At 45.7% G+C, this 1081720-nt stretch overlaps 4 protein-coding genes, 5 long non-coding RNA genes and 1 other non-coding gene across 19 annotated transcripts; 6 read left to right on the top strand and 4 right to left on the bottom strand.

Annotated features, from left to right (window-relative positions):
• Positions 1 to 161503: 161503 nt before the first annotated feature.
• LOC109270823 (uncharacterized) lies at positions 161504 to 840208 on the bottom strand. 4 transcript variants are annotated; one of them, XR_008423524.1, is made up of 7 exons: positions 840081 to 840208; positions 751890 to 752044; positions 562209 to 562290; positions 448680 to 448723; positions 433902 to 434002; positions 167654 to 167737; positions 161504 to 162065 (listed from the first exon to the last, which is right to left on the bottom strand). It is a non-coding gene; the product is annotated as an uncharacterized LOC109270823 (long non-coding RNA). The 4 variants fall into 4 exon arrangements; XR_008423526.1 differs by lacking the exons at positions 751890 to 752044; positions 840081 to 840208 and adding an exon at positions 711475 to 711570; XR_008423525.1 differs by lacking the exons at positions 751890 to 752044; positions 840081 to 840208 and adding an exon at positions 598775 to 598912.
• LOC109270827 (uncharacterized) lies at positions 247971 to 255232 on the top strand. Its single transcript, XR_002081700.2, has 2 exons — positions 247971 to 248037; positions 253524 to 255232. It is a non-coding gene; the product is annotated as an uncharacterized LOC109270827 (long non-coding RNA).
• Positions 324545 to 344549, top strand: LOC109270824 (uncharacterized). 2 transcript variants are annotated; one of them, XR_002081697.2, is made up of 5 exons: positions 324545 to 324715; positions 337375 to 337576; positions 338774 to 338835; positions 339313 to 339503; positions 343970 to 344549. It is a non-coding gene; the product is annotated as an uncharacterized LOC109270824 (long non-coding RNA). The 2 variants fall into 2 exon arrangements; XR_008423528.1 differs by lacking the exon at positions 339313 to 339503.
• Positions 351531 to 351636, bottom strand: LOC128778220 (U6 spliceosomal RNA). Its single transcript, XR_008423635.1, has one exon. It is a non-coding gene; the product is annotated as a U6 spliceosomal RNA (small nuclear RNA).
• LOC109270822 (uncharacterized) lies at positions 730251 to 751946 on the top strand. 4 transcript variants are annotated; one of them, XR_002081694.2, is made up of 4 exons: positions 730251 to 730705; positions 734963 to 735459; positions 742086 to 742299; positions 751253 to 751946. It is a non-coding gene; the product is annotated as an uncharacterized LOC109270822 (long non-coding RNA). The 4 variants fall into 4 exon arrangements; XR_002081692.2 differs by lacking the exon at positions 730251 to 730705 and having other exon boundaries at positions 734575 to 735459; positions 751253 to 751553; positions 751844 to 751946; XR_002081693.2 differs by lacking the exon at positions 730251 to 730705 and adding an exon at positions 734581 to 734870.
• A 101107-nt stretch (positions 840209 to 941315) lies between the features above and the next one.
• Positions 941316 to 975334, top strand: CDH5 (cadherin 5). The gene is made up of 12 exons (XM_019455730.2): positions 941316 to 941445; positions 951059 to 951272; positions 956216 to 956504; positions 957549 to 957665; positions 958626 to 958790; positions 959690 to 959877; positions 961487 to 961737; positions 965797 to 965939; positions 967958 to 968082; positions 968438 to 968546; positions 970874 to 971119; positions 973176 to 975334. Exons 2-12 carry the CDS (start codon positions 951078 to 951080, stop codon positions 973688 to 973690), a joined length of 2343 nt encoding a protein of 780 aa, XP_019311275.1. The 5' UTR covers positions 941316 to 941445; positions 951059 to 951077; the 3' UTR covers positions 973691 to 975334.
• A 23028-nt stretch (positions 975335 to 998362) lies between these two features.
• On the top strand, positions 998363 to 1035143 carry BEAN1 (brain expressed associated with NEDD4 1). Of its 2 annotated transcripts, none has more exons than XM_019455725.2 (5): positions 998363 to 998564; positions 1008244 to 1008350; positions 1025211 to 1025474; positions 1031869 to 1032016; positions 1032971 to 1035143. In XM_019455725.2, the coding sequence occupies exons 2-5, from the start codon at positions 1008326 to 1008328 to the stop codon at positions 1033296 to 1033298; spliced, it is 765 nt and encodes a 254-aa protein (XP_019311270.1). In that variant the 5' UTR covers positions 998363 to 998564; positions 1008244 to 1008325; the 3' UTR covers positions 1033299 to 1035143. The 2 variants fall into 2 exon arrangements, with proteins under 2 accessions (XP_019311270.1, XP_053762496.1); XM_053906521.1 differs by having other exon boundaries at positions 998364 to 998564; positions 1025214 to 1025474.
• Positions 1015082 to 1022660, bottom strand: LOC109270819 (uncharacterized). Its single transcript, XR_002081689.2, has 3 exons — positions 1022478 to 1022660; positions 1017011 to 1017205; positions 1015082 to 1015208 (listed from the first exon to the last, which is right to left on the bottom strand). It is a non-coding gene; the product is annotated as an uncharacterized LOC109270819 (long non-coding RNA).
• A 6209-nt stretch (positions 1035144 to 1041352) lies between the features above and the next one.
• On the top strand, positions 1041353 to 1048304 carry LOC109270809 (spermatogenesis-associated protein 2-like protein). The gene is made up of 2 exons (XM_019455706.2): positions 1041353 to 1041764; positions 1042378 to 1048304. Exons 1-2 carry the CDS (start codon positions 1041423 to 1041425, stop codon positions 1043476 to 1043478), a joined length of 1443 nt encoding a protein of 480 aa, XP_019311251.2. The 5' UTR covers positions 1041353 to 1041422; the 3' UTR covers positions 1043479 to 1048304.
• Positions 1048305 to 1049153: 849 nt separating this feature from the next.
• TK2 (thymidine kinase 2) lies at positions 1049154 to 1081147 on the bottom strand. 2 transcript variants are annotated; one of them, XM_053906522.1, is made up of 10 exons: positions 1080749 to 1081147; positions 1079983 to 1080014; positions 1076555 to 1076629; positions 1073567 to 1073620; positions 1071085 to 1071174; positions 1068424 to 1068497; positions 1058286 to 1058374; positions 1057840 to 1057919; positions 1055328 to 1055408; positions 1049154 to 1054124 (listed from the first exon to the last, which is right to left on the bottom strand). In XM_053906522.1, the coding sequence occupies exons 1-10, from the start codon at positions 1081059 to 1081061 to the stop codon at positions 1054026 to 1054028; spliced, it is 987 nt and encodes a 328-aa protein (XP_053762497.1). In that variant the 5' UTR covers positions 1081062 to 1081147; the 3' UTR covers positions 1049154 to 1054025. The 2 variants fall into 2 exon arrangements, with proteins under 2 accessions (XP_053762497.1, XP_053762498.1); XM_053906523.1 differs by lacking the exon at positions 1076555 to 1076629 and having other exon boundaries at positions 1080947 to 1081139.
• Between the last annotated feature and the right edge of the window lie 573 nt (positions 1081148 to 1081720).

Here is a 1081720-nt window from a genome sequence, read left to right on the forward strand (position 1 = left end):
ATACAACCAAGTTTTATCAGTTATAAACCTTATTATCTTTCAAAATGGTCTACTTGGCTCCATGCATCACCCTGCCCAAGTCTGTACATTTCTTCCTTCTGATTTGAAGCCAGTCAGATTTGGGGGATCAAAGCATCAAAACATCAAATGTTCTGGCTGAACATTTGTTACTTAACCAGTTTAATCCTGTATTTCTACACTGTAAAATGGAAATGGAGTGCCGAGTCACGGGGTTTGTAAAGAGAATTAAATGAGATATGTAAATAGAGTGGTTAGTCCAGGACATGGCACATAGCAAACCCTCAGCAAATGCTTGTTCACTAACAGTAACAGCTCCAATTACCACCACAGTCTTGTTGAACTTATTTAGTGCTTCTTAGCCTTCTGTGGGATAAAAGCACCAAATTAGAAGTACAGTAGAAAGAGCTTATCCATTGGAGTCTGGTTGCATCAGAAAGCATGTCTTTTTTTAATTTTTTTTAATGTTTTTTTTTTTTTGAGAGAGAGAGAGAGACAGAGTATGATTGGGGAAGGGGCAGAGAGAGAGAGGGAGACACAGAATCCAAAGCAGGCTCTAGGCTCTAGGCTCTAAGCTCTCAGCACAGAGCCTGACACGGGGCTTGAACTTACAAACTGGGAGATCATGACCTGAGCCAAAGTCAGCCACCTAACCAACTGAGCCACCCAGGCGCCCCCAAAAAGTATCTCTTAACCTTTGAACAAATTAATTAGTCTGCCTTAGTCTTGGCAGGGTTTTTTTGGTTGTTTTTTTGTTTGTTTGTTTTGTTTTGTTTTGTTTTGTTTTGCTTTGTTTTTGTTTTTGTGTTTGCAGTTGGGAACAGTATAATGCCTATATCATAGAGTTTTTGGGGTTAAGTGGGGAAATACATCTGAAGCATTTTATTTAGCTACTGAGACCCAATAAGCACACATGAAATGTTAGCTTTGTGTGTGACGTGACACACAGTAAATACTGCAGAGTTGCTCGGAGAGCACGGGGGATGCTGGCACAGAGTGGGTCCTCCACACACACGGAAGCCTTTCTGTTACAGATACCATTCTACGCCAGGGGAGACTGGCCACTCCCAGCCCCACATCCTGCACAGTGCCCAGGAGAATGTTAAATGGTGGGGAAACGTGACAAAGTCTGTTCTAATGAGATGTCCCGTTGGCTCTGGCTGCTCCTAGGTCAAGCTGCCTGTGTCAGAGCAAGAACACTAATAGACTAGGTGGTCGTGTCTCTCCACCTGACTGAGCTCTGGGTTTTTAATGAAGCAAGTGGCCCACATGCCCAGACGGTTTTGGTATGTGTGTGTGTGCCTGTGTCTCCAATGACAAATGATTTTTGTCCTAAAAAGAGAATGGAGAAAAACGACAGGACATGAAGGCTCAGAATGTCCTCTTATTTGCATCCATCAGAGAAAAGCTGACCAAGACCTTCCCACACATGCAGATGACCCTTGCACCAGGCAGAAAGAAATAAAAAACACTGCTTTTCCAGAGGGGCCATAATACCTTCAATAGCTTTAACAAAGGCTAGTGTCAGCCGCTTGACTTCTTAATGATGAATAATTCATATACATCAAAGCAGCCCTCACAAAGTTTTTTTTTCTACAGGCTCAAAGACAATGAAACAACAGCAAAAAGGCCAGAAGGGGAAAGGTTTTTTTTTTTGAAATCACAGCATCTCTACTATCTGTCCTCCCTACTTTATACTATCCATGCTCTGGTCTTGATTGAAATCAACTGCAATATAATTTTACAAAAACATTTTTTTAATACTCTGATGTGCTTCTTAGCTCACATAATGGCAAACTCCTCTGCAGCCTTCAAAGCCCAGCTTAAAAGTCACCATGTTTTGAGGTCAACTCTGCTACCCACCTTCCCAACAGGGTCCGTCTAACCTTTCCCAATTATATGAAACACAGTCCTACTGCAAGCATTATTAAGCTCTTATTCCTTTAAATCTCTGACTCAGACTTCGAAATTCTTAAGCTTAGACACCCAGTCTTAGGCATTTCAGAATCACAGCACCCAACACGGAGCTTAAGACACAACAGGAACTGAATGAATGTTCATGGATTTGAAATGATTGAATTCTTGAAATAAACAAAGAACATACTTCAAGTGTAGAATTGGAATGCTAATATATATTAAGTCTATAAAAACCAAAAGTAGATGAAAAAGTATTTTCAGAACCTCAAAAACATCATCGAGCATTATTTTTATCATTTAGAATTTACTAAGAACCCAGATCAAATGCTTAGAAAGGCAAGGAGTTGGGGGATCCATTTGGAAGGCTTATCAGCACTCTTTAAGGGGGCAAGCATTTTAAAGTGAAATATTTGTCAGAGCTAAGATAAAATTAAAATGGCAGGCTCGCAATCTAGGTTATTTTTATAGTCTGTCTTAAAACATAAACTCCTTAAACTCCCTTCCTTTTTGATCATCGTAAATGAAAATTTACTACAGACGTACACACATCAAAATGCAGACGTTACCCACTTTTCATATTTCTCAAGTGGCTGCTGCTTCAACGAAATACCACTTCAATGTCAAGGGAGAACACGTTTCTTTTGTGGGGTAAATGCTTGTTATCAAAGGGAAAAGATATATTTTTAAACTGAACTATTTATTCACTGAATATATGATAATGCTTACTGTGTGCCAGATATTGGGCTAATCACCAAGGGGACATTTGGATGAGAAAACGTCATCTTCGCCTCATGGACATCATAATGTAGCAAAGGACAAAGATGCAATGAGATGATTGTTTTAAAATATGTTTTCCTACTTAATGTATGAACAGAGTTATGGTTTTTGCAGAAGGTGCAGTGACTGATTCTTTCTGGAGAGTTAGAAATGGTTTCAGAAAGATGATTTTTTAATCTGATTCTTCAGGGGTGAGTGAAGGGATATTTTCCAGTGGAAGAAAGGCAGCTGGAGCTTGTCAGAAGAAGCGAGCAGTGCTTTCAAAGATCTGGGGTTATGGAAGGTATTGATGGAAAGTTCCATATGGCTGGGTGCCTAATTTATGGTAAGAGATGAAGCAGACAAAGCTGGAGAAGCCAGAAGACACCTCTTGCTAAGAGCCTTAATTCTAGGTTCCTAAGCACAGTGTTTATGATTAAAGACGACCCTATCTGCCTCTTGGGTGGTAGAATGGGGAGAAAAGAGGATGGGAGCACCAATTAGCCACTTCTTGGCAATGAGTAAAGTTTGACCTGAGACTCTCAGTTTGACCTGAGACTATGGAAGAGGATACAGAAAGAAAGCCTAGGCTATTAAAGGTTACTGAGATCTTTCTGAAGATGGCAAATACATAAGAAGATCAGACATGCAAGTGAAGGTGAGGAGAAGCAGAGAAGGACTGAGTGGGGGGAGGTTTACAGTTTTTCATGAAATTAGTTGAATGAAAGAAAGAAAGAGAAAATGAGAAAGAAAGAAAGAGAAAGAAAGAAAAAGAAAAAGAAAGAAAAAAGAAAGAAAGAAAGGGGGGAGGAAGGAAGGAAGAAAGGAAAGAAAGAGGCAGGGGGTAGGAGGAAAGAAAGAAAAAAAAGAAAAGAAAAAGGAAGAAAGAAAGAAAGAAAAGTAAAGTAAAAGAAGGAGGAAGGGAGGAAGGAGGAAAGAAAAAAGGAAGGAAGGAAGTTGTGTAACTTCCAGAAAGCTGGGAACGTAGCCCAGTTCATTTTAAATCATTGGAACCAAAGATAAAATGACAATTGCAAATTGAGGCACAGTGAGTTTTGGGTGAGGGGGTGATGGCTGGAGCTGCAGGGCCTGGACCAAGAATTGAGGTGGTATTAGGAAAGGTTGCACTATGGCAGGACTGTCACCTGTTACGAGCTTCAGGATCATGCGTCTGGGTTTTCAGGGATGGTCCTTACAGGATCGTGGGTGCAGGTGTGAAGCAACCATCTCAGGTCTACTGGTGAAGACAGTAGGAGAGCACATCCTACTTCTCTTCTCCCGCCCTCCCCTGAAAACCTTGCTTCCTTACTCAGTACTGAAGATTTTGCCACTCATGATTCTCTCTTTTGTGACTGTCGAAGGTGTCCAAAGGATGACTCCAGGACCTGGGTCTCACCAGTCTGGATATCCCTTAAAATCAGGAAACATATGCCATTGTAAGCAGACAGCAGAGTGGGTATGGAAGGACAGATAGATTAGTATCATGCGTGGAGGTACCAGGGCTATGACCAAAAAGAAGACACAGACATAGTCAAACTATGATGCCTTACACCAAGGCATATCAGGAGAACCAACAAGCAATAAGTGGCCAAAAAGTTGTTGTTGTTGTTGTTTTTAAAGAAAAAACAATAGATAAAATGCAAGGTGAAGTGGGCAGCTCAGAAACCAGTTCTCCATTAATCTGGATTTCTCTTAGGTAAAGGTTGGTCTATCTCTGTTGCTAATTTAAGTCTTTCCCAGCGTTTGCAGGAAAGGTACAATACAGCTTCTTAATCCTTGAATGATGAGGAAGATAAAGCCCTGCCTTTTAATAGACATATATAAAAGGCAGCCATTTGGTTCAACCTAACTAATAAATAATTCTAGTTCCTTATCAGGCAACTAAAATTGTTTTGCATGTCCTTCTGAAAGGCAGGTTGCCAGATCTTCACTCATTGTTAGCCGATCTTTACTGAGTACCTCCTGTGAGGCCCTGTCTGTGAATGAGACAGTGCATGAATACGTGACAGAGAGCAAAATCGGGCATGATCCCTGTTCCCATGGAATTTTCAGTCTACTGAGGAGTGACAGACATTAATTACATAGTCACAAAACTAAATAATTGTAATTGAGATTAAATCTCAAAAGGGATGGAATAAATTTTTATAAGTGCAGGCATGACCTTGATTCAGGGGTAGGTTAAGAGTTCTCCAAAAGATGAGACTTGAGCAGTGATCTTAAGGATGAGTACGGTTTAAACAGAGGGAGCAAGCAGCCTGTGCAAAGGTCCTGTGTCTAGGTTCTGAAAGATTTCTATTGTGGCTTGGGGTACAGAGAACCGGTAGAAGGGAAGAGGGTAAAGCATTCTGGAAAAAAGTTAAAAGTCAAGGGAGGGCCACACAGATGCTTCACTAAGGTTTTGGATTCTTTTCTTACTGTTCTAAGAGCAGTGAGTTTCTGGGCACCAGTAAGTTCCATAATTTTGTTGCTTCAATATGCATGTGGCTTTCATTTCCTTAACTCTTTGCAACAGTATAATCAGAGCTATGTACCTTGATGTAAGAAATAAACCAGAGATGAACCAAATTAGACAGGTTTGCAACTCTCAAGAAACCCACAGTTTACAAGAGAGAAAAGTAAACATAATTATGAACAGTGTAAACAGTGGTAGGAAAAGGATGAGCTGGGTGGGGGGGCGGCTAATAGGGGTGGGCTCCTCACTAAACTTCCAGAGTAAGGACAGATTTCAGGTGGGTAACATTTGAGCCCAAAGAACAAGTAGAATTTTCCTCAAATATTTAGAGCAACAGCTAATATACATTAAATGCTTACTATGTGCCAGGCACTAAGTGGTTTTCACCTGTATTTAAGGTAGGAAAGACCATATGACATGTTCTATTATTATCCTCCTTTTAAAGACGCAGAAACCGAGGATCAGAAACGCTAAGCAATTTGTTCAAGATCACACAGCTAGGACATGGGAGAGCCATGCTTTGAACAAATATTATGTGTGCTTAACATAAGGGCCAGAGTGCAGGGAGATTAAATTGAAGATCTCACATCAAAATATTAAAAATTGAGATGTGTTGATTTAGAATGATTACAGCTTCTTTGAGATTGTAAGTGCAGCATCTTTGCCCAAATTTGTGAATAACAGCTTGAGCCAAAATAACACTAATCTCCACCCTTAAAATAGTGCAATCTTTTGTGCGATGGGCATATTAAAAACGAATAATGCATATGCATCAGAGAACACATCAGTACTTAGACAATCCAAAAGGACCTGTTTTTATTTCATTTGACTTTTCTTCTCTCCCCCTATAATTACTTCATTTCAGCTAAATCACACTGTATTATGATTTAACAACTGGAACAGTCACTTTAGCATTAATGTTTTGCAAGCACCTTTCCAGCATTCCCAGCAGCTATCCGGGCTTAAAAGCGACAACAACGAGGGATCAATCTCTTAGTGGCCCAGATAAACCATGTAGATGTGCCCAGTGTTCAGTTTTGCTGCTTGAATGCTGCCCTGCCTGGCCAACAGCTGCCAGAATTCTTATTATTAAACTCTCAGGTAGAATAATCATGGAGTGAAGCAGGAAAAAGATTGCAGCTCTTAGAGCAAAGTGAAGTTGGCAATGGGCGGGGAAAGGCAGGGATATTCTGACTACAGGTTGCAACTTTACCTACCCTTTCAAAATTCACCCCTCCCCTCCGTAGCCCACTCTAAAACACTGTAAATTTCTTTCTTTACCCAGTCACCTCCAAATGAAGAGGCAATATGCATCCTGAAGCTCTAAGATGAAATGCAGAACCCTAATTGTTCCCATGCTTCCTGCAGACTTGAAATTCCAGCCTGTTTCATTCCCATGCATTTCTTGGTAACTCCACACATATGTGAATAATCAGACACATCTAGTGGTCAGGGGTTGTTTTCTCTGTAAAATGCGTATGGAGTAGGAGTAGGCAGAGCCCTCAGTACAAATAGTGACTTGTACTTGCAGATTTACGGACTTTTAGTCCTGAAAAGAATCTTGAAGACTGCCTTCCAGGCCTTGTGTGACAAATAAATAAGGGGCCTCGGGCACAGATGGGGAATGTGAACTGCCCAAGTTTGCAGATGAAAACATTGGCTTCCTGATCTTAAGCGGCTGTTTTTCCAACTACCCTGCATGGACCTAAAATAGCTTTGCATTTCGTGCTAAGCTCTATGTCCCCTTACTTCCTAATCAAAGGCATAATCAATCATCATTTGTAAGGCACTCGTTTTAAAAAGTAGGAAATGAAATTTCCCGATGTAGTTACCTTTTAATTTGCAGAGAACCACCAACTCCGGAAGCAGAAGCTCTTAAGGGGAAGGTCACCAAAATGCATGCTGGTATCAGCCTTGCTACTCGGACTCACTGTGAGTCACAAGCAGTGGTCGGCAAACTTTTTCTTGTACAGGTCCAGCTAGTCAATGTCTTTAGGCTTTGTGGGCCAGTATAGCAACTACTCAACTCTGCTCTTGTATCAAGAAAGAGGCCACAGATGATACATAAACGAATAGGTTTGATTTAATTCCAATAAAACCTGAGTTATGGATGCTGAAATTGGAATTTGATATACATTTCACACAAACCAAAATCTTATTCTTATTTTTTTTTATTTTTTCAAAATGATTTTAAAATGTAAGAACTATCCTTAGCTCACAGTTCTACAAAACCAGATGGCAGGCTGGATGTGTCCCTCATGCCATAGCTTGCTGTTCCCTGGTGCAGAGTACAATACATGTAGCTGCTTCTCAGTGTGGTTTGTACTATTAGCAAATATTCATTTGGCCGCAGAATTATTTTTCAGCACAGGTCCTATTTTCCATTGTATTCCAAAACACAGCTAGATATTTCCCTATAGAGAAGTCTGCAAAATACTTAAAGGTATAAAGTAAATCTTCTTTCTCCCCTAGATTATAATCCTCTCCAAAAGAGACACACTATATTTTATTTGCCTTAAAATTATGGATATGTAGCAAACCACTAAGCCCATATAATCAGCACTTAATAAAGAATTATTTGGGTAGAATTAACCATATTAATGCCCTCATTAGAACGCTTCAAGGTTTCACTCTCACTGTAAACATTATGATTCCTAGTTTCAAGTTGTTTTTTTTTTAACTTTATTTCATTCATTCATTTTTGAGTATCTCATGAGCACCTACACGGTGGCATTCAAGTCTCCCTATGATGTGACACGGATGGAATTCTGACATCATCTCATGATATGCCTCCATGCACATTCATTCATTTATTCAACCCACAGATGCTGACTATCGGTGTCCCAGCTACTGTTCTAGCTCTTGAGAGTAAGCAGTGACCAAGCCAGTCATAATTCCTGTTCTCACAGAGCTTTCAGTCTGGTAAGGGTCTTCAGCAGATAAGGGATACTGAACTGTATGAATAAATTATTAGAAACACGGATACATCATGGCGGCAGGCCAGGTTTGTGATGCATGGAGAGTTACTCGTGGGGACGGTTATCTGGCACCGAAAACAAGTCAGCCCTTTTCAGATACTTTCCGGTCCTCTGCCTCACCTCCACCCCCAACACACACACCTGAATTTCAAAGCAACATCATTTGCAATTGCTCTTTTATTCCCCCCCCTCCAAAATCACCACTGGGGAGGAAGGTCATGTTGCTTTGCTGTTGTTTTTTTAAGGAATCTGTCACCCCACCCCCTTTCTTCAGTCTGACTCTGCATTCAGCAGTTCCAGAAGATAAGTCCCTTCTTGTTTGAATGGGGCTTGGAAAGCAGCCACATTTTACAGAGTCCAGTAGAAACAGCCAAAAACATTACTCTTCATCAAGAGGTGACACCATTTAATCCCAATTAACTCTCACATCTTACGTTCAAGGCTTCTGGTTTACTAACATGAATCAATACCTTACTTTATCAGTTATGTAAATGCAAACCAGTAACATTCCTTGGCAGTTTTTTGGAATTAGTATCAAAGTCCTGCCAAATGGGGCATCGCTGCAAGCCAGATTATGCTCCTGTCTGGAAGTGTTGCAAGTCAATCTTATTTTGCATTTTTGTTGTTGAACAAAATAAGAAGTATATGGGGGTAAACTTGGTGCCAGGAGCATAGTAAGTACTCAATAAATATTAGTTAACATTAGTGTCACATCCCCAACTAGATATTCCAATGTTTCATAATTCTCAGTCCAATTTCAATGTTCTTTTGAATTTTCTTTTGTTCATTCATTCTTTTGTTCAGTAAATGTCTATGAGGCATCTATGAGGTGTTTGTAGCTGTGTTATGTCTCTGGGGAGGAAGTAATGAATGGGCAAGACACAGACCCCTTCTCATGAAGCACATGGTGTTCCCTAACCTACCACAAATATGTCGCTTTTCTGTCCCGACAGTGAATCAATGTCAAGCTTTCTCTTGCAGAAAGAGTTAGTCTGCCAAGAACTATCCTTCTGTGCTTGGCACATAGTAGTTGCTCAGTAAATCCCAGTGGAATGAATAAATGTGAGCTGAATGAATAGATGGTTAATGGCAATGAATGTCTCATATTCTTGAATACTGAGGCATGAGTGAGAGGATGTAGACTCTTTTTCAGTGTTTTCAGTCAGAGAGACTATGTTGTGTGTGCATGCATGTGGTTTGCTTAATTTACTCTCAGTCAAAGAGAGTATCCTGTGGAGGTTTTAGCATGTTTACATTAAAATTCTGGTATTAACTTTATATCCAGTTGTCATGACAACCATGTTATTGAGATAATTAGATACTAACCTGAGTGTCTGGAAGGGCCAGTCATTTTTGGCATGGAATTTGATTGGAGAATGACAGCCCTGTTGAACTTCGGGTCCTGCCCCTCACAGTCACTTCCCTCAGAAGACCTAGGATCCATCAGGCCTACTGTGTCAGTGTGTTAGCTCTGCCTTAACAAATTACCACAAATTGGGTTTATTAAGCAACAGAAATTCATCGTCTCCTTATTCTGGAGGCTCCATGTCTAAAATCAAGATGTTGACAGGATTCCTTCCCTTCAAGAGCTGTGAGGGAAGTTCTGTTCCAGGCCTCTTTCCTTGGTTTGTGGATGCTGTCTTCATATTCACAAGGTGCTCTCCCTGTATCTTGACGTCTTCCCTCTATATGTCTCTGTCCAAATCTCCCCTTTTTATAAGGACACCCTAAGGACCTCCTCATAACTTGATGGCATCTGTAAAGATCCTACCTCCAAATAAGATCACATTTCGAGGTACTGGCAGTTAAGACGTCAACATATGAATTTTAGGGGGACACAATCCAATCCATAACACCTTCTCACTGGCATTGACATTGGATCATGCTCTCTGTGACCTCCCAAGGTATTACAAAGATGCAGTCAACAGTCCCGTTTCATTTAGAGGAAAAGGGAGACCCAGGAGGGTGCAGCTACATGCATCAGATTATAGAGCTAAGAGAACTGGGACAGTTGCCTCATATATGATACTCCCAAATGCTAATACCCATTTTTTATCTGGTCATGTCCAGAAATTTTATGTTTCCTTTATTAAACAGAAGCAGAAGGAGAGCTATTGTGATTTTTAGTGCTCAGCTCCATCAGAGGAAGGGCAGAGTCTTCTGGATCCTCCAATATTAACTCCTAATCAGTTTTGTGTGGCTCTGGCAGGCCTGGCAATTAAAGAGATCCAAGGTGCATTTACCTTCCAGGCAGTGAACCTAGATGGCCTCCGAAGCTGTCATATTTTTGCCTTCCCCAAAATGAAATGTTAATTTACCCACTAGACCCTCCACAGATTTAGTTTGTAGGCTAGTAACACTTCACATAAAAACAAGGGAAATGCCACCCTTGCTTTGATGTATAGTCAGAAAAAGGAATGATCTTTAAAATTCCCTTCAAAGGGGGCAATGTTTATGCATCCACTTTCAGTGGAGGATATAAAGGGATCTGTCTAGCCCTGGTGTGATTTTACTCATGCAGAACAGCAGCCCCCTTCACTGAGCCCGCCCAAGTAGGAGCTCGCAAATGGGGCCGACTTTCTTCCACAACACCAGCCCCGGGGCTTGAAGCTGCCTCAGCCTCCTGGGCCACTCAGGGCCTCTGGGGCATTATTTCTTTTTCTTCTTGCTTATTAATTAATGTGTTTCCTTTTCTTCCTGCTTATTAATTAATTTGTTTCTTTTTCTTCTTGCTTATTATTTATATTAATTTGTTTGTCCCTTGTGCTCTTGATGTGAGAAGTGAAGAATATAATGGAAGACTTTTTTTTCTCTTAATGTTTATTTATTTTTTTATTTTGAGAGAGAGAGAGGCAGAGAAAGAGGGGGAGAGAGAGAATCCTAAGCGGTCTCCACGCCCCATGGACAGTCTCAGTGTGGGATTCGATCCCACGACCATGAAGTCATGACCTAAGCCAAAATCAACAGTTGGACGCTTAACCAACTGAGCCACCCAGGTGCCCCTATCTTAGGAGACTTTTTACCCACACTGCCAAACACAGCCCTGGCTGGGCCTTGATAACAAAAATGCCAAAGATGTTGAGTCTCTTTGGTTGCTTTCCTTTCCAAGTTTATGCACCAAAGGTTGTGAGCAATGGATTTCCTAGTGAGATCATTCAAAGGCAGGAAGGTAACAAAATGTCTTTATTTTTATGTGCTGGTAACTGGTTACCTGATATGTAATTCCCATTGTTTCATATTGCATCCAAATTTTAAACTAAGTTTTATATACCCATTTTGCTGATGAGGAAAGTGAGGCCGAGGCAACTCAACTAATTTTGCCAAATTTATGCAGCTCATTTAGATTCCATAGGGGGTTGACCTGACTCTTCCTACTACACTATGATCCCATAAGCTTTAAAATTTCCATATTAACCATACATCTGCTCATTCATAGGCATGCTGGCTTGTTGCTGCCTTTATGGCTCTAAAATAATTAATTTCATAAATGATGAAATAGATCAGTTCTCTCAAGAACACCATAAGAGATGTAGTCCTAGAAGTTTGTTAAATTGACCCTTGTTTAAGATGACTGTTATTCACTTTAGACTCTTCAGGAAGTTCTTGAAGACTCTTCAAGAAGGTAATTCTCTCATTGAAGAAAACTAGAAGAGCCAACATCCAGATTGCCATGGCCTTGGCTGCCATTTAGTTTCTGGAGGAGGGGACTAGGGTGGAAAAGCATAGTCCTGTCAGTCATGAACCTTAGCTCTTTGTTCTTATTCTGTCTCTGGCTGCTTGCATGACCTTTGTTAAGTCACCCAAACCATAAGATGTCTTTTTTTTTTTTTTTTTTTTAACGTTTATTTATTTTGGAGACAGAGAGTGAATGGGGGAGGGTCAGAGAGAGAGGGAGACACAGAATCGGAAGCAGGCTCCAGGCTCTGAGCTGTCAGCACAGAGCCCGACGCGGGGCTCGAACTCACGGACCGAGAGATCATGACCTGAGCTGAAGTCGGACGCTTAACCGACCAAGCCACCCAGGCGCCCCAGATGTCATGTGTGAAATGACTAAAAACGGGTATGTTGTTTAAATACACATGCGTCTGTGCACACGTAAACACACACACATGCACACTGTATACATATGTTAATTATAAATGCTCAATGATTACTGGAACCCTACCAAAAATCAGCTTTTGTACTAGAGCTCTTATATGCTTTTTAAGTATTAAAGGTATTCCTGTTTATCGGAGGAGGTGATTGAGGGTCACAGAGATTGAAAGAATTTCCGTGGTCACACGGTGATGGAGTTGCAAGTCTAACTCAGGACTGTCTGTCTTCAAACCCATGTCTTTCTACAATATATATTTCCCTATCTAGGATTATCTGAAAGAGTTTACTATAGTTTGTACAGATGCAACTTTGAACATGATGTTGAATCTAAAGAAAGCTCAGTATATGATCTGACATTCTAATGGGGTGTCCGACAAGGACAACTAAATTTCAGAGGTGTTTCTCTGGGCTGCAGGAAACCATCGGTGTGCACAGCCAGGCAAATAACAGAGGGCTTAATCTACCAGAGATTCCCTGACCTTGAAGGTGCCCAAAGACAGGGGTGCAGGCAAATGCCAGATTCATGTATAGTATTTGTGTCTATTCTCATGAGTACAAGATATTTCATCCCTAACCACCCCACCTGCTTTGAAAATTTGGCGTGTTAGCCATACACCTGCTACACAAATTTTCCAGTGCTCGTTTGACTACAGTTCCATTTTTCTGGCTATGATTTCCTGCCAAGGGAAATTTATGACCTGACCTAAACAAACAACTGCGACCACAGCCTACCTCTCCTCTGCAGCTGGGGAGAACCCATCTTTAAAGTGAGGAGGGGGCTATTTTTGGCATCGTCACTCATTATCATTTTCTATTTCTGCTCCATTTTAGGCATGTCCTTTGTTGTAAAACAAAACCAAAACACCTCACATCCTTTCTGGCAAGAGGGGGGTTCAAATTGTTTAGGCCCACAAAAAATGTGGGTTAAAGATGGAGGGAGGTCCCATCCCTAGACTGGAATTGCCAACACAAACCTCTTCAAATGGTATATTTCCACAGTTCCAAGATTATTTCTCTATGAAATATTTCCAATGAAAATTTGTTCTAGACTTTGCCAGATGTATAGGCTCTCCTCACTTCACATGGCAACTGGAGTATTTATTCAATAGTCATAAATTCAGCACCTATAAAGGGCTGGATAGAGTCATAAGTAGAATAGGGACCCTGCTAACCTCAGCTCATGGTGTGAGAGACAGACAGGAAAAAAGGGCGAATGCAATATATTATGAGTCCTGACCCCTTCTCTTGGTGGGATGGAGATATGAATCTTAGAAGTGCTTCATTTCACTTAATTTACCATTTTCTCATTTTTTATGTCACACTTAACATTTCAATTCATTCTGCAACTTAGACCATCACTCTTAAATACTATACCAAATATTTATTTTCTCCAACCTCTCCCAATCTACTAATTTGCAGTTGTCAAGGGCTTTCTTTTATTACCTATAGAATCAAGAGTAAATTCTAAACATGCCATTGATGCTGCAGGCCCATGTTACACATCAAGACTTATCCTCTAGAGTCCCCTCCATGAACTTCACACTCCACACAAGCTGCTTTCATCCCCCTCCTTATGCTCATATGAAAACCCATTTGTAATGATAACCTTTTCTTTTCCTGCTCCTCTCACCTCTCATGTCCTCTACCTGTAAATCTCAAATCATCACGGAAGCCTCAGATCTGAACTCCACTCTCTCTCCAGATCTTCCCCAGCTAGGGCCATGGAATCTTGGAATTGACTGAATCATCTGTGGTCACACTTAAACCAAGTCAGTAATTCCTACTCAGTAGGAGTAGGTAACTCCTACCTCCAAAATGATGGCTAACACCATCCCTGCTCGACATTCAGTAAATAGAGTGATCCCAAGATTTTAAGGAAGATGTACACATCATCGAATTGTTCTTATCTCTAGGAATTTCTTTTGATGCAGCCAGAATTTACTTCTCTGGAACAATCTTGACCTGGTTTCTGCTCTGCCTTTTGATTTTTTTTAACGTTTTTATTTTTTATTTTTTTATTTTTGAGACAGAGGGAGTCAGAGCATGAATGGGGGAGGGTCAGAGAGAGGGAGACACAGAATCTGAAACAGGCTCCAGGCTCTGAGCTGTCAGCACAGAGCCCGACGCGGGGCTCGAACTCACGGACCGTAAGATCGTGACCTGAGCCGAAGTCGGCCGCTTAACCGACTGAGCCACCCAGGTGCCCCTCTGCTCTGCCTTTTGAAAGAAAATAACAAGTCTGTCATCTTTTTCACATGCCTACCTTTCACATGAGTGAAGGCAGTCATGTTTCTGACTTCATCATCCTGCTTAGATCTCTTCTCCTGCAGTCCAAATATCCTAATGGCCTCACCTCTCCTGGGGGAATGCTGTGTTCTCTCAATGCCCCATTCAAATGCAATACCCCAATGCAGCATATACCTCAGCTGCAGTCTTTTATAGAAGAAGATGGTTCACCTATTTCTTCTCTTCTTCATTGATTTTATTACTCAAACTAAGTTCATAATTGTTTTTTTTTCCAGCACCTATTTCATGCTGGTAGTCATCGTGAGAACAAGGTCAACTGAAACAACCCACTTTGTCTGCAGACACTGCTATTTAGACAGGCCCTCTCCATCTGGTGCTTGGAGAGTGCAATTTAAAACTTGGTCTAGACAAGCCCATGCAGTTTCCACCCACCATGCTCTGCATCCACAGAACAGTTTGCCTGCCTCACCAGGGTTCTAAAGCTTGAAACCTTCAAAAGCATGAGCACAGTATCACGGGTATTGAGAGCTGGACTGAAATATTTCAACGTCCTCTCATTCCAGCAGACCAAACTGTCAGGAGTAATAGTTATGTTTTACATGTCAACGTAATAATAGTTAATAATGATGCTTTGTATTTATCCACTGCCTTTCCTCTGGAGACATTGGCAGAGTAAAGCAAATCTAACATCGATATTAAAAAATAAACCCCTGAATTAACACCAGCATGACACCCCCCCCCCCATTAAAAAACCAGAATGCATAATATATGGTTCTCTGACAGACTGGAAATGAATGGTTTTTCAAAGCCTGAAAACCTGGCCTGTAGGGTGACAAGAAAGTAACGTGTCACCTGTGACTAGTCCTAACTCCTACCTTCGGAGTGGGTGTTGATTTAATTTCCACTCTGGAGAATAGCAGAGAGGTGAAAGGCAAAGAAAATGCAGCGAGGTTGGGGCAAGGCCACCATCTTGGAGAGGAGAAGCTGAACATAACAGCTTGGCTGCCTGGACGGTGGAGAAGCGACCCATTGAGAGGGAAGTTTTGAAAGCTGCTCTGTGAGGGGCATGAAGCAGTTTCACACCCCTCCCTTCTAAGGGATGCTAAGTAAAACAGACATTAGTCTCCAAGGCTTTGAACATAAAGTAATGACTTCTGGGAAATGTAAACAGATGCCAAGTCCTCTAGGTATCAGTGGACTCACAGCAAAGACTGAGAGAAGGAGCAGGATTAAGAGAAGAGCTGACATCTGCATAAGAGAGTTATTAGGCATAAATTAGTATATGTAAACACCTCCTCGGAAACACTGCATCAATTATCATGAAAGTAATTTATACATGAGCCATTTTAAGCAGTAATAATGCCTTAAGCATAAGGAAGAAAGTTCTAATGGTAAAAACCTAAACATAAACTGTAGACCAAAAGGAGGGAAAATAAAGTATAGGAGTTAATTATAAGTCTTTCTATATCTGCAAGTAAGCCATGGAGTTATCAGTGCAAAAAATATTTAAGAGATTAATAGATTAGCCAATACTCCTTAAACCAGGAAGTAAAATACAATTTAATTTTCTCTCTCACCCTCTCTTCCTGACCCCAGCTCCCAAATACCCATATTTATTGAGTATTTAGGTGTAGAGGGAAATAGAACATGATTCCTAAACAGCCCTTTCTCTCAAGGATCCAGTACAACCATCAGGGAGATGATGTATCAAAACAAATAGCCAAAATCTAAGGAAGAAGGTGCCAATTAACACACATGAAGATAAAGGGCTCTGTAGGGTCGTTGGGAAGGTGATCTCACTGGGGAGTGGGAACAATCTGGAACAACACCTTAAATTTGCAGAAAGGGCATCCTAAGCTATGTAAACACTCATAGCAAAGACATCTGAAAAGAACAAAAGATATAGTATTGATGGTCTAGAACACAGGGGCTATCAGCTGCCATTATTTAATAGGAACCTGTTCCATGGTAGATAATGTCAGTGTTCTCATGGTCATCTTTTGGGATTTTTAAATAGTGAAACTATTGGGCAATATCCAATCTGTCATGACAGCTAACTTTTATTAAGCAGTTACTATATGACCAACTTTATGGTCAGTGCTTTGCATTTGGTGCTTGATTGATTGTACTCTTGGCCCTAATTATTGGCCTCCATGTACTCATGTCCCTGTCCCTTTTTGAAACTTTGAAACTCTTTCTTTCTGGCTTTGAGTTTGCTTTGTGGCAGAACTGATGATATACTAGATCTGAGCCTAAGCCCCAATAGGTTTAGGATCTCTCTCTCTCTCTCTCTCTCTCTCTCTCTCTCATTCTCTGTGTGTGTGTGTGTCTTTGTCTCAGTCTCTCTCTTTCTCAACTCTGCCCAAACCACAAGAACAAGTCCAGGATAGCCTGCTAGAGAATAAAACACCATCTAGTAGAGAATCTAGTTATTGTGGCCAAGACCATTTTAGACTAATGCTGAGCTATCCAACTCCCAAACATTTCAGAGAACACAGCCAAGATCAGCAAAGCTTTCTACCCATCTTATAGTTAATCATACATGCGTGAGTCCAGCTAAGACAGAACTGTCCAGCTAATACATAGATTCATAAGCAATAATAAATGTGTTTTTTATTTTGAGACATTGACTTAAACAACTGAGTTTTGTTAGTTTGTCGTGCATGCTCGCTGATACATATATACTCCTCATAACAAACTGTGAAGTAGACGCTGCTATTCATCCCCATCTTACAGATAAGATAATTGAAGCTGAGAAAATTACATCACTTTTGCTGTGTCACACATAACAAGAAAGTATTAGAGCCAGTGTTTTAATTCAGACAGTCTTTTTCTAGAGCCAGAGCTCTTAGCCACTTTGCTGTACTGACTGCCCATTATGGTCCAAATATCTCGGTTAAATTTGAAATAGGCAGAGTCAGGCACGTACTAAGTAGCAGAATTGAGCTGCCAAACCAGGTCTATGCGACTTCAAACCCTCATGTGTTTTCTGCTGCGCTAGCCCCTCCCTCCACCCCCCCACCCCCCCCCCCCCCCACCCCCGCGGAAAGGAAGCACTAAGAACTGAATGCCATGGTAAAGCCACATTGAGGTCAGAGCATATGGGCTTCTGGACACCAGGCTGAAAGAGCTGTGCCCATGTTTGTAGATGTCAGGCAGCCCTAAAATTATCTGAACAGGGGCAGTGAAAGAACAGGGATCTTCTCAGGAAGTTTACGAAGCAGCAGGGCACTTTGAAACAAGCCTTAACCCAAGACTGAATTTGGTACTTGTGTTTCCTGCCAAGAAAAATATCTCTCTGTAGAAAGTGTTCCTCTCTTTAGCTTAAAAATAAATTCAGGATGGATAAACCTCCAAAACTTCAGGGGCTGGTCAGAAAGGTCTCTTCCACGCAGCACATAAACGCCAACTTTGTGGAAACTTGAAGTGTCCATATTTTCTTAAATCATAAAATATGTTGGCAAACTTTACTTCCACAAGAACCCCTACCATGAGGATAATCTTAATCCAGCACAAAAGAAAAATAGTTACAGGAACTGAAGCCCGCAAGTTTCTCTCCCCTGTGCTATATGATATACTGACTACCCTGATTATGTGACAGTTTGATGGGCATGGTAGGGAAAAAAATGCTCCAGAGTATAAATATTAATGCTTAGGCAGTGATTTGTGTAAACTGCGTAGCAAAAACAAAAGTACAGATATAAGTTTTTTCACATATTTTGCCTTGTCCACAGCATGTACTATTCACCCCACATGCTTTCCATCTTTACAGCTCGTCTGTGTGACCGGGGGCCACATTTCTCAAATACTGAATTCTCATATAAGTTTTATTTTAATCAGAACAGAATCGAAGCCGGTTTGCAAACTGGCATTTCAGACATTAAAATTGAGCTTTAAAAGTCTTCTGTGAGTATTATGTGGTATCAAAAGGAATTCGGTGTGGCAATATTACACAGCATCAGTGTATTTCTAAAAATATTTTTAAATACCATTCCAGATGATGCAGTCTTCAAAGAAGAAAAATGTCCAAATACCCTGCTGGGCATCATCTGTCAGGGGACCAGGGGCCTTATTCTACTCTTTGAATCCTACAAAATGGCCCTCAGTGGTGACAGGAGAAAAGAAATTCCTTGATTCTTTGCTAGAGGTAGAAAAGAAGCTGAATTCTTCTGTACCCTGCATGCCACACTCTTCACTAATACTACCACAGCTCATACTTTTTGTTCTTGAGCAACACTGATGTACACATTCTCTCTGTCTTTCTACCAACTATTTATTCCTAAGCTGCAACATGTAGCCAAACTGAGGACAAACTTACTGTGGCTCAATAGAGCCATCCCTTATCTGGATGCTTCTAGTTATCCCCTTAGGTCAGGTGGGAACACCTGACCAGGCTACAGCATTGACCTTGTAGGGTTAATGGCAAGTGAGGTCAGGGATGTCATGTTCTACCCTTAGAGTCTTCAGCCAACTAGTCAACAGATAATTCTGGAGTACCTACTTACTGCCAGACCTTGTGCTTGGTGCTAAGCACATAGCATTGTGGAGGGCAGCAAGATAGACATGCTCCTGGTGACCATGGGAAAGAGATCACAAACTGTAAAGAAATATGCAGACAAAGAGGTTTGGGGTTGTAATATGTGCTCTGAAGGGAATAAATGTGGTGATATAGTAGAGGGTAAGTCTATAGTGAAGGGCATCTGTAAGGCGAAGGTGGAGTTCAGATCTGAGGGAGAAAGCAAAGCCAGTCATATGGGGATGCACAGAGGTACCTTTCAGTGAAAAGAAAAAAGGAAGTGCAAAGGCACCAAGGTGAGAGAGAGCTGGCATGTTTGAGGAACTGGAGCAGGTGGGAGAAGATAGGGCTGGGAGTAGGCAGGATTCATATGATTTAGGCATTTACCAACTGTAGCAAGGAGTTGGGATTTCATATTACATGCAGTGGAATGTTTTTGGAGTGTTGCAATCAGAGGTGAAACATGCAAGCAGAGATTCATAAAGAATCTCATTCCGTACTCAAGATTGGGGTTTCCCTCCAACCTCTACTTTGTAGAGAAGTTCCCCATGGAGTAGACTTGTCTGCCTCCTTGCTGGAGCTGGAGTCTCATCCTGACCCCAGGGATTCTGCTTACTGCCTGGCTCCCTAATTGGCTGCCGTCCTTCCCCTGATGACCATCACTGTCTAGATATCCCTTCTCCATTACCCTCCCATCCGTTTAACAAGCTTACATAATTACCCTGGCTATGCCTGAATTTAGTGTTCTGTCTCTTTGTAACTAGTGGTTGAAGTACTGTGAGAGTCAGCCCCAGGATCTGTATGGGTCTCTATGCTCTTCTGACCTGTCCTACTAGCATGCCTTCTCAGAGGGAGACCTGTGAGAGATATTCTGAAGCTTAAAATCCCCGAATAGAAAGAGCCCAAAGAAGAAAACTACACAAGAGATAGCTTGTATGCTTTGCCTTGTCAGGTCATCCAAATCTTAATTGGTAAATATTGACAGGATTGAATCCCAATCCTAATTAGATCATTAGTTCATTAGTTCCTTTCTCTCATTTCCTTCCATCTTTCTTCCTTTCTTTCCTTCCTCTCTTCTTTCCTTCCTTCCTTCCTTCTTTCCAGTTTTCCTTCTGTCCTTCCTTCCTTCTCTCCTACCATCACTCTTTCCATCCTTTCTAACTCAACATCTAGAAGAATGATAGAGTCCTTTAAGGTATTTATGAATATGATAATCCTGGTAATAATACTAATAATGATTATGACGATAATAAAATAATCATGGCTAGCATTTACTGAACATTTAAATGCTACAGGAATGGAACCAATGCCCTTACATACATATAATCTCATAAATCTTCACAACTCTAATGGGTAGTGTTACTATCTCTATTTTAAATGTGAAGAACTCAAAACCTTTTAAAGTGACAAGTGAAGACACTTGTCAAAGTTACGCAGAGGGCACACGACAGAACTGGATGGTCCAAATGCAGAGGCCATATTCTTCACCACACTATTTTGGATGGCTTGTGTTAAGCATGACTCAATCTATATTCTTTACTGAGAACTCTGTAAAATATACACATGTAGAGACAAAGCAACTTTAACTCTCATCTGGAACAAGATAGCTATACTTAAATAAAGGGAAATTGGATCCAGCAGACAAATTGTTCTAATCTTGGCCCTCTCATAACTTTTCCCGGAAGTGCAGGTAGAAAATCTTGACCATTGTGTCTGGTGGGAAAGGTCTGGTCCATCTGGAAAGAGCCATAGTTGTGTGCGTGTGTGTGTGTGTGTGTGTGTGTGTGTGTGTGTGTGTGGAGAGAGAGACAAAGAGAGACAGAGAGAGACAGAGACAAAGAGAGACAGAGAGAGACAGAGACAAAGAGAGACAGAGACAGAGAGAGAGAGAGAGAGAGAGAGACATCTCTAGATGCCATAAGTACTGAACCAGCCCAGATTCTCAATCCCTCAGTCTGAAGTCAGTTTACATCAGTAAGGATGTATCTCCATCAATTTCTGCATCCCCTCAAGGTGTCTACCTACTGAGGGCTGTACTTGTTTGATAGTTCAGAGATTGCTGTCTTTTCTGCTAACCTGAACCCTCCATTGATGGTGGTGGTGGTGGTGGTGGTGTAGGTGTCGGGGGGCGGGGGCCCTTTCATTCTGACCACTGTGGCTTATGTAGGAGTATTTTAGATTCTCTTCTGAGGGAAGAGTTAATCCAGTGTGAGGCTTGTGCCAAAACCAGATTATCCATTGGACAAATACAGCCACCGTAACCCTTCTTTCCTCTTCAACCCCGTTAAATAACCCCTGTCATCAGGCTCAGCAGTACGTTGGGGGGTGTGACAGTATAATCACCGTATGCCCATTAGGGGGTTGGCTCAGCAGCAGCATTTACTTTCAGAGTAAGTACACCTTTGAGATGACTTCTTTATAAAAGAATGTAATTTAAAATAAAAAATCCAGCAGGTTTTGTATTTTAAGCTGTTGATCATTGAAGAAACCAGTCCTATTATCATTTACTTTGCTCTATCAAATAAGACATCATTGCACAGAGGTATTTATTTGACTAGGCAAAGTACACAGAAGCATACATACAAAATCATTATGCACAATGGTCTCTAGGAAATTAGAGTCTGGGATGAAATATTATTATGCTTTAGGAAGCCTCTGTAGCCTAGAGAATTATTTCTAAAGATACCACACTAAATAGCTACCAAGTCATTTTAGGTTGTCCTGTGAGTTGTTATTTTTTGAATATATTTTTAATATGGTGATATCAATATGTTTGGCCACATACTTTTCCACATAATTGAACTTTCCAGATAACTGAGACTCAGCATCCACCCTGTTGAAAATTGCTTATTTTAACTATTCTAAAAAGGAAACCATTTTTTAATGTATCACATACATCTTAGCTTTTGGAATCAGAAAATACAGAAACCAGGTTAACCTTTTCTCAATGTCACAGGCTACCATTACCAACAGTTGTGGCAGATGGAAAGTACTGTATTTGAAGTTATTTGATACTATGTACATGTTTATACTTTGCTTCTCTTCACCAAGAATTTGAAGCAGTTTACAAAATTATATGTAATGTAAAGGAAAAGGACAAATAATTGAAGGAATCAAGATAAGGGGAAAATACAAACTTGCAAATACGAAAGCCAGGGAAAATATCCATGAGCAGGGAGCCTGCCTTAGTGTTCTGGCTGCAAGTGAAGGAAATCCAGCTTGGAATTGTCCAAGGACAACATGAGGAATTCATTGCTGTATCTAAAATAATGCATTAGTGAGGGATGGTGAAAATGGCCTTGTGGTTGACCAGGATTAGCTCCTGAACACTGTCAGGACCCTCTCTATAGGTTTCTTTTCTTTAAACATTTTTTCAAAGTTTATTTATTTTTGAGAAAGAAAGCATGAGCAGGGGAGGGGCAGAGAGAGAGAGAGAGAGAGAGAGAGAGAGAATCCCAAGCAGGTTTTGCACTGACAGCATGGAGCCCCACATGGTGCTCAAACTCATGAACCACAAGATCATGAAACCAAGAGTCAGACACTTAACCCACTGAACCACCCAGGTGCCCTCTCTATAGGTTTCTAATCTCTGTTTCTTTGTGCCCTGGTTCCTTTTTCTTCTACTACATAAAGGGGGTGAGGTGGTTTGGCTCACAGGAAAGTGCATTTCTCTACCAGGTCTGGGGTAGGAATCTTGGAGTAGGATTCTAATTGGCCCAGCTTGGATCACATGAACATCCTTGGACAAATATTTCTTGGTAGAGAGGGATTTTTATTAGGATCAAACCAGTCTCATTCCCGTGCTATGTCCAGAGCTGGGTAAGTGATTCTCTTATCCGAACAGAAGGGATGATAGTCACTCAAAAGCCATAACCATTATAAAAACATTCCACATGACCTTATAAAATACTCAGTGTTGGCTAGATTTTCATTTAAGCTTCCCAGTGGGCAAAACAAAATAGGAAACATGATTGCTAAAATGATTTTCAATTTCTGTAATATGCCAGGAAAGAGGGTGGGGGGTGGGAGACAGTAGCAAAGAAGGACCAGTTTTTTCAAGGGAAGCTCAGTATCCCTTGCGTTGATTCCAGAAGTACCTCTCACATGGTGGTGTCTGAGCTAGGGAACCATGGAAACCCAGAATTCAGAATGTAGGATAAGGAGCTCCAATCCCAAACTCTGGGACTGGAATTGCATTCCTCTTGGCTGAGTGGTGACAAACAATTGTGTTCCCTCACCTCTTGGTCTTCAGGATCCTGCTAGGGTCTGGACAGCCTGCCTTTGCCAGCATTCCCAACGATCCCTGTTGCAAATGGCAACCAAAATAAACAAATGCAACATCCTGGATCCCTTACCCATAGCAGGAAATAGACATCCACATCCTGGACACAGAAATTTGCACAGAAGGAGCCACTCTGGAATGCTCAGATGTACAATAAAGGCCCAAGTACCCAGAGATGTGAGTAACCCCAAGGAAGCCCTGGTCCCTGCCTCAAGGTGCTATTTTTAGATGTAAAAAAACAGTTGCTATCAATCCAAGTGCAAGGATACTCTCCCACGGTCATGATCATGGAGATGTAGGTTAATTTGCATTCTTCTGCCAGGGAAAACTTTAAGTGGCCTTTTGTGAAGCCCACCTTCATTATGCATGGAGGGCAGTCTGCACTTCTGTTCTTTAGTGGCTCATCTTCTCTCCTGGTAGTTCCATGCCAAGCCACAGCCTCACAGGAAGTAGATCTGAGTTCCTGAGTTAGAAATAATGCCCCAAGGTCCTGAGGGTACTGACTCAGCCAGGCTTGCATCCACTTAGCCCTCAGCCTGCCAGTTCTCTCTGTTGCCAATACTAACACCAATTAGAGTTTTCCTACCCCAGACTGCCATTTGCTTGCTTCTTTATTGCTGGTCATTTCTGTGATTGTTTTGGAGGACAGGGGTTCCTAGTTCTTTGTATTTGGATTCTTCTTTCAACTGGCAGGTAATCTGTTTTATCACCTTCAGTGTGCCAAGCAGTAAATAGCAGTTTCTAATTGTTTTATAGGTTGGAAACCACATAAGAAGGTTTATTAGAATCACATATAAAGTTACAGCCCATGAGTACTGAGTGAGTTCTAAAGTGTGTGTGTGTGTGTGTGTGTGTGTGTGTGCATTTAAAGGCTTTTGGAAAGCCATTATTTCTGCCTATCTTAGTCCCTTCTCACTTATTTCTAATTTCAAGAATTAATTTGGTTAAGCTACTACAAGTCTGACATCTAAGTAAGTGACACATAACTGTTCTTACACAGATATCAAATAGCCTATGAACCATACGTTCCACACCTCTTAGAATGACTAGTCGATGTGTTTTTGTGAATAGATTGGGGACCCAAATAAACTGTTCCTGTGTCCACAGTGAAGAACATCATTGCTCTTGTACAATATATTATTTGCAAAAAGAAATATACCTGGAGCTTCTCTTTCAGAGGGCCAAGTGTGTTCTGCGTGGATTTAGATTTCCTTACATATTATTGCTTAGATGAGCCGCCAGAACGCTCACATTTTCTGAAGGAAGTAGAGAAGCAGGAGTGGTTGCAAAGGGAAATTCATGCCCCAACTGGGCTGGGACTCATCAAAGGGCAAAGCTTTCCTGGGGCTCCAGACAGCTTCTCATCAAGATGCCCTGGAACTCTCCCAGCTTTGCTTCAGATGTTCCAAGCTCATTTTGGTATGTGCATTTACATCTTCTCTGTCTTCCTCAGGGGACATGGTTTAAAGTAAGGAGATTGTGAATTTGAAGTTTTGGAGCTCAGCTTGCCGACATTCCTCTAGAGGAAATCGTGGGGCAGAATGACAGGATCACTCCCTAGGGTTTAAGTACAAGGAAACAAACCTTCCTTCCCGCCCCACTTCCACCTCCAGTATCCATGCACTACGCACGTGCACAAACACACACACACACACACACACACACACACACACACACACATAACTTCAGGCAAATCGCTGAAATTATCCCAGACTTATTTATTCACTGTCAAAGGCGAATAGCAATGCCCAGACTCTATTGGGATGGGGGGGGGGGGGTACGACAATTAAGCACAAAATACCAAACATGGTACCTGAGACATACTCAGCATTCAATCCTTTTTTAAAAAAAATAAGAAATATAATTGCATGACTGGATACTTTAGGAACCTGCTGAGATTGTCCTCTCTCCATGAAGGTCTCTGTAATTTCTCCAGCTGAAAGTTTGTGTCTTCTCCAAGGCTCACTTAGGACTCTGTTGGTTTCTGGGCAGACACAGTCACTATTTATTTCTTATTTGTGGTATTTGGTGTGTGTGTGTGTGTGTGTGTGTGTGTGTGTTTATGTCCCAGTGTCTGTGTGTGCATTGTGTTTATGTCTGTGTTTCTTGTTGGACATTTCAGTCCTTAAATTTGCTAGTCCCAGACAGGAAATGTGGCTTTGTCTCTTGATCTCTGTGCTTGTCCACAGGAAGGATTAAGGATTATTTATCACCATGTGAGAGCTATTATTGTGTTCCAGGCTACTTACTAAGTGAGTTACTTTATACATGGTATTTTATTTAGTCTCCATAACATCTCTAGGAGATAGGTTTCATTAACTGCATCCTTGTAACCACGATTTATATAGTCAATCAGACTGTAATGACTTCCACCCCCCTACTGAGCAGATGAGGAAACCAAGGTTCCGAGGGCTTAAGTGGCTTACTGGGTTTCACACACCTGTGGAAGTGATGGATCTGGGACTTAAACCCGCTGTCTTGTAACTAACTCAGGCTCTGAAATCTAATTAACCAATTGCTCCCATGGTGAGGCCTCCAAACCAGCAGTATCAGCAACACAAGGGAAGGTGTTAGAAATGCAAATTCTTGGGCCCCTAGCCCCAGATCTGTGGAATCAGAAATTCTGGGGGTAGGTTCCAATAGTCTTTATGTAACAAGCCTTTCAGCTTAGGTTTGGGAACTCCTGCCCTAAAGCATCAAACCAGGCCCAGGCCTAGAAGTCAGGGCCAGGAGGGTGCCATGGTGGGTCACAGCAGCTCTGGTTCTGGTTTGAATTCCAAGCCAAGAGCTTCTCTGCTTTCTAACCATGTGCCTCCAACTATGTTTTTCATCATTCCTGTGTTCCAATTCCCTCCTGTGTAAAGTGCCATAATGACAACAAACCCAGGTCACTGTGAAGATGAAAAATGTTGGTAAAACATTTAACCCAATATCTGACACATAGTAGGGACTTGGTAAGCGCTATTTGTCGTGATTATAATTTAAAGACCTAAGATTACTTTTCCAACATAGTTCTTCAGGATCCAACTCAGAGTCTGAATTGTTTTGTTTGCTTTTTATTTTTTATTTTTGATAGAAGACAAAATGACTTGGGGTTCGCCTTGCTTGAGCTCATAATTTTCCTACTTGTGCTGTGTCAGTCTTCTAAGGATTTCCAGTTGTTTACCCCTCTCCTGAATTGCCTACCCTTTCTTGAAGGGTGTGACTTAAGTGCTTTTCCTAGAGAAAGGTCTGCTGTAATATGATCTCAAAGTCAGCCTGGAATCTGTCTGCAAATTTGAGTCATGAACCTTAGGCATGTTTAACATGTGGAATCTTCTTTTACCTTATATGCAGAAAGAGGGGGAAATTATCATGGGAGGAGATGCTAACATTTATTGAGCATTTACTGTGTCCCAGACATTCTTCCAAATATTTTCTATGTTAGCTCATGCAAGCCTCAGTTTACCTGTGAGGTAGGTAGTAATACTGTCTCCTGTCACAGAGAAGTCATACAAATAAGAGTGGAATCCACAAAGTCTGACTACCAAGCAAGAATTCTTTTTTTTTAAAGAGATCCCAGTATAATTAACATACAGTGTTATGTTAGTTTTGGATGTACATTAATTAAACAATTCTATACATTACTCAGTGCTCAACATGAGAAGTGCACTCTTGATCTCCATCACCTATTTCACCCATTCCCCCACCCACCTCCTCTCTGGTCTGGTAACCATCAGTTTGTTCTCTCTACTTAAGAGTATGTTTTGAGGTTTATCTCTTTTCTTCTTTGTTTGTTTGTTTTGTTTCTTAAATTCCACATATGAGTGAAATCATATAGTATTTCTTTCTCTCACTGACTTGTTTTACTTAGCATAATACCCTCTAGATCTATTAGTGTTATTGAAAATGGCAGGATTTCATCCTTTTTTTAAAAGTTTATTTATTTATTTTGAGAGAGAGAGAGCATGCAAGCATGGGCAGGGGAGGGGCAGAGAGAGGGAGAAAGAGAGAATCCCAAGCAGGCTCTGCACCATCAGCACAGAGCCAAAAATGGGACTTGAATTCACAAACCATGAGATAATGACCTGAACAGAAACCAAGAGTCAGATATTTAACAAGCTGAGCCACCTTATCCTTTTTTATGACTGAGTAACATTCCATTGTGGGGTGTGTGTGTGTGTGTGTGTGTGTGTGTGTGACATCTTCTTTATCCATTCATCTATTAATGGACACTTGAGTTGCTTCCATTTCTTGGCTGTTGTCAACAGTGCTGCAATAAACAACTCAATGAGTTGCTGAGTGAAATAAGTAAAACACAAAATGGTGCCTGGCACATGAAAGTGCTTATTAAATATTAGTTGAAGCAATGAATAATGATAATAGTAATAATATTAAAGACAATCATCAACAATGCTAGAGATTTTGTCATTTGTTACAGGTGGGATTGAATCTCCTGAGAACCAGGTAAAGAGATCTCTGTCTTGCCCGTGAGTTCAGCCAGCACTTAGAGAAGACTTCTCTCTCTTCCCCCCTGGTGAACCACTGGTGTCATTAGGAAACAGTTAACACACATCATCTTTCTTAGCTATTTTTGCTGCCTGCCATCTGGAGTGCCTCAGCTCTCTTGGATGTGTTCACACTAAATCAGCAGATGAAAGCATTAACTAATTTCTCCATTTCAGATCTGCTCATTTGGGTTACGATGACCTTTAAAACTAGTGTCATCCACCTCATAACCATGTGCCATATGTTGGATGTCAGATAATAAAGCATATTTAAACTTAGCAGCCTCCATAACACCTTATGGCTGACTGGCAAGTAATTAATGACTTCCTTACCAGCATCTTCTGGGCTAAGGCTGACAAGGCGTTTTGTTTGCCACTTAGTGTCCGTTTGCATTGGAACCTTTTCAAACATACTCCAGGGAGATTTCATTGTATACTGAGCTTCCCCATTCACTCTTGGCATTTGAGGCCAGGACACTTCCTCCCAAGACACTTATTGCCATGCAGAAGAATATACTAGATGTAGATCCCTAAGTGCTACATGTTTTACATGGGTTCTCATTCATTGCTTATGGTCATCTCACAGGACAAGGGTTTCTGTACCCATTTACACCCACTTAGCAGACAAAAAGAGTGAGGATCAAAGAGGCTGAGCAATTTCCCCAGTTCATGGAAGGGCTTTGATTTGAACCTACATTGCTGACTCCTAATGCTATGACTTCATTTTCATTTATTTACCTTTTCACTGAAATGCAAGATATTATGTTGACTGTCTTCTTGTCATGCTCAGAGAGTCAAGCTCTGCTCACATTCATTTCTGAATCCCAGTATCTCCAGTCTCCTTCCAGTTCAACACTTCCATCACCCCGAGGGTCCACGTAGAGACAAATGAGCAGGGATTCTGACAGTTATCTTGTCCAGGATTCATGTTTCTTCCAACAGCCATTCATTCACAGCCTCAACCAGTAAGCCATGGCTAGACTCCTCTGCACACCAGGAGATTTATCAGAAATCTTAAATCACACTATTTTATTAACTACATACGAGGAACAAATATTAATCAATTTACCCTTTCTGAGCCTTAGATTTCTAGGGACTATCCTTGGTCCCAATGAAAGTAACTTCCAGTCTTTAGAAGACGTATTTTGAAGTGATTACCTGGGAATGAAGGGGAACCAAGGGAAACCATGCATATATCCAGCTGCCCAGATATTCAGATACTCCATAATGCAGGTGAGACCAATAGAATTTGAATGGGAGAAGAACTGAACAGCACCGTGTTCCCAGAACCTCCTACAAGTCCATGTCTTTAACTATAGAGTTAAGCAGGGTTAAAGGTAACAACCCAGGCCTCTAGGAGTCATAACTTATCTGAGTTCAGTTGTAACACATTGGAGACCTCTCAAGATAAGAGAGCCAGTGGGGGAGGCTAGGGATGGGCACACTAGCCAAGCAATAATGTGAGTAAGGTAGGTCAAGCAATCCAAGTCACCATATCCAAGGAGGTGGGAAAACCTGGGATGTGGTTCCATTATTGTTAATGCTCCATAGATTCCCTCACTGGGGAGGGTGACACAGTACTAGTCTCAAATTTGTTCTCAGGTTAGAGCACATTATATGCCCACAGACACAAAGTAGTAGGGAAAATATGGCACATAGCCCTCTGTTCTGAACTTTCCTTAACCACTTTTAAAATAAATTATATGTTGAAATTAACAGGAATATAGAAAAGGAACAGTAACTATATATGTGTGTGTGTGTGTGTGTCTGTGTCTCTGTGTCTGTGTGTGTGTGTGTGTGTGTGTGTGTGTGTGTGTATACACGTATATATATTTTAACCAAAAGGCTTCAAAATACTTTGGTCATTTCAGTGGACTTTCAGGCTATGCCTCCAGACCTCCCAGGGTATGATTTTTCATTTAATCTGTAAGAGTGATAGAGAACTTTGATGAACCATGATGTTGCTTACCTGCCCTTACAAACCCACTTGAAATTCTGTGGGTGAAAATCCCTGTAGGGTTTTTTTTTTTGTTTTAGAACTTCTCACAATTTTCATTCTTCTACCATACTGATCTCTTTAGTTGATGAGTTTTTTTCCATCTAAAGTGTAAGCTCCAGGTAAGCAGAGATCTTGTCTATCTTGTGCGTGGGAACACAAAGAGACCATTTTACCCAGAGTGTTGCCACATCTACCCATCCTGGAGTCCAGATAAAAAGGGTCTTCTGTAGGTAATCTTTTCACTCCAAAAGTGACATGGCCATGGCCATGGTCAGCAGCAAAGACATTTGGTGAGCATCAGCCAGTGGCTGGGAGTAAAAAATAAAGATGAACTACCTATGGCAAAATGAAGACTCCCAGACTGTGGTGTATCAAGTTCACTTGCTTATAGTTCTTGATTGACTTCTCTGAAGTTTGACCTAGAGACTCAGTGGAGCAAGACTTACTTTAGAGAAGCTCCCTAATACCTTTAGGGAGTACCTGGGGACAGAAACAGACTGACACTAAGCATTAACCTAAGAACCTGCTGAGATGTGATAGAGTGTAGGGGAAGGGAACCTTGGTCCACAGGATTTGCCTATTCCACCCTAGACCACTTCATAAAAGAAAATGCCTACCCCACTTCCAGTGAGATCTTGCTTCCTCCCCCTAGTTCATATGAAGTATTTAATTAAATCCAATCACATTGAAATGTTGCATTTCAGATTCCACTTTTCACTTCTTCATTTACTTTCTGGTATAAAGACGCTCTGGGTTTTATTTAGTCAGACGTCTAACTAGAAATTGCACTTTTCAGAAAAGATAAAAAATAATGATCATCTAATTCCCTATTTTCTACAGAGCCACTTAACTTTCAAGTACTCAGTACTAATCAATAAAAGCCTTTCATCACAAAACCCAATAAGCAAGATCAAATTCAAGGGAAATGCTCAAAAGAGAGCATGGTTGGCACCCAAACCATTTTGTGAGGTCAGAATCACTTTTCCACATGAAGCTATTTCCTACTTATGGCCCGAAGCCATGCCACCTCCTGCTCTCTGATCTCTCGCTTTCAGAAGCTGAGTCCACTGGGTGTCCTGCTGAGAACACAGGGTCTACTGTGATCAGCATCTGGTGAAAATCTAAAACTGGAACTGACACCAGATACATTGTGTTACCTGCTTGATGCCCAATTCAAGGGCTGCTTCTCATCCAGGAGAACTTGCACCCATTGGTTTAGAGAAGAAAGCAGATATGAAAAACGATGTTAAGATTCAGTCTCCGATGACGTTAAGGTGGCATTTGGACCAAGATTTTCTGAGCTCGTTCCCTATACCTCCTTCCTTTTCTCTACCCCCTCCAGGGAAGATGAAAATATGGGGAATAGGAGAAACAAAAGTGGAAGAGCCCTAATATTCAGCTGGGCTTGAACCCCAGATCTCAGTACAGAAAACTCTGGTAAGCTAGATTGCAGTTCAGGGTCAATATTAGCCTTTCCTCCCACCTTAAAATCTAGCCTTTGAATATTACCATCCACGATTCAGTCACATGGAAAGAAAGGACAGAAGAGTGAGAGAAAAATCTTCCAACAAATGTAGACCAATTAGTTAATTAAAATTTGCTCATTGATAGTAGGATTCAACTATTACCTCTATGAAAATAGTAAACTGATGTTTGGATTCAACTCTTCTATGAAGAAAACTTTCCTGTAGTATAGGTGAAACTTAATGAATACTTGTTAATTTATGTGTGAATGTGTGAGAAAAAGAAATTATAGATATACAGATATATTCCTCTCATAAACTATTTTAACCCAAATTGGAAACACATTACCACAACTAAAACATTAATAATTCCTTGAAACATATCCAAAGCACAATTTATTGTTAAATAGATGTTTTTCTTTATTTACTTTCTGTGTTATATTTAAAAAATACTAGCAAAGGTTGTAGAATTTTGCTCTAAGTAAAAATCCATGGGTATCAGCAAAAATATACATAGGTAGAAAACTGTTAAAATATAAGTAGTATCACCAAATGAACAACAGTCCACAGTTAAAGGTCAGATGTCAGTGTAATATTAATAGCAATATAAATGCTTGCAGAATTGTTTTAATGTTTATTCCAAGAGAACTCAGAAATGGGTTATTGTAAATTGCAATACAAAATTCCTAAAAATTATTAGCTCCCAGGCTACTTGGAACATTTTTTTTTTCTTCAGATCAAGTCTAGAAGTCAAAGTAAAGGAAATCACTCATTTCCAAAGACCTCAATCCCAAAGTCACTGCTTGTTTAAGAGAACAGGAACAACCAATGGCTTTGGATTGGACTTATCCATGTGAATCCATCCACCACTGAGTATCACAGCCCATGCCAAGTAGGTTGTGGGCAGTATTTCAGTGCACTTTTAAGATGACCAAAATACTCCTGATTGAAATCTAATACAATAACTTCACTCTTTCCTTCTAGAACCTGGACTTATGAAGCAAATAACCAACTTTTCCCCCCAAAATTGATACTTCATGAAGGAGAACTCTAGGAATCCCACCCACAAGAAGTCAAAATACTGATCCTTCTTACCTTATTAGCCTATTTACAATAGCGAAGTTATAAATTCTTTAATTATAAAACTTCACCTTGCCAGCCATCCTGCATCAACCCCAGAGGTCAACCAGAGGTTGCTCTTCCAAAAAATGGCCATTAAATTTGATCCACTTATTTGGAAAGAGCATCACTGTTGTCTAGATTTGGGGACGTTGCCTTGTTTGTTGAGTAGCCTCCAGGTCTTCCATGCGTCAAATGTTTATTAGTGAAAAATAAGTGAATGAACAAGTAAATTACCTTAAGTTTGGTGGGAAGGGTAGAAATCATGGAAACAAACAAAAAAGAACCTGTCCCTTTCTAAGAAAGATTTTGACATTTTATTTTGAACAAGTTTAGAGCTGGATGCTTGGTTTTGTAACTGTGGGCTACAGTTTCCATCATCCACTGTAGAGAACTCTCGTTTTACCAGATCTTATTTTGACTTGAAACGTTTCATGATAGGTTTATGGCATTCATTTCCTCCTCTTGGGTGCCTGGTCCTTATATGTGTTTTCTTCAGAGGGTAAATCAACTTGCTAGGGCCAGATAGAGTATCGGATACTTGACCATAAGAAATGGTCTTAAGCAAACAGACTAAGAGGGATTGTGGCCCACCATGGAATACCCCCTCTGCCAGGTTTTAATGCTAAAAGCCACCAGAACACATAAGTAGTCAGCTTTTAAAAATAAAGGAGTTTTAATTAAATGATTTCTCAGAGCCTTATTGCTGACACCATCACTTCTATTTCTAATGGATTTTGAGACTTGTTGTTCAGAAGTTAATCCTGTTAATAAGATTCGATTTTCTTTTTGCCTTAATAGTGTACTTTGAAATACTTATGAGGAAGCCAGGGCATATGTGGTGTGCTGGACTGGCGGGGCTCTGTGTATAATCTTAGCAAATGAGACTAAGAGGAGAATGGAGATAAAAAGGGGAAAGATTGACTTCTTTGCAATTTAGAAAAGAAAGTAGGCTGTTGTTTCCTTCTATGGGTCCAGTGAAATTCTGTTCAATCTGGGATGCAAGTGTTACAGTCAATGGCCTTTAACCTGAAAGGGACCAGCCAACTCCCTTCTAACAATCTAACTGCTTAATAACTGCATAAATGATTGTACATTTGATTAAAAAGAAAAAATTTCCTGGTGCAAAGCAGACCTGCCCATTCTCCAGATTTTCTTCTGATGAGATTTCCCTAATGAGCTTTAATAGTCCTTTATGTTTAAAACCTTTTTTGACTACCTTAGAGATATAAAATCTATGATTGTAACATAGAATCCAGAAACACTTCTGTTTTATGTACCTCTTATTCATCATAGATATAGTATTATGAACCTGCTATGTGCAGGGTGCCTGGATGGCTCAGTTGGTTAAGCAACTGACTTTGACTCAGGTCATGTTCTCATGGCTCATGAGTTCAAGCCCCATGTCAGGCTCAGTGCTGATAGCTCAGAGCCTGGAACCTGCTTCAGATTTTGTGTCTCCCCTCTTTCTGTCCCTCTCCCACTTGCTTGCTCTCTGTCTCAAAAAATAAACATTAATTTTTTTTTAAACAAAAGAAACTACTATATGCAAGATAGTGGATGAAGAGTTAAAAAACCAACCAGAATTTCATTTGGATATTTGAGGATAATAGTGGAAAGGGAGGGCATGTCAGGTGAGGGCCTGCTCTAAGTAAGGACATTGTACTGTCATAGGGGAGGCAGGCTTTGAGGATGAGTCTGCATCTGGACTCCGTGTTCATGAAGGAGAGTATCTGGAAAGCAATCTGAAAATTAATCTAGAGCAAGAAGGTAAAGGTCTTGAATGCCAGGCTAAGAAAACATGGGCTTTATTCTGTAGACAGTGAGAAATGCTGCATTTTGGTAGGGAGGGGAGCAGGGGAAATTTATTGTTCAGGCTAGTGCTTGAAAACACAGTGAAAGTTTTGAATTAGGGAATATTTTCTCACGCTTTAAAAACATTGTTTCCTAACTTTCCCAGAATTATAATATATCTGGTTATTGTTGATGCTCTACTGAACTGAAAACTTTTATTAGTATTTGTGTTTTCATTTTATAAAATTATCATAACTGATGGATTTACGGTTCTGAAACAGTAACCAAATTTTAATAATGAAGCCATTAATACATACCTTGGCTTGAGGGTATGATATTTGTGACAATGTAATATTTGCTCTGAAAGTAGGAATCCCCAAACTAATATATTTATATCTCCATGTAAGTTGCACAAATGTCTCCCCAGCTAGCAGCACATTGTGTTGTCTTGACAGAGTTCTTCCACTGATGTTGGTGCTTTCTCCCTCTTTGCAGGAAGAAAAAAGGAATGTTTAAAATATAAAAGAAATTAATTATCAAGGTAATCTTGAGAGACTTAAAAAATAATTTAAGAAGGAATTTCAATTTGAAAAGCTCACTGTTCCTGGTGCTTCTCTGCAAAGGCTTCAGCGTGTGTATGTGGGTTTCCTAAAACTCACTGCTGCATTTACATTTAAATGAAAATGCAGACATACATGTTTGACAAAGACCATGTACTTATGCACCTTAAAACCATTCTTTCATAAAAGGAACAGAAAACATCCTGCTATGCCAATACACCAAGATACCAATTTATTCTTTGTGGAAAAAAATAGCATATTATACATCAGTCTGGAATATTTATTGTTTACTTTCCATGTATTTGTCTATATATCTATTTATATTTAGTTTATTCATTATTTTGCTGGACAGACATATATGTTAAGAGTCAGCCTCCTGAAGAAACAAATGGCTGAGGTGTGTATTCTTTTAATTACTGACGGTGAAAACTGAGAAAACTTTGAGGTTTGTTTTGACTGCACTCTGCTCTCCTGACTGCCACCATTCTTGTTTTCATGAAACTGAGACCCACATGGTCACATGACTTACCCTGACTTGTGCCCCATGTGACAGTGCTGGGATTTGGAATTATGTCTCTTGACTCCTCACCAGTGCTCATTTTTGACATGTTTCTTGCATGCTCACTTAAGATACTTATTGGGAGAATGTCAATAGCATCTGAAAAGGATCTTCTTCAGAAAAGGATCTTACCCATCCAAGATCTTTCCGCTTGTCATAAGCCAACCAGTGTCCTAGGTTGGGGATGACATGGACTGGGGGATGTGAGCAATTAGTACTGAAAAGAGAGCTAATTCTGAAAAAGTCAGGGTGTGTAATTACTTCCCTAGCGTGTGTTCTTTTGTTCTAAGTCTAATTATTCAATACAGGCAATACCATAGTATCTGAGTTACTGCCTGTATTTATATCATGTGAGACTTGGAGACATGAATTGCTTGTCTAATAGCACACAGCTAGTAAGGTTCCGTGCCCAGCTTTGAACCCAAGTAATTCTGACATGGAAGTCCATCGTTATCTCTATGATGCTAGCTCTCACTGCCCAAAGGACTACAGCCAGAATCCATCTTAACAAATCTGCTAACTGCCTATCCCTTTGCACAGCTTGTCCCTTTGGCTTCTAAACTGCATATTGATAAAGTATAACAACTGATCAAAGTATAAGGACCCCCTGTGATAGTTGAGATACTTACTTCCACATAGAGCCTCTGGGGTCTTCAATTTTAAGTATCAAAACAAGACTTCCAGGCATGACACAATGATCTTCCTGAAATGACTAATGCTGCAATGTTGGTATAAACCACTTTGGGAAACTCCCAAAGCTAAATTACTCTCCTGAGTCAAAGGCCTAACTGCTCTTCTGGAGAGCCTTAATTATAGTTGAGCAACTACTTATTTTCAGTCCTTTGGGACCAAGTTCACCCAAACCCCTTATTTTTCTAAGATGCAGAAATGTTTCTATGAATGTGATTTTCTCAGTTTGGCTTGTTTATTAAATTTAGTATTGTTTATTATTTCTCTATTTATTAAAAGAAATATAGCTGTGTACAAACCTGGTGAGGTAGTCATGTGGATGGGAGAAAGCTGTTGTTTGTACAGTATCTAGAACTGAGGTCGATGGGTAACTGTAAATTTGCTTCCTGCTTGATGTCCTAGGGAAGGCACAGGACAGACACGGATTCTAAGGAACTGAGCTGGAATTCCAGTCCAGATGCTCATCAGCTGCTGAGTGTCCTCAAACCGAAACTAGAGACTTGGCAGAAGTTAGCTTCAAAGGAACAGAGATCAAATGTTGCACCCCATGCACACTTAGGGATAGATACCTGATTGGCCCTTGGAGGTCAAGTTTTCCGTAGAAGAGGGGAAGCATATAATATGAGTTCTGGGCAAATCCATGACGGGTTGAGGCCAAACAGGGAGAAGAGACGGTCCCTCTCACAAAGTGGGGCCCCTGGTCCCACTCACAAAGTTTTCGCAAGCAGGCTCATTGTCACTGGTTCTGTTTCCTTTTGATCTGTCTTAAAGGCACCATTAAGCATTTAAAATTTACTAACTGGCAGCCATTTTTCAGCACTATTTCCCCCAAGCCTGTAAGCTCCACAGGGACAGAGAGTAAATCTGCTTTGTTCCTTGCCATGCCCCAAACTTACTTCATGCGTGGCAGCTGGCAGGTATGTCCTAGAGGTAATGGTTATGGTTATTACTGAAGGCATATTCTATTTTCCATATTCATATTTCTATAATGGACTCAGATAATTTTCCAGAATCACTGCACTCTACCATCTTGGCTCCTTTGTTTGCATTTGTTTGCATCTTATTGCTGCTTTTCAGTTTTTACCCATTTTTGTCTCACGGTTCTTAATTTCTATGAGCACCTGATTCTCTTTTCCTATCCCATACTTCTCATCACCCTCCTTGACTACCTTTATGTCCTTGCACAAGAAACGCCATGTCTGAGCCTCATTTTCCGGATGCTGGGTTTCTGGGTGGCTATCTAAGAAAATGCGTGTAAATTATCCAGCACGCTATTCGAGATGTGTTTATTCACTGCCGCACTAAAAACCTTCTGACTAATTGTGTGTTCGGTAAACTCTTCTGATGGGATGTGAGCTGTAGTTACCCTTCCTTCAGCCTGGAGAAATGGAGCCGGGAGAAATAAACCTGTGGGTTACGACTCGCTGTAGAATTTTCCTGGGCTGTTTATAATGGTGATTTCTAGAAATGAGGAGTTGCTCTGAGCACAAAGCAAAGTAGCGATGTGTACGTCCTGAAGTCCACCTGTACTCATTTACAACTGAGCAGTAAATGTCATTTGCACTTAAGAACAGAAGAACAGTGCAAAGCTGAAATTTATTTCACTGAGAAAGAGTAAAAAAAAAAAAAAAAAAAAAGATATTTGGACAGACGCAGGCATAAGCAAAACCTCATGTTCCCAGTGGCCATGATGCGATGTGATTCATAAGGTCAAATTTTACAATTACAAATTTTGCATAGGTCACTCCTTTGGCTTGGAAGATAATTCTTTCTGAGATGTGTTCTCTCTTCTACCCTAGCTCTGGGTGGCCTGTCACACTCTTTAGGTGCAACATTGCAATTCAGCAGTGTAAGAGATTCTAAATTTGACCTAAGCTTTGGCAGAATTAAATGTGCCCTAGCTAACTCCAAATCAAAGTTGGTTTTCCATTGCCCCTTTCTGATATTTGCCACTTTATAGGGAAATGAATGTGTGAATGACTAAACTCATCTGTATACTGCAAAATGGGCTAACCTCACCTACCTACGTATCTGAACATAAAAATAGATACCCTTAAGAGTCCATAACAACAAAAAAAGTAAGTGATATAAAAAGAAATGTATGGAATCAAATTATATACGATATGCATGTATCAATTCAATCCATAGTTGAATAGCTGAATGTGCTTTCTGTAAAGTAGGATTTAGTCAAGCAATACAAACTTTCACTCTCGAAAGATTAGACTAGCCATATTGTTGAAACAGGGTCTGGCCCTGATGCTGAAAAGAAAGGAGAGAGATTAAGAAAAATAGGAGTAAGAGAAGATCCTAGTGGAGAGAAAAGGCAAGAGTATTCACAGGCAGTGGCTCATCAGTTTATTCTTAGTTCTATGCTCGGAGTGACCTTCCATAGTATCTGGTGTCATCTCTTAAGGCTCCTGTTTAGTAACCTTCATTATTTCCCTATAGCCCAGAGGGAAAGGGCAACCTAATGACTTGGCAGTCAAGATGCTCCCCAGCCTGTCCCAGGCTCCCTGTCCATGTTTTATTATTCCTCCTTTCCCTGTAAAATCCAGTACACACCCATTCTTTATCGTAGCTTGACTCCTGTGGAGTTGAGTTACGGGTGTCCATTCAGCTCCCCTTTCTCATCCTGGTGCCTATCTTAGCCCCTCCTTAACCATCTGAATCCCACTCAACCTTCCTTGAAGGTTCAGAATGGGTCCTCTCTTGAGACCTGTCTTGCCCTGGACCCTCCCATGTGAAAGCCTGGAACACCATAGGCTTTGCATGTTTAGGGAGGCAGAATGGCTAAAAGTTTGAGATGTGGAGTCAGCCACATCTTGATGAGTCTCCCTTTCTGAGTGTGACTTTAGAGTGCTGACTTATCCAGCTTAACTTCAGTTAGCACTGCTTGAATACAGAATGATAGTACTGTAAGTCTTACAACATATTTGTGAAAATTAAAAGATAGTGTAAACAAAAACTCGTGGCATATGATCAATAACAAGGTTCATAACTCCTTAACCCAGCCTTATATACTGGTTCTGAACTGAGCCTCCTTGAAATCCACTGATAATTCTGATGAGCCCATCAGTGTTAGCAGGAAATACATTAGCAGTTCATGGAGCACTCTTTTAAAATACACTTTAGCAAGGATTTCTTTTTGGAGATAGGATCACATGGGAGGTTTAGCAAAAAGACAGATTTCTCCATCCTCCGTTTCCACTAATTGTGTGTGTGTGTGTGTGAGGTCGACTAGGGGAAGTCCAGGAATCTGTACTTTTAACAAATAATCCTGCTGATTCTGATGCAGAAGTGTAGGGAACACATTCTAACAAACAGGACCTTGCAGAGGTAATCCTTATTCTAAGATTGGAAACTCAAGACACTATATTTAGGATTGCTTGACATTTATACTTTTTATTGTCATACCAAACCTTTGCACGTGTGTCATTGTATTGATGTGTAATTCATATAGAGAGACACAAATGTAATATTTTACTTATGTATTCAATTATGTGTGTGTACCTGTGTCTAACCACTATTCAGATCAAGACGTAGACCATTTCCATTCATCCAAAAACTTTCCGTATGTGTCTTGCCAGCAATACCCACCTTAGAGCTAACCACTATCTTTACATTTATCATCATAGCCTAGTTTTACCTGTTATTTAAGTTCATATAAGTGGAATAATACATTCTGTATCCTCAACATTTATCAGATTCACCCCTGATGTTGTGACATGATATACATTAAATCTCTCAAACATGCTCTCTCGCTTTACCCAAGGAAAGCTACCTTCCTCAGCAGTATTGCAGTTGCCTAGAGGGACCGACCTTTCTGAGACTTGAAAACCACAGCACACAGCCCGCAAGTTCCAAGCTGACTCACTGAACAAGTTTCAGATGTGACCTTTTGGAAATGATGCCTCTTCTGACACAAGCACATGTTTTCCAATCCAGGCCAATACTTTACATTCAATCCTGAGAGTAGGCACGAAGGGGGATACATGTCCTGGGCACCATCTATAATTAAAGATGACATTTTTCTGAACTTGGAAAATAAACAAAAACCTGCTGAATGAATCAGGGCAGAGAGCACCATGGAAGAAATCAGCAAAAAAAGGAGCAACTCCTTTTCAAATCATATACCCCTTGAATTACATTGGTAATTTAGTGTGTCATCTGTTATTCAGCCAATTTTATAGAAATTATAGAGAGGTTCGTTCCTAATTAAGAATAATCTGATGGCTGGGCTTGACCCAGTTAAATTCTTATCTTTATGACATCAATCTTTTATAATGCTTCCAGAAGCCTTGGCAAAGACTCCAATTTTATAAGTAAAAATTAATTAATTGGGACATTAAATTTGAAAGATGCTTTTATCTTTTCCCTGGTTCATGCCTTCACAACAGAATGCAATAATTAACAGTTTTATTTAAATATATAAAATGATTCCTTGAAGATTTCTAACTACTTCAAGTACTCCAAATATCAAGTGTTTTAATATCGAGATATCAAGAGACAAAGGAAAGTGAATCTTTTGGAGATATTTTATCAAGAGCATTCTCTGTAGTAATCACTTACACTGGGGAAAAGACTGGGTGACCTGATGTGAAGTTGACTTGGGACCAAATTATACTGCTGAAAGAAAAAAAAAATCCAACATGATTTTTGGTTTTAAAAAAGTGATTTTTGTTTTTTTTTTAATTTTCTTAAAAAAAAAGTTTTTACTTATTACTTATTGAGAGAGAGAGAGAGAGCTAGGAGCAGAGAGAGAGGGGAAGAGAGAGTCCCAAGCAGGCTCTGTACTTTAAGCACAGAGCCTGATGTGGGGCTTGAACTCAAGAATTCTGAGATCATGACCTAAGCTGAAATCAGGAGTCGGATGCTTAACTGACTGTGCCATCCAGGTGCCCCTATTGTTTTTGTTTAGGATTTCAAAGCTTTCTCTCTGGAAAGTCTTCCTAGCTAAACTCACCTAATATGAGTACCCATAAAATAAAGTCTCAGCTTGCATCTTGAAATTATGATTTGAATCCATTGTCACAAAACTAGTATTTGCTTATCCACATAGGGTCCATGTGTTTATTTGCCTGCCATTCATCACTACTTCCTCAAGCATGGCACATTCGGAAGAGAACAGTTAAGAAGACTATACAAACTCCAAGAGGCCAACAAGGACTCCTAGCAGGCCGAGTACTGCCTCTCAAGAGTTTGGTTGGCCAGCCTGAAAAGAAGCCTCGGGCGGTGTGCCCCAGCACTCTGACCTGGCTGAAAGTTTTATTACAAACTTGGGAGAAGCTGGAGAAAATGAACTGATCCTTTCAAATGAACTGACTTATTCTGATAACATGAAATGAATAAAAACAAGAAATTGAGTGGACCAGAGAGAACCAGCTTGCAAGTCTGAGAAGGGATGGTGGCAGGCACTGCAATACACTCGTTCACAGATTCTACTCCTTTTCTCACCCCAAAGAGGATTAAAAGTGGGGTGTGAGTAGGAAGATTACTTGCTCCAGATCACACAACAGCACATATTAGAGTTGATGGCTTTTTGAGGTAGGTCTGTGGGCCACAGATTCCTTGACGCACCTCTTATTGGGAAGTGGGATCTATGTCCTTGTCCCTTGAGTCTGAGTCAAGCTTTGTGACCTGTCATCGATGGAGGATCGTGGAAGTGGTGCAGACCATGCACCACTTCCTTGGCCATGCAGCTTCTGGCTGGTTCCTTTGGGTTACTCGTTCTTGGAAGCCAACCACCACGTTGTGATGAAGTTAAAGCCCATGGAGAGACACATGTTGAGAGAAACCAGAGCCCCTGGCCTGACCCACAGTCCTAGCTGGCTTCTCAGCTAACAACACCAACTTACAAGCCATGTGAGCAAGCTATTTTGAAAGCAGACCCTCCAATCCCTCGTTGAATGTACCCTGCTGAATAAACTTAGAAATCCTTAATGTTCACTATCAACTGCATGAGGCTAAACTCTAGGCAAACAGGGTTTGGGCCATTAGCTTGTATTTGTCAGTTGAATCCACATTGTGATGGGTTAACTTGGGGGACCCAGCTGCTGCAGAGCATTTGTGACTGACGTCAACTGAAGAACAAGCTCAGTAGAAAGTACATGTGGGTCTTTAAATGCAAAGAGGGCAAACCCCATTCCATCCTGACCACAGCCAGAAGGGTATGCTCAGTTTGGGGAGCCGTGGTCCAGAAAACCATTGAAGAAGCTGACCAGTATCCTGGAGAAGTCAGTTAAATGATGAATGGTGTGCCGAGTATGTCCTGTGTGGAAGAGATGGTGGTACCATTGCCATCTAGCCAGCCAGAACAAGTGAAGTATGGAGCAAGAACCAGGACAAGGATGCAGTGACCATGCAAGGAAAGAACATTCACTTTGAAGCCAGATGGCCTGGCTAATCATCCTAGCTGTGTGGTTTCTGGAGAGTCCTACATACCCAACCATGAACTCAGTTACAAAAGGAAAGGATGGGGTGCCTGAGTGGCTCAGTCGGTCGAGAATCTGACTTCAGCTCAGATCATGATCTCTTGGTTCATGAGTTCGAGCCCCACATTGGGCTCTGTGCTGAAAATTCGGAGCCTGGAGCCTGCTTCAAATTCTGTGTCTCCCTCTCTCTCTCTGCCCCTCCCCCACTCACACTCGGTCTCTCTCTCTCTCAAAAAAAATCTATTTATATATATATTATATGTAAATATAATACATATATAAATATATATATAAAGGAATGATCTCTACCTCTCTCATAGGCTTAGAGGTACAACATTAGGATTATTGAAGATAATGTGTAGAAAGGCACCATGCATGGAAGACCCTCAATACTATTGGTCGTTAAATTCGGGAGTTTGGACTTTGGCTTTATTTTAAAAGGAGATGTCCATCAGTTGAATGTCTTACTTTGGAAAACAGCAAGCCTCCTATGTTAATCTTCCTTTAAGGGCTGGATGCTTACTTATAAGGGGTATCAGAAAACATTTGGCTATATGTGGGAGGCTGGCCATAGTGTCCTCTAACTTCCCTTTGGCCCCTAAGGGATTGCACTCACAGCTGCCTTCAGAAGCTCCGACACTGTCTCCCTTACTTGCCCCTCCACCCATCCTAGAAGTCTGGAGTGGCCCAACTCTCAACAGGCATTAGCATTGCTTTAGCATGGGATGAGTCCTCCAGAGTTCCAAGTTCTGTGGCCAGCAGGCCACGCACATTCAGACTTTGAAGTCGTGCATTCAGCTCTCCTCTCCCCCTCCACCACCAGTACAGAGCATCTTGGTTGAGATTTAAAATATTTTCAGAATTCATGTATGCAGAAAATGTTGTCTATCAGACAAGTGTCTGTACTTGAAAGGAACTATGAACATTTAATATTCTACACCAAATGTTGCAACCAAAATTCAAGGGCATTTTGTTCTTTGAATCGGAGATGTTGTCATGCCTCTTCTTCCCTCTTCTACTTTTGTGTTGAGAGTTACTATTAAACAGGGAGCAGCAGCTATTTGTAAGGGGATTCAGTTTAAATTTCAGCTTCATGACTTACCAGCTCTGCAACCTACAGCAAGTTATTTAACCTCTCTGAACTTGAGCCTCCATATACAAAATGAAAGTAATAGTATTTACCTCTGGGGGATGTTGCGAGAATTTAAATAAATGAAATGTGTGCTGGTGCCTGCAGCAAGTAGGGAATTAATACATATTAATGTGTTAATTTTTTCTCACTCGTTGATTTCGTTGGGCTGTTTCCATGAAACTGAAAAGGAGGCATCATTTTTTCCCATCTTTGTCTCTCTCCCCAAGACAGACATCTGAATTGTGCTTTGTCAGGAGAAATAGCTTTTAGGGTTTGAGTCTTCATAGAGGAGGGAAATGTAACTCCCTTCACTTGCATTGTTTTGTTTGTGTGTTTGTTTTAAATGTTTATCCTGGATGCTGTGGGTGTTAGTTGCCCAGCTCAAGGCACATTCTCTCCAAACTACTTAATATCAGAACCCCAATTTTTGGCAGGGCACTTTGCCTTCTTAGGGAAAAAACAGGGCAGCCAAATGCTGCCATGCACTTAACGTTCTGGCCCAAGAGGTATATACAAGAATGGTGTAGACTGATTCATACTTAAAGAGAGCCAACTTAGCTGAGGCGTGCCTCCAGTTTGCTCTTCTCGACTGTCCTCCTTCTTCCAGCTTGAACCTTGTCCTTGCCACCTACAGCACCAGTACCAATCCTGGATCATAAAGTAACCTTGAAGACATGGTAGAGAATAAAGATAGGACCCTGAGTCTCTGTGGCCCCAAAGAAAGGAGCCACCATGACATTTTGACTTCTCAGTCTGACACTTCTTTCACTTGGGAGAGAAATAAAGCTGTATCTTGGGTTCAGCCACGGCTATTGATTTTCCCTCTTGTTTGTAGCCAACTCTAATGCTAACCAAGAAGCAGTGTGTGGGGGGGGGGAGGGGGGGGAGGTGGGTGTTCCAGGGAGAAGAGTGTTGGAAACAAAGTTTCCTGATCCACTTTCCCTAAAAGGAGTCAGTCAGCTTTTCTCTTAGGAGGTGGCACAGGTGGTGACAGTGTAGTTCTGTGTCATAGAGCAGAACAGTCTGGGAGAGGCATAAAACTCATACATTCATCAAGAATTGTCACAGGGTATGGAGATCACTGTGGATACCATCAGTATATAGATCTAGAGCAATTACTCTAGCTTGAGTTGAGGAAAGGAGGGTTCAGGAAGGCTTTGCCAGGAAGGTGTCTGTGCTCAGTAAGGCAGGATAATGGGCTTCAGCCACGTTGAAGAAAGGACCTGTATTCCAAGGTCTGCAGCCCTGACTGACACATCCCACACCCCGTGGCAGAGTACTGTGTCATCACTAATAACTTCTCCCTAGTCTTGATGTTTGTTCACATCTGCCACAATTTAAATCTGGCTCAAAGGCCACTCAAAATCCCAGTCACTCAGTCAGTGTTGGATACAGACAAGTGAACACTCGGGGAAATCTGCATGTGGTAATTACCAGTTTAATCTCAACAACCTTGTGATTTGGGAAACACTCTTCCATGTAACTGTCAAATTAGTTGGAGAATTGCTCCCATACCTCCCATGGTGGGTAGGGGCAAATGCTTGGGGCATAGTGACCCAGCAGAGGCTCCAAGAGCCCTCCCAAGATGGCAGCCCAGTGCTCAGCAGGCAAAGGACGTCTGAACCTCATTGCCAAGAGGGCCGGGGCCCTGAGAGGTGCAATAATGTAGGTAATCAGGCAAGATTGAGCAGCTCTTTAAGACATAATAGATATATTTTTTTACTGCTTGCCTTTAGGGACGAACAGGAACATCAGAGGAATAAAGAGTTGAGGTTGACATTTATCCAGTATCTACTATATGTCAGACCATTATTTTATGCATTTAACATATATTGTCTTATTGAATCATCACATTAACACTTTAAAGGATATATTGGAACCCACATTATGTAAATGAGAATTACAGTTACAAAAAGATTATGAGAATCCACGATTATGAAGGCTTGCCCGGGGTCACACAGGCAATCAAGGATTTGGGAATCCACTCCAGTCTACCTGCTTCCCCTACCCAAATCCCACACTGTCCCCTCACAACAAAGCACGTTCCATACCAGGCTCCAATTCGAACTGACTCCATGAGGCAGAGAGACCACACTTTTATGAGTGAAGACAGGATGGAGGGAAGGCTAATAATGATGATGGACTAGCTATGCTTCTTGGTGTTTCTGTACCAGGAGCTGTGGAGATTTTCCCTGGTGGAGAACAGCTACCTGACAAGATATATTTACTGGAGATGTTTTATATTCCTTTCCCAAGGGGATAAATGTAGCTTCTGGTCTCTAACTAGGAGAAATAATTATGTGTGTTTCCTGTTTGTCCTCTGCCCAATAACGTTTGCCAAGCTGTTTGCTAATTACCCCAGAAACAACAGGTCCCCAACAGAAACAAAAAAGTGATCTATTATCTAGGTACCTTTTCACTCTGGGTTAGAGAAGAAAAGAGAAACACACTGTATATCCTCAGTTAATGGGCAACCAAACAGATGACTTGGCAGAGAACAGGAGAAAGGACAAAAAATATCCTCTCTCTGCCACAGGAAATACATAAAGCAAAACAAAACTCAATATCACTGTCAAGTGCTCCTGGGTGCTCCCCTGAAGGGACAAACTCACAGTCCAGGTTTGGCTGTGTTATAAACTTGAAAGCTATCTTTCCTTTGCCCCTAAATTATCCAGAGCTATTTCATCTCTCTTCCTCAGAAGAATCTTGACAACCCCTTTGGCACCTGGGAGATGGCCAGGTACAGCAGGAAGAACACGGAATTTGAAATCATTAGACCGGAGATTAGATCTGGCCCCACCACTTACTACCTGTGTAACCTCAGGCGACTCATCCTTAGGAGTCTTACCAGACTGTTGAGAGGAGCAAACAAGAAATAGGTATGTGTAAGCATTTTGCAAACTGACAGGCACTCTATAATTTAAAAGGAAAAGAGTAAACATTGATGGGTCATACCATTAAGATACAGAAAGTACAAGTCACAGTCACAGGAGAATGGTAATGATAAATAGAATCACATTCCCCTTTCAGTGAGCACCTACTAATTGCCAGGTATTATTTCCTTCCAGGGAGGTACTATTTGCATGCCCATTTCACAGATGAAGAGGCTGCCACTCAGATGAGGTGATTTATTCATGGTTACAGAGCTGGTAAATGGCAGTTTGAATTCAGATACTAGTTGGTCTGACCCCAAGGCCCACGTATGTTTCCAGGGTACCACCTTAGCATTTTCATCAAAATTCAAATAAAAACTTTGTGTCACCTGACACCAGTGACGTATCATGAAATACATATAGCTGGATGCCACTGGCAATGCTCAACAGCTGGCTCATCTCCTGACTGGCACAACACCCAGATGGAGGTTGGGACTGATTGATTGATTGCTCTCAGTTTGTCTGCCTCCTATGTCAGTGCCACTCTTTGGAGTGAGGTCACCTCTGCTCAGTGGACACAGAAGGAAACTAATGAGCATATTGGAGAAAGAAGGCAACCTGTGATTGAATTCTGAACTTGTCTTCTTCCCACATGCTCTGCAAGTTGCTCCGTTAAAATTCTCAGGTTTAAAATCTATTCGTTTTAGGGCTGCCTGGGAGGCTCAGTTGGTTAGGTGTCCGACTTCGGCTCAGGTTATGATCTCGTGGTTTGTGAGTTCCAGCCCCGTGTCGGGATCTGTGCTGACAGCTCAGAGCCTGTAGCCTCTGCTTCGGATTCTGTGTCTCCCTGTCTCTCTGCCCCTTCCCTACTCGCACTCTGTCCCTCCCCTCTCAAAAAAATAAACATCAAAAAAATTTTTAAATCCACTCATTTTATACAAAGATAAAATGAGTGCATGTGAAAATTGGTGACTTTTGACTCACATCTGTGGACTTGTTATTGTAATGTGCCAATATCAATTTCCTGCTTTTGACAATGTAGAGTGGTTCTATAACATGCCACCATTGGAGGGGGTTTGAGGGATGTGTACATGGGATCTTCTGTACTATTGTTGGAACCTAATACGTACTCTTTCATTTCATGTTACTTTCCCCCCTTGTTCTTTTTTTTTTTTTTTTTAATGTCTGTTTTTGAGAGAGAGACATACAGACAGAGCTCCAGCAGGGGAGGGGCAGAGAGGGAGACACAATCTGAAGCAGGCTTTAGGCTCTGAGCTGTCAGCACAGAACCCAATGTGGGGCTCGAACTCACAAACCACGAGATCATGACTTGAGCTGAAGTCGAGGCTTAACTGACTTAGCCACCCAGGCGCCCCTCCCCACCTTGTTCTTATCGGAGTGACCCAGCCCGGAGTGACCCAGCCCCCTTCACTACTCTCATAATACCCAACACTTACCTCGATCTTGGCACTTAAAGCCTGTTCCGATTTCTTCCATTATCTTTTATATCTTATTGCTAGACTCTGAACTCCTAGAAGGCAGGGATATTTCCTGTATGCACTGTATCTCAGGTAACTGTATGGAGTCTGGTCCATAAATTTTTGCTGAATATATAGAAGAATACATGAGTAAGCTATAATAAATATAGTGAGCTTGCTAGTAAGAAACCTGTGGATAACTCACCAGGGAGACCCAGGGTAATGTTGCTATAGTTTCAGGGGCTGCCGCATGATGCCCAGTCTGTTCCCAGAGGCCCTCTTCCGCAGGTCATTTCACTTACCTGGTATGTCAGGTGCATAATGGGAAGTACAAATGGTAGGAACTGAAAGTAAGTAAAAAGCCTTTCTCACACACATAGTTCCACCAGAGATTTGTGCAGCAATTTTCGAAGTGAAATAGAAAGGGAAAATTGATGAGATAAAATATAAAATCAGAGGGAAAAAAAGAAACTTTTCTTTTGTATCATATGGACTCTTGCAGTTACTGTTATTGGGAAATGAATGTTCCTATTTTCTTGGAAGAGTCATATGGCACTGGGCATGTCACCAAGGTGCAATTTGATCAGCATTAAGTGATGCTGTAGACTTTGGGGTTCAGAATGGAATTTTAACAGAAACAATAAAACAGTTGTGATGGACCTTTTGTAACTTCATGAAGTGAAATATTGGTCCTGGAGTTGAAAATGGGACTCCCGGCTTATCAGTGCACATTATACAGATGCCTAGTGATCAAAACAAGCTCCAGACCAGTTGATGAGCCTCAGGTACATTCTACACCATACTTTTACTGTTTTTCAGGCATATTTGACTTACCTTTCTTTCTTTCACATATTAACTTTAAAATTAGAATGCTGTTGGTTTGGTAGGTAGAAAGCTTGATGTAGTTGTCATTGCCTATCCATAGGTATTAAAAGTTGCAGAGTGATGGGGGCGCTTGGGTGGCTTAGTCGGTTAAGCATCTGACTCTTGATTTCGGCTCAGGTCATGATCTCACGGTCCGTGAGTTCAAGCCCTGCATCAGGCTCTGCACTGAGAGCCTGCAGCCTGCTTGAGATTCTATCTCCCCATCTCTGCCCCTCCACTGCTGTCTCTTTCTATCTCTCTCTCTCAAAATAAATAAACATTAAAAAAATTTTGTTAAAAATTTGCAGAATTAGGATCAGTACCTCAGGAGATACCCATTGCAATAATGTTCCCCTCTTTCAAGAAACGCTGTATCACCAGTGGCCTTGGTATGGGAAAGACCAGATATCAATAGCTTTGAATTGAATAGTGAACCTGAAAAGTTTTACTTTGAATGTGAAGAAGTTTTATTAGTACCTTAATCAATTAATTTCACTTTTAAAAAATAAATGCACAAGAATTATATGTGACAAAAGCTTATGTCTAAATAAGTCTAAAGGAGCTCTTTTCGATGAGTTTTTTAAAGACTCAGAGTGATAAGAAATTACTGTGCCATAGTTTAATTGGAAGCAATTTTTGTTTTCTAGTTGTCTATATAATAATGATACACCTTAAAATTGACGGTTGCTGGATACAATGAAATAAATTGTGTTCTGGGTACAAGTGTCAAAATTCAAGTTTATAAAACATATTCCCAAATCAATTATGTAAAACCAATTAGAGGAGTGACCTAAAACCACTTTCTGCAAGCAATTACTGTCAATATCCAATAGTTGGAGAGAGAAAAGTTTTTAAAGTTTAATTTCATTGAAAATAGAAATTCAAATGATATATAGCAGAAATGGAAATTACCCATATTACATTGAAGAGCCCCCCCAAAAAGTTAATAATAACGTAGTAAATGTATCTCTTGAGTCCCCTGAGCATAGGGACACAACCCTCCCCTGGAAGGAGTAGCACATTGCTCCATTAACTAGGATTGTCTTTGTTTTTTAATTACTATTAGGTTTTTTATTTTAATTCCAGTATAGTTAACATACAGTGTTATATTAGTTTCAGGTGTAGAATATAGTGATTCAACAACTCCATACACTACTTGGTGCTTATAATTAGGATTGTCTTTGAATCAAAATCTTCAGGTTTCAAAAGTAGAAGGGTAGGGCACCTGGGTGGCTGAGTCAGTTAAACATCCAACTCTTGGTTTTGGCTCAGGTCATGATCATGTGGTTAGTGAGTTTGAGCCCCACGTCAGGCTCTGTGCTGACAGCATGGAGCCTGCTTGGGATTCCCTGCCTCCTTCTCTCTCTGCCCTCCCCAGCTTGCTCTCTCTCTCTCCCTCACTCCCTCAAAAACTAAATAAACATTTAACAAAATTCAAAAATAAAAGAGCACCTAAACAGAGCTCTTCACTGTACAGATGAAGGAATTGTCACAGGGTTGATTCTGATGCTTAAGTCACTCACAAGGTTGTTCTCAATCTAAGACTGTGCTTACACACCAGAAACATGAAAGAAAAATATACATTCAAAAATAACATAAATATCAGCTGAATCATGGATCATCAAAAGACTTCAGTCCACTTAGGGGAGCCTGGGTGGCTCAGTTGCTTAAGCGTCCGACTTCAGCTCAGGTCATGATCTCACGGTCCGTGAGTTCGAGCCCCACATTGGGTTCTGTGTTGTCAGTTCAGAGCCTGGAGCCTGCTTCGGATTCTGTGTTTCCCTCTCTCTGCCCCTCCCCCGCTTACGCGCTGGGTCTCTCTATCAAAAAATGAATAAATGTTTAAAAAAAATTAAAAGAAAAGACCTCAGTCCACTTCAACATTCATTGAATGTCTTGTTGTTGCTGCCTTACCTAGAGGATCTCATGTAAGAGAACACTCACAAACCCCATTGCCCAGCCTCAAATATGAGGAATCTGAAGCCTAAAGGTTACAGCGCTTTGTCCTAGGTCACATGGCTATTGGGAGCAGTGAGAAGCAAATCAAGTTCTGTGATATCCATGTCATCGCTCTCTTTCTGTCACGTGACACTGCCTCAAGGTACAACCATGGAAGAAATGTTGCACTCTTCTGAAACTGACACTCTCAAGGGAAAGAACAAATATGAAGATACATAGTTAAATGCATTTGATCTAGTGCCTCATAGAGGTCTGGACACCAGCGGTCTGTTCCTCTCTACCTTTGCTTATAGCTGGAGTGGTCCCCTCCCTATCTACCACAACATTTTCTGCGGTTAACTCCTACTCATGAATTAAGCTTCAACACAAACATCAGTTCTTAAAGAAGAACTCTTAATACCAATTACTGGCTTCTTACTCTCTGCTCCCCTAGACCCCGTGTTTCCCTTTATCGTTGCATTTATGCCATTACATATCAATATCACATAGGCCATTAGATAATGAGCTCCCCAAGGACAGGTAATAGCCTTTTCATCTTTAGATCCTCAAGGGTAGCACTGATAACAGGACTGTTGCATGAATCCCATGCCCCATGTGGATTGCTAAAATTTACTTGTCCCCTCTATAAGCAGAGACCCTTTGCTTCTCTACACTAGTAACTGCAATCAAAATATTTTAAGTGGTGGGGCATATGAGGAAGAAAGCAGTCTAGCTCGCTTTATTAAAAATTGGATGACTAATTCCCCCAAACACATAATAGAAACAAGGTTGGGGATAGTCTGTGGAAGGTGCTGAAAATCTGCATCCGTGTGTCATGCAGCTTAGAGAAAAAAAGAAACCAGGATTTGATAAATCGTTACACGTTCTTTTTCTAAGATGTCATATTCCTCTATTGTTTGGTCAGTGCCTGTACTTCTGTGCATCACACTTTCTTATAGAATGTTTTAGCATGGCAGCATCGAGGCAGCCTGAAGAGAAGTTAAGGCATGTCTAGGAATTGGTGAGTGAATGGATGAGAGTGGGTTCAGGAATCCAGGATCCTCTCACATTCCTCTCCTGCTTCTTTCTCGTTTTCCTCAGTAGCCCAAGATGTCTTTTCAAAACAAATCCCTCAGGAACCCTGGGTGGCTCAGTCAGTTAAGTGTCTGACAGTTGGATTTTGCTCAAGTTACAAGCTCACAGTTCATGGGCTCTGCGCTGTCAGCACAGAGCCTGCTTGGGATTCTCTCTCTCTCCTCTCTCTCTCTCTCTCTCTCTCTCTCTCTCTCTCTCTCTCTCTCTCTCTGTCTTTGCCCTTCCCCATTCACTCTCTCTCTCTCTCAAAAATAAATAAAATTAAAAAAAATAAAAATTAAGGGGTGCCTGGGTGACTCGGTCAGTTAAGCGTCTGACTTCAGCTCAGGTCATGACCTCACAGTTCGTGGGTTCAAGCCCCACTTCGAGCCCTGTGCTGACAGCTCAGATCCTGGATCCTGCTTCGGATTCTGTGTCTCCCTCTCTCTGCTCCTCCCCCACTCACACTCTGTCTCTGTCTCGTTCAAAAATTAATAAACATAAAAAAATTAAAAAATAAGTGAATAAATAAAAGTAAATACAAATCCCTCAACATGTTACTCCTAATTATTAGAACTTTCTAAATTAAATTATTAAACATCCCACTGGAAAATACCTACCAGGCCTTGCAAGATTGCCCCCAACCTATTGCTCTGACGTCTTCCCCCACAACTCACCTCTTCTCTCACTACACAACAGCTACATTGACTCTCTCCCCTCCGTGAACATGCCTAGAACCGTCGTGACCCACACTCCTCCTTCTGGAGCTTTACCCTTCTCTCTTCATCTGGCCAGCTCCTCCTCCTTCAAATCACTGCTAGATATCACTTCCTCCAGGAAGTCTCACCTGATCCCATAAGCCTAAGTGGGATCTGTTATCTGTTATCTGTTGCATTCCATAGTTCTCCACTGGAGCACCTATTACAGATGAAATTAAATCATTATGAGTACAATAATTAGTTGGCTAACTCTCTCCCCTATTTGGCCTCCTCCCAGGGGCAGAGACTGCCTGTCTTTTTCACTACTCCCTCCTCAGCACACAACACGGTGTCATTAATGTTCAATGCTATTTGTTGGAAAAAAATGTATATTTTTGGACAAAAGAAAAGGAATAAGTGAATGAATGAATAAATAACGATTCCTTTGGGGATGAAATGGGTACCATGTAATACAAGATAACATGTTCCTCCTTCTACCCTTCCCATCCTGCGAACCACTTTCCCACCCTGCAGCTGCCTTCTCAAAGAATCTCAGAATCTCTGCTCTTTAAATCGTGAAAGCTTGCTGCTGGGAACACCCACAGACGCTCTCTACAAACACACACAACTCACTCTGAGTAATCGTATTGATTCGGAATTAACGGCCATTCAGATACCTCATTGAAGATGCCATCTGGGATGTTATTGCTCTTCAGAGGTAGATCATATTCTGAGAAAATCTGTCAAAATGTAGAAATAACTCATCAAAATGGCCATTGCAGAACGTAGCCGCGCTTCAAAGAGAAGCAGAGTCTGATGATTCAGGTTTCATTCCCCCTAAGGAAGACGCAGGAGGAGGAGAGGCTGTTTCTTTCCTCTGTTTCCAAGAGTCAAGAGAAATGGAAAGTTGAGACGTGCAGAAAATGATCTTGGACTCCTTTGCTCATTCAGAGACATCTCCCTGAAAAGAAATGTTTCTCAAGAGTATCGCTGATCCTGAGGGTATGTGTTTAGGCAGAACTCAGTTTCAGTTCTTTCCTGGCCACTTTACTGTAGAGTTTGCCTATTTTCCTGCTATAAGTACCCCCACCATGTTCTGATTCAAGCAACGACAGTTCATCAGCTAGCTCCCCAAAGTATAACAATTAAACATTGCAAGCCAATACAAGCCAGCTTCGAAAAACCACAGGAGGAGCATGTTCGTGTCCTACCTGCCCTCCCTCTGGGTTGCTGCCAGGCCTTGATTGTGCCTGGAGAAACCCAAAATACAGGCGTCTCAGTAGATGCCTGCCTCCTCCACCACTCATGGGGAGCACCTGGTGGTAGCCCAGGCGCTCCTGGCTTCCGCATCATCATTTTCATCTCCACAGAAGACCCACCCTCCGTGGGCAGCACACCGTTGTCATACTTGGGAAATCCAGTATTATTCACCAGGCACCTTTGAATTGAAAATAACATTTGAAAAGGATTATCGGGGGCAAAGTCATCAACTGCTGTGTACTCACTGAACTCAAAACAATACAAGATTGATTACTTTTGTAGTCTATGCAAATTACAGATGGCATGGGTATTACTAAACCCTTAGTATTTGACTTCACCACCAAGTGCTTCACAATTACTGTTTTTAAATCAAGAAGCTGGATTTTTTTGTGTTTTGGGTTTTTTTTTGTTTTGTATTTTCTTTTTACAAAATCAGTTTATATATGTATGTATACCCTTCTTCAGAAAACAAAAGTGAGGAAACAAATCACATCTAAAGTATACTAATTAACCTTAACTGCTCATAGGAAAAAAGCACTGTATCAAAATGACCTCAGTCCTCTGAGGTTTCTGACCTCCCGCATGGCACCTATGATAAAATGTCATGCCTTTGCGGGGGTGGTTCCTTTGACTCTAATTGAAGGTTTTACCTTTTCCCTTTACCTTTTCACAGCTTGGCCTAGTAGATTATCATCTTCACTTCCAACATATCACGGGTATTAACATTAATTTACCTAAATGTCTTCCATATGCACAAACACTCTTTAAGGAGATTGAGCTGTAGGACCTTGGACACAGATAGGGGTATAAGAGGGAAGAATTCTTTAACATGGTCTGGGGGGGGTGGCAGGGAACAGGTGTGCTAATATTTGCATAGCACTTACTGAATACCCACACAAGATTCTGAGCATTACATAAATTATCACACTGTATTATCACAACATTTTAAGAAGACATATATTATTCCCCTCATTTGAAAAAAAATGCAAAAACAGATGCTGAGCACTTAAAGAAACTTTCCCAAAGTGGTACATCTGAAACTGGACAAGGCAGGATTGGAAACTAGGTCCTTCTAGTTGCAAAAACCATTGCTTTCTGTGTGGCATCACTCTGCCTTATAAATCCGTGCCCCAACAGCTGTCTGGAAGCTTGTCTCATTCCTTCCATCTATTTCAAGTCAAAAGCAAAGGCACCTTCTGTTTCCACCTTGTCTAAAACTTGAACTTGAGATGATGTCATGGGGTAGTCAAATTAAATCAGTACAGATTGATCAAGGTCTTACTTCATTGGAAATGCTATGCTGGGTGTAAAATAACTGCAGAGTCCTTCCCAGTGGGAAAGTTGGCTCTTCTGCAGAGAGAGATGTTGAGTATGATGAGACAGAACCTGATTACAGCCAGACCTGAGCTCTTCCCCTCATCCCTTGAGCCCTGCTTGCTCTGCTAACATCAGAACCTTCTGGTTCTCCTCCTCCTCAGTTTCCAAGCCACCTAGAGCCTACCTGTGCCTCAGCTCTAAATCCGTATGTAGCCCTGCCCCATGTAACCATAACCACTGCCATTACCCCAGCACTTGGTTGTATTATCTCTTTTCTGAACTATTTAAACAACTTTGAAGCTGACATCCTTCTTTGTTTCATACTACACGTACACCCAGATTAATCTTGTGTTTATAAATTCAGCCTTTATCATGACACTCTCTGTCTCCAAATGATTTACACACTTAAAAAGAATGTAAATAATATTTTCTCAAAACAAAGAATCTTGCTTAGAAGCTTAGAAACAAAACAGGTGAGAGCAGATCATCTTTAGTTTAGACCTGAGAATTGGGGGCCCTTGCCCTTTGGATTCCCCCTTCCTTAGGCCCCGAGCACATCCAAGGCACCTCCATGTAAACACTCAAACACGTTGCAGTTTGAGATCACTAGCCTGAGAAAAAATCCCAGGTCATTAGTACAATATTCACGGACCTTCAGCCCTTCTGTATAGTGGGCTTAAGAGCCACCCCATAGGGTTGCCGTAAGATTCGGAGTCAATACACTCAAGGACTTAGAGCACTTCCAGTACATGGTAAGTGCTCAGTTAATCGAGTTTGCTTGTTTCCAATCCTTCACCCATTTCTGAACCCTAAGCTTCAGTTTACATGAGCTTCTCTGCCCAGTGTTTTCCTTCCTCATTTATCTATCTCTAGTCATGCCCTTAAAACTATTTCCTCAGCCTAAAATCCCTTTGCCATCTCATTTCTGCATGTTCAACCAGGTCCCTCTTCCAGGACTCATGGCCTCCTGAATTATCATCTCAGCCAAGAGCCATCCCTCCTACCTCTGAGCATTTGTAGACTTGTACCTGGGCCTTTCCCAGAACCTGGTTGCAGCATTAATTGTGCTATTCTGTTCCATTTCTCCCACCCTAACGGGCATGCTGAATCTGAGCCATTTTTTTCCCTTGCCTCTATCCCTATGTACCATGGTAGGTTCCCAGTAAATGTTGAATAAGTTACAACTCACTTCATCCCTTGAAATGATGATGTGATGCCACCACTTTGGCATTGCCATTGCTGAGTTAATCAAGGATACCTGACTGTGAGATACCAACAAATGGTATTTGAAAGCTAAAATGTCATGAAAGGTGAACAGGCCTTTCTCAAAATATTTTTGATTGAATCATACAGTGCTTGCATGTCAACCTCATTTTATTCCAGGTTATATTTCATTCCTGTTGTTGACCTGGAGTTTTTCTCCAGCAGGTTGTTGGCCGTCATGCCGCTCTGGCCCCAGCCTGTGGGTCACGAGTCTACTGAATGAAGAATCCCAGACAAGGTAAGCTGCCCATAGCTCTGAGCTTGGCTCTGTGGTACTTCCCCCTCCTCAGCTCTGCCTAGGTTGGACCACTTGGCTCTCATACCTGGATTACTGGGGTCAGCCTTCTAAGCTAACCCTGCCTCATCTCTTCTCTACTTGGCCATCCTTCAAAGCCCACTGAGTGGGGTTTTATAAAACAGGGATGTGACCACATTATTTATTTTATCCTTTCTTAAAAGCCATCATTAGCCACATTTCCCAAAATTTGATCCACAGAATTATCAGAAGCACTTGGAGAGCTTGGTAAAACGCTGATTCCTGAGCTCTGTCCTGGACCCAATAAGTCCTGGCAGACAGCATTTTTCAATAGCTTCAAAGGTGATTTCTGTGCACACCAAAGGGTTTTTTTTTAACTTTATTTAATTTTGAGAGACAGAGAGACAGAGCATGAATGGGGGAGGGGCAGAGAGAGAGGGAGACACAGAATCTGAAGCAGGCTCCAGGCTCCTAGCTGTCAACACAGAGTGTGACGCTGGGCCTGGACCCACAAACCTTGAGATCATGACCTGAGCCTAATTCGGACGCCCAGCCAGCTGAGCCACCCAGGCACCCCTATGCACACAAAAGTTTAAGCAACCACAACTTAAATACGGGCCAGTTGTCCATGTCAGCATCCCCTGGAAGCAGCAGCGTCTTTCTCATCTTGTTCCCATGGAACCTCCTCATTTCCCCCATGGGCACACTCTTGCCCTATGAAATACTTTTGCTTCCCTCTTGCTGTCTAGGAGATGTCACTGCTTCTAGAAAACTTCGTTTCGTATAGGCATGTTCAGTTTCCCCCACTCAAGGTGCCTTACCTTACCTCCTAAAGCACTGTTCTGTGAATGTTGATTTACATGCTGTTCCTCCAACCCCCATAAGTCACCCCCATAAGTCCACCATAAGTCGGAACCATGTGTGGATTTAAAGTCAGTATAATACTGTGGTTTTTGAGCCATGGGCTCATGTAGTATGCTTCTTCTCTGTGGCTTTCTCACTGAGTGACAATGGATATATCCATGTATCTCCCTGGGCCTTGGTTTTGTTATCTAAAATGACTACATCACTAATCACTACCCAACTTTCCTTTTTTGGGACTAAATGTGATAATACATGTGAAGGGCTTAGAAGGGTTCTCAATAAATACTAGTCACACTTTTGTTGTTATCAATATTATCATTCCCTTATCTTGTTATCTCAAGGGTGAAACATAATGCCTGCCACAAAGGGACATTAGATCACTATAGACCTTACCTCCTTGTAAGGCTCTTCGGATAAGGTCTACATCCTTGGTAGAAAAAAAATAAAGTAGCATTACTTTTCTTTTCTCCCTCTTACTTTATATAAGATAAATGTCCAGACTTTGCTGGCCTGTAAACCAGAACTCAATTCCATGTGAGGTTCCTGTGACTGCTGATGGTTCTCTCATGGTACAGGCAGAAGAGAGCCACAGGAGAGGTATCAGCACATTGTGCCTCAACCATGAAAAAGATTGCTCTGTATTGACCACTGAATACCAGAGACCAGGCTCAAATGTAAAAGACTTTAATGGACATTCTGGGTGAGAAAGGAGAATAAAGAGCAATGATTATAACCATTTACATTGATTGAACAGCCTTCTACACTCTTTATCCAGTCAAGAAATATTTATTAAGCACCTACTGTGGGGAAGGCATCTACTATACATGATACAAAAAATGTTATACTAATGATTAGTCAAAAATCCCTGTACTTAGGTAGTTTACATTCCCATAGGGAGAAAGAGTAAATAAAAACAATAATAAGCAGGGCGCCTAGGTGGCTCAGTTGGTTGAGCTTCTGACTCTTGACTTAGGCTCAGGTCATGATCCCAGGGTTCTGGGATTGAGCCCTGCATTGTGCTCTGTGCTGAGCCTGGAGCCTGCTCAAGATTCTGTCTGTCTCTCCCTCTGCTCCTCTCCCGCCCATTCTCTCTCTAAAAAATAATTTAAAATAAAAACGATAAAAAGCATAAAAACCTACAGATTATGATATGTGCTAAAGAGCATAAAAGGAAATAGAGCACCATAAGGAGGGTGTTTTGTATTACCTCAGTAGCCATCACTGAGTAGACAGATTCTATAGTGTTCTTAACTGAAAAAACTGAAGCACAGAGAGGGGAAGTAATTTGCCCAACTAGCAAAGAATCAAGTTAGAATTTGAATTCAGGCCATCTGACTTCAGAGTCCATGCTGTCAACCACAGTGTACCCCCACAACCAATGTCAGTGGTCCGGGCAGGAGTGACAACTTGCCTTGTTTGTGGCTACCATGTGCAGTTGGACAGTGGGACAGCTGGCCTCCTACATAAACAGCATCCTGAGCATGTCTGCTCTTCAGGGATCCAGGCCCTAAATGCAGTGAGGACCAGAGAGATGAAAATGATTTTCCTTCACTCCAGCCTAATGCCCTTATTCATTGGCTATGGTCATACCTTCAGCCTCCTTCCAGAATGGCTGACAATGTCCATGTCCAGTTCTTTCAGGGAAACCCAGTCCCTCCCTACAACTAAAATACATTAGAAAAGAATTGTGCAACCTCAGTGTGATTTACTCTCTGCCTAAATCACCTGCACTCAAGTGGCTCAAGGTTTCCATTTTCTTTAGGGTCTTTGGGTGGGACGTTGTTTAATATTCTAGTGTAGTGTCTAAGAGACCCTTGAAGTGATTTCCATGGAAAAAGAGACAATCTGCTACAATGATAAATGCAAAGTTCAGTCTGAGAGACAGAAAACAATTTAAAGGTTTGAAATGGCAATTTTCACGTTTCAAAACTCTTAGACACTGTCATATCCAGAGCTGTCTGTGATAAGTACTACAACTAGGACATCCCAGAACTGCTGAGATTGAGAGAATCTAAATGGCTGACCCATCCATCAATCCATGCCAGAACAGAGCGAGCTCTTCAGCAGTGGTGAAGCCCCCTCTGAGCAATGCTGTGGAGTAGTCCTATTGTCGTACATCTCTTTCCATCCACACTCTGCTTGCACCCACTTCTCTGTGTCTGCTCCTGCTTATTCCTGCCGGACAAAGTTATCCTGATTCTTTTCTACTTCCTAAAAGCCCTCTCATTTTATCATGTATCTGATTCTCACCTCCTCTGTGAAGCCCTTCAATGAGAGCTTTGACCACCTCTGCATCTCCAAAATTGAGATGCCCCCAGATTGAGATGAGCGGTTCTCACAGTGTTTTTGTGAATCTACCTTCTCCCTACTATTGTCACATATCCTTCATGCTCATACACATTCACTCTCTGCCCATATTTATTGAGCAGAAACTGCTTTCCATACCTGAGAACTATAGACATAGAACCAGACTGGTAACTGTTCCCATAGAACTTTTAATAGAATAATAAAGCATCCATATATTTCCCTTCTGTTCCACACACATGTGCATTATATGCACGCAGTAAATACCTGATGATTGACTGAATTATTGATTGATTAATTAATGTTTTTCCTTACTCAAAAGCTATGATCCTGTGCTACACCAGGCAGTGTGCTAAGCACTGCGGTTTCTGGGTGGGCATAAAAGAAATGGTGTCCATGCTCATGAAGCTTTGAACCAAGGTACCTATGTAAAGCCTAGGATTAAGTCATTAATTTTTAAAGAAATATAGTTTGTAGAAAGACTTCTAGACAAATGCATCCTTTCACCAAGAGCATCCATACTAACTTAACATCCAGCTAACTGCTTTTACTTCAAAGATGTTACTTAATCCACACAATTGTATGTGGTTGGTACAGCTCTGAAGGTAAGAACACTGATGATCAGAGAGGTTAAGTGACTTCATCCTGTGCCTGAGTGGTAGAGCTGGGAACCCCATGCGGGTCCCCTGAGTCCAAACTCCAAACACTGTGCCCAAATATCTGGGAATTATTCTCTTACTTTTAAGGATCAGAACTGTGCCACTGTCTCTTACACAATCAAATAATAGAGAGATGGAGTTGAGATTCTCATGCAGACTGTTAAGTATTATGGAAAAATAAATGAGAAATAATGATAGTTATGTCAGGAAGCAGGATTTTCAGTATGAAAGAAAGAACATGAAGATGTAAGACTGAAGGGATCAAGTAAAAACCTTGCAGTCAAAATGAGATTTATTTTTATTTTTATCCCTGCAAAAATTGTACCTCAGATTTGATCTTGAAAATATCTAGAAACATGGAGGATTACTCAGTTTTAATGTTCAAAATATTTTATTAGTTTAATCTGTATCCAAAGATTTTTTTAAACATTGGATAAGATCATTTGTTAGAGAATAGATGGAGACGGGATTTCGTTCAATTCTTAAATAATTCAGTTACTGTTCACAAAATACTTTGAGTAATGTAGAAGGAGACTTTACAACATAATGGAGTATCCTCAACTTACATCTTCATTTTACAATAATATTAAGATCATATTTCCAAGATCCCTATAGAGTCATGATAAGGTAATCCAAGTAATTTTTCTTACAAACAAGAGATCTGTCTCTTACAGGCTAATTATGTACTATTCCAATAAAAGATCCAAGACTTCTCCAGGCTCTGCCTCCACACCATAAATAAGAGCATCAATAGTAAGTAATCCTTGTATTCTTGCTTCGGCCAAAAGAATATCTAGTTATTAGTTGTGGCTCCGTTAGGTTTTTCCTTGGATTTCTAACTCATTCCTGAGAAGAAGGGTGCATTGTGTTTTACGTTAGCAATATTTCTTGTTGATTCTCATAACTCCACTTAATGAAAAATAGAACTTGGTCTGGATTCTTAGTGTCTTGTGGCTCTTTGTTGAGAACTAATGGATTTGAGACACAAATCCATTGCAGTAGTGTGGGAAACCATCAATATATTTTCAAGTCAGCTGGTATAGTGGAAAAAAAAATAATGAAAGGCTGGAGACTCAGCTTTGGGTTCTAGCTTCCTGACCTCTTGTGAGTAAACTTTGGAAAGTTATTTAACTGCGTGGAGTCTTTGTTTCTTCAGCTATAAAATGGGCTAACCCTTATAGGATCTTTAGAAGGACGGAAATAAGATCAAGCATGTAAAATATTTTGCATAAGGTAGTATCCAATACATAGTATTTATTCCTTTATCTTCTGAGCTCGAATATTACAACTTTCTGCTAGATTTTTAAAGAGTAATTCACCACATCTATGTATTTATTCACATACTAAATGTGTATTCATATCTATCTATATGTCTTACAAATGAAGATTTCTACTTTATATGGAATTTATAAGTCTGTCTCTTTCATATTTAATGTTCTTTAAAATTCATCTCTTTCTGTCCACTTATAACAGTTCAACCTGTATAATATTCTTCTATAATATTCTTCTATAATATTCTTCTATAACTCTAATGAGCAAAGATTCGATGAATCATTGGTTGTCCTCCCTTTCACCTTCCCAGGCTCGGCAAGGTCCTTCTCATAATTAATCCACTGCCAGAATCCTTGACAGACAAAGGGAGACAAACTTTCTCAAGAACAGATGGCTGTGTCCAGTCTCAAATCCATATCCACTCCAATTTAAAAAGCAGTGATTCCTCCCTATGTTCTGTACTTCTGGACACCACCAGCATAAATATTTACCTTGATATAGTGTCTTATTAGGAATATCTTCACTGTGGACTTTCTTTGATGCTTTTTTCTTAGGGAAAAGATTCAGAGAGTTAGAAAATAAAATTCCTCTTTGCTACAGGCATCTTGGTGGAAAATGTCATGTTACATGAGAAAATGGGCCTGACTCTCTAGTTATTGTTCACTCCCCATTTATTTAGTCTTTCTCTTTTTCCTCTTTATTTTTCTCTTTTATGCTCTACCTTTAAACATTTTTGAAGTATTGTGATGTGCCAAGACCTTTGAAACACATGGGCAAATAGACTATTCATTTTTAAAAGGTTAATTACCAAAAGTCAGTTTCCAGGTGTTTTAAATGTTAATGATTAAAAGACCTGAAAATAATGTATGGATTGTAAATCACTATATTTTTGATGGTATCCAAGCAAAATAGTGGTTGGGGAATCATAAAATTCTGCTTTCTCTATGCTCTTTGTCTTAGAAATACCTTGCAAATGGTAGAAAACTTAAATAATGTTTGAAATAATTTATCTGGCTCCAGGTGATGCAATAACCTCTATAGGAACCTCTTATTTTTCAAGGATTTAAGACGACTATGTTGTAGGCTTTCAACACATCAGTATGAAATCTGTAACATAAACTTGGCTTAGAAATTGCAAATGCCTGTATAGATTTGTTTTAAAAGATAGTCACAAATCAAATGACCAATTAGAAAAAAATATTTGCACCTGAAATCACACAAGCAGGATTGATATCCCTTATAGAGAAACAATATTTTAAAAATAGAGAATAAAAATAACAATTCTTTAGAAATATGGGCAAGAAATATAATGAGGCAGTTCACAAAGAAAAAAAAAAGAAAAAGAAATGGAAAGTTCCATAAATATGTGAAAAGATGCTTGACCTTGATCACAGAAATGCAAAATAAAACTACAATGAGATACAATCTCTCACCTATCTGTTGTCAGAGTTCCGAATGATAACATTGTCTATTGGCACCTCTGTGGAGAAATAGGCATTCTTCTGCATTGTTGGAGGAAATGCAGCAGTGTGTAACTGGTATGGAGGAGAGCTTGGCAATGTCTGGCAGAATTACTAACCATTTAACATCAACCCAGCAACTCCACTCCTGAGTGTCTGTCTCCAAGATACACAGACAAAAACATAAGCCAAAAAATATGCAAAAGACCGATTTTTTTAAGTTTATTTATTTATTTGGAGAGAGAGTGCACAAACAGGGGAGGGGCTGGGGGAGAGGGAGAGAGAGAATCTCAAGCAGGCTCCACAATGTCAGCACAGAGCCCAATGTGGGGCTCAAACTCACAAACTGTGAGATCATGACCTGAGCTGAAATCAGGAGTTGGACACTTAACTGACTAAGCCACCCAGGTGCCCTAAAAAAATAACAATTTTTGCAGCATTATTTATAATAGAAAAGGATGGGGGTAAATCACAGTAAAGGTTGGACTTTGAACACTAATATGTATCCATATAATGCAGGTGTAATGCCAGTATGAGAAATATATGATATATAAAATGTACTTTAAAGTGAAAAAGCAAGGTAACCAAAAGGTGCATAGTATATAAGAAAAGGAAGAGATACAAATACAGATACATGCATAGTTTGATCAGATTTTTTGAAAAAGCTACACAAGGGGATAAAGAGGAGAGAAGACCCAGCAATAAATCTAAACTCTGTCTGGATTGAACATGTCTTGCTGTATAGCCTGACTCTTGAAGCATATCATTATCTTAATAATTATAAAACAAAATTAACTCTTAGAAAGGCCTTTCTAAAAGTGATATGAAAAGTGAAACAAATTAAAGTAAGACAACTTAATACTATTGGTGTATTAAGTTGTTAACATTAGCATAGAAAGGAGTAATTTCAGTAACTTTAAAACACAGTGATTTAACTGTACATCTCTAATAAGACATATGAGGTTAACTCCAAAACATCTTTGGTTCTTTTTGGTAATCTTATTTTGTGGTAATGTTGGTAACCATATTATGAGACTCTTGCATATGGTGGGGAAATTAAGGATATAATGATACTGGGAACCAGGAGTTTCAACATAAAAGTAAGAAGATAAAGATGTATTGTTGAAGAAATTAAGTAAAAACTTTGCAGTCCTAAATTAAAATTCATGGTGTATTTCACCCATAAAGCAACACATATCTTAGTTATGTTATTTTCAAAGAAATTGAAACAATGGTCAGCTACATACAATGATGTTGTTAGGTATACTGAGTGTGGTCTCTAAATACTATTTTCCATTAAAAAAAAAACAAGAAAGATTCTTGGTAAAAGATGAAGTCTGAATCACCTTATCATACCACAAAACAAGGGAGCTCTCAAAGACTTCTAGTCAGCCTGTCATGGCAAAACAACTCAGGAGTCAAATTGACTCCACTAGTCAAAGACAATAAGGATAATAACTGCAGTGGAATGAAATATACCAAATAAACTTAGGTTCGTCCTTGAGGTTGTAATTATATTTAAGATACACAACACCTTGATTACTTTTGGATGATGTTAGGGAACCTATCGATTTATTCTGCATATTGGTAAATAAAGGAAAGGAATAAAGCCTTTCCTGTATAAACTGTATCTCAGTAATCTATAAGGAACAATTTCTCTTTGTAGAATATTCCCTGTGAAGTTGTCTTGTAAAAAATATATATTTATATTATATATATCAAATAAGTAAAAACCAAATCTGAATCTCATCAAGCTTCTGGATCTAACTTCCAACTTAGAGAAATGTAGAAAATGTTCAACGACATCATAGTGATAAAATCAACAAAATCTAGAATGTGGCAAATTCTGTATGACAGAAGGATTTGGTTTCTTCATCAAATAAATTGAAGAATTAGAGAAAGAGACAGAAATAGAAGAAGAAAGAAGATAGTGAATGATGGAGGGAGAGAGAGAGAGAGAGGGAGGAGGGGAGAAGAGTTTGATAATGGTATTATGGTTGTGCTGAAGTCATAGTTCTTTACTTTTAGAGATACATAATAAGATATTTACACATGAAATAAATTGTCTGGAACCTGCTTCAAAGTTAATTAGGGTAGGGAAGGTGGGTAGGGATATAAATGAGGTAAAGATTGCTATGAGCTAATGTATTTTGAAACTAAGTGATGGATACGTGGGGGTTTATTATATTATTCCTCCTACTCTTATATATGCTTGATATTTTCTATATTTAAAAACTCTTTATAAAAAAATAATCAGAGACCACATGGTAGCATTTATGAATTTGAGAGTGACAGTTCTACGTTAAACCTCTCAGCGAGTTCCTCTGTGGTTTTCAGGTTGAATTCCAAACCATTTAACATGGGATGCAGACTTTCCACACTCAGGCCATTGCATGTACTCTCTGTTGCCTGGAACATTCTTCATATTTCGTTCTGCCTGAAGAAATTCTGCTCATATTTCAAGACACAACACAAATGTAACCTTTTTCTTGACTGCATTTTCTGCCCCTTATTTAGTAGAATTAATTACTCTCGCCTCTCTTCTTTTTACCATACCCTGTACATTCAACAGTTATGTCTTCACTTGATTATTCTAATTCTTTTTTTTAAGTTTATTTATTTATTTTGAGACAGAGAGAGAAGGAGGGGGACAGAGAGAGAGAGAGAGACAGAGACAGAGAGAGAAAGACACAAAGAGAGAGAATCCCAAGCAGGCTCCGCACTGCCAGCACAGAGCCCTTCGCGGGGCTTGATCCCACAGACCGTGAGATCATGACCTGAATGACCTGAGCTGAAATCAAGAGTCAGACATGCAACTGACTGAGCTACCCAGGTGCCCCATCACTTGATTATTCTAAAAAAATTTTTTTCAGTGCCTAATGTAAGCCAGACATAGTGCCAGATACTAGAGATGTTGCAACAAGAGTCCTTGCCCTTGAAACCTCGAGTCTTGATGGAAAGTCACTTAAACCATTATGAGTGTGATGCTGAGAGAGGTACTGGGAGCTAGCTAAGGAAACATCTGCTGGGAAAAGCTGACCTAATCTGAAGCAGGGAAATCCTCAGACCCTCTCACCCAGAATGGCCTTTATGTTTATATATCTCTGTGTCCTTCCCATTCCACCTTGTAAACTCATTGGGGTTACCCTAAAATTTCTTAAGGATTTTGCATACTTTGTTTTCTAATCCTATAATCCATCAAAGTTGCTATTTTCATTCTCATTTTGAGATGATAAAATTGAGGTTCAAAGAAGACTACTTCCACCTAGTAAATGCAAAAACATGGTTCACCTGATGCCAGGTTCCAAGTGCTGTGTAGTGTGCCATACTGTCTCTGAAGAATGAACCTAAAAGTGAGAAATTCCCATTAGGCTACTTGATCCATATGAATGTCAGGTGGTCAACTTTCATTAAGAAACAGAAATATCCTTGTTCTAAGGGTTATCTTTGTGTTAACTGATTGGATGTCCTCTTTTCAATAGGAAAACCACTCTAGTTAACTATACTAATATCAAAAGTCCATGTGGAGACCATAGAGGCTAAGTGAAAGGTAATGAATCCCTAGGGCAGTGCTTCTCAGTCAGGGACAGTTTTGCCCCCAAGGAGACATTTGGCAAAGTCTGGAGGTATTTTTGGTTGTTACAAATTGGAGGGAGTGTGCTACTGATATTTACTGATATTTAATGGATAGAGGCTTGTGTGCTACTAGACATCCTACAAGTCACAGGCTAGGACACCCCCACAAATTGGAATTTTCCAATTCAAAATTTCATAGTGTTGGGGTGCCTGGGTGGCTCAGTTTGTTAAGCATCCAACTTCAGTTCAATTAATGATCTTGCGATTCATGGGTTCAAGCCCCACATTGGGCTCTGTGCTGACAGCTCAGAGCCTGGAGCCTGCTTTGGATTCTGTGTCTCCCTCTCTCTCTGCCCTTCCCCCACTCCCTTTCTTTCTTTCTTTCTTTCTTTCTTTCTTTCTTTCTCTCTCTCTCTCTCTCTCTCTCTCTCTCTCTCTCTCTCTCTCAAAAATGAATAAACTGTTTTTAAAACAAGGTCATAGTGCTGAAATTGAGATCCCTGCAGTAGGGTAGCTAGCTGCACATCCCTCTGCACTGTAACATATGGTTGAAACTGACAGCTAGAGTTTCTTTTCCCCCAACACTTGGGGAAGAATGAATGAGACCAAGATGCCATTTCCCTTCCTAATGTCCATTTAGTGCAATCATTTGGTTCCATCTTCTTTTCATCAGAAATATGGATTTTAAAGAATGATGTGTATTGCTAGAATGAAGATCTAATACCTAGGAAATTTGGGTGACAGTTCCACCGGTTGAATATAGTTATTTTAATTTTTTCATGTTCTTGTACAGTTCTTTCTTCTTTTCTCACAGAAAGGTGATACGGAGTATTGGTTAAGAACTCCAGAGCTAAGACGAGAATACCTAAGTCTCCTTTCTCCCTCTGTCACCTTAGGCAAATTACTTAATCCCTCCAAGTCAAAGTTGGCTCCTCTGTAAATGGGATGCTAACAAACCTCATGGGGCTGTTATGAAGATTCAGTAGGATAGTCAATGCAAAGTGCTCAATAAATTGGCTGGCAATAAAGAATACTGTATAAATCTTAGCTATTATTTTTTAAGTCTGTAATCACAGTATAGTTCCCATTAAATATTTTTATTTATTTTCTACCTAATTAGATATTATGAATACTTTTCATGTTGCTACAAAGTTGTCAGCATTAGAATGTTCAGTAATTTGTCTAGGCAATGGATATGTCACCATTTACTTAACCTGTTCTGTGTTGGATATTAAGGCTGCCTCCAACTTTAAACTTTAAAAGCAATAAACACACACATAAATTAGCAATTTTCATTCATGCACCTCCTCCTGCATTTTGGATTATTAAATCCAGGAAGGACTCCCAGATGTTGATTACCACATAGGAATGTATTTATAGCTCTTGACAAATTCCTCCCAAAAAGAGATTTATAAAAATTAATTGCCATCAGCAATACAAAAGCATGGCCATTCCAACACACGTTTTGTGTTATCATTTTCTATCAAAATAACAGATGCAAAGTGATAACTCATGGTTGTTCTACTTAGCAGTCTTTGTTTATTACTCAGGCCAAACCTTTTAAATGTTTATTTAGTGGTGGATTTCCTCTTGTATAGTGTTCAGTATTTCTGTCAGTTCTTTATGTATCATTAGGATGTTTTCTTAATTATTTGTAAACACTCTTTACATGTAAATTATATTGATACTTTTTAATTAATTCCTCAGGTGTACTGTCTCCCTTTGAAACCATGGAACAGTTATTTCTCCTCTTACTATTAAAGGCAGATACATGTTGTCACATTCATGCCTGTGACCATGTGGAAAGTATCGTAGCTGACTTTTGTTTCTCATTTCTGAGGAATCTGTCACATCATTTCTGATCTTCTTTCAGAGTCAAAACCTTTTCATCTGAGTTCATTCTCTTCCACACTCCATTCCCCTGAAACTGCACCAGAAACCCATGATCACATCATACCACCACCGATAAACCCTGTGCTGAGCGTTATTGTTCCTCCAGGCATCTGAAATGGTTCTAATGTTCAAGTTCCGAATGTCAATGGGGACTGCGCACCCTTCACTCTCAGTAGATGCTGAGTTTTATGCCCACCCATTACTTTCCGTTCACTGCCACCAGTTCATATAGTGCATCAATTTTCTTTCATTTTTGTTTCTCAACTCCTACGGCAAAGTTTAGCACCGTAAAATATGTGACATGACTCGAAGCAGCAACTTCCTGCTAAAACTTCAGAGCAAGAGGCACTTTTTTCGTTTTAAAGAAAGAAAGCCATCGAGCTACCAGCTGTTCTCCTAAAAACAGATGTGGCAGCATTAGCCATGCAGATATTCTGCAGTTGTTCCCTGGCCACAATGAAAAGGGATCTTTTCTCTTTGTTTAAGGCTCAATTGCATGTGGCTTCCAGAAACTGGTCACAGTAAAGATCTGTTATCTTTGTGATGGCTAAACTGAGTCCAGGTGCCATACTCAGCCATCGTTAAGGTCAGTGTCTTCATTTCTTGATTCCATCTGCAATTACTGAAAGACGTATAAAAATATAGAAAATGGTGTTTTTAAAAGGTTACATGACATTAAAATGTGTCTCATTCTACTGTCAAATACCAGTAAATGCCACTTAAAAGAAGTGTTGCCCAGATTAAGGCAAGCAAGAATTCACTTGATCTTTCTCTCTCCCTGTGCCCTTCAACAATATTATCCAAGAGGAACTATCCACAACACGGATGGAGAAGTATACTGGGGGCAGGTTTGATGCTAGGGTGAGTTGTTATTCTCCAAATGACTTGAAGAGCAAAGACAAAGGGAATCATTGCTCCAGATAGCACATAGTAGGAATGGCTACTTTGCACAGATAAAGCCATAATTTTGCATTTATGTGTGCAGTAAAGCTCCTACCACCTGGTTTAAGAGCACTTCATCCAAAATGATAGTCTACTCTCTCTCTCCCTACTCTCTCCTTAAAACCCACCCCTGCTATGGAGCTTGGAGTAGAGGCAGGATGGGGAAATGATTGCAGAGGCAGGCTTTTTCTACTTCCTTTCCAAAGAGTTGAGCTACCAGGGCTTATCACAAAAATGTTGAGACAATTAAAATAATTAGGGGGAAGGAGAGAGAAAAAGGGAGAGACCATACAGAAGTCATCCAGTGCTCTGGGGATTGTCCTTGACTTACTCCTCTCTATTCCTCCTCTGCAACCAATCACTTACAAAGGCCTGTGATCTATGTCTCCCAAAAAATACCTCCCCAGTGCTTCCCTATCCAAAGGACCTCTTACCCAGTTTTCACGAGTTGGCTGTTTTCCCTTCCTTCTGGGTCCACCTCACCTTCCAACATTTCACCCCAGGCGCTGGGTGCTGGCTCTAAAAGGCAAACATACTCATTTACTTTGTAAGTTCTTATATTTTATAAGGTTCCTTATTTTACACAGAAGACCCTTTGCTTTGTATTCTATAGAGAATAAAACTCAAATCTTATGCTGTCATGTGGGAGAGAAAGTTGCCCAGCAGGGTGGGGGAAGCAATCTGGAAATCGAACTGTTTCTCAAGCACACGTTTAACAGTGGTCCTACTCCTTAAAAGCACTGTCTTCACCTTTACTTTCAAACATGTTGTCTAATCCTGATCCATTAGCTTGGTCTACTTGGTCGAACTTGGGTTACCTCTCAATTTTCCCTGTTACCAGCTTGATACTTTTCTCAGTACTACCAAGCCTATTAGTATTTATCCACCTGCTTTCCACCTTCCAAAATTTTGTGGAGGTTGTCACATATTTCTTTCTCTGTTTCTTATTTATGCCTTTTAAAGAAACCCTTTATTGTCATTTTAATTGGATTTGGAGAAGGAAAGAAAATATATGTAAATCTTCAATCTCCCATCTTTATTGGAATCCACCTGTAACTTCTTATGCTTTATGTAAATACAATAAACTAGTCGTAGTCACACAGATTCATAACCACATACATACAGTATTTATGTGAGGAGGTGAAAGGGATATTTTCAAAATTAAAAAACTGTGTTGAGTCACAGTACCATGCAAAAATGAAATTGTTAGAGATCATTTGTAGTTTAATATGGAACTTTAGAACATAGCCCTAAAAGAGATGATCAATTTTTATGCTCTTAAAGCAGTACAACACAATAATAAACATAAAACATATTAAAAATTCACCCATAGTGTGATATCCAAAATCAAACTGTTTCTGTCTTCTTTACAACTCTTGTGTATTATGAAATATACAGTTTCATAAACAGTTTCATGTGAGAATAGTCTTCATAACGATCATTTGTAATTGTTGTGGAGTTTTCTATTGAATTGATACACCACAATTCACTAATTCATTTCCAACTGCTTCCCTAGCATAAATAAAACTCTATACACATCATCATGCTACTGCAGTGGTGATCCACCCCAGTTTTACCACGAGTTCTACAGCATTTGGCATTTTCATTTTAGACCATGTTTATTTAGTAGTGATAAGTGTGTTTCCATTACAATTTTTATTAATAACTTTAAATATTGTATTTCCAATGTTTACCATGATATTGTGTTATATATTGTGGGGAGTATTGATATCTTCTCTTCTTTTACAACTTAGTTATTAGTTTTCTAACCAAGCGGCGTGAAATCTTTCTTCATTAGACACACACCTACAGCAAGCATGTTGTGGGACAGAGAGCAGGGAAGGACCTGACCATTGCCTGTTTTGAATTCACAAGATATTACAGTGCAGGCTATAATGAGCTTGAGAAGACTGGTGTGGACATGGTGGGGGATGAGCTGAGGATGCCATGTGCCTGCCTCAGAAACAGTGTGGAGAGAGCAGTCTCGGTAGATGAAACAGGAGAATCAAAGTTAGGGAGGCAAATATTTAGAAAATATAAGAAATAAATATACTGTCTCATCTCTCACATTTGCTGTAAATAGTTTTTCTCATTTTTGCCTTGCAAAAACTTATTTAATATTTTGAAGTGCATATATATGATCAAATTTGTCAATCATATTTTTGCATTCTTTCTCTAAATATGATTCCAGCAGGATCTGGGTCATCACGGTTGACTTGGACAAAAGCATAATCAAGCTGCCACGGCTAACACCTCTCCTTAGGGGCAGTTATACAAACATCATTTTTTTTTAACCATAAGTAATCGATAAAGAAGTATCTGATTAAGACAACACTGCATTAAGGCAATATTTTCAAAATGCCTCTCAGAATGGTTTTGGCTGTCGTGTTAGGATGGCAGTCAACATCGCTGCTCATTATTCTGAGTAAAGAGTGTAGTTATTTGGCTATTAATGACAGATATGGAATGGGCCTGCAGGGACTGAGTCTGGCTCCATTCTTGATGCAGAAATACTTCTAAAATGCAGGACCTTATAAAATGCTATGGTCTTTGCTACATCTTGTTGCATTTAGACACAGAGAGAGTCACATTTCTTACCACAAGCCCCTGAGGGTTTGATTATTATTTGGACAACACTTCTTCACTAAGGTATACATAAGTGAGAGAGATGTCAAAGATATGAGTGAGTTTTTTCTTCTAGGGTTTATAGAAAATTTGGGCTGATCGTAATACTTTGAAGACTATGTTCAGTTACTACTTGCCTATCTATTGCTTGCTAAAGTGTAGGCTCCTTGAGGGCAGGAATTATGTGCATCTTTCCTTATATCCATAGTGCCTGCTATATAATAGAAGCTCTAGAAGCTCGGTGAACATGTATTAACTGGCTGGAAGATCTGCATGAATGAGACGTGTGAATGTTACAGCTCTAATCCTGCTGCCCTGTGTGAGTGGTGGAGAGAGATGTGAGAATTTGTGGGCTGGAAAGAGGATGACCAACTGGGGAAGATGAAAACAGCCTACTAGCAGAGTCGGTTTGTGGGCTCAGCCTGTGGGTACGCCAGGGGCATGCAGAGCGGGAAAGAAAGGCAACTAAGGCAGCAAAGGGAAAGGTGAGATTGAGAGGTACAGCATCAAATCCCAGCAACAGTGACCAGCTCAGATTGGCCACAATTATGGGTATATGGAGGAGAAAGGAGGACAGTCAGGTAGGCAATGCTATCAATGAAGCCAAGGGATATTAGGATACTCTCGATAGGTGATGGGAAACCATACCCAATATATGCATAGTAGCATCATCAGATTTTTGCATTTGAGAGTGCATTCTAGTGGCACTGTGGGGAGAGAGAGAGAGAGAGAGAGAGAGAGAGAGAGAGAGAGAGAGAGAGAAGCCTGTGCAAAAGGAAGCAAATTACTAAGCTTCTGCAGTACTATATATATGCAATAATATATGTGAAGGTGAAATAGGGCAACTTTAGTTGAAACTATAGATTTCATGCATCTATTACGCAAACAATACATAGTAACACAGATGTGAGGGCCTCTGCCTGCCACACCTGTATTATGTACAGAAGATACAATCCTAAGCAGACAGATTGCCTCACCCGCATGGGAACACAATCACAGACTGCATGAAGGACAACAAAATCTGATCCTGCTTAGGGGTTTGAAGAAAGACTTCAATAAGGAGACTTTCCAGATATCAAAACCTGAAGACAAAGTTGTGCCCCTTAGATAAAGACGGTTGGCAGAGGATGAGGGTAGTGGAGGAGGACGTTAGACAGAGGTGCGCAAACAGCTTCTCTTAGCAGGGACACGGGGCATTCTGTGAGCTACACACCACATTCTGTATGGCTGAAGGCACTGAATGAAGGGATGCTCACTGAAGGTGACTCCAGGGCATGCCCAGATCAAGCATGGCCAGCCAACATGAAGAGGTATTGAATTTTGTTTTTAATCAGAGGAGATGACACAACTAGGTCGTTATTTTGAAAAAAAAAATCATTCTGGATTTTTTCTGGAAAATGGGTTGACAAGAGTGAGAGGTAGTGTGGAGACACCATTTAGGTGGCCACCAAAGGTAACAGGTGAGGATTGCTGCTCAGACCAGGAGGGTGCTGAATAAGTGGAAGAATTCCACAATTATGTAGGAGGCAGATGGCCTATGAGAGACAAACGTAACTGCCAGTGCCATTAACTGTGATAGGAGTCTTAGTAGGTCCCAGAAGGAGACCAGGTTGGGCAGGTAGTTTGGGAAGAATCATGAGTTTGATTTTGGACATGGCAATTTTGAGATTTTGGATAGGCAGAAACCTAAATAAACCTTGATTTCAGGGTATGTGCAGATTTGAGTCATTGGGTCAGGGTAATCTAAATCCTCAATGTTATCCCTTCTCCAGGAAATTAGGGAGGGCATAAGGGTATATGCAGAAATGTAGCGTCAGACTGGCCTATAGTCCAGGGAAGTTCAGAGGAGAATGGAAGTCTCTTGACTGAGTGAGGAACTGCTTCATATTTTCTAGACTCCTACTATACTAGGAGTTTTCCATAAGCAGGCTTATTACCCCACTCTAAGGAGGACTGGAGTGGTGCCATTCTTTGAGGTGTCACTCATGGAGTTGGGGCCATTCTTCTAAAGCCACACAGAAAGGAGTTTCAGATTTAAATCAAGTCCATGATTTTTCTTCTATATAATTTAGTACTCCAGTACATGAGATCTTAGGAGATCATAAGTCTTGCTCAGGTCCAAAACTTGATGACTTTACACCACGAATCTACCTTAAATATAGAATGCCTCTTTTTTCCTTCTTAATGGACTTCACCTCCTGTGGTAGTGTTACAGACTGAATGTTTGTGTCTCTCCAAAATTCACACATTGAAACCACACCCCACAATGTGATGGTATTGGGAGCTAGGGCTTTGGGGAGGTACTTAGGATTGGATGAAGTAATGGGGGTGGAACCCTCATGAATGGGATTAGTGCCCTCTAAAGGATCACTTGAGAGCTTGCTGCTCCTCTCTCTCTGCTCTCTGTCATGTGAGGGTCTAAGGAGAAGTCAGCAATCTGCAACCCAGAAGAGGACCCTCAACAAAACCTGACCATACTGGCACCCTGATCTCGGACTTTCAGCCTCCAGAACTGTGAGAAGTAAATTTCCATTGTTTATAAGCCACCCAGTCTGTGGCATTTTGCCTGAACTAAGACCAGTAGGCAGAACAAAACATTCCTGCCCCACAAGATGTCCACATCCCAATTCCAGGAAACCGTGAATATGTTACCTTACATAGCAAAAGGGACTCTGCAGATGTGGTTAAGGACTTCGAGAGAGCGAGATCATCCAACGTCATGCATGTGGGTCCAAACTATCACAGAGCTCTTATAAGTGGAAAGCCTTTGCTGGCTGTGCTCAGGGGGAGATGAGACTATGGAATTGTCAGAGGGATGTAACATAGCTGTCTTTGAAGATGCAGGAAGAGAGCCATGAGCCAAAGAATGTGAGAAGCTTCTAGAAGCTGGAAAAGTCAAAGGAAACAGATTCTTTCTTACAGCCTCCAGAAGGACACTGCCTTGCTGACACCTTACTTTTATACCAGCTAGATCTATGTCAGACATCTACCCTACAAAACTGTAGAATAATAAATTTGTGTTGTTTGAAGCCATCATGTTTGTCATAGTGTATTACAGCAATAATAGAAAACTGTTACACCTTACAGGAAGAACTCTACATTTAAGTTGTATGGTGGGCGTAGTAGGAATCATGTGACTCAGGGTAACATGAGTTTAGGTGGCTGTGTTCAGTGGCCCCAGCCTGCCACACTGCAATGGCCAATTACCCTCACAAGGGTCAGGATTCACTCCGTGGAAATATTGCAAAAATGGCATTTTGTTGCATCTAAATGATACCACACCTGGAGCATAAACACTCAAAGCACATACCTTCATAAATAGATCATCAACAAAACAGAATGACATGTTCATAGCAGTCTGGGTCTGAAGGCCTGAGATCTAGGAGACCTGATGGTGTAAATTATAACTGAAGGGTTGAAGAAGGCCAATGTCCCAGCTTGAAGATAGGCTGAGAGAGCAAGTTCTCCCTTACTCAGACTTTTTGTTCTATTTAGGCCTTCAAGGATTGGATGAGGCCCATCCATATTAGGGAGATCAACTTGGTTTACTCTGTCTACTTAATCAAATGGTAATCCCTTCTAGAAACCCCCTCAGAGACATATCCAGAACGGTGTTTAACCAGATATCTGGACCACATGGCCCAGTCAAGTTAGCACATAAAATTAGCTATCAAAGATAAACCAACAGATATATCGATAAGTTGACAGAAAGACAGACAGACAGACAGATAGGTATATAAAGGAAACCAGAGGAATCCTGACAACTGACTTTACCTGTTAGTTAGACTCAGCTAAAGGCAACATTTCTGGAGATAGAAAGAAAAAAAGCAATCTACACTCAATGTTGTTCGCTTGATTTTGGACAAAAAGGAACCTGTATGGGCACCAAGGTTGGAAGGATAGTCTAGCTTTGCCTATTCCTGGAAAAAACACTGACTGCTGGTGGCTAGTCATTAAATGACTTAGTCTTTAAAAGACATGTTAATAGCTCTTAGTTTATGTGTGTGTGTGCATTTTGTTGACTGTGTTTGCTTATTTGAATTCTTACTGCTTTTCATTGGTTTCGGAGAGGTACAGTTCCTGAGGCCATATTCTCTGGATCCTTGCAAGCCCTGGCCTCAACCCTAATAGTGCCCTCCTGATACCGGAGAGTGGGGGGAGTTCTTGGTGTTTGAGTCATTAACCACCAGCAGGTACCAGGTTCTTGACTTTGCCCAAGGAAGCATTCAAAGATGAGTCAGAGTAAAGTACAGCAGAGGGAGCTTTATTGCCAAGTGGAAAGCACACACTCCAGAAGAGGAAGTGCACTCAGAGGTTCTGAGTCACCCAGGGCAGATATGGGGGCTCCAGTTCTTAAGGGTGGTTATAATTTGGGCACAAAATATTCATGTGGGGTTCTGGGAATAAGTGGTGTTTCCTGTGAACTCTGCATGATATTATGCATGCTTGACGTTAGCTACTGTGCACAGGCGCAGTCTGATTTTCCTCTTGTGGATACTCCATATACAATCCAGATCTGCTAAGAGTCCTCTAGCATCCCCAGTGGAGGGGTCATTCTCGGTCATTTGCAAGCTAACTGGGTCATTGTGCACATACATGCCAAAATTAAGCAACAGCATCAGGATGCTTAGGAACCACAGGTATATCACAAGATCATTTAATCTCCAGAAACTCTGTGTCAGGTGTCAAACTCAGTTGCCTGGTTTTGTTCCTCCTGCAAATATCCAGTGCTTGTGTATTCCACCTGCCTCCCTCCATCGTCAGTGACAGAGAGGGTGTGCCCCAGAGCAGTGCAGTGTCGTCCTGAATCCCATCCTGGGATCCACGTCATATTACTGCATGTGCTTCCCTCCTGTTCTTGGCGGGATAGACTTTTAACTTTCAGAGTTTTTTAAAGAGTAGATTAATTTATTGAAAAAAAGAAAACTTTCTCTTGCTTACATTGATCATTGTTATAGATATCAATGTGCCAGGACATTTAAACATACTCCTCTTCACCAGGGGTGAGGCTAGGAAGGAAAAAGCCAGTAAATGAGAAAAGAACTCTGTGATGCCACATATATAAAGCTTTCATATAAATAAATAAGGAAAGAAAAACTAAAACTAAGCCCCTAATAGAACTAAAACTAAGCCCCTAATAGAGAAGTAAAGGACATAAAGAAAACAATCCACAAAAGAGGAATTTGAAATCATTAACAGGCAATTGCGGGGTGAGGGGAGGATTTTCAAACTCTCTAATAAAAATTAAAAAAGGAGGCAATTGCAAAAATGAGAGGCGGTTTTTCACCCATCTAATTAACACACATGAGAAATTTAAAAGACAGGACAGAAGAGAAAATGATGCTTGAAAGTGTTTGGCTTAACTTCCTTTCTCCGTTTCACTAGGGAGTGTTAATTAGCACAACCCTTTTAGGAACATTTTAGCAATATGTATCATGTGCCTTTAAAACACTCCTACCTTTTGACCCATTAATTCTACTTCCAGGATACACGTAAAAATGAACATAAGAAGTTCATGAATAAAGACCTTTATGGAAATTATACTTATGATAGTGATCCACTGAAAAGATCTTACACATCCAGAGAATTAAAGTTGTATCTATGAAAGATATCTTAAAAACAAATTTTGTTATTGTTAGATTCAAACTGATTTTTTTTAGAATCAAAACTTCCTTGAAATATGCATATAAAGAATGCATCAGAATTCTAAAACTATTTTACAAAACCTTGATTGGGATCATAAGTGATCACGCTTCTTTTCAGGTTTTTTTTTTTTTAATTTTCTAGATTTTATATAGGCAGTCCATATCACTGAATTAATTAGGAAGAAACTATTTAAAACAAAAATGTAGAATCCATTGTGAAGTCCTTATATGATAGATCATCAGTGAGGCCCCAAATGAAGAGTCTTATGTGTGGCTTTAGCAGTTTGGGGGGGGGGGAGTGGAAGTTATTTGATGGTACCACCCCAATCACACTCATAGAGGTGACCCTAACCTAGTAATCATTTGTAATATGACAGTGCCACATAAGCCTCTGAAATCCTCCCTCTACCTGCAGGAGAGAAGCAGTCATTTTGGAGGAAACTAAATTCATATTGGATGAGAGCAAGTCACAATCGTTGCCAAAGCCAATTGTGTCAGAATTGTAGCTGATGAAAGTTCTACACTCCAAAAACCAGTTCCTGAATGACTGGAAAGAGAAGGAATTCTTTGCAATTAGCCTATCAACTCCCCACTCAAGGGACGTTAGCTCTGCAAGAACATGACACATTTGCTGTCAGGTCCACCTTCCTAATAGCCAACATGTGGCTTATCCTAAGTGCTCAAGGAATACGTGTTAAGTGAACAAATCAAGTCAGTTGCTCAAGCCAGATCCTAGGAGCCTTCTTGAGTCTTCTCTAGCCTCAGCCCCATATCTAGTCCATCCTTTTATTTCCACCTTAATGTGTCTCCAGTTGTCCCCTCCCCCCCTCCCCCCACTTCCACCACCGATCCCTCACTCCAGGCCAGCATCTCTCTTGTCTGGAGAATTCAAACAACCTCCTGTCTGCTTCACCATCTCTGGCCCTCTTCCTGTGCATTCTCCACTGACATACCAAGTCATTCTGTTGCTTAACTTCGAATTTCTCCAGCGATCCACCTCCTTTCATGCTCCCCAGTCACCTGTGTTGTCTGCCACTTTCTGTTTCCTCCCAATTCTCGACTGGTCCACCTTGCCCTTTCTCACCATGCCACCATCACCTTGTTCTTCCAGTTAACTTAGGTTTCTTCAAAAACCAAGCTCCTTTCTACCCCGAGGCCTCTGAACCGTGTTCCTCCTGCCCCCGGCACACTTTCTTCAACTTAAATCACCTGTCTTCAAACACCCCTTTCTTATCCACCTAATTAAAGAAGACTTCCTTGTTATTTTTCATATAGCTCTCACTTCTGGCCTTGTGTAACACTTATGACAATTTATAATTACATATATTTATCCTTTCAGTCTGTTTCTCCCGCTCGGATGGCACCGCATGAGTACAGGAATGGTGATCAGCCTTATCTACTTCTGTATTCCAGTGTCTAGATGAACAGCTGAGCAGGGTAGTGACTTCATGTCTGTTTGCTAAATGAATGAATGAGCTCTGAAAGGGAGAAGTGATTGAAAACACAGATCCATTGAATGAGTGCAGGAGGGGGTAGACCAATATATAGTTGGGAAGCAGGTAAGAGCAAAGTACTAACAATAAAAGCAGCACTGATGTGTAATAGTCCATCCTGCCCAGGATTTCACCAGTGCCCCTGGAAGAAGTGAATGGCAGGGTGTCCTTATGAGGTCTGAGTACTAATGGACAATGACGTACTCCTCAGTACCTCTTTATAAACTGTATGCAACTCATTAGTGTGAATTCTCTTTCTTTTTAAAATATATATAAAATAAAATATATAGAGTTTATACTTTTTGTTTTCAGTAATTCTCACCAATCTTTGTTTATTTATTGATCTTCATGTTATTGTTATTAACATAATATCCTGAGTTTAAGAAAACTGTTGGACCAACAAAATCAAAGTGAACCCAGAGTGGGTACCCAGAGTGATCAGAGCAGCCGACGTTCCTTATTACAGATTGGATCTGAAGAGAGCCTACTTACATGTACGGGGCAGAACCATCCCTTAAAAGAACACAGATGGTGGAGGACACAGTTTGAAACTATGCGCCGAACATGTTGGGAAAGCAATTATGAAGGGATTTAAGTAGATGGCAAAAATTGAGAGGTTAAGTCTTGATCTCTTCTGTGGTATATTAAATGGTAAAATGAAAAAGCTTTGGAACATCAAACTAAACTCATCTGGCAAATTGTTTTGGGAAAGAGATGAGCTTGTGCATTTGGACTCCTGTCAGCTGTGTAAACACCCCATTATCTAGCTGGTTATCTCCGCGGTCCTGAAAGCCCCGTGCAGGCTCCCTGTACCTGCCCACGGATGCAGCCCCCCACCCTGAAAGCAAAACAAAACAAAAATGCCTGTTATGGTAAAGGTGCCTGTCCGTGTGGCCTTGGCGGTTGCTGTCTCTATGTTGGAACACTTTGACGCTGTTCACTTTAGGGTCACAATGACCCTTTTTTGGTGGGAAGCCAGCTCTGGGAAGCACAATTTTCCGAAAGAACGAGGGGTTGGTTGACATCCCTGACTGAATGGCAGGATGCAAAAAAGATGGTCTGCTGGCTGAATAGTCATTTTGTTTTCTTTTTAGGTCCCCCAATTATGTTAATTTGGAAACTGTATCTATTAATTGCCCAATTAGACATCTGGTAATCGCTCTCTACAGAAATATCCCAAATCATAGTGGCAAGGGCTGGGTGCACTATTTTATTGTATCGCAAATAAAAATCTAATTTAGATTTAATAAAAACTAATTCCAGCTAATTTAATACCAATTGATCATTAACAGCATGCATTTCGTGGTTTATCAAGAATATAAGAAGGGTATATAATTAACTGGAAATGGCGTCCGCAAGGTTATAATTAAATTCTTGGTAACTTTTAACTGTCAGCAAATGTTTTACCACTTAATTAACATTTCAGAAGATGATTTATAATATGACTTGTTAAACACCCATTGCACAGAGTGCTGGACAAGCTAATCAGTGCAGTGATGGAGCTTCCTATTTACAAAGTGTTTTCTCTTTTCAAACTGTGTAAATATCCTGTTGCAGAATAAATCAGATATCTACATACCCTTTTAATAAAAATTAATAATCACTCGTGGGCTAAAGTGATAGGATTTTGAAAACATGATCGTCATAGTGTTTAAGTCACACCTATTAAATTTCTATTCAGCGGAGACCCAGAGACTCAGATGGAATAACCAAGAGCAATGGTTTCTTTGCTTGATTTTTGTTCACCTCCTTCCCCAGACGCTAGACACTGTCTCTGTTAGCTTGTGAGGGCCAAAAGGGCGAGGACCAGTCAAGAAGTGGGAGGTTGCATCCCCAGCAACACATAGTCAGAATCAGCGAATCATGATTTGCACATAGTCCGATTTGCTGCTGAGATACAGAGCAACTGTGAGGAGCACAGGAATGAAAGGCAACAATGTCAATGATGTCTGCACTTTTCAACACCTAGGTTGAAAGGTTGGCTGCAATGAATTCTGCATTTTGTACGGACTTACAGACTTACGGTGTGTATGAACACATCAAGTGCAAGTGTCTGTGAGATTTAAGTAAGATGATGCCTATTAAGAGCGTGATGGAGTAAATACTAAACAAATGTTGACCGCAATCCTCCTTATCTCTTTATCACAGTTGTAATGTCGCACTGAGTTGGATGATCACCTGATCACTCACTTTCTTCCAAACCGGACCACAAGGCCTGTGAAGGCAGCACCAGAGCTGGGTTTGCTCACCATCGGGTCTCCAGCACATGGTAGTAAAAGCGACCACAATATTGGCTTTCGGTCAATATTTGTTTAAGCAATGAATGGATGAACGGAGTCGTTATTGTTCTTCCTTATTCAAAATGGCCAACATATTTGGCCCTCTAATTCTACGTTCTTCAAAAGAAGGAAAGAAAAGCAGAAACTCAGATGATGGTGTGTTACTCGTAAAGTGAACTGTGGTGTTGTAAAACCTGTGGCAGTTTGTTCTCTGTGGCAGGACAGGTCTTCACAGGACTCCAGCCACAGGATCTGTCTTTAACCTTCCAGCTGGCCTCCAGTGACTCTGACGTTATGAGCTGCCTGCATTCTGTGCCATCTTTCTTCTCCCAGGATGGCCATTGGAGCTTATTGGAGAATCATTTCCCCACAATATCTCAGTATGCTCTTACACCAAGCCTGGTCCTGCAGGGGCTGTCTCATTTGCATCTGAAGGTATCAAAATCTTGCTGAGCTAGTCCCTTCCATCCCAGGCATCTTTTGAGATGTGAGCTCAGCACCGTTTTAACGTGATGCTTCTCGCTTTCCCTGAGGCCTGTTCCAGGAAGGTAAGCTATATTAAACTTGCTGCTGTAATGTTTGGGCTTATTGATTTTTTTTTAACTTGGCACCAAACATCCAACAGGCAGTTTAAAAAAAAATCAAAAGGGGAGAGAAACAAGAAGGGAAAAAAATGTACCCAACTGAAGCATTTAGCATTGTCCATCGTGCAAGGCATTTAAGGGTTTATGCTCCAAAATGTATCAAAGCCAGGGCTCTTCCCTTGACGGCCTTCGTAAATGGAGGAGGCAGTTTAAGGCTAGAAGCAACACCAAAGGACAGGGATCTGAATCCATAGTTTTATACTGTCAGTGTTTGGCTGACTCCCAGAAGGTAGAAAACACTTAGGTGAGGCTCCTTGCAAGTGAGGATTCTCTTCTCCCATTAGTTCTGGCAACCTCTAAAATTTGACAGCCAGATTCATTATGGGAATCTTGAGGTCTGTAGTATTACCACAAATTCAAAGGCACTCTTCACACAGTTGCCTCTTGAGGGTTGTAGGATCAAGTTTGCTCATCGATTATATGTGGCCCTTTTGAGCAAAGTGCAGGAAGCCTTAGGAAGGGATGTTTAACCCAGTCTGAGGTACAAAAAAGTCATCTCAGATTTGCCTCCAGTAACCATCAATGAAAAGGAGGCTGAGGCCAGTGTAAAGTTCATCCGTCCATCCATCCATCCATCCCCCATTCATCTCTTCCTCCATCCCTCCACCTGCCCTTCCCTTCCCTCCATCTGTCCCTCCCTCCATCCATCCATTCATCCATCCAACAACTATATGTCAGACACTGGGCTACGCACCATGGATTAGTAAGATTATAAAATTATTTCAAATCATCAAGTGTCTCTCTATCTTCCAGATCTTTCATGATCTATCCTTCATTTTTTTGTTCTTGCTTATTACCAACCCCGAAATACCCTTTCCCATCAGGAAAATTGCTTCTCGTTGTTAAAATCCCAGTCCAAAGATACCATTACCTGAGAAATATTTCTCAAATGTTTGAGCCTGAATTAATTGTTTCTGCCTGTTAATTTGCTTGATTCTTTATGCATATGTATTCACTAGCTCTTGTCACATTTTGTTTTAGTCATTTAGGATAATGATAGCAAAGAATAATAGCACTAATAAATAGATTTGATGTAACAAATACTCACTATGACTGGGCACCTCTGCCAGGCACCTCACATGTATTACATATTTAGTCTTCACAATAATTTCAGAAAGAATCTACTATTATGACCCTTACTTTGGAAGAAACTGAGGCACAGACAAGTCATTTATGGGTCATTATAACTTGGCAGTGAGCTCTGCTTGGGAAATATGAGGGACACTGTACCAAAAAGATGAGTTAATGCCTATCACAGAGGAACAAAAGAGATACTCAAAAAATGATTGGATGAACCAGGGAATAAAAGAGTAAGTATAATTCAGAAATTCCAGGTCTAATCTCACCTTCCTAAAAGATTGGACCAATTATAATAATAACCACAAAAAAAAGCGCAAAATGTTATAGTGGTTCCTACTTGGCCACCTGCACTTGTCACGCATGTGTGGTTTTACTGTGAATTTTGGTGCAGTTCAAGGGACCGTCATTGGGTCCTGAATTTATGTCAGGCAAACCAATACACATTTTTTAATTTTTTTAATGTTTATGTATTTTTGAGAGAGAGAGAGAAAGAGCATGAGTGGGGCAGAGAGAGAGGGGGAGACACAGAATCTGAAGCAGGCTCCAAGCCGTCAGCACAGAGCCTGACACGGGGCTTGAACTCACGAATTGTGAGATTATTACTTGAGCCAAAATCAGACGCTCAACCAATGAGCCATCCAGGTGCCCCAAACTTTTATATACATTGTACATAGATTTAGTCATTTAGGAGCTTACAACACCCTATGAGGTAAGAACACTTGTTATTTTATTTCACAGGTGCAGAAAAACCAAGGCTTAGAGATATTAGAAGCTTACCCAATGTTACCTGGCTAGGAAGTAGTGAACTTGGTGTTCAGAGCCATGCAAGCTATCTCCAGGGCCTTCAGACTTCAACTGTGTGTCTTTGCTAAGAGGCACACAGAGAGATATAAAGTGATAAATGGGAAGAGAAAAAGACCAGTACAGAGAAAACAAGACAGGGACATCATTTCCTGAACAGTATACTTAAGCTGTTCTATCCATACTTTTCTTTCAAGCTCATTGTTTTCAATAATATCTATTCAAAGTGCCTTGAAATGCTAAGCACTTGATTAAAATTCCCCTGAGAAAAGGCTGAACTTCTCCTCAATGACAAATTATCTATAATTTGTGGGGTTTTGTGTGTGTGTGCTTTTAGGTTCAAATGATATTATTAATTGCATAGCCATGATGGCATGGCTGACCATTATGTCTCTTTCATCTCTATGGGATGTTTTCTGTTCAGGTTTATGAATAGATACATATATACCACAGGCCTTGGCATTCAAAGTAGCCCTACTAATGCAATTATTTCTTACCCTACCAGGAGTTCAGCAAAGCTATGAGTACAGATGGTATGCAATCTTTCTGCAATCACTTGCAATTGTTTATCTTTTCCTACCACAACCTTGAAATACCTTTCTCAAAGATCACAAATGACCCTTTGCTCACCAAAATCAATGGCCTCTTCTCAGCCATCATGTTCCTGGAACTTGCTGAACCATTTGATATCCGTCATCACTCTCTCTGTGAAGCTTGTTACTGCCTTGAACTTCTTTGTCTTTGAATACTGGGCACCTTTTAATTTCACCATTTATTTATACTTTCACTTTATAACTTGCAGAGATCACCACATTATCTAGCCTTCAGGGTCAGCTTTTCTATTGATATCTCAAATAAAAATTGGCTCGAAGCCTGTTCCTGTGATATAATGGGAAAACAACATTTTACCGTCATCCCATAGATTTTGGCCATCCATTTGAGAACTCCTATTTTAAGATTATCAACTGCCAGAGCCAGTGTCCAAAATTCATGTTGAAATAGCTCTACATAGAAAAGGAGCATAAACTGAGTTTTATGTAGGTGTAGGACAACTTCATTTCTAATCATCAGACTCTTGTACTTGTGATTTATTTGGCTTCTACCTGTTGAGTATGACAAACCACAATTCATCACAACCCCAGACTTTGGGGCCTGAGAAATATGACAGACAGTAAGTGAGAAATGGAAATAACATGTGAGCCCTCTTTAACTTATAAGAAGTAAGCATTCTTTCAGACCCTGTCTACTAAACAATAGAGAGGACTGGATGTTTACAACTGGAAACAAACAAACACCTATAATTAATATATAATTGTAGAAAAGAGTAAAGGAACAAAAATTATGTTTTTAGAAAGGTCCATTTAGTCTTTGGGTTTTCAAGGAGTAAAAATTGAAGCAGAGCACACACACGTACACACAATTAATATTTGTACTGCTTCAGCACAACAAACCACCTGCTGTGATTTTGGTTGAACTGACATGAAAACACTATTAGAAATATCTTCATTCACTTTTGAGCTATTCACAAATATTTTGTCAACTGAGACAGCTTTCTAATTCTCCCTTAGGCATTTAGGAGGTGAGGGCAGCATGGGGCACCAAGTCTAAGCTTAACCTGGGCATCTGTTATACAGCTACACGTGGTATTCTAAGGGAGGTGTTCAAGGGTCCAGCACTGGGCTAATTTTTTTTTGACCAGTCATGGCCAGAAAGGCCTAAGGTGTTTTCCCTGTCAAAAGGAACATCAGTTGTAAAATCAGATAATTCAAATGTAGACTTTGGTTGCAAGGAGAATCAGTGAGTAGTGAGTAATGAAAACAAGGCAAGGACTCAGGAGTTGCCTGGTTGTAGAAATCAGTAAGGGCTAGAGAAGTTGGGGACAGGGAATAAATAAAACACATGTGTCTTGGATGTGCACTTAGATGTCCTTAAGGGCCCATGTGCTATTGCACTGATGCTGACTGAGTGGGACGTGGGTGGGTTGGTCTTGTTTCAAAGCACAGTGTTGGCAAGGACAGGAGCCAGCAGGGCAATAACACATACATATTTCTCAAAAAATATTGAATGAAAGACTGAAATGTCATTGGAAGGTTGTTAGGACCATTTCTTTGCGTAGGAGAGGATAAGTTCTACACAAATATTTTTTTTCTTTTTATACTTTTTTAAGAGGAGACATTATTACAAATATTTTATGTAATGTCTTGATAAACTAAAAACTATTTCTCCTACCCCTGTTTTCTTTGTGGATTTTTTACGTCCATTTACTTTGAGAGGGAGAGAGAGAGAGAGGAAGAGAGAGAGTGAGAGCATGCACATTCATTCGTGTGCATGTGTGAGCATGGGAGGGACAGAGAGAGAGGGAGAGAGAGAGGAAGGGGGGGAGAGAGAGAGAGAGAGAGAGAGAGAATCCCAAGCAGAGACAGAATCCATACTATCAGTTTAGACCACGACACTGTTCTCCATCTCAGGAAGTGTGAGATCATGACCTGAGCTGAAATTAAAAGTCAGACGCTCAGACCAACTGAGCCACCCAGGTGCCCTCTTTGTGGATTTTTAAATACTGTTTACAGTGATATGACCACCTATTTTTCCTGTCAGTTGAACCAGTTGATATGGAAATATTTAATTTCTTGAAGAAGTACCTGTCAACCTTATGGTGACAAGAGTAATACTGGTACAACCAATATGAATCATCACCACCTTCAACAACAGCAATAATAATTATTACAATAATGATAATAATAGTACAAACCAACAACACTGACAGTACAATATTTGAAGTAGATAAAGCAGAGACTTGGCAGTCAAATATCTCAAGACTCCAGTTTCTAACTCAGTAACTTTGGGTAAGAAACCCTTTAAGTGACAATTTCTTATTCAGAAAAGGAAGCTAATTATACATAACCAGTAGGTTTATATACAACTCACAGGGTTGGGGGAAAGTGAGTATGTTATAAAATTAAAAAAAAAAACAACATATCTTCTAATGCATATTTGGCTTCTAATACATGATAGTTCTCACATATATTTTCATGATCCCAAAGCCAGTTGAGTAACTTTTGCAGAGTTTGGAGGAGAGAAAGGTGGCATTACAGACAGACGAGCAAAGGTCGTCCAAGTTGTTTTTTCCCCACCCAAAACAGCATTATCCCTGGAGTCATTTGGATATTATTACCCATAAATTATTGTTAACTCCACAGTGCCTACTTAAAAATCTCTCTCTCTCTCTCTCCAACCTTACACAAATTCTTTTATACCCATAAAGTGAGATACTTTGACAAGTCAAAGCTGAGAGTAAAAGACAATCTTTATCCAGAAAGATAATGGTCAAAACAATTATCAAAAAAGAGAGTAAGAGTGAGTCTGTAGACAGTAACATATACAAATTCCGTTCTTACATGAGAGGCAGTGCACTAAGAATTTCACATATGAATCTTATTTAATCCTCAAAACATTGGAGGCAAGGAATATCTGACCTCCACTTTACAAGTGAGAAAACAGAGATTTTTATCAGCCATTAAACCAACTGTTCAAGGTCAAACAGCACCAGGTAGCTAGCTAAAATTCAAATATAAACAGGCTTTCTCCAGCCTATATGTTCCATTTTAAATTTATCCTACCCAGAAGAAAGGAAAAATATACTATAAACAAAGACAGGGAGAAAGGCAGGAAGGGACAGACAGAGGCAGAGAGAGAAATAATTTTTAAAAAGTGGGGTTTTTTTTGGGGGGGGGGTTGTTTGTTTTTTTTAAGAACGGTACATAAAGTTTCCTATGGAACTCAAACAATTGAGTTGGTTCCAAAAAAAAAAATTCCCATGACCCTAACACTATGTTCTCCCTAATAACCCATTTTGAAGCACATTGTAATGTTAAGACCTTGAATTAAAGGCTCAGAGGAAAAGTTAAACCTCAGAGCAGAGGCAGTGCATTTGTACACGTGAAGAGCACAATTTGTTTACATGTCTTCTAGAACTTTATTCTCAAAAGAATGGTCTTATTTCTATTCTTCAGCCTATTATTCAGTCTGGTTTGGCTGGACCTTATTTTTCTCCTCTGAGTCCCAGTGGTACAATGTTGTTTTCAGTTTGCATCTATGAATAGACCTACGAACACCACTGACCTTGGTGGAGGAAGCCCATGCCACTAATGGAATTATTTTCAGACTAGAATTACCCCCAGGAATTCAGCAAAATGTGGGGTAGTGATAGCACGTTATCACTCAACAACCTTTTCAATCTAGTGTGTGCTCTCTCTGTAATCTTTAAATTCTTTATCTCAAGGATTGCAAGTCACCGTCTCTTCCAAACGTAATGGTTTCTTCTCAGCCTTCAGTTATTTCATGATTTTTTTAACCATTTGATCCCACCTATCTCCTTGCAATGGGTCTTCTAAACTTTTATAATTTGTTGACTCTATGGCATGTTTTTAGCAGTAAAACTCTTTATAACATCCAAAAGACTGAATTCCCAGCTTTAAAAAGTCGACAACTTTCCTTTGAAACCACGCTACATCCCCATTGTGTTAAACGCCGAAGTCTACATGCTTTGGTTGACATTATCTACATCTCATCTCCAGTGTCAGGTGTGAACCCAGGTCTCCAGGATCAACCCAGGTGGACTCCTAGGCCACAGTCATGGATTCAAAAGTCAGCATGTAACCTTCTTTTCAATCCCAGGATTTCTAGGGTGAGATGTCCTCTTTAAAAACTTGAAAAGCGCCAGTCAGAATGGCCAAAATGAACAAATCAGGAGACTATAGATGCTGGAGAGGATGCGGAGAAACGGGAACCCTCTTGCACTTTTGGTGGGAATGCAAATTGGTGCAGCCGCTCTGGAAAATAGTGTGGAGGGTCCTCAAAAAATTAAAAATAGACCTACCCTATGACCCAGCAGTAGCACTGCTAGGAATTTACCCAAGGGATACAGGAGTACTGATGCATAGGGGCACTTGTACGCCAATGTTTATAACAGCACTCTCAACAATAGCCAAATTATGGAAAGAGCCTAAATGTCCATCAACTGATGAATGGATAAAAAAAATTGTGGTTGATATACACAATGGAGTACTACGTGTCAATGAGAAAGAATGAAATATGGCCCTTTGTAGCAACATGGATGGAACTGGAGAGTGTTATGCTAAGTGAAATCAGCCATACAGAGAAAGACAGATACCATATGGTTTCACTCTTATGTGGATCCTGAGAAACTTAACAGAAACCCATGGGGGAGGGGAAGGAAAAAAAAAAGAGGTTAGAGTGTGAGAGAGCCAAAGCATAAGAAGAGACTGTTAAAAACTGAGAACAAACTGAGGGTTGATGGGAGGTGGGAGGGAGGGGAGGGTGGGTGATGGGTATTGAGGAGGGCACCTGTTGGGATGAGCACTGGGTGTTGTATGGAAACCAATCTGACAATCAATTTCAAAAAAAAAAAAAAAAGAACTTGAAAAGATGTGAGCCTTAAAGTGCTGGCAGCCATTCTGCCACCAGGTGTTGTATGAGAATAATCCATCATGGAGGAGAGCAGAATTAGATTTTCTATCAGAGACCTAATGGACACTCCAGTGTTTTCTGCTCAATCCTGCGTCAGCTGACACTTTTCAGTCTCTTGTTTTGCTGTTTGCCTCAGCACTCCTGGACATCTGTTCCTGTCCTGAGAGATCACCTGTCACCCACTTCTCATTGTTCCTTCATGGTGCTGCTCTGCCCATTCCTGTGAGCCTAAGGAGTAGATGTTGACTCTCTCTTAATCTGCTAAAGCACAGTTGAAACCAGACTGAAAATAAGCCTGTGACCTCAGGTCATAATGCAGACAATATCATAAAGGCATATAAAACTCAAAGCTAGATTGTGTACTCTGGACTCCTTTAATTGAATTACTGGTCCCATGCTTCTACAGGGGAATACCCCCTCCCCATCTTTCCACCCAGCCTCTGGCCTGATGCCATATTGCAGAGGCCAGATTAGGGAACCACCCCCCCACCCCGCCAACACCACTGGAAGAAACTATTTAATTATTTCCTTATCCCTCTCAGAATCTGTACCCACATTTTCCTGAAGCCCTTACAAAGGGAAATCTTGTCAGACTTACTTCTCCAGAGCAATAGAGAAAAAATTAAAAATTATGGTACTGATTTTTAACTTCAAGTCTGACCCCATTTTTAGCCATAAAAATTTTAGAAATACATCAGCAATTTAGTCACAGGGCACCTAGTTACATGATACACCTTTTATTTCATATTTGTAATAACATTAAAGATACATACATTTCTGTTTCCAGTAATTCAATTAAAGGAGAAATGATAGGCTGATCTTACTCAATAATATAGGTGTAAAGATACTACATAACACGTTAACAGAAGGAATACAAGATTGTTATGACCAAACAGGATGTATTGAAGGATGAAACAATGGTTAAATGTTAGACAAGTTAATGTAATTCTCCATATTACATGATTCATGGAGAAAAATTATATAATCTTTCCAAGAGATACAGAAAAAAATTAAATAAAATTTAACACCTATTCATGATTTAAACAATAAAAAATACTTTTAGGAAATTAGCAGTGGAAGGGGACTCCTTTAACCCAATAAAAAGTAAATGAAAATTTAGAAACTTTTCCATTACACTCAAGGCCAAGATGTGAATTCCCATTTTTACATCAACCTTGTTCTGCATATCTTAGCCAGCAAAAGAAGGAAGGAAGGAAGGAAAGAAAGGGAGGAATGGAAGTCACTGAAAGGGAAGAATCAAAAGTGTTCACAAATGATATTGCCTTTGTTGAAAATAAGAATATTTACAGGCAATTTACTGGAACTAATGAGAGTGTTTATCAGTACTGTTAAGTAATCAATGTAAAAATGCACATTAAAAAACTAGTTTCTTATAACTAATAGAAACAAATTAGAAGATTTAATTTTTAAAGATTCACAGTAGAAGCAAAAATATAAAACACTATGTGAAATTTGTAAAAACTTATAGAAGGAGGTGAAGTAAGACCTAAGTAAAAGGTGAAACATACCATGGTAATATATGAAAAGATTTGATATTTTAAATATACCAATTTTTCTTAAATTAACCTGATGTGAGTCTTATGCTAAAACATATTCTTTACCCCCATCAAATACTACCAAAGGGTTTCTCTTGAGAAACTGGATAAGCTTAACCCAAAATAACCTACATATATATATATATATATATATATATATATATATATATATATATATATACATGTACACATATACATACACAAACACACACACACACATATATGTATATATAGAGAGGACAGAGAAACAAAAAGAGGATTAAAAATTAACAACATTTAGTATGAATCTGTAATAATTATTTCATAGTGGCTGGTGCAGCAATGGACAAATAGATCAGTCTACCTATGTACGAATAATATACTGTTGTAATTACAGAGTCCCAAAGCATGGCCATGTATAAATGGGTATGTGCTATATTTCATATTTGGCTTTATAATGAGTGAGCATGGATATACAGTCTAATAAATGGCGTTGAGTTAGGGAGGGGAGTTCCAGATTGTCATCCATATACAAAATCAAATACATTTAGATACTTGACTCACACTGAACACGCAAAAATAACTTCCAGAGGTACACAACGTCAAAGACTGATGCCACTACTCTCCATGTTAAAACAATCCTAAATATAGTTGTAAGGACATATATATGAAGTTGAAGTGTGAGAGCATTCATGGGAGGATTTCTCATCAATTTTAGGGCTGTGGAAGGAGAATGAAATGAGAGTGGGTAGGTCTTTAGCTGTATCTCTAATATTTTATCTCTTTTTAGAAAAGGTAAGGTAAACATGGCAGAATATTAACAGTTTAAAATGTGGCCCAGCGCCTGGGTGGCTCAGTTGGTTAAGTGCCCGACTCTTGATTTGGCTCAGGTCATGATCTCATGGTTGTGAGATCAAACCCCGTGTCAGGCTCTGCACTGAGCATGGAGCCTGCTTAAGATTCTCTTCCTCTGTGTGCACTCACGCTCTCTCTCTCTCTCTCTCTCTCTCTCAAAAAATAAATAAAAATAAATACTGCAAAAAAATTTTTAAAAGTGTGGTCAATAGGCATAGTAATATCTGATTGCTTTTTTAAATATTTGTATCTATGTTCAAATACCCTATAATTTAGAAGGAAAAATAAGCCATTATAATAGGTCAGTCACCATGTATTCAGTCAATTAAATTCACCATTTTAACAGAATAAAAGAAGAAAAAATATACGAACATTTCAATAAATGCATAAAATACTTCTGTTAAAGTCAATACTCATTCATTATAAGGGAAAAAAATTTCTCAGAAGACTAGGAATGAGGTAAATCACTTAATCTGATAAAAGGCATTAGACAAACTACAGCTAACATAATACTTAATAGTAAATATTGAATGCTTTCTCCTCTACACAAGAAATAAGGCAAATATGTTCACTCTTAACTCAACATTGTACTGGAGGCTCCAGTCAGTGAAAATAAGGTAAGAAAAAGATATAAAACATACCATTATAAAAATAAGAGGTTGATCTTTTTATTTACAGATGACATGATTAGGTACATAGAAAAATCAAAAGGCAACAAATAAACTACTAGACTATAATAAGTGAAATTAGTAAGGTCACTGCATGGAAGGTCAAAATATAAAAACAAATTGTGTTCCTATGTAACAGGAACAAAAAATTGGGAAATTAAAATCTAAATTTATTGAGACACATTAAAGGAGACATAATTAAATGAACAGAGATATATCATGTTCAAGGATAGAATAACCTGATATTGAAAATATCATTTTCCCCAAATTGCTCTATAATTAATTGTTTCACTCAAAATCCAGTACATTTTTTATAGAAATTAACTATATACAAATGCAAAGAAATGCAAAGAACCTGGAATAGCCAATACAATATTTAAAGAGAAGACAATTAAGGATGCCTGGGTGGTTCAGTCAGTTGAACATCTGACTCTTGGTTTCAGCTCAGGTCCAGGTCATCATCCCAGGATCGTGAGATTGAGTCCCACATCAGGCTGAGTGTGGAGCCTGCCTAAGATTCTCTCTCTGTCTCCCTCTGCCCCTTTTCCCTGCTCTCTTTTTCTTTCTCTCTTAAAAAAGAAAAGGAACAAATTACTCTTTTAAATTTAAAATGTACTGTTGACACTACAATAATTAAGACAGTGCTCACTAAGTGTGAGAAAAGACAAATGAATTAAGCTGGGAAGGAACTTTAGAAATAAACCCACATGTATGTAGGTTTACATATACAAATATACCAACCTGATTCAATATAGAAAGGAGATCTTTTCAGTAAATGATGCTGGAGTAACTGGGTATTCACATAGGAAAAAAATGTCTTAACCCTTACTTAACACCATACATATTTTTTTTTTGAGATAGACAAGAGGCCTAAATGTAAAAGGAAAAAAAGAGAGAGAGAGATTGAGAGAGAAAAAGAATCAATAAGGATAGGAAAAGTGGTTCAATGCCATTAATCATCAGGGAAACATAAAATTAAACAATTAAATTAAGTTAAATTAATATTCAGAAATAAAACCAAAAGACAAAAGAAAATATTCAGCATTAAACCCACCATGGGGCATTAATACACGGTACCCCACAGCATGGCTAAAATTTTGAAGTCTGATAATACCAGGTGTTGATGAGGATGCAAACCAGCTAGAACTCTCATACATTGCTAATGGATGTACCACTTTGGAAACTGGCAGTTTCTGGCAAAATAACCTATGAGTCAGTCATTCCACTTCTAGGTAGTTAAGAGAAAAGAGTACATACGCCCTTAAAGAGACGTGTACAAGCATGCTCTATGGAATCTTTATTCATATTAGCCCAAAACTATAAACAACCAAGTGTTCCCATCAGTAGAAAGATGAATAAATGAATTTTGGTATATTCATACAGTGGAAATCCTGGAATACTAGTTAGTCATGACAAAGAACAAGCTCTCTAATATGCTTAACAAGATGGGCAAATCTTTAAAATGTTATGTTAAGTGAAATAAACCCAACAGGCCAGTAAATACTGTATGATTCTATTTGTGCCCAGATAAGGGAAGGGGAAGTCTAATAGGGTAGGAATGAGTCAGTCCATTAGGATAGGCTATGCTGTGTTGTGGTAATTAATAACCTCATAATCTCGGTGGCTTAGACAAGAATTTATTTCTTGCTCATATCGTGTGTCCATCATGAGTTAACAGGAGGGTTTTGCTTATAGTCAGGCTGTAGGAACAGCCACTATCAAGCAGGAGAATTAGGAGGATCTCATACTGGCATTTAAATGTTCAAGTCTGAGGGCACCTGGCTGGCTCAGTTGGAAGAGCATGCGACTCCTGATCCCAGGGTCATGAGTTCAAGCCCCACATTGGGCGTAGAACTTACTTAAAAAATACATGCATGCATACATACATACATACATACATACTCAGATCTGGAAATGTCACAAGATACCTGGCCATTAAAACTCATTGGTAGGAACTTGCTCAAAGGAAGCTAAGAAGCATAGTCCTTTTATTTGCTCAGAAAGCAGAGTTAGAAATACATGTCCGGCAGCATGAATGACTACTGCAGCAAGATGAGGATGAGGAGCTGGAAAAGAGACATTAATAATCTAGGGAAAGGTCTTAGAAATACCAAGATGCTGTAGCCCATGGGAATTCTCTTGTAATGGCTATCCAAAAGGCTTTTGTAACAGGAATCTCTAACATTCAATTATAACTTGTTGGCTTTGGTTGGTTTTATATATTCCTCATCAAAACCTGCTACAGAAACACACATGTACCATTTTCTTGAATTTAGGTTTTGTTTTGCGAAAATCAAAGTATGCAATGACACAGTGTGTAACAAAGAATAGACCCAATATCAGTGCTCTGAGTCAAAGTTGGCAATGAAAACATAGCTCTCAAGGAATCTAAGAAAATCGTGAAGAGGCAATTGGGCTGTCCTAGAATCATGGATTGGGGTCACACCCGAATTTATCTAACTCTTTTTAAATGATTTATTTACTTATTTATTTTGACAGCGACAGATAGAGTGTGAGTGGGGGAGGGGCAGAGAGAGAGAATCCCCATCAGGCTCCATGCTGTCAGCACAGAGCCCAATGCGGGGCTCAAACTCGGGAACCATGAGATCCTGACCTGAGCCAAAATCAGGAGTCAGACACTTAACCAACTGAGACACCCAGCCACCACTGAATTTATCTAACTCTTAAGAAGAAGACACGCCTCAGTTAATGATGTTATCAGAAAGAAAAGCAATCAGCATTTTGTGAAATGGTCTCAGAGAGTGCTTAGCGCTGGGGCATTGCTCTGTAAATATTAGTTTTAATGTAAGGCCTGAGAGAATTATATAACTTCTGATAAGAAATGGTGTGTTAAAGAGTTACAGTGTGACAAAAATATGACACAGCAGCCTCAGTACAGTCCAGGGGTCCATGGCTGGGTCTCTGGTCTTCATTGCAGAAGGACAGTGGCTTCTGTTACACTAATGGGAACTCTTCCTAGGTTGTATTTCCTGCCTATTTGCAAGGGAGACCAAAAACCTAGAAGAAAATTTTTTCACTGCCTAGTAGGGTTAGAGCCACACTTTTTTTTTTTCCTCACAAATGTGGAAGCTGGAACTCAAGGCTATAAGCCAGACAGGGGCCCAGGGTGGGGTCAGCAGTTAAGAAATGTTCCATCCATTGAGGAGATGTCTTACGCCTGATCCCCAACCCTAATGAAACTTCAATGGGACTTTCTAATTTGGAATTTCCACTTGTCTTTCGTTTATCAATTCCATTTTTGTGTCTTTCTACTTCTCAGAAACAAATGTTTTAATAAGAAAAAAAAATCAGGGAGCAAGGCACGATTCATCTCCTCATCCCCTCAGCTCTACTGACAAAGTGCTGCTAATTCTGGCTCAGAATGCACTCTTCTGCCAACACTCGCTGGCCTGCCTTAATTCTATCCCTAGACATCTCTACCCTGGATGTGCAAAGCAGCCTTCCTTGGGGTCACACTGCCTTCATTCTAATCCATTTCCGGGCTGTTCTTTGCACTGTTCACAATCAAAGCTCCAAAATGGAGTTGAGCTTGACATACCTATTTGTAAAATCTTTAGTAGTCTCCATTATCTGAAGCAGAGTTTACAAGCAGGGTGCCTACAGGGGAGCTGATGGTACTCTCCCCAGGTTTTTGCATGTCTTTTTGCATTTTCTGCTTGACCCTATCTTGTCTTCCCTGTGCTTTTGCCCCTACAGTTGGGACTGGAGCCCCTTCACCTAGTAGCACAGGGAGCACCTAGAGGTTTCCATCCTGTGGGACAGCTCTAAGCCAGTAACTAATGGGCATGGAGTATGAAAGCCTAAAAGCGAGCCCCCTTGCCTCAGGTCAGGACAACTCTGAAGTACCACTTCCACTCAGAGCTCCCCTGCAGGAACAGCCTGAAACTCCTGTTCACAGGCCTTCCCTGCAAACACACTCCTGCCTTTCCCACCCTGGCCTGTCCCACATCGTCCCCCATTCCCAGACTGGCTTCTCCTGGGAACACCTTCTTAATAACCCACTTGCATACGAATCCTCACCTCAGAATCCACCTCTAGAGACCGGCCTAAAGACACTCCACTCCTCATGGGCCAAATTTAGATTTTAAAACATTGTCATATTTAATTTTCAAGCTGAGTATTTTTAAACTTCATTTACTAACCGAGTTTCCTTCTTGCCTTCTATTTTATTTCAGTCCTATTGTTTACTGATCTTCTTTGCCCAGACTGTGAAGGCATTTGAGTTTTTAACCCCTGACCTATGGGTTTTGACCAAGGTAGAGTGGTTTAAAGTCCTTGACAGCCTGACTGTATTATACTGTCTGGCTTCATCTCCACCTCCCTGCCCCAGGCATCCTGATTTCCTGCCACCACTGAATGCCTTTGTATCCCCCAGCCATGCAGACACTTGCTCAACTGTGTTCCTTTACACATGATTCTTGATCTGAATGAAAGACTCTCCCCTGCTTTAGGTTCATCTCACAAAATTCTATTCATCAAGGTGCTCATCAAATGTCTCTTCCTCTGGGAAAGCTACTTCTGCAACTTCCCATAGGTTCCCCTGAGACATTTTACCCATGTCTGTGATCTGACATACCATACCAGAGTGAAATCTGAAGGACATCTGGGACTAACTTACTGGAAGGAGACGATGTGAATGTGTTTTAGGCAGAGAAACAGCAGAGGAAAGACCTCATGGTGGACTGGAAAAGGAAGGATGGGCTGGAGCATCATATGCTGGAAGAACTGAGTAAAGACCAGTGCTGGGGGCAGCTAGAAAGGCAGGGGCAAAGAGTGGACAGTAGTGGACAGGGGCAAAGAGTGACTGGGAGTCACAGCAGTTTCCAATCTGGAATTCATGGATGAATGCTACGGGATGGGAAAACACCCTCAACTTTATATAATATTGGCGTATTTCCATTTGTTTCTGGAGAGAGAGATTGTAGTTTTCATCTCATATCTCTACTAAGAGACAGGAAGGGAGGAGAAAGAGAGGGATGGAGAGAGAGAGAAAAGAGAAAGAGAGAAGGGAATAGGAATTTTTGAACATTCTACATATCAGAACTCCACTCAGGCTCCTACTCTCCATAACAACATAATGAGGTCTATAGCTACCTTTGTTCCCATTTTGCAGGTGGTAGAGCTGAGGTTCAGAAGGGCAAAAGATCTCCAAGGACACAGCCTGGCCATGTCAGAGCCAAGATGCCAACCCAATTTTAGGAAATGCAGGATTATGCTCTCTGTTCTACTGGCTTCTGGACAAGAGAGATCAAGTTGAGGTATCTCCAGAAGGAAGGCTTTTGTGTGACATCATGGGACTAGGACAGGGCAAGTTGCAGGCGGAGGCTGGCTGGTATTGTTCTATTATATGCTTCTCTGGCCTGTTAGCTTATAAAACTGAGATTGCTTGGGAACTGTGCTCACTGGGGCCAGAGCTTGCCTTGACAACTTCATTTGGAAAAAAAAAGTCCCTAATAATCAAAAGCCAGAAAATATGAGGAAAGAGAGATAGAAAATTAAAAAGCCATCTGTTCTCTCATGACCCTGTAGCCTCCTTTAATTTAACATGTGTTCTTTATAATTATCTACACTTTAAATCTGTGTTTCTCAAAGCATGGTCTCGGGACTGGCAACATCAGCATCATGTGAGAACTTGTTAAAAATACAAGTTCTTAGGCTCCACTTCAACCTACCTGATCAGAAGCACTGGGGGTGGGGCCCAGCAATCTGTTTTGAACAAGGCTGCCAGTTGATTCAAATGCACGTCTAAGTCTGGGGACCCCTGATGTAATGTGTGCAAAGCCCTCTCAGATTTGTGATCTCAGTGGTTCTTCCTGGAAATGTTGAATACATTTTTCTTAGTTGCACTGTACATTTGAAGACACTGAGGATAAAAAGGGATGTGGTTTCCTGATCATAAATCCAGTTTGTTGGCTTTGTAGGATAGCCCACTTCTTTGAGTATAGTGTATCTCCCACCACATTCCCAAGGTATCCCTGTGAGACTCACAGCTCACCAGAAGTTAAGAAGGCAGCTTTGCCACCTTTCTCCTGAGTATTCGTGTGCTTCATGACAAGCCGGTGGACAAATATCCAATTTGTATGCCTTGTAGGACCCTAACTGGTGTTGGAAGATATATTCAGACCAATCCACTTGACTTATTTTCTAGGAAAATAATTTGGATGTCCAAGACTTTTGATCCATGAGAGATATATGTTTCCCCATAAAAAAATTCTACAGACATCTGAAATAGCCAAGTTTTTAAAAACAAAATGCTATAAAAATTTTAAGAGTCACCACCCTTTTGATGAGCATCTACTAAGCGACGTTACTTTCCACATGTCATCTTTTTCAGTCCTTATAACAAGGGTGCAGAGTTGGTCTCTTCTTGCTCATTTTATTAAGAGAAAAATTAAGTTTCTAATGTAATTGTGATCACTATCACTCTTCCTGCTCCAAACCTTTCAGTTAATTTCCATCCACCTACGGCAGTGGCTCTCAACTGTGGTTGCAGACTAGAACACCTGGGGAATTTAAAGTCTTGATATCCAGCCTTTATTCCAGACCGATTAAATTAGAACCCCTGAGAGAAGGACCTGGTATTTTTCAAAGTCTTCCAGAGGGTTCCAGTGCATAGCACAGCTTGAGAATCACAGATCTAGAAACCTCAGTCTCTTCAGTGTGGTCTACAAATGCCAAGATGCTCAGGCTCCTAGCTACCTATTTAAATTGCATCTTATCTCTTCTCCCCAGAGCTCAGCATCCTGGCTTTTTCTGTGCCTCAGCTGTATTTCAGTGGCTTCTCAGGGTTTTGCATCTGTTCTTCCTTCTGCCAGGATGTTTGTTTTAGAAGCTCTTCATGTGTTTGACTCACTAGCATTCTTCAGGTCTCAGCACAAATGTCTCCTCTTCTTAGAGCACTACTTTGGCCACTTCATCTAAAGTCATGATCAGTGTTGCCTACCTCCTGGTTCATTTCTTTGGAAACATGTTTTACAAAGTCTTGGTTATATATTATCGACTTGTGTGTTGTTGGTCTTACCCACTTTAATAGAGGATCTAGAGAGCCCAGAGACCATTCTCTTCTTCTTCACTACCATATTCCCAGTGGCTGGAAGGGTGTCTGCTTCAATAAATATTGCTTGAATAAACAAATGAAGGAGAATGAATGAATTCAGAGCATTTAAGTGATTAATCTTCAGCCCTATAATTGTATTCAGTATTTGGACTCCAATGTTCTGAGTCCAGGTTCATTGATTTTTTTCCAACACAATCTAACCATTTCTGCTTTCACTCTATTCACACATATTTAAACCAACAAGGTTAGAAAGACATACTGTAGCTAATAAGGAACCTGGGACGTGGTGACTTGGAGTTCACCTTCTGTGACGCAGCAAGGAGTAGGCGACCGGGTATGGCACAAAACCAGCTGTGTAAATAGCGTCACCTCCAGTCCAATTTAAATGAAGTCAGTAAATTATGCTTCCAGACCTTAAACCATTTATTTCACCATGCTGGAGAAAGAAGAAGGAGTGTTCAGAGAAGTAATTTCTCTGCCCAGGTATTTCATTAAAAACGGAATGGAAGGGGCTCCTTTGGGAGAACATGGCACCTGATATGATGATGGGCGACACTTTCTTACAAAATGGAATAATCAAACGGCAGTTCGCCTACCCCAGTCAGTTCTCACCATTATCAATAATGGAGGGCCACAAGCTGGAATGAACTCCAGCCCACAGTGTGCCCTGGCAGAGACACAGAGGTCCAGATCAGCCCTCCACCAGCAGAAGCAATAACACCAGTGTTAATAACAAGTCTCACCTTTGTCAATTCTTCGGGGGATAGCTGTGTGTGTGTGTGTGTGTGTGTGTGTGTGTGTGTGTTGTGTAGGGAGGTGATCTTAATATTTTTCTCCCTCTCCATTGTTTCTGACAATGGAAATGCACCTGCGGATAATATTTTGTTGGCTTAACATGCACAATAGAGTCAGCTTTCGCTCCTTTGCCACCACAATAAAACAACCTCATTCACTATCAGAGAAGGCTAAGTCTGGGCAGCTATGGCTGAGAGTTGGCTATCAATATTTACCTAACTAGCATTTGTTCTTAAAGGATGATTGAGGGAAAGGGTACAGAGATTTCAATAATTCATTTTCAAGAACTGTCATTTTCTTTGAGCCTTGTTATTGTTCCAAGAACAAAGCAAGAGTTCTTGTTCCCATTTGGGAGAAGAGGAACCTGAAAGGAAGGCCATGCAACTTGCTTGCAATCCTTTAGTTACTGAGCCACAGAGCTGGGATTCAAACCCAGACAGAACACATTTTGTAACACACTACAGACTTGAGGGGCCTCTGTGGGTGCTAATAATAATAAATATACTAATATGATTAATATTAACACTAACATTTATTATTAATATTAGCACCTAATAAATGTTAAGTACATGCCAACACTGTGAGTGTATTAGGCATCTAATTTTATTTAAATTTCATACACAATGTTATTTAATTCTTATCACAACCTTATCAAGTGAGACCTATTACTTTCTCTTTATAGATAAAAATACCAAGGCTCAGAAAGTTTAATGGCTTGCCTAGAATAGTCTAAAGGTGGCAGAGATGTAATTCAAACACACATCTTTGAACCTCTTTTTGCTCTTCCCTGGTACCCCATGCGGACCACACCAGATATCACCAGGCTTCTCACAGCAACAATAATGAACCCAGAGGTATGAAACCTGCTTTGGCCTCTAAGTCATGGTGCGAACTTTGGATGAGTCCCCTCTCCTCTCCAGTGGACCGCAGGGCTGGCCAGCATCTGTTGCATTTGTTGCCTCTTCCCATGTTCATTCCCGTAATGTAAAGACGAGGATAGAACACACAAAGCCACCATCTGGTAAGCATTCCGGTTGGACACTTTCAGATGCAAAATCACCAGGTTTAAACATTAATGGTAAAAGAAACTTTCCTCTCTGGACACGAGTCTCAGGAAGACAGAGGAGCAGGGGCTGCTGGTAGAGGATGGGCAGGAGACACTCCCATGTCCTTTTGCTATCGCTCCAGGAAAAGGAGCAAGTGCCTCATGGCCTCACCTCATGCACTCTTCACAGGAGCTTTGGGAAAAAAAGAAAAAAACCATACACACACAATCTGGAGCTGAGAACATAATTACATGAACTTGAAAATGAGGTAAAAACCAAATTAAAGCAGTAAGCCTTAGGCATAAATACAAATGGATGAAAATTGGCAAATCCCTTGTGGCAGCAAGTTAAAAAAAAAATGAGAGAGATCCTCTTGCTATTAAAGTACAAGTTGAAAGAAAGAAAATGTGGGAGGTAGCACAGAGGTGGAATCCAGGGGTTTTGCCTTCCTCACAGGGCTCCAAAGAGATATCATTGTCATAGCAATAGAGGCATCAGGCCCTGTGTTCAGCTTCATCTCACTGAGTGTTCACACAGTCCCACGAGACAGGTGTCATCACTACTCCCAATCTCACAGACGGGCAAATGGACTCCAATGCTAAAATCTTGTCCAAAACATACAGCCAGTTAGTGATACCGCCAGGATTCAGAATCAAGATGTCCTCATCCTGAGATTTGCTCTTAACCAGTGTGATAGACTGGTTTGGGGCAGAGTTTAAGAGCAGCTCCCGTCACTGGCTCTATTGCTGACTAGGGAAACCCTCTTCATTCAAGGGATAAGACAATGTGTTCAATCCCAGCGGCCAAGTTTCCACCAGGGCTCTCGGCTTCTTTTCTCAGCCCCATGCAATGTGCTGCTGTTGTCAGTTGCTTAATCTCCACACTCCCCCCTCAGCCCGCTAAGTCATTGTTCTCTCTCCTCATTATGTATGACATTCATTTCTTCCGCTGTACTTAAAACTTCTTTATTTGGTTACTGATCACTTATTGATTGAATATTGGTTGATTCATGAGTCTTCAAATATCTCCAAGGTGTGTACTTCAGTGCCAAGCTCTGTCTGAGGTGCTGAGCACATAGAGAGATAAGGGTGTGAAGTGGGGTGCAGGAAAACTCCTCAGGGAGTGCACGGTGCAGTGAAGACAATGTTAGGCAAATGTACCCCCAGCTGACAGTGGAGGGGGTGCCACTGGGCTATGTGCAGGGTCTGAGAAAATGCACAGAAGGAGCCCCAAAGCCCACCCAGGTGAGGACAGTAGGTTCCCTAGAAGTGACGCTGGAGGGAGGAGCTGTTCGGCCTTGCCTAGGATGGTGTGCACAGGAGGCCCGTGACACTCCAACTCTAGTGTATGAAAATCGCCAGAGGACTGGTAGGGAAAACAGAACATGGGCCTCATAACCTCATGAGCCACAGAGTCTTATATAGCCATCTGGGTGGTGTCAGGAACCTAAGTTGTTAACAAGTGATTTCATTTCAGGTGGTCTGAGCTACAGCAGGCAGTCAATTAGTACTTGCTAATGAATACATACAAACACACATACATGTATGCCACTGAAATAGACAAATACATGTTTATTAGGTGCTCCTCGTGGACAACATTTCATAACACTTCCCCTCCTCCTCCACAATGTAGTTATTGCACAGAGTGTCATTGGATGAGTGAGTCCACTTTTCTGGAAGTCCTGGAATAGCTGAAATGAAGGATAAACACACTTAGGTCAGAATCATAGCACAAAGCTTAATGAACAACACCACCACAATAAATGTTCACTGTCAGGGAATGTGAAGTCATAGTCTTCACTCAGACTCAGTCGATAGAGCCAGTCCCTTCCTCTGCCCCACAGAGCTTCATTTCCCTCCCAGTGGCAAGGCCAGTGCCCACCTCTACCTTTATACCTCTGATGCTTCACTAGAATTCAGTCCACACTAAGTCTTAACGTGCCACAGTTTGAGCTTTCATTGCCCCTCAACACAGATGCTGGCTTTGCCTTCCCAGCTAACTAACCAGCCTCAAATCTCTTGATTTTTGATATCCTAGATGTCTACACATCACATAGTAGCTATTGCCTAACTACTCACTCATCATCCAACAAAAACTTACCTAAATTAATTATTCATGCATGCGGCGGGCATTTCTTGAGCACATACTAGGCACCTAGCTCTGTTCCAAGCACCATGTGCCCTGCAACGGAAAGGCAGACGTAAATCTCCTGCTCAGAGGATCTTGGGAAGTCCATCATTAAAAAAAAAATAAGCAAATGCTTAACCCTATTGAGTGTTTTAAGAAGAAACTTGCAGGTCATGAAAATAGGGAAACAACAGAGGTGATAGTGTACATGAGTCTGAAGAACTAGAAAATTCAGGACATAACAGCTTCAAAAGGCTGAGTCAAGAAAGGGCTTGGCATCTTCATCAAGGTGAGGTGGTGAGAAAGAAGAGAAATAATATAAGACTAAGTTGGAAAGGCAAGATGGGCTGGATGTCCAAGCACCTTGTAGCCACAGATGGCGCCTTCAGTAGAATATGAAATGAAATGGAAAGCCATTTAAGGGTTTAAGCAAGAAGTGACATGATTTGTTAATAAGGATGCCTATTGTGTAGCTATAACACATTTTTTTATGTATGTATTAGTATGTATTTTGTTGTATCTATCTGTTGGCCATTGTGAAATAGTGCTACTATGAACGTTTGTAGACAAGCTTTTGTTTGAATACCTATTTTCAGTTATTTTGGGTATACACCCAAGAGTGGCATTGCTGGGTTAACTAAATACTTAGCTTCTTGAAGAACTGACACAGCGCCTACAGCGTTTTACATTCCCACAACTATGTGAGTGGGTTCAAAATTTTCCACACCTTCTCCATGTTACAAAATGGACGAACCTTGAACACACTATGCAGAGTGAAAAAAAGTCGGACACAAAATGCCGTGTGTTGTACAGCTCAGTTGATGTGAAATGTCTGTGACAGGCAAATCCATGGAGTCAGAAGGCAAATTAATACTTGCCAGGGGTGGAGGAGAGAAGAAATGGGGAGTGACTGGTGGTCGGTGCAACGTTTCCTTTTGGAGTGATGAACTTCCAAGTTCTAGAATTAGACAGAGGTGATAGTGGTTGCACAATACTGTGGATGCATCTAATGCCATTAAATTGTGCACTTCAAAATGGTGAAAATGGTACATTTTATACTGTATGTATTTTACTGCAATTAAAAAAAATGGCTGCCTACCAATTGCATGGAGCATTAATTAGGAAGAGGACATGAGCAAGGCTGTGTCGAGATGGCTTCAGTAGTCTGCATAAGGGACAACAGAGGCTCTGAGTAGGAGGGAGGCCGTGGGACCTGCAAAGACAAACGGAATTCCTTTCACTTGATGCCTTGTTATTCCTTCTTAATGCAACCTCTTTTTCTGTTTCCCATCAATTTACTCCTTGTACCCACTGATTCATCCCTATGTCTCTCCTCCCATTGAATCCTCTGTTGTACCAGAGGCATCCGTGTCTTATTACATTTGTTAAATAAATAAAATAAATCAGTAGCATCAGATAGCTTGAGGTTGTGTGTGCAAACCTGCTGAGTGGCTCTCCTCATTACACCTTCCTCCCCATCTTCCTACCCCAGCCAACCTGGGGTCCTGGGTTGCATGGAAGGAAAAAGACCCTGAAATCAATACAGTATTTAACGGGAAGGCGCTGAAGCGTGGCCAGCCCAGAAGCAATCTGCTGAGTCGAAGCATCGGGAGGGCTTCTCAGGCCTGGCTGCCGCCTGCCCAAGCAGTGGTGGAAGCCCCAGAAAGACAAATTGCAGTCATCAATCCCAGGGAAGAAAGACTTGCATCCTACCTCCTGTATCAGCAGGAGGGAGAAAGAGTTGCAACCTGGTAGCTCTGTTTCTGAGATAGTAATGAGGATCCTTCCGACACTGGATGACAGTAGACTTGAAAGCAAGTAGGAAATCACCCGGTTTCCTGTTAGCAGTCTGACTTTATATGCTGCGGGGTCAGCATGGGCCAGGCCTGTTGGCGTGACTTTGCGGAGAAGGTGTTCTGATCCCATTAATATGGACTCTGCCTCCTTCGACCCTAACACGAATAAGCATGCTGCCATCCACTGTGCACAAAGATCAGGTACAAGGAAGAATGCTCAGAGCTTTGAAAAGTAAACACAACAGACTTATGCGAACATTGTTAACTATACTCTCTTCTCCTATAAAACAATCCTGTGTATCAATTATAATGGAGCCTAGTGCTGGGCATCATTACATTTCATTGTTGAAAAAAATAATAATTTTATAGCCATCCCTCGGTAGAAAGCAGAGTAACAAGGAGGTTAAGACAACGTCCCCTGAAGTCACACAAACCCAAGTTTAACTGTTGGCTGTACCACTTGCAAGCTGAATGACCTTGGTGGGAAGATTACTTAGAGTCTTAAAGCCTCAGGCTCCTTCTCTGCAAAATGGACATAAAATGGAGATAATAGTATTAACTTCACAAAGCTACTGGGGAGTATAGGACATGATAAATGCATGTTAAGATCTATGACGTGGCTTGGGTGCTGGTGAAGGACTCATGATGACACATAATCTACGTAAAGCAAATGTTCAGGACTTTTCAGTGTCACTATTACTGGAATCACCATTTTATGCAAAAGCAGAAAATTCCTTTGCTATCCTGACCTCACTTAGGATGAGGACAGCAAATGTCCACAACTATAAATGACTAACTTACTTTTTCTTAACCTTCTCCTCACCAGAAGCTGTTTTCAATACTCATCAGGAGTCCTGGTTTGAATCTACACTATATTTACCCCAAGCTAGGGGGAAAGTATCTCCCTGAGCCCTGGAGAAAAACACCACCCAGGGGAGAGAGAAGGGAGGTCCACCTATATGGAGCACTGTGGGAGCAGACAGGGGTGATAATTTGGAGGGAAGCTCACTGCCCATCAGTCTGGGTGCCCTCTAGTATGACTCCCTGGAGTTTTTGATCCATTACATATGTCTCCACCAAAGGCGGAAGGTGCTTTCCCAGAACTCTCCCCAAGGATGTGCCTAGTGAGATGTTCTCCCTCTCTTTGGAACTCTTTGCTCTAGAAACTCTGATGACTGCCAGTGGGGTGATAACCTGTGGGTGGGTGCAGGGCTAGCAAGAGTTTGAAGACCACTTTACTAAGGTGAGGGGCTTTAAGGAAAGTGTTCACAGTTAGTAAAACCTAAAGGCTGGAAGAAGTGAAAGAATGTTTATACCAACCTGATTCATAATGAAATATCTGAATGTCCATCAACAGTAGAATGATTAATGTGTTCTAGGTTTCATTTTTTCAAAGTTCAAAAATAAGCCAAATGAGTTGATGGGTTTCAATAGGAGAATAGTGGTTGCTTTGTGAGGGGAGTGACAATAAAAGGATGCTAGAACATTCTATGTCTTGATGCAAGGGTTGGTTACACAGGTGCTTTCATTTTGCAAACTTCTTTGAGCTCTAAATGTATGATTCATGCACTTTTCTGTATATATGTGATTCCACTAAGAAAATAAAGTTCACTTAAGTAGAAAGCACTGGCTTCCCGAAGTCTCCAGGAGGCATTGGGTCAGTTCAGAACCCATGGCTTCAGCATACATGAGCAAAGGTGCCTCAGGACCAGGATCAACACCCTCAGCACCACCCACCTTTGCAGAGCAGGGCAACAGCAGCAACCTAGGTCACAGAAACCAGGACACTGGAAGCTATTACATGCACTGAATACATCACTTGTTGGAGTCCACATATGTAGACATCCTTCTTTTAAAGATTCTCAGGAAATATCTAGGGAGGGCTTGGAACATCCTGACTTTCCTACACAGGGGGTTAGTACATATAGAAAAAAAAAATAGCATTTTAGAAAGTTGCTATGACCCTGCTTTCACCCTCAAGCAGGTGACAACTAAGAAACATATTTTGAAATGTTTTGTGAAGACTTCATCACCAAATGGATGGAAGGAACTCTTGGGGAAAAAAATGCAGTCAATGTTCCTTCCCCTTTCCAAATATTTTTTAAAGTTTATTTATTTATTTGGGGGGGGGGAGTAGCGGAGGGGCAGAGAGAGAGGGAGAGAGAGAATCTCAAGCAGACTGCACTGTCAGCACGGAGCCTGACGTGGGGCTCAAACCCACCAACCATGAGATCGTGACCTAAGCTGAAATCTGATGCTTAACCAACTGAGCCACCCAGGCACCCCATCCCCTTTCTATATTATGCAAATTGAAGTCATTGAAAAACAATAAAATAATTCCTCAAATTTAATATAATTAAATAAACATCTAAATTTCTGAACTATGGACACTTTTGCTTCTCTGAAAATTATGCAAGTTAAAATGTCCTCCCCTGCTCCAACAATATTAATATAATATTAATGACAATGAAAAATTATTCACTCATGCACCACTGTGCCAATGAATAAACTATTGTCTTTAAACATCAATCAATGGGCAGATGTTAAATTTTGTAACCACTCCTACTTCACTGAATATGGATATTTTCCCCAAACTTTGATGTTATAAATATCACTACAAAGAAATGTTTGTGCCTAGTTTGTTTTTCCCTCTCTGTTTGGAATATCTCCAATAAGTTATTGGAATTCATGCTATAAATAGCATTACTAGGTCTATAGACTTGGGCATGTTTAAGGCCTATGACAAATACTTCCCAAGCTTTTTCTTATAAAAATTGTAAATTTTACTTCCTCAGTTTATTGTTTTATTTGTTTGTTTATTTTGTATTTGTATTGCAAGATTATTTTGGAAGAGGTCAGACGACTCTGGCCCTCATGTCCAACTCTGGCGTAACTGAGCACTTAAGATTCACAGAGAGAAGCAGTTCTACGGAAGGAAAACTTTATGGTTTTGAGCTTAGCCAGGCTCTTGAAATGAGAACAGCCACATGCAGGATCCTCTCAATATTTCTAAACCAACTGAAATCAGACTTCATATTCAAATCCTATCTGGCTGAATTACTTCCAATCTAAAGTGGCTTTGAAATTTTTCATATTAATGGATTTAGATATAAAAAGTAATAAGAGAAATCTATAGACCTATATAATTTTAAAGTTTTATGTGTGTGAACCTGGAAAATATTAGAAACGTATCTCAGGCTGGTGAATAATATTCGCAATCTAAGAAGATCTATGATGTGGTCTGGGTGCTGGGGAAGGATTTGTCCAATAGCACAACCATTTTTTTTTTGAAGGGCACAAGGAGTTTAAGGCAGGGAACATACTGCAGCAGAAAAAAAGAGAGGAAGAAAGGATACAATCATCTAATTGTCCCTATTTACCTCTAGTACAGTGCTTCAGACCTGTACTCTTCTTCCCACAGACATCATACTGCGCCCTCTAACCCTCAGATTTTCATGTTTGGTTCCCCTAAAAGTTTTCAAATGGTTTCTTAAAATGACATTGAAAAATTGGAATTTAAAAGGAAAACAATTAAGAGTAAAAGGGGGGGGGGGAGAGCAGTTGTAAGGGTTCCAATGTTTCTATGATTAAGTATAAAGTAGGGCTCTGAGCTCCCTGGTGTCCAAGATAAAGAAGGAAACATGGTCTCTTTCTAATGGCATAAGACATCCTCCCAGTTCTCTAACTGAGTCAGAAAGAAACTTGGTTTCTGAGTGAAACTTCTTCTCTGGGCCATTTATGCAAGGGGCAGAGGGTAATGTGAAGGTCAATATTATCTGCCAAAATTTTACTGCAAATGCAGAAGTTGAATTCATTTTTTGAGCTTTTAGCACAACCTTCAATTAAAGTTAGAGGAGCTGGCTGCCGTCCAAGTCAGAGATGGCAATTGTGTGAGGACAAGGATGATATATTTCAGGTTTGTAATAGAAGTACCACAAAGACCTAGATCACATTTGGGTTTCCAAAGAATGACCCTGTAGCTCAGGGTCTATCCAGACAAAGGTCAGGTGTCAACAGACAAGGTCAGCTTGACATTTAAGAAATCAGGGTTTCACAAAACTGATTAAACATCAGAATCGCTTGTGGGTTTTTGGGGGTTTTTTTGCCTTTTCTGTACATTGAATCATAGGCAGTGGGGATAGCATTCAGGAATGTGCATGCGTTTTTATTTTTCTGTTTTTGTTTTTTCTTAATTCATTCTCCGGAGGAGTCAACATAAGACAGTTTGGGTCAAATTTGAAAACAAATGGTTTTGAAATGGCTCTTCCCGAAGGCTTCTTCTGCCTTCTGGCCTTTGGCAGGAGCCAAAGAGGAGCCAGGAGGCAAAGGACAGAAGACTGGGACCTCTGAAGAGCTTCTGCCGAGGGGGCCACATCATGTGGAAGATTAAAGGCGAAGCCTGCATCTTAAAACTGCTTAGAGACCGTGGTGGTTTGGGGAAGAAAGAACAGGAGCCCAGACCATGAGTCTACCGTGGCGTGTCCACTTCTTGCATTCAGGGGGCCCAGATATTCCCTTCAAGGCACAAGGGCCCATTACAATCATTCTTCTAGCATGGCAATGCCTGTCTGCTCTGGCAAATTTTGATAAATGCAATGCCAAGTTGAGCAGTGTGCAACCACCGCAAGCATTATTAATCAAAGAAGGGGCTGGTAGATCTCTCGGGTACTTCTGTAGCAAGGGAAAAATAATCATATGTCTGATTTCTTCAAATGACCACATTCTTTGGTTCATTTTTTTTTAACCTAACGATCAGGCTGTCTGCCGTTTAATAGTTAGAATGGTATCACCAGCTAGTGTGTAAAAAGCTATCCCCTGGAGGCCTATTCCTGATTTGTACTCTCTCCAGGTCCCTGAAACACTAAATAAATAAAAGCGAATGGCTTTTAATGAAAGCCTTAGCCTCCTTGGTTTAGCTTTTAATTGTGTGACAGTCAAAGACACACATACACATCACATCCTGAGCTGTTTATTGGAATTACAAACCCTCAGCCTAAATGTCAAGCTATGCCACAGAGAAATGTGAACAGCTCAGTTTATTAATGGCAAGTTCGGTGGTTGGTCCCATCATTCACTGCGATGGGGACTCCAGCTTGCTCAAGCTCTTAGCTTCCAATACAGATCAACAGGATCACAGTGTTGACTTAGAGCAGACTAGAAACCCAAGGCAAAAGAAGAGATTGATGAGACCCCTTTGCCGGCTCTGAGTCATCTGCATACAGAAACTTGAAACATAAAGATAAGAGGCACCGGTGTTGGCTTGGATTAAAAGGCTTTCCCGGTTTGCCCAGTGTGAATCTGTTCACTACAGATTGAATAGTTATTGAGCAATGTGTAAGTCTTCTTTTTCTCATTGGAAATTGGCCATCGTATCACCTGCCTCGGTAGGTTTGCTGTGAGGTTTCCAGGCCACATATTTTAATATCTACTAAACATATAGTTGGTTGTCAAAACAATAGCTGCTAGTTCAATTGATAGAAAAAAAATTTTTAATGTATAGGGTATGGTCTAATTTCAGGTGAATAGTTACTTCTTTCAATTTGGAAATTCAAGACAGACATTTATAATAAAGACACATGCAGATGAAGACATGTGGCGTACATAACAATACAGTTGAAAGTTCAATACCAAGTCAGATGGGACACCTTATAGTGCTGACTCATTCTCCAACTGGTACCCTCAAGTCAGAACAGGTCTGCCGGGATCAAAAGCAGGAGTCACTTTTCCAATTCTTGTTGTCATGTCATTAAGGTGACAAAATGCCAAAGGGACAGGAAGCCAGTGAAAGAACAGTGCCAGAAGCCAACAATGGGCCTTTCAATATCTTACCCTAATGCTACTACACTAGATATTATTAGCTTGTGACATGTTCTTCTCCAGATAAAGACAACAAAGAAAAAATCATCTAAGAAATCGTCTTAGGTCAATAAACAGCTAAACACTATAGGCATCCCAGTGCTTATAAATCCCTTAATATTTTCATCCCAAGGAATGGAATAATTAATACTGGAAAAACAAGCAGCTAGGTAAAGATGGGTAACTTCGTGTTTTCTTAAGAAACTCCTCAAGGACAATTCATTTTCATTGATCTGGTATTTACAGACCCCAAAGATTTGCTTTATATGGTTCTAGCACACATTGCCTATAGAGGTCATCTCCCCTTGAGTGCCACAGGGTGGGAACCCACTTATCATACTTGGCTGTTACTAGTAAATTAACAGCAGCTACTAAAAATGACTCAGTTAATGTCCTTGTCCAATAAATTTTATCAGTTTTGAAGCGGAAGCAGTGAAGGGTTATTTGGATGCCTTGGGATTCCAAATGTACCTTGGTGACCTAAAGTTGACTTTCCTCTTATTATGGCAGGTGGGGGATAGGAAGGTCTTAAATTAAAGCATCATGTGCTAATATACCACCAAGAATGGTCCATCAGCTCTCAACCACAAATGCTTGCCCCAGACCTGGGCGTCACACCCTTGGGGGCCCAAAGACACATCTGTGAGCTACCATGTACTGGAAGCATAGCATCAGCCAGCTCTGTGTGTACTGCACGCATAGTTCAGGCCTCACAACGTTCTTCTCACACCTTACAGATGAAAACACAGATTTAGACAGATTGAGTATTTTGCCTAAAGGCACACAGCCAGTGAGTGGCAAAACCAAGGCTCGAACCTAACTAAATCCCAACTTTGTTCTGCCTCCATATGCATGACAAAACTTACATAAATGCCATTCAGGGAATGAGAAGTCTTCTCTATTCATTCCTATAACCTCATCCAGCACTGGACCTGGTTCAAAGCCTGTGTTCAGTAAATAGTGTTCAATAAATATCCAATGAGGGGCTACTGTCAAGGACAGCTGATGTTGAGAAGATTGGCATCCTTCAACCCCACGTCTCCTTGCCTCCATTTATTTTTTTTTAAGTGTTTATTTATTTATTTTGGGAGAGAAAATGGAAGCTGGAAAGGGGCAGAGAGAGAAGGAGAAAGAGACAATCCCAAGCAGGTTCTGCACTGTCAGGGCAGAGCTCTATGAGCAGCCCCATCTCACCAACTATGAGATTATGACTTGAGCCAAAATCAAGACTCAGATAGGGGGCACCTGGGTGGCTCAGCTGATTAAGGTTTTGACTCTGAGTTCAGCTCAGGCCATGTTTTCATGGTTTCTGAGATCGAGCCCCATGTTGGGCTGACAATGTGGAGCCTGCTTGAGATTCTCTCTCTGCCCCTACCCTGCTCGTGCACTTGCACCCTCTCTCTCTAAATAAACACTTTAAAAAAGGGGGACAGTGGATGCTGGACTGACTGAGCCACCCAGGCACCTTGCCTTGCCTCTATTTATACCCAACACCGGACTGGGCGTTTTTCATACATTTTGTTTCCTTTGGTGCTTGTCACTATTTTACTCTCTGCCCCCAGGGTCTCTCATTTCTTGTAGGAACGTTCCTTGTTCTCATTCCCAGCATCATGCATTTTACAACCCTGCCTCCCACTTCTGTACCGCCAGCTCTGGCCCTTGACTGATGCTTGATCATGAACTCCATCTCCCCATGCATGAGAGGAAGGAGCTCATTTAGCCCAGAAGAAAGATTTGATGCGTCTAGGGTAGGAGAATATACCAAGCATTCAAGACAAGCCTCTAATTGGTAAAATCTTTTGCCTTGTGCTTTTATACCAGGCATTAGTGTTAATAAGGCATTTCCAAAACAAAACTTACTTATTTTCATAAACCTGCAAAGCTCCAATATCTTGTGAGAGGGTTCACGTTGTCCTTTCTCAGTTCGTCTTCAGTGACCTCAGAAAAGGAGACAGAAGAGTCATCTAAGGGACACACAGCAACATATTAAATGCCTCATGTAATACTGAGTTATGACTTAGGCGTTCTTCATATATAGGCAAATATTTTATTATAAGTATATATCACCATGAAATACAATTGAATTGAATTCTAAATAAAGCTAAGTAGAGTAGGTGAGTTTGTAATTATATCAAGGCTGTTTAGATGCTGAGGGTTTCTTTTAGAACAGGAAGGTGCTTTTCAAGATGTTCCCAATGCCTTGTCCATGAAGAATCTATTTGGGGGTTGTGTAATATGCAGTGACCCTGTCTTCTTAAATTCAGTCTGGAAAGGGCATAAGACAAGAGCAGTCAGTCTAAGTCAAACCATGGGCAAGGCTTCTTGTTTACTCTTAGCTGCTCTGGACCCCCTGCAGCCTTTCTGTGATTGCTCTGTGCCTATTGATTGCTTTTCCTGGGAACCTGACTAATGGTTGCAGTAAAATGTGACTTAGGAGAGCTTTCTGTTCCATCCGGATCTGGCTTGATGGTGATCAACCTTGACCTCACTACGACCCAGGCAGTATAGGTAGAGAAGAGGAGTGTATGTGTGTGTGTGTGCGTGGAGGGGGGGGGGGGGGAGGGGGTGGTGGTGGTGATGTAAGGTGAGACTCAAAAACACAATAACTGGGGCCATTTGGTCTTGGCTGGCGCATACTACCAAGGAAAGATGGGGCCAGAAAAGCAAACTGAATGGGTTTCCTATGGGGTAGCTCCAGAGGACAGCCTCTTCCTGAAGTTAGACCTAACCACTCACCTGCATCCTGGCCCCAACATCTTAGCTCCATACCTCAGCTTCAGTTCCTTCCTTTAGCCTCTTCGGATTTGGACACTTCTCTGTCCTCTTCTCCTGGTCATCTGGAATTTGGGCAGATATTCCAACTGAAAAATCGACTTCTGCCCCCAAAGTGTCCAAAGGCTCCAACTAATCTCTATTTGCTTTTAAGCCTACAACAGCTAAAATCAAGCTGAAGTGAGTCTGTACTAGTGAATTTGTAGGCAGCCCTAGGGACAGAGGTGACAGACACATCCCTCCAGCACCTGTGGCCCCTGCCGGCTCCATTCGCTTCTCTGTCTTATGTCTCAGCAGCAGCTCAGTTATGTTTTCTGTTCACTCAGCTCCGACACTATTTTTACATCTCCGTCAAAGCTCTCCCTGATCCCCCTCCTTTGAAAAGGACCCTTCTAAATCCCATCATAATGGCAGGAATGCAAGAAAGTGCAAGGGTGGGTAGGGAATGGGCAGTGCATGGTCCTACAGCTGTTACCATTTTGGGATCAGAAAGCTGGTGACATTTTTTTAAAAGGCAGCCACACTGCTATATATCATACCATGTCTGTCTTTCACACATTTTAACTGTCTGTCTTCACAAGGCCTTCCATGGCTTTTACCTTAATAAATGTATAAGTAAAATTTTTAAAATTCACTTCATTCTTTTTTAACCAAGCTCCATGACTTGAAATAAGCCAACTAGAATGCCTCATTTATTTACATGAGTCCTGTCCTCATGAGTTCACAGCTCATTTATGGGTATATGATGAGGGGAAGGGTGAGGTAGACTGCAGGTAAGTAACCCATCAGTGACTTACAGGGTGACACATATCCTCATTGATGAAGAACCAAAAGCTGGAGGAGTCCAGTGCCAGGGTCCTAACTCAAGTTTGCTGAATCTGATAGTACCTTCTGGAGGAAGTAGTGTCTAAGCTGAAACCTGAAAGATGAGTGAAGAGCCAGATATAGAGGGAACAGAGGGTATTACAACCACACGCTCCAGAATGTGCAAAGGCCCAGGGTCCAAAAATGGTGCAGTGAAAGAAATCTGGTATTGTTTTTGCTTGGACTCCAGAGAGACAATGGTGAGGAATAAAGCTATAGAGGTTACCAGGACCAAACCATGAAGACTATTGATATCAGCTTCTAAAGCCTTCCTAGTCCACTCCAGCCTTGAATCTGGAAGCCAGAGCCACAACATCTCCATCTCTTTCTGGGCAATGCAGTGCTTGGCTACTTCTGGATGTTCTGGGCTCCCCATTACCCAGACAATAAAGTCTACCTTCCTAAGACTTTTGTTAAATGTCTCTAACCCACTCATTCCAACTCTCCATTATCATTTTCCCATACAACTTGATACCGCCATCCCAAATTTCCCCTCATTTCATGACACTCCATACTCTTCCTAACACCGTTGTGTCTGCCCATGGCACCCCCTCTTCCCAGAATGGCCCCCTTGCACTTACTTTCTGCTTAGACATCTCTGCCCAATCTTTTAAGGTCCACCTCCAGGTGCCCAATCTTTCAATGCCACCTCCAGGAAATCCCCTCAGAGATGATTAGCCATGCCTTTATTAACACTTTGCAGCGCAATCAGCTTTCTTCTCTAGACCTTTGTTCCTAAGACTCTATCACAAGCTGTTGATTTCCTTACATAAGGTCTTCTCACACGTGCCTAGATAAATAGTGCAAAGTACTTTTTTAATATAAGAAATAGCACGAGTAGTCATTTGATAAACTGTAAAGGACAATTCATAGTTACAGTCTATAATTATTTTATGTATATTCATGTTGGCTTATTTGTATAGTTCTGCATCTCCAACTAGACTATAAGCTCTTTCAAAAAAGGAAACATATTTTTCTTGTTTCTATATTCCCAGTGTTTAATTCCAGCACATGGGACATATTAAGTGCACTCGTAAATATTTGTTGAGTAAAGAAATGGGAAAAATAATACAAGCAATGGACTCCCTCTATCCTCCCTGCTCCCCACTCCCCACCCCCAATACACACTCAAAAAAACCTTAATCCTCTTTAATTCTTTGCTAAGAATTTCTGGGTCAGTGACTGAGGACAGCAGTTAAGTGCCCAAAATGCCTTTTTTGGGATATCCAAGAAAAATTTAAACTTACTGTGGTGGATTATTCAGCCTACTGGAATTCAACAAGACAGAGAGTCACTGGGGTTTTACTCTTGACTTTATCACTGACCTTTGAAAGGCACTCAACATACCAATTAGAAACTGTACATTTGCACAACTCAGTAAATTAACAGATGACCAAAATCAAAAAAGAAAAAAGAAAGATTAAAGAAACTTTCCTTCAGTTCACTGTGAATTTTTCAATCTAGTACCCAAATTGCTACATACACCTTCCCTAGAAAAACAATGAAAGTCCATTTTTCATCATCAGCTACCGTCTGCTGTCTTCATTTTTTTTAACCCCAAGGTGTATGCAAAATTAACTGCCCTGAAGAAAGAAAATGGTTTCCACATAAGTCAACCAGCGAGCTCCTGCTTCAGCAACCCTGTGACATCTGAGACCGCATGCACTCCCTCCCATGTTTGCTGAATTTGGGGTGGGTTCCACAGACTCTGCATCTGTTTCTAATCTGGCCATGGGTCTTGGGAGTTCTAATCTGAAGCTTGTTTGAGAGTAATTCCTGAAATCATCACTGGAGTAGACGCCTAAGAATAGAGGCCTCTCTGAAGGTAAAAGCTTAAAAGCTCAATCTGGGAAACCCTGTTCCTCTACACAGTGGAGAAGGCCAGCAGGACAGCAGTAAGCTTTCTCCTAGTTACGGGAAATAGAAAATGAACTCACGATTTCATTCAGTTGAGTATCTGGTTATATTGACTTTAAAAAAAGTTACTTATACAAGGATATTAACATTACACCTGCTGGAAGCTTCCTTTTTCAGAGGCCTATTTGTAAACAGAAAACGTTGCAGATTGATGGTAATTGTCACATTAAAATTATCCTAGTGGTTTATACAAATCTTGTAGCCAGTGCAGCTTATTCAATTCCAATTGCATTGTGCAAATTGGCCTAATAATGAAAAGCCATACATTTTCATTAGTGCAGTTGTCCTGTCTGCTGATGGCTGACATTCTAACTTTTGATAAACAGCAAGAGTCTCTAAACTGCTGATGTCGCAACTCAGAACTCTCCGCTAAGACAAAATGAAATTTGACTTCTGAATCTCACTGGTAAAAACTCCTCCTCAAAGATGTTCTGAAATTATAGGCATGTTTTTTAAGACCACCTGAAATGGTGACTTCTTATTTATAAGCTGTCTTCTCTCGTTTGTAAAATGTACACAGTAAGGCATTTTGGAGGGTCATTCATTCATTTCTTCATTTTTTGACAGATATTTTGCTGATTGTCTACCAGATAACTGGTCCTACACTAGGGATTGTGTGCTTGAAATAATGTGAATATGCAGTGGCTGAGGGCAGGGCCTTCTCCCCTTTCTACAAGAGTCTAGGTAATAGGAATAATAATGAGAGATCTGTATCATAGTCATTTTGACCAAAGAATTGTCATCTGTCATGGGAAAGACTTAGATTTTGAGAATTAGAAACACTCTCTGATACCAAAAAGCTCTCTCCCTAACTCATGCTGGGATTCCCCCACCCCCACTGCACTGTTCATGTTTACATAATTTCAGCAAAAGTAACCTCGGAGCCACTAAGGCAGCCCATTCTATGAGTAGACAGTTTGAGCAACTAGATCTTAAAATATGCCTCAAATAGTGGCCCACCCATTCTTGGGCTTCTCTCAGAGGTAGAAAAAGTAAGTCATCTCAATTTTCTATATTTGAAGATAGTTGTTGTTTTTTTTTTAACTCCTAAGCCTTCTTTCAAAGCTGATCACCCATTTTTTTTCCTAACGTTTAAGTTGTTGATGTAGATTTTAGCCTCTTCTCCCTATTGTTCACTTACCTCTAGATGTCCATCAGTCAGTGACCCTCTTAAAATAAAATATTTATATAGTTTTAACTCAAAGTAAATGAGAAGTAACATCAGCAGAATTTCCTATGGGCACAGTGCTCACGGACCACTCTGTATTCAACTACTTGGGTCTTCACAAGCAGCCCTACAAGGTTTCAGTTTTAGGGTAATGATTGGCCTGTGGTCTTACAAGACACTAAAGGGCAAAGTCAATGCTCAAAGCCTGGGGGCTCACTCCCCAAGTCATGTGATCTTTTCCCCTTGTTCCACAGATCCATTATAACTGGAATCAGTTTATGAGTCATTCTCATCTACATTATTTACAGAAAATATTCTCTTGCTAACACGGACCTAAAGAGAGAATACAGAGGCAAGATTTGTTAGGAGCAGCCGTTCTATATAACCCTCTGAATGAAACTGTGAAGTGAGAGACAAGGAAGCAGACAAAAGAGAATTATGTAGAATCAAGAGGGCTTTAGATGATATATGAAGGCATTAATAGAAAAGTGGCTATTCACAGGGTTATGATTGATTATGTATTTAAAGTAAACACAGTTGCCTTTCTTTACTTTGGCTCTGAGAGGGGCTGAACTTTAGCACCATAATGGCCCACTGTTGTCTACATGGCAGGTGGCTGGTACATAAATCCCCACAAGTGGCAGACTGAGGGGCCAATGTATGGATTCGATCTATGAATATTGCATACCCTGCATTTTTGCAGAGAAAGAAACCAGCTGTGTCTGTGTTCCCCAGTCTCTGCCTCAGCTTCATGGGAGAAGCAATGACGACCTACCTCCCCTTTAGCTTAAAAATGGAAATTACTAAGTGCAATTAAAAGTTAATTGTTGCAATCCCTCATGTAAAATATCCTTCCAGAGTATGGAAGGAGCATTTTCATGCACTCTGAGGTTATAAAAAGTCCTCTAGGGTTATCAAGTCCAATCCCTGAAGGGATACTTTAGACATCTGTATAAGAACTCAAAGATATTATAATGCCTAGTGGAATATTTGGGGGGGGAACGCAAACTAATTATTTCCCAAAGTAACCTACTTTTTCATATATAAATACATGTTACTTCAATATGGCAACTCAGTGGAACATCAAATACAGGACAGTAGTCCCCTTTAATAACTTATATTCACTGGGGTATAGGAGACAGGAGGGACAATTTAAAAAAAACAAAAAACATCTTCATTGAAAATCCATACATGTGCCAAGGGAAGATTTGGGGAAAGAGAAGGAATTCTTAGGACTGGAATTATGTCTGCAGGTCACCTGGCCCACCATCCTGATGTACAGATGAGAAAAACAAAGCCCATATAGAACCATGACCCACCATTGGAGAGCCACTTCTGTTCTACCAAACCAACAATAGTCTCTGGCTTGATGTCACGACCATTCCATTGCCCTCATCATCAGACACCTATTTAGGCAGTGTCTTACAGTGGTTAAAAAATTGTGTGTGTTTCTCTCTGATTTCACACACACACACACTGTCCTCTAGTCGAATGACCAGACATTTGTTCAATTATTTTTAGAAACACGGGTCTTTTAACTGTGCCATCTTCTCCTTTTATCCTCCTGCAAACAAAAGGACAACTAAAAAAACACATTATGGAGGGGCTGACCTGATTTTACAGGGAATGAACATGAGATTTTGTTGTAAATTGCCATTTTCCTCTACTAGTAATAATGGCAATAATAAGATAGTTAACATTTACTGATACATTAGTATGTTCTGAGCATTACTCTTACAGTCTTCCACAATCATATTTTAAAAAATTGTAATAACACTAATATTTATCAAATACTAGTATCATACCCATTTTATAGAGGAAACTGAGGTTTCAGGAGGTTAAGTAACTTCGCTAATGCCACAGATCTGGAAAGTGATGGATCTGGGATTTTAACACAGATAGTTGAATACCAAAAACCTACATTTGGACATATGGCCCCATTCTTTGGGAAGGCAAGTGTGAAAAATATATAGCAACAAGACACTTACTCATACAGTGGAGAGGGTAACACAAGCATTTATCTTAAAACTTAAAAGAGCTAGGTGAAGTGAAAAATCAATAAATGATTTAAAAAGTGAGAAAAGCAAAATGTCTGATTGTGTGAGACTTGCCACCATAGTTATGAAAGAATGTACGTCTGTGCAGACAGGCACTGGAAAGATAAAATCATTACTTTTTGGGTAGTGAGACTTGGAGCAGTTTATTTTTCTATTTAAAATATCCGTCAGCTGATTACTATTTTTATAAATATCATTTTTTAAAAATCAAATGGTAATAATGTGGACTTCTCCATGTCGTCCTTTGGTACATTCTCTAAGGCACCCTAAAGGTTGGATGATAATATTGATGAAATGACCCACAGAATTCCCCATTCTGGCCCCAGCACATCCTCTCTGCAGCAGAGTGCAGCCATCTGCCTCGGTTTATATTGCATTCAGCAGATATTGTGGGGCAACCACTACATGCCAGCTGTCCAAGCCAAGACTTGCTCTGCTCTCAAAATATTCTAGGGAAGGTGAAATGACCCCCACACAGAGACCATAACAGAGCAGGAGAAGGGGACACATTACCTGAGTTCAAGGCTTCACAAAACAGGTTTTATCTGAGGGGAGCCTGTAAGGATGATTAAGAGTTTTCCAGAAGAGGAAGGCAATAACTGAGGGTAGGGGGGACTGTTTGTGCAAAGGCATGGAGTTGTAAAACCAACATAAGCAGATGGGTGTGGTTGGATGTGAATCGCAAGCAAGGTGGCCAGGAATGAAGGTAGGTAGGCACTGGGGACCATTTCTTAGAGGGTTTCCTGAGACGTGCTTAGAGTCTGGAGGATCCCTAGATTCATTTTGAGTAGACAAGTGCCAGAACAGAGTATAGACCTTCCTGTTCATAAAATTATAATGGCTCCCATCCCCTCGTGCTACCACCTATGGATGTGGAGGAAAACTCAAAATAAAGAGCCACAGTGGAAATAGGCTGGCTGGCTGGAGGCTTAGGTCTCCAGTTTAGAGCCCCTTGGGGGTACCTCCTCCTCAGGTGACATGCTGTGCTCACATCAATAAACCACCTCACAGACAGATCAACTAACACACAATGTCTAGAGCCCTTGTATTCCTCTGTGGACCGCAAAAGCCCCTTAGTGCACAATCTTGTGTAACTAGCCCTTGGGACAGATAAAAACACATACAAGCCCCTATGTACAGGAGTTTTTTCTCCAGTTTGTGTTTTTCATTTTGTTTGTAAGAATAAGGAGCAAGGACCGTTCACAAATAATCAATTGAATGGTGTCCCAGTCTCCTGCTATGTTCTGCTTTCGTGTTTTAATAAGCTTAACAGTGAACACAACTCAATGTTATTAAAAAAGAAACAGCGTATGGCTGTTTCTTCCCAGTCATCCTATAAATGTGCTTCCCTCTGTTACTTCAAAAGTATTAAAAGGTAATTGTTTTATTTTTCAATTAAGACCTGCATTTGCGAGAGTTTGTGTCCATATGCATTCCCAGCACAATTGTGTTTTCACGGTGCCATGGCTCTCCCTTGGGTGACTGTTTTTCCATTTGGTGGTGAATGATGGCAACTCCAGCCCAGCTCTGGTGAGCGGTTGGCAGAGTCTGAGCTAAAACTCACCCAAGGATCGCACTGCCTGGGTTTTTGTCAGCAAAGGAATATGAATAATTGAAAGCAAGAAGAAGCAAGGATGCTGTTTCTGGAGCCTGGTTCGACTAACAGAGATAAAATGGCTTTGATTTAAGGGGAGAGAAAACCACACCATAATGAACTCCAGGATTTCATAGGCGAATTTTGCCATTTTATCAAGGGAACAGGCAAAACCGATGTAACTCAAAGTGCTGATTACCTTGCTCCCTGGATTATGCAAGGTAGTAACTTCTGGGAGCAGGAGACAAATTGGAGCAAGTTTTAGGAGAAAATGATTGGGCTGTTCTCATTTAGAACCATCTCCCTTTCCCCAGTCCTACCCCGGCAAAAATGCAAATGGAAATTGCCTGGCAGTTCTTTCTAATCAATCTGCCTCCAGAGGTAGTAAATTCTCCCTGGCCTTCTCTTAACTGAGCTCTGCTCCAGCTAGAGCATGATAGATCCTCTGCCTTTTGCCGCCTCCATCTGTGACACTTCTGGGAATTAGAATTCACAAATTTGCCACTAGGAGAGTGTGGGGTGCCCAAATACAATCTCACCAATCTTCAACTGGATTATTTCTCAGTGAAAAAGCAGCTGATTAAGAGCTATAGTATTTCATTCAATTGCAGCTCATCAGAAATTATTCAATAAAGGTATCCTATTCACCAACAGCTGCAGAAAGTCTCTGGCATTTAAGGACAGCCAAAGATGACATAGATTGTGAGGTCTGGGTTTCTTTCCCGAAGACAACATTATTATACTTTATCATATTTACCTGTTTGATATCAGCCTCACCTGTAGGATTATAAATCACACACTGACAGAGTCCAAGTCAAACTTGTTCATCCCTCTCTTCCCCATGCCAGGTTAATGACAGGAATTGAGAGCTACCCAATCAGTGCTTCATTCATTCATTCATTCATTCATTCAACAAACCAAGTGGGGACCTTCTCTGAATGAGCAGGCACTGTGTTAAGCCCTTGGATTACAACAATAAACAAAACAGGCATGGCTTTTGGACTCACAGAGCTCACACTATATGGGGGAGGCTTGAATTAGCAGATAACTGTGGAGAGTGAGGAAGGAAATGGACAGACGCTGTGAGACACTAATGAGAGAAGGGAGCTTCATTCACTTTGGGGTCAGGGAAAGCGTTTGTAGAAAGGTGACATTTCTGTTGACACTGGAGGAGTGAGAAGGACCCAGGCATACAGGGAGAGAGAGGAGAGAAAACTCCTGACATCAGAGAGGCCCTGCTGTGTCAAAACTTGGCATGTTTGGGAAACCCATGTGTTAGTCCGTTAGGGCCACCATAACAAAGTACCACAAACTGGACAGCTCAAACAACAGAAATTTGTTTTCTCGCAGTTCTGGAGGCTGCAAGTCTGAGATCAGGGTGTCAGCATGGTTAGTTTCTTCCAACACCTCCGTCTTTGGCTTCCAGATGGCTATGTCTTTCCCCTGTGTCTTCACATGGTCTTTCCTCTAGACCCATCTGTGTCCAAATTTCCTCTTTTTAGAAAGACACCAGTCGTGTTGGATTAGGACCTACTCAAATGAATGACCTCGTTCTAGCTGAATCACCTCATTTCCAAATACAGACCACATTTCCAAATACAGTCACATTCTAAGATCCTGGGGTTAAGGACTTTAACATAGGAATTTTGGGGGACACTGTTCAGCCCACAACTTGATGAAGGCCAGTTGGGTTGGCTCTTTCCATCTAACTGTGAAAGATCTATGGAAGGGTGATAAACAAAGAGTCCCAGGGCTGATTTGCTTTTATAATCACTGCTTTGAGAGAAGTATGGAGAAATAATCATGGTGTGACAAAAGTAGATGTGGGTAAAACAGGAGCTATGACAGGTGCTCAGCAAGAGAGGATGGTGGAAGTGAGGTTATGGAGAGGAGAGGGCTTCAAGATGAAGCTGGGAAACAGAAAGTCATGTTTTGAATGAGTGAATGAATGAATGAATGAATGCATCATTTAATGAAATATACAGAATGAATAAATCCAGCCCCATAGACATTCTGAAAACCCTGTCTTTTCCTGCTGTCAATGAAATGAGACCTCTTGTCTTTCTGTGTCTGTCCCCCATATGGGGACTTCTCTGCATTGTGTGGTGCGTTTGTGTTGGGGAGCCTCTTATTCTGCATGCAAAAGGGTCAATTCTCTGTTCTTCCTCTCCCTGTCACACAGTAGGCATTGCACATGCATTGTTTGAGTGAGCAGAATGCAAAGAAAGGGCAACATCCACCTCACTGACACTTACTGGGGACACTGGTATTGGTAATTGTCATTCGTCAGCCTTTCTGCTTTTTAGACAAGCCCCTGTCTTTGAGAATGTCTTTCCAATGTCAATTGCAAAGCAGCTTTTTTTAAAGGAAAGTGGTTTTACTCAGTTGGGTTTGTGACATTAGCCAAGCACCATTTTCCACAGTATTTATAATGTGGGTTTTCTTCCTTCACCTCACACGTGCACACACAGAGCAAGGGAGCCATTCCTTGCAAGAGAGGTCCAAATGATTGATTAATTAGTGCAATCAGGGATTCACAGATCCGTTCAGTTGCAGCTCTGAACGGGGCCCTCATGGCATGTGAGTCTACGAGCCCCTCTCACCTCCATCCTGACCAGAATTTCCTCTAGAAAAGTTGTGACAGGTACCCCAGCCTCTTCTTGTACCACCCATGGAACAAGCAGCTCACCGTCTTACAACACTCTCTTCCATGCTACTGCCAACCTACTGTTCATTTTGACCTAAAGAAGAAAAATCAGGTAGTCTTTCCCATACTCACACAGCTCCACCCCTCCTTTCCTGTAGCAGCCGTTCATGGGTTTGCAGCTCCTTGTTTAATGGCTCCATTTCCCTTAGTAGATGCACAGGGCAGATAATTTCATCAGCCTGAAATCATCCTTCATCAGGCTGCCTTCATCAGCCTGATCGTTTGTCTAACTGAGGCCCAGTTGCGTCATTGTCTCTCTTAAAATGAGGTGCAGACATTGAATAGTGTTCCAGGCATCTATTGCCAAAGAGTCTCCATCTTGGTTGATGGAAACACCATCCTCCCAGACACCAATTTTCCTTACGTTTCTTTTGTTTAAAAAAAAATGTTTATTTTTTTATTTTGAGAGAGACCACATATGAGCAGGGGAAGGGCAGAGAGAGGAGACAAAGAATCCCAGGCAGGCCTCTGTGCTGTCAGCATAGAGCCCGATGTGGGGCTCAAACCCATGAATGTGAAATCATGCCCTGAGCAGGAACCGTAAGTCGGACACTTAACTGACTGAGCCACTCAGGCACTCTTCCTTTCCTTTCTTATTAAAGACTGAATGTTTTGTGTCTCCCCACCACACATAGCAAATTCCTGTGTTGAAATCCTAACCCCTGCTGTGATGGTATTAGAAGGTGGAACATTTAGTAGGTGATTATGTCAAAGGGACGGAGCTCTCATGAATAGAATTGGTACCCTTATTAAAAAAAAAAAGACCCTAGAGAGCTCTCTCACTCTCCCTCTGCCATATGAGGCTACAATGAGAAGTTGGCAATCTGCATTCCAGAAGAAGGGCCCCACCAGATCACACCCATACTGGTGCCCAGGTCCCAGACTGTCAGCCCCCAGAACTGAGAGAAATAATTGTCTGTTTTTTATAAGTCACCGGTCTATGGTATTCTGTGGTATTGTGTTACAGAGGCCTTAACTGACTTAAGACCATTCTTTTTCTACATGCAAATCACATAACCTTGTGATATTTGTCTCTTAATTTTTCCTTGTTTTTTTTCTTCTCTAATCTACAAACTGCTCTTCCTCTTGCCTAAAGAGTACAAAAATCTCCAATTAAACTATAATCCTGTCTCCAGTCTTTTTACTCTTGCCTCAATGTTATAACACTTCCCCAAGGACTACAAATTGTGCAATCTGAGCTTGCCCTCTCCTTCTTTAAAAGCTCTTTGATTTGTGTGTGTGTGTGTGTGTGTGTGTGTGTGTGTGTGCGTGTTTGCATGGTGAGGCAATAGGTTTCCGATGGCTTTAAAACACCTGAAAGTTCAAGTTCAAACTTCAAATTCATACACTGCCTTTCACAATCTACCCATCACCTGATTCCCTAGCTAGCCTCTTCCCCCTTCCCCATCTCCATACTGTGCTTTTTGAATGCCACTTTAATCCTTGTCCTCATATATTTGTCCACCTACTGCCAATAATGACCTTCCCCACTGCTTCGCTGGGCAACACCTACTTGCCTGTCAAGAATTAGAGTTCCACCCCTCAGGGGACCAGTCCCGGCTGCCCAGGTCAGGCTAGAGAACCACCCTTCTCTCACGAGGTTTTTTCCTGGCCCTGAAGGACAGACATATCACAGTGTGGTGACCTGTGTATCTCTCCCATTAAACCACAGACCCCAGTTCATCTGTATCCTTGGTGTCTGGGACCATACCTAGAATGGAGGAGACACTCAGTGCATGTTTACTGAGCTAAATTTTATCCCCAGTGAATGGAGGCCTGAAGATCAGGACTGCCTCAGTCCAACTGGGAGGCCATATCATGGTTCACATATTCATTTCCTGGTAGTATTGGGCACAGAGAATATACAATACCACCCCTACAGAGTCAGCCTGAAGCCCAAGAGTACGAGGGCTTGGCAGAAACCCTACATCTAAGCAGTTATATTTACACTGCAACTGGGAAACCAGATCAAAAACAGCTCAACAATGCCTCGCCTCAAGAGGTGGGAATGTTTCATGGACCAAACACAGCTCCAGCCATAGTCACTAGTAACCACTTATTACCTCAGCCCAACATGAAACATATATTAAATTGATTTGATAACTGCCCCACCCAAGTATTAAGGAAGAAAAATGCATTCACATTCTAATTAGTAATTTTAAAAAGTAATTTTATACATACTTTTATGATCAAACAATGCAATATAAAACAAATATTTAAAACTTATCTTAAAACATAGCTACCCCGATAAGCATAATTTAGAAAGCTTTAATGAATTCACCTCAATTAGCCTTTAATTAAATAGCTCATTAAAAGCTGATTTGAATACTGCTCATGGAGAAATCCTTGTTCAACTGTTGTGACAGAACAGGAAGTTAATGAAGTTAAAATTAAGCGCAATTTTGGGGGAACAGCCTGAAAGTCATAAAGCTCAAGAGGAAATAAAATCTCTGAACTTTGCCTGACACCTGAGACTTTTCATCATCACCAGAGGCTCAAGTAAAGGGTAGATTTGAGGCCCCAGGCAGGAAACGTGTCTTTCTACCCTTCGTTCTCCTCTTGGGGCTTAGGGCGTTGGAGGCAAAGGTAGTGTTTGATGAATGAACATATGAGTGAATGAATAGTCAAAACTGATCTGTACACATTCTAAATTCAAGCAAAAGAGAAAGTAATATAAAATAAAGTCATATTTTTGAAGCACCTACAGTGTGTCAAACATTTTGCAGGAATTTTTGAAAATGTATTTCTCCTTATAGCTCTTCATGCTGGGGGGGCTAAAATATTTTTTACTTTTAGGTGAAAATATAGAACAAATTGGTTAACTAACATAGGTAGCAAATATCTGAGCTGAAGAGAACCCCAGCATTTTAAACCTTTCAAGGCCTCTTTATAGACTTACCTGGAAAAATATGTCTGCCATCAGCCTTCAACTTCTCATGACCCTCCCCACTGCCAACTCCTTCCAAAGAATATATCCCCAAGTTGCTAACTTTTGTTGCCATAGCTCTGACATTCTTGGGATGTCATCTATCAATTGATTATTCCTGTAAATGCTGCTCGATTGCCTCCCTCTGGGAAACCTGAGGTTTTCTAGCAGCTCCAGGTGGGCTACAGTGAGAAGACCGAGAATTTACGTTGAGGGGTTTGGGATGCTGAGGTGCGGAGATCTGGTTCCCCACACCAGTATGGCCAGAACAGCTCTGTTGTTCTCTTTTATGTATCAGGTTGTTGCAAGGAAAGTCTTTAGGACACAAGTTTTCCTGGCTTAAGGATAAAGGACATTTAGAAGATGCTGATATGACCCAACTCCTTATGCCTACAAACCCCACTGATGCTTTTGCAATTTCTGTTCGATTACTTTCGGGCTGGGCTAGAAGTATCTCTGACCTCCAGGAGCTGCGTTTTCCATTCTCAGACAGGTATGACCTTGAGAACAACCTTCCTTGCCTCACACCAAGAGACCATTCTGAAGCTTATAGCCTCTAGCCCTGTTTATTTGTATTCTTTGTAGTCTCAAGGAAAATCCATTATCTACATAGACATTAATTAACATTTACTGAGCGCCAGCTATTGGGCCAGATAATCTCTTTCATACAACTCCCCCCGCCCACCGCCACCACACACAGTTTATGTCAGGTAGGGATTATCAATATTCCCATTTTGTAGAAATCAGTAAGGCTCCGTGAGTTAGGATAACTAGGTTACATTGATGGGGTATAGCAGGGATGAGATTCAAACTGTGTCTCTGAGTCAATATCCCATGTTGGCAAACATACAGAATAAAGAGGGTGGAGAAAACATGGCCTCTCTGATGGGCAAGTTCCCCTAAAAGCTCAGTCTGGGACACAAGAACCTCTGTGCTCTGTGGCCTCTGGACTCCGCATTCACCAGGCCATGCATCCTCTTCTTACCTCTGTCCCACCCAGGACCTAGTACATAAGGGGTACTCAGGAAATGTGTGCCACCGAAATAAATGAATGCAGAGGGCAGGGAACTCCTTGATGTACCTTCAAGTTCTTTAAAGCAAGTGTTTTCTGGACCTTGGTTGGTTAATCTAGAAAATCTTTTTAATTCCTGCCCATGAGTAAGTTTTGAAATATGTAAAACACTGTGTACAGGAAGCACTATGTATCCGTCCCCTGCCCACTTCTCCCGCCTTGCCTCCTGCCTAGTTCTCTCTGCCTTTCTGAATTCCTGTCTCCCCAGCATTTTTAATTGGCCATAATCCTTCACTTTGTGGTAGTGTTGGCATGGGCTCCTCCCCCTGGCTCCTGTTTTGTTCCACCTTTACATGCTACTCATCCTCCCTTTCTTCAAGGAGCCTGTCTTTTTCCTTCCGGTATCTATTAAGTGACCATATGTGTCATCCCATAGGACTTTCTATTATTTCCCTCTTTACAATATCATGATTCTATATACTGAACATCCCCAGTCCCCAGTAGGGACATCTCTGAGGAGGAGAGATGGTGCCTCCTGCTCACCATGAGATTGCCACCACCTGGTACCTAGTAGATGTTCATTAAGTATGTACTAAATGAATGAATAAGTGAATGCAGGGTTCTGTAGTATATGCATACAAACAATTGTAAGATGTCAAACAAATATTTAAATGCTCACATCTGTGTAAATATCTCACCCTTCTGCCCTATCCAGAAAGCCCTATCCAGAAAGACTCACTGCATTCCTCTCCCTACTTGCCAAGGTGCCTCTATCTATCTATAAGACTGGCCAGGCCATGTCAGCACTTTTGGGACTTCTAGGAAGGTTGAGTTAGAATCACAAATTCTGTCTCCAGACCATGAAGAGCATATGGGACACAGCATCATTAAACTGAAGGTAATTGGTTGTGAATAAGTTTGAAATTTTTTCAAAGGTCCACCTATGTGCATGAGAACACTCAGGCTGGGTTTGCATCTCCTTCCAGATGTTAGCACATGCATGAGCACATCCGTATACTCATGCCGCTTTCAGTGCAGTGATACAGTGCAGGTGACAATCAGGCATTCCCTTGCATAGACCACTGAATTTCATCATGCACCCACCATTCGTCCTTCCTCATTCAGTCCTTATTTGTTCATTGCCACCTTCGGTTCTTCAGTTAGACCCTAGCATGCAGAATCCATCCATCCATCCATCCATCCATCCATCCATCTCCATTTCTAAGCATCTGATCTTTGGCTAAGATTACTGTCTGGCCCACAGTGGGCAATTCTCAGGCATGTAGCATACAGTCTCTCAGAGGCCCCCAGCAGAGCTGAGATGCAGTTGCCCATGGCATTAATCTGCTCCTTGCAATCACCTGTATTTGCTTTCTTCAATTCCTTGTCTCATTTCTCCACTCTCTCACTGAACTCTCTAAAATCACTTCCCTAAATAAACATTTTGTGCCCAAATTGTTGTCTAAGGATCTGTTTGAGGGGAGACAAATTAACAGATCATCACAGAAACATGTTCCTTTCTTCCAGATTACCTAACTCATTGGTGATTATGCATGCATTAGAGCTAGCCTTTGCTAACTGTCAGTCTCCCTCTTCAGACTGTTAGCTCCTTGAGAAATGGCACCTTGCTAGCTCTTAGTTCTCCATTGACTACCTAGTGCCTGGCACAGAGCAGGTGCTCAATGAATCTTTCTTAAATGAATAAAAGGGCATGCCAGGCTGGAAATTAAACTATATTGACTCAATCCCTGATCACAGGCTGGGAGAAGCAAATTGGAATATTTATAATATACTCTCATTGAAATAATTGCCATTCATTAGCATCAGACGTTATGAGGTTTTAGGAAAGGATACTGAACCCAGCTAAAGAGTAATCCATGAAGCCTTTCCAGGGAAGTGATCCTGAAGCCTAATCATGCAGGACATATAACCCAAGGGAAGAAGGGCACATACACCAAGGATCTGTGGGATTATTGAGAAGAAGCAGAATACAACTTCATGGGCTTGATAGTTGGGAGAGTTATAATACCTGTAACTCAAAGGCTTAGAACCAGACTAATCATATTATAGTAAATATTAATAATGAAAATGAATACTGAAGACATCCATAACAACAGGCACACCCAGTGTGTGCACTCAGATGTGGCTTTTTCTAGAAATTAGGCTGATCTAAAAATACTCTCATGGAGGTGATCTCACTTTCTGGAAGTAGTGATTAGGGCAGCAGGGGGCTTGGCCCAGGGATGTTTCCTGTCTGTCAAAGCTTTTCATTCCCCAGGGACCAGGAGTCTTGTTCAGGGAGCAGATGCCTCCCCAGCAGAGCTTCTGAGTTCTTAACTCCAGTTCTGTCTTTAAAGAGCCATACCTGCAATTGTCAGCAACTCTGTTTTCATTTGCAAATGTACTTACTCTGGGAGGGATTTGCCAGATTGTCTATCAACTGTGATCATTGAGTAGGATCCAAATTTGTCTTCTGTATTATGGTGAGGCTGATTGCTGTAACGAACAATCCTAGAACCTCAGCTTAATATACTAAAAGTATATTTTTTGCTCACATGAAGTGGAATTGGGCATTAGGTGGGTGGTCTTCCAATACTGCTATGTAGAGACCTAAACCTCGTTAGCTGCTGGTTCTGCCATCTCCTCTGGTCTCAGTGTTCACTCTGGATGCTCTACACCCTACCAGCAGCCTGGACAAGTGCCTCTCGGGTTGCACAGGAGGTTGTATTTCCTGAGCCTGGCGAGGTTTGCCATTTCTACTCACGTGTCATTGGTCATAACTCAGCTCCAAACTCCACTGAAATGCAAGGGAGCGTGAGAGTCATGGTCCAGCTGTGTTCCCAGGCAGAAAAGATAACAGGATTTTGTGGACCTAGAGTTCTCTCCCATACTTTCCAAGGTATATTTTGAAAAGATGAGGCCATGAGAAAATAACCAAATATGGCATTCCCTATCTGGTTAATGGAATGCAGTCTGCCCCTCTTTCTTGATAAGATCATTTTTTCTTCTTTTTAACTGATAATGAGGATGAAGAGCTGAGTCAGTTGGACCCACTGATCTAAAATCTTACTGATGAATGTGTTGATATGAAGACTTACTGGAGAATGTGTCCAAATCACCTTTTTCACTTTAGGAAATGCAAGATTCAAAAATTAGTGATGTTCAAAGAATGGACTGCCTCTTGGCCAGATAAATGACTTTAGTTTTAGCTAAAAGTTTATAAGAACCATGTGTGCACGCATGTGTGTGTGTGTGTGTGTGCACGTGCGCACATGGATAGGTGCACATGTGCAGGTGTGCCCAAAAGGCCTTGGGAGAGGTGATGTAAAGATATACCAAGTGAGAATGTATCCCAAATATATGTGTCTTCGAAAAATCTCTCAATTAGAGCTGGAGGATCTGAAATTATTTTCTCCATATTAAGAATGGAGTTGAGGGGTGCCTGGGTGGCTCAGTTGGTTGAGTGACTGGGACTGAGCCCTGTGTCTGGCTCCATGCTGACAGTGTGGAGCCTACTTGGGATCCTCTTTCTCCCTTTCTCTCTGCCTCTCCCCTGCTCAAGCTCTCTCTCTCTCTCTCTCTCTCTCTCTCTCTCTCTCTCTCTCTCTCTCTCAAAATAAATCAATAAAATTTGATTTAAATTTTTTAATAAAAATTTAAAAAAGAATTGACTCTATAACGTCTGCAACCATATTAGATTGTTATAATCATCTCCATTTAAAAGGTGAGTAAACCAAGGCTGAGAGGCATTAACAATTTGGCCTCCAAGGCTATACAGCTAGTAGAAAGTGGAGGTAGGATTAAAACCTCAAAAATCCTTTGTGAAAGCCCATCGTTAACAGTATGTTTTCCTAAGCCTCTTGGAGGTATCTACCCTCCAAGAGGGCAATATCTGCCCAATATTTTTGCAGGAAAAATATTGCTTTCTAACATGCATGTAACTCATTTGTGACTATTGTGTACTACGGTCTAAAAATTTGGACTGAAGTGGAATAAACAAAATTCCATAGTTCCTCTACCCAAACTGCAACCATGGCTAAAATTTTAGCAAAAATGAGAGCAAATATTTATTAACTACCCCACTCACCACATCTCACCTTCAGAAATCTTCTTTACTAAGTTATTAATTCTGTCCAGTCCTTCTTTATGCTTTTCATCACCCTTAATATCTTCCCCTCTAACCATGGACTCGGAGAAGCCAAAAAACCTCAGGGTCTTTTACTGAGAAGTCTGTTTTCCAACTCAAAGTAGGAATTGTGGCAATTCCAAACTCAGAGATGATGCTGTTCATAACAGATCCATTTCGGAAAAAAAGTGGTGTGGCCCATGACTGTGTCCTAATGACATTGCAGTTCCCAGGAATGCAACAAGTCATGATGACTGGATGCTGACTTCACGGTTTCTCACATGTGTGCATTGTCCCCAAGTATCGTGACATCTCTCCTTTCCATCTTAGTATGGAATAATAGAAATAATTGAAGAACATTGAAGTAGAGTTCAATGCACATAGCCATTCATTCTTCCGCTATTAATTGGGGTGTTCTTTGCACAAAGTGCCATGTCAGGTATGAAGGATGCAACAAAGATAAAATTTTATATTATGGCACGTTTTCTACCTAGTCTGGGAAAAAAGCAATGAGAACTCAGCCCTGGGCCACCAGTGTGGTGTTTGTTCCTCTTAAGTATGGGAGGTAGAAGAGACACTTCAATATCACCATTTTGCTGAGGAGGAAACAGAGACCCATAAAGTGGGGGTCTTTATTTAGTGATTTACTGAGGGGGAAGCACAGGTAGATCATAGTCCATCCAGAGCTCATACCTGTGCTGGTGATTTGTAATGTAAATGAGGACATTGTTGTGTAAATGAGGGCATTGTTAGGAGTTACAGGTCACCACTTAGACACATTTTATGTAAAAATCCACAAGACCTGTCCTACCCAATATTGCTTTCCTAACCACTTATTTGGAGGATCATGATAGTAACCTGTCAGGATGTTCTAGTTACAAGTCCAAAAAAGAAAAGAAAAGAAAGGAAATGAAAGGAAAGGAAAGGAAAGGAAGGGAAGGGAAGGGAAGGGAAGGGAAGGGAAGGGAAGGGAAGGGAAGGGAAGAGAAGAGAAGAGAAGAGAAGAGAAGAGAAAAGAAAAGAAAAGAAAAGAAAAGAAAAGAAAAGAAAAGAAAAGAAAAGAAAAGAAAAAAGAAAAGAAAAAGCCTATGTTTCCTGACTCTGAAATTGTGCATGGAAGGCCCTAGCACAGTACTTGGCACTTGACAAGCGTTTGGCACGCATCATACATTCCTGCACTTGTCACATTTGAGATGATGAACACATTATTCCCAACTTACCTACTTTTCAAATGTGCACCTACTTCCCGGTCCCCCCCAAAATCAGGACTATGCTTTTTTTGGTCCCTGAGACATTTCCATAAATTACTGAGGAAAAAGTACCAATTTACTAGCAAAATAAAATTTAAATCTTAGCACAAATCTCCTATAACCTCAGCATGTTTAAAAAGGTGGCTTTGTCCATTGTTTCACGCCCTGAAGTCCTGGGCTGATGTTTTTTAACAAGGAATTGATTTGAACTGGGTAGGAGTAGGCAACATGGCAAACAAGGTAAGCATTCAAAGGAGCTTTTCATTTGGGCCATATCATATGTGTATAAATTACCTTCAGCAGGGAGGTTTTATTATTAATCATTTGTGCCAATAAATGTCTCATTAAATCTAACTTTCACTTACGGAGTATGCAATTGCCATTATATAAATATTATTTAATTACATAATGGCTCAACTATTAAGAAATCTGTATTTAACTAATATTCAAACCATGTTCTTAAAATGCTCTATCCTAGTGACTATTTGAGAATTCCATAATCTTTTGATTAAAGACTGTAGTACTTTACTGATTGTATTTGGATAAGCCATGTTGTCTTTATAATAAGGTATGTTGATATTAAAAATGATTAAACATTTTCCAGGGAAGAGCCACTTCATGTTCACCCAACTTTCATCTCCATATTATGAATTATATATTATTCTTTCACTTCTATATCCTAAATACTTTTTTTTTCTCTTTCTTTGTAGGCAGTTATACAGTGACCCATCCATATAGCTCATGAGATTTCTCAATTTTTTATGAATGTCTGTAAATATGGAGGAAATGAGTACAAAATTTATGACCAGTTGGACCATATTAATTTTTTTTGGAGGGATATAGTCATCACATTGTCCTGTTTGAATGTAAGAGGAAATTATTATAGAACAGTAGAGGAAAGATGGATATTTAAATCCAGAAATTTCTTTTAGCCTAGGATGTGACCAAGTTCCACGTAAGCTGAAGCTTTGGGAGAGCTAACTTGGATGCTACTTTGATGCATTTTCTGGGACATGGCAGGAGATTCAGAGCGCAAGGCATGATGAGTGAGTTTTACCTGCCTGCTACCTAGAAGAGGATGAATGGAGGTGGGACTGGATTGGGTCAAGTTTAGGGAACTAGTCTATGAAGAGTGTCCATGTCCAAGGAGGCATGATAGACTTAAATTTGATCTTGGCCCAATGCTAATATTCACAATAACATAACAGAATGCTTCAGATGCACTTGAAATGTGGTTAGTGCCAAAGTGGCTTAAAGCCTAACTCAGAGAGGACAGGAGGGAGAGCATGCATCCCTCCCAGGAATTATGGCAGAGAATAACCCATGATAGGGGGTAATCTCTATGAGGACAAGGCCCACAGCTTTTTCATTCATGGTTATATCCATAGCATCCGGTATATGGTCAGCACACTTGTTTTCTAGAAATATTTGCTGAATTATAGATAGAAGGAGAACGTGGCCATTGTCAAGGCTCAGACAGAATATGAGACTTGTGGGCTGGGATTTAGTACATTGTTGGACACCTAGGGCAGAGCTCTAAGAAAAAATCCAGGTGTGTGGACTAGTCCTAGAGTAAAAGGCCTCCTAGGATGGGGAAAGTACATGATGCTCAGATCTCACTCAAGGAGCAATGGGTACCCATCTGAAGTGGAATTTGTTTCTCTCCTTCTCACTTATTCATCCAACAGACATTTTTGGACACTGGCTTTAGTTCAAATATCATGTGAAACTTTGGGACACAGTAGTGAAATGTCATGATATCTGGCTTGGAAGAACTTGTGCCCTAGTGAGGGAAAGGCCTTCAAACATCGTTACACGGTGAGCCAACATAGGCTTTAAGAATGGTGTTTGCAGAGTTTCAGCTTGACTGCCTCTAGGGTAGTGCTCTGGATATCACATTTTGAGGAGGGGTTCAGAGAGCCCAAGTTCTCCTCCACAGCAGGACTTGAACATTTGAGACACCCCAAATTATGCTTAAGGTATCGGTTACTTCATTTCAGTAAGCACTTAGATAGGGTCAGGCACTATGCAAAGGGCTTCACAAAGGTTAATACACTTGATTGTCACAGTGATTCTGAGGAATAGATACTAGCATTACTATTGTAGAGGTATTCAGGGGTTAAGTCATTTGCCCAAGATCGCACAAATAGTATTTGGGGAATCCTGGATTTGAAAATCCATAATCCATAACGGTAAACTCTACCTAACTCAACTCCAAGTGATCTACTATTTCTAGATCCGTGTGGGGTGAGGCTGGTAGAGCTGGGTGTGTGGAGGTGTCTGGCGGTGTCTCATGGAAAGTAGGGACTTGAGTTAAGTCCGCACGTGGAGGAGAAAGGCCAGCCATTCTAGAATGAGTCTCCAATAAAAGTGAAGGTATGAGTGTATAAATTCATTCATTTATTTGAGAGATATTTGTTTAGGATCTGCAAAGCATTTGGGGCCTTATGCCAGGTGCTGGGCACACATTGGTAAGCAGGGTGGGCAAGCCTTCTTCCTCAAGGAGCTCCCAAGCTACTAAGGGAATCAGCAAGTCAACAGGTGATTCTAATAGCAGGGCAAGTTCAGCCTTGGGTGGGGACCCAGAGGAGGGGCTCCTGACTTATGAGAGGAGCCTAGTCAAGGGAAGATTTCTGGAAGAAGTGCAACATGGAGAAAATGGCATTGGAAGAGTCTAAATGAGATTTGAGGAGTATGCTGAGCAACTTAGCCAGGGGAGCTGAGGCAAGAGGCAGCAATGCCAGGTTCAGAGAGACCAGCTCTCTGCAGTCTCTGCTTCTGCTTCCCAGAATGGAGCCAATGAGGCCTCACCAAGGACAGTGTCTCAGTATCTCCGAGGAAAATATTATCGATCACCCTCGGTTCCTCAAACCCAAAGCAACTTTTCCCCTGCATCAGCAATCCGGTAGATTTAACTAAATTATAAGACATTCCTGTTCCAATCTGCTTTGTGAAGCACTTGTGAAAAGGCCCTTTATAAATCTTTATAATAATGAATTATGAACAACAAAAAACATGCTGCAACATCCCCCTCACCACCACCCTCCTTCTCCTCCGAAGGGGAAAGCTGAGTCTGATTCATATATCCTGCTTCGTCTGGCCTTGTTGTCTTTTGAAGACAAGAGAACATCATAACCTTGAGCTATCTGGTAGAAATAAAAGATTGATGCTAACTTTACTGTGTAAAATTTGGGGTCTTTTCATCCAGATGTGAAGACAGTTGAATATTACAAAAATGCACAACCCACTCGAGGAAAACTTATTTTATCCAAACACCGAGAACCTTCACCTTGAGAGAAACCTTTTTCTGTGAAAATAAATAAATACATGCCTCCATACATATATCTGGCAATTTCAAATCTTGAAGCTAGAAAGTCCAACCACCTCATTTTAACAGTGCAGAAACTGATGACCCGGAAGGAGACATGACTCACTCAAGGTCACCAAACACAAATGGGCAAATTAAAATCCAGAGAGTTTGACCCCAGAGTTTCCTTTCACATCCACAACATGGTGTTAACCATCACCTTCCAGGCCATGACGCAAAGTCAGCTCTTCATGCTCGAAGCACATTAGAAAAGAGGAACCACGAGAACCCTCACTGGCTGAGCCCACACCAAAGAGGGGGCCAGAAGGAGTTGGGAAGAACACCTGATATGAGGTTGTCCCGGGAACACCTTGTGAGAGTTGACACCTAATTGTCATGCTCATTATAAATGAGCATTGGTGTGTCTGACGAAGATGGCCTGGGCAGGTGACTAGGCAGCCAACCTCCTGGGGCAGCATTAGTTCCAGCACCCAGTGTGGTCCAGTCTAGCCCTGCACCCCTGGCATGTAGACCCCGGTCCTGGCGCTGTTCACACATTCACTGAGAAAGCAGGAAGCAGAGGAGAGCTGATCCAGCAAGAGTTCATATGATAAAGACCTGATTTGACTCTACCTGAAAACAAATCAATGGCATGATCCATGGGGGGAAACATGCATAATCATATTATAATTCAAATTGTTAAAATTTGAAAGGGCAAATCCACAAACAAGTAATACCCTAACATAATTTTAAAGACATTAAGAAAAGCGGAATATCCAAAGTGTGGATATGTGGATAAACTATCAGCAGCAGCATTATCATTAATATTAATAATAACATTATTATTATAATCATCTGCCATTTCTTTAGTGTCAAGCACTCTGCTAAGCATTTCAGATGGTTTAATTCATAATTCATCAATCTCCACAGCAACACTATGAGATGGGTGATTTTATCTTCACTTTATAAAGAAAGAAAAGGAGACTTAGTCGATATGCCCAAAGCCACTTGGCTACTGAGTGGAGAAGTAGGGGGGTTCAGAGTTGGTTAATAGGGGTTTACTGACATCCTCAGTGACCCAGGTTCTTTCCACCTTTTTTTTCCACCGTCTCCAGTAAGTCAGTTGGTCTGCAGTTGGCTACTGAAGTCCCAGCCATTCAAAGCTGACAGCGTCTCTTGAGGCAGAAAGGGGCTTTGTCTTCACTCCATGGGTCTCTTATTAAGAATGAGAAAGCCCTTCATACTCATGTACTCATGTACTCATCTGCCATCATAGCTTATTGACCAAAAGTGGAACTCAAACAAATAATCCCAGTGGGGACATATTATAAAAGCTCCTCAAATGATTTCCAAGAGTGGATGGTCAAGAGTATGGTAGAATCACTCGTTCAGTCTCAAAGGGGTACAGACTCCCCTGAGACACAAACTACCATACACTGACCAACTGGGATCATGTTGAAAAAAGAAGGGAGTGGGTATTAACAGTCCTCTCCCCCAGTCTCCCACAGCCAGCATGGGGAGAGGCAGTGATCTACATGCAGTGAGGTTGAACTTGAACTGAGGATTCCCAGTGGCTACCTGCTCTTGTCAAAAGTCCTCTTTCCATCACAAACCTCAGGATTCTGGGTTCCGTGCTAGCAAGGAGGTGCTTGTGAATGCTTTTATGAATCATAGGAAATCCTGTTGTAGAGAAATTTGCTGGGTGGCATGAGAATGATGGATTTTCCATCAAAGAAGAGTCACCAACTGGCTTTGCGTCTGAACCCTTTCTGAGGTGTTGATTTAAGGCAAATGTAAAAGATGTAGATAAATTCTTTTAGGAACCAAAGTTTAGCCGTTTAGCCAAGTGTTTTCCTTCCTTCCTTCCTCCCTTCTTTCCTCCCTCCCTTCCTCCCTCTTTCCTTCCTCTCTTCCTTCCTTTCCTCCATCCCCCCTTCCTCCTTTCCTTCTTCCCTCCCTCCCTCTTTCCCATTCTCTCCCTTTCCTCTATATAAGGTGAACTTCGTCACGGTGAGCTAAGTCAGGTCTGGTGTTGTTGCTGTGCAGTCGCCTTGCTCCCTCTCCTTCTCCATTAAGATGACAGCCTCACATAGCACAGGTTTACTATCTATCACTTTCAATAATATCTATTATTCCGGCCAGGCACTTAGTTCCACGAAGGTGGGCACTACTGTCTTTCCTCTACTTCTCTAGAGGTTTAACACAACGCCTGGCCCATACAAGGGACTCGGTGTCCAGTTAACGATGGATCCTTGGGTCTTCTATATCAGAGCCTTGACAGGAGGGGTAACCCCCGCAGGCTGAGGGAGCTGAGGCTCAGCACTTCAGTGATGAGGTGAGCCTTGTGCAAATAGGATTGTGTGAGGCTCAGGTGGCCCTGCCTGTCTGAGGGGACCGCAGTGCAGGCAGGGGGTGCAGCAGAGTGCCTCCCCCCTGTTCACACCTTTCTGTAGCAGCGGTTCTGAAACACCAGAATCGCCTGGAAGGCTTGTTAAGACAGACTGCCCCTCTCTCCTGATGAAGCAGGTCCAGGATGGGGGCCTGAGAACTTGCATCTCTAACAAGTTCCCAGGTGAGGCTGATGGCTGTTGATCAGACACTGTGACAAGCACTCCACAGCCTGTCCTGGAGGAGTTCGTTCCTTATCTCGGGAATTCACAGACACTTCATGGGGTTGTTGTGGAGGACGGAGTCGGCCCACATGTGTGTCTGAAAGGAGGCAGTGGCTTTGCCGAGTCCCCGGGGTAGACATCGGAGTCTAGGGACAGAGGGGAACTCTCGGGGCCAGTGCTCCCCCAGGAGTGGGGCTGGCGAGAAAACCCTGACCTACGAGGCAGTGAGCCCTCTGTGAGCCCAGGGCTGCAGTGCGCCCACATGGGGGCCAGGGGACACTCAGAACTGGCGCTGCTCACTTCCAACCCGGCGACTTCCGCAAAAGGTCCTTGTTGCCACAGTCACTCCACACGGAGTCTTTATCAGTAAGAGCTTTTCAACACAATTCAGCTTCTCTGGCGTAATCTAGGGACCTGCTCACCACAGGGCCCCTTTCTCTGTCCTGGGCTGTCCGTGTTTGTGTTTGAGCTCTCCTTGGCCAGGTCAGGGTTTTCCTCTGTGTGTGGCAAAGGGGCATGCATGTGAAAAAAAAATTTTCTTGGCAGGAATAATCACACCCTGCTTGATTTCCTAACTAAAAATAGTTTCTCTGTGTTGTGGAGAAACTTAGAGGCCAAAAAAGTACAAGGCGACATCAACCCTCCCTCCAGAAGCAGCAACACCTGGAATGGCTGCTTAATTATTTCCGAAGCAACGACAGGCAATTTAGAGGTTTCAGGAACCTCACATGTGGTCTTGGCAGCTGCCAATCACAGCGGGATCCAGCCCCAGAGCTGGGGGTGCTTTCGGTCCATCATTTAAGAGTGATGTGACCTTGGGCATGTCGTCTCCTCACTGGGCCCCAGCTTCCTCACCAGTAAGTTGGGGGAAATTGAGCTTTGTTCTCAGGACCAATGTGGCGACACCGCAAGAGCATTTCTGAGTCCTCCCTTCAGAGACAAGTACCACTGACGGCTGAGGAGGACATCCCAGGGGGGAGAGAGGAGCAATGCTGGCAAGCATGCGCAAGAGGCGGGCACCCAGAAAGGAGGGGTGAGTGGGTTTTGCCGACCTAAACAAAGCAAGAGGCTGGGGAAAATGAGGCATACCCAGAGCTGGTGCAGGGCGGAGGGAAACAGAGATAAAATGCAGCTTGGGATCCGATAGAAACAGTTTTCTGCGGCTGATGGGGTGTCACTGGAAGCTTTTAAACAAGGAGGGACATCAGAGTTGTATTTTAGAAAGTGTGGGGAAGATAGGAATAGCCTGGAAGTGGAGTCCAGGGAGGAAGCTCTGGCAAAAAAAAAAAAAAAAAAAAAAAAAAAAAAAATGTCAAAACAGTACAGAGGCAGCGGGGATAGAAAGTAGGGACACACAAGATTTTTTGGAAGGCTAAAAAAACAGGCCTATTGACTGATTAGAAATAGCTTGAATTAGCATATGCAAATGAAGACCTCCCTCCCAGGGCCTGCCTCCCATTCAAGCCACGCTGTGCCCCTGGCAAATCCCAGGGCTTTCACATCACACTGGCCTTCTCTCGCCACGTCCCCACTGTCCCCCGCTTGTCCTGCCCCAAGGTTTGGCCTATGGTCTCCTTCCAGGCCTCGAGCTCCAAGTTCACCCTGCCGACTGCAGCCAAGGAAAAAGGACATCCAAATGGGAGGAAACCGCAGAGTTTTCTGTTTTCTTCTGCAGGAGAAAGCAAGGTTATTTTTGGCCCCTTTCAGTACAAATCAGATTTTTTTTTTTCTTTCTCAAAGCCTTGTGTCTGGCAGGCTTCGGGCAGGGGGGTGGAAATTAACGCTTGCATTTTGAATACCTCTGCATTTTTTCTGGGTGTCGGTTTTGTTTGTCTTCCTCTGCCTGGCTGTCTCCCCTGTCTCCGGATTGTTGACTTCACTCAAACGCTGCTCTCAAGCCAAAGAAAGTAAAACCAAGTCCTCGTGCTCAAGGATGGGGCGCTTCGGTTGGAAAGAAAGGACAAGAGGGAAATGTCTACAGTCTGGATCTGGCTGTCACCCGCCACTTTCACACGCGAGGCCAAGACCTTTAGGGTCCTTGAGTTAACTTTCCTGCGGGGAACCTCTGACTTGCCCTGGTTGTTGCACAGCTGGCAAGAGGCTGGCGAGAGGCTCGGCCAGAATTGAAGCCGGGCTTTCAGACACGCGGGCCACCTTTGCTCCCACGTTTCACCTCTGCCTCCTTCGCAGATTGTAGTTGTTGCCATCCTCCCCCCCCCCCCCCCGCCGCCACACCTGATGGTGTCGGAACCAGGCGCCATGAGCCCCAGCTTGCCCCAAACTGCTGGAAGGGTTGGAGCCCTGACTGAGCAAACCTCAGTTTTCCTGGTTTGCGAAATGGGGATGTTAACAGTGCATGTTGAGTTGATGTGAGGGTTAAATGGGATGAACCATATGGAGAACTTTGGGAGCCACCCGGGACACGTTTAGTGCTGACCAAGAGATTGTGCGTGAGTGTGTGAGTACTGTGTGCACGTGCGAAAACCACATGGCCATTTTCACCCAGCGGCCGTGCGATTTTGTTAAAACCCTGCTCGTGGTGTTCCGCAGAAGTTGCCAATGAGTTTTTGATCCTTTTCTCAGAAGATTCTTTTAATTTTTTCCTTCTTTCCCAATGGAATCTTACACTCAAGGCAGTTCAGGTTAATGTAAACCTGTAAGGATGTGACAAACAAATTGGAAGGCATCACTTTGTGCATTTTTAGCCTGTGCATTTTTAGCTCTTTTTTCTCCCGTAAACAACACTGGCGTGTGCGCCATCACACACATCTACACCATCCTGATGGCACTTTGTAAGCATCCCCTTTTCTCATATCCAGTCCTTGCTCATCTTGAAAAGAGATTCCTCCACTTGCTAGACGTGAGGCCCTCCAAAAGTTCCTACTCTGGTTAATGCTAACTGACAGCCGAGACAATAATGCTGAATGCACCCCATTGAATGAGCACTTGTTATGTTTTGGGAACTTTGCTTATGTTAAGCCAATCTTTTGAACAACCCTGAAATTTGTTCCCATTTTTTAGTTGAGTCACAGGGAGGATGTTGGATCAGGGATCCAGAGTTGTTCAGGATCAGCGTTGTTCAGGAAGGTAATGAAACAAGGCTGATAATGGAAAGCAGGCCCATCTGATTTCAACTTTTTAATGTTTATTTATTTTCAGAGAGAGACAGACAGACACAGCCTGAGTGGGGGAGGGGCAGAGAGCGAGGAGAGAGGAAATCTCAGGCAGGCTCCACGCTGCCAGCACAGAGCCCGATGTGGGGCTCGAACCCACAAAACCATAAGACCATGACCCAAGCTGAGATCAAGAGTGGGACGCGTAAGCAAAGGAGCCATCCAGGCGCCCCATATCTGGTTTCAAACCCTGTGTTGTGGTTTATTAGCTTTGTACCAAGATGCCTCTCCTTAAGGACAAGAGGAGTGTCGGCCTTGCTCTCTCTTGTATTTCCAGTCTCTGGCACATATTTGTTCAGCATTTGCAAACATTTGTTGGATGCCTGCACAAACAAACAGGCACAAGCACGCACACACACACTCACAAACACACAGATTGTGTTGTTGTTTTATTGTAACAAGATACATATGGCTTCAAACCAGGCTTCAGTGGCCATGGAGAAGAGAAGTGGAGGGTCCCTGTGGTTTTGGCAACTGCCAATCACAATGGGATCTCGCCCCAAAGCGGGGGGTACATCAGTCCATCACTGAGGAGCGACGTGACCTTGGGCATGTTATCTGTCCTGTCTGGGTCCCCTGTTCCTCATCGGTAAGTTGAGGAGAGATCTCAAAGAGCATGAGAGGGGGCAGTTCTCTGAGGGACCTGGCAGCACAGAGACATTCCCATCCTGCCTGGTTTTCCAAATGTTGCAGAGACCACTGAGCATCCTGGAGCTGGTCTCCGTCTCTGAAAGGGAACCAGTTAATTCCTACTGATATGAACGTAGAGCTGGCACCTGGTCACCGGTGCCCCCAAGTCAAATATTCTCAATTTACCAGGTCTACAGAACAGCATGCCTCACGCCCCAGCTTTTCTCACCATCGCTGACACTCACCACGTTAATCCCATTAGCACTCAGAGTGCTGTGTGTCAGAAAAAGCACGGGAATCCAGCTCTTTGGGTTCAATTTAAGGGCTTCTCACCCTGACTAGTGGTGGTCATGTGAAGGCTTTTGACACCAACCCTGGGAAACCAGGTTAGGCTTCTCTGCAGAGGCAGCAAACACGGGGACATGCGAGGCTGTGTGTACATATCGAAGGGGCATTGCTATGAGCTGTTTGATTCATTCATTCATTGACTGACGGACTATTCCTCCCAGGACAGAGTTCGGCGTTTCTTCTGAGGAACATTGTTTCTGTGTTCTGCTATTAAGTTAGACTTAATAGAGACCCAAAGAGGGAGGGAGGGCAAAGAAAGAGATGGAACATTCCTTAGTCAAATAATTTTGGGAAATTTGGATTAAGCAAACTTAAGCATCCTTTTTTTTTTTTAATGCAGGATTTCTCAGCATCTTTAAGAGGTTAATATGCATTATGAATGCACAAGAGAAATATGGTATCTTATAATTAACATGCTCTTCTGACAACAGAATTATTTCCTCCCTAAAAACATCCCAGGAAACTAATGTTCTGGACCACACTTTGGGAAAAAGAACTTCCACAGAAAAAGAGGAATTGGAGCCTGGCCTTTTACGCAATTTTTACACAGATGGAAGCAATTCCAGGTGATTCAAGTCAGGTCAGCATAAAAGGCCTCAGGCTGGGGAGAGTCTCCTTTTCAATGGCAGCTCCGTTTTCGATTTCCTCCTCAGCAGGCTTGTGGCCTCATGTGCTCCGTGCAGGTAGGTCTGTGCTGAGCCTTGAGGGTGGGCCTTCCAGGCTTTGCAGAGCAGACGGTAGGGCATCCTGAGCAAGATGGAGAAGGGAGCGGTAACACCGAGGACACATTCTGGCTTCCTTTCCTGGTCTTTTCTTCCGCACCCACATCAACTACACACACCATTCTCTGGGAAAGCCTTAGAAAAGGGATTTTCAAGTGTGTGAGCGGAGGTGTTACCTAGTAGGGGGGGTAGCATGTGAAGCCCAGGTTCCTAGGCTGAACCTAAAGTGATTGTACCCCAAAAGGTCACCATTTGGGAAACCCTTGTGGAAGCTCTGTGGAAGCTGTGGTGGCACAGAGCTGTTGGCAGGGGATGGCTTGCTCTGGGTGGACAGTGGCCACTGACTTGGGTATGACTGGGATGGTCCTCAAGGATTTGGTGGTCTAGGTCATTTCCCTAAGAGGGGTGGTTGGTCACAGATCCGTACAAGTGTCCCTATATTCGTGATCATTCTCAGTATCTTAATGCACAGGCTCATTTTTAACTTCAAGCAACCATCTAAAGTTGAGGTAGGATCAAATATTGACTTTAGGGGCGTCTGGAGTAGCTGGGTTCTGTGTCTTGCGTGAGGTCTGCACACAGAGGTGCCCTGCCCCCACCCGAGAGGCTCTCTGTTGGAGGAGGTTCTCATTCAACACCCTCCCTGACACAGACTGGCTCTGGGCTAAGCTGATAAAGGGATTGTGATAAGAAGGAAGGGCAGGAATTTCAGAAATGCCATTGCCTCATTTCCAAAGATGAGCTTCCAAAGATCAAACCCTGAGCTCATACTACCCTTGCTTTTAGTGAGTGGAGAGTCAGGGAGCTTGCCTCGGATTGCAGCCTTGGTGCCTCCTTGACTGGCATTATGTGCCGGTGGTTTCTCAAAAAAGCGTTTGGAGACACACATTTTCTCTAGGATTTAGGGAAGAGGAAGCAGGTATTAGCATTCACTGAGTGATGACTATGCCTGGGGAAGACACTGGGTTAAATCTCCGGTTCACAGACTTGGCTACACATTGGGATCCTTGGGTGGTTGGCTGGTTTATAAATAGTGATTCCCGGGTCCCATTCCTGGATATTCGGATTTAATTGATCTGGAATGTAGCCTGGGCATCTGAGTTTGTGAAGCCCCTAGGTGAGTCAAATGTGCGATGAAGCTTGAGAACCACTGGTCTGGAAGCTTCTATCACTCCCATTTCCTCACCAATAATCCTCCGATGGGGACGCTCATGACAGCTTCTTTTGGCAGTTGAAGAAACAGAGGCTCAGGGAGTTAGGGGCGTTCCCAAGCCCACACAGCTGTAGAGACTAGAACATGCTTCCACTGCCAGTTGTATCACACTGACTCACATGAGGCCAGTACTGGGCTTGAATGAGTTGGCGTCTTACTGCAGCCGTAATGCTCACTCAGTGTGCTCTTCTGGGCTCCTTTCAAAGGGCAGGAAGTTGTAACCAGGCCCATGAGCTAAGTGACTTGAACCCCACAGCTATTAGGCCCACCCAGGAATCAAGACGGGCTAACACTAGGCAAAGTTTATTTTTCTTTTCCCTTCGAGAGTGATAGCCAGAGGAGAAGACTGCAGGGGAAGTAATGCAGACACATGTGGGCCCCTGGGGGTGTGGGGTTCACAGTCCATCAGGAGCCAGCCAGGCTTGACGCATCATCCCTCCCTCTGCACTTCCTCAGACACAAGGATGTCTGCACTCCCACTGGTATTCAGGAACAGAGACTTGACTTGGAAAAGAAAAATGTGGCCAGAAAGGATGCTAGGGCTGGAAACCAAAAGGGTGTGGTTTGTACCAAGTTGTTGAAAGAAGGTGTAAAAAAGAAAAAAGGGGGCGGGGGGCCTAAAGGATAAAGGACTTCGAGTATCACTTCCCTAGATTTTGCATAAATCTCATCACCTCCAGGAACTTTAATTTTCTTATCTTCCTATCAGAGATTAAAAATTCAGGTCCTTCTCTATAAGGTAAGGATTACAATCACTCAGAGTTGTGATAATGAAATGTGATTATATATTACATATATGTATTATATATACGTATTACATGTTATATAATGTGTTGTTAAATGTATAAATAGTATTATAGATAACTGTTATATTATTTATATGTGTATTTGCTCTAGGCACAGCCACAGGGAACAGCGTGTCGCGCTAAATCAGTGCTGATTCCGTCAGTAGCCAGTTGGCATGGTTATACAAATGATGGTACATCCATTGAATGGAGTTCTTTGTAGGTGTTGAAAATAAGATCTGTCCATATATCCCAGTAAGGAGAGCTGTGCAAGAAGGTCAGGAGGAGGAAAAAGCAGTGTGCAAGGCCTTTGGAAAGGATACTCATTTTCCTTGATGAAAGGCATTTACGTATACATGTGTGCTTGTATACAAATGTAAAACAAAACCACCAACAGATTCTTGTTGTGCTTATAAATGTGCATCTCCTCGAAAGGATGGGTGTGCTTTCTGGAGAAAGTACCTGTAAGAGTAGACTTTGGCAAAGGGAAAAGAGAAAGGGAATTCTCCATCTGATTTTATACTTTGCACCTTATTTCATGCTCACATGAGTGGTTTGTATGTTTATAGTGTGTGTGTCTGTGTCTGTTTCAGTAACAGAAACAAAAGGGATTTGCATTAAAACATGAAAGAAAACAAACACAGGTCTAACCTTGGGCCTTGAGCTCCTTCCCTGTGTTCTGGGCCAGCCCGGCAGACCTGGTTATTTTTCCAGCCGGGAATCATTTCGTTTTCTTGCCTCAAATCCTGGATGAGCCCGGGTCTAGCAGGAGGCTGACCGAGGCCTGGGCTGAGGGAGGCCAGCCACCCCCTCCCGCGGCAGGTGCTGTTGTTCGTATGTGTGAGCGTGCAGGGGGTGTAGGGGTGGGCATGTTTGGGGAGGGGTGGGGAGGAGCTGGACAAGCCTTCAGAGCAGAGGGAAGAACTGACAGTGCCGAATAAGGAAAGCCATGTGGTGTGGCACCAAAGTTTTAAATGCTTTAAAATAAAACTGGAAGTAAATTTAATTCAGAGGAAAATGCTGATAATCCATGCATGGATGCTGGAATCCTCTGGGTGAACAGATACCAGCTTTGGGGTTGGTCCTTCCCCTCACCAGCTCTATTTTTGACTGGGACCCCAAAAAGTCCTGTCCATACCCCACGTGTCTGGTTTACCCCAGAATCTGTGAACACAAACGTACTTGGGAAGAGGTCTTTGCAGAGGTAATAAATTAAGGATCCTGAGAGGAGATAATCCGGGAGTATTTAGATGGGCCTTAAATCCAATGACAAGTGTTCTTGTTAGGCACTTGGACGAGACAGAAGAAAAGACACGAGGACATGGGGAGAAAGCCATATGAAAGTGAAGGCAGAGATTGAAATGATGCAGACTAGCTAAGGCACACCCGGAGCCACGAGGAGCTGGGGAGGCTTGGAAGGTTTTTCCCTGGGGCCTTCAGAGGGAGCAGGACTCTGCCGACACCTTGATTTCAGACTTCTGGCCTCTCAAACTGTGAAAGAATAAATTTCCATTGCTGTAGCCACTGATATGGTAATAATTTAGTATAGCAGCCCTTAGGGGACTAATATACTTGCTGAAGAGACAAGGGTGGCCTTGGATCGACTTCCCAGTGCAAGGGGCAGACTCCGAGGTTTGGGAAGAGAACAGGCAGCCCTCTGTACCTCACCCAGGACACCATGTCAAGCCCCAAATACCCTCTGTGGCCCTGCCCCTTCTTCTGACTCTATTGGCTTCTTCTGCCAAATTTTTTCTGCTTAGGGCCTCTCATGACCTGTTACTCTTATCTATTTGTTTGATTTAATTTTGCATAGTAACTGTCTCCCCCGGGAATGTGTGCTTCCTGAGGGCGGGGCTGTCATTTGGCTTCCCTCGGAATCTACCCCTGGAAGAGTGCTGGGCACATAAGGGTGCCCAGGTGACAAGGTGATCTTTGAGGAAGGAGGAGAGGAGAAGGGAGGGCACTCTGACCAGGACCCTGGGATTAGCAGGGCATAGAGCTCAGAGGGAGGTGGAGAGCTCTGTCCCTGAGCTCACAGTTGAGGAAGGTTAGGGCCAGCAAATGGTGGGGGGGGGGGGGGGGGGGGAGGGTAGGGGGCACTATATCACAAGGACAGAGGGGAAAGAAGGAAACAGAAGTTGTAAGAGGGGGGCAGACAGTGCTCCAGGAGGAAGACAGGGATGGGGAGACTGAGCATCTGGGGAGTCTCACAGCTGTGACAGAATCCCCTGAACCCAAGAGACAAGGCCTTCTCCATGCCACCGCCTTTGCAACAGGCAGTGAGGGAAAACAGAGATGAGGGGGCAGTCGGGAGAGGCCCTGCAGAGAAGGCCCGGTGGGACCAGGAAGACATGGTGTTGTGTGTCCAGGGATGAAAGGCCTAGAGGGGCTTCAAACCAGGAGCCTGCCCTACTGCCCCTGTCCCTGGACACCAGCTCCCCCACCTCCAGGAGGTTAGTCTGTCTGTCTTCCGTCCTTCCCAAAGCTCACAGTTGTTACGTTAGGAACTGCAACTGCTCCTTGAGTCCAGAAGCTTCCATAGGTAGAGTTTTAATCCTTTCGAAACATTCATACGATAGCATGATTATGCCCTTTCTGCAGATGGGCAACATTGAGGCCTGGAGTGGTAAAATGGCCTTGGAGCTGGAAATTTTGGGGTTCAACATTCAACCCCGTGTCTCCTGCCTCCTGGTGACAGGCATGTGCGTTCACCGGGGCCTGTACTCCTCCCTTACTGCAAATGGTGCCAGGATTTCTGGAGGAGTTCACACACGGGACTCTCCTTTGACCTGAAAGCAGAAGTTTCGGACAGCCTAGGGCAGGGATTATTCACCCCATTTTACAGAAGAGAAAGCTGACAATTCAAGGAATGGAGGGGTCTTTGCCAGTGAGCTGCATCAGAGGAGCTGCAGACCCAGGATGAAGGACATCAGTGTCTCGTGCTTAAAGTCCATTTCTGGGGTGGATTGTGATCAGTTGTGTTGATACAAAAATGCGAGATGCGTGCAGTGGAGACAAGAGTAGGGCAGGAAGTGGGTGAGGTTTGCTCCAGACCTCATGCCTGCTGAGAAGGACTGTTGCCCACGAGCCCGGATCAGTGGGCAGTGAGGCTGCACATCCATCTCCGAAGGCCCTTCCAGGGAAAATCGTACTCCCTGGAAGGGGCTGGATGCATCCATCTTGTAGGACAATATGCTATTTTCATGAGAAAGCCACAAGGCATAAATATAGATTTCAGAACCTTTTTTATGAGCTGACATCATGGCCTCTGGTCATCTCTTCACTAAACCAGAGAAAGCCAGACAGCCCTTTCCAGAAACTGCACATCTACCTGTGTCCCAGGTAGAGCTGGGAGCCTACAGCCACATGGCAGAAAGGGACCCCCTTTGTGGGGAAAAAAAAATCAGTGGCTGTTTGTGTCAGTACAACCTTACAGATGAATGAAGTAGTCACCAGAGGGCCCCCTCTGTCTCTCCTGCTGTGACATCTCTTTCCTCCTGCCCTATAACAAGGTCAAATCCTGGGATGCAGAACCAATCCTGAGTCCTGTGCTCAACCTCCCTCAGCCTCTATCTGCCTTCCCATGTTCCCAGTGCTGGTCTCTCTCTCTCTCTCTCTCTCTTTTGCTACCACAGGGTCTTTGCAGGTGCTCTTATTCTACCTGGAATGCTCACCTGTGCCTACCATCTGTGCCTACTACCCTTTAGTTCTGACCTCCAGTCATACCTCCCCGAGCCTACCATCGGGGTTACACCCCTTTGTGATAACAATGCCTGGAACCATAGTCCTTTTATTCTGAGCACGTACCCCAGTTTGTAAGGCTGTGTATGAATATTTTATTAGAATCTGCGTTCCCCACTCCACTTCTGTTGGAGTGCTTCTGTTGCATTCCCAGAGCCTAAAAAGATACCTGGTCCATACTCAGTTCTAAGTAAAGAGGTCCTGAGTGTAAACAAATGGACCAGTGACTCAATACATAGATGAATAAATACATGAGTGAACAAGTGAGCAACCTGTTTGTCCCAACTGGGCACGGTGGTGGTTCTACGGGGACAGGATAGAAGCCAGGGGTGCTGTCAGCATCCAACAGTGCACAGAATAGTCCTTCCCACCTCCCAGCAAAGAACTGATCTTGCCCTACATGTCAACAGTCCTGAGGGTGAGGAACCCTGAGATTTTATTCCCTAGGGCTACGTAACAAAACCGCACACATTGGGTGGCTTCAAACAGCAGAAATGTATTTGATTTTAGTTCTAGAAGCCAGAAGTCCAAAATCAGGGTGTTGGTAAGGTTGGTTCTTCGTGGAAGCTCTGAGGAAAGACGCCCCACGCCTCTCTGCTAGCATGTGTTGGTTGTTGGCCGTCCTCCGTCTTCTGGCTCCCTCCCAGCCGCCTCCCTCCAGTCTCTGCCCCTGTCACCTTCCCTATGTATCTGTTTACATCTTCTCCACTTCTTATAAGGACATCAGTCATTGGATTTAGGTCCCACCCTAATGACCTCAACTAATTACACCACATGACCCTATTTCCAAATAAGGTTACATTCACAGGTACTGGAGTAGAATGTGAACATTTTTTTTTTATTTTTTTAATGCTTATTTTTGAGAGAGAGAGAGAGAGAGAAAATGAGCTGGGGAGGGGCAGAGAGAGAGGGAGACAGAGGATCTGAAGCGGGCTCTGCACTGACAGCAGCAAGCCCGATGCAGGGCTCGAACTCAGAGATCCTGAGCTGAAGTCAGACACTCAACTGACTGAGCCACCTAGGCGCCCCCATGAACATCTCTTTTTAGAAGATGCAATTCAACCCACGACACCTTGGTTTAACAGAAAGTTAATCTTTCTTACCCCTCTCCCCTCAAAAAAGAAACAGCAGGGAAAGGAAACCTGTCTTCTTCCTCCTCCTTTCCCCCACTCCCCTGAGGGTTTGCACTCACTCAGCCAGATGCCTGGTGGGCTTCTTGGCCTTCTCTCCGTAGCCCCCGCCCCCAACCACCACTCTGTCACTTGTACGTTGTCAGTTCTTTACCTGAGGAAACTGCCTCTGTGTTAGAAATGTCCTCTACACGAGGAGGAGCACCAATCCCATAAGCAAGGCATTCCTACTGCCCCTGTTTACAGAAAAGGCAACCAGGGTTCAGAAGGATAAACTAGGTTCCCAAGATGACAGAGCTGGTAAGTGACAGAGTTTGGTCATCTGATTCGACAGCCCACACGTAACCCCTGTTCTAGGGAGTTTTGGCCTCCCTTCCTTGGGTCCTGGTTCTCTTGGGCACTTTCCTGGCTGGAGCTCCTCCCTGTCCCCTCCTGATGTAAGAAATTTGCCTCTGCCACAGCCCTGTTCTCTTAGCTTCCTTCTTGTTTGTTTATATTCCTCTCTCCCTTCCAGACAATGAGGGCTTTCAGGGTGGATACAATGTTTATTTCATCTCAGTACCTACCCCAGGGCGGGGCACACACAACCAGGCCATGCTGGCTGAATCAATGAATGCATTCACGCTTCAACAGTCAAGTCTGAAGACATTCCCTTTGTTTCTAACAGAAATCCCCAAGTTACACTGCCATGAAGACACTACAACACTGCAGCTTTCTCAGAAGCCACCAGAAAGTGAATCAAATTATAACTAAAACAGAAAGGTTGTTCTGTAATCAAATTAGCCTGGGTAACTCTAGAGAAACCAACACTATACATGTTTCTTTACTGCTTGACATCACAATCCTCTCAGGTGCTTTTGGAATTTCAGATAGTCTTCTAGATATTGAGGATTCTTTTTTAACCAATAAAACTGGTTTTTATTTTTTGAAAAGTCTCACAGAATACTAACCATCCTACAAAACCCAGGAGGGCACGTTGGCCTTCCTGGAGAAAGACTCCTCTTCCTCAGCATCTGGGAGCAGAATACTTCCTTCCAGTACTGGAGATGCCATCACCTGAGGACTGGGATGATTCTTCTTTCCCTCTGGCCTCAGGTCTGCACCCACATTCTCTTGTGACCCTTTTCAGTCTTGTTTTGCGTTGATTTTGCTCCAACTCATCAGAGCCTGAGTTCCCAGAGCTGGAGATGAATGTGGGTGGCCCAAAGCTCCCTGTACCTCATTAACCTCTACATTATCTCAGGGAAATTACGGCCATTATCACACTGGGGCTCAGGATCGAAAAGCCACCAAGGCTGGGCAGACAGAGATGGATGCTACCAATTTAAGGAGAGGAGAGGCAGCTCCTTAGGTGGTGAGAGAATCCTTTGTTTTGCCAGAAGAAGCTTTGCCATGGCAGACCCCAAGTACGGCTCTCCCGGCACCTTTCTGTAGGCTGCACATTTCTGGAGGGGACTTTGTTTTAATAGCATGTACTGGTTAATCTTGTTTCCTCATTGACTTAATAGAAGTAAAGAGGAAAAAAAAAAAACCCAAACATATAAAAATCGTCCATAATCCACCTACCCAGTGATATCTGTTGACCTTTAAAACCAATCAAAATGAAAGTAATACAATATAGGTAGGTCTAGACAATTCAAGGACTTCAGTAAGTAACAAAGTTAAAGTGAAGGTCTTCGGCCACCTTTCCAAGTTCAGCCTCTCAATAGCTAATAGAGTTTTGTGGTTCCTTTAGAAATAACATTAACTGGTGGAGTATCCCGGCTTACAGAGCGGTGGCTCTCTGACCTGCGTGGACATTGAATCACCTGGAAAGCTCATTCTGTCATAGGTCGCTGGACCCCAACCTTAGAGAGATTCTAGGCCCAGCAGGTCTGGGGAGGGGCCCCCAGACTTCCTTATTTAAAAGTTGTTATAGGATCATGCTATGTCTTGGGCCATTTCCAGCTGTGATTTTAAAGATCGCCTCTTTTTGCCTCAGGTTCTTCTTCTGTAAAATGGGGCTCATAGAGCTGATATGAGGATTAAATGGATCAAACTATTAAAAAGCTCCTCTATATTAAGAATGATGTGATTTTGCTATTATTCTGCATATACCAGCCTGTAAATGTGTCCCACTATCATCTATGGCTTTGTAATGTTAACAAAAGGAATAATTCTATATACACCTCAGTGCTATGCTTTATTCATAATATTTTTCACATATTTATATACAGATATGTTTAGTTATTTTGAATTATCTTCACATAAAATCATAGATGTACATTCTAGAGGATCTACTGGTCCCCTGGAAGTGACCACACCAGTTGTTTCCGGGTACCAGCTAATATCAACCTTGCAGCAAGGGACATTCTTGTACATGTCATGGCACACATTTTGTGAGCATGTTCATGGAGTCGATTCCTAGAAGGGGTTTCCTAGGCCAAAGTGAATGTGCACTTCACCTTTTGGTAGTTGGAAATAAAAATACACATTCTTGGCAAGGCTACATTTGTTTCTAAGCATAGGTCTGCCAGAAGCCCTGATGGAACCGGATGGTAAGTGGTGTTAACACCTCTCTACGGACTGTGTGGTGTTCATCTTCAAAATGAGAATGGGAAACCAAGTGACGTTGCATATGGAGAGTCGGTTCACTCTGAGCTCTTTGTCTAGCACAGATCAAGAAGCTGAGGATCCAGAATTTGTTAAAGCATACCTCTATGTTCAAGGAGTCCTGCTCCGGGAGGGTGAACCCTTAAGAAAACAGTTGCATCATAGACTGGCATGAGAAATGCATTGAGAGCATAATGTGTACAGATCAAAGATTGCGTGACCAGTGAATCAGGTAGGCTAAAGGGATCAGGAAAAGGTTCAGGAGGATAAGGTAGAGTTTTTTCAAAATGAGAGAGAGTGGGCAGGAGGGAAAGGCAGTTCCAAGATTAAACTTGGTATGTGTGAGAGCCCAGAGGTTGGGTAGCACCTTACCTGAGGTACACTAGGTGCTCAAGGACTGTGAGTTGAACACAGTCTCAGCCCTCCTGGGGTATACAGTGTACAGGTCTGCTACATTCTAAATGTAATTTTAGCTTCATGACTAGCTTAGTGAATTCCTAATGAATTCTCACGATCAAGACAATATCTGCCCTTTTATACCTCTAATGACCAGGTTGGAATATAAGTATTTAAATAATCTTCAGATGAGTCCCGACCTTGCCGGCAATACCTACACTCTGGCTCAAAGTCCTAGGACTGAGTGTTGACTGGTCCGCGTCCCTTCCTTCCACAGAGATTCCATTCTCTGGTAGATGACCAGTGGACATTGCTCTGGATCTATTGCCAGCTGAGACAGTCTCCTGACACAATCGGCTGAAACAGTGGACATACATGCAACCTTGTAGTTACAACACTTTGGATTTTGCAAACTTTTAACCCAAATGGTAAAGGAAAAAAGGACATGAATCAGAACTGTAGGAGACATTTGCTATCGTTGCTTCAAGGGACAGTGTTCTGGTCCAGGCTGCTTTTCAAATATGTCCCAAGATGAATTGGAAAGCATACATCAGAAAGGTGCATTTCATTTTTACAGTCTGCAGGTGGTGCTGGACAAGGACACTGTGACTGCAGTGGGTAAGACAACATGGTCCACTGTCATGGAATAAAAGCAGCCGATGCAGTCTTCAAGTCGACCCCCAAATATTCTAAAGCCATCATCTCTTCCAAAAAGGTAGAAGAAGATCTTTGAGGTGCTCTGATTAACCTGCCCCATTATCAGACCCCTGATTGACAAATAAGGTCTTCACCCCTGGTCCCTGCTCACTTCACCAGCTTTATGTCTGCCATGCTTCCCTGCCAGCCAGCCCTGCATAGGCGTTAAGTCTGACAGACTGACTTGAATCAGGCAATGCTGCTTTGCAGCTACACAAGCCAAAGAAAGTCTGCTAACCACTCTGAACTCCACAGTGTCCCTATCTGTATCATGGCGATAATGTTGGGAGGATTAAACAGTAACCATTTTTGGAAGGGTCCAGCTCAAAGCTTCAATCACACGCATTCGTTTTTTGCAGTGCCCTCTATGGCGCTGAAAAAGAGGATTGCTATCACATATGGATATTCCTTATCCCCCTTTTAAGTTGGATGGCCTATTAGCGCATCCCTTAACTATAGGTTTCATTGGTGATCTCACATGTGTGCTAATAAGAGTTAGGGAAAATGAAATGAATTAGTTAGGACTTTTTGTGCTTGCCAAGACTAAACCCAACTTGAGCTGGCTTAAGAAAAACACAGATGGCATATTAGCAATAGCGACGTTTCATGAAATGGCGGGATGGAAATGGCAACGGAGACTGACTAGGGAAGGGTCTCAAAACCGGGACTGGAAGATGTAAGTAAATCTGATAATTAGCTCCCTCCATTTGCTATTCCCGCTTCCCTTCAGGTGCTCGATTCATTGTTTCTTCTGTTTACTTATAGCCTCTCTCTGCGCCCATTTCCATGGTAGAAATATATGGCCCCACAGATCCTCTGTTTACCTGAGGACTGATCAGGAACAGAGACCATCAATACTATTCCCGGTCTCAGTTTCAAATTGCTATAAGACAGAATCTGATTCTTCTGCCTGTAGCCTATACTTGCTCTAATTAGCTCTGGGTGGTGAGTCATGAAATAACTAACGGCTATGGGGAGCTCTTGGACATCATGGATAGAAGATGGGAGGCCGTCTATCATAGAGGGACACATCGATGGTTCTAGCAAGAGAGGAAAAGGAGAGAGGTTTAGAAAAAAGTAGTAGATTAAATGTTGCTCAGTCCTCACTTGAATACCCAGATGTGTATATCCGGCTTTGGAGAAGTATCTATTTTTCCATGAGAAAGTTGAAATAGATCGATGGGTTACCAGCCCTGGCTCATCATATGAATACCATGGGAGGTTTTAAAAATCTCAATATTTAGGCAGCATTCCCAGACCAAATAAATCAGAATCTCTATGGGATCTGAATATCAATTGTTTTAAATGTTCTTTAGATAATTCCAATTTCAGCTAAGGTTCATAACCATTGGACAAGAAAAGTAACTCTCAAATGAGAATCTAGTGAAAATGAATATTGTGATCTAATGGGCTCAAAGTGAGGCAGTGGGGTTTTGCAGGGCTAAAAAGCTCCCCGGTATTGTCAGTAAAGCTTGTCCATAGATTGTACTTAGAGCGGCAAAGCACTAAATTATCCCTGAGTTCTAGCGCAGCCCCAAGACTTTAAGAAAGAATATTTATTCCACAAATATTTATTTTCTGCTCTGTACTGGACCCTTGTGCTCAATGCTAGGGCACAGAAATCTAAGTTCTAGCCCAGAGGGGGTGGTTCACATGTAGCCCCATAGCTTGAGAGTGGCTAGAGAAAACATACTATGTATACCACTTTGTCTTTGTTGGAAGTCTGATTATCAGGGATTTTTGTTCGCTTTGTTTTTGTTTTCAAGAAAATGACCTCGTTGAAAAGTCAACTGGCTTCCCTGAAAGAGAAAAGCCAGTTCAAGTCTGGGGCTAAGATCGTTTGATACAGAAGGAAGAGAGGCGTTAACATCTAGTAGTTGAGGGTAATATGAGCAAACCATGGAGTCTGTGATGGAGAGAGAAGCTTGGCCCTGGGCAACAATGGAAAATATGGAAGCTAATGCTGGGGAATAAGAAAATGATCTGTGTGATGTTACATAGATGGGTACATACATAAATGCTCCATTAAAGAATCTTCTTGTTTTCCAGTGGATTCAATGATTAAGGAGCCAAGGCCACTCTAAGAGATCATTAAGATGTTGTGGGGCATAGTGAGAGTCCCTAGTAACAACAGAACTAAAGTCGTTCCAAGGCTTATGGTGTAAGTCTGCTCACTTCTCAGTAAGCTACTTTGTGCCAGAAAGCCCGGAATGCCACAAGTTGTGATGCCTCGTTTCCATATCATAGAGTGGGCATCTAAATAGTAGATGGAGAAAGGCCATAATAAATAGCCTGATTTTCATTCAGCAAATATTCCCAGAGTGCCTCCTGTGCGCCAGGCACTAAATTTGATCAAAGTTTCATGCATTTTGAAGGTTATTTCAATGCTATTAGCCTTTAATGGCAAGTGCAAGCTGTTTGTCTATACATGATTACATTTAATCCTTACTAAGACCGGGATGGAGGGGTCAGGCTGATGATGCTGTTGATATTGCTGCTGATGGTGATGGTAGTGATCAGGTGATAGTGGTGGTGTTGCGATGCATTTCCTAGTTAAAGAAAATTTTTAAATGAGCTCCAAAATGACAAAGGATTATAGAAAGCCCCACAGCTGGTGCATAGATAGCCAGGCTGGGGTAAGAATCCGGATGTCCAAACTCCAACTGCGGCTTGCTGTCCATTCAGCCATGCTGAGGAACTAGAACATGAGTCAGTTGCTGAAGTTTAGCTTTAGGGAGGGCCAGGCAAGAAGCACGAGGACAGATGAACTAAAACTCTAGGATCTTCACAATATTATGGCTTCATGTACAAGAGAAGGAGAGTTTCACAAAGGCAGCTCCGGAAGTCTCACTGATTTTTCATTTCCAGCTCACATTCTTCTCTCCTGGCAAGGAAGTCTGGAACAAACATCGGTCGTAAAGGAAACGTTTCTCTCTGCCTCACAGATGCATTTCTGTGCCAAAGTTAGCTTCCACCTTTACAGCTAATACACATAAAAAGAGAATATTTAGACAGGCACTTCACAAAAGTGCGGTTAGCTCAGGAAGTCAGAGGGCTATAACTGCCCCCCAAGAAAATGCCGTGCTTTTCAAACGGCTTCAATCTTGCTGGCCTTGCAGCACACACACCGTCTGGTTGTGTTCCAGTCCCACCCACCCCACAGCCAGAGCGAGTCTATCCAAAATGCAAATGTGATTGCCTCTCTGGGGGGCTAAACATTCTCAATGGCTCCCTCATCTGTGGAAGAAATTCAGGCTCCTTAGCTTAGCACGCAATGCCTTTTGTGACGTGGCCATTGCTGACCGCTCCAGCCTTTTTGTCCTTCCCACCTTCCAGCCTTCCATAATGTGCTTCAGCAAAAGCAAATCACATGTAGCTGCGGCCCTGCTTATTAAACTCACAGCGTGATGCTCCTATGCCTTTGATTATGCTGGTTCCGCGGCAGGAAGGCTGTCTCTGCTTTCCTCACCCGGCACACTGGCTCGCATCCTTAAGGACTCACCTTCTCCAAAAACCCATCTTGGACCAATCTCAGCAGAGGGGCCACCTCGGGCATAATTCTATCAGACTATGCTATATCTGTGAGTCGGGTTTTTGTTTGTTTGTTTGTTTCATTTTGTTTTTAAAGCAAACCCATTCACCATCGTGGTCGCCCCTCCTCCAAGCAATCATTGAGGCTCTACTAGGTTCTAGCCACTGTTCTAATCACTTTACATGTATTCTTATTTTAAATATTCATCCAGCTCTACGGGATTTGAAAGTAACCAAACACAAACACAAACAAAAACAAAACCTGGAGCTTCCCAAATGTAACAGTGCCTGGAATACAGTAAGCATAGTATTGCGCAGTATTTTGTACAGCTGAACGGATAACTACTTATTCATTTTTAAAAATAGTCTTTATTTTTAGAGCAGTCGTGGGTTTACAAAAACACTGAAAATACAGTGCAGAAAGCTACCATATACTCTGTATCCAGTTTTCCCTATTATTGACATCATGCATTACTACAATAAATGAACCAATATTTGTATATGAATATTAACTAAAGTTTATAGCCTATTCAGATTACCTTAGTTTTTACCTATTGTCCTTTCTTCTCCAGGATCCTGTGCAAGACACCACAGTACATTTTGTTCTCACGTCTCCTCGGGCTCCTCTTAGCTGTGACAGTTTGTCAGACTTGCCTTGTTTTTTGATGACCTGGGCAGCTTTGAGGAGTACTACTCAAGTATTTCATAGGATGCCCCTCTATAGGAATTTGATGTTTTACTCATGACTAGTCTAGAGTCGTGGGGTTTTTTTTTTACGTTTTTATTTTAATTCCACTTAGTTAACTTCCAGTGTAATATTAGTTTCAGGTTTCAACAATTCCATACAACACCCACTGCTCATCACGGTAAGCGCACTCCTTAATCCTCATCACTTGTTCAACCCATCCCCCTCTCCTCCGTTACCATCAGTTCTCTATAGTTAAGAGTCTCTTTCTTGCTTTGTCTCTTTTTCCCTTTTGTTTCTTAAATTCCACATATGAGTGAAATCATATAGTATTTCTCTTTCTCTGACTGACTTCACTTAGCAATGTACTCTCTAGCTCCATCCGTGTTGTTGCAAATGGCAAGATTTCATTTTTTATGGTTGAGTAATATTCCAATGCATATGTATATATGTACCACATCATTGTTACCCGTTCATCTATCAATAGACACATGTGCAGCTTCCATATCTTGACTGTTGTAAACAATGCTGTTATAAACATGTACGCTTTGAATTGTGTTTTTGCTTTCTTTTTTAATTTATTTATTTTGAGAGAGAGAGAGAGCGTGCACACACACCCACGTGCGGGAGAGGGGCAGAGAAAGGGGAGAGAGAGAGAATCCCAAGCAGGCTCCAGGCTGTCAGCACTGAGCCTGACATGGGGCTCAACCTCATGAACCGGGAGATCATGACCTGAGGTGAAACCAAGAGTCAGATGCTTAACTGACTGAGCCCCTTGTATTCTTTGGGTAAATACCTAGTAGTACAATTATTGGGTCATAAGGTAGTTCTATTTTTAACTTTTGGAGGAAGCTCCATACTGTTTTCCACAGTGGCTGCATCAATGTGCTTTCCCACCAACAGTGCAAGAGGGTTCCTTTTTCTCCATATCATCACCAACACGTGTTGCTTCTTGTGTTGTTGATTTTAGACATTCTGGTAAGTGTGATATCTCATTGTAGTTCTAATTTGCATTTCCCTGATGATGAGTGATGTTGAGCATCTTTTCATGTGTCTGTTGCCCATCTGTATATCTTCTTTGAAGAAATGTCTGTTCTGCCTTCTACCTTTTTTTAATTGGATTTTTTTTAATTTTATAAGTTCTTTATATATTTTGGATACTAATCCTTTACCAGAGTTATGTCATTTGCAAATATCCTCCCCCTTCTGTAGGTTGCCTTTTATTTTTGTTGACTGTTGGCTCCATTATTGTTTTGATGTAGTCCCAATAGTTTATTTCTGCTTTTGTCTCCCTTGTCTCAGGAGACCTATCTAGGAAAAAGTTGCTACTGCTGATGTCAGAGAAGTTACTGCCTGTGCTCTCTTCTAGGATTTTCATGGTTTCAGGTCTCATATTTAGGTTTTTAATCCATTTTGTATTTATTTTTGTATATAATATGAGAAAGTGGTCCAGTTTCATTCTTTTACATGTTGCTATTCAGTTTTCCCACACCATTTGTTGAAGAGACCATCTTTTTTCCATTGGACATTCTTTCCTGCTTTGTCAAAGATTAATTGACCATATAATTATGGATTCATTTCTGGGTTTTCTATTCTGTTCTATTGATCTATGTGTCTATTTTTGTGCCAGCACCATACTCTTGATCGCTACAGCTTTGTAATATAACTTGAAGCCTGGAATTGTGATGCTTCCAGCTTTGGTTTTCTTTTTCAAGGTTTCTCTGTTTATGTGGGGTCTTTTGTGGTTCTATATAAATTTTAGGATTTTTTGTTGTAGCTCTGTGAAGAATGCTGGTGGTACTTTGATAGGGATTGCATTACATATGTAGATTGCTTTGGGGAGTATAGACATTTTAACAATATTTGTCCTTATAATCCATGAGCATGGAATATCTTTCTATTTCTTTGTGTCATCTTTAATTTCTTTCATTGTTGTTGTATAGTTTTCAGAGTTAATGTTGGGGAGTTTTGAGAGTAAGACCACAGTGGTCAAGTTTCACTTCTCTCCTATCATATCAAGGATTCTTAGTATCCACATGACTTATGTCTATGGATGTTTGACTTTCATCCCCTGGCTGAGGTAGTGTTCGTCAAGTTTCTCTACTGTTAAATTACTCACGTTTCTCCCTTTTTCATATTTTTTTGGAACAAAGTCACTGTGCAGAGACCAAACTTGAGGAGTCTGGAGTTATGCCTCCCCCTTCTTAAGGCAAAGTGTCTACATAATTATTTGGAACTCCACACAGGATGTATGTCTCTTTTCTCAATTACATTTATTTAATCACTTATTTAGACAAGTATAGACTCATAAATATTTATTCTCTATTTTGGTTTTAATACAGTACTACTTAACTTTGTTGTTTAAATTATACCAGCTTTGGCCATTGACAAAGTTCTTTCAGCTGATTTCTGTGCCTCTTTGACTCCCCCCACCCCAATCAATGTAAACTCTTTAATTTTTTGAGTACTTTCTTCCTTTTCTTTTTAAAGTTTATTTATTTACTTTGAGAGAAAGAGTGGGATGAGAGCTGGGAAAGGGCAGAGAGAGAGAGAGGGAGAGAGAGAATCCCAAGCAGGCTCCACGCTATAACTGCAGTGCCTGACGTGGGGCTTGATCTCACAACCCGTGGGATCGTGACCTGAGCTGAAACCAAGAGTCTGATGAGTCTTTCTGATCCAGGCTCATCTTGCTTACTTCCTGCTGTGGCACTGAAGTCAGCAATTTCTTCTAGAAGCCCAGTTCACTAACCAAGATCTTGGTTCTAGCTGTGCACATTGCTATTGGGGTGTTGTTTCTTCTTGGTCTTCTCAGCTGAGAAAAAAAAAAATTATAAGTATTATGTATGTATCTGTATACCAACTCCTGTATATATGCATCTATCTATCTATCTATCTGTCTATATACACACACACTCATGTATATACACACATGAATATTTCTGCCGTAACCATCTGTATCTATATCCAGCTAAACATGAGTTCATACTCCTATCTCCAGCTTTAATCCATTACATTAATCACTCTAGCCTCCTTACCTTGCTTATCTGTAAATTCCTGCTTAAACAGTGAGAAACCCAGCTCCCATCACCTGCCATCCATTTACTGAATTGTTTAGTTCCAGTATGCATGTCTAACTACATGAGAATTATTAACCTGTAGCCCTTGGGGAAACAGCATTATCAACCTGAGTACAGTGCTTATGTGTGGTTCTTTTTGCCGTTAATCTTACAGACTCCACTTACTTCCAAAGTTACCGCTCTCAGCACCTTCTCCCACTGCCTGCTTCAGCGAGATTGTCTTACACATTTGTAATACAGTTGGAGTCTCTTGTCACAGTCTACATTTCTTTCTGGGGTTCCCCTGATTTCCTAAATGATTTTTTTATGTGCATGCATTAAGGTTTATCCTTTTGTGCTGTACAGTTCAATTATTCATTCACTCTTCATCATCTATTCATTCCCTAGTCATTCATTGTTTACAGCACTCCTATCACATGCTCAAAAATAAGTTGAATTAACTGACATTTAGAAAATGTCTCTACTGGCCTTTAAAGTAGAAGAGAAAGATTAGAATCTACAGAGAGGAATAGAATAAACTCTACCAGAGCGTAGCATGAAAAAATTCCTGCAGTAAAGAATTAAAGCTGGCTAGGAGTCTCCCGGCTGCCACGGTGATGAAAAGAAACATAGCAGGGTCCGAGGACAGACAGATCCTCTCCTGGTCCGGAACACTGAGTGGTAGCTGTAAGGGCTCACTTTACAGTGCTGTGATACAACATCTGGGCCTGGCATGCCTGTGGGGAGTTGTAAAGTCCATATATATGGACTAGTGGACTAGGGTTCACTTTCGATCTACATGCAGACTCCCAGGTGGCAAGAGTTCAAATTCACCCTAAGGCCAGAGAAGCTTGCGTTTCAAATTCCTTCTGGTTGCTCCAGGGATCTCTCCCCTAGAAGCTCAGGAGAGCACGTGAGATTTGCTGCCACCACTGGTTAAGAGCCTTCATCATCACCATCATCAGGAGGAACATTGGAAGAGACATGTTACCCCTGTCTTAACAAAATGCTTGTATTTGTTCTTCCTCTTCGTATGTTCATGCCCACCTCGGAAGTCTTACCTGGTACCTGGTTATCCCCATCTTACAGATAAGTGCAAGGTCAGAGAGGGCTTGATTTTCTGGTGGCCCACAGTGAGGACAAGGTACTCAACCCCAGGATCCAGCTTTCTCCTGACTCCCCAGAGTGTTTCTATTTCCATCACCCTTAATGACTTGGGGACAGAACCCCAAATAAAGGTCATCTGACCCTGAGACTGCATCCTCATTTGTGATTCCTGTGAGAATCTATATTAGAGGGACTGAGATTTCATATATATGGACTTTACAACTCCCCACAGGCATGCCAGGCCCAGATGTTGTATCACAGCACTGTAAAGTGGTCCATGGCCGCCTTTGACAAAGAAAGCAGATGTTCCCTTTTGTCTTTCCAGGTCCTTCTTAGGTACCAATATTTTCTCATATCTCACATCATTTTTTTAAATACTCAGAAACAAAGAAGAATGAAAACTTGTGAACAGTCAGAGAAGGTTGTGTTCATTCCATTCCCATTCTGTTTGCACACACATATTCAGAGATTTTTCACTCTGATTTTACACACAGAGTTCAAATGTCAGTAATTACTTGATACCTAGGCTTACAGAATATTCAAAACAGAAACTGGAAGAGAGGCAAGCAGGTATTAGAAGGATTAGGCATGAAGTATTTAAAATAGGAAACTGTCAGGGAATGCTTAGTTTGGGGGCACAGTGTCTCTGGGCACCTCCATTTCCCCTGAGAGCACTGGTTCATTGAAGCACAGTGCTATAATCTGTGCTCAGAAAAATGTTTCCAAAATCTTTTTTTAGGTACAAATATTTTAAATGGTGACAATTAAAAAAATGTTATTCAAAATGATTAAAATAAGTAAACATTTCTGTATTTAAACTAGGTAAGCCTTAAATCTGTGGAAATCAAGATTACCCAGTATTACGCGTAAACTCAATCAACATTTACTGTGTATAAACTGTGCAACAGGAATTGGGGATAGAGAAATAAATAATATTGATCCCTGTCTTCAGGAAGCTCAACATCTAATTTGAGAATCTGTCCCCAGGGGTCTGGATTGCTGATGTTTTGGGGCATAAAAGGCTGATGGTTAAACCTTTCCGCTCTATGAGTCTTGAGGACTCCTGGAGGTGAGAACCACTGAATCAAACACTTAAAGTTTGAGAAGAAGCAACAAGGAAGGATGGAAAGAGGGAAAGAACACTGTTACCTTACTGAATTTGGGCAGATGGAAAAAAAAGTCTTATCCAAAAATTTCCACTCTGTGGATCCATATCAATTTAGCCAAATGCCATAAGTAAAAGGGTAATTTTACAAACACCATCCCCTCCATGATTTGTAAGTTAGCAATGTAGGTGTCATTATCCCACTTTCAAGGGAGTATAAAACTGAGGCCTCAAGAGTCGGACCATCCTACCCAAGCTCAGGCTAGGGTAGCCAGGCATGGTTAGGGCTGGATGAGAATCCAGGCCTGTCCCATTTGGTGTGAAATCTCAGCCCTCTTCACTAGGCAACATCGCCTTCAGCCATAGGAGGTTGGACTGACGAGGGAAGTGTCTACAATGATGTGCTACGAAAAGAAAAAAAGAAAAGAAAATGCATCCTTAGGATTCCCTTCACAAGAGAGGCAAGTGCTAACTCTTCATTCATCCATGACTGAGTATCTAATCCATCCCCTTGTAACATGGCCACTCCATCAGTGAGGGTTATAGTGCATTCCAGTTGGGTGGCTTGAGAGTTTAATAAAAAGAATATTTACTAAAGACATAGTGCCATGTAGCAAACCCACAGGACATGTGTATAGTAGCCCAAGCTGAGTCAAGAAGCAAGGGGAGGGAAACAGTGACTGGGATCTGGAGAGGGAGACCTGAGAGCAGAAGGACTTCTAACAGGAGCTGTGCCCTTCCTTTTGAGGGGGGGTGAAGTCATCCATGGTACCCACAGTGAGGGAACCAGGGGAATAAGTGATAACATCTCAGTCTTTTTGTTCTCCCTCCTTTCAATCTCCTGATGGATTCCCCATTGGCCCAATCCATCTGGAAGCTGGGAGGTGAGGGACCCCATGAAGCCAAGCACAGAGCGGAATGAAAAGGGGAAAGTACATCTGGGGAAGGAAATAATATACCCCCCCCCCCCAACCCCACCGATGCTTTCCAACATGGAATAAACTTAGCATCAAAACATGTTTTTCCATCGGGATCAGAAGAAATCTCATGATCTGTGCTTGCTTTGGGAGCATATATACTTATGGTCTTTTTTAGTACAGCTTTCCAGGAGCTAAGAGTAATTGATTGGAAGTGGCATAGAGGTTGGGATACATTTGCCATCTTCACCCTAATCCCAGCCTTAACTTGTCCCTTTTTTTTCTTTGATTGGTTTGATCATTTTGATACCAGTAATGGCTTATAATTTTTTTGTGTGATTAGCTAGAAACCCAACATAGGTAACGCTTTATGGATTTAAAATATCCAGGGAGGAGTGCCTGAGTGGCTCAGTTGGTTAAGTGTCCAACTCCTGATTTTGGCTCAGATTATGATTTTGGCTCAGGTCATGAGATCAAGCCTGGTATTGGGTTCCATGCTGTGCATGGAGGCTGCTGAAGATTCTCCCTCTCCCTCTTCCTCTGCCCCTCCCTGCCCACCCCCCACTCTTACTCTCTCACTCTCTGACTCTTACTCTCAAAAAAAAAAAAAAATCCAGGAGACAGTAACGTTGTCATGAAAGTAGCAATGGACTTGGTTTTAGAAATTTTCATATCTTACAAACTGGGTGACCTTGGGCAAGCCATGTGCCTTATCAGAGTCTCAGATCTTCTCAGGGAATGTCACCAAAAAGATGTGACTGTCACTTGACCCGTGAGCTAGACCTGGGCACTCAGAGGTCCCTCACCCCTTTCCTTGTCCTTGGAATGTGCCTTTTCTGTTCCCAGAGGCTGCTCCGAGGACATAGCCTTGAGATTGTGACATGGTATTGAAAACACTTGCATGGTATACGTGACTGAGAACATTGAAGGCCTCTTTATAAACTTTTAAGATTTGGCAGGTAAGGTGCAGGGATCCATTCATCTTGCTGCTGCCTAAGACAAGCTTGCATGTAAGTTCCAATTGCCTATTAAGTCCACCATCTACCAACTTGAAGTGTCCTCTTTCTTTGGCCTCTCCCTGCACTCCAATAGTGGGGGCTGGTTTCAGATTACACCTGGGAAGTTCTGGGAGGCTTACAAACCAACAGATCTCACTGGTGTGAAATAGGAATATGAAGTTGTTTCTCAGGATGGTACAATTCTGAACAACAAAAATGTGGTTATATCACACACAAGAGGGATATGATTTTTCATATTACATTTTAGTGAGGCATTATAGTAGTTTAAAAAATCAACCTCTAGGTTGATAAAGACTTCAAACCTGGGCTCGGGAACTTCCTAGCTGGGTGACAATGAGCAAATTCCATAATCTTTCTAAACCTTAGTTTTCTAATTTATAAAACAGTACTAACTAGAGCACCCAGCTCACGGGCCATTCTTTACCTGTTCATAATAAATAGTAACAGTAACTATGGGTGTTAGTTATTACTGCCTCATCCTAGATGCAAAGGATGCCTTCAAAGCAATGGTCAAGTCCATAGTCCAGGTCATTCTTTAATGAAACAGCACTCACGGTGCCCTGGTATTCTTGAGGATGCCTTATCTCGCTGGAGACAAACATCAACAGTTAACATCTACCACTCTTGAGACCATAGGTCATAAACAGAATTAAACTCCTGAGTGCTGCCTGCTTCTAGTGTTCCTCCTGGATTTTGTTTATCAAAGATACTTTTGCTTTAGTCTCGTGATTTTCCATGTAAGCTGATTGAACTCACTCGCTTGGCAGTCAGATCGGCACATCTCCTGTTTCTGCTAATTTGCTAGTTGACCCTGTATAAACCACCTAATTTTCTAGGTCTCATCAAACTCGATAGATAGATAAGATATATAGATATGTAGATAGATATATAGATAGATCGAATTTACACTAGTAAACCCACTCAATTTCCATTTCAAAAATTCTGTGATTCCATCAACCATTCTCTGAAAGTAAATTCACTTATTCCTGGAGTTCCTTTATCACCCTTCACACGTAGAAAGTGTTCAACAGACCCAAAAGAACACACAAATATCAAGCACCTACTATGTGCCTGACACCAGATACGTACTTAATAAAGTCTGGATGTTTTCTGAAACAGTGTCTTCCATATCAATTCCCCAAACCAAGACTTTCATCTGTCTCCAACGCAGTAGAAGCAACTCACATGAATCTCACCTTTGTTAAATTCTGCGGTGGACCTAAAGGCTCCGAAATTCCATATGGATGCACGTTGCTGAGCTTTGATTCATACTTAATTTCCTAAAATGAGAAGGGAGGATTAGTTGAATGAAAGGCTGTGGTATAAAGAGCAATACATATGTCTTCTTGGCTAATGTCTGCTCTTTTTCCAGTTATTAGAGTTAATGCCATCACAGGAAGGGAGCAGAGTTGTTTTTCCCCAGGAGAACAACAGGGGGAATGTACTGCAGATAAGAAACATTTCTGGAAACAGAAACAGAATAGCTGTATACATGACAGCTTGATCTGGGAAGCCTGACAATCTTCCCCCTTTCTTCATCTTTTAATTCTGATTACTGCCAGACTGAGATCTATCTATCAGTTCTCAATGCTCTTTGCAAGAAAGGTTTCATTGTGAAGGAGGGGGGCTGGCCTTATTTTACCAGTAGAAGGCTATTATCTTGCAACAGCTGTTTATAGTTAACTGCAGCCCATACTTAAAGCCTGAACGCTGGAGCCTTATTTAGTGCCTGTGGATTTGCGGTGAACAGCGTCAGGCTTAACTCTTTGTTCTCCCTGGAGTTGATGGCTTCAGTGGGGATTCGAGATGGAGAGGGTCTTTAACAAAGAGGGTGGAAATAGATGGAGGGTTGCAGCTCACAAGTGGAGCAAACGGTTCCACCTAACGATGGTAAATATTGAGGTATTATGATCTCTTACGGGTGTGCTGAGCACTTTGTAGGTATTATTTCAGTGAATTTTGACCAAAAGTGCTCTGATGTTGATATAGTTGTGCCCATTGCACAGGTGAATAAATGGAGGCTCAGGCAATGAATGCTGGGATTCAAATCCACATGAATCCAGTTATAGAGCCAGAGTGCTTAATTCCTACGTTATATTGTATTAAGTCTCCCATTATTCCAGAGGTGTTAGCTGAAGATACTCAGTGCTTTGCACTGTGGTGCTGCACTATTAGAGAAAGAAAGTTTCCACCCAGAGGATTCTCAGGCTGGCCAGAAAGGTGAGTGAATACAGGTGATGCACTGCAAACAAAGAAAAACAGTAAAAAGTACAGAGACTTTTCAGGGTGGAGAGAGTAGATGAGGACCCAGAGGAATTTAGGGAAGGGGCAGAGTTTACTATATAACAAAACAAAACAAAACAACAAAAAACCCCACTAATTTCAAGAAGGAAACCCAGCTGCAAAAAAAATAAAAAATAAAAAAAATAAGGAACAGTGCAGACAGGCTGATTTAACCAGAGGATTATTGAGGGGGCTGAGGGATACAACCAGAACCCCGGAAGCATCTTGGCTGCCCAGCCAGGAACTTAGACTTGATTCTCCAGGATACGAGCAACAAGGTGGTCAGATGCGCATTTCACAAGGACCACTCCAGCTGCGGTAGGAAGATGTTTTGGAGGGAGTAAAACAGAGGAGGTGAGAAGAGTTAGGATGTACTGTGATGATCCAGGAAGAGGAGAATGGTGCCAGGACAGTGGAAATGGGCAGCGGGAACTGGATCAAACAGATGCATCGCAGGTAAGAACAAATAAAGTGGAGTTCAGCCTCCTTGCCTCACTCAAGACTAAAAAGAGGTTAAATTTTCCAGCAGGAAGTTGGAAGGAACATTGCTCCAACCACTAACTCAACCCCAAATGACATACATTCCTGAGGGTTACAATGCTAATCAGTGGCATTTGGCGGTGGTGGGTGAGACCATGCCAACAACACACACACACACACACACACACACACACACACACACACACAGTTTCATTTTCTCAGCACGTCTGGAATTTTTGTTCTTTGTTTGACTCCAACATCTTTCCAGATGACAAAGAAAACCAAAGATCTCTCAGTCCATTGTTAAGCACAAAGAGAGGCGAAGTCGGGGGTTGTGGGGGAAAAGTTGGCGGACTCCGAATTTTTATTCTCTGCGAGGAGGTTCGCAACAATTCACAGTGGGAGAGAGAGTGGCTTGCCAGAGGGCTCCATGTGACTGGGCTAAACTAGAAGAATATGTCAAGTTCAAGATGAAAAGACAGCCCTTGCAGTTGAAAAAGGAGCTGGGAGCTAATGGAGCTGGGGAAGGGGGCCTTTACAAAGGAAAGTGCTTATTTGCAAACTTGCTTCTCTGTAGCAAATGCTCCCAGGACCTCTGGCAAAAGGAATTCCTGGACACAGGCCTTCCCGTTGAGCCGTTAGTGATCTGCGGTTAATTACCTCTCGCCAGGCTCCCCTTCTGCAGCCAGTCCGTGGGGTGGCTGCAGAGGTTTGGGGTGGAGGTTTTGCCCTTTTAATTCCAACATTCAACAAAGTGAAACTCCTACAACTGCAGAGCTAGAAGAAACCTTACTTGTTCTGCTCTAAGTTCCTAATTTTTATAGTGGCAGGAGTCCTGGGTCAGACCAAGCAGGGAGAAAGGCAAAGCCAGCATGGGAGGCTTGGGGGTCTGTGGGTGGTCCATGAGCAAGGTGGGGCCCTCATGCCGGGAGGGTATTCTAGGAGATCCTGACTGTCACTCAGCAAGAAGATCTGCCTTCATTGTAGGAAGTGGAGCGTTCCCATCATTTAGGCCCAGATTTGCTTACACTGGCCAGATGGGCTAAGGCCACTTCTTCTACTGCCCTTTTATGCTCCCATTCTTTTACAGCAAAATAAAACCAGTCTTTCCTGAGAAGAAAGTGCATTAGATTAGTCAGGACCCTGCAAAGATAGGTAAATAGCTAAGTGGAGATTTATTTTGAGGAATTAGCTGATGGGATTGTAGGCGCTGACAAACCTGAAATAGAGCAGGCTCAAGGGCTGGAGGTTCAGGTCAGAGTTGATGTTGTGGTCTTGAGGAGAATTCTTTCATCATCGGGAAACCTCTCTTTGGTCTTCAGGTCTTCAACTGATTGGATGGGGCCCACTTACATTAGGGATGGTGATTTGCTTTATGCGAACCCCACTGATTTAAATGTTACTCTTTAAAAACATACCTGGGGCACCTGGGGGCTCAGGTGAAGCGTCAATCCAACTCTTGATCTCTGTCTCACAGTTTCGTGAATTCGAGCGCCACATTGGGCTCTGTGTGGACAGCTCAGAGCCCGCCTGGGATTCTCTCTCTCCTCTCTGTCTCTGTCCCTCCCCTGCTCACACGTACTCTCCCTCTCTCAAAGTAAAGAAATAAACATTAAAAAAAATAAAAAACAAAACAAAACAATATATTTGTGTTTGACAAAACAACTGAGGACCACAGCCTAGCTAAGTTGACCCATAAAATTAACCATCACAGAAGGAATTCCAACAGTGTCCAAAATGTGTCAGTAGTCTCTATTGGGAGATCCTGGGGATGAAGTCCCTGTCTAGGGATTTTCATCCTTCCTCCCCTGACAAGAGTTTAACACATGCCATTTTAGATCTTCCAGCACCCCCACCCATCTTTTCATCCCTAATCGTAGCATTTCCTCATTCCAAAAGTAAACGTAAATAATAAGATGAGCAAAGCCAGGACTCTGCTTCTAGATCATAGATCTCATAACTGGCATGAGCCCTTGGCAGGGGACTGTTGAGGAATCGAGAAACCCTAAGGTTATTTGGTGCCTTTTATCTCCATGACTTACTCATTCCATAACTGGAAGCCTTTTATCTCCCACTCCCGTTCACCCATGGTATGCAGCCTTCCCCACCCCTCCCCTGTAGCGGCCATCAGTTTCTTCTCTGTATTTATGGGTCTGTTTCTGCTTTTTGTTTGTTTATTCATTTGTTTTTTAGATTCCATGTATAAGTGAAATCATATGGCATTTGTCTTTGGCTTATTTCATGTAGCGTAATACCTTCTGGGTCCATCCATGTTGTTGCAAATGGCAAGATCTCATCCTTTTCATGGCTAACACTTCATTGTATATATACATCACATCTTCTTTATTCCTTTATCAGTGGACACTTGGGTTGCTTCCATATCTTGACTGGTATGGTCTTCCATATCTTGACTGGTAAATGCCCAGTACTGGAATTACTGGGTCATATGGTATTTCTATTTCTAATTTTTCGAGGAAACCAACATTCTGTTTTCCATAGTGGCTACACCAGTTTGCATTCCCATCAAAAGTGCATGAGTGTTCCTTTTTCTCCACATCTTCATTAACGCCTGTTATTTCACGCCTTTTTAATTTTAGCCACTTTGATGGGTGTAACCTGATAACTCATTGTGATTTAGATTTAGGATTCCCTGATGATTAGTAATGTTGAGCATCTTTTCATATGTGTTGCACATCTGCATGTCTTTTGTGGGGGGAAAAATGTCTGTTCAGGTCCTCTGCCCATTTTTAAATTAGATTGTTTAGAGTTTTTGGTGTTGAGTTGTATAAGTTCTTTACATATTTTGGATATTAACCCCTTGTTGAATATATCATTTATGACGATTTCTTCCATTCATCAGAATGCCTTTCATTTTGTTGATGGTTTCTTTTACTATGAAAAAGCTTTATATTTTCATGTAGTTCCATAGTTTATTTTTGCTTTCATTTCCCTTGCCTGGAGAGACGAATCTGGAAAAAATGTTGCTGAGGTCAGTGTCAAATAAGTTATTGCCTGTGTTTTCTTCTAGGAGTTTTATGATTTCATGTTTCACATTTAGGTCCTTAACCCATTTTGAATTTATTTTTGTGTATGCTGTAAGAAAGTGGTCTGGTTTTCCCAGCACCACTTATTGAAGAGACTGTCTTTTCCCCATTGTATATTCTTGCCTCTGTTGTCATAGATTAATTGACCATATAAACATGGTTTTATTTCTGCTGTCTACTCTATGTGTCTGCTTTTGTACCAGTACCATACTATTTTGATTGCCACAGCTTTGTAGTGTATCTTGAAATTTGGGGTTGTGAAACCTCCAGATTTGTTGTTCTTTCTCAAGATTACTTTTGCTTTCTGGGCTCTTTTGTAGTTCAGTACAAATTTTAGTATTATTTTGTTCTAGGTCTCTGAAAAATGCTGTTGGAATTTTCATCAGGATTGCATTGACTATGTAGAATGCTTTTGGGTAGTGTGGACATTTTAACAATATTTTTCCAATTCATGAGAATGGACTATCTTTCTATTTGTTTGTGTCATCTTCAATTTCTTTCAACAATGGTTTATAGTTTTCAGAGTACAGGTCTTTCACATCCTAGGTTAAGTGTATTCCTAGATATTTTATTCTTTTTGGTGCAATTGTAAGTGGGACTGTTTTCTTAATTTGTCTTTCTGCTAATTTTTATTAGTGTATGGAAATTCAACAAATTTCTGTGTATTAATTTTGTATCCTGAAACTTTACTGAATTCATTTATTACTTCTAATCATTTTGGGTGGAGTCGTTAGGGTTTTCTATATATAGTGTCATGTTATCTGCAAATAATAATAGTTTTAATTCTTCCTTACCAGTTTGGATGCCTTTTATTTCTTTTTCTTGTCTGATTGTTGTGGCTACAACTTCCAGTACCATGTTGAATAAAAGCAGTGAGAGTGGACATTCTTGTCTTATTCCAGATCGTAATGGAAAAGTTCTCACTTTTTCACCATTGAGTAAGATGCTAGCTGTGGGTTTTTCATATATAGTCTTTATTGTGTTGAGGTATGTTGTTTCTAAACCCACTTAGTAGAGAATTTTTATTATGAATGTATGTTGAATTTTGCATTTATTCTGCATCTATTTGAGATGTTCATAGAGTTTTTATTCTTTTTTGATGTGGTGTATCACATTGATTGATTTGTGAATATTGAACCACCCTTGTATCCCCAGGATAAATCCCACTTGATTGTGGTGAGTGATCCTTTTAATGTATCATTACATTTGGTTTGCTTGTATTTGCTGAGGTATTTTGCATCTGTGCTCAGCAGGGAAACTGGCCATAGTTTTCCTTTTTTTGTAGTGTCTTTGTTTGGTTTTGCTGTCAAAGTAATGCTGGTCTTGTAGAATGTATTTGGAAACTTTTCTTCCTCCTCTATTTTTTAGAATAGTATGAGGAGAATAGGTGTGAACTCTTCTTTAAATTTTTGGCAGAATTCACTTGTGAAGCCATCTGGTCCTGACTTTTGTTTGTTGGGAGTTTCTTTTTAATGAACTTAACATTTTTCTTGAGGTTTTTTGCTCTTTATATTCTTTATTCTTTAAAAAAACACAAGAGACAACACAAGGGTAGAAAAGGTGTGGGAGACACAAATTTAAAATAAAAATCAAAAAGTTAGAGCTAAAATATTACTCTCTTATTCTAAAAAAAAAAATGTATCACTGTCTCATATTGTTTCTTTATACTGCTTTTGGCCTGAAGGTCAGTTTATGTACAAGGAGGGGAAACCGACTCCTTAGATTGGGAATAAAGATTTATACTGGGGTTTTCCAGACTTTAAGTGAACATATTCTGAGAAGCCCCACTATTTTTCTCTCTGCATAATAAGGGGTCATATTTATAAATACAGGTGGAAAGTCGTGGTATAGGTCTTTGATTTAGGTAAGGGGTATATCCTAAGAAGCTCCTTTAAAAAGTCATTCATGAATGCCTCAGTAGCACCAATTAACCCCCACATAATCCAGTAAAGCACAGCTAAAAACTTGGAGTGATACAACTCAATCTTTAATAAGAATCACTAATTATTATATGATGATAAATAAAAATAAGACCACCTGAAGTTTTGGGGGTGCCTGGGCAGCTCAGTTGGTGAAGCGTCTGACTTTGGCTCAGGTCATGATCTCACAGTTCGTGTGTTCAAGCCCTGCATCAGGCTCTGTGTTGACAGCGTGGAGCCTGCTTCAGATTCTTTGTCTCCCTTTCTCTCTGCCCCTCTCCCACTCACACTCTGTCTTTTTCTCTCTCAAAAATAAATAAACATTAACAAAAAACAAAGACCACTTGAAGTTTTGGGTGCTCGTAGGCAGGTTAAGGACCTTTGCAGGTTGAAAGGGTCATATGATTATCCTGGTGTCACAGTAAATTTTTATGCACAGGCCTCACAGGAATGACATACTATAGACCTATGAGGCCTTCCTTAAAAGTATGACCAAATTCTAACTTTCCTTAGCCAATGCCAAAAACATGAGACTTTTCAGATGCCTTCTGATAGGCATGACTGGCCAAGGCCCTCAAGTCTGTGCTTCTCCCTTTGTAGCACTCCTTGCCATCATGGTGAATAAATTGCTGGGTCGGTTGTTTATTTGATGGTCTTTCTCCTCTGCTGGATGGTGAATTCTGTAAGGGCAAGGATCTGAGCCTAGTGTAATGATTGACATAACACTGGGTAAACTATAGCTTGAGGAACACTCATCAAATGAATAAATATATTGACCAACTAACCAGTAGCCAAAGTACTACATTCTTCAAGTGTGATTAAGCAGGTATTTTTATTCACATGGTCCTATCTACTTCCAGTTACCATAGACACAAAACTTCAGTTTTCCCTCTCTTTTTCCTTTCTTCTCTTGAGGTATAGACATGGATAACTGCATACTTTCAGGGATATTTAGAGGCCACCACATATTTGAGGCTGCCCCCGTTTTCTGCTACCACCACTCCCCATGGATTAATTCTTGGAAAACCAATATCAGTGTGTCAGTGTTTGCCAACTACCCATCTTTTATCTTCCTTTCCTACAAGTTACTTCAAAGCTTGAAGAAAATCTGGTGTGTTTGTTACTTCCACATGGGCTTTTGGTTTTTCAAAATGGAGATGTCTGGGAGCATATATAAATTAAAGACGTTACTCAAGGCGCTCTATAATTTTATCTACATCTTTTAATTTGTTCTCATTCCTAGCCACTTTCCACCATGCCCTGAGTGCCCCAGCCCACCACAGCATAGAGATGCATATAGAGAAATGGTAACTAGGTATCAGGTCGTGAGGAAGGTACTGAGAATACATGGAGAACCAGACAGACATGGTCTCAGCCCTCATGAATTTACACTTGTTAAAAGACAGACTGAGGCATATTAGAAATTTCAAGAGTTTATTTGAGCAAAAACCATTTCAAATCAGGCAGCCTCAAACTAGAAGAGTTTAGGAGCCCTGTGCTGACAGGAGTCAGGGCAAAGACTTATACAGAGAAAGTACAGAAGCAAAGAAAGGAAATTATGTCATTGGCCACACCGTAAAGCCTAGTTGGCTGTTTGTGATTGGTTGTCCTTAGCATTTCAATTTTGTAAGTTTGAGGCATTTACAGGCTTAAATTTTGGTTTGCTTACTTAGTCCTCCATGGATTAGTGACTCGTCAGTTTCATGGCCTCATCGTTTAATTAATTTAACACACTGGATTGGGGAACGTAGACATTAAGCAAGTATGCTGAGAATAATGCAAGTTAACAAAGAGGATTTAAGAAGTGTGATGAAAGCATAAATCTAAGAATTTAACAGAGTCTCGTGTGTCAGGACAGGCCAACTTGAGAACGTGACATTTAAGAGGAGAATTGAAGGAATGGGTAGGATTTAATCAGGGGCCAGAACTGGGCTGGGGACTCTGTTACAGGCAGAAGAAAGAGTGGTTAAGAAGACGCAGTTTTGAGAAAGAATATGCTGTGTTCAAGAAAATGAAAGAAGCCAGAACACTGGCAGGAGAGGGAGAGTTCTTCTACTACAACATACATATAATTTGGTGTCCCTCTATCTTCCTCACTCTTGCATTCCCTTCATCTTGAATGTTATCCCCCTTCTCAATCTTGTGCATACTTGGTTCACTATTAATGTTCTAAAAGTTTGCCGAATATCTCCCCTGATGGAATCACTTCTTCCCTGACAACTCTGTATTCAAACTTCTTCCATGGTGCTCATTTATTCACGATTCTGCCATGTCACTATGTCCTCCTCTACCTGGTGGTGGCCTCTATACACCTTATTCCCGGGACTTACACTGTGGCCAGTGCAGAGAGAAACTCAGTGCCTTTCCCAAAATGAATTATATTGTTTGATTCAGCCACATTCAGCAGAGAGAATACCCCCCCCTCCAGAAAGCATCTAGTTCATGGTTCCACCTAATACTGAAACACTTCCTTCAGCATTTCTAACTGACAACAGGCTTTCTAGCTAATTATTGCTTCAAGAAAGCCCACAGAGGGCAATGAATATAAGCTTCTGAGTTTGGAAATATCTATAAAAGAACAGATTGGGAGAAAGGTTTAATTTGGGTAAGAAGATTAATACTCTGAGCTTAAAAATCATTAAGGAGATGTGAGGGAGGAGTGAACTTTGAATAAACAAAGCCAAATCTAATGAAACATTTCTGTGATATTAAAGGCAACTTAGGAGCCAAGGGACTAACACTGGGTTTATAAACATCATAGAGTCATGGATATTGTGAGCAGGAAAACCTGTCACAGTAAGATGTGGCCACGAAAATCAGGTCAGCACCAGAAGGTCTGAGAATATTCTAAGTGTTTCTGAGTGGAGGACTCAGGATCATTGAACTCCCTGCTTGGTCCTCAGACCCAGCTTGTACCTCTTCAGCTGTCCTGGTCTCTGAGGCCCTGTATTCTTCTTTCAGGAGGTAGCCTACCCCCACAGTCCCTTCCACACTTGTTTTTCTTTGGGCTTATAGTCCCTAGCATGTGACAAGTGCACAGAGGCATGTGTGGCATCATTATGATAACAATAAAAACAACAACAGCAACAACAATAATGATGCTGTAATATACGAAAACTCTCTTCACCTCTGTGAGCTGCCCTTTTTCCCTTTCTGAAATGCGGATCATAACATTCATCCTTAAGTCTGAGGGCGTCATCAGGAAGGGGCTTAAACTGTAGTGAGGACACATAAAGTCACTGGAAGTAAAAGGAAGCATGTCATGATAGGAAAGCATCCGTCTTTACATAGATCAATTTGGCAGACTTCCCTTCATGTATATTCATTCATATATTCAATCATGTGTTCCTTCATCAGCAAATGTTTATTCCATGACTTAGAAAATCTGTCAATAATATGCCATATTTGCTACTTACCACTAAACATACTATCTAGAGTTGGCAAGATGAGAAACTTTGATTGCAAGTCAAAGCATATAGTCTTTTGATTTAGAGCTTGTATTTGAAATTGCAGTTTATTTGCTATTTCATATGACCTTGCATGAAGGAATTTTCTTTTTCTATTTGGCTGTCCTGGGGCATCTTGTCGTATCTCAGTGTCTTCAACTCAGAAATGCAACTGTCTATTTTTTTTTTTTTTTTACATTGCCTCCTGGAGCCACCCAGTGGGAATTTTAACTTTGACAAATAGTTTATATTTTATCTTAGACCATCCCAAATATACCTTCTAAATTGCTGGTATTACATCCACAAATATTTGTGGAATGTGGTAAGAAACAGTCAGAAATGTGGTTTTATTTATATGGACACCATACTGGACCTTAAGCGTGTAATCCTAAACAAGGAAGGCCCAGCACCTGCCCGCCTCGGGCTTAAACTCTGTAAGGGAAGACAAATGTTGTGCAAAAAAACACAGTAAAATCTGATGAGTGTTAAAGTAGGGAAAGAATAGAGGAACATGTAGACAAATGGCAGAGACCTAACTCAGTGTAGGGGTCAATGACATTTAATAAATATTTATGAGTGTGTAATCTTAAGTAATTCAAAGGCACTTGTAGGGTTAGGCTAGGAGGTAGTAGGGACAGAGAACCATGCTCTAGTTAGCACAACAAGTTGGTATTTTAAGTCTGGCAATGAAAGGATAGCGGTGAATACCGGATACTAGGGTTCAAATCCTACCTCTGTAACTTACTATGTGACTCTGGGTAGGTTACACAACCTTACTATGCCTCAATTTCCTTATTGTAAAGTGTAAAAATGCAATGCTCAATCTTGTGGCACTGTTTTGATACTCAAATTGATATACAAAAAGCTCTTAAAAGACTGCAAGGCTCATAGTGAGAGCTACATAAGTGTTAACGATTATGATCATGATTATTCTACTGTTACAAACTCTGCAATTTCAGAAGAGGCAAATAAGCACCCGGAACCTCATGCCCTGGATCCACAAAATGGGGATATTAATATCTTCACTGCAGGGGACATTATTAACTGAAATGTTAAATGCAGAGCATGTGTATCTGCTAGACATCCTGTAGATGTTTAGCAGATGCCCTTTGGTTTCATAGTAATAGCCCAAACTTCATGGAATGCCTTGGCCTTGACCTTGGCCCTGGCTGCTGTTGACAGGCTGTCTTCCTGTGTATATCCTTATAAGTCTTCCTCCTCCAGGTTTTCCTAAAGCAATGAAGCTCATGCAGAGGACAGGTCAGGTGTCCCTCACCCAGACATAAAGATGGGCCACCCATGCTTGGCAAGGACCATGTTAGTGAGCCCAACACTACCTGATGACCGCATGCTTCCTTTGTAAGTTGTTTAATGATGGTGCTTCAGACATCCCGGACCCTTGACAATTTTCCGTGTCTTGCTCTGAGTGTCACACTCAGTGGGGGAAAGGTCAGCAACAAAGAGGAGGTGGACACAATGAGGAAACTCTTGTGCCAACACCTGTCAAAGAGAGATGCAATGACCTTTCAATGGCTCCCCTTGGGCTCTCCTTGATGCAAATCTGGGAGGCATAAGACGGGGCTGCTCTCTGTAAAAAGAATCCATCACCCAGCCATTTCCCCAGGTCCCATTAAAATGCTGACACCATTAATCTGCACTACTTTACTCCTCATTATGCAGAAATGTGCTCCTGATCAAAAGTCCCCTTGTGTAGCAGCCTGATTCATCACCAATAGCTATGGGCCACACACCAGAAATTCATAATCGGTTGACATTATCCACCCAAATCATTCCCAGGATTTGAAAGCCTAAAATGATGTCTGTCATTGGGAAGAGGCAACCACACAGGATGCAATCTGTAAACATCTGCAGATAGCACTGGTGTCTAATACAACGGATTCCCTTTTGAACATGGTTAAATTAAGGAATGAGCGATCTCCCTTGTACATGTTTGGGTCATCTGTTTTCTGAGAACTCACCCACATTCCTATGTGGGAACTAAACAGTTTGGAGACTCAAGGGGTACCTAGGATAGGGAGATGCAGACTCCATGATACAAAAGTCCTAGCTTGGGGACACAAAGCCAGAGACATTTCTACTATGAGCTTACATACTTCTGAGTGCAGTGCCCTTTCCCCAACACCCACATTTGACGGTTGCCACTGAGTCCTATGTGAACTTGCATTCTGCCCTCACTTCTTCATTCTGTCTTTCAGTGCCTCACACAGGAGTGACTTGGGTTAAATAATGAACTGTGAGTTGTAAATGTGTTCTGACTCTGAGTCTGTTCTCTGGGTGATAACCTCTCAGTTGACTAGAACATTTTTTTGTAAGAAATGGAGCCCTAAATCAAGCTTGTTAACAAAACTAATAGCTACCTAATTCCCTGAGAGATGATCAGGTACCAGAGACTGTGGCATGTGCTTTGCAAGCATCATAGCAATTATTTTTACAAACTGCCACAACTTCATAGGATTGTTACGGGAACTTAAAAATTAATACACATAAAATACTTAAAGCATGGTAAGTACTCAGGAAATGATATTCATTAGCATTATGGATCCCTGCTAAACATTCCACAAACAGGGCAGCTTTATCTCCATTTGAACATCTTCTGACAAGAAAATTGCTTCTGAACACTCTATCTCAATTCTAGACCCTTCTGGCCATTGGGTTGAACTGTCGTGACCTGGGCTAGACAGAGTCTGCATCTTCCCAGGTCCCATCTACTGTTTGTATATTTGCCTCCTACCTAAATAGAAGAAGTCCAGTTCTTTCCATTAAGGAAATATCCCTAGAATAATTTAAAAAGTAATCCTAATCTTGTTAAGTCTTATATTAGCTAGGCCTAAAAAAAGTCATTTCTTTCCACTGGCCCTTCTATGACTGGAGCTTCACTTCTTAACTTAACATTTAAAACCAACCATCCTCCACCTCGCGGTGCTTCATGCTGAAGAACAGTGGTCAACGAGCCAAATGACTTCTCTACTTAAGCAAGAGAGGAAATAGGTACTAAACAGGCACCCAGGGACTTTCCTCAAGGATTAAACAGATGCTATCATTTTGCCATATTCGCTTCAACTTTCTTTTAAGGAAGAAATAATACAGTATGGCTAAAACCTCACTACACATTCCTCCACCTGTCTCTCCCTCCCTGGAGGTGACCAAGTTGGAAGTTGATTTGTAACTTTTTCTATGTGGATACAACTGGATGTTTCCACAAATAATATGTAGTGTTGTGAAAATTTAAAATTTAAATAAATGCTTCCATGCTGTGCCTATCATTTGATACCTTACTGTTTGTACTCCAGTTATACACGTTTTTTAAATATTTGTTTTTTTTTAAGTTTATGTATTTATTTTGAGGGAGAGAGAGAGGGAGAGAGCAGGGGAGGGGCAGGGAGACAGGGAGAGACAGAATCCCAGGCAGGCTCTGTGCTCATATAGTACCAAGCCCAACGTGGAGCTCAATCTCACAAACTGTGAGATCATGACCTGAGCCAAGATCAAGAGTCAGACACTTAACCAAGGCGGAGGCTCCTTACCAGTGGTATAGAATGTAGGCAACGCTTCCATATTACAATTTTTCATTTTAATTCTTTCTTGCTGTTGTATAGTGATCTACTGTGTGAGTTAGCCACAGTTTATTCAATCCCATTATATAGGACAATTACCTGTAGGTTAATTAGGTTGATTTCATTTTTTTAAAAAATACACACACACACACACACATATATGTATATATACATGTATCTAAATATATACATAGATATGCACATATATACATACACAATCTCCTCTTATATATATATACACCCATGTGTGTGTGTGTAAGCACAGAGACCCACACACATACTCTCCCCTTGTATATGTGCCTGGATGTGTGTGTATGAATTTCATATAAATTACCAGTGGCATAGAATAGGCTGTCATAGAACATGCACACCTAACAGCATTATTGGATATTGAAAAATTGTTCCCCCCAAATTGCTATGCCAATTTATTAACACCATTAATATATGGAATCATATACTTGATCTCAAAAACATAAAATTAGGAGAGATTATATAGGTCACATTTCCTACTCACCAATCTAATAAAATTAGAAATAATCACAGTAAAAGGCAAAAGCCAAAATCACTTGAAAATTGGAAAAAGTACAGGATAATTGAATTATGAACCTTGGAAGCAAGTGATGAGGTAAATTGTTGCATACGAAAACCTACAGAAGGTAACACAAAACTGTAATCAGTGGGAAATATAGAGCCACATATTAAATTCATAAATTTTGAAATGCATTCTTTTCAGAACCAAAGAATAAGAACAAATTAAGAAATGTGGTACTCAGTAAACCAGAAAGTAAGAAACAAAAGGAAGGAAGAATTAATAAAGTCTATAGTTAATAAAATTTTAGAAGTAGCAATGACAAGGAAACCCAAAATCTGTGTCCTTAAAAGACCAATGAAACATATCAGGAGTTTTGTTGAGGAGAGAGAGAGAGAGAGAGAGAGAGAAGAAATAGGCAAGATTATAAAAAAGAAGATATGACTGCAAACAGCAGATTAAAATAATGAAAAGGAATCATGCCTATAATTTTATGGAATCAGTTGGAAAACTTACTGGAAATTCATGATTTCTTAGAAAAATATACATTGACTCAGGAAGGGAAAAAATAGAATACTATATTACTCTAAATAATATTAAATAATTAAAATTTATCACTGAAAAAGGCAACAAGACAGACTAGTTCAATATTGACTTTCATCCATCATGTTTAAAGTCGCCAACTCAAATGTTACAGAAGCTAGTTCTGACCATAGAAAAAAATGAGAAATTGGCCAGTTTTACATGCAGCCAGAAAAACACTAAAATCTGATGAAGATAGTATAAAAAATACCAATCACTTTCACTTAGGAATATATAAACACAAATATATAAAATGTCAACAAATTGAAACAGTGATACACCAAAGAGTAACCCCTGTGAGAAGCAGCAAAGGTGCAAAGTCTCATTTCAACTCCTAGGGAAAGGATGGATTATTTCAAAATGGCACTGGCAAAACTGACTATCCATCTGGAAGAAAAACGTCCAAGACCATATACAAAAACATATACCTTAAAGTCTTAAAAGTAAAAATAAAATCCTCTATAAAAACCAATAAACGTACCAATAAATAAATATGCACTTCTTGACGAAATCTGGGAACCCAAATGTCTTTGCATTACATGACACAATTGCATACAACACATATAATATTAATTATTATAGTATTTAAAGTAACCATACATATTGACAAAGAAAAGAAACTCTAAAGGAAAAATCTGTGAGGATATGAATAATAACACACGAGAAAAATTAGAATGGCTCACAAACATTTAAACATGTCCAAAGTCAGAATCAGAGGCATACAAATTAAATAACAGTCAAATAATAATTTATACCCACGAAAGGTAACTTTTTAAATTTAAAAACAGCCATTGTTGTCAGGGATATAGGAAAATGGGTACTCCCATAGATTAATCATAGAAATCAGAATTTTTAACTTGTATTATGAACAACCTAACAACACTTGTTAAACCTAGAAATACACCTAACCCACAACCCAGCAATACCAATCTTGGGACTCTGTTCCATAGAAATAGAGCTCCAGTGTGGGAGGCTATTTGGGTACTGTTTTGAATATTATATCTGTATTTTTGGAATCAGAATGAATGTTAATATATTTGAAATAAAAGTGAATAGATGGACACACATATATAAATGCATACACACATATTAAAATTACATAATTATCTCCAGAAAGGCAATCATATAGTACATATTTTTCTGCAGTGAGCTTTTCTAGTTCAACAGTAGCTCATGGATATCCTGTCAAGTCAAAAGGTATGCCTCTAACTAATTCTTGTTAATTATGCAGATTATTTTTTGATGTGGTAAGATAATTTAGTCAAACATTCCTACAGACTTGGGTGGCTTCACTGGTAAACATTTAAAGAAGAATGAATGTTAATCTGCATCAACTCTTCAAAAAAATGGAAAAGGGGTGAATGCTTCCCAAAAAATTCTGAGTCCAGTATTACCCTGATACCAAAATCAGGCAAAGACTTCATAAAAAAAATTATAGACCAATATCTCTGGTGAACATAGGTGAAAAACTCCTCAACAAAACGCTACCAGACCAAACCTACCAACGTATATAAAGAATTATACACCATGACCAAGTGGAATTTATCCCCAAGTTTGATTTAACATTTGAACACAAATTAATGCAATACACTATATTAATGGAATAAAGGATAAAAAATATGATCATCACAATAGATGCAGAGAAAGCACTTAACAAAATCTTACATGCTTTAATGATGAAAACCCTGAACAAACTAGGAACAGGAGATAATTTCCTCAACCTTATCAGGCTAAATATTTACAAAAGAACACACAGCTAACATTATACTTCATGGTGAAAGACAGGATGCTTTGTCTCCTAAGACCAAAAAGAAGGCAAGGATGATTCCTCTCATCACTTCTGTTCAACATTTCTAGTTCTAGTCAGAGTTCTAGCTAGGGTATTTACATAAGAAAAAGAAATAAAAAGCATCAGGATTGGGTAGGAAGAAGTAAAAGTACTTATTTTTGAAGGTATCATGACCTTGTACATAGAAAATCCTGAGGAATTCACTTTAGGTAAAAACCTGTTAGAACTAATAAGAGTTTAGCAAGGTTACAGGACACAAGAGCAATATACAAAAGATCAATTTTATATAGATATAGATATATATAAATTATTTCCATATATATATAAATAAATGTTTATTTTTGAGAGACAGCATGAGTGGGGGAGGGGAAGAGTGAGGAAGACAGAGGATCTGAAGCAGGCTCTGCACTGATAGCAGCCTGATGTGGGGCTTGAACTCATGACCTATGAGATCATCACCTGAGCTGAAGTCAGACACTTAACCTACTGAGCCACCCAGGTGCCAAGATCAATTATATTTCTATACACTAGGAATGAAATATCTAAAAATGAAGTTAAGATAACAATTCCAATTATAGCATTATAAGGAATAAAATAGGAACAAATTTAACCAGAAAAAAGTACAAAGCTTATACTCTGAAAATTACAAACATTATGGATAGAAATAGAAAAACATACCAAAATAAATGAAGAGTTATCCCATGATTATGAATTGGAAACCCTTAGTATTGTTAAGATGGCAGTACTCTCCAAATTGATCTATAAATTCAACAAAGTCTCTATCCAAATTTTAGCTGGCTTTTGTTGTTGTTGCAGAAATTGTCAAGGTAATCTCAAAATGTATACAGAATGCAAGGGACACAAAGTGACCAAAACAATCTTGAGATGGGGGGAGAATCAAGTTGGAGGACTCAACACTTGTCCAATTTCAATACTTACTACAAAGGAACAGAAACCAAGACAGTATGGTATTGGTAGTAAAATAGCCATCTGTGGTATAGAATTGAGAATCCATACCTAAACCCTTACATTTACAATCAATTGATTTTTGGCAAGGTTGTCAAGACAATAAGGGGGGAAGGAAGAGTCTTTTCTATAAATAGTGCTGGGACAACTGGATAGCCACAGACCAGGGAATGAAGTTGGGCCACTTCCTTACACCATACAAGACAACCACAGTGGATCATGGACCTAGCCTTAGAAGCTAAGTTATAAAATTCTCACAAGAAAATGTAGGAGTAAAAATTCATGACCTCAGGCTAAGCTATGGTCTTCGTGATATAGGACCAAAAGCATAAGCAATAAAAGAACAACTACGTAGATTGGACTTCATCAAAATTTAAAAACTTTTGTGTATGAGGGCACCTGGGTAGCTCAGTTGGTTAAGCGTCTGACTACGGCTCAAGTCATGATCTCATGGTTTTTGAGTTCGAGCCCCACCTCAGGCTCTGTGCTGATAGCTCAGAGACTGGAGCCTTCTTCCGGATTTTGTGCCTCCCTCTGTCTGCCCCACCCTGCCCACACTCTGTGTGTCTCTCAAAAATAAATAAACATTAAAAGAAAAAAATTTAAAAAATAATAAAATTTAAAAAATTAAAAAAATCTTTTGTGTATCAAAAGATACTATCAAGAAAGTAAAATGACAAATGCAGAATGTGAGAAAATATTTGCAAATCATATATTTGATAAAGGACTTGTAGCCAGAATATTTAAATAACCCTTACAATTCAACAATAAAAAGATAACCCAAAGAAAAAATGTGCCAAGTGTCTGAAGATATAGGTCTCCAGAGGAGATGCAGAAATGATCAGTAATCACACGAAAAGGTATGCAATATTGTTAGTCACTAGGGAAATGCAAATCAAAACCACAATGAGATTCTGCTTCCTACCCAGTAGAATGATTATCATAGAAAAGCTCATAAGAAGTGTTGGCACAAAGGTGGAGAAATTGGAACTCTTACCCAATGCTGGTGGAGGGTGAAGTGATGTGGCTGCTTTAGAAAACAGTTTTGTCATACCCCTTACACCGGTAAACGTAGAGTTGTCCTACGACCCAACAAATTCATCCCTAGATGTACACGTAGGTGAATACATATACCCAGACAAAAATGTGCACACAAATGTTCATAACAACATATTCACAAAGCCAATAAGTGGAAACAATCAAAGTTTCAAACACGAATGAATAAATAAAATATGATCAACTCATTTGATAAAAAGCAGTAACAAGGAAGTTCTGATGCGTGCTACAGTCTGGATGAACATAAAAACATTATGCTAAGAGTAAACTCAGAATAGCCCACCCATTGTATGGTTTCGTTTATACAAAATGTCCACAATGGTGAACCCACGGAGACAGAAAATAGATGAATGGTTGTCGTAGGCTTGGAGAGATAATGGGGAGAGACTGCTAATGGGCATGGGGTTTCTTTAGGAAGGTGATAACTATGTTCTAAAATTAGACTGTACTAATGGTGTGCAGTTCTGTACTAAAACTTATTGAATTGTGCACTTTAAATGGGTGAACTATATAGTATGTAAATTATGTCTAAATAAAGCCTTAAAAAATGAAAGAATGGATCGAGAGTCCAGAGATGAATCAGACTGGCCTACATTTGGGGCCTTGTATTATGAAATGTCTCTTATCACCTGGGAGACTCCAGGTTCTTTACCTATTCCAATGTCTATTTTAAAATGAAATAAAGTATTAAGCCTTTTATTCTTCCGTGGAAATTTATATTACATGAAAATTGCCATTCTGTTCCAGAATGTAAAGAAATATCTCATTGTAAATGGTATGCCTATCCCAAATGGATAGCTAGAAGCAGCTGAAAAGCGTGTTGTGAAATTTTGGAAACAGTGAAGTTAATGAAAAGACATATTTATAACATCAACAACTTTAATGCCAAACTGGGCAAATTAATTATAAAGTGATTTGAAGGGGTTGGACCAATGAAAGAATCTTAAAACCATCAATATAATATATGCTATAAAACCATAAATATAATTTTCATCTCTTAGTTTCTTCACATATCAAAACTGCAAGTTTTTATTCTGGAATGTGCTAGTTGCAAAGGTGAATGTCAACTCATAGTATTTTTTTCATTAGCACTCATTTGGGAACAAATTATTGACTCAAACTTAACATATATAGACGTTTCTAGAAGTATTCTAGGAAAGTTAACTAATAATTAAGTATGACTAATACCGGGAAAAAAAGGCATGTATCAGGGCTGATTCACAAGTAAGATCTTTCTGGAGTTCATGATGGTCTGCATGTGTAGTCATCTAGAGTCTTCGCAGCCTCCACAAAACTTGTGGTTACCCTCCTTTAGCCTCTTTAAATGGGCACAATGGGCCACCCAAAATCTCGTAAAAGGCTGCTAGAATTTCTTGCTTTTGAAGAGTTTTCTCACCATCCTCTGTCAGTGTGTCCTGATCCTCGCTTTCAGCTTTACTAAGTTAGAAGCTCCATTCCAGTTCCATGTCTTGCTTTTTTAACATTTTGAGGGGAGACTCAGAACCCCATGCATTTCTGCTGTTACAGAGTATGAGAGTTTCCAAACGGTCAATGAGCACTATCTATACCCCAGAACCTCCACCCTTCTCACTGAAGTGGAGGTGATAAAAGTAATTATTATGAAGCACACAATATAAATCAATTTTGACACAGGCGCTTTGTACCTTTCAATCTTCATGGCCATTGTCTGCCATTGGATTTCAATGGGAAATGCGTTAAGTGTTTCAGGAACTTTAATACACTTAAGCAACTATTTAATAGGGTCAGAATCCGAGTATTTAGTCCAGCACCAGTGTTTCCCTCAGCGTGGCCTAAGAACAGGTGTTAAGGTCACCTGGTTGTTTGTTAAGCAGACAGATTCTCTGGGCCCAGCCCAACCCCCTGAATCAGGCTGGGTGGATAGGAGGGATGGGTGGACATGTTAATACTTCACAATTTCCATTGGAGACTGTGATACACGCAAATGTGAAAAGGGACTACATTCTTCCTTGAGCGTTTAGTGCAACATTTCAGCAATTTCCTATGAAGACTCAGTCCCCTCATGGCTGAAGTACACATGAGCACCATCATTTCTACAGTGTATAGAAAAGGATTTTCTTCTCTTTACAATCCCCATTTGTTATACTGTTCATGATTCAGTATGTACCAGAAAATCCAAAAGAAAAAAAAAACACACACACAACAAATTATTCATTGTGTCTGTGGCACCCCTTGACTAAAAAGATAAGCTCATGAACCTGGTTTTTACTGTCATTATTCAAACATATGTAGAGGACCCCCACCACACAACTCTCACGGCTCAGCTGCAGGCTTGTTCCAGAGCTACTAAACCCTCTTGCTTATGACTTAAAGTTGAGTTTCCAAACACAGTCAGTCTGCTCCTATTTCAGACACAAGATCACAGGCATGGAGAGATGTTAATAGACTTCATACTCTTGAGAACATGGCCCTCACAATGGCAGGGGGAAGGGTTTTTATTGGATGCTTGGTAGAAAAGTTTTGTTTAGGATTTAGACAACTGGTTCTATGCATTGTCCACAAATGTAAATAGAAATCCTCTCCAACACCCAACACAATGCCTCATTAATGGCAAATTGCATCACAAAGTTGGACCAGATGAATGTGTCAAGGTACTAACCGAGGGTGAATATCAGAACCTGAAGAGACCTTTCATGGGGCTGCTTTGGATGTGTGCATCTCTTTTCACAATTAAGAAAACATGATCACTGGGGCGCTTGGGTGGCTCAGTAGATTAGGTGTCTCACTTCAGCTCAGGTCATGATCTCGCCGTTCCCGAGTTTGAGCCTTGCATTGGGCTTTGTGCTGATAGCTTCCAGCCTGGAGTTTGTTTCATATTCTGTCTCTCTTTCTCTGCCCCTCCCCCACTCACACGAGCTCACTCTCTCTCAAAATTAACTTTAAAAAAATGAAAGAAAAAGAAAAGAAAAGAAAAAACCCATGATCCCTGGTCAAGACTCAGATCCTTTCCCCAGAGGATCAGGTCCCTCCATCTCCATCTGTTTCTCCAGAGTGTGGGGCACTTGGTTTAGAGTAGATTGTGCCATCTATGTGCCAGGCTCTGTGAGTCTCTGACTTTTATAGATTTCTCGGTTGTATTTTGTTTGCCCAAACCACTGTGACTTCAGACAGTGTTATTTTCCCACTCCTTCTTTATGTAATACCGATGCCTGCCCTCTGCCTGACAAAGACAAATAAAAGGCACACTTATTGAGAGAATAAAATGAACAAGAAAGAGAAGATGATACTCCGAAGATGCTACTCATTACCAGACACAAGAAAAGGAGAGGAAGGTGCAGAAGATAATTTCAAAAACACAATCCCACTGAGCTGGCAGTGCTGAGGCCTTAGAATACCCCCTTTTTGGGTAAAGTTTCATTCCTGCTGACATGACAGCCATTTTCCCAGCAAAGGAAGTTTAACACATTATATAAATACCCCAACACACATACGCAGTGGTAGTAATAATTAGTTTTCTCCCCTTTCATCTCCATTGTGCCTGCCCACACATATTTCCTATTTCGAGCTTTGGTGTAACAAATGCATCTTTCAAACTGGAAGCCCACGCCTTGTGTGCACAAACACAGGTCTCTTTATCGCCCGGCGCAGTCTCTCCAGCTCGCAGAACTGAACAATGAGGCATTTTCTTTCCTCCCCGGCCCCGGGGCACTGACAGAATTCGTTTAATTTCCTTGTAAAATGTAATCTGCAGATAATAATAGGTCACTCACAGCAATATCACTCCACTCGCCCCAATCGCCCATCACTGCGCTAATTGTGGGATAATGGAAGAGACAGCTAAGGCACGAGAATGGAATGGGACTTGGGCATTCTGTTTTTGTGATGCTGTGAAGGACGATGGAAGAGAAAGTGGGAGGGAATGCCATAGACACTGCCCCCCTCTCAACTGACTCATGAAAGAGACAAAGGTAAGGCTCCTCGTGTGCAGGACAGCCTTGATATGCTTGATGTCACCTGCAAAGCCCACAGGATTTTGGTGTTTTACTGGGCACAGGCTCTCCCATACCTGATGGAGAAGCTTCCTGGGAGGAAGCAGAGTAGCCACGTGATTGCTGGGCAGGTGACGATCACCCATTTAGTAGTTAATCTTGTTTTAACATATTTCTAATATGTTGGTCACAAACCTCTAAGCCCAAAAGAGAGGCACAGCTTGTTTCTGTATAGTGCGGCTTTCCTCAGGGTGACAGCCTTCATCTGCCCGCCGGGTGCTGTGTTCTCTTGTTTCTGAGTTGGCCAAATCAGGAACTAGCATGAAAGGTGGGTCCCGGGAGGACTATGCTCAACCCACTCACTTAACTGGTATCATAACACGGTTTCTTATTACACAGGCAACACACAGTCGTTGTCAATTATTCGGAAAGAGGGAAGACAGCAGAAACAGGGCCCCCTCCAGAGAAGCCCTGGGTGCAGGCCGTGAGGGTGAAGCAAGCCGTTCTGTGTCAGGAGAGACAGCAGCAAAGGTGGGGCTTGTGCTTACAGTGAGGTTCGGAAAGCCATACCTGAAAAGAGCCTGCGTCTGTCCCTCTCAGCTGTCGATGTCACCCATGGGCTCCGTCTCACCCTCGCTTTCCGCCTACTGGGTGAGGCAGAGGGGTGCTGCTCGGCAGGGCCTCGGGTGCCTCTCCTGCCAAAAAAGCAGAGGCTGCTGGGTCAGCTCGGCAGGCTGGCTCCAGGGCGTCGGGCCAGATGGTCAGGCTCTGAAAGAGGGAAGGAGCGGCCCGTTCCCCGCACTCACTCTCCAGCCTGGTTTGGGTACGGGCAGCTGGGAAATATGCCCACACCCTGGAGACAGAGGGGAAAGTCAGAACGAGACAGAGTGAACCTGAGGAAAAAAGTCTAGAAAGTGAAGGGAGTGAAGAGGAAGGCACAGAGGAGGGAACAGGGGATGGGAGAGACAGGCACAGGGGACAGGGGCGAGCTGGGACCCAGGGGAAGAACATGGGGACAGGGATGGAGAGAGAAAGAGAAACAGGCAAGAAGGACTGGATTGCAAGGAAGACGCCTGAATACAATAGAAACCAACAGGAGCTCTGTGGAGCTCCCCAGGGCCTGAGGGGGCTGTGAAGCCGACTGACCTGTGCCGGGCGCTGGGGGCCAAGCGTGTGCCCACGGTGGATGGATGCGTGTGAGGATGTGAGTGTGTGGTGGGGCAGTCAGAGCCGGAGGGGCCTTGACAGGCCTGGGTTTGAAAGCTTTCTCGGACTTTTCCAGTTCACTCTGCCACATCTACCCCTAGATCCTTCCAGCACCTCTGTGAGTTTCAGAACTCTTCTTTTTGTTCTTCCTCTCTTCCTTAGAGTCAGTTCTTCCCCCATTCCAGTCATTCTGTGGACAACCTGGTGACTCTGGTTTGTAACCGCACACACTGAGTTGTAGGAGGGGGTCACCTGGAGGGGGAGTCTTGGGGTCTGAAAGTGGTGTGGGGAAGGGAGCTGGGCCCCACAGGTGTGAGAGCGGTCCGATGGAGGGTGAGACCCGCTTCTTGCGGGGCACTGAGGGCTAAGCCACATGCTAGCTCAAAGGTCTGATGCAGGAAGGCAGGCACAAGGGTCATTCCTGAGCAGTCAGGCAGGTGACTACTCTCTGTCCAGGAGGCCGGCTGTGGGTGCATTAATGGAGTGTTGCAGGCACCCGGATGGATGGACACCCGCTCCAGGGCACAAAGACCACGATGGAATTCTGGAGGCCAATATGGGCTGGGGGAGGGGGGCGGGTGAAGAGAAAGCTCAGTCTGCAGGCAAGGAGAACGAATGGAAGTGGAGGAGATCCAAGGTAGAAAGTGGGGTTTCCCAGCAAATGCAGCTGGGCCTCTCTCTCCCGGGTCACAGCAGGTGACTTGATTCAAAGCCTCTCGAGGTGGAAGGAGGGAAGCAGCTAGAACCTTCTGCCTGTGAAAGTTGTTTCCAGTTCTGGACAAGGTGGATCCATTTGTGGGGAACAAGAAGAAGAGAGTCAGATGTGATGCCTGTCTTATAGGTATGCGCAGGTACACAGGACGGGCAAACACACACACATCCCCCACCCACCCCCCAGAAAGGAATGTTAACTTTATATCCTTGCTGCTCAAAGTGCAGGCTCTCGTGCCCCATCGAGGACATACTGAATCAGAATCTGTGCTTTAAGGAGAGCACACCAAAGTCTGGGAAGCAGTCCCGTACCAGGCAGGGGATCAGGGAAGGCTTCTCAAAGGGCTGGCAATTTCATGAGTTGGGCATTGCTCTCTTTGTCATGCAAGTGAGGAAATGAAGTTTGAAAGATTCTGTATTAGTAGCCCAAGGTAGCATAGCTATTAAATAAAGGTTGGTCCTCAAACTTGGGTGTAATGACTCAAAATTAAATTTGTTAAACTAAGAGTACCACTTATTCATGGCTACTCTGTGCCAAGCCCAGAGCTGAGTATGATGAGGGAGCGTGGGGCAAGCTGAGGACAGAGGGCAAGCTAGCACAACCCTCCCCTCCTCCAGGTTGGATATATGTGATATTCCTCAGGCTCTCCTGGCTGCCCAAGGACAAAGGAAAGGAAAGAAAACAGATGGCTGATAGAGATCACAGTCATACAGGACATAGGTCTCCATCAGTTTACAAATACCTTAGTAAATTACAAGAAAAAGCCAATCTTTTTTTTTAATATTTATTTTTGAGAGACAGAGAGAGACAGAGTGTGAGTGGGGGAGGGGCAGAATGAGAGGCAGACACAGAATCCAAAGCAGGCTCCAGGCTCTGAGCTGTCAGCACAGAGCCCGACGCGGGGCTCAAACTCAAGAACCACGAGATCATGACCTGAGCCGAAGTTGGATGCTTAACCAACTGAGCCACCCAGGCGCCCCAAGAAAAAGTCAATCTTATCAATAGCCGAATCTCCAGAAACCTATAGACTCAGTTTCCTGGAGCCCTAACATCACCCCTGCACAGTGATATGGGGAACAAAGGCAAGACGGAAATGGCAGGTAAAATTAAGTTTCCTCATAACCTGTAGCTCATTGGCAAATACTTGAGGCAAATACAGAGTATACCATTTCTCCAGGAACTCCCTACAGTCCTAATGTCTTACTAGAGGGAAACAACCTTAGCTTGACAATAGCAAGGCCTCAGGTGTCATAGGAGTCTTCTTTAGCATATCAAAGTCCCTCTGGAGGCCTCCCTTTGACTTTACCTCCCCCAAGTCCATACTATATAAGAACCACTCTTTACAACCCCAGTGCAGCTTTTTCTGCCCATAGGGCCTGTCCTGTGCTTTAATAAAATCATCTTTTTGCACTAATGATGACTTCAAGAACATTTTCTTGGTTGTCAGCTCCAGACCCCCCCACTATCACCCCAAAACCTCATCGAGTACTTTATTATATCCATTATCTACTTGGATTCTCACAACCACCAAGATATACTTTCTCCAATTCACAGGGCAAGAACTAGTTAACTCAGAGAGGTCAACAATGTTTCTCACAGCTAGCAAGAAGGAGAGCTGGGATTCAGATGCACACAGTCTAACCTCTACACCTGCACTTTACTTTTGATATTGTTCTGTATTGCCCAATGGCTGGCCACAATGACTTCATGCTGCAATTCTGTAGATGGAAAATCTGTTCCCCTATTCTTTTCCCCTCTCTGGTTACAACCGGCCACGGCAGTGAGGCCTGTGGCCAGCAGGCAAGAACCACCAAAGCCACATGTTGAGGACAGGTCTGTGCACATGCTGGTCAATAACACTGAGCACAAGAACTACAGACCAGCTGAGCATTTGGAACTTGACTGTGGGGGCAGAAATAGCAATTTGTGTTCTTTATGCCTGAGCTACACAGTTAATGTCTTCCCGTGGCCACAGGCTGGACCCCCTGGAGCTGCCAGCCTGGGAAAAGTTCAAGGAAATCAGGTTCCCAGAATGTCTCTGGGTTTCCTGGTAGCAGAATGTCTGGGGGACACGTCTGCTCCACTGTTTCTCTAATTATAACAAGACATCTTTCAACTCCCCCTGCTCACTGTTCTTCCCATGCAAACTCCAGGTGGCATTTCCTGTCCTCACAACTCTTGCTTCAAATGCAGGCAGCTGCGAATCCCTGCCCTCTACACTGTTCTGCAGAGCTGACAAAGGGGATGCCAGTGGACCTTCTCACAACTTTGTTTTCTGAGTTCCCTACTCCCCCAGCCTGTGTGTGAATGCATCTGCCTGTAGGAGGGAGCTCTCCAAAATGCAAACCACGTGTGCCTGAAGCAAGACAGCTCCTTGTATTCTATTATACAAAAACTAGCAAAATCCAAAAATACAATCAAATCAGGTGACTGAAAATGTATATGGATCATAACGTACCCCTCAGGGACACAACCATTCAGAAGTCCCAGAGTCTCAATTCTGATTTTCTGAACTGCCTCTCTGAATGATCACTCTCTTGGGTTCAGATCGCCCCCAGGCAGGCTGGAGGCCATGGGCCCTGCTCAGGTGAGGCTGCTTAGTGGAGCAGGTTCTTAATAAGGCAGGTGTCAGTGGAGAGAGAAAATATCATTAGTGATTGTTTGTGAAGGAGGAAACGCTCACGGAGTGGCTGGGAAGGCAAGTGACTGCCGTAGCGGTCTATGATCAAAATATAGAGTCCTCATATCCACAGCGGGGCGGATCCCATCTCTGTGTTGGAAAGCAACGACCTCAGGACGACAAAGCCATCCTGTTACTAAGATTCCAGACCACTTAACAGGTACAGAAATATTTAAGGAAAATGGTGCCTGTTTGACTGTACTCATTGTAAAAGGATGTTGAGGCAGGCTTAGTGATTGTGGGAAAGTTACCTGGGAATAAAAACACAGCTTTTAGCTCTACAAATGCTTTTGAGATTAGAGGAGCCCCTTGGTGGCTTTGACTTTAAGTGGAGATTGTTCCCCTGAGAGAAATCAGCCTCAAATTTTCCGAGCGCTCATGGGCATAAGGAAGGAAATTGTTCCAGCAGGGAGGCTTTTATCAAAGAACCGGGTGTAAAGTCAGAAGTAGAGAAAGGCACTCACTACATGTCAGTGGGATAGGCTGCTGGAGCCCTCCAGTTAGAGAGAGGGCGGAGAAGACACGGGTACAAAGCCAGAGGTGACCCTTCCCAAGGTGAGAGCTTCTCAGGAGACCACGGACAGGCGGCGGTTGAGGGGGGGATATGAGCTTGGGATTTCGAACCAAGACTCCTGGCTTGGAGAACCTGACCCATCTTATCTCTTAGCCAGTCTGACCCCAGAGGGATAAACATGGCTTTTGGTTTTTAGCGTTTCTAATTAAGTTATCATTTATATGCAACAGGATTCTCAGATTTTAAGTGTGCAGCTGAGTTTTGATAAACGTATTACCCGTGCTCCTACGAAGCCAGTTAAAATATAAAACATTTCCATCACCCCAAAATGTTTCTTCCTTCTCTTTTCAGCCAATACGCACCCCACCCCACCTCCTTTCCTTCCATGGGCAATCACTGTTCTGAACTCTGTCGTCACAGGTTTAGTTTTGCTTGTTTTAGAGCTTCATATAAATAAAAGTCACTAGTATGTATCCTTTTAGGTTTGGCTTATTTCACCCCAAAGAATGCTTTTAAGATTTGTTTGTCTCTGCTGTTGTGTGTAGAAGTTGGTTCTGGGGTGCCTGGGTGGCTCAGTCGGTGAAATGTCTTTTTGTTTTTTCATGTGGCAAATTTCAGTTTATTTTTATTTTTTTTAAATATAATTTATTGTCAAACTGGTTTCCATACAACACCCAGTGCTCATCCCAACAAGTGGAAGCGTCTGACTCTTAATTTCAGCTCAGGCCATGATCTTGGGGTCTGTGGCACAGGGCCTTGTGTCGGGCTCCACGCTGACAGCATGGAGCCTGCTTGGGATCCTCACTCTGTCCCTCTACTGCCCGTGCTCTCTCCTTCTCTCTTTCTCAAAATAAATAAATAAACTATTAAAAAAAAAAAAAGAAGTTGGTTCCATTTGATTGCCTAGCAGTATTCAATTATAAGATTATATCACTGTCTGTTTACCTGTTCACCTGTAGATGGACTCTGAGGGTGATAACAGTTTTGGCTATTAAGAATAAAGCTATGAAGAACATTCCTGCACAGGAGTTTTTCTGGACATAGGTACTCATTTACTTGGATAAATACCCAAGAGTGGGATTTCTGAGTTGCAGGGTAGATGTATTTTTAGCTTTATAAGACTCTATCAAATTGTTTCTCAACATAGTTGAACCGTTTTACATTTCCAAAAGCAATGTAAGAGCATTCCAGCATGTTCCACATCCTTACTAACCCTTAATATTGTCTGTCTTTTAAAATTTAGCTGTACTGATGTCTGTCTGTAAAGTGGTGTCTCCTGTGATTTGATTTCCCTTCTCTGAGGACTGTGTGATGTCACTTCTTACAAACTTGTTGGCTGAGTATATCTCTTCTTTTGCCAGTGATTTCTCCATTTTCTTCTTGGATTATTTGTTTTATTATTGAACTGTATGAGTTCTTTGTAGATTCTAGATAAAAGTCCTTTGCAAATATTTTTTTTCCAGTCTGCCGCTTTTCTGAAGGTGATTTTCTTCAAGAGCAGAAGATGTTAAAGTCTATTTTTTTGTATTTTATTATTAGTGCTATTGGAGTCTCATCTAAGAAATTTTCATCTATGTTATTGGCATGAAGATATTCTTTCATATTTTTATAGGAGTTGTCTAGTTGTAGCTTTTATGCTGAGCTATATGATCCATTTAAAATTAACTTTTGTGAATGATATGGGTAAGGATTGAGGTCTCTCCTGATTTTTTAATCTACCTGTCCAGTTGATCCAACACTATTTCTTAAGGACTTTCCTTTCCCCACTGAATTGCCTTGATACCTATAGATGTGAGTTTATTTATGGACTCTGATTTTTGTTCTAATTGAATTATTTGTCCTCACAATACAGCTGCACAAAATTTTCATTTGCTGAAGGTTTTCAAAATCAGGCACTATAAGTCTTCTATCGTTTTTATTAAGATAGGTTTTGACTATTCTAGGGCCTTTGAATTTGCACATACATTTTAGAATGCACGTATCTATTAGCACAAATGGACCTGCTGGGATTTTAATTAGAAACACAATGAATCTGTAGAACAATTTGGGGAGGAATTAGATCTTAACAGTATTGAATTTTCCAATCCCTGAACATGGTAAACCTTTTGTTTATGTCTTTTTAATTTTCATCAGGACAGTGTTTTATAGTTTGCTGTGTAGAAGCCTGGCTTATATTTAAAGAAAAAAAATCTGTATCCTCAAATATTTTGTTGATGTCTGTTAATGTTGTTGTAGATGATATTACTTTAAAGTTCATTTTCCAATCACTATATTAGTTATCAACTGCTGTATAATAAACCACTCAACAATTCAGTGGCTTAATATAACAGTATTTTATATTCCTTCTCTATTGTTCCTTCTCTGTTTGGAGCCAATTAGATGGCAAATTCCAGGTCTCCTAAGGCTGCAGTGAAATATCAAACAAAACTGCAACCATCTGAAGGTTTGACCTGTGACTAGATGATCCCATCACAAATTAGCTCTCATGGGGTTGACAATTTGGTGTTGATCATATTCACTCTATGAGCCTCCCCATGGGGTTGCTTGAATATCTTTATATCAGGGTCACTGGCTTCCTCCACACATCCAAAAGACCTAAGGAAAAGCTGAAATGCCTTTTATGTAATGCCTTGTTACTTTTGACTTATTCTATTCGTCATTTAATGCAGCCCTGATTCAGTGTCTGGGGGGGAATAAATAGTGGGAGGCAAGGATCACTGGGGACCATTTTGGAGACTGACTACTAATCTAATCTATAGAAATAGAATTGATTTCTGTAAGTTGATTTGTATGCCATGCTAAATTGACAATAATTTTAGTAGGTTTTATTAGGTGCATTAATCCTATGTAAACAATCATGTCATCTGTGAATACAGTTATCTCTTCCTAATCTCATGCCTTCTACTTGAGTGCATTGGCTAAAATGTGCAGTACAATGTTGAATAGAAATGGTAAGAGTAGACATCCTTGTCTTCTCCGTCTCAGGTAGAACACATTTAATACTTAACCTAAAGCGAAATGTTGTAATGTTTTTTTCATGGATGTCCTTTATTAGCTTGAAAAACTTTCCTTCTATTCCTAGATTCCTGAGAGCTTTTCCCCCCTCTATAATACCATGAGACTGAATTTTGTCAAATGCTTTTTTCCTGCATCTATTAAAGTAATTACATAATTTTTTTCTGTTTTATTTTGTTAATGTGGTAAATTACACTAGGTTAGCATGCCCAAATCAATCAATTTTGCATTTTGGAATAAATCCCAATGATGCATTACCCCTTTTTTGTATTTCTGGATTAATTTTCCTAACGCACTTTTAAGGACTTTTGCATTCGGGCTATGAATTTATTTACTAATAATATACTTGTTACGTTTTGATTATCAGAGTAATATTGACCTTAAACAGGTCAGAAGTGTTACCCAATTTTCTGTTTTCTAAAAGAAATTTTGTGAGATTAGTGTTATCTCTTTCTTAAATGTTTCTTATAAGATTTTTTCCCTAAGTCAATTTCTCTAAAGATATATTACTATTCCCTTTGTATATATCTTATTTATTCATCTGTTGATGGATACTTAGGTTGTTTCCATGTCTTAGATATTGTGAATAATGCTGAAACCAACATGGGAGTGTAGATATCTCTGGAAGATTCTGATTTCAATTTCTTTGGATATATACCCAGAAGTGGGATTGATGGGTCATATGGTAGTTCTGTTTTTATTTTTATTTTTTTATCAACAGTTGTGTGCATTACTCAGTGCTTTGATAAGTGTAGTCACCATCTGTCACCAAACATCATTATTAGAATATTACTATGTTCTCTATGCTGTATCTTCCAACTGCATAACCTATTTATTTTACAACTGTAAGTTTGTACCCCTTAATCCCCCTTATGTATTTCACCTATCCTTACACTCACTTCCCCTTTGGCAAACATCAGTTTGTTCTCTGTATTTAAAAGTCTATTATTTGTTCATTTGTTTTAGTGTATGTACTAAAACACACACACACACATATATATATATGCCTCATATATATATGTTTCACATATGTGTGTGTGTTTCACATATGTGTGTGTCTCATATATGTGTGTGGGTTTCATATGTATATATATATGAAATGATATAGTCTTTCTTTCTGATTTATTTCACTGAGCATAATATCCTCTAGGTCCATCTGTGTTGTTACAAAAAGCAAGGTGCCATTCTTTTTTTTTTTTTTTTTTTTTTTACAGATGAGCAATATTCCATTGTGTGTGTGTGTGTGTGTGTGTGTGTGTGTGTGTGTATCTTCTTTATCCCTTTATCTATCGCTGGACATTTGACTTGTTTCCATATCTTGGCCAATGTAAATAATGCTGCAATGAATATAGAGGTGTAAATATCTTTTTAAGTTAATATTTTCACTTTCTCTGGGTGACCCGGTAGTGGAACTACTGGCTTATATGGCACTTTATTTTTAATTTTTTGAGGAACCTCCATACTGTTTTCCACAGAAGCTACACCAATTTACATTCCCACCAACAGTGCAGGAGAGTTCCTTTTACTCTACATCTTGCCAATGTTTATTTCTTGTTTTGTTGTTGTTGTTGTTGTTGTTGTTGTTGTTTGAGTCTAGCAATTCTGAGAGGTGTAAGGTGATAAGTCATTGTGGTTTGGATTTGCATTTCCCTAATGATGAGTGATGTTGAGCATCTTTTCATGTGTCTGTTTGCCATCTGTATGTATTCTTTGGTAAAATGTCTATTTATGTATTCTGCTCATTCTGCTCCTTGTTTTGTTGATAGTTTCCTTCCTTGTGCAAAAGTTTTTTATTGCGGTATAGTCTCAATATTTTTGCTTTTGTTTCCCTTGCTTCAGGAGACATATCTAGAAAAATGTTGCTAAGGTCAATGTCAAAGATATTACTGCCTATGTTTTCTTCTGGTTTTATGTTTTAATGTCTCACATTTAGATCTTTAACCTATTTTGAGTTTATTTTTCTGGGCAATGTAAGAAAGTGGTCCAGATTCATTCTTTTGCACATGGCTGTCTAGTTTTGCCAGCATCATTTTTTAAAGAGTGTGTCTTTTCCCCATTGTATATTCTTGCCTCCTTTGTCATAGATTAATTGACCACATAAGCATGGGTTTATTTCCAGGTCATCTATTCTGTCCTATTGTTCTGTGTCCATTTTTGTACCAATACCGTACTGTTTGACTGATACAGCTTTGTAATATATCTTTTAATCTGGAATTGTGATACTTCTAGCTTTGTTCTTCTTTATCAAGATTCTTTTGGCATTTGGTGGTCTTTTGTAGTTCCATACAAATTTTAGGATCGCTTGTTCTAGTTTTGTGAAAAATGTTGGTATTTTGATAGGGATTGCATTGAGTCTCTAGAATGCTTTGGGTACTATGGACATTTTAACAATATTCTTCTGACCCATAAGCATGGATTATCTTTCCATTTCTGTCATCTTTAATGTCTTTCATCACTGTTTTATGGTTTCCAGAAGAAAGGTTTTTTACCTCCTTGGTTACATTTATTCTTAGGTATTTTATTATTTTGGGTATAATTATATAAAAGGGATTGCTTGTTTTTTAAAAGTGTTTATTTAAATTCCAGTTAGCATACAGTGTTATATTATTTTCAGGGGTACAATATAGTAATTCAAAACTTCCATATATAACCCAGTGCTAATCAAAAGTGTACTCCTTAATCTCTTCCACCAATTTACCCATCCCTGCCCACCCCTCCCGCTCTCTTCCCCTCTGGTAAATATCAGTTTGTTCTCTGTAGTTAAGACTCTGTTTCTTGGTTTGCCTCTCTCTTTTTTTGTCCCTTTATTCATTTGTTTCTTAAATTCCACGTATGAGTGAAATCATATGGTATTTCTCTTTTTCTTTCTTACTTTCCTTAGCATAATACTCTCTAATTTCATCCATGTCATTGCAGATGTCAAGATTTCATTCTTTATTTTATGGCTAAGTAACCTATTTTATGGCTAAGCTATGTGTATATGTACCACATCTTTATCCATCAATTAAGGGACACTTGGGCTGCTGCCATATCTTGGCTATTGTAAACAATGTTGCTATAAACATCAGGATGCATGTATCCCTTTGAATTAGCATTTTTGTATTCTTTGGGTAAATACCTGGTAGTACAATGGGTGGATCATAGTGAGTTCTATTTTTAACTTTTTGAGGAAACTCCATGCTGTTTTTTAGAGTAGCTGCACCAGTTGGGATTCCCATCAACAATGCACGAGGGTTCCCCTTCCTCTACTTCTTTGCCAACACCTGATGTTTCTTGTGTTATTTTTGTCATTCTGATAGGTGTTAAAATGATACCACATTATAGTTTTGATTTGGATTTCCGTGATAAGTGATGTTGAGAATCTTTTCATGTGTCAACCATCTGTGTGTCTTTTTTGGAAAACTGTCTATTGATGTGTTCAAATTTTTTAACTGGATTATTCATGTTTTGGGTGTTGAGTTTCATAAGTTCTTTATATACTGTGGATACTAACCCTTTATCAGATAAGTCACTTGCAAATACTTTGTCCCAATCAGTAGGTTGCCTTTTAGTTTTGTTGTTTCCTTTGCTGTACTTTGCCTCAGGAGACCTATCTACAAATAGGTCGCTTTGGTCTATGTCAAAGAAGTTACTGGCTGCATTCTCTTCTAGGATTTTTATGGTTTCAGGTCTCACATTTAGGTCTTTAATCCAGTTTTTAATTCATTTTTGTGTATGGTGTAAGAACGTGGTCCAGTTTCTTCTTATTTTCATGCTACTGTCCAGTGTTACCAACACTATTTGTTGGAGAGACCCTCTTTTCCACACTGGATATTCCTTTCTACATTGTCAAAGATTAATTGACCACATAATTGTGGGTTAATTTCTGGGTTTTCTTTTCTTTTTTTTTTTAATTTTTTTTTAAATTTACACTCAAATTAGCATATAATGGAACAATGATTTCAGGAGTAGATTCCTTAATTCCCCTTACCCATTTAGCCCATCCCCCCCCCCACAACCCCTCCAGTAACCCTCTGTTTGTTCTCCATATTTAAGAGTCTCTTACGTTTTGTCCCCCTCCCTGTTTTCATACTGTTTTTGTTTCTCTTCCTGTAGGTTCATGTGTTTTGTATCTTAAAGTCCTCATATGAGAGAAGTCATATGATATTTGTCTTTCTGTGACTGGCTAATTTCGCTTAGCATAATACCCTCTATATCGTTAAAGTGTCAGTACTACCCGAAACAATCTACATATTCAATGCAATCCCTATCAAAATAACACCAGCATTCTTCACAGAGCTAGAACAAATAATCCTAAAACTTGTATGGAACCAGAAAAGACCCTGAATAGCCAAAGCAATCTTGAAAAAGAAAACCAAAGCAGGAAGCATCACATTTCTGGGTTTTCTATTCTGTTCTATTCATCTATGTGTCTGTTTTTGTGCCAGTACCATACTCTTTTGATTACTACAGCTTTCTAATATGACTTGAAGTCTAGAACTGTGATGCTTCCAGCTTTGCTTTGCTTTTCCAAGATTGCTTTGGCTATTTGGGGTCTTTTGCGGTTCCATATAAATTTTAGGATTGTTTGTTCTAGCTCTATGAAAAATGCTGTGGGTATTTTGACAGCTTGCTTTGGATAGTATAGACATTTAGCAATATTTGTTCTTTTGATCCATGAACATGGAATGTTTCTTCTGTTTCTTTGTGTCACTTTTAATTTCTTTCATCAATGGTGTTATAGTTTTCACAGTACAGGTCTTTCACCTCTTTAGTTAGGTTTATCCTAAGGTATCTTATTGTTTTTGGTGCAATTATAAATGGGATTCATTCTCAAAGGAATTTTCTTCTTAATTTCTCTTACTTTGATATTAGTGTATAGAAATGCAGTGGATTTTTTGTATATTAATTTTGTATCGTGCAACCCCACTGAATTCATTTATCAGTTTTGATAGGTTTTGGTGGAGTCTTTAGGGTTTTCTATGTAGAATATCATGTCATCTGCAAATAATGATACTTTAACTTCTTCCTTACCAGTTTGGATGCTTTTTATTTCTTTTGTCTGATTGCTGTGGCTAGAACTTGCAGGACTATATTGAATAAAAATGGCCAGAGTGGAAATGCTTGGCTTGTTCTTGACCTTAGAGGAAAAGCTCTCAATTTTTCACCATTGAGTTTGTTGTTAGCTGTGGGTTTTTCATAGATGGCATTTATTTTGTTGAGATATATTCCTTCTAAGCCCACTTTGTTGAGAATTTTGATCATGAATGGATGTTGTATTTATCCAAATTATTTTTCTGCATCTACTGAGATGACCTTGTGCCTTTTATCCTTTCTCTTGTTAACATGATATATCATGTTGTTGATTTTGCAACTGTTGAATCACTTACACTCCTCTAATAAATCCTACTAGATTGAATTTTTTTTCTGTATTGTTGAATTTGTTTTGGTAATATTTCATCATGGATTTCTGCATCTATGTTCATCAGGGACATTGGCCTGTAGTTTTCATTTTGTTTGGTAGCATCTTTGTCTGGTTTTGGTACCAGGATAATGCTGGCCTCATAGAATGAATTTAGAAGCTTTTCTTCCTTTTCTATTTCCTTGGAATGGTTAAGTCATCTTTAACTGTTTTTGGTAGAATCCACCTGTGAATCCATGTGGTCCTAGACTTAGGGAGGTTGTTTTTGGTTGTTGTTGTTGTTGTGTTGCTTTGGGTTGGCTTTGGGTTTGTTGTTGTTGTTGTTGTTGTTTTTAATATTACTGATTCAACTTCATTACTAGTAACAGGTCTCTTCACATTTTGTATTTCCTCCTGATTCACTTTTGAAAGAATATATGTTTCTAGGAATTTATCCATTTCTTGTTCTCCAATTTTGTATGAAATTTTTCCATAATATTCTCTTAAAATCCATTGTATTTCTATGCTGTTATTTGTTAATCTCCTTTCAGACTTTGAGTCTTCTCTCCTTTTCTTGATGTCTGACTAAAGGTTTATCATTTTTTTATTTTATCTTTTCTAAAAACCATCTTTTGGCTTCATTAATCTTTTCTATTCGGTTTTTAAGTCTCTATTTCACTATTTCTGCGTTAATCTTTATTATTTCCTTCCTTCTACTAGCTTTTGGGCTTTGATTATTTTTCTTTTTGTAGCCTCTTTAGATGTAAAGTTAGGTCATTTCTGTGAGATTTTTCTTGCTTCTTGAAGTATGCCTGTATTGCTGTAAACTTCCAAAAGTATGTTTGCTGCATCCCAAAGATTTTGGGCCAGTGTGTTTTCATTTTCATTTGTCTCCATATATTTATTTCCTCTTTGATGTCTTGTTTGACCCATTCTTTAGTAGCATGCTATTTCACTTCCATGTATTTGTATTCTTTCCAGATTTTTTTCTCATAGATGATATCTAAGTTTACACCATTGTGGTTGGAAATGATGCTTGATAGAATTTCAGTCTTCTTGAATTCATCAAGATTTATTTATTTATTTTGTTGTTATTATTATTATTATTATTTTGCAGCTTAATGTGGGAGGGCAGATATCTCTAGAGGATCCTCACTTCAATTTGTTTTGATAAATACCCAGAAGTAGGATTGCTGGATCATACGGTAGTTTTTAAATTTTTTTAACTTCATATTGTTTTCTATACTGGCTGTATCAGTTTGTATTCCCACCAACAATGCATAACGATTCCCTTTTCTCCACAGCCTTGCCAATACTTACCTCTTGTCATTTTGATGACAGCCATTTTAACCTGTGTGGAGTGACGTTTTATTGTGGTTTTGATTTGCATTTTCCTGATGATGAGTGATGTTGAGCACTTTTTCATATACCTGTTGACCATGTATATGTGTTCTCTGGAAAACTGTCTATTTAGTTCCTCTGCCCATTTTTTAATTGAGTTTGTAGTTTTTTCTGCTATTGAATTGTAAGACTTCTTTATATATTTTGGATATTAACCTTTCATCAGATACAGAATTTACAAATACTTCTCCCATTCCTTATGTTGTCTTTTCATCTTGTTGATTCCTTTGCTGTGCACAACCTTTTGTTTGATAGGATTCTATTTTTGCTTTTGTTGCCTGTGCTTTTGCTCCCACATGCAAAAAATCATTGTCAAGCAGTTTGTTTCCTATGTTTTCTTCTAGGAGTTTTATGGTTTCAGGTCTTCCATTTCAAGTTTTTTTTTTTTTTTTTTTTTTTTTTTTTTAGTGTTTTATTCTTCTGCATGCGACTCTATAGTTTTCCCACCAACATTTATTGAAGAGATGATCGTTTGAGTATCCCCAATGAGTATTATTGGATTCTTTGTCAAATATTAACTGACCATATATGTGAGAGTTTATTTCTGGACTCTCAGTCCTGTTTCATAGGTCTGTATGTTTATTTGTAAGCCAGTACCACACTATTTACATTACTACAGCTTTGTATTACACTTTGACATCTGGAAATGTGGTGCCTCTGGCTTTGTTCTTCTTTTTCAGGATTGCTTTTGGCTGCTTGGGATCTTTAAAAGTAGGCCCCTTGGGGCGCCTGGGTGGCGCAGTCGGTTAAGCGTCCGACTTCAGCCAGGTCACGATCTCACGGTCCGTGAGTTCGAGCCCCGCGTCAGGCTCTGGGCTGATGGCTCAGAGCCTGGAGCCTGTTTCCGATTCTGTGTCTCCCTCTCTCTCTGTCCCTCCCGCGTTCATGCTCTGTCTCTCTCTGTCCCAAAAATAAATAAACATTGAAAAAAAAAAATAAATAAATAAAAGTAGGCCCCATAGGAATTCTAGCATGGCTTTTTCTATTTCTGTGAAAAATACAGTTGTGATTTTGATGGGGACTGCATTTAATCAATAGATGGATTTGGGTAATATGAGCATTCTTAACAGTATTAATTTTTCTAGTACATGAACACAGGCTATATTCCCATTTGTATCCTCATGTTTTTCATCCAAATCTTGTAGAGTTTTTTTTTTTTGAACTTTTAAAAGTATTTACTAGCAATTGTTTTATTGACTGAAAAATTGGTTTCCTGGTACTAGTGGGCCTGAGTTACAGCTGTATTGAAAATATATTTTTTACTTTTATTTTTTATGTTTTAAGATTTACATCCAAATTAGTTAGCATATGGTGAAACAATGATTTCAGGAGTAGATTCCTTAATGCCCCTTACCCATTTAGACCATCCCCCCTCCACAACCCCTCCAGCAACCCTCAGTTTATTCTCCATATTTATGAGTCTCTTCTGTTTTGTCCCCATCTCTGTTTTTATATTATTTTTGTTTCCCTTCCCTTATGTTCATCTGTTTTGTCTCTTAAAGTCCTCAGATGAGTGAAGTCATATGATTTTTGTCTTTCTCTGACTAATTTCACTTTCATTGCTGAATAATACTCCATTGTATACATATGCCACTTCTTCTTTATCCATTCATCCATCGATGGACATTTGGGCTTTTTCCATACTTTGGCTATTGTCGATAGTGCTGCTATAAACATGGGGTGCATGTGTCCCTTCGAAACAGCACACCTGTATCCCATGGATAAATACCTAGTAGTGCAATTGCTGGGTCGTAGGGTAGTTCTATTTTTAGTTTTTTGAGGAACCTCCATACTGTTTTCCAGAGTGACTGCACCAGCTTGCATTGCCACCAACAATGCAAAAGAGATCCTTTTCTCCACATCCTCACCAACATCTGTTGTTGCCTGAGTTGTTAATGTTAGTCATTCTGATAGGTGTGAGGTGGTATCTCATTGTGGTTTTGATCTGTATTTCCCTGATGATGAGTGATGTTGAGCATTTTTTCATGTGTCAGTCGGCCATCTGGATGTCTTCCTTGGCAAAGATTCTTTCATGTCTTTCACCCATTTATTCACTGGATTATTTGTTTTTTGGGTGTTGAGTTTGATAAGTTCTTTGTAGATTTTGGATACTAACCCTTTATCTGATATGTCATTTGCAAATATCTTCTCCCATTCTGTTGGTTGCCTTTATTTTTGCTAATTGTTTCCTTCGCTGTGCAGAAGCTTTTTATTTTGATGAGGTCCCAGTAGTTCATTTTTGCTTTCGTTGCCCTTGCCTCTGGAGATGTGTTGAGTAAGAAGTTGCTGTGGCCAAGATCAAAGAGGTTTTTGCCTGCTTTCTCCTCAAGGATTTTGATGGCTTCCTGACCTCAATGTAAGACCATGTAAAATCTTGTAGTTTTAAGTGTACAGAACTTTCACCTTCTTGGTTAACTTATTAAGTATTTTATTACTTTTGATGCTATTGTGAATGGGATTGTTTTATTTCTTTAAGATGTTTTGTTATACTATAGAAATGCAACTGTTTTCTGTATTTTGATTTTTGTATCCTGCAACTTTACTGAATTGGTTGGTTGGTTCTAGCAGTTTTTGTGGCGTTTGTAGGATTTTCTCTATACAATCATGTCATCTGCAAATAGACACGATTTTACTTCTTCCTTTTTTATTTGGATACCTTTTATTTTTTTGTCTTGTCTGATTGCTCTGCCTAGGATTTCATCTTGTCTGATTGCTCTGCCTAGGATTTCCATTACTATGTGGAGTAGAAGTGGTGAGAATGGGCATCTTTGCCTAGCTCCTGATATTAGAAAGCTTTTGATCTTTGAGCAAGTATGATATCTGTGAACTTGTATGGTCCTTATTGTGTTAGTTATGTTCCTCTTATACCCAATTCATTGTGCATTTGAGCATCATAAAAGAATGTTGTACTTTGTCACATGCTTTTTATGCATTTATTGGGATGAATATAGTATTTTTATTTTTCATTCTATTATGGTTATCACATTCCTTGATTTTTTTTTTCACACTTCTTGATTTGTATATGTTGAGCCTTCTTTGCATCCCAGGGATAAATCTCACTTGATCATAGTAAATGATCCTTGGAAATTGTTGTTGGATTCAGTTTGCTAATATTTTTTTGAGAATGTTTTAATGTATATACATCAGGAATATTGGGCTGTAGTTTTTCTTTTCTTGTAGTATCCTTATCTGGCTTTGCCATCAGGGTATTGCCTTATAAAATGAGTTGGGGAGTGTTCCCTAGCCCCTTCAGTTTTGGGGAGAGTTTGAAAAGGATTGGCATTAATTCTTCAAGTGTTTGACAGAATTCCCCAGTGAAATTAACTGGTTTTGATCTTTTCCATTTTGTGAGTTTTTTGATTACTACCTCCATCTCCTTACTCCAATATTTGTCTTTTCAGATGTTCTATGTCTTCATCATCCAATCTTGGCAGGTTGGATGTTCTTAAGAGTTTATTTATTTCTTCTATGGTTATCCAGTTTGTTGGCATATAATTGCTCATATTAGTCTCACACAAACCTTTTGTATTGCTTTGATATCAGTTGTAATGTCTTTATTTTCTGATTTATATTTTGAGTCCTCTGTTTTTCTCAGTCTAGCTAAAGGTTTCTCTTTTTTTCCCCCAAATAAACAGCTCTTAGTTTCATTGCTCTTTGCTATTATGTTTCTGGTCTCTGTCAGGTAGTTCTACTCTGGTGTTTATTCCCTTTATTCTGCTAACAGGGGTTAGGGGTTGTTGGTTTTTTTGGTGTTTTTTTTTTGTTTTGTTTTTTCTAGTTTCTTGAGATGCAATAAGAGGTTGAGATCTTATTTTTTAACATAGGATTTATTGCTATAAATATGCCTATTGGAACTGCTTTTGCAGCATCCCATAGGTTTTGATATGTTGTGCTTCCATTTTCATTTCAGAAGATTTCTTGCTTGCCCTTTTGATTTCTTCTTTGACTAATTGGTTATTCTTGAGAATGTTGTTTAATCCCCACACATTTTTAAATTTTATTGCTTTCTTCATGTTACTGATTTCTACTTTCATAACCTTGTGATTGGAAAAGATACTTGGTATGACTGCAACCTTCTTAAATTTACTGAGACTTGTTTTGTGACCTAGCATGTGCTCTATCCTGGAGAATAGTTTTTGTGCACATGAAGAGAATGCATTTTGCTGTTGTTGGAGGAAGTGTTCTTTATGTTCGTTAGGTCCTTTTGGTCTAAACTATGGTACAAGTCTAACATTGCAATGTTGAGTTTTTCTGTCTGAATAATCTGTCCATTGTTAAAAGTGGGGCATCAAAGTTCCCTATTCTTATTGGTGTCTGTTTCTCCTTTCAGATCTGTTAATATTTACTTAATATATTAAGATGCTGCATATATATTTATTTTCTATCTTCTTGCTGATTTGACCACCTTATTATATAACAACCATTTTTGTCTCCTGTTACCATTTTTGATTTAAGATTATTTTATCTGATATTAATGTAGCTACTCCTGCTTTTGTTTGTGTGTTTGTTTGGTGTCCACTTGTATGGAATATTTTTTGCCATCCGCTCATTTTAAATCTGTTTCCATCCTTAGAGCTGAACTAAGTCTCTCTGGTAAGTGGCATACAGTTGGGTTTTCCATTGTTGTTTTTGTTTTTTATATATATCCAGGCACTGTTTGTCTTTTGAGTGGAAAATTAAATCCAGTAACATTGAGAGTAATTATCCATAGCTAAGGACTTATCAGTGCCATCCTATTGTTTTCTGGCTATTTTGTAGTCGCATTTTTCTTCCTTTTCTATTAACTTCTTTTGTATATTGATAATTTCCCTTCCCTTTATTTTTGTGTACCTAAAGTTGATTTTTGCTTTGTGGCTCCCATGAAGTTTACATAAAACACTGTAAAGATATAAAAGTCTATTTTACACCAATCACAATTTAACTTTGATCATATACCTCTCTTTATCCCCCCATTATGTTTTTAATGTGCATTTACATTTTTGTGTGTATTATTAAAAATTTGTTGGGGTGCCTGGGTGGCTTATTGATTAAGTGTCTGACTTTGGCTCAGGTCATGATCTCACAACTTATGAGTTCCAGCCCCATGTCTGTGCTGATAGCTCAGAGCCAGGAGCCTACTTCAGATTCTGTGTCTCAGTCTCTCTCTGCCCCTTGCCATCTCAGGCACACATATGTACATGCGCTCTCTCTCTCTTTCAAAAATAAACATTGATTTTTTTTTTAAATTGTTGAAGTTATATGGGGCGCCTGGGTGGCTAGTCGGTTGAGTGTCTGACTTCAGCTCAGGTCATGATCTCCACAGTTTGTGGGTTTGAGTCCCACATCGGGCTCTGTGCTGACAGCTTGGAGCCTAGAGCCTGCTTTGGATTCTGGTCTGCCTCTCTCTCTGCCATTCTGTCGCTCACACACACTCTCTGTCTCTGTCTCTGTCTCTCTCTAAAATATAAATAAACATTAAAAAGTTTAAAAATAAATTGTTGAAATTATAACCTTTTTTATTAGTGCTTTCATCCTTTGACCTTTATTCTAGAGTTTACTTAACACATCTTAGAGCATTAGGGTACCCTAACTATATGTTTACCTATCTGACTTACATTTACTTTTACTGGTATGGTGTATATTTTCATATGTTTTCATGTTACTAATTAGCATCTTTTTGTTTCAGCTTGAAGGACTCCTTTCAGCTTTCCTTGTAAGGTGGGTTTAGTGGTGATGAATTTGCTCAGCTTTTGTTTATTAGGGAAAGTTGTTACTTTGCCTTCAGTCTGAGGAATACTTTTGCTAGGTAAGGTGTTCTGGCTGGCAGTTTCTTTCTTTTAGCACTTTCAATGTATTCTCCCATTTTCTCCTGGCCTGTAAGATCTCTGCTGAAAGGATCTGCTGATGGCCTTAGGGAGGTCCCCTTATAGAGGTTTTTTTTCTTTTTTGTTTTTCTTTTTGTTTTTCTCTTTTACTTTTACAATTCATCTTTGGTTTTATACAATTTTATTATTCTGTGTCATGTAGAATAAGATTTCAGATTGAAATTTTCAGGTGACCTATTAGCTTCATGAACTTGGATGCCCAAAGCTCTCCTCATCTTTAGGAAGTTTTCTGTGGTTATTTATTTTAATAAGGTTTCTGTTTTCTCCTTCTTTTCTCCTTCTGGGACACCAGTAATGCAGACATTATTTTTGCTGATGGTGTCCCATACCTCCTGTGGGCTCTCCTCATACCCTTTCATTCTTTTTTCTTTTTGTTCTTCTAATTTTCTAATTTCAATTGATCTGTCTTCCAGCTTATGGATTCTCTCTTCTCCTTCTTCAAGTCTACTGCTGAAATCATCTATTGAATTTTTCAGTTCAGTCATTGTATCTTCAGCTTCAAATTTTCTGTTTTGGTTTTTTTCAATGTTTTTTTAATCTTAGAACTTCTCATTTTGTTTTAGTATTGTTTTCCTTGTATTGTTAAATTGCTTTTCTGTGTTTTATTTTAGCTGAGATTCTGTAGAAAAATTATTTTGAAATCTTTATCAGGTAATTACCGGATATCCATTTCTGGCTAGGTCCTGGAGTTTAATTAATTTATATATATATTATTTATATTTATATTCATATTCATACTGTTTTTGCTGCAGACATATTTCCTTGATTCTTCATGATCCATACAGCCTCGAATAGTTATGCATTTGAAGAAATACAGATTTATGTACTAATTTTAGGGAAACCCTTCATCTCAGATGGGGCACACTGGATTGTGCTATGACCCTGGGTCTAGTGTTGTATGGTGGCAAGTGCTGGAGCACATGGTGGTACCATCTCCAACTGGGGTGTGATGTTTCGTTGGCTCAGGCCAGTGAGGTCTACAATATTGACAACTACATGGTCCTTGGCAAGCACTGCAAGGGTGTCTGCAGTGGCTGCATGGGCTATTGGGCTCCTAAGCAGCACCCTCCACGACTGGTAACTAAGGACCAGTGCAGGCAGTGGTGGTGGCTGGAGCCAGTGGTATGCACACATTCAGCTGCAGGTGCCTATATAGTGGTAGAGGTAACCACAGACATACTTGAAGTGAAGGAGACCAGGGCCAATAATAGGCTCATTGGTGTCTGCAGAGGGCCTAGGTATCAACGTGCCCTTTTATGATTTTACACTGTGCTCCCAGGTATGCATACTGTCTTGGAGGCCAGTGACAGGGATGGACCCGGGGGACATATAGCCCCAAACTGGAGGGACTTGCTCTAGGTGGGCATGATGGTGCTGGCCATTGACAAAAGGCAAGATCTGACATGGATTTTCAAGCAGCTGTGGGGAGCCTGGATATTCATGTGCTCACCTAATGGCTACAGTCTCTTTCCCTAGGTATGCACACTGTAGTAAGAGTCAGTGACAGGGGTAGGGCTAAGGGTGAGGGGCATGCCAGAACAAAGCTATCTTACAGCTAGAAATGGTGTTGCTGACTGGTGACAGAAGGCAAAACTTGATCCATACCCACAAGTATCTGTGGGAAACCCTGTATATTAGTGTGTTTATTGGTGGCTGCACACTCTCCCCCCCCCACCCATGCATAAGTGCTGCAGTAGGAGTCAATGATGGGCATCATGCCAGTAGCATGCAGATGCATTTCTGGAAGGGCTAACCACAAGTGCAAGCATGCTAGTGGGGGTCAGTCCAGGTTGCCTCCACTGGTATCCTGAACTCACATAGCTGTAGAATTCTGGGCTGGCTGTGAGCATAGATTCCAGGCCCTGGTGGAGTTGGGAAGGGACCAAGGTGCTGATTTATTATACTTGCACTGCCACAAAGATCTTGAATGGCTACCGGTGTGGATCCAGGCTTTTGCCGAAGGGGCTTTTAAGGGAGGTAACAAGAAGAGAGAAGGGAGGGACTGAAGAATAGCTAATATTAGCAATAGTAAATACCTGTGGCAAAGCTGCTGAGTTTTTCTGCGGAGCATGTTTCTGTGAACCACAATCACTCCTGCTATGTGTTTGCTAATAATAACCTCTGTTTTTCTTCCTGTTCCTACCTAGCTCTCTTTGCCAGTTTTGGTGGGGTAAAAACTGAAGCTTGACCTTCACATAGGGCCTGAAGAGGCTAGAGAAGCTCATCATTCACTCACACTGTTCTCTCTTTCCCAGTGAGAGGAACTCTCACTAGCCGTGAAGCTTCTTCTTGGACTGAACAATGCTGGCTTGGGGGATGGGATGATGTGATGAAAATAAAGTTGTCTTTCTTCTCTTCTTGTGTGATTATTCTCAGGTTTTTTGTTTCATGTTGTTACTAAAATTTCCAAAGTGGAATCTAGAGCTTTCCTGGAGCTGTGTTTGTTCATGGATAGCTAATGATTGGTTTTTGTGAGGGTATAGGGAAGCTGGAATCTTGTATATCACCATTTTTTCCTAAAATGCTTTGGTCATCTTAAAGTGATTGCCTGCTAATGCCAACTCATGGTCATTTGGGAGGGGGAGTTACTTTTACTGACTGGTTTCCCCAAGAACAAGAGTCACATTGTCTTGTTCTTGCATATACCTATTTTTTATTGTGTGTTGGGCATCTTTGGTAATGTGTTGTAGAGACTGAATCTTGCTAGCTCATTTGGAAATGGGATGATTTTTTTCTTCTATCAGTTGAGTATATTATTTACAGTTCACCTTGATCCTGTTGCTGCTTAGTTTTAGGCTTTGTTAGGCCGATTGCTATGTTAGCTTTGCCCTTAGTCCTAGGACAAATTGCTTAGTTTTTAGAGTCTTTACTTCCAAGATAGGGAAGTGAAAGCCCAGAGACTCACCAAGCACCTCTCCCATAGAGGGATTCTAACTCCAAACTCTTCCTCCTTTATGGTAGGTGGCAGATTAAATCTCTCTGCTTAGCTCTTTCATCTTTCAAGTTTCTAATATTGCCCCAGACTGTGTCATCTGAACATGCATAGTTAAGGATTCAGGATAAAACTTTTCAAAACTTTTCTTCTCAATGTTCAAGGATTTCTGGAAATCCAAAAATTGTATTCTGATTCCATGGGGCCAAAAGACTTATTGTCAGCTCTCCCTATCATATGCCATGACTATTAGAGTATCCTCAAGGGAAAAATAAATGTGGCTGTCCTGCAGTGTGGCTCCTTTTTGTTTTCCCAAGGATCAAGTCCTTACTGGTTTAAGCCTACATTTGGTCACTATTTGAGTACTCTAGTTTTGTTGTTGTTGTTTAATTGTATCCATAACTTTTCAGTCCTTTCCTCTGGAATAATTGGTTCGTTGCAAGCTGCCCTATTGCCTAAATTAAAACTCTGAGTAATCTTAACCTATTCATTAATTCAGTAAGTGTTTGCTGAACCCCTACCATGTGACTTACACTGGGGTTAGACATGGGAGATATAATGGTGAATAAAAACATAAAGGGAGTGAGTGAGATAATTAAAAAGGCTATAATTCCCATCTTTATGAAACTTACAGTTTGACAGCAACACACACAAAGAAATCACACAAATATATGTATAATGATAGTATGTGATTATGAGAGCCTATAATAGGGCAATTTGAATTCATCAAGGAGATTCAGGAAGATGTCTCTGGGGAAGTAATAATGGAGATACCATCTAAATTTGCTGTTGGCACCTGAGAAGTATTCATGTGATTATAGAAGCTGAATTCCCTTTGCTGAGATGGGTGGTCATAACCTTGATATCAGTTGTCCAGTCAACGATGCATTACCAGCAGAGGAGTCCATGATGTGCTGGATACTAGATGCATGGATTTATCCTGGATACCACTTGTCTGAGAAAGCATCTGTGATAGACCCATGGATCAGGAAATGTGTGATGGGAGTAGGAAGAGAAAAAGGAAGCCCCAGCAGACCTATCGCTCCAGTGGAGGGACATGTGTGAAAATAAATGGCCACTTCCAGCACTTCTGAATAACTGTGAATAGATTTCAATGACACAGATGGGGTAGGATCTGAGAATTGCTTTCTTTACTGAATTATAAAAGAACCAGAAAATAACATTTTCTTCATGGAATAAAAATTCTGTTGGTGGAAGGGAACTGGGAGACAGCCAGGATTTTGTCACTTCATTGGAAGCCTGGGAATCTACCCCTATGGATTCATGTTGTCACAACCTGAGGAATGGAAGGCAGGGGGCTACAGAATGAGCCTTGGGGAGCAGGGGGTGAGCACTTCCCCCATAAAACAAGAAAAGGGGAAGGCACTCCTTCACTCCTGTCATAGCAACTGCTTAATGTTCTTTTATTAAGATTTATTCTGAGTCCTGTCAGCCTTATGGTAATGTTTCCTCAACTTATTTTATAATTATGAAGTAATTATAAATGGGTGACACAAGATACTTAATTCTTCTCTTTCTTTCTGTGCAGTGGTGGACATTCTGCCTGAAATTCTATTCTGATTAGCTAACCCTTGTAAATCTTTGTAAATTTTCCTAGTTCTAGTTATTTTTAAACATTAAAAATAACTGTTACAAGGCATTCATTCTTTCAGTATCAATTGAATTTTCATTAATAGAGGTTCTGATGCTATGAAGAATATGTAAGAAAGCAAAACAGAATGGTAGGAAGAAAGACTTAAAAATATGCATATCCTATTACCTAGCCTTGGATGTTGGCAGCAATGAGCTTTAAGTGCTTTGTGCCTGTTAACAGAAACATCTGAACCAAAAGCAGGACTCTCTGTGGGTCCCAAAGTGGCTGCATAGATAAGGCAAAAATGATGAGGTAGGAAAGGTTTCCTTTGACCAAATCATATATATAGCCTTTTGAGATACATTAAACATTTTAGTACTTATTCTTGAATGAAAAGTCATTGAAGGGTTTTAAGAAAATTCTATATCAATATTCATATATCCCTCTGACTGCAGTGTAGAGAATGTATCTGAATGAAGCAAAGGTGCATGAGGAGAGGCTGCTAGGAGGTTGTTGATCTCATCCTGATGAGAGTCGCCAGTGGACAGGAGGAAGATGGTAGTGATGGAGAAGTAGCGGTGTTCATAGATTTAGATCTTTAGGAAGACCAAAGGAACAGGCTTGGTGATTGGACATGGAATTTGTTCCATGCTTTTCTTTCTCATATACATGTTTCCCCTTAATAGTGTTGTCTTCTGCACAGAAATATTATACTCTGATTCTCTCATTAATGTCGTTATTACATACTGTCATTAGTGATATATAATAACCCACTGATTTTACGCACCATAATTGAATCCCCTGGTCCCCACTGTGGGATGCACAAGCTGTCCTCCAAGCTTTGCTAATCTATATAATTCTGGTTGATATCTTCGGGCATAAATAACATTCTCTATTGCTGATTATTTATTTAGAATAAATTCCCACCAAAGAATTCATTGGGCTAAGATATATGATCATACTAAGATTCAGATGGCAACAAATGGATATGCCATAACATTATAATTATATCATTTCTTTAGGGAAACAGTCTTATGTCAGGTTGATTACATCAGGATTCTTTGATCATGTAAGAGATAGTGATTTGTCTTCACTGTAATAGATACATATTCTGGATGTAGATCTGGCTTTCCTACCCACATTATATGACATATCAGAACCACCATCCATAGAATAGCAGAACATTTTATTTTTCATCATGAAAGAACACACAAAATTGCTTCTGAATACAGAACTTATTTTACACTAAAATAACTGTGGTGATTGTTTTGTACTAATGGAATTAAATGTTCTTATAATATGCCGCATTTCCTTCAAAAGCATCTAGTATCCTGGAATAGTGGAATGACCTACTGAAAAGTTGGTTATAGTGCCTATTAGGAAACAGTACCCTAAGAGTTTGGAGTTAGAGCTTAAAATATGCAGTATCTGCTTTAAACAAGCAACTGATACATGGTTTATTTTGCCCACAGTCAGAAATATGGGTGTAAGAATCAAGAGGTAAAAGCAGGAACAACTCTCATTTCTATACCCATTCATAGGATATTTGTTCCTTGTCCCTACAACTCTGAGCTCTGGTGATCTGCATGTTTTAGTTCTTGATGGGGAAATGTTTTTTTTCCAGGAGACACAATGTTCCACTGAACTGGCAGTCTCAATGGCCATCTGCCCATTTCAGGCTTGTTACACCACTAAACGAGTAAGAGGAGAAGTTACTAACCTAGCTACATGTTTGTTCTTAATCACGAAGAAGAAATTTGAGCTGCTGATGCACAATGGGTCAGAAAGGACTATGTCTGGAACCTAGTGGATTCTCTTGGGCAGGTTTTAGAATCCCCATGTACAATACTAAAAGTACCCAGAAAGCTGAAATAATCTAAATAGAAGGCAAAAAAACAAACAAACAAAGGATTTAGACCATATAGGAATGAATCCATAAAGAAGTAGAGATAGTGGATAAGGGGTAAGTTAACAATAGCAGCCACTACCTTATGAGCAGCTACATGCACACATACACACCATGATTTTCTTTTCTTTTTTTTTTTTTTTTACTTTTTAATAAATCCTCTTCCTTTTCCTTTATTTTATATAAAACTTATTAGCAGTGGTTGAGAGCATAGGTGGCATTCAGTGCTGTCATTAGATTTAAAGAAAAATGTTCTTAACATGGTTTCACCACGGGTACCAGGGCAAAGTAAATGAAATGAAAATGGTCAGATAGTATACGGGTACACTGCCTTCTTGCAGGATTGGCATAGCCAGAAGGATAGCCCTGTCATTAATGACCAATGGAGGACTGAGTTCAGCTTAGCATAAGAAATGAGTTTCTAATAACACTATGCAAGAATGAAACAAGCCTCTTTGTCAATGTGGTAAGTTCCCTGTCACTGGGAGCCTAAATGATCCTCAATGGGATTTATGTACTAAGTACAAGATTGTGAAACCAAATCGAGCATTATCGTTTTTGTTTTGCATTTGAGGAAAATAATTGTCAGAGAGGTGATAAAACTTGCTTATCCTCACACAGCTAATAGTGGCGCTGTCTAATTGCATCTAATAACAAAAAGTTTCTCTGCAGTTTGCTGGTAACCCAACAGAACAACGAGTAAAACTATTAGATTTTTTTCTTTGTTTCTAAGAGTTTCAGCTCTTCTTGGGAGCCAAGTTCTTTCTGTATATCAGCTTATGTGAGCCTTACTTGTATATATTCGAACTGCATCATTACATGATATTCAGACCAATTATTTATCCCATTAACCTCTAAAAAATCTATAGAAAACTGGCATAACAATACATAACCCAAAGGCAGTAACTGTTGTCAGTATATTTCTTATGCTCCTCTTACCTTACCACCCCCAGCCACACACAACATACAGGTATACAATATGCTTATACACACACACACATACACATATAACACACTGCACATATTTTCGTAAGCATGTGTGTTTGATTTTAAACATTTCTCATCGTGTGTACTGATGCATTTTTAAAAACTTAAGTCCAAGTTACTTAACATATCATGTAATAATGGTTTCAGGAGTAGAATTTAGTGATTCATCACTTACATATAACACCCAATGCTCATCCCAACAAGCACCTTCCTTAATTCCCATCACCCATTTAGCACACCCACCCCCCTCATACCCCTCCAGCAACCCTCAGTTTGTTCTCTGTATTAAGTGTCTTTCATGGTTTGCCTCCTTCTTTTTTTATCTTCTTTTTCCTTCCTTTCTCCTATGTTCATCTATTGTGTTTCTTAAATTACATATATGAGTGAAATCATATGATATTTATCTTTCTCTGTCTGACTTATTCACTTAGCATAATACACTCTAGTTCCATCCACATTGTTGCAAATGGCAAGATTTCATTCTTTTTGGTCGCTGAATGATATTACATTATATAATATGTTCTTTATCCATTCAACTGATGCATTTTTTTAAAGTAGAAGGTAGCTACATTGTTTATATACTTCGCTATCTATGTACAAAACAAAATGTTTTTTTCCCAGTATTGAGATATACTTGACATACAGCACTGTATAATTTTAAGGTATACAACATAATGACTTACATATATTGTGAAACAGTAAGTTTAGTTAACATCCATCATCTGATATAGATACAAAAAAAATGGTTTTTCCTTGTAATGAGAACTTTGAGGATCTACTATCTTAGCAACCTTTAAACATACTGTACAGCAGTGTTAACCATAGTCATGTTTTACATTATATTCCCAGTCTTACTTACTCTTGTAACTGGAAGTTTGTACCTTTTTGAACAACTTCATCCAACTCCCCTAACTTCAGCCCTCACCTCTGGTAACAATTCCGACCCCTTTTTCTATGAATTTTTATTAGGATTCTACCTGTAAGTGAGATCATACAAAATTTGTCTTTCTCTATGAACTTAGTTCACTGGCCATAATGCCTTCAACAATTCATTCTTGTTACAAATGGCAGTGTTTCCATTTTTATGGCTGAATAGTATTCTTGGGTGTGTATGTATAATACATATATGACATTTTTTTTTTATTCTTTGTTCATCCATCAGTGGACACTTAAGTTTTTTCCATGCCTTGGCTATTATAAATAATGCTGTAGTAAACATGGATGGGGATGCAGACATCTTTTAGACACAGTAATAACATTTCCTACGAATATATACCGAGAATTCAAATTCCTGGATCATAAGGTAATTCTAGTTTTAATTTTTGAAGGAACTCCCATACTGTCTTCCATGTGACTGCCCCAATTTATAATTCCACAACACAAGGTTCCCTTTTCTCCACATCCTTATGGGCATTTGTAATCTCTTGCCTTTTTGATGATATCTATGCTAACAGGCATGAGGTCATGTCTCACTGAGATTTTGATTTGCATTTACCTAACAATGAGTGGTGATGAGTACCTTTTCAGGTAGCTGTTGGCTATTTGAAAATCTTCTTTGGGAAAATGTCTATTAGGCCCTTTGTCCATTTTAATTGTATAATTTGTTGTATTGCTATTGAATTACGACTTTATAAATTTTGCATATTAACTCTTTATCGGATATATGATTAGCAAATATTTTCTCCCATATTGTCGGTTGTCTTTTTAGTTTCTTGATTGCTTCTTTTGCTGTACAAAAGCTATTTAGTGTATATATACTCACTTTTTATTTTTATTTTGTTGCTTATGCAATGATCCAAAAGTCCATTGCAAAGATCCATCTCAAGGAGCTTATTTTCTGTTTCTTCCAAGAGTTTTGTGGTTTCAGGTCTTACATTTAAGTCTTTGCTCCATTTTGAGTTTAATTTGTGAGTGGTATTAGGTAAGGGTCTAGTTTTGTTCTTTTATGTGTCAAAATCCATTTTTCTAGCACTATTTATTGAAGAAACAGTCTTTTCTCCATTTGAGTAATCTTGGCTCCCTTGTCAAATATCTGTATACCATATAAGCATGGGTTTACTTCTGGGCTCTCCATTCTGTTCCATTTGTAAATGTTTCTGTCTTTTTAAAAATCTTTTTAAGTTTAATTATTTTGAGAGGGGGAGCAAAAGCATGAGGGGGTAGGGGCAGAGAGAGAAGGAGAGAGTATTGCAAGCAGACTCTGCTCTGTCAGTGCAGAGCCCTACGTGGGGCTTGAATTCATGAACCGTGAGATCATGATCTGAGTCAAGATCAGGAGTCAGTCACTTAACCCACCAGCCCACACAGGCACCCCAATGTGTCTGTTTTGATTGCCATAGCATTATAATATTGCTTGGAATCAGGAAGTGTGATGCCTCCAGCTTTTTCTTTCTCATAATTGTTTTGGTTATTTGGGGTCTTTTGTAGTTTCATGTAAATTTTAGGGTTGTTTTTTCTACTTCTGTAAAAAAAAAAAATGCTAGTGGAATCTTGATAGGGATTACACTGAATCCATAGATGGCTCTTGCTAAGGATATTTTAACAGTAAACTATTCCAGTCCAGAACATAGGATATCTTCGCATTTATTTGTGATCTCCTCAGTTTCTTTCATCAAAGTCTTACAGTTTTCTGTGTAGAGACTTCGACTCTCTTGGTTAAATTTATTCCTAAGCATTGTATTGGTTTTGATACTGTTGTAAATGGGATTGTTCTCTTTGTTTCTCTTATAATCTTTGTATGTAGAAAAGCTTCTGGTTTCTGAATGTTATTTTTGTATCCTGCAAATTTACTGAATTTGATCTAACAGATTAAACAGTATTTTGTTGAGTTCTTTGGATTTTCTATATATAAAATCATGTCATCTGCAAATAGGGACAATTTTATTTCTTCCTTTCTCATTCCATTGCCCTTTATTTCTTGCCTGATTGCTTTGGCTAGAAATTCTAGTATTACGTTGAACTGAGGGTTGATGGGGGGTGTGGGGGTGGTGATGGGTATAGAGGAGGGCACCTGTTGGGATGAGCCCTGGGTGTTGTGTTGTATGGAAACCGATTTGACAATAAATTTCATATTTAAAAAAAAAGGAGTAGTGAGAATGGGCACCCTTGACTTGTTCATGATCTTAGAAGAAAAGGTTTCAACCTTTCACCACTGAGTATGTTAGATGTGGGCTCATCATATATGGCCTTTGTTATGTTGAGGTACAGTCCTTCTATACCTAGCTTGTTAGCAGTTATTTTTTTCGTGAATGGATATTGAATTTTATCAAATCATTTTCTGTATCTGTTGAGATGATGATATGATTTTTATCTTTTATTCTGTTAATATGGTATATCACATTTATTTGCATATATTGAACCATCCTTGCATCCTAGGGATGAATCTTATTTGATCATGGTAAATGATCCTTTTAATGTGCTGGTGAATTTGGTTTATTAGTATTTTATTGATAATGTTTGCATGTATATATTTCAGAGATGTTGACCTATAGTTTTCTCTTCTTGCAGTGTCCTTTTCTGGCTTTGGTATGAGGGTATTGCTTAAGTGAATTTCAGAGAGTTCCCTCCTGTTCAAATTTTTGGGAAGAGTTTGAAAAGGCTTGGCATGAATTCTTCTTTAAATGTTTGGTAAAAGAAGTGAAGCCACTTGTAAGCCACTGAACTTTTCTTCCTTAGAAGATTTTTGATAACCAATTATATCTCCTTACTAATAATTGGTCTGTTCAGATTTTCTGCATCTTTCTGATTCAGTCTTGGTAAGTTGTATGTTTCTAAGACTTTATTCATGTCTTCTAGATGATCCATTTCTTTTAGTTCATCCAATATGATGGCATATAGTTATTCATTGTAGCCTCCTATGGTTCTTGGTATTACTGTGGTATCAGTTGTACTGTTTCTCTTTCATTTGCACTTTTGATATGGGTCCTATCTCATTTTTCCTTGACTAGGCTAGCCAAAGGTTTGTCAGCTTTGTTCTTTTCAATGAACCAATTTTTTTTAATCAATCTTTACTATTTTCTTGTTTTCTATTTCACTTATTTCTTTACTAATCTTTATTATTTCTTTCCATTTGGTAACATTTGGCTCAGTCTATTCCTCTTTTTCCAGTTTGTTGAGCTATAGAGTTAGGTTGCTTATCTGATCTTGTTTCTTAATGTAGGCATTTATTGCTATGAGCTTCCCTCTTAGAACTGCTGTTGCTGCAGCCCATGATTTCTGGTAAGTTGTGTCTCCCTTTTCATTCATTTTGACAAGCTGTTTAATTTTCCCTTTAATTTCTTCTTTGTTTGTTCAGAAGCATATGCCTTAATTTCCACTTATTCATGAGTTTTTCAGTTTTTCTCCTGTTAATGATTTCTCTTTTCATATCATTGTGGTCAGAGAAAACACCTGGTATGATTTTAATCTTCTTCAATTTGCTAACCCTTGTTTTATGGACTAACATAATGTCTATCCTAGAAAATGTTTTATGTGTGCTTGAAAAGACTGTATATTTTGCTGTTGTTTAGATACAGTACTCTATATATTTATGTCAGGTCCCTTTGGTGTATGGTATTGTTCAAATCCTGTTTCCTTACTGATTCTCTGTCTGGAATACATCCATTATTGAGACTACGGTAATTAAAGTCTTCAACCATAGTATTTGCTATTCATTTCACCTTTTTTAGTTCTGTTTTGTTGTTGTTGTTTATATATTTGGGTGCCTCAATGTTGGGTTTATAAGTATTTACAACTGTTATATCTTCTTGGTAGATTGGATTGACCCCTTCATTATCATATAATGACCTTCCTTCTCTCTTTTTACCATTTTTAACTTCTGTTTTATATGATATATGTATCTCCTAGTTTTGGGTGGGAGGAGTTACTCTTTGCATGAAATACGTTTTCCATATCTTCACTCAGTATATGTGTCTTTTAAAGTTAAAATAAGTCTCTGGTAGGCGGCATATCATTGTATCTTCTTATCCATCAGGCATTCTATATCTTTAATCAGACTAGAGAGTTTAATCCACCTACATTTAAAGTTACTATTGATAAAGACTATTGCCATTAAAAAATATTTTCTGTTTTATAGATCCATTGTACTTTCCTTATCCTTCTGTCTTATTTGTGTGATTTGATGATGGCTTTCAGTATCCGTATGCTTGGGCATCTTATTCTGTCTTTTTGTATATTTACCACTGGGTTTTCCCTTGTGGTTACCATTAGGCTTACATAAAATATCTTGAATTAAAACACCTCATTTCAAAAATTAGAACACTCTGTTTCAAACTGATAACAACTTCACTTCATAGCATTCCTAAACTTTATACTATTTTATTTCTCCTCTTCCTCCTCCTCACATATTAGGTTACTGACATTACAGTTTATGTATTTTTATATTGTGTATCCAATAGCAGATTATTGTAGTCATGGTTAATTTTACTTGATTTGTTTGGATTATAACTATAGTTTAAAAGTGAATCACACATCAGTATTACCATGCTGCAGAATCAAACTTTGATTATATGTTTACCATTACCAGTGAGTTTAATGAAACCATCCTGGTTTTTATGTCAATTAGCATCCTTTCCTTCACTGAAAGAACTCCCTTTAGTATTGCTTTTAAAGTAGGTTTAATAATAATGAACTGCCTCAGTTTGTTCAGGGAAGTTGTTATCTCTTCTTTTTTCATGAGCTTTGGCAGATATAGAATTCTTGGTTAACATTTTCTTGCTTTCAATATTTTGCATTTATCACCCCATTCTCTCCTGGACTATAAAGTTTCTGTTGAGAAATCTGCACATAGCCTTACTAGGTTTCCTTGTATGTAACCTGTTTTCTTTTCTCTTGCTGGTTTCAAAATTCTTTTGAGTTTTGATAATTTAATTATAATGTGTCTCAGTGTTTCCCTATTCAGATTCAGCCTATTTTGGGTCTTTTGGGCCTCATGCATCTGGATGTCCATTTCTCTCCCTAGGCTTGGGAAGTTTTTTGTCCATTACTGTTTTGAATATACTTACTGTCCCTTTCCCTTTCTCTTCCCCTTAGGCCATTCTCATCTGATGGTGTTCTATATTTCCTTTAGCTTTCTTTACTCTTGTTTTCTTCCTTTTGTCCCTCTGGATAATTTCAAATGGACTGTCTTCTTTTTGAGTGGTTCTTTGTTTTGCAGGATCAAAACTGATGTTGAAGCTCTCTTGAATTCAATTCAATTATTGTATTCTTCAGGTCTAGGAATTGTGTTTTGTGTTTTTGATGGTTTGTGTTTCTTTTAACTTTTTTTTTTGTTTGTTTATGCATTGTTGTCCTAATTTTATTGTCTGTCCGTATGTTCTTAAAGTTCACCAAACTTCTTTAAAAGAATTATTCTGAATTTTTGTCTGAAAGTTCATAAATCTACATGTCTTAGGGTCATTTATTGGGGCTTTATTATTAGTTCCTTTGGGTAATGTCATGTTAACCTCTTGTGTGTGTGTGTGTGTGTGTGTGTGAGAGAGAGAGAGAGAGAGAGAGAGAGAGAGAGAGATCCTTGATTCCTTACATTGGTATCTGTGCATTTCAGTGAGTGGTCTCCTCTCTTCCAGTTTCTTCAGGTTCACATTGGCAGAAATGCTTCTTCACTAGTCAGCTTAGTTTTGGTTTCTCGATGTGTCAGTGATAATGTCCATAGGATGGACTCCTAAGTTGCCTGGAATCTCTGGTTAGGTTTCTGAGACAGTTGGAATTAGATACCATACTCAGCAGGTGGTAGGGCTATGAATTAGTGTCCTTGCCCTAGAAGGGCAGCAGAACAGGCCCCAAGTCCTCAGCTCATTCCATGAGGACCCTCAAATCAGGCCAGACTGTACTGAATAACCTGGCCAGATGGAGCCACTGGTTTTCTTTGCAGATGGGGAAAGCCATGAGCTCTGCTCTCCATTCAATTGACACTCTAATTAGGGCTGGAGGATGGGCTATGCAGCTTCCCATCTACTCTGGTTAGATTTACCATTCAGGAGAGCTGAAAGCTGCATTCAACAGAGGGCGGGCTATTAATTAATGTTCCTATACAGACCAGCCCCTAAGGTTGGCAAGCCTCCTATTTGGGGATCAAATTAGACCAATGTATACAGTAAATTTCCTGTCTTAGCTCTGTAGGTGAATAGATCCACCTACCTAGCTCTACTCAAGTGTCTCTGTAATCTGAGTTTCAGGATGAGCTACACAGATCCCCGGGGATTTTTGTTAGATTTCTGCTTAGGCTGACTATATAGGCTGTATTCAGCAGCATGTGTGACTATAAATTAGCTTCCCTGCCTGGTTGGGTTGCAGAATGGGCCCCATTTCTGGAAAGTTTATTTTTTGTGTGTGGATCAAATTAGAAATGTGTGCTAAAGTCTCTGAACAGAAGGGGCCACTGTCTTGGCTCTCCAGATACTGAGTCACTGGCCAGGATCCCCATTCAAGTACTGCTGTAACCAGGACTAGAGGGTGGACTACCAAGATTCCCAGGAGCTTTGGTTCCTGGTTGGCAGTGTGGAAGGCTGGATTTAGCAGTGGATGGGACTACAGATTACCTTTCCTGCTGTGGGGAGGAGAGCCACAGAGAAGGCCCCAAGTTTGGCAAGAATCTTGTCTGGGAAGCAAGTCAGGCAGAGCTGTGTATCAGGCTCTCTGGCCAAACTGGGTCACTGGGTTGGTGTGCAGACAGGCAGACCTGCTGGCCAAGGTGATAGCTCGAGTGTTACTGGACCAAGCAGTTTCCCAGGTCTCAGGTCAGGCTTTCTGGCCAGGCAGGGTCAGGAGCTATACCCAGCAGGGAGTGGGACTATAAATTAGCTCCCCTGCCTAGGCACACTGGCAGAACCTCCTCCAAAGCTGGCAGTGCTCTTTGGGGACTTAAGCTGAGCCATGCCTCAAGTTCCCTGTCAAACAGGGTCACTGACTTTGCTCTACAGATGGTCAGTGCTTCTCACCAAGCTCTTAGCTCTAGTGTTGCTGGGCTAAGTAGCTTCCTAATTGCTCGAGCCAGACTTCCTGGTTGGGTGGGTCTAGGAGCTATGCTCAACAATAGATAGGGTTATGACTTAGCTCCCCTGCCTGGGCAGAGGGATAGACCAGGCTGCAGTGATGGCAAAGATCTTTGTTGGAGATCCCAAACCTGTGCCCTGCCAAGTTCCCTGGTCAGTCTATGCCACCAGCTTGGCTCTGTAGATAAGCAAAATGACTAATTAGAATTTCTACTTGGGTGCTGTGAGTAGGAACTCATTCTGCCAACATGTGAACACTGGTTGCTACAAGCCCCTCCCTCCTCTTCCTCACAATCCAATTCTCAGTGGTCAGACCCTTGATATTTCCTCCATAATACCCATGGAGACCCAAGTAGGCCTACCGAAAAGCAACTCACAATGTTGGGGGTGGGGCTGGATGTCTACCTGGGCTCTCTTTTTTCCTCCTGAAGAAAGTGTAGAGTCAGGGGGAGTCCTTTACCCTTCCAATGCAGTTCATCTCAGTTCATCCCAGTGTCAGTGGAACAGGAGATCTGCTTCTGCCTCACCCTGTGTTCTAGAGTTTTCACAGTGGTGCCTTGTCCATGAATAGTTGTTACTCTTCTTGTGAATGAGAAGGAAGCCAGTGATGGTGATGTCACTCCTCACACACCAGAGTTTCTAGTTCTCCTATCCATCCAAAGACATGTAAAGATTATACTTGCCCATACCTTTGAAGTTCAATATGGCCATGTGACTCGCTTTATCTAATGAAATGGGACTATGAATTAAGAGTCATCCTGAAGCCTGGTATTGAGATGTTAATATCCTAAGATGGTGGCGTCCCCACTGGATCAGATCCTTGCAGGACTACAGATAGCAGAGCCCCCTCTCACACTTAATTAGCCATGTAGCATGCACAAGAAATAGTTCTTTGTTGTTTTAAGCCACTGAGAAGCAGGATTTGATTATTACTACAGCAGATCCTAATCTTTTACATGTGACTGCCAGGCCCTATATTAGGGATTGAATCTGCAAACATGTCTGCAAGATAGACATTATTTCCATTTCCTAAATGAGGAAATTTTGGTTCAGTTATTAACATGCTCTAAATCACACAGTGAGAGTCCAAAGAGTTGGGAGAGACAGTGGCCCATATTTCTAAGGTAAGATAAGGCTTTGGGTTTGACGCTGGAAAGAATCATTTGGTTTCTCCAAAGGGAGACCTTTCCATAAGCTTTGATAGTCCCTTCTCTTAACAACATTAATTTTTGTAAAGATAAGACCAGAAGAATATGGAACTAACTCCACACCAAACATCCCCAAGATGGGTTCTTGGATGAGGTCAAATGAAAGTGACTATGGTAGAGGCAGGTGGCTGGGAAGGGATTATATAGAAAAATGACAATGAATTGTACATTCAAAAGAAAGGTCTTCTCTGGAATCAAGACCCACAGGAAGATGCAAATATACTCCAGTAAGCTACAGCTGTTTCTAATCTGTCTGAAACGATACCTGTTCAAAGTATAGGTGATAAAACATCACAGTAGTGGATGAAGTCATGCAGGTAAGTGTGCATGAGGTTGGGGGTAGGGGGGCAGGAAAAGAAAGGAAAAGGAAAGAATTCAAGGTATCAATTCTGGTAAGTTAGGTGTTGAAAAGCCACATCATAATATTGTGGGTTCCAACCAAGATATTATTGCACATTATGTGAATTGTCCAATGTGGAATCCAGTGAGGAATGACAAAATTTTTACTGTAGTAAGTGTACAAGCTTTCAGGCTGACTGGCCCATTAAAACCCTTTTTTATTTGACTGGCTGTGATCTACATAAGATGATGGAAATGCTTGCTTCTGTACATAGAAAGCAAGAAAAGGAAGATACCCAAGTTCATCTTCTTAAAATGTCTCATCTGTAAAAACAAACCAACAAACTAATTATCCCTTTACCTGGAATGTTCTCCCACAGATGGAGACATATGGTCCCTAAACAAAATTGCTGTCTAAAGTGAACTGCGTAAACATGTTGTTTTCTACTTTAGCAAAATAATGTTAAAAGAGGCAGAATGATTTGCTTGAGGTCAAAGCTTGATGTATAGCAGAACAAAGAAGCCCTCTGCTCTCCCTTGACCCTGTATATAGCCCTTCATTTGGTCTTGTCTAATGTGCCACCACTGAAGTACTCAGATGCCCTCTTTGTCTCTTTCCTCCCTTTCTTGGTCTGCATCTTGGCCAGTGACCTTCACTAAGGACATTGCAACAGCCCCCAAATTACTCTTCCTGCCTCTAGTCTCTCCCTTCCTATCCTATCTCCAGTAGATGACAGAATGATTTTTCAAATCAAAATAACAATTGAATCACATCACTCCCCTGATTTTAAGGTCTTGTGTGGTTCCTTAGAATGAAATCAAAACACCTCATGGCTGGGAAAACCCTTCCAAATGAGGCATCTCTCTCTGTATTTTTTGTCTTATTTCCTAGCAGATGCTTACAAACACTTTTCCCTTTAATTTTATGGAAACATGAGAGGTTTTGTTGGCCTGAATTCTCACCCTTTCTTTCCTCCAAAATTCCTACTTACCCTTTAAAATCAAAAGTAGGCATTTCTTTCTCCAAGAAGCCTCCCTAGACATCTCACTTCACCCCAGCATCTTGGGGATGTATTTGATACTCTGTTTGAATTCCATTTCATCTTGATGACTTTGACCACCAGTAAATTTTGAAGTCCTTGACATGAGGGAATCAGTCTCATTTACTTTGTATCATGAGACATATGGTGGTCATGTAAACACAGAAAGAAAGGAAGTGAGGGAGAGAGAAAAAAGTGAAGGGAAAAAAAAAGAAGAAAAAAAGAATATGTCAATTCTCATGTTCCCTCTCTCTTGGTCCATAGCCTTTTCACCCATTTCGTTGCTATTTTGACTATAGCTATAAATGAAACATTACCATACAGATATTTTGATAGTTAATGAAAATTTTATTACTATATAATTTTATTCAAATTCAAGAAGTTAATAGAAAAGTGACAGGATTTCTATAGTGAGGTGTTATAGCAGAGGTACTTTGCAAGCTGAAAAGCTGCTGGTTGTTGGATGTTGAAATAAGCATAAAAAGAACACAATAAAATAGTTTATAGAGTTATATAATCCTTAAATAGCATTCATGGGTAATCTCTTATGTGGTATTCAAAAATGTTATGTTAGGCAGATAGTACCATTTCCATTCTGCAGAAGAGGAAATGGAGGTTCAGAGAGGAAGTCATTCCTCAAGGCCACCTTCCAAGTCATTGGCAGAACAGGAGAACATATGCAAACCTCTGAACCTCACATCATTCAACTTCACTTTCCATACATCCTGCTGAGCCACTTTGCCTTAAATAAAAAGGGAAGGAAATTTCCTTGCCTTAAATGCTGCCCTGGGTTTGACTGCCCTTTGTTTAGGATTTTATATTCAGCTTTCTATGCAAGTTGTTACAACTCAGGACTTACCCAGTAATCTTCTCCAAGGGAAAGAATAGTTTTCTTGGGTTTGGGCTGTTTTTTCCTAAGATCTCAAAATTACTGTTTCCCAAATATCTTCCCTGAAGTTTAAAGTGTATAAAACAAGAGTATATAAAAGAGATGAAAGAAAGGCCATTGGTCCCGTGAAGCCAAGGATTCTTTTTATGACCAAAGACCAACTTAAAATGAAGATTTGATTCTTAACTTAAATTCATGGAAGAATCTTTGCATTAGTATAGGGAATTTATGCTTAACCATCAAGTATCCCTGGGCCGAGGGACTACAAAATTATTCTTTCATTGGTCCCTTTAATTAATTGATCATTTGGTAAACATTAAGCTCCTACACTCTACCAGGCATTGTTTATACATAGGATTTGTTTGTTTATAAGCTTAAAACCCCAATCTTGAAAGCACATTAAATCTAGTGGAATCCTCTTCTCTCTTTCTGAATTTCATTCTTGAATTCTGTATTTCCATGCCAACAGGCTTTCTGCCTGCCCAGGTTTGAATTGCTCTGCTGATGTGAGTCTCATTACCTCTAGAGGTTCCTACAGTTGAATAGGTTGCTTTGGTCAGTTTTGGGACAGATAATTCTCTCACCCTCGGGGAATGACAGAAACACAGGGAAGCCAACTCATTAGGAGACTTTGTAAAGCTTCCCCTTGGTATTGCATTGGACTAGCAGACTGTAGTCTGCTTTAAGACAAAAGAGACCCAACCATAATTAAATAGTCACAGAAATTCTTCGTGGGTTTCTGTCTTTACACATTTAGAAGGACACTAATTAGGTAGGGGATCCTTGTATGCCAAGCTCTCCTGAGGCATGGAGGGGGTCTATCTTGAGGGAATCCTCTTTGACCAGCAGCAGTGTTTGGCCTCCTCATTGATTCTCTAAATTCTGTTTGCCCCGCTAATAAAGCCCTAACAGTGGGAGCCAGAAGGCTGCCTGCCCTTCTCCATCCAGGGGACTCAGCTTTCCTCCAGTGTGGGCTGCTAGCCATGAATGACCCCTTTGTCTTTATCGCAAATGTTTTGGCAGTGCTTCTGAAAACAGTGGTGAATGAAAAACCACATGGTTCTAATTGTTTTCTCTGGGATCAGACTGATTTCCTTAGGATGTCTACCACACATACACACACACACACACACACACACACACACACACACACACTCACACACACACTCACACACAAACTCACACATGGTGCTTTGGGATCAACACTATCCTTACACTTCCCAACTAACACCCCAAACTGTAATGTATTTTAAAGTACCAACATACACATAATTATTTTCAGAGAGAACATCATCTCTTCCTGTTTGGTTATCAACCAGGTGAAAACAACGGGGTGTGATTTTTTTCTTTCCAATTAGAAGGTACACTAAGCCAAGAAGAGCCACCTGTTTGTATCAGGGAAGGTATTAAAACCTTGAGGAGAGGGTTGCAATTTCTTGAATGAGGAAACAAATGAATAAACACTGAATGAAGAGAGGAAGGTGTTGGAATAAGCTTTTTTCATTCCAAAACTGTTTATATATATTGTTGGGATATTTATCTTGCCCCAGTCACGGGATCAGGGTATCTCAACTAGTGAATTTTAGGCTGAATAATTCTTTCTTTTAGGGGCTGTTCTGTGCATTGTAAGGGGCTGAGTAGCATCACTGCCTCTACCTACTGGATAGCAGTAGCAACACCCTTCCCCTAGTTGTGGCAATCAAAAATGTCTCTGATCTTTCCAAATTTCCACTGTTGGGAAGGCGGGGGGGAGGGCAGCGTGAAAAATCGTCACTGGTTGAGAACCACTGAGTTAGATGAATCAAAAGAACAAGAGTTGTGGAAAAGTTCATGAGAGTGAGTGCTAGAACTGGCAGCTGGGTAAGAACCCTAGCTCTGTCTATCCCTGACCTATTCCCCACCCTCCCTGAACCCACCTTATGAAGTCGTGGCAACTTAATGAGAAATCACATATAAAGTGCTTAGCACAATGCCACGTACGTAGCAAAAGGGGAATATATATTAGCTGGTGTCAATATCATCCCTCGTGGTTACCTCTGCCATTTAACATGGATGACAGACCTCTTGTCTGAGAACATGATGCTCTCTCTGTTCATGCATCTGCTGCGCTCATTTCATGCTGTTTGTGTTCATCAGTTCTAGAGTTTCCCACCTCCATATTTCAGACTCAGGAACAACAAGGACTCTGGCATCACCATGACCCTTGGGCTCCCTCCTGGGGTACGCACATGCCAGGGGCTGAGAAAGAAAGATGTTTCCCACGGACGCAATGGCTGCTGACATTTTAACAAACACATTCTGCAGGCCTCTGACCAGCCAGGGCCATAGGTCAGATTCCTGGCTCTCCCATTTTCCTTCCTCCAAAAGAAAAGGTCCATGGTGCTAATAGATACCTTCAGCCTCTGGTTACAGCCTGGGAAGGAGAAGGAATCCCTGCAATGTGGCTGTTACAGAGGTTTCCATACCTCACATAAATGCTGATACCAACAGTCCCCTACCCAGCATGGCCCAAATCCTGCTCTGTGGACCTACCTCTTCTCTCGTCCTCAGGACTTCCCTTGATTTCCATCTCCCTGTCACTCCCTGAATTGGAGACGTACAGCAGCCTCTTCACCACCCCCTATCTCCAGTGCATCCTCCAAGCCACCAACCAGTATTATTTTTCTAAACTGCAACTATGTTTATCGTTCTCTGCTTCAAAAATCTTCCATGGCTGTCCTTTTCTTTTGGACCAAAGGTCTCAGTTTGACATACAATCCCCTGACTATCCTGATCCTTGCCTACCTCCCTTCATCTTTCAAGAAATCGCTCTTTTCCTTGCCCTCACTAGCTGTCTGTTCTTTGGGCAAAGAACTCCATGCAACTCCCTGAAAATGTCCTCTAGAGCAGATGTGTCCTCTCAGCACTATAGACAGGATGCTCAGGACCAATGATATTGTCAAGAGCCAGCAAAAGTGTTTGAGGTCTGGAAAACAGATGTATCAGATTATATTTTTGAAAAGAAAAGTGAGAATGCAAAATGAATAAACACTTAATTAAAATCCACAAACTCAATCCATAAAACAATCCATAACTCAATTCATACAATCTTATATAAATATGGATTAAATTACACAAATAAGTTATTGTGCCAAAACTGAAAAATTAGATGTATAATGTGAAGTGTGCATATGTATTTATGTCTGATACAAAAAAGGTTGGGGCTCCCGCCATCAGGAGAGGCTTGAATGTGAAAAGGTTTGAAAATGTTTCTTTCAACCAGGGATATTTGCATGTATCCCCCCCCCCACCGTTTTATATATAATTTACATTCAGTACCATGTAAGTTTAAGGTGTATAGCCTAATGACTTGACATACATACGTATTGTGAAGTGATTACCAGAATAAGTTAACATTTATTACCTCATATACTTACAAAATGATTTTTTTCATTGTGATGAGAACTTTAAGGATTATTCTTAGTAACTTTCAAATAGACCATACAGCTTTGTGAACTATAGTTACTATATGGTACATCACCAACACTTACTCATCTTGTAAGTAGAAATTTGTATGTTTTGAACATATGTACCCAATTCCTCCATCCTGACCCCCTGCCTCTAACCACAGATGTGATCTTTTTTTCTATGATTTTTTTTACATTCCACTTATAATGAGGCCATACAGTATGTTTTTCTCTGTGTGACTTATTTAACTTAACACAATGCCCTCAAAATCTATCCAGATTGGACTGGATTGAATTGGATTTGATTCAATTTGATTCGATCAGCAGGATTTCCTTTTTTATGGCTGAATGATATTCCATTGCATATATATGCCATATATATTTTATCCATTCACCTGTCAGTGGACACTTAGGTTATTTCCATGTCTTGACTATTGTAAATAATGTTGCAATAGATACAGCAGTGCAAATATCTCTTCAACATAGTGATTTTGTTCCCTTTGGCTATATACCCAGGAGTGGAATTGCTGACACTATTTTTATATTTTTAACTATTGGAGGAGCCTCCATACTATTTTCCATAGAGGCTATATCAATTTACATTCTCACCAACAGTGCACAATGGTTTCCTTTTCTCCAGAGCCTCACCAGCATTTGTTACCTGTTGTCTTTTTAATGATAGCCATTCTAACAGGCATGAGGTGATATCTCATTGAGATTTTGTTTTGCCTTTCCCTAATGATGACGGATAACTTTTCAGGTACCTTTTGGCTATTCAGATATCTTCATTGGAAAAAGATCTGTTCAGATCCCTTGCCTGGTTTTAAATTGGATTTTGTTGTTGTTGTTGCTGCTGTTGTTGTTTTTACTACTGAGCTGTAATTCTTTATATATTTTGGATACTAACCTCTTACCGTGACAGATGATTGCAAATATTTTCTCACATTTCCTTTTCATTTTGTTGACTCTTTCTTTTGCTGGGGAGAAGCTCTCAAGTTTGATGCAGTCCAAGTTATTTTCTGTTGTTTCTTGTGCTTTTAGTAATCTATCCAAAAATCGTTGCCAAGATCCATGTCAAGAATTTTCCCCTAGATTTTCTTTTAAGAGTTTTATGGTTTCACTTCTTACATTTAAGTCTTCACTCTATTTTGAGCTACCGTTTGTGAGTGGTGGAAGATGAGGATATAGTTTCATTATTCTACATGTGAATATCCAACTTTCCCAGCACCATTTAATGCAGAGATGGTCTTTTCTATTTAGAATACTTGTGACTCCCTTGTCAAATAGTAACTAACTGTATAGGCAAAGGTTTATATCTCGGCTCTTGATTCTGCTCCATTGGTCTATGTGTTGATTTTTATGCCAGCACCATGCTGTTTTGATTGCTTAGCTTTATAATATAGCTTTAAATCAAAAGTGTGATGCCTCCAGCATCCACAATTTTGACTTCTTTCTCAAGATGGATGTGGCTGTTAAAGGTCCTTTGTGTGGTGGTTCAAATTTTTATTTTTTCCATTTCTGTGGGAAAAATGACAAACAGTGGAATCTTGTTAAGGATTACACTGAATGTATAGATGGATTTGGGTAGTATGGACATTTTAACAATATAATTTTTCCAATCCATGAACACCATCTCTTTGCATGTATTCATGTCATTTTCAATTTCATTAATCACTGCTTCATAGTTTTCAGTGTAGAGATCTTTCACTTCAAGATAATTTCTAAGTATTTTACTGTTTTAGATACTATTGTAAAAGAGATGTATTTCTCCTTCAGGTAGTTCACTATAAATGTGTAAAAACACTGATTTCTGTGTGTTAACTTTGTATCCTGAAAATTTACTGAATTTGTTCATTACATTTAACAGTGGTATTTTCTATATATAAAACTATATAATGGAGACAATTTTACTTCTTTCTAATTCTGATGTCATTATTTCTTCAGTACTGTGTTGAACAGAAGTGGGCACCCTTGTTTTGTTTCTTTGGTTGTCATTGTTTTGTTTTTTAGTGTAGTCTTGTTCTTGATAATAGAGGAAAAACTGTAAAACTTCCACCACTGAGGTGTGCCTGAGTGGCTCATCAGTTGGTTGAGTGTCCGACTTGGGCTCAGATCATGATCTTGCTGTCCATGAGTTTGAGCCCCACATTGGGCTCTGTGTTGGCATCTTGTAGCCTGGAGCCTGCTTTGAATTCTGTGTCTCCCTCTCTCTCTGCCCCTCCCCCACTCGTGCACACACTCTATCTCTCCTCTTTATCTCTCTCAAAAATAAATACAGATTAAAACAAATGAAATAAAAAATTTTCAACACTGGGTAAATAAAGGAAAGGCTTTAAAACTTTGCCCACTGAGTAGATTTTAGTTGTGGGCTTGTCATGTATGGCCTTTATTATGTAGAAGTATGTTATTTCTATGCCTAATTTGTTTAGAGTTTATCACGAAAGAATGTTGTATTTTGTGAAATGCGTTTTCTTCACCTATTGACTTGATCCTATGATTTTTTTGTCTTCAATTCTATTAATGTTAGTTATTCCATTTATTCCCATATGTTGAAACATCCTTTATTCCCAGGGATGAATCCTACTTGATCATGGGGTATAATCCTTTTACTTATTTTTAAGTTTTATTTTACTTCCAGTATAGTTAGCATACAATGTTTTATTGGTTTTGGGTGGACAATATAATGATTCAACATTTCTATATATTACCCAGCGCTCATCATATTAATTGTATGCTTAATCCCCTTCACTTACTTTACCCATGCCCCCACCCACCTCCCTGCTGGTAACCATCAGTCTGTTTTTTGGTTTGTCTCTTTTTTTTATTCATTTGTTTTGTTCCTTACATTGCACCCATAAGTGAAATCATATGGTATTTGTCTTTCTCTAATTGACTTATTTCAGTTAGCATATTCTCTAAGTCCATCTATGTTGTTGTAAATGGCAAGATGTCATCCCTTATGGCTGAATAATCCATTGTGTGTGTGTGTGTGTGTGTGTGTGTGTGTGTACACACATACACACCATATCTTCTTTATCCATTCATCTATTGATGGACACTTGGGCTGCTTTCATAATTTGGCTATTGTAAATAATGCTGCAATCAACATAGGGATGTATATATCTTTTTGAACTGGTGTTTGTGTATTCTTTGGATAAATGCCCAGTAGTGAAATGACTGGATATGGTAATTCTATTTTTAACTTGTTGAGGAACTTCCATACTGCTTACCACAGTGACTGCACCAGTTTGCTTTCTCACCAACAGTGCATAAGGTTTCCTTTTTCTCCACATCCTCACCAACACTTGTTTATCATTTTTAATTTTAGCCATTCTGACAGATGCGAGGTGATACCTCCATTGTAGTTTTTATTTGCATTTCCCTGATGATGAATGATATTGAGCATCTTTTCAGGTATCTGTTGGCCATCTGAATGTCTTTTTTTTTTTTTTTTTTTTTGGAGAAATGTCTGTTCATATCTTCTGCCCATTTTTAATTGGATTATTTTGGGGGTTTTTGTGTTGAGTTTTATAAGTTCTTTATGTATTTCGGATACTAACGTTTACCAGATATGTCATTTACAAATATCTTCTCCTCTTCAATAGGTTGTCTTTTGGATCTGTTGATTTTTCCTTTGCTGTACAGAATTCTATTTTGATTCAGTGCCAATAGTTTCTTTTTGCTTTTGTTTCACTTGCTTCTGGAGACACATCTAGAAAAACATTCCTATGGCTGATGTCAGAGAAATTACTGCCTGTGCTTTTTTTCAGGATTTATATAGTCTCAGGTCTTACATTTAGGTCCTTCATACATTTTGAATTTATTATTGTGTATGGTATGAGAAAGTGGTCCAATTTCATTCTTTTGCATGTTGCTGTCTAGTCTTCCCAACACCATTTGTTGAACCAACTGTCTTTTTCCTATTGCATATTCTTGCTGCTTTTGTTGAAGATTAATTGACCATATAATGGTGGGTTTATTTGTGGGCTATTATGTTCCATTGATCTATGTGTCTATTTCTATACTAGGATCATACTGTTTTGATTAATACAGCTCTGTAGTATATCTTGTAATCTAAGATTATGATTACCTCCAGTTTTATTCTTTATCAATATTGCTTTGGCATTTGGGGGTCTTTTGTGGTTCCAAACAAAATTCACCTATGAAGCCATCTAGTCCTAAAATTTTGTTAAGCTTTTTTTTTTTTAATGTTTATTTTGAGAAGAAGAAGAAGAGCATGAACAGGGGAGGGGCAGAAATGGAGAGAAAGAATCCCAAGCAGGCTCCACATGTCAGCACAGAGCCTGATACGGGGCTTGATCTCATGAACTGTGAGACGGTTGGATGCTTAACTGACTGAGCAACCCAGGCACCCAAAGTATTTTTTTAAATATATGTATATAATCTCACTGATTCAATCTCCTTGCTACTAATGGGTCTCTTAAGCTTTGTTATTTCTTTCTGATTCAGTCTTCATTATTTTGTAATCTCTAGGAATTGATGCATTTTTTTCTAGGATGTCTAGTTTGTTGTATAGATGTTCATAGTAGCCTCTTAGGATGTTTTGTGTTTGTGAGGTATCATTTGTAATGGCTCCTCTTACCATTTACAATTTTTTTTGCTGTTAATTTTGTCCTCATTCTTTTTTCCTTGGTAAGTCTAGTTAAATATTTGTCAATTTTATTTATCTTCTCAAAGAACCAACTCTTAGTTTTGTTAGTCTTATCTATTATTTTCCTGTTCTCTCCATTTATTTCTGCTTTAATCTTTACGTATTTTTTTCCTTCTGCTTGGATTTACTTTGTTCTTTTCTAGTTCCTGGATACGTAAAGTTAGGTTATTTGAAATCTATTCATTTGACAGTAGTATTTAGAGCTAAAAATATCTTTCTTAGAATGTTTTGCTGCATCCCATAAGTTTTGGTATGTTGTGTTCCTGTTTTCATTTGTCTTAAAATACTTTTTAATTTCTTTTAATTCTTTGATGTGTTGGTTCAGAAACAATATAGTTTAACTGCCATGTATTTATAAATTTTCCAGTTTCCCTCCTGTTACTGATTTCTAGTTTCTTGCCATTGTGTTCAGAGAAGATGGTATGGTTAGTATGGTTTCTATTGTCTTTCATTTGCTATGACTTGTTTGTAGTCTAACATATGATCTACCCTAGAAAATGTTCTGTGTATGCTTAAGAATGTATATTCTGCACTTGTTAGATAAAAGGGACCTAACAATTACACAGAGAAAATTCTGTCCATAGTGTTGTCCAAATTTACTGTTTCTTTACTGATTTTTTTTCTAGATGATTTATCCATTTTTGAGAGTAGGATATTAGCATATCCAACTATTGCTGTATTGGTGTTTATTTCATCTAGTTTTATTAGTACTTCATATATTTTGGTGCTTGAATGTTGGATTCATGAAGATAAAACAATAGTACTTTTTTTAATGTTTATTATTTAGATAGAGCACAAGAGTGCGTAAGCAGGCGAGTGACAGAGAGAGAGGGAGACAGAGGATCCAAACAGACTCTGTGCTGACAGCAGAGAGCCCAATGCAGGGCTTGAACCCACAAATTAGGAGATCATGACCTTAGCCAAAGTCTGACCCTTCACCAACTGCGCCACACAGGTGCCCCAACAATAATAAATATTTTTGAAGGATTGACCATTTTATCATTAAATAGTGACCCACTTTGTCTCTTTTTTACCATTTTGGCTTAAAGTCTATTATGTCTGATACAAGGATAGCCATCGCTGCTTGTTTTTGGTTACCCTTTGCTTGAAATGTCTTTTTTGATTCCTTCACTGTTTATGTGTGTCTTTAAAGTAAGTCTCTTGTTGGCAGCATATAATCACATCTTGTTTTTTAATCCATTAACCCATTCTGTGTCTTTTGATGGAGAATTTAATCCATTTGTGTTTAAAGTAATTATTGATAGGCAAGGACTCACTATTACCATTTTGTTAAGTGTTTTCTGTTTCTACATCCTTTTCTTCCTTGCTTCTTATCCTGTTTTGTTTTGTGATTTGATCATTTTTGTAATTGGTGCGCTTTGCCTTCTTGATCACGATCTTTTATGTGACTACTACAGGTTTCTGCTTTGAGGTTATCACGAGGATATATACAATATCTTAAATTGTAACACCCCATTTTAAACTGATAACAACTTTAACAGTGTTGTGAAATTTATATTTCACTCCCTCCCACATATTTAAATTTACTGATACTGCAATTAACATATTTTTATATTGTGTATCCAATAACAGATTGTAGTTATGGTTATTTTTAGTGTTTTTTTTTAACTTTTAAAGTGAATTATGCACCAATATTACCATAACAAAGATTCTCAGTTTGACTATATATTTACCATTACCAGTGACTTTTACACTACCTTCATGTTTTTACTATGTTACTTAGCATCCTTTTGACTCAAAGTACTCCCTTCAGCATTTCTTCTAAAGCTGGTCTAGTGGTGATGAATTCCCTCTGCTTTTGTTTGTCCAGGATTTTCTGTCCTCCATTTTTGAAGGACAGCTTTGCCAGATATATAATTTCGGTTGACAACTTGTTTTCTTTCAATATATTCAATATGTCATCCCACTGGCTTCTGGCATGAAAAATTCTATTGAGAAATATGATGATCTAATGAGGTTACCTTCTATCTAACTTGTCTTTTTTTCTTGTGGCTTTCAAAATTCTTTCTTTGTCTTTGACTTTTGGCACTTTAATTATAGTGTGTCTCAGTGTTGCCCTATCCAGATTAAACCTATTTGGGATCTCTTGGGCCTCATGGATCTGAAGGTCTATTTCTCTCTCTGTGCTCTGAAAATTTTTAGTCATTATTGCTTTAAATATACATTCTGTTCATTTTTTCTTTAACTTCTGGAAGTCCCATTGTTTTGTTTTGTTTGTTTTGTTTTTTTTTTTTTTGTAAGTCTGTAGTTTTTCTTCTCTTGCATGTGCTTTTTTTTTTATACTATTTTCTTTTTGTGCCTCTGAAAAATTTCAAATGCCCTGTCTTCTAGATCTTTGATTTTCTTCTTCTATATAGTTAAGTCTGACGTTGAAGCTCTCCGATGAATTCTTCAGTTCAACCATTGCATTCTGCAGCTCTAGGGATTTGGTTTTTTTCTAATGGTTTCTATCTCTTTGTTGAGCTTCTTGTTCATTCATTGTTTTCCTCAATTCTTTTAGGAATTGTTTCTTAGACCTAAACTTCTTAAGGTCTGTGTTTTCTTAGACCTTAAACTTCTTAAAGAGGTTTTCAAAGAGATTTTCAAAATTCTTTGACAATTCACAGAGCTTCATTTTTTTTTTTTAGGGTCAGTTATTGCAGTTTTATTAATTTCCTTTGTTGGTATCATGCTAACCTGGTTTTTCACAATGCTTGATTCCCTACATTGGTATCTGTTCATTTGAGTAAGTTTTCTTTCCCTCCAAACTTTACAGGTTTGCTTTGACAGAGATAGCCCTTTGCTACTCAGCTCAGCTTGGGCTTCTGGACATGTAATCTGGTAGCATCCTTAAGCAGTGGAGTTGCTATCAGGTCTTTTTGGGCAAGGCACTGCTGAAGATCTAGGTTGAGATGGGGGTGCCACTGGCTAAGAACATTTGGATAGGGCTATTGGCATAGTTCCACGTCCTAGTGCAGCTACAGCATAGGTTCCACAGTTGCTTAGATTCTGCTGTCAGGCTTTCTAGATGGTCAGGATTGGGCATGATACCTGACAGGAAGAAGAGCTTTGAATCAGCTTTGATGCTTGGGTAGGGCAGCAGAAGGGGAACTAAGGTTAGAATAGCTTGTGTTAGGCAGGACTATGCACCTAATTCCCTGGTCCTAATGGGCCACTGGCTTTGATCTGCAGACAGGGGCAACTACTGGCTGTGTTCTTTGTTCAAGTGCTATTGGGTAGAGGGCTGAGGATTGGCTATACCACTTCCCACAGGTTCTCGTTAGGTTTACTGATTGGGAAGGCTGAATGTTTTACTCTGCAATGTTGGGGCTTCAGATTAGTCTGCCTGGATCATTCAAACACCAAAGCTCTTATCTGTGGACAAAACTGGGCAGAAATATGCACCACATTACCTGGGCAGACAGCTGGATTCTCTATTCAGGTGCCACTATAATCAGCATTGCAGGACAGACTACATGGATTCCCTGGAACTCTGAATAGACTTCCTGGTCAGGCAGGGTGGAGGCAGTACTCAAGAGTGGGAAAGGCTATAAATTAGATTTCCCACCCAAGTGGGGCCTCAGAATAGGCCCCTGCACTGGCAAGGCTCTTTGGAGACAAAATCAGGCCGAACTGTGTACCAAGCTCCCTGGGCAGATAGGGGCACTGGCAGAGCTCTACATATGGGCAGATGTTTCCTGGTAAGGCAGGGAAGGGATCTAAACTCAGAAGTAGCTGCCGCTATGAATTAGCCTCCCTGCCCAGGCAGAATCAACTGGCTTCAAGGCCAGCATTGCTTGTTAACTGGGGTCCTCAATCTGGCAGACCTGTGCCCTTCTGAGTTCTCTCATCTGACTGGGCCACTGTTGGCCCTGTAGATGAGCAATGCCTTAGGCTGGGATTTACAGTCAGGTGCCACTGCAGTTGGGGCTCAGTCGGCCAGGATCTGAGCATGGTTGCTGTAAGCCTTACCATCCTTTTCCAGTGCTCTCTGATACCCAGTGCTCAAGTCCTACAGATTACCCCACAGTTCATATAAAGTGAGACCACAGTGGGCTTCCTGAAAAGCAACCCACAATGCTCGGGGAGCTGGATGTCCAGCTTAGGCTGTCTTGTCACTGGAGGAGCTGTAGGCTCAGAGGGGCCCTCTCAGTGGGGAAGGGCAGTGCTGTCAGTGTAGCCTCTTCTCTTATTCTTTTAATGTTGTCTGTCTCAGTCTCTGTGTTGCTGGTGAGTGCTTCAGTCTTACCCTGTGTTCTAAGATCTTTGAGGTAGGGTCTTGGCCATGGATTGTTGTCTCAGGAGGGGGCCTAAAGTCAGGAACAACCTATGTCACCATCTTGATGCTATTACTCTCTACAGGTATTCTCTTTCTGCAGAACATGTCCTCTAGTCTAGTAAACGAGTCTAGTCTAGTAAAGCATTATTTCTCATTAAGACTTAGTTATCTCCTTCTTGGTGTGTGCCCTGTGTTCTGAGCACTTCTCACACTAACAGTCTATCTCTTGCCAATTTTGTTTTGGGAGGGGGGTGTATATGAGACACAGGGCTACATTTTGTTGATGTTTAAGCTGTTCTTTAGTGCCCGGAACTTGCTGTGTAATGGGTAAGTGTTAACAATGATAGGATCTATGGTGATAGTTATCTAGATGCACTTAACTGGTAGACCCAGAAACTTAACTCTCAGACTATATGCAAAGTGGTCTTTCTGCTGTTGCTGTCGACTGCATCGGAACACCCTGTGCTCTGAGCATGGGTTAGGTCATGTTACAACAAGTAGCTATTAGCTGGGCAGGTAAATCACTATTCATCAGCATGACCGGCTTTCTCCAGCCCACAACATGGTTATAAATGAGACTGGCACATCTCAAATCTGCTGCTCTCCATCATTAGTACCTCCAGGGCCTGGCATGGCCCTTCTCCCTGAGAAGTAAGATACCGAGAGAATTTCTCAGGCTTAGAACAAGGGACCAGCTATATTGGGCCCGTGGTGGCAATGAATGGCTTTTGTGGCTGAGGAAATGAAATTCTGAGTACTTGAGGCATTGTGCATCTAGCCATGAAGCATTCCTGGCTGCTGTCCCTAAGGGAACTGTGGAAATTTCACAAGTCCCTGTTTCTCCCCTTTTAAGGGTTGGGGGTAAGGGTAAGGAGGGAGGTCCATAGAGGCATGTTCTTGGTTCATGAACCAGATGCTTTGTTTCTTTATCGTTGCTCAGAAAAACTAGAAAAGCAAGCAGAAGTAGCCTTGGGCAGTATTAAAAAATGGCTTTTGGTGTAAGTCATGCTTGAGTTTGAATCCTAGCTCTGCTACTTACAAGCTGTGTGATTGGGGAAAAGATCACATAACTCCACCAACCTTCAATGTCCTCCTTTGTAACCAGGCATAACATACCTTGAGTTCATATATTAAATACCAAGCATGAGGGGCGCCTGGGTGGCTCAGTCTGTTAAGTGTCCGACTTCAGCTCAGGTCACGATCTCGCGGTCCGTGGGTTTGAGCCCCGCGTCGGGCTCTGGGCTGATGGCTCAGAGCCTGGAGCCTGCTTCCGATTCTGTGTCTCCCTCTCTCTCTGCCCCTCCCCCATTCATGCTCTCTCTGTCTCAAAAATAAATAAACGTTACAAAAACATTAAAAAAAAATACCAAGCATGAGAGTATCCATGGTTCATGAGTAGTGACTGGTGCTATTGTAGATCACATGCTGGGTGAGACTGATCCTGGCTCCAACACCACTATACCCTGCATTCCTTCTCCTAAAATGAATTTTACATCCTTAGAAACAAAATCCTAAAAGCTAAAAATGCTTTCCTGAAGAATCCTGCTCTTAAGGACTCTAAGCCATGGCAATGGACCACACTGCAAACTGTGGGTATAAATTTCATTTTGAATCTTCCTCCCATTAACTGGGGACAACTATTTATGTGAGAGAGCCTTCCAGAGAGAGAGTGGGACATCAGAGAAAACTCTGGAGTAGGAATTTGAACACTTGAGTTACGATCTCAAATTTGCCACCTATCCATTGTATGGCCCTGGAGAAAAAATAGTAAAAAGGAGTCTGTACAGTTTTAGGGAATAGCACTGTTTGTAAAGTGCTTTAACAGCGCAGAAAGTTACTTTAACAGATGTGGCACTTGTATTATGCTCTGGGAGGTGTACTAAGCATATTGGCCTATGTTATTTCACCCTACCTTTTTAGTGACTCTGAGTGTCTTCATCTGTAATTATCCTGGTTAACATAAGGACTTTTTACCTCAGAGGGAAAGGTTATACAACCAATAAGTGACCGAATGAGGATTTGAACCCCCCAGATCTGATTTTAAAACTGATATTCCACCCCTAAGGAGCTCCCTGAACCTTAAGAGTAGGGCTATCAGACATAGCAAATGAAAATATGATACCCAGTTATATTTGCATTACAGATAAACAACAAATTTTGGAAGTATATCCAAAATATGTTATTTATACTTAACATGCAAGATGCCCAGTTACATATGCATTTAATACATATGCATTTATCTAGCAACTCTACTGGGGTGCCTCGTGTCACATAAGCAGGTGAGAAGTGGTATCGTAGAGCCTTTCCAAAGGTACCTAAAGGCAGTTCTCATGAAAACGTGCCCTTCCAAAAAACTAAACACACTCTTCCATGATAGAAATTGTAAGAATTTTAGAAAAACAGAGATACAGGAAATCTCCAAAGGTAATGTAGGATGTGTCTTCTAGATGAACTTAACATGGGTCTAGATACTTAAAAGCTGTGCAGAGCAAGAATTGCAAATCATGATTGATAGGTCTCACTTGTAACCCAAGGCACAGACCTTTTCTGGCAGCCAACACTTACTGAAACCCTCCTATAGACAGTCACTATGTTGTCATGTTATTTATGGCGTCTCATTTAGAATCAAGGCAACATTGTGAGGTAGGATAACTGCATTTACTGACTGACTGCCTGTCAGAGAAGTGGAATCCACAGCTCATGAGCAGCAGAGCTGAACCTGAGGCAGATCCATCTGAACTCTACACCAGCATCATGCTGTGTAGTTGATGGGCAGTCAGGTTGGCCACAACCCAATGATTGAGAGGTTACTCAACAAATATCTGTAATAGAGTTTAAGTTATTCTTTTTATAGGCCTGTTACCTGAATGTTTTCCTGTCTTTTCCCCTGTACCCATCTTAAACCCTACATCTAAAAACTGTGCTTGATGCTTTCATTGGGATGCAGCCCCTCCTGTATGCCCCAAAGCATTCCCTGGCTTGGCTTCCAGTGGCTTCCAGATTTGGACTCTCACTGTGGAACTGGGCACTTCCTCTCCCACTGTGGTCTTCTGTAACTACTAGAGGGTCCATACAGCATAGTAGTTATGATTATGGGCTGTGGAGTCCTACCACTGGATCCACCACTTAATGGCTGTGAGACCATCTGCGTACCTCCATTACTTCACCCTCACGCAAGAGATGATAATACCTACACCTCAAGGGGTGATAGTGAGGACTGAATGAATTAATGTGCATAAGTCACTTAGGACAAATGCTGGAACATAAGTATTCAATCCATAACACAATATAGGGATTACTGTTACACCTATTGTGATTTGACCTCTGGTAGGCACCAAGCGCAGAGCTGAGCAGCTCACACACATAATGTCATTCTATTCTCACAGTCCTCTTACAAGTAGATGAAATTATCATTCAAACAGAAATCAAGGAGGAAAGAGGCAAACCCTGACTGACCATAGAGCCTATAATTTCAATCTCAACCCTTCTATTCTCATATTTCCCTCTGTATTTCTTATAGCTTCCTGAAGTTACTCCAAAATGGTGATTGACATGAAATGTTATTTTCTCTATTTACATAACACATGAAGAAATAGCATTGAATGCTACTGAGTCAAAACCTTCTTTGTAATATGTGCAACTAGAATAACTTATAACAGAAAGGGTTTAATGAGGCCATTTAAGTATAGATTTAACAGTTAGCCTGACCTAGTTTTCAATATGTGAGCTGCTTGTCATGGACCATGGCATGACCACTCCAGACCTCATATTCTCCCTTGGGCCATGAGGGTAATACAAGTTAGTTGTGAAAGTATCTTAAATATTCAGATGCCTCATCTTTCCTTCATTCCTTAAAATGATACTTTTTTTTTTAACTTAGTATACCATTTTACTAACCCCACGCTGGGGTGGACTCGGGGGCAAAATCAAAGAAAATCTTGATCACCTAAATCATTCAGCGTATTATCCATTAATGTCCACATTTCTGCCATAACAACATACTACACCAAGCAAATAATTTGTCTTGAGCAAACAACTCTTCTGTTGATTGTATAACCTCTAGAGAGATCTGCTTCCATCCCTAGCAAACAAAAGACTCTAGACAGATAACTTTGCTAATGAATAAGAAGGATTCTTTTCTAAAAGACCTGAGCAGGATTTTCACAGCCACAGTGACCAAGTGAAATATTCCAGTCTAAAAGCCACAGTGGCAACTTCAGAAAGACACTGAATCTTCACAGATGAGTGAAGTTTGTGAAAATTTTCACATGGCATCGGCAGACATGAGGCTTACAATCCATCTTGGGATCGATCCAGGGATACCCTGCCTCAACTGTGGGACCATGGGCAAATGTGTCAGCTCTTCTGAACCTCAGCGTTCACATCTAGGAATTTGTGGAAACCATCCTTCTCAGAATTGTGATAGGTACACAATGAAGTCACAGATGTCACAGCACTTGGTATGGTAGCTTCCTACCAATGACATTATTTTGTTAAAGAACTTGATTTCCCAAGTATCAATCTTAACTTTATTCATAGTATACATATTTCTGGTTTCAGGAAACTGATTATCAAACTCATAATGGGCATGGCCACTGAAATTCAAAGGCTCTCTTCTTTTGCTATTTAACGGCATTGATTTGCTGGGTTTTCCCTTCTCACCCACTCATAGTTCAGTTATCTGAGTGAAAAGACCACGCTAGAGCTATAAAAATATGATTACATTGCTGTTCCAAGTTTCCAAACTCAGATGGTTATAACCTGATGCAGGGCATTCCAATTTTAACTATCTACTGCTGTTTTTATTTCATAAAGCCACTAAAAACATCCTGCACTGCTTTTATATACATCACTACTTTTATGGCTTTTGTGTCATAATAAAAGGCAGTTCATTGGAAGCTGATGGGTTTTTTTTCCAGCAGAAAAATAGCGAACTTAGAATGAGACATCTCTGTCTAGTTTCTTTCTTCTAACTCTGTCCCATGCAATCAGTCCATGTTCCTCCAGGCTTTCAGGCTATTTTTTCCAAAAAGCTATTTGTAAAGCATTGCTCTGTTCAACCTTCAACCCCCCCCCCCCCCCCAGTATGTTGATTGGGAGGCCCTACATCCTGAACCTGGCACTTTAAAGATGTTTAGTATCTGTGAGGCTCCTGGGTGGTTTGGTCGGTTAAATGTACGACTTCAGCTGGGGTCATGATCTCGTGGTCTGTGCTGACAGCTCAGAGCCTGTTTGGGATTCTGTGTCTCCCTTTCTCTCTGCCCCTCCCCCACTTGTGCTCTGTCTCTGTCTCTCTCTCGAAGATGAAAAAAATCATTTTTAAAGGGTTTGAAAATGTCTAGTATCTTTATAACTTTTGTTTATATAAAATAAAACACCTATTTGCTCTTCACCTTCGTGCATACTCATGGCTTTATACACAGTATGCTGCCTCCACCATTTTGGGGAAACCCTCTGCCTTGATTCTTTCTGTCAATTTAACTCTTATCAATAGGAAGCCTGTTTTTTTACACAACTTTTCCAGGAACTCCTCCCTCTCATAACCCTTAGCAGAACTTACTGCCCCCTTTTCTTCCAACCCAATCATATTCTGCCTAGTCATGTGGCTTTGGTTGTTGCCTTATCACTTGTGTGACTCTCCAAATCCAGATCTAATGTTCCCTTGAATTAGAAAATAGGTTTTATATGTTCACTTTTCCTGTGCTGTGCCTATGATGCAAATGTTACATTTGGAATGGAAAGGACTCCAGGTGGAAACTCATCAGACCTTTGTTTTACAGAGGTCAAATGACTTGGCCACAGCCACATGGAATTTATGGGAGATTACCTGAAGCCCACTATAATGCACTTTTAAGGAACGAGGGAGAAAGGGATACATGGACAAGCAGGTAGGTGGATATATATGTGTGTGTAGTGTAAGTAGGTACCTATCAATTCTCGATTCAAGGAAGGAAAAAAGCCTGATGAGAGAAATGACAACTATCATGTCTAGTTGGTAGAGATGGGAGTCCTTCAGTCCTACCAGACTCAGTGAAAGATAACCCACCAAGACCTTGGCTGAGTAGCCAAACATGTCCTGCGGGGGGCTGGGGCGGGGGGAAGATATCAAGTCTCTGGGAAATATTAGAACCAACTTGTTATAAAGGTACATTTTTTCATCAGGGATCTAGACTTCCCTACTATGTCCTCCCCAGCCAATGTTTTCCTTCATTCTTCAGGGTCCTTGCTACTCAGATACTAAACTTACTTCAATAATATAATCAGCTTCAAGGATGATACTTAATGAGTGATTTATATTCTGATGTATCCGTTAGTTACTAACAATATCACTGTGGAAACTCAGAAAAGTACCTATCTAGGCATCTTTCATGTGGACAGATCACCTGACAGGTGGCTATCCAGACTCTGATAATAAATATCTAGTGACATAAGGACTTCTTCGGTTGGTTATCAGCTCTAATTTTCAGACAATTCTGATTCCTATTAAGTCTCTTACCTAATAGTCACTTTGTATAGTTCCTGTCAACAAACAGTTGTTGACATTGGATGAAGTAGTTGCCATAATGCTACACGTGGCAATTATGACAAAGACATGGCTCTTTGTCCTCAAATCACTTTCAATCTAGGTAAAATCTCCATTTAATCCGCTTCTCCCATTAATCTTGTGTCAAGCTGAACATTTTAATTAGTGAATAATCAGCTCTGTAGGAATATTAAATTGTTTGAATCTGAAAAATAATTATTTTCTTCCCCCTCAGTATCTCTCCTTCTAGCTAATCATCGCAGTGCCCTCTAATTCTTGCCAATATGTCATTATCTGAGTTCGTCCACATTCCTGGTCACCCCACCTGTGACCGCCTCTCCCTCTTGGTAATGAGTTACAAATGAAAAAAGCCATATGAACTCAGCTCTTAATATTGACGGAAACTCTTCAGTCCAATACTTCCTTATTATAGATCATATGGTAGGTTCGATGAATAGAACCAGAGCCAGATCAATAATCCCCAGCACTGGACTACCAATAAAGTCATCATTAACCTCTGAAATCCCACTTCCATAGTGGGTGGCTAACCATATTCAAGATAGCCTGTTGCTGAGAGCAACCTTCAGTCATTCTTGACCTGAAACCTAGGTCTCCCATATGCATCCTCAACATGAGTTTTACATATGCTCATCTGGCTTGGGCTGTTTAAAAAATGTTCACAGTGCCCCACAAGGCCTCTGATAAATCAGAACCTTCTGGAGGGGATCTCGTTTTGGTCCAAATACAGGCTCTTCCTCAGCCACACACCTTAAGTTACCGTCTTCTTGTAATAGGTTACTGTAACCTTTAATGAGAAAATGTAATACTTAACCTCTCATCCATCCTCTTGAATTCTGCACATGCAATACATCAACGATGCTTAGAGGAGATAAGCACATACAGACTGTTCTTCAGCCTTTATCTTATCTAATAGCAATATTAGGAGTCAGAATAATTCAGCATCCCACAAGTTCTATTCTTTCTGGTTGTGAGTTTGATTATGTATTACCACAAAGGATAAGGTACATTCTATCAGATGGGATCTAGTAAGACTGTAATGGCAGTTATCTGTCCCCTGTTTAAGAAAAGCCATAGCATTTCAATGTTAACATCAGAGAAGAAATATCTAGGAGAGGCTGGTATGGTTGAGGCTCACATCACCTTGAGCTATCTCATGCCAGTGTTTTTGTCACCATCACATTAATCCCCTAGGAGTCCTATGATATGCCCATCGTGGACACTGGCTCCTTTTATGTATGCAGTGCCAGTAAAACAAGGTGAACCATTATGGTGAAATTTTATTAAAGATTCATAATTCACATGGAAAAAATCATCGCTTAGAACTTGAGCTGTATAGTCAGGCAGATCTTGGCCAACTTCTGTGATTATGCACAAGTCAGTCAACCTTTATCAAAACTTCATATTGAAACTCAGAATTTTAGTATTAACCCCATTGGCCTGTGGTAAGGATTTAGTGAGAATAGAACATACTAGATGCCAAAAGAATTGGCTATAATTAAACATAGAACAGTAATCTGGCTTACCTTTAAGGCACATTCTCTAGATTTCCCCATAATTTTTAGTCCATTTTTATACTACAAGCTTCATTCCAAGCACAGAACTTTGAAGAACACACCTCAAAATCCAGACCCAAAAGAGTGACACCCTTGCTCTTCTTCTCTCTTAAAATGAGAACTTTATTTGCTTCACATTTTTTCCCCAAAGTATTAAAACATATGGTATTTCTTCTGTGTCCATAAAATTTTAAAACAGATACAGATGTTCTTCTCGACTAAGAGTCAAATTCGGAGTCAGAAGACCGGGTTGTGAATTCTGCCTCCTCTGCATATTAACAGTGGGATCTGAATCAACTGACTTCACCTCTGATTCTTGGTATCGCTAAACGCTAAGGAATAGCAGTGATGCCATGATGGTGATGATGACAGTAAGGGCATCTACCTCACAAGCTTGTTGAGAAGATTGGATGAGCTATTATGTGATAACAGTTACAATGTTGAAATTAAAAAGCTCCCCCCCCTTATGATTGGGGGGAACCAAAGCTCATGTTGTGGAAAAAAACGCTCAAGGTCACGCACCATGTGAGGCACTTCCACCTATGCAAGTAGCCCTGTGACATGTTAAGTAAAGAGTTATTCCACCTTTACTTCCTACTTTGGGGGAATACCCATGGAGAAGAATAGGTCCAGAATCTTCACATCTGTATGGTTTTAATGTGATGGACAGAACTCCCTCTACAAAAGAACGGTATTTAAGCTTTCCATTAATGTAATCTCTTAATTAGGGCTCCTTTGGCTAGTTGAAATAAATTGGGGATTTATCAAAAAGCTCCTGGGGTATCTCATAAAATTGATGCAACAGCTAAAGAACCAGAAGTTGACAAAGGAGATACCCAAAGAGGCTCTGGAGATTTCCTTGGAAGCCAAAGGCCATAAAATTGAACTCTAGCGCTATGCTGTCCAATACAATATATATATATGTTTTTTTTTAATTTTTGTAAATGTTTGTTTATATTTTGAGAGAGAGGTAGACACAGAATCTGAAGCAGGCTCCAGGCGCTGAGCTATCAGCACAGAGCCCCATACACTATATTTAATTTTAAATGTAATTTTAAATTTAAATTTAATTGCTAATTTAAATTAAAATTAAGTAAAATTAAAAATTCAGTTTCTCAGTCATTGTAGCTGCCTTTCATATACTCATTATCCACATGGCACTACTCCATTGGATAATACAAGGTATGGAACATTTCTATTACCTGAGAAGTTTCGATAGCAGAACGCTGCTCTTCACTGATGTCATTTAAGTACCTTTAAAACTCCCAGACTTTGTGTCCCCTTATTCCAATTTTCTAATTTTTTGGAGAGGGAATTAGCCAGGTTTATATGGTATCTACATTGTGGAACAACTATGACCAAGTTGGACAGTATCCTTTAATATAGTCCTCGCTTTGCTGGCCTCCTTGACTAGGGTGGGGGATCAGTCCCAGAAAAAGGGTATGGTTTTGCCTCCCAGAGCTTTTTTCCTGCTGAACCCTTGTAACGCTCACTGCAGCCTAGAAAGCAGAGAAAAGCTCCACCCAAGACCTCAGAACAAGTGATTCAGGGTTACAGCCCACTTCCTGGGTCTTGTTTGGAAGACTTCTTTAAAATCTTATTAGGAGAGGTATTTATATTTATTTTCTCATTGTTCATTTTGGATAGCATTCTTGCAACATCCTAATAAATATCAACCTCTTGAAGTCCCACTGGGCATGTTAATAGGAAAAAGAGACAAAACAAAACAGCACTTTTATGTCTCTTCATTCTCAAGGTATAACCCAACATATCTGGAGCTGTGTATGCTGAAAGGATGATTTATTTCAAATCTAGACAACCTTCTGAATGCATGATGCACTTTTTTAGAACACAAGTTCAGAGGAGGGACAGAGAAGCCAAAAGAGGTTTCATTTACGATCTTCTGTCCCTTCTATGAAAAGCGCCTGAGCTAATAACAAAGAAACTAAACACACGAAACTAATTATCGGAGTCATTTTTAATTAACCTGGCCGGCTAACGTAATCCCTGAAACATTTTATCTTCAGGACAAAACATCACTGGTTTTTGTATTCCTGGATCTGCATCGAGTGAGCATCATCAAATCCTGATACCAAGTGGATGGGTTTGTGCATCTAGGGTGAGTAAGTAAGCGGAGGGTTTTGACTTCCCCCACAGCTTCTAGCTTCTTGAGTTTGCTTTCCTGTAGCCTTCATTTTCTGGGTGTTCTCAAAAAACACCCAGGTCTTGTGTCTCACGGTACCTAAGCCATAGGAATACCCTGGCCCAAACTTGCCTTCAGACCAGGAATCAGAATGCCTCTCACCTGCCGCAGGCAGTGACACTCTGAAGAGGCACGTGCCGTTCCTTGAAGGCAGCAGTTCTCAGCCTCGCCTGCACATGAGCATCGCCAGAGGAGCTTTTCAAAGGACTCAGTCCAGCTGTACTCCAGACCAATTAAAGTAGAATGTGGAAGGGCAGCACCAGCATCAGTACATTTTATAGCTCCCCAGATGACAGCAAAGATTCTTGGCAAGCCAGTGGATAGCAGCACGAGCGCCACCTGGAGTTCGTGAGAAATGGAGGCTCCCTGACCCCCAGCCACCCCTCCTGAACAAGAATCTGCATTCTGAGAAGACACCCCAGGTGACTTAATTGTATACTGAAGATTGAGATACAGAGCCCAACAGTTTGAACAGGTATCAGAAGCACCTGGAGAATCTTAAAATGCAGACTGCTGGGCCTCACCCCCAGTGTTCCTGGTTCATAAGGTCTAGGGTAAGGCTTTGCCTTTCTAAGAATGATGAAATGCTCGTGATCCCCATTGATGCTGACACCATGCAGGAACCACAGTTTCAGACACACTCCTCCCTAATTCATTTATTAACTCTCTCCCCCAGTTCATTTATTCTGCCAATAATCTTGAGGCACAGGGGATTTTGCAGTGAACAAAGAGATAATCCGTGCCTCATGGAACTTTAATTCTAGAGGAGGTTCAGACAATAAATAAGCAAACAAAATATAGAAACAAGTGTTACAGATTATGTTAAGTTTTTTATGAAAAAAATATACTGAATAAGATCCGGGGTGACTAGAAGATGCCAGTTTAGAATTAAATGCTCAGGGAAGGACTTGCATTTGAGCAAAGACCTGATGGATGAAGGTTTTAAAAGCACGTTATCGAACAGAACAAACTGGCTTCTAGGCAGAAGGAAAAAGAACCCTAAGTGCCCTATGCCAAGGTGGGTTTAGTAAACTCCAAGACCAAAAAAGTGAGATTTTCCTCTTTATTTCTCAGATCTACAACCTTCCTGCTGAATGATGTTGGGAATGCTACCCTCCTTTCGTGGCCTGTTTACTCATCAAGCTTCCCTGGTAACATTCTTTGGAAGATTAAAACTTCAGTGTGAACAGAGCATTAACTAAGTTCTTAATGAAGTTACACTTGCTTACTGGCACCTGGTCTCTGAGGGAGAAAGAAAACAACTTTCTAACAACAGTGAGTGAGCCATCTATCTTTCCGGAACCTTGTAATAGGAGACATGAAGAATGAGAAGACTGGACTGCCATCAGGAAACTCCCAGCCACACAGGATGGCAAATGGCAGGAAGAAATAGTGAATATGTAAAAAGAGCAGAAATGGCTGCATAGGTATGAATTATGGGGTAGGAGTGATGTCACCAGGAAGGTGACATAGGTAGCTCCTGACTGTACAAGAACTGAAAACCATTCATGATGAGACATCAATGAAAACATTCTAGAATGTGAAGCACCTCTGCACCAAAGACCTGGAGACAGACCTCACTGGAAAGATAAGAGGAGCAGTTACACATTGGTGTTATGCCAGCCGAGGGAGGGACACACTGGGAGGTCTCCCCAAAGCCTACAGCCGTCCAGTAAGAAAAGACAGCCCATCATGGACAGTGGGTCCCTTTTGGGGAGTTTATACTTTGGTCTCACCTCAAGGAGATCATGGGAGAATCTGCAGGGCTTGCAACAACCAGCATTCAGACCTTGGCCAAATGGTTCCTACCAGCAATGCCCAGGTGGAAGTCCCAAGGAGCAGCCTCACTCATCTGTACGGCCAAGACAGTGGCGCAGTTTAACCAGGGAATGAGGCAGGATGCAGGTCTGCCTGATCTGGGAACTCAGATGAAGATCCTTGCTGTACTCTGAGTCTGGTCTCCTCACCCTGGCAAGGCAGCTAATTCTTAGCCCAGACCAATACTGAATGCAGTTCCTGGCCCTGCCCAACCAGCAAGCCTGTTCTGATAACTGGGAAATGTCTTGGCACAGCAGCACTCAAACAGCCCAGCCAGTGGCTCTGCCCATCTGTGGAGACAGACTAGTGAGCTTATCTGGCCAGAGAGTTTGAGGCACAGGTATGTCTGGTAAGACTCTCACTTGGGGAGCTAAGCAGACTTGGGACCTTTTCTTTGGCTGCCTACACCTCCTTGTGCAGGAAAGCTCAGCTGCAGCTCTGCCCACTGCTCAATACAGCCTCCAGTCCTGCTAGCTGAAACCCCTAATCTTGGTAGCGTGCCCTCCAGCCCTGATTATAATGGTACTTGAACAGAGAACATCACCAGCAGCTTTGTATCCGTGGAGCCATTTGTCCAGACAGCTGAGTGTGCAGGTCTGACTTGATTCCTCCCACCCTCAAAAGACTAGTCTGCAGCCTGACTGGGCAAAGGAATATAGAGCAGCCTCCAGACTGACACAACCCTAACCAGAGCTCTTTCCAACTTGTGACCTGTGGAGGGCCTCATCTAACCAGAAACACTAATTCGAAGCCTCACCTAAACAGACCCTGATAGCAAGTGCCACCTGCTCAAAGATGTTACAAACTGATAAATGCAGAAAATCAAGTCAAGTGGTCTGGCCCAGTCTAGAAGAGGAGACCACTTACTCAAATGTGCAGATACTGACATAAATCACTAAAAACTGTAAACACGATACCACTAGGGGCAACTAATGAAGTGCTAATAAATGACACTAAAAAAAGGAGATCTTGTAGTTCACTAAACTTAAGAGGATTATTCTGACATGTCTGACAGTTAACAGAACACAGAAGACGACAACAAAATTAGGAAAACAATGCATGAACAAGTTCAACAAATAAAAATCATAAAAAATTAAATCCTAGAAGTGAAAAATACACTGAATGAACTGAACAATTAAATAGCTTCACCAGCAGACTTGACCATGCAAAAAAAAAAAAAAAAAAAAAAAAAGTATACAGGGCCAATAGGGCACAATCAAAAGAAAAATACCCACATAGGAATCCCAGGAGCAAGAAAGGGATAAAGTATATTTAAGGCACTAATGGCTGAAAATTCCCAAATTTTGGGAGAGAAATGGACATCCAAATCCATGAGGCTGAAAGGATCCAAAATAGACTGAAGCCAACTAGGGCGCCAATAGGTCACATTCTAATTAAGTTGGCAAAAGTCAAAGACCAAGAAAGAATTTTGGAAGCAGCAAGAGAAAAGAGAATTTACCTAAAGGGAACCCCCGTAAGACTACTCAACAGAAAGTTTCAGGCTATATTCAAAATCTCGAAAGAAATTATAAACCAGGAATTCTATACCAGGCCAAGAAATTACTCAAAAATGAAGGAGAGAGAGCTTTCTTAAACAAAAGCTGAGAGAGTTCTAAGACTAGACAGGTCTTAAATGTTAAAGGGAATTTTTTCAGTGAAGAAAAAGGATGGTTTATATCATAAAAGCATAAGGTAGTATAAAACTCCCTGGTAATGGTAAATATATGATCAAATATATATTCTGTAATATGGTAACTGTACATAATTCACTTACAACACTAGTTTAAAACTTAAAAACAAAGGCAATGAAAATAAGTATGATAATATTTTGAATTATTTTGGATAGGAGATTAAAAATATATAAATTATAACATCAATAACCTACATGTGGTGAAAAGTATAAGTTGAAAACATAGGGAGTGCTCTCAAAATTAAAATGAGAATAAATTGAAAACAACTTAAGATATTTCATACAAGCCTCATAGTAACCCCAAGAAAAAGCCTGTAGTGATTACAAAAAAGATAATCAAGTCAAATTAAACTGATACCAAAAGTCATCAAACACACAAAAGTGGGTAGGATAAGAAGCAAGGAACAATGGATCTACAAAAAAGAAAACTATTACCAAAACAGCAATACTAAGTCCTTACCTATTAATAATTACTTTAAATGTAAATGGATTAAGTTCTCCAAAAGACATACAATGGCTGAATGGATAAAAAAAAAAAATCAAGATTTAACGGTACTCTGCCTACAAAGACCCACTGTAACTTTAAAGACATGCAGACTGAGTGAAAGGATGGAAAAAGATATTTCAAGCAAAAGATAATTTTTTTAAAAAGCAGGGGTAGCTATAAATCTATGAGATAAGAAAGCCTTCCTCTTTTGCCATTTTTAAAGAATGTCATTATATAAAGGCATCAGTCCTACAGGAGGATGTTACAATTGTAATATGTATTTACCCTGTATTAGAGCATCTCAATATATAAAGCAAAAGCAGAACTGAAAGAATCAAAAAATAATGTAAAAATGATTAATATCTTATTCTTAATAATTAGATAATCCAGAGAATCAATAAGGAAAGAGTCAATGTGGGCAACACTATAGACCAAATGGACCTAACAGACATATGCAGAACATTTTCTCTGACAATAGTAGAATACACATTCTTCTCAAGTATACATAGAGAACATCTTCTGAGACAGATTATATGTTAGGCAATAGAAACAAAGTCTTAGCAACTTCAGGAAGATAGAAATCACACTGAGTATCTCTCTGATCAAAATGGTATGCATGTTAAAAAAAATAAAAAATAAATTTGAAAAATGGTATACATGCTAGAAATTAACAATAGGAGAACAAGTGGAGTATTTCCATGTATTTGTAAGTTAAACAGCACTCTCCTGAACCACCAATCGATCAAAGAAGAAATTAAAAGGGAAACAGAAAAGTATACTGAGAAACACAAAACAGGAACCACAACATAGCAAAACTTAGGGGATGCAGCCAAACGAAGAACTTCTAAGAAGTTCCTAACAATAAATGCCCACATTAATAAACAAAGACATCAACTCCACAAGCTAACTCTATATATACCTCAACGAATTAGAAAATGTAAAATAAACTAAGCCCAAAGTTAGCAGAAGGAAAAAATGAAATAAATGAAATAGAAAACAGGAAAACAATAGAAAAGATTACCTTTTCAAAGAACCAACTCTTAGTTTTATTAAACAAAAAGGTAAACCTTTAGCTAGACTAAGGAAGGGAACAAAAGGAGTCAAGTCAAAATTGTGAATGGAAAAGGAGACAAACTATCTGCCAACAAACTGGACAAACCAAAATAAATTATTAGAATCATAACCTACCAAGACTGAATCAGGAAGAGATAGAAAATAAGAACAGACCCATTATTACTAAGGAGATTGAGTTAGTAATAAAAAATCTCCCAACAAAGAAAAGCTGGTAAATTTTGCCTCGCATTAAAGAAGGATTGTAAGAGTTACAATCAAGATAGTAGAGGAAGAATTATCCTGATCTCACTTTACCCATTGGACACACCAAAACTATACATAGAGCACAACTCTCTTTGAGAATTAACTGAAAGCTAGCAGAACAGCTCTTCCACAACTAAAGATATAAAGAAAAGCCACATCAAGGGAGGGGGAGGGTAGAGATGCGATCTAGGCAGGACCTTACACCCCTAGTGCAGCAGCCCATGAGTAGGACAGATGTAAAAAATGCAGTGATCCTCCCTGAGGAGCAGATCATTCAAGATTCACATGAGGAACCCCTTCCCTGGGAAGACAAACTCCCATAATGTCTGGCTTTGAAAATCTGTTAGACTTAAAACTCTAGGAGAGTCACAGGGCTATAGGATATCAAGATTTTGCTCTTTTTTTTTTTTTTTTTTTTTTTACATGTTTATATTTGAGAGAGAGACATAGTGCCAGTAGGAGAGGGGCAGAGAGAGAGAGAGGGAAACACAGAATCCAAAGCAGGGGTCAGGCTCTGAGCTGTCAGCACAGAGCCAACGTGAGGCTCAAACTCAGACTGTGAGATGGTGACCTGAGTCGAAGATGGAGGCTTAACCAACTGAGCCACCCAGGTGCCCACAAGATTTTTCTCTTAAAGAGCCCAAAGTCACTCTGAGACCCAGCACAGAGGCAGCAGTTTGGAAATCACCTGCGTAGTATGTGAAGGAAATGTCTCCAGGAAGGGAAGGCCTGCTGGGTGCCTTTTTTCCTACTTCCCTTCTTATCTAGCCCAGCACTAGGGGGTGCTATTTCTGACATTATCCATCTACTTTGCTAGCACCACTTGACCTACCCTCCCTGGTAGTTGTCTCTCCAAAGCAGGTCCTGTTGACCACTCCTACTGAGTGACCTCAGCCAGGACTGGTGCCCCCATAGCCATAGCAGAGGCCAGCTCTGTCCACCAGTGTGCCTGCAGTAGTCGTGGCTGAGCCACACAGGGACCAGCCCTGGAGTGCCTACTTCTGATGGCTGGGTGAGGAAGGGATCGTGCTTCTTTGCCCCACAGGACACTCTGTATATAAGGCCACTCTTCCAAGACCAAGAGATGTAGCTGATCTACCTAATACATAGAAACACACACAGAGAGTCAGGCAAACTGAGGAGAGAGAGGAAAGTGTCCCAAACAAAAGAACGAAGAAAAAGGACGAAATCAAAGAGACATATGCAATCTACCTGATAAAAATTTCAAAGTAATGATCGTAAAGATGCTCACCAAACCCAAAAGAAGAGTGGGTGAACAGTGACAACTTTGAAAAAGAGATAGAAAATATAAAGAACCAATCAGAACTAAAGATTAAATAAAACGAAAAATACACTAAAGGGAATCAGATTAGAGGATGCAGAACAACAGATTAGCTATCTGGAAGATGGTAGTGGAGATCACTCAAGCTGATCAACAAAAAGAAAAAAGAATTTAATATAGTAAGGATAGTTTAAGGGACTTCTGGGATAGCATCTAGCATACTAACATTCATATTACAGGAGTACTAGAAGCAGAAGAGACTGAAAAGGAGGCAGAAAATTTATTTGAAGAAATAGCTGAAAATTTCCCTAACCTGGGGAAGGAAACATTCAGGTCCAGAAAGCACGGAGAACCACAAAGAGGTCTGCACCAAGATATATAATTAAAACGTGAAAACTGAGAGATAAAGAGAGAATCTTAAAATCAGCAAGAAGATTGGGGCGCCTGGGTGGCTTGGTCGGTTAAGCGTCCGACTTCGGCTCAGGTCATGATCTCACAGTCCGTGAGTTCAAGCCCCGCGTCGGGCTCTGTGCTGACAGCTCAGAGCCTGGAGCCTGTTTCAGATTCTGTGTTTCCCTCTCTCTCTGCCCCTCCCCTGTTCATGCTCTGTCTCTCTCTGTCTCAAAGATAAATAAACGTTAAAAAAAAAAAAAATTAAAAAAAAAATAAAATCAGCAAGAAGAAAGCAACTAGTCACATTTCTCCTAGAACCAACCCGCACCCCAGGCACCATCCCATGCACTGAGACTATTAGCTAAGTTTTCAGCAGAAACCTATAGGCCAGAGGTAATGACACAATAGATTCAAAGTGCTGACAGGAGGGGTGCCTGGGTGGCTCTGTCAGGCGTCCGACTTTCTCTAAAGTCCTGATCTTGTGGTCTGTGGGTTTGAGCCCCACGTTGGACTCTGTGTTGACAGCATGGAGCCTGCAGCTCGCTTCTGTGTGTGTGTCTCTCTCTCTCTGCCCCTCCCCTGCTCACACTCTGCCTTTCTGTCTCAGAATATTAAAAAAAAAAATCAAAATGCTGATAAGGAAAATCCTACAATTAAAAACATTCTACCCAGCAAGGTTATCCTTCAAAATTGAAGGAAAGAGAAGTTGTTTTCCATATAAACAGGAGTTAAAGGAGCTCATCACCACTAACCCGGCCTTAAAAGAGGTCCCTTGAGCATTTCTTTTAAATGGAAAATAAAAAACCACAAGTAGAAGAAAATTATGAAAGAAAAAAAAAATCACTGGTAAAAACAAACCTATAATAAAGGCAGTGAATCAGCCACTTGCCAAGCTAGTATGAAGGTTAAAAGACAAAACTACTAAAATCAACTATATTTGCAGTAGTTAAGGGATACACAAAATAAAAATATAGAAAATAGGACATCAAAAACAAAACATGGAGCTAAGGAATAAAAAATATAATGCTTTTACAATGTATTTTAAGTCACCATTAACTTAAAATAGACTGTTCTATACATAGGATGATCTATATGAACCTGATGGTAACCACAAACCAAAAACCTATAATAGATTCACTTAAATCCAAACAAAACACTAAAAGTCTAACCCTAATCTAATCACAAGAGAAGAGAGGAACAGAGAATTACCAAAGCAAAAATTCCCAAAATGGCAATAATTTTATACCTGTCAATAATTACTTAAAATGTAATGGACTAAATGTTCCAATCAAAAGACAAAGGGTGGCTAAATCAATTAAGAAAGGAAAGAGACCCATTTAGAGGCTGCGACAAGAGACTGACTTCAGACATAAAGACACATACAGACTGAAAGTGAAGGGATAGAAGATACTCCATGCAAATGGAAACAGAAAGCTGAGGTAGCAATACTTAAGACAAAACAGAGGTATTATAAAAATTTGAACAGGAGACAAAGAAAGGCATTACATAATTATTAAGAAATCAAGAAGAAAATCTAACTGCAAATATCTATGTGCCAAACATAAAAGCACCTTAACATATAAAGTAAACATTAACTGACATAAAAGGAGGAATTGACAATAACACACTAATAGTAGGCAACTTTATTTTTTTTTTAATTTTTTTTTTCAACGTTTTTTATTTATTTTTGGGACAGAGAGAGACAGAGCATGAACGGGGGAGGGGCAGAGAGAGAGGGAGACACAAAATCTGAAACAGGCTCCAGGCTCCGAGCCATCAGCCCAGAGCCTGACGCGGGGCTCGAACTCACGGACCGCGAGATCGTGACCTGGCTGAAGTCGGACACTTAACCGACTGCGCCACCCAGGCGCCCCATAACACCGTACTTAAATCAATGAGTAGGTCATCCAGATAGAAAATCAGGAAGAAAATAGTGGCACTAAATGACACATTAGACCCACTGAAGTTAATAGATATTTATAAAACATCCCATCCCCAAACAGTAGAATAAACATTCTTGACAAGGGCACATTGAACATTCTCCAGGATAGGTCACATGTTAGGACACAAAACAAATCTCAATAATTTAAGAAGACTGACATTAAGCATTTTTTTTTGCCCACCATGGTATGAAACTAGAAATCAATAAGAAAAAATAAACTAGAGAAAAACTTGAACACATGGAAGCTAAGCAACATGCTAACTAAACAAGTTGCTGAATAAATCACAAAGCAAGTAAAAAAAATACCTGGAGACAAACGAAAGTGAAAACACAACAATCCAAAAATATATGGGAAGCAGCCAAGGCAGCTCTAAAAGAGAAGTCTATAGCAACACAGTTTTATCTCAAGAAACAAAAAAATAGGGGTGCCTGGGTGGCTCAGTCGGTTAAGCGGCCGACTTCGGCTCAGGTCATGATCTCACAGTCTGTGAGTTCGAGCCCTGCATCGGGCTGTGTGCTGACAGCTCAGAGCCTGGAGCCTGTTTCAGATTCTCTGTCTCCCTCTGTCTCTGACCCTCCCCGGTTCATGCTCTGTCTCTGTCTCAAAAATAAACAAACATTAAAAAAAAAAAAAAAGAAACAAAAAAATCAAACTATTTAACCTTGTACCTAAGTGGACTAGAAAAAGAAAAGGTCCAAACTTAGTAGAAGTAAAGAAATAATAAAGATGAGAGTGGAAATAAATGAAAGAGCCTTAAAAAAATAAGCAATAGAGAAGATCAATGAAACATGGAACTGTTTCTTTGAAAGGTAAAAACAAAATTGATAAACTTGATCCTGACTCACCAAGAAAAAAAAAAAAAAAAAAAGGCCCAAATAAAATCACAAAGGGAAGTTACAACCAATCACACACAAATACAAAGGCTTATGGGTATTATGAACAATTATGCACTAACAAATTGGCTAGAAGAAATAAATTCCTAGAAACCCATAATCTTCCAAGACTGAATCAGAAAAAAATACAAAATCCAAATAGACTGATCGCTAGTAACTAAACTGAATCATTAATAAAAACTACCAATAAACAAAGGTCCAGGACTAGGTGTTTCCTAGGTGAATCCCACCAAATATTTTAAGGGTTAATACCTATTCTCCTCAAGCCATTCCAAAAAACTGAAGAGGAATGAATACTTCCAAATCCATTCTCTGAGGTCAGCATTACCCTGATACCAAAATCACAGACCCTACCAACATCCCTCCGACGGGCAGCCTCCCTCCTGGTGCTGCAGGGCCCCTCCCGCAGGGGACCACCAACACAAAGCTAGCTAAGCCTGCCCCTCCCGCCCCTGTGCACCTTGTGGATCCACCCCGTTTAATACGCCCTTGGCCAGATCCCAGTGAAGCAGCACCACAAGCCTGGCATAGTGCAAGTAGCCCAGACAGGGGCCACACCACTCCACAGTGAGTCCTGCTTCTGGGAGAGGGGAAGATAAGGTACACACCAGTCTGACTGTGGCCCCAGTAGTGAACTGGGGGCAGACATCTGGTCTGATTGCGGCCCCACCCACCAACACAAGTTTCTCCGGACAGCACGGGGGAAGTGCCCTGCAGTTTGGAGCTACCGCAGGCACTAGCCAAAAAGACGAAATGGGGGGGGTGCCTGGGTGGCTCAGTGGGTTGAGCATCTGACTTCAGCTCAGGTCATGATCTCACGGTTTGTGAGTTCAAGCCCCGCATCGGGCTCTGTGCTGACAGCTTGGAGCCTGTTTCAGATTCTGTGTCTCCCTCTCTCTGACCTTCCCCCGTTCATGCTCTTTCTCTGTCTCAAAAATAAATTAAAAATTAAAAAAAAAAAAGACGAAATGGAACAATTCTCCTCGAAAGAAACATAGATGCAAAAATCCTCAACAAAATATTAGCAAACCAAATTCAACCATACATTCACAATATCCGAGACCATGATAAAGTTGGATTTGTTCCAAGGATGCAAGGATGGCTCAATATCCACAAATTAATCAGTATGATATACCACATTAACAAAATGAAGGATAAGAATCCTATGATCATTTCAAACAGATGCAAAAAAACATTGGATAAAATTAAACATTCATTTATATTAAAAAAAACTCTCAAGTGGGTAGAGACAGCATACCTCAACATAATAAAGGCCATTTTTGACGAACTCACAGCTAACATACTTAATGGTGAAAACTTAAAGCTTTTCCTCTAAGGAACAAGACAAGGATGCACACTCTCCCCACTTTTATTCAGCATAGTACTGGAAGTTCTAACCACGGAATCAGACAAGATAAATAAAAGGCATAGAAATTGGTAAAAAGGAAAACTGCCACTATTTGAAGATGACATGACACCATACAGAGAAAATCCTAAAGACTCCACCAGAAGACTATTAGAATAAATTAATTCCATTCAGTTGTAGGATATAAAATCAATATATAGAAATTGGTTGTGTAAACAAACTAGACAAATTTCTCAGAAAAATTAAGAAAGCAATCCCATTTACATTCTCATTAAAGACCTGTAGTCTGAAACCTATAAGACATTGGTGAAAGAAATTGAAGATAACACAAATAAATGGAAAGATATACAGTGCTCAGGATTGGAAGAATACTATTAATATGTCCATATTAATGGACAAGATTGTCCAAAGAAATCTTAAGAAGAACAAATCTGGAGGTGTTATAATCCCTGATTTCAAATTGTAATACAAATATACAGTTATCAAAACAGTATAATACTTGCATAGAAACAGACACAGAGATGAATGGTAAAAATATAGAGCACAAAATAAACCCATATTTATAATAAACCCATATTTATATGGTCAGCTAATCTATGACAAAGGAGGCAAGAGAACACAATGATTTAAAGACATTTTTCAATAAATGGTGCTGGGAAACTGGACCATTTTGTTATACCATACACAAATAAAAACTCAAAATGGATGAAAGACCTAAATGTAATACCTGAAACCATAAAACTTCTAAAAGAAGACATCGACTATAAACTCTTGGACATCAGCCTTAGCATTATTTTTTTATCCTTCTTCTCAGTCAAGGACAACTAAAGCAAAACAAACAAATGGAATACACCAAACAGCTTTTGCACAGCTAAGGAGATCGTTAATAAAGCAAAAAAGGCAACCTACGGAATGGGAGAAAATATTTGCAAACGATAGATCCAATAAGTAGTTATTATCATATATATATATAACCTATAAAAATTAAATTAAAAAGCAATTCAATTAAAAAGTGCACAGAGGACCTGATAAGACATTTTTTTCCAAAGAACACATATGGATGACCACGTGAAAGATGCTCAACACTACTACTCATTAGGGAATTGCAAATCAAAATCACAATCAGATGTCACCTTACACCAGTCAGAACGGCTAGTATCAAAAAGACAAGAAAAAACAGGTTTGGGTGAGGATGTGGAGAAAAGGGAACCCTTGTGCTATTGGTGGGAATGTAAATTGGTGCAGCCACTGTGGACAACAGTATGGAGGTTCTTCAAAATATTAAAAATAAAAATATCACATGATCCAGCAAATCCACTTCTAGGTTTTTATCCGAAGGAAATTAAAACATTAATTTGAAAAAATATACGCACCTCTCTGTTCACTGCAACTTTACAATAGCCAAGATAAGTAAGCAACCTATCTACTGACAGATAAATTGATAAAGAAGATGTGGGGTGTGTGTGTGTGTGTGTGTATGCAATGAAATATTACTCAGCCATAAATAAGAAAGAAATCTTGCCATTTGTAACAACATGGATGGACCTAAAGGGTATTATGGTAAGAAAATAAGTCAGAGGGGCGCCTGGGGTGGCTCAGTCGGTTAAGCGGCCGACTTTGGCTCAGGTCATGATTTCGCGGTCCGTGGGTTCGAGCCCCACGTCGGGCTCTGTGCTGACAGCTCAGAGCCTAGAGCCTGTTTCGGATTCTGTATCTCCCTCTCTCTGACCCTCCCCCACTCATGCTCTGTCTCTCTCTGTCTCAAAAATAAATAAACGTTAAAAAAAAAGAAAAGAAGTCAGAGAAAAACAAATACCATGTAATTTCATTTGTATGTGGAATCTACAGGGGAAAAAAAAGAACAAAACAGAAACAAACTCATAAATTCAAATAATAAGCTGATGGTTGCCAGTGGGGAGGAGAGAAGGGAGGGACAAAATAGGTAAAAGGAAGCAAGAGGTACAAACTTCCAGTTATAAAGTAAATAAGTCATGGGAATATAAAGTACAACCTAGGGAATATAGTCAATAATATTCTATTTACTTTGTATGCTGACAGATGATAGCTATACTTACTGAGGTAATCTTTTCAAAATGTATCTAAACGTAGAATCACTATCTTATACACCCAAAACTAATATAATGTTATAGGCCAACTTAAATTTTAAAAATTAATGCTACGTGTTCTACTTTTCAAACAAATTGAATAGGGGGGGACCCTCCCAAACTCATTTTACAAGTCCAGCTGTATTCTGCTATGAAAGCCAGTAAAGGTACCACAAGAAAACTGCAGGCCAATATCCCTTATGAATATAGGTGGAAAATTCTCAATAAAATACTAGAGGAGTGAATTCAGCAGCACATAATAGGATCCTTTACCATGATCAAGTGGGACTTATCCCTGGGAGGCAAGGATGGTTCAACACAGGCACATGAGTAATTGTGATGTCACATTAATATAATGAAAGATAAAAATCATATTATCACCTTAATAGATACAGAAAAAGCATTTGACAGAACACAATATTTTTTGATAAAAACTCAACAAATTAAGTATAGAAGGAATGTAATGCAACATAATAAAGGCCATACATGACAAGCCCACAGTTAACATCACACTCAGTGGTGAAAGATTTAAAACGTTTCCTCTGAGATCAGGAAAAAGTGTGTCTGGTCTCACCACCCCTATTCAACATTGCTCTGGGTAGGACTTCCACCACTGTCAGGCAAGTGAAAGAAATTAAAAGCATCAAAATTGGAAACAAAGAGAGCAAACTGTCCCCAAATACAATCAGATCTAATCAAGGAATTCAGTTAAATTTGCAGGATTTACAAAATTAACATAGAAACCTCAGTAGTGTTTCTATGCACTGACAACAAAGTATCTAAAAAATAAACATTCTCATTTATAATATCATCAAAAACAATAAGATACTAAGGAAGTGAAAGATCTCTACACTAAAAACTATAAGACATTAACGTAAGAAATTGAAGAGAACACAAATAGAAAGGTACTGTGCATTCATGGATTAGAAAAAATTAGTATTGTTAAAATGTCCTTACTACCCAAACCTATCTATACAGCTAAAGCAACCCCTAACAGTATTCCAAGTGACATTTCATACAGAAGTAGAAAAAACAGCCCAAAGATAAATGAAACCACAAAGGACAATGAATAGTCAAAGCAATCCTAAAAAAGAACAAAGTGGGAGGTATCATTTTCTGGTTTTAAGCTGTATCATCAATCTGTATAATCAGAACAGTATGGTGCATGAATAAAAACAGACACACAGAACAACGGAATAAATATGAGAGCCCAGAAATAAACTCATGTCTATATGGTCAACTAATATTGACCAGTGAGCCAGGGATACTCAACAGAGAAAAGACAGTTTCTTCAATAAAAGGTTCTAGGGAAATTGACCACTCACAAAAATCAACTTAAAATGGATTAAGAACTTAAATGTAAGACCTGAAATCATAAAACTCCTAGAAGAAAAAAGAAAAAGCTCCTGGAGATGGGTCTTAAAATTGATTTTCTTGGATATTCAAAAATAAACAAATTGGACTATATCAAACTTAAAACTTCTGCACAGGAAAACAACCAACAATATGAAAGGATAACTTACAGAATGGGAAAGAGTATTTGCAAATTATGCATCTGATAATGAGTTAATACCCAAAATATATAAAGAACTACTACAAATCAATAGCAAAAAACCCAACCCAAATAAAAAATGGGTGAAGGACCAAAATAGTCATTTTTCCAAAGAAAATAATCGGATGGCCGAGAGGTACATGAAAAGGTGCTCACCCTCTCAAGAATCATTAGGGACGTGTACATCAAAGCACAATGACATATCACCTCACCCCTGTTAGAATGGCTATCATAAAAAGACAAGAGCTAACAATGCTGGCAAGGCTATGGAAAAAGGGGAACTATTTTGTACTGTTGGTGGGAATGTAAATTGGTACAGTCACAATGGACCAGAGTATGGATGTCCTTCAAAAAGTAAAAAATAGAACTACCATATGACCCTGAAATCCCACTTCTGGATATATATCCAAAGGAAATAAAAACATTATATCAAAGATACATCTGGAACCCCATGCTTTTTGCAGCTATACAATAGCCAGCACATGGGAAAAATGTAAGTGTCCACTGATGGATGAATGGATAAAGAGTGTGTGTGTGTGTGTGTTCACAATTTAAAAATAAGGAAATCCTGCTATTTGCAACAATGATGGATGGAATCCGAGGGTATTAAACCAAGTGAAGTAAGTTAGAGAAAGAAAATTCCATATGATCTCACATACGGAATCTTAAAATTCATAGAACCAGAGATCAGAATTCTGGTTACCAGAACAGGGAGTGGGGTGGGAATTGGATACAAGTGGTCAAAAGATACAAACTCCATTTATAAGATAAATAAGTACTGGGGATGTCATGTGTAACATGATTACTGTAGTTAACACTGCTGTATGTTATATTTTGAAGTTGCTAAGAGTATATCCTAAAAGTTCTCATCACAAGGAAAAACAAATTTTTATGTATCCATATGAGGTGACAGATGTTAACTAAACTTATTGTGGTAATCATTTCACAATGTATGTAAGTCAAGTCCTTATGCTGTACACCTTAAACATACACAGTGCTGTATGTCAATTATATCTTGATAAAACTGGAAAAAAGTTGTGATGTGCATGACTAGGGCATAGTCCAAAGTCTTAAGCAATCAAAGAAAGCTACCTGGAAGAGGAAGAGTTTCAGGTAGCCCTTAAAGGAGGATCAGGGCTGGGGTAATTATATATATATAATTATATATATATATATATATATATATATATATATATATATATATATGTGTGTGTGTGTGTTTGTATATATATATACATACACACACACATATATACATACACACTATATATTAAATTATATGTTATATATAATATATATTATATATAGAATTATATATATTATATACAGAATTATATATATTATATATAGAATTATATATATTATAGAATTATATATATTATATATAGAATTATATATATTATATATAGAATTATATATATTATATATAGAATTATATATATTATATGTAATTTTGTCAGTTTGTTTTTTTAGAAGAGCTAGATGCACAAAGTATGATGATGATAATACCGGATCAGCTTTAAACACCTTGTCTTGGAGTTTATATGCTTCCTTAATTCTTTAAAATATTTTCATTTCTCATTTCCCTCCTTGACGTCCCTTCTAGAAAACACAGGGCCAGAATTAATAGCCACTTAGAGAAAACATATCTGCATAAGTTTCAGATGTAATGATTTGCCTCCTTTATCCACAGCTTAATATTATAATGACAACATTTTAAAAATTATCCCCAATGGGAAATTCTTGATCTTGGGTTCAACCAGGCCTAGATTTGGAAGTTCCAGCACTTTGAAGCTTTGAAAGAATATGTAAGTCTTAAGGTTACTGAGCACCCATTTCTTCATATAAAATAGAATGTTTGAAAAAATGACTTTTAGGAATTTGTTTCATCACACTAGGAAAAACAATATGTGGAAGTAAAGGGGGTTAGTTCCTGGCATATGTTCTGTAAATGCTGGTTCCCTTCCCTCCTACAATATGTGAGCTGCCATCACTCTTTTCCACCCTGTCTGAACAACACAGATCCTGTCCAATGTATGATTGGGAAATATTCCCAAATGCTTAGGCCTGACTGATGTTCTACCTTCGGCTCTCTTCCATCCCCAATCCTAGTTAAATGCTCCATAAACGATCCCCAGCCCACACACATTTCCCCTCTAACTTCGCCCTAGGTAAATAACAGATGCTATTGTCTTCCATTAGGTTCATTACAGATGTTTAATCATCCGAGCCCCTATGGTTGCTTGCCCATAAACAAGATAGCCTTACCAAAGTGTGGGGAATGCCAGAGCTCTCACATTATGAGTCCTAAAATTGATAAGGGAGTTGGCAGTGCCTGAGCCCCACAGCCCCGTGTCAGGGGAACCCCCCTTCCTGATTTGGATGTTCTTTGTTACTTATATTTGGAATGTCAAAGAATATTTCATAACCCTACTTCCTTTCCTTTTACTGTCTGTGATCCCAAAAGGGATATCTTTGGTCAACAGCTGTTCATAAATGAATAATGAAAAAAGATGCCTTTAGAGTGTTCCTTTAACAGCCTAAAAGATAGCAAGGCAGCCCCGAAGCCGGGATTATGCTTGAAACCCTGGCCAGTTAGCTCAATGTATAGGAATGAGGGTTATTTCAATACAATTCCATGAGGAGTCCTGAGTTTGCAAAATCCACCACTCCCACGCTCCAGCTCCACGTTGACCTTGTAGGTAAAAGCCCGTGCACATGCAGATGACTCAGTGACAAGGGTACAGACACCAAACCAACACCCGGTGCTGCTCTGAACACCTTCACTGGTCATCTTCACCCAGCTTTCATGGTGTCTACTTCTAAGCATCTGTTCTTGGGTTTAATTTCTGGAGCTAGATCTTTTTCAAGGGATAGGTCCATGGATTCTTGATGCATCCAAAAGTTAACATTCATGTCTAGCCACTGTGGATGCCATCTCCTCACACTCCTGTGTCCTAATGCATAAATGCTTTTGGTGCCTGACCTACCTCTGATTTGAGCCACAGCTGTGGTGGAAAGTTCTATTCCCACAGAGCAGAGGGTCTTTGCTGATGGGTAAGAATAGCTCAGCATAGCCCTAGCATTGCACAGCAGCATGGTTCTTACTCTCTCTATCTGTGTATCTCCCTCTCCTTTCTTTCCTTCCTGTCCCTCCTCCCATGTAGACAGAAATATACACATGGCCATACAGAGAACTGAACGTGGGTAAGCAGCCTTGTAAGTTTAACCTGAGAGAGAGAAAGGTAGGATCTCAGAACTCATCCTAGACCTACTGGCTCATATTCTGCATTTTAAAGAAGATCTTCAGATTATTCAAATGAACACTACAATTTGAGAAGCACTGGTCCAGATTATTTTACGCATAGGAAAAATGACCCAAAGAAGCCCACCGACCCTCTGATCACCCTTCATTTCAGATATTGATGGCTACTCTAATATGTAATGGAGTAGACCAGAGTCGTCTTTCAATAAAAGGGAAAACTGCCTCATGCTGTCCGTTATATTTCATTGTCAAATATCAAGAATCATTCAATTAATTAACTTGGAAAACAAAGCTACTTTAAATTACCGAATGCAGGTTCATTCTGGTGCTTAAACACCAGCAGTGCCAGAAAGAATAATTTCCTGAAAGCTTCCTATTGCCACACAAAGGAAGTCATTCTTGAGGGGAAAAAAAAATAAAAAAATAACAGTCCTAATATAATCGCTTTTCATTTGTGCTCATGCAGGAAGTTGCCAAATGTTTGCACTCACCCATTTTATCAAAAAGTTGCTTTCTTGCCATAATTAAAATATATGAACTCTGCTCCAGCAACCATGTCATGGCACTGGCACAGGCACAGAGAATCTCCCAGCTCACCCCCCGCCCCCCACCGTGTCATGAGTAGATCTGAGGTTGTTGAAGCTGCGCTAAGCCTTACACATGAATCCGGAGCAACTCCTTTATTTTACAGAAGACGCACACGCATGTGCACTAGTAGGCCTGAGCACGCACACAGAGGCCTCAAGGAATTGCCCAAGCTGGAATTCTATTACAAACTCCTCAGCCCTGGCCACAAGGATCTTCTGATGTCTTTTCCAAAAATATCTGAGCATTCATTTGATCCAAAGGAAGACTGGGAGTTGAGAAAAACAGTTGCATTCTAGTCCTATTCACCTCTCCCCGCCTCTACCATATCTGCCTACCTACCTATCTAATCAGCGACCGTTTAAAACCAAAAAGTATTCATTTGAGCAAACTCAGATACACTCAGCAAGGGACAGGTCTATTACTATGACTCTACATGTAAATCCTGTAACAGCTAGTGGACGTTTGGCTCCGCACATTACAGCCCTGGGGATTATTCATTCCCTTGAGTTTTAACCAGCGTTCCTTCTTTGAGTCACCTGGAATCATATATGAAGACCACTGGGCAACATTTGGTAGCTTTTCTCTGAATCCTGAGTGACTTCTGTTTCTGACCCAGAGTTCCTTTGGGTTCAGCGAGGGGAGAACCTCTAGTTCAGTCTGCAGAGGCCCCGGGAATTATCCTATAGACTTCTGGAGTTGGTTTGCCCGACTCTTCTAAGTCACCCTTTGTTTCTGAGACAGAAACCTCTCTCTTGCTGTCTGCCAGGTTACGAGGGAAGAAGGAAATGCCTAGGATCACACAGAGAAAAAGTCTACCAATCAAAGAAGTGAAGTCACACATCCTAATAAAAGTGACACCTCCTTGTAACAACCCAAATGTTCAGTTTTTATAGTACATGCATTGCCCAATTTGACCACCACAACTCCAGGAGGTGGCCAGGTCCAACACCTTTTATTTCATTTTACATGGGTGCAGAGAGAAAGAGACCTTTTGCCCATATGGCACACTCTCAGTGCCTACTGAGAAGCTCCAGTTTGAATGTTCTATGGTTGGAAAAATGTCTGACCCTAAGAAGCATATCAAGCCCCTACGAACCTGTGTTCCAGCTCATTCCAGACTGGCCTTACTGGAGAAATGAGATGCTATGTGTATACATATGGGCCAAGAAGGCAGATGTCAGTAAATGGTGTTTCTTGTGCTATCAACACCATACATGAAACATGACTGTTTATACTACTCAACTTTATTTTCTTGACTGTGGGTTTCTCTCTTGCCTTTTAAGCTCACTCGCTCACACACACACACACACACACACACACACACACACACACACACATAGTCTTCTTGACCACTAACACACTGTGATAGTTTCAAAGCAAGCCCCCACAACTGGAAATTGCTCTTTAATTATTCATAAAGATGACAAAACCCATCATCAATCCCCAGGTCTGAGTCACCCTGGGACCCCAGCAGGGGCTCAGGCATTTACTTCCAAACCATAGCCACTTGGACAAGAATAGCAGCAAATGCCCAGGCTTTCTTAGCCCCCGACCCAGGGCAAAACTCACCCCTCAGGGTTGTGTCCCTCTGTCTGTTGCATGTTGCAAAGACCAGGGTTTTCTTTCCATTAGTGCTATGAGGCAAAGGGAACACCCCCGACACAGACACACTCATCCTGATAGCGCAAATCCATCTGTTTAAGAAGCAGACTGGGGCGCCTGGTGGCTCAGTTAAGAGTCTGACTTCAGCTCAGGTCATGATCCCGCAGTTCGTGAGTTCAAGCCTCGTGTCAGGCTCTGTGCTGACAGCTCAGAGCCTGCAGCCTGCTTCGGATTCTGTGTCTCCCTCTCTCTCTGCCCCTCTCCCAGTCATACACATACATACACACACACACACACACACACACACACACACACACACACACACTCTCTCTCTCTCTCTCTCTCTCTCTCTCTTTAATCTTTACATAAAGATTAAAAAAAAAGAAAGAAGCAGACTAAGAATGAAGATCCTTAAGCTGCTATTCATACCAATACTATGTAACTAAAAAGATAGGGGTCTGGGTGGCTCGGTTGGTTAAGCATCCAACTTCAGCTCAGATCATGATCTCACAGTTCATGAGTTTAAGCCCCACATCAGGCTCTGTGCTGACAGCTCAGAGCTTGGAGCCTACTTCGGATTCTGTGTCTCCCTCTCTCTCTGCCCCTCCCCTGCTTGTACTCTCTCTCAAAAATAAACATTTAAAAAAATTAAAAATATAAACCTGTTTGCCCCACTGCTTTCAGCCAATTACTGTAATTTTCATAGTGATGGTTAGAGACCTTATGCCTCCTTACTGTCCCCTTCTTTACTCATGTCCTTTGCTTTGAGCACTTAGTTTCCACTAAGCCCTGTACTGGCCACTGGGGTTATAGAGATGAGCATGACCAGCCCCTTCTCTGAAATACAGACAAATAAATTTCTTGTAGAAGATGCAAAAAATAATATCTGGGGGTGGGTGGTCCAGCTTATTGGGGGGTTGGGTACCATGTCAAGCCCATCTATCATTCACGTGCCTCACCTAGTCAAGGCCACACCCCCACCAAGAAATAGGCTGATGTCATATTTGCCTCACAGATGAAGAAATGGGCTCTTAAAGGTGTTTATGGACTTTGCTCAAGCATAGCTAGAATGGCTGCTATGGACTCTCTATGTCCTCATAAAATTAATACGTTGAAATCCCAATGCCAATATGATGGTATGGGAAGGTGGGGCTTTTGGGAAATGCTTAAGTCATGAGGATAGAGTCTGCATGAATGGGATTACAAAGGAGGCTCCAGAGAGATCCCTAGTCCCTTTCATCACACGAGCAAGAAGGCACCAGTTATGGACCACGAAGAGGACACCCACCACAAGGTGACCACGCTGGAACCTTAGACTTCTCAGCCTCCAGAACTATGAGCATTAAATTTCAGTTGTTTATAAGCTACCCCGTCAGTGGAGATTTTTAAAGTTGTCTGAAAGGACGAAAACAGTGGCCCATGTTCTGTGAAGCCCATCCCAAATCTTACTATACGTAGACATCACCCCAGAGTTTATAGGACACGAGGAGGTCCCCAAACCGAGATGGGTAGAGGTGAAGTAGACCCTGAGTAGGCTCTTCCCCAAAGGTGACGCCTGAGGTCAGCAGTGAAAAGCGAGCAGGAATTACTCAAGGAAAGGACGGTGCAAACAGCATCACAGTACAGAAAGGAGCAGAGGCCGGGCTACGGCATGGCGAGGTAGCGATGGGATACATCTTCAGAGTTTTACTGTGGCTGGAGAGACAGTGGATGCGGAGGGAAGGGAAGGGAAGGAGGGGAGCAAGAGAAGACGCAGCAGTCTCAGGGATTTTCTCAGCTATAGAAGGCAGGGATATGGGACAAGATCCCTCAGGAGAGAAATGTGGGGCCCCTTCCAGTATTCTGATGTAACATGACCCCACTACCCTGCCACACACACAGTACATACCCTGAGCAGGCAGTCATGGAGGACTGGAGACCCAAGCAGAGCCACATGGTCGCAGGACAGACCATGAGAGAGATGGTGCACAGGGCATAGTTTCAAGGGGAACTTCACAGGGTGGGAGAATTTTTCATTTTAAAGGAGCTAAAAGGCTCAGAAAGAACAGTTCAGGGAGGCATGAGGACCAAGAGGAAGAAACTCCTCTGCGGTATCAGGCTGAATCCGAGCTCTAAATGTCCGGTGGGTGTGGGGGCACGGGGGGGATGAGGAGGAGGTGTTAAACAGGTGGATCCTGCCACCTGGTCCTGAGAGGGGACTGGGCTCCAGCAGTCATGAGTGGGGCACACACCTCATGGGGTTCAGCACGCAGCATTCTGTGGAGCTAGGGGACATCTGAAGCCTGCCTTCTCCTGGTCAATAAAAGACAGGAGTGCACTTTTCTCTCACAGACCAAACACTGCGCCCTGAGCCTTCCGTAAATGGAAGCTCTTTGCACAATATGTCTGTAACATGCTCTGAGTGAGCGTGACAGAGTAAGCTGACAGTTTTGGGTCACAGGTGCCATCCCCGAGGGTAGACGCAGGCAGTGTTACACAGGAAGACTGAGAAGGAAGTAGGGTCCTGAGGAGGGCTGGGGAAGGGGGGTCCCCACCCCCTTCGTCCCCACCGGGACGAAGACCAGACCTTTCCCTTCAGGACGCAGGGAAGATGGTGACAAGAGAAAGAGGCAATAATGGGAGAGCAGGGAACTCAGCCTCCTCCTCTCTGCCGGGAAGGCTTTGGGTAAGTAAGCCAGCACCCACCATACTTGGAGTGAACCCCCTCCTACTCTTGCTGGGGGCCCCCCACATTTGTGCATTTGCACTTAGGGAACCTGGAGCCCAGAGGTGGGCTCTGACAACACTGAACCCTCTCAACCCCACCTCTCCCAGGATAGCAAGACTGTACTCTGCATCCCAGTATCCTGAGTCTCGTGCTGGTCCAGGGTGAGAGGGGTAATGAAACATGACAGGGCAATATCAATGTGCACCTGAAGCCATTTTGTGCTGACTCAACTCCCCTGATGCTGAGCCCACCCTGCATGTGAATGCTGGTCTAGATGGAGCCAATCTCTCCCACGGTCAGCAGGATGTATACCGTGGTGGCCGCCCCCATATCCTACCTGGGACCCCAAACTAGCACCCAGTCATACCATTGAGGGGGGAGAGAGCTTCCCCAGATCCTAGTCCTGACCAAACCTCCTCCCCTCCTTCCCCCACCAGCCTCTGTGGAGGCCCCCAGAGGCTCTCACAGTGATGTACAAGGTGTGAATAGTCCAAATCTGTCCACCACCCCACTTGGGTTCTCCTACTTCTGTCAATGGTACGTCACTCATAGACAAGAGCTTGCACCTTCTGTGTTCTCATCCTCACCACCCTTAGAACTATTAATCTGTCCATGCTAACAGAGGTCAGGTTCACTTTCCATGTGGCCATTTTAGAGATGGCGTCCATCTCACACACTGTGGTTCTCTGCATAGAAGGTACTTCATGAGACCTGGAGACCAACACTATGCAGCTGTTTCACAAAGCTTGATGTGAAGAGAAGGAGCTAACAGAGGGGAGGAGAAAAGAGAATGGAAAGTACCCCACCCCTCTTCAGAGCAAGACACTGGTTTGAATTCTGCCTCTAACAGGTACTGTTGTAAGAGTGAACGGTTTTCCTAGGGATGATAACCTCAGGAGAGCTACTTAAACAAGTCCTTGTGATACGCAGTGACCTACTGTGCATATAGCCTGATGTGAACACTGTATAGACTTGACTCCCCCTCTATCCTTGTGTCATCCCCGGGGACTAGGGATTATTTCCATTTCAAAGATGAGGGGAGTCAGATTCTGAGGAAGAAGACCTGAGCAAGATCACATGGTAACTCAACACCAGAGCCAGTATTTGGACCTTGGGCTGGACATCCATCTTCAAAGCCCACATTCTTTCACTACCCCTACACAGTGCCCTCCCTCTTTGCCTCTCTCGTCCATATTGGGAGGAAATGTCAAGTATAATTCCTGAATCTTGAGCTTGGAAAGTCAGGCCAAGAAGTGCAGCAAATATAGTACACATGACATATCTGGTGGGAAGCTAAAAAATGTCAAGTTTTGAAACCATGAATTATTTTCCTTCTGTTTCCTCAAATCAGCACAAGCCCATCTGCATGTGGTTTTCCTAAGGCAATATGTTGAGAACAAGTTCCATCCAGGTCTGTTCCACACCCTTAAACCTCCCATGACACTATCTGAAGAAGCATAGAGAACACAAGGGTTGGAAAAATGGTGACTGCCTTGTGGTGGATTTCATAAGCCCTGGCAAGACCTTGAGCTTCACCACTAAATACCCAGCCTGATTGCAGATATCTCTGCTTCATTTAATAAGAAAACATGCTTTCATTCTTTAATGAGAAAAATGGAACTTGTTCAAACAAATTCCCCAGGACGACACTCTAAATTTCCTACAAAGGTACATATGGCTGACATTAGGAAGAAGAGGATGATGCATGTTTAGCATTTTATGTACATTTCCCCATTAATCTTCATACTAACCATCAAGGAGACAGGCTGTTCTTGCTCCCATTTTACAGATGAGGCTCAACCAAACACAGGCACATTAGTGGGAGAGCTAGAGTTTGAACTAAGGCACTTGAACTCCAGAGTCTGTGAATGTTGGAGCAATGAAACAGAAAATGTATCCAATTTTTCCACTTCACAGATACAGAAACTGAGTCACAGACAAATGTATGTGCCCTATAATCGTTTACATAGTATGTTAAGAGTCTTTGTACTTAGACAGTTAGGCTCTTATTTACTCATACTTCCAATTACACATCTCTTCTCAAGCACTCTGAAAACCACCTACCTGTAGCAGACTCCTTCAGTATTCTGCCTCATCCTTCTTTCCAAGAGGGTGTACCCGTTCCCTACCTGCAGTGTATGTTGGTTGCTAATAGCCCACAGATGCAACTTTCTCTGGAGAATTGCCCTCGAATGACCAGAGTAGGCTAAGAGGTTATTTCCATGCTGGGACTCCCCACAGGAGAGTCAATGAATGACTGATTTATTGGACCCCTAAAATCACGACAGGACAACTTTCCAGAGCTCCCCATGAGATCAAGCTAAAACGAGTCTCCAGGTGAGAAAGCATCCTTCCTTAGCTTATTTTCTTTTGCCTTATTCTACTTCCCTCAGTCTCCTCTTCATATAAACACTCCTTCAATAAGTCACTTGCATAAGAATCATCCCTGTCTCAGGCTCCACTTCTAGAGAACACATCCCAAGATACCATCTAAGGAAGGAGGGGGTACAGCACGCAGGCTAAAGCCATTAAGAGTAGACACCGAAGTCTTTGCCTTGTACTCATTCCCTGGATACTACTGGAACTTTTTATAGGTTCCCAAAATAAGAGCTAAATATTTTTTAAACTCAAATGGGCTTTAGTGACATCTGGTCAACCCCTCCTTTTTAGTGGTGGGATGGCCAACGCCCACTGAGGGGAAGCAACTGACCCAGCTCACACAGAATTAGAACCAAGATCTATTCCTACAAATTATACATTGAGACCAAAGATAAAGCACATTCCCATTCCTACTATGGAATGTTTATGATCTGCTCCAGTATAGGTGGGAGGACTTCTCTGTGGTGGAACAAGACAGAGTTTGTACTCAGACCTCGACTCAAAACTTGACAAGTTTTGATCTGACCACTCTCCTACTTATAAACCACTGCTCACAGAATTAGCACCATGCTCCCCAGCCCAACACTTAGGTACTTTCACATGGCAATGCCCTGGAGCCTTAGCACTTGACATCCATGCTCCCCAAGACACCCCAAATTCCATGTACCTCTCATCTTTCCCTAAGCCTAAGCATGCTGTGCTCTTACTGGTCCATGCTAGATATCTGTAGAGTTACTAGATCAAATACATTTCAATTAAATATGAAATTCAAGTAAACAACAAATACATTTAAGCATAGTAAGCATGTCCCACATACTGCACGGAACATATTTATGCCTAAAAAGTATTTCTCGTTTACCTAATCTGGCATAATATTCATTCTCTCTGCCTGTAATTCTCACCCTAACAGTCTTAGCAAACTCCTCCTCATCCTCCAAAACAGCTCAACTTGAATTATTGATAAATAGCTTTCTCTAAATTCTGAAATAATCCCTCTTATCTCAGGGGCAGAGTGCCCTGGGCTTTGCTCAGCTAGGGTAGCACTGTTACAACGTTATAATATGTTATCAGGAATGGCTTTAGCACTGGGTTCCTGGGAACCACATGGGACAGCAGGAGGGCTCTGTGCCCCATTCACACAGTTATTCATGCACACATACATATATTTATTCATTCAATACGTACTTAGCATCTTCACTGTGTCTATCCTATGTGGGGCATAGGGTCTACATATCATTAAATGAAACAGGCATGTTGCCTGCCACAATAGGGCTTACCACTTAGGTGTTGGAATAAATAAATGATTTTAAATTATGTTCAGTTCTATAGAAGAAAGAAACAAGGTACTTTAATGAAACTAATATAATATTATGTGTCAATTATATTTTTATAAAAAAGATTTTAAAAAAAATATAGATGAGTAATAGCTAGAGTGGTCGTGGAAGATCTTTTGTAGAGGTAGCCTTTTTAACTAGAAACTGAAGGATAAAAGTAACCAGTTGTATAAGAAAGAACAGCCTGTGAGGAGGGCCTGAGACCAGAAAAACTTGTCATGTTTGAACCCATTAGAAGAAAGGAGTAGACAAGAGGAACAGGAAGCATGAAGAAGTATGATGCCATATGTAGGCAACAGATCATTCAGGACCTTACCAACCATGTGAAGGAGCTTATTTGAAGTAAAGTGGGAAATTGTTGAAGTGTCACCATCTGATTAATGTGTTAGAAAGATCACACTTCCTGCTGTGAGCCTCTTACATCTCTGAACCCCCAATGTTCACACTGAGTGCACTCAATAAATATGTTTTGAATCAATTAGTCTGTTCCCTTATTTGACCCTTGCTTTTCTCATCTGTAACAGGACCAGTGGAACATCCATCCTGACAGTTTTTCATCCAGGCAAGATGGCATCCCATTATTTACATGTCCCAACTGTTAGGAAAGTTATCAGAAAGGTCTTTCAAATACTCAGACACCCATCTTTTTTGGAAGGAGCTTTGGTCTACAAGAGCTGAGATATAAGTTAGCAAACTTTACCAAGTAGCATCTTAGCTTTTAAATTAAATGTCAGCACTGGTTTTCCACTGGGAAACTGGCCCAAGCTTCTGAAAGGCAAAATATGATCAACAACACAGGCCCAACCTCAGGATGGGACACAAAGAGAAACTGAGATGTGGGGGGATGACAGAGTACCCCTCCCAGTATGCTGATCCTGGGGCATAGTGACCCATTCCAGGAAAGTGTGCATGTCTATACGTGTGTGTGTGTGTGTGTGTGTGTGTGTGTGTCTGTGTGTGTGTGTGTGTGTGTGTGTGTCTGTGTGTCTGTGTGTGTCTGTGTGTGTCCAACAGAAAACAGAGGGAGACATTTCTACTGTCTAGAAGAAAGGGCGGGAGGGGAGAATGATGCCTTCCTCAGTCCACTCTCTTCATCCAGTGAAGACCCACCATTGAAGATCTTACAGGCATCTTCTGTTCAAGATCTAACCCATAGTTACCAAGAAAATGGCTAACCCATAGTTACCCATAATTCTCAAGACTAGAGGGAAAAAAAACAGAAGGGATTTGGGGAGTCTCCTCCTTTTTCTTTCTTGGCTGGGATTTTTCCAGACCTCAGTCAAGTTTTTATCCCTTATCTCAGGACTCTAGGGTCTCCAAAATTACCCTCAATATCCTTGGAGTTTTATAGCCTACTGTTTCCCTTCTCTTCCCCAATCCACTTCACCTCCAAAATACCTTACACTGTAGTCAGACTTGAATACATTTTGCTCAAAAAGTTCCTTCCCCTTTTTTTTTCAGCTTTCAAAAGTCAAAAGTCTTAGTACCCCCTCAAAACCCCAAGGTCTTCTGGCCCTGCCTCACCCTTCCTATGCATGAGTGGGAAGGTTGGACAGCGCCCTCCCCCCCACACCAAGCACCCAACTGCCCTGTACCTAAACCTTCTTCACACTTTCGTTGTTAACCACCTAATGATACCGTCAATTACATACTACCAAGGAGATCAGCTCTTTTAAGAGGAAGGAATAGCAACTCTCCCTCTCTGAATGCCCCGAGGGTCAAGCCCCATTATTGAAGAATGGAGGGAAAAGAGTCATAGAGTAAGACCCAGTAACATCTCAGTTTACTTTCACACTGACTCAATATGATTCTATCAGATGAGAAAAAAGGCTTGTAGAAGTTAAGCAAAACCCCCAATCACCTAGGTATTAAGTAACAAAGTCTGAATTTCAGTCCAAGCCCATCTATCTCTAATACTGATTCCACTCAGCCCCCACTCAAGGCTACCCCAAACAAAACTACGTAACTTTTTAAGAATATTTGCCTCCTTTTCCCTTCTGCAACCAACTCTTCTCCTGCATTTACTGCAAAGATCATTTGTACCCACACCTCTCTCCTCCAGCCCTTCACTGAAATCTGGCATTTAATGGGAGTGAGCTCGCTAAGCCTCCTGCAAACACGATGGGAACGCAGGGACTGTTTGGATTCCAAGCGACCAGATTGGACCAGAGGCACCAGAACAGACTACATCTGCCACGCGTGTGAGGAGACATTTTAGTCTTCACTTGCTCGAAGATCTCATCTGGAACAGTTATAGTCTCAGAGAAACATCACAGCCAGCAGTGAGGATTTTTATTTTTCTATACTTTTCCACAGGTCAAAAGTGGTTAACTATAGCAAGAAATCTCCTTCTGGTTGCCCACTGCCAAAAAGTAAAGTCTCCTTTGCAAGGTTAAGGGACTTAATCCCCACTGGGGATACAGCAGTGGACCAAAGGAAATAAATGCCTTCCTTCCCGGGATTTCTGTTTTGGTACATGGAGTGCCCAGTCATGTGAGGCTTGGCCCCTCCAGCATTGTCTGTGCCTCCAGCAAAGAACACTTAACTCTCATCTTTGTTTCTCCAGGACAAATTGAGTAGATTTGATGGCAGACACCCCATCATTTTTTTATATTAAATTGGGGAAGACATATGTCAAGACTGAGTGACACTCACCAGGAGTCCAGGATACCTGGCTCTGCACAAACAACCTGTATGATCTAAGACCAAAGCCAGTTCCCACTCTCAGACGTAGCTTCCATATGCTTCAAATGAACTATGTAATTCACAGTATATTTTTCACAGGAGGAAAAAAAATTAAAAGCTCTGGGTAGATCCTAACTGGATTTGGACTCAGTTACCAGGAAGTCCCTATGTCTCAGCCAGTTCCTTCTGATCCTAAGCCCGGGGCCCACCGGCAACCTGATAGCCCATCTTCAGATCAATCCCATTGATCTTGCTCTGTAACAAAGCCACTTCCCGACAGACTACAGCTTGGCAGAGGGGCTTGCTGGGATTTCCCGCCATCCTGTGTGGCCATGACTTTATTTCTATGCAGAGACCGAGGATGTGTGAGGCATGCCTTAGTCACAAAGGTTTGACCCTTTTTGTGTTCATGTTGAGATAGTGGCCTTTCTTCCTGCCACAAAGTAATTCTATCCAGGGTGTGAAGGAAAACCTGAAATCTCACCAATACATCCTCCAGATGCATGGCCATCTCTCTCATGAATTAGGGGAGACAAGGGCATCTTGGAGGATATTATGAACAGGATGGGAGAACCCCTGAGGATTCTTTTTTCATCACCTAGATATGTTGACGGATTATGACCTAAAGATGGTTAATGACCAGAGGAATAGAACCATTTCATCAAACACCACCATCCCTCAGGTATTTGAATAGAAAACTTCTTTAAACGTTGAAAAGAGGAAGAGGCCCGCATGGGGAGAGAGTCTGGACCTCCCAGCCCAAATTTAAGCCCCTGATACCCACCTTCCTCAAGAGACTTCTAACCAACTCCCCCTACCCACTCTTCAGTGGCCTCGGGAGGTGCTGTTTCCCCTGTCAACTTGCTGTTTCTCTTAATCCTTTGGGGCACAACTGAAATAGAGCTGGGAACTCCAACTGAGACAGAATTAAAAACCTAGGAATAACAAGAGAGAAATAATCGCAGAGTATCATGTTAAAGCTGAAAATCAGATCACCCGACTTAGAAAATTTGACTTGATCTCTGGACTTTTTACTACATCTCCATTCTAGCTCTGGGTTTGCCTCCATGAAATCACACCCCCAGGAGCCCACAGTTTGATGCTTGCCCACTCAGGAGTCCAGATGCCGGGAGTGAGTCTCTGAAAAAGACAAGAGTTTCCCTTCCCTGTGCTATTAAAGGCTCACTTTGTAAGATCCAGTTTTTTTGTTTTGTTTTTTTTTTCTGAGGGACACAATTTCCCACTGGGAATCAGTCTCCTCTAGAAGGGACCTCGATCGTACTTTATGGACTCAAAAGGTTGATCAGATGAAAATTTAGTCCAATAAAGCCAATACCCCCCTTTGTGACAAGTGACAGATTAGTGTAGTATCAGAAGACTTGTGTTTTGCAGTTTTGCACATGTGACTGCTTAATGGACGGATGTTTCTTCCAGATCCCCAAACTCAACTCACGATCACCCTCCTCCCAGACGCCACACCTGGAATCCTCTCTAGCATGCCTCGTTTCTTTTTTGTAACGTTTATTTCTGAGAGAGAGAGAACACGCAAGCGGGGAGGGAAAAGAGAGAAGGAGTCACAGAATCTGAAGCAGGCTCCAGGCTCTGAGCTGTCAGCACAGAGCCTGACTTGAGGCTCAAACCCACGAACCATGAGATCATGACCTGAGCCAAAGTTGGGGGCAAAACTGACTGAGCCACCCAGGCGCCCCTAGCATGCCTCATTTCAAAGCAGCACCAGGTACCCCATAGCCAAACATACAAGCTCTTTGCATCCTTTTCCTCAATCTTTCTTTGCTCCCTCTTTTGCCAAGCCCTGGTAATATTATCCTTGTAAGTTACAGCCATCTTTGCTCTCTACCTCCACAGCTTTGTCCTTTCAGACACTCCCACCTGTTCCCTGAACTTCTGGAACATCTTCCTAGCTGTTCCTCTTTGCCCCAGATCACTCCTTTCCCAACCATCAGGCTCTTGCTACACAGTTCCCTGAAAAATCACCTCAGGTCTTATTGCCTTAAAACTGCTAGAAGCTTCTCATTGACATAAAAAAAAATCAAATATTTTATTCTCAAGGGTTTTACTAAGTGTCCCATGGACTACATGTAATACAAAAAGAGATTTTCTGAAAAATATACCTGGGAAACTAGATTAATACTTTGAAAAAAATTGTAACTTCAGGACTTCTCAGTGCCTTTGATAAGATATAGATAAGCAAGTGTATTGAAGTCCCATGGTGTAATATATTAGGCAGAATTCCAAAAATTATTTTTTTCCAAAAATTATTTTATCAAAAAACTATTTTAACGGTATGATATGGTACTCATGTCACATGGAAAGTGCCTTTAAAAATTTGGTTTTGTAATATAAAACCCAAAGTCTATATTCTCCTATTTAATGTACTCCATAATTTAACTCCACTGTTGTTTCCTCCTCCAATTTTATCCACGAGCAATGCTTAGTTTATTGGGTTCCAATTATAAAATGCATAATTTTTACGAAGTTAAATAAGAGTCTTTATAAAGAATTTAACATTTATTTTCCTTTAAGCCACTGCCCAAAGATAACAAATTCTACCATTTTTATCATTCTATTTCCCTCTTGCTATGCTTATAGTTACACAAAATGCAAATACAGGCTTCCTTATTCTTTCTCATCTTCCTCTTCTTTTCTCTCTCTCTCTCTCTCTCTCTCTCTCTCTCTCACACACACACACACACACACACACACACACACACACACACAATCAGAACACTACATACTTTAGTCTGCAGCTTTTTATTTCACTGACAGTGTTTTGGACATCTCTCCAGATTAATGCACACTGATCTTTCTCATTCACTTAAGTAGATTCCTGATGTGTGACAGAGCAGATGCACCAAAATACCACAATTTATTCAATCATTTCTCCTATTGATGGATTGATGGCATTCTAGTTGTTTTCAGAATGTGTGTGTGTGTGTGTGTGTGTGTGTGTGTGTGTGTGTTTAATACATGCAATGCTATAATAACCATTTATAGCGAAATCCATTCGTTTTTAATTTCTGAAGCCTAGTCTCAAAAGTTGACCAAGCCCATTTTTACCAGAAACTCAGATTATTTACTTTTACTAGCTCTTGGGTGAGACAAACACCTACTGAATGGTCAAGTGTAGATGCCAACCCCCTGGCAGGAATTCTAAACAAATAGGTTAAAATGACCTTCTGCCCTTTTGAAGTCAACCCTTAGGATGCCTCTCTTGTCCCTAGCCATCCCCTTCCTGCCTTTACTCCTGCTGCATGCTGATGATCCCTCCTGAGGTGGGTCTCAATGACATCTTCATTTAAAGAAAAGCCAAAAAGTAGCAGCCATGTGACAGAAGCAGGAAATAACGCAAAGAACACATGACTCAGAGACTACTATGACCACAGAGGCTCATGATAAAGACACAGGAGCAGGGCTGACATAGGGATAGGAGATACCCCACTCTCTCTCATCCTGCAGAGTGACTACTCAGTGCACAAGCGGACTCTGCCCACAAACTGGCTCCCAGTAGGCTCTACTCATGGACACAGTCCGTTCTGGGAGATATCAAACTTTCCTCCCTGGTCCTTTACTGCCTCTCCCCTTTGAAACCCTTTCTGCTGAACAACCTGCAAGTGACCCTACAGATTTAACTTTCATCAGAATCAAAATAACAGAGAGAGTGTAAGCCCAGACTCCGGAACTAAACCGCCAGGCTCAAAGCCTAGCTCTTAGCTCTGTTCCTTGCCAGCTGTATGATCAGGCAAGTTACTTAAACATTTTGTTCTTTTGGCCTCAGTTTCATTATCCATAAAATGGGAATAATAGTAACAACACATAGGGATTTGAAGATTTAATAAGTATAAAATTATTTCCATTCAAATCATTGCCCAGATATATAGGTACATTATGTATATGTATATATAATACATACATTATATATATATGTATATATGTATACATATGTATATGTATATACATAATGTGTAATATATATTATATATACATATATAATATATGTAATATATATGCAATACATTATATATATTTATATTTATATTACATATGTATATATATATTACATTACATGTACATATTTATGGTTATACTTATATGTATATTTATATTTATATATACATATAAATTGCTTAGAAAAGTGGCCCACAGTAATCTCCCAGGAACATTACTTAGCTTTTACTCTTGGACACATACCCAGTGTGAGGCTAGGTCTTCCTGTATCACACCAACTCTGTTCCCTGCACAGGGTATGAGGCCAAACCCCTACACCTTTGCCCATGCCCCTCCCTCCCTCAGATGGACTTCTCCCTAATCCAGGGTCTGCTTTCCCAAGTCCTAATCTTCAAAAGCTCAGTTCAATGGTACCCCCTTATAAAGCCTTCCAGGATTCCCATCTATCCTCCGCCACCTCCAAAGCTCTCTCTCTCACCTTGTTTTATAGCACCCCTGCTCTCCTTAGTTCAGTCCTTCCTTCCTTGCATTACAGTCAGGTATGCCCTTGACTTTCTCTCATTCAGACCACAAGCTCCTTGACAACATGGATAAATTCCTTCTGTCCCCTTCACTATCTACAGTGACTGACACATAGTGATACTAAATACTTACTGCCCAAGAGTGTCATCTTAAGAATGCTCTGCAGTGACAATGCCTCTGCCCATCTTTGAATTCCATTCCATCCCTGCATAAAAATCAAGGCTTCCTCTCAATGGGCAGGTGGATGGACAGACTCACTGCAGTCTGGGGTCCACCACAGCGCCCGGGTGAAGACAGAATGGCCACGGTATCATGCGAAGTGTGGGGGTCAGGCTGGGTTGTGGTGCGAGCACAGGGATTGACCATGCTGGCTCGGGGCATCTGAAGCTCCAGCTTCAGTCATGTGCCCACACACCTTACCAGCTCATCACCTGTCTCAGAGCCCAAGTTTTAATTTAAAGTGCAGTGTCTGACCCAACTGAAATGGAATCTAGGGAAGGTCGAATCCTATTAAGTCACCAGACCATAAAGCAGAAAGGTATAAAGTTGACAAATTGCTTCTCCCCGAGGCAGCAGCTGTGAGGCACTCAGCAAGGCTGGGCTCTGACCCAGGAAAGGGCCAACAGATATTCCCTCCTTTTTCCCAGGGAGTGATCTAAACATCCTTTCCCAGTCAAGGGGGCCTAAGTGTTTTACAAGGAAGTGTTTAACATAGTTCCTTGTATTTTATTTTCCAATTTAAACAGAACCTGGGTGTACCAGGGTCACGCTAACCTGCAGAATAATAAGTCCACAGTAACCCTTTAAAAAGGGATTTCTGCTGGGTGTGCAGCAAGTTAAAATTGCCCAAGTCCCGGAACCCTGCCCTTTACCTCCCAGATGGCCCTGGGAGGAGCTGAGGGTGTCACTCATGTATTCCTGAAAAGAGTTCTCTTGGCTCCACTGGAGTATGCACGATGCTCCTTGTTAATGCTCTGTCAGCCAAGATGACTGCATCCAGAAGAGGGGAGGATGAGGAGGGAGGCGAATATTGTGTCCATTTTATCTGCATTATCCCACAGAAGTCTCCCTACAACCATGTAACGTCAGCATTATGATCCCCATTGTACAAATGGACAAAGAGAGGGCCTGCAAGGACAGTTACTTATCCAAGGTCAAATAGCTAATACAAGGTCAAGTTGGGACACAAGGTTTAGTCTTCCTGATTAAAATAATTTTTAATCCATCACACAACACCCATATTCTCGCTGCCTTCAAAGCCCTCTTCTGGTCCACGAGTGCCTCCCTGAAACGTAAAAAGCAGCATCCTTCATCTAACGTGTGCATTCTTTATTCTCACAATGAAATTATGCATTCCATGCTAGGACCTTTCAACAGACTTTACGGCTTCCCAGAAACACCTGCTAAGATTTTTATAAACACGGCTATGATGTTGGTCTCTGGTTTCAGTATTTCTCCAGAGCACTTCCCATTAGACCCAGACAGTTCGTGGTCTTTGCCTTACGCTATGCTGGTCGCCCTTCCCCTACCCACCTTAGCTCCTAAACCTGGCCCCCAGAGCCCTTGGTCTGATGAGCTATTGGGGAAAAAAAGCTTCATCTTCTGAGCTTCAAATATTATTGCTCAAGTAAAACTTTTAAATGGGATCCATACACCCTAGCTAAGGGACACTTCTACTTAAGCACAGTAGTGAACCTCCGTTTCCTCGCATGTCAAAGGAATAATATTTATGCCTCTCTCCTTGGGAGATAAAATGTTGGTCCTATCCTGTGTATATCAGGTGCTTAAAGTGGTAGCCAGCACAGAATGAAAGCCCAATACATGTTAGCCCCATCCTCTTCATCAGCCACTCTACCTAGTCCCGAGTCACCAATGTTGACAGGACCAGCATGCCCCAACCCTTGTTACTGCGGACACTAAAGGGTTGGTTGAGAAGGGGGCTTACACGGAACAGAGTAGCCCAGGGTTTTCCACGTCTCTCTCAGAAGTTGTGATTTCCTTCTCGCCTGGACCAAAGAAAGGACTCAACATCAGCTGGCTAACTCACTGCTGCTCTCAGAAGTGCCCTATCAACTGACTTCAATCCATTTACCCTGAAGATTAATGTACCCAAAGCTCTTCCTTTGGGGTTTAAATCTTTCTGGGGAATGCCCACTTCTCATGTAGACGCTCTCAGGATGATCCATCCCTCTGGCCCTGCAGATGTTTGGATTCACTGGGAAAACCTTTTTTCTCAAAGAAAGTAGAGACAGAATTAGGGCCACTGCTCTACTGACCAGGTCTTCCTCCCTTCCTACTTCCTCGACCATGGCCAGCTGCATCCATTCTTTCATCCATACTTATCAACAGATTATTTAGCTCTGTCCAGAAGATCCAAATTCTGAGGTATGTTAGGACTCTTACTTTTTAAAGCTAAAACTTCAGAATAAAGAGTAATGTTACCAGTCTGATAGATATTTTGATAAAAGCTGATTTTTCTATCTTGGCTGCATTCTTTTTATTTCTCTAGGCCATAAAAATCTACCAAGGTCCAACTATATGCCAGGCACTCTGCTAGGTGCCAGGGATACAAACACTGGTACAAATAAATCCAGTGCAGATCCCAGAATTGTAATGGAAATATTTTCAGGGTGCAGTGGAAGCACGGGGGAGGGTGAGCTCAGTTCGACCTGAAAGAAGAGTAACCTGATGCCATTCTACTCTCGGAAAATGCCTTCTTCCTTCAAGTTATTGTTCAAATTTTACCTCCTTAGGAAAGCCTTTCCAATGAGCAACTTAAAGTTTCAGCAAAGTTCAGTGAATTTCAAAGACTGAAAACAGGGTTACTTGGTTCCATTCGGACTTCCCCTCGATAGGTCTGGGAACACAGTTTGACCTGGGAAGTAACTGGATTTGGATCTGGTGAGCCATGCAAATACGGGTGTTTCCCCGAAGTTCTTCAGAGGATGAAGAAAAGGAGGAATCTAGGAAACTCTTCCGAAGGAATGTAAATGAGAAACTTCTCCTCCCTGTGGGGATTTTAGCCCAATAATTTTGGGAATTTCCAAGCATATAACACTGTGACACACCCCCACTTCTACATTGGGTGTCTTCAGGTTGTATGTGGGAGGTGGGGCGGGCAGTGGGGTTCTTCAGCTCAAGAAAGGCTTGTCATTTGTAAGGTATGAAATCAATTATCACATTCAACCCATGAGTGGATATAAGAATAATTAGCAACCATTTGGCCCAAGGGGCTACTTTTCTTCTGTGAGCAACAAGTGCTTCTTAACTTTCCTATATGTTTTGCTATTCATGTTTCATTTGATGCCAGAAGGCATCAAGAACAATCCCATTCCTGGGGCACCTGGGTGGCTCGGTTGGACGTCTGACTTCAGCTCAGGTCATGATCTCGCGGTCCATGAGTTCAAGCCCCGCGTCAGGCTCTGTGCTGACAGCTCAGAGCCTGGAGCCTGTTTCAGATTCTGTGTCTCCCTCTCTCTCTGACCCTACCCCATTTGTGGTCTCTCTCTGTCTCAAAAATAAATAAAAACATTAAGAAAAAAAATTAAAAAAAAAAAAAAAGAACAATCCCATTCCTATTCTCACCTACACCATTCCCATGACTGCACAGGCACAAGAATTCAGACCGGGATGAAGCAAGACACTGATCTTTGCTTAGTCAAGCTTCGGACAGTCCTAACTGGATTTAGGAAGACATGATTATTTTCATTCAGTGTTCTCTCTACTGAATGTAAAAGGAGAGAATTAGGACTCGTGCCAGAGTTCGAGCTTCTCACATGATAGATCTAAAGAATTTTTCCTCTTATGGGCATGTCCAGTTCTATAATGCAAGCTCTATTATGAACTCATGATGACTCCTTCCAACAGCAAGACAGTGGGCTCCAAGATTTGCCTGTCCAACCAAAATCTGTATCCCGAGATCTGATTGTCACTGAACGTGCACCAAAGCCCAAGCTTATTGTCTCTCCTCTCCCTGTATCTCCCTCTCTGGGTTTTCCTACATTGGTGAAGGATGCCACCCATTCACTTGAGAAACCTGTGTGCCATCTTGCTGTTCTCCTCCCTTGTACCACCAAGTCTTATAGAGTTTATCTTCCATATTACCTACTATTCTTTCCCCACCCCACTATACAACGTGGTCCAGCTGCACATCACCTCATGCATGAAGACAAATATCTCCTCAGTGCCGCCCACACACACTTGAGCTGTCTCCCAAGCTTTCCCAGCTGCCATAGTAATCTTTCTCCAGGGTAAATGTCACTAAGTCACTAAATTCTTTACATTACTGCTCATTTCCCTTCAGGATAAATTCCAAGCTTCTTACACTCCCTGAAGAGCCCTCCATAATCTGCGTGTGGTCCTACTCTCAGCCCCTTCTCTACATGCACTCTATTCTCTATCTGTGGGAACATTTATATCCCTTCATCATCAACTTCTTTTATAATGATTTAGTGTTCCTGTGGCAAATGGCATAGAGGATGATTGGGTTTTATCTCTCAATCTGGAATCACTGTCTTTTAACAAGTGACACTAATTCATTCATAGTATTGTGATTACTAATGATTACTAATATACTTGGACTTATGTCCAAGTATATTAGTAATCACAATACTATGAATGAATTAATTTGTTTCCTATTTGCTGCTCTTTCTGGTTTTTGTTATTTTCCTTACCTTTTGTTCCTTCTCTGATGTCTGTTGGGTTGAGTTTCCTCTGCTCTGTTTCCCCTGACCTGAATATTTAGTGCTTTGAAGGATTGTACTCCAGGTCTATTTTTTGAATTGTTACCTCATGCTTTAGATAAACATACTTGAACATAGGTTACTCTGAACAATTTTAGAGATAATCAGCATCTATATTCTCCACATAACAAGAATCCCAGCATGCTCTAAATTCCATCTGCCTCCTCTCTCTACAGCCCAAGTACATTGCATTTGAAATTAGGCGAAATATTTTAGTTGGAAAATTAATTTTTAAACATCAAAATTAGTTTTTTTCTGGTTTATTTGCTCACAACTGTTTCTTTCATCCTACTTCATCTTGGATTTATTTTCCCCTGGCTTATAATTCTTTTCAAGGGATCTGCATATGGCAAATTTTCCCAGTTCTTTGCATATCAGAAAATCTATGGATTTTTATCCTCAAACTTGAATTAAACTTTATTGGATATAGCTATCCAGATTCAAAGTTAATTGTCTCCCTGACATTTGAAAATATCGCTCTATTATCTATTGCACCCATTGCTGCTAAGAATTCTGGTGTCAACCCTGATTCACACCCCTTTATGAGTAATCAGTTCACCCAAGCCCAGTGTACCTCACTCCAGATGCTTTTGGAATTTCTTTTAATGATCTAACATTTCACCACAGAGTGTCCTGTATGGATTTAATTTTTCATTTATTTATTCTGTTTGACATCTAAGAATGCCTTTCAATCTAAGAACTTATTGGATTCTTTAATCCTATGAAATCATCTTTTATTGTGTTTGAATTATTGCTGGGTTCATTCTGCCATTCAACTCTTTCTTCTTTCAACAATCTTTAATATCTGATTCTTCTCTAATATCTACTTCTTCTATCTGGAATTATTAAGACCTTACTAAACTGAGCTCAAAAAGTATTCTCATTAAGTAGGATAATTATGCTAAACTGAGCTGCTATCTGGAGTGAGTCAGTTTGAAACAAAAATGCCCAATTAAAAAATATATAGTTTTCATTACAGAAGTTTGTGAAAGGCCTGGACAATTCAGGATTTTACGTCCTCAGAGCAGGAAAAGGTGAGGAAATCATAGCTCCGGATGAATGTCTGACCATGTCCTGATTGCTGGTCTTTCAAAGACTCTGCCCTAATCACATCTTTGAAGTCAAGGCACCCATGCCCCACCAGCCCTGGCATCGGTACACAAACCTCTGAGACAAGTGAATGACTTCAACACACCCTAACAAGCCAAAAAAGACAATGTCCCCATAGCAACCTTAATGCATCCACACTACATATATTTACCTGGAAATAGCACTTCCTAGGGCCATGTGATGCATATGAACCAGGGAGAACACAAATAAATACATCTTCGCTTTTGCTATTCTGTGACCTTGGAGTATTTACATTCTCAACTAAACTGTTATATTGCCCTAGGGTTTGCATTTAATACCTAGTCTCATACTGAAGACATGTCGCTGGTGAATGACTTTGAACTGGTTGAAAAAGCAATGAGCTCCAAATAACAAAAGCGATGTGTTGAAGATGTTATTATTAACTCCCCAGCCATCCTTCAGAGTGTCAAAAATCACCCTCTCAAGGAGCAGGAAGTCTAATATTGGTACAAATTCCCTGAGTCTTGACATTCAGTTTCAGAGTTTTAATCGACTACAGACTCACACACCATGTGTCCCATGAAAGACAATACTCTTCAAGATCTCATCCCCACCCTCCCCACAAACTGTCTGAAACTCCAGATTCTTAAGGAAAGGTGGGGATATTGTCACATCATTAGCACCCTATTTTCAGAGGCCCTCTCTGCACCTGGTAGTGGCAATATTTTCCTGAGTCTGTGATCAAGTCCCTCAGCTATCAAAAACATGCATCATGGAAAGTTTAGTCTTTAAAAAAATTTCCATGCGTTATAGTTCTGGCCTTCATAATCCTTTCCAGTCAAGGCATTACTCTTCCACTGACAAAACAGAGAAATGTAACAACAACAACAGCAACAAAAAAAAGCACCAACAGACATAGTTTCCTAACATAGAAGAAAGGGAAAGGAACTGGTATTAATTTAGAAAATGAAATGTTTACCAGGGGGTTCACCCACACAATATAGTAATAGACAGATATACAAAGACGTAGACAAAGGCATAGATATGGATATACATTTCCCCCTCAACATAATCCTTTGAGGTAGACTGAGTTACATCATTACTAGCTAGATGTGCAAACTGAGGTACAGAGTGATTAAACCCTAAAACCCCCTGCATTCATCCTTAGCCCTTGGCTAGGTAGTAATGTATTCTCAATTGTTATTTTTCCCATTTGATGGTCAGGACCTCTGTTACATTCACCCCAGGATCCCTCTGCCAGAGTCTGGATCATGGTAGGCAGTCAGTGAACTCTGACCCCCTGTCTACAAAGTCTATCATTCTTCATTACAACTTGTATTATTGTCATATCAGCACCAACTCTTTTTTTTTTTTAAGTTTATTTATTTATTGAGAGAGAGAGCACGTGTACACATACGGGGGAGGGGCAGAGACAGAGGGAGAGAGAATCCCAAGTAGGCTCCACGCTGTCAGTGCAGAGCACAGCATCGGGTTTGATCCCACAAACCATGAAATCGTGACCTGAGTCGAAATCAAGAGTCAGAAGCTCAGCCGAATGAGCCACCCAGGTGCCCCAGCACAAACTGTTCATTTACTTGTTGAAAATTCATGGACCACCTACTATGTGCCACACCCTTTGTTAGGCAGAGTAATAAAGGAATGAATGGAACAGAAATAGTTCCTGACCATCTACTGGGATGAATAACAACTAAGAATACATTATTACTTAGTGGAAGGCTAAGGAAGAATAGAAAAGATGATTGTGAAGGAGATGAATTCAGGAATGGGAAAAGAGGTGGGTACCCTCGCATCAGATATCAGGGTAGTGAAATCCTCTCTCTCAGAAGGTCATCATGACCTCTGTTACCCCCACATACCTCAAATGCTATGATCAAGATTCTGTTGCTTCGGAACACACACATACTTCAAATATTGAATTTCCTAGGGCCTAGGGTTGTCATATTTAGTAAATTAAAACACAGGATTCCCAGTTGAATTTGAATTTCAGATGATCCATTTTTCTAACATAAGTATGGCTCAACTGTTAACTGGAACATACTAATACTAAAATACTAAAATAGTTCTCTTTGTTTATGTGAAATTCAAAATTAAGTAGGTGTCCTGTATTTTCTCTCTCCAACTTACTAAAAAAAATATTCAACAACTTTAAAGTTAAATTGAAAAAAATGTAGATTTTATTGAAATAGAGGTAGGAGACCTAAATTCCACTGATTATTAAACACACACACACACACACACACACACACACACACACACACGCACACGAGTTAACTTTCAAAGAAGAAAGCAGTATCTGTGCAACCCATTTTTCTGTCACGGTAAATGTAGCTCATGAAGACCACAGAACAGCAAGAGTCTGGTACACAACAAAGAGTCAGTGCCAACTACGGTTGTTAGATTATTTTCATTGTTGCTGGTGGTGTGCTCATTATTACATCGTGATCATATCTATTGAACCTTGTTATTTTCCAGGCACCTTACTGGGGTTTTTCACTAACACAATCTCATTCAACATTTCCAGCACACATATGAGAAAAAATATAATTAACTTGAGATTACAGATGGGGAAACTGAGGCTGAGTGATACAGTATCTTGCCCAAGGTGAGAGAATCTGGGTTTCAACCTAATTCATCTTGATTCCAAGCCTTCAGCTTCTCCATCACAGAAAGTGAAAACATAGAGTGTTTGGGTTTTAATTTTAAACTTCACCATAAAGAAAGGAAAATGAATCCAAAATAGCTAATTCTAATTAAGCAGTGCTAAATATATCTAGTATGTTTTTGCAGCAAGGCTCTCTCTGCTCTGTGTGGTTACTTGTGACAGGTCACCCACCTGTATTCTTTGCAGACATAAATAACTCCAAGGAAGGAGTGTGTGGAAGGAGATGTGGAAAGACAAAGAACAAAAGAACTTTGGTGTAAAAATGTCACATTTGGTAGAATAAACATGGTTGACAATGAGTTGCAGGCCTTAGACTCTGCGCTAGTGACCCAAAACAAAGAGAGGCTCAGACAAGGGGAATGAGGGACAGTTTTTGTCCAATACCATAGTCCTTAGGTATAATGAGTAGGCACCACTCTGAGGTGGAAATGGACTCAAGTCCTCTAGGACACTCTAAAGCTCTTGCCCTCCAGGACACTGTTGGTCCATCAGATAAACATTAAGGTACTGTAATGGGGGACAAAGTCTGTCAAGTCCTGAGCTGTTCATTCATTATCTGAAAGTCCCCAGACAGGGAGAAAGGGTTGCACAGAGTAGGGGACAGAGCTGCAGCAGCCTGCAAAGCTGTTCTCATGGCTCAATGTTAATAAAAATAACAACACAACATACATCCCTAGTGTATAATTTCCAAAGCTCCCTGTAGTGTAAGTATGATATTCATAATTATGCTCATTTTACAGCAGAGGTCCCAGAAGACCTGAGGGGTTGGTGATGCTACTCTCCCAGAGTTTCACAGCACATTCACAGGAGAGCTGGAAACAGAAGGCAGGTTCAGAGTGAGTGCTGGAGGTGCTGGATCTCACGCTATTAAAGGACATTCTCATGCATCAAATTGTCCATATTTTTTAACCAGCCTTCATTACTGGAATGAACCCACCCATTGGTACATGTGATGCCCCAAAGCCCATACTCCTTTGCCTACCCAAATACATCATTCCATATATTAACTCCTCTAGCATCATCAGTTGTGACTTTGATCCTCGATCATCCTCATCAACATAAGATATATGCTGCATTGTGTACAATCGCTCACGTGTGTACACACACACAATTTCTGACCCCATCTCACTCCAATTCTGCATCATTTCTCTATCCCTTTGACATAAAAAAAGGCGGATTGCTAAATGGATGTAGGGTTAGAGAGATGGATAGACATGAGAAGGCAAATCTCTAACAGGTTGATTATGAATCTGGGGGGTTTTATATGGGCACCCACTGTACACTTCTTTCAACTCTTCTGCATATTTGAGAATTTTCAAAGTACAATATTGGGGGGGGGGAAGTTGTCTCTATTTCCCTTCACCTCCTCTTCTGCTCCTCCTAAGGTCACTCCAATAAGGCTTTCACCACCACTGTCCACCAGTTCTTGTCAAAGTCACCAATGACATTTACATGCCTAAATGTGGTGGTTCCTCCCAATCCACTTACTTGATCTATGTACAGCACTTGACTCCTTCCTTCTTCCGATTCTCTTCCCCCAACTCGGCTTCTGGGAGATCAGTCTTCCCTAGTTTTCCTCATAGGTCACTGGCTTCCTCTTGTCAGTTTCTTCACATTTTCTTCTCACCTCCCCAACATCTGAGCAACAGTGAGCCAAAGAATTTATTCCTTAGATTTCTTTTCTGTTCACACTCGCATGCTGAGCTCGTATCTAGTCTCATGGCTTTAAATATCTTTACAGATGACTTCCAAATACATATCTTTAGCCTAGACCATGCCCCTGAACTCTGGACTCCAACTGTATATCTGTACTTGAAGGTCTAATAGACATTCCAATCATACAACATCCAAAGTCACACTCCTGGCTGTATACCAACACCCCCAATCTCACCAAAACTTGCTTACATCTTGTGAACAAGCCCAAGTTGGTCAGCTGGGGGATGAGAGGCTGTGGAGAAGAGAACCAAGGCCCTGCAGGTGACATCCCATCAACTGCAAGACATCTGAGTAAGGCCATCCTAGGTCATCAGCAAGTCACCAGGCAACAAACCAGCTAATGACAGATATACATGTGGGCTGAGGAGATCAGGTGAGTTGGCCCAGTCAACCCACAGAATTATGAGACCAGTAAAAGGTCATTTTCTTAAGCCATTAAGATTTAAGATGTTTTCTCTTTTCCTGATGAAAAACTTCAGAATACCTTGTTCTAGAAAGTATGTGTGATTTTAAGCAGAAAGAGTCACTCTTGAAGAAAAATAATTACTTAATTCTTTAAATACATGAATTGGGAGCTGGTCCGGTCATTTGCCCTTATTTCCTTGAATATCGTTTCTTAAACTTCGTCAATTTCCTCCCTGAGGAAAGTTTTCACTTTAGGACAGCTTCTTCCAAATATCTCTGAGATTTTTACACACGGTCTCCAGTTTGAGACCCCTGAGTCAATACACACTCCCTTCTCTCTGAACTGCAGACAAGGGAGAGACAGGTCTACACAATGTGTCCTCTGTTTCTTTTTATTTAATGCCAAGTGATATCCCCTGGATTTTAAATCTAATTAGTGTGGTTTACATGGTGAACACAGCTCTATTTTGTATTGATTAACTTGTGAAATTGAATCAAACTATCTTGAATTATTAAAGCCTTAATTTTTGACTCTCAGTCGAATGCAAATATGGTTTCAAAATTTGTTATATTTCTCAAATTCCTCCATAAACTGTCTTAGGAAGCTAGTGGGGTCTACCAGTTTTGGATTTGATCTGTGAGAAAGATGCTCCAACAACTTAGCAACTACATAGGTCCCAAATCCTGACCCCGAGCAGTTACATTTGACTTCACAAAATATTACTAATGAATCAGCAGTCTGATCAGATTGCTGTAGTAAAATAAAAGATTCCACAGGACCCAGTAACCCCTAAAGATAACTACTTCTACTCTTTTTCTGTCTTCTCATTTGCTTGGCTCTATTCTAGCACACTCTGATCACATATTGGGAGCCAGGCCCATGAGATCCCCTGCCTGAGCTCCTCCCACCCAGCCTCATTTACACTGTTCTCAACTAGGCCCTCACACTTTACTTTATTACATCTGGTTAGCTCTTAATGCATGGCATCACCATTATGAGTTTGTTAGCCATCTGCCCTACTAGACTAGATAGTCCTTGAGCTCAAACACTGTCTTATTTATATCTGGATGCCTTGTGCCCAGCATGGGATTAGGGACAATGTTGGTGCCCCAAATAGGTTTATTGATTTAATGAAGTAAATAGCCTCACATTTTGTTGTCAAGTACAGATCTCCCCCAAGAAGGCTGGGAGCTGATGAAAACTATCCCAGTGTTCATTACCATCACCATCATCATCATCATCATCATCATCACTCATTTCATTTCAGTAGCTGTGTTCCCTAGACTTCATTTGTTTCCCCAAACTTTATTATCTAGTAAGCAGTGGGAGGCTGGGCAAAACTCCAGGCCTCCTGGCTCTGAGTCAGTCCATCTTTCCTCACAACATGATTATCATTAGTCTGATGGAAACCCAGAGAGGTCAACATAGCAAGAGTGGCAGAGAGAAGTCTGGAACAGCACATTGGAGCCACTGGCCCAACAAACAAGAGGGAAGAAAGTTACCATTCAGAAAATAATAACTGCCCTGTCACTGTGCTTGTCATTCTATGTTTCACCTCTTATTTAAAAAAAACACACACAAAAAAACCCCACAAAAAACACATCTTCTCGGTACCAGTATATACAATGGAATACTACTTGGCAATGAGAAAGAATGGAATCTGGCCATTTGTAGCAACGTGGATGGAACTGGAGAGTATTATGTTAAGTGAAATAAGTCAGGCAGACAAAGACAGATACCATATGTTTTCACACTTACGGGGACCCTAAGAAACTTAACAGAAGACCAGGGGGGAGGGGAAAGGGGAAAAAAAGTTACAGAGAGGGAGGGAGGCAAACCATAAGAGACTCTTAAATACTGAGAACAAACTGAGGGTTGATGGGGGGTGGGGGAGAGGGGAAAGTGGGTGATAAGCATTGAGGAGGGCACCTGTTGGGATGAGCACTGGGTGTTATATGGAAACCAATTTGACAATAAATTATATATATATATGTGTATATATATATATATGTATATATATATATATGTGTATATATATATATGTGTATATATATATGTGTGTATATATATGTGTGTATATATATGTGTATATATATATATGTGTATATACACATATATATATATACACACATATATATATATACACACATATATATATATATACACATATATATATATAATGAACATTACAAAAAATAAAAATAAATAAAAAAAACAGACTTGGGTTTTTGGAGAAGTTTTAAGTTAATGGCAAAATTAAGAGGAAGGTACAGAGATTTCCCATATATCCCGTGGCCCCATATATGACTAACCTCCCCCACTATTAACATCCCCCACCACAGTGGTCCACTTGTTATAACTGACAGATCTACAATGACACATCATCATCACCCAAAGTCCATAGTTTACATTAGGGTTAACTCTTGGCATTTTATATCCTGGGGGGTTGATCAAATGTGTAATGACGTGTATCTACCATTATAGCATCATACAGAGTTGTGTCATTGCCCTAAAAATCCACTATGCTCTGCCTACTCATCCCCTCCCTCCCTACCCATTGGAACCACTCATCTTTTCACTGTTCCTAGTTTTGCCTTTCCCAGAATGTCCTTTGTTGGAATCCTACAGCATGTAGCCTTTTCAGATCCCCTTCCTTTACTTCAGAACATGCATTTAAGGATCCCCCATGCCTTTTCATGGACTCATAGCTCATTTCTTTTTAGCACTGAATAGTAGCCCACTGTCTAGATGTACGACAGTTTACTTATCCATTCATGTATTGAAGAACATCTTGGTTGCTTCCAAGTTTTGGCAATTATGAATAAAGTAACTGTAAACATCTGTGTTCAGGTTTTGGATGGATCTAAGTTCTTTACTCCTTTGGGTAAATACCAAGAGTGCAATTGTTGATCATATGGTAAGAGTATTCTTAGTTTTGTAAGAAACTGTCTTACTGTCTTCCGAAGTGGCTGCACTGATTTGCATGTTTCCCCTCTTCTTAATTCTCATGACAAGGCTGTGAGGTCAGTAATAATATTACAGATGAGGAAGCTGAGTGACAGTTAATTTTCTAGGCAAGGCAGTGATTAAGTAACTGACCACTCACCACCCTTCAAGCCAACTTGCCATCCCAGATGTTCTACAAATGTTTCTATGTAGCTCCAAAAAGTTGCTCACAGCCCTACCCGAAGGTAAAATAAAAATCTATGACATCTATTAACATGGCCAACTTTACTGGAGGCTGGAAAAAGAGGAGAATGCTATTAGAAAAAACCAACCAACACACACACACACACACACACACACACACCACACACACACACACACTATGGTTCTTGAAGACCAAACAGCTCTTCGAGATAGAAGGGGCACTGAACCAAGCCTGTTTCATGAACAGAACTCTGTCATTTTCCAAAATGTCTGAGCCCCAGGAAGTTTGAATCTGTTGTCTGTGACTCTGCTCCGAGATCATACATCTCATTAGCAAACATCCTGAGACCGTGGATGATTTTGGAGGAAGATACCTCACGAATGTCTCATGGGCATCTAAATATTGCATGGAACATACTTTCACTAAAAAAAAAAAATGTCATTTATCTGAAATTCAGATGTAACTAGGTGTGCCGTATTTTTATTTGCCAAATCTGGCAACCCGACATGGGTCTCTTTTTGATAGTGAGGACACTACCAGAAGACTGGTCCTGCCTGTGTCATTGGCCAGAATTATGACCCATGTCCATGTTTACATGGACTCTTAGCAAGGGGGCAGAACCTCCATACAGGATTTCAATCATTATGGATAATTCCAACGGGCCTCCAGAAACACACCGCTGTGGGTACTGAGTGGGGCCTCTGAGCCATAGGGAAGGGAGATGGGAGGCCGAGGAGCAACTCGCACTGTCAGCTCCATTACTATCATTATGGCACAGTCGCATGGCTGACACCCCCTTTTCTAGTCCCAGTCAAGCACACACGTTCTTAGGACCCAGTCTGCCACAGCTGTGGAGGATGGAAGGAGCTGGTTGCATAAAGGGAGGCAACCCGCAGCCTGCTTTACTCTTTATTTTTGCCATGTCCTTCAGTAGCTACTACTTCATGTTCATCACTTCCTTCAAGTGGTCCTTCAAGACCATGCCTCAGAGGTCATGCTGTGGAAAGAAAACTACCCTGCATGAGTAAGGAGACGTGCTGCAGGGCTGAGGCATAGACCCAGCTCTGTATCACGAGTGCTGCCCTCGGACAGGCAATGTCCTCTGCTGTAAAAGTCGCGGGGTATATACTGTAAAGAAGGAAAAGTCCTTTCTCACCGTATTGTTTTATTTTATTTTATTTTATTTTATTTTATTTTATTTTATTTTATTTTATTTTATTTTATTTTATTTTATTTTATTTTATTTATTTTTTACCAGAAATCTCCCCTGGCTTCTCTCACCCTAAACCAGCTTTGGCATCTCTCAGAGATCACTATTTTTTTTTTTTTTTTCATTTGTTTCCCCATCAGAGTTCAAATGAGTGTCAAATATTTCCCGGACACTATCAGGCAGATACTGACAAAAGACGAATAAAATGTGCCCCCAACCCCAAGCTACCCTTGAGCTCACAGTCCTGGAAACAGACAAGCTAACAGCTAACTGCCATTCAGTGTGGGAAGTGCCATTGTCGAGTGACAAAGAAAGTACCAGAGGATGTCTGAGGACGAGGGGGCAAGAAGCCCTATGTGAGGGAATCTGGGGAAAGTTAGAGATGAAGGGACTTCCGAACCAGGTCTTGAAAGATGGGTAGGGTTTCACCATTCAGGTGAAGAGCCTGGTGTGTTTAGGGAGCAGTGAGAGGCTCTATTTGGACAAGAGAAAGTTCCAGGATGGTAAATGATAATGACAAGAGGTAGAAGGACCGCTTCCACAGCAATGGGGATGAAAGAACAGGAGGAATCCATCACGTTTGTGAGCACCGAGAAGACAATTATTTCTAATGCATCAATTCTCAAAATGCCTTTCCTGGCAACATTAATTCACTTAGGTGATATTGAAACCTCTTTAAAAATAGGGTTGCTAGCAATGCATTTCAAGGCGATGTGATGCAGGATCCTAGAGCACTGCTTAAATGAGAATGTGTCACCCCACGAGGTATTTGCCTCATTCGCAACACGGATCCCATGAGAATGGACACATCCCACAAGCAGCATTTATACTGCCTTTCCATCTCATGGTATTTTATAACATCCTCAACCTAAATGAGGCTCCTAGAGAAGGACGAGTGGTGGTTTTCGGGTTGAAAATCAGTGTCTGTTCCTTTCAGCAGGAAGCTGACATCTCATTTTTTAAGGGTGACATGCCATTACAAAGATGCATTGAAAGGTTAAAATTCTAACGCACTCTTGAACATTCTAAGTGGCACGCCGGCTAGAAAGGAGCTCTCATTAGGTGTAATGGCTCTTCTACCTTGAAATGCAGGAGAAGGACGTACGCTACAAGAAAATATAACAACACAGGTTGGGTAAATAAACACTCTCTCGAAGAAATCAGAACAGAACAGGTTTTCTCCAGTTTCAAAATGGCACAGCCCATTATGCTAAAGGGAGCCTAGCCCAAATACGTATTGTTAGAAGCCTCCTTCTAGAAGAGCCCGTTGCGCTCTGCGAGAAAAGCACTGGGAGGGCACCCTGATATTCAGCAAGCACTAGTCATCCCTATCATCATCGTGGGCATTTTCTGGAATGACATTCACCTGCCTTGAGTGAACTAAGAGCTGTCTTCCAAAAGTCTCCCCAAAGTGAGGGAGGCTCTCGCAATCTCCACTTTGAGATAAAGAGAGAGAGAAAGAGATGGCTAAACACCATCCCAGAGGCTCCACAGCTAGAGAGCGATAGCACCTTGATAAATTCAGGCTTCCCTGAAACCCAATGGAGCGTTGTTCTGCTAAAGCCCAGAGACAGGACACGATTTGCTCAAGTTCATTGAAAGGTCCTGAAGGAGGGTTGGAGTTTGAACCAAAAACCTTATTTTTCTGAGTTCAGATTACGCCCTTTCAGAGAAAGTCTTCCTCTCCCAAACCTCCTGACCAACTTAAAACTTTCAGTCAAGTTCCCTTCAACAACTGTAGTCTCCGGTATTTCTGCCCTCTATTTGAAAGGGAATAACTTGATAACCTTTAAAAATCCTTCGGAGGAGGAAAAAAAAAATACCCATTTATATTCCTGCTGCAATCCTCATGGCTCTACCTGCCTCTGAGCTGGCTTTCTTGGCCTCTTCTGCACCTTAGGCTTTGTTAACAAACCCTCTTTGAGGTTAGGGTGAGAAATGGTAATTCAACTACTCACAGGGGCTACTGGGAGGCAAGCCTGAAAGGTTTCCAGATAGCCAGCAGGCACAGGTCACATTTTCAATGGACAAGGGCAAAAAAGCAGGAGTCATTTTCCCTATGTGGCACATATGTGAGTATGTGCCTGAGAGAGGGCAGGGGGGAAGGAGGAAGAGAGTTACAGAGAAGGAGTGGGAGGGAGATAAGGGGAGAAGAGAGAATGAGAGATTATACCAGTGGCAAGGAAAATCAGTTTAGATTCTTTCAAAATAAATTTAACTTTTGGGCAGAATCTTGGTTTCCAAATAGGCTTACAGAATCTCCATTTTTCTCATTTCAAAGCCTCCTATTGCATCCAGCATTTCTACAAATATTCCTTTGTAGAAAAGTAGCACTGTAAGAACAAAGAGGCATCATAAAATAGAAATTGGGACACAACACATTCTCTTCCAAACAGCAATCTATCAAAGGCACGGTTCTGATCTAGGTGGAAAAGGGATCCCAAGGTAAGGTTTGCTTTGCGTTTCCCTTCCCACCTACATGCCCTGAGTGGAGCAGTGTCCAGCACTCTGCACGTGAAAGGAAGACCAAGCTATAACTACCAGAGTCGTCCCTGTGGGTGGGTGGGATGTTGGGGGCCTTGGCCCCATGCTCTGACTCCATTTTTTCCGTTTTTCCCTTGGGGTAACTGAAATTGTTTCCCATCACAGCAGACCCTGGGCATGTATCCTGCTTTGAACCCAAGACCTTAGTGAGTCCAACACCCATCCCTTCCTTTGTTTCCTTTAGCATAATTAAAAGAGAAGACTTTACTGAACCAAAAGGGAAAAAGAATTGAAGATCAACTCAGGCAACATAAAGGCTATAAAGATGGGTGTGGTTTTTTTTGAGGGGGAGATCTACTCAAACCCACATGTTCCCTCCTGTAAAACTCCTTGAAGAGGTGGCACTCCCATTTAGAACACAAAAGAAGCCTCAAACCAATCCCTGCTTGAAGCTCATCAGTAAACTCCTGGGTGCCGGGTATACGTGTATCATGGACTATTAATCAGCCTAAAGAGGAAAGAGATTCCAACACACGCTACAGCACAGATAAACCTTGAGGGCATTATGCTAAGTGAAAACGCCAATCATAAAAAGACAAATACGGCCTGATTCCACTTCTCGGGAGTTACCTAGAGTGGTCAGATTCATAGGCACAGAAGGTAGACTGGCAGATGCCAGGGGCTGGGGCAAGGAAGCGCGGGAAGTTGGTGGATACAGAATTCCAGCTTTGCAAGATGAAAGATTTCTGGAGATGGATGGTAGCGTTCGTTACACAACTTGAACGCACTTAATCCAATGAAGTTTACGTTTAAAAATGGTTAAGATAGTAAATTTTATATGTACTTTACCACAATGAAACATTTTTTGAACATGTTAAAACCTGGGGGCACTTCCACAATGATTGTGCCTTTTCGGCCTGGTTCTGTGACCTTCACAAACCTTGGAATCGTTAGACTCCGCCAACTGTGCTAATAAGCTGCAAGAAATGTTCTTGACTTTGTTGGAAACAAATGGGATTCTATATTAAACAGGTTTTTTTTCCCAACTAACTGTAAAGTTCCAACATAACACACTTACAGATCCCATGACCTCAATTCCTCTCTGCTAATTACCTCATCCATTTCTTCACCTCATCATTAAATACATAATATTTTGCTCATCAACCTTTTTCAAAATCTTAGGACAGTTAGAGCTGTGCTCTCATCCCTTCCTCTAGGAGGAGGGGGAAAAGGGCCATATTCATAACTAACTAATCAACACCAGATTCAGCTGACATTTATGAAGCTCCCACAATAGGCTAGGAAGTAGGCAAATAAAATTGTATGGCCACGAGGTTCTAATTTAATCCTGCTTCCTATCTAAACCGAATCACAAGGCTATTGTTTTGCCTACACTCTGAGCAACTCATTGAATTCCTGTGGCAATCTATCTTCCTGAAGCATCGCAATGGATGGTCCCTAATCCTGGCTCACCAAGCCCTTACTCCTGCTTCTTTGCAGCCGCACATCATTGTGAAGTTCCATGTGGAGCTCCAGAGTAAGGTTCTGGGGTCATCAGCAGGTAAGTAGATGGTGGGTGAAGCCACGAGACTTCACGAGATGACTCGAGCAGAACTTAGACGGCGAGACAAGAGGAGTGAGGAAGAAATCTTGGAGACCATCAACATCCAAGCGATGAGCAGAGAAGTAAAATGACTGGAACAGAGAGGTGTCACCAAATCCAAAGGAAGAGGAGTCTTCAGCAGAAAGTAATGGTCAACAGAATCTTGTCAAATAGGATGGGAAGTGAGGGGTCATTAGGATGTGACACTTAGGAGGTTCCTGGTATTTTTAGAAAATCCTTTCCACAGACTTGGGGTGGCAAAAGCAATGGTAAAATGTAACACAACAGGGCAAATAATTGCAGATAGTTCTTATACAGCCATTGACCAGGAAGTTAAGGAAGCATCAGAGAGGAGTCTCAAAGGGAGGCAGGTGGACCCAAGGCTGGGAGGTGGTGGTATCTGTTGTTGAGCACTTTTGCAGGTTGTACTGGAAATGATTTTGAGAGAGAGAGAGAGAGAGAGAGAGAGAGAGAGAGAGAGAGATTGATTCAAGACTCAAGAAGTAGAAGGGTGGGCAGGTCAGTGGAGGAAAATCCTAGAGTGGTGATAGATAGGAGCCTGAATCAGGCAACAGGGCATGCCCTAGAGGGAAGGGAAAACACTGTTACAAAAGAAAAGCCAACGAGGTTCAATGGTACCTCTCCCACAGAGCCTCTCATCCAGACCCCCGACTCACCTAATGCCAAACTCCCTTGCTGACCACGGCAGGGCCATGTGTGGGTTGGGCACAGAGCAATTATTTGTAGTGAATGAGGACAGAGACGTGGCTCAGAAATAGATTCAATGTGGAACCCTGGGTGTTGAGCAGCCCCTATGGCGTGGGCAGCAGGTGCTCTGGCTCCATCAATATCCGCCACTCACTTCCCTTCTTCTTCCCTGCGTCTCTCCTTCTCGTTTAACCCTCAATGTTTTTATTTCGGGTGCATTTCTCTTCCTAATGACAGAGACACTGGGTCATGCTGTAATGTGCTGGGAAAATCCAGAGCCTTTTATGAAAAGGCAGGCAGAGGCTTTCTTGTTCACAGCAGGAAATCTGAGCAGTGCTCAGCCCTGCATCCACAGGGAAGGGGAAGGGCTAGCTCATCTGCCCCTTCCCTCCTCCCGTGGGGCGCTTACCTAGAAGCACTAATGGTGCTAAATTCATGCAGTGCCCAACAGTGAAGTGAGGGCTGGCTGCGTCTACAAAGAAGTCGGCAGCCCCCTGCTCTGCAGGAGAGGGGAAGACATCGAACTCTCCATAGAGAGATGGTGGGCGGCACTGCCCGCCACCCCTCCCCGACTGCTGGGGCTGAAGGACCCAACAGAGAGGCTCGGCCCAGCCCACAGAAGAAGAGCTGGCTGCTCACAGAGGGTCGACTTTCCTACTTATCCACACCTGGCTTCACTTCCTGTGGATGGGCCCTGACCCCAGGCCTCCTCCTAAGAACACAGCGCCTGCCTCCTTCCCAAGGCAGCCCCCACCCTGTGTCCCAGACTGAGGCCTTGGGTAACTGGTACCCGAGCTGCAGCTGGCACTTCCTCCCCATCACTGTGCCCCTTTGTAGGAAGTACATTCCGCTCCCACACACCGGCCAAGTCCCCGGGTCCCATCCAACTCGCGACCCCATCCAACTCGCAGAGGGCAGTTGCCGCCTGCATTTGCCTCGCCCTGCAACCTGCCAGGACACCGTGGGGAGCCCTCCCAGCACGGACTGCTCGCCTGAACCCCACCACCCATTACTCACTGACCAGCCTGTCTCATTCCATGCTGGCCTCAGTCTCCTGCTTTGTAAAAACGGATGGGATGATAGCACCCCCTGCCCAGGGTCGGGGGGAGGCTTCAGTGAGACAGGGAGGGACGGCACGCCTCAGACCCCCGTGCGTGATCACTGGTGGGAACTACTGCTGAGCTCTATCCCTAGCCCGCAGTGACCGCTTCAATCCCAGCACACACAACGTGCCCACTAAGAAGTTGCCCAGCTGGGAACCAGGCAGACAAGCACGGACTGGAGTCCAGACAGATGGAGGTTTGAATCTAGACTCCTGTACTTACTACCTGTGCAGCTCAGAGCAAAATCATCAACCCCCCCCCCCCCCCCCCCCCCCCCCGAGCAGCAGCTTGCTCATCTCTAAACCCTCCCTCACAGCTTTTGGGAAGGACGAAGCGTGGTGGCCCGAACACCCCTGGTTATCCAGAGACCTGAAATAGATACCACACTCCTGCCTGGCATCCTGTCTTTGGAAAATGCAGGGAGGGCCCCCCAGACTTTGATCCCGAACACCTCGGGATTTCCCTCGGATGAGCCCTGGATCCTTTCCCTGAAGGACCAGTGTCACTTCCCCTGCAAGCATGAGATGTGTTTCATGTAACCAACGACCGCCCCTGCCTGTCTGCTGCGTCTGGCGAGGCCTGCATCCCAGGTGCCCACGTAGATTCCACCAAAGTAAATGCAAGCCTGGGGAGAGAATGACTTTTGTCAGGATTCGGGGTCAAGAAGGAATCCCGTTCTCCTACAATGGTTATTGTACACAGCTGTGTGTTTCTCCCAGCACAACCTTTCAGCTGATAATAGCATCCCATAATAGGACTGGGAGGTGCAGGAACAGGCCTCGATCACCCCTGCCACTGAGCCAGCTGAGGAGGTCCTGGGCCATGCAGGGAGGTGTCCAGAAGCAAGCACATTGAGGTCAAATTGCCAGGGTTGAAACCCAGCTTACTAGCTTAGGAATGTGGGCAAGTAACATCACCTCTTTGAGCCTCTGTCTCTTCACCTGTGAAATGGGCATTATAACACAGCCAGAGGATGCAGTGTGGCAAAGTCAAGGGCACAGTGTTGATGTTCTCTAAGTGTTGGTACTATAATTAGCTGGAGCTGGATGAGCAGCATCTGAGTTCTAGGTGTTCTGTAATGGAAAGGAAGGGAAAGCAATGGCGGTGCAAAGTACCTACTCTGTGCTCCTAGTACATAGGTGTTTAATCCTCAAAACAAGCCTAGGAAGGGGGTACACTATTCCCATTCTAAGGCAGAAGCTGGAAAGCCTGGAGAGGTTAAGTGACAGACTGACGTCTGCACCACTAGCTCGGGGATGCTCAGCCACATGTGCCTGCTTCTTAAGCACCCCACAGTGCCGGGATGCCTGGGGGGTCCAGGAGGGTTAGCAATTCACAGGTGCTCTGGGCTGCTGTCTGGACCACACTGGAGGAGGAGACAGGGAACGGGCAAGTGGGCCTGACTGAGTAGGATGGCCATCCCTCCAGGATACCCCGAAGCTGCATGAGCAGGCAGGCAGAGTGCTGACTGTGGTCAGCACCCCATCCCCCAGAGCAGATGGGCTTCCACTGGCTCTTTGGCACCAGACTAAGGCAACAGAAGGCTTCTGGAGGAAGAGCAGGTGCACCCAGGTCTGCTGTAACCATCCAGCTCAAAGGACCCTGCACCCTCCAGCTGTGGCCTCCTCCAGAGTCACACCCAGGGTTCCATCCTTCCTGCATATGGTCAGAAGCATGCAACACGCCTCTGCGAGGACTGTGTCTCACTACCCTGCTGCACACAGTTCCAAACCCCACCAGACACAGGAGGGAACATTCATGTCATTACCAATGACGGCCTTACTGAAAGGACGTAGGTGGAATTCTGACTTCACCCCACAGGGATGCACCCGGGGGCAAGGGGCGCCGGTCGCCATGGGCCGGCTACAGTCTGGACCATGCAGGAGGCTCAGGGCTATTCATGGCAATGCTTCCAAGCCGATTCATTCATGTGCTCATTCACTCAGCATGTGTTTTGGGTGGCAGATAATACCACAAATGGAAGATCCCAAAGCTGATAAGACAGAAGGTGATGACAGCATCCGGCAGGTGAACAAGGGGCAGGTGCCGTGCTGGGGGATCAAAGACAGGGGGCAGAAAATTCTACCTGAGACCAGCAGGAAAAGCTTGTTTGGCAAACAAGAAGGCAAGACCTGCTGAGCAGCCAGGAGTCCTGATGGACGTGGGACAGTTGTCGTTAGTGGAGTTAAAAGCAGTTCAGTTCAGAACCATGGAGCGTTGGGACGTTTTACAAAATCCCCAAGAATACAGGCATGCTGATCACGGAGAGAGAGAGCGGAACAAGGATTCAAGCCTTCAGCTGGATGAACCAGCTGGCCCTATTTCCTTCTTGACTGGGTGTCTAGGCTGTACTGCACAGTAGCCTCTGCCTAATATTTGAGTCCTGAGCCCTGGGGACAGTCGATATTGTTATTAACAATAACAGTCAATATTAACAATAATAGTTGCTGAGACATTGTGGGCTGCAGCCCTCAACTTCCAGATGTGGCTGAAATATGACAAATAGAGACTTTAGCCGGGAGGGGGTGACTTTACAGGACCCCTTCCAGGCTGCAACTGTCCTCATCGAACCACCCACCTCCCCACTCGCCCAAATGCCCTTCCTTCTAACTCAGGTGTGATTAGAAAAATGACCAGGCTTGAGCTAAAAATACAAATGCTTTATGTTCCTCCACAGGGGGAAAAAATAAGACAAGAGAATCTATGAAAGTAACAAGGAATTTCATCCTTCAGTGGGCTTTAGAATGGATATTTTAGACTCAGCCATCCATAAACATTGGGTAATATCATAGTCTTGTAGTGCAGAATGAATTCCAGCGAACGAGCCACAAATCTGCATTAGGCCCAGCAAGGGGAGGGGGGTGGTCCACCAGCATTTAAAAATCCTGTGGCTGGCAATGGCTGGCACCCTCTGTGTCCAGGTAAATAGATGCCCAGTCAAGGGTCACTCAACCAAATGGCAATGTGCTGCTGAGATGTGAAAAGAGGACACCTCGGGCCCCGGGCTTAGGCAGCAGGTCAGCTGAGACAGGGGCCTTGAGGCCTGAATCCCAATCACATTGGCCCCTGTGACTAGTCTGGCATCCCAGCGACTTCAGGGCTTACAAGGCACCGAGTGGTGTGGCCCCAACTTCTGGCCACACATTATCTCCCATCGTTCCCCACTTCCAGCATAATTCTCAACACGCAGCTGAAAGAGACAAGGCTGGCTGGCTGGCTGTCCTCCTCCCTGCCTCCTGCAATCCCCAGGGTTCTGTCCCCGCTCTCCTTTCCACGTGGGGCAGCCATTCCCCAAGACATCAGCTCCCAGCTTAAACATCACACACTCTGGAAGCCCTCCAGACCCCAGAGTGGATTAGCCAGCTGCCTCTTCTGCAGTGACTTGTTGATTTGAGGCAGTAAATACCAAGCCTGTCACATGCTTAATGCCACCTCGCCCAAGCCCCAGCCCCACCCAGGCTTCCTCCTCATCTTGCTGCATTAGCCAAGCTATACACATGCGTGCACACACAGTACTTTGAGTCCCTGCCTTCCCTGAGCCTGCCAAATCCTGCTCACATCTGAGCCACCGTCCATGCAATTTCCCCAGGGATTTTCCCATGGTTGTCAAACTGAATTAAAACCTCAGAACCTCCTCCTCATCCTTCAAGGATCAACTCAAATGTTACCTCCTCTCTGAAGCCCCTTTACTCCAACCAGAACCTATAGACCTGCCCTCAGAGGGGAGCCCCTCAGCCCCAGGTACAATCCACATCCTCTCCTGCTCCCAGCAGTTTGCCCACACGTGTGGAAAAGGAGCATTCGTCTCAGCTGAGTCCAGAGCTTAATGTGCGGGTCTAAGCCACCTTCCATATCCCTGCGATCCACACAGCTCCTATGCACAAGAACCTATCTCACCATGAAACCTGGAATAGGAAAAATAAAATACAGGGGTTTGCTTTCCTCATTGTATGAGCTAGTAACCTGAGTTGTAAGACGAAGGGGCTATCTGGGAGGAAAGGTGCATAGTCTCCACTCTCACCCCCAGCTCTGCTCAGAAGCACATGTCTGTGAGTATCCCACAGCAAAGCAAATGCTGTCTCAGGACCATGGTACAACCAGTTCTGTCCATTCTGGACTTGGAAAAAAGAAAGTACAGTATTTGTAATAAAAGCCGGCATTGTGGAGGATTCACAGTGCATTTGCCTGGCCCCATGCTACGTGTTTTCTATTCCCGATCTCCTCCTACCCTCTCAACCACCTGATGAGTTAAGTCCAACCACCCCCATTTGCACAGAACTGGAAACCGAGACACGTAAGTATTTAAGTCTCCACCTGGCCGGGTCACGCAGAAATCCATGGTCAAACTGGCATTCAGGGTTTCGGCTCCAGTGGCTTGGCTCCAGAGCCAGAGCCGCCATGCTGTGTCCCTATCTTTGCATGTGGATTTCTTCAGCACATGCTTGGATTCTGCCTGGTGCTGGGAGAGGCTGTACAGCTTGCGTACATTTAGATCAACTTGTCAACGGCAGGCTTGCTCACAACAGATCTTTTTCATCCCTCCTCCCCTGGCTCATGAGGCTGACAGAGTGGTGTATTGGATTTCCAAAGGAGTCTTTCATTAGAAAAATACATTCTTTTGATCACCCTCTGTCTCCCCAAAGTTGCAAAGGCTGAAGATCAAGTTGCCGACTGGAATCCCATTCATCGTGGAGATAAACATCAGCCGCCTACCCCTCCACACACAGGCTGCCACCTTCAAAGAGCACATGTCAGCTGGTTGACAGCTGGTGGTAGGACCAGGAGACCTGGTCCTGGGAAGATCCTAGTTGGAACCCAAGCTCTGTTACTATGCATGCACCAGTGTGACCTTGGGCAACTCACTTCTTTCTGCATCTGTCCAGCAAGTCTGGACCCCTGTAGACTAGTAAATGACTGAATAAACGAACTGACGAATTAATGAATTACGTAAGATACCCACCATCTTCCTGCTCAAAGATACTAGACTCTAAAGCATTTTTCTAAAGAACAGCCCAGCTTGGTTATTGGCCAAACCAGAATCCAGGCAATCAGAGACAGAACCACCTCACATGTCCAAGTGAGCCTTATACTCATAGTCCCTAAAGCAACAGGCTTTAAGCTGGCCCCGAAGCATGATGTGGGGCTTCTGAATGCAGGGCCTCTCCTTTCTGCCCACGGTTAAGCCCAGCCATCCATCCACAGGCAGCCAGCACAGGGCGAGGGACTGTACAGATTCGGGGGCAGCTGAGCTGAGCATGAGCTGACCTCTCAAGGTCGCTCCTAGCTCCAGATTCTCTGATTCAGTAATAGTCCCTGTGAATAATAGATCTGGTCTCTGACACTGTGCATGATAAAGTGACCCGGTGCAAAGTCCTATTAAGATAAATCACATTTAAGTTTAGGAAATTATATGTTTGAATCCTGTAATTTAATGTCACCGTGACGCCCGAGAGGAAGGAGAGGAAACTCAATTAGAGGCTAATTAGACCAGACTACTCACCAGGCCTGGGTTGCCTTTCTGCCTCTGCTCAAGGCAGTGAAGCAGAGCAACCCGTAACCCCAACCCCTGTGCCTTAGTTTCCCCACCTGTAAAATGGGGACAGTCCTTGTGAAAAAGAGGGGGCAGAGGGCACTGGGTAAGCAGAGAAAGAGGTGAGGGCTCTGTAGCACCTGCCCTGACCCCTTTGGCTTCTGGGGTGGGGGAGGGGGGTCCTGGATAGGCTTCAGAGGATCTGTGAACTCTGTTCCGTGAGCTGTATGTAGCACCTGCACATGGGTCAAGTTTGCAGAAGACTGGGTCTCTTGTGGCTTCCATCGAATCTTCCAAAGGTGTGTGGAGGCCAAACCGCCACAAATTACTCCTCTCACCATCCTTGCCTCCACTGCTCCAACACTTTCCCATCTCACCAGCACCTTCACGCTTTACTGTGCCCTGCTATGACCCATCTTGCTGCAACAGTGGGCCGTGGCTGCCATGCTACTTCCCCACTCCTCAATGTCCTGCTGTCACCCCCGTTCCCTGAAACCGCTCTTCCAGGGTCTCCATGGTCTCCTAGAGAGCCACCCCATTAGTCCCTGTCCCTCCTGCCATCTTTCAAGCATCATCCACTCTTTGCCCCTTCACTGAATCTCTGTCCCCTTCTGGCATCTGTGACCCCAGATGCTGTGCTTCTAGAATCTTTGCCAGGCAAGCACATCAGGTATTTCTCCTGGGCTCCAACCTCATTCCTTCCCCAACCGTGCTGCACAGCCTGCCAGAGAGTACCCCCACCCCATCAGCACTTCTACACTGGGATGCCCAGATCTAATGCCACCTGAACTTCTTCTTGAAGATTCAGACCCCTATATCCTCTCCTGGATTCCAGAGACCCCGGACATTCAACATTCAAGAACAAACTCATTCATTTCCCACCCACTTCATAGAGATGAGATCATGACAAACTCAGTTGCTATAAGCAGAAAAATTTCTCCTCAACTTCCTGCATCTTCCAACCCTGATGTTCTGTGGACACCAAATTCTGGGAGGTGTAAGATTTCCTGCTGAGTGGAGGTCATTGGTGGGGGCGGGGGACATTCCATCAGGGGGATTGTGAGGGCCAAGGTTCCCAAGGAGAGGCTAATGCTTTGAGGGGGGCTCTACCTTGGAGTGGAAGTTCCAGAACGCCACCTCAGAATAAGCAGGTGTGAGAAGATGGGCAGGGCTGAGCTCGGGGTATAGAGGCCATAAGAAAGAAGGTGACAACATTCAGTCCAAGATGATGTGCCCTTTAAGTGGTAAGTAGGGTCAAGGGCAGAGTGGGATTCAGGGGAAGGCTATGGATGGAGGGAAGGAACATTTAGGTTCAAAATGGACTATGGGCACAAGTTTTCTGTAGCTCTGCTCTCACCCCGTTTCCTGCCAGAGTCTGGGGTCCGGCATGTTTCACCTGCTCTTGGTAGGGGAGCTAGTTTGAGGTGAGGAGAAGAAACTTGGTAAGGGATACAAGCCCATAGGAGCAAGCTCCGTGGAGGGCAGGTGGAATATGGGCAGGGAGGCCTCTGGCCCCCGACCAGCACCAAAGGAGTGACAGAAACCAGGCTTGATTTCCTGGCCTCCCATAATGAATATCAGAGAACTTCCTCTATGACTACTTTGACCAAACGATGATGGGGAGAATGAGGACTATGTAGGAATAATGAAAGGAGAGCCTCTCTCTGTGCAGCACTTAGTACCATTTAAGCTTTAATAACTTCAGATATAAATGCTATAAATACACACTCACTTGCAAATTTGTCTAAATTTCTTTTGCATTCATTCACTTCTGTACATTTAAAAAAAAAAAGTCTCTGAGTTTTTTTTCTTTCCAGCCCCTCTGGCTGAACATGGCAAATATTGACCGAAACAAAAAATTAAAATTAAACACATATAAATTCATAAAATTAGTATCTTAAAAAAATGGAAATACATCAACTTTTGAATGATGTGTTTCCTAAGCTTATAGCATTTATGCCTCTGATGTTATTAAAGCTTAAAATTACTCTAAAGCTTTTGGGACACTTTTTATTTAAGAGTCACCATCTTATAAAACAAAAAAATCACCATCTCAGCCAATCCTCATAATAATTCCCTGAAGGTAGGTACTGTTATCACCCCCATCTTTACAGACAAAAAGCAGAGGGTCAGGGAGGTTGAGAGACTCACCTGAGGTTACTCGGGGAGGGATTCTGGAGCTCAGGTTCCTGCCTCTTGTGACCAAAAGGAAATTTAACCTAAGGAGAGGTCTGAGGAGCGAACCCCCAGCTCAGGCAGAGGCATCTCTCGGCGGACCTGTCAGGCAAGTAGCCTTATAAAATAGCAAGGAGCGGCTCCAAAAGACCACCGCGTGGACAGAATGCAAAGCAAGGAAAAGCAGAGAGTGAGCCTGAGGCCAGCTTATCTCAGGAGGAACACTCCAGAGCGCAATCAGAGTCAGTGAGGGTCACGCCTGCAGGGGATAAGCTGGACCCTGTTTCATCTCCATTCATCCTGGCCTTGAGGTTTATACAGACTGTGGGGAGCAATCTGGGCCTCTTTTAACTGGGGGAATGGGGACCAGACGGGGAAGGACGAAGGGCAGGTAAAAAGAAATCCAGAGGGAGATTGGAGAGCAGCAGGGGGCAGAAATGGAAGAGAAACGTGGGATTTGGTGAATACAGGCTATGTATGTGCATGGATTCTCAAATATGAATCAACTATATTTTAATGGCGGAAAACACCAGTGAGCTTTGGAAGGATCATAAAGAACGTCGATATCCCGAATAACGGTATTGTCACCCTGAGTCCTTATAGCCTCACCTTTGGCAGGAAGGTCGGCAAAACCCTAAGCAAACAGTCCAGGTGTCGGACACCGGCTTTGCCACACGTGTCAGCCACGGGTCACCAGCACCCACACGTTGGTATCATGACTGAAGCTCTACATTAGCCACCCCTTCACCATCGAGCCACGTCTGCAAATCCCAAGGCTACACAGCTTTTCCTACCTAGAAAGGCTCATCCAGGAGCCACTGTGTGACCCCGCGCACAGGACGGACCTTCTGGAATTTGATTGTGATGGCTGTGAACCAGGGGGACTTGAGGGTGGCGGTGAAGGTCAACAGGTACACCGTGTGACGGGACCAGCATGGGCCCAGGTGTGTGGTATGTGGGGACAAGCCAGCCCCAGACCCTCGTCCCTAGGGGCTCCTCGTCTTGGCTGCTTGGGGTCAAGGATACCAGAAGAGCAGCGAGGTATCCATACTCACGCAGCGCGGCGCGCTGGGCCCTCGGCGCGGGGCTCCGAACTCCCGTTGCCTGCTGTCCTGGGCCGCATGTGGGCCTCTCCAGCAGGGCCAGGCCGCAGTGGAACTGCACTTACTCCTTGCACTTCCTTGCACCGTCTGGGGAGACCATCCCCTACCTTGTAAAGTTGCAAAGGAACGGAAGGCCGCTTTTCTTAGACCCGCGGTGTAACCCGCTCTGAGCACTGACGTGAACAGCAAGAGGACTCAGCGGCGGTCTCTAAAAGCCGTGGCAGTCTGCCCGTTCCCGAGGGAGACACGAGATGGCAAGCACAGCCACCGGCACAGGAAGCAAGAGAGAAACCACCCACATCAACCCAACACCTGCTCTCCTGAGGCCTTTCGCCTACAATGGCTCTGCCCTTCAGAGACAAAGCGGGTTGAGAAAGCCGAAGCCCGTCATCGGGGTCACTCGGCTCCTGAGTGACACTAGTGAGCCAGAGTCCCACGCACCGGGCTCCAAAGACCCCTTAGGTGTTCTATGGAGCCACCTGTCCAAGGCAGCCGACAGCTCAGCGAGATCAAAAGACCCCAACCTGGGACACCAGACAGCTCTTCACCGTCTACCCTTCCTGCTGGCACAAAGTGAGCGAGTGGGGAGTGCACCTGGGAGGAAAAGGCGGGCACCTGGGGAGGCTCGGGAGGACAACCTATCCAGAACAGGACGAAGGGAAGGGCAGGCTGAGGAGTCAGGCCCAGCTGGCTGGGAATCCCGGCTGCTCCTTCTGCCTCACCTTCTCAAGCCCAAGATGGGAGCCACAGTCCTACCCATCCACGTCACAGGACTCGGAGGATCAAAATGCCAAAACGCTTGTGATGTAGCAAATGGTGTACAAATGTTGTTCTCCTCTTTCCCTCCCTTACACAAGTTCAGGAACACTCTCCACAACAGACCTTGGGGTTTCCCTCTTCTCAAAAGCTTCTGGCCTCAGTGCCTTGGCGTGCATGTGATTTTTTCTTTAACGTTTTATTTATTTCTGAGAGAGAGAGAGAGAGAGAGAGAGAGAGAGATCATGGGCAGGGGAGGGGCAGAGAGAGAACGAGAATCCCAGGCAGGCTCAGCACTGTCAGCTCAGAGCCCGCTGTAGGTGCTCGAGCTCACAAAACAGTGAGATGATGACCTGAACTGAAACCAAGAGTGGGACGCTCAACCACCTAAGCCACCCAGGCGTCCCTGTGTGATTTTTTATAATTGGAGTATAGTAGACACACAATGTTGCATTAGTTTCAGGTGTAGAACAGACTAATTCCAACTTCTCTATCATTTTGCTGTGTTCACAAGTACAGCTGCCATCTGTTACCATATATCGCCATTATAATAACATTGACTATATTCCATATGCTGTACCGTTTATCCCCCTGACTTATTCATTCCATGACTCGAAACCTAGATCTCCCACTCCTCTTCACCCATGTTGCCCAATGCCCCCTCACCTCTGGCAACCATCAGTTTGTTTCTATGTTTATGGGTTGTTCCTGCTTTTTTTGTGTTTTTAGATTCCACATATATGTGAAATCATACGGCACTTGTCTTCCTCTCTTTTCACTTAGTATAATACCCTCTAGGTCCATCCATGTTGTTGCAAATGGCAAGGTCTCATCCTTTTCTATGACCGAGGAATATTCCATTTACATATATACCACATCTTTACCATTCACCTGTTGATGGACACTTGTCTTGCTTCAGTATCTTACCTATTGTAAATAATGCTGCAATAAACTTAGGGTACATCTATCTTTTTGAATTCGTGTATTGTTTTCTTTGGGTAGATACCTAATAGTGGGATTACTGGATCATGGGGTATTTTTAATTTTTTGAAGGACCTCCATACTGTTTTTCACAGCGGCTGCACCAATTTACATTCCTACCAACAGTGCATGGGGCTTCCTTTTTGTCCACATCCTGATCAACATCTGTTATTTGTCTTTTGAATTCTATCCATTCTGACAGGTGTAAGGAGGTATCTCGTTGTGGTTTGGGTTTGCATTTCCCTGATTAGTGATTTTCATGTGTCTGTTTGCTTCTGGTCTCAGTTTCCACATCACAAAACCTGAGACAGCAGATCTGCCTTCCAGGCAGGGCTGCTGTGGACAAATGCTCAGGCAGTGCACTGTACAATTCCAGGACACGCTTCCTGCAGAGCTGTAATCTTCACATAGAGAGGTTTGTGAGAATTTCATGAAATTTTGTGAGATCAGTTTGGAAAATGCCAAAGACTGTGTGAAGATTAGCCATCATGAAAACTGTTGCCACAATTAGGTTTACAGTTATCCTCTCTTCACTGATTCTCTGCAGACTCTAAACTTTTGTGGTACAGTAAAACCTTGAATTGCAAGAAACTTGTTCTGTGGGTCCTCTGCAAGACGAGCAGACATTTCTAATACATTTTAACTTGATAGATGAGCAATGTCTTGCAACATGAGTAGTAGGTCACGTGATCACAACTGAGCCAATGGTTCCTGACATTTCCTTGGAGAAGCAAGTGCTTTGGATTACAAGCATGTTTCCGGAACGAATTATGCCCGCAAAACAAGGTTTTACTGAACTTTTTTTCCCTTGACTTTACTATCAGTGTGACAGCAGCAGCAATATGCACACTATTTAAACACAAGTGTCCATCACTACCCCCAAGATCACGCTCTCTCCTAACACAGTACTTTGCAAACTTGAAATGTGTAGGTCAATCATTTGGAAAATTCTGTTAAAAGGCAGATTCTGATGGGGGAGGTAGGAGGTTTAGGGGGAAGAAGGGGAGGAGGTACTCAGCTTTTGTATTTCCGCCAGTCCAAGGGGACCTCGTTGTGGTGAGGCTGATGCTGTTTCGCTGACCACCCTTCGAGGAGCACCCGGCCTTAGTGTAAATAGTGTAAGGGATAGACTTTTCTTGAAGACTAGCTAAAAAATGAAGGGGCATCAAACCAACACCTATAGGTCAAATCCAGCCCGGGTGCCTCTTTTGTAAATAAAATAGTAACCACATCCTTATTTACCTATTGCCTACACTATGTATAACACAGCTACACCTATTTATTCGCAGATTGTAGAAGGCTGTTTTTGCAGGAAAGCAACAGAGTAGTTGTGGCAAAGACCACATAGCCCGCCGTACTGGAAAAGAGATACACTCAACTTAAAATCAAACACATTTCTTTACGCGGGATTTTTTGCCCTGGGGCCAGGCCCGCTGAATTACTTGAGGAAAGTTTTTGCCAATCCCTCTCCACAGGAGGACTGTAGATCAGGTCTCCCTGGGTTTCCCTGCTGGGGGAAGAGACCCCCCGGCTCCCATCCCTGAGGCCTCATGCAGCTGGCAGAAGCTGACAAGTGTGCAGGGTCCAAGGTATTCTAGAGGAGCTCAGCTGGCCCGGGCGGTGTCCCGAGACGTAGCCAACTATCCCTCAGGGGGCCAGTTCATCTGAAGCTGGGCCACCAAGCAGAGGATCCACTGTTAAAAGGCTGACCATAAATAACTGAGTCAGCCCCTGTTCCTGAAACATTTTATGGTCCCACAGACTCTTAGAGCCAAGCTGTGTCTCAAGGTCCTCTGCTCTGATCCCACACAGGAGTTCAAGGTTCTGACCAGGGGACTCCAGCCTCTGCTTGAACACTTCTGATGGTGGGGAGCTCACTACCGCACATTTTCAGGAGAGTTATGTTAGCCAAGTTCACACCTGCTTCCACGTGGAACCCACCCACTGACTATCGTTAAGTCTTCTCCTAGATGATCTCCAAGAAGTCCCTTGGCCACAGCGAGCCTCATTCCCTTGCGTTTGAAAAGGGGGAGGACCTAACCAAACAGGCAGAATGTGTGTGAGGGTCGGTGGGCCAGTGCTTGTGAGGCCTTCATCCGCATTATGTCTTGATGTTCACACCAGCCGTGTGACAGGGAGATTCCTCACGCTCATTTTGAAAATAAGAAAGCAGGGGAGCCTGGGTGGCTCAGTCCCTCAAGTGTCTGACTGTGGCTTAGGTCATGATCTCATGGTTTGGGAGTTCAAGCCCCATGTTGGGCTCTGTGCTAACAGTGCAGAGCCTGCTTCAGATTATCTCTCTCCCTCGCTCTCTGCCCCTCCCCCACTCATGCTGTCTCTCAAAAATAAATATTTAAGAAATAAATAATAAAAATAAGGAAGTTGAAGCTCAGAAGGGTGCACTGAGGGGTGTGGAGGCGGGGGAGGGCTTCAAATCCAAGCACACCTGCCATAAACTCGGGGTTCTGTGGGGCTCCTCACTTGCCTCTCAGGAATGTAAGAAACACACTGGGGACAAGGACACCCTCAGGCCTCCCAGTTCTGGACTCAAGGATCCCTAAATGGGCCCCCAAAGGCTTGGAATCTATCAGGTCCATCTCAAACTCCCTTTGTTAAGAGAAATGAAATGTTTTATCAACTTCTTCGACAGACAATCTGATTTCCGTCCCTGTCGCCACTTATCATTTCCTCCCAGCTACTATTGAGGTCACAGCTTCAGAGACCATCAGATGTCTGTCACGTGGAGTATTATTGCCCCATTTTTCACCCGAGAGAAGCGGACTGACGCTTGCTGGAATCGCGGGGATGGAGTCAGCGGTCTGTGCAACCGCGTGTGAGGGGGCAGCGTGCACACCGCCCGCACTGTGGGGTGAGGGAGCACGGGGCCGTCTGACCCACTGGGCACCGCAGCGAGGCTGGGAAGCCAGGGAGAGCGACAGGAGGGAGGGGCGAGTCCTCAGGTGCGTCCATGCCCCCTGGTGCGCACAGCTGGCCGGCCGCCCTGCCCCCGCCCACCTCTTTTGAGGCAACACCACCTACCTCTCACCGGAGTTCTGCAGTCCTTCCTTCCTGCCGGTGTCGGTGGCTCCAACCAGGTCCTCTGCAAGCCTTTTCCCACAGTGAGATTTTTCTCAGCTGCCCCTCTGATGTCACACCCATGCTCCAAATCCTTCAGTGCCTTCCCACTGGTCCAGGATAAAGTCCAGACTCAGCGACGTGTGGCAACAAGGTCTGTTCCGCCGGACTTCTGCCTGTGGGGGAGCCCCGCCCATGACCGTGGCCCTGGTGTGCTCAGGTCCGGCAGTCAGGGGTCCTGTTCGCTTCCCCCAGGTGGTCAGGCTCCCTGTGCTGGAACCCTCCTTCCAGCTCACCAAGATGACAGATTAAAGACGGCCACATACTCTTGGATGCTTCTTCATCAGCAAGTGGAGGGGGAGATCTTTGTCCTCTTCCCCTGAATCTGGGAAGCCTTTGTGACCACCTTGACCAGTGGGGCTCAGGGGAAGCGACACCCTGCCAGCTCTTGGCCCCCGGCCTTCAGAGACTGGCACTTGCCAAGTCCTCTTTCGTGGAGCCCTGAGGTGCCTTGTAAGAAGACTAACTACTTTTCTAGAGAGACAAGAGAGGACACGTGGAGAGTCCTTGAGACCATAGAGAGAGGCCGGCTCCCTGCTGTCCCCACCAAGGCACTAAGCACGTAAGGGAAGCCCTCTCAGACCCACCAAACCTGACTAATTTCCAGCTGAGTGTTATCAAACGGCCTCAGGACCCCATGGAGAACAACCACCCAAACAAGCCTTCTCCAAACTCTTGACTCACAGAACGGGGAAACAGAGGAAAATGGCGGTTGTGTGAAGCCACTAAGGTGTTGGGGCAGTTCATCATGCAGTAACAGATAGCCCAGACATTTTCTCTCCCTTCCTTTTGTTGACTAATCTGCATGTATCCTCTAGCTCAGATGTCCCTTCCTCTGGAAAGCTTTCTCTGACGATGAATCTGTTTTAGGTGCCTCTACTTTAGGTGGGTGTTCCCATAGAAACCCACCCCCATCAGAACACGCAGAGTTGCTGGCTTCCCACTCCCCCTACCTTACAAGGCCCCAGGAGGCGAGGATCCCCTGCTTGCCTGCCTCAGCCTCAGCACTGTATCTCCAGCAGGGAGCCCAGTAGCTGCTCAACAAAGATTTCACGAGTGAGTTAATGAACAAATAAATGGAGTCACCTGAGATAGCTACGAAGTTCCTAATTAGTGGTGAGAGGTGAGCTACAGACAGAACCAATTTTTTTAATTGTTTTGAAATGTTTCTTCATTCATGTTTTTTTCCTTTTTTGGGGGGGGAGGGGAGAGAGAGAGAGAAAGAGCATGAACAGACGAGGGAGGGGCAGAGAGAGAGGAGGAGAGAATCCCAAGCAGGCTCCGTGCTGTCAGCACAAAGCCCGACATAGGGCTCGAACTTACAAACCGTGGGATCATGACCTGAGCTGAAAGCAAGAGTTGGATGCTTAACCAACTGAGCCACCCAGGCACCCCCAAACCAAACTTGTCAAGTAGTCCCAGCAAGCAGGGTTAAATGACTCTATCAAGACTGTGAAGGAAGTAATGTATAAATTATGTCCAGCCCCAGGCAGTTGGGTAGATAGATATTCCAACAAAAATATAATGAGCTACTATGTGGCCATTAAATGTCTCCATATGTGAAAAGCAATTGCTAACAATATTATGTGATAAGACAGTTGACAAGTCCCCACCCCAGACCCTTGCACTCAGCTGAATCCCAGACCTAGTTTATGCGTTCATTCATTCCCACGCATTCATTTGTTCAAGAAGCATTTATCAAGGGTCTCCTGTATATGGGACGCTCTGCCAGTCACTGGAACTGTAAAACAGCAAAAAGTACATGTTGTGGGACCATGAGAGCCCCGCACAGACTCGGCGCTGATCGGGGAAGGCTGTCTGTCCCCTTGCAAGCACCTGGCGGGAGGAAAGCACGCCAGGGAGAAAAACCCCTTCTGCCCTTGCTCTGGAGTCGCCAAGGATTATATATTGCTCGTGGCTGTAATTATGAAATTAAAAGCAGCTGGGGAGTGGGGATAAAAAGGGAGGTATCCTCAGTGGTGGGGCAGGAGCAGATGCTTCTTAGGAGGGAGAGAAAGCCCCTGGGCAAAACCCAAGGCCTGCAGTGAGGGCGGAAAGCTGGGACCTGTTAACGAGGAAAAAATGAAAAGCTTGAGGCAAAACCCAGAGTTAAGTCTTAATTAAGAAAGCAGGCATTTTAGGTTCACACAAATAAGCAAACAGAATCCCCTCAGCCCTTCCTGATCATCACCAAGTAATTGCTTTAAAGCTGTGGTTTGCTCTGCTTGGGCGATCCTTAAATACATGTGGATAAAAGTAAGGAAGGTAGAGTGAGTGGAGAGCAGGCTGCCTGTCCCCTGACGGCCCGGGTCCTGGCTTGGCCCTCGCTGTGCGGGACCTAGACGCTGCCAGCCCGCGTGGGGCCTCTGTCTACCTCCCCTCCCCGTACCGCCAGGGCACGGAGGGAATGAATAAAGGGATCCCGAGTCCTCTCTCGTTCTGGAAGTAGGCGGTGCGGTTTGATATAGGGGCACAAACTCTCGCTTTGAGAGCCCTTTGGGGTTCCCGTGGAATCTCCATCATGTACCACCCGCGTGATGTTAGGCACAGCAGGTTAGGACTTGGAATGGTGTTTCTTTTCACCCTAAAATTGGGGTTTTTACTGCCTGCCTCCGACTTCTGGGAGAATTATGGGAACAAGGTCCAAAGCATCAGTGCCCAGGGAAACCTTGTTACTGCACGGGACGGCTGATGTCTACCACGGGGTACTGCCCAAGCCAACCACTACCGACGACGCTCGCTCAGAGGCAGAGTGGTGCCTTGCAGAAAGGGTGGGCATGGGACCGCCAGGTGTGGGTACTTGTGGTCCTGTGCGGAACTCTCTTCCTCCGAGCACTAAGCTTGTCTTAGGAGCAACCCCTTCTTCCATTTCCGGCCCCGCTGTGGTGGAGCCTTCCTCTTGGATGCTGCCCCAGAGCCCCAACTTCAAGGCTGATTGTCCTGTTACCATCAGAGCCTTCAGGGTGCGTCACAAGCACCTACCTCTTTGTTCCCCCACTGGCCCTCTCCTCCCAGGACAGGAAGCTCTGTGAAGACAAGGTCCAAATATGTTTCAACAGACATCGTCTGGCACTTTGTCACAACTCCATGACTGTTACTTAAATCAATTTTAGAATCATTCCAACCCACCTCCAGGACCGCCACTGGCTAACTGTGTGATTTTATGCCAAGCAAACCACATTACCTTTCTAGGCTCACCTGTGAAATGGCCCCACCTGTACCCAGTGCCCACGTATTGAATCACCATCAGGCACCATCAGTTGTAGGATGCGTGTTGTCTTCTACGTCACTGAGAAAGAAAGGAGACTTCCAAATCACTTGGACCTGATGCTTTAAGTCTCTTAAAAGTTATTTTTTGTTGCTAGTTTAAATGCTCTTTTCTATTTAATTGGCAGGTATTTTATCACTCTTGGGCTTATGTATAAAGGGAAAATTATGAGTGGATTAAATGGGTGAAAGTATCCCTAAACCTTCTTCAGATTCAGAGTCACTTTGTGATTCAAAATCATCAGGTAGGTAATTTTTCAAAGAGCACTGCCCTCCGTGTCATCAAGATTATAGGTGATGCAGCAGTTCTTAAAAGAATCCTTAAAAAGAACCAAGAGACGTGTTTGCTGAATGTTCCTTCTGCCTTTGCGGTGATGCAGCGCTGGCCTCCTGTTGATGCCTGCTTTCAGAGTATTGCTAAATACCTCTGATTTGGCAATTCTGTCACCCTTTGTGCACAACCATTTGATTCCTGGGGACTCAAAAAAATGATCTCCGCTTCTAGGATTTTCTTCCCACTGACACCCATCCTGGGAGTTGTGATGCTGGTACGTGCAAAGGCAACACTGTGTATGTCACGATGCTACATGGCCAACAGCAGTGATAAGGTGACATCGGTTATAAGGCACAGCCCAATTTTGAGTTATTAATGAATAAAAAAACACATGCATCTTGAAACTGATGAATTATAGTACTTCGTGGGATTGATCTCACAATGAAAGCATGACCTTTCTGAAAAGCCTTTAGCATAGAGCCTTGCACATGGTGGGACTGAACACCATGTTCCTTTCTTCACTTTTTCCAGCCCAGAGATGTTCCCTGTGACTATAGGTCTCCTGACTACGATGAGGGGTTGATGGATGGGGAACTAGTTTTAATACACAGAATGAGTATCTGATGGGGGATGGGGAAAATATGAGAGGCAATATGGGGCACGGTGTTTCTAAGCCTACATCTGTAGCGACCATATAATGTATCATCTAAACGAAGACACTTCTGAGAGTGGAAGAGTCATTCGTGATAATTTCACTGAGACCATAAGCATAAACTGGGGCTGACCCAGAAGTGCTGGGATGTATAACAACCTACTATATCCCATCTTCCATCCAGAAAGGAAGGCAAAAATCAGATGCAAATTTCTCCATGCTCGGGCTTTGGATGCCTTTGTCCAAAACCAGGAAGGCCGTGAGGTAATTGATGGGCATGCAAGTACTTTTGGCTCCCATCCCAAGAAGGCTTAACAATAAATTCCAAAACTGGTTAAAATCCGATGCTGCTGCGTTGTGGGAGAGGCTCCCCTTCCCCAACTGTTATTTATGGTGCAGAGAAAAGGCACCGCATTGATGATGGATCTGCTTTTATCGGATAAAAATGGGAGGAACAGTGAAAGATCATGGTGAGATATTGTGCAGAATTTCAGCAGGACACTTTAAAAACGTATATTAGAGAAAATGAATTTTTCACTGGCAAAAACGTATCCATTTACAGTCGGAGCATCCATATATTTATGAGTGTTTTTTAGCCCTTAAAATAGTAACCCAGGACAGAATAACAAAGAGTCTCTTAATAGCCCTAATTTATCAGGCTCAGCGGTTTAAGAAAAATAAATAAAAAGAAATAGAAATGAGAGAGAGAGAATCTGAAATACTGGAAATGGTACCACTCAAAAGGTGACACCATGTCTATCTTCTTAAGAGAATGAGTCTGAACCTGAGCAAGCCAAGAGTGGCTTTAAAAGTACCCAAGGTTGGGTCCCCAGGGAGTGAGGGAAGGTGGGGACGAGGACAGTGGTTTGGCCACGTAACCCCATCTCTTTTTGAATGGGCACCTTTGCCTTTGCTTCTTTGAATGCATTTATTTGAGGACTCCAATCGCAATTTCTTACTAGTTTTTTCCATTCTCCTGCCTCTTTCCTTGTCTGATGTTTTCTCTGGACTGTGACCCATTTATATCTGCAACATTGCTTTGGATGCCATGATGCCACACAGTAGACAGAACACAGAAGTTGGGTTCAAATCTCATTTCTGAGACTTTCTGCTGCATGACCTGTGGCAAGTTACTGGACCTCTCTGAGTCTTGATTTACCCCTTCATGAAATGGGGTTGTCACAAACCCACCAATCCCTTCTTTGCATAACTTTCATCATCACTAGAAACTGTTTCTTAACCCTGGACTGAAGTCTGTCCCCTGCCCCCAAAAAAGGTTCCCTCAGCAATTAAAAACACGACTCACAGGGGCGCCTGGGTGACTCAGTCAGCTAAACATTGGACTCTTGATTTCGGCTCAGGTCATGATCTCACATGAGATCAAGCCCCACATCATGCAGTCAGCACAGAACCTGCTGGAGATTCTCTCTCTCTCTCTCTCTCTCTCTCTCTCTCTCAATCTCTCTCTGCCTCTCCCGCACTCACACATGCATGCACTCTCACTCTCTCTCTCTCAAAATAAATAAACTTTAAAAACATGGCTCACTGTGTTCAACTCTCTGTGACTTCAACCTAGGGAAAAACATTTGCAACATAAATGTTAGTTCCCTTAATATATAAACATTTCTAAGAAATTAATAAGAAAAGCATAATCCAGGTAAAACAAAAATAGAAATAACAGGAAAAGGACATGTGCAGGAAATTTGCCAAAAAAAAAATTAAATAAAAATCATCCAAACTGGTTAATTAAGGAAATAGAAATCAAAACAATACCTGTGAATTTTTAAAAGGTCAAAAAGAATTATAATACTAAGTGTTGAATAACAGTTGCTCATGGAGCTGTGGAACTAGTGAAACTTTTCTAGATGGAAGTTAGAAATATCTAGCAAAGGTATCAAATATCTGGAACCCTTCTGACTCTAAAATTTCAGGAAATTCATCTCAAGGACAAAAGTTTTTGGGTTTTTTTTTTAAGTTTATTTATTTTGAGAGTGAGAGAGCACAAGCAGGGAAGGGGCAGAGAGAGAGGGAGAGACAGAATCCCAAGCAGGCTCCTCACTGCCAGCACAGCCCCAGGCAGGGCTCAAGCTCACAAACCATGAGATCCTGACCTGAGCCGAAACCAAGAGTCAGATGCCCCACCGACTGAGCCACCCAGGTGCCCCTCAAGGACAATAGTTTTTCAAGTGCACAGAGATTTATGTGTAGTGATATTTAGCACATTATTTAAATTATAGAAAATGTGAAAACATTCTACATTTCCAACAACAAAAGATGGGCTATGTAAAACTAAGATAAAATGTAATTCTTTGCAGACATTTAAAATTATGCTTTGGAGAAAATTAAATAAGAGAAAATGTGCAGAAAACAATTACCAGAAGCAAATACACGGTGGTTATCTCTGGATGGTAGGATAAAGGATGATGGTTCTCCTTAAGTATTTCTGTATTTTGAAATTTTCATTTTGAAGGAAGGAAGGAGGAAAGAACAGAGTGGGAAGGAGGAAAGGAAGAGCAAGAGAAAGCTTTGTTTCTACCATGTTCCCTATTGGATGTCAATCCGAATGTTAGAAATAGTCGGGAGAGAGGAGGTAGCACTGGATCACCGTCTTGCTGCTGACATGCTGTGTGAGTTTTTACTCTGTCCTTAACCTCTCTCTGCACTGCCGCTTTCTTCCGTGTCAGATGAGGAAAAATGGCCAGGCTCGCTTATGCATCGGGTAGCTGCGATGATCAGAAAGGACGCCAAGCGTGAAGGGGCTCGTAAAACGGCCAAGTGCTGTACAAGTCCTGGATAGGGTAATTATTGCCTTCGTTAGTGCGATCATTCTCTCCTGCTCCATTATCCTTTGCTGGAGAGCTGCTTGTCGGGCTGTGAAGTGCACTCAGCATTTCCGCATTACACAAAGTGAAGTGCATGAGGCTGCCTGGACCTATTTCGACAGATCTGGCATCCAGAGATAACCAAGCAGACCCCAAAGGCCTCCGTGGCTGCCCGGTGGGAGTGTATGTGGTTCTAAGAGGACCAACTTGGCACCGGCAGACCTAGACTGGAGTCCCACTTGTCCATTGTAAGCCACGCGAACTGAGACAACTCGCTCCACCTGCCTGAGTCCCAGTCACTCACCTGTGAAATGGAGACAGTGATACCAGTCCTAATTCTATCACGTGATCATCGGGAGGCTGCCTCCCAAGCATGCGTGTGATTCTCCGTGACCACCAACGCATGCAAGTGGATGTAACACCGAGAGTGCTCTGTAATCTGGGCCATCGTGTGTAAAGTTCACACCCTACAGGACATAGTTCCTCTTGAAGTTAACAAGCAATACGTGAAACATAGGCTCTGTGAGCAAAGTTTGCAGAATCACTGGATTTTAAACAGTAATGACACTTATAATAGAACAGGTTTCTGTAAGACTTCTCAAAGGCTTTAATATGCTCTTGTCCATGTGAATCTCCAAGAGCAGGTTAAATTTCCTAAAGACCTTTGACCATGGAATTCTGATTTTATGCAGCATCTAGCTTATGCTCCCTCACACAAACCTGGCAGAGGTTGACCTGAGACAAAATGAACTACAAAGGCCCCAGCTGGGTTCTAACCTTGTATCTTGGCTGCATTTTACTCCTGAGTCCTTTCATCCCGACCCTAAGATATAGCGGCATCTCAACTCTGGAAAGGAAATCTCTCTCTTACCCATTTATACACGTTAATGCCAACACAGCCTACCCTCTCACCCATCACCTTCTTATTAATTATTTGTTCTGGATTAACCAATCCATTGATTCCTCCATTCTTTCAACCACCCATCAATCCATGTCTGTCTGTATATTCATTCCCATTTAACAGACTGAAAATCAGAAACTCAGAAAGATGACGTAATTTGTCTCAGATATGTAGCGTTTAGATTCAAATCTAAATATATGTGTTTCTGAGGTCGACTAGAAAGTATGGCACCCCCCAGCTCCCCACTACTCCCAGAGGCCCCACAGCCCAGATAGTCAGAAAGCCCCATCAAGACTGACATCCAAGGGGCGCCTGGGTGGCGCAGTCGGTTAGGCGTCCGACTTCAGCCAGGTCACGATCTCGCGGTCCGTGAGTTCGAGCCCCGCGTCAGGCTCTGGGCTGATGGCTCGGAGCCTGGAGCCTGTTTCCGATTCTGTGTCTCCCTCTCTCTCTGCCCCTCCCCCATTCATGCTCTGTCTCTCTCTGTCCCAAAAATAAATAAAAAACGTTAAAAAAAAAAAAAAAAAAAAAGACTGACATCCAAGAGCACCAATGAGTCGTGGAGTAGTAGAGAGGAATCTGGTGAGGGGAAGGGAGTTGGAATGGGTGAGAAATGGTCTTCGTCATTCTGGTGTACTGGGGTAATAATCAGATTGTGGACTTGGGGGCCAATGGCATTTCAGTTAGAATCCATGATCCAAGTTTACTAGCAATACACCCTCACTGAGCCTCGGCTTTCTTCTCAATAGAGTATGATGCTACCTGTCTTGTGGGAAGGCTACAAGAAGCCAATGAGCTAATGTGTATAAAGGCACTGAAGCTCTTGGCCAAGTACATGGTGAATAGCACCTGGCCTCATTTTATCCCCAGTTGATATGGCCTGGGTACCACTCATGGAGTCACCATTTACTGGATGCCCACCATATGTCAAGTGCAAAGGACAAGGGCAAGGACAAAACCCAGATTCATCCCTTGGAGGAGACCAGAGCCTGTTTGACCTCCTTCACATCTCTGCTTTTCTGGGCAGGGAGGGTTGGTACATCAAGAGACTTCTTTACAAGCTCTGCAAAATCAGCTAAAATTTCCAAGTGTTTGTGTTTGATGAAAAGATTGTCAGAGAGCAAGTTCATAAACCCTAAGGAAAGAACAACAAGTTCTAAGAAAGTGTTACTATTATTTAATAATAATAACAAGGGCAGCAACAACAACCTGACCAAAGCCATGTTATGTGCTTTTTAATGGTATCTTCCCCCAAATTCAGTTTTTATTTGGTAACCAATACCAAATAGGCAGCCTTTCTGAGGCACCCCAGAAGACCCTGCATACGTTGTCCTTTTCTCTCTTTGTTCATTAAGAGAAAAGGAAGAAGAACGTGTTCCTTGTCGAGGACTGTCCTGTGCTGCAAAGGGCACTGGATACAAAGATTGTTCTAGTTGAGGACATGAGGAGCAGAAAAGCTTGACTAATTATGTCGCTAATTACTTGAAGCATCTTCCATTTGACAATATAATTATGCCAGTGTAAGGTGAGATGTCTCAATTACTGAATAAAAAGAAAGGAATGCCCCCTCCCCACTACTCTTCCCTTTTCTGTTATTCAGGCTGGATTTTAAAAACTCTCTCTCAACTCAGAGGTGATTTACCAAAAAATGAGGCCCCACCCCTTTCTCTTAAGCCATCACAGCACATGTAAGGTCTGATGAGTCCCCCCTATGTACAGCAGGACTTCTATAAATAAATGAGGTTTGCTCAAAGGAAGTAGACCTTTCAGTGACTACCCAACCACTCCATTACTCTAGGTTAAGGTTCAATTCTCAGCAGGGTGTGGCTTCCTGCAGGATCTTTAAGAATGTTCCAGAAGGATCAGAAATGTGAAGACAAACAGTGCTTTCTTGTGGTCAGGGTCTGAACACACCACAGTGGAGGTGGACATCAGTTCTGAGATGCCCCCAGTTGACCAGGTTGGTAACCACAAGATGGGTGCAGAGGTAGAGAGACAGAAAAAAGTCAGTAGAAATACAGAACGATGAGCAAAAGGTTATTGGAATTCCTGCACCAAGCAACTTGTCATGTTGATGGTGAAGCAGCCTTGACTCCTCTCTTCAGCCTCTTGAATCGGTTTCCTAAGTGGTAAAATAACCCATTGGGTGAACAGCTTGCTATTCAATGTGTGGTCTGTGGACCAGCTGCATTGGCGTCACCTGGGGGCTTGTTAGAGCTGCAGAAATCCCAGGACTCTCCCCAGGTTTAACTGCATTTTAGAAAGATATCCTAGGTAATTCATGCACACAGTAAAGTTCAAGAAGCCCTGGAATAGCAAATACTTCTGACGTACTTCCTTTGATCATTTCTCAAAAAGACAATCTCAAATGAACACATATCCACAGGTCCTTGCTTCCACATACAATCAACCCTTGAACAACACTGAGCAAGGGGTTCTGACACCCTCCTGCAGTCAAAAATCAGTGTATAACTTTTGATTCTCCAAAACTTAACTACTATATATATATTTTTAAGGTTTATTCATTTATTTATCTTGGGAGGAAGAAATAGAGTGTGCATGCACAAGCGGATGGGGGTGGGAGAGAGAGAGAGAGAGAGAGAGAGAGAGAGAGAGAGAGAGAGAGAGACAATACCAAGCAGTTTCCACACAGTCAGAGCAGAGCCCGGCGCAGGGCTCATACCCATGAACCACAAGATCATGACCTGAGCTGAAAACAAGAGTCAGAGGCTTAACCCACTGACCCACTCAGGCCCCCCCCTTCAAAACTTAACTACTAATAGCTGGCTATGACCAGAAGCCATATTGATAACATAACAGTTCATTAACTGATATTTTATACTATATTCTTACAATAAAGTAAGCTAGAGATAAGAATACATTATTTTTTTTTTATGTTTATTTATTTTTGAAAGAGAGAGAAAGAGAGTCGAGGAAGGGCAGAGAGAGAGGGAGACACAGAATCAGAAGCAGACTCCAGGCTCTGAGCTATCAGCACAGAACCCGACACGGAGCTCAAACCCATGAACTGTGAGATCATGACCTGAGCCGAAGTCGAACGTTTAACTGACTGAGCCACCCAGGTTCCCCAGAGAAAAAAAAAAAAAAAACATAATTAAGGAAATCATGAGAAGAAAACACATTTGCAGTACTCTGCTGTATTTATGGAAAAAAATGCTCATATAAGAGGACCGGAGTAGTTCAAGGGTCAACTGTATCTCTAAAAATACCCTGACAGACCAAATCACTGACAAATATGTCGTCTCTGATTGGTACTAGCTACCTAGACTGTGGTGTAGATAAAAGATCATGAGGCAGGATTAAGACCCAGGAAGAAAGAGTTCTGTGATCAGTTAGTAATGTCTGCCATAGGCACAGGACATGAATGGCAGGTGTAGTCAGTTATATTTTAATGAGTTACACCTTAAAAGAGGACTTGAGGTTTGGGTGTTTATGGGTAAAGACCATGGGAATTAACTGACCTGGATTCTATTTTTGATTTCAGACCTCAGATGGAGATGCTGAACTCAGATCAGTGAAGGACCTTATTGCCCTGATGTTCTTTAATCCCAGTGATCTATGATCACATGTATAGAGTCCTATCACATATGCTCATGCTCTCACGAAAACAGATTTCATTCCTGTGTCACACAAACATAGCTTCCCTTAAAACCAGAGCCCTCCTCTTAAATAATCACCTGGTGGTGCCTGTGGGGGTGGGGGGGAAGACAGCAGGGGTTGAGGGATATGGGGAGGAGAGCTGCCAAGCACGCTGGTCTGAAGCAGGCCCCAGCCCTCCACCTCCGCTAGGCATCTGTTTCCAATGAAGCTAAGGAAATGCCTAACCCCACTCCTGCCTTCTCTCATCATTGCCCTGGTCTCGCCTCCACACCAGCCTCTCCCCTGTGTGGGCTCTGAGCCAAGCCCCAAATCCCCATGGGCTCTCAGGGGCCAGGAAGCAGAACAAGGCCTCACTCCCTGACTCCTCTGGAAGCGGAGGAGGGGCTGTGCTAAAGGTCCCTAAGGGGAACACCCACCCTTCAGGGTGTCTGAGGTCTGCTGGAGGTGAGCCAGATCTCTCAACGTGGCTGTGTGTCAGGGCAAGAGTTTTAAATTGAACTCTCCCTGATGTGGCTTTTCTAGAGATACCTGCCCACATGTATCAGGAAAACCACATGCTACTTTCCAACACTGCAAATGGGGGGGTGAAAGTGCACCTAAAAAGTCTTAGGAGAAATGCAGTGGCTTTCAACTAGGGGCAACCTTGCTCCTCTGGGGGCATCTGGCAATGTCTGGAGACATTTGGGGTTGTCATAAGGGGAGAGGGCAGTGTTACTGTCCGGGGGTGCTGGTAAACATTCTGTGATGCACAGAAAGCCCGCCACAACAAAGACATTATCCAGCACCAATGTCAATAGGGTTGAGAAATCCTGCTTTAAGACAACTTGGGGACTACCAAGCCTATCCCTCTGGTTCACAGATGGGACAACTGCAGGCCACAGAGGAATGCATAGTTGCTCCGGATGGCAAGCTAGTAGTGGAACTAAAACAGGGGCTCTGGTCCCCTTGTCTGCCCAGCTGCAAACTCAGGGAACCTGGAGAGTGAAGAAGAAAACCGGCCCTGAGGATAGGCCCTGCCCAGACTTGTAGAGAAGGAAGAAGAAAAAGAATGGTTATGGGAATGATGAGCCTTAACATATGATCACCACACCCAGCAGCAAAACGTCAGTGGCTCTCCTGGACTCATTCAGATTAGCCAATCCTTCCTCCTTATTGGGAATTAAAAAGGAATGGAAAGAAGGCATGAGTGTGGTGGAAGGGAGCCAAGGAAACTACATCTAATCGATGCACACTGTGGGCCACAAAATACCCAAACAATAGGTAATTTGTTGTCTTAGTTATTTGCAGAGGAAGCCTCCAATTTTTCCCTCTAGAAAGTGGTTCATAGGGCACTGTTTTGAGATGCATTCAGGTATATCACTAGTCTCAGGGAATAAGTTTCACTATCATTCTGTGCCTCCAATGTAAAATCCCCATCGTGAATCAGGTAAGAGGAGAGCCATCCCATACCCATGATCCTGATTCAATATTGAAGTCTGAGTCAGACTATGTCAGAGCAACTGCTTGGTTGTCTTGCTTCAGAGTTATTCTAATTACTCCCCTATTGTGACAGCAGTGCCTTGAGAAGGAGTTGAAGCAGATGGGAGCATTGACATGAGCCCCCATCCCGTGAACTCCATCTGGTTAAGACTCTCCATTGTCAGTCTGTCCAACCCAACCAACTATCCCATGTCATCCAGAGGTCTGTTTATTACAACTACCCTCAGGCTTACATACACAGATGTACTTGGAATGTCCATTTTCAAGTGGCCCATTTCCAAATGTCAAAGTCGGAGTTCATTCTGGAAGGGCTTTTTGAAGCCTGTAGACTCAAAATCTCTCCAGTGGCTCTGACAGCTAGCCCCCACTAATTGTCCTGGCTTCAGCATATCTGGAAACCAGTCCCATTTTTTTTTAATCAACACATTTTCTGATTTTAAAAGCAATCCACATACATCACAGCATACAGGCACAAAACAAAATGTCACTTCACATAGCCTCATCAAGAAATAACCAGTGGTAAATAGTATGCATACCCTTCTACACTTCTTCCAATATGTGTGTGTGCCTACATCTATATCTATCACTATATTACATACACAAACACACGCAAATATTTAAATTTAATCTCACTGCCTGCAGAATTTCATCACCTGCTATGTTATCAAATTATGTATCATAAGTTTCTTTCCCTGCCATTAAGTCCTTTTCTACATCACCACTGCATGGCATTCTATCGTATCACCCTACCATAATTGACTGAACTCACACTTTATAATTAGGTGGTATTTTTCTCCTGTGGCTACTGCAAATAATTCTGTAATGAACATACAATACACATTTGAGAGCATCTATAGCTTCCTAGGGTGTGTTCCTTTAAGAGAAAGTGTTGGCACGAGATCCATATACCATTTTTATGACTTTTGAGGCATACCTTCAAATTGACAGGTCATACTTTTGAATATATTGGAAACTTTTGTTTCAAACATGCAGGTATATAAACTCCCATACTGGAAAAATGATTAGAATAACCCTTTTTGCCAAGATTTGGGAAGTTAGGGGGCACCCAGATGGCTCAGTCGGTTGAGTATCTGACTCTTGATTTCGGCTCAGGTCATGATCCCGGGGTCGTGGGATTGAGTCCTGTATCGGGCTCTGTGCTAAGCATACAGCCTAAGATTCTCTCTCTCTCTCTCTCTCTCTCTCTCTCTCTCTCTCTCTCTCTCCCTCTGCCCCTCTCCCCTACTCATGTGCATGCAGCTCTCACTTAAATAAGAAAAAAAGAAAAAAGATTTAGCAAATTAAGATCTAATTCTAGTCCTGACGCCTTATAGCTCACTCAGTGGTTCTACACTGGCAATTCAGTAATTGGCCACTGATGGCCACTCTTTGGCTTTGGAGGATGAGGGTAAAACTTGCAAGATCACAGAGGTATCCAATACTATAAATCCACCAATATTATAGCATATATTATTCACAATTCTGTTTCTCCCCGTCAGATTTGAAATCCTGAATGGAAGGGGCCACGTGTCTTTAATCTCAGAAATCCCCAACATAAGCAAAGTGTTTGCCACAGACTACACATGTATGTTATGGGTTGGAAAGCTGCCATCAACATCTAAACAAACACCTCCATACAATTTACATAGCAAGGACACCACGGTCCCCATGAGAGATTCTGCTTAATCAAAAAGGGGACACCATCTCCAGCATGGACCTTAGTGCCAGTCAAGGAAGAAGTGCATTTTTCCATTCTCCCAGAAGAGAAATACGTTTAAATAAAGATATTTCTAGAAACGCATGATAATTTAAAATACAGAAAAGATAAGAAAATAAAAAGAAGGTAGCTTGTGGTATCTTAGGGTAACCAGCCAAAGGATGACATTTCTCTCCTGGTTTCTAGTACATATTTCTGGGAACAGATTAGGCTGCAAATGGAAATAAGAGTGTGTATCATTCCAGGTCCTACAAAACAGACGGTGAGAGGCAAGTTGGTTCATTTCAAAAACAGAGGGTCTGACTTTGAACTACTTTGTGGTGAATGAACCAACCTTCCTTGCGATGTCTGGCTAAGGCTTCTGTCTACACTGAGTGCCAAGGACATTTAAATGTGTGATATTTGATTTGCTGGGTGCAAAGCTCAGATGGGGCCTGGAAAATCCATCTGTACTCTCATAGCTTTTCAAAGGGAAACAAGGTTATTAGCATTTATGCAGGCTTTAATATCACGGATCAGTCACTGAGAGCGTGAGAAGTCATCAAGTCAATGGGATGGATCCCATGATAAGCTCTCAGGACAGTAGAGAGTATGGTGAATTTTGGCCAAGACTGGAAGGCACATTAGGATCATATTCTTTAAGATGGAGAAAGTAAGCCCCAAAGAAGGAAAGTGACTCACCTGAGATCACCCAGGTAGTTAGACACTTAGCCAAAGCAAACAAATAACCAGAAATACCTGGTCTATTAACTTGTAGATTAATGCTTTGTCTCTCTTCTCATTTCTGTTGTAGTGTTTTGTTCTGCTTGTCTGTTTCATTTCATGGAAACGTGAAAACTGGTGATAAATTAAAGCATCCATGCCTGACCAAGCATCATTCTTTACTGGCAGAGTTACATAACAAGGGGGTCTTAAAAGACCAGTGCTATTTGAGATCTAGAAAGAGAGAGAGAATGAGTGTAGGAGGGGCAGAGAGCAAGGGAGACACAGAGTCCAAAGCAGGCTCCAGGCTCTGAGCTGTCAGCACAGAGCCCTATGCGGGGCTCAAACCCATGAACTGCTGGATCATGACCTGAGCTGACGTCAGATGCTCAACCAACTGAGCCACCCAGGTGCGCCCCACAAAGGATACCCTTTAGGTCAAGAAGACAAGGAATTACAACTCTATGTAGGATTTTAATTAAGGCCATCTCTCAACCTTCTCCTCTCCTCCAGCCACTCTTATTTAGGCCTTCACATATTTTACATGTATGACTTCAATAGCCTGCTATCTTGGGGTCCAAACAGAAAAACAGAAACCACAGAAAGTATCTGAACAAGAGGAACTAAAAGCAGGAATTTGGTTATACCAGTGTTGGAAGAGCTGAGAATCCACAGAGGTGACAGAGATTCACCGCAGCAGGAAGTTGCTACCTTCCTTAGATTTCAGGGGCAAAGGGGGGAGATAACATCACTGGAGTCCCGAGTCTGGAATCATGTGGGGGAAGCTGAAATCATGGAAAGCCTATATAGAATGGAGAGAGAGAGAGAGAGACAGGAACAGAGGGAGACTGAGGGAGAGGGAGAGAGGGAAGGAGGAGGGGGAAGGAAAGGAACAAAGACACAGAGTATCCCGGCTTCCCTCTGAAGCTAGGGAACAGGAATAAAAAGACAGGTAAGGGATGGGTTTAGTACCAACAGACCCAACCAAGCCTGATTCAACTCCTAAATTATTTCACTGCCTCTCATCTCTCCCTTGCAGAATCTGTCCACCACAACACTGCCTGAGTGATCGAACACGCAAGCCTGATATTGTCAACCCCACTTTAAATTCTTCTTTGGCTTCTACTGCATTTTGGGGAAATGACCCTCACCTCCAGCCCAGCATACAAGGTTCATCTCCACCTGGATGCATTTAATAAAAGCAGACCAAAGCTACTGAAGTTCTCACTCTGCAAAGGCAAGTATGTTGGGCTGCAGGAAGGAGGTGGCAGGCCGTGAGCCACATGGGCCTGAAGTGATGACGGACGACATGAATGGAGGCCGTTCTGGAAGAAGATGATCATGGGCAGAGAGGGAGAGCACACGAGGTTGGGGCTGGACTTCAAACCACAGTCCCCCGGGTTCTAGCACCCTTCAATAAGAAAATGGATGGGGAGGAAAAAAATTCCTTCTTCACATCTCCCACGTGAATGTGCCCAGCCCCTCTCACATTCCAGGCCTGTGATAGATACAGTACGAGGACAAAGACAGAAGTACAACTTAGGTCAAAGAACTAGGCCTTGAGTGCCATACCCAACAGCCTAGACTTCATTCAGGGCGCAGATGACATGAGCCCCACTGTGGGAGGGAAAGCCTCCCCCGATCTGGAAGCTTGGTGTGCTCGGGGAGAAAGGAGCGCCCTGTGGCACGGGCTGCTGCCTCCTGCCCAGCCTGATGGAGCAGGGCCTCTACCAGCCCCGATCCAAACCCCCTACCCCCACCCCCCGTGCTGCTCTCTCAAGGCTGAAGAGTCAATAAACTCAGTTTCTCCCAGAAAGAGTATGTCTTCGGGAAGGCCCTGGGGAATACGTCTGCAAAGTTTAATTTCTGTTGAAGGATCCTGAGTAGGCAAAGAATATGGAAGGAGGGGGAGCGTGAAGAGGAGCGGAAGGAGCAGACATCTGTTTGCTGAGAATTTAACTTATACCAGGACTTTCTGGGTGCATGGTAACCTCATTCGATGCTTGCAACAGCCTTCTGAGGTGAGGAGATAATGAGGGCATGGGTGGGACTCGGAAGAGATCAGGGAGGCCCTGTGATCTCCGATATTTGATTCGTTCAGCAAATAATTATCAAGTGACTCTGGGTGCTGGGCATCGACCGAGGTGCTAGGGACCCAGCAGTGCACATGACATCCCTTTCCTCAAAGATCTTTCCGTCTCGTGTTGGAAACAGGCATATTGACAGGACTTTAGAGCCCTTTTTCCAGTGCGTTAACCTCCATTCATGTTTCTGCCTGATCACCTCCAGGAATCAAGAGACTTTACCTCTCAAGAAACTTATCAAACATCCTTAAACATATGATAAATATTTCTTTTCCTTTTTCATTATGTCTTAAAAATACGGATGCATCTTACAAGTGACACAGGAATTCACGTAGCTGATTTTTTCATTAACAGCAAAAACAAAGAATACAATGTTATTCAATCAATGATGTGGATTGATAGAGCCTTAAATCTGGGTAAGCATGGAAAATGTTTATAACTGAGATGTGTTTGGGGTGGGGGAAGTTTTGGGGGATAAAATTTACAACCCCTCTCTCTGATGATGCATTGATGCATGACTGTTTTCATAAACATGATCTTAATCACTGTCCCATGTGAGTTAATTAAGGTCATCATGAAAAACAAGCAAAAAAGAAAATCTGCTCCTTAATGTTCTTTAATATGAACACATAACTCTTGGAGGAGGAAGGTTGTAGATCAATCTAGACTCAAGTCTCTGACCAAAGGCCCAGTAAAGATGGGAATGTGGATACCCATGAGGAACTGCGTCTATGGCATTTTCAACAAGAGAAAAATGTAGACCATCACAAAATACCCTGTTTTTCCTTTTTCATTTGTTAAGCCACAGTCACACTGAAAACATTTCAACTTCTTCCTTTGTTCAACCAAAAGTCAAATCCGTGTAACTTACACAAATTTCCCTAACTTCCTAGAGTCTGAAGACCGAGAACAATATCTAGGTTTCAAAAGGACGCAGAATGTGTTCCAACTTCTGTCTGATACAGTTCTAAACTAAGCGCCGTGGAAGGAAATTTAGATGAAACTTCTTGGGTGCTTCTGCAAAAAGGTTACCCACAAGGCTGTATGCATGACTGGGAATGAGGTGGCTTCAGAAATGCAGCAGGTAGGTCCATCAGAAGGTAGAAACCCCCAGGTCAGGGGAACAGGGGAGACCTGAGCCAAGCAAGCTCATGACAGGCTTCCTCTCTCCTCTTCTAAATGGGAAAAGAGGGAATGTGATTAAAAAAAAAAAAAAAAAAAAAAAAAAAAAAAAAAAAAAAATCTCAGCCCTGGGGATCTCCAGGGGACATTTGTTTTGATGAGATTTCAGGCCTGATTTTCAAGAATAAGGAGGTGCTAACTATTTGTAAAAGCTCCTAAAACAGCATGATCTCTGGCCCTTAGGAGATTTATCTTTTATTTATACAGAGTATTTTTAAAAACCTGTTATTGTAACAAAGAAGCAACTGAGAGGCTTCATGTAAAAGGCAACACAATGTTTCTAGAGCCTACATCTGAAGCAAATATGTGCATAATATTATAAAACAAATGAGCTAAAGGATAGGTAGAAGGTTTCAGGCAGTCACTTCAATACACATGTAATCTGGCGCTCTTAGGCCACAGGGAAGAAGAATTTGAACACAAGCCATTGTCACTGAGGAACGAGAGCGGTCTGGAGAAGGAAACTGACTTGTAAACATACGTAGTTCAGCTTTGAGTGACATGAGATGGGGTAAAGGAACCATGACTCAGAGGAAAGAAAAGTAGCTACTTCCCTGATGGGATCAATTAAGGCTCTCCTGAGAAGGTGGTTGGAGTTTGGGCTAGAAAAAAAAATGCATCCTCTTAACCTCCCATCTATACTAATATATTAGCTATTTATAGCTGCATAACAAATTACCATGAAATTTAGTGGCATAAAATAAAAATAAACATTTATTATCTCACATATTTTCCATGAGGCAAGGGATCTGGGTGCAGCTTTACTGACTGATTCTGGTGCGGGAAGTTTGAGGACCTTACACTCAGGATTGGGCCAGGGTGCAGCTCTCCACGGGCTTGTCTGAGACTGCAGGATCTGCTTCCAAGGCGGTGCACTCACACGGCTGGCCAGCCGGTGCTGGGTGCTGTTGGAAGGCCTCGGTTCCTCATCATGTGGACCTCTCCATAAGGCTGCTTGAGTGTCCTCCAGCATGATGCTGGCTTCCCCAGAGCTAGGGATCCAAGAAAGAGCTAAGCAGAAAGTTCAGTATCTTTGGGGACTTAGCCTCCTCAAAGGGTATTGTCGATGATGTCCATGATATTCTGTTGACCACACAGACTGGCCCCATTCTTGTGAGAGGGAACGACGCAAGGGCATGGATACCACAGGTAGGAATGATTGGAAGCCATCTTGCAGGCTGGCTACCACAACTAACCCTGATGCCTTAGATGGTGGCAGTTTGTTGTTATATTTGGTCTGTAATGATTGGAGATGGAAGTAATGGAGGAAGTTGGGAGTTTTGTTTTGTTTTGTTTTGAGTTTAGTTTTGAGAGAGAGAGAGAGAGAAAGTGAGAGAGAGAGAGAGAGCGAGCATGAGCTGGGGAGGGGCAGAGAGAGAGAAGGAGACACAGAATCCAAAGCAGGCTCCAGGTTCCAAGCTGTCAGTAAAGAGCCTGACACGGGGCTCAAACCCACAAACTGTGAGATCATGACCTGAGCTGAAGTGGGACATTCAACTGACTGAGCCACCCAGGTGCCCCAGTAACGTGGGAAGTTTGTCCAGTGGTCAGTTAACACCAGCCTTTCGAATCACATAAGCCTTGGTTCAAATCTGGGCCCCATCATTTACTGGCTATATGGCTTCTCTGATGTTTGGGAGGTGAAAGGATCTGGTAAAGCCATATTAGATACAGAGATAGAAGCCATAGTTTGGAATGAGCGCAGCCACACCCAGCTGCCCTGGGTCACGTTCCCGTGAACTGTCATGTGAGGAAGAAGTAAATTCTACTGTACTTAAGACACTGTGTTTTAGGGTCTCTTTGTCATAAGAGCTTCACCCCTACCTTAATACATTAGTTGATACAAAAAGTTTAACCTCTGAATCTAATTTTCTTCATCTGTAAAGTAGGACTAGAAAAACAAACCTCCCATTTTTCTTGTGAAGAAAAATAAAATAAGGCGTGAAAGAGTTTGTCCAGTGTCTGGCCCGGAATCCACATACTCGTCATTGTCACACTTGTCCTGTTTGAATTTATGATCAGTGTCAACACACTGATTCAACAACTGTGTGTCTCCATCCACAAGAGTATCTCCCAGGGAATTTAGAACCATTTTCTTTGGAGACTCCTTTAATGGGAACTCGGCGGGATTTAAATAAACAAGGCAGTGGCTTCACAGAAAGATTATTCAGTGACTGGTTTGGGGCCAAGATCTGCCATGAACATCTTGTCCTCTCTCATCCTCCATTTCCAGCTCTGGAAAATGAAAGGGAGAGAAGAAGGAAGAGAAGGGCGGGAGGGAGGGAAGGTATAAGATCAATAGTTCTCGAATCCCAAGGGTTCCAGAAAGCAACCACAGGAGCTATGCTATTTCCTGTGTTACGTATTTGGTCCTGCATAGCATTTTGCTGAGGAAAGCGTTTTACTCTAACGAATAAGTCTGGAAACCACAGATGGACACGATGATCTACAAGGTACTGTCGGGCTCTATGAATCTTTCCTAATCCAGTAGCAGGCACTTCTCCAGCAATAACTCCTGCTTCGAGAATCAAAGAATCCCCCGACTTCTTGTACTCTTAGGGGCATGCTGTTTGTCCCAAATGAAATTAACAGAAATTTGACAGGAGTCCAGTGGTGGCTTCCTGAGCCAGCTGAATCCGGGCAACGCAGATAAGTAGTCTGAGCCACGCCATCTAGTGAACAAACCCGGGCAGCAAAACCTCCTCCACTTCCTGCAAGTTCAGGATGGGCTGAAAAGCCTCCTTCCAGATGCAGTGGCAATTTAAATAAAGAATGAAAATGAGGAAATGAATTAGAAGGCTGAAATGTCGTCTCCATCCAATGCCCTGGGCCTGAAATGATCAAAACTGTCATTTTATTTTTCTCCTCTCTTAAAATTACTACTTTTAATTTAATTTCTCTTACTGAAGTTTCTCTGGCCAACTCATCAAATTTTCTATCAGAATTACCCACAGAATTAATTTGTATGCATGGGCATAAAAGAATGGGCTGACACGATGGGTCACATCCAAATGAAAAGTAAAAAAAAAATAATAATAAAATAGAATACTATAAAATAAAACCTCCCTCCACCCACACAGTAGATAGAACAGAGGGGTGATGGATATGATGTCCCAAGAGTCCTGCACACATTGGCTGAATCCTTGGCTTCCCTCTTGACGGTGAGTGTCTCATAGCCACAGCATCAAGCCACGTCCAGTTTTCCTTGCAGAAGCTTTTCCTTGGAGGACCAGAGTCTGATGCCAACACTTCTGTGTCCCCTGAACCCTCCTCTGCAGGTAGAATCTGCCTTATGAATGAACACCTAGGGAAGTTTTGAATGCATCTGGAAGTCCCAGAGTGCATCATAAAAAAGAAATATGGCATAAAAAATAGAGTTGAACCTGATGATGCCCTTTCACCGACAAGATATACATAGTTATGCACCTGTAGGGTCAATTAAATATATTTGTTTATTATAAGGAACTTTGCTTGAGGCAGGGGTGGGAGTAGTGAACACAAGGTCGTCAGGGATCAGTGAAAGAAGTCTAGGCTTCAAAGTCGAGTTCTGGGTCTTTAGAGATTTCTAGACATATAACCAGTAGATGAATGATCTTAGGCCAATGACAACTTCTCTAAGCTTCCATTTCTTCATATGTAAAACAGAACTTATAACAGTCTCCTTCTTTGGATTCTTTCTGGAATGGTATGAGGTTTAAGAATGAAGTGACTGAGGCATGGGACCTTGTCCATGGTAATCATGTAATAAAACACTGGCCACCTTGCCCCTGGGGCTGACAGTCCCAGCCCTGTGAAATCTTTCCCCAGTGTGGCTCACTGGGCATGCTCAGGAGTCAGGAAAGAGCTGAGGAAAATGTCACGGAGAAGAGAGGAACTGGCGGGTCCCAGCTATGGTGATGTCTGCACCTGTGTTATGGCAACATAAAACACCAACCCACGCTGTGCCCTGATAGCAGAAGCTGTCACCCAATGCCCGGATGTGCAGACGCTCAAAAAATGCTTGTAGAGTTCATTAGAAATTACCGTTATTTAACTTAACAGAAACCCATGGAGGAGGGGAAGGAAAAAAAAAAAAAGAGGTTAGAGTGGGAGAGAGCCAAAGCATAAGAGACTCTTAAAAACTGAGAACAAACTGAGGGTTGATGGGGGGTGGGAGGGCGGGGAGGGTGGGTGATGGGTATTGAGGAGGGCACCTTTTGGGATGAGCACTGGGTGTTATATGGAAACCAATTTGACAATAAATTTCATATACTGAAAAAAAAAAAGAAATTACTGTTATTTATAAACTGGATCTTTATATAAAGTTTTATATTTATTAAGTGCTCCAATTCAATCAGAAAACATTTATTTTGCATTTACTTTGTGCAGGCATTGGGCAAGGACTGTGAGAAACAGAGATGAACCAGGGCGCCTACCCTCAAAAGGCTCACAAAATGGGATCCTCTTACAATGGGCCTAATGTCATATTCGCAGTGAGAAATAACAGGAAATAATTGTACGTGAAACCACTGAGAAGGCTTTCCAGGGAGCATGTGCTTTCAAGGGCGGATGGAGTGAGGGACTTGAGGGCACATGAGGAAACTCTCGCAGCCAGAGGGAACAGAGCATGCAAAGGGATTAAGAACTTGCCCGGTACGTTTGGGGAAGAGCCACAGAATCAGGGGGACTGGAATCAACCATGCAAGAAGAGAGTCTGTGGTAACCAAGATGAGAAAGTTGGCTGAGTCAGGAGCTGAAGGAAGGCCCTCAGGAACCAGGCTCAGTAGGAGAGCCCAGGTGAGCGGGGACCTGTCAACGCTTCCAAATGGTGAAGGTGGTTTGTTCTGACTGGAGGTTTGGTTTCCATAACCTGCCACATACACTGTCTCCAAACAATTGTACGGCCGTAAATTTCCAGGGTGGCCCAGTGAATGGAGTCCATGAAATAAATAATGGGAAATCTTTGTCAGCTGATTTGCACAAATTTACATAAATACGTTGTTGTGCTTTAGTTGAGTAGATGCTAGGAAACACACAGAACAAAAATATGAGTTCCTGGGGCATTTTCTCATCATGTCCAAAAAGAATCACCTGAAAGCTTATTTTCAGAGAAACCAAATGTGGGACCCAGGGCTCTGAATTTCTGGCTCCTAGAGAATCAGGAGAAACTTGAGGACTTTTAGCTCTCTCCCTGAATCCTGTGGGCCGCAGGCGCCAGGGCTCCATCCTGGTGATGGATGGAGAGGTCACCCTTCGTGGCCAGCACGCAGACATCCATCCCCAGGCAATAGACAGAGCTGCTTCCTGGATTCTGTCCATTTTCTACCATGTTAGGAAATTCATCTTGAGAAAGCACATTCCTTCTGAGTTCACCCCGTGATTAGCATTCTGAAAAAAAAAAAAAAAGAAAAAAAGAAAAAATAACCTCGAAGATGAAATTTCTTCTTGTGCCTCTGCCCATTGCAACTCCAGTTGGTTTTCATTTATTTCAATGTGTACTTTGGAATCCGAGCCCCAAGCTTTCCCAGTTAACTCCCGCCACCTGGGGTACATTAAGTGTGGGGGGGCAGGGACTCTGGCTCGTCCCCTGCTCCCACCTCTTTCTCCACATTGTAAAAACAGATTGTTAAAAAGGTGGCCCCCGTGTGCACAGAGTGAGAGGGGAAGAGAGTGAGCCCTTGCTGCTGGGCTGTGTGAAGCAAAAGGCTTGGGGGCCATGACCACCTTCAGCCAGGAATTGCAAACCCCAGGGCCAGGCAGGGTGATGGGTCCCTGAAACAACCCCCTCTGTTTGGATCCCTTTTGGGGGCGAGTCTAATCAAGATGGGATGTGTGACTCCAAAACAGCTGGGAAGCATTACAGGTCAAAAGTTTAAATCAAGTTAAGAACCGTCGGAATGTGCAAGCCCTGCCGTTTCTAATCTCTGCCTCCTCCTCTAATCTGCACAATTGTGGATAAAATGTCTTGGTCGGCCTGGTGTTGACACATGGGCTCAGGCAGGTACATTCGTGAAGGAAGGACTGGGGAGGATGTCCGAGAGGTAGCTTATTTCCTTGCAAAGTGAAGATGGGCCAATCCCAGGTGCGAATGTAAACAAGGGACATGCAGAGTCAAGATATCGAAGCTGAAAAGATCATTGCAATTCACTCAAACCCATTTACTACAAGTGTGAAAATAGGCCCAGAGAGGTTAATGTCCAGCTCAAAGTCACACAGCACTTTGTAGCTATGCACTGAAAAGGTGAACATTGTTAGATCATGCTACTTCCCCTGCCCAAAACCCAGTGGCTTCTGCTTGCCAGGGAGATGAAATGAAATTTCTCTGGTCTATGAAGCTTTGGGTGGTCTGGCTCCTACCCACCGCTCTGTTTGCTGGGACCACACCCCACCTTTTCCACCATCCTTCTGGCATATTAGTTTCTTCTTGGTTCCATAGATTCACGAAGTCCTTTCCCACTTGAGAGTTTGGGGACTTGCTATTTCTTCTTTCTAGAGGATGAGCCCTCTGTTCCTCTGTCAACTGGTAGGTGAAACCCCACCTGTCAGCAAGGCCTCCCTGAAGAAGCTGTCCAGAGTCACCCCCCTAGAAGTCCTCAGCTGGCTCATGTCCATCCTGGCACCTGATGCCCCACGATCTTCCCTGTTTGTGACTCAGTGACGATTAGCCACTTTGTTCGAGTCTAAGTGCCTGAGGGTGAACACCTTGTCTGTTGTGCTGTTATATCCTGGTGTCCAACACATGATAGTTGTCCAATGTGCATTTGATTAACAGATTAATCAATCAGCCAGCTAGACAATCCAGCAATTCAGACAGGCTCTCACTGTCTCCTCAGTGATTAAGTATTGAGATGTGTGGAGATTAAGGATGGCCACAAATGGTGTTGAAGAGCGATGATCTACGTCCATCCCCTTGATTCCAGGTGGATTGTGACTGTTTGGTCAATAGAAGAATGTCAGCAGTGGCCTGTGCCACTTTCCAAGCTTTAAGACACTGGAAGCTTTTTATTTTTTTTTTAAGTTTATGTATGCATTTTGAGAGAGAGATTGAGAACACAAGTCGGGGGGGGGTTGCAGAAAGAGAGGGAGAAAGAGAGAATCCCAAGCAGGCTCTGCACTTTGAGTGCAGAGCCTGATGCAGGGCTGAAACCGACGAACTGCGAGATCATCACCTGAGCTGCAGTTGGAGGTTTAACCGACTGAGCCACCCAGGCACCCCGAAGGCAGCTTCTATTTGGGAGTGCCTTGGAGAGCCCTGAACTGCCATGTAAGTAGTCCAGATACCCTGAGATGACCACCATCCTGAAGAGGCCATTGCTTCAGTCAATAGTCTCAGCTACACCCGCCCTCCCAGCGATCCCGGACAAGGCACAAAGTGAGTGAAGTCATTTCGGACCTCCCTCCCCCCAAAAAGCCCAGCCACCAGGTGAATATCAGTAGGTGACCTTAGCCAGCACCATAAGGAGAAGAAACACCCAGCCAAGCTGAGCCCTGCCTGGATTTCCAACTGCGATAAAATGGGTGTGGCTTTGGGCTGCTAAATTTCAGCTTGGTTTGTTATACAACAATAGATAATTGCAGTGGGACTCTTGTAGCCAGATGGTTTGGGTTCAAATCCTAATCGCATCAATTGTGAGCTAGCTGGCTGACCTCCTGCATATGGATTTTCCTGAAGCATCAGTAGCTGAATCCTCTGCCAAAGGGGCACGGTGGGATCTCCCACCCAAAGCGTCGTTAGGGGAGGAAGTGAAATCCATGTCAAGCACTTAGCACAGAGCCTGGCTAGGGACACCAAATATTGTTTGTATCTTCTTTGACACACCCTTCCAGCCAGGTAGAGCTCCTCTTTCCTATAGGAGGCAGGAGAAAAGAGATTCCAGGCATTTAAAGTGCACCACTCCCTTGCCATTAATTCATCCATCTGTCCCATCACCAAAGGGAAAAGTCCAAACTCATTAGGAGTTGCAAAGCTCTCGCCCTGCTTTCATTTGGTTCAGTGTCTCCACCCCCCGCCCCACCTCAAACCCTGTTTTCAGCCAGCCCTGTACACGTGCCTGCACCACTCCCAGAAGTAACAGGAAGGAAATGGATAAACATTCCCACAGTGAATTCTTCTGAGTATGGAGATTTCAGGCCTATTTCTTCCTTCCTTGTGATTCCTTTTGTATTTACTAAATCTTTTACAGCAAACACTTTATTTTCATAAAACGTAGTCAATATCACCAAAAACAGGAAGTGACAATTCCTTCCACTTGAAGATTAAGACACTATTTTATTTCTGTCTTCCTCATACGATCTGCCTGAATATCTCTTATGTGATTGAATGAACGAATGCATGAATGAGCTCAAAGTAGTGCAAAGTTCATTGTGTATATATTTAGGTGGAGTAACCTACATTTATATACTAAATATATTTGTAAGAATATAAAGTTGGAAAGTTCTCTCTTTTTTTTTTTTTTTTTGATTTGGGTTTTTTTTTTTCAAAGATACTCATTGGTGAAGCTTTTTTTTTTTTTAAATGAAGAAACCCTTTTTGAAGTGACTAATCATACTGTAATTTATTCTTTTTAAGGCCAGAATGCCAGAGTTTCTTAAAATGAGTTTCTTCTTCTGTATCTATGTTTATCAACTAATGACAGGCTCTTAAACATTCATTTAGCAGTGAGAAATTTCCAAGACAGCGTGCTATATTCTAGTTAGAAGAATTCAGCTTAGCCAAATATATATAAACTGCTCGCAAGCCAAAGGGAGAGGACATCTCCGGGAACACTAAACTACAGAGTGCAGATTTGTAGCCACAAACATTTCTTCTCTTGGGACAGCCAGTGAGCTGACTCCCCGTGGCAACAGCCACAGGCAGGCAGGGCAGATAAGCACCCATTTTTCCAGAAGTCCTCCTCTCCCTCAGTGTTTCTTTCCGGTGGCTAACTGGATGGATTCAAAGTGTTCCGTTTCCAATTCTTTCACGAATTTTCTAAATAGGTTACTAGTTCATGCGCTGGTTTTTTGTACAGTCTTCGATTTACAAGCTCAGTATAAACCAAATCAGGCCAGTCTGTGTGAGATGAATTCAATGAAGGTGGAAATTGCCTCCAAGTCCCTCCTGCCTCCAGTGCATACACAGCCTCTCCCAGAGCTCCTGTTTTGGATTCCTCATGCATTAGCCAGCTTCTTCCAACACGATAGCACAGCCGCCTTCCCCCTTCCTGAGCCTGTATGATCTCAGGAGATTTTTCGAATCTTTAAGTCAACCCAACAGGCTTCTTTTCTGGTCATTTCTCATCACTTAGAGCTATAAATATTAATCACAAGCCTCATATTTTAAAACCTCTTTGAGCATATTAACTATTTAGCCACATAAATCAATCCTCAACTAATCTTAGTGGTCCTTCATACTTTTTCAAGTTCCAGAACTTTCTATTTTAGCTGTCACTCTTCACTGCTTTGGCCACCACAGTTATTTCATACCTTTTCAATCTAGCATGCCCTTCTTTAAATAAAAAGGAAGTGAAAGGCAAGGAGGGAGAGAGAGAGAAGGAAATGGGGGAAGAAGCAGAAAGGACAGAGGACAAAGAGGTGAACCAGTGAGCAACATAAACCCCTCGTGGGTCTGAAAGGTCAGGGCCTTGCTTCTGATTCTCCAAGCAGCCTCAGGCATGCCAAGCAAGCCGCTTAACCTCTCCGGGGTTGGCTTGGTGTAGAAAGTATCTCTAGCATCCTCCCACTGCAGACCCTATCCTCCCCACAGTAAAATCGAGAGTTTTCTCTCTTCATAGCAGAACATCTTTCTAAAGGGACTCCCAGGTAATACAAAGGTTGCTTTGTACCTTTTTCTAAGTGCTCACCAGAGCAGGTCAAGGACTGCAAGAATACTGATCAAGATGGGCCCCAGTCCTTGTCCCAAGATTCACTAGTGGATACGAGCTCTGCGGGTGTAGTCTCTGCAGTGCGTTTCTGGGGAGCCCATTTACACATAAATTACCTTTCAGGGGTACCTCCTCGTTATACAGAAACCACGTAGCCAACCTAGGAGTACTTGGGGAAATCCTAATAGCAATGATCGCTTTGCACCAAGTATTTCCAAAAGGGATGGGCGGCAGGGGGAGGGAATAACACTGGCAACTAAGACAGCAGAGTCAGGCATGCCGGGGTTCAAATACTGGCCCCTGCAGGCGTTCGCCATTAAGCCAGGTGCCTCACGGCCCTGAGAGGCATTTCTCTCACCTGTAAAGCACAGGGGCTTCTACATGACTCATCTGGTTGTTATCCAGAATAAAAGAGACAATGCTGCATGTCCCGCTCTGCACCTGACTCATAGTTAGTGTTCAATAAATGTGAGCTTTTATCATTACCATATTTCCTCCATTCTGAGACACCATCGATCGGAAGTCAAAGCATCAATTTAATAACTTCTCAGGGGGGAAAACAATATATTAAACACACATTCCCATTTTAAGACATCACAATTTCAACAATATTAAAAGGTGAAAAGAAATGCGTCTTAAAAATCAATGAAATGTGGCCTTATTATTGTCACATTTTGGAACCATTTTAAGTCATTTGCTTGTTTACTTGCCTTTTTCCTGTTTGGTCTGGCTTCCCCTCAGGAGACACAGAAGTTTCAGGAGAAAGAAGAAATAAATCCATGTTCGACACTGTGCTCCCAGTGTCCAGCACAGGTGTCGAAAAAATATTTGTTTGACGAGATGATTTAATGTTACCTTAATATGAGGGGCTATGGATTAAGGCCCCACTAAATGTCATTGCTTCATATAATGAAACTTTTCCTCATATCTTTGAAATCCATTCAACTTAGTTCCTTGGGAGAAAGGTTTGTTTGTCTGAACGTATGTTTGTTAAAAACTGGCATTTTCCTTGAACTATACATGCAAGGAATGAGGATGAAAACAGACAAGTGCACAGTGTCCACCATCACCCTGACACAGAGGTGGGAGTCATAACTCGCACTTGAAATTGAACACAAAGTTGGGGCACCTGGGTGGCTCAGTCCGGTTAAGTGACCAACACTTGATTTCAACTCAGGTCATGATCTAATGGTCTTGAGATCGGGCTCAGTGCCAGGCACAGCGTCTGCTTAAGATTCATTCTCTCTCTCCCTCTCCCTCTCTCTCCCTCTCTCTCTCTGCTCCTGGGTGTCTCAGTCGGTTAAGCGACAGACTCTTGATTTCGCCTCAGGTTATGATCTCAAGGTTCGTGAGATCATGGGCTCTGAGCTGGCGCCACAGAGCTTGCTTGGGATTCTCTCTCTCCCTCTCTCTCTGTGCTCCTCCCCAACTGGCTCACTCACTCTCTCTCTCTCTCTCTCTCTCTCTCAAAAAATAAATTAAAAAAAAGGATCCTCCTCCTGCCCCTTCCCCGCTTTCATGTGTGCATGCTTGCTCTGTCTCTCTCAAAAGAAAAAAAATTAAATTAAAATAAATTAATTAATTGAAGAAATTCAACACAAAACAATGGTAGGGTATAGGTTCCAGTCAGCCTAAAATACGCTGCCAGTTTGAATGTCTTTAGCTTCTGCAGATATGCATTAGACATTGATAAATATCAATTTATGGAATCAACTAAAATTTCCCCTTTCAATTTCCAAAAAAGAATAATAAACATTGAAGTAATCTGCCCAGGGCAAGTGACTTTTAATTGCACATTCAGAAATACAAACATTCATTCAGTCAATCAGCAAGTGTTTATTGAGGCCCTTCTATGTGCTGGGTGTGCCATGTGCTGGGGGTGAGAAGCCTTCTGGGATAGTATGGACAGAGAAGACAAATGAAGGCGACACCCGCATATACAGGCCATTGTTCCATGTCAGGGAGAAAGCAGCACTGTCTCAGGGCTGTAGGGCCCAGGGTAAGGGGCAGGAGTGATTCTTTTTTTTTTTTTTTTTAATTCTCAAATTAGCTACCATACAGAGTAGTCTTGACTTCAGGAGTAGATTAAAAATATGGAATGCTCAGGAATTTGCGTGTTATCCTCGCACAGGGGCCGTGCTAATCTTCTCTGTGTCATTCCTATTTTAATGTATGTGCTGCCGAAGTGAGAACAGGAATGATTTTGAAGAGGAGAGAATGTCAGTCCCATCAGATGGCCTGGAAGTAGAAGGAACTTCCATCACCAATTCTGCATCCCTCCATCCCTTTCAGATTCCCTGCTGCAGAAACCAAATCCCAGGTCCCGGGACCTGCCAGACTCCAAGGGATATTCTAGGGTCTTATTGAAAATGAAATGGTTTCTTACTGAGAGGAAGTAAAGTTTACTCACTTGCCTTGCAAATGAGGTAATTACACAAAGAAAAGGTACTTTTAACTTACCCTGAAACCGTAATTCTCTAATAATTAATATAAACAGGAAATTGGGTCCTCTTACCCAATCATGAGGAACTTGTTTGACAAGAGCCTGTTCCAGGGTGGTTCTCTTCTTTAATGAGGATGAGGACAATTCCTTAGAGAGCCCAGGGAATAGCCACACTATCTGAACAAGGAAACAAAAGGAACTGACTGATGGAAAAAGCTGTAAGCCCAGCCCTCAATAGATCAGGGCTGGATTGATCAGATGGACACGATGAGTTCTAGGATGTCAGATTAGAACATGTCTCTTCGTGGAGACTGGGGCAGGAAGAGTCGTTGGAACACGATGGCACTGCATTAGTCTTTGACCATGAGAAGAAATTCAACATTGGCAGAAAGGAAGAAAGGCCTTGCCAGCCTGAGATAGCACTGGAGCAGCAAAGGAGCTAATCCAATATGGCACCAGTACACAGAGATGAAGGTGATGAAGAGGGAGAAGCAGGCAGGAGCTCATTCAAAGTGGATCCTGATTCTACAAGGAGCTCAGAGTTGTGTTGTTTTGCTTTGCTTTGTTTCAATTGTATTGAGGATGAAAATTTTGAGGACAGTGACACAATCGGTTGTGCATTTCAGGAAGACTATTCTGGCAGTGCTGAAGTTCAGCTGGGAGAGATGGGAAAACATTGGAAGGAAACACAGTTATTGCAGTAATTCAGGCAATGGGTGGCAGGGTCAGACCTCAGAGACTGGGGAGATGGATGCCTGGGCCTCGGAGATCAACTGGATAAAGAGGAAGAGGTTGAGGAAAACCACCCTGGCCTGCTAGATTATTAGCATGAAGACCATTACCCTCTTATGTTCACCAAAAGGAATGTCCTAGAACACTCACAGCAGCACTCTCCACGGTGGCCACTTGGAAGTTACCCAACACCCATGAAACACCATACCATGTGGCTGTGAGACAGAAAGATCTCCAACAGAATGATCAACATGGGTGAATGCACAAACCAGACTGCGCATACACTCACCAAACAGAAGAACCAGAGTGTATACTGTATAATTCCATTGGTGATAAGTTCAAAACCAGGCAAAATGACTGTATGGTGTCCAAAGTTATGATATGGCTTATACTTTGGTAGGAGTTCATGGCAGGTACTAATCGAGGGAACATGGGTATCCATTGGGTGAGTTCTGGTGTTCCAGTTCCAAGTTCTGGTTATATAGGTGTGTTTGCCATGTGAATATCCACCCAACTGTATACATATTATCTGTGTGTACTTTTATGCAAATATATTATACTCAAATTAAAAATGTACAAAAAAATGAAATGATTTTTATTTGCAGTGCCTCCCGGACAAGATTAAATTTCAGTACAACATTACAGCAATTTCACTTACAACAACAGCACCTTCGATTTGGGATTGTTAATCCTATGTGCTAGAGACTGGTAGGTGCTGACAGCAACCTGGGGAGATCAGATTTAAACTCCTATTTAAAGATAAGAAAATGGAGGCACTGAGATGCTAAATAATGCCTAAATCCACCATTTTTCTCTAGAGATAGCCCCTTACCTTGTGCTGTAATGATTCCACAAGTGTTTCTAGAAATGTGGCTGTGATTATTCTATTTTAGGCATTGAATCTGCTATGTCTACATGACTTTACTTTTCCAGCATAAGCTAGACCTGTCACCCACGTACTTCCAAATATTTGGGTTAGCAATGAACTATTTCAGTGCTCTGCATTGTGCTTACTTCCACGACCTCAGCTCTCTCCAGCATACACCTTCTTTTTGAAATTTTCAATCAAACAAACGAATTCAACCCAGAAAAGCAAACACATTTTGGATAGAACAGTCATCATTTTTAATCAGTTTTTGTGTTTCCCATATAAACCAGCAGCCCAGAGGTACTATTTCTGAAAGCATTTTGTAACAGAAGATTGTACCTGGGTGCTATTTAGTATTATCATTATTATCCCTGTTATTAATAATAATGATTTATAGAGCAGTTTGAGGAGGCATTGCTATTTATAAACCAGGAACACCAAGCCTGATTTGATACTTAAGTCAGCAAATAGGAAGAAAAGAGGCAAGAGGCGAAATTAAAACAGACGCCTCTTTCTTGAGACATCTACCTTCCTTCAGGAACCAAGAAGCAGGTAATATGAAAGAAAAATTCAGCAGAAATGGAACCCAAGGACAAATATTTTCTCCACTAGGTCACCACCACAAGAGATGCTTTCTGTTGAAATTCACAGAGCCTAGCCAAAAGCCATAGTACCTTGAATGAATTAGCTTCAGACATGTCAATGACCCTGGAGAGTTTTCAAAGCAGTTCTACAAACAAGATTGCATGTAACCTTTGCAAGAATGCTGTGAAGTAGACAGGGGTGGCCTAACTTCACATCTCCACCCTGACCACACTAGTAAAAGCACTGAAATACAGGAGCACAACACCATGTGGCAACGTCACAAAAAAACACACTGGCCACGCTATCAGGTAAAAGCACCAGGGCAGGAAAGTGATCCCAAGCGCCATTTTATTGGGTGGTTCACAGACATTACTGACTAATAAAGCTTCGGGGGAATTTTGTGAAGGATCACAAAACTCCTGAGCCCTGTTCCAGAACTGAGGGGAACCCAAGAACTTATAATTCAAAGAATAAACTGTCCCAAAGAAATCATCATAGGAACAAAAGAACTTGGGTCTTCCGAATGATAGATTCCTTTGGACTATTGCCAAGAAGACGAATAAACCGTAAACTCTCACATCGCATCCCTGTGAGTATCCAAACTATCAAAGATAAAGAGAAAATCCTGAAAGCTCAAAGAGAAGAAAAGCGTTATCTTCAATGGGACAGTAATCAGATTCACATCAGTTCTCACCCTTCGAGGGAAAATGGATTTCAATTATACACCCAGACAACATACATACAAAGATACTAACATTTCTGCAAAGAATATTTTCTACAAAACAAGAATGAAATTGAGAATATACTTCAGCCAAATGAAAAAGAAATCCAAGAAAAATAGAAAGAGTCCAGGAAATCCAAGAAAAAATAGAAACTAATCCCAGAGGGGAATAAAATGAAATCTCAGAATGACAAGTGCACAGCAAAAAGCAATCAGTGCAAATGGAAACAGGAAGTTGGCAGGTGCCGGAAGCAACATCTGCAAGAGGGAAGTAGATTCTGTCCTTTCATTGGTATAACAAAGAAGCTGCAAGTCCTTAATGGGAACACGAAGGCAGAGTTTTCTCTGTCAATAAGAAAAACTAAAGGAACCCCCGGAAAAACAAGACATACAGTTGGCCCTTGAACAACATGGGGATTAGGAGTGCCAACAACGCACCATGCAGATGAAAGTCCCCATATAACTTTTGACTCCCCCAAAGCATAACCTCTAATAGCTTACTGTTGACCGGAAGCCCTACCAATAATATAAACAGTCCATTAACACATACTCTATATGTTATATGTATTATATACTGTATTCTTAATCAAGTAAGTTAGAGGAAAGGAAAGGTTATTAAGAAAACCTTAAGGAAGAGAGAATATATATCTAGTACTGTTCGGTACTTAATAAAAAAATGTCTGCATAGAAGTGGACCCAACCCGCGCAGTTCAAACCCATGTTGTTCAAGGTCCAATTGTACATGAAAAGCCTGGGATGACTGTGAAAAACTAAAATGCAGGATGTCATTTTGAGGAATTCACTTGGTATAAGCAAAGAAAGAAAGTTACATTTTCCCACATCCCTTCAAGTGGTGTGAGTTTACGGGCACAGTCTTGCGCTCCCTTCCTGAGCCCAGCTGGCCCACAGGATCATGGTGAGTGCCACGAGGGGTACTGAGAGGCCACAGAACATACTGGCCCTGAGCAAGAGGTCTGAGGTGACAGCCTGGGCTCAAACTCTTGCCTCTGCCACTTACTAGTTCTGTGACCTTAGAAAAGTTACTTAACCTCTCTGTGTCTTAGTTCTCTCATCTATCAATGACACCTACCTCATAGGGCTGATAAAGACGCAAAATAAGCTAATATATGTAATATATTTGGCATGGTAACTCCCTTCTAATCAGCATGCAAATAGTAGCTGCATTATTATTCTCACAGTATTAAAATATAGAGGGGTGCCTGGTGGCTCAGTCATTTAAACGTCCGACTCTTGGTTTTGGCTCAGGTCGCGATCTCACAGTTTGTGGGTTCGAGCCCCATGTCAGGCTCTGCGCTGGCAGTGTAGAGCCTGCTTGGGATTCTCTCACTCTACTTCTCTCTCCACCCCTTCCCCACTCTCTCTCTCAAAATAAACAAATAAACTTAAAAACATTTATAAAGAATGTTGAGTTTTGATGTAAAAGCTATTATTAAAAGTAGCCTCAACAAAACACAGAAAACAAAAACAGAATTAAATATCATAAAATAAATATAAAAATTGAGAAGGGAGAATAAAGATACAGTTGACACAGCAGGAGGCAAGAGACAGAAGTTGCAGGAGGAGGAAGGGTGTTGTTAATTCCTTTACTTAAGATGGAAGGATCTAGACTGTACAAACTGAGCGGATGAATCCATAGGAGTTTTAAGCATAAATATATAATTTAAAATCATTTAATTAATAAGTTCATTTTAATTCTCATAAATTTATTAATTCCTCATTGCTTATAATTATACATTTTATCTACATGTTATATATTTTATATAATTTATATCATACTTATGGTTAATTATAATACATAATTAATCCATTAATTTAAATGAAATTTAAAGTAACAAAGCAAACACTAAACGTGATGTTTAGAAATTCAGAAAAGCAGGTGGTAGAGAAGGAAGGTGAAGTGAGAGGTAAGTAATGACCGTTGACCCTTGCAGAGTCACTGTGCTAATTGCTCTACATATATTATTTCAATTAATCCTCTAACAACCCTACCAGTTAAACACCATTCTTATGATGATGACCGTTTCACAGGAATTTGAGGCGGAGAGAGACTAGGTACCTTGCCGGGATCTCAGGACTACTAAGAGAAGAGCAGTCCTTAGCCTCTGCCTTTTACCACTTCTAAGAGAGCAAATCCTCCTCCACAGTGGGGAGGGAGTAAGAGTGGTTTACAGATAGGATTGAGTGTTAGGGTGGCAAAGAAAAAATGAACCTCTGCAGCGGCATGAATGGTGTACCAGGAAAATGTCAGGTCTACCCAAGACCTCCCAGAGTGGCCTTATTTGGAAGTAGGGTCTCTGCAGAGGTAATTAAGATGAGGTGATACTGGAGATGGATAGGTCCTAAGTCCAAGGACTGGTTTGCTTGTAAGAAGGGGACACGAAAACACAGGGAAGAAGTTCATGTGACAACACAGGCAGAGACTGGAGTGGAACAGCCAAAGACCGAGGAGCAGCGGTGGTCAAGAGCCGCCAGAAGCTAGGAAGAGGCAAGGAAGTATTCTTCCCTAGAGCCTCAGAGGGAGTGTGGCCCTGCTGACACCTTGGTTTCATACTCACAGCCCCCAGAACTGTGAAAGAGTAAATTGCCGTTGTTTCATGGCCACCTGGTTTATGATAATTTGTTATGGCAGCCTTGGGAGACTGAGACAACCAACCAGAACCTTAAAGTACAAACGGTCAAAATCGATGGAAAAAAGGAGAATTGGACCCTACAGCTTTCTTTGCTTTTTGCTTTTTAAAGAACTCTCACGTGCTACTCTTTGTGGTAGGCAGACTCGAAGGTGGACTCCACGACCCAGGTTCCTGGTAGTCACATGACTGTGTAACCCCCTCCTCCTGAGTGTAAGTGGAACCTGTGACTTGCTTCTAACCACTAGAATACAGCAAATACAGGATGCCACCTCCATGATAGTACTATTTAAGACTGTCATGTCAGTCTGGTAGATTCTCTCCCTTGCTGGCTTTGATGGAGCAGATGGTTGTGTTGAGGAGGCCCACGTAAAAAGGAACAGGGGCAAATCTCCAGCCAACAACTATCTAGGAACTGAGAGTGCTGGCCTCTCACCCACAGCCAACAAGAAACTGAGGTCTCCAGTCCAATGGGCTGAAAGAAACTGAATTCTGCCAACAATCACATGAGTTTGGAACCGTAGCCTTCCCCAGTCCAGCCTCAGCAGAGACCACTGCCCTGTCGAACCCCTCCATTGTTGCCTTGTGAGGCTGGGGACTCAACCAAGCTGTGTGTAAACTCCTTACCCACAGAAACTGATATCATAAAGGTAATAAAGGCATGTTTTTTTAAGCCATTAGATTTGTGGTGATATTGTTATGCATCAATAGATAACTAATATTCTCCTATAAATAAAAATAGTAATACTAATACGTTAAGGTTTTTTAAACTAGCAATGGTTTGCTACAATTAAAAATAAATTTAAGACAAATTATTTGGATGATCAGTCAGGTTTGGGAACAATGTCCTCATGAAACAAAAAAGGAAACCAAAGCACAGAAAGATGGAGTGGCATGGACAGATTCACCCAGGACATTAATAAACTGAGATGTCACTGAAGCACATGTGTCCCCTCCGATTCTGCACGTTCCATCTTGCTTCTGCCTGCAGAACGACAGCTAGAATACAGTCGGAGGATGGCGAAGGAGCAAAGAGTAAGATAATGGCTCAAATCAAGGGCAAAGCTTCAGTTTTGCCTTCGATTATATTCATGGTGAGCTCTGTTCCCAACATTACCCTCAGTTCCTGGAAGGGTAAATGTGTGAAACAGGTCCTTATTAGACAATTTTTTGACAGTTGCTGCCTTTGCAATTGCTGTGGTATAATTTTTTTTCTTCTGAATGGCTCCAGATTTGTTTTTGTCTGAGCCGAGGTGGAAAATTGAGAAATAACAGATTCAACAATAATTGACTTTATTAGGAATATGAACGTATTACACATGCTGTATATTAAAAACTCATTGCTTTTATATTGGCCTCGCACACTGTATGCTACTTTTATGGTTCCCTAGTCTCCGGTGTTCCCCCTTCTTTACTGTTCCCATCAGCTTTATGTTCCTCATTCCCTGTCATGCAGAGGAAATAAATGGTTAAAAATCTAAGTGCTCATCAGACACAAGCCAGAGTTCATAAATGAAAGCGGGCAGGCTTGGGTAATTTAAGATATTGCTGTGAGCTGGTGTTGCCAAAAAAGAGATGCACTTATTGAACCATAAACAAAAGCAATTAAGATGAGATGTTGATTAGTGTGGAGAAAAGCTCCCCAATAGCACAGAGAAGTGGACCACAGAGGGAACCTCATTTGCATAAGCATCTCTGGACTCCTGGGATGTCTAAGGAGGGGCTGCAGAGGTCCCTTTTGCAAAAGGATTCTGATGTCTCATGGGAAGAATCCTGAAAAAGCCCCTGGAACATTCAGCATAAGGAATCACAATTCCTAGGCAAAGAAGGGAGAGGAAGGTTGACTACTTCCTTACAGCAGCGACAGGGAGGAAGGAAGTCCCTTGGAGGCAGTTTGAAGGCATAAGACACTGGGCAAAACACAGCTGGAATGTAATACTGTGAATTCTACCTGGCAAAGCATTGCCTCCGTCCAACATTCCACATCTCCTTGGAGAAGGCTACAAGCTCAGGGAGAGGAAGAAGGCCTCCTGGTGCTACCTCTAATGGCTGGACACTCCTGGGTTGAATGAAATGCAGTTCTGGTGTGAAAGGCTGAGCAACGAGAGCCTGGATCAGTATCTGGCAGAGCACCTGCCGATGCCTGGCTGCAGAAGCAGCAAGAACCACAGAAGCAAGAATATATATGAGCTGTCACAGAGGAGGGAAAGATGCAGGAGTGGTTAGAAACCTGGAGACAAAACTAGGTAACTGGTCTGGACAAACCCAGAGCCATGGACAGCCCGTGATCCACCCGGCTCCAAGCCCTCAGCCATCCCCCACCACTGGGGCAGACTGCAAAAGATCGCATTAGACATCCGTGGACACTCTGGTCGTGCTATCCTCTCTCTGAAGTAGAAAGACACTGATTGTGGGGAATTGTGCCTAAAAATCCCCGAGAACAAGGCACATGGTAGGTACTTGACAATTGTTGAAAGGGGAAAAAAGAGAAAAGGAAGAACGAATGGATGAATGGATGGCATGCACGCATCCCTGGGATGGAAGTTAAGGCCAGGACTGACATTTAGAGTCGCCTTGAGGAGGCAGGGTGGGTGAAAGGAGCACACCAGGGCAAAGCGCCCCGAGACACATCTTAAGCAGTGAGCAGGAGCTAGACAGGCAGGAGAAGAAAAATGAGCATCCAGCCAGACAGATGATGTTGGGTCAACTCAACCCTTCCCCTGCTGTCTGGAGAAACTCCGCAGGCACACAGTACGGCATGCCAATCAGTCACAGCGAGCGGTGATTGGCATCTGTGGGCCCGGCACCTATGAGAAGATTGACATTCAGGCAGACAGGTCCAAATGTCACCAGCCAAAGGCCAGAGCACCTGGCAGGCTGACTGGGGCCACTCAGACAGGGGAGGTGACAGTCAGACCAATGCAATCACCCTGAGGAGTGGTTTGAAATTCACCTCCAGTGGCCGGTTCATTCGACCAGGAGACATATGTGCATTGGTGTATATGAGGTTATAAAGGTGCGGGAACCCAGGGAAAGGCAACTAATATGTGGAGACCACTTACTTAGTGCCAGTCTTTCCACTAAGGGCTTAACACCAGCTTGCTGAATGGTGGTGGTTATTAGCTCTATTTTTCTGATAAAGAACCTCAGGCTCCAATAAAGGCAGTGGTCTTTACAAATTCCCACAGGTGATCAGAGACAGACCCAGGATCAAATCTCGGTTGTCTGAGCCATGGAAGTCTTGTTCTTTCTACTAACTCTACACTTTTGACATTGGCACCGAGAGGCACGGATATCTGCAAGGTGAAATGTTTTCCAAGGCAAAGAGGCAGAGGTAGAGGGATTTTAAAAATGTTTTTCTGCATATTGCTGTTGCCATTCTGCAACTGCAAGAGAAATAATTCATGAGGCAGATGGAGAATAAGATGGTATGCAAAAGTAGCAAGAAGAGAAAGAAGTATTATTTCTGCATCGGGCTTGTATTCCAGCTCCGAATGCCATGATAGGTAAGACTGAGGCTGAGAGGGAGGCATCATGTCTGGTAGAAACAGGATCCCAGAGCACACTCTACAGTGTCGCTGGGAAGGTAAAATAGGTTATGTACAGGAACATGGAAAACTGATACAATGTGCTGAGTGAGGAGAAAAATGGTAAATGACTCGGTTACCCAGGATTCATTCAACAAACATTGCTGAGTGTTCCATTAGCTGCCCTCATCCCAGGCTATAAAAGCCCATGGCGGGGCGGGGGGGGGGGGGGGGTGGGGGGGGGGGAAGTCCTGCCCATACAGCTGTCAGAATCCAGGAGGAGGGCAGACACAAGGGAAGACAAGGTCATACGGTGATGCTCTCTTTAGGGAAATGTACTTCCCAGACTAAGTTTGTACGATTTTGTGAATTAATTCATTCAGTCGATAAACATCTATTGAATGGCTCCCTTGGGACAGACCACTGTTGGTTCTAGGGGTGGATGAGTGAAAAAAACAGACGAGAAAGTCTCTGGTCTCCTTTGCCTGTATTCTAGGAAAGTGTATTCTGTCTATATCCAGTCTTACCACATTTCTTCTCCATGGGTCTATTAGAACAGTCCTTGTACTTCCCTCCTCAGAGAAGTGGGTGTTGGGGATTGAGAGTAGGGTTATTATACACAGGAAGCCTTCAATTTTAGTCCTGGATTGTCACATCCTAACTAAGAGATCCTCTAAAACAACATGTTGCAAAGGCTTTTTCTCCCTTGTAATACTGGTGACAATAATCTTTTCCTCGAAGGGATTTTAGGAGATTTGATTTGAGTATGCTCACATCATCTAGCCTGACGCATAGACACTGAAAACAGAAGTTTCTATTCCCAAGTCGAGACCTCTCTCTCCCCAGGGCTGAGTTGTTGTATCAAACTGTTAAGCACACATCCCTGCTTTTAGTTATAACTTTTAGTTATATACTTTTAGTTATAACTGTCTGCACAGCAGCTCCTGTGTACTGTGGACATCTGCATAAGTTGGAAGCGTTACTTATGTTATACTATCATAGCATATAGAAAACCCCAAATAGTTAGGTGTGGAAAACAGGGACAAAGGAAGAGGGGAGGCAGAGGCAAAGAGACCAAAATAAGGTATTTCTCCAGTCAGAGACAATGATGAGCATCGTTCCCTTCACTGGGTGTATGATCCAGTAGAGCAGGAGGAAATGCTTTGGGGAGAACTTTAGGAAGTTCTTACCTATAAGTCATGTCGAGACATTAGGGCTCAGAAACAGGGAAGCCCCAACATTGTCCAGTTGCTGATCTGGGCTACAGGGTAGAGAACAGTGCTACCTAGAAAGACCCAACAGAAGGGAGGCAGAGTTACGAGCTGCGGCTTTGTTCAATTTGACGTGTCTAACGGGCAGTTGGGTGATAGCAACTGGGAGCTACATAGAAGACTCTGCACTTTATGGACGCCTGGGCAGGAGATGCAGATGTGGGAGTCATCGGAATGTGGGCAGTATCTGTTGCCATGAGAGTAAATGAGATGATTTGAGGGGAGTTAGCAGAGTGAGAGGACGGCATTGAGGGAAGAAGCACAGGGAGGTTGCTGTATAAACTCGAACGTGGAAGTAAAGTCAAGGAAGTGAATACAGAGAGGGAAGCAGAGCTGGAGGCTGAGTAACTCTGGAACCGAACTGGTCCACCAAACGTGAATCATTGTCCGCATCAGGACCAAGGGCAGAGACCCATGACACATCCTCTTCCTTTCACCCACAATAGGCAGGGTGGGCACACCAGTAGCTCCCTGGAACACACCCTTCTCCAGGGCTGGAGAGAGAGGGCTCTGCGCAATTACAAAAGCAGCCACTGGCTTTGCCAGAAGAAATGTTCCATTGGGGGGAGTCCCAGCCCCAGAAAGGCAGGTGATTAGGGCAGCAGTGATCAAAAGTGTACCTGAGATGGATGGCCCTGGAGAGTGTTCACTGGGTTTCCTGGGACCTTCTGGAGAGTTTGTCCTTCCCCTCCTCTGTGAGGTGGAAATGCTTTAGAAAGAAATCTACAGTTATAAATTCTCCGGGTTCCTTCTTACCCAGTCAGGCAAGATTGATGGGCTGAGCTTGTTGACACCGAAGCAATTGGGAATATCATTATTCGCCTTGTATTTATCTGCATTTATGTTAATGGTTTTGTTCTTGATCAGAGCAGCTACTAAACTAGGGGAAATGTTTATTGCACTCAAAGTTTTGCTATGATAAATTATGTGGGAGTCACAGAATAGCCAATGCACATAATGTGTAGAAAAATTTTCCTTTCTTTTCTTTTCTTTTCTTTTTTTTTTTCCTGCTTCTGATCCCAACAGCACAGGCCTCCTGCATACTTGGGACCAAACCAACTCAATTTTTCTTATTCTGCTTTGTCATCTGATTGATTTAATGCTTCTTGTGGTCAGACTTTGCAGAGAAAAAGAACACGCGTACAATTTCTCTCTCTGGCATGCGCTCTTTCTTGCTCTTTTTTTGACGGGCAATTTCATAAAATCACAGGGCCGGGAAGGACCTTTATGTGCATTTTTTCCTAACTCCTCACTGTACAGAAGCATTTGGGAGAAAATAAGAGACAGCAAGAAGTAACTTTTTTGAGATCTTTCACAGGTCGGGCTGTATGCACAGATGCTTCACTTATATTAGCCTATTTTATCTTCCTGAAACTTTTTTTTCCCTCATGCTGAAGATGAGTACATTGAGGCTTGGAGAATTAGACCACAGGTAGGCAAACTACTGCCTGTGGCCCGAATCAAGTCCACCTTCTGTTTTTGCAAATAAAGTTTTCTTGGAACACAACCATAATCGTTCATTGATTTATGTATTGTCTACAGCTGCTTTCGAGCCACAATGTCAGAGGGGAGTGGCTGTAACCAAGACCATTCAGCCCACAAAGCCTAAAATATTTACTGTCTGGCCATTTACAGGAAAAGTTTGCTAATACCTGGTGTAGATAATGGCTCTGGTCACAGATAAACCACCTGTTTCTGTCTGACTCCAAACACTCTTTCTTCCATGTCACTGCTTTCCTGTTCACAATGTCCACCACATGGAGGACAGACCAATTTAGGTGGCCTCATCCGAAACCACACCCACCCACCCACCCACTCACAAGCCAGTAAGGCTTCCTGCAGCAAATTCAGGCAGCAGTAAGGGTATACATGTTTGGAAGGCATTTGATAAATAGGGATTTAGTTCTTCCTTACCCTTCATCCCATAGTGGGTTTCCTTTCCTGTTTTGCAAAGGAAAGAAGAACGGATATTACTTTAATGTCACTTAATGAGAATATTGCTATCCTTCATAACTGTGTTTATTAGGGAAGGCTTCCTGGAAGAGGTAGAATTTGATACAAGTTTTTCATGTCACAGGTCTTGTAAGTTTCTCAAGCAGCTTCTTGTAAGTTTCTCAAGCAGCAGGAAGTGAGAAGAGGTAAAAAATAATTTTGAAGACTACCAGCCATTCAGAAAGGTGGTGCTGAGGCAGGCGGTCGAAGATGAAACTGTCAGGAGCAGCCATGTCCTGAACATGTATCACAGGGCATGACATTTATGTCAAGTTCTTCCAGTCTGCACCACCCTTGAAAAACAACATAAATTTTTTTGAGATGAGGAAAGGGGTAATCCTAAAATGTGAAGGGACTCACCTAGGATCACATGGTTAGCAAGACAGGATTTGAATTTGGGGTCTCGATGCAAAGCCCACTTGGGTTTCCCACATACCACTTCTTAAATGAAGCTAGCCAGTTAAAGAAGCAACTTCCAGAATTGATCCCAAAGGTAGTGTTCACATTTTCTCAGGGTTAACTTTTCTTAAAGATGAAGTGAACTTAAGTGAACAGAAACCAACCAAAGTAGATATTTCTGGTCCTGATGGCAACTAGAAATCTGGAGATGAGAGAAAAGAGGGGTGTAGCAGAGACAGGGTCTGGGGAGGGAAGTATGGAGGGGAAAGGAAATGGAAAAAGAAAACTTTTTTTTTTTAATTTTTTTTTTTAACGTTTTATTTATTTTTGAGACAGGGAGAGACAGAGCATGAACGGGGGAGGGTCAGAGAGAGGGAGACACAGAATCTGAAACAGGCTCCAGGCTCTGAGCTGTCAGCACAGAGCCCGACGCGGGGCTCGAACTCACTGACTGCGAGATCATGACCTGAGCTGAAGTGGGCCGCTTAACCGACTGAGCCACCCAGGCGCCCCGGAAAAAGAAAACTTTAAGTGGAGGCTCTCTGGACTGGGAGACCTGTAGGATCCAGTCAAATCTAGAAGGAGACTCAGGAGAGACCAAATGAGCTCTACCCATGGAGGCCAAGTCTACAAGGCTTTGAAAGAGCAACACATATGACCTTGGGGATCTCATGTGAGATGTGATCCCTCTAGATAAAGGGTCTGATTTATCAGGGAATTTTAAAACATCAGGCAAAGAAAGGAGTTATGGGTCATCCGGTTGGTTCTTCCACCCATCCTGACACCTCTCTGCAACACCCGCTAGTGTGGATGCCCAGACCCCACGTGATTATCCCTAGTGACAAGAAACCTAATACCCACAGCACCAGAGAACCCTAGTAAGACAGATGATTTCCCTGCCAATCAATTTATATATGCCAATCAATCCTAATTCTCCCCCCAGGAGATGATCAGGACACATGTAACATCTTTTTCATGTAAAATTACTTAAAAAAAATTTTTTTTAATAATTATTTTTAGAGATGGGGCACATAGGTGACTCATTCAGTTAAGCATCCGACTCTTGGTTTCGGCTCAGGTCATGATCTCATGGTTTGTGGGTTCGAGGAGCCCCACATCAGGCTCTGCACTGACGGTGAGCAGCCTGCTTGGGATTCTCTCTCTCTCTCTCTCTCTCTCTCTCTCTCTCTCTCTCTCTCTCTCTCCCTCTGCCCCTTTTCCTTTTCCTCTCTCTCTCTCTTTCAAAATAAAAAATAAACTTAAAAAATATCTTGAGAGAGAGAGAGAGAGAGAGAGAATATGCATGGGAAAGGGGCAAGGGGAGAGAGAATCTTAAGTAGGCTCCACACTCAGCATGGAGCCTGATGTGAGGCTCAGTCCCACGACCCTGGGATCATGACCTGAGCTGAAATCAAGAGTTGGAACCTCAACTGACTGATCCACCCAGGTATGCCTGTCATGTAAAACTTCTTAAAGTATACAAACATAGCAGGTACCCTTATGGTTGTCTTCCCAAGATAAACACAAAAATCATCATATATGGATGCCTTCTATGTAGATACACATGCCTTCTATGTAGAGGCCTTCTATGTATAGATCCCTCACCAGAAGCTTTATATGTTACATCCAACAGAAGTTTTTATGACTACTTTTATAGGAGAGAAAACAGAGGCTCAGACCACAGAAGTAAGTTCCCCATGATAACGTCACTAGGGGGTACGAGAGACAGATTTCCAACACAAGTCATTCTTTAAATCCCACGCACTTCCTAACATGATGATTTTGAGCTCTCTCAGCATTATGGTAACTTCACTCAGGACTTTAAAAAGTAGAATAGTATAGGTGGGTTTGTTTTTGTCTATTTTTTTTTTCTTCATTATATTGACATGGAGGAGAAAAAGTAGGTGATAAGTAGAATACAGTCAGAGCTCTATAAGAAAGACAATTGACCAGTTGAAGAATGTCTTCTTATAAAATACCGTTTTAGGTTGCTTCTGACTTTTAAAATAAAAACGAGTGGTACGTGTCTCTGTAAATTCAAGTCAGAAAATCACCAGTTTCCTAGGAAGAGTCAATAAAGTCATATTTTCTTACATTTATCAAACAGTTGGGAATATATATTTCATAATTAGATAAACTTCTTCTCTTTGTCATTTGAAAATCAATAACATCTTTAAAATGTATTTTCATGATAATCTCCTTTAATAAAAAGTGTCAGAAGAGGCTGTTTCATGGGCTATAACTTTACAGACAAGGAGATTAATCAAGGTGGATATGTTTGCACAAATGGCTAGGAGTTCTCAAGCCTCCAAGGTCGAAAGACAGACACCAACTATATACAGTTTTGGTTTTAAATGGTACCATAAATGCCATTGCCAGTTACAATTTCCAGGTTTTCTCTCTTCAATTATTTTGCCCCAACACCCTTCCAAATTAGGAACTAGCTTTCTGTGAGCACATTAATGAAGTTGTAGCTCCTGTGAATTCTGTGTCTGGAACAACTTCGTTATGTTGCACATGAAACCATCCACAGCCACAGGGGCTGAAGTTTGATTCCAAAGGCCCAGGGCACCCACTGTCTGACACACACTTACTTTTTGAATATTTTAAAGACAAAGGGATTAGGCACTTCAAAAATAACAGATTCTGCTTTGCATGAAAATATAATATGTTTCCATCTTAATGATGTAAAAGAATAGCTTGTTATCACCGAGCTTCTGAAGAAAAAACAAATTACACATGCAAATGTTTTTTGGCTAATTAATTCAATTCTGAAGATAAAATTGGGACAGTACAGAATTTCAAGCAGATTCCTAATAAGTTCTAGAATCGAGCAATTTTCAACTAAGATACCAGATCATCTATTTCCAGGAGATGAGGCTTCTTGCAAACCCTTGTATCGACATCGACTCACTCGAATTTTGCAAAAAAACTTTAATATATTGCTTGGTTATTGTCCCGTCACTCCTGCACTGTCAAAATTTCAGGGTCAAAATTTAGACTAAAGGGGTGGAAATTCTAGCTGTCTTGTACAAATTAAACTACCTCCCAGAAAAGGACTTCATGGATAGCAGTGATATAAAGATGACATTATAAAACCTATGTCAGTTATACAATTAAACTGGTCTTTCAATCTGAAAGCCCAATTCCACTTGAAATTAGTGGGAAGAACATGGTGTTGGAGGCATACAGACCTGGATTTGAATAATGAATCTGCCAGCTATTTGCTACTTGAGAGAAGAAAACATAGTTATAATCCCTAATGTTATTCAATTTTTTAATGTGTAATCTGGGATTAAAAATGTCCACCCTCAGGGGTTTTTTTTTCTTTTAATGAGAATTAGAACCAAAAATGTATTTGCATTGGAGAAAAAACATCTTTATGATCCTTTATTTATTATTATTTTTAACTATTTTTTAATGTTGATTTATTTTTGAGAAAGAGACAGAGCACAAGCAGGGGAGGGGCAGAGAGAGAGAGGGAGACACAGAACCCGAAGCAGGCTCCAGGCTCAGAGTTGTGAGCACAGAGCTTGACGCGGGGCTCAAACCCACGAACCGTGAAATCATGACATGACCCAAAGTCAGACACTCAACTGACAGAGCCACCCAGGCGTCCCTACAACTTTTTTTTTCTTTTTTTAAATAAAAACTGCCTTTTGTATTTGTTTGCTCCTAATTTAAAAAAATATATATTTTTGCTCTTCCATGAGACCAAAATCTCTTGAAAACCACAGAAATCTTGCAGAACTCTGGACTTCCACAAGGCATAGATAAAGGAGGTGAGTAAGTTTGTCAAATCCAGAATTTAGGAATCGAGAAAGACTCTATACAGACTGTACAGAAATCATCTCAGAGCTTGGTATGCCATAGATGATCAAGAAACATTTCTTTCTTTCTCTTGTATAGGCATTGTTTCTGTGCTGTGACATCCCAGTTTTCTAGAAGTACCAAGAAATTCCCGATCTTCTTTTGGAGTACCAAATCTCTGCAGTCCAGCAGCAAAGAGAAAATCTTTACTCTCCACTTAATGGTGGGCTCCAGACAAGTGACTAGAATTCTAGAAGGAAGAGGATACATCCAAATGGGACAAAAAGTATGTGACACACAGTTATGACACCCTACCCTGTGGCCAGGAAAGACATTGCTGGCCACAGACAAAACTGCCCACGACTCCAGAACTTCACATGGCCAAAGAATTGGACTTGACATGAGAGATTAAACAAATTTCCCATTATTCATGCGTTTCAGTAGAAGGGGGACTTCCTTGGTATCTTGCCTGAGGTTGACCACTCTGATCGACCCTGCCAGTGAGAAGAGGAAAATACCGAGGGTCACTGGGCAGGGAGACTTCCATGAAAAATCTTGTCCAGACCATAAAAATCAGAAATTTAGTCTAGAGTTGTAGGAGATAAGGACCACCGGTGCTGAGATCCAAGAGAAGAGCTGACAACAAGAAAAAGAGACCACAGAGCCAAGTAATGGGTCAGGTCAAGAAGAACTAATGGAGTGAAACAGAACAGTGGGCCCAGAAAGGGCCTGGTAGGGGCACCAGGCCAGGACATGGAACATTTCTCATGTCTTGAGGACTTAGCCCAAGAAGGGGATTGAGAGGAAGACATCCAGTGTAGGACAAGTAAGGGAAAGATGGGAATCTAAAATCTGTGAAGCAACCATAGGCATGAACAGCCAGCACTGGGAGCCCACCTAGGGGTAAAGGCCCATGGGACTCGTGAAATAGCTGCACCTCCGAGTAGTTTTCATTTTCAAAGAATGTCTTAGATTGTGTACCTACCCAGGAACATCACGAGGACAAGTAAAAGCCATACTTCTAAATCAAATGCGTGGAGGTCCCTTCGATCTTTCTGTTGGTGGGAATGAACCACAAATTCTTGCAAGCCCAATGAATACATCCAATGCAAGTACATTTTTTCTCTTGCTAAAATACACCGGTATCTCTTCCCTGAATTGCTTCTGAAGTCCTCCGACCAACACTGACTTCTCAGACCTTCAGTTTTCCATCTACCAAGTGGTGTGAATAATGTTGACGTGGCGGCATGTCTTGAGATAGAATTTCAACAGGAATGGGGAATTGTCCCGGCTCTCTGGTTAAGCAATCTGAATTCTGGAGTTAAGTTGGACTCCCTATTTTGGCCCCTGTTTCAGGACCTCTGAAATTCAACTCTGAAGCAGTTTTGTCTAGAAAATAAGGCCACCCTTGGATGATCTGAGTTCTCTCTTGGACTTGAGCATTTCCTATATGGTAGGCATGGTTAAAAAAAAAAAAAAAGTGCTAGATAAATTATCTCCTTATAACAACCCTATGATATGAGTACTACTGCTTAGCCTCATTTAACAATAAGGATACTGAGAGATGGCAGTAAAGTAACTTGGCCAAAGTCACCCAACTATAAAGTGGTAAAGCCAGTACAGAGGTTCCCTGACTTACAATAGTTTCAACTTAGGACTTTTTTTTTTAACTTTATGATGGTGTGACAGCAACATGCATTCAGTAGAAACCATACTTCGTATTTTGATCTTCTCCTGGGCTAACAACACGTGGGACGATACTCTGTCGTGACACTGGACAGTGGCAGTGAGCCAGAGCTCCGAGTCAGCCACACAATCACAAAGGTAAACAACTGAGACACTCACAACCGTTCTGTACCCACACAGCCATTCTGTTTCTCACCTTTGGTACAGTATTCAATAAAGTTCATGAGATATTCAACACTTCGTTATAAAACAGGCTTTATGTTAGATGATTTGCTCAACTGAGCTAACCCAAGTGTTCTGAGCACGTTTAAGGTAGGTGAGGCTAAGCTATGATGTTCAATAGGTTAGGTGTATCAAATTAATTTTCAACTTAAGGTATTTTCAACTTTACAGTGGGTTTTCAGGATGTAACCCCATCTTAAGTCAAGTAAGATCTGTATCCGAATTCAGGCAGTGACTCCAGAACCAAAGCTTTAAGTCTCAGTGTATACCATATTCAGAGTTAGGATAAGTGAATGATTTTGAGCTTTCCAGTAGAGAAGGGGAGGGCTGTTTTCTATAAACACTGGTCACAGTGTTCTCTTTGATGCTGAGATTTCGGCACCGTCATGCAGGGGACACCATGAATTAATAGTGTGGACTATATGTGAGTCAGACCTGTTGTTATCTTCTCCATAGGATTCCAGCCCCTAAGTTACAGGAGAAGGGAAGGCCATATGACCAAGTCAGCACAGAACAGTTCAGGCTTTGGCCCATCTGATCTGCTTGCCTTGATTTGCAAATGCCCAAAGCCCCACCCATGCAGGATTGTGGGGGAAAGACAAACACGTCATCCTTGCTTTTTAATTCCTCTTTTCATCTTCTTATCTCAAGCTCTTTGGTAATTTTCCGATTTCAAAGGAAATATTTGGAAAGATATCTGAGGACCACATTTTACACCAAATGCTTTCAACATGAGAATCCGCCCAGTCGTATCTAATAAAAATATCCTTCCAGAGCTGGTACCAGGAGGTTTCATTAAAATAGCAGTCGATAAGCAGAACTGATTTGGCACCAAGAGGAAAAAAAATCATAGGCCTATCAGGCCTTTGGAATTCAAGAATACAGCTGAATCTAGGCCCTTTTTAATTGTCTTAGGACCATATCCTAAGTCTTGCCTCATCAGATATGGAGGAATGTACTAATCCAAACAATACTGAACTGTCAACATGAAAGAATTGGATATCTTCTCTCTATCCATCATGCCTGAGGCAGAGAAATCGGAAATGCTTTCGCTGGTGTCCTGGGATGTGGGACCCCTCCGGCCCATGAGTTAAAAGTTTCTGTGAGCTCCCAGAGAGGTTTCTTCCCAGGGCTTCATTTTCTTGGACTCAAATGCCTGATCAACAAAAAAGTCAGAATAGGGCCTAAATAAGTTAACTCCAAATATGTGCATTATTATATTTTTAACTGCTTCTTGCATAACATCATGGGTTAGGTCTGCTAGGTGCTGGGGACTCTGAATTAAACAGAGATCTCAGCTGCAAGGGGCTTGCCACATAATGGGGAGATTAGGAAGCCATCATTGCCACAAGGAAATTGAAAAGAGGAAGGAATTATTCACAGCTAGTGGAAGCATGGAGTGCTTCCCGGAGGAAGCGACATCAAAGCCAGGCTTTGAGTATAGGTGAGACCTGGGCATCAGAGATAGGATAGAGTTTGGAGGCGCAAGTTAAGAGGATGAAAGACCAGGGCTGTGGCTGGACAAGGGGTATACTTACAAGTCCAGGTAAGGTGAAGGTACGTAGAGGCCCGAAGGTAAAGGTATGTAGAGGCCATGAATGGCAAAAAAGGTCAAACCCCAGTAACGGGCCTCTACTATCTGGATGTAAGTTTACTCATTAACCTGGTGCATATGCATGTGGAGGTCCCTGCCAGCACTGATCATTTCTAACACCACTTTCCTGAAACAGCAGAAACCTTGGAGTTTCTATAAAGGTAAGGGGAATGCAGAGAGGCACGAGCTAAAACCCAGGCAAGCAAGAGCATCCTTAAATCTCACAAATATTTCTAGTCTAATCCTGGGCCTTTGCACATGGTGTTTCCCAGTCTGACATGACTTTCTCCTTTCTCCACCTGAAGTGGTTCTAGACACTCAGCTCAAATACTGCCTCTTCTGTGAATAAAGGCCGCCCTCTTCCCAGTCACCTGGCAACTCTGAACTTCAGGCTCTCTTCTGCTTTCCCAGGACCCTCTGCCCATCCCTTGAGCCCTCTGTCCCACTGTGCTGAGTTTATCTGTGTAAGCAACAACAGCAGGGGTGAGGACAGATCGTCACATCACTTACTCCGACGGACTGGAATTCACCACAAGGACAAGGACCTTATCCTACAGTAAAGAGCAGGGACGCTGGAGCCAGACTGCCGGGGTTTATTTACATCCTGGTTCTGCCACTTAAGTAGCTGTGTGACCCTGGGTGAGCTACCAGCCTCTATGTGCCTCTATGTGCCTCATCTGAAATATGGGGATAACAAGAATACCAGCTCATAAGCACTATGAAAATCGCCATGAGTCGCATAAGAAAACCATGGCCCTGGAGGCTGTGGCGGAGGTTCAGTGAGTCAGGATGTGTACCGTACTTAGTGCTGAGTGCACAGGAGGAGCTCTGTTTAGGAATGTTTATTTTATTATGTGTATTTTTAAACTCAGCCTTCTCTACATCTAGCAACTCTGCTGAACACATGAGCAAATTTTCTAAAGTCCCTCCCAGTCCCAGCTGCCACTTATTGGTGTTAGGGTAGAGCATAACCCCTGGGAAGACCATCTTATCCCAACACATCACGGTGCAGGAGGTGGGGGAAGCCACCGCAGGGGTACAGCATCCAAGCCTGAGAGGGGCACCCAGGACACAGATGTCCTGGGTTATGCCTGAGACTTATATTGCTATGGAAATATGTCCTTCAAAACATTTTACTTTTTTGTTTCCAGGACATGAATTAGGTCTTTAAAAAAATAGAAAAAGAAAGAAAGAAAGAAAGAAAGAAAGAAAGAAAGAAAGAAAGAAAGAAAGAAAGAAAGAAAGAAAGAAAGAAAGAAAGAAAAAGAAAAGAAAAGAAAGGAAAAGTAACTGATCTGTTTTGTGCCAGAGCTGTCTGGTCTCTCCAAACACTTAATCCAGTGGCTCTCATTGTCTGGGATCAAAGCGCCTTCCCCACATGCTGGCTTTGTTCTGTTTGGAGCAGAGGAACAGGCTGAAAGGAGAACTCCTCCAGGCTTCCTGTCCCTCCCTTCCCCTGAACTTTGAGAGAACAAAGAGATTTACAAGGCAAGGATCCCAACTACAAGGTGCTAATGATCTGAATCACATGCGTCCAGATCCGGACTAGTTTTCCTAAATCAGAAGGCTTCCGGGAGGGGGAGGAGCCATAGGGAGCAGGGAGGAGCCAGGAGCTGGGAGTCTGCAACCAAAAGCACTCTGGATTTGCCTATTGGAATGCACAGCACTCCCAGGCAAAAGTGTGGCTCCTCCAGGAAGCCTGCCCTCCCCTGGGGTTGCTCACTGGGCCCTCAGCCCTCCAGAAATCAGGCTGGCTCCATCCGGTAGTTAGGTCCTCTAGGGCACAGCACCTGAAAGTGCTGTTTAGTCTCAGTCTGTGCATACAATGGCCACGGGTTTGCGGAGAATGACAAAGCATAAACTCTGGAAAGAGAGCTGTTTAGCATGAATCAGAACCACCTCTAGGGCTTGTTAAAATATAGATCACTGGGCCCCAGGCTCAGAGTTTCTGATTCCGTATATCTGGGCAGGGCGTGAGAATTTGCATTCCTAACAGGTCCCAGATGCTGCTGGTTCAGGGATCTGCCTTTGAGAGTGCTGCCCTGTACAACTCCCTCCTGGCTGATACACAGTAAAGTGTATGGGGGCTGCTATGGTCCCTGCTCACGGTTTCTGGTTGCTTCTCCCTAAGGATCTGGAGACCTCATAAGCCACCAAGCTGAATGCACAGTCAGCGCCCAGGTTGGGCCTCTGTTCTCTTGTGTTTGCCCTGGGGTGGTTTGGTCAAGGTGGAAGCCTGTGTGTCCTACTCTAAAACCCTTGATGCAAATCACAGAGATGCACTAACGCTGTTGTGAAAAGCCAACTGGGGTGCATGGTGGCAGAGCAGTGGGAGAGGAGGTTGCTAAGGCAGACTCTCTGGGTTCTGCAAATCTACTTAGTAGCTGGGTGATCATGGATAAGTCACCTCAACTCCATTAGCCTCTCTCTGCCCCCTGGAGAATGAGGTAAATAGACCGCTCCTCACTGAGTTGTTGGAAATAATATTACACAACCTCATATCAAGTTCTGTAATAAGTTCGTTTAAAAGCCACCCCACCCTGCCTAACCTGCCTCTCTGACCTAGACTCCGTCTGTCCTTTCCACGAGCTTAGCTTTTGCCTGCAACTGGTATCAGTGAAAGGAATGATTTTAACCTCAAAGAGCAAAATAAATGTCTTCCTGCTGGAAGTCCCAAGGGCAGAAACATGGACCCCAAGACTTGAGCATCCATGATCTGCAGCCCACCACCACCCCGGTGGCAGGGGCACGGGGTGGCATGGCTGTTCAACTTGGCCATGTCCAGGTTGCTGACATTTATGTTTTGGCCTGCACTGCCAGGGATCTCTCCTTTCATGGGCAAGACCCTCCTACCGAAAGGGTCTCCTCTCTTTTGCAGCTAAGAGCTAAAGCTGGTGGGATTTCTGAGGGATTCTCCAAAGGCAACCTCAAGAAGGAGCGGCCAGCTCAGGTTGGCAGAACAGATAGATTCCCAAACATTTCTGACTTGAAACAGAAAAAATAAAAGTAAAGCAATGTGGTGACTTTCCTCATCTTGTGAACATTCATAGTAGATGCATCAGGCCTGACTCCCCAAGGACTCTGCTCAGGGGAAGCACCGAACAGGGAGAACTTGAGCTTGAGTTTAGCTGCAAGCACTTTCCGTCCATGGGCTGGGTGTCTGAACCTCTCTGTGAGCCAGTTCAGACCTCTGTGTGATTTCATAAAAATCAAACCAATGACCAGACACGTCTGATGTCATATTGCTGCAGCCTCTATGAGGAGCGAGGTGCCTCCCACAGGAAGCCAGCTGGGCTTCCTGAACAAGGCGTGAAAGGCAGACTGTGGCCCCCAGTGCGCAGAGGACTGAAGGTGAGGCTGCCGTGTCAAGGTTAAAAGGGGAGAGGCCAACAGACGCACCAGCCCCTGAGTGAGAACTGCACAGCAAAATAGTGCAAAGCCACTACGGGTTCCAATCCCACTTTCGAATGCCAGTGGAATAACTGGTGTTTTCAATGCTATTTCTAAGAAAACACGTGGTCAGGTCAAGGTGTCTCCAGCCAGCCTCAGTTGTCCTTTTCTTGGTGAATCCATCTAAGTGCTGTTTTAGGTTCTCAGCTCCGGGGTTTGGGAGAATGAGGTTTTGCCAGCATCTGGAAGGGGAGGCTCATCTCTTTGTGCCAGACTCCCACATTCCAGCTGAACGGTGGCCCCCAAAGATATCCAGGCTCTTATCCCTGGCGCTTGCAAGTATTACCTTAAATGGTGAAGGGGGGATGATGGGATTAAATGAAAGCTCTTGCTATAGGAAGACCAACTTGAAGTATCCAGCTGGGCCCAAAACAGTCACAAGTGTTCCTATAAGAGGAGGGCACAGGAAATGTGACAGCATAGACAGAAGAGGCAGGCCACATGGTGACAGAAGCAAGAAGCTACAGGCAGGCCACCCCCCAGTTCAGGGTCCTCTGCAACAGAATGTACATCAGATGCTGGGAAGCCAAAACAGACAAATGTGTACTGTGAGTGTCCATGCCCAGCTCAAGTCATGGGAAGGAATGGGGAGGACAGGGAAGGTCCAAGTACAGAAATCTGGAACCAGCACACCCAGCAGTCTGGATCCTTCCCCACATCATGCCCCAGGAAAAGAGAAAGTGCTAGCACTGGCCATTCTAGAAGAGGTCAGGGAGAAGTTTTCATTAGCCCTCTACCATCATGGCGGCCATTTCTTGAGCACTTACCATGGGTGGCCCCCAGGGCCAGGCAGTAACCAATTCTCACAAAACTCATAATGATCTTACAAGGAGGACAGCATCATTCCCTTGGCCAGCCTTTATTTTTCCCCCAATAACATTTATCACTTCTACATACTACTTAAATTCACTTATTTCTCTTGTGTTATTACCCGTCTCTCTCCATTGCCAGAAGGTAAACTCCATAAGTGCAGGGCTTTTTGTCTGTTTTTGCTCACGCTTTCGATCCAGGGCAAACGAGAGGACCTGGCACATAGTAGGTACTTTGATGAAGTTCATGTTGAGTGAACAGATTTCTCCAGCAGACAGATGGAGGCACTGGCCAGTTATGCATATGACTGGTAAGCACAATGGGAAAGATTCTGAATTCAAATTCAGGCCTGTTGGAATTCAGAGTGTTGGAGAAGTGAATAAAGTAGGCCAAAGATGGCCAATGGGGCTAAAACAAACTCTGGTTTCTAGCTTAGAGACCCCTCCTCCGGGTTCTTCTTCCTTTGTTTGCTTCATGTGCAAAAACCCCCACAGATATGGAAGGTGACAACTATAAATTACCCCCCCACTTGCATTCTGTGCTCAGATCTTTGGAGAAACAGTCTCCTCTGAGCCCACCAGTGTTAAATAAATCTCCAATCCACCAAGATTTCCGAGTGCCGCTTGGTTTTTCCGCCAGTGTTCCAGTCTCATACCCTAACATGTTTGCTTCCCTGACCTGGAAACCCAACCGTGCTGGCCCTTTGTGGCCACCAGTTTGGAAGAACGGTGAGACGGTGACAGAGCAAGAGATTGTGAGGGAGAAGGCACGCCCTGCCTGAATTTCGGCAGTCTCCTACTCGGTTGCCTTTGGCCGGCCCCACTTGGTTGTTCCCACCGGACTCAAAGAGACCTGGTAGGTAAGGACCTGAATGCGACGTTGGAACCGGTAAGGCTGGGGCCCCAAAGTAGTCAGGCCCACCCAAAAGGGTAGAAGGGGGACCTGATCAATCCCCGAAGGCCTCAATAGTCTCACAGGTAGAAAATTTTCCGGGAAGGAATGTAAACGACTCTGGTGTGTGTGTTTGTGTGTGTGTGTGTGTGTGTGTGTGTGTGTGTGTGTGTGTGAGAATGTGTGGCTCAGCCAGGCTTGCCAATCGAGTTCGAGTTTGTGGCTCCATGGACAGTCACTCTTAAGGTCCCCAAAGTCTATGGAGTCTGAATGGGCTCTCCTGTGTCATGGTGAGAGTATAAGGTCTAGGGTGGTATTGGATTAGATTCCGATCACAAGTCACAAAGCTAAGTCAGTTACAGCCAAACTCACCTAAAGTTTCCCTCAGGAATGTAACCAGTGGAGTATCTGATTGGTCCTCTCATCTGAGGGGATACCCTCCTTTTGTGTGTCTTTGCAACACCAAACACGAGAAATAAATTAATAATGGGATCAAAACAGAGTAAGCCTACGATTTTAGAGGTCATGCTCAAAAATTTGAAAAGGGGATTTTCAGGCGATTACAGGGTGAAAATGACACCCAGGAAGTTAAGGACCTTTTGTGAACTGGAATGGCCCATATTCAATGCAGGATGGGCCCCAGAAGGGATGTTAGATGCTCAAATAGTGCAGTGGGTTTGGCTAATAGTCACTGGGAACCCAGGCCACCCTGATCAATTTCCATACATCGACTCCTGGCTTGAAATTGCCCTAAATCCCCCGCCTTGGGTGCGATTCATCCTTAGCAAACAGAGCCAGGCAAAAGTTTTATCCGCTTTATCTGGAGGCTCACCCAGGGAGCCAAAGAAGCGACCCACTGCTCCTCTAATATTTAAAGGAGACACAGAGGAAGATATTGTCTTTCCACCTCCTTATGACTCATCCAGCTCCCTCCTCCCGCCCCCTGAGCTTCAAACTCCTCCCCTGTCTGTCTCTCCAGCGCTGCCTCTGCTGCTGCAGTCACTGCCACCCATCTCCCTGCCCCTCCCGGACCTGGAGAACCCTCCCCCCACAGGGGCCAGCAGCCAGACTGCACCCCAGACCCAGACCTAATGCTCTCCAAATGCCTGTAAGGGAGACGAAAGAGTCTGAAAGACAGAATGAGGATGGAAGAGTCCAGCCCAGCCGTCCCATGATGTATTATCACCTTTCTCTACAACCGACCTTCTCAACTGGAAACAAAACACTCCATCATACTCTGAAAAGCCACAAGCAATGGTCAACTTGATGGAGTCCCTCTTCCAGATCCACTGACCGACTTGGGAAGACTGTCAACAGTTACTCCATACTCTGTTTAATACAGAAGAAAGAAGAATAAGAATGAGAGAAACATGACAGTACCTAGAAGATCACTCACCTCCGGGGATTAATGACCCTGCTGTCTGGGCTCAAGCTGCTGTGCCTGAAGAATGCCCAACATGGGATTTCACCATAGAAGGACAAGCCCACATCCTATGATACTAGGAAGCCCTCCTTCGGGAAATCTGAGCTAGAGCCAAAAAGCCCATGAACATGACTAAAATATCGTCAGTTACACAGCACCCTGGGTAGTCTCCCGGAGACTGCTATGAAAGATTATGTGAAGCACACCATGTATACACCATGTTTGACCCCGAGGCACCAGAAAGTCAACAAATGGTAAATACCTCTTTTGTGGGACAGGCTGCCCCAGATATCAGAAGAAAACTCCAAAAGTTGGAGGGCTTTGCTGGGATGAATATCACTCAGCTGATAGAGGTTGCCAATAAAGTTTTCATGAACAGAGAAGTCGCAGCCAACAGAGAAGCGGAGAGAAGACTAAAAAAGAAGGCCACCTTTCTCGCAGCAGCACTAAAAGAAACAGACGCTACAAAGATGGGAAGAACCCAACCACCAAAAGGGGGGAATCCCAGAGCCCCCTTAGCAAAGGACCAATGTGCATACTGCAAAGAGAAGGGACACTGGAAGAATGAATGTCCGAATCGGAAGGGGCCCTCAAAATCCAGCCGACATCGGGAAGAACCTCGAGGTGAGAACCTCATTGGTCTGGCCTGGATGGATTCGGACTGAGGGGAACTAGACTCTTTCTCTCTTAGCCCCCATGAACCCACGGTCGAAATGAAGGTAGGGGGCTGAACAAGAACTTTCATGGTTGACACTGGGGCTGAATACTCCATTGTTACTTCCCCAATGGCGCTCTTAAGCCAAAAGATGGCAACCATACTTGGGGCTACTGGGACATGGGCGATACAACAGCCCTTCTGTCAAGCTCAACAATGTGAACTTGGGGGTCACAAGGTCCGGCATGAGTTCCTTTACTTACCTGACTTCCCGATTCCTCTCCTGAGCCAGGATCTGCTCTCCAAACTTGGGGCCCAGATAACTTTTGAACCCACTGGACACACTAGCCTCCAATTAAACCCAAGGCAGAAGGAAACCCTGGTCTTGGCGATTACCCTGCCAAGGGAAGAAGAATGGAGACTATTCTGCGCCCAGGCCCTACCCTGTAGCCCCTCAGAATTCAGGCTTACATTCCCCTCTGTATGGGCTGAAGATAACCCACCTGGACTAGCTTGGAGTCAGGCCTCCATCATTGTTGACCTGATCCGTGGAGCCCAACCTCAGAGACAAAGGCAGTACCCCCTTCCACTCGAGGCTAGAATGGGTATACAGGAGCACCTGACCAAGATCAGAGAAGCAGGTATTCTAATTGAGTGCCAATCGGCTTGGAATACCCCACTCTTGCCAGTCAAGAAGTCAGGAGGAAAATACCGACCAGTACAGGATTTGAGAGCCATTAACAAAGTAACTGTTTCCTTATACCCAGTGGTTCCAAACCCATATACTCCCCTCAGCCAAATTCCGGGGTCAGCCAGATGGTTTAGCCTCGACCTAAAGGATGCTTCCTTCTGCCTCCACCTGGCTCCTCAAAGTCAACCACTGTTTGCCTTTGAATGGATTGAGCCCATTACAGGGCTCCAGGTGCAGCTGACCTGGACCCGACTTCTCCAAGGTTTTAAGAACTCGCCCACTCTTTTCGGGGAAGCACTAGCTGCAGATCTCGCCGACTTTCCGAGGGAAAACGACATGGTGTGTCCTCCTCCAATATGTAGGCAACCTCCTCCTTGCCAGCGACACCCAAGGAGACTGTATGAAAGGTATCAAGGCCTTCCTGCAGCTCCTATCCTACTCGGGGTCCCAGGCCTCTTGGAAAAAGGCACAGGTTTGTCAGCAGCAGGTCTGATACTTCGGCTTCAGGACTGGAAAGGAAGAAAGTTATCACCACGCTGCCACAGCCCCAAACAAAACGAGGCTTTTGTGAATTTTTAGGGGCCGAAGCGTTCTGTTGCATTTGGATTCCTGTATTCTCAGCCATAGCGAGGCCCCTCTCTGACCTTTTGGGAGGGCAGGACCGGGAGCCCCTCACATGGGCTGAGGTGGCAAGGGCCGCTTTCACAGAAATAAAGTAGGCTTTGGGACGAGCCCCAGCCCTGGGTTTGCCTGACACAGAAAGGCCCTTTAACCTCTTTGTACATGAAAAGGACAAAATAGCCCTTGGAGTGCTCACTCAGAGCACGGGGCCTTGGCAATGGCCAGTGGCCTAACTGTCAAAACAACTTGATCCTGTGGCAGCAGGATGGCCACCGTGCCTCAGGGCGCTGGCAGCCACAGTCCTGCTCGTTAAGGAGGCAGACAAACTCACACTGGGACAAAGACTTAATGCTAAGGTCCCACACGCGGTCATGTCCCTCACGAGCACCCAAGTATATCATTTCCTCTCCAATTCCCGGCTGACACAATACCAAGGCTATGAAAACTCATGGGTCACTCTCATAACAGTAAGAACACTAAACCCGGCCACCTTCCTTCCCATGGAGGAGGGAGAAGCTGACCATGACTGTTCTGAAGCAGTGGATGAACTCTACACCAGCCGCCCGGACCTCCAAGACCAGGCTATAACAAGCCCGGAGATCACCCTGTTCAGCGATGGGAGCAGCTATTTACAAGAGGGCAGCCGAAGAGCAGGGTATGCGGTAACCACAACCACCGAAGTTCTGGAAGCCAAGGCCTTGCCGGAAGGATGGTCGGCACAACGAGCTGAACTGTACACCTTAACCCAAGCCCTCATCCTTAGCAAAGGTAAAGGAGTTAACTTCTACACTGATTCCAGGTATGCCTTTGCTACTGTGCATGTACACGGGGCCATCTATAAAGAAAGAGGCCTCCTTATGGCTGCAGGCAAAACTATCAAAAACAAGGAAGAAATACTAAAGCTTCTTGAGGCCATATGGCTGCCAGACAAGGTAGCTATCCTACACTGTAAGGGACATCAGAAAGGAGACGACCCCATAACTCGAGGAAATCGCCTGGCAGACAAACAGCCAGAGTGGCCGCCAATGGTGACCCAGGCGAAGCTCCTACCACACTGTGACTCTTGCGCCCCAGAGGCAAGCCTCCCCACCCCAGTACACAAACAAAGAAAGAAGCTGGGCCTTGACAGAAGGGGGCACACTAAGCAAAGAAGGATAGTGGGTCATGCCAAATGGACACATCTTTGTCCCGTCGTCAATAGGAAAACACCTAGTGAAGGAATATCACCAACTCACGCACCTAGGGAAAACTGCACTAGAGGCCCTCCTCAAAAAGAACTACTATATCAGCCAGCTGCTGGCATTATGCTGAGCTGTCAGTGAACAATGTGTAGCATGTGCCAAAAACAATGCTTGGTCTGCCCCACAGCCCCTGCCTGGCACACAAAGGATGGGGGCCATCCCTTTCGAAAACTTAGAGGTGGACTTTACCGACATAAAACCAAATAAAGGGTTCAGGTACCTTCTTGTAATAATCTGCACATACTCGGGATGGGTCAAAGCGTTCCCGACCAGAACGGAACAAAGTCACGAGGTGGCCAAAGCTCCTGTATGGGAGATTGTGCCTCGGTTTCGTCTACCCTTAACCATACACAGTGATAACGGACCTGCATTTGTGGTGGACATTATACAAACCCTGACAAAGTCCCTCAACATTACCTGGAAACTGCACACTGCTCACCGACCCCAGAGCTCAGGGAAAGTAGAGCGGATGAATCGCACCCTCAAGGAAACCCTGGCTAAGTTCCACCAAGAGACTAATCTCCCATGGCCAGATTTACTACCACTGGCCCTCCTGAGTGCCCGATGTGTTCCTGGGGCACTAGGATTCTCCCCTTTTGAGTTATTGTATGCATGACACCCCCCCCCCCCCATCATGTTTAGGAAAACTCCAAGGAGACCTACACCAGATTGGAGACAAGGGAATAAGAGAATAGCTCCAGACCTTGGGGGCAGCCCTAAACAAGTTACAGAGATACATCATAGAGAGGGCCCCAATTTCCTTAAGGACTCCTGTTCACCCCTTTCAGCCAGGAGACTGTGTTGGTCAAAGATTGGAAGAGGGAACCTCTTAAACCACGGTGGACTGGGCCTCATACTGTTATTCTAACAACTCCTACAGCCCTTAAAGTCTCAGGTATCATTCTGTGGGTCCATCACTCCAGAGTTAAGAAGCCCAACTCAGAAGAACCCACAACCTGGCAAAGTGATCCAGATCCAGTCAACCCACTTAAACTGACCCTCAAAAGGGAAACTGGCCCCTGAGACCTCCAGCCCTGCTCCAGCCACACCCCAGAAGCTGGCTGGCCTGCGCACGGCAGAAGCTTGAGGAATCAACGTGTGAACCTAGCCCAGGGGTTTGGATGCAACTCTGCCAGCCCTTGCCCCTTACTGGTGTCATAGTCCTGATCTTACTTTTTTACTGTTGGGTTGACAGAGACTGCACCAACAAGCTGGACATGGGACAAAAGATGCATGCTAGGTCTCACATACCTCCTCTGGATGGGAGGATTATTAAGTATTGCCTGCATATTATGATAACCTCTCTCACTCTCAAAACTGCTGCTTACCCATTTTGCCCCCAGGATTGGGGCAATATGACAATAAGGGGCATATATGTCAATATATGACAATAAGGGGCAAGGGCATCCAGCACCTTCACCTCCTTCCACAAAGATTGCTACAAAGGAAAAACACCCACTCTCTGTCAGTCACCCGGTGCCCCAAGGACTAAGTATTCGATCATAGAGATAACCCAAAATGTCAGGAACCCATGTCACAACAAGGGCCTCCAGAGAGGGAAGCGAGCTTGCTACACTTACCTTCCTCAGTGGGGGATCTCGGGGTATCTCGGGGGATATCGGACGGGGAAGAGATGCAAGACAGGGCCCTTCAAAAGGTTACAAAGGATACTCAGGACTGGGTAATATAAGCCATAAAGGCGACCACTCCCCCGGCAGCCTACCAGGGTTTGAGCCTTTCAGCCCTCAATCAGATGCTTACCAATTCCCTACTCCAACGTTGGACTAACACTACTCTACAAGTCCTCCACTTGTAGATAATCACACCCAAACCTGCTGGATGTGTTTGCCCCTCAGCCGGAAGGCTTACTTAGCCACTCCTATCCCTTTGACCTGGGAAGTTCCTGAAAATCTCAAAACCAACACCTCTGTCTTAATTGGACCCTGGCCACTGGGATCTGTCTCACAAATGCTGACAATCTAACCTGTACAACCCCTGAAGATATGAATGGTACCTCTCTATACAGAAGAAATATAACCTTACAGAGGAATACAACCCTGTGTTCAACCCCTGGGGTGTTCCATCTGTGTTCTGATTCGGCCTACGATGCTTAGAGGCCAAGTGGACTCAGATATGTTATTCAATCTTCCTAACCCCAGAGATATCTGTATACACTGAAGATCAGCTCCTAACAGCCTTTAGCCCCAAGTCCCGGACTAAACAGGCAATCCTGCTACCCGTTCTGATAGGAGCAGGAATTGTGACAGGAATAGGAACCGGAATAGGGGGCATAGGTTCATCCGTAGGACTGTACCATAGACTATATCAAGAGCTAAATGAAGACATGGAACGGACGGCAGATTCTCTGGTAACCTTACAAAGCCAAATAAACTCTCTGGCAGCAGTGACCCTCCGAAACAGGTGAGCCCTTGGCCTCCTCACTTCAGAAAAAGGAGGGACTTGCATCTTTCTGGGGAAGGAACATCTCTGTTTCATAAACCAGTCAGGAATAGTTACAACTAAGGTTAGGGAACTCAAGGAAAGAATTCAACATAGACAACAGGAAAGTATCAATCAACGGAAAGGATGGGATCTTACGGATTGGGCATCCTGGCTTCCTGCCCTGGGGGGGCCCCTCCTCTCCATAATTTTACTTGTATCCATAGGCCCCTGTATAATGAATGCTGTGGTACATTTTATTGAAAACACTGTTGGGGCACCTGGGTGGCTCGGTGGGTTAAGCATCCGACTTCGGCTCAGGTCATGATCTCACGGTCCGTGAGTTCCAGCCCCGCATCGGTCTCTGTGCTGACAGCTCAGAGCCTGGAGCCTGTTTCAGATTCTGTGTCTCCCTCTCTCTCTGCCCCTCCCCTGTTCATGCTCTGTCTCTCTCTGTCTCAAAAATAAATAAACGTTAAAAAAAAAAATTAAAAAAAAAAAAGAGAACACTGTTGCTCTCCAAACTACAGCCCCTATCTTAGCCTTCCGAGAGTACCAACCTATAAAACTGAAAGGTGATGCCTACTGAAAGTTTTTTTTTTAAAGGCATAAAAGGGGGGCAATGTTGGAGAAGTGAATAAATATGCCAAAGATGGCCGATGGGGCTAAAACAAACTCTGGTCTCTAGCTTAGAGCTCCCTCCTCCGGGTTCTTCCTTTGTTTGCTGTGTGCGCGAAAACCCCCACAGATATGGAAGGTGATGACCATAAATAACCCTCCCCATTTGCATTCGGCGCTCAGCTCTTTGGAGAAACGGTCTCCTCTGAGCCCGCCAGATGTTAAACAAATCTCCGATCCACCAAGATCTCTGAGTGCCGTTTGGTTTTTCTGCCAGCGTTCCAGCCTGGTTCTGTAACAAGAGTCCATGACCTTTGCCTTCCCAAAAGGGGAAGGGAACTGGAGAGAGAGCTTCCTTTAAGAAGATGCATAAGACATAAAACAGAGCCAGAGGTGAAAGAACAAGTGAATAAGTCAAGGAGAAGCCTTAGTTCAAACAAAAAGTCCCATGGGCTGGAAGTAAGTTCAGGGTTGAGGAACCTCATGCAGGCCTATAATCAACAGAGTAAGAGATGACAATGGGGTGGGGGTGGAGAGAGCAAAAAGGGGACACTGACTTGGGCAGCATACCCTCATAGACCAGGTGGAGGTGGTGTTGAGCTGCCTAGAAGTATCCAAGTCATGGCAGACAAGAGCTCTGTGGCCTCGGCCATGACATTTAATCACTCTGGGCACAGACTACAAGATCGGCCTAAGCTTTTACTTGACATTCCGATTTTGAACTGCAGGCACTTTCCATTTTCTCAGTAAGGATGACAATAACTTTACAGGACCTGTGAGAATCAAATGGAATATTGTGTGTGAATTATCTGTATTAATAACTAGCAATGGTTATTAACTGCTGGACCCCAGTTTTCTGTATGTCACAGACTCTATGACACAATGTAAGGTTCACTCTAAGGAGTGCCCGATGCCACAGATACTCTTCCTGTGCCCACTTCATAGCTGAGAAAAGCGAGTTTTAGAAAGGTTGGGGACCTTGCACAAGGTCACAGAGCCGTGGGGAGGGCAAGTCGGGAGTGAAACCTATGAAGTGTGACTTCAGAGTCTGTGCCTTTAACCACCTCCGGCCAGGGCAGTGGATGTAGGTGTAGGCTCACTACAAGGTCATCACAGGCCCCTGGGAACCCAACAGTGCTGATCGTCATCCCTGTCTGTTGTGCCTTCACCCGGCGACACCCATGTCTTTCTGATTCAAGAGATGTTAACTGGAGCCACGGCTCAGTGCTGATGCTAATTGCCTCCAAGCCTCTATGCTCCACAAGGAGATCACCCAACAAGCCACGGGCTGCCTGGAGGCTGTGAAGACATGCGCAGCCCCTTTCCAAAGCTCGTGATTGAGAAGATACAGTTCAGATGGCACCCCAGGGCCTGCTCTGAGCCTCAGTCTTGTTGACTGGAGCTGATGTTTTCTGGTGAAAAGTTACTGGCCGCCTGTGACTGACATTTACTAGCAGTTTAAACACGAGGCCCCTTGGGGAGAGAAGCTCAGAACATGCTTCACCATGTCTTACTCTGGTTTTCTGTATTAATCCATTTAGGAAACATTTTTGAGCACCTACTACTCTCTATTGAGAGGGAAGGTCCAAGTACAAAAACTTAGAACCAGCACATCCAGCAGTCTGGATCCTTCCACATCATGCAGCAGGAAAAGACAAAGTGCTGGCACTGGCCATTCTGGAAGAGGTCAAGGAGAAGTTTTCATTAGCCCTCTACCATCATGGTGGCCATTTCTTGAGCACTTACTATGGGCGGCCCTCAGGGCCAGGCAGTAACCAATATACTGAGCTGGAAGAATAAAGGAGGTAGTCCACTCGATGGCTTCTTAAACCTCAGAGTCCAGCATTAAAGACACACACAAGGTGGGACACAGACCGTTCCAGGCATGAGGATGTGGTGCTGGGGCCCAGAGACTAAGTGGCTCAGTTTGCCTGGAGGCACTGGGAAGTGTTGAGAAAAACAGCGCCATTCAGTGTGATCGTACTGCTTGCTCAGCAGAGAGGGGAGCCCTGCCAAGCAGGGAGAGCAGCTTATATGTACAAAGACTTAAGATACTAATGAAGGACCACGGAAGTGCAGCCCTATCACTGAGTGTATGGAGACGATGCGCGGGATGAAGGGCTTACAGTCCTAAAGGTGACAGAGGGAATGGCGGTTCAGCCCCCCGCCTGACGGGGATGGAGATTACACGTCAGGCTCTACAGCAAAATCTGGAATGGGCTGAGTCTCCAACCTTTTTTCCCTCTCTTGCCTCAAACTCTTGAACCCAAGCTCTAAAACGTGTCACTGCAATGCTCCCATGTTAATGAGGGAACGTCAAGGCATCTCATTCATATGCAAATGCTCTGACACAGACGCTCTAGGAAATGAATTCAGATGGAATGTGCCAGCATCTTTTTTTTAATCCTTCCAGAGAGTTATGATGTTGCTACATAAGTTAATGAGAGGAATAGAAGAGGAAACGCCGCTCCTGAAACCTGTCAACAGTATAACTATTTAGATGGGTATTAAAGCCAGACACTGTCATATAATTTGAGGGTATGGTTGAAGACATCTTAAGAATATTTTGTTTCTGACAATTGAATCATAATTTTAATAGACATCTCCAAAAAGAGAAGCAGTGGTAGCAGCCATGTAATGTTTATTTAGGAGCTGGTGAAGATCTCTGATTCAAAGTGCTGGCTGCAGTGACAGTACCCGGCTCTTAGAATGTCAGACCTGCCAGAGGGTTTGAATTTTATTCTAATGGTAAGGGCCCAAGAAATATCAACTCGGTGCCCGGCACCATGCGAAATGCTTTACGTTCATTTTCCATGAAATCCTTGCAGCAGCTTTGCTAATTTTATAGGTGGGTAAACTGAGGCACAGAAAGGGCGAGGAACTTACCCAAGGTCACACAGCTCATGAGTGGAGGAGTAGGGATTCTAACCTTAGAGTCTGGCTCAAGTCTCACCCACTGCCCTGCACTCCTTACAGCAATGAATTCTACTGCTTGATCCTTAAAGGCGGGGACGTGAAGGCCAGCCCAGGAGGGCCAAGCCTTTTAGAAACACTGTGGAATAAAACTGTTTTTCCTTAACTCCCAGTAAATGTGAGCTTTTCATCGAATCTTCTAAGGAGGTGGTACGATTTTGTGAAAGGAACAGAATCTTTACAGAAGCTAAAAGCAGGATTAGAATCTCGGCTTTGGCATTTGTTAGATCCGCTGCGTTGGGCATATATCAAAACTTTCTCAGCCACGGTATGGTCATGCGTGCAATTGGGAGACTCTTACTATCACACAGGGTTGTCAATGGGGGCACCTGCAGTCCTGAATTAAAGTCCATGCAATAAGTCTCATGTCTGCAATTGCCCTGAAGTCCCACCCAATGGCTGCCAGGAGCTACTGGGGAAGTGAAGCAGGTGGCTTTTAGATCAAAGGCTCCATGACTATCAAAAAAGTGGGCACTACTGGATTGTAAAGGAAACAAACCAAATGTCCATCCACAATAGAAAGGACATGTAATTTGTGGTACATTCACATATTTAATGGAATATTATACAGCAACGAGAATTGACAAGTTACAATTACACACAATAGAATGATGATTTTCACAAATGTGATGTCAGGTGAAAGAAGCCAGACAAAGAGTCCCTGTGGCAGGATCCCATTTACATAGAGAACATAGGTAGGCAAAAGTAGCCTATAGAGGTTACCCAGATTGGGGAGGGAGTTACCAGAAAGGACAACGGGGAAGGTGATTTCTGGGGTACAGGTAACAATCTGCTTGGTAATCTGGGTACTATTGACATAGATCTGTTAATTTTGCAAAAATGCAACAGGTCATGTGCACTATTATATGTACTTTTGTTTTTTTAATGTTTTTTAAAATTTATTTTTGAGAGAGAGAGAGAGAGAGAGAGAGAGAGACAGAGCATGAGTGAGGGAGCGGCAGAGAAAGAGAGAGACACAAAATCCAAAGCAGGATCCGGGCTCTGAGCTGTCAGCACAGAGCCCAATACAGGGCTCAAACTCATGAAACATAAGATCATGACCTGAGCTGAAGTCGGACATTTAACCAACTGAGCCACCCAGGAGCCCTTGTATCCACTTTTCTATATGCTCTAATTATAAAAATTTAAGGACTCCAGTGGTTTAAAACTCCTCTTTTTAAAGGCACCTGGGTGGCACAGTCAGTTAAGCACTTGACTCTTGATTTCAGCTCAGGTCATGGTCTTATGGTTCGTGAGTTCCAGCCCTGTGTCAGGCTTTGTGCTGACAGTGCAGAGCCTGCTTGGGATTCCCTGTCTCCCTCTCTCTCTGCCCCTCATCCACTGGCTGTCTCTCTCTCTCTCTCTCTCTTAAAAATAAATAAACATTAAAAAAAAACTCCTCTTATAAAGAACAAAGTCTTTGATCCCACAAAGTCAAAAGAGGCATAAGGCATACCCACCTGGGAAAAGAGAGACCACCCACTCCAACCCGCTAAGAAGGACAAGGGACAGACCCACGGCCCTCCTGAGAGATTTTGATGGCAGACATATAAGAAGGCAATCTTGGGGTGTGGAGTGCAGGTAGGGAGAACCTGGGAGAGACGAAAAGCACTGAAAGATAGGCCGGTGACCATCTCAAACACATCCGTTCCCCTTGAGGGAGCTGCTCTTATGCACGTGTCCACCACATGCCTATCACCGCAGGGCATAGGACAGGCATCACGTTATTGTGTCTCACAAGGGCTTTCTGAGATGGGTTTTATTGTCCCTCCTTACAGATGGCAGAAATAAGGCTTTATGCAAATAAGTTGCTTGCCTAAATGTAGCCAGCAAGCCGCAGATCTGGAATTTGAATCTGCATGTCTGGCTGCAAGAACTGTCCGTTGACCCAGGCCCTGTTCCTCCTCTACGTGGAAAGAGAATTGTGCTGACCTCCCGATGCCGGGCAAGAGGTGAACGGTTAGGATGAAAGCGAACTGTGTGGGTGAAAGTGAACCAGAGTGCCTTAACCTCTGCCTGACTGGTTTTTCATGACCAAACCTCTTGTTAGATCCCGATGATGTAGAGAAACCAAGAGAGAGATTCAGGTGACAACACCCGATCAACGTATCCCCTGACAGCAGCGTGCCTCCGCGAGTCGCGAACAGAATGAGGAGAGCACATGGCCGTGGCCATGCAGATTTCTCACCGTAGCTCACCCTCACCATAAATACTGCAATGGTTTTTTATCCCCACTGTACATACAGATGAGAAGGTGAGGACCAGAGACAGGAATAACTGGCTCAAGAAGGCCCAGGAAGGGAACAGCAGCGCCAGAAATAGCCAGGCCTATTAATGTGCACTTGAAAAACCTGTGCCAGGATGTCAACACTCCAGCCTACTGTTTAGACAGTGAATCCTCAAAACCATGCTAAAGAGAAGCCTCTCTTTACTTAATGAAGCCCAATGATCCTTTAAAAATAGTGCTGCTATTTATTGTATTTCTGGAGCACAGAGCAGCTGAGCAGAATATTTTAATTCTGAGCAGCTCTCACAACGACGCAGGTTTAGACCAGTGATGCAATCGGCAAACCTCGAGAATACAGTTGCCTGTGATATTTGCACAAACTCTCCTTCTTCTTCCTTCTCTGAGGTCTCTGAATGGCATACTATCCCTGTCTGAGGCCAAGGAGAGGAGAAGAGGGGTTTGCCTGAGTCCACACGGCCTGGTTAAAAGAATTTACCAATCACCCAACTCCAAGGAAATCTCACTCATCCGCAGCCTCTCAATCAATTAGTTCTGACATTAATAGGTGCGTGGCAGGGGGTGGGGGTGTCTCTGATGGCTGCTTCCTCCTCTGCAATTCTCAAACAGTACTGCATGGCCAGCACGTAATTAGGGGCCATAAAAAAAAAAGAAGAGCACGAGTTTGCCCCCTTTTTGTTCCTTGCTCTTAGTGGGGAGATTAAATCACAGGCCCAGGACAGAACTAATGAGGGAACAACTCTAAGCCAAAGGGTATCTCTGTTGAATCCAGTGGAGACCATCTGAAATGGTTCCTTCTTACTCCATGACCTTCTCTGCATAGAAACCAATTCCTCCTGTTCCCAGAAGACAACAAGCCAGCAATTTGAATGCCATGTGGAAAACAACTTATTTTATACTATTTTCCATTCTCATTACACTGGTGATTCATTTGTCACACTTCTTGTTCTTTTATGATCTTGTGCAATAAAAAAAAAAAAAAAATGTTTTCACTGGCTTTTCATCTGTATCGTCCAGCATGAATCCTCACTCTGTCGGTGCTGGAGACGGTCCCCGCTCTCAGAGTCGATGCTCTCCTGAAGGCAGCTGCTCTTTCTACTGCCCCTTATGTTTCCTCCCTTTCTCTGAGACCTTCTCTGCTCTCCCAAAGCTGCCTTATCCACATCTGTATCAGCCCCCACATTCAGACTCCAGCTGAAATCATTGAAAATTCCAACCTCACTCCTCCAAAGTGTCCAGCCCTTGCCTATCTCCCAGTGAACAGAAACTGCAAGGCTCATGGCTCCCCTTTTGTTAATTAGGATCAAATCTCACTCTCTGATAACCCAGAGAAAGGAAAAGGCAGCCAGTCATGCTAAGAGGCTATAAAAGGACTTCCTCCAATCCTCCCAAAGCACTCAAGAGAAGGCTTTCCGCCAAGTCAGGGTCACTTAATGTATTCTGCTCTAGAAAAGATATTTAAAAATGATTGAGTTCATTAAAAAAGAAAGAAAAGAAACCTCATCTAAAGCAGTGACCTCTGCCCAGCAGCTTGTGTTAAAACAAGTACCTTTTCTCAGGATCCGATATGTGTCTGAAATTTCAACAAAACTGTGTAGAAAGACAAGACACACCCACACCAGGGAGTGGGTCTTTCTGTCTAGCAAACCAGCAAAAGTGCCAAGGATCAGAAGCAAACATCACTCCAGACTCAGTGCAGAAGAGGGGCCAGAGCAGGTAATATACGGTTGCGGTCCATAAATACCTTACAGTCTGAAAAGAGAGACGACAAAAATACAGAAAAGAAAACTACGTGATGGGCACAAAATGAAAGGATCCCTGGAGAGAGAGCCTGTGTGCCAAATCTTGAACGAGGAGTTGAGTTGGGAAGGGCACGTTGCAGGTAGAGAAGAAAATTTGAGCAAATAGAGGAAGTTTACAAAAAGAGAAATGCAACGTTGGCCCCAGGGGAGAGTGAGTAAAACAGATTGAGTCTTTAAGAGCTTAGACACAAACCAATGGGCTGTGAGGTTGTTCAAAACATCGAGTGTGAGTGTATTTTTACATGAAAGGGGATGAGCAAGATCTCCTCTTAACCGGCTCAGAACTCCCAGTGCGCAGAATTCTCAAGTTGCTATTACATCTAACCTTCCCTATCTTTCTTCTCTGAATTACCTCAAGTTTTCAGCTGGGGACAGTACCCATCAACAGAGCATTTGGAAATGTATGTAGAGCACTGGATCACCACTAGGACTGGGAGATATGACTGGCCTTTAGGGTGGAGGGAAAGAATACAAAATGCCCTCCACCGTTTAGTGAAGAGTTGTCTTGACTAACTCGGCAACAGTCCCCCTTTGAGTTGGACCAGCTGTGATGATGATGACACTAAAACAATAAAATCACAGATCTAATCAATATACAGCTGAGAGCTAAATTCAGGTGTATCCGAGTCAAAACCCTGTCGCTTGCCACCAGGATGACAGCCTCTAGTAGATCTTGACAGAGTATGTGTCTGCCCATCACTCATGCTGGAGAGGCAGCAACCATGGCCAACCAATTTCCTCTTTTTCCTGCAACTTTCGATGTGGGAGTCATCAATGTAAAAGATCTCTCTAAAAATGGGAAATACAGGCAAAGGGGGCATTGCCTTGTCTTCTTTCAGTAGTTCTGAAGCCAAATAGGCTACAGCAGCCCTGTATTCCAAAGAACAAATCATGGTTTGCTGCCAAGGCACAACAAAGAATGAGTGTGCCCCCTATAAGTATGAAGATCAGGGTAGAAGATAGAGTGTGGGTGCCTACGTATTGGACATATTGGAACATCTCAATTAATAAAGACATATGGGGACAATAGTAGAGAATACTTAAAACATGTTATTGGTCCATTGACCATTGTTCCTCTCACGACTTGGAATGGGCTCTGACTCAAGGTTTGCTCAACTTGCAGGTGGGGAGAGGAATTTCCAGTTACTCAAAGGGGAAGATGAAATTTCTCGTGTTGTGTGATATTCACCAACAAAGTAGACTGAGCATCCTTAAAGAGTCTCAAAGAAGCAGAAAAGATTAGCAAGAGGATTCTGCAGTTGTGAATGGCCCGTCCATACTGGAGTATGACCCAAGTAGTGTGACTTGATCTTGTGAAGGGGAAGCTAATTGGATTTAAGCAGAACCACAGGGCCCTAACCATGCATACTAAACTCCGGGCAAGATCTCCATTCAATACAAACTACTGTGCATCTTACTATGTACCAGGATTTTTCTCCATGATATACAGTGAACTAGACCACATCCATTACATTCTCAGCAGGAACCCAAGTATTAAGCTAAAGCTAAAGTTGTGGCCCTTTTGGACACTTCCCAGACATTGTGGTGGGAACAAGGAAAAGATGATGTCATGGTGGCAAGTGAGGGGGCAGTAAGAATCATTCCACAGCCACCTGGACAGGATTGGCCTAGTGTTCCTGGGCTGGAGAATTTAGGTAAGAGGAGGTGACCGACCATCCTCGTTTCCCAGAAACTGAGGGGTTTGCGGCACAATGGAATTTCTGTTTGGTTTGGGGAAGGTCCTATGATGAACTGGTCACCGCAGATGGGAGATGCCATCTCTTGCAGCTGAGCAGGGATAGGGTGGAGGAAAGCTGCAAGCCTGAGGCCGGCCTGGACTCTGCTTCACTCCTACTTGGTTCTCCTTCCCTCTTTCCAGTTTCACATGCCCCACCCCAGCTCTGTTCCATTTTAGGTCTTGAGGCTTCACCATGTGCCATGAACTGGTTTGCCCAGCTTAAGACTCTGAGTCTTAAGTGGTACTACCACTACCACTGACATCAAAATAACTCCCATTCATTGGACACCTAATATCTGGTGGGTAGGTGTTTTGCACAATGTATGTAATGAATCTTCATATCCGCGAGATAAGAATTATTCTCGTGGTAGAGACTGGAAATTGAGACTCAGGGCAACTGAGTGTCCAAGAGACTCTCCTCCAGATCTGCTTGCAAGTAGGATGCCCCCGTTACACCAGACCTTGGAACCCTGCAGCACCTGCCCACCTAGCTCATTCTCCCACTCCAATAAAAAAAAGGCATTTTGCAGCATCACCCACACTTGTATGTTTCTCTGATGACTCAAAATGCCCTTGGAAGCTAAACCAGGGAAAGCCACCATATGGTGAAATACTCCCATCTATAGTGGTAATATTCACTGGCTTATAACCTTCACTGTGAAAAATCTCCTTGAGGCCTTTATAAGTGATATATTCCCTTACAGCAGATTTTGAGAAATGCAACACTTTCCCAACACCTCAGACCCTTAGAAACATGGAGAATTCCCATCATCAACTATGCTTTGTCACCAGGCATTAAATGTAACACAGTGCACCTAGTGTCTGGGATTTCCTTCTTGAGCAGACCCAGTAATGAATCTGCTAGTTTGTACCTTTAGTTTTCCTTTAAATAAAGAAAGGAAACTGAAGCTCTCCTATAAACTCCATGCCCTTCAGCTCAGCCTTTCCAACAACCATTTACAGATGAGGAAATGGAGCTTGAGAGAGGAGCAGTTCCTTGAACAAGGTCACAAGGCTAGTAAGGAAAGAAGCCGTGATTTGAGCCCAAATCTTGGTTCCAAACCCACTGCTCTCTTTCCTCTTGGCCTATTCACTCCTGCTCACGATGGAATGAAGGATGGGGGAACAAGAGAACCACTAGGATGTTTTTCAAAATGTCCATGTCTCATTCCCCACTTCAGATCTCTCTTCCTGGAAAGTTGCAAAAATCCACTGTCATACCACATGGGGAAAACTTGTATTATGAAAAGTTTCAAAGATGGTTCTGCTAAGATGCCTCATATTTGCAAGTTGGAAACCTGTGCACCAGACTGTAGGGCATCCTATCATGACTAGAATCCAGAGAAGGTAATCTCAGAAATCTGCGAGCCCCTGAGAAACACGAAGTGGTCTGTGCATGTACCACACACATTGTTCTTGGAGAGATGCCCTAATTTTTACCAGATTCTCAAACTAGTTACCGACTCAAAAAAGTTTAGAAAGCACTCCTTTGGAGAAAATGGGTTGCCTCTCAAGCAGGAATGTTAATACGGTCCTTTCCAGCCTCAATAGGCCCTGGACATGTGTGATTTTAAGCCATTATTCAGGGCGCTCATTCAGCTTGCATTTAAGGGAACGATGTTTCTTCAACTTAATGTAATATTGCTATTGGCAAATAGATCACTCTTAGAGTCATCGAACTGCCAACTTTTATATCCACCAAGGTAAAAAACGTTCATCAGATTTTGTCTTTTCATTCTCTCAACAGGCTTTAATAGATTTCTGTCTAGGATCAAAAGGTTGGCTGAATACTGGCCATGCATAAAGTTTTGTGGGTTAATTAAGATGATCATTAGCTGATAGAGCTCACTCTTAGCATCATGATTTGTAGGTAGAGAGATTACTTCTATCAGACACAGCTGCTCCACTGGGATCAACGTGTGTGTGTGTGTGTGTGTGTGTGTGTGTGTGTGTATAATGTTCAAGCCAACACAAGACCCTTGCAGAAAACCTGGCTGGTTTCTGAACATCAGTCCTGATGCTGCTCATCCAGCAGGGTGCTTGTCTCCTGGTTTGGTCCATTAAGCCATTGCAGTGGGAACTTTTGTTTAAACAAAAAACTGTATCTCTTTCGTTCTGTGTGGTGCACATCGTTATGTTCATTGATCCAAACCCTTATTGAGCACCTACAGTGAGACGGGCAAACTGCACTAAAGAATAAAAGTATAAGTGGGACATGTGGTCTCCATCCTCAAAGAATTCCTCATAACCAGGTGGGACAGAGAGGGAATGAATGAACCCATCATAGAGCTTTGGTGGAGACAGGGTGCCAGAAGGAAACAACGTTGAGTCTTGAAGGGCCATTAGAAATTAGATGGGAGAAAAGGGAGTAGGTAGAGGCTCTCCAGGCGGAGGGAATGGTTTGTGCCAGAGCAGGGAGGCAGGCAACAATACACGTCTCATGGGCCACACCTATTTCACAATGGCCAGAAGAGAGATTGTAGATCACACAGGAATGCCCACCCCTCTTTTAGAAATGTGAACAGTCTCAGGTTAGTTGTCTGGCTCACAAGTAAAGATGCTTTTATGGGCTAAATGTTTATGTCCTTCCAGATTCATATGCTGAAGCTATAAGCCTCAGTGCAATAGTATTTTAGGTGCAGACTTTGGGAGACAATTTGGTTTAGATGAAGTCATGAGGTGGGACCCTCACGATGGAATTATAAGAGGAAGATGGCTTTTAGGAAGCTGTGGTCACAGCCATAGAAAGTATGGGCAGTGAATCCCAACACTTGACTGTCTAGAGAGGGATAATAGGGGTTAAATGACAGTTTCTTGTTTATTGAATTTTCAACAAAATGAGGCAGCTCTTTCTGGAAACCCCAAGATGACCAATGATAGACAATGATGTGATACGAGATTTAAACTCTGTATTTTATGCCCAGGGTGCATTTCTTACAATTCTCCAGGCAATCTTGTAGGAAGGCTAAGAACTTTGATCCCCTAAAAAGTTCGGTTGGTGGGTTGTGGGGACTTGTGGAGAAGATGAAGGATTCCATAGGGAAGCCTACTTGAGAGACACCCCTCGTCCAAGGGCTTTTAGTATATTGAGTGTCCATGAGTGTAAGGCCTCCAGTTCAAAACTGTTCAACTTTTTAATTTTGGTCACTGTTAGTATTTTCCAAAGATTATGACCCTGTATCAGCCTCCACCATCCACCTTCCTGTTGTTGTTGTCGTTTCGGGTTTACTTGGGTTTGTTTTGCTATTTTGCTCCTAACCCTACTTAACATCCATCTCAAGGATCCCCATTTGGGAAAACTGCACCAGACCGGTGCAAAGACCCACATACACACATTCGCTGGGCAAAAAGGGAAGGAGGCTAGCACGTTCACAGCTGTTATCTCTGTGTGATGCCTTCCCATCTAATTGTATTTTTATTTTTATACTTTTCTGAATTTCAAAGCTTCTAAACTGAATATTTTACCTTCAGAATTCGGGGAAATTATTTTTTGGCTTGAAATCAAGTAAATGACTATTTATGGCACCCAGGGTCACTTTTTACTTACTGCCTGGCCAGTTGTACAAGTTAGAATTGTTTATTCGTACAGCGATTGGGGAGTATCGTAGAGGAGCTTGAAGACGCGGGGCTATGGAAATGGAGGACCTGGAGATGCTCTTTTTTTAATTTTTTCTCTGTCACTGGTTCTCAAAGTGTGATTCCTCGACCTGCGGCATCGCCTGGGAATTTAAAAATGCAAAACTCCCACCACCGCAAGTACATATATCTCCACTGAATCAGAAGCTCCAGGGACGGGGTGTGTGTTTTCACAAAACCAAACAGTAGTTTGAGCACTCTCTCTCCTAGGCTCAGAGAGTCGTGGGTGGGCTGTCAGCGTTGGAGGTGACTTGATCCTGACTTCCCCCTTCCAGCCACCTCCTCCCCGCCAGCTTGTTCCCCGGGTCTGCAGCACGGGGGCGGGGACAGCCCTGGCCTAGAAGATTCTTCCAGGTGTCTGTGAGGAGCAACAAGCTGCCTCATCGCCTTAATCAGCCTTCAGCTGCTGCCGCTTTCGTTAGTCAAACCGCACCAATCAGCGAGCGGGTCCTACAGCTGGAGAACATCAGGCACCCGGGGAGGTAATGAGGGGCTTCCCCTAACTGGGGTCGATTCCCCAGCCCACCCCCCCATCAGGGAGCCCAGCCCCTGCAGATGGCTGCGTAGCCTGAGGTGGGCCCCCTCCTCCCTGACTTCATCCGGGCACTTGAACCCACCCGGGGCAGGTGGGATGGCTCAGCTGTGAAACGACCCCGAGATCACCCCTCCCGAGTCCCTCATTTTGCAGATAAGAATCTGAGGTGCAATGAAGATAAGCATAGGGTATAACCAACAGTGGCTTTCAAAAGTTCCGTTCCTCATCTGCAGGACACAATAATGGGAGATGAAGATTTTCTTGAAATAAATACATGTAGCAATGAATCAATCATCATCTTGTTATCGCAACAGATATAATGTAGATGAGTAGATATCTATCATAGACTGGTCACCATTTAAAATAAGGCTACCATAGAGGACAGCTTGCAAATTATACCAACCGGCCCTGAACTACACTCTTTTCCAGGCCTTTTGTACTGGCTCCCAGTCTGCCCTTTGCTCAAATTGGAGCAATCAGGAACCATTTTGCCCCTGGTGCTTTGAGACACGGCCAATTCATGATTGAGGCAGTGGGAGGTGCCGGGAAAAGACTACTGGCTTCAAGCAGTCCCGGACCTGCTGCTCACTAATCAGTGTGACCTTGAACAAGTCACTTCAAACGCCTGGCCTCAGTCTCCCCGTCTTTGAAACCCAGGGGTTAGTTAATGCTCTTCAAAGGCCTTCTCATTGACAATAATACACACTTCTCACGCACTTCCAATTTGCCTGCTTGGGACAAACAAAAACACCCTCTGCAAGCCCTCTGAGACAGTCCAACCTGTCTCTGCCTGGGTGTCCTTGTCCCCTCCACCCCTTCACAGCATCCCCTGTCACAAGGCTTGATCTTGTTTGAGGCTCTTGGGAGTCAGAAGTCCTGACTAATTTGCCTGCCTGCTCAGCCAGCAAGCCAGCCTTGGTGGGCTCATTTGGCATTCCAGAGACATTTGGCTCTGCCTCCAGCAGGAATTGTCCCTATCCCACCAAATGGCCATCTTGGAGACTATGAAATTAAAGATTAGACCACCGAACGCTGAAGCACACCCCACTCCATCCAGTGCCCGTTGGAGATGCTTCTGCCATTTACAGCCCCGAGAAGAGCTGGTCCCCACTTGGGCAGCTGGAGTCAGTCCTAAATTACCTAAAGAGCCACAGTGCCGGGCCTGGGCTCCATTTGTTTACAAAATAGGCACTTTCAAAGGCCCTTTACTAGGGACTGGCAATTCCCAGGTCCCCTGCTATAGGCTGATGCATAATGCATAAGATGCTGGGAAATGTGTATTCATGAGGGCGGCTTGGCTTTTGTCAAAAAGAACTGTGAAATATTATGATGGAACAATTTTCATTTCTGCCACATTGTTTTTATCGTGCATTCATGACTGGGGATTGAGGGCTTTTCGAGTTTTGTCTGGTGCAGATGTTGCGGTGCTGAGAGCTGCTTCAGACATCCTTATTTTCCAACTTTGTTGCTGACAATTACATGGGGGGGGGGGCAGTTCTCACAGGAGACAAAGGATATATGTCCTCAAGTGATCTTGTCCTGAATTCATTCAGGAGGGTAGGGGTGAGGAGGGACGGAGGGAGGGAAGGATGAGAAGGAGGGAAGGATGAGAAGAAGGGAAGGAAGAAGGAGGGAGGGAAGGAGGGAAAGAAGGGGACTGAAAGGGATGTTTGGAGACTAGCCTCCTTGAGTGCCAGGCCTTGGGCTATAGGGCATCCCACATTGTTTCTCCCTTATTCCCACCAAGGAGCCATTATCTCCATTTACATATGAGGACACAGAGGTCCAGCAAGGCTGGGCCACTTGTCTGAAATCACGTAACCTATGAGTTGTGAAGCCTGGGTTTGAATCCACTCTGACGTACCCAAGCTTCTGTTCTTCTCCAGCCCCAGGCTATGAGAACTGAAGCCAAGGATGACTCTACTTCTACAACCCATCAAGAGACAAGGGGTGAGAGGAGCACAGGCGGCCACTGGGTGAGAAAAGACTTGAAGAGACTCAGGGCTAGAAACGGCGTTGGGCATCTGGGCGCCATGTTTGGGCAAGCACACATCTCGGGAGGTTGAGGAACTTGCTGAGATTCCATAACCCCTGCCTTCTGGTACCAGCACTGTGGCTCAGATCTTCCGCACCACAAATCCCAGCTTCGTCTCACTAAGCCATTGGCTGCCTCCTAGTCAGGGAAAATGCTGGACACTTCAAGTCCCTCAGCCAGGAGGCCATAAACTCCTGGGGGCAGGGATTGTGGCTTCATTTTACTTGGATCCCCAGGGCTGGCATAGCTCCAGGCAAGCTCAGAGGGCAGGCAGGCTCCCACACACACTTTAAATGTACCCAGCAAGAAAGAGAGGCCCCGGCTTCAAGCAAACTCTGAGGCAAAAGGGCAGCGGGACAGTCAGGGGAGCAGAGCAAAGAAAGGGAGCAGGGAGTGCCCTTGGCCTTGCCCCTGGAGAGCAGTGCGGTGGGCACAACACAGGGGGTCTCTTAAGACGAACACATATTCAGAGCACTGAGCGGATGAACGGCAGAGAACGGAACAGGGAATGAAGGAGTGCCATAGGCACAGGTGGGTCCCTCCCATAAGGCAGAGGCAGAACCTTAAGGCGAAGCTTCAGGGAAAAAAGGCAGGGCTTTTAGGTCAAGGAAACCCACAAACAGGAAATCCCTGGCTGCCACTGAAGACCCACTGCCCCTGCTCGTGGACATGAACCAAGTGAGTCTGAAAGTCGTGGGAAGTAACAGACACACATAGAGACACTGATGTGTCTCCTGATTGTCTATCAGGCTGGAGTTCATGAGGATCTCCAGACGTGCCCAGGCCCACTTCCCTTTCCACGCCAAAGTCTTCTTTGTTCCAGGAATCTTGTCCATGGAGCAATTCCAACTTTCAGTGGTCAAGAGCTAGTGTTACGGTGGTGGGTCTCAGAGCAAATGCATCCCCCACAAACCTCTCTCCCCGTTTCTAAAGCATACCAGGCTCTTTCTTCCTTGTGGGTCTTGGCACTGGCCGTTCCTCCATCTCCAGCACCGCCCACCCCCTCTCTAGTCAGTGCTGGTGCCTGCCCACCCTAGACCTCCGGTTATCTGGTTGGCTCTCTCATCCCAGTATTTCCATCCAAGCGGGCTGTCTGGGTTTGCTGTTGCCCGTGTGGTTGTTACTGTCTCGGTGTCTTTCTCCAGCGGAAATGCAAGTCTGTGATAGCAGGGATCAGGCCAGATCTATTCACCCTTCTCTCCCCAGCAGCCAGCATCACGCCTAGGACATGGCCAGACCTCACTAAATGTTTGAGAATGAATGAATCAGCTCACAGCGTGTTACGCAAGAGCATTAATAAGGCGTATCTAAAGGGATTAAAATCCAACAATTTGCTCTCAAGCTGCACAGGGCGCTTCTGCCTATTTGGATAAGCAAAACCGGGCCAGGGGCAAGTACCAAAGCATGAAAAAACAGATCAAAGCTCACTGCAGTCAAGTCCAAAAGTTTGCCCTGACCCTTCTTCCCCTCAGCAGTCAGTCAGAGTCTTGCAAAAGATTGGAACAAACGTGGTTTCAAAACCACACACTCCCAGGTATAAATGTTGTAACCATTAGCCTCAGTTTTTCTCCGTCAGCATAAAAGAGAGTAAAGTCCTCTGCCGGGATTGCCATGAAGATTGAGTTAGAGCAGTGTTTCAACCAAGGGTGATTTTTGCCCCTCAGAGGACATTGGGCAAATGTCTGAAGACATCTCTGGTTGCCACAATAGGGGTAGCAGCTCAGGATACTGTTAAACATCTGACAAAGCACAAGACAGCCCCCATAACAAAGAATTAGCCCCAAACGTCGGCAGTGCCAAGGGCCAGCAACACTGAGTCTGACAGGTTGCAGCTACAGGAAGAGTATTCATACCCCAACCCCCTTTTCCACGACTGGGGCCGCCTGCAGACACTCGTGAGGGGCCTGACCAGCCTTGTGTGAATCCGCCCCGAGAGCTCCTCCCCCAGCCATCTCTACATGAGAGTCTCACCAGGAACACTGTTGCCTTAGTCTGTCTGAGCTGCCATAGCGGGATATCATAAACGGGGTGGCTTAAGCACAAACACTTCTTTCTCACACTTCTGGAAGCTGGGACGTCCAAGATCAAGGCACCAGCAGATTCGTATCTGGTGAGAGCCTACTCCCTGGTGCACGGACGGCCGTCTTTTCGCTGTGTCCCACCATGGGGTGGAGGGGATGGGAATGCTCTCTGGGGTCCCTTTCATAAGGGACACTAATGCCATCACAAGGGCTCTACCCGCATGACCTAATCACCTCCCCAAAGCCTCACCTCCAAATACCACCAGAGTGGGTATTTCCAATGCATGCAATGGGCAGGGGCAGTGGGGGTGCAGACACTCAGTCTAGAGCACCTGTCTTCTAACTGCTATCGCTGTTAAGGTCCTTCTTTCATATCTAAATTCAAATCTGCCCACCAAGAAGCCTCCACCTGGTCTCTTGGCTGCCAGTCCTGTTTGTTCCTGCTGCACTGAACGTCTCCAGCAGCACAAATTTCAGTCCGCCTGCAGCTGAGGCTTTCTGGCTCCACACCAGCACTTCCTCCAGCCATCCTTAGGCCTTCGCATAAAGCACTGCCTCCTAAGGAGAGAACTTGATTCATGAAAAAGGAGAGGGCTTCCCAGGTAAGCAAATCCAGACTCCTAATTATGTGGTTTCTTTCTGTCTGGCCCTTCTCACTTGCAAAATGGGCACAAGCAAATCCAAGTATCGGGCTCCCCCTGAGCATTTGAGACACTGCATGTGACATGCTGCATGTCGGCAGTAAAAAGCCTTTTTTTTATTTTTCAGATGCAGAGCTTGGTAAAGTCCTGACTGTTAAATCACTCTCTTGAACGGAATGGTTTTTGGTTTCTAATTCCTTGAGAGTCAAGCATATTGCCAGGTAGGATAGGAAGGCATCAGGCTTCAAGGTGTGTACTTGGGAGAGCACATTTTCCTTCTGGGATATCTTTCCATTCCATTGCTCTCCCTACACGAGGCCAAAAGGGCTCTCCTTTCTGTAGCAGAGGTCTGGCAGCGTGGATTCCCCAGCTCTCCTGATCCCGTCTCCCCTCCCGAGTATGAGCCGGCCACCTGTGATGAGCAGGAGGCTATGTGGGGACACCGTCATTGCCAGGTGTGTGCTTCATCTGTAGCTGCCCAAAATGGTGCGTTCTGGGGGCCAGGAGTGTCTATAATAACCACTTCCTAAAAAAACAAAGGGACTCACAGCTCTTTGATTCCCGGACACTATTTCCAGGACACACAGTGATTCTAGAAGGAGAATGTCAAAGGAGGGACCGGTGGCTCATTTTAGCAGGCCAGACACTATTCACCTCCAGCCACTGAGGCAAGCCCGACAGAGTCAGGGACACAGATCCAGCCACTTGCCCCCATCCCCGGGGCCTCCTTCACCTGGTTCACAGCCCACTGTTTTACGAAGTTCATGCAGAAACACCACAAGGGGAAATAGTACTGGCAGATGGGCTGAGGGTACACCCGTTTCCTTTACTGGAAGGCCATCCAGGATGGCACACACAAGGTCCCTTGGTTCGTAGTTCCAATCTTGATGGAGAACAGGGGACAATGATATCCTAGCCCTGAATGAACCATCTAACAATGCAGGTTTTAGAGCAGATTTCACGTGCTGGTTCTACTACCGTGCTGGGTTTCAGATGGTCCCAATTCCTTCCTCTCGGCCCCCACCAAGGACCTGAGGAGAGGCGGACCTCTATCCTTGCATGCTTCTCCACCTCATCTCTGTTAAGTCTTGCTCCAGAATACATGGGACAAGCAGAAAACACTGTAAGAACTTTAGCAGCTTGCTCTGAAGATCTTGCTAAGATGTGCAGCTTTCTGTCCAAAGACAGGGAACCGTCACAGGAGGCCTCCAAGCAGAGGGGAGCTAACGATTTGGGAGGAGGAAGCAGAAGGCTGCAGCAGACACTAATCCACAGACACAGGAATGGCCATTCGAAGAGGCCAGCTGACAGGAGCAGCTGTGAAATACTTTATTTCAGTGACTCAGAATTTTACCACTTCTGAGAGGCCAGGCACAGCTATGTCTGATCAGACTTAATATGTAAAACATAACCCAGAAACTGGCAGACAAAAACAGACACCATCTTCACAAGGCTGACTGATACCAGGGATGATGCAAAACCCCGGGTTGCACTGGGCTCTAGGGAGGGGGAGATCTGCTCTGGCCCCCTCTGTGCCTCACTGTCCCCATCTGGGACATGGGGACAATAACCCTGCTTGGCCTATCTATTGTCAGGATCAGAGCAGAGGAGGATTCAGAAAAGATGAGATAAATCCTCAAACATTAAAGGACTAGGAATTGCTCTCTGCAGATGAAAGTTTTAGTATCATTTCTTCTGGAAGATTCCCAGGTCCTCCCTGATCCAATCAATTTTGCCATTAGCTCTCATAGTACCATGTCACCCTCCGGAAAAACACTTCTCATGGTTGTCATCTCACATTTTTCTGATTCTTTAGTGTTTGCTCGCACGTGAGAATGTAAACGCCAAGCAGGCAAGGAGCCGTGTCTTCTGTGACGGCCACTCTTTGTTCTTACTGTGGCCTCCTGGTCCAGGTCTTGATAGACATCACATGACCAAACAAATGAATGAGCACAAGTTCCATGGCGTTGGACAGAAACTGCAGCAAACGGCCCTCAATCACTGCCACTGCGTCGTTACAAAGGTGTCCTCAGGCTTGATAACCTACAGTATGCCTCTCTCCGAGACCATTATCTCTTCCTGAGATTGAGCAGGTTAATGAAGGCGGCCGCTATTTAATCCATTTGGGGGGGGCCATGGAATCTTTCCTTATCTACTAACCACTGAAACATATTGTGCAGGCATCCTGAAACACAGAGCGAGTTTATATGATTTGCTTTTAAAGAGAAAGAAAGAGAGAGAGAGAGAGAGAGAGAGAAAGGAAGAAAGAGAGAGAGAGGAAGGAAGGAAGGAACTCATTTTGCATTTATGGTTTCCAGCAACCACAAAAAGCAAAAGGCTGAAATGGGAAGAAACAGGAAGTGTTGGGTGAGTTTTAAAAGAAACATGGAGAGTAAGTTAAATACTACTTTGTGCTAGTGGCACGATGCATGGCAATTATTAATCCTCAATTATGTAGAAATCTAAAGATCTGTGGCCCTCTAATTAAGAGTCCAATGGTCTCTGGCAAGCATGCACCACTGTTATCACGTCTGTTGGAGAGAAGCAGGAAACGGTGCTTTGCACTCCGTGGCCATTCGTTATGGCCAACTCATTTTCTCCAAGGTTTTGAGCAAAATAAGTTCCTGAAACAGTCCTTTTTTTTCATCTTTTTTTGCTCCTTGTCCCAAGTTGAATTTCCCCTCTTTTGCAGTGAGCTTTGGATAATGGCATCATTAACTTGGTTACATACCCATTTGGCAGGGGAACAGGTGGGCAGTACAGAGGTAACCGTGCTAGAATGAAGAGAACAGCAAAAAGTAAATTGTTTAAAGGCCCCAGGCGATTAAACAATTACTCTCTTTGTAGTTCATATTTTAGAGTAAATAGCATTTACCCTAGACTGCACTTTTAAAAAATTTTTTTGTCTCAGAAACTCATCTGCCTCTGCCGACCATCCGTGGGTCCCCTTTCTCCCCGATGAAATTTTATCCCTCCAGGAACTCTTTTGTGAGCAGAAAAGCAGAGTTGGCTGATCTCTGGCCAAATGAAAAAGGCCTGTGCTTTCTGCTCCTCATCCTGCATCAGGCTCTAATTTCCAAACACGATATCGTTTCCCTGATAGCCGGCTGCACTCCATTGCTTCTCTCTGCACACTAATTCAGAGGTTATAACTCCTTCTCTCAATAGTGTTTACCAAGGATGCCAGTGAGACGGCCTCCCATTTTCAATGGATTTCTGACTTCCAGGGGCCGTTCGTTATTCAGACCCCCACCCTGATGCCCGCAGCCTCTGTGTGTTAGTTTTGATGAAGTATCAACGGAGCACGTTTGTGAAGCTGAGCCTCCCTAAGCTGGACGTCTGGGAATTGCTTAAACCCCCAGCATCTAAGTGGGAGTTTGGGGGGCTAGGAACTGTGGCCCACGTGTTGCTGTGATGTGAACCAATCTGACAATTTTAACCAGAAACAATGAAGAGTGTATATATGACCTGGGTGGGTGGGAGGGAGGGAGATATATAGATGCAGAGAGAGAGAGAGAGAGAGAGAGAGAGAGAGAGACAGACAGAGAGAGAGAGAAGCAAATTACAAATTGAGGGCTGCTCCTAAAAGCACAAAGTAATAGGAGTGTCATAAATTTGGACCAAGTTCAAGTTCCACACAATTAGGGGCAGCCCTGGAAATCTAGCAAAAGTGGGATACCAAACTGCAATAAGACCTGTTCCTGCAATCTGTGCCATCCAGGCAGAAGAGTCTCAACTCCAAGACTCGGATGACTGTACCTCCTCGAGGTCTCTATCTGAGCTAAGAGGGGATCTTTATCTCCAGCCTCTTCCTCAAGATGATAAATGGATTTATTGAGTATGCTGAAGTTCATGCTCTGGAAGGAGAACTTGATTCATGTGAGCCCACACACTGAAATAAATAGACCACATAGAACACAGTGGGCTTTGAGCCCAGGCTTCACTATTAACACTGAGATGGGAAAGCGGCAGCGGCACCTGGGACTTGGTAGACATGCAGATTCTCGGGCCCCCGGCCCAGACTTTCTGAATCAAAATCTGCATTCTCAGAAGCCCCCCATTTGGAGAGTGCTGCTCTAGAGAGTTTCTGATAATCTGCAACCAGTGTGTGTGGGTTTTGCAGTTCATTTCCAGCCCAGATCGCCAGCCCCTAGAATGTGGGCTCTAAGGGCAATGGTTCATCTACCCCCTCCCTAGAAGGCCCCCACTAAATGAATGACTCTTGTTCTCTGTGCTCTGTATGCACTGGACTGGCCACTCCCGGCTTCAGGAACCATGTTCCTAAGTTTTAGAGTTTGCTTATGAGTTGTCAGCTTGTTCTAAGCCCAACCTGTGAGGTCCTAGTGTTTGTAAGCTAACCCCATGATTAGCAGCATTGTGCAGCAACCATACCTCCAATGTGAGCCCTGGGACAAAACTTCCACTTTCACCTCAGCCTGGGAATGTTTCAATCTCTTCTATGAGCAGCAATCACTTTCTGGTTGCTGGGGAAAGCCCAGAGGGCAGAGCCCGGGCACATCCTGTGCAACACTATGAAACTTCCCCCAGCAGAGCTCTGACCCGGCCTGTGCAACACCATTAAACTTCCCTGTTCCTTTACTGACTGCAATCTAGACTGCGATCATTTTGTCCCAAATATCAACTATAAGAGAACAAAAAGCAGACTCTCCTATGTCCTCAGTCTCTCTTTTCAAAGTGTAGTGGCTGTGCCTCTTTCTAACCAGACTTGGCTTTACGGCTGGCCATCACAAACGAAACAAAACAAAAATAAATAGCACCACCTGTCTCAAGATATTGGAAGGGAGGCAGAGATGGTGAAATAAGGAGAGTATCTAGGGCAGATATGGCGGTTGTTTCATCTTTTCTTATTTCACGGATGGGGTACGTGAGAATCTGAAAAAGGACACCCATTACCTTCAGTTCCATCTTTTCTAACCTCACATACAGAAGGTGAGAAGCCCTCATTACATTCTCTTCAAGTCTGGACTTGGCCTGCCCTGCACACTGAGCCACTGAGAGGGTTTGCTTTACCACAGACTGCCTCAGCCACAGCCAGCTCTGCCCTCCCTGAAGGCCACTTCCTGTGCCCACTCCCCTCCCACAAGATGGCCTCTTCCACCTGCTGCTCTCCGCCCAAATAGAGCTGCTCATATACTGTCACTTTCACTTATTCACATTCCCTGGGAATGTTTCTTTACTTTCCCATTCACCCCCAAGTGGGAGACACAGTGACCTATGGATTTTGGAGTTAGATGCCCATACCTTAAAATCCCTGTCCTGTCTCCTCGTTGTCAAATGACCCTGGCAACTCATTTATCACCTTTACGTCTCTGTTTCATCCTCTATAGAACAGAAGTAATAGTATATACCACATAGGGTTGTTCTGCCAATTAAAAAAGTGAGCCTGTATCAGGTACATAGGTTAATGGTCAATACGTACTACTGACCATACTACCCACCAGGCTCTGCTACCGGGGTTCCTGAGGATGCTCTAAATCAGGTCTGCCTAGAGCTGGGGAGGAGAGGCTTATGGAAACCCACTTCACCTCATATGTGAGATCAGACCCAGCTCCTTCTCAACCCTTGATCTTCCCCAACTGTCACAGAAAATACACAAAAGCCAGAGCCATCTTGAAAATCAGTGAGTGGAATCCTAAGGCCTAAGAGGGGAAATGTATTACAGGAAAAGAGACGCCAATTTTCCAACCAGACAAATCGAAACCAGACAAGCTGTGTGGCCTCAGGCAAGTCACTTGAGCTCTCTGAGCTTCCATTTCCTCATTTGTAGAACGGAGATAACCACGGCTCCTTGCAGAGGTTGCAAGGTGGGATTAAATAAATGTGTTTAAACATCTAAAACAGCAGATCCATAATTGGGGATAAACAAGTGAGAGTCTGTCGTCTCTCTTGCCTTTTCATCAAAGGTCAGGGAACATTGACATTGAGGAGGCTGACATCACAACCTGCTCCTCAAGAAGTGACAGCTCCTCGTGAGCCATCAGCACAGGAGTGATCACTTGAGCTATTCATTAGCATAAATATTCCACAACAATGTCATTTTAATGCTCCCAAAAGAGCACCTGTTATCTATCCCACAAATTGGGCCTTCCACGGCATAAATCATCAAGAAGCACTTCCCATGTGTCTTAAATGAAGGAGTGCCATTCCAACCAATAAAGCAAATAGTAAACAAAACAAAAAACAGACAAAGCACAGAAACACCCCACGCTGTGACTTTAATAGTTGATCAATTGCAGATCAAGAGCTTTAATTTCTCCTTAGCACTGGGTTGACAGCAGGAGCTGAGTTCCCACTCATTTAGAGATGATTACTTTCGTGAAAAACAAAGGCTCCATTCATCAGAACTTGGCCAATAAACACCTCCAAAGTTGGGACCGGCTCCCAGAGAAAGATCCAGAAAATAGACAACACCACAGAACTGCTAAATGACCCCCACAGAACAGGGCTGTAGACTGACCATCATCCTACCACATAGCCGAGTTGTGAAGCTGATTCTGTTTCCCTGAGTAGATCATGGGTCATCTGAGGTTACAGGACATGCTTGCTCTACCACTGGATCCAGACCCAACCAAGTTTGCTCAATTAATTTCCTCAGGCAAACAAGTGGTGGTCAAGCCAAACTTTGCCTCTCTTGCAGGACTATTCAAGTTCCTTTGCTGATTTTTTTTTAAGAGAAAGAGAATGCAGGAGTAGGGAGGAGCTGAGGAAGAGAGAGACAAAGGAAAAGGGGGGAGAGATAGAGAGAGAGAGAGAGAGAGAGAGAGAGAGAGAGAGAGAGAAGCCAAAGCAGGCTCCATGCTCAGTGCAGAGCCCAATGAGGCGCTCAATCCCACAACCCTGGGATCATGACCTGAGCCAAAAATCGAGATTCAGATGCTCAATGGACTGAGCCACCCAGCTCAGTGGTTATGAACCTCTAATTCTACCAGGCCCAGCTATTTACCACCTTCTCTTTGAGTCCTCCTCTGATATTTTGCTGAAAAACATAACAGTAATTATAATAATAATAACCCACACTTCTTCCAGTCCACCTAGAACTCCTTCTGGCTCACACTTGTGGCCCATTTCATATGACAGCATCTTTGCCCTTACTTGAGGACAACGGAGTCATCATACAAGACTGGGGGAAGATGAGGACATGGAGATACCACATCCACTGGAGTCAAACAGACCAGATCTGAATCATGGCTCTGCCAGGTAATGGTGCAATACTATTTATCTCACAGTTTACCCATTCATATTTTTCTACAAATACTCTGGAGTGCTTCATTTACCAGCCACAGATCTAAGCACTGGGGATTGAGCAGTGAACAAGACAGACATGGTCTCTGATCCTGTTGAGTGAGGTGTAGACATAGCATCTTTGGAAGTTGCTAGTCCATAAGGTTCCTCAAAACATTAAAAATAGAACTACTCTATAACCCAGCAATTATACTACTAGGTATTTATCCAAAAGATACAAAAATGCTGATTCGAAGGGGCACATGCACCCCCATGTTGATAGCAGCACTATCCACAATAGCCAAAGTATGGAAAGAGCCCAAATGTCCATCGACTGATGAATGGATAAAGACGTAGTATATATATACAATGGAGTATTACTTGGCAATCAAAAAAGAACGAAATCTTGCCATTTGCACCAACACAGTTGGAACTAGAATGTATTATGCTAGGTGAAATAAGTCAGTCAAAGAAAGACAAATATCATATGATTTCACTCATATATGGAACTTAAGAAAAAAAAAAGATGAACATAGGGGAAGGGTAGGAAAGATAACAACAGTGAGGGAGGCAAACTGTAAGAGGTGCTGAAATACAGAAAATACACTGAGGGTTCCTGGAGGGGAGGTAGGTAGGGGGATAGGCTAAATGAAACAGGTGATGGGCATTAAGGAGGGCACTTGTTGGGAGGAGCACTAGGTATTATATGTAAGAGAGGAATCACTGGGTTCTACTCCAGAAACCAATATTATACTGTATGTTAACTAACTTGAAGTTAAATAAATAAATTTCCATGCTGGTCCATGGAAGTAACTCAACAAATACACAGTTATTTCATTTGTAAAGCCCAGGACCATGCCTTGACATATAACACTTGCTCTATAAATAATGAGAGAATAAAGTAAGTAATTGCTTCTAAATTAGCCAGAGCCAGATCCAGCATACTTTAAGCAACATGATCATTTCTCTGCCTAGTTAAGTGTCATTCAGGTCAACTATCTTGTCATGGGGCTGCACTTAGCTCAAGTTTCAGGGAATACCTAGCGGAATGGATCATATTCTGCTAGGCTGGGGGGAGAATGAGATGTAAACAGCTCAATATAATTACCATATGGAAATGCACATAAAGTTAGACAAATGTGCAAGACTCTGCAGAGGAAGGAGTGAACTCTCCCAAGTTAGAGGTGGCCCCCCCCCAAAGCAGTCACACCTGAGTGGGTGTGACAGAGGGAGGAGCTTTGTTACTGGATGTTCCTTTCAATCTGCTCATTTTACGTGCTCAGTGTGTGTCCAGCTCCATGCTGGGTTCTGAAGGTCAGGTTCAAAGTCAGAGGCTCTGTCCCAAAGAGTGCATAGGATAAACAGGTCTTTCCCAGAGGGCTGTGAGGAACTCTGTAGTGCTCAGAAAGTGGTGTGCCTAGTGTAGTCAAGGAGGGCCTCTTGGAAGAGGGAGATGCGGATCTTAAGGGGAGAGCCATATTGAAGCCAGGTGAGAGGGAAACACACTGCAAGAGGGTTGCATTTCCTACTTTCCTTGGCCTAGACTTTTTCTCTTAGGCATGACCTCACATGGGAAACATCACATCTGTGGAAGAACAGAACCAAAGAGGGAAGTTACCACTGAGAACAGCTATTTGGGGCCTCAAAGTATGAGGAGGCACATACTGAGTGGCCTTCAGAAGCAGGACATTGCTTAATACTGGCCAGAACCAGACGCCAGACAGACTGGTCTCAGGATGCTGGAGAAGCAGGCTATGTGGGAGGGTGGCCGTCCCCAGGCCTTCCCAGCAGAGAAGGGATAGGCCGTGGTGTGGGTCTGGAGCTGGTAGGGGATGCAGGCATTGGGTCCTGGCCCTTCCTTCTCGACCAGAGCTCACGAATTACAAGCTGCCTGGCAAGAGCCAAGGCCAGTGCTGAGCTGAGCAGAGAAGAGCAAGGGACATGGGTCCAGGCCGAGAAAGGCCTGCTGCCTTTCTACCCTTCTCTACTTGTCAGAGGCCTTTCGGCTTCCAGCAGCTCACCTTTACGAGAGGACAGGGCACAGACAGAAGGGGTGATGGATCAAGGATCAAAATCACAAAATGAGATGCTGGTGAGCTCCAACTTTCTCCTGGAGTCTCTGCATTTTTCACCTCCATCTCCATGTATCTATCATCAGCAATAAAATCTTGATAATAAAATCAACCAAAGAGTAAAATTCAGCAACAGAGAGAGGCCCTCTGTTGTCCGGGAGCATGTGTTCCGGCAGGAGAGGAGCAGGAAAAAGCCCAGGCTTGTGGAGGCTGCAGCCTTCTCACGACAGGCCATGAGGGCACTGCACCCACAGGAGAAACGATGAGGGGCCGCAGTGATTTGGGAAAGAAAGGATCCTATCTCCATCCTTCTCCCCAAGAGCATCTTTGCCCCAGGCTCTTCAACTGCCTTCAATTAATCTCCAACCTCGAACAATCTGCACTTGTTAATATGGAGGGAGTGACATGATCATTGTTATGAGCTGAAATATGTCCCCCCAAATTTAGATGTTGAAGCACAAGACAGGGCTTTCAAAGGCAAGCAAGTCCACATAAGACCACTTGGGTGGGCCCTAAACAAGATGACTGGTATTCTTACAAGAGGAGATAATGACACAGAACAGACACCAGAGATGCATGCACACACACACACACACACACACACACACACACAGGGCCATGTGAGGACACAGCAAGAAGGCAGCCATCTGCAAATCAAAGGGAGAGGCCTCAGAAATCAACCCTGCTCATTGGTGTCCTATTTCCAGCCTCCAGAACAGTGAGAAAGTATGTTTCTATTGCTTAAGACCCCCCGGTCTGTATTTGGGGAAGGCAGCCCTGGCCCACAGTTCCCCGTGAGGCAGCATATCCGAAGCACGGAGCACTCAGACAGCAAGATATATACCAAGCGAACCCGCCGAGCCCACCGACACGCACATGCGCACACACAGCCATGTGACAATATTTACTCATCCACGTCTGTGGTTGACATGATGGAATACTGAGAGCTTCCAAATGTCCAGTCCTTCCTTTTGAAAGAAACAATTCATTTTTCAGTAACTGTGGTGTGGTGGGGGGAGCGTGCCTTTCTATAGTTCATTTGGATGGCTTAGTATTAAAAACAAAATTTAACTCCTACAAAAATCCTCTCCCCATTTGACCTAACTAGTCACACTGGTGGGTCTGAAGGCCTCATTCCTTTTGGGGGCAATGGCTGTTGCAGCTCTAAGCTGGAAAGTTTGCTCTTCAGGGCATGGGGGAGCCCCGTAAACATGACACCGCCTCAAAGCCACATTTCCTATCATTGAGCTCAGCTGTCTCTGAGAGCTTGGGACATGTGTGACATCTGTGATACTGCTAGGACAATTCCCCACATCCCTTTGTAACCTGATGCCTTTGTCAGACTGAAGGGCTCCAGCCTGGAGGAAAGGAGCTAATTGAAGGCAGGTGGTTTCCACTCCTTCAGGGAGGAAACTCATTTGATGGCTTCCTACCTCTCTGTCAGTCAATCAACAGGCAAGTATTGGCAGCTCGCTGAGTGCAGGGCACCAAAGTGGCTGTGGAAAAATAGAGAAATTTGAGGAAACAAATATCCCACTGGCAACATCATGAATCACCAATGGAAAGATCAGGGCAAACAATGACCACCCCTTCCAGGCAATTTTAAGACGCAGCTCAGCCTGCGTAGATAGAGCTCCTCACTCCGTGATGGGTTGATGACTTCTCTTAATTTAGACTGTAATACTTTGGCCTCTATTTCCTGCCCACTTGCTGCTAGTAAGTTCATTCTGGCGGGCAATACCGGGCGTTCAGCACAGGCTCCCACCACCCCATGCAGGAGCCTGTACCTACCTAAGCTCGCTTCCCGCAGAGGCTGCGGTCTCAGATGGCTTCTCCATTCCTCCTTCCCATCCTCTCTACAATTGCCACAAAGCAGATAGCGGAGTGCTTGACATTTCCTTTGAATTAAGGCTGCAAGTTAAGTGGACATTTTCCAGTAGATAGATGGCGACTCCAGACCTCCCCACAGCTAATGACGCCTGCCCGGGATTGCAGATTTCACCTGTTCCTTTCATAGGCCCACACGCTGCTTGAAATTTGCAAGTCCTCAATGAAGAAATATCCCTGATTGCTCATTAAAAGCGAGAGAAAGCAATTAAAATACAAAAGACAGAGCAAAGCTTAACACTTGGAAGTTGAGCAAGCATTGTCAGAAGGTGGGGAAGCAATTTTGGAGGGCGGCAGGAGAGAGAATCAAGGGCCCTAGTCAGTGACACCGCAAATGCGGACAGATGCAGGGTGGAGCGCAGAGCCACAAGCTGTGGCAGGCCTAGAGCTGAGCATTCTTTTCCTTTTTTCCATTTCTTTTATACTCATTTAAATTCATTTAAATTCATTTAATTCACTAAAATGAGCTTGGCATGAAATCTAATTTCCTTATAAAAATAAGTCCCCTTCCTTTTTGTCTAGAAAGTTCATGTTCAGCAGACATGGAAGCAGGCTTCATGGACACATAAGCTGCACCCTGCTTTGAGGGGCCACCTTGCACGGACTCACTTCTGAACAAGGGATCCTGCCTGTTCATTTGGCCCTGGGCCTGGCAAATTACGTAGCCAGTTCTGCCGCTGGAATAAATGACTGTCCAACCCAGATTGTTGTTTCCAAACCCTTTTCCAGAACCCTGGGTGGGACGGGCCCAGCCCCTCCCAGCCCCACACTGCAGTTGTCTGGTCTGTCCGCACACCTGTTGGCCTCATTTGCCAACAGGATCACGGTTAACTTGAAAGAGGATCCACGGTGTATTACAAATTAAAATAAGACTCCTAGATGGCAGTTCCTGGGAGGATTTTTGGTTGGCCTGAAGTCTTTGTGGGGAAGTGAGTCTTCCTTCAAATTGTTTTGCTCCTGGGTAAGCAGCAGAGAACTACTATCACTGTAGAACCATTGTCCCAGGCAATGAAAATTTATCCTAGGTGTTAATTAGCTCAATATTTATCTCATCTAATATGCAAATTAAGACACTGCGGTCTCATTAGCGTCATCTGTGTTTCCTTTAAGCAAAAACTAAATCTCTTGCCAATGCAAGAAAAAGAAAAAAAAAACATCAGTATTTCTCTTTGAAGCTAATGAGGGTGTGATTTGGCTCTTTCTTTGTTATGAGGTAGCAAGTTAGGAAAACCACATTTTAAATATGCCAAGTGGAGCCTGACCTCATCTATCAGAAGCAAGAGCATGGCCTTGACTGGTTTATCAGGCTTTCTGCGTCTAGCTTGTCCAAAGCACCGGGGCCTAAGAAGCCAGCCGGTGAGTCGGCCACGAACCACTATGAGGAGTTGGACCAAGAAAGGAGATGCAGCCTGAGGGAGAAGCCTGCATAGCACACAGATGTACCTCACTGAGAAGAGAGGGAAGAAATAACTTTAATGCCACAAATCTTAAAATGAGAAAATAGTTCTCAAATTGAAAAAGAACAAAGGGATTTTAGCTCAAAATTTCTACCCCTTCCGGCTTCCCATTTTGAGGTTTTAGAGTTTATACAGAGAATAAGCAAACAGGCATCAGATACCCACATTGTGCCCCAAAAGCTAGGCTTCGTGTGCCCGTGACAACAAATGCTACAGACAGAACATCGCGAACATCGGGAGCAACCTGAATGTTCTGGGCCCGCGGCAGGCTGCTGGGAAGTCCACCCGCATCAGCTCTAACCTTGGCGGTCCCTCAGCAGAAGAGCATCTCTCCTTCTCACCTTCTCCTTCTCCCATCTCTCCTTCACACGGTGCTTCAGGGTGGTTAGGTCACCAGATCATGCAGCTACAATGTAGCCAAGGTGGAACGAAAAGGCAAAAGGACCATGACAGGCCACAGGGTATGCGGCCTAATTAGCGAGGTGTCCTATGCACAGTGATCGGAGGGTGGGTATGTGGCTCTCTCACCCCAGAGGCCAGTGCACGTTGTGGATCCCTGAATCCCGAGACCACAGGCTCCAGTGTGGCTCCTTGCCCTCCCCCCTTTCCTAATTTAACAAGCTATTCAAAATCTGTTTCGCGAACACCATCTGCTCCTTGGGGCAGGAGAGAGACGGGTCTGCATCCCAACACCTTCTGGCTGGAGCCTGAAAACTGAAAACCACCGCACACGCGGACGGAGGCTGATTTCCATACTTTGCAAATCGCGTCAAGTGTCGCAGCTGTGGAGCAGGGAGAGCTCCCGGCCTGCAGTCGACCAGGGACAGGAGTGGAAGGCGGAGGAGCTGTTTCCCAGGGGAAACAGGAGAAAGAGCCATGACCTCCCCGTGACGCCTGGCCCAAGGATGACAGATTTCCGCAGAGCGACTTAGTCTTGTCAGATTCCACGCCTGTGAGTCTGGCCTTCACCTTGAAGCCAAGCAGCTGAGCAGAAGGCAAATGAATGTGGCTGGGCTGTGGGAGAGCTGCGTGAAAGTGCTGCCATTTCCAAGAGCATCTCCACTGGGCTGTCAGACAACCGCATGGACAGATGCCTCGAGTCTCTGGAGACACTTACACTTTTGTACTGGAACTTCCGGAGGATGCTTCTGATCTGTCTGGGTGCTTTTCCTTCCATCACTGTCTCTGAGCCACGCAAACAGGCAGACATGGACAGCCCCACTTGACAGATAGGAATACTGAGGCCCCAAAAGGCAAAGTGGCCTGCTCAGGCAGGAGGGCCAAACAGCTTGGCAAAGAACCTGTTTCTGAACTGTCGCCTCTATTCTAGTTCCCACACTGGGGGAGGGTGGGGAAGGGGCGACCAAAATGGGCTTTCTCCTAGCACTGTCACAATGTCCAACTGAAGTAGGTATTGCTATCTCCATTTTAGGGATGGAGAAATTGAGCACATCAAGGAATGGGAGAAGGCAACGAGTATCTGTTGAACGCCTAATGCTGGCGGTGTTGTACGGGCTATAAGACCATATAAAATAGGAACAGGTAATAGAGGGATGGCACCAGAGTTCCAAGTGCAGAACGCCCCTCAAGGACAAGGTAGAAAAAGTGAGAGGGGGATAAAAAGCTAGCTATGTACTTCCTGTGATCAAATAGCACCCTTCACCTCCTGCCCCAGGGCAAGAGTTACAGGCAGCACACAGAGAACAGAGCAGAAAACAGAACAGCAGCCTGTTGCAAAGTGAGGAGGTGTGGACACAGGCCTTCCAGCCCTTGGCCTGCGTTGCCTGAGGGAAAAAAAAAAAACAACCAGAGGAAGAAAGCCACACCTGCTGAGGGTAAACAATGCATCTGGAAGCTTAGGGTCACATGGAGTTTCAGTGTGTTGTTGCTCCTGTCTCTACATCTGGTGACAAATAATGTGTTTTTGATTTCGTTTTTCCATTTGATAAACCTCTTCACATAAACTTGCTTTCAGGGTGGTTGCTCTGGGTTTCTTTAGGTTATGTAATATTTGATACATAATGAAATGTATATCAGGTTTGTGCAAGATATAAAGCAAAATCATAAAGCCCACCCCCACAGACTAAGCACTGTTGACCTGAGAAATAATGTTACTAAAGCACTGAGGCTTCTGAGGGTCCTTTTCTTATTCTGTCTCCACCTTCGGCCTGTCAGAAACAAGGTTTGACCTGCATTGTGTACTCATCCATCATCAGATTGCTTATATATTAATATATATCTATACATACTACATATATATGTATAGATACACATATCATATATACACATCCCTTCATGGTCCGTTGTTTAGATTTTCTTGTTGGTGAGCTCTACAAAAATGGCATCATAGTATGTGGACAGCTGCATCTCTCTTTTCTCACATTATGCCCTGTTTCTCAAAGTCTCAGTAAAAGGGGAATTTGACCTAGCAGTAAATTCTATACAACTAATTTTCCTAAGAGTTCATGAAAAAAAAAAAAAAAGAGGGTATTACAGTTGGTGTTACGGATCCCAGTGATTTATTTCATCCTGTCCCCATTTTATAGACAGATGTCGAGTCTAGGGGGATCGGGTCATTTCACCTCCCCAGGGGCCTCAGGGAGCCAGGACTTGGCCCTGGGACTGCCTAGTGCCCCCTGGAGATGACACGAAGCACCAACTCCAGTTTGCCAGCAGGGTCTGGTAACGGTGCCTTCCTTCTCCTGGGATGCGTGATGGGGGCCCTGCCAAAGCTCCCACTTCCATCTCTTTGCTTTGCGCCCAGAACGGGGCTTTTAGTCAAACCTCTGCCAGGACGACATGCCTGCTTTTTAGGAAATTTCACACTGCCAGTGTACTGACTGAGTCTTATTTGTTTTATTTCCTGTTATCCGATTTGTGACAGTGAGCCTACTAAAAATTCCTTTCAACTCCAATGTCCTCCCCATGCTATATAATCCCGGAAAAAAATCACATTTTGCGTTACCGGGAAAGCGTCTCGCCCGCCTGATTGTCCCCGACACCCAGGAAGAAATGCCACCGCTGAGAGATAAGACAGCCTAGAAGGGAACGTGAGGATCTCTAAATGAGATTTCAGCTGTTAACCAGGGTTCTTTCAGAGCTGTCTTACCTGAAGGGAGAGAAAATGTTGCAAGGGTGAGAGAAGGAAGCAAGAGAACCTCATTCCTGGGGCCCCACGACACACCAGGTATGTTTCCCATATGCATGACCACAAGCAGTTGTCACGGACGTCCTGGCAGGCAGTGGGGTTGTAATTCCCATTTTACAGATGAGCAAGCCGAGGCTCTGAGAATTTAACTGCCATGCCAAAGGACAAGAGCTGGTCAGTTTGTTGACCTTCAATCCAAATGATTTTCTTCCCACGAGAGCTTCGTGCTTCTTTCAGCATGACAAGATGATGTCTTATGCCTGCTTGGACACAAATCTCATTAGGCATCTCTTGAGTGTGAAATTTGCAGACGGGTCAAGAATTGTGGGTGACAGACTTCCAAATAGAGCAAACAACCCTACTTCCAAAATGTGGAAGGGGGTCCAGAGATCATCTCACACCTTTCTCCTGTTCTACAAGTGGCAACAATGAGAACCAAATCTGAAATCAGTGAAGCATCTTTCAGAAGCCACACAACATCAAAGGCGCCCCCTTCTGGATCACATTCACCGATTGCCAGAGAAGAGCTCATAAGTGCATATCCATTGTTGCATTAACTTTGCCTGCTAATTTTTTTTTTAAAGTTTAAATAAGCCTTTTACTCTTGAATAACTTTAGACTTACAGAAAAGTTACAAAGGTGATCTGGGGAGTTCCCATATACCCTTTACCCAGCTTCCCCTAATGTTAATATCCTCCATGATTGTGGTCCCTTTGTCAACATTAGGAAATTAACATTGGCATATACCGTAACTAGCCAAAGGTTTCATTTGGATATCAGCAATTTTTTACTAATGTCTTTTTCTGTTCCAGGATCCAATCCAGGATTTTAAACGCCAGTTTAATTATTTATAAGTCTCTCAGCCTTGAAAACATGTCCAATATCTGCCCACCCAGTAGGCCATGGAGTTTCCAGAAAGCAAGGGCCCCAGGAAATGTAGTTCTTAGTGTGCAGCCACAAGATATGCATTTGTTAAATGTGTACTAAGCAATGCAGACTTAACAAAGATTTGTTATACTGGCTGTTGATCAATGCAAAGACCTCAAAAATGGCCCCAGGACCACAGTGCCTCCTTCACTCTCCTCCATATTGCCATTAAAAATATGAATGTAGGGAATTAGGGTATATAGACCTATGTGTGTATGCTATGCACACCCACACGTGTGTATATAGAAACACAAATGCATAGGAACATGCTCCACAAAAGACACATTTCAAATCCACTGAGAAATGGCGTGAGAACAATTAACCAATTGTTCATGGAACTCTTGGCTATTCATAAGCATATTCATGTGTGAGTAGATTCCCACCTACCCCTTATGTAATACCATTCATAAAAACAAGTTAGAGAATGATTAAAGTGTCAAATATTGAACAAGTAAAAATATCAAATAATTAGAGGAAAAAACTATTGAGGTGAGGCTGGCCTTCTAAACGCAAATGCTGTGAAGGGAAAGAACAAAACGAACGCGGAATTAAATATATAACAAAATATATAACAGAAAACACTAATGAGGAGAGAAAGATTAAGGTGAGAACATATAAAAATGTCTACAGATCAATAGGTAACAGATTAAAGAAACCGACAGAAAATGACCTACATTTGAACTGGCAATTCCCAGAAACAGAAGGATAAACCCCCAAAGCACAACGAAGAAGAGCCACCCTCCCTGGAAACTGGGAAGCAAACATGAAAGCAACAAGATGACCCTTTCACCCAAAGGTTACCACGGGTTAAGCAAATGTGCGTCAGTCTGGGGGGTTGGGTGACGGTAAGGGGAACAAGCCTGGCTTGAGCTGAGCTGGGAGAGGGCTGTGGCTGTGAGGCACCTTACGCATTGTCATTAACCGTCTAATGCAAATTCCACACCTGCAACAACTGTTGCCTTTACAGCTTCTAACCTGGGCCCGGGGAAGCTTAACCAAGAGTCCCGCACCTGAGAGAGGGGTGTGAACCAGGACTGAAGTCTCAGGCCAGTGCACCAGGCCCTAGCATCAAGGCTTGGGGGCAGTTTGACCTTTTTCTGGGGCAGTAATGTTGGTTCGGGACGAATGTACAAAATACTGCTGTAGGTGGGGCTGTGTCCCAGGTGCGGCTGTGTCCCTGCGTCAGGTGCTGGATCCAGGTGTCCCTGGCCCATCCTCAGCCCACCACCAACCCCGCCCCAAACTCAGATCCCCAGTGTCTGCTCATGAACGCTGAAGGCAGAAAGGCAAGAGAACCACAGCAGCAAGAACTGCTGGGCACGCTGCTGGCTGCTCAGAGCGTCCTGAGCTTGGGCAATTTATAGCCGGGCCTTAGAGCCCTGTCTGAGAAGAGCCTTGATCCCTGGCCTCCCCGGGGCCAGCTGCCAGGTTCTGCCATCCCAGGAGGTGGTTCTGAAGATCCGTCCTATGAGGATTGCCTACAGTGGCTCTCCTAGTCCCACGCCATTCGTTACAGAGCTTTATTTAGAGCCTTAATACCAAGGGGCCCTGACCCAGCACCCACCATGAGTAATATTTTGTATGTTCCCTGTGAACCATTGTTGCTGCCCACAGAGAAAGGCCAAACATTTCAGGCTCCTTCGGGGAACATTTGCATGACTTACGAGGTTTATTTAGGGCCTTAGGAGTGCCTTCCCAGAGGAAGGGCAGGGCTGGACCTCCTCCTGGCTGGAGGCCCCGGTCAGTAATATGCCCGAAGATTTGCTGGCAGGAAGCTCTGAAGCTCTCCCCACACTGCCAGGCAATTTGTTCTGGAGTCTAGCGACTGGAGAGGGGGAGTGTTATAAGAGGATAGTGAAGACTTCAAAAATACTGAGGAAGGAGCTCAAAAGCCCTCAAATCCAGATTCAGTAGCCTGCCAAATGGAGCCATTTCCAGGGCTTCCACTGGTAAAGTGTGAGGCCCTCTGAATGACATCAGCCTCAAAATGAACAGCTCAGGAAATAACAGATGTTGGCAAGGATGTGGAGAAAGGGGAACCCTGCTGCATTTTGGTGGGAATGCAAACTGGTGCAGCCATTCTGGAAAACAGTGTGGAGGTTCCTCAAAAAAGTAAAAACAGAAGTACCCTACAACCCAGCAATAGCACTGCTAGGAATTTATCCAAAGAATACAGGAGTGCTGATGCATAGGGGCACTTGTACCCCAATGTTTATAGCAGCACTTTCAACAATAGCCAAATTATGGAAAGAGCCCAAATGTCCATCAACTACATCAACTGATGAATGGATAAAGAAGATGTGATGTGTGTGTGTGTGTGTGTGTGTGCGTGTGTGTGTGTACACAACGGAATACTACTCGGCAATGAAAAAGAATGAAATCTTGCCATTTGCGACAACAATGATGGAACGGGATGGTATTATGCTAAGTGAAATAAGCCAGTCAGAGAAAGACAGATATCCTATGTTTTCACTCATATGTGGAATTTGAGAAACTCAACAGAAGACCATGGGGCAAGGGAAGGGGGAAAAATAGTTACAAATAGAGAGTGAGGCAAATCATAAGAGACTCTTAAATACAGAAAACAAACTGAGGGTGGAAGGGGGTGGGGGGACAGGAGGTGGAGAAAATGGGTGACGGGCACTGAGGAGGGCACTTGTTGGGATATGCACTGGGTGTTGTGTGTAAATGATGAATCACGGGAATCTACTCCCTAAGCCAAGAGCACACTGTATACACTGAATGTTAACTAACTTGATAATAAATTATATTTAAAAAATGACATTAGCTTAAATTAGCCAATAAGTTTGGTGGCTGAGTGTTCAAACCCCAAACTTGAGGCCAATCAGTGCTGGGAGAAGTCCACCAGGCAGAGAGGTGTAGCTCATCCCTGACATTGTTCAGAATTGCCAGTGCAAGGCGATAACAGAAAGTTGGCTGATTTTTATTGAACTCTCTGCCGACAAGGCCCTCCCTTCTTGCCTACACCCAGTGTGGACTGTCCCACCATCCTGCCCTTGGTGTGCTACTGTGTGAGACCTGGCCCAAAGCAATGACCGAACGGTGACTTCTATATGGGAAAAGACTTCAAAGGTCAAGCTATCAATTCATATTTCGTAGGTAATTAATGATTCATTCATTCTTACTAGAAAGAATAAAATCACGCAGACTTGAGACTATGGTCTGCTTCTGCAGTCGAGCCGGTGACAGACTTGGAAGTTGACCTGGACCCTCCTGCCTCACCCTCGCACGTGAGCAGACCCTCCCTCCCATGACAGCCTCTGGGCCACTCCACTGTCCAGGCATCACCTGGTTCTCACTCATTCCCTGGGGATGCAGAGGGGAACTTTTCTGAATGTGCATTACTCGTGTCATTCCGTGACCTCCGAGGAGTCTCCATCTACCCTTGTCCACCACGCAGGCTGCACAAATCCACCCTGATCCCGGGATGCTGTTCTGCTACGCTCCACATATGCTGTGTAGCAGCCCCATCGCTTCAGCCAAGCTGTTCCCAGTGGAAAAAGAGGCAAACCTCTTGCCTCCATGGTATTAAGCCTGTGTCATCCTTCAATATGCATCCCAGCTGCCCTGCACCTGGGACTTAGCATTACCAGTGCCCCAACTTCTGGGAACTGTTTATATGTCCATCCCCAGCTAGATGTCTTACTATGTTTGAATTCCTGTCTGGATGGCTCCTGGCCTCTGGGTTCATGCTCAGTGAAAGGCAAAAATAAAAAAAATCGATGAGTGTGTGGTTTGGGGATTTCTAATCCCCGCAGGCAGCTATGAGGGTTGAGAATCCAAAGTTAGTGGTCACTGATGGTTTCACGGAAGATGGGGAGTAGGTTCTGGGGCCTGGGCTCTCGGCCTGTGAAAACACCACCCGGTCATCTCTGGAGGGAGGAAGATCTGGGGGCGACTGCCTGCCCCCAGGACCTCAGGCAGACTGAGGGAGCCCCGACAAAGCACAGGGCACAGAGCCAGGCCTCCCAGGAGCCCCCAGAACAAGCTGAGTCTCTGCCGTGGCCGAACCTGCAGTGCTGTGGAGAACGTGGGGGCTGCCAGGAGTGCGGAGCAGAAGCAGCACCCCATGCTGCAGGGCCCAAAGGGATTTCTGCTACGTGGCAAAAAGCAAAACCCAGCCAGGCAGTGAGGTGAACTTCTGGTGCCGAAGTCAGAGTTTGTGAATACATTCTGCTGGAGACACAAGCCACACGGGCCCGGCCTCCATCAGAACCCAGCCTGAGCACAGGCATCTACTAGGAGCCGGGTCCTGCTCGTGGGGCCCGGGTTCAAATGCCAATCCTGTCACCGACCTTCTGCCTTACACTGGATGAGCCACTCCCCTTTCCCTTCCTCAGTTTCCTCTTTTGTTAAAGACAAATGGGTCAGCCACTAGGATTCCCACTGTTCCTCCTAGCAGTGACTGTAGGGGGTCACTTCTCCCTTGAGGCCTCGGTGGGGTCCCTATCTGCCCACACAGACTGCAAAGACTTGAGTGGAAGGAGGAGATTGGATGGGCAGAGGCAAGAAGGAGCACGCATTTTCCAAAACTGGTCTGCTGACCCGTAGATTCTGTGGGAGGTGTACAGGGGTTGGGAGGGGTCAGGGTTCTTTGTTCATAAGTTTGCAGGACTTCTCAGAGCCTTTAATAAGCAAATAAACACTAAGAAAATTGACTGTGAGCCATCACTTATTAGACGCAGAACCCACCATATCCCAGTCTGGTCTGAGCATGGAGCCTGTCTTTCCTCTAGCAGACACTCTCCTAGGACCAAGAATCAGGTAAAAATCACTTTCAAGAAACAACTTTCTGGGTCTCAGAAATCCTAGGAAGATGAAAACCACTATCAAATTTGAACCAAATCTTCCTCATCATTTATTTGTGTGAACTTGGGTACATTTGAGGCTTAGTTTACTTGGATGAAAATGGAAACATGAACCATATCTAACAGGCAGCATATAATTCTGTCCTACATTTCTGTATTTTCCAAATTTTCCATAAGAGGCATTTAGAGTAGCTACTTCTTAAACTTAGAATAATATGAGTAGCATGTGAAGTGAAAATTCAAGGCCTTCTCCCAACCCACTAGTCCCATACCTCAAAAAGAAAAAAAAAAATTAGCACCTTGTTTGCATAACCTTTTAGAACCTCCATGTGAACACTTTAAAATGCGAAAGAAAACGCTTTATTTTCAAACCAGAGTGCCCATGATCTCCAGCTCTGGTGACTGCTGTAAAAAACGTGAAGTTGGCCCTGCGTATGAATGAGCCCAACACAGAGCTTGGCATAGGACGGGCACATCAGAAATATTAGCTAAAAGCAAACTCCTACTTCTGGATCCAAACACTCGCTCAGCGGATCCTATGCCAGTTGCTGTCAGGCTTGATGACTTCCAGAAGTTGCTGCCCTGTGCATACTCAGGAAGAAATGTATCCCTTCCTAGCTCCAGCCCCTGGAGCCTCTAAAAGCAAACAACTGTGGCAGAGATGTGTGCCCCACCTCTTGGAGGGGCCACAGGGCTCGAAAGCAGTGCCTCTGCCAGCCCGGGGCCAAACCGCTTTCCTGACAGTGGTGCCAGGAGAAATCCCTCCGTCTGGGGAGCCGGGGGTCAGAGCAGGAAGGAGGAGGAGGGCTGGAAGGGGTCTGCACCTCACTACAGGCCAGGAGCTCCACTCTTCACCACAGGGTTCTCTCCAAGTCCTTCCCCGGCCAAGCTTGGAAAAACTCCTCCTGGATTTTTATCATGGTCAAATTACTCATTTACAAAAAACACTGCTACAGATGGGCAAGTCCCCACGAAACCATGCCAAGGACTCTTTAGGGCAGATCCCGCTGCTTGGCATAATAAGCCCTTATTACCGTAGCACTGAGGGGTGTCGGCTTGCCAGAGGCCTGCTTTTAATGAACTTTACCATCCAAAATTGGCAGAGGGAACACAAGTCGGATTTTGCCAATCAATTGGAATTGATTACTTCTCGAAAGCCAGGCCTCAGCTTGCAGGAAACACACACACAAACACACCCAACATTTGGGGGTTAGTTTGATTTCTTGGAGAAAAAGGAGTTCTTGGCAGCCTGAGATACTGATGGATCAGCCTTTTCAAAATTCCCAGGACACTGGAAGGAAATGGTGTTTTTTGAAGGAGCCCCGGCAGATGGGGGAAGCTTGGCAATCTCATATCAGATCAGGCTCCTTCGTTTTGGTTGGTTTTTTGTTTTGTTTTGTTTTGTTTTAAATTCATCTACCCATCTATCCATTCACATATCTGACCTCAGCAATGCTGAGAATTGACTCTATCGCAAGTCTGGTACCAGGATCCGGGATGTCAGAGAAGACATCTGTCCATTGAGGCCACTGGGCTCACTGTTGGGTGGTGACACGGGTTCTCTGGAAGGTATGGGGAAGGGGCTATGGGAAGTCAGAGCAAGGAGATTCTAGGCTGGGCTGAATTCTGGAGCATAAGGTGCATTCTCCTGGGGACCAAGGTGAGGTGAGAAATGTTCTCGACACCCAAGCCTTCACAGCGGCTGTCCCTTCTACCTGGACAACTGCCAATTGCCAAACGCTGCCACAAATACCAACCCCTTTACCAGTGAAAGTGAATACATCCTTCAGTCTCGGCTTAAGGGAGCATCTGCTCAGGGCAGGCTTCCTGAAACCCTACTGACTTGGCTGGGCACCGTGACTGCACCCCAGGGCACTCAAGGGCCTCGTGCGGCCCCCATCAGAGCCCTCGGCCCTCGGCGTCATCAGTTCCTACTTGCCTATCTGATACGCCCATGGAGCACAAGCCCTGTGATGGAAGGGGTCATGCCTAGCTTGTTCCCCACTTTATAGGTGCTAGAACATAACCGGCACAATACTAAGTGTTTGAGCATAGTAGGTGCTCAAAAAATGCTTACTGTGTGCAGAGTGGGTGGACCGTCTCAGGAGGTAGCAGGAGACACAGGGGAGTGGCATCTGTTCAGGACCCTCGAAGCAGATCACTGGCTGCCACTGCCCCTCACATACACTGTGAGACGTAGAACAGGTGGAGTCCTCCAGAAGGGGAGGCCTGCAGGCCCAAGGCAGCTGTACTGGCCCAGGTGGAGGGCAGAGTCAGGCTTGAGCCCTCACATCTTTTTTTTTTTTTTTTAAAGTTTATTTATTTATTTTGAGAGAGAAAGGGAGAACATGAACAGGGAAATGGCACAGAGAGAGAGAGACAGAGAATCCCAAGCAGGCTCCACACTATCAGCGTGGACCGTGAAGCAGGGCTCGAATTCACCAACCACAAGATCACGACCTGAGCCAAAATCAAGAGTCAGATGCTTAACTGACTGAGCCACCCAGGCGCCCCTTGAGCCCTCACATCTTAGCTACTTGCTTCTTTAGCCTCCCCATTCTCCAGAAAGCCAGGCCTGTCTACGGGCAGGGGGGCTCTTCATCCATATGGCCAGGCTGAGAGAGGCCAGGCTCAGAGGGTTAGGGACAAGTAGTCAGGCCCAGAGGGGGCAGTTCTCCATCAGGGCCAGGCCTCGGCCACCAGCTGATGGAGTGCTTAGCAATGGAGGGTGAGACAGGCCAGAGTTGGGGGGTGGGGTGTGTGGGGGCAGCGGCTGGACTCTGTCTGGAGAGGCCCAGCCATGCAAGAGAAGACACCAGTGGGGTGGGGGCAGGAGCCAGTGCTGGCAGCAGAGGGAGGGAGAGAGCTGCATACGTGTAGAAGGAGAGAGAGCGAGCCAAGAAAAGGAAACGGGGTGGGGGCAGGTGGGAGCGGAATAAGCAGCGGCAGGCAGAGTGGAACGGCAGAGCACATGGCATCACAAGGGACGAAAGAACCCAAGGGAAGCATGTCAGAGCGGCAGACAAAGATTTGAAGACAACCAGAGGCAAAGACAAAAGACAATGACAAGAGCTAGGAAGGCTGGCTGGAGAAAGCCAATCCGGGTCTCCAGACCTGCAGGCCAGGGCCCGGGGCCTCCTGTTCCCACCTGGGCCACGGCTCTGTTCCACTGCCTCCCCCGGAGGGTATGGCTCTCCTGTGGCATTATGAGTCCCGTGTCCGGTGTGCTAGGTGGTGGGACGGCAGGAAAAAGGAGGGGTGAGGGAAGGAGAGGTGGGGCTCCAGCTCTCTGCACCTCAGACAACAACCCACCCCTGTAGGCTGGTGAGGGCGGGCCGCCCGGCCCTCTGTTCACCCTTGTCTGGCCTTGAACACTGACTGGCTGGCAGGGCTCTCCATGTGAGGGTCACCTTGTCCCTGACCTAAAGCCAGCACACGGCATGTACTGCTCAGATCCTCCGTGGAGCCCAAGGACTCCCTGACCCCAGTCCTGGGCGGGCGACAAGGCCAAGTTCCTTCACTTCTCTGAGCCTGTTTCCCCTCCATTCAATGGAATACTGAGTAATCACCCACAAACTGTGTCTATTCCTAAGAACGGTAGCAAACGCGGGCTTTCCCTGTTCCTACGGCTCAGCCCATCCTTCCTGCTGACAAGCTGACCCTCCCTTGGTCATTGGGCAGAACATCTCTTCCTGTCTGTGGTCTTCCCCGAAGAGAGCACAGCACTGTCCCAAATAAGGCGGCTAGTCTTACTTATTTTTCATCTTCCAAATTACTCTTCCCCCTAAGCCAGGGAAAGCGTGTCATTACCCTCTCTTCTACTTAACCTATAGATATCTATACGGTTTTCTCCAGAGCCTGCTGCAAAAGCCCTGTTTCAATTAACTTAAAATTCTTTCTTAATGAGGAGCATGAGATAATAGACATGTAAATTTGGAAGGGGCCTTGGAGATCTCCTAATCCAACCAGAAAATTCTACAGTCCAGGACACCAGGCCCTGAGAGCAGCTCTAAACGTACCAAGTCACTCAAATTAACTGAGGCGTGCAGACTTAACTCCATTTGCCCTATTCCCAGGCCAGGGCTCTTTGTAAAAAAAAAAAACAACCCACCTTTCATTTGTTTGTCTATTAATTCAGTTATTAAGCAGTGTTTGGTCATGCAATGTACATCTGTTGGTTTGGACTTCCCAAGGATCCTTCCCTTTTCCTGGTGCCCCCGGTTCCTTTCTGTTGGATGACTGCCCTTGCCCTTGGTCCCATGGGCTTGGGGGAACTGGCCTCCATACTTCTCACTCCACTACATACTGCTGGGGCAGCAGGAGTTAAGAGTCTGGCATGTACTATCCACTCTCCCCCATGCGATCCAGGGGTGGAAATGGGACCCAAGCATGCCAGCCAGCCCTCCTGGAGACTAACAGATGGATCTCAGGGGAGGAAGGGCCCTGCATCCCACCCAGCATGTCCCCACGGAATGCTAACCCATGTGGCCGTGACTCTGCTTCAGGCTTGTCTCCTTCCATCTTCCCAACCCACAGAGACAGACAGCCTGCCTGCAGAGAGAAGCCAACGCACAGATGTCGGCGGCACCACACAATCAGAAGAAAGTGGGGGCTTAGCAGCACCGTGAGTGCCGTGGACCCCCCCCCTTGGTTCCTCAAGGAGCCCCATCTTCTGAGGAAGACAGCCACCAAAAATCACCCATGACGAAAGCCATACAAATACAAATGATATCCGTCTTTCATGCTGATGCAAACTTGATCTCCTTCAATCCACAAAACACTTCCACGAAACAAATATCATTAAGTGCATTTGGTGAAGTAAGGAAGGCTTTGAGAGGTTAAATGTCTTGCCCTAAATCTTAAGTCCAAGATGGGAGTCCAGACTGACTTCAAAGCCAGAATGTTTCCCTTGTCCACACTTGCTTAGCTGTGATGGGGAGAAGGAAGAGGGTGGTGAGCCCAGAGGGAGCCTGGGACAGGAAGGGGGAAGTGAAGGATGCCTTCATTATGAATATGGACAGGGAATTACATCTTGAAGGAAAAGCCAAAGTGGATGTGGCCCCTGAACAGGGAGGGGGATGCCTTCAAAGGATAAGCCTACAGGTTGTAACTGACATGCACATCCTGTTTTATCATTTCCATTCCAAACTGCAAAGAGGCTTCTCCATGTTCAGACAGTGGTAATGATCAAAACTGTGTAGAAGTTACTTTTCAAAGAGACCCCCCCCCCCCACCTCTCTCTCTCTCTCTTTCTCTCTCTCTTTCTCTCTCTCTCTCTGCCTGTCTGCAATTCCTGCCAAAGGCACTGGAAGTTTGCAGTCTGAATTCCAGGGTGATCTGAGGTGACAGGAAGGCCCAGGCAGGCATGTATCTGTATTCCAGAGAGCCTTGCTGCAGCATTACTTAAAAGGCGTTCTGCAACCTTTTGCTGCTGCTTTCTTTAAAGGCTTGAGCAATTTCGATATTTTGGTTCAGTGTCACTATAGAAAAGCTTTACAATTCTAGCTCGGGAATTAGAAGATATATTTGTAATAAGAATTGCTAACCACTGTCAGCTGGCAGGCCCGTGTCCATGCATGAAAATGATGCCATTAGCTTTCACAAGGGTGGGCGAAACGTAAAGATCATGGATCATATAAGAGACTAAACAGGAAAAAAACCCCTCCACACTCCGGGGATTTCTGGACGTCAGGGTGATAGGGCTAACATGCATGCATTTAGCCCCTTGATGAGGTAGAAAGCTCGATACTACTTGTCTCTGCAAATACTCATTTTTTCCCTGTATTTTATCTAACTGCTTTCTCCTATAATGTTGATGAATCACACAATTGCATTTTAATGAGGCAATTGCAAAATCTGAGAGACAGTGAGGGGGAAGGAGAAGAGAAGAGCCAAGGGAGACGGGAGCCGTCCCTGAGCACACAGGTCCCCACAGATCTGTGTAGGTCCAGGGCATGGAAGCGACACCCCGTGTGTCCCCGGCAGGAGAGCTGGCTCACCCACTGCATGAGCATGAAAGGGTTGCTCTGAACCAGGCAGGCTGGGTTTCAGTTCTTGCTAAGCCACGTGCAGGCCATGCGGCCTTTGGCAGATTGCACATATTCCCATTTCTGGTAGAATGTACTCCCTTGCAAATGGAGAGGGCATGGCTGTCTCTTGGCCACGTCCCGGGTGCTAGCGAATGCAAGCATCAACCATTCTTGCGTTCTTGAAGAGGACAAGTAACAACCCAACAGCACTGTTGGTGGGACGTTGGCGGGACGTCCCAATTGGTGGAACGAGGACAGTAACAACCCAACAGCACTGGCCTGGGAGAAGATCATATGGAATCACGTGGCTGAAGGGCCAGGCACACAGTAGGTGCTTTATTAATGCCTGTTCCTTTCATTCCTTACTCTCATTTATCGATCACTTTGATGAAGACAGGAACTTATCTTTAACACCATCTCCTAGACAAGGATGAGAGTGAGGGGCAGAGGCTAGAAGACGCATCGAGGACAGAAGCTTACTGGGCACAGTGTGCCCTTAAGTCTGTCTGGCTCAGAGCTGTGTTGACTTTCCCTTCACCAGCTCTTTGCAAGTCAAAGACAGTAGCCAGGGTCAGAGTTGTGGAAATATGGGTTATCCTCATTATGAGAAACGTGCAGGTGGCAACAGGAAAGGTGTGGCCTGCTCCTTGACCTCACCTGTGGAGTACAGGAGAGGACAAGAGAGGTGTGTGGATGGAGAGTGGAGTGTGGGGGACAGGGGAGGGGACCAGACCCGAGGCCTCAGCAGAGACAGGAGAAGGAGGCCTGGGCAGTGCCACAAGCAGGACCTCACTTCGGCCTACCCTGTTCTGGGGACATGGGGGCAGGTCACACCGCTCTGTCCCCACTCAGAACCTACACCTGACGGATCAGGCCGGTGGTCCCTGTCCCCTTTCAGCACTGCCTTTGTGGATTACAAGTGGTCCCCTGGGCTGACTTCATTGCAATTCACCTTGTAAACGATTCTTTATTTTTGAAAAATAATTTCTTATTTAGGATTAAGAATATGGATTTGGAGACTCATCATAAAATAAAATGAACCCATAAATTTAAAAATAATTAACATTTGAAAGCTATTTTATGGTTTACGAAGCACTTTTCTCATATAATATCTCACGTGATACCCTTAAAAGGTTCCCTTCAAATCTGTACGGGCAGGTGAGAAGAAAAATGACACCCCCGAAAGTCAGCAATGGGTCTCAGCTTTCACAGCTGTTTTTGGCGGGTCTGAAGTTTAAGCCCAAACATCATGACCTAAAACCCAGCAGACATCCTACCAGCAAGGATCTCCTAATCAACGAAGGGAGATGATGTGCACCAACCAGGTGCAAGTCTATTTACAGCTGCACTGAGACCTCGCAATGACCCCACAATGCAATATTCCTCGAGTGTCGTCCTCAGGGCACCCACATGGCACCCCAGTTTCCCCAGGAGCTTGTTGTGATATAACCATCAGAGCCCATCCCAGACCTAGCGATTCAGCGTCTCTCGGGACAGGGCTGAGGATCTGCATCTTATTTGATGAGCTTCCCAGGGATTCTCATTGGAGAACCACTTTAGTAAGATCAGTGTGTATTGTCTCTGGTTATCCAGAATCATGTCAAGTCCATGGAGTGTTAGATTGTGGGTCCAGTCTCTACTCTTCATGACACCTAAAGCCTGGGGCCTACCAAGAGACTCGTTGGTTCAGTGAGCATGTACAAAGCCCCACCAAAGGGCCAGCCACTGTCGCTGATCACACTGACACACAAAGATGGCATCCAACCACTTCCTTGTTTCACTGGGTAGTTGCTGGAAGAAATAAGCTTAAAAGTTGGGGTTGGGGCAGAAAGAGGGGTCTCAGGGCTGAAGAAATTGTTGGGTCCGGATCTGTTTACAGAAGCAGTGACGGCTATTGGAGATAGCTCTGGAGAAAGTTCTGTTATCTAATCTGCCAATAATCTCTGGGGAGGTGTTATTATTATTATGCTTCTCCCTCGTTCAGAGCTGGGAACTCAGAGAACAGGAAAGCTGAGTGAGCCTACAGTGAACGGGAGGTGGAATCGAGCTATCTGATTTCAGAGAACACACTCTTGAGCCCAACATTGGAAAAGCCCCCAGTCTCCCTTTGAGCTCATGAAGCAAGCACGCCCCAAACACCAAGTTCATGGGCTTAGTATCTTCTGTTCTTGTGACTGGTTCATTAGCAGTTTCCCATAAAAGCGACAATGTTAATAGCTATAACCTAATACGACAATGTAATAATCATTATAACAGCAATCAACATCGCCAAACACTTTAACGAATCACGGATGACTTTCCATCACCTTAAAGAAAAACACATTTGAGCAGCCATTTCCACGAGAAAACAAGAGACCCATCATGCTTAACCAGCTAATCTATGGAAACGGTTTATCCTGCTTGGGGGCAGCCCCACGCACTGAGGGTTCTGGTTTCTGGTCAGAGGCAGGGTGCAAGCCAGCCAGCCAGCCCTGGACTTGACTGGCAGCTGAGGGTTCCGGGGGTGAGCACAAGATGTGGATTTAGAAGACAGATGGCTTCTGTCCTTCCTTCTAGCTCCTCCCTTCCTTCCTTCCTTCCTTCCTGCCATTCTTCCTTCTGTCCACTATCAGCCAGGGTCCCGTCAGGAGACAGAAGTCAACCCAGTTATGGGAACGGAAACCATTTAACGTTAAGAATTGTTCACCGGGAATCTAGTTGATAACTAGGCAGCCGAAAGGGTAAGAAAACCCCCGGGCGTCACGGTTCAACCCACTGCAGGAGACAGAGCCACCAATAGGGCTGGGAAGATGAAGACAATTGGAATTAGGAGGCTCCGGGGACCATGGACAGGGACTCGGGCCCCTGCAGGGGGATGCCCGCAGGCCGGGGCAGGTATCGCCAAGGGGCGCATCGAGACCAGCGCTACAACTGTTGCAAAAACTGCCAAGTGTGGTCAGCTGCTGCCCCCGGGAGGCCCTGCTGCTGCCCGGTGCACAAGCCAGGCTGTGGCAGCACCGCAGGGTCAGGAACCTGAGGGCAGGCCTCGGAGGGAAGAGCCAGGGGGGAGGACAGGAGCCGCTATATCCCCGCCCCAAAAGTACTTCCACACTGCCTGCTGTCTGGCTCTCTGAAAGAGGAAAGGATTTGGGGCATCAGGGAATTTGGGGTTTCCCGTACTTTGCCCACCGTGCCAAGACTCAAACTGCACACGCTATTGTCCTGACACACCCAGTAGTGGCTCTAGGCCAGTGCGTCTGTTATCTCGTTCACCTTTCCTCCAAGTTCCTGGGAATCAGATATCATCATGCCCACTGCAGGGTAAGCAGAATGCCACCCAGGGAAGCTGAGAAGATTCTCCAGAGCCACACAGCTCATCAATCCCAGGCCTGAAAACTTGCAAACAGCGCTCTCCCGGGAGGCCCTATCCCAATTCCACACATTTATTCTGACAGTCCCCAACATTTAGCAGGGATCATAGGACTTCTACTATACGCAGTGCCCTGTATGTGCTAGATACACACAGAGCATAAGGACATGAGACGCGGAATGGTCTGGAAAAAAAAGCATATGACAGCTGTCAAACGGCAGCTTGATTGCACGCACCAAAACCAAATGCCCTAAAGTCTCTTCCAAGCCGAGGTGAGCTTAAGAGACGCTCTAGGAAAAAAGTCCCATCTTGCCAGATACATTTGGGAAATAGAACCCCTCTTGGAGGGTCATCATGCATGGTGACAGAGCAAAGACTCAGAGGGGGAAAAAAAGGCCTACAGTAAGAAATTTCAAGTGTTTTGCAAGATTATATCATGAATCTTGTTTGCCCACAACATTTATTAATGTCCTACGGACGGTGTTTTCCCTTGCATGCCTGGCAATGCTTAATTCGAGGGAGGCAGGCTTGCAAGGGGCACGGGTGTGTACTTACCTTGGACCCACCGTTCAAGGTGGCCTCTGACCTCAGAGGCAGGGAGGTGAGGGTCTGCTGGGGATACAGGAGATCCAGAAGTTCGTGGGGGACACTTGCAGCTGAGGAGAGACAAAATCAGGAGTGTAACTGAGAGCGGATGCCCCAGGACCAGAGATGGGGATACATCACTGCTCGGAAAATGCGCTGATCATCTCAGACTGCAGCTAAAACCTAATGCCCTTTGAAACACTTACTGTGGAGCATCTCAGTCTCTTCCTGTGCAACGTGTATAACAAAGAATTAACACACAGAACATTAAAAAAAAAAAACATAACAAACCTATAAGAAAAAGACAAACACCCCAATACAGAGTAAGCACAAGAAAGGAAGACAGAAGTATCAAAAGAAAAAAAAAAAAAGAATGGCCCACAAACATAAGAAAATATACTCATTTTGACAGTAATCAGTGGAATGCAAATTAAAACAAGACATCTGTTTGGTGATTTTTTTTTCCATCAGATTGGGAAAAAATTAGATTTGCTACTACTGAGAATGTTGGTAATACAAAATGGTCGGGCCATTTGGGAGGGCAACCTGGCATTTTCTGTTAAAATTTAAAATGCACATACTCTGTCTCAGCAATTTCACTTCTTAGCATCTACTATAGATAAATGCACAAGGAGTTGTGAGTCCGTTCACTGCAGCATTGTTAGTGAGAGCCACAAACTTCAAACAGCCCAAGGTCTCACACCATGCCAACATACAATGCCAAAGGGAGCCAGGTCTGAATATACTGACATATGCATTGAAAAGGTGACACCTCAGTCTGTACAAGATAAAGATGTGCACATTTACACTCGTAAAAAGATAATGGTATAAAAATTCGAGAAAACGCCTGGAAGGACACGTCTCAATCTGATGCCAGTGGCTGCCTCTGGAGATGGGGGGAGGCCTTGGGGTACAAAGGGCAAAGGAGGCTTCGGCCTCCTTTATCTGTCGTGTCTGAAGTTTTGCAATGACAGTGTGTTTGCGTGTTGCTTACATACTTTTTGAAGAAAAGCAAGTTTATGGGAAATGAAAAACTAGTATATGACATGAAACAAGGACAGACATCTCTTGCAGGGGACACAGAGCAGAGAATAGAAACATCTATCAGTGAATGCAATGACTCTTCTGCTTCCAGCAGCTATCAGTCCATTTAGTACTGATGGCTTCTGCACGTGGGGAGGAAATAGCTTTCCTGGAGCACCTCCTGGGTACCAGACCCAGTGCTCGCCACTCTGTACACACTCGCTCATCTATTGTTACCAAAACCTTATGAGGGCAGCCTCTAGAGAGGAGGAGGTACCCCGGAGGTTGTCTCGACAAAGCCTCGACTGAAATCCAGATGCGCCTGAAGACATATCACAAGGTGTGATGGTTCATCTTATGGGTCAACGCAGCTGGGCTCAGGGATGTTGGGAGTAGGTGAAACGCTATTCCTGGGTGTGTCTGTGGGCTTCCCAAAAGAGATTGGCGTATGAATCAGCAGACTAAGTAAAGAACTCCCCACAGAAGGGGGTGGGCTTCATCCAATCTGCTGAGGGTCTGAGTCAAAGAAATAGGTAGAAGAAGGGAGAATCTACTCTCTGCTTGAACTGGGACATCCCTCTCTTCTTGCCCTCAGACACTGGTGGTCCTCTTTCTCAGGCTTCTGGAGAACTAGATGTCAGACTGTGGGACTTCTCGGCTTCCAAAGTCACATGAGCCAATTCCTATAATCTCCATATACAGTTGACCCTTGAACAGCACAAGGGCCAGAACTGTATAGATCCACTTACAAGTGGATTGTTTTTTGATAAATACAGTACAATAAATCTATTTTCTCTTCCTTTTGATTTCCTTAACTTTTTTTCTCCAGCTTACTTTATTGTAAGAATATAGCATGCATATGACATACGAAATATGTGTTAATCGACAATTTATGTTATCAGTAAAGCTTCTGGCTCAACAGTAGGTATTAAAAGTTTGGGGGGAGCCAAAAGTACATGAGGATTCTCGACTGTGCAGGGTGACAGGGCCCCTAATCCCTGTATTGTGCAAAGGGCAACTGTGTGTGTGTGTGTGTATGGATGGATGTGTATGTAGGTTTATATATGTATTGTGTACATATGTATATATTTCCTACTGGTTCTGTTCCTCTGGAGAACACTGATTCACAGTCTTTCCAAAAACAACCTTTATTATTGAGCTATGTATACATATGTCCATGTATATTTTCCTATAGTCTTTCAATCTCTCTATCTCTATAATCGTAAATAGTTGTATTTACACCAGTGGTTCTCAATTAAGGATGATTTTGCCCCTCAGGGGACACTTCACACTATCTGGAGACATTTTTGATCATCACAACTGAGGGGAGAGGGCTCCTCCTGGCATCTGGTGGGTAGAGGCCAGGGATGCAGTTAAACATTCTACGATGTATAATACAGCTCTCACAACAAAGAATTATCCAGCCCCAAATGTTAAAAGTGCTGAGGTTGAGAAACGTGGTCTTTACCTATAAGAATTGCTTGAAATCAGACACCCTCAGAAAAGTCTGGCAAGGTCAGCATGAAATGCCCAACTTATATTTAGTCCCTAAACCCAGGTTTGGCCAGTTCCCACGGCCAGATAATATACGGCAATGAAAAACTATTGCTCACTGCCCTCTGGACCAAAGCCAGTCAAGTTCTCTGTGGCTTCCTGTGAAACCAAATAGGAGGGCAGCAGGGTCCAACCCAGTGAAAGATAATGCAGCTGAGGCTGAGGTAAAAGGTCACGGAACAGGTGAAAATAGTCCCTTTGATATTTCTCACCCAGAAAAAAAGCTTATGGAATTCGTAACCAATTAGACCAGAAAAGTACAAAGAATATTAGTAAGTAAACAGAAATGTCCCATTTTATATTTGGTTTTTTTTTTTTCTTATCAGATGGCATTTCAACTTGAAGATGTGTTTAGATAAATAGGCTTTCAGAGTATTTATCAACTCTCCTTTTGGTGTAAATTCTTCCCGTCTTGTTTTCAAGTCATTTCCAGTAGTGAAAAGGTGCCAGTGATAATTAAAACCTAATTCTATCCCCACAGTCCTTAAAAAAATAAAAAAAGAATATGATCTCCTATAAAGCTCTCAGAAATAATCAAGTCTCCACATCCGCCCATGATAACGTGATTTCAAATGGATAAGGTTTGCAGAAGAACTACCCAGAAATGTAGTGAAATTAATTGCTGTTTTTCACGAAGCAGCTTTAAAATGCAGTAATTAATTGACCTACTGCTGGAGACAGTTTCCTCATAGTTAATAACCACTCTTCCCAGACATGAGAAAGACAGATTGCTTCCATTTGAAAACAGTCTCCACTAAAACCAAATGATGGAAGAGATGGCCACATTTTCTGGTACGTGCACCATAACCAGATGGGGTTTCACGAGCTGCTGTTAGTCTTTTAGCCCAGTGAGGGGAACCCGCATCATTGGTCCTGCAAGACGTGTTTCTGTGATTCCTGAGTCTGAGACACCTGTCAGTCCACTGACTGGTGTGTATCCAGAGGGAGCCTGCTCTTGGAAATCGGTGTCTTGTCCCATGGGAGGCAGCGTGGTGTTGCGGCCAAGCCTTGCTTTTCCTCATCTGTCTAATGGGCAGAGCAGAGATGGGAAATGGGTTCCCACCTCTTCCCCCTCACACTGACGATCACTGTGATGTATAAGGGCAATGAAGCTGGGAGGGAGCAGTCAGGTCAAAGTCACAGAACTTCTGCAGATTTCCCCATGCCTCCACTTGTGAGCAACTCTGAACCGCCACCCACACAGTGCTGTACCACCCTCGCCCTCCTCTCTGCTTCTGGCGTCCTGTGGGGCTGACCTGTTTGGACTGCACCAAGGGACTCACTTGGCTTCTGGCAATCCCTTTGGGTGTGGCCAGCGAGGAGCCCCGCAGGAAAGACTTGGCAGGGGTAGGCGAGTGAGGTCACGGTACCTTTTCTTCTACCATTCACCCCCCTTCTCCGTCCCCCTTGTGCAGATCTGCCTCAAGTTGGCTCCAACTGCCATGGCTCCTGTCTTGGCACCCCTCTTCTTGCCAACCTCTCCTTCCAGATGCTGTCCACCTTCCCTCTCTTTGCCTTTATAGGCCCAGGGTGACAAGGATAACAACCCCTCCCCACACCGTTACTAGTCCCGGGGCACAGCACTCCCCCTTGGGGTTTCTGTACACCCAGGCACATGCTTATAAAGAAGGCCTTTATCAAACCCCCCTCCAGATGCATGACTTGAGTAGGCTCTCCTTTCCTGCTCTGGACTGACCTTCTCATGTCTCTCTCAACGTGACCTCAGCTGGGGCATTTGCTTTTCTATAACCTTCCAGGGCCTCGCAAGCAATTTCTCTTCATGAATCTGTCTACACCCAAAGTGCTCTCAGGACCACACAGGATTTAAAGTCTGTCCCAGCCCCCGGGAGTGGCAGGGAGAACCGGAAGCTAGAACCAGAAGTAAGCTAGAGCATAACTAACCACTATCACTCACTTTGGGGGTGGAGGAGTCAGAACCCCCTCCCCCCATCCTGGAGGCCAGAGGCAGGCAGTGAATTCTGACTCGGTGCACACGTGGGGTCAAATTGAGATAAATTCACCCAGAGGCAGACAGACTTCCTTGTCAAGGGGTTTGGATGCATCTTTCTCCTGAGTGAGGAGGTGAACTCAAAGTTTTCCAAAATCCCTCTTAAAACCCTAGCTCCATGTATCACATTCCTTGAGTCAGGATTCACAGCTCAGGGTTTAAGGTGACTTTCCACTCCTCACAGTCTGGAGGGAGAAAAACTAACTAGTTCTGTTTGTTCGTCAGTCTGTTCTGTTTTATTTTCTCTTCCGTCTTTGGCTGGAGCATGAAAACAAAAGTTCCTTCTCTCTTACTCAGGGTGAATGCTGAACCGTGGTGGCTCCTTTATCCAAATTTCCCTCAAGAAAAAGTAGCACACCTATTTGGGTCCTGATCCTTCTCCTGACCCTCCCCCCACCCCTTCTCCTTCCTTTTCTTTCTTATTCATTTTGCAAAGAAAGTCCATGATACCACCCCCACAACAACACCCAGTAAAGCGCTCAACAGAAGAGCTAAGACGTATGGCTCCCAGAACAACTAGAGCCCTCCCTCTGTCCATCAGGTGTGGCTATTTTATTTCAAATTTAGGGCTCTCACATATCTCAGTATAACTACAAAAACTGTCCATAAAAGTCTCTTCTTGTCCTTGAGTGGTCAGAGTGACAAATGACTGATTACCCCACAAGCAGATTCTCAGCCCATCCTGTGCAGCTGGAGAGAGAAGACGATGGAAGCGTGCAGTTAGGAAGCCCTGCATGCAAACAGAGTCCGGCAGGCTGGCTGGAGGAGGTGGTCCCACTGCAGTAACCTGCTCACCTACACAGAGGCATCCTGTGTCTCCTTGCCCCATGACTGTCTAAACTACATTTCAAGGCATGGAAACAGCTGAAGAGAGACTTCATGCCATCAGCATCCCTGAAGCTATGGTTGGCTCTGGGAAGGAAGCTTTGAAGAAGGTACAAGCCCAGGGTGTTTACTGAATTTGAGAACAACTGGGGCTGTGGCAGAGGGGTCATCCCAGGAATCTTAGAGGAAATGTCCTGTGTTAATCCTCACGTCTAGTCCTTCCAACTATTCCTACAACTGAGACAAGAGGTACCAGGTCTGTTAAAACAACAGTTACCCCATCTTTGTGAATGAATCCAGAAAAAGCCCAATGACCTTAGCACACTGGCATTCTACAGATACTTCCGAGGCTTTTGTGCAAATGTGTACCTCGATCAACACGTTAGGATGACTTTACACACAGAAACACCTGAATAACTAAATCAATGTACTATACAGAATGAGCATAAATAACGATAGAGGACCCAGGAATACATGTATATACTGTATGTGCATAGGAATACACATGTAGAAAAGAGAGCAAGATAGACAGGTAGATAGAGTTGATTGATAGATGACTTGGTAGATTCAGAGACTGGTTTTCCCAAAGATTCTTTGGGCAATAGAATCTGTTTGATTTTGAAAATGTACTTTTCAATCAATATCATTAGCCCAACAATACATGATCCTACACTCTTCAGTGTATGCTGTTTTGCTAGTTTGTCTTTTTGTATTTTGATTGAAAGTTGTATCAAATAGGGGCACCTGGGTGGTTCAGTCAGTTAAGCATCTGACTTCAGGTCATGATCTCATGGTCTGTGAGATAGAGCCCAGGGTCAGGCTCTATGCTGACGGCTCAGAGCCTGGAACCTGCTTTGGATTCTGTGTCTCCCTCTCTCTCTCCCCCTCCCCCCCACTCATGCTCTGTCTCCCTTCATCTTTCAAAAATGAATAAACGTTAAAAATTTTTGAAAAAGAAAGTTATATCAAATATACATAGCCTGTGATATTACTAACTTAGAAGTACATATTCATATTTTGCCTGTGCTTTAAGATGATTTATGACTCACAGAAACGATCTGATCTTCAATGGTATGACAGAAGCCATCAATGGAATTGCCTGCCACGTTAGACAGGATGTTTTCATTTTCTTCCATGGTAATTGGTCTCTTCAATTAATTATTGGGTTGTGGGGTTTTTTTAGCCAATTTCAGTTATTTCTATTTCTTCCCTAATACATTTTATCAATTTTATTAATGTACTGACCTAGAGTGTGTACATTTTAATTGCATTCTCTTATTTTTAAGCCTTCTCTATATTTGGAGTGATCTAGTCTCTAATTTTCCTTAAGGATAAATGGTGATTCTTATTTTTTAATAAGATGATAAGAAATTGATCTAGTTGATTGGTTTATTTATTTTTGATAGAGGGCAGAGAGACAGACAGACCTAGACACTGGGCTAACTTAGTTCTTTTATTTTCTAATTATTTCCTATTTCAGTTTATTTCTATTCTTATCTTCATCATTTGTATTTGCCTAGTATCCCCAGGGGTTTTGGGTTCTCAGTCTAACATCTGAAAGACACTGATTAATTTACTTTTATTACTTCTTATTGACTAAGGAATTGACTTCTGTTATGACTTTGCCTTGGAGTAAAGCTTTGGAACTATAACTTGTGTTCACAATAAAATATTCTTACTTTAATATTATTTCTAAATAATTACTAACTTAGGTCCCATTACTCTTTAACCAAAAATTAGTTAGAGGGGAATTTTAATTGTTATTATTGTTTTGACTTTTATTTTTCATCTGTATTTATCTGACATTAAATTTGGAGAGTTGATCTTATAAAATACCCCCTATAAGGAATGTATCATGCTTATTCTTATGGCTTAGCATAAGAGCAAATGTTATCAATCTTCCATGAAAGCCTAAGGAAACATTTTTATTTTAAAATATGAATGTTATTATTTTATTTAAATTTGTCTATGTACTTATGTATTTTGAATCTCTTCCCTGCCAAGGATAAGAGCGGTATGTCTCAGCCTCCCAAAACAAACACGTGTCTGTAAATTTCCCATTTTATTTCGAACATTTTTAGCCTTATATATTTTGATGCTATGTAATTCAGCAAATAAATTTTCATGACTATTTTATCTTCACTGTGGATTGTAAAATGACATTCTTTGTCTCCTTTAATATTATTCGGCCTGGAATAAAGTTTGTTGGAAACCAATGTTGTCAGCGCTGGTTGCTCTGTTTTTGCATTTCCTCGATAATGTGTTTTATCCAATTTTTCCAACGTCCTTTGTCTTTTAGTTGTATGTAACACCAGGTGGGAATTTACTGTTGAACATAGTAAGAGAAGTTTGGTCTTCTCATTGTTGGAGAATATTGTTAATTATATAGAATCTTTTAAAAGGGTCTAAAAACATCAACAGAAGCCTCTCCCGGGCAGTCCAGGAACCTCTCTCTGTGCGGTTTCCTCTGGGATGCAGAGCTGTGAACTATCAGCCCTTCACATCATTTTACTCCTGCCTGCTGGTGAGAATGTGCTGCTTAAGCAAGCACGCCTCTAGGCTATAGAAGCCATTGGGCACTCTGAAAACATAGGCAAAATGAGAGAGGTATGTAAGACGTGACTCCTAGGGAAAATCCCAGTGTTTACAATAACAATATTATCAATCAGGTACTTCTTCATGTATTTTTCTCCCCACTGCCCTCTTCTCCTGTACTCTCAACATAACAGTGGAGCTGTAACAGTGTTGAGCTGGCAGGGGGATAAGATCACAGGAAACTACCTATAAGATCTTATAGATTTTAGGGAGCATCCTCTCTGCCCAAGGCAGGCTTAGATAAAAACGTTGCCTGTCTGCAATGCCAGATGTCAGGGTCAATACTAACTGCCAACAGATCTGCTCTAAGCACTGTCGATGTACTTAAACACCTGTGCCTCAGTTTACTCATCTATTAAAAAGGATTCAATGAGGTGCATAAAAAGTGCTGACAGCAGATTCTTGGCATATAATAACTAAGACGAGAATCAGTTAATGTTATTATTGACTGACTTGATCATCTTGTTTTATATCAGCTTTTCATATTGCTTGACCATTTCCTTCTTTAACCACATTTTTAGTTTTTTGGTCTACATTTTGTTTTTGCTTATTTTTTTCCCAGCAGTTTGGAAGGAGCTGTTTTACAAATTTTGCTTTGCTCTGCATTGCTTTTATATATTTGAGTCATTTTTTTCTCTGATTCACAAGATTTCACATCAACTCTCACCTCCTTGTAAGATGAGCAACGTAGTGAGTTTGTGTTTTTCACCTCCCTTTCATAAACCCATTTCCTATTAGATTAATACTGGACGATTGAGAATCATCTCTTTGAAGAATTATATTTGCATTCAAATTAGAAGGATATTTACAGTTTTTGACTTTAAATTCATTCTTTTCTTTGCTTGTAACCATCCTTTTCACACCATGGCTTCCCATTCTTGAGTCTCTAATTTCAAGTCAGTATCAGTGTATATAACTCATATTCACATTCTTTCCCCCCACTGAATAAGATTTTAGGGGAAATTTATTTTAAAAGTTTTTCAACCTGTTTTTTGTTTGTTTGTTCATTTTGTGTTTGTGTAGGTTTTCTGGAGATTTTTGTTCTGTTTGTCTTTTGCTTTTGGCCCTTACCGGAGAATGGGCATTTGGCTGGTTTTCCCATTCTTGAGTCACATGTTTTTCTCTGAAAACACTGTACCAGTCGCTCTATTTTCCGGAATTTGCTATGGTATTCTAGGTGTAAATCTTCTTTTCGTTATCTCTTCTTATAATACAGTGGGGATGTTTGATCTCTGTATTTGGATCCTTTCAGCTTTAGAAAATTGTATCTAATTATACCCTTGATGATTGTTTTCTTTCCATTGCTCTTTTAATCTTCAGAAATATCGAAAATTTATGTGTATTATATCCATTCTCTGCCTCTCTATCCTTTTCTCATCTTTTTATTTGTATTCCTGTGACACATATTGAATGCTCAATAAATACATAAGAAAGAAAGAGAGCAGGGAGGGAAAACGGGAAGGAGGGATCTATTTAGCGGACATGTTTTGAATTTATCCTAATCAGCTTGGATTTGACTTTCTGATCATTTCTGTCTTAACTGTGGGTAGGGAGCCATTTACCTCCTATTACTCTTGCAATCTTTTCTTGTATCCTGAGCTTCATATTTTCATATGTTTGTGTTATTTTTGAAATGGCTTCCAAAGACCGTTTTAGGACCCGTCTTCCCGTATTTTACCAAACATTCTCTCTGTTTCCTCCACACCTAACTTTTACAACAAATGATTTTCGGGGTGATGTTATTTTTCTTTCGTACTGTAGTACTTCCCATTCACTACCACTGACTTGTTTTGTGATAAACGTTCTTGAATGATGCCACACGGATTTGTTTGTCCGCAGGAGTGTTCTTCCACTCAGGTACTGCGGGACCAAGGTGAGATCCTCTCCTAATCCATCTGTTTGGTTCTCTGACACGTGAAACCAACGAATCAATGAAACACAGAAGTCACGTTTATTGTCAGCACTGCTGCCAGGGACTTTCCTGTCTCTGCCCCCACACAGCCCTTTCCATATAGGAATTATGGTCCCTGAGATGTAAGGGGGCCCTGTTCACCCTCATTGCTTGTCTGAATTTCCTTTGACTAGGCACCAGTAGGATGGAGCAAGATATGGGGGAGTCAACTGACCCTTCCAGAAGAATAAGTGCTTTAAATAAATGACTATTTTTATGATTGGTATAAATCCTGAGTCTCTGAGCCAGATAGAGAGAGTGTGAAAGTGTGTGTGTGGGGGGGGGGGGGGGGGAGGAGGGTGTATGTGTGTGCAGCGGGTGGAGAATAAAATTTCATCCTCCATACTTTATACATGCAAAATACACTTCTGCAAACTACTGCTTTTTCTCTCCACTCACTTTAATTTAGTATCTGTTAAATCCAAGGATATATTTTTTCAGATAGGAAATTAACATAGACGACAAACCCCTTGAGGACAGGGACTATGTACTTACTTCCCCAGTGAATCCCATGGCCTAGCCCATATATAAGACTGAATGAATACATGAGGGATTAAATAAAGGCTGGGATGGACTGAAACAGCCCCACATTTTTTTTTATTACGGACAATCTTCTCCGTATCTTTCTATTTATATTGGTTTACAAATATATTTTTCAAATTATTAGATTACAAAATTATTCCTACCAGCATCCAGCATATGGTAATGATTGTAAGGGGAATTTTTTTATTAGTTCTCTTTGTAAATTTCAATTTCAATTATTTCAATTTCTTATATGTGAGAAGTGTTGAAATTAACAAAATTTAGTTCATATAATGTCAAGGAGTTTGGTATGCACATGAAAAATTACCATGACTGTTACAGGTTTTTTTGTTTTGTTTTGTTTGGTCAAAGTCCCTAAAAGACAGTTGGAGAACAAGGGAACAAAAAAGCCCCCAAATCCCAGGACCGAACGCAGCCATTATTTAACATCTCCATATGTTTCCTTCCAGGCCCTCTTCTCAATGTTGAGCCTTGTGGCTGTGGGTGGAAAAGGATTCATCAGCCAAATCCTACCGGGAGGGTCAAATCGTGGTATTTAGGAAGAGGCGTGAAATCTATACCCCTGTAGCTGAGACACTCCTTTTATTATTTGTATTTCCCCATTTTGAAAAAATAATTGCTGCTGCCAAACACCCTCCCCAGCACTACACCCCATGGCAATCAAAGGAACCGAACCATATCTGGGTGCAGAAAACAGAGGGGGTGCACAGACAAACCAGAGAAGTAGCTGGATATGGTGGAACACAATGGAGGAAAGCAGAATGCCCTTAGAACATGACTTATAATAAGTTGTGTTGTTCACATTCTATGAATTTAACTATTTCTAGTTGCAGGAACCTAGAAAATCCTGCATCCCATAGTCCTCGGCCTGCCCCACAGAAATGTGACCTTGGGACAAGTCTACATGTGTCCAGAATGGCATGGGAAGAAGAGAGCTTCGATAGCGAAAATGAACAAAGTGAGAAAAAACAGATAAATGTCTTGGAGGAAATTGGAAGTTTTTATCCAGGCCCTGCTTTGCAACATTCAAAGCTTATGTGAATCATGGGTATGCCAACAGTCTAAATATCTCCATAAAATTTTCATTTCAGATTGAGTTCAACCATGCTGACCCGCCCTCTGACTCCTTTATGATATCCTCAGTTCAACCACACCCTTTACCCTCCAAGTCCCGTACAACACGCTCTGTCCATCACAGAAATCCAAATCAGGCTCAGACTAATGGGAGACAGATTCTGATACTCAATGAGGACAGAGCAGAGGAAAGGCCGACTCCCCACCTCATGGGAGAGGGCTCTTTCCAGATGCATTCTTGTGTGACTGTGCTAAGTTTCAGACGTTATTGGATATTTATTAGATGGGTTCCTTTTTTACCATTAAGCATTTTAACATGCGTTATATAACATACTTTGCTTCTTATTTTCACTTACAATGATATAATCAAGTATCTCCATTTTATTAAATGGCTGTTGTAACTACCATTTTAAGAACTGCCTGATGCCCCGGGCACTATGCACACCACCGTCTATTTCTCCCAGGGTCAAAGATCTAGACGGAAGAAGTTACTTTGTAAAATCCCAATGTGGACTATTCACTGGAAGGACTTAATGATTTACACCAAGGGTTCAGACGTTTTGATACTTTGTGAAGACAGATGTCTCCCACCCAAACCAGGAAATGTACCATTCAGAGTCCTGTGTTTATTGTCGCTTTTTTTTTTTTTTTTTGGTTTTTAGCACTACTAACAAACTCTCTGTTTTTCTGTTTATAGACAACAGCTCCTTAAGTAATATAGTAATTAAGTAAGTAGCTACTTTATATAAAGCTGCCAGGGGTTTGGGGTATCACTTCAGAAAGGGGCATGGAATAATAAAAACTATGAGCCCAGCCACACACACTTCTTCTGGGGTCAGTTGTTGGATATTTTGATTTTAATTCATAGCAAGAGGTCCTCTGGCAGGGCCCAGTCCTGGAAGCTGACTGACGGAATTGAGGGGATTTAAGAAAGAGGAGGAAGGCTGTAACCAGAGCCCAGAATGCCTTCTCTTTTTAAAACAACAATAAATGATGACTCTTCTCTCTCATATATATATAAGGCTTGGTAATTTCTGAGTAAAATAAATTCAAAATAAGATGTGCAGCCATGTGAAATACTTTTGGTTAAGCTGTCCTGTGAATGACTAAATTCAAGACACAGATGTGAGTGTGTATGTATGTGTGTGTGTGTGTGTGTGTGTGTGTGTGAGAGAGAGAGAGAGAGAGAGAGAGAGAGAGAGAGTGTGTGTGTGTGTGTGTGTATGTGCGAGAGAGTGAGTGTTTGTGGGAGACAGAGAGAAAAAAAACACATGTATTTAATATGAAATAGGTAGAAATAAAGATAATGCCCTTCTGTTCCATACAAGGGAGGATGGGTTGGAAGTGGAAGCCATCTGTCCCCAGTGAAGGGTATTTTACCAGTGACATTGTTTAAGAAGTCGGTTGTGTTGGGGCCCCTGGGCAGCTCAGTCAGTTAAGTGTCCAACTCTTGATCTTGGCTCAGGCTGTGATCTCACGGTTCATGGGTTTGAACCCCGCATCAGGGAGGCTGCTTGGGACTCTCTCTCTTTCTCCCTCTGTCTCTGCCCGTGTGCTCTCTTGTGCTCTCTCTCTCAAAATAAATAAATAGACATTAAAAAGAAAAGTCAGTTGTGTTATTACTTTTAAAGCTCTATTGCAACACACACACCACTGTCTGTACTCGGGACAGAACATTCGCACTTGCCAAACCTGATGTGCCACCGGTCCCCTCAGAAGCACCTTATCACCCTTACAAAACAAAATCAGCTGGGGTAGTGGTTATAATTCCACTTTACAGACAAGGAACCTAAGACTCAAAGAACTGAAGCAACCTGCCCCCAGCCATGTGGCTCATAAGAGGCCAACTCAGGATTTGAACTGCATACATTCGAAGTCAAAAGACTACATCCTGTGAGACACGCTGACTGCATATTTATGGTGGCTAGAGCTTTTATTCACAGAGAGAGAAAGGGGAAAAGCAAGAAGAGTAAGAGGGGAAAAAGAGAGAAACACACACACAGCGAGAGTGAGAGAGAGAGAGAGGTTACAGACTGGCCATTTTTACAGTTTTGGGCCTAAGATCTTTCCCTTCTTGCCTGATAATATTTAAAAAAAAATTTTAGGGGTGCCTGGGTGGCTCAGTTGGTTAAGCATCCCACTTCGGCTCAGGTCACGATCTCGCGGTCCGTGAATTCGAGCCCCGCGTTGGGCTCTGTGCTGACAGCTCAGAGCCTGGAGCCCGTTTCAGATTCTGTGTCTCCCTCTCTCTGACCCTCCCCTGTTCATGCTCTGTCTCTCTCTGTCTCAAAAATAAATAAACATTTAAAAAAAATTTAAAAAAAATAAATTTTAAGCCAGAAGTGTTATGTTGAAGTCCTACCCCTAGTGCGTCAGGATGTGACTGTATTTGGACACGGGGTCTTTAAAGACATCATGAAGTTAAAATGAGGTGATTAGGGTGGGCCCTAATCCAATGTGACCAGGGATCTTGTAAAGAGGAAATTCTGACACAGAGGAGAGACAGGCACCGAGGGAAGATGATGTGCAGACCCAGGGAGAAGATGATCATCGACCACCCGAGAGCCAAGGAGAGAGACCTCAGGAGAAACTGCTCCAGACGTCACCAAGCTCCTGGACGGTCCGCCTCCAGGAGAAAAGAAGCGTCTGTTCTTCGAGCCACACGGCCTGCGGTATTCTGTTATCATGGCAGCCCCAGCACACGCACACTCTGTCAGACTCACATGGAGGCAGCACGTCTGGGGGGCTGTCCCATGCTGACACTGACAAAGCCGCTCTCCCCACGTGACCTGTTAGCGGGGCCCTGCCACCTCCGCAGGAACAGGGTTCCAGGATCAGGCCAGGACCCACTGCAGAGACGGGACTGGCTCCAAATTAACATTTCTGCTAGGGCACGACCCCACCTTTCTCTTTTTTTCTGTGTCAAGCCGACGTTTCCCAGGAAGTTGGATTAAACGTGCGCTGGCAGCCTTTGGCAGAGATGGGCCCTCGTACGGGCGCTGGTGAATCGGGGCCTTAACCAAACACGAAATGACAGAACTGTTTCCAGCGGAGGGCTAACTGAGCCAACTCAAGACAAACACAACGTATTTTGGCATTGCTTTTGACAGATGGAAACAAAACAAACATTAGCAACCGGACTGCAGCTAACAATATGCAAAATTAAAGAAGATACCTTTTTAACTTCGTCTGGGAGCCCACCGGCTTTTCTTATAAAATCTGCCGAAGAAAAAAGAAGACAGAGCTGTTAATCTCGTTACACAACCAGTTAGCACATGCAAACAAGGGAAATTAAAAGTCTTTGCATTCAGGGGAGGACATAGATATTTGACACATATATTTATTAAGGAGACTGGACTGGAAAATAGCACTGCTGTATTAATCAGAAATGGTGTAGGAAATACTTAAATAATATAACAGAATATGCACAGACAGCATAAGCTGCTTACAAATGGAAGCCTAAGGTCCAAGTATTTTTATTTGAAGGTTAAATTTTCAATTAATTTTTTTCAGCTTGTTGCCATCTCTTCCAAGCATTACTGTTAATTGCCATAAAACAATACCTCTCCCTGTTTAAATTCTGGACATGGAGGCCAGAAGCCGTCAGCCATCTAATGAGCATCAGCGTATTGTGGCAGAAATCAAAACCACTCTGTAAGAGCTGAACCAAAACATCAGGCCCCGAGAAGTCAACAGATCGGTTAAAGCCCCTTTTTCCATTTGCTCAGTTTTCCAGAAGTTACATTTATAAGTTCCAGCCTGTCACTGGAAAGTACAAATAGAAGCCTTCTTTTATTGGAATTTCCATACATCCCAACTTCGGGGATTTGTGGCAGCCAAGGGTCTGTATGCCCACTTACTTGCTGGCTCACCAGAGAAGGAACCTGACGCTTTCTTTTTCTTTACGATGGAACAATATACATGTCCCGGCCGTAAATGGGCTTATTCACTTCTGCTCGGTTAACCGGCACTGCAGGGCTCTCTTCCAGGCTGAGATCCAGCCCACGTCGTGTGGGATGACACGAAAACAGACTTTAGAAAGCACTGGTTGGAGAGCTGAGGTTGGAAATAAGGTTTCATCTTGACTTGAAGACAGGATTAGAATGAAGGTTTGGAGCATAAATACATTCACATAGGTTTGGGCTGGAAGACCTCTGTGTTGAGAGTCAGAGTTAACTTTGGAAATGATTTTAGGTTGAGAATAAAGGAGAAAAATGGCATCGAGGATAAAATGCATAACACTGCATTTAATTTAAAATGGCCTAGCATCCTAGAAAAAAAATGGCCTTTTCTAATAAGGCGACTTTACTTTGTAACCCAGCACCACCATTTACTGCTTATGTAACTTTGTATAAGTCACCTAAACCCTCAACCTCAGCTTCTTCAGCTGTAAAATGGGAGTGATAATGTCTACTCCATACCTTCTTGAAAAAAGCAATGGAGAGAAATGAATAGATAATAGGTCAATCTTGTTCTCCCTTCCTCCTAGGGGACATGTGGCATTGTTTGGGGAAATTTTTGATACCAGAGGCTTGGGTAGTGAGTGCTACTAAAATCTAGTGGACAGAGGTTCAGTATTATGCTATATACCCCACAACAATAGGACAGACCCCCAAGAATTGTCTTTCCCAAAATGCCAGTAGTGCTGATACTAAAAAAACCCTGAATTAGATATAAATAGGCAGATGACAGAACACAGATAAAAAGCTAATTTTTTAGCCTTTGGGGAGGAATGTATAGATCATCTATAAATTTACAGGTAGATCAATGAATACAATGATGAGAAATATTCTGACATGGGATACTCTAGACATTCAACAAATGTAAATAAGTTTTTATTAAATCCGAAGAGAAGATTAACAACATCATGGTTGGGATGAGGTTACAGACGGTGCTAAGCGTGAAACAGTAATGTTACTGATGGAAAAATGCCACCATCGTGCCGGGTGCTTGGTATTTTTGTCACATTTAAGAAGGGGGTCATCTGAGTCTAGGGCTGGGGTTCGTGTTAGAGCTACGGGTCCAGGGAAGGTTGGGATCAGGGCTGGCAGACCCTTCCCAACAAGCAGCCAAAGCTCGCTAATTATTTTGGCAACATGCAGACAGTCTCTCCAGTGCCAAGCATCTAAGTCCCTATTCGGAGTCCCTGCAGTTCCATAGGAGAGGGGCAGACCCGATGTGGCCTATACATGTCAGGGCGGCCCGCCCCATATTGCCCACTTTCTCAGGCAATGGTATTAAGATTATCTGGAGTATTGTGATGACCCAGTTCTGTCCCAGTCTTTGTATCCAACTCCATGAGGAAGGAGCAGCAGTGGCTTAAGAGATCGGGATCTCATGTTAAGAGGAGATGCTAGGAACACGCCAATATTAAACCCACTTTGAGAAAAGGCAACTGTTTGTTCAACTCATATTTAAGAGAATAAGAAGTGTATGAGGTTCAAGCCAATGTCTATACCCTGTGTTCAATCTGCAGGAGTATTGGGCACCTCCAGAATCTAGGAGAGCAGGGCCTTTGAGAGATAATAGGAGGGCTGGCCACCTGCAGTCACACCTTCACATCTTCCTGTCAGGAAAGTGGGTCAGCATAATCACACCACAGTGTGAGAAGATAAATCTGTAACGTCATCATACATATGAACAAAGAGACAGTGTTCTGGCTGGAGAAAGTCTGCTTGAACAGAAGTGAGTTTTCTGAGTGGAGCAGGCTAAAGGGGAGAAAAAAAATAGACTGGAGCACTTGGGTGGCTCAGTAGGTTAAGCATCGGACTTTGGGTCAGGTCATGATCTCACAGTTCGTGAGTTCGAGTCCCACATTGGGTGAACTTGAGCCCCACTTCGGGTGAACATAAGCCCTGCTTTTCTCTCTCTCTCTCTCTCTCTCTGCCCCTCACTCACTTGCGCCCTCTCTCTGAAAGAAAGAAAGAAAGAAAGAAAGAAAGAAAGAAAGAAAGAAAAGGAAAGAAAAAGAAAGAAAGAGACTTGACAATGATTCACCTGCAATGTCCTGGCTGAGAGTCACTGAATCTGGGAAACAGTAGCAAACTGGACCATAAATGGGCATCTGCAATAAGTGGCTGGTTTGGTATGTGGGCCCCTTCAGTGGCCAGTGCGAGCCATCCTTGACACTGTTGATCACCCCAGGTTCTTACACCATGCCCAGAGAGTGGGCTCCAGATGGCCAACAACCTGCCAGATATTCAGTGCAGAAGGTGTGAGCTCTCGTAGGGCGATGTAAACCTTCTTGTTCCTGGGAAGGTCAGTTTCTTCATTAGAAATTGAGAATGGACTTTGGTTCCAACATGTCTCCCCAATCTGGATTCCTGTGCAATTCCATGGGCTAGAGGTCTGACGTTCTGCCAGCAAGTTTTAGTGAGTAAAGGAGAAGTTAAATTTTGAACCACCGTAACCTTGCCGTCTTACTTCCGGCAGGCTCCCAATGCGTGCACGCACACACGCGTGCTCACACTTAGACAAAATCTACACACCATAACATTTACCCATTTGAAGTGAGAAATTCAATGATTTCTTTCATGGTAAACTTTCACCGAGGTGCAACCATGACCACAAGTGCATGTTAGAACATTTCTAACAGCTCGCAAAGATCCTCCTTGTACTCTTTTGTAATTAACCCATTCCCACCTTCTAGTCTCAAATGACCACGGGTCCATTTTTTTGACCCCCAGGACTTGCCTTTTAGGGGCATCTCACATAAACAGAATGATACATCAGGCACTTCTCTGCATCTGGCTGTATGCGCTTAGCACAACGTCGCCTGAGATGTGTCCGTGCTACAGCATGTATGCTACTCCACTCCTTAAGTCTAAAAACGGTGTTTGTGTGGGTACACCCCATTTTGTTTACCTGTCCATCTGTTGAAGGACGTTTGTGTTGTTTCTACTTGTTAGCTATAGTGAATAACGTGGCTATGAAGTTGGTTTGGTTTTCATTTTCGTTTTTTGCTTGGGGCAGCTATGAAGCTTTGTGTACAAGCTTTTGTTTGGATGGATGTTTCCATTTCTTTCTTTTGGGTAGGTACCCAGGAGTGGAAAAGCTAGGTCACTTCGTAAATTTATGTTTCCCACGGTGGGATCTTGAGCAGCCCCTGACCCAGCCTCCTCCTCAGCGTGGTGCAGGCTCATAATGGGATAGCCTGAGAACCTAGCTACTATGAGTTGATAGCATTCATTTCCTGGGAGATTTTGAAGTTTTTGAAACCGTACCCAGCTTTAAATGGAGGACGACCTTGTAGCAGCCACCTGAGATTGCTATTTCAATCAGAGGAGTCTCTGAAACAAGTGAAAGCGTCTTGAAGAGTTGATAATACGATATTACTGCCGTCATTAGCGTTACCCATTTGTCGTCTGCGATTTGAAACGGTGGGGTTTTAAGCTCCATGGTAGGATCAGGAAGCAGCTAAAATCTAATGCAACGAACCCTTGACTCTGATGTTTGGTCTCAACACTCCCACTTCCCAGTTACGGGACCTTCCCCACAGTGATGTGTCTTCCCAAGCTTTAATTGCTTCGCTTAAAAAATGGGGCCACCAACCTCATCTCTCAGGGTTTCCATAGGATTAAACAAATTGGCAGCACATTTAATCTGGTCCTGTGGGGCTGTTGGGTGGTTAAATTACCTGACCCTAATTTTAATCTAGAAAGTCTGTGTATCTCAAGGGAAACCTCCAAGAACTAAAATATGCAGCAGGATAGGCCACATATGATTCTGAGAGCAATTCCAATGGGGGTGGGGGGCTTTCCTGCACCAACCAATTCTCGGACACCACCTGGGTGTCCTGCAATGTAACTAAATTCTGACACTATCTACCTAGAGATAGCATCAGATCCCCCAGGTTAAGGGTTAGTCCTACAGGACTCCTCCTATCCCCTTTAGACACCAGTCACAAATCCAGATTGTCACCTGTACTTCCGGTCTACTAGCTATAAATGAGACATTCCAATGATCCCCTCCTAGGGTTTGATTAATTTGGTTCACAGAACTCAGAGAAATATGTTATTCACCAGATTACCAGTTTATTGTAAAAAGATACAACTTAGGAACAGCTAGATAGAAGAGGTGCACAAGGCAAGGTATGTGGGAAGGGGCTCCGAGCCTCCATCCACTCTATGGCAGGCCCCCTTCCCCAAATGTCCACTTGTTCACCAGCCTGGAAGCTCTATGAATCCTGTCCTTTGGGGTTTTTATAGAGGTTTCATTCCACAGGCATGATTGATTAAATCACTGACGATAGGTACTTGAACTCAGTCTCCTCCAGGGAGGTGGGACTGAAAAGTCCAACTCTCTAATCATACGGCTGGTCCCCCAGCAACAAGCTTTGGGTGGCCAGTCATCACCCCCATCCCCAGCTTCAGGGATTCCTAAAGTCACCTCATTAACCTAACTCAGTTATTGTTGAAAAGGCTCGATATAAACAACAAGACACCCATTTCATTTTTATAGCTCTGAGGAGATTTCAAGAAAAAAGGACAAGAGACCAAATTAAACAAAAGATATTCCCCTGCTCTTACGGCTCTGGAAATTTAAAGGGCTAGAGGAGCTGTGAGCCAGAAACAGGACGAAACCAAATACCTATTTCTTATTATAAATCACAGTATCACATTTTATTCATATACTCACTTTATTTCACTTGATTTGTACAGAATGTTCGTATACAACATTCAGTACTAAGTGAAATAATGACAAAAATAACAGTACCCCACACCGATAAGGCCTTTTTATTATTTAAAAAAAAATTTTTTGAACGCTTTATTTATTTTTGAGACAATGCGAGAGACAGAGTGCAAGTGGCGGAGGGGCAGACAGAGGGAGACACAGAATCGGAAGCAGGTTCCAGGCTCTGTCTGAGCTGTCAGCACAGAGCCCGATGCAGGGCTCGAACCCACAAACCGTGAGATCATGACCTGAGCTGAAGTCGGATGCTTAACCTACTGAGCCACCCAGGGATCCCAACAAGCCCCTTTTAAAAGGGGATTTCATATCAATATGATTTAGGCCATTAAAACCTGTGACTTGAGAGGCTGGTTGCTCATTAGTATGACCTGGAGAGAATTCAGTCACGCTCAGTGCTTGAGCCCCAGCCTCAGGGATCCTGATTGAGGATCCAGCAGGATGCAGGACCAGGAGGGCTCAGAAATTTGGAGGGTTTTTTTGTTTGGTTTTGTTTGGTTTTGTTCTGTTTGGTTTCTTTTCTTTTGTTTTTACTTCCCAGGCGATGTCAACGCAGAACCAGAGTACAGACCCATCGCGTGGACAGTGAAGAATTAGGCAGAGGCTACCTTCTCTGCGATTTAGTTGGGGAGCTTGGAGAGAACTTACAGGACTTGACCTAGAGGATCACAGGTTGTGATGCCATTGGTGTTTTAACCCAGGTCTCCAGATTCAGTACAGGACTCTGTTTCCTACACGATATTTTCAAGGAAGAAAATGTAACTAGACTTTAGCTAAAAGGAATTGAAATGGATGGAAGTCCTGGAGTGGAGAAAGGACAAGTGGAGTCCTTGGCAAAAATATACAAACGAGTGGCAATAACACACTCACCTAGAACAAGTCCACAGGAGGGCCTCGTCGTGCCTCGCATGCGCCGAAATCAGGGCATGGTTGGTTATAAAACTGCTTACTGTGAAGAAGTTCAGTGAGGGGTAGAGGTTCTAAAGGGATAGATAAATCTATAAGCAAGATTACTGAGTTGGTAAAATGCCCAGCTCAGCAGTTCGGAGCCAGAAACAGAAAGGCTTTGTGAGCAGGTGGGTACCTTTATTATGGTAATCAACTCTGGGCCCAAGAAGCAATGAGGTCATCAGGTTCCCGGGATGCTCTGAAGGAAGTGAGTGGGCCTGGCGAACACAGAAATATGTAACTGGAGGTCATCCTGCTGGGGCGACCAATTTAGGGCCTCTCTGCAGCCAAGGCCTGAGCAAGTTTTAGGCAACTTGTGAATCGTTGCGGATCGATGGGGGAAAGGCTGAACTGGAAGGAATGCGCTTGAAGGACCGTAACATTTGAGAATGAAATGGGAGTCCAAATTCATGACACCAAACCCCTCATTTTACAGTTGAAAGAAAATGAAGCCCAGAGAGGGGCAGTGACTTGCTTCAAGGCCACAGAGCTGGGGGAGTGGAAGATCTAAGCCTTCCTTCCCAGTGATTCTGCCCCCATTAAAAACCAAGCAAACATGAAAACATGGTCAAAACACAGACAAGCTCCAATTACTGTCAGGAAGAAGAGATTTGGGGTGGGGGTGGGGGTGGGGGTGGGTCACTGCATGCATTGTCACTCTCTGTTCTACTTTTCTATCCTCTCCTCTGCCTGTGGAGTTAAGCTGCCACTTTGGCTTTCACTCTGTGTTATAGGGATCAAGAGAACATCGTGGACATCTGGATTCTGGTTCTGGCTTTGCTGTGTGTCTTAGAGTAAATCACTTCACTTCTCCGGGTCTCAGGTTCTCCTTTAGCAACATGAGTGTGAAAAGACAATGCGAACGATACACCGCTTCATCTATTCTCCAGGGATGGGCAAACTTTGGCCAGTTCTGGCCCACCACCTGTTTTTGTGAATAAAGTTTTATTAGAATACAACCACATCTGATTGTTAATGTATTGTCTATGGATGCTTTTCTGCTATCGTGGCAGACTTGAGTAGATACAACGGAGACCACCATATGGCCTGCCAAGCTGAAGATATTTACCAGCTGGCCCTTTACAGAAAAGTTTGCTGATCCTTATACAACATCTATCATCTGTTACCTGAGAGATACCCACACATACACACACACGCCTACCATACATTTACGTATGTCTTGGTCCAGATAATTTCTCTGCTATGTGTTTCTGGTGGGAAAACATTTCAAATATATACCCACGCACAGAAAAAAAGTCAATAAGTGATCCTCATATCCCCCTCATTTTAACAGATGTTTGTATTCAGTTAGAATTTATGTTTTCAGAATTCTGTATCATAGTAATCTACATTTATAAATAACACCGAATTCTCTGAGAAGGAGGAGAAGACATACACACATGTACGTAGAGCTAAATGACCCAAAGGGTTCAGCCCTACTCTACCATGATTACTGCCAGTTTGGAAGGGGGAGGTTTTCAGATGAGCAGCAGGGTCTTACTTACGAGATCCATGGTCTAAATCACTAGGTTGACATTTTACCAGAAATTCAAAAAATAATCTTGAGGACTTTTGTCAATCAAGTATATAGTTTAATATGAAAGGCAAATTGTGATTTTGTTCATGACACGTCATCAGAGCTATCTTAACCAGCAGCGTTAGAGGCAGTGTTTAAATGCTCGTACAAATAGGGCAAGATTTAAAGGAAATAAAGCCTGAGATCATGTTGAAGACCCTTTTCCATCTTTTTCATTTCCTTATCTTAATCCACTTGGTGAGATCTCAATCTTAGGTATCACTCTTAATCAGAATGTCCTTTTAGAGCCACTCTAGCTTTTGTTAGGAGAACTAAAACCTTGGAGACTTCTCTGGACTCCAAGGTTTACACAACTTCATTTGAACTCACAGTCCCTATAGCCATTCAGCTCCCCCATGACCTGGCCCCAGCTCACATGAAAACAAGGACAGATTTTTGTTTCATCTTCTGCAGACACAAGAGACAGAAGAGGAAGTCCCTGCCTCTCTCATTGGACTTCATCAGCATCAATATTTGCCTTCTGTAACCTGGTAGTATTTCTTCACTGTATTAATTATTTGCCATTGTGAGGATCTCTCACGGTGTGCGCGCGCGCGTGTGTGCATGCGTGTGTGTGTGTGTGTACGTGTGAGTATGTGCATGCGTGTCTGCCTTCTAATCCTCTTTCCCTCCTTCCAATCGATAACTGGCCTGGAAATGAGGTGCACAAACACTGGCGTTGAGGGCTCACCTTTGAAAAATCTCCCTAACCAATATCCTTCTAATATAGAACTTGAAGTTCAAACTGTTTCTGATAGAGCCAGAAAAACATGTTCTTCAAGAGATCAGAAAGTCTGCTGGGTTAGCTCATGGTTAAATAGTCACAGAAGTCAGCTCTTGAGGCAGAAATATATATTAGTTTTATGACAGTTATTTTAGCTGTGCTAATGACTCCACAAGGCAAGGAGGGGGTGACATGGTCAAAAGATAATGTTTCCGCCTGTCTTCCCTATTCCACTCTGAAGTATGCCTGTCTCGCACGTGTGGTTCCCCTCTGCAGATTAAGGCCACAGTGTTTTTAAACTTTGGGAATGAATGTCTCTGTTTCGACATGCAGAAAAGCTCTCCCTAAAGCCAGGGACAGATCTCCAACCACCTATCAGCCATCCCAACCTCCCAAGCCGGGAACCAGAAGCATGCTCCATGCAGAACCCAAGGCGATTTTGGGATGGCTAATAATGGGCGATTCTTATACACATCATAAATATCTATTACCAGGACGATTAATAATGATAAGAATGACCTTTCCTTAGTGTAAGGCTTTTCTCTCTTGATATTTAACCCACCTGCATAGATGAGGTTAAGCTATGTACTTAATGGGGGACTATTAAGACAGCTGAAATTAAAATGACTTTTCTCTGGAGCGCTCAAGGAAAATTATAATTTTTTTCACCTAAAGATTATGAAAATACAGAAAATTTGAAAAAGATAATATGTCTCCTAATTCTATACCCCTCATAAAGGCATAAGGGAACGGTCTTGATATAGGACCATCACGCTTGGGAGATACAAGGACACCTGCAGAATCTACTCAAAATGTATGACCCCAGGCCCAACTCACATCAACTCTGCTTGTTGAGATTTGGGGTCAGGCTCAGGATTGCACCTATCAGTAATGTCCTAGGCGCTTTGGATTATTGATAGTCAGAAGAGCAAGCTTTGAGAAATACTGTAAATATTCAAGACTGCTCTTTTTTCTTACACAACATATACCCTCCCAATACTCCAACTCTACATTCTAGCTTCTGGTTATCCACTACATATTTATTTACTCACAGGTATGTTTTTCAGGCTAGTAAAAATTTAGGAGATCAGAGTTTAAATCCCAAATCTTCTGTTACACAAATTTGAGGAGACACATCCATATTAACGGGCCAGAGGGCAGAGACACATTTACAGCTTCGACTATGTGTTGCCATAGTGCTTTCTTCCAGCATTAAGAAACTTCTGTTTCAACTGGCAGATTAAGAGAACCCCATATTCACCATAATGTCACCAGCAATGTGTATTTGAATTTATTTTTACTTTGTTCTGCTAATTTAGTCAGTGTAAAATGGTATCTCAAGGTGGATTTAATTTGCACTTCTTGCATTTCTAGTAAAGATTAATATGTTTCCCTGTATTTCTCTGCTATTTATATGTTTCCCAGAGTTACAGTTAAACTTTTGAATCTCTCTTTGGGTTCAGGGCAAGGATTCTTGCTTATTTATCGTTGAGGCAACTGAGCCTTAAGAGAGAGCACAAACCAGTAATGGAGCCGAAGCCATGGCTTGAGTCTGCGTCCAAGGGTGGTGCTCTCGGCTAAATTACCCTGTGTCCTGCAAGTCTGAAGACAAAAACTTCGAGAAGGGAGGAAGGAAGGCATTCCAGGTCAGGTTCCCCAGGAAACAGACTCTGAGACGGAGATTTGCATGCGGAAGATTCTTGACCAGTTTCCTCAAGGTGAAGACCTGCAGGGGGTGAAGGAAGCTGGGGCTGGCGGAGGGACGTGTTTAACAGGCAGAGTCTCGCAGCAGCCCTGGGGACCTCTAGAGCCGGGATGACCCTTCGTTGTTGTTCTGCTGTAAGGCAGAGGCACCAGGACTTTCTTCCTGTGCATGGACTAGCCATGTCCTGCCGGCTGCCCCAGGGAAGGGACTGTGAGTTCAGGTGAGGTGACTCTGCAGGGGAAGGCAAGTTCTGGAGAGGTGCTCAGCAGAGAACTGTCAGCCAGCAAGGCTACCAGCAGCTGGGGGGTGAGAGCCCGAGTCCTGAAGAGGCACCACGGCATCCCCTACTGATTTGATGTTGGTTGAGATGCTATAGTTTCTCTAATGGATTCTGATGTTTCCCTTATCTACTGACATATAACAAACCATTCTAAAACTTAGTGACCCCAGAACAAACAAAACCATTTTAATTTTGCTCATGGTTTTATAACTTGGGTTGGGTTCAGCTGGGCATTTTTTTTTTGCCAATCTTGATAGTGATTTGCTCATTGGGAGTTGTGGGCTGGGCTCAGCTGGGGTGATAGGTTGACTGGGCTTTTCTGGCTCTCTCCAGGGATTTTAAGGCTTCTTCTCAATGTGGTCTTCTCAAGTCACCTCCAAATAGCCTCTTTTCATGGTCATTGCAGCAAGATAACTGCTTTTCTTATATGGAGACTTAGAGCCAATTCCCAGTTGAGTTTCCCAACCTCCATGCTGTTGACACTTGGGGTTGGATCATTCTTTTTTTTTTCAATGCTTATTTATTTGTTTTGAGAGAGAGAGAAAGAGAGAGAGAGAAAGACTGGGGGACGGGCAGGGAGAGAGGGAGAGAGAGAGAATCCCTCTCTGTGCTGACAGCACAGAGCCTGATGCAGGGCTTGAACTCACAAACCATGAGATCATGACCTGAGCTGAAATCAAGAGCTGGACACTTAACCAACTGAGCCACCAAGTGCCCCTGGATAATTCTTTGTTACCATTAATATCCCCAGATTATAATGTGAAACCAAGGCTCATTCTTTCAGAACCGCACAGTTAGAAAATCACAGCACTGAGACCCAAGCCCTAGAACTGCCTGACACCAAAGCCCACACTATCCCCACAACCCTGAGCTGCCCACCGCAGGTTTCAAAGGGTTACTTTTAGAAATGAATGACCCTCAATCTCCTAAGAAGACGTTTCAGAGAAAAGAGTGAGGTCTTACTTGGGTTTAGTTACAGTTCATGAAGAAAACATTAATCACTTGAAGGGCTATGTTGGAGCTCATGAAACTGAAATGAAGCGCAATATAAAATGTTAATTTATTTCTGAGGTGTTTATTTGGTTAACGTTCCATCTTTCAACCCTCTTTGCCTTATTTATAAAGTTTGAGGGAAAGAACACTATTTTTTTTTAATAAGTAAAATTCTGAATGGTACAAGTAACAGCCTCCTTCTCTCAAGGATGCAGAAGTCAGGGGCTGGAGGCAGAGCAAGGACATGCCATCGGAGGCCGTGCCCACCAGGCGGAGTTCCCTGGAGGCTGGTGCTCCACGCTGAGAGCCGGGGCCTTTGCAAAACCCCAGCTTCTGCTGGGTATGAGATGCCTGGACTTCAGGCTTGGCCTCACCACCCACAGGATTCCTGACTTTTGATGAGTCATTTAAATCTCCAGAGCCCCAGTTTCCTTATCTAGACATTGGGTGAAATAACTCCTAGCCTGGGGGATCTGTGTTGAGTAAATGAAGTGATACGTGGGCATATAATCCCTTCGCTGTTCCTTCCTGGGAAAGGAGGGAACTGGCAGTGGACGTAACAGACACAAACAAGAGAAGGTCTTTCGACTCATGGACGGATGAACTCAAGCCTCCTCCTTATCAAGCAAGAAGCCCAGTGTAGGAGAGGAGGCTACCAGTGGGTTAGGGCTCCTTCTACTGTCACCATGACTCATGCATCAGTGTGAACAGAAGACCGGAAGTCAACCGTCACCCATCATCAGGAACTAGTCATCACTACATTCCCAGAGGCCCTCAAAACACAGTCTGTGAGCTCTTCTCTGTCTCATGTTCCCCATATTCATCACAGAGAAAACTCTTTTGTCCGGAATGCCCAGGACCTTAATGCTCGTCTCCACTGAATGCTCTTATTTGATGGGAAGGCACCAGCTATTCTAGGAATTCTAGCTTTCAATGTTGGAACATGGCAATGGGTTTTGTTTTTTTTTTTTTGAACAAAGTTTTAATCAAACTCAATTTAATATTCATCTGAGGACTTGTAAAGCACAGCAGGATTTTATACTGCCTCCAGGGCATAATAGGAAACATCCATTTTCTAAGTCTTATCTTATAAGGGTAAAAATGTGCATTATTGGAGGTTTCTCCTTTATATAGTGAAAATGACATGGATTTCTTTCAAAGTCAAACTGATCGGGGTTGAATCCTGGCTCTAGATTTACTAGCTGCCTATACTCAAGCAGGGTAATCTCCACAAGCTTTAGTCTCCTATCTGTAAACTTGATATAATGGCATTGCCTGCAGGAAACAATCAGATGATGATAGAGCCCTTGGTGCAATGCCTCACTGATAGCAAGTGCTTAGTCAAGTCAACTTTATTTTGCCCATTCTGTTCTTTGGAAGTCTGTCTCAGCCGTGTGAAAAATAAACACACAGAGAAGGATCCAGGGAAAACTACCGAACACCTAACTGTCCTCGTGGAGGAGACGCTGACAAGGCATGCAATGGAGGGTGAGGGTATGGAGAAACTTCCAAAGTGGGTGCACACACCCCATCTTATGTAATCATCACGGCCACCCTGCCGGTGTGAACAAAGGCTCATTAGAGACATCGATTCAGGATGCCATCCTAACTTAGGAGTGGACTTCCCCAAGCCCGTGCCGGGGAAACCTCTACTTGGATGAGAGTTCCTGCAGTGGTGAAGTCACAGGTATATTTCTAGTGCTTTGGTTAAAGTGCTATTGGTCAGCTCCAAATGGCTTTCCCACAGTGACTTAGGAAAGGAGAGGGCATCACAAAGCCCTTGCTATGCCTCCTTGTGCGATCCCAGAGACACACAGTGGCTCTCTTCTGTCGTCAGTCACCCTTGGGCATCTATAAGCACAACTATTTCTAAGAGATTTTGCTTCAGATACTGAGCCTAATCATTAAGCTAGTGTTTATTTAATTATTTCTAAATGATAGCTAAAGTCTCCCTTTTATGTGCTGGCCCATTGTTTATCTTATTATTAATGTGCCTCAATTTCAATTAGGTCAACTGATGACAGGTCTAGGCTGAGACAGGTAGACTTTCCAGTGAGGACCCCCTGTCTATGTCTCAGCCACCCCAAGCGTTTTTCTGTGACAGTTTACTCGTACAGGATGGGGTTAGCTGTCCATGGGGCACCGAGGAAGCAAGAAGTTGTCTTGAAGTGTGACGTGTGAACAGAAAAGCTCGACAGGCATCAGTGATGCAAGAAACGCTTTGGCAAGAGGAAACAGGTTGAGCGAGGTGGTGCTGTGGGCAGTCCCCTGCAGCCCAGAGAAGCAGCAAAGGAAAGGTTAGCAGGACATGCAGTTTCTCAAGAGACACAGATGAAGAAAAATGTGTTTTTTCAAAGACTTGCTCCAATGGTGACTGCTGTGTTTGCGTTAGCTCTGCACATGAAGCCTCCCATTGGCTGCACCAGCCCGGGGACCCGGATGATGTGGGGGCTAAAGGCAACACTATTCCCATAGCACTGAAAGGGAGGTGTTGGAAAGGTCAGATGAAACCAGCCAGTGTCTTGTCGAGGGAAATATCTCCTTTCTCAGTCAAGCCAGCGAATGAACACATGGGGAGAAGTGAGGTTTTCAGTCTTCTGGGTTTCAATCTGCAACACCCCATATTGAAGACAAGGCCGTGGAAGATGGAAGGGGTATGGACTTGAAATCCAATGTCCACTGGTTCACTTTTTCTTTGCCTCCTGTAAGTAATTTGATCTTGGGTCTCTGTTTTACCAAACTGAAATAGGGATAAGACTAGGACGTCGTAGGGCGGCCACGGGGTTACATGGAAGAACACATATAAAAGATATGGTACATATGATCCTCCCATGTGTATCCTTCCTTCCTTTGCTTCCAAAGCCTTGACCAACTGTGGGCAATTTCCTACTAAAATCCAATGTCCCATCTCCCTAATAACCGGACCCTGATTCCACGTAAGGGCAGCCATGAGCCTAAGTAAAAGACCACATCTGGCAGCTGTCTTGTAGGTAGAGATGGCAGCAGTCACTGAGTGGCGCTTCGAGGGAACCCCCTTCAACACTTGTCCAACCCTTTCTCCCACCCAGACACCATCCAGAAACCTGGCGCGGTTTACCTGGGGCCCAGGTTACGCTATCTGACTGCACGGCAGGAAAAGAAATAATAACGATGACAGAGACAGCTGACATTACGAGTGCTGCACTACTCCCATCCATGTGCCAAGCCTTGTATTTGTTTCATTTAATGTCATCTTTAAAAAGACTCTATAAAATACTTTCTACTATTAACAACCATTTACAAAAATTAGGAACTTAAGGTTTAGGCATACATGAGTAAATACGTGTAGGCAGGAGTGAACGAATGTTTGCATGAAAGTGGAAACACATGAGTGACAGGCCCGCTGGAGTTCAGGCAGGAAAATTAGAGGTGGTAGGTAGGTTGAGTTTTCTATTGCTGCTGCAACACGTTGTCACAAATGTGGTAGTTTCAAACAACGCAAATGTATCCTTTTACAGTTCTGTGGATTAGCCTAACACAGGTCTCACCGGGCTGACATCAAGGTGTCAGCAGGGCTATGTTCCTTTCTGGAGGCTCTAGGGCAGACGCTGTTTCCTCACCTTTTCCAGCTTCTAGAAGTCACACAAATGGATCATGGCTCCCTTCTTCCATCTTCAAAGCCAGCAAAATTGGGTCAAGTTCTTCTCGTGTGCTACATAGCGATCTCTGTTCCCTCTGCTGTCTTAGGGACCCTGGTGCTTACACTGGGCCCACCTAGATGATCCAACATCATCTCCCTGTCAAAGAGCTGACTAGCAACCCTAATGCCGTCTGCAACTCGAATTCCCCTTTGCCACATAAGGCAGCATATCTACCATTCCCAAGGATGAGGACGTAGACGGACCTCTTTGGGGACCATTCATTATTCTGCCTATGACAGTAGGGTTTTCAGAGGCTTTCTCCTTGTTTATAAGGAACCATTTGCGACGGGAGCAGCTGAGGCTTGTACCTACCTTCATGGCAGGATGTCAGATCTCAGTTTAAAGATTACAGGAAGACGAAAGCTGTTTGGCTCATTTTTCCCGGCAGACAGTCTCATGCTGTCACCTTCTGATGCAGACTCGCAGTCAGTCCTCCGTGCGGAGGGTAAGGACAACAGCAGCCACTCACACCTGTGGGCCACAGGGCTTCCTTATTTTATATCCAGAGGCCACTGGCCATGTGAGATGATTTTCAAGAAATCGGGAAAAAGGGAGACACTGAAATTACAATGGAGCCAGGGTCAATCTCTTCATGTTGATTTTCAAGATTTAGGCTTCAGTGTAAGACACTAAGGCCTTAGGAGGGAGAGCAACCAGCTCCAGGTGGCCCAAGTACAAAATGACAAGGCAGAAACTGGGATGCGGGGCCTTCTGTCCAGCCTGTCTCTGAGCCAGCCTGTGTATCCACCAGTCCCCACAACCAGACCATTCCTCGGATCTCTGAGCCCAGAGCCTTTGATGGCAGAACAACCTCTCTATGCGCCTATGTGCTTATAGCTTTCTATCAGAATCCATGCTGCTTCCAGAAAGTAACCTCCCACCACCCTGCCGAAGTAGGCCATTTGGCTTCTGGTCCTTCCTTTGTCCATGTCTGACATCTCTGTTACGTCCAAGATGGGTCCCTCTCACTTGCCCTTGGGTTCCATTAGTTCCCCACCACCTTGGCTCCTGCCACACCTTTCCCACCACTGACCATCTCTAAATCTTCGCTGCTTAAAAGACAATTGGATGCTTTGAATCGACTCTAGTCAACAAATATTTTCCTTGTACTTTTTCACCTTAACAGAGAAGCCTCAAAGCAAATCAGCTACCTTTTCTCTAAACTTCAACGACAAAACAAAAAAAAAAAGAAAGAAAAGCCTTAACATTTTCTTAGGACCTACTGGGTCCTCCACATAAGTCCCTGTCCATGCTTTGGAAGAAATTCCTCCCCACTCTTCACCCAAAAAGCAGAAGACAGACTATTTGGTCCTTGAGCCACCTTGAAGTTTCTGCAAAGTGAAACAAGGTGACAACATAGCAAAGTCCATTTGTGAGGCTGAGAGAGCAGCGGCCCTCCCCCAGCCTTAGTCCGTTGAAACCCAAGAAGCAGATGGTGGTTTTTTGCCTAACTGAGCACTGCTAAACACTACTGTTTGAAGAGACACACTCCTAGGTCAGATCTCACGGATAAACACGTAATCACAATTAATCCCTCCTAATTGCCATCCTCCTTCTGCCCGGCACACTGGAAACAAATCCTCACTCATTCTTTCCAGGGTCCTGAGAGGTGGGTGAAAGCTTCCATGCTGCCTGTGGAACTCTCTAGGTGAAAGACCTGTGTCCCCACTTCACGGATAAGAAAGCTGAGAATACATAAGGCACATGGTTTCTGGAATTGCTGGGGTGGTGGAAACATCTGAAACGGCATCTCTCCATTTCCAGGAGGGTTCAGTTAGGGGGATAAAAGGGGCACCTGGCTGGCTCAGTAGGTTAAGCGTCTGACTTCAGCTCAGGTCATGGTCTCACGGTTTGTGAGTTCAAGCCCTGCGTCAGGCTCTGTGCTGACAGCTCAGAGCCTGGAGCCTGCTTCAGATTCTGTGTCTCCCTCTCTCTTGCTGCCCCTCCCTTGCTCGCACTATCTCTCTTTTCCCTCTCTCTCTCTCTCTCTCTCTCTTTCTCTGCCCCTCCCACACTCACGCTCTCTGTCTCTGTCTCTCTCAAAAATAAACAAATATTTAAAAAAAATTGGGGCTCCTGGGTGACTCAGTCAGTTAAGCATCCAACTTTGGCTCAGGTCATGATATCTCAGTTTGTGATAGAGCCCTGTGTCCGGCTCTATGCTGACAGCTTAGAGCCTGGAGCCTGCTTTGGATTCTGTGTCTCCCTCTCTCTCTGCCCCTCCCCTACTCATGTTCTTTCTCTCTGTCTCTCTCTCTCTCTCTCTCTCTCAAAAATAAATAAATGTTAAAAAAAATTAAAAAAACAAAACAAAACAAAAAACTAAGATGCCCGAGGACTGACGATCACACAACTAATCTGAAAGCCTGTCCATCTTTGAACCTCACTGTGGGGGGAGGGGTGGGCTAACTTTGGGGAAGCACCTACTCTCCACCAAAAACTGAGCCAGACATTTCTATATTATTTCACCTAATCTTTATAACAACCCTGTATACGTTATAAATTCCATTTGATAGCTGACAAATCACTTCACTCAAGGAAGTGAAGTGACTTGCCCAAGCCCCCTGGCCCTGCCCCCGGTTGCAAGAGAGACAAACCCAAATCCTGAATGCAGTTTATCCATTCATTTTGATTTCTTCTTGGACAAGTATTTATTGTAGCATTATGGGAACTGCATCCATAGACAAACCAGGCCAGCGGGAGAAGCCAGAGTCCCTGCAGGGCTGCGCTTTAATCTGAAACTGGCCTGGCATATCCCAATAGGCAGGACATGCTGAGTAGCTGGGGCAGGTCCAAGGGAGAATTTGTGTCCTAGAAAAATCTGTCTCGTTCGGCATTATCTTCCTTCCCAGGGCAAAGGTAATTATGGGATCACTAAATGCAGTTTTACAAGAGCTTCTGTTTTTCCCAATCCTGGGAGAAACACCCCCAGCACAACCCAGTAGTTCACAGCCATTTCACCAGCAGCAGGGCAGACCAGAGAGAGGCGGCAGGAAGTGAGTGGCCAAGCTGGGTAGGCTGGGCCCTGGACTTGAAGTGCAATTACTGGGCTCGGGCACCAACCCAGACACCTCCTAGCTCTGCAGATGTCACTCTGCCTCTTGGTGCCTCCATTTCCCACACAGTCAAATAAATAGTAAGTCCTTCTTGCAGACTATGGTGGAAATCGAAGGAGGTAACATATTTAGCACATGGGAGACACCTTAAACAAACACGAGAGAGAAAAAAACCCACCCAGTTTGGCCGGGCAATGTAGGAAGATTGTAGAGGGAGTCAAACCTAAGCAGAGCTCCCAGGTGGAAGAGAGTAAGGCCCATGAAGCCAGGAGCCACATCTGTGCCCCAGTGTCTAGAAGACAGTCTGGAATACAACAAGCATTAAAAACAAAACAAAACAAAACAAAACAAAACAAAACAAAACAACACTGTGAATTTAGAATGAATGGAAGTTAATTACTGTCATGGTGGTACAAGAAAAAGCCCATAATGCACACCCTGGTGGGCAAAACTTAAAGCCTAAGACCATGGGTCTAGGGCCAAGACATGGTGACCGAATGAGAGAAAGGCCAGCATCCTTTGAGACCAATTCTAGGAGGTCGGCAGAGCCTTGATCTCAAACAGGAGGAGAGTGCCTGAGATCTAGCTATGGAGCACTTGACTTGGCAAGACTGCTGCGACAAGTAGACGAGGCCCCCTGGGGCTCCTCCCTGTCCCAGCCAAGCCCATTAGAACTAGCACCATTTCCGACATGCCCCACGTTTGGAACCATTCCTCCGGAACTTCTGGGCCAATTTAGCAGAAAGACAGAGGCATCCAAAGCCAATCCCATGTCCCCCAAATACAACCAGAAATGTCGTACAGAGAAACATGGTGGGTCTGTGTTGTGGATGTCAGGGGCTGAGGCTGCCGGCCTGCTCCTCGCCTCCGCCAGGCCTGGGTGGCCTCAGAACTTGGCACGGCAGGGCTGAGGGAGGCCAGCCTGCCCCTCACCCCACTTTTCATTCAGGCCAGGGCCCCGTGACCCATGTCCACCACCACTGCCTCTGCCAGAGTTCCCATCAGGGTCTGAAATAGTGTCACAATCCAGGATGCACCACGGCAGTCTACAATTAATTAATTAATCAGTCATACTCTATCAGCAAGTGCAGACCAGGAATGTTAAATAAACAAATTAAAGGCTATGTTTCACTAAAGCTCAGCCCAATGAAATAATAATGAGGCAAAGTTAACTGCTCTGAACAGAAGAAGGGAGAATATTATAATGGAATAGACCAGCGTAGTAATATCCTAGAAAAATGCCAAGAGGCTCCTGCTGTGGGACCCTGTCACCCCGTGCTGTCCTCGGGGAAAGCGGTGAGATGCCAGAAGTGCTGTGTGCCCTGTTCTGCAGTCACACGGAGCTGCACTTGAGTCCCAGGCTGGCCACTTACCAGCGAAAATCCATCCCAGCATGGCTGCTTATCAGCAAGTCCCTGAACTACTTTGAGCCTCAGTTTCCTAACTTATTAAGAGGAGGAGGAAGAGAACAGAGGTCAGTGCCCACCTGCACCCCCTCTAGGCACTCACTTCTGCAGACACCACAGCAGAACTTTCTCATGCTGCAGGAGTGTGGCTCTGCTCTGGTCAGGCCAGTGCACTGGGGAGTTGACCCCTGGGGGAGAGCTCTCCACCCACGTGAGTGTGGGTGCGTGAATCCATACCTCAGGTCTGAACCCTGGATAGGACAACTCCAGCGTCTCCCAGAGACCCCATCGGGGTGGAGTGCCCGTGCTCAGAGCCTGCTCGCTCTTCACAGACAGGAATTGTCTTCCTTCTGGCCCTGTCATGCTTCTCTCGCCTTCTGGTTCTTCCCTGATCACCTCCAAGGTCAACCACTTGCAATCAGAATCTGCTGCTAGGAGACCCCTGCCTGAGACTTGTTCTTTGAACAGCTTTTGTGAGTTATATTCAAATGTTCTGCCTCTTTCCCTTCAGCTACTCTGTAGTCCTTGGTCATAGAAGCCACAGAGATTTAACCCTCTTCAAGGACGGTGGGCCCATCCATTCCACTGGTTGTATCGCCCAGGAGAACTTGCCTTTATGGCTGTTCAGTCATTGAGTAATTATTTGCTGAGAGTCCCACATGCCAAGACATGTCTAAGGGCTGGAGGGACGGCTATAAGAAGCACAGTCAGACATCACTTGGAACGCTGAGCAGACAGACACCCAGGGCATGCCTCAGGGGCAGGGAGAAGCCACTGTCACAGCACAGGACTAGGTGGGTGGCTTCTGGTTCTGGGCCCGGGATAGAAAGCCACACACCATTTGGCATGACCCTCAGCCTCTGCCGCTGCAAAGGGAACGAATTCAGACCCTGGCTGAAAATACGCTGAATGCTTTAGAATCTTCAAGAAGCTGGCTCAATCATTCTCGGAGAATCTGTGCTTACTCATCCAGGAATTGATATCTGGGCAATTTTCCAGCATCACTGTTGGATGATAATGTTCTTTCCCAAGGCTTTATCTATACAGATCAGCATCTGTGGCCGTCAGGAAAGGTCTCTATTTTTCCTCTTCCAGGCCTTCTGTTTGGAACCTGCACGTGGCCCCAGGGAAGGCCCCTCACATGTACCGGGGACAGCAGCATCTCTGCTCCCCGCTAATGACATCATCATGCAAGCATCTTGTGTGCATTTTCTGAGCTCCTCCACAGGGAAGTCCCCAGCTCTAGGATTCTGGCAAAAAATAGGTATACAGTGCATCTGAAAGCCAAGGAGAAAAGTTCCCAGAGAGTGTTCTAGAACTTGGATAAGAGGGATCCAGAGGACCAGAGTTACACTATGGGCCAGTCACAGGGGCGTTCTGCTCTCTCCCCAACTGGGGTCTCTGAGACGTTGCAGGAAGGTTGTCAGTGAGGCTCAAACCAAAGAGACGGTAATTATCTCAGGGAAGTGCTTCCAGTCAGGGCCCTTCTAGTGGTGGTAGGTTTCCTGTGCCTGCTAGTTACACGTAAAAAATGCAGGTGATGACTGGTGATAGGGAGTTCCATTATACCTGGACACAGATCTGTCTGCCAGAGAATTTTACTCTGCTTCTCTCGTGCCCTCCCCATTACACACACACACACACACACACAGGTTTACCTTGCTTTGCACCAACACTCCCTTCTATCTCACCCAGTAATCGTAGAACATCAGAGCGCTCTATAATGTCACATAACGGTTGTGGGATGGTCTCTGTATCATCTGACAGACTCTCCTGGATTTCTACCACCCTCATGCACACCATTCCTGCTGGGACCTGGATACCGTGCTCTGTTCTGCCCAAATATGACTGATAGTAAAAAATAATATTAATGATACTAACAACCAATATACTACTTATCATGGCTTATACTGTGCCAGGCCCTATGCTAAGTGCTTTACATGCACCAATTTAGGGATTAGCAAATGATAGACTGAGGCTGAATCCACACCCCCTTTCCCACATGCTAATGTGAATAAAGTTTTACTGGAACAGCCACACCCATTTATTTATATAAGGTCTGTGGCTGCATTAGCAATGCGATGGCAGAGGTGAGTAATTGAGACTGAGACCGCATGGCCCTCAAAGCCTAAAATATGTCTCTCCTAGCCCTTGATGAAAAAACGTTGCCAACCCATCCATTCATTCATCTTGATTTACAATCATGATTGTAAAAGTATTTCACACAGAGGCAAAGGAAGTAACAGCACTTTGGGTCCTGGAAGCATGCATCAGGAACAGGTGTTGAAACCTCAGGATATTGGGGGACCTTGAGAAGAGGAATTTGCCCAAATCTACGGAGAGACTCATTCCTTAGGTCCAACAGAACAGAGTAAAAAAGCATCTATGCCAGAGCCTTAGGAGGAAATGCTACCAGCACCAGATGACAACAAATATTTCTGTGGGTCACTCACTGATGGGAAACTTCTGTTCTAGAGACACAGGCAAGTGAAGCCTCATTAAATAAGGGTTCTCAAATTTACAAGTCATTCTCTCTGTGACTGTCCGGTAATAAACGTCACAGCTTATTGTCAGTATGTGGCAGTATAGATAATGTTCTAGTTCTGTCTACCCTGGTCTGGCTTTAAAGTGAACACCCTCCTGAGGTTAGTTAGTCCTGGTCACAATGACCCTAGAAATGCAAAAAGTTATAAAGACACTAAAGCATCCTTGGAAAGCGCATCCGCCAGCACACGTCAGCAGGATCACAGCGATGGGAAGCAAGGGAAAGACTGCCCTTCCTACTGACAGGACCTCACACGCTAACTGTTTGCTACAATTTGTATCCAAATAAACGGAGGCCACAAAGTTAGAAACGGCAGTAACACAAGGATAAGAACAGCTTGGGGTTAAGTCTGGTGACCTCCACACACATCTAAAACGAGCTGAGAGAGAGAATCTGCTCCTCTAACAGTCCCTATGACTGTGCCCAGACACCCACATCCGGCAGGAAGTAGCTACAGAAGACGGACCTTCACCCCATCCCCCTCAAGAACGAGGAGCAGAATAGAACCAGAGGACGGATTTGTCACCAGCTAGTCCCCAAGACCTGGCCTTTAAGGCCCACCTGCTTGTCCTCACTAACTTTTGTCTTACATTTTCCCCTAAACTCTTCTTTCCCGCTTTCCTTTGAACTCAGATGAAACTGGAATACACCCCCAGATGATGGGGTCTTCCCTGACAAAATCTCCTGCCAGCCCAGACCACCCAGACCTTTGAGCCAAACCAGACTCGCGCCTGCATAGATGGGCCATGGAGTGAACCTCTGGAATGACCTCCAATTACCTTTACCTCATTATAATCCTAAAACCTCTGCCCAAGGAGGAACCTCAGCCTCCTTTATGTAACACACAACGTATGTCTAGGTATGTTTCCTTAAGGCGCACCTGCCTCGACACAGGATGACAAGGCTCCCCTACCTAAATATTCATCCTAACTCTAAACGGAAGGAACCCACTCACCCTCTCTCGGGGGAGTCACAGCTTGGGAAGCCACTCCCTGTGACCTCCTTATTTGTTGCAAGTAAAAGTTTTCTTTGTAAGACAACTCAATAAAGTGTATCTCACATAAAGATAAAGGAATTCAAAGAGGTTAAGCACTTATCTCTGGGACACACAGTTTGTGAGTAAGAGAACAAGGACTGAAACCCAGGACTGCCTTTGAAAGTGAATCCAAGACAAGGAACACGTTGAAGCCGTGGTCCACAGGAGGACCAGGCAGGGCCGGGGCGGGGGCTGGGGCACTGATTAAGGAATAACCAGAAGCCCCCGGGTGGTAGGAGGGTCAGGAGTCTCACAGGTGTTCTGAAATCTGGAAAGGATTTGCGTCCCTTCTTCTCCCCGTCTCTGTGAACACTTAGTGGTTTGTGTCTGCCAGACTTATAATAAGATTCAGTATCATACGGAGCAATTTGTCACCTGACATCATGAATTTGCAGAGCCTGGTGAATAGCAGATGCTTGACTGCGTTTGCAAAGGTTTGACTCTTTTTAAGTCTCCTTCCCACGGTGTATGGAGAATGGGGCAACGTTGTCTCAGTTTTAGAATTTCAGAATTTCAAAAGCGCCTGAGGACCTAAGAAGTTATCCCCCCCTCCGGAATGCCCAGCGTGTCCAGAGCACCCCCTAATCTGTTGGTCTCCTAGACCCTTCGAGGACCCCTGGGCTGAGCTTCCGCACATGTTTCCACTGCCCTCATAGGATAAGGTAGGATAAGGTGGCCACACGTGGGTCCTCCCAGCTGGGTCCAGTGACTCCCGACTCCAGCTGCCTTCAAAGCCTTCAGGGCTTTGTCCAAACACAATCGAGAGTCTGCTCGGAGCGGACTCTCCAGGTGTCCAAACACACCAGGTCTTCCGCGGAGCTCAGGGCCTGTTAAAGTCCCACCAGGACCAGTGTGCAGTGTGGCCCAAGGACTGGTGTCCTGGTCCGTTATGTCTCAGAACATTCCCGGAGAACTGAGGATGGTTTTGCGAACTCTGGTTTGCTCAGAAGGGCCCCTTAGTGCTGCTGGTGTCCTCTTTCCAACAGACATCAGCTTGTCACACACCTCTCGGGCCAGGAAGGCTTCTGATTGGAAATCTCCTCTAGTCAGAAAAGTTGGAGCAGGTTGGTTGCACATATGAAAGGGAGAACTTCCTAAGGATCTCTCCATCCACACAGGGTGTTGTTATTTAGCACCTGCATCTACAGCAACTGCAAGGAGACTGATAATGATATTTATTTTTTTAATGTCTAGTTATTTTGAGAGAGAGAGAGAGAGGGAGAGAGAGCATGCATGTGTGTGAGCAGGGGAGAGGCAGAGAGAGAATCCCAAGCAGGCTCCGCACCGCCAGCTCAGAGCCCAACACAGGGCTACATCTCACCATCGTGAGATCAAGACCTGAACTGAAATCAAGAGTCGGATGCTTAACTGACCAAGCCTCCCAGGTGCCCCAAGCCTGATAACGACATTTAAACAGGAAATGAAGTTGAATTTTCCTTACTGCAAAGGAATGATTTGGAAAAGCAGTGACGGTTTTTTTTGGTGAAGTTCTGTTTCAGAAAAGAAGAACTGATGATTCGAAGCTTGCAGTTAGATTGAGGGTCCAACTCAGACCGTGACACGTCCAAAATATCACTATCTTCGACGTATCCTTCAGTATCTCCAACCGCAGCATCTTCATTAATCAAATGAAGACAGTGACCTTCGTCTCCCCCAGAGTAGTTGGAAGACAAAACACTGGTATCAATTCCCGGGGCCAGGTGGTCCTCCAAAGGCACTTAGAAAACCCATAAGGCCCAGTAGGAGAGAAAACATCATGCACAGAGCTCATGATCAAAGGCGGGGGGAGCCACAAGATGGTGGGGAAGGTCAGCAGAAGCAGGAAGGGAGACTTCAGGATAAAGGAAGTCTTTGATCTTGGTCTGAGAGGGCCATTTGGCTGGGTTGCAATATTTAAGACCGGGGAGAAAAGGCCAGCCTGGCAGAGGGACGGCAGAGGTGCACAGGGGCAGCCATGGGCATGGACTGACCGCCTGTACGGGCCCCGTGCTTTCAGCAATAAATGCGGAGACCGTGTGATGGGGCAAGTGGCCCAGGGTGAATTTGTTCCCCTCCCCCCTCCTGCTGGGGATGGGGAAGGGGCCGAAGGAGATTTTATCCCCAAGGTCAGCTGGGAATTGAAGAGCTCCAACCTCTGTGCCCTCTCCGCAAGCAGCCAGGGGGAGACACCCCAAAATCTAGACACAGAAAAGGCCAGGACAAGGAGGCTCAGAGCACCCAGGAACTGCCCAAGGCAATGAGTATGGCCCAGACAAATGGGAGCTTTACCAACACCTGGCAGGAAAACACCAGCAGAGAGGGAGCTGGCCAATCAGCCGGACACAACAGTCATTCTGTTTTTATGCCACCTATGCTATATTTATCTGCTTATGGAAAGGGAAACTCTAGGGGCATGAAGAATGGGTTTTGATATAGTCTGGGGTTGTTCAATATTTTCTAAGATGAATTGCCTCAGCCTTTGCATGAAAAGGCGCCTATGGCCCAGGAGGATGCAGTGACAGGTGCACACCTGGCTCAGTGTCCCCAACAAGTGCCAAGAAAGCCTCAGAATACCAGCATGGTGTAGGAAAAAAAGGTCTCTGAGGTCAGAAGTCTTTGCAAAGGGCTCGGTCACACCTTCTTTGTGGCACTGGGTCTTCAGAGAGGGCGAGATGCTGATAACACACTAAGAACCTGCAGAGGAGGAAAGAGCACGTGAGGCTGTCAAGTTCATACCACCATCGTGCCCTGGCCCCACTTTTTTCTAAGAGGCCCTTGAACAGTTTTGCTGCCCTGGGGATCCACAGAGCATTTTAGGATGGACAGAGATTGCAATATAGAGTAATGTAGCTTCCTGTGACCAGTGGCCATCCTGGCAGGTGCATACACCTGTGCTCAGGAGGTGGCACGAGCCTCGGCTTCCTCCTGTCTGCCCCCCTCGCCCACCTAATCCTAGCTGCCTGGATGCCCCTAGGGGGCTGATGTGCATGACAGCTGGGCCTGTGCCCAGCCCTCTGCTTCCTTATTTAATTCTCCTGGAACTCATTTTCATGTTAACCGTATAAGGTAGCTACTGTCAATGCCATTTTATAAAAGAGGAAACCAAGAGAGACAACCCGGGGACAGTAGGAATCCTGCCAAGGTCCCACAGGAAGAGCTGGGAGTTGGATCACACCTAACTGGGTGGGCATTTCAACCCTGTGACGAGGAGAGATGCAAGGATAAATGCTCACGGCTTCTCTGAAGTTGAGAAGAGAAAATGTGGGGTGTAGAAGGTAGAGCTGTGTAGCAGAAAGCCAGAACTCAAACTCCAGCAGCCACTGTCTCTCTGGCCACCAGCTGACTGCATCTCAGCAGATCAGGTGGGCTTGGGGGTAGATGGATCTGCAAAGCCAGTGGGTTTGACATTCCATAGTTGTATCGCTGGGTGTCTCGCTTCCGTGGAGGCTGTTAGGCCTGCAGGTGAGCTCTGGTGGGATCCTGGGGCTCAGTCGCAGTTATCAGATAACTGATTATGTCCACAAATGTAAAACCAAGAAAGCCGAGCTGCTATCCATCAACAGAACAGTGGAAAGTAATGTGGGTTTATTTTCCTTGGACTTTATCATTTCACATTCTCCTGCTCCCTCCTTTTTCTCTACTTATGAAGCAAACTCTGGAACCTTCTATCCCGGAAATGAGTGTGCGGAGCCGGTTGGCATTATCTTCATCTTTGATTCCTTCCCCCTGCCTCCACCACCTCACACCCCAGATCAGAGCCGAGCGTCAAGTTCTGACACCTCCACCAGCTGCTGTGTGGTCCTGGTCAAATCTCTGCCTTCTCTGAGCCTGTGTCCTCACTTGTTGTAGGCTGAATAATGGTCTCCCAAAGATGTCCACATCCCAATCCTCAAAACCTATGAATGTGTCAATTTACACATCTAAAACGACTTTGCAGACGTGGTTAAGTTAGAATCTTTGAGGTCAGGAGATTATCCTGGGTCACCTGGACAGGCTCAATATAATCACAAGGGAGCAGGAAACAGAACCTTAAAGACGGCAGCAGCATGAGATCTCAGTCAAGAGTTGCTGACTGTAAGATGGACGAAGGAGCTGTGAGTGAAAGGGTGTGAGCTGTCTCCAGAAGCTGGAAAAGGCGAGAAAACAGACTCTCCCCTGGACCCTCCAGAGGGGACACTGCTCTGCCAACACCATGATGTCAGCCCAGTGAGATCCACGTCAGACCTCAAACCTACGGAACCGTTGGGTAACAAACTTGCATTGCTTCAAGCCACTGAGTTTGTGGTAAGTTGTTACAGCAGCAACTGGAAGCTAATACACACGGATAAGGAGGAGAACGGTGTTCACCACCTCCAGTGAGAAAAGGCCAAGTGATTTTTGCCCCTGATGGTGGGATGATCTATGCAGCAAGAGCTGTTAACTATAGCTGTTTCCCGAACCCCCTGCCAGTGGTGACACCGTCCATGTAGCTCTGTGATCTCAAGATCTATATAGACCCTCAGGAGTCACAGCACCTGGAAGCAGGCTCATTGGTTGTCCTGGGTCTGAGGTCACAAAAAACTGGATTCCGTTGACTAAAAATCGTGTTTCGTAATATTTTCTTGAGTATCTACTGGTGTCTAGCATTTTGTTAGGCAATTTCACAAGCTTTATTTCATTATTTTCCCCATTTCCTAGGGAAGACCTAATTATTATGCTTCTCATGTGACATATGAAGAATAAAATAAAGACACTTGACACATGTTTCCAAAAGTTACCCACGTAGCAAATGGCACAACTGGAACTCCAGCCAAGTTTCTCCAGCTGCCAATCCCAGGGTCTGAACTAGTGGAAAGGGGGGATGGTATGCAAGTACACGTGGGGTTGACATAAACAAATAACACAGTCAGATAAGAAGATAGGGGTAAACCACTTCCAATTCCTTTAAAAGCCACAAGTGACATAGTAAAGTGCCTGGCATATAGTGGGTGATCGATGAAAATGAATTGACTTTTTAATAAAAGAGTAAATGTGTTTGGATCAAATGGAACATTTACTTTTTCCTGTTATTCATTTCAAAGATGAGGAAACTTGCAGAGAAGAATCAAGAAGTTCAAAAAATGCATGACAGGAACCTGGCTTACAAGAGCGCCACTGATTAGCAGTGGAGAGAGGGGGTGGGGGGTGGATATATGCATCATCTTAAGTTAGAAGTTGAGGGAGAGGGGAAGTAAGACTCTTCGAAACTCAAACAAGAGAGAAAGACCATATGAAGAGGCAGAGGAGGTTTCCAACAAGTGAATTACAAGGAAATTGACAAAGCCACCGAAAAGGGCACCGAGAGTGTCATGGCAATGTGCTTTTAGATGTCAGTGACCAGAGCTCCCACTGCTTCTAGGAAACTGGCAATCAGGGAGTGAGGGGTGCATGCAATCCCCACGCCCTCCTTCCAGGGGTCTCAGCGGGAGACTCAGCCAACTCCGCGAGGAATGCCAAAGATAAGAGGATCCTTCAGAGCTTTCCTGAGTTGGGACAGTGAGAGGGCCAGGCCCTTAGACCCCCACAGCAGTCAGCCACAGGAGGTGGGCCACCCTAGAAAGAGGGCAAGCCTTGGGGAGAGATGTTTCTTCAGCTGAGGAAATCCCTGGGGCAGGGAGCTCTGCGTGGTACAGGAGACAGTCTTCCACGGACACACAAAGTCTAGGTTGCACAACGTTTTTCCAGAATCCATCCCTGGATTATGTCAAGGCCATCCATCCCCTCTTGATCCCGTGCCCAGACCAGTGCCTGATTAGACACTAAATTTCAATTCTACCATCAGATGTGTGCCTGCTCTCAGAAGCTCTACTCTGTTGTTTAATTTCCCAGAGTGGTAGGATCCCAGGAGCTGGAGGTGGAGAGATAGACAGAAGCACTAATCAGGATCTGGTCTGGGTTTTCTTTCCCCAGAGTCAGGTTTCTGAGATGAGCACATCTCTAACCACACCTTGGTGATGAATCCATTTCACAGTTTGCTGCCACTGTGCAGAGCAATGGCTTTCAGTAATAGGGCACACCTAAGCACACAGCTCCTCACCTTAGTATCTCTGGGAAGACCCCCAACCCAGCTGGGCCGGGAGCCCATGCTTGGGGGCCTCTCAGCAACAGCAGGAAACCTAAGCCAGGCCTGCTGGAGGAGGCACAAGCGGGCATGGAACATGACTCTCTTAATGAGTATTCACTGGCATAGAAATCCACACTGTATTAGCTTTGATCCAAAGCTCAGGAGTCCTGAGTTCAGGCCAAACAGTGGCATTCACTCATGTGGGAAAGTTGCTGGACATCCCTAGGCATGGATTCTCATGGTAAAATGTGTTTTCCTTGCCTCCAACCTTTTGCACATGCTGTTCCTCTGCCTGGAATGCCTACTCTCCCTTCTTCTCTTTTACTGTCCTTATTCTTCAAGATCCAGCCTCAGCATCTCCCCCAGGGTGATTCCCTGACCACTCAAAGGCAATCAGATGGTTCCTCTTCTGTGCCCATTGGAACCACATACAGCTTTCTCACAGAACTCCCCTCCTGCTTTCCCCACCATCCTGAGGTTTCCCTGAGGACTGGCACGACATCAGCCTCCAATCAGTGTTCCTGACACTCCACTCACAGCCTGCAGTAGAGCAAACATTCAAGAAGAATTTGCTTAATGAATCAATGGACCAACACTGGGATCAGGGAAACACTAATAGCTAGAAATCTGTGACTGCTATGTTGGGTGAACATATTTTCCTTTGTGAGACTGAATGAGGCAATTTGAACAGACACTTCTTCAAAGAAGATATACAGATGGTCAGTAAGCACTTGAAAAGATGCTCACCTATGCTAATCATTAGGGAAATGCAAATCAAAACCAAAATGAGTTACTACTTCACATCCATTGGGATGGCCACTGAAAGGAAGGAAGGAAGGAAGGAAGGAAGGAAGGAAGGAAGGAAGAAAGAAAAGAAAAGAAAGAAAGAAAGAAAGAAAGAAAGAAAGAAAGAAAGAAAGAAAGAAAAAGAAAAAACAATAAATGTTGGTGAGGATGTGGAGAAACTGGAACCCTTGGGCACTGTTGGTGGGGATATAAAATAAGGCAGCTGTTACAGAAAACAGTATGGCGGCTCCTCAAAAAATTAAACACAGAATTATCATTGGATCTAGAAGTTCTACGTCTGGATATATATCCCAAATAATTGAAATCAGGGATTCAAACAGTTATTTGTACACCCATGTTATAGCAGTATTATTCACAACAGCCAAAAGGTAGACACAACCCAAACATCCACTGATGGATGAACAGATAAACAAAATGTAGCCTACACAGATAATGGAATATCACTGAACCTTAAGAACGAAGCATTCAGGGGCACCTGGGTGGCTCAGTTGGTTAAACTTCCGACTTCGGTTCCAGTCACGATTTCACGGTTTGTGAGTTCGAGTCCCACATCGGGCTCCGTGCTGACAGCTCAGAGCCTGGAGCCTGCTTCGGATTCTGTGTCTCCCTCTCTCTCTGTCCCTCCCTCACTTATGATCTCTCTCTCTCTCTCTCTCTCTCTCTCTCTCTAAATAAATAAACATTAAACATTTTTTTTCTATAAAAAAAAGAAGGAATGACATTCTGACACATGCTTCAACACGAATGAACCTTGAAGACATTAACCTAAGTGAAATAACCCAGACAGAAAAAGACAAAAGATTGTACGATTCCACTTATAAAAGGTACCTAGAAAAGTCAAATATATAGGACAGAAAGTAGAACAGTGATTACCAGGGGCTGAGAGGGGAGTTCACGTTTAGTGGGTACAGAGTTCAGCCCGGGAAGACGAAAACGTCCTGGTGGTAGTGATTGCACAAAAATGCAGAACACTTAATGCCACTGAACCTTAAAATGCCATTTAAAAACGGTTAAAATGGTAAATTTTACGGTATGTATACCTTATCACAATAAAAAAAAACAAAAAAACTAAGTGGAACGTTTTTCTGGAGGTAACAATTACAGTCCAGTCACCCTTTACCTAGTGCTTATGCACGTGCGACTGCCCTATGACAGAGGCGTCATTATCCCGACTTACAGATGAGGAGAAGGGGACAAGCAAGTATGTAGTAATTTGCCAAAGTCACACATCAAGTAAGACAATGAACTCAGAAAGAATCCGTCTCTTTCCGACTCCAAACCTATAAGACTCCGTGTCGCTGACATCTGCATGGATTAGGTCACCCCCACCCCCTTCCTGGGGAAGGCTCTGAGGCAGGTTCGGGGGCAATGTCAAGTCCCCTGCCTCAAAGCAGAGGGCTCTGATGACAAAACTTGTCCATCCACATGGTACCAGATCCTGTGGCGGCATCCTGTCTTTTTGATCAAATCTAATATGGGCTTTCCCAGTCCATACTTAGCAAGAGAAAGAAAATAATTCATTCTCCCAAGTATTAAACGTTGATGAAGCAGGATAATTTGTGTATACAGAATGGCATTTGTTAGCCACTGAAGACAAAGAAAGTCCAGAGATGTTCATTAGAGACTGTGTCCCAAACTTTGGTGGAAACTTTCCTCCAACTCAATGTCCAATGGGAAGTTAGGCAGAAGTACCTGTGAGCCCTTCCATGCTAGGGACCTTTCGGGAAGCACAAGCCTAGGAGACTCCACAGACCAGGCCTTCACGGCTGCCTGCCTGCCCTGAGGCATCTGGGAAGCCTGAGGGTCGCCAGCAGCTGACTGGGCTGCCAGTGTTGCTGGCACCTCTGCTCATCAGGGATCAAAGAAAACTGCTATCACAGCATCTTCTTAGGACAAGAACAAGATGTTCCTGCTCCTCCTGTATCCCAGAATCTAAGCAAGGCCCAGGGGTGAGGGTTTGAACAGTCTTCTTAAAATGAAAACAGTAATAACAGTGGGTAAGCTTCCTTGAGGTCTTACTACGTGCTGTGCACGGGCTATGCCTTAGTCCTCGCCCAAATGCCCACAATAGTGTGAGCAGGGCTCTTGGATCCATTTGCCTTTGGAGTTTGAGGACTGAGGCTGGGAGAGGTTGAGGACCTCATGCAAGGCCATACAATTTGTGAGAACGGGATGAGAAAGGAAACTCAGGTCCCCCAGCCGCTAAAGGCAACCCTCTTATCATGGTGGCTGGACTTGAACTCTGACCAGGAAGATTCAGGCCAAATGCCAGCTCTGGTACCTACTAACCATGGAATTTGGGGCAAGTTGCCCTAATTTTCTACTCCTCTTGCTCCGTAAATGGGCATAAAGACTTTGCTCTTTTAAAATGATGGCAAGGTGGTAGTGAGGATTGGGGCAGAAGGATATATATATATATATGTATGTATGTATGCATATATATATATATATATACACATATATATATGGAAATATATATATATGTATATATATATGGAAATATATGGAAATATATATTTAATCTAATTTAATAATATAATATAATTTAATATAATAATTAATAATTAATAATAATATTAATAATTAATAATACTAATTAATATAATTTAATTTAATATATTAATATATATAATATGGATATATATGGAAAGGACCCAGACCAGGATGTGATCTGGCCATAGAAGGATCTTGTAGAGTCCCATCTTTGTAGGTATAATGGGCATGTGACTCTTCATTCTTGCCTGTCTGCAGTCCAAACCTCCATTCCCTTCCTGGGCATCACAGCACTCAGTGGACATCCCCGTTCTCCACAAGGTAGAAATGGACTGAAATTTCAAGTCCTCAGGGAGGACCTTGTGTCTGGGGTAGATTCAGGACTCGCTGGTGCATTATGTGGTTGCAAAGAGGTTATGAAGGGACAGAACCTAGGAAATGGCTGGCACCTAGCAGGTGTATGATACAAATGGCATGAAAATACAAGTAAACCAAGGACTGGTGTGAGCCTATGTTTCTAAGAAGACAGCTATCTGGGCTGTTCTGTCTCTCTTTGCCATGACTTTTTAGTGAAGGATCTAGAACTGATGTTGGAGCCTGATTAGTATTTCATTGGATGCACTCACCTCTCTTGGCAGGCTTCCTCTACCTGCATAGTCATATGAGCCAAGCACCCAGAATCTTTATGCTCATGAAACTCTTCCCTGGAAGATCTGGCAACCAGAGGCCAAGAGTCACCTTCTCAACTAGAATTGGCCAAGAATCGTCTATTATCTCAATCCTTCCAAGTAAGTTTCCTTTAGACCCCTCGTTCCTAGAGATGCAACTGAAAAGCCCCAGAGTCTCCCCTAATCCCTGCCTCGTGGCACAGTGGTGCTGAGAGAAGCCAGAGGTCTGGGGGACTCTTTTGATGGCCTGGGGGAAGGTGTGGCTCCTGTTGGGAAAACTGAAGGTAAGGCTACCATTTGCTCACATGGTCATTGTGCTGACCTCTGGCAGTTCAAGATGACACATAAGCTTCCTGCCTCCAGAGCCGTGGGGCTGCTGAGCAAATGCAACGAAGAGCCAGCTGAGCAGCAGAATGAGGAGCTCTGGGTTGGACATGGAGAGAATTGAGAACAAAAAGCCCCTGACAGAGTAAGGAGAGATGGTGTGGTGGGGACATAAGCTGATGTAGAACAGCCAGCATGGCTTGGTGGGAGCCCTGAGTTATGGGACGTGAGGCCAAATTGGTAGGAACCCACCATTCCACACTAAAACTTGGCTTTTGTTCTAAAGGCAATAGCCACCGAAGAAACTGGACCCAACGATGACATGATTGGATTCTTTTGACAATCCGACAGGTTATTTGGTTTGAAGACAGGGCAAGAATTCCAGAGAAGGTGTTGGAAGGACCAGTATTTTTACTACTAAGTGTAAATCCCTGAGTTTTTTTTACATGTTTATATGCACCCCTGTGCTTGTGATACCCTGTTACCTTTAGGCAGACAAATGTCCTCTGGGCTGGATGGTGGCCTAACATGCCCCGGTCTGTGGTCCATTCTACTCTAGCAGCCTGGAGTGCGGCTCTTACCACACCACTTCTCTCCCTCCTCAAGGAGCCTCTATGGTTTTCCATCGCCTAAAGAAAAAATTCCAGCCTCCATCTCTGCCAAATTCTCACAAGTTCCCCTGACCTGATTCCCTACTTCCTTTTCAGTCTTGGTCAGAGAACCTCCATCCCATGTGGTCAAAATATGTTCCTCACTCTTCCCATGACCTGGCCCTGGGTTCTCATGTCTCAAGCCTGTTCAGCACCCTTCCCTCTGCCTGTGAGCCTTTCCTTCCATACCCACCTTCTGCTCACATCCAAATTCCAGCACCCTAGGCTTGGCTCAAATGACACCCCTTCCAGGAAGTCTGTTCCGATCCTCCCAGTCAAATGGTGAGGTCGTCCAGCCTCCACCCCTCCCTAAAATTACTATATTATATTAAAATTGCTGATGATGGGATGCCTGGGTGGCTCAGTCGGTGAAGTGTCCGACTTGTCTTGGGTCATGATCTCATGGTTCATGAGTTCAAGCCCTGCATCGGGCTCTGTGCTGACGGCTCAGAGCCTGGAGCCTGCTTCGGATTCTGTGTCTCCCTCTCTCTCTGTTCCTTCCCTGTTCGCTCGCTGTCTCTATCAAAAATAAACATTAAAAACAATTTTTTAATTGCTGATTAACTGGTTATCAGTTCACTATTAGCCTGTGAATGGCTAGTGGACAATAAGCCAACCTTATCATTCCTGCTTCCTGAACAGAGCCTTTTGCATACAAGATTTTTAATAAACGGGTCTTCTTTGAGTGCTACACATTCAGGCTTCAGCTTCGTTTCGCTCCTAACTCTGTTCTCCTACAGTGTCTTATAGTGGGACACCTAGTCTGTCTTCTAAATGTAAGTCCCATGACTGCTCATGGGCCACAACAGACACCAAGGGTAACCAGAAACCACAGGTGGGACCAAAATCCACATTTACTTCCAGGCTCATGACACAGGTGATTTCCTTAAAGGTAGTTTCTCTAATATCTAGCTGCAAGTGATTTAACGTAGCCTTCTTTCACTTATCATATAATTAAAATCTCACCCCGAAATTAGGTTCTTGGGCAGATCATGTGTCTTGATCTTGGTTTTAGGAAAGAAAGCGTACACTCCCATTTCTCTCTATCAGGCTGGGCACAGGTACAGTTTTATAAATGTTTTCCAAATCGAGCTGGTCTGGACAGAAGTCAAAGAAGAGGGAATTAAACAGCATTCTGAGCACCACATTTCAGAGTCGCATCCTGTAGGCAGAAGAGTGGGAAGGCGTGTGGGAACCCTGAAAAGAAACGGAGAGATCTGGGGGCATGCATGGTGATGGTGATTCTTATGATAATTCTGATTTAAGGCAAGGAACAGAGACCTACTCACACGGGGTAAGTTCCCATTCGAAATCTTCTACTGTCTTCAGCTGGGGACAAAATGAGGCACATAAGAGTGTACGTTGTTTTGATGGATGTAGCCTTTATAAATTATAAATGAATTTATAATTCAGTTATAAAACCCACATTTATATCCAGCTTAAAGACCCCAGCATGGGTGACTTGCTCTGAATGTCACCCCTGCCCCAGGCTCAGCAGTGGTGATAATCTGGACTCAGCCTCATGCCAGCCAGTTGACGATGAGTGAGTTACTGAAGGACGCTGATTCCGAGGCTAGCCCAAATGTTCATCGTTCTCTTTCCCTGAACTGTTCTACCCTTCAATTCACCAACTCCGTAACTGACGTTTCCACATGACTTTCAAAGTTTATTTATTTATTCTGAAAGAGGGGGGGTGGAATCCCAAGCAGGCTCTGCACTGTCAGCACAGAGCCGGACATGGGGCTGGTTCCCACAAACCGTGAAATCGTGATCTGAGCCGAAACCAAGAGTCCAATGGTTAACCGACTGAGCCACTCAGGTGCCCCTCCACTTGAAATTCAAATAGTTGTCTCAAAGTAAATAATTCCTACATCTTGTGATCCTTACCCCGAAGCAAAACCCTTGACCGCACGCTACAGAGTAACATCACCCACCTTATACCCAGGTCCAATCCCAGGGTTTAATGTTTCTCTTTCTCTTGCTCTCACCCTTCCAGCCAATCCACCTTCCTCTTTAAGATGTTACTCCAGGGGCCCCTAGGTGGTGCAGTCGGTTAAGCATCCAACTCTTGTGTTTGGCTCAGGTCATGATCTCAAGATTCGTGAGACTGAGCCCCAAGTCAGGCTCTGTGCTGAGCATGGAGCCTGCCTGGGATTCTCTCTCCCTCTCTTTCTGCCCCTCCCCTGCTCGCTCGCTCTCTCTTCTCTCTCTCTCAATATAAATAAACAATTTTTTTAAAAAGATGTTGTTCCATAACCAGTTAAGTGGGGATAATCTCTCCCTTCCTCAGATGATAGGAGGATTAGATGCAATGTACATAAAGCTCCAGGCACACAGAAAGTGCTCAAATGATACCTATTTTCATTACTGTGCCCCCATTCACTGAACAAAAGCCCCCACGCTCCTACGTATTCACATAGGCTCTGAAAACGTGCATTACAAAATGAAAGGGAAGAAGGTATGTCCTAGAGTCCAGGCTTGGAGGGGCAAATGCTAATGGCTTTGGGTAGGTGAGCAGGAGCTCAGAGTGAGAGCTGTTTGGCATTAAATGAGGGCCCTCTCACATTAAAGCTCCAAAGCAACCCTCTAATAAACCATGACCATAACAGATAAATGGAGATTTAACAAAAAGAAGAAGAAAAAAAGGAAAGGAAAACAAATGTGCTCTTCAATCGAAAGCCATTTTGCTGCAGTTATGCAATTTCAAGTTCAGAATCAGGCATTATGCTTATTTTCATCTCTGATAACTAATACATTAGTCTGCTGCTAGATGCAACTATTATGGGGAAAACAAAATTCAATTCACCTGCATTTGTCACCAGAGTATTGTGTTTGCTACACAAAGGCAGGAGATTGAAATGAAAGATGCCTCTTATTGAATTTTAATTTCGAGAAAATGTGACCAATTTCTGGGTTTTGCACACACGGCCAGCCAGATGGTTTGAAGAAGGCTCAGTGTTCAGCATACAATCCACATCTAAGGCACCCAAACACGTTCTGTTTAGGCACATCTGCACCCTGGCCCCACCCTGTTTCATATTTATATGAATTTATACTGAAGATCTTTAGTCTTTCTTATTTGTAGACTGTTGAGGCAGACGTTTGCCCCTAATGAATCTGAAGAGCCCCTGAAGTCTCAAATAAGACATTTCCCCTCACTGGTACAGCTCCTGGAAACCCCCATCATAGCTGGCTCCGGGAAAATGTCTGCCCCTCCACAGGTCTCTATCCAATGCAATATCTGGGGTTGTCTGTTACCACTTTATCAAAATCAAATTCTCTATCAAATTATTTTGCTGTAGCACAACAAAGAAAAAGATCACCTTTCCATTGACCTTTCCCTCACGGCAAGGATAAAGCACACACTAGAAGGAGCCATAATCTGTTGATCGTGATAAAACAACAGGGAGGAGGTAGAAGCTTATAAGGAAAATGTCTCTCTTTATTTTGCCTGAAAATGTCAGAAACAAGAACTTAGAGTCAAGGAGACCTGAATTTTGGTCTTTGCTTTGCCTCTGCCTTACCTTGGGACATGGAGCAAGTCTAATTCTTTGTGGTCCACAAAGACTGGCGTAAGGAAATTCACCTGGGGGTGAGGCTGGGATGGAGAGAAGTATTATAGGTACAGGACCCAGGCCAGGGTCAGGCCCAGGATCTTGCAAAAGAAGCTCGATCTTCTTAGGTGTGTTTGGCACCAGGCTCTTGATTTTCGTCTGTTATTTGAACTTCTGTCTCCTTACTGTGCTTGAGAAGCTCTCCACTTTATGAGTCAGGGACAGCCTCTCAATATAAAGGGCAAAAATGCAAGATACTTTTTTTTTTTTTTTTACCACCACCATCCCCTTGCATCTAGAGTGATATATGGAACCTAGGTTGTGCCTGAACAGACTCGGGATGTGGTAATTCAAAGATTCAGAACTGCAGAGATTCTATTCTGGCAAGGGGCGGCCATAGTATTGGGGCCAACACTGAGCCTCCAGGGAGAGTGGCAGCAGAGGGAGAACCAAAGGGTCCAGTCACCCAGTTGTGGCAGGGCATCCTCCCAACTGGCTCTGTGGTCTCGATTTTGGCCATCATTCTAGGAGTTGCCTGGCAGCGGCTGTTCTTATCCCATTCTTAGTTCCTTCCTTACTTCCACCCTTCCTTCCTTTTTCCACTTATAGAGTTATTTTCAACACACCATAAAATATTGAGATAATATGAGAGACACCTGTTTCACAACCACAAGCTTGATAAAATCTTGGCATTTTTCTAAGAACTAAAATATTACAGATAAACTTGAAGCCTCTGTGCATCCCTCTCTAATCCCATTTCCTTTTCTGCCTTCCAGAGATAAACTCTATCCTGAATATAATAATTTTCGTGCAAAGATACATTTTCATTATGTGAAATTTACTAATTTAATAAAATTTATAAATGTCACATATGAATGTGTACACCCACACCCACAGTAACACACGCTAGATATACATGGGTGACTTCTGCTCCAGACAATTTGGCAAACAGATATCCTGAGAAACCCTCTCATTACCAAATATGTAGAACAAAGACGTTTTTTAGTGGATAGATAACTTCATAAAAAAGTCAGGGAAATCAGTAGACAGAGTAAAGCAGACTATTGTATCTAATGTGGGTAGGTCTCATCCAATCATTGAAGACCTGAATAGAACAAAAAGGCTGAGTGAAAGGAAACTGCCTGTGCGATACTTGAGCTGGGACATCGGTCTTCTCCTGCTCTTGGCCTGGGACTTACACTGTCAGCTCACCCGGTTGTCAGGCCTTTGGACTTAGACTGGAACTAACCACCAGACTCCTGGGTCTCCAACTTGCCCAATGAGATCTTGGGACTCCTCAGATTCCATAATCACATGAATCGATTCCTCATAATAAATCTCTTGAGGGGGCGCCTGGGTGGCTCTGTCGGTCAAGCGTCTGACTTTTGATTTCGGTTCAGGTCATGATCTCACAGTTCATGAGTTCGAGCCCCACATCAGGCTCTGCTCTGACAGCGCAGACCTTGCTTGGGATTCTCTCTCTCTCTCTCTCTCTGCCTCTCCCACACATGCGCGCTGTCTACAAAAATAAATAAAAATAAACTTAAAAAAATCTCTTGATAAATAGAGACAAGTAGACAGAGCCTACTGGTTTTGTTTTTCTGGAGAACACTGACTAATATAGACTTTGGTACTAAGAGTGGTTCTAGAGGAATAGAATTTTAAGGATGAGTTTTCTTTTTTTTTTTTAAGTTTATTTACTTACTTTGAGACAGAAAGAGAGAATCCCAAGCAGGCTCTGTGCTGTCAGCACAGAGCCCCATGCAGGGTCTCCATCTTATGAACCACAAGATAATGACCTGAGTCAAAACCAAGAGTCAGACACTTAACCAAGTGAGCCATCCAGGAACCCCAAAGATGAGTTTTCTGGGTTTTTTTGTGGGATTTCTGGAATTGACAGTCCATCTGATTAGATTTAAGGACAAGAATGACTATTTCCAGTAGTAAAGAGAGCACTGGTAGTCCACAGCCTGATCTGGCAGCAGAGAAACACATTATCAGCCATGCATATTCCTAATGAACCACTTATAAGAAGCACAGGGCTGGATGGCTGTGTATATGATACTTTCAAAAGTTTTGGGCAAAATAATGAATATAATGAGATCGGCTGGTTGCTCCTAATGTCACTGGACAAAGTGGAGAAAGAAAAAAGATGAGTTCAGAGATTCGAATTCCCAGCTTGAGTGCCACCCAAATGAGGATTTGGACTAATACAAGCTGTAAGAGGAGAGGACAGACAGTCGTCACAGGAAATGTCCAGTGGAGGCTTGGGGTTGTGGTGCGGTGGAGGAACAGCAGTGACAGAACAGGTGGGAGATGAGAGCAATATGGCGGCAGAACAAACACTGGCCAAGTATCTCTTTATTGATGTTGGGTCCAAAGACCCAGGATCACAGGGTTCTCTTCTTCCCTTTTATTACCTACTTATTTCTTGCTTTAGTTTTTATTATTAAATGAAATAAAGTATGTAAAGCCCCCAGTTTCAAGAGAACAGCATTTTCCCCCCTGAGGAAGAAGAAACAGAGAGCAAAAAGTAGAATGAAGTACTTAGGGATATGGGTCTGTGGCAGATTCAGAAACGGTCATCTTTGCTCAAGGAGATAATTTGCTCCATGGAAGTCATATCTTGCCTTCTGGGCAGAAGGAAAAAAAAAAAAAACAACCAAAAACTTTGTTCAAATATTATTGTTATAAAGTAATATAGGCTCAGTGGAGACAATGTTCAGAGTAAAGAAAAGAAAATTAGAGATAGAAAAATCATCCATAGACTCAGCACCCAAAGACTTTACTGTTGGTAACATTTCAGGGTGTTTCTTTTCAGATAAAAAATGTAATTTTTAGGGATGTGAAAGACTGTCAATCAACAGAGAGCTGTGGCCACAGGGGACATGAGGGAGAACAGCCCATGCTGCTTCCTAACTGCCTTCACACTAAAGTCCTTCTCATCCCCTAGGTGGGGGGTGGGCCAGCTGGGGAGCCTAGTCCCACCCCTCAAGCCCCTGAGGTACAGCCTCTAGCAAGCCCCCCAGGATTAGTTTCCCAGACATCTGTGGGCTTGGAGGAGCTCTGGCCTGTTGCTTGCTGGGGCTCTGTGACTTCTCAGATCCTGCAACAGGGCTGAGCCTTTCCTCCACCTCACATTTCTGCCTAAACATTCGGGCCTGGAATGCATCAATGTGAAGTGTGTGACACAGCTTGGCTTCCCAGGATGGAGGCCAAGCATGGGACAGGGCCCAGATGGCAGGGAGATATGTATATAAACAGCACGTGGGAGGTCTTGTCACCAGGGCAAGTCTTATCTCTTCCTGATTGGCTCACAGCCCTGAATCCTGGGCAAGATCACCAGTGGCCAGTACCTCTCTCTGTGTGTCACCGAGAGCCAGCGCTATCCCCACTTAGCCCTCGTTCACCGCCAGCAGCAGCTGCCAGTGTCCCTGGTAGGAGGAAAAAGCCAAGTATGCAGCCCCCACCTCCAGGAAGTTCAGGAATGAGAAGCTCACTCCTAACCAGGCCATCATCACCTTAATAGCACTGTCCCAATTGACATCAATGCTCAATAAATCTTGGTTTTATTGTTCCACACTAGTGGGCTGGGAGAAGAGTGGTGCACTTCCCCTGGACCCCCAGGGGTGTAGACTATGTTCCTTTCCATGAATTCCATTTACAAGGGACCTGCGGCAAATAAAGACAGTGGGCATCAGGACCCTGGACTAGTCTCTGTCTCTCTCTCTCTGTCTCAGTTTCCCATCCGGGAAATAGGGAGGGGCTGCTATGCTAGTGAGCAAGGTATCTTTAGCCCTATTATCAAGGGTTCAATGACTGCATAAGGGATGAGGATTTGCTCATGATCAGGTTCGAATCCTGGCTGCCCGGTATGACTAGAGGCCAAGATCTCACTTCCCACCTGCATGTAATGTACAAAATTAGGACAAGAGTTTCGACTTCACCAGAGCAATGTGATACTGAAGAAAGGCTCTCAGTGAAGAGAAATGTGGACACATCTGACCAAGGAACCGCTTTCTCTCTTCTGAGAGGGCTTGAGCTGTTCCTGTCACACTGAAACTGTGATTCCAACAGCTTACATCTACTTGTAACAAGTCATGGGGGTTTGTGGAAGCCTTGACCTTTGGGCCCACATGAAGACCCTCACTGAGAGGAGATGTGGGCGAGGCCCTAAGTAGGGCAGCCATTGTTTGCAATTTAAATTTTTCTAGTAGTGGGGTACCTGAGTGGCTCCGTCAGTTAAGCATCTGACTCTTGATCTCAGCTCAGGTCTTGATCTCAGGGTAATGAGTTCAAGCCCTGCACGGGGATCTGTGCTGGATGGAAAGCCTACTTAAAAGAAAAAGTTAAAAATAAAATTTTCCAGTAGTTACATTTTTGTAAAAAGTAAAAAGAAACTAGTGAAATTAATGTTAAAACAACCTATTCAACCCAATGTATCCAAAATACTACTTCAACATTTAATGACTATAAGAAATACTAATTTGAGTTTTGTGCCTCATTTTCTCACCCTCAACTTGCAAACTCTGGAATCCTTGTGTAATTACAGAATATCTCAATTCAGATGGTAAATTCTTCTTAGCAATGCTCAATCTGTACTTAGCCCTCCTTTCTCTCTGAGTCTGTTTATTTAGTGACTTCTCAGGACTCAGAAGATCAGAGCTGCTGCCTGGGTTGCAGAGGACACAGTGGAACAGCACAGATTCCTGTCTTTCCAGGAGCATCCTTAGCCTTGGCCACCAGGTCCCATCTCAGAACTTTTGCTCATCCCTTGCCTCCTGCCCGGAACGCCCTTCCCCGTTCGTCTCCACCTACTTCGAGTTCAAACGTGCTTCACACCCAAGCGCTACATGGTCTTTTCCAGTCATTTGGTCTTCACGTGTCCAGAATGCCAACCGTGTTCCAACACGTGTCCTTTGTTCATCCCTGGAAACACCATGCCTTTTATTTGCACCACTGTATTTTTCCCTTTCCAGTTAAACCGGATGAAAGCTGGAACCCGTTGAGGGCTTCATGTCCCAAGAGGCCCTCCCACGTCTCCCATCCTCGCCAACACCCGATGCGGCAGACAACTCGTGGTATGAAATGTTGACGGAGCTCAGTCTCTGTTCTCAAGGGGGTCACGTTCCAGCCCAACGCCTTGCTCCTAAGAACACAGATATTAGCAGTAACTCACTTGGTGAACACTCAAAGGCTTAAAAGGCACCTCTGTGTGACACTTTGATAATAATCCTCAAACAGTTCTAACTCCTTGCCTCTGAAACTCACCCAACATCCCCTTCCCAACAGGCTCTTTCTAAGACCCCCTACTTCTTTTCTCCACACCCCATGCCACAATTTGGCATTACTTTATTTTTTCTTTTGTCTCTCTCCCCTACTAGAATAGAAGTCCCACAAGGGCAGGAAGCACTTGTATCTCCCTCTGCCAGCACTATGCTTCATCCCTAGAGAGCACCCCTTACGTTTGTGGTGAATGAATGAATGAGCTCATTAATGTGTGACAAGCTTCGCATAAGGCTTTCTCGACATCAGCTTTCTCCAATAGAAATAGAACGTGAGCCATGTTTGTCATTTTATTTTATAATTTTTTTAACATTGATTTTTGAGAGAGGGAGAGCGCGTGGGGGGGAGGAGCAGACAGAGGATCTGAAGCAGGCTCTGTGCTGACAGCAGGGACCCCAGTGTGGGGCCCAAACTCACAAACCACGAGATCATGGCCTGAGCCGAAGTCGAACGCTTAACCGACTGAGTCACCCAGGCGTCCCAATGCTTGTCACTTTAAACTTTGCAGTAGTTACATTTCAAAGATGTAAAAACAAGCAGGTGAAATTAATGATACTATATTTTATTTAACCCGATATATTCAAACTATTATTATAACGCAAAATGAATATAAATCATACGGTTGAATTTTTTTAGCCTTAACTTTTTCATCTCATGTTTTGGAAATCCACGGTGTCTTTTACAACGAGTTTCGGTTGGCGATACCTGATCTGTATTTAGACCTCATAACTGTGCAGTTGAAAAAGCAGATTCATACACCCGAGTTGTTCCAAACACACTTCAAAGTTTTCCACTCACTGAATCAAGTAATGATTTTTGAATTTAAATTTAAATCAATTCGAATGAAATAAAATGGAAACTCCAGTCCCTCTGTCTCCTCAGTCACAGTTCCAGGGATCCATGGCTTCCACGTGGGGAAGCAGAGGCCTAAACGGTACCGCGAAGACTGAGCTGAATTGTGTTGTTGCTGTGATTATCATTCTCCAGTAGTGCCCGTCACGTCTGGGGTAACAGTCAAAATCCTGACAATGGCCCTCAAGGCCGCCAGCTGCACCACCTACGCGTCCATCCCCATTCTTGCTTCTCTCCCCCTTGAGGACTCTACACCCCCACCTCACCTCCTCACGGTTCCTCACACTCCCCAGACCTCGTCTCAGTTCAGGCCCTCCGCCATGACGCTCCCACGCCCTTCCCCAGTAGCATCTGAGCTACCCTCACTCCCTTCCGATCGCTCTTCAAAAGCCACCTTCTCGGGAAGTCCTTGCCTGGCCAGTCTGTTCTGAAGTGATGACTCCACCCCTACTGATGCTTCAGTTCCTTCTTCCCTGGACATCTTACTCCTTGGCAGTCAGTTAGGTGACAAACTCTGTATTTTACTTTTTTGAGATGTTTATTATCTTACCTCCTCGCCCAATAGAATGTCAGCTCTATGGGGGTAACATTTTGTCTGTTTTGTTCACTGCTGGATCCCTAGCCCTTAGGACTTCATTTGTGGAAGGAAGGGAGGAAGGAAGGAAGGAAGGAAATGTATAAACATACATTTATGTCACCTGGTGACATTATTATCTCCATTTTACAGATACAGAAACAGGATCCAGATGTCACAATGATAAGCCCAAACATAAAACGGTCAAAATAACTATAATGCAGGTTTTACTCCAAATTCCATGTCATTCCCATCATTCAAGCTGCCTTTAAAAATTGCTGCTTGTCAGATACCTTCAGAAAGGGGATTAGAATCTTATAGAACACTTGAGAAATACAAATCCTTCAAAGAGCAGGTCAACAAGCCAATTAATAACTGTAAGATACCCACACGTGGGCCAAATCCATTCCCTTTGTTTTGTACATTCCAAACATGCACTGTGCTGTCACAAGTGGAAATCTGAGACAGCTTCCCTTTGGATGAAATTGATACATGCCCACACTGCCCCTAGTGGATGCTACCTGTAACAGATGTGGTGGTAAGTAACTGGCCCCTCCGCCCTTCCTTTCAACCACGTCTAGCCCAAATCTCCAACTTGAAGTCACACAGTTACATTTGTAAATATTTATGTGGATGGCAAATTTCCTTTAGGAGAAATATCGTTTCCAACAGGAACAATCAAAACACAGCTTACAATGAAATAACTACCAAGTATCAGATGCTAATTTTTTAACACACATGATCAGATGCGGTCCCCTAATAACCCCATACGCACCGTCATGCCCATTTGGCAGATGAGGAAACTGAAGCTCAGGGAAGTAACTGCATCATGGTCCCACTATTAGGAAGTGATGGAGTCAGAATTTAAATGTAAACCTATCTGTGTGTTATTGTGTCCATAGCAAACTGTTTCACTACCCTGAGAGCTCTGAGAAACCCATAATCAAAACTTCCGGAAATAAGACAGAATTAGTCCAACAAGCCAACTTAAGATCCATTCATTTCCCAGATAAATTCACAAATTCATTTGCAAATATGTAGAATCTTGTAGCAATTATGTTGCTTCAAATTTGCTTAATGAATGACAACTCAGCAAAGCAGAAATGCAGCTCAAAGACCCTTTTATTAATATGTTTCTCTCTATAAATCTACCAATGCGTCAAGACAGCGATAACAAATCATTAGTAAGACAACACCTTCCTGAATCTGCACATTTAGGTCCCGACCTTGGGATCCACAGAGTCTGGCACAAACACAGTGCCTTAGCTTCCCTTCGCATCAGCAGCGACAACCAGGGTGAGACTAATTCAGCCCAGGCGCTATGTTGACGATCATTTGTTTTTAAGTGACACACATATTTCATATTCTCAATGCACGATCGACCTGCGTGAGTGTCGCCATTAATATTCACAACGTGGCTGTGACAAACAGAAGCACGTTCACAGGGCTATTCACATTTTGAGTTTTTCAAGGAAAAAGAACAGGCTGTTGCTAAGACCCTATTGGTAACACAACAAAAGCCCCCTGCAAACAAGCTTAAGCAGAAAAAAGGAAATACATAGGCATGATACCCTCATAACTCAAAAACAGGCAACAAAGGCAGGCCTCAAGGAGTGCTGGAAGGAGAAACAGAAGACCAGCCAGCAACACAGGCCACTGTATCTCCCCGCCTTCGCTTCTTTCCAGATAATCCCTGTACCTTCTCTTTCCCCTCCCTCTCCCTTTACAGGGCAGCGCCCATCTGTTCATGCACAGAACGGCCACCAGGGCTCCAGGGTTTATGTGCCTGCAGTTTGAACAACATTCTAACAACTGCTAAGTACAAATCTTCAGAGAATACATTGAGAAGAACCAGTTTTGTTCATATGATCTTCTGTGGTCCCAGGAGATCACACCCTAGAGAATATCTGTGGGGTAAGGTCAATATGAGAGACATGTTTGGACTCTGGGTAGATGAACCCCTGAAAAGTTATCACCCACCAGTGTGACTAGTCTCAGGAAGTTCTTAGTCAACAGTAATTTTCTCAAAATTGCTTCTTCTTCCCAGTACTCACTTACTCAATAAACACTTATTAAATGCCCACTAAGTGCCAAGCAATCAGCCCTACCCAAAGGGCGTGCAATCTGGAAGGAAACACTATCAGGCATTTTAAGGCTGTGTGGAAGTTAATATAATCGGACAAATCATGGGATATAATGGGCGAACATATATAATTCAGCCCAAGATGGGGAGGGTGGGTGAGTGGGGTTGTGGGTGGGGGTCGAGCAGGGATAGGATGTCTCCCAGAGGAGGAAAGAATGACCTGACATTTGGAAGATGAATAAAAATTAACGAGGCTATAAAAGAACAGAGCGGGTGATTCTGGATAAAAGGAATGTGGAGGTAGAGATGCCAAGTTGTCAGGAAGCAAGAAGTTGGGAGAAATCTAGGGATTCGGGCTGGAAAGCTAAAATGAGGTCAGCACATGAAGAAACTTGCGTGCCAAACTACAGACCTTGCAAATGTTTCAACAGTTCTAAACATTAACTTAATAGAACCAAAGACAGCCTGCCAAGAAGGTAAATTTAGTAAATGCTGCCCTTTATAAGTTCCTCTTGGAGAGTCACAATTCACATCGGCATATTAAAGGCTCTGAGAAGCCTTGTAACAAACACACAACAAAAGCACCCGGTTAACTTTGTTTAACCCAGCGTTTCCCAAATGTATCAGACTATGAATGTCATTCCTAGCTCATCCCCTGTGAAACACTCATGAATCCGGTTGGAGAGAGGCAGTTCTGAGGCAATGGGGAGTCTCCTGGAGGGTTTTAAAAAGCAGAGTGAAATGATACCTCTATGCTTTAGAAATGGCCTACAGCCTGCTGCAGAGAACGGAACCAAGGAGTGTAAGCCAAGATGCTGGGAGACTTGTTAGGGGCTGCTCTAATGATCTAATGGAGAGAGGATGGGGACCTAAACTGAGGCAGGGGCAGTAGAGGTGTTATAGCTGGGAACAATCATGGTTGTCTAAGACCCTAAAGCAAATGGCTGCTCCGTGACAGGCTACATTTAGGAAAATAAAAAATGAGCACGAGACGGAACTTTATTATGGGAGCCAAGAATGGAAGCACTAGCAGGGGGCAGGACAATTACCAAGCAGTGACCGTAACTCTCCAGCTTATAAAGGATTTGACATTTCAAAAAGGACAATGTCCCTCTGCTGTGGAACTGTACAGTCTGCCCTCTAGGAAGGACCGCCCCGAGCAGTCCTAACTGCTGGCCTGGTTTACAGACCCATCCAGTTCAACAGAGGTTTGCTCGTCAAAGAGCAAGTCTGCAGTGGACAACCAAAAGAGAAACTGAATGGCAGCCTGCAGAATTTACCCCTTCTTCCTCATGCACATTTTAATTAAGCACTTATTATGTGCTAAGTTTATCCAGATACTTTGAAATTTTCTTTTTCGGTGTGTCCGTCAGATGTCGCTAGATTACAAGCTGTCCCCAAACTTAGTAGCTTCAAACCACAAAGATTTATTATCGCTGGTGATTATACGGGTTAGCTGGACTCACCAGGTGGTTCTTCTATCCATGTGATATCAACAAGAGTCACTGTCATCTGGGGGCTTAATGGGGGCTAGACCAGCCACGATGGTCTCTCCACGTAGCCACGTCACTGGCAGGTGGTGCTGGCTGTGAGCTGGGAGTTCAGCTGGGGCTCTTTTCTAGGATATTTGCATTCTCTTCTACACAGCCTCTCCCGTGGCTAGGCCCGGACTTCCTCAAAACATGGTGGATGGGTTCCAAGCCCCAACTCACATGTGGTCACCAAGATCTCCTGTCACACATGCCAAAGGCCCATTGGCCAAGACATGTCCCATAGCCAAGTCTAGTATCTATGTGAGAGGGACCATGAACACTGGGAAATGGTTCCTAACAACATGTATAATACGTAGTATAAGTAAAAATATACCACACTTTACAAATTATACACGGTACATATTAGAAACCCTAGGATGAATTCCTGTATCTGTCTACATTATTTTAGGATGAAATAAGGTCTAACGAAAAAAGAGTTCTCAAGAGAAACCAACACCAGATGCACAGATATAGAAAAATAATTTGTGAGGAATTAATTTAAAAAGCAGAGATTTGGGGGGCAGTGGGGCAAGGTTCATTCCAAGGCCTGTTTCATCTTTTCTTAGATGTGTGTTTTAGTAAGCTATTTGTGCCCGATTCCTCATCTGAGAAGTGGAAGTCGTAAAAGCTGCCTCGCAGGGCGATCAGGGGGATTTAAAATAGCGATACGTCTGTACGTAAAATAAATTTAGTGTCACCAGTGTAACAAAGCAGACATATTCAAGTCTTTTTGTTCCTTTTGAACCTTTATGCCTCCACGTAAATATATCAATCTGCATCATTTTAATCAAAGTGTGCACAAAATTGTATTTTGATATTATACGTATTTTACATCAGTCCGTGTTTCTACATCGGCTTTGTGTTTAGCCTTTTTAGTTGCTGCGAAGTATTCTGTATGTCGACGTACGATAGCGTAACCCATCTCCTATATTTGTGCATTTGTGTCACTTCTTGTTTTCACTCCTGTATATTACACGAATGAATCCCTGTTTAAACTCTTCCTCTTTTAAGATTATTCTCTTGGGGTGCCTGGGTGGCTCAGTCAGTAGCATCCGACTCTTGATTTCAGCTCAGGTCATGATCTCACGGCTCGTGAGTTGGGAGTCGCACATCAGGCTCCACGCTGACAGCACGGAGCCTGCTTGGGATTCTCTCTCTGCCCCTCCCCTGCTCATGCTCCCTACCAAAATCAATAAATAAAACTTTAAAAAAGAGATTATTCTCTTGTAGTAATTCTTAGAACTCATATTCTAAGGTAAAAAAAAACATGTGAAAATATTTAGAATTTGATATGCCCTGCTAAATAGTCCTCCGAAGCGGGTGTGCCTGTACCAACACAATGTCATCAACCGTGGGCTTTTATAATTTCCTTTGTTTTATTCTGTTTTGATTCTTGTTTGACAGAGATAAAGTATATGCTCTACCTTCTGTCCCAATCTCGGGGTGTCTCTGTCATATCGTGCAGTTACGATATGAGAGTGTGCTAACGTGTGTACTGTGAAATTCTTTCAGAGATTTTTTAAAGATGTATGAAGTAACTATTATTACTTCCATTTTTTTAATGAAAAAGAAACTGATGCAGACACTTTGAGTACTGAAAGAGTCTGGTCAAGTCTGGAGTAGCTTTACTGATTTTTTTTTTTTAATAGAGAAGCACACATTTTCTCCTTCATCAGTTTTCACCCTGAGAAGTAAATAACCATTCATTCAGAAGAAAACAAATGCTTAATAGAAGGCAATCATGTGAACGTACTGGACTGGATGCTGGAGGGAGCTGGCAGCAGGAAGTGACAATACTATACACGTGCAACCCACCTTTGTTCACGTGCATTGCAACAACACTCAGAAACTGTAATTTCTCTTTTTTAATGTTTTTTTTTTTTAATTTATTGTTGAGACAGAGAGGGACAGAGCATGAGCAGAGGAGGGGCAGAGAGAGGGAGACACAGACTCCCAAGCAGGCTCCAGGCTCTGAGCTGTCAGCACAGAGCCCAGTGCAGGGCTCGAACTCACAAACCGAGATCGTGACCTGAGCCAAAGTCGGACGGTTAACCGACTGAGTTACCCAGGCGCCCCCAGAAATTGTAATTTCTGAGACTCATGTAGGAATCCAAAATATTAATCGAACACATGCTATGTGCAAGCCAAGGCTCCCCGTGCTGGGGATGTTCAAGGTGGGTGAGATGCCTTCCCTGGAAGAGGATGTGGAAGGGAAGTGCAGATGTTAGGGGCACCTACTACGTGCCTAACACAGTGTCAGGTCAGGAACTGTCCTGAAGCTCTCCCAGGGACAGCGCTAATCCCATGAAAATTCACGTAAGAAGGATTAAAAGGCTCAGGGGCATGAGGTTGGCCCTTTGCTGGAGGTAATCAAATCTGTTGTGGAATGAAAGGGCCTGAGCACGTCCTTAAGCGACAGAAAGGACTCAGCCTTGCAGGGGTGAGAGGCAAGAGCAAGAGGCAAGCCGGGGAGGGGTAGGCGCTCACACATCAGCTTGGCAGGAAGTTTTCCCCCTTCATTTCCTGAAATGCCTCTCCCCTGAATGCACACGGGGTGACACCAGTCACTGGACCAGGACCACACCCATTCAGGGGCAATTCTGAGTTAAGGGCTGTGGTCTGGACCTCCTCCAAGCCGAGCTGCTGTAGAACAATTCGGAGAAGACAAAGCAGGATACAATTTCCTGCTAGTTTCGCACGCTTGGCTCTCCATGAGCTTTCCCACACCTGCCAGACGATACAACCAACTGGGGCGCTCCGTGGGTCCTCGGCCCACTCACCCTAGAGACTTCAATTTGGTGGGTCTGGGGAGGGAGCAGAATCCCAGGGGACCCCATGACCCACATCTGCACTGACACCACGATGCGCATCTCTTAAGGTAGCAGTTCTCAAAGCCACAAGGACCCAGGGCCCCGGCAAACCAAGCACAAACGCTGCTCTTCACCCCAGAATGTCTGCTTCTGCAGCTCCGCCATCATACCGTGAGTCCCCGTGCCGGTGGTCATGCCTCCCGAAGTTTGGCAGCCACCGCTCTGAATGCCCAGTGATCTTCCAGAAAAGTGAGGACATCCAAGCAAAGCACAGTGGACACAGTCACAGGGGCCCTAACTCTTTCTCCCTGGGGCAATGTCAGGCCTCTCTGAGCCTCAGTTTCTCCATCTGTAAAAGGGACGAAATGATCCCGACCTCACAGGGTTGCTGGGATGGAGAATGAAATGACGGCTGTTTAAGGTCTGATGCCATGCCAGGCACTCAGGTACCAGAAGGCATGAGCAGAATGGTCAGAGCTTCCTCAAAGAGGGGGCCTGAGATAAACTTAAGGGGTCTAATTAATAAGAAAAGGGGAGTTCATGGGGCATTCTGGGAATGGGGGTGTAGAGAGCTGGAACAGAAGCGGAAGATCAGGATCAGAAGTGAGCACAGGATATTCCAGCCACGGGACAGGGAGGGAGAGAAGAGGAGACTAGAAAACAGTCGTGTTACACTGGGTCTTGCCAAGACCTGCACTGCACACGTGCAGACACGCTGCGGACCCCACAGCGGGAAGCTTCCCCTACATGCAGCTAGTATCTCCGGGCAGCCGAGATCAGAACAAGAAAGCCGTGTGCCTGGCTGCACACAAGATTACCTTCACCTTCCTGGTTTCAGTTCACGTTGGTCACATTAATTCACCCTTCTTGAGCTGAGTGTCATTCTTCAGGCTCAGTGGCAGCCCAAGGGAGCACTGTAGCACACAGTTTGGCATGTCTGGGCCCCTAACAGATGGCCACCTTTCAGCTTCCTCGGGACTCCATCCACCTGACCTGGAAATTTCTTGCTCAGGTGATCTCATATCAGACATGATGCTGTCACTTACATGGCACCTATCTGCTGACCGGTAGAAGTTTCCTCACTATGGCATCTTCTCTGTCAGCCTGGGATCCTCAGATGGGAATAGGATGGGGGCTATTTTGTCCCCCTCTCAATGGTGGCGGAGGCGGGAAGAAGCTGTTTGGAGGGAGTGGCTCTGAGAGAAGCCGGATCCCAGAAATGTTGCCAAGCACTCAAGTCTCTCATTCTGAGGGGCTCCAAAGCCAGCTGCGCCTTCCATGGTTTGATTATTTAAGGTCCACTAGACTCTGAGCTCTGCCATGACTGGGATTTCCATCGGTTTTGATAACCACTGTGTCCCCAGCAGGTAAAATAATTCCAGGCCTATCATGGACACTCAACAGGTACTCAATAGGTGGGCTTCATTCTCTAATACTGTCAGCTAAAGCAACCCGATAGTCCCTCCCCATCAGCAGTACTCGCCAAATCCCGTGCCGGGAGAATCTTCCATCAGTTCCAAGGGTTGGCGTCAATGTTTCTCTCCCAACCAGACACCTGTGTGGCTTGGAGGCATTCTGCACATTGACGTGGCCAGGAAGTCCCTTTCTTCCGCCTTGCCTCCGCGTGACGCCAGTCTCAACTGCCGGAAGTAAGACCCTGTGAGGGCTGCGTGCTGCCCTTCCCATCACCACCGCCGTCCCTGGGCTTCAAAGGGGCTCCGACAGAACTGACCGGGGCACTGGGTGTGCTCTGACATGTAATCAGGAACTGAGCTACTCCTCAAGGACCCTGATTCTGGCTTCTGATTTTGTTTTGTTTTTACTGGGTTTTTGCACGTCTGGCTTTTTTTTTTTTAATAAAGTTTATTATAAATGGGTTTGGGTTTGACACGGAACCTAATCCCAGTGGAAGAACTTAGGGATGCCTGCAGGCCAGGGGAGAGAGAAGGATGAGGCTGTTCCTGTAGAGGATCCCCCCACTCCCACTTCCTTACTGCCCCAGTGTGGACAGGAAGACAAGAGCCTGAAAGGTCCAGATACTGCCTCTGCTGCCCAGAGGTGGAGAGAAGGTGGAGCCACGTTCCTGCCTCAGGCGTGGCGTTCAGGACTCATAGAGGTGGGCTTGGCATTGAAAGAGAGGCAGGTCAGTCCTTCCCCAGCACAGCAGCCCTAGTGGCACTGGAGAGCCCAGGGCTCTACCTCAACATGGCCTGGCTCCTATGGCCACCCCATACCCCACACCAAAGTCGGTAGCCTCTTCCCAGACCCAGTAAGGTTGGTACTTAGCACTCATCAAAGGGATTCTGGATAGAACCCAAAGCACTTACAGAACATTGCTTTGAGGAGGGACAACCTGCATAGAGAGGTAAGGGGGTCTCCCCAAGGGCCCACGGCCCCCACCTGACCTCACAGGGCCAGCAGTACAGTGCCAGTGTCTCTTTCTACCGAACATTGTTATCTTTTTGATGTTTATTTATTGGAGAGGGAAAGAGAGAAAGAGGGGGCGCATGCAAGCGGGGGAGGTACAGACACGTGGGGACAGAGGATCCAAAGTGGGCTCTGTACTGACAACAGAGAGGCTGATGAGGGGCTCGAACTCACAAACTGAGAGATCATGACCTGGGCAGAAGCTGGATGCTCAACCATCTGAACCACCCAGGGGCCCCCCACCCCACCCCAGCTGAACTCTGTTATTAAAAGCTACTATTAAGGTGCTATTAGGGAAATGGGACACAGTGATGTTGCAAATAGGCATATATTTCATATTTTGAAAAGGGTGTGTGAACTCTTCCAGCCTGCCTGGAACACACATGTCCTCCCAGCCGGGAGAAGGCAGCATCCCAGCCACAGGAGCCTGGCCCTCCATGAAGGGAAGGCCATTTCCTGGACCATGTTTCTCCCAGAGCTGAGCTTTGATGAGGCACTCCCCCAGACCTGATACTCCTACAGCATTGAGGGACTGCCTGAAGAAGGGGGTTTACTGTTTAACAGAGGCAGTGCATAGAATACAAGAGGCTGTGGGTCTGAACGGTCCCCCTGTGTCCGCAGAAGCAGCAGGTGTCCTGGTGATGGAAAGTGAGAGAGGGAGGGAGGGAGGCAGGAAGAGAGGGAGGGAGAGAGAGAGAGAAGTAGGAGGAGGAGGGAGAGAGAGAGAGGAGAGGGGGACAGGAGGGCAGGACAGGGGACAGAAGGGAAGGAAGAAGCTTTCAGGTGACATATTTCTTCCTGAGCTCCAGTCCCCTTTCAGACTTTTACTTCCTGACAAAGATATGGAACAACCATAGAAGATGAAATCTCCTTTTCCAGAGTCACTGACTTATTTACCACCTACCTACTGAACTCCCCCTGCAGGGCAGGCCCCATGGCAGACTCCGGGCTTGGGCCGATGAGGGTCAGGGCCACCATGCAACTGCCTGGAGCACCACCTGCCTGCACTGTAACTCTTGCTGTCAGGCAGAAGCCAGAAGTCTAACATCTTTTCCAGACTTCCTCACAGCTGGAGATCCAGATGTGGCTTCTTTTTCCCTTGTTCGTCCCACGCATCAGAATTAAGTCACATCGAGAACAGACAGGCTGCAGGCATTTTGCTGGTGTAGATCAGGGCAGCGGGGTGGCTGCGGGGCCTCCATCAAAAGGTGGCTTCCCGAGTCCCTCTGCAGTTCCCCAAGCTGACCATTTCCTGCCCGTGACAGAGGTGGCAATGGTCTTGCGGCCCCAAATCTGCCGTGATGCTTTGGGAATGGCCCCCAGAAGCCCAGTCTGTCGTCTGTTTCTTCAGACCTATTAATGATTTTGTAGGGAATTTAATACCTGACTTCTGGGGCACGTGGGTGGCTTAGTCAGTTGAGCGTCTGACTCTTGGTTTCAGCTCGGGTCATGATCTCACAGTTCGTGAGTTCAAGCCCTGTATTGGACTCTAGTGTAGAGCCTGCTCGGGATTCTCTCTCTCTGCCCCTCCTCTGCTTGCGCTGTCTCTGTCTCTCCCAAAATAAATAAATAAACTTTAAAAACATACCCTGACTGCTAAGGTATATAATAAGCTACAATGAAGTACATAGAAGACACAGTCAGTGTCCCTACCAATAGCAACCCAACCAGGGATGTTGGTAAATGCTTGAGCACCTGTTCTTTGGAGGGAAAAAAAGTCCTGAGATCATTGACCAATTTCCACGGTGCGAATATTCCCTGAGTGGCTGATGTACGTACACATCATCGTACTCTATTTTCACCGTATGAATATGATAACCTCAAGAGCATAGAGAATTGAAAAATGTAGTTAAATAATTAGATGAGATGTATTTGTTACCTTTGCCTTTCATATAATTTATTTAATTATGGGTTTGTAAAATGCAATTTTTAATAATGGCTGTGTTTCACGACCAGCTAGCAAAAATTCTTAAAGACTCGACACTGGGCTCTCAGACAGTGACATAAGCTGACTCCATCGTGTCAGGGATCCCCACCCTCCCCAGAGGTCCCTGGCAGGTAGTTCCTGGTCTTCCAGTGGCCTTCTGTGTCTCTCCCAGAAGGGTTTTCCCTGGCAAAGGCAGCATGATTGGCCCAGTCCAGAGGCACGAAGTGCCAGAGAATTCGTACCCAGAAGAGGCTGTCCACCGTCCAGGAATGAGGGTGATGCATAAACACCCAGCTTCTCCCCAGCAGTAGTACAATTTTGACATACGCACCTGGGTTCTCAGAGCCCCCCGGGGATAGTGCTCACGTGCCCACAGCAGCAGCGATTCGTTAATGTACCCTAAATGGTTTTCCTTCTTCCCCACCTCACCTCCCCGCTCATGCCTCACGCTTCCCGTGATCACTCCCCAACTACACAACTCGCACCAAAATTCTTGTTCCAGAGTCTGCTGTGGGGGAATTCACACTAATAGAAGGTGGGATTCATGCTACAATATAAGCAAAACAGCTAGTATAGGCGAGGCACAAAAAAGGATAACCACATATGTTCTATATCTTTCTGTGAACACTTACAGGGCATGACAATCACTGAGACCCCTGTGAAGTGGGTCCGCCGGGGTACACTGAATCTGACATCAGCATCACGACAAGGTGCAGGCAGATGGAAGAACGGGACCGGGCCACTCCCTAATAAGAACCACACGGTGTAAGTGTTTCAGGGGACCTTAGAGATCTCTTGGTCTCTGGAGGTCCCTGTCCACTGTGGCCAGCGTGGCCTCCTGGCCAGAAGCGCCGTCAATAGAAAGATGTGGAAAAACTGCACGTGTGCTCCCCAGAGGCCCCTGACCCCCTTCCTCCAGGGCCCTGGCATCAACTCAGCTTAGGAGGTTGCTAGGTGACAGTGCCCCTAGGTGACGGGGCAGCACTGGGAGAAATTTTGAAGCTGGCACCACAACATGTAAAAGGAATGGATACAGTGGGGCCCCAGGACCATCAGAATGTATCTCCGGATCAGCAGCCACCATGTGGCCGCAGAGGAGTGTGACTTACTTCAAGGAGCAGTGAAGCCTTGGGCCCATCCACTCGGGGGAATCACGCCTACACTGCGGTTGAGGCACCATAAGCAACTTTTCCTAACCGTCAGCAAGCCTGTGATGGGGCAGAGAAGGAGCCTTATGCTCTCACGCTGCGGGGCTGGAGGCACATACCAGGCACGGCGTCACCCAGAACCTGCTACAACAAAGTGGGGGTATTATTCTCATTTTCCGATGAGTCCACTGCTGAGGCTCGGTGTGGTTCACTGATATGCCCAAGGTCACATAGACTGGTAGTAGTGCTGGCCTTTGAACCCAATTCTGGTTGTGCAATCTGAATTTGAGGATTCTCCTACTCCACAGAAGCCTGCGAAAAATCACTGGAATACCACAGTAAGGCGAAGACATGTCAAGTTCATGGTGTGCTCAAGAACTGCAAGTGATACAGAAGGGCACAGGGCAAGGATGGCCCGGATTAGTGGGAGGGCAGGAGGTGAAGAGCGCTGAGGGCCAGACTAATAGGTTTTGTGTTGGTTCAGTGAGCAATAGGGAGTCATAGCCTGACAGAGAGTGAGTCCCTTCTCTGAGCTGAAGCAAACCCAGAGCCTACGCCTGTCACTGATTAACAGATAGTATTCAAGGCAGGCAGAGCAGAGAGAATTACTCTGGAGAACCCAGGTTCTAGGAGGTCAAAGCCAAGAGCCCAAAGTTAGAACCAGAGACTCAAATCAGGATTTGAGGGTGAAGGATAGATGCCAGACCACAGAGAGAAGACAAGACTAGAGAACACACAGGGACAGAGGGGCAGGGACATCGTGAAAATGAGGTGCAAAGTGGGAAAAGGGGGAATGGAGATGAAAGTTGAGGATGTTGGCCGTCAGCGAGCCAAGGGTGTGACCAGCCTCTTTTTGTTGGCTATTGGACACAGTTATGAGGCCAGATCCACTGGCCAAGAGACCCAGATTGGACTGGAGGTACATAAGCCAAGAGTGGTTCCTCTGCTATTTATGGGTTTTTCTGTAGGAGTCACATGGTCAGAGGGCTATGAATATAGGAAAGTGTGGAAACGCGGTCAAGGAAATTCAGCACAGGTTGTCAAAAGTGTGCACGCAGGACTCAGAATGGGAACCTGGTATGGCCTAAGCCCCAACAGGTCATGTATCTGTGTGGATACATGGATGGGGTAAACCAGCTTGAGACTTCTCAGTGGCACAATACTCAAAGCCTAAGGCAGGACTCAAGCTGGAGTGGGCATGGGTGTCATCTAGAACCATGACCATACGTCCTTAGATAAGCACACCTCTTTCTGGGTGAAATTTCTCTTTCTTCACCTGCAAACGGGGCTCTTCCTGATCTGGCATCTGCCCGGTGCATCTTACCACCAGACAATCTAGGGAATGTTGCAGCCTCCCCTGTTGCTTCTGGAAAGTTCTAGAGGCTTCCTAGAGGCTGCCCATGCCTCTTGACCGGGCTTTGAAGGATGTGGAGAAGCAGAACAGTAGAGCATTGATGGCAGGAATGGGGCTGAGGGAGGCTGGAGAAAAAGTAGAAGCAAAGCAAGGTGATGAGAAAACACCTGATGGCTTGTGAGACAAGGACACTGACAGGTGAGCCTGGAAAAGGAAGCCTGGTGGGGCACGTCCATGTGGGACGATGACAAAGAAGAACATGACTTAGACAGGTAGGCGTGTGTGGACAGATTGCCGAAGGCCTTGAGGATTACATCAAAGAATTGAATTATGTGCGTAATGAGGCATCCATGGGCGGGGGTGCCGGGCAGGTCGCCATTTGCACTGGAAGAGCAGTCCTGAGGGAATTTGCTGAGAGGTCATGGGGGCTGGGAAGAGATGGACCAGAAGTAGCCCCCAAGGCCGTGTGTTGTCCAGTGGGTGGGGGGCAGGGGGTGCTGCTGCAATCACCTAATTAACAAAGTGCCCACAACAACAAGAATGGCCCAGCCCTAGAAGAAAATTCAGGAGACGCCCTTTCTTGTTGTTGTCTATATATTCTGGGCCCACATATTAAACTCTGGTAGTCATTCCACAGAAGTCACACAGAGCCACATCCTAGAAAATCCTTGGCCAGATAAAGACTTCAGGTCAAAAAAGAATTTAAACCTCTTTTCTGCCTGTGTCGCCTGGTGAAAAGGAGCCTGTCCAGCCCAAACTCAGCATCTTGTCTTTTTAATTCAAGCGCAAATGGACTGAAGGCTCAGATAACAACATAAAATTTGTTAATCAACTTTCATCCCGTATTTATATTGCAATGGGGAGATTTTACAGTTTTCTGCAGCTCAGCCCAGTGTCCTGTGAAAGCCAGCCAGCATTTTATGTCCCCTTAAAACTGCAAACGAAAGGCCCCTCTGCTGTCAATGACCCACCACCCCTCCCGCTAACCAGCTCTCCCGTCTGTCTGCACAGAGCAGTCGGTTTAGTTTTCATTCTGAGCGCGCAAGGCCCTGCAGGAATAGGTTTTATGTTTTACTCGAGAAATGAAAATCGCTTTTTGTTCCCATCATCACATCACCACGGAGGGATGCCAGTGAAGTCATGGAATGGGTAAAATGACTGAAAATATTTTAAACTTAATTTTCTGTGTCAGGCAGACCCATACCATGGTTGTTGCAGGCCTGGTTAAATGTCTCTCTTGGCTTCCTGCCGTTCACAGGGAAAGGTCTGGAGCTCATAGCCTGGCACACGAGGCCCTCTGGAATCTGGCCCCTTCATCTCTTTGCTCAAGAAGTAATTTTTTTAGGACACAGGAGGAGCATGTCACAACGCCAGGCACTGGGTGTAGAGCTGTGACCAACACAGAGCAATCCTCCGGTCCCGGGTTGGTATTCTAATGAGGAGGACAGTCCAAAACACTATAGGCATCTAAATGAAAGAACTAATTACAGACTGTATACAAGCTCTACAATAAAAGAAACAACGGACTCAGAGAATAGGTTGGAGGAGGATGGGAGAAGGAAAGGAGAGATGCTTATTGTAGAAAATGGTGAGTTTGACAGGCAGTGGGAACAGCATGTGCAAAGGCTCAGAGGAGAGAACAAAGCTGGCAGGTTTACAGACAAAGAGGACCCTGTGGTGGGAGCTTATGGAGAGAGAAGGTGATTGACAGGACCTGAGGTCTGAGGGGTTGGCAGAGGCCAGCAGATCTGGACTTCGTCCCAGGGGCAAAAGAGAATGACCTACGATTTACATTTCAAATGTGCATCCCTAAGGAGCACTTGGGTGGCTCAGTCTGTAAAGGTAAAGCCTCTGATTCTTGATTTTGGCTCAGGTCATGAGTTCAAGCCTTGAATAGGGCTCTGTACTGATGGTGCAGAGCCTGCTTGGGATTCTCTCTCTCCTTCTCTCTCTGCCCCTATCTCTCTCTCTCTCTCTCTCTCTCTCTCTCTCTCTCTCTCTCTCAAAATAAATACAGTTTTTTAAAACAAAGATGCAACATGGCAGAGAGATGAGAGAAAGGACGAGTAGAAGGGAGAGCCTTGCTGAGGCTTCTGTTCTGGTTAAGATGAGAAAAGATAATGGGGAACAGAGGAGGTAATCAAGATGGGTGGGTGAAGGAGCAGACAAGAATTTTGCCTCTCCAGCCTTACTCCCCTGCTAACCTTGCACTCCAACCTCTGAGCTTCATTCTGCCCTCTGAATGCCTTACACCCTTTTCTGACTCAAGCCATTTCTCCCTTCTCCATCTAGTGAACTTCTATTTATCTGTCAAAACCCTATGCAAAGTTTCCCTTTCCATGCCTTCACCCCTGGAAGGGCTTACTTTCCCTCCTCCGTGTGTTCCTATTACCATATATCATCACTGACCTTAATATACGAGGTTGTCAGATATCTCCGGACAGTTTAATTACTTAAAATCATTTTCGGGGCACCTGGGTGGCTCAGTCAGTTAAGCGTCCGACTTTGCTCAGGTCATGATGTCACAGTTTGTGAGTTCGAGCCCTGTGTCCAGTTCTGTGCTGACAGGTTGGACCCTGGAGCCTGCTTCAAATCCTGTGTCTCCCTCTCCCTCTGCCCCCACCCTGCTCAGGCTCTGTCTCTCTCTCCTAAGACTAAATAAACATTAAAAAAATTTTTTAAATAGTTTTCATATATATTTCCCTTGCTTCATTTTAATACAAAGACAAAGACTTTTAAATTTCTGAGTTCCTAACACACTCACACTTAAGGAAGTGTCCCTAATTAATGGTGAACGAATAAACTGTAGCCAACAAAATGAAGCAAATGACCTGGCTTTACAAAGCATCTGGAATTAGCATATTAACAAATGACCATCTTTGTGTGGCTTTTTCCTCCCTGCACAGATTGCCCTGATATTTGGGGAAATAAATGTTCAAATGCTTAAAAGGAAAAAAAAAAAAAAGTCTTCCAACTCTAGTATCCATTCTTGTGGCTTAAGAGTCGTTTATGGAAATTATGACCGACACTACTGTGATAATTAAAACCAAACTGAATACCTATTCACTAGTGCTCCGGCTTAGTGGGAACAAAGAGGAAACTCCATGCATATTGGAGTTGCCCTAATTATGTGTTCCTTGTAATCAACATTACTTTTCCTGGTTACATTTCACAGTTAATTTGTTTTTCCCACACAAATCGAATTCTGTACCAGAGATGCAAAGTTTATTGTATTGCTGCCTGCTTTTTTTTAGATTCTAGTTTAAAAAGAATACAATCCCACAAGTACAATTAGTCTTAAAAAATGAAATTCTCCCCACGTGGGTTTAAGATTAATGATATTTGTTTATTATTGGATGATCTGCCTTCAATAAGTGGCATGAATAAGAATTGGCTCCGTATCTTAATGTATTTATTTTCAAAAGCCAAATAGCTATAAACAACATCAAATGTAATTCTCCAGAATGGTAACAGGTTATTAACTTCTTAAGCCATTCCCTAATGGGCTTTAAATCTCTAAAAAACAGTGAGTTCTAAAGTAAAGGAGACATGGTAACATTCCTGTCTGCTTTGGAAAACTAGCCGGCCCTGGGTCTCCCAGCACCCAGAGTAGGGCCTGGCAAAGGTTGCTTTCTATATCTCCTCCAGGATTTCAGTCTGAATTACTTCTTCCTCACACCTCTGCCTGTTTTCACTACATTTCCCCACTCCTTTTCCACAGAGAAGAGACTTGGGTTCCATTAAGTCTTGGGTCATTATGAGCATGAACCAGAGCAGGGTGGGACAGTGAGTCAGGGGTCTGTGCCTCCAGACCCAATCATCAGTGTCCAAGAGCAACTCCTTAACATCTTCCAGAGCAATCAAGATTGGATCTGCAAGGACCCAACACCTTCTGGGTGACATCATTCTGAATGCAGAATGGGCTGTCCGGACACTGCCCATGAAGGTTCGAGAAGGGGCGAATGAAGAGTAAGAGAGGAAGAACTAAGGTGGCTGATGGAGAAAGGGGACAGGGTGGCTCAGGAAGCACCAGCTGTTTTTAGTCAGATGAGAGTTATCTTAAAGCAAAACATCTGCTCTCTGCCAGCCCATCTGTCTCTGTATTCTGTGCAATTTTCTTGCCCTTTCTCTGTCTCTTTATCCCTAAAGCATTAGGGGGAGCAAATTCTGTCTCTGTTCAATGCAAGGGCAATGCGCTTGGTCTCTTGCTGGTTCAGGAGAAAGGGAAGCACAAAACATTCCTGGTTTCACACAAATGCTACCTGTTCCAGCTTCTTAGAACAAAGGACTCAGTCCCCAACCTCACAATGGCTGATCTTCCTGCTCCCTCACCCCCTGGGTCTGAACACTCTTCTCCGGGACCTGCTCTTCCTTCCAGCCCAAGCCCAGTACCCTCCTCCAGGAGTAGGTCTCACATCAGGTAAGCGTGAGGTCCAGAGGCAGAAGTGAGGCATGGAGATCCCGGGAGGACCAGGGTAGAGGTGAAATCCTGAGACAGGGAGACCAGGGCAGAGAGGGTAGAATTAAGTATGATATTCAGGGATAGCTATTTAATGGTTACTTTCTATCTGGAGTGACCTTTGATCCTCTCTGGGCTCCCCTCTTCAGGAGGGTTTTACAGGGTCTTCGATTTCCTTACGTCATCCAGGGAGCTTAATAAGCATGCATGTTTCTGTGTACCATGATGGAACCACTGAACATATGTATGGAAGGTGAGGTCCAGGAAGATGCCGTCTCACGAGCTCCTCAGAGGATTCTGAGATACCCTCGGGGATAAGACTCCTGTTCCATAGGAGAAATTGCACAGGACCAAGAATTGATCGCCTGGGCTTAAAAGCATACCAACGTCTTTCTAGTTCTTGGCCTTGGTCCCTACTGAGCTTCTGTCCCCTAATCTACAAAGTGCAAACAATGAATTTACTTACAGGGCTACTCCATTCATGCTCTTAAGTAAGTCAGCAGATGTAAAATCAGTGACCCCTAGGCCTGGCACAAACAGATATCCAACTAATATGAGCCACTCTTAAAGACACGGGAGCTAGCCTTCAACTTAAATCTCTAGGCAGTATCTAGCAGGGGCTCAAAAGCCAATTTAACAAATATTCCACAGTGAGCGAGAGAGAAAAAAACCCCACAACATTCTGTAGTAATGATTAATTATTTCTAAATAGCAACATTGGTCTGAAGGTAAGGGCCAACGCGACTCCCAGGTTTAACTGCCATAGTTTTTTCTTCTTTTCCACATTTAAATAATTGTTTTAAATGTTGCCGGTTCAAAGTCCCTAAACAATAAGATCATTTGCTGATGTGGAAACCATCAGAGGATCAATGATCTCTCAGCACCATGTTCAATTTTGGGCAGTGACAAGGGAGGCTTGCCTCGTCTGTCTCCCTAGTGGGATACTGCAGGGGACTTTGTAGTTAGCTCAGGCTTTATATTTTCAACCTGAGAGGCAGGAAGGACAGATAAAATCCCACCTCTAACCCAACTCTCTTCCCCAATCTTCATAACTGGCAGTTGAGACCTGATTCAAAGCTAGAAAGACCATTCAATCTGAGGGACTAAGATATTACATCACAGCTATAATACAATTTAAACCTTTTTAAAGGGAAGCCATGGGGCGCCTGGGTGGCTCAGTCGGCTAAGCGGCCGACTTCGGCTCAGGTCATGATCTCGCGGTCCATGAGTTCGAGCCCCGTGTCGGGCTCTGTGCTGACAGCTCAGAGCCTGGAGCCTGTTTCAGATTCTGTGTCTCCCTCTCTCTGACCCTCCCCCATTCATGCTCTGTCTCTCTCTGTCTCAAAAAATAAATAAACATTAAAAAAAAAATAAAAAAAAAAAAATAAAGGGAAGCCATGCTGCGATTCTTATATTTGGTAAGGAAAGGAAAAAAATATAGCTCAGCCTTAGTCTTTGTTGATTAAGCACACATATTAAACATTTAAGGAGAATGTATCCACCAAAGGAATAAAATAGAATATATAACTTATAATCCCAAAGGGTAAAAATAAACAGAATTTGAGCAGTTCAATATGAACCAGGAAAAGAGAGAAAAAAAACCCAAACCAAAAAAGCAGGGTAGATGTAAAATTTGAAATTAAATGGTGGAAATAAGTCAATATATAACAGCGCTCAGAACAGATTTACTCTTATTTAAAAAGGCAGATGTTGTCAGATTCAGTTGGAGAAAATCCAGCTCTACATTTTTCTGAGTCACTGAAAAAATTTAAAAGTAAAGAGACAGGAAAAGGCATGCCAATCAAATACTGTCACATCTCATTATTCCCAGTAGTTATGTTTGGTAACTATGTTTATGTTTGATAAATTCAGTGAACACTGAATTAGCGAATACTGAAGCTGGTCCCAGGGGACATGCAGAATCAAGTTTCTGCAAGCATCTAGTCCCAACATTTCCATCAACTGATCAATCTATAAACTTGTTTTGTGTGTGTGTGTTGGCTTACAATACCTTATTTAATATGTATGTTGATTCATTAACATTGAACCCATGACCACCAGCACTAAAATTTCAGGCTTGAAGGAAGTTCATCTAACATGCATATTTTCCCCATAAAGCACATCACAGCCTTGTGAACCCAAGAACACTAGCCAGTACTTCAAAACTATGCCTGGGGGCCATTCAAACAGCAAAATCGCTAACAAAAATCACAAAAATCCAAAAAATGTGGCACAACAAAGACAGAAAGGATAGTTGTTTATAGTATAAGAAGGGCAGAAAGAAAGCTGAGCATTGCCTTGTTTGACCTCAGCTGGGATCACACACGTTGGATGAGCCAACTCCTTCGGCACTCTGTGAATGTCTCTGTGTGACCATGAAAACACCATGCGTACTGATTTGGGGGTGACAACTTTTGAAGAATGGGCATATTCCCAGATACAGAACCCATGTATAATGGGAATCAACTGCATCGGTAAAAAGAAAGGTGGTGTAACTATACCGACACGCCAACGAGGAAAGGGTGACGACCAACAAATGAGGCTGGGACCGTTGGCCATCCCTGCAAGAATAAAATTAGAATCAAACAAAATTAGATACCAATTTACTACACACACGAAACCAAATCCGGATGGTTTCCAATCAAAAACCCAAAAGGTATGCATGTGTGTGTATGTGTGTGTGTCTTGATAAGTTTATTATAAACTGGAAATACAGAGATCCAGAAAGAAGGAAGACACCTCTGAAGAAGAATACAAGGTAGAACTTGCTCTGCTAGGTCTCAAGACTGACCGCAAGCTTAACGAATTCAGGCGGTATGGTAATGACGCAAGAAGAGACCAGTGTAACAAAACAAAAAACCGGAAAAGGGCCCGTGTGTATACACACACTTGGTTTATGGTAAAGATGCTACCCGGGGGTACTGGGGAAGGGCCAATCTTTTCAATTAATGGTGGTGGGAGAAGCGGACACCCCCAGGGAAAGAAATGAGGCTGAGCCCCATCTTACACCATATCTCAAACTGGAAACAATCCAAGTGCCCCACAAGAGCAGAATGGATAAATGCATTGTGGTTTACGCACCCAACGGCCTGACACACCGTCAGGAAAATGCATGAACTGGAGCACACCTCGTGTGGACTAGACTCACAGCCTGGCTATTGAGGAAGAGAAGCCACACATGAAAGGTTGCATGCCATACCATTCCATTGAGATGGAGCTTTGAAAATACAAGCAAAACTGCGAAGTTTAACGTGCACACTTAGACCGTGAAACTTTAATGAAAAGCAACAGTATGACTGCTATCACAGTTAGGATGCTGATTACTTTGGGCAAGGTGAAGGTGGTGTAATGAACAGGGGGCTTATGAAGGGTTTCTCTGACCCTGATGTTTTATTTCTTGACTTAAACCATGGTTACGTCATGTTTGCCTTATAAAATTTTGTTAATGTTTATTTATTTTTGAGCGAGAAAGAGAGACAGAGTGTGAGCGGGAGAGGTGCAGAGAGAGAGGGAGACACAGGATCGGAAGCAGGCTCCAGGCTCTGAGCTGTCAGCACAGAGCCCTATGCGGGGCTCAAACCCATGAGCCATGAGATCATGACCTGAGCCGAAGTCAGAAGCTCAACCGACTGAGCCACCCAGGCGCCCCACATAGTGTTTGCTTTATAATAATTAAGCCATACAATTTAATTTCATGAACTTTTCACAGTTAAAAAAAAAACTTGGAGTTTTTACTCCATTTGAGTTAGGGATTTAAGTGTAGAAATAAAACCTTAAATCTTCTGCAGGAAAATATCGGAGAATATATTTATGGCCCCAGGACAGGGAGGATTCCTTAAAATATAAATGCACACCACCACCAAAGGAAAGATTTACAAATATCTGTAAGGGAGAAGTCTCTGAAAACAGTATTAAATGATAAACCAAAGATTTCTCTGGGAGAAAATATTTTCAATACATATAGGCAACAAAAGGCTAGGATGCAGAAAATATGAAAAACTTAGACATATTAACATATGAAAAGGAAATAATCTTCTCTATTAATCAGAGACGTAAATAAAAATCTCAATGAGATATTGCTTCATGCTCAGAAAATTGTCAGAAAACTGCAATGTGCAATAATACCAATGTTGGAAAAGGGAGTCTGTTATGTTGCTGATTTACGTGAAAATGCATACTAACTCTTGGGAGAGCAATTTGGAAATATGTCATGAAACTCACAATGAAACTCCAAACTTCCAAAGACCCAGGTAATCTGTCTCTGAAAGATGAGGAAGAAAAGTTCTCCCACAAATGTGGAAGGAAATATACAGAAGGATGTTTTCTGCAACAACTCAAAAGTATCCATTCAAAGGAGAATGAATACATCATGGTATTTTCAAACAATGGAATACACTCTATAGCAGTTCCAATGAAACAACCAGATTCCACGTGATCCATGTGGATAAATCTCAAAAACTTAGTACTGAGAGATAGGGAAAAAGTAAGTTGCAAAATACATGTATCATATGATAGGTAGGTGGTTGGGTGGATGGATGGATAGGTAGACGAGAAACAGACATGATAGATAGATAGATGATAGACAGATAGACAGATATAGATATGCATACATACACATACATACTTTAAGGAGAGAGGGAGGGAAATGTGATCCATAAGAGTTACAAAGATGACTTCACAGTGTAATGTTTTATTTCCTTTAAAGAAAATACGAACCAAATGTGGCACAATAATTTCTTTGTTTAAATCTGTCTTGTGTATATGTGTGTAGGAGGTTTTTTTTTTCAGCTTCTTTCAATTTCTGTATATTTTAAATATTTCAGAATTCCAGTGAAAATACAATAAAATAAAAAAGGGAAAATTACATCATTCCCTGCAGAGCAATGACACAGCCCCAAACGACATCTTACACACATCAGAGGTTCACTATTTTATTTTTGTAAAGTCCCTTGGCTCCACTGGGAACAAGTCTGGGGCAAGCAAGGCCCCCCATATGGGTCTATACCCACACCCAGCCCGCACTGTTGTCGGCTGTTCCTGAAACACAGCCCCGTGGAGGCACTGTCGAGGTGTGCTTAGGAGTGCCCACCTGCCATTAACCTCCCATCCCCCTTCTCTGGCCTGGTCAGCCCGTGGCTGTGCTTCTGTCTCCAGGGTCCCACTTTGCACCACCAGACTGGTGCACTCCAGAGTGACAGGTATTTCACGATGTGGTAACTGCTGTTTACGGCTCGGCCGACCCCTCCCTGAGCCTGGGAGCCCCTGGTGGAGCCGGGTCCTGGGTGATTCGGCATCTCCTCCTCTGGGAGCCTGCTCTGGGTCTCTCTTAAGGGTGCCTCTCCCCAAGTCCGGTGGGCTATATGTCCTCCAAAGAGGAGGCGGCCCAGAGCAGCGTCTGTGTCCCTGGCCTCTTCTAACCGTACATCACGCCAAATGGTGTGCAGACTAACACTGATGATGTTCATGTTTATGAATACTTCCGTGCAGAGGCCCAAGGGGACCATACTGACATGAAAATAGTCGTTGCATCAAATTGGGGAAATTATACTTTTCTCCCTGGTTTTCCAAGCTTTCTGCAATGTGATTTTATTGTCCTAATAAAGATGTATAAAAAATACAAAAACCCGATTTCATCTAAGGATGGCAAGTGTTAGAATGTTTCAAAAGATTTAATCCCTCACCCTTTACATTTTCCCTGCAAAATGACCAACAGATATATAACTAGAATACATATAAAATTAGAATATATATATACATACATATCATTAAAATAAGAATACCTAAATAATACAGGCAAGAGTACCTGAATGAACCCAAATTAAGTGCCATTTCTGCAAGAAATCCTGCTGACAGGATTAAAAATGTGGATTTGAAGTTTTCAGGCTCAGGGTGGAGGGAGCTGCATGTCTATGCCAGGTGATTCTGATTCAGAGCACAGTTTTGGAAGACACTGAGACGGAAGAAGAAATTAGTCGGGGAGGTCAATGCCGACTCAGGAATAGTGCTGTTGATGTAAGTGCATGGAATGTGAAAACCAGAGAGATGGGTGGAGATCATTAGAGGGGGTTAAAGGTGTTGGTGGCCAAGCGTGACCGGAAAGGGTCAGGCTTCCTTGACTCAGAGGGAGTTACAGGGTAAGTGGAGACATTCAGGGGAATGGGGAGGGGTCTGTCTATGTAGAGTGGGAAGGACAAGAGAGGAGAGTAGTGCCCCAGGCCACCTTCACAAGCCCGGGGAAGCCACCAGCACCTCCATCCCAAGATGCTGCTGGTCCCGTCATGTGTACAGAGGGCAGGTTCCCACACAAGTCAAAATTACCCTCAAGAGATGCAGGTTTCCATTTTTCTGGGACCTAAGTATTTGAACAAGGACCCATCCAAACTCTGCCAGAATCCATTCTTCCCCCAACAATGGGCAAATAGAACCTTCTCTCCAAGAATCAGAAGTAAGAGCATAATCACTGGACTTCTGAGAATACTCAGTAGTTTACAAGGCAAGGATCATTCTGAGACATAATCACAAGAGCACAGAGTATCAGGAGAGAATTCAAGAAATCCTCTAATTTATACCCTCAATAAGTTCATTAGCAATTCCATAGCTCATGTGAAAAAGGACAAAAAAAGGACTGCTTTTAGGTGAAAACACATTTTTGAAATAAAATATAAAAGATTTGCAGCAGATAGGAGACTGTAAATGCTGAAGATTCCATTGGTCAAATTTACCCACGTGAGACATGATCTTTGGAGCTTTCTGCCCTTCCCCCGTCAATCTACCCCCTGTAACAAATTTGATTAATCGGACTAAACCCAGCTCTAGCCAAGCCACTCTCCTGCTTGAAAATACTAATTGCCTCCCAAAAGCCATCGAGGTCCTAACACCTGTAGGTGACACTCACAAGCGTCCTAGCACAACTTAGTAAAGCATGCTCAAAAGTCAACAGAACTTCCTCTTTCCTATAACTAAGCCCTATTTCCCGATTTCTGTGAATTGGCTTATACCGGTGCTTCCCCATAAGAAAGTTCTTCCCTCTCGGGGAGCCTGGGTGGCTCAGTCGGTTAAGCGTCCAACTTCAGCTCAGGTCATGATCTCACAGTTTGCAAGTTTGAGCCCCGCATCGGGCTCTGTGCTGACAGCTCAGAGCCTGAAGCCTGCTTCGGATTCTGTGTCTCCCTCTCTCTGTTCCTCCCCCACTCGCACTCCATCTCTCTCTCTCTCTCTCTCTCTCTCTCAAAATAAGTAAAGATTTAAAAAAAATTTAAAAAAAAGAAAGTTCTTCCCTCTCTTCACCATCTAATAATTAGGACATTCAGTGAGCATTTCATGGTCCAGGTATTTACTAAGTACTGTAAGTAGGTAAGCGTCGCTACACACAGCACTTCCATATATAAAACAAAAGAAAAACCATCAGTAATATGCAGAACACCTAACATGTTGGGACATTTGTCTAAGTACTCATGAAATACCAGGGAATAAAATAGAACAACTCTCTTCTAAGAGGGGACAGTGCATAAATAACAGCAAATTTATATATAATTATATATATTAAGTATATACATTATATATATAATTCATATATTGAAAGCCTAATAATCCCCAGCATGACTTATATCCCCATGTGGAAACAGGACCTTTAGAAGATTGTTAAGGTTAAATGGGGTAATAAGGATGTGGCCCTAATGGGATATTAGTGGCCTTATAAAAAGAGAAGGGGAGATCTTTCTTTCTCTCTCCCTCTCCCTCTCCCTTTCCCTCCATATGAACACACAGAGAAAAGGCCATGTGATGACTTAGGGAGAAGACAGCTGTCCACAAGCCAAGGAAACAGAAACTAAACCTCCTTGACCTTGGACACCCCAGCCCCCAGAACTGTAAGAAATAAATTTCTGTTATGTAAGTCACCCAGTCTATGGCATTCTATTATGGCAGCCCCAGCAGATTAAAAAATAAAATAAAATACATTTAAAAAATTAAAAATATATGTACACACATATATGTATAATTAGAATATGTATCTATTTATAATTATAGAATATGTATCAGCTGACTAGTCAAATAAATACATAAAAATAATAAACGTATAGAAATCAAATAAAATACATATCAATGTGTCAGGGGCTTGTAAGTGCTCTAGGGAACCCTGGAAGGGTGATGGGGTGAGACAGGGTAGGGTGGTCACAGAAGGTTCTTTGCTGAGGTCACACACGGGCAGAGACCCGAGGGAAGTGAAGGACCAGAGCTTGCCTATTTCTGGGGGGAGGAGTCACAGCTACTGCAAGTACAAACCCCTTGAGGTGGGGTGTGCTCGGTGGAGCTGAGGAACTCCAAAGAAGCCAACGTGGCCAGAACAGAGCAAGTGGGGGAAGGAGATGAGGAAGAAGGTCAGAAGGAGGGAGGAGGGGAAGGGGAGGGGGCAGATGGTGGGGTCTCAATCAGACTTTGGCTTTTTACTCCGAGAGCACTGAGAAGCCGGGGGAAGCACGTGTTATGGAGGATGGTTGTGGCCGGGGAGGCAGTTGTGGGAGAAGGGTGGCATTCAGGAAACTTCCACAGTCCACGTGAGGAAAGGTGGTAGCTTAGACCAGGGCGGGAGCAGGGGTGGTAATGCGAAACGGCCATGCTCTGCCTGTATTTCAAATGCAGAGCCTGTGAAACGGGCTGCGGATTTCCTGTGGGCTGAGAAAGACAGAAGAGTCGAGAACAACTGCAAAGTCTTCCCTCATCTTTAACACATAAGATGGAATTGTCCAAAACTGAGATGAGAGAAACTTCTGAAGGCATGTGAGCAGGTGGGGAGGTGGGGGCTTCAGTTTGGGAGACGTCGGAGGCTTGTGAGGCTGCCTGCATGGGACGGCCAGGAGACAGCTGAGTGTCTGAGTCTGGAGTTCAGGGGAGCACTGGGGACAGAGATGGAAGCTGGGAAAACATCAAGGGGGTTTTCAAATGAGATCACAAAGAGGACCAATTGTGAGAGTAGACAGACAGGAGGTTTCAGAGTTGACCTCTGGGCTGGTCCTGCATCTAAAAAGAGATCAGGGAAATGATGAGGAGACAGCAAGGCAGGCTCAGAAGGCATAACCTGGCAGCGGGGAGGAAACCAACAGCGTGGCATCCTGGAAGGCACGTGAAGGAGGCGAAACTGATCACTTGTGTCAACGATGCTAAGTAAGATCTGGGCAAAGAACTGACCTTTAGGTTTGGCATCATGTATGCAACTGGTGACCGCGACCCAAGCAATTACACGGGGATGACAGGGACAACAGCCTGGCTGGAGTTGGTGCAAGGAAGAATGGGAGCAGAGGACAAAGAGACAAGGAGACAAGGAGACAAATTGTAGGTGGAGACTGTTCTAAAGAAAGACAGTGAATTGGGTGGTAGCTGAAAGGGGAATGTGGTTTCAAGAGGAGGCTTTTCTTTTGTTTTAATTGGAGACATTATACTGTATGTGTGTTAAAATAGCCAGCTAATTAGAGGAGAAAGAACAATTACAGGAGAATATTTTAACCAATTTTACAGGGGAAGAAGTTAAGGTTCAGAGAGGTGAAGTGATTTCACGAAGGCCACACAGCTAGTTGGCTATGGCTCAGCATTCAGAGCAGATCTGCCTGGATAAAGGCTGCATTCTTAATGATTTCCCCTTTTTGATTCAAATCCTCCCCCACTTCAAGTTCAAGTTCACCTCTTCCTTCATGTAGCTCTCTTCAAATATCCAAGCCAGAAGTGATCTCTGCTTCCTCCCCTGACCTCTCCTATAACCTAATCCTGATTTTTTTATTACAGCTATTCGTTTTCTGTCTCCTACCATATTGTAAGTGTCTAGAAGGCATAGAATATGCATTATAAACCTCTTTATCCTTCCCATCCCCTAACACAGCGCTGAGCGCATGATAGGACCTCGATCAATATGGCTCCAGGCAGGCAGGTAGGAGGCAGAAAGGCTGGTGGGGAAGGAGAGAAGGGAGACAGGCCTTTTCCCCACAGATTCTTCACAGGTTTGACACCTCATATATTATGGTCTGTTTTTTCTGCCCCAGGCTGAGGGACTATATTTACTTTAACTTTCCTCCTAGGAGCTGTTGACTCTTTAGTCATGTCTGACTGTTTTCTGGATCTGCTCCAGACCCACCGCTTCCTGTTAATAATCAGTCAGACATGCAAATGCTTTGCAAAGGGGAAGGCCGTCCACGTGTGCACCTGTCAGGTCAGGAACCACCTGGAGAGGACTTGTACCGTCTGCTGATTATGGCTGGGAAGAAACTGCAGACGGAGTCTGTGCCTTTCAACTCCCAAGCCCCTGTAGGTCTCCTGCTCAGAGCCAGATCCTGTGCTGGAAAGAAGGGACAATAACAGGGATAAGGCATTGTCCCTGCCTTCACCAGGCTCATGATCCCATGGCGAGGTGACTGGTAACAGCAGAGCTGCTCCGATGGGGGAATTTTGGCCCCTGGAAGTAAAGACAGGAGCAGTGACTTACCCCTCTGGTGGAGGCTCACCAGGGGAGCCCCCTGGGTGAAGATGAGCTTCTTCCCCTGGCCAGAGAGCCCTCCCTACAGTGTGGGCTCCCAGAGCCCTACCTGCTATAGCTCTGAGTGTGGTCTTCCAGCCACAGTCAACCATGGATACCAACTGCCACAAAGCATCAGGCTGGCCAGGACCACTGTCAGGCCCAGAACAAGTCTGTGCCACATGAATGCCAACCCCACATCTCAGTGAGGATGAAGGCACATTCTGTCATAACCCTGAGGGATAACAGTTTACTCGTCATTCAAAAATAGGAGGCACAGGGAGTGGAGAAAGTCACTCTTTGGAGTTTCTCAGTGTTTCTTGCCCAACGTAGGGAAGGACATAGTAGCAGAGGGGGAAAATATCCCTGAGAAGAACCCTATTATCTTTCTGGAAATGCTGCAAACAGAAGGCACTGAGAAACAAAGCTGGAGAATGCCACGGCTGTGAAGAAGTCCATCCAGAAAGACAGTCATCAAATTGTGTGGGCGTTGCAGGGAGGGTGCCTACAGGGCAAGGCGTGGGGTTCCTCCAGATTTAATTTTTCTCTTTTACATGCAAGACTTCATAGGATTGCCTCTGAAAAACCTTCCCATGGCTTATTTAAAACCATTTTCTTTTTTTCACAAATCTGGCAACTAAGACTCAGAAAAGATAAGATAGGAGACTCGTTTAAGGTTGCACAGCAAATTACTGATGGAAAGAATAAGGCTTTCTGATGCCAGCACAGAGTTTCTGGATCCAGCCTCTGAGGCTGGATAAACTAGATGGGAACAGCCCTTGAAGGGGACCAGACTGGTGGTCTGAGATTCCAAAATCCAAGTAGACAAGCTGAGGGAGATATTGTATCCAAGGAGGGAATTAATTGCCCTGACTAGAGAAGTGAGGGCAAGGGTCCCATCTACCTACAGAAGGAGGCAGGAATATCCATACATTTCTGTTGGGTTGAGGTTAGGTGCTGTCCAGGCCAGTGAGCTCATACATAAGGCAGGGACATAGTCAGCTACTGAGGTCACCGGGATCCCTTTCCCACTTTCCTCTCTCCTTACAAAGCTTTCAAAGCCCAGATCCCGTATCTACTTCTTGAAGCCTGATAGACTGACACCATCTCCTCCATTCTATCCCGCAACCTGCTGGGGGAAGAAGAAATGAATCAGACACAGCCTCATTCTGGATGCCCACCGGCAGTAAGGGGAGGTGATGTACAGAGAAACAACCACAGTACAGGACATCACACATTGTAACAGAGCTTGAAGAGCCCAGAGATTGAAGATGCCTCAAGAGATGAACCCAGGAATTACACAGCCAAACAGTTTCCCTGATGTCCTCTCAAACTCTGGTATTGAATGAGCCTCAAACACCATTCTTCTGTGTATGGGTTTTTTGTTTGTTTGTTTCATTTTGTTTTGTTTTTGAGAGAGAGAGAGAGAAAGAAGGGGGGGACAGAGAGAGGGAGAGACAATCTGAAGCAGGCTCCACAGTGTCAGCACACAGCCCAATGCAGGGCTCAAACTCACAAACCATGAGATCATGACCTGAGCCGAAATCAGGAGTCTGCTTATCCAACTGAGCAACCCAGGTACCGACCACCCGCCCCCCCCCCCCCCCCCCCCCCCCCGCCCCATCCTTCCGTTTAAAACCCTTCAATGGAGGATACTTTAGGTCTCTAGTAAGTTTCTTTGAAGTCTCCTGTAGCTGATATTAACATAGCCACGCCTGCTTTTCTTTGATTAATGATACATTTTTTTTCCTGTCTTTGACTCTCAGCCTGGCTATATCGTTATATTTGAATTGAGTTTCTTATAGACAACATGTAGTTGAGACATGACTTTTAATCCACTCTACCAATCTCTTTTAATTGGTATATTTACAAAATCGACACATAAGGTAATCACTGATATTTCTTTGCTGGAAATTTGTGTATTCATTATTTCATGTGCTTTTTTTTGTAACTGTCGACTAAACGATTTTGTTGAAGGTGGCTAATACATAGGCCTTGGGATCTAACATACCTGCTTTCAACACTAGCTTCAACCATGTACTTTATGCTTGAGTTTGGACAAGTTAATTAACCTCACTAAGCCACCATGTCTCATCTGTAAAACGTGTGTTAAGAGTCTTGCACAACGCCAGGCACATGGTGCAAGAGGCCTTTGATGATGATGGCGCCATCCCCGGCTGTGGCGCGAGCGGAGTCTTGACCAGAGGCAAGGATGCCCACAGCTTCCAGGGTGTTCCCAACAGAAGGGGACTGTTTTTTTTGTTAAGTTTTAACTTACAACTGACAGAACCCTTGCTGCAAAGTAATTTATTTGTTGCCTCCAGGCTCATGTTTAGAAGGGCTCCCTGTTCTGTCCCAGGCTGATTTTCCAAACATTAACATATGTCAAGAGCTCACACAAAGCCAAGGATGTAAAATGGCTCTTCAGGAGAAGAAAGAGCGAGGGTGGTTCAGGGAGGCAGGGGAGAGACAGGAGGCAAAGACTTGTGAGCAAGTAGGGTGAAACTGGGGACTGGAGGTAACCTGAAAACAGAGCCCAGGGTGGGAGGTAGGGGTGGGGCTGCCAAGGGGGAGGCTTGGATTTGCACAATGAGGGTGGCAGCAGCTATTTTTCAGAACCCACCTACTAGGAGCTGCCTTCTGTATACACACCCCATTTAGTCCTCTCGAATCCCTCAAACCCCATGTAAAGTCGGTATCACCCGTTTTACAGAACACAGAACTGAAACTCATAGACGTCAGGCCACTGGTCCAAAGTTCACCCGGGCAGCATGGGGCAGAGTGGGGATTCACATGTGGATCTGCCTGATGCCAGGCATCAAGGCTTTTCTCCCAGATCTCTCTTCGCTGGAGAAATCCACAGTGTCAGAGGAAGAAGCATCTTTACTCTTTGATGTGCGTCAACTCTCTTTTAACAGATTGGGAAACTGAGGCTCATAAAGATGAAGTGAGGTTCCCAGCTCACAGAGCTATAGGAGGAGAGACATGACTGGGATATGGGTCAAAGGGCCCCCATACACCCAGATCTTCAAGTTGGTCCTCAGGGAAGCTCCCAGCTGCCTCTCTGCCCATCTGTCTGTCCATCACGTTGCCAAGTCGGACAGATCTTCGCCATGTTACCTCCCTCAGCATTCCTGTCACTCGCCTAGACCCTTAGCCTCCTGGGCTCTGACAGCCTGTCTCTAGTCTGTTTCCCCAGGTTCAGACCTAAGAGGAGGTGACATCTGTTGTCTGCCTCCTATGATCCCAATCTGATAGGTTCCTCTTCACAGGCTTCACACATCACCCCTCATTCATTCACAATTACAGGTCCAGATACAACCTCTATAGCAGACACCGTGTAGGTTGCTGGGCACACAAAGATAAATAACACAGAATCCCTGCCCTCAATGAGTTTGTAATCTATGGAGAGGCAAAAGCATGTGGAGATGACTGCAGGGCAATGGGGGCAATGGGCTCCAACTGATCGCCTCCCCACACTTCTTCTGCCACTTCAAGGAATCCCTGAAGAGGTGGGACATTTGCACATACAAAAAATCTTGCTGCCAGCACCGTAAACAATGGATGAGAGCAGACACAGGAAGTGTCCGGCTGCCAGGCCAGTTAGGATGCTGAGAGAATGTGCCAGCTGAAAGCAGATGAGGGACCTAACAAAGGAGGCACAGCAATGACAGAGTGGGGACAATGGAGGCAGAAGTAAATCAGAAGCTCGTGTGACGGGTGAATAGCACTTGGTGACTGGTTGGCAGGGGTGAGAAGGTACAGAAGGATCTGTGGGGGTGACAGGCTTAGTGGCTGCACTCAGGTCTGGCCCGGGGGCATGGAAGGTGAGCTGAATTAAATGCTGAGAGCAGAGACCTGTGCAAACGCACGTCTCTAACCAGCTAAGAGGAATCTACTGAAAAGAAAAAGGACTAATTACCACCAAGCTGCAGTTGAATACATCCCGGGCTCATTGCTCTGATTGGCCTGACCTCTGAGATGTAAGACATCGCCATTGCAAGGGAGGAGGTGGAGGTTACTCTAGGATTAAGAGTCATCTGATCTGAATGCTCTGGGCTTTTGTCAAAGACAAAGAAGAGTGTTTAACCAGAATTTCCTTAAACTTCTCTTTTAAACATGAAAGCTATGCATCTCAAAATATAATGGCATCTAAGGAAGAGAACCTCCCCAAAGTGCACAGAGGCCAAGAAGTTACCAATGCTTTTGCACAAATGGAGCATCATGAGGAACTTCAAAAACTTGCAAGAGAGAAATTTATACCCAGCAGTGACAGACGGGGAAACTAAGGTCCAGATGGCAAGGGCTGCTCAAGGTCTCATTCCTCACTGCTGGAGACAGACTCCCAGTCGGAGTCTTTCTGAAAAGCAGGATAGCAGAGAGGCCAAGTAGGAGACCTATGTGAGTTGAAAGCGACACCTGGATGACTCTGAGAGGTCTGTGTCTAGCCTGTTTCTCCCAGTTTGGACCTACGGGGAGGGTCCATCTCCTATGGATTCACCTCCTGCAACCCCAGTCTTGCAGGGTTGGGTTCTTCTTCACAGTCTTGCAACCCCAGTCTTGCAGTCTTGGGTTCTTCTTCACAGCCTTGCACACTTTGTTCAAAATTAAACATCCAGATACACCCTCTGTAGCAGATAGCAGGCACTCGATATTCTAAGCCTCCCCTTCCACATCTGTTAAATGGGAACACAGCAGCACCTGCCTCTTTCGCAGGTGGGCTGTGGCAAGTCAGTGAGGTGAAGCACTTTCTACAGCATCTCAAATGTAGTAAAACACAGTGTGTGTTGCCTCTCGTCATTTCCAGCGCCACCCCCCCCCCCAACCCATCACAGTTGCGATGGACACAACCATGTCCATCATGAATGAAGGCTGATGGAAAGCCCAGCCTTTGTTCATGATGAACATAGTTTTGACAGGATGGGCAAGGAGGGTCTCTGCTTGAAGGGACCTCCTGTACAGAGACTACTGTGATCTGCTGAGCACCACGTGCACAGGGGCCTGGGTGAATTTACGCACAAGGAGAAATACGGCAGAGAAGAGAAGGTGTCAGCAAAAGAAGGAAGAGTACTCCATTTTTAATTAGTGACTTGTTGGATCTCTTCAGACACTAACCCTTCCAGGGAAGGAAAGGCATAGGCTCCCTATGCACTTTGATACAGACACACGGGCAGATTAGAGGCCAGGCTCTACCAACAACCCTTGAAAGAAAGCTTCATCTCAAAAGGCCAGCCAGATGTCATTCTGAGGGTGTCTGTTTATCTACTGCTGTATCATAAGTCATCCCCAAACTTAGTAGCATAACTAAGGTTCTGGGCAGGGGGTAGGAAGGAGTTCAGGCAGGGCACAGAGGGGAAGGCTTATCTCTGTGCCACAAGGTCTGCGACTTCGGCTGGAAGACTCAAATTGCAAGGAATGACTCAGAATCATCTGAGGCTTCTGTGTTCACATGTCTGCACCTTAACAGGGATGATCAGAAGGCTAGTCTCAGCTGGGATGGTCTACTGGGTTGATGGCATTTCCAGCATGGTGGTGCCAGAGTTCCCAGATCTGGTGTTCGAGAAAAGAAAAGGGAAGCTATATGGCCATTATGATCTAGTTTCAAAAGTCACATAGTATCACTTCTGCCATGTTTATTGGTTGAAGGAGTCACAAACTCATCTAGGTTCAAGGGTCAAGGACAAAGACCCCATCTCTGGATGGGAGAAATGTTAAAGAACTTTCGTCCATGTTTTAAAACCTATATGGTGGGGCGGGGGGGAGCACCTAGCTGGCTCAGTCAGTAGAGCACACGACTCTTGATCTTAAAGTCATGAGTTCAAGCCCCATGCTGGGCCTGGAGCCTACATAAAAAAATAAAATAAAGTAAAGTAAAGTAAAGTAAAGTAAAGTAAAGTAAAGTAAAGTAAAGTAAAGTAAAATAAAGTAAAGTAAAATAAGATAAAATAAAATAAAATAAAATAAAATAAAATAAAATAAAATAAAATAAAGTAAAACCTACATAGAGGGGATGTTCTAGATGTCTCTCAAAGGAATTCAAAAATCTGAGGTAGCGTTGGCTGAATCTTCCAAAATGGTGTGGCATTTAAGAACTCAGAGGATGTTCAGGGAACTTCTACCCCTACACTTTAGAGACGAGGGCTCTAAGGCCATGGGAGGGAGTTGAAGAATGGAGCACATTGTGACATGGGTGGGGATACTGAAGCCAAGAAAAAAGAACTGGCTTACCCCATAGATGATGGCACACTTGGGTTTTCAAACAGTGATGATACTAAGGAGAAACTGGGTACCTGAAACTCACAGATAAAATGTAAACCCCATTTAGCTTTTTGTTCTACCTTTCCAACTATTTCTTGCCATTAGTTGTAGGATACAGTCAGGGGCCAACAGACAACAAAGAACCATGTGATGAGATAAGGATGTGGATGATCTTGAGACGTGGACATTTTCATCGTTGCCTTGTGTAACATGACCCAGGGTCTGAAGAGAAGGGATTTCTTGTGAATCCAGACCCACATTCAGGCTGTGTGTAGTGACCTGATCAGACAGACCTAGAGATATGTTTAATTTAGGGTACATTTCATAAGTGAATTGAATGTATTCAACTGACATCTGTATTTCTTTTAGAAGATTCTAATTAATAAACTCCTCTAGGGGCAGCTGGGTGGCTTAGTCGGTTAAGTGTCAGACTTTGGCTCAGGTCATGATCTCACGGTTTGTGTGTTCGAGTCCCACATCAGGCTCTCTGCTGACAGCTCAGAGCCTAAAGCCTGCTTCAGATTCTGTGTTCCCTCTCTCTCTGCTCCGCCCCCATTCATTCTCTCTCTCTCAAAAATAAATAAAAAAGTTAAAATTTGTTTATAAATAAATAAATAAATAAATAACCCCTCTAGATATTGCTGAAGGAGGCAGACTGCTTGGACATTTGAAGCCAAGATGCTGGTGACGTTGGTTTGCAATCAAAGCAAGGTATCCTAGATGGGTCCTATTTAGGACCTTTCCTTGTTCAAGTGGGTTATTCCTAAATACCACAAAAAAAAGAGGGGCCAAGAAAAGTCTTTATAAACAATTTGGTGTTGTTAGTTCTTACAAACACAGTGAGGTTTCATCTTCCTTAAAGGTGAGGATCCTGGCTCATTCTAAAAGTTATATAAGAGGGCATTACACGTTTAACACTCTTGCAACATCTCCTTGGCCTTCACCATTCCAAGAAGACCCTACCTACTGCCTTTCTTAAGGGCTGATTCCAGGCCATTCATTCATTGCTATTCTCCACAGTGCCTGACAAAGGAGCTGGATTGAATAAAATTCCTTTGCTGGGTGACTAAATGCAAAAAGTCCTAGCATACAGCGTGGGTCATCAGTGACTGGGGGTTGAACTTGAGTAGTGTTCATTTGCTGATGGAATCCTTGAATTTTGAATTGTAAGAGGCATTTATACTTTAAGGGAGAACGTGGACAAAAATGGGGTAGGCCAGAAGAGGTCAGAATGATGTGCCCAACCTTGGGGGTGCCTGGGTGGCTCAGTTGGTTGAGCATCCAACCAGCTCAGGTCATGATCTTGTGTTCATGGGCTCAATCCTCGCATTGGGCTCTGTGCTGACAGCTCAGAGCCTGGAGCCTGCTTTGGATTCTGTGTCTCCCCCTCTCTCTGCCCCTCCTCCCTTGCTCATACCCTGTCTCTCTCTGTCTCTCAAAAAATAAAATAAGATCTTAAAAAAAAAAATGATGTGCCCAACTTTGATATTCTCTCCTTACTAAGGCAGAGGCCCCAGGAAGCCGGCAGAGTAGTGAAAAGAGCTTGCCTTAGTGTTTTAGGAGGGAAAAGCTTATACTTATTCACTGCATTCTGGCAATGGCTATATTTATAATATTCCTTAGGGTGGGGATAGGGATTTTTGCATTCATGTAGCACTTCAGTAGATTTTGTTAGGCATCTACTATATGTCAGATGTTACGTTATCTGTTAGGGCTTCAGACATGAAAAGGACACAGTACCTTACCCACAGGAAGTTTCATATTAGAAGTGAAAATAAAATGGAAGACTGCAAAAAATGACAATGTGTGGAGGTTAATACTGGGAAGAAAATCCTTGAGTATTCCAGAGGTCACAAAGCTCACTCTTTCCTATGTCCCAAGAGCTAAGGAATGTTGTCATAAGGGTGAGGTTGTTCTCCTTCTGGCAATTTTGTGAGTACCCAGGGTGCTGTATAACCTAAAACTCAATAGAAATACTAGGTTTTTTGCTTTTTTGTTTTTTATCTTTCAACTTAGTTCTAGAACCTGGTTAGAGGACTCTTGGTACATGTGTAGAGGAAAGAACTAGGTTTGTAGCCACATGGACTTTCCTTCATGTGATTCTAGCCATGGGACTTCAGCAGAGTAACTTGAACCTGAATCTCCGTGTCAACAACCAGAAAATACCCACCTCATGTGGCTGTTGCATTTGATGGCAAACATGTGAACGTGCCTGAGGCACAGTGGGTATCTCGTCATGTTAATTCATTATTTCCCATTTATAAATGTTTCTTTGATGTTATTACCACAATTTTTTTTTACATTGAGTATCTGATGCCAAAAATGTAAATGAGTTGGAAATAAAAGGCATTTGCCTAAACAGACAGCAGAAAACGTAGAAAAGTAAGGTTCATCCTGAAACCCCAAAGGCATCTTGGTCTCTGTTTTGTGGGTAAAGAGATCAGCTATCAATAGTCATTAGTGATTTAAAATTGAATCACTTGCACAACAACTGGTAAAAGGGTGATAATTTTTCATGCTCAGGAAAGATGACCCATTCAGGGCTTCAAAATTAACAGCAAGAAATATGTTGTCAATATGACAGCAACACAGACCATAATTAATCAGATCCCAGTCCCTCTGTCTGCTGGGAAATCTCCCGAGCCTGTTCCAAGCACCTTAAAAGATAAAAGTTGACCTTGCCCCACTTGCCCAATAATAATTTATAGATGTGTAAACATTTACCACAACAATTACAGGCTGGCCTAATGAAATTCCAGGGGCACAAGTCACAAAAGACCTGAATGTGCATCATAAATTCAGATCAGTCCCGCAGGCTGGGATCTGCAGATCAATTATAAGTCAAGGCAAATCCTTTCAAGAGCATACCTTTTCCAGGCGATGGGGGACTGGGGGCTTTGTGGCCTGTCAGGACCCCTTAAGGGATCCAGACATATATGTGCCAGATCCTGAATGCTAACCCTGTGATATTCTTCACTTAGAAGCCAGTGAACTTTTATGAGCCTTTACTTCCTCATCTGTGAAATGGGTAGGTGACGGTGGGCTTCCTTGCACAGTAGTTGTGAACACGATCACTTCATCCATTCATTTGATAAGTACTTCCGAATTATCTTCTATATTCCAGAAATCTAGTGATGACACAGTTCCTGGCTCTTGGCAGATATGAAAGAAATGGTGGCTATGGCATGTTTATCATAATAACCAGCATCATTACTGTTGGAAGTTTATTCCTTAGGCATCTTATTATGATGATGTAACAAATTTACTCCTTGGGAAGTTAGAGGACTAGAAGAAAAATAGGAAACTGGGAAAAGCTACCAGGTTACTAGTAACTCTTCCAAGCCCCTCGGAGACTGGTGTTGGGGTTTAAGCAAGGGGAAAAATGAAGGAAACTTCTCTCTTGCATCACACAGACAGAACTGTTAAAGGAGAGGAGACTGACATGACCTGGGGTTGTGCCTGAGACACATCATTCACTCCTTATGGTAATTCTGTTGAGTTCGCTATTGCTATCCCCACTGAACTATAAAATAATTGAGATTTCAGGAGGTGAATCCCAGAGAAAGAGAAGTAAGTGACAAAGACCTTTGATTATAGACTAACGAATTTGGGAGGAACCTGTGAGGACAAATGACTCCCAGAGTCCTGGGAGAAAATGGTTACCCAGCCCGGGGAAGGATATCCCCATTCAGGGAGCAGGAAAGAGCCAGCACCTGCCAACCTCCCCTAGGCAGCTCGTGAAATGGGAGACAGACAGGAAACACACAAGTGCCACCTGCCTGTTTCTCCCTCCAGCCATGCATTCAGATGTCATCCTACATGGTGAATGGGAATATTCAGGAAAATGATGGTCTCATCTAACATTTCACGGGCTGCCATTGCTGTCTGCTTTTAGCAAAACTTGATCCTATTAAAACAAATGCAAATGCAAGACAAGTGCCCTGAATGCCACACTCAGAAAGCACTCTGTCTCTGATTAATCCTAAATGTGACCGTTCGATGTGTGCACTTTTCTTTTCCTTAAGTATAAAGCCCATTTGTGAAGAAAGATTTGTTCCAACTGATTGCTTGACTACAAATCTCAGCACTGACATCTTTTTTTTTTTCTCCTTCGTTACTAAAAGAATCAACTTCAGACCTCTGATTTTTTAAGAGTATTTGGGAGAACCTAGGCTTTGATTAGTTGATCCAGGTCCTGGGTAACCCTTACCCTATTTCAAACTACCCAGATGTGGGGGTGCTTTAAAGGAAATGTCTCCCAGCTGAGCCCAGTGGTAAAACGTCAAGTTTGTGAGGCAAACCTCCTGAGATAGAACCCTAGACAGGATTTAAAATACTTACACAAAGTACTTAAAAATGCGCCTGACACAGGGGCCTCTGGGTGACTCAGTCGGTTGAGAGACCAACTTCGGCTCAGGTCATGATCTCGCGGTTTGTGGGTTTGAGCCCCGCGTCGGGCTCTGTGCTGACAGCTCAGAGCCTGGATCCTGCTTCAGATTCTGTCTCCCTCTCTCTGCCCGCCCCCCCACTCACACTCTGTCTCTCTCTCCTTCAAAAATAAATAAACGTTAAAAAAATTTTTTTTAATGCCCCTGACACAGGGGCACCTGGGTGGCTCAGTAAAGTGAGCATCCAACTTTGGCTCAGGTCATGATCTCACAGTCTGTGAGTTCGAGCCCTGCGTTGGGCTCTGTGCTGATAGCTCAGACCCTGGAGCCTGTTTCCGATCCTGCGTCTCCCTCTCTCTCTCTCAAAAATAAACAAACATTGATAAAAATGTTTCTGACACATATTAATCCCCAGCAGACTTTAGCTAGAATGACTATTGTCCTTGCAGAAGGGGAGAGGGCAGCTCAAGTGCTCTCATCTCCAGGTGAGATTTCTTACTCCAGGGCTCACCTCCACGTTCTCTCTGCCTGTTACACTACAATGAAGGCCAAGCACTTGCTAAGTGCCAGCCACCCTGCCAGGGATTTTGCAAGCATCATTTCACTATAGCTCCTAGAAGGAAGCACAACTTGTGATTCCCTTTATATGCGGGGTGAAGGGGGGCAGGGCACAGAGAGGTGACAGTGATGAGGTAGGTCCAGAGCCTGAGCCATTTGGGCTCGGGCCCTGCAGTCTCTGACCTGTCACATCCAGTAGCCCTCTGACCTGGGTCAGGCAGGATGCTGATGTAAGGGGGAACCTTAGAGAAGTGACATGCTCCCACTGGGCATGACAGATCCCAAGGAAACCTCTAGGAATTGGAAAACAATCCTGGAGGGCCTCCCTGCTTCCTCCAGGGCAAAGGAGGAACAAAGGATAGGAGACGGTAACAAAACCAAAGGGTGAGACCCCAAAGAGACATACTGGGTGACTCAATTATAAGAGGTTCACAAGCAGAGCAAACATCATCAGAACAGTGGGAGCCAGTGGGGAACATGGACTGAATGGAAAGGGATGGAGAGAAACGTATATCTTATTGGGGTTTGGGCTACGTGGTGATACAGTTGTCAAAAATAACAGCATTGCATTTCAGTGAGTGTGAAGTTTATCCTCAATTGGTACTAAGTTTGTAAACGACACAGAGCTGAGAAGGGTGGGGCAGAGCAGGAGATGGGATGGCCGGAGGCCACAGGAGTGACACTCTAGGGCACTGAGAAGGGTGGGGCAGAGCAGGAGATGGGATGGCCGGAGGCCACAGGAGTGACACTCTAGGGCACGGGGCGGAGGCATGCTGGGGGCATAGGAGGGGCTACCTGAGTCACAGACCTGGAGTCACAGCTACTCAGCCCCGATGCCTGTCCCTCCTGTGGGCCTGATCTGAGCCTTGGGGGCCCTCCGTCGCTCATGCTACCTTGTCAGCACCCCACCTTCTGCTCTGTGGTCCAGGCTCCATGCACATCACATCGGCAGAAGGTGAAGGGAGACACCGATTAAGTACAAATGCTTTCTTAGCCCCCACGAAAGAGGCCCAGCATGTGGACTCCCTGCAAATGTCTCCACCTGTTAGCTGCTGCCCCATCTCCCCGGGAGCCAAGGCAGGGTGCATCCCAGGAACCAAGAAGTCCTCCCTCCTGGGTGGGTGCCTTGGCCACACTGGGATAAGGTGATGTGGAAATCAGTTCGTGTCCTCCATCATTATTTGAGCAATGAAAAGGTCTCACAGAGGCCTGACCCCCATTCTTTGCCAAGCCCATGATCTTGAACGCTCAACGTATTCTCGTTGTAATTTGAAAAAAATGATTTGATCTGTATTATTCTCTACCCTCCAAACCAGACCCCCAGCCACCTGTGTCCTGGCACCACTTGCCCCTGGGAGTTGGCAACGTGCATGAAGCTCTGTCTCCCCTCCATTCACGCTTCCACATCTGCACCTCCCTCTGCCTAGAACGTTTCTTCCTACGTCATCTTTCTAGCAGTTTGCTAATTCCTCTCAAGACCCAGCTCATGTCCCGATGTCTGCAAACATGCCCAGTGCTGCTGACTCTGCTCCTACCCCTGTGTTCACAGTGTTTACGGCACCCCGCTGGCGCCTGGTCTCCCTCAAGACCCAACAGCTACTTACCAGGGGGGGCTAGGACTCCATTGTTCTATCCTCCCAGCATGGTACCACGTAATGGGCAAATGCTCGTTATGGATCGAGAACACACACACAATAAAGAGAACAGTACTCTGCCAAGATCTTCCTTCTTCTGGGTCCAGGGCCGCCTGCTAGGGATATGCCTCGGGGCCGCAGTGGGACCAGTGGACATTCTCCCAACGCACGTCTTCCATGGCCCAGGTCTTCCGTGTTCTGCTGAAGGCAGGACTTCCTGCACCCACAGGGTCTGGAGCAGGGGAGCCTCTTGTACCAACCACAAAAACAGAATTGAAAAGGATAATGATTTCCCCGTGTGTGAGGGGAGAAAAGGCCATTTGTCTCCAGTCTGCAGTTGACATATGCGTTCAGGCCTTTTTCTTTTCCTTCTTTTAATTATTATTATTAATTCTAAACTCCTCAACATAGAGGGGATCTAAGTGACCAGTAGGAAAAGGATAGTCTTGTTATGCACTGAAATTCTGGGCCTGTGCTGGGAATCGTCAAGCAAAGAAATCGGCTAACCCAGAGGGTAAGCGGCCCCACCTCCAGAGTCCAGAGCAGCTGCTGCCTGGGATCCAGGGAAGGCCTTGATGCAGGGTTGCCATGGCGACAGAGCTGTCACAGGCCCAGGGCCTTGCTGGGTAAGCACAAATGGATGGCATGCAGGATCCCTCTTTTCAATTGAAGATTACCACTAATTTGCAATTAGTTGGAGGAAAATTGGAGATGGAGAAAAAGGAATTGCTCCTTTCAGCAAACAGCCACAACTACTGAAAACTGACTTTTCCCCTGAGTCACGGTGGACAGGGAAGAAAACTTGTATCTCTAAAGAACACAGGCGATGGTGCTGGATAGAAGGAATGAATCCTGGTTCTCTCATGTCAGGGCTGTGTGACCTTGAAGAAGTCTTAGCCTCTCTGGCTTAACTTTCTTCAGCTATCAAACCAACACATGGTTAATATGAAGGTTAAATGAAATAACAGTAGTTAAGTGCCCAGCTAACGCTGAGTCTCACTGTCACTCTTGAGATTTTTCACTCATTCACAAAGTCTTCTCCCCTTTCCTTGCCATTCTCTCTATCCAATTTGTTCATTTTACTAATACTCATTAAGCATCTTTCTGCCCTGGCGTAGTCTAGAAACTGCCGCTCATCAGGTCCACAGGCAGCCATCAGTCACAATCACATCCTACTTATAGCCCTATAGGGCGTTTCACGTTCGCCACCTTCTCCATGATGTCTTCCAGGGCCCATCAGCCCCTTCTCTTCTGCATTCCTGCCAACTGGGAGAGTCAAGACTCTCCCTTGACCCTCAGCACAAGATCTTCGTAGGTCCTTTAGGAGCTGGAAAGATTCCAGGAGCTGAGGTTCATAGGGCTGATAGCCCAAGGCAACAATAAAGGCAGGGACTGTGAGAAAAGGAGAGTCAGGACTTGCTAAGTCTGAGATCTGAGATCTTCCGGAACAGGGACTGGGCTCTGCTCATCTCTGAGGTCTGACCCCCAGGGTGACCATGCAGAGTGGGCACCAGATCGCTGGCTGGCTGGGGAAATCCCGCTGGAACAGCTAGAACAAACTGAGCTGTTCCCTCTGCCTAGAGGGCCCTTCTCCTCTGTGCCTTGCAGAAACCCACACTTCTGGCTTCAAGTCCAAGGACCCAGAGTATACATGGGAAAGAGTCTCTTGCTCTCTCTGTGCATCCACCCACCCCTACATTGTCAGGAGGAGCTGAGAGCTAGTCCAGAGGGGAGAAGTGCTGGACATTTGCCAAACAAGCCCCTGTTATCCCTCCTCCCAAAGGCCACGCGGCACAGGGGCTAGAGGTACAGACTGTGCCCAAGTCCTGCCTCTCACTAACTGTGTGACCTTGCACAAGTTACTTCTTGAAGCTACATTTCATTCTTTGCAAAAATGAGTAATGATGATTTGGTATTTCCAGGGAACAGCCTGCTGTCCAAGTCTGAATCGCAGGGCCAGGAGTAAAAGCTGTTCTCGTTCAAAAATCGGGACACGAACCAGTAAGTACAGCAGGAGCTTCACGGTGACGGGAGTGAAGAACTCAGGCCCCTGGCCTGCAAGAGCCGGGCAGTAAACCAGAAGGAAACCAAGGCTGCCATGCTGTACACAAAGCTGGCATCCAGAGCAGCACTGGCACTGGCGTTTCCAGCTCACCTTCTTCCTGCTAGAAGGGATGACATTGACTAATGGAGGATCATCCACCCACACAGCAAGCCACAAGGAATTATGAATTCCATTACCCAGCAACTCGTCCGAGATGCCTCTCAGCTCACCCTCAGACGGGAAGTCTCACCCAGCAAATGGAGGGCCCTGGGAAGCAGAATGGTTCACGGGGATGGAAGGCTGGCTAATTAAGTCCTTGACCAACACCAAGCTGTTCTCCCCTCATGATGCCTTTCCCCTTTCTGGTAGAGGTGGAAAGAGGGCAGAAAGGGTCAGAACAACCATGTTCTAACAACTGCTCCACTGTGGGAGCCTGGAGAGGGGATCTGATCTCTTTGAGTTCCATGTGCCTTCTCTAAGAAATGAGAATACTACTGCTTCCCATGAGGGAAGAAATGTGTGCAGCCCTCGGAAAAGCCCTCGGAAGCCCAAGATCACTGATGAGGGACACTGGCCATCATTGGTGACAGTGACCTGCAGAAGGTTTTATCGTCATCCCCATAAAGACAGCTTTCATTTTTCAAATGTGGGGTCCACCAATCTTGGGGGCTTACCATTCATTATTTCATATACTCTCAAAATAATGGACAGGGTGTTCTTATTATACCCCTCATGACAGCAGGGTGATTGAAACTCGGGATTAACGACTCGCCAATGGTCACGCCACTTCTTAAATACTCAAGACAAAATGTGCACCTATCCCTCTGACTCCACAGCCCGTGTCTCCAACCCCATCCCATCCTGACACCATTAATCTAGACCACTTACTGAATCCCAGAAACCCTGAGGGGCTTTGGGTCTGCGTTTTACAGTAGTAATTTAATAGCATCACAGCTATTAGGTAATGCAAGTCCTACTTTAGAGTTTGTTTTTTTCTGGATCACAGGGTATAGGGCATGTGAAGGAGTATTTTCTGGCCAATCTCTGATTAATGCTGGGTGTTAGGGTAAGGCGGACTCTTGTAAATAATTCAGCTGCCACTGAAACACTTTCATCAATACCTCTCACCACTGAGCACCAGCTAATACTGGTACTTCTATCTGGGGGTGGCTTCCTAAAGGGAAAACAACCAGCAATCAAAAGAGCTGGGCCTAGGAATGTGGTCCCTTGCTCGTGGCTCATGAGCAGACTTTCTCTACCGTGACACATCAGCTCAGCCTGCCAGCAAAGACTCAACTTTTGCTGGCCAGGATGGTTGATGATCAAAGCACGGTCTTTAAGATTTACCACGCATCCCAGAAGAACCCTAAACTGTGCATTGTTTACCCTTTAACGAACACACACTTATTAAACACCTGCCACAACCACTGTTCCTACATCCTGGCTGAACCAGCATCACCTAGCAAGGAGATGATAGATAGAAGTGGATACCTAGATGCCACTCCTGCTGTGTTGAACCAGAACCTCGTAGATGAAGTCTAAGCACGTATTCACAGAGTAGGTGCTCAATAATTTCTATGAGTTTACAGCAATGACAAGAACTGTGGCTTCTCGGGGTAATACTGTCTGATGCTGCACAGATACTGGCTCCACTACTTACCAGTGCTACATGACCATGAACAGGATTCTTGGTCTTTCTGGAACCTTAGTTTACTCTTCCACAAAATAGGCAAATTAATAGGGAACTTTAGCAGCTTTTTTGAGACGTAATTCAGATGCCCTACAATCCATCTATTTAAAATGTACAGTTCAATGGCTTTTAACATATGGGGCATCCATTCCACAATCAATTTTAGAGTATTTTCATTTCCCCCAAAAGAAACTCAACCCCCTCTCATCCCCCCCAGTCCTAAGCAACCATTAATCTACTTTTTTCACTATAGATTTCCCTAATCTGGACATTTCTTATCAGTGGAATCATGTTACACACACACACACACACACACACACACACACACACACACACATTGTTCTTTGTGACAGACTTCTTTCACCCATGTTGAATCACGCATTAGTACTTCATTCCTTTTTATTACCAAATATATTCCGTTAAATAGATATGTCACATTTTGTTTATATGTTCATTAGTTGATGGATACTTGGTATTTTTTTCATATACTTTTTGGCCATACATAGACCTTCTTTGGAGAATCTCTATTCAGATCCTTTACTCATTTTCAATTGGTTTGCCTTTTTATTATTGAGTTGAAATATATTTTATATATTCCAAATAAAGTCCTTTTTTGTTTCGATGTCAGTTTATACACATATTTTTTCTTTTGTTGCTTGTATTTTGTGTGTCATATCTAAGAAGCCATTGCTGAATCCAAGGTCACAAAGATTTGTACCTATGTATTCACCACAGAATTTTTAGTTTTTATTCTTACATTTGCATACTTTTTACAAATTTGTTAAATGTTTATTTATTTTTTGAGAGAGAGAGTACAAGTGGGGAAGGGACAGAGAGAAATAGAGACACAGAATCCGAAGCAGGTTGTAAGGCTCTGAGCTGTCAGCAAAGAGCCCGGTGCAGGGCCTGAACTCACAAACCATGAGATCATGACCTGAGCTGAAGCTGGACCTTTAACCAACTGAGCCACCCAGGTGCCCCTACATTTGCATACTTAATTGGAGCTCATTTGTGTATATGATATAAACTAGTGGTGTCCACCTTCATTCTTTTGCATGTGGATGTCCAGTTTTCCCTGAACCATTTGTTGAAAAGACTATTCTTTCCCTCACAGAACGGTCTTGGAATCCCTTTTAAATATCAAGTGACCAAAATGTGAGAATTTCAATTCAATTTCTGTAATTTTAATTCTTATACCATTGATCTAATGTCCACTCTTAAAAACGCTAGTTCTGCAGGGTCTTAATTACCATAGCTTTGTAGTAAGATTTGAACTCAGGAAGTACAAGTCCTTTTAACTTTTCTTTTTGTTTTTTTTTTTTTTTTTAAGATCCTTTTGGCTACTCTGTATGTCTTGAATTTCCATATGAACTTTAGATCAATTTGCCACTTTCTGCAGAGGAGTCAGCTGGGATTTTGATAGAAAGTGCACTGAATCTGTAGATTACTTTGAGTAGTATTGCCGCCTTAAAAATAATAGGTCTTCTGATCTTTGAACACAGGAGGTCTTTCCATTTATTTAGGTCTGTAATTTCTTCCCACAGTGTTTTCCAGTTTTCACTAGTCTTGCATTTCTTTTGTTCAATCTATTACTATTTTATTCTTTTTGATGTTATATTAAATGGGCTCTGTTGCTTAAGCACAATGTTACAGTGGTAAGAGCAGACATCCTTGTCTTATTTCTGCTCTTGTGGGCAAGCGTTAAGTCTTTTACCACTAGGTATAATGTTAGCTGTGGGTTTTTTATAAATGCCCTTTATTAGGTTGAATAGGTTCCCTTCTATTCCTAGTTTGTTGAGTATTTTTATCATGAAAGGGTGTTGAATTTTATCAAATGCTTTTTTCTGCATCCTTTAAGATGATTGTTTGGTTTTTGTTCCTTATTCTACTGATCTGGGGTATTAAGGTAATTGACTTTGGATGTTAAAGCAACCTTGCATTCCTGAGAGAAATCCAACTTGGTCATAGTGTATAATCCTTTTTATATTGTTAGATTTGATATGATACTATTTTGATAAAGATTTTTGCATCTATACTCATAAAGGATATTAGTTTATAGTTTTCTTTTCCTGTAACATCTTTGCTTAGTTTCACTATCCAGGTAATACTGGCCTCCAGAATGAATTGGAAAGTGTTCCCTCTTCTAATATTTGAAAAATTTTGTGAATAACTGGTATTAATCTTCTATAAATGTCTGATAGAATTTACCAGTGAAGGATTTATCATCTAATGCTGAGCTTTATCTTTTTGGGAAAGTTTTTGATTACTAATTAAATCTCTTTATCTCTTAAAGGTCAATTCACACCTTTCTATTTCTTCTTGAGTCAGTTTCAATAGTTTGTGTCTCTATAAGAATTTTCCTTTTAATCTAAGTAATCTAATTTATTGGCATGCATTTGTTCATAGTATTGCCTTATACTTTATTTTTTTATTTCCATAAGGTCAGTAGTAATATCCCTTCATTCATTTTTTATTTTAGTATTTTCAGTAGTTTTTTCTTAGATAGCCTAGTTAAATCAACTTGTCAATTTTGTTGATCTTTTTGAAAAGCCAATGTTTGGTTTCAATGATTTTCTCAACTGTTTTTTCTATTCTCTGTTCAATTAATTTCTACTCTAATCCTTATGAATCCTGTCTTTCTGCTTGTGTTGAGTTTAGTTTCCTTTTCTATTTTCAGTATTTTAAGATGGAAGGTTAAATTTTTAATTTGAGATCTTTCCCTTAAATTATAGGCACTAACAGCTATAAATTTTGCTCTAAGCACTGATACAGCTGTTTCGCATAAGTTTTGGTATGGTGTATCTTCATTTTCATTTATTTCAAAGTATTTTCTAATTCCCCCTGTGACTTCTTTGAGCTATTGGTTATTTAGTAGTCTGCTGTTTAATTTCTACATGTTTGTGACTTTTCCAAATTGCTTTCTATTAATTAATTTCCAGTTTCATTTCATTGTGGCCAAAGACCATACTTTGTACAATATTAATCCCCTTTACACTATTGAAGATCATTTATGGTTTATAATATGGTACATCCTGGATATCAATGCATTCTTGAGAAGACTACTCTGCTGTTGTTGGATGGAGTGTTCTATAAATGTTAGATCTAATTTATATACAGTATTTTTCAAATCTTCAGTTTCCTGCTTTGTTGACATAGAGTTGTTCATAGTATTCCTTGATACATTTTTAAAAAATTTCTGTAGGGTCAGTAGTAATATCCCCTCTTTCATTTCTGATTTTAGTAATTTGAATAGTCCTGATTTTTCCTTAGTGGAATATTGCCATCTACAACTTTCATTTTTGAAATGTCTGTTTCTCCCCTCAATTCTCTCAGCCTTTGCTTCACGTATTTTAGGGCTCTGTTGTTAGATGCATACATGTTTATAGTTGTGGCTTTCTGATGGATTGATACTTTCTCATCAAAAAATGTTCCTCTTTAATTTTAGTAACATGTTTTTTGTTGTTCAAGTATACTTCATCTGATATTAGTATCCTGACCACCGTCACCGGGGTTTTGTGAGGGATTAAAAGAGCTAATCCATATAAATCACATAGAAAAGCATGTGGCACAGGGCAAATGTTTGATAAATACTAGCTAATACTGTTACCCATGTGACACTGTTGCAGTGGCCTTACATGCCTGAGCTCAGGTAAGTCTCGCCACATCCAACCCTGTGGTACACACAGTTCTCTATATTTTATAGAAGACATTGAGGAACAGAGTTCACCTAGATTGTCCAAGATCCTCAAATCAAGACACTGGTCCAGTTGGATCCTTCCTACTCCAAAGCCCAACCTCTGTTCTGTATGCTCTGCCTGCAGGAATGGCCTAAGTAGTTAACTTTATAATAAAACCAAAGGCAAATTGTAGTGGCCAATGGACTTGGAGGTCATAAGAGCTTGGAATAAATCTTGGAGCCACTAATCACTGGCTTGAGGGCTTTGAACAAATTCTTAACCTCTGTAGGTCTCAGTTTCCTCATCTGTGACATGGTGGTGGTGATGGTGCTTCCACCAAAGGTCATTACGAGGATTAACCGTGACAAACTGCGAAATTTACAAACTATAAATTTCCTGGCACCTACAGATCAGTCAGTAAAAGGTGGCTGCTATTGACGTTATAATTCTCATTATTACTAAGAATATGTGCGTTAACATATCTACCAGAGTATCTAAGAACTGCCACAAGGTAGACAAAAGGAAGATACGTTGTGTTTAAAGAAAGGAGCAGTCTCCCCTGACTCAAGGACCATCAGAGGATTCCCAAGAAATGTGACATTTCTGTAGGGCCTTGAAAAAGGTAGAATGAGGGTAGATGAGAAAGGTATGACTGGCCTGGTGAACAGCAGAGCCAAGGCACCAAGGTAGACAAGCACTTAAATGGCAGGGAATGTGAAACATGCTGGAATTCCTGTGTCCACACAGCTCTGGCCTCCTTTGAGAGTGCCATCCTAAATTCATGGTGCCATAAAAGTTAAAGCACACCAATAAAGGAAGAACAGGTGGCTGAAGATACAAAAGGAGTGATATCATAAAGCAAGAATCTACATTCTCTCTTTACCCCACCACTGTTCTCCCCCTCCTGCTTGCCTTTATTCCACATGAGTTTATTCAGAGCCCATCTGTCTGGTGCTAAAAGCTCTGTAGGGTGCAGAGGACTGGTTTGGAGAAGTAGCATCCTGGAAAGCTCAAAGCTCCCCTCAGTTCTGTGCTCAGCCCAGGTATCCTCAGCCCAGGACCTCTATGGCATCCCTAGAATCTGGACAGTGGTGAAGGAGTGAATGATCCAGCTGAATCTGGGGGGAAGAGGTAGGAGAAGATGCTGGGATCTTTCATCCTTCAGCACCACTCTGGAGAACACTGGACTATGGGCATGGTTCCCTACTCCTACCTTATCAATTCTGCCACTGTGATCTCCTTCACACAGCACCCTGACCTCCAAGGTGGAGGAAACGAGGGATATCTGCATGAGGGGCATCGAAACGTGCTGCCACTTTCTGGGACAAGCCCTCCCTCTAATCTGCTCTGAACTGGGCTTTGTGCTCATCAATTTCACAAGCATGACTCAACGATGACTTCGCTTTTCCGTAACAGTCTGTGTGTTGGTATTCTTTTTATAGGCTTCCTATAGCTCAAGTGAGGCTCAAAGAGACAAGGTCATTTGCCCAAGGTCCCAAAGTAATAAGTAAAGTAAGTCAAGAGCTATACAACTTCACTCACAATGCTATCAATCCTTTTTGTTTAGGGGCATGGGACACCAGACAGCTCAAGGGTGCTCCTGAAATATACCAGATGTGGCAAAGCTGAAGCGAAGGAACCATGTATTACCTGTTGGGCTCAAATCACAGGCCCACCTCAGGGTAATGAGGGAAGTAAATGGAAGGAGGCAGGGACAGGAGAGAAGGGCCAGCAGGCAGGTGGAAAGTCTCACTGACAGCGTCCAGTGAGCTGGGCAAACGAGACAAGGCCATCTTAAATGCCAGGTCAGAATTTAGAAAGTATCTCATCTTTATCCCACCAAAGGACACAGCCCAGCCACCAGGAGTCTAGCACCTTGCAATTAGGGGGGAGGGGAGGAGGCTCAGACTTGGGTTCAAGTCTCCAGTCCATGAGAGCAGGGACTGGCAAAACCAAAGGAGTAGCAATGACATTAATTTATCACCCATTATTCGTCAGAAGCTCTTATACCTTTCATTTCCTTATAGTCCCCACCGTGCCCCAATAAGGGATTAGTCTGTACACCTATTTTAATAAATGAGGATGCTGCAGCCATGATAAGCTAGTGGTTTACAAGCTCCATGACCCCTCCTTCTGTGGCACACAGGTGGATGACACTTCCCAGCACATGGCTTTTATGTGGCTCCAGAACGCAGTCCGATGAAATTGGAAAAGACGCATATAGGTCTCATACATACTGCTTGGTCCTCATATTTCCCCACAAGGTCCTCCACACCCCCCCTTCACTTGTCTGCTGGCTGGACTCAGAAGCCCCCAAAAGAAGGAGCCCGGGTCCCTGAGTGACAGCTTGGAACAAGCTGAGGTAGAGCCTTCAGCAAAAGCCCAGGAGATGCAGCCCTCTAGATAACCAGTCGTGAGCCCCACTGCTCTGTCATTTCATCACTGTGACCTTGGTGTCCCTTTCTGCACAAGATAAGGATGAGACTGGGTGATGCCCAAGGCTCCTCGAAGACTGCGACAAGGAGATGTGTATGCTTCTTTAAGGGGAGGAAGAAGAAAGATAGCGAGGACTCCTCCTCCTTCCCAGCAGCTCTGCGGCCTTTCTTTGGGGCCGTCTGTGGGGCCTGTGCAGCACCTCCATCAGAACGCAGGACACGTGCAAGGGTGGCGCCCGTACCCTTGACACCCTTCCCGGCATTGTCACTGATGCGTCGGTTCATTTTCACCCACGACAGGTGTGACCTACTTACGGCCACCTCCCCGGGGAGCGGTCACCACGATGACATCAACCCCCATTCAAGCCGCCCTGTCCCCTTTGGTCTGAAGGTCCAGCACCTCCCAGAGGCACAAGCCTAAGGGATACTTGTCTTCCTTCCTTCTTGCCTGGACACTCCCTACAGGGCAGTGACATTTCATTTTCCACGGAGGCTCGCAGCCGGCTCCACCGTGCTTGGTCCCGGGAGACCTGCGGAGAAGGCGACAGCTGCCTGCTCAGGGCCATGAAGGCCATTTCTGCCACCAGAGTCCTAAACAGGGGACATGCCTGGCTTCCTAAAACCCTCCCTAGGTTATTTGCTGGCGGTGTTATTTCTCTCCCCGTCTCGCTTCTCCATCTCCCTCCCGTGAATATCTGTCCTCACCAGTCACTCTCCAGAGGCATTTGTCTGCTGGGAAAATAGCAGTTGGCAGCAAAGGTCACGGCGGCCAGTTCTGGCTCGCCGCATACAAATGTGCCTTTTAGCTGTGGGCCCTGCAAAGAGGGACCCAGTCCTATTATTGATAAATCCTTGAAAAGACTCTAATGTATCTTCATTTCAGGGAAAACAACTGCCTTCAAGGTTGCACCAAGAAAATAAAGCAGGCGGCCTGGTGACTGATTCGAGAACTTGGCATTTTCCCGAAGATTAAAAGATTATAACACTTCTATTAGGATCACTCCGCCACGCTGTATTGATCTCATCAGGGAAGCCACTGCAGGTCTAATATGAACAGAGCGCGTTCGGGAATTAATCACGGGGGGTTTTATTACGGTTCATAGGGCGTTTCGTTCAAGCCGCATCGTTTGCAATATTTATGGCCCCGCTCCCCGGCCGTTATTAAGTGCGCGGAGCTGGGCCTGCTGGGTTAGAACACAAAGTCATTCTTCAAAAGTAAATCTTATCTAAACTGTGCACACAAAGCCAATTATCTTTTGATTTACATTTTAATTCTGCGGCAGAAGCCCCATGTGAGAATGGGAGGGGCCAGAGATGCAGATCTGGAAGGACCCGGTTCCCATCCCACACCAGCCCCCTTCCTGCGGAGGCAGGACCTCAGACAAACCTCCAAGCCTCCGGAGCCTATAGGAATCCTTCCAGATCTGTAGGAGGAGGGCCGCAGCATTTCCCTCCCAGCGTGAGAACTAGGGAGAGGGGATCTCCGAGCATCTGTCCTAGGGGGCGGGCACACAAAACTCAGCAAAGTCCTGCTACCTGATGGGAGCATTGTTTCTTCTTTTAGGAGATCCTACCTGACCTGAATTCTGGAGAGACCAATCTAAGTGGAAAATCCAGTAAAAACAGGATGAACTTTTTTTTTTAATCCCAAACTTAAGAGAAACACAGGAGTGTGCTTTATGACCCACGGAAGCTAGTTCCTAGTTCACCGGTTTCCACCTCCTGTTCTTATCTTGGGGATCAGGGATGCCTGTACTTAGCCCACAACTCGGGGCAAACCATTAGCTTTTAGGTAAAGGCCATCTTCAATCTCAGTGAATTGTGAAGAAGTAAACAAGATAGAACGGAAGAGGCTTAGTCCAGGATCTTACACTGAGTACACACCCAGTAACTGAAGACTTTATCACCGGAAGGCGGAGAAGCAAATAGCCTGAGGCACGGGTAATACCAGTAATCACAGCAGTGGGCCTAGTAACCATGGCAGTAAGCCTAGCAGAGTCGCAGTGACTGCAGCAGCAAACAGGACAACAGTGGTCATGGCAGTAGCACCCGTACTGGTGGCAACAGTGAGACCAGCAGTGGTTGTGGTAACGGTGGTGAAGAAGTGTCCAGGCCCCAGCGCTCGCTCCCTGTGTGACAGTAACCCAGTTACTTAACCTCTCTGAGCCAAAGTCTTAACGTTTATAAAACGGCAGTGAAAACACCTCACTCTCACGGATCTTGTCCATACCGAATCCGATGTCATGCAGAAAGCTCTGCCTGGCCTACAGCGGCTCAGAAAGCGTTTGTTTCCTTCCCGATCAGCCTCCACCTACCCCTTATCTCTTGTTTTCTCCCTGTCCTGAGCTTCCGAGTCTCCAGCACTCGACGCCCACACATCCGCAGTTGGAGTCTGTGAACTGGGATAACGGGAAGAGACTAGATCAGGAGGCCGGTGGGCGGGGTTGATACCAGATGGAAGCCCTCGTGCTTGTATCCTCGTCCCAGTATGATGTGTAGACGGAAGGAGAAGAGGCAAGTAAGCCCTTCCCATGGGCCTGGCCACCAAGGGCATTCAATGCCGGGTGTCCCCAGAGAAAGACTCTTCACCTTCCTGACCTCAGTTTCCCCAGCTACACAACAGGCATCATGGATATCTTTTTTTTTTTTTTTTTTTTTAATTTTTTTTTTTCAACGTTTTTAATTTATTTTTGGGACAGAGAGAGACAGAGCATGAACGGGGGAGGGGCAGAGAGAGAGAGGGAGACACAGAATCGGAAACAGGCTCCAGGCTCCGAGCCATCAGCCCAGAGCCTGACGCGGGGCTCGAACTCACGGACCGCGAGATCGTGACCTGGCTGAAGTCGGACGCTTAACCGACTGCGCCACCCAGGCGCCCCATGGATATCTTTTCTATTTAACAGTGATGCCCAGACTAAGGAACCTGCTAGAGCTTCTTGGGCTCTAGAAGGGCTTCACCGTCTCTCCATTCACAGAGCCTGATACAGTCCCTGCATACAATAGGTGTCCAATTAGTAATGATTGCATGACTCTGGCTGCAAAAGAATTCTCTGCCACATATCACTGTCAGGAAGTCACGTGGTATCTTTCACTTGAACATGTCTAGTCTCAAGGAGTTCATCATCCCAAGACTCGGTCCATCTCCCCATCAAATAACTGTAGCTTCCTGATACGGAACGGAAATCTACAGCCCCGTTGCTGCCCCTCCCCTTTATCCCAGCTCATGCCCTTGGGATCACAGGAAACACATCGATAGGACAGTGCTCCCAGTACTACGTAACATGCCCTCAGCCCTTCTTTCTCACAGGCTGAGTGATACCAGTCCTTCCACCGTTTATCTCATGACATGGCTCTTTGGCTTCCCAGCCCAGCAAGCACCGACTGCACATGCAGCTCAACAGGCCTGCGCTGTCATCTAGAACACAGCCACGGGAAACAGCTGCCTGCCTCTGCTTACAAGTGTCTCCCATGACGTGGCCACCCTCTCGGCCGCTCTGCTCAGGCCCTCGAGCCGAGCCCAACTCCAGGCACAGTCTGACCAGTTCAGAGAGACACCCCAGCCCCTAGCCCAGCACCGGCATGTAGTAAATACCCAGGGAGGCATGTTCAGTCAATGTTCCCCACCTGGATATCACCTTCCTCCTTCTAAAGGTACACGGTTACTAACCTCCTTGTCTTGTAGGGAAAGCTAAGGGAGCGGCCGACCCGGCATGGGTCCCATAGGACAGAAGCCAAGAGTTTGAGCATCTGGACCAGTGAATAAGCTGGACCTACTGGTGTGCACAGAACACAAGAGAGCAACAGCGAGCTCTGCTAGCCAGAGAGAGGACCGACAGGTGTCTCGCCTAGAAGGACAGCTTGAGACAAAGTCCCTCACCAGCGGGCGGATGCCAGAATCCTAGGATGGAGGGGCTTGGGGGGTGGCAAGCCCGCGGATTAAGTTAGGGACAGGCCCAAAGAGGTAGAACAGAGAGCAGACGGTGAAAGTCAAGTGTGCTGGCTAGAGAGAAATTCTAAACCCATAATGGGGACAGGGCTTCTGACGGACGTGTGTGACCCTGCGGCCAGACATCAGCCAGAGGCACGTAAGCTTGGTCTGTGGCAGCCAGCACCACTGCTTCCTGAGACAAAAGAGGGAGCAGCAGGAGAGAAGAACAAGTGAGGGAAGGAAGAGGAAGAGCAAGAGAGCGAGCAGAAGGGTGAGAGTGGACGGAAGTGGGTGGGCGAGAGGGTCGGCCGGAAGGAGGAGATCCATGGCGTATTCCAACATTAAACCCCAACCCCGTGAGCACTTCACAAACTTGGCTTAGCGAACAAGGCATCTTCACCGTAAAAGGGACTTGCGTTTCCCTCCACCCCCAGTGTCCCGCCTCCGCGGCAGGAGATGCACAGCAGTGTTACCACCACACGTCACGCACCTGCACCTCGTAAGCCCGCTGGCTCCGCTGGCTTCCTAGGAAACCCAGGTAGCACTTCCAGGAGGCCAGTAGCTGGGAGCCCTGGCTGCTCCCTCAGGGTCCCCGGCCCTGCCCAGAAATAGACGCAAACGTCGGTGTAAGAAAAGAGCGCCTGTCACGTGTTCGGTTTTTAGCTGAGAAAACCCACCGCTTCCGGAAGTGACAGAAATACAGCTTTGTGGATTTCGAACAAACAGGCAAGAGCACATCAGTTAAACAGCACGGCCCTGGTTCTTGCCCTTTCATCGGACAGGGAGTGGCTGCCTGAGGGCACAGATACCGAAGGGTTTCCAGCACACAATTAGAAGGCCACCACGGGCCACCACTAAAGACCCGTGCATTTTGTGATCCTGAATCCGGAGGCTAATTTTCAGGGGTTTATAAAGCAACTGTAAAAATAGCTCTCATACTGGCTCAATTTGAGAATACTCGTGCTAAAGCTATAGCTCCTAATCTTCCCCATTAAAGTTTGACACACACTTTAAATTGAATATATACATGTAGATATATGTGTATAGGAATACATGCATATGCATGAATGAAATAATAGACGGTACCCCATCTGCACACTCCTGGTGAGCTCTCAGTGCGGGATGAATTCTGTACATGCTGAATGAGAAGAGAACAGTATGCAGTTGCCATGCAGCACAAATACACAAACATGAGTCTGACTGTTGGCCAGTTAGGCTTATGAAATCGTCTAGGAAAACAAAAGCCATCAATTCAAAGAGGTTAAAGACAAATCCCAAAGGCAGGAATGCAAACCACCAATCAACATATAAAAAGTTGCTCAGTCCTTCAGACAACAGAAGAAACAGAACAGAACCAGTAATGATTATCTTTTAATTTGGCAAAAACTAATTAAAAATACTAATATTCAAAGCCAGCAAGGCTGTGGGAAGACAGTTACTCCCATTCATCAGTGAGGCAAATAGACATGGAAGTAGGTACAACACTGCCTTTTGAGGTGTCTACTAACAAACAGCCTTGAAATTGTTTATTGGACACAGTAAAGATAGACGTTCTGTTTGTTTTGGGTTTTGGTGGGGTTTTTTTCTTTTGTTTGTGTAATCACAAACAGAAAATCTAGCCAAGACAAGAAAAGTGATGTTCCAACATGAACGTAGGGAAGAGGAGAATCATGGGATGAAAAGAGGCTCGAACAAGGAAAAGGACGTGAGCAGTCCAGACAAGAGCTTTCCTCCAGAACCATAACTGCCTAAAGGTTTTACCAATTGCCCTGTGAAGAAGGATCAGAAGGGAGATCAGAACTACTCTGCAGTCACCTGTCACTGTGGGCTTACGGTGACCTAGAAACCTCTATTAAGAACATGCCTGGGGCTGGGGCAGGGGGCGGTCCAGGCAACCTCAGCCAGTCCCTGTGTTTTCACAAGAAAAGGAAAATCTTCAGAGAATACTATAAACCACCAAGTGAGGCTGGTTCCATGGAGACTCTGGGGCCTGAGTGGGAAGAACAAGATAGCATTCCCCGAAAGCTCTCGAAGAGCCCCAAACCCAAGGGGGCTCATTTCTATCTGAGATGGACAGCAGCTCCTTGCTCATGGCCATTGAATGCCTTTCCTGCTGCCTGTGTTCTCAACACTGCTCCCCACCAGCAAGGATGAGCAACATCGAGGTATCTCATGTGCCACTGGACTTACACTTTTCCCACAAAAACCGTCTTCTCCAAAACAGACACAAATGCAATTCTGGAAAGGGAAGACAAGCCAGGAGTGACTTCAGGATGTCAAGTGACTCATGTGGCTGTGTAAGTCTCTGGTCCTGTGTCTCTACGGGTTGCAAGGCTTTCTCACCTTCTCTTTGTATTAAAAAAAAAAAAAAGAAGTTGTTCAGATTTATAAACAAAGTTCCTGATGATGGCCGCCTAGTTAGTATTCACACTCAACATGCATTATTTGGAGGGTTTTCTATTATTATCTGGCCAGAGACTGTTCAGGAATGTCCTCGTTGAAGAAGCCATGAGCCTCGCCTTCATTCCTGGTACTTACTTCAGTGACTTTCCAGGATCAAAGGGCTCAAATAGAACACCTTCAACTAAATAGAAATTAACCATCCAAAAAGTTCAAGTTGTGGGCATTCACTTCTATATTTGAATCTGCTGGGAATATATTTTATCAATTCAATACATTGATTCTGCAAATGCTTATTGTGTCCTCATCAGGCACTGTTCCGGGTGCCCCAGAACAAGCAGTGAAGCAAAGAAAACTTCCTTGTCTGCATAGACTCTGCACTCTGAGAGGGGACACATACAGTGAAGAAGTCAAGGATCAGAGCTTGCTGGTTTGCAAGCTCTCCCTCCACCTCTTCTCCCTGCCCGGTGGCCTGCAGCTCCAACTCCTCGGGGCCATGGGAGTCACCACAGGCTCTGTCTACCCCACGTGAAGCTCTATTTCTGCACGGAGGCAGCCTACCGTCTGCCTTGCTCTGACACGGTGGGGCCAGTAACACGGCTCTGGCATGGTGAAGGGATTTGGTAGTAAAACGGAGATACATGTCATAGACCTGGCCCCAGAAGCCAGGTGAAAGCCACGTTTCATGCCCTAACAAAAGTAGCCTCATGAGAGAATTCAAAGAGTTTCGTTTCAAACATACTGTAGTCGAGGTGCATCTGGACGTGTAGGTCAGGATGCTGGACTGTGAGACCCCTGGTTCTAAAGGTGAGGGCCCGCCATGGAGATGGCAGGACCAGCCGCATGGAGGTCTTCCTTGAAACCCGGAGATGTGATCACCCAAGGAAACGCCGCAGAGAAAGAGAGGAAGAGGACCAAAGATGCTCGGAGGGAATGAACTTTTAAGTTAGTGAAGGAGCAAGGCAGCCAGAGCTCAGGTGTGGTGCACCATCGGAAGCATTCGTGAGTACCGCAGAGGAGAAAGTTTGGGGGACAGAGGGAAAGTGAAGGGCCCCAGGTTAGGGGGGCTGAAATGGGTTCACGGGGCTTGGCAACTTGGACCTTTCTAATGACTTTCAAGAGAGGTTCCAGTGGTGGGATGGGAGTCCCATTCCACAAGAAGAGAGGACAAGGTATTAGGAAGTCAGGGATACAAGCACGCAGGTCAACTTGACAAGTTAGGGGGGAAAAGGGGAGGTGTGGTGGCTTGGGAGGAGGTGGGATGACAAAGAGTTTAAGTGGGCTCTCAGGCTGAGACCTTGAACTAGACAGGAAAGATCTGCTGAGAAGAAGGTCCCACAAAAGGCAGGAACTGCCTGGAAAGGCACGGATGCTCTCTGCTATAAGTGACAAAACGCCCCGCAAAAGTGGCTGAAACAATACAGCCTTATTTTTCACATATAAAGTACAAAGTGTCAGCCACGTGTCTCAGGAAGTGATGGAAGTGCTAGAACAAGAAGTATTTTTCATGCAATCAAGATCCAAGTGACACAAAACATACACAGTTGGCATGGGAACCAGAAAGCTTGAGGGACCCAATTTTCAAAATTCATTTTACAACTGTATCTGCATTTTGTGTGGGTGTGGAGGCTAATTGTGATGCTTAGGCCAATAGAGGCACAAAAACACAGTTCTTAATGAGTTTCCTAATACTTTCTTCACGGAATAATCAGTGCTTGTGTTTTTAGACATTAAATATATTTATGTCAATCATTTTTCCACACAAGTATAACCTATAAATGTTGCTCAGTGGCAGCTTCGCTGCTGAGTGGCCCAATTTTCATGTGCAGGGGCAGCGGAAGAACTAAGCTGAAGTCCCACATTCATTCCCATTCTCCCCCTCCCCAGGCGACCGCATCCCTCTGTTGAAGGATCTGATTCCAATATCTGGGGCCAATGGCACTTTGCTTGAAGTGATGGATCACTCTCATTAAATTAGGATTGGTCACCTTCATGTGACTATTTATTTTGCCTTGTGCCTATTGACCGTAGATTTTATTGATTACTAATTTCAGCTAAAATAGGCCTCAAGCATCACAGATTCTGGCTCATTCCACCAATGCTGAGGGATAGAACAGGAACCAATGAGTGGAAGGCATGGGATGGGGAACGACTTTCTAACAGTCAGAATGACCCCAGAATGGGACCAGTGATTTCTGGAGAAAGTGATTCCTCATTACTAGGTCTGTTTAAAAATTTGAATGTTCTTCTCGTTTGGCCTAGTACCCCCAGAGCCAAGGCAATGTAAGGACTTGGGAATGATGCTGGCCTCTCATGAAAAGTCTGTATTCCTTCTTGGCTTCCAGGAGTCTCCACCACCAGCAACCTTAGTCTACCTGATTCCAACGGACTCGGCAGGCTAGTGTGTGACATCCAAACCCAACAGTCTCCGGAGTCTGCACACTAGAATTGAAAAGCCCAGAGCCCTGACTCTCCTGTGGCCCTGCCAACCATTTCTTACTGCCCCCTACCCAACTGAGAACCACTGTCCAGACACTAGACCATGGAGCCACCTCCTTTAAAGCTCCCCTGGTCATTTCGATGAACGTGCAAGTTCAGACCACTCGTTCTCAGGACAAGTAAGAAACTACAGATATCACTGTCGTCCTTAGTGACCTGGGACCTACCCAGGATTTCAGTCGCCTGTCCCAAGGCTCTGCTTTCTTCAACTTCTGGCAGCCATAACTGGTTTGTAATTCTCTCTATGCACCTTGTGTCCAGAGAGGGAGAAATCTGAGAACTTGGCTTTGGGCATGGGAGACCCTGGGACGATGGAGACTTCCAGACTTGCTTTTATGTGAATCCTTGGTATGTGAGGAAATGGGGGAAGTCAACAGGGCTCAGCCTGCCTTCCTAGGTCTTCTCTGCCCAGTGAACATAACTGTGTTATCTGGGGCCTTTTGTTTGCTACCCTTGTATGTATGCTATGCACACCCCTTACCGGGACCTTCATGGGGAAGGGGTGGCTGTGCGCCTAAGCCTTCCACACACATTCTTCAGTTACCTAATCATAAACCATTTCTGGGTCTGCCCCCCACGGGAAACTGAGAGCTATTCAAGGGTTGGCCCGTGTTTTTCTGTTTTCTATTTTTCCACTTCTCAGCAGAGTACATGGCAAAAAGGACATGCTCAAAGAATTACTTATTCATAAGAAATTAATACATAAGGAATATAACTTTCCAGAGGCTGTGTGGGATAGAGGCAGGAGAAGGGAGACTTTTTTTTTTCAGTTTCCATGACAAATATGAGAAATAGGGATTTTTCTTTCCATTACTCAGATTCGTGAACTCAGAGGAGAGGAATTTACCCAAGACAGAGCCAGGCAATGAGACTTCAAGTAGGACTCATAGAATTTTCTCCGGTCTGCCTCCCTCCTTTCCAGGGACTCTTTGACTCAAATCCACACTGGCACATTTGAGGCTACATAATGGGTATAACCATGACAATTACATTTTCAATTTTCAGAATCAGTTGTAAAACTTTCCAAACTTCAACAAAGAAGCATTCTAAAAATATCTGTTAACTCATGGGCAATCTTATTGTTTCCTGAGATCAAGCCCAGGGTCCCCCAGTTCTCTCTGTCCAGATAACATCAGCCATCTGCTTCTGGGTAACCACCATCGCCCTTTTCCACATAAGAGCATCTCTTGTGAACATTACCAGTATAAGATGTCACTGGCACCATCAACCAGGCCTTGAATAAATTCTGTTGAGGGTCTCTAGATCCAATGTTGTGTAAACCTGGGCCCTTTTCTCCTACCACTCCCACACCTGCCCTTTTGTGCTCAACCTAAACTCACTCCTGGCTCTTCCCAAACCAGATCAGAGAGAACAATACAGAGGGAAGAGTCACAGGCCTAACTGCCCAGGAATAAAGTGTTGAGATGTTGAGCATGTCAGATATTTATTAGGAGTGCCCTGCAGATCAAAACCTGGGGAAGGGATGAGAACCGAGGTCAGTAGCAGAGCGAGACATTCAGTCGTACCGCAAACCCAATGGTAGTTTTGACTAACCTTGCAGAAAGCTCTAGAGTTAGAATTGACCCTTCAGCATTGTTTCTAGTGGAGCTAAAATACTTCACACTTCCACATCAACTATTTAATTAGATTGGCCACCTGACAGAGGGGGATCGATCTTAGGTGGGTGGCTTTCTGCACCAAAAGAGGGGACAGATGTCAAGGTTGTCTGCCAACAGTCCTCCAGCACCCTGGGAAGTAAACCCTCATTGAAGGGAACTTCAGAAGCACATGATAGCACCTACCACAGTGTAGTAAAGAGCTAGTCTAGCTCCGCCAAGGTGTGGAACCAGCACATGCTTCACACCCAAGTCAGCAACTCAGAGTAACCAACATATGAACTGGCCACATAATGTGGATTCCAAGAAGGGACACTGCCTGCCAACAGCCCCCTCCTCATCACTGTGTGCATGGGTCAACTCCTCCCGTGTCAGGAGCATGTGGGGCACTGCCCCCACTTCCCTGTCCAGCACTTCTAGGTCTCAACTGAGACTAGAGTTCGGTCCTGAATCCTCATCTGCTTTTAGGGGGCCATAATCCCTGGTCAGTCTCTTCCCAGTCCTTACTCGGGAGATTCATTCTGTTTCCATTTTGCCATAAGTGGATGGAACACAGGCAGCCATGCCTCTGTACCCACCTACCATTGATTTCCATCTATTCCCTATATTCACCTTCTCTACCGTGTCAATCCTTGTCAGATAACAAGGACTTCTTGGCCCCAAAGAGAGTTCCCTCCATCACACTGACAAGGAGCTCCTAACTGCCTGTGATAGCAGCAGGGTCAGGCTTCTAGTTCCCACTTCTGGCCATTTCCAACTGCCCACATGGCAGGAGCTCATTTTAAGTAACAAACATCTTCATGACATACGTGACTAAAGATGAGGTTGCAAGAGATTCTGAGGGGGAACTCAGAGACAAGCCTGCAAAGTTAAGAATGAGCTACATTTATAATACCACTCAGGCCAAGGACATTAATTAGGGACTTAGAGAAATGGGGAAAGATGCAGAGCCACAAATCTGTCAGCGACTGTCACTTCTTAGGCATTCTCCCATTCTGTCCATAAGCGTTAACAGATATCTACTTTGGGCCACACTTGTACTGGTTTCTGGGGACACAAAGGTCAAGATGCTTGGATGAAAGTCTTATGTATACTTTCCCCCATGTTTCCACTTCACCTCCTAAAGGCTACATTTCCATCCACCTCACGTAGGGAAATGCCTTAGAGGGAACTCTGGTGCTCCTACCTTCTCACTCCTCCCTTCTTGTGCAAGGAGAATGTCTAATCCAATTGGCCAGCTTAGATTCAATGAGCTGCATTTGCCTAGTGGGTAGGGATACTGTCCCAAAGGCAGGCAACCCTTCTTTCATTTCCCTTTGCCATCCAGGCTCTAGTGCCATACATTCTCCTTCTCCTTCCTACCACTCTGTTGTGAACCCAGCAGGGCAGGACCCCTCTCAGGGGACAGACTCACCATTTTCCTTCTCTCTCTCCTTTACCCCACTCTTAACTTTTATGGTTGATGCAGGCAGGCATATAGTTCTATTTCACAAAGTTGAGAGTTTGGAGTCTACAAGTCATGCTTTTTTTTTCTTGGGATTTGTTCAAGTTTTCAGGTCCTCAAGTTTAAACATAGGGTAGCAAGTAGGAGATACCACTTGGCCCCAGGTTTAAGCCACAAGCTCCTACATAGTTTACTAGAGTCTCTAGGTTTGATGACTACTGGGTGTTGAACAACCGCTATTAAAGTAGATAAAGGGATCCCCATTCAGCAATCAGTACCTTGTGTATATATTTTTAATGGTCAAATTTTGGGAAGAAGAGTGCAGGGCTTCTTTTGCTCCAAATCCCTAAGAAGACATAGTTTCTATTGTCCTGGAGTTGACTATCTAGTGGTTGAATAAAAAGAAATATTAGAAAAATACAGTAAAAAGATGCCTAACCCAGCCTAAGGGAGTCATCAGTAAAAGTTCCTTTCAGAATAGGTGCAGAACAGAGACTTTAGTGATGAATAAAGTAAATAAAGGTCACGGAGCAAGAGCGAATCTAGTTTAGTCAGAAGAAACTGCATTAGCAACTGTTCGGGGTCAGGTCGTGGCATGGTGTGAGGCAAGAGCCACAGGTAGCTAGCGCTGGTGTGTGAGAGCTTATGTCCAGTCAGACTGAGCTCATGAGACCCTTGCAGCTTGTAAGGAGAACGTGCATATCTTATCCTCCGATTCATCTCTACATCCCTGAGGACATGCCAAAACATTAAGCCCATCTTGATTGACTCTCACATCTTGGAAAACAGACCAGACTTGAGCTTCCTTCAAAGTTCTGAGCAAGAGATAAATGCCAGTCAAGCCAGGACAATGCAATCCATATACTGGAATGGCTTCGAGCCTCCCCACTCCCAGGAGAAGCTTCTATCTGTCTGACTGGTCTACCTGCATCAGTTTGACCCTCATTACTTTAGCCTTCAAACCAGCCACACTACAAATCCAAATGTAATGCCTCAATAACTCCCCAATGCTTTCATGAGAAAGTCCAATTTCTTTATTATGATGTCACAGGTTGAATTCTTCCAGAAGAAGACCCTGAGACAAAGGTTAGCATACAGGAATGTATTAAGAAGCAGTCTTGGGATCAATCCATATGGAAGGGAAGGGATGGAAAGGGAGCAAGACTGAAAAGAAGCCTCTAATTCAGCCCTTCATTCAACCCCAAGAGAAGTTCTGAACCCAGAGGACCTTTCAGAGGTGAACCAAGTAGGGCAAAGTGACCAAGCCTTAAAACACACACGTCAACAAGTCTTGGATGCAGACTACCCTGGGGAAAGGGTCATGTCCTCGGACAAGGCAACTCAATCCAAGGCACATTCCTAAAACAAGCTGATAGCTGAGGGCTGTCTTGCCCACAGCATTTGCAGCAACTGGAGGAATAAGGCCATCGGACTTGAAAGGAGATCTAAGTGATACATCACAGCATCCAGTACGTATGGCATCCAATGATTTTTATATTCTTTTATGACCTACTATATTAGTTTTCTAGGGCTGCCATAACAAAGCACCACAGACTGGTGTCCTAAACAATAGAAATGTATTTTCTCACAGTTCTGGAGGCTTGAAAGTCTGAGATCAAGGTGCCAGAAGGACTGGTGTCCTTTTTTAGTTTGTAGATGGTCATCTTCTCCCTGTATCCTCACATGGTCTTCCTTGTGTGCCGGTGTCTGTGTCCTACCCTCCTCTTACAAGGACAGGAGTCACGTTGGATTTAGGGCCTATCCTAAATGACCTTATTTATTATTGTTTTAAGTTTATTTTATTTTGAGAGAGAGAGAATGTGTGTGGAAGGGGCTGAGAGAGAGAGAGGAAGAGAGAGAGAATCCCAAGTAGGTTCCACGCTGACAGTGCGGGGCTCAAACTCACAAACCGTAAGATCATGATCTGAGCCAAAATCAACTGACTCAGTCACCCAGGTGCCCCCCTAGTGACCTTATTTTAACTTCATTATCTCTTCCAAAAACTTATCTTCAAATACAGTCACATTCTGAGATACTGGGCGTTACGACTTTGACATGAATTTTGAGGAGACGCAATGTGCCTGTAACACCTACCTACCTCTTATCATTTCCCCACTATCAGCCATTCTCCCCACCATCTCTAGTCAAGTCACATCAAACAGCTGCTTTTTTTTCCCCTGAATCTTACTCACTTACTTTCAAACAAGTTAAATCCCTAAGAGATACAACATCATATGGATTTGGTGTCTAATGGCCTCAGCAGGAAGGTTGCTTCAGAATTTAGCAGAAACCATGCTGCTGTTCCATGGAAGCAAGTTGCCTTTCCCTGGATTGCTTGGACGTTAGTTTGCTGCCAGGGGTCACTTTTCCTGTACATGGAAATACATGTCTTGCCTACATAAAATTCAGTTTTATCTCAGGCATAAACACTTTCATTTTTGAGAAGAGCTACATGCTCCCTCTGGTTTAGAAGACCTTGCTTACAATCAGAAAAAAAAAAAAAAAGGCCTTGGGCCACAGCCTTGGAGACAAAATTGGCATTTTAGAAGTCATGATCCCAGTAGGCCTCCATGAGCTCCAAGATGAAAAAAACATTTTTTTGTAAAAAGAGCTCCTGGCTGACTCTGGAACATGCCATGCTGGTCTAAACCTCTATGCTTTGCACAGGCTGTGCCTTCTGCCAGAAAAGCTCTCCCTACTTTGCCCCATGGGCACCTTTATATGACCTGTGTCTCCTTCAAGAGTCAGCTAATGTGCTCACCCCTCTCTGAAGACTTCCTCACAGTGACCTGCCTCATTAGGACCTTATCTCCCTTGCCCCGCGATGAGAGACAGTTGTCTCAGGATCTCTAGTGGGTGTGTAGCATGCATCTGTAAATGTGTGTCGTTTGAGTGTCTGGCTGATAGTTGGCGCGTTGAGTGATTCGGCAAGGATTGTGTAATGACCATGGCTTCTATTTTTCTCAGTAGATCAGACACCAGTGTGGGTGTGGAGGAAGACAGAAGAATGGTCAGAGGGTGCAACGTTGCTGACTCTGAAGCTGGAGGAAGGGGACCGTGGGCTGAGGAAAGTGGACAGTCTCTAGAAGCCGGAAAAAGCAGGGAAAAGGGCTACCCACTAGAGCTTCCAGAAATGAATGCAGCCCTCCTGATTTTAGCCCAGTGGGCCTTCTTGCCTCCTGAACTGTAAGATAATAAATGTGTTGTTTTGAGCCACTCACTTTGTAGTAACTTGGTACAGCAGGGGAACACTGGCACACCATTCCAAACAGGCCTTTCCCACCCTTGCCCTCATGCTCTAGACCTACTTCATGTATGCTGGGGAGGGTAATCTAGGTGACCAACACTGGGGAATTTTCCTGACTCAACACCAGGGCTTCTGAAGACCCAGGAGAGCCCGATATTAATGCATTTGGGGAACTCTGTGAAGTTATGTTCTGTGTGGACACCATGGTGGGAGCTATGTGATTATACGGGGTCAAATCTGCTCCAGCTTGCTCACAGACTACAGGATAGATACGGTGACGCGTGCAGTGACCAAAAGCAGGTTCATAAGAGGGGCAGAAAGTGGGGCTAGCACTAAGGTTCCAGGAGAACGGTCACGGAACATCACAATGGTACCATTCTGCCCCCTCTCCACCCTCAGGTGTGCTCTTACAAAAATTAACAATCAAGGTGACAGTAAATCTTGGAAACACCGGAACACAGATTACAAATGGGAAAAAGCAGGACAGTATTGTCCGAGATGGCACAATCAGGACTCTGAAGGACCCATCAGGCAATAGGGAGCCATGACAGATTCTGGAGAAGAGGATACAGTAAGGGTAGAGTGCGCAGGATAAGCATTGTGGGTGGCACAGACACAAAGCAGAAGGGGAACCTGGGGTGATTATCATGTTCAGCTCCGAAGCCAGATCACTGACTTTTCTTACCATTCCTAACACAATGAGTCTGACAGATCTGAAGTTGTATTTTTAATTACCATTGACAATATTGTGAACTTCGTTCACTTAATCTCCATTAAAGTCATTGAGGATGATGCATGGACCTTTTAAGCTACTAAAAAAAAAGAAAAAAAAACCCCTGAAAATAGATTCTCAAAACTTCCCTATCCATAGCTCAACAGGCCAGACCAACAAATACTGCTTAACATTAAAGGTAAATAACTAATGCATAAACATGGAGTAAACTGTACTCCATTCTCCATTAATTGCCTGACATATTAATGATATTTTAACAAACCATCTGTGACATTCTTGCAGCCCAGCCTCAAAAGGTAGGTGTTGGTATATAAATTAAAGGATAATAATAAATAAAACTGTAACGAATATCCATCTAGCTTCTCACATTTTTCATGGAATTCTCACATGCCTTATGTCACTGGACTTCATAAGCACCGTGTGGAGTTGCTCTTAATAGACACTTAGAAAGGTTGAAAGCCAGGAGCCGACCCCAGGTGGCAAAGCTCGAAATGCTCTGCTCTTTTCACAGAATCACAGCGTTTCTTATGTTTGAACAAATGGCACAACATGTGTGAGAAGAGACAGGACGTGAAGCCGGATGACAGAATATCCAAGCTGAAACACCCAGCAAGGCTAAGGCAGAACAGTGACTTCCCACAAAGCCAAAGCGAGAATGGGCCCCGCCAGACCCGATGACCTTATTCCAGGTCCAGAAGTCCTGAAATGGAAGCTGTCAGCGCAGAACAGGCCTGGATGATTCAGACATACTGGTTGCAGAGCAGTGGCCAGTAGGGAATGCGGGGTTTGTTTTGTTTTGTTTTATTTTTTTTATATCCAGGGAAATGGCATTTCACTGTCACTTAAAATAAGTATGTGATTTGAAGGAGGAGGAATCAACAGATTGGGATGAAGCCATATGCCAGGCACTGCACTGGACTCTCAACAATATTCTCTTATTGATTTCTCATAAACACTGGGCCAAGTTGATACAAAAGCCCCATTGTACAGAAAAACAAACTGAGCATTGGATCCAAGAGTATAATACATTCCCTCATGGTCACAGAATGCCCCTATCATTTACAGGTTAAAAACCACTCATTGGTGACATCCAAAATATGATCTGACGTGCCACCTGCCTGCACAGATAGCACACGACGAGGATTAAATCCAAGCCCACCTGTCTCCCAAACACGTTTCTGTGTCTGTTGAAGAATCCAATTAACAGGGGCTGAATAAACAGGCAAATCCAGACATTTCTACCATGCCATGCTATCCTCTTTGTGATGGGATAAACAGAGAGGAAAAAGGATGTAAATTACAAGATTTTTAAAGCAACCAAGAGGCATAAATGGACAAACGTAGTGAACAACCAGAGTATTCACAAAGAACGCTCGCCTGGATCCAGACCACGAGTGCATCTAGGATGGTTATTCTGAGGAAAGCAACCACACAATTTGAAAGGTGCCTGCGGCACTAACACCCCCTTGAAAACATGGCCCCACGGACACTATACGTCGGGGTCTGATGAAGGAATGTGGTGAGGAACACAGAGGCCACTCACTCTCCCCCATCAATGCACAATCCTGCTTAACAGCACTTTTCTTGTGGGTGACTCTCCCTCCTGGGACAGTAGTGACGTTCCAAGGTTGATCCCTCCAATTCTCCAGTTTCCACCACTAATGGCTGGGACTTGAATCCACTGCCAAGACCAGCTTCCAGTAGCCAGCCACGGAGCCAGAAACATGACAAATGTGCCCAGGATGAAGCTTATCAGCCTTTGAGGCACAGAGCTAGCTGACTTGGCCCATATGGGAAGGTGGTGGATCCAACGAGGGCAGAGAGATACTACAGCTGTCACGTGGGTATAGGCCAATGTTTCATGGAAGATTCAATTCCTGTTTTACCCTCTTCCTCTCCACCCAACCACCGCCATCATCCTGAGGGACATTAACGTGCAGAGCTGACTCAGCCAACTGCTATCATGGTGGTGTGAAAAGCGGCTGAGAATGGAAAAGACCCCCTACCTTCACGTCCCAGCCTCGAACAATGGCTCATTTGTGGCTCCTTCATCAATCTGTTTCTTCCCTCTCTGCCTCAGTCTCTTCCCTGTAAAGTAAGAATTTCCATGAGATTAAATGGGAAAAGGCACCTAAAGCATTTAGGGTTGTATTTAGTGTAATGTTAGTGACCATTTTTACCTCCCCATCAGCTGCCAGACCCTGGATCTTATGGTCACCACCCAGAAAGTTTCTGGCTTTGAAATCTTAAAAATCTAACATCTGACCACAGCCTAGGTATTCTCAGCTCTTTTAACCATCTACCATCTTTTGTCTGACCTTATCATGGTATCCCACTCTTTGAGTTCTCTATGCATATCAGCTCCCTGTTCCAGGCTTCTCTTAATCCCATGGCTCTAAACCATCATTTCATTAATTTTCTGGTTCCTTGCTCTATAGCTCCCCAGCCATACTTCCCATAAGTAGAACCACGGGGCAAAGCAGCCATCTGCTTCTGCTGCTGCCCTATCAGTTCCCATTTTATGCCGGGGATAATGACCCAGTGACGCCCTATGCCGGGTCCCATCCCAGCTGCAGCCTTAACACCCCTTGGGCCTCAGGCAACTCACCTCCATTGTTCTAAGTTGACCTGCTACATTCTCCCAAGCCCCAGCCCCACTTCGTTCCCCTGTCTCACAGAAGAGCACCTTGCTTCCTACTTCAGGTTGATCAGAGAGGGATTACATATAAACTCTCTGTTTTGTTTCATTACCCGCAAATTTGTAATGCTTTCCATTTCTTCCTACCACATCCTCTTCCTCAGAGGAAGATGAGTGTGCTTCTTCCTTCCTCTGTACCATGTACCGCTCAGGAGTCTTGCCCATCAGTTATCACTTCTGTATTCTGCCCTGCCAGGTGACCCCCCAGCAAAGACTCCTTCCATCAGCATATAAATATGCTTGGACTTCCCATACCTCAAAAACAAAAGGAAAATCTCCCTTGACCCTCTACCTCCCTCCAGCTCCCTCACACAGACACGCTCCTTCAAAGCACTGTCTATACTTGTAGTCTCTGCTCCTTTACCTTCCACTAGCTGTACAGACCATTTTCCAAGATATTTCTCTAAGAAGGTCAAGAACAAACACGGAGCTTCACCTGACTCCCTTCTCTTCCTCACTTCTCCTATCGAAGAATCTAAAAGTTCCATCAACTCTGATGCTCCATGCATAGCAGCTTTTAATTCTGTTCCATCTCTCCATTCAACGTATCCCAACCTTCCAAACTCATCCAAAGACATCTAAATCACACTTCTCTGCGATCTGGCCTCTACTCCATGCCAAAGAGGGAAAAGAGGGAAAGGAGGAATGTTTCTCTCCTTGCTCAGCATCCTGAAGTGGTTCCCACTATATTGCAGGCAGATCTGCTCCCTTCTGCATGATGTACAAGGAAGGTTCTTAAGATCTGGGTGTAGTGCATGTGGCCACCATAAGGGCTAACTGAAGTATGGAGACTATAGATCTAAGTGTACTTCTTTTACAAAATGCTTTCAGTAGGACATTAAAAGCGTTTCAAAACTTTCAGAGGAAACTCATGAAATGTTGGCATTTCACAGAAAATTCATCAAATACTGGAATGCTTTTATGACCTAATGTCCTTAGGAACAGATTTTACATGGTTATTTCTTGAGATGTTTCTCAATGCAGAAGGTACCACTCAACAAAGATGCTGTGAGAGGGGACTTTCATATGACCCAGATGTTATCTCACGTGACATCTGCAAATGCAAGATCAAAACGTCCTTCCTCCTGACCACAGCAAATCCAACTATGCATTCCAACCGTCAACCCTAAGATTCCAGCATTCTGACTGAGGCAGCTATTTCTATGCTTCTTCCCAGATGAGGACCCTGAAATTCCAAAATGAAAGGGAACTCTCTTCAAGTCCCACTTCCAGCGTCCATAGCTGAGTTGGGACCAAAACCTGGTGGTCTCTTGCCACTGTGGTGTGGGGGTGTCTGCCCACAGGTGCCGAAAGTCCACATGGTCCAGTGTGAGAGGCCCCTTAGTTGTTAACAGTGTGTTGTTAGCACAGAGGCTGTGATCAGTAAGAAGGTCTAGGGGCCACAAGCAATCACACAGTCAGAGGAAGAGGAGGAGGAGGAGGAGGAGGGAAAGGAAGAGGGGAGGACTCCAAGGGGAGGAGTAGGGATGGCATACACGCAGCCACAATGGATGAAGCACGAGATGAAGGGGAAAGAGGACACACTGAGCCTGAGCTTGGCCCCACAGGAGACCCCCTCGGGAGACTGAGTACTGTGTTGCCTGCTCTGACTTGAGAAGCACTGAGTAGCCTCTCTGAGTCAGACCGTATTTTCCTCAAGGCCTTCAGTCCAGCCCTAGAACACCAAGCAGAAGACAGTCAGATAATCACTCTGCTGTTTGATTTTTTTTCCCTCCCACCAGTAGGCAATTATGCATCACTCCAGGCTTCTGGTAGCACAGTCAGTTCCACACTGAATGGCTCCCAACATCCAAGTCAGATGCACAGTGCCATTGACATGGCTGGTACAGCCTGCAACCCAGCATAGACCAGCCTCCCTTGAGTATGCACACACACACACGCACGCACGCACGCATGCACACACACACATACATGCACGCACAAATACACAAGCATTGGTCTCAGAGTCAGTGAATGACCAGCTTCTCCGCCCAGTTGGCCAACTTCAAACCAAGGAATCAGCGTCAGTCCTGCTTTCAAAGCAGCCCATGGAGCCAAGTCTGTCTAATCTCCATGATATGTCTCCCTCTTCCTAGTCCCCACACTCCTCACCTGGCTCCAAACCTCTTGATCCTAAACTTGGATTAGGTCTCCCTAATCCCTATCTTCCCTTCCACATAACCTACATAAAATAGAAACACATAACTCCTCTGATTAACTTCCTTCAGTTCCATTGTCCCTAATAAAGTTCAACCTCCCCATTGTTCACAACAATGAATCCCAGCCCTTCACCTTGCTAAGCATTGAACACCAATCATTCATTAATTCATCTACTCAACAACTATTTATTATCTACGCCATGCCAAGCATTGTTCTAGGCACTTTGGATAAATCCAAAGCAATGACTCCTGTCTTCACAGAGCTTACATTCTAGTTGATGAAGAAAGCAGTAAGTAATATCCATAATAAGTATGTAAATTACATAGTATGTTAGAAGGTGGTAAATGCTATGGAAAAAATAAGATGGAAGACAGAGAGAGGAGGTCGGGCATGCTGGGGGTAGGGTGGAAGGCTTTTAAGTATAAACTTGGTGGTCAGAATCATCCTGAGAAAATGACACTGGAGTAAAGACTTGAAGGAGGTGGTGTTGTAAATCTATTCTATTCTAGGAAAGACTATTCGGTGTTGTAAGTCTATTCTATTCTAGGAAAGATTATTCTAGGCAATGGGAGGAGCCAGTGCAAAGGCCCTGAGGTTCCTGGGAAATAGCATGGAGGCCAGTGTGGACAAAAGAAAGTTAACAAGAGGGAGAGGCATGAGAAATGCCATCAGAGGGGATAAGGAGGCCAGATCATGCTCCTCTCTCACTCCCTACCCTGCGACTCATGAGTCTCCCCCCTAACACCTGTCACTGTTGCAATTCCCCAGCAGGTTGGGTGTCCTCATGTCCCAGCACCTGTGCTTATGTTCTGACACCATGTTGCCTGATCACCAACTCTTCTGCCCAACACAGAGCTCTGACCATCCGTTTCCCAATCCTCCCATTTTCCTTGACCATAAAGCTATTATAGCATTAAAAACTGAAATGCAGTTACCCAGCTCCTGGTCTCTATCACCCCCTGGACTGAGCTACTTCAGGAAATGAATCCCATCATCCCTGTCCTCTCTTTTTCCCTAAGAATCACATGGCTACAGAGACGCTGGATAAAAAGAGAACAGGCAGCAAAGCATAGGAGAAAGGGAAGTTGGAAAATAGTGCTGAGGATTGAGATTATCTTGGTCAAACACACACCTAACCTCATTGAAACTCAGTTTCCCTGTCTGTAAAATGAACATAACAATTGTGGCTCCACCTACCTTCCAGAGTTATTCTATAGGTAAAAGGAGACTAGATAGGGACACAGCTTATGGAGAGGGGCTAACCAACTGCAAAGGGTTATCATTATTGTTCCATTGCTGTTACCTAGCAAATCCTTTGTGCTAGATAAAAAGATGCCTCTGGTTCCAAACATGTCCCAGTTATGTGCTTTGGTTCCAGGAGAGGCAATGTTGGAGTAAAGATTATCTTATGTCACATGTGATTTCTTTGCAAAACGGGGCACAGGGAGCCTGACTCCCTGTGGAGAAGAGCCTCCCGGGCAATGAATTAGGAGGGTCCTCCGAATGATCCATCCACGCTCTGTTCAGCAGGTCCAGCAGGCACTGACTGCCTGAACCACACCTGCCGTGGGAACGCCAGCTGCCCCTCCCCCAACCCATCCCCACCCCCACAAGTTGTCAAAAAGGCACCGTGACAGATAGAGCTCCCACATGCCACAAGGTAAGTGTTTAAATCTTTTATAAGACAGTCAATGGCCTTTATAAACCCTCAGACAAGAATTACACTGTGTCTGAGATGGGGCTGAAAGTCAATGGGAAATTGATTCTGTCTAGCTGGTGCTGTTTCAAGGAGGAGGCTTGCTGGGTGCCTTTGGGACCAAACGTGCCATCTCCCATGTGCCCTGGGGTGTAGCGTGTCACATGCTGTGAATACAGAGACACTGGGGCCCGTTTCCTGGCAGAGGCCGCAGGGAGCTGTGAGTTCCAACCACAGGAAGACCCTGGAGGGCATCGACCAGCACCAGGGATAGTTATGAACTGTGTTTACCTTCCCAAGAATTGATGCCAGACCAATCATGCCACTGCCTGCATCCCAGGTGGAGAAGCCAGAAGATGATAAACGGCCATTGATCTGGAGGCAACCAGGGGGGTGAGGCATACCTACAATTACTCTCCTTTGCTAATGACCCCATTAGCCATTGGATCAAACACAGTTAGAGGCTGTGATGACGCTGGGGTTATTTTTCTGCCAATACCCATTGGCCTGATGCATACTGTCCTTCCAGGGGTGCCAGAGGGGACAACGGGACCCCCGGTTTGGGACTTGGGAGCCCCAGGGTCCCGGTGTGCCTACTTTCTCTGCAGCACAGGCCTGGTCATGACAAGGATGGCTCTGGGTCACAAGTGAGTGGATAGACCTTGGCAGGTAAACCAAACAACGCCCATCCTGGCAGGCAGCGGGGGCAGTGGGAAAAGCACCCACTGGGGAATCAGGCAAAGGTGGAGAGTGAAACCTGGCCATGCGATTAACCAACCATGTGACCTCATGGAAACCCCTTTCCTGCCCGGGGCCAGGCCAAGTATAACTCGGGGATGAGACTTAGTCTGTCTGCCAGGACTGCTCGGAGAATAAAATGTGACAGCACAGGCCACATGCAGGGCACAGAGCAGGCACTCAGTGCTTCTCAGCTCTGCTCACCATCCAGTGCTGAACCCAAAACTCGAGGAGCAGGTGGAGCTCTCCCCTGGAAGTGGATGGACCGGAATCACACAATAAAAAAGGTAACGTGATCCCAAGTACTGACCACATGTAAACACTGGAACCAGCGCTTGCTGTACATCACCTTGACCCTTCTTTGTCCCCATTTTATAGATAAGGACACTGGGGCCCAAGGAGTTTCAGGAGGTCAGTTCATCCAACAAGAGCAAATGTTGAGGATGTGATTACTAAGGGCCTACTCTGCACCAGGCAGCCTCCAGGGGACCCGGTGATGACGCTGAGCGAGACAGAGGCTGCTCTGAGGTCAGGCGTCGGCAAAGCCCAGGCTAGAATCAAGGTCTCCTGCCATCAAGTGCGGGATCCTTCTCTGTCCCCTGCCATTTCTCCCACTAGAAGGGACTCCTCAGAGGATCACTGTGCGCCCCAGCTCAAAGCGTCCTTGACATTTGTCCCGACTCCCCAGCCAGCTTTACAAACGAGGTCGTGTTTTCCAAGGCCACACAGCGAGGGGGAGAGGAGCTGTGATCTTGAAATGAGACTGGTTGCAACTCCGCGTCAGGGCTCCCCTCTTCATCAGCTGCCCGTTTCCTAGAATGCAGCACTTCCTGCCTGTAGGAAGCCAGCAGTCCACAGTGTGCCATGGACCCTGGGAGGTGGGCAGAAGGAGAGGGTCTCTGTGCGCATGAACCATTCACAAATATTTACATAGCCTGCAAGAGAAACCACCCTGTCGGGCTGAGAATAAGGGGCGGAATGAAACGGCATCCTAGCATCCCTGCTCCTCTGTCTCTGGTTAAGTCATACCATTGGTACTAGATGGTCAGGTATCTTTGAACTGAAAGGAGTTTTATTTGAAAACTCTTCAGGGTGCCAGAGCAACAGTCTTTTTCCACATCAGTAGTCTACCCAAGGCAGGCTCGGCAAAGAAGAACAAATATGACCGTCTGCTGCGGAGGGGCGGGGCGGGGGGCAGAGTGGTGGTGGGATTAGTAAGGATGAGGTCAGCCAGGAAAGGACGGCAAAGAACAGCCCCCCTGTTGTCAGACAGAGTCACAAATAAACACTTGCTGGCAGCTGGAAATTCAGCTCTTAAACCCTGCAAAATGAGAAAAACCAGTCACGGTCAGAAAGGGTATATTGTCTGATGGGGTGAGACAGCACAGAGTGGGATTCAGACCAAGAGCCACTGAGCCATTCCGATGAGGCTCAGCCTTTCCTACCTAGAAAGTGGGCAGAAAGCAAACACCCAAGTGCTTAGAGGTGATGTTTCCATGCTGCCATACAATTGAAAAATCCAGCATTTTTATGTCTATTCATCTATCAGGCAACTGTCGAACACAAACTGCATACCAGCACCATGCCAGGCTCTGGGGACTCAGCTATCCGTCTTCCTCTCCACCTTTATGGAATTTAAAATTTAGCAAGGAAAACAAACACAGGAAAATGCAATTACATGAGGGATGTTAGTGGTGGCCTGTGTGCCCAAGAGGCCAAGGAAGGAGGGAGTGGGGAGCTGTGGAGATGGCGGTGGAGGGTCGAAGGGGCTGGAGAAGTGACTAGCACGGTAGGGAAACTGATTACATACAGAGGAGTTAGACAAATAAAGAACTAAACTGAGGCTAATGGGAGCCAGATCTCTGATGGTCAGAGAAGGATTTATAAAGATGGAAATGGAGGTTAGAATGGGAGACATTGAGGCAGTGGATTAGAAATAAAGGTACTGGGGGCGCCTGGGTGGCTCAGTCGGTTGAGCGTCCAACTTCGGCTCAGGTCATGATCTCACAGTTCGTGGGTTCGAACCCTGCATCAGGCTCTGTGCTGACTGCTTGCTCAGAGCCTGGAGCCTGCCTCAGATTCTATGTCTCCTACTCTTTCTGCCCCTCCCCCGCTCACACTTTGTCTCACTCTGTTTCTCAAAAATAAATGAATATAAAAAAAAAATTTTTTTTAAAAGAAATAAAGGTATTGGTATGAACTGAATTTTAAAAATTATATATGGAAATAGATATGGAAATCTATATAGATAAGCGACTATCAACCAGGAGTGATTTTGTCCCTTATGGACAATGGCAATGTCAGGAGACACTTGGGGTTGTAACAGCTGGAGGAAGGGGTGCCTACTGGCATGTAATAGGCACAGACATCCTACAATACACAGAACACTGTCCCCAACCAAGAATTCTCCAACACCAAATTTCAATAGTGCTGTGGCCCAGAAACCCTAATATAGATGTGTGTGTGTGCATGTACGCACATGTGGATGGATGAATGGATGGATAGATAGTTCGAGACAGATAAAAATAGATGTATTTGTTTGTATGTGTATGTATTATATATATGTATATAATAATATAATATATATCACACACATATATGCATACATAGATTTCCTAGCTAAGTTGCCTAAGTGGACCAGGAGCAATGACACTCCAGTGGCTATGAATACATCCATTACCCAGAGCTTGGTTTCTAAATACCATTGTCTACTAAAAGGAACCAAATTTCCCCTGGAGAAATAACTAATTTCAGAGGTGGCACAGAAAAAGTATAATGGGAGCTTGGAAAATGTTTCTGTGCCAGAAAGTAGAGAAGTGCCCAAAGAATTATGGGAATATGTTCAAAAGCGCAAAAGGAGCCAGATTCAAGAACCTCCCACCAGCTAAACCTGAGACAATGTGAACATCAGAATAAATCAGAATAAAATATGAATAAAATATGAATCTATGCATTCATATGAATAACTAGTTAAAGAACAAATAAATGAGGGAGAAAGGGGAACTCTTCCTTACAGTAGAATAACTAAAAAATGTAGGAAAATTGTGAAAATAGAAAATCACCATTTGACAACCATCATAGTGGTGGCTAACTCAGCAGGAGGCATCAATAGAAGCCAAGGCTAGCGGGCAGAGGTTTGATGAGGTAAAGAATATTGACAGCCTTTCAGAGAATCTCCCCACAAAAATGCCTTTAAATCATACATAGAAACTGGTGACTTTATGGTAGAGAAACTTGGCATATACCAACTTGACCAGGTGATCAAAATTGGCATGAAAGGACAGGATAGATTGGCATCGGTGTGGTCCATTGAGAAAACACAGCATCATTTCCATGGCATTAAGGACAAGATATGGAATGGTTCCAGATTGAAGAAGACTAACGTATACGAACAATTCACCACGGTGGACTGAACCAGAAAGGAGGATGATATACTGATGGGGAAGTTGGGGAAATCTGAATAGAGGTGGGTAACAGCCCTCTTTCAGTGTTGATTTCCTGAATTAAATGGTTGTCCTGGGGTGATTAGACAGTTTTCTTGTTTTAAGGAAACGTATACTGGCGTTTTGGAGGAAGGTGGACAATGGTATATACAATTGTATATTGCTCTCAAATGACTCAGAAATGAATAAATTGGTATTAAATATGCACATACATGTACACAAATACAGTGGGAGAACAACAGCAAGAGAGAGAAAAGGTGAGGAGTGGAACAAATGAGGTAAAAAGGTTAAAAATTCATGACTTATAGGGAATTCAAAATTATTTTTAAAAAGAATATAAAAATATGTAAACTATTGTTTACATATATTGCTATATGCGTACTATATAAACTATTGTGTCAATTACAAAATTATAATCATACAGTAGGATATCCACATAATATACATGCAACCCACCATGCACACACACATGAAAAATATGAAGGAAATGTACAAATATGTTACTGATGGTTATCTCTGAATGATTAAATTGTCAGAAATTTTTATCTTTTTTAAATGTCTCTCCATATGGTCCAAAATTTCTCCTGTGAACATACATTGTCTACTGCTTTACAATTGGAAAATAGCATTGTGTGTGTCATCAAATAATTTGACAAAAAGAAATAACGAACTTGATTTCTGAGGACATTTTTCCTCCATTCAACACTGGCCACCCAGTCAGCCACTCGCGGAACTACCTGGAGGCTGCTCAGTGAACACCCTGGGGTTGAATGAGGCAGAAAGAGCACAAAAAAGAAGTCTGGCATCTCTGGACTGTGCTGTGGTCCTGCCCATCGGTCAGGCCTCCTTCATCTGGGTAATAGGATTCATGGTCTATCCCTTGAAGCATCATCAAGACTCAGAGACTTGAGATGTTGACATTTTTCACCCGTAAGGTGCTTATGCATGGGAGGTAATATGAAGACACAGGTAAAGAGATCATCACTCTAGTAGTTAATTACTACCGTCACTGGGCAAGCCCTCTCCCACCTTTAACTTCATTCTCAATACCACTATCAGTAAGCATCCCATTCTACAGATGAAGAAACGAATGCACAAAAACATTAACACTCATTTGTCTAACGTCATCCTTGCAAGTGACAGAATCAGGATTCATACTTGGCGCTGACCGTAAAACACACGAGCCATCCACCTCCACTACCCCCACGATGCCTGCCTTCCCTTGGCACAAGAACGGTCACCTAACCCTAAGATGCCCTCGAGGCAGAAAAACAGAAAGCAACTTTAAGTAGATTGGATATTTCTGAAACTCTCCAGTCTTGGTGACAGTTGCCATACCAGGCTTTTCTCTCACCAGGAAGACAGCTTCTGGGCACCTCTTTATATGCCCTCCATGTGTTCCAGCATGCTGTTCCGGGTCCAACAGTGGCGTTTAGTAAAGGCCCCTCCACTTCAAGGCTGCCTTTCTTGGTCATGACAACCCACAATTAAAAAGAAATACCGAAGCAGATGAGGAAACATCCCAGTGACAGTTCCCGGAGTCTGGCATCCCACCTGATAACTCCTGGGTCACAGGGAGGAAGTCACGTTGCGTCCGGGAAGCCAGCTGTGTGAGTGGTCACTTCTTTCGGGACCGGCAACACACAGGTTATTCCCGGGGACCACTGACTCCATAGTTTCCTTATCTTATTTGATGTTTTTAATTGTCCTTATTTCTACAAACAAACCTTCAGAGACTACACACGAAATGAAAAGCCATTTGTTTCCACCTGTTAAGCTGCTTAATTTCTTCCAGGAGGAGATCTTCCCTTTGACTTTTGCAACTGTGGAAATATTGTGAAGACCCAAAGTATATGCAAAAGATCAATAGGTCTTCTAAAATGAAGGATTCTACTTCAGAGCGTGACTGTCCTAGCTGAGCCTCGGCTGGTTTTATTCTATTGTGTCTTCTCTTAAAATTGATGTGAGAGGCAAACAAAAATACTGCAAGAATTAGAATCAGATAACATCGGCACTTCTGGGGACATGAAAGGCAACAGAATCCAACAAGGTCATTTGAAAAAGGAGAAACCAAGTCCTACACAGTCGATGCACCTCACTCAGTGTCACATAGCCACTCTGTGGTCCAGCTGGGATTCTAAGTCGTGAGCCCCGAACAATCAGTATTCAGAATGTCTCAGACGGAAATTATCTACATTAAAGGGTTTGCAGCCACTAGCCTACAAGCTCACCGAGGGCAGGCACTGTGCCTCATCCGGGGGCTTAGCCAGCAGATGGCACTTATAGGTATCCAGCAGGCATTTTTTACGCAAAGAAATGAATGATTTCTAATATCATTTTAGCGGAATTCTAAGAACACTTACAAAAGCATCTATTTTAAAACATTATTATTTGCATTTAAAATGAAGTTCTATATGGCCAAGCCCAGACGGGTCTCATGCTCATGTTTACTAAACAAAAGATGACTGGTGCTGTGATCATTAATCAGTTGGCATTGACTGAAGCTCTTAATGAAATGAGGCATGAACTGTTTGAGAAAGCAATTGAAAGCCATCATACATGCCATGAATCATCTCTCGAATGCACATTTATTAAATCAGAATTCATAACTTTGATATTTTATCTAACAGGTTTGTTACCCTTTCGAGACTCTATTGGTGAATAAAAAGACAGATGTTTCCAGAGCTAAATTGGAGGAGGGATGAGGGAGGGAGAAACCAGCCAGACATCAATTAAAGGCAACAGGCAGCAAAATACCATTACCCAATGTCTGGGTTTTGCACTATCGTCTTGAAAGAAAGTTCAAAGAAACCTTGGCAAATGAACAGATACGGAAGCAGGATGCAACACTGAAGGTTTCAGGGGTCTGCCTGGTAGCAGGCAGATGTTGTGATGGATCCAGAGGTGGTGACTGTTTGGGGTTGCGGAGTTGATTGTCATCAAGGGAAACGTCAGTGAAACAAAAGTCAGACTAATGCAAAACCCTATTTTTACTTCCTGAGGGTGCCAGGGAGCTGGAGGGGAATCAGAATCCTCTCCCATTTCCAGGATCTTCAAAGACACCTGCTTCTTTTAGTTGAAGCAAATATATATCACATCAGTGTCACATCCCACGACTATTGTCCCAGGCATCTCTTTTGGATGATCCAATAAAAGTGGATTGAGAGGCGTGTGAAGATGTTTAGCTCTTTTGACTGCTGTCGGCAGTAAATTGGTGGATCAAGGTGACATGGTCCCCCACAGCTCACAATTGCCACACTTCTTAGAGTCTCCTCTTCATAAAAGCAGAGCTGGAATCCTTATAGGCAGCGCTCTGGCGCTTTTGTGTAAAGGAGACCTTCCTTTTTAACTGCTTTGACACAACGTGGCCATTCTCCTTCAAAGCCTCTCAGACCAACCCCTTCGCCAGCCAGAATCATGGTCCAGCCACTGAGTTACATGCCCCAGGAACGTTCTGGTACTTTCTTCGCACAGAACAACACACATCTAAATAACAGCTTTTCTCCGCTGTAATCTGATTAGATGGCCGTAAGTAGGACGATCCCAGGGATAAACTTGAACATTGACACATCTACCAAAAATAACCACCTGGGTCATCATATGCAGTGGCAGTGGCTTCTCCCTTTTATCTATGTTAAGCAAAGAACATTCAGTTCTAAAACCAAAAGCATGGAGAACATGCACCCGATTTGAGGAAGGCAAAAGCCGCCAATGAGTGCAACAGACACATGCTGCCAACCTCTCCTCCGTCTCTTTTTAAGAACACCAGAGAACTAGGTGTTTGTTCTGTGGGACATAGGCATTCAAGATCGATAGCTGCTCTTTGTGCCCCTCCGGATTGGGGCTGGAAAGTAGCTACAAGCCACAGCCACATTTCCCTGGGTCAGTGGCTCTCAAACCGAAGGGTGCATCACAGCCACGGGGAGGGCTTGTTAAACCACAGACTGTAGAACCCCACCCCAAGACTTTCCAACTCAGCAAGTGTGGGGTGGGGCCCAGGAATTTGCATTTCTGGCAACTTCTCGGGGGATGCTGCTGTTACTAGCTAGCGCAGGAGCCACAGTTTGAGAACCAGCCCCGTAAGCAAAGTCTCATCAGCAAAACCCCGCCACTTTCTACAAGGCAAGATGGAGGAGATGAAATTCACCAGCCTTCGGACCTATGTTCTCATCTGGTTTTAGTGCCTCTGAAGAGACCTATTGGCTGTATTTTTTTTTTTAACTTCTCTGTTAATCTGCAGTACTATGCTAGCCCTTCAACTTAAGACAGCGAGAGTGAGAAAGAGATTCACCCTCATGTCCTCAACAGAGGAAGGGAAAGCTTAGGATCATTAACATAGGAAGGGGAAAGGCACTCAGGGATCCTCCAAACCCCAACAGCACTGGGTCCCAGGGGAAACTGAGATCAGAGAGGCCAAGACACTTGCCAGAAGCCACAAAGCAGAGATGGAACTAAAACCCAGGGTTGCTGACACCCACTTCAAACCCTTCCCTCTAGCTCAGCCCGGCCGCTTGCCTGAGGCAGCTGTTTGAAATATGCACCCGATCCCAGCAGACAGGTTTTTGTTTACAAGACTGCACCTCCCTGGACCAGTGGTTCTCAACCCTGGCTGGCTACACTTTAGAATCCTCTGGAGAGCTAACAAATGTAATGACAGCGGGCCCCACTTCAGAGATTTTGATTCAATTGCTCTGGGTGGAGTCCAGGCACGGAATATTTTTAAAGCTCCCCAGGTAATTCTAAAGTGTAGTTGAGCTTGAGGACTGCTACCTAGACTGTGGGGTTCTCAAAAGCAGAATGTTTCTTCCCTAGGACAATGACTCTCAAACATCAACAAGCATGAGAATGCACTGCTCCCTTAGTAGCAAGGCCCTGGGAGATTCTTAGCAAATACATGTTGAGCGAAAGACTAGGCCAGCGCTTTCTAAAAATCTCAGACCAGCGTCACTTGGAAACACGTTAGAAATGCAAAACTCTAGGTCCCATCCCACATGCAGTGATTCAGAGACCCGGAGGGGGAACCCATCAATCTGTGTTTTAGCAAGCCAACGAGAACTCTATTAGATCTGGACATATGCTGGCACTGAGGACTTCTAGAATAGAGGAACGGAGAAATGGATGAAAAGATTTAGTTAGAAACATAAAACTAAAATTAGAGTCTAGAAACAAATAATGACACACTGCCCAGAAAGGAGGTGATGGGTAATAATTGGGAGGAGTTGAGGGCTTGTGGGGAAAAGGGAGAGTCCAGCCCCATTAGAATGGAGGATGTGTGAAAGGACGGGTGGAGAGAGAATGGAGAAGTCACTGAGACCCTGATAGCAGACTCAGGGATGGCAGTTACCTGTTCATCTAAGAGAGAAGGGGTTGGGGACAACAGACATCTCACTGGAGAGCAGGAGGCCATCGCCAAGCATGCAGGACAAGGGTAGTCCCCTCGATCCTCGCGAGAATGCTGTAGGTGAAATTCTGCAGGCAGGTGAAGCAGACAACCACCACGGGGTCCTGGAAAACATATGGCCTTAGAGACCCCTAAACTCCTGGCTTTGCAGCATAGTAGCCAGGAGCCCGTGAAAGAAGGTACTGAAGCTCCCTGGACTTCAGGGTCATCATCTCTGACACGCACACCATAGCTACTTACCAAGGTTGTTACAAAGTTCTAAAGTTACATTAGCAGCCAGCACAGTGCCTGGAAGGTGAGTGCTGCTCAAGCACGATAGCTGCCATCAATGCTCCAGATGAGGAGAAACAGCTCAAACTCACCGTGCTCGGCGCACAGGAAAGGGAACTGGAGAGCAACTCACTAAATCACAAGGAGGAAGTAGCCCTTCAGTGAGGAACGCAGGTGAAAGGTGTTTCATCCTAGAAGCCTTGAAATACCAGGTTGTTGGGTCCCCGGGCTAATCCACACCCACCACCTGGAGAGGAGGGAGTGCTGGCCAGGAGGGATGAGGGCATCACACCTGCTCCGTAGCCCTTCGGGCCCCTATCCTGGCCCGGAGCCACTGCCACCAGCCCTGAGGTGGTGAGAGAGTCGGAAGGTATTGGAGGATTGTTTTCAAAAAAAGATACAAAAGAGAAAGAACTCCACCTAAAGAAATTAACTTAAAAGCATACGGAAGCCACCAAAAGCCCTCTGCCTTCATTTCAGGACTCAAAGGGCACAGTCTGGCTTTGAAAATGAGCACACGCAGCAGGCACGCACGTTTCAATGGAATGTGAACATAGTCCCAGCTCCACCATTAACTGATCACGTACCTTGGGAAAGTAAGACTCAGTGAGTGCACTCCACACGCCAGGCAGGGGTAGAAGCTTCCCCAGTTTTATCCAATGATTCTTTATTCAATGATTCATAAGTGGTCCTTGTGTGCCAAGCACTGTGCTGAATACCGAGGAGCAAAGACAGATAACTGGGGGGGGGGGGGGGGGGGGGTAGATATACCCCATCCCACCCTCGAGGAGGTCACAGACTAGACCGCTAGAGACAACTGCTCCCATATCAATGACACCATTCCTTGCACAGGTCTTTCCCATTTTACAGATAAGAAAACTAAAACTTAGAAAAAAAAACTTTGATGATTAAGTGGTAGCTGGGATTTGAACTCAAGATTTTGTGTCTCCAATGACAAGGCTAGTTCCATGTATACCAGGGGATGGGGGCAAATCCCTCCTTTCCAACCTTCAGAAAGACAAATGACGTGAAGAAATAAGCTCTTGGGTCCCCTCTGTCTCCATCTCTGCTTCTAGCTGGGTCACACCCTGGGGTTCAAAGCAAATACATACCCATTCATAGCCCATCGGACGTTAAAGCCAATTTATCCAATCCTGTCATCTGAGACCCAGAGAGGAGAAGGGAACTGCCTGAGGTCACACAGCACAATGACAGAGCAAAGACTTGGAGGCCAGCTCTCCTAATGTTTGGGATTTTGCCATTTTTAAACACAGACATATACATACATCTAAAGAACTCAAATAATGTCCTTCATCATAGTTGTTTTTTATTGCTAAGAAACACCAAAGGAAAAAGCGACTCTGTCTTCCCCTTCAAGCTTGGGTGCTAAGCATGCTCTCTTCTTTGGGGAAGGGCTGGGGGAGGGGGTGGCAGGGAACCTCTAGAAAGCTTCACCCAGGTAACAGGAATCTCAGCTCCCCCAAGGCAGGCAAAGGGACCCGCAGCAGACTAGCAGACACAGCCTGGCCCTTTCATTCCCCAGCCACAGACAGAGGAAGGGGTAAAGAAGAATGCTGTAAATCAGCCACCACATAATCATGCATTTTTAGAGTTTGCTTGTAATTAGTCTGTATTCATAGTGCTGTGTGGGGAGAGAAATCTGTACCCAAGGAAACTCTGAAAACCAACATGTTTGTTTCGAGTGATTGATCTACAGGAACCATATGCCAAGTGACAGACAGCTGAGTTCCTCCACCATCTGAGAGTAGTGAGAGAACGTGAGGTCATAAGTATGCATGCACAACCTTGATACAGCCTTTCCTGCTTCCCCCAGGCCCACACCACCTCGTCTGGCTCCAGATTTGCTAAGGTTTCCTCTTAAAAGAGCAAAATTTTTTTTATCATCATGGCTTATTTCTCAGGGGTAGTCACTAACAGGAATCACCATGTTGGGATGGGGAGAAATGGCCGCTGGCCCGTATGGAGACTCTATTTCACACCAAAAGCTATGCCAGGTATCTACTTGTACTCAGTCCTCCAGGCGACCCTGTGGAAGAATCACTGCATTACCCGAGCCACGTGTGCCTTCTGCTGGGTCTACACACTGGGTGGGTTAGGTTGTTCCACAAAGGTTACATTCACGGAACCATCTGCTTTTGACCGGTAACAATAATAAAATCCGGGACTTGCAGTTTCCGAACTATGTGCATGTTAGACAGTGCATTTGAGCCACGTGAAAACTTCACCTAGCGATTTGGGCCTCCTATTGACATATGATGCACCCTCTAGGAAAAGTCAAAAACAGCACTAATCTTACCCGGCTGTATTCCCATGGATGACAAATCCCCAAACTGCCCTCCTTTCCTTTCTGGAAAGCCTTAGCAAAGCAGTGAGGGTGGTGGCTAGGGCAATTTACAAGTCTCAGGTACGTACTGAGAAGAGGTGGGTTCTCCCAGCTTGAAGGACAATTGTGGACCTCATCGGCCTTCCCAGGCATCCACACCTAGCCTGCAGAGCCAGCTCCGTACTGCTGGTTCTCGAGACCCCAAAAGACCCTGTGCACCTAGGACATTATGCAAAGAGCAGAAAGGTGAGTTGAGAGTGGATGGAATCACATTATGTGACAATCTACACAAGCACATGAGACACTGAACCTAACTCTGTATCTCCTGCATCTGAAAACGGCACCCCAGCTGAGCACAACAGACCTCTGTTGTCTCTTGTTTACCACCACAACAGACTTGGTTTTTTACCACCCCTGCTCAGCCAATTCCTGGCAGGTAGCACACATTCGATAAGTATTTGTTGGCCGACTCAACGAATCGGACAAAAGGATTGGGAGATCTCTGTCGGTTTATTTCGTCGGGTTTATTTCGTCTGTGGGTTTATTTCGTCGGGTTCTCCTCTCAACACACACGCTATGGTCTAAGACAATAATTCTCAATTCTGACATCAAGATCACAATCAGGTTATTTGATGAGTGGGGACGCCGAGTTGGGGCGTTTGTGGTTCATACAGCGGAATCAGCCATAGAGCTTTGAACACGTACCGATGTCTGATGCCACGCTTCGTTTGGTCTGGGACAAGCCTCTGGCTTCAGTATGTTCTAAAGACGTTTTGGTGATTCTTAAGATTCCGATAGGAGAGGGGGAGAAATCTATAGCAGTGGTTCTCAAAGTGTGGCTCCTCAAACGAAGAGCCTCACTGGGGCGCCTGGGTGGCTTAGTCGGTTAAGCACCCGACTTTGGCTCAGGTCGTGATCTCATGGTTCATGGGTTCGAGCCTCGCATCTGGCTCTGTGCTGACAGCTCGGGGCCTGGAGCCTACTTTGGATTCTGTGTCTCCTTCTCTCCCTCTCTCTGCCCCTCCCCTGCTCATGCTCTCTCAAAAATAAATGTTAAAAAAAATTTTTTTTAATTAAAAAAAAAAAAAGGATAGCCTCAGCACCACCTGAATGCTTACTGAAATGTGACTATTTGGTCCCTTTCCAGATTTCCTGGGAGGAGGTTAAAAAAAAAAATCAGTGGCGGCAATGGTGTTTTGATTTTACAAGCCCTTCAGGTCAGTCTGTTGCACTAGAATGTACCACCGAACTGTACCAATGGAGGCCAAATGCTCGTTCCCTGCAGCTCCAAGCTCCAGTGTGGGGAGACGGGGTAAGACTCCTTCCTGGGGCTCAGAGCCTGAGATACACAATCTACCACTCAGGACGGCAGGAGCCGCAGCAGCTCCAGGGCATATGTCACCGTTCTCCTGTTCTAAAAATTGCTACATCTGTACATGCACGAGCTAATAAAAACGTCTTCGCCACAGGGTCGAGAGCTTTATTATGCACTGTCACGTGCCCCAATTCTTCCCAGCTTTCTCCAGCCAGCCGACTTCACCAAGGGCAGGTAGATAACCTGGCTCCTGTCTCCTCCTGCCCTGAGCCCATCAGGACATCCTGTGCAGCCTCCATCACCTTCCATTGGCTCTCTGGTCTCCTCCCTCATTCTCAGGGGTCCTGCCTGCTTCACTTGTCCTCTTCATTTATGGTTTCCCCCACTCCTCCAGCAAGACTCAGGCTCATGCAGCCTTCGCGTGGAACTTTCCAAAGACCAGCCCTCACAAAGGGACAAGATCCCACCTGCTCCACCTCAGGCAGAAGCCCCAAGATTGTTCAAGGACTTACAGTAAGGACAAAGGCGAGAGCAGGGCCCCTTCAGAAAGACCAAACAGGAAAGCAGGACCAGCCAGAGGAGACGTAATTTACCAATCTGGTGAGAAGGAGGAAGTGGAGTTTCAGGGTCAGACCGCTGCCAGCCCCCACTGCACTCTGATGAGCCAAATGACCTAATCACATTCTGTATCTGCGATGCAGTTTGCACATCAGTACAACTGGGGAAAAGAACCATCAGCCCACTGGGGAAGTGCTCAGTGATCTGTGAAAATATCTGATGGTATGCTGTTGTTTTCCCAGGCCCTTGCACAACACCTACCAGAAAGGGAGGAGGGGAAGGGAGGAGGAAGGGAGGCCACCCCTTGACATTAATCAAGTGCACACACATTTCTCCACCCATCTCCTGGGATCTTATTCGAAGCCTGGTGTGGGCTGGTCTGGAAGAATGTGAGCAGGATACACACCTAACAGACCTGGTGTGACCCGGGGAGTCGTTTCAAGACACTTGTGCTTGGGGGGAGCTCCCAACCTGGTGATAGAGGCCCTCGGGCTGGTAAAGAGTAAGGAGAAGACAAGGAGAGGAAGAAGAAGAAGAAAAAAGACAAAAAGATGGGGTGACAAGGTAATTAAAGCAACAACATACAACAGCTTACGTTTGTCCAGGGCTGCTATGTGCATGCCCTAGACTACAGGCTTCTCGTGGACCATCTCATTCACCCCCAAACAGCCTCATGGGGGTGTGCTAATAGCGGGGAGCTGGGGCGTAAAGAAATTTGACCAAAGACTCACATCATACAGGAACGTCTGTGTGTAGCCCTGTGCCTGGCACTGCTCCTACCCCGGACTGTGCTCCCCCCTTCTCTAGTATCTGGACCATACTGCAAGTCCCTCTGTGCCCATGTCCCTCTGAGGAAAAGGGTAGTGATAACACCCACCCTGCTATGTTGTTACAAGGATTAAATGCATTAATTGACATGTAGAACTTAATGCAAAGCCTGAAACCTAACAAAAGTTCAATAAATGGTGGTCGTGATGAGAAGGCAGATGATGATGATGATGATGATGATGATGATGATGATGATGATGGGAGGAGGAGGAGGAGGAGGAGGGAGGCAGCGTAGGGACCTTTGAAGCCTGAACATCCAGCCAGACTTGGCACTTGCTGGCATTCAGAAGGTGTGCGTGGTGGGAAGGCATGCATGCAGGAATGTGGGTCTGAAGGTCTGCCCAGCCCTGAGTCAGCCCCAGCCTTCCCTACTTGGGGGTCCCCAGTCGGAACATGAGAGACCCAGGTTAATGCTCGCCCTGCCCTCAGGGAAAGGTTTTCCTCTCAATCAGGAGTCCTCAAGGAGCTGCTGCTTCCTACCCAGAACACTGAGATCACAGCACTGAGGCAAATCATCCTGTAGGCGCTCCAGGGGAGGGTCAGACCCCCGTCCCCACTGGAGACACTGACAGACTCTGCAACTGGCCAACAAGGCTGATTCCATCCAGCTGTCAATCTCTCCAGCCTCGGTTTCCTCTCGTGAAACACAGGTTATAAAGGCTACCCCACCAGGTGTCCTGAGAAGTGAGCAGATATATGGAAATGCAGTAAAATGGAGCCCTACCCCATTCCTTAACCACACCAGCACCTGCACAGACATGGCTTCACTCCATTACCGCACCAGTCTTACCCAGTGAGCTACCTGTGCTCATTCGCCCTCCAGCCCCTCCCTCCACCCTGCTCTGGGCACTGGGATGCTGACCTGTGTGAATGACAACTCTCAGGTCCATCTGGAAGAAGGTGCTGACCAGAGATTGGAGGGTGGAAGGAAAGTAAGGTGAGGATGTGGACTCCGGCTCACCCTTGCATTTGTGAATGGCTGCACTCTGGTCCTGAAAGCCGCAGTTCCTGTCCTAGTCCCCTCTACAGTGACAGCTGGGTTCCAGCGAGCCCTCCCGACCCCGCCCCTTCCCCTGGAGGTCTAGGGTGGTAGGTAAAGGCTCGCCAGCATTCCTAGCCCAAAAGTGCTTCCCTGCCCCTTGCTGATTTTCCCTTCATCCTCCTGAGCCATTATAAATAGTCCATCTATTGAACTCAACTCCATTTGAGAGCATCATCTGTCTCCTCCCGGGACCCAGAAAGCCCAGGCCCCTCTTTGGGTCCATAATGTTCACCATCACTTGAGGCACGTTCTTCAAGTCCTATCTTTTCCAAGAAACCTCCCCAGATCAGCCGAAAGTAGATCTCGAGCAGACTTCCCGCCCACCATTTAGCCTGTGTCTCCTTGTCAGAGTGCACTCCACGCCCACAACCTGCCCACCAGCCCAGAGTGGCACGGGCTCTCCTTAGCCCCTCCACACTTCCCACTGCACCCAGCCCAAGCAGGATGTTCTCTGAGAGGTTTTGGGAAACATTTCCTCCCTCATTCACACCCAGGGAGCATCGCTTCAGTGCTTCTGGTTTAAACACCAACGATTTTTCACACTGACCTTTTCTCAGTCCATGACTCACAGAAGGGCTCGCTTGGAAAAGTGCCTCCCACAGTCTCCATCCCCCACTGGCCTTCAGAGACCCACAGACTACCAAGCCTTCATAAAGATCATCTGTCCCCATCCCCTCGTTGTGCTGATGGGGAAGTGGAGCCCAGGCTGCTTAAGCCACAGATGAGCCTGTAACGGGAGGAAGACCTCCCAGCCCATTGCCTTCCCGGACCCCCGTGCACCTGGCCTTGTATAGACAACCTCACGTATCTCCGGGCTTCTTTACTCAAGGTTCCCAGACCCACAGGAGCAGGCAGAAATGCGCTCCGGGGTTTCGGGAAGCCTGAGGAATAACACGCTGCCTCTTCTTGGAGGTTTCTTCTCTTTTGAGTTTCAGGGGAGGAGAGTGAAGCAGGTTAAGTACACTCAGGGCCAAGACTAGGGTAAGGCAAGTGAGGCATTTGCTTTTTGGAGAGCGGGGTCGGGGGGTGCGGAAAATTGAAGAGGGCACCAAAAAACTCAGTAAACAAAATATTAAAATAATATTTTAATGCAACATCTTTTAACTCAAAATTAATGCCACAAGATCCATGCCAAACAAAGTATCACAATTTTAAGTAAAGGTAGACCCCAATTCTGCATGTGGATAATCCCACCCGCCTGCCCCACCCTAATCCCGTAACCGGTTCTGATAAAACTGTATTCACCAAAAGGGGTGGTCAGTTGTGCAGACTGAGTTTTTTTCAACATTGCATTAAAATGTTATTCATCTTGACGACTAGAGTTGTTTGGTGTCTTCTTAAATTGGGGGCCTAAAGCAAGCACGTCACTCTCCTCCGGTCCCAGCCCACTTGCTGTAAGTCACTTAAACTATACAAAGATCAAGCAAGCAGAGTTAAAATGCCGAGTGGAATACAAGACCTAGGGATTTTCAAGGTAAAAAAACAGATTTCAAAAGCATTTCGTGGGTGATGCTGTCAACCTCCTGGGGGGGGCTAAGCTCGTCCTCCCTGGATTTAGGAACCCGTCCTGGAAACAGCACTGAACACGATTTTTCCCGGTAAATCAGGTGAATGGTCTGGGTCCACTTTGGAGATGAGGAAGCTGACATTGAAAGAGGTTTGGTGAATCGTCACATGTGACCACGTGAGTACAAGATGGGACCCGGGCCAACAGCTGGCCAGTTAGCAGAGTACAGGCACATTTGCATCTGAACCCCATTCCTGGTGTTGCAAAAAGAGACAAGTGACCCGAATATGCCTCCGCTAACTTGTCAACCCACTTCTCCCCACACCAGGTGCGCAGAGCTTCTGAAATAACAGGTTAGTCACCATAATTGTCACTTGGGTGAGAAATTTCAGGGGTTCGGTAGAAACCAAACAGCACCTCGGTTACAGGCAGGCAGCTTTTTGGAAGAACACATTGCTCCACGTGAGTTCCACATCGGATCAAATTAGGCCCTACAGGTGACCACCTGAACCTGAAGGTTGGGGCTTGGTGCCCTCTGTGTCAAATGCGTCACCCTCCCCCTCCTCTATGGAACAATCACTCTCCCTCCCCACAACCCTGGCCAATTCTGCATGAATTTCAAGACTCAGTTCACACATCAGCCCTTTGCAGAAGCCGCTCGCAACACCTCTCCTGCATTTATTCATCCGCTAACTCATTCATCCGTTCCATAAATACCTGCTGAATTTCAGCCCAGCACAGCAAGAGACTCTGAGGGTCCAGTGGGGAACAAAGAGACATGGTTGGGACCCGAGTCTATTGTCCCCATGCCATGTGGTCTCTCCCACGCTCCGGTGTTAGAATGGTCTCACGCTGAACTTCACTGGTACAATTCTCCCCAACTCGACTGGAGCTTCTCGAAGCCTTTTTTCCATCTAAATCCCCAGGACATAACAGGCCATGGCCTAGAATAGGTGCTCAATAAAAACGGGACTGAGAGACCAGACTGGTGTTTACCTTGCTTTGGTGTTTCAGGTGGTGTGTCTGGGCCTTGTGGCCGCGCGCCATGCCCTGCGGCCATTGTTGTCTTGGCCCACATTCCCATTTGGGACGTGAGTGGCGGACAGAGCTGCCTGTTCACCCAAGAGGCAGCATCAACAGGCCTGGGCAAGAGTGTGTCCTATAGCTCTAATCGGTACACATTCTTGAGCCAGCGATCCATGGGCTGTTGAAAGGTTTCAACGGCAGCACGACTAATGTCACGTTTTTGATTGGAAAGTGGGGAAAGACCTCTCAGCAAACCACTCTCCTTAATTACGTGAGGCCAACACCGCCTCAAGTAAAGCCGTGGAAGCCTGTTTCTGTCTCTGGCCCCAGCCCTCCTCCTATCCCGCCTGCTGACCAGCACAGACAGGTGAAAAGCCAAGGCCTGCTGGACGAATCAGCAAAAGGACCTGGGTGTTGTATGTAAGCCAATTTGACAATAAATTATATTAAAAAAAAAAAAAAAAAAGGACCTCTAAGACCATCTGCTTGGGACAGTGGGATTGTGCGTGATTCTCTGTGGCATCAATTCCTAACATACACTCCCGTCCCCAGATCCCTCATACAAATCTGTAGACAGGGTTCACCTGGACATCCCTGTATGCAGCCAAATTATGGATCGGTCCAGGAGGGGCCAGGCGACACCAGGGAGCCCCTAGACAAGTGCAGGGGGCCTCAAGCCCACAAAGTCACTGATCTCACAACGGAGGTCCAAGGGGGTAGTGGCCCAGGCCACTGGATTATCATACGCTCAGGGCATGGCACCCATTTCTTTCTCCCACTGGCCTCCTCCCTGGCCTCCCAACTCGAGTCCGCACAATTTCCTTTCCACAGCTCAGCCTTTGCCACGCACTTCCAAGACCCACCTTTACACATTGGCTGACCTTGGTTTGGGAGGCCTTCCCCAATCTCATTTCCCCACCTCCCAGACAGCTGTGTTTCCGAACGTCCCCCAAATTGAAACCTCTGCATAGATTCAAGGGCACGTGCAAGCAGACCTGTCTCTTTTCTGAACCTCATCCACACCCCGGGCCCACATCCACGTCCACATGCACACTTACACACACATAAGCATTTCTCATTTTCCTCCCCACCCCCACCCCCGCCCCCCGCCTCTCTCATATCCAGGTTTATCCGGCATCAGTTGAATGCCTACCATGTGCCAGGGGAAGGGGATCAATAGTTTTCTTGAGTACCACCATAGGCCAGGCCTTTAGACTCCCCCCACTTTGAACCTGTGTCCCTCGTAGATATTATAAGGACTGCCATTTTACAGTTTACAGACTGAGCCAAGAGCCCACAGATACGTGGTGGTCAGCACGACCTGCTGTCCCACCTTTCTACTACAGCCTCCAGTCCCCTGCCCACCTGTCCAAATTCTGCCCATCCAGGTCAGACCCCACATCTGTGAGGTTGCTATATGCCTTAAGGCCTGAGTGGGGAAAAAAGATGATGGCACGTTCAAGTGGGTTATTTAGGGAGAGTATGCTGAAGGGTCTATTCCCATAGGTGTGGGCAGGATACAGGGAAAGCCACCAGAAATGGTTCAGAGCAGGACCCAAGGGCTCATGACAGCAGGGAGCTATCCCCACCACAGGCCTGAAGAGAGGAGGGTGTGGGGAGAACTGCCAGAACCCAAAGCCAGAACTAGACAGACAGTCGTTCTAAGGGGTCTGTGACTTTAGGTCATTAGATGCATCCAGCCCTTGAGCACCCACGGAAGGACCCCCCACACACACACCACCACTCTGCATTCCCTTGGGACACTCACCACTGACCCAAACCGACAGGAAGCCAGAGGCCAAGAGGGCAAATGATGTTTCAAAACAATCAACAAAAAGCCAGGGACACCCGCCGCTTTCCGGGGGAGAGTTCCTGTCCCCAGTCTCTGAGGTGCACAGAGTCTCATCGGCTACTACATCACTCCAGGCTGACGCCAATTTCGTGGTCCTCCCAACCAAGCCCTCGGATCATCAAGTGCCAGTTTATAATCATCGTTTCTCCTTCCACTGCCCATTCAGCATCCCCTCACGCTCTGCCAGGAAGAACCCTGGCCCCTGGCGGTGAATCAGGCCTCATTTCTTTGCGGTCCGAGTCCCCAGTGGTCTCATCTTTTTATTGGGTTGCCATGGCCGGATTGGCCAGGACTTTGAGAAGGGAGTATTAAGTGGTGACCCAGCCGAGCCTCCTGCGGGTTTCAAGCATAATCCTCCCCATGCACCGCCTGTGGGATAGCAGTGGCAATTGGGATCATTTTCCTTGGGTCAGTTCAGCGACCTCCACCCCCCCTTCTTTGCCTGTGGTTTAGCAACACAAAGAACCCAAAATGTCCAGGACGTGTTTTAAGTTTCCGATTTCTAAAATCCATGCTTGTGTTCCCTCCCATGATTCCTCCTATGGGCACCAGGGCCTCTCAGTTTAGAATATTAAGAGTGACCTCTGCTTACAGTGACAGGGTGTCATTTGCATAAATTACCACATTTCACTCTCCGGTGTGCCCCTGTGAGGTGAATGGCCCTCACCTGGTCTATAGGTGAGGAAACGGAGGCTCAGAGCAGTGGATTCATTTTCCTGTTGAAACATAGAATCCAGTTTGAGCACCGGTACAGGACTCTAAAGCTGGGGTCCTTTCTCCCACCCCAGGCTCTGCCTCCAGAACTCTACTGGCCACCAGCACCCCGTGAGTGCTACAGGTTCGTGCCCAGACAGACACACAGACAGCCTTTTGGACTCCTAGGGGCCATAATCCATTTCCCTCCATGTCCTTTGCTCCACAGGCTCCAAACACTGCAGAACCTGGGGAGCAACCTCTTCACCCCTCACGGGGGGCCGGAACCCCAGGCCCCCCTCCTCCAGACCGCCCGGGTTCCAGCATCACCTGGAAGCGCCTTCCGTGCAAAGAGCGACAGCCCTGTCAGCTCTGCTGGAAGGCTGACACTGGGAAGAGCGGGGACCTCGCTGGGGCCGGCGGGTTTAACTGGAAATGGGTCCTCCAGACAAATCACCTGCACAAAACCCCAAAGCCTCCTTCCCGTCATGCCCCTTCAAATTAAAAGAGTTCCCTCTACTAATATATTAATTAAAATGAAATATTAATAGCCGACCTCTATTATTTATTGGCTGTTTTTGGAGAATAAAATATTGAGATCCAAAGAGGAATCAATTTTGATGAAAACTCCCTCTCCTGAGCAGGCTGGATTCGTGTCACATAATAAAGAGATAAGCTTATCAGCTGCATCAGTTCAAAGACGTCTGCTGTAAATGTTGATTTTAAACCAATAAGAAGATTATAAGCACTGTCATAAAATATCTTTCCAGGATGTAAATTATTCAAAGCCCTCCGTGGGCAGACACAGTATCTCATGCCTCAGTGATCCCCATTCTGTGCAACACATTTCATTTATTAAAGCCAGAGAGGGCCTCTGTTGATAAAGCCCCCTAAATAAATGATAACCCTCATCTCCTTCTTCCGAATTATTTCCACGATTAGAATTCAAAATGTTTGTGCCAGAGGTGTCGAGAGGCACGGCTTCTATAAGTGATGCGTATGTCTTCATGGAGGAGCTCAGCACCACGGGCCGCCAAGCCCCCTTCTTTGGAGGAGGGCAGTGGGTCCAGCCCCGGAAACGAGTTCTGAGCGCTCGTCTTGACAACGTTTGAGCTGCAAGATGAAGCAGGGAACGTCATGAACCAGCTTGGAGCCCAAACCTTCTCTGCCACTCAGGTTGACCCTGACCCTGGACATGTGACTTAACCTCTGTAGGTCGGAGTCTTCACACGGTGGGGGAAGGGAATAATATGCGCACCCACGGGGCACGGAGTCTGGTTCCTTGTGCCTTCTCAGTCAGTACAAAGCAGGTAGACGGCCATGGCACACACCCCGTGGGGCATGCTGCATCTGGTCCTTTCCCAGTGTCCTGGAGCCTCCTAGAGTGTCCTGGGCAGTTCCTCCTGCCCCAGAGGGTAAGTGAGAGGGCCCTTCCTGCACCCATCTCCGGCCTTTGTTCACACAAAAGCCAGATAATCCCTACCCATCTTTTAAGACCCAATTCCAATGCCGTGTCCTCCTCGAAGAATTCCACCATTTCTTCTTCCCTTGGATTTTTTCTTACCCTTTCGTCCTTTCTCAAGTCCATCCATCCTCCGCCAAGCGTTGATCTGGTAGCTTTTCAGGAAACGTCTTATGCCATCTTCATCAGAGCCTTCACTGCAAGGTAAGCCCTGTGGTCCGTATTTTGTAGAAGAAGGAGTCAGGCTCAGGGAGGTTCAGCATGTTGCTCAAATCACACACTGAGTAAGTGAGGAGGTTGGTCCTCCAACCAGCTTTGGCCCGATACCAAAGCCCATGCTCTTTCTTTTCTACTCCCAGTCCTGCTGCTGGACTCATAGTTCAGGGCTTCCTATCAGGGCTTCACTTATTCTGCTGAGTGTGTCTGGGTTTTGCTGGGAACGGGCCTCTATCCCCAGAGAATCATTCAGTCCCCCACACGGAGCCCTCAGGGCCTCCGGGAGCACTAGGCCTAGAGCTCATCACGGACACTACAGCCCCAGCTGCCCGCATCCCAGCTCGCCCAGGCCTGCTCTGCTCATGGTCCGGAGTCTCCGAAGGCCTCCCCCGGCCCAGCCCGGTATGACGACGGTAATGGCCACTATTTCTCTTCCCTCTCCATTCACCATTCTGTCCCTCAGTTTCCCCAACTAGAAAATGGTAATGAACAATGGTACTTCTCCCAGGCAGCAGCTGTGAAGATTAGATGGGATCAGGAAAGTAGAGGATGTTGACAAGCCTGGCACACAGTCAGAGCTCAACAAGACCAGCTACTATTATCTTGAAGGTTTCTGACTACTTCCTTCTTTTTTAATTTTTTTAATACTAAAAAAAATTTGTTTATGTTTATTTATTTTTGAGAGAAAGACAGAGTGTGAGCGGGGGAGGAGGAGAGAAAGAGGGAGACGCAGAATCTGAAGCAGGCTCCAGGCTCCGAGCTGTCGGCACAGGGTCCAATGCAGGGCTTGAACTCAGGAACAGCAAAATTATGACCTGAGCTGAAGCCAGATGCTCAACCGAATGAGCCACCCAGGCGCCCCTTTAGCATTTACTTATTTTTGAGAGACGGAGACAGAGCACGAATGGAAGAGGAACAGAGAGAGAGGGAAACACAGAATCCAAAGCAGGGTCCAGGCTCTGAGCTGTCAGCACAGAGCCCGACGCGGGGCTTGAACCCACGAACTGTGAGATCATGACCTGAGCAGAAGTCAGATACTTAACTGACTGAGCCACCCAGGCGCCCCTGACTATTTCCTTCTGACTTCAAATCCATGCCTTCCCCATGCTGCCCTGAGCACGTGCGTCCCCACAGCAGGAGCCTGGCAGAGGGTGCCTGGTCAACCGGCTGTGAACTGCTAGTAAACTCTTTCATGTTCTCCAAAGCCTATGCCAATCAGCTCCAGGTACAGCCTCCTGGGACAGCAGGGGGCGCACAGACTCTGGAATCAGGCTGGGGCAGGAAGCTTGCTGTGACACCTTCTGGTGGACAGTTCCGGATGAGTCACTCGGTCCTCCCCCAGCCTCTGCTTCCACGTCTCTACAGTGGGGCTGGGAGACAGAGCTAGATGCCAAAGCTGCAGGGTCACCGTAGCTGGAAGGAGAATGTGGTCTACAGTGCATTTGACCGGGATACCGTAAAAACTCACTTCCTTCTTCCCTTCCACCTTTGCCTCTTGCTTGTCCTCTCTCCTCTCCCAACTCCCTACCTGCTGGTCTTCTGCCTCTGCGCCATCCGTTACGAACATCATCAATAGGGCACTCTATTCCACTGGCAGCCTGCTCCTCCGCATTTGGGGTATCTTGTGTTCACCCACCAATCATTTTGACCTCAACTCCCCAGGGCCGCAATAAATGCTTCAGAGACAAGGATCGAAGTCGGCCTTACCTTGAGTGACAGGAGCTACTGAGACATGTTCCACAAACATCCATGGAAGGAATTATTCTCATCAACCAGGAAAGGGGACATTTGGCAATAAGGAGGGCCCCCCCACCAAACCAAGCTGTAACGCTCTCGATCTCCCTCCAGGCTACATAGTTAAATCCATTATTCTAAGGAAAACAAAACAGTGTCTCGCTGTGAGGATGATGCCAAACAAAGCTGATTAACCGTCCAACAAAGTGTTTTAATATTTCCATATGCCCAACAAAATAACACACATAGACACAATAAAACAACGCACGAATCACTGGCAGTGTGCATGGAGATCGCAAGTTTCCTACCAATTCATCGGAAAGAATGGGTGCTTGGAATTCTCTCCCACCCAGGACACAGACGCCGTCTAATACATTTTGTTCCCACAGCATCCTGCCTCGTCAAAGGTTGACGATCAGACAAGCGAAGCCAGTGCTATGCATGAATCTTGCACAAGTATCACCTTGGGAAAACAGAACCAAAACAAATTGAGAAATCATATAAATAATTACTCTGAGCTTCAACTCCAACATGAAAAAGGAAGGCACGCGGGCATAAATGCTAATTAATATGACTGTTCAATTACAGGGGCACAAATTAATAAACCGGAATTACTCCAGATTTCCAGCAGGCATCCCATCTCTGCATGTGATCTCGGAGGTGTGGGCACAGGGAGACAAATGCTTAGCTTTCCTTTGCCAGGTGCCCAGCTGGAATGGCATCAGGAACGGGGAAGATGAAGCCCCGGTGCAAAAGACCAGATCCTCCTAGCCCCGCCTCTCTGTCAGACACGTTGAGGCCTCAGGGACACCAGCAGATGCAACCTTCCGCCATGGTACCCTCCCTAATTAGGAAATCATTCCTCACACAGCTTCGAGGTCCCCACCACCCCATGCTCAGGACAAAATGAAACCCAACACAACCAAGCTGCAGGATTTATTAAGTAGCTACTATATACGTCAGGCACTCTGTCTCTCTCTGTCTCTCTCTGTCTCTCTCACTTTATTTTGGTTTTTGATTTCCCAAAGTAATACTTTGGAAAAATTCATACACATCACTTGTTTCGCATGCCTGATTGTCAGCTCTTGACAAGGCAGGATGCTGTGACAGCAAAATGCATATCAGACCTCATCTTGTAGGTGGTGTCATCTACATGGGAGTAATCATCCCATTATACTGCCTTGAAAACTGAGGCTCCAGAGGTCAGCTGATCTGATTTTGCCAAAGCCAGATCACTAGAAAACAACGGGTTCTGGGACACCTGGGAGGCTCAGTCGGTTAAGCGTCCGACTTCAGCTCAGATCATGATCTCGTGGTTCGTGGGTTTGTGCCCCATGTCGAGCTCTGTGCTGACAGTTCAGAGACTGGAGCCTGCTTTGGATGCTGTGTCTCCCTTTTTCTCTCTGTTCCTCCTCTGCTCAAGCTCTCTCTCTCTCTCTCTCTCTCTCTCTCTCTCTCTCTCTCTCTCTCAAAAATAAACATTTTTAAAAGTTTTAGAAAACAGAAGGTTCTGGATTCAGAACTCTGGGTGTCTGAGCTCAAAGTCTGTGCACATTTCAATACACCCAGCCTCTTTCTAGAAATCAGAATGCAGCTACAGCATTCATTCAATCATCTTCTCATTCACTAAAGTCAGTCATAGACCTACAATGTGCCAGCTTTAGACTATGTTCTGGAAATACGATGGTGAGCAAAAACTGACCCAGAACCCACTTTCAAGGAACTTACATGGGGAGCAGGAGAGGATGCCACAGATTAAATAATCACACAAATATATTTATTTCAACAGCCTTTGGTCAGGGCTTCATAGGGGAGAGAATAGGGGCTACGAGAACTTGTAAAAGTAAGGGCCGAGTGGTCTGGAAAATCTCCCCTGAAAAAGTAATGCTTGAAGTGTGAAAGATGAATATGAATGTATAACATACAGAAGAATATGTATGAATATAGAGTTTTCTATACTTGCTCTGTTTTCTTCCCACCCATTCACCCTCCACTTGCTCCAAACTAATGTGCCTTCGGCATTCCCGTCACTTCGCCTCAGGAGTTCATGTGATGAATCTCATGGACATTTTCAATCCTCTGTTTACTTGAGCCTTCAGGCATTTTGGACAGAGTTGATCACTCCCTTCTCCTTGAAATCATCCCCCCCCTTGACTTATGAGCCAGAAATTTACGTGTTTTCCTCTTGCCTCTATGGATCCTCTCTGAAAATTGCCACATCATCATTCTGTAAGTGTTCTTATATCCTTTCCCTGGACAACTTCATTCCTTCCAACAGCATTATTGAGCACTCCACTGTGGTGATTCCCCTATTTGTATCTCCAGCCCAGACCTGTCTTCTGGACTCCAGGTCTGCATTTCCCAATTGCCCGATGGACAGCTGCTTTTGGAGGTCTCACAGGCACCTCAAATTCAGTATGACTAAAACTGAGTTTGTCTTGTGACTCTGACTCTATCTCAGAGCCATCTATCCCACTGACAAGACAGACCCCAAGCAACACGTGTGATCTCTTTCTCCCCCTGCCTATGTGATATCCTGAACAATAGCTCCCAAAGACATCCAGGTCCTTATCCCTGGAACCTTATTGGCAAAAGGGACATTGAAGACATGATTAAATTAAGGGATTTTAAATATCTTCAGCCTCAGAGTGGAGGGATCATCCTGGATTATCAGGCTGGGCCCTAAATGTAATCACAGGGGTCCTTAGGAGAGGGAGGCAGAGGGCAATGAGATAATGGAAGCAGAGAGTGAAGTCATGCAGCCATAAACCAAAGAGTGCCAGCAGCTGCTAGAATATGCAAGAGGCAAGGGAACGGAATCCCCTCCCTGGGGCCTCAAGGAAAACCCAGCACTGCGAATACTTTGACTTTTAACCCTTTAAGACTCCTTTCTGACTTCTGGCCACCAGGATTGTAAGAGAATAAACTGCTGTTGTTTTAAGCCATAAGCTTCTGATATTTGTTACAGCAGCAATGGGAAACTACTACACCCTACTGTAACATATATGCTACCAAATTGCCTTTATTTTGCTGTCAAAATAATTCTCAAATGCATCTACTTTTCCCCATCTCCACAGCCCCTTCCCTGGGACCATCTTCTATCATCTCTCAATCTGTGTGCAGATGCCACAGCCTCTGGCTTCCCATGGATCCTTTGACAAAAAGCAGAATCACTCGCACGGCCCCCTACTAACTTGTTTGGCCTGGTCCCTGCCTCCCTTCCCAGGCTGATCTTGTACCCAGACACGCACTGGCCTTCTTTGAATTCGTGGAGGGTACTGACCCCCTATCCACCACAGCGCCTTTGCACAACCTTCTCCCTTGGCTTGGGATGCCTGTTGATTTTAGATAATAGCTAAATGTCATGTCCTCATCCTGTTCCCTCTGATCTCCCAGAACTGGGTTTGTCCAGCACATACACTTGCAATTTCCCATTAATTTTTAGAACTGTATCGTGTATGCCTAACTCCCAAGCTAGTTAGTAAGGCCTCAGAGGCCAGGCTAGTTATGGCTGGGTGTGCCCACCGCTGTATCCTCAGCATCTAATACAACACCTGGCAGAGAGCAAGTGCTTAACAAGTATGTTGGGATGACTCCCAAAGCCTAACAGACTGCCTTTGGGCATCTTTGTGGATAAGGTGAGTGATCTCAGTAGTTGGCTTTGTCCCACCCCTTCTAGCCACGCAGTTAGAGAAAGGGGGGAGGGGTATAATGACACGGACTTGATTGCACTCAGCAATGGCCAAGGAAACTCCAGAATGAGAACTACACCTTCCCGGGTGCCATCTTCTAAAGACAGGCATGGGGCGGGGTTCTCATTAATTTAGTACTCATAGGAGAGAAAGTGACGAGCTGCGCGAGTTTTTACCATTGGCCTACCCTCTTTCCATTTCCAGCCCTGTAAAGGTTCCTTGGCCATTTTCCCTTCAGTTTCTTAGATGAAAGCACTTTGGAAATTATCTAATAATAGACCAGAGTCTTTAAATAGTATTCTGTGCCAGGGGGCTTACGTGAAGGCACGTCATAGGCCACTTGGGGTCGGAGGTGGCTCTGCAATAGCCAAAGCCCCTCTTTATCAATTTTAGGTACTGCGATTTCACGTGGGAACTTTTTATTAAATGTTTTTGTGCCCAGAAAGAAAAATTTATAAAAGGTATGACTTATGTTATTTGTGCCACACTTCATAGTTTTCAAAATATTTGATTTTTTTTCCATTCAGTTTCCTGTAAACCCACCAAACTAGAAGGAGATTATTTACTCCAGTGGATAGATCAGAAAATGGCTCAAGGAGCTTAGGTAACTCACCCCAGATCGCAGATCTGGTACAGGAAAGAACTTGGACTCCAGTCCAGGACACTGGCCTTTATATAAGCCATGGAATAGTGATTTGATCCCATTTCATGGGCTTATTTATTCATTAAGGAGATGACTTCACTGAACATTTAGGTTTCTTATGTACAGAGAAAGTAGTGTACCATTTTAGATGTGGCAAGGTTAGGTGGAAAGATTACGAGTAAATTTACTGTCTTTTTTGTGCTTCTCTGTAACTTCTACAATGTACTTGCATTAATTTCATATTTAGAAACAGTAGAAAATAAAGAAGTATTAATTTGAAGTAGATCAGTGGGTAAACAGAGGAAGGTCTCTAACTCACCTTGGGAGGGAGAGGGAGGTGACTGACTATTTGGAAATGGCTCTGAGCCTTGATGATAAAAGCAGATGTTATTCAAGCAAGGAAGTGGGCAGTGACGTGATACTGGGTTAAACCAACTCTTTAGCTTCTGAGACAGACAGACCTGCTTCACCAATTACCATTTGTGTGAGTCTCAAGTCTCTGGATGAATGGAGGAAATAAACCAACCGACCTATATTGGTCAAGGGCCTTGATCAGAAGTCGCAGAAACACAATTTAAACTAGCTTAGAGTGCGGAAGGAATTCGCTGAGTTCCATAAATGAGGAACTAAGGAATCTCATTGTAGAAATGGCTCTCGTTCCATCTGTGAACTCTGCCTTCCCATCCTCAGCTCTTAAGCACACTCTCACCATGTGACTGGAAACATGGGCACCAGCAGGCTTGTTGCTATTTTCCCAGATTGGCAACCCTGATGGGAATAAAACCTCTCTCTGAGCCCACATATTAAGCCCAAGGGTGATTCTGATAAACCACGCTTGAATCCCGTGGCCACACCCCCTTTCTCAGAACGAATCACTGTGACCAGGTAATAGGGAGTAGGATGGGCCCAGCCAATCCCATGTGCCCACCTCTGTGCCTAGTGGCCTTCTTCCTGGGGACACATCTCTCTTGTCATGAATGCTGAACCAGGCAAACTCCTGACTAAGACAGATGAGGTGAGCATTTCCACTGGCCAGAGGGTCCAATTTACGTGTGCTGTTAGAAAGTTTAATTAGCTCGTGAAATGCATTAAATGATAAGTAAGTTTTGCTAAGCAGCATTCCAATACTTAGCAGAAGGGGGTAGGGGAAGAGAAAAACTTTAAAATCAAGGTGACAAGACAAAAATAAGGTAATTTCGTTAGGAAAAAAAATAAGATCATAAAAAGTTAGGTTCTGGAGAAAATCGTCACGGCACAAGGTTCAGAGAAAACAGGTATGGGGCCCCTTACATGGACTAAACCCTGGATGGCCACCAAGTTCTTCCCTGTGATGTTTGCTCCTTAACTACTCTTTGCAAATTGCAGACAAGAATTGCAGAAGATGTTCCTCCCTCAATAAAACTCCAAATAAATTAGATATTGAACAAGACACTGAGATCCTGGCAAGATGCACACAAAAAATCGGGCCTCGAGCTGTTGAGAGGTGACAAATTGTCAGTTTCTCTTTAATAAGATTGTGTCTCATCGCCATCTCCTGTAAGGGATTTGATGGCTTTTGTGTTTAACCTGTGAAGATTAAAATCAATTCCCAGCTAGAGCTGGAAGCTCCAAACCATACAGCTGCAAATATATCAATCAATCAATCAATCAGTCAATAGATCAGCAAGACTGTACTGAAGATCAATTAATTCTTGCTGGGCATCTGGGGCAGGGAAAAGAATTAGAAAAGCTACCCCTGCAGATGCTAGATGAAGGAAGCCCTGATTCAGAAGACATTAAGTCCAACTTTAAAGGCAACAGCAAACCTCTTTCTATTAGAATTACGCTGGGTCAGGGGTGCCTGGGTGGCTCAGTCAGTTAAGCGTCTAACTCCTGATTTCAGCTCAGGTCATGAACTCGTGGTTGTGGGTTCAAGCCCTGCATCAGGCTGTGCACTGACAGCGCAGAGCCTGCTTGGGATGGAATTCTCATATTCATCCTCTCTGTCTGTCTGTCTCTCCCTCCCTCCCTCCCTCCCTCACTTAAAAAATAAACTTAAAAATATTTTTAAAAAGAAAAAAAGACTCATGTTGTGTCAGCATGTCCCACCTTCCCATTTGTCCCGTCTTATAAATATGTTTGATTTTAACCCTGGGTCAGTGCACAGACTTTGACTTATACCTTTGCCTTACTCAGGTGTCCACACTGGCAACAACACTACTCCTTATGTATCAGCTGGGTTCATGGATCCTACCTGTGCTCCCCGGGGCATCTCATAAGAGACAGAAATGAGGAAGAGGACTTGGGAACAAGCTCAAATTCCACCCCTACCCTTAAGTTATTCAGCCATTCTTGGCTCTGGTATCTTTAACCACCAAAGCAGAAATAATATGTGCCTTGTAGCTGTGTAAGGATTAAATGAGATCACAAATGTAGACGGGTTAAAATAAGACCCGTTCAGAGTTAATGGCTTTTTGTTAACATCACAATCACCATTGGTGGTGGTGGTGTTATTTCGACCATCAGGTGTGTTGCTTCTAGGTCAGATTTTTTTTCTGGGCGGGGGGGAATCCATAAAAATGAGTGTAGGCATGCGGTTTGCTCCTCTGTTTTTTTCCCCTCCTCTCTAAATGGACTTCCTCACCCTACAATAATCCTATTAAATTCTACAGACTTTGACTTACATGACAAATATCCCACCGGCTTCAGCCCAAACAAAAAACTAATTGTCCCCTTGTTTGTCTGTGTGTGAGTTTGTTTTTCCAGATGAAACGTTTCAGACTCTATTTTCTTGTCCCTTGGCATTTTTTTAACAACCAACACTGTATGAGTTAACCACAAAGATAGGGTTTCTTGGAGCAAGGAAGTGAGAGTGTGTGAAGCCAGTGGCTCTATTTGAAGCCACAGTTCTTAATTTTGGCTAAGAAACGGCTGAAGGAGTGTGATATAGAGGAGAGAACATAAACTTGAAGGTCAGGAAAGGCAGTGTCTTAATTAATCCTGCTTTCTCCCTTCTACCTCCTATAAGCGACATGACACCGGGTATGTTTCTAAACCAGTGCAAAAACCAACTATTGTTCTTGCCCTTACAAGAATGAATTTGGCATGATTTATGGACATGATTTCCTTACCTATTCCTCACAATGACATTAACAAGTCAGAGTCATTGTGACCCTTCGGGGGAGGAAATCAGTGGGTGTATTTCCATGGGAGGCTCTGAAGAAAGAGGCTTAAGGCAGAAAAGGAAGAGATTCAAGTTCAAGTCCTTGTCCTACCGTCAAGATCTGGGGGACCTTCAAGAAGCCCCCTCTCCATGCTGGCCTCCTTCCGCTCATCGAGAATGGGGAGATTTAGACCAAAGGATCCATTCAATGTCCTTCCAACTCGGGCCCTTGGTCACACTCTGTCCTAAGACTTTCTGTGGCATAAAATCTTACTGTTCTTCTCTCCCAGCTGCCTTAACAACCACACCTGCTACCTCTTGCTTGTCAGCAATAACCAATTATGGGTCAGACTGTGCCAGGTGCCTTATCCTAGTCTCACCCAACCCTCTGAAGCAGATGCTGTCATCATCCCAGCTGATAGTTAAGGAACCCAGGGCTGTGAAATGTTGAAACACTTCTTACTTAAGAAACATTTCTGGGGCTTGAGATGCATCCTCCACATTGCTGCACTGTTTCTCAACCCTATGACCTAGGCTTGCAAGATACAGAACTTACCAAGGTCACCTCTTATCTTCCCTGGGGTCTCGAAGGCATCCGCCTTTGTTCAGCAAGTCTTCCTGCCCCCCTTCCCCCTAGTCTGGGCTTTGACTCAGGTCTTTGATGCAGGGGAGAGGAGGTAGGGGGGTAACAAATGGTTCGGAGATCTTGGAGGTGGGCTGAGCAGGAGTCCCTTGTCTGCCAGGCAGGAAAGTGTGCTCTCCGAGGACCCGCCCAAACCTGTGGTCCTCCTCTGGAGCACTCCTGCCAATGAGGCTCTTGGGAAAGTCAAGTGGGACTCTATAGATTACACTCCAAGGACAGCTGCTGACACACCACGGAGCCAGGATCCTACCCCACCCCCACCCCCGCCCCCACTCCGCTTTCCTTTAAGACACGACCCTTGAAAAGCTGCTTTTCTATTTTTGGAAGAGATCCACCCCTCCTTGAATCAATCCAGGTCCCGACAAGGAAGAGATTGCATACTGAAAACAGTGACTCAGGTGAGCTTACTGCTGAAGGGGCGATGAACAAAGGTGTGGGTGAAGGGCGCTAAAGTGACAGGACAGTGCCCTGAGTCCTGGTAGAATGTGACCACCCACAGGACCAAAAGGCTGAGGTGAGGGGAGTAGTTTCAGAGACAGAGAGACAAAGAGAAAGAGAGAGGAAGGTACAATCATCTTTCTTGGGAGGAGCAATCTCTAGTCCAAGGACAAAGCCAGCCAAGAGGTAACCTCAGAGGGAGGCACTTAGAGGATAAATACTCCAACCTCACTCTTGGCTCTGAGAATTCATTCCAGAAACATATCATTGGCCTGAGCTATTTTGCAAAAACACCTGTCCAACACAGCACTGACCCTCGGTCAGAGCAAGAAATGTACTGATTAACAGTGTTGCTTTTAACTGTGGGGACAAGGCATTTGGGGCTGGTTTATACCAGCTTGTCAGCGTGGTTTCCTGGCAATGGTGACTTGGATGATTTGCACTCTGACCTCCCTCCAAACACTTTTGGGGACTCCTCCTTGGCTGGGCCCCATGGGAAGTAACAGGCAGAGGAAGTCCTTGATATCACGCATGTAGTTCAGACTCGGGGGTGGAGTGCAGGCTGGAAACGGGCAGAGAGCAGTCTCCTGCTTGTTCCTCCAGCGGGAAGGCTGTGTCCGTGCATCACAGCTACTGAGTTCTTTTTTTTTTTTTTTTCATTTTCATTTTAATGTTTATTTATTTTTGAAGGAGAAAGAGTGAGCGGGGGAGGTGCAGAGAGAGAGAGAGGGAGACACAGAATCAGAAGTAGGCTCCAGGCTCTGAGCACAGGGCCCGACGCAGGCCTCGAACCCATGAACTGTGAGATCATGACCTGAGCTGAAGTCAGATGCTTAACCGACTGAGCCACCCGGGCGTCCTCGATGGGTTCTCTTTTATATCAGAAAATCATGCATGTGGGTGTGCTGACCCCACCCTCCTGACCATGAGCCCCCTAAGAGCAAATATCCCCTCCCCGCCATAGGCATCTCCCCACCAACCATCTCAGTGCCCGGCATCGAGTAGCTGCATGGTAAGTGTGACAGCATCCCTGGGGCCAGCAAGCATCATGGAGAGCCAGCCAGGTGCCGTTCCCCAAGGTCTGTCCTTTTTGTGTTGTTGTTGCCGCCCAAGAGCCCTGCCAGCTGCCCGACAGCTACAGAGACACTTTGGAAGGTGGGGAGACACGGATGAGGGGAGAGAGGTGTGACAGGTGGAGGCCTAATGATAGCAGTTCTCCACGGGCCTCCCCTGGCGACATTAGATAAACAGAGACGGGAATCACATTTCAGCGTGACAGCTTAAAAGGCATGTCAAGGAACAGTTAAAGAGATCTCGCGCAACCAGGTCCTGAGAGACTTTTGTCAGATGAGACTGCTTCCCATCCTGCAATGTGGGGGTGACACGGCCCACGAGCATATGTTCGGGGCCTTGAATTCTCAAAGGCAGGATCCTCCGAGACCTGGGGCTGGAGGGTAAGTGAGCCTGGAGAATCTGACCCTCTATTGCTTCCCGCGGTTCAAGAAGTCACCTGCAATGAGCAGCACAGAACACCTGTCCCGGCAAGTCTCCACCCCAGCACGCCACCCTCCAAACCTTGCCAAAACCCCGACTGTGAGGAATAACACTTACAGGGTATTGCCTGCAGGAAGTTCCATCCGTCACTCCTCTAGATCAAGTTTTTCTGATTATCTTCCCCAGAGCCCTGGAATTCCTGGGGGGTGTCCCTGAGGCTCCCTAGAAACCTGCCCCGATCCAGAGATTGCCAGGTTTTGTCTGTTACGCTTGGGAGACTGGGGTTGCAGATAAGAAATCGCCTTTTTAAAAATGCATGCCGAGGCCTTAAAAGAGCAAAAGCCATCACATTAGCCTGAATCTTATGCTGTGATCAAGCCAGATGAAGCCTGGGTCGTGTTCCTTTGCTCCTCTGCCCTTAGAATTTCTGGTGCGAAATTGAGCTTCAGAGGAATCCCATCAGCCCACTTTGGGGGAGCCCATAAAAAACAGCTTATTGAAATTCCTGAAATGTCTCTTGAAGGACTTATTTTGGTGAATTCATGAGAGCCCTGCCTCTTTTGTATCAGGACAAGTTGATTCTATTCTGGTTTGATGCTGGAATGTGATTCCAGTTTGATGTGTCACGCAACCTCTATGCGCTGGGAATTTGACTCTGTCTCCATCTCAGCCTTGGCCTCTGGGAATCTCAGAGCTATCCCTGCGGCCCACTTCCAAATGTGCAGGACCTTTGCTTTTAGAGATTCTAATCCCTGCCCCAGCTTCCTCGGTGAGTTATTTGATCATTTGTTTGTGTGAGTTAATGTGGACTATGTGTCAGTATCCTCCTTCCCTTGTGAAAAAAGAGGGAGAATAGACTGTATAAAGAAATAAAAGTACATGGCCCTTAAAGAGAAAAGCAGAAACCCAGTTCATTGGTAGGGCTTCTGCCACCTCACAGACATGTTCTCATTCTGATATCCTAGGAAATATACTGCTTTTCCTATTCTCTGCTTACAAATCTATTGGCTCCCAGCCTGCTGGCTATAGGAGGACATCCAGACTCCCGTGGATGGATGGAATTCTAAGGCGTTCTCAGTTCTGGTCCACCAGCTCAGCCCTGTCCTGCCCCTGCTTTCCACACCCCTATGAGGCTGAAGTGCTCACCAGTCCCCAAATCCATGCAGCCTTTTCCTACCCCAGTATCTGGCACACATGGTTCCTAAGCTTGTAATGTCTTTCCCCATTTTCCCCTCCGAAAGTTCAAGACCAGGAGTGTTTCCATCCTTGGTCATGCCTTCTCTGGCTCCTGGTGCAGACTTCCGCACCTACTCCCAAGTTTTTCAGTCTGAGTCACGTCTCTGTTGGTCACTCACAATACTGCATTGCCAGGCTTCTGTCTGTTAGTCTCTCCCACTGCACTCCAAGCTCTCTAGGCACGGGGGGCCCACTTAACCAGAGAGTCTACACTGGGGATAGACCTCAAAGAGGGCTTGGCGTAGAAGAGTTAGGTACTCTCTTTATGCCATGACAGACAGGCAGACAGACCTCCCAGGCATCCATTGCTCACTACCAACAAAGGTTTTATAAATGTGGATGGCCATGGTCACTCAGTCTCCCCCAATCCTGCCTTCCCCTGCACTCCCTGAGATCTTCACCTCTAATCTCAATACACCTGCAGGTGCCAGCAATGACCACTGACTTCATCTCAGGCTTCTGATATTCTGAATTCCTGACATGAAGCATCCTTGTTGGTTTTGCTAAGAAGAGAAGAACATAATCTGAGTCCCCATGGAAGCCACATTTGCTTCCATGATTCTGCTATCCTGACTGATGATGCACAGTGAGCCTCCCACGACAGCATGGCAGACCAACTGTGCCTTTGTTGGGTTTGCCCGTCCATGGCACCCTCACCCACCCCACAAATGCCCAGAACCCTACCCCACCCCATGCTGAGATCGAATGTCAAGTGAGAAAGACTGGAGTCAAAATACTGCTTCAGCTACTTACCCAGTGTGTGTGTGTCCTTGGGCAGGTCTAACCTGTACAAACCACACTTTTCTCTGTACGGTAGGGATATCCTGTATTATTTTATTTCCCCTACAAGCCAATGAGATGGCAAGCCAATGATGGGTATGAGGAATAGCTCCAGTTTATTAAGTCACTTAATCTCTGCATGCCTCAGTTTCCTTCTCTACAGAGCAGGGATATGCCTACTTCACTGAGCTACTAGGAGAATTGGTTAAGGAAATGCACGTATAGAACTCTGTACAAAGTCTAGATATGAACGTTTGTTTATTGTCTATGGCCACATCCCCAGAGTATGAAAATGTTCAGTCTTTTGATGGTTTTCTACCAATTCAGGGAGAATATCACCTATGGCTCTGATAGGTGTCGTGCCTGCTGGCTATAAGGATATTCCTGGGAAGGAATCTCACTGCCAATTTGAACAGATCACTCTGATCCTTACCTATGCACTAAAGTCACTCTCATTGTCTGTCAATGAGCCCCTTGCTGTCTGTGTACCTCGGAAGCTTTCTTGCAGGTAGTACCCCCCTTGCTAAGCTCCAAGTTGCTGTTGGACGCGGGCCCCTTACTCATCCCCTGTGCTCCCACCTAAGGTTTCAGTGGCATCCTTCCACCCATAGTGCTGGTCACCACGCTCCAGATACCGTGCGGTCAACCTGCCGACAGTAGCCCCTCCGTCCCCGGCCCCTGCAGCTACAAACACCTGCTCTAACACCCCCACTCCAGTAAGGGTCTCTAGATTCAAGGGTGGTCCCTCTCAGTCAGCTCCACTCCAAGGCAACCAAATGCTGCATACACAGCCACCCTTGGGAAGTGACAGGTAAGCAAGAAGCACTGACATGTTGAGAAGAACCTTCACCGTTCCCGTGCTCAGAGAAAGAAGGAATTTGCCTGAGGCCAGGCCTGGGGAGGCTGCCATTTTTCTTCCTGAACTCTCCCCATTCCCAAAGGGCCGTCTGTGTGTGTGTGTGTGTGTGTGTGTGTGTGTGTGTATAAAATTCATGATGCTGGAGCTGGCACCATTGCCAGATAGATTTCCTTGACGATTAAACATTAAACACACAAGTATTTCAAAGCATTTGAAATAACTCAGAACTAATGAAGGACTAATTGCTTCACTCTGTGTATTCAAATAGTGATGTTATTTTTTTAAAAAAATGCATTCTTATGTCAACTGCTGCATCAATTAATTGCACATTTTCTAACAGTTAGCTGTAGTGTGATTAAAGCATATGAAAATAATCTTTTAATTAGCTTTCATTTCGAAACAAATAGACAATTAAACCAAAGAAGTAAGTGTGAAAATTCTGTTGGTCTGTTTTGGGGGGGGGGGGGAATGCTTGTACAAATAATGACTATATCACTGGAAATTATTTCCTTGGCTGGTCTAATGGCTGTTATAGTAATTTCATATTTTCCCTATTACATCCCTTCTATTTCTTATAATCCCATACCCCTACTGTTTTCCCCAGAAGCCTAATATATGTAACTAGATGAATAATAGTCTTTTTCAAGAATGTCTTTTTGAGTGGAGCTATTCAAAGCACCAGCCCATTCTTATTAAAAATATCACTGTACACATCACCGGTGTTTAAAAAGACAGAAAAAAATCTGTTTTGGCTCCAAGGCATTAATACTTTCTCCCACCCAGCAGGACTGGGGCCAGGGTGAGAGAAGAGGTGCCAAGGGCACAAGATTGAAGGAGGCATGCACTCCCCCATGCCAGCCCTGTGCTTGCACAGCCCGCAGAGTGTGTGCCTCCTTAAATTTTGTGACCCGGGGGCCTCCCTTGCCTCGTGCCAGTCCCAGCCTCTTTAGGAAGAGTCACAGGGTACCCACCACGTGCTCAGTGCCATTCAGGAGCCAGGTAACAATGAGAAACGGACTGTAGGGTCTATTGGGTCCAAACCCTCTTACGTTACCTGTAAGGAGACTGGGGCCCAAAGGAGAGGAAGGAACATTCTCAATCTGCTACAAAGAAAAGAAAGATGGAGATGACAAGGTCCTTGTCCTTGGCCATTCAGCCAAGAAGCATTTGCCGGGCATCTCTCTGCGTGTGGCATGTGGAGGAGATCACCAGCCTCAAATGGGCAATGTTACCACACAAGGCACACTGGGTAGGGCAGAGCAAGAGAGCTGACCCTGAGGAAATAGAGATTAAAGGCCATTCTCTGAGCTGAGTGACCTTGGGCTAGTGGCTTCACCTCTCTGAGCCTGTGAATCTTTTCTTTAAATGAAGGTAATATTTACATAACTGTGAGCACCAGGGAAAATATCCAGAAGTGTGTTGCATAGTGACTGACGTGGAGTAAAGCATAATAATGATGTGTCGAGAACTAGGCTAAATGCTTCACTGCATTATGTCATTCTATCTGCCTGGCAACCCATCACACACTTCCTTTTACAGGTGAGGAGATGGGCTCAGAGAAATGAAATGACTTGCCCAAGTTCACATAGCTGGTAAGTGGCAAAGGGAGGATTTGAACCATTTCCATCAATTTCTGATATTCAAGCTCTTTTCTTTCTTAAGAAAATGGAGCTCAAATTTGGGGACATACCCATGGTGGCAAATTCTTAAGGAAAGCCCTACAGATTTTAAATACAACACCCAATCCCCTCCGCCACCATCACAAACTCAACTAATGGGACCCGGTAACACCATCAGCAACAAGAGTAGTGTAACCTCATCGTGATGGAAATGATGTATAAGATATGAAAAACTCTGTTCCCACATGATGGTACAATTGCACCTAGGTACCTGGAGAGCTTGAGAAAAGAACCACAGCATGTAAGAGACTCACAGAATTTAAGACTTAGAAGGAATCCTGGGACACCGGGTGGCTCAGTCGGTTGAACATCCATAACTCTGGATTTCTGCTCAGGTCATGACCTCATCGTTCTTGGGACCGAGCCCCACATCAGGCTCTGCGTTGACAGCACGGAGCCTGCTTGGGATTCCCTCTCTCCCTCTCTCTCCGCCCCTCCTCTGCTTGCGCTCTCTCTCCCTCTCAAAATAAAGGAATAAACATTAACAAGAAAAGAGAAGGAATCCTAGCTTCTTTGTTAGCCGACCTCCTTGGCATCTCTGGCACGAGGTGGCACAGCCCCTTGTTCACCCCCATGAAAGGGGCCCATTCATTTCATCAGAAAATTCCTTCATTACATTGAACTGAAATCTGATCTTCAGTCCCCTGGGGCCAAGCAGACACACAGCACTGCTGGGGCAGCCCTCACACTGCCTCTTTCCCAAGGCGGCCCACCCCGGGCTCCACCCATCCTCCTCGGGGCGCAGTTTCTACACGCCCCGTCGTCTCAACAAGGCTTCCCATAGTCTCCTGGGTTTTGACAGATGTGGGGTTAAATTCGAGCTCCACCACCACAGCTGACCTCAAGGAAGCCAATTAACCTCTCAGAACTTTAGTTTTCTCTTCTAGAAAGTAAAAGCCATACCAGCTACCTATTGTAGAGCTGTATTAAATGAGATGAAATATCTAAGCACATTACCTGCTCTATATAAGCACTCAGTAAATGCTCTTCCCTGCCATCATTACCGTGATTACTTCAGACGGAAGCAGGAGAGCACTGGGGGACGGGAGGCAGTGGAGAACAGGAGATTAAGGAGGGTCCTGCCTGCCGACCTGAGGGACCCAGCAGAGGTGAGATTAGCCCCTTCTCCCCACCTTCGCAAAAGGTAATTGGTAAACAAACAGTTGTATTGAATGGATCCCCTGTGGGGGCTCTCTGGAGCTAGAGGGTCTGCAGCTCCATTCAGCTATGGTTTGGGTTCTGCTAAATTATCACCAGAATGTGTTATCACAAATCATTCTGTGACTTGGCAGAATTGAGTGAAATGTGATCCCGAATCATACATTAAAGGAGTAGGGCGTTTGCAATGGCACATTCATTTACACCATTTCATTTCGCTCTTTCAACTGCTAAGACACTCAAAACTCCCAGCAGGGAGCGTTGGCCACAGCACAAGGAAGACACTGAGTTATGACACATCCTTGTCAGTCTTCCCCGTGAAAGCAGGAGTGAGCACGTACTGCTGATGTGCTGTGATTCGCTGAGGATCAGAGGGAGGTGAGGGCGGCTCAGCCTTGAAGCTTTCGGAGGTCAAACCACGGACAGCAAATTATAAGGACCCCAGGATGCCTCCTTCTTTTCGCCATCAAGTATCAGTGAGTACATGGATTAAAAGGCGAATGCAATTTGGGACCGTCCACTTCATCCTCCCTCCCGTTCCTACCCCAGCTGCTGGGATAGAATCTCTAACCCTCCCAGACTTGGAGACAGCAAGCCAGGTGTGTTGGTAACGTTAACAGGAACATCTTGAAAAACCCAACACGGAGATATGAAAGGGGTTCTGCCTTTTTGTGGTTGCCCAAGGATAAGGAAAGTCCTGGGTACCTGGTGACCTGAATCTCAGATGTTGAAACCCTCACATCAGTTAAGGCCTTGACCCTTCCAGATTCAGCGTTCCCTATCCCATCACCAGGGCTCTGACTGAGATAGTGCCCCAGGCTCATCTACTGACAGCATGAACACAGGGCACTGTGCCAGTGAACAATAAGGGAAACTGATCTAATCTGAGGATTGGTAAAAGATTTACATAAGAAAGAAAATAATTATTGAGGTCTGAAAAATGAGTTGGCATGAAATAGCCAAAGGGAGGTTGGAGGGCTGGGGGCAGGACAGCGGCTTGTGACAAAGCTCGCTAGCAGGATAGACCCTGGCAAATATGGAGGACAGAAGGGCACCATGGGCTGGAATGGACAACAGGGTGGGGACTGGAGGGTTAGGGGGCCAGAGATTGGGGTGGCACAGACACAGAGGGCCCAGTCCATGGTGAGGATTTTGATTGCGGTAATAGGTCAACAAGATTAGATTGGAATTTTGGAGAAAAATTTTTTAATCGGTCTGCTATATGGGGACTGGACTGTAGGTTTTATCAAGAAGGGAGGGAGGGAAAGGCATCTGGGTGGCTCAGAAAGTTAAGCATCTGACTCTTGATTTCAGGTCGGTCAGGATCTCACGGTTCATGGGATCGAGCCCCGTGTCAGGCTCTATGGTAACAGTGCAGAGCCTGCTTAGGATTCTCTCATTCTCTCTCTCTCTCTCTCTCTCTCTCTCTCTCTCTCTCTCCTCCCCCTCTCTGCCCTTCCCCTGATTGCAAGCTCACTCTCTCTCTCTTAAAATAAATAAACTTTAAAGAGTTGTAAAAAGAAGAAGAAGGAGGAGGAGGAGGAGGAGGAGAAGGAGGAGGGAGAAAGGGAGATTGAATAAGGGGTGATTACAGTTGTCCCCATAAGGGTGAAGAACTGGGCTTGGGGCAGGGCAGCTGCTGGAGGTGGAGTGGGGAGGAGATAGCCCAGAGAGATCTAGGAGGTAAAGTCAGCACAATTTGGCAACAGCTGGTCTGTGGGGGGTAAGAAAGACTGGGACCAGGTTTGGTGTTAGTGTTCGTCCAAGGGCTCCCCGCCCCCTCCCCCATGCAAGGTCATTTGAAGCCAATAAAACAGCTTTCATCAAATTAGATTTGGTCAAAAGTCACGTGGTAGGCTGCTCACTTGAACAACATTGAAAAATACAGTGCACGGTAGCCATACTGTTCTTTCTAGAATTTTCATTGTCGTGGACTGGAGCGCTGTTCTTGACATGATCAGACATATTTTCTCTTTAGATCTGTTCTAGAATCTTTTTGAGGCAGTTATCCTAATGTTAGTCTATAGAGAAAGAACTGTTGAATATTCTGTGAAACAGAAATTCAGAAACAACATTTTTTTCCCTTTCCTTTCATCAAACTCTACATCAGGATACCTAAACCACTTCCAACTTTGCCACTAACTTGCAGTGTGACCTCAGGCAATTTTCCTCCCTCTCTGTGCTTTTATTTCAACTTTGGGAACACTGAAATAAGTAATCTGTAAAGCAACTTCGAGCACTAAAATTCTTTCCATTTGGGACACCCTCTATACACACATGGAGAAGAACATACTCATAATTGCAGGTAACTGAACTTCTGTCTCACACTGAGTATTGCACACTTGGATCCTGACTTTAGCTCAGACAGTTCTTTCAAGCAAAACACAATATAATTTACCATCAATTTTGAAACAAATTTGCTCTAATGAAAAATGTTCCAAGCAACAACATCGTTTTTATAAGAGTTACATTTTCCTAATGGGCACCAGCCAAAGGGAAACATCAAAATATGTTCCAAATCTGCAAACCCCGAGAAGACACGACACTTAAACATCGCTGCATGTTCCCAGTAAAATTAACTACACGTTACCTGCACAGTCGGACTCCTCAGGTGATTTTTCGGAGTAGTGCCGATTTATATCTCGGGCCTCCCTGGCACAGCACACCTGAATGCCCCCTCTGCCGCATCGTGCAAAGGAACATCTGCTCTTAATGTCTCAGAGCTGTTTCCATGAATACGCTTGTACCCTGTGCACAGAGCTGTGGATTCAAATGCCTACCCCCCACCTTCTACTTTTGCTGCCAATATCTTACTTTAGATTAGATCATCCGCATCCACTTGTGCAGACGGCAGCAACAGGAGAGCGGCCGGGCTACCTGATTCCAGCTGCATCCATGTTCTGTGTCAGCCTCCAGTATGTTTTTTTTTAAGTTTATTAACTTATTTTGAGAGAGAGAGAGAGAGAGCTCAAGCAGGAGAGGGGCAGAGAGAGAGGGAGAAACAGAATCCCAAGCAGGCTCTGCACCAGCAGCACGGAGCCCATCGTGGGGCCCAAACCCACAAACCATGAGATCACGAACTGAGCTGAAATCAGGAGTCGAACGCTTAATGGACTGAGCCTTCCAGTATGTTCTCTATAATAGGGAAGCCTGTCTTTCTCATCCCCTTGGTCCAAGATGAAGCCCAAACCCCCAGAGAAGACATTCCAAGTCCTTCTGGAATCTACTCCAAGCCATGTTTGCAGTCTTGCCTGCCCAGACTTGGCTCTGTGCACCCTCTCCCAGACACATTGATGGTTTTGCTTTCCTCACGACGTGACATCATTCTCCAAACCGGCTTATTTTTCCTTATAGTATTGCCTTCCTCTGGAATGTGGTTTCTCTTCCTCAGCTTGGTGTAAACCTGCTTATTAATTCAATAAATGTTTGAGCATCTATCATATGGCTAGGAATGGCAGAGTATTTAGGTCAAACTCTACCAGAAGAAAGATGAATCAAAATGGAATACTCTGGAAGCAGCAGCATTCTGAAGGATGCTTGGGAAGGGCTCTTCTAGAACAAAGGAGTTGAGACGCAAGCAAGTGCACGGGACACCTGGTGATCCTGCTAAGATGCACTTTCTGATTCAGCAGGGCTTCGATGGAGTCCGAGAACCTGAAATTTCTAACAAGCCACCCATTCTGCTGGTCCAAGGCCTTTGAGTAGCCAGGGCATCACCTGTAGATTTAGACACAACTGGGTTCAAATTCCAGCTCCACTTCTTTCTAGCTGGGGGCAGTTGGGCAAGTCACTTAACTTGTGTGAGCCTCAGTTCTTCTACACTGATTTGATAACTGGCAGGTGCTGATCATTCAATGAATTGTTCCTGACCAACTTCGAGGTGAGTGGGAGAGACGAGTATTTGGACAAATGGGGTAGAGGTAGATATGTGCTATTATGGGGATATTGCCCCAGGAAGTGCTCAAAAGACCTTCTCAAGAACGCTGTTCCCAATTTGAACATTATAAAAATAGGAGTGAGGGGCACCTGGGTGGCTCAGTTGGTTAAGCTTCCAACTTCGGCTCAGGACATGATCTCGCGTTTGTGAGTTCAAGCCCTGCATCGGGCCCTATGTGGACAGCTCAGAGCCTGGAGCCTGCTTCGGAGTGTCTCCCTCACTCTCTGCCTGTCCCCTGCTCATGCTCTCTCAAAAATAAATAAACGTTAAAATTAAAAAAAAAAAAAAACAAAACAGGAGTCAGTAAAAGGTCAAGTAAGCTGGGTGGAAAGAGTAACCTCTCCAGGGAAAAGAGAGAATGGGGGTGAGGGTACAGTAAACCGGAGACATCCTCAGGATAGGGTGCTGGTCTGAGGGTCGGGAGAAGTGGGTCTGGAAAAGGAGTGACGACTAAGTCATGTCAGGCATCTTCTAGGTCAGATGTGGAGTCTGGAGTTCCCCCAGAGGACAAGATGGAGCCACAGGGAACTTAAAGCAGGGGAGTGACCTGGGCAGATCTACCTGCTGGTTTGACATCCTGAGTGGCCACGTGGTGGGAGTCAGACTGAAGGAAACGAGGTAGGGAAGGTTTGTTGCAAAAAGGGCCTTGTCATATGCCTCAGAAACGTTAGTTGAATAAACAAGTGAATGCGTGATTTAGTCATCCCCTTTTTCGGATTCACAGGCTTTGTTCCTAATGTTATAAATAATTCAATAATAGAAGTAAGCCCATCTTACTGCTCCAGATCTCAACAAGCAAACTGTAAAAATACCAAGATTCAGCTATAGTCTAAATTTCTACTAACATGGGGCAGGGTTCTTGAATTTGGCTGGTCTAGCTGGATAGAAATCAGCAACAGTGAAAAAAAAAATGGCTACAAACGGCAACCTTGTCAAACTTTGTAAAACTCTTTACCCCACTGAAAGCATCCACCGAGGCACCCCTTACTTGATCATCTATGCAGCCTTGCGAAGTAGGAAACATGGATTTGGAATCGCTGGCCATAGCCAACGGCCCCAGAATGCTGAAAGCTTGTTGCCGAACAAGTCTATGGACTGTAGGCTGGTCTAAGACAAAATTTGCATTGGGATACACAATGAGAAAAAAATGAGGAGTTATTAATTCACTTTAATGGAGTTGCCTTTATTCTGAGATTATATATTTGGTATTTACAGGGTGATATCAAAATGTCCTTTAATGAAATGATTATGATGTTACAAGGTGGAAGATATTTCATTATTGTGTTGCTTTGTCTTATATCTTTACTTAGCCAAATAAGAAGGTGGTTATTACCATGTGCTCAAAAAATATTCTTGGACATTTTAAAGGTTTAAAAAATCTAGGGGAGCCTGGATGACTCAGTCGGTTAAGCGTCCGACTTCAGCTCAGGTCACGATCTCGCGGTCAGTGAGTTCGAGCCCCGTGTTGGGCTCTGTGCTGACAGCTCGGAGCCTGGAACCTGCTTCAGATTCTGTGTCTCCCTCTCTCTCTGCCCCTCCCCTGCTCATGCTCTGTCTCTACCTCTCCACAATAAATAAATGTTAAAAAAAAATTAAAATCTCAAAGTTTGGGGTCTACTATTCTACACAATTTAGAGGCCCTGTTGCGGGGCACAATGAACTGAGGTTTAGTAGATACTACTGAGTGAGTTTTATCCGCTGAGAAGACACCAACTCATCGATAATTGTGGCCTGGAAAATGTACTGGAAAAGATTCTGAGCCTCATCAGTGCTCAAAAGGGGAAGACGTTCTAGAATGCATCAGTAAGACCTGCCATGGATGGGCAGGGGTGGGGGGAGGGGGGGGGGGCGGTGATCCATTCACGGTGCGGTGCTACTAAATATTTAACAACTGTTCTCTAACAGGAAGAAAAGCCCCATCTGTGTCATTGACCAGTGTCCATGTAGCGGTGCTCCCACCATGGCCAATTTCCAGCCGCTGACACAACGTCACTGAAAGCAGAGTGGGGAAGGCGCACACACAGCCATCGGGAGATGGGACCAGCTGGCTTCAGGGCGTCGTGCCGCACTAGCCCCGTGTTTGCTTTTGCAGCTCTACACGGCAGGAAGCCATTGCTCCTGTGTGGTTCAGCGTTTCACTCCCGACCACAGCTCTTCTTCCCCTATTCGCTGAAGGGAAGATAGTCCTTTGGCTGGAAAAGAATCGTACATTGCTGTTTCTTATACTAAATGTGGCGAATTTGTCATTTGTCACTTATGTGGCTCCAGCATGAAATGAAACCAGTGACTGAGGCACCTGGGTAGCTCAGTCGGTTGAGCGCCCAACCCTCGATTTCAGCTCAGGTCATGACCCAGGGTTGTGGGATCGCCCCACATGAGGCTCCATGCTGAGCATACAGCGTGCTTAAGATTCTCTCTCCCTCGGCCCCTCTCGCCCACTCCCACTCTCTCTCTCTCTCTAAAATAAAAAGAAGAAGAGGAGGAGGAGGAAGAAGAGAAAGAGGAGGAAGATGAAGAGGAAGAAGAGGAGGAAAAGCAAATAATAAAATGGGTGATCTTGTTGTACTCCTTGCTGGCAAAAACAACGGCATTGAAATGTGAATATTGAAACATGAACATCAAAATATGAAAAGTGTCCTTGAAGCACAGCTACAGAAGTGAACTCCATCAAGGGGACCTGGCATTAGGCACTGTGGCTAATGGAAGCCTCACTGCTGTTTGCACCCTTGCTATGGATACAACACAGGCAAATACAACAACCAGAGCTTGTTATCTAGTGACCAAAATAAGTTCATTCAAGATGGTATTTCTAGACTGAGTAAGACAGCTTTCTGAAGAGCATCAAATCCTATTATTTACGAAAATACTGAGTCCTAACATTAAGCCTGAGGTGTGGGGCCCAAGAAAGTTACAGTACTGAGTGCTGGTTTTGTCACTGGGCTTAATGCACACGAAAATTGCACCCTACCTCTTTAGCCCAGCCTCCCCCAGGTTTACTCTGCAGCTCAAGTCTCTAGGTTGAGGGAAAGCCAGGAGCTTAGTCCATACGGGGGAGGTAGGGGGATGGGGGTTAGGATCTAGAAGTGAGTAAGAGCTGAATTTGGAACCTAGAGCATGGGGTACTGTGTTTTGGAGCAGTAAGTTCATGCAAGGTTTCAAAATACATCTGTGTAGGCTGTGCACTGCACAACTCCAAGGGTCACCATTTTATGTGAATATGGCAATTCTGCATCTATAGGACCTGGAAGTGAGGCAGGATCTGGAGCAAGAACCAGGATCTTCACTGTCAGGGATGAAGAACAAGGAAAACTGATGAAAGTAGTTCAGAGAACAAAACAAAACAAAACAAAACAAAACTGCCGTAGCTATTGATGGGGAAAGAGCTATTATGTATGTAGGTCTTGCTTGAAGTACACTAGCATTGTACAGATGGGGAAACTGAGACAAAGAGAGGGTAGTGCTCATTTCCCAGAAAATGAGAGGATTGACAGAAAGAAGGTTGTTGCTTGAGTTAGAGCCTCTGGAGGATAAGCGATCCTTGCAACTTAAGCCCGGGAGTGTCGTAAACTAAGTGAGTCAGTAGGCATGGGGTATGGGACCAGGTACAGAATCAGCAGTCAGGTGAGAGACAGGAAATGGGTTCCAGAGGATGTCGCCTGAGCAGGACAAGGGGTGGGGGGCGGGTGGAGGGGGAGATGACCAGATCTCCACTTGATCACTTTCCTGTTTCTTAAATGCAGCCACACTTGCCTTCTTGCCCACAGGGACAATCACAGCCTGCACAAGAGCCCCCTAAAAGTCTGCTTTTTATCAAAGTTACAGGATGACCCGTGCCCCAGGCTAGGCTGCAATCAGTACCCTCCTGGATATTCACTGCACTTGGCAGATATCACCGGCCAGGGTGGAGAGGTGACCACAGGAAGAAGGGAACGAATGTCGGATGAGAGGATGACAATGTAATTACGGTGTAGAATGTCACACGTGTGGTCACTGGCACAAACTCACAGAAACCCTGAGGGCTAAGAATTTTGCTCCACATTCTCAATGCCCAAGAAATGAAATGCACACAAGTAACTTGCCCAACTTCCTCCAGCTAGAAAGAAGCAGAGCTCGAATCAGAATCCAGTTATGTCTAAAGCTACAGGTGAGGCCCTTGCTACTCAGTCTTTGGAGCGGCAGCATGGGCACTACCTTGGAGTTTATTAGAAATGTCCGACTCCCTGGCTGCATCTAAGACTGACCACATCAGAATCTGCACCTTAGCAGGATCACCAGCTGACCCGTGTGCTCATTTACATTTGAACACCTTTGTTGTAGAAGAGCCCCTTCCAAGAATCCTTCAAAACGCTTCTGCTTCCAGAGTATTACATCTTGATTCATTTTTCTTCCAGTCGAGTTTGGCCGAAATATTCTGCCATTCTTAGCTGAAATTTACCCTGCGGCAAATGGAAGCTGTTACTTCGTCTTCCATTTCTTGGCAAAGGAGAGAGAAAACAGCACAGCCACGTGTGACTTCTCTCATGGTGACAACACAGCCAAGATGAGGCCTGTTATAAGGTGAAACAATGGGTCTGGACTAGCCATTGTCCCCAGGGCTTCATCTGGATTGATGTGGTTTTCATCACCACACCTCGTGGGCAGGGAGGAACTCCGTGTAAGCTCATGATGCAGATGCTAGGAAAAGCAGGCACAGGACTAAGACCACCTGCTTCCACCTCCCTTCTCCTCAAGTTGTCAGAACAAACCCACTGTTATTATCAGAGCTCACAGGAAATTATAGCAAAGATGTCTAAAAGGAAGAGTCAGGAGGCCATTCAGATGATCACGCCCCTCCTTCAGCCCCAGAGGAACTCCTCTGGTCCCTCCCTCCCGGCCAGAGCCAATGGGACCAAGGATGAGCAGAGACGACACGGCCCTCCCAGACTCGTATATTCATTCCCGTTCTTCTTCTCTCCCCTGACCTTCTCTCCTTCCCTCAAGCTTTTCCTACCCACCCCTCCTTTATTCTCCAAGTACTCCTTACTGTTTCTCCCCTCCCACACCCCATAGCTGGAATCATGAAACACAGAAGTTGTCCGTTAGCAGTGAGGGCTCACAGCAGGTGCCGTGGATGCCCCCCTCCCATGCCCTCCAGGCGCCCATGTCTACATGCTGAAAGCCATTTCCCGCATACACCTGCCTCTCTCTGCAAAGACAAAAGCTCGGCCAACACCTAGAGGAAGCTGGGAGTGATGATGAGTTGATACCACAGAGGCCCAGAAAAATGACTGGTGACACTTGGTATATAAATACCCCAACTCTCTGGCCCCTCGTGTAGACTGACCCGAGTTCCCCAAAGGATGAGGCGCAGATGCCCAAAGTGGTAACTCGCTTGATCACACAGCCTTTCCTGCCTCGCTTGTCCCTCCCTCACATCCTCCCCCCCCCAACCCCCACTCTTTCCGCCATTTCCTGGAATCACTTCCCAAATCACCACTCCTACTTGAATTTTCATTTCAGGATCGACTTTTGAAATCCATCTCAAGGAGCTCTCCAAGCTGAAGAAGAGGTCACGGAGAGACAGGGAAACCGAGGTCTGAAAGAGGCTGAGGCCTCGACAGTGGGCCCTGGAGCCGACTCAGGCCCAGAGAAAGTCCTCTTCTTTACAGAGGCTGGAGGGAAGACTCAACCCTTGACCCCCGGACAGCCTAGGTAGATCCACATGCCAAATGAAGACGAAGAGGCACAGGCAGATGATGTGATTAGGACAACAGTGACACTTCCTGTGTTCCCGGCGCTGCCTTAAGTACGCCATGTGTGTTGACTTACCAACCCTCACAACAACCCTATAAGGTAAGTGATAGTGATGAGGGAGCATAAGAAGCCGAGGCCCACAAAAACCCCCCACCCTCAGGCTCTCCTGGCCGCCCAAGAATGAAAGAAAGGGGAAAATGAATGGTTAACTGATGGAGACTCAAGTCTGTAAATTACAAGAAGCAATCTTATCAATAGCCTAATCTCCAGAAACCCACAGACTCAGTTTCCTGGAGCCCCAACATCACCCTCCACCCCATGGTGACATGGGGATGAAAGGCAAGAAGAAAATGGTAAATAAATTAAATTTCCTTATAACCTGCAGCCCATTGACAAATACTTGAGGCAAATACAGAGTATACCATTTCTCCAGGAACCCCCTACCGTCCTAATGGTAATGCCTTACTCGAGGGCAAACAACCTTAGCCAGACAATAGCAAGGCCTCAAGTGACAGAGGAGTCTTCTTGAGCCTATCAAAGTCCCTCTGGAGGCCTCCCTTTGACTTTGCCTCCCCCAAGTCCACAGTATATACGGAGCCACTCTTCACAACCCCAGGGCAGCTCTTTCTGCCCAAGGATCCTGTCCCTGTGCTTTAATAAATCACCTTTTTTGCACCAAAGACATTTCAAGAATTCTTTCTTGGCCATCAGCTCTGGACCCCCACCACTCCAAAACCCCATCATCAGCATTACCATCAGGAATGAACCAAGAAATGACAAGGAAAGTGAGTCACAGAGAGGCTAAGGTGTGTGATTTGCCACAGGATCAGCTGTGGGCTGGAACTCACATGGTTTATCCCCTAAACACCACGTGGGGACTGGTCCGTACGCCACTTACTGTGGCACTGCCCTCCTTCTAGAGGATGGGTTTTCACATTTCCAGAGCCTATTTCTCATATAAAATGTTATTACAACCTCCAAAAGCTTCTGGTTCTGGACCTCATCGTTTCTTACGAGGATTTAGTCCCAAGCTATGCTGGGGCCTGAAGAAGGCAAGGTCCACGTGCTGAGCGCAGAGCTGGGGGCTTTATCGGCTTAAGGATTTAATGTGGTCTCTACTCCCATTGAGTATGTGGTACCATCCGGATTTAGCATCTGAGGAAATCCAAGTTTAGACAGGAACTAGAGCTTCCTGGAGCCCCCAGGTCTTTGGGGCTCCTGAAGCTGGTGTCCTTGCCCAGAGGAATCTGGATGGACACTGGCCTGGCTCCAGTCGCCCAAGGTGACCTATCAAGTAGCCGGGCCATGTGGGCAAGGGCTCTCCAGACAGTGGTGGTTGGTGGCCAGCCATCAGCACTGGAAGGACACTGGGCCCAGGCCCAAGGCAGACAGGTGTGAGAGCCCCCGCTTGCATGGAGACCCGAGACTTTTCTCAGAGACCCATCAGCATCTCTGTCCACACCACATCCCTACCACATCTGGCCTCCTGGCCCTTCCAATTCTAGAACAGGAATCCCTTCTCGGAGTCACCATGAATTCTCTCAAATCTATGGCCGGGTGTGAGTTCCTCTGCTTCCTGCAGGGCCTGCATGTTTTAAATACAAAAGCCAGTAGGGAAATGGATGCCAGGAGACACAGCAGGAAAGGAAAGGCTGGGAGCACTGATGAATGCTCCAAAACTATATTGCTCCCAAAAATATATTACCTCAGGTGTGAAATGTCACTTCATCCAGCATTTAGGAGAAGTCCGAACTTCAATTTTTTTTCTTTTCTTTCTTTCTTTCTTTCTTTCTTTCTTTCTTTTTTTTTTTTTTTGGATACATTCCTCACTTTTCCTTTCCTTTAGACTTTAAAGGTTTGTGCTAGTTTCCTTTTTCTTATTTTTTTTCCCCCAGAGATCTAAGGAGTCAAGAAGAAACCCAAAGCAGACAAATTCTGATTAGAAGGTGCCCTCACAGGAAGGGCTGAAAAGAAGCTTTTTAAGAAAATAAAAATAGAAAAAGCAATACGGGCATTGTTGCCACTAAGAATAGCAGCAGTGGGCCCCAGGCGCTCTGGACCTGACTCCTGAAGCTCGTTGTTTCGGGGCTAGAATCCATTTTCTGTTTCAACTGACGTTAATTTCATCCCAGCATATTTCAGGCCTCTCATCATAGGATGATTCATTGCTGTGTGTAAGTGAGTACAATCAGCTCAGATGTTTGTAGTCTTCATGCAATTGCTGTACGGAAACGGGGCCGCACGTCCCGGATCACCTCTCCCCGGCCACGGTGCCGCCGGAATGACAGGCGGCGGCTGCCGGGCGCGTCCTCTTCTGCTATGCTGACTTCCAACCGCACAAAGCATTCATCTCTCTGGAGACCAGCAGCTTCTGGCAAGGAACTATTTTCGTGGAGAGGGTTATGGTCCTGGCAGCCTGGCCAGGAACGTTTCCAAGGGCAATTCGGAGGAAATCTTGGCAGATCTTGTCCTCACACAGCTTTCTAACCTTTGTGCCCAAGCAACTCTCAAGGTGCGTTTTCTTGTTGATAATCTTAGCATCCAAGAACAACGGGGCAGGAGGCAGCCTCCGACCTCTTCCTTGCCATCCCAGTAATTGTGCTGCAGGGAGTGAGGGGCAGTCGAGAAATAGTAGACAAGACTGATCAAGGGCCATGAGGTAAGAGAATCCAGATGAGAATCCAGATCTCTTGCTTCATGGTCCAGAGTACACATAGCTGCTCTTAATTCTATAGGCTTTGTTTCAGAGTAACTCTCTTTCCTGTTTCTTTTTGGGGGGTGTTTTGTTTTGTTTTGTTTTGTTTTGTTTTGTTTTGTTTTAAGGTATCTTCCTGTATGGATAGGCATATGTAGATCATTATTTTTTTAATATAATTTATTGTCAAATTGGTTTCCATACAACACCCAGTGCTCATCCCAACAGGTGCCCTCCTCAATGCCCATCACCCACTTTCCCCTCTCCCCCACCCCCCATCATCAATCCTCAGTTTGTTCTTAGTATTTAAGAGTCTCTTATGGTTTGTCTCTCTCTCTCTCTCTCTTTTTTTCCCCTTCCCCTCCCCCATGGTCTTCTGTTAAGTTTCTCAAGACCCACATATGAGTGAAAACATATGGTATCTGTCTTTCTATGTATGACTTATTTCACTTAGCATCACACTCTCCAGTTCCATCCATGTTGCTACAAAAGGCCAGATTTCATTCTTTCTCATTACCAAGTAGTATTCCATTGTATATATAAACCACATCTTCTTTATCCATGTCAGTTGATGGACATTTGGACTTTTTCCATAATTTGGCTATTGTTGAAAGTGTTGCTATAAACATTGGGGTCCAAGTGCCCCTATGCATCAGGACTCCTGTATCCCTTGGGTAAATTCCTAGCAGTGCTATTGCTGGGTCATAGGGTAGATCTATTTTTAATGTTTTGAGGAACCTCCACACGGTTTTCCAGGGCAGCTGCAGCAGTCTGCATTCCCACCAACAGTGCAAGAGGGTTCCTGTTTCTCCGCACGCTCTCCAGCGTTTATTATAGAGATCTTTCTACATATGGAATATGTTACTCCATTATCCCACTCCTCAAAGATAATCACCATCAAGACCAGTTGAATGGATAGTCAACCTGTGCAGTCACAAAGGGCTTCATGTTGAGAAGGGTCCTGTGCTTGATTTAACGCTCTGCTGTTGCCGTTCTGAATCTCTTAATAATTTACTAATAAGGAGCCATGAATTTTCATTTTGCGCTGTGCCTCATTAATGATGTCGCTGGTCCTAACTGCCATTAATATTTTAGTGCCTTCCTCTCCAGCACCTAGCACCTTGTTTTAGCCCATTCATTTGCTCTTTCATTCATTTGTTCATTTCGCAAATGTTTATTGAGCACCTACTACAATGCAAAATATAGAATCCTATGAAAAGACCATTGAAAGGAAGCCTTCCTTGATGGCTATATTCCATGAACAGAAACTAATGTGCTGGAACTGTTTCTCTAAGGGGATTCAACTGGCTGTCCGTAGGGAAAAGACTAACTAAAGCTCATAGGACTCTAAAAAAAAAAAAATAAGGGAGAGAATAGGCAGAAGAAAGGTCATGGTCCTTAGGCATCTGTGGCCATATACTCTGCAGGTCTACACGGATGAAGTGCTCTGATAGAGGCACTGAAGACAGACAGGCATTAGTTACATGCAACTGATAACTCGGGCAGCACACCTATAATTGTAGATCCTTTTACAACCTAGTTGCAGGACTAGGACTAAACTCTCTTCAGCTCCCACAGAGGTCAACTCCATAGTCATGGCCCAAGTGCTTCCAGTGAGAAGCATACATTTAGTGATTGCTCTGCAGATCCTGCTGTGTCCTGAGTTTCCTAGCATTTGGGGGCGGGGGGGGGGGGGGTGGGCAGAGCATGGCAAGAAATCTCTGCCCTGAAGTCAAAGGAAAGATACTTTTCAAAGAAGAGACGAGCTTTTTCCTCCAAGCAGCAGGTAGAAAATATAAAAGAAAGATAAGAATTACCCCAATTACATGGTAGACCCTGGAAAAGGAAAAGCCAAAGCTCTGTATGATCTAAATGTTATTTCTCCACAAGGAAAAAAAAATAATGTAACCTTTCTTTTTCTGGACCAAAGGCATCTGATATGGGTGTTCTGCATTTATAGCAATATACCCCACAGGATATTTGAAAACTCTGATTTAATCTTTAATTTCTCCCCAACAAGGTGAGTGCCTGAATTGAACCACTGCAATAAGATAAAAGTTTCAATTCTATAACTGGGAGTTGCCCTAGGTCCATAAATATTTACCTGCCTTCTAGGGGTTCTGGAAATGGGGAATGGTCAAAACTTCAAGTGTCTCCTTGGTATCTGACCATTTATCTTTCTGCTGATCACCTCCAGGGATAAAAGTTTCAAGACCCAGTGAGTTGAGAGACAAATAACCTTTAATATAGACCAGGATAACTTTGCCTCCTCACCTTCAATACTCCCCTTGCAGGGAACCACTCCCACCATTTCCCCAGGGTTTCTCCTAGAGAAGAAACTCAACACTGACAACATTCAAGTCACATAGCTTTGACTGAACTTGAGGTAACTACTACAGAATTTTCTCCCATAAAATATGTCTGCTACTGCCAGTCTTTCTCCCTCCAATCCATACTCCTTACTGAGACCAAAGTGACGTTCTAAAAAGCAGATCACACCATGTACATAGTAGATATCCCCCATCCCTGAAGCTCACCTGAGTTAAGGGTAGCTATGATGCACAGTCTCATGCACAGATTCAATATCCCAACTCAAGTGTACTGGTTTTTTTTCTTACATTTATTCATTTTTGAGAAACAGAGTGAGACAAAGCGTGAGCGGGGGAGGGGCAGAGAGAAAAGGAGACACAGAATCTGAAGCAGGCTCCAGGCTCTGAGCAAGCAGTCAGTACAGAGCCTGATGTGGGGCTCGAACCCACAAAGTGTGAGATCATGACCTGAGCCAAAGTTGGACACTCAACCGACTGAGCCACCCAGGCGCCCCAAGTGCACTGTTTTCTTACCTCTGGGCTTGCTCTGAAGTTGCAAAACTAGTGGAACCCATCGTCAACTAAAACTCATTTGACTCTAAAAAAGAGTACCGCAAAAGGCAGAGGTGAGGCAGAGGAAGATCAGGCACGGTCCTTTGGGGTCTATGGTGATCTGCTCTGCGTGGCCACAAGGGGGGAGTGCTCTGACAGACACAGTGAGGGCTGGGCACGAAATGCAGACAGACCTATTTCTGTGTAAGCAGCCTGAAGCGCAAAGAACCATTGCCACTGAGGGCAACCTTCAACCAATGGAGGATGGCAGTCAGCGCATCGAGGCCCCTGGCTCCCATTCTTCAGTAGAACAACTGAAGAAATTCTACATGGTTCTTTTTTTTTTTTTTAAGATATTTTTAACTATTTATTTGTGTGTGTGTGTGTGTGTGTGTGTGTGTGTGTGTGTGTGTGTGTGTGTGAGAGAGAGAGAGAGAGAGAGAGAGAGAGAGAGAGAGAGAGAATGGGCAGGGGAGGGGCCGAGAGACGGGGAGACACAGAATGTGAAGCAGGTTCCAGGCTCCTAGCTGTTAGCACAGAGCCCAACGAGGGGCTCGAACCCACGAACCGTGAGATCATGACCTGAGCCGAAGTCAGACGCCCAACCGACTAACCAACCCCAGCACCCCTACGTGGTTCTTTACAAGAGCCCCGGTAAGGTTGAGGTCTGCCTTGCCCATTGTGGTTACCGGCTCAATCGCACGCGTGGTTTCTGCATTCTTCCTTCCCTGCATCCCTTTTCCACACTCCTTCTGGTTCCTGGGTTCGCCTTCCCAACAAACCACATGCCTCCAGGTCATCTTAGGCTCTGCTTTCAGGGGAACCCAAACTAAGACACCATCGCATCCCCTTCTTAAAACCCCTCAAAATCTCTTTACATTCAAGACAAAACTGAAGTTCCTTCGCTTCATGTTCAAGGACTTTATGAAATTGGCTCTTGACTGCTAGGTCTTCATTTGAGCTCCAAAGGCCAACAGCACCCACCTACCTGCAAAGAAAACCTCCACTCCATAGTTTTCCTATCTTCCTCTGTGCAGAGTCCACACTTCCCTATTTCCTTGTACTGATCTTACTAGCCATGTCTCAAACTCCTGCTTAACGGTGTCTCAGCTGGGAGCCCTTCCCTGCTCTGTCTTCTGCATCTGGATGCATTTCCATGGAGCCTCTTCCACAGCATTGGTACTTGTGCCCGACTCCGTGGTAGAATGTGTGTTCCTCAAGGGCAGGACTGGGTCTTACCCGGTCAGTAGAGGCCAGGGCCTCATACCAAGGTTGGCATACTGTAGGAACACTTAGATGCTTTTAAAGGGCCATATGGCTTTTCCTTCTGTTCTCAGCTAGATTTGGTGTCCTCTAAGCATGCTGGGTACCACTGGCCTTTTATGTGGGCAGCAAAGGGACATATATTTTATAAGGAAGTAGCATGAAGCAACTCATTCAAATATTTGCCGACTTATCTACCACGCAAAACTCTGTCTCCTGGAGGGAGGGGTGTGGAGATTGATGCTCCATAGGTATCAACACAAGGCCAAGGAAAACAGAGACACTAAGGGGAAGAATCTCGGGATGGGCGAAGCTGAGAACGGTATAGCCCAGCACAGAGAGGGAAAGTGACCGCTCAAAGGGACAGTGTAAGGACTCAAAGCCCAGGCTCCAAAGTCCCAGGCAAGCATTCATCCATTTACTCACGTCACCTCTCATCAATGGTGAGTCAGGACCAGCCTGGCCGGGTCTTAGTCTTTTCTAGCAGGTCCAGATGCAGTATTTTTTGAAGGGTAAGGAAGTAGCAGGGAAGCAATACTTCAGGGAGAATAACTGTTCTGAACTCCTCAATTCAAGGTAAATCTGGCAAATTTCCCCAGAAAAATCAAACACTATTTGTAGAGCAAAGCTCATGGAAAAGAAAAAATTAAGCAAAGGTAATTGACTTGATGGATCAGGTTTTCTAGTATGTGCTGTGTATTCTAAATATTTTTCCTTGTTTTCTTATTTAAGTATGGTCTTTTCTCCACTGCATATTGTGCAAAATATCTGATTGTGAACTGGGTGAAGTAGAAAAGGCCCTGTCCAATTCATTTCCATTTCTCCAGCATGGACTAGTTAACCCTTTCCTCACCTTAGACCAATAGAAGCGAATTATGGAGGAGGTAAGGTGGGTGGACAAGAGGATCGATGAATGGATGGTTGACAGATGAAGGGACAGAGGAATGTGCGGGGTGAAGGAATGGGCTCTCTCTTTCGTGCTTCCCTCCCTACCCAGCTCTTTCATGACCTCTTTTCTGTCTTAGCACTCTAAACCCATTACCTTGCCTTTTTTAAAGCCTACTTTAAAGACGATCTGATTATTTCCCCAGCATGTAGTGTCTATGTGACCCCAAAGTTTCCCAAACTCTCATCTCCTTGAAAGAGGAGTTTCTTCCATTCTCAAAGACCTTTCTTCATATCATGATTACTCAGCCTGACCAGTCTGCACAAGTCCATCAAGTGTTGAAGGCCTTCGCCTAGATATCCTGCAAGATACCAGACCAGAGACCCTTCTGAATACAGACCTCCACTCCGGACCACATACAAGCCCTTCAGTGCTTGAGACCCATGGTCAGAGGCCAGCCTCCTGAGGCACTTTCCCCAGAAGATACAGATTCCTCCCTTCACCATCCCCTCCAAATTCGGTTCAGCAGTTTGTATAATGTTCATTTCCCTAGACAGTTTCCATCATGTTTATTTCAGGAACTTCAGCAGTCACTATTAGTGTGACCTACATATTTTTTTGATGTCCTAGGTGTTCTCCAATTATCATTAACCCAGTATGTTTTAAAACCAGTCTTAGAAGTAATTATAGCAGGGAACTAGTTTTGCTTCTTTCCAATCAACAGGAGGAAATAATAAGAGAAGGATTTCAATCATGAGCAGAGAAATCTGCTTCTTAAGCAAAAATCCAGGAGAAAAATTGGCCACTTGGGAAAGAAAAGGAGCAAAAATTTCTTGATCCCCTATTGTGCACTAGATATTTTCACCTGTTATTTCCCACAATCCATATAACCTCTTACAAAATAAGTATCAAAATTTCCTCTTTTATAGATGGGGGAACTGAGGTTTAGAGGAGTTAGAAATATTCTTGAGATTAAAAAAGACAAGTACATATGAAAGCAGAAGTCTGAGCTATGCAAGCAAGCTTGGCAGGTCCACAAGGTGGTCCAGAAGTTGCCTCTACCTAGGTGGGACTACCACATCCGACCACCACCTTCTCTGCACAACAGCATCCTGTGGCTTCAGAGAAGGCAGCCATGCTCTTCCTTGGCCTCAGCCCCATCCCATCTCCATTGGAAACAGTTGATTGGTCCAGAGTTAGACATTCAAACCAAGTCTGACCAATAAAACCGGTCCATGGTTGAACATTCAACCCAAGGCCAACCAATCACAGTCCCTCTCTGGGACTTTTTTTCCACACTGGAACTGGAAATCAGAGCCAAATTCTCTCTGCTATCTGGTGACAGAAGAAAAGAGACTAAGTCATGAAAACCAGCAGCAGCGGGAAACCATTCACAGGAGAAAGCGGAGCTGAGAGAGGAACAGAGAAATGGCAGAGCCCCTGACATACGTAGTGCCCAAAGCCTAGCTCCATCTTTGTCCTTCCTATGGTTTGGTTGTCCAATCCTACCTTGTCACCCATAAGCCAACAAATATCCCTCTGCCTCTGCTGGCTCTAGAGAGATTTTAGTCTTGAACAACCAAAAAGAGTTCAGCCTAATACAAAGGTCCTGAGTGCACATTTCCTATTTCTTGGTTGGAGACCAGATAAGTAAGGCTGGGCTGAGGCTGAGCCAGGGATGTTCTTTAATTCTCTAACATGAGTGAGATCCAACTGAAAAGCTTTCCATGCCTGAAGATTGAGTATTGGTTCCTAAAGAACCCAAACGGCCGGTCCCAACTCAAAACAGTGCAGTAAGTGAGCAGGGGCGCTGGGCAGGGAGTAGAGAGCTGAATCTGCCTCAGAGCCACACCCAGCCCACCCCCAACACTTTTTAGAAAGAGGCTCGATTTTATTGTCCTTTATCTGTGAATAACAGATCTGATTATCCAGCCCTATTTTCCCAGCACACATTAAAATGCATAACTACTCACGTAAAACATGTTTGACTGTGTACCACTCAAATCCCCCTGGGTTCCACACCCTGGAAAAGAACAGAGCAGATGATCGCTAAGAAGCCAACGACGGTGTCATGGAAGGTCCACTCGGCGTTCATCCAGCAGACATTGATGGTGTCCCTGCTCCAGGCCGACCACTTTAAGAAACTACAGCAGTACCTGTACCTTCAGCGGACAGTAAGCGAGCACTTATGATGGGCTGGGCACTGGACTAAGTGCTTTACGGCTGTTCTCTCATTTTTTATCCACTGAAAAATCCCATGAGGTAGATATAACTGATTTCTGAATCTCAGGGAGGTGAATTATTCATCACCTAATCCCAAAGCTACTGTATTAGTTTTCTATTGCTGCCATAACAAATTATCACAAATTTAGTGGCTTAAAACACACATTTATTATCTTATAGTTCTGTAGGTCAGAAGTCCAACGTGAGTCTCAGTGGGCTAAAGTCAGGCCGCATTCCTTTCTGGTAGCTCTAAGGGAAATTCTGTCTCCTCGCTTTTGCCAGTTTACGGAGCCCACCATGTTCCTTGGCTCATGGCTTCGTCCTCCATCACGAAAGCCAGCAATACATACCCTGTCTTTTCCACGATGCCAGCTCTCTGGTCCTCTGCACCCAGGAGAAGTGTTCTGCTTTAAATAGTCATGTGATTAGATTGGGCCATCCTGGATAATCCAGAATAATCTCCCCCCTCTCACAGTCTTTAGCCTTAATTACATCTTCCAAGGCCCTTTTCTCACTTAAGGTCCTGGGGACTAGGACAGGGACACCACTGGGCTGTCACTCTGTCTATCACAGATAGTAAGGGGCTGATGAGCTTCAGTCCTTCATCACGTGGTCTTAGCCAGCACCTGATACAGAGGCAGAGTCCCAGGGGCTTAGAGCTTAGTGAATGGTGGGTAGAGTGACACAGAAAACAGACCCACCCCAAATCATAGGCCATATTGCTTTGTTTTCTATTGTTTCTTTCCCCAACTAGAATGTCAAGTCTGTGAAGGCAGGGACTCTAATACCCTGCTAACTGCTGTATCTCATCTCCTAGAGCTGTACTATACAGCAGGCACTATACACAGCACTGGAAATGTGGCCAATCCTAGCTGAGATGTCCTCTTTGTACAATCTATACCCTGGATTTCCAAGACTTAATATGAACAACAGATTTTTAAATATCATTAATATTTTTGTATTAATACACGGAGGGGTGCCTGGGTGGCTCAGTCGATTAAGTGTCCGACTCTTGGTTTCAGCTCAGGTCATGATCTCACGGTTTGTGAGTTGAAGCCTGGCATCAGGCTCCTCAGTGACAGTGCAGAGCCTGCTTGGGATTCTCTCTCCCTCTCTCTCTGCCCCTCCCCTGTTTGCACTATCTCAAAATAAATAAACTGAAAAAAAATGTAGAAATCATTTAGACATATCAAGTTAAAATAAATTAAAATTACTCTCATAATGAGATATTGCCCTATATATGTCCGAATGGCTAAAATAAAGATAAGAAATAACAAGTCCTGATCAGGATGTGGAGAAAAAGGAACTCTCAGGCACCGTTGGGAACATAAACTGGTGCAGCCACTGTGGAAAACAGTATGGAGGTTCCTCAAAAAGCAGAAATACCATATGATCCAATAATTCCACTATGGGGTATTTACCCAAAGGGAAAAAAAAAAACATTAATTCAAAAATACGGATGCATCCCCATGTTTACTGCAGCATTATTTCTAATAGCCAAGAAATGGAAGCAACTTGCATGTCCATCATTAGAAAAATGGATAAAGAAGATGTGATAGACACACACACATCCATGTGCACAGGTGCGTGCATACACACACACACACACACACACACACACACACCATTAATTGGAATATTACACACCCATTAAAAAGGATGAGACAAGCCCATTTGAGAATACATGGATGGACCTAGAAGGTGTTATGCTAAGTGATGCAAGTCAGGCTGAGAAAGACAAATGTGATATGATTTCACTCATAAGTGGAATCTAAAACAAAAACAAAAACAAAAACAGAACCGAATAAACAGAAAGCAGAATCAGACCTATAAATAATGACAACAAACTGATGGCTGCTGGAGAAGAGGGGGATGGAGCATGGGCACAATGGGTGGAAAGGAGAGGGAGGGACAGGCATGCAGAAAGAATAAGTCACAGAATGAAAAGACAGCATAAGAAATACAGTCAAGAATATCGTGATGCCGTGGGTGGGGACACAGTCAGCTACACTGGTGAGCACAGCATAAGGCATAAACTTGTGCAGTCACTATGGTGTCCACCTGAAACTAATGTAACATTGTGGGTCAACGATACGGCCCCCCAACTTAATTTCACCTTTTTCTTTTTACCTGTTTTAACGTAGCTATCAGAAAATGTGTGCGGCTCTCCTATCTCTGCTGGACGGTCCTGACCTAGAATACTTGATGCATGGCAGTCACCCGATACATGCCAGTGAACAGAGGGGTGGAACAGCATGAGATGTTGGGGAACAGAACAGAGTCTGGCACTTGCAAACGTATAGTATGAGTCAGCGAGGCACGGGCTGTCAGCTGAGAAAGGCAGGCAGTGGACGCAACATGGATTCGCACAGGGAACCAATGTCTCCTGAACACCTGGCGTGGGTTAAGCTGGATCTGATTCTATTCCTTGTGGTAGAACCAGTGAAGCGTTTTAAGCTAGGAAGGGACATGGCTGAATCCTGTTTGAGAAAAGGGCCCCTTATCCACCTCCTAGCAGGCTGGATCAGGAAGGGGGCTGGGTCCTCCTGCAAAATGAAGCTTGGGAGGATGGTGAACACGAACACATCCCTTTGAAGAGAAACTAGCTAAGAAACAACACAAAGGGGCCTGTAGAAAAAAGGATGGGGGCTGCTCTATGTATGTCAGAACCAAATTGGGTAAGAAGCAATTAAACAGAATAGGGGAAAATGGTAAAAGAAAGTTCCCATCGCAGGGAGCCCCTCTGTTCTGCCCTCTGAGGGTGAAAGCACAAAGGTTCTCGAGTGCAAAGCTGGGTAAATCCAGAGCAGACAGCAGGAAGGAAGGTTTCATTCTGGAGATCACAAACCCAGAGACGCTTCTGCAGAGAGGATGTGGATGCCTGCGAGCGGGGTCAGCGCAGCACTGGGCCGCAGGTTCTGGAAAGGTCAGCATCCACCTGACCGAGAAGGAGAGAACACACCGCCTCGGGGCCCTGAAGCGCCAGCCAGCGCTCCTGGCACATCTGGGCTCTTTGTTAGGGAACCGGGGAGCAGGACACTTGAGAAGGGAGGCCAGTAGACGCTGAGCCCTCCTCAAGCCCCATCTGCAACACACCTTCATTAAATATTTCACAGAGCAGAAAGCCCACTTCAAAAGAGGAAAGCCTCCACAGCCAGCCACAGATGGAGTTTCCCTGTCAGAGACGGAGCAAGGCACCGCATCAGAGGCTCTCCGCTCCGGCTTCATGTCACCCCCTGGCCATGCCAGTTAATTTCAAAACAGACGCGTGACTCACAAGCGAGGATCCATTCAAGTGGGGCAAAGGAGGCAGGGTGCGGGCTGAAGTGGGGAGAGACGAAGACACGCTCCGAGCACAGGAGCGGAAGAGCTGGTGATGGGGACCGGGGGGGGGGGGGGGGTTCCTGGGTGTGAGGCGGGCTCACTCCCTCTGCAGGTGGGGGATTTTAAAAATAAGGATTTAAGGATTTTAAAAATAAAAGCGCCACCCCAAGAGGGAACGCTGATATAAGCTATAATGACGCATTGATGCAGGATCATCAGTTGTAACAAACAAACCACGGACTGGGGCATTGACAGCAGGCGGGGTACAGCAGGGGGCCCATGGAACCCTACTTTTCCCGCAAACCTACAACTGCTCAAAAAGTAAAGCTTTTTGAAGAATTAAAAAACAGCAAACATGAGGAGAAGGAGCAAGGAGAAAGGAATGGCAACATCGGAAGGAAGAAAACAAGTGGATGGGAACTGGCTGACGTAGAGCCCTGGACACGAACTCCTAAGCCTGCAGAAAAAGGAGAAGCAAACCCACTTATGAGACGAGGTCCCCGAAGGCTCTAAACCAGGAGCCTCGGGAGCATTTCATAAGCTCCCTCCCTGGCTGGTGGAATAAGGAAGAACGAAGAGGGGAGGGAGGAGGAAAAGGAGGGGCCCCGCACTCAGAGTGCCATCCCGCCCGCCCCAGGTTCACCCCCTGAACTGGCAAGACCCATCTGCTCTCCTCACACAGCGCGAACGACCGGTCGCCTTACTCCCACTTCATTTTCTCCAAGCTTTTCTTTGAAAATATTCAATCCTACTGAAAAATTGAATAGTACAATGAACTCTCACAGCCCCTTCATTTGATCATGAGCACTCAATGTTTTATACCTCTTCTTTGCTCACGTGTGCATATGTGTGGTGTAAACCATTTGAAAGTAAGTATTTAAGCCTGCATCTCCCAAGAATTAGGACGTTCTCCTATAAAAGAATTTAAGAAATTTAACACTCAATTTATAATTTCATCTAAGAAATAGCCTGCATTCAAATTTCCCCAAATATTCCTTTTGAAAAACTACGAAGTATCATTTGCAGTGTTTGCGTCTAAGACCGTTGAAGGTTCATGCATCATATGTGGCGGTCATGTTCTTGAATCTCTCTTAATCTCGACTTCTTCTACTCAGCGTGCAGCCGTGAGACCAGCTGGTGTGGCATCACCTTAGGTAGTGTTAGAAATACAGAGTCTCAGGCCTCCCCCCGACATTCCGAATCAGAATCTGCACTTTAACAAGGTCTCCGGGTACTTTGTGGCCATGTTTAAGTTTGAAAAGCACTTCCCTGAAATACATACATGAGTACGTACATATAAACACACACATTCACACACATGCATGTATATACACATGTCCACACGTATGCATATCTGGGCGATACATGCATAAATCTACGTATACACATACTTGTATATTCTCTACACATACATATAGACATGCCTGTATATACACCCACACATGCCTATATACACACACATATATACACATATGCCTATTTATACATACATGCATGTATACACAGACACATGCTTATACACACATACACATATGCACATACGTATATAAATACACCTAAATACACATAACCATACCTATAGACATATGTATCTATATACACACACTCACACACATACACATACGAGTATACACACTATGCACACACTCTCTCCCACCAATAGCTTTTTCGTTTCTTTCGCATGGACAATGACTTTCTTTGTGTTTGTAAAATCCAGGCCAGCAATCTTGCAGAAGGCCCCACATTACAGATTGGTCTACTTGGTTTTTTTCACAATTCAATGCGGAGTAAACTTTGTTGGCAAGAACATCACACGGATGGCATCACACATGGCACTTCTTACTGCCTCACACAGGAGGCACATAATGTCATGTCTGCGCATTCTTGGTGATGCTAAGTTGGATCACTGAGTTATTGCGATGACTACCAGATATCTCCACCATGAAGGTCCACTTCCCCACTGCATATGTAGTTCATCTGTGGGATGATTCTTTGGAATCCTGTTAATATCCCGTTCCACACCTTTGGCCCAATGGTTTTGGCACCCTGTGGTCCCTAGCAGGCATTCTTCTGTAAAGAAGAACGTCTCTCTCCTCGCTCCTGGACTACCATCAATCACGAACTCACAATGTACTGTTTGATGCTCAGATTATCCCTGCACGCGGCCACGTAAGCTGGATCCAGGTGTCTAATTCCTTTCGACATGACCGGTAGCTGTGTGACTTTGGACAAATGACCCAACCTCTCTGTTTCTCAGTTTTTTCACCTATAAAACAGAAAACTTAATTGACGGCAACAGTTTTGGTATAAAGATTAACGAGTGAACGCATGCGGAACACGTGCAACTGTGCCTGCCACATAATCGGCCACGTAACTGCCTGTTATTACTTCCTATCGTTCTACTCGTCATCCTCACTGCCCGCACACGCCATCCAGCCCAGCCTTTGGCACAGAGCCAGAGCTCCACAGACAGTTAGGAAGGAAGTAATGGGGGAAGGGAGGAAGCGAAGAAGGGTGGAGTCAAAATTTTTAAGAGAAGATATATCTTGAGAAAATGTTAGAACCACTTTCTTTCCTACCCTGCCCTCACACACCCACCCATGACCTCTTCCTTGCTAATATCCAGCTCCCCATGGAGGCGTGGAGTGAAGCCCAGCCAACACTCACGGAGACACAGTTGGGGAACTAACACCGGGCTACTGGATAAACCCAAGTACTGGCTGAGGGGACGTGAGCTCCTTCCCAACTGCCGTCTCCCAAACAACGGCGGTCTTATTACTTCCAATGACATGCAGTTCTCTCTGTAAATTTGTATGTCGTGCCAATTCAGCTTTTATGTGAGTGCATTTCTCATTTCATTTTCGTCTGCATACAAGTCACTGATGCCAGGCAGCTACACCCCAGGGCTGCTGCGCTCTCTGAAGGATGACCTTGGTCAAGTCTCCAGGTTCTTGACCTCAGTGGGCACCTTGGTCCCCTCTGCAGAGACCGGAGAGAGCCTTTGAAAGTTGTGTGGCAGAGGCAGTAAATGACAAAGTGAGAACGACAGGAAGTTGGTGCCTTTTGAAGCCGGTGATGAATGTGAGTTGGTCATATTATTCTAATTGCATGTATTTGGAATTTTCCATATAAGAAATGGAGGGGAAAAGCCTCTGACAGGTGGGTATCTGCTCTGAGTTGGGTAACTCAACCTCCAAGCTTTCTTCACTCCCCAAGGGTCAGGCGGGTTCAAAACCCCAAACATCCAATCACAGTTGTTCTTTCTGGCCATCGGCCCCCACCCTGAGTCATCTAATCACGTTAGCATAAATTCAGGTGTGATCCAAGGGGCTCAAGAATTACCAGGATACTCTATCACTTGGGCAACTCCAAGGGTTCTAGAAGCTCTGTGCCGACAACCCACAACGATGACCAAATTCTTTATCATACAACAAGGGGACAGGGCAGTGAAGTCCCCATGGCAATGGGCACTCATGGAGCTCCCTGCCACACCCTCGCTGCTCCCGGTGCTCTGACCTGCACTAGACGCTGCCCCCTGTTCACTGCAAGGTGTGTGTGCAGGGCAGGGAGAGACGGAGGACAGAGGGAGGGAGAGACGAGAGAGAGAAGAGAAAGAGGGAAGGACAAAGATTTTAACTCCATTTTACAAGAGGCTGAGCCTCAGGCATGATGAACGTCAAGTCCAAAATTACATGGGTAATAAAGGCATCAAAAAGACCCAAATCCAGGGGCACCTGGGTGGCTCAGTTGGTTGAGTGTCCGACTTCGGCTCAGGTCATGATCTCACCTGTTCCTGAGTTTGAGCCCCACGTCGGGCTCTGTGCTGACAGTTTCAGATTCTGTGTCTCCCTCTCTGTCTCTGCCCCTCTTTGACTCGTGTGTGCGCTCTCTCTCTCTCTCTCTCTCTCTCTAAGATAAACATTAAAAAAAAAAAAAAGACCCGGGGCACATGGGTGGCTCAGTCGGTTGAGCGTGTGACGTAGCTCAGGTCACAATCTCACAGCTCGTGAGTTCAAGCCCCGCGTCGGGCTCTGCTGACAGCTCGGAGCCTGGAACCTGCTTTGGATTCTGTGTCTCCCTCGCTCTCTGCCCCTAACCCACTTACATTCTGTCTCTGTCTCTCTCAAAAATAAATAACCAATAAAAAAAAAAAAAGACTCAAATTCAGGCCAATTGCACTCCTACTTGTGCCATTTCTGTCTGGAACAGACAGCAAAAGTGAGCTCATTAGGGGTCGTGCATAACCAAACTAAGTTGCTGAGACTTTGTGTTGGGTAACAAGAACAGGCAGAAGTTTGTAGGCAGCAGACCTAAGACCTGCACCTGCGGGTCTGTGGGCAGGACAGAGGTAGCAGGTGGTGGTAGGCCCAGGTATTCCAGACAGGTGAAGATGTGACCTAAGCCAGAGGAGTCACAGAGGGGGTGGAGTAGGGACAGACCAGAGGCAAGGAACGTGCTGCCAGATGACTCCCATTTGGGGGTGGGGGGGAGGCTTTCCCTACCACCTGAACATAGGGGGCCTTTATGTTACACACTACCCAGGCCTCTGCTTTCTATACGTGTGTGCCAGATTATTCTGCATTCGTGCAAAAACGTGCATAATTCTCTCATCATCCCAGAGGTCACCAGTGCTGTGAATCCTGTGGCAATGTATGTTAGCCATCCCTGCAATAAAGAGCCCCACTGGCATCTCCCCTCACCCAGAGTTGTCCTATGGACTCTATGAAGAACCAAGATGAGTGACTTGAGGCATTTGCACAATGACCTGGACGGGACAGGCAGGCAGAGCATTCGTGGGCAGCCCAGCTCGTCTTCAGAGAGCCCCACGCCTACCCTGCTGTAGGGTTCTAGAGGAAATGCTGGGGACAATACGCCTCACACACACACATGTCACAGCGATGGGCTTACAGCCAGGCCCAGTCCCACCCGGCTCTTCGTCCCTCCAGCAAAAGTGACCCATGTAAGGGCAGCCAATCAGAGTCCTTCCTTGGAAGGGAAGGGCTGTGTTGTTCCAGTTTTGGTCACTGCCAACCTCATTCCGCAAAGGCACGGAGGATGTCCTTCAGACACCAAGAAGGGATGGGATGGAAGAACAGGGAGGGACACAGATGGGGATGTCTACGAGGCCCTGGCTCAACCCTTGACCTTCCAAATACGTACTACCTGTCCTGGCCTAGGAAGGGAGACACGGGTGGGGTGCTACAGAGTTTAGAAGCTTACATGAGCACCACACTGGCAGAGGGAGGGGTCCCTCCTCTGTTTCAGCAGAAAACCCCCTACAGAAGAGCATCCTGCAGGTGGGAGATCAAGGAGAACCTTCTGCCATCAGACAAACTGTCAAAGGCACAAGCTCCAGGCTGGGTGTGGAAAACAAGCGTGCAAAGTGGCCGTGAACAAAGAAATCACGAGTACGAATCTAGTGGGGGGCACGAGGGGTTGGGCGGGAAATGAAAGGATGTAGTGGGATGCCAGGTAGCACACGGAGGAAATCCGAGCACCGTGCATTTGTGCTAGAATTAGGACGGCGGCCCCAGATCTCTATATGCCAATTCTTGTCCCCAGATCCTGGTAGAGAATCCCAGGCCACATTTTTCATTTATTATTGTTGTTGTTAATACTTATCAACAGCAGGAGCCACAGTGCACATCCAGTGGACTCTGTGTGCCAGGCAGCGTGCTAACGGCTTCAGTTATTACCATTCAATCCTAGGTAAACTCCGTCAGGTGAGCAGCGATGTCCCATTTTAGATGAGGATGCTAATGCACAGAGAGGTGAGGAAATTTATTCCCAGCTTCTCAATGTATAAGTGATAGAGTCATTATACAGGTGGGCAAACCAAGGGCCAGAGAGAGAAAGTGACTCACTCAACGTCACACAGGAAGTCAAGCAAGGAACAGGATTCAAAGTCAAACTCACAACTCCGATTCTCCATCTAGTGCTCTTGGTTAGATCTCAACTACTTCAACAGCACCAAAGGACCACTGGCCAGGGAATGAACAGGAGACGCCATTAAACTGACTGCTATTCTGCATTCTTAGATCCTCCGATGAGAATTTTAGTCAATGCCAAGGGCTTGGAGAAGGGGTCCATTCAAGGTGGACCAACCAGAGGCTGCAAACTGGTGATCCGTGGGCTAGTCAGAGTATGTGGTTTTGTTTTGCCTGTGGAGCGGTATACAAACTTGATTCACTACTTTCAAATTGAGAGATGGCACACACAATTCTAGGCTACAACTTGCCAGTAGATTCTGCTGGATTGGGAACGGATTAGTGGGAGTCTGGTCTCCACATTGGGAACGGAGGGCCAGCCAGGCATGGCGAGTCCACTGAAGTTTACCTTCTCTGTTCCCATTTCCATTAAGCACACTGTTGCTAGTGTGCCTACTGTGCTCCCACCAAGCATCCAATGAAGCTGGTAAAGAAAATGACACAGGCCCCACACCAAATTGATCCCTCGCAGTCACAACTTTTGGGTTTGGGTTTGGATTCTTTCCAATACTGCTGTGTAATGAAGAACTCCAAGCCCTCAGTTGTGCAACATTTTCTGCTCTTAGGTCCGTAGATTACTGGGGAAGCCCTACTCCTGGCTTTGGGGAGCGGGGAAAGTTTGGGTCTGCTCCATCTCTCTCCAGGACCAGCAAGCAGCTACTCTGAGCTTTCTCTCCTCATAGCAAATGGCAGAAGGGCAAGAGCCTCAGCAAAATGATACAAGTACAATTAGAGAGTCTGCTTTTGTCACATCACTAGCTTTTAGTGGCTAATGGCAGTCCCGTGGCCATACCCAAAGCCAATGGAGCACAGATAAATATTCTAGCTTTTCCATAGAAAGACGCCACAAGATCCTATGGCGAGGGGTGTAGATGTACCATCCTAGGACAAGGAGGGCATGAAGACTTGGCAATAGTCAGTCTGCTATACTCATTATGGACCGGTGTTTTAAGTCATGATCTGCTACTCTGCTGGGCCCTGTGGGAAAGGCAGGCGGAGAAGCAGTAGGGTACGTGGGAGTTTGTCTCTGCACTAAAGCAAAACCACCTGCTCAGAGTTAGAGACTGTGAAGCTGCAGCAGAAAAGGCACTGGGCAGAGTGGGGCAGATCACACGCTTGGGCTTCGGAAGAGAGGGAGAACAGCTGGGCTCGGTGGTCCTGCAACCCGCGGCCAGAGGCAAATGTCAGAGCGTCAAAGTGCCACATCTCTCACTACGTGAGAACAAGTCAAGACTAATGAGGAGGAGGTCTGAGAAATGGTTCCCGGTGGGCAGGCACGGCCACTCCACCAGAGGCAGTTCTCACTAATTGGCCTGCTTCGGCCAATGCCTCACCAAACACAGGACCGGATCCCAAGCCCGGCGAGGGTCCCACAGCCTGCAGGTCAGGGCTCAGAGGCAGGCAAGCACTGGGTGGCTAGCCACACCAGATTCTGCCTGAGTCACTGAGGCTCTGAAAATTCTGCTTTAACCCACTTCAAGCCTCAGGTTTGAGAAAATTTGTAGGAGAAGGAAGAGGAAGAAAGAAAACACGGTGAATGGAAATTATTTTTACAAAGATTGGGTCTTTAAGGGGTTGGAACCCTTGGTGGGCATGGTTCTCCTGGGCTAGACAGGCAGCCTACCATCCTCTCTGTCCACCCCCAACTCCAGCTCCTTGGAGAAGCCTGCCAGGAGCTTTTGTAGCACCATCCAGACTTCTTTGGTGACACTGACCAACAAGAAGTGAATTATGTCCCATCAGCAGCCAAGACACATCCACATGCTTCATTTGGGGCCGTGGGGACAAACCTGGGGTGGACAAGATGCTTCTCTCCACCCAACTGGCCCATGCAACCAGGATAGGCCACCAACCTCAAGCTTCAGCACTCAATTCAGCTTGAGCACATGCTCGGGGAAAAAATGCATAAGAGATTTCAAAGATGAGCTGAGGTTCTCTGCCCTGGATCACATAGAAGGTCTGCTATGAGAATAGCAGAGATATACAAGTTAACTTTCATAACTTTACAGAGAAACTGAGACTTGGGGTTTAAGGAGGTCCTCAAACATTAGCTTTCCTCCTAAGAAGAGCAAACAGGGGCACCTGGGTGGCTCAGTGGGTTAAGCATCCGACGTCGGCTCAGGTCATGATCTTGCGGTTTGTGAGTTCAAGCCCCACATCAGGCTCTGTGCTGACAGCTTGGAGCCTGGACCCTCTTTCGATTCTCTCTCTCTCTCTCTCTCTCTCTCTCTCTCTCTCTCTCAAAAATAAATAAACTGTAAACAAATTTTTAAAAAGAAGAAGAAGAAGAGCAAATCAATGAAGACTAATTAAAGACCAGAGCAGCTGTCGGCCCCTACTGTACCTTTGTAAGAGCAGAAGGGATCAGATACATGCAAACATGAGGCAGATCTCAGGGTCTGGGGAGTTAGGCATGGGTTCAGTGTCAGCCTCCATTTCCCCCCCCAGCCAGGTGCTCTCAAGCAGTGTGCAATGAGCACAACCACACACGGAAGCCCTGCTCAGCACTAGCCACAAGGCAGATGTTATTTGTAGCATCAATTACCAGGAAAAATTAGGGTTAGAGAAAGTGAGTAACTTGCCCAATTTTGTGTAACTAATAACACCGAAGTCTATGCAGTTTGGGGTCTTAGAAGACAAGACACAGTCATTACCTCCCTTGCCCTAGTTTTGCTTTCAGGGTGGTCAAATATTTTATTGGCTTGTCATTTTACTTGCCAAAATGTGGGTTCCTGGGAATTAACAATGCATTAAACTAGTGTAATAATGAAGATCGAGTTATCTGTTTAGAAGCGTAACATCATGGGTGGGCGGATCCAGGGGAGGCATTCTATCTAGGTTCATCTCCCACCTCGGGAAGTGAAGTGATTTCCCTAAGGTCTCACCTGACAGCAGAGGCTGAGCCAACCCTGGAGCCCAGGTCTTGGTACTCAGGCCAGTGGCCCTCATCTCACCAGGCCAAATGCAAACACAGATGCCCACCCACCCCCAGCTTTGTGCTCTGACAAGAGACAGGGAAGAATGCAGAAAGGTGACGGGGGGAGGGGGCAGGGCAGGACAATAGTCTCTGGAGCCCAAGCCCTTGAGCAGCTCAGGAACAGGGCTGGGAAGGAGAAAGGGCAGAAATGAGCACCAATATATTGGCCACTGTCAACTGAGGGTCCTGCTCAGTCCTTTGGATGAAAAGGCCACCCCATCCCACAGATGTGTTCTAGGTTTTATACCCAAGAACCCACCCACAGCCTTCTGAAAATGCATGTGTTCTTATTGGCAGGTAAGAGAAGGAGCCTCCTGTCAAGGGAAGCCAGCCTACTGTCCTCTCCTGACACACCCTGGATATACCTGCTGCCCCCAGAGAAATCAGACGCCCCATGTGGCCCCCCCCACCATGTCCCACACCTCCATGCCTCTGCGTGTGCTGCCCCCTCCCCCTACTCACGCCTCCTGCCATCCTCCCTTCCTTTGCCATCCTCTGCCGGACTAGATCTCTACATCCTTCAAGCCTCAGCCTAGGAAGGACCCCCTCTGCAAAGCCTACCTGATATCCTGGCCTTACCCTCCAGCTCCTGCCCTGCCGAACTAAATGTCTCTCCTTATGGACTTCCCAAATGCCTTCATTTCTCATTCACAGAGATAATGCATCCATGTCTTTTCCCCCATAAGCCGTTAAGAGGCAAGAACTGTCTTATATTTTATGAAGCACATAGCCCTTTGTGCATTCCATGCTGTAGAGTAGGTGCTCAATAAATGTGTTGAATGAGCGAACAGGAAATGTTCGTTACACATACAATAAAGAACAGATTTGGTACGTTGTAAAGTGCAGACCTACTGTCAAGAATAGCTACAGCCAGCAGTGGGTGTAGTTTGAAACTTAGTTTGAGTCCAACTAAAAGGCCATCCGAGACCCCCAGATGGCAGAGGACATCCTGATGGCACCTCTGGCCATCTGGACTGTGAACACCGTTAAGCACATTCATTAATCCAGCCGCTTGTCTGGGCCTCCGCCCTCAGGAGTTCATGCACCCACGGCTCATGGTCCTGCAGAATAATGATGGGGGATGAAGAGCCATCGGGAGCAGACGGTGGAATAATTGAGCAGCCATCAGGCCATTACCAGGGCCACAGGGAGGCCTTGGCCCTTCAGACAGAGCCAGGAGAAAAGCGTCTGCAGAAATCACAAGGGCTTGTCAGAAGCCACGGGCACGTGGAGAAGTCCAAGTTTGGAAGAAGAGGCGGGTTTTCTCCTGATGACTTCCAGGTGCTCCTGAGAAGGGCTATTACAATGATGCATAGCCAGAGGGGCCCTCGGGAACACTGCCTCCTCTTGAGGACAAAATATTGAGCCATCGGTCAAATTTAAACACTCTTTCATCAGGAGCCTCGTTGAGGATAAAGGACTGTGATTCTACATCATCCGCAGCTTAAGTAGCCCAGGAGGCAATGCCCAGGGGAAGGACGATGGTGGAGGCGCTCCAGCGAAATGTAGGATTTGGGGAGGGATGGTGATGGGAGCACCTGCTGTCCCATCATCAGGCGCCACTGGGTTACAGCCCATGCCAGGGAAAGGCAACGAAAAAGCAGGACTTATTAATTCTGAAATGCTCTGAATGCCTGCCGGCCCCGGGGGCTGATCCAGATCTCCGTAGCACGAGCTACTATGTATTCAGTCACTCTGAAAAACTTTGAAACTTTCTGGACCCCCATCCTATCTTCACACAAGGAAGAGGCTAGTACTTCCACTTTACACAGACTAAGACACTGGAGCACAAGTTGGCTAATCACACCTCTAGGAACTGCTGGGGTCCGGGATTGAACCCACGTGTCTGTGCCCAAAGCTCACGGTCTCCCCCCTGCCCACCTTGGGTGTTAGCTCTCATCAGCCTTGTGCTCCAGAGGGAGAGGCTAAACCTGGCTCAGGGTGGGGAGCGCCTCCCATCCACCAGCACCTGACTCGTCCTCCTATTCTTCGCTCAGTTGTTAAACCGGACACGTATCTGCTGCCCCACGATGTCCCAACTTCTGTGCGGGGCAGGAGGTAGGGGACACGCAATAAGGGCAACCCCAAGGCAACTCCGGCTTGCTTTAAGTGTTCGTGCACCTTCTCTCCTCTGATTAGCAGAGCAGCTCTTTAAGGTGAAGATGGCCACATGCGTGTTGCCAACTGAGAAGCAGAGGATCCTAGAGGAGAGGGGAACAGCTCTGTGCTCCCCTCACGCCTGCCTGGTGCACAGAACTCACGCCCATGTAGCAAGTGGGTGGAGCCCCGGAGCCCTCAAGGTGACATGAACGACAGGAACTGCCCAACTGGGGCTTCAAACCTGCTTTCCTGCCTCCTCCACCATCACTCAAATGTGGCATATTTTTATTTACCGCTGTGGACTCAGTGGTACCCCTGCCCACATTCACATACAGAAGCCCTAACCTCCAACATGACTGCGTTTAGAGGCAGGGCTTTTGAGAAGGTAAATAAAGTTAACTGAGGCCCAAAGAGCAGGGCCCTGATCCAGCAGGACTGGTGTCCTTATAAAGAGACAGCACAGTGTGTGCTCCCTCTCCATATACGCACACAGAGAAAGGCCACGTGAGGACACAGCAAGAAGATGGCCGTCTGCGAGCCAGGAAGAGAGACCTCACAGACACCGTAGCTACTGGCACCGTGATGTCTAACTTCCGGCCTCCAGAGCTGTAAGAAAATCGATTTCTGTCGTTTAAGCCTCCCAGTCTATCAGAGCCTGTTATGGCAGCCTCAACCGATAAAGCTACATTCAAGGATGGATCTTTCTTTGGCCTGTTAGGTTCTTTGATACGCCTCACATCCTCTTTTTACCCTCAGATCAGGGCTGGCTTATGGGGCTCCATCTTGCTGATGAGGCCATTCCTAATATCAGGTCTGCACATGCCCATAAGCACCTTCCCTATTCCTGGGGCTGAGGGAAGGATGCTGACGGAAGCCTCTGGCAAGCCTGGCTTCTTAAGGAAACAGTGGGCAAACCCCTCGCGAAGAGCACACACGTTAAATGGGACCAAGGGTATTGGGGCTAGAGTGGTTGAAAGGACCCTGGTCACAGAGGTTGGTGTCACCGTCACCAAGGTGGGACCACCCCCCACTCCAAGAGTCAGAGTCACCAGACCCTGGAACGCTGAGCCTCCTGCCACCTCTCAGGCCACATGATACAGTGGAAACAGCACGGACTTGGGAGCCTGGCCTGTGTTTGAATTTGAACTTGTCACTTGCTGAGAGGCTGGTGGTGAGTAGAGCTAGTCGCCAGCATGCCAGCACCCTCCTTCTGGGCATGTGGTTTTCCCACCTCCTGGAAGTTGGATGTGCCGTGCGGCCTGCTTGGGCCAATGCGCGAGAACTTCCAGGGCCCAGGCTTGCTCCTCCACATTTTCTTCTCCCTCTGGCATTGTCAAAAGGAAGGTTCCAGGTGGTGCCTGCTCCAGCAGACTGTGTTCCTAAACAAGGGAGGCAACGAGGAACAGAACCCACAGCATCTCATGGTGGATGTGGAGAGTGAGCGAGAAATAAACCTTGGTGGGGCTGGCCAGCCCCGGCCAGCCTGGCTGGCTCAGTCGGGAGAGCATTCGACTCCCGATCTCATCATGTGTTCAAGCCCCACACTGGGTGGGAAGCCTACTTTTAAAGATTAGTAAAAGAGGGGAGAATACCTAGGAGGCTCAGTCGGGTAAGCTTCTGACTCTCCATCTCAGCTCAGGTCCTGAGCTCGCGTTTAATGAGACCAAGCAGCACTCTCAGGGTGGAGCCCACTTGGGATTTTCTCTTTCCTTCTCTCTCTGCCCCTTCCCCACCTACATTCATGAGTGCTCTCTCTCTCTCAGAATAAAACATTAAAGAAAGAAAGAAAGAAAGAAAGAAAGAAAGAAAGAAAGAAAGAAAGAAAGAAAGAAGGAAAGGAAGGAAGGAAGGAAGGAAGGAAGGAAGGAAGGAAGAAAGGAAGAAAAGAAATAAAGCTTTGCTTTCAGCTGTGAAGCTCCTGGAGCTGTTTGTTGCTGCACCATAACACAGTTCATCAGTTCTGACTGATACAGAAAAATTGTTGAATCACAGCCTCCTTGAGATTTCATTTTACCACCTGTAGAATGTAGATAGTATCTCACTCACCGAGTTTTGGGGTGATAATACATATTCTGCTTGGTACACAGCAGGTCTCTGACAAATGGTAACTCTCGCTTTCTTGTCTCTGCACCGTTTTACCCCAAATCCTTCATGACGGGGATTAGACATTTTGGGAGCCAGTTCCTTAGGGCAGATTTCAGACACGGCCCATCTTTGTTTCCCTGACACGGTGTACTGGGTGGACAACAAAGCAAGTTCTAAGTACATGTAAGTGAGCACCTCGACCCAACTGGTAAGCCCTGAACAGGTTTCTTACACTGCACCAGGTGGCAGAGCCCAAGGTCTCTGATAACACCTGTGGCCACCACCTTCCGGGATACACACATTTCTTCCTTCCTACATCAAGAGAGCACACGATCCTGGACTCTCGGGGCTCCATAAGCAACTCCCCTTCTCCCTTCGGTAGTGCAACCCCTTCAGCAAGACCCTTGTTCATCAACCCCTCCATCTCTGCCGGAACACTCGCACCAACAGAGAACTCCCGCCCGCAAAATGTTCTTCTATGTCTAGAATTACAAGAGGTGGGTTTGGCTCCAGGCCCGGTCCATGAGCCCTTCAGGCAATTCTGCAAAGCATGTGCCATCATCATCGCCCCATTCTCAAGATAGGAAAGTGGGGCTCGAGAGATGAAACAATTTCCCGAGGTCACACAACCAGTGAGCTACGACCGTATTCCTGAAGGCCCACCATAATGCCCACGTGATAAATGTGAATAGACTGATGACTCCATTCCCTGGAGGGGCATTCCTGGTGACTCCAAATGTCCACGTAAGCCCCGCCCCACAACTGCCAGCTTGGCTTGTGGGAACCTTACTACAAACAGCCCTTCAGCTCTGTTAAGACCTAAATCTCGATAAATGCTTTCCAATAACACAGTCCTTGCCAGGAAAGGAAACATTTGCACTATTGCTTATGCATAATATAGGTTAATATTTCAGGACGCATTAAATGTGTAAACGTTTATAGTGAAGCGAGGTGCCAGTTGTGAGCCAGGCCGCTGTGCAGAGAAGACAAGATGCTGACGGGAAGTTGGGTACAACTTGACACTGCCCCTAAGTACTTTGTGTCAGAGAGCACAGTACTCGGCCCTGCTCCTGGTTTGCCAGGCAGGAAAATAACATGTTGCTTTCAAACGGATGCTCCCAAACCCTTAATGGAAGTTGATGACTTCAAGATGCGCTGGTTGCTTTGTGGCTTCTTCGGAGACAGTGGAAATTAGGATGGGATTTGGGGCATGACCAAGGGCCAAAATCTGCCAAAGGTGTGCCTAACTAACTGAAGAATGGAGGTGGGTCAGATTGGCCATGTGCTAAAATCAAAGGCACATGCAGGAAACTGGAATATGAACTTGGCATTTGGAGGAAGCAGAGGATGAAGGCAAGCTGGGGGGAGGGGTGAGTAGGGAGGAGGAGAATACTCTGCTTTAAATAAATAGGAGATTGAACCATATGAAATTGACAATATTTCATGGCGGTTGACCAAAAATATGGCACTGTGTTTAGACTAATCTAATAAAAGATATATTATTATCTATTAACATACTATCCTAACCATGCATCCCAAGCAGCACCACCACATCAAGGGTGGGACAGCAGTCATGTAACCATCCACAAAGCAAGACAAAGTCCACAGCAAAGAACACCAGCCATGTCACCTCTGGAGTTTATGTGGCGGAGGGCCAAGCACAAGGTTTCTACCAAGAATGGAGGGTAAAAAAAACCAACACAGGATACGCTATGATCTGAATGTCATGTCCCCCAAAATTCCTATGTTGAAATCCTAAATCTCAGATGTGATAGTATTAGGAGGTGGTGTTTTTGAGAGGTGCTTAGGTCATGGGAATGGAACTTTCATGAATGAATTAATTAGTGCCCTTATAAAAGAGACCCCAGAGGGGCGCCTGGGTGATTCAGTTGGTTGAGCATCCAACTTTGGCTCAGGTCATGATCTCACAGTTTGTGGGTTCGAGCTCTGCGTTGGGGTCTGTGCTGACAGCTCAGATGCTGGAGCCTGCTTCGGATTCTGTGTCTCCCCCTCTCTCTGTCCCTCCCCCACTCACGCTCTGTCTCTGTCTCTGTCTCTCTCTCTCTCTCTCCCTCAAAAAGAGATATTTTTTTATTAACTTGTTTTATTTTTTATTTTTTTAAATTTACATCCAAATTAGTTAGCATATAGTGCCACAATGATTTCAGGAGTAGATTCCTTACCCATTTAGCCCATCCCCCCTCCCACAACCCCTCTAGTAACCCTCTGTTTGTTCTCCATATTTAAGAGTTTCTTCTGTTTTGTCCCCCTCCCTGTTTTTATATTATTTTTGTTTCCCTTCCCTTATGTTCATCTGGTTTGTCTCTTAAAGTCCTCATGTGAGTGAAGTCATATGATTTTTGTCTTTCTCTGACTAATTTCACTTGGCATAATACCCTCCAATTGCATTGACGTAGTTGCAAATGGCAAGATTTCATTCTTTTTGATTGCCAAGTAATACTCCATTGTGTGTGTGTGTGTGTGTGTATACATATATATATATCTATATATGTATATATATAGATATATAGATAGATAGATAGATAGATAGATATATACACATACCACATGTTCTTTACCCATTCATCCATCGATGGACATTTGGGCTCTTTCCATACTTTGGGGAAAAAAAAAAAGAACACAAAGGAAAAAAATAGATACTTAAAAAATGTTTTAAAAATAAAAAAAGTAAAAATAATAAAATAAAATAAAAGAGACCCCAGAATGTTCCCTCGCACCTTCCGCACTGTGAGGACACAGAGAGAAGGTGCCGGCCATAAGCCTGGAAGAGGGCCCTTCCCTACAAGGCTACCATGCTGACACCTTGACATCGGTCTTCCCAGCCTCCAGAACTAAACAATAAGTTTCTGTTGTTTATAAAGCACCCAGTGAGTGGCGTTTTGTTAAAGCTGCCCAAATGGACTCAGACAGGCTCTGAGGACCCTCAGGAGACAGACCAATTAAAACCCCAGCCAAGCTGACTGAGGCTGGCATCACTGACATCCGTGCTGCCGTTGCACCAGCATATTAGCAGAGGAGCAGAGAGCACAGAGCAGGGCCAGAGAGTCCCAGTTCTGCAGCCACACTGCCGGGCTCGAGTCCTGCTGGGCTCCTTATGAGCTGTAGTGGACTGAAGGGTGGCCCCCAGAAAAGACAGGCTTGTGTCTTCACTCCCCGAACCTGTGAACATTACCTTAAAAGGCAACAGAGTGAAAAGTATACCTTGTAGGAGAACATCTCAGTTAAGATAAGGACCTTTAGAGGAGGCGTTTATACTGGATTATCCAGAAGGCCAGAAATCTGACGACAAATGTCCTTATAGGAGACAGACAGAGAAGACCCCACGCAGGAAGAGGGGGAGATGATGTGACCAGAGAGGCAGAGACTGGAGTGACGTGACCACAGCCAAAGAATGCTGGAGCCACCAGAAGCTTGAAGAAGCAGGGAATAGATTCTCCCCCAGAGTCCTACGAAGCACAGTGCTGCCACCACCTTGGTTTCAGACTTCTGGCCTCCGGACCTGTGATAGGATACATTTCTATTAAATTACAAAGTTTGAGGTCCTTTGTCACAGCCACCCCAGGGAACTACTACAGGAACCCTCTGCCTCAGGTCTTTCAACTGTAAAATGGGCTCCTAACCTCCCGAGAAGATGCCTATGAGGGGTTTCACACGACACCTAGTATACACTAAGCACTCAATAAATGTAAGATGTAATAGACGAACTGCAGAAGGGACAGAGAATCCCATAAGACCCAAGAAGATGGAAATACCGGCCTGCCTTGTATGCCTCTGGTACATAAGCCAGGATACCCCCTGCTGTGAGGTGCAAGGTGTTCTGGGCAAAAGCCTGACTCCTCTGCCCCAGTGGCCATCTCAACTCACCACTGGGAGCTAAAAGCCCTTCTCGGGTAACTCTTGAACAAACACCAGCAAAAGCAGCTTTGGTTAAATATAGATGTATGGGACAGTATTCTGGAAGAGTCCATTTTCCTTACAGAATTGCACATTGCACCCAATTTAAGCAACTGGGAATCTGGCAATTTGAGCTTGTTCAACCACTGGAAAAAGTGTCTTTCAAAAAAGATAGTTAAAAAAAATAGGACACAAGGGAAGAAAATGGTTATTAAAAATGCTTAAGAGCCTTCCTGAACTTCAAATGGGCTCTTCACAACAATAATACTGATGATTTAAGGGAAAAATGAATCAAGACTCTATTGATTAAATGTTCCTTAAATTATGGGTGGGTTTTAAAATGTGTGGCAGTATGCAAAACACGTTGGAGATAAAACGTTTGAAAAATCATCCAAGACATTTAAAGAACAGGCAATGTAGCTGCAGCCTCTGTCCTGGGGGCGAGCAGTCTAGGCAAGAGAGTAAAAAGTCAACCCAGAACCCTCAAGACCATCTGTGACTCGGGCCAGTAACGCCCAACCCCACAGCCATGACAGCCATCAGCGGTGTCGATTTCTGCTGACACAGCCCTGATCTCCCTAACGCCCAGTGGTCTTGGCTCAGCACCAGTAACCTGAACACATCATTCATTCCAGGAACATTTACTGAGCACCGACCGGGCGCCAAGCCCTGTGCTCACAGCCAGGGGATACACAGCACAAGGCTTCACGCAGCTGCAGATGTGAAAACAGACCATTACGGTTCAAGGGTTGAGAACCAGGACAGGAAAGCTATAGGGTGGGGGTTGTGAATACCCACTGGGGCAGCCCCATCCAGCGGGGGACCAGGGGAGCTTCTCAGGGAAAGAAAATCTAAGATGAGACCGAAAAGGTGAGCCAGCATTGACCGAATGTAGAGAATGCAGAGACGGAGAGAAATTCAGAAAGGAAGGGGCAGAATGGTAACTGTAAGGTGCCAGAGGCTCAGGATGTTTAAGAACAAAAGCGCATCCCAGCTGCTTGTGGGCCCTCCACCAGGACCACCTGCTCAGTCTCCCCTCCACAGCCACTAGACTCCATTCCCGGCAGGCCCCGCTCTGTTCATCCAGTGTCTTCAGAATCCCTTGAATTTTTAAGGGAGAGGCTCCTTCTCCCCCAGAATTTCACTGGCCCTGCCCAGCCCAGCCCAGCCCAGCCCTCACTGGGGGAGGACAGCCAGGCAGCTTGCAAGGAGGCCCCAAAAGATGTAGCATTCTGGGATTGATGTGGAAACTCAGCATACAGGGAAAATCCTCTCCCAAGCAACCTGGCCTCACCCGGTGACCAATCACCTCCCCAGGCTGGCATATCCCTTCTCCTTAGTCAAAGCCAGGCCCATTGGCAGGCTCCATCCATCTTCTCTACCTCCCTGTCTTACAGATTTATGCTAAGTTGGGATCCTTCCTCTGTCTAACCCACCAGACAGAGAACAATGAGAAGATAGGCTGAGCGTAGAACGTTCAGGAACTGCTCAAGGGGCAGGCAGAGGCTTGGGGACCAGGGCCCTCCCTGATCAGTCTTCACTGAAGATAGGACCCATTCCCTTGCTGTCCCCAGAAGCAGCATCTAGAGGTCCAGGCATGTCCTAGTACAAAAGCAGCACACGCTGATCTCTCCTTCATGGACCCCATTTGCCACGCAACTTTCAGATCCCGATTCAACCCGCCCCACTATGAGCTGCTCAAGAGCAGGGACCAGTCCCCTTTGCTAAAGGTTGTCTGCATGTGGCCCACTGCCTGGTACAAGATGGTGCTTAATAAATGTAGTGAAGATATGCTTGTAGATGCCTTGGTTACTAAGCACTGGCCCATTCATTATTCCTTTGAAGCTCACCTCGACCTGGTGAGACACAAAGGGCAGTGTGACGAGCCTCATCAGAGATTTATCCAAAGTGGATTGGTCCACACAGCCCCAGAAGGCAAAAGCAGGACATGAGCCCAGGCCTCTGGACCCTCACACCCCCCACCATGCCAGCCTCACCTTTTCTATCATGCCTCTGGCAGTCTAAATATCACCATTCTTTGCATGGGCCAATCTGAGCACCCAGCGGGGCACATGAGACAAAGAGGAGGAGAGAGGAGTAACCCGTACTTCCCACGCCCCGGAGAAGCTGGCTGCTTGCGCTCAAAAATTACGTATTTGATTTAAAGATATTGTTTCCCCCTTTTCTCCTTCCACAAAGTGGTACATGGCCCACTTATATATTTAATTAGAATGGATTAAAATTAATAACATCTTGAGTAGTTCCTGACCCTTCTTGAGATAATTGGAGACACCCCGGGGTGATAGGAAACTGGGAGGAAGAATTGCTGATCTAACCAATAGAGGCTGAACTTTCTCATGTGCATGTAATTAGCGCATCCCCTAATTGCCCTCTGTGTGTATGTATATGTGTGTGTGTGTGTGTGTGTATATATCTTATCTATTATTTAAAAAAAAACAAAGATAGGTATCCTTGTGATTTGGAATCATGTTCTGTCCCTTGGGCTACAGAGCTCAAGGCATGCCTGTGGCAGGCAGACCAGCTGAACTCTGTCCTGTCCGTGTCTGCAGACTGATACACAGCTCTCATAGATATTTTAACAGGTGTGTGTGTGTGCGGGCGTGTTAACAGATTTTTATTGCACTGTCTCCATAAGTATAAATACAAAAAGACATTTCTGAGCACCCACTGTGTGCCAAGGACCATGTTAAGTATGCTTCCATCCGTTCACCTGTCCACTCTTTACAACAACCCCATGGAAGCAGAGAGGGTAGAGAGCAGGGTGACTCTCTCCCGTTTGACAGCTAGGAGGACAGAGGTGAAAGATGGCACAAGAGCTAGACTCAGGATGGAAACCTGGACCCTGGGGGTCAACTACCACGTAAGACCTTGCTCTAATGAGCACTTTCTTCCCACCCTGTAGATGTGTCTCAAGAGATCACTAGTGCCCACAGCTCAGTTTCTGTTAGTACAGCCACATGCAGGCATTGACACGGCACAGCTGGACCTCACTGGTTGTCTGAACATCTCACACTTTCTCAGACTCCAGGAAAGAGAAGCGCGAACAACAGTGAGTAAGCTAGAGCCCGAGAATAAGCCACAACCATCCCTAAGGGAAAAGGGGTCAGAGAGCAGTGAACCGAGTCCACCAGGCCCCCTGCCTCCTGGGCTCCCAGGGCACAGGAAGACGGGAGGAGGGAGAACCAAAGACCCCATCAGACAGGGCTGGGTTCAGATCCTGCTCTGCCACTTACTGTGTGAGACAGAGATAGGACCCCAGATAAGCCAGCTAAGCACACCAAGGGTCAGCCTTTGCACTTGCAAAATGAGCAGGTTCATGCCCGTCCATCAGAGCCGTAATGACAACAAATCCGTCATTGGGCGAGCGCCTAACAGGACAGTCCCTGTTTTTGTAGATGAGATAACAGGTTCAGGGTGACATGGTCATGCAGAGATACCCATCTGTTTCCCTGACACCTCCTGGCTTCTCACAACCCAGGAGCACCAGATTTCTTGGCCCATGATGACAGCAATGAGCTTTAAACAGTAATTGAGAGGGGCGCCTGGGTGGCTCAGTCAGTTGAGCGTCCGACTTTGGCTCAGGTCATGATCTCACAGTCCGTGAGTTCAAGCCCCGCGTCGGGCTCTGTGCTGACAGCTCAGAGCCTGGAGCCTGTTTCAGATTCTGTGTCTCCCTCTCTCTCTGACCCTCCCCCATTCATGCTCTGTCTCTCTCTGTCTCAAAAATAAATAAACACTAAAAAATAAATAAATAAACAAACAAACAAACAGTAATTGAGAGAGGAAAGCATTTGCTTATCTTTTTGGGGTCACCCCAAGCTTCAGAGGCAAGTAACTGACATCCCCTCCCCTGGTTCGTCCCCACACCCATTTGGCAACTGCCCTCACCACTTCCAAGCATCCCTGTCCCCTGCTGTCCCCTGGACAGGTTAAACCCTACCTGTTTCCACAATGAGGACCGTGCCTGTGAGTGGGACAGCATTTCTGGGTCAAATTAGGTCAAGGCCGATCAGTGGCGCTGGAACTGCTATGGTGTTAGGCAATCAACTCAAGGCTGGTTCCGCCCGGAGCCATTTAATTTTGGGGAGGCAAGATTTAGCTGACTTGAAAGAAGGGGGAAGCAAGCTTGCAGAAAGAGATTGATTTCAGCGAAATACAAATTCATACTCACTAACTGCCTTACCACTTCGGAATCAATTAAAATGAGATGGAGAAAAAGGCACAGAGAAATAGAGAATGACAGAAAGCCCAATTGGAAAAAAGGAGGGGGTGGGGGAGAAGGCTTCCTGGAAAGCAGAGCAGAAAAAGCCCAATCCAAGGAAACCCCTCTCGGGTAGGAGGGGAAGTCTGGGGGCTGTGAGGCATTTTCTTTTCCAGTCCTGGGCAACCGGTAAGCAGCAGACCCACAACATGAGTCGGGGGTTCTCAAAACCCAGTAAGCATCAGAAACAACTTTTGATGAAAGCAGGTAGGGCTTACACATGTCCAGTCCTGAGGCCACCTCCCGAGGTTCTGATTCATTAGGTCTGTGCAGGAGCTGGCAATCTACCTAACAGAACCCGTCTCCTGGACAGGTGCCCTCGCACCACACTCTGAGGAGCAAGGCCTAGACTAGAGATTTCATGATGTGCCCCTCTTCTCTGGTCACCATAGTAACAGCAATGACCACACGTGTTGCTTATCTCTAGGCCTGCTGCACAAAGCCTCGAGAAAGACTGTGGAAAGACCCCCACGTTAGCCCGTCCAGAGAAGATGAAGACTTTGGAAATACTTGGAAGGTGTGGACAGTGGGACAAAGAAAACCTGTCCAGATCCTGGCTTGGACAGCCCACCTCGGAGAGGACTAGACAGGACCCAAGAATAGTGCTGGACCACTCTGGAAGACAGTTTGGCAACCCTCTTTTTTTAAAAACCAAATAAACATACTCTTACCTTATGGTCCAGGAGTGATGCTCCTTTTGGCATTTACCTCAAGAATTCAAAACTTAGGTCCACGCAGAAGCCTGTACAGTTTTACTCACAACTGCCCAAACTTTGAAGCAACCAAAATGTCCTTTAGTAGGTTAATGGACCAACTATGATAGATCCAGACAATGAAATATTACTCGGTGCTGAAAAGAAATGAGCTATCAAGCCATGGAAAGACATGGAGGAAACGTAAATGCATATTTCTAAGTGATAGAAGCCAATCTGAAAAGCCTACATGCTATATGATTCCAACTGTATGATATTCTGGAAAAGAAAAAGCTTCGGTGACCGTCAAAAGCTGAGTGGCTACAAGGAGAATGGCAGGGAGAGGAAGGACTGGGCAGAGCACAGAGGATTTTTAGGACAGGGGAACTATCCTATATGATGCTGCAATGCTTGATACTTGCCCTCATACATGCGTCCAAACCCACAGAATGTGCCACACTCAGAATGAACGGTAAACCACGGATGGCGTGGGGCGGAGGGGGGAGAATGACGTATCAATGTAGGTACGTGGATTGTAAAGAACAGACCACGCTGGTGGGGAGTGTGATAGTCGGGATGGCTGTGCATGTGGGGGGCCAGGGGTATACAATAACTCTCCTTTCTGTCCAATTTTACTGTGAACCTAAAACTGCTCTAAAAAGTAAATTCTATTAAAAAAAATACACAGGACTAGAGATTGCCTCTGGTTCCACGAAATACGAGATGACATGGGAAGGCAGAGCAGTGAAGCATGCAACGGGGACTGGAGCCACCGGGGACATGGCAGGAGTAAATCCAGCCTGCCAGCCAGGGGCCAATTCCTGAATGGGTGGGGGTTGGGGCTGTAAAATCAGGACAGGAAGTACAGGGCCCCTCTCTTCCCACCCTTCCTGCCAGAGAGGGGGATATTGCAAAGGGCATCAAGATCTCAACAAGAGAGCAGTCTCTCTGTGGTGTCTGAAATTCTCAAAGATCCCTTAATCCTCCCAAAGAAAACAGTTCAAACAGGTGAATAAACTAGCGAGTCGAACAGGGAGCCTCAGCATCATTATCCAGGCCTCCTAACGCCCCTTAATGCAGAATCTCCCTGCCTGCACCTAATAAGGGCTGCTCTCCTTCATGAGAGTCCTATAAAATGCATAAATATTCCTCAAGGAACCGAGAGAGCTCCTAACAGTCTTTAATAGCTATCATAAAATGAAGGATAAAATGTGTGAAAGGAGATTGGTCATGATAATAGTGCAAGGTTGGAGAGCAGTGAATTTCCTAACCCCTCCCTGGCTGGGTTTCACAGCAGAAAGATACTGTCCCGAGTCAGAAGCATGCCCAGAGGAGGCAAACTGGGGAGAGGACATCCAGACTCCTGTCAGAGAATCCCAGACAGTTGAACTGGAAACGCTGAGGGCCAAAGACAGGAGGAGACTTGCCTAAGGTCATACAGCAAACAGCAGACTCCCATCAAATCTGCCAAGATTCTGTGTGGCCCAGATGGAATGGGTCCTAGGAATTTGCATTGTTCATTTATCCTCTGGGTGATGGAGACAAAAACTAGTCTATACCAAATAAGCTCGTGACTGATACAATTTGGCCCTGGCTACATAGCTCCTCCAGCCTTTGTGGGAGCCAGAGATTGGTCTGTTAGTAGAACTTACAGCCTGAGCTCTGCTCCAAAACTGGACAAGGACTCTAGAGCATGCCAACAAGGTGGGTATTAACAGCAGAGGTCATCACTGAGAATCTGCAGACCAGGGAAACAAGAGTATGCTCTAAAGGACTGTTTGCTTCAATGGGTGCTATGATGGGCTTTCCGTGAGCACCTCAGGGCCATGGCACGTGGGTGTGGGGTGTGGGGTGGGGAAAGACCCAGTTGGCAGGAAAGCCCACATCTAACAGACAGCCAGTCCCCTAGCTCATGTCCTGGAATGCAACAGAGCTCAATAAACAGCAGTTATTGGCAGGTACAGCACTAAACACCTAGAGGTGCACCCACCAAGAACTGCTGTTTGTTGAGCTCTATTGCATGCCAGGACATGAGCTGGGGGCTTTGCATTTATGATCTCACTGAGCCCTCCAAGTGCTACACCTGACTGTAATCGCACAGACCCACAGGTCCATGCACGACCAAAGGCTGGCCAAATAACATCCAGGCAACACAGGTCTGGGCATTTGTTCCTGCTCCCACCATAGTCTGGGGCCTACTGGGTCTCCCCATACTTTGGCTTGGGCTTCTAGTTTACAGCTTCCTTTATCTTGATGGCAGTGGAATGGCCTCTTACATCTGACCCTCAAGACCTTCGAGATGTTGACTCCCTGCTCCTCAGGCTCACCCCCCTCACTCTTCTCAGCTCTGGTTTAGGAATCCCCATCCCAGGGCTTTCCTGACTCCCTGGGGTCTCAGCCCAGCCCATCCTGCTCCGAATGACAGGAGGTCCAAGAAGCCACATTTCCCTCTGCCCACGCAAGCTGACTAAGCAAAGCTACCAGAAACTTCATGGTGAAAGTCAACCAGCAGAACCTCAGGTGAAGTTCTTCAATGCATAGAAGTCAAATCCCAATACAGATGGGGTACGGACAAGTTGAAAAGAATAAACCTTTTCTTCTAAGTTAAACTCCCTGGCCACATGGGGGACAGTCCTCAGAGTGGATAACCTAAGATTCTGGTGTCGTCCACTATTACCCTGATGGCATTCAGCAGCCGATAAGACATCAAGAGGTCAAATGTAGGAGGACTGAAATAGAACAATAAAACTATCGGCATTCCCAGATAATGGGCTTCGTGGAAAATCTAAAAGCAACAACAATTAGAATTTTTAGAAAAGCTAGCAAAATCACTTGGAAATAAGAGCAATGTACAAAAATCTATCGTATTTATTTCACCGTCAAGTAGATATAAATGCAATTTTAAAGACACCACTTATAAAAGCAACAAAATGCATGAAGGGTCTCAGATTCTAACAAAAGATGCTCGAGACCTTTGAGGAAGAGATTAGAAAAATTCATTGGAAGACACTGAAGAAGACCATAATACGTGAAGAAACAGACTGAGTTCATGAGCAGAAAGATTCAATATCATAAAAATAGCAAGTTGAAGGGAATTGGCCTACAGATTCCATGAAGCTCGAAGAAAAAATTCCCAACAAGGTTTTATGTGGAACTTGACAAGTAACTTATTTATAAGCAAACAGGTAAAATGTATATATGTGTGTGCAGTTTGTGTATGTACAAACACACAAACACATGCATTCGTATCTAATTTTTAGCTTGCTCAAAAGACCACAAATGTAAATTGAAACTGCACTGTGACACCAATTCTCATCTAAAAGTTTTCCAAAAATACATGGGAAAAAAGTGCCCTCGTACACTGTTGTGAAGAACTGAAAATGGTGTTAACACCATGTAGGGGAAATCTTACAGACATTAAGGTTGATGAAATTAAACAGAGACTATGTAATCACAAATTCGAGAACCCATGCTGTATCTTTAATACATGTGCATCTAATGTAAGTGTTTGCTAACTCTGTCCACTGAAACAGCCTAGAAACAACGACTAAGCCAACAGCAATAAAGACTCCTAATGCTCACACTGTAATTTTCTTCAATAGCATTTTGCACTAATAGGAACCAAGCCTTCTTGGATAAATGCTCATTCTGGGTCTGGGGCAGAAAATGCCCAAAATGAGCCTAGAACATCTTGTAATTTTACATTTCAAAATTTCAGAATTCTGCAGCTAACCTCAAGAAGCTCCCAGTGACCACGGATGGGGCAATCTGGACATCAATGAGGATGATGACTAGAATGGATTAAAGCATATGGATTTAATCCATGAATTCATGATGATATTTTTAAAAGGTATTTGTTATCTTTGAAGAATACTTGGGCTCCAAATCATTATTTTGAAAACTGTTAAATTAAAGAACCACCTGACAGTGCTCAGTATAGATAACTGATTGTGGCATTATCCAATTTGTCCCGTTTTTCCTCCATAAAGTGTACCTTGAGGTAATTAATAGCTAATTAGGGGTAATTCATCTTTATAAAATAATTCCAGCCAGTAAGTGGGAAGGAATTATAGAATTAGCATGCCGCCATTTTGTAGTCCCTAGTGAATTCATGAATCTAGACCATAACGATCAGTGGCTACTATTAACACAGAAAAGTCAACTAAATATTATGTGTCTCCTGATGGAAGTGCATGCCACCACCTATGAGGTAGCCTTGCCTTTCCCACTCTAAAAAATGAACTTGAAGCTGATCAAGTTTCAAATCACCTATTATACACGACATACAGACAACAGATGTTCAAAGGCCTCTACAGTGATGTAATAACCAAGTCAAGACCATGGTCAACTCTTGGGATGGACTTTTTTGAATCCTGATTCAAAACAATAGTTTTTAAAAATGTTGGAGAGTTTGGGAAATTGCTTTGTTAACTGAATATGTGAGGTTTTAAGTTGTAGATGTGATAATGGTATCATGCACGTTTGTCAAGAGTCCTTAAACACACACACACAAGAACAAAAATGGTGGAGACACCACAGGAGCCTTTGCCCCACCAGCCATCAAGAATTATGAGAAAGCTATATGACCAAGGTAGATACTATGACATTCATGCAGGGATAGACAAAATGACTCAGGGAGCAGAATAGAGACACAAAAATTAATTTTTAAATGTATATTTTATTTTGCTTACATAGCTCATTTTTCAGGTGAATGGGAAATGGCAAAACTCATCAGTAAGTGGCATTTGGACAGCTGCATTGATGATCCACATGGAAAAGAAGCAATTTAGAAAAGACTGATAATGAAAGATACACTAAAATTTAAAACTTCTCTTTATCAAGAGACACCTCAAAGGAAGTGAAAAGATGGCTCCAACTGGGAATGACATTGACCACATATATATGATGCCAAGTGATTAGAATTCAGAATAGATATTTAACTCCTAAAAATCAGAGAGACTCACAATCCAATTTAAAACTATGGAAAAGACTTAAACAGGTATTCTCAAAAAAGGAAACTAGAGTAGCCCATAAACTTTGGCAAGATACTTCATTATATAATCAAGAAAATTTACACTTTTAGAAAACAAGAGTCTATTTCCATACCCGATTCAGGAACCTGACAATAGAAAGGGCTGGTAAAGAAGTACATTAATGATGGGGCGCCTGGGTGGCTCAGCCGGTCAAGCGTCCGACTTCAGCTCAGGTCACGATCTCACGGTCTGTGAGTTCGAGCCCTGCGTCCAGCTCTGTGCTGTCAGTTCAGAGCCTGGAGCCTGCTTCGGATTCTGTGTCTCCCTCTCTCTCCCTGCCCCTCCCCCACTTACGCTCTGCCTCTCGAAATATGAATAAACGTTAAAAATTAAAAAAAAAAAGAAGGACATTAATGAAATATTTCCTATACTACCAGAGAGTAGTATGGACTCCAGCAGTTTTCAAAGCAATTTGACATCAGCTAGAATTTAGTTTGAGCATTCCATATGGGTTACTAATTCTGTTCTTAGGTATAAACCACAGGTGCACCCTATATACTTACAATAATGTTTACGGCATTTTCTAGAAAAGACTAAAAACATTCCAAATATTCATTAGAGAAATAAGTTGCAGTGTGGCCACACAATGAGACCATATATGGCAGTGAGAATTAACCAAGAACAAGTATACAGTTCACGATGAATGAACTTTGCGACCCTAATGGCAAGAGAAAAAGGCAAGTCGCCTAAGGATACTTCTGGCATGACACACTTTTTATACATCTCAACTAAAAAAGAAACCACAGTAATGTATCATTTAGGGGTATATACCCATAGAGTGACATTCTAAAGAAAGGCAGGTGAGTGATCAATACCAAATCCAGAAAGGTGATTATGTACATGGGAGGGAAGCCAAGCTTCGGCAGTGTTGATCTTTTAACATTTTTCAAATCAAGTTTTGGGCTCACAGATGTTTCATTATGGAACTCACACATTTTATACATTTATTTTTGAAGAAATGGTCTAGTTGAAACGGTGAGGCCGGCACGGGACTGACCTGGGTCTGGTTTCTGCACAGAAAAGACAGAACCGGCTCCGGGAGGCCTTTTCTAGGGTCGGCAGTACGACCGAAGCACCAGCACACCACGTGCATCTTGCAGAGACCAAAAGACCTTCCCAAACATGCAAGATTAAGGAGGAAGAATTTTCCCTGAGCAAAGGGAAATAACAGAGATCAAGTTTGCATTCACTCCTAAAGCACTGGGGCACCTTTGAGAAGCAAACAGCCTCCCTGCTCGTGGCAGCCAGGCCCCGTTCACGGCTGGATGACCTACTTCAGATTTATGAGCCATATCTGTTTTCAGAGACCCTCCACCCTGACTGCTTCGAAGGGCGGTGCCTCCAGGTATACAAATCCCTGGAGGAATATAGGACAGACTTCCAGTCACCCAATTCTACAAATATTTGGGACTCTGCACCCATCCCAAGCACTTCTGTGGGTGCTGGGGCTAGGAGATAAGCCAGAGAACATCTTTGTCCTTTATCACACCTCCCAGGGAAGGAAGAAGAGGAGAAGGAGCCCATGTGGGAAAAAAGCCGCCTACCCCACTGACAAGGGTCCTGTCGTTGGGCCTGAGATCACAATGAGACACAGAAATGCAGTTCAGGGAAATAGCATGCACTCACAGCACCAGCTGATCTGTATACTAAGAGGTTTTTAACCTCAGAAACAAGAATAATGCCCAGAGATTTTTCCCTGAAGCTCCTCCTAGTTTTCCTATGATTTCTTGCAAAATAAATTATCCTTAAGTCATCAATGTCCACATAATGTCTGAAGGCAAGAGGGAGGATGGGAGGCTTTTCACAAAGCTACAGAAAGGATGAGCCGCCAGGGGCTTGAGGGGGACCCAGGGACAAGGTGTGCATGTCAGTAGGTGTCAGTGAGTTCCCATCCACCTGACATTCTGCAGTGGATTCATTTATCTTACATTCAACCCGGCAGATGAAATCAAGAGGAAGTTGGTATCATTTCTTTATACGGAAACCCATGTCTTTCTCCTGGCTGCATCATTTCAGGGGCCAGGTAGGGGTACAAGAACCCCACTGAAGTGAGGAAGTAATAGAAAAATGTAGGGCATTCAGCTGGCCAGCCTCTGGCAGCCCAACTGCCCAGGATCAACAGGGTAAGTCACTAAGTCACTGCCACCATAACAGAGGCCCAGGGTGTGGCCAAGGTCCCTACAGGCAGAGAAGGCTGGAAGAATTGGAGGAGGCACATTAGGTTCACTTGAAGCAACCATAGAGCCCAGGAGAGTTTCCAGAGTTGGAGTCAACAGGAAGCACTCAAGCTAGAACGTGATGAGGAAACAAAGAACAAGCTGGAAATGTGTACAAAGTGTCGCTGTGTCCCCCGTGCAGTCAGGCAGTGGTCCTTTCCCCCATCTGGCAGAAAGCTCTGGTATTACTGCTCTCTGGGGATAGTCAGACAGAGGTCAACTCACCATTGACCGGGACAACAGAGGGCTGTGCAGAGGCACCACATTGAGAGCAGAAGGAAGGAACAAAAGTTGGCATGGGAAGCAAGGAGACCAGGACCACATCCAGCCCAGCCTGAACCAACCCCCTGGGCCGAAGCCAACTCCTCCAGGAGCAGGGTGACCAGATATGGACATTTGGGCCACCAGGTAATAGCAGAAGTGTGTGGACAGGTGACAAAATTGCCAGGTTGGGACTCTGTGTCTGCACGATGATGCTCCCAGATGACAAGCTCTGTCCCCCACGCCAATATTCCCCATCAACAGTTTGACATTTCCCTCAGCCATGTGTGGACAGCCAAGAACTGCCAAGCATTTAAGAAAAGTCTCCAACAACAAAGCAAACAGACATACTAAAGGAACTAAAACACCGATACAAGAAAAACCATCACAATGTTAATATCCTTAGAGAGGTAACCAAGTAGGAGATCCTTAAGACAGAAGTTTCACTTTGTTAAAAACTAGTAACAAAAATAAACTTGTAAAAAAGAAAAAAAATGAAAATGAAGGAGAAAAAGTACAACTTTAGGGAACTAATCCAGGAAAATATTTGAAAGCCAGAAGTTCTAAGAAGTAACAATAGAAGAAAACGAGAGAAAACTATCAAAGGAATAACAGAATTCCCCCAAAGAACATGCATCTCCAGATTGAAAGAGTCCATTGAGAGCTCAGAGCTAACAAAAAGATCAATACAAGTCACATCATTGTGAAATATCACAACACCAGAGAGAGAAACAGAAAATATCAAAAGCTTCCAAAAAGAAAAAGCAGATTATAGACAAAAGATAATTAAAGTGCCATTAACAGCAATGCTGGAACCTGGAAGATAATTCAAAATTGTGAACAAAAATATGTACTTGCAGCCTAGAATTCTATACCCAACTAATCATCAATCCAATGCTCAGGCAGGAAAGATCTTGTATGGTCTTTCAAAATGCATCCTCTGTGCACACTGAAAGGAAGCCATCTATCCTCTTGAGGAAGTAATCAAAACTTAGGAAGAGGGTGGAATTCAAGAAACAGAAGATACAGGGGCACCTGGGTGGCTCAGTCGATTAAGCGTCTGACTTTGGCTCAGGTCATGATCTCATGGTTCATGGGTTCAAGCCCCACATCGGGCTCTGTGCTGACAGTGCAGGGCCTAGAACCTGTTTCCAATTCTGTGTGTGTGTGTGTGTGTGTGTGTGTGTGTTCTCTTCCTCCCTCCCTCCCTCCAAAATATACATGAAAAAAATTTTTAAAAAGCAAAAAGAAACAGAAGATATAGCACAGTCGACTGGGAGGGAAGAGGGAGGGGATCTCCCAGGCAGATGGAAAGGAAATCCCAGGGTAAGAAAGACACAGCAACCCCAGAGAACAACTCCTATAGACTGAGCTACAGGGCAGTGGCTCCCAGAGCTGAGAGACCATCTGGGGGTTCAGCCTCCCTGATGGGCCTGGCCAGTCTGGGATGCACAGACACCCAGCAGATGAACAAAGCCATCATTTTAGCTCTGGACAAAATAATTGTCATAGAAGAAAGAGGAGACATAATCATGAGACACCACATGTCTCAACTGTGAATACTATTTACACGTTCATAACAACAACACTGAGTGTCGATGTAACTAAAATGGGTGATAAATACACTTGGAGAAGGGGAGGGCACGCATGTGGGGGGGGGGGCAGCAAAGCAGTGTTAAACCCTCCTCTTCCTCGGCACAGAGTCGATAGATAACATCCAACAGGAAAGCATTCAAGATGACATTTCTGAAGATCCCCCGTATATTGTTACAATGAGTCTAAGACACAGCTCGGAGTTGAAAACTGTCACCGCCTCCGAGGAACAGGAAGCAGGTGAGGAGGGACTGGGCAGGAATTTGCTGTTTTTCATTGAGATCCTAGTAGCACGCTTTGACATTTTAATCTACGCCTTTGATACAAAATTAAATTATACTTAAGTTTCACATGCGCACTCCCACCTACCTCCACCTCCACTCCCCACCCCCCACCCCCCATGGGTGAATCTACCTGCATCTACACACACTTCCCCACTGTGTGAAGGGCTAGGACTAGTCCTGAATACGGTGAAATTGTAAGGAGTGATCCCAGGAAAATCAGAGGCAAGGGTCTTGGAAGAAGGAAAAGGAAGTCCACAGGCTTTCAGGAACAAAATCTTGGCTGGTCCTTTGGGCACCTGGGTGGCTCAGTCAGTTGAGCATCTGACTTTGGCTCAGGTCATGATCTTACCATTTGTGAGTTCAAGCCCCGCGTCTGGCACTATGCTGACACTCAGAGCCTGGGGCCTGCTTTGGATTCTGTTTCCCTCTCTCTCTGCCCTTCCCCTGCTCATGCTCATGTGCTCTCTCTCTCTCTCTCTCTCAAAAGTAAATAAACGTTAAAAACAATTTTTTTTTTTTAAAGCTTGGTGGTCCTTTGCCAATGATCTAGCCAGAGAAGCCCTGGGAGATTCAACTCTTATCTGGCTTCAGTATCTCCTCGGGAGCCTACAAGAGCCCCTTCGGATCTCACCATTGTCACTTCTGAATGTTTCTCCTAATAAATGAAGGTTTTAGACCATAAAATCCAGCATTCTTTTACAATGCACAACATCAGTCTCGCCCAAGTGGAATGCCGTAAAATGGTAATGAGGTACGATAAATCTGCTTTCTGTGAAGATCGGGAGTATAGAATCCCTCTATTTATTTAACAGGCCTGACACAGTGCAAAGCCACCTGGTTTTAACCCAGTTCCGCTCAAGTCCACCCCATCCCTCTCTCTGCTCACAGCCCACCCCCAGCGCTTTCAGACAGCAGGTCCAGGAAGAGAAGCCAGCAGCAACTGCCCTCTGCCCACTCTAGGTTTAGGCCATGCAAAGTCCCAAGACTTAGGAGCCTTGGCACCGAAGAATGAAAACCTGGAGGCTGCATGTCCCCCAAACCAAGGCAGAGTTCTGAGGATGCTTGGCTTCATCTCTTTGAAGGCCCCCTCCATTTGAAATTGTGAGTTTACGTCTCTTTGGGAGAAGGTTATTAGGGATCCATTATCTGCTCTTAAGCCATAGAAGTTCTGGTTTTCCTGGTTCTCTCAATGCAGGGCCCCACCCCTGCCCCCCAGAGAGGAAGGAGATGCCGAGCAGGGGAGGCAGACTGGAGCTCCCCTTGGGGTTGGCTGGAGACCAGCCCTGAGCCCTTCTACTTTTCTTCTCACTGCCTTGCTCCAGGCCTCTGCAGCCCTCTGGTTGGATCTCTTTGCCCTTAATGGTGTCTGGTCACAGAAGGAACATCATGCTCTCCATTGCACATCCCAGGGTATGACTGAGAGGGTGGAAGGTGGGGGTCACTGGTCAACCAGAAGCAGATTCCTACAGGAACATGGCAGGTTAGGAACAAGGGTCGGGAGGAAAAACAAGGGGAAGACAGTGGGGAAGACGTGGAGAGAACTAGCAAGGCACCTGAATGTCCCCTCTGGTGATCGTCACCAGCCCCAACCACAGTTCTCTGCACCGTAAGGCAGAGAAACTTAGATTCAGTGTTTGGATTTTGTGGAGTTTTGTTTTTTGTTTTTTGTTTTGTAAAGCAGAATGGCATCTAATTTTTTTAAGGGAGAAAGTATGCTCTAGTATCTGGTGCGACTGGGATCTGGGATCCTCTGGACCTTATCCCAGCTGCACAGAGGATGTGGGCTTCTGCCCATTTCCATCTATTGGCAAGGACAGAAAAGCACACTCGTTCTCTGGTCTCCTGCCAGGCTGAGAGGAGCAGGCAGTCTCCTCCGCGGTGCATCCCGAGCTGAAAGGCAGTGGCCCAAACTCCGGATCCGGGGGAGAGACAGAGCCCCAGCTTCCCATGTCCAGGCCTCTAGAGCCACTCAGGCTAAGTTCACGGCCCGGCCTTCACATCTCGAGGGGAACAAAGACTTCAGAACCAATCCTACACTTTGCCCACTCTGGCTGTGTGATATGGTCACGTCACTTCACTCCTCTTTCTTCTATAAAACATTCTGTATGTTTTTAATGGAAGGCCAAGCAACACTGCCTGAGGGCAGGGTCCAGTTCTTGATGTGTGATTCTCTGTCCCTTTGCCGACCTGCTCCTGAAGGGCGTATTCGAAACATCTTCAGTGTTGCGGACTCTTCACCCCCTGCAGATGCATTTTATCTTGGTAAATAAAAGTCACTTATTTGATGCTGAATTAAGGAGAGTCTGACATTGGTTCTGATACTAGATTGTCAAGCCACTTCCACTCTGTGGGCCTCAGTTTCCACATCTGTGAAATGGGGGTGCTTGGTTTCATCTCTTTGAAGGCTCCTTCCGTTTGAAATTGTGATTTTAGGGGTGACTGGGTGGCTCAGTTGGTTGAGTGTCTAACTTTGGCTCAGGTCATGAATTCGCTTTCCTGAGTTCAAGCCCCCCACGTCAGGCTCTGTGCTGACAGTTCAGAGCCTGGAGCCTGCTTCAGATTCTGTGTCTTCCTCTCTATCTGCCCCCCCCCCCTGCTCGTACTCTGTCTCTCTCTCTCTCTCTGTCAAAAATAAATAAAGATTAAGAACAAAAAGAAGAAATTGTGATTTTATGTCTCTTTGGGGGGGGGAGGTTATTAGGGATCCATTATCTGCTCTTAAGCACAGAATTTGGACAAACTAGTTTTGAGGTTACCTTGAGATGAGAATCGCCCCACTTACCTGCTCACAGATGTTTCAACGGACTAGGGACGAGGGCCCAGAGGGGCAGCACACACACGAGGCTGCGTTTTTACCACAGGCAGGCTCGTTCAGAATTCAAACCAGAACTTGACAGGAACAGCATGAACATGGCACTGTCCTATTTTAGCTTAAGACACCAAGGGGCCTGCACGGCTCACGCGGCGGGTTAGGGCAGAGCCACCCATGCCAGGAAGAGCCAAGCCTCTGCCCTGCCTGGGTTCCGACAACAGCTCTCACTCACAATGAACCACGTTTTGGTGCTTTGATCCCAATCTCAAATAATTAAGGAGGTTTCTGTGGTATCGCCCTAAATGGCTTAGCGTCTCCATCAGAAAGGCGGCTGGGAGGCATGCCAGTTTGGGGGAGGGTCGGATAATTAAGGAAATCATGGTGAATTAAGCTTTCTGCAACGAGGCACAAACATCTTTTCATGAACGGCAACATCATGTTAGCTTATGTTTTGCCAAAGAGAAAGGCAGGGCCTCTCCTTGGGGTTTTCAGCCTGGTAAAACACATCTGGCAACTGAGCCAAATATTTAAGGGTCATTAAAATCCCAAACTCCCCGCGCCAAGAACTTTTCTCCTTTGTTATTCAAGTGCGGAGCAGTTACGGAAAATGCGTTCCATATGGTTTGTGCTGCTGCATATTTCTATTTACTTCATCAAATCACTGCTTTGAAAGAGCTATTTGATGTCAAAGATGCGTTAAGATTTTATAGACTTTCCCAATCCAGCTTTTCAAGATTCTCCCTTTGAACCAGAAATGCTTGCCAAGAGTAAACAGAACTGAAACCACGAGGGGTCAAGGGCTTTGTTGGAAACAAAGACCCCAGCCTGATCAAGGGCTTTCAAAGGTTGGGGGGGCAAATATGCGTTTCCAACTGCTTGCCAAAAGTCCCCAAAGATCATGTTTCCCACATAAGTTACATTAAAATGAGTGTTTTCATGTATTCATATTTTATTAATAATGTAACACTGTCACCCACCAGCTCCCACCAAGAAGCAGGACACGAGATAGTCAGGCACTTAAAATATGAACACAACTTTAAAAAACTGGAAAGTTTATCTTTAAGTCGTACATCAAAATTCTCCCCAGGGAGACTTTGTCAGCCTTGAGAGAAAAAGCAAACCGACACAGACCTTGGAAAAGCTCTCAGGGCTAGAGTCAGACTCTCCCAGACACACGGAGCTGGGAGGACCTGGGAGAATAACTCTCATTTTACAAATAGGGAAACTGAGGACCAGATCCCGGCGCCAGAGACAAATCCTAGAAGCTCCCAAATTGTTCCCTTCTTTTCCTCCGGCCTTTTCTTCATCATTGCTCCTTCCCGAACCTCCCCACAGCCTCCTCCCATTCCCACACATCCTGGACACCCAGACGCAGCAACGGTGGGGCAGGGGCTTCTGTAAAACTGAACTCAGGTCATAGCCCCTCCCTGCTCAAAACCACTCAGCACCCTGATTATCCAACCTACCGCCCCTCTTGCCTGGGGCGACTGCCCCTACTCATCTGCCCACACCTTCCCAGCTCCAAGAGCCCCCTGGTCGCCCTGCTCCACCCACATTACTGCCTTCCAGCCCCTGGAGACCACAAAGCTCATTTCTGCCCCAGGACCTTTGCATGTGTGGTCCCTTCTTCCCTCCTGTGCACAGTTCTTCTTTCAATCCTCAGCTTCAACTGTGCTGCTTTGAAGAGCTCTTTCCTAGCATTCAAGGTGATGAACCCACACGACCTTTGCTGACTCCTCTCTCTGCACATTTATCATCTGAACCCCCACACTGAGCAGTGAGCTTCGTGAGGCTATGAAAAGGTTTTCTTATTATCTCTCCCCTGTAACTCCAGCACCCAGCACACTGCCTGGAATTTAACGAGCACTCAGTACGTGTAATTTGATGTCTTCTATTACCCAGCCTGGGCTCCCTCCATTAGCAAGAAAAGATTTTTTAAAAAGAATCCAGGGCTTTATGTTTAGAGCCCAACTCTGCAACCCCCTCCTTTTTTTTTTTTTTTAAATCTCTCCCTAGTGCTGTCCTGTCACCCCATTTGGGGACTCTGCCTCTGCTCTCTCCCCATCTGTTCTTGGGCACCCCCCCCTCACTACTCTGAGAGCTCAGAGTCCCCCAACACTTCAGAATGCAAGCCCTCAGAGGAAACCCTGCAATTTAAATGAGATCTGTCAATTCAAAACGTGCATCACTTCCAGTGGTGAGAGCTGAGGCAGAAACAAGGTGGGGAGTTGCGGGGCGGCCACTCAAGGAAGGTGGAGATTCGAGCCTTTCCTCCGAGATTCCAGACTGTTGCCCTCCCCGCACCTGGGAGAACTCCCTCTCATTCGGTTCCCTCCTGATCATGAATGCAGTCCCTCACTGCACCTAGAACTGGTGTCTCCATTTCCCCTGTAGCTTTCTTGATACACAAAAATTCTACCTAAGTATTTTTCACTTGTATTTTTTGTGGAGTAAAATAAAGCTGGCTTGGGATAAAATGTACTGAATCACAATGATTATCCAGTCTCTCTCTCTTTGCCAGGAGGTCCTGAGGTAGGTAGATGAGTATTTAGGACCAAAAGCTTATAAAGAAGATCAGAAATCTATAGATCATTCCACCAACTTCTAATAAGCTAGTATGTTCCAGGCATTTCACGAAGATCCTGAGGTGAACAAGACCAAAGTGGTCCCCACCAGGAAGGCAGACATGAGGCCAATTATCTGTGTCCTCCCCCAAGCACTCACTGAGGGGTCATCACTGGTCTCATGAAGGTCATGTGACAAAGAACATGGTGCAGGGAACCAGTTCCAAGCTGGTGGGGTGGAGACATCTACTCTAGGGAAGCAGCAGCTGGGGAGAGGTTGGTGGCTGGGAGACAGATGAGTGTAGTTGAATGGGCACTGGCCAGAGTCAAGAGGACCCAGTCTCCAAGCCCAGGTCCGGCAACTTCTAGCTGAATGATTGCACCCCCTTCTTCCTCCTCGGCTGCACCCCATTAGGTCTTCAAATCCTTCTAGCCATTCCCCGCCCTCCACTCCCACCACCACTTCCCCGTTGTGATTCTGCTGATCATAGAATTGTTGATATTCCAAACATCCCCACCCAGTGTCCCTGGCCCCAGATCCTCTATTCCCAATCTTCTCCCAGGAGCACCGCCCCAGGCATTGGGAGGGAGGAGGGGTTGGAGCTGGGTAGTGCCCAAAGGAACCCATTCATCTCTAGAAAGATCTTGCAGAAAGGCTCAACTTAGTGTCACGATGACTAGTGACAAAGGGGCAGTGGAGCAGGTTGGGGTTACAGAGGGGGAGGACTCCAGCCAGATGGGCTGTTCAGAGGGCCAGAGGAGACACGGGAGAAGGGCAGCCTGGCACCACAGGGAGGGGTGAGCAGACCTACCACCAGGCACAGTACCTGCACCAAGACCCTCCATACCCCTCTGTTCTCACGGGTAGGATGACATTCTTCCTCAGGATCCATCAGGACCCCAAGTGGGTTTACACTCAAGTGAACAGAGAAGAACATATTCAAATGGCTTGAGCTCTGGCTTAAACATTCCTCTAGGAATAGCTCTGGCAAGCGATCTGTTCTGGATCCATGGTGTGCTAGGGGCAAAGAGGAGAGAGAATGAAGATAAGAGGAGTCTCTTGAAAGGAGCTTTGACCCCAGGCCTCAGAAACAGAATCTGTCTTTAAGCCTTTGGATGCTCTGGTAAAAAGAGACTGTAAATAATTTAGCACCCAAGAGATAGATTGTAAACGGCCAATGCAGCCTGCTAAGAGGAGGGCCGTGGAGGCTCGGACAAAAAGAGGGCTCTAGACCGTGAGCCACACAAGGGCAGGGGTTACGGCTACTGGCCTCCACCAGACCTCCAGCACCCGCAGAGTCCCTGTGCCTTACCAGGTCCTCAGGGCTTATTGGAGTGAACACCTAAGGGGACAGACAGATGACCAAGTGACTTCTCCTTGGGGAAAAAACACACATATACCAAAGCCAAACCGACCATCACACACAACCAGAATCCTGTCTACTTTTGCACCACAGACTCCTCCCCAGCCTGTCACTCACAGGTAGAGGAAACTGCTTCCCAGACTCTGGGCTTCTGCCAACATATGCTAGGAAGCATCTTGTGTTAGTCAATTACAAATGACAGACAAAACTCAAAAACAAAACAGTGGGGATGGGGGTGATTTGTTGAGTAGTATTTCTAGGCTCTCTCACTCCTCAGCTTCCCTCTTCCCATTCTCTCTGGCTTCCCATGACGCCACCTGCCTGGAAGGGAGGATGGCTGTATCCAAGACCTTTATTTAACATCCCAGAGGCAGAAAAGAAAAGCTCTTCCTTCCCCAGTATAGCTAAGACCTAGGGAAGAAGCTGACTGGCTGGTTTCGGTCACATGTCCACTCCTTGGTCCAAGCCTTTGTGGCCAGAGGAAGTAAGCGCACTCTGATTAGCGAGGCTTGGGTCAGCGGAAAGCCCCCGTGGCCCAAGGACCAAGGACCTGCTTCCGTAACTGACATCCCCACAAGAATTTTAGAATGGGCTAATGGCACGTGCCTTCCAAAGCAAAAAGTCTGCCACCATCACCACCAGAACACAGAAGAGGAGAAAGAAGAAAGGCACGCTAGACAGATAAGACCAAACCCATAACCCCATATCCCTACCCACAACCTCCATGCTCATGAAATGCTTCGTTACTGCTGCAGACATTTGGATGGAATAAAAAAGGGACCATCACTCATTGGCATCTTAGATAAAATTTGCTTCCAGCTCTTCTTCCCCTAGCAGGGAGGCCAAATGCAAATGTAGGTTTTGGAGCTGGATAGACACAAGTTGAAACCTTGGCCTCAGAACATGCTTGCTATATAATCTTGGGCAAGTTACTTAAATTCCATAAGCTCCACTTCTTCATTTGCAAAGCAAGCAGCAAGACCCAACACACACTATGTACTGAGGATTAAAGGAGAAAAACATGTGACAGACTTGGCACACGTCTGATAGAAAGACGTCCATAAACATTTACTCAATGCGTGAATTAATTAATTTGAACTTCACAGGTCAGAGACGACCTGGCTGGATTGTCCTACTTCCACTGCTAAGCAGCAGAATGTTTTTTTTTTTTTCCTTTCTAAAAATAGATAGCGACATAGATTATAACTCTAGGATAGAAAGAGTCCAACTGGCCAAGTATAGAACTTCGATACTAAACTTTCCCCATTTTAGAGATGAAGAACTGAAGGTCATAGGAGAACAAAATTTCCCAAGAGGAAATGGGATTGCCCTGACCACAAATAGGGGAGGTAAATGCTAGAACGGGGGCCCATCTTGAAGGATGGTTCAGCTGCCAGGAATTAGCTAATTACTGCTCTCCCACACACCAGCAGGAAGACAAAACGGCCTTTTATCTGCATGGGGATTACGTCTCTTCCAGCGCTTGACCGGAGCCTCACCTGAGCATCCTTAGGCAGAGGAGGCAGGCACCAGCAGTGCTTTTCAAGACGGGAAATAACCTCAGAACGTTTAAGTCACTCGCTTATGGCCGCATAACCATCTGATGGCCAGATCCAGGGTCCAACTCAGCTCAGTCTCACAGAGGACAAGTAGAACAGTAATGACTACAATCCTTTAATTACATATTGATATTTATTATATATTGATATGAGCCATTAGTTTCAATTTAGACATGGACTCTGAGCACGGGATTGATCTTGAAGGTCAGTAGGCAAACCCCCTTCCAGCTTGGGAATCTTCCTTCAGCCTCATGTGGAGTAGAGGCAGAACCCGTGTAGAGGCACACGCTATTTCCATCCCCCACACAGCCGAAAGCACAAAATGGATCACCAAGTATCGACCAACGTATCAACCCAGGTATGATTTTGAAGATGAAAAATTCTTGGTCTACAATACACCTCACATTGTAGCAAAGAACTTAAGATTCTAGTATGTCATACCAAGACATAAAAATTATGACAAATCCGTCTGTCATTGATGAGAAGGGCTAGACTCAGGATCCTGAGCTCTAAGTTTTAAGACGTCATATATGAAAAGGATTTGTCTACACCACGTTCCGCACGTTCTGGGAGACTGGAGTTTTCTCTGCATATGTAGACAGTGACCATATAATTTACTGTCCATATTGGAACACCTTCAAGAATCAAGGTGTGGGGGAAGGGGGGTGGGAGGTACTCATCATTATGCCACTACCACAGAGAAAAACCAGGACTGTCTTGAGTAAGCCCAAGACAGCCAGCCTAGTTAGAAGAAACAATCGAAAATTAGTCAGTCACACAGAGCTAATATCAAATGTTGGATATCTTGCTCAAAACATCTTCCCTCTGTACCAGTCTTTTTTGACCTCAATTTTTCATGTAATTCCTTGACAGAAATTGTTCAGGGGAAAGTGCAGATAAACATATATTCTGAGGGAAGGTTTTACATGATTGCTAATTTAGTTAAAATGGCTTTTAAACATTGTCTTTGGATAATCTAAGTTGGCTACAGAACAACAGCACAGTGGGAGGCTAATGGAGATTTAGCAACCTGCAGCTAATTGTAATTTCTTTCGGTTTCCTTGCTAAATCATTTTCCTTTTTGTCTTTGAATCCCCCTCGTCCTCATTTATGTCAGGTTTGGCCGATTCACAGCTCCAACCTCCTCCCTCTGAGGCTAAGAAGGGTCCAGGTGGACAGTACAGCAAAAGGATCCAGACAAGGCTACACTGAGAAACCTGTCAGCCATCCAGAGCTGGAAAGAGTACATTGGTACAGAACCCTATACAAGGAGTTCTTCTGTGGCATGGAATATTCAGGCATGGTGCTGGAAAGTCTGAGTTCCTAACATCCTCCCCTGATTTCCCACAGGACAGCTTTTCAACCTGCAGGTCTTTCTATCCCAGGAACCCCCTTCCACTGATGGACAAGATTCTGTTCTCTTTCCCCCACAATCCTCACCTTGTGAGGAGCAGGGGATGGGAGGGTGCTTATCAATAGAGAAAAGGAAACCTAAAGCCAAGGAGCTCAGTAACATTGTAGCCACTTCCTTAAAGGGTGAGTTCAGTGATTCAAAAAGTGCCAGGAGTGTTCCCAGCACTGGGGATGATGCTTCCTCCAGGGAGAGCCCCACCAAAAGCACACTGACTTTTGCTGGTTGGAATGGGGATCTTCCTATGGTCTTACGTGTATGGAGGAAAGGTTCATTTAAACAAGGGTATCTGAAAGCCATAGTGAGATGCTTCGGAAATCAGTGGAGGACCCATAATTTTTCTATAAGACGTCACTTAGTTAGACGAACCCTAGAAGGAGACATCTGGAGTAGAGCCATGGAGGGTAAGTAATGAGTCCAGGAGGTAGGCATGAAGATTACAAAAAGTGCAAAATCAATGAGGAAAAGAGACTCAAGAGGAGTATGTAAGAACCAATTCAAGAAAAGTCTCTTCCAGGGGTGCCTCGTGGCTCAGTTGGCTTAGCATCCCACTCGTGATTTCAGCTCAGGTCATGATCTCATAATTCACGGGTTTGAACCCTGCATCGGGCTCTTTGGAGCCTGCTTGGAATTCTCTCTCCCTCTCTCTCTGCCACCCACTTTCCCTTTCTCTAAGTAAACTTTTTTTTTTTTTTTTTTTTCAAAAGAAGCGTCAATAATTTTGGGGGTGTCTGATGGCAGAAGAGTAGGTAAGACCAAAGAGCCATATACACTTCAGCGGTCTTTCCCCTACGCTGCCTGGAGCCCTAAATTCCAGCAGAGATGCTTCTAGGACCCCCCAGTGTGGGTGAGGTTGAGTGCTAGGACAAAGGGGCTCTGGTGCGTCAGCCCCCTTCATTCAATATGTATTTGGATTCCAGGTAAGACTTCATCTGCATAGGAGCCAGTCACTGAAAGATGTGGTGACCAAAGATTTTTGTTTATTATTTGACAGACCTGAACTAGGGAATGAAAGGACTCGCCAAGGTCAAACACAAAAGTAGGAATACAACTAAAATAGCAATCAGATCCCCTGGCTCTGGTCCAGTACTTTTTCCATTACACAATTTGATATGAGGATCTTTCCAGAATTTAGTGAGCAAGTGAAAAAAAGCCAAAAAAAAACCCTGAACCTTAGTTTTTCCCATTATTGGCCAAGAGAATTCTGGTCCCAAGAATTAAATACACTCACTCATGCCCACACACAATCCCTTACCTAGGAACCTGGAAAACCAGTCACACTAAATCTAGGGCTCAGTGGTACCCAAAACATGTGTCTTATAGGCAGTGTGGCCCAAGAATCCCTTTGACCTGTTTAAACCAACAGGTGATGGAGAAAATATTAATGGTTATTTACAAAACCCCACTAACCTTCCTGGTCCTCCAAATATAGATACATCCATGACAAAATCCTCAGTTTCGCTGCGTGGAGTAATACAAAGAAATACCAACTGATAAAGATTAAAAACAAAATTCTTAAATTGCTTGAAATCAGCAGTCTGCAAATTAAAGCCTGTGACCAAATCTGGTCCACTTCCTGTTTCTGTAAACAAAGTTTTATTGGAACACAGTCATGCCCATTCCTTTCCTTACTGCCTGTGGCTGCTTCCAAGTTAGAGCTATTCAACTCTGCCCTTGTAACGGAGAACACAGAGCTCACACAACCTCAAATGTTTGCTATCTGGCCCTTTTCAGAAAAAGTTTGACTATCCCTCCTCTAAATACAAGTCTACAGAAATCAGAAGATCCAAGGAAAGGGAAGGAAGCTGGAGCAACACAGCCTGAGAGGGGAGGGAGAAGAAACTTGGGGGAGACACGGAAATGGGGGCGGGGTGATTTGGCAACTGCTGTGAAGATAAACTTAGAGATCTTACTTTCCAAAGATAGATTTGTACTTTTTCTGTGCATCAATGTGCATAAAATGAATCCCCCTGGTCCCTTAAGAAGAAGAGTTTCCATTTTTAAAAAAACAAAGGCATCATTGGGGGGTGGCTCAGTCCGTTGAGCTTCTGACTTCAGCTCAGGTCATGATCTCGCAGTTCACGGGTTCAAGCCCCGCATCGGCCTCTGTGCTAACAGCTCAGAGCCTGGAGCCTGCCTCAGATTCTGTGTCTCCCTCTCTCTCTCTGCCCTTCCTCACTCGCATACTCTCTCTTTTTCAAAAATAAACAAACACTAAAAATTTTTTCTTAATAAAATAAAATTAAAAAGGCATTATTTTTCTTTTTTTTTCTTTTGGCAAGTTATTTTTGACTGTCACTGATGGCAAGTTCTATGAGATTCACCTACAGATAGAAGATGGTGGGTGAAGGCAGGGACAACCTGAGGAAAGCCACTTATGTTTGGGGTTATAACAAAAAAAAAAAAAAAAAAAAAAAAAAAAAAACTTTCCACAAAGGCCTGATAGCAAATGCAGGAAAATTGAGACTTTATCCCCCTTTCTCACTTTCCAAAGCCACTGCAGCCTGGCCAGGGGATGACCATAGATGCAGGAGGAATCCATGGTGAGCTCAGTGCAGTGACAACAATGACTGACATCTGGGCACTGGACAAGTCATTGGACACTTCCTATTCACTACCTCACTGGCCCTTGAAGGGAACCCTGGAAGGGCGCGTCGTTATTAGCCTCATTTTACAGACAGGAAACTCAGGCTCAGAGAGGGCAGGTGGCCACTCGGAGTGCCAAAGTGGAGATGCAAACTTGATTCTAGAAGACACTCCCAGGGTTTTGCCTCCTTGCGCATTCTCAGAGGGCCCCAGGCCACCAGTTCACCCAGACATGCCAGCCACAGGCCCATCCTGTTGTCAAAGCCAAACAGTCCCCACAGGCTACCTCCTGAGAGGTCCTGAAGGCTTTACAGGGGATCCCAGCTTTGCTCGTCACCATCTGAACCTCCCCCCTCCCCCCATGTCCCCCCTTTTTCATGGAACCCCTCCGCTCCTTCACCACACCCATGCTCCCTGTCCAACTGCTCCTTGAACTCCCACCCGCCCACATGGCATTCTTTATGCACTCCCCAGAACGGACCAGCACGTACAAAGACACATGCCACACTGCAGTCACGACAGTCAGGAGCCAGTGAGGAATGTATGCTTCTAAAGGCACACAGGCCTGGCACTGATAAAAGAAAGCATTCCCTAAAATCTTAGGCAATCACAAGAGGTCAATCCAACAAAGAGTCTGAGTTTCCCAGCAGGCCGCCCAAGGAGGAAACCTGTGGCCACACAACTGAAGCAAAGTGAGCCTACCCCCCAACCCGAGAAGGCATTCTTCATTCTAAAATAAAAAAGTTCACGCTCCAAAGAGTCCTTCTTAAGGGATACCATGGTATGTTGTATACATGCTCTTCAGCAATATTTTAGAGTAAATCCTCTGATAATTCTTCAGGCCCTTTCTTTTTTTATTTTTTTTTAATGCTTATTTATTTTTGAGAGACAGAGCGTAAGCGAGGGAGAGGCAAAGAGAGAGGGAGACACAGAATCCAAAGAAGGCTCCAGGTTCTGAGATGTCAGCACAGAGCCCGATGTGGGGCTAGAACTCACAGACCGTGAGATCATGACCCGAGCCAAGGTTGGACGTTTAACTGACTGAGCCACCCAGGCACCCCAGGCCCTTTATTTTCTATTCAACATTTAACAATTATCTATTGCGTGTCTACTATGAGTCGGCCACTATTCTAAGCACCAAGGGCACACTGATGAACAAGACAGGCGTGGACCTGGTCCCATGAGGTGGATGGTGGTACAGCCAGATGGCATCAAACCAAAGATCCGCTAATGGCATGTAAACCGGTAGGGGGGCGGGAGGTGGCGAAGATGTAAACATCACTTTCCAGATATCCAGCTTTCAAAGATGTAATGACATTGGATGTGAAACGCTAGAGAGAAGTCTCTGGGCCACATCTGGCTTACAGCCTCAGTGTCCAGTATATAAAAATATGTGTATACACAGAAACACACACACATACATACACACTCGGACACACACACACACACACACACACACACACACATACACTTGGACACACACACCAAAAACCTGCCCCTCTCCCTACTGCCTTTCACCAAGCCTTCCTGGAACATTTATAAGCCTGCTGGCCCCTGCATGGTTCTCAGTGCTGACTTTGAGGAATGTACAGGTGGACCATGTCCTTCAAGCAATTTCCTACCACAACGTAATATATTCTGCAACCTTGATCACCTTATATAAAGGGCATTTTTTTAAGGGTGAAATTGCTCCTCAGCCCTTGGAAGAGGTGCCAGGGACCAGCAAATACCTAGTGGAGGTTTTTTTTCCCCCATTTGAGATTTCATAAGGGGGGGAAAAAAAAAGAAAGTAGGTGACCAATCCCCGGTCATCTCACTTTAGATCTAAGACTGACTTTCTTTAATTCCCAGAGAAAGCAAATGAAATTCATTCTGGCAGGCAGACCCCAGAAATTCCACAAGTGTCTGCATCACCAAGGGATGGACATTATATCAAATAAACAATACCCTGAAGACCTGAGGCATCTGTTTGCGAGCTGTTGATTCATAACTTGGAAAAGCGGGGGAAATTTGAAAGCTGAGACCTTCTATCTGAGAAGGGATAAAAGTTCCAAGTGACCCCAAGGGAAGAGACTTAGTTTCACAGTCGGCCAGAGAATGTAAGAGAAGGAAAAGCAAACACACACGCGTGCACACACACACACACACACACACACACACACACACACCACATTCCTAACATCCTTTCACTGGTAGCCATGCAGGATCACCTTCCAGCAGTAGGCTGCGATACGAACCATGACTTCTCAGTGACTCCCTTTCTCGCAACTCCAAGTACTTGCCTTGTCTGATTCTGGGCAGATCTTGAGGCTAAGAGAAATGAGGATGTACATTTCACTTCTCACCACACCCAAACCAAATACTTCTCAGAGAAAAGAAAGGAGAACTAGGAAAGCTTGCAAGGGAGAGTCCTGCTTCGGGTCAGGCCAGAGTCCAGGGCGGGCACCATCCCTGCAGAGCAACAGTCCGGCCACCACAAAAGTCACCATTCCTGGAGGATCCAAGTGGAGGAGAGCAAGGGAGAGAGTGAATGGTTACTGACAGAGCTTTAGCTATGTCCCAGATGCTTCCTGTTATTTTTGTCTATTGCTAATAACAAATTACCCCAAGTTCATCAGCTTAGTCACATTTAGGTTTCAGTTTCTGAAGCTCGGGAAACCAGGTGTGGCTTCACTGGGTGCCTCTGGCTCAGGGTCTCTTACAAACTGCCATCAAGCATGGGTGAGGTCTCAGTCATTGCAAGGCTCAAATGGGGATGGGAGGGGGTTCAAGATCTGGTTCCAAGGTCACTATCATGGCTGTTGGCCAGCCTCCAGTACTCCCTGGCTGTCTGCTGGAGACATCAGTCTCTTGCCACATGGGCCTCTTCATAGGACAGATTATAACATGGTGGTTGGCTTCCCTTAGAGCCACCAAGTCAGAGAGCATAAGAGGGTCCCCGAGACGGAAGCCATAGTCTTTCTGTAACCTTATCCTGAAGTGACATTCCATCACATTTGCCATATTCATTCGAAGCAAATCTGTATGTCCGGCCCAAGTCCAAAATGAGGGGATCACACCAGGGCACCAACAGCAGAAGGAGGGGGGATGGTTGGGGCCATTTAGAGGTTGCCAATCACACAGGCCCAGGCCTTTTACATTTGCTTCTTGGAAACACAACGGTGGAAACTATTCTTTTCCTAATTGTACAGACTTTGCAGCTGAGGCCATCGATGTTAGGCTTTGTGAGACAGGATTCAAACTGAATGAACATACTTTCCGCGACATCACAGAATGGGAAGCAGAAAACTACAGAGGGGGACAGTCTTACCTTCTCCTCCTTAGTTTCCTCCTCATCTTAGAAGAAACTAGTATTTGACAAGAGTAAATTCATGCCTAGAGTGGCCTAATAGTTTCCCAGAGATTTGTTTGTGTGTTTAGCTTGCTGCAAAAATTCTTTTAAGATATTTTGGATGGGAAAAAAAAAAGATATTTTGGATGGGACTCTCATAATGTCAACCTTTAAAAGTATCTTCTCTCTTCTTCAAACATCACAGATGGGCAGGTGAGGTCAGGTGAGGAGGGGACAGGTCTCCATCCACCCAACCTCCCTCCCTCGCTCTATTTTTTTTTAATGTCTTATTTTTGAGAGAGCGAGAGAGAGAGAGAGAGAGAGAGAGAGAGACAGAGCATGAACGGGGGAGGGGCACAGACAGAGAGGGAGACATAGAATCCGAAGCAGGCTCCAGCCTCCAGGCTCCGAACCGACAGCTCAGAGCCCGACGCGGGCCTCGAACTCGTGAACTGAAAGATCATGACCTGAGCCGAAGTCAGATGCTCAACCGAATGAGCCACCCAGGCACCCCTCTCCCTCTCTCACTCTTAAGAGGCCTGAGAAGTTGGCTTGAAAATGTACAACAGAAACTACAGTCAACCTTAGCAGAGCCTCACAGTCAGAAAGTCACCCCCTGCCAACAGGGAGGTGCCAGGCAACTCCCTTCTCCAATCTCAGCCACCCTTTCCTCACTTCCCAGTGGGATAATGGCAAGGCCTACTCCACAATGGGGGACAGAAATTCCAAACAGAGCCCTGGGTGTGTGCTAGTTAATGCTAGCTAACAAGTGCTAGTTTATAATTTTAGACTAAAGAATTAAGTACCAAGATATTATTCAGGTACCTGGAATTTGAGGGGCAGGTACTGGAGACAAAGTATCTAAAGATAGGAGCTCCAGAAATTTGCATGTGAGTCCTCTCTAGTCTTCAGCTTAGTACTAAGCTCTAACTGAACAGGGCAAGACTCCTGGAAGCCGGGAAATGCACAAACAGTGGGAAGAAAATAATTTCTGGGCAACTGTGAGCTGAACTCCCAGAGCTCTCCCAGGGCCAAGAGAGGCCGAGTGCCAACCAGTGAGGGCGGAGAGACTTTGTTGAACACCATGGGCGTTCAATAGAGAGACTAGAAGGGCCACGCCTTACAAATGGGCTCATCTAGTCCTAGACCCACCAAATAAAGCTTTTTAAAAAGCTTCAATGAGTTAAGAGATCCACAACTCAATTAACTTTCTGCCAGAGCAAGAGAGAACACTGTGAAGAAAGAAGACCTCAAAATCTGGATATCCAAGAAGTCCACACCTATAAATTCAGCATACAATAAAAAGGTATACGTCTAGACATGCAAAGGAGACAATGAGATGCACAGCAGGAGAAAAAAAGCCAGGAGAAACAGACTCAGAAAAGATGGGATAAAATTAGCAGGCAAGGCTTTTAAAAAACCTCAAGTTCAAGAACTCAAAGAGAATAAGAACATAGAACAAGTAGAAAGTTTCAAGTGGATAACGAAAGCTGTGAAGAAAATAACACCGCACATTTATTAGCATGGCGAGGGTTCGAACATTGAGAATACCAAATGCTAATGAAGAGGGTAGAGCAGCAAGAACTTTCATTCATTACTGGTGGGAATGCAAAATGGTACAGACACCTTAAGAAACAGTTGGGTGTTTTCTCACAGAGCTAAACATAGGCTTCCCATAGGATCCAGAGGTCAGGTTCCGTGGTATTTACCCAAAGGAGTTGAAAACAGGTCTACATCAAAACGTGCACCTGAGTCTTTTTTTTTTTTAACGTTTATTTATTTTTGGGACAGAGAGAGCATAAGCAGGGGAGGGTCAGAGAGAGAGGGAGATACAGAATCTGAAGCAGGCTCCAGGCTCTGACCTGTCAGCACAGAGCCCGACACAGGGCTCAAACCCATGAACCGTGAAATCATGACCTGAGCTGAAGTCGGATGCTTAACCAACGGAGCCACCCAGGCGCCCCTGCGTGTTTATGGTAGCTTTATTCATAGTTGCCCAAATTCGGAAGCAACCAAGATGTCCTTCAATTGATGAATGAATAAGCCAATTGTGATACATCCATATGACGGAGTATCTTTCATCAGTAAGCAGATATCAGCTATCAGCCACAAAAAGCAACATGCATTTAAGATTCCTCCATGTCTAAGTGAAAGTAACCAGTCTGAAAAGGCTACATCTGTATGATGCCAACTAGCTGACATTCTGGAAACAATAAAACTACAGAGACAGTGAAAAGATCAATGGTTGTCAGGTGTTTGGAGGATGGGAGAAAGGAAACGATGAGTATGTGAGGCACAGAGATCTTAGGGTGGTGAAACTACTCTGTATACTATAGTAGTGGATATATACCATTATGCATTTGTTACAAACCACAGAACTGCATAAATTGTGGACTTGATAATAAATTATCGATACTGATGCATCAACTTTAACAATTGTACCACATTAATGCAAGGTAAAAGATATTGGCGGGGGGGGGAAGGGGTATATGAGAACTCTATACTTTCTATATCCTTCTTCTGTTGAACTTCTCCACAAAAAATTTTTTTAAAAATCAAATGGAAATGCTAAAACTAAAAATTACAGTTTTAAAATCTGAAAATTTTAAAATCCACGGAATGGGCTAAGCAGCAGATTAGATCTTGCAGAAGCAGAGATAAATAAAACTGTAGCTGAGGCAGTATAAAGTATCCAAACTGGAGCGCAAAGGGATAAAAAGGCTAAAGCAGATGACAAGAGTCTCAACCATGAGACAGTAGCCAATAGTCTAACACAGGTGAAATTAAGGGACCCAAAAGGAGAAGAGAGAGACTGGGGTAGGGGAAAAATTTGGAGGAAAAAAAAAAATGGGATGGAAATTTCCCAGATTTGATGTTACACAAGAACTCAGATTGCAGGAAGCACATCAACCCCAACAATGACAGAGAAAAACACAGTAAGATTTATGATAATTAAATTGTGATAAACTAAAGACAAAAATCTTCAAAGCAGCCAGAAAAGGGAATATAACATACAGGGGGGAAAAAAACAGTAATCATTTCCCTGGACTTTTCGCCAGAAATAATGCCACCCAGAAAATAGAACAATATCTTTAAAGTGCTGAAAATAAAACACTGTCTACCTATAATTCTATATTGAGGACAAATACCCTTTTTGATTAAGGCAAAACAAAGAGATTTTAAGACAGACAAAACTGAAAAAAAAAATCCTAGAAAACCTGTACCACAAGCAATGTCGAAGGAAGTTATTCAGAGAGAAGGCACACGATACCAGACAGAAATTCACATTTCCACAAAGGAATGAAGAGTATCATAACAGCAGAGTTCTGAGTAAATAAAGATTTTCCTCTCATTTCTTAATTTTTATTTTTTAAAGTTTATTTATTTATTTTTGAGACAGAGACAGCATGATCAGGGGAGGGGCAGAGAGAAAGGGAGAGAGAGAATCCCAAGCAGGCTCTGAGCTGTCAGCACAGAGCCAGCTGCAGGGCTCAAACCCACAAAACTGTGGGATTAAGACCCGAGCCAAAGACAGAGGCTTAACCAACTGAGCCACCCAGGCATCCCTCATTTCTTACTTTGTAGAGACTATTTTGGTAAAAATAGTAACAATGTTGCTAACACATAGAAGTAAAACGTGAGAACACAGGAACACAAGGGCATAATAGCTCTACACTGCTACATGGTTCTTACATTAAATGTGAAGTTGTGAAATATTAAGAGTACGTTCTTATAAGGATGTTTATTGTAAAACCCAGAGAAACCACTAAAAACACAGGACACAGAGCTGTAGCTACTCAGCCAATTGAGAAGATATAATGGATTACTGAAATATGTTCAGTTAATACAAAGGGAGGCAAGAAAATTAACAAGGTAGACCTCAATCCAACTACATTAATAGTTAAATGTAAATGAACTAAACATGCCACTTAAAAGACACTACTTGTTAGACTGCATTAAAAACATCAAGCTCCAACTTTATCATGTGCACAAGTGCACAAACAGATTGGAAATAAAAAGATGAATAAAGATATACCATGCAAACATTAATTATAAGAAATACGGGGTAACTATGTTAGTCTCAGACAACGTAGACTTCAGGATAAGTATTCCCAAATATAAAGAGGAACATTCCATGACAAAGTGTCAATTCATCACGAGGACATAATAATACTTGCATGTAACTGAGGCAAAAACTGACAGACTAGGAAAACCCATCAATTCACAATTAGAGTTGCGGATGTTAATGCTTGTCTCAGTTCTTGACAGACCGAGCTCTTTAGCCCAATTAGGCAGCTGTAACAGACCTAAACTTCGAGACTTGGAAACAACAGAAATTTATTTCTCGCAGTTTGAGGCTACGAAGACAAATTAAAAGCGCCCAAAGGTTTGGCGTATGATGAGGATCACTTCCTGGTTTGCGGAGATCAGTCTTTTTGCTGTGTCTTCACCCGGCAGAAGGGAAAGGGAATTCTCTCAAGTCTTTTTTTGTGTTTTTTAATAAGGGCACTAATGCCATCACAAGGCCCCAGGCTCCTGACCTAATCACCGCCCAAAGGCCCTACCTCCTAATCCCAGCATACAGAGGATTAAGGTTTCAACATATGAATTTGGTGGGGGGAGGACACAAACATTTCGTCTATAGCAACAAATAAATCAATAAAAAAAAAAAATCAAGACTATACAGTGTGGAAGATTCCACTATCAACTCAGCCTGACTGATAGTCCACCAAGCACACATGGAATGTTGCCCAAGATATACCATATTCTGGGTCATGAAAGAAATATCAACTTTAAAAGAATTTGACTCTGGGGCGCCTGGGTGGCTTGGTCAGTTAAGCGTCCGACTTCGGCTCAGGGCATGATCTCACGGTCCGTGAGTTCGAGCCCCGTGTCGGGCTCTGTGCTGACAGCTCGGAGCCTGGAGCCTGTTTCAGATTCTGTGTCTCCCTCTCTCTCTGCCCCTCCCCTGTTCATGCTCTGTCTCTCTCTGTCTCAAAAATAAATAAACATTAAAAAAAAAAAAAAAGAATTTGACTCTTACAGAGTTTTCTGATTAGACTGAATTGAATTAGTAATGAATAATGAGTTACCAGGAAAATCCACAAATACGGGAAATTAAGCAATATGCTACTTAAATAGCCCATAACTCAAAGGAGAAATTACAAAGGGAATTAGAAAATATTTTAAACCAGGAAAAATAAAAACACAACATACCAAGAGTTGTGGGGTGCAGTTAAAGCTGTGCTTAGAAACAAGCTCATAGCTCTAAAAGTTTATATTAAAAGAAAAAATAAATACATAATTCAGCTTCAGCTTGAAATTAAAAGTGAAGAAATTAAACTTGAAGTATGAAGAAGGAATAAAGGGCAAAAATGAAGGAACAGTCAAAAATCATTTAGGGGTGCCTGGGTGGCTCAGTCGGTTAAGTGTCCGACATTGGCTCAGGTCATGATCTCGTGGTTCGTGAGTTTGAGCCTTGCATCAGGCTCTGTGCTGGCAGCTCAGAACCTGAGTCTGCTTCAGATTCTGTGTTTCCCTCTCTTTCTCTCTCTCTCTGCCCCTCCCTCATTCGCGCACTCTCTCTCTCTCTCTCTCAAAACTAAATAAACATTAAAAAAATTAAAAAATAAAAACATAAAAATCATTTCAAAAAATGACAAAGTTAGTTTCTTTGAAAAGTTTAGTAAAATTGATAAAGCCCAGGCTAGACTGGTCAAGAAATAAGAAAGAAACACAAGAGATCACTATCAAGAATGCAATTTCCACAGATCCTACATATATTAAAATAATGACAAAACAACTCTATTTCCATAATTTGAAAACTTAGGTGACATGAACAAATTCCTTAGAACACACAAATTATCAATATTAACTCAAAAAGTAGAAGATCTCAATGGCCACACATCTATTAAAGGAAGTGAATTTGTAATTAACGAGATTCCCACAGAGAACACTCCAGGCCTAGAGGATTTTCCTGGAGAGTTTCAGCAGATAATTAAGGAAGATGTGATACCAATCCCACACAAAATCTTTCTAACACCTGGAGGATGGGAATAGAATTCCAGCTCACTGTGTGAGGCTGGTGTAAACTTAATGCCACGAACAGATAAAAACATCACAAGAAAACTTCAGGCCAGGGTATCTCACAAATTTACATTTAGGAACAATCCTCATGAGCAATCTTTAACGTAATACTAGCAAATCAAACCCAACACTGTATTATGAAACACGACATGACATGGCCAAGTGGGATTTATCACAGGAACACAAATGTTGGCTAACATTCAAAGAACAATAAAATGTGTCACATTAATAGATTAAGGGAGTGGGGAGACTAAGATAAGCTCAACAGGTACAGGCAAACAGCTCTTGACCATTCATGATTGGAGGGGGGAACAAACCGTCACAAACTAGGAAGAGAAGAAATCTCCTTCAGCATCATCTATATTATTTATGAGGAGCTATCAGCGAACATGATTCATAATGCTTTCCACGTAGCTCAAGTCCACTCTCACCAGCTCTAGTCACCACTGTACTAGAGGCTCTACTCAATGCACAAGAAAAACAAATGAAAGGCACGGAGGATGGACTTGAAGTAAAGCTTCCTTTATTTTCAAACGACACAATCATACACACAGAAGATCCTAAATAATCTAAAAACAAGAAAAACCACAGCTAATAAGCGAATGTATCAATGTAACAGGATACTGAGACCTAACCATAAGAGCTACAACTACCTAAGGTCTAGGGAAAAAAATAGAGTATTTTTGTGTACTTGGGCCAGATCAAATTTCTTAGATAGGATACAGAAATCGGCAACCATAAGAAAATTGGAAAGTTGAACCTCATCAAAATGCCTAAAAAGAAAGAGAGCTTTCCGCTTATCAAAAGACTTAAGGAAATGAGTAAGCAAGCCACAAACCGGGAAAAAATATTCGTAATAAAAATGTACTTGTACTTGTATGTATTTGTTTATATCTAGAGGAACACATAATACCTAAAATATATAAATATATCTAATAATATATGTAGAACTTCTATAAACAACCCAATAAATGGACAAAAGATTTGAACAGATCTTTCACAAAAGACATAAGCGTATGAACATTTACTTCACATCTTCAGCCATGGGAGAACAGTGTGATGAATCTGCAACGAAATACCAGGACGTGCCCACACAATGACCACGATGAGGATGAAGAACACCCAGAATTCCTGTACTTTGCTGGTGGGATTGGTAGGCACTACAACCACTCTGGGAAAAGTTGTGGCAGTTTACTCAAGAGTTAAACATACATTTCGTTTAGAACCAGCAGTTGCACTCCGAGATATTTACCTAAGATGAAAGCACATTATCCACACAAGGTCTTTTACAAAGATGTTCATAGCCGCTCCATTCATAACAGCCCAAACCTGGTAGCAGCCCGGGTGTCTATCAGGAGGTAAAAGGATGAACAAACTGCGGTGTTTTTATACAACGGAATAATGCTCCACAATTAACAATGAACAAACCACTGACTGGCAGATCGAGCCCAAGTATTATGCTGACAGAAAAGCCATTCACACAAGAGTAGACCCAGCTTGGTTTCATTTACGTGAAGTTCTAGAACAGAACAGGCCAAATGAATCTCAGGGGACAGAAATTGGGATGGTAGTTCTTTCGGGGGGGGGGGGGCAGAATGCCTGGGAAGGGGCACAATGACACTTTCTGGGGTTACTGAAATGTCTTGAAAAGAACGTTATTTATACGAGTATATACATTTGTCAAAACTTGTTGAACTATCTCCTCAAGATCTGTGCATTTCACTGTATTTAAAGCTCGATTTTAGAAAATCTTAGGTTTTATTGGCAGCAATTGGTAAGAAAATGTTAAAATGGAAATGCAGAAAACAAAGAAAAGCCCAACAATCGTGAAAAAGATAAAGACAGCAAGGACTTGCGCCACCAGCTTTCAAGACTGACTATAAAGCTATGGTAACCAAGACACTGTGGTATTAGTAAGGAAAGGCACATACATCAGTAGAACAGAAGAATCCAGAAAGATCCACGCTTATATAACCAATTGATTTTTTTGGTCAAAGTACCTAAGCAATTCAATAAGGGAAAGGATAGTTGGTTCAGTAAGTTGTACTGGAATAAATAGCTCTCTAGAAAGGGAAGAAATGAACTTCACCTCGTGCCTCACACCACACACAAAAATCAAGTCAACGTGGATCGTACAGATCCACATAAAAGCTTGTTAACAATAAAGCTGTCATAAGAAACCACAGGAGATTATCTCTTTGCAACCTTGAAGAAGACAGATTTCTTAAACAGGAATGAGATAGAACTAATCATAAGGGGAAAATTTGCTACATTAGACTGTCAAAATTTTTAAAAACAATTTATAAAAAGCCATCATTAGAAAAAAAAAAAAATAAGTCAGACTCTGACTAGGTGAAAACATTCACAGAACGTATCTGACAATCCTCTGGATCCACAATGTATCAAAAACTCCTCAAACCTCAATCGTAAAAAGACAACCCCATTTCTAAAATGAGTAAAAAGACTTGAACAGGCAGTTCACAAAAGAGTACATGTGAATGGCTGATAAGCACATGGAAAAGGGGTTCGATAATATTAGTCATCAGGGAAATGCAAATGAAAACCAACACAAGATATAATTATATACACACACTGTAACTGATCTGACTATAATTAAGCAGACATTTGAAAGGCAGACAACACCAAATGCTGATAAAGATGTGGAGCAACGGGAAATCTCACACATCATAGTCTCAGGACTGCAAAACGGGATGGACACTTTGGAAGTCTGTCTGGCAGTTTCCCATAAAGTCAAACATTCAGAAAGTCCACTTCTATGTATTTGCCCAAAAGAAATGAAAACATGTGCACAGCAAGACTTGTACGAGAATATTCCTAGCCTATTTTCTCAGCAGTGACAGGCTTGGTTTCATCTCCCGCCATCCCCCTTTCTGGGGGGGTTGGCAATTATCAGCGCAGGATCACAAAAGGAGAAGAGCCCAAAGCTTTATTCACAATAGCTCCAAACTGGAAATGACCCAAAATGTCCTTCAACAAGTGAATGGATAAAAATTAAGTTCTAATCCTACAACAGAATGCTACTCAGCAAAAGAGAAGAATGAATTACTGACACACCCAGCAATACAAATGAGCCTCAAAGACATTCTGCTATAAGAAAGCCAGATACCAAAGAATACAACCCGCACAATTCGATTTATCTGAAGTTCTAGAACAGGCAAAATTAACCTCTGTTGAAGGAAATCAGAGCAGTATTTTCCTGAGGGCCATGGGGAGAGGGAAGGGGGAGGATGAGCTGGAAAGAGCAGGAGGAATGTTTTAGGGTGATGGAAACATTCTGTGTCTTTTTTTTTTTTTTTTTTTAAATTTTTTTTTTTTCAACGTTTTTTATTTAATTTTGGGACAGAGAGAGACAGAGCATGAACAGGGGAGGGGCAGAGAGAGAGGGAGACACAGAATCGGAAACAGGCTCCAGGCTCCGAGCCATCAGCCCAGAGCCTGACGCGGGGCTCGAACTCACGGACCACGAGATCGTGACCTGGCTGAAGTCGGACGCTCAACCGACTGCGCCACCCAGGCGCCCCATGAAACATTCTGTGTCTTGACAGAGATGTGGGTTACGTGGCCGTATGCATTTTCGAAAACTCATTAAAAGTGTATCTTAAGATTTGTGCATTACACTGTATATTAATTGTATGTCAATTAAAAAGATAAGGAGCTAATGCTTTTTTCTAAATGAGGAGAAGAAACAGGAAAAAGGCATATAGAAGAGCCTGAGAAAATATCAGGGCCCAACTAAAGCAGTGATGAGTCACAGGTAGGCATCAGTGAAAAGCACCAAATCACAGTGAAATAATTTGTTTTCTGTAAAAATCTGTTTTGCTAATGATTGTGGGGTTTTAGTGTTATTTATGATTGCTTTAACTAATTCCTCCTTTTTAAGCATGCTCATGTGGAGAAACACGCTCATTTTTTAGTAGGTTTACAACACTCTTAAGTAGGTACAACTGGTTGGTCAAACCCTCAGGCTACAATCTGTCTTTCCCACCTACCGAGTAGGCACAGTCACCTACCTGAGGCCCAGGTAACCGAGAACAGACGGGACAACACCGGAACGCTGAGCTAGCACATGTGACAGGAAGCAATAAGCAACCATAGCACAGAATCATCCTCTGATTCACCCTGAGCCCTTACATTCTTTATCTCAAAAACCTGGCCTTTTGTAGGCTTTGGGCTCTAGTTTTCCTGAAACCATTTTCAGACACTTTAAATAGATGTAAGTACAAAGAGGCAATTAAGGAAACTTACCAACTTATTTGGTAGACGGCAAACCAAGATAACTGTAGAACACGCTTTCAAAAAATAACCGGTGGGGCACCGGGGTGGCTCAGATGGTGGAGCATCTGACTCTTGGTTTTGGCTCAGGTCATGATGCCACAGTTTCGTGGGTTGGAGCCCCACATCCGGCTCTGTGCTGGCAGTGAAGAGCCTGCTTGGGATTCTCTTTCTCTCTTTCTCTCTCTCTCTGCCCCTCCCCCACTGTCTCTGTCTCCCTCAAAAATAAATACTTTTTTTTTAATAAAAAAAATAATAACTGGGACATCAGGCACATTTAGTCCGGCATCAGGGAGTAAACATTTTTTCTCAGTGGCGAGAGCAGGGGCTTCGCCTTTCCCCCACGTCCCTAACCTGAGGGCTTGCATATTATCAAAGGAGGATCATAAAAGGAGCTTTTGCTTTAGCAGTCAGGCCAATGCTGAGACACACCATTTTTGCAAAGCAACGGGGGGAAAATTTACCCTAGAAAGGCCCATATCCACAGTGGGAGAGACTAGTCTGTAAGACGCTCCATTAGTGGGTCCTAAACCCCCACCCCTCACCCTACTCTCTTATTCAGAGTAAGAGAAGCCAGTTGATTGGAGGCCATTGGTGATTAGCAGTCCCCGGGTCCTGGAGTAACCAGCAGGAGCGTTAAGGGGTCAGGAAGAGCATTAAGTGAGCATTAAGGCCTAGATAGTCTCATACCAACTGCAAGAGGTTGGTCCCGAGAGTTTAACCTTCAAACACTCACAGCTGTGAGGGAGCTGAGGCAAGTTAGGCAAGGCAGATGAATCACTCCTGAACCCTTCCCACACTCCTCCAGCAAAGGCTATAGACCCCTCAGTACCCAAAGCAGGGCAATGAGTCAGCAGCAGCAGCAGCATTCCCAGGAGCTTGTTAGAAATACAGAAGCTTGGGTCCCACCCCAGACCTACTGCCTTTCCACAGAGTCTGCCTTTCCACAGGATCCCCATGTGATTCATATGCACACTGAAATTTGAGAAATACTGGAGGGAACTTCATTTGTTTTTATTTAACAAACACACATATAGCATTTATTATGTGCCGGGCACCGTTCTATGTGTTTTACAAATACTAATAGATCTATATCTCAGAGCAACATTCTGGTTGTAGGCACCGCTGTCATCTCCATTGCAGTAAACACGAATATGGGGCAGAGAGAAGTTAAGTGACTTGACCAACGTCAGCCAGGAAGTAAGTGGGGAAGCTGGAATTTAAACTCTAGAAACCTGCCTCCGGTGTCCATGCTCTTAACCACGCCGTGATGGTTGAAATGCCTCCAAGGAGAAATCAAGGGTATTTTTACATTTTTCTGGGACCAATTTGTATGTCTGGCCAGTTAATTCTTTTGTGACTTAATAATGGACTTTGACACACTGGTTTTTCCACCCTAACGGCTGACAGATTGGGGTACACTTATTTTAGGGGTTCTCCACAAGAGAACCTAAACATATCCCTCCTCTATTCTGTAAAATGGCCCTGTTTGCCTAGTTTTTCCACTGAGGGTTGGAGAGCTTGAACGTATATGTAGCTGGGCTTACTGTTCTTAACCATCCATCTTTACAAACCTGGAGGAAATCCTTCAGTAACATAATGACAGGAAACGGCTGAATCCACAATATGGAAAGCATTAAAATAGTTCCATCTATGATTTAAGTAAACAAATATGCATCAACCAAACTACAACTAATAGCCACCATCACTATCACACATTTCTGGCATTAATTCCCATTCTTCCCCTACCAAAGAACTAGTAGGACCCGCAGGCACGTGTGGCTCAGGGAAATGATCCTGAAACAAAGTCAAGATTGTCTGTGTCTCACAGGAGTGCGTAATAGACCAATTACTTCTTATAAGAAGGTCGTTCTAGTCATGTCAGTACAGGAATTTGTTAAACGTTTTAGTGTAGGACCTGCAAATGTACACAACGTCTTCCTGGATTGAATTTTCCACCTCTGCAGTGGTGGATCTTATGTGCAGATCTTCAGAGGCCACGCCGACTTTGGGGCACCAGTGAACACAACTCTTAGGACATCTGCCATAGGAAGAACTCTCCCTGATGTGGGAAAGCCATTCCTGTCAGACTTCCCTCCTGTGCCACCATATGCAATGTCCCCTGGGTATTGCCGCTGTTAGCACTTCACGTTCCTTACGTTTGGGCAAAAGGCTCAGATACTATTTTTCACCGACTAGATTAGTCCCTAGAGAACCTGTTTGTTCTCGAACAAAGCTATGCCCACAATCAGTGGCCTCACTCCAAGTACCCCACCCATCCTCAAATCGGTATTTGTATTGATGGCTCCTAATGTTCTCTGAAACATGCTTTCTGAGAGGCAGCCGGGTTTAAGGCAGTGACTTCAAACGTTGTCTGCATATTAGAATGGCGTGGAGCACTTTTTAGGGGCACCTGGGTGGCACAGTCGGTTAACTGCCTGACTCTTGATTTCGGCTCAGGTCACAATCTCACGGTCTGTGAGTCTGAGCCCCACGTCGGCTCTGTGCTGACAGCACAGACCCAGCTTCAGATTCTCTCTCTCCCTCTCTCTCTTTGCACCTCTCTTTGCAAAATAAATACTTAAAAAAATTTATTAAAAAAAATGGCTTGGAGCCCTTTTTAAAAATACCAATATCTAGGCCCCACGCCTGAGATTCTGATTTAATGGGCCCACCGTGAAGACTGAACTTTGAATTTCTTTAACACCCACAGTCACCATGAGGATTAAATGCGATGCCTCGGGTGGGACTCCGGCCACAGTGATTGGCACAGCCGTTTATTGATAAATGCCGATCGTCCTCTGCCACCTGTGCCCTCCCAGTTCCCGCTGAGGCGAAGGCAAGGCCTGAAATATGGTTCTGCTTTGGTGGCTGCCAGGGGCGGCGGAGCTCACGGGAGACACTCATTAGGAGAGAAAATGAAAGCACGCAGAGGAGTAGCCAGCCACTGACAGGGGACCATGCCACAGAAAGATTTTGTTTTAATGCAGGGCGAGAGGTCAGGAGAATGAAGAAAAAGTCAGATTCAGTAAAATCTGATCACCTAGCCATTTTAAAAAGGGTTATCGCCCACAAGTGTGCTGCTGCATGGAGTACATCCCCCTCAGAAAAATGTGAGGGGACAGGAGGTGACCAACAGGCTCCATTTCGCTTATAATCTATATTTAACTAGAAAGGTCAAGGCTGAAGTCCGGGGCGAGAAAGAGGAACTAATGCAAGTCAGAGAGTCTTCTTGGGAGGGACCAGATGAACCACAGTTCCTCTCAAGTTTGAGCCAACGTCCTGTCCTCGCTCTACATCTCTTAGGGAAGAAGAAAACAACATAACAGCAAGATGGGGGGACTAACACGTGACAAGCAACTTCATCACTTTGAACACTTTTCGATAGGAAACACTGTTAGCTCGGTATTCACTCATTTGTTCCACATGTATTTACGGAGGATCTACTATGTGCCAATCCCTGATTTCACGACTTGTGCACTGAAGCTAAGTCATGTGCCTGAGGGTGAATCACAGAGCTGGGACTTGATCTGAGGTGTGACCCAAATAACATTTACTGATGATAAGGTCCCACTCATAGCTGGGGAGTATTTATTTTTTAAATGTTATTTATTTCGAGAGAGAGAGGCAGAGAGAGAATCCCAAGCAGGCTCCATGCTGTCAGCACAGAGCCTGACATGAGATTCAATCCCATGAACACTGTGATCATGACCTGAGCCCAAACCAAGAACCAGAGCCCAATGTGGGGCACTTAGCTGACTGAGCCACCCAGGCGCCCCCATAGTCGGGGGATTTAAAAGACGTGAAATCCTCGGTTTGCAGATCTTACTCGTGTCTGATACTCCTCTCCTCTGTGCCAACCCCAGCAACTTTTCTCCTGTCTTACTTCCTCTTATGCTTCAAGGATCACCTCGTAAATTTCCTTCTCGAGGTCTTTCCTGACCAACATGAGTTGACTATTCAGAGACCTTGGCAGCTCATGCATACTTCTGCCACGGCAAAGTTACATTGCATTGTAATTATTTACTTGCCTGTCTTCTCCACTGGACCATGAGATCCTCAAAGACAGGGGTTACTCATGATTCTTGTATTCATAGGACCTGGCATAATGCCTAATGAAGAATGGGGAGAGAAGGAAGGAAGGGAGGGAGGGAGGGAGGGAGGAAAAACAATTTCAGTGAAGTCTTCCTGCAAGAGGTGACAAATTGAGCTGCATATGAGATCTGAATCAACATGGGAGTGTTGAATGCTTGGATTTCCTTGCTGGGGAATCGGTTCAAGGAAAGTCACAAGGAAAGGAGTGCAGGGTTGTGTGGAGAGCCCACAGATGCTACCACATGGCCTGGAGGGAAGTTTTCAGGCTGAGCAGAGGAGTCAAGAGTGTAAGGGCTAAGGATGTCTGACAAACAGACAAGCATTCAGCCAAGGGATGGCTATCTACTGAGCATCTACTAGGAGTCAGGTGTCCGCTCAGCACAGTGAATGAGACCAGCACAGGACCTACTGTCATGGACCTCACAGTCCCACAGACTATACCTGTTCTGAGAGACAAAAGGGAATCAGTTAGGGTCCTCGCCCAGGGAGTGATACAATTAAGGGGAGTTTGAGGGCCATTCATCTTGCTCAGAGTGAAGGATGATCTGGAGTGAGGGAGAGGAAGAGGAAAGAGAGGAGGGAGAGAGAGAAGAGAGAGAGAAGAAGAAAATGATAAGAACTATAAATTAGGCTCAGCTGTGGGAGGGCAAAATCATCATCTGTATCGCTCAGGCTTGTGTCTGTCTGGTTTGCCAGTGTCCCCACAGCACCCAGAACAGCTCCTGGGTATGGCAGGTGCTCGAGAAATACTCATGGGACAGATGGGATGGGATGGGATGGGATGGGATGGGATGGGATGGGATGGGATGGGATGGAATAGGATGGGCTAGGACAGGTAGGATGGGACGGAGTAGGATGGCATGGGGTGGGGCGGTGGAATTTTACCGAATTGAAGTGAATTGAGGGAGGACAGTGGCAGAGACCAGAACTGACCATGGTCCCCAGTATCCAGTCCTTCCTGGCTCTGCCATTAACCAGCCAAGTGATCAAGCACTTTGAGTAGCTTCTCTGCTCTTTGTTTCCTCATCTATTGAAAGGGGATAGATTTCAATTTGTACACTAATTTTCCATAGAATCTGAATAATTTATATGGTCAAATTAAAGGCTGCATGGTCAGCTAATTTTGGTCTCTTGACCATAATTCAGGTCTCTTGACCGTAGGACATCTGAGTCCTGAACATGCCTTTGTCAACTAGGAAGCCCACACAGAGGAAGAGGAAGGTAGTGTATGCTGCAGTTCCCAAACCTATTTGACTGCAGAACCCCAACCCTGACCCTTTTTTTTTTTCAGAACCTCTCCAGCACTAGTTGTCTGTGATGTCACCCAAGTTCACAGAGACAAAGATGGCCATGTGGACTTGGGCATCCGTGACTAGGGTTTAGATGGTGCAGAGAGTCTAGGTGGGATAAGAGGACGGTCTTGTGAAAAGGGACAAAGGGTGTCATAGGGAGACTTGAAGGTCCGGTAGAAAAGTCTGTGATTGCTATTCAAGATGGAACCTGGAATGTCACTCAAGAAAAGCGAGCCTTCCTCTGTGTGAGGCATTGATATTCTGGCGTGGTTTTTAATTTCCCATCCCTGGGATTAGGTATGTCAGGGAGGAATCCTTTGGCCGCCTTCTCTCAATACATCCCGGAGCTTTTATTTTGTTACCAATTTCCCTACATTGTGTGCTTTCTTTGAGAATCATAACCGTGTGAATATTTGACAATTGAATGGTACAAACATCTTGAAACATACAGTTTTCCCCAGAGCTGCATTTCATACTATAATCCGAGGTGATCTCGGTTGCCAGAAACACTCACGCTGTTAATGGATTTGGAGGGAAGATGCTGGTAATGAGATTTTCAAATGCGAATTGTTTTGCTTTCAAATTCAGGGTGAAATCCAACGAAATATTACCTTAGACACACTGGTGTAGTAAGTCCAGCTGATCTAATGAATGTCTGGTGTGTGTTTTGTGTGGGCCTTTTTCTGTTTCAAACAAAAGCTAGAAGGGGATTGGTCTTCCTATTGCTGGTGGGTGGGCTGAAGTAACTCCTTTGTATTCTGGGGCACATGCTTGGCCTCTTCATGTCCATATTGTTGAGAGGTTGATTTATTTCATTCATTCATTCAAAAAATATTTATCACGAGCCTACTATGTGCCAGGCACTGTTCTGTGCACTGAGTGATACAACAGTGAACAAAACAGTGAGGTTTCTGTCATCATAAGGGCTACGACCTGATGAGACATATCTACACAATAAACAAATAAACACATTTAAATGTCAGGTGGCAGGGAGCCTGGGTGGCTCAGTCGATTGAGCGTCTGACATTGGTTCAGGTCATGATGTCATGGTTCATGAGTTCGAGCCCCGGATCGGGCTCTGTGCTGACAGCTCAGAGCCCGGAGCCTGTCTCCCTCTCTCTGCACCTCTCCCCCTCAGGAAGAGAAGAAGCTGGAAGCCAGTGACTGAACTCTTGAGTGATAGAGCCAGGCTTTGAGTCTAGCTTTATCTGATTCCAGAATGCATGCCCCTTCCACATCACACAGCCTCACAAGAAATCGAACAGAATTATCAGGGAAAGGCAGGAAGCTGGGGTTAATGCCAGTTATGGAGGAGAGAGCTGCTAGGACTGAATGAAAGAAACTCCATCAGGGCCAGGCAGACACGGCACAAAGAAGATGGGCAGTTGTTCTGGACCCCATCAGCCCGGCCGGCATGCCCCTCGCAACTCACACGCAGCAAGTCAGAGCTGAACTCCTTCTCCCGGCCCCAGAGCCACCGCCTCTACCCGACTTCCCCAGCTCCATGGATGGCACCCAACACCTGCCTAGTCACTCAAGTGTGACTTACCACATCTCCACCCCCCCCCCCCAGTTCCCTGCTCTTCACTTGTCACACCCTCAGGACTTTCTTGAGAGCACATGTGAGTGTGAACAGCTTGACCTGCAAGCAAGTCTTCCCTTGGGGAAAACAGCCTTCCTTGAGGAACACTAAGCCCATTCTCCGGGAGCTGCTGCAGAGGAATTGATTGCCAATGAGCAAATAATCTCACGAGGGGGAAGACTTCTCTCATCCACACATACACCACCCTTCCTACACCAAGATGGGACAGCAGAGCCCTGTCCAGAGAGCCATCTCTAAATCACTTTTCCAAGTGTGTATGTTGACGATGGAGGGCCCTGTGGCCTGATCTCACCAGCCAGATTCCCTCCCCACAGGAGAGGGATTTGTGGTTCTAGGTAATTTGAAATTATGTGCGTTTCTTTGCCTTCCCCTCTAACTCTGAGCGGCCAGAGAGACAGGAGTATGAGAATTCCCCACTCTCTCCCCAACTTTCAGCATTGATGGCACAATGTAGATGCTCAAATATGCATATGATGGATGAGAAGCATGAACTGTAATTCTCCACACTAAGAGTCTGTAGCGAGGGCGTGTGATGTGCTTAGCTCCCTGGTTCAGCACAGTAGCAGTGGACAGTTCCCTACAGGGACCAGTGTCCCACATCAAGCAGGCCCCAGAGAAGGCCACTTAGCTGCCCTACAGGCGACGAGAAGTGAAGGGGAGTCAATGTCCCAGGGACACATGTCAATTACTAGAGGACAGGAGTTGTTGGATAAATTCTCAGCCTCCCCATCCCCCTCTGTGGAACAATTCTAAAGTGTGTTCTACACTGCTCTTCATCAAGTCCCCAGTGGGACTGGGCCCAGCACACTCACCAATAACCTGTGAATTAATGTACCCTTTCCTCCCACCCCATCTTGCTTTCTCTGCTCCCTCACCATGCTTCCTAGAATCACCTCACACATAAACCATCTGCACCCAGATTCTTGTCTCCATCTCTGATTTAGGGAAACCTGAATTAAGGGTCTGACAGGGGCTCTACTTGGAGGGCCTGTTCAACCCCCTAGTGGTCAGAGTTTGCTTTTTTGTTCTGGTATTTGGCCCCACCTCTGAAAACTCCCAACTAGGAATCTCTCTTCCCCACCATCCAGCGGTCCCCTGAACAGTGCCCCTGAAGGCTGGCCCTCCGCATCAGAACTTTGACCATCATCTCTGACATGTTGAAGACTGAAAGGACTTAATACTTGACACAAATGGCATTTGGGATACTTCCCTCACGCCCCAAATCTGGAAGTTTAGAGGCCATATCAAAACATTTATTAAGCCGTTCAGGGAGCACTATCTTCTTGAAATTATATCACAATCTCTTTTTAAAATTTTTTTTTAACATTTATTTATTTTTGAGACAGAGAGAGACAGAGCATGAACGGGGGAGGGTCAGAGAGAGAGGGAGACACAGAATCTGAAACAGGCTCCAGGCTCTGAGCAGTCAGCACAGAGCCCGACGCGGGGCTCGAACTCACATACCGCGAAATCGTGACCTGAGCCGAAGTCGGACGCTTAACCGACTGAGCCACCCAGGCACCCCCACAATCTCTTTTTAAAGGGACCAGCAGAATAGAACCCAGAAGGGTGCCACTTTCAAATGCAGCCATTTGAGAAATGATAGCTGTAGCTCCAGAAAAACTTCCCCACCCTGCTGCTGTGCTGCCTGGCTAACCCAGGATTCGCTGAAGCAACGGGATGCAGAGATCCGCTGGATGAAGCCCTCCTTTCCATAGAAAGGAAAACTAGCAGAAGAATCCTTTCATCCTGGTTTCTGCGAGACTCCGCCTTTCATCTAGCTGAGTGGTGAGTCCGAAGAAACAGAAGTGGCTCTTTTGAAGTGTCATGTCTGAAACAGGTGCTGGGTGTTAGCGGAGCAAATGCCTCTTGGAAAGGAGTTGAAAACTCAGCCAGAGAAGAGAGGAAAAGTGCTTTGCATTTTGGGTGGGCTCAGTGCAGAAATGCAGGAGCCCATGGAGGGAGCGGTCTGGAGAGGAAGGGGCCTGGGGTAGCTGGCAGGATGGTGCCGCCCCAGAGCCTACCCTAGAGGTCACTGGCTTTTGTTCCCATACACACCACATCTTCCTGCCTCTGCCTGAGGGTCTTCATTGGCTGGAAGAGCATGCTTGGCCCATATGACAGGCCCCAGGGCAGAGGAGCCGTTGCCTCCAACAAGACCTTCCGCCAAAGGAGCACAGGAGTTGGTGCATAAATGCCTCAGCTTCCTTGCCCCTTGGGGGACAATCCAGGTGTATCCCAAATACTCTATGTTGGGTCCCCGTTGGCAACAGCCCCAGCTGTAAGGTACTTATCACCCTGCTTATCAGCTGTGCCCCTCACATGGCTTCTTGGGGATCACAGTCCCAATGAACCTCATGTACCCAGTCTTTGACTTGGGATCTGCTTTTTGGAGGAAGCAAGCTAAGACGATGGGGAAACTGGCCCATATGTAAGGTGGCCCCCGACAGTCTGAGGCGTTCAAACGGTCGTGTTTCTGGCAGGTGTCAGAATCAAAGCACAGCCATTGCCGGGCTGTGGGGCAGACATAACAGGCCTTTAGGGGAAAGAATTCAGCGACCCCCTGGGAAGGTGCCTTGCCAGTGTAACCTCACCAAAAAGTCTGGATGTACAAAAGCGTCCCAGGCATTTGAGAACCCTGTGTTGCTCTGCTACAGCCACCATAACAAAGCACAACTAAGAGGCTTAAACAACAGAAATGTGTTTTCTCACAGTTCTGGACATAAGAAGTCCGAGGTCAAAGTGCTGGTAGAGTTGATTTCTTCTGAGACCTCTCTCTGTGTCTTCACATGGTCTTTCCTCTTGATGTGTCCGCGTTCTAACACCCTCTTCTTCTAAGGACACCAGTCATGTTGGATTAGGGCCCACCCATATGGCTTTGTTTTACCTTAATTACCTCTTAAGAGGCCCCATCTCAAACACAGCACACTCTGAGTTACCAAGGGTTAGGACTTTAACATATGAACTCTACATGGAAGGGGACACAGTTCAGCCCATAGCAGACGCCAAGAGATGCCCACCTCCAACCTGAACAAAGAAAGACTCTAATTCCGCCATTTGCAAGGTTCTTGGATGTGGCTGCTCTTGGTTAGGGAGCAAAGTGATGAAAGATAATGAGGCCTGAAATGAGCCTGTCAGAAATGAGGAGGTGGCAGGATGGGAGGGCGTGAAGCCTAAGCCACAGCAACTATTTGACCCACCAGTGGGTCTGGTCCTATTTCTATGGAAATGAGCTCATTATGGTTAAATCTTTTCCAGCTCCTGGTTGATTCATGAAGTGGTTTCAAATGTTGATAATCACTTCATGAATCACTGACAAACACGAGAGCCAAATATCTAGCACTTGTGATGCTGCCTCTCCTGATGAGCATTCCCGCCATGATTTGGGGTGTCCCCATCTCAGCGAACAGGTGTGCAGACTAGAAAAGTCCTCATTCATGTGCCAAAGTCTCCTGCCTCAGTAATTCCATGCTGGCCATTTTGTCAGGCATTGAATCCCACCCCCCCCCAAAAAAAAAATTTAATGACTGTTAATGAGTTAACTCTGAAAGATCACTTTGAAACCCTGATGACTTCGGGCATGAAGAGACCAGCCATCAAGTTCTACAGCACTGCTCCTGGGGAGAGGAAGACGGTGTTGCTCAAGTCCGTCATGGCATCCGTGTCTCTGCCCCAAGGAGAACCTGCTTCAGTCCAGACTATAAACAAGATGTGGTCATTCCCTCCAGGCCAAGAGAGAATACCTATCTCTCAGGCCAACCACAATCCCCAAAGAAAACAAAAAGGATCCCATTGGAGGGATGCAGAAAGCTGCCACACTGCATTTGGAGAGTAGAGAAACACAAAGGATGCAGCCTCCAGTGCTAAAGGCTTCTTGAGCACTTGAGACACAGAGACCAGCAACTTGGAAGCAGGGACCCCTCAAAACCAGAGGCAGACAGATGTCCCTTCCAGATACATGCCCAGATCTTGCTTCATTCACCCCCCTTGCCTGGCCACCCCCACCCCAGAGGTGCTCTCATGAGCACTTCTGCTGTCCTCCCCTGCTGTATTGTCCTCCGTGGCACCTATCACCACCCATCAACTGATAGATCCATCTACTGGCTTCCTTTCGGTCTCTCCCCCATGAGTAAGCAAGGCCTGAAAGGCAGACATCTCTGTCTGCTTTGTCCTCTGCTGTAGCCTCACAGCCTAAACAGTGCTTAGCAAACACAGTAGGTGCTTAACAAATATTTGTGGAATAAATAAATGATTTAAGTGTGCCAAGAACTATGTTCAACATAAAGAAGATAATCTGTGGAACTTTGAAGAAGAGGAATGTTGTCGGAGTGATCGCTTCTTTCTCTACCCCAGATGCACATTTATGGGTCTCTCAAATCCTTGGTGAGAAGGAATGGGTTCTTCACGCTCAAGTTTGCATCCGGTTCTCATGTCTGTGTGGACTTGGGCACCCTCAACATAGCATGTCAAAGCCTTCACTAAGTCTGAAGGAAAGATCTCTCTGCAGATGCTGTAACAGAACCAAGCCACGTTTGGGTAGACCCTGAATGATTCAAGTCTGGACCCAGCTGTCCAGAATGGGTACAATCAGGCATGGGTCTCTCTTCTCACAAGGCTGGCTCTGCAGGGTTTATTTGTGTTCGGCCACGTTGTGGTAGAATCTCTATATGCTATCGAAAATCACACACCAGTTTAGCTGAAAGAGCCCTTCCAAAGTATCTACTTCCTCTTCATTGGCAATGGAGCTCCTAAAACTCAGAGAGGGAAGGTATTTAACCCATGGTCACACAGCAGGTTGCAGTAGAGTCGGGACAGAAACCAAAGCCTTCTCATTCCCACTAGAGAGTGTTTTTTTCAATGCTAAGCTATCTACCTGCATTTCAAAGTTGAAGCATCTAATTCTGAGGAAGAAAATGACCAGTCATCCACCCGGCTTTCTGTAGACCAGAAGAAATCAGGTGGATTAGAGCAAGGATTTCTGGGGTGTCTGGGTTGCCTTGAAGCCCAATATCTCTACTACAGAAAATGCCTTAGCGTCTATCTCACCCAAGCGCCCCATTTTCAATAGGCACACGACAGTTCAGAAGGTCACACAGGGAGCGAGTTGGAAGACTAAGACTAGACCCCCAACCCCAGCCCTCAGTTAAGGCCCTTTTCTACCACATCCTGCCAACCCGATCGCCAACCATAGATGTGAGAAAGAGCCTTAAGTGTTGTCTTGTCCAAATGCCTGTTTTTCAGTGGAGGAGAGAGGCTGAAAGGTACAAGCAAACATCAGAGTCCAGGGCCTAGGTCTACACACCTTCTCCTGCAGCCCCTTTTCTGTGCCCTCCTTTTCCTTGCTCCTCTTTTTATAGGACCTCCTCAAGAGAAAACAGATGCCCTCACCCCACCCCTACCCCCACACCCCAGGACATCAGCATCCCAGGAATGGACTTTCCACAGCTCTCCCGATTCTGCCCCCTAGCGGCAGAGCCCAGCAGACCCACGCACTCTGCCATTTTCACTCCCTGGGAAGGCACTGAGTATCTACTATGTACCCCGCAAGGATGAGGCCAAACAGCTTGGTTCTGTCATAAACATGGAGTCTGAAGGATGTGCTGACTGTCCTGTGCCAGGCACGGAGGAGGGCCTACCGGTAAAGCTCAAGATAGCAGCACTCGCTGCTCAGCAGGAGGACCGGGATTGAACAAAGCACTCCTCCAATTCGCTTCCAAATGGAACTCCTGATTCTGCCATGGAGGAGACCAACAGGGTGTACGAGGGGGGTCCAAGGTCACAAAAGTCTTCCCCAAGCTCATGCCTGAAGAAGAGGTGAGAGCCATCCAGGCAAGAATAGGAGAGGAAGTGTGACAACCTCCAAGGACAGGACATGCTGTTTCATTCCTGGGCTGAAGGTCCAGGAGGGCACCTTTACCCAGAGCACTCACTCAGCAACCACATGGCTCCAGTGTCAGAAGCTTCTGGCTGCCTGACATCCGATCTAGAAACGTGTCCTCTCCCAACCCGAAAAGTAGGAATGTTTTGCTAAAATAGCTCTGCCTTTTAAGTAGACTAACAGCTTCTCACGATACTGAGGGTGATTCAGGACTTTTTAGGGGCTCAGGCTCCTCATCTCCAGGCCGTGGCAGACAGGACCATCCTCCCCAGAGGAATAAACAGTGCCTCCAAACCATAGTTTCATGGCTGAGGATGTGCCTCGGAGTCAGGAAGCTGTGCTCCAGTCCCGGCTCTGCCCCATGCTAGCTGGGTGACCTCAATCAGGTCACTTTACCACTCTGGGCCCATAGTTTCCTCTGTTTCTTAGCGTCCTTTAAATGTCCAAATATGATCAGGTCTCTGAATTGCCTAGCACATAATGGACATCTATGTCCACTTCGGGGTTTTTTATCTGCCTCAACAAAGTTCTCTCCAAACCTTTATCCCACTGGCAGTTAGATCTTCATCTCTTTAAATAACTATTTCCATTCTTATTAAAATGGGAACAAAGAAGTGTTCCTTAAGCAGGGGGCATTTGAACCAGGCCTTGATGGATGGTTGGGAATTTTCCAGGTAGGCTGAGGGGTGGGGGGCAGGAGAATGGGGAAGGGGGGTTCCAGAATGATAGACTCACTTCTACAAAAGCGTGTAAATCTGAGAAAAGGAAACCTTCGCAGGAGCCTGAAGGGGAGGAGGCAGTGGCGGAGTAACGGGGCTGAGGGTGAGAAAAAGCAAGGTGTCTGCAGAACGGCTGTGGAAGGCCTTGAAGGCCACACCGAAGAGACTTCCTGGAAGGGATGGGCAAGAATTGGAGGTGTTCCAATGGAGAAAGGATGAAGTCACAGGAATTTCTTTGAAAGGCCACTCACCTGGGCAGCAGCGGGAAAGATGGAGTGTTGGGAAGGGAGAAGGAGGTGAAGCAACTGCTTAAGAGGTCTTGGCAGAAGTCCAGCTGGTCCACGAAGAGCCCGGGGCTTTGGACTGAAGGATGGAAGATGGCGACGAGAGCTGGTAACGGCGAAGGCGACGGATGGTGCTAGGAGGCACTGCCCCGACCCCCTGCCAGGCCGCCTCTCCCTCTGCACAGCCCCCCCGGGGGTGACCTCAGACAAAATGTCTCCAAGAGAAGACTGTAGCCGACTTCCCCACCCAGCAGGAGATGCGCCTTAAGCACCTTCCTCTCCTCCCGTTTCCTGCTGTCAGGCAGCTGGTCTTCCCTAGCTTTATTGTTTTTCTTTCCCTGGGACTTCCCAATCACCTCTCCTTTGTCATTTCCGAATATTCTCCAGCAGAGCCCTGACCGACCCCACCCATCCTCCCACCAGCCTCCCCCTCCTTACCAGCCTCCCCAGCTCCTCCGATGCCCTCCCGGAGCCACGGCACCTGCATCATTTACACACACCTTCCTCATCAACAGAGTGCATATCTCAGTCTGGTTTTCAGCTTCAAATAAGTTTCTAAAAATCCTCCTGTGAAAACAGCCTCCCTCACTGCAATTATATCCAGGTTGTATTTTCAGCCATTGTCTCTTTAAACCAGGGACTGCCTTGGACTAACGCAGGTGGTGCATGTGTAGCCAACACCTCCAGCCCACATTGGTGTGCCTTTGATGGCAACTATCTTTTTTTTTTTCTTTAAGTAGGTTTCTTGACCTGCGCGGAGCCCAACTCAGAGCCCGAACTCACGACCCTGATATCAAGATCTCAGCTGAGATCAAGAATCAGACGCTCAACCAACTGAGCCCCTTGAAGGGACCTATCTTAGCTGTAATCAGTTTACTGGGTTATGGGCCCAAATTCCCTCTGCAAAACATCAGCTTAAGAGGCTTCACCTGCCCCTCCTCTAGGAAAAGAGCTGCACTTTGACAAACCCAGAGATGCCGTTTCCTAGAATTCGGCAGAACCCAACAGAGCCTTGGTTCAAATCCAACGCACACCATCCCAGGGCAAAACCAAATCTAAGTTTTATTTCAGATGCTGTAGGGTGACCACTGTGTTTAGCAAGGTAAAAGAGATGATTCCACCAAACAATTATTGCAAACCTACTATGTTCCGGCTGTGAAAGACGACCGTCAACTGTCTTCGTGTGGCTCGCATCTGGGTGGGGTGGGGGGCTGGGAGAAATATTGAAAATGAAACCGCTTACCATCTGATGTGATCGGTGCAATACTGTGAAGGTGTGAAAGGTCCTCGGCTGAGCCGTGGGTTTTTTGCTTGCCAAGGTAGGTGTTGTTTTTAATCTTTAAATGAAAAAACCCAACGCTAGTGAAGTTACGGTAAATGTTGCACAACGTTACAAGAGGGCAGTATGAAAATGCACTCAAAGGATCAGGACAGTGCGCACATATTCCCTCTTCCCCCAACAATTACTCTGCTAGAAATTTATCCGAAGTTATGAGTCAGAGGAGCAGAGATGTGTAAGCATGTTCAGTATATCATTTTCTAATAGAAATGGCTCCAGTAATTGAAACACATCAGCCCAACGATATAGTGTGCAGTTATTTAAAATAATTATGGAGACAAGTAATTTGAACTTGATTTGGGATCTAATTTTAGGTAGAAGAAAGAACACACAATGCTATGTTCAGTGACTGCATATGGTCCCTGCACTCAACGTCCTCATCTTCTAGTGGCTTATGCTTGGAACATCAACAGGCTGGAAGGTCTTCCTCTCTCTGCTCCCATTCACCTCTCAGGAGAACCCTGTGAGGTTGATATTATGGTCCCCATTTTATAGATGAGGTAAGTGAGGCTCAGAGAGATTGAATGACATACATATAACATGTACGTCAAGGAGCAGGCGCTCTGACCCAGGTCTCCCAACTCCCAACCCAGAGTTCTTTCTTTACGTTCACCAGCTAACCAGGTGCAGTGACCACGGAGAAGTGCCAGAAGCACCGTGGGTGGGCAGCAAGATGCTTGGACCATCGGTCTGCTACTGCCTTTCCATGAAGAAGGCCACAATTCCTCACAGAAAACCTGGGTGCATCTTTGTTCCAAGACATCCAAGCCAGCCAGCAGGGATGAAAAGGGCGCCCCTGTTCCAGTCAAATCACAGCACCTAAAAGCAAGCCTACCAGCAGGAAAAAATATGAAACCAACATGTGTCGATTCATGCAACCCTATAATTGGGCTGGGCACTGGTAAGCAGGAAACAGGGGACAGAAATAACCACCTTACTGCCCCACTGCTAAGGGACCACCAAATGTGGGCATTTACTTGTCCATGTATGTACCCATCCGTTCATCCGTTGAGTTGTTTCTCCATCTTGGCTATTGTGAATAATGCTGCGATGGACAGAGGAGTGCAAATACCTCTTCAGATCCTGACTTCAATTCTTGTAGTTAAATACCCAGAAGTGAGATTGCTAGATCATACGGTATTTCTATTTTTAACTTTTTGAGAAAACTCCATATTGGTTCCCATAGTGTCTGCACCATTCGACACTCTGACCAACAGCCTCCAAGGGTTCCAATTTCCAACCACATAGAATGGAATACTATTCAGCCTTGAAAACAAAGGAAATCCTGCCATAGGTGACAACAGAGATGAACCCTGAGGACACTGTGCTAAGTGAAATAAGCCAGTCACAGGTGGACAAATAGCGTGTGACTCCACTTACATGAGGTAGGTCACATAGCCAAACTCATAGAAGCAGAGAGTAGAATGGTGGTTTCCGGGGGCCGGGGGATTAAGGGGGTGCGGAGTTGCTATTCATCAGGCATAAGGTTTTGGTTAAACAAGATGAGTAAATCCTAGAGATCTGCCATACAACACGGGGCCTATAGTTAATACTGTATCGTACACTTAAAAAATGTATTGAGGGTAGATCTCATGTTAAGCGTTCTTATCACACACACACACACACACACACACACACACACACACACACGAGCCTGTAGGTACAAGTTAAATACCAGAGCTTACCTCTGGTTTCCTCATCACTTACTACTATGGCCTTGGGCAAGTCAGTTGACCTCTCTGTATCTGTCTCCTCATCTATAAAATAAGGAGAATAATATAGTACTTACCTCATAGAATTATCATGAGGCTCAACGTTTTTCTGATATTAATAGGCCAGAAAAGTTCCTAGAATATACTATGCAGATATCCCCCTAAGTACTTTATATATATTTCTCAATTTAGCCTCAAGATTCCCTGTGAAGAAGGAACTATGATTTCCATTTTACAGGTGAGAAAACTGAGGCTTTGGGAGTTTGGGTTATTCACACCATAAGGGACCAGTGAATTGCAGAGGCAATAGGCCCCGCCAAAGTGTGCAGAAGGAAGAAATTCTGCTGGCTGGTATATTCTCGGAAGGCTTCCTGGAGGAGAGAGCATGGCATCTGGGCTTTAAAGAATAGGGAAAACATGAGTCAATCTTTTCAGAGTTCCTAAGGGAGGAGATAAAGGCATAATGTGGAGAGGATGTTTGGGTGCTCAAGAATAAAGAGACCAATTGCAAAGGTGCATTCTGCACTGTGCCTTGAATGCCTGGTCAAGGTGTCTGAAGATGCTTCCTTGGCAGAGGTGAGTCAGAAAGGCTGGGGAGCAGGAGCAGAGGCAGTGTGTAAAGACCTTCATCTATTTACCTGATCAACAAGGCTGCATCAGAAACTCACATCAAGTGCCAGTTTTCACCCTGACCATTGCCACCAACCCCTTCTCTGAACATGCTCTGAGCGAGGCTGGGAAAGCAAAAACAAATGAGCCACATTCCCAGTGGTCAAGCCCAGTGCCTCTTAGACTTTAACGTGCCTTAGAATCACCTAGAGGGCTTATTACAAACAGTTTCTGATTCAGTAAGTCTGGGGGGGGGGGGGGGGACCTGAGAGTCTGAATTTCTAACAAGCTCCCAGGTGATGCGGATCCTTGGGCCACACTTTGAGTAGTGAGGGTCTAACGTGTTTGTGTTCTTTCTGGTCAAATAATTGTTATCGCGGCAAGCAGCAAATGCCTGGTCCAGAGTGGATGCTTCATAAAACATTTGTTGAATCAGAAAAGTTTCATCATTTTCTCTGCTGTTATCACTGAGTCCGATTAAGGAGACCTGTATACACCTGGCAGGGACCAGATCTTCCCCCTCAGTACATCTGCCCACGACCTAGAAGTAGAATTCAGCTTCCCTATCCTCTCTCACACCATCTCTGAGTGGCTTTCAACCCTCAGGGTCTTTATTTTTATTACACAAATTATGCATGTTCATTGAAAAAAATAGGAGTAAAAGGTCAGCAAAAAGAGCAAGAAACCACAATATGATACACAACCCTTCAGACTCTGTGTGCGTGTCACAGAATAAAAACATACTCCATGTTCTGTTGGTATCTTCATTTTCTTAAATTATGAAGAATGTTTTCCCATGTCAAAAATATCCTTTTAATGGTTGCTTAATGTTTCAATATTTAAAAGCTTCATAGAGTCCGCATGTCACTGACATATAAAATATAGTGACCTTAAAAAAATCGAGGTCCCTACTGTAGAATTTATGAACAAAACGTTACATCTGCTTTAAAATGGTTTAGTGAATGAGGAAGTATGAGCCAGCAGGCAGAACAGGACAGTCCCTGTGTTGGTCCCTGTTGAACTCGCACCGGCTGTATGTGGGGTGCATTATAGGACTCTAACATTTCCGTTTGTTGGTAACTTCCCATAATAAAAGTTTAAAAATAAAAACAAAATCTAGATGGTCTAGAAAGAGGATTCTGAGACCGGGATAGAAAGTGCTGGAAGTTAGTTTTTCACTGCCCCCCCCCCCGGCCCCCCCGCCCTCCACACACACCAGAAAGAATAGTGTTTCATTCAGGACCATTCAGTCTGTCACTTCAAAATTCCAAGGTCCTTGAGCTACTAAATTGCACTGGAATAATCTGCCTGTATTATTTCCTGTCCTGTCAGAATGGATTTGCATTTTAAGTGCATGCTCAATGTTATGTCTAAACTGGAACTAATTGAGACAGGCAGGAATGTGGAAGTGCACTCTGGCCTCACTGGGGCTGACGTGGGGCTTGCCCATTTAGAGCCCAGCAGACAGATGGAGGGTCCTGGGGAGCAGGGGGCACAGCCCTGCCCTATCTGTAGTTTGGCTGAACCTTGGCCAGGTCAATTCTCCTCTCTGAGCCCCGGCTTCCTAATCTGTAAGGGGAAAGAATTCAAACCAAATGAACTTTACAACTTCTCTCTGCTCAGAAATCACCAGGTTCTACCTTGGGAACCCCTTTCACTGCTTTGTTTTGCAATATGCAAATCAGCTGAATTTGGTAATTGGACAAAGCTGACGGGAGCAATTTAATAAACTTTGATAACATTGCACAAAGTAATTGTTCAATTATTTCAAATGGTTCAGTTCGGAAAGTACAGTGGGGGTGGGGGGGGGTGGTCCTTAGAAATTACTTTTGCTTATTAATCATCTCGTCCGGTAGAAGCCAAATGAGAAAGAAGACTGTGTGGGGGTGTCTTTGTTTTAATTCTGATTAACTGTACTTTCATCTGAACATTTTTAAGCTGTGCTTTGGTCTTCCTCATATGGATGTTGACTGAGTTCTGTTATCAGGATTTTAATTAACACCAGGTTGAGAAGGGGAAGCCAGATGACATGTTATTACTTCTGTTTGATTTAAAGTCAACGCTGGGGACTCTTCTTCGAGGAGCTGTTGAAATTGTCTTATCTCATGCATTCCAAGGATGGCTGTTTCATGTAAATGTCATTTCTGCTGTCCAAAATGTTACAACACACGCCAGCACAATAGAACTACTGTCTTGTTCTAAGAGACACGAGGGAGCCAGCAAGCTTTTGATCAAAGGCACGATGCGAACATCAAAGTAATACCTCTTCTGTTAAATTCAGGAATCGAGACTCTGAATAAAGGAATGGAGACTCGGGCTTTATGATCACCTAGCCTACTATGCTGGGAAGTGCCTGAATTTCCAAGGCTTACTCCCTCTGCCAAAAACTGGCTGAAAGAGAGCACTTGGTGGTACAGGTACATTTATTGCCTCCTGTAGTCAGCGTGCATGTATCAGTGTGTATACCTTCATCTGCTCCTGTGTATGCTTCTCGTCTGGGACCAGAAAACAGGTAGCAGCTGAGAGCCTTTGGAGTAGAACAAAGCTTCGTTCAAATCTATACTTGCCCCCCTGCCCAGACCACCATTTCTTCACATTTTCTCGTCTATAAAATGAAAAAAATATCTGATGCACAGTATATATATATATATATGTATATATATATATATATATATATATATATATATATATACACATATATATGCGCATTATATGTTCATACAGTGGGATAATTCACAGCAACAAGAAATGAAATATTGCTAAATACAACAAAGGAAATGAATGTCAAAAACATTATGTTGTGGGGCGCCTGGGTGGCTCAGTCGGTGGAGTGTCCGACTCTTGATTTCGGCTCAGGTCATGATCTCCGCATCCGCAGTTCACGAGATCGAGCCCCGTGTCAGGCAAAGAGGCTGCTTGGGATCCTCTCTCTCTCTCCCCCTCTCTCTGTCCCTCCCCTGCTCGTGTGCTTGCTCTCTCTCTCTTGCTCTCTCTCAAAAATAAATAAATAAACTTTTAAAAAAACATTATGTTGTGAGAAAGAAGCCAGACACTGAAAAGTATATACTGTAGTATTCTACTTATATGAAGTCCTAGAATAGAAGGTCAAAAACTACAGTCTAAGAAGTCAGAATAATGGCCACCTCATCAGGAGAACAGTGTTGGCCAGCAAGGGGTGTGGGAGAAACTGCTGAGGGGATACGGCAATGCCCTGTATCTTGATCAGGGCACTGGTTACACGAGAAGGTACATGTGAAAAGAGTAAACAAAATATACTCCATGAAATGTATACCTCATGTAAAAGACTGCACCAAAACCATCATAATGTGGGATGTACAGAATTTGGGGGAAGGGAAAACACAGAGAGTCCATGAAATGTAGCCATCGCCGTGGCTGAGTTAAGTAACGAATGACGGCTACTGTTTATGTTGTTCTCATCATTAGTGTTAGCATTTTGGCGAAGTTACATCTGACCCAGAAATTGGGGTCTAAAGTTCAGCACATAAGGCAAAAAATATCTATTAAAATTGTCCCCTGAGAATCCTGTAAATTGTCCATAAACTACAGCTTGCCTCATTTGGTACAAACAGCCCTGCTCAGTCAAAGATGTTACTGTGTATAATGGATTCGGTAATGGGAGGGCGGCAACAAAGAGGGCTGGGTATAAGAAGCACACCTCTGTAGACAGCAGGATCACAACCAGGGGCCCGACCTGTAAGAGACGCACAGGCATCAAGACCAATGGCAGCATCATCACCACCTCTTGCTCGTGCCTAGAAATGGGCTCATCGGGAATGGCAGGTGTAATCACCAGACCAAGCAAACTGTTAATCACTCTTCTCTGTCCTCTGTCTCTCTGTCTGTGTGTTTGTGTCTGTCTCCCTATGTCTCTTTCTCTCACTCCCTGAATTTGCATTAGCTAAGCAAGCATAAATGCAACTTCACTGTACTGTATCTCTGTAATACTGAAGCACTGAATATTCTGTCTGGCTCAAGGGGTCTCACCCGTCCCCAAATGGGAAGAGACAGGAAGTTAACATCAAAACCACCTGTGTATTATGTTACTTGCAAGTATAATAGTATAATAATGAATCATCTTACAAGCTTTACAAAGTCTCGGATACCCCTTTATAATAATAGATGCCTAAATCTGAGCAACCACGCTGACAAATGCATCTCGGATTCCAGCGCTCGCAGCAGACAGACCCGGTAAACAGCTGCCCACCACCACGCCCTTGAGCACTGCCCTACACGACAGAGCCCAAAGGGAACTAGAGAGAAGGAGCGTGATTACCGGAGAAATCTGGCTCTGGAGTGCCTCCAGCACAGGCTGCCCTATGAATAAGAAGCGAGTAGGGGGCAGGGCCTGGTGCCGGAAGTGCTTGTACTTGGTAAAGCTGGTGGGTTCTGACTCTGCTCTTAAGCTGTGCCCGACATCCCATTAACCCACTTGGAGAGCCTCAAGGGAGGTCCGGACAGGTGTTAAATTACCTTTCGTCACCCCACAGGTGTGGGAGATGTGCTGCAAAAGCACCTGTCACATCTCCCGAGGCAGGTGGCTCTGCCGGGGATTTTCTCTAAGCACGAGGATCCGGAAACCGTATCACTTTTGACTTAGAAATGACCTGGATCAAGGACCCAGGTTTCTAAGCAGGACAGAATGATAAAAATAAGCTCTGACAGCGTAGCCAGGTGAGAGAGAAGACTCTGAGGTGAGCTGTGGAGCTGGGAGAATGAATGCCATCCATTCTCTTACCCAATGGCCACTTATCACGCCCGATCACATGCCCAGGCTGGCAGACAGCTGGGAGAATCAGAAAGTAATAATGATTATAAAAAAAGAATCTGAAATAAATCACACCTATTCTCTAGGTGTTTAAGGCCTAGGTGAAAAGAAGGAAAATGTGAACATGACAAAGTAAAGTTCAAGGCCATCTAATTATTTTCCACAAGCCTACACTAGGTGTCCATCATGGACCAGGCACGGAGGACCCTCCGGAGAATCAGAATGAGTCTGATATAGGGACACCTGCAGGGAGCCACATCCCAACAGAGGACGTGGATGATTAAACAAGGCACAACGCGAAGTAACGGGGAATAAGAGAGGTGTATCGAGAGCCTGCAGAAGCATGGAGACGTGAGCTCTAATTTACGTGTGGCTGTGTGCAGGAAACATTCACGTTCCGCCCTGTAGAATAAGTAGGACTTAGCCAGGGAGGCAAAGTAAGGAACAGGGAACCACATTCCAGGCACAGGGAACCACATACGCAAGGGCACAGCGACTGCGGAGTCCCCTGCAGAGCTGTGGGGGAAAGGCTGGAGTAGGAGGGCATTGGGGCTGGAGGGGCAGGAGGGATGGGGAGAAGGGAGAGGTCAGCCCTGGCATCGGTGGGAGGTGTGGGCGGGAGGGTGAGAGGCAGGAGGTGAGGGCTCTGCAGCTGGAGAGGAAGAGCCATGCTCCAGGGAGCTTCCGGAAAGCATCGGGAGCAGAGGAATCCTCCAACCCATTCCGTGATGGATTTCCAGTTCCCTGCAGACCTCTGGGCACTGACTTCCTGGGAACCTCAAGAAAAGTGTAGAATCCTTCCCCTGCATCCCGGCAAGCTCCCTGCTTCCTTTCCTCCCAGGTCACAAGCTGAAGACAAACGAACGACCTTTCGTCGCACACCTTCTGATTTTCCTGTGTACTTTTCCAACCACAGAAAATGTTCCTCATTGATGGGCCTGCTTTGTTCTTAAAAGAGTCAGGTCACCTTTTTCTTCAGAATCTTCAGAACAATTACAAACACATGAAAAGCTATGTTTTTCCAACGAGGGGATAAAAAAGAAGGGGAAGATATGGCTCTTGTCCTGGGGAAACGAACAAGCGGCTTTCTGTTCATCCCACGGAGAGGAGCAAAGTCTCCGGGCTGCACCAAACGAGGCCTGGAACAAATCCAGGGGCTCCCCCGTCTTCCTCAGGTGACTGGGGCTTGGGACTAATTTTCAAAATCATCAATCTCTAACCCAACAGAATTACTGGAAGTAGTTTCCCTTTCTTGTTACCTCATCTGATGACATTTGTCACTCACCACAGAAGACGAAATGTCACTTGCATGGCTCCCCAGTGTCTCCCTCTGTTAATCAAAAGGCCAAGGTGGCCAGAATGTGTCTTGTCCTCTTCCCAAAGGGCCTTAGTTTGGGTTCCTCCAGAAGCAGATCTTGAGGAAAAGACTCAAGTTCAAGAGTGTCATTTATGTACCACGTGATACATGTGCACATGGAAACCTGGAGCAGGTAAATGACTCCACAAAGGTCGTACCCATTATAAGAGCTAATACTCCTGTTTCTTATAGAAAAACTCAGTTGGATGGGATGCTATGAAACACATTTCCCACGGGAGGATTCTTTCTGTATAACACACACACCACAGTCACCACCACCACTACCAACAACAAAAACAACGAATCACAGGTGGAGAAGAAACCACCTCTCTGTTGCGAGGTCCACAAACCTACACTAATGACAAATGTCACAGTACCAAGCACCTCAATGTCGCGGAGATGGGAAGAGAGGGAGGACCACTCAGTCCAGTTCTTGACAGAGTATAGTGTTCCTGGGATGGCTTGGGATCCATCTGGAAGTCAAGCCCACAACCCACCAGGTTCCTCATAGCCTCTTCCACCTGTCACTGCACACCTAGCACGTGCTGGGCACTTCAAGTGTTATGCTGCTCAGCCGTGATGAAAGCCCTGGAAAGAAGAAAATGCTGTCTGTATTTGAAAACAATGTGTATTTGAAAAACAATGTGACTCATCAGCTAGCTGTGGAGTTGTGATGTGAGCCAAGACCCATGGGAGTCCATCCAAAGTGCCCCCTCTCAACCATACACATTACTCCTCATTTCTAAGGAGCTGTCCTGGTGTTAGCCCTAACTGCCTCCTTCATGCTAGAAATATGTACGGAGCATCTCCTTTGTGCTGGCCTCCAAAAGGCACATCCTTTGAAGAGGTTACCAGTGGGCAAATTATAAATAAGCTGTAAAACTCATGTAGAGTTCCTATGGAACCAGAACTGGACTTAGTTAGGTCCAGATGATCATCGAGCCTTAAAGTAGACATCACACAGGGCTGCCATTACTGTTCAAGCGTCTGTCTTTCTCACTCCGGGTGACAATCATATGAAAGTATTTTAAATTTGGGAAATATTGAGGTCAATCAATCCTCTTATTTGAGAGAGGAGAAAACTGTAGGTCACCAAGTGGATACGATCTGCCTACAGCCTCACATTGAGTCAATGACAGAGCCCAGAAGGTACTCAGGCCCGCTGACTCCCACTACAGTGCTCTTTCTGAAACCAGGATCTGGGCCACCTCAGGTAGCTCTTGACAGCTGCCTCCTCATGTCTACTTCCAAATGTGCTGCTCTGACCCATCCTTCAGACTTGCTTCCCCTCTCTCTGTCTGACCCACAGATACCCTCTCGTCTCCAGGCCTCCCAGGCAGCCCCTAACGCAGCCTATCCCTTGATTTGGCTCATGGGTGGGTCTCATCCTGTTCAGTGACAACCAGGAAAACTAATGCCCATCAAGCATACATGGCATCCAGACCCTCTCAGTGGCCTGGCCAACAATCTCACTTCATGGGCCAAACAATTCTCATACCTATGAGACAGACTGACGGGGGGCAATGTATGCATAAGAAGCCACTTGGGAGACGTGTCACTTTCTAGGACTCTGCTGTGACGACTCTGGAATACACTTGGGCCATTTGATAAAAGGCAGATCTGTGGTGGCCTCGCCTGTCCTCTGGAATGAGAGACCATCCAAGCTCACCAGAGGTTCTCTTAAAATAAGAACAAACCTTCAACACTCAGTTGATGGGGGTAGTCAGCGGGAAAGGAAGAGCAGGGCAAGGAAGGGTGGGAAGAGAACAGAAGGGAGTTTTGCTCAAGATCTGTTGATTTTTAAAATCTTAATGACAAAATGGTTTTAAGGATATTTTTGGAATCTAAATGCTATGCACCAATTAACTTTTTTTCTTTGATGCTAACCAGGGGATTGGAGACTTTGAAGAGTTCTGGGGTTACTTTCCCCTAGACTTGTTGCAATGGGGTCCATAGGGGGTGGAAAGACTGAATTTCGATGGCTCTCCACAATGGGGCAGCATTGGATGGTGAGCTGTACACACGATAGGTGAGAGGAAGGATCTAGCGTCAAGGATTCAATCGCTGAGTGCTACTTCAGTGCTAGTCTTCTTGGGGAGAAATACAGGATCAGAGACAGATGGAGGGAGGGCTTTTGGCCAGGAGGACAAGGAATTTGAACTACATCCTGAAAGCAAAGGCAGGAGATGACTGTTTAACCAAGGGAACGTCATGGGCAAACGTGTTTTGGAAGGATTGCAATGTGGAGTGTATACAGGGACAAAATAGCCCAATGGTTAAGAACACTGGCTTTGAGGTCAGACCCAGCATGCATCAGTGCCATGACTCTGGGCAAGTTATTTAACCTCTCTAGACCTTTGGGTCTCATAAGTGAAATGAGCATATCAACACTATACCTGTCTCAGTGGCTTGAACTAAGTGGGACAATCTGTTTAAAGACCTGTAGTGTGTGTGTGTGTGTGTGTGTGTGTGTGTGTGTGTGTGTGTCTTTAATAAATGGCCCCTATAATTTTCTGTGTTTTCTTCTAAGTCATACATGTAGAAACAGAAACTGGGAGAGGCTGCCTCTCAACCACTGTCCCCAAGGCCAAAACTGTGTTAGTCACACTTCTTTTGGAAGCCACTCCCCTGCCTACAGTTTAGCTCTGTGTTCTGAGTGGAAACTGTTGTCTTCCCAACCCTACCTCTCTAGGCAGTGATTGGTTTGGAACTTGAGCATGTGACCCAAGTCTGACCAATCAGAGTCCTGTCCCCAGGAAAAGTAAACTGATGCTGACAGAAGATCCCCTTTTCTTCTCACTACTGAAACTGCTGAGATATGCGTCTGGAATCTGCAGGTGACCCTGCAGGTATGGAGGGAATTTACAGGGAGAGAATTAGGCTAAAAACGAAGATGAGATATAGAGGGATAGTCCTTGAGGCGTCTGAAGACCTATTGCCCATTCCTGGGCTCCATGGACTTGTCCTGGCTTTGTGTAGTCTGATTCTTCATCTCGTTCTTGATTCTATGAGCTATCTTAATTTGCCTTCCAACAAACACCTTCCAAAAAACACTATTTTTTGCCTAAGCCAGTTCAAGTATGGCATCCATGATGTGTTACCAAGCCCCCTGATTTAATGTGACCATTGACTGATCTTGGCTTCAGCACATTCTCTTAGAGCTCTGGAATTACCCAAATTTTTCCCCAACCCATCTCCAACAAATACTTTGTTTCTTCATGATTTGGGGTACATTAATCTATAAAGACAAAAACATATTTTAAAAAGTCAAGTTTCATTGTACATTTAGTGAACCACCTTTATTAAAAAGACTAACATGACACAAAATTAACTCTGTCCCAGGAAACTCAGGACACATTGTCAGAACCCCCATCCTCCCTGTTGATCAACCCACTTAGGTGCAGTAAATCTCCAGAGGTTGATAAACATCGAATATTCTACACTTGTATTTATTGTCCATTCTAAAATTGACATTTCCCATTGCACATTTAATCACAGATTGCTTTGTTAAGCATTTTCCCTGTTCAGAGGAGCACATCAGAAATTGATTCCCTGATAGAACGAGGTAGGGGATGAAGCACAAATTCAACTACAAGCATTTGGAGTTCTCCTGTCCTGTCGCCTTTGTGGTTTGGACACTTCATTCCCCAAAGTGAAAGGTAAGGGCTTTAAGACAGAAAACCAATTGGGTTGCTGGAATCCAATCAACGGCCATGTCCCAGGGCAAAGGACCAGTCCAAAGTGGCCACCATCCATCTCTCAGTACCTCCCAAATGCTACAGCCCACCCAGGTCAGATTCAAGGAGGCTAGTTGTCTTTGTTCCCAATGAGCGTGAGGCTGACGGGTTAAAAAAAAAAAAAAAAAAAAGTTGCACCAGGGGCAGAGGAAATGAAATTGAATTCAAGTTGGAGGTTATTTGTCTTCCCTGTGACCTGCAGTGGTCTCAAGTGATAGCCCAAGTGGCAATGCTCAAACTCACATGTGTGAGTCAATTACTGGGTACTTGCGTTTAAAAACTGTTCTGATGTGTTAAGTTTAAAACGGCTCAAATATATCGAACAGAAAGAAAAAGAAGAGGGAACCAAGCCCCTTTAGGGATTTTGTTTGAATCTACAAAAAGGCTGGACTGAAACCTGCAGAGTATTTATAAAGAAGCTGTAAAATCTTTTATTCATTTGAAAGGAGTTGGAAAGAGACACAGGAAGTAGGCAGGAGAGGCCAAGCAGCAGCGTGGCAGAATGGGGAGCCAGCAGAGACAACTTTGTGATGTTGGCAAAAAAGCTTTTCCTAAAATTGGGAGGAAGTTCCCATTGCCATCGTTCATGTCCTGGACAGAAGATTTGGGTGAGAATCCCACGTCCACCACTAGCTAGTTCTAGAAAATGTCACTTCCACTCTGTGAACCTCAGTTTTCTTACCTATGAAACGGAAATAAATTCCATATACAGGGTTTTGTAAGGACTCTAATGCTATAATAGATGTGGAAGTCCTTTATAAGCTGTTGAAAGCCACACAGATGCTAGTTGTACTTACAAATGGTTTAATTTTTTTTTAAGTTTATTTATTTTGAGAGAGAGAGAGAGCACAAGCAGGTGAGGGACAGAGAGAAAGGGAGAGACAGGGAATCCCAAACAGGCTCTGCACTGTCAGCACGGAGCCCGATGCGGGGCTTGAACTCACGGACCATGAGATCATGACCTGAGCCAAAATCAAGAGCCAGACGCTTAACCATCTAAGCCACCCAGGCGCCCCATACTTAACATTGGTTTAATCTGAGCCAGAGTATACCACACATGAAAGGGAAATCCTGACAAAGAGTCCAAGGGCAAAATTCAGATCAGAACAGCCAAGACTAGAAAAGATAAGGTCCAGTCAAAAAGCAATTTCCATTAAAGAGCCATTTGTAAAAGGCCTAAAGCGGTTAGTCTTGTTTCCAATTCTTAAGGCTACAAGCCCACCCATGAGCTTGCCTTAGCTGAATAGGGCAAGTGGTTTACATGAGCTGACCAACTAAGAGTGATTTCTCAGTTTTAATGCAAGTTCTAATTATGCTAGGAGATCTCTGTAGCTAGAGCCAGTGGGAGCTCTCCAGAGAGCCATCCCCAATTGTTCTGCCTCTTGTGCATCTCCTCACTAGCGCTTCCTAGTGACATGTTCCTGAATTGCAGGCATAACGTGAATCAGCCATGGCAGCCTCACGAGCAGTGCTTCTTAATCTTAGCTGCATGCTGGGATCACCTGCAAATTTTAAAAATTATGGATGCCTTAAACCCACCTCCAGAGATCACTATCTAATCAGTTTGGTGTCTCTTGGCCATTGGAATGTTGAAAAGCTTCATATAGTCAGGTTCAAGAACCACCGCTCTAGAGCAGACATAAGCAAAATTCTTCTGTAAAGAACCAGATAATAAATTTTTAAGGCTTTTCAGGTCATATGGTGGTCTCTGTCACAACTACTCAACTGCACTCTTTTAGCTTGAGAGCACCAGAGACAATATATAAACAAATGGGCATGGCTGTGTTCCAAAAATCTTTACTTAGAAAATAAGTAGCAGACCATAGTTTGCCAACTCTTATTCTAGAGATTTGTTACATAAAGTGAGGTCTGAGGACCGGAAGCACGGACAGTACCTGGGAACTTATTAGAAATGCAGAAGCAGGGCACCTTGGGTGGCTCAGTCGGTTAAGCATCTGACCTCGGCTCGGGTCATGATCTCACAGTTTGTGGGTTCGAGCCCCAAGTCAGGCTCTGTGCTGGCAGTTCAGAGCCTGGAGCCTGCTTCAGATTCTGTGTCTCCCTCTCTCTCTGCCCCTCCCCTGATTGTGCTCTATCTCTCTCTCAAACATAAATATTAAAAAAAGAAGAAGAAATGCAAAAGCCCAGGCCTCAACAAGATCCCTCTGGTGATGTGGATGCACGTTCAAGTTTGTGAGGCACCACTCCGGAGGCGACACTTTGTGAATCCAGCCCCGCCAGCATCACAGAACCAAGGTGGAGGGTTCCCATCGCTGTCAGCGTCTCCTGTGCCTGTCACCTCTATCAGCCCGGCTGTCTCCCAGCTGCCACATTTCTGTAGCTTCTTCTCCTTGGTGATTCAGACAACCTGAGCAGCTGTCTGGGTTTGATTATGGTGTTTCCAAAGGGTCAGTGGAACCACACACTGAGTTTCTATTTTTCATAATAATATATGGAGAGGATGTGGCTGTGGAGCCATAGCAGGTGATATACCTCTGCTCTCAGGAACTATCCATTTAAACTTGTCAAATGTCTCAGAACTCCCCAAATGCCCCATGCTGCTCCAAGTCTTTGTGTCTTATATATGGTACCGTGCTTGCTACAAGACTCTTGTGGGTCATCTTGCCGCCAGGCAAATTTATCTAACCTGAAAACAACTGACATGGGTGAGACCTTCTGCCCCCACTCCCATTCCGATTTAATCACTTCTTCCCCAGGCCAGCCCCATGCCCTGTACCCACCTTTGCTCTTACCCTTAGCACACTGATGGTAATAATGAGCTTGCCAGTCTGTCTCTGCAACCGATGCTGAGCCCCTCTGGGCCGAGCAGCACTCCCTTCTGCATGCACGTGCCTAGGACTTTCATGTCCTAGCACTGGGCTTTCGTGTGATAAACGACATTCGTTTCAATCTAATTGAGCTGAAAGTGAGTCAACATTTCTTTTGTTAACTGGCAGGCTAACCTAATCACCACAAAACCCGTTTAATGATTAAATACTTAATAATAGCTCACAAAAAAATACTGCTCTCCAGAACAAACTTTGGGAAACATTGCCTCTTCTGGCCCAGATCAGATCCAAGCTTGTAAAAATCCCTCGAATATGAATTCTGGCTCTGGCTCTTGCCTAGCAATGAGGAGGAGGTGGGAGAGGGACTGATAGGATAAATTTGGTTCCTATCCTCCTGAGACATCTTTCCTGAAAGATGGTTGCAGGACTGTCTCAGGGGCAATTATTAAGGAATTAGAATTCCCACCTGACAGAGGAGAAAGTTGGATTCGTGTATTTAGGATTTGCCATCAACTTAGTGGCACAGCCAGGGCCAGAATCCAAGTCTCTCGGCATTGGTCCCAGATGCTGTCCAACAGAGCAAGGCAGACTCCTTTACGAGGACTTTCTCAGGAGGTCACCATTTGTCACCATGTCCTTTCTCCCACCTGGCCCACCTACACCATAACCGGGTGGGAGGGTAGAGACAGAAGGCACCAGTTTGGACCCTCGGGAGAACCTCACATCTAGATCCAGAACCCCAGACTGTTGAACAATGAGATGTCTTTCCATTACAGACTTGAATCCAACGTTCAGCTCAATCAGGGATCGGTCCAAAATGCTCATCTGTCTCATCCCTGGGTCTGTCTGGAGCTGACATTTTGATGAGGATTCCACCCAAGAATCCTGCCATTTGGGCAAAGCTGCCCAGTCTGGACAGAATCTTGGCAGGAAATGTGGCATCGGGGCCCATACCCCTGACTCCCTGCCCAGTCTTCTCTCTGGCCAGTGCTCTGGGCAGCACCCCCACTCTTGCGTATGCAATGCCCCCATAGGATAGTCAAGATTTGTGCACAAGCACATGAACACCTGGGTGCATTCCTGCATGTGTGTACAAAGGCAAGTCCCGACTATTTTTCCCACCACATCCTATCATGAAACCACTTGAGGTAAGTGAGGAAGGAGCCAGATCGTGCTCTGCCTGCCTTTGGCATCACCTTCCCTGGACTTCGCCAAAAATGAGAAGCCCACGCTAAGCCATGAAGTGGCACTGAGAAAGCCTCCTCTCCACTCTGGGCTCCGGTTACCATGTCTCTAAAAGGAGTGCGTTGGACTTGAAAGCAGTAACGGCTGATATCGATTTGCACTTGCTGTGTGTTTGGTGCTTCATGCGTATTATCTCACTTGACCACGACAACGAGGCCGTCCTACAAATGGGAACCCCTGAGTGGATCAGGCTGCGGTTGCCCCAGGGGCAGATCCTGAGACAAAAGCTGAAGGGCCACAGTTGGCTTGGGAGGTGATCCTAGGAAATATGAGTCAGACAGTGGGGAAGTGACACAGGAAATGGGCCGGCGGCGATAAAGGGTGTGCGGTTAGGCCGACTCCACAGTGGTGACTGGATCAATCCGACAGGAAAACTCTGGGAATTGGGCAGACCGTCCCTGGCAAATGAGCCCACCTGAGAGACTAGATTCGATTGAACTGTATGACACTGACACTATTCAATCATTTTTGACCTGGAGAAATGGCAATGTCATTGGTTCAACATAACATTAATTCCAAGAGTTGTTGATTGAAGGCTGCCAGACAGGGGAAGGGAAGTATTCGTCTCGTGGCACTTCCGTCCTTCCCAAGCTCTGGGGGAAATCTGTTGGGCCGAGAGATGCAGTTACTGGAAGTAGGGAGGGAACACACTGAACACTGTTGGCCCCTGAGTGGGTCCGATAGCCCATGCCGTACTGACCTGGAAAACCAGGATACAAACAGGATTCAAAGCCAGACAGTCTGTCTCTCCAGCTCCTGTATCTAACCCACACGCTGCCTCCACTCAATTTCTAAGACTTCAGCATTTCCCTGAATTACACAGTCCTATGCTTCTAAGATTCCAGAAATCTTCAACTCCAAAAGCTACAACTCAAAGAAAAAAATGTCTTCAACAGCAGGAAAAGACGAGCCAGTTGGCCATGGAAGTTCCACAGGCACTGGTCAAGTGCACACGATGTTCCAGATTCCTCACTGGGCTCAAAGGATGCATGCTGAGGAACACTGCACAGAGAAGATGGAGTAATCCCAGTACATGAGAGCAGTGCTAAGAGGGTGCTGGAGGCCGGGGGACCACGTGGCCTTCGGGGGCTGGGAAGTGGGAGACCTCCCGCGTTAGCGTGCACAGCCTGAGCTAGAAACCGCAAAGCCGGGCTCATGCCCGTGCACCTCCCTCTGAACAGCCATTCCAAGGGTACAACAAATGTGCTTTGTAGAACAGGTGATTTACAGAGTTGCTCAAGACCCCAATTCTTTAAATGTTGTCCATGAACTTATGTTTCAAACTTTTAGGAATGAGTTATGACATACCACCCTGAAAATTCAATTACCTCAGCAAGGCATTTGGCATAAATCAAAGATATATATAGCTTGGTGAGGCATTAGAGATTATCCACAGATTGGAAGCGACTTGCCCAAGGTCACACTGCAGACGCTAGGGTCCACTGAGATAGATCAGCAAGCCATAACTTTTGCCCGTATTGGCATTGTTGGGAAACAGAACACCGCCTTTCCAATGGATGCCCTCCATCTCTATCAGAACAGAGTACAGAAAAGCCCTGGAAAGGGAATCAGAGAACCTGACCTACACTCTTGAGTTCCCCCCCACACTGGGTCATTGCGACCACCCCCTGACAATTACATGAGCTGCTGTCTGAAGACGTCAGCTTAGTAAGTGGTACACAGTCCTACAGATGCAGGGTGATTAATCATGTTTACTATTCATTATTCGGGGATATCCTTGTTTATTGTGCCTGGAACGGTGACAGCTAACTTGTTTCCTGTTTGTAACATTTTTGTTAAATTTAGTAACATTTAACAAACTTTTGTTCTACTTAATAAAGTATATTTTAAAAATTCAAACACCACAGAGAGTATAAAATGAAAACTAAAAGATCCCCCAAAGCAACCTCTGTTAATAAAACAGCTTCTTATAGACCCTTCCAGATGTCTATTTCTGCATATAAGTGGGGGGGGGGGGGCAGGTGTGTGTGTATGTGTATTTTCTATTGTCCCGCACCTTGCTTTTTTATCTTCATGTAACATACACCTCAGACAAGGTCATCCAGCAGTATGTGTAGATTCAATTCATTCTTTTTTTAGGTGGAAAGAGTTCCATTAACGGATACACCAGAAATTATTTAACCAGACCTCTGTTGATGGTCATTTGTGGTCCTGTTGGGGATTCTCTCCTGTTACAACAGAATGGCCAGGAGTAAGTACCTCATTCAAGCCGTTAACAGCACGGCCGGGAGAACCACCCCAGGACGTGCTCTTAGACCTGAAATTGCTGGATCAGATGCCACGTGCATCGGCTTTAACGATGTGGCTGGAGGTCCCCCTGGGAGCCCCCCCACATGCCTTCCTCTCATTCACTTATATCCCAGTGGCCCTTTGTCCCAGGCTCTAGTCAACCCTGGAAAAGAGAAAACTTTTTTAGTATTTGCCAATCAGAAAAGGGAAAAATGGGATCTTGTTACTATTTTGACTTGTATCTCATTTATTATGACTGATGGTTGATGTCTTCTCACATGTTCATTGGCAATTTATTGCGTGATTGTTTTCTTTAGAAGAAGATGGGGGGAGGGACGCCCAGGTGGCTCAGTGGGTTAAGTGTCCGACTTTGGCTCAGGTCATGATCTCGCAGTTCATGGGTTCGAACCCCACATCGGGCTCTCTGCTGTCAGCACAGAGCCGGCTTCAGATCCTCTGTCTCCCCCACCTCCACCCCTCTCGTTCTCTGTCTCTGTCTCTGTCTCTCTCTCAAAATAAAGTAATAAACCTTAAAAAGAAGAAGAAGATGAGATCATGCACACTTGCTGGATAGAGATAGAGACTGAGATGAACCAGAAGTTCCCTCATTAACTGTCTGTTTAGAGCCCCTACCCATATTTTAAACTTTTTAAAATTCCATATCAATCTCACAACCCTATTATAAATTCAGAAAAGCCATCTTGGGTGGAATGCCGCAAACTTTTTTTGTTGTCGTTCTGATTCACTTTTCATTTTATTCCTTGGTTGTGTTTTGCTATGGATTTTTTTTAATCTATACAATAACCTTCTAACTGATCCTCCCATTTCTACCCTTGCCGCAGCTGTGACCTTTTAAAAAACCGAAGTGAGCACGTCGCTTCCTTGCTTGAAACCCTCTTGGTGTTTTCCAGCGTCCTTAGAACACATCCACAGTTTGTGGTGACCTAAGGCACCACTGCCCATCTGGAAGCTGCCTGCTGCTCCTGCCTCACACCACACCCTCCCCTTCACTCCAAGCACACCTGAGCTGCTTCCCATAAGCTTTCTTGCCCTCTGGGATGTTCTTTCCTCCTGTCTCCAGCTAGCTAGCTGAGGAAGTCATTCCCATTCTCCAAGGCCACAGTTTAAACGTCACATGCTCGGAAAGACTTCTGTGACCCCTGACCGAAGGGGGGCCCTTCCTCTGCTATTCTAGATCTCAGCTTCTTGTCTGCCTCTGCGGTAGTATCTAGCACAATGTATCGGTACGTATGTATCAGCTTCCATCTGTTCTCCCCACAAGCTCCATGAAGGCAGGACCTTGTCTGTCTTATTCACCATTGCATGCCCAGCGTCTTCATCAGTGCCTGAAACACTGTGGGTCCTCACCAGATATTTATTTAACGCATGAATTAATGTGTACTCAGGTTTATCATTCCCTTCTTGAACAGGTTTTCATTTTTCTGGGCAGCTTGGAAAGGTACTTAACCATTGTTTCATTTTCAAGGTTAAAGTCGTTCTTCAGACTCGTATATATCGAGGACCTTCTCTGTTCCGGGCCCTGTCTGTAGGTATAGTGAATGAGAACAAGACAAGACAGCAACTCTTCCAAGAGCTCAAATCCCAGTGTGGGACTGATGGGCCCATCCCAAAACTCAGAGGAATAAATGATGTTAGAAGATGGCAAGAGGTAAGCAGGAAAAAAAAGCAGGATTATGTAAAGAGGATAGAGGTGGGGGGAGGGGTGTCTCGTGAGAAAGGTGGAAGCCGGAGAAGAGTGTGCAGGCAGGAGGACAGCAGGTGCGGTCTCTGAGCAGGAAGGAGCTTCTGAGCCCCCAGCACGGGGAGATTCTGAGATTCGATCAGGGCCTCCTGAGAGAAGTGGGCAGGGCCTTGCCGGCGGGGCGCGTCCTAGAAGTGGGCGGGCCCCCCCTGCAGGGCATCCGCGGTACAGCATGGGGCGCTCTTCCTGAGAAGGGCAGCCACTGTCAGGCCCTAAACCAGGGAGCGGCACCATCTCACTTCAGTGTCTGAAAGACTACCCTCTGATCCATCTAGAAGCTTTTTTAGTGAAGGAAACAAAGAAACAGGAACATCGCTTTGTAACTTTTTTTTTTTTTTTTTCAAAATGACCAGTCAGTTGTCTCATTTATTAAACAATCCACCCTCCCTTCCCTAAAATTTAAATTAAAATGCTTCTGGGGAGCCTGGGTGGCTCAGTCGGTTAAGCGTCCGACTTCGGCTCAGGTCATGATCTCACAGTCCGTGGGTTCGAGCCCCGCGTCGGGCTCTGTGCTGACAGCTCAGAGCCTGGAGCCTGTTTCGGATTCTGTGTCTCCCTCTTTCTCTGACCCTCCCCTGTTCATGCTCTCTCTCTCTGTCTCAAAAATAAATAAATGTTAAATAAATAAATAAATAAATAAATAAATAAATAAATAAACAAAATTAAAATGCTTCTTTTAACATATACTAAAACTCCCTTGGGTATTTGGGGTGGAGGGCACTTCATTCTGTTCATTTGTTTCCTGAAACCAAATATTTTGAATTTTGTAGCTTCATGATACATTTTAAGATCTGCTGGTATCAGTCTCCCTGTATTACTTTTTATTGAATACTCCCTGTATTTTTTTTACAGAATTTCCCTATTTTTGCACACTTCTTTTTTCCTAGGTGACTTTTGAATCCTTTTGTCAAATTGTGAAACTGCAACCCTCTTAGTGTCTTAATTGAGATTCATTAGGCTTGTGGATTAACTTATTAATTATATTAAAGAGAAGTTACATCTTTCCAATATTGCAATTTTCTAATAAACATAATGTATATCTACTTGTTCCCATAGTGTTTTCAGCTTTTTATACACCAATTTAACAGCTATTGATTAATTAAAATAACTTCTATAATTTGCTTGCCAAAAAACTCATTAAAGAAATCTGGAAAACAGAAACACGAAAGAAAATACAGAGGCAAATAAAAATCCCATATAATTGCATCTCACATAGAATCCACTGTAACAGTCTGTTGTGTGTGCCGGGCACACGTTGATACGTTGATACGTGTGCTGGCCATTACTCTGCAGCATATTTAGTGTTACATTGTTTACAAATGAAGCTTCACATGTCATCCCATGATAGTAGAAATTCTCTAAAGTACAATGATAACTGCCAACATTATACCACATAAACGTACTACAATTCATTCAACCAGTCTTCAAATGTTAAACATTTCAGGAATTTTTCTTTTTCTTTCTTTCTTTTTTTTTTTTTTTTTGGTAACATTTTCTTCTAAGTGGCACTAAATGAACAAACACACTACAATGAACAAACACACTTTTAAAGAGGTATTTGTTCTCGTTTGTTTCTTTTCTTTTTTAATGTTTATTTTTGAGAGAGAAACAGAGTGTGAGCGGGGGAGGGGCAGTGAGAGGGGGAGACACAGAATCCCAAGCAGGCTCCAGGGTCCGAGCTGTCCGCACAGAGCCCGACGCGGGGTTCGAACTCATGAGCCACAAGATCATGAACCTGTGCCAAAGTCGGACACTTAGACTAAGTGTCCCAGGCACCCCTCCCCTGGTTATTTCTTAAAGATGGTTTCTCTGACTCTGACTTGCCCTGTGGGGTCACATCCTTTGCTAGCTTTTCCTCTGACATGGAAGACATTTTTTTATAATAAAAGATTTTGTCTGCCAAAGTTATGGTAAGTTTACTTAGTTTGCCGTTGGCTTTTTAATTGTATAGAATATATTGAATGGGGGGAGAGTTGAATTTCTTTAGTATTTGGGGGACTTGGTAAAAGACGAGGAGCTATCTAACTTGATTTTCCTTCCAAATAGCCAATTGAATGTGTTGAACTGTGTGCTCTTATTGTCTTCATTCTATGGCCTCGGTCTGCACCCGGTTCTGGTTTACATAGGACTATCTATTCTACTGCAGTGATCTGCCAGCTGATTCTTACACCAGGGCCCAACTCTTCAATCACTAGTTTCATAATGCATTCCCACCACCCCAAGGTAAGAATCCCCTTGTTGTTCTCCCTTTTTTAAAATGCTCTACTTCTGAACCAGAATAAGAAGCAGCCTCAAATGAAGAGCAAGAAGCCCGTATGTGTTGGCTGATATGCTCACACGAGAATTAATTCCATGCTGAGGGCACGCTGCCTGGGCCGAAATGGAAGAGCTGAGAAGGAACGCCTGTATCCTGACTGCTCACCTCCCCGAACCACAGGAGCTCGGTGAAAACTACAGTTCCCGAAATGCGCTACTCCAGGCCTCTGCTGGATCCCCGCCTCCTACTACACTGTGATCTGTGATTGGGGGCCACGTTTACCAGGACAGGAGCCCCTCCATCAGGCCCCAGACAGCAGCCGGGGGAAGTGCTGGGGGCATGGCCGAGAGAACGGAGTGAGCAGAAAGGTGCTCTGAGGCCTCAAATGCAGAAGCCCTGTGTAGTGAGTCGGATGTCCAGTTCTTGGGGTCACTGGGACCCTGGCCCTCTGCCTCAAGAATCCTGCAGAGGAGAGACCCCAGATCTACCTCCCTTCCTTTAAACTGATGAATATATTCAGATTAGAAAGGCAGGACACACTTGGGCCTCCCACAGCAAGCTGCACGCTGCCCCTGTGGGGACCACCCCCAGATGCCTCAGACAGTGGCCGCCAGCCAGCCCGGGGTTCCCGGTCTGGATGCACCACTTTGCTCCCTCTACTACTTCAGACGTATTTCTGAAGGACCTCAGAAGACACGAGCGAGAATTGCTTGCAAGATCCACTTGGGATGAGAGGTCACCAAGTATTCGTTTAATAGGTAAATGTAATAAATATAAAATACTATCTTTTGACACTGAGTTTTATTAGATAGCCACAATTTTCTCTGTGTGCTGTTGAAAGCTCTTGCTTGGTGCTACAAAACCCACGGAAGAGAGAAAGAGGGGATGGCAGTGGCTATGAGGCTTAGGATAGATTCTGTAGCCCATGATCTCAAAGCCACATCACCTGGTCCCCAGAGGTCTCCCTGGGGGGTGACCACAGAGGCCCTGCTGAGAATAAGAAGCTGGTAGTTTTGTTCCCATTCGCCAGGCTTCCCTGGGAGCCTTCCTCCCTCCCGTGGGGACCTCACGGGGATTAGGGAGGCTCTTCATGACTATCCGGGGTCCTCTGGCCATAACCACATGACAATCATAAGCAGGATCTCCCGCCCAGCCCCCCCCCCAAAATCCCATTCCCTTAGTTATTTAAACACTAACCTAGAAACTTCTTTCTGTGAAGCATTTGGCAGCTGTAATTAAAGTCTCAAGTCAATTGACCTCACAAAACAGAGATTATCCAAGTGAGCCTGACCCAAATAGCTGAGCATTTAAAGGCAGGGAGTTTTCTCTGGCTGGTGACACAAGAAGAAGTCAAATCGGTTCAAAGCACAAAGCAGGATTTGATGTGCCTTTGCTGGTTCGAAGAAGGGAGGTGGGCACATGAGAAGAAATGCCAACAGCCCGAAGTTGTTCTGAGAGGGCCCTCGAGTGATGGCCGGCATGGAAACAGGACCCCAATCCCCACCCACAAGGAACCGAGTTCTGCCAATACCCTATTTGCACTTGCCAGCAGCTTTCTCCCCAGAGATCCTGGGCTCCACCCAGCCATCACCTTGAAATCAGCCTTGTAGAACCCTGAGCAGAGAGCCAGCCACACTGGGCCAAACTTTTAACCTCCAGACCATGAGCTAATAAATGGGTGTCATTTCAAGCCACTGTGAAGCCACAGAAAACTAATACAGCATCCAGTGGCAATAAAATGCACCTCCCACCCCAGCCCTCGCTGTGCTAAGCTGGGCAGCCAGGATTAGAGCCCCACCCTGTATGCATCTTTGCAGGAAATTCCCTGTCAAAGATCAAAAGTTGGCTCAGCAGGGTTCATGAAAGGAAAACCAATTGCTCCCTGCCTGGCTCTGTGCCCCTCGATCTGAGGGGAAAGGGAGAAAGATCTGCCCATATAATAGTGTCCCTGGCAGCAGGGACAGCAGGGCAGCAAGCGTGACCCATTAACACATCAAGAGGATGCCAGGGGACAGCATCACTAAAGCCCCACTTTGATTTTTCCAGGCATGAGGGGGTGGAAGCCGGCAACAGAGGCTGTGTTCTGAATCCAAAGCCATCTATTTCTATGCCTTCAAAAGGGAAAATCATCTGAGCCCTCACAAGGGGAAGAAAAGAGAAGATGGATGGAATGAAAGTCTGCGCAGCCAGGCAGCCGCAAAGAGGAAGCGTGGGACCGGGGATGTGGGTCAGGGGACCCCAAGGACCGCCACCAGAATGTTAAATGTTCGCCCCCACCACCACCACCGCAGACCCGACAATTGGAGATTTAGGCATATTCAAGTTTTGTAAGCCTCAATTAGCCCTTGTAAGAGCTTATCTTCTTTCCCCCCAATTGACTTTAATCAAGAGCTTCAGAAGCTGGGAAATATTTTAAGTTAATCAGGCCCTTAATGCGGGCCCCTGGGGAATGCTGCAGACCTGTTCCTCCTCCGGTTTGCCACACTGGGCCCCCGTCTTTCCCTCCTCTCCCTTCCCCCCAGGGTGTCTGTGAAATGCTTGGCAAACTTGTCTCTCAAATGAAAGGGAGACTGAGGGAGAAGGGAACCGTTGAAAGGACACAGGACGGCAGAATCCTATCATCGTCTTCCACCAGGGGCAGGCAAGTGGTCTTTCCAACAGCAGACTTTTTCACATGCCCTACCAAAAAAATTGAAGATGTTCACTGAACACCCAGCTCGGTTCCAAGGACGCCCAGCACCGTGACCTCGTGTCTGAACCCCAACTAGGAACCCGAGGTCTGATGAGATGATAAATAACTGAATGCCAATAATAATCACTAACGCTGATGGCGCTCACCATGTGCCCAGTGCTGATCTGCATATGCAAATTCACTGGCTGCTCAACCAGTCCTTTACTATCAACATGATTATCGCTCCCATTTTACAGACAATGAAACTGTGCCCTGCAGAGGCTAAGGAACCCACCCCTAGGAGATCTTTCTGGCACATGTTCTACTGTGCTGTGAATCTGGGGCCACGCAGAAATCCCAAGCGGACGTTTCACACGCTGGCAGTCCACGCAGGGAGCTGAGCTAGTCACGTGAGATGAGGGATGAGGCTCTCAGCTCCAGAAAAGGGAAGGCAGGGGTCAAACACACCTCCATATCTTAGGTCAGGGTGCCCACAAGCAGACCCGGAGATGGGAATTTATGTGCAAGAGATTTATTAAGGGAAAAGGAAAAGAAACGGCTGAGCCAGAGGAGAAAGAAGAACAGAGAAAGGGAAGAAGCCAAGCAAAGGTATGAGTTCAGGGTTCTCTGGAGCACAAATCACACCTCAGGGTCTGTCCTGCCTCCAGGCAGGGAGCTGGCCCTTCAGACTCCAGCCCTGGTTGCCCATCGACTGCAGGCTGCCCAGGAGGCAGTGGGATTTCCAGGCCCCTGTAGTCCAGGGGAAGACCTCCTGGGACAGTCACCGATACAACAGTTAGAGACACAACACGTGGAGCTGGGTACCAGACAGGCAGATCCCCCCCCACCTCGGTAAGGGGGATCTGAGGGGCTCTGGGCAAGCCCCATCCACTACAATCTATCTGAATCTTGAGGCTTCTAACTGTGCTGCTTCAGGAAAGTTGCTTGACCTCTCTGAGTCCCAGATCTACATCCGTGAAATAGGAAAAAAGATTCTATTTCCTCTCTCACAGAGTTACCATGGGGATTCGATTCAATACAATGAGCGCGCACGGTCTAAAATCAGCATGGCTGCTCTGGGATGCAGCGTCACACCAATTGCAATAAAATTACCACAAAGACACAGGAAGAGACAAAAATCCACTGAAGAGTCATGAGTAACTCACAAAGCCCTGCAAATGCTCTCCTGAGGACCAGCCCCCATCCTCCTCTGCCAATGAAGAGGATGTTTGGTACCAAGCCCTTGGGCTGTGACCACAGAGCCGGCCACAAACCCACCCACTTCTGCCCTGAAAACAAGCTCCTTGGAAAGAGTCGAGAGCTGTCCCCAAGCAAAGCCAACTACCCCACTGCACATCAAGCATCTGGGACCTGCATCTCTGTTACCATCCAGAAGACAGCCCTGGCAAAGTTTGAGAGAGGGCGCCATCTGAAAGGGGGTTGCAGAGAAGTAGGTCCGGGGGCCTCTGCTGGAGCTCTCTAATCTAGCTCCATTCTTCTAGCTCTCTGATCAAGTGGCTCTGCTCACACTTCAGCTCACCTTCCAGAAACCCAGCTCTATCGAGCAGACATGTAAAAGCCGACAACTGAGTAGTCTTATCAAATTTTCACAGCTAAGTTGTTCAGTTGCATGGGAAATTGTTCGTGTCTGTAAATAGAAGAAGAAAGTGTCCGGCCCAGAGGCCTCAGGTGGGCTGGGGTTGCTGAAGGCAGTCCCCCAGGATGGCTGGGAAGTGCAGGTCCGGCTGAACTCCAAGTGGGGGTCTCCTTGAGTCCTCAAAGGGCCCAGCAGGTCTTGTATTGACTAAACATCCAGGAAGCAAGGAGCAGCAGACATTAGCTGACTTCTCTGAGGTCCCTTAGGGGGCCCTGCACTTGCAGACAGCAGGCAGAGTGCCTGAGCACAAGGCCCCACCGCTGAGCAGCCGGAGGAAATGGGGGAGGTCACGCACATAACCCGAGCCTCAGTTTACCTATTCCACCTAGCCAGAACAAGGACAGAAACCTGACACCTGGGGCCTCTCCTCAGTGCTTTCTTGAGCACCACTTCTCAGACAGAATTCTCCACTGCAGCTGCGTTTGAACACAGCTTCTACTCTGGACTGCTGAGGAGTCTGGTTTAGATATCCTACCCTGACAGGGACGCCTTCCTTCCTGCCCAGGATGGCAGGCCCTCCTGACCGTTACAGAGGTTCTCATGCTAAGCCTCCGAGTCAGCACGTGACCATTGGAAGCCGTAGCCCTGTTGCAATAAAACATTCTTGTGGTTGCTGGAAGAATTGTTTTTTTCCATTTTGGATATTAAAGGAGAAAGCTTAACGTGTCTCATTTTCCTGGAATGGCTCATTTTGATGAACTGTTTGTGTGTGGATGGTCCAGCTTCCACCCCAAACACACACAAAAAATCTACAAATTATACAGTTCTGTGAACAAAACGCTCAGCCACATTTTGACCCTTGGCATGGATTTTGACAACTATCACTCCCTTCGTATGAGATTTCTTCCTTCTGGTTATTAAAAAGAAAAAACAATCCAGTATTTGTTTTAGCTTGGCTCCCTGGAAGTTAGAGAGGAGCTAGAGAACCCTCCTGGGGTTGGGGGCAGGAACCTGGGAGAAAGGCATCGGATGGAGGCAAGAGAGAGGGTTCCTTTCTCTCTTTTAGATCAAGATATGCTTGTGGGATAAAACCTGAGGAAGCCGAATTTAGAAGTAGCCTTGCTCAGGCCCAGCCAGGCAAAGAGAGCCAGTGGCCGAGGCCAGACTTACTCAGCACATGATCGGATGGCCCAAAACAGATCTCCCGGGACGGACTTGCCCTGGACGGTGCCCATCAGTGTGGAAATGAGGTCAGCCTCTGTCCAGCCAGAGTCCAAGTCCCAGGAAGCGGCGGCAACCCCATCACTGGCCAGCCAGCTGGAGGGGTCACAGCGCATCACACACAGAACCGCCGTGAAGATACACAGGTGTGCACGGACTTCTTCTTGACTTTAGGATGTGGTCACACTCACCATACCTGGTAAGCCCATAACGCCCTTGAGAGGCAGGCAGTGGACCTTCTCACCACTTCTGTTTGGTCTCATAGGAAATGTCCAAGTTCTGAAAGTCTACTACTGTCTAGTCCCTTCTTCAGATAGAACATCCAAGTCTCGGTGGGCTTAATTGACCCATCCGAGGTTAGAAAAACCTCTAGATGGTCCAGGACTGAAATTCAGGGTTTCTAACTCTGAATACGGTCTTTCTCTCCATTTCGGAACACGTTGGGGAAAGACCCAGTCACAGACCATAAAACTCACAGACCACCAAAAATCCGTTACCCCCACGTCAGGAACTCGGGAACAGACTCTGGGCATGTGTGTCCCAGAGAAGAGCCAAGAGCGTGGGTGTTTTCCTTTCTCCCTTTCCCATGGCCATTGAGTTTCTCCTATGTGTAAAGATTCCCCTCCCCTTTTTCCAGCTCTGGTAAAGTGAGGCACTGTTGCTTATATTTTGGTGATGTTCCAAATGCTGCGCTCACACGTCCCTCCCTCTGTTTGCACTTATTTCCCTTCCATGTCACCGCCACCCGTATGCAGGACGATAGGCACCACGTCAGGGAAGGCACCATGGGGAGGAGAGGGGGGGAAATGTCATCTTCTTCTAAACATACAAAAACTGACAATGTGAGAATTTTCTAGATAAAATTAGTCACGTGTATGCCACACAATGAGTCGGCTAAGTTAGAAAGATTAATGTGGTGACTGAACACACAGCAGCCTTGAGGACACAGGCCAGGCCCCTGTGCTGGTGTGGGCGGGTCACCAAAGCAGCAGCATCCTATGCACTGAGTGGGACTCAGACACGAACAGGAGCACACGACCAGGGTCTCGAGGAGATTTGCATGGAGGCGAGAAAACCCACCAAAGACAATACACAAGACTCGAGCTCAAAGCTAATGGAAACCCTAGCGTTTTATCAAGCAGACATCTTCTCCCTCGGCAATTCTAAGGTAACAGACTGGGAGTCTCCTGGGAGGTCACGGGTGAATCAGAAAGAAGACTGATCAGAGAGAACGGAAGCAAGAGGTGGAGTGTGCGGGAGGAGACTGGAAGCACCAGAGCAGGGAAGACCCCTTCGCAAAACCAACATGGTGCAGCATGGCCTTGTCAACTAAAGGGAAAGACATCGTGGGCATAAGGTCAGGTAGGGCACGCAGGGCTGCTCGGTGACATGCATCCCAGGGACGGGAATTTCCCATCCTTGATCCCAGATCCCCTCACTTCCTATCCGTGGGACCCTGGCTGAGCTCCAGACACCTCATCCACCTCCCAGGGTCCCTGTGCGTATCGTGGGCTCACACAGGAAAGCACCCGCCATGCGTGGGTCCCGAGACACGACGGGCATCCCTGATCCTCACCATGACCCTGCACGGTGGAGTTGCTGGGGAAGCGCTGACCTGGCTCCACAGCTCTCGCATTCCTTCCGCTTCGCCACCAGCTGCTGATATGCTCTAGAGCAGCAACCCCTTTTGTCAGGTTAAATATGGTATGGAACCCTTGGGACGCCTGGGTGGCTCAGGCGGTTAAGCGTCTGACTTCCGCTCAGGTCATGATCTCGTGGTTTGTGGGTTTGAGCTCCGCGTCAGGCTCTGTGCTGACAGCTCAGAGCCTGGAGCCTGCTTCCTCCGATTCTGTGTCTCCCTCTCTCTCTGCCCCTCCCCTTCTCTCTCTCTCTCTCAAAAATAAACGTTAAAATAAAGTGTTTTAAAACATGATATGGAACCCCGATGAGAAAACCCCTGTGAGCAGAGCTCCACTGGCTGAAATCAGAAGACTGAGCTCAGCCTCTCACTGAAGCCCTCCCCATCCCACATCCCGACCCCAGGCGGGGCAGGCACTCAGAGAGTCCAGGGCTCCACATGCCCAGCTTGGGAACTATGAATTTAAGATATAACTTTTCACAAAGGAATGGCTCCACCAAAAATGACCACGACTTCAATAACGTGTGTGGTTACTTTTCAGACACAACATTGTCAGGTAGGTTATACTGTCAGGTCCATCTTACAGACGGCAAGACTGAGGCTCAAAGCAGCTAATCAGCTCATCCTATCACGTGATGGGTGACGGGACCGGGATTCGGCCTCAGATGCCCGCACTGTGAATCTACTATTTATTCTCTCTGATGGCAAAATTCCTTATTAGCCCTCTTTAGCCTGAAGACAAAGTGGAGCTGAGACAACAGAGTGGCCCTTCTTCCAGGCTCCCCGACCCCTTCGCCTCCAACTGACGCCACCACCTGGTCTCCTTCAGCACTGGAGACTGGAACCCACAGGAGGCCTGGCATGCTAGGCACACAGAACCTCCCCGGGGGCCCTCGGCCCCAACCCAGGCAGAGGCCCTCGGGCTACAGCTGCTGGTCTCCACGGGGGCTCACCTCGCTCATCCAGCTCTCTGGGCACCCCTCCCTCCACCCACTCCAGAAAGCAGAGCCAGGCTGGAAATGCTCTCACCAGGTCATCCAACATAGTCAGCCGTTCCCAAGCTGCTGCTCCTTTGGAGACAGATCTCCCCGACCTGGTCTGCATCATAAACATGCCTTTCCCAACCCAGGGCTTGGCCCAGGACTTAAGGATTCTGAGAAATGCCCCAGAAGTCGGTTCTTGGAGGGTCCCAGCAAAAAGAGATATTGGGGAAGAAGCAGACTCATTTGCATACAGTGAAGGAAAGCCACTGGGTGGTAGGCGCCCACCCTGTGCTAGGTTCTGGGGATACAGAAAGGAAAAGATACGTCTCTCTCATGACCCAGTGAGTCTTTAGAGATCATTCAGTCCCTCTTATTCATTCAAGATAGGAGAAAACGGAGACCCAGAGATGACAGATTGACCCGAGATGTTCATATGATTCAAGCCAACAGGGTCCTTTCCTGAGACTTCTCAAGCTGGAGCTGGAGGAAAAGGCTGTGTAGCTGGGGCTTTCCAGCCAGGCTGGGACCACCACACAGTGAGGGAGACGCCTGGCATGGAACGCAAGGAGATATCAAATCCGTGGCCACGTCAATGCTTTCCAGTATGTCCCCTCTATCACTTAAACCAGAGGCAGCCGAGTTTCTGTCACTTGCCACCAGAGAGTTTGAATTATGACACCTTGCTGTGCCCATCCCCCCACATCTGCCTCTGCTTTGTGACTCATCTGTCCTCTCTCTTGCCTGGCCAAGGCACCAGGCTTTCTCCCATGCTGTAGGGCCAGTGTCCCCTCCTCCAACACCCATCTCTGCCAGGCTCTCCAGAGCTACTGGGTAGAGCCTCCCAAAAGCTCAGTGCCCAGCCCCCATCACCCAGGGGCTGGGTGGCCAAGCTGAGTTAAGCTAGAAAGAACAGGAGAGTTCAGGAAGGAACATGTGTCTCAGCTAACAGGGCAGGGTAGACTGTGCTGGAACGGTGGAATAAGCTGAATGCTGTCTGAACAGGGGCATGGTGTGACTCCTTCCGAGAGATCAGAAACGCCACAGAAAGGACAATGAGGTAGAAGGTACTAAGAACCAGGAGGCAAGGCTCCAGGCTTCATTCTGTCATGACCGGTAAACTCAAGACCTCTGCCAGTCCTCCCAGATCCCACATTCCAAAACATCATGGTCTCTTCTCCTGTCTGCCCGGATCCAATGGACGCTGGTCTTCCTTCCTCTGGCAAGCTCCTGCCAGCTCAGGATCCTGCCAGGACGCCCAATGCCCACAGCCTCATCTCCAGATCTAGTCTTGCTATGAGCCCAGCTGCAGCGGCCCTGAGCCGTCACTAAACTGAGCAGACCCCACCCTTCCTTGTCCGCATCAGGATTAGAGGTTAGGGAAGGGACATGAGAGCAGATTTCCTGCTGTCGCTTCCATCGGACCAGACTGAGACGAGATGAGATGGAAGGCGTGTGGTGGCAGCCATGGGCGCAGTGGGGGAAGCAGGCCTGGCCACCAAACAGATTATTGTGGACGCATGCGGGTCTGGGCAAGCCATTTGCCAACACGGCTTGCATCTCAGGCTGATGTTGGCAGAAGCCCAGGGTCTCGGCCTGCAAGACGCTGGGGAAGAACATCTACCAACCCTGTTCTCCTTAAAAGGAGAGCTCCTCCTCAAACAGGCACACGGGACACAGCCGTGGGGGTGGAGAACCAGCCAGCAGCTACCAACAAGCAGGACATAGCTTCCAGCCCAGGAGGAGTTTAGTGTTTCAAACCACACATCACAAATCATTTCCTCTGCACATTCCTTGGAAGTTTGGGGGCATTAACTTTCCATCTTATCTTTCCTAGGGTGGACGCCAGGAGCTGGCCCTAGTGATGTTTGCATTTGAACAACAGTGAGATTGGGTGTCAGCTGCCCCAGGGGCGCCGAGGAAGATGAAGAAATGGAGCAGGCTCTCTCCAGGCAAAGGAGGAGAGAAGGGCAGAATCCGGATGGTATGGAATGAACAGCAAGGGAGGAAGTGGAAAGGGGAAATGGGATTTGCTACTGCTCTATCAAATTACAGCGTGCAAAGCTAGCTCCAGGTGATGGGCTCCTGAGTGTCACCGCCAGGGTACAAACCTCAGTTGTGCCCTCTACTTACTGTGTGACCATGTGTGAATGGGCAAACTCTCTGAACTTGAGTTTGCCTCTCAGCAAAACAGTACCTACTTCCTGGGACTGTCAGGGGCACTGAGTGAGATGACAAGCGACCCTTGGCCCAGCACCTGGTACACAGCAAACACTCCATCCAATCCGGACACGATTATCATTCTGCCAGAACTTCTGTGAAATTTGGTTACAGGTAGGTGGCAAAGCCTGGGTTCTGGTCTTTCTGCTGATCTCAACAGATGGGTTTTGAATAGGCAGGCTTACCTGAGTCACGGATGACCCCTCTACCTTGACCTATGAAATCCAGAGCTCTAGAAAGGCAGACAAAAGCGCAGCATCAACATTTCACCTGCTATTGCCGAAGTGATAAATAATTAGAATATTACTTAAAGATATGCAGATATCTAGGTTGGCTAACCTTAAACCATTGGAAATCAGTGTTAAATTTGTCCTAGTTTTTCCTCGGGCTTGCGTCTTCTGTAAAGGGGATCTGTGCCTGCGTTATATATATCAGTTGAAAAAAAAAAAAGGTTCTGCTGCTTTAAAAAAGAAAAAAGTTTGAAATCCAGCATCCTAAATAAGAGCACCTCCAGATACAGGTCTGCACCTCTGAGACCTACTTCAAGTCATTTGTCTCCGGAGGAGACGCCTCTTTGAGAGTCCTGAGCGTCCAGTGGGTTGAGACCAAACCCAGGGAATTATCGCTAAAGAAACCCAAGCCCCCCTTCGGATACGTGTTGGCGGTAAACACTGACCGTATGATGTAACTATTTCTTTTGTTTTAAGAGACACTCCTTTCCTACCACTGAGGCATTGCTGTCAATTTAACAAAACCAAAATTGAGTTCATGGAGAGAAAAGGGCCTCTTCCACTTCAAGGACTACAACCTTTGAAAATGCATTTAAAAGAGAGTAAAGTTTTTTTTAGATGTGAATAGCCAGAGACCCAGCGAGGTGTAGGACAGGTGACCCTGCCAGAGGGCCTTCCCAAGACAAGGTTCACTCAGGTCAGCCGGCAGTCCGTCGCAGGTAAGAGGCAAGGGTCACCCTCTGCCCTCCTCCGCCCTGGCCCTGGCACCCTGGAGCCCTGACAGGTGACAACTTACTTGCAAGAGTAAGCAGCCCCCTCCTCGGGCAAGGGAGTGAGGAGGGGTTGGAGAGGCCAGTCGGTAAGAAGCAAAAGAAGAAACCTTCCTTAAGAAAATTACAATCTCCACTTAGGGGCTAGGCTTGCCATCCAGCCAGAGGGCTAACTTTTTTTTAAAGGAATTTATTGGGGCACCTGGGTGGCTCAGTCGGTTGTGCATCCGACTGCAGCTCAGGTCATGATCTCATAGCTCATGAGTTCGAGCCCCACGTCAGGCTCTGTGCTGACAGGTCAGAGCCTGGAGCCTGCTTTGGATTCTGTGTCTCCTCTCTCTGCCCCTCCCCTGCTTGTGTTCTGTCTCTCTCTGTCTCTCAAAAATGAATAAATGTAAAAAAAAAAATTTTTTTTTAAAGGAATTTATTGGAAGGATACAGGGTCGCTCACTGAATCAAAGGCAAAAACCAAAATGTATTATGCCTTGGGAAGGACGGAACTAGGTGGCTCCTGGAAATGCTAACTGGTGGCTTATCTTTCTAGAATGTGGGGAGACGGAGGTGGCCTCCCTCACCTTCCCCTGCCCCAGCTTTGGGCAGAGTGATTGACAGGTTCTCCCAACCATATCAAAGGAAGAGGGTGTAATTCAATTCCCCCATGGGAAAAATCACACTTCGGTTTTGACAATTTATCGTTTATGTGTCTTTTTCTTGTGAGAAAATAGCTTTTAGTCAAACTCCCAAACCAGTGAGAAAAGTTGGGCACTCTATCAAAATAACAGCGGAGGGGGTGGAGGAGAAGGTTCTTTTTATCTCCTTCCATCTTAATACATACTCTGGATTAGATGCTGATTTATTTGGCACTAAGGGCTGCTGTTAATCAGTTATATGTCAGCAATCATTTCCAGCGACATTTAAATTATAAAGCGCGGTGGGATTAACTGCACTTTTGCAAATTACCTCTTTATAAAAGTATGAGTAAACCTGATGTGCACCCCGGGGGTGTCATCACCCCCTGTCTACATTTGCTGTGATTCTGGGGATTATGACAAGGCTTGGTTTGAGCTGATGAATTCGGTAGGACGTGTTTAACAAAGCATCTTGAGAGACCTGGGATAGCCCAAGCCAGTTTCCAAAGTGACAACCAAAGACTTGTTAGCAGGAACCCCAGCTGAACTTGGGGACGGTGCCTGTCCTCCTGCCTAGCTGGTCCGGGCACGCAGCTGACCCTTTGCAGAGCACACACTGCTGAAGGCCTCCCTTGTCTGGAAGGTCTCCGGCCATCTGTCCCTTCAGTGAGGATTAGAAAGTTCAGAGCAGCAGGAAGGGGAATTATCAGTCCTTAGGGTCCTAACAGGCTCCAGGAATTGTTTTTGGTTTTTCTGGGACTTCCCTCTTGATTATATAAACATTACTAGGAAACAACAAAACAAAAATTAGGAAAATACTGAAGAAAATACTGAAGAATACTGAAGCAAAGCCAAAAAATGAAATTACCCACAACCTTACAGCCCAGGACCACCAACAGCATTTTCAGACCCTGGCTTTAGGCTTCCCCTGAGGACACGGGGGAGGGCATGCTCATGTGTGTTCACCTATGCTGTTGTCAGTGCTTTCCAGGAAACAAATAGGGGATAAATAACTAAACATATGTGCATAATTAGGGTCATAATATATGCCTATTTTCACATCCTGCATTTTTCACTTAACCGGATATTGTGTTTTCCCTGTGCCATTCTAGTCTTCAAAAATAACATTTTGGGGCGCCTGGGTGGCTCAGTCTGTTAAGCATCTGACTCTTGGTTTTCGCTCATAATCTCACAGTTCGTGAGTTCAAGCCCTGCATCTGGCTCTGTGCTGACAGTGCAGAGCCTGCTTGGGTTTCTCTCTCTCCCTCTCTCCCTCTCTCTCTCTCTCTCTCTCTCTCTCTGCCCCTTCCCCACTTGTGCTTGCTCTCTCTCTCTCTCTCTCAGAATAAATAAATAAACATTTAAAAAGTTTAAATAACATTGTGATAACATGTGCTTTGGTTTTAAACATGACGCAGGCCCTTGGTGAGGACCTCTGCGGCACACATCACGGTACGTGGCCCTGGTTAGCTCACCACTAGACCCTGATCATGGCTTATACCTTGTCCTTGTGTCTCCACTTCACTTTTTCCTGTTCCTGAGTCAACTTCCACGTGTGTGTGCATATTTCTGCATTTTTACTTCTGTGCATTTATACTTTTCGTACTCCCATTTCCCCACATTACTCATGTGGTGAGTTTTGTTTTTTTTTTTTAGTTTCTTTCTTTTAAGAGAGAGTGCGTACGACTGGGGGAGGGACAGAGAGAGAGAGGGAGAGAGAGAGAGAATCCCACTCAGGCTCCACACCGTCAGTGCGGAGCCCCATGCAGGGCTAGAACTCACGATCCGTGAGATTATGACCTGAGCCAAAACCAAGAGCCAGACGCTTAACCAACTGAGCCACCCAGGCACCTCTTAAATTCTGTTTTTAAACCTCACCTGAATGACAAACGAATATTACATTATACGGTGGTACCCTATTTTGTATCTCCAATACCCAATTTGGGGACACTGGGTTGTTTCTAATGTCTAGTATGATAAATAGTGCCGGAAAGAACATCTTGTCCCATGAAACTTTATATTTGTCTCTAATGTTTTCTGGAATCTTTGGGAAATTAATTAAAACTTTGGCTCAGTTCTATGTTAGGCTAAAAGGCTGTCACTGCTGCCCGCCCCCAGCCCACTTAGTGGATACTGAAATTCTCACTGAAGTGACAAGGGGTTTCTGTTTTGACAGGATGCTTCCAGTGACAGAGCGCTCACTACCAACTGCTCACATTTGGGCATCACAAACAAGGTCCTTCCTTTGATCAAAACAGAATTTAGTGCTACAAATCAGGGACATGGAGAACTAGTTAGTTCTTTCCCATGGGTTCTTCACATAGTCAGACATGTCTCTACCCCTTCCTCCTCCATTCTAATGAACTTGAGTCATTAGAGTTTCCTTCTGGGGGCACCTGGGTGGCTCAGTTTTTTGAGCATCTGACTCTTGACCTTGACTCGGGTCATGATCTCACAGTCGTGAGATCAAGCCCCCTGTTGGGCTCTGCGCTGGACATGGAGCCTGTGTGGGATTCTCCCTCTCCCTCTCTCTCTCTTCCTCTCTCTCTGGCCCTCCCCCACTCTCCCTTTCTCAGAAAACAAAACAAAGGGGGCGCCTGGGTGGCTCAGTCGGTTGAGCAGCCGACTTCGGCTCAGGTCATGATCTTGCACTCTGTGAGTTCGAGCCCTGTGTCGGGCTCTGTGCTGACAGCTCAGAGCCTGGAGCCTGTTTCAGATTCTGTGTCTCCCTCTCTCTCTGACCCTCCCCTGTTCATGCTCTGTCTCTCTCTGTCTCAAAAATAAATAAATGTTAAAAAAAAAAAAAAAATTAAAAAAAAAAAAAAGTTTTTTTTAAGAGTTAAAATTTAAATTAAATTTAAAATTAAATTTAAAAATTTAAAAATTTAAAAATTAAAAAAATTTAAATTAAATTTAAAATTTAAAATTAAAATTAACTCTTAAAATTTAAGAGTTTTCTTCTTCTGAGGAAGGGGGGGGGAACCCCTCCCCATCATGGGCTCTTTCCTCTGGATCCCCCCTGGTGCCTTCATCCCTCCTAGCCTTTGCAGGCATTCTGCAATTCATATGTATTTAGGAGAATAAGTCTTGAATGCACTCTAACTGATAAGGTGTAGATGTACCACAGCTACACCCTGGGGACAGCTGTTGCATCAGGGTTGAGCTCACCTGCCACCTTTGAAGCCCGACCATCCTGGTCCTTGGCCCTGCTCCAGCCCTCAGTGGCTGTGTGACTTTGGGCACATTCCTGAACTTCTCTGGGCCACCTATGTTGTAGGAGGAACGAGGTGAGATGACACACATGCAGAACTCACAGGGGGCAGCAAAGGGTCTGCCCTAGGAGCTGCGTAGACCACCCCGGTGGTCGGATTCCAGCAGCGAATTCTCTACCCGGCAACTGCGAGACGACACAGAAGACACATGCCATTCAATGCCCCCCTTAGATCCTACAGGGACAAACTCTCTGGTCCCAGTGGAACGAAGCACCCAGGGTTTCCAGTGTGCCCACAGGTTGCCATATGGTGGGGAAGAGCGTGATGAGGAGCTCACCAGACAGTAACGGTGTGCTTGGACCTGTTTATCTGGAGCATCCCTGACAGGGACACAGGGGCTGTAAGTCAGACATGCCCAGTAAGTAGGGAGGCTTCAGGCATGGCTGGTTTCATGTCACCTGCTCAGCTCTGCTGCTGAGATGCTGACCAGACACACACACACACACACACACACACACACACACACACACACACACACCCTTTTCAGCAGGCAACTCCCAGATCCAGGACCTCAAGACCTGGGATCAGCTCTGGAAATGGAACAAATAAAAGCCCCAAAACAAAAGAAAATAAAGAAGACAGGTCTTGGTTTAGCCTTCCGAAGTACGTGGCATTCTGCATGCTGCTGTGATCTGGTCAGAAATGAAGATGTTTGCAGGCTGGTTACAATAAGATTTGGGGAAGGGAATGAAAGAATGGCTGGAACCACTCTGCAGCTCTGATGAGAAGACCTACCGCTCCCATCATCCCCAGTTCTGATCCAGCAGCACCTAAGAGCTGTACAAGAGGCAGCTCAGAGGGAGAACCGAGGGCCTGGGGCTTCCCTGTTCTCCAGGAAGCCCCCAGGCCCACAGCTCGGGTGACAAGGGGACGAGCAAGTCGGGAAGGTGGAGAGCTGCCTAAATTTCATTAACTCAGAGCCTCTGGATGGAGCTCGTAAGATGTCTGTGAACCAAGCGTTGAAATACCTTTCATTGTTTCAAGCACTGATGATCATTTTCTCTCCCTGCTGCATCTATAGTCGTCACTGCTGCTAAGATGCCTGTTTCGTTATGGTCCGTGCCTCACCAGGGTAACTAGAGCCCAAGAGAGGCCTTGTGCTGCACGCCCCAGTACATCCAGTACATCCAGCACAAACCAGTACAATGTGCCTTCGCACGGCCATTCCTTCTGGGCAGAAGACCTGTCTCTGTCCTGTCCATTGTGTAAACTCCTATTCATCTTTTGAAACCCTTTTCAGAGGCGTTGAAACTGAGAAACCTGGGAGTCATCCGTTTCTGACAGCTCTCCTTCTGAGCCTACAACCAGTTCCCACTGCCTCTACCTCGGGGATCGCTCCCCTCCCCTTCCACCCTCACCGCACTGCCGACAGGCCTCAGCACCTGTCCCCCAACACGGCCTGCCTCTAAGTACCAAGTACTGGACCAGGTATGTCACAAACACTTCATCCCTCAGCAGCCCTGTGGCACCCACCCGAGATACGGGCAAACTGTGAGTGTGCAGATCCACCACTAACTTGTTCCGCGACCTTGGGCAGTTTGCTGCCTCCCTCCTTGGCCTCAGTTTTCTCATGTATAAATGGGGAGCTTACATGACACTGTCTTTAAGACCGCTTATAGGTCTAAAACTGGATACTTCAGTTTCTTCCTTAAAAAAAAATCCCTGTAGTGGGCTGGTGTTTTCAGTTTTATATTTGGAACTGTGAATGTTTTAAGGGGAACATTGATCAAATGGACTCCATGATGCATGCCAGCAGGGCCTCCAGAAAGCAGATTTGAACTAAACACAGAACCTCTTCGAGGGGCGTGTTGCAACTGAATTTACAAAATAATTTCCTAGGCCTGCACTCCTGAGCGATGAAAGGGCACAGGCCTTAGAAATAAGAAGACCCAGGTTGAAAAATGGCTCTGCCACCTATGATGACCACCTTCTTGAGTTTTCTGGGCCTCAGGCTCCCCCTGGAAAATGGAGATAAAGTAAACAACCGCAGAGGACTGCGGTGAGAAATGAAGCACACGGTGTTTGTAAAGTGCTTGGAGCAGCACTGGCCTGTGTAAGTAGCTGCAGTTATTACCATTATCACTGTCACTTTTAGCAGAACGACAAGGTCAGGGGTCAGTGGGAGGGTGCCCCTGCCCACGCAAAGCCTCTTTGGTGATGAAACCACCTCCGGACAGACCACGAAAGGTATCTGCCAGCATGGGCAGATCTTAATGCCAAAGGCCAGACCCACCTTGAGGCTTAAGTCAAGTAAGTCACCCAAGGCGCTCACCCACTTTTCAGAACCACAACTTGAAGGAATCGCCTGATCCTGGGGGCCGTCGATGGCCTTCCCTCCTTGAGGGTGTCCACACGGAGACAACACGACCCTCTCTGAAAAACAGGGAAAGGTCTCCACGCGTGGTGGCCGGCTGCGTCCTGAGCTACTGAGGCAGAGAAGCCCGGTGGGTGTGGGAAAGCAGGGCAGGTATTAGCTGTGCCGCACCGGGTGCCACAGAGGCTGGGCCACCACATGGATACCGGGGCCCTGTACGAACTCAGAAGAGCACTTGCCCCAAGAGACAGAACGCAGCAGCAAGGTGAATTTCCACGTTACACATTATCTTCGAAACTCATCTCCTTAATTCAGAAGGATTGAAAGTCAAATCTCCTTTTCCGGTGTCTCTGAGAGCCCTCGGACAGGGGTTCTTTCCTCAAAGGGGAGAAATAAAATTAAAACTTTGCCTTCTCCTGCCAAAGCCCATACTTTCTTCCATTCAGGAGCCCCGCTGACCATATTCCCCCAAATACCCTTAGAAAATCAAGTCTGCTGTGCCAGCAGGCGATGACGGACACCTGGCAGGTGAGGTCAAGGCTACTTCACCCGGGCACTTTGTGACCCAACCAGGTATCTCCATGTTTGGAAGAGCTTCTCTCCCTCTGCCCTTTTCTTAAAGACAATAACAGTAACAGCACAATTCAAACTTTGTTTTGTTGGAGGTCAGTCTGTTTACTGAACAAAGGTCTAGGTTTGGGAATACCTGGGCACTGTGGATAAAGAAGGATGTGGAGTTCTGTGGGCTTTTATTTATTTACTTATTTAGACAGACAGAGAGAGAGAGAGAGAGCTCCAAAGCAGGGGAGGGGCTGAAAGAGAGGGAGAGAGAGAATCCCGAGCAGGCTCCGAGATATCAGCACAGAGCCTGACTCGGGGCTTGAACTCATGAACCGTGAGATCATGACCTGAGCCAAAATCAAGAATCAGACACTTAACCGAATGAGTCACCCAGGTGCCCCTGGAGTTTTTGGTTTTTTAAAGTCTTGGGAGCTTTGCTACCAGGCCAGGGGGCTCACAGCCCCAGGATCACGTCAGAATCACCCGGGCAGCCTTAAGAAATACCAATGCCTGACTCCATGCCAGGCAATGAAATTGGAATCTCTGGGCATGTGATGGAGGGCAGATAAATCAACCAAACCCTGGCTCTCCCGATATCAGGTGACAGGAACAGTTACAGCCTTCCCCACCCATATAACAGGGGAAGCAATGTGCCAACCTCATAGGCCCATTGCAAAGATTAAATAAGTCAGCTCGTGGGAAATGCTTAATAGCATGCGCCCAGCTCTTCCCAAGACCGTGAGGGGGATGAGTGCTAATACTGGGCTGTGTGCAACACCTTGACATCATCGCATAGGTGGGAAGCTCTCTCAAGCTCAGCAGTGTAAAGCGGGGGCCCGTGCCTGAGTCCCAGTGTCCTCACCTGTGAAATTGGGTAATAACCCCCAGAAAGTCATTCCGAAGATTAGGTGACACGAGTTATGGAAAGTTTAAGACACGCACGGCCCAGTGTGCACCAACACGCGTTGGCTCTCACTGTTGCAAAAGGTGATGTACCACCTGGAAGTGCCCCATTATGGAGATGCTGGGTTGAGGGACTGGCCAAAGGTCACCAACTGAGAAACAGAACACCCAAGATTTGAACCTCAGACTGTCTTTTCTCCAGAGTCCACATTTCCCCTCCTTGTCAATCTCCGCTCTTACAGTGGGTTGGTCGCTTCTTGCACAAGAGCTTCAGCCCTCAGGCTGGCATTCGAGGCCTTTGAGGTTGGGCCCCAACCAGCCTTCCCAATCCTACCTGCACTCACATCCGCTGTTCCTGGAATGTGCACTGCGCACCGTCGCCCTGGGGCCTCAAGTCCTACTTCTGTGCATGCCTCTTCCAGAGCCTGGTCCAGACGCCTGCCCCCCAATGATCTGCCTGCCAGCATGTGCTTCTCCCTCCGCTGAGGTCCCTTGTCAATTATTTTAGTGTTTCGGATACATTGCATGTCGCTTACAGGCATATCTGTCCTGCTGGACTGTGGGCTCTCAGGACTGGAATTTGTCCTTATTTCTGTTCTGGCCGCTGCCTCCAGTAATCCAACCTAATGCCTTCGGTTTTCGAATGGGGGTTGAGGGAAACATGTTGTCATAAACTGACCCATCTGATTCACAAGAGATGTCACAGACATACTTAACACTATTAATTTTCCGTGAGGTTTGGCTGTGAGGCATTTGGCAAACTGTCCATGATGAGTATTTGACAGCCAGTCATGCTGGGAATTCGGGGCGGCAGATGGGTGTGGTTGGCAGCATATGGCTGAGTGTAGGTTCGGTGTTTATGCATTTTTACAAACTATGACTTTATATTTAAGCGTAAAGAAGGGAAAGAATTCAAAATTAAGTTGTGCATTTTGAGGAGTTGTGTTCATGCTTTTAAATGAGAAGCAAGTTTAGGGATACAGACAGGATCGCTCTCTGGGACCATCGTGGAGGGGAAAAGCTTTGAATGTTCTTGCCCTAGAATGACCTCTGGTGCTGATAAGGGGCCTACGTGATTGACTGAGTCCCTATATGTTCTGGATTCATTTGACAGACAGATTCTAAACTCTTTCCAATAAGGAACACATTGCCCCATAGGATCTGGGCTCTGGGGGGAAAAGATTAGATTCCATTTGTTTTACAGAAATACATCCAGATCTCAGCTACCTTGTAACTCCAAGAGGGATTATTAAATCTTGGCTTTTGGAGATCAGCCTATACAACAACTGCCTTGTTCTATGGATTGGGAGAGTGAGCCCAGGAAGGGCAGTGACTTACCCAAGGTCACTACCCAAGGTGGGTAGAGCTGGGGCAAGGATCCTCTTCTCTTAGTTCAGGGACTACCTCCCTGCACACACTGTGCTGTGTAACTGAATGTAGGCATGGCTGGGGTTGGGAAAGACCCTGAGCCATCTTGGGAGGAGGGGTTTGGATACAGAGCCACATGAACCCTTCGTCCCATCTCTCCTGGGTCAAGCAGGTCAGAGCTGGAGGGGCACTGGAGAATGTCTAGCCCTGTGTGTGTGTTCCCAGGCTGGAAGGAGGAGGCAGTGAGCCAGGAGCAAGAAAATCCCAAGCCCAATAATGTTGAAGGTGCTAATGACATTTTGGGGGGGGAGCCTTTGGGAAGTAATTAGGGTCAGATGAGGTCACGAGGTAGGATCCTCAGGATGAGAGCCACGCCTGGATAAAAAGAGGAGGAGACATGGAGTGTTGCTCAATGCTCTCTACCATATGAGGACACAACAGGAAGACGGCCATCTGCAGGCCAAGAAAAGTGCTCTCTCCAGGTCCTTGATCTGCTAGGGCCCTGATTTTGGACTTCCAGCTGCCAGAACTGTGAGCAGTCAATATTTGCTATTTAAGCCACCCAGGATATGGTAACTTGTTATAGAAGCCTGAGCTGAAACACTAATCTCATACAACCTCTTCATTTTATAAATGAATAGACCGAAGCCAGACAGGGTAAGTGACTTTTTCAAAGCCACACAAGACCCAGGACATTCAGCCAAACCACACGTTTGTCTTTTTGCCCCACACCCTTGCTAAAGGGTCAGAAAATTCTCCACCCTTATGGGTACATCCAGAAAAGGCTAGAACCATTCCACACATCCTCTGAGGCGTTAGAATGCTCAAGTCAGGAGGACTTGAAAGATTTCCTGTTTTTAAAAAACTCAAATCGAAAAGTGCTGTCATTTTCCTTAAATACATTCTTTTGAATAAAACATCTATTCTTGATGCCAGCAGCAGGCTTCGAAACATGTTCAAGATGACATGATTGATAACAAGAAGGCTTTTTCAAGATGTTTCTAATTTCATCTTCCTGGTTAAAGAATGCGAACTTTCTCACATGATGTATGGTCTAATAAGAAGGTGTGCTTGAACCAAAGTTATTTATTTATGCTTCCATCTTTGACAGATGAATATTAACTACTGAGAAAATTGTAAAGCCAATTAGTAAAAGCTGAATAACGTCCATATGAGAATGTGAGCACAGAAACACCAGTTACTTGGCTTCCAAATGCAGAGCCACAGACATTCCCTGCCTTCCTCTGGGAGGCAGTAGCCCTGCAGGGCACGGTGGCCCCTCCCCACCCCCCACCCCCCCCCCCCCCAGTGCCCTTGGGTTGGCCTTGATGACGCCCAGTCTGAGAGCTCATTCTGGGATGCACAAGGGAGGGGCACCCGTGCCGCTGAATTTCCTCCACGCAGGAGCTGCAGAAAAATCACACTGCTCAGCCACTGACCCCCAGCACCGCAGGCAGATGAGCGAGAACAAAGAGAAGCTCCAGAGATGAGCTCTGCTCTCCTCTGCCTCCAGGAGGGAGTCTGCGGTGGGGGAAATGGGGGTCACAAGCTGTCTCACCCACTCATCTTCTCCTACTCTGGTCTGGTCTGCTCTTCACGAAGAGCTTGCTCCCAGGAGCTGGGCGTGCTACAAGTATTTACTGAGCACCCACGATGTGCCAGGCACCAGAAACACAAAACAGACACAGTCCCTGCTCTCATGGGGCTTCCAGTCCAGAAGGCAGTGAGACAGCAGTATTGCAATACCCGGGGACCCCGTGAGACAGCTCTGAGGCAGGCGGGGACAGTGTCGTTCCGCACCCCCTTGCACACCCCTCTCATGGCTGAAGCTGAGAAAGGGAGGGGGAGGGGCTGACAGCAGCTTCCAACATTAACAAAAGGTTAATTTATCCAACACGTGCTGCAAATGTTGTGTTGTGCTTCCAGAAGTGCAGAACAAACAACCTGAGATTTCACTTGAAGGCTGTAAATTATTCTTTCCCCCAGCACCCTGGGCACCAATCTGTCATCCTGCGTTTCCTCGGTCCATTGCTAATTTTTAATAATTTCTTGACAACTGCTTGCTCCGTATTAACATCCCAATACCACGTTGCAGTTCAAGAAAGCAGTGTAGCAGGACACCCCCCCTTCAGTCATCCCCTCAATGCCCCGCCTATTTAGCCAATGATCAGATCTGCCCACAGACTCACCTACATGCTTTTTTCCATTACAAGCACCCTGTCTTTAAAGGAAAAGGCCTTTCTCCAACCTGAACCACCAGTGGTAATTAAAAACCCAGCAGAGCTACCATTTCGCTCCGTCCCCTGACTCTCCTTGTCTTGTCTGGGGCCCTCACTAAAGTATGGGAATGAATTTTCCATTAAGGATCCCTTGCCTGCTTGATGAGTCCCAGATGATACAGTGGACTCTGCAAGAAGGAACAGAGATCAGACCTAGGGTTGTAGACTCCTAGCCTATCTGAACGGAGAGGAACCTTGGGGCTATTCCCATCCTAACCCTTGATTTTTTTCTCCCTTGTCCAGAGAAGGACAGCGCCTCCATCCACAGAGGAATGTCACACACACAAGAATGTCAGGCCTGGGGCAGGAACACCGCTGTTGGCCATTACTAGATCACTCTGACCAAAGCACACTGCTACTCCCCATTCAGCCGTGTCCACCTCCTCGCCCCAATTCATCTTCCTGGGATTTAACACCCTAAATAAACTACATGAAATTCCCAGCAGCTCGTTAAGAATCCAGTCCCACGTGTGCGATGGAAAACACTAGCAATTGTGAACAAGGCGTTTGCACGTTTGATTATGTATAGCAGTTTCTAAGCCCCCTCTGGACTAAAATCTCTGGTGTTCCAGAGGAGAGTACGTGGAATTTCAATTTCTCCCTGGGCTTAAGTACAGAATGTGCAAAGTCACAAACTGCTTTTCATGGCCAAATTGATTAGCTTCTCTACATCCTCACCTAAGGAAATGCAAGGGGTCCGAGCGCTCAGTTTCAGCACAGAATCTATCCTTAAGTTAAATGCAAACGTTGTTCGTCATTACTCAGCTGGCTCTTCTTTGAGAGGAATTTCATTGTAATACGATTGGACAAACCCGTGGAATAATATTAAAACCATAAACTATACAGAAGTACACATGATGGCAGGCAGAGGGGATAAGTCAGGAACTCTGAAAAGTTATTATCATGCTCCAAATTGAGTGTCACAGCATCTAACTACAACTCATAATGTTAACTCTCAGACTCTTTAGACATCTTTATTTCTTGTCGGGGAAGTTATCATTTGTCATGTTGGACCGCCTGAGTATCCATTTTATATCAAAGACAACAAAAATATGTAATTTTATATGTTCCTGTACCCATCATTTTATCACAAAAGGACTTTATACTCAAATTAATACACTTGTGCAGAATGCTAGTTTTGAAAACCACAGCACAGCAGTAAATGAAGAACATTACATGACACATGCAACTCCCTCTGCCATTTTTTTTAGATAAGACAGAAGGAGAGGAAAAGGGAGTGTGTATCATTATAAGACAGAAGGAGAGGAAAAGGGAGTGTGTATCATTATAAGTCACTTCCTAAAGTGTAGAAATCTCCTTTTCATCACTGTCATTTGGTGATCAGCTTCATTAACATGTAATTATCTGTTAGTGGGAGGTGAGACTTTTTTTTTCTGTCATAGAATTTGCAAAGAAATATACCAGCCCCACCCAAGTTCCTGGTGCCCTGCGGGTCTTCTGGATTTGGGCTTTGGTGGTGCATCAGGACCAGAGAAATGGGGTAATGAGGAAATAAGACAGAGAAAGACAAACACTGTATGTTGTCACCCACATGTGGAATCTTAAAAAGCCGAACTCATAGAAACAGAGACTAGAATGGTGGTTTCCAGGGGCTGCAGAGTTGGGGGAAGTGGGGAGATGTCAGTCCAAAGGTACAAACTTCAGTTATAAGATGAGTCGGTTCTGGGGATCTATCGTACAGCATAATGATTAGAGTTCGCAAAACTGTATTGTACACTTGAAAGTTTCTAAGAGAGTAGCTTTTAAATGCTTTCATCACAAAAAGAAACGGTAATTATGTGAGGTGATGGAGGTGTTAACTAACCCTATTGTGGTGATGATTTCACAACATAAACATGTATCAAATCATTACGTACACCTTAAATTTACACCATGTTGCATGCCAATTATATCTCAGTAAAGCGGGGGGGGGGGGGGGGGGGAGTAGGTTGTTTTTTTAAGAATATACAGAGGTGAGAGTCACATGACAAGGCTAAGTGAACAAATGAGGTCGAGGTAGGCACTGACCTTAGAGAACTTACTTCTACTAGTTCCACCACAGTCCTATAACTTGTGGTAGCTTACCTAATACCTTCCTGAGCCTCTTATTCCTCATTTGTAAACCCAGGATAATCACATCACCTCCTTCATAGCAGTGCGGAAGTAAATGACTGGAAAACCTTCATCGACAGCCGGGATCATAGTAAGTGCTCAATAAATGTTAGCTGTTCATCCCTTGCTAACACCTGAGAAATTCTTTCCTTATGTCTCTTAATCTCTCTTTAATACCTTCTCCTTTTGCCTTCCAAGCATGAAAGTACTCGAATTTCATGAAATTGTTGGGTCGAAATCTACATGCCTTGTTGATTTCACTCACGGTTCCAAATTGCCCCTTCAAAAACACTAGTATATTTTGCATTTGGCATTCACACAATGCTGACAAGAGAAACCAATAAGTAATTTCAAGACCATGAGAAAGTTACTAAGTGTGTAGAAGCTTCCGAGGTGTATTTATTTTCGATCAAAGAAAATAGTCATCTTGATAGCTAAGAGAGGTGTTTCTGTATAAATGGAAATAAACTATTCTTGCTCACATAACTCAAAAACATAGAATAAATGGGGTGACAATGCCAATGCCCACCCCCCACGTCTCTCCATTCACTCCTTTGTCCTGACCTTGCCTATATCTCCCTGAAAAACTAAAGGCATTAACCAAGCTCATGAATCATCCCTTACCATCCCCTTGAGCTGGTCCCACCTCCCCTCCCTCCCTCATTTCACAGCTCAAAAGAGGCTCTCAACTTCCCACAGACCAGTCACTCCGTGTGTGTCTGGACTCTAGCCTCTAATCTGTCTTCAAATTTTCACACGTCCAATCTTCCCTCCCTGGATCATCCATTCTGCACCACCCACCACCGCCTCACCCCCTGAGCGTTCCCATCAGTGCAAAAGCACGCTCCTAAGTCTCCCATCTGGGGACAAGAACGCTGTCTCCTGACCCCAGGCTCCCACCTGCTTCACTCAGGAGATGTCCTCATGTCAGTTCCGCTCCTATTGCTTGTCTGTCAGCAACTCCCTCCACTGGGGCTTCTGTGCCCACCCCTCCACAGAAACTGCCCCCTCTGAAGTCACCCGGACCTCCTCCCCTCCACTCAGATCTGAGAGCTGGCATGCCCCGGGTCCGCCCTCTCTCCCTATTCCCTCAGCACGTACCACACCTGAGCAAGCAGACCCAATGGCTTCAACTACAAGCACCTGCTATGCTGCGTGGTGGCCTTTTCTGGTCACTGGAGCATGCTCAGCTCACACAGGAGACCAGAAGCCCCGGGGAGTTAGCACTTCCTCGAAGCAGCCCTTCACCCATGACTGCCAGGATCCAGGGGATAAATAGCCCAGCTCCCGCACCTTTTGTGGGGGATAACCTTGAGGCATATTTTACAGTATCTACTAGAATTCCCAGGCTAGGTTGAGCCCCAGTGTGATTGATTATTGGTCAGAGGTTGCTATGGACTGAATTGTGCCCTCCCAAAATTCCTATGCCAAAGCCCTAATCCTCTCTCACTCTCTTTCACTCTCCCCAGCCCCAACTAGGTGAGGCCACAGCAAGGAGACAGTCATCTGCAACACAGGAAGAGGAGCTCCACCATAACCTGCTCGTGCTGGCCCCTTGATCTCAGGTGTCCAGCCCCCAGAACTACAAGAAATAAATGACTGATGAGCAAGCTTCCCCCTCCCCGCCCCCGCCATCTGTGGCATTTTATTATGGGAGCCGGACTCATACAGGCATTATATGATTAGAACTGACAGACACCGAAGCCGGCTGATTCAAGGGCGAGGTCCAGGCTGGAGATACAAACCCAGGAGGCCTCAGCACACGGACAAGTTAGTACAACAAAAGGGGGGTAATACACTTCCTACCTCACAGGTGGCTGTGAGGACTGAAATAGATACTTCACATGGCCTGCTTAGCACTGTGGTAGGACACGTATGAAAGCTTGGTAAATGGGACTGTTACCTGCAGAAGATCACACAAGGATATGCTCTTGGAATCACAGAATTTTGGATAGATGCTCTAGCTCAAAAACCTTGATTTGTAGCTAGGGAAACTAAGCTAAGCCAAGATTATTGACTTGCCTGGCATTTTTCTACCATTAACGATTGTTTTTTTTAAGATTTACAGACCCAGCCATAAAGGAGGAAGGTGAAGTTTAACTGTACCTTGATATTCAATTAGACAGAAGGGTACCAATAAACCTTGGAAATGCCAACGCCAAAGAGCACTCTTTAGTCCTGATTTTGTGACTCCTTCTTCATCCAATGCTGCTGGCCAGTCTCCTAATTTGGTTTCCATGAAATGATGCTCTCTCGATTTCCTGAAGAGAAAGAGAGGGAAAGAGGAAACATTAAAAGGCAAAAGGGAAAGTGACTGGGGTTGCATCCCCTGGAAGCAGAGCCCATGACAGGATTGTAGGGTCCTGAGTCAGTGAAGGAAGCACCACGGGGCAGGGTGGGTACCAAGAAGGATGTGACCTCAAGTGGAGACGAGCCTCGTCTCCCGGGCAGCTCCAGAGCAGGAAATGCACCAGAAGTGGGTCCCACCTGGCGGAAGGAGAGCAGCTGCGCGTGCTCGCATTGGTCAGTCAATGGAATGGGCAGTCAGGGCAGCGAGGGCGCATTCCAGGGCGGGTTGTTCATAGGCAGCCCCTGTCTCACTGAGGGCAATTCTGCAGGAAGGGGGCGGCTGTGAATTAGCCTCCAACACTCACAGCAGCTAGAAGGTGGGTGCACCTGCTCCCCAGAAAGGGGATCTGGGTAGAGACCCCATTATGCCCACCACGGAGACAGGGAGGGCGGAAGGAAGGACCGCTGTATTCACCGATCATCGGAGAAGTGCCCTAGAGGCTTCATTCTCATGACTGCCATCTTCCTAAAAACCCAACAAGGTCAGTGGGTAGGCGTTACTAATTCCAGCTTATTGATGAGGAAAAAGGGAGCGTTTGTCCAAAATTTCGAAGGAACAATGAAGTGACCCCCCCACCCCCAGAAAACAACCAACCAATGTGAGAAAGTGTCAAATTATTCACTTTCAAAGACCAGCCCACAGGTCCCAGAAGGACCTCAAAACCTCAATTCTAGGATTAGGGAGAAGGCTTCAGACATCGATTTCCTATACTGCTTAAATTTTGCAGGCCCCAAGTTCCAAGTCTGTCAAATGGGCATGGCATTAATGGACTGTGGTAGGCTGAGTAATCGTCTCCAAAGATTCCTACAGCCTACTTTTGGGAACCTGTGAATGTTACCTTACATGGCACAGGGGATTTTACAGATGTGATTAAAGTAAGGGTCTTGAGGTGGAAATTATCCTGGATTATCTGGTGAATTCTAAATGTAGTCACAAATGTCCTTAGAGAGAGAAGCAGAGAGAGACTGGCAACAGAAAAGAAGAAGGCATGTGACAACAGAAGCAGATTCAGAGAAAGAAGATGCCAAGCCTCTGGCTTTGAAGATGAAGAAGGGGCCCACGAGCCAAGGAATACTCTAGAAGCAACAAACATAAGGAAATGGGACTCTCCTGGAGCCTCCAGAAGGAACTAGCCAATACTTTTATTTCAGCCCCGTAAGACTCTCTTTGAACTTCTGACTTCCAGAATTGAGAATAAATCTGAATTATTCCAAGCCACTGAGTCTGTGATCATCTGTAACAGCAGCAAGAAGAAAACAAATACACTGGATGTCAGTTCACTCTTAGGAAAATCATGCACCTGGCTCACAGACTAGTGCTCTCAAGGCCTGGGGCAGGGCCAGGGGGAGACAGGGAAAGGGGTTGTAGATCCAGTTCCCCTGATCCACAGCTGCTGGACTCCCCTGCCTTGCTTGGGGGCTCCCTGAGTGTTCCCACCGCACAGCCTCCCCTCAGCCAGGAGCCGGGCAGGAGAAGGACTTTAGGGCACGTCTGCTGAGTGACTGAGTTCTGGGTGTTTGCAGCTCAGGCGGCCTGGGCACGAATAAGGCCAGGTTCGAGCTGGACCAGCAGCAGGAGTTGTGCACCTACAGAAAGGCATGCAGGCCTGCAGAATGAATGAGCGCAGCCCCAATGAACAAGGCCAGCAACACTCAGGCTCCCTCAGGGCCCTCAGAGACCCAGCTGAGAGCAGGACACGGAGCCGGAGCCAGAGCCGAAGGAGGGGGACTGTCCACCCACCTCTGCCACCGATGTGCCCTGTGACTTCAGACAAGTCTCCCCCGACCCTGCTCGCTGGGCCCCCATCTCCCAGTCTGTGGGCAGCGTGTGAGCTGGGTGATGCCCAAGGAGCCAGCCCGCTCTGATGCTGGGTAGCCCCAGACTCCAGCCAGGCTGACCCCAGTGGACACTCAGCACTTGGAGGTTCACAGAGTCAAAGGCTCGGGGAGAGCAAATCCCAGGACCTGCAAAAGCCAGGTGAAAGAGGCAATGCCAGGAATGCACCGTCAAAATGTTTTGTCTAAAAACGGGCCGACGCAGCCTGCAAAATGCCTATTGTACATGGATCCTAAACCAACAGAGACTGAACGGAGCATGCCAGATAAATGTACAGAAACGGGAGCGGCCCACTGTGGGCAGAAAACACGTGAACTGGTTCCTAGGAGAGAAAGGTGGCTGAAAAGGGGCCCAGGGCTCTGGGGTCTTCTCAGTGACAGCACTGACTGAGAATCTTCCAAGACTCCCTCTCAACTGCCTGGGAAGAGAGAGGCCTCTTAACCAGCACGGAGTGAGCTGGTGTGTTATTTGCATTTATGGTAATCCTCTGTGGCCAGCTAGGGAGCTGAACTTGGAGAGGAAAGGCACCTGCTCAAGGTCAGAAGGCTACAAAGTGGCTGAAATAGGATTCAACACCACGGCTGTTGAACCCCAAACCCCAAAGCTTTTAGCCACTAGGCAAACTACAGAGATGAAGTAAGACAATGTTTCCCATAATAGACCATCCCGGGTCACTAACAGAAAGTTCTGGAGGTTACAGCACATGCCTAAGCTTTGGAGTGGTCATGGTAAAAGGAAGTGATCACGCTTGTCCAATAAACAAATGTCCATCACTCTATCAAGGACACAAACAAGGACGAAAGGACTGAGCATGGTATGGGATTGTCCTTCAGGAACCCCCGAGGCCAACAGCGGGCACTGGCTTGCTCTCAGAAAGGACTTTACTATGGGTCAGAGCTGAAGGTGGAATGGGCCCCCAGAGGTAGTGAGCTTCCCATCACAAGGGATGTTCACAGAAAACCTTTCCGGGGTGCCCGCGTGGCTCAGTCGGTTAAGCGTCCGACTTCGGCTCAGGTCATGAGTTCCAGCCCCACATCGGTCTCTGTGCTGACAGCTCAGAGCCTGGAGCCTCCTTCAGATTCTATGTCTCCCTCTCTCTCTGCCCCTCCCCAGCTTGCTCTCTCTCTCTCTCCCTCTCTGTCTCTCTCTCTCCCTCTCCCAAAAACATTTAAAAAAAAACCTTTTTTTAAAGAAAACCTTTCCAAAACACAGACTTGACACTATCCGCCTCATCCTCGGTGTTACAGGCTCTTCTCGGTCTCACACACACCCCTTTGCCACCAGCCTACTCTCTACACACTGGAACCTCTTACCAAGTTCAGGCCTCTCAGCCTTCTACCACACTGCCCCTCTGCTGAAACATCCATGAGCCCTTCCAACTCCTCCAGACTCCACAGTTTTTATGGATCTGCTCAAACACCGCTCCTTGGCCAGCCACGCTGCAAGCAGGTCTGGGGACACGATGTCTAAGCTCCTGTGCGATCAACTTCCTATTTGCCTCCTTCCCCACCTCTCTGGTGGTCATCCAACAGCAATAACTTTGCTCCCATTACCTACCACCACACCTAACTCTAAGTCGGCCTCTATTAATGTTTTTGCATGACAGTAACTGGCTTATGGTTTGCACCCCGAAGCCAGGCTTGCTGCCTTCCCGTCTTCCTGGAGAGAAAAGCCAGCACGCCCACAGCGCTGCTCCTGAAAGCTCTGAACTCAGAGTGAAAGCCGGCCCTGCTCTGCCGGGAAGCCTGCGGCTGGGTAGCTAATCAGGTCATCTTTGAAGCTGAGACCACAACAATTTTATTTAAAAAAATTAAAAAGCTCAAGGAAGAAATAATCAAGGAGCTCAATTAGGGACATCTGGGCTCAGAAATCATAAAAGTCAGTGATATTTTACAAATAAGAAGGCTTTCCCGATTCTCAAGGGACACACCAAGGTTCGTCGACGTGTCCAACCATTTGCACCTCCTCCCTCATGGAGATTAAGACACATCTCCCCAGCCTCCCTCTGCATCTCTGCTGTTTCAACACTGAAGACAATCCTCTGGCACATGGCCGTATGGGCCAGATGGTTAGCACTTCTTCAGGCAGGATACAGTTCCATTCCTTCCTCACGACGGGAATGTGGGGGCTGGCTCTTGGTGGAACCCACTGACGGACGGAAGCAACAGTCCCCTCTCTTCCAAGGAAATGTGCATGGAGAGCCACCCAGGGCCCTGACATTAGCCAATTCCAATTCAATGTCTCTGACCAAGTCATCCCATGGAATACCCCAGTAAGCTCTCATGGGAACACATGGGCACAATCAGGGGTGACCCTCAAGCGGACAGCATCGGACTCAATAATATTTCAAACCCCCCATGCTTGTACAGAGCTTTGTTATTTGCAAATGGCTTGTGCACACCCCCTTTCATTCAGCGGCCCCAGAATGTTCAGAGAAGATGCCATTGGTCTCTCCCTGTTGCACATACAGAGCCCAAGTCCCAGAGAAGGGAAGGGACTTTCCCAGACTGTTTCCTGATTTCTAACTCCAAGGTCTCCTTATGGTGCCTTCATCATCTCTGCAGCACAGAGTAAGAGATCAGCAAGTGTTTTCAGTTTAATTGTATTTCTGCACTGAAACAACGAAAAGATGGCTCTTGGTGTTGGTGTGGATCTATTTTAGGGAGCACAGGATAAGGTGTTCAGATGGTGGGGGTGCATCCTGAGTGCCCCACTCACGACCCAGCAGAGACATTCACACATCTCATGAACCGAGCCAATGCACTCTCATGGCCCAGAACGATCCACCCTCCCCCTGGGGATCACACGGCTGCCAGGGGGCAAGAGCAAGTTTTGAACCCAAGCTGCCCGACCACAAAGTCCCTGCATCACCTCCCAGAGGAGGCTTGACTTATTGCCCATCCCGGCCACCAATCTCCTCTTTCGGTGTCCCTTTTGACTCCTGAGGATCCGTCTCTCAGATTTTCTGCATTTGTATCTTGTGGCTCACCTCCACTGACATAGTGGGGTGTTGAATAACTCTATATTTGTCACCTATACCTTAAAAGAAACGACTGTGGGTCACACATCAGCTCCTTCAAGAGGACCAGGGTTTTCTACCGTCTTCTCCGGTGATCCCTTGCATAGGGAACCAGAGAGTCTCCAGGGAGGGGTGTTCGGGTCAGGGCCCTTCTCTGGCAGCCCTGCCCCGGAAGCACACCTGTGGATCTGGCAGGGAGCAGGTGCAGAGGAGTTTCTGCCAGGTCACCTCGAGGGAGTGCAGTTTCAAATTCCTCATGAGCACTGATCCTCGGGAGTCACTTGGAAGTTCACACTGCAAGATGCATGAACAGCCCACTCTTTGCAGAGAACTAGGTGGGGGCAGTTCAGGCAGAGGACCAACTGGTTCCAAAGAGGCAGTGCACAGCTGCAATCCGGGCCCTGGTCTGTGCAGCCTCCCACACATCCCAATCCTTCCAGTCGGAGGGAGGAGGGTGCTGGGTCTGCCTGCTCTCATCACTCCACTGGACAAAATCTTCCTCCTTTGCCCTCTCTTCTCCCTCTCCAGGTGACAAGGCAGAAGGCCATTTACCACCCACGGTGTCGCCACGCCGGGGCCGGCCCACGCGTAGCAGTCAGGAGAAGCCAGGTTGTGTCACTGCGACAACTGAACCCCACTCAGTGGCTTCTCCCCACGCACGGTTTGTCACTTGCACGTATGCGCAGGGCAGAGTTTGTCCTCACCCCTCCCGTGGCAGGAGAAGCAAACGTAGCAAATCATACTCCAGCCCTGAGAACTTCTGTCCAGGGTGATACACACATTTTTCCTTATGTTTCATTGGCTCCAAGCAAGTCGGAGGCGATGCCTAATTTTAATGGATCAGAAGTATGGTTCTACCACTTGCCCAAAGGCGAACGGCAAATATTGGGTGAACAGCATGAAGGACTACCACACCGTGATAGCAGAAACAGTAACAATGATAAAATATTAAAAGAAGCTGACATTTATTGGTATTTACCATACACCAGGCATTGGGCTAAGTGCTTTGTATCCTTTATTTCATTTAATATTTACAACAAGGTGGATGTTAATATAAAGCCTGAATTTATAGGTGAAGAAATGGAGGCTCGTGACTCCAAGGGACTTGCCCAAGGTCAGCTGGTACGTGATGGCCTGGGACTTAAACCCAGGACCCTAAGGCGCTAAGACCATGATGTTAATCTCTCTGCCACCCATATTTAGGGACACTTGGAATGGGCAAAAGACAACCACGCTGACTTTGAGGGAATAGTCAGAAACACTGCTTTTTCATCTTACTCTCAAGCCACGGAGCCCTGTCACATGCAGCAGGTGGTTTCAAGGCCCAGGAGGAAAGCACCTTTCTTGAATCAAAGCAGTTCAGATTTGCTGATCATCCAATCAGCTTGCCATGGCGTGCCAGGACCCACACCCGGCAGCTATGTGACGCCTCGCTCATCAAATTCTCGTGCCTCTGACAGGTAAGTCTCACTGGCCCCATTTTGCAACTGAGAAATCCAAGGCCCACAGCTAATCAGAACAGGGCCGTGGACCCAGATCTGCTGGCTCTAAGGCTTGTGATGACCAAGGAAGATCTTTTCGTGGGGAGGCCAGCCCAGGGGTGTGTGTGGCTGGAGAGGACCAGCTCAGGGAAGGAGTCCCTGAGTCCGTACAAATGTGGGTATGCTTCTCCAAGCCAGCCCCTTCCTTTCTCAGGCTCGGAGGAAGGCCTGAGGAAGAAGGTGGCCCTGGACAGGGCAGCCTCTGAGTGATTGGTAAGCCCCCACTGGAGACACCTTCCTCTTAGTGAAAGGCACCTGTGCCTCTGGGAGTCCTCCTGGGAAGGCAAACAGGAAGTCCCTGCCGGGCAGTTCAGTGCAATGAAAGCAGATGGCTTTGGAGTCCAGAGCAGATACCATCTGTACCGCTTGAAAGCTGTGTGACTCCGGGCAAGTCACTTAACCTCTCTGAGCCCTGGTTTCCACAAAACAACAGAGTGGGGCAGGATCTTCCTGAGGGTTTCATCCTTGGTCTTGTTTCAGGAACTAACTATTCTCTGATGAACTCAAGCAAAGGCCCTGGGGCAACAAAAGGTAAGTGGGAGAGTCAGTGAATGGAACTCCAGGGATGGTGGGAGGTAGCTAACGCTTATGAGCCACTTCAGCGTGCAAGGGGTGGCCCTGAGCACACTCCCCTCATTAGCACCTACGACTCTCTCTACCACCCTGTGAGAAGAGCTCTTGTGATCCAGCGTGCCAGGCAGGAATCACTAGAAGCAGGACGAGTCCCCAGACCTGCAAAGGCCAGAGTGTGTGTGTTGGGGGTATTAACGGCGCGTATGAGAGTGTGATTGCAGGGGCGCCTGGGTGGCTCAGTTGGTTGAGTGTCTGGCTTTTGGTTTCAGCTCAGGTCATAATCTCACGGTTTTGTGGGTTTGAGCCCCATGTCGAGCTCTGCGCCGGCAGAGAGAAGCCTGCTTGGAATTCTCTGTCTCCTCTCTCTTTGACCCTCCACCACTCATGCTGTCTCTGTCTCTCTCAAAATAAATAAATACACTTAAAAAAAAAAAGTGTGATTGTAGGGGAAGAGTATGAAGGGATATTTTTTTCCAATTATTTTGGTTTTTAGTCTGATCACAAAAATAATTGAAACCCATGACAAATTCAAACAATACAGAAACGTACAAGATACCACTGGGTGTCTCATCCCTTCTCAGCCACTTCTACCCCAAACAGGCAGTCACTCTGTTAACATTTTCATGAAGTTCCTTCCAAATATTCTCTATGCTTCTATGTAATATCTTACAAAGTAGGATTCATTCATCACTTCTTTATGGCCTGCTGACAACAGTAAGAGTAGCCACATTTATAGAGCACTTCCTGGGACCAGGTTCCATCCCAGGTGCTGGGGACAGCTGTGAATAAGGGGCATGGCTCCTGCTCTGCTGGGACATCAGCAACACTCTGGAACTCACTTCACCCCCCACCTACGAACACATCATGGACTATCACCCAAATCATCACCGATAAATCCACTACGCTTTTCTAAAATGGAAAGTTTTGTTGTATTTTGTAAGTATTTCGCCTTTGATTCGACCAATCCCCTACTGATGAATGGTTATTTCCGATTTTTTGCTCTTACCAAAAAAGAGTGCATCTTTAACGCACACGTGCTAGTATTTACATAAATTTTACAGATTCCTCAGATGTAAATTTTTATTTTATCCAGACAATGCCAGCCTCCTTTCCAAAAAGAAGTGTGGCCCAATGCACTCTCCCACAGATAGTAGACAAGAATGTCATTTTGTAGCAGCCTTGACAGCACTGGGTTTTATTAATTTTTTGGATTTTGCCAATCATTTAGGGGAAAAAACAAATCTCATTTTTGTGTTAATGTTAAGGGTTCCTTAATACCAAACTCAGTCCTTTCATAGAGAGAAGCAGGATGTGGTGAAGGTTTGTGGTGAGGATGACAGGTTCCAGGCAGGATTTGGGGGACACCCTACCCCTCTGTGTACTAGGCAGGAAAAGCAGCTGTGGTTCTCTCTTTCCTTCTCTACAGAACTGAACTCTTAATGGAAAGGGCACATATTGACCTTGCAAATCCCCCTTTCTGCTTTCCCATTAAGGGACACATCATCTGCTAATCAGGATTAATGGCCTCCATCCATCGCAATGATGAGGAAAGCATAACTGGAAGGAGAATCAGGCTGAGGTGTAAGACAAACGACAGGGGCTCCTCACCACAAAGTGCTAGAGCTGCTGACCTGGGGGCCCCACCTCCTGAGGCTCATGACACCCAAAGCCAGCTCCTGGGTCCCTGAGGGCAAGGCTCAAGGCTGGCATGTGTGTTGCCCCCACGAGCCATTACCCTGAGACGGACCACACTGTTGGTGCTCAATCAATACTCGTTGGAACAGCCCGGTTCCTGGCAAGCGTTACTAACACCTCAAATTCACAAATGGCGGCTGGGCCCCTGAAATGGACCACTCTCCCCAAGGAAGGGACATGGGATCCTGCTAGACAGAGAGAGCAAATCGGGGATTGATGGGAGAACTTCCCACTGTTGGAGCGGTCTGGGGAGGAATTCTGGAACAAGTGAGACCAGAGGTGAGACTGGGGAAAGGGGAAGATTTGAATAAACACAGACCAGAGGAGAGAGCACGCCAGGCAGGGGAGGACGCAGACAAAGACAGAAGTCTTCAAGCGGTGCCAGGAGCCCTGTGAGAGCTACGCAGCGATGGGCCAGAGTCACTGCTGCCACTCATCGACAGCCATTGCTAAGTATTCCGAGTGCCGCCAGCAGAAGGCTGCAGCCTGAAACAGTGGGAATCTTTACACCACAGCAATCAGCAAATACAATAAAATCGGGACTTTTCTTTTTCCGCTGGTTTGCCAGCACGTGACAGTTTATAGATAGATGTACACTATTATTATGGGGAAGCACAAGAGGGTTTAAGTGGGAGGATGACTCAGGTCAGGTTTGCATTTGTGGAAGGGTCACTCCGGGGCCAGCGTGGGAGGGACAGTTGGGGACAGGAGGAGAAGCAGAGAAACAGCCAGAAGTCTCCTCCCGTTATCCAGGCGAGTGATGCGGAAAGGAGCCAAGGGATAGATTCTATTGAAGAAGGAGGATTGATGCCTTGGAGACTGGAGGGGCATGGGGGAGGGGAAAAGGGAAGAGCAAAGGCTATTTGAGCTTTTAAAGGATAAAAAGCCTTTCTCAACTTGGCAAACGTCTGACCTCCTCTATCTGATCTCCCGTCTACCCAAAGAAGAAAGGAGACATGTAGAATGGGTTCTAGAAAGCCCAGAGGGGCTGGTCCCGTGTGGGCTAGCAAGAGAAAGGAAGCAATCCCCCTCTATCTCCTCTTTTCCTCCCTCCTCCTCCACTTCCTCCCTACTCCTACTCTGCTAACAAAGCCCTCTCATCTGAAGGATAAATATCGCAGCTGCCTTAGCTCTTGTGGTCCACCCCCACCATTTGCGTCTCTGCTGGAAACCCTGAGTCTCAGACACAAACACCCAAGGTTTACGATCAGTGCCTGCCATTAAAAATACATTCCTGAAATACTCCTCTCCCTGTGCTGTCTGCTTTGGGACATAAAAGGAAAAGGGAATACGCTGGCTATCCAGATAGACTGGATACAGAGTCACAGCGACGTAGGGCCTGAGCTTGGATCTGTCCCTGTAACCTCTCAGAACCTCAATCTCCTCATCTGAAAAAGGGAAACTGCATTCTCCAGCTTAGAGGATCTTTGTGAGAACAAAATGCAGAGGGAAGGGGAGGGGAGGGGAAGGGATGGAAGGGGAGGGAAGGGGAGGGATGCCCCACTGCCACTACCAACACCACCACCACTGCACACAGAGCCTGACAACAGCAGGCACCCACTCCAGGTAATTGGCCAGGGGAGAGAACATGGATTCAACAGAAAGATAAGCCTGGGGTCTGGCTGACGCTCTCCTGCTGGCTCTGTGCCATGCGCCTCTGGGCCATTTACCTAACTTCGCTGTACTACAATCTCCACCTTCATGGTTATTGTCTCAGGCCAGCCAACTTGCCTCAGTGATCTTGTCTGTAAAATGGGGCCGTGCTGTCTGCTCATTGCAGAGTTTAGGTGAGACCCAGATCCACACAAAAGCGCTTTGGGAAGCGCTCACCCTATGCGAAGGCAAGATATTATTCGAGAAATTCTTTTATGTATTTTGTTTGGCCAAGGAAGGACAAATCTGTAAAACACAGAAAACACTATTTGCTGCTGTTTCTAAGCCCCAAACACTAATGCTTACAAGGGTCCATCGTGTCGGCACCCTAAACAAGTGTCTGTTGAACCCCTACTATGGACCGGCGCTGTGCCAGCCACCGGACACGCAGACGTGAACGAACCGCCCTCGGATGCCGAGGGGACCCACTCCCCGGAACCACACTGACAAGCTGAGAGATTATACCAAGCAGCAAGTCCACCAGAGGACAGAGCCAGACGCCATGGGAGCACAGAGCAAGGCAGCCTCTGTCGGGGAAGGCTGGGCAGGAAAGCCTGAGCTGAGAACCAGGTGGGAGAAGTTAGTGCTCCAGACAGAAGGAAGGAGCAGATGTGGCACGGTTTGGGATCCCCCCAGAGCAGACCCGAGATTAGAATGTGGGTGCGAAGGAGCACTTAGGGGGTGATCCCAGGAAGCTGGTGGGCAGTTGGGGCAGTAAGACAGATGTTCTACAGATGTGAGCTCAGGCTGCTATAACAAAATAGCATAGGCTGAGTGACTTAAAAACAACAGAAATGGAGTCCTCACAGCTCTGGGGGCTGGAGGTTCGAGATCGGGGTCAACAGAGCCGGTGGTGGTGGGAGCCTCCTCCAGGTGGCCCACTGCTGCAGAGAACAGAAAGGGGAAGCAAGCTCCTTCAGAAACCTTAAAAGGGCACCAATCTCATCATGAGGGGGCCACCCTGCTCACTCGATCACCTCCCAAACACGCTGCCTCCCGGTCCCATCGCGTGGCAGGTTAGAGGTTCACCATATGAATTCTGGGAGACACAAACATTCAGCCCAAACCAACAGGGAGAAGAGGAAAGCATGCGTTTATGAACAAATGGGACACTGTAAAGGTAATTGGGGCCCAATCCCCCCGGGAACGCTCTGAGAGGCTGTGAAGGATGTGCCTCAGAGTCGTCCCATCGAGGCCCTCGAAAGCTGGATATTTCGCCTCCAATTCCTGCTCCTCATTCACTGATTGCGGGTGGCTCCTGAGTCATCCCAATCACTCCCCCCACACCCTCCCACGGCTATCCTACTTGGTAAGCAGGCAGGGCATCTTCCCGAGACAGAACCAAGTCATCAGGCAGAGACTTGCAAGTTCTTGAGGTCTGAAGCCATCTGAGACACAGAACCATCCATCATGGATGGGGGTATCTTGGGGGTAAATGGAGGCAATCAGGGCGGGGCATTGACAGTGGCTGTAACAACATGCAAACAGGCAGTGTATGGTATTGTGTGCCCGCAAGCTGTGTACCCCGCACCCCAGGGTGGAAGGGGTGAGGGAACAGAGAGTACAAGAGGGGCTGCAGAAGGTCTATATAACACCTTACAGAGTTTACAGAACTCTTTCCCAGAAGTAACTGGGAACCATGGGAGAGATTCAGGGGAGAGTCAGTGGCACGGTCAGATCTGTGATTACATGGGCCACTCTGGCTGCCTTCTGGAAAAGAGACTGCGGCCAAAAAGACTAGAGACACAAGACCAGGTAGGGGAGAGAAGAGAGAACTGGAAGACTTGAAGCCAGAGGGGACAGCACGTGTCCCCTACTGACCACCCTCCAAACCTGAAGGAAGGCCTCCTCAGCCCCTCTCTCCCTGCACCACCCCTCCCAGGAAGCCAGGTGCTGTGCTACCTTGGAAAGTCAGGGCTCCCACTTCCGTGCCCTGTTACATGGAATCACAACGCATCTTGCGTGGACGCCCAGAGTTGTGGGGTGAGGGGCTGCCCTCGCGGGGGGCTGACCTAGCAAAGACCTAACATGCCGCACCAGCTGGGAGTCCCCTCCTGCTCTCCCTACTGCCCCTGCCCCTGCCCCTGCCCAGGGCCTCGCCTCCCCTCCCCATCCCCCTCCCCCAGGGGCCTTTTGTGGGAAGCGGGGGATCCCACCTTCTGCCCATGTTCCTAGAACCCCTCTTGGCTCCAGGAAGGCACCTCGCCTTGCCGGTCCTTTCTTACCATAAAAGTCCTGCATTTCTTTTTATCCTTTAATAAGGTTACAGCAGGATGGGGGGGGGGGGGGGGGCAGGCAAATTGAGGCCTCAGGCTACATCTGCCTTCATTTAAAACTACCCGACTCCTGAAAGGCCGAAAAAAAGTCTCTGAACTTCTCGTTTATAGTCTTTGTCAGATCCAAGTCCAGAGTTAGTCTCACCAGCAGATTGTATCAGCCTGGATGGGGCCCATATGCCTCCAGGAACTGACCCTCTTATAGCTTACCCCCTACACTCCCAGGTACCCCAATTCCTGCCCGTCCCTGGCCCCTGGGAGTGGCCTCAACTTCTGAATGTCATTTAAGAAAACCTGGAAGCTTTTTCTCTCCTTCTAGAAGCTCCAGGATTCCTCCACTGCCCCCAAAACCCTGCATCAGCCGCGTCCTCTGAATTCTCCTGTAGCGTGCAGTTCCGGATGAGAAAATGTGTTTTTATTTTCCACTAAAAATATATAGAAGGGGGAGTTTATTGTTGTTCGTAATTACACTGGGCTATTTGACAAAGAGCATCTGGACAAAGGCAATGCGTGCACGCTTAAAGGGGGAAACTCTGTCATTTACAACAGAATAAAGGGAAAAAGTAAGACAGCACCTCCAACTGCTCAGTGCTCAGAAGCAGCGGCTCCTCCCCTCTCCTGGAGCTGGAGGGGCCCTGACAGTCTTCTGCTGTTACTAATTTACCAGGCTGGGCCCAGACCCCAAGGCCAGGCCTGCCTGCAGGAGAGGCAGAGCTAAAAACAGCTACAGCCTCCAGGAGGGGCCAGTGAGTTGTCTAATCGCTCAGCTTTCTCCTTGCCCTCCCCGCCAACTCTGCTCTGAGGCAGGCGGCAGAGAGCAAAGGCATGCTTTGATTTGGCAAGGAGGGAAAAAAGAAGACTGTGTGCAGGTGTAGAGACAAAATTGTCCGGGCAACCTGGGGGAAAATGCCTCTGGGCTGCCACTGGTGCACGAGAAGCGATCGATCGGAGGAGTTGTTTGTGGGCGCAGTGAGGGGTGCGGCTTCCCGGAGCCCAGAAGCAGGGTGGGGTGTTACTAATGCATCCACATGCCCCGGTCACAAGGGGGCTGTGGCTGGGAGGTTTCTTGTTATGAAAGTTAGCCACAGTTAATGGGTTTTCTTAGATCCTTTGTATATTTTATTGGGGCCAGGATGGGGAGGGAGTGAGCATTCATTACGCACGTTTGGCTGAAAGTTGCCCAGACACTCACTCATCTAGGCAACCCCTCAGCCTACATTTATTATTAATAATAATAGCTACCATTCAGTGACATCCATTGCGGGCCAGGTGCTGCACTAAGCACTTTACCTTTGGTATCTGATTCAGGCCTCACAGCTTCCCCGTAAGACAGACATTATCGTCCCCATTTTGTCAATAATAAAGCAGGCTCAGGAAAGGACAGTGACTCGCCCCAAAGCCTGTAGCCTGTAAGAGCAGAGATTCAAAGCCAGGCCCGTCTGATTTCAAAGTCCAGGCTGTTAACTGGTACCGTATCCAGGCTCCCTGCGTGGGTCTCTATGCCTGGCCTTGGGCTGGGTGCTAGAATAAATGTTTGATGCAAGTAATGTTTCTGGAATGACAGATTACAGGTCTACCCTGAACGTGTAAGTACTAAAAGCTGGGTTCTGCCTTCACCTCTCACAGCAAGACTACCCCCGGACAGAGAGGACAGCAAAGAACAGCGGGGAACTTCTCCGCCCAGGCCAAGAGACGGGTGGGCTGTGGATAGGCTGTCAGCACAAGTGGCCCCAGTTCTCTGCCTCTCCTGTGACCACGCCCCATGCAATGTGACCTTGCAGCTCCCCATCCTGACACTGTCTACTGGCCCATCCCTCGAATCCGGGCTGCTCTAGGGCCTTGCTCTGGTCAAAAGAATGCAAAGGAAGTGATGGCCTCAAAAGGCCTGTGGCTTCGGCTTTGGAGCCCTGCCATCATCATGTGACAGCCCCCCTTCACTGGCCTACTATAGGATTAGAGACATCTAATCACGTCTCTCAGTCAGCCCAATGACCCTAAGCCACAGCCAGCCAACCACCACCCAAGGAGGCCACGGTAGATCAGTCCACCTCCAGGCAAGCTGGCACACGGCCACACACAGGTGAGTGAGCTCAGACAACACCGGAACTGCCTGACGGGCCCCAAAGTGCTGACTGCAGAATCATGAGGTTCGTAAATGTTGCTGTTTAAGGGACCAGGTCTGGGGGTGGCTTGTTATGCAGCAAATGCTAACTGATACGTTGCTCATCTGTTAGCCGAGAAGCCACGTGAAGTGTGGTCACGGCCTGGAACAGCCCTGGTGCCCCAGGACCTGCCAGAATCCACCCAGGCTGCTAAAGCAAGGATATTTCTGGACAACCAGGTTTGCCCTTTGCCCGTTGTTTGTTTCTTTGCTGCCTCCTCCCTTACTGGATATAATGTGAAGGAAAGAAAATATCGCAGACTGGGAGGCAGAGAGCAGAGGCAAAGATCTATCAGCGGATTCAGTGAGTTGAGTGTCCCAACCCCTGTAACACCCACACATGTCACATTGTGTGTGACAGTTTTTTTTCATGTGTGAAACATTGGCTTTTTGTAGCATATGCGTATGAGAGAAGACGCTGTGTGGGGAAGCTTTGGGAGCACAGGGAGGAGGACAAGGAAGGTCAGTGACCCCAAACACCCCGCACGTGTATCCTGCGGCCGCTGTAACAAATTACCACAAGATTGCTGGCTTAAAACATAAATATGCACTCTCACACTTCTGAGGCCAGACATCCGAAATCAAGACGTCTATGGGAGCGGTTCCTTCAAGAGACTTTGCGGAAGGACCTCTTCCATGCTTCTTCCTGGCTTCTGGAAGCACCTGGCCATCCTCGGCACTCTTTGGCTTATAATCGCATCACTCCACCTCTGTCTTCACATGGCCTTCCTCCTGTGCTTCTGTGGGTCGGCTCTTGGTCTTAGAAGGGCACTAGTGATTGGGGTTGGCACCCACCCTAAACCCAGGATGACTTCACCTTAAGATCCTTAACTAATTGTAATTGCAAAGATCCTATTTCCAAATAAGGTCACATTTGGAGGTTCTGGGTGGACACGAATTTGGGGGAATGCTGTCCTGCCCACAACAGGCCCCTCATTGTTCCTGGAGCAGCGGCCTGTAGGGACGTTGCCAGAGGAGCTCCGCCCTCACCAGGCGGCCTGTGTCCGCTCCTGAGGTGTGCTCCAGGCTCCAGGTTTTGTCTTCGGCCAACACAAGCCTGAGGTACTAGGGATGCAATCCCACCCCAGGTTTTCCCTCCTGCCCATTTTACTTGAGAAGGTGGGGGTCCAAGCCAGGCCTCTCCACCCCAGGCTTGCAAAGGGCAGAAATGGAGGCTTACAACCAGGTGTTGTATGTAAGTGATGAATCACTAAATTCTATTTCTGAAATCACTGTTACATTATATGTTAACTAACTTGGACGTGAATTAAAAAAAAAGAAAAAAAGAAAAAGAAATGGAGGCTTACCTATTAGCTCTCTCATTTCTAAGGAAAATGGAAACCAAGATGAAAGCTTACGACAGGGCCTGGGGTCCCCAAATCCAAGAAGGGTCTAGTGGAGCAGCTGGAGGAGCCACAGGAAAAACCTGCCTGCTCTCCAGGGGAGGAGCGCCCCAGCGCCTCCATGGTACGGACAGGCTCTCGGCCACACGCACACGTATCTATCCTTCCACTCAGCCCCCAGCGTGTGTGCGTGGGCTGGCGCTGGGACGTGGTTCCTGCCCTCCCGAGACCTAAGGTCCCCAGCAGCAGAGACACACGGGACCACTGAGCATAGGGGTCGGCGGAGGGCAGCCCAGGAGGGAGAGTAAGGCTTGTCGCGGAGCCGGCACCTGAGCTGGGGTGGACAGGTCTGGGAGTATACGTGGGGGGCAGCGAGGGCAGGGCAGTCCTGGCAGAAGGAACAGCTTGTGCTCAGACACGGCAGGGCAGACGAACCCGGTGTCCCAGAACAGCGTGTTCTCACAGCAGAGGGTGTGAACGCTCAGGAGCAGAGCAAGAGACCATAGTGGGCGGGAAGCTTGGTAGAAGCATCATCACAGACTGGACGCCCGGGGAAATAGGTGGTGGAGAGTGACAGTAACCAGGACCCACGCATGCCTTGTTCAGCCCTGCCCCTGGAGTCCTAAGTCCTAGCGGGATGTGGACTCAGCTAGAGGCTGTAAGGAGATGACACTAAGTGGTGTGGCACACCATGTAAGAGCCAGGTAACTGATTCCTTGGTTCAAACCTGAGCCTGAGAAAGACAACTTCAGAAAACAGAAGGCCCGACATGGCTTCCCAAGTGCTTCTCGCTGGGTCCGTGTGTCTCCCAACCCAACACTGTGAGCACCCACTTGCAGGACGGAAGGCAGAGAGGACGGGGAGAGAAGTTGCTGGAAGCCTCATCTCTGATTCTGCCCATTCTTATTTCACGTCTTGACCATCACCAGACTTTTTGGTGCGTGACACAAACCTCAAGAATTCTGAATTCTGCACTGAATTCCCACACCTGAAGTCCAGCAGGCTTCTCTGCCTGCCTTCCCCACCTTGACTTCTGCTCCCAGACTTACATCTCCAAGGCCTGAGGCCTGTTTTCTTGGAGGCTGTAAGATTAGCTAGGAAAGGAGATCCCACCTACCCTAAGAAAACAGCAGCACCTGGAGAGATAAAAGGAACGTGAAGAAAAATCTGGAAGCCTTCTGCCCAGGTTCTTTTTAACGCTATGCTTGCTTGAGATCAATCATGCCATACCCCAGCTACCTGATCCTTGTCTGAGGTTTGCTCCTACATGGCATCATTCGCTCTAAGCTCCAGGACTCAGTTCAGCTCCAGACCTTGAAGACAAGCCTGAACTATTGATGTACAAGTCAGTCACTCACCGGGCCTGAAATGCGGGGCTTGGGGGTCTTCTGGATGGAGGGGGAGCCACAGAAGAGGCAGGGCTCCTAGAGGCAGGTTAAAGTTGCACCAGAACAGGAAAAAAAGGATGACGAGGATGCCCCAATTCTGTCACCACGACCAGCCTTGGTGAGGAACACAGAAAATGGTCTTATTCATCCAGTCTGTCCTCTCCCTTTGCACATTCCAGACCCTCTGCCCAGCACTCTATACCCTCTCTACTTGAAAACCTCTCCCATCAAGTTGCAGCTTCATGGGTCCTCTAAGAAGCTGTCTTTACTCCCCCAGACCCAGTTATCTGTCCCCTCCTCTGCATTCACACCCCACACACAGCCTCCTCTATAGGAGACAACATCATTCATGTATCTGACTTTCACCCCCTGTGCTCAAGGCTGTAGACTCCTTCCTACAGGGCCCAAGACTTACTCAACTTACTCACTGTTGCATCCCTGAGATGTGTCAGGGAATCTTGCCCTTAGTAGGTGCTCAGCAAATCTGGGGAAAGGGGGAAGGAAGGAAGGAAGGAAGGAAGGAAGGAAGGAAGGAAGGAAGGAAAAGGAAGGGAAACAAAGGCAGGTAGGTAGGTGGAGAGGGGCAGGAGCAGGGAGGGAGGGATGATAGATGCATTCAAATGATGAATATCTGTACTTGGAAAGGAAAGGCACATGAGCTTGTGGATGAGGAAGAACAGGAGTTCTGCAGCTTTGACCCCTTGTTAATATTTCATAGGAAGTAATAGCCCCATCACTGCTGACCTGGCTCTTCAGCATCTAATAGACACCCAAGGGTTTCCCTGACAGCTGCTTCCCAAGAGCATGGGCCCTGGTGAAGGCCAAGATCTCTGTAGTGTTGGCAGAGAGGTTGTCTGAGTACAAGGAGAGAAGCTAAGTCCTTGGAGGAGGCTCCCCTTGCCCCTTAGAAAGCAAGGGGGAGGCGGGGAGTGGGCATTGGACAGAACAGACCACCCCCAGCTACCTCTGTTCTCAGCAAAACAACTCCGCCACACTCACGCAGGTCCCACCTTCAAGACTTTGAGGCCAGGGCCCAATATCACTATGATAGGGGATCTCCTCCTTCATCTGTGGTCCCTGAGGTCACCAGGATAATGTAATGAAACAAAGACATGTCAGGCTCCCAGCACTGGGAAGCCTCTCTTAGTCCCACACTGACCACCTGTCAAACCAGGATCACCAAGGTGTTGCCTAAAGCCCAGCTCTAAGAGAAACTGGGGCAACGGCTGCATTATGTCAAAATTCTATATCCCTGTTGTAACTTTACTCCCTAGGTTTTCTCCCAGATTAGGCCCCTTTCCATCAGCAGAGCAACCCACCTCCCTGACAAGGTTCAAGGGCGTAAGTAGGGGTGATGGGATGGGGAGAACATGTAGCCTCCGCAAGCAGTGCTCGTGTCCATTCAGAGGACCCCCCCTGGGGATCTGGACAACCCCTGCGAGTTCTTGGCACCTTGGACCACATAGCAGCCACCCCAGGAACTGAGAAAACATCCCCACTCCTTATCCGCAAATCATCTGTTGAGTGTGATTTTACTGGACCACAGTATGCTGTTCAGGACCCCCTGCATAAAGACGTACTAGAAATCTGGAATTAAACTTTCTCTAATTAATACTTCTTCTCCGTCTCTCCTGTCCCATAAATCAAGGCTTCACCTCTCTGCCAAATGTACTCCCTGATGCATCAAGCAGTGAGACCAGATGATAACCAACTCTCCCACGGTATCTTAGAACACATTCCCTGGTTGGCGTGGAGCGTCCGCATAGTTCCAGTATATCTCTGACTTATTGACCCTGGACACGGAGAAATTCCCTACAAGTAATCCTCTGCTGAGATTTTAGGAAAAACCCGGATGCTTTCAAGGGGCCCCTCAAATGACAAATTCACACCGGGAGGCAAATTCCGAGGCTCAGCATCAGAAGATGACAAGTCTGTCCCAGTGATAAACCGACCTGGGTTTGCCCTGGGCAGCCCTGGTGATGTGAAGGACCCACACAGGACCAGGTCCAGGATATACTGCAGTGGCTCAAGAGGTTTCTGGGATAAACTTGAGCAAGACATCCACAGCTGATCTTTTATGCTGCTGCAAGAGCCTGAGACATTGCCTTTCTCCTGGCGCTGTGAGACCACCCCTCCCGGGGCTCTTTCTTCTGCATTTCACTCAAAGCCTACAGAAGACATTGTCTCACTATAATAGGGGCCCTGGCACACGTGCAAGATCCACAGTGGGTCTCTTTGACAGGCATCAGTAGATAAGACAAATACCAAGATTCTGGAAGTATCCTCGAAGATTTAGAAAAAACTGCAGGAAGCCTGTTCCATGGCTGCAAAATTTCTAAGACAAACTGGGCTTTAGGCGATTGTGGCAGGCCGTGGTGGCTGTCAGCAGCAAGGAAGCAGGTCCGTGCCTGACCTGGAGAACAAAGGTCGGTGGTAGGGCAGGGGGTCATGAGATCGGCCGGGGAGTCAGACCCCACTCTTGAGCAGGTGCTCGGTGCGGCCTCTGCATTTCTGCTAGAGTGAGCCTCTGCAGGCCACTGCTCCCTCAGGCACCAGTGACAGAGAACATCACAGAGGACTACTCAGGGATCAGGGGCCAGGTCACCTCTTCTCTTTCCATCCGAGACGGGACCTAGGGTCACTTCAACTGCTGTGCTACTGAAAAGTTGCCCGGGTTGAGGATTCAGGGCCTCGAGGTGGGCTCCTGGGGAAAGCAGGCTGGCTTTATCCTCAGGTCAACCGTTTTCAGATTGTGCTCTCAAGATTTCCTAAAGTGCCCCTCACCCAGACACGCTGAAGGGGGGAGAAGGGCTGGGTGAGCAGAACTGACAGCCCCCATCCCCCTTCCACTGGTCTCCTCGCTTTTCTGCATTTTACACAATTACAAACATGAATGTGTCTACAGAAGGTTTTTGTTTCAAAACTGGGTTCTACTGCCTTAAAGAAAGTTTGGAGACCACTCTTAGATTTTCAAAGCAAAACAATGAGCTGGCTCTGTCTGTTCCTTGCGCATTCGCGTTTTATAATCACACTGTCATTTTTCTAAGTATGAAACAAGATTTTATGAAAGCTGGGCCATCAGGCCAGGCTCTGCAGACTGTTCCAAACGCAGGACTAGACTCCACAGGCTGACTTATGGTCTCGTGGTTACTTGTAACAGAACACCAGCACTGAGCTGTAGTGGCTCAGCTCTCCAGGTGCCAGGGCTGTGCAGACTGGGAGACATCTCTAACCACGTGTGTGTGTGTGTGTGTCTACCTGTGTGTGCATGCATGCAGGCACACATATGTGCACAGCGGAGGCAGGGAGTCAGTACTGTGGGGGCATCGACTTGGATGTCTCCCCTGCACGTCTCTGGGCTGTTCCTGAGCTCCAGCTCTCTGCATTTCAGGAAATCTGCCTTCACAATTCACGGAGCCAGTCCTGGTTTGGGAAAGTATGGTGAGGGTCCCCTGTGCATTGTCCTTGAGGGCCCACAAGACAGAACTAGGGCCATCTAGAAGCTTATGGAAGGATCCGCTAAGTGTCAATGGAAGCAAGACCCTGTGACGACGGGAGTTGTTAGGGAAACAAAGGCAAGCAAGGTTCATTTGCAGAGATCAGAGGACTCGATTACTCTCTGCTGTTGACCCAGGGCTCTACTCCATCCTCCGTGCCTGGCTGGAGGCAGAGACTGGGCTCAGGGCACACTCCTGACAGTTTAGTGAAGGGATGGGTTTGAGGGGACTCGTGTCTTTTTCAGAGCATAGGGAGGTCTGACTCTCCAGCTCAGGCTCCTGCAGACAAGAGAGCTGGGGCTAGCCTCCCCCAAGAAACAGAGGGGATGCAAGCAGATAGAGCTTCCCCCCATGCTGTCTTGAACCCAGTGTTGATGAAACTGCTCAGCACAGATCCCTTGGCCCAGGCTCCCTGCCCCAAAGTCCAATCCAGAGGCAGGCGCTGGCTCTCCAAGAGCATCAGCCTTCAAGGGAAAATCCTGCAAAAGACAGGAGGTGTGAATTTTGGCAACACTGTTGTTGTGTGTATATATATATCTGTTGTTCTCCAAAACACACAGGGTAAATGAGCCAGGATAAAAATAGATGGCAGCAAAGAAACAGGAATGATGCAGCCTCGCTTACAGGTGCAAGTGACTATCGTGCAGGTTCCTTCTCAGAAAACAGAACACAACACTTCCCAGGAGGGAACAGCACTGCCACACCCAGCCTCTGACTCTAGGGAAGCCCCTCTAGGTGGAGGAATGGGGCCAGGGTGGATGCAAGACAAGAGTGGCCATGCCCTTGGTCACCAAGAAATCTGTCCCCACCTGGGGCCTGACACCAGGCAGCATAGGCTGGATTCTGCAATTCCCCAGTGCAGGCTGACATCTCCTTTTCCTCCATGAACTGGTGAAGTGGCCTTTTTGGTTCCTAGTCTAGAGCAGAAGCCCTTTGCTAAATCTGAGACTATGGAAATAGTCATGGAATGGAGTGTTCCTGCTTGGAAATGTGGACTCTTTCCCAAACAGGAGTCCTGAAGAGCTACTACCTGAATCGAGGTCAGTGGGTCAGCGTCAGCCTCAATCCTCGCTGAGATCATTAGGAAAAATGGTCTCCAGCAAACATGCTCTCATTCATTAAGTGAGACAACAGGTCCTCTTGGGAAAGGAAGTAGAGGGAGTCATCCATCCACCTATGAAATACATTTACTGAAGGTCTGCTCTACCCCAGGTTCTGTGCCAGGCCTGGGTCCTTGCCCCTGGGGAGAAGGGGCAGGAGTCTAGATCGTTGGTGGATATTGGTACCATTATTCTTCTAAAGAAGAAGCCATCTTGGGAGGGGAGAGGTTGGGTCTCATCATGGACACACTGAGTTCGAAGGGCTTGTACGATGTCAAGACTAGTAAACCGTTAGGATTTGTGGTCTGGAGCAGGGCGGGAAGGACTGAGCCAGCAAGGCCTATGGAAGTCATGAGCGAGGCTGGTGGAGTCTCTGAGGTGGGTGAACATCCCTAGGGGGAACAGAGGTAAACACCAACACTCACGGGATAAAAGGGGAAGAAAAGAGTCTGAGAAAGAGCGTCCAAAGGCCAAGAGGAAACGAGAGAGGGTTCAGAGCGGGAGGAAAGGGGCATCTGAGTCCATCAGTACCAAGAGGGCAAATAAGATAGACTCACTGGAGATCCTAATGAGAAGAATGTGAGTGTCAGGCCAGGGACATGGCCGTGTTCTGGTGGACTGAGCTGTGACTAGGGGAGGCCGTGTAAGCTACAACAGTGAGGAGAGGCAACAGAGAGTGGCTGGAGGGGAAAGTGGGGTCAAGCGAGGTTTATGATTTGGTTCTGTTAGGATGGAAGGACTTAGCACGTTTCAAGGCTGTTGAGAAGGAGAGAGCAAGTTAAGAAGCAAGAGGGTCTAGCAAGAAAATGATTACGAAGCCCAGGCAGGCAGGAACACGAAGTCGAGCCCAGGGAGACTGGCCCATGGCAGGAAAAGATGCTGTTTGGCCCATACAGGAAAGGAGGAAGGGAGGGACTGCTGGGAAAGCTTCCAGATGTGCAGGCAGGTCTCGCCTGTGGTCAGGAAGCATTTATCAGAAGACCTAGGACAGAGGAGCAGCTGGAAGGAAAGGTCTTTAGGAGGGCAGGTGACCTGCCCACATTCGCAGAGCTAGTGAGCCACAGAGTCAGGACTCAAACTCAGACCCAGGTGTCTCCAAAATCTACACTCTTAATCCCACAGGCCCAGTGAGAGGATAAAAGTAGCTTAATTTCCCCTCTGGGTCCCTTTTCTGAGTTTCCTTCTAAAAGTTAGCTCTTGCTGGGGGAGAAGAAGAAGAAAAGAGAGCAAGGCTGGCTTTGTCATTTTGCTCTGGCGCTGAGGAGGGTATGAGCCCGGGGAGTGAGGGCAGTGCTTAGCCCTTCGCTGCGACAGGCAGGAGTCTTCCCAGCCTTCCCATCAAATGATAAAGCAATCATAAACACAAGACTTGCAGGGGAGGGCAATGAATCTCAGGGGCCCTGCTAATTAAAAAGCCCGTATTACATTACTTCCTCAAGGGCTCATCCTCTAATTTTTAGGATTATGGTACATTGATTAATTTATACAAGTTTTTAATCCCTCTGTGCTTAATGAAGTCCAGGAACATGGGAACAGGAGCATAATTGAGCTTCATATTATTTTATTAGGGAGAATTATGGCCCAACGTGTCGTGAAGAAGTTTGTGAGGGTGGGGAGGCAGTGCTCATGCTGTTAACCAGTTGCTTTCCAAATGCCAGCGGGGACATTCCCGTGGGGGCAGGCACAGAGGGAGTTCATCTGTCTAAGCCCTGCTGTTCTGTGGCTCCTGGTGGCCATAAGGAAAAACACCCCACCTTTGGTATGGGGTACAGTGCCCACAATGGCAGGGCCACCTTCTCATAACTGTTCCCTCACCACCCCCCAGCACTCTGTCACCAGTTGCACAAAACCGTCCCTCCCTCAAGCCCTCCCTCTGCCCCAAATGCTCTTCTGTTCTCATCTCTTTATCTCTCTCTCTCTCTTTTAATGTATGTTTATTTATGAGAGAGAGAGAGAGAGAGAGAGAGAGAGAGAGAGAGAGCGAGCGCGCTCAAGCAGGGGAGGGGCAGAGAGAGAAGGAGACACAGAATCCAAAGCAGGCTCCAGGCTCTGACCTGTCAGCACAGAGCCTGACACGGGGCTCGAACTCATGAGCTATGAGATCATGACCTGAGCCTAAGTCAGATGCTTAACCGACTGAGCCACCCAGGCACCCCCCTGTTCTCATCTCTTGATTCAGGCTCACGCGCTGTCTGGGGAGCCCTCCTCGAACCAGTCCCCTTCCAGGCAGAACCCATCTGCAGCAGAAGGCCTTGTCTCCCCCAGGCTCCCCAAGCTTTTCAAAATCAAGAGAGCTTGGGCTGAAAGACCTCCTATGTTTCCTGCAGGCCTAAGAGCCTGTGTCTCCGTCTTGGGAGCTTGCATCCTGAGGGAATTTACTTAGTTACTTAGAATGACTCAAAAGGCTAGAACACTTCATGATAAACAAGGTGGATGAGCCAAAAGGGTAGACAGGTGGGGGAGACCTCCTCCCCAGAGCCACGTCTCCCTGTCACCCAGGGTTTGCAAAAGGCCTGAACTGGGGGCCTTCTGACTTGGGCTCCATCCCTGCCATCCCTGCCTTCTAAGTCTCCATGTGACCTTGGTCAGTTCCCTTCTCTAAGCCTCAATTTCCCCAGCTGTGACCTCAGGGCAAGAGACCTAATGATGCCTCCTGGGGCCCTCTTCTACAGGAACTTTCAAGAATTCCAGAACTCCCCACAAATCTGCAGGATTCTGGTCCAGGGGCCCTGGAGTTTGGGTCCCACACCCTCTAGAGGCCAGAACTGGAGTTGCAGGTGTGGAACCAATGGAGAAGCTGGCCAGTTTTTCCGACTCTGGTAGATTCCAGGATAAATCCTTCACCCCAGAGAGTTGGCCCATCTCTGGTTCCTAAGGAAGCAGAGCCCAGAATCTGTGTTGCATTTTGATTCTTTCTGCCTCCATCAATTCATCGCTGCTCAAAAGATGCAAAGCTCTCTCCCTGTGTCACGCTCCTCCCCATGGAAAGAAAGGAAGGTCCATCAAACTAGAAAGAAGGTAAAAAGGATTTTCTGGAGCTCTTGATGCCCCGAAAATCACAGCCCAGAAGAAGCTCCTTGTTCATTAGGGAGACTGAGAGTGGCGCTGGTGGCCCAGCATCTCTCTCACCTCTTCTCCAAGCAAGCAATGCTGCTCTAATAGAAGTGTCCCGGGGGGATGTTTTTCAAGTAAACTGATCACTGACTAAAATTATTCTGCCATGGGATAGATAGAAAAGGGAACTTGTGCTTGAGAAAGAATCCAAATCCTGGACCATGATTCAAGGTCATATAATTCTCTACCTCTGTTGTACAGATGAGGAAACTGAGGCAGTCAGAGAGAGTCATTGGACTGGAACAGATCGAGATTCCTGACCCTCAGTCCCATGCTAGACCCCCAAAACCCTGCTACCTCCCACTTCAGAAAACTTTCTAAATGGACCTTGAAATAAATCAGGCCTCCATCCACAGCGTACTCTGTCCAAAGTGAAACAGAAAGGGCCAAGCAAAAGCTAGAGGGAGCATTTGTCCAGATGACCATTTTATAATCAGGGATTCAAAGTCCCCCAGGGTTCACAAAGCATTCCAGGGTTTCCTGTCATCATAACAGTAAAACCTCCTGTTTTGATTTTATTCTTAAAAAAACAATAAAGAGATTATCAGTGTCCTGTTTTCTTTCTCAGCAGAATGGTTCATGAGTCTTCCAGGGCTGGCCAAGGGAGCCCACGCCAGGGTCAGTGGGGGTCAGCTGGCCAAGGGACTCAAAGCTCAAACACTGGGTCCTTTCGCCATGGGAAGTGGGAATTCACAGGGAAGGTACAGTGATGATGATCCTGCAAATTCCTCAGCAGACGATCTCAACCAGACCTAGAAACTGCATTTGGCTGCACAGAATTCTAAAGGAGCACCTCGAGATGCCTCCAGAACATCAAGTCACTTTCTAAAGAGAAAAGAGCAACCATTCTGTCTGATTGATGCTTTATTATAAATGGAAGACACCTACGGCCCATGATGTGTTATTAGTGGGGACCGGCTCACCGTGACCTGAAACCCTCTCTCTTATGTCATTTGGAAGCAAAACACTAAATTTACTTTTAAAAGGACAGTTTTCATTTTAAGTCAAGTTTCAGACATGACAAATGTCAGGTCATGAAAACAATGCACATCTGTTTCTGCTGCTGTAATATATAGTCGAATTCTGGATCCCATTAAATATACATTTGGTCCGAAATCCAAACATGATGTCAAATGTCAATTTTTAATCTACATGCCAACAAATCACGCTTTTTCCTACTTCAGGAAGCATCATTTGTCACTTATTAATTGGAGAAAGGTCAACATTTGCCTGTTTCAATATAATAAATATTTATAATTTTATTTAAAATGGATTTTAAGTCCAACATCAATAATATACTGATTTAATATCATTTCTTACTGAAAATCATGCTTTTAGCTTTTACCACATGAAAATATTGTTTTTAAAAATTCTTAAGGGGTTTTCTGATTTAAATTTTTTTTAATGTTTATTCAGTTTTGAGAGAGCACAAGTGGGGCAAGGGCAGAGAGAGAGGGAGACGCGGAATCTGCAGCAGGCTCCAGGCTCTGAGCTGTCAGCACAGAACCCAGTGCGGGGCTCGAACTCACAAACCGTGAGATTATAACCTGAGCCGAAGTCGAACACTTAACCGACTGAGCCACCCAGGCACCCCAGGGGTTTTCTGCTTTAAGTACACCATTGTGAAGAAAATCTTCAAGCCAACAAATGTTAGGAAGTACAGGTCTGATAACCACATATAGGTAAAACCATGAAGCTGGCTTCTCTAAATGGCCTCAAAGTTCTCCATGACGTGGGGTACACCAGCCTGAAATGTAAATGGCACGCGGTGAAGTCACCTGTTGTCCACTGGGTGCGGCCTTCCCAGGAAACGTAGGACAGGGAAGGGCTCCTTCCCAATGTGAGAGCTAAAGGCAACGTGTAGGGAGTCTAGAACCCCACATCTGACCACAGACTTCAACCTTTGGGTGCCTTTGTCTGCAACCTCACTAAGTTTCCCAAACATTCAGCTGCCTGGCTGGTAGGAGCCCAAGTTGGTAGAGCCTTAAAAGCACCAAAAGCATGAACCCAATTACTATCCATCTGGGACTCTCCTAGGGAAGTGACCAGATGCAGACAAATCTTCAAGCACAAAGAGTCACTGCAAGGTTTTGACAATAATACCAAATCTAAAAAGAACCTATAAACATTCAAAATCAGGGGATCACTTAAGACCATCATTGGTGCAGGCATTCACTGGACTACAGCACAGTCACGTAGGGTGCAAGCCATGTGCACACCCATTCACACTGCCAGTGACAGAATCCAAGAGCCTGTGAGCACCTTGCTTACCAATGTTTGTTTCACAAGGTAAAATGCAGGGGCATGATGTTTTGAAAAGATAGGCTCAAAATTCCATCTGAAAGTTGACATGGTGATCAAGGGCACAAACTACTGACCATGTGGCCAGAGAGCATCGCGTCTCAGGTCCCCTCATCTACAAAACGGAGCTCATGTAAGCAGGGCCATTGTGAGCATTAAATGAGATAAAGATATTTAAAATGTTTAGGCAAAGGCTTGGTTTCTGCTGCTATTAATGCTTCCTTGTGGCATTATTATTGTTATTATCCTGCCTTGATTGCTTTTATTAAGATAACTAGATCCTTTACAGCCTATGCTGTGAATAGATGTTCTCTCTCGTTTATAAGAATCAGGACAATTTTCACTTTCTGCCTCACACTCTTCGGTAATTTTGTAACTTTTTTATTTTACAAGGAACACATTTACTTCTATAACCAGGAAAAAAATGAATTTTAACCAGAAGTAGAAAGCAAGTTATTTCCCAGAGGAAAGCTCCCAAGCTTGCCTGGTCTTAGGGGAGGGCTGGTGCTCAATTTGTGACTTGGGCACTTTGATATCTCAGTTGGAATGATCCTATTTTGCAGATGAGAAAACTGGAAGGCAGAAAAGCAACAATTCTGGCCCAAGGTTACTCAGCCAATGAGTGATGGAACCAGCACTGAAACCAGGACTCCTGACTCCCCAGCTCTGTGAACAATGAAATCAAAGATCTGCTTCCTCTATAGGTGGTGAGATCCCCATCACCTGTCAGAGACTAATGCTCATCTCTGAGAACAGCTACAGGAAAGATTCCTTCCACCTGAGTGAAGTGACCACTAAAGATTTCTCTAGTACTGTGATTCTGTAATAGAATTCTAGACAGACCAAACTTTAAAAAGCCAATCATGAGGACAATGCCTTCTGACAAAAGAGTAGAAGTTCAGAAGAGAAGAAAAAGATCTCATTTACAGTGGAGGGAAAAAGGACAGAACTGTAATACTGGCAGAGATAAACAAAACTTCCCAATATGAAAAGCTCAGAAAGAAACGTGATTAAATTTTGTGCTTCCTGCCTCACCCTCTTTCCTTCATTGTGTGTGTGTGTATGTGTGTGTGTGTGTGTGTGTAAAGAATACTTAACATGAGATCTACCCTCTCAACAAATTTTTAAGTGTACAATATACTGTTGTTGACTATAGGTACAATGTTGTACAGCAGATCTCGAGAGCTTATTCACCTCGCTTGACTGAAACAGCACTGTTCACAATAGGCAAGATGTGGAAACTACATAAATGTCCCTGCATTGCTATTGGTGTGCGTGTTTTTTGAGGAAATGTAAGTTGCACCCTCATCTCTTCAGAACCTTGGGGGCAGGAATGGCTGCCGGCTTTTTACATGGAGGGTCCCTCTTCATGGCCACAAAAAACAATGTAAGCGGAGCTTTAGCATTCGTAATTTTCAGATGAGGAAAGGAGCTCAGAGAGGTCAAACGACTCGCCTCAAGTCAAAAGGATTTGGATCTCCAGTTACCATGCGGTCCACTCCACGGCAATGTTAAGGGGCAGCCAGAGGGCTGAGACACAGCATCCAGGGATGTGGCCCCTTCACCTCAGAGAGGCCAGACACCTCTCAAATCCGGTCATCCTCGAACATGCCTTGGCTTTCCAAGCCCACCTTATCCCACTGACACTTGTATGGGCAAATGGGAGCATCTGGTCCCAGGAAATTACAACAGCAACCATCTACGGCAAGCTCTTTCTCTGCTTCCTGCCTCCTAGTCTTCTGGGAGCAAAAGAGACAAGAAAAGAAGGACCATTTTAGAAAGAGGCTCTCAGTCCTGGAGGCCTGGAGCAGGGTTTCATGAGTGTGAACAGTGTAGTGATTTTAGGTGGACACCTAGACGCATCATCAAATTTCACGGAATCACACAAGAGGCCCTCTCCTTTTTAAAAAAATTTTTTTAATCTTTATTCATTTTTGAGAGACAGAGAGAGACAGAGCATGAGCAGGGGAGGGGCAGAGAAAGAGGGAGACACAGAATCCTAAGCAGGCCCCAGGCTCTGAGCGCTCATCCCAGAGCCCGACGTGGGGCTTGAACCCACGAATCGTGAGATCATGACCTGACCCGAAGTTGGACGCTCAACCAACTGAGCCTCCCAGGCGCCCCGGCCCTCTCCTCTCTTGAAGTCTCTTTTATTTTGTGTTAGTTTCAAGTATATTATGAAATATTTAGATACACTAAAAGGTATATGAAATACTACCACAGTCACTCAGGTACCTACTATTCTGCTTAAAAAATGAAACCTTATTGGGGCACCTGGGTGGCTCAGTGGGTTAGGTGTCCAACTTCAGCTCAGATCATAATCTCATGGGTTATGAGTTCGAGCCCTGCATCGGGCTCTGTGCTGACAACACAGAGCCTCGGGCCTGCTTACGATTCTGTGTCTCCCTCTCTCTCTGCCCCTCCCCTGCTTGTGCTCTAATTCTCTCTCAAAAATAAATGAACATTGTAAAAAAGAAATAAAACCTTATTAATAGAGCTGAAGTCCCCAGAACACCCTCCCAGCTGCATCACGCTGACCTTACCCCCACCCCCAAGATGGAACTATCTTGAATTTGAGTGTTTATCATTCCCATGCGTTTTTTCATATTGTACTGTATACACTTGTGCCCCAAGCAATATGTATTTCTTGGGGTTCTCCAGAGAAACAAAACCAATAGACATACAGAAAGAGACTTATTTTGAAGAATTGGCTCATGTGGTCATGCAAGCTGGAGGCCCTAGAAAGCCAGTGGTATATAGTTCCAGTCCAAACCTGAAGGCCTAAGAACTAGGGAAGCCAATGGTATTCCCAGTCCAAGCCCAAAGGTCCAAGAACCAGGAGTGTTGCTGTCCAAGGGCAGGAGAAAATGGATGTCTCAGCTCTAACCAAGACAGCAAATTACCCTGTTCTATTTGTTCTATTCAGACCCTCAATGGATTAGATGATGCCCATCCACACTGATGAGGGTCTTTCTTTACTACATCTACCCATTCAAATGCTTTTCTGGAAACATCCCCACCGTCACACCCAGTAATTTTATACCAGCTATTTGGGCATCCCTGAGTCCAGTCGGGTTGACACATAAAATTAACCATCAGACACTATTTGGTAGTTTTTGCATGTTTTTAAAGAACTTTATTAAGCGGTATCATACATATATTTTATTCTGCAACTTTTTCTTGCCACTTAACCTCAAATTAACAGGATTCATCCATCTTGATATATGTCACTCTAGTGGATTCATTCTTCTCTCTGGCCAAATCCAGCTGGCCACCTGTTTTTTGTAAGCAAAGTTATTAGAACACATCCACACTTGTTCATTTAAGTATTGTCTATGACTTCATTACCATTAAAATGGCAAAAGTGAATAGTTATGTTAGAGACTGCATGGCCTGCAAAGCCTAAAATATTTTCTATCTGGCCCTTTCTTGATGCCTTACCATAGAGTATTCCATTATTACTATTATCCAGCTAATTCATTCATTCTTCTCTTGATGGATATTTAGGTTGTTTCTATTTGATGGGATTACAAACTGTGGTTGTAAACTTCCTCATACACATCTGTTTGTGAAGTCACGTGAGAGTTTCTCTAGGGTTTATGTCGATTGGCGGAAGCACTGGGCCTTAGGGTTTATGCCTGTTAAACTTTTATGGAAATTCAAAAAATGTTTTCCTAATTGATTTTACTAATTTACATTCCCAAAAAGAATGTAAAATAGTTTTGTGGCACCAAATTCTCACCAACATGTGAGAATAGTACTGTGGCACATTTTGTTGTTGTCGTTAGTCTGATCAGTATGAAATATCTTATCATAGGTTTTCATTTGCATTCTTCTGGGTTACGTGTGAGGTAGAATTATATTTGCTTATTAGCCATTTGTGCTCTTCCATCGTTTGCCCATTCACACCTTGGGTCCCCTTTCCATGATGGTGTTTGTCTTCTTCTCGTTGATTTATGTCAGTTCTTTCCATGTTCTGGATACTGATCTTTTGTTGGTAATATTGCTAATATCTTCTCCCAGGCAGTTTGCTCTTCACTTTCAATGGTGTCTTTGGTTAACAGAGGTTTAAAATAAATAGTTAGGAGTAGAAATTACTGAGCTTTTCTGGGGCGCCTGGGTGGCTCAGTCGGTTGGGCGGCCGACATCGGCTCAGGTCACGATCTCACGGTCCGTGGGTTCGAGCCCCGTGTCGGGCTCTGGGCTGATGGCTCAGAGCCTGGAGCCTGCTTCCAATTCTGTGTCTCCCTCTCTCTCTGCCCCTCCCCCGTTCATGCTCTGTCTCTCTCTGTCTCAAAAATGAATAAAACGTTAAAAAAAAAAAAAAGAAAGAAATTACTGAGCTTTTTTATGGTTTGTGCTTCTTTGTCTCAGGGAGTAAGTATATATGAAGTTTAACTTCAGGCAATAAAGATGAAATGTTTTCCAGTCTTACACCAATAGGGCAGTGTCTCAGAAAACTTGTGGCCCCAGATTCATCCAATGCTAGGTATTTTCATCCTTTTAATTTGTGCCAATTGAGTGGATGAAAATGATCTCACTGTGACCTTAATTTGCATTTCCCAGACCACAGATGTTAAAGAAATGTTAAATATCTCTTTGTGTGTTTATTGGCCTTCTATACAGTATTGAATGCCAAATGTTGATTCACATCTTTTACCCATTTTTAATTTTGTTTTTGGAGTTTTCTTTTGATCCGTAAGAGCTATTTTATATTCTTAATAGTAATCCATTTCAGGCTGTGCATATTGTAAATATCTCCCCCCCAGTTCATAACTTGTCTGTTGAATAACAAAAGTTCTTAATTTTAATAAAGCCAAATTTACCAATCTTTGTTATAATGAATACATTTTATATCTTTAAGAAATCTTTTCCTGCGCCTAAGGTTACCCAAGATAAACTCTTGCAAATGTACAGCAGGAGACTATACAAAACTGTTCTTAACAGCATGGTTCAAAGAAGCAAACATCCTGGAAACAACCAAATGCCCGTCACCGGGACAGTGAATAAACAAACCAGTATACTCACACATGGAATATTATAAAACAGTCAAACAAATTAACCGCAGTGAGACATAATAATACAGAAAAATCTTAGCAATATAAAGTGAATAAAGTAATTCTCAGAAGATCAAAAACACCATGACACCCTTTTTAAAAAGTTAAGAACAATTCCATTAAAAACATACAGTTTTAGGAAATTTTAAGTAGAATAAAACTGTATACAAAATAAACCAGAATAATGAGCATTTAGTACAGGGAGATGGTTTCCTTGTGCTGCAGAGACAAAGGGATGGGATGTAGGGAGACCACACTGCTAGATATAGGCTATTATATCAAGGTCCTAGTTTTTATTTTAGGTGGTATGTTCATAAGTGCTTGCTGCATTATTAATAATAGCTGAATATAACAAAAGCAAGCCAAAATTATGGTGAGAGTGTTACACAAACCTATGATTATAATTAATCCAATTCTGTGTAACTAAAATTTAAAAAAATAAATAACTATGGGGGTGGCTGGGTGGCTCAGCTGGTTAAGCACCCGACTTTGGCTGAAGTCATGATCTCACGGTTCGGGAGTTCAAGCCCTGCATTGGGCTCTCTGTTGTCAGCACAGAGCCTGCTTTGGATCCTCTGTCTCCTTCTTTCTGCTCCTCCCTTACTTGCTCTCTCTCTCTCTCCCTCTCTCAAAAATAAATAAATAAATAAATAAATAAATAAATAAATAAATAAATAAATAAATATTTCCTACACTGAAGCTGTGACAATATCCTTATAAATCTTCATCTAAAGATTTTCTTAGTTTTGCCTTTTAGGTGTTTAATTCACATGGAATTTATTTTTCTGTGTGAGTGAGCAAGCTGATTGTTTTGCATACAAATAATTAATTGTCCCCAAACCATTCATTAATCTGTTACATCATCTCTGTCACTAGGAGGCTTGCATAGGTGTGTGTCTGGCTTCTCAATTCTGTTCTGTTCACCTATTTGTCTAGCCCCACAATAATATTACAGCTTCTTAATAACTATAGCTTTATAACAAGTCTTGATGCCTGAGTGAGTCTACACCTTATTCATCTCCAAAAGTGCCCTAGCTATTCTTAGCCCTTTGTTATTCTATATCCTATATTAGGATATATCCTATATTCTATATCCTATATTCTATATCCTAGATATAGAATATATATATTCTATATCTATATCTATATTTAGAATAAGCCTATAATTCTCTACCAATAACCTGTTAGGATTTTTGTTGAAATTGTATTAAATTAATTTGGGAAGAACCAACATCTTTTAAATATAAGATCTACATATCCTTGAACATGGTATATCTCTGTGTTTATTTAGGTTCTCTTTTAGTATCATAATTTTCTTTCAACGAAATCATATACAGCCTGCATTATATTTATTCCTAAGCAAGTTACTTTTGTGCTGCTATCATAAATAGTGGTTTTAATGGCTTAATGCTGATGTACAGAATACAACTGATTTATGTAGATAGATCTTATATCTAGTTAACTTAATGAGCTCTTAGTAACCCTAATTATTATTTTTAGAGTCTCTTGGATCTTCTCTGTAGATAATCATAGTTGTCCATGAAGAATAGAAGCCTTACTTCTTCTTTACAGTTCTTACCCTCCCGTTTTATACACTTCTTGTACTATGCTGGCCAACACTGCCAATGTAATATTGAAAAGAAAAGGTAAGAATAGACATCCTTGTCTCCTTCTCAACTTAAAGAGAAATGTATATTTCCTCCCTGAGTGTGAGGGGTTTTTAATAGATGTTTGACACATATACTTTGTCAGGTTAAGGAAGTTTCCCATCACAAGGATTGTACAAGTACAGAAGGTAGCATGCCTATATGTCCCAATTTGCCAAATTTATACCTGTCATCCCACGATAATTATTAACAGCACTCCTTTCATTCTCTGAAGGGTTTTAGTTTGGACAATAAATTACATGTTCCTTCTAATAGAAGGGTAATGTTACATGGCGATGATAGTGAGGCAATGTGATCTATGATTATGAGATGAATGAGAGGACCTTGGAGGTTTTTGTCAGCCTAGAGGCTCCAGCATGTTTTCTGCCTAACTGGGAAATTTCCAACCTCAAGTAACAAAGCAGTAACTACCTATTCCTTCCCTGTGCAAATTCATCAGGAGAAATGCTCTGGAGACAGCCCCAGTATTGCCCAGGTTGCCATAAGAGAAGCAAGAAACACACACAAAATGGGGCGCCTGGGTGGCGCAGTCGGTTAAGCGTCCGACTTCAGCCAGGTCACGATCTCGCGGTCCGTGAGTTCAAGCCCCGCGTCAGGCTCTGGGCTGATGGCTCGGAGCCTGGAGCCTGTTTCCGATTCTGTGTCTCCCTCTCTCTCTGCCCCTCCCCCGTTCATGCTCTGTCTCTCTCTCTGTCCCAAAAATAAATTTAAAAAAAAAAAAAAAAAAGTTGAAAAAAAAAAAAAAGAAAGAAACACACACAAAATGGAGTGATTATCTTATCAAAAAACCAGCACGATCGGCAATCTGAGAATGAAGCTGACAACAACCTGGCTTGTCACATGCTCTATTTTGTCACTTACATGCCCAATATAAATGCAAAAATGTGAAAACCAAGGGCGAGACTGAATGGCAATGGATCCATTCTGACGCTGGGCATGAGCCACTTATTGAAGACATAAATTATAGTGCTGTCACCATCTCCCTTCCTATTTGCAAATAAATGTTGTCATCTAATTGTACAAGACTTGGAGATTGTTTAACAAATTTCTCTGAGGAAGGGCTCACAGCAGCTCGGATTCCCTGGACACCCAGATTCTATCTTTCTACTTTGGTCGTCTCTCTGCACGTGGTTCTTTTTGTTTTGCATGACAGGCACCATTATCCTCTCTTCTAAGCCTTTTATGGAGATGAAGTTACAAAGATCTGATGTGTTTCTTGACTGATTCCATTAAGGAATCATTAAGGATGAGAGATGGAGAGAGGCAGGCTCTAAAAAAGTAGTGAAGGGAAGATCTTCCTTGATGCAAGAGGTGATTCACCAAGCACAATCACCAAGTATGGGGACTCTGCAGAAGAAAACCTCTTCTTGCCCTCTTTATCATGACAGAAAAACAAGGAACACAAAGACAATCAAAGGCTGAGAATGAGGCCTGGAGTTCTAGGACTTGGGGTATGTTTCTGAGTCTGTAGACTCCCCACTTGCTACCTATGCACAAAAGGCTTCAGGAATGACAGGACAAGTGATAAGGGCAGTGACATTGGCTGCGTCCAACTCATACATTTATTCACTACCCAAAAATGGACCATTGAGCACTGGCTGGTTTGGATTCTCCCAGGAGCAGACCCTCAGGTAAGAATTCAAGTGCTAGCAGTCTGTTTGGGAGACAAAAAACAAAAAACAAAATAAACAAAAAACATCAGAAGAGGAGTGTGACAGTTAGTAAGAAAAAGAAAGTTCGTAATACGGGGGCATCTGGGTGGCTCAGCTGGTTAAGTGTCCAACTCGGTTTGGCTCCTGGTTTGTGGGTCCAAGCCCCACATTCAGTTTCGCACTGACAGTGCAGAGCCTGCGTGGGATTCTCTCCCTCTCCCTCTCTCTCTGCCCCTCCCCTGCTCATTCTCTCTCTCTCTCTCTCTCTCTCTCTCTCTCTCTCTCTCTCTCTCTCTCTCAAAATAAATAAACACTGAAAAAAAAGAAAAAGGAATGTGGCCAATAAGGATGCATTATCAAGTTCCTCCTATGGTGACCTTTGAGATCCAGTGTGTGGCCTGTGTCTTAGACTTACCCCTTCGGGGAGGGGAGAGAGCTGGGGTATTTACACACTCTGGCATTAGCTGAAGGCTGCTTTGCCAGGGGTGTTAATTTCCCCATTTCTGGTCTTCCACACAAAAGTCTACTCTGCCTCACACCTTCAGCGGGGCGGAGCAGGCTTCAGTAACCTAAGAGAATCTGCCGGCAAAGAAGCATCGAAACTGGCAGCTGGAAAACAGGCCGAGGAATCATAAAATGGTAAGGGTTAGGAGATATGGACAGGGCATCAAGGTCTGCTACCAGATCCTACAATTCCCAAGAACCGTGCTACATGCCCTGGCTATACCCATGAGCAAGTGAGAAATGGTCTCTGATCATGTGGAGCTTGCTGGAGACAGAGAGCAGGTTATGTGTCACTGCACCTCTTCTTTCCTCTTCCCAGGGCAGACAGGAGGCTGCCACAAACCTGTGCCTTGTGTGTGCTCTACGGTCATCTCTAAATTGCCTGAGTCTTTTACTTCTGCCCCGTCCTATGTCTTCATCTCCATCCCTCCCTGTCTCAGTCCCTCTAACTGAGGCTCTGAAATGTCTCCTTTCCCTTCATCCACATTATCTGATAATAACAGTGATGTTATGGTTACACCAAAAATAACAAAATACCAGGGCATGTGGGTGGCTCACTCAGTTAAGCTCTGACCCTTGATTTCAGCTCAGGTCATGATCCCACGGTTTGTGAGATCAAGCACTGTGTCAAGATTCTGTGCTGGCAGTGCAGAGCTTGCTTGGGATTCTCTTTCTCTCCCCTTCTTTCTCTGCCCCTCCCCTGCTCATTCTCTCATTCTCTCATTCTCTCTCACTCTCTCAAAATAAATAAACTTTAATAATAATAATAATAAAATACCTAGGAATAAATTTAACCAAGAAGATGAAAGACCTGTATATTGAAAACTATACAAATAAATGGAAAGATACTCCATGCTCATGAACTGGAAGAATTAATACTGTTGAAATGAACATACTACCCAAAGCAGTCTACCGACTCAGTGCAATCCTTATCAAAATTCCAATGGCATTTTCCACAGATATAGAACGAAAAATCCTAAGATTCGTATAAAACCATAAAAGACCATTAACAGCCAAAGCAATCCTGTGAAAGAAGAACAAAGCTGGAGGCATCATACTCCCTGCTTTCAAACAATATTAAAAAGCTATAGTGAATAAGACAGAATGGTATTGGCATGAAAACACATAGATCAGTGCAAGAGAATAGAGAACCCAGAAATAAACCCACATAAAGAAGATCAATTTTAATTTATGACAAACGAGCAAGAATATACAAAGGAGAAAGGTCAGTCTCTTCAATAAATAGTACTGGGAAAACTGGAAAAACACATGCAAAAGAATAAAATTGGACCACTCTCTTACACCATACACAGAAATCAACTGAAAATGGATTAAGGACATAATTGTGAGACCTGAAAGTGTTAAACTTCTAGAAGAACACAGGCAGTAAGCTCTTTAACATTGGTCTTGGTGATGGCACTTTTTTAAATTTTTAAAAATGTTTTATTTATTATTTTTGAGAGAGAGACAGAGATAGAGTATGAGCAGGGGAGGGGCACAGAGAAGGGGAGACACAGAATCCAAAGCAGGGTCCAGGCTCTGAGCTGTCAGCACAGAGCCCAATGAGGGGCTCAAACTCACAAATGCGAGATCATGACCTGAGCCAAAGTCAGATGCTTATTAACCAACTGAGCCACCCAGATGTCCCTTGAGTGATGGTGTTTTGAATCTTACACCAAAAGCAAAAGCAACAGGAGCAAAAATAAATATGGAGGACTACAACAAACTAAAAAGTTTCTGCACAGCAAAGGAATCCACTAACAAAATGAAAAGACAACCTATTGAATAGGAGAAAATATTCACAAATCATATATCTAATAAGGGGCTAATACGCAAAATGTATTAAGAACTTATATAACTCAATAGCAAAAAAATTTCAATTAAAAATGGGCAGAAGCTCTAAATAAATAGACATTCTTTTCAAAGAAGACATAAAGTACGTGGAAAGATGCTCTACATCATTAATCATCAGGGAAAGGCAAAGCAAAACCACAATGAGATATCCCTGTTAGAATGGCTATTATCAAAAAAACAAAAAAAACCTAGAAATAACAAGTGTTGGCAAGGATGCAGAGAAAGGGAAACCCTCATGCACTGTTCATGGGAATATAAATTGGTGCAACCACTATGGAGAACAGTGTGGAGATTCTTCACCGAAGTAAAAATAGAGCTACCATATGATACAGTAATTCCACTTCTGGGTATTTAGCCAAAGAAAACAAAAACACTAACTCAAAATGGCATATGTACCCTAATATTCATTGTAGCATTATTTACAGTAGCCAAGATATGGAAACAACCCAAGTGTCCATCAATGGATGAACAGATAAAGAAATTGTGACATATATATACAATGGAATATTATTCAGTCATAAAAAAGAATGAAATCTTGCTATTTGCAAGAACACAGACGGATCTCAAGGGCATTATGCTAAGTGAAATAAGTCAAACAGAGAAAGACAAATACCATGTGATTTGTCTCATATGGGGTTTAAAATAAAATTAAAAAAAAAAAAAAAACAAGCTCATAGATACAAAGGCAGTTGCCAGAGGTGGGGGTAGAGAGGTGAGAGAAACGGGTGAACTGTTTTAAGTTTGTTTGTTTGTTTGTTTGATTTAAAACAAATTGATACATAAATAACAGTGATGAATGATACCATTTATTGAGCACATGCTATATACTAGTTAATGGGTTAACCTATGGTTATTATCTCATTTAAATCCCCTAAACAACCAGAGCCTCATGCTGATGCTCCCAACTCTGCTCCTATCTTATTCCACCTGCTAGATGGGACCTCGTTGGAAAACAGGCATGTCCCAAATTAAGTGCAAGGTGCCCCAGGCCAACTGGTCACTCCCTTATATGGGCGAGCCAGGCAGGGCCTGCCAAGCACTGCCTCTGTGGTCTCATGAAGCTGGAGTCCCAGCATGCCCTGCATCCTCCAGAAGGAACCTTCTGCTCCTTTCCAGTGACTCCCCACCTCCCAAGGGTAGACCATGCCCCGCATCCCCCGTGTTAGGAACTCCAGAGGCAGGAGAATGGACAAAATGGCTTCTGCAGTCCTTCTTAGTTGCTTTAGGCAGATGTCACATTTTGCCTCCCTCTCCTCTATGCTTCTATCTTTGCAGCCTGAAAATGGGGGACTTGACTAAATCAGTAATTCTCAGACCCTACTCCCATACGACATGATTCCACTTCTCATGGATTAATGCATTACCTTGTCCCCGATGATGCATTTTCATGGTGCTTTCTAGACACGGTGCCCTTATGATGGTTTTCGTGGTAGGGATCCAGGCACAGTGGCAAGGTAGTTAGGAGACTATCAGGAAGGGGGGTGGGAACGGGGGGGTATAGTTGGGTGTCCCCTTGTCTGCTGGTGCAGCAAAAGAGCTCAAAGTCAGAGCCTGGGAAATTCAGGCCAAGAAGGGTCAATGACAATGAAAGGAAAGATAATCACTCTCTACTGGGGAAAAAAGCAAAAGAGGGCAGCCCTGCTTATCTTGCATTCTGGCAGAACCGCAGACCACCAGCTCAGATACTTCAAAAGACCCCTGGCTCAGCTCCCCAGCCCCTCCCTTGAGGTTCCTGCAGCGAGAACATCATAATACATCTCCTCATTTTCTTCTGCACTTTTGAAGTCAAAGTGTGGTCTGGTTAATTAGATGTTAGTGGGGGCCTGGGGACGCTGGAATCCAAACTCAATAAATTTCATTTCTGAAAGACAAAGAGGTCAAGAGCATATTAAATTTGAGCACCCACTGAGCTCTGCCGGGGCATTTATTTAGCCAGACTCCTTACAGTTTAGGCAGAGAGAGAGCACCGGGCGGCTTTTGGAGGCTGGCTGGGTGCGGGGGCAGGCCTGGAAGTGTGCCCGTCTTACATTGTGGAAAAGAGGGGGGCAAGTCATTCAAATGTTTTCAATATAAATAGCTCGGTCCCACAGTCAGAATTTGAAATTTCTGCCAATATCCGACTCCCTTCAAGAGCCTAGCCGGGTAAACAGCCTGGCCCTTCCTTTCACTTCCTGCTGAAATTAAACCCTCCAGCTCCGCTGTCTCTCCGGGGGAGGCCAGCACCAAGCAGAGCCCACTCGGAGCCACTTCGAGCCCAGTGGGCCGGACACCCCCTCTTCCCACGCTCTATTTCTCAAATTATCTCAGAGCCATAGCCACAGAACGGGAAGTTCTGCCGCTTAAACTCCATCCCCCCATTTCCTTGACCCCCACAACAAGGAAACATAAACACACAACTCCCCAGCTCTGTGGCTGCAAGTCTCCATGGCTCTGGGAAAACCAATTCATGCCAGATGTCCACAGGGCAAGAGACCTTGGTCCCAGCAGGAAAGTGTGGTGTGGCGCAGGCCCAGGGGCGAGACAGCGAGGTCACTCCTGGCCCCTCCACTTGTCAACTTCTAAGCTCAGGGCGTTTCTCTAGGACTCTCCCACCTCCCTTCATGAGTGAGCACTGCCCGCTATCTTTGCCAGGATTCTGATCCGCATTCTGCCAACCTCATAAAATGCAATGGGCGACTTTCTCCGCACTTTCTAACTCAGCTACAAGTTTATAATAAAATGTGCGGAGTTTGAGGCTAAATCTTAAGGGTGCATTTTGAAATATCCCTGTTGCTTCGCTTTGTTTTGTTTGTTTTCTTCTTTCCTTTAGTGTGTTTTGATTGGGGAGCGAAGGTGTTAGTCACGCATGAGGTGTCTACATTTAGAAAATTACTGATTCGGCAGTTTAATTACATTTGGAGGCCACTGAATAGGACTGTTTCCCTTTATTTAGACAGCCTGAATCTTCTTAGTCATGATTTAGGAATGTGATAATCCAAGTGTAGCTTCATCTTGAAAACTTACCAAACCACCAGAGCAGTCTCTCCAAGCAAACAAAATGTCACGGTGAGACACTCGAGTTTGGACATCCCTAAAACCCGCTATTTAAGACTTCTCGTCTGGCAAAATCCACCAGTGCCTGCTGCAGCGCTGGGTGGGTGGTAACCGTCTCTGACTGTGGCTCTCCTCTCTATTTCTGTAGCACAGAGTCACGCAGCTACAATTATTCCTTACTTCTGCACCCCGGGTTTTCTGCTGTTTTGAGAGAGGCCCTTTTTGGTTTTAAACTTTAGCAAGAGGCAGTCTGTCATAGCTGCAAGAGTTCCTCTGAGCCTCAAGGTCTGGACCCAAGGTCTGCATTTATCACCATCTTTAAAAATCAGAGACCCTTGGGGCGCCTGGGTGGCTCAGTGGGTGAAGCGTCCAACTTCAGCACAGGTCATGATCTCACGGTTCATGGGTTTGAGCCCCACGTCAGGCTCTCTGCTGACAGCTGGGAGCCTGGAGCCTGCTTCAGATTCTCTGTCTCCCTCTCTCTCTGCCCCTCCCCCACTCATGCTCGCTCTCTCTCTCTCTCTCTCTCCCTCAAAAATAAATAAGAACATTATTTAAGAAATTTTTTTTAAATCAGAGATCCAGGGTAGGAAATCCCCAAGAGCTCTTTCCAGTTGAACCACCTAATATTCTTAACCAAGAAATCTGAAGAAACCATTCAGTGATGAACTTGGTGGCCTCCATCTGCCTACTTTTTGCTTCCTGAAAATAATTTGCCAGAAATTTCAGAGCTGTGTCTGAGAGGGAGGAATATTATGAAGGTTTTCAGTCAAAGAAAGTATTCCCTCCCCTGGGGGAAGTGCCAGTGATCTGGAGAAGCAGGGGCCCAGAACCTTGGGAGGCAAGAGAGCCTCAAAGAACCGTCTTCTCAATGCAATCCTAACCCTTCTCAATGCAAGCCCAGTGGGAAGTGACTCACAGCCCAGACTGAGCCTCTCCTGACACTGGGTAGGCTCCTCCCACCAAGACAGAGACTTCTCTCAGGGTAAGGCTGGGAACTCTGTAGGGTGGTACACGCCACCCAGAAGGGGAGATTCTGATCTGTCCACAGCCTGTCCCGGGAAGTTTGAACAAATTTAACTTCCTATATTAGAATTGGGAGGAGCCAGTTTCAATGTAATTAATACCCTATCCCGAAGCAGAATTCCCAGGTAGAAAGTCTGCTGTGGGCCTGTGTTCCACAGTCATGTTCAGCTACTAGCAGTAAGTGTCAGAGTCCCAAACCTCTTCTCATAAGAGCTTTGGGCGCCCACCATCGGCTGTCACCTCGCCCCTCACCTCTCCAGTTTCCTCATCTATCAAGCCCTGACCCTCTGGATTTTTTGCCTATGTCTGTGGGTTACAGGCGGTTGTGTGTGATGGCTAGGGTCTAGAAACCTGACCTCTAAATCCTCTACAGTTGGGACACCTGGGTGACTCAGTCAGTTGAGTGTCTGACTCTTGATTTCAGCTCAGGTCATGATGCCAGGGTTGTGGGGTCGAGCCCTGTGTTGGGCTCCACACTGAGCACGGAGCCTGCTTAAGATTCTCTCTCCCTCCCCACCTCGGCCCCTCTCCCCTGCTCATACTCTCACACTTTCTCTCTCTAAAATAAATAAACAGGGGCGCCTGGGTGGCGCAGTCGGTTAAGCGTCCGACTTCAGCCAGGTCACGATCTCGCGGTCTGTGAGTTCGAGCCCCGCGTCAGGCTCTGGGCTGATGGCTCGGAGCCTGGAGCCTGTTTCCGATTCTGTGTCTCCCTCTCTCTCTGCCCCTCCCCCGTTCATGCTCTGTCTCTCTCTGTCCCAAAAATAAATAAAAAATGTTGAAAAAAAAAAAATTAAAATAAATAAACAAAAATTTAAAAATAAATCATAAATCCTCTATAGTCACAGCCCCCACCCACCTCACTGAGGTCCCCTGAGGGAGATGTGTGCTCAGTGGTCAAAGATCACAAAGATGATGTATGCTTCCTACAGACTCCTGATGAACCAGGCTGAGCCACGAGGATAGCAATTCTACTATGTGAATTGTGAGAGGCAGCAAAGGTGGTCACTTTTCCCTTTCCCCTTCCCTGCTCACATATCAGCCCCCTATGTCTCCATGGCTGGGAAAAGGGAGATCAAGGAGAGCAGGAGAAAGAAGGCATTTTCTGGGGTGCCTGGGTGGCTCAGTCAGTTAAGCGTCCGACTTCGGCTCAGGTCATGATCTCACGGTCCGTGAGTTCGAGCCCCACGTCGGGCTCTGTGCTGACAGCTCAGAGCCTGGAACCTGCTTCGGATTCTGTGTCTCCCTCTCTCTCTGACCCTCCCCTGTCCATGCTCTGTCTCTCTCTGTCTCAAAAAGAAATAAACACTAAAAAAAAAAAAGAAGGCATTTTCCTGTAGTGTGCCCCAAACCAACAAGTTCTATCTGCAAACCTTATCCCATTCAGTGAACCTATGCAGCGTGCTTTTGGCTAGATAATGTGTTGAGATGTGTTTCTCTTTTGAAAAAAAAAAATACTTTCTTAAATCGTTCTTCAAAAAGTTTAAAAATTAGAGTTCTTCTGCCAGCCATAACTAAGTAAATGGACAAAACATATGAAACGACTGTTTCTCCATTGTTAGATAAGAGGCAATGCAGGTCTGTGATCCATGAGAGAGGGAAACACGAGCTTCACATTGCCCTGGCTTTCTGTTTGAACTTTCTGTCCAGACCACGCAAGGTGATGGAGCCCTTATAGACCAGAGTGGTTTCTGCGAGCTAAGAAGGCAAAGATCAGAGTTCTGTTGAGGCAGCTGGAATCTGTGGGTGAAATCCTGGACAGAAAGGAGCAGAACCAAAAACGAAGCTTCAGAAATAAGTATAAAGGTCCCCTTAAGTCTTTGGTCAAATACTAACCTACATGTGCACAGGGTAAGACACCAAGAGGCTTGGCCAAAAACAACTACTGAGTAGTTGTGAGCTGAATGCTGATCCCACAGTACTGGGAGACACAGTGGTTCCAACCACCAAGAGTTGAGATAAATCCCTGAACACCCTCGCCATCCAGCAGAGACTGCAGAGAGAACACACCTCACGCTCTAACTCAGTGTACTACTTTAAAACCACCTCCAAAAAGTTTTTTTTTTAACCTAAGATGATTAAGTTATTTTAAACATAAATTGACTACCAGAAAACAAATCTACATTCCTTAAAGGGAAATAACAAGATCCAAAAGCTCAACAGTGTGCTATCTGTAATCTCCAGCATATGATCAAAAATCACTAGCCATGTGATGTAACATGTGACCCATAATCAAGAGAAAAAGAAGTCAAAAGAAACAGACCAATGGGAGTAGGGAGATGGGCAAAATGGACAAAGGGGAGAAGGAGGTACAGGCTTCCAGTTACAGAATGAGTAAGTCACAGGGATAAAAGGTGCAGCACAGGGAATATAATTAATGGTATTGTAATGGCATTGTATGGTGACAGGTGGCAGCTACACTTGTGGTACACACAGCATGACACAGAGCTATCGAATCACTATGTTGTACACCTGGAACTCATGTAACATTGTATGTAAACTGTACTTCAATTTTAAAAAAAGAAAACAGACCAAGAAATAATAGATACGTTGAAATTAGCACACAAGGGTTTTAAAATAACTATCATAAATACTTGCAAAGATTTAAAGGAAAATATAATGAGGCAACAGAAGTGCAGAATTTTAATAGAGATATGGAGACTATAAAAAAGAACCAAAGAGAAATTTAAGAACCCCAAAATAAAATATCTGAATGGAAAAATTCAGTAGATTGGCATAAAAACAGATCAAACACTACAGCAGAAAAGATCAGTGCAAAAGACAGAGTAACAGAAAACTATCCAAACGAAACAAAGAGACCTAAAAACAAAACAAAACAAAACAAAATGGCAGACACAAATACAATCAACTAATCTTCAACAAAGGAACAAAGGCAATTCAATGGAGAAGAAGTACTCTTCTCAACAATTGTAGCTTAAAACAACTGGACATCTACATGCAAAGATTTAATCTAGACGCACACGTTACATCTTTCACAAAAATAAACTCGAAACCATAAAAGTCCTAGACCAACGACCGGAGGAGAGAATGTTGGCAACCTTAGGTTTGGCAATGACTTTTTAAATATAATACCAAAAGCATGATCTGTGAAAGAAAAAATTGCTAAGTTGGATTTCATCACAATTAAAAACTTCTGCTCCATGAAAGATACTGTTAAGAGTATGAAAATACAAAACACAAACTAGGAGAAAATCACTGCAAAACACATATCTAATAAAGAATCTGTTTCTAAAATATACAAAAAACTCTTACAACTCAACAATAAGGAAACAACCCAACTTATAAATGGGTAAAAGATCTGAACAGACACTTCACTAGCAAAGAGATACAGATGATGGATAAACCTATGGAAAGATGCTCAACGTCAGGCCATTGAAGAATTACAAATTAAAACAACGAGATACCACATCATACCTATTAGAATGGCTAAAATATAAAGCACTGATAATGCCAAGGTTCTAGACCAAAAGGAACACCTATTCATTGCTGGTAGGAATGCAAAATGGTACAACCACTCTGGAAGACAGTTCGGCAGCTTCTTACAAAACTAAACATGCTTTTACCATAGGCTCTACCAACCAGACTCATTGGTGTTTACCCAAAAGAGGTGAAAACTTACATTCACAAAAAGGCTACACTTTAATGTCTACAGCAGCTTTATTCATAATTGTCGAAACCTGAAGGCAACAAAAATGTCCTTCAATAGGTGAATGGATAAATCATTGTACATCCACACAATGGAATATTATTAGTGCTGAAAAGAGACAAACTATCAAGCCACATGGAAGAAACTTAAATACGTATTGCCAGGTGAAAGAAGCCAATCTGAAAAAGTTACATACTGTATGATTCCAACTTCAAAACATTCTCGAAGGGCAAAACCATAGAGACAGTAAAAAGATCAGTGTTTGCCATAGTTTGTGGGGAGAGGGGGAGAGATGAATAGGTGGAACACAGGAATTTCTAGGATGGTGAAACTATTCCGTATGACACTATAACGGTGGACACACTATTATACATTTGTCAAAACCCATAGAATGTACAACCCAGAGTACTTCCTAATGTAAACTATGGACTTGGGATGACATTGGCACATCAACGTAGAGTCATCAGTTGTAACAAATGTACCATTCTAATGCAAGATGTTAAAAAGAGCAGAAACAGGCAAATGTGGTGGGCCATATGACAGCTCTCTGTACTTTCCATTCAATATTTCTTTAAATCTAAAACTGCTCCAGGGGCACCTGGGTGGCTCATTTGGTTAAATGTCTGACTTTAGCTCAGGTCATGATCTCGCAGTTCGTGAGTTCGAGCCCTGCTTCGGGCCCTCTGCTGTCAGAGCAGAGCCCGCTTCAGATCCTCTGTCTTCTTCTCTCTCTGCCCCTCCCCTGCATGCTTGCATACTCGCTCTCTCCTTCTCTCTCTCTCAAAAATAAAATAAGCATTTAAAAACAAATAAACAAATCCAAAACTGCTCCCCAAAAAAGTCTATTAATTTTTTAAATGGACAAAGCTTCAGTGTCCTATGGGGTAAAAAACTAGAGGGCCAAAATAAGAGAGAGAGTTGGATACAAGGAAGGAAGGAAGGAAGGAAGGAAAGAAGCGAGGAAGGGAGGGAGGGAAGGGAGGGAAGGGAGGAAAGGGAGGGAAGGGAGGGAGGGAGGGAGGGAAGGAAGGAAGGAAGGAAGGAAGGAAGGAAGGAAGGAAAGAAAGAAAGAGAGAGAGAGATGGAAGAAGGAAGGAAGAAAGAGGGAGGAAGGAAGGAAGGAAGGAAGGAAGGAAGGAAGGAAGGAAGGAAGGAAAGGAAGGAAAGGAAGGAAGGAAAGAAAAGAAAGACAGGAAGAAGGAAGGAAGGAAGGAAGGAAGGAAGGAAGGAAGGAAGGAAGGAAGGAAGGAAGAGGGAGGGAGGGAAAGAAACTAACAAAACATTAACGCCGAAGATTGTCCAAAATTGATGAAAAATACCAACCCACAGATACAAGATGTTCAACAAAATCCAAGCAGGATAAACTTAAAGAAAACCATACCTAAACACATCATAATCAAATAGGTGAAAACCAAAGATAAAGAGAAAATCTTCAAAGGAGTCAGGTGTGGGGGAGGGTCACATGATGGTGAAGGAAACAGGACCAATCATTGACTCCTAATCAGCAACAATGCAAACCAGAAAATAATGGAACATTTTTAAAGTGGAAAAAAAAATTGTAAAGCCCTGCCAATTGCAAATTCTAAATCCAGTAAAAACATCTTTCACAATGAAAGTAAAATAAGCATTTTAAAATAAAAACTAAGAAATTTTGTCACTAGCAGATTGAACTCCAAAAAGATTTTTTTTTTGTTTAGGAAGTTATTCAGACTGAAGGAAAATGATACCAGATGAAAACTCACATCTGCACCGCAGGAAGAAAGTATGCACTGCAAACAGTAAATATGTGGTTAAATAGAAAAGACTTTTTACTCACTTCTTAATTTCTTTAAAATTCATTTGACTATTTATAAAACTAACAACAGTGTATTTCAGGAAACATAACTTATATAAAAGTAAAATGTATGTGCACAGTAGCATAAAGAACAGGAGGGGCATATGACTATACCACTGCAAGGTTATTAAATCATTCAGTAATTGTTCCATATGACATTAACAAATAAGTCTAGGTAAAAATCCAATCCAATACACAAAATGTAACATCAAAAACAAATGCCCAATTAATTCAAAAGAAGCAAGAAAGGAGGAAAAAAAACAGGAAGACAAAGAAAAAATAAATGGAAAGATGGTAAGGTTAAATATAGTCATACAAATAATTATGTTAAATGTAAAGGCAGAGTTTTTCAGATTAAATTTTTGATTGATTGATTGATTGATTTTAGAGAGAGCATGAGCAGGGGAGGGGGCAGTGGAAGAGAGAAAGAATCTTAAGCAGGCTCTACTCTCAGCACAGAGCCCGACATGGGACTCGATCCCACGCCCCTGGGATCATGACCCGAGCTGAAATCAAGAGTTGGAATGTTTGACTGAGCCACCCAGGCGCCCCCAGATTAAATTTTTAAAAGCAAACTCCAAACATATGCTGCTTACAAGGGATTCACTTTAAATATAAAGTGACAAAAAAGATGAGGAAAATGTATGCCATGCAACAACATAAATCTCCCAGTATCAGAAACAAAAGAGAGGCCATCCCTAACTATACTCCAGACGTTGAAAGGAAAAGGAGAGAATATTCTAAATGATTTTATGCCACAAAATTTGGTAATCTGATGAAACTGACAAATTTCTTGTAAAACACAAATTACCAAAATGGATACAAGAAGAAACAGGAAATATAAACAGTCCTATATCTATTTAAAAATTTAATTTAGTATAGAAAACCTTCCCACCAAGAAAACGTCAGGTCCCGAATGCTTTACTATTCAATTTTATAAAACATTTAGGAAAAAATAATGCCAATTCTACATAAACTCTTCCAGAAAACAGGAGTAAAAAAACACTTCCAAACTCCTTTTATGAGACCAACATGACTGAAACAAAACCATACCAAAGGGGAATTATAAGAAAAGAAAACCACAGACCAACATCCCTCATGAATATAGATATAAAATCCTTAATAAAATGTTAACAAATTACATAAGTATATACTAATATATATTTATAATAATTATATAAATATATATATAATATATCATGACAAAGTAGAGTTTATTTCAGGATTCCAAGATTAGTATAACATTCAAATACTAACCAATGTAATTTAACATATTAATAGATTAACAAGAAAATGTATATGAGCATCTCAATAGATGCAAAAAAAGTACTTGACAAAATTAAGCAAAAAAAAAAAAAAAAGAAGAAGGAAGAAAGAAATGAACCTTCATCAACCTGATAAAGGTTATCAACAGAAAATTTACAGCTAATGTCATCAATAGAAAACTTACAGATGATGAAATGAATACTGAATTCTTTCTCCCTAAGACAGAGAACAAGGCAGGGATTCCTACTCTCAATACTTCAGCATTTTACTAGATGTATTAGCCAGTGCATCAGAGCAAGGAAAAGAAATAAAAGGTAGACAGACTGGAAAGGAAGAAGTAAAATGGTCTTTATTTGCAGGTAACATACTCCTTTATGTAGAAAATCCTAAGAAAGCTACAAAAAAAAAAAAAAGCAGTAGAGCTACAAAGTGAGTTTAGTACAGCTGCAGGATACAGGCTCAACTTACAATAATTAATTGTGTTTCCATACTCTAGCAACAAACAATTGGAAATTGCAATTTTAACCATGTTTATGATAGCACGAAATATTTATGAAATATATTTTCATGAAAACATGAAATATTTAGGGATAAATTTAACAAAATATATGCAAGAATTGCAAACAAAACTTCAAAAATATAAGGTTAACACCTAAATAAAGGGAGAGATACACCATGCACATGGATTGCAAACTCACTATTGTAAAGCTGGCAATTTTACCTAGAGCTGCACTGTCCAATACAGTAGGCACAAGGGGATTGGGCACTTGAAATATGGATACTTTGATTTGAGATGTGCTATAAGTGTAAAATGCATACCATATTTCAAAGCCAATATAAACAATAATGCAAAATACCTCTTAAAACATTTTTAATATCTACACTGTACATTGAAATGACAATAATCTGGATATATTGGTTAGATAAAATTAGCATTAAAATAAATTTCAACTTGTATTTTTTTTACTTCTTTTAAAGTGATTACAGGAAATTTTAAAATTATATATGTGGCTCACATTACGTTTCTAGTGAAGAGCACTGATCCATGGTTTTAGGGCATACAACGGGCTTTTTGTAGAAATTACAAGGCTAATTCTAAACTTTATGTAGACACTCAAAAGACCCAGAGCAGAACAACTTTGAAAAAGAAGAAAAAAACTGAAGGACTTACACTACCTGATTTTAAAACTTACAAGGCTACAGTAATCAAGAAAGTGTGATATTGATGTAAAATTAAACCCATAGCTGGAATCATGCAATCCGGCTTTAAATAAGGACATGAAAAAGTGCTAGACATGATGAATCATGATGAAACAGTAAGTTAACCCCAAATAACCAAATTAATGTTGAAAAAGAAAACCAAAGCTGGAGGCATCACAAGCCTGGACTTCAAGCTGTATTACAAAGCTGTAATCATCATGACAGTGTGGAACTGGCACAATAACAGACACACAGATCAATGGAACAGAATAGAGAGCCCAGAAATGGACCCAAAAATGCATGGCCAACTAATCAACAAAGAAGAAAGAATATCCAAAGGCAAAAAGTCTCTTCGCCAAAAGGTATTGGGAAAACTGGACAGCGACATGCAGAAGAATGAACCTGGACCTCTTTCTTACACCACACACAAAAACAAACACAAAATGGATGAAAGACCTAAATGTAAGACAGGAAACCATCAAAATCCTAGAGGAGAAAACAGGCAACAACCTCTTTGACCTTGGCTGCAGCAACTTCTTACTAGATTTGTCTCCAGAGACAAGGGAAGCAAAAGCAAAAATGAACTATTGGGATCTCATCAAGACACAAAGCTTCTGCACAATGAAGGAAACAATGAACAAAACTAAAAGACAACCAATGGAATGGGAGAAGATATTTGCAAATGACGTATCAGATAAAGGGTTAATATCCAAAATCTATAAAGAACTTATCAAACTCGACACCCAAAAACAAATAATCCAGTGAAGAAATGGGCAAAAGACATGAACAGAAACTTTTCCAAAGAAGACATCAGATGGCTAACAGACACATGAAAAGACGTTCAACATCACTCACCATCAGGGAAATACAAATCAAAACCACAGTGAGATACCACATCATGCCCGTCAGAATGGCTAAAATGGACAACTCAGGAAACAACATATGTTGGCTAGGATGCAGAGAAAGGGAAACCCTTTTGCACTGCTGGTGTGGATGCAAACTGGTGCAGCCACTCTGGAGAATAGTATGACGGTTCCTCAGAAAATTAAAAATAGAACTACCCTACAACCCAGCAATTGTACTACTAGGTATTTACCCAAGAGATACAAAAGTGCTGATTCAAAGGGGCACAAGCACATCAATGTTTATAGCAGCACTATCAACAATAGCCAAATTACGGAAAGAGCCCAAATGTCCGTCGACTGACGAACAGGTAAAGAAGACATGGTGTACATATACAATGGAAAATTACTCAGCGATCAAAAAGATGAAATCTTGCCATTTGTAACAATGTGGATGGAACTAGAGTGTATTATGCTAAGCGAAATAAGTCACGCAGAGAAAGACAAATATCATATGATTTCACTCATATGTGAAATTGAAGAAACACAACAGATGAACATAGGGGGAGGGAAGGAAAAATAAAATAAAAACAGAGAGAAAGGCAAACCACAAGAGACTCTTAAATACAGAGAGAACAAACTGAAAGTTGCTGAGGGGGAGGTGGGGAGGATGGCTAAATGGGCAATGGGTATTAAGGAAGGCACTTGCTAGAATGAACACTGAGTGTTACATGTAAGTGATGAATCACTAAATTCTACTCTTGAAACAATTATTACACTCTATGTTAAGTAATTTGGATTTAAATTTTTAAAAAAGGATGTGGGGATGGGGCGCCTGGGTGGCTCAGTTGGTTAAGCATCCAACTTTGGCTCACATCATGATCTCACGGTTCATGAGTTCAAGTACAACGCTGAGCGCTGTGCTGACAGCTCAGAGCCTGGAGCCTGCTTCCGATTCTGTGTCTCCCTCTCTCTCTGCCCCTCCCCCAGCCATGCTCTGTCTCTCTTTCTCTCAAAATTAAACATAAAAAAAATTTTTTAAAGAACGTGGGGATAAAGAATATGTATATTTTGTATATATGTATGAATAAAATACCTCTGGAAATATTTTTAAATACCAAAAAATAAACTGCCTGAAAACTTCAAATAAATAGATAAGTTAAAGCTATAATAAAATACTATTATATACCCAATAGACTGGCTAATATGAAGCTAATCGTGTCAAAGTGCCAGGCAAGGATGTGGCACAATCTAGAGTTTAGAAACTAAACTGGTTGTAAAATGTTACAACCAGTTTGGGAAACTTAGAGAACTAAGCCTATGTCTACTCTTCAACCCAGCAATTCTGCTTCTACTTCTAGGTATTTATCTGAAAGAAGTAGAAGTACGTGTACAAAAAAAAAAAAGAAAAGAAAAAAGAAAAAAACTTGTATAAGAATCTTCATAAAAACTTGCTCATAAGAGCCAAAAACTGGTAACAACCCAAATGTCCGTCAACAGGATAATGGATAAACAGATTTTGGAATATTCATACAATGGAATGTACTCAGCATTAAGAAAGAATGGCCTACTGATGCATGTTGCAAAGTGGATGAATCTCAGAAACATTGTGTTGAGCAAAAGAAACCACACACAAAAAAGTACGCACCGTATCATACCATCTACATGAACTTCTAAAACAGGAAAAGCTAACCTATAGTGAAAGAAATCAGAGCAGTGGTTGCTTCTGGTAGAAGGAGTGACAGGGACTGCCTGAGAGGGGCGCAAAGCACCTTTCTGGGGTGTTGGAAGTGTTCTACGTCTTGATAGGGATGTGGGTTACGTGGATGTAAGCATTTGTCAAAACCAATGGAACTATCCAGTTAAGATGATATTGCACACGCCCATACTGAACTGAGCACTCATTGAATTACACTTCAATCGCTTTTAAGTTTCTTTAAAAGCTTCAAAAGTACTACATGTGCGAACAACACAGAGAATTAATAGTGAGCTCCAACTTCATTCTTCCCCCTGCATTACCCTCACCTCCCATGTAATCAACATTAACAGCCTGGAGTGAGTTCTTCCACACTCTTCTTGCTTCTAAGACTCAGAGTCAAATCCACATTAGGTAGGAAAGGGTGCCGGCGCTCGTTTGGGTTGTTTGTTTGTTTGTGTAATGAGTGTTCCCTATGCATGGGTTTCTGCTACCTGCTCCTGTCACTCACCATACTGCAGGCCAGAGCTACACAACATTCTATTGTCTGGGCAAACCACAATTTCTCGATCTTTTCACTTATCTCTACTCCCTCCATCCCAGGGATGGGCTGTCAGGCTCACCCCACTTTTGGTCATAATAAGCAATGTTGCAAAAACTTCCCCAATCATATACCTAATCTCCCTGGTGCTTTTGTTTCTATAGGAGAATTTCCTAAAGTGGGACTGGTGAATGAAAAAGACAAGTGGGTTATTTGCCTTAATAGATACTGCAGATTACATTGTGCAAAGGGTTGTAGAAACCTCATTCAGCGTTCAGTCTGATATATTTTAAGTTTCTGCAGACTGGCTCCAGAAATGGAAATAAATTATGTACATGGCACAATAATCATTGTAGGCAACCCATCTATGCTTTGAAGGGGAAAAATTCAGCAACATATATAAGTCCACAAATAACCGAGTTATTCTATCAAAATACATTCTGGGACAGGGTGCCTGGGTGGCTCAGTCGGTTAGCGTCCGACTTTGACTCAGGTCATGATCTCATGGTTCGTGGCTTCAAGCTTCACATCAGGCTCTGTGCTGACAGTCAGCTCAGAGCCTGGGGCCTGCTTCAGATTCTGTGTCTCCCTCTCTCTCTGCCCTTCCCCCCGCCCCCACCTTCTGTCTCTCACTCTCAAAAAATGAATAAACATTAAAAAAAATATTTTGTTACTACATCATGAGAGGTAGGATAGCATGATGGTTGAGAACTGAGTCAACCTTAGCTAAGGAACTGTCCAAACCTGTCATACATCATTTCCATGACCTTGAATAAGTTACTTGACCTGTTCGCACCTGAGTTTCCTCATAAACAGAAATGTAAATAATAATAGTGCCTATATCATGGAAGATGAAGTAAAGATAATATGAAGAACCCCGTACATGGAGAGTGGAAAATGTCTAATACATGGAATGAGCTTTAGAAGTGTTAGTTATTGGGGTGCCTGGGTGACTTAGTCAGTTAAGCATCCGACTTCAGCTCAGGTCATAATCTCGTGGTTCATGAGTTTGAGTCGGGCTCTGTGCTGACAGCTCAGAGCCTGGAGCCTGCTTCAGATCCTGTCTCTCTCTCTCTCTTCCCCGTTCACACTCTATCTCTCAAAAAGAAGTAAACATTAAAAAACTTTTTTAAGAAAGTGTTAGAAATTATTGGGCAATTTGCTTAACTTCTCTGGATGTCTGTTTTCTCTTGCCTGTAAAATGGGGACAAATGGCACTATCCATCTCAAGGGCACATAAGAACAATGTATATGGCAGGGTAAGCTTTCGACACAATTACTGAATATTAAAATACAATACAAACATGAAGGAGCCAGGTTTAGGCAGAAGTATAAATGATGTGGTTTTCACGCAAACCTTCCAAAATTCAGAAGAAAGCTAAGTTCCCGCCAGGCCTGTTGATGATACTGAATTCTTGGAAGGCCATGCAAATCTTCCAGAATGCAGAAAGAAATGGATAGGCACCCTTGGAAGACCTGTCCCCTCCATGGTGAACGATGCAGTCTTATCTCTTCCTACAGCTGAGTGGCTCTGAACAGTTGAAGAGTATGGAGCCACTCCGAGTTGGCGGCTCACCCAAGCAGTGGCCCTGACTCCCCCCAGGGTGCAGCTGTAACTGTGGCCTTCACGAGGCACATGTGCCCAGGTGAACAACGTGGCACCTGAGGCTAGCAGATGGCTCAGTGTGCAAGTGACCTGGAGCGTCAGGAGAAAGCGCATCATTCACATTACCTACACTGACTGAGCACTCACTGTGCCACAGGGCCCAGACCCTGGACTAAAAGCGGGGGCGGGGGGCGGGGGATGCAGAGTCCCTTCCCTACGTGATGAAGCCAAGAGCCTCCCATTGGGCCACATCCACTAGGGGCTGCCATTCAGTAGAGGTGCCTGTATTGTCAATTTGGGGGGTTTCAACTCTGTTTATTAACTCAATTGTAGATTTTATCTATTCAAAAAAAAAAAAAGCCCTAAGTCAAGTCAATGTTTGTATTTGGGAAGAGCAACCATATACAAGCCCATTTTATCTCCTTCCAGGGTCAAACAAACAAATAAACTTGGCTTTGATTGACTAAAGGCTTCTAATGATGCTTTTTGCTGAAAATTAAATGTCCCTTAGCTTGGGGACAGAAATATCAGGCCAGGTAGTCAATTGGACTGCTGGTTGTTGACATGAGCCTGGTGCCTGATGCCCCTCGATGAGAGGGGTAGACGAGCTATCAGCAATGGGGTGCAGGGAAAGAGCTGTGGCTGCACAGGGCTGGACATTCAGGTTTGTCCAGGTGTCCTGAGGTGACCAGATCCCATGAAGCTCCTCAAACAGATCCCACTCACATTTCCCTGATCCCCACTGCGGAGCGGACTATCCCCACAATTGCAACACTCATGCCTATTCCCAGAGAGCTTTGGTCCCACTATCAAGGGACCAGGGAAGCCCAGCTTGTGGCCAGCAAGTAAAGTGTGGGATCTCAACAAAGGATGATGGCTGCTCTTGGATGATATTGGACCCAGCCTGGTGATTACACCCAGGTTCTCGCTCTTCTAGCATCTAATCCTTCCCCGATGGCAGGGAGGGGCCAGGTCCACTGAAGGCAAAGCATATCTGCACCCTGGGATATGGCTTTCTGCCCATGCCTGGGGCCTACAGGCCACAGGAACAGAGCTACATTTTGATTGTAGAGCTCACAGAAAACAAAATGTGGTGTTTTTTCATATTGGATGCCCATAAAATTCAGTCACATTTCAATAGGCTATCTCCATGACATGTGTTTCAAGGCTATCTCCATGACATGTGCATGATGGGGGAAGGGGCCTAGAAAAATACATTAACCATGTAGGTCCTTGATTGTACTAGGAAGAAAATAGGATAAAATAAAGCCCACCAGGCAACATAAACAAGTTAAAATTAAATTGAATTAAATTAAACAAAACAAAATACGTTCTCAGGTGTTTCACATGACATCAAACCTGGATCATGGCCCAGATTATCTGGCTAAAGGCTCATGAAACACAAGTGAATTGCTTATTAATTAGAAGCTGAACGATTAAAAGTCTTTTAAGCAATATCCCCATCTCCTCCTCCACCACCCTCACCAACTTGTCCTCTACACCCACTGTCAGAGTGACCTTTTAAAAATATAGTCACTCACCTGCTCGAACGACTTCTCTAGTTTATCAGGACTACAGGGTAAACTCCAAATGTCTGAGGCACACAATTCAAGACACTACCAGTCCAATCTCTCTCCCAGGAATCCCTGCCTTACACCCTCTGCCCTAGCTGCCCCAAAGATACCTCTGTGTCTCTGAAAAGCAAGTTCACCCACCTGGTTCCACTTTCTCCATCTTGTCTACCTATCACTTAATCCCAATGTCATCCCATCCCTTGATTCTTCTACTATGCCTCTCAGAGTTTGTTCCTGTATTTCTCACATTGTGTTACAATTCCTTGTCCTCCTGTGCTTCCTGTTTTTCTTTATTCCATCTCCCTGAAAAGAGCCTGGAGTAAGTGCTAGTAAACACTGGTGGGTGGGTGGATGAGATGGAGAGTTGAATGAATAGCAAACAGAGAAGGTCTAGCTAATGACAGAAAAAGACAGAGATAGATAAATAGACGGATGGACGGATGGATGGATAAGTAGGTTGGTAGATAGACAAGACAGACAGAACAGAATAAATAGATAACGCAGATTTCCTAGGCCTTTGCTACTCCTCCTCTGATCTCCAAATGATTCATATATTCTATTATCTAGAAAGGGAAAAAAATGTTATTTTTGTCTCAGGTAAAAATTGGTAGGATTTTTTTGGCAAAAGAAATGGGGCACAGATAGCTGACCTAATTTCTTTTCTCTGAGTGAAAACTACTTTGGGCAAATTTCAGTTTGCAGGGAAGCTCCAGAAGACAGAGGACCTCAGAAGAAGCCAGGCCTAGGCCTGGAGAAACACAAAAGGATTTTATGATGGAAGCCAGCATTGCCTTAGAAACGTCTCTCACACTCCCACATAATGCATCTCAGGGACAAATCCATCAAGAGTCTTTGAATAGTCGAGCCACACTCAGTGTCCCCAGCTCTGGCCAAGCTCTGCGTTGAAGTCTGGGCTGCAAACTGAGTCAGTCTCCTACATCTGTGTGCCATTCTTCACCCGCTACTTCTCAATCATACCCCAGAAGTGGACATTTCAGTGGCCAAAGGCTATGCAGATGTCCTCATTGACAGGTTTCCATTCCTACAGGAGGCCAATAAAGTTACTGCTATTGATAACAGGCTGAGCCAGGGACCCTGTTTCATGTGCTGTCATGTGAGCACAACAGCATCACAAGGAAGATACTAGGTGTTAGTATCTCCCCATTTTACTGATGATGACACCAAAGCATGAGAGGTTAAGTAATTTAGTCAAGGTCCACAACTAGTTAGCAGTGAGGCTGGGATGCCAACCTATACAGGCCCAGCCTACGGTCTGCTCTTAAGCACTACACTGAGTAATTGAGGTAGTAAGAATGCATTTTCTCTCATGGGACTAAACTCATTTACTTTTATTTCCTACCTTTTAGAAATTCAACTCACAGATTTGTTTATTTTTCCTGATGTGTCCCTAATGCCAAGCCTCCACTGCCCGAGGCAATCGAAGAAGAGAAGTGGGCATCTAAAGGCCTCCGCAGGGTCCCCAACACACCACACCCCCACCCCCAACCTTAACCTGCCTTCGAGGAGAAGAAGTATCAATGCCCATCATGTTTAAGAAAGTTGTGGTCAGGGGCGCCTGGGTGGCGCAGTCGGTTAAGCGTCCGACTTCAGCCAGGTCACGATCTCGCGGTCCGTGAGTTCGAGCCCCACGTCAGGCTCTGGGCTGATGGCTCGGAGCCTGGAGCCTGTTTCCGATTCTGTGTCTCCCTCTCTCTCTGCCCCTCCCCCGTTCATGCTCTGTCTCTCTCTGTCCCAAAAACGTTGAAAAAAATTTTAAAAGAAAGTTGTGGTCAAAAATTAAGTATAGAAGTGCCTGGGTGGCTCAGTCGGTTAAACATCCAGCCTCGGCTCAGGTCATGATCTCATGGCTTGTGGGTTCAAGTCCCACTCTGGGCTCTGTGCTGACAGTTCAGAGCCTGGAGTCTGCCTTAGATTCTGTGTCTCCCTATCTCCCTGCCCCTCCCCTGCTTTCTCTCTCTCTCTCTCTCTCTCAAAAATAAACATTTAAAAAATTTTTAAGATAATTATAGAGTTACCCTATAACACAGCAATTGCACTGCAATGCATCTTCCCAAGAGAGATGAAAACACCTGCCCACAAAAAAAAATTTTTACATGAATGTTTATAGCAGCATTACTCACAATGGCCAAAATATGGAAATAACCCAAATGTCCATCCATTTATGGATTAACAAAATGTGGTATATCCATACGATGGAGTACTAGCTCTATAAAGGGATATAGACTAAACCATGCTTCAAAATGGATGAAACTTGACATCATTACACTAAATGGAAGAAGTCAACCAACAAAGGTCACATACTGTATGACTCCTTTTAACCAAAATGTTTAGAACAGGTAGATCCGTAGGGACAGAAAGTAGAGCAGTGGTTGCCAGGGACTGAGACACAGAAAAATGAGAAGCAACTGCTAATGAGTACAGAGCTTCTTTTGGGGGTGATGTAAATGGTCTGGAATTACACAGTATTGGTGCTTATACAATTTTGCCAATCAGACACTTTAAAGGGATGAATTTTACGATATGTGAATTATATCTCAATAAAAAATAAATATTTTTGAACGATTAGCAAGTGCATAAAAAATGTGAATGCCCCTCAATTGTTAAGTGATCCCATGTGTAAGAAACTTGATAGATGCTTTCCTAAATTTGGTGACCTTCCTAAAAATGCACATACTGTTACCAATAAAAAGTAGTAAGGCAAAAAATAAACCTGTTCTAAAGCATTAATAATAAATACATTTCGATCAGTCATGCTAGAGGAAGGACTGGATTATCATCCTCTCTAGGGAAATTATTAGAAATTCCTTGTCATATGAAGAGGCAATGACAGGATGCAGCCAAAGATTATAGGAGAAAAATATTAGAGATTGTCAAAAAATAATAAAATTATCTTATTTTTCTGAGTTTCCATCACGGTTTTTTTGCATTTGGAAGTTGTTTAAATGAGTGATTTGTTACATCTCTTCTTTTCCTAAATAAAAAACTTTTGTACCTAAAAAAGGAGGCTGGGGGTGAGGAGTCTAGTCTCTCTGGGCTGGGAGTGGCATCACCTCCCTATGCATATGGCCCCTTCTCTCTCTCTTCCTTCCATGCAACCACAGTGGCAAGACCTCCAGCAGAGCCATGGCTGGCTGTCCCTTTTGTCTGTTTTCCCTTCTCCATCAGAGCCCCGGCTCAGGTGCCACCCTAGACCAACAAGCCAGGTGTTGACAACCTGGGACAGCTCTGCCCCAGGAATGGGGCCCTCCTTCTGGTGCTGATGCTCTCAGACCATCCCTTGAGGGCCCGTGGGTGGATTCCTTTCCCTCGACAAGGGGCCAGCTAAGCCTGGGTCTGATCTTAAGGCATATGGAGGACATACTACTCTGATGTCCACTTGGACCATTGAAGAAGAGTCCTTCACAGTGCCTAGCCTGGTGCACCAGAAACCCACTTTAGTTCTTGGGGTTCAACCCATATTAACAACATTTTTTTTCATTGTCCTGGGAATAGATTCCTCTCCTGGACATTGTAGAAGGGAGAAGAGATGGAGAACAGGATTTAGGGACCCCTGGGTCCTCTAGCTGTGGTAAAATCTTAGACTTGGCACAACTTCTCTCTCGGATAAAAGAAGAGTGTGATCCAAGATAGAGGGAAAGGATCAGACTAAATGGGTTCCTGGAAGGATGAGACCTTATCTCGATACTGTGGATGGGTAAGTCTAGAGAAGACAAAAATGTGGTTGTAAAAATGGAAAGTGGAGAAGGGGTGCTGCTAGAAGGCTTTGAATGCCAGTAATTCTCTCCTCACAGGACTAATGAGCTTCATAGTCTAACAGCGCCCCTTAGCAATCTATACACACACACCCAGCCAGAAATGCTAAAACCATGTCAATTTTGCACCTGCCCACCCCTCCTTACATCTGAGAGACTCAGACACAGGTAACTGTGAAGAGATAGACGTCTGGGGATAAATGTCATTGGTCCCATTAATTCTCCAGGTCACTCTGCAGATCTCCTCTGTTCTGAAATGGATGGTTGGTGCTGTGTTCATAATAATGACCATCAAACCTTAGCATTTGCTTAACATTTTACAATTTATATGAACTTATTTGATCCCCACAGCTCCACGAAGCAAGTAGGACAGTATAATTCTAACATGTGTACAGACAAGAAAACTCAGACCCAGGCAAGTAAAGTGATGGCCTGGCCAAAGATTGCCAAGTTTGTAAGTATTTTAATGTCTAAAAAGTTATCTCAGTCTCTCTAATATGAATAAAAACCTCCCAGGTTTGAGAGATCAGATTGACTAACATGAGGTTTTCTTTGGGTGTCTTTTATGCATGGAGGGTGAGAGTTGCCTCCAATTTACAATTACTCCTTGGGAAAAAGGCCACCTCCTTGCCCTTCAGACAAAAGTACATATGTGTCTTGCATAAAATGGATCTTCAGGACCCCTGAATCAACAGAGCTCTCTCCTTTAAGGGCCATGGATTCTATAAAACCTGTTGATGGTCAGCTCTCTTTCCAGACAATAGAGTAAAATTCAGCCTTCCTCTTCAGCCTCAATCCAGCCTCAATAGATGAAAGAGAGGAGGAATACGTAAAGCACGTCACACAGGGGTGCCCGTCTGAAAGCCGGTGTGCGCTTAGCAGCAACCGATCAATACCTTCCAAGCATCCCAGCCGGTGGGCAAGGCAGGCCGTCTGGCTCTGAACTCATGCCCCTTCTCTGGCCCTGCACGAGTAGGAACTGTCCACAGGGCTGTGCCCTCCTCTGATGCTGCCATTCCCGAGCTCACCCAAACCTGGGAGGTCCTGCAGAGGCTCATCCAGGTCAAATCAGAAAAAAAAAAAACAAAAAACAAAAAAACCCCACTCAGATCCTATCAGGAGACCACGGCAGGGAAGAGAGATGAGGCCACAGGAGGTGAGCAGTCCAGCCCCAGAGAAGGAAGTGGAGGCAGGTGAGTGAACTCTGAAGCTCTGAAAGAAGCAGGACAAAGGGGCACTGTCCTCTACATGTGGTCCTCAAAAATATTTCCCAGACAGTCCACCTAGTCGGGGTTAATAAATTCTATTTATGAAATGTATCACAGATTATAGGCTCCCAGTTGTTCACCCATTAGTATCTCCTTCTCTGTCTCTGTCTCTCTCTCCCTCTCCTTCTTTCTTTCTTTTCTTTTCTATCTGTCTATCATCTACCCCATTTATGCCACATGTAAGCCCTGTATCCACAGGTGTTGAGCATTCAAAGACAACACAAACCCGGAGGTGGACAGCATCTCTGACTAAAGCAAGAGGCAGAGATGCTCAATTATTCTACAAACTCATCCATCCATCCATCTCTCCCTGCCTTTCTCCATCCATTTGTCCACTCACTTGTCTGCCAATTATCAATCATCCCCACTACATGCCAGGGCAGTTGAGTCAGATCAGTACTCTTTCCCAAGAACTGGACAATCTACAGGGAGAGACAGATACATGAGCAATACAACATGACAAGCACACAGTAGGGATAAGGAGCAGCACGGAAGGCTTCTAAGAGGAGGCTACAGGTGAGCAGGGCCCTCAACGACAAGTAGGAGTCGGCCAGGAGGTCAAGGAAATCAAAAGACATTCCAGATAGAGAAAACAACAGGCGAAAAGTCAGAGAGTCTGGGACTATCAGGGCCAAATGCAGGGTTAACCTTGGGAAGAATTCTCTTTTATTGCTGGTTTGAGCCAATAACTGAAATAAAGTTTCCCTCATTTTCCAGTCATGGGTCCTGTTTGGATTGTGGTCAGTTAAAGTTAAAATGGTAATACTAGGAGAAAGAAAAGGCATAGGGAACAACGCCACAGAGGTAGGAATGAGTAGATCAAGTTCCAGGAATACTGAATGAGCAAGCCAAGTTGCTTTGGTTAATTCAACTGACCCTCCTGTCCTGTAAAGAAGATGGGAAACTTTGTCAAGTCAGTGGCGTGGCTTGGCATGGGAGGGACCACAGTGGCAGCCTTTCAAAATTAAAGTGTTACATTACTGACACATTATCCCTTTTTCTGGGGTTCACTTAGAAGAAAGGGATACTGTCTTAGTCTGTTTGGGCTGCAATAACAAAATACCATAGACTGAGTGCCTTATAAACAACAGAAAACTATTTTTGCACAGTTGTGGAGGCTGGAGAATCCACGATGGAGGTGCCAGCAGATTCAGTGTCTTGCGAGAGCCTGCCTCCTGGTGCACAGATGGCCATCCTTCCTCTGTGTCCTCATGTGGCAGAAGGGATGACGGAGCTCAGTCGGGGGTCTTTAATCAGGGCACCAATCCTGTCCATGAGGGTTCACAATCCCCTCCCAACAGCCCCATTGCCAACTACCATGAAATTAGGTTTCAACATATGAATTTGGGGTGGGGGACACAAACATTCAGCCATAGCAGGTACTGTCCCCCAGATCCAGACCACAGAAAGTACTTCCCACATCCACACCATCAAGCGGAACTTCTCTAAAGTTAACACACTCTATTTTTAAAAATGGTAAGACCTCAGGGAACATCATGAACTATCATCTGGTTGCACCTTTGGGTAAATTTTTAAAATCATATTGCTTTCTGGGGCACCTGGGTGGCTCAGTCGGTTAAGCATCCGACTTCGGCTCAGGTCATGATCTCACGGTTTGAGTTCCAGCCCCACATCAGGCTCTGTGCTGACAGCTCAGAGCCTGGAGTCTGCTTCGGATTCTGTGTCTCCCTCTCTCTGCTCCTCCTCCCCTCACACTCTATTTCAAAAATGAATAAAAACGTTAAAAAAAATTTTTTAATAAATAAATAAATAAATAAATAAAATCATATCGCTTTCCTAGCATAGGCATCCCTTGTAGATGAACTAGAAACCTGAGCGTGTCTGTAGGAAAAGAGGGGAAGACAATTATGAGAAAGAGGTCCTCAGCACAGAGCAAGCACAGTTCAGAGTGCAGAGGTTAGGAAAAGCCCGGAATCTGTGAAAGATAGCCAGCCCTTGGGTCAGGCAAGAAGATGATGGAGCAGGCCAATGGCAAGCTTGTCCATTCTCCACGTGCTAAGTTTCAGCCACGGGAGATCAACTTTGGTGCCACTGAGTATCTTCTCCCACAATCTGTCATCAGCAAGCCATTAAATGCCTGCAGCTGAAGAAGACAGCTGTTGGATAGGATAATATTAATCATAATCGATCACGGCTGATCAGTGCTAAGCACTTCAGATGCATGTTCTCACGTCTCCACAGCGTCCCGGGAGGGAGGTGTTCTAATCCTCACTTTACAGACATGGAAATCAAGGATGTTGCCCGTCCTGGCTCACATAGCTTGCAGAGCCGGCATTCAGTCCAGGCCTGCTTTTCTGTGAGGAATCTGCTCTTCCTCACCGGTGGGGAGTGTGCCACTTTTCCCAGGACCTGGACGGAGCAGGCACATATGCAGGCTGGCCTAACTGCTATTTGCTAAATATCTGAATGAGTAGGCATCACTCTTGAGAGGGTGACTGCCTCCCCCATGTGTGCACCAAAGATAAGGAGCGCCTGGGTGGCTCAGTCGGTTGGGCGTCCAACTTCAGCTCAGGTCATGATCTCATAGCTCGTGAGTTCGAGCCCCACGTCGGGCTCTGTGCTGACTGCTCGGAGCCCGGAGCCTGCTTTGGATTCTGTGTCTTCCTTTCTCTCTGCCCCTAACCCACTTGCATTCTGTCTCTGTCTCTCTCAAAAGTAAATAAACATTTTAAAAATTTTTTTTAAAAAACAGCACGCCTTTGTCTTAATGGGGAGATTTGAGAAGCCAAATGCTCCTCATTGAAAGCACCCTCAATTAGTTTCCTAAGGCTGTTGTAACAAAGTACCAAAAACTGCTGGCTTTAAACAACAGAAACTCACTATCTTGTAGTTCTGGAAGCTAAGAACCAAGAAGTCCAAACTTGTATTGTTGCAGGGCGATGTGCAAAGCAATGCTCTCTCTCTCTCTGACAAATCTGGGGAAGAATCCCTCCTTGTCTCTTCTAGCTTCTGCTGTTTGCCAGCAAGCCTGGGGGTGTCCCCTGGCTTATAGACGCATCACCCCGGTCACATAGGGGACCGTCTTCCCCATCTGTGTCTTCATACCATTTCCCTCTGTGCGCGTATCTGTGTTCAAAGTTCTCCTTTTTATGGGGACAGCAGTCATACTGGATTAGGATCCACTCTAATGATCTCACTTTAACTCGATCCCCTCTGGCAAGACCCCATCCCCAAATAAGATCACATCCTGAAGTACTGAGAGGTAGGACTTCAACACCTCTCTTTGGAGAACCTAAGTCAACCCATAACATACCTCAACTGCTAATCCTCAGAGTTGAACTGATTCGTTTAACTGCCTGCCACTGGCTCCCACCTGTGCCCGACCTCACATGATGATGTCCTCCAGCCCCCCCACAGTGCTGGAGATCATCTACGGTCAAGACACCCCACCCCATCCAAGCTCCGTCTCTCTTGAGCTTCCCCCAGGATTTCTATGAGGTGCAAAGAGGCTCTTTTTTTCTGGCAATTCACTAATTTCACTTTTGTTTCCAGTTGCTAACAGCATCTGGCAGCTCAGTGCTAACGGCCCGGTGCCACTCTGTCATAATCAGCTCTTTGTCTGCTGCTTCCGGTTGGGTATTTACATGCAGCTGGGGACAGTCAGCTGTTTCCCCAAACACTATTGTGTGCTTAGGAAGAAAAACTTAAGTCTTTTTCATTAACCACCATCTTTCAACATGGAAGCCAAAAGCATATCCACTTTACCTCACTTCACCCCACAGATGTATTCCTGAGGTAATGACAATATGGTAGAGGCCGTACTGTACCATTTTTTCTAAGCACTTTCCCACCCACAATGTCTTGGAGATAAGCAGGAGGGCAGGAATCCCCACTGGGCAGATGCACTAATGGAGGTCCATCTCTGGTTAAATAACCGGCAGGTGGTCTCTTGGGCCAGGCCTCATTCTATTTTGCCACATCTCTCCTGTCCACAAGGCTGATAAAAAATCCATTATTTAAACAAACACTGAGCGAGGATGACATCTGATTTCCAAGAAGGCCCAGGCTCTTCTAGCTACACTAAGCTTTCACTTGGAGGAATTCACTAAGTTCCATTGTGCCCCTGGGCCATTGCACTTGCTGTTGCTGCTACCTGGAATGCTTTTCCCTCCAGTACTACTCCTTCGAGGGTCAGCTCATGAGTCATAGCCTAAAAGAAGCAATACACACATATATATAGAATAATTACCAAGATCAAGGTTATGGGCACAACCATGACCTCAAATGACTAATATAGTTATGTCTTTTTGTGTATGTCTGGTGAGAACAGCATCTTCCCTTGTACACAAAGGACAGGAACCAAGGATGTCTTGTTGATTCCTAATCCCCAATTCTGTAATCCCCCTCATCCTGTGCCTGGCATGTGGTGAGCTCAATAAATATCTGTCAGATGAATGAATGAAGGTTATCATCCCCATGAATTGTCCCCCTGCCAAACAGAGCCATCCCTTCCTTTGTAACACTCTCCTATCCCTAAGCACTTTGTTGATAACTAGAATATGATGAACATGATAATACACTTCAGATAAAAAAAACTTGACACTCGCATGATACATGGTCTGTGCACTGAACAAAACGCTTGAAACTGGGACCAGCAGAAAAGCCTGGGACGAGCAGAAAATTCTGTGTCACAGAAGGACTGTAATTTACCACATACTAAATTGGGTTATAAGTTGGGTTATAATTTACCTCATACTAAGTTGAGTTTATTTGTCTCCTCTTTCAGACCTCCTTCAGAACTCCTGACTCCTGATAGTGACCATGCCTTACTCTTCTGTGCTCTCAGGACATAACATAGGCAACAAATGATTGTGGAAAGAGCACATTGCTGAATGAATAAGCACACCCAGTAGTTAAAAAAGAAAATACTTTGCAACGCCAGCAAACATTGCCCAATAAATTGGCTTGGTAATTTGGGCTGCTTTTCGACATTAGAATTTTCGGTAATAAGAGACCACTAGAAAACATGTTAGAATGAAGAATTTTCTATCCTACTTGCTGTGAGGACTTTCTCATAGCCTTACAAGTTTGGGAGCCTCATATGCTATTTTCCATTCCAATCGGTCACAAAGCATATCAGCACATTAAACCCAGAACCTACATCATAAGTAGAAATATGCACCCACTTAATATCCTTGGCCAAAACTGCTCATGACATTTGGGAATAAACCCAGTAGCCAAAGAGTGGAGGCAACATGGGGTCTTAGAAAGAGAAGAAACTTGATCTGGCTTTTTAAGGGGCCAAAGCTTCTCATATTTTTATTAATCATGGAATCACCCCAGGAGAAGAATACCTTGTTAATGTGCAGGCTGGTTCCCTAGTTCTAAGGTGGGGCCTGGGAATCTGCATTTGCAACAAGCTCCAATGTGATGCTAATGATGCTGACCGTGTATCACTCTTTAAGTAGCAAGAATCTAGAATCTAGTGCTTAATGGACCCAAACCTCAAAGTCCTCACCTCTAAGATGGTATTGGTAACCCATCTATGTTAAGAGGCTGTTGTGAAATGGCATTGTGATCAATTGTGAACACCGCCCTAATTTCCTCTCCCTCCACTTTGGTGGGGTGAGGGCTCAGGTTCATAAATTCTGGAAAGGAACCCATGGGGGACTCTATTTCCTCACCATTTTATAAAGTGATGAAATAGATGGAGCTCTGGTGCAGGTAACTGGTCCACCTCCTGGAAGCCCACACTATCTGAAGGCAGCAAGGAGTTTCCTTTGCGTAAATGACATTATTTCCATTCAGGGCCTCTCTTAACTGTTTTATGTTCAATAGTAGATGTTGTCTACACTAAAATATAGCAAACACGTGAACAGATAAGTAAGCCGAAAAACGCATCAACAAGCGATCAAACTTAACTCAAAGTTTTTATTTCACGTGTATGTCATCCTCAAGCCTGAGACTTTGCATTGTGTTTTATAGTATGTAAACAAGCCTGAAATTTCTAAAAGGGGAAGAAGAGCAAAGCTGGACCTGGATTGAGCTTTTGGGAAAACATTAAGCTCCTTGTCTGGGCATTTAAGACCATCCGTAATACGACCCCACCTGCTTCTCTGGCCTCCCTTCTCACCACAGGCCCCTCCCACCATGTTCAGTCTATGCTATACTACTTTCTAGTCCTGAACAATCTGTTCTCTCAATTCCCCACCCCCACATGGGCCTTTGTGCTCTATTCCCACCGCTGAATGTTCTTTCCCACCTCCTGTCCAGGATGATATGTGCCCATCTTTTAAGACTCAGCTCAAGCACCCCTTCACCAATGAAGACTTTCCTGATTCTGCTACATGAGGTGACCTCTCCCTGCTCTGGCCTGACTCACCATACCTCCTACAGATTGTCATAGCTTATATTTAATTATAATCTGTTTTATATGTCTGTTTTCTGCTCCTAGACTTAGCTCCCTAAAGTAGGCACTGTGTCCTGTATCTGCAGAAGCCATACCTTTATCTTCGCAAATCTCAAGTCTTCGTTGAATGAGAGAATGAATGAATCTTAGTGGCAATACTACATCAATGCTTGCTTAACTCTATCACTGTCCTGGTCACATTAAATTGCAACTTTTTGCTTAGATGTCTACTTCCCTATCAGACTGTGAGCTCCTTGAAGACGGGTTCTGGGCGCTACATTTTTAGCACCTATCAATGCTCATATTTATTTAATGAATGTGAGTTGCTCTGGATTGAAGTCAGACGAGTCTCCTTCGGAACACAAAGGATAAATGCCTGATGATAAAGATTTTAAAGGGCTGTCAAGTTCATCTGTTGATTTATGAAGCAAATTAATACAACAGCATCAACACTTCCAGCCATCCCCAATCAGTTTCAGCAATTATGTGTACCCGGGGCAGGGCACAGCTGTTTGTGAGGCATGACACGACAAAGGTCTCCCTTGGTTTACTCAAAGGTCTTCAAGATATTTTTAGTTGACAAACAACCATGTGTCACTCATCAGATATCCCATTAAACCAAATTGTACAACTTGTTAGACAGTTTCCTATATTAGCTGTGAAGGCTCTGTATGTGATTTTAATCCTGCTGGGTGCAGGGCCTCCCGCAAAGCAGGGATGATGGTGTGTATGTATGTGTGTACATACACTCGCCCTGCCTCCTCCTCTCTCTCTCTCTCTCTCTCTCTCTCTCTCTCTCTCACACACACACACACACACCCACACACACACACACACATATATACACATACATACACAAACTATATATATACATATGTGTATACATATGTGTGGAGAGAGAGAGAGAGAGCAATAGAGAGTATGTGCCCTGAAAAATACTGAGCCCATGGCTTCTCTTACCACCTATGGTCTTGTCCCACCCATGTCAGTATAATTTTGCAACAATTTCCACAGGGAATTAGCAACATGGAATATAATCAGCTGGCAAATTCTCTGACCCAGAACTCCTGGTAATATCTAATGTTACAGGGACTGTCTAAACTCTCTTGCCATAAGTAGATTTAGAAGTTTTATCACAACAAGAGAGACTATATAACACATATTAAATGTCGAGTTGTGTGATGCATATAGACACTGCTAATTCTGGGCCACCGGTAATGTCATGGAGACCCCATCTCTGAGTATGGGAGGAGAGGTTTGGGAAAGGGAGGTGTAGCATTTTGGTACAAATCTCACAGGTGCCTGAAGATTCCAGAAGGCCCCTGAGCAAACTGGTGTGCTGACTTCGTGGTATCCAAGCACCAACGAGGTAAAAATTCATCTTGGAATGAGGCTCACCTTGTCACAGAGCCAGCCCTCAAATGTGGGAGAAGAGCAAAAAGTCACCCTCCCAACAAAGCTGCTCCCCCACCAACTCCAACTGTCTCCCCCATCAAGGTCTCCGTGAGAATGGGCTCTCCCTCCTGCCTTCTGGAGGTAAATATTTTTAAGTGTTATAGCTTAACTTCATATACGCACAAATCAGTTGTAAAATATAGTGGGAAAAACACAGTGAAAAGCAGAACCACATTCAAAATATCTACAGCAATTACAACGCATCTAAAAATGTGTTTAACAAGAAACATGCAAGCACTTCCCATGAAAATGTACCAAATGGCATTTTTGAAAGACCTAGGATGAGAGATACGCTTGTTTGTGAAGATACACAATGTACATTTCTTTACCTTTTCCCACATCGATTCATTAATACAATGCTATTTTGATGAGAATCCTAATAGCTATTTTAATTTAACAAATTGGTAATTAAAGTCACCTAGAAAACAAATATGCAAGCATAGCGAAGACATATGTAAAAGAATAATACTGAGGAGAACTTGAAAACAAGTTCCAAATGCTGAAATTTATATTAATCTAAAACAACTCAAAGAGTCCAGTATGGATCCAGTCAGAGGGTAGCCATACCAGAGACCACAGGGACCCAGGAGGAGGACCCAGGAAGTCAGAAGGATGAGCCAAAATGGCAGCCTAGGATTTACAGAGAAGATTGCCCTTACAGTAAGGTCCATTTGCTGAGTCTTTTCACAGGTCTCTCATCCTATTTACATGTGTAATGGAGAAAGAAAAGAAAAGAAAAGAAAAGAAAAGAAAAGAAAAGAAAAGAAAAGAAAAGAAAAGAAGGAAAGAAAGAAAGGGAGAGAAAGAAAGAGAGAGAAAGAAAGGAAGGAAGAAAGAGAGAGAGAGAGAGAGAGAAGGAAGGAAGGAAAGGAAGGAAGGAAGAAAGAAGAAAAGAAATTCACAAACTCTCCCTGTCCCTTTTTTTTTTGGGGGGGGGGGGGGGCGGAAGATGGTAACAGCAAGGAGACAGGCATAGATCAGTGTAACAGAATGTAATACAAAGAACACTTATTACATATGATAATTTAATTTTTTTGAGTGCAAAGTGGCTGTTCAAATCAATGAGGAATAGACTAACACAGGGTGTTAGAAAAATTGGCTATTGGTTGGAAAGACTGATGAAAGATAGAAACAATTCATAGATAGGGTTCATACATACATATATACGTACATTCCTATTTTACTTCACACATAAATGTTCAGTGGGTTAAAAATCTAAATGTAAAATAAAGAACTCTAAAACCACCAGAAGGAAATATAAGAGAATGATAATGACTTGGAGGTAAAGAAGACCTTTTTTTAAAAAATGTTACAGAAAACCCAAGAGCCATTAAAAGGGGAGCGAGAATTGACAAATCTGGCTATATAGAAATGTAAAGCTTCTCCATGTTAAAATAAGTGCCAGATTAATGAAAAATATTTATAAAATGTATAACCGGAAAAGGATAAACATCCGTAATACGCTGAAAGTGTCTACAGATAAACAATAAAAAGATAAGCACTCAACTTTAAAGGAGTCAAATTTTAAGTAGGCAATTCGCAAAAGAAAAAATAGAAATGGCCTATAAACTTGTAAAAAAGATTCTCTTTTTTGGCCAAATCTTTTTATGGTAGAATAAATATATATCAAAACAATATTTTCACTGAAAATAGGTTAGTGTGTTTGTGGAAAAACAGTGCTCTCATCCTTTCATGGTAGAAATTGAAACTGATGAAACCTTTTTGGAAGGCAATTATCTAATATCTATTGAAAAGCATATCCTTGAGCCTGCATTTTATTTCTAGGAATTTCCCATTCAAAAATATTTCCTCATATACTCAGGGATATGCTGCCACATGATTTGTAATAGTGAAATTTTGGGAGCAAATATATATTTATGTACATGAAAAATATAATAAATATTAAATATTAAATTATACATAGTTCCACAAACAATATTATAAATATTAAATATTAAATTATATATATTATATACACATGAACAAATTGTGGTAGAACCATATCATGGACTATTCTTTAGCCAACAGAAAGCATTAGTTACATCTAAGTAAAAATTTATACACACACACACACACATATATATACATCATGTGTATGGTATGGGCATAAACCATGTGTATCCCATGGGCATGCGTATATATGCATGTACACTGACTGACACTTCCAATTTGAACTCAAGACTGGGATTTGCACACAACCACTTTTAAATTACATCTGTGTCTTCTCTCTTCCATGCGAAGAATAATTCTCAAGACCCGGGAGGTGATAAAACACGAGCAACTCCTAAGTATTCATTTGCATTGTTGCATGTAACATACATAACAATTTCAGGGTATCAGTATCAATACTGCCATCATCGATATTGAAAGTTAAAAAGAAACTGGTTTTTTGTAGTTTAGCTACTCATTCTTCTCCCATTTTTATAGCTGGACTTTTATTTACGCTGTCAGAGGATGTAGCTGCTACAGACTATTCTCTTTCCCATTAATTTCGTTATTTTTGTTAGTTCCGCAAGTAACTATATACTTCACGCCTACCACCGTTTCTTATGTTAATGTCTTGCATGTGATGTGGGCAGCCTGAAGCTCATTTGTCAGTAGAGTCCTCTCTACGGTCTCAAAGGAGCTATATTCTCTGAGTTCTTACACACGTAACAGTCCATTCTCTTTTATACTTTGAACGTCACTGTTGACGGACATAAAACCCTTGGCTCACGTGTGTTTCCTCAAGTATACTAAACACACTACTCCATTTTGTCCTGGAATGAAGTAGCACTTTCTAGAACTCTGACGATGATCTAATTGTATTTCCTTTTAAAGTTATTAGCCCTTTGGACCTAGCTACCCAAAGGGTTTTTCTCTTTTTATGACACAGTAATTTTATTAGAATGTGTCTTGTGGTTGGTCGTTTTGTGCCGATATTCTCAGGAACAGGGTGTGCTCTTTCAATTTGTAGTCTTAAATCATAGTTTATTTCAGAAAAGTTGTATTGAATTATAGCTGGGGTGTTTGTTCTGTTCTTTCATTCTGTTTTCTTTGTTTTTCAGCTCCAGGGCCTCCTATTGCCCCTATGTTGGATTGTCTTTCTTATCTTCACATCTGCCTCTCTCTCCTGAACGCTTTTTATGTTTCCATTTGTCTTTGATTTTTAATTTCTTCTTTTCACCCTCTATTTCTAATTAAGATACGTGTGGTGTTTTTATTCTCTTCTGCTCCTTACAGTTTAGTCTTTATTTCTATTTCTCATCCTTTCCTAGCTCCATTGCTGTGTTTCCGTTTTTCTAATTCTGATGTATAGATTTTTTTTTTTTTAATTTTGAGAGAGGGAGAGAGAGAGTGCGTGGGGGAGGGTAGCAGAGGGAGAGAGAGAGCTCCAGGCTCAGAGAGGAGCGCGACACAGGGCTCAATCCCACGATGCTGGGATCACCACCTGAGCCAAAATCAAGAGTCAGATGTTCAACCGAACGAGCCACCCAGGCGCCCCTAGAATTCTTTCGTAGCCTGTAGCATAATGTCTCCTACCCATTTGAAATACAGAGTTATGCTTCTGTTTTACGGTACATCTCTTGGTTATGCATAAATGTCCTTCTGTTCCTTATTCTCTTACATTCTTACAACTTGACATTGGATTTGGTCTTGATTTTTTTCTGTGGCCCATTCGTATGTGAAAGTAATCTCCCCAAACTTTTCAGAGGCATCGTTCACAAGTTAGAAACATTAACCTCCCAGGGATCCTCCTTCTATTGTTTCTGCAGTGTTTGTGGCTTGCTTTCTGACATCTCCTGGCCCATTCTCTCCTGCCACAGTCATCCAGACTTTCTCTGTCTCTGTTTTTACTGTCCCCATCTTGCTCAATTTTGATTCCATAATCAACACCTTCTCAAGGGCATGGGCCCTGTTCTGGAAAAGAGTGTTGGATGGGTAGTGTTAAGAGGGATAAAAATCTAATCCTTAGGGCTTCCCTTGTACTCTGCCACTATTGGATTGAGCATAATCTTTGCACAGCAGCTGGGTTCTCGAATCTGTCTGCTGTGTTCTCCAGTCAATACAGGAGAAAGGAGTAGCAACCCAGAGTCTTCTGAGGTTTTAGCTATGTTTGGCTTATTTCCCCCTCTTTAACTGTAACCTCTATGCATATAATCCCTGCTGTTGTTCTGAGTCTCAAGATTTGCCTGGCAACTTTGTCAGGAAGGGTCAGCAGTGAGACCATGAAGACAGCTGAGATCTCATCACTCACTAGGGAAAACCACAGGGCCACCAGCATCTTATCGGCTCTGCAGCTCATTACTTAATGGCATCCCTTGGTAAGGTGCAGATGGCTGACATAAATCGGTTTGCACATTCTGAGGGCACCTGGGGGGCTCATGGGGTGACTGGGTGGCTCAGTCAGTTGAGCATCCGACTTCGGCTCTGGTCATGATCTCACAGTTCGTGGCTTTGAGCCCTGCATCTGTGCTCAGAGCCTAGAGCCTGGAGCCTGCTTTGGTTTCTGTGTCTCCCTCTCTCTGCCCCTCCCCAACTCACATTCATTCATTCATTCATTCATTCTCTCTGTCTCAAAACTAAACATTAAAAAACTTTTTAATAAAAAATTTTAAATAAAGAACTTGGTTTGCATATTAGGAAACACCACACCTTCAACCAAACAAGTGACTTTCTAACAGCAGGGTCTCAGGCACCATGGCAGGTCAATAAAGAGATGGATGCCACGTCTGCCATCTTCTGACACTCATTGACTAAAGCCCGGGTATCCAAGCCAGATGAGGGGGTGGGGGCTGGTCTGGGCAGGAACCCCACAGAAAGAGGGTGGAGGTTGCACGTTGGGAGCGACGAGAACGGATGACTTGGGTGGGGGTGAAGAGTCACGGATCCTCAACTATAGAGACAAGCAGACCATCTCTGACCTTCCAGAGCAGGACAGAGATGCCTTGAAGATGGAAAAATTTGGAAAATGTCATAAAGTAAAACCAGAAGCCAGCGCAGGGAGCTATGTCCACACTCTTCCGTAACCAGCTGCAGGAGACTGGCCAGCAGAGGCAAGGCAAAGGTCCGTTCCCGGCTGTGACTGACTCACAGGGAAATAAAAGGCAGCCAGAATTCCCTTCCTGGAGGGCAGGGGTGGGGGTGGGAAGGTTGAGAGTGGAGAGGCCCTGGGGGAGGAGGGCCTGGAAAGTAGCATATCATTACAGGGATACACTGAGCATTCTCTACCTGCCTAACCCTATGTTAACAGCTACTCATCCAAATCCCAAGGAACATCTTTAATGATGTCATCCTCACATTTAAGCTGAAGAAGTAAGACTCAAAGAAGCCAAGTGACCTGCCAAGGGTCATATGATGAAAACTCAGTTGGTGACAGGTTCAAATCCAAGGTGTCCTCCCGCTCCAAAGATTTCGCTGCTCACAACTGGACTTGAGTTAACTTCTAGCTCTATCACCGAGTGGCTGTGTGACCTTGTTTGATTGCTTGGCTTCTCTGAACCTCAATTTCTTCGTCTCGGAGATGGAGAGAATTCACAGAATTATTTCAGAAATGAAAGGATTCATTCGCGTCCCATGTAGGTCACGTCCAGGACGGTGTCTGGTGCAGGGTAAGCCCTTGGCCTCTATGTGCCAGCTCTCTGTCCATCATCAGCTGCCATCTGCGCATCATCTTTCAAGAGACCATTAATATGCTGCCATTTTCCACCTTACCTGCTTCATCCTCTTCATTAAATCTATAGAAACTGTCTCGCAGAAAGAGTTATATGGCATTCGGGGAAAATACATGGGGAAGGATTACAGTCTCATCAATGAATTCCAATGATTTCCCCCCATGACATTTCAGAGCAGGCAAGAAATTTGCTTTTCCTAGAGAGTCAAATGACATTTAGAGAATTATGTTTTCTGTCTTATCGCAGGGAGATAATCCATCTAACCCTTCAACGTCTGATAGTCAATAAACCTCAGGAAGAAACCAAGTGAAAGGTAAACCCTCCAAAACAGCCCCCAAAGCCTTGTCTAGAAATCGCACCGGAGACCTGGCTGTACTGTGGAAGGGAGAGTGTAGGAGGGACCCATGAGGACTGTCACCAATGAATTCTCAGCCTCGGTTTGAGAGCCAGAGGGGCTCTCAGAGATGTTCTAACCCATTCTTTTGTTTTTCTGTTTTTAATTTTACTATTTATTTTGAGTGAGACAGGGACAGCGCCAGCGGGGGAGGGGCGGAGAGGGGGGTGGGGAGAGAGACAGAGAATCGCAAGCAGGCTCCGCACTGCCAGCACAGAGCCCAGTGCAGGGCTCAGACCCATGAAGCCACAAGATCATGACCTGAGCCAACACCAAGAGTTGGACACTTAACGCGCCCCTGTTCTAATCTATTTCTATACACTTCACAGATAGGGAAATTGGGACTCAGGGAGGGGAAGTAACTTGTCCAATTAACTGCTATGCCTGAAACTTGCACCCAGGTCTCCTGACTCCCAGTCTGAGGCTCCTCCTGGCACATTCAGCAACCTGGCCTTTGGGTACTGGGATTGGCCCCAAATCATAAGTCCTGGCTCCACCACTTAATGGGAGAAGGAGGGGGCCCTTAGCAGGTGGGCTGGCCTTCATTCCCTCACACGGTCAAAGGGGAATGCTAAAGTCAGCCTCACAGGATGAGAAGAGGTGAGGATGTGAACAGCCTGGCACAGACAGCTACAGCAGAAAGACCAGGTGAAGAAACGGAGAAAAGACGGCCACCGAGAAGCCCTTAAAAGAAAGCCAACCTGCAGATACCTTCATCTTGCCTCCAGAACTGTGAGAACGAACTTCTCTTGTCGAACCCCGGTGCCACACCCACTATTGACTGTGGTTATCTCTAGGTTTGGAAGCTCCAAGAGGTGCCCCAGCGCATCCCCTGAATTCCAGTTATACTCTTTCCTGCCCCCATTATACAGCAACAACCCCACCTCCCTGTGGTAACCAGTCATTCCCCTGCCGGGATTACAACTCCTTTCTCTGGCAGCTGGGGTACCTATGTGAGCCCAGTGTGACCAGGCAAAGGCTGTCACTTTAGGGGAGTCCTTACTGTGCCCTGAGTCCAGGAGGGCATTAAGTTGCAGGGATGGAAAGCGCACAATCCCCAGACGGCCCACTGGGAGTGATGGGGAAAGAATCCACCCCTGCTTCCACCTCCTGTCCCCAATCCGAGAAGCCATATCATCCCCGGCTGCAACCCAGCCACCCTCTACTTACTGGGGGATCTCACAGGCTTTGTGTCAGTGACTGAGAGCAGTTCCACGATCCGTCAGCCCCCACCTTCTTCTGTTAGCATGCCATGGATTGGGTTCGGGGAGGGAGTCAACGGCCTGAGCTGCCATCTGATCCAAAGCAGTGTTTGATGCCTTAAATAAAATACACCCTGGGGGCACCTAGGTGGCCCAGTCGGTCAGGCATCCAACTTGATTTCAGCTCAGGTCATGATCTCACGGTTTGTGGGCTCAGGCCCCGCCTCGAGCTCTGTGCTGACAGTGTCGAATCAGCTTGGGATTCTCTCTCTCCCTCTCTCTCTGCCCCTCCCCTGTAGCGCCCTCTCTCAAAAATAAATACAAACATTTAAAACTTTGAAGAAAATACATACTGAGAATACAAACGTGGTGGAATGGTGGACGCCCGGTGATGGACAGATGTGCTTTACAGAAGGAAGCGCTCCCACCCCATTCCCTGGGGGGCTCTGAACCACCCCATTCCCTGGGGGGCTCTTTCCTACTCTGAACCACCGCCCAGCTCTGCCAACTCTCTCCTCCCCGAGGCCGTCCTGACCTGGAAACTAGACAGTGATAGTCACACACTGATTGCAAGAGTAACATAAAATTACTCAGGTCTTACTCTTCTATCCACCGTGAAGCGTACGCATTTTCTCCTTTGCCTGTGTGAGCTGAGCCCCTGTAGGCGAGGAAACAGTGACTTGCGGATGTGAGGTCACCTGGCCCTCAGGGGCAGACCTGAGATTGGAATGGAAGCCGTTTCCTTAGAGCCCCTGCTCCTCACATAAAAAGAGGTGATTGATGCACAGGCTGCCTCCCCCTCCCCCACCCTGCTGGGTCCCCTTCCCCTTTCACTGCACCCAATGCCGTCCTACCTGTTCTTGCCGGCAAAATATATGTTCAGTTTGTCTAAACAACTAAGTTGACCCCAAAACAGCCCCCACCCTGCAGAAGGACCCCTCTCTGAGCAACCAGCTTTATGAAATCTGGTGCTGAAATCTGGCTTGGGGTAGGGGGCAGCCAAACTCCCCACAAATGCTCTTTCAATGTATAAACTTAAAAGTAGCTTTTAGGAAATGGGTGTTTACTCCAAACCAGAAACTAAACATTTGTTCCCCCCCACTTCTTTTTGTATCTTTGAGACGGTAATGGCTGTGAAGGCAATTGGGGTGGCATTTACAGTTATAAGCAGGTTAATGCTGTTCATCCACTGAGGGAGCACATCGGGGAACAGAAAAGAGCGATTTCGGGGGTGACAGGATGTCACACAGCCCCGTGTGGTTCCCCAGCCACTGGGTGGTGGGGGCTGCGGGAGCTCTTCGAGAACCCGAACATTCCTTCAGCACAACGCGTGACCTCTGCTCTAGCTTCACGTGGATAAAAGGAGAGAGGAGATTCTGACATTCTGCCGTATTTAATGGCTTCCATAGAACATACTGCTTAACTGTCTTATGACCAAAATAAAAAAGAAACAGTGTCCTGAGAGGTGCTTAGGCGTCAGGTGAAGGACTGGAATCCTGGGGCTGGCGTGGCAATTAGATCCTCGAGCATTTTGCTGCACAAACAAAGGGCTCCAGGCCTAGAGACTTTGAGAAGGGGTAGGTGGGGTGGTCTAGAACTGCCCCCAGCTGGTTCCCGCACTTGAAGGGGCTGGGGCTGCCTGAGGATCCCGCCACTCCCCCACCCCCAGCTTCAGGACAGCCCTTCCTCAAGGACGGCTCTTGCCTGCTGGGGCATCTCCCTGAGGATCTGGTTAAAATGCAGATTCTGATTCAGTAGTTCTAGAGTGGGCCTCAAAATTGGCTGGGAAGGAGAGAACACAATGAAACAAGACGCTGGGCCCAGCCAAGGTGACTGAGCACAGGTGGAGGACCACCTGACAAATGGCGGAATGAGGGGAGCTGGGGTCTGGGGGACAAGCAGATCCACACGGAGGCCCCTCTCTGCCACTTACTGGCTGTGTCATCTTGTACCAGTTACTTTCCTTCTCTGAGCTTCAGTTTCTTCTTCTGTAAACTGGGAATGGCATTACCTACCTCACAGGATCTGTGAATGGCTTAGATCAGGTTCCCGAAAAGCAGACCATGAGATGAGGCTATGGACCAGTGATTTTGCAGAGAACGTCCTCAGGAAAAAGAAAGAGAGAGGGAAAGGGGAATCTGAAAGAAAGGTGAAGCAAGGATGCCGTAGCAAGGTCTTTGCTACCTGAAGTTCAGCCCAGGGATCTGCAGCACCAATCACACCTGGAGTTTGTTAGAAATGCAGAATTTCAAGGTCCACTCTAGAACTACTAAATCAGAATCTGCATTAACAAGATCCCCAGGGATTATGAAGAGCATTGGTAGAGGACAAGACCAGAGATGCCCCAGCAGGGAAGAGCCGTCCTTGAGGAAGGGCTACCCTGAGGCTGGGGGTGGGGGAGTGGCAGGAACCTCACGCAGCCCCCCTGGGCACCCCCGACCCTGGCAGCCCCTGGGCAGCCCTCTGAGGACAGGGATGCAGGTGCTGGAAGTGAAAGCAGAGGAGCAAGGGCATAGAAACAGCCACTGTGAACCAGAGGGGACAAAGTGGGACACTGACAACACCTGCCATAGGTGACCACTAAAGAGAGCAATGAATCCTTTAGGACTTCACCTCACATCTGTTCCCTGCCCTTTGTTTCCCAGTTCCTTGATGCCTTCTCTCCTTCTTTTCAGGCCATGAGCACCCAGTGGGTCAGACAGAGCCATACCGAGTACCTATTTGTCCTGGCTTCCTCCCTATGGGAGAAAGGACCACGACTGGGCTTGGCAAGTGAGGGCAAGTGGACCTCTGTTTAGGGATCATCCATTTGGTTTGGGGTCTTATCGCCCTCCTCAACTGCCTCTGCTGATGGCACCCAGCCCTCAGCCCACACTTGCAGTCTCAGGGGCTTGGAGCAGGCACCCTTCAGCTCCTTCCAGCAGGTGGCACTGGCTCCAGTCACATGGCCATGAGACAAGTCACCTGCTTCTCCCTCTCACCGGGCTTGCCAGGGCCTCTTGCCTTCACTCCTACCTCAGTTTCCCTTTCTTTCACACCACGTCGCCCCGGTGTGAAGCTCAGTCTACTGACTCAGGACCTAAATACAGTCTGCCTGGCTCTCCTAACCACCCCCTGCCCACTCTGGGCTGGGTTCTGTTCTCCAGACACACACGCTGGTCAGAGCTTTCCTCCACAGAAGAACATGGTCTGAAATACCCTGCTACCTGCCCCACTTGCTCCCCAGCAGACACTGATGCTCTATTCCCTGAGCATGACCGTGGCCATGACACTTCCTTCCACCCAGGAGAAAGCTTACCACTAGGTTGCTTCCCTAATGTCAGCCCCATCTGGACGTGGCCCCACATCCCTTCTAAGTCCTGGGGGCCTATGAAACTCCAAAGCAACAGGCAGGTCTGGCTCATGGGTGCAGAACTGACCTGTCTGGTCACACGGGTCCCTGCATTTTGGGTTGGATGCCCTGCTGTCTCCATCTTGCAAGTGTTAATTTTTATAGGGGTTTCCCATTTCCATTTTGCACTGGGCCCCCCAAATTAGCCAGCCGATCCTGATAACACATGATACCTTGCCAGACACTCCCCCAAGTGATCTAAAGGACATGCTGACCCCTGGCCCAAAGCACTAGGGAGGGTGAGCATTGTGCCCCCACACTCCACACTCCCCCAGCCCTCCTCACCCCTTTGTGGCCCTGCCCCAAGAGCCCAGTAGATGACCCCTTAGCTAGGATGGCAAGATTGTCACAGGTCAAGAGTGGCCCGTGTTGGGTAGAAGAATCCATTCTGGTCCCAGTAATCTTCATCTAGAATCCCATGCATCAGAACAACTCCTTGAGATGTTTTATCCTGAAGTTTTCCCCTTTCCTACTCCCGTTCGGATGGAGAGCACTGGCTTTTAATTCCAAAGCCAAAGATGAGGGTTGCAGAGAGTTAAGAAGAGAAGGAGGGAACAGGGGCAGGGAGGCCTATGTTCTGCCCCCACCTGCTCCATGTGCCTGACACTTAGGCTCACTGAACTCAGGTCCCATTAATCAGGCTAAGATTCAGGGACTCTGGCAGCCACCCGCAAAGAAAATCTTGAGCAACCTAAGATTCTCAGCCAACATTTACAGCTGCATTATTGCACCCTGGAGACAGAATTCCCAGCCCTGGCTGTATGTGCACGTCACCAGGGAGCTTTCAAACATCCACCTCCACCAGGTACCCTAACTCTGTTGGGTGGAACCCAGGGATGGGGGAGTCTGAAAAGTCCCCCAGGTGATACTCAAGTGCAGCTGAAGTTAAGCGATGCTGATCCAAGGGCCACACTGGAGGCGTTCTGAGTCTATGCCCTCCTGCCTACCCTTTCCTCCCAGCACAATTGGATCTACTTAGCTGCACTGAGCAGCCAAGCCCCATCCACACTGGGTCAGAGGTCATCCAAAGTCAGCAGACCAAGGAGCAGTCGGGGTTCTGGATGTTCTCAGGCAGCTAGTCTATTCTGGTCACTGGTTCTACCGGGACCCTGAGGCTCAGCCCCTGCTCTGCCCCAACTCTGGTCACTGGATCCCCTGCCCTGGGTACTTCCTTCTGGAGTAGCCACTGAGTGTGGATGGAAGAACCCAGAGGGTTGGGACAGAAGCTCTACATTCAAGCTCCTGGCCCTGCCACTTACCATGGACACTCAACAATGGGTAAGAAGATGGTGTGAGACAGCTGTTGCTTTTGCCTGGGCAGCATCCCATATGGTCTTGGTGGGACTACAGGTCAATGAGCCCCCTCCCCAGGCAGGAGGTGGACCCTTGACCCAAATGAGGCCAATCAGACTCTCTCTCCCAAGAATGTATATCTTGGGCAGAGTGACCCAATCATTTAAGACAAATTACTCTGCCTGTTCCTTCCAGCAGAGGTCTGCTGGCTAAATCCGGGGTGCCACAGCTTCTGTCCTTTCAGGGAAGTTCCTCAGGTTAGGATGGCTATCATCAAATAACATCAAGGGAACATCAGACAAGAAACAAGTGTTGGCAAGGATGTGGAGAAGAGAGAACCCTTGTGCACAGTTGGTGGGAATGTAAACTGGTGCAGCCACTGTGGAAAACAGTATGGAGGTTCCTCAAAAAATTAAAAATACAACTACCCTATGATCCAGCAATCCCACTTCTGGGAATATATCCAAAGGAAACAAAATCAGGATCTCAAAGAGATACATGCACTGCCTTGTTCATTGCAGCATTAGTCACAATAGCCAAGGTATGGAGACGGCCTAGGCATCCATCTGCAGATGAATGGCTTCACACACACACATGCACGCACATAAATACATGGAAATATCATTCAGGGGCGCCTCAGTGCATCAGTCGGTTAAGCATCTGACTCTTGATTTCAGCTCAGATCATGATCTTACGATTCATGAGTTTGAGCCCTTTGTCAAGCTCCATGCTGACAGTGTTGAGCCTTCTTGGGATTCTCTCTCTCCCCCTCTCTCACTGCCCCTCCCCTGCTTGCTCACTCTCTTTCTCAAAATGAATAAACATTAAAAAAGAAAAGAAGTATTATTCAGCCATGAGAAAGAAAGGAATCCTGCCATTTGCAACAACACAGATGGACTCTGAGGGCATTATGCTAGGCGAAATGAGTCAGAGAAAGACAAATACTGCATTACTACTTATATGTGGAATCTAAAAACATAAAACACATAGAAACAGAGGAGAATGGTGGTTTTCCACGTGCTGGGGAAGACAGGAAATGGAGAGAGGTTGGTAAAAGGGTACAAACTTTCAGCTGTAAGATGAATAAGGCCTGGGGATCTAAGGTACAACATGGTGATTATAGTTAACAATATTGTATTATATACTTGAAAGTTACTAAGAGAGTAGATCTTAAATGTTCCCACCACAAAAAAAGAAATGGTAAATTTGTGAGGTGATGGAGGTATTAACGAACCCTGGCAATCATTTTGCAATATAGGTGTACGTATCAAATCATCACATTGTATCCCTTGAACTTACACAATGTTATAGGTCAATTATATCTCAATAAAGCAGAAAAAACAAATTAGGACAATATTAAAAAAAAGCAAACAAAAAAATAGAGGAAACACAAAACTGGAGATCATCCTTTTTTTAAAAGAAATATCTGTGACAACTGTATGTAATTTTCAAGGTTAATGGCATCTTGATTCACAATAATGAAAGTCTTGTTTATCTACATATTAGTGTCCTGAAGCTAGCTTAATTTACATAATCATAAACTGCATTTCAACTGTCCTCATCAGCTTGTTCCCCATTTGATGAAAATGTAAATGGTAATTTTATTTGGGCTCAATTGCATATATACTGCATTTATGCAGCATCAGAAAATAGCATTTTAATTTAACCAGCAAGTTGGGCTCATTACCAAAAAGAAAAGAATATTGGTTAAAACACCAAGTCAGTTCCCCAAATGTCTTTGAAGGGTCTAGTCATTGTTGTATTATTACCCAGTGGGTTTTAATTGTATTTGCTCAATGCTGGAAAAAGCTAGGACTTCACAATGAAAATGTCCTGTAGACTCCAAGCTACAGGTAGCCAGTGGACCCCAGGATTCCAAGACGGCTGGCTGGAAGGAGGCCACAATCGTGCAGGTACTATATCCGGGCACTATAGCTCAGAAGAGTGAAGCCACCGGCTTAGGTCCATTTGCGCAGCTCTAACAGAACAGCACAGACTGCCAGGTGTCTTAGCCCATTTGGGAAACTCTAACAGAACAGTACAGACTTGGTGGCTTATCACAAAAGAAATCTACTTCTCACAGTTCAGGAAGCTGAGAAGTCCAAGATCAAGGCACTGGCAGGTTCAGGGTCTGGTGAGAGCCCATCCCTGGTTGACAGAGACAGCCATCCGCACTCTGTGTCCTTACTTGGCAGAAGAAACAAGGGAACTCTCCAGGATGTCTTTTTTATAAGGACACTAATCCCATTCATGAGAGTGTCACCCTTCGGACCTAAGCACCTTCCAAAGGCCTCACCTCAAACGCCATCTCAGTGGGGTTGGGATTTCAACATACATATCTTGGGGAGAATGTAAACATTCAGTCCAGAACACCCGACCAAGGCCAGAGTGACGATGCAAGTTCAGAGGGACAGGCAGAAACTCTTTAACGTTCACTAGGAATGTCGAGCTCGGGTTCCCAGGGAAGCAAAGGCAAAAGCAAGTTGAAAGGGTGGCCGGGGGCAGAGCTGAAGCAGGGTTCCCTGTGACACTACCCTTCACCACTGCCACTGCAGCGGGCGTTAGCCCACACGTCAGTACCTACAGCTCCCACCTGAGCTGGGGGCTTTGGCACTGCTCTCTGCCAGACGTGGTAAAAGCGTGAGAAAGGCAGAGCTCACAGGCATATCTTCAGAGCCCCCTGAGTTCACACCATCCCTGTACTCCACGGAAGTGGGACACGTTTCTTGCTAATCAAAGTTCTGCCTGACGGCTGTGTCCGACACACTGGCCACCACAACCGTATGACCCACAGCCAGGAGCAGATTGCACTACAGAGAAAATGGCCAAACGCCTGGTGGGTGCAAGGAAGCTGTTCTCGGCTGTGGACCAGCATGTGTTCCTAAGGCACAGTGGGCAAGACCAGAGGTTTCTCTAAGCGCAGAGAGGGTCAAAGTGGAGAGAAGGGATGCATTTACTTACGGTGACTGTGAACAGCGAGTCAAGCCCTTTAGAGAGGATTCTCAGACTCTACGGTTCTCGGTAGACCAGAGACGAGACAGAGGCTGCAAGCCCTCACAGCTCCCACGCCTCTCAGCACACGTGAGACAGTTTTCCCGTTTCACAGCGCTTTTGTGACCTGCGCACACCTATGCCTTGTTAGCACTCCACAAGGCAGGCTTTCTCAAACATGCATCTCCTGGGGAGCCTGTTAAAACCGCAGAGGCCCAGGCCCCACCCAACACCTTCTGAATCTCTGCTGCATTAACAGGCATCACAGGTGGCTCTGGGGACCCTGATGAGAAAACAGCTCTTTATCCCTTATGGCCGGCTCAGGACCCAGGACCCCAGGCCCCAAGCGAATTCCTAGTCCCCTTGGTGCAGAAAGCCTTTGTAATACCTTCCAAGGGCAGCTTTCTCTCCTGACTTTAAAATGACAGCAAAAAGTTCTGGTGAGCAAGATCGAGGCCACATTCTCTAAGAACTCTTTGCTGTAATTTACTCTCTCAGATTTACAGGCAAATATCTGATGAGTGAATGGGACCGGGCACTCAGTGATTTCCAAGCTCCAGCTTTTCCCTTCTAAGGACTGGTAATGACCTTAACTAGCACAGCAGGGGAGTTAGCCTCCACCGTGATCTGGTCTGCAAATGTCTGCATGAACCACATTGTTCTTGCAACAAACCCTGAGCTGGGACACTTGCTTCTTGTCCCTGGACCCCCGGATCCTGTGCGTTTACACATCTATTGCTTAGGGCAGACTGCAGAGACCTTCTAGTCACTATTCAGGTGCTTGGGGGCAGCCACGTTTCCCTGCATCTGATCTGTATTCTCTCGGCACAATCAACAGCTTTCTGGGTGCCATGGCTCAGGGCTCTGTCATCTTAACCCTGGATCCCAAACTGAAACACACGGAGGCTGTGATACTTCCCGTGTGACACCATTAAACATACCCACTAGCAATAACTCAGGGCTAACGTTACGGTAGTGAGTTCCCTGTCACCGGAGGTATCCAAGCAATAATCGATCTACCATAGATCCGGAATGCCAGCAGCCACCAGCTAAAGCATTAGACCTCTTAACCAGTGGAGTCCTTCTGACTCCAGGTGTGTTTGATTCTGTGAATTTCGAATTTGACTTCTGCCAATGCATCATTAAATACATCCCAATTCTGCCCACACAGCTCTCTGATACTGAGACTGGTTTTGCACAAAGTGGTAAAATACAATTTAAATATCTTCTAAGTGTCAGAACCAGGAGAAAGAAAAACAAATTAATCCACAAAGAATTCCTTTTCAGTGGTTTTCAAGCCAGCTTGTGTCTGTCACCAAACCACAGGTGAAATGCTAATAAAACTCAGCCTGCAACAACAGCATAACAATTTAAATATGGCCTATTTTTCCAAAGAAATAGAATGTATTTCCAAACATGGCCTTTTTAATGAGTGCCAACTTTCTTATAAGAAGATGATTACAAAAGAGCAAAGGTCTCCTCAAGACTGAGATGAGGTGGAGTCCACAGTGAATGGCAGAGGGGATGACCCAAGAGGCCCACGGGTGGGATGGAAGACCCCCCTTCAGGGGATGTAGCAGGAGGGGTCTGAGAGAAGAGGCAACTGGCAAAACATGGTGATGAAGCGGCTACACCTTCCAGCCTAACTTGAAGAGACAGGGCCGCGGGGACCTCACTCCCGCTTTGCACACTGAGCGCTCACAGCAGCACGGGAAGGGGTGTGCTGGCTGTCCCCGTCACAGGGTCAGAGCACGCATGCGGGGTCCCGCAGCACAGACGCTGGCCGCCTGCTGCCTACATCAGCCTCCCCTATGCCCTGCACCGCCTACCCCGCCTTTCTCAAACACACACATCTTTCTCCACTTCCCCGCTGTCGCGCCTTCTCTTCTTATCTACCTCGGCCTTGCTCCAAACGCAGTTTCAAAAATCACCTCCTCTGTGTTGTCTTCCGTGATTTGCTGTGTAATGTTGAATACTGCCTGCTGGGGACTTAGGAGCCTCCAAATTTGTCCTCTGCCCGCCCCTTCCTGAGGGTTCCCACTGGGATGAGGCTATTAAAAGATATGCCCAAGCCATCCAGCCATTTTCCGAAACTTGCAGAGACGTGGAAACTATGCTCATGGCCTGGAAGGCAAGGACCTGGGCCTGTGCTCTGGAGTCAGGCAGGGTCACAATCACAGCCCAGTGGGCACCCTGCTGTGTGATCTCCGAGTCTCAATTCCCTCAGCCGAGACACAGAGATAACAGTTCCTCCACTGAGTTGCTGAAAGGTCGTAATGAAATAAAATCGGCAGGAGCACCCAGCAGCACGGTTCTCAACAAATGCCATTGTCTTCCCCTTCGTGCAGAGCTACCTACTGTGCGATTTTAGATCACACGGTACCTCAATCTTATCATCTGTAGAAAAGGCAGGCATGCTCTCGGCTTCTTATTTCACTGCTCAAGAGAGAAGCTTATGTAAAAAAAAAAATTATAATGGACTTCATTTATTCCAATATTTACTGAATATTCCATTTATTTACACTATCATGTCAGTGTGAAATAGTCATCCATTCTTCCTAAACAACGCAGGAATTACCGGCTGTCATTTCTAAGAGGATTAAGAGATCGTCACCCATTAAGGACACGCTGTTAGCAGGGAAAAGCAAGGCCCCTGGAAGAGGCCTGGTTCCTGGGTGTGGGAGGAGGAGGGGCCCACACTCCTTCTGCTGCCCAGGGGTCCCCCCAGCTGTGTGTGTAAAAGGGTCTCACATAATCCCCACCACAACATTTGAGGCTGGTTGCATACTCCCATTTTACAGATGAGGAAACCGAGGCTCAGAAAGGTTTGCTGGGTTCAGGCTCAGAGCTCTCGGCTCACCTCTGTCGGAGCCACTGCAGAGGGATAGCTGCGCTGTAGAGAAGGTGGAAGCACGTGAGATTCTCCAGCGCCACACAAGGGATATGGAACGACAGGAGTTCCTGGAGCACCCACCTCCCTCCACTTTCAGAGGGGGGAGGGGAGATGCACGCAAGGAGAAAAGCGGGGCTGTTGCAAACAGCAGGACTCAAGATCGGATTCATGACTCTCTCCTATAATCCTCTGCAATACTGTAGAAGCGCCAGTGTTTGAATCCACATAGGAAAGAAAAGCAAAATTCGAGTATCTTCATGCACTCATAGAAGACAATTCTCAAGGGTGTCTCAAGGTTAAACTAGAACAGTCCCAGTTTATGCAAAATAACGGTTTACTGTTGCCCCACTTGCTCTCAAGAGTATCCAGATATATAAGATCATCCCACATCTGTGGTTCTCAACCTTGGTGACACATTACAATCACCTGGGAACTTTGTAAACAAGATTAAGTCAAAATCTATGGAGGTGAGATCCAGTCATTGGTCATTCTTTTTAAGCTTTTCCCAGCGATTTTAATTGTGCTGCTAAGACTGAAGGCCTCTGTCCCGGGTAGAAGAAACGACTCCCTTCTTATGCAAAGGGAACTCAGGTGCAACGACGGCAGTTCACAGGTGGGACCCCAAGGAGCTCGGAGCTGCTCTGCCCACGGGAGAATCGGGCAGCCGAGCAGGGAGGACGTGGCTGGGTCCAGCTGACCCCAATCAGGCTACACCTGCTGTTCATCTGCCTGATTGAATTTACTTACCTGCCTACTTCTGGAAAGATCGGAAGCTCTGTGGCGGTTCCTGTTGGGCACCAGCAGATCATTAGTGCTCACCCGGCTCCCACAGAGGCAATGCGGGAAGTCACTGGTTTCACCTTGAAGTGAAGAAGGAGGACCTGGAGAGACAGATTTTCCACACATTTTGGAGAGGTTCTGCCAGAGAATTCCATCGAGGCATGTGAAGTCAGGCTACTACTGGCAAGAGCAGCGCCAGAGCCCAGGGTACAAATGTGTCCTGCACAGGGTCTCCGGAACAGATTGTCTCCAAAACTGCATCTATCCTAATTAAGGCTGCCAGGCAAGTCTCTGGCCCCTCATCCAACTCCAGGGAGGTTCTTGGAGAGAAAAGGGCTGCCCTCTCCTTGTCCCCGCCACAGAGAGCAGAGTCTGTCCTCAGGCGGCTCCCCTGGGTTTTGAATCATTTTTACAGCTCTGGCATTTGCTTTCCGGACTACAAGACGTTTCCAAGAGCAGAACATAACAGGGGAGGTTTGAGAGATTTCCTCTTTCTAAAGAGGGGCAGCAAACATCACTGCAGCTAGACCCGGACGGATACATTCCAGCTACATAACACATTACACTTCTCAGCGTTTTTCAGACTGTATCCCTAACAAACTCTCTGAGAGTGTATTAGGAGGTTGTGTTCATGAAATACTATTTGGGAAGCTTCAGAGTATATGGGAAACCTTTGTCATTCGTGGATGTAACACTCACAATTTTGACTCAGGAGTGAGAAACGTTACCAAATTACTTCCCCATAAAAGTAAAACAATTTATCACACACACACACACACATCTGTCTTATGATTTTCAAACTTTCTGATCTTTGCCAATCTGGAAAATGAAAACGATTACCTCCACGTCATTATAACTCTCTTCTTTTATTAGCAAGACTGAATAATTTTTCACATGCCTAAGAAACAGTTTTACTTCCTTCTCCGTGGACTCCATTTATATCCTTTGCCCACTTTTCCATTGGGCTCATAATTCTTATTTATTTGTAGATTCTCTTTCTATATGAGAAAAACCAGCTCTTCCTCTGCAGTGTGCAAACAACTTTGCAGTTTGATGTCTTATTTTGATTTTATTTACGGTCCAAATAGCTGAGTCCATTTTAATGTAACTGAATGTATTAGTATTTTCCTCTGTAGCTTCTGGGTTTTGAAACTTTAGAAAGTCTTATAAGGAAAACAACTTTCATTGTTTCTTTAGTATGAGATTTTGATGGGACTAAGCCAGGCCCGAAAGCATTCAGTTGAAAAATATTCAAAGAAAATCATGACCAAATGTCACTCTTTCTGTGTGTCAAGATCATGGCACCCAAAGAGAAAGCCGACAAAATACATCATCCATTATCAGATTTGGTCCATGGTGGAGCTTCCCATCTGAGGGACTATTTCCCATGAGATAGCATGATCTAGAATTCCCAGCTCCTGGGCAATTAAATGCCCCTCCATACCGAGGTCCTGGTTACATTACTCTTATTTATTTGTAAGCCATTCTAGAAATTCTTCTAAGATTAGGGGGGTCTCTTTCTAGCAAACCCACAACTGCCATGTCAGTTGGGGTCTCCCAGAAGACATCAAATGGTGATAACTGCATGCCACAAGTGAGACGGGGCCAACATATATACCAGGGAGACTTCTTCTGTAGGCATTTAGATGTGCTCATCTGTTTCTAGGGATTCCACTGCTCTCCTGAGTCACCAAACCCTTCAACAGGGCTTCTGCCTCAGTTGCCTATTTGGTCTTCAAATACACCCCTGGACATGGATGCCTGCCCTGAGCATCGGCACGGCAGCTGGTGGTCTGACGTCAACCTGCCCCAGCCCACGCCACCCTGTCAGTCCTGCCTTCTCCCTCCAGCCAGCCGAGACTCTGGGTCAAAGAACCCCTCCTGGAGGCGTGTGAAGAAACACCCACATGTGGGGACAGGCTTTGCCCAACTGACTCTTACAGTGTCATGCAGATGCTGGGGAAACTGAGGCACAGGACAGGTATGAATCTGGTGGTAAGGGAGCCTAGAGCCTCTCTTCAGCATTAAAACAGAGACTCCTAGGAATGGAAACCTGGCTTTACCCTCATCACAGCACCTGTTTTCCCTTCCAAGTCCCCAAAGCCTCTGGACTTCAACCTGGGACCCAAGCATGTGACTGGGTATCCTGAACCCTTTCAAGGTCCTGCAAACAGAGCTGGTCCGTTTGCTCAGACTTCCTTGCTTGGGTCTCCAGGACACCTCCTTGCTCTTCTGAGCCCTCTCCTCAAAAAACCCTGGCCATTTCTCAAGTTTTCATGGGGTATAGAAACATCCCCACCAATTGATCTTGTGGTTAGGATAGCATAGTTCCTAAATGAGAGTACTCCTAGCCTGAGTGATCATTTATTAGTGCAGAAGAAAGTTAAAGCTTCAGAGAGGGTGAGCCTTACCCAAGGTCAAAATCTTGTTGGCTTCCAAGCCAGAATCAGAGCCCAAGCCTGCTGATTCCCAGGCCAGTGCCACTCCACAGCCCGCTGTGGCTCCCAGACCAACTGTCTCCCACTTTCTTGAGGGACTCTCCTGGTGAGAACTCTGGGGGTTTTTTTGTTTATTTGTTTGTTTTTAATTCTATCTGGGACGAAAAGAGAACAGGTTGACTTTGTAATGTCGTCAAATATTAAGCTTGATTTCCCAGCTACTGACATCCAAATTGCCAGTGAGCTTGAAAGTCCCGGTGGAGGCTGCTGGCTGTACTGATAGAATGAGGCTTGCAGCTAGGGAGGAGGGGAAGCATCCCTCAGCTTCAAGGGGAGACGAGCACGAGTGAGGGGTGGGGGGTGGGGACTGCAGAGCAGGTGGCCGCCAGGAAGCCAGGGACAGGGCAGCAGCCCATTAAAACAGTTCAGGGTAAGGGTCCTCCATTAAAATTTTAAGCCACAGGCACTTCATGACCATGCACACTTGAAATGCTGTCCCTGGGAGACGGAAGCCAAGAGGCTGTTAAGGGTATTGTGTGAAGTTGCCAAAAATTGAAACCATGACGCATCCCTTGTCCTTCGGAAATTTTTCGAAAGAAAAGTTCTCCACAACATGGAACACACTGTGCAAATGGAGGAAGGAAAAGAAAGTTTTTCTGAGAGTCACGCCAATGTGTCCTCATTATTTGAGAGGGCAGAGTCAGAAAAATGCCTGGAGTGAGAAAAATGGGCTCTCGACACTAGAAAACTCTGGATTTGGTCTCTGGCCTCACACATTTGTTTACTGGGCAGGGAACAACCCTTTGGAACCTTGGTTGCCCCATTTGTAAAATGAGGCTAATAGCACTTTCCTCCAAGGGTTGTATTGAGGAGTAAATGGACTGTGTTACAAAGCACCTGGAACGGGAGCCCACCTCATGAGCTGGTGGTGCCTCCTCTCCTTTTAGAGCTTGAAATGGCCTTTATGATGTGCTTATCTCAATGTGTTCATTTTTCATACGGGGAAACTGAGTCCCAGATGTGAAGTGACTTACCCGTGGCCCTCAGCAAGCTCCAGGCAGAATCGAAGTCAATTCTTCTGATTCTCCCGCATCAAGAAACACCTCCTCTCAAACTACCCCCTCCCTGCTTCTCCCCAGAGGTTCACCATCTCTTAAATAGTCAGCAGGAGGGAGGGGAAGACAGGTGGCTGGGTGCCACTGCCGTCTATCTTCACCAACTGCTTTCTAAGGCAAGGCTGATAGTTAACCCTGCAACCCAAGCGATCCCTGTGTGACCGCCTCCGAGAAATCTGAGTCCAGTGAGAGGAGGCATAGAAGGAAAAGAGACAGAGGGGCAGAGGGAGGAGAGACAACGAACAGCGGGGAGCGCCAGAGGGATTCTCGTGAGATGAAGATTCGCTCTGACATTGTTTTCAAACGAGTGCAGGGGAGAGAACCACAGACAGCGATGGCCAGATACGCAGAACCAATGAGGGAGAGTACAAATGCCCCTGAACTGAGAACACATCTTCGGAGAGGAGTCCCTGTGAGCAAACGGTGCTTGCTGACGTACAAAGGGATTGGAGGCCCGGCCAGGCTTCCGACAGTGAGTGACGTCACGGTGGAGGCATTATCTGGAGTTGAGTAAGGCAAAGAGCTCTTGCTTTTGTTTCTTTCTGTCCTCTGTCTTGATGGAAATGTTCTGATCTTTGCACTCTCATATACAAGTAGAATTTAGCTCTTTCCACACACTTTTGTGTAGCATTGGGGGTATTTCCGATAACTAAAACATTTTCTCCTCTAAGAAGCTGAGGGATGGAGTGGAGGCATGTGCCCACCACCCACCCACACCCCGATTTTACTGCCCTGCAACCTAAGTTGGCAAAACACTCCCACGTGTGTCCTCAACTACTCTCTATTACCACATTCATGACACGTCTGACACCACGTGGGGCTTTTCCATACATCAAGTGTCACAGACTATGAGTCTGGAGTTCTCTCTTGTCCAGCAAGAGAACAGAGGCAGAACTGAATATGAGAGAGGCTAATGTCTGGGAGGAGACAAAAACCCTGAACAAGGGTTTCGTCTCCATATTTATAGAGCTTGCAAGATATTACCCATGTGGTGAACGTGAAGAAAACAAGATCTCACACATGCGAACATGGAGAAGACAATCGATCATCATCAACTTGTGTGTATAAGAAGCAAAGGGTCAGGGGGCGCCTAGGTGGCTCAGTCGGTTAGGCGGCCAACTTCGGCTCAGGTCATGATCTCACAGTTTGTGGGTTCGAGCCCCGCGTCAGGATCTGTGCTGACAGCTCGGAGCCTGGAGTCTGCTTCTGTGTCTCCCTCTCTCTCTGCCCCTCCCCCATTTGCTCTCTGTCTGTCTCTGCCTTTCAAAAATGAATAAATGTTAAAAAAGAAAAAAAGAAGAAGAGGAAGAAGAAGCAAAGGGTCGGGACACCTGGGTGGCTCAATGGGTTGAGCACCTGACTTCAGCTCAGGCCATGATCTCCGAGTTCAGGAGTTCAAGTCCCGCATCCGGCTCCACACTGACAGTGTGGAGCCTGCTTGGGATTCTCTCTCTGCCCCCACCCTGCTTGCTTGCTCTCTCTCTCTGTCTCTTTCTCTCTCACAATAAATAAACCTAAAAATTTTTTTTTTAAAAAGAATCAAAGGGTCTGGGGGGAGAGTGGAGTTTGTGATCAAAGTATAATAGTATATTGGCATCAGATCGAAAGAAATTTTACTCATGATCCCATTAAATATCTCACCAGCTAACCTCGGGCGTTTTCACCCCGTGATGGTGGCTTCCCACCCTAAGTTTTTTCTAACCCATTTATGTAAGTAGAGCCTATTCCCCACCCCCCAATCGAGCACTTCTCCGACCCCAGCTGTGTATCCTGCAATTCACGTGTCCTGTGTGTCTTCCCAGAGACAGCATCAGGTCCCACAGATTAAGGACTCAGTCCCACAAGACCGACCCCACTTCAGATGCCAACTGCCAAGTCCAGGTTGCCTCCTAGACTTCTGACCAACTGGCTATAAATGGGGCTTTCTGTGACACCCCTCCCCCACCTTGGGTTCCATCATTTATTAGAACAGCTTGCAGAACTCAGAGAAACACTCACCTATGTTTATTATAAAGGATACGATAAAGGATACAGATGAACATCCAGATGAAAAGATGTATCTGAGGTACCTTTTTGACCCTTTCTGGGTCCAGAGGGTCCTGAGCACGGGAGCTTCTGTCCCCATGGAGTTGGGGTGTGCCTCCCTCTCAGCATATGGATGTGGTCACCAACCCAGAAGCTCTCTGAACCCCTTTCTTGGGATTTTTATGACAGCTTCATCACATACACACGATCAGTCATTAACTCAATCTCCAGCCCCTCTCCCCTCCCTAGAGGATGGGAGGTAAAGCTGAAAGTTCTAAGTTTCTAATCGTGCTTAGTCTTTCTCGCAACCAGGCCCCATCCTGAAGCTATCCTAGAGCCCACCGAGAGTTTCCTCATTAGATAAAAGACACTCTCGGGGTGCCTGGGTGGCTCAGTTGGTTAAGCATCTGACTCTTGATTTCAGCTCAGGTCATGATCTCACAGGTTCATAAGACCAAGCCTGATGCGCAGAACCTGCTTGGGATTCTCTCTCTCCCTCTCTCTCTGACCTTCCCACTTGTATGTGCGCTCTCTCTCTCTCTCTCTCTCTCAAAATAAACATTAAAAAAAGAGTACTCTTATCACCTAGGAAATGCCAAAGGATTTAAGAACTCTGTGCCAGGAATCAGGGGCAGAGATAAGATATTAGACCCAAAGATGTTCCTGGTGCTCTTATCACTTGGGAAATTATAAGGCTTTTAAGAGCTCTGTGTCAGGAATCAGTGCAGAGACCAATATGTCTATTTTCTATTATTTCATGCAACCCAGACCCTGATTCCACATGTGTGAGGTATCTACTAGACCCTTCCAGGGAGGAGGCTTGGCCTCACAGAGGGTACGTTTTAGCTGGAAGGCAACGATGAGATTTGGAATAAGATTGTTTATGAATAAGAAAGAGATGATACCTAGAAAATCAGGGAATGAGGGGAAAAGGAGAGATCTTAGGAATAATTCAATCCAATTCTCCAATATTACAACAGACACTTAGTGGACCAAAGAGGAGAAGTGACTTTCCCAAGGTCACACAGCTAGTCTGTGATATAATGGAGACTAGAACCTGCGTGCCTCACCCAGCTTGTTCTCATTGGTGACTAAAAGGACTAGAGGGGGTTTCATCCATCTTCTTGTGCAGATAAGACTCTCCTCCTGAGCCCAGACCACCGCTCAATCAGAAAGAACCAGAACTTGCATGTGGGTTTGTCCTTGTCTGTCACAGTGAGCTAAAAAACCCTGGGCTACTCACTCTGCCTCCCCTGGTCTCTGTTTCTGCAACTGGACACCTAGGAGACAGCCACTTGGACCACAACATGGGCAGTCTAGCAAGAGCTAGCACCCACCACTCATTTTCCAATCCGAGGCACGGACTTGATTTTACTGTGTGTTGCGCACTATTCTCAATGCTTGAACTTGCATGTCTTTCCATCCTTGGTACAACACTATGCAGCCGGTGCTTCTCTGACCCCCATTGTACAGTTAAAGAAACTGAGACCCAGAGAAGCCAAAAAGTCTTCCCAAGACCACGCAGCTGGCAAAGGGCAGACCCATACTTAACCCTAGTCTCGCGTGCATACTTGCTATTGACAAACTCCTAATCCTCTCCCTTATACCATGTCCCATCCATTCATCACCATGACCCACCTGGGTGGTTACTGACCCCATTTTCCAGTCACAGAAACCAGCCTCAGAAAGATTGAGTGACTCACTCAAGAACAGGAAGCTCATGTCAGGCACAGTTGGGTCCAGGAATCCATAGGTATGACTCTGCGTCCTTGTTTTGAAGACGGCTGCCAATCCCAATGTGTTTTGATGCTGTGGCTTACTTCTGGCTACGGGGAGCGGGGGGAGGCGGGGGGAATGGGTCAGTAAAAGTCTGAAGCTGGAGGTGAGTGTAGGATCTGCCCGGCAGAAGCGGGCAGAAGAAAACAAGGATTTGGGGACTGCAGCTCTCGACTTCCTGGTTTTGCAGCAGACATGGTATTAAGCGATAAAAGTCTGGTTGGCACATACGACAGGGTGACAAGACTCCAAATGACGCCCACGAAGTAATTACCACCATGTCCCGTGTAATGTATAACTGGGTCTCACTGTGTCCGTTAAAGTGCCACAATGGAGACACTGCCCACTGGACCTCACCCTGCCCTGTAAGACCGTTTGGAGGAGGGCTGGCGCTGCCCGGGCCACCTATGCTTTCATAAACCAGAGCTCCCCGATGTCATATAAACATACGTGTTCTTGTGACCCGGCTTCATGGCTCTCACCTTTTACCTTAAACCAACGGAACCACCCCAGCCCCACTTCTGGTCTGCTGGACACTGGCCATAATAATGTCTACTGGCAATTGCAATAAGAAATATATTTTCTACATCATCTGAAATTTTGTGGTGAACCCACAAAGCATTTCTGGCATGCTGGGTCCAGGGACCTGCAAGGAATACCCTTCATCCACAGGTCCATGACAGAGGGCGTTTTTAACAGCTGGCATTAGCACATGGGCTGGCTGGGGACTAAGGGTCCCTTCCCCTGGCGGGGGCCTTAGGACACAGATCATGCTGAAGTGGCCATGGCAGGCTGAAACCCTCCAGAAAAGACTGTCCACCAGGGGACTCTGATGATTTGTAATCAAATTGTGTTTTATTAAAGAGAAAGTATCCAGAGGTTTCCCGTGGCTGCGTTCTTGCAAATTAAAGATAATGGAGTTAACAAAGAACAACTGGAAGTCAGATACCAACATGTGAAATGAGCCCAAGGCAGCTTCATCTCTTTGGATGCTCACGTGTGGAATGTGGGTCCTGCTCAGACAGGAGCCAGGCGGGATTCTATCTTTGTCCAAAATCACAGGCACCCATTAAAAGCAACTCTGGTGCCAGCTGCCTTTGACCATAGCCATCTCTGACTCTGAGCCAGTCTCTGACCCTGCCTCTCATCTTTAAAAGATGGAAAGTTTGTAGGGTGACCAATGTCCCATTTTGCCTAGCACTTGGGGGATGAGGAGGATTGGTTCTGGGGCACAGGATTCCATTGCAAGAATCAGGAAACTTCTGGACAAAATAGGACAAGTTGGCCACCCTATTGGGCCTCCCACAATCCCTGACTGTGTCGACATTCTGGGATTATTATATTATGACTGACTCTAATATCCTTACATTACAGATCGGTAAGAACCCTTGAGCCTATAACAAATGTGTCATGAGCCCAGTAGAGTTTCCAGTACACAGCAGGGACTCTCAAGTGCTGTCCCCTCCTGTGTTCCTGGCCAAGCACAGTGGCCTCTGGCTATTCTGAAACCTTGGAGTCCTGTGATGGTAAAGTCTCCAGAATGTTACCACCTGCAACCCTCACCCCAACCCCAAAGGCTGGCAAATGTCTCTGTTCCAGGTGAAGAAACAGGTGCCCAAAGCAGGTGTGTGATTTGCTCGAAGCCAAATGAACTCTGACTCCATCCTATGTCCTGTATTCTAAGCCCAGTGGCCCCTTGGCCAAACCAGGCTGCTGTGTGCCCCCCCCCCCAACACACACACACTCAGGTGTGAGCCCAGGGGGCTGCAGACTGGTGAGCCCTTGCCTCTATTGTGTCTGGGTTTCCCCCTACCTAGAAGCACCTGCTTACTGCCTGCTTCTTTCCTCCAGAGCACCCCACTTCCTCTGTGCCCACTCGCAACCACACGGGCACCTTGTTACCCAGTGGAGGGAGGGGTGGTCAGAGTCCCAGCAGCCCTGTGTCCAGGGATCAGCCTCATCCCACAGCAGGAAATCCAGGCCCTCCTTATGTCACCAGGAACTCAGTTCTCGCTCCCCACTCATCACCCCCCAAAAACCACCCCGGAGAAAGGGAAGGGCCTGGAAGGGTAGGCAGGCAGAGGGCAGGGCAAGCAACACCCTGCCATAGACAGGGGCTCCAGGAGCAGAACCACTGCAGCTACGCATCCGCTGAGGCCCAACTGGGCTAGAGAAACCTGCAATCCCAGCCAAGAGAGATGGAGACCCAGGAGGAGCCGGGCCTGGGAGAAGGCGGCAGTGTGTGATTTTTAATTTACTTTTTCTTGCCCTGAGACAAAAATTAATTTGACTTGGGAAAAAAAAAAGGTAACTTTTTACTTGACTTTTGAAAGTAAAATTTCTGCAACTCTTTTTCCACTTAACAGAACATTTCCTCAACTTCTGAGGCATAATGTTAATATGCGCCAAAGATGGGGAATTCCCTGAGCTCAGCTCACATATCACCGAACTGATTTTTTTTCTTAATTTCCCAGTAATACTGGCTGGGTTATGCTAACAGGAGAGTTAACAGCTAATTTTGCTACAGGGAAGATAATAACAGGAAATGATCTTTAATAATGAATTAAACAGACTCCTTGGATCCCGATTCCTTTTATTAGATAAGGTCAATGGCATCTTAAATGAGCAAATCTATCCTAGGCTGGCAACAAGATACAGAGAAAATTGTCAAGCTGACTTACAGGGGAGGGCGTGAGCTCTGGAAGAGAATCTGATGCAGCAGTCAGAGCACGAGCTTCAGACACAAAACTGGACGCCAACCCACACTAGCTGTGTGACTGCCCCCACCTCTCTGAAGCTCTCTCAGCTGTTCCTGGGGACAATAATCCCCACCTTCCGGGCCTTCGTGATCATTACACACTGCGTAAAGTGTGTAAAGCCCAGCACAGTGCCCGGTGTGAACAACACCACTGTATTTGCCAGCGGGTAGAGAATGTAGTTTACAAAACCATTTCGTATGCATTCTGTAGTTCAACCTTCAAAAAAAAATGGACCATCCGGACACAATGAACCTCATTTCAGGACAAGGAAGGTCCAACATTGCCAGAGGGAGGATCAGGATCCTAAGGCAAGTCTTCTGATTCCAGTTTATGTCCTCTATGTGGTTCTCAGTCTGCCAACTAGTCATCTCCATTTTTTTCAATCAAGCAGATTTCTTAGTAAAAATTTTTTTCAGGACACAGCACCAACCAGTATTTATTTATTAGGTGTATACATGTTCTACTCTATTGATATCACACACACTCCTCCATTCTAGAATACTCTGTTCTACTCTATTAAAAATTTACGTATACACACACACACACACACACACACACACACACCTATGTATAGGCAAGCACACACAAAAGTAGAAGAAAAAGACACCAACTATGAACTGAAGGTCTAGTGTGTTCTTGCAGGAGAGTGAAACCACTGAAAAGGATAAAGTTGAACAAAAATCAAAATGGCTGCACTAAAGCTTCAGGGAAGCTTGATTTTAAAGGAACCTTTTTCCTCCCTTCCACAAACTTCCCTCCTCCCTTCTTACACTTTTGTTTCAGGAACCTGGCACCACCCTAAGGACAGAACGAAGGCAGCTGGTACCACATACACAATTTCAGTCAAAACCAGTTAAATCCTGTATGTCCCTATAAAACCCCCCAGCCCCTTCCTCCAAGAGGGTTTGCAGGTTTTGAAGACCTTACCCTGCTGCAGCCTCCTTTGCCCTGCAAAGCAATGAAGCTATTGTTCCTCTTTATCCCAAACTCTGTCTTTGCATTACATTTCGCCTCTGAAGAACAGAGGTCGGTTTTCAACAAGAGGGAGCTGTGCATAAGCTGAAGGGAAGAAGACAGCCAGTCTAAGGTCATGGAAAGTGGCACTGCCTCGGGGCTGGGGATAGCTAGTCCTGCCTCCTTGCTGCAACAAAGAGAAAGCAGGGGTGTGGAGATTTATTAAGGGTTCGCTCAAGGTCACACAGATCTCACCTCTCCAGGCCCCCTGCCCAGTCCCCTTTCCACTGAAGACAGTGCAGTTGGTACTGATGCCAGCAAGCCCTAGGGGAGCCACTGAAGGTGTCTGAGTGAGGGGAGGGCAAGACACATCCTGCTTCTGAATGCTTACCCCAGGAACTTCCACAGGCCGGTAGTTTCGTGCCAGCCAAAGCATTGGCTCACTCTTAGCCAAAACCCACGTGTGGAGGTTCCGGTTCCCAGAAGTTTCCAAAGCGGGAGATGTAATTACAATGTTTCAAAGCAAACAAATACACACCCAAGTGGGAGAACAGCATATTTATTTGACTAATTAGAGGGAATTCACTGAAAGGATGTACGATAACATCAGCTTTTTTTTAGTAATACTAATTGACATTTTCTTTTGACATTTTACTAGTAGCGCATCTTTATTTTTTATTGCGCTCTCGATAAGGTACCAAGGTGAAGCGTCATACTCTGGCAGTGAGCGAGTGTGAATCATGCACCACATAAACAGCAGGGGCTTGGGAGCTGAAGAGGCGCACGGAGTGCCAGCTATCAGCCTGCTGCAGGGAGGGGAGGGCAGTGCACTGATTATCGCGCCCGGCAGGAGCCCTGCCAATTTGCTGCCTGGTTGCCGAGGGCGCTGGTTCTGCCCGACCCAGCTCCCAAAGGGGCCGCCGTCAGCCCTCCTGGACTCCAACCTGGTATCGCACCCCGATGACCAGGAAGGACATGTGAGTGTGTAGACAGCCGGCACTTCCTAGCGCTGCCCCGTGCCGCTGTTCATCCCAAGAAAGAGCCGGGAAACTGAGGTCTCAGTTCAACACAGTTAACTCGTGTTCTCTGAGAACGTAGAGCACGCCCAGCTAAGGGGCTGGACGCAGTATGGCTGAAGGGGCGATTTGGAATCCAACAGATCTGGGAGCAGGTCAGTCTCTCTGAGTTCCCATTTTCCATCCATAAGTGGGGATTAAATGCCTACCTCATGGGTTGTACTGAGAACTAAGTCAGAAAATTACACAAAGCATTTTACACAATGCCTGATGCATTCATGTGTCCCAGGAAGATTTGCTGAGGGCCGATGGAAAATACAATTATCATAGCTCAGGGAACTTCTCATCAGGACACACAAGTGCCCTGTCGGACCCCATAAAAACTCAGCGTTGGAGAGAGAGGCAGAAACAGAAATCACTGTAATATAGGGATGGCTCCAACAGGTTGGGCAATGGGGAGCCACTGAAGTTCTTTGAGTACAGGAAGGTGATCAGAGCTGTACTAGACAGAGAACCAATGGCTACTGAGCACTTGAAATATGGCTCGCCTGAACTGAGATGTGCCCCATGTGTAAAATACACCCTGGATTTTCCACTTGATACAATAAAAAGAATATAAAATTACTCATTAATACTTTTCATATGGATTACTCGTTGAAATGATAGTATTTTGAATACAGTAGGTTAAATGAAATGTTATTCAAATAGAGTTTACCAACTTCCTTTGTGGCTACTAGAAAATTTAAGACTGTATACATGACTCATATTATGTTTCTATTGGACAGCACTGCCCAGGAGCATTTGCCGGACGTATCAGAGCAAAAAGCAGCTGGAGGCAGCAACATCTGGGCCATTTCATTCCAGCCAAAGTGCTGATGTCCTCTCAGCCTGGCCCTGCCTCTCCAGCTGCCAGTTCATGGAGTAATTAAAATGCCTTGAAGCAAAGAGCCCAGCCCTTGAGTGTGCTTGACAATGTTCAGAGTTTTGCAAAGCTGTTTCGGCAGGGAACATCCGAGCAGTGTTCTCAAACACCCCACATTATCTGGAGCAGGGATCAGGTGCCAAAGTGCCGGGCTCTCAGCCCCGGTGATCTGGTGGCCAGAGCTCACACCCAGAAGCAGCCATTTCACAGGTAAATTAAAAAGCAACCAGCATTTTCCTCTCTAACTGGAAAACTCCACTCAAAGTGGAGTGTTTTTCTGAGAGTATTCCTCTTGTGGAGAGATCTCCAAAACCTGCAAGATTTATCCCAACAGATCCCATGCACGGTGCTCCCAGGGACAGAGAATGGACAAAGTAGATATTGCTGCCCTGCATTCGGCCTTGGTCTGTAAGCTCCAGGCTCAGACGTAAAATTAAACCAATAATGCCACTGACCTTCTGGGTGGGGACTTTGAACCTATGCCTCCACTTTTCTCCCTCGGCAAAATCTGGAAGCTGGATTGCATGGTCTAGAACATTTAGGAGGGGAGACAAAGGAAGGGGTGGGGGAGGGAGGGCCTGCCACCACAGTGGTTAAGTACCTGTGCTTTGCAGTGGTGGGCAGCTCTCCATTTAAGCACCTGCCCTGACACCTGCGGGGGGGCGTACTGTCTGGGGAAAATTACTTAGCCAGCCTGAGCCTCTTGTTTCTGTTTTGTAAAACAGGGATATGTATAGTGGCGACCTCATGGGTTGTCGGGATGGTTAAATTAGGGATGGGGGAAAGATGCACAGTGCAATAATTGGCACCTAGGAAGCACCAAATAAAGTCATCTAGGAAACAGACCACACAGTTTGCTGTGGAAACATTAGTCCAGGCCTCAGGAGGCCTTGGTCAGCACCGGAGTTTGACATCTCTTCCAACTGCTAACTCAGCAGAGGGATTCTGATGCTTCTTCCAGTACAAAGGGTCTGCACCCAGTAGAGGCAGGGGCAGAACAGGTAAAAGTGACTCTCTTTGGAAACCGCTGTCCCGGGCAGGCACAACTGGGGCTGCAGATCAGGAAATCTGGATAAGATATGAAGTACGATCAAGATGTAGGGGGCGCTGTTGCTCATTCACTGTGGTAGGCAGAATCCAGGGGGCTCTACGATTCCCACCCCTCTGTGCGTACTCCCCCTTCTTAAATATGGGCAGAATCTGTGAATATGGTGGGGTATCACTCCCCTGACTACATTACATTATATGGCAAAGGTGAAGAGATGTTGAAGATATAAATAGGGTCCCTAGGGCGCCTGGGTGGCTCAGTTGATTAAGTGGCCAACTTCGGCTCAGGTCATGACCTCACAGTTCAAGAGTTCAAGCCCCACATGGGCCCTGTGCTGACACCTCAGAGTCTGCAGCCTGCTTCAGATTCTGTCTCTCCGTCTCACTCTCTGCCCCTCTCCCACTCGTGCTCGCTCTCTCTCTCTCTCTCTCTCTGTCTCAAAAAATGAATAAATATTTTTAAAAAGTTTTAATAAATAAATAAAGTCCCTAATATGTTGACTTTTGAGTTAATCACAAGAGAGATTTTTTTTTTGGTGGGCCTGACCTAATCAGGTGAGTGGTGAGGGTGTAGAGTCAGAGATGGGAGAAGTCCGAAGGCTGTACCCTGCTGGCCTGGAGGAAGCACACAGCTATGCTTCTGTTATGGTGCAAGGACTCGAGGACAGTCTCTCGGAGACAAGAGCAGTCTCTTGCCACAGCCAGCAAGGTAGCAGGGACCTCGGTCCTACGGCACGAGGAAATGGATTCTGCCAACCACCAGTACACTTGCAAAAGGTCCACAAGGCTTAGATGAGAACATATCCCCCGCTGACACCTTGGGTTCGGCTCTGTGAGTCCCTGAGCAGAAAACCCACCTAACCCAAACCCAGACCCCTGACCCATGGAAACTGTGAGATAGTAAATGTGTGCTGTTTCAAGCCACTAACCGTGATGATTTGTTACGAAGAAATAGAAGATGAATACTCCCAACCAGCCCATGCTGGACTCCATTCCACCTACCCCTCTTGGGTCACAGAGAACCCGTTTGGTCAACCTGATTTGCCTAAACCACTCAGCTGAACCCCATCCTGGGCGTAGGACCCAACGGGATCCCTGTGCAGCCCAGGACATCAGTTTGGTGGCTGGAGGAAGAGAATCTCTCTCCTGGCTCTGAGTGGTAGAGTGGGAGGGAATGAACAGCTACGGCCCATGAGGAAGTGGGCTGGGATAGAAGCAGGCATGTGGGGAGGGCGACCGCATCACCTCCCAGACTTGGACGCACACTGCCTGTAAACCCCCCCAACTTTGGTCTCTCTGGACACGTGAGCCAATGAACCCCCTTAATTCCCCGTATCACTTAAGCCATTTTATGTTGATTTTTTTCTATTCCTCACAACCTGCAACTAAAAACCTTCTCACTGGTACAAGAGCTGTGGGAGCATGCTCTATGCAGGCCCTGACTGGACCCAACAGCTTCCTCACTCGCCCTTGGGTCCTAACAAGAATAATAATGCCTCACGCTCTACTTTGTTCGTTCAACAAGAATTGGTTGAGGGCTTATTACATGCACCGGAACGCAGAGCAGTGATGCGGCACCACAGTCCCGGCCCCATGCATGTCGGGGTCCAGTGGGGCTACAAATAAGCAAGCCAGCAATTGCACAAGTCACGCATGCTGCAAAGCCCGTGACTTTGGCCGAACGGCTGGATGTCAAAACTAGCACCTAGTCCCTGCTGAGGCCAAATGACACCATCATGGAACTTACTTCTGGGATAAAAGAACAATTCTGGCATCTTATTTTAAAAATTCACTATTTTACAGGAGCACCTGTGTGGCTCAATCAGTTAAGCATCCGACCCTTGATTTCGGCTCGGGTCATGATGTCATGGTCGTGGGATCAAGCCCCATGTCGGGCTCTGCACTGACAGTAGAACAGCAGAGCCTGCTTGGGATTGATTCTCTCTTTCTTCCCCCCCACCCCCACCTCAAAATAAATAAACATTTAAAAAATAAAAATCCATTATTTTACAATTTTCTCATTTCTGTTTTTGTAGTCACATTTTGAACATTAGGAACAACAATTCCTCGGACTATTGGAGGTCAGGTGGCCCTGTGACCTCTTAGCTCACATCTGTGGTATTAACTAAGTGCTCCCTCCCAGCAGAAGTCGGGGGAGAAGCCAGATCTTTGAGGGCTGCCTCACCTTTTGCTTTTTCTTTATACTCTACAGTTTTTCTTTTTTGTGGGTTTTTTTTTTTACTTTTATTTTAGAGAGAGAGTGTGTGTGAGTGGGGTAGAGGGGCAGAGGGAGATACAGAGAAACTAGGTCATACCCTGGATCCCCCACACATCTCCCAACCCAGGAGAAGGATGGTCAAGACCCTGGAGGCCCAGCCAGACACTTCCCTGTGCCCTCCCATTCTCGCTTTCTCCGATTTATTATAAAGTAATATGGCAATTATCACAAAGAATTTAGAAAATCCCCAAACAGAATTCCTTCTACCACGCAGAGACAACCAGGGCTACAGACTTTTTCCTTTCATGTCTTTTTTCGATACATAATAGCCATCTTCCCCTGTGAACGTGGGATCGGGCTGGACTTGTACTTCTGGGTCTTGATTTTTCCATCTCCACGGTTAAAGTGACAGGCAGACTGGCACACAGTGAGAAGCAGTTGAGGTTCAAAACCCCTCAGGGCACATGGGCAAGTAAGTTTGGGTTTCCATCTTACAGGGCTGCTACGTCCCGATCTGTAACGTGGTCATTATTCTGATATGGCACCTGCGTTCCAGGGTTGCTGCAAGGATTGAGTCACTCCCTGCAAAGCCTTAGAGCAGTACCAGGCCCACTGTAAATTATGATGATTATGTTTCCATAGCAGCAAAAATGCACCTGAGCATCGTTTTAATAGATGCATACCATTCCGTTAAACGGATGCACGGATGGGTGACGTAAGTTACGTAACTACTTCTCTGTTGTTGGATACTTAGGGTCTTTCCAAAGTTCTGCTACTCTCCCCAATCTTAAACTCACACATAAATCTTTTTGCATCTGTTGATTTAGCTGACTTCCACCCTAGAAGAAAAATTGCCAGATCAAAGGGTAGGAGCTTGCTGAAATCTCAATGCACGATGCTGAATTACTCTTTAGAGAAATTGTGCCATTTTTATTCCGCGGTGGTGGGGTGAGACCACGCAGCCTGGGCATTATCAAGTACTTGTTTCATTGTTGTTAGTTTTGAATCGGTGCCAAGCAGACGGGCAACAAATGATATGCTGTCATCTTAGTTGCTATGTCTTCGCCTAGGCTACCTCAGTGAAGCCCTTCTGCCCCATTTCTCGGCACCCCCACCACTACCCGTGTCTTTTCTTCCCACACACCCAGCACAAACAAAACATCGGTCTCCCACTCATCGGCTGACATGTTTAAGAACAGCTGCTCCCAGGGGCCCGAGGTCACTGAAGACGACCATCCTGGTTGCTCCTGGGATCGGTCAACAAGAGTGGCAGAAATCAGAAAGAAGACGACGAACAACTTTCTAAAGTACCTGGAAGAGAATCTCCTGGGATCAAAGCTCGTGATAAATCAGGACCAGTAGCCATGAGGCATGTGCTTTCACTCAGGAAAGGGGCAAATGTCACCAGGAAGATATGGGTGGACAGGCAGCCCCCTCCAGGGGGCTCAAAGGCCACAGGAGAACAGGAATTAGGGGCATGACTCCTGGCCGAGAGGGGAGGTTTCCAGCTGTGGCTGCTGGGCTCCCTTGAGGCCACTTCAGAGGCTACTCCATTTTTACCCAAACACCAATAAAAAACTACCTTTTCAAAACCATGGATATAATTAGAGGTATTCCTGATGAGACTGAGAAAATAACCCTGCTGCATGTCCTAGGTAACAGGGACTCTCAGCAAATGTTTACAGAATAAATAAATCAACAGACTAGGGAAAATTGGTTTGGGATTTGTCAAAAGTTCTGATTGAACTGAACTCTCTTGTCAAGACTTAAGAGATCATTAACGGATGCAAAAATCATTATGTTTTCACTGGCTGTTCCGTGCAAGGCACTCAAGACACAGACACAACAGAAAAAAGAAGTGGGTCCGGCCCTCATAACTGCTCCTGGACAGGGTTGTGGTAACAACGGGCCCTTGGGTTTGAGTCTCAGCTCCCCAACTCAGTGGCTTTGGGGGTACTGACTGAAGTCTGTAAGCCTCAGCTTTCTCATCTGTGAAATGGGGCGCTAACAATAACCACCTTACAGGGCCATGTGAGATCAAGGAGCCTGGCAGTGAACACACAGCAAATGTCAGGTGCTGTTATTCTACTTTTATGAAGAAGGAAGAGAAGGGGCTACTGCTCTGCTCTGTCCACCAGCCCCAGGTAAAGTCATGCCAGGCTCCATCAGTGACTGCACTTAGGGCCCATCCTCTTGTCTTTCATTTCACTCTCATCTGCAAAGATCCTACCTCCAGTAAGGTCTTATCAGCAGGTGCCAAGGGACGGGATTTGAATGTGTCTTTGGGGGGGAAACAAACAGCAACAACTAGGAACACCCCTTCCTGTGGTATCTCCGTGGTTCACTCACTCTTTTGCTTCATTCCAGGATCGGCTCAAATGTCACCCCCTCACAGAGGCTTCTGGACCAACCTTAGCTGAGGCAGCCCTCCCCACGCCCTGCTCTGCTTCACTTTTCTCCATAGAACTTGTCACTTTCTTTTCTGTACATATTTTAATGTGTGTTGTTGGTCTCTCCCACTAGGATGCAAGCTCCCTGAGAGTCGGGTTTAGTCTAGCATATAGTTGGCACTCAATAAATGTTTCTGGAATGACTCAGACAGTGAGTGATGGCTGTTTAGTCGCTCTGCTGGGACACTGGGGGACACCCATGCTATGGCCAAAGACTCTTCATTTGTTTTTAAAGTTTATTTATTTATTTTGAGGTTTGGGGGAGAAGAGAAGAGAGGGGGAGACAGAGAACCTGAAGCATGCTCTGCGCTGTCAGTGCAGAGCCTGATGCGGGGCTTGAACTCACGAAGGGTGAGATTATGACCTGAGCCAAGATCAAGAGTCAGATGCTTAACCAACTGAGCCACCCAGGTACCCCAAAGAGTCTTCATTTCAAGCTGGGTAATGTCCCCCCAAAGATGTCCACATCCTAATCCCCAGAACCTGTGAAGTCCTGGAAAAAGGACTTTGCAGATGTAATTAAATTAATGCTAGCGATGGGAGATTGTCCTGGATTATCAGGCTCACAAGAGTCTGTAGAAAGGGGAGCTGTGAGGGCCAGGGACAGAGGAGACATGACAGGGGAGGCACAGGTTGGAGTCATATGCTTTGAGGATGGAGGAAGGGCTCACAAGCCAAGGAATGCAGGCCCCTCTACAAGTTACAAAAAGCAAAGAAAACAGATTCTCCCCTGGAGCCTCCAGAAAGAACACAGCTCTGCCAAAATCTCAATTTTTAGCCCAGGGAGAGCCGTGTCAGACTTCTGACCTCCAGACCTATGAGAAAGTAGTAGTTTTCTATTGTTTTAAGCCACTCAGTGTGTGCTGAGTTGTTACAGCAGCAAGAGGAAACTAATACTGACACCTTGTCCTAACTCCCCAGAACAGCTCCTCTTGAGCCACGCAGGTCAGCCAGTCAGCAAGGATCTGCAGGTGAAGAACGGAGGCCCAGAAAGGTCAAGGAGCTTGCCCCAGGTCACACAGCTGGGGAGTGGCCAACCCAGGATTTGAGTCCAGTTTATCTGCCTCTGAAGTCCTTGCTTTTGCCTCAGCACCAGTGCGGAGGGTATGCACGGATCTGCAGTTTCCCGTGGCCTCTCGGCCCTGCCCCAGCTCCCAACAGCCACCCCGTGGTCCACTCAGAGACAGCCATGTGAGGAGGGTTCTGTTTCTAAATGGCTCTTCCTGGCAGAGACACATTTTGAGTGTATTTGTGGACACATCTGGTCACCGTGCAGTCCAGGCTATAGCCTGATTGTTCAGGGAGCAAGGAGAGCAGCTGGTGGGATGTGCCCAGTGTCTTCACATGTGACACTCCACAGAGCCAGCCTCCAAGAACACCCTGGAGCCTGGGAGGGGCTAGAACAGGGAGGGAACGACAGGAAGCCCCCAGGGCTCATGCACCACAGAGCATCCTCCTACCCACAGCTCCTCTGGGTCTCACAACAACCTGCAGGGGTTCTTATCACCCCATTTTACAGATCAGGAAACAGAAGCTTGAGGAGACTGCTAATCTGCCCAAGGTCACTCAGGCTTTGCCTTCAGAGCCTGAGTAACTCTCTTAGAAATAAGAGAGTTTGGGGGGACCTGGCTGGCTCGGTCGGTTAAGCATCCAACTCCTGATTTCAGCTCAGGTCATGATGTCATGGTTCATGAGATCGAGCCCCATACTGGGCTCTGTACGGACAGTGTGGAGCCTGCTTGGAATTCTCTCTCTCCCTCTCTCTCTGCCTCTTCCTTGCTTGTGCACACATGCTCTCTCGCTCTCTCAATAAAATAAATAAAAACTTAAAAAAAAAAAGAGCCCTGGAAAGAAACAATCCCAGCTTCATACACCCACCATCTCTCTCTCTTTCTCTCTCTCTCTCTCACACACACACACACACACACACACACACACTTACCCACACACAAATGCACACACTTATACACACACATATATACACCCTAACACAAACATATTTACACTCACAGACACATACACACCCACTTACACAGACATGTCCATACATACACTTACCAAGATAACCATATGCACACGCATAAACACACGTACACCTGCACACATGTACACATACACATGCGCACACATACACGTACACCCACGAACACCTGCACACACGTACACGTACACCCACGTACACCTGCACACACGTACACGTACACCCACGTACACCTGCACACACAAACACCTGCACACACGTACACGTACACTCACGAACACGTGCACACACGAACCGCTGCACACACGTACACCTGTACACACGAACCCCTGCACACACGTACACGTACACCCACGTACACCTGCACACATGAACACCTGCACACAAGTACACATACACCCACGTACACCTGCACGCACGAACACCTGCACACACGTACACATACACCCACGAACACCTGCACACACGTACACCTGCACATACAAACACCTGCACACACGTACATGTACACCCACGAACACCTGCACACACGTACATGTACACCCACATACACCTGCACACACGAACACCTGCACACACGTGCACGTACACCCACGAACACCTGCACACACGTACACGTACACACACGTACATGTGCACACACATACGCATACACTCATGTACACCTGCATACATGTACACATATGTGTATTACACGTATACTCATGTACATACACATGTACACCTGCACACACCTACATGCCTACATTCAAAACACCACATGCACACATGCACCTGTACATTCATAAATGACACGTATGTGTAAACACAGAGACACATGCATACGTTCTCCCACTCCCAGACACACAGACACACACGTGCACACTCATGCTGCACACGCACACTCCCCAACACAAGCACGCACATACACAGTGGGGCCACAGCTGCTCTTCCTGATACTCACCTGCTTGTTTATTCAGGAAGATGAAACAACCCTGGCCCATTGCTCACTCTCCTGGCAGAAAGACAGACTCATAAAATCCTCGGCTTAACATCATTTAATCCGGCCTCCCCACCCATCGATTCCCCTCTGATGCTGCCGTCAAGTTGTCTATTTCTGTGGGACGTGCATCTGATCTTGGAGAAATCACAAGATTAGTCACCTGGCCTTACACGCACCCCGCTTACCCCAAATGGGGCTCTCCTGGGCCCGACACCATCTCTCTGAGCCATTCTCTAGTACAGCAGGTTTTTTCCTTCTTCAGCAGTACGAGGAACAGAGGGCTGTATGCACCAAGGCCAGGAGGGGGTCCAACGCTCTCTCTCCAGCCGCGACTATGGGCACAGATGCCCCAGGGTCCTTGGTTTCCCTTCTGTGACTTGGAGATAAAGATCCCTCCCCTCGGGATGGAGAGGAGGGATGAGGCAGAGATCCACTGGAGTCCAGAGAGCAGGACAGAAAATGCCAAAAAGCAGGTGGAGGAGGTCCCGGGAAAGGTGTGGATGCAGCAGAAGTAAGAGTGATGGCTGAATTTAATCCTGCATCTGGTCAGCTTTTCCAGAGCTGAGCATTTCCTGGGCAGTTCTAAAGACTTATCAAAGAGCCCTTTCACCGCCCTGGTTTCAGCCACTCTGGGGTTGACTGTCGCCACTTTGCAGCACTTGTTTCCAGGACCCACCAATACAAATTCCGGACATACACAGAAACTCGTATTTTTAAGTTAAACCATGCAAGACCTGTCTGCCAATGAGGTGAAATTCTGAAGCCATGCACCCTCCTGAGATGCAGTACCATGATGGCGCTTAAAATAAATGTTCTACAACCAACCCCTAGAGCACTAGGAAGACATCCCTGGCTCCTGGAAGGAGCTGGGGGCGGAGGCAGATGGATCTGAGTTCAGAGCCCAGATCTGCCACCCACCTGCCAAGTGAGTGGCCTTAAACAAGTTTTTTGCACTCTCAGTGTATCTGGCTTTCTCATCTACTAAATGGGAACACCACCCGTTCCTACCTCACAGGGTCTTGAGAGGACATGATGACGTGCCCTACACAAAGCACCAGCACAGGGTCTGGCACACAGTGGGTGCACGTAAAGGGGAGACCCTCTCCTCTCCTCTCCTCTGAGCACTTACCAGCCAGTCCTGGTACAGGGCTGGAGTAAAGGCCAGCTCTGAAGTCAGACACTCTCTGGGCTGGGAGCTTGGCTCTGCCCCTGGACAAGTCACTTTGCCCTATCATGCCTGGGATCCCAGGAGAGATGCTCTGTCTGTGATGCAGAACATGCCTCCGGGTCCACCCCAGTGTGCCAGGACCACAGACTCTCCTGTCCTCCCCTCAGTATTATTCATCTGGTCTCTTCCTGTCTGCTGTGGCAGGGATGGAGAGAACAGAAGCTCCAACATAAGTGCCTCTAGGAAACTGTCACCGCACCTCAGCATTGCCCCCCGGAGAGATTCCCTCACTTATTACTAAGGCTTGGTTGCTCCTGGAGACAGTAGTCCCAGCACCTCTAACAGCTGGAGAACAGACACCCTCAAGAACAGAGAGCCCGGTGCTCCAGGTGGGAGGTCCCCGCTGTGTTCAGGAACTGTCCACCGAGGCTGCAGGTGACATCCAGCGGGCCAAGAGGATTAAGTGCAGAGCTGAGAGACCTGGGGTTATGGAGCTAGGCACTCCGCCGGCCCTCAGATATCTTCTCAGGGATGCCCCTCTCTATCAGCCTGGGTCCTGACACCTGAATGGGGAGACTGAGGAATGTTTAATGAAGGGCCTTGCGTGTATTCATTTCCTAGGGCTGCCGCTAAAACGGCAGCAATTCATTAGCCCACAGCTCTGGACAGAGGCCAAAACTCCAAAATCGAGGTGTGGGCAGGACCGCAATCCCTCTGAAGGCTCCAGGTTGAAGCCTGTATGCCTCTCCAGCTTCTGGAGCACCGGGTGCTCCACTCAGCCTCCACTGCCACCTTCACACGGCCTCTCCCTGTGTCTCTGTGTCTCCTCCTCATCTGTTTCTTATAAGGGGTCTTGTCACTGGGGGCTCACCTGGACCATCCACGATGATCTCACCTTGAGATCTTTAACTTAATTACATTTATGAAGACCCCTTTTCCAAATCAGGTCACATTCTTAAGTTCCAGGGCTTAGGACACAGGCATATCTTTTGGGGGCCACTAGTCAATCCGTTACAGGACAATTTATAGAGGTGTAGGCAGCCTGAAGGCGGACCAACAAGGGAGGGCAGACTTGGTAGCAGCCCTAGAGGGGGAGGGGAGGGGAAAGGACAGGGCTGTGGAAAGCATGTGAGCTGGCTGCCTGGCTCAGCCACCGCTAACCGTCAGCTCAGCAGGGAGAAGCCAGGGTTCTCCCTTGTGCCCCTGGCCCCCTGCAGCTGCCCCCACTGGCCACACTGAGCCTGAAGCCAGAGGGTGGGGGAGCCCAAGGGATGCAGTCACGGCAGGCAGATCCCCAGCACATGGCAGCGTGAAGAATTCTCTAGAAAGGCAAATGTGAATATCTTGCACACCCCAGTCTCTTGCTTCAAAGTCCTCTGGTGCAAAGGCTCCTGAATGAGCGTCTCATTACAGGAGAAACATAAAAACTGGGTATCTGTTGAATTTGCATTTTCTTCAAGTTGCTCCAGACGTTACCCTCTTGTGTCAAACTCCTGAAACCCCTTCCCATGCCTGTCCTAAGTCCATGATGTCCCAGACTGGGGACCTCTCCGGGCGAGGGCAGGCCCCACCCACATCCCTGCCACACCAGACAGGGAGACCAAATGAGTAATACTGAGGGGAGGACAGGAGAGTCTGTGGTCCTACGACTGAGTTGGGGTGGAGCCGGAGATACGTTCTGCATCACAGACAGAGCAAGGAGGCTGGAGCCAGTGGAGCCCGGCCAAGCCACTGCCAATACCACGCACCAAGCCCATCTCTGCCCACCCTCGGGTGCCAGGGCAGCGAGGGGCTGCCAAAGATGAAGTCAACGGCCCAGGATCCGCCAGAAGTGCCACCTTCCCACCCGATGCGGAGGCACAGAATCCTAGCCCCTGGGCCGCTGGGCCCTGCTCCGCTGAGCAAAACTCAACCCTGCAAATCACCTCCGCTGCTATTTCATCAAGCGCCATGAACAAAATACACTGCAGAAATCACAGGGAGGCTCTGTGGAGGGGCCGAACAGCCCTCCAATTACTGTCACATAACCTTCTCCAACTTGATCTCCCTTATCTTATCTATAATAGATAAATGCCCAGCCCCAGGGAAGGCAAATATTTTTAAAAGCTGAGGATACTAAACCGGAAAAGTGCCAGCTGTCACTGGCAGGAAGCAGTGCCCGTCAGTGGGCTCAGAGCAGTCTTTACGGCCTCCACCAAGCCCCTGGCCCAGGGAGAGTGCGCTCTGGAGGCCCCCTGCTCGCCAGGAAGAGCTCACTCCCAGCCAGGCCGAAGGAGAAGCGAGTGCCATGCCTGCTGTCTGCCCGCAGCTCACAGTACGGGGGAAGACTGTGTCTGAGCTGCAATCAGCCAGCCCACAGAAGATGTCCTTGTCGCCCCGAATGTCGTGGGCACAGACCCTGCACTCTCTCTCCCCGACCTCCTGTCAGTGGCTTGGAAGGGCGCGGGCAGGCCGGCCAGCAGGAAGCTTGGCTAAATCCACCCTCTCTGCGGGAGCTGCACAGTCTAATTTCGCCTTGGCAGAGATGGGGGCAGCCAACAGGCCTGGCCACCAAGAGGGACGGAAGCACAGAGCCAGCCACCAAGGGGGGAACGGGAGAAAAGGTGGCCAGTGAGCACGCGCCCATCCTGCAGGCGCCTGCTCCGAGCCACCTCCTGAGCCCTTCTGTGAGGCCGGGGACTCCGGGAGTGCAGGGAGGCCTGCCAGAAGGACCGCAAGCTTGGGGGCTTCTGCCCCAAGTCCATTCTGGGCCCCCATCACCACCAGAGCTCTGCTGCTCAAATGGTGAGCGTGGGCCTTTACACGCAGCCTATCCAAGGTCCCTGTAAACCTTTCCCTCAGGCTCGGGGACACAGGAAAGAGCTGCCAGCAAGAGGGTGGCCACCTCTGGTGGCCTGGGTCCCACTCCTGACTCCATGTCTTGGACAGGTCACCTAACCTGTCTGAGCCTCAGTTGCCTTATCTGCAGAGAAGGGCAGCCAATAGGACCCACCTGAAAGAGATGGGGGGTAAAGGGAGATGAGCTGCGGGAAGGGCACACAGTAGGTGTTAATTAAATGGCAAATGGTAGTATCGTTACTACTGTTTTATGACTTTCAAACGGGGAGCCAGGCGAGCGATAGCCAACAACACACAGCAGGGAAGTGAGGTGCGGACCCCAACCCAGGGTGCAGAGCCAAGACCACTCCCTGCTGGCCCCAGCCGGTGCCTCCCACGATAAGGCCTCCACACTCTGCACAGACGCAGCTCAGTCACAAAGATGCATTTCCGGTCATTCTGGGGAAGCTGTCAAACAGCTTACTGGACACAGCTGAGCCCAGAGCCCTCCTGCACGGTGTCATTTCAGGGAGAATCCTGGCTGTGTGACCGCACCTCTCCAGGCTGGTTCTCCAGCTACAAGGTGAGGGGGCAGAACTAGATGGCTCTGTCACTCTCTGTGACCTAACAACCAACCATCTCAATCCCAGACCCCTGTCCCCTGCCGTCCCACACCTCCCGGTCCCCAGTGAACGTGGACACCCTGGCACCATTGAATGAGGCCCTTTGCTGCTTGAGGGCAGTGCAAGAGATGTCTAGTTGCTGGAAATTTTTAAGTCATGGAAACAAATATTTCTGGGAGAGGGTGGAACACGAGCCGTTTTCAATATGTATTTTTAGGACCCTGAACAGGCCTGAAGTCCCTTTGATTAGTTTAGAACCAAAAACACGTGTGTCAGTTTTGCCTGATTTGGACGTGGGCGTGACCGGAGTAAAAACAGCTTCCCCCGCCGCGTTTTCTGATTTGTTGGGAAAAGCCAAAAGGTTCTTCAGAACAAAAAGACAGGCTTTGCCCCCCTCCTTCAGCCCATATCCCATTCTTCTCTTTCTCCTGGCCTTCCCTGCTCCGAGGGGGTGTCTGAGGGCCCCGGGGAGGTCTCCAAAGCTGGGGTGTCCAGTCCCGCCCACAGCCCGAGCCCCGCCCGGCAGCTGGAGACCAACTGCTTCCAGATGTTGTGCGTGGGCCAGCAGCTGCCCCACGCAGGCTGGAGAGTCTAGGGGTGAGGGCCCCCACCCGCCTGCCTCCCTGAGACATTCCTCTCAAACCCTGTCAGGAAACCTCCAGAAAGATCAGGGTATTGACCCCAGACTGTGCCGCGCCGCCCCGGAGCCCACGCCCCATCCGGCACCCTGCCCCAGGCACACTGGATCTGATCCCCACAGGGAGGACTCCAGCCAGCTGCAGGCCTGCTCCCCTGATCTGTCGGGAAGCACGTGCATCCACGTCGTGTGCGTGTCCACTTCATGGCGAAGCGAGGACTGTGGGTCTGTCCAGACGGAGGCCACTAAGGCCTCCCGATCCCCACAAGGCAGCCTGGCACAGAGCCCCTTACCCGCCTTCTCTCCTTGGAACCTTACAACTGTCCCATTCAGACATTTTTAGACCACTTCCAATAAGCCCGGGGAGCTCAGAAATATGAAGGGGCTAGAAGGCAAGAGAGCTGGGGGGCGACCCAAGTCTGTGTCCCCCAGCTAAGTCCCTCAGCTATATCTCCCTCAAAGGCACACGTCCTGCAGGCAGATGCTGGGGCGGAGCAAGGCTAGCCGGCTACCTATGGGGCGGGCAGAGAGGGAGCCTGGGTGCCGAAGGCCCCTCCCACGCACACAGCTGGGGCCGTGGCTGAGGGAGGTCAGGACTCAGGGACCTGCCACCCCCACGCACACACGACCACACACGTGCACAAACATCCTCCCACCCTCTTCTGCTTCCCGTCCTTCAAAGCGTCCCGTGGATGCTTTTGAAACTTCCTGCCTGCTCCTTTACTCTAAAGGACTCTCAGCCTTTCTGGAACTGGACAGCACATAAATGATGACTACTAACATGTATTCATACCCCCAGGCAGCACGTATATGGAGACCCAGATGCAGGAAGGACACAATCGCACACATACAGTTCTCACACAGGTGGACCCACAGACACACACATTCTCCCCTGCAGGGCCACCCTCCTACACCTGGGGGTAGTTCAGTCTGTGCCCCCTGGAAGGCACCAGACATCAGTCCAAAAGTACAAGGTCTAGATAAAGGGAGGGGGGACATAAGGAAAGAGACTTAGGAGGGAACAAAAGGAAAAGGAGAAGAAAAAAAAGGAAGGAGGAGAGGGCAGGGAGGGAAGAAGGAAAGAGGGAGAGGGAGGAGACAGAGTGCTGGAGCAGACCCCCTTTTGTGCCCCAGGGAGTACACAGGGTGTACCCCATTAACCTTGAGGTCTGGAATCAGATATACAATAAATCACATTTTTTTTTTTAGCTGTGTGATCTTATGCAACTTACTTAACATCTTTGAGTCTCAGCTTGTTTTTCTGTAAAATGAGGATAATACAGTAGCTGTATCAGAGAATAGCACAGAACACAGAACAGTGCCAGGCACGTAGAAGGTACTTCATGAAGTTGAAAGAAAGACCAGACATGGTTCCTAGAAGTGCAGTGAGGCCATACACGTCCCATGCCAGGAACATGCTCACTGCTCAGAGGATATTAACTGCTGTTGTTTCTATATTATCATCACCTTTATCACATGCCAGGCACTGTTCCAGGTGCCTTTGTAGCCATTATCTCAACTGACCCTCCAACAACCTTGCAAGGTATTATATCATCATCCCTGTATTGCAGATGGGTTAGGCAGAGGCCCAAAAAGGTTGAAAAATCCTTTGTTCAAGGACACATTGCTAGCTGGCAAGTAACAAAGCCAGAACGTAAGGAGAGCCCCGGACCCTGTCTCTCTTCCACAACACCACCACGGGGCAGGGCATCATGAGTTTAAATTGTGCTTTTAAAAATTTAAAGTAGGAGCACCGGGGTGGCTCAGTGGGCTAAGCATCCAACTTCAGCTAAGGTCATTATCTTGTGGTTTGTGAGTTCAAGCCTCACGTCGGGCTCTGTGCTGACAGCTCAGAGCCTGGAGCCTGCTTTGGATTCTGTATGTGTGTGTGTCTCTCTCTGCCCCTCCCCTGCTCATACACTGTCTCTCTCTCCCTCTCTTTCTCTCTCAAGAATAAGTAAACATTTTTAAAAAATAAAAGCTCTGATTTAAAAAAAAAAAAAAGTTTTTTAAGGAGGGGCTCCTGGGTGGTTCAGTCAGTTGAGCATCTGACTTTGGCTCAGGTCATGATCTTGTGGTTCATTGGTTCAGGCCCCACATCAGGATCTATGCTGACAGCTCAGAACCTGGAGCCTGCTTCAGATTCTGTGTCTCCCTCTCTCTCTGCACCTCCCCTGCTTGTGCTCCGTGTCTCTCTCAAAAATAAACAAACATTAAACAATAAATAAATAAATAAATAAATAAATAAATAAATAAATAAAGGAATGATTTGATACCTAACATTTATTGAGCATTTACTGCACACAGAAGCCTATGTGGAATGTTTTTGCCCTTGAATCTTCACAATGACCTCATGAAATAAGTATTATTATGCTTATTTTTTAAATGAGGAAACTGGAGCCCAGAATGGTTAAATAATTTGCCCAGGGTCACCAGCTAGTAAGTGAGGACCCCGATTCAAGTACAAGCAGGGTCCCCAGAGATGAGCTCCTAACTACTCAGCTGGACACAGATCAACCTCACCTAGTGATACAGAAAAGTCTCTAAAACCTTTTTTTAAATATATTTTAAGTCAAAAGCACGGTGCAGAACAGCCTGTCTAACGTGCTGTATGTTTAAAAGGCGACAGAAGGACGTAGACACTTTCATCTGTGCAGAGTATCTGGGAAGCCTTGTAGGAAGCTGGCCACAATTGTTGCCTCCAGAAAGAGGAACCAGGAAGCTGGGGTCGAGGATGGGGGAGATTCACACTTTTGTACCCTCTACATTTTTATAGATGCCTTTAAGAGTATGAACGTGTCATTCCCCCGTTCAGAAAAAAATTTTTTATTACTTAGCTTAATGGAAACATGGTGTTAGCATGTACCTCAAGGTGGCTTGGGAAGGAGCCCCAGGCAGGGACAGAGGTGACGCCCCTGACTGGAGGCCCCCACAAAGATGAGCAGTAAAGGTGTGGCACATTCACATCCGTGTCCACAGCCTCCAAATAAGACTAACCACGGCTCCAGGGTCCTTCCCTGTTACCTCTGCTCCAGCCCAGGACTCAGATTACAGAGAGAGGCCCACAGACTCTCCAGTTGGAGAAATGACTTCTTCATCCTGGAGAGTACTCTAGAACTTTCTGTGGCTCACTATTGCCTTTCCCATACAAGTGGGCAGTGGGAAGACCTCTGACCAGGGGCTGCCTGCCCTTCCTCACTGTTGACCTTCACAGGACAGTTTTCCCCTCTGGGCCAGCGTCCCCACCAACAGAGTGGTGACAGCCTAGGATGAGAGCTCCCTCCCAGCTGTAAAGACATTAAGGCCCAAGGACTCCAGTGCCCCCCTGCCGGCCCTAGACCCCCACAAGCACTTACTGGGGTCCACACAGACTCACACCTGATGGGCTTCCATTTAGATGTGGTTACAAGTAGCCCAGTACATATTTTCAGCCTAACCCTTCGACAGTACATTCACACACCTGTTTCAGAGGCTCATACTCTGAGTGGCCACAGGGAACTTTGAGCAGCAGCTCTCACAGCTCAGTGTCACGGGGGCCCTTGTTCAAACTGCACATTCAGGACCCACCAGGGAGACTCAGCTTCAACCAGCGGTCTGGAGCGGGGCCCCCAAAGTCCACATTTTAACAACGCCCCCCATTCTGATGCAGGTGGTCCATGGGCTTCACGACAGGGCAGCTCCACCCCGTTGGCTCTCAGAAGCCCCAAGGCTCTGTCCCTTCTCAGGGCTGTGGGGCTGAAACAGTCCCTGGAAGAGGGGCAGCCTTCTGGGGAAGAGTGCCAAGTCCGGCTCTGGACCCACCAAATCAAAGGCGCCTGTGGGGAGAGGGTATGGGGGCAGCCAGGGAGAGGGTATGGGGGCGCCAGGGAGAGGGTATGGGGGCAGCAGGACGGATGCTCCAGGCCACAGGTGAGCATCTCCTCTAAAGAGAAGAAATTTCAAATCAAATCCATATTCTTCTGCGGAACCCACAGCAAGAAAGAAAGAAGAAAAGGGAGGGAGGCCAACTGCAGGGAGGAAGAAGAAGCTAGCTCTGACAGGGCGAGGGAAGGGACCAGCGTATGGTGAGCGCAGCCAGTTCCAGGGCGCAGTGACCCTCAGAACACAAACCAGAAACTAGAAGGCCTGGAGCGGAGCAGGGGCCGCCAGGGGAGCAAGCGGCGCCACCTCCAAGATGAGCAAACTGAGGCCGCAGGAAGAGCGGAGGCTCTCCCGCGGGCCCCACTTGGGGCCAGGGGCTGACGGCGGTGACGGCGTTGTGGACACGGGGCTGCAGCGGGCGGCTCGCGTAGAGCCGAGGAGGCTGCGCTCCGCTGGGCTGCGGTTCGTAAGGGCTCGGCGGCAGCACCACGGGGAGGTGGGTGGCCGGGCAGCCATGTGGCCACAGCGCCCCCTGGCGGCCATGGGGAGCAAGCGGCAGCCCCGTCTCCGTGCCGCCGCTTGGGGACAGAAGGTCGCCCACCGCCTGTGCCCGCAGATACCCCACCCACCCCATGAGCACTGAAGTGGCTGCCTTCTGGCATCAGCCCCGGGGAAAACAAAGTCCTCTCCTCTCTGTACACATATTTTTTTAAGGGGAAGAAGATGCCCACTGCTAACACACACACACACACACACACACACACACACACACACACACATACACACACACGAGAAACACACAGCAAACACCTCATACTTCCTCAAGTGCCAGGGCTATGTAAGCACTTTCCAGGTATGCTTTTTCACATCGACCTATTATTATTCCCATATGGATGAGGCAGCTGAGGCACAGAGAGGTTAAGGAACTTGCCCGAAGTCACACAGGTAGAGGGGAAGATAGGATTTTTAACTCCAGCAGTCTTGATTCCAAAAGAGAAAGGGAAATATTAGGTGGGGGCGGTGCGTGGGGGTGCCTTCTAAGACAGGGCAATGCACGAATGCTTGGGGCCTCCGTTTTGTGTGTGAGTCCAGGGTGCCTCATTGAAAGTTCTCTGTCTTCAGGGATGCCCCCAGAGTGGGCTCACCCACAGTGAACTGCCCAGCCCAAGTTCTGGACAGCTAGATGGAGAGAAGGAGAGGGAGTGGAGTTCTGCCTCACCCCCCCGACCCCCAGGCCTCTCTGTCCATCTCCACTAGCTGGGGATGGTGCCTGAGGATGGAGAAGGAAAGAGGCTGCGGGGAAGAAGGGGACAAGGAGATTTTGCCTGTCAAAACAGTTTCTCTGAGCTCTTTCAAATGCCTGCAACACAATGGCTCACTGTGGCTTCACATTCAGCCATAGGCCTCCTCTCCCCTTCCCCAGGCCCAGGCTAGAGATGCTGGAACAGAATTCTCACCAGGCGCCTGATTTCTCTGTCTGGCCTCAAGCACAGAGGGCTGAGGTCTATAACTTCCAGAGCTGCTTCCTCCCTGACTGAGATCTGAAGTCTCAAAGTTTCCCCATCCAGCTGCTGTAAACCCACTCAGGTCTCCGTACGCCTCTCCCCATGGCCTGTTGTCGGCAGGCTGCAGAGCTGAGCCCAGTGGAATAGACAGGCCAGCAGGGGAGGAAGGGGGAGCTAGAACAAGGAAGAAGGGGCCAGTACAAGACTGGATCTGCTAAACTAACCAGAACCATCTCTGAGGTTGAAAAACTAACACAGGACCCACTTTCCCCTTTGTGGGTGAGTTAGAAACCAAGCAAGACCTCATGGTGCCAGCTGGGCTCCTCAGCCCCAGGAGCAAGAGATGGGAAGTTCTGGAAGGGAGGAAGACAAGCCGAGGGGGTGGGAGTAGGGTACCACTTATCCATACCATCTGTCTGATGGTTCCCTACTATTAACACTACCCTGGAGAAAGAGGCCAAATTGCACTGCTTATTCAAACAAATCACCTGAGTTTCTCTGGCCCTCTCCCTTATGGGAACTCACCCAGCAATTCCCCCCAGAACACCCCAAAATCGAAGCAGGAATGTGTCACACTCAGATATACTCTCCCCTTTGTTCTAAATAGCTAAACCTTGGTGCAAGGCATGCTGGGATCTTGATTCTGTGGAGCAGTGGGGACAAACAATGTGGAACCAGAAGGACTAGAGGCTGGGGGGCCCCTTTGATGTCTTCTTAGGCCATACTCCCCCTGCCAGCCTCAGAACCTCTGCACATGCAGCTTTCCTCTGCCTAGACTGCTTTCCACCCACCCTTCTCACCCATTAAATGATGAGTTTTTCTTCACCTGTAGGAAAAATGTCACTTTCTCAAAGAAGCTTTCCTGATACGTGTCCCCCCTGAGTGCAGTGTAAACCCTCTGGGCAGCAGAAGTCAGGTGGCTTATGGGGGTTTCCAGAAGGCACAGCCTAAGACCAGGACTGGGATTCAGGTAGTTTATTTGGAAGAAGTCCCTAAGGAGTGGGTGGGAGGGAGGGAGGTTGAAGAGTGACACCAAGAAGAAGGAAAAGACCAACAGGGGCTCTGTTGGGACCTCCAGAGAAGCAGTGAAGAGACCCCAGAATTGCCCCCTGAAGAACAGGCGCATTTATCCTCTGCTGCACTCATGAAGTGGATGCTGTAAGAGCAAAGTGACAGGGAAATGGCCGCCAGCCACCGTCACGGAGCTGAACTCCTAGCTGGCCAAGGAATGTGAGGAGCAGGTACCATGCCTTGTGCCTATCTGCTTATTTTCCTCGCCACTGAACCCCCAGGGGCTAGCAGAATGCTGGCATCGTGTGCAGTTGTAATGATTACCTTCTGAATTAACGGACTGGGTGACTGGATGAATGAACGCTGTAAGACTGAACCCCAAAAGAGAAAGACTAACAGTCCAATATAAGTCATTCCAAGGCTCCCAGTCAGTACATCAGAGGATACTATCAACAGAGTGAAAGGCAACCAACATAATGAGAGAAAATATTTGTAAATCATGTGTCTGTGGCGGGGTTGTTATCCAGAATATAGGAAGAACCCCTATACCCCAACAAACAAAAATCAAATAACCTGTTTTAAAAATGGGCAAAGGACTTGAATAGAGATTTCTCCAAAGATGACATACAAACCACCAACAAGCATATGAAAAGATGCTCAATGTTACTAACCATTACAGAAATGCAAATCAAAAACCACACTGAGTGGGCACCTGGGTGGCTTAGTCGGTTGAACGTCCGACTTTGGCTCAGGTTACGATCTCATGATTCATAAGTTCGAGACCCATGTCGGGCTCTGTGCTGACAACTCGGAGCTTGGAGCCTGCTTCGGATTCTGTGTCTCCCTGTCTCTCTCTGCCCTTCCCCCGCTTGTGCTCTGTTTCTCTCACTCTCAAAAATAAACAAACATTAAACATTTTAAAAAAACACACTGAGATATCACCTCACACTTATTAGGATGGCTAGCTACTATCAGAAAAAAAAAAACAACAACAAAATATCAAGGATACTGAGAAATGGAAACCCTTGTACAAACTGGAATGTAAAATGGTGCGACCATTATGGGAAACAGTATGACAGTTCTTCAAAAAAAAAAATAGATATTGCCATATGATTACCAGAAAACCCATTTCAGGGTAAATTTTCAAAAACAAATGAAAGCAAGGTGTTGAAGAGATATTTGCACCCTCGTGTTCATAGCACCACCATTCACAATAGCCAAGGGTTGGAAGGAGCCCACTGACATATAAGTGGATAAATAAAGTGAGATAAACACACACACACACACACACACACACACACACACACACAGGGGTATATTCAATCTTAAAAAGGCAGGAAATCGTGCCATTGGCTAAAACATGGGTGGACCTTAGGACATTATGCTAAGTGAAATAAACCAGTCACAAAAGGTCACATGCTATACGACTCCACTTATAACGAGGTATCTAATATTGTCAAATTCACAGAGACCAAAGTACAAGGGTGGTTGCCAGGAACTGGGGGGAGGGGGGAGTGGGGAGGTGTTGTTTAATGAGTGTAAAGTTTCAGTTTTGCAAGATGAAAGAGTTCTGGAGGCCTATTACACAACAGTGTGAATGTATGTTACACTCCCGAACTGATACTTGAGAATGCTTAAGATGTCAAATTTTCTGTTATGCGTTTTTTACCACAACTTAACAAGAGAAAGGGACCCTTGAATTATTATCCATAGACCCAGGTGAGAGGGGTTCCTGCCTCAGATCAGCTTTATAGAATGCCCCGCGTTACACAAACATCAAAATATTTGTATTTGTTTTGGTCCCTTAAGGACATTTTTTTTTTTTTTTGAAAGTTCAGTGACCAACCAACAAATGGAGAAGAGAATAAGAGCCAAAAGGGCCACCACGGCAGAGGGTGCCAGGCTGAGGGTGTGGGTGGGATGGGGGTGTGGGAGACCGGGGAGGGTGTGAGATAGACATGGGGATGGCATCTAGTGGGGGGGGTGTGGGGTGGGGGTGGACACAGGGACTGTGTGAGGAGGGTGGCTCGGCTTGAGGGGCTGGCAGACACCGAGTAAAGGGGCCAAGGTGGGGAAGCACAGGACACGTTCAACGCCAGGCAGTCTGCCCCCCCGCCCCGCGCCATGTGGCAGCACCTCAAGGGCACCAGGGGAGATGCTGCTGGAAAGGAGGGTGAGGGTCAGGTGGAGAAAGACATGAGCATCAGGCTAAGGGGTGGCTGAGGTACCCATCGCAGGTTTGGACCCTGGCGTGTGAAACAAAGAAATGTATGCTTAGGTGAGCACCGCCCCCTGCTCATCTCATTTGGGGAACAGAGAAATTGAAGACAGCACGCAAGCTCAACTTTTGGTGTCTCGCTCACTAGCTGGACTAGTCACCCCAGCCTTGCCCCATGTGATAAGCAGAGGGTGGACAAATCACTCAAACCCCGACTTTGTATCTGGGCCTCTCCCTCTAACCCTGAGCCCCCCCAACACACACACAGCAATATCACTCACATCATTGTATGTGATGGGCATGGAAGGCTACACAGCCAAACCCCCAGATAAGGTGGGAAAAGGGGACATCACATGAGAATAGCCATGGAGTCAAGGGCTCCTGCATAGCAGAGAAGGCTTTTTCGGGTACCACTCAATTCTAGAGGCTATTTTGCCCTGAGAGAGAGAAGTGGGAGGGGAGTTGACAAATCAGGCAATGGACAATTTGCAAGGTGTGCACTGACTACTGCAGTAACCAATTAGGAACAGCAGTCGCCAGACCTAGGAGGATACTGTTGCTACACGCTCTGTACTTGAAGGGTTTTCCATCAAGAAATTGCAGATGGAGAGACTGAGCATCCCTTGTAGTTGACAGCAAAGGCTCGGACTCAGGAGAGCCAGCACTGCAATGCACCTGAGCGCGGGAAATGGATGGTGACCAACCAGCCCGACTCTTTCAAAGGCTCCAGCTCTCGTGTACTCCACCCAGCATCCCTTCCTTCGTGCCTCAGCTCTGCCCCTGGGACCCGCCCCCAAGCCCCTCTCATTTCCATCACCACCCCTTCACTCTGACCTTTCCTGTCCACTGATTCTGAATAACTCCAAGTTTCAGTTGCCAGAGCGTTTCTTCTGTGACCCCGGCTGTAATAGCCACCCAGACGTGGCTCCCGAGATACCTGTACAGGCTCCCATTTCCAGGCTCTGTTCATCTAGGTGATGAGGGGAGGCAAATGGTGTGAGGAACCAAGAGAAACATCTCCCTTGGCCTCCCCACAGGTCCCTGAGAGGAAGATGAGAGACAAAACTCAGGACTGTAGAGAATCGCTCCTATACTCAGTCCCCAGTCTTTCAGGCCGGTCCACACATTACTAATAAATCTTCCTGTCATCTTTGTCAGAACCCGAGTTCAGAAGGCCCCTTTGGATACTGTGATGATGGCAGGTATATTAGTTAGCCACTGCTACATAACAAATTACCCCCAAACTCAATGACTTACAAGAACAATCAACATTCATTACCTCTCACGGTTTGTGAGTCAGGAATTCGGGAGCGGCTAAGCTGGGAGTTCTGGCAAGAGGTCTCTGCAAGGTTGCGGTCAGGATTTCATCAGGGCCTCCCCCGTCTGAAGGCCTAGAAGAGCCATTCATATGCCTGACAGGCTGGTATTGGCTGCTGGTGGGAGGCCTCAGCACCTTGCCCTGTGGGCTCCTCCACAGGGCTTCTCGGGGCTTCCCCCTGAGCGAGCCATGCATGTCCCCACCCTTACACAAGCCACCCGAGAGAAGACAGCAGATGCTGCAACACCCATTTGAGCCTAACATCAGAAGTCGTACGTCGTCACCTGCCCCATAACCTACCAGTCATGCAGACCAGCCCAGACTCAGTGTGGAGGAGACTACGTGGGACGTGGATGCCCGGAGGACAGTGGGGCCACCTTGGAGACAGGCTACCACAACAGCAGGGCAGAGCAGGAGAAGAGGCCCCTCCCAGGCCTGCCTGTCTAGGAAGGCTGCGGGTCATGGGTCCACAGCATGGGTCTTCCCCAGGCCCACTGTCTGCCTCTGGGGCATGTGTCTTGTTGGGGAGAATCTGCCCAATATTTGGGGGTTGTCAGGAGAAATCAGGAGAGACATCGTGGGCCAGGAGCCCCGAGACAAGAAAAATGGAGGTGAGCACCTAAACTGTCCTGCTTCTCATTTCAGAATTATGCAGAAATACAGCCCATAGTCCACTATTTGGTCACGTGGGACACAGCATGTGGGACCACCCAGGGGCAGAGACCACATCTCAAAGTCTTTTTATTCCTCTAACCCAGTGGTTCTCAGCTGGGAAAAGTTTTGTCCCCCAGGGGGCATTTAGCAATGTCTGGAGACATCTGTGTCACAGCTTGTGGGAAGGGGAGGTTCTACTGGCATCTAGCGGGTAGAGGCCAGGAATGCTACTGAACAGTCTGTAAAGCACAGGACAGCCCCCACAACGAAGAACTATCTGGCCTAAAATGGGCCAAGATTCAGAACCCCTCACTAACCCTGCTTATAAATAGGGGCGCCTGGGTGGCTCAGTCGGTTGAGCATCCAGCTTCGGCTCAGGTCATGATCTCACGGTCTGTGAGTTCGAGCCCCGCGTCGGGCTCTGTGCTGACAGCTCGGAGCCTGGAGCCTGCTTCTGATTCTGTGTCTCCCTCTCTCTCTGCTCCTCCCCGGCTCGTGCTCTGTCTGTGTGTGTGTCTCTCTCTCTCAAAAATAAATAAACATTAAAAAAATTCTTTTATAAAAAAAGGCTGTGACCAGGTGTGGGAAAGACACTGTGGCTGGTGTACAATGAGATCTGTCCAAACACAACCAAAGCCGCCATCAGGCTTGGCCGGCCACCTGGTATGGAGGGAAGTTTCTGTGGGCAGGCAGCCCTGCAGAGCCCCCAACACAACTTTTTTTTTTTAATTCTTCTCACTGAAGTACGGTTGACACACAAGGTTATACTGGTTCCAGGTGTGCGACATAGGTGATTTGACAATTCTGTCCATTATACAGCGCTCGCCATGTGGGCACCATCTGTCACCATATAATGTTATCACAATATGGCTGACTATGTTCCCTATGCTCTGCCTTTCATCCTTGTGACTTATTTATTTCCTAACTGGAAGTCTGTACCTCTTCACCCTTCACCTTTCCCTCAGAAATGAGGGGAATGACCCTATGCCAGGAGATGAAGGCGGCCATAAGGACGGATTCCTGGGGGTACTGCCCAAAAGGCCCTTAAAACTCACCATCCAGGACCAATCTCCCCACAGGATCCCAAAGTGCGAAGCCCTAAGGAGCCAAAATATTCACGCCCATGTGATCGTTGACCTGGTTAAAGCGGGGAGAGCGTCACAGCCACACGCCTACACCCGTACGGTCACAAGCGCAAGGGCACACGCAGGCATACGCGGTCTCCAGGGGCAGGCCGCAGCTCCCCGCACTATTTTTATGAAGGGAACGGAGACCCAAAGGAATTACCTTCCTGCACCATTCTAAGCTGTGAAATTTGTCCAGGTGGGAAAAGGGACGCTGGTACCAAGCTTCTCAGACCGAGCCCCTCTCCCCAAGACCCCAGTGCTTTCCGGGCAAAGCTCCATCTGTGGCCACAGCAGGCTGAGGGCATGACTGGCCCCAGCTACTGATGCACCCAGTTCCTTCCTTCCTTTGAGAAATACTTACTGAGCTCCTGCCTCATGTCAAGCACAGTGCAGTGAACAAGGCAGAGACTGTCCCTGCTCTCAGGGGGCGCACGCCTCATGATGGGGACAGAACTTCACAACTGGCCACACACACGAAAATGTCACTATCGTCGTCCTAACGGTAGCCGCCACCTGCCAGTGGGCAGCTGCTCTGTGCCCAGAACTGTGCCAGGTGAGTTACTATCCCGTTCAACCTCGTCAACGAGCCAGGTAGACCAAGGTGCCGCCCTCAGCTCCTTCCCCTCCATCAAGTCAACTGTCCTGCTGGTTTGGCTCCCACTCCTCCCCTCCCCCATCTCTCCTTTCCTCTGCCTCCCCCAGGTGCCCTGTCTCTGGTCCCACCCCCTCTAATCCAGCATCCACGCTTCAGTCAGAGGGAGCCTTTGACCATGTCACTGTCCCCCTCAACGTCTCGGTGGCTCCTGACTATCTTCTAGCCTCAGCTTGCCCTGTGCTCCACAGCTCGGCCCCTACCTCCACCGCGCTGAGCTCCCGGCAGCTCCCCAACCTGCTCCACCTTCCCCCCGACACCCCCAGTGCGGCTGCAAAGCAACGGGGCTGTGCCGCATGCACGGAGCCACAGTCCTGCAAGCAAAATGGATTTAATGGTAATTCAAATCTTCACCTGCCCCTCCCAAAGACCCAGAAGAGGCTCGAAGTCACAACTGGCCCTCCTGAGGCTTCCTCAGCTCTTCTTTCTGCTTTCCCCCTTCTCTCCAAGCCTGCAGCTGCTCAGGACTTGTGACCCCGGACCCTCAGCTCTCCCCGACGCCCTGGGGCCCTGGTCATGCCAGATCTTGTAAGGCCTCCGTCCATTTTTCTTTCTGTTCTGTCTGGTCTTCATAATAAAAGCCGAGGACCCACGGGAAAGGCCCACCTGTCCTTGGAGCACACACCACAGGGACAGGGTGAGGTCTCTCTAGCAGGGAGGAGGCAAGCTCACACCATCCATCCCACCCTATTTCACCAACGTCAACCCACAAGCCCTCGCTGTTGCTGCTTCCAGCTCAGGGGGTCCCTCTGAGCTCCAGGCAGGCAAGTGCCCCTCCTCCACACCCCCAGCGGCTCCGTCACAGACCTCGCCTCCCCCTCCTCAGACGGCCTGTGGGCTGTCCCCTCCTGGCCCCAGGTGAGGGCCGGGCAGGCCCTGCTCCTCCCCCCACTCCCCCTACTCCATAACCTCCCCTGGGTGGACTCCACTGAAACCAACAAAGAGGCCGGCAGCACCGTGAAAGCCAAGGGAAGTGTGGGGCAGGGAGGAAGCCCCCCAGGAACACACAAGTGGCTGTCAGATGAAAGGCGTCCTCATGGGTTCCCACCATGTGGGGCCACCCATGCTACAGGCCAAGAAGGGTCATTTTCTGGCTCAGTGGAAGGAGTTTCCAAGTAGATATCTGGCACCAACAGGTGTCAAAGCAAGCAAACTGGTGCATTTCTTCCCCTCTGATCTGATCTGATAAGGAAATACCTTCCTGCCTCTTCTCAGCATGAATCAGGACGTTGGCGATAGCTAAAAAATTATTATAATAAATCTTAAAAGCATATAAAAGACCTTTTCCTTATGAGGTAGGATTTTTTTTTCCTCTCTCCCCCACAGCCATCCCCTTCTTAGGATGTGGCCCCTCCCCAGGGCTGAAGTAACAGAAGGAGGCATTTGATCAAGGCAGCAAAGGGAACCCATGTGCCTTCAGTATCATCACATGGAGATATAAGGGAAGGCCAGTGTTGGCCAACTGAGCCCCTGCTCCCTGCACAGAAGAACCAGAGGCGGCTGTAAGCTTCAGGCCCACAGCAGAGACTGGGTTCACAAAGAGAAGAACACGAGGGACAGACGGTCAAGGAACCACAGAGCATGAGAGACAAGGAAGAAAACCCAAAGGAAAAGGGTGCCGTGGTCACATGTGGAGGTGGCCCAAGAGCCGAGACCGGAAGACCCACACCGGCAGATGGGGAACAAGGACGGAACAATTCTGTGCTCCTCTGGGCTCTGCGTATGCCGGAGCTGCTTGTGGAAAAGACGACTGGCAACAAAGCGTCTCACCCTTCTTGTCCCCAGGTAAGACTCCACTAAAGGGGCCGCGTTTATACTTCTATTGATAGACAGGGGGCTGGCTCATTCTCACTGGGCTTAGTAGAGAGACAGCCTGTTTCCCAACGGCCACAGCAATATCCCTCTTCTGCAACGTGGCCTTGGCAGTTCCGCCACTGGGAAGTGGGGTCGACTTCACCCCTCTTGGAAGGAGGTTGGCAGGCAACAATGTCGACAGTGGAATACACGAAAAGGATGCTGTGCGACTTCCAAGGCTGAGTCACTATGGCCAGCAGGCTTTCCCCATATTCCCTAAGACATCCACCTTGGAGCCTTGGAGCTCTGAGCCACCATGTGAGGAGTTTTGCTACTCTGACGCTGCATGGCTGGAAGGCAGCCAAGCTACACGGAGAGGCCACAGCCAGGCGGTCTGGGTGCCAATCCTAGTCTTCTGCTCATGCCGTCCCGGCTAGTGGACAAATGAGTGAGCGAGTGAGTGAGTGAATGAATGATCCTCCAGGTCATTCCAGACCCTGCCATCAAGTCACCCTCCACTTGGGAGTGTCCCCGGCTGACGAGCAAGCCCCGTTACTCTATCTCAGCTCCAACCCAGAGAAGCCATGAAGGAAATCGAAGTACTGTTTTCCACTGCTTTGTGTTGCTGTGATTTGTCACACAGCAATACTGACTGGAACAGGTTAGGTCCGGGGATGTGCCACGTAAATCAAGAGGCTGGAAAAAACCCTTGCTATCAGAACAATCACACCTACACTCAAATTTAAGGTCACTCAGGCCAGTTGCTTTACCTCCTGCCCTGGTTTCCTCCTCTGTCAAGTGGGAACAGCACCGTCCTTGTTGTTAGGATTTAAGTAGCTGTGAAAATTATCCCCGTGAACTCTGAGGGATGTGGAGCCAGTGCAGATGTGAGGGCTGTTTAGATTAGGACACTCAACATCAATTTGTGGGTGACAGAGCCTGTTCTGACATTTACACTGAATTGACCCAGTTCTGTGGGTAATCAAGATTCCATGGCTTCTCAGACGAAATGAAGAACCCGGGGCATTGCCCTCATGGCAAAAATCAGTGAGATTTAATTTATCTCTTGTATGCGTTCTGCTTTAATTCTGCTGGAAATTTTTTTTAACGCGTGGAGAAATTCACTGTCAAAATACAGAAAAACTGTGCACAAATAAGCTGAAGAAGCAATCATGAGATAAACTCTCCAATACAATTTTTCCAAAATGGCAACTGAACTGGTGTCGCGGTTCAGCAAAGGGGCTGCTGGAATCCTGAGACTTTGAAAATAGCATGGCCGGTGTCTCAGACTGGGGAGGGAGAGAAGGTCCCAGCCCTTGGAATGGACCTGGCAGAATGCTTGGAGCCTGTCTTTATTCCTGCCGCAGGGGGCGCCCGCCACATGGAATCCCAAGTCCAGGTAGGAGAGGTGAGCCCGCACGGGAGCCCCCCAGGGAACAAATTCCAACACCAGGTAAGAGAGGCACTCTGCTGATTTCTGCATGCTTCACAGCAGAGCGCATGGAGGACTCAGGGAATGGAGACCTTGAGGGGAGACAGCCTGATAAGCCTCAGCAGAGAGCTGTGAGCACGACACCACATTCCTGGGTGATTCCCCCAAGATGTTACGATCCGTAGATGCCAACAAGGTGGGCAGGAGCAGGAAGGAACTGAAGAGTGCCGTGACAGGGCAGAGAGGGACTCACACGACATGTCGGGGCACTGAGAATCCCCAGGTGAGGTTTGAAGGTCCTACTATAGCGGATGGAGCCAAAAACTCAGAGAAATAGAAGGTGGCTGCAATCACACAAACAGACACGCCCAGGAAGCTGGGATGAGACGAGACAGTCCAGGATTTTATAGAAGGGTATTAGTGGCTGCCAGAGAAGCCAGTTGGGGGACTGAACGAGATCATTCATTCATCTGTTCACAAAATAGCTACTGAGCACCTGCAAAGTGCCAGACACAGAGCACAGCACACACATGGCCCGGCCCTCGGGGGATGGAACGATCAGGAATAGAGTAGGCTGGTTTCCTCCCCCTCCCCACAAGACCACATTCTCATCTCCTGGGACTCAGTCATTCTTCAGGATATCTGCTCCTGAAGCTGAGAAACAGGTGGAAAACGTGTTTCCTTTAATAAATAAAATAAAATCTCCTTCGCCTCACCCTTGCCTCCAGGCGGATGCTGGTAATACTAAGTCAAGTGGGTTCTGTCGTGTATGTATGTTTTAATAAATAGAAACCATCTCCCCAGCCTCATGTTAAACAAAAATCTTCTTCAGCACGATTCCATGGTGTTTTCGAAAACAAAAATCCACACATTTTAAGGGCCTCTGCCATCACCCAGAGGACGGAACAGTCCCTCCCGATGCAGGGCTGATGGACGGGGTGGGGGGAATGAAGTGACCCCCACCCCACGCCACCCTAGAGTGCCTCACACCTGGCCAGATGACCCAGACCCACCTCCAACTGACGGCATCCACAGTGGCTTCCTCAAAGCCGTGTCCACGGCCCTGGTGGGTCACCAAGGGCCCCTCCGTCATCTGTGTCCTTGGCACTCTCCGGCCTCCACTTCTCCCCTGGTGCCTCCGAGACTTGCAAACAATGGGGCCAGGGCTGCACCCAGTGTTTGTTGTGATTCTTCTTTAACTAGGTAAATAATATCTCAGAGGCAGACATCTATAAAATGAGCTGTTCCGCCCCACTGAGGCTTGTCGCGAATATGAGGGCTTGTTCTTTTCAAAATACTCCAACATCCCGCGGGTATGAAAAATATAATCCCCTCTCGACTGATTGACTCAGAGCGGTGTTTGAGCAGGAGCCACAGCAGCTGACTGGCAGAGCACTTCATAAAGGACACAGTCCCGGGGACAGTCCTCCTGAAGGCCCCGCACCACGCTCCCGCTCACCCGGTGTCAACAGGCCAGCTCACTCGCACGAGGAGGCTCTGGGGGCCAGTGTCCAGGATCTCACAGCCCCGAAAAGGAAGCCGCGCTGGTTGCGGGACGTGGGCTTGACCTCCTGATGCAGCCGGACACAGGTTTCCTGTCCCAGGCTGCCTGCACACCCATTAGAGAGAACGAGGGGCCTGTTTTGCTGTAGAGAAAGCATTTAATCAGCTAGCGAGTGCCTAGCCATAGCAAGGGCTGTGATAAGGAAAGTCTCCCTTAAGACAGAAAAGGAGTGATCCTGAGGGAAAGGTCCAGAATGTGCTCCATGTCGGTGAGGACTATAAGACTATTCGTTAGCAACCACGTCACTATTGAGGAAAACCTCCACCAAAAGGAAAAAGAATTTTCAGTTCTCATAGTGATGGAGACTAATCAAAACCAGCTTCAAGTCTGAAGTGTATTAAGGATCCAATAAATAATCTTGATTCAAGCAATTACTTAAAATTGAAATTTGCTAAGTGAGGAGAATGAGTCATTCATTAGCACCGTGACACCTGTTACGCGGCAGGAGCAGGGAGCCCTGGGGGCCGAAAGAGACGAATGGGTGGAGGTTGGAGGCTGCATGGACCCCAGTGTTTCCTTCCGCAGGACCGGACCCAGGGGCACTGACGGGGACCAGGCCCGTCACAACTCACTGCTCTCAGTCTTGCCTCTTTAGAGCCCCTGGTCACTTTACCCTTGCACTGGGCTTTTAATCTGAAAGCTTTGCGGAGTGTATTAGTTTGATTCCCCCATCCCGGAAGAAGACCCTGAGACAAGGTTTCAGGTGCAAATGGTGTGCATGGTGGGAAGGTGACACTGAGAGAAAAGAAGAGAGCCCAGTAAAGGATGTGCCGGTAACCAGTGACCACAGGGATGACGACATGGGAGGCAGGGTAATGGCCCCCAAAGATGCCCGCCTCCTAATCCACAGAACCTGAGAATATACTACGCTTCCTGGGAACAGACATTTAAAGTCAGATCGCAGGTGGATTAGGCTGCTCATGAGCTTGATGTTGAGACGGGGAAATTAGCCTGGAGCAGCCAGGTGGGACCAACGGAATCATAAGCGTCCTTACAACGTGGAAGGAGAATGGTTAGCTGAGGAGCCACTTGATGTGAGCAAGACGCAACTGACCGTTGCCAGCCTTGAAGATGGAAAGGGAGGCCACCAGACAAGGAATGCAGGAGGCTCCAAAAGCCAGAAAAGACAAGGAAATGGATTCCCCACCCAACCCCAGTGCCTCCTGAAAGGTCCTGCCGGCACCACGATTTTGACCCAGCAAGACCGATTTCATATTTCTGGTCTCAAGATAGTAAATCTGTGTGGTTAAGCCACTAAGTTTGTCATGATTTGTTACAGCAGCAGTGGCAAACACAAGTGACGTTAGGAAACCCTCCTGTGCTTCCTGTATCCGCGAGTGTCCTAGTAAGATCGGGCTGCTACAACAAAGGTACCAGGGACCGGGTGGCTCATAAACGTAATTGGAATTTCTTCCTCATGGTGCTGAAGTCCAAGATCAAGGCACTAGAAGACTCAGTGTCTGCTAAGACCTGCTTCTTGGTCCTTAGACGGTTCTCTCTATGTCCTCATGTGGGGGGAAGGGGTGAGGGAGTTCTGGGGGGTCTCTTTGGTAAGGACACCAATCCCATGCATGAGCTCTACCCTCACAACCCAGTCACCTCCCAAAGTCCCCACCTCCAAATACCCACCCCCCACCTTGGGGATTAGGTTCAACACAGGACTCTGGAGAGGACACAAACATTCAGTCTGTGGCATTGTGAGAACAGGAAGACACGGGACGGCCATTCCCGTCTATGTGGCCATCCTGGATTCATTGGTGGGATCTAGGAACTTCCTGCAGGCCTGATGGCCAAGCTGAGTCCCCCAACCAGCTTTTACCGAAGGCCATCACATGCTCACCCAGCTCATTAACAAGCCTTGCGTGTGACCCTCTCTCAGGCAAAATCCCAAGCCAGAGACAAACCCAGAGCTCGTGGGGTCGGGCCTGTGGCCAGGCTGCGGTGGAGCCTACAGGAACCAGGTCCAGGGCAAGGAGAGGGAGGCAAGACTCTATTAACAGCTTGTCAGAGACGTCCTTTCTGTGCCGTCTCACGATCCACACCCTCTTGATTGCTCCTCCCTAGCTGGCAGCCAGGAGGCCACTCTTAACTGACAGATGAGGGAGTATCTAAGACTGGATTTCCCGGACACGGGAAAGAATGTTTATTGCCAAGTGGGCCTGGGAGACACGCGAGGGTAGCTAAAGGTGGGGCTGGGCAGAGGGAGAAGGTGACCGCGATGTGGGGGGTTACCCTGTGGCCGCTGAGGCCTCAGCTGATTCCAGGGGAACCTTAGAGCCAGAATGGACCCTTGGATGGGATAGCCCAGTGAGAGGCCAGAGGGACCAGCCCTTCAGAATTGCACCCCTTCCTCCGTCAGCCAGGCATTAGCTAATGGGATGAGCACCTGGGGTGAGGCAGCTTCCCACGACCGAGGGCAATTTCCAGTGAAGGGTGCAGCTGGAAGATGATCCCAGCATCTGGGGAGTGGGTGTGAGGGCGCCGAAGATGCAGGGGTCTGTGCAGAAGCCCCAGCATCCACTGGAGAGGAGACAGCACGCTGGCCAAGGCAGGCAGTGGATGGGGCCTGGATGGAAGGGGTGTCCCCTTGTCACCTCCACTCCTGGCAGAGGGCCCCACAGCCCTCCACTCCTCCCAGGATCCCACAGGGGTGCCGCCTCCCCTGTCCTCGGTCCCAGGCAACCCCAGCGAGCCAGTCTGTCTCCCCCACGGAGGTGCTAACAGAGACATCAAAGCTGCGGCATTTCATTTTCAAGAAGCTTTGAACAACACTTCTGAAATGGCTGTGCCCAGGAAGATTAAAAGTCTTCCTATTGAAGAATCAGAGGGTCTCTAGCATCAGAACAGAGTGGGTGGGTGGGCTCACGGATATAGAGTGCTTTGTGCACCAGACAGTGGAACAGAAAACCCAGAATAAGAATATGTGGAGAACCTAAGCAATAAAGTCTGAGTTCCAAAATCTCTAAAGCAGTGATCTAAGCTGGCGGGACCCCAGGTCGGGAAAGTGAGCACCTTGCCAGGAAAGAAGCAAAGCCCCGTATTAATTCACTCAATCATTCATTCATGCAGAAATGATTAATGAGCACCTACTAAGTGCCAGGCACTGTGCTAGGGCCTAGGGGTACAGAAGGAATTGTAGAGACATGCCCCTGCCCCCAAATTGCTGACAGCCTAGTGGGGGAGCCAGCCAGACAGTCAAGTGTGAAGTATGCTGAGATGGGGAAGCACAGGGGCCATGGGACTCCAAAGGAATCAGGGAGGGCTTCCAGGAGGCGGCAAAGCCTGAGTGGCGCCCTAAAGGATGCATAAGAGTGAATCAGGTGAAGGGCAGTGGGGAGAAGAGAGTAGAAGTGAGGAAGAAAGGTCTGAAAGAGACGTGCGGCTGAGGTGGGGGTGGGGGGGTGTGTGATCAGAACACACAAGGCCACGAAGAACAGACAAAAAGTGTGGACTTTTCAAGAGGGCAGTGAGGAGCCATGGAAGGGCCTTCAGCAGCAGTGACAGGATTCCATCTGGGATTAAGGCAATGAAAACAGCCCTGCCAGCCCCTGAAGACACCTCTGGGTCCACAACCCATAGCTCTGACCCAGGATTGGAGAGGCCTGGACTCATGGGGGCAGTGGGAGCTCAGAGGATATGGATCGAAGCCCTTTATAATCTTGCCCTTTTCTACAAATCCAGCCCCTCTCACACAGCTCCCTGATTTAAAAAATGTCCTGCTCCACATACCTAAGTCCTCGAACCCTCCCTCAAACCGTGTTGTTCTACTACTGTTCTACTCCTCCAGGCCTTTGCTCTGCCTCAGATCCCCTCTCCCGACCTGCCTCCCCTGGCTGACTCCTCCGTGTCCTTAACCACCTGCCACAGGTAGGCCAGGCCCTTCCTCTCAGAGCCCACCCAGGCCCAGTGTGTCCCCGGGCACAATTCCCTGCTACAGCCACCTGTTTACATGTCTGTGAGTCTACCGGTCTACCTGTGTATCTACCTGTAAGAGCTGAACTCCCCAAGGGCAGGGACGTCATCAGTGCAGACCCCCTGAGACACACCAGGCCCAGCTCTGCCTGGTCCTTGCAGCCCTGGAACAGGAGGAAGCGTCAAAGAACGTCTTGTCCACACCACCCTTCCAAGTGAGCAGACATAGGAAGAGAACAGTGGTGCTGGGTTCCTACTGGTGCCAGGCCTCTTGTGGACACCATCTCTTGTCATCCTCAAATATGTCTGCCAGCAGGTGCTATGAGTCCTGCTCCGGGTGCTCAGGGGACAGGTACCAGCCGAAGCCACAGAGCCGGTCAAGAACAGACCAGTCACACTTGGCCCTTTGCAAATCCCGTCCTTCATCACTGTCCAACCCAGTTCTCATGGAATGGCGGGCCACATATCCAGCAAGCAGCCTTCTGTGTATTCACATAGACTGGTCCCACGGCCTCAACAGGGCTACAGATCTTTCAATGCGACTGATTCGGGAAAGAAAGGAAAAGCCTCCCCTTGGGCCATGACTGTGGTGTCCTGGGAGTGCACACGCCTCATGGCCTCCCAGCAAGGAGAACTCAGCATCCTCACAAAAACCTTCCCCTATCCTTCAAGGCCTGAGGCTCACAAACCCAACCCCATGACAATGTTTCCTCAAAACAAGGAAAGCGGGGCGCCTGGGTGGCTCAGTCAGTTGAGATTCCAACTTCGGCTCAGGTCATGATCTCAGGGTTTGTGAGTTCAAGCTCCGCGTTGGGCTCTGTGCTGACAGTTGGGAGCCTAGAGCCTGCTTCGGATTCTGAGTCTCCTTCTCTCTCTGCCCTTTCCCTACTTTCTCTCTCTCTCTCTCTCTCTCAAAAAATAATAAATAAACATTAAAAAAAAAAAAAAAGACACGGAAAGCAAATGGAGCACTGGATAGTTCTCCGTAGTCTGTGGGACCCAGGATGGACCAGCACCCACGTGACTCAGCAGACCAGTACAGGTGCACCTGGGCCAGGGCCCTCCTTGGGGCAGCCTCTGGGCCCAAGCGAATTCTCTGCAAGAGGAGAGACATTGCCCCTTTCCATAACATTTTCCTCATGCCTGGAAAGCCACTGGGTTACAGCCAGAGGGCAAGGCCACCTCATTGGCCTAAGAAGGCCGATCGAGAACAAGAGATGAGCACTACGAAGGCTGATGGTGACCCACGTCTTTCAAATTAGCTAACTCTGGGAACTGAAATCTGCTAACAGTCATAACCTGGGGGGAGCCTGGGAAAAGTCTTGAATCTTTACATTTAAACCCAGAGGTCACAAAGCACGGTGTGTTTTTACTCAAATTATGTAAGGGGCATGGCCTTTCTGAACAGAAAGAGTGGGGAAGTGAGGCCAGTCTGGTCCATGAAGGCCGATCAGATGCAAGAAATATCATGTTGCGATGTGGACAGCGCATGTTGTTCTTAATTATATTTTATTATGACTTCACGGAATGTTTTCTTACAGCTCACCCCAAATCCTTCGGGGAATAAAGCAAAGCAAACATAAATAAATACTTCAAATTAAAGTGTAGGCAAGACAGCACTCCAGTGACAGAAGCGGGTGTTCAGGTAATCAGGGAGGGGCTTCGCGTGGAGACACCGGCCCCCGAAACAGGCAGGAGCAGCTAGTCTAGATGTGGTAATACTTGCTTAAGCCTACCAGGCGTTTCCACATTAAGTCCGTCCCCAGCACCGAAACCCGACATCCAGGCAGCCTGGGCGTACAGACACCCCCTCCGTCCGTCCTCAGCTCCCTCCAGGCCTGCACCATGCAGAAGGAGGGCCAAGAGGGTAGAGGAGCGTGGGGTGGGGCCCTGGAGCCCTCTGTCTCAACCCTGGCTCTATTTCTTCCAGGCTCCATGACTTTGAACACACCTCTTACCCTTCTGCTCCTGAAATGGGGTCAGTAGAGCACCTGTCTCAACAGGAGGGTTTTGAGCTCGTACACAGAAAGCGTGGAGCTGGACGTATAATGAGTGCTCAACAAATCTCAGGGGTTTTTTTTAATTTTTTTATGTTTATTTATTTTTGAGAGAGAGAGAGAGACAGAGTCCAAGTGGGGGAGGGGCAGAGAGAGAGGGAGACACAGAACCCGAAGCAGGCTCTAGGCTCCGAGCTGTCAGCACAGAGCCCGACGCGGGGCTGGAACCCACAAACCACGAGATCATGACCTGAGCTGAAGTCAGACGCTTAACCGACTGAGCCACCCAGGCACCCCAACAAATCTCAGTTCTAAGACCAAGGCCTGGCTGCTGGGAGTCAGTGTCCCCACTGGGGAATAAAGCTGTTCACAGCCTGAGACAGTGGGGGAACTCAGATGACTCAGGGCCACCGGGCCCGTGGTGGGGCCTGGACGCTAGGTTCGGTGGGGTCTCAGAGCAGGAAAGGACTGGAAAGTCTCAGGAAGGTTTCACAGAGATAGGAGGGCCCAGGGTGTTTCAGAAAGTGAAGAGGAGGAAAGCAGCACCCCAGAGCATGCACAAAGGCTTGGAAACCAGAGGGCAGAGTAGGCGTAGAAGGCAGTAAGGAGCCAGCCTGGCTGGGCGGTCAGGCTCAAGGCTGCCCAGGGGAAGGTGGGAAGCTGGCTATCCTGCCTGAAGGTTGAAAACTAAGCAAACAGACCAACAAGATTAATTCACACAGGCAGACAACTCAAAGCAGTGTGTGTGTGTGTGTGTGTGTGTGTGTGTGTGACCTGAATGTTGTGTAAATACTGGAAGAAGATGAACAAGAGAAGAATTCTTTGATTGATCCAGCTGACACGGATTCTAGAATTTCTGCCTTTTGCTTGTGTTTAAAGAACTGAAATTAGGCCTTTGCCAGAGAAGGAGGCACTCCTGGTTTTGGCAAAGATGAAAATATTAGTACTCAGTATGCCCTCAATAAATACTTGTGGAAGGAAGAGAAGGAGGGGGAGGGGGGGGGAGGGGCAGGAAGGAAGGAACTGAAAGCTCATTAAAATTTTTCAGGTGCCCCCCTCCTGCCTGCAAGTTGGAAACCAATTGTAATTCTCATCAGCTGGAGCCCCCTGGCTCCCAGCGGAGACTGAGACTGTTCTCACTGGTGTGTTAATACTGAACTTCAGCATAAAATGGGGCCTCCCAGGCTAGGAACCTCCAAGGTTAACATTGCCAGGATCTTATTAGGAACACTTGTAATTGTGAATTAAAATCTTGAAAGAAGGGAAACTGGAGTGGCAGGGCAGGGGTAGAAAGGCTCTCCAGCCGGGAGGAGAAACAGTATGGAGCCCCCAGCTCCCTGTTCAAAACCAGCTCAGAGTACGATGCACTCGCCAGCTGCCTTGATCTACGGGTTGGGACATGCCGTCTGGTTTCCCTGGTCCCTCCATGACCATTCCTCAGGCATCCCACTGCCTTCTCCCTCCACCCCCAAGGGGCATGCTCCCCTGGGCTCTGGCTTGAACTCTACGGTCCCCACCCTACCACCACCACCCCCCCCCCCCCCCGCCGGAAAACAAATCATTGAGGAATGCAGTTACCAAGTTTCTACTGTGTGCCTAGCCCTGTGCTAAGTACTTTCCGTGCATTATCTCATTTGCTCCTCAGAGCAACCCTCCCAACGAGGTATTTTGAGGCCTGTTTTACAGATAAGGAAACTGAGGCGCAGAGGTCCAAGTGCACACCACTGCAAGAGTCTGAGCCAGTGCTCCCAACCCCATGAAGTGGTTCGTGTACAAGCATCGGGATGTTTGCTGTATTCACGCACCACCTGCACTATTGTTTACTTAACATTTTTCTTTAAACAGACTCCCTTTATGTTTAACTGAAATGAACATATTCAAGGAAAACAACATATCACTGTGATATGTGTAAAAATAGTATCCCTCGTCAAAAATGATCGGGAAAGAAGACAGTGGGTATGAATGGCCGCTGGATCCTGTGGCCTGCTGAAAACACCCACCTCAGCCCTCTCACTCTTCATTCAAAAGGGAGATTCAGCAAAACTCAGAGGATTCACCGGCACCAAACTGTCTCCTTCACCGAGACGAGGTGGACAGAGATCAAAGGGGTCCCCTTCTCATCCTGTGACCCAGCACTGTAAATACTGTGTCTGGGCCCTGATGACATCCCCCTAGGACCCCTAGGACCCCTAGGACCCACCTGTGGTAAAAGCTCTTCCCTCCTGTCCTAGAACCCACCGATTCCCATGGCTCTGACCCCCAACATGTGTGGACAGCCCAGACTCAGACTCCTGTGGCCAACTTCTCAACAGTCAGGTTCTGAACCCTCCCAGGGAGCACCTGAGAGCCAAGCCCACAGACAGTGAGTACTGACACGTACCTGACCACCCACACACCCAGATGACATCACCCTCAGCCCAGAGGCCCAAACTAGAAAGGAGGGGGGATAATGTTCACCTCCTTGCTCACCACAACATCTTACCCCCAACATCTGTCCTGTCCCTACAGAGTGCCAGGCTGTTGTGAGCTGGGTGGGGATGGGTTAGACATACCCATCCCTGCTTGGATGGGGTTCTCCGTTCAGCGACAGGTAAGTAAGAGCAGTGCATCCCAGACAGTTCTAACTGGGCAAGGAGGAGGTTTGGGAAGACAGACAAGAGAATCATTGTTTAACTTGGGCGGAGGTGGGGAGGGGGTTGAGGAAGCTCACAAAAGAGGTGATGCTCACTTAGCAGTTAAGAAAGCCTCCCTTGGAGTGCCTGGGTGGCTCAGTCAGTTGAGCACCAACTTTGGCTCAGATCATGATCTCACAGTTCATGAGTTCAAGCCCCATATGGGGCTCGCTGCTGGGCTCACTACCATCGGCACAGAGCCTGCTTCAGATCCTCTGTGTCCCTCTCTCCTCTGCCCCTTCCCTGCTCACACCCTCTCTCTCTCTAAAAAAAAAACAAAAAACAAAACAAAACCATGAAAGAAAGAAAGAAAGAAAGAAAGAAAGAAAGAAAGAAAGAAAGAAAGAAAGAAAGCAAGCCTCTCTTTTCTATCACCGTATGTGATTCTCAGAATAGGGCTGTGGCAGTGGGTAGTTTTATAGACGACTAAATAAAGACCCAGCAGGCTTAAGTAACAGTGTCATGCCCCTGACTGAAAGTCAGCCACCAACCTGGTCTCTCTTCCCCAGACCCCACTGTTTCTCAAATGGGCACTCAGGAAACATTCAGTGACTCGAATCCAATTCCTGCATCTCCAAACCGAGTGGCAAGCCCCTGAATACGAGAGCCACTCCTTATACTCTGTCTCCTCCACCATCCTCCAGTTCCCAATGGCGTCCTCACAGCACCAAGCACACAGCTAGTTCCCTGCAGATCAGAGGTGCTCTATCAAGTGGGAGTGGGGAGTGCTAAGAACAGGAAGAGAAGAGGAGGAAGCAACAGAGCACGGTCTGTGGCTTCCTTCTTGCCGTGGAACACAATGCCCAGGGACCCGGAGCAGTTCACAAGGCAGGTGCCTCTGGAAGGCCTCCCCAGAAAGGTCATTTTGAAATTGGCCGGGGGCCGTCCAAAAACATAACTGTGCTTTTCACATTTAAGGCGGAGGCAGATTGGTGACGATGGATAGGGACATGGCTTAGAGACCACAGGGGCTCCTTCAAATACTGCCAAATATTGTCCACCTCTGCCAGGCAGGTCAGCAGCCACACGGTCCCCATTCCATCCCCGCTTTGGGAATCCCGGATGGAAAAGCCACTGATGCAGAACGCCTCCTCTGGCTTCGCGGTGTGGGAGAGCGGCCCTTTGCAGAGAACCTGGGCTCCCTCTAGTGGCCACGTGCAGCAGTGGCGCCGGGGAGGGCGCGGCTGAACTAGGATCTGAGACCTCTGGCCTGAGAAAACAGAAGGTCAGGCCCAGCCTGAGACACCTCACACCAGAGGGTGCAGGAGTCAGGGACTGAACAGCGCCCTGGATGCCCACGGAAGTTTCATTAGCTCAGCTTCTGCAAGTTGTGAAGGTTCCCCTCGTCCAAAGGGCTTTCATAACCCATGGTTTGAATACTATCTTTGAGCAGGATATTAATAACGCTACTATTGACACTAAGCGGGCTTTCAAAATGCCTCCAAGAGCTTTTCCCCCAGTTTCCCATATCTAAATAACTGAAAGTTTTTAGCAGCTATTGTTGAACCAATGGCAGCCACTTATTAAGGCACTTATCAGAGTCAGATTCTGCCTCCTTTTGCCCTGGAGGTAAGGGAGAAAGTTTTCTGGTTTTCCCTAATAACAGTGTTTTTCCAGGCAGTCTTTGCACTATTCGTGGGCCTGAGCCTCCCACCACCCCGCAGGTGGGGAGAGACAATCACAACCTGGCACAGACCTTCCCCATCGTCCACCGAGGCAAGCCGGCTCCGTCATCCCTGGTCGAGAGAGCCACGCGGGTGGCCCAGTCGGTCGGGTCCTGGTGACTGCAGGCATCGCACAGGGAGGGGCAGGAAGGGCACCTCCTGGCAGGGAGGCAGCACAAATGACCCATAAAACAGCCCTCAGGGAGAAACTGCTTTTAGAATTTCAGTTCCTTAACTGCCTAGTGGGCACAGCCCGGAAAACCTGCCAGGGGGTGATGTTTATTTAACTAGAACAGGACAGAGAGGCCTTCATCTAAAGAGGTGCAAACAACTCTTGCCAAGGCCCTACAGGTTACGGCTGTGGGTTGAGGGAGGAGGGGCCGGCGCCCTGGTGATGCATTTTCCTGGGAAACTGCTCCCACGCCTGTGCCTTGCACCAGCTGGGCACCGGAGAGCCGGCAGGGCAGGCGGCAGCACAGGGCAGCTGTAGCGGTGCCCTCTGAAGACGTCCCGGAGCCTGGCGCACACAGAGAGTAACTGCAGGCCAGATGCTTTCCTTACGCCTTAACGTGCATTTTCGCACTTAATCCCAAATCCAAAGCAGAGGCTGTTACTAATCCTCTTTCAGAGATGAGGAGACTGTGACTTAGAGGTTAAGGGATTTATTCAAAGAGCACGGTTCCAGAGGCGGGAGGCAAACCCACGTCTGACCACACAAAACTTCCAGATGTCAGGTGCCTGGGAGGCTCAGTCAGTTTAGCATCTGACTCTTGGTTTCGGCTCAGATCATGATCTCACAGTTGTGAGATGGAGCCCCACGTCGGGCTCTGTGCTGACAGTGCAGAGATTCTTGGGATTTTTCTCTCTCCCTCTCCCCCTCCTGGCTCACGTGCACTCTCTCTCTCAAAATAAATAAACTTTAGGGGCACCTGGGTGGCTCGGTCGGTTAAGCGTCCGACTTCGGCTCAGGTTATGATCTCGTGATCCATGAGTTCGAGCCCCGCGTCAGGCTCTGTGCTGACAGCTCAGGGCCTGGAGCCTGCTTCAGATTCTGTGTCTCCCTCTCTCTCTGCCCCTCCCCCTTCATGCTCTGTCTCTCTCTGTCTCAAAAATAAACAAACATTAAAAAACAAACAAACAGGGGCACCTGGGTGGCTCAGTCAGTTAAGCGTCTGACTTCAGCTCAGGTCATGATCTCGTGGTCCGTGAGTTCGAGCCCCGCGTCGGGCTCTGTGCTGACAGCTCAGAGCCTGGAGCCCGCTTCGGATTCTGTGTCTCCCTCTCTCTCTGCCCCTCCCCTGTTCATGCTCTGTCTCTCTAAATAAACATTAAAAAATAAATAAATAAAAAATAATAAAATAAATAAACTTTAAAAATAAAAAGCTTCCAGATGCCAACCAGGCCCCGCCCACTCCTCCCCCACCCCCAGGCTCTCTGACACACTACACACACACACACACACACACACACACACACACACACACACACGTCTCATGCCTCTGCACCCAAACTCACCACTGGCTCATCCAAAGCCACCTCTGGGGCCAACATACAGACACACCTGTTCCTAATCAGATACCCACGGTCCTACTTGTCACCATCAAAAGGGCATGATGTTTCTCACCATTAAACTTAACAATGTGCCCTCTGTGGATGGTGATCGTATTGTGTTACGGTGACTATAACTGTGTCCTGCTTACATCATGCCAGCAGCTCACCAGGGTGGGGGAGAGCTCACCCATGCTCTCTGCCCTGGGTCAGCCCTTGTCACCTCTGCCTGCACCAGCTGTGGGAAGTGTCCCACAGGCCTCATGTTAAAGCAGTCTGCCCCGTCCACTGGCTTAACGACCACCACCAACCACCACCGATGGGCTCCCGGCATTTAATCCTATGCCCCCCCACATCTTCAAATCCTCCAAAAGCTCCCCATTGCTTTCAGGATAACACCCGAGTGCTTGACACTCGAAGAATCTGTGGTGAGTTAGCAGGTAGGGAGATGGCACCACCAAGGTCCACGCAGGGTGTGAGGAGGCCCAGGATGGAGTCCGTGGGGTGGGGGGAGCAGGTGAGAGTGCCCGGGCACTTGAAGACTCCCTCACCATCGTGGCTGTACTAGTAACTACAGATGAACCACACGACCTTTCTTCTTCTAGCCCTCAGTGTCTTCATCAGCAAAACGGGCTCTAACAACACAGTGCCAGTCTCTCACATCCTCCCAGAAGCTGATGAGAAACATGCAGCCCTTAATAGGACTCACTGCTACAGCTTTGGGGTTGCTTCTGTGGATGGAGGCATTCTAAGGAGCTTGGTGCCAGAGGCCCGTGTTAAACTAGGCTTTCAAGGATGAGTAAAGGGTGGGAAGATGGATGGAGAGGAGAAGAAATCTGTTCTAGTTAGGGCAAGTAATCTAGGGAGACCGTGGAAGGAAGGAGAAGGGGAAAAAAGGAAGTAAGGCCCTTCTGAGCACCTACTATATTCCTGGTTCGTTACATTCTTATTTCACACTCCCCAGATTCATCTACAATCGAAGGCAGTCAATTTCTGGTCACCAATGCTGCCTTTACAATGAATAAACCAGCCACCAACTGGGAAAAAATATTCATATGCAGAATATATAAAAGAACTCCTACACATCAACCATAAAAAGACAACCAACCCAATGTTTTAAGTGGGCAAATGACTGGAACAGACACATCACAAAACAAAATACAGGAATGGCCAAGAGGCACATGAATAATGAGGATTATTATCCATCACGGAAATGTAGATTAGAACCAGATGAGATGCCACCACACGTCCACTAAAGTGGCTAAAATAAAAAACCAGCATCACCAAATGTTGGCGAGAATGCAGAGCAACGAGAACTCCCTGGCATTGTGAGCAGGAGTTAAAATGGTCCAGCCCCTTTAGAACGTGCCTGGCGATTAAAAAGTTAAACATACACCTACCTGTAACCCAGCAATGCTACTCCAGTATCTACTCAAGAGAAATGAAGACAGACGTCCATACAAAGCTTTGTGTGTGAATGTTCTCAGCAGCTTTGGTCATCATAGCTCCAAACTGGAAATAACCCCCAAATGTCCATCAGTAAGGGAAAGGACTAAACATCTTGCGATGTGTCAGTACAAATGCAATGCTACTTGGCAATAGAAGCAAGTGACTTTTGACATGTGCGACAATATGGATAAATCTCAAAAACCTTGAGCTGACTGAAAGAAGCAGTTATATAAAAATATAGACAGTAAATATGAGTGTGTGGTGTATAATTCCATTCCTACAAGATCCAAGAACAAAGTTGGCCTTGACAAAGTTTACCACCCAGAACAGTGGGTGCCTCCACACGGGGGTGGGCAGGGATTGACAGAGAAGAGGCATGAAGAGTGACGGAAGTATTGTATCTCTCTCTTAGAGAACTAGTTACATGGGTGAATACATTGGTCAACAATCATTGAGCTGAATGCCTGAGATCTATGCATTGTGGTGTATTGTAAGTATCCCTCCATTAAAAAAAAAAAAAAAAAAAAAAGACTGTGTAGTCAGACCATCTAGGTTCAGATCCTAATTCCAACCCTTACAAGCTTTGTGACCCAGGCTAATCTCTGAGACTCCATTTCTCGTCTATAAAATGGGGATGGTAATAGCTCTTACCTGGGCGCATCTCAGCTATTAAGTGAGATAATGAATGTGTGTGAAGGGTCTGCCTCAGCGCCCTGGGACTCGGAAAAGCATGCAATACATGGGAAGTGAGTGAAAGCGGCTTGCACAAGGTCCTGCAGTGGTGCAAACAGACGCACAGGTGAGGATGACCCTGACGGGGTTGGGGGGCGGGGGGGGAACAGTCGCAGGGACGAGGACCAGGAATAAGCCAGGTAGGTTGCCCCCAGCCCATGCATTGCCTCAGGAGGGTGAGGTGAGGCCAGAAACTTTGGGGGAAAACACACAGTGCCGGGAGCCCTATGGGCACCATGGCCCCAGACATAAATAGAGGTTGGCATTATTGTCTGTGAGTGGGTCGTGATTTCTGGGTTGTTGGAAGCTGCAAGGAGAAGACAGATAGGTGCTTTCCAATGATTTGTTGTGGGAGCTCTTGGCAGGAAGAGCAGGCAGCCCAGTCCTGAAAATGGACTAGGCCACGGGACACACAGACTCGGAAAGCAGATTGGAATGCAGTGTAGGGAAACTGAGGCAGATGCACTGCCTATACATCAGGGTGAGGGCGGGGAAGTTTTCTTGCCTCGGCTTCCCTGAGCCCATGGGGTGTGATTGAGCCCAGACCCACCTGCCGAACATGCAGGGGCACCCTGTGTGACCCTAAGAACACCCACCTCCTGCTGATATTAATGGGGCTCACCCCTCTGCACCGCTATGAGTACTAAGGTCAGATGCCCGTGGGCCTGGCTTGTCCTCATCAAGCCTGTCGAAGGGTCCCTCTCCGCAAAGGACACTAATTAATGTGTGATCCCCGGCAGGGGTCCGCCGCATCCTGCATCTGCCAACCTAATTATAAGATAGCTCTTCCAGGCTGGCTCACGGCCCCGGGTGATTCCAGCACAGGCACCAACAGCTGGAGGGAACAACAATGACTACGAAAAGAAAGGATTAAAAACCAGGGCTGCTAATGATGATAACGATCATCATACTAACTTGTTTATCAAGCGCCTGTTAGGTGCCCTGTACTTTACAGATATTATCCCCAATATTCTCAGTGACCCTTAAGGTATCATCAGCGTTGTTTTCCAAACCCAGAAACTAAGATTCAGAAAGGCTACGGAATTTGTCCGAGTCCACAAAGCCAGTTAGCACCAGACCTAAGATTTGAACGCAAGGATGTCTTACTCCAGAGCTCTTGTTCTTACAGGGCAGCAGACCTCCAGAGGAGTCCCTTCCCCTATTGCTGGGAGGAGGGTGGGGAGGGGGCTTCAGTCTCCCCACAAGTACACGGGGTTGAGCCTGGTCCCTCAGCCCCAGCTGCAGAAACACAGCCGGGTTTACCTTCCATATCAATGGCCAGATGGGCCCCAGTGGCAACTCAGTAAGAGTCCACTTCCTAGAGACAAGATTTGGGATCAGCACCACGGAGAACATTTTATTTCACTGGCTGAGGCCATGAGGCCTCTGTCCTGCAGCCAAATGCCAGGTCTTGAAAGTTACGTGTGTTCTACACCATGATCTGTGCAGCTGTGAGTAGCTAAGCACCTAGTGCGCACTGGTCAGCCTCCGGGTGCCAGGCACCACGCAGACTCGTGGAAGCGAACAGTATGGAAAAACAAACGTGGGAATGCACAAAGGTAAAAGAGGGTAGACTGAAAAGTTGCTCAGGATTCAGGACAAACTGTCGTGGGAGCATGAAAGGAGAAGGGGTTTCTTCCAGCTCGGGAAGCTGACGGCTGAAGCAGGTGCACTGTGCACCTAGGACAGGGAGGAAGCACGTAATCAGGGCAGGGCAAAGAGCAGGAGCAAAGGTCCAAAGAAGATGGGTCTATTCCACACAAGTGCAGGAATGATTCACTCACATGGTCAACAAATAACTGACCCAGGAAACTGAGGGCACGTGAAGGGAGAGTGACTGCCAGGCCACATGCAATCTGGCCCCGGGGCCATGCAGAGTACAGAAGGGTACTGAGCAGGCAACTAGGACCGTGTAGATGTTGCATACAAGGACAAGACAGGTGGTTAGAGAAGCTGCTGGAGGGCGCAGAGGACTGGTCTAGTTAGGGTGAAGCTGAGCTTGTCATCCTGCACCCCATCAGCCCCTGAGCACCCCCTTCTCCTTGACTACTCCCAGGCAGCGGCCCGGCCCTTGAGGCAATGGGATGGCCTACAAGCCACAGTCCCGTGGCCTACACCAGGTTTGAAGTCTTCACTTCTTAATTCCTGTAAATTATCGATTTTTTTCTCTCCACTCATTTACTTGATGTCTCTGACACCTGTTCAATGGAGAGAAAAAGAATCTGCAAACAGAATGGCACAGCAGCATATCATATTTGAGCATTACAAGAATAAAACTGACGCACAAAGAAAAGCTGTTTTGAAGCCAGCACGAGCACACACACTCCCTGTTTGCAGAGCCGCATTCCTCCCCTGGGAAAATAGGGGTGTCCAAGAGGGGCCAACAGGAGGCTCAGAGAGTAAGAAGGGGTGTAGAAAGTGCTCTAGGGGAACAAGGTGGGCTCCGTGGCCAGAGACTGGGGTGGGGGGGGCGGGTAGTTAGGAGACACAGTGAGGGAGTCTGGGATGCTCCACATTTACTGGGCACAGCCTGGCTCCTGCCTTCTCAACCCCCTGACTCTCAGATTTCAGTGACCCTCACAATCGCCTGGGCAGCTTATTGACAATGCATATTCCCAGGTTCCCAGACCTCCTCTATCCAAATCTGAGGTGGGGCCTGAGAACTGTATTTTTAACAAATTCCCCAGTTCATCCTGAATGCCCATATCGATTTGGGAAGCACACTCCAGCCCTGCCTCCCAATCAGGTTTTGCTTTCTCCTTCCTCCCTGGGCCACTTCCGGGGCCCCTGGGGGTCCCTAACTATAGCCCCCAATGCCTTATGCTGAAAGCCCTGCTCTAGGGATGAGATCCTGCCCCACAAGGTTATGGAAAATTCCATCTCTGTTTCTTAGGGTGGAGATGGGAATAGCCTTGTGTAGGCTGGGTGGCAAGAGCCTCCTGGCCCTCAGAGCATTCTTACTACCTTGAGTTCACGGCCTGTTGTTCAACACGGGGAAGTGGGGGTAAGCTGCCTCAGGTATCCCACAAAACCCATTTCTCTTAGGTCCAGCTACCTCTCCCTTCCCCCAAAATTCTATGAGCGGTGCACTAAAAACACGATGCCCTGCCCAGTCCAAGAAATCTCCTCCCATGGGCTACACCAGTCTACTCCACTTCTACCTGCCAGAATATTCTTCCCTCCATCTTCTCCTCCTCTTTCCTGGACACAGGGGTGGGCAAAGAAGACACCAAAACTGGCCAATTTTTCCTTACTGACTTACCTTTTACATGGGCACGTTTCTATTTCTTTCTCTTATTAAGGATTTCTTTTATTATTAATGAAGCTCTTCTTAATCCACCAGTTTCAAGTGAGTGACTTAAAATTCAATACCATTGGAAAAATGAACCTGGACCACTTTCTTACACCATACACAAAAATTAAAAAATGGATGAAAGACCTAAATGTAAGACAGGAAGCCATCAAAATCCTCGAGGAGAAAGCAAGCAAAAACCTCTTTGACCTTGGCCGCAGCAACTTGTTACTCAACACGTCTCTGGAGGCAACAGAAACAAAAGCAAAAATGAACTATTGGGACCTCATCAAAATAAAAAGCTTCTGCAAAGCAAAGGAAACAATCAGCAAAACTAAAAGGCAACCGATGGAATGGAAGAAGATACTTGAAAACAACATATCAGATAAAAGGTTAGTATCCAAAATCTGTAAAGAACTTATCCAACTCAACACCCAAAAAACAAATAATCCAGTGAAGGAATGGGCAAAAGACATGAATAGACACTTTTCCAAAGAAGATATCCAGATGGCCAATCGACACATGAGAAGATGTTCAACATCACTCATCCCAGGGAAATACAAATCAAAACCAGACTGAGATACCACCTCACACCTGTCAGAATGGCTAACATTAACAACTCAGGCAACAATAGATGTTGGTGAGGATGCGGAGAAAGAGGATCTCTTTTGCACTGCTGGTGGGATTGCAAACTGGTGCGGTCACTCTGGAAAACAGTATAGAGGCTCTTCAAAAAATTAAAAATAGAACTACCCAGCAACTGCACTACTAGGTATTTATCCAAAGGACACAGGTATGCTGTTTCGAAGGGGCACATGCACCCCAAGATTTATAGCAGCACTACCCACAATAGCCAAAGTATGGAAAGAGCCTAAATGTCCACCGATGGATGAATGGTTAAAGAAGATGTGGAGTATATATACAATGGAGTATTACTTGGCAATGAAAAAGAATGAAATCTTGCCATTGCAACTACATGGATGGAACTAGAGGGTATTATGCTAAGCGAAATTAGTCACTCAGAGAAAGACAAATATGACTTCACTCATATGAGTCCTCATATGAGGACTTTAAGAGACAAAACAGATGAACACAAGGGAAGGGAAGCAAAAATAATATAAAAACAGGGAGGGGGATAAAACATAAGAGACTCTTAAATACGGAGAACAAACAGGGCTGCTGGAGGGGTTGTGGGAGGGGGGATGGGCTAAATGGGTAAGGGGCATTAAGGAATCTACTCCTGAAATCACTGTTGCACTATATGCTAACTTGGATGTAAATTAAAAAAATAAATTTAAAATAAATTTAAAAAATGCAATGCCACTGAACACTCTTAACCCAATAAGCAATGATGAAACAAGGACTCTCATTTGTGGAAGGTCTGCCATGTGCCAAACTCTGTAATAGAAGCTCCCATAGGAAGGAAGGACTAGTGCTTGTTCTTAGCTGCACAGTGGAATCACCTGGCAGTTTTTTTTAAAATGCTTCTGTCCAGATCCCATTCCCAGAAATCCTGATGAAATTGGTCCAGGTGGGACTCAGGGTGGACCCCGGCATTTGGTCCTTGTTTTAATCACCCTGGTGATTCTAAATACACAACAAGGATTGAGGACCACTGGCTTGATTCTGGCCAGGGCCCTTGTTGGTGGTGTCTCCATTATGCAGATGGAGAAACTGAGGTCTTAGGAAGAGCTGGAGGTGGCAGGAGGGGATACGGAGCCAGGGGGTAACAGACTGGGTAATTGGTCCGGTGGGGGGGGTTGGGGCCGGGCAGGGGGGAGCTCTGCCCCCACTCTGGCACTGTCTAAGCAGATCCTGTCCGGGGGTGAGGATGCCCTTGGACCACTCACAGCAAGTCAGTAGTAGGTGGCTGCAGGTAGGGGAAATGGGCTCCAGCCAGCAAGAAAGCAGGAAGCCTAGACAGGTGCTCCTGACTGCTTATGCATCAACCTCCCCATGGGAATGACTGGAAGTCCCCCCAGACAAGGACCAAGTGGGTTCCTCTCCTTCTCCCAGGGCCAGGCTACCACAAGAGATCACAGCTGCCTGGGTGGGGCTGACTGAGGCAGAAAAGAAGAGGAAATTTCAGATAGGAGTGAATTTTGCAATAACCAAAAAAGAAAGCAGCCCTGTGAATAAAATAACATTTGGGGACTGGGGTGGCGGGGGGAGGTGGTGGTTTTCCCAGCCCCAAAACCATCCTGCTTCATTCCCCACAACCAGCAGCATGGCAATAGCAGGGATATAGAATTAGCAGCTGTTATTACATTAGCTTGTGGGATGCATGCTGATGAGATGCCTCATCCGGGAGGGGGCTTCAGGCCAGGAAGGCGGTCGGAAGATGGGGGGTGGGTTGGAGGATCCTCCTGGCTCGGCCTCCAGGCCTCTCACAGTGGCCAAATCACACCAGGGACATCCCGCCCACCCCCTCCCGCTGGCCTCCGCCTCTGGGGACTGATCTTTCTCCGCGAGGATGAAGCGTGCCCTCCTGCCCCTCAGCCTGGCAGATCGACATCCGCTTCCCCCCAGAGCATCACTGCGGGGCCGACAAGGACACTTAATATTCCCCATCAAGCTCTCGCAAGACGTTCCGCGTGTTAATAAATTCAGGACACTTTGGGATTCTGAGCAGCTGGTTATTTCAAAGCAGCACTAAACACGGTCTAATGGCAAACCCTGCCCAGAGCTGAGACCAGACGGGTCTGGGCATCGGAGCAACTTCTCCTGGTCTACTGGGCTGGGGCAGGCTCTTTCTCAAAGCTACCACTCCACCAGTTAGTAGAGTTGAGCCCCAGAGGTTGAGAGAGGATCCTGGGTCTCCCTTGGGTGTGTCTAAGCCATGATTCTCAAAGTGTCTTCCATGAGCCACCCATGTCACCCACGGTGCCTGTCATCAGGCAGATTCTGGGGTCGAGCCCTGCTGAAATACTTGGGAGGGCCTGGGAATCTGTATTTTTAGCAAGTTCCCCAGATGATTTTGATTCACACAGAGATTTGGGAAGCCCTAAACTGAGGATGTGGTAACAGGCCACAGGGTTGGTCACCAGTGAGGACAAGCAGATGCTGAGAGGAGACTTGTCCGAGGCCCAGGGCCCAAGCTGCTGCAACGTGCCAGCCCCTTTACATACATAGTCTTGCTTATGCACATACAACATGGAGGAGGGGGCTCCATCACCATTTTACAGACTAGGAAACTGACTGTCACAAAGGTTCAGGCCTCAGCTCAAAGGTGTCACTTCCTTCCAGAGGCCGTGACCTCCCAGGTTAGCATAGCCCCCAGTCATTCCCTCTCACCGGATTTGACCACAACATTTTAAACTGTTCAAAATTATTTTGTTTGGCAGTGTGTCTGTGCCTACAGTGACCTTGACAATAGTGTTTGTCATTACGACCCCAGTACCCAGCACCAAGCCTGGCAACCAGTTGACATGCACTGGATGATGGAGGCAAAGAGGTCAGGGGTCACACCCAGGTTTGATGACTCCAGAGGCATCCTGAGATGGTGGCCCAGAGCAAGGTCATGGGTAGAATGGGGTGGGGGGAGGGGCGGCAGGGCAGGCACCCAGACCCTACTCTGAGCCAGGCACAAGTCAGCAGGCATCTCCTCTACCTTCATGGTGCTGCCAGTCAAGAAGCAGGTTCAAAAGCACAAAGAAGGGTAGGGTCAGCTCCTGGTATGCAGATGAGGAGCCTGATACTAGAAGGTGAAGTGAGGGACCCAGGGCTTCCCAGCACAATCTCATCAGGCATGCCCCCCTACCCCCCACACACTGTCCTCCTCTCTCTTCTGCCTGGGGGCAGAGTGCTCCTCCAGGGGGGTTTTGGGGGCCCAATCCCAAGTTGGACAGAGGTCAGCCAACACCTAGCCTTGCAGGGTCCTGAAGGGTCTGCTGAGCCGGGGCGGGGTGGAGAGGAATGTGGGCAAACAGCCCGGTCACGTCCATGGGCCAAAGACAATTGCAGCAGAGCCTCTTTGTCGGAGAGACCGGTATTTATGCTGCATGTTAAGCAGCTGCGGCAGCTGGTCCACAGCAAGGCCTTCAAACCCGCCCCGCCGGCGCCTGCTCGGGCCAGAAAATGGACTTTGAACACGCAGCAAATGAACATGTCAAGCCCAATCATTCCACAGCCGGAGACCAGGACTGTTGGGGGTGGGGGACAGCTGAGGGACGCTGACCTCACGGCCCAGCTGTTCCCGCTAGTGCTGGCTCCCCCTTGGGCTTGGTAATCTGCTGACCCCACAGGCCCTTCAGCCCCATCCCCACACCTCTCAGCCTGGGCTGAGGGGCATCTGTCAGGGGAGATCTGGGTGGTGACACAGGCAGGGAAGAGGACAGGCTGGTGTGGGGGAGAGGGGGGGAGGCTCTGGGGGTGGGCAGGGTGGAACAAGGCCTACCCAAGGCTTAACTGGGCAAGCCTATAGCCCAAAGGCAGGGAGGTATTAGCCCTCTCCACCCCACTCCAGGTCAGTAGGGGCCTGTGCTCTCTAGGCCGTGCAGAAAGGCTTCAAGGGAAAAGCCCTGCTTCAAAGTAAACCATCAGAGCTCTTAATGACTGTTTATAAATGACCCAAACCCTCCTGAGAGGCTCCCCTTAGACAACCCCACTCTGCAGACTCAGCATCAGTTACTGAAGGTGTCAGGGAGCCACCACCCCCATCCCAGTCCCACCTCTGCCCTAAGGACTCCAACATCCCCTGCAGCCTCCCCCCAGCCCCAGTCCCACCTCCTCCTGCAGCCCTGACCTCACGGCCCGGCATGGGGTTGCCTCTCTGTTTAGATCAGAACTTCCTGAAAGGAGGATGGAATGTCCCTCCTACCCCCACAACGCATCCCTAGGCCTAACCCCAGCCAAGTCTCTCCTGAATGAAGGCAGGAAAAGGCACCAACTGCGTGGCAGGGATCAGGCTGGGTGCTTTACCTCTGCTGAGCTCTTTAGATGCTACACTGACCTGGACAGGAGCTCCCCAGCATGACCACTTTATCAGCAAAACTGAGGTCATGGGGGCCTAGGAGACTCACTGAAGTCACACACCACATACACATGGCATACACAGGATACCCCAGGATACCCCAGAAGCAAGCAGCACCCCCAGGACACCCCAGGGCACCCCAGGAGTAAGAAATACCCCCCATGACACCCAGGGGCACCCCAGGAGTAGGCAATACCCCCCAGGACACCCAGGGGCACCCCAGGAGCATGCAGCACCCCAGGACACCCAGGGGCACCCCAGAAGCATGCAGCACCCCCAGGACACCCTGGGGGCACCCCAGGACCAAGCAGAATCCCCAGGACACCCAAGGGCACCCCAGGAGCATGCTAGCAACCCCCGGACAACAGGACTAGAAGCCAGGTGTCCTTTCACCCACCACAAGGTTCTTCCCACCAGGGAGTCTGGCCTCATCTCACCACCAAGGGCTCATTCAGGCATTTTGTCTTTAAGATTTCAGCAGAGGACAGCTTCCATTCCTTTCATATAGAGGCGTAGTCCCTTTTTAAACCAACCATCAGAAACCAGCCCCATTTGTGCAGGCTTTTATTCCTCACCTGCTCAGATTCCACAGTGACAAACCCATCCACCCCACCCACCTGCCTTGTCACCCCTCACCCAAGCCTTGACCTACAGCCACAGACCTCAGCCAGATGCTGTCCCACAGGCAAAGGCAGCAACTGGCTGGGAGGATGTTGCCCACATCTGGATCTCCTGCCAGATGGCCACCAGATGGTCCTTCTGAGACCTCATTCAGGGACAACAGCCCTCGGTCTGCCCGGAGATGTGGCCTGTCCCTCGGCTCCATTCTGAAGGAGAGAGGAGAACCCCATGGACCGGGATCAGGCATGAAGCAGGCCTGGGACACTCCAGCACAGATGGACAAGGAAGGGTATGTCTCTAGGTCCCATCGATTTCTGGGGGCTATATGGGGTGCAGGCGGTGTTGGAGACCTCTAGAACCCCTAGAGTGGAGCCAGGTCTCTCTTTCACAGACTGGGAAACTAAGGTGAGAAAGGGAGGAAGAGGGCCCATCCAAAGTCACACAGTAATTTAGTGGCCCTGGCAGAACTACAAACAGCACACTGAGGCACAGCTCACAAACACCCACACACTATCCCACCGACACTATCCCGGCTCTGAATAGGGGGCCTGGGCTCTACCGCCCACCCCAGCCCACACGGCCCGGGCTGCAGCCAGCTCTGGCTCTCCCAGAGTTACTAAGGGGTTTTAAGATGAGTACTTTCAGGGCACCTGGGTGGTTCAGTTGGCTAAGCATCTGACCTCAGCTCAAGTCATGATCTCACAGTCCATGAGTTCAAGCCCCACATCGGGCTCTGTGCTGACAGCTTAGAGCCTTCTTTGGATTCTGGATCTCCCTCTCTCTCTGCCCCTCTGGCACTCATGTTCTCTCTCTGTCTTTCAAAAATAATAAGTATTAAAAAATGTTAAAGATGAGTACTTTCATCTTTTTAAATTGAGATAGAACTGACATATAACATTAGATTTGTTTCAGGAGTTCAATGTAATGATTCAACATTTGTATGTATGGCAAAATGATCACCACAATAAGTCTAGGTGACATCCATGACCACACAGTAACAAATTTTTTCTTGCGATAAGAACTTTTAAAAATCTACTCTCTTAGCAAGTTTCAAATATACAATACAGCATTATTAACCATGCTGTATTATATATTTGAAACTATTATTATGTTATTAACTATAGTCACCACACTGTACATGACATCCCCAGGACTTATTCACCTTATAATTGGGAGTTTGTACCTTCTCACCCCCTTCACCCATTTCACCCACCCCCACCTCTGTTTTCTGCATCTATGAGTTTGGGGTTTGTTCATTTTTTAGATTCCACGTATAAGTGAAGTCATATAGCACTTGTCTTTCTCGGTCTTATTTCACTTAGCAAATGCCTTCAAGGGCCATCTGTGTTGTTGCCAATGGCAAGATTTCCTTCTTTTTCTTTCATCTTTAATGAAGAAAGAAATTGAGGTGCTAGGCCGGGCTATAGAACTCAGCGAGGGTTCCAAAAAAAGGACAGGCAGCGCTCTGCCTCACAGCCAGGCGCCAGTCACTCCCGGGGCCTCAGTGATGCTCACACCAATCCTAAGGGAGGCAGGCAGCACGTCTTTGACAATCTCATAGAGGAAAAAAAGTGGCATTACCTGAGTAGGGGTGTCAGATTCAGTATATAAAAATATAGGATGCCCCATTACATTTGAACTTCAGATAAACAATGAGTAATTTTTATAAATGTATTAGCTTCCTAGGACTGTTGTGACAAAAAGCACAAACCGGGTGGCTTTATTTATTCTCTTACAGTTCTTGAGGCTGAAAGTCTGAAATCAAGGTGTCACGCTCCCTCAGAAGGCTCTGGGGGAGAATCTATTCTATGCCTTTCTTATAGCTTCTGGTGCTACCATCGATCCCTGGCTTATAGACACATCACTCCAACCTCTGCCTCTGTCATCACATGACATTCTGCCCGTGTGTGTTTTCCTGTGGCCATCTTCCCTTTCTGTGGCTCTTTGCCTCTTAGTATAAGAGCAGTCATATTGGATTTAGGGCCCACCCTACTCCAGCATGATCTCACCTTGACTTCATCACTCCTGCAAAGATCCTATTTCCAAATAAGGTCACCTTCATAGTTATCAAAGGGTAGGACAGGAACCTATCTTTTTAGGATACACAATTCAACCCACAACAGTAAGTTTGCCTCAAATACCGCACGGGACATACTTATTTCTGTTGCAGTCCATTCCGGGCTGCCGTGACAAAATACCATAGACTGGTGGGCTTACACAACAAATGTTTATTTCTCACAGCTGTGGAGGCTGGGAAGTCCAAGGCCAAGGTGCCAGCAGATCTCTCTGGTGAGAGCCTGTTTCCTGGTTCACAGATGGCTCTCACTGGGTCCTCATGTGGCAGAAGTGGCAAGGTCGCTCCCTGTTATAAGGGCGCTAGACCCGTTCATGAGGGCTCCACCCTCATGACCTAATCACCTCCCAAAGGACCCACCTCCAAATACTATCATCTTGGGAGTTCAGATTTCAACGAACTGGGGTGGGGGGAGGACACAAATATTCAGTCTATTGTAGCAACTAAAAACCTATTTGTAATTTATCTGAAATTCAAATGTAACACAGCATCCTATATTTAATCTGGCAACCTTATACCTGAGTCCTATGATCTTGCCCAAATTCCCACAACCTGGTCCTGGTTCTGCCCTCTAGAAAGTAAACTACTATAACATAGGGAGGAATGGGGATGAACAAAAGGTTAGTGTCCAACTTTTTCATGAACAAAAGGTTAGTGTCCAAAATCACTTAAAAATGCTTCCACCAGAGGTGGAAGCAGGGGTGGGGGGCAGATATTCACGCCTGCTCCACATCCCAGATCTGTGCTGGGTGCTCCAGACAAAGATGGGGGAGCAGGGCAGGGTGGGCACTGGGTCTCAAATGGCCAGAGGCCATGCAGAATCAGAAGGGTGCTCCAGGCACTGCACCGGCCTGGGACCTGAGCACGTGCTTGGACAGAGCATCTCCAGTCCTGACATCGGGGTCATTAACACCTTAGACCCTCAACTCTGCCCCGATAGAACATCCCTGAGCCCTGTTCCTCAGTCTGTGCCTTTCTCACTGTGATGCATGTCCTGGAAAACGCACCCAGAAGTCCTCAGTTCCACGTGGTCCTCAAATCCAGCTGAGCAGGATCATTGAGCCACACTCATTAGGCTGGAACCTGCCTAGGTCTCCCCTTTGGGTCTCTGTGAGGAGTGAGGACTGGCAGACAGCAGGGGGGACAGACCTGGATCCCTACCTTGGAGGATGGACACTTCTAAGTGATGCAAGACTCAGCACATGATTCAAGTTGATTAAAACCTGCCTGAGCCACCCCACTCTAGGTGAGGGTAAGGCTGACCTCGCCGACAGGAGTCTTGGGGGCTGGCTGCAGTTTCTCATCTACTCAGGAGGTGAAACTGAAGCCAGTGGGAAGAGTAGAGCCCTGGGCCCAGAACGAAGAGCTGAAAGCTATAAAGGAAAGCAGTAAGCTCGCTGACCTCCCGCACCAACAACCTTTATTAGGGACCCAATAAGCAGGTCGGCGCCATGATAACTCTGAGCATTCCCTCTCCCTCTAAACTGGAAGAGCTGGGAGAGTCAGGAGTGCCCAGAATATTGCTTTGCTACATTAAAGGGCAATTATCAGAGTGACCAGGTAACATGGGGCCGGTCTTGAGCCACGTCCAGAATAGACCCAGGTGACAGGTGGGCACGGCCTGGATGGTGTGAGTGGGGCTCCAGTGCCCCCCACCTCTCAGAATGGAATGTGCAGAGCAGCGGGGGCCTTTGCAGCCAGGCTCCTTGGCAGAGGGACGCCGCTTGTGTTTCCACGCTCTGGGTGAAGACAGCGTGCTTGAGACCAGACAAGCAGGACAGACGCGGGAAGTTGGCACTTCTGCCTCTAAACACGGACCTGGCAGCCTGTAGCAGAAAGAGCCGACTGTTCATCCTGCAGCGTACCTCCCCCAGGGTCTTGCATCCAACCAGGCACACTCTGACCGCTTCCCCGCCCGCCAAAGACCCAGCGTCATGGGCCACGGACCCACACACGCACACACACTCACGTACGCCGTCCCACCTATCTGTGCGCGCACGCACAGATCCACAGTGAGGCACACACACACACTTGCCACAGATAGATGCAGGCGCATGTGCGTGCACACCCTAGCCCACTACCATAGTTGGAAGCTATGGGCTCCAAACTACGGATTTACACACACACACATACACACACACACACACACACACACACACACACAGGGCTCTCACACCATGCCCAACTTCACAACCACACCCACGGCGTATATTTAAAGCATTTCCTTGGCTCACCAGTGGAAAATACATTTCTTTTCTCACTTTCCAGATTTTCAATCCTCAACCTGGTGCCAATTTCCATTTGTGAGATGACACCCAAGAAAGACCAAGAACCTAGAAAGGGAAATGAATCTGAGCCCAACAGGTGCTGGCTTCCTGACAATGCGGCTGATGCTGTTACAGCCCCTCTTTGTGGCTGAGACTAAAGGGCACCGGCCAAGGGGAATATCTGAACGGGAGTACCAAACTGCTGCTGAGGCCAGTCACCAGCGGAAATGAAAGGGGTGAGGGCTGACAGGAGGCGGTATCGGGGCAGTAAAGCCAGCAGGGTAGAGGGAGGAGAAGGAAGAGGGCAGGGTGGCAGGAGAGCCCGTGAACAAGCACAAGGCTAACTTGAGCACAGCCACACAGGTGGTGCCACTGTTGAACTACTTAAGACAGCGGGGCCGGGGGGGGGGGGGGGCGGGGGGGATGCCGAACAGTTTTCCAGAAAGTAGTGTGACAGGCTGGACTCAAATCAAGAAGTAACTTCTACCCCTGTGTGGCAGTGCAGGCAGGATGAAAAGAATGACATGGCTTGCCCAAACTCAGAGCACTGAAATGAGAGCAAACAACGTCCTGATAAAGTATTAGCGTTCTAGGGCTGCCGAACAGAATCACCCCACACTGGGAGGCTTATCCAACAGAAGTGGACTGTCTCACAGCTCGGGAGGCTAGAAGCTGGAGATCAAGGTGCTGGCAGGGCTGATTCCTTCTGAGGGCTGGGAAGGAAGGACCTGTCCCAGACCTCTCTCCTTGACCTGTACACCACCATCTCCTCCCTGCCTCTTCACACCGTTTTCTTTCCATGTGTCTCTGTGTCCAAATTTCCCCTTCTTTTAAGGAATCTGGGCACACTGGAGGGGGGCCAACCCTAAACAGCCTCACTTTAACCTCACTTCCTCTGCGATCACATTCTTCTGACAGACAGGGTCGTGGGGGAGGAGCTGGTTAGGACACTAACTTATCTTTGGGGCAGGTGGGACACAATTCAGCCAATATCAAGTTGAGACTGAACCACCATAATAACCGAACTAACAAAGACCCTGGGGTTCAACTTAACACTGAGGGTCACGACTGAGTGGGTCGGCAATCAGAAACATGGACCCCAATTATAGGAGACCTCTAATGGCAGAAAGCCAGGACTCCGCACCATGTTTTAAAGACTGCTTTCAGTCACTTCCTTATTTTTCTTGCAAAATAACCTTTCTACGAGAATGAATGGCTTTATCTGTGTTTGCAACTGGGCTCATTAGAAGTGGATGTGCAAGGTCCACATATGGGCTCATCTTCACAAAGTTGGTGAGTAAAGCATCCTCTTACCAAAATCATAGTTTACAACTATGTAAAAGTAAATAAGTAAATAAACACGGTTTTCTATAAGCATTCTAACAAGTTTCGTTTTCTATAATAAATATTCAGTCTCAAATGTTAACAGTCCACAGCCCTTGGAACTATTAAAATAAACCTCTCAATGTTTCAGGAACACTCTTTGTCCCCTTAGGAAACACACTTGGACAGAAAATCAACTTTATGATGACAAGATACTGGACAAATACAGATTTCACTTGAATTTCATAGTAACTGGATGTAAATATTTGTTGCACTTCTCTATTTCAAAAAAGGCTAATGCTTAATCCAGGGTCTGGCATTCTCAAAAGTGCTCTACCCTCTCAGGGCACCTGCTACAGAAGCTTGAAGCCTCTGGCCTCAAGTTAATTTTTTTTTAAGTTTATTTGTTTATTTTGAGAGGGAGAGCATGAACGGGTCAGAGGCAGACAGAGGGGGAAAGAGACAGAGAATCCCAAGCAGGCTCCATGTTCACAGCGTGGAGCTCGATGCAGGACTCGACCCCAAGAACCGCGACACCACAACCTGAGCCGAATTCAAGAGTCGGATGCTTAACCAACTCAGCCACCCAGGCGCCCCTCAACTTAATTTTAATCAAGTCTGATTTTAAAGTGTTTGGAGTTTATAATTTTTAACTCTGTATAGCTCCTAGGAAACACTTTCAGGGCCCCTTTTTCAAAAATCATGACCTTGAAATGGTCTTGGGGGCAACGTAAGTAAGACAATGCCTGGTTCATGAGCAAAGACTTTGGGGCTGGTCTGCTTGGGCTGGACTCCCAGCTCTGCCATGCACTAGCCACATGGCCTTGAGCAAAGTGTTAACTTCTCTGAGCCTTGCTTTCCATTTGTAAAACTGGGACAATAATACCAAGTTCTCCCAGTCACTGTGAGAACTGAACGAGATCACATATGGGCGGTGGCTGCTGTGGTGTGCCTCTGCTCAGAAACACAAGCCTCATTCCCCAGCTGCCAGGCACACTGCCAGAACACAGCCTTCAGCTGTCAGCCCTCTTGGGGGGGTTGCCTCAGCTGCAGAAAACTGCCCGAGGTCACATCTCCTTCCAGGGGCGACCTGCGTGAATAACTGATCGATGTAGGGCTGTAAAGACTCGGCATCCTTGTCTCCACTCAGGCAACTCTGCAGCACCATCCCAGTTCCAGGGCTTCCCGTGGAGCTGCCTGACCCTGCCCAACCCTGCATTCTGTCCCCTCCCTTCCCTGTCCCGGTGTTGACCCCAAGACCCTCCCTCCAACTTCATAAACATCCTGAGCTCTAATCTTTGACTCAGAGTCTGCTTCCCCAATAAGAACAGTATGTGACCATATGTGAGGCGCTCAGAAAAGTTCCTGGCACATAGTAAGCATGACTTAAGGGCCTGTCAAATAAAAAGCTAGAAGAACATAGTGACCAGAAGTTGTTCCCCATGCCCTGGAAGTCAAGTGGTATCTGGATCCAAATCTGCCTTAGAGGCAGAGGTCTGGGGATGACCTTGTAAGGGGATACAGGGGACATCATCGGACTGCACACCTCTGGGCCAGGGGAGGTGGGGGCATGGGGGCTTTGACACAATACCCTGGGAAGAAGAGAAGGTAGGTAAGATTTGAGGATGCTCTATATCTCCCTGCCTTGATGCTGTCTGCCAGAAAGGTGAGAGATGTGGAACTTTCTTCCTGAACTTTTCAAATTCTATTTTAATACAAGATCTCTGGATGCTTTCTACTATTTATACAATATTGTAGCTCAATATTGTCCCAGAGCAAGAACATCTGGGACAACCAGAAGAGCAGAATTCAGACCAGAGCAGAACAGACATCTGGGATGGCCGTTAGCCAAAGATGCCTGGGACAGTGTGAATTTTTCATTTAAAAGTTAGAAACGCCCAGCTTTGAAAGGGAGCATCTCTCTCCACTGTGATATAGGGCCAAATCCTGCCAAGGAATAAACGGATGACCATGTAGACCCTCTTAACCACTGGTTGACTTAGACAAATGTCCATTAACCTCCACTGAAAGCAGATATCAAGGGCATGAGACTGGTGCTATGCCAAGAAAGGGCTTTACATGCAGTGGAAGCCCAGTGGAAGACAGAGATTAATTCTGTCTAGAGCAGGAAAGGTGGGCTTCCTAAAGGAGGCGATGTTTGAAGTGGCTTTTGAGAGATGAATAGAAGTTCTCCAATCACACAAAGTGCAGAGGGGTTTCTAGGTAGAAGGAAACAGCACAAACAAGCAGGGAATGCTCAAGAAATGTTTAGGTGATTTGGTTTGGCTGGAACTTGGAATGCTTGGGAAGAACTGGCTGGAGTGGGGATTAAGGAATCACACAGGAAGCTGAGGAATCACAGGATCATGGCTGGCCCGGGATCCCAGATCAGAGAACTTGGATTTTATTCTGAATACGGTGAGGCACCCACAGGAGCTCCTGAGCAGGGGACTTTCCAGCCCAGACATGGTTTCTGGAAATATAATTCTTGTGGTTAGCCTGGGGAAATGGAATGAAGGGTGCACCCGGCTACAGGGCACATCTTTCCAGTTTGCACTGCTCAAGCAGGAGGAAGCAACCTGGGTTTTGCATTTCCAAGTGAAAACCAGAAGACACACACGGGTCTGGAAAAGACAGAAGGCCCACAGTTGGAGACAACCAGGGAGCTGGAGCAGTTTCCTTCTAAACAGCTGTGGTGTACAAGCGTTTGGATTTGGCTTGATTATTTAAATGGAATGTACTTCTCACTGCCTCTCCTTGTTTTATATCAACATCTGAGGTGGCCGCAACAGTATCCAAATGATCCGGGGACTTGCTCAGCACATAGCAGACGCTCAGCCACAAGCCACAGCTGGAGAGCCCATCTTTCTATGGAATTTCCAGTCATAAAAAAGACCCAGATGTTCTAAGATGATTATCTTGGTGCTGAAAAGATGCCAGGTCTTAGCAAAGACCTGCCAAGAAGATGGGTGTCTTAGAGTCGGTTCCCTGGAAACAAATTCTCGGATGGATACTTGCGTACAAGAGGTTTAGTGGGGAGTGTTTTGGGGAGATACACCCTTTAGGAAGGCAAGGTTGAGTGCAGGGAGAGCCCCACTTGCAATGCAGTGGCAGTGGAGGCCTCAGCCAATCTTGTGAGAGCTCTGGGGCTGAGAGGGCCCCGAGGTGAGGCAAGGAGGCAGGACTTGATTTCACTGCCACAGGCTTCTATCTAAGAGGAGCATAATGTTGTGTACGAAGTTTCCACAAGCCAAGGGTAAGTCTCAGTGACTGATAGAGCTATTAAGTGATGTACTCAGCAGCTGAGGGATGGGGGTATGAGCCCTGAAGTAGGGAACTGGGCCAAGCACTCCAATACCCTGCACGGGGGGATCTAAGTCAGCCTCCCAGCCCATAAGCCTCCAAACAATAGATTGTACAGCTAGAGCTGGATTCAGGAACAAGCCACATTCAAAAGAGGGGACCCTCTGCCCAGTTCAATCCACAAACTATGGCCTCTGCAGTCCTCTGGGTCAACAAAGTGACATCCAGACTCAGGGGCTGCCCTGTTGGGCACTGATGCCAGGAACCTATGGGCAGCCACAAAGCCAGGCTGAACATCCAAGATTATTCCCAAGAGCCAATCCTACTGTGAACAATCCACATGGGGTAGTGGGTCTAGACAAATGTCACCAAGTTTCCGATACTGATTACATGTCTATCAGGGTACCACCGGACTCAAGTGTGAAACTTTTTAAATATGCACATGCTCCCCCACCCTGTTCCTGCTTCAGAAAGTCTGAGTCTGGGATGAGCCCAGGAACCCATACATCTCAGAAGCGCATGGTTGATTCTAACGTGCAGGCCTCTTTGATACCTCTCTCCTAGACCAACCTGGACCGCCTCGTGCACAGACCTGTGTCAACCTGGGGTCACAGACTCAAAATCTGCCCCCCCAGAGGGCATACGCAGGTATCCCTATTGTGTGAAAGGAGCTGAATGAAGCCATCATAAATGCAAAGTGGAGAGAGCACATGCCCCACACAGAGGAAATCAGGACCCAGTCCCAACTGATAGTTGCTAAATGGGAATGGAGTCTCACGAAGGCCATGCGCCTTCCAGATTAAAAAAATAATAATAAAATAAATCCAGATTTTTATGAAAATCTTCTGATTTTAAAATGCTAGCAATTAGCTCAAATATTCTTAAACATTTTGTAAGCCACATAATACCAATCTGTAGGTCTGGTTTTGTTCTTGGGGCACCAATTCATGATTTCTGCTGTAGATCTTCCCAGATCAAGCAGGGTGAGGAGTCCTATATATAGAACAGTATAGACCAGGGGGTGACCAATATGGACAGTCATAAACCAGACAGGCTGGCTATCCTGGATTTGACAGCGAGGGTAGTTTTGGATTAAACTGTGCAGACCAATGAACATGAAAACACAGTAGTACTGGATTGGAGAGTGTAGACTATCTTGGATTTGACAGCAGGGACAGCCCTAAGTTAGACAATATAGACCAGTGGTTCTCAAACGGGGGTTATTTTATCCTGCAGGGGATACTGTCAATGTCTGAAGACATTTTCACTGTCACAACTCAGTGGGGAGAGGCACGTGGGCATCTAGTGGGTAGAAGGCAAAGATGCTGCTAAATATCCTGCAATGTATGGAACAGCCACCCTCAACCCCAGCAAAGAAGTATCCATTCAAAACGTCAACAGTTCCAGGGGCTCCTGGGTGTCTCAGTTGGTTAAGCGTCCGACTTCGGCTCAAGTCATGATCTCGTGGTTTGTGGGCTCAAGCCCCACATCGCGCTATGTGCTGACAGCTCGGAGCCTGGAGACTGCTTCCGATTCTGTGTCTCCCTCTCTCTCTCTGCCCCTCCCCGACTCATGCGCGCGCTCTCTCTCTCTCTCTCTCTCTCTCTATAATAAATGTTAAAAATTTAAAAGAAAAAAAAAAAGTCAACAGTGCCACCATTGAGAAACAGACAATCAGACCATCCTGGATAAAAGCATGGATAGTGCTGGGTAGAACAGTGTGGAACCATGCAATCCAAAATGGTAGCCACAGTCACATATGACAATTGATCATTTGCAATGTAGCTAGTGAAACTAAGGAAGTCAATGTTCATTTTATTTTAATTCAATTTATATTTTATAAAATCTCAATACTAATCAAGGATTTCCAATGAAACATGAACACCTGAATTAAGATGGGCTATAAATATGAAATACGCACCAAATTTCAAAGATACAATCCAAAAAAAAAGGTAACATTATCTCACTGATAATTTTATATTGATTATATGTTGATAATAGTTTTGATCTACTCAGTTAAATAAATATTATTAAAATTGATTTCACCTGTTTCTTTTTACCTTTTTGAATGTGGCTACTAGAAAATTGTGAGTATGTGCACACATTGTATTTCTATTGGACAGAGTGGGAATACAACATCTTGAATTCTCTAGAACAGATGGCCCTGGGTTGGACAGAACAGACCACCCTGAATTTATTAACATGGATTTGCTCTGGGTAGGACGATGCAGACCATCCTGAATGGGGAGAGGGGGAGGGGAGGAGGAAGAGATGTACGGAGATGACATAAGGAGGTCACGAGAGAGTAGGTCACACAAGGTAAGGCAGGCTCTGATGAGAAGTTTGTATTCCCTGTGACCTAAGTGAACAGGGAGGCCCCGAAGGGTTGAAGTGCCTGATGTAATTGGATTTGTGTTTTAGGACAATCCCTCTGGCAACAGAGTGAAAAGCGGATTAGAAAAAGACAAGTCTGGCTCTTACATAGAAGATGCCCCAGCAGATTCTATGACTGCATTTTGCTCCCCCATTGCATCCCTCATGCCACCTAGCACATGGGTGACACCAAATAAATTCCCGAATGAATCAATTGATCAATCGATACCTTTGGTATGCTATTCCCTAGTTCAAGATCAAGCAGGTAGTGGATGGAGCCTTTTTCCTACCTTCTCTGAATACAAATTAATTCCCAGCTCCTACACTCCTACATGAAAAAAGAGGAGAGTAAAGAAGAATATCGTTTCTTGGAAAGAAAAACCTCTCTGTGGCTGTTTTCCTTCTTCAAATTCTAAAGCGAGAATATATTATTCAGAGAGAGAGATAAAAGGCATAAAACCCAGCCTCCAAGTCCCCTAAACAATTTGCTTCTTTTCTGTACACAGGGAAGAGAGAGGATAGTGTGGGCAGCCGGAATCTCCAGCAGCCGGGGAATGGGTAACTGGAGAGACACAGGGAGAGGGAAGGGCCCCCCAGCCAGGGTTGGGGGGGGGGGGAAACAGATGCTACCTGAGGGTGACGCCAGGGATGGGGTAGAGCACTGTCCCAGGACCCTAACACCAAGCCCAGAGCAGATACTTTCTAGGCTGTGTGACCCTGGGCAAGTCTGCACAACCTCTCTGGGCTTGCCTTGCTCTCCAGGGGAGTTGCCTTAGCACAGGTGGCAGCACTGAGGCTGCTCTGACAGAAGTCACTAGAGCCCATAAATGCACTGATGGCAAGGCAGTGGGCACAGGGATGGCAGACAGAAGCCCTGGCTCTATCCTAGCTCAGATGTGCAGCTGTGTGGGCCCCCGACTCACTGGGCCACATTTTCCCCAGAAGGAAGGGGTGACTGGGATTGTCCCTAAGTCCCCAGCGAGGCTGAGCAGGCACCAAGATCTCTGTGAGTGCCAGACATCTGAAGCCCAGGAGAGACCAGCGAGCCGTAGCTGCCTCTCCTGGAGGGGACACGGGCTCCTCTGGAGGCCCAGAGGGACCCCACTTCCCACAGGCAGTCAGACAAGGCCTCCCCCCCATCCTCCATTAGGTGGTTGACAGCCAGGTCTGGTGGCAGGAGTTTGTCTCCATTCCACTTCCTGCGGCCCGGCACTGCCCACCCTACCCTCCACCCATGAGCTTCGCTTAACAGCAGGCAGGACACTTTTTACTATAACTCAAGGGCAAGGGGGAGCAGACCCTCCTCCACATAACAAGGTCTGTGAGAAATGCCAGCAACGGCGTGAGAGCTCTGTTGGTTTTCAGATACTATGCCATGAAGTGGGCACCCGTTGAGGGGTTCTCCCCACCACCATCCCACCTCCACCTTCAGAATCCAGCCCCCCACAACACTGCCATCCAGCAGGGGGACAACAAGAAACCCTACGTGGGGCTCAACTCAGGAGAAAATGGGATCTTAGGAAGAGGGGATGAAAGGGAAAATATGATGGACGGACAGAGGAGGCCAGAAACATTGTGCCCACACTTAGAAGAGGACGGAAGCCCCACACCCAACACCAGAGCCTGGGAGATGCTGAAGGGACCAGAGAAGTCACCCTAGCAGCATGTGTGATCTTCAGGTGGTGACCCATGAAACTGGACTGGATAAAAGTGATGTTCATTCTCTGCGACTTTTTTTTTCCCTTCCACAATAAGAGACAGGCCTAGAGAACACACACCAAAATATTTACTGACCGCTTCCTGTGTGTGCCCCACCTGGCCTCCTCTAGGAGGGTCCTCTGCCATATTCCAGAGATGGCTCCCGGGCCTGCAGTCTCCTCCACTGGCCTCTCTGCTACATTCCCCGGGGGCCTTCGAGGCTTTCACAGGCGCCTGGACCACCTTTCCCACGGTGCTTCCCCCAGCTCACAGGACTCCTTTATCTGAATGCTTATTGCTTTTTAGACATTTACCAATTGTTCACTTTGTAAGACATGTGCACAATGAAAATCCTGTTTTAATCATCATAGCAAGGTTTTGAGGCTGACTGCACCATTAGTCCCACTTTTCAGATAAGGACACCGAGACGCAAGGTGGCAACAGCAAGCAGTTCATGGTGGCTAGAAGAGACTCGCGCTGTGTGTTCCTCCTCACTGTCACCAGAATTGCCATCCCCACCGTCTGAGCAGGAAAGAGCCCATGCAGGCTGGCATGCTAAAGAGAAAACGTACAGACTTTGGAGTTAGACCTGGGTTCGACTCCTGCCTCTGCCGCGCACCAGCTCTGTGATCTGGGTAACTTGCCCCATCTGCCAGGGACTCAGAAGTCTTAACTGCAAACTGGGATCCTGTCATCCCAGTCCCATCAGGTCGCCAAAAGGAGAAGATGAGGCTGTGTGGACAAGCTCCTTGCCGGGACTGGTAAAGAAGGCATTTTGTCATCACCACTGCGACGGCATGCCACCGGTGAGGGAAGGGAGGCCCAGAGATGCCAAGCCATTTGCCTAAAATACGAGGAAAGATAGCAAGCATCTGAGCAGGGTGGCAGCCTTGAGTCTCCTGACTCCAGATTCAGGGCTGTTCTTCCTCATTTTCTCACTGAGCATGGTTTCAGAACAAAGCAGGCTGAGTACCCAGAGCCCAACTTCTGCAGAGACAACAAACAGGGATTTTCAAATGTCTTGGACTTGGATTTGGCTACAGAGCAGCCATGTGCCCCCCTTCCCCTCAGCTCAGGCAAAGCTCAGTAGAGATGGTTCTTCTGCTCACCCCCCCCCCACACTCCCCCACCCCCACCCCTCCACCCCCCTCACCCCCCCCCCCCCGCCCCCAGCCCAAGGCTGGCTGGGCATGGGCCACAAGCGGAACTTTGGTAAGAGATTCAGGAAGTCACCATGCAGGGAGCATTTAGGAAGTGCTGGGCATTTTGTACACATTGCTGCCCTCTAGTGTCCTTGTGAAGAAGGTTAGTAGCTTCTAGGCTTGGTGGTCATGGGCCAAAAGAGAAAATAAAAAATGAAGGGAGAGCCAAAGAAGAGCTGCTAATGCTTTATTATTTGGAAGAAACAGGATTGTACTACTTCCACTGCTTGAAATCCTCTAGTGCTGCCCTCTAGTGGTAGATCCAATGCGGTGGCCATTACTCGCAGGTGGCTATCTGAATTCAAATTTAATTAAAATAAAACTAAAATTTCAGTTCCTCTGTTGCATTAACCACATTCCAAGTGCTCAGTAAGCACATACAGAAGTGGCTACCATACGGCGCCTGGGTGGCTCAGTCAGTTGAGCATCTGACTTTGGCTCAGGTCATGATCTCAAGGTTCATGGGTCCGAGCCCCAAGTGGGGCTCTGGGCTGATGGCTCAGAGCCTGGAGCCTGCTTCCGATTCTGTGTCTCCCTCTCTCTCTGCCCCTCCCTGACTCATGCTCTGTCTTCCTCTCTCTCAAAAATAGATAAACATTTAAAATTTTTTTTAATAAAACAAATAAGTGCCCACTGTATTGGACAGCTCAGATATACAATGTTGCCATCATCACAGAAATTTCTGTTAGTGCTGCTCCAGCGGCTCCCCACTGTTGTACTTGAGATGAAATTCCTTCTCCCACAGTGGCCTACAGGTACCTTTCTCTCCAGCTTCATCTTGGGCCACTGTCTGCCTCTTTCACTCTCTGCCTAATGATGTACGTCTCATTACCTCCATTTGGCAGATGAGAAAGTGAAGCTCAGACAGGTTCAGTGATATTCCCAAAATCAGCGCAGCTAATAAATGCTTCAAGTCCAGACTTGAAACCGTGTCCGGCCCATAAGCCTTCACCGTCTCTCAGGTTCCTTATCACCCCACAAGATAAGGAAGAGCCCTTCATTCTGCCCTTCCAAGCACAGCTCGACCCCCTTCAGGCTCCTGTCCCAACAGCCTCTACATGGCAGGAGCTGAGATTCTGCCTGTGACCGCGCCAAGGTCAAAGGCAGAATATCCAGGGTGTAGCCAACAAGAGATTTGCCCTAGTTCCTGGCTTTTATTGGCCAAGAGCCCAGAGTGGACAGAGGAGTGACAGGGGGAATTCTTTTCAGACAAGAAAACAGCTTTGAAGACATTTCCCGATGACAATACATGTAAGCACATGTTCACAGGCAGGAACACACACAGTGGCCGGCACAAACTCACACACGTACACACACACACCAGCTGGCACACTCTCACATGCGTACACAGATGAGCATATCCAAGGATGCATGAGCTTCTTAATACAGAAGGCAGGGTCCACACTTTCTGAAGCAGTTCAGAAAGACAGCCGGGAAAGTGTGCCCCAACTTAATGCTGAGCTGTGTCTCTGAAGCAGTGGCCTTCCAGTTTTGTCTCTGATGAATCTCCATGCTCCAGAGACAAGCACCTGCAAAGGCTGTTCAGAAGCACACAAACGGCCATAAAGATTGACTGACAGCCAGAAATGCAGGGTACGGTGACAGTGACAGGGCAGGAACACCCTGGTGCTGAAAGGGGGCCCACAGGTGACAGTCTGGGTGGGGAACGGCAATGACAGCACACAGGGAAGCAAACACACCAGTCTGTCCAGTGTTCTGGCCACAAAGCAGATGCCAGAGCCCCCTCTAGGCTTCCCTGGGTTAGGCGCCAGTCCCCACGGCATGGTTATGAGCCGGATTAAAGCCTCCTAAACGACAGCAGCCAAACAGGGGCCACAGGGCAAAGAGGGGGAGTTGGTCAGGTTGGGTGTGCAACAGGAAGTTTCCAAAGCTGATGAACGGTTCCAAAAATACCCAGACCAAGGAAATGCTGTGACCTTCCATAATAGTCCCAAACAGGAAAGACCCAAAGTATCCATCCATGAAAGAATGGACGTGGTATATTCCATGTGGAATACAATGGAATGTTACTCAGTGATTAAATAAGCAAATACTGACACACACAACAACATGAACGAAGCTCACAGGCACAACACAGAGGCAGAGAAGCTAGCCAGAGAGGGAAGCAGACTGCATGACTCCCTTTTATAAAAGTCCATAATTTTATGGACAGCAACACTAACCTGTGCTATTAAAAGCCAAAAGCGTAGGGGCGCCTGGGTGGCGTAGTCGGTTAAGCGTCCAACTTCAGCCAGGTCACGATCTCACGGTCCGTGAGTTCGAGCCCCGCGTCAGGCTCTGAGCCCCGCGTCAGGCGCTGGGCTGATGGCTCGGAGCCTGGAGCCTGTTTCCGATTCTGTGTCTCCCTCTCTCTCTGCCCCTCCCCCGTTCATGCTCTGTCTCTCTCTGTCCCAAAAATAAATAAAAAATGTTAAAAAAAAAAAAAAAAAAAAGCCAAAAGCGTGGTGGCCTCTGGTGGAGAAGGAGTTAGATACACACTTAGAAGGATCATGAAAGAAATTTCTGGGCTGCTGGAATTTTCTTTCTTTTTTCCCACTGAGCTGTTCATTTCAGATATGTAGCCATAAGTATACATGGTATATACTTCAACAATTTTTCTAAGGGAGAGGGAAGGAACATGCTGGCCAGCCGGTGAGTGTGTCAGAGCCAAGGCCCTGGGGCGTCCCCACAAGTGAGGGCTGTTACACCTGTTGGACGGACCCCTTCAGGGGGTGCTCTTCCTGCCCACTTGATCCTGCCATGCCCTCATTCCCAGAGGCATGTGAACCTTAGCCCCAGCAGAACTCACAAAGGGGGTCTTGTAGGAACTATTCCAAGTGAGGATGGACCCCACCCCAGCCCAGAGGTGTTCTCACTCACACACACACACACACACACACACACACACACACAGCACCCTGCTGGGGCTGAACTGCAGGGCCCACATACGGCCCACATAGGGGAATGCAGTCTTGAGGAGGGACAGAGTGGGTTCAGCACACGGAACTTCAGGGCATCAGGGTCAGGAAGAGAAACCGAGCCTCCGCCTCCACCTCAAGGCAGGGTCCCTACAGTGCGGCCCCACTTCCTGGAGCAGCTCTCAGCTCCAGGACCCTGTACTCTACCTGCTCCTGCCTCAGCCTCCAGGGCTTCAGTTCTCCTGCTGCCTCTTGGGGCCTCAGCTTTTCCCATCTCTAAAATGGGGTCCTTACTCCCTTGAAAAATGGCTGTGAGGACACAGTGTGGCCCAGCACCTGGCACACAGAACATGCCCAGTCCACATGTCTGTCCCCTTCGGTCTTCCCCCTTCCCTTGCAAACTGACCAGTGTGACAGGGTCTCCTGGGCTGAGAACAGAATCACCTGGATCCATATTACCCACGAAGTGGCCTCCCAGGCCCTCCCAAGAGGTTGGGGCTCCGTGGAACTAGGGAACTGTGTTTTTCATGAGTTCCCTGGTGACTCTCACATTGGAAACATCCGGGAAACTCTGCTGGGCAGGACAGAGTGACGAGACTCGGGACAGAATGCTGGATTGGTATGACTGTACCTATCTTACCTGGCGGTTTCAAGGACTCGAAGATGTTACTATTCTGAGGGGTGTGCTAATGAGTTTTCAGACCCCCAACCTCAAATGCAAGCACAGAGCAGGGGCTCACAGTCAACTGTACTGTTGCTGAAGACCCAGCAATGGATCTAGGCACTGGGGGACCAGGAGAAAGGGTCCCCCATTAGCTATATGGCAAGCCAGGGTTGGGCCCCAACGGACCTCTTCGGGTCAGTGAGGTGCCAGACAGAAGATGAGGGGGCCCAGCAGCAGGATGCAAAGGTGCAAGACAGTACAGTCCCCCAGTGGGGATCCTGGACGCTAGGAGAGGAAACTGACCACGACCAGAAAAACCACCCTCACCATTTCTGACTCCCCCTAAGTGAGCTGCTGACTCTAGGGGATGCTTGCCCACATCCTCTGACTTTAAGCCCATTGCACGCTGTGAGGCAATAAGCATCAGGGCTGCATTCTGACCTCCACGGGTCCTCAGGGCTTTTTCTTCTGTGGGTACCTTCCTCCAGAAAACAAATTGTTAAAACCATAGTTTACAACTGCCTTGGTACAAAGATGAATATAATCCAGTCTGGGTTACATTTACTTTTCTTCTGATTTAAAAAGAAATTAGAGGGGCACATGGGTGGTTCAGTCAGTTGAGCATTTGACTCTTGATTTAGGCTCAGGTCGCAATCTCATCATTGATGAGACTGAGCCCCGCGTCATCAGGCTCTGTGCTGACAGCACAGAACCTGCTTGGGATTCTCTTTCCCTCCCTTTATGCCCCTCCCTCACTCATTCTCATTCCCTCTCTCTCTCTCTCTCTCTCTCAAAATAAATCAATAAACATTTTTTTTTAATTTTTAAAAAGAAATTAGAACATGTCTGTGGGCTCATGTATTCATTTCCTATTGCTGCTATAACCAGCTACCACAAACGTAGTGGCTTAAAACAACACAGATTTATTATTTTACAGTGCTGGAGGTCAGAAGACCAAAATGGGTCTCAGTGGGCTAAAATCAAGGTGTGGTCGGGCTGCAATCTTTGCCAGGGGGTCTAGGGGATAATACCCTCCCCTGCCTCTCCCAGCCTCTAGAGGCAGCCACACTCCTGGCTACGGCCTCTCCCCCATCTTCAAGTCCACCTACACTCCCGCCCATCTAAGGACCCTTGGGATGACACTGGGCCCCCCAGGATAATCTAAACTAATCTCTCTACTTCGAGGTCAGCTGACCAGCAACCCTAATTCCTCTGCAACGTTAGTTTCCCTTTGCCACGTAGTATAATCACAGTTTCCAGGGATTAAGACATGAGACTCTTTGGAAGGCCATTTTTCTGCCTACAGCCCCTGCTTTAGTATCTTGGGCTCTAGCCGCTGTCCCTACTAAGCCTAATGGGAAAATTGGCCCTGAGCATCAGTGTTCCCACTCTGTAGCTGAGAAAGCTGAAGCTCAGAGAGCACAAGCAATTCACTAGCAGTCGCACAGTGTAGAGCTGAGAGGCCAGCTCGGACATGCCTGCTTCTGAGTCTGGGAATGGGGTCAGGATCTGGGGGAAGTCCATGCTAGGCCACTAAAGTCGTCTGTACCAACAGCACCTGGAAGGGCCTGGCTTCGGTGGGGAAGGGGCCTGGATACGAAGGCAGACCTAACTCTTTGAAGCTCCCAGCTCTGAAGCAGGAAGGCAATGCCTGCAGGCACTGACAATGTGGGGGAGTGGGGGGCGGGGGACGGGGGGTACCAGGGGCTCCATGATTCACGGTCCAGCAGATGCCTCCCTGTACCAATGTGCTGATTCTTAATAAAACAGATTCATTTATCTCTGACATTTATGACCAGAGACAGAAATCATGTTGGGGGAAATGTATTACTTTTCAAATACACGTTTGTTTTTTCCTCATCACCTAGCAGTAAGCAGGTGTGGGTAAGAGTTATTTATTTGAGGTTCCTATTAACTGGTATTATAGTTACTAACACACTACAAAAAATGCAGTTGTGCAGGTGAGAGCATCCTCTTCAGGACAGACAAGCCAGGCTGCAGAACTGGATGGAGACCCTGCCACATTCCTGCAACATGGGGACTGTGACCCAGTGAGCCCGGAGAGGCCAGCAGCAGGTGGGGAGTTGTCCAGCGGAAGTCAAGGACCCTGAGCTCCGAGAAGGAACTGAGAAATGCTGGATCATCCTGGGGCCACAGCAGGGCTGGAAGCAGGACACGAGTGTGGTGAAGAAGAAGGGTCCAGGACGTGAGGGTGGGGTGCCAAAAAGCCCATTAGTGCACACCCCAGAATAGTAACACCTGCTTTTCACAGAGTGCCTACTGTGTGTTGGGTATTTGGCAGATGGCCGCAGGGCGCCTGGGTGGCTCAATCGGTTAGGCGTCCCACTTCGGCCCAGGTCATGATCTCGCAGTTCGTGAGGTCGAGCCCCGCGTCGGGCGCTGTGCTGACAGCTCGGAGCCTGGAGCCTGCTTCGGATTCTGTGTCTCCCTCTCTCTCTGCCCCTCACTCACTCACACTCACACTCTTTCTCTCTCTGTCAGAAATAAATAAACTTCAAAAAAAAAATGGCAGACAGCCACTTTAACCTCCACGGTGTGATTGCCACAGCTGACAGGTACTGGTGTGCTAACTGTGGTGGTCCCATCCCTGTGTCTCATATGATGCCTGCCAGAAGCTTCCCCAATTTTCCAGGTGAGAAAACCAAGGTGAAGAGAAATTAATTCACCTGCCCACGCTGCCAAGCTCAGGGGCTGAGATTCATACTTAAGTGGGTGGGCACCAAAGGCAAGAGGGGCAGGCCTCTCCCTGCTCTGCCCGGCTGCTCTGAGCACCCAAGAGTCTCAAGGAGGCCCCACACCCTCCCCACTTCTCCAAACCGACCACACACATCAGGCAGCCCAGCCTAGGTCCTGTTGCTGCCGTCACCCGACTGCTGACAAGGGACTCAGGCAAGGAACAGAAGGGAGGCAGGGGAGGGAGGCAGGAATCTCCCCCCTCCCAGATGCCTGCCCCAAACCCCTCACAGATAATTTTCTCTGATGTTTATTGCCTTTCCCTTATTTATTAGCCAGGCTGTCTCAAAATTTATGCCAAATCAATGTTGTAGCAACAGCTCAGCTGCAAAGATTGATTTCTTTTATGTAGGGTGAAACTAGTTTAGTGTGGAGGCCCCAGAAAAATCCTAAGTCTGCTGAAAAGAAGCTGTTTGGCAAGAGGATTCCTGGAAAGAACCCCAAACCTGGTGCCCCCTGGGAAAGCTGCCAGCCTTCAAGGCTAGTGTTTTCCAAGGCAATACCATCAATGCCAAGAAGGACCAAAGAGCAGGAACCAGGGCCACTGAGGAGGACACTACCACACGCTCCACCTCAGAATGCCGGGAAGGGCGTGCCTCCTCCCCTCCAATTCCTAAATGAGGAAACGGACGCACAGAAAAGTGGAGAAACTCAACCAAGCCACCTAGCGCTATGTCTAAATATATGGTCCTTTTCTGAACCTGGTGACTGAGAGAAGTTTCCCCCAAAGTAAATTCTCTGAGTTTCTGAAACCACATCATAAAATGAACTGTCATAAAGCAGGACATGCTTTCCCACAGAAATGCTGTAAGATATTCAGCTTGGGTTTCTGATCAATGACTGGGCATCCAGTGCATCATAAATATGACAAAACCTGTATCATAAATATAAGTGTACAATAACTATAAATGTCTCAATAATCAACTGAAATGTAAAACCTAAATGGTCATGTAAAATTTGTCACAAGCCCTAAAACTTGGAAATAAACACAGTGTACATGTTTGTCATAGGAGAAACCCTGAAGGATTATAAATAATGCATACAGACAGTGCGTAAAAAACAGAGTTCTCCCATATCATACACTTGGTCTTAAAGTAATAAGTTGCTTTGGCAGAATTATAGAATTGCAGAGGAAGGGGAGACCTTGAATTGTATTTATCCTAGTCCTCATCTGATGCTGAGATCCTCACCACAACAGCACTGCCAGGGTCTTCTGGCCTCTGCGTGAACATCCCAGGTACAGGGAACCCACTACTTCCATGGGTTCCTAGTCCACTTTAGGTTAAACTTCCCTGTAGCCATCCCCCATACATCCTACAGTTACTTGAAAGGAATGAACACAGCACACTCCAATCAGAGTCTGGCCAGGGTGGAGCCAGCAGACCTCAGGGGGAGGTCCTGTCCTTGATTAAAGCTCTGTCACCTACTAGCTATGTGACCCTAGGTAAGTTACTTCACCTCTGTGAGCCTCAATTTCTCCATCTGTTGAATGGGCACTGATAGTAGTATCTACATCATACATTGTTGTAAGGGCACAATAAGATCATCCATGTTAGCTATCATTATTTTTAATATTTTTATTATTATCCCAAACATTGACCAAGAGCCCTCAATTTCTCTCATATGTCTCCCTATCTTTGGGCAATGGCTCCTGATCTGTTTTTTAAATGTCAGTGGGGGGCGCCTGGGTGGCTCGGTTGGTTAAGCGTCCGACTTCGGCTCAGGTCATGATCTCGCGGTCCGTGAGTTCGAGCCCCGCGTCAGGCTCTGTGCTGACAGCTCAGAGCCTGGAGGCTGTTTCAGATTCTGCGTCTCCCTCTCTCTCTCCCTCTCTCTCTGCCCCTCCCCTGTTCATGCTCTGTCTCTCTTTGCCTCAAAAATAAATAAACATTAAAAAAAATTTTTTTTTAATAAAATAAAATAAATGTCAGTGCAAGCAAGGCCTTCAACGCATACTTGTAATGTTACATAGTGTTATTCTGAAATACTTCTTCACCCTGTCAAGACATCCTGACCCTGCCACCCAATGCACTCCCCAGTCTTTCCAAATTGGAATCACTCATTGGGTTGATTAGCAGACAATCAATGTTTTCCTCTAAGTCACTGATGAAAAATGCTGATCTAGATGGACTTGCGATGGAGCCCTCTGACCACTGGAGATCTGCCTCTGGCATGATATCTACCGTTTCGAGGCTAGATGGTTTATCTTACAACAGCATGAACCCTTAGATCTCATTTTTCCACTAAGATTTAATTTTACATGAGTTGTACATGACATGAAAAGATGCTCAACATCACTAATCATTACATATATCTAAATCAAAACCACAGTGAAATCCCATTTCGCACCCATCAAGATGACTACTAAGAAATTAAAATTAAAATTAAAAAAACACAGGAAATAACAAATGTTGGTGAAGACATGGAGAAACTAGAAGCCAGGTGCACTGCTGGCAGGAATGGAAAAAGGAAAATAGTATGGTGGTTCCTTTAAAAAAGTACAAACATGATTACCATATGATCCAGCAATTCCACTTCTGAGTATATACCCAAAGAGCTGAGGGTAGAGACTCAAACAGATATGTTATACACGGTATTTGTAGCAGCATTATTCACAACAGCCAAAAGGTAGAAGCAACCCAAGTGTCTACGGACAGATGAATGGATAAGCCAGATGTGGTATACATATATACAACGGAACATTACTCAGTCTTCAAAAGGCAGGAAGTTCTGACCCATGCTATAACATGGATGAACCCCGAGGTCATTCTGCTGGGCAAAATAAGCCAGACACAAAAGGATGAACACTGTATGATTCCACTTCTAGAAGGTACCTAGAGTAGTCAGATTCCTAGAGACAGAAAGCAGAATGGTGGTTGCCAGGGGCTGAGGTGAGGGGAAGGAAGAAAGGGAAGTTAGTGTTTAATTGGTATAGACTTTCCATTTTGCAAGATGGAAAGAGTTCTGGAGATGGATGATGGTAATGGTTGCCCAACAATTGTGAATGTACTTAACGCCACCAAACTACACACTTCCAAATGCCCTGCCTGTAGCCAGTCACCCCCACCTTCCTCAGATGCTTTATTTCTCTCAATGCCCCTACCCCTGGTGAAAAGCCCTGCCACTCCAGCACCTGAGAGGTTCCAAGCATTTCCTGGGATGATCCCACTGGAGCCAGCAGGACAGGCAGCAGCCATCGATTCTGACTCACCTCTGTGCTCACCTCTTCAGATCCTGGACACCAACTCCAAGAGGCTTCCCCCTCCCCAGCCACTTCAGCTCCCCCAACTGGGGGCACCACCCCCTCCCTACCTCAACTGCCTCTGCTAAAGCCTCTCCCAGGGCTGACAACAGAACTGCTTAGACCAAAAGAAACTGAGTACCCCAAATATGCTTCTCCCACTGATGCCTGAGACCCAGTACCCCTTTCAGACCTGACCCACTAGAGATACCTGTCAAATGAACCAGTGACCAAACACAGGTCTGACAGCCCCGAGGGTGGCTCAGCTTTCTTGCCCCAGTGCATCTCCATCATTTCAGATTCCTCTCTGCTTCCCCTTCCAGTCCTGCCTGGGACCCAGATTCCCCAGTATTAAATATATATACAGGGGGCGTCTGAGTGGCTCAGTTGATTAAGCGTCTGACTCTTGATTTCAGCTCAGGTAACGGTCTCATGGTTTGTGGGTTTGAGCCCTGTGTGGGGCTCTGTGCTGACAGCATAGAGCCTGCTTGGGATTCTCTCTCTCCCTCTCTGTCTCTCCCCTGCACGTGCACTCTCTCTCTCAGACACATAATAAACACTGTATGTGTGTGTGTGTGTGTGTGTGTGTGTGTATTTTTTTCTGACACTTGTTAAAAATGGTAAAACAGACTCTATGTAGGACCATCATGATAGTTATAGGGACCGCTGCAGTGGGGTTCTGGAGGATAGCAGGCTCAAATTCAAACACAGCAAGGACGAGAGAGAACTTACAGCCAAGGAGCAAGCTGAGTGGGAGGCAATGGATGGGAACTTGCTAAGAGAAACATCAGGGGTAATGGGGATTCTGGCTAAAATGATCTAAACAGGACTCTTGCTGAAGGCAGGCCAGGGAGAGGGGGGATTGAGGGGGAGGAGGGGGAGGGACCTGACCGGATATCCAGGGTCAGGGGTCTGGCTAAGCTGAATTGGCAGGGCTCTTGCTAAAACTAGATTTCACAGAGAAGTACACAGATGGGCCTGGGAGAAAGTCATGGAACCTGCCCACAGTGCAATCAAGAAGACAGTCTCCTCCCCAGCCTCTCTCCGGCTTTGTGAATAGACTTTCATCAACAGTGTTTAAACACGAAGCCTGCCATCATTCCACTATTCTTTTCTCAAAAGATGTCTTTTAGAAAGATGGGCCCAAGTCTCCCAAACACATCTGTCTTAAGTAACTGTAAATGGCAGCCTTTCCTCTTCCCTATGTGTCCCCTGAGAACTGTTAGAAGTCCTGAAGATGCTCACTAGTTCTCATCAATGGCCACTAGATGGCAACATTATGCACCAGTTAAAATTTCCCAAAGCGCACAGCTAGAGAAACCAACAGAGGCTCTAAATTCAGCAAAAAGTAATGAATGGGAGTTAGAAGGGGAAGTGGAAAACGGGGACTTTAAATTCCAGCTCCCCCTCCTTCTGCATGGCTACATAACCTTGGACATGTCCTTTATCCTCCCAGAGCTTCTGCACCTATAAAATGGAGTTGTGGGGGCACCTACTCCTAAGGAAGTGATTAATGCCCCTTTAGGTGCATCTTAGGACCTTCTGGGGAACTTTTAAAAACTGTGAAGTCCAGGGGCGCCTGGGTGGCTCAGTCGGTTAGGCATCCGACTTCAGCTCAGGTCACGATCTCGCGGTCCGTGGGTTCGGGCCCCGTGTCGGGCTCTGGGCTGATGGCCCAGAGCCTGGAGCCTGCTTCCGATTCTGTGTCTCCCTCTCTCTCTGCTCCTCCCCCGTTCATGCTCTGTCTCTCTCTGTCTCAAAAATAAATAAAAAGATGTTAAAAAAAAAAAAAAAAACTTAAAAAAAAAAAAACAAAACTGTGGAAGTCCAGCCTCTACCAAGTCCATTTAAATCAGAATCTCTAGGTGTGCCTTCCCCGCCCCCCCCCCCCCATGTGGTACTTAGAAAAACAAACAAACAAGAAAAGCCTCCCCAGACAAATGCAGTGAAGGCCTTTAGGGCAGTAGTTCTCTAAGCTTGAGCACATCAAAATCACTTGAAGCTCTTAAATAACACAGATTGCTGGCCCCACCCAAGTTTCTGATGTAGCACGAGTAGGGTAGGGCCCAAGAACTGGCCGATGCTGCTGGTCAGGGCCACCCTTTGAGAACCAAGGCCACGGAGGGAGAAAGTGAGATAATGCATATACAGCACTGAGCCCTGCACCTGGCACAAAGCAAGTCCTCCATGAATGTCAGTTTACTCTTTTCCTTAACCCACTGCTGGGGTTCCAATGGTGTGTGGGGGTCACCTTGGCACCCACCTAAGCCCAGCTTGACACTAGACACTCTGCCATATACTAGCTATATGCCTCAATTTCACATCTGTAAAATGGGAGTGAAAACTATCTTGTCAGGATGTGATGTGAGGAAATAATATATGTAAAGTACCTGACACAGGATAGGTCTTAAGAAGTGATAGCTAACCTTCATGACCATGGATTAGGGAATAGTTTCTTCAGTTTGATACCACAGGTACAAAAGACAAAAGAAAAAAACGTATATAAACTGGACTTCACTAAAATAAAAAGCTTTTGTGTTTCAAAGCACACAATCAAGAAAGTAACGACAACTCAAAGAATAGGAGGAAACATTTGCAAGCCACAAATTTGCTAAGGGACTTATTTCTTGACATGGAAAAAAACTTCCAATACAACAACAAAAAGACAACCCAATTAAAAATGGGCAAGTGATTCGAACAGACATTCTTCAAGAACAAAAGATACACAAACAGCAATAAGTATGAAAAGATGCTTAACGGCGTTAGTCATTTGGGAAATGTGAATTAAAACCGTGTTGAGATAGCACTTCATACCCACCGGGACAGATATTAACAAATGTTGGTGAGGGTGTGGAGAAACTGGAGACCCTATATATTTCTGGTGCAAGTGTAAAGCGAAATACCTCGACGACTAAATTTAGAGATTACCATATGACCCAGCAATCCCACTCCTAAATATATGCTCCAAGAGAATTAAAAAAACATCCTCATGCAAAAACCTGTACACAAGTGTTCATAGCAGTCTTATTCATAACAACCAAAAAGGGGCAGCATCCCAGATGTCCACCAAGTGATGAAAGAATAAACAGACATGGACTATCCACACATGAGAATATGATTCAGCCGTGAAAACAAATGGCAGTTCTGATACATGTTAAGTGAAAGAAGCCAGTCACAAAAGGTCACATGTTGTATGATTCCATCTGTATGAAATGTCCAGAATAGGCAAACCCACAGAGACAGAAAAGTAGATTAGTGGTGGCCAGAAGCTGTGGGGAAGAGGAATGGGGAGACACTGCTAATGGGTACCAGGTTTCTTCTGGGGTGATGCAAATGTTCTAGAATTAGATGATAGTGACTGATGTACAACTCTGTGAATATACAAAAAAGACCAAAAAAACACATTGAATTGTTTACAGTTCAATTTACAAGATGAACTTTATAATCTATTAATTATATCTCAATAAAGCTCTTATTTTTTTATTATTTTAAATGTTTTTATTATTTGAGAGAGAGACAGAGAGCAAGCAGGAGAGGGGCAGAGAGAGGGGGAGACACAGAATCAGAAGTAGGCTCCAGGCTCTAAGCTGCCAGCACAGAGCCCGACACAGGGCTCGAACCCACAGACCACAAGATCGTGACCTGAGCTGAAGTCGGTTGCCCAACCAACTGAGCCACCTAGGTGCCCCTAAAGCTCTTATTTTTAAAAGGGAAGTATCTATGGGTACCTGGGTGCTAAGTTCGTTGAGCATCCTACTCTTGATTTCAGCTCAGGTCACGATCCCAGAGTTGTGAAATCAAGCTCCACACTGAGCTCTGAACTGACCATGGAGCCTGCTTAAGATCCTCTCTCTCTCCCACTGTCCCTTTCCCCCACTCGAGCACTCACACACTCTCTCTCTCTAAAATAATAAATAAATAAATAAATAAATAAATAAATAAATAAATAAATAAAATACATAAATAAATGGGAAGTATCTATATTCTTTACTGGTATTGTTTGTCATGGAGAGAATGACATTTGGATTGAATTTCAGGGAGTTGGAGGGCCTGGAGGTTCTTGGGGAGATGGAATCCAGGCAGTGGAGATGTCATGTGCAAAGGTCCTGTGGCCCAACAGAGCACTGTGCTTGTAGAGAACTCAATCCTCCAGCATGGTTGGAGCTGAGAAGTAGGGAGTGGGGCTACAGGGGCATCAGGGTACTGAATGCCAGGCCCAGGAGCTTGGACTTTGTCCCAAGGAGTAAAAGATGGTGGCTGTCATGCAGGAACTGGCACCAAACAGCAGACCAATGGGAATAGAGGGGGAATGGGTTGGAGGGATAGGGTGAGGGACAGTAGGGGTCCCAGATATGAAGGCATTTCAGGGCTGGTCTTTGGGGCAGAAGTGGAGACAAACCATCCCCCATCAAGCCTTCCTAGTCCCCAGGAGTCTAGATACTGCCCCCCCCAACCCACTGCCCTGACCCCAGCCTCCCTCACCCAGGCTAAGGACCACCATGTTTCCCCACAAGTGCCCCCAGCCAGGACTCAGAACTGGAAAGAAACTTTCCCAGAAGCACAAACAGTCCTGAGGGAGCTGTTCTCAGGATGATCCCTCAGCCCGAGGCAGAGGCAGAGGAACCCCTAACGGCAACCAGATTCTCAGACGCAAGGAGGTGCAAAAACAGCCAAAGGTTTTGAAGAGCTGTCCACATAGACAAAAGACCCCCAGGTTCCTCATCTCCATAGGTTTGGCTGCCCCCGCCCCCCAGAGAGGCCCAGTTTGAGTGCCACAGCCCCATCCTGTCCCTTCCATGCCACCAGGCTTGTGAAAACAGTACATAAACACAGAGGCAATGGGTCAGAGACACCCTGTGAGTATGAGCTTCAGCGCAGGGGCTGGGGAGGATTTCTTTCGGCTGGTTAGTCTCTCTTGTTTCCCTCCTGGTTCTCAGTGGCATGACAGGTGGGTGAAGGCAGGGGATCTCCAAGATCTCTGCCAGCCTGAGTGATTAGTCCCATCCAATCCGCCCTGAGTTCTCTCCAGCAGCCTCCTTCTCCAGGATCAGCTGGACTGTGCCCAGAAGACCTGACTCGGGCCATAGGGGATGGGGAGGGGAGCAGGGGGCAGTGTGTGCTGAGGGGTGTGGAGGTGGCCTGAATAAGGGATGGACCTGCACGGGCAGGAGGCAGACGTCCCAGGTCGGCCAGGTTCCGGCTCCGCTGCCACACTGCTGGGCCCAGAACTGGGGCCGGAGCCCTGTTGGCCCCATCGAGAGGCAGGACTGACCTGCCCCTGACCCACCTTCCTGCCCCACAGATGGCAAAGACTCTGACCCATTGTTCTCCAAGACACTTTGACGGAGGACACAAGGAATGTGCGGCCTGGAGACAGGAAGTCCTGGCTTTCAAGGGGCCAGTGCTCTGCCAGACTCAGGCCTGCCCCCCAGACAGGGAAGAGGGGGCTTTAGTCTCCACCTTTGAGCCAGGCTTTGACTTCTCTGGCCTCCGCAGGAGATAAGGGTGCAGAAGGACTGGTCAATGGGATAACGTGGCAGATGATTCCAGATGATGGGGGAGGAAGGTGCTGCCCCAAGGCCTGGCCCTCCCTTGGGCAGCTGTACCCACTCACGCACCCATAAACACGTACACAGTCAATCCAGATGGGTGCCTTACATGCTCTATGTGCGCTCTTACACATACACATGCAGCCACCCGGCTGCCCAGCAAACGCTATGCTCATGCGGTGCCCCGCCCACACCCTCACGTGTGTCCCACTATCAACTTCTATGGACATCATTGTCACGACTAATGTTTATCAAGCACTTACTGATGCCAGGGACTGCTCCATGCACTTTCCACCAACCCCATGAGAAAGGCATGTGATCACCCTCATTTTACAGAAGGAGAAACTGAGGCACCAAAGGCTGTATGGCTCAGCCGGGATCGTCAGGACAGTAAGTAGCAGGCATTCTCAGGACATAACCACGGGGACCCTTCGGAACCCTCACCGACTGCTCTTTGGTGCCCTCAGCCCCAAAGCACTGGAGCGTGGCTTCCTACCAGCGTTCCCCGGATGTTGTGGGAGAAAAGTGAGAAACATCTGGGAAAGTGCTCGGCGGATAAGGTATTGTTCTCACTGTCGGGAATTCAATTCCTGCTCAGCTAGTCCTTTCCTGGCTGAGGAGAGGCTTCAGTCGGGCTCCAGCAACGGCACCTGCACAGCAGCGGTGGCCTGAGGTTCCCCAGCCTGCAGCCTCTCCCTGGCCTGACCGCAGGATGCTACCCTGGACCGGGCAATTCTCCTAAAATTCAGGGCTCTGCAGGTCCCTGACAAGTGAGAGGCCTCAGGTGTGCCCCTGCCCAAGCTCCTCAGGGAGGCAGGAGCAGCTCTCCGCCACTGGCCTCATCCAGCCAGTCCCCGATTCACCCTCACAGAACCTCAGTGCTTCCCTCCACGGGATGGCTTCTTGCCAAGGAGGCCTCCACACCTTCGACCTTAACCATGCCCTCTGCCTGGCCAGTCCTTCCTCCTGCTCTGTGCTTGGGCAGCTCGTGCCTATCCTTTCAACATCTTGGGGACTCCCAACCTCCGCAGCTCCCCAGGGCCACCTCCAGGCACCCTCGGCATGGGGCACACACCTCTGTTCCCACCCCGGCCCCACCCAATGCAGCTCACACTAATGTGAAACATCAAAGGCAGGGACCAAGCCTGGGTCATGTCTGCATCTCCTATGCCCAGCACAAAGCTAGGCAAAGACTGGACACCATTAACAGTATATTTTAATAATAGATGAGCATAAAACATTGCTACCCAATGACAATTCGTCAGGAGTGGGATGGTATCAAGTGAGCACTAAACTGGGAACCAGAAGATGAGCACTGGAATCCTGGCTCTGCTGCTTGAGAGCTGTGTGACCTTGGGCAAGTTCCTCAGCCTCTCTGAGCCTTGGCTCCCTCTTAAGAAAAATGGGCATATGAACAGCATTGACACCTCTCAGGGCTATAGTGAGGAATCATTACACAAGAAAACAGGCAAGGGGCCCTATAGGTTTTGGAACGGAACAAGTGGGGGGCAGGTGGAGTGGAAGCTTCCCAGGGGGCATGACGCTCCCAGAATGGGAATCTAGTCAGGCTGGATGAAGGGGCAGTATGTCTGAGCTGGGCACTGAAGCGCTGGGCGGGAGGTTTGGGCAGGCAGAGCTAGGAAGCGAAGAGCATCCTCGGAGGCAGTGGCTGGAGCAGCTCAGCCTGAGATGGGATGGAGGCAGTGGGGCAGGGCTGGCACGCTCACGGGAGCCCTGGTCTGAGCCAGGCGCTGCCATGCTGGGCCACGTACGTGATGCTGCAGCAGGGGCAGAGCCATACCCCCCTCACAGGGCCACCGGGAATACTGAAAAGAAAGCACAGGGCCTGGAGCGGAGGTGGCACATAACTGGTGCTGAGTTCACAGCAGTGTCGGTGACCGCAACGGCTCCACCCCAGACTCAAGAGTTTATCACGGGCTGGCCTCTTTTCTTCCCTGGGTGCCCACCCGGAGCCAGACACAGAGCTGTGCGCCCAGCTGGGTTGAGAGTTGGATGGATGGATTGAGTCAGTGCCTCTTTGAAGGCTTCAAGAAGAGGCCCCACCGTGTGCCGGGATATACCACAGAACACAGGTGTATACCCAACCCCGCGCCTTGTGTCTGCCTCAACATGCCAGTGGTCGTTGACCCATTCCGTCCCTCACTCATGTATTCTTTCATTCAATGAAATGGGCGGGAAAGCCTGAGCATGGGGGAGGGGTGGGCAGCGAGGGCATGACCTCTGGAAACAGAGGCCCTGGGTCAGAATTTCCATTCTACCACTGACAAGCTCTGATCGTGGAAAGCAGTTCATTCCCAGTCTGTTTCCCCCTCTGCGTAACGGGGATGACGACAGTCCTGCCCCTCAGGGTTGCTCTGAGGACTGAAAGAGGAGTCCCTGGAAAGAGAGCTCAGGGCTCTGAGGACACGCATGCCGTGACTCCCAAACCTGAGCATCCAGAGAGCTACAAATGCATCGCAGGCCTCAGGGCTCCACTGCCAGCCATTCTGACTCCATCAGTCTGCATGTGAGGGCCAGGAATCTGCATTTTCAACAAGCGCCCCCCACCCCCAGGTGGCTGGGAGGCAGCTGGCCTGAGGACCACACTGTAAGAAATTTTACCTGCTTGGTAAAATGCTTGTCCCTGCAGTCATTTATTTATGCTGTCTTATTTGATCCTCTGGACGGCCCTGCCAAGTGTGGACTGCAACCCATTTCACAGGTAAAGAAACAAGCTCAGAGCGGCATGTCAACCACCCTGGGTCACACAGCCAGTGAGAGGCCAGGGTAGGATCTGAACCAGGTCGGCCAACATCCAAGTCTGAACCTCTCCAAGCAGGACACCACAGGACCGAGTCTCCAGTCAGCTTTCGTCCTGGCAGAGGCTAGGTGGGTGTCCCCAGGCCTCACTGCCACACTCCCAGTCCACCCCACCATCCTGATTGTCGCTTCCTCCTCCACTGCTAATCAGGTCTCACAGACCATCCCGTTTCCTGCCGGCCCACCGGCTGCCTCCTTTGCTCCTGATGGCACTTCCTGGCCTTGTGCCTTCCCAGTGCCTCTTGTGCCTCCAGAAGGGTTGGAGCAGGTGCTGGGTGGTGGCAGAAATCGGACATGAGCTCCCCAGGAGCCCCAAGGGCACTAGCCTTCCTCCCATGGCCTGGACTACCTCTTCGGGGTGACCACATCCCTGCCCCAGGGCACATGCCTGGATAGCCATCCCTTTGTTTACAGATGACAGGAACAGCAGGCTTCGGGGCAGAGTCAACTTTCCTGTGGACTGGGAGTACAAAGGGAATCAGCAGATGGTGCCAACACAGACCCTGTCCCCATCTGCCACCAGCGACAAGTCTGAGACCCCACGGGAAGTGAGGCCAGGCCCAGCCCGGTCCCACAGGCACGTACGCCACAGAGCAGGCAGAGAGCCCAGGCTGGGGCGTGCAGAGCCAGGAGCATGGGGCTGAGGGACCAGCTGGCCTGGGGCCACATCCACCCTCTGGCTGGGGAAGACAGAGTTAAGCCTGTTGGGGAAGAAAATAAGAAAACGCTGCGCCTTTGTTTGTTCATTCCACCAAAAGTGATGGAATGTGCTGGATCCTGTGCAGAGGCCCGCCTTAGGACCGTTCTCCCTCCACAGGTCGCTCTTCTCCCTCCAGCATCATCTAGAAGTCCCCTCCACACAAACACAGCTTTAAACACACACTCACACACACACACACACACACACACACAAACACACACACACACACACAGAATCTCTCTCCCATTTCTTGCTCCTGTTCACTGCGAAGCTGTGATCACACTCATCTCCCCCTCTTCATCCCTGTTCACCAGCCCCTCTAATCTGCCTTGTCTACCCCATTCCATTTAACCTGCTCTGTCCACAGCTGTCTGTGACTTCCAGCTTCCAAATCTGCCCTCCCCTTACCCAGCTGACACCCTGTCCTCGTCTTTGCCTGCTCTCCACAGCCCTGCCCTCTCCCGGCTTTCCCTTTTCCCTGCCAGGCTCTCCTAGAAGATATACAAATCTCAGATGCCAGGGGCCTCCCTCCCTCTAAGTTCATCCACTCCCACAGCCTCACGGAAATAAGCCATAAGTAAGATCAGAGCTTCTAAACCTCATCTCCAAGCCACCTGTATGCACCCGTCTCCAACTGCAAACCCGGCATCACCACCTGGGTGTCCAAAAGCCATCTCCAACTCAACATGCCCCAAAGAGACAGATCTTTATCTCACCTTCCCAAAAATCATTTTCCCACCCCGTTCCCCAGCTCCATGCCCGTGTCCGCAGACTTACTGAGTGCTTCTGGGCAAGACGTTCTCCCTCTCAGGTCTCTGTCTCCCCCGTCCTGTAAAGGAGCACATTTGGGACTTCCCAACCACTTGCTCAGGGGAAAACGAGAGCAACCATTCAAAGGACACACTCCCACCACCCTGGAAGATTCCCAGTCAGTTGAGCTGATCAGGTCTGTTCAGTTTATAAAAGCTCCTCCTAGGACTCTCCAGGTTCACAGAATCTGTGCCCCTCCCGCCCCCAGCTGCTTGGTTCTGACGGACCGGATCCCGCCTACAGTTTCATTTTGACTCTCGCTGATCCCAACAGCCATGTGAGTTTGAGGTCTGATTATCCCCATTTACAGATGAGGAAACTGAGCATCGGGCCAGGGAGGGAGATGTGTCTGGCTCCAGGTCCCATCAGGAGCAGACATGAGGGCTGGGACTGGGATCCGACCTGAGCGTGCCAGGCCCGGTCCAGGCCCAGGCCTCCATGAGCACAGCCCGGCTGGGCCGAGGCAGCCGCCCACCACAGAGCCTGCCTATCTGCAGCCAGCCCGGCCCTCACAAAGGAACAATAACAGGAAACCATCCCAGGGGGAAGTGGGCCAGGGCCAGCTGGAAAACCTGAAGGGGCGGCAGCCAGGCCTCCCTCATCGGCCGGGTGTGGCTCCCCTCGAGAGGCTATCGGCTGAGCTCCACGGAGCTCCACAGCAGCTCAGCCAAACGGACAGACGGAACCAAGACACCTCCCGGTCCGCGAGCTCGGTGAGTGAGGAATCCCCGCCCCTACTCCACCCCAGACGCCTCTCCAAGCGCCCGAGCCGAGAGGGCGCTTGGCTGCCCCATCTGTAGAGCGGTCGTTGTTGGGGTCCCGGGGAAGAGTCATTCCTTGGGGGCGGACCGAGTCTCCTCCCGGCTCAGAGCGGTGAGCTAGTGGCGGTGTCGTGGGTACAAGCCGGCATTCTCAGGACTTGGTGGGGGAAGTTCTTCCACGTGTAGACCCTCCAACTCCATGAGCCTCGAAGGCCCACTGGCTTCCATCCACGCCACGTTTCAGAGAGCACGGGGGTCTGAGTTGCCAGCACTCAGAGGCAGAAGAGTGGCACCCGGGCCTAGTCTCCTCTTGGGTGGCCCTCCCCCACGGGAGAGGATTTACCAAAGCCTCACATCATCCCTCCTGCCAACGTTCTGTTATGGCATTGGGAGAGGAGCCCTGGAAGCAGAGCTCTGAGCCGCGGCCCCTCTCTGTCAGCCAGCGCCGCCATTTTTAGAAAAGGCAAGCTGAGGCTTGGCTCTGGGCACCTGAGGCCCTGCCTATGGATCCCTCCCCTCCCTGCCCCGGACACTGCAGGGACCAGGTACAAGCCATGGGAGCTGTGGTCGGCAAAGCGGCCCACCCTTTCTCCCCAGACGCCCCAAGTTTGGGACCCCACAGCCCTCATGTTTTGCGGAAGTTCCCCCAAAACGAATCGAAGGCAGGCAGTTTAGGGTGAGATGCCCAGCTCTATCACTCCTTCCCACGTTACTCCGGGAAAATTACTCAGCACCTCCAAACCTCCATGTTCTCCAAACCTCTGTGTATTTGTCTGAACAAGAGACAGTGACTCTACAAGCCGTTGTGGGAACTGCAGGTGATACAGACAAAAGGTTCTCTTTTTTTATGTTTATTTTTATTTTGAGAGAGAGAGAGAGAGAGAGAGAGAGTGAGAGTGAGTGGGGGAGGGACAGGAAGAGAGGGAGAGGGAGAATCCCAAGCAGGCTCCGCGCTGACACGGGGCTCAATCTCACAAACCATGAGATCATGTCCTGAGCTGAGATCGAAAGTCAGATGCTCAAGCAAATGAGCCACCCACATGCCCCAGGATAAAAGGTTCTAACTGACGGAGCTCTCGATTCTACTATTGCGAGAGTTAGATGAGTCCTTTCTCCATTCCGCAGGGGGTGCGACTGAGATGGGTGAGACTGGGCAAAGTAAGAGCGGGAGTGGGGATGAGAAGCAGGATCTGCACCCCAAAGCCCAGACTCTTTCCAGCACCATGCCTCAGCTTTCTCATCTGTACAATGGAGGAAGCAGTCTTCTGGTGAGCCTAGTGAAGAAGGCAATGTACACACCCAGCACTGGCTCCAGGAACGGCTCAGGGGAGGGGTGCCTTCAAGAAATCACAGCTGAATTTACCCGCCACACCAGAGCTGTGAATGTCCTCAAGGTTTTGACCCCCCAAGGTCAGCCATTCCATGGCAGGTGGGAGCGAAGAGGGCGCAGGTGAGAGGATGTTGACTCAGCAATTCCTCTGGCAAGCACTCTGGGCCCCGGGCTCACTCCCCACCCCAAGGACGGTGCTGCTGTGTGAAGGGGGCAGACAGGTCCCCCAAGATGTGAAGGGTCTGCTGGGGGAGGCAGGAAGCCTAGGCAGCTTGGAGGATTTGGGGAGGCTGACTGGCCACAGGGTTTTTTGGAGCAGGTAGTGCCAGAAAGGCTAGTGACACTGGAGGCCATGAGTGCCAGGACCAGGAGCTCTGGCTCCCCGTTAGGTGGTAGGGAGCAGCAGAGTCCGGCCACCTTGGGAGCCCAGCCCAGAGGGCAGCAGGTGGCCTCCAAGGGGCCCAGGAGCTGCTGAGCCCCCAGGCAGCCCTACCAATTCCCACTGACTGTTGCAAGGCAGTAGGGAAGGCGTGCACTGGCCTCGCAGGGGTTAAGCTGCCCACCCTGCAGTCTCAACCTGACCAATTGTGCTGCTAAACAAGGGCCGGACATGAGGGCAGGAAACCAAAGGGGCCACACTTATTTTCTTCCAAAGTTGGCTGACTCACAGTTCTGCTGCTGCCTCGGGGACAAGAGGTGAACACAGTGGCCACTTGCTCTAGAAAAATCTTGGGCCCCTCCCCTATGGGGATCCATCCCTGCTACTTCTGGCCGTCTCCGCACCCCCTCGGCATCCTTGAAGCTGCTAAAAGAAATCCCATTTGACAGAGGAGACCATAGATGCTGAGAGAGACCAAGCAGCCAGTCCCAGGCTACACAGCAAGCATGAGATGGAAGCAAAAATATGAGTGAGGCCAGCCCCTTCTGACCCCACAGCCCCACCACACTCCACCGTGAAGCTTGGAGAGGAGAAAAGTCAGAGAGGATTGAACCTGACAGTTCAAGTGACAGAAGCAGGCACGAGGACAAGCTAGGAACCCAATGATCCTGGGAGGAATGTTGTAGGAGACAGGTCCTACCCTGAGGAGCTTGGTTTCTGGCTAGAAATACTAAAAAGCCCATCCTGACACAAGCCCAAGCAGATACTGGGTGGAAAAATCCCAGCAGGCTTCCTGGAGGAAGAGCAGGAGCCCAGAGGATATTGAGAGGTATTTCTGGGCTTCAGTCTTCTAATCTCTCTGGGCAGGGGATGGATCAAATGGTCCCTAAACTCATTCAGAGACCTCCAGATTATCTGTCTTGGGACACAGTAACAGATCCTGGCAGGAAGGGAAAAAAGGGACCCCAGGGACAGGTAGGCAGAGAAAAAGATTTCCTTCTGGAGAACAGAGGGGTGTAGGAGGTGGGCCCAGGGCACAAAGAGGAAATGCAGTCAGGTATGAGTTGTCCAGTCAAGCCCACAGTCACCAGGCTGGAGTGGGTGGGCACATAAGGGTCAAGACACCTGCATACTTACTGAGCACCTACTGTATACCACGTTTCTCACCCATGACCTCATTTAATCCTCCTCAATAGGCAGCTATTGTTGCCTCCATTATAGCTGAGTGAGCTGAGGCTCAGAGAGGGCAAGGAATGGGCCTGAGACCACACAGCTTTTGAGCAGCTGGGCCATTACAAACAGGCAGGTGTGTGGGCCTCATTCTGTTGCTCCCATTGACAGCCTCAGAGCCCCAAAGTCACAAAGCCCACAGAAGGCTGGAAAAGTCTCCCTGGTGTGGGTAAGGGGTGTTCTATACTTGAAGCCTGAAGCTGCCCCATTAGAAGACAGGGGTATAGACTGGATGGCCCTAGAACTCAGAAACCCAGCAGGAAATTGTTTCAAATCACAAACTACTTTTGGTGAATCGCTAGTATCTACTTGAAAGATTGTATTGAGAATTCAGGGGTTGAGTTCAAGTTCAGTGGGGATGAATACTGTAATACCGTGATCAGTGATGTCTCACAGGTATGGAAAGGGGTGAGTGGCAACTGATGAGTTTGTCTTGCCAGCCATATGTAAGAGGTCCTCTGCTCAGGGATAGGTGTGTGTTCATGTGTCCCCATGCAGGGGAACAGCCTGTGCAAAAAGCCTGCTGGAGAGAGGAAGAGCAATGTGCCTTCCAGAAATGTCTACTCTCCTCATGGTTGGAAGGAGCAGGGAGATGAGGGAGAGAAAAGCCAGAGAGGGGGGCAGGGGACATGCTATGCTGGGCCTTGAACACAGGCTCAGGAGCTAGGCTTCATCCTGCAAGGATGGGGAGCCAGGGAAGAGAGGTCAGCAGGGGAGCAGCCTGGTCACCTCGAAGGGAAGTAGAGGCAGGGAAGCTATTAGCAGGACCTCAGGGAAGGGGCTCAGGTCTGGGACCCACAGGAGCAGGTCCCTAGGCCGAATTGGGCTGCAAACCAGGAGAAAGCCCCAAGAGGCCAGCTCATAGCTGCCTAATTGCCCCCAATACACCCCATGCCCAAGGCTCACAGGGCCTCACCCTTCATCCTCCCAGTGCCCATGGCTGCGAAGACCCAGCTGTAAATGCTGAGGATCAGGCAGACAATGTGGGGGTCCCTGAAGGAGTCTGTTCTAGACTGAGGCTCAAGGTGGTGGCGTAGGAAGGCAATGAGGAGAGCCATCCACGGCCACACAGGGAGCGGGGGGGGGGGGGGGGGGGGGGTGTCCAGCACTTGCCCCTCCCACAGGCACAGCCCCCACGTGTTCTGGGCCTTCCTCCCAAAGTCCAGCCCCTGACCCCTGACCCCAGGCCTCTGGGCTAGAGTCCAGAGCCTGTGGGAGGTTGGGCTGGAACTGATTGTCCTGTCCACCCTGAGGCTTTGCCTGGGGCTGGGTTCAGCTGCCAGATCTTGTCCCAGCTGATGGGGGTATACTGCACGGGTGCAGAGGGGCCGCTCTGCATAGCAGAGACTCTTCAGGAGCCGCCGTGGGCAGATGAGTGGACACAGGGTGTGTACTTATGTGGACGTAGGTGAGGGTGTTGTGTGTCCATGCAGCGTGAGGATGTCATGTGTGTATCCCTGACCTGCAAGCTTCCTCTACCCCACTCCAAAGGGCCCTCCAGCTTGCCTGATTACCCCCTCAAGCCCAGACTCAGCTCCTGAGCCTCAAGCTTGAGCAGAGCTCTGGTCAGGTCAAGAAGCAGGGGTCTGCCACTGGCTGGGGGCAAGACGAGCCCAGGGACACCTGCCAGGCTGGCTCACTGAGGGGCTCCCAGCTAGATCCAGGCTTCCTAAGATCTATTTCGCTTAAAAAGGACCAGCTCCAGCCCCTCCCCTCCCTTTGTCTCCCTCTGTGTCCCCCTAGCCCTTTTCAAAATCACAGAGCTGAGTGGACTTCACAGCCCCTTCAAGACCAAATCCCAGCGACAGATGGGCCCATAAACAGAAAGGGACCAAAGGGATGTTTGTCTAATGTCTCACAGCAGCTCAGAGAGAGGTAGGACTCACTCTTGGACTGAGACACTCAGCCCAGTCTGGACCCTGCTGGCCCCCACCTCCAGCTTCCTACTCGTCTCCATCAGCACACCTCACAATTTTCAACTGTATGTTTTTCACCAAGCGGTTAGTATACTCCCCCATGGGAGTACAGCCTGTGTTTGCTCCCCGCATGTAGTTCAGTGCCTGGCACACAGTAGGTGTTCAATAAATGTTTGTTGTGTGGCTATGTATGCCCAGGGCTCCAGAGAAAGCTTCAGAGAAGCGGTGACATGTAACTAAATCCAGGCAGAGGAGACAGAATGTCAAGTGCAGAGGCCGGAAGGGTGTGACCAAGCCCAGGGGGTGTTTGTTATTTTAAATGTTTATTTATTTTTGAGAGAGAGAAAGAGAGGGGGGTGGGGAGATGGACAGAGGATCTGAAGCAGGCTCTGAGCTGACAGCAGTGAGCCTGATGCAGGGCTCAAACTTGCAAACCACGTGATCGTGACCTGGCCAAAGTTAGACGTCCAACCGACTGACCCACCCAGGTGCCCCAAACCTGGTGGGTGTTAATGTCCTACAGGCTGGGGCTGCTACTAGAAGCTCACCAAGTACCCTCAAGACCCAGACAGGTAACTGGAGAGGAGCAGACAGAGGCACAGGCACCCGCACTTGGCCCAACCTTCAGAGCCACCCCTCAGTCCTCAGACTCAGCCCAGGCATCAAGGTTCTGACATCAGCGGTCCCACCCACTGTGGACAAAAAGCGGGATCCGAGAGCTCTCTGAGGCCCCAACCTCCCATCCGGGCATAGGTGAGCCGACTGTCCCCCCAGATTCTCCGAGGCTCCTCTGCCCCTTCTCCTGGGTTCCATGACTGTTCACCTTGGACCACACACTCTGTCCTCTCATTTTGGGTCTCTAAGACCTTCCCAGACCAAGTGAGAGTCCAGTGGGCCCACTCATACCCAGGAGTGCATTTGGAGCTGCCCCCAAAAGCCTCTAGAAAAGCTCCAGGGATGGGGCATGGTCACAAATCTTGGATGACAGGGACATGGGCAGGCACCTGGCCTCCGTGTGCCCACCACACACATCTGAGCTGCCAAGTAGATCCCCTTTCCCCTCAAGGCTGTCGTCAGGCAAGTTCCTGGGGCTGCTCAGCTGGGAACTTCTGAGCACAGAAATCACCTCCAAAATCCTCAGACCCTCTGCTCATCTGTCATACCCCAAATCCACCTGGCAGCATTACGACCACTCCAAAAACTTAGTGAAGGTAAAGGGCTTGTGGGGAGGTAAAGGGCTAAAATAAACCTGCCCCCAGTTGTGGCTCTGACCACACCTCCTGTAACGTGCAGAGGTGCGGCCAAGGGAAATTCTGTTTCCAGCTGTGGGCATGGCAAATCCTGCCAGCTGACTTCCTCTCCATGAGCAGTGGGAAGAGAAACAATTGTCTGATAAAACCCTTCTTCTCAGCCCCCATTTTGGAGGCCAAACTCCTAACACAAAATGCAAAAGACATAAATAAATGTGGCTTTTCAGTTGGAAAAGTCCCTCAGGTCCCTCTGAGTTTGGGTGTAGAAGGAGCCCAGGATTCAGAGAAAGAGCTGGGTGAGGGTTCTAGATCCATCAATTGTTTGGGTCTGTGCCTCAGTTTCTCCCTCTGTGAAATGGGGGCGATAATTCCTATAGCCTGGGGATAACATGAAAGCCAAGCGTGGAGAACAGTATTTTATTATCATGCATGTGAATGTCCCCACAGAGACGGGGCGGGGGGGGCATGGTAGGGAAAAGCAGTATTTGGGGTGAAAGGCAGACTAAGTTCAAATGCTGGCTCCGTCTCTTGCCGCTATATGACCTGGGATGACTCGCTCCACCTCTCTGAGTCTCACCTGTAGAGTGGGGTTACTGCCAACTACCTTGCAGTTTGCAAGGTTTAAATGAGATAACATATGCCACTGAGGAGGTGCTCAGGGATGTCAGCCCCCCTCCGCCACCCCAGGCAAGAAGGAACATCTTGAGACGGCACTCCAGGGTCACGCATGGAGACATCCTATCTGCTAAAAGTCCTTTTGCCATAAAGAGTAAAACATTCGCACATTCCAGGGATTCAGACATGGACATCTTTGGCAGGGGGCGGGCATCACTCAGCCTACCACAGTGACCTGGTCACCTCTTCCTGTCCCCCGCCCCCTAATGCTCATTTCTACCTGACCCGGGGGCACACCAACCATTTTTCCACCCCAGGGCCTTTGCACATACTGGTCCTTCTGCCTGGAATGCCCTTCTTTCCCCTGGCATTCCTAGGACTAACATTCAGATGCTGGTTGAAATGTCCTCTATCTGAAAGGCCTCCCTGACCTCACAGTCTCAGTCAGCAACACCCTCTCTCTGTCGCACCCAATGTATCACTAACTGGTACTTTCCCAATTCACTTATTTTCATGGTGTTCCCACCACAGTGTGCACTCCCTGAGGACAGGCCCCACGTGCCTGTTAGCTCAGTGCATGGGCTCTCACTCCATCCTGCCAAAAAGCCTGAGGACTCTCTCTCTCTCCCTATTTCTTGGTTTCACTTCTGTTTGTATTACTTTTTCATTTTTGAGTCACTTCTCACTTGGGAGGAAGAAAGAACCAAGATTCGCAGTTCCTTTGTAGGCAAAGAAGGAAATGACCCGCCAGGCCTGGGCCCTGCAAGGCTAGAGCAGGGGCATGCCGGCCACCTCCCCTGAGTCAGGAGCAGCTTCCCGGCCAGGATGCCCAACCTCCCCAAGCCTTTGTTCACTGCCTTCCTTCCCTCCTGCCATGGCCACCCTCTCCACGTCCTACCTCAAAGGACACCAAGCCTCCTCCAGTTCCACCACCTCACAACTGAGGAAACTGAGACCCAGAGCCTCTCTCCAGACACATGGCACGTGCATTGTGGGGACTTCCTCGGAGCCCTGTCCCACCCAACCCTGGGAGCTCACTTCCTCCCGCACCAGCAGCAGGGCCCACAGGGTGGGGATCTCAAACGCTAAGATCAGCAGACCCAGAGGCCAGGCTAGCCCAGCGCAGACACCCTGGGCCCTCACTGAGGACAGCCTGGCGCCAACGTCTCAGAAGAAATGTTACTAGAGTTTAGAGACCTCCTGTAACGTGCAGAATCCAGGCTCTCCCATGGGCCAAGGTGGGGGATGACCAGGGTGGTGGCCTCCCATCCAGCATCTTGTGGTCCTTGTCTCTCTCTAGGCAGGCGCCCGGGTTCCCATTCCCATCCACCTGCCCTTTGCCCCTGAACCATCCCAGGAGCCACAGATCAGTGACACAGGGACCCAGCATGAGTAGACTGATGGGGTCAGGGTTGAGAGGGCACAGGGCCAGCAAGGTCACAGCCTGCACCCACCATGGGGCAGTGAGGAAAATCCCTCTTCCTGAAATTCAGGATGAAGCCAGGCCCTCATTTCCAGGTGACCCAAGATCCTGGTCCAGGCTGATCCCTGTCCCAAGAGCTCCCTTCCAGAGCGAGCAAGCACACTGGGCCTGGCACATGATGCCTGCTTTCATGGTCTTCTGTCTCCATCTTGATTGAAATTCTTTTTTTTTTTTTTTTAAGTTCTTTAACGTTTATTTATTTTAGAGAGAGGGAGACAGTGTGGGCAGGGGAGAGGCAGAGAGAGAGGGAGACACTGAATCCCAAGCAGGCTCCAAGCTCTGAGCTGTCAGCGCAAAACCCGATGCAGGGCTCAAACTCACAAACCACAAGATCATGACCTGAGCTGAAGTCGGACGCTTAACCAATTGAGCCACCCGGGCGCCCCCATCTTGAAATTCTTAATACTCTTTGAACAGAGGGCCCCACATTTCCATTTTGCACTGGGCCCCATCAATTATGAAGCCAGTCCCGTGAGACCAGCCTTTCAATCCTCCACCCTCCCCCACCCCTGCTCTTGTAATAGTTCCTCAGCTGATCACCAACTGTGAGCTCTGGGCCTAGTGAGGGCCTGACCCTCTGGGTTAAGACATTTGGGTTTCCCAAGCACTTTCTGAAGACAGCATCAAAGCATCTTGCCACAGGGGCTCTCGTGCTGGCCAGGGGGCATGTTTGTTCAGAGGCGTCTTGAAGTCCCACCCCACAGCAGCTGCGAGGACAAGAGAGGCCAGTGGGAAAAAGCTTGAACTTTGGGGCCAGGCAGACTGGGTTCAAGTCTGGCTCCGCCGCTCCCTGCCTAGGTGATCTCAGGAATGTGAACTGAACTCTTCTGTTCCTCGGCTTCTTGGCAAAAGGAGCATGATAATTATATCCACCTGAAGGGTTACTAGGAAAATTAAATGAGATAACACACGTGAAGTGCTTGGAATGGTGTCATGCTTGTCATAAGTACTTGATAAGTGATAGGTGTTGAGGTCAGACACCAAGGCTCCATTCCCAGCCCCCCCACTCGCTCCAACGTGAACTTAACCTCATGTGTAACATGGGGATAACTGGGGTCCCCGCTGCGCAGGACTTTGGGAGCCACCATCAGCGTCAGCCTCACCCTCTCCTCTAGAAAACCTTCCCCGTCGGGAGCCCTCCTTGGGGCTTCCACGCCAGCACATACGACACTTCGGGAGGAGTTTCTGCGTCTGCCTTCCTCTTCCAGACCGAAGCAATCTGGGGGCAGGAAGAGTATCTGGTTCTGCTGGTATCAGCAGAGAGGGAAGGATGACAGAAGGAAGTTCAGTCGTCCCTGGGAGCTGCTCAGACCCCAGGGTGGTGACCACCATGCCCTCATGGTGTCCCCTCTCTTTGCCCAGATTGGTGCCTCTCGGGAAGATGCAGGTGCTGACGGTGCTGCTCGCCTCGGCAGGCGTGTGCCTGGGCCTGCTGGTGGCACCCGCGGAAGGCACTGACCTTGCCCAACCGGCCGCCCAACCGGCCGCCCCCCGGCGCCAGAAGAGGGACTGGATTTGGAACCAGATGCACATCGATGAAGAGAAAAACACCTCGCTGCCCCATTATGTGGGCAAGGTAAGGCTCAGGCCCCCGAGCAGGAGCGGCATCAGCGGTGACAGTGGTGGTAAAGGCGGTGGCAGATATTGCGGTGGGTGCAGGGGCGGGGACGACGGCTGTGAGGGGGAATGGTGGCAGAGCTGGGAGACGCGGGAGAGGCGGTGGCGGTGGTCACGGTCACAATGACGAAGGGAGAGGCAGTGGGAAAGTAAAGGGAAAGGTGAGGGGGCTGTGGTGGTGATGGCAGTAGAGGTCATGACGATTAGGGCAATCATGATGGCAAAGGGGAAGGGGAAGGTGCTGGCGGTGGTGAATGCTCTGGTTCATTTTCTCCCGGGCCTTGGTCTGTGGACTAAAAATCACCAGGGGAAGGGCCCACCTGCACACAGGGGGCCCACCTGGCCTGGGGGTTCAGGGCTTAGGGCAGAAGCAGCCAAGACTGCCATTAAATTCTCCCATCTGAGAAGTCCGGAAGCCCTAAGAAGCCTTCTACAAAAATGTGCTGGTGACAGAATTCATCATCCAGGCCGCAGGTGGCCAGCCTGGTCTAGCTCTTTAAACCCAAAAAACCCCCTTCTCTCCTACTATCCCTCCCTGGCTCCCTGTCACTCCACACAAGTCCTCAGATTCTAGGATACCCATAACATGGTGCCTGACCCAAGCCTGCCCTCCAAGGCAGCACCTAAGGCTCTAACCCTCACTTCCTCCCCCTTCAAAACCTGTTAATCTCCAGCCACTGTTCTAGGGCTTGGAGCCAATGTGAGTGGCCACTGAACGGCCTTACTGGGTCAAAGTACTACTGATGTCAAATCCATCCATTCTGATTCAAACCAGTGGCTCTACTGGAGGAGTTCCACACACAGTGGCAGACGGCTGGCCCAGGTATTTTGAGAGTTTTTGACATGGAGAAAAACTTCTTACAGGTGTATAAACTCTCACCGTGTCAGTTTCTTGGAATCTGAACACGATCCACTAAAGAAAAAAATAGATCAACATGCCAGTAAGAGGAAGCATGGTGTCAAGCATGGGAAAGACAGCAGTGGGCAAAGACAGATACGGTCCCTACCTTTGTGGAGCTCATGGTCTAAAAGCAAAACTGGCAGAACCAGTTCACTGCCTGGTTTTGTAAAGTTTCACTGGAAAAGAGGCAAGGCCATGTACAACAAATCTCCATGGCTGCTCTGATGGCAGAGTTGAACAGCTGCGACAAACACCACATGACCCACAAAGCTGGAAGTGTTTACTTCCTGGCCCTAATTTATAGGGGCAGCATATGTCAGACAAAGAACCCCACAAAAAGCAGGGTTGGGGGATCCCTCTGGTCACAGAGAAACAGGCTGGAAATACCCTTTGATGGGGGAGGGCACAGCCTGGCCTTGGCACCAGAAAAGCCACAGCAGCCGGGGGCAGGGCCAGCTGGGGAATCTCCACTCACAGACTGCCCACAACCGACTGTGCCCACGGGCTCCTCCGGCTCCCTAGAATGCCTGGGAACTTTAAATGCCTCACTATGGCCGCTCAGAGAGAAAGATGTTTGACCAGGGTCACACAGGGAGACCGGGACAGAGCCCGAGGAGAACCTAGTCCTAGGAAGGCATAGGGTTCCTGACTCCCAACACAAATGTGAACTGTGTCAGAGAGGAAAATGTCGTCAATCCACCTACGTCTTTCCCAATGGGATAACTGTGCCATGAATCAGCCACTGATGAGAATGGCCAGCCCCGAGAAAAATCTGCAGGGTGAGTCAGGAAGAGTCAGCAGAAAGCAGAGGCCACCTGCATCATGCGCAGCCCCGACACGGAAACCTTTAGAGGGCTCTCCCAAGGGTCTTCGAGCAGCAGGAAGAGCGTCAGGCCTGCCATCATCTGCCAACAGCATTTACTTTGCACCTGGCATGGGGCCAGGGGACAGAGGAGCTACACGCAGTCCCCACCCCGAGAAGGAACAGAGTGCTGGGGAGAGCCAAGGACAGGGCTCCAAGGATTACCTCCTCACTCCCAAAGACGTAATCTGAGGGAAGGAAATCCCTGTTTATCAAGGCCACAGTCCGGAGCCTTTGTTTACAGACTGGTTGGACAATGGGAGGGAGCCCTTGTAGCCTTTTGAATCCACAAATATGGGTCACCATGGTCTGCGGCATTAAGACGTTATGCCCAAATATAGTGATAATTTAAAAAAACACTGCTCCCCAAAACCCATAATCTCAGTCTGATCAGACAAATTTCAGTAGAGAAGCACCCTACAAAATACCTGACCAGTACTTGTCAAAATGGCCAAGGTCATCAAGTCTGAGAAACACTCAAAGTCTGAGAAACTGTGACAGCCAAGACGAGCCAAAGAAACGTGGTGACTAGATGTAATATGGTGTCCTGGCCAGGCTCCGAGAGCAGAAGGAAATGAAGCAAACACTGAGGACATCGGTATGAACTATGGCCCCCAGTGACTACTGATGTATCAGTATTGGTCCACTAATTGTAATAAAGGCACCATACTAACATAACATTAACATAAGATGGTGATAACAGTGGAAACTGGGACAGGATATATGAGAACTCTCGGTACTATCTTCTCAATTTGTCTATAAATCTAAAACTATTCTAAAAAATGTAAGCTGGAGGGAAGGAGCTTATACTCAAATGGAATCGTATACAGAATTCCAATACAATAGATCAAAGCTCCATTGGTCCCCATCACTACCCTTCCCCATGTGGGTCCTAACACACCCACCCAGAACCAAGTTTGGAACTACCATCTAACCCTGAGTGACTCACACAGAATCCCAGACTGTCCCTTCTCCTTAAACCCCCACTGTCACTCCACACCACAGGCTGCAGAGCTCAGGCATTTGCTTCTCACCTCCTGACCCACTATTCGTCATACATCCTGGCCCATGGGTCCTGGGAACTCCTTATGAAACCACCTGGCCCCTGCACACCACACCTCTGCTCCACCCAAGGCAGAGGGCCCTGACTCCTTGTCTCCACTTCCTCACCTTGTGGCCTCTTCTCCAAGCTCTGTCATCTGGCTTCTCACCCTACTCCCCCACCCCAGCCCGGATGCTGCTCCCACCAAGGGCTCCAATGTCTACACTACTGCTAAACCCTAGGGATGTTTTCCAGACTCATGGGATTTTTTTTAATGTTTATTTATTTATTTTTGAGAGAGAGATAGACAGCAAGCAGGGGAGGGGCAGAGAGAGAGAGAGACAGAGAATCCCAAACAGGCTCCTCGCTGTCAGCACAGAGCCCAACGCAGGGCTCAAACCCATGAACCATGAGATCATGAGTTGAAATCAAGAGTCAGACACTGAACTGACTGAGCCACCCAGGCATCCCCAGACTCACGGGATTTGACCACACCCTTCTTGCTGCTCCCTCTCCTGTCTTGAGACCGCTCTCTCTTGATTCTCCTCATCGGATACCTTCACTCAAGGCTCTTATCCCTGAATCCTTAAATACTGCCCATCCTAAGAATCTCAGCTTCTGGGGCTTGGGCCCAAGCCCTGAGAGCAAGAATGGGGTCTGGGTTACCTCTGTGCTTCCAGGGTGCTGCTTGGCACCATATAGGTGTCCAATTTATATATTTTTAATTGAATTGAACTACATTTTTTGAACATTCTAACCATCTGTGAGAGTACCACTGCATGAAATAGGATTCTCTGAAGTTCCTAAGAGTCTCTGCTTCTAAGATTCTATAAATGAAATAAATGTTCAGCACTTTTAACCTAATATCTTTTAACATGGATCTATCATAATAGCCTGTGCAAGCTGCTTTACGTATATTAGTTTCCATATCTTTTTCTAAATCTTGTTCCTTAGGGCACTAATAGTATGTGTTACAAAGAAAATGGGGTCAGTGGTCTAAAAAGCATGGGAAATCCTGAGTTAAAGCTCATTAGAGTTTTTTTCTACAGGACTACACATTATAAATCTCCAAGAAGAGAACATTTTACGTGTCATTCCAAAACTAAATTGACCAGAACCAGTGGTGTGCTGATAAATGTTTATCAACCTGTTCTCCAGGAGAAAAACTCCTGATTCATAGCATTTGCTCATTTCCATGGTGTAAATACTTTCGCCGTGTCTGTTTTAAGCTCCCAATTTGATGTCAATGAAGGCAGAGTTGTGAAAAGATATGCATTAACGCAGCACTGTGTGGTATTTCCATCGTTCAACACAGTAAACATAACCTCAAGAACACAGAAAAATGCAGTATGATAACGAGGAAGCAATGAATTTTGGGTATGCTACCTTTGTTTTTTATAGAATTCATTTAATTTATAAATTTACATAATTGGATTTTTAATAATGGCTGTGTTTAACAACCAACTCACAAACATCCCTAAACATGTAAGTTGGTTCTAGAGATCCAAGCCAGTGGAAGCCAACTCCCAGTTCCCTGGGACCCGATTTTCATGTGGAGCAGCAGAAGAGACTAGCGTGTCCCGGAATTCACTCTCAGAAGCGCCGTTCTGCTCATGAGAGCAGCTCAACATCCAAAGCAATATTATCTCCATTTTACAGATGAGGTTACCACAACTCAGAGAGGTTAAGAGACTTCCCAGGGGCAAAATGCCCCTTGCCTTCCACTGGCACCAAGTACACTCCTTCACACACACACAAAAAACGTTTTATAAGCACCTACAATGTCCCAAGCACATTGGAGGCATATTAGGGCAGTGCGCCGAGCAAGTCATATTGGTTTGGTGTTCGCAGCAACCTGGCTGAGAACAACGTGCTGATGACCAGTCAGAGATCCCTGTAAAAACTGCAGTGTCGCATTCAGGACCCCTGGCCAGCACCGCACGTAAGTGCACACACACACACACACACACACACACACGTGTGCATACACACCGACATAACCTACACGCTTGCACGCTCACATGTGTGCGCACACATTCACACACGCACACAGCCACCCCTGCCCATCCGCAGCTCATGGCACCTCTTCTTTCCTAGATCAAATCAAGTGTGAACCGCAAGAACGCCAAGTACCTGCTCAGAGGAGAGTCTGCCGGCAAGGTCTTCCGGGTCAATGAGGACTCAGGGGACGTGTATGCCTTTGAGAGGCTGGACAGGGAGAAGATCCCCGAGTACCACCTTACTGCCCTCGTGGTAGACAAGGACACCAATAATGACTTAGAGTCTCCTTCCAGCTTCACCATCAAAGTTCATGATGTGAATGACAACTGGCCTGTGTTCACGCACCGGCTGTTCAACGCCTCTGTGCCAGAGATGTCGGCCGTGGGTATGTGCCCTGCTTGTCCCTCTCACTCCTCCCCTGCTCATCTCCAGCCTGAAGGTGCCTCTCCTATCAGCAGCTTCACTGTCGGGGATCAGGATTCAGTGAGTTCAGGGTGCTTGAAAGAAACTCTGATCCCTAAAGACTAAACTCTGACCTGGCCCCACACCAAGCCCTGACTTAGTCATAGACTAAGCCCTGACCCCAGTCATGGACTGAATCCTGATCCTCATCATGGACTGAGTTCTGACCCCAATCATGGACTGAGCCCTGACCCTGATCATGGACTGAGCACTAACCATCAGAAACATATACATAATAATGTTCTCATTATTCTTTGGAGCAAACCCCACCCACTTCTCTGACTCAGGACTGGCACTCTAAGAGTGCCTTTGCACATGAAGAATACCAACTCTGCCACCACAGCAAAAAGACTCCTCTCTAGGACCCATGCAGGAGTGGAGGGAGGAGACTAGAGCCCTCACCCCAAGATGTGACACCAGCCTGGAGCCCAGGCTTCTTGAAATTACTACTTCCTCAGTTCTACCCCCAGCCTCTAGGAGGTAACAGAAAAGGATTCCCTTCCCCACCCCTTGGTCCAGGGTTCCTGGCTAAGAACCTGGGAGATCTTAACAGACCTCCCTGTTAAGTATGGGGATGGGGGTCCCAGAGTTCAAGAGAAACAGAGATGTGACACTCACCCCTGTGGGGCACCTTCCCATTCTTTTGTTCTCATCTTCCAGAAGAAGGAAGAAGCAGCCCTTTCCTCTCCTCTCTCTCTCTCCTCATGACCCTAGCCTTCTGCCTCCTGCCTCACTTCTCCTGTGACTAAAAACCACCTGTTTTCTTTGCCTCCTTCCAAGATGACCAGGCTGAACCTTCAGCACTTTGCCCCCTTGCAGGCTCCTCAGAAAACAAAGCAGTCTTTTCTCCCCCAGGGCCTAAGGAAAGTGGGTTGAGGGAACAGCCTGAGCCCCATCTGTCTGCATCTGGAAATGGGGCACAGGGCCGACAGTCACAAGGCAGTAACCCTGGATTCTCTCTCCTCAGGGACCTCAGTCATCCGTGTGACAGCCGTTGATGCAGATGACCCCACCGTGGCAGACCACGCCAGTGTCATGTACCAAATCCTGAAGGGAGAAGAATATTTTGCTATTGATGGTTCTGGTGTGTGTCACTAACCCTCTTGGGCAGGCGCTGGCTTGGAGCCGGGTAGGGACAGATATCCAAGGTGCAGGCACTGAGGGAAGTCCAGTCTGACAGGTGTCAGCTACCATCCAACCACACGATCCCATGGAAACGGTTCTTATACACACGAAAACAAGGTGGCTGGCGAGGGGAGAAGGAAGCAGACAGCTGCCAAGACATGGACTCCAGTCCAGGGAAGAAAATCAGGACCCAAGCAGTGACCCAAGAGGCAGAAGAGAATGCTGGTTAGCAGCTCTGGGTGTAGAGTCGGACAGATCTAGCCTCCAAACCCAGTTCTGCTACTCACTCCCTCTAACAACCTGAGGCAAGTCAACTAGCCTCTGCGAGCCTTAGTTCTCTCACCCTGAAAACAGGAAAATGTATGTTCGTTTTGCATAGCAGCTGTGAAGTTTGAATTACATAATGTATAGAGAACACATGGCCCGCAGTAATTATCCACTCAGTGTGACTTCACAAAAACTGTAAGGACAGAGTCTGGGGAGCAAGACAGAAGTCCAGGTGGTCAGACCTGGGACACACTGTCTTTCTGGGGGGTGGCAGGTGCAAAGTACAGGTACCACCACAACCAATGATGTGCCAAGGCAGGCATCGCTAATGAGTCACAGCACTCTCTCCACGCTGAGCCCGGATGTGGCCTCGCACTCTTTCTCAACACCATGCTCCCAGCAGCCAGGACCAATCTTGGACCAAACCGTTTGGGCAGCTTTGGTCTAGCAGTGCAGGGTGTGAAGGTGGGTGGTGGCTGGCCGGTGGTTCTCAGCTCTGGCTGCACAGTGGAATCACCTGGGGAGCCTTTAAGTCACATGTTAAGTCACCTTATTTGCATCAGCTTTTACGTTAACTCTGGATAGGGCCCAGGCACCAGTGTGTTCTAAAAGCCCTCCAAGTAACATGGCTCCTGCTGGACACTTTTTGCAGGACTCATTTTCACTACAACCAAAAACTTGGACCGAGAGACGCAGGCCAAGTATGAGATCGTGGTGGAAGCACGAGATGCCCAGGGCCTCCGAGGGGACTCAGGCACAGCTACGGTGCTGGTCACTCTGCAGGACGTCAATGACAATTTCCCCATCTTCACCCAAAGTGAGCTCCTCCTCCAGGGCCCTGGGGAGGATGGGGGTTGGGATACTCCAGACTCAGTGGCCTGGGGGATCTTGTGGAGAAGCCCAGAGTCCCTCTACCTCTCCCTAAGGCCCAGAAAAGTCATTTTGGTACAAGGAGGGGGTCTTCTCCCCATCCCTGCACACATTCCCAAGGCTTTCCAAATACCACCTGCCATGGTGCCTTCACAGGCCACAGGGAAATCGCACTCCCTGCTGTGTGCCACCACTTTGCCCAGAGTCCCACTACCAGATAGGAACAGTTTCACCCAGTTTCTATGGGCTCGGAAAAATCCAGGCCCTAGCTAGAAAATCCCTGTGAGCTGGTGAACAGGGATACAGCAAAGTTCCATATCCAGAGCTGAGGCTGAGCCCTGAGCCCACACACAGACTGCTTCTCTCCCCACAAAAAAATGTCTGACAAGAGTTTTTCACACGCCCCGGTTAAGGGTGGGAAGGAAAGTCAGACGGTTCATCACTTGTACCCTCCGATGCTGAGGTGTAATTCAGAGGCTCAGCCATCCCAATGACGGTGGCCTCACTCTATGTGGCAGAAGCTCCCTCACAGCAGGACTTGTCTCTCTTGTCAAATGATAGGTCCCCTAGCAAAAGACCCAGCATACAGTAGGTGTTCAATAACTATTTGTTAAATGGACGGAGGGATGGAAGGATAGATGGAGCAGAATCTCTTTGCCTTGAGACCCAAAATTCCTGTGGTGGTATTACTACTACTATTATTATTATTATTATTATTATTATTATTATTATTATTATTTTGTCATGCCGATTTCCTGTATAAAAATGCATTAGGATAGCATGAGGGACAATCACCTTGTCTATCTCATTAATCCAATGCCCTCGGGGGCACCTTATTTGCATCAGCCAAGTACACATTTGCGGTGCCTGAAGACATCCGTGTGGGCAGCTCCTTGGGCTCTCTGTTTGTTGAGGACCCAGATGAGCCCCAGAACCGGATGACCAAGTACAGCATCGTGCAAGGCGAATACAGGGACACGTTCACCATCGAGACGGACCCCAACCACAACGAGGGCATCATCAAGCCCATGAAGGTTTGTAGGCATGCAGCAACGACATCAGATGTGGGGCTGAGGGCTCCTGGCATTTTCAGGACTCACCCAGGGGCTGCTCCAAGGTCAGAAGCCATTGAAGGTGCACATTCTGGGTCAGCTTAGAGCTGGCCACGTGCTCATGAGCTTGTGACCCTGGAGCTGGGAAAGGGAAGCCAGGAGAGAAGGGTCAGTGCCTTAGGCTGAGTTATCCCAGAAGCAGACCTTAAAGCAAGGATTTGAGTGTAAATAATTTACTTGGGAAGTGATCCCAGGAAGTCTCAGGAGCAGTGACACATAAGAAAAAGGATACAGGGGCACCTGGATGGCTCAGTTGGTTGAGCACCTGACTCTTAATTTCTGCTCAGGTCATGAACTCATCACTCATGAGATCAAGCCCCACATGGCGCTCTACACTCACAGTGCAGAGCCTGCTTGGGATTCTCACTCTCACTTTCGCTCTCCTCTCTGTCCCTCCCCTATTCGTTCTCTCTCTCAAAATAAATAAATAAGCTTTAAAAAAAAAAAAAAGGAATGATACAGGTTCCTTAACTGTCAGGTTAATAGTGCAGGCAAGTGGGGCACAGTCCCACTGGTAACACCCAGGGCACAGGGTGAAATATGCCTCAGAGTTGCAGGGGCTGAGAGAGGGAGCTGCAGGGTCGTCTGAGGGCCCCAGAGGGCGTTCACTCTCACACTTTCTGGCCTGCCCTGGGCACCCACCAAAGTAGAGCCCTGGTAGTGATACAGGCACTTGGAGCAGACAGCCACAGCATGTAAGGAAGCAGGGAGGACTACAGGGGTGGGGGTGGGAGTGGCTACTGGCAGTGGCTGCTGCATACAGACAGAGCAGTCAGGCCAACTGAATCTGGAAGAGGAGGCAAGAGACGTAAAATGCCTCTAGAATGGTCATGCAGAGGACTGGGGGCCCTGGGCCAGGGATGACCCACCTCAAATGGGACATTCTAGAACCCCTCTGCCTGAGCTGGGCCATTCCTGCAGCAGAACTCTCCTGAGGCTATCCCCGGTCCGGCCCCACACTGGGGACCAGAGGCACCTAGGTGAGTCCCATGGCCTCCACGGCACCAAAGCTGTCAGAGAGCGGGGCAGACGAGCATAGATGAACAGGGTAGCCGCGTGTAAGTGCTCCAGCAACCCATGCAAGGAGCAATTACCTGTGTCAGGGAGGCAAGATGGGTTCTGAGAAGACATGTGGCCTCTTGAGTAGGGATTGTGAAGTGGGCAAAGGCAGGAGAAGCATCTTGAGCGAAACCACAAAGAAAAGGCACATATGTAAGGACCTGTGGCTAGAACTAGTAGCTGTGATCTCCTAGAGAGCAGGACTGTGGCTCGCCCACTGTGTGGCCTCAATGCTCAGAACAGGGCCAGTCACAGAGTTAGGGCTGGGGGTGCCCTGAGGTTGTCGAGATGCAGTGGAGGGAAGCCGAGGACAGACAGAGAGCCCTAGCCACTCTCTTGATGACCATGGAAACATCACTTCCCCCATCTGTGAAACTGGTGTCATCCCAGTGCAACCTTGCAAGGTTGCCGTGAAGATCACGTCACGTGCTTGGCTCAGAGCAGGCGTTCACTGCACTTTTCCCTTCCACAGCCCCTGGACTATGAATACATTCAGCAATACATCTTCACCATCGAGGCCACGGATCCCACCATCAACCTCCACCACCTAAGCAGCGCCTCCACCAGAAAAACTGCCCGAGTCATCATCAACGTCACAGATGTGGATGAGCCCCCCAGCTTCCAGCAGCCCTTCTACCACTTCCAGCTGTGGGAGAACCAGAAGAAACCTCTGATCGGCTCAGTGAGGGCCAAAGACCCCGACGCAGCTCGGCGGAGCATTGGGTAAGGGGGTAGAGGGTGTAAGGAAAATGATGATCACGATGATCCTGGCACCTGCGGGACTGACAATAGGGCCCAGGTGGGGAGAATGGCTTCTCCTGGCACACACACACGGGACGTGACAGAGGCAGGACGGGAAGCCCAAGCTCTTCCACTGACCCCCATGACCAGGCGGGACCCTGTCTTGCCCAGGCACCTCTGCCCAGCTCAGTCCTGGCCGTCAGAGCTGTCCGCTGGCTGCGCTACCTTGGAGGGGCTATTCTTTGGAATAACTGGCTCTCACAGGTCCATCTAGGGAGAGCTGATGGTCAAGTGTTCATTTCACACAGTAAAACAACACAAAGATCTGCAACCCCACTTCCAGGTAACACTCATGTTTGTGGCTTCATGTTGTTCTGTCACCCCTCTTCTTCCTGCCCACACAAACATCTACTTACGTTTACAGTAGATTTGATGGTTGCCTGTCTGTCTGTCTGTCTGTCTCTCTGTTCGGGGGTTTTGATTGTTTTCAAAATTTGGGGGGTCATACCATGCCCATCTCATCACCACCTGTTCTTCATCTCCACTAGACTCCCAGCCTCTACCCTCTGGGACCAAAAATATGGTTCTAACCCATGCATTCTAGAGCCATGTAACATTTGATTTTAACACAATCTCATTTTATTCCAGAGGGCTAGCCAATTGTGGCAGCACCATTTATTAAATAAGTCATCACTTCCCCACCTTTGTTATACACCTGAATCCATTTCTGAATCCTCTGTTCTAGCCACTCTTCTGTGGCAAAGCCATTCTGTTTTATTGTAGCAGCTTTACAAAAACCTAGTAGATACAAGCCAAGTCCCTCCCTCATTGCTTTTTTAATTCCTGTAACTTTTATGTGTTCTCAAACATTCACTCTTTCACATGAACTATAAAATTAATTTATCTGTTGTTTAAAAAACATTGGAATTCTTTTTTTTAATTGTTTTAATGTTTATTTATTTTTGAGAGAGAGAGAGACAGAGAGTGTGAGTGGGGGAGGAGCAGAGAGAGAGGGAGACACAGAATCTGAAGCAGGCTCCAGGCTCTGAGCTGTCATGAGACAGAGCCTGACATGGAGCTTGAACCCACAAACAGTGAGATCATGACCTGAGCCAAAATCAGACACTTAACCAACTGAGCCACCCAGGCACCCCAAAAACATTGGAATTCTAAGGAGAATTGTTCTATATCGATTTGGGGAGAATTAATGTTTCTAAGAAATCAGGTCTTCTTACTAAGGTAAAAAAAAATATGTCCCCAAAAATGGAGATTTGGGCCACACTGCACAAGTTTTGGGACTACTGTTTTCATAGCCACACTATTCTAAATAAGCTATAATGATAGTTTTTATTTCTTTATTGAGCCAAGAATTTTTTTTTAAGTGTATTTATTTATTCTGAGAGAGAGGGAGAGCACAAGCAGGGGAGGGACAGAAAAGAGAGAAAGAGAGAGAGAGAGAGAGAGAGAGAGAGAGAGAGAGAGAGAGAATCTCAAGTAGGCTCTGCACTGACAGTGCATAGCCCAATGTGGGGCTCAAACTCACGAACCTGTGAGATCATGACCTGAGCCAAGATCAAGAGCTGGACACTTAACTGACTGAGCCACCCAGGCACTCTGATCCAAGAATTTATTTAAGAGATTGATTTGATTTTTTTCTTTTCATTTACAAGTGGTAGGGTATTTTTTGGTTTTGCTTTAACTTGCTCTGTGATATAATACAACTGTATTTGCATCCATTTTTTCTAGAATATTTAAGATTTTGCTTTATATATTTCAATTTTTCTGTTTATAAAGGTTCATAACTATTTTACCTTCATTACAACTTATAACTTTTATCCTTATGAAATTACCCAACTTGTTCTGCTAAATACTTTGCCTTCGGTTCCACCTTGCCTGATGTTAAGTTTGCCAGTCCTGTTTTCATATTAGTCTTTGCCTGATAGAAGTCTTCCAACCTTTGCTTTTAACTTTTCTAACTTCTGCTTTTCACTTGGCATTAAGTTGTCTCTCAAAATTAGAATGTAATTGGCTTTGCTTTTTAATCTAAACTGAGATGCTTTGGGTTTAACTTATTTACATTTGTCATCAAAAATCATAGGTTTGGGGACGCGTGGGTGGCTCAGTTGGTTAATCGTCTGACTTTGGCTCCGGCCATTACCTTGTGGTTCCTGGGTTCAAACCCCACATCGGGCTCTGTGCTGACAGCTCAGAGCCTGGAGCCTGCTTCAGACTCTGTGTCTCTCTCTCTCTCTGCCCCTCCCTCACTCACATTCTCTCTCAAAAATAAATAAACGGTTTTAAAAAATGATAGGTTTGAGCTTCCTGTTTTAAACCTTGTTACACATTTCTCATTTCTCAAACTTAATGGCTTTTTCCTTTCCTCCCATATATGCTAGAATCTTTTTTTTTCCTTTTTTTTCTCCTAGAGATTGGAATGTGATACATCCATTTTTACTTCTCCCAATGAAACTTACTTCTACCTGTAAAATTAAAAGTGTTTTCCTGGACATTTTCTACTTTGAAATCTCTCTCTCTCTCTCTCTCTCTCTCTCTCTCTCTCTCTTTCTCTCTCTCTCTCTCTCTCTCACACACACACACAATTGCTTTCCTATGTACCATAAAGAAATCAATCATTTCATTTAATTCTTCTGAAAGCAGGCTGTTTTTGGTGGGGCACGGCAGGGATTAGCAGAGAGAGAGGGAGAAAGAGAATCTCAAGCAGGCTCAGCACTGTCAGCACAGAGACTGATGCAGGGCTCAAACCTACACACCATGAGATCATGACCTGAGCCAAAATCAAGAGTCAGACACTTAACTGACTGAGCTACCCGGGTACCCCATCAGGCTTTTATTTTATATTGAGACATTTCTTAGTTAGATGAAATTAAGTTTTCATAAAAATTTTTCAAGACCCTATTTCTGTGCATGATATACTTCCTGAGTTCTTGTATACTTACAAATACCTTAGTTCTTTTGCCTTATGTTAATAATACCAGATATGCTCCTATAATTTTCAGTCTATAGACACTTCCTTTAAAAATACTATCAATGGGGGCGCCTGGGTGGCTCAGTCGGTTGAGCGTCCGACTTCGGCTCAGGTCACGATCTCGCGGTTCCTGAGTTCGAGCCCCGCGTCGGGCTCTGGGCTGATGGCTCAGAGCCTGGAGCCTGCTTCCGATTCTGTGTCTCCCTCTCTCTCTCTGCCCCTCCCCCGTTCATGCTCTGTCTCTCTCTGTCCCAAAAATAAATAAACGTTAAAAAAAAAATTTTTTTTTTAAATAAAAATACTATCAATGTGTTCTAGAATTTAATTTTGTGGGGATATCTGAGATAAGTCTGATTTTCTTCACAAGAACACATTTTTCTGTCTGAACTCTGTTTAGTTCCTCCATATAGCCTTAAAATTCAAAAGTGTCATCAGGATATACATAAACATTGATCTCTTTTAGAAATTATGCCTCATATTAATGACCTCTTTTAATCTTTTAGTCTTAGAGTTGTGTCTTTCTTTAGATCGGAATGTTTTCTCTTATTATATCTTTTGTTACTACTTCTGTTCTATTTGTTCTGGAATTTTCCTAAGCAGTAGCAAATATATACTATATACCTCATATATATATATCTCATTTCTTCATACCTTTTTATTGATTTCTGGAAGAACTTTTCCATTTTTTACTTCATAAATTTAATTTCTTTTCGATCATTTCCTATCTATTCCAGCTCCTTTTTTACTTCTTCCTGGCTCTTGCCCAACCACCTTTTCATTAATGACAAAAACCAACCCCAGCTCTGGTGCACCTGATTAAAACTCCTCCTGCCACAGCTCTCAGAGTGCCACTGATGGAGTCTCAAGGCACCACCTCCAGCCCAGTCAGGGCAGCACTGCTAAAATCGAAGGGGTTATCGCACCTCCCTGATTCCCTCTAGGTGGTCGAACACAATGAGCAGTGAGAGGAGGATGGAGAGGACACAAGGGTTAGACCACGAGGGGTCTCCCCAGCAAAGAACAACAGAAAGTCATGAATTTCTCTCTCCTGGCAGATACTCCATCCGCACGACCAGTGACAAGGGCCAGTTCTTCCGAATAACCAAACAAGGGGACATTTACAATGAGAAAGAGCTGGACAGAGAAGTCTACCCCTGGTATAACCTGACAGTGGAGGCCAAAGAACTGGATTCCAGCGGTGAGTGGTCCCAGATGCTAGGGGACCTGGGCTTTTCTCCTTTCCCTCATTCCTTCAAAAGAGGCATAATCTGTCATTTTGGGGCTCTGGGGGTATCATAAGCTCCCGCTGAAGCACTACTTGGCTGGGATACTATAGAGCCTCTATCCCCAAGGTGTGGATGGACCAGCAGCACCCACATCACCTGCAACCTGGTTGGAAGGGTAGAATCCTGGGCAACCCCCAGACCGAATCAGAACCTCTTGCACATTACAGCTGAAGAAGCACTGTCATAAAAGAGACTGCTAGATGTCCCTGTGATGAGAATCACTAAGGCACCTTTTAAACACAGAGCCTTTCCTAGAGGTTCTGGTCCAGTGATCCAGAAATGGGGCCAAGGAATGTGTATCGAACAAGTACCACATGATTCTTATTACCATGGATGTTTGGAAAAGACTGTCTGGGGGGAAAGGAAGGGGACAATTTATATGCCAGTCAGTGGGTTGAATTCAAAATATGAAGCAGCTTCCAACTTCAAGATTATTAGGTTCTCCAGATTAGTGTAACTTTTGCCAGAGGGAAAGGCAAGTGTTGGGATTTTAAAAATTTTTTTTAATGTTTTATTTTATTTTTGAGACAGAGAGAGACAGAGAATGGATGGGGGAAGGTCAGAGAGAGAGGGAGACACAGAATCTGACGCAGGGTCCAGGCTCTGAGCTGTCAGCAGAGAGCCCGACACGGGGCTCGAATTCACAGACCATGAGGTCATGACCTGAGCCGAAGTTGGAAGCTCAACCAACTGAGCCACCCAGCCACCCCAAGTGTTGGGATTTTATATCCTTTACTTACATGAGAAAAATCACAGCTCCAGGAGATAGATTAATATCCTCGCCTTACCCAGGAGACCACCAGGGCCTGGGCGGGGGCGGTGACTTGACCAAGGCCCCACTGGTGCTACCCTAGAGTGTCCCCTGCCTCCTTCTGGGCTTCCCAGACTTGGTCATCACCCCTGCCATGGCACACAAGCTCCAACTGTGATGGACTCTTGCGGGTTTTCCAGATCAGTCTTTACCCCTTTCTTCCCCATCTAATCTCATTTGCACATTTTTAAACGTTAAAGTAATGGTTTGTTGTTCATTTTACAATATGGGATGGGGCGCCTGGGTGGCTCAGTCAGTTAAGCGTCTGACTTCGGCTCAGGTCATGATCTCGCGGTCGGTGAGTTCAAGCCCCATGTCAGGCTCTATGCTGACAGTTCAGAGCCTAGAGCCTGCTTCGGATTCTGTGTCTCCCTCTCTCACTGCACCCCCCACCCCACCGCTCGCATTCTGCCTCTCTCTCCCTTAAAAAATAAATAAACGTTAAAAAATGTTTTAAATATGGGAAAAACTGAAAAGAAGAAAATCATTCCCCTATAACCCCACCATACAGAGATAATTACTGTTGACACTTCAGTGCACTTTCTCTGGTCTTTTTTTTTCTATACATATTTTCATGTAAGTGAGACCACAATATTTATATAAAAAACAGATCCTGCATTTTTACTTAGCCTTATTTCACAGCCATTTTCATATAATACTAAAATATCTTTATTACATTTTTAAATGTAATTTACATGGGCATTGTAAATAGCCACATGTTCCATTCTTTGAAAGTGGTTTAATATGTTAACCCCAACTCACTTAGGTTGCTTACCTTTTAATTATTTTGTAATAAATTAATTTTATTTATTTAAATAAATTATATTTGTTTAATTTAATTTAATTAAAACTTTCTTTAATTTGCTTGCATTGTTTACCTTCTTGATTCTTACAAGTAACTGTTTAGTAAACATCCCTGTGCATGAAGCTGAACACCCTTCCCTTCCTCTCCCAGCCCTTTCATCCAGAACACCAACCCTGGCCCCTCTTCCAGAGGTCCATAGCCCCCTCTTCCTGCAAAAAGGTCACCCCTCCAGGACTCCCCATCCACATACTTTCTACCCCTGGGACTGGCATCAATCTGAGTCAATGGCAGTCAGGAGCCCTTTCTCCCTGCAGGGTACTCCACAGGCAAAGAATCCATTGTCCAAGTCCACATTGAAATTATGGATGAAAATGACAACGCTCCAGAGTTCGCCCAGCCCTACGAGCCCAGAGTGTGTGAGAATGCTGCCCAGGGCAAGGTGAGTCCAGCTCAGCTGGGAGGGTGAGGCACGCTCACAGAAGATGGGCTGAGAGGCAGCACCTCCCACCCACGGTCAGCTGGCATTTCACTGAGCTTAATGTAACCTGCACAACAGCCTTGAGGAAAGGTGATGTTATCCCCACTTTATAGATGGAGAAACTGAGGCTCAGGGAGAACGTATGAAGAATACACTGGTGGGGAGGTTGGTCCAAAGGGTGGCTTTGTGGAGACTATTTAGGCTGGTGTTGCAGAAAAGATGCAGCCACGGTCAGATCTGATACCAAAGTCACCATCACTGATCCCCCAGCCACCCCAACACCACCACTGACTGCCCCCCATTTTCCACATTCCAGCTGGTCGTGCAAATCTCGGCAATAGATAAGGACGTAACGCCGCGAGATGTGAAATTCAAATTCTCTCTGAGCACTGAGGACAGCAACTTCACCCTGACAGATAATCACGGTATGCATCAAAGTAGTCAGCTTGGCTACTGGCAAGGGCAGGGGCACAGTTAGTTGAGTCTTGAAGCACCAGGGTCAAGAACCAAGCCAACCAAGTGGGGGCAAGCCCTCACTGGGGTCTTCAAGTTACAGGATATTTTGTACAACTCCTTACGGGGCTGTGCAATGATCAGAGCTAATCTGGCCAAACTGCCAAGTCCACATTCTCCATAAGATGCTCAGGTCAGCAAGGAATATAGAATAGATATGGGGTGCAGACGCTTGCTCAGTTCACGATCTAGCCAGTGGAGTCCTTCCCACACTGGATCTCTATGCTCAGCACAGCTGCAAATTCTCTATGAATTCTGAGGTCACTACCAAAGAGTCAAAACTGGAAACGTGAAATCCAAATGCCAAGAATACAGTGAACTTTGTCTTATTTCAGCTACAATGACTACTTACCACCAGGTGGCCCCAGGACAGGATCTGGTCCACTCCTCACAGCCCAGAGTCTGTGATATCAGCAGTGCCAGTCAGAGCTTCTGATGAGCATACACTTACAAGAGTGACGATGCTGAGCTGACTGAATTCCAGGCAAAAGTAGGCATGCTTCCGTGGCCTCAGTGGCTTCCTGAGGAAAACAGAAAATCCCTCTTGGGTCTAATAGAGCAATCCTTCACCCAGCACAGAGTAGCGTTCCTGCCTTTCTCTGATGGCAAAACTGTGGCGGATGAGGATTCATTCCTGTATAGAAGAGCCAGTGCCACCTGTGAGGAAGGTCAGGGTCCCTGAAGGTGGAAGGCAGACCCAGGGGATCAGCCACAGACTCATCCTTAAAGAGCCATTCTTAGAGAAAAGGTGGCCACGATGTGTTGACGGTCAATTACAAACCATTCAAACGTTCAGCTGTCTTTAGTAGTAAACAATGTGGCAAAAATACTTGTCACCCCACCCCCCATCTCCACCTCAATCCCACCTCAGAGGGGGTCTGCATTGGCATAGAAAACTTAAGTGCCACCCCAAAGACACCCCATGTACAACCAGGAGGGAAGCCTGTTGGTGCCAGATTCACTTACAGCATGAATGTCCTGTTATGATATTAAGTGAATGTAGTGAGAAATCTCTAATTTCTCTCAAAGTATCAATGGCCATATAGCTATTATTTTTAATTATAATAGACATGGTTACTTAGTAGCAAAATGTAATGAGCTTTCATTTGAAATCTAAAAGACAGACCCCTTTGCTTTGGGAGCTGACCCAAAGGGAGTCAGCTTCCTGAGGAAGCTGACCCTGCAGGGCTAGATAAATCCTGGAGCAGGGAATCCCTAGACCCTCTGGCCACCAGCATCATAACCTCCCAGAAGCCTACAAAAGGCAGATTATCTGGCGTCTGATCATGAAATGTGGGTGTGGGAGATGGGGGGAGGGGTAGGAAAATGGCAGCGAAGGGGGAGCAGGGCTCTGAAAATCTGTTTAAAAATCTCCCTGGGGGATTCTTCAGTACATGGAACCACTGACCGGAGCTGGGAGGGGCAGCCAATATTTGGGCCAAAGCGTATGTGCAGTTCCAGCCTGCCTAGGACATCCTCAGTTACTGTGTCATTCCTTTGGTGCCCCAGGGAACATGTGCATTGTTTTCACTTTCTAATGGATTTTCAGGAATAGCAGAAACAGCCTTCAAAGTTAGCCCAGTGCTGAAAGACTTTGAAAAACTTTATTTTTCCCCATTGTCAAAGCTTGCAAAAATGCATTAATTGAGCCCAAAGAGAACCACCTGTTATTGCAGTAGGGTTAGGAAAGAGGAGGTGGGGGTCAGACGTATCAGTTGCCCACAGAAACAGAAGGCAAGGACTTTACATTTTGGCCAAGCCATTCTTTTTTTTTTTTTTTTTTAATTTTTTTTAACATTTATTTATTTCTGAGACACAGAGAGAGACAGAGCATGAGCATGGGAGAGGCAGAGAGAGAGGGAGACACAGAATCCAAAGCAGGCTCCAAGTTGTCAACACAGAGCCTGATGCGGGGCTCGAACTCACAAACTGTGAGTTCGTGACCTGAGCCAAAGTCGGATGCTTAACCAACTGAGCCACCCAGGCGCCCCCTGGGCGAGCCATTCTTAAAGGCTATGTCAAGGCAGCTGCCCAAAATATCCCCTCTCTGGAGGAACAGACCTGCACTCAAATGGCTAAAACATGAGGCAGGGGATACAAAGGGCAGAGAAGCAGACTGCCCATGGGCTGGTGCAGTCACGGAGGGTCCCCTGGAGGAGGCAAGCCACATCATCAGTGTGCACGAGGGGACAGGCACTCTGGAAGCCAGAGCCTGACTCTGCAGCCCCGGTATTTCCAGATAACACGGCCAACATCACAGTCAAGTACGGACAGTTTGACCGGGAGCGTGCCAAGGTCCACTATCTGCCTGTGCTCATCTCAGACAACGGGAGGCCGAGCCTCACAGGCACCAGCACACTGGTCGTGACTGTCTGCAAGTGCAATGAGCATGGCGAGTTCACCTACTGTGAGGAGATGGCTGCCCAGGCAGGTGTCAGCATCCAGGCGCTGGTAGCCATCTTCCTCTGCATCCTCACCATCACAGGTCAGTGCCTACGATGGGGGAGGGAACGATGGTGGGGAGCGCTTCACAGGAGGAGGAAGAGACCAGGGATCCAGGCGCAAGCCTGCTTGCAGCCCATATCCCACCCTGGGCCTCAAGGTTCCGTAGCAGGACAGAGGAATAAAAGCTCTAGCTCCCTGGATGCCAAAAGGTGGGGGTAGATGTGGGGGGAAAGGGAGAGTTCAAGGCCTTTCCCTTACTTTAAAATACCTCATATATGACATCCATTCATTCATTCATTCATTCAATTTATACGTTTTGAGCACTTACAGCATTCTAGGCACTGTTCTAGGCATTTATTTCCATGAAACCTATTTTGAAAAAAAAATCCTCTTTGGGGGGAAAAAAATAGAAAATTTAAAAAATTCCAGCTTAGATAGCCGCTAGTGGCTTCCTTTCCTTTTTTAGGATTCCTCCAGACTTGATATCTTTTTTTTTTTTTTCTCTTGTTTGGGCCTCAGAAATTTTAGGAGCATTTTAGGCCTTGCCTTGGTTTGGGTTACTCAGGAAGCAGACCCTGGGACAAGGACTGGGGTACAAGTGGTTTATTTGGGAAGTGCTCCCAGGAAGCCCTAGAAGGAAGAGAGGGGAGTGAAACAGGGGAGGGAGGCAGCTGATGAAGGAAGCATTGTCTCGCAAGTTACTAGTAAGGGTCACTGGAGCTCCCTGTCACTGGGGATGGAGAAGGAGCGGGGCACTGTCAGCAAGAGTTTATCCACCAGTTCCCCTCAGCTGACGGTGGGGGGGTTCCTCCCAGTGGAATACATTCTCCTGCACCAGCCCTGAGATGGAGCAGGGGCCGGCCCTCTAGAGGAAAGTTGGAGATCTCCCTGTCACTGAAATGATAGGCCCTGGGGGTGAGGTGCGGTTCCCACGTTATGTCCTCCAGGCTTTTCCTGCCAGTGGCTCTCCTTAGAGGCCCCCTGGGTGTGCCACCTTCCTGAGGCTTCTCTGGCAAAGAGTCTAGACTCAGAACCCCTTTTAATAATAATTAGTAATAATAATGACAATGATATCACCACCAAACGTAGAATACACTTAATCTCATAAGTACCTTGCCAAATATAAACAAAGCAGGGAAGCCATCACTTTTATCGACAAGGAAACTAGAGCTCAGACAGGGTGTCCCAGCTTCTCTTACATACTTAACAGTTTGTTAAGTAACTCAAGGCCAGAAGGACAGAGTCTGGGGGATGCTGTGACCTAATTTTAGGAGCTCTCTGTGCCACATGGACCACCCATCCTCAGGGGTTGGTGACCCTCGCAGTCACACCCCTCAGAGCTCTGAGCAGGGTCAGTATCTACACCACTGCCCAACCACGTGACCCCAGGCAAGCCACTCAGCCTCCCTGAGGTCAGTTTGCTTAAGGGTAAAATGGGGAGAATAATACCTGCCCTGAGTGAAATAACACGAGAACGTGTCCAGTATGGAGCCAGCACATATCCAATAGGTGCCCAAGAACAGCTGCCGTGAGAGCCATGGGCAGCATGCCTGCCAGCACCACTGTTATCCAGCAGCAGCAGCAGCACGGCCATCAACAAAACAATGGTTCGGAATCTCCGCACTCCGAATTTCAACTCCATTCCCTTCCCCATTTCTTCTCCAACCTCTGGCCTCCCCACCTTTGCACACAACATAGAAGGATCTGCCACAGTGGTGGGGGAGACAGGAAATGTGGGCGTAGGTAGATGGGGTTGAGACTGGCAGGAGAGAATGAACTTAGGGGAGTCCCACTCTGTTCCTCTTCCCCCACCTCCACCAGTGGCTATGACAGCCAGTCAGGACCAAATCCCCAGGGAAGGAGGGTCTGTCCCAAGGGGGCAGGAGGCACGACTCTGACCCACGGAGGGCGGAGGTTGCGGGGGCGGGGGGGGGGGGGGGGGTACCCACAAGGTGTCTAGACCAAACCAACCTCCGCCTTGGCCCAGGTGTCGCTGGGATGCTGGGCTGGCCCGGGAATTTCCAGGGAGGAGGGGAGGACGCAGGTGAGCCCGAGGGCCAGCTGGGCCGGGTCTGACTAGCTCTGGCTCGCTGCAGTGATCACCCTCCTCATCTTCCTGCGGCGGCGGCTCCGGAAGCAGGCCCGTGCCCACGGCAAGAGCGTGCCCGAGATCCACGAGCAGCTGGTCACCTATGACGAGGAGGGCGGAGGCGAGATGGACACCACCAGCTACGACGTGTCGGTGCTCAACTCGGTGCGGCAGGGCGGGGCCAAGCCCCCGCGGCCCACGCTGGAGGCGGGGCCGTCCGTCTACGCGCAGGTGCAGAAGCCTCCGCGGCACGGCGCGGTGCACGGCGGGCCGGGGGAGATGGCCGCCATGATCGAGGTGAAGAAGGACGAGGCCGACCACGACGGCGCAGGCCCGCCCTACGACACGCTGCACATCTACGGCTACGAGGGCTCCGAGTCCATCGCCGAGTCCCTCAGCTCTCTGGGTACCGATTCATCCGACTCGGACGTCGATTACGACTTTCTCAATGACTGGGGCCCCAGGTTCAAGATGCTGGCCGAGCTGTACCGCTCAGACCCCCAGGTGGAGCTGGTGTACTAGGGAGACGTGGGCCTCCAGGTCTGGGGACCCAAACCTCTGCAGCGCGGGCCAGTCGGACAACAGGCACTGAGCCCGCAAATTGTAGCACTGACACCCTAGCCCAGCAGCCCTTCTTCGTGGGTCCCAGAGAGTTCACCACCTCGGGTAGCAAACTCCAGGTCCCTGAAATGTCCAGGAACATACTTCAAGTGATAGCTACCCCCTAAACTCTGGAAGATCCAGGCTGGTGTTCTGTCTCGGCTTGGACATCCATAACCCTGTCACCTGGGACCACGGGTCCTACTCAAAGACTTGCTGTGGCTCCTTAAAGCAGCTTATGGTTCAAAAGCCAGGGGGAGATCTTCCCCAACCCCCTCCCCCCTCCCCCGGTGAGGTTGGTGAGATCCTGGTGCCTGTCTGCCTGGAGCAAAGGGCATGGCCTGTGGGGCAAGACTCTCTGCAGCCCAGTCCCACCAGAGACTGGAACCATCCATCATGCCAGCCCTGCTTGAACTTCCTCACGCTCTCCCAAGTCCCCACCACTCCCAGCCTCTCCCCAGGTCTGTCAAGAAGGATGAGTGGGTCCCTTGACAGCTACCAAACTTGGGTCCCGAGGTGACCTCGCTGGCCTACCACACCTGTAACTGCTGTACTGAGCACTGAAAATTCAACCAAAGTCAGGAAAACGGCTTGTTGAACTTTGAAGCAACTGTGAATCCATCCTGGAGGGACAGTGGAGACCAAGTGTGACAGATCATATGCTGAGGGCCACCTGCACACCCACACCCTCGGGAGAGGGCCTGGAGTAGCTGTGACCCCAATTTGAGTCTCATCGACACCCCATCAGTTTTGCCTGGGAAGTGGAGCAGATGTTCCCCAGAGCAGAAGACCTCTCCCCTTATCTTCCTGGCCCAGTCACTCCTTCACTTTCTTTCTCTGTCTCTCTCTCCATCTACTCCTTATCTCTTGACTTGAAGGCCCTCAAGATGTGACCCTCAGCAACTCTGGTCAAAGTCCAAACCCAAACATGACTGCACAACAGAACTGTGTCATTTGCCTTTACGCACCTCGTTTGTTGCCACATCTCAGGAAACCCTGGCAGGGCCTCATCCCTCAGGCACACCCTGCCTTACCCATGCCCTGTGGTCATCTGTGCATCTCCCACTTTCAGCTAAATCTGGAACATTCCACTGCAAACACACCCTGGGGAAGTGGCATCACTCAACGGGAGAGGGCAGGAAAGGAGGCAAACTCTCCAATTCACGCTTGGTCATGGACTGAGGTTCCCCTCTGGGCAAGGGCCCTCACACTTCAGGAGACTGTAAATAACACTTGACTTTTTTTTTAAACCAATAACTACTATATATATATATATATACATATATATATGTATATGTATATATATATTTTTTTTTTTTTACTAATAATACTTACATATTTCTAGCTCTCACAAACATATAGAATAAAGGTTTTTGCATAATAAGTGGGTTGCTATTTAGGTTAACAATTTTAATTCAGATTTTTTAGTTGGATGAACAAATTCCTGTAACCTTCTTTTTCCTATCATTGTAGTTATTGCTCTAGTGATAATAACTATATATTGGCCACACTGGTGCATGGGATGTACTGTATTTTTTTATACCTAAATAAAGAAAATTCTTGAAATCCTTTTATTTCTAGAGCTGAATAAGCTCATGTGAAACACATACACACATACACATTATCACCACCACCACCTTCATCAAAAAAGGAACCCAGGGTGCAAGGGGATATTTGCAATTAGGATTTCAGAGACACTCACTCTGTATTGCAGCAAAGAATAATAACAGACACCTAATCCAACCCCCTTTCCTCCCAGAGCCCAATGCCTTCACTTGGCGTCTGTACATGCCCCCCCAGTCCTATCTCCACCCTACACAGTAGGCAGGGCCTGTGGAATCTGGAGCTGCCACACCATTTCCATGATGGGGTTAGTGAGAGTCATCAGCAGTGAGGGAGGAAGTCAACCTCTAATTGGCTGATTGACAGGAGTGAACAGGTGGCACTTTATTGGGGTGTCTGGGCCCAATATTGGGGTCCTGCCTTGAAAACCTCACGATCAAAATGAGAAGAAACGTCCTTGTCAGACTCAGGTCTTGAATTGAGGAAGTGGGGGTTGAAGTTCACTTCATCAAGGCCTCTGCTCCTTGACCCCTACCAGCGGGGATTCCTGGGGATTATTTCTTCCAGGGATGGTATTTTGTAAACTGTGCTCTGGATAAACTCTAGTTCCTGGAGCTCTCAGGGGTCAAGTTGTCCTAATTCCAACTTTGCTCTTCCTTTGTGATTGCCTTTTTGATCCATTGGTTATTTGGAATGCATTATTTAATTTTCACATATTTGTGAATTTTTCAAATTCCCTGCTATTATTGATTTCTAATTTCATTCCCTCATGTTCAGAGAACATAATTTTCATGATTTCAGTCCTTATAAATTTATTGAGGCTTGTTTTATGCCTTAACATGTTTCATCCTGTCCAATATTCTGTGCACCTGAGAGGAATGTGTATTCTGCTGCTGGTAGTGGAGTATTCTGTAGCTGTTAGATGTACCAGTTTATAGTGTTGTTCAAGTCTTTTACCCCCTCACTGATCTTCTGTCTAGTTATAGTCTATCCATTATTGAAAGTGGGGTGCTGAAATCGCCCAACTATTATTGTTGAGTTGTCTGTTTCTCCCTTCAATTCTGTCAGTTTTTGCTCCATGTATTTTGAGTCTCTATTGTTAGGAATGTAAAGGTTTCTAATTGTTATATCATCCTGAAGGACTGATGCAGTTAGCGTTGTAAAATGTACTTTTGTATCTGGTAACAATTTTTATCAGTCTATTTTGTCTAATATTAGTATAGTCACTCCAGCTCTCTTTGCTTAGTTTACATAGGATATCTTTTTCCATCCTTTTACTTTCAACCAATATGTGTCTTTTAATACAAAGTGTGTCTTCTGTGGACAAAGTATAATTGGATCATGGCAATTTATCCATCTTACCAATCTCTGCTTTTTGGTTGGCATGTTTAATCCTTTACATTTAATGTAATTACTGATAAGGTAGGATATATGCCTGCTATTTCCTTTTTTTTTTTTCTGTCTCACATCTTTTTTGTTTCTCTGTTGCCCCATTACTGCCTTCTTTCATGTTAAAGAGGTATTTTCTAGTGTACCATTTTAATTCTCTTGTCATTTTTTTACTTTTTAAAAATTTCTTTAGTGGTTCCCCCTGAGGATTATATTTAAAATCTTAAAACAATTCAGTTAGAATTTTTACCAACTTCAATACTGTACAAAACTTTGCTCCTATATAGCTCTGCTCCCTCTCCCCTCCTTTGCACTGCCCATTGTTGTACATATTACATTTTTATGCATCATATGCCCATCAACATAGATTTATAGTTCTTGCTTTAGGCAGTTGTCTTTTAGATCATAGAGGAGGGGGAAAGTTACAAACAAAAATATATATATTTAAATTTTTATATCTACCTATACAGTTACCTTTACTGGTGATCTTTATTTCTTCATATGGTTTCAAGTTACTGTCTGTGTCTTTTCATTTCAGTGTGAATGACTCTCCTTAATAACTTTTTTCTTAATAAATTTTTTAATGTTTATTTATTTTGAGAGACAGCATAACCAGGGGAGGGGCAGAGAGAGAGAGAGAGAGAGAGAGAGAGAGGGAGAGAGGGAGAGAGAGAATCCCAAGCAGGCTCCACACTCAGAGCAGGGCTCAATCCCACAAACTGCAAGGTCATGATCTGAGCCAAAACCAAGAGTCAGACATTCAACTGACTGAGTCATCTAGGTGCCCCTCTCCTTAGTAATTCTTGTGGGGAAAGTCTGGTAGTGAGAAATTCTCTCTTATTTTGTTTATCTGGGAATTAACTTGTCCTTTATTTTTCCAAAATATAGAATTCTTGACTGATAGCCTTTTTCTTTCAGCACTGTGAATGTCACCCCACTGCCTTCTGGCCTCCCTGGCTTGATGAAAAATTGGCTGTTAATCTTATTAAGGAAACTCTGCATCTGATAAATCAAATCATTTCTCTCTTACTTAAGGCTTTCAATAGTCTCTCTGTCTTTAATCTTCCATAGTTCCATTATGATATGTCTAGGATAAATCCTAGGACTGTATCTTACTTGGAATTCCTTGAACTTATTGGATGTGTAGATTAATATTTTTATCAAATTTGAAAGTTTGGGGCCATTATCTCTTCAGATATTCTTTCTGCCTCTTTCTTTCTTCTCTGGGACTCTCATTATGCATATAGAGTATGTTTACTGATGTCCAATAGCTATCTAAGGCTCTATTGATTTTCTTCATTCTTTTTGTTGTTGTTGTTCCTCAGACTAGATCATCTCAATTGACCTATATTCAAGTTTACTGATCTTTCTTTAACTCACATCTGCTCTTGAGCTCTTCTCAATTTTTCATTTGTTTATTATATTTGCAACTCCGGAGTTTCTATTTGTTTTTTTTTTTTAATATTTATTTTTGAGAGGAGGGGAGGGGCAGAGAGAGAGGGAGACAGAATCCAAAGCAGGCTCCAGGCTCTGAGCTGTCAGCACAGAGCCCGATGTGGGGCTTGAACTCACCAAGGTGAGATCATGACCTGAACCAAAGTCAGGCACTTAACTGACTGAGCCACCCAGGTGCCCCTTGGTTGTTTTTTTTGTTTGTTTGTTTGTTTGTTTGTTTTAATAATTTCTACCTCTTTACTGATTATTCTCTCTTTGGTGAGACCTAATCTTCACATTTTTCTTTAGTCTTTAGACATGGTTTCCTTTAGTTCTTTGAATATATTTTAAATAACTGGATTAAACTCTCTCTAGTAAGTCCAACATCTGGGTTTCTTCAGGGATAGTTTCTATCAATTACTATTTTTCCTATGACTGGGCCATACTTTATGGTTTCCTTGTATGTCTCATAATTTTTTTTTCTAAAGTTGGATATATTTTTTTTTAATTTTAACACTTATTTTATTTATTTTTGAGAGACAGAGTGCAAGATGGGGAGGGGCAGAGAGAGAGGGAGACTGAACTTGAAGCAGGCTCCAGGCTCTGAGCTGTCATCCCAGAGCTCGATGCAGGACTTAAACCCACTAACTGCAAGATCATGAACTGAGCCAAAGTCGGATGCTTAAGTGACTGAGCCATCCAGGTGCCCCAGAAAGTTGGATAGTTTAAATAATACAGTGTGGCAACTGTGGAAACCATACCCCCTTGACCTCCAAGGTTTCTTGTTTTTGGTTTTTGTTGGTGCTGCAGTTTGTTTAGTGGCTTTCCTAATGCTCTAAAAGTTGTACTATTTGTTGTGTGTGGTCACTGAAGCCTCTGCTTAATGGTAGTCAGGCAGTGAGTGCTCAGATACCCTCCTTAAATGCCTGGAACCGGGGCGCCTGGGTGGCTCAGTTGGTTAAGCATCCGACTTCGGCTCAGGTCATGATCTCGCGGTCCGTGAGTTCGAGCCCTGCATCGGGCTCTGTGCTGACAGCTCGGAGCCTGGAGCTTGTTTCAGGTTCTGTATCTCCCTCTCTCTGACCCTCCCCCATTCATGCTCTGTCTCTCTCTCAAAAATAAACAAAGGTTAAAAAAAAATTTTTTTTAAATAAATGCCTGGAACCAATAAATTTCTCAGCACTTGCTAAAAGCCTCTGTGTTTATGTTGTAAAACTCCTTCAAAGTTCAGGCAGGCAGTTTACAACTCAGCCTTAGCCTTCCCTTTCTGATTGCACAGAGCCTTAAAGTCAGCCAGAAGTGAGAACTTAGGGTTCCCCCGGTCTGTCCTGGGCATGTGCACAGCCCTACACAAGTGAGTGGCCTTTTAGATTTCCAGGAACATGCCAAAGTTTTTCAGAGCATTCTGTGGATAGCTCATTCCCCAACTTTTCCTTTTAAGATTTTTGGTCAGCTGCTTGTTTGTCCCAGCTGTTATCACCACCTCAGGCAGCTGTGATTAAAAGATTATCGCTGATTGTTTTCAACAAATGCCCTCAGGAAGAAAAAAGCTGTTTGCACTGAGCAAATTTCAAGTCAGGTGAAATAAAAGCAAGCTTTCAAATGAGGCCTTCTAGGGACCACCAGACAAGTCAAATAATGACAGTTACCTGAGAATTGGGCTTTGGAGGAGCTCTAACACTGTTCTGCCCCTTTCAGTAGCTGCTATGCTGCTGATTTTCACTCTGATTGTGGGGCTATTGGGTTTCAACGCTACCATAGGGCTGAAGAGAGGGGAATGGAGCTAGGGCAAGTTAAAACACCACAAAGATAGTTGTTTTTACCAAGACTGAGCTGCTTCTCTTGAATAAATACTCCCAGAATTGTTGAAAGACTTTGGTTAATTTTCAGAGTTCCTAAAAAGTTGATTTTGGCAATTTTTTCCAGTGTTCTCATCACTTTTATGGAAGACAGGATTCCTTATTCTGTCATTGCTGTCGGTGTCAACCACCCCACCACCACCACCACCCCGGCTGGTTTTTGAGCTCAGTTTTCTTACCTGTCTGATGTCCAAATTCAGGGGCCTGCCCTTTGAACTCACAGTTGCCCAACCCCTGGAGCTCATGAGATCTGTACACTACCTTTTCCTCTAAGAAGCCTCCCAGGCTTCAAGTTAGCTCCAGATCAGGCAGTTCCTATTCCTCCAACCCTCCAGTGGTGGGGCCTGGCTCTGAGCTCTCAGCCACTCTAGCCACCTCCTCTCTTTGGTCCCTGTTTACCCTGAGGTTGGAGGAGTGATCTTTGTGAAGGCAGGAGGCTTGCCTCTGAATTTGCAACCTCTGGTGGACACCACAGTAGGGCAAAAACCCAGTACTCCCTGGATTCTGCTAACCACACTACACATACTTGCTCCTCCCAACCCTAGGCCCCGGACTGGCAAAAGTGGGCAGAAGCAAGAGAGGCTCAGAGCCCTTCCCTTACCCCAGGTCAAATCTGAGGCTGACATGGCCTTCCTCATTTCACAGAAGACTAAAGTGAGGCCCAGAAAGGGGTGCAATGTGACCAAAGCCACACAGAAAGTTAGAAACTAGAGCTAGAAACTGCCTCCTGATTCCTCCAAAACTGTGAACCTGCAGGAGACTTCCCCAGTCCTGGGCGCTGAAGGCTGGACCAGGAAGCGCTATCCAGGTCTATTGAGCTGGTCACGGAAAAAAATGACCACTTAGGGGCACACGACACAAACAAATGTTCAGCAGCAACCCCAGTACAGCGCACCCAGGTATCCTGATGTGAACCATAGGCTCTGAGAGTTCTGGCCCTTGACAGAGAACCTGGATCACAGAGGCAGCCAAAAAGTCCAGTCCCACAACCCATGTTAGGCTCCCACTCCATCCCTCCCCTCAAGCCAGGCTCTGATGTGGGAGAGTCAAGGACCTAGTTCTCCACCTTCCCAAGGAAATAGGACATGTACAGCTTCCAGCAGTCCTATTGCACGGAGAATCTCAACCCACAGGAAGATGCTAGCCCTGGCTGAAACAGCCTTGGGCTTGTAAGGGTCACAGTACACTGCATAATCCCTCCGGGGCACCAGGGACCCCTCCCTCAGGGTCCACACCCAGCCCTCCAGCTCTGCCCTGGCCTTTCACTAAACCAATCCTGGAGCACAGACTCTGGGCCACAAACAGTGGCCATCCCTGAGTGCCCTGGTTCCAGATACCTCCCAGGTCAAGAATACTTACAACAAATCCTACTGTCCTCAAGGTGTTGAACTGAGTCTCTGATCCTCACAGCCAAAACCCTAGTCCACCCAGCAATCTCCCTTCCAAATATTAGCCAAGATGCACATATAGGGTGCCACAGTGTTAATTTCTGGTTATATACAAGGCAAAAAATTGGAAACAATGGAAATATCCAACAAGAGATTAGTTAGGTAAATTATGGAAGATCCAGTATTAAAAAATACTGGACAGCCATTAAGAGTCATGTTGTCACATGGTGATCTTGAGCTGAACTCAAAGTCAAGCAAAAAGGCAGAATCCAATGCATTATTTATAGTCAGGTCCCAATTTTTTTTTTTACTAGTAGATGTTCACCTCCAGGTTTTGGAATTATGAGTAATTTTTTTTCTTCTTAATTCTTTGTTTTCCTAATTTTCTCTATCAGCATGCAATACGCTTATAATCAGAAAAGATGTTACTTTAATGTTAATTTGCAAACACTTTCTTCTTTTTTTTTTTTAATTTTTTTTTTTTAACGTTTATTTATTTTTGAGACAGAGAGAGAGACAGACCATGAACAGGGGAGGAGCAGAGAGAGAGGGAGGCACAGAATCAGAAGCAGGCTCCAGGCTCTGAGCCATCAGCCCAGAGCCCGACGCGGGGCTCGAACTCATGGACCGTGAGATCGCGAGATCTCACCTGACCTGAGCTGAAGTCGAACGCTTAACCGACTGAGCCACCCAGGCGCCCCGCAAACACTTTCTTCTAATTGCAGATATAATAAGCAGTTTATCTCTAAATATCATTATTTACCATTGAGTTTTTGTTTTAAAAAAATGTTTGAGTTTACTACTATTAAAGCAACACTTTTTGTTTTTTAAATTAACCAAACTGCTTTAAAAACCATTGCTTTTGAACCAGACAAAACTATTGCTGGAAGGTTTATTAATTTTATTGGATTTTTTTTTTTTTTTTGGAAGCATTTATTTGAACTTGGCCATGTGGGACCTGCACCTCTTAGCTTTTGGAGTTTTTTAACACCAAATTTCTAGCAACTTTCTGGATCAGAGCAATTACAGTCCATAAATGAGGAAAACCTGGTTTTCCAGTCAGGTGATCCTCGTGATTCTGCAGTGCATAGAAATACCCTACAATACTCTTTCTCAGAGATATAAGAAAAAAAGTTGGGACCAACTTTCCACAGCCCCTCCAGAAACCACCTGGGGATGTCTGGGAGAGCTGAGTGTGCACCAACACCCAAGAATTTCACACGACTTTGCAATGCGCTTTTCTGGCTTGGGGTGTTTAAAGCGCAATTAACTTATTGCGCTCCTGTGTAATGGTTGCTGGAGGGATGTTTAATGATGTTGCGCAGGAAGCTGTGCAAGGGAGTTTTGTTTACTGATGGGACTCTGAGCAGGAAGTGAGTCTTCCTATCAAAGGGAAAAAAACAGAAGTCTACCTTTGAATTCAAGGAAATAGGGAAGGCTTTTTCTGACTGAGCATAAGGAGACCTTCAGGCATAGAGTGCTCTGCAGGGGAAAGAAAAGCCCCACCTGGGGCATCATGTAAAGCAGCTAACATTTTGCAGAGCACACAGAAGAATCAAAAGTGATCTGGGGCTTCTCTCTCTCTCTCTCTCTCTCTCTCTCTCTCTCTCTCTCTCTCTCTCTCTCAAACCAATTCTGGTACAGACATATAACAAATACTACCAAGTAACAAAAAGGAAGGAAAAATTGATACGTACAACAACTTGAACAGATCTCAGAGGCATTATGCTAACTAGAAGAGGATAGACTCCAAAGACTACATATTGTATGATTTCATTTATACGACATCTGACAACGGCAAAACTAGAGCAAGAGAGAACAGATCAGGATTTCCAGGAGTTGGCAAGGGAGGAGGATTTGACTAACAAAGAGAGGTTGCATGAGGGACACTTTTGGGGTAATGGGACTGTATCTTATTTGTAGCAGTGGCTAAACAAGTCTATGTATCTGTCAAAATCTTAGAATTCTACTCTCCCCAAAAAGTGAATGTTATTGTACGTAAATAGAAATTTAAAAACAAAACAAAACAGGGGAGGTTGGGTGGCTCAGTCGGTTAAGCATCCAACTTTGGCTTGGGTCACGATCTCGCAGTCCGTGAGTTCAAGCCGCACGTTGGGCTCTGTGCTGACAGCACAGAACCTGGAGCCTGCTTTAAGTTCTGTGTCTCCCTCTCTCTGCCACTCCCCCATTTACTCTCTCTCTCTCTCTCAAAAATAAATAATCATTAAAAAAAAAATTAACAATTTTTTTAAATGGAGAGATTTTCCATCAGGATCTCATTTTAAAAGTGATTGGTTATTGGTCACATCATTGGTACACAAGGCCCAAGTGCATGTACTTATTGACTTGTTCATTCTTTCTTTCAAAAGGATCTGTTGAACCCTGTGCTAATGGACAAATTCCCTTGATTCTATTCCTGATGTCTCCTGAAGTCTTCTCCTCTAAACTGTCCCAGGCTTAGTCGGGGCCCTCTTCATTCTGTACTATAGTACTCCCAAATTTTCCAATTGCTCTCCCTATCTCTAGCCTCAGCCCCTACCAGCCATTCTCCTGCCATCACTGAAATTATTTTTCTAAAATGCAACTAATATCTTGCACTTCTTTATCTTAAACTCCTCAACAGAATTCTTCAAATTTTCCATGGCTCTCTGCTGTCAGATCACAGAGTCCAAATTCTTCAGCCTGGTACCCAAGGCCCTGAATGATCTAGCTTCTCCTTAACATTTTAATCTCTTTATTGTCATATCTGCCCTCATGCCAAACACTGTCAATTTTTTATAATGTTATTTATTTATTTATTTATTTATTTATGAGATTGAGAGAGAGAATCAGAGTGTGATCAGGGAAGGGAAGGAGAGAGAGGGAGACACAGAATCTGAAGCAGGCTCCAGGCTCCAGGCTCTGAGCCTGTTTTATTGGTCAAAATATGCACTGCCCCTCTCTGTAGGAGGATTACACATCCCTAACCCATTGATGTCAAGCTTGGCCAGGTGATTTTTTTTTTTTGAAATTTATTGTCAAATTGGTTTCCATATGGCCAGGTGATTTAATTTGTTAAATAAAATACGGGTGAAAGAGACCCTTGCCACTTTGGAGCACAACTCTGAGAACCAGTTCATGGTTCCACCATTCTGTTCTCTCTGCCATAAGCAATGAACATATAGCATCAGTGAAAAATAAACCTTCATTTTGCAAGCTGCTGAGATTTGTTACCACAGCATAACTTAGCCTAAGCTGACTAAAGCACTTCATTAAAACATAACTTAGCTTAAGCTGAGGCACTCCATAACTGTTCATTTTGTAACCCCTATGCATAGTACAGACACATGGCTGGCGTTTGGTACATATTTGCTGAATGAATGGATATGGTCAGTGAATGAATGAACACATGACCTCTGGGCCTTTGCACATGCTCTCTCAGTAAAGAGTGACCACCTCTGTTTCTGCACTTGCCCAACTCCTCCCCAAGTCAAACCTCAAAGATACCCTCTTCCAAGAAGACTTCCCTACCCATCGCTCTCCCCTCCCTAAGAAATATGTGTATATTTCTGCTTTCATAATAACTGTCCATCTTCTTGCCCTGATGTAAGACCCTTAAGCAAGGCCAGATACCCCTCACTTTGGTGGCCCTGTGCCCAGCACACAGCCTGTCCCACAGTAAATGGGTGGATGAATGAAGAAAGGAGGAAAGGAGTAGGGAGCTTTCTACTTCTTCAGTCAGTCACAGGCTTTCTCCACTTCAGGACTTTTGCACATGCTGTTACCCTTCCTGGAAGATCAGTCCCATCCCTATTTGCTAGCCTAACCCTTCTAAATCCTTTAGGGTCACCTGCCCCATCCATTGCACATCCCTATCACAGTTAAGTCATTCACTCCCCCTTGTTCGCACAAACTTAATACATCCCTTCAACAGAGCCCTTATCGCACGGCACTGAGATCTCCTGCGGTCTGTCTGTCCCTATGAGCGGTGTGAGGGCAGGGCCTGAGTCTGATTCAACCCTATGTCTCCAAACCTACACAGACTTAGTAACAATGACAGCGACATGAAAAACAATAATAAAGATAACCAGCCAAGGTGTATTCTGGTCAGATAAACAGATGAATGAATATTTGAGTGAATTAATTAATTAACATGAATAGGTCCAGGCATGTTCTCCCATTGTCCCTCAGAAAGCCCAGGCTCATAACTAGAGGAGAACTCTGAATGCGATGAGGGCTAAGTTAACTGATGCTTTGTTATCCTAGCTGACTGCTCTCCCAGACCCCTGCTCCTGTCCGCAACCCCATGGGCCACACGATCCCATCAGTGCAGGACACTGTAAGGATCAGCACACGGTCCCATTTTCCAGTCCACCACTGACTGCCTCCTGCGACCTGGCAGAGGTGTCCCAGAGTGTGACTCCAGGGAAGTGTGTACACCAGGTCTGCCAGCCCTGGAGCCTCCTCTAATCTGTCACCAAGAGGGGACAGATGGAAGAGGGGAGGAATGGAGAACAACTTTCAGAAAAGGAGGAACAAGAGGGAATATGCATCCATTCCGAAGTCAATATGCATGGCAAATTGCATGATTGACTGTAGATGTGACCAGGAACTCTGAATATGACGGTGAAAACCCAAGGTCAGGAAACACTGATCACCTCCACATAATGCTTGCTCTCCTCTAACTGACTCTTGCTCCAGAGGATTCCAAGGGAACCAAGAAGACTGAGAGGGGAAAAAGAAAAAGCAGCACTTCTCCAGAACTCATCCTAAAGGCAGACCTTTAGGAACTTCAATCTTCCGGAAACCGACCAGGAACCAGAAACAAATAAAAAGCTTCTATGTAACTGATCAGTACTCATCAGAAATGCCAAGGTCATGAAAGTAAAGAAAGGAGAGATTCTTACAGACTGGAGGAATGTGAGGAGACACAACAACCAGGAGCAAGGTGAGATTCTAAAGCAGATCCTGAAACAGAAGAACATTTGAGAAAAATGGGTGCAATTCATATAAGGTACAATAATTGCATTGTTGGATTGTACTACTGTTAATTTCCTGGTTTTGATCACTGAACTATGGTTATCATGAGGGGAAACTGGATGAAGAATATACATGAATTCTATTTTGCAACATTTTCATAAGTCTAAAAGCATCTTAAAATAAAAACTGTGCTTTGTTTTGCTTTCCAAAGGACTTGTACACAGGCATCAATCTCCTGATAAGTCATTCTCCCCAAAACTAGTTTTGCTGAATTGTCTGTGAATATAGCTTATTTACTTAGCAGTCACGGATATTGTTCTCTTAAGACACCTACAGTTCTCCTGTGAAGCTTTCAAGTATCAAATGGGAGGAGGAGGAAAGCTAGAAATGACACACTGAGACTAGGCAGGGAGACAGAAAGAGCTACAATGATGCCGTTTGGAGCCATTTTGCGCCAGGGCGGATCTGCCTGTGCACCTGAAGGACCTCTGGAGGCAGCTCCTTATCCCAGTTCAGTGGCTGGTGTCTTCATGATTTGACTCCATTTGTGCAGCAAGTGTGTATGGAGCCCTGAGACAGACCCGGAGCTGTGGACACAGTAGTCCACAAAGCTGGGTCCTGCCCTCCAAAGGCTCGCAAACAGGGCCTGTTAGGGAACCCCAGATCTCTAACACAAAGCAATTAATTCAACCTCAGAGAAGACACTGAAGAAGAGGGTGTTTGGATGTTAGAGGCAGCTGGAGCCCAGGAGTTGAGGTGGAAAGTGATTGGAATAGAACCTAGCAAGGTGGGCAGAAACCAGATCAGAAAGAATCTTCACCATCATTTCCAGTGTGGATTTGACTCTGAATAACAGGAAGCTATTGAAAGTCTGAAGCAAGGCCATGGGTTGATTTCAGGAAGCTCCATGGTGGCAGTGGGGAGGGGCATCCTTCCTTCAAGACTGAATTGAGAAGTTACATCAAGGCCACCGTGTGCCCTGCTTTAGGAGGCGGAATGCCTGTGTGAGGGTGAAAATGAACGAGGCAAGAGTCCAGAGATGCTGAGAAACAGCTCCTTCCCCACAGGGCTGAATTCATAAGGCTCTGCTGTCCACCAGGCTGCCCTGCCTTTCCCCATGTGTAAAGGCTCAGCTGCTCCAGGCTGGGGTGTGAACGGTTCATGCTCTGTGCTGCATTCGGATGCATGGTTACTGTACCGCTAGGGGACAAGTTCTCCCGGCAGCATTTCAAGTCCATTCTAGTCAGCTCGAAATGAATAGCAGCCAGAATGCCTCCCAAGGGAGGGAGAAAGAGGGGCCCTACCTCTCTCTGCCCATCCAGGCTTCCAGCTGTCTCAGCAATCCTAAGTCCCCAAGCTACTGTGCCCGCTTAAGAGGGGGCAGATGCAGGGGGGCAGCAAAGACCCCAGAGTGGTCGAATTGGGTTCTGGGATTCCCTGAGTCTTGTGGATGTGTGTGGGTGATATGGAGGTGTTCCTGAGTCCCCAAGAGTCACCAGAAACTCTGGGAGAGAGGACTAGGACAGAAAAGAGAGGCAGGGTTAAGAATCCCCTTCACACTTGCTAGCTGCCCCAGCAGAGGGGGCCATAAGCTGAAGATGCTAGAAACCCAGGTCCCAGGCAGGGCCTGCGTAAGACCCTTCCGCTAGACCAAGTTTCCGAAGAGCAAGTGATTTGCCACAGGAAGCACAGCAGGTAAAGGGCAGAACAGGAATAGAACTCAGGTTTTCTGGCTCTAAACCCAGTCCAGAGTGAACTTCTCTGTGCTTTCCGGAACTTAGAGAAAGCAAAGACCTCACGCAACCCCCTGTGTTCCAGCCCTATCTCCCACTGGCAAATGCCTCACAAATGCATTGGGCACCTACTAAGTGCCAGGCCAGCCCCTCCTGAACCACGCCTCCTCCCTGTAACTATCCTCTAAAAAGGATGGTAGAAATGCCTGACACGTACACAGGTTTTCTATAAATGTTTTCTGCACCACTGGTTTATTCATACACCATCTTCTCCCAAAGAGAATCAAAGCCACTTAAAACACACACACACACATACTACGTATAATGTTTTCTCTAACAAGTGAGTAACTAGGAGTAAAGGAAACATACACACATCTCAATTTTTTTTAAATATGTAAATGAATCAGGACAAGAGAAACACACGCATTACAATATATTTTTTTAAAATAAGTGAGTGAATTGGGACAAAGGAAAAATAAGGATAAGAAATAAAAGAAAAAACTGAGGATGTCACTGAAAGACAATTCCTGCACTTGCCAGAGGTGGACCCCAAAAACTGACTGTAAGTAACAGCCACCGTAGAGTGAGACACCCTCTGTTGTAAGATTTACAATATTCAAGAGATTATTTTTAAAATATACAAAATGAAAAAAATTTCGTTTAGAAGTGAAACTACTTCTGTGACTAAGCATGGAAAGAAAGTTCACTCATGGACTGAATAAATATTAGCTCCTTCCCTTTGCCCCTCTGCCTGGAATCCCAATTTCTTTTCCACCTTCCAGCTGGGAACCAGCCTAGACCGCCTCAGATGGGCAGATGCACAAAAATGGGGCACTCTTTTGCTTTTTTAAAGACTTTTTCTCAAAGCATAATATATGTACATTGAAACACACATCAGTGTACTGTTCCATGAATTTTCACAAACAAAATATACCTGTGTACCCAGCACCCAGATCAAGAAACAGCATTACCAGCACACCTAAAGCCCCCTCCCAGCCAATACCTCGCCAAGGGCAAACTGCCCAGACTCCAACACGGTAGATGTGCTTTTCTTATTTTGGAACATTATATAAATAGAATCATTCAGTGTCTGGCTTCTCTGGCTCAGCCCTGTTTGTGAGTTGCCCATACATTTCTTGTGGCTATAGTATGTTTATTCTCATTGCTATAGTCCGTATGTGGCTATCCACAATTTATTCTCCTATAGATGGACAGGTTCATCCATTCTTGGTCAGAAAAATAAAGACAATCACAGGTTGTCCATGGGTATTTTTAACTAAGTTAACTCTGTTAATAATTTAAGTGCTTGAGTTCAGAAGATGCCAATGTTATTTTTCTAAACTTTTAAATTAGACTCAAATGCACCATCTGAAAACTGTCAGTCTGGCAGCTGACATTATTTTGATCACTGAATTCTATTTTTGTAACCAAAGATGTTTCAGTCCAATGGCCAGGGAACCAAAAAACATATAGAAAAGCCATATAATTTTTTTTTTTTTTTGCTCTTTTGCAATTAGACATTTAGCATTTGTAGGCAACATTTATTGAGACTTCACTATGTGTCAGGAACTGTACTAAACATTTTTCTTGTATTATTCCTTTCAATTCTGACAATGCTGTGAGATAGTTTCACTTTTATTACTCTCATTTTTCAAGCTTTGTCCTCAGCACCTAGTGGAGGATCTAGGGCACACCAGGTACTCAATAAGTGCTTATTCCACAAGGCAATGAATGAATAATCACAGCTACCATTTATACAGCTTATACTTTATACCAGAAATCGTGCCAAAAGCTTACATTCATTATCCTATTAAATCTTCCCCCAAAACCGAGATAACATAGGCAACACCTTTGGAAGTCTTGTCCAACTCACAAAACCCCAGTTTCTTTGCAAACTACCCCCGGCTTATGCATACGCCCACAAGCTGGGGTGTTTATGCTAGATGACCCCACCCCTTTGGTCACAGGTGATTGGACCAGAGGTAGACACCTAATGCAGCTCAGCCAATCAGATTCTCTCTCAGGAATTCGGACTTGTGATTGAAAGAAGGTCAGTTAGTTTTGCTTGTGGCCAGAATTGAGGTGCTAGGAACTCACCCCCAAGCCACAGTGTGGACTTTTTATGGAATAACGGAGAAAGAGGAGAGGGGTACAGAGATGAGAGGTGGGTTCCCACCTGTTTCTCTATTCTCCACTCCAGGACCTCAAAAAGCCCAGACTTGGATCCTAGTAAATGTTCCTCTTTTTTGCTTAAAATAGTTCAAGTTCACTTCCATTAATTGCTACTAAAATATAAATTCTAAACTAAAATAGATAAATATTATTTCTCCTTCCACATATGAATAAACTGAAGCTCAGAGGAAGTAAAGTGACTTGCCCAGAGTCACAATCCAGTGAGCGGAGAGCAAAGATTTGAACCCAGGTCTGCCCAAGTCTGCAGCCTGAGCTATTTCCCTTTCCACACACTGGTGTTCCTTGGTCCAGATCATTGGGACCCTCCAGATCAATCTTTAATACCTGTTGCAAGGGTGGGGTCATGCTGCAAGTTTTTTGAAGGCTGGGGCTACATCTGACTCACTGTAGCATCTCCACCTGGACTGAATACTGTCAGGTGTCATCGGCCAGTCACCAGGATGGAGATTTCACGGGGCCAAAGGAAACATCGTGGTGTGACGGATGGGAAGTTAATGGATTTTGTGAATACAAATTATAGAGGCAGAAAAGTGGGGCATGGAACTGAGATACTTCCTAATGACCTTGACAGATAAGCCAGTGAGCAACTGATGAAAGTCCACAGAAGCCATAAGCTGGAGAGGGACTACCACAAAACTAAAGACCATGGTGTGGGGATATGGTATGCCACCCTGAAAAATAGAGAATACCTAAATCTTCCTCATGCCACAACCCTCAGCCTGGCTCCTTTGGCAAAATAGGTGAAGTGAAAATTGGGCTTGGGCCCAGGCCAAATGTGGGGGCCTGGCCAACCCCAGGGGCTGAACCAAAAGCACATCACTGGCCCAAGTCCTCATTCTGCAGAGACTGGACCATCTGATCCCCTCTGCACACACATATTCCACTCCATCTTCCACAAGGTAGCCAGAAAGATCTCCTAAAACACCAACCTGATCAGGTCATCCCCTCCATAAAACCCTTATGTGGACCCCAAGGCCCTCAGTCTGTCATTCAAGGCCTTTATGACCTGCTGTGGTACAGTGAGAAATATATTAGGTCTTTGGCTGGGTTCCTGGCATAAAGCTCCTAAAATCCTTGTAATCTCAGGGTGTTAAGAGCGATAGGAGCATCTTTTGTTATACTGGGTTTTGTACAGAGCTCCCAAGAATCTTGGAATTTCCTAAGTGGTAGGAGTGTCTTTTGTTAGTATTCATTACAAGCCCTTTTGATCACACCTAAGTATATGCTAATGAGGTGATTTCAAATGAGGCCTCTACAGAGCCTCAGAATGAGTATGGTCACCAGAAAGACCAAATGATTACAGGATTGGAACTTTGAGCTCCACCCAAGGACCTATGGGAATAGGAGTGGGGTGGGGGTGGGGAGGTGGGAAGGAAGAAGACCTAGAAATTAAGCTATGTAAAAACTCTTGAACAATGAGATTGGATGAGCTTCCTGGTAGGTGAACATGTTAACATGTCAACATGTTCTGGCTGGGAAGGTGATGTTCCCAGAGAGGTCATGGAAATCACACACTAATCCCCCAAATACCTTGCCCTCTGCATCTCTCCCGTCAGGCTGTTCTTAAGTTGTATTCTTTATAATAAACTGATACACATAAGTAAAATGTCTCCCTGAGTTCTGCGAGCTATTCTAGCAAATTATTGAACCCAAGGAGAGAATCAAAGGAAACCTGTAATTAGAGCCAGAAGTATAGCCTTGTGATTGGGATCTAAAGTGGTGAGCAGTGTTGTGCTACTGAGCCATTAAGTTATAGAGTATCTATGCTAATACCAGGTAGTTAGTGTCAGAATTGAATTGAATTGTTGGACTAGCCCAGTTGGTATCTAGGAAGTTGGAGAATTAGTTGTTGGTGTTGGAAAACACTATGGACCTGCCATTTCAGTCCTCTCATAACATGCCACTCACTCACCCTCAACTTTGCTCCCAACATTCCAAGGTGCTCCATCCCTGACAGTTTAATGGAACTTTAAACTCAACTCAAGGAGCACAACCTCAAAACAACCTATTATAACCTCCTCACATTGGGTGAAGTATCCTTCCTTTGTGCACATCTGGCACAGAAAATATACTGCTCTGTGACCATTGGTTCACACATCTGCCTCTCCTAACAGATTGCAGGCTCCTTAAGAACAGGGACTTGGTTTTCTACATCATTTTCTTTCTCTTTCTTTTTCTTTTCTTTTCTTTTCTTTTCTTTTCTTTTCTTTTCTTTTCTTTTCTTTTCTTTTCTTTTCTTTTCTTTTCTTTCACCAGTACACAGCAGAGTGCTGGACCTAGAGTAGGAATCAATAAGTACGTATGGTTAAAGGGATAGGAGGGAGAATAAGTGGATGTGTGGGAGAATAGAGGCAGGGGGATAAATGAGAGGAAGGTTAGATGGATGATGGATGGATGGGTGGATGGGAAGGTAGAAGAAGGGATATGTCGATAAGGAGAGCATAGAGGGGTGAATGAGTGGATAAATGGGTAGATAATCGAGGATGGGAGAAAGGACACATGGATTCATGGGAAGATAGATGGATACATGAGTAAATAGACGGTACATCAGTCAATCCCACGCCTGAGTATCTAAGCCTGGGGTTCGGTCCTCAGGTTATCTTTGTGGCCTAGACTGCTCTCAGAGTTCTGCTACCTACCAATGATTCCTAAAATTCAACATGTATAAAATCAAATCCATATTCATCTTCCCCAAACTTCCAGCACTCTGCTCCTCAATGAATGGCAACACCATCCATCCAGCTTCACCAACTAGAAATCCAGGGATGATCCTTAACTCTACCCACTCCTTCAACCCCCATACTCAAGACGTCACCAAGTCCTGTTGACCTTACCTCTGACAACTCTTGCCAACTGGTCCATCTCCTTCCATCTCCAGGGCCACCATCGCTTCTCTCCTGCGCCAAGGTGATCATCACCTCACCAGCCTTCCTGCTTCCATTCTGTCTTGCCCTCAACCATCTCCACACTGCCAATAAAGCTGCCTTTTCAAAACTCAGGTCTGATTATGCCACCACCACTCCTCCAATATTGTTTAAAACATTCTAATGCCTTCCATTGCTCTTAGGACCAAAAGCAATCCTGACTCCTGCCCATTTCTTCTGTCTCATCCCACACCCTTACAGGGTCATGCCTCCTATAACACTCTCTCACAGGCTTCTTGTGGCATGTCCCATCATTGCAACTTTACCTCTATCTCTGTGACTCAGTGGTCAATGTCTGTCACACCCTCTAGGCAGTGAGCCCTACAGAGGAGGGACCATGTTAATTTTGGCTTTACTTGTTTTGGGGGTCAGGCAGGCTTGGGTGCAAATCTGAGTTCTGTCCCTAATTAGCCATGTGACATTGAACAAGTTACTTGACCTCCATAAGCCTCTTTGCTGTACATGAAAAATCAGAAAATATTGTCCCCCTCTACAAGACACTGGAGGATGAAATTAAATAATGCATGTAGTGTGGCTAACAGAAGCTCTGGTCTCTATGAGGACATGTTATGACTGTATTGGGAGCAGCAGGAGAAAGGTCTCTTTGCAGATCCTGCTTGCTCCTCAGCCAGTTTGCCCTTATCAAGCTCTACCGTGAATACAAACTTTCAAGCAAGCCTAGAATTAAGTCCCCCAGAGGAAGGGCTGGCTGCCTTTTATCCTTCATCACCTGGAGACCTCTCTCAGGGCTCTGGAAGGGCAGCTTTCATCCTACAGGGGAGACAGAGAGGGACAGCCTGTCCCAGCCCCTCCAGTCAGGAGAAAGGGTGGTCAAGGCTTAGGAAATGCCCAGAAGAGTTTAGGAACCCAGAAACCAACCTTCTTGACAGTCCATTTCATTAAGTCCCTTCCTCCCACAGGAGCCTATGGTGGCTCTGTTGCCTACAGCATCAGGTGCAGCTTCCTTTACCTAGGCTCTCCCTGCCATCCCCCCCCCTCCCCTGCTGGCACCTGGCGCCCAGAGCCCACCCTTCATTCAGACAGGCCTCTTTACCAGCCCACAAAGTCCTTCCTTACCCTGGGCTCTGCCCTTCCTCTCTAAATCCTTTCCCCTCTTCCAGAAAGCCCTCTAGGATTGATTGAGCCCACACTAATTTCTTTCTCTTCGGAGGACCCAAGGCCCTGATGCCTCCAATTAAAGACAAAGCTCTGGTGTAAGACCCATCTGGAAGCAACTCCAAGCTTGCTATCCATAAAGGATACATTTTTTTGAAGGATAAAATCATGACTGTTATAGCAACATAAATGAACACTCATCAAAGACTTTAACCCATTCGTTAATGAGGGAACCAATAAGATGTTATACACAATTCAAAGGCCAATCCAAAGCACGGCCACATGTATAGCTTTTAGCCCACCCCTAAGATACCAATTGACCTTACCTGACGACATTCATGTGCCTCTCAATAGACAAGAATCTTGTGCATTACAATCCGTTTTCTTCAACTTAAGAAATAGGAAAATAGCTCAGAGACAGTGAAAGGCACAAACTCCTATAGAAACAGATAACCACGTGTAAGGTAACACCTAATGTTCAATTTAAAAGACACCCGATCATCTTTTTGCCTATTTTTGCATCTTACTGGGTGCAGCTTAAAGAACCTTCCAACTCTAGGAAGTGGAATTCAGAGGACCTCAGTCTCCTCATCTGTAAAGTGAGGTGACAGTGCAGACTCCTCTGAGCTCCCAGCAGGGAGCAGCTCCAGAAGTACATGCTTCAGGTTTGGCACATAGCCCTGACCCCTGAGCTTCCTCCCTCTACCTCAGCACCTGAATCTGAACTTGTCGGCTCATGGACCCTAAAAGGGCCCTGCTCCTGGACCCCACCCCCATGGAGCAGGAACCCAAGCCTCTTCCTTCATCTCTCCTAACACCAGCAAGACACAGTCAAGGGGGCCTTTAACAAGAGTCAAAAGAAAAGAGGAAAAGTCTTTGAAAAGCTGGTGGGATAGGTTTCCCTCCCTTACCTCCTTTCTATTAAAAAAAAATGTTTTTTTACATTTATTTATTTCTGATAGACAGAGAGAGAGAGAGCACAAGTGGGGGAGGGGCAGAGAGAGAAGAAGACACAGTAACCGAAGCAGACTCCAGGCTCTGAGCTGTCAGCACAGAGCCCGACGTGGGGCTCGAACTCAAAAACCACGAGATCATGACCTGAGCCAGAGCCAGACGTCCAATCCACTGAGCCACTCAAGCACCCCCTCCTCTCCATTTTAGAGCATGGTGTGCTCTCCACCCCACATAGCCAAGGCAATCCAGGGAGCAGGGCCCTTTGTAATGTAATTCAAGGCTGGGAAGATGCTTTTGGCATAATTCTGTATAAAGGATACACCAGCAAGAGAACTTTCCCGAAAGGGGTAATAGATTTTTAGACAGATACCCACACACGAGCCAGACCATTCTGACAGATTTTCCCCCTCCCCTGCACAACCCTAGTATCAAAAGATTTCCCCCAATAATAGAATCAATAAGTTGACCATAGTCTATGAGTGACAGGGGTAATACAGAGCACACTCTAGGGCAAATCCCCTTAGCCTGGCTCTTGAGGACTCTCTGGGTACTTCACTGTCACTGTGTGACTTCTGAAAGCTTCCTCCCTCCAGCCTCCCTCCCCCTCCCCCTTGGTCAAGCAGACTCTAAACACCACTGTGTTTCTTTGGTGCCCAGGAGATGCCCCTCTTGCAAGTCTGACCCCATCTAGGAGAAAGCCTCAAAAATCTATGGATATATCCATTGAACTAAAGAATAATCATGAACATGCACAAACTTACCCATGAGGATGTTCATCGCAGTATTGTCTTGACATGCAAAAAACTAGAAACAAACTAAGCACCCAGCAATAGAGGATTGGCTAATTAAGGTATAATACAACCATCTGATGCTAAGGAGCCATTAAATGTGTGATCATGGGATAAGAGAGGAGAGATAGTGAACAAGTTCACTCCATTTAAAGACACTTCTAGAGTTCTACAATGACAAGGAAAGAAAAAGAAACCTCAGTATTAACAGTGACCACTTCTTATGTTCTTCCTTTACCTTTTGATGTTTCACAAATGTCCCGCACTAACATGTATCTGCGGATGCAAAGCTAGACTCAACACCACTAAGCCCAGGGGAAACCAGTTCTGGATTCCAATGTGAAGAATAAGCCAGATTTGTCAGACCACGTGTTCAAATGGAGGGTGGAGGGGAATGAACTCTTAAAGGTTAGAGCCTTCCACAAGTTCAAATTCAAAGTGCCACCCCACAAGACACATACACATAGTCTTGCCATTGGACAGCTCACAGGTAAAACCACTAACAACCAGAATATCCATCCTGCAAAGATCATCTGCAAGGTGTCTGCTCAGAAAGGTCAAGGTCACCTTTATCAGGTTGTGCAGTGGGCACAGTCCTGGCCTGGAAGTCCTAGAACCTCCAATCCTAGCTCTCGGCCCTGGCCTGTCCCCTCCTTTCTCTAGTCCTTTATTTATTCATCCATAAAAATAAATGCAGGTGGTTAGACAACGGGACTCTCAGTTCCCCCTTCTTAATACTCTCAAAGATGTTTCTCTTTATCCTGGTTCCATCCCCCTCCCATAGCACATATGCCCCCATAACAGCCCCAGAGAAGCTGGAATCCCCCAGCCTGGGTCCTACCCTCTCCTTGTCGGGGGTGGAGGGGTAGAGTAGGCAGAGCCCAGAATAAACAATTACCAAAGAAGACTGGGAACTGTCCTTATAAGGGAAGGCACTAGATCATATAGGTCCCTCTGCCCCTCCACCCAGGGATGCGCAAGACATGACGGGTAGCAGAACTGGGAGTGAGGTTTGTTTTCTCCTCCAGAGCCTGCTCTGTCCCCACCCTTCTGCAGTACCAGTGGGGCTTGGCTTCTCTTCAGAGCTATCCCATGGCTCCTTCACTTCTCCAAGTTTGATCATAAACATGTATAGCTCTTTTGTCCTCATGTTGTCCTTTTGAGAACCACTTTCAAGCCACCATCAACAAAATGGGAGTTTGTTGAGAGTTATCAACAAGGTATTTCATTAATTCATTCATCAAATTTAGAGTGCAGGCTCTGTGCAAGGACCCCAAGGGTTTCCCTCCTGGGGCTCCCAGTCAAGCAGAGGAGATGTAAATAACTAGAAAGCACCACAAGGTAGCAGGGGTGCAGTAAACAGGAGCTCTATTGTAATGAAATCAGGAGGATGACCCGGACTTGTCCAAGGCCCCAGAATACGGTGTGGACAGAGCAGGTCCATCTGCCAGGACCAAGCTCTGTGCCTGGGTTTGCAGGGAGGAGGGTACAGAGGGCACGGAGTGGGGCGAGGGGCGAAGGAAATGGGCAAGCTGATGGCTCAGGAGAGGAAGGCTTCAGCCGGCCCTACCTGACATCCCAACATGCCTCAGAACTCATCTGCCGTCAACTGGGAGCAGAGGCCCTTCCAGTCTAGGCTGCCCCTCCCACTGGCTGTGACAGGGTCCCCCCCCACCACCACCAAGTGCCCAGTTTCTCCTCTGACCAAACTGTTTGGCTGTCCTTCCCTGCACATGCCATTGTCTACCCTTCTCTGCACATGTCTGTGTGTCTGTCCTTCTCTGCTCCCACCTGTCTGTATGTCATTCTCTACACACGCCTGTCCGTCTGACATGCTGGTCTCCCTGCCGCGCCCGTCCCGCCTGCAGCTGCGTGGGTGTCGGGGTGGCTGCGCACAGAGGGGCGCGGCTCGGCCGTTCCCCCTCCCGCGTCCCCCCATCACAGGGATGACCCGGGCCGCGGCCCAGAGCTGCTGAAGCCCCAAAGCCGCCACACAGCGCTGCTGAGGCCAGGGAGGCGCGCCGCCTAGAGGGCCCGGGAGCGGACGGCTGTGGCTTGGGCGGCGGCGCAGGGCCGACGGGCAAGCGGGCGGGGCTGCGGCAGGGCAGGGCTGGGACTGGGGCTGAGAAGCCGCCGCCGCCGCCTCCGCTGGGGATCGCGGGCATCAGGTCCGCTCGGCCCGGCCCCGCCCCACCCGCCCCGCCCCTGCGCGACGAGCAAGCAGAGGCGGAGCGGCGCGCCCCCCGCGACGCCCGAGCTCGAGCCCGAGCCCGAGCCCGAGCCCGAGCTCGAGCCCGAGCCAGAGCGCAGAGGCATCCGAGCGGGAACCAGAGCAGGAGCGGGAGCGGGAGCGGGAGCGGGAGCCGGAGCCGGAGCCGGAGTCAGAGCCAGAGCCCGAGCCCGAGCCCGAGCCGGAGCCAGAGCGGGAAACCGAGCTGGAGCCGAAGCTGGAGCCGGCACTGCGGCGCGCGGAGCGGAGAGAGGCGGCTAAGCCGAGTAAGGGGCGTTGGGCCGGGGGCGGTGCTGGGGAGGGGCGGGTAGGGGGTCCCGGCCCCCTTCCCCGAGCTCTGTGGCGGCCCCGGCGCACGTACACAGCTGGGGCGCCCCGCGCGGAGCCTTGGCGCGCCAGGAGGGCGGACCGGCGGTCCGAAGACGAACCGCAGCGCGCTCCGAATGGGATCCCCAGACTCCCGCCCCCGGCCCGCGCGTCTCCGGCCGGGCCAAGGCTACCCCTTGAGCACGCCCGATAGCCACAGGGAAGGGAGGGTCTCTCGGAGCATCCACCTTCTGTGGGGGGGCATAAGAGAGCCTCCCCCGTCCCGCACCCTCGGTTTCAGGACCCCTGAGCAACCCACCCAAGAAGGGGAAACTAGGACGCACTTTTGGACGGGGTGGAAGAGGGAAGGGGCTCCCGGCTTTGCGGAGTTTGAAGCTAGAACCAACCCCCACCCCTGAGCCAGGAAGTTTGACCCTCCGACGGGCGGGTCACCCCCTGGCCAAGCCCCCGCTTCGACGCCTATCTCAGCACCAAAGGTGGGAGAGGGGGCGTCCCCGCCGCACCTTCTCTAGCTTTGGGGCAGACTTTCGCTTGCGCGGTAAATGGGACTCGAGGCTGAGTCCGAGGCGGCTGCTCTGGCTGGCTGCGCAGCTCGAAGGGCCACAGTCGCCTCTCCCCAAGAGCCCTCGGAAGCTGGGTAGTGCCCACCCCACCCCCCGGCTGGCTCGCGCAGCCTTTCCTCCCCCCCTCCCCACTCCCCCCCCCCCCATCGGCTCTGCGGTCTGGAGGCTGGCGCAGAAGACCTAGGGGCTGCCCTCTTGATCCCACGCGGGTGTCAGTGGGGGTGGCGAAGCAGGGGTGGCAGGGAAGGCGACGGCATAAGTGACAGGTGAGAGGCAGGGGCTTCAGGAGACTGATCCTTGGTCTAGACCCACACAGTCCCATGGGCACCTGTCTTGAGGATGCCCTTCTAGACCCTCTCCTCAAACACCCTGACTTCACTTCCTGTGCCTCAGTTTCCTCCGCTGACTAGTAGGCAAGATTCTGTTGTGAGCAGAATGTTTAAGGGCTCTGGTATTACAGTATGGTCTTGACTGACTTCCTATTCCTAGCTGTGTGACCTGAGACAAGACACTTAACCTCTCTTGAGCCTTAGTTTCCCCATCTGAAACACGGGGAATGCGCGTTGAAAAGATTAAATGAGATGCTGCTGGTGGGGGGGGGGGGGCGGGGGCGGCGGCTACCATGGTGCTTGGCACACAGCCAGGACTCAAGTCAGGTTGGCTACAGGTGTCATTTGATGAAGTGTCCAGCACCAGTAGATACTGAAAACAGTGAATTCGCCTGAGATGGCGGGGACTAGACCCCTACCAACCCCCCTTTGCGGAGGGCTTTGAATCCCCTCAAGGCCTTGTTGACATCTAATTGTGATGCAAAACTTGGGGCCTGCCCTTTCTCAGACATTCCCTCCTCCCCAAAGCTTTCTACTGCCTGGCCGGGCTTTCTCCTCCCTACCACACCATATCCATCCAGGATGGAAAAGACTGTATCTGACTGGCTTTTCTTTTGCCCTTGGCTGATGTCTGCCGCCCCGGTGGAGGGCTTCTCACGCATCTCTCACAGTGGGTGCAAGGGAATTCTGCACACCTCTCTCCACTCTGCGGTTTGGGAGGGGGTGGGGCAGGGAGGATTGCTTTCCCTGAGGAGCCATCAGGCTGTCAGGTGGCATGGATGTTCCAGTAGTGATGGTTCAGACAGGCAGCAGAAAGCAGCAGGGGGAGCAGCCGCCAGGGCAAGGAGACAGCAGGTCTGAGGGGTCCCAACCCTGTTTCCATGCTGACCATCCAGCCCATTGAGCCAGGAGGCACCAGAAATGATGAACCTTGGGGAGGAAATGGAGCCAGTGGCTGACCAAGAGGTTAGAACTTCAGAGCTGGAAGGTCCCCAGGAAGAGATCTGCCTGTCTGTGCAGCTGGGGTCTCGGGTTCAGAGTAGAGCAGGCGAGGCCCAGGATCTAGGGGAGGATGCTGGGATCTTTCAGGTGGCATGGAGGGTGTAGGTGCCAGGAGCACTGTTGAGAAGAAAACAAAGGTCCAGCTTGTGGACATCCATGCTTGTCCTGGCCACCTGTGGCCCATCTGCCCAGAACAGGGCAGGGGAGGGTGAGTCTGTCCACACGTTGCCTGATGGGGACTTGGTAATATAGGGAGAATGGGCTCCTTCTATACAGAAACCCCCTTGCTCTTCTTCCTACGTACCCCGCCCCCATTTGCCCACTTGGGTGTCACATCCCTGCATCTTCCATAATTCTCACTCCTCTTCTTCCCAAAAGAGTTAATCAGGAACTGATTAGGAGGTGAGTATCTCCTGGTCCACCTCAGTTTTTGGATCACAGCCCACAGGGAACGTGATGGAGATATGGACATTATCTTAAGTCTTTGGGAATAAACAGACACATTCTGGCCTATTACCTGAAGCCTTTGCCCTGGAAGTGCTCAGAGCACAAGGTAAGGGGTGGGAAAGTCTAAATCTGCTCTCAGCCTCCTAAATGTAGAAACTGAGGCCAGGAGGGCTTCTGGAGCCCCTGGGCAAGTGAACACAAAATGGAGCTATGGCTGAGAACATGGCTACTTGGACCCAACTGCCTAGGCTTAGAGCATAGGATTCTGGGCAGAAGATTTACCTTTCAGAGCCTCAATTTCCTCTTGAAAGTGGGAACAAATATTACGTACCTCCCATTACATTTGTGGGGACTGAAGAAGTAATATACAGGAAACACGTGGCAGTGTCAGATGGACCATTCCCAGTGGCCTTGCTGCATCTGCATTATGAACATATCCTGAACACATACTGTTTCCATGCCTAAGCACTTCTCTTTGGATTCCGACAACAGTCCTCTGATTTAGGTACTGAAATTGTCCCCATTTTATAGATGAGAACACTGAGGCTGGGAAAGGTTAAGGGCTATCTAACGTTGCTAAGTATAGAATACTTAAAACATCCCTATGACTCATCATAATTTTATGAGTTTATAAAATTGATAATTAGCACATTGTATCTTAGATGATGTGTAATTAGTTATTGGAATGCTTCCTCCAGGGATATCATCAATCATTTTATACCTCATGTTAACTGTCCACGGGCCAGAGAATTTTTAGAGACACCTTCATGTTTTGTATTCAAACAGTAATCAAACTGATTTAAAAGAGCAACCCCCCCCCAATTTATTCCCTATCACTCTTCTCTCCATTTTTTTCCCGTAGCACTATCACCTCTAACACCTCTATATCATATTCATTTGTTTATTGTCTACTCTTATCAATATAAATTCCCCAAAGGCAGGGACTTTTAACCATTTTGTTCATGATGATATCTCCTATATTCAGAGCCTAGAATAGTACCCAGCACTTAGTATGCTTTGCAAATTATAAAGTGTTTTACAAACATAAGGTCTATTGTTATTATTTTTGCCAAGTGTATAGCTTGCCTGAAAATAAAACATTAAGGTTTGTGGCAGAAACCATTCCCTCAAAAATTTGGCAAATAGGACTTGCTCAAGAGCCAGGGAAATTTTGATGAGGGTTAAAAAAAAAAAATGGAAATTATTTACCTAACATTTTAATAAAGCTCCTTACCAGTAAGTTCAAAGACAAGTTATTTTTTTTTAATCTTTACAATAACAAATGGCATGGTCAAAGGCAATTAAGTTAGCTTTAAAATTTTTCAATTAACTATCACTGACTTATCACTTAATTATTCTTTGTTAGCATGAAAGGTTTTTTCAAATCTTCATTTTAATGATTTTTCAGATTATAAAACACATGTTCATTGTAGAAAATTTGGAAAATCATAAAAAATATAAAACACAAAAATCCTCAACCCCACCACTGCCCAGAGAGCCCAATGACGGTGAATATTTGCATCTGTTTCCTCCCAAAATTTTTCTATATATGAATATTTTCTCTAGGTTTTTTTTCTTTTACAAAATAAGGATCATGTTGTATGCAGAGTTCTGTAACCTGCCTTTTTATATATAACCTGGGTCTTTTTTCCTTCTTAGCATTCCACTAAAAGTCTTTACCTATGTTATTAAAATGTCTTTAAAACTATTATTTCATGGCTATATATTATTCCATTATAATTTTCTCAGCCTATCCTCTTATTGGACAGTGAGGTTATCCCTCGTGTTTCACTGCCATAAATAATGCTTTGTGGTGCCCTCTGTGTGGTTTTTCCTGAGCCTTAAAATCATGCTTCTCTACCCACTTGGCCAGACCTATTTGTCAGTTTGTAGATGGACTGGTTTATGCAGGTAGACAGTAAATCAACCCTTAGAGGTTGTACCTTGGTGGCAGTGAGGAAGGAGGTAGCAGTTGATTCTACAGAAGGCTACTTGCCAATAATGTTCTTCTCCATTGGGAAAGACACCAGCTGGGTACCAGCCTCATATAAAGACCTTCCTGCAGAGGAGGAAGGTTTTCTGCCACCTGGGGACCCCCTCCCCCCGCAGCCCCAGAAATTAGCCCCCTGCCTGGTGAGGTAGATGCAACCCTTTTAAGATCAGTGTGTCTCACCACAGTCCAGAATCTCTGACTTTCTTCTGGCTCTGGGCAATCACCTGCACACCCACAGGTTCATGGAATCTCTGTTACGGCATCATTCATTCATTCAGTAAACAGTCCCTGAGCATTTACTGTGGTAAGGATAGAAAGCACCAGTAGTTATCTGGCCTGTCTAGATCTGGAGTCTCCACCTCACCCACCTCTGGAAGGGCCTCCATTTCTCCACCATCCCCCCTCCCCCCACACCTACAGACACCCAAGCAGACACAGGGAACCATCTTTAAGGCTCCCTCTTCCTCACCCTCTACATCTGATCCATCTGTCCTGCTTCTTAAATATCCCCTACACACACCGCCCTATTTCTCAAACCCACCCAGCATGCTCCTGCCCAGGGACCTTCTGTCTGGCCCCTCCACCTGGGATACCCTTCTCCCACATATCCACCCAGCTATTCACCCAGCTAGCTCCCTTGCTCCAGTCTTCGCTTACAGATCACCCTCTCACCAAGGCCTTCTGCAGCCACGGTATCTAAATGTTCAGTCTCCACGTACACACTGCCTCTGTTCCTTCCCTTACTGCTATCTAACAAACACCACCATTATATGTGTGTCTCCTCCACTAGCAGGAAGCTTGGTGAGGACAGGCAGTCAGTGTTTGCTTCACTTCTCTATTCTCAGCACCCAAAACGTGGTTCACAAGGGGCTCTGAATAAATACTGTCAAACCAAAGAATGTAGCCTCTCACTTTGCTCCATTTACCATCGCCTTCATTTAAGCCCATCATCTCCTACCACAGCTTCCCTGCTCCTCTGTCACCTGCCTCCAACCCCTGGTCCCCCCTCCTCACTGAGCCCAGGGAGACCTTCTTAAAAGGTGACCGTGCAATTCCCCTGCTTAAAATCTTCCAAAGGGTAGTCTTGGGGCCGGGAGCTCATGATCTCACCCAACCCCCTTCGTTTCTCTGAATCTCAGTGTTGACATCTGCAAAATGGGGGGTTTGTTTTGAGATCCCCTGGGCTGACGACACGTGACTGCGGTAGAGCCAGTGCCGCATCAGCGTCACGGAGTCACGTGGCCTCTTCCACAGGCCAGCCCACTCCTGCGGCCCCTCGCTGTCCGCGGTCTACCGCGGTGCCGCAGAACCCTCCCGGGTCTGACTGCCGCGCATGCGCCGTGCCGCCCCTGCACACTGCGCCAGCCGGCTCCGCCAGCCCAGCTCTGCCCGCCAGGGGCGCGGCGCCGCCCCCCCTCAACCACATACGCATTTGCCCAGGTCTGAGTGTCGCAGTGGGCCCCAGACGAGGTATTCTGGGAGTGGGGACGTGAGGCGGAATGGGAGTGACGTGGACTTGCCGCACACCATTAAGCCACTTCAGAGCCTGGAGTGCCGCCGCCGCCCGCCCTCCGATTTCTAGCCAGACAATACAGTCGCAGATGAGTCACAGGCAGGAACGCGCCTCGCCTCGGATGCTGGGCTCCGAGACAGGCGGGCAGGGGGGAGACGTGACCTGAGAGTGGGTCCAAGCCCAACCCCCACTCCTGCAGTCCCTGCTCCGGAACACCTCGCCCAGCAAAGCACAATCTCAGACCATTTGTGACGAACCTGGCCATCCACTACCCCCATCACTGTGTCCTCACAGCAGCTCTGGTCACATGTGGGGAGAGCGGGGTGGGTACTTGCACACATAGATACCTGACATCCAGTTCCTTTGTCTTGATAACCCAACCAAAGCTCCACCCAAGCAGAGGGTCTGATGCCACCATGAAATGGTTTTCCTGTAGGTCCTCATGTTGAAATCCACAAGTGGGGGAGGGGAGGAGGAAACAGTAAGGTTGAGATTGCTGTTTTAGGACCCTAAAAGCCCCTCCTTTTGTTTTCCAAGGGTTTTGTGGGACACACCCTAGGTGCTTGGTAAATATTTGAATAAACTGATGCAATCCAGGAATGCTGGGAGAATGCAGCAAGAAGATGTATGTGAAGCGCAGACTGAGTTACATGATGCGGGAAATGGTACCCTAGCTAACGTCAGCATCATTGTCACCCACGATGTCGGGGAGCATCTCAGTTCCTTACATGGGCGTCCTTTTCCTCAGGAAGTTGAGCATCATTAAAAGGCAGCTTCAACACTGCAGTCCTATGCTGACATCAGGCCAAGATGGATTTGTTCTAGAATCCACATACTTTTAAATGTGCTCAGCCCCGAGGGAGTTCCCAGAGGCCACACTGGCCCTCCATACCCACAAGAAGCTAACAATCTGGAACAAGTTAGAACCAAAGTCATCCTGGAAGGATGTCCATGTGCTGTGGAGGCATAGCCAGAATGGGTATTCTGTCTCCAGCAGTCAAAGAGGACTTCACTGAAGAGGTTTCTTCAGCCGTGTGATGACAGCCACATGGGAGTTTGCCAGGTGGAGAGGAAAGGAAAGGCATGCCAAGGAAATGGCATGAGAGACCCAGTGTGTCCAAGAAGCTGGCCAGCCAGAGCCCTGGGTGGGGTGACACCCAGGGTATCAGATCTCTGTAGGGTGTCCCTGCTGTAACTGAGGAACACTGGGGGACAAGATCCCTCCCGCATAGCCCTTCCACCATCTTTTCTCTGTGACAATGGGAGCCTCAGTTTTCTCATCTGCAAAATGAAAATGGTATTACCCACATCAGGGAACATTGCAATAATGTTGATGATGTCATCTGGCGCAAGCAGGTGTTTGGCGAGTGTGGGTCACACCTGAAAAGCTGGAGTGCCCAGAATGCTTCCATATACACAAAGTCTATCTGACCCAGCCCCTTGCCAGCCTCTTGAGCCATTTGGAAACTTACACACAGTCTGCCAAACATCCAAACTGACCACAAAATATACAATGCGAGGGTTCTTGGCCCCTGCCCTAGGCAGCCCATCTCCCACCTCCCCCACACTCCTTGCTGTCTCAACCTTCACCTCAGAATCACAGGGCCCACAAGGAGGAAAGAGGGGGTACAGGGGGCCTCTAGGAGAAGCAAGACCTTGGAGATAACCCCTTGGAGTTTAGAGGGTGGGCAGCACCCTCTACAGCATCAGGAGCCACCATGGTGACCCTATAGGAAGTGTACATGCAGCATATTTTTATTAAGCACTCACATTACGCCAGTTCACTAGAGAGGCAGGCAGAGCACCAGGGCGGTGGAGGCAGTGGTAGAAGCCAGTTCATTTTCCTAGGGACACTGAGGATTTATGGAAGGGTTTTTGGCAAAAGAATGACATGATCCATTGTGCCTTTAAGAAAGACCTCTCTGGAAGCAGCATGAAAGATGGCCTGTCAGCCTGCTTAAGTCTCCCTCCAGACACACACGTGGCCACAGTGCACACAGGCATACCCACAAACGTGAACACAGATGCATGTACACCCATGTATTTTAGAAAGTATAGATCCCAGGCCCTGAGACTCTTCAGAATTTTCTGGTGTGAAATCACAGTTCCCCAAGCAGCCTGCCATGCCAGAGAGACTTCTCTACCGGGCCTAGGGAGATCACATCCTACCCTCCCTTCTCCCATCAAAACTCTTGTTGGTTTCTGTAGGGATGGGGAATATGGGGTTCACACCCAGAAGACTGAGCTGCAAGGAGCCATCTGGAGAGAGGGACCCCAGGGTCAGTGGCAGCAATGGCTCCCTCCCCCTGACCCCCTAGGACAACAGAATGAACATGACATACGTACCCCCCATCCTCAAAGCCAGTGAAGTGCCCTACCCTGATTTCCCCCTGAGGACACTGCAGCTCAGACAGGTGAAGTACTGTGCCTAAAGGCACACTCCAGGAAGTGGCAGGACTTGGACTTCTGATTTCAGGCTCTCCAAAGATAGATCTTGGATTCATCTATTAAATAGAAAAAGTGTTATTAATCAGTGCAATTTGGCCAATGGTCTCCATCAAAACATGGAACCCATTTGGAGGAAAAACTGTATATAATGAAAAGGGTTCCTGAGGGAAACAAGGGTGGGAATCTTGGGACCTGAGTCCTAGACAAAAGCTCTGTCCACAGTGTCACCCCCAGGATCAGGGAGGTCAACTGCCTCCTGGGACCCAGAGGGGCCAGGCTGTTTCCTGTTGGTTCCTGTTGGCTCTCCCCCATAGGAACCCACCAAACTCCACATCCACAGTTCCCGCTCAGCAACCCCCAAAGGTGCAGTTTGGTTTCTGCAAGTCTAGTGACCACACTCCCTACAAAATAACTGTATCTCCCTGCTGTTCACACAGCCCCATGTCACTTGGAGCTCGGGAGAGACAGAACCAGCACGGGAGGCTGGGGCATTTTTTGAAAATGTTTCCTCTCTTGAAAATGGGTGTTAGAGTGACCCTTGCTGCTCATTCAGGTGTCACACCAAGTTTAAGGTTGAAGGGGAGGGGAGGCAGGGAGATTGGGGAAGAGACATTTTCATTCTCTTGGCCTTTATTAGGTGCCTTCCAAGTGATATGCTTGCTGACAATGGATGGAGGCTTTGGGGTAAAAAAGACCTGGGTTCTAGTCTCAGCCTGTAATTAGAAGTTGTGTGACCTTGGACAAGCTACATAACCTCTGAGCTTCAACTTCCTTATTTATAAAATGGGAATGAAAAGAGCATCATCCCCTTAAAAGTGTTGGGATAATAGTAATAACAATAAGGTTTCAGTTAGGCAAACTCTGAATACCCTTCCAAAGCCAGCTCTAGGACCTTGAACTGGCACCTTACCCTTTCTACGTCTGTTCCCCTTCTGTGATATGAGGACATTGGGCTGGTCTTTAAGGGTCCTTCCAGGTATAAATGCTCAGAATGCCATGATCTATTGCAATTGTCCTAGGCAGGTTCATGAGACAGGAGAACACCAGGGTATCTCTCATTCCTGTTCAAGGGTCCACCCGGAGGAGATATTCCCCCCTCCACCCCCCACTGACACCCCAGCATGCATTTGCCCCACCCCTGCCCCAGAACCCCCACACTCCGCCACCAGAGCTCCCTCAGACCCCTGCCCAGACTGGGCACATGCTGTCACAGTCACCACCCTTTCCCCAGAGGTTAACAGCCCAGGGACCTGAACGCCAAGCTCGCAGGGTCAGTGGGTACCATGCGGGCGCCCCATCACCTGTCTGTTTGTGTTTCTGCAGGTGAGCGGAGGATCCTTTTCTACAAGAAGTTGGAACTGTACAAGTGGGCAGGCTGGCTCCGCTATTTTGCTCCAAGGATTACATGTCCTTCAAACGCCCCTGCCCCTGTAAGTCTTCTCTTCACATCCTTCATGGCTCGGGGCCAGGCAAGGGCCGGACTTAGAGTCAAGTTTGCAGAGAATGTTTCTAGGATGTTTAGCCAAAGAGCCCCAAGGGTCTGATCAGGGGCTGATGTGATATGATGGGTGGGGGGAGGGCAACACAGAACACCCCTGACTTCTGCAAGAGAAATCCCACTTTTACCAATCCCTCTGTATCAGCACTTGACAAAGTGTGGGTCAGGATTCCTCTGAGGGATATTAACGGGATTGTTTTTTGTTCTTTTTTTTTAATTTTGTGGCCAAATGAATGTGGGAAATGCTGAGTGAGACAAGTTAAGTAGCTTTTGTTACCACAGGACTTTTCAGAGCCTTTAATGTGGTGATGTGTGTTGTGAGGCTGCCATAGGAAAGCGAAAGCCCAGTGGCCTTCCCAAATTTGACCACAAGGAGGGTCTCACAGGATGGGTGCTCCAGAACACACTCCTTGGAGTTCACTGTCCTAAGGAAACCCTTCCTGAAGCCCCTCATTTACTGATTAATTCATTTAATCTGCTGGAGCCTTGAGATGATTTTGTCCATAACATTCTTGTCTTGGCTCCCTGATGTCCATGAGTCCAGGCGATGGGCTCAGTCAGGTGTACCCCTGGGGCTCAAGGCTGCAGCTCCCTTAATCTCCACCAGCCCCACCTTCACTGACTCATGCTCCCACCCTTACTGTGGTGTCCCCTTTACCTGTCCCCATGGCAGCCACCTGCTTTCTCTTGTGATGTCCCCTGTGCCCCCCCAAAACCGTGATCACTTGGTGCCACTTGGGAGGACTTGCATAACACCCCCCCCCCATCCCTTCTCCTTGATGAGTCAGGACTGTGAGTCTGTGTGAAATCAAGGGCCTCGCCCTAGGCCCTCCTCTATCTATGTGTCATCTCCCCCTCTACCGTGCTCACTCTAGCTAATCCCTCACCCCCACTCACCAATGTCTGTTCAAATGTGCACCACTGGTTACATGTCACTGCTTGGGGTTGGGGTCCTCTCTTCTAAATGGTGGAAACCTCAGTTGTTAAACCTTTGAACCTCAAGGGACTGCTGCTGTGGGCGGGCACAGGAAGCTGGTGTATCCCGTTGGGGTGGGGCCATCACCAGGTATGCCGTGGGGAAGAAGGGACTGGTGGGATTCATTGTCTCAGGAGCGGTGTTGGGGGGGGGGGCGGTACTAGTACAAGCTCAGTAAGTTACTGTTACTGTTGTCACTGCTGCTGCGGCATAATCAGGAAATCGGAGCCCAAGTTCAGGCCAGGTAAGAAGGCTACCCATTCAGGGACACGTTGGAGCCCAGGGACACCTGCCCCACAGAGGGCTAGAATGGCCACATCCTCACCCCCTTGAGCAGCTGGGAATGCAGAAGGCTGGTAAAGAGTAAAATTGGGTTGCTGAGTGTAGAGCGCATTCCAGAACTTTCTGGGGTCAAGCCAGACCCCGCAAAGCCCTGCCTGTCTGCATAAACAGAGGCCATCGGCACAGGACAGCCCTCTGCATACTCACCTCCTGAGGTTAACAGGGTGTGGTCATCGATATTCGGGGCTGTTCAGAAGCAGTTCCTACACATCCCTACAGGCCCAGTGCCTGGCATGCAGTAAGCACTCAATAAATGTCTGTTGAATGAATAAATGTATAGTTAAACACTCTGGATGAGGAGCTGAAAGCAGTGGATGGGGTAGGAGCTGAAGCTCCTGACTGTGCCATCAGATTCTCCCCATGGCTTTGGCTGGCCAGTCCTCCTTTGTAAGATGAAGGGGTGGTCTGAGGCCAGTGGGCTCTGGGAGCTCGGGGCTGCTGTGAGGCTCCACAGAAAGCAAGGGGCACATGTGCGGGCAGAACCCTCGCCCCTCCACCCCACCCCACCCCACTGCTTCAGCCAGTGCAGCTCTACTCACATCTATATATAGGTTGGGATCGGTTCAGATTTTATGGAGAAGGGGTCCCTGGCAATGGCAGGCTCAGCACTGTGGGGCTGTCCAGACCTGCCCCTTCCTCCATCATCCCTCTCCTTCTCTGCCAGATTTTTCTTACGTCTTCCAGTCTGACTCCTTCCCTTTCCTCTGGAAAGTGTTCACTGCCCCTCCTTTCAGCAACCCCAGCCCACTTCAGTCTGGCTTCTGCACCCCCACCACACATCCCATTGACTTCTGTGTTACTAAACCCATTCTGTAGCTTCCAGTTCTCCCTGTTGGTCACTTTAGCTTTCTTGAAGACTTCTCCCTTGCATTCCCTGACCCTGAGCCCTCTGGGTTCTCTTCCGGCCCCTCTAGCCATCTGGTCCTCCTCTCACTGTCCACTGGTGGTGTCCTTTGGCAGTGGGGAAGGGTGGATTCTTGCCGTGCCTGCCCCGGGATGCTGGGGCCCAAGCCTCGCCCCTGGCCTTCCCCCTGCACACACTCTAGACCTTCTCATCCCCTCTCTGCTTTCAGCTGAAGCTTCTAGGCCAGCAGCTTCCAAGGCTCTTTCCCAGCCTGGTTTCTGTCCACCTTCAGATTCCTTCTTCTGCCTTTTGCTGCCTGTCTCCCCTGGGCAGCCCATACCTCTGTTATAAGTTTTTTTGAATTTATTATTTATTTATTTTTTAATTTATTTTTGACAGAGACAGAGTGCGAGCATGAGCTGGGGAGGGGCAGAGAGAGAGGGAGACACAGAATCAGAAGCAGGCTCCAGGCTCTGAGCTGTCAGCACAGAGCCTGACTTGGGGCTCGAACTCACAGACTGTGAGATCATGACCTGGGCCGAAGTCAGACGCTCAACCGACTGAGCCACCCAGGCGCCCCAGGGCGGCCCCTACCTCTACACCTCGGATTCAGCCTGTCCCAGACACAGCTCTTCACTCCAACTGGCTTTGCTTTGTTACTGTGTTGGTTTAGGGCACCACCATGTACTCAGTCCCTCAGGCCAGAAATCTGTGAGGGACCTTCAGTTCCCCTCCAACACACCCATCAGCACCAACTGCCTGAGGAGACGGGGAGGGGGTGGGGTGGGGGTCCAAACTGGGTCATCAGGTTGCCACTCAGACTCTGCCTCCGTCTGGGCCACACTTCAGATTCAACCTGGAAATTGCTGCCTCAGTAAATGTTCATCGCACAACCAGACACGTAAACGAATCAAGATGAAGCAGATGCCTTGTGGGCAGCCCCCTCAGCTCAGACAAGAGACCCTCACACAAGTTCTGGAAGGGACGCAGAACCACAGAACTCCAGACATCCTAAAAACACCTGACACAGGAATATTCTAAGGGATGGAACCGGAAGTACCAGGAGGGCCCTGCCATGAACACACACACTCTTTTGTAACACCTCCTTTCCTGTACTGTGAATGTAGACATCTAATGGAATTTATTTAACTTTCTTAGCTCATAAAATTATCTTTCCCAGTACATGTGAAGATACCAAAGCCCATTAAAACCTGGAAAAGTTAGGGGAGGAGCCATAGCTTGTTCCCATTTGGGTTTCCCTACACCTAATCCCCTGCCAATGGGGAAAAGTCCCCAGAAGGAAAAACAAACCCTAAAGTTTCCTAAGCAAGACCCCACTCCTAGCAGGGGGGTCCAGAGACCAAGGAGAGTGAGCAGGGAAAGGTAACCAGTGTAGGGGGAGAGCCAGGCAACAGACATGGGTCTGCCCAGTTTCCACAGCTTCAGACACTGGGCAAAGCAGGACCGTCCATTGGCCTCTTGGGAGATGAGCAGGAGTTAACCAGACCAGGCTGGGTCAACTCCTCCCAGGCACTGCCCACACTGCACACTCCCCACTCCCTCCACCCCATCTCACCCACCTTGTGGGCACTGCAGCTCATCCCTGGCTTCCAGAGACAGCCCCCTCCCCCAAGTTCTGCAGGTAAGAAGACTTAAGGCAGAGGGTGGAGGCAAGAACAGGAAGGGGGAAGCTCAGTAGGCTTCGACCACTGCGAGAGAGAAGTCAGGTCTTCTGTCTGTGAGTGCCAGGCCAGTGAGCCATTTTCTAGCCTTAAGCCACTCTGTGAGCTGGAGGAGGACCAGCCTGGCTCCTCAGGAAAACTGGAGACATGGGAGTCTTCTCCATCTGCCCCCAGCTGGGCAGCGTGGCCCAGGATTCACCCGGGACCCAGGTTCCAAGAACAGATGCCTCACAACCTCTTCTTAGCCCCTGGCAGAGTCCTGTGGAGCTCCCTGTGACATGGGGGTGGCCTGCTTCCCACTGGCCTTGAGGGATAGATCTGGGGAAGGAGGGGCTTTGGGGACCCCAGAGAGACTGAGCCTGTACCAAAGCAGGAAGGAGGGGGTCAGGGTTGCATCCACTGATCCACGGAGAAGTCAGCTGGGACTTGTCTCTGCTAAGCTCTTGGGCTGCCGACAGGCTGGCAGGAACTGCAGTCTGGCAGAGCCTCTGGGTGGGTTTGGGTCTCTCGCAGAATAAGTGTTACGTGGTAGACAGTGCTTGGGTTCGTGTACAACCTAGTGCTGACACTTACCAGCTATTACATTTGGAGCAAGCTGTTTAACAACTACAAGTCCCAATTTGCTCCTCTATAACATGGAAATAGTCATACCAGCCTTTTGGTTTGATGTTCAGATTTAACCTGCTCCACGAGGAGAATCTAGCTTGATGCCAGACACTGAGAAGATGCTCAAGAAGCTTGAAAGTCCTGTCCTTTTGACCACCTCCTCCCTACACAGCTTAGTGTTACCCACGCCTTTAGTGATAGAGCAGGGAAAACAGAGACACATGGGAATTTTGGAGGTAAATTTGGGATTTGGACCAGATACTACTATTTTCTGCTCTGCTCATTATAATAAGAGTTACCTCTGCAGAGACTTAGCTGTCAATAGAAGGAAGGACTTGAGGGCAAGGAACACAAATGACAGGACACGTTCACAATTTGCCACTACTGTTCCTAGAGCAGACATTGCCCATCAATTGCAGCACTCCTTCCTACTGAGCCTGGATGCAACATGAGACTCCCTTAAACACACACAAGCACCACGCAATGATCATTGGCCTGTGGGATGAAATCCCTATTCGTTCCTTGCTGTGGCCTGACTTTGGAGTGGGCAAGAGAATAGCAGAAGTGACTTCAGGTACACATTTCTCTCTGAGTCTCAGTTTTTTCATCTGTAAGATGGAAGTTAATTAAAGGCTCCACCTCAGAGGGTTGCTGTAAGGGCCAAATGAGATATTGTAGATAAAGGGCTCACAAGGCCTATGATCATTTCTTCACATGGCTTCCTTGAAGCAGTCCTGCAAGGGAAGGATGTGTGTGCTCATTCCACACATGAAAAAGCTGAGCCTCGAGGACAGGGGGAGACTACGCTAGGTGACACAGCTAGAAAACGATGGGGCCAGGGATACAGCCCAGGTGGGTCTTTCCAGGGCTCAATTGTAGCTAAACCACAGATGGACAAAAGGACAAGGGCGGAGTCCAGTCCAGTCCTTCATTCCCACCCCTTGGATGGAGAGTCCACTCTGCAGCAGGACCATGAATGCCCTGCCTACCTGTCCTCAGAGTTCTCTGGTCTGGCAGGGTCTGACTACAGCAAGTGCTCAGCCTCTGATAGCTAATCTTAATTTGAAATGCACATTTTATATTAGACTCCCTGGCAGAAAGGCATCAACTTCGGCTTGAACACCTAATGTGTTCGGTACTACAGGTATTCCCCAGTGTTTGAAAGTTTGAGTTATGCCACTTCACTTTTACAAAAGAGCCAAGTTAGTACCCGTTTTCACTAACTGAAAGAAATCGGAAGACAATTTCGCTTTTGTGGAAAAAGGTGAAAAGTGAAAACTGTTCAGCATTTCTTTCAAAAGCAAGCCATGGTAGAAGCAGCGCACACCCCAAACAGCAAGAGTGGGCCCACCAAGCTCCTTCCCCAGAACCACACCCAGCATCTCCTCATTCAGCCGCCATAGCTTTGAACTCTGTCTGGGAGCACCTGTGCCCTATCTTGATTTTGTGCATCCGTTAGCAAGATGTGTCCTAAGTTATCAGAAAAGCCTAAAAGAGGTTATTTTGGGGGCCTGGGGACCCTAAAACCTTTTTTCCCAAGTGAATTAATGATAACTTCTTCTTCACTTTACACCATTTTGGCTATGAAAGGTTTCATGGGAACCCTTTACTTTCAGAGAGCGGGGAAAACCTGTGATGACACAGTACCCCCAGCCTTTGCAGGGCACTCACAGCTGGCAACGTTCTTGCATTTCACTGTCCCTCACCCCCCTTGGCAGCGAGCTCCCTAGGTGATGTCATCCAGCCTCATGGCATTGAGCAGCACCCATACACTGACAGCCCCCAAATTTACATCTCTGGCTCCAGACTCTCCCTGAACTCCAGACTCATATATCCGATGGTCTGGCCCACTCAGATGTATCTCCACTCAGATGTCTGTTCAGTGTCTCTCCAGAGCATCTCAGATGTAACATGTCAAAACCTTAAATCTTGACTCCCAGTCCCCCACCAAACCTGCCCGTCATCCTCCCCATCTCCGTAAATGGCAGCTTAGTCCTTTCTTGTGCTCAGGCTCCAAACTTGGTCAATTCTTAGTGCTCTCTTTCTCATCCACCACCACTCCGTTTAATCTGCAGATCCTGATGGTTTTACCTTCAAATCGGACTCCATCTTTCCCCCTGGACCCAGGCACCATTGCCATCACTTGGACCACTGTCCAGACTCTTCTGCCACAACCAGGGAGTATTGGAAAAGGAAAAATCTAAAAACTGAGCCCTAGGTTGGTGGAGGGAAAAATGGCTTCTGTATCTAGAAATCTTGTCAAGGGAAGCATGATCTTCAGAGTCGTCACCTGTGGCATCACAGGGCCAAGTGCACTGGGGAGAGAGGAGATGGATTTTCCTGCAAATAGAAATGTGTAAGGACACTGCCATTTCTTTGCCAAGAGCTACCCTAGATTAGCTACCTGAAACTCAGCTCTGCCTGCACCTGGAACTGTGCCCAGGGTGACTGGGAAAAACTGGTTGTCCTCTGTGATGTCACTGCAGAAGCGTGCAGGCCCGCTTGCTTTCCAGAGAGAAGAAAGAGGCCCCAAGAGAGACAAGTCACATGCCCAGGGACCCGCCAGGGGAGGAGATAGGATTCAAAAGCAGGGCTTCTGGATCTAAGCCCAGGGCACTGGCCACACTGATCCCTCTGGGACCTTGAGTACATTTCACCTCCCAGAGTCCTCTCTCTTCGCTTCTCTCTACATGTAAACACCACGTCCCCCATCAGCCCCCTGGCGGTCGGCTTCTCGGGGCTGCTCCCTCTGCCCCTGTGCCACAACTGGACTCCATGTCTGTAGGTAATCTCTAGGCCTTGCCAGAGACAGTCATTCCAGAGCTATTCTCTGCCCATCCCCGGGCCCTTCATCCCCTGGATGATACTTGTCTCCCCTAGGAACGGGGTTAAAGGTGAGGATTGGGGAAGGGATGTTGCAAGAAAAACAGCGAGAATAAAATTTTATCAATGTAAAAGCCAAGGTGGGCCCCTTTTAAGATGGATGGCAGCCTTATTAAGAGTTTTTGTCTATTTTTGAAATTTCAGGTTTTTGATTCAATGAAATTTAAAGGATTGCTCATGAAATAGTTTAATTTTTTTCAAAAATCTCATTTCTTTGAGATAAAAAGCGACCTCCAACATTTTAAAGTATTGACAGTGATCCCAACAGTTTACTGTCCTTACCATACATGTGGCTATTGTGCGTGCAGCGTGTCACTGACACTTCCTAAACAATGGGAGTCATGGCACCGTGGCACTCTCCTGTGTTCCCCTCACAATGGGGCAGGGTGATCAATTATACCTGCACGAAACCAGTGCACTGGCGTATCTACCAAGCGTAAAATCCAATTATCTAAAACAACATGACTCTCAAATTCTCAGACACTATGTAATTTATAACTGGATTTGTATATTCAGAAACCTGTGGAGTATTCTTTGAATTCTTTTCAAATATAAATTATATTGAGTATTAACTAAAAACACTGAACTAAATAGCTTAACCACAAGAGGGGCTGAAGTTTGGTATATGATTCAATGAATGTTTACCCATCATTTCAGTCTCAACTTTGGCTCAGTCCTAGCACATCCACCCATTTCTCTCATGGTAGAATTTATTTTTAAGTGCACAAGAGTGAGAGGCCCAGCTAGACACCATTGTCTTATTACGAGGGCCACAGGGACGGCCAGCTGACAAAAGGTGCGTGAGAGGGGAAAGGTGCACACGGCATTTTCCCCTTGTTCAGCAGCAGCTTTGACTTAGAACAGAACGCAAAAACATATTATAAAAACAGAACAAGGGTCTGTTTCTAGGTTTGATTGAGTCACCAAGGACTTCACTTCTGCTGCAGAAGCCATTGCAGGAGGGAGGTACCAAAGGGACACTAATACTAAAACATAGGTGATCAGAGGCACCGAAGGCACTGGTTACGTGAGGCATCATCAAAAGACAGCCCTGGGTAAATATCGCACGTTTCCTGTCAGCTGCTAAGACTTGTATTTTTCCAACCGAAAAGCAATCCTGCAGGACTTTTTACTTATCACTTGTTTGGAGAAAGGCTGTCTTAGGTCCCTTCATTGAACATGAAGCCTAGATTCCCAAGTTAGTTTTCCTGTATCACCACAAGACGTACTACACTCTGTTAACACTGTTTGACACTGACCTGTTGTAATTGACGGTGTCGCTATTCTCTTGGGTATCCCGCAAAGAACAAACCCATTAGAGGGAAACAGCTCATTGTGAAACAGTGGATTGTTCCACAAAGATGTGAAGAAGGACTCTTGCATCTTGGCATCTATTAACCACTTCCAGGCATCCATACAGACAGGAACCTCCATGGGAAGCATTCTCCAGTGTCCTGCGCAGGTTGCAAATGATGAATATATTTAGAAAGTCTTTCACAACTTTCTTCCTGCTCCAGCCATGGCCTTGATCCTGTTCCCATCTCAGTCCTGGGCAGCTCCTTGGCCCCCTGCCCACCTCCCATGAAGCTCAAACTCCTACCAAAGATCTTTAATATAGCCCAACTTACCCATTTTTTTTTTATGGTTAGTACCTGTGTATCTATTTAAGAAACCCAAGGTCATGAAGATACACTGCAGTGTTTTCCTCTTGAAGCTTTACTGTTTTGCCTTTCATATTTAGATCTATGTCTAGGGGATATTCTTAAGATTTTAAGGTTTAAAATCTTGAGTCTTGAAGTAATAGAGGTTCCAAGGGGTGAACTGCTCAGAGGGTACTGCCTGCAAGAAGCAGGGCCAGGATTTGAACCCAGGAATATGTATCTTACTTAGCTAGAGCCTAGGACAAGATGCGCTGGCAGGGGAGCTCTAGGTTTCCCCCCAAGGAAGGTGGCTGAGGAGTCATCCCTTCTCCCAAAGGACCATAGGCCACTCACATCAGGATACAGAATACTGGTGAATAAAGGGCCTGATACTGGGGCTGGTTTGGCTCCTAAGACGGCTCAGGGCTGCAAAGCCATCTTGGGGGGCAAACATCCCATAATGTTCTTAGGAATTCATGTTCCATGAACCACCTGCTGAGAAACTCTTCCAAAGCTCTGTGGTTCAGTGTGATGTTGACATGCAATTAAGATCACTGGATTTATCATGGCCAAGAGGTCTCTGGCTTTGCCTAGTCTGTTAGTTTTTCTCATCCTACTTACTGAAGTGACATATTAATAGATTTCCTGGTCTTAAACCATTCTTGCATTCCTAGAATAAGCCCTCTCTACATATGGGATACTATTTTTTTTTCATTTAAAGATTTTTTTTGTTTTGAGAGACAGAGAGAGAGAGAGAGAGGGAGAGAGAGAGAGAGAGAGAGAGAGAGAATCCCAAGCAGGCTCAGCACTGTGAGTGCAGAGCCTGACGTGGGGCTTGATCTCACAAACCACGAGATTATGACCTGAGCCAAAATCAAGAGTCAGATGCTTAACTGATTGAGCCACCCAGGCGCCCCTGGGATATTATTTTCCACATGCTGCTGCCCTCATGCTGGTTTCCCAGGTGCCCTTGTAAATTCTGGGAGGTGAGGGAACCTCTGTGGAGCAGGGGACAAAGTCCCATCACCTGTAACGTTTTCCAGGATCAGAACCCACAAAACCAAAAGGCCAAAGCAAAACTTGAGGAAGATGATACTGTGGCCCAAGTACACAGCCCTAGCCTGGCCCAGCTATGGTGGGAAAGCCGGGGATAATTTGCAGCATTCATAAATTTAACATTTTATCTATCAATTATTCATTGAACTTCCTGGAAAGTCCATGTTGTAGTAAATGGTCGTTTTTCCAAGCTATGATTTTGAGTCTTGTAATGCAAGCTGATGAGTGGGCCAAGCCAGCCCCCCAGCATCTGCTTCTCAACACAGTTCCACGATTTCCTACTCATCGAGCATGACAGTGACTCACCTGGTGTTATATAACCCTGTGTTCTTTGTGGAAAATAGCCTAAGAGCCAACTCTAGGTGTGGACAAAAGAGGAAGGAAAATGAGGAGATCAGGGCCAGTGATGATTCTAGCAAGAAAATGAGAGTTTGGTGTGGGTTCAAGTGGAAAGCCTAATTCTGTCATGGTTTTGGTTCTGGAACATAGGCCAGTTCACCATTTCTTCTGCAGAAATAGGGAAAAGTGGTTTGTGATGCTGTTACAGTGAGTTTGCCAGCCATTAAATAATCCATCAAACCAGAGATAAAACCTTAGTGAATGATGACAAGACAGTAAACTTGCAGAATTTAGATATGTAGAAGTACATGTGAGTTAATTTTGGTGAGTTTATTTAAGTGGCATCTTAATAATATCTTACATGGTCTCTTAATAGTGGAATAAATCACTTTCATCTTATATTTATGGAACCATGAAAGGCCTGTGGGTAGTCACTTATATTTCCCAGTTATTTTTTAATGCAGTGGTTGAAAATCTTCTAGGCAGTGGAGCACTCTCCTATTACCCCTGATATGGAAATCAGATGGAAGCAGGGCTCTTCTGTGTGAAGGGAGAGCAGTGAGCTTCATCCTGTACCAGCCTTTCCCCCTCAGCACTGGGGCACCTGTGTGGGACCTCTTGCCTCCCACAGTTTGAGAGGTTCATTTTCATCTGACTCATATCATGTCTCCACTGTTTAGAACATGTCCAGGCATGGACTACGCACTTAGTATTGGTGAGTGGATGAGTGGATGGATGGATGGATGGATGATCAAGTGAATGGTGAGTAGATGCCTAGGTAGGTAAATACATAGGAGGATGGATGATTGGTTGGCTGAGTGAATTTATAGAGGATTGATGGTAGATGACTTTATATTCCAATCTTTCTATCTACTATAATCTGCCCCACTTGTAATGCCACAAATGGCCAAATAAAAGGTTTCAGGACCCTGACATGACATTAGCTGACTTCTTATAGAGATGTATCCTCATTATAAGAAGAATCCTGTACACCAAGTAGCCTTTTCCTCACCCCCATAATCCCAACATTCAGCTGCCATCAAGATGACATCCTACAGGCTCGCCCCAGGAGCACCTCCTCTTTTCCTGAGCTCTGTTGGCACCTCACCCCTCTGTGCACCTTCCTCCCTCCTCTGATGTTGTCCTGCTGGTTTGTCCCCCAAGACCCAGCACCCCTGCGTGGATGTCCCTGGCCAACCCCCGGCACTCTGACATCTCTCCATCACAGTTGCCTGGCAACCAGAGGATAGGGATCAGGAAGTGGGCTGAGAGGCCACCCTAAAAAGCAGAGAAGGGAGACCCAGAAATGCCTAAGCAAGTGGGCCTCCCTTGCCGTGTCTCCTGCCCCAGCCCCTCTCCACATCCCTGCTGGGAGGCTGGGACCAGCCAAAGGCGAGCAGAGAGAAGATAGTGTCTGAATCCTCTTCTCCATATTCTGTGCAGTGACCGCATGGCCTCACCCTGGTGGTGTTAGCAGTATAGGAAGAAGTACACTGCCAAGGCCAGACTTGCCAGGGAAGTAGACCTGTGACAAATGTCTTCAGACTTTTCTGTGACAGGAGTCATCAGTCAGATTTGAGTCTGTGGCCCCCCTTTCTCTTCTAGCCAGCCTCTCAGAGGGGGCGGGCAGGACTCTACATCTAAAGATGTTTAGCTTAGCACCTCCAGTGTCTCAGTGCCCTTTCTTTGTCACTGCTCCTCAGGTGGCTTCAGTCTGCAAAGACCGCCTCCCTGTACAGTCCCCAGACAGAGGGACTGTAGAGCTGCCTGTACACTACACTCAGCAAGGACTTGATAATGATCATCAGCCTCATTTTCCTTACCCTGCATGTTCCCCAGACTGAAGCCAGCCCTGACCCCATTCCCCTGACACAGGACTGGATCTTCCTGCCCCTCCTCATACCCTCTGTGCTCACCTGGCTGCCACCACCCTCCCCACCCCTCTCAGACCCATTCACCCGCCCTGGAGGGAGGACCATTTGAGAATAAGTGTCTCTTTGGACAGCTGGCAAGCAAGTCCAGAGAGGGCAGAGACATGCCAAAGGTCACACAGCAAGCGAGTGATAGAACCAGGAACAGAATCCAGTTCTTCCACCTCCACCCCTACCACGTCCTGCTCTCTTCCCCTGCTCTGTGCCACTGTTTGATGAATTATTAGACACGCCTGGGTTCAAATCCCAGATCTTCCATAAAACTAGGGCAAATCTTCAGCTCACCAAGACCCAGTGTCCTCCTCTATAAATGAGGGGAACAAAGGCATCTGCACAGAGGAGAAGCAAGCCCTAGACTCAGCTCCACATCCAGGCCTGGGTCATGTAGAACCTTCTGACTCAGTTGTGGTTCCCAGTCCCAGCCCTGGACCAGAAGTCTGGAGGCAGAGGCTTCTGCCTGGCACAGCAGTGGCCATTGGACCCAGGCACCACCCCAGCCCCAGAGAGGGCTTTGGGACCCCATCTGCAGAGAGGGGGAAGCATCAGGCCTGTCTCTGAGGCCTGCTCTGGGCACATCAACTCGGAGAGGCAAAGGAACTCTCTGCAGTGGCCTTATGCCCATCAAGTGAGATCAACTGAGCCCTGCTCCATGCTCAGCTCTGCACAGTATGGGGCCGCGGGCCTCAGCCTCCTCCACCCCAGCTCTGTGTTCACGTGGACCCTGACTGCTGCCTCCTCACTGGTCTCCCACTTCCCACCCTGCCCCCCTTCTGCAGCCAGAGGCCTCTCCTAAAACACTCTGAACACGCTCCTTCATCCATGTCTCTTCTTTGCCCTTGGGATAAAGGATAACTCTTGATTCGACATTCAAGATCCCTCATGGTCTGGCCAATGTCAGCCCCTCTAACCTCAGCCTCCACCTCTCTCATGATTCCTCAAATGCACCGAGCCCTCCTTGGGGGCCCCACAGTTCTTCTATGGTGGAATTTGCCAGACTGACTTACCATTGATCTGGAGCCCACCCCAGACCCAGACTCCTCAGGTAAGCCCTGATTTACTCCCTTATATGATAGCACCTCCTCCATTCCAACAATCTTCCAGTGCTTGTAAACAGCTGTAGATCCCGTGTCTGGGCTGGACAATTGGGTGAGTGATGGGAAGAAGGAAGGGCCAGTGGGTGAGTGAGAATGACTGAGAGCAGCTCACGTGGTCCACCCCCACACACTCAAGCACACAGAGCAAGCCGACTCTGACTTCCCTCCATGCCATTCAAATGGCTCCTGGGCTCCCTTTCTGTGCTGGCCTCGCCCAAAGCACTGGAGAAACCTGGTGACAAGACAGATAGGACGCACGTCCTGCCCTCCAGGGGCCCTCAGCCCACCAGGAACCAGAGCGAGTATTAGTGGAGGCTTGGGAATTGCATAGAACAGGCTGGATCTAAGTTCTGGCTCCACTTTGACTAGATCTGTGCCTCAGCTTCCCCATCTATAAACTGGGGGGAAAGACAACACCTACCTCTCAGGTTGCTGTGATGGTAAATGAGATAATGGTGCTTATAAAGGGTGTAGAGCCTGACCGGTCCTGATAGATGCTCAGTGAGAGCTACCATATCATTCACATTGTTCCTTGGTGGGGAAATTGCCCCAGGGCCCCTCATCACAGTCCCAAGCACACCTCTGGAACAGATGCAGAGATAGAAGATATACAGAATAGGGGGCCCCTCCCCCAGCCCTCGATTGTTTGCTCCTCTTCCTGAATACCTGCTTGCTGTGATCTGTCTCTTCCCAACACACACTGGCTCCCTTCTCTGGAATCCCGGTGTCTTATCAGCAATGTTCAGCTGTTGATATGCCTTCACCCTGGATAACCCATAGGTCATAGCCTGCTTTGACTATAATAAAGTGATCCAGAAGCAGCAAAGCATCATTTTAGGGGTAGGAACATTTTCATTTATCAAGATCAAAAAAAAAAAAAAAAAAAAAGAAGAAGAAAAGAAAAGAAATGAGCTCTCAGAGCCTAGTGCCTGATAATCACAGAATAGCACCTTGGCTAAGAGCATGGGGCTTAGGCTGCCCAGTGCCCCAGGTCCCTCTATGGGCTATGTGACTTTGGGCACGTTACTTAACTTGCCTGGGGCTCAGTTTCTGCACCTATTAAATTGGGGATCCCATCACAGTCCATCATGAGAATTGAGGTAATCTAGTGTGTGAGACCTACCGAGCATGGTGGGGGACACACAGTAAATGTCCCAGAGACAGTACCTATTCCTGCTGGTATGTCGAGCGGGGTGGGGGGAGGCAGCCTCTCAGGGAAGAGATGGTATTTTGAGGTACAATTGCCTTTTGATCATGGGCACTTGTAGAAGGAGCTTGGGAAGAAAGTTCAAGATAGAGGCAAAGCTTGCTTTATCCTCTGTCCTTGTGCAGCTGGTGTGCGGTGGGCAGAGAGGCAGAGGGGTGGGGCACAAGGGCTGTCAGAGAGGTCATATATATCTTGTTGATAAAATGGACCCTGTGTTTAGAAATTGGGAGACTTTCCCTCATAATTTAAAGCAGCACCTACCTCTGCTGGTCGCGGTGACTGGAAGATTAATTTCTCAACTGGCCATGCAGGCAGGCACCTGTGCCAACTGGCTCCATCTGCAGGCACGGGTGATGCCATCTCTGTGCCCAACTGGTAATGAGACAGGCACTGCCCGGGGGGGGGGGGGGGGGGGGGGGGATGTCGAGGCTCTCATCTGATGCCAAGGCCATGGAGGGAGGAGCATCCTCAAGGTGACCCTGAGGGGCCAGCACCTTGCTGCATGCTGAGGAGGACAGGCATGTGTGCACACATCTAACACTAGGGGTTCATGCTGGGCACCTGCAGCCTTGATGGGCCAGCTCTCTGGTGCCATGTCTGCCTTGAGTCATGGGTGACCAGTGTGTCCCAAGTCATACACACACTGAACAGGACACACTGAACAGGACAGTGTGTGGACCCCATACACTTCTACCTTCTCCAAGGAGAGCTGATACTGTGGACACTCCTAAGTCCTGCTCTTGGCTTCGGATGTGAGAGGCCACATGGTGAGGAGGAAGAGGGTGACACTGGTTGGACAGCTGGCTGGCCTGTACTTAAATGGAGAGAATATGGTAGCAGGTGGCCACTGGCTTAGCTCTAGTCCAAGCCAAAGCCCTAGCCCCCAGCTCAGGAGTGGTAGCCTGGGGCACTGAGGTCACACTAGATGAGTGGGGCCAAAAGCTCCATTTCATGCCCAGGTATAATCACTCTGTGGAGTGCTGTGTTGGAAAAGATGCTGAGGCTGCCTCCTGGACCAAACAGGAAAAAGAACCACTGTCAGTAGCTTCTGCCACTGGCCCAGCTTGAGGGAAGAGTGGTGGGCTTGTTCCATGTCCACAGCCAAAGACTGATTCTTCCTAAACTGAGGTCATACTGGACGACCGAAGCAGATCTCTTTTGCCTGAGACACGGACAAGGCGGGGAGCCTCATTTTGCCACCTTTCATCTCTGGGTCTTGAAGAAAAATGGAAAACTTTAGCTTAGGGTAGCTAGCTGACAGCCAAGGGAATAAAAATAAGAAGCTGGAACTTCATCAAAACCTTAAGCCGTCACAACCAGTCAAGAGGAGACACAAAACCAAATTCTGTACCTTGTTGAAAGTGGGGTACTGAAGTCTCCAACTGTTACTGTTGCATCATGGGTTTCTCCCTTCAGCCTTTGTTCCATGTATCTTAGGACTGTGTTCTTAGGTGCATATATGTTTATAATTGCTATAGCTTTCTGATGGGTTGACCCTTTGTCATAAAATGTCCCTCTCATCTCTAATGGCATTTTTTGTTTTAGATTAAAGTCTATTTTTTTCTAATATTAATATAGTCACTCTGGGAGGCCTCCTCTGATCTGATCTGATCTGATCTGACCCCCTGACACGTCTGGGTCAGTTACCACTTGATCTCCCTAGAGTGCCCCAGGTAAGGTTTCACCCCGGAGCAGGAGGACAGCGTTAGAGTCCAACAGAGTTGGTCCTCATACTTTGACCTTCTGTGCATTCCCCACCCCTTGCCAAGACCTTGGTAAGGTCATGCTGACCTTCCAACCTCATGTCTTGGTGGAGTGGAGTCCCTGTCTAGTACTGAGTCTTGGGTTCCAGCCTCAGCTCTGCCACTCATTTGCTGTGTGGCCTGGGCAAGTTCATTGCCCTCTCTGAGCTTCTCTTTTGCTATCTGTGAGTTAGCTGCGCTCTCAGGACAGAGGCTGGAGAGGAGAGGAGGGGAAGTCAGCCGCCATTGGCAGAGGCTCCCGCAGGCCGCAGGACACAGCGCTGCTCCCTTCCTCCCTGGCATGAGAACAGCTAGGACACAGTCCATGGGGCGGACCCCAGATGGTCCTCCACTTATTTAGGGACAAATAACTCCCAGGGCAGCATGTATGGAGGAGAAATTGTGGCCAGTTCTGTGCCTTAGTTCAGTGTCCTCTCTCTTTGTTCCCAGTAGCTCGCTACAACCGTACCAGCTATTTCTACCCCACGTTCTCAGAAAGTTCGGAGCACAGCCACCTGCTCGTGTCTCCTGTGCTGGTGGCAAGTGCAGTCATAGGTGTGGTCATCATCCTCTCCTGCATCACCATCATCGTTGGCAGCATCCGCAGGGACCGGCAGGCCCGGCTCCAGCGTCACCGCCACCGCCACCGCCGCCACCATCACCACCACCATCACCACCGCCGCCGCCGCCATCGAGAGTATGAGCAAGGCTACGGTGAGCTGCCATCCACCCTGGGCCCAGCCTCCCATCCAGCTGTGACAACCCGTGGGGGAGGGGGCAGCCCTGTCATGGTGGGGGCGGGCAGGGTGGTTGGCAGGGCATCCAGGAAGTGGTCAGGAAGAGACCAGAGGCACTCACCAGAATGCTCTTGGGGGCCTGAGAAGTCCAGTAGTCTGCCAAGGGTGAGGCTGAAGGTCAAAGAGAGGATGTGGTGCTACTCCCCAGCCTTGGCCACTGTTGGTCCAGGCTTTACTGACAGCTGGTCCAGCTGGTGCCTGGATGGAGAGACAGATGGAGAGAGGGATGGGGGAGCAGGATGACAGGAAAGATCAGTAGGGGGTAAGGACATGGATAGGTGGGGCCACTGGGTGGGATGAGTGGTCCACTGATGGACCAGAAGCTGGATGGAAAGACGGATGCGTGGGTGGGATGGGGGATGGATGGCTAAATGGGAGGGTGAAAGGTGGATGAATGAAGAGATGGATGGATGGTTGGATGGGGGGTGGACAGAGGTGTGGACTGGGTGGGATGTGCGAGTGCATGGATAGAGGCAATAGGTGTGGATGGACGGAAGATGGGTAGATAGGAAGGTAGAGGGATGGATAGTGGGGGGGTTGAATGGGTACATGAATAAGTGGATGGATGAATGATGGCATGAATTACGAGTGAATGAATCTATCCCCAGAGAACTGCCAAAATGCAAACAGAACTGGTCTGAGAGTTTCCCCATTAGGGGAATTACCCTTACACAGATTTGGTTGCAATTCTTTGGCCGACCCGTTCCAGAAGTGTCCATCTGGCCAGAAGGCCTGAACTTTTTACAGATTACAGCCACCTGACTCTGCCTTACACTTGGAAGGGGCCAGTTATCTAAAAGCCGCAGGAAGGAACTCAATCCATTCAATTCTCAGACCATTGTCAATGGCAGGAAAAAGCCTGCCCTGAGGCCTGATGGGACCTCTGCCGGACTTTGGGGGTGGTATATCCCCAGAGGCCACCATCACACTATACGGTAGGCAATCTGGAGGCTCCAGAGCCGCGGCAGGGCCCAAGAGCCTTCCCTCCTACAGGGCAGACAGAGCTTGAGAGAAAGAAAGAAAGGAAAAATTTAAAAACAGGTTAGATGGGATCTCATCAGCCTGGACCTTAGGAGGCCTGAAATCCACAGCCCCCTCCCAACACGCCCTGATTAGCCGGAAGCTTTGGGCCACTTCCTGTCCCTTGCCACATAGTTAACTGATTGAGGAAGGTGACACCTTTTAGCGATTAAGGATACCCACAGTTGGTGTGCTAAAGCAGGTAGGAACAGGGAGGTGGGCGCTCACTGCAGGTCTGGCCCTTCTCACGCAGAATCTCATTTAATCCTCGCAGCAGTCCTGGAGGCAGCTGCTGTTTATTGCCTTCCCAACTCACAGATAAGGAAGTTGAGGTTGGGGTATTCAGGCTATTGTAACAAAAATACCGTAAACCGGAAGGCTTGTAAACAAGAGAAATTTATTCCTCAGCTCTGGAGGCTGGGGACTCCCAAGATCAAAGCACCTGCAGATTTGGTATCTTGTGAGGGCCTGCCTCTGGCTCATAGGGGAGCCTTCTCCCTGTGTCCTCACATGGTAGAAGGGACAAGCTAGCTCTCTGTGGTCTCAGGACACCGATCCCAACTATAAGGGGTCCACCCTCATGACGTAATGACCTCCCAAAGGCCCCAACCCCAATTAATAGCACCTTGGAGGTTCAGATTTCAATATACGAATGGGTGAGGGGGTGGAAAGAAACATTCAGACCAAAGCAGGGTGGCTAAGTAACCTACCTAGGGTCACACAGCCAGGGGGACCCCAGATTTGAGCCCAGGTGGCCTGATCTGGATTCCTGCAGGATAATCACTGCACAGCACTGCCTTGGAGGGGCCGGTGCTCACGCCCCTGAGGGAGGTTGCTGGTGTGGGGGCGATGCCAGCAGGGGCCCTGCATGAGCTCAGGGCACTGTCTGGCAGACACACTCAAGACCTAGGAGCCCTTCAGGCCTGGATGTTGCTCCTGTGGCAATGCCGTCAGGAGAAGTAAAAGAGCAGGAAACTGGGCCTCTGGACAAGACACGGAGAGACATCACCGTGGCAGGGATCAGTGGTTCACCCTCACTGCCCAACAATGGAGACTAAACAGAAAAGTCAGCATTAATAAAGCAGATGTCGAAAGCTCAGCCAGCCCAGTGTCCTCTAGAGTCCCCAGAAGCCAAGGACTCCCCAAGAAGCCAAGCCAGGAGCATTGCCCAGACCAGCCTGACCCTCAGGGAGGGCAGGACTCCTGCCCAGAGAATGCCCACCCCCGGCAAGGAGCCCAGGTCCCACTCTCAGCCTCCCACTATGCTGCTGGTCAGGCCCAGGATGGCCACCCTGCCGGCCTCCCATGGCCCCACTCTTGCCGTCCCTTCCTCCAGCTTGTCCCCAAGCACTTCTTTTGTGCTCCTTCCCAACTCCACTCCTTTGCACATGCCCTTCCTAGGCCGAGAATGCCATTCCCTGTACTTCCCCCACTGACAAAAGCCTGCTTGTCCTTCCAGACACAATTCAAATGTCATTTCCCTTTGGGAGCTGCTCTGGCCCCCTCATCCCTTCCAGGCAGGGTTGAATCACCCTTCCCTGCACTTCCTTGACTTACCCACACTTCTCCCAATGCTCCTGTCATGGGATGACAGGGAAAGCAGGGCTGTGTTACATCAGGGAGAGCAGGGCCTGTGAGTAGCTCTCACCCAGCCGGGCCCATAGCCCCACACAGGATCTGACCCAGAGAACATGCTCCACGGGCAAGGGTAGGAACGACCTCATTTCCTCCTCACAGCAAGAGCTGTGTTAGCCCATTTTAAAGACTGGGCAACCAAAGCAGCTTGTTGAACAGCCTGAGAGCACCAGGCCTGGGCCTGGTACTTAGAGCATAGGAGAGGGGCCCACGGTAGATCCCAAGCTGAAGTTTGAGAGGTCAGCCTTGGCCTCAAGGAGGCAAATGGCCCTGGGGGTCACAGGGCCAGTGCCACACAAGCAAGGCCCTGGCCCTGATCTCTGGAGTAGGTGGGTTGACGGCAGGTCAGAGCCAGGCCAAGTCTGGGGACAGGCCTCTGCTGCCGTGTGCTGACAGACAGCAGCCCTGCGTCCCTGTCACGATGGGTACCCATTTTGGGGGCTCCCGCCTCCCTGCCCCACTTCTCTTCTCAGCTCTTGTCTTGGCACCTCCCTGGGGCCCCAGTGGGGAGCCCAGAGGCACTGATGCCCCCCACAGCTTCCTCCGGCCTTCTGGAGGGAACACAGAGGCAGCCAGGAGCCTTGGAAAGATGCCAAGGAGGAGAAGGAAGCCTGCTGTGGTGCGCAGCTGTGGGGAGAACAAAATAGCAGAGCACCCACAAGCACCCACCTGTTGGCACTGGGGGCCCCTCTGTCCTACAGACACCCCCTCCCCCTGGTGCTAGTGATTGAGGCTCTCCTGGTCTCACTCCTGCCACGCTGCCTGCTTCTTCTCAGACTTTTTTGTAGATTCCCATTCTCTGAGGAAAGGAATATCAAGGTCCCTCAGAGCCCAACCCTTGGCCCTGGGCCCTCTGGAGAGGGCCCTCCCCGCTCCATCTCAGCCACCTGCCAGCTTCTAGCACCACCCATCAGCCTCGGCCAGGCCCCCCCCAGGTATTTCTCCTTGAGGGCTTATGGGCCCCTCAGACCCCAGATTCCAAAATGGCCTTCAACTTCCATATCCCACTGTAAAACCTCGGGGAAGTTGTTCAACCACTCACTGTGCACCACAGGTGAGTCATCTATATGATGGGTGGGTACACAGGGATCCTGAACTGTGGACACTTCCAGCCTCCGCTCGACACCCCTCAGTGGCTCCCCACTGCCCTCAGAACCAAGCTGGCCCTCCTCCGCCTATCCACAGGACCCTCCTGCAGTCTGGCCAGGCACAGAAAGAAGAGCCAATAAATGACTGAGAATGAATGAATGAATGAATGAATGAAAGAAAGAAAGAAAGAAAGAAACCCTATTTCCATAAGATGGAAAGATCTTGCGTTTTAGGAGACAGATCTGCTCTCCTCTTACTTGCTGGGGTTTGGAGAAAGTGGCCCCACCTCTCAGTTTCTACACCTGAGAGCAGGAGATGGCCACCGTGCCCCCACGGTTGTGAGGGTGAGTGTGGTCATGAGGATAGCACACAGGAGGTGCCCATGGATGTAAATTCCTGCTCCCCATTCCCAGGCTTGTCAAGGGATGTGCACTGGGGTTTGGGCTAAATCATGAACCAAGGTGTTTCTTACTTTTGGTAAAGAAAGGGATAAGGGGTGTCACTTTCCATGAGGGGGTTAGGGGGGCTTCTGGAGGCCTGGACCATCTGGATCTGTGCTGACATGGAAGATGGGGAAGGAGAAATTACTAAGAAAGTAATTTGGGGAGTTCAAATGAGGGGTCAGGGGAGTCTTTCCAACTGTTCCTCAGGAGCTCTGTTGGGAGTGAGCTGGGTCATTTCGGAGTTGGGGTCTGAGCTAGGTGAGCGCCTCAGAGAAGTCCCAGTCTCCCTAAGTTGCTGAGCCCCCAGGATGCCCAAGAAAAGCAGCCAAGGAGAGAGGCGAACGAACGGCAGTGTGGCTTGGCCTCATCAGCTCTTAGGCCTACCTACCAGGGCCACTCCCACTTGGTTCCAGGGACCGGCCTCTGCCTTCCGGGGTTTGGACAGCCACAACCCCCTGCATGGTGGAGGGGGCCCTCCCCGGCACCGGAGCCCCAAGGCCTAGGCTCCACTTCAGTCTTCGCCTTGTTTCATGCTTCCTTCTTTCCCGAGTTTCTTCCTCAAGTTCTTCCAGAAATTCTCACCCTTCAGCTGCTGCCCTAAAGGGAAACAAATCTCATTTCAGCTCCTTTTTATAGCATGCGTTATTGGGTACCTTTTCCCTAGTACAAAAGTAATATGTGTTCACCATGGAAAATTTTAAAATACATAAAATCTAAAGAAGAAAATAAGGGTCACAATCCTGTCGTCAAGACAGAGCCACTGTTAATGTGTTTGGAATATTCTCTTCTGAGAGCTTTCTCGATGTCAGTAGATAACCTTGGGATTACATCTGCAGATAGAGTTTCCCGTCCAGATTTTTCTACTCACCATGGTATCATGAGTGGGAAAAAGAAATTAGGGAAGAAAGAGCAGTCTTTATGGTTATACAGACTGCGCGGGAATTCCAGCTCCATGACCCTGAGCCTCAGCTTTTTAGTCTGCCTGTAGAATGGGGACTGACAGTGCTGCTGATCTAAAAGAAAGGTCATGAGCCCCACCCCAGACAGATAAGCCCCGCCCCTGGTGTTGAGTCCTGCTCTCTGAGGGGAGGAGCCATCTGAGAGCCCACTGTGGGCAGGGAGACTTCATGCCTCAGTCATCTTTGCAGCTCCCACTGTCCCATAGCCCCTACTAGAACTGTCAGAAACGGGGCGATGGAGAGCTGAGAGTGAGGAGACAGGATATCCAGCTGCCCTCTGGCCCTACCAATAATTTGCTGTGTGGCCTCTGGCAAGTCACTGAGCCTCTCTGAACCACACTGGTAGAATGAGAAGATTGTGCTCTATCAGCACTTCCTAAGCAGTGTTACTAGATCTAAGAAAAGAAGATTCTGTCGTCAGATGTTGCATAAGCGCAGTCAAATGTGTTTCTCAGCTGCAGGACTTCTCAGAGCCTTTGATGTGCTGATATGTGATGTGTACACACACACGCACGCACGCACAGAAGAGAATGCAGTATATGGAGTCATTAGAAATCATAGAAGCACCTTTTCTCTTGGATAATTGCAGTGAATGATGTGTGCAGGGAGTAGGGAGGCCTGACCCCAGAGACCTCTGTAGCTCTCACTCCCTAACTCTCCAGTTTCATGCCCAGCCTTTCTCCATAGTTCAAAGCTTCCGTTTCACACCACACTCTTCTTTCTAATCTCCTTCCTTGGCTCAAGCTGGTCTGTTCCCTCTGCCTTGCCTGTCCCCCTTCTCTTGGCTAATTCCTAGATAAGACTCAGCTTTAGGAGCCCCTCCTCCAGGAAGCCCTCCCCGACCTCCAGGCTGGGTCGGCCCATCTCTGACACAGGACTGGTACTGCATCTATCAAATCTCATAACACACTGCTCAGTACGGAGCTGTCCCCAGGCCAGGCTGCTTACCGCCCTGGGAGCCCCACTTTCTCTCTGAGACCCCATGCCCAGTGCAGCATCAGTGCTCACATTCTGGGGCTATCTCTGAGAGGATGGTAGGCAGCTGTGCTTGGCGAGGGACCAGGCGGTGAGCTGGAGAAAACAGAGTCTCAGTGGCCTCAGGTAGACATGTAAGGACCTCCCTGGCCCCGGCCTGAAGCCCAGGCTGACTGTCTGTCCTCTGCAGTGTCTGATGGGACCTACAGCCGCTCGAGCCACAGGATTCGCTACAGCTGCAGCCCTGTCGAAGACTGGTCCCCGCCCTTAGATCTCAGCTCTGATGGGGACGTGGATGTCACAGTGCTTCGAGACCTGTACCCAGATTCTCCCCCAGGGTAAGCAGGCCACTTGAAGGAGGAGGCCATGAGAGGGAGGGCCACTGGGTGTGAATCCCCAGCCACCAGGGGAAATAGCAACACTTCCCCTAAATCGTGTAAATGCAGAAAATATCTTCTCAGTGGGTGTGGCCATCTCCTGACCAAGCAGGTCCCAGTGGGGCAGATAGACTCAACAGATGTCACCACAAGACACTAGAGAAGGAAGAGAAAAGTTCAGCTCCTTCAGACTGGGGTCGAGAGTAGAGGGTCCAGGCCCCAGCTCCTTACTATGCACTCAAAGCCCAAATCACACCCACTGGGTCAGGGGTCATTATGTCCAAACTGCACCCGTGGCCATGAGGTGGGACTGTGCCATTGGGGGATTCTTCTCTGGGGGGGGGGGGGCTTTGGATTCTCCCTGCCCCCCTTCGGCAGATCACCCACAGGTTAGTATTTGAAAAAAGAAGAGAGGTCAGGGCCTCCATCACCTCCCTACCAGGAGACCCCTCAGGCCCCAGAAGCAGCCATATAACCCCATCACCCTTTACCCCCTGGGGGGCAGTGGGTGCTTTTGTAGCCCTGCAGCTATGGGTCCGGAAGGGCCACTTTGGGGTGACTTGAGACCCAGGAAGGTCAGGCAGCCCGAGGTTGCTCCCACCAGCACTGCTCACACCGGAAGATGCTCCATCAGCAGGGGCCACAGTTGTTCTGAGCAGTCTGAGACCCAGGGTTCGGTGACAGGTCCCCCCATATCCACACAAGTTCAGGACCAGAATCCGGCCTCAGTGGTTCTGGGGTGCCTTTCCTGGGGGAGTTGAGGGTTTCATTAGAGCCGGCATGGCAGAGGCCTGGCTTGGTCCACACCAGGGCAGCTGTCCCTACTGATGGGCTCCCGGCCCTTGGGGAAAGACATCTGCACCTGCCCCTAAGGCCAGGTTCCGCAGGGCCCTGAGGGAACCTCTTCTCTTGTAGTTATGAGGAGTGTATGGGGCCAGGTGCCACCCAGCTGTACATCCCCACGGATGCACCACCACCCTACTCGCTGACCGACTCCTACCCCGTGCTGGATGGCATCATCGATGTGGGCGGTGGCCGTCACCAGCAGGCACAGAGGATCCTGGGCCAGGGTGGCCTCCGCACCGTCTCCATGGATACCCTGCCCCCTTATGAGGCTGTGTGTGGGGTCAACCCCCCATCAGGTCTGCTGCCGCTGCCAGGACCAGAACCAGGGCCAAGGAGCCCCCAGGGCTCACCCATCACAACCTGGGCCCTGGTCTCTGGCCCAGAAAGGATTCTGTGAGTGACCCAGCTAGCTAGGTCCTCCCGGTCCCTCGGGCTGAGCCACAAAGGGCGTGCACACACACACACACACACACACACACACACACAAGGGCATGCACACACACACATACACTGATATGCACACACAGCACTCCCACATGCACACACATATACACAGTCGTACACACACATACACACTGACACACCCATGTGCACACACACACATCCAGATATGCACCACACATGTACAGACATGTGCATACACACAGCCCCCCCCCCAACATCCACACAAAACCATCTGCTAAGGTTTCATTAAAAATGAAGCTTTCTTGACCTCCCGTCTCCTCCCCAGCCTGTTGGCCATGCCTCTGCAGACAATGCTGGGAGAAGACAGGTGGAGAAGGGACAAGAGCTTGCTCGTCCCTCTCCCTGGCCTGTTTGCCTCTGCCCTCACCTGGCAGGCTGTGCCCAAATTCTGATTCTGCCTCCAGAAACTGCTCGACCATCCCAGGTCAGCCGCTCGCCCCCTCCACTGCGGAGCAGCGTGCCCTCCTGGCTGGTGAGACAGGCTTCAGTGAGGTTCAGCTATACACTGTACCTCTCCCTCAATTCCAGGGCAGCCACAACATCACCACCCTGCCACTTATGGGGCAAGGGACACGGGTCTGGGGGCTCAGGCACAACCTGGAGGTCCTCACCACCCACCTTGCCCCCTCCCTAACCCAGCGCCCGCAGCCTGGTTGTGCTGGCGGAGTTATTTAGGAGGCCCCCACCCCAAGCGGCAGGTGATAAGCAGGGTCCTTGGTGGGCGTGTGACGATGGTGGTGGTGGGTCAGAGCTGTCCCCATGTCAGTCCAAACACTGCCCAGGGCTGAGGGTCTTCGAAGAAGAGGAAGGCGGCCTAGGCACAGCTCTGAGGCAAAGAAGTGGCCCCTTGCGAAGTGTGCGTGCCCAGATGACCATTATGACCCAAGTGTGGGCTGTCCTCCTGGGTGGCCGCTCCTGGTTGAGAATTATGAGCAGATGTGTTCTGGTCCTGCCCTCCAGGGTGTGTGCAGACGTACAAGAAAGGGGAAGCGGGCCCCCTAAATACTAGCATGCCACCACGAGAGGCCGCATCTGGGCCTCACTGCCAGAGGCTCCACAGAAGGAGATATATGGGCATGACTGCTCATAGAGTGGCCCACAAATCCCAGCAAATCCCATCCGAGACCACGCAAGTAACAGAGCTGATTTCTGAAGACCCAGCCTGCCAGAGAGGGGCAGCCAAACATCTTCACGGAATGTCCCGCCAGCATTGCCGACGGCAGGAAGTGGAGCCTGGAGCCCACCCTGCCCCCCACCCCCATCCATCCCCTACCCACATTCCAATTCCTCTATTGAAGGGCTAAGATATTTCAGTAATCCCTTTCTTGAGAAGGAGGGTATCCAGGATGGCAATCGTGAATTTTATTTTCTGTAGAAATAGGATTTCTTCTGGTGCAGAACTGAAAGAAATCCGTCCAGAGGTTCTGTGGCATCCTGGCACGCCCGACTCCCACCAGGAAAGGGACCTTGTTTACAAGCAGTTCTGTCCGCCTCTGTGGTGTACTGTTTTCTAGGCAAAAAATATCTGTCTGTTGTACTGTATAGCCTTTAAATGCACTCCAGGGATGAGACTTTTAAGAAATGCATCCTGCTTCTGCAACCCTAGAGAGTACTGGGGGGGAAAAAAAGATTAAAATCCCTCAGTACTCATCAGTGTTTGAGGGGTGGAGCTAAACAGCTTTTCTTGTTCCTGGATTAAGCGCTACATAAGCAACAATGTATCTTTTCTGTGTTCAAAATAAATATATCGTATCAATAAAAATGTTGCAAGAAATAACATTCTCAAAGAGTGCATGGACTGGGGGGGGGGGGGGGGTGCAGGGCAGCGGGTGGGCTCGCACCATCTGACAAAACAAACAGCAGCAAACTGAAATATCTTATTTCCCCCAAGATGGGCAGCCCTGGAAGCATCACTTTCCTACTGACATGGATATTTGGCGAGTCGGTGCCTTACACGAGTTCCTTTTTTTTCTTAACCTCACTGAAACCGGACATCCTCTCTCAGAGACTTGTCCAGCGTAAACGTCACCAAGACAGGCCATAAGTTTTGGACTTGACTCCGGGAACACCAGGGACTGCACATCTTCCTTTCACAGCGGTTGACTCTCAGCACCCTGATGGCTTCTTCAACTCCGAGAAAGGGGGTGGGAGAATTTGTAATTGGACTGAAGTGAGTTGTTTCCTTTTCCTTGAAAAGATTCTTTCCCGTGCTCTCAGCTTTGGTGGTCGGTCCCTTGGCTGACAGAGGCTGGTTCCCTTCCACTGTCATCCTGCCCTCCCACTCAGACTCAAGCGGCCTCCACCAGCATAGTCCTAGACCCCCGAACGCCCTGAAAGCGGGTGGGTCCTGAGGAAAGGCCAGGTCCTAGCCGTCCTGCATCCAGTCCAAGCCCACACTGCCACCTGCTGGCTGCCTGCTGTCAGTGCTCAAAGCAAACATGTCGGGCCCCTGGAGAGGAGCACTTCCCTTCTCCCACTTCCAAATCTACTGACCGCGGACATTAGCAGTTGGAGACAGGACTTGGTTGGGTTTTGAGCTGGTCTGCCACCTTTGCGATGTCCCATGAGGTTTAACCATTCAAGCATTCCATTTTCAGGAGTCCCTCCTGCTCATCAGTTTCTCTCTCTGGGCACAACAGCCTGATGCCCTAAGCCCATCTCCCCGTATGCAAAATAATTATTCCTTGGTCTGAAACACCACTGTGAGTGGCTCGGGTGCCACCTCTGTGCTCTGGGGCCCTCTCCCTGGGAACAAATGTAGCGGCCCTCATGGTGATGGTGTCCAGTCCCGTGCTGACTCCAACCTGAACCACCCCACGCCAACACCCGGTTCCAACAACACACAGGATCCCCCTGGATGGGGTGGGCTTGGCATTTCCTGCCTCCCCCATCCATGACACAGCCCGTGTCCACATACAGTGCCACATGCAATGTCCTTCTGCACACTCTTACAAGGAAACTAGCCCCCTCTCTCTGCCAGGGCCTGACAGTTGGAGCCAAAGAGCACACCCCAGGCAGTGGGCTCAGCCTGGGGCTCATTAGGGCCCCAGTGAGATCGGAGGTGACAATTCTCAGGATGGCAGGAACAGGAGGGGGCAGGACCAGACCCTGGGACAGGAGGAGGGTGCAAGGGATTGATGAGGAAGGTGACCCGGGAAGCACCAAAAGCGAGGGGGCCGTGAAACAAGGAAGGGAAGGAAGCCAATTCAGGGTGTTGTGGTCACGCGGGTCCCCTTCCGAGGGGCACGAAGTGGAGAGCAGACCTCACAGCCCCCTGCCAGGAAGAGGGGGTGGATTTCTCCCACTGGCTCTCAGACTCTCAAGGGTCACTGTTGGAGGCCACCCTTTGGAGAACATTAGCCCTGCCCCCCTGTGCAGCTGAGCGGATTTCTCTGGCCAGAGAAAGTCTTCAGACAGGGGGGTTGCAGCTGCTGGCAGATAAAGTCCTCTCCACTGTCAGCATGGTCTGCCACTGTGCCAGTACCTATGGACACGGTGCGTTCCAGGGTCTCGGACAGGGCGTCAACAACATCTGCCTCACGCGCGCAGCAGAAATCACCAGACGGAGGAAGGACCGTTGATACAACGTATGGCTGCCCGCAGCTGCTCCTTGGGACACCGACCGGCTCCACCTGGCCAAGCCCACCCGCACATACACACCCAGGGCTCTCTCACACCAAGTTCCTCGCGACACCCTCAGACACACGCCCACGTGGAGCATCACTCAGCTCCCATACGCTTGCGCAGGTGGCTTTGGGGCACACACACTAGTGCCCCCACACTCAGAGCTCACACCCTCCGGGGTCCCACATGCACACTCCAAGGCCACCCACTCAATTCAGGCGTCACCGCTGGTGTCCACCTGATGACTGACCAGGTTGTGGGCCACGAACCGTGGAAGGACAGGCAGCTTCGATGCGTGAGACGGCAAATCTTCTGTCATGGGCTCTGCTCTGCTTGACCTCACGCTGAACCTCTCAGGCCAGGTGAACTCTCTCAGTCAGAGCCAATTACCGGGGTCAGGCCGGTATTTCCGGGCTGCAGCAGGCTGGGCACGCCCTTGCCCCCAGGGTCCCAGCCCAGCTGCGCCTGCTCAGCGTCTCTCCTAGGAATCCCGGGGCTCCAGGCCCCCAGGCCCAACGGTCACGGCCCCAGCCATGCCACACTGACTCCCCACCCGCCTGACCCCTGTGGTCCTGGGGCTGCCCAGCCTTCTGCTCCTTAGCTTGTGGCTGCCTGATCCATGACCCACCACAAAACTGGCACTATTTGGATTACAGGGTAAAAGAAGGCGGCTTTGGGGGAACCCTCCACCCCCCGGCAAGCTCTGAGCACCGTCACCCACCCCCGTGACTCACTGCAAGAGACAGAAACCCAATTTGAAACTTCTTAAGCAAGAAAAGATATTTACTGGCTCACAGAACTAAATTGTCTAAGTGACAATTCTGACTTCAGGCATGGCCAGATCCAGGCAGTCCAAGAATATGGGCAGGTGTATGGTCTCTCTTGGTTCTGCTGCCCACCTTCATCCTCCCACAGGAGCAGTGGCTGTGGGCACCCCAAGTCTATGTTGGCAGGCTCATGATCCAGCCTCAAGGGTTATCTTACTGCTGGGCTCCGACATCTCCCCCTCCCCCCAGCCCTTCCCTTGCTGGACTCTTCCTGCGTGTCTCAACCATCCTTGCCAGACTGGGGGCCCAGGGTCAGGATTCAAGCTGGTTCTTCTCCGGGTGGTGGGCCCCGGGTGGGGGGAGGTGGCGGTTTGTGGAGTGGACAACTAGCGAGAATATTCAGTTCAATTCTGATGGAAACAGATTCCTCCCTGTGTTTCACGGCCTTGAGGACAGTAAGTACAGCGGTCCAGACCTGGGAGCCCCAGACCAGACAGCGCCCACCCCTGTTCTCCCCGTGGCCTCTGAGCTGCTAGGCTTGGCAGGGGATTTGGGAGGCTCTGGGCAGCAGGGACAGCTCTGAGGGAAGGCTAGGTGCTAGGACCCAGGATGCTTGGCTGCCCCCTCTTCTGTCATCAGCTCACTGTGTGACCTTCGGCCAGATCCTTTCCTTCTCTGGGCCTCAGGACCAGCCCCCCAACATATCCCCAGTGCTCCCCTCACCTCCCTCTGCCCCCGGCATTGTCACCAAAGTTAGTCACCCTGGCAGGCAGAGAAAGCAGGTTCTCACTAAGCCAGTTACTCCCCGAGGGCCCAGAAAGTGTGAACACAAAGCCCACAGTTCAAGAGGCTACAGAGGCCCAGTGGGGAGGAAGCAGGCACTGGAGGAGCTGAGCTGAGCCCAGCACCGAGAGCACAGGGAGGGGAATGGTTCCGGGCACCCTGCCCGGCTTCCCCCATCGTGATCTCGGTCCACCCTGGAGAGACGGTTCACAGGCACGATGGGTTCCCTGAGAACCGAGGAGCAAGATGTCCAGAAAGTGTGAAGTCGTTACATCAATAAGTAACTAACACACGGTGTGGGTGTGGTGGCGGAGATTAACTTGTGTGTACCAAGTTGTTAAACTTTGGCTATGAATAGGAAAAAAGATACAAACTGTTTTATACACACACACACACACACCACCACCACCACCACCTTCCTCGGCCTGGTGACTGCCTCTTCAGCACAACTCGGTGGCCTGCAACTCTGTATATCCCCCTCCCCCAAATCTGCCATTTCCATTCAGTGCTCTTACAAATCTTTGGTATCAAGGAAAAAGCATGGCCTTGGGTTTCAGGCCTGAATCCCCAGAACCTGGGAATACGTTACCTTCCGTGGCAAAGACACTTCGAAGGTGTGATTAAGGACCTTGAAATGAGGCGATTATCCTGGGTCATCCAGGTGGGCCCAAGGTGATCACAAGGGTCCTCACCAGAGGGAGGCCACAGGGTCAAAGTCAGAGAAGATATGATGAACTGAAGCAGCAGGAAGAGAGAAATGAGAGATTTACACCCACTACATTCCAGAATGGAATGTAGCGGGGTCCATTTTCAAGCAGTACTCCAGTTGGGAAGTGACTTCCCAACCACAGGGACAGGAATCTCCCTGGCCACTGAGCTCAGCAAAGACTGCAGGAGGCAGGGGAGCTAGAGACAGGAAGCAGAGAGCTCCCAGATGTGGTGAGCCCAGGTCTCAGGCAGGTCCAAGGCCAAGAACAAGGCAGATGCCCTTCCCGGTGACTGGAGGGCCAGGAGGCCAGCAGAGTCACAAAGCAACCTGAGGATCAAGAATGCTCGGCTGTGTAGAGAGCGTGGGTGGCCTAGTCGGTTGAGCATCAAACTGCGGCTCAGGTCATGATCTCGAATGCAGTTCATGAGTTTGAGCCCCTGTGCTGACAGCTCGGAGCCTGGAGCCTGCTTCAGATTCTGTGTCTCCCTCTCTCTCTGTACCTACCCCCCGCTTACATTCTGTCTCTCTCTCTCAAAAATGAATGAACATTAAAACAATTTTTTAAAGAATGCTCGGTGGTGTTACTACAAGGTCATAACACCCTCTCAGTGGGGCTCTCCAGGCTGCGAGCCACCCAAGGGCAGGGACTTTATCTCCTTTGCTTACGAAGCCCCCAGGCTGGCATGGACCAGGGACACGGGCTGGCTGCTCAAGGATAGCACTTCCCCCAAATAGCACAGGAGAACATGGAAAGGGACCCCGCATCTAAGAAGTTGGGAGATAGAACGCATGCCGCTCCCTCCCAGCAACTCACACCTGCTCTGTGAGAAGTCCTAAAGCCGAGAAGCCGAGGGACCATAATTAAACCAGCAGAATCTATTTGGCCACAGGAAACTGTTACTCCCATAAGACTGATTACAAACCCCACCAAGTGCTCCTTATGGAGCACACTTTGAGAAATGCTGACCCACATGGAAGGAGTGAGTCACCGAGTGGCTGAGTGAGTGAATGATGACTTAATTAAGTATTGGGTGAATGAATGGCAGGAAGGAAGGAAGGAAGGGAGGGAAGAAAGCTGAAGGGAAGGAAGGAAGGAAAGCAGGTAGGGAGGGGGGAGGGAGGAAGCCTGGCTCTAAATATTGCTCCCTACTCCTATCTCCCCAAATTCACTTTGCCCTGCCTGGTGGTAAGGGGCTCAGACAGTGGGGGTGAATCAGGATCCTAATGGGTGCTGCCCTATTTATACCTGGGTCTGTTTTAAAGGGAAAATCCTGTTGTTTATTTAACGTGCTTCCTCCTTAGGCAAGGCTGGGGTATGATGAAAGACATTCTAGCATGATCGCGACTCCTCCAGGGCCATAGGGCATAAATGGGATCTCAGGTCTGAGAATAAGCCAGTGAACTGTAAAAAGACAAAAAAAAAAGAAAAGGTGGAAAAAGCAGGGAGGGAGGGAGATTGTTCCCCCAAAGCAGTCCCAGGATTTGCGTACCGATCATCTGGGAGGCAACCCTGGGAAGCACAACAGGAATCGGGAATTAAAACAAGGGTGGAAGAAGAGCCACTCATGAGGAGGTGGGCACTCATGAGCAGGTTACTGCAGGGGACAACCGGGGATGATCCCACTGGGGACCCCCTAAGAGAGTGGAGAACACACCCCAGAACTGTCCTGCCTGGGGCAAGAAGCTGGGAGTTCTATCCACCCACCCTCCTTGGCTGGTGTTAACACCCTGGGACTTGGAGTCTGTCCCACACACACCTGCAGCCCGAGAACATTCTCAAGCATGAGGGATAAGGAGCCTTAGCTGGTGGCATCCAAAGTGGGCTGGGGGTTATGGGCTGGCACGCAGTGTCGGCTGCAGAGGGGTGTAGACGGCTGTGGGCACCGCTGTCTCTGTTTCCCCATTTGTTTAGGGGGCGGGGCAAGGACAGAGCCCGATCTCAGCTCTGCTCCACTGGAAGGAGGTGGCACAGCCCCAGCAACCCTCGGGTCTGAGCCCCTCAGAGCGACAAGCAAAGGCAGAGCCGGGCTGTGTGTGGCTTTCTCTTTTGCTAGCACAACTTCCTCTTCAGCTTCCTGACTGAGCAGTGGGGCAGGACGGAGGCGGGCCAGCCTGGGCCTGGCCTAGAAAGGCCCACACAGCTCTCCTCGGCACCCAGCCCCTCGGAGCCACCATGAGCCAGCCCCAACACCCTGGGCCGGGTGAGGCTGCTCCAGAGACCCTCCTGGGTGACCTCATCAGCTACTACCAAGAGGAGGCAGGGGCCGGCCGGCTCCGGGTCTGCAGGCAAGCAGCCCTCACCCACAGGGCCCGGCGGTTCTCCGACATGGGGCCCCCCCTTCAGCTCTATCTGCCTGAACTTGTGGCCTCCAATCTGCGGGCCACTCACTCCCAGGGGGCACCCAGCCCTACCCAGCCTGTCTGCCATGAACTGGTGCAGGCACTAGAGTTCCTGGAGCTAATATCTGTCAACCTACTCCTGTTTCCCTGGAGGAAGGAAATCAGGTCCCTGAAGGTAGGCACCACCATGCCTCTGAGCAAGGGGGTCTCGGGTTGGAGACGGAGCTCTGCCTCTGGGGGAAACAGCGTGTCCATCATGCCCACTGACTTTGGTCCCATTTTATAGTTGGATAAACTGAGAGCCAAAGAGGTTAATGCAACTTACCTATGGTCACCAGCTAGTAAGTAGAAGAGATAGACCTCAAACTCAGGCAGCACACCTTCCAACCGCTAAACTCTACTGCCTCTCTAAAGACAAGGAACCAAGGAGCTCATAATAAACAGGGGAAGGAGTCTAGCTTTGGAAAGCTTTAATCTCTTCTGACTCCAGGCCAGGACTCCTGGGTTGGGAGCCAGGATATCGGAGCCTCACCCCAGCTCAATCTCTTGCTATGTGACTTGCGACAGGTCCTGTCCTGTCTCTGGGCCTCAGTGTGCCCTTCTATAAAATGGGACAGAGGATAACATGATCATGGACCAGATGTCCCTTTGGCCAAATGCCCCAGCCCAACGGCTTCTCAGGAGCCTCCAGTGCTCCCCTGGGCATCGGCCCTTGGTCCTGCCTGGCCATTCACAGCCACTTTGCTGGGCTGTGTCCCACCTCTAATAAACATCCCTGTTTGTTCCAGACATACACTGGAAACTTTGCCTACCGGGTGCAGCCTGTGCTTTCTGAACAAACACTGCACACCATTCTGGGCAGGCTGGGCTATGTGGCCACTTCTGAGGCGGAGTTTTCGCTGGTCCAGGCCATCAGCAAGGAGGATGCCAAGCAAATGATGTTTGAAATCTTCCTGGCGAGAGTTACATGTGAGGCCATTCTGGGGACCTCGAGCAGGCAGGTCCTGGGACTGGGCAGAGAGAAACCCTACCGCAGGCGCAGCTCCAAGAGAAAGCTGGCGAAGGCCCACAACTGCCCTGAGGGGGCCCAGCCAGGCCCCCAAGAAGGGCTGGGATCTGAGAGGGCCCTGGCTGAGGGCCCTGACCATCAGAGCACTGTGCCAACGGCCCCGAGCCTGTCCGAGGTCTCAACATCCCCCCGCACCCTCCGTGCCGGCCCCCAGCTCCCCCTGGACTCCCAGCGCCATGCCAGCACACGCTCGGACAGTGAGGAGTTCTTGACCTGCTACAGTGACCTTGTTCTGCACCGGACACCCCTGTTCCGCAGGGACTTTCCCCTGCGCGGCCTGAAGGGAGACCAAGCCCAGGGCCCAGCCCCGGCTCCCAGCCCACCTGCAGGTGAAGCGCTCACCTCCTTGGGCAGCAGCGGTGAGTGGTCCCTGGTCCCCAGTGCAGCTCCTGAGAGCAGAGTGGTCACCATCCCCAGGCAGCCCCGGCTGACACCAGGCCCCCAGTTGTCAGGGAAATCCTTGGACCCAAAGCCAGAAGCACAGCCGGAGCCGGCCACCCCTGACGCAGACACTGTTCCTCCAAACACTTCCTCTGAGTTGGACGAGCTCTGTGCACACCTTTCCCACCTCCTCGGACCCTCAACTCTAGCAGACCATCCTGGGGGCCTCCCAGGCCCTGGGGTTGAGGACACTAGACAATCAGAACCTCTCACGGGGCCAGAGCCAGCCGCTGAGGCCGGTGGCCCAGACAGTAGGATCACCCAACTCTGGAGGCCTACTCAGAACCCCCTCATGTATGAGGGCCCCCGACACTATGTTCCCCCAGGGGAGCTGGAGGGGCCAGTTCTGACCCAAGAACACCACCCAGGCAATAGCTAAAAAATGTCACCCCTGGATAATACAGGGACAGAGACCCAGACTGCTCTTCCACCAGGGAAGCGACCCCTTGGAGAGGTGGCAGATCTGGAACCCACAGCTTGTCAGGGGTAGGGATCAATCTGCTAAGCAATCCATCTGGTCTCAAGTCCCACCTACTGACTGTGTGACTTTGGGCCACTCGCTCCGGCTCTCTGAGCCTTGTTTCCTCCCCTGTGTGGTCGGACCTGCTCACAGGAGGCTGGGAAGTGTCCGTGAGGTGAGGTGAGGTGGGCACAGTGCCCCTCGGTGCTTCCCTTGGCGGGGGGTGCTTCCGGTCCCTTCCCATCCCCACTAAGTGTGTGACCCTGGGCATCTCTGAGGGGCAGTTTCCTCCAGCATCCTCAAGGGAACTGTCACAGGACAGGTGAAGAAAGCTGTGTAGATAACTACACCCTTAATGCGCTTAGACTACTCTGTCAGGCTCCCTGCTCTGTCTGCTAACTTCTGGTTAATAGAGAAGAAAACCATTCCCGGGAGCACAGGATCACACGCGGGCTCTGCATCCATGGGTTGGGGGCTCCACTCATCTGGGCTGCGGCACCCCCTCCCCCAGCCATCTCTTGCCCCACACGTGCACACGCACCTCACAAGTGGGCACATCCAGAGGTGCTGCTCTTCCCACAGTATTCCCACCCGCTCGCTCCAAGCAAATGACCCCATCTCTTTGTGAGCTAAAGCCAGAGAGGATCCTGTCTGAACCAAGTCCTGTGACTTTCTTGCTCAATTCTCCCCAGGGGCTCCCAAGGCCACACCAAGCCCCACAGGCCCCTCACTATCCTTTTGATCTCATTTCCTGCCTCTTTCCCCCCAGCCTACTGCAGACAAGACAAACTGGCCTCTTACAGGTTCTCAAACAAGCTAAGCCCACCCCTACCTCCCAGCCTCTGTGCAAACTGTTCCCTTTCCCCACTCACATCCCGTCTCTATCTTTCCTGTCATTCACAACTCACCTTAAATGTCACCTCCTGGAGAGGCCTTCCATGGCCACCCATCTATCACATCAACTTAGTTTTCTGCACAGACATTTTAAATGTACTTATTCATTTTCCATCCCCTCCCCCGCCCTCCTAGAATATAAGCTCTTGGAGAAACTTCATCTTGTCTCATTCACCTCTGTTTCCAGGGATCCATCAAATGAGTAGAAAACTTAGAAAATACAGATGGACATAAAAACAAAAGCAGCAGTTACCATAATATCCACCACTGGGAGACACCCAATGTTAGGATGTTAACGCAATTCCTTCTGGTCTTTTTTTTCTAAATTTGGGATTGTAGTATTTACAGTGCTGTGTTCTGCTTTTCTTTACCACGAAGGGAGTTATTGTAATTAATTTTAGATTTAAAGAAAAGTTGTGAAATAAGGCAAGGAATTCCTTTGGAACCCTCACCTTGTGTCCCCTGAAAACGACATCTTATATAACTAGAGTATGATGATCAAGAACAGGCAATTAACACGAAGACAGTATGATTAACTAAACTACAAACCTTTTTTAAATGTGACCAGTTTTCCCATGACTACCCTTTCTCCATTCCAGGATCCTTTCCAGGACCCCATAGGGCATTTGTCCTTTTTCCTTCATCCCTGCCGGTCTCTGCCCCAGTCTGTTACAGTTCCTTAGCCTTAGTTTTGTCTTTCCTCATCTTGATGCTTTTGGTCAAAACTTAATACTGATTTTGTTGAATGTCCCTCAGTTTGACTTTGTCTGTTTTTTTCTTTTATAGTTGAAGTGAGGTTATGCATTTTTGGCAAGAATACTATTAAAAATGATGCTGTGTCCTCGGTGCATCTTACCAAAGGGTTCATCTTATTACTGGTGATACTAATGTGCTGCATCCCTGGAATAAACCGCTTGTCCTAGGAGCCCTGGTGCCTCTTACTGGAGAATGATGTTTAGATACCAAGACCCGGGTGCCAGGTGTGCTGTTACTGGGTGTCATTGCTTCCAAGCCCACTCGGGGGGCAGTCAGGAAACATATGGATGTGTACTAACCCAGGCATATACATATGTGAGTTTATTTCCAAATCTATATAGAATTTTAAAACCATGAGTGTTTATGGATTCCTCTGATTTTAAGCCAATGGCACAGGGTTGCTTCTGCCTCACCCCTTTTACTTATAAGTTCTTTCTGTAGAAGAGAATGAAACCTGGCTCTCTTAATCTACGGTCTACTTGTTTGTTCAGGTCCAATACTATAGTTTTAGAATTGCTGACCACACCTCCGTGAGAAACACTTTTAAAACTCTATCATAGCATTTATGAAGACTAATTTTCACCTTCACTCTCGCCGTATCAAGGTACTGTTTTCCCCAGTTACTCAGGCGACTTCCTTACTTCCCCACCCCTCTGGTGTGGTCGTTTTTCACTTGTGATGCTCTTAGGGTCAGCTGTGTCTGTATTCCGTTTTCCATTCCCCCTACATCCTAGTTGATCCTGTTGGTTTATTTCGGGGGTAATGGGACACTTTTCTATGGTTCTAAGAGTCAGTTATACAAAAAGACACATTCACACAAGTGTCATTCCCTTCTCCTCCCTGCAACCACACCTCATCCTTCCCTCTCTACAGCCTCTGCCCACCAACCTATTTAGTTTCTGGATCATCCTTCATTTCCTTTGCATCTGTGTATTTTTTTAAAGTTTTTATTTATTTTTGAGAGAGAGACAGAGCACCAGCAGAGGACGGGCAGAGAGAGAGGGAGACACAGAATCCGAAGCAGGCTCCAGGCTCTGAGCTGTCAGCAAAAAGCCCAACATGGAACTCGAACTCAAACAGTGAGACGTGACCTGAGCCAGAGTCAGATGCCTAACTGACTGAGCCACCCAGGCGCCCCTGCATCTGTGTATTTTCTTGGGTCTCTTCTTATACAAAGGGTAGTGTACCAGAGATACTCATTTGGACGTTGTTTTTCACTCAAGATTGCTTTATGTCCTGGAAATCATAACTGTTCAGAAAGAGCTTCTTCATTCTTTTTTCCACTCCACCGTGTGGCTGTGCCATAGTTTATTTGACACTCTGTTACGTACAGGTCTTTAGGCTGTTTCCAGTTATTTTGCAGTTAAAACCAATGCTGCAATAAATAACCTTGTGCATAGATATTTTTATATTGTAGAAAGTACATATTCGATACCACAAGCGGGATCCCTGGGTCGCAGTGTAAGTGCATACGTACTTTGTCGGATGTTGTCAAACTTCTCTCCAAAAGGGTTGTACAAAGTTACACTCCCACCAGCGATGTATGTGAGTACTTGTTCCCCACAGCCTCACCAGAAGAATGTGGTTTGTTTCCCCCCACACACCCCTGTCTGGTAGGTGAGTCAGTGTTCTTTCAGTCCGTCTGGGCTTTTATAACAAAATACTACACACCAGTGGCTTATACACAACAGAAATTTATTTCTCACAGTTCTGGAGGCTACAAGTCCAACATCATGGTGCCAGTATGGTGGTGTTCTGGCGAAGGTCCTCTGCCGGGCTGCAGACTGCAGACTGCCGACTTCTTGCTGTGTCCCCACACGGTGGAAGAGGCACGGGAGCTCTGTGGGGTTCTTTTACAACAGCACCGAATCTCTTCATGAGGTTCCATTCTCACGCCTAATCTCTTCCTCTTGAAGGTCCCCTCCTAATACCATGGCCTTAGGCATTAAGTTTTCAACATATGAATGGGGGGTGGGAGGACTACAAATATTCAGATCATAGCATCTGCTTTTCTCTGAATGAATGTGAGTGTTTTTCACATGTTTAAGGGCCATTTTTATATCTTTTTTTGTAAATTGTCTTTCACATCTTTTCCTCGGTTTTCTATTTGGTTTTTGGTCCTTTGTCCTTCAATTTTAAAGAATTCTTCATGGATATTTAGGAATATTAGCCCTTTGTTACATATGTTGCATTTTTCTCCCAGTTTGTTAACTGTCTTTTGATTTTGTTCATGCTAGGTTTTATCACACAAGTTTTAAAATTTTTACTTAGCCAGAATGATTAACATTTGGTTGCCCCTGGATTTTGAATCATCATTAGGAAGCTTTCCCTACATCAAGGTTTTAGAGACGAATTCATCCACATTTTCTTCTGGTACTTGAATGGTTCCAATTTCTACATTTAGATCCCTAACCCCTTGGGAGTTTATATGGCATTAAAATACGGATCTTTTATCTTTTTCCAAATGGTGACCTTAGCCACCATTTTTGTTAAAAAGTCCATCTTTACCCCAATGATTTGAGATGGCATCTTTATCATGTAAATTTCTGTATGTATTTACGTCTATTTCTGGGCTATTTTATTTCACTCTTCTACTTATCTATTCATGCATCAGTTCCACACCGTTTTAATGATACAGGTTTTACAGTATGTTTTACTGTCTAGTAAGGCTAGTTCTCCATCACAGTTTTTCTTTTTCCAGTGGTTTCCTGGTTATTCCTTAATGTTTGTGTTTCTATATAAAATTTAGAATAATGTGTATAATTCCATAAAATAGACTGTGGTGTTTCTACTGAGATTGTATTAAATTTGTAATTTAATTTAAGGGAGAACAGACATCTTTACGTTGAGTCCCCCTATCCAAGAATGGGATGCCTTCACATTTGTTCGTCTTATTTGGTGTCTTTGAGGAGTGCTTTAGCATATTTCTTGTATGTTTTTGTATGTATCTTGTTAAATTTATTCCAAAGTATTTAATGTTCTTTGTTACCACTGTAAATGGGCTTTTCACTACCGTTATAACCTGTTTATCATTTGCATATGCTAGTGTTGTATCCTGCTACTTCAGTAAAATTCTATAGTTGGTGTTGGTTTTATCACTGAGTCTTTGGTGTTAATTCTCTACCCCAACAGAAGGGAGTGCTGAGGCTGCAGGTGCCTTCCTGCCTTAGTGTGGGTTTTCTCAGGGATTATTTCAGGATGGGGGGTAGCTATGAGGAGCTAAACTACATGCTTCATGAGTGGAGGGAGGTGTCTGTCCTGGCCACCAGTGTGCACCTGTCAGCCAGCACAGGGCCTGGCATACGGCTGACGCAGGGCAAGTGCTGTCAAAAGACAGGGAGAGAATCGAGGCCTGCTGACAGACTGCCTGGGGACAGACTGCAAAGATGCTGAAATAATATTTGCCCCATAGCCCTGATAAACATTCCCCCCTCCAGGAAGGTACAAGAGTGTCTGGTCTCCTCTCCAGCCAACTACAGAGACGTGGAAAGGGTTTGAAGGAGCAAGAGCACCTGGGGTCTGGCACCGCTCCAGACCCTCTGTGTGCATCACTCATTTAACTCACCCCTTTGTAGTCTGTGCAGCCTCTCTCCTCGTGAGGGAGAAAACAGAATCCCAGTGTCCAAAGGAGGAAGAAACAGAACCAGAGAAGCAAGGTGACCTGCCCCAGGTCTTGCAGCCAATAACCGGGGAAACTGGGATCCCAGCCCATATTCTGACCCCAAAGCCCAAGTCCCATCCACAAAGCCAAGTGGATCCCAAAAGGTAAGATTCACTGAACACTTAACTGGTCACTGTTCATTTTCCTGGGCATTTCCTAAGATGAGCCTGGAGTTGCCAACATCTACCCATCCCTGGCTACAAATAAACCTGCTCTGTGCCTTAGGGAAAGGGTGAGTGAGAGGTCACCTGAGCCCATGGGGAAAGAGGTCTGCCGGCAAATAAGCAAGAAAACCACCCGTTTATTGTGTAAGGAACTCCAGGGCCTTGCTGGTGCAAGAAGCAGTGTCATTTCTCACGGCCTGAGGAGCAGTTATGTCTCTCCCAGCTCTCCCTCTCAGGCCTCAGGATGCCAGGTGCAGACCCAGAGTCCCCACGAGAAACAGGAGCATTTATAAAAAGAAAAGAAAGGCCAGTTGGTTGCCCCATACTCTGCTATTCTAGAAAGGTCATGAGGCACTTTACAGAGGTAAAGTCCCGAAGGTCAGCTTCAACCAGGCCTGTGACCTGAACAGATACATCAAGGTGGTCCCAATTAATTGGTGAGAGCGTGTGCCCACGCCGCTCTGACGGAAAGTGCCAGTCACTGCAGCTGCTGCCATTACTCGGCCAACGAACTGCATTCCAGTCAGTTTTCCAGGAAACATCAGGTGAACTAACATTTATGGGACACTTACTGCCTACCAGGCCCTGGTCCAGACCCCTTCCATATGCCAGGTCAGTTATCCTCACAGCCCTGAGAAATGAGCAATGCTCCCATTTGATAGATATGATAACCAACACTCACAACACATTCAACCACCACCAAGATGCCAAGTTTTCTTGGAACTCTGGGATGTCCAGTCCTAGAAACTTTAAACCCAGGGAGTTCCCTGGACTCATCATCCCCGGGAATGGTGTTAGAAAACAGTCTCAGGCCCACCCCAGAACTGGATTCCACTCAATTGGAAACTCTGTGGGTGGACCTGGTAATCCATGTTTTAACATGCCCTCTGGGGATTCAGATGTACTGAACCTGGAGAACCAAGAGCTAGAGATTCCCAAAGGGCACAAAAGCCAAGAGTCATCAGCAGCTGCAGACTCCCTAAAACAGTGCTTTTCCCAATGTGTGTTCCGAGGAACCCTGGCACTTCTGGAGATTGTTAATGGATATCCCCCAAATGAGGGGTTCTACTGTCAATGAGTCTGAGAGTCCCTGGCTTACATAAGGGTGAAAAGGTGTTTTTCTCACAGGACTGCTTGAGTTTATCTAAACTAATGTATCTTGCGCATCTTAGAGAAAATACCCAGGTGGTGCTTCCCAAATTTCCTGGACTACGGAACCCTCTTTTCTCAGAACACCTGTTGCTCTCTCCTACAACACCTGTGTTCCACGGATCCCAGCCTTGAAGACCAACAAGCCAAGAAATGCAGAAATTCGGGAAGAGAGCAGCAAAAGTGGATACCCACTCTGGATTCCGCAAGACTAGCTCTCTCTTAGCTTCTGTTTAATGACAGCCTTTGGCAAGCTCACTATCTTATGTAAACTAAAGGAACACAGAGTTCACTCCGCCTTCTTAGAGGAGCTGCGGGGTTGGAGTTATTAGGAAAAGAAAGCCCTGTGCCAGTGACCCTGGGGCCCTGGGTGAGTAATCCACCACCAAAGCCCAGAGGCACCAGGCGGGGTATTATTATTATTAGATTTCCAACAATGGAGGGCTGACATTTCCAAAAGCTCGTCAATTACTTTAATAACTGTAATTTTTCTGGGTGGAGAGGCCACAGGGATAAGTATTACTCATTCCACAGATATGTGAGCATTTGATGTGAGCGCCCCCATCCGGCCCCAGGGCTCTAGGAAAACAAGATGGCACAGATTCAACAGCACCCAGGGGGTGGGTAGGTTCTGGAAACGCCTTCTACCTTTTCTCAGAGTTGTACACACTTCAATCCTTCCCCAGGTCTGATGGTTGGGGGTCTGGGGGAGTCCCGGCTAAAGGTCTCCAACTGATATATCTCACAGGCAGGGACGGGTACACTTATCTAGGTAAGCAGCTCAGGTGGAAATGAAAGAGGACATTCTTTCCCAGGAACCACGCGGTTTAGGGAGGGCCTCCTGAGAGCCAAGCTGTGGGAGTGCATTATACTGGTGGCCTCTGCCCTTCCCGGGCTACACTCAGCGCAGGAGATGGGTCGAGCTGAGGACACTGTGGTCCCTGGCAGTGAGGGTGAGGTGATGTGAGGGCACAAAGGAGGGAGAGAGGGTGCCACAGCACTGACACCACATCTGTGGCCCAGCCTGTGGGTCCTGACTTCCTTCCTGTCTTTCCCCCACCTCTAAGGCCTCTAGAAAAATCCTGTTAGAACCTTCTGGCTTATCTTAGTTGTGCCTTGCAAAGGTCCTCATCCACATGAGAATTAAAGTATGAATGGGGGACAGACAATATGTCCTGATGCCTTCATTAGCCAGCGTAGGAACTCTGGCACCATCTTGGACAGGGAAGTCCCTGGAGGAAGGAAGCCACAAACCAGGAAGTTGAGCTGGGAACAGAAAGCCAGAGAGAGCCCGGGATCCCATGGCCTCAGAGCCACCGTACCAGTCCTGGATCACCCACCTCTGCCCTTTTACGTGCAACAGAAATACACTTCTATCTCATTTTTTTTTTAATCACCAGGTACATGAACTATTTCTGAATGATTCTAATCATGAATTTTGCATATAAAATTAAAAATATGAAGTATAAATCAGAATTATTTCACTAAACATGCTGAGTACAAGAAGATGTATATGCTATTAAACATTTTTTTTTTTTAATTACCAAGGGTCAAAGCCGCTGAGGTGGCTCTGGGGTATACTCATGCAATGCTCTACAGAACCCCACCTCAGGGTAAGAATGGGGCAACACCAATAAATCTGGAACATCACTGCCCTGGCTTGCCCTGTCAGCAATTCAAGGAGCCAGCCCCTGCCATGCCCCTCCGAGCCATTCCTGGGAGTCCCTGAGGAGTGCCTCCCTCAGCTCTAAAAACTAGGTGTCGTGCCTACCGTGTGCCATCTGCCCTTTTCCTGCCCTGCTCCATGACTCCTGATGTCACCAGCCCTGCCTGCCACATGGGGAAGGCAAGCCTCATATGTGCAAGCTGAGCACCAGCCATTTTGTGTGACATACGTGGGCTGGGAGATTTTTGCCACCTGCACTGGCCGCTGCAGGTACACGGCATCCTGTCCGTGGTGCCAGAGCAAGAGGATGGTGAGCTTTTTTGGACCCAAACCTCCCATGTTAGGAAAGATGGGGTTTAGAAAATGAAACCACATTATCCTACTGGCAAAAGGATGCTGCAGGGAGCTAAAATCACTGGCCTAGGAAGCACTCCAAAATTAACCTCAGGTTTTCAGTGAAGAATTTATTGGCTACTACAGAGCAAGATTTTATTTATTTTTTAAAATTACATTTCCCCCAAAACAGATGCTCAAATTAAGCTGTGGGGAAAACACCGGACTGTTCATCTACAAATTCCCAGAGACTTCCCTGGCCCGTCAAGATCCCCGGTAGCACAGGCTCTCGCCTCCCCTGGGCATCTAGTCAATCACTGACATTTGGGCTGAGAGGCTCATCCCCACGGGGCTGCCCCTCATCCTGCCCGCGTAGCCCAAGATTTGGTCCAGGAGTCACAGTCTTGCCCCCTTAGTGCTCCCTCTGGAACTGGACCACCAGAGCACCTGTAACCCACGCAGAGTCAGACAGCTGCACGCACAGGTGCCACACTCCCGCAGAGGCCGTGGCGAGGCCTTCCAACCTGCGTTTACACCAACCGCTGCTCAGGAGAGCTGAGGCCTGCTTCCCCAAAGCTCACAACTGGCCCTTCTCTGTGTCGACAACAGTCTTCTGATCTCCACCCACCTCCGAAATATCAGGAGTACCAGTGCTCCAAGAGCCTTTGCTTGCGAGCCCTGACCTTCTTGTCCAGACTGTCTCCTAAGAGAATGTTATTTCTCTCTACTTCCCACTGGACTCAAGGGGCAGCTATGGCTGTGATGTATTGTTACAGCTGAGAGAAGCTAAGATATATTCTGAACCAATAAAGATGAGTTCATGCTCTATGATCCAAGGTGTCCCCTTCATGGAAAAACATTTCAAAAAGACTTAAGGCCACTCAGGCCTCTCCCACAGCCCACAGACTCTCAGTAATTCCAAGGGCAAAGCTCCTCACACAGGCCATCACAAGGTAAGAGAGCTTCAGAAGCCAGGGCGCTGGTGCCCCTTGCCCCAGCTTGGCACCGGGCAAACCACCCAGGCACCAAAAGCCATGTCCCTGACATGGAATTGGCAGCAGCTCAGGCAGGCCTTTGTCACCAAGGACACCAAGCACCGTGCAGAAGTCAAAGCACGATTCTCTCCAGGACACGGAAGTCCAGATGATGAGGTGGGAAATGCCGCAGCAGCCTCATGCTGGGAAAGCACCGGACGCTGGGCTCAAGCCAAACACAGCACAATTTTGTGAAGGTCCAGGAATGCTGACTGTCCTCGAGAACTGCTCACATAATGAGAAAATGAGGATGCTGGCTCCACGCACTGCTGGCTCTCCCCACACAGACGTGAGATCTCCAGCAAGGGAAGACAGGCTCTCAGGATGACAGGCAGAGAACGTTTCAGAGTCGCCGAAAGTCTGAACTGTGCCTACTCCATCGTCACTGGCTGTGTGACCCTGGGGAGTCCCTTGGCCTCGCTGAGCTTCAACTTCCTCCCTGGGATGTAAGGGCGACTACCCCACCCTCCTGCGTGGCGGGGAAGGGTTAGGGACTCCAAACCCAGCATGAGGTCAGGAGGCTCTTCCCTTAATCAGAGGGACCCAGCAGTGGGAAACCACCAGGAGAGGCACTGGGGGAATGAATGCAAGGCTACGACCACCAAAGGGCATGACAAACCCACTGGTCCCATTTGTCATTTACCTGCAAGGACCAGAGACCCAGGATGAAGACACTGGCAAAGAGGAAGAGACCATCAGGAAAACAATGTGGCCAAATATAAAGCCCTCCCGGAAGTTGATTTTCCCAAATTGCTCCTAACAGCTAACTTGGCAGCAGTGGGCATTTTTCTGGCATGATCTTTCCTGTCCTATGAGCCATGTTTCTGATTCTCTGGAGTTAGTATGCGGTCCCGGTTTTGTTCAAAGAGTTCTAACATTTTCTTCCTGTCGTGGTCAGCCTCAATCACCTGGAAATTAAACACATGGATCACCGGGCTGCACTTGACCTCAACATCCTCCTCCCTTCACGATGAAGAGGGGGAGAGGAAGAGACAGGCAGGATGAAGCGGGAGAGGCAGAGAAGCCCAAGGTCACAGGCAGAGAAAATGGAAGCATAAAAGCAAAACAGCACCCGGTTCTAGGTCAATTCATATTCTCAACTGTGTTTTCACTTAAGCATCCACTACAGCTGTCCCTGTGGCCAGCCCACGAATGATGGGTTTTTTTTCCCCATCATGTTATATTATCCAATCATGAGGGGGAAAAAATAGATTTTACTTCTTCAAAACTCCAGCACAGTAATATCTCACTTTTCGGCAACCTCATGGCCCGCGAGCACCATGAGTAGAAGTATTTGAGAAGCCCAAACAGATGTCCCTCAGGCCATGCACCAAAGTCTGTGTGCGGCCCTCCCTTGCATCCCACGCTGTGCACGCACTCCTGACAGTCTTAGCACCCATCTGCCTGCCTCAAGAAATTCAGCAGCAGCAAATCGAAAAACGAGGGGACAGGGAAGCAGGGAAACACGGATGGGGCGGAAACGGCGACACAGTTAGAAGTGGCGTGTCGGAAACGGCGACACAGTTAGAAGTGGCGTGTGTCAGCAGGAGAAAAGGGGGCGGCTATACAAAGCCAACGCGGGAGCTCAAACACGTGAGTGGTGTGGGGCAAACAGTCCTACACACCTCAGCACCTCCTAAGGGCATCGCTGGGTAACAGCCCAGGACAGCAAGTGGTGCTCCTCCAGATGCCCTGGGTCACCAAGAAAGGGGGCAGTGAGGCTCTGCGCCTGCTATCCACTGAAGAAGGGATGGCTGCATTGCAAAGACCACCAGCTCGAGTGCTTAAAGCCAAAATGCACGTCTAGAGGCTTCAGCCATGGGGGACACTCCTTCCCTGGTGAGGCTGGATAAGTGAGATGCTACTGTGGCCACCGGTGTAATGACACTGGGACAGGTCACCTTCTCTCAGGACTGTCAGCAACTAACTCTGAGACTCAGTCCAGAATGGGGACCGGGCCAGAGAAAGAGCCCTTTCCACCCTCCCTGCTTCCTCCTTCTCGATCCTCCAGCTATGAAGGAACTCGGGCTTCCCCGGACTACAGAGTGGCTGACATTCCCTGGGTCACTCCTCCTTCTAGAAAAGTCTCCTGCCCTGCCAGGGGAACTTACCAGAACAGGGGCTGCCACAGGGAAAAGGCCTCCTTTGAAGAGCCACTCCTCATAGAGGCGGTGAAGAGCATCCAAGTATTCCTGCCAGGAAACACACACACACAGACACACACAGACACAGGCTGTCAGGAGCAGGGAGGGGGACAAACCTCTCCACCAAGGGTCTTAGGCAGGGGGGTGAATGTTGATGACCACAGGGCAGTGGCTTGGACAAAGGAGCCTACAACCGCTGACCTGGTCCAGGCGGACAGCAGTAAATGCAGCGGCTCCCTCTGCCAGCCAGCTCGGGCAGGGCAACAGTCAGAGGCTTCACTAGGGCCGTGGGCTCCACCCCTCCCTGCTCCACTGGTGCCTTACGCACACCCTCCCCCCTCGCTTCTCACACTTCCTGCCACTTCTCCAGCAGCAGGGCCATCAGCTCCTTCATGGTGGAGCCCACAGCTGCCCCGCAGCTGGACAGCCCAGCCCTGGGCAGCCTCTGACCCCTCCACTCTGACCTTCCCTCCAAGAGGACAATGACCCTCACTGGCCTAGGGAATCCCATTCCTGCTGCCCCTACTCCCTAGATGACTTACAACCTGTGGACCCTCTAGACCATGAAGACCAGTTTCATTTAAAAATTTTTTAATGTTTATTTATTTTTGACAGAGAGAGAGAGACACAGAGCATGAGCAGGGGAGGGGCAGAGAGAGAGGGAGACACAGAATCTGAAGCAGGCTCCAGGCTCTGAGCTGTCAGCACAGAGCCCGACACAGGGCTCGAACTCACAGACTGCAAGATCATGACCTAAGCCCAAGTCGGACGCTCAACCGACTGAGCCACCCAGGTGCCCCATGAAGACCAACTTCAGAAAGCCCCACGAGGTGGAACCCAACGGAAAAGAGGCCCGAACATGCCCCTAAGCCATTAGTGCCTCTGCACAGGCAGGACTGGACAGCACACACTTCCACACGCACAGGCCAAGGTGCTTTGGCTGCCCGTGACCACCTCCCCAAGCAGCAATTTACTGCCAGCCCGGAAGTTCTTACAGAAACCGCACTGACAGCTTTTCATCCCACTGAGTTCTCCCTTGGCAACAACAGGTTTGTCCTATAGGCCACGTCAGAAATGTTAGGATAATGGCTTGGCTAATGGCTTAGAGGGACTCCAGACTTGTCATTTCTTCAGAACATCTGTGTCACTGCACAGAGTGGCCATGCCCTACCTTGGCATGGCCCAGCCCCACCCCACTGCACCCTTCACTCCTGTCTCTGGATTTCAAAGGAGCTGCCTAGAGAGAGGCCCATGCCTTCACGGCTGGAATCAACCTTTCTGGTGCCCAAGGAAAACAAGGCTAGGCAGGCCTCAGGAGCAGGACAGGTCTTCCAGGGCCCCAGGTCCAGCCCATCCTGAGCTCAGACCCCCATGACACCCCAGTAAATGCCTGCCAGCCTCTGTCTGTGTACCACCAGAGGCATTCGTGTAGGGCACTCAGTTCAGTACTAACTGAGCAACTCCTAGGTGCCAAGTCCTGGGAAACATGCTGGGGATGCAAAGGGAATGAGATCTAATCTTAAAAAGCTCACATTTTGATGATAGATGGGGAACAAACATACAGACAAATAGTTTCAGTATGCTTGTCCTTAGGGCTGTGATCATAATACACCCAGAGGCTAGAGGAGCACAATGGAGGGAAGGTCAGGGAAGGCCTCCTGGAGAAAGTGACATCTGAGCTGAACTTGGAAGGCAAAAGAAACCACCATACAAAGGCACATTTATGTAACTACATGGTGAGTGTGTGTGTGTGTGTGTGTGTGTGTGTGTAGCCACAACTAGTCTCTATGGCCAGAGCATGAAAAGCAGGAAGTGGAGGGAAATAACACCAATCGGGCAGTGGGGACTTCAGCCTAGACAGCGGCAAGGCACTGAGGGCTTATGGCTGGGAAACTGCATGAATGGCATTCTATACTGGACACATCACCCAAGCAGCAATGTGGAGACCAGATTTTGGAGGGAACGTGCGTAGTGAAGGACCAGGACAAGGAGGGCAGTCCAATGGCTACAACAGTCCTGACTACAGTCCATGTAGCCCTGAGCCAGGACCCAGAAGGGCAAGATGCTGGGCAAGTCGTAGAGAAGGCCACCGCCAAGCCCAGCACTGCACTAAGCACTGGGGATGCAGTGCAGGTGGGAGGGCACGTTCTAGCGAGGACCCAGAGCTGGGCGCAGAGGCAGGTCACCTTCAGGAGGTAGTCAGGACAAGCCCTGGGGGCACCTGGACAGGGAGTGGAGAAGGGACGCCTCTGAGCACAGAGGGCGCCAAGCAATGAGTCCTGAGCCACAGGAAGTGAGGTCGGTCTGGACTCTGCACAGGGTCTCCAGCCACAGAGGAAGTCAGAGTTTACCCTCCTGCATGCTCAGTTCCCGTTTCTTCCTCTGTGACAACAGCACAGTGACCTCACAGAGGGAAGGGCCAGGCTGCAATGGACATGGTTTCCCGGTCATTTTGAAGCAGGTTAAAGAGGGCTCTTACCAGGGAAATGACTGTCTCCTCCTCCCTGCATCTCATCTGTAACCTCTGATAACAGGTCTCAGGGGTGGTCCGGAGATAAACTGAAATTTAAAAAAAATCATACATGGTTCTAATTGCTCTGGTTCATGGCTTGGAAGTCAAAGCCGAGGGGAGGGGGAAGGAAGGTGTGTGGGCAAGACGTGGAGAGAAACATCCGCCAGCAGCTCTGAGCAGAAGACACAGACCACAGCCAGCTCACAGCCCAACCACTCACCAGCTGTGTGGCCTGACAGGCATCTTGACCCTCATCCCAACTTTAATTTTCCTTCCATGTCACCAGCCCCACAGGGTTGTTGTGAGGGTGAATGAGCTTCCATGCATACACAAAGCTTAGCACAGGGTCTGGCACAGTAGGTCCAGCCAAGCGCGTCCTCACTGGGGGAGGAAGGTCGGAAGGGGCCTCTCACCTATCAAATCAATGGACACGTCGATGTTCCTCACAATCCAATCAAACCATTCTGCCAGAATCACATAGTCCACTTCAGGCATCTTCCCACTATAATGAGAGTTATTAGGGTTTTATTCATCAGAAGGACCTGTGGATGGCTTCCGTATAAAGGGCATGACCCAGGGCACGATGGTATAGCGCGATCCATGTGATACTGGGCCCGAAACACCTTGGACCCTCCACCGCTGGGGGACAGCTTATGGTCTAATGCAGCAAGAGTCACGGAACTGTTCGATGGGAGAGCTCATTTGGGATCTGAACTACAGGCAGAGAAAGGGACTCGGAAGCCTGTCCCCAGAGAACAGGGATGGCACTCAGTTTGGAAGGTGGAGCAGCGAATCACTTCCACCTCTAGAAGTTTCTTTCGTGGAAATAATCATGGATGTCCACCACAGCACCCCCTAAAACAATGAAAAGCGAAACCTTGGCCCGTTGACAGAACAGCAAACCATGCAGTGACTGAAAGACAACATTGTAAAATAATACTTAATGACATGGAAAATGCTCACAATCGAATGTTCCATGAGAACAGCAGGACAAAAAACTGTATATAGTATGACCCAACTGTATTTTCACAAGAATCCGTTCACACATTATGAAAAAAGACTGTGAAGAAAAACAGCAAAATGCATACAGTGCTTTTTTCTCTGAGCTGTGGGACCAGAGGGGACTGTGTTTTCTTTCTACCTTTCTGTATTTTCCAAAATCAGCAACATATTCGTTCTCAAATCAAGGGTTGGGTGGAGGGGAAATAACTACATATTTAAAATGTGAACTGAAAAAGGAAGGAAGGAAGGAAGAATTCAAGACAACAGTCTGAGCATCCACGAGGCCTGGCGTCTCTCCCCGGCTCCAGCGGGTTTCCCGCGCCCAAAGAGGAAACCAACAGGAAGAGACAGAGGAATGGCAGCTAGAGGGCACAGGCCTGTCAAAGGCCAGGTGATCTGCCAAGGCCCAGGAGGGGAATTCTCCCTTGTAACACCCCACCTACCATCTTGGATCCACTCAGAACAGAGTCTGGAAGGACTGGCTACAGGAAAATGGTCATGCCTGGGCCCCAGGGTCCACAGGGGGCTTCTCGTTGCCCATGAACGGTGGGGGTAAGAGAAGAGCCCAGTGGAAGGGCGGTCTAGAGCTGGCCCCCTGCCAGGCGCTGTGAATGGACTCCCACCTGATGGGGAAGAGGGATGCAGGGATGGGCATGGACAGAGATAAGAACTCAGACAGTTGGAGGGGGGGTGCTCTGGGGGACGAAGGGCACAAGCAGCCCTGCCTGGGGCCCAAACGACAGGGCGTGGCACAAACTGGACAGGGACACTGCCCCTAGTCCCTGAGACACCACGATATCTTCAGGGGAGAACAGCTAGCTGTGCCTGGGGCGAGCAGCAGGAAAGTGTACGGTGCCTGAGAGAACAGTGGGGGCAGAGGGGCAGCTGCCGGTGCCTTAGGTCTTCAGGCATCAGATCTCAGCCAGGAGACCTGATTAACATGCGAGGGCTCTTGGAATGAGTGGGTGGAGGAGGGTGGTTGGAAGAAGTCCCACAACACTGCAGAGAGGACCCGAGCCAATGCAATCCAGGAACTAAAGGTAACGACTTTGTGACCACAGGCTGGTATGGTGTGAGGACAGGTGGCTGTCTCTTCTCTTATGTCCTTATAGCCCAATATTGGGGTGCCTGGGTGGCTCAGTCGGTTAAGCATCCGACTTCAGCTTGGGTCATGATCTCACCACCTGTGAGTTCAAGTCCCACATCAAGCTCTGTGCTGACAGCTCAGAGCCTGGAGCCTGCTTCAGATTCTGTGTCTCCCTCTTCCTCTGCCCCTCCCCTGCTCATGCTCTGTCTCCCTCAAAATTAAGTAAACATTTAAAAAACAAATTAAACAAAAATGAACTACTGGGACCTCATCAAAATAAAAAGCTTCTGCACAGCGAAGGAAACAATCAGCAAAACTAAAAGGCAACCGATGGAATGGGAAAAGATATTTGCAAATGACATATCAGATAAAGAGTTAGTATCCAAAGTCTATAAAGAACTTATCAAACTCAACACCCAAAAAACCAAATAATCCAGGGAAGAAATGGGCAAAAGTCATGAGTAGACACTTCTCCAAAGAAGACACCCAGATGGCCAACCAACACATGAGAAAATGCTTAACATCACTCATCATCAGGGAAATACAAATCAAAACCACAATGAGATACCACCTCACACCTGTCAGAATGGCTAACATGAACAACTCAGGCAACCACAGATGTTGGCGTGGATGTGGAGAAAGAGGATCTCTTTTGCATTGTTGGTGGGAATGCAAGCTGGTGCAGCCACTCTGGAAAACAGTATGGAGGTTCCTCAAAAAATTAAAAATAGAACTAGCCTATGACCCAGCAATTGCACTACTAGGCATTTATCCAAAGGATACAGGTGTGCTGTTTCAAAGGGGAACATGCACCCCCATGTTTATAGCAGCACTATCAACAATAGCCAAAGTATGAGAAGAGCCCAAATGTCCATCGATGGATGAATGGATAAAGAAGATGCGGTATATGTATACAATGGAGTATTACTCGGCAATCAAAAAGAATCAAATCTTGCCATTTGCAACTACGTGGATGGGACTGGAGGGTATTATGCTAAGTGAAATTAGTCAGAGAAAGACAAAAATCATATGACTTCACTCACATGAGGACTTTAAGAGACAAAACAGATGAACATAAGGGAAGGAAAGCAAAAATAATATCAAAACAGGGAGGGGGACAAAACAGAAGAGACTCATAAATAGGGAGAACAAACTGAGGGTTACTGGAGGGGTTGTGGGAGGGGGTATGGGCTAAATGGGTAAGGGACACTAAGGAATCTACTCCTGAAATCATTGTTGCACTATATACTAACTAATTTGGACGTAAATTTGAAAAAACAAAAAATAAAATTAAAAAATAAAATTAAAAATAAAAAACATTAAAAAAAACTTAAAAAAAAAAAGTAGCCCATTATTTATTCAGGCCTGAGTGTTCCAGGGAAACCTGACCCCACCCCAAGCTTCTGGGGAGGCCCAGTTGGTCTAAGGGAAGTACTGTCCTCTCACAAGCTGCACCAATCAGTACAAGGCATCCCCTGGCCACACTGGCCCAGCCTGGGCCAGTGAGACATGAGGGAGGCCTGCAGGGGTTGATAGAAACCATGCTTTCTCACACTCAGAGGAAAGCCACTGGCAAGACACCTACTCTGGCTAGCAAGTGAGAAACCTGGTTCTGCCACAGCCATTTCGTCACCATGGAGGAATCATATTGAGGATATGAACGAGACACAAGAGTAGGAAAACAAGGCTGGAGCTCCTGAATGAAACCAACCCTGCCTGCCATTAAGATAACCACTAATGACCTCATCCTTCGGGTTACTTGGAGCTGGGTTTCAGTTAGTCGCAGCTCAGAGTATCTGATTTCAGGAAACCAAACCACTCTCTCTTCATGTGTTTTCCTTCGCTGGGAAACAAAGTTTCGTTGTCCAGAACAAAATTGACTCTGAGGGAATGCGGGTTTCCCGAATGCAAGCTGCTAATCGGCCCCTCCCCTTCTCCACTAAAACGCAGACCAAATAGCCTGAAGGCACAGAACAGACTAGCAACCTAGGGCTGTGGACTAGTGAGCAGGGCCAGAGGCAGAACTGCCCAGTGCCTCCCAAGTCACTGATGCTTGCTGGACAGTCAGGTGTCATACTTTGCCCTGCAGAACTTCACATGTGTCTGCAAGGCTCAAGGCAGATTTTGCCAAATCCCAGAGCTGGGAAGATCCCGGAAGCTGGAACTGCTGAATTGAGTCACCATGCAGAACACATGCAGCACAGTGTTAACTGAAAAACCAGACCAACACTACCAGAAAAAAGGGTCACGATGTGCACGGAAGGATGCAGAGACATGGGGATGGGGCTCACATCTGCGGGGGTCTCTGGAGCCTGCCTGAGAGCCACTGTTCCCCTGGAAATCAGTTCCAGATGATCTCAGGACACTTCCTGAGGGGCACAGGGGCCTCCTGGTCCCACCCCAACCCAGCCCAAACTGGCAGCTTCCCCCACAGACAGGAAGAAGGATATCCCTTTCCAGCGCTCTCCTGGAGAGGTCCTCCGTGGCGGCAGCCTCCCTGCCAGCCGGGTTGGCAGGAAGACCTCCAGGAAACCCTTCCGAGATTGCTGGGAGCACTGTGCTAGGGGGTCCAGGACAACCTGTCACTGGCTAAGCTGAGTGAGGAAACGGAGGCCTGGTTTCCGTGACTCTGAGGAATGTCAGAGAGCAGGTGCTGCTTTATCCATATTCGCAGTTTTCCTCCTAGAAATTCTGCCTGGCTCCTCCTGTGTCTGCCTCTAGATTGGGGCACCCAGCACCACCAATAAGCCACTGTTTTAATTTTTTTTTTAATTTTTTAAAAAAACGTTTATTTATTTTTGAAGGAGAGAGACAGACAGACAAAGCATGAGTGGGGCAGGGGCAGAGAGAAGGAGACACAGAATCCAAAGCAGGCTCCAGGTTCTGAGGTGTTAGCACAGAGCACGAGGTGAGGCTCAAATTCACGAACTGCAAGATCATGACCTGAGCCAAAGTCAGACACTTAACCGACTAAGCCCCCAAGCCACTGCTTTTATTTCCACAGAACACACAGTGGGCGGCGCCTCTCTACAGAAAATTCAACCACTTGACTCCCCAACAGTGGAATGGGTGGACTGAGAGGGTTTCGTGGTGCCATCCCCTTACCCAGGGTGGCAAAACCGAGGTCTTGGATCCACACAAATCCTGCTGGCTGTTTTGCTTGGCACAGTTTGCTGCTATCTTCCTCCTGAGGCCCTCAGAGGCCCCAGTTTGCACAGCACAGGCTGGAACAGAAACCTCTCATTCATATGCCAGTCTCCCTGTATACATGATTGTCTCTTGTTTTCACAAGACCTTATATGATCAATTTTAGTCCCAAATTTGCAGATGAGGAAAACTGAGGCCCAGAGCAGTGAAACACACCTCAGTCTGAGCAGGAATTAAAGCCTGGCTCTCTGTGGCCCCAAAGCTCACATGCTCTGCATTACATCACTTGCCCTTCCTGTCTGTCAAGTGAGGGGGCTGTTCTGGACACTCCTGTGTCTCTGTGGCTGCAGCTGGAGGAAAGGCACGGCTCTCAGAGTCAAGACCCAGGCCTAAGTCCCCCTTTGGACCAGAGCAGGGGAAGAGTCCCAGCCCCTAGGCCAGCTAGGGAGGTAGGAGGGCCTGTTTACTGTTCCAAATGCAGGGTCTTCATCAATGTCCCTGATCTGCAACCCCAGGCGAGTCAGCTGTCACTTCTCCAGTTGGGCCCCACTCAGTTCCCCTACTTGTGTTCTTCGAAAATGCCAACCAATCTAGTAAAACCTTGGCATTCAATTATTCGGCCCACAAGGTTTGGGCCACACAATTGCCTGCGTGGCCACTTTAGCTACATGAGTCCTTCTCACCACCTTCAGCTTTTCACTTCAGCGTGGTGCCCAGGCCTCACAAGTGCCTGGTTGTTAAGGAGGCTATGTAACTGGAATCTTCCTCTTCAGCAATTAACACCATGCTCTCACACCCCTAGCAGCATAATTGCACTCATATCCTGCCTGCCCCAAACTCGCTGCAATGGGGGGGGTGGCCAGAAGAGGCAGGTCTCTCCCTAGGAGAGCTCCTTACTTGTTCAAGGTCCAAAAGGCAAGGATACCTTCAAGAAATTTTGCTTTGGGGGATGCAGAATGCCAGTACGTGGCCTGGCGTACTCCCTTCCACCCAGCCCCCCTCCCCAAGGTTGCAATGGCTTTTAAGAAAGAGAAAAGGTTCAACCCCAACACCAAAGGGGCAGCAGCAACTTGTACCCGTCCCCATCAGGACACATCAGGAAGCTTTTTCCTGGAGCACCTGAGGATGGAGGGAGGCATGAGCTGAGCCAGGAGCTGACTCTCTACACGTGCCATGCTGGGGTTCCCAGTACCCAGCCGAACTCCCCACAGGTGGGAACTGAAACATCCTATTATAGGCAAGGGCAAAGGATCCAGCCAAACTTGGGTGTATGTAGCATACATTTGGTTTAGGCTCAAAAGGACAGTAATCCGTATTTGTGGGGAGAAAACTCTCAAAACATCTCCTTTCTCAGTAACACTTCACTGTGGCTGACCCACTACATCAAGGAAAGCTGGGTTGGGAGGAGAGCGACCGAGAAGAAAGCCCACATTCCACGCTACCTTGCTCTCATCACCTCGTTAGCTCCGGCTACAAACACTCCAATGTGCCTCCACACAGAAAACCTTTGGCCTATGGCTGCGCCTGGCTGCACCTTTCCTGGCCCAGGAATAAACTTGGAGACCCTTAAAACAAAGAAAACACAACAAAACCCCCAACAACTAAAACTTGAAACAACAAATGTGAAATGGACAAACAGCAAGGAATGCAGGAAACAGGACCCCCAGCCCCTGCACTGAAGAACTTTCACCAGGGTGGACTGCCTGCCTCCAAGAAAGCCTGCAGGACTGGGCTCTTACTCTCCTGACCCCAAGGAAGCCACAGGAACAAAACTCTCGAGGAAAAGGGCTGGGCACTAGAGCGGAGAGCTCTTTGCAGGCTGGCTGCAGGCTTCTTCTAAAGCCTTATGCCTCCAAGCGTGCTCCTCCCAGGATGGTGGCCACCTAGGGTGCTTGTTAGAAATTCAGGTTCTCAGGCCCCACCCTGGACTCAGCAAAGCAGCATCTACATGTTAACAAGATGTACGGTGATCTCTGGGAGAAGCCCACCATAAGGCCTGGGTGGAAAGAGGCAGAGGCCTGACTTGCCTAAGTAGACTCCTCAGGGCCTCCAGCCAGTCTGAAGCCTCTGGCCTTAAGGAGAAAAATCTCGATGTCTCCCATGGCTCCCTCATAATTGCTCCCCACACAGCAGGGCACAGGGCAGCTCCCCCTGCTCAGTCACCCACCTGGTCAGGAAGGAGCATGGGTCTTCTGAGCCCATCTCAGTTCCCACTCTGCCAAACAGGGTCCACAGTACCTATACCACAGGGCTGCCCTGAGGACTCAAAGAGGAGTATGAAGAACCAGACAATAAATGTGGCTCCTGGCCTGCCCTTCAACCACTTGAGCAAACGCCCTCATTTCCAGGGAACACAGATAACCTGGTCCGGGTCACAGCTGAATCACCCGCACTGTGGAGGTCCTACTCAGAGCCCCTCTCCTTGAGTTCCCCACCTCCAGAATCTAGGGACTCTAGGGTACGTGGCTGAGGGAGGAGGTACTCCAAACCACATGCTCAATATAGTGTTTGTTACAGATACAAACAGAAGAACACATTATAGAGCAGAATGCAAAATCCACATGAATTTTTAAGATAAAAGAGGGGACTTCAAAGCAACTTCCGGTTTGTTAGTGGGCTTCTTTGGGCTATATGGTCTGGGAGGGCAAGTGGGGAAGCAGCCACCTGTGTGAGCATTCCTCCGCCTCTGGGAGGCTTCAGTCAAAGGGTTTGAGGAGCACCACCTTCTCCGATCTCCCTGAAACCGAAGTGGCAGATGGCCTCACCCCCCCGTAGGCTGCCACAGTGTTCCCAGCAGCCTCTGGAGTGCCCAATGCCATGCACCAACCAACAACTTTTAGACTGAATCAAGTGATACCAGCAACCAGTCTTGAGGTTCCAACCAGGTCTTCAGGGGAACCCACGTTCTCTGAAGGCTGTATGAACTTGAAACAATTAGATCCCGAGAACAGAAACATGGACACAGTAAATTTCTCCTGTGGTTCACTGTCCCACCGAAATCCTAACCACAGATGCCAGGCATTCTGGGAGGGCCAGGGGAGGGATAAAAATGAAGCTAACAGGGCAGGAAAAGAATTTTAAAAAAACAAAACTAAAAGCTATGGTCTTTTCCTACATTACCCACAAAACAGCCCAGGGCAAGGCCCACATTTTCTGGACCTATGACCTCAACCACAGCCGCAGAGATTAGGAAATCAGACCCACCCATCAGAAGTGCTGGAATGAACAACTATGGGCATGAGTAACCAAAGCCCATGACATCAGCTAAAACCACCTGCTGGGACAGGCAGACACAATGGCTCCTGGGGAAACTCACTAGGCCTTGCAGCCTGCAGGTAGGGCTGGGGGGGTTAACTGGCAAATTTGGCAAAGATCAGGGTAGACAAGGACCTACATAAGAGGCACAAACCCTAAACTAGGCAACTGTTCCATAGGCTCTCTAGATGGATGACAGGACTTAGAGATAAGAAAGGCTCAGGGAGGTTTAGGAACTCGGCTGTGCGCACAAAGACAGCAAATTCCAGAGCCAGGATGGGATGCAGGTGCCCCGAACTCCGCACCTCACTCTCTCCCCTGGGCCTCCGGTCATTCCATTCCAGGTTACCCACTTCAAAAAGAGCCACTGACTGCCACACAGAAATGGCCAAGCTGACAACAATTACAAAACAGAGAGCCTCGTCAGGTGAAGTCCCACCCTGCTGCCCAGGGTCCACACGTCAGAGCAATAAACAAACACCAGCAGGGCTTCTCTATTCTTTCTCTTCTATCCTCTACCTGTCCTCCCTCTGGCTAAGGCACTGATGAGCAGGGAGCAAAGGAAAGTGTAGTGGACACCTGGGCTCCACTGAAACCCCAGGCAGCTGGGGGAGGATGGGGCTCTAGCATCAGGACCACTCCTGCTGGAAGGCTGGGGGACAAAGCCATAGTCATGACTTGCCCTGGCTGCTATCCTGACTCATGGCAGGAGTCTAACGCTCGGAATGGATGGGAGCAGAAGCTGTTGTTTTGGGGGCCACACAGGCAGACGGGCACAATACACACCAGCTCGGGACCAATAGAGAAGCCTTTTTAGTGGTCCCCTCAAAGGAGAAGATGTGAAACAGCTGGGGCCAGGGCCTGCGAAATGTGCCAGGCAGGAGACCCAAGAATGGCTGCAAGTCCCATTGCCCAGCAAGAGCTCACGATATGGCCCAGGTGCCAGCCCCACGCTGTGTGCATGCTAGGCAAGTATACCTGCCACAGGGCCCAAGGAGCTTATGGTCCAGCTGGCGGGGGTGGGCAGGGGAACCACAACAGACAACTGAACAAATACACATAGACAAAATTGAACCATGTGTAACTGCCATTTTGTGGGTCAAATTTGGTCAAAATTAATAATATCATACAGTTCAACCTGATCAGAAGTTGTCTCACACATTATGAAGGAAGCCCAACAGCAGTAATTAAAAATAAGAAAGAAGTCCGACCCATCCAGACAGGGTGGTTGGGGAGGGATGGGAGAGGTGACACTTAGGACAGTTGCAGAGGAGAGGGATGGGGGAGCCAGCATGTAGAGCCAGCACACAGGCCAAAGCCTGCAGCCCATCTCCTAAGATCCCTAAAATCAGCAGTAAACTGAGCACAGAAATCAGGAGGGTCCCAAACCTCTGAGGCCTCAGCACTGTGGGCCACCAGAAGTCCCCTAACCGTGTCTATATGACAGAGTCCACACCCATGAGGACAAAAGACAGTTTTGGGTGAAAGGGTAATAGCCTGACCACGCCATTGCCCTGGGTCTTCACTCTGCCCCATATCCTCCCACTCTGCCATGTGATCCACATGGGCCCTCTACAACTCTCAGACTGGGGTCAGCTGGCGTGACCTGTTTTGGCCAATGGGGTGACAGCAAATCTGTAGCCGAGGACTGAAAAGTGCTCGTGCATTTCTGCTGGTGCCTCTGCTCTCTGCCATCACCATGAGAAGTGAATGTCCAGGCTGGCTTGCTGGTCCCAGAAGGAGGATGAGAGGCACAGAGAAGAGAGATGAGTCACCCCAGTCACCCTGGCTAGAGCCATCCTAGACCAGCCGACCCCCAGACATCACGGACAGTAAAGCCACCACCTGGCCAGCCACCCCAGATGACTGAGCAAAATCAACGCAGAAAGCTGTCTGCCACTGAGGCTTTGTGGTTGGTTGTTACACAGCAGGACTATGGCAGTACATGCGAGAGACCGTACAGGAGGTACTCAATATCTGTCACAGGAGTAAACAAGTTCCAATTTCATTTCTAAAAAATTAAGGGTTTAATAATTTATCAACTGTGTAAACTACAGTACCTTCTATACAGGTTTTCTACAAAAACATATCTTGCGCTGTGAATCGACCGCTCCATCAACCGTACCGGTGATGTCTAAAAGAAAACAAAGTGATTCATTGACTCAGGTCAGGAGGGCTTGGAGGATGCTTGTTGCTCCCCCCGCCTACGGTCTGTGCTGAACACAAGAATAGAGAAGCCATGGGATGGTGAGGCAGTCACCAGAGCAGAAATGTGGGTTTAACATGGGGCTCAGCTGTGCTCCGCCCCCCCACCCCCCGCCACGCCCCAAAGCTCTCGGTGGCCGCTGCAGCAATGCAGGGACGGAGGGCTCAGCAGCAGCAGCCTCTTTCATAGGAGAGGTGAGGCTCAAATGGATTATCAGTTTGGGGAAATGCTAGAAAAACCACCAAGTGCTGTCCAGTGGAAAGTGTGGTAATTATGGAACTAAATAGTGTGCATTTGCTTAACGTACGCCCGAGGTAAAGCCCCGAGAGGGCTGGAGTGTGTGTGACATGCTGGGGACTCTGCCATCAGTGACTGAGGGCCTGGCTTTCCGGAACCCCACAAAGATGTGAGACCTTTGTGCCTCTGCACAGGGCTGGCTGGGGATCACTGCAGACCTTTGCAAACTGGGAAGGACTGTGCCCAAGTGGGCAAACACTGCCTCACTCAGCCTGGCCCACAGCACCCACGGGACCTGGACTAGCAAATCAGAGGCATATTCAAAGCCGTAACCCAGGAATTTCCTGGGTGTTTATCTGTCCATCCATCTTCCTTTCCATTTTTTTCCATCCTCTTCTCACTTATGACCCTCTGCTACCCATATGTTGCTAGCACCCCACTCATCCAACTCTCCTTCCGTTCCTCCTTCCTTATCTATCTTTCTTCCTCTCCCATGGCAGACTTCCTTAAACGGAGAAACACACATATGTCCCCTTATATTCAGATATATTAGACACAATTTAGATTTGCGGTTGAGTGCCTGTTCAGGAAAAATAGGGTGAGTGAAGGGGGAAAAGTGCCAACCTCAGATGCTCTGACCTGTATCACTTAGGTATTTGGGGAGACAGAAACTCATACAGTTCTGCTCATATCTTTCCATCTTTAAAAGATACAGATTTGTGGAAGGATAGCTATAGTCACAACTGCCCAGCTCTGGATCAAACCACTCAGATGAATAGCTGTGTCAACATAACAGGCTGTAGGGACCTCCCATCTCCTTCATGGACAGCATCCATGCTGGTCTTCCAGGTTTTGCTTACAATTTTGAACCACAGGTGCCGATCAGGTTCTCTTCAGTCAGCTCTCTTTTTAAGAGACTCTGTCCCTATTCACATGCCAGCTAATAGAGGGGGTCTAAGCGGCATGTTTGTGCCCTGTGATCTGTGCCAACACCTGAATGGCCCACAGGGAGACACAGGGACCAAGCTGAGCCAATCAAATTCTTTCTCCCAAGAATTTGAACCAAGAGCCAAAGGTGAAGGTTAGATCAGTGGTTCTCAAGAGTGGCTAAAATGAACAAATCAGGAGACTATAGATGCTGGCGAGGATATAGAGAAACGGGAACCATCTTGCACTGTTGGTGGGAATGCAAACTGGTGCAGCCGCTCTGGAAAACAGTGTGGAAGTTCCTCAAAAAATTAAAAATAGATCTACCCTATGACCCAGCAATAGCACTGCTAGGAATTTACCCAAGGGATACAGGAGTGCTGATGCATAGGGGCACTTGGACCCCAATGTTTATAGCAGCACTTTCCACAATAGCCAAATTATGGAAAGAGCCTAAATATCCATCAACTGACGAATGGATAAAGAAGATGTGGTTTATATATACAATGGAACACTACTTGATAATGAGAAAGAATGAAATCTGGCCATTTGTAGCAACGTGGATGGAACTGGAGAGTGTTATGCTAAGTGAAATAAGTCAGGCAGCGAAAGACAGATACCATATGCTTTCACTCATATTGGATCCTGAGAAACTCAATAGAAGACCAGGGGGGAGGGGAAGGGGGAAAAAAAGAAAAGTTACAGAGAGGGAAGGAGGCAAACCATAAGAGAATCTTAAATACTGAGAACAAACTGAGGGCTGATACGGGGTGGGTGGGTGGCGGGGGAGGGGAAAGTGGATGATGGGCATTGAGGAGGGCACCTGTTGGGATGAGCACTGGGTGTTGTATGGAAACCAATTTGACAATAAATTTCATACCAAAAAAAAAAAAACATGCAAACAAACAAAGCATGCATTAAAATCACCTGGAGAGCTTGATAAAACACAGACTGCTGGGCCTCATCTCTAGAATTTCTGATTCAGCAGGTCTGAGATGGGGCCAGAAAATTTCTAACACGTTCCCAGATGTTCCTGCTGCTCCAGGTCTAGGCACACTTGGAGAAGAACTGAGTTAAATAATGTTGAGCCCAGAAGGAGTCAGGTTGTGAACACTCAGGCTCACAGGGACATCTCTACCAACTTAGTGGCTAGCTGAGGCTGGTGGGGGAGGGCACTAGAGGCTGGAACTCAGAGAGCCAGGAACAGGAAGCCTTGGCCCCAAAGACAGAGAAGGCTGAGCAGTGCTGAAGGTCCAGCGAGGCTTCCTTGCAAGGTTCCCCTCCCTGGAAACCATATACCCACCACGGCAAGAACATTTTCAGAAGGCTAAAGCTGAGCATCTGAATGTACCTGGGGACGAGTGTGGTGGTCCAGCATCGTGAGCTGCACATATGTCTGCAGCGTGAAGCCCCATCGACAAGCATCGCGGTACAGCAGACCCTGCAGAAGGGAGAATGCAGCACTTTACCCCAAAAACCTCGAGCTGTAGAACTCTGGTCTCTTCAGTCACTGATGGCCATCTCGTGAAACCCACATGGGGCTGTGATGGGGCCAAGGATGAAGCCAACATGGTTGCAGCACCCTCAGGACAGTGTGGACAGACTAGAGCAATTATAGGACAACCAAGTAACAGCTGTAATAGGAGCCTGTATAAAGTCGGAGGGAACACTCAGTCATTCAGTGTTTACTGAGTCCCCTGCAGTCAGTTCTCTATCCAGCACTCAAAGTGAGCCCGTTAAACCTCACTCAGCTCTTGATGTTCCTCCACTCAGAACCTTCCAGGGGCTTCCCATTGAATTCAGAATGAAAACCAAACCCCTTACCAAAGCCCACAGGGCCCTATAAAATCACTTCCATCTTCCCTTGTCTCCTACGACCCTCCCTCTGACTCAATGTGCTTCCAACCACACAAGCCTCCTGAGTGTTCCCCCCAAACACCCAAGCACGACCCCACCTCAGGGCCTTTGCATTTGCTATGCCTTCTAACTGAACACTTTTGCCCCAGAAAGCTGTACTGCTCACTCCCTATGTTTAAGTCTGTGCTCAAGTGTCCCCTTGGCAGAGATGCCTTCCCCAACTATCTTATCCAAAAGAACAGCCCCATGCCCATCATTCTCTGTTGCCAGTATATATAAAACAGTCCATGTTCCATTTTTCATTTGCTAATAATCTTAAATTCTGCTCGTTTCCACATTTTTCCTTTTTTTCTCTCTCTCTCGGTGCTAACTAATGAAATTCCAGTGCTCCGCATAGAAAACTGCAAACTCCTACCTGCAGGTGAAAGAAAATCTCAGAAAGCTTAGGAGAAACACTCTCCATCTGAAGGCTGAACAAACATCTCCCTGCATCAGAAAGCCAATTCAGATAAAGTGATGAATTGAGACTTCACAAAACTACCAATCTTGCCCTTCTGTCCAGAGCAGAAACGTGTCTAGAAATACCTAATTCTATCATATTCTGTATTATAAAACTGTCTTTGGAGATGCTCTTTGTCCTGAGGAGACTCAGACTCTTGAGACCGGGACTGTGTCCTGTACAATGTCACCTCTGAGCCCTAACATCTATGACCTAACTATCTTAGCTGGTTCCTAAAGAATATGAATGTTTCCGAGGCTTCTTTGTTATGCCCAAAGAGAACGACTGGCATTCTATCTTCTCCCACATGCACAGAGGTGAAACTCTTTTCACGTCTCCGGGATTCTTTATTCAAAGGCTCTGAGAACTTCTGCCTTATTTAATTAATACCCTTTTGCCTACTTCGGGTATCTTCACAGCTCCCATCACCACCTACCAAATCACTACCGAATTGTCTTCTGCCTCCCCACATCAGAATATTAAGGCCAAGAGAGCAAGAGATTTGAGATGTCACTGCTCCAGAGTCTAAACAGTGCCTGGCACATGGCAGGCATTCAATAAATACTGGTTGAATGAACGAACGAATGAGCACCTACTAAGTGCCTGACAGAGCGCTATGTTGCAGCAAACACAGTCAGCCATATTAGACATAGTCCCTGCTGCTAGTGCAACTCAGAGTCTAATGAACCACACAAGGAGATGTCACTTGTGTTGCCAGAAATGAGGAGCCAGCACAAGCTCCCCCTGTTCCACGGGTCAGAGCTACTAGCTCTGTCATTTACCAGAGGTATATGACCTTGGGCAACTTATTTCAGCTGCAGTTTCCTCACCTGAAAAGTGAAACTAATCATCCCTACAACACGGGGCAGGAGCCCAGAACCATCATCCCTTTCTTAAGCTCCCTCTTACCAGACTCAAACTCCACCCATCTCTTTCAAGCAGCCAGAGCAGAGCCTCCCTCATGGGGATGGAAGGAAAGAGCTCAAGCACACTGTAGCCCCTGCTTGCTAGGTCCACCCTTGGGAAAGCAAGAGGTAGCTACAGCGTGAGCCGAATTCAGCCCCTGGGCATTGCCAAGTGCAAACCCAAATCAGAGGTTTACCGAGCAACTTTGTTACTTAGAGACAGGTCCTAGGGGAGACCTAGGTTCTACTGGGTTCCTTCTAGAAGAGGATACAGGTAGAATGAGCCACAGGAAATGGACACCCCTGGCAGCCGAGGCTGACCACCTGGGATAGTTTGGGATAGTTGACAGGAGGTCCCTGTGATCTTCAAATGCCCAGCCAGGCCTCAGAGCTCCTTGACCTCAGAACACCAATATACTGCCATCTTCCAATTGCCCCTCCCTCTTTTCCTCCACCCCAGCTAAGAGATAGGAAAATGCCTGGGCAGGGAGGGGGCAAACTCAAACACTGGCACACCATCCGCAGCCACTTAAGCCAAAGCTGGCAGTTCACGCAGAAGACAACACACCCACCAGAGGATTATGGCCACGGACATTTCTCCACTTGGGCACTGGCTCCTGTAACACCTGCAAGGAAAGAAAATATCAGAAGTCTACTGTTCCTCAAGATTTGGGCACCCAGGTAGACCAAAATAGTGGGGCAATCCTCTCTTCGAAGCCACAACTCTATCTAGACATGGCTTTCTCACAGGACTTCCAAAAATGAGCTGAGAACTCTGTGCATCCCTGAATACACACATACCACCCTTCTGGGTGCCCTGGGAGCTGAGGGCAAGGAAGGTTCTCTCAATATCTCCTTCAAGTGTTCCATCCCAGCCCTTAACGTCCCCATGCCAGGCTGGGCAGACAGGGGATAGAAGCCAAGACAGAAGCTACTTGAGGCACTTCCGGCTGTGGTTTAAAGCCCAGCTTGCCAGCTTGGGGGCTCTCGCGTGACCTCAGCAATTTGCTCTGCCTCCATTTCCTCCTTTGAACTCTGCATTGGGCCCACTGACAGCTAAGAGTCATGTTTCATTAGTTTACTCCCTAAACTGTTCCAGAGCCTTTCTAGGGGTACAGGTATGTGCTGGAAAGGATTTAAATGGTACTCTCAGGGCCAAGAATTTGAGAGTATCCAGATCTATCTGGAGGCCTGAAAGTGCATGTAAGCAGGTTCTATAGGTCACAAAAGACCAAAAGAAAGCAATGCATGGAATCCATGAAGAGTAACGTCCTCTGACACGTTATACCTCTGTGCCTTTGCTCATGCTGTTCCTTCTGCCCAATATGCCCATCTCACCTCAGTTCACATCAACTTTCATTACATAGAAAATTCCTATAGATCCTTCAAAATCCAGCTCAAATATCCTTTCCTCTGTCAATCACTGCCTGCCCCTCAGCCCTCCATTGCTGTCCTGAGTAGCATATGCTGCACCACTCAGGCCCACCAGAGGCTGGTCACAGGCAGCCTTGACCTGTGCTCAATCTATGGCACTGCCATTCAATACTTACTGAGGACTCACTGTACCAGGTGCCATGCTAGGCAAGAACAAAATCCACCTCCGCCTCTGCTTTTATGGAACTTTAAACTTACTGGGAGAAGCAGACCTTAATCGGATCATCACAGAAATCACGTATTTTCAAACTCTAAGAAGAGGTATAAAACAAAGATACAGAGGGGCCAGAAAAATCTACACCAAGGTGGGTAACCTAGCTGGGGAGGTCAAAGAGCACTGAGCTGAGATCTGAAGGCTAAGTGAGTTCTTCCTAAAGCCACCAAAGCCCTTCTTCACGCTACAGAAAAACCAAACAAGGGTGTGGCCCCTGGAGCCAGACAGCCTGGGCTGGGACCTGGCTCTCTGCCACACACTAGCAGTGTGACCCTGGCCATTCATGTAACCTCACTGAGCCTTGGTTTCCTCCTCTGCAAATGAGGTGATAATTGCACCGACCTCACTGGGACTACTCTTATGAGGATGAAATCAATTAGATAATATATTGAAGCCTCAACACAGGCATATAGTGCCTGGCATATAGTATTATCCTCATTAGATGTGAACTTCCATTGTTATTTTTATTATTGTTGTCCATTGGCCCCAAGGTCTTACATAAGAACGTTAAGTGTTCCTAAAGTGCCATGTGGAGTTACACCACTCAGGTGTGTCAGGAGTCCTGCCTCCCAAGGTTTGATGATTCACTAGGAGGACTCACAGGACACAGAATATAGTGGTAATCACAGCTGAGATTTGTTACAGAGAAAGGGTACTAAACAAAATCAGCAAAGAAAAAGGGTGAACAGAGCAAAGTCTATGAGGAAACCAGGCACAAGTGTCCAAAGGGCCTCTTCCAGGGGAGTCACCCAGGAAGCACTTAACTCCCCCAGTAGCAACCTGTGACAAGATGTGTGAGGTGGTGTTCCACCAGGGAAGCTGGCCCGAGCCTGGGAGTTCAGGGTTTTTATCAGAGCGCAGGCATGTAGGCAGTCTCTGGCCGGCACATCCAAAAATTCCAGACTCCCAGAAAGAAAGCAGGTGTCCAGACTAAACCATATTGCTTGCACAGACAGTTCAGGCACAGAGAGCCACTTCTATCAGTTGGGAAATGGTGGAATTCTCCCAAAATCGAAGTTCCTACACGCCAGTCAAGGGCCAACCTCGCAAACAAGCCTCTCCAAGGACAGCAGTCTTGGGCCTGTGAACTCTTTCCTGCACAAGCAAGACAAGGGCTACAGAACGTTTATTCTTTTTACCAAACCATATATATGTTTAATAGAAGTAAAAAGCAAGAAGGGAAAGAAGGAAAGAAAAGACTCCAAAGGTATGAAAATTGTAGGATCTATAGTGACAAAAAAGAGCCATAAACAGAAAAAATTACACCGCAGGTAATTACACCGGGTAGATTTGAATCTATGAGGAAGAAAAGTCAGGGTCTTAGTGTAGAGGCACTTCTTCAAGATCTGTGAGGTTATTTTGAGTGACTGGCTGTAAATGAACTAGAGATTAGGTTAACTGGCTGCCCATGGCAATACTCTGTAGCGTGCACATGGATATCACAGATGTGACACCATAATATGCTCCCCACTCTCAACAGTCTGCCTTCCTTCTCCACATGCAGACCCCTCTTAACCAAAATGCAGGAAAGTCTATACCTGCACTGTCTGACACGGTGGTCAGGAGCCACTTACAGCTATTACAAACTTCAAATGTGACTAGTCCAAATTGAGATACACTGTAACTATAAAATATGTTCCATATTCCAAAGACCTGGCATGAAAAACAGAACGTGAAATAATTCACTGATGATTTTTCTATTGATTACATGTTGACATAACATTTAGATTATGTAAAATTAAATATTTGGGTTTGTTTGGGTTGTTTTTTTTTTTTTAGCAAAACCATTAGAATTTTACATTACATATGTGGCCTGCATTATATTTCTATTGGATATGGCTGGTCTACACCCTCTGTAAGTCACTCCATCAAGCTTTCACAGGTTCTTTCAGAGCCGGTGTGGAGGCCATACCTCAATCCCTGTTGTTTTGGAGAAGAACTCGAGGCATGTCGTCTTCCCACTTGCAATATTGCCCTCAACACAGATCTAACAAAAGACAAATACAGATTAGAACTGAAAGTCGAGCATCTAGGGGAGCATCAGGGAAGAATTTCTAGGGAACGGCGCACGTGAACAGCATAACTGGTTCAGTCCAAGAGTTCGATGTGCACACAGAATTCCCTCCACAGGAAATACCCAAGGTCCCACCATTAGTAGTAACAAACGGATTCCCACCCCTGGTGGTCAGCTCCAGGCCCACGATTGGTGGCCGCTGGTGGCCACTGGGCCACTGCCCTCCGAGACAGACCCTCCCTTACATTACTTCCTAGGCCATACATTGCTTGCCACAGCCACCCTAGCTCTGCCCTTCCCTTGCTCAACCCCTCAGACCATCAGATTTTAGGCCTAAGGGTCCAGCCTCCTTAACAAGAGCCTAATGGCTTTGAGGTTGGGAAGCATGTATATGTTATCTAGAACTTTTTTTTTGTAAATTAAAAAAAAAATTTTTTTTAACGTTTATTCATTTTTGAGAGACAGAGAGAGACAGAGTATGAGCAGGGAAGGGGCAGAGACAGAGGGAGACACAGAATCTGAAGCAGGCTCCAGGCTCTGAGCTGTCAGCACAGAGCCCGACGCGGGGCTCGAACTCACAAACTGTGAGATCATGACCTGAGCCGAAGTCAGACGCTCAACCGACTGAGCCACCCAGGCGCCCCTGTTATCTAGAACTTAACTCACAGCTTTACATGGAAGAACACACTCAGCTATGGACTGGAAAGTATTCAGACTGGAGAGAAGGTTGAGCACCTTGCAGTAGGCCAGGCCCAAAGATGGGTAACATACACCGTTACCAAATTTCACCTTGCCAGAACCCAAAGCAATGGGTCCTAACACTTTCACTGAAGTGAAAAGTGAGGTTTGTAGAAGGGCATAAAGCAGAAAGGACAGCTGGAACCCACACTCTGCTGACACTAACTGCAGTGGGAGAGAGGGCTCACAGCCAGCCATGAGGGCACAGTGATCTTTAAACTCAGGCCGGAGGCACCCAGAGAGACGTGGCCCACGTATGTGACTTGCCCAAGGCACCAGGCCTGGCGGAGGGAAAAGATGGAATCACACCTAGGTCTGGCAGACCCCTTTTCACGACCCCAGGGAAGCCTCAATCACACCCCACATAAAACGCGGGGTCACAGTGGGCCATCTCACCTTGTTCCCTCCCTATAAATTCGGCCAGTCAGCTGTGACTATTTCCTCCTGCCCTGATCCTAATGGGTATCGAGGAAGGCTAGACAATGACATTTCTAACAGATGCCAGCTCACTCCCGTAGAACTCAACACAGCAAAATGAACTCAACCGAGTGCACAAAAGGCATATCCCATTAGGGCAACTAATGGATATGATGTTTTATTGCTGTTCTTTAAAGGAAACAAATTATCCTCTTCCCAGAAAATGAGAACAAGCTCAGCCTAGACACTGCTCTGCACAGATTGTTTTTTTCCTGTTCACTGCAGGAAACAGATTGCTTGGATGAGACCTTCCTCCAAAAGGGCGTGTTCCTATTCCGTGGTGGTGACTAACTTCACGGTTGCAGGTCAGCAAAGATGAGGACTTGAAGCGTCCTGTCTGGTAGGATGTCCCCTGGGCACCTCAGTTTGTCACCTCCCACTACCCACATACGGCTCTTCTTCCTGTTCCAGTCCTCAGGAAAGGCTGCACCATCCACCCAGACAACCCAACACCCTGGTAAGTCTTCTGTCCTCACCCAGTAACTCAGCAACTCCTCTGGACCCTGCTTCCTACTCATCTGCAGAACCTGGCCTGTCTCCCTGGCCCCTACCCTATGTGGCTGGAGTGGCTTCCCCACTGGCCTCTCTGCCTTCCACTCTGGCCCGGCAGTGGCCCTCAAGTCCACCCATGGCCCACCACCATCTCTTCCTGAGAGGCAAAGTCTTTTAGAGGCTCCAGGTGTTGGGACCTGTCTCCACGCCTCCATGCCAGCTCTCAGGGGCCCGGCCAAAGCTTTGGGCCTGCAGGGTCTCTTCCTTCTATGACTCACACTTGCAGCTCCCTCTGCTCCAACACTCCAGCCTCCCCCTTTCCTTCATCTCCCAGGAGGCCTCAAGGCTCCCCAAGGCTCCCCTCAGGCACTGTCCTCTGGACGCTCTGCCCTCTACTCACAGCCCCCAGAATCACTGCTGTTCCAGGTCCACCATGGCCCTATTTATTGCTGTCTCTCCCATCAGACCAGGGACTCCCCAGTGACAGGGGCTGCTTGGTCCCCAGATCCACACAGGAATGGAGAAGATTTGAACGATAAACAATAGCCATGGGCCTAAATGCAGGCCCCATACCACTTCTAATGGACCTACTGTGTGCCTGAGGGCATGTTGAACCATACCCAGAAAGCAGCCAGGGTAAGTCTGGCTCACATCAGTGCCTAGCTCGATAATTAATAGCACAATAATGTATCAATTCTCATTCAGCTCAACATTCTACCCCCTTCTCCTTCTGTGGTGTCAGAACGCACCCCACCTCTCATTTCAACATACTTTGGTAAATCTCAAGGCTCCCAATCACCAATCCTCTCCACGTGACTTTATTCCATCCTTGGCCTTCTCCATCACCCCGAATACCCAGGGCGCTTGCTCACCTTTTCTGCCCTCTGCAGATACCAGCCAAGGTATTCCTGCCACCATTCACCAAGCCACTTTCTTCCGAGCCACAGAAGCTACCGACTTCTGGCTCCCTCAAGAAACCGAGCCTCTGGATTGATGGTGACCAAAATATTGTTCCTCACCCCAGCCAGCTAAAGTCTCCAACATCCCCATGAACATGTCCAGCTTGGCCCTCCTTTGACCTTCAACCTCACACCAGTCCCAGTCCCATGTCAGAGCTGGCATCTCAAAGTCACTACACTGACTGAACCCATGTCTGTGGACCCATATGGATTCTCTCTGGTATCCCCACCCATCTCAGCACTGGAGGACAGGGAGCAGCAGTCAGCAGATCTCCCCTCACAGCCAGGCTGCCAACCACTAACCCAAAGTGAAATCAATCTTTGCCAGACAGGTGAGCATTTTTCAAATCCCTTTGTAATCATTCATCAAGCTGACAATCCAAATCTACCTAAAGGCTGTGAATACATGTATGCTCCTACCTGCGTAGACTCTTGATATGGAACCTCGTAAGAGGTGGCCTCTGGGAAGGGGGTCTGAGGCCCAGGGGTGAAGACAGACTTCCTCATCCCTGGAGATCCTCTTATATTTTTAACTGTGTGCACATATTTCTTCACTCACCTCTTCTCTCTCCTCTCTCTCTCCCTGTGCATATACAATCCTCCCGCTCTCTCTCTGTATATAATCCTACACTGGGGAGTGCACATAAATGAGGGACTTACCACTGATTTTTTCTCTTTTTCATTTTCTCTATCTACAAAAGAAAGGAAATCAATTTTTAAAGTCAGTTTTAAGTAATTCACTCTTCTTTGTCCTAGTTTTCAAAACCACCACAAAGAACAGTCATGTTTACGCTTACTCCCTGGCCTGAAAATGTTTTCTAATGACATCTGAGTCCCTCCATGGGTGGATGGAGGCAGACCCACCACTGCTGTCTACCTACATGGACACTGTGCAGCTGCTGCCTGGATCCTGTTGGCACCTCTGGGCCCCAACTGTGCTCAGCTTTTTTCACGTCGTATATCATACTTTCCATTTTCCATATATTTCATATTTATGGTCCTCACAGATGGGTCCAGTAAGTTCAAACAGAGTAGCCTCCAGTGGGACGCGACGGTTAAGAGTGGACAGCAGGCATGGGTTTCAGCCCAGGGCTGACACCTTGGCCCAACCACCACACAGGCGCCACCCAACAACCCAAGGCCAAAGAACGCTAGGATTTGGCTATAATGGTGACTCCCATTTCTGAAAGGGGAAGTCCCTAGTCCCAGGGGAAGCAGAAAGGCTCAGAGCCTAAACCACCCACCACCCACCGGGAACTTGTTAACTGCAGCTGCCAGCCTCCGTCTTCCCCAAGGCCAAAAGAATCAGGACCAGGAGTGGGACGGGGACTGGGGCAGCGCGCACTCGCGGGGGTAGCGGATCCTTCTGCTCTCTATAGGGCTCCCCAGCTCCGAACAGAGAGGGGCCGGAGCCCCACGGCCCCACCCACTGGCGGCCACCCATTGGCGGCCGGCTGGGGTCCGGAGTAGCTGCCAACGATTGCCCTCGCCCCTCCACGCCCCCGCAGGAAATCCCGGAGGCTTGGAGTAGTTTCGGGTTCAGGCCAGAGGGCGGGGAGTGAGACGGGCAGCCGCTGAGACCCAAGGCGCGGGTCGCTAGACATGGAACCGAAAGACGCGTTACCCAGAGGCCAGGCCCGGCGCTGCGCCCCACGCGTCCCGGGGCCCGAGGCGGGGCTCCCAGTCCCCCCGCGCCGCAGCGCCTGGGCGGCCCAGCACCGCAGCGACCGCAGCAGCATAGCCCGGCGGACGGATCCGGCGGCTCCGTTTCCTTCCTGCGCCACTCAGCGCCAGCGCAGCGCGCCGCCTCCATCCCCGCGCCGGCTGCCGGGGCGCCTGCTGGCGCCGGGCTCTTAAAGAGACCCTGTCGTATTTCACCCTCTCTCCCACCCGGAAAGTACTTCAAGGTGTGGGCAAAGCCGTTTGCAGCCAGGACATCTTCCCGCCAACGGGACCCCTGACTTGGCAAGATTTGAGGGACGGATGGCCAACAATACCAACGACTGGTTGGTTAATAAATTATTGGAGATTACTTAATCGAGCACGTGTTCTATCCAGGCACCTGGCACATACTTAGGGTATCATTTATTCTTCTCAACGATGATCCTCCAAAACTTAGGTAACTTGATTAAAATGATCAGAAGTAGGGGCGCCTGGGTGGCTCAGTCGGCTAAGCGTCCGACTTCGGCTCAGGTCATGATCTCACGGTTGGTGAGTTCGAGCCCCGCGTCAGGCTCTGTGCTGACAGCTCAGAGCCTGGAGCCTGCTTCAGATTCTGTGTCTCCCTCTCTCTCTGCCCCTCCCCCACTCGCGCTCTGTCTCCCTCTGTCTCAAAAATAAATAAACATTTAAAAAAAATAAAAAAATAAAATGATCAGAAGCATTCATTAAAGGGATG

Source organism: Panthera pardus, unplaced genomic scaffold (assembly GCF_024362965.1).
Source record: "Panthera pardus isolate Hobbes unplaced genomic scaffold, ASM2436296v1 HiC_scaffold_19, whole genome shotgun sequence".
Taxonomy (NCBI): domain Eukaryota; kingdom Metazoa; phylum Chordata; class Mammalia; order Carnivora; family Felidae; genus Panthera; species Panthera pardus.

Bases quoted from the DNA above. Each gene is read 5' to 3' on its own strand.
- CDH5 (XM_019455730.2), top strand. From the start codon at position 951,078: ATGCAGGTGCTGACGGTGCTGCTCGCCTCGGCAGGCGTGTGCCTGGGC. The intron at 956,505-957,548 runs GTATGTGCCCTG...CTCTCTCCTCAG, and splicing joins GCCAGAGATGTCGGCCGTGG to GGACCTCAGTCATCCGTGTG. The intron at 971,120-973,175 runs GTCAGTGCCTAC...GGCTCGCTGCAG, and splicing joins CTGCATCCTCACCATCACAG to TGATCACCCTCCTCATCTTC.
- BEAN1 (XM_019455725.2), top strand. From the start codon at position 1,008,326: ATGTCCTTCAAACGCCCCTGCCCCT. The intron at 1,008,351-1,025,210 runs GTAAGTCTTCTC...CTTTGTTCCCAG, and splicing joins CTTCAAACGCCCCTGCCCCT to TAGCTCGCTACAACCGTACC. The intron at 1,025,475-1,031,868 runs GTGAGCTGCCAT...TGTCCTCTGCAG, and splicing joins AGAGTATGAGCAAGGCTACG to TGTCTGATGGGACCTACAGC.
- LOC109270809 (XM_019455706.2), top strand. From the start codon at position 1,041,423: ATGAGCCAGCCCCAACACCCTGGGCCGGGTGAGGCTGCTCCAGAGACC. The intron at 1,041,765-1,042,377 runs GTAGGCACCACC...TGTTTGTTCCAG, and splicing joins AGGAAATCAGGTCCCTGAAG to ACATACACTGGAAACTTTGC.
- TK2 (XM_053906522.1), bottom strand. From the start codon at position 1,081,061: ATGCTGCTGCGGTCGCTGCGGTGCTGGGCCGCCCAGGCGCTGCGGCGC. The intron at 1,071,175-1,073,566 runs GTGGGTGTGTTG...TCCCTTCTGCAG, and splicing joins TCCGTGGCCATAATCCTCTG to GGTCTGCTGTACCGCGATGC. The intron at 1,055,409-1,057,839 runs GTAAGAGCCCTC...GTTTCCTGGCAG, and splicing joins AGGAGACAGTCATTTCCCTG to GAATACTTGGATGCTCTTCA.